We start from the raw sequence: 940,019 nt of genomic DNA on the forward strand, positions 1-940,019 counted from the left end.
CTCCATAGGGTTTTCAATAGCTGTGACCTGCTGGAAGTAGACTGCCAGGCCTCTCTTCCGAGGCAGCTCTGGATGGGTTCAAACTGCCAACCTTTCAGTTAGTAGTGGAATATCTAACTGTTTGTGCCACCCTGGGACTCATAGGTGCTGCTATTATTTACTGAGACAACAAGCAATGAGAAGTAGGGAGAGGGTGAGTAGGTAAAGATGACCAGTTCAGTTTTAGATATATCAATATTGAGTTTCCAAATGCGATTCCAAGTAGGCAATAGAATATGTTGGTCTAGAACTCAAAGGAGAGGTCAAGGTAGAGGATATAATTTGGGATTCTCTGATGTAAATATAGTAAATGAAGCTGTGGACAAAAAGAGAAGAGGACTTACGACGCAGCTCTAAAGAATTTCTCCATCTAATGGTCTGGAAAAAGAGGGTGAGCCAATAAGAGAAACTAAAAAATAGTGGCTAAAACAGTGGGAAAAAGAGGAATGTGTGGTGGTCTCAGAGTGAAAGAGAAAAGGTGGTTTCAAAAAATATTGCGATGGGCAGCTATGGTACATGCTGCTGAGATGCCAAGTAAGTTGAGAATGGAAAATTGCTTATTAAATTAATTCATAAGAAGGTCATTTGTGATTTCAGTCTATTTGATTTTATTCAACATTATTCATTAGGTTGACTGCAAGCCCAGGGAAGGTTGGTAATTGGGTTCATTCAGGACTGGAACTTGTGCCAGAGTTGTGGCAAAAGTTCGGAAGGGAAAAGGAGTTTAATTTAATATTTAATATTATATATTGCTTGTGATGATTTCTTTTAATAGATGGGAGGGAAGGAAGAGCATAGAATCTGTGAGTTAGGGTGGAGTTGGGAGGCAAAGGGTAGAGAGTGGTGGCTGGAGGAATTTAGTGAAAATACCCACTTTCCAATTTTGTCTTAGCCTTTCCTAGAGGGAGCTCTTAATAACAAAGAAAAAGAGCAGACCGTCAAAGTTAGATCCACTACAATGTGAGCTCCCTGGAGGCAGAAAACATAGCTCTGGTGCTCACTGCTAATATACAGTATCTGGAATGGATGGCAAATATTCAATACATGTTTGTGGAATAAATCATTGAAGGTGGGATGAACATCATATGTAACTTTTTAGGAACTTACTAAGTGAAGGCACGTATCTCTCCTCAAAATGTTTCAAAATTTAAAAATTATTAATGCTCTCGTGGACCTCTGAAGCCTTATTTTGTCTTATTTGGAGGTGAATTGAATGTAACAAATAAACCATACACTTTATTTTTGTGAAGGACTCTGATACTGTGCATTCAACACACTGGTAAACCTAGAAAAAATTGAGAAGGCAATATTCTAAGATAAACTGGAACACATTTATAAAACCAAAAACCCAAACCCATTGCTGTCAAGTCAATTTCAACTCATAGTGACCCTATAGGACAGAGTAGAACTGTCCCCTAGGGTTTCCAAGAAGTGGCTTGTGGATTTGAACTGCCGACATTTTGGTTAGCAGCCGAACGCTTAACCACTGCACCACCAGGGCTCCCATTTATAAAAGCCTTCTAAAATTGGTATAAGGTTAAGATTTACAACATGCGTTGTTGGGGGACACAATTCAATCCATAACAAATGGAGTATCATTTATGTTTAAAAACGACATGTTAGTATGAATCATATGACTATCCAATCACAGCCAATAATACCAGAAAAAAAAAAATCTATCCCACTCAGTCATAATACAATGAATATGTACTACTTTGCAGAGCACTCTTCCAGGTGTTAGTTCAAAGACCAGTAAAAACTCAGTATGGCCCTTGAATTGGACATGTTATGTGCAGGTGGGATGACTGAAAATTAAAGTAACTTTAAATCTCATCTCAAATGAAGAAATCAATGCCCACAGAACTTAAGTGACTTGCCCAAGACAGATTCAGCTCTTTAACAGGTGCAAACATTAACTGGGGACATTAAGAATAAAAACTTTCCAGGTGATTTCAAATAACTTGTCCTCACCCGCTGAACCTCCACTTGGAGATCATAGGGTTTTAACTTTCTAATTTCTTTTTCCCAGTTTCACAGTTAAAATGAAGAAAGTAAAATGGCTAGGTGAGACTTCAGAAGGGTCAACAAAGACAGAAAACCAACAAATCATCAGAATTTAAAGAACCTGGATTCTGTAAGGTAGAAGTACTTCCTCCACTCTTAAATTTCTCTTCTGTTGCCATTGGCATAAAGGGTATATCAGCCACTTTTTATGCCTCTGGACTGCAGAGGTAAGGCGTTATTCCGGTTCTAATGCATTTAGCGTCAGTGTCAACTAGGGTCCGTTTTGAAATGTGTGAAGCTCAGTAGACTGGAGTTGAATCCTCATTGTTGTATAGGTTGAGCATTCTATTAGGTGATGCTTCCTGGATGTGTTAGTTTTGTAAACTTTTGTTCTTTTTTTCCTTTATTTCTGTGAGATAAGGCTTGCGATCATGATTATGGCTTTCTTGTGTGATAGTTATGGAGCATTGATGGGTTTGTTTTGATTTTTCTGTGTCATATTTGGAAAATAAGAGGTTCCCCCATGTAACCTAACAAAAAGGTGCCTGCAGTAAATTACTTTAGCTCTCATTGGTATATTGTCATATCACAGATAGGTGGTGCCAGGGTGCCACTTGCCTCATTGGTGGCTTGTACTACCAAATTATATTTCTCAAAATCCATATTACCAGCCAAAAAATTTAAGCACACTAAAATAGTAAGTATTCGTTCCAATACTGAAAACACATGCCATTGTTAGAGGGCTCTGGAGGCTGAAGACACTGAAGACATCTAATTAATTAGTACTCCACCAGGTATCAGGCCACTCCTGGTCACCTCCCCACCACTTCACTCACTTCCTCTAAATTGTTTTTCAGAGAGTCTTAGAAGAGTCCAGATTTAACCGGCTCAGAGTAGCCTGACATGCGCAGAGCAGACCATGATGACCGACAAAGCACCCCGGGCTGCCAAGCATGTTCAATAAAGCAAGACAACTCACGTCAAGGAACCAAACTCGCTGGAAATGCATCATCGACAATAGTCCAGCCCATTTTGAAAGTGTTTGCTTCCTCGGCCACTTCCATGCCGAGTTTTAGCCTCGCCTTGTAATAAATCAGTAGGAACTGTGTAGGTAAAACCTTTGATCCTGCCTACCGCTTCCCTCCACCCCTAAATGAATATATGTAAGTATAAATTGTACATTGCTTGCTCAGATCAGGGAACTTAATCTGAGGCCCATACCCCGGAGTTTCTGCTTGCTAGCCTGTGAAATAAACTCTTTCTCTCAAAACCAGCATCTGAGAGTTTGGCTTCTTGCATGCTGGGCACAGACCTATTGGTCCGGTTTCACCATCCAAAAAACAAACAAAAAAATATAGTAACAAAATAATGGTTCAGAACTTGGAGGCTAGCAGGTTGGCAGTTGGAATCCACTCCTTGGAAATCCTATGGGGCAGTTCTACTTTGTCCTACAGGGTCACTATGAGTCCGAATCGGCTAGACGGCAACAGAGTATTTTGTTTTTTGCTTTTCGGAGGCTCCAGGAAGAAGACTTAGGAGAAGGAAATAACCCATTGCTGAGTCAACTCTGACAGAGTAGAAACTGCCCACAGGGTTTCCAAGGAAGCAGACTGCCACATCGTTCAGTTAGCAACTGAGTGCTTAACCACTGCACCACCAGAGCTTATAAGAGGACAAAATAATGGGTGCAAGTATTACAACACAGCAAATAAAGAGCAAGACTCATATCCAGTAACTTCTAGCAAAGGTGGAAGTACAGGAAAATCTGTGAATTTTCCTGATTTCTTGTCAAAGAACAAAAAAAAAGCAGGAAATATATATCTTTGCAAGCTTTATGTTATCTTTTTAATGTTTTTCTTCAGGGTTTGCTGCTCTATATAGATTGATTAGTCAATGAAAAAGGGCCTTTATAAACACTTGAAAGTTTTCTCATTGCATAAATGTGTCTTTAAATATCACCTCACTCTTTGCAGTTTCAGCATTCTTCCCTTACCTAATCAGTATCAAAGTTCTGACAATTTTGCACAGTTTCCCACACAAGAACCTGTTTCCCTTATCAGTAAGTGAATCAACCCCTGCTCCATTATTCAACCTTTATCTCTAGGGCTGAACTTCTCAGATAAGTCAGGTGGGTGTGATCAGGTCCCTTCCCTCTAGATCCTACACACACACCTAGCATTCATTTCCTTGCCCATGTCAGTTTCTTCAGCTTGCCTCTTCTGGAACTCTGTACCTGCTGCCTAGCCAGATAGGGCTTATCCTTCGAAGTAAACACCAAGCTTCCTAGTTATATCTGCCTTATGCTCCCTAACCAAAAAAATCAAACTTGTTGCCATCAAGTTGATTCCAACTCATAGTGACCTTGTAGGACAGTGTAGAACTGCCCATAGAGTTTCCAAGGAGCAGCTAGTGGATTTGAACTGCTGACCTTTTGGTTAGCAGCTGAATTCTTAACCACTGTGCCACCGGGGTCCCTTATGTTCCCTAAGTACACACTATTCTGTATTTTAATATAATGATTTTGCACAACTAGATGGTGCCTGGCTACCACGACCAACTGGTCTAACAGGGATCACGATAGAGGGCCCTGGACAGAGCTGGAGAAAAATTCAGAACAAAATTCTGACTCACAAAAAAAGACCAGTCTTACTGGTCTGACAAAGACTGGAGAAACCCTAAGAGTATGGCTCCTAGACACCCTTCGAGCTCAGTACTGAAGTCACTCCTGAGGTTCACCCTTGAGCCAAAGATTAGACAGGCCCATAAAACATCTAGTGCTGCTATAACAGAAATACCACAAGTGGATGTCTTTAACAAAGAGAAGTTTATCCTCTCACAGTCCAGTAGGCTAGAATCTGAATTTGGGGTGCCAACTGCAAAGGAAGGCTTTCTGTCTCTGTCTGCTCTGGGGAAAGGTCCTTGTCATCAATCTTCCCTTGGTCTGGGAGCATCTCAGCACAGGAACCTCAGGTCCAAAGGATGTGCTCTGCTCCCGGTGCTGCTTTCTGGGCGGTATGAGGTTCCCCCATCTCTCTGCTCACTTCTCTCTTTTATATCTCAAAGAGATTGGCTTAAGACACTATCTAATCTTGTATATATCATCAATATAACTGCCACTAATCCATCTCATTTCATCTTAGTGATAGGATTTACAACACACAGGGAAATCACATAGAATGGTGGACAATCACACAATACTGGGACTCGTCGCGCAGGTAAGTCGACAGATATTTTGGGGAGACAAATCAATCCATGACACAGCCATTTTGTTTCCTACATGCGTTTCCAGGAAAATGATGATCTTATTTTATTAAACATGGAGAATCCATTTATGTCCTTCTTCCTTATAGATAAATATAAGTTTTAAATATTTGTCTAACATGGTATTAAATTAAGAAATTGTCATTCTACTTTTCAGAACTATTTGAAATCCTCCTCCTATTTTTATTCCCAGAAAGGGGAAGTCTGACAAAAGTCTTACTTTTCCTCCCTTCATTTCTCTACTATTATTACTCCATTTTCCCTTTACATATATGTGTGTGCTAGTTGGCAAGACAGATCAAGTGTGTGTGTGTGTGTTGATAAAATCATTTTTATTTTCCTGGAATCCAGATTTCTGGGTTCATGGAATTGGGGTGACCCACCCGGGCCATCATCCTCCCTTAGGTGTCCTTTTGAACCTTGCAGGAACTGGTTCCCTGAGTCACCTTCAGGTCAAACAATAACTTAACAAGCAGCTTAGTGGAGACTGTTTGGCCTTAGGCATTGTGCAGCCAGCTTGGAGAAGCCAGAACTCCACGGTCTAACTATTGTTGTTAGGTGCCTTCAAGCTGGTTCCAACTCATAGTGATGCTATGTACAAGAGAATGAAACACCGCCTTGTCCTGTACCATCCTCACAATCATTGCTATGTTTGAGCCCATTGTCGCAGCCACTGCGTCAATCCATCTCATTGAGGGTCTTCCGGTTTTTCACTAACACTCTGCTTTACCAGTAGGAAACCCTGGTGGCCTAGTGGTTAAGTGCTACAGCTGCCAACCAAGAAGTTGGAAGTTCGAATCCACCGGGCACTCTTTGAAAACTGTGGAGCAGTTTTACTCTGTCTTGATAGGGTCGCCATGAGTCGAAATCAACTCAATGGCAACAGGTTCAGTTTTTGGGGTTTTCTACTTTACCAAGCATTATGTCCTTCTCCAGGGATTGGTCTCTCCTGATAACACACCCAAAGTTCATGGGATGAGGTCTCCACATCCTTGCTTCCAAGGAGCATTCCAACTGTACTTCTTCCAAAACAGATTTGTTCATTCTTCTGGCAGTCCATGGTATATTCAATATTCTTCGCTAACACCATAATTCAAAGGCATCAATTCTTCAGTCTTCCTTATTCGCTGTCTAGCTTTCACATGCATATGAGGCGATTGACAACACCATGGCTTGAATCAGGCACACCTTAGTCCTCAAAGTGGCATCTTTGCTTTTTAACATTTTGAAGGGATCTTTTGCAGCAGATTTGCCCAATGTAATATGTCATTTGATTTCTTGACTGCTGCTTCTATGAGCATTGATTGTAGATCCAAGTAAAACGAAGTCCTTGACAACATCAATATTTTCTATATTAGAGTCAGTGTTTTAGAATGTATGACACATCCTTGGTAGCTCTGTTTTGGTAACCAATAGACCCTGAAACCCTGATAGTGCTTTGATGATATCATCTGAGAAATTAACATAACAACGATCTATATAACCTGCTTTCTCTGTCCCCTCTTTGGAGCACCTTCCCAATAATAGGGTTGGTGCTGCCTGATTCGAATCATATCTATGCACAATAAATATATTCTGCTTCATTAATTTTGGGGGTTTCTGTGCATTTAGGTTTTTGACAGTGTGTGTGAGGGCATAAGTAAAATATAATTCTTTGTTGTTGTTGTTAGGTGCCATCGAGTCGATTTCAACTCATAGCGGCCCTATGTACAATAGAACGAAACACTGCCTGGTTCTGCGCCATCCTTACGATTGTTTGTTAGCCTTAAATAATTCTTTTGAGTAAATTTCACATAGATGCAAAATAACCTAAAAAAACAAATATTTAGAGTATAGATGCTGAATGGTTAACTTTGAACTGCTTTTCTCTGAAGGGAAAAAACTTTCATAGGCCTACATCTGAATATATATTTTATTATGTTATTTGTTTCTCAATTATCCATGAAGAATTTGCAAATTTTGGGGGGATAGTCATGGGCATGTCTTTGGATACTGTCTCTAATACTGTCTCTAATAATTTCAATAACTGGAAATAAAAGAAGCGTATTAGAAATAGAAAATCGCAACTTTTAACATGAGAATAAACTACACTCATCTCAATTAATATCGTTATGGGCAATTGAGCAAAGCAAAATTAGAAGCTTCACAATACTTTTGCCCACGTTTGACAAAAAAAAAAAGACACATGGCTTATTATTGAGAAGGATACTGAAGCTTGAAGCACATGTATTAAATTTGGGCAGTCTTGGTGAAAATGAGAACAGGTTTCCTCATTATACGATCTGACATCCTTCATCTAAAACCAAATGAGATAATAAAGTAAGAGAAAGGAGATATATTTTCTGCATAAAGGACCATATAATCCTTTACCGTATTTACATAGTAGATTAATAATTTTACTCCAGCTAAAGTTTTCTGTAAAACATGAACGTGCTTGATAATGCCGCATGCTCAAAAATACATGATATTTCTGTGTAAATATTATGTGCACAAGCACTCATTTGTTGAGAGCTTTGTCTAGTCATTTTTATAGAGTTTTTCATGTGCCTTTTACAATAAATCATAAGAATGTAAGATAATTTTTCAAAAATAAGATGAATATTGCTTATACTACTGTCAATGAGACTGAACTAACAATATTTAATGTACCTATAAAAATGTTCAAAGAAATAAAGTACACTACTCCTAGAATATCTCATTTAGAAATGGGGTTTTTAGTTCCTGGAGATAGAGTTAACCCTAAAGAATAAACTCAAATTTGTGAAGATTTCACAAATATATGTAATGTATTTGTACACTAAAATATTGCTTGTTTTGCTTTATTCTTAGCTTTAAAATATTTTCCAAATTCTGAAGCAAGTTGTGGCAAGTACATGGATGCTTATTATGTTATTATTACATAAATATATTATTACTATAATATGTTTATATTATATTTTTATACTTTTCTATATCTTTGAGATATTCTATTATATAAAAATTATTTTTAGATGTTTCTTAATTCCAGAAGTACCAAAAAAATCATTGAAATTTAGAATTTTATATATGATTATACCTCAATATTCAAACATTTAATACAAAGAGTAAAGATAAATTCCACGTAAAATAGTATGTAAGGCCTGTGGTTATTGTTGTTAGGTGCCATGAAGCCGATATTCAATTCATAGCGACCCCATGTGACAGAGTAGAACTACCCCATAGGCTTTTCTTGGCTCTAACCTTTACTGGAACAGATCTCCAGGTCTTTCTCCCAGGCAGGTGCTGCGTGAGTTTGAACCGCCAACTCTTTGGTTAACAGCTGAGCATTTAACTGTTGCATCGCCGTGGCTCCTTATGTCATACCTACCCCATTATCATAATTTTCAATATGGACTAGCATACACATCTCAACCCCATCAACGCTACCGATTCCTCCCTAAATATCTTAAAAACAGATAAGAACTACAGAAATCAATCAGTTTTCTAAGATTATTGTCTTAGCTACGTGCTGTAACAGGAATACCACAAGTGGGTGGTTTTAATAAACATACATTTATCACAGTTTAGGAGGCCAGAAGTCTGAATTCAGGGTGCTGGCTCTAGGGGAAGGCTCCCTCTCTGTTTACTCTGGGGGAAGGTCCTTGTCTCCTTTCAGTTTCTATTCCTAGGTTTCTTGGTGATCATGTGATGTGCATCTTCCCTCCCATTTATTTGTACTTGCTTAACCTGCTCCTTTATATCTCAAAAGAGATTGACTTAAAATACACCCTACACTAATACTGCCTCATGAACATAACAAAGAAAACCCACTCCCAAATGGGATTATAGCCACAGATACAGAGTTTAGGATATACAACACATATTTTGGGGGGACACAATTCAGTTCGTAACACTAAGTGGGAAGGCTCTTCAAATTTTAGTTACCTAGTTTTTCCTTCTCTTTCTGAAGTGCTGCACCCTATAGTTTCAAACCCGTACACTCTCCTAACCTCCCTATCTCCAGACTATGCCTGGTGTCCTATCCTAGACCTAAAGGAGGCCTTCTTCTGCATTCTTTTAGTCCCCGAAGCTCAGGAAATATCTGCCTTTGAATGAACCATATTCAAGGGAAAAACAATATTGCTGGACTGTTCTCCCTCAGAGGTTCAAAAATAGCCCTACTCTGTTTGGAACAGCCCTGGCAAAAGATCTCTGAGGTCTACAGATGGCTCAGGGTTTCCTTTAATAAGTAGATGACTTCCTTGTCCCTAGTCCTACCAAAAAGGACTCAGATAAAAACACAATTTTAACTTTGAACTTTCTAGCCCAGGCCTATTATCAAGTATCCACTGCCAAGGCTCAGATCTCACAACAAAGGGTAACTGACCTAGGTTTCTAGATTTCTCAAGGTCAGCAGGCCCTGTTGCCAGAACACAAACAAGCAATCTTCCAGATCTCCACCTCGACCACCAGGAGGCAACTTCAAGGCTTTTTAGGTCTGGATGATTTTGGCAAGATTTGGATCCTGAACTTTGGGTTAATAAAGTCTCTCTACAAAGTCACCCGAGGAAAGGACTCTGATCCTTTCGAATGTACAGACAAAGGTCAATAAGCCTTGAAAATCAAGGGAAGTTAGCCTCTGCCCTGGCACTCAGACTTCTGGGCCTCAGAAAGCCCTTCAAACTGTGCTTACATGGAATGGGGGTGGGGGAGTCCCAGCAAAGGTCTTAATAACTGGTTCCTTGGAAAAGAGCAGTTGCATATTTTTCTATACTTCTAGATCCCGTCCCTCAGGGATACCCAGCCTGTCTTAGCATGGTAGCAGCGACTTGCTTCCTTTTAGCTGAAGCTGAAAAGTTTACCTTAGGTCAGCCTGTGACTATGTTTTTGCCTCATGCAGTTCTCACCATACTGGATCAGAAAAGCGGGCTCTGGCTCACAGCAGGCCCAATGGCCCACTAACAAGCCCAGCTCCTTGACAGTGCAGAGGTCACGCTCAAGCCAGCTTGCTACCAACAAACCCTGCAGGTGAACGGGTCCACGACTGCTCCAAACTACTGAATAAGTCTTTTCCAGTTGGCCGGACTTGTCCAACCAGGCCATTTCAAATCCAGAGGTAACACTCTACAATTTCCAAAAACTTCCCCCAAATTACACTATTAGAGATTGTAAACAAACAGCTGAATGGAGAGCAACAATAGATTTTTGTAAATGGCCCTTGTTCAACAGAGAAAACATCAGAAGCTACAAAATGGCTTCTTAATAAAATCCTTCCTGGGTTCAGCCTGCCTACAATAATTGGAAATGACAACTGATCTCAATTCACCTCACAAATTATACAAGAAGTCTCCAGACTTTCAGAAATCAACTGGAACTTGAACCCAGTGTGGAGATAACAGTCAAGCTGAAAAGGTGAAAAGATGAATCACATGCTAAAAAAACAAATTGCCAAAATCTGTCAAGAAACAAAGATAACCTGGCCCCAAGCCTTGCTGTTAGCCCTTATTGCAGGTATTGGTTGCCCCCAGACGTAGGCTGAAATGGAGTCCTTTCAAAATTATGTATGGAAAATCATTAAGAATAACTTACCTTTCACCAGTATTCAGGGTTCTGTCACTGAGGAGCTTGCTCTCGGAAAATACATGCTGTCTTTGTCTGGTGTCCTGTCTTATTCACAGGTATACTCTCAGCTGTCTGAAAAATCCTGTTGATGCCCCCGCTTCACCCGTTCCAGCGTGGTAACCAAGTTCTGCTAAAAACCTGGGAAGTGGAGCCGCTTGAGCCCTGGTGGACTGGACCATACACTGTTCTTTTAACCACTCACTCTTCAACTAAACTCAGAAACATCAAAGCTCGGCTGTATCACACTCCATCAAACCTGAGCCCTCCCTGGAAGATCCCCTGCAAAGAGAGAAGCCTCAACAAAACAACTGGACCTGTGAGCCTGCGAGCCTGCACAGGACTGAAGACATCTGTTTCTTTAAAAAACAAACAAACAAAGCTAATGCCTAGCCTGTGACCCTCCAACCCCGAGACCTTCCATCATGATTGTGCTCTTAAAGTTTACATTGCCTTTACTGTCTTGATAATCATTGTGTTCTTCCTTCTTTTACAGCAGCAAAAATTCCGTCTGATTGGTGGTCATAGATAGCTTCCCTGATTTCCAGTTTTCGCTTGCTCTGGCTCCTTGTTACTCTGCTAATAATTCTTTTACTAATCTGTCTGTTTTTGCCCTGCCTCTTAAACTATCTTACCAGGTTCATTCAAAATCGCCTAACAGCTGTGAACATCTCGATGCTGCAGCTGTCCGAGCGCATTCCCCTTAACTCAGTAAACCTCAGGTCCTACAATGCACATGCTTAGGCCAGTCAGCAAGCTCAAAAGTTCCCGAGGTTCAAGGCCTTCAAGACTGAACCCATCGCCATCAAGTGGATTTCAACTCATAGCGACCCTATAGGACAGAATAGAACTACCCCACAGGGTAAACTGCCGACCTTTTGGTTAGCAATTGTAGCTCTTAACCACTATGCTACGAGGGTTTCCTGATTGAAGACCCTGAAAACAGAGGAGGGAATGTAACTGAGAGGGCTAAACTGTTCCCCCTTCTCCCATCACCGCACCCCCACCTGTGGGTTCCTAATAAGACACTTTTTTTTTTTTAATTAACTTTTATTAAGCTTCAAGTGAACGTTTACAAATCCAATCAGTCTGTCACATATAAGTTTACATACATCTCACTCCCTACTCCCACTTGCTCTCCCCCTCTTGAGTCAGCCCTTTCAGTCTCTCCTTTCGTGACAATTTTGCTGGCTTCCCTCTCTCTCTATCCTCCCATCCCCCCTCCAGACAAGAGTTGCCAACACAATCTCAAGTATCCACCTGATATAATTAGCTCATTCTTCATCAGCGTCTCTCTCCCAACCACTGACCAGTCCCTTTCATGTCTGATGAGTTATCTTCAGGGATGGTTCCTGTCCTGTGCCATCAGAAGGTATGGGGACCATGGCCGCTGGGATTCCTCTAGTCTCAGTCAGACCATTAAGTTTGGTCTTTTTATGAGAATTTGGGGTCTGTGTCCCACTGATCTCCTGCTCCCTCAGGAGTTCTCTGTTGCGGTCCCTGTCAGGGCAGTCATCGATTGTGGCCGGGCACCAACTAGTTCTTCTGGTCTTAGGATGATGTAGGTCTCTGGTTCATGTGGCCCTTTCTGTCTCTTGGGCTCTTAGTTGTCATGTGGCCTTGGTGTTCTTCATTCTCCTTTGCTCCAGGTGGGTTGAGACCAATTGATGCATCTTAGATGGCCGCTTGTTAGCATTTAAGACCCCAGATGCCACATTTCAAAGTGGGATGCAGAATGATTTCATAATAGAATTATTTTGCCAATTGACTTAGAAGTCCCCGCAAACCGTGTTCCCCAGACCCCCGCCCTTGCTCTGCTGACCTTTGAAGCATTCATTTTATCACGGAAACTTCTTTGCTTTTGGTCCACTCCAATTGAGCTGACCTTCCATGTGTTGGGTGTTGTCTTTCCCTTCACCTAAAGCAGTTCTTATCTACTGATTAATCAATAAAAAACCCTCTCCCACCCTCCCTCCCCCCCTCGTAACCACAAAAGTATGTGTTCTTCTCAGGTTTATTATTTCTCAAGATCTTATAATAGTGGTCTTATACAATATTTGTCCTTTTGCCTCTGACTCATTTCACTCAGCATAATGCCTTCCAGGTTTCTCCATGTTATGAAATGTTTCACAGATTCGCCACTGTTCTTTATCGATGCGTAGTATTCCATTGTGTAAATATACCACAATTTATTTACCCATTCATCCGTTGATGGACACCTTGGTTGCTTCCAAATTTTTGCTATTGTAAACAGAGCTGCAATAAACATGGGTGTGCATATATCTGTTTGTGTGAAGGCTCTTGTATCTCTAGGGTATATTCCGAGGAGTGGGATTTCTGGGTTGTATGGTAGTTCTATTCCTAACTGTTTAAGATAACGCCAGATAGATTTCCAAAGTGGTTGTACCATTTGACATTCCCACCAGCAGTGTATAAGAGTTCCAATCTCTCCGCAGCCTCTCCAACATTTATTATTTTCTGTTTTTTGGATTAATGCCAGCCTTGCTGGTGTGAGATGGAATCTCATCGTAGTTTTAATTTGCATTTCTCTAATGGCTAATGATCGAGAGCATTTTCTCATGTATCTGTTGGCTGCCTGAATATCTTCTTTAGTGAAATGTGTGTTCATATCCTTTGCCCACTTCTTGATTGGGTTGTTTGTCTTTTTGTGGTTGAGTTTTGACAGAATCATGTAGATTTTAGAGATCAGGCGCTGGTCGGAGATGTCATAGCTGAAAATTCTTTCCCAGTCTGTAGGTGGTCTTTTTACTCTTTTAGTGAAGTCTTTAGATGAGCATAGGTGTTTGATTTTTAGGAGCTCCCAGTTATCGGGTTTCTCTTCATCATTTTTGGTAATGTTTTTGTATTCTGTTTATGCCTTGTATTAGGGCTCCTAGGGTTGTCCCAATTTTTTCTTCCATGATCTTTATCGTTTTAGTCTTTATGTTTAGGTCTTTGATCCACTTGGAGTTAGTTTTTGTGCATGGTATAAGGTATGGGTCCTGTTTCATTTTTTTGCAAATGGATATCCAGTTATGCCAGCACCATTTGTTTAAAAGGCTATCTTTTCCCCAATTAATTGACAATGGTCGTTTGTCAAATATCAGCTGCTCTTTTTTTTTCTTACGTGGATGGATCTATGTCTGGGTTCTCAATTCTGTTCCACTGGTCCGTGTGCCTGTTGTTGTACCAGTACCGGGCTGTTTTGACTACTGTGGCTGTATAATAGGTTCTGAAATCAGGTAGAGTGAGGCCTCCCATTTTCTTCTTCTTTTTCAGTAGTGCTTTGCTTATCCGGGGCTTCTTTCCCTTCCATATGAAATTGGTGATTTGTTTCTCTATCCCCTTAAAATATGACATTGGAATGTGGATCGGAAGTGCGTTAAATGTATAGATGGCTTTTAGTAGAATAGACATTTTTACTATGTTAAGTCTTCCTATCCATGAGCAGGGTATGTTTTTCCACTTAAGTATGTCCTTTTGAATTTCTTGTAGTAGAGCTTTGTAGTTTTCTTTGTATAGGTCTTTTACATCCTTGGTAAGATTTATTCCTAAGTATCTTATCTTCTTGGGAGCTACTGTGAATGGTATTGATTTGGTTATTTCCTCTTCGGTGTTCTTTTTGTTGATGTAGAGGAATCCAAGTGATTTTTGTATGTTTATTTTATAACCTGAGACTCTGCCAAACTCTTCTATTAGTTTCAGTAGTTTTCTGGAGGATTCCTTAGGGTTTTCTGTGTATATAATCATGTCATCTACAAATAGTGATAACTTTACTTCCTCCTTGCCAATCCGGATACCTTTTATTTCTTTGTCTAGCCTAATTGCCCTGGCTAGGACTTCCAACACGATGTTGAATAAGAGTGGTGATAAAGGGCATCCTTGTCTGGTTCCGGTTCTCAAGGGAAATGCTTTCAGGTTCTCTCCATTTAGAGTGATATTGGCTGTTGGCTTTGCATAGATGCCCTTTATTATGTTGAGGAATTTTCCTTCAATTCCTATTTTGGTAAGAGTTTTTATCATGAATGGGTGTTGGACTTTGTCAAATGCCTTTTCTGCATCAATTGATAAGATCATGTGGTTTTTATCTTTTGTTTTATTTATGTGATGGATTACATTAATGGTTTTTCTGATATTAAACCAGCCTTGCATACCTGGTGTAAATCCTACTTGATCATGGTGAATTATTTTTTTGATGTGTTGTTGGATTCTATTGGCTAGAATTTTGTTGAGAATTTTTGCATCTATGTTCATGAGGGATATAGGTCTATAATTTTCTTTTTTTGTAATGTCTTTACCTGGTTTTGGTATCAGGGAGATGGTGGCTTCATAGAATGAGTTGGGTAGTATTCCGTCATTTTCTATGCTTTGGAATACCTTCAGAAGTAGTGGTGTTAACTCTTCTCTGAAAGTTTGGTAGAACTCTGCTGTGAAGCCGTCCGGGCCAGGGCTTTTTTTTGTTGGGAGTTTTTTGATTACCGCTTCAATCTCTTTTTTTGTTATGGGTCTATTTAGTTGTTCTACTTCTGAATGTGTTAGTTTAGGTAGGTAGTGTTTTTCCAGGAATTCATCCATTTCTTCTAGGTTTGCAAATTTGTTAGAGTACAATTTTTCATAATAATCTGAAATGATTCTTTTAATTTCATTTGGTTCTGTTGTGATGTGGTCCTTCTCGTTTCTTATTCGGGTTATTTGTTTCCTTTCCTGTATTTCTTTAGTCAGTCTAGCCAATGGTTTATCAATTTTGTTAATTTTTTCAAAGAACCAGCTTTTGGCTTTGTTAATTCTTTCAATTGTTTTTCTGTTCTCTAATTCATTTAGTTCAGCTCTAATTTTTATTATTTGTTTTCTTCTGGTGCCTGATGGATTCTTTTGTTGCTCACTTTCTATTTGTTCAAGTTGTAGGGACAGTTCTCTGATTTTGGCTCTTTCTTCTTTTTGTATGTGTGCATTTATCGATATAAATTGGCCTCTGAGCACTGCTTTTGCTGTGTCCCATAGGTTTTGATAGGAAGTATTTTCATTCTTGTTGCTTTCTATGAATTTCCTTATTCCCTCCTTGATGTCTTCTATAACCCAGTCTTTTTTCAGGAGGGTATTGTTCATTTTCCATGTATTTGATTTCTTTTCCCTAGTTTTTCTGTTATTGATCTCTAGTTTTATTGCCTTGTGGTCTGAGAAGGTGCTTTGTAATATTTCGATGTTTTGGACTCTGCAAAGGTTTGTTTTATGACCTAATATGTGGTCTATTCTAGAGAATGTTCCATGTGTGCTAGAAAAGAAAGTATATTTTTCAGCAGTTGGGTGGAGAGTTCTGTATAAGTCAATGAGGTCAAGTTGGTTGATGGTTGTAATTAGGTCTTCCGTGTCTCTATTGAGCTTCTTACTGGATGTCCTGTCCTTCTCCGAAAGTGGTGTGTGGAAGTCCCCTACTATAATTGTGGAGGTGTCTATCTCACTTTTCAGTTCTGTTAAAATTTGATTTATGTATCTTGCAGCCCTGTCATTGGGTGCATAAATATTTAATATGGTTATATCTTCCTGATCAATTGTCCCTTTTATCATTATATAGTGTCCTTCTTTATCCTTTGTGGTGGATTTAAGTCTAAAGTCTATTTTGTCAGAAATTAATATTGCTACTCCTCTTCTTTTTTGCTTATTGTTTGCTTGATATATTTTTTTTCCATCCTTTGAGTTTTAGTTTGTTTGTGTCTCTAAGTCTAAGGTGTGTCTCTTGTAGGCAGCATATAGATGGATCGTGTTTCTTTATCCAGTCCGTGACTCTCTTTCTCTTTATTGGTGCATTTAGTCCATTTACATTCAGCATAATTATAGATAAATAAGTTTTTAGTGCTGTCATTTTGATGCCTTTTATGTGTGTTGTTGACAATTTCATTTTTCCACATACTTTTTTGTGCTGAGGCGTTTTTCTTAGGAAATTGTGACATCCTCATTTTCATAGTGTTTTACTTTATGTTAGTTGAGTCGTTACATTTTTCTTGGCTTTTATCTTGAGTTATAGAGTTCTTATACCTTTTTGTGGTTACCTTATTATTTACCCCTATTTTTCTAAGTAAAAACCTAACTTGTATTGTTCTATATCGCCTTGTATCACTCTCCATATGGCAGTTCAATGCCTCCTGTATTTAGTCCCTCTTTTTGATTATTGTGATCTTTTACCTATTGACTTCCATGATTCCCTGTTATGTGTATTTTTTTTTTTAATTAATCTTAATTTGTTTGTTTTTGTGATTTCCCTATTTGAGTTGATATCAGGACGTTCTGTTTTGTGACCTTGTGTTGTGCTGATATCTGATATTATTGGTTCTCTGACCAAACAATATCCTTTAGTATTTCTTGTAGCTTTGGTTTGGTTTTTGCAAATTCTCTAAACTTGTGTTTATCTGAAAATATCTTAATTTCACCTTCATATTTCAGAGAGCGTTTTGCTGGATATATGATCCTTGGCTGGCAGTTTTTCTCCTTCAGTGTTCTGTATATGTCGTCCCATTCCCTTCTTGCCTGCATGGTTTCTGCTGAGTAGTCTGAACTTATTCTTATTGATTCTCCCTTGAAGGAAACCTTTCTTTTCTCCCTGGCTGCTTTTAAAATTTTCTCTTTATCTTTGGTTTTGGTGAGTTTGATGATAATATGTCTTGGAGTTTTTCTTTTTGGATCAATCTTAATGGGGTTCGATGAGCATCTTGGATAGATATCCTTTCGTCTTTCATGATTGTCAGGGAAGTTTTGTGTCAGGAGTTCTTCAACTATTTTCTCTGTGTTTTCTGTCCCCTCTCCCTGTTCTGGGACTCCAATCACATGCAGGTTATCCTTCTTGATAGAGTCCCACATGATTCTTAGGGTTTCTTCATTTTTTTTAATTCTTTTATCTGATTTTTTTTCAGCTATGTTGGTGTTGATTCCCTGGTCCTCCAGATGTCCCAGTCTGCATTCTAATTGCTCGAGTCTGCTCCTCTTACTTCCTATTGCGTTGTCTAATTCTGTAATTTTATTGTTATTCTTTTGGATTTCTACATGCTGTCTCTCTATGGATTCTTGCAACTTATTAAATTTTCCACTATGTTCTTGAATAATCTTTTTGAGTTCTTCAACAGTTTTATCAGTGTGTTCCTTGGCTTTTTCTGTAGTTTGCCTTATTTCATTTGTGATGTCTTGAAGTATTCTGTAAATTAGTTTTTTATATTCTGTATCTGATAATTCCAGGATTGTATCTTCATTTGGGAAAGATTTTGATTCTTTTGTTTGGGGGTTTGGAGAAGCTGTCATGGTCTGCTTCTTTAAGTGGTTTGATATGGATTGTTGTCTCCGAGCCATCACTGGGAAACTAGTTTTTCCAGAAAATCCGCTAAAAAAAAATGCAGTCAGATCCCTATCAGAGTTCTCCCTCTGGCTCAGGTTATTCGGATGTTAATGAAGCCGCCTGGGGAGGGTGGAGGAGGAAACAGAGAGATAGGAGAGTAGCACCTCAGAATATAGCCAGAGTTGCTTGTCTTGCTTGGAATGACTATTATATCTGAGATTCCCACGGGGCACGTCGCCTATGTGTGCTGGCTGTGTGGAGATTGCCCCCGGGGGGTCTGGCCCACTGGAGTCATGGTCAGATCCTCCGCTTCCAGCCCCACGCCCAGCGTCAAGGCTCCCCTACTGGGACGGCGCACTCTCGACTCCAAAATCAGTCGCTGCCTCCCAGGGACTTCTCGTCCCTCCAGCCGCGTTGCCGTGCCGCCCCTGAGAATCAGTTGGGCCACCTCCCAGGGTTAGTTCAGGTGGGTGGAGCAGCTCCCCGTGCTTGTGCCGTGACCGAGTGTCCCGGCTGGGACGCTGTTCTCCCTCCTCCAATACCAGTTGCTGCCTCCCAGGGACTTCTCCTACCGGCTGCGTCCCACGCCTCCCGCCCGAACCAGCTGGACCCCCTCCCAGTGTTAGTTCAGGGGGGTGGAGCAGCTCTCCGTGTTTATGCCGTACCTGCGTCCAGTCCAAATCCCGGCAGGACGGTTCCCCGGCTGGGATGCTGCTCTCCCCGTTCCAAGACCAGTCACTGCCTCCCGGGGACTTCTCCTACCGGCTGCGTCCCATGCTGCCTGCGGAACCGGCTGGTCCCCCTCCCGGGATTAGTTCAGGGGGGTGGAGCAGCTCTCTGTGCTTGTGCCGTACCTGACTGGTACGCTGGCTTCAGGCTCTGAAAACAATCGTTGCTTCCCCGTATTAGTTCGTTCTCCATCTCTAAATCTGTGTTTGCTGTTCAGGGTTCATAGATTGTTATGTATGTGATCGATTCACTTGTTTTTCCGTGTCTTTGTTGTAAGAGGGATCTGAGGTAGCGTCTGCCTAGTCTGCCATCTTGGCTCCACCCCAATAAGACACTTTTGAGTAACAACACAAGGTGATCTTACTGCTTCTCTGCTCACGGCTGCTTCACTACTCATCATCCTCCGCCGCTCCCTCCAATTTGGACGTGAGCAATAAGCTATAAAGCTGTCCTCAGATAAACTTCACGTGTCATACCCCCAGCTGTCATATTGCACCCCTACTGCACCCCCATACATGCTCATTAGTTTCTGAAATTGCCCGCCTGTTCCCAGAAACCTCATGAATTATACATAAGTTCCCTATTCCTAAACCCTATAACTGCCCTCGAATTCCCAAGCTCAGGAAGCTCGATTTGAGATTTAGTCTCCAGGGCTCCTTGCTTGACCGGCTTGCAATACAGCCCACTTTCTCAGAGGCCTGGTGTCTCTCAATTGGTCCAAGGGGTTGCACCGGGCAGGACCCATTCCCATTAGGTTACTAATGCAAGGTCAGGAAAAAAATAAAACCTGAGGGGAAAAAAAGGCAATTGCACAGAATGTTATATTCTGAACAATTTATCTTCATATTCATAAGCAAGAGTCCCAGCAGCTATTTAAAAAAAAAAAAATTGCCATGGAGTCAATTCCAACCCCTAGTGACCCTGTAGGACAGAGTAACTGCCCCATAGGGTTTCCAAGGAGCAGCTGGTGGGTTTGAACTGCTGATCTTTTGGTTAGCAGCGGTAGCTCTAACCACTGTACCACCAAGGCTCCCAGCAGCTATTAGGAGAAGGTAATTCAATGAGCATTGGGAACAAACTGCTCTGCTAAAGTGAGTCTTGGGTGGGTGACTACTCACTGATGAGCAGCCCTTCAGACAAAATCCTTGTCACTTAGAATAATTGCAAAATGCTCAGCTCCTCAAAACACTGCTGACAAAACAGCACATCTAAACATGTTAACACATGTGTAATAAAATTCCATGATTAAAATAGGAAGAAAAAAAGATCTACCAATGCTTTTAAGTAGATCACTGAAAGTTAACACTATATTTGAAAACTGCTTTGGAGTGTGCAAACAAATGCTGAATGGGTGGCTATTATTCTATGAACATATCTGATTGACAGTTTATTAACTAAGAAATACTAGAAGCACACTTATTATTTTAATAATATATATTTGATAACCTAGCATTCACTCTTCAATGATTTAAGTCAGCATTTATTGACTTTCTACTAAAACAACAACAACTTTCTGCTACGTGCTAGGAATTCTAAATAGAAAGACAACCAAAACAGTACATCCATCTTTTAAGAATCTCATGATCTAATCATTTCTTCCCTTACACAGTGGTCTCCTATGTTTTAATTTAAGATATGGAAAAAAATGATACCCATTTCTGAAGCTTTTACATGAAGAATAGAGTTTTACTTATCTAAGAAATTATTATAACATAAAACAGAGAGAATTTATCAAACATTTAAGTATTAGTGTTAAAACTATATAGCATCAAAATAATGTGTAAGTAGATAGCAATAAGAAAATTCAGTAATCAAAATTATTCTTTGTTGCAAAAATATACTTGTAGTAAAAAAAAGATTTATTCAGAAAAGTAGTATTTCCACTAAAGTGGAAAGAAAAATGATCCAGCTCTATCCCCAAGGTACTATTTGCTACATGTAAACTAGTCACTGTAAGGTACCCCAGAAAGACTAAGGCAATATTTTTATTAAAAATGACGATGATTGAGTATTATCATTTCAGAGCAAATCCATTATGAGAGATGTCTAAAACAGTGGCAAGTGCTATTCTTGCTTCTTTTCAACATCATACAAATCTTATTTTCAGTTTAAGAAAAAAGTGTTTAATGGCTCTTTACTCTCACCCCGTCTACTTTTTAAGCACAGATACATATTAGAGAGCTTGTTTCAGAAAATTGCAACTCTTTTTTGAAAAAAAGGCAAAGAAGAAAATGTGATTTTAAAGAGAACAAGATACCACCACATACCAATTTTGGCCCTCCATTGTTGCCAAAATTGAGTTGGCTTCAGTGGCATAAGAAAAGTAATACCTAGTTATTTTAAACAAGTATTTCGAATCCCTTCTACCCACACTAATTGTCAGATTTCATATAAAAAAATCGTTTCAAAGAACAAAATAAAACACCTATCCACACATACCTACCCATGAGTCTTTACAGTCTATGTTGCCCTTGGCATTCCTTTTTTGCATGCTTTTATTTTAGATGAACTTTCAAGTTTATGTGTAAACTTAGCTGCTAATAAATTGAGTACTAACTACAAGGGTGGTTACCCAGCTTTACTGTGAATCAGTTGATCAGCCTTTGTGAGCAACTACTATGTGTTCAAAACAAATTTCATTAGGAAATAAACTAGATATCTGAAATTGATTTATTTCACACCATGAACTGGGTAGGATACAAACAACACGTTTTGTTTGTGTGATTGTTCATGTTTTAAATATTTGCCTTCAAAAATTATTTTTCACTTTTCATTCTCAAGATAGATACCTTAATGATATCTTGGGCAGATTCCATATTTATGGTTTCTTTAGCTTATTAAAAGTCCATACAGATTCCTTTTTGAGTAATGGCAGAAGAGCTGACTCTCATAAATAACAATTATTAACTATAGACAAAAAAGAAAAAAGTTAACTATTTGAAGGCACTGAAGAGTGAGCAAAGCAGAGAGAAACTTAAGGGGAAAACACTGGGTGAAATTTGTATTTATGCAGCTTCCTGTCTGAAAGCGTTCCCTAGTTCAAACAGCTGTGGAAGGGCATTAAGAACTCAGATAATGGAGTCCATAACTACCAGGGAGGCTTAAGAGTGAGGAGAAAATCCCCAATTAAGGAATATCTTAAAGAGGAAGACTCAATCCGTTTATACACTCCGCCCAAATCCTCGGCTATTCTCTGAAATATACATACATAGAGAAGACGCCGGTGGTCCAGGCGAAAATAAAACAACTGGAACGTAAAACGCTGAGGGGAAACTTCAGCTGCTATTCTCCAGAGGGGAGACAGAGTTTTAAGTTTGAATTCGGCTAAGTTAACTGCGTGTTAAAAGAAAAATCCAGGTCCTTCAGTAAACAACAACAAAATCCAGAGTCCTACCCACAGTGTCCGGTACACTGTAAAAACAACTTGACATGGAAAAAAAAAGTGTTCTATAGTCAAGACGAAGAGCAGTCAATAGAAATCAATGCCAAGATTACCCAGATGTTAGAATTAGCACAGACTTCAGGAAAGCTATTATTAAAATGCTCAAGATATAAATGAAAATATTGTAAAATGAATGAACAGATGGAAAATGTTAGCAGAGTTATGGAAACTATAATAGAGAACGAAGTGGAAATTGTAGAACTGAAAATTACAATGCCTTACCTTAAAATTTTGCTGGATTAATTTAACAGCAAATTTGAAATGTCAAAGGAAAGGCTTAACAAAATTGAAGAGCAATAAATAGAAATTTTCCAATCTAGAGAACAGGGAGAAAAAGAAGATAGAAAAACTTATTGCAACACAGCCTGAATGATCAATCTGTGGAACATTATTAAGCCATCTAACACTCTTGCAATGGGAACCTTAAGAGGAAAGGAGAGAAAAAGGGGGGAAAAAAAGTATTTTTGAAGAAAAAATGACTGAAATTTTCCTTAATTTGGTGAAAGTTACATCAATGTAGAGACTAAAAAAAAACCCTCAACAAATACCAAGCATGATAAATGAAAAAACAAAAACCACACCTAAGCACATCATAGTCAAATGGTTAAAAATCAAGAGTAAAGAGGGGATCTTTAAAGCAACCAGAAAAAAATGACATGTTACATACAAGGAAACAACAGTGCAGAAGATGGTTAAGTTCTCATCAGAAATATTGAAGGTGAGAAAACAGTGTAACAATATATTAAAAGTTCTAAAAGAAAAACCTGTCCACTCAGAATTCTACATCCACTGAAAATATTCTTTAAAAAATCCAACAAAATAAAGTCATTTGCAGATATATGAAAATTGAGAGAACTTGTCAGAAATAGACGTGCATTTTAAGAAATGCTAAAGAATGCTCCTGAAGCTGAAGCAAAACCAGATGAAAAGTTGGATATATGGGAATACATGATACCAAATAATATCTCAGTATTAGCAATAGTGATGCAAAATTGTTATTTTATTTTTACTGGAATTAAGTCAGTATTAACTTGAAGTATATGAAATATATAATACACATTATCTTCAAGTGCGCAAGGAATATTCTGCAGGATAGATCACATTCTAGGCCATAGTACAAGTCTCAATAATTTTTGAAGTATTCAAAAAACACAAAGTATGTTATCTGACCACAATATAATTAAATTATAAATCAACAACAAAAGAAATATGAGAAAGCCCTAAATATTTGGGAATTAAAGAAAATATCTTTAAATAACACAGGAGTCAAAGAAATCACAGTGGAAACCAAAAAATTTCTTGAAGCAAGCAGAAAAAAAAAAAGAACAAAACCACACAGCATATCAATACGCGTGGAACGCCGCTAAAGCTGTGTAACCTGGCCTGTGGCAACTGGGACTCAAGGACAGGTGCGATGGTTAAGATTACGTGTCAACTTGGCTGGGCCATGATCTTCAGTGTTTATATGTGATCGACCCCATGATGGCATCTGCTGTGAGTAGCCAATCAGTTGAACGGGAGTTTCCTTGGGCGTGAGGCCTGCATCTGAATGTAAGTGGACTTTCTGGCTTTTGCCTGCTCTGGATCCTGCAGCTGCCTCTTGTCACCTGACCTCCAATTCTTGGGACTTGAGCTAGTGGCTTACCTGCCGATCTTGGGATTCATCAATCTTCACAGCCTGTGAGCAAGATTCCTATTCTCCAACCTGCCGATCTTGGGTTCGCCAGCCCCTGCAGCTACAGGAATAAGGAGAAGCCTCTATTCTGCTCCACGGACTTGGGACATTCAAGCCTCTACAATCTTGTGAGCTGTTTTCCTTGATATGAATCTCTCTCTCTCTCTATATATATATATATTTATATGCTTTCCTGGTTTTGCTTCTCTAGAGAACCCAGCCTAATACAACAGGTGTCAGACAATTATGAAACTACAGCTACTGCTGTTCCTGTGAATGATAAACTGTCCTTTATGTCTGATCCAGGAGTCTTGCATCTTCTTCCTGAATCCATAAAACTATGGCAGGTTAACTCATTAGTTTGGAGGTAGGATAAGATCTCAGACCATTCACTGTTCTTGATGTTGTTGTGTTGTTAGGTGCCATTGGGTCCGTTCCAACTCATAGCGACCCTATGTACAATAGAATAAAACACTGCCTGGTCCTGCTCCATCTTCATAATCCTTGTTATGCTTAAGCCCATTGTTGCAGCCACTGTGTCAATCCATCTCATTGAGGGTCTTCCACTTTTTCTATGACTCTCTACTTTACCAAGCATGGTGTCCTTCTCCAGGGACTGATCCCTCCTGACAACATGTCCAAAGTATGAGACGCAGTCTAAGGAATGTTCTGGTTGTACTTCTTTCAAGACAGATTTGTTCCTTCTTTTGGCAGTCCATGGTATATTCAATATTCTTCTCCAACACAACAATCCAAAGGCATCAGTTCTTCTTTGGTCTTCCTTATTCATCATCTGACTTTCACATGCATAGGAAACTGTAAACACCATGACCTGGGTCAGGTGCACCTTAGTCTTCAAGGCCACATCTTTGCTTTTCAACACTTTAAAGAGGTCTTTTGCGGCAGATTTGCCCAATGCAATGCGTCTTTTGATCCCTTGATTGCTGCTTCCATGGTTGCTGATTGTGGACCCAAGTAAAATGAAATCCTTTCCAATGTCAATCTTTTCTCCTTTTATCACGATGTAGCTTATTGGTCCAGTTGTGAGGATTTTTGTTTTTTTATGTTGAAGTGTAACCCATACTGAAGGCTGCAGTCTTTGATCATCATCAGTAAGTGTTTCAAGTCCTCTTCACTTTCAGCAGGCAACGTTGTGTCATCTGCAAAACGTGGGTTGTTACTGAATCTTCCTCCAATCCTGATGCCCCATTCTTCTTCATATAGTCCAGTTTCTCGGATTATTTGCTCAGCATACAGATCAAATAAGTATGGTGAAAGCATACGAGCCTCACGCACAGGTTTCCTGACTTTAAAACACACAGTATCCCCTTCTTCTGTTCGAATAAATGCCTCTTGGTCTATAAACAGATTCCTCATGAGCACAATTAGGTGTTCTGGAATTCCCGTTCTTCACAATGTTATCCATAATTTGTTATGATCCACACAGTCGAACACCTTTTCATAGTCAATAAAACACAGGTAAACATCCTTCTGGTATTCTCTGCTTTCAGTCATGACCCATCTGACATCAGCAATGATTCTCCTGGTCCCATGTCTTCTGAATCTGGTTTGAATTTCTGGCAGTTGCCTGATGATATAATGCTGCAGCCACTTTTGAATGATCTTCAGCAAAATTTTGCTTGCAAGTGATATTAATGATATTGTTCGATGATTTCCCCATTCTGTGGGATCACCTTTCTTGGCAATATGTATAATTGTGGATCTCTTCCAGTCATTTGGCCAGGTAGCTGTCTTCCAAATCTCTCAGCATAAACAAGTGAGTACTTCCAGCACTGCATCCATTTGTTGAAACATCTCAATTGGTATTCCGTCAACTCCGGGAGCCTTGTTTTTCAGCAATGCCTTCAGTGCAGATGGTATTCCTTCAATACCATTGGTTCGTGATCATATGCTTCCTCCTGAAATGGTTGAACATCGACCAATTCTTTTCAGTATAGTGACTTTACTTTGTCTTCTCCAACTGCCCTTTGAAACCTTCTGTTCAGCTTTTTTACTGCATTATTTCTTCCTTTTGCTTTAGCTACTCAAGGTTCAAGAGCAAGTTTCAGAGTCTCCTCTGACATCAATTTTGGTCTTTTCTTTCATGTCTTTTTAATGACCTCTTGCTTTCTTCATGTATGATGTCCTTGACGTCATTCCACAACTTGTCTGGTCTTTAGTCATTAGTATTCAATGCATCAAATCTATTTTTGAGATGGTCTCTAAATTCAGGTGAGTTATACTCAAAATGGTACTTTGGCTCTCGTGGGTTTGTTTTAATTTTCTTCAACTTCAACTTGAAGTTGCATATGAGCAACTGATCTGTTCCACAGTCAGCCCTTGGCCCTGTTCTGATGTATAATATTGAGCTTTTCCATTGTCTCTTTCCACAGATGTAGTAGATTTGATTCCTGTGTACTCTGTCTGGAGAGGTCCATGTGTACAATCGTTGTTTATGTTATTGACTGAAAGTATTTGCAATGAAGAAATCATTGGTCTTGCAAAATTCTATCTTGCAATCTCCATGTCATTTCTATCTCCAAGGCCATATTTTTCAGCTACCAGTCCTTCTTGTTTCCAACTTTTGCATTCCAGTCAGCGGTAATTATCAATGTATCTTGATGGCATATTTGATCAATTTCAGACTGAAGAAGTTGGTAAAAATCTCCAATTTCTTCATCTTTGGCTTTAGTGGTTAGTGCATAAATTCGAATAATAGTTGTATCAATTAGTCTTCCATGTAGATGTATGGATATTACCCTGTAACTGACAGCATTGTACTTCAGGATAGACCTTGAAATGTTCTTTTCGATACTGAATGTGATGCCATTCATCTTCAATTTGTCATTCCCAGCATAATAGACCATATGACTGTCCCATGCAAAATGACCAATATTAGTCCATTTTAGCTCACTAATGCCTGGGATATCTATCTTTAAGCATTCCATTTCATTTTTCACGATTTCCAGTTTTCCTGGATTCATACTTCATACATACCACGTTCTGATTATTAGTGCATGTTTGCAGCTGTTTCTTCTCATTTTGAGTCTGGCCACATCAGCAAGTGGTCCAGAAAGCCTGACTCCATCCACACCATTAAGGTCAACTACACTTTGAGGAAGCAGCTCTTCCCCAGTAGTCTTTTGAATGCCTTCCAACCTGAGGGGCTCATTTTCTAGCACTTTATCAGACAACATTCTGCTGCTATTTATAAGGTTTTCACTAGCCAATTTTTTCAGAAGTAGACTGCTAATTCCTTCTTCCTAGTTTGTCAGTCTGGAAGCTCCGCTAAAACCTGTCCACCAAGGGTGACCTTGCTGGTATTTGAAATACCGGTAGCAAAGTTTCCAGCATCACAACAACACACAAGCCCCTACAGTATGACAAACTGACAGACACATGGTGGGTGGAGGGTATAGTTGGGGAAAGACAGTGTAAAAAGCGCATAGGCAGGATAGCTTAGGATCTGCTTTCTATAACCTGCCTAGCCCTACAGAATTATTCTGAGCACTAGGGAAAGGGATTTCAAGACAAAGCTGAAGATATATTCCTGGGGAAGCCTAGGAGATTCCACCTCACAAGTAGTGCTGTTTTGGTGCCAGATGGCACAATATGATTGCATGGGGAAAGAGACTCAGTCTTCACACTTTAGTATAGAACACAGAATGTGATGCTGATACAACAAAACTTTGCTTTGGCATCTTGAGTAATCACACACCTCAGCACAGGTTCTCCAATGGCCACTGGCACTAGTGGCTGCACTGAAGTATCTGAGCATCTTCACAGGCAGCCAGCATTAGTGAGGTTGGGCTGGGGTGGTAAAGAAGAGTATAATAGGTGCCCTGTATTGTTGTTGTCTTTTTTTTTTTTTTTTTGTTGCTCTGAGCTGCCTTCAGTTGGCCCTGAACTTATAGGCCCTGACTCATGATAATTGCCAAGCCTTTCTTCCAAGTCTGTCTTAATCATAGTCTGGAAGCTCCACTGAAACCTTGTTCAGCATCATAGCAACACACAAGCCTCCACTGACTGATAGGTGGTGGCTGCTCTTGAAGTGCATTGGCTGGGAATTGCACCCAAGTCTCCTGCATAGACCCATTGCTGTTGAGTCAATTCTGAGTCATAACAACCCTAAAGGACAGAGTAGAACTGCCCCATGGGGTTTCCAAGGAGCAGTTGGTGGGTTGGAACTGTAGGCCTTTTGATTAACAGCCATAGCTCTTAACCACTACATCACCAGGGTTTCCAAGTCTCCTGCATGGAAGGAAAGAATTCTATCACTAAACCACTACCACCCTGTAGTGGGAAACCCTTACTTTTGATTGAGTATATCTGGGTGGAAATGCAAATTCTCCCCAGAGGTTTGAAATGGAATGAACCAGTTTGAAGCCCAGTCCTTGAGACAGTCTGGGATCTTGCCAGTGTAATGGGGCAGGGATCCCAAGGCTCTGAATGAGCAGGTGGTACTAAGAGCCAGCAAATAAAGGATGATTATTTTTGAAGTGATCCCGTTTGTGCTCTCAAGCTGGTGTGATATCAAGAAATACAAATTACATTATGTAATATTTCTATGTTTTCTAAAACAGAATATAAATTTGGATAAGCAATCATTACTTAGAAATTTCTAAATGTCTGGAATAAAATAATTTCTAAGTATTCAATATATTTGTCCACTTCGATGCACACATTTAGCGGACTGATTTATATACTGATAGTTGTAACATTCACAGTTAATGAAAGAATCTGCTTTTATGTTTTAAAACTACTTTCCAGGATGGCAAAAGTGATAGCTAATATGTTATCTTGCTTTAGACCACATTAATTTCTTGTCAGTGACAAAGAAAGTTTGCTATTTTTTATATGGAGCAGGTTTTAAAATATGTTTTCCATACTCTTAATTGAATCTGGTGATTATGTAATCATCTCTCCTCTAAGGATGGCCAAAGGCACTGGATTTTTTTTTCCACTCTCTGAACTAAACTCTTTCAATCAAACAGAGATGAGGCAGGGCATTAAGGGTATATTCATTTATAGGTAAAATAAATTGAGCCTTGACTAATTAGAAAATGCAATTTGAGAATAGAAAAATTCCTTTCTTCATATAATGGTTAACATTTCTCATCCTTGCATAAATCTCTTCCTTTTAAACTCTTAGCTTTTAGGCCTCGGCCACTCTCATTATATTTAGGAAAATTGACTTCAAATACATGACCCCAAACAAGGCCCTGGGCTCTTTATGAATCCGTTCCTAATGTGTCTATCTTTATGCTGCACCTTAAGGACTCTTATAGCTAAGTCTGAATGAAACTGCATAATGGTGGAGAATTATTATTACCAGCATCTTTGACACAGAATGAATAGTGCGGCAAAACAGAATTCTGAGCCTATGTAAAACTGTCCCCGAGAAGCTGAAAACACAAATTTCCTAGATCTCAAATATCAGCCCAGTGTCTCCTATCAAATACTCTCCATTACAGAGGACTTGTAGTCTGGGTTGCAAACAAATTTTTGACATTTATTTATTTATTCAGCACAATTTTATTAAATGCCCACTGCATGCTAAAAAAAAAAAAAAAGGCACTGACAAATCCATGTATTAGGCTTAGAGCATGAACAGGATATGAAATTAATGATTGTATCTGTGTCAGGGTTGGGTATGCTTGATCCCATTCCAGTTGATAGCCCCCAGGAGGTAATGGCCACATATACAAATATTTTTAAGCCATAAGACAACGGTTGATATGATGTTAGTGACATCTTAAACAGAAAGGACAAAAAAGACAAAAAGTACAGTATTCACCTGACATTAAGTGCTGTTTAGTTACTTCTCCTTACAAAATCCACTTTAAACCACTGAGAGGGACAAAAGAGGATGGAATTAAGCATGCACTTGGCTCTTTATGATTCAAGAGCAAGTCAAATTCTCAAGGTTCAGACACAAAATGTTGTTTCCTCAGATAAAAGACCGTGAATTTAAGCAAACAACTTTCTCCTATAATTTAAGTACGAAAACCTATGATTAGTACACACACTTCTTCTTTTCGATGAAAAAATTCTAGATTTTCTAGGAATATATTCCTATTAAAAAATTGAATATGGGCATAAATATATGTGTAAAAGGATGGTCCTTGCAGCTAAGTTTGTAATAGTCAAAGCGAGAGAAACTCTCATTGTTTCCTCAGTTGGGGGAAGGGTTAATAAATGTTTTTACCTCTATCTTGAAAAACACTGTGCAGATTTAAAATCATGCTGTATTGTATTGTGGTGGATTATATTAATGACACCAATTTTTCATATCTCACTATATCATTGCCTTTATTAGTTAGTACATTCCCACACTGATTCTAAACTAGGCCTTCAGTCAGTGGGACTGTAGAAAATTCAGAGCCTTTGTGTGCTTCTGCATGAAATCTTGGGACTCTGCCTCCACCATTATAGCATGCTGAGCTAGCCTGATCAAGAGATGTTAGAGATACATGGAGGAAAGCCAAGTCTGTCAGCTGAGGTCCTTGTAGACCAGCCAGTACCCAGGCTACTTGAGAGCAGGCGCATGACAAAAACAAGCAAAGACCATCCTAGAATAAAAAAACCACCCAGCCAACCTATAGAATCATGAGAAAGAATAAGTGGCTGTTGTTATAAGTCACTAAGGTTTGGGGATAGTTTGTTACACAGTTGTCATGGATCGAATTGTGTCCTCCCAAGCTATGTGTATTAATTTGGTTAGGCCATGATTCCCAGTATTGTGTAGTTGTCCACCATTTTGTCATCAGATGTAATTTTTCTATGTGTTGTAAATTCTGCCTCTATAATGTTAATGAGGTAGGTGGCAGTTATGTTAATGAGGTAGGACTCAATCTATAAGGCTGGATTGTGTCTTGAGCCAATTGCTTTTGGAATATAAAAGAGAGGAACAAGCAGAGAGAAAAAGGGGCCTCATACCACGGAGAAAGCAGCACCAGGAGCAGAGTTTCTCTTCTGGACCCCAGGACTGTGCAGAGAAGCTACTAATCTGGGGGAAGATTGATGAGAAAGACCTTTCTCCAGAGCCAACAGAGACAGAAAGCCTTTCCCTGGAGTTGATACCCTGAATTTAGACTTCTAGCCTGCTAGGCTGTGAGAAAATAAATTTCTGTTTGTAATAGCCATCCACTCATGGGATTTCTGTTATAGCAGCACAAGATAACTAAGACAACAGCATTATTGTGGTAATAGAGAATTGAGACATGTACTAACTAACACGTAACACTCTCAAAGCTATCGTTAAATATAAAGGCAGTAACAGAAAATTATTATAGAACAATTGAATTATGTAAAAAATAAACACACTCATATATATATATATATATATATATATATGTAAAACCGAACCAAACCTGTTGCCACTGAGTTGATTCTAACTCATGGTGACCCTATAGGACAGAGTAGAATTGTCCCATAGGGTTTCCAAGGAGCACCTGGTGGATTCAAACTGCTGACCTTTTGGTTAGCAGCCATAGTTCTTAACCACTACACCACCAGGGATTCCATATATATATAATATATATATGTATATATATACGTATATATGTATAAAAGATCTAGTCTAGAAGGATATACATTAATGTTTACATTTTTTAGAGTAAATTCACTGTGGAGGGGAAGGTAGAGTCTTACTTTCAGATCTATATAATCTTTACTGGTTTTGTAAAATTTCTCTCAGTGACCATATTTTTACGTATTACTTATGCAAAATTAACATTTTCTAGATAGAACATAGCTATAAAAAACTGCAAAGTCCCTGAGCGATGTAAATGGTTAATGTGCCCAGCTGCTAACCAAAAGGTTGGAGGTTCAAGTCCACCCTGAGGCACCTTGGAAGAAAGGCCTGGTGATCCACATCTGAAAAACCAGCCATTGAAAACCCTATGGAGCACAGTTCTACTCTGACACACATGGGTAACTATGAGTCAGAATCCATTTGACAGCAACTGGTTTATAGAAAACTACCACAAAAAAATATATTTTCTCTCTCCTTTGCTCATTTGTTAAAGAATAATTTGCTCTGGACATTTCCCCTGACTTACACAACATCTTGAAAAGCTAGGAACTTGAGTCTCTTCAAGGCAAACACAAGATAAAGAGGTACACAACAGAAGTAAGAGTAGCTCCCTGGTCCACTGAGTTGTTGATGTGATTAAATGGTGGCCTTAATTATGGTACATAGGCAACAACAGACAGAGCAATATCTAGCGTCTTCTTGAACAACCTGAGAGGCTCGCCAATGTCATTACATTGGTTCTAAATGCTATTTTCTTCAGTGTAGAATTGTCCCAAGTACTTTAGTGGGGGAGATGTATCATTTTGGGTATAATTCTAAAACGTCTTTATTTTGGAAGTTTCCATTAAGAACATCATGACCTTCTTTCAATATCTATCTAAATGCAATCAAATTAACAACAGCAACTCAAAAGATTAGATAGGAAACTTAGGGGGAAGTGAGTTTATGTTAATGCAGAGAAAGAACTCAGATAAGGAAGGTGCGAATGGTTGCATAATTCCAAGAATGTAATTAATGTCACTGAATTGTACACGTAGAAACTGTTAAATTGGGGTATGTTTTGTCATGTATATTCCCAACAATAACAAAAAATAAATAGATTTTTTAAAAAGAAAAGAAAGGGCTTTTGAGGTATGAATTCCTTATTTGTATCCCAGTTTGGTCACTTCTTTCAATCTAAGTCTCAAAATCTTATCTATGAAAAGGGTGTAACTCTACCCTCTCACAAGACAGTTGTAAATTAAATAAGATACCCTCCACAACCATATAAATAAATGAAATCACACCATTTAAACACTTTCAGAGTCTACCAATAAAGCACACAAGCATGGGGTAAGATTTCAACAAAACCAGAAATTATTTTCCTGCCCCATAATATCACTCTTTCTCATTTATTCTGGATCAATGAAATTTTTCATTAGAGAATCATTTAATTGGTTTAGAAAATGTTTCTTTCAAAAATCTAAATCCCCAAGAGTTAATACAAGAATAGTGAATTGCCCTTTTTTGGTTATGCAACGATGACTACGATAAATAACTTACTTTGCAGATTTGCGAGAATCAGATAAGTGCCTGTGGTCTTAAAAGCTTGCAAATAGCCATCCAAACTGCAATAATTGGTCTCTATTCACCTGAAGCAACAGAGGAAGGAGAGCCATGGAAGGAGGAGGAAATGGAATGTGTGACAAATTGCCTCCATGAATAACTGCCTCCTTTGCCATGAAACCAGAAAAACTGGAAGGTTTGTGGCTACCACTACCGAACATTTTGATCAAAGATTCTATAGAAGAATCTTGATCAAAGGTGAAAAATTCAGAACAAAACTTTAAATTCTCATGGACTCCAGACTTTCTGGAGCCATAGAGGCTGGATGAACCCCTGAAACCATCTCCCTGAGATAATCTTTAAACTTTAAACCAAAAATATCCCCTGAAGTCTTGCTAATGCAAACATTAGCTTAGCTCTAACTAGTAAAGAATGACTGCCTTGAGCATTGTGCTATTTTTAGATCTATCTATATGGGATCTAATTGACAATAACAATTCAAAAGATTAGGAAAATCAGGAGGCAGTGAGTTTATATTAATGGAGGAGGGACAACTCATAAAAAAGGGTGAGGATGGTTGCACAACTTGAATATAACCAGCAGCACTAAATTGTATATGTGGGCATTATTGGATTTCTGTATGTTCTGCTGTATATAGTCTCAACAACAACAAAAATAAAATAAATTATATTTAAAAAATGATAAGATACTGAATATGATAATGTCTACCACAAAGCCTGGCTCACAGTAAGATAGTAATAAACATTCTGTTGGTCATGCCGATATGTCCAGTTATGTTATAGTAGATTCCTAAAGCCTTTATCATCTTCTGAAACAAACAATTTAGTAGGGCTGTATATATCTAAAACATTGCTACCTGATGGACCTATTGTAGTTGCCGTTAGGTGCCTGTGCAGGCAGTTCCAAATCATAGTGACCTTATGTGCAACAAAATGAAAACTGCCTGGTCCTGCACCATCCTCACAATCATTGTTATGAATGAGCTCATTGTAGCTGCCACTGTGTCAATTCATCTTGTTGAGGATCTCTTTTTTGCTGATCCTCTACTTTACCAAGCATGATGCTCTTCTCCAGGGACTGCTCCCTCCTGATAACACATCCAAAGTACATAAGAAGATGTTGCACCATTCTCCATTCTAAGGAGCATTCTGGCTGTACTTTTTCCAAGACAGATTTGTTCGTTGTTTTGGCAGTCTAGGGTGTATTCAATATTCCTTGCTAACACCATAATTCAAAGGTATCAATTCTTCTTCAATCTACCTTATTTATTGTCCAGCTTCCACATGTATATGAGGCGACTGAAAATACCATGGCTTGGGTCAGGCATACCTTTGTCCTCAAGGTGACATCTTTGCTTTTTAACATTTTAAAGAGGTCTTTTGCAGCAGATTTGCCCAATGCAATTTGTTGTTTGATTTTTTGACTGCTTCTTCCATGGGCACTGATTGTGGATCCAAGTAAAACGAAATCCTTGGAAACTTCAATCTCTTTTCCATTTATCAGGATGTTGCTTATTGGTCCAATTGTGAGGATTTTTGTTTTGTTTATGTTGAGATGTAACCCATATTGAAGGCTGTAGTCTTTGATCTTCATCAGTAAATACTTCAAGTCCTCTTCATTTTCAACAAGCATTGTTGTGTCATCCACATACCGCAGGTTGCTAATGAGTCTTCCTCCAATCCTGATGCCGTGTTCTTCTTCATATAATCCAACTTCTGGGATTGTTTGCTAGACGGATTGATTAGAAAAACATTTATTGAGGTTCTGCCATCTACCAGGTACTATAATAGACCTTAACAATCCAAAATCAAATAAAATAAAAATAGTTGTCTCCAAAATGAGCTTTCTAGGTCAGGAAAAAATAAAAAAATCTAAGAAGTCATTAAACAATCTATTAAATGCAATACCATAGTTATATTCAGGAGTGGATTACCCAATATGCAAGGCAAGAACTTGCTTAAGACATCAACAAGACAGGGGCACCAGTTGTCCAAAGCAAAGACCCATAGATGTCAAGAAAACAGGATACAAGGAAAAGTGAGCACTGCAGTGCAAGGGAACTGGCAGGGCACTAAATGAAATTGATACCAGCTCCAGTGCATGAGAATGTGCTAGTGAGAAAAAAAAAGTACATGCAGGATCATGCTGGTGCCCATGTGAAAGGTTATTTAAGCTATGAGGCCCCTACCACTTCAATGCCTTCATTGACATCTGTCTCCTATGGTCCCTTTCCATTTAATTGAAACTCCTTATCCTGGAGGGCCTCTTGAGAGCATACTGTTTCTCTCTAATAAACAAGAAGCAAAGGTGGGCTATTGAGTCTAACTCTTACTACATTCATCCAATATAGTGGATCCAACATCAGCAGTTACTGGGCATGGATGGATTATATTAATAGATAACAGGTGTCTGGTCCATTGTGAGAGAACCATCTTGTACATCCACGTCTGCTGATCCAGCAACTCCAGCCAGGGAGGCCAGTAATGCTCTTTTTCATGATACAAACACAAGGGTAACACAAGGGTATGCTCTGGTAAACAGCCAATGGGATCTCCAGTCCCAGCTGACACGCAAAAATGAAGGAACTCGAATAAGTCAACTGTTGCAATGATTTCAGTCAAGTTACTATTTAACTGTATAGCATTTACATACAGAGTTATGACCTAAGTTTTGTACACAATAGTATTTATAACTTTAACTTTAAAATATGTTTGGCATACATGTGGGTGCAATCTAGCATATTTAATATGATATGAACGTGGATAATAATATACTGGAAATATTACTATTTATCTAACATGAAAAGTTTGAATTTATGTATCAAATGAGTTTTGTTTTTTATTGTCTGTTGCTTGGGACACAGTCCTTGATACCACTCTACATATGATAATAAATGAGGTATTAGGCACATGAAGAGGATGCAAAGTTCAATATTTATTTATTGTGCAAAATGTGTTTCTGTTTTGCAACAGTGACTGTGTTTCTAAACTCATCTTCCAAGAAAGCAACAAAGGGTGTTTATCAAAACATTACATTTAAATTTTATCAGAATTTTTATGTATCTCCATGTAAGGAAATTAAACAATTCCTTAAGGAAACAAATTCAGTGAATATTTAGATAATAAAAATTATACAAATATACTTTATATTCTATTTCTCCTCAGACAGACTTTCTTTTAAGAAATTGATTGATACTGTTATGACTCACAGAACAGACTTGGTCCTTGAGAAATGGTGCTATTATTACATTGATTATGTACATATCTTCAAATATTGGAGTTGAACAATTCTACAATAAAATAAAATGTACATTTTGTGTCCACACTAATAGTTATTTTCCTTTTCACTTTGGACTGATCAGATATAGCCTCACATTCAGTTCTACCTCATCCACAATGTGAGACTGCACCAGCGGCACTATAATCACGTGACTGTGGCACATCTGATCCTGTCCCGTGCAAAGTGAACCAAAACATGTCTTCAGATGGAGCATACACTTGTATTTGAATCATGCCATTTTTTATTGCTCTCGCCCCCGTCGGTTATCAGCAGCAATCCAATGACCTGGAAGATGAACCCTCAAAGAACGGAAAGTGAGTGTTCAAGTTTTTAAGTATTATTTCAAGACAAAAAGTACTCATGGAGATCTGTGAAGGGACCACCAACATCTTACAACAAATGAATGAAATTATTTCCGACTGTCTTGTGAATGCTATTTCTTTTGATGATCTCAGACCCGAAGAACAAAATTACATGTTTCAAATCAATTTTTTTACTTGCTAATTTTTAAATATAAATTTTGTGTTAATGTCCAAATTCAAACGTGAATTTTATTTTATAAATTTTACTTGTTTTATGAATTTTATTTGTTTACAATTATTCAGTTTTATTTACTACATTAGAACCAAATTTAAAAAGTGACATAATTTTATATCCAGGTAAAATGAAATGGCAATAACTAGCTGGAGCACAAAAGTGAAGTGAAAGCCTGAAGAAGCTAAAAAGAATAGGATTTATGAATCCCTGAAGACAATTCTAAAATTAACTTCCTTTTTAAAATGTAATGAATCAGAAGAGACTTCTTCCATTGAACACTCGAGTTTATTGTGTGCACATCATTGTGCTAGTACTGCTATTGCTGAAATTACTAATAGCAATATTAACATAACAGAATTTTTGTTTCAAATTCTGCATCCATTCCCTGCTGTAGTATAAAAAAATTAATAATGGTGTAGAAAGTGAAACTATTTTATAATCTGAAATTGTCACATCTGCAGACCCAATAAATAACAGAAATACAGATCCTGCATTGTGGAATATTTTTTCTTCCAATGATGTAAATTACTGGATCGAAAGAGAGCCAAAAGATTGTCAAAATCACAGTGGAGCCTTTGAAAATTCGTGTCAAAAATTTCTGGATGGTAAACAATCAAGGTTCTGTAGTGAGAATATATTTCTAGGGTGCAAAGCTAATGGTGGAAGTTATAAGAGGAAGTAGCTACTACTATATTCTCCATCAGCTGGCTGTGTATATTTTGTTTGCAAACTATTTAGTCCTAAATCATTTAATTATTGATTTGCTACAGATGGATTTAGCAATTGGTATAACCTGAATATGATTGACAAACACGAAAACAGTTCAATTCACAAAGATTGGATGTTATCATATTTAAATTGAAGACATGGTTTTGGCTTAGCTCATGAGCCTGAAACACAAATTAGTGAAGAACGTCAGTATTGGAAAGCTTTTTTGCAACTCGTTTTTGCTGTCATTATAACAGTCACTGAATGTGGACTATCTTTTCAAAGAAGAAATAAAATGTTTGGGTCCCCACGAAATGGAAATTTGGGAGGGTTCCTTGAACTTGTTGCTCAGTTTGCTCCATTTTTAGCAGGTCACATCTCAAAATATGGTAACACAGGAAACGGCAACCCATCACAGATGTCTAAAACAATGTGTGAAAAATTAATAAACTTAATAAATGATAAAGGTCAATCAACTATTTTCAGTGAAATAAGCACAGCTCAATATTTCACTTTGTAGATTCTATTCTTGATCTTTCTCATACAGATCATACAGAGTATTGTTTTAAGATATATAACTCCAGCAGATGGAAAACCTGTCAAATGATTTTTCACATTTACTAGCTTAAAAAGTCTTACCAATGAAGAAATCACAAATCAAGTACTTCACTATTTATGTGAAGTTTGCAAAATTGATTTTTCTAAGTGCAGAGGCCAGCCCTATGACAATACTGCCAATATGTCAAGGCATTATAGAGGCATACCACAGAAATTTTTAGAATGTAATGAATATGTCATTTTCATATCATGTGCTGTGCATTCACTTAATTTTGTAGGATGTAGCAGCACAGTAGATTGTTGTCCGGAAGGTGTAGATTTTTTTTCCTACTGCTCAGCTATTATACACATTTTGCCACCTCTACTTAAAATGCGAAGTTCTTAACACATATATAGGCAATGATTGAGTATGAAAATGTCTTTCTAATACGCACTGGGTAGTGCATGCCATAGCAACAAGTGCAGTCCTGGAATTGTACACTCAGCTTCTAGATGCCTTTAGAAAATATTACTGAAGACGAGACACAAAACGGAGATACCAAAAGAGAAGCTGACAACATTACCAACAAAACACAAACAATAAAGTATGTATTCATGCTGGTTATGTGGAATAATATATGCATGATTTTCATTAGACTAGTCAAGCTCTCCAAAATTCAGAAGTAAATTTAAAGACACACACAAATCTCTAGCAATCATTAACAGGGCATTTAAGGGAAGATGTTGAAATTTTTGAAAACACAACAAAACGAATACTGCCGAATACTGATTATCAAACACTTTACTGTCACGGAAGCATTAGAAAGAAACAAGTAAATAACAGAAGTGCTCCAGAAGTATTAGAGATCAATTTCGCATAACTACATACCACACCATCATTGACACACTTGAATCTTCCATAAAAAGAAGGGTGAAAGTGTATGACATTCTTTCAAATAGATTTTCTTTCTTTAACAATGTGGATATACCCGATGAAGATTGCATGAAGGCATCCAAGAAATTAGTGCAGGCTTTTCCCAATGACTTAAATACAAACCTTTACGGAGAAGTGCGACAACTTCATTCTCATATGAGAACTAAGTTTACAAATACAGGAAAGACAAATTTTACTTAGGTTGGCATGTATGATTCCATAACAGAAGATAAAATGCAATGCATATTTCCCAATGTTGAAATTGCTTTACACATATTTCTAAATTTAATAATCACAAACTGCACAACAGAACCCTTATTTTCATTCCTAAAGAGACTCAAAAACACTCAGAATATAACAACGATTCAAGACAGATTCCATTCATTATTTTTATTAAGTATGGAAGGAAGTAGATATTGTTCAGCAGCTTAATTGTGACAAAATAACCGAAAAATTTGTAAGAACAAAGAATAGAAAGAAATGTAAATTATAACATGTTAGAGATGAAAGATCTATCTAAAAACAAAATGCACTAATTTGTTGTAATATTTTTTCTGAACATTAGATTTTTTTTAATAATTTTTATTATGCTTTAAGTGAAAGTTTACAAATCAAGTCAGTCTGTCACATATAAGCTTATGTACATCTTACTCTATACTCCCATTTACTCTCCCCCTAATGAATCAGCCTGCTCCCTCCTTCCAGTCTCTCCTTCCTGACAATTTTGCCAGTTTCTAAACCTCCTATCTCCCCTCCAGACAGGAGATGCCAACACAGTCTCAAGTGTCCACCCGATACAAGTAGCTCACTCTTCATCAGCAACTCTCTCCAACCCATTGTCTAATCTCTTCCATGTCTATGAGTTGTCTTTGGGAATGGTTCCTGTCCTGGGCCAACAGAAGGTTTGGGGACCATGACCGCCGGAATTCTTCTAGTCTCAGTCAGAACATTAAGCCTGGTCTTTTTATGAGAATTTGGGGTCTGCGTCCCACTGTTCTCCTGCTCCCTCAGGGATTCCGTTGTGCTCCCTGTCAGGGCAGTCATCGGTTGTGGCAGGGCACCATCTAGTTCTTCTGGTCTCAGGATGATGTAAGTCTCTAGTTCATGTGGTCCTTTCTGTCTCTTGGGTTCATAGTTATTGTGTGACCTTGGTGTTCTTCACTCTCCTTTGATCCAGGTGGATTGAGACCAATTGGGGCATCTTAGACGGGTGCTTGTTAGCATTTAAGACCCCAGATGCCACACTTCAAAGTGGGATGCGGGATGTTTTCATACTAGAATTTATTTTGCCAATTGACTTAGAAGTCCCCTTAAGCCATAGACCCAAACCCCCACCCTTGCTCCACTGACCTTCAAAGCATTCAGTTTATCCAAGAAACGTCCTTGCCTTTGGTCCAGGTCAGTTGAGCTGACCTTCCCTTGTTGAGTATTGTCCTTTCCTTCACTTAAAGAAGTTCTTATCTGCTAACTAATCAGTAAATAATCCTCTCCCACTCTCCCTCCCTCCCCCCTCTCGTAACCACAAAAGAATGTGTTCTTCTCAGTTTATACTATTTCTCAAGATCTTATAATAGTGGTCTTATACAATATTTGTCCTTTTGCCTCTGACTAATTTCGCTCAGCATAATGCCTTCCAGGTTCCTCCATGTTAGGAAACGTTTCACAGATTTGTCACTGTTCTTTATTGATGCATAGTATTCCATTGTGTGAATATACCATAATTTATTTAACCATTCATCCGTTGCTGGACACCTTGGTTGCTTCCAGCTTTTTGCTAATGCAAACAGTGCTGCAATAAACATGGGTGTGCATATACCTGTTTGTGTAAAGGCTCTTATTTCTCTAGGATATATTCCGAGGAGTGGGATTTCTGGGTTGTATGGTAGTTCTATTTCTAACTTTTTAAGATAACTCCAGATAGATTTCCAAAGTGGTTGTACCATTCTACATTCCCACCAGCAGTATATAAGAGTTCCAATTTCTCCGCAGCCTCTCCAACATTTATTATTTTGTGTTTTTTGGATTAATGCCAGCCTTGTTGGAGTGAGATGGAATCTCATGGTAGTTTTAATTTGCATTTCTCTAATGGCTAATGATCGAGAGCATTTTCTCAGGTATCTGTTAGCTGCCTGAATATCTTCTTTAGTGAAGTGTGTGTTCATATCCTTTGCCCACTTCTTGATTGGGTTATTTGTCTTTTTGTGGTTGAGTTTTAACAGAATCATATAGATTTTAGAGATCAGGCGCTGGTCGGAGATGTCATAGCTGAAAATTTTTTCCCACTCTGTAGGTGGTCTTTTTACTCTTTTGGTGAAGTCTTTGGATGAGCATAGGTGTTTGATTTTGATTTTTTCCCAGTTATCTGGTTTCTGTTCGTCATTTTTGGTAATGTTTTGTATTCTGTTTATGCCGTGTATTAGGGCTCCTAAGGTTGCCCCTATTTTTTCTTCCATGATCTTTATCATTTTAGTCTTTATGTTTAGGTCTTTGATCCACTTGGAGTTAGTTTTTGTGCTTGGTGTGAGGTATGGGTCCTGTTTTATTTTTTTGCAAATGGAAATCAAGTTATGCCAACACCATTTGTTAAAAAGACTATCTTTTCCCCAATTAACTGACACTGGGCCTTTGTCAAATATCAGCTGCTCATATGTGGATGGATTTATATCTGGGTTCTCAATTCTGTTCCATTGGTCTATGTGCCTGTTGTTGTACCAGTACCAGGCTGTTTTGACTACTGTGCCTGTAAAATAGGTTCTAAAATCAGGTAGAGTGAGGCCTCCCACTTTCTTCTTCTTTTTCAGTAATGCTTTACTTATCCGGGGCTTCTTTCCCTTCCATATGAAGTTGGTGATTTGTTTCTCCATCACATTAAAAAATGGTATTGGAATTTGGATCGGAAGTGCATTGTATGTATAGACGGCTTTTGGTAGAATAGACATTTTTACTATGTTAAGTCTTCCTATCCATGAGCAAGGTATGTTTTTCCACTTATGTAGGTCCCTTTTAATTTCTTGCACTAGTACTTTGTAGTTTTCTTTGTATAGGTCTTTTACATCTTTGGTAAGAGGTATTCCTAAGTATTTTATCTTCTTGGGGGCTACTGTGAATGGTATTGATTTGGTGATTTCCTCTTCAATGTTCTTTTTGTTGATGTAGAGGAATCCAAGTGATTTTTGTATGTTTATCTTATAACCTGAGACTCTGCCAAACTCTTCTATTAGTTTCAGTAGTTTTCTGAAGGTGTCCTTAGGGTTTTCTGTGTATAAGATCATGTCATCTGCAAATAGAGATAATTTTATTTCCTTCTTGCCAATCCGAATGCCTTTTATTTCTTTGTCTAGCCTAATTGCTCTGGCTGGGCCTTCTAGCACAATGTTGAATAAGAGTGGTGATAAAGGGCATCCTTGTCTGGTTCCCATTCTCAAGGGAAATGCTTTCAGGCTCTCTGCATTTAGAGTGATGTTGACTGTTGGCTTTGTATAGATGCCCTTTATTATGTTGAGGAATTTTCCTTCAATACCTATTTTGGTGAGAGTTTTTATCATAAATGGGTGTTGGACTTTTTCAAATGCCTTTTCTGCATCTATTGATAAGATTATGTGGTTTTTGTCTTTTGTTTTATTTATATGGTGGATTACATTAATTGTTTTTCTAGTATTAAACCAACCTTGCATACCTGGTATAAATCCCACTTGGTTGTGGTGGATTATTTTTTTGATATGTTGTTGAATTCTATTGGCTAGAATTTTGTTGAGGATTTTTGCATCTATGTTCATGAGGGATATAGGTCTGTAATTTTCTTTTTTTGTGATGTCCTTACCTTTTTTTTTTTTTTTTTTTTTACCTGGTTTTGGTATCAGGGATATGCTGGCTTCATAGAAAGAGTTTGGTAGTATTCCATCATTTTCTATGCTTTGAAATACCTTTAGTAGTAGTGGTGTTAACTCTTCTCTCAAAGTTTGGTAGAACTCTGCAGTGAAGCCATCCGGGCCTGGGCCTTTTTTTGTTGGGAGTTTTTCGATTAATTTTTCAATCTCTTTTTTTGTTATGGGTCTATTTAGTTGTTCTACTCTGATTGTGTAAGTTTAGGTAGGTAGTGTTTTTCTAGGAATTCATTCATTTCTTCTAGGTTTGCAAATTTGTTAGAGTACAGTTTTTCGTGATAATCTGATAGGATTCTTTTAATTTCAGTTGGGTCTGTTGTGATGTGGCCCATCTCGTCTCTTATTCGGGTTATTTGTTTCCTTTCCTGTATTTCTTTAGTCAGTCTGGCCAATGGTTTATCAATTTTGTTAATTTTTTCAAAGAACCAGCTTTTGGCTTTGTTAATTCTTTCAATTGTTTTTCTGTTCTCTAATTCATTTAGTTCAGCTCTAATTTTTATTATTTGTTTTCTTCTGGTGCCTGATGGATTCTTTTGTTGCTCGCTTTCTATTTCTTCACGTTGTAAGGACAGTTCTCTGATGTTGGCTCTTTCTTCTTTATGTATGTGTGCATTTATTGATATAAATTGACCTCTGAGCACTGCTTTTGCTGTGTCCCAGAGGCTTTGAAAAGAAGTGTTTTCATTCTCATTGCATTCTATGAATTTCTTTATTCCCTCCTTAATGTCTTCTATAACCCAGTCTTTTTTGTTCAGTTTCCAAGTATTTGGTTTCTTTTCCCTAATTTTTCTGTTATTGATTTCCACTTTTATGGCCTTGTGGTCTAAGAAAATGCTTTGTAATATTTCGATGTTTTGGATTCTGCAAAGGTTTGTTTTATGACCTAATATGTGATCTATTCTAGAGAATGTTCCAAGTGCACTAGAAAGAAAAGTATACTTTAAAGAGATTGAAACAGTAATCAAAAAAATCCCAACCAAAAAAAGCCCTGGCCCAGACGGCTTCACTGCAGAGTTCTACCAAACATTCAGAGGAGAGTTAACACCACTACTACTAAAGGTATTTCAAAGCATAGAAAATGACAGAATACTACCCAACTCATTCTATGAAGCCACCATCTCCCTGATACCAAATCCAGGTAAAGACATTACAAAAAAAGAAAATTATAGACCTATATCCCTCATGAACATAGATGCAAAAATCCTCAACAAAATTCTAGCCAATAGAATTCAGCAACATATCAAAAAAATAGTTGACCACGATCAAGTGGGATTTATACCAGGTATGCAAGGCTGGTTTAATATCAGAAAAACCATTAACGTAATCCACCACATAAATAAAACAAAAGACAAAAACCACATGATCTTATCAATTGATGCAGAAAAGGCATTGGAAAAAGTCCAACACCCATTTATGATAAAAACTCTCACCAAAATAGGAATTGAAGGAAAATTCCTCAACATAATAAAGGGCATCTATGCAAAGCCAACAGCCAACATCACTCTAAATGGAGAGAACCTGAAAGCATTTCCCTTGAGAACGGGAACCAGACAAGGATGCCCTTTATCACTGCTCTTATTCAACATTGTGCTAGAAGTCCTAGCCAGGGTAATTAGGCTAGACAAAGATACAAAGGGCATCCAGATTTGCAAGGAGGAAGTAAAATTGTCTCTATTTGCAGATGACATGATCTTATACACAGAAAACCCTAAGGACACCTCCAGAAAACTACTGAAACTAATAGAAGAGTTTGGCAGAGTCTCAGGTTATAAGATAAACATACAAAAATCACTTGGATTCCTCTACACAACAAAAAGAACATCGTAGAGGAAATCACCAAATCAATACCATTCACAGTAGCCCCCAATAAGATAAAATACTTAGGAATAAATCTTACCAAGGATGTAAAAGACCTATACAAAGAAAACTACAAAGCTCTGCTACAAGAAATTCAAAAGGACATACTTAAGTGGAAAAACATACCTTGCTCATGGATAGGAAGACTTAACATAGTAAAAATGTCTATTCTACCAAAAGCCATCTATACATACAATGCACTTCCGATCCAAATTCCAATGTCATTTTTTAAGGTGATGGAGAAACAAATCACCAACTTCATATGGAAAGGAAAGAAGCCTGGGATAAGCAAAGCATTACTGAAAAAGAAGAAGAAAGTGGGAAGCCTCACTCTACCTGATTTCAGAAGCTATTATGCAGCCACAGTAGTCAAAACAGCCTGGTATTGGTACAACAACAGGCACATAGACCAGTGGAACAGAATTGAGAACCCAGTATAAATCCATCCACATATGAGCAGCTGATATTTGACAAAGGCCCAGTGTCAGTTAATTGGGGAAAAGATAGTCTTTTTAACAAATGGTGCTGGCATAACTGGATATCCATTTGCAAAAAAATGAAACAGGACCCATACCTCACACCAAGCACAAAAACTAACTCCAAGTGGATCAAAGACCTAAACATAAAGACTAAAATGATAAAGATCATGGAAGAAAAAATAGGGGCAACCTTAGGAGCCCTAATACACGGCATAAACAGAATACAAAACATTACCAAAAATGACGAACAGAAACCAGATAACCGGGAGCTCCTAAAAATCAAACACCTATGCTCATCTAAAGACTTCACCAAAAGAGTAAAAAGACCACCTACAGACTGGGAAAGGATTTTCAGCTATGACATCTCCGACCAGCGCCTGATCTCTAAAATCTATATGATTCTGTCAAAACTCAACCACAAAAAGACAAACAATCCAATCAAGAAGTGGGCAAAGGATATGAACACACACTTCACTAAAGAAGATATTCAGGCAGCTAACAGATACATGAGAAAATGCTCTCGATCATTAGCCATTAGAGAAATGCAAATTAAAACTACGATGAGATTCCATCTCACTCCAACAAGGCTGGCATTAATCCAAAAAACACAAAATAATAAATGTTGGAGAGGCTGCGGAGAAATTGGAACTCTCATACACTGCTGGTGGGAATGTAGAATGGTACAACCACTTTGGAAATCGATCTGGCGTTATCTTAAAAAGTTAGAAATAGAACTACCATACAACCCAGAAATCCCACTCCTCGAAATATACCCTAGAGAAACAAGAGTCTTCACACAAACAGATATATACACACCCATGTTTATTGCAGCTCTGTTTACAATAGCAAAAAGCTGGAAGCAACCAAGGTGTCCATCAACAGATGAATGGGTAAATAAATTGTGGTATATTCACACAATGGAATACTACGCATTGATAAAGAACAGTGACGAATCTGTGAAACATTTCATAACATGGAGGAACCTGGAAGGCATTATGCTGAGCGAAATTAGTCAGAGGCAAAAGGACAAATATTGTATAAGACCACTATTATAAGATCTTGAGAAATAGTATAAACTGAGAAGACCACATACTTTTGTGGTTACGAGCGGGGGAGGGAGGGATGGTGGGAGAGGGTTTTTTACTGATTAATTAGTAGATAAGAACTGCTTTAGGTGAAGGGAAGGACAACACTCAATACATGGAAGGTCAGCTCAATTGGACTGGATCAAAAGCAAAGAAGTTTCAGGGATAAACTGAATGCTTCAAAGGTCAGTGGAGCAAGGGCGGGGGTTTGGGAACCAGGATTTAAGGAGACTTCTAATTTAATTGGCAAAATAATTCTATTATGAAAATATTCTGCATCCCACTTTGAAATGTGGCTTTTGGGGTCTTAAATGCTAACAAGCGGCCAACTAAGATGCATCAATTGGTCTCAACCCACCTGGAGCAAAGGAGAATGAAGAACACCAAGGTCACACGACAACTAAGAGCCCAAGAGACAGAAAGGGCCACATGAACCAGAGACCTACATCATCCTGAGACCAGAAGAACTAGTTGGTGCCTGGCCACAATCGATGACTGCCCTGACAGGGAGCACAGTAGAGAACCCCTGAGGGAGCAGGAGATCAGTGGGATGCAGACCCCAAATTCTCATAAAAAGACCATACTTAATGGTCTGACTGAGACTAGAGGAATCCCGGCGGTCATGGTCCCCAAACCTTCTGTTGGCACAGGACAGGAACCATTCCCAAAGACAACTCATCAGACATGAAAGGAACTAGGCAGTGGGTAGGAGAGAGATGCTGATGAAGAGTGAGCTAATTATATCAGGTGGACACTTGAGATTGTGTTGGCATCTCCTGTCTGGAGGGGGGATGGGCGGATAGAGAGAGTTGGAAGCTGGCAAAATTGTCACTACAGGAGAGACTGGAAGGGCTGACTCATTAGGGGGAGAGCAAGTGGGAGTACGGAGTAAGATGTATATAAACTTAAATGTGACAGACTGACTTGATTTGTAAACGTTCACTTGAAGCTCAATAAAAGTTAATAAAAAAAAAGTATACTTTGCAGCTGTTGGGTGGCATGTTCTGTATAAGTCTATGAGGTCAAGTTGGTTGATTGTAGCAATTAGGTCTTCCATCTCTCTATTGTGCTTCTTACTGGAAGTCCTATCCTTCTCCTAAAGTGGTGTGTTGAAGTCTCCTACTATAATTGTGGAGGTGTCGCTCTCACTTTTCAGTTCTGTTAAAGTTTGTTTTATGTATCTTGCAGCCCTGTCATTGGGTGCATAAATATTTAATATGGTTATGTCTTCCTGGTCAATTGTCCCTTTAATCATTATGTAGTGTCCTTCTTTATCCTTTGTGGTGGATTTAACTTTAAAGTCTATTTTGTCGGAAATTAATATTGCTACTCCTGCTCTGTTTTGATTGTTGTTTGCTTCATATATTTTTTCCATCCTTTGAGTTTTAGTTTGTTTGTGTCTCTAAGTCTAAGGTGTGTCTCTTGTAGGCAGCATATAGATGGATCGTGTTTCTTTATCCAGTCTGAGACTCTCTGTCTCTTTATTGGTACATTTAGTCCATTTACATTCAGCGTAATTATATATAAGTATGTGTTTAGTGCTGCCATTTTGATGCCTTTTTGTGTGTGTTGTTGACAATTTCATTTTTCCACTTACTTTTTTGTGCTGAGATGTTTTTCTTTGTAAATTGTGTGTTCCTCACTTTCATAGTAGTCGAATTTATGTTTGCTGAGTTCTTATGTTTTTCTTGGTTTTTATTTTGAGTTATGGAATTGTTAGACCTCTTTGTGGTTACCTTAATATTTGCCCCTATTTTTCTAAGTAAAAACCTAACTTGTATTGTCCTATATCGCCTTGTTTTCCTCTGCATATGGCAGTTCTAGGTCTCCTGTATTTAGTCCCTCTTTTTGATTATTGTGATCTTTTACATAATGACTTCAATGATTCCCTGTTTTGAGCATTTTTTTCTTTTTTAAACTAATCTTAATTGGTTTTTGTGATTTCCCTATTTGAGTTGATATCAGGATGTTCTGTTCTGTGATCTTGTGTTGTGTTGGTATCTGATATTATTGAACAATTTTCTTTAGTATTTCTTGTAGCTTTGGTTTGGTTTTTGCAAATTCTCTAAGCTTGTGTTTCTCTGTAAATGTTTTAATTTCACCTTCATATTTGAGAGAGAGTTTTGCTGGATATATGATTCTTGGCTGGCAGTTTTTCTCCTTCAGTGCTCTATATGTGTCATCCCATTGCCTTCTTGACTGCATGGTTTCTACTGAGTAGTCTGAACTTATTCTTATTGATTCTCCTTTGGAGGAGACCTTTCTTTTATCCCTGGCTGCTTTTAAAATTTTCTCTTTATCTTTGGTTTTGGCAAGTTTGATGATAATATGTCTTGGTGATTTTCTTTTTGGATCAATCTTATATGGGGTTCGATGAGCATCTTGGATAGATATCCCTTCATCTTTCATGATGTCAGGGAAGTTTTCTACCAACAGATCTTCAACTATTCTCTCTGTATTTTCTGTTATCCCTCCCTGTTCTGGGACTCCAATCACATGCAAGTTATTCTTCTTGATAGAGTCCAACATGATGCTTAGGGTTTCTTCATTTTTTTTTTTTTAATTCTTTTATCTGATTTTTCTTCAACTATATTGTTGTAGATTGCCTTATCCTCCTACTCCCCCACTCTGCATTCCAATTGCTCGATTCTGCTCCTCTGACTTCCTATTGCCTTGTCTAATTCTGTAATTTTACTGTTAATTTTTTGGATTTCTGAATGCTGCCTCTCTATGGATTCTTGCAGCTTATTAATTTTTCCACTATGTTCTTGAATAATCTTTTTTATTTCTTCAACTGCTTTATCAGTGTGTTCCTTGGCTTTTTCTGTAGATTGCCTTATTTCATTTCTGAGGTCATCCCTGATGTCTTGAAGCATTCTGTAAATTAGTTTTTTATATTCTGCATCTGGCAATTCCAGGATTGTATCTTCATTTGGGAAAGATTTTGATTCTTTAATTTGGGGAGTTGTAGAAGCAATCATGGTCTGCTTCTTTATGTGCTTTGATATCGACTGCTGTCTCCGACCCATCTCTAAGATATTGTAGTGATTTATTTTATATTTGCTCACTGAGTCTTATCTTGTTTTGTTTTCCTTCAATATACGTAGATGGGCTACTAGATTGTGCTTTCTTGATTGTTGTAGCCTTTGAATCACTTATGTCCTCTTATCAGCTGGTTTGGGCCATTACCAGATACATAAGCCTAAGAGTCCATTCACTATTCTTGAGTAGAATCTGATTTTGGGTCACCAAGTGTGTGGTGTAGACTGTCACCTATGCACTTAGAGGAGTAGTGGTGATATTTGTGTGCACCAGATTCTAGTAGCAGCAGGGGGTCACACTCCAGGGGAGGCAGGATGCTGACAGGCTTCCCTCAAGTGCCAGTGAGGTAGGTGTGTCTCTATTCCTAAAGCACTTTTGTGGGTGGGCTCTGCAGCAGTACCTTAGGCACCCAATGCATGTACCTCTACAGATTGGTAGTTGTCACTATCCTCAGACCCCTATGGCAGGAGGCTAGATGGTTTGGGCGGAGCTTCTGCCCTCAATTCCCCATTGTGGGTCAGTGAGGGCTCTGTTTAATAGGTAGAGATATCAGACCTAGGAAACTTGTCTTTACAGTAATCCGCTAAAACAATTATAGTCAGATCACTATCAGAATTGCCTTTGCATTATAATAGCCACCTTGTTCCCTGTAGGGATGAAAGCCCAAGACTGTGGATCACATATTCTTGGCTGGAGCTGGTTCTGTATTTTTAGTCCAATTTCGGGAAGTCAGGGAAGGACAAAATACCTGGGTTTTTTGTAGCTGCTTCTCTCAGGCCGGGAGAATGGGTTAGGAAAAGACAGAAACAAAGAAAAAAAACCCGTAGAGCACTTGTCTCTCTGGCCCAGGAAATTCCAATGTTAATGAAGCTGCCTGGGAAGGGGAGGGGAGGGATCAGATAGATAGGAGAGAGTAGCACCCCAGAATATAGACAAATTTACTTTTCTTGCTTAGTGATGACTGTTTTATCTGAGATTCCCAAGGGGTGTGTAGCCTGTGTGCGTTGGCTGGGTCAAGATTGCCCCAAGGGTCAGGCCCACATCCTGTGCTTGTGCTGTCTCAGAAGCCGTGGTCAATTCCTCCGCTCCTAGCCCATAGCCCAGCACCGAGGTTCTCGGCTGGGATACCACACTCCAGGCTCCAAAAGCAGTCACTGCCTCCCGGTGATTTCTCCTCCTGTCAGCCGTGTTGCTGTGCCACCTGCGTTCACTGGCTGGGCCTCCCCCAAGGTCACTTCTGGGGGCTAGGGCTGTGTTCCAAGTTTGCGCCATCTCAGGATGCCATGCACAGCTCCCCTGCGCCCAGTCCAAAGCCTGGTGCCAGGGTTTTCTGACTGGGACGCTGGTTCCAGGCTCCGAAAACAGTCGCTGCTTCCCCGTGGTTGCTTGTTCTCTCATTAGCCGTGTCAGTGTGCAGCCTGCTTGCGCTGGCTGAGTCTCTGTCACTCAGGTCAACTGTTTAGATCTGTGTTTGGTGGTCAGGGTTCATAGATTGGCATGTATGTGATTGGTTCCAATGTTTTTCCGAGTCTTTGTTGCAAGCGGGATTCGAGGCAGCTTCTACCTAGTCAGCCATCTCGGCCCCGCCTCCTCCGACCATTAGATTTTTTATGATACCTTTTCATTTGGTCATTTAGAATTATAGCATTTATTACAAAACAAGCATCAAAATTTAAGTATAAGCCATTTAAAGCAAAATTGGTAAAGTCAGTTTTTCATTGTGGGAGTCAACAGAATTTTACATTGATTGTTGAACAACTAAGTTCACCGACTCATTTTCTTTGTTATAGAATATAAGGAATTTTTTTTTTGTAGAAAATGTGTTGTATAGTAAAAATCTTAGTACTTTACGTTCACTAAAATCTTATAATCCAGTTCATCTCATTCCACTAAAATGACATACGCCACTTTTTCATTTAATCAATAATATTATAGTTGCATTTAAAAAGAAGTTACATCAGGGATAGCTAAGACACACACACATATAAACATACATGTGTATATAGAACTCACATGTCTCATCTGAATGTGTGAGTAAGCAGAGGAGGGGGCACCACTAATTATTAGTGTTTAGGACCCTCACATGCCTTAATTCAACCCTGGTTATATTCAGGGTGCTACGGAAATAATAAACAAAATGAAGCCAGATTTTTAGAACAACTCTGTCCAATATGCTAGCCAGCAGGCAAAAGTGACTAGTGTGACTATATGACTGAAATTTTAATTTTATTTAATTTTAATTACTTTAAATTTAATTTTAATAGTGACATGCAGTTAGTGGCTACTATATAGAAAAGTACAAGTTTAAACATTTCCATTATTACAGAAATATTTATTAGACAATACTGCTTAAACAATGGTTTGGCATACTTTCTCTGCAGAAGGCCAGAGAGTAAATAAGTAAATGTTTCAGGCTTTATTAGCCATATAATCTGTTGCAGTTATTCAGTTCTGCCACTACAGTTGAAAGCAGCCATGGACAATGCATAAAGAAATTATTGTGGCTGTGTTTCAATAAAACTTTATTTGTGGACACTGAAATCTTATTTTCATATGTCACAAATCTGCCACATTTCTGACAGTTTGTCATACTATGGCTATGGTTTCAGAAAAGGATGTGGAACCAGGGATATCATTGCTGATGTCAGATGGATCCCAGCTGAAAGCAGAGAATACCAGAAGAATGTTTACCTGTGTTTTATTGACTATGCAAAGGCATTCGACTGTGTGGATCATAACAAATTATGGAAAACATTGAGAAGAATGGGAATTCCAGAACACTAAATTATGCTCATGAGGAAGCTTTACATAGATCAAAAGGCAGTTGTTCAGACAGAACAAGGGCATACTGATTGGTTTAAAGTCAGGAAAGATGTGCATCAGTGTTGTATCCTTTCGCCATATCCGTTCGATCTCTATGCTGAGCAGATAATCCGAGAGGCTGGACTGTATAAAGAAGAACGGGGCATCAGGATTGGAGGAAGACTCATTAACAACCTGTGTTATGCAGATGACACAACCTTGCTTGCTGAAAGTGAAGAGGACTTGAAGCACTTACTAATGAAGATCAAAGACCACGGCCTTCAGTATGGATTACACCTCAACATAAAGAAAACAAAAATCCTCACAACTGGACCAATGAGCAACATCATGATAAACAGAGAAAAGATTGAAGTTTCAAGGATTTCATTTTACTTGGATCCACAATCAACAGCCATAGAAGCAGCAGTCAAGAAATCAAAAGACACATTGCATTGGGCAAATCTGCTGCAAAGGACCTCTTTAAAGTGTTGAAGAGCGAAGATGTCACCTTGAAGACTGAGGTGCGCCTGACCCAAGACATGGCATTTTCAATCGCATCATATGCATGTGAAACCTGGACAATGAATAAGGAAGACCAAAGAAGAATTGAGGTCTTTGAATTGTGATATTGGTGAAGAATATTGAATACACCATGGACTGCCAAAAGAATGAACAAATCTGTCTTAGAAGTACAACCAGAACGCTCCTTAGAAGCAAGGATGGTGAAACTGCGTCTTACATACTTTGGGCAGGTTGTCAGGAGGGATCAGTCCCTGGAGAAGGACATCATGCTTGGCAGAGTACAGGGTCAGTGGAAAAGAGGAAGATCCTCAACAAGGTGGATTGACACAGTGGCTGCAACAATGAACTCAAGCATAACAACGATTGTATGGATGGCTCAGGACCGGGCGATGTTTCATTCTGTTGTGCATAGGGTCACTATGAGTCGGAGCTGACTCAACGGCACCTAACAACAACAACAACGACAACATTCCACAAATATTATTCTTCTTTTGATTTTTTTCTGCTCTTTAAAAATGTAAAAATTACTCTTAGCTACCCCCTCCCCCAGAAAAAAAAACTGCCTTTGAGTTGATTCCAACTCATAAAAAAAACCAATGGGTTTAATTTGGCCCATAGACCTTCCAATTCCTGGTCCTGACTGATAATCAAGAAACACATCTCAGAGGGGGTTATATTTAGTTGAAACCTGAAGTTCTAGAACTTATCAGGCTAGTAACCTCCTGGAAAAAAAGTGAAGAATGAGGAAGGAGAGGACAAGAAGGACATGATGGTAAGGAGACGAAAGAGAAAGAAGAGAGGAAGAAAGGAACATATATGGAGACATAAAGACTTGAGGGATGATAACATATTCATGGAATTACAAATAAAACTGAATATAACAAGATATGAGGTTGAGAGAGGCTGGAGATCAAAGTGTGAAAGCAGGGAATAGGTGGTTTTTGCAACATCCTAAAGAAGGCAATGAATGAGGGCAAAAGAGATGGAGGGAAGAATGGACCAATTCATCGAGAAAGACTAGTTTGAAAATATAATAACATTAAATTTTTTTTAAATCTGGGATAGGATGGGATCAAGACAAAATTCTACTTTGGAGTTCCGGGCACGTATAATTCCTCTGGAGGTGCAGATTGGTGCAATCACAGCCCCTTCTTAGAAGTTGTTTTTAACTTTTGCATTCCAATATCAATGCATCTTGATGGTGTGTTTGATCAATTTCAGATTGCAGAAGTTGGTAAAAATCTTCAGTATCTTCATCTTTGGTATTAGTGGTTGGTGCATAAATTTGAATAATAGTTGTATTAACTGGTCTTCCTTGTAGGCAGAATGGGTATTACCCTATCACTGACAGTGTTGTACTTCAGGATAGATCTTGAAATTTTCTTTTTGACGATGAAGGTAACACTATTCCTCTTCAATTTGTAGTTCCTGGCAGCGTAGACCATGAAATTGTCTGATTCAAAATGGCCAATATCAGTCCATTTCAGCTCGCTAATGCCTAGGATATCAATCTTCCAGTGTTCCATTTCATTTTGGATGACTTCCAATTTCCCTTGATTCTTACTTCCTATGTTCCACATTCCAATTACTAATAGATGTTTGCAGCTGTTTATTCTCATTTTGAATCATGCCAATTGGCTAAAGAAGGTCCCAAAAGCTTTATTCCTTCCACATCACTAAGGTGGACTCTACTTCGAGGACTTCATTCCCTAATAACTGTCATTCAGCAGGGAGTCAATTGTCTCCCAAGTGGCCCTACGCTGCCATTCAACATCACATCCTTCAGAAAGACAGAGTAATGTTCCAAAAGTCAAACAATTCAAGTCATGCAAACCCTGACTGGCTCCATTTCTTCCCTAACTTATCTAGTTAGCAGTCTCCTTAACTGTAAAACATGAAAAAAAATAATGGTTCCAAACTCATGGTGTGTACAAAATTAAAGAAGTAACTTCTGTGAAATGCCTGTTACAATGCTTAGCACCCAGTAAGTACTCAATAAATGGCAAATATTATTACTGGTATTATTGATATCACTATAGTTATTAAATTTTTACTTAAATTCTCGCTGCTGAAATGGGAGTTAAGGTTCAACCAGGCTCCAAATTTCTGAATTATTTCAAAAAAGTAATTAAAAAAACAAATGTTTCCTTCATCAAAAAAAAAAAGATAAAATTTGTCACTTCATCACTCACAAATATTCTGATTTGTTTTCCAGATAACCTCCCAGCTTGTCATGCTATAGCCAGCATAACTTGCAAATTAGTCATTTTGAAAGGAAGACAAATGGAAGTGTTTGTGCCAAGGTAAGAAAATATCAAGCATTCAGTAATAAAAAGGCATGAATATGCTATGAGGTCTTCCAATAAAACATTTAAACATCAATAAATCTCAATAAAAAAAATTATAGGATGCAGAATCTAGGTGTGCATACTGTTAGTGTGACATGTGTTGGTTTCCATTCCCAAAAGCATGAAATAATAACAAGAGGAAATAATTACAGAGTTTTACTGTGTGCCAGGCACTGTTCTAAGCCCTTCACAAGCATTTCCCAATTCCTCACAAGCAACACCATAAGGCAGGTATTTTTAATATTTACAGTAGAGAAAAGAGGGGCATACAGAAGTTGACTGACTTGTACCATTTTATAAAACCAAGATTTAAATCTATTCACTGTGACTCCAGAATCCATGCTTCTAACCATGAAGGTGCCCTGCATTTTGTGTTGGAAAGACAGGATATATGCGGCGAAGCTGGATCATAGTTGGGAACCCAGTTCTGCGGTGGACATCTCTGCGTGACCTCATTACCATATTCTCATCTTTAAAAAAAGTTTCTTCTTAGGAATTTTGGAAGAAGTAAATATTTAATTTATATATGTAAAATACCTATGATGTTTTCCTAACACAAGGCTGACATTCAATGATTGTTGCTTCCTTTCTCCCACCATGAGTAAAATCTTCTTGATTCTGTTTTCTTAAACAGGGACTGTATTAATCTACAGGTGTTTCTTCTCACCAGAAAGTGATACACTGCTATGTTTTCTAATCCTGTGCTTTTTTGATGATTTATCTCTCATGTACTTTCAAAATTAGCAATAAGCATAGAAGTGACTCAATTTTAATACCCACATTTCTGTCAACTTACACCATGTTTGCCTGGGTGGTAAAACAAATTTTCATAATTTCATTATCGTGATAAACTGAAAAAGAACTTGCATTCTGGCATTAAAATAATATACCTTCTCTAGAAAGGCTCTAACTCTAGCTTCATGAATATGACAGATGATTTTCTTATTCTAGTCACGCTTTATGTGGGAAATGAACTTGCTGTTTGAACTATATACAAATTATATTGTTCTTCATTATTTCTTAGGAGAGAGAAACTACAAAAGCTCATAAGTTTTTGTAACATTCAAATTGGTGGCAGTAGCATTAATGTTTTGTATACCTTGCATTTCTTTTCGGAAAACAACATGAGCATGCTTTGTCATCTAGAGAGTAGTCAAGAACCTACCATGGGCTTACTATCCATGCCTGAGGAAATGTCAATGTTTTTCTTCACCTTTTTAACCTGACTTGACTTCAATTTGAACTGGATATAAGCAAATGCAATTCTTTCTTTTTTAACAGGTGTATTGAGGTATAACTGACATAAAATAGACTGCACATTTTAAACTATACAATTGGATAAGTTTAGGTATATGTATATAAACAGGTTTTTTTTCTCTTTATATGCCCATGAAACAGTTACCATAATCACAATTACCACATTCTAGTTAATGAACATATCCATCATTCCCAAAAGTTTCTTTGTGCCCTTTTGTAAATCTATCCCTCCCTGCTACTCTCCTTGGCCCCCTCCCATCCCCAAGAGTGGCAGACACACTCAAAATTGTCTCCAATGCTGCCTGCTTCCCGTTGTTCATGCCCTTGTTTAATTCTCTGCCCTTGAGGGTGGGCAGGATCTGTGGCTTGCTTCTAACCAATAGAATATGGCAAAAGTGAAGGGATGTAAGTGAGTGTATATATACATCATTATGCTACATAGATTATAATAAAGGAGACCGTTCCCCTTCCTGCCTTTGAGGAAGCAAGCTGCCAATTTGTGAGTTGCCATATGGAGAGGGTCATGAGACAAGGAACTGAGGGTGGCCTTTGGCTGAAAACCAGAAAGAAACCAAGGTTCTCAGTCTGGCAGCCTGAAAGAAAGTGATTTCTACTAAAAGCTACATGAACTTGGAAGCTGATCCTTCCCCAGTTGAGCCTCAGATGAGAACCAGCCCTGCCTGAGACCTAGATTGCAGCCTTACAGAGAACGCTGCTAAACTGTGCCAGATGCTCGACCCACGTAAAGTGTGAGGTAATAAATGTGTTTTGTTATAAGATGCTAAGTTTGTAGTAATATTGTTATACAGCAATAGATAATTATTATACCACACAATCATTGATCCACTTTCTGTCCACCTAGACTAGTTTGCACTTTCCAGAATTTTATATAAAAGAAAATAAACAGTATATACTCTTTTTTATCTGGCTTCGTTCACTCAGCGTAATTACTTGAGGTTCATCTATGTTGTTGGCTGTACCATAGTTCATTCCTTTTTCTACTGAGTGTTATGCTATTGTAAGAAAACACCATAATTTGTTTATCCACTCACCTAATGATGGGTATTTTTGTTGTTTCCACTCTTGGGCTACTACAAGTAAAACATTAGCTCTTTCTATTGACATACACTTTAATTTATCGTGGGTAAATACGTAGAAGTGCAATGGCTGGATCATATGGTAGCTTGTACTCCCACCCAGCAGTGCATGAGGATTCCAGTTTTTCCACATTCTCATCAGAACTTGATACGCTCAATCTTTTTAAAGGTATGTAGTGGTAGTTAAATAGTGGTAGTTCAGGGTTGTATTCTTTCACCATACCTATTTAATCTGTATGCTGAACAAATAATCAGAGAAGCTGGACTATATGAAGAAGAACAGGGCATCAGGATTGGAGGAAGACTCATTAACAACCTGCATTATGCAGATGACACAACCTTGCTTGCTGAAAGTGAAGAGGACTTGAAGCACTTACTAATGAAGATCAAAGACCACAGCCTTCAGTATGGATTACACCTTAACATAAAGAAAACGAAAATCCTCACAACTGGACCAATGAACAACATCATGATAAACAGAGAAAAGATTGAAGTTGTCAAGGATTTCATTTTACTTGGGTCCACAATCAACAGCCATGGAAGCAGCAGTCAAGAAATCAAAAGACGCATTGCACTGGGCAAATCTGCTGCAAAGGACCTCTTCAAAGTGTTGAAGAGCAAAGATGTCACCTTGAAGACTAAGGTGCGCCTGACCCAAGCCAGGGCATTTTCAATCACATCATATGCATGTGAAAGCTGGGCAATGAATAAGGAAGACTGAAGAAGAGTTGACGCCTTTGAATTATGGTGTTGGCAAAGAATGTTGAATATACCATGGGCTGCCAAAAGAACAAACAAATCTGTCTTAGAAGAAATACAACCAGAATGCTCCTTAGAAGCAAGGATGGTGAGACTACGTCTTACATACTTTGGACATGGACTTTTGTCTTACATGTTTCCAGGAGGGATCAGTCCCTAGAGAAGGACATCGTGCTTGGCAGAGTACAGGGTCAACGGAAAAGAGGAAGACCCTCAAAGAGGTGGATTGACACAGTGGCTGCAACAGTGAGCTCAAGTATAACAATGATTGTAAGGACGGTGCAGTACCGGGCAGCGTTTCATTCCGTTGTGCATAGGGTCACTATGAGTCGGAACCGACTCGATGGTAACTAACAACAACAACAACAGTGGTAGTTATTGTATTTTAATTTGCATTTCCCTAATGACAAATGATGGTGAATATCTTTTCAAGTCCTTATTCACTATCTGTATATTTTCTTTGGTGAAGTGTCTGTTCAAATCTTTGCCTGATTTTCTTAATTGTTCTTATTATTTAATTTTGAGAGTTCTTTACATATTATAGATACAAGTCCTTTATCATAGATTTCATTTGCAAATATTTTCTCCCAGTATGTCTTTTCATTCTGTTAACAGTGTCTTTCCAAAAGCGAAGTTTTTATTTTGATGAAGTTCAAATTATCTGTTATTTTATGGAACATGCATTTCTCATTTTATCTAAGAAATCTTTGCCTAATCCAAGATCACAAAGATATTCTTTTTATGCATTTTCCTGAGAGCTTTGTAGTTTGGAGGCTTACATTTACTTCAGTGATCCATTTTCAGTTAATTTTTTATATAGCATCAGGTATTAATTATTCATGAATATCCAATTGTTCAGCACCATTTGTTAAAAAGACTGTTCCCTTTCCACTGAGCTGCCTTCGCATCTTTCCAGAAAAATCAATTGTCCATGTATGTGTGGTTCTATTGCTGAACTCTCTGTTCTGTGACATTCATTTCTTTTTCTATCTTGGCCAAATTCGTTTTGCTACAAACAGATGCTTATTCTTAACAGTCTAACCTCCACCTACCTCTTCAAACCTAATTCCCATTACAGACATGTTAAACTGTTTGCTCCCATCAAAATATACTATTCATCTACAAGCTAGGATACTTTTCTGCTTATATAAACAATGTCATTATTTAAATTCTGTGTCTACCTAATGGCAGCAGACTTTCTAATGGCAATAGTCTTCAGCAATGATGAGTTACTCTGAACCTATAAAGGACATTGGCTGTTTTACATTTGTACTTCACATATACAGTTGAGTACAGTGATTACCTTAGAAATTCCATGAAAGTAGTGGCCATGTCTGCTTTTGACCACTATTGTGTCATAAGAACTTAAGGTATGTTAGGCAAGTAATAACTGATCAATAAATATTGTTTTCCCAAGTATACTATTTTTTGTATTTGTAACACTTTATCGTAGAAGGAGGTACTTAATGGTAGAAGGAGCTCAGGCATTGTCAACTGTATATGATAATGATTACTAAAAAAAGAAAAGAAAATGTAGGAGAGAGGGTGATATAAAGGAAAAGAAGAGAGTGGGCCTGATGGGATAATCCAGTGACTTTTTTTTTCTGACAATGTACATTTTCTTTTTCCTTTACTTAATGACCACTATTATCATTTGCTATTGGATTAAACCTTGTTTCATACCTGATAGTGCTAGATAATCTGTACTTGTAGTTGAACAAGATATTTCAACTCTTTTCGGTTTACATTTGACTTTTCATACCTAAACTGTTAAACTGCTTAGAAAGCTTACTGATCTCAGAACTACAGCTTGTGCTTCCCATAGGACAGATCAATAAACATCTAACGAGTAGTGAACTGTATAACAATCATGTTTAGGTGCAGGAGATAGAAACAGAAGATGAATAGTGTTATAGATTATGTTCCCCCAAAATATTTGTTGTAAATCCTAACCTCTATGCCTGTGGTTATAATCCCATTTGGGAATGGGTTGTCTTTCTTATGTTGAGGCAGGATTAGTGTAGGGTGTATTTTGAATCAATCTTTTTTGAGATATAAAAGAGATTAAACAAGCAAGCAAAAGACAGATGAGATAAGATAGATGCCAAGACACATGAAGATCTCCAAGAAACCAGGAAGCAGAAGCTGAAGAGACAAGGACCTTCCCCCAGAGCCAAAAAAGAGAGAAAGCCTTCTCCTAGAGTTGGCACCCTGAATTAAGACTTCTAGCCTCCTGAACTGTGAGCAAATAAATACTAGTTTGTTAAAACCATCACCCACTTGGTATCTTTGTTATAGAGCACTAGATAACTAAGAATTTGGTACCAGAAGAGTGAGGTGCTACTCTAACATATACCTACAATATAGAAGTGATTTTGGAATTGGGTAATGGGTGGAGGCTGGAAGAGTTTCCAGGTGCCTTTTTTTAATAGTAAAAGCCTAGACTGCCTTGAAGAAAGTTGGTAGAATTATGAACATCAAAGGCAATTCTGGTGAGGATTTAAAAGGAAGTAAGGAGACCTACAGAGAAAGTCTTTCTTGTCTTAGAGAATACGTATGGCACCAGCAACAGAATGTTGCTAGAAATGTGGAAGTTAAATGTGCTACTGGTGAAGCTTTAAAAGAAAATGATGACCATGTGATTGGACAATGGAGAAAAGGCAATGCGTTTATGCATTGGCAAGGAAGTTGCCTGAATTATGTTTAAATGTTTGGTGGAAGTTAGAGTTTGTAAGTGATGAGCTTGGATATCTGGCTGATGAAATTTCTAAGCAAGATTTTAAAGAGGCCTCATGGTTTCTCCTTGCTGCTTATAGTAAAATGTGAGAGGAAAGAGATGACCTTAAAAATGAACTGCACAAAATGAAAACAGAACTTTAAGATTTTGAAAATTCTGTTGTACAAATTAAGAACACAAGTCCTAAAATGTTCACCAAGGACGTGGCTACAGAATCTTTTGTTAAAGAGATTAAGCCTGTGGCTGATGGATCTAGCCAACTACCACAGCAGAAAACCCATCAGTTTAGACTGAAGGGGACAGAGAGAATCAAAGGAAGGAGCATTGTCTGCCTCTTGGCGTTTCATAGGAGGGAGGCAGGCCAAAGGAGCTACACATCTCTTGTCCTTCATAAAGAGAGGAGGACCATCCTTAGAGCAGCTCAGAGATTAGTGGAACTATTGGAAGGAGCACAGGAAGCAGGGCCTTCTTGGTTTCAAGGAGTGGGGCCACTTCCTAGATTGCAAAGAGTCGTATCTTTGTAGATAGCTTCCTAGTTTGCAAAGAGTCGTATCTTTGCCAAACCAGTTTCAGAGTGTGGGGCTGCTGTTAAAGTGTACCAGGAGGATTGAGCTGCTGTCCAAAGTTCTTCCATGCCCAAGGGTCACAAGAACTGGGCCTGCAGGTGCTGAGGGGGTGGAGTTGCCACTCTGACGGTCTGGGAGAATGGGGCCGCCTACAGCTGAGGGAGCAGAGTTGCCATCCCAGAGGACCTGGAAAACAGAGCTGAAGCCCAGGGCTGAGGGGCCTCCACCCAGAATCCAGACGGTGTGACCAACACCCAGAGTCTGGAGAGTGAGGCAATTGCACAGTTGGTCTCAGAGAACAGAGGATTATTTTCAAGACTTGAGAGCTAATGTAAATTGCTCTCCTGGGTTTTGGACTTCCTTGATGCCTGTTATCTCTTCGTTCCCTCCAGTTTCTCCCATTTGTGATGGAAATGTCTACCTTGTGCCTGTTCCACTGCTGTACTTTTGTAGTCTAGATTTCACAGGTACACAGAGGAAGAATTTTACCCCAGGATAGAATGTGCCTAAAATCTCACCCATATTTGATTTAGATGATTCAGAAGATGAGATTTTGGACTTGGAGTTGATGTAAGACTTTTGGGATGATGTGATGGAGTGGATGTGTTTTGCATGTGGCAAGGACATTAACTGGGGGGAGCAAAGGGTAGAATGTTATAGATTGAATTATGTCCCCCAAAAATATGTGTTGTAAATTCTAACCTCTATGCCTGTGGTTATAATCCCATTTGGGAATGTATCGTCTTTGTTGTGTTAATAAGGCAGGATTAGTGTAGGGTGTATCTTGAGTCAATCTCTTTTGAGGTATAAAAGAGATTAAACAAGCGAGCAAAAGAGAGATGGGGTACGATAAGTGCCAAGGCGCATGGAAATTTCCAAGGAAGCAGGAAGCAGAACCTAAAGAGACAAGGACCTTCCTCCAGAGCCTGCAGAGAGAGAAAGCCTTCCCCTTGAGCTGGCACTCTGAATTCAAATTTTTAGCCTCCTAAACTGTGAGAAATAAATTTCTGTTTGTTAGAGTCATCCACTTGTGATATTTCAGTTATAGCAGCACTAGATAATGAAGACAAATAGGAATGGTCATTGTCCTTGAGGAAAATTTTTTTTTTCCACTGTGGAGTGAGAGACATAAGTAGATGATTATAATACAATGTATTAAAAGTGCAATTAGATAGAAGGCACAGCTTCAAGGGTTTAGCGTCTACATAGCAGGCAAGTAGCTGTGCAAATTGATCTGTTTTCCAGGTTTTATTGAAATATTTTTGCATGATTTCAGTAGTAAAAATCTTCCACCCCTACCAGCAACAAGCTCAAAATCAAAACATGTAAACTAAAATGTAAAGGAATTTTAAAACAAACTTAGAGGGAAGAATCAGCACAATTCTTTTATTACCACCTCATAGATCGCTATCTCTACATCATGTAAAAGGTCCATATATTCTGTTAAATAGTTGATAATATTAAAATGTGGCAGAGGACACGCCCTCAGATTTCTATAACGAGATTTATTAAAGGCTTAATACTGTTTTTAATACTGTAAGTAAAAAAAATTACATGTGGAAATTTCATTCCCTGTAATGACAGGCCAAGCCCCCCCCCCACCACCACCACATAGGAAAAGCTATAAAACTGAGTTCTTTAAAGCTTTTTAAAGGTCTATATTGGCCACAAACAGCTAATGGACCAGTGAAAAATTGCATGGCAAAGGCCACAGTAAAGAAAAAAATCCAGAGATGTGAACCTAGCATGTGAGGCTGCTTTCCCCTTAGGGATAGTTTCTTATTCCAGAAGAGGCAGCTAAAAGGTGGGGAAGCTGATAAGAGTTGTCACATATTCTTGGGCTAAGACAAACCCAAACCCGTTGCCATCGAGTTGATCCTAACTCATAGTGACCCTAAAGGACATAATAGAACTGCCCTAAAGGGTTTCCAAGGAGCAGCTGGTGGATTCAAACTACTGACCTTTTGGTTAGCAGCCAAGCTCTTAACCACTGCCTCACCAGGGCTCCATTCATGGGATAGGGAACCAAAAATTGGAGTTTGACACCAATGACAAGGCATTGTCAACCTGAGTCCTTTTCCATGGCCTTACCACCTGCTTGCACCTCTTACAGTATGATACCTGGATTCCAAGAGAGAGTATCTCAAGTATAAACATACCAAGAGACCCAGAAGGAAGCTGCAAGACTTCTTGTGACCTACCCTCAGAAGTGAGACAGCATTATTTTTGCCATATTCTACTGTAAAAAATGAGCTATGGGGCCAGCACAGATTCAATGGGATGGAAATCCATAGTGCTGTGAACACTGGAGGACGTGATTAATTGGGAGGGCATCTTTGGAGACTATTTACTATCCTGAACCCCTAGGTCTTGGAAAAACACTCAGGTGGTCAGTCCCAGCCTAGCTCACAGCTAAAAACCAGCACCAGCTGCCAACCATGAGTGAGTTATCACCTGACTATCATGTGGCTCTTGCCACAGCAACCATCTGACTACCAACCACATGACAGAAGCCAAGTGAGAACCTCCCAGCTGAGCCCAGCCAACCACAGAACTATGACAGATAGTAATAAATTGCTGTTTTACAGCATTCAGTTATGCAGTAGTTTGTGAGGCACAAATAGATTTCAGAAAAACTTTGCAATATCCAGGCAATAGAATAATATAATAATGTATGCTGTAATCACTAGAGAAACAATAAAAATAACAAAGAAAAGAATGTAAAACTACAAGGTCAATAAAGGGAGGGAAAAACAAAAATGAAACCTGTTGCCATCGAGTAGATTCCCACTCATAGCAACCCTAAAGGAGAGGGTAGAACTGTCCCTTAGGATTTCCAAGGAGCACCTGATGGATTCAAACTGCCAGCCTTTCAGTTGGCAGCCTTAGCTCTTAAGCCTATACCACCAGGGTTTCCCAAGGGAGGGAAAGAGGGAATAATAAAGACCAACTTTAGTTCCTATACATAATGTACTAGATCAAAGAAGGCCAATGCTCCTGTAGCAACAACAAGAAAAAGATAAATTATTTAAATCAGAACTAAAAGGTACTAAAAAGTTGTGGAAGCAAAAAGGATTAGATGAATTAAAATTCTAAAGAGAGGAGAAACTTTCTGAGGGGAGATGATAATATCCAATTATTTTTTTCCCAGTGGAACACGAGCTAATTTCAGATGTAAAATAGAGATCTAGTTTGTCCAAGCTTCCAGCTTCCCTAATAGAGAGCCTGTTCTGGGAGAAAGATAAACGAAAAAAGCTTTTAATAATTACAGAAGAAGTAATGTGGCAAACTGAAAACCTGAAGGAACTGAAGCTACGGCTGATATTCTCACAGCACATTTGCTTCACTCTGATGTTATGTAGGAGTAAAGGGATATAGATCAAATGCTTCTAGAGGAGATTGACATTTTCTGTCTCAGTGCTTGGGGAACGAAAACTTGTATCAAACACACTGTCAAGATTCCCTTCAAAACATTTGTCAAATTTTGAAGATACGTGAAGTGTGAACATGGAGATTTGGGTTCTGATGCACAGAACTGGAACTTCATATCTGAAAGAAAAAAAAAAAAAAAAATACCCCCAAGGCTGTCAATAAGAGGTCTAGGAAAATCACATCCTCAGAACAAATACGAACCAGAGGTTGACTATATATTACTAAAGCTCAAACTAAGCTCCAACAAGTTCAATTTTGAGTTGGATTGAGTTGATAAGACTCTCGCCCTGTCTGCTTAACAGAGGAAATAGGGACTCTTCTGATGGTAGTTTACAACATCAGGAAACTTTAATTCTTTATATGTCCAACATATGCACAGATAGTCAACATATAACAAAATATTACTAGAATTGAAAAGAGGTAAGAAAATGTTATCAATTAAAGAAATGACAGACAAAAGAAACAGGCATAGAGTTATCAGAAAAGACTTAAAAATAATTGTAATAGGCTCAAAAATAGAAAAAATATGTATCAAATTTATGAAAGAATGGAGAAATTTGATGAAAAATTAAATATATTAAAAAGAATCAAATGGACATTCTAGAACTGAAAATAGAAAAATATATAAAATAAAGAACTCAACTCCTAGATTTTAATAACAGATTGGGCACTGCAGAACATAGGATAGTAAATTGGAAAGCACATCAATAAAAATAGTCAAGTGAAGCACAGCATGAGAAACTAATGCAGAAAAGAAAGAGTAGGAGAGGCAAGTGGGAAATGCTCAAAAGATCTAACACATGCATATTTGGTGCCCCAAAATGGGGAGGAGAGAAAGAATGAAGCAGAAACATATTTTGAACAGATAATGACTGAGCTAGTTCCAAAGCTGATGTGAAACATCAACACACAAAATCAAGAACCTCTGTGAACCAAAACAGGATAAATCAAAGACAAAAAACAAGGCTTAAAAGTAAACAAAGGAGAAAAGCATTGTCTTCAAATGAACAATAAAAATTACATCAGACTTCTCAACAGGATTAATGAAAATGAGAAGGAAAGGGAAAGACATTTCTAAAGAGCTCAAGGAAAATAACTGCCACCCCAGAATTCTATACCCAGGGAAATACTTTTCAAAACTGAAGGTTAACCATAACAATTATTTGGACAATGACTCAGCTGATTTATTACCAGCAGTTGTGAACAACAACAATAACAAAAGTAACAACAACAAATTAATAAGAGTTCTTCAGGCAGAAGAAAAATTATTCCAGAAAAAAAAACATGTAAATACAGAAGGGAATGAAGATTACCGGAAAGAGAAAATATAAACAAATACTGGGCATATATGAATAAGTAAATATAGATAAGTAGATGTGAATAATATATAAACAATATATTTGAAAAATGAATTTGGATGAGCATAACTAATATTGACTATAGAAGACAATGATTTTAATTTTTTTTTAGTTTGAATTATATGTAGAACAAAAATGAAAGCAATAATTATATAAATAGTGAGATGTAAGTAAAGAGATTTTAAATATTTTAAGGTTCTATCAGTATTTGGTTGGTTTATCAGTATTAGGGAAACCGTGGTGGTGTAGTGGTTAAGAGCTATGCTGCTAACCAAAAGGTTGACAGTTCAAATCCACTAGGTGCTCCCTGGCAACTCTATGGGGCGGTTCTACTCTGTCTTATAGAGTTGCCATGAGTTGGAAGTGACTTGGTGGCATTTTTTTTTTTTCTATCAGTATTATGGAAATAGAAAAATTAGTACTTTCTATTAGACTGTTATAAGAAACGAGCCCTGGTGGCACAATGGTTAAGCATTCAGCAGTTAACCAAAAGGTCAGCAGTTCAAATCCACCAGCTGCTCCTTGGAAACCCCATGGGGAGCTCTATCTACCCTGTCTTACAGGCTTGCGGTAAGTCAGAATTAACTCAATGGCAGTGGGCTTTTTGGTTTGGTTATAAAAAAAAAGGGTACATGTTTTAATTTCTAGGAAAACCAGTAAAATGATATTAAAAGAATATATTAAGGGAAAATCTGATTAAAATATTTTATGATTACTAAAGAAGGAACACAAGGAAGAAAAAAAACATTAAAAAAAAGTTTTTTTTTTTTCATAAGGATGGGTTAAATAGAAAATAACACTATAGCTCTAAATCAAGCTGTATCAGTAATTACTTTAAATGTAAGTGGACTAAAGGTTGTTGTTAGGCGCTGTCGGGTCGGTTTCGACTCATAGCTACCCTATGCACAACAGAACAAAACACTGCCCAGTCCTGCTCCATCTTCACAATTCTTGTTAAGCTTGAGCCCGTTGTTGCAGCCACTCTGTCAGTCCATCTCATTAATGGCCCTCTTTCTCGATGACCCTCTACTTTACCAAGCATGATGTCCTTCTCCAGGGACTGATCCCTCCTGATAACAGGTCCAAAGTAGGTAAGACGCAGTCTCTCCATCCTCACTTCTAAGGAGCATTCTGGTTGTACTTCTTCTAAGCAAACTTGTTCTTTCTTTTGGCAGTCCATGGTATATTTAATATTCTTCGCCAATACCACAACTCGAAGGCGTCAATTCTTCTTCAGTCTTCCTTATTCACTGTCCAGTTTTCATGTGCATAAGATGCGATTGAGAATACCATGGCTTGGGTCAGAAGCACCTTAGTCTTCAAGGTGACAGCTTTGCTCTTCAACACTTTAAAGAGGTCCTTTGCAGCAGACTTGCCCAATGCAATGTGTCTCTTGGTTTCTTGACTGCTGCTTCCATGGGTGTTAATTGTGGATTCAAGTAAAATGAAATCCTTGAAACTTCAATCTTTTCTCCATTTGTCGTGATGTTGCTTATTGGTCCAGTTGTGAGGATTTTTGTTTTCTTTATATTGATGTGTAATCCACACTGAAGGCTGTGGTCTTTGATCTTCATTAGTAAGTGCTTCAAGTCCTCTTCACTTTCAGCAAGCAAGGTTGTGTCATCTGCAGAACACAGGTTATTAATCAGTGTTCTTCCAATCCTCATGCCCTGTTCTTCTTTATACAGTCCAGCCTCTCAGATTATCTGCTTAGCATAGAGATTGAACAGATATGGTGAAAGGATACAACACTGATGCACGTCTTTCCTGACTTTAAACCATGCAGTATCCCCTTCTGTCCGAACAACTGTCTGAACAACTGTCTGAACAACTGAATCTTGATCTATGTACAGATGCCTCGTGAGAATTAAGTGTTCTGGAATTCCCAATGTTCACAATGTTATTCATAATTTGTTATGATCCACACAGTCGAATGCCTTTGCGTAGTCAATAAAACACAGGTAAACATCTTTCTGATATTCTCTGCTTTCAGCCAGGATCCATCTGATATCAGCAATGATATCCCTGGTTCCATGTCCTCTTCTGAATCTGGCTTGAATTTCTGGCAGTTTCCTGTCAATATACTGCTGCAGTCCATTTTGAATAATCTTCAGCAAAATTTTACTTGCGTGTGATGTTAATGATATTCTATAGTTTCTGCATTCGGTTGGATCACCTTTCTTGGGAATAAGCATAAATATAGATCTCTTCCAGTCAGTTGGCCAGGCAGCTGTCTTCTAAATCTCCTGGCATAGATGAGTGAGGGCTTCCAGTGCTGCATTCATTTGTTGAGACATCTCAATCAGTATTCTGTCAATTCCTGGAACCTTGTTTTTTGCCAATGCTTTCAGTGCAGCTTGGACTTCTTCCTTCAGCACCATTGGTTTCTGATCATATGCTACCTCTTGAAATGATTGAAAGTTGACAAATTCTTTTTGGTATAATGACTGTGTATTCTTTCCATCTCCTTTTGATGCTTCCTGCATTGTTTAATATTTTCCCTGTAGAATCCTTCAGTATTCCAACTAGAGGATTAAATTTTTTCTTCAGTTCTTTCAGCTTGAGAAACACCGAGCATGTTCTTCCCTTTTGGTTTTCTATCTCCAGCTCTTTGCATGTGTCGTTATAATACTTTACTTTGTCTTTCTCAAGTGGCCCTTTGAAACCTTCTGTTCAGTTCTCTTACTTTATCGTTTCTTCCTTTTGCTTTAGCTATTCAACGTTCAAGTGCAAGTTTCAGAGTCTCTTCTGACATCCATTTTGGTCTTTTCCTTCTGTCTTTCTTGTCCTTTTAATGACCTTTGCTTTCTTCGGGGGTGATGTCCTTGATGTCATTCCACAATTCGTCTGGTCTTTGATCATCAGTTTCAAGATGTCAAATCTATTCTTGAGATGGTCTCTAAATTCAGGTGGGATATACTTAAGGCTGTACTTTGGCTCACGTCGACTTGTTTTAATTTTCTTCAGTTTCAACTTGAACTTGCATATGAACAGTTGATGGTCCCTCCTGAAGACAGCCCCTGGCTTTGTTCTGACTGATGATATTGAGCTTTTCCATTGTCTCCTTCCACAGACGCAGTCGATTTGATTTCTGCGTATTCCATCTGGCGAGGTAGATGTGTATAGTTGCCATTTATGTTGGTGATAAAAGGTATTTGTAATGAAGAAGTCGTTAGTCTTGCAAAATTCTATCATGCAATCTCTGGCATCATTTCTATCACCAAGACCATATTTTCCAACTACCAATCCTACTTTGTTTCCAACTTTTGCATTCCAATCTCTAGTAATTATCAATGCATCCTGATTGCATGTTCAATGCAGAAGCTAGTAAAAATCTTCAATTTCTTCATCTGTGGCCTTAGTGCTTAGTGTGTGAATTTGAATAATAGTCATATTACCTGGTCTTCCTTGTAGACACATGGATATTATCCTATCACTGACAGCATTGTACTTCAGGATAGATCTTAAATTGTTCTTTTTGACAATGACTGCAACACCAATCCTCTTCAGGTTGTCATTCCCACCATAGTAGACCATATGATTATCAGATTTGAAATGATCAATACCAGTCCATTTCAGCTCACTAATGCCTAGGATATCGATGTTTATGTGTTCCATTTCATTTTTGATGATTTCTGATTTTCCTAGATTCATCCTTGAACATTCCAGGTTCCGATTATTAATGGATGTTTGCAGCTGTTTCTTCTCATTTTGAGTCGTGCCACATCAGCAAATGAAGGTCCCGAAAGCTTGACTCCATCCACATCATTAAGGTCGACACTACTTTGAGGAAGCAGCTCTTCCCCAGTCATATTTTGAGTGCCTTCCAACCTGGGAGGCTCATCTTCTAGCACTATATCAGACAATGTTTCTCTGCTATTTGTAAGGTTTTTATTGGCTAATTCTTTTCAGAATTAGACTGCCAGGTCCTTCTTTCAAGCCTATCTTAGTCTGGAAGCTCATCTGAAACCTATTTGCCATGGGTGACCCTGGTGGTGTTTGAATACTGGTGGCATAGTTTCCAGCATCATAGCAACATGGAAACCCCCACAGAAAAACTGACAGACATGTGGGGTACACAAAATATAAGGACCCAGAAATGTTGAAAAAAATAAAAGATGGAAAAAAGGCATAACATGTAAATACCAACCAAATGAAACCTTACATATATAAATAAATGTAGACTTTAGGGCAATAAGTAGTACTAAAAAGAAAGTAATTTTATGAAGTTTTCAATGCAAAAGATAACATAAATGTAAATCTGTATGCACCCAATAAAATAACTTTAAGGTATATGAATCAAAAAGGAGAGGCAAAAAAATTTACAATCACAGTGGAAAATTTTATATATTTTTCTTAACGGCTATTGAAACAAGCAACAAACAACCAGCAAGTATACAGAAAATTTGAACTGCATGACTAATAAATTAGATTGTATGGCTATATAAAAAATAATGGACCCAAAAGTGCTTTTTTCAAGCTCATGTGAGACATTTGCAAAGATTGGCTATAGTTTAGACCACAAAATGAATCCCAACATATTACAAACAATTGAAATCATACTGTGTATATTCTCTGACCACAGTAAAATTAATATAGAAACCAATAACAAAACGGATTACTAAAAAATCTTCCAAAATTGTGGAAGTTAAGTAATACACTCATAAATAACAGGGCTCCATGGGTCACAGAAGAAATCAAATAGTGTTTTAAAAGTACTGTGACCTGAATGATAAAAGAAATATAAAATGTCAATTTTTGTGCACTGTTGTAAAGCCTTTCTTAGAAACAATATACACACTTACAATCATACTTTAGAAATGAAGAAAGTTTGAAAATTAAGTAAACATCCTTTTCATGAAGTTATAAAAATAGTAGCAAATTAAATTAAAAAAAAAAAGAAAAGGATAAGGTAGGAAAATTTTAAAAGAATAGAAATTAAGGAAACAGAAAACAAACATACATTAAAGATCATCAACAGGTCCCCAGATCAATTCTATTAAAAGACAAATAGCAAAGACACATAGCTGGTGAGACTAACTAAGAAAAAGAGAAGAATCAAACATTTGAAAAGGAAGCATTGCTACAGATTTAACCAATATTTAAAGAATCACAAGAGGATTTTATGAACAAGATTATTCCAATAAATTTCAATTTTAAATGAAGTATACAAAATCCTTGCAAAATTCAACCAAAAAATAATTTTATCAAGTTTGCTAGATATGTACCTAACATAGAAAAGCTTCCCTTTGTGTCAGAATCAAATATAAGAAAATAAAAGTTTTTAAAAGTCTTTTACAAAGACAGCAAAATATATCAGAAATCCACAAAAACACCTAACAAAATATGTGCAAGACAGCTACACAATTATAAAACATCAGTGAGAGAAAATTTAAAGACCTAAATAAACAAAAAGATGTGTTGTGTTCAGAGATTAAAACCAAAAACCCAGTGCCATCGAGTTCATTCTGACTCAGAGCGACCCTATAGGACAGAGTAGAACTGCCCCGTAGAGTTTCCAAGGAGCGCCTCGTGGATTGGAACTGCTGACCTTTCTGTTAGCAGCCATAGCACTTACCCACTATCCCACCAGGGTTTCCGTTCAGAGATTGGAAGACTCAATATTAAAAGACATCAATTTTCTCTAAATAAATCTATATATTAAATGTAATCACTCAAAAAATCTTTTTTTTTTTTTTTTTTTTTTGGTAATTAATGAGTAGTTTCTAAAAAAGCAAAGGGCCAAGAATACTGAAGATGCTTTTAAAGAAAAAGACAAGAAGATTTCCAACGCCAGTATTAAAATTTATTATAAAGTTAAAGCAATTATAATATTGTGGTATTGGCACAAGGATGCACAAATAACTAATGGAACAGAAAAAACAGTCCAAAACAGGTTCATTCAGTTATATAGACGTTTTGTATGACAAAGGCGGCACTGAAAATTAGTGAGGAAGACTGGTCTTTTCAAAAACTAGTGCAGAGTCATTTGGATATTCATCTGGGAAAAAAAAACCCACAAGATATGAAAAAAATTCCAAATGGATTATATATCTAAATGTAAAATATAAATACTAAGGCTTCTAGAGGAGAATATTTTCATGACCTTCAGATATGGAAATATTTCTTAAATGGGACCAAAAAAGCACTAACCGTACATAATGGAAAAGGTTGATAAGTTGAACTACATTACAGTTAAGAGCATCTTTATATCAAAAGGCAGCATTAAGAAAATGAGAAAGCCAAATCGCAAAGTTGGAGATAATCTTTGCAAAACACATAGAGACAAACGGCTCAAATCCAGAATATATAAAGTAATTCTACCAATTTAAAACATGTGCAAAAACGTGAACAGGTACTTCATAGAAGAGAATATTAAAATAAACAATGAAGATAAGAAATGTGGTTAATGTCATTCTTATCGATGTTAGTCATTGGAGCATGAAAATTAAAACCACGATAAAATACAACTCACTCACCAGAATGGAGGAATTATAAAACACTATCAGCATCAAATTTTGATAATGATGTGTAGGAATGGGAACTCATACGGTGCTTGGAAGAGTATAAATTGGCACAGCCGCTATAGAAAACTGTTTGGTATTATCCACTGTTATGAACTGAATTGTGTTCCTCAAAAATGTATGTCAGCTTGGCTAGGCCATGATTTCCAGTATTGTGATTGTCCACCATTTTGTGATCTAATGTGATTTTTCTGTGTTGTAAATCCTACGTCTATGATGTTAATGAGGTGGGATTAGGGCAGTTATGTTAATGCGGCAGGACTCTGTAAGAACACACTGTTTTAAGTCACTCTCTTTTGAGATATAAAAGAGAGAAGGGAGCAGAGGGACAAAGGGACCTCATACCACCAAGAAACAAGAACCAAAAGAACAGCATTTCCTTTAGACTCAGGGTCCCTGTGCTGAGAAGCCCCTGGACCAGGGAAGATCAATGACGAGGACCTTCCCACAGAGCCAACAGAGATGGAAAGCTTTCCCCCGAAGCTGGCACCCTGAATTCTGACTTCTAGCCTCCTAGACTGTGAGAGAATAAATTTGTTTGTTAAAGCCATCCACTGTGGTATTTCTCTTATAGCAGCACTAGTTAACTAAACATCCACTAAAGTTGAACATATGCTTACTTTATGATCCAGAAATTCTACTCCAAGGTATATATCCCAGAGAGCTGCACATGTATGTACAGCAAGAAACACATAGAGGAATCAGCATTACTCATGATTGCAAAAATCTGGAAACAATCCAAATATTCAGAAACGGTAGATGAGATACGTCGTGGCATATTTACATAACAATGTATGAAAAGGAATTAACCTTATCGACTCACAAAAATTTGGATGATCTCATGAGCATAATGTTGATCAAACAGAAAAAAAAAACAAACCCAAAATAATCCATGATGTATTATTTCATTTATATTAATATATAAAAGCTAACATAGGTGAAACTAGACTATATTGTTAGACGTCAAGATTGTACTTATTGTTAGGGAGGAAGTAGGGAGATTGGATGGGGATATAAAATAGTCTTCTGTGATGCTGGTTGTCTTAGTCATCTAGTGCTGCCGTAACAGAAATACCACAAGTGGATAGCTTCAACAAAGAGAATTTATTGTCTCACAGTCTAGTAGGTTAAAGTCCAAATTCAGGGTGTCAGCTCCAGGGGACAGCCTTCTCTCTGTCGGCTCTGAAGAAGATTCCCCATCGTCAATCTTCCCCTGGTCGAGGAGCTTCTCAGGCTCAGGGATCCCAGGTCCAAAGGACACATTCTGCTCCCAGTGCTGCTTTCTTGGTGGTGTGAGGTCCCCAACTGTCTGCTTGCTTCTGTTCCCTTTTATCTCTTGAGAGATAAAAGGTGGTGCAGGCCACAACCCAGGGAAGCTCCCTTTACATTGGATCAGGGAGGTGACCCGAGTGAGGGTGGTGTTACAATCCCACCCTAATCCTCTTAACATAAATTACCATCATGAAATTGAGGGCAGCCACACAATACTGGGGATCATGGCCTAACCAAGTTGACACATATTTTGTGGGGGGACACAATTCAATCTATGACACTGGTAATGTTCAATTTTTTTTTTTTTTTAACCTGGATGATGTTATGCACTTTGTGATAATTCACTGAGCTGAGAACTTGTAATTTTTCTTTTTCGAACGGGTGTAATATGTAATAAGTTTCACAAGTCATATAGATGAATTTGTTTTTCAGGGATAACATTTATTGGATTAACAGATGAGCTGAAATATTAAGCAATGATGTATCAAATAATTTTTCTAGTGGACAGCTTTCTAGCAGACAAATATGAGGGCAACAAGACAATAAAAAAAAAAGGGGGGATAAGAAAGGCATAGTTCCAAGGGAAAAACATCCAGTAGTGGAAGACACGGGTTAAAAAAAGAAAGAAAAGAAGCAAATCCATGAAATTTTCCCCATATCAATACACAATGTAACAACCTGAAAATAAATTAAAATTTTAAAATAATTACTTATTACTTAAGAAAATGTGTTTTACTAAGTTGTTTTTCTCATCTAAAGAAATTCATTTGACTAACCCTGGTGCCATACATACGCAGTTACTAAGCAAAAACAATATATATGGTTAGAAAGGAATGTTATTTTGATAATACCAGTAATTTCTAAGTAGTGATTTGAACAATTTTGTAGGAATTTGGCTTGATGAATGCTTAAGAGAGAGAAGCTTCATAGTTATTCAGTTGGAACTTTGTATAATTCCATGAAAAAGTCCTGATTACACAAATTAGGACTCCAGGACTCGAGGTCTCCAAGTCACCAACTCAGATATGTCAAACTTCTTTCATTTGCCAAAATAAGAAGAAGGAGAAGGAAGAAGTGGATAAGGATAAAAAGAAGAAGGGAAAGAAGAGGGAGACATTTACCGTGCCTAGAGCCCTGGTTTTTTAGAGCCCTGGTGGTACAGTGGTTAAGAGCTTGCTGCGAACCAAAAGGCTGGCAGCTTGAATCCATCAGCTGCTTCTTGGAAACCCTACAGGCAGCTCTACTCTGTCCTGTAGGGTTGCTGTGAGTCAGAATCAACTCTACAGCAATGGATTTGGAATTTTTGGGTTTGGCACTCTGTTGTAGTCTGAATAGAAAAATGAAATACATTGCAACATAACATTATAACATGTACTATTTATTCACAGAAAAAATAAATCTGTAATATTCATGGAACTATATGCAAAAGCAATGACTACACTTAAAATTTTAGTTAATTTAAAACAGATGATATTTTTTAATCTCAATTAAGAAAGTTCCTTTTCTCCTCATCACTCTCTTCCATGCACTAAGTAATAAATTACTTGCATTTCTAATACATCATAATTTCTAAATTATAGGCTCTGTCAAGTTCACTGTCATTTACCACTTTCTATTTTTTATTTGTATCTAGTTTTTTTTTTGTTAACTTTGACAAGGGAAACTTATGTTCACCTGCATTTTTTAAATTAACTTTTATTAAGCTTCAAGTGAACGTTTACAAATCCAATCAGTCTGTCACATATAAGTTTACATACATCTTACTCCGTACTCCCACTTGCTCTCCCCCTATTGAGTCAGCCCTTTCAGTCTCTCCTTTCATGACAATTTTGCCACCTTCCCTCTCTCTCTATCCTCCCATCCCCCCTCCAGAGAAGAGTTGCCAACACAATCTCAAGTGTCCACCTGATATAATTAGCTCACTCTTCATCAGCATCTCTCTCCCACCCGCTGACCAGTCCGTTTCATGTCTGATGAGTTGTCTTTGGGGATGTTTCCTGTCCTGTGCCAACAGAAGGTCTGGGGACCATGGCCGCCGGGATTCCTCTAGTCTCAGTCAGACCATTAAGTATGGTCTTTTTATGAGAATTTGGGGTCTGCATCCCACTGATCTCCTGTTCCCTCAGGAGTTCTCTGTTGTGCTCCCTGTCAGGGCAGTCATCGATTGTGGCCGGGCACCAACTAGTTCTTCTGGTCTCAGGATGATGTAGGTCTCTGGTTCATGTGGCCCTTTCTGTCTCTTGGGCTCTTAGTTGTCGTGTGACCTTAGTGTTCTTCATTTTCCTTTGCTCCAGGTGAGTTGAGACCAATTGATGCATCTTAGATGGCCGCTTGTTAGCATTTAAGACCCCAGACGCCACATTTCAAAGTGGGATGCAGAATGATTTCATAATAGAATTATTTTGCCTATTGACTTAGAAGTCCCCTCCAACCATGTTCCCCAGACCCCCGCCCTTGCTCCGCTGACCTTTGAAGCATTCATTTTATCCCGGAAACTTCTTTGCTTTTGATCCAGTCCAATTGAGCTGACCTTCCATGTATTGAGTATTGTCTTTCCCTTCACCTAAAGCAGTTCTTATCTACTGATTAAAAAATAAAAAACCCTCTCCCTGCTTCCCTCCCTCCCCCCTTCGTAACCACAAAAGTATGTGTTCTTCTCCGTTTTTACTATTTCTCAAGATCTTATAATAGTGGTCTTATACAATATTTGTCCTTTTGCCTCTGACTGATTTCGCTCAGCATAATGCCTTCCAGGTTCCTTCATGTTATGAAATGTTTCAGAGATTCGTCACTGTTCTTTATCAATGCGTAGTATTCCATTGTGTGAATATACCACAATTTATTTACCCATTCATCCGTTGATGGACACCTTGGTTGCTTCCAACTTTTTGCTATTGTAAACAGAGCTGCAATAAACATGGGTGTGCATATATCTGTTTGTGTGAAGGCTCTTGTATCTCTAGGGTATATTCCGAGGAGTGGGATTTCTGGGTTGTATGGTAGTTCTATTTCTAACTGTTTAAGATAATGCCAGATAGATTTCCAAAGTGGTTGTACCATTTGACATTCCCACCAGCAGTGTATAAGAGTTCCAATCTCTCCACAGCCTCTCCAACATTTATTATTTTGTGTTTTTTGGATTAATGCCAGCCTTGTTGGAGTGAGATGGAATCTCATCGTACTTTCAATTTGCATTTCTCTGATGGCTAATGATCGAGAGCATTTTCTCATGTACCTGTTAGCTGCCTGAATATCTTCTTTAGTGAAATCTGTGTTCATATCCTTTGCCCACTTCTTCATTGGGTTGTTTGTCTTCTTGTGGTTCAGTTTTGACAGAATCATGTAGAGTTTAGAGATCAGGCACTGGTCGGAGATGTCATAGCTGAAAATTCTTTCCCAGTCTGTAGGTGGTCTTTTTACTCTTTTGGTGAAGTCTTTAGATGAGCATAGGTGTTTGATTTTTAGGAGCTCCCAGTTATCGGGTTTCTCTTCATCATTTTTGGTAATGTTTTGTATTCTGTTTATGCCTTGTATTAGGGCTCCTAGAGTTGTTCCTATTTTTTCTTCCATGATCTTTATCGTTTTAGTCTTTATGTTTAGGTCTTTGATCCATTTGGAGTTAGTTTTTGTGCATGGTGTGAGGTATGGGTCCTGTTTCATTTTTTTGCAAATGGATATCCAGTTATGCCAGCACCATTTGTTAAAAAGACTATCTTTTCCCCAATTAACTGACACTGGGCCTTTGTCAAATATCAGCTGCTCATACATGGATGGATTTATATCTGGGTTCTCAATTCTGTTCCATTGGTCTATGTGCCTGTTGTTGTACCAGTACCAGGCTGTTTTGACTACTGTGGCTGTATAATAGGTTCTGAAATCAGGTAGAGTGAGGCCTCCCACTTTCTTCTTCTTTTTCAGTAATGCTTTGCTTATCCGGGGCTTCTTTCCCTTCCATATGAAATTGGTGATTTGTTTCTCTATCCCCTTAAAATATGACATTGGAATTTGGATCGGAAGTGCTTTATATGTATAGATGGCTTTTGGTAGAATAGACATTTTTACTATGTTAAGTCTTCCTATCCATGAGCAAGGTTTGTTTTTCCACTTAAGTATGTCCTTTTGAATTTCTTGTAGTAGAGCTTTGTAGTTTTCTTTGTATAGGTCTTTTACATCCTTGGCAAGATTTATTCCTAAGTATTTTATCTTCTTGGGGGCTACTGTGAATGGTGTTGATTTGGTTATTTCCTCTTCGATGTTCTTTTTGTTGATGTAGAGGAATCCAAATGATTTTTGTATGTTTATCTTATAACCTGAGACTCTGCCAAAGTCTTCTATTAGTTTCAGTAGTTTTCTGGTGGATTCGTTAGGGTTTTCTGTATATAAGATCATGTCATCTGCAAATAGAGATAATTTTACTTCCTCTTTGCCAATCCGGATGCCCTTTATTTCTTTGTCTAGCCTAATTGCTCTGGCTAGGACTTCTAGCACAATGTTGAATAAGAGCGGCGATAAAGGGCATCCTTGTCTGGTTCCCGTTCTCAAGGGAAATGCTTTCAGGTTCTCTCCATTTAGAGTGATGCTGGCTGTTGGCTTTGCATAGATGCCCTTTATTATGTTGAGGAATTTTCCTTCAATTCCTATTTTGGTAAGAGTTTTTATCATAAAGGGGTGTTGGACTTTGTCAAATGCCTTTTCTGCATCAATGGATAAGATCATGTGGTTTTTGTCTTTTGTTTTATTTATGTGATGGATTACATTAATGGTTTTTCTGATACTAAACCAGCCTTGCCTTGCATACCTGGTATAAATCCCACTTGATCGTGGTGAATTATTTTTTTGATGTGTTGTTGGATTCTATTGGCTAGAATTTTGTTGAGAATTTTTGCATCTATGTTCATGAGGGATATAGGTCTATAATTTTCATTTTTTGTAATGTCTTTACCTGGTTTTGGTATCAGGGAGATGGTGGCTTCATAGAATGAGTTGGGTAGTATTCTGTCATTTTCTATGCTTTGAAATACCTTCAGTAGTACTGGTGTTAACTCTTCTCTAAAAGTTTGGTAGAACTCTGCAGTGAAGCCGTCCGGGCCAGGGCTTTTTTTGTTGGAAGTTTTTTGATTACCGTTTCAATGTCTTTTTTTGTTATAGGTCTATTTAGTTGTTCTACTTCTGAATGTGTTAGTTTAGGTAGGTAGTGTTTTTCCAGGAATTCATCCATTTCTTCTAGGTTTGCAAATTTGTTAGAGTACAATTTTTCGTAGTAACCTGAAATGATTCTTTTAATTTCATTTGGTTCTGTTGTGATGTGGTCCTTCTCGTTTCTTATTCGGGTTATTTGTTTCCTTTCCTGTATTTCTTTAGTCAGTCTAGCCAATGGATTATCAATTTTGTTAATTTTTTCAAAGAACCAGCTTTTGGCTTTGTTAATTCTTTCAATTGTTTTTCTGTTCTCTAATTCATTTAGTTCAGCTCTAATTTTTATGATTTGTTTTCTTCTGGTGCCTGATGGGTTCTTTTGCTGCTCACTTTCTATTTGTTCAAGTTGTAGGGACAGTTCTCTGCTTTTGGCTCTTTCTTCTTTTGTATGTGTGCATTTATCGATATAAATTGGCCTCTGAGCACTGCTTTTGCTGTGTCCCAGAGGTTTTGATAGGAAGTATTTTCATTCTCGTTGCATTCTATGAATTTCCTTATTCCCTCCTTAATGTCTTCTATAACCCAGTCTTTTTTCAGGAGGGTATTGTTCAGTTTCCAAGTATTTGATTTCTTTTCCCTAGTTCTTCTGTTACTGATTTCTAGTTTTATTGCCTTGTGGTCTGAGAAGATGCTTTGTAATATTTCAATGTTTTGGACTCTGCAAAGGTTTGTTTTATGACCTAATATATGGTCTATTCTAGAGAATGTTCCATGTGCGCTAGAAAAAAAAGTATACTTTGCAGCAGTTGGGTGGAGAGTTCTGTATAAGTCAATGAGGTCAAGTTGGTTGATTGTTGTAAGTAGGTCTTCTGTGTCTCTATTGAGCTTCTTACTGGATGTCCTGTCCTCCGAAAGTGGTGTGTTGAAGTCTCCTACTATAATTGTGGAGGGGTCTATCTCACTTTTCAATTCTGTTAAAATTTGATTTATTTATCTTGCAGCCCTGTCATTGGGTGCATAAATATTTAATATGGTTATGTCTTCCTGATCAATTGTCCCTTTTATCATTATATAGTGTCCTTCTTTATCCTTTGTGGTGGATTTAAGTCTAAAGTCTATTTTGTCAGAAATTAATATTGCTACCCCTTTTTTGCTTATTGTTTGCTTGATATATTTTTTCCATCCTTTGAGTTTTTGTTTGTTTGTGTCTCTAAGTCTAAGGTGTGTCTCTTGTAGGCAGCATATAGATGGATCGTGTTTCTTTATCCAGTCTGTGACTCTCTGTCTCTTTATTGGTGCATTTAGCTCATTTACATTCAGCGTAATTATAGATAAATAAGTTTTTAGTGCTGTCATTTTGATGCCTTTTCATGTGTGTTGTTGGCAATTTCATTTTTCCACATACTTTCTTTTGTGCTGAGACGTTTTTCTTAGTAAATTGTGAGATCCTCATTTTCATAGTGTTTGACTTTATGTTAGTTGAGTCGTTACGTTTTTCTTGGCATTTATCTTGAGTTATGGAGTTGTTATACCTTTTTGTGGTTACCTTATTATTTACCCCTATTTTTCTAAGTAAAAAAGTAACTTGTATCGTTCTGTATCGCCTTGTATCACTCTCCATATGGCAGTTCAATGCCTCCTGTATTAGGTCCTCTTTTTGATTATTGTGATCTTTTACCTATTGACTTCCATGATTCCATGTTATGTGTATTATTATTTTTTTTAATTAATCTTAATTTGTTTGTTTTTGTGATTTCCCTATTTGAGTTGATATCAGGACGTTCTGTTTTGTGACCTTGTGTTGTGCTGGTATCTGATATTATTGGTTTTCTGACCAAACAATATCCTTTAGTATTTCTTGTAGCTTTGGTTTGGTTTTTGCAAATTCTCTAAACTTGTGTTTGTCTGTAGATATCTTAATTTCACCTTCATATTTCAGAGAGAGTTTTGCTGGATATATGATCCTTGGCTGGCAGTTTTTCTCCTTCAGTGTTCTGTATATGTCGTCCCATTCCCTTCTTGCCTGCATGGTTTCTGCTGAGTAGTCTGAACTTATTCTTATTGATTCTCCCTTGAAGGAAACCTTTCTTTTCTCCCTGGCTGCTTTTAAAATTTTCTGTTTATCTTTGGTTTTGGCGAGTTTGACGACAATATGTCTTGGTGTTTTTCTTTTTGGATCAATCTTAAATGGGGTTCGATGAGCCTCTTGGATAGATATCCTTTCGTCTTTCATGATGTCAGGGAAGCTTTCTGTCAGGAGTTCTTCAACTATTTTCTGTGTGTTTTCTGTCCCCCCCACCCCCGTTCTGGGACTCCAATCACCCGCAAGTTATCCTTCTTGATAGAGTCCCACATGATTCTTAGGGTTTCTTCATTTTTTAAAATTCTTTTATCTGATTTTTTTTCAGCTATGTTGGTGTTGATTCCCTGGTCCTCCAAATGTTCCAGTCTGCATTCTAATTACTCGAGTCTGCTCCTCTGACTTCCTATTGCGTTGTCTAATTCTGTAATTTTATTGTTAATTTTTTGGATTTCTACATGCTGTCTCTCTATGGATTCTTGCAACTTATTAAATTTTCCACTATGTTCTTGAATAATCTTTTTGAGTTATTCAACAGTTTTATCAGTGTGTTCCTTGGCTTTTTCTGCAGTTTGCCTTATTTCGTTTGTGATGTCTTGAAGCATTCTGTAAATTAGTTTTTTATATTCTGTATGATTGTATCTTCATTTGGGAAAGATTTTGATTCTTTTGTTTGGGGGTTTGGAGAAGCTGTCATGGTCTGCTTCTTTATGTGGTTTGATATGGACTGCTGTCTCCAAGCCATCACTGGGAAACTAGTTTTTCCAGAAAATCTGCTAAAAAAAATGCAGTCAGATCCCTATCAGAGTTCTCCCTCTGGCTCAGGCTATTCGGATGTTAATGAAGCCACCTGGGGAGGGTGGGAGAGGGATCAGAGAGATAGGAGAGTAGCACCTCAGAATATAGCCAGAGTTGCTTGTCTTGCTTGGAATGACTATTCTATCTGAGATTCCCGTGGGGCGCGTCGCCTATGTGTGCTGGCTGCGTGGAGATTGCCCCCGGGGGGTCTGGCCCCCTGGAGTCACGGTCAGATCCTCCGCTGCCAGCCCCACGCCCAACGTTAAGGTTCCCCTGCTGGGACGGTGCACTCTCGACTCCAAAATCAGTCCCTGCCTCCCGGGGACTTCCCGCCAGCCGCGTCGCTGTGCCGCCTCCGTGAACCGGCTGGGCCCCCTCCCGGGGTTAGTTCAGGTGGGTGGAGCAGCTCCCCGTGCTTGTGCCGTGACCGTGTGTCCTGGCTGGGACGCTGCTCTCCCCGCTCCAAGACCAGTCGCTGCCTCCCGGGGACTTCTCCCACCGGCTGTGTCGCCACGCCTCCCACGTGAACCTACTGGGCCCCCTCCCGGGGTGAGTTCAGGGGGGTGGAGCAGCTCTCCGTGCTTATGCCATGCCTGCGCCCAGCCAAAATCCCGGCAGGACGATAACCTGGCTGGGACGCTGCTCTCCCAGGTCCAAGATCAGTCACTGCTTCCCGGGGACTTCTCCCACTGGCTGCGTCGCCATGCCACCTGCGCGAACCGGCTGGGCCCCCTCCCGGAACTCATTCCGGGGCTAGGGCTGGGCCCCTTGTTTGTGCCGTCTGCTTCCCTGGGCTCTGCCCCAAATCAGGTGCCGAACGTTACCTGACTGTTACGCTGGCTCCAGGCTCTGAAAACAATTGCTGCTTCCCCGTATTTGTTTGTTCTCCATCTCTAAATCTGTGTTTGTTGTTCAGGGTTCGTAGATTGTTATGTATGTGATTGATTCACTTGTTTTTCTGAGTCTTTGTTGCAAGAGGGATCCGAGGTAGCGTCTACCTAGTCCGCCATCTTGGCCCCCCTTGTATCTAGTTTTTAAATAATTTTAATTGTTATAATTAGAAGTTAGCTTGTTATTGGCAAACAAAATATTTTTAACATTCCACTTATTCTGGCCACAAAAATATAAGATTCCTGGGCACTAAGTTCAACAAAAAATGTGTTGACTTGACTTATAGATTTTTAAACCTTACTAAAACTCATTAAAAATCACCTACATAAGGTGTATACTATGTATTTATGTATGTCTCTGGGTGACACAAACAGTTTGTGCTTGATTACTAGCCTAAAGGTCAGTGGTTTGAACCCCCAGGGGTACCAAGAAAGAAAGACCTGGCAATCTTACTGATGAAACCCTTACTGATGACGATTAAAGACTATGGCCTTCAATATAGATTATATCTCAACACAAAGAAAACAAAAATCCTTACAACTGGACCAATAAACCACATCACAATAAATGGAGAAAATATTGAAATTGTCAAGATGTTCACTGTACTTGGATCAACATCAATGCCCATGGAAGCAGTGGTCAAGAAATTGCATTGGGCAAATCTGCTATAAAAGACCTCTTTAAAATTTTAAAAAACCAAAGTTGTCTCTTTGAGGACTAAGGTGCACCTGACCCAAGCCATGATATTTTCAATCACCTCATATGCAAGTGAAAGCTAGACAATGAAAAAGGAAGACTGGAGAATTGATGCATTTCAATTATGATGTTGGCAAAGAATATTAAGTATACCATGCACTGCCAGAAGAATGAAAACAATCTGCCTTGAAGAAAATACAACCAGAATGTTCCTTAGAAGTAAGAATGGCAAAACTTTGTCTCACTTACTTTGACTATGTTATCAGGAGGGACCGATCTCTGGAGGACATCTTGCATAGTGAAGCAGAGGGTCATCAAAAAAGGAGACCTTCAATGAGATGGATTGACACATCGAATCGGTTCCAACTTATAGTGACCCTATGTACAGTAGAACAAAATGCTGCCTGGTCCTGTACCATTCTCACAATCGTTTTATGCTTGATCCTATTGTTGCAGCCACTGTATCAATCCATCTCATTAAGGGTCTTCCTCTTTTCTGCTGACCCTGTACTTTACCAAGCATTATGTCCTTCTCCAGGGACTGATCCTTCCTGATAACATGTCTAAAGTATGTGAGATGTAGCCTCCCCATCCTTGCTTCTAAGGAGCATTCTGGGTGTACTCCTTCCAAGACAGATTTGGTCATTTGTCTGGCAGTTCCCGGTATATTCAATATTCTTCACCAACACCGTAATTCAAAGGCATCAGTTCTTCTTCAGTCTTCCATATTCATTGTCCAAATTTCACATGCATGTGAGGTGATTGAAAATTCTTTTAATCAATAAAGAATTAATATCCAGAATATATAAAGGATGCCTGCAAATTAATAAGTAAAAACAAGTGAGTCAAAAGAAATAAAAGCCAAAACAAACACAGGTATTTCACAGAAAAGCAAATAAGAGACTAGTAAAGTATATGAAAGGTTCTTGAATTAATATCATGAAAATACAAATTAAGACCAAATAAAGATTTCGTTTTATACTCACTACATGGGCAAAAAAAAAAAAAAGTCTACCAATATCAAATTTCAGCAAGGATGTATAATCATGGAGATTCTTATATACCGCTGGTGGGATATAAATTGGTGCAACCATGTAGAAAACAATTCAGTAATTTCTTATGTACTTGATGGTGGATGTAGCCTATCATCAAACATTTCTTCACTTAGGTATATGACCCACAGAAATTTTTCCACGTGTGCACCTGGTTATGAAGATTATGAATAAAACAACATGGTAAGTAATAGCAAAAATTCACCACAGTGTAAGTACCACATGCTAACCAATTGTGCCACTAGAACAATGGAATCAAAGTGACAACAGCAATTTGAAAGATTAGATAGAAACCTTAGGGGGCAGTGAGTTTATGTTAATGGGGGAGAAGCAACTCAGAAAAGGAGGGTGAGAATGGTTGCACAACTTAAAGAATGTAATCAATGTCACTGAATTGTACATTTAGAAACTATTGAATTGATGTATATTTTGCTGTGTATATTCTCAACAACAGCAACAAAATTAAAAAAATTTTTTGAACCAACACTTAAAAAAAGAAAGTTACAGCAGACAATTCAAACGTTCAACCACAGAAAAGTGGAAAATTATAGAAAATTCATATGAAAAATAATTTATAGCAGTGAAAATGATCTACTCAATACCATGAATGAATCTCACAAATATAATTTGAGTTTTTTTAAAGGCACTTTAATGAAGCTTACAAACAAACAAAATGAAAAATATTAAATTTTAGGAAAATGGCAAACATCAAAATCAGACTAATAGTTACTGCTCTAGCCAAGGATGCAGGCGAAGCCTATTAAGGAACTCTACAGGCAATTTTCTAGCTCAGAGGTCAACACACTATGGCTATGGGCCTAATTTGGCCCACTGACTATTTTATAAATGTTATTGGCACACATTCATTTGTGTGTTGCACCTGGTTGCTTTTGCACTACAAAGGTCGAGTTGAGTAGTTCCAAAGTCTTTGCCTGCAAAGCTTAAAATTTTCCTTTCTGGACCCATTGAACTCGCTCTCCTTGAGTTAATTTTATAAATTTAGATGTTTCCTGTATAGCTGAAACCTTGTACTTTATTGACTGACTTCTGAAATTAGTTTATATTTTCTGAAAAAGAGTAAAGCATTCTCAGTCATTAGATATGAGTTGTTACTCCATTCTTCTAGACGGCAATGATATTTTCAAATTCACCTTTAATGAGAAATTGGAAGCTGATGTTATTATGTGATAGGTCTCAAAATTGGCTCTAGATTTTCATATTTTTCATTATCCTCACATTTTGCCATGAAACACTTTATGGATCTCCCACTTTGATTTTTGAGCTTGACCACCTAACTTGTTTTAGCTAAAGAGATGTTAGCGAAGTAATGCAAGTTTAAGTTTGAAAAGCACTTGTGCAATTAGATTTGTCCTTGCTGCTCTTGCCCCCATCATTGCCAAAGAAAGGCATGTCCAAGCTAGCACACTTATCCCAAGGAAAGGATGAGAGAAATTAGTTGTTGTAATGAATCCAGCTGGGTCCATCTAGGACCAGACAATCAGAAGTCCACTTTCAGATTTGTGAGAAAGCTTAGTAAAGACCAGAAGCACCACCAACTCAGCCCCATCCTAAATTGCCTGCTTGCAAACTTTTGAGCTAAATAAATATTTATTATTTGAAAAAAAAATTCCTATCTAGCCTTCTACAGAAAAAGTTTGTCAACTACTGTTCTATTTCATAAGTTCGGTGATAAGTCCTTGGCTTATTACACTTCATAATTTATAGATATGCTACATAGATTTTTTGTACATATTTTTTAAAAACACAATGTTCTTATAGTGTTCTAGTCATCTAGTGCTGCCATAACAAAAATACCACAAGTGGGTGGCTTTAACAAAGAGAAATTTATTTTCTCATAGTAAAGTAGGCTAAACCTCCAAATTCAAGGTGTCAGCTCCAGGGGAAGGCTTTCTCTTTCTGTCCACTCTGGAGGAAGGTCCTGGTCCTCAATCTTCCCCTGGTCAAGGAGCTTTTCAAGCACAGGGACCCCGGGTCCAAAGGATAAGCTCTGCTCCCGGTGCTGCTTTCTTGGTGGTGTGCAGTCCCCAAATCTCTGCTTGCCTCCTTTCCTTTTAGCTCTTGAGAGACAAAAGGTGGCACAGGCCACACCCCAGGGAAACTCCCTTTACTTTGGACAAAGGATGTGACCTGGGTAAAGGTGGTGTTACAATCCCACCCTCATCCTCTCTAACATAAAATTATAATCACAAAATGGAAGACAACCACAGAATACTGGGAATCATGGCATAACCAAGTTAATACACACATTTTGGGGGGACATAATTCAGTCCATGACATATGAATATTTTGTATTAGATTACGTGGATTGACGTGTCTGTGTATTAATGTGGGTAAGAAGGCACTTCATTATGCCAGCACTCCTCTTTAAGGTCATTGCTTACTTTTCATTAAATTGACTGTGCAGTAACCTGGAACCAATTCTAGAGAAAATCAGCAGACTTGGTCTAACATAAATTAGGAAGAACGTAAGTAAGAATTATAATAATACTAATGCTAAAAAGTAGTTGGTATGCCCCAAAAGTAAGGATTATATTTCCATACTGAAAAAACAAAAAAGCCATTGCCAGAGGCAGTCTGACTCATAGTGACCCTGGAGGACAGAATAGAACTGCCCCATAGGAGCAGCTGGTGGATTCAAACTGCTGACCTTTTGGTTAGCAGCCAAGCTCTTAACCACTGCACCACCAGGGCTCCATTTCTATACTAGGACATAGAAAAATTTTTAATCATCATAAAAGAAATCATTAAATGTCTAAAGGCTGTAGACACCTAATTAATTAGTACTCTGCCAGTTATCAGGCCACTCCCAGTCATCTCCCCACCACGTCACTCACTTCCTTTAAGTTATTTTGCAGACCTCTGGAAAGCCCTGACAGGTCCAAGTCTAACCTGCTTGGAGTGGTCAGACATGTGCGGAACAGGCAAAGATGACCAACAGACAACCCCGGGCTGTCAGGCATACTCACTAACACAAGAGAACTCATGTCAAGGAACAAAGGCTCATGTCAAGGAACAAAGGCTCATGTCAAGGAACAAAGGCTCATGTCAAGGAACCAAAACCACTGGACATATGTCATCCACAGTAGCCAAGCCCATTTCAAAAACAAAGAGTCTGTTGGCCATTTCCATACCAAGTCTTAGCCCCACCTTGTAATGCATAATCAATAGAAACTATGAATAATTAAAACTCCCTGATCCTGTCCATTGCCTTCCTCCACCCCTACATGAATATGTATAATTATAAAATGTGAATGCTTCCTCAAAACAGGGAACTAAATCTGAGGTCGATACCTCTGAGTTCCCACTTGCTAGCCTATGAAATAAACTCTTACTCTCAAAATCAGCATCTAAGAGTTTGGCTTCTTACACGCTGGGCATGGACCATTGTACAGTTTCAATTACAGCATTGACAAGTATATCATACAGGGTCCATCCTGAAAGACAGAAACCACTCCAAATATTTAAAATAGAAGTAATTAGGTACAGAGGTATTTCAAAGAACAAAGAAGTCAAGCAGAAAATGAAGAGGTAACCCAAACTTTAACACAGAAGGAAGCCACTACCACTTTTAGACTGGAGAGATAAGGGCAGTGATGTTGTCGAAGTCTGGGGTTCATTATCATCCAGTAGATGCTAGAATGATTAAGTGTGTCAGTCAGAAACTAAAGCCAATGAGGAGATACAGGAGCTGCTAGACATAGGAGGGGGGACAGGAATGGAGGCGGTAATGCTTCGGCTTTTTCTTCACAAAACCTGTTGCCATAGAGTTGATTCTGACTCATAGTGACCCTATAGGACAGAGTTGAACTGCCCCATAGGGTTTCCAAGGACCTGCTGGTGGATTCGAACTGCCGGCCTTTTGGTTATCAGCCAAGCTCTTAACCACTGTGCCACCAGGGTTCGTTTCCTTCCCAAGGACCTCTAATTTCCTACCCATTCCTCCTGGCTGAATGCCAAAGTCTTCTGGAAAAAGCAACCTGCAAGTATTGATGCCTCCTGGGTTCAAGCAAGAACCCAGCAATGGAAAGGCCTAAGAATGGATTGGAGAACCAAGAGGCCCATGACCAGACCAGCAAATATGGAGAAATATGAAAAATGCCCCCAGATGGTAGGAATCTGGATGAAAATTAGAATCAAAAGTTTTTAGAAAGTGTGCATAGCCTCAAACATTTCCACTCTGTTCAATTTTCTCATTGACATAAAAAGTAGTTTTATTATTAATTATTGGAAAACTGACAGTTTAATAAAATTTATTTAATGGGCTTAGGAAAATCTTTAGAATAGCTGAGTGCATTTTTTTTATATGTTGACTACTGTGCACAGTTAATATGATAAATATGCTATTGGCCTGAGATTCCAAATAACTGTTTTATATGTTTATGACCTTTTTCTCAGGTTTAATTTGAGCTTACATAAGAGTGTACTCTGTATGAGCTGCCACATTAATAAAGTAAGCATAATAAAAAAAAAAAAGCATAATACATGTCTTTTTTTCTTCCTTCCTCCCCATTAGAATTAAGAAAAATAAGGAGCATTAAAGTATACCGTTCCTTGGCAAAAATCACGTTAATGCTTCCAAAGAACTGCAGAAAAATGTTTTCCCCATACATGGATTTGACAAAGCATACGGAAATGTTATCGATATCTATATCTTGTGAATTACCTATAACCTGAGTAAAATACAGTATATTCATTAAGTAAAAGCTAAAAACAGCTTTGAAGAAATGGATTCATGCCAAAGCTATTAGAACTCCACATTCTGGGTAGAAGCCACCCCTTTGCTCCTTGCTGGTTTAAAATACTGACTGATAATAGCTTTGATGCAAACCCATCCCTGGAATGATTTCATAGCAAAATATTACGATTGTGGCACTTTTGCTGGACTTCAGTGATGGCAATGTCACATGCAGAAAAATTGAACAATGACTTTGTTCAGGGATTTGCAAGCTAAAGCATAATTAAGAATGTCCGGCAGATGGCAGGTCTTTGCGTGGCACAAACTGGTGGTGCAATGGTTAAGCACTCACTTCTAACGGAAGGGTCAGTGGTTCAAATCCACCAGCCGCACTGTGGGAGAAAAGACATGGTGAGCTGCTTCTGTAAAGATTACAGCTTAGGAAACCCTATGGGGTAATTATACTCTCTCATACAGGATCACTATGAGTCAGAATTGACTTGATGGCACACAACAACATCTAACCAAAAGGTTGGAGTCTCAAACCTACCCAGTTGCACCACTGAAGAAAGGTCTGATGACCTGCTTCCATAAGGATTACAGCCAAGAAAGCCCTATGGAGTAGTTCTACTCTGTAACACATAGGTCAACATAGGTCAGAATTGGCTTGATGGCAATGGTTTTTGTTTTTTGGCAGATGGCAAAGAGTTCTCCAATCATCTTTGGAAAATAGCAAGGGATTTATTTAAAGCTGCCCCTCAGATCCTAAAGAATCAATAGCCATCAGGAACTCAGAGGTGTAGGGTCCTTGCTAGCTAAGCTTTTGCTGATCATTCACCTCAATCTCAGAGAAAATGGTAGAATATATGTACAGATAAATGGCTAACAAATTGTTTAATGATGACACTTATAAAAAGTATCAATGAAATGATTTTCAACCTAAATAAAAATTATCCAGAAAAAAAAGTCATTTACACAAATTCACTGTCAAGCCATCTTCAAGATTTTCCTACAATTTAAATAAATAATATAATTTCATGCTTTCAAACTATAAAAGAACAGTTTGATCATTGCTATATGCTCTCCAAAGATATAATTGAAGCATGAACTAATGGACTTTTAAACTCAATAAATTGCTTTCTTTCCATTTTTATTTGTAAAAAGATGTTGTATTCACATTTGCTTTTAAAAAAGAAAAGTATTCTGAGAGTAAGGAGAGCCAATGAAAGCCCAATTTGAAATATAATTTGTTGATCAAAGAGAAAATTTTGCTAGGCATTTAAGCACCTGGTTATATATAGCAAATAGCTAAGCATAATTTAATTATGCATTTGAGCTGACACTTTGAATTTGTAGTTGTTTTAAAGGTGGCATGCCAAGCCAGGAATAGGCTCTACAGAGGTTAGGAATACAGGCTTTGGAGTCAAGTAGATCTGGATTAGAAACTGAGCTTTGTCATCTAGTATCTGAGTGACCTCAGGAAGTTATTTACACTAAGCCTCAGTTTCATTGTCTTTAAAATTAGATAATAATTGTCCCTCATATGGTTGTTCTAAGAAGTAAACGTCATAGAGTATGTAAAGTGCTTAGAACATGGTACTAAGTAATTCCTCAATCAATGATTTTACTGTTGTTTTATATTGTTATTGAGGCATGTGCTTGTAAAATCACTAGTTACCCTGTTTTCTCAAACTGTGGTCAAAACTAGTGACTTCAAATGCCAGTAGGGTCAACTCAAAACAAGACTACGACCTTAAAATATCTGGGGGGGAAAAAAAACTTTTGTGAAAGGAGAAAACCAACTAATTCTATTCCAGGAATTGTTTACTGTTCAAATTCTGGAAAGATACAGGGAAGCTTAAGTTGTATTCATCACAGGACAAGACAAGGCATCAAAACTCAGGTGGTATTTCAGCAGCTGTTGATTGGACAATTCAGGTTGAGCAAAGTGGTGGAGACAATGGGTCCGTCATCCATCACTGGTGGGAATACTGATGGAGGCCAAGGCCTTGCAAAGTCGTCAAAAAACATTTAGTCCTCCAGAGTCTTCTAGGCTTATAAATTTATGATGACAACAAGACGACTAATTCATAGCTCTGATATTTACCCTAGAAAATAACGTATAACCCAAGTTACCATATTCTTAAATATACTGCAGTCAGGTCTATCTACACTATGGCTGTAGTTAGTGAGGTAACTCCTGCCATTCCTTCATGGTGAAGCCTTTGACGAGAAGTGATTAGGGTGAACCTATTCAGATTATTGTCCACTTAGTTTTGGGTGTTTCTTGTCAGTTTAAGAACATGGGCTCTGGAGGAAAGCACAGGAGTTTGAAGCCCTTGGACTAACCCTCTTAGCCTCAGTCTCCTCACTTGCAAACAGGAAATAATAATACCTGTTTTTCATAGGATAGTTTCGAGGGTTGAAGTGAAGCCTCTGCCAAGACTTTCTTCCCCTCTGCCGCTGTTCCCCCCCGCCTCCCCGCCCCACCATCTCGCCAAGCCACGGCTTCTAACTGCGGTTTGGCCCTACCACACCATGGCCCTAACCGCGGTTTGAATTTGGTGCCAGAATCCCACGCATGCATGAACCAGAATTTTGAAGCATGCGCAGGACCCAAAGAGCTGTGCCCTCAATCTGTCCTTGGACCTGAACATCGCCAACAAGTTTCAACATCCAGACCTCCAAAAGAGGACATGGGAGGGCTAAGGGCAGAGAGTTCCGGGCACCAAACCCAAACCCCAGATGCCATTGGAAATAAAAAGCTCCCCAAACCCCTCAGACAGGGAGAACATGGCCTTTCAGCTGCTAAGCTGCATGTTGCTCCTTGCTTGCACAAACAATAAATTGCCACTTTCTGTTTCTCTTGCAACCGGTGGTGTGGCGTCCATCTTATTTCGATTTTTTAATAAGACAGGTTAAATGCTAGGGCTGCTAACCAAAGGGATGGCAGTTCGAATCCGCCAGGCGCTCCTTGGAAACTCTGTGGGGGCAGTTCTACTCTGTCCTATAGGGTCGCTATGAGTCGGAATCGCCTAGACGGCATTGGGTTTTTTTTTTTTTTAATAAGACAGGACAAGAACCATCATTTGGTTACAAAAGGATTATGAAAACCCTCACACAATTCAGTAGTCACTGAAGTGATAACTATTATTTCACTCTGTGTCAGCCATTGATGTGCTTCTGTGATTCATATTGACCCTCTAACAGTTGCATTCGAAATGAATAATAAAAGACTGTCCACCTTTTGAATTCCCTACATTCTTCAGGATAATGCAAGAGCTATTAGGAGCAAAAGTAGCTAGAAATAGCCCGTTCATTTCTGTTCTAGTAATATTTCATAAGGGAACAACCTAAAATATTAGCCAAGGTTTATGTACAAGGACACGAATAATTACTTAAAAACTATGCTTACCAGGATTTTTTATGCCACAGGAAAATTCTAATAGTGCCTGAGAATATAAGACTCAAAATTTTATCTGCAATCTGAACTCAGCTATTTTAAAACGCACAGAGGAAAAGAATGGATGGAAACAAAAGTGTCTTTTAAATTGGCCTCTGCCTTCTGTACAAAGCCTCCTACCACAGACTTTTTTCTGCAGGAGGTGAAAAGTTTTCCAGACTTCCTAGCTGTAGAGAGAGACATAGTGTCTTCTGGGCCAAACGTTGCTTGGAAGACTCTCCTGCATTATTCAGAATCTCCTGGCTTCACGATTGTTTCCTGTCATATGCAATTACACACAGCCCCCCACTAATGGCTGGTATTAAAAGCGATCTGCTGCTGTAATGGTGCATTGTAACATATGAGGTTGTTTTTATCCCCTGCAGTAGAATTAGTTCATCATTGTTTGGAATTCTTGAAACAACAACAAAAACCATTGCTTTCTCCCATTCCTTCTGTTTGCATCCTATTTCAGGAAAGTCTCATACAACAAAATAGGTTCAGTGCTAGTGTTCCTGCTCACAAACTTCATCTCTCTCATCTGTTGTGCAGCTACAAAGAAATAAACCATCCTAAACCAAGGTTTCTATGCTGTTATTTTCACAATAGATTCCAATTTCCTGATTACCTTCTACTTCTTGCAATTTTTTAATCAATTTTTCAGCTACCTCTTCCCTGGCACACAAAACTTCCAGTCAATCTGAATTCCTCTCCATTTCCCTGTCATAACTATATACTTTCTGACTCCAAACGTTGCTCACATTATTTCCTAACCTTAAAACACCCCTGCGATCTGCCCTCTAAGTCTTTAACATTCTGCTGGACCTCTTTCCCTCACAATTAACTTCCTAACTGTTGTCCCACCTCTGCCTCCCACCCTCCCCCTCCCCGTGCTCCCCCCTAACGTTCGACTGCCTACCTATGATTTCTCCATTTGGTGGCGTAATTCATCTTTAAAAATTAACTCCTCTTACTACCAATGGAAACCCTACAGGCGTAGTGGCTAAGAGATATATCTGCTAACCAAAAGGTTGGCAGTTCAAATTCAACAGATGCTCCTTGGAAACCATATGGGGCAGTTCTACTCTGTCCTATGGGGTCGCTATAAGTCAGAATTGACTCGACGGCAATGGGTTTGGTTTTGGTTTATTGCCAATGACTTGCATCCACCCAGAATAAAATCCAGAGGATTTCTGAAGCATCATCAACCCAGCCCCAGCCTACATCTCTCTCATCTTACTCTTCTCAGCACTCTCTCCCTGCCCACCCTTCCGTGGTGGTCTTTCTGCTGTACCTCAAGCACTTCAAGCTCATTCCCACCTCTTTACATTTAACTTTTTCCTCCACCAGAAACACTCTTCTCCTCCCCATCCACCTCCCAGATTGATCATGGCTTTCCACTTCACAGAATTCAAGTTTCTGCTCAAATGTTACCTCTTCAGAGAAGCTTTCTCTAACTACCCTGTTTAAAGTAAGATCCTGCCCACCTCTTGATCACACTTTATTCCTTTCTCCTACCTTTTTTTTTTTTTTTCCTTAGTGGCACTTATTTATATTATTTATAAGACTTGTTTTCTTGTTAACAATCTATCTCAACCAAGATATAAATTCCACAAGGGCAGAGCATGTCTACCTTGTTTATCACTGATACTCCAGCATGTAGAATAACAGTGCCTGGAATCTATGCTGGATAAAAATGTGTCAAATGAATTAACGAAATAAACAGATGAGCATCTTTCCTGAATACAACAGCCAGAATACACCCTCGTTCCTCTGCAATTCCATATAATCCAGCCTGTATTGCCTCTGTGGATGCTATCAGACAACTTTGCCCCTGTATTGCCCTCTGCTGACTGTAAATTAAGGAGCCCTGGTGGCACAACTCTGGTTGGTTGGTGGCACAACAGTTAGGCACTTGGCTGCTAACTAAAAGTTGAAGCTCCAAGCCCTCCCAGCTGCTCCACGGAAATAAGACCTGGCAATCTGCTTCATTAAAGATTACAGCCAAGAAAAACCTATGGGACAGTTCTACTCTGTCAGATGGTGTTGCTATGAGTTTGAATTGACTCGACAGCACCCAATAATGACTGTAAACTAATTGAATACAGAGAATAGTTTATACAACTTTCTTTTCATGATACCTTATGTTACCCTCTAATCACGTCTCTGATTATTTCTTATGTGTCAGTCTCATCTCTGAACAGGACTACTCTAGTTCCTGCTCTCCCTTAATTTGTGATGTGGCCTTGAGTAAGTCAGAGATTCTCTGAACTGTAGCTTCCTTATCTGTAAAATGAGACCGTTGGACCACATGATCACTAAAGCCCCTTTTAACTTCAACAAGGCGTAATTATTTTAAGACCTGAAGGTAAAGGACCAAGAGGGCAAAAGGGGGGAAAAAAAAAAAATTCCAGGTTTCTAAATCCCTCATCATTTAGTGCTTTCATTAACATGCAAGTTATAAAGTAGTTGTTATGCGTTGCAGGTAAAGCTCATTTATATTCAGAGCATTGCGGAAGATTCCATGTAAAACATAAGAAATGTGTAGCATGCCAATGAAGTTTCTGTCCTTTGAGCACGATCCTACTTGAAAAACAGGACCACAAAACCAAAGAATTACTAGAGGTAAAACATGTCAATCTTTCATGTCTTAGGGCCAAGACATTAAGGGGCTTCCTATTAGATGTATAGAAGGTCCTTTAATGCAGAAACAATTTTACAATCTCAACAAATGATACAGCTGAAGAACCAAAAGAAAATGCATTAATATTAGATGCAGGATTTCCAAGACTTTTATGTTTAAATTTTTCTTTAAAAAGCCATCTAATATTTATTATGTCTTCAATATATATTTACTAAGTACCTACTGTACCCCAGTTCTGGGCTCTGCATTATTAGCTATGTTAATTTTGGCACGTTATTTAACTTCTTTGTGCCTCAGTCTCTGCATCACCTGCATAAGGATACTACCAAAAAAAAAAAAAACCCATTGCCATTGAGTCTATTCCAGCTCATAGCGATCCTCTATGACAGAGTAGAACTGCCCCATAGGGTTTCCAAGGAACGCCTGGTGGATTTGAACTGCCGATCTTTTGGTTAGCAGCCGTAGCTTTTAACCACTATGCCACCAAGGTTTCCAGTGAGGGTTATAATAATACCAATTCGCAGGATTGTTGTAAGGATTAAATGAGTTAATACATTTTAAGCCTTTAGAACAGGGCCTAGCGCATAGGTAACAACATTTAAGTGATTTATATTATCGTTGGTATTGTTGCGATTATTTTCTTGTTATTTTTCATGCTACACACCCAGCTAGATGTGTGGAGAATTAAAAAAGACACATCCATACCTTGCCTCTAAAAAACTTTGAAGTCATAGTGTTACTAGAACAAGGTTCTTGCCTCTCACTGGTCAAGAATGAGCAGATAAGGCACGTTGTCTTCCACACAACCAAAACTTTACTGAAGAGACTTGCAAGTGGAGACAAGGAGGGCCTAGAGCAACGCATACCCCTGTCTCACTGAACAAAAGATGGCCAGGTTTTTAAAAGTTGTTCAGAGGGAAAAGATTCATGTTTATTCATAGGCACAGGTGGGGATATGTTAACTACGGTGCGCACACAGCAGCTTTCCAAGGTGGCTCCTGTCCCAGAGGTCTCTGGGATTCATAGCAGGACTTATTATGGGGTGTTGCGCCTGTGCAGCCTCTTGCTCCCTGGGTTCGATTCCCCAGCTGGGGCTGTCGCCCCTCACAGCCCCTGGAGGAAGATCACACAGCGGTCACAGGTGGATGTTCTGTGTGTGTCCCTGGGCCTGGTTTTCTCCAGCTGCTTCTGAAAGGCAACTTTAAAGAAGTTTGCAGGCTATTTTTAAATACCCTGCCCCATTGTTCTGGGAAATGGCTTTGTTTCTGCACCCTGGCCCATTTCTTGTTACTTTGTTTGCAGGGCTGGGAGCCCCTCTGTTCCTTGTCTTAATAAATCCCTAGGTTCTACACCCAACCCCCTATTACCTCCCTGATAGTATAGCCTATTTCTCTTTTACTTGCTTCTCCTCTAACCACATCAGTCTCTTCGCTGTTTCTCAAACAGGCACCCTCTGATCTCAGGGACTTTGCTCCCTGTCTTAATAAAAAAAGGTAAATGACTGTATTAGAAGGTGAAAGTCATAATACCACCTGAGAGATAAAGAATCCTATTCAAATACTAAAGTTAAGAAAAAGAATGTATTATTTCTTGAACTTCCATTATAACCCTATTATGGGTTGAGTTGCGTCCCCCAAAAGTGTGTGTCAACTTGGCTAGGCCATGATTCCCAGTATTGTGTGATTATTCACCATTTTGTGATTGAGAAGCAGCAGCAGAAAAATGGCAGTAGCAGAACCAGGAGACCAGCATGAGATAGCACTGGACCTGGCCCATGGAGCAAGAGAGCTGAATGCCCTTGTGCAAGAGTTTTCCTGGTGGAGTGGGTGCCTCTGAGCACTTATTGGTGGAGCTAGGCTTGTCCACCCACAGAGCAAGAGAGCTGAATGCCTTCCAGCCAAAGTTTACTGGCAGAGTGGGATGCCTCCAGGCACTTATCAGGAGAACTAAAGAAGCTTTGGAACACTTGCCTCAGCAGAACAGGTGTGGGAGGTGAGGCCCAAGGGACTGAGAGGCTAAGAAGCCAGGAAGCAAAAACTGAAGAGACAGGGAACACAGGAAACAGAGCTGCCTCAAGTCTCCAAGGTAGAGCCATAATCTCTGGGTTCTCAAAGTGTGGAGTTGCCACTCAGATGGACTAGGAGAATGGGGCCACCCAAATCTGAGGGAGCAGAGTTGCCGTTTGAGTGGGCATAGAAGGCAGAGCTGAAGCCCAGGGCCAACGAGCCTCCACGTCAAATTAGGAGAGTATGGCCAATACCTAAAACCTGGAGGTCAGAGCCATTGTCTAAATGATCTCAGAGAACAGAAGATTAGTTTCAAGCCTTGAGGGCTAATGTAATGTGTTTGCTGACTTGCTTGGTGCCTTTTATTCCTTCTTTCCCTCCAATTTCTCCCATTTGTAATGGAAATGTGTAGCTAGTGCCTTTTCCACCATTGTGCTTTGGAAGCAGGTAACCTGTATTCTGTATTTCACAAATGAAGAGGAATTTTTGGATTTTGAACTTGGAGTTGATTTAAGACTTTTGCTAGGATAAGATGGGATGAATGTGTTTTACATGCAGCAAGGACATGAATTTTGGGGGAGGAAAGGGTGGAATGTTACAGATTGAATTGTATCCCCCAAAATATGTGTCAACTTGGGTAGGCCATGATTCCCAGTATTGTGTGATGGTCCACCATTTTGTCATCTGATGCGATTTTCCTATGTGTTGTAAATCCTACCTCTATGATGTTCATGAGGCAGGATTAGAGGCAGTTATGTTAACAAGGCAGGACTCAATCTACAAGATTAGGTTGTATCTTGAGGTAATCTCTTTTGAGATATAAAAGAGAAAAGCAAGAGAGAGACGAGTATCTCCTACTACCAAGAATGAAGAACAAGAGCAAAGCATGACCTTTGGACCCAGGGGTCCCTGCACTGAGAAGCTCAAGACTAGGGCAAGATCGATGACAAAGACCTTCCTCCAAAACTGACATAGAAAGAAAGCCTTCCCCTGGGGTTGGCACTCTGAATTCAGACTTCTAGCCTACTAGACTGTCAGAGAATAAGTTTCTGTTTGTTAAAGCCATCCACTTGTGGTGTTTCTGTTACAGCAGCACTAGATAACTAAGACAAACCCTTACAGCATCAGGTAATACTTTTTACATGTTTTTTCCCCTCATTGGACTGAGTATCAGGAGTCCCTGGGTGCCACAAACAGTTAAATGATCGACTACTAATCCAAAGGGAGCTACCCAGAGGACCTCAAAAGAAAGGCCTGGTGATCTGCTTCTGAAAAGTCACAACCTTAAAAGTCCTATGGAGCACAGTTTTACTCTGACACACATGGGTCACCATGAGTGGAAACTGACTTAACAGCAACTAATTTTTTTTGACGGGAATGCCACCTGGAAGGTAAGTAACATGGCTAATTCATCTTTGACTTGCCTTGCCTTGTGCAGAACATGATATAAAAGAAGACTTCAAAAAATCTTGGCTTAATGAGAATAAAAGTGGATGAGCTCAGTTTCAGATAGATAGTGTTTGACTAGAAACTGGGCATCCAGATAGAGCTGTCTAACAAAGAGTTTGAAATAGCACTTAATGAGGTTTCTTGAGTGGAAGAAGGGCCACATAATAAGATTTTGCTTTAAGAAAGTATTTTGATCGTTGTCTGTAAGATGAATTGGGAAAAGAAAATAAGTTGAGAGAGCATATAAATTTTCCAGTGTTACTAGGAAATTTAACTCAAAATCTTTTCAATTTTCCCTAGTTTTACATCTTTAATAAGATTTAGGGAAAACACTTCAGTTCCATTACTGTAGGGTAATACTTGGTTCATTATTAAAATAAAATCAGAGCATTCTAGATGTGTGCCATTCAGCAAATGCTGAAGTTACATCCATTCAAAGATAAAACTGATGTAGATGCTGTCAGAAAGAAAGATCTTGGAACAGAAACTAGCTAAGGAAAATTTATTAGGAATTCTATGCTTAAGACTTTCTGTACATCTTTTCCTCTCTATGAAGACTTTACTATAATCTATAGCCTTTAAGAAGTAATTTAGGGCAATTTGGAGAATAAACCAAACCAAACCCATTTCTGTCGGGTGGATTCTGACACCAAATCAGAGTAGAACTGCCCTGTAGGGTTTCCATGGCTATAAATCTTTATAGAAGCAGACTGCCACATCTTTCTCCCATGGAGGGGCTGGTGTGTTTAGACTGCTGACCTTTCACTTACCAGCCAAGTACTTTTAACCACAACACCACCAGGGCTCCTACATAGAGAATAGAATTAATAAATCAATGTTCTTATCTCTGCTACAGGTATTGCGCAAGCCGTGGTTAAAGTAAAATTTCATTTGTTAGTGACACCTAGCCAGTGAAACACCCCCTTCAAATTTTAAGAGATATTTGCGACGTACCTTCCCACATTGCAAGAAAATTATCTTCCTTCCCTGGGAGCTCAAATTGAATAGAAATGTTGGTTTCTTGCGTTTCTAAAAAGATGATGATTTTTTTTATCTGGCAGTTTGAGGTTTTATGTTCTGAACCCCCACCCACGGTATTAAAAAAAAATATATATGTAAAGTATATAAATTACAAGACCCATATTTCTAAATGTGTTGCTTATCTAAAGAGAAAGTCTGGAAAAATTATGATGATCATAATAAAAATGATAAAAAGCTAAAATTAGTGTGGTAAAGAGACCATAAAACTGGATATGCCCTGGGGGCAAATGCCAATAATAGGAGCCCTGGTAGCACAGTGGTTAAGAGCTATGGTTGCTAACCAAAAGGTCGGCAGTTTGAATCCACCAGCCACTCCTTGGAAACCCTATGGGGTAGTTAGTTCTACTCTATCCCACAGAGTCGATGTGAGTAACAGTCGACCTGACAGCAACAGGTTAGAGCTTTGGGGACTGAAGTCTCAGTATGCTAGTACAAGGATTAAGTTCTGGGCCCTCACTAGAAAGTAGACTGCTGAATGTAAGACCCCCACGTAAAGAAAGAGTTCTAACAGAGTGAAAGAATGAGCTAGGCAACTCAGGCTTGCAGCAAAGAGAGCTAATAAGAAAACTTGTCTGTCCCAGCCTTGGTTTCAGGGATGAATAAATAAGAAGAAACTGTCTGTCATGCAAAAATTTAACCAGAGACTTTCCACATGTGTGTCTGGGGCTTAAATTCATATTATGTGTATGATTTGTGAAAGTATAAACCAAGATATTAAATTAAAGTGGACCCAGGTAACATAAATCCTTCCTGAAGAAAAACATCCTCCATTTAATCCCCTCAGGATTTTCTCACAGTCAGATATTAGTTTGAAATAATTTTCAAATACATAAGAAACCAAGTCATCTTGAGTGAGTGTCAGTAGAAACAATAAACAACAGTTAGATCCACAAGGAAACAAAAAATTTAGATTCTCAGGGTCCTAATCTTAGAATACACAGACTGTAAAATAATCAAGGATAAATGTTTAAAGAATAAAAAAACAAATCATGGTCAAGGATTAAGAAAATATTGAAAAGGGTCAACACAATAAAAATTAAATTAAAGTAAAAATTCAAAACCTATTTTTTTAAAAAAATGACCAGCAGATATAAGAAAGAATCAATTAAAACTTGTAAAAAAAAAAAAATAGTACTCACTGAAATTTATAACTCAGGGGATAGGATGAACAGCATATGAAACAAACTGAAGAGACAACTGGTGAACTGGAAACTAGATCCGAAAAAATAATCTAAATGCAAAATAAAGAAAGAAGAGACATTAAGGAGTGTGCAGAATAGAATGAGAAGTTTTAACATACATCTGATCACCGTTCCAGATAGAAAGAACAAAGAGATTGAGGTTTCGGCAATATCTTACCTGCTGATCTTGAGATTCATCGGCCTCCATAGCCTGTGACTCAGAGGCCTGCCATCTGACCTGCCAATCCTGTGTTCATCAGCCCTGCAGCTGTGTGAGTCAGGAGAAGCCTCCAGCCTGACCCACAATTTGTGGCTTTCCGGCCTCTACAACCACGTGAGCCATTTCCTTGATATAAATCTCTCTCTGTCTATGTGCACATATATATATATACACACATATATGTTTCACTGGTTTTTCTTCTTTGGAGAATCCGGCCTAAGACAATATGTTAAGCAACATCATGATAAATAGAGAACATATTGAAGTTGTCAAGGATTTCATCTTACTTGGATCCAAAATCAATGTCCATGGAAGCAGCAGTCAAGAAATCAACACCCATGGAAACATTAGTGAAGAAATCAACCAATGTATTGCATTGGGCAAATCTGCTGCAAAAGACCTCTTTAAAGTGTTAAATAAAAACAAAGATGTCACTTTGAGGACTAAGGTGAGCCTGACCCAATCCATGGTATTTTCTATTGCCTCATATGCATGCAAAAGCTGGACAATTAATAAGGAAGACCAAAGAAGAATTGATACCTTTGCATTACAGTGTTGGCGAAGAATATTGAATATACCACGGACTGCCAAAAGAATGAACAAATCTGTCTTAGGAGAAGTTCAACCAGAATGCTCTTTAGAAGCAAGGATGATGAGACTTCATCTCACATACTTTGGACATGTTATCAGGAGGGACTAGTCCCTAGACAAGGACATCATGCTTGGTAAGGCAGAGGGTCAGTGAAAAAGAGGAAGATGCTCAACAAGATGAATTGACACAGTGGCTGCAACAATGGGCTCAAAGATAACAACGACTGTGAGGATGGCACAGGACTGGGCAGTGTTTCTGTTGTATATAGCGTCACTATGAGCTGGAATGAACTCAATGACACCTGACAACAACAACAACAAATACATGTTTAAAAAAAAGTCTACCAAAAACAAGGAAATTATCCAAAAATCAAAACAGAATTATTGGGAAGTGGAGGGAGGAGGCTGGAATGAAGAAAAGGCATACAGGGAGATTCAAAGTTATTGGTTATATTCTCCTTCTTAATCTGGGTGGTGAGTACATTGGTATTCATTTTAATATTCTTTGTACCTTTTATATACATTTGTTTGGGGTTCAGTTTATGCAACACTCCACATCCACACACCTGCCTTGCTGTCTAGCCAGAAGAACACCCTGAGATGGTGACTCCTAATCCCTCTTTTCACCAAAATGCACGACTCATCCCTGCCACACCTCATCCCTTCACCATGTGCCTCAGCCAGCACACTCTTGACCTTCCCTGGTGCTGCTGAGGCACGAGATGATGTAGGACACAAAATGCATGTGAGTTGGCACTCTGTCAGGATAAACTTTGACCAATGGGAAAAAGAACCCAGTATATAAATTCCTCTCCTTTTACGCCCCTAGATACATGATTCATTGAGCAGTACCTTCATACAGCCTCTTTGAAGACATCAGGACACGAATGAGCAATTTGCTGCTCGTGAAAGCTGGGAGCAGCTCAGTAACATGGTACTTTATATTTGTTCTCCCTAATTCCCTGTTCACACACCTTTGTTTTTCCATTTTTTGCCAGTAAAGCATTAGTACATAAACTTTTGCCTCAGATTCTGTATTTCCAGGAAGCTCAGGCTCAAAAAAAATTTATACACAAGTACACATATAGTTTCATGAAATGCTAACAAAATTATTATAAAAAACAAATAACACACCTATGCTTATCCAAAGACTTCACCAAAAGAGTAAAAAGATTACCTAAAGACTGGGAAAAAGTTTTTAGCTATGACATTTCCAATCAGCACCTGGTCTCTAAAATCTAAATCTAAAATCTACGTCAAAAGTTCAACTATGAAAACACAAATAACCCAATTAAAAAATGGGCAAAAGATAAGAACAGACACTTCACTAAAGAAGACATTCAGGTAGCTAACAGATACATGAGGAAATGCTCACAATCATTTGCCATTAGAGAAATGGAAATCAAAACTACAATGAGATTCCATTTCACTCAAACAAGGCTGGCATTAATCCAAAAAACACAAAATAATAAATGTTGGAGACGTTGTGGAGAGACTGGAACACTTATACACTGCTGGTAGGAATGTCAAATAGTACAACCACTTTGGAAATCAATTTGGCACTTCCTTAAAAAGCTAGAAATAGAACTACCATACGATCCAGCAATCTCACTCCTTGAAATATATCCTAGAGAAATAGGATCCTTTACATGAACAGATATATGCACACCCATGTTCACTGCAGCACCGTTTACAATAGCAAAAAGATGGAAGCAACCAAGGTGCCCATCAACAGATGAATGGATAAATAAATTATGGTATATTCACACAATGGAATACTATGCATGGATAAAGAACAGTGATGAATCTGTGAAACATTTCATAATATAGAGGAATCTGGAAGGCATTATGCTGAGTGAAATTAGTCAGTTGCAAAAAGACAGATATTGTATAAGACTGCTATTATAAGAACTTGAGAAATAGTTTAAACAGAGAAGAAAATATTCTTTGCTGGTTATGAGAGGGGGAAGGGGGGAAAAGAGGGAGAGAGGTATTCACTAATTAGATAGTAGATAAGAACTACTTTAGGTGATGGGAAAGACAACACACAATACAGGCGAGGTCACCCCAATTGGACTAAACCAAAAGCAAAAAAGTTTCCTGAATAAGATGAATGCTTCGAAGGCCAGGATAGCAGGGGCGGGAGTTTGGGGACCATGGTTTCAGGGCACATCTCAGTCGATAGACATAATAAAATCTATTAAGAAAACATTCTGCATCCCACTTTGGAGAGTGGGTATCTGGGGTCTTAAAAGCTACCAAGCAACCATCTAAGATGCATCGATTGGTCTCAACCCACCTGGACCAAAGGAGAATGAAGAACATCAAGGACACAGGGTAATTATGAGCCCAAGAGACAGAAAGGGCCACATAAACCAGAGACTACATCAGCCTGAGACCAGAAGAACTAGATGGTACCTGGCTACAACCGATGACTCCCCTGACAGGGAACACAACAGAGAACCACTGAGGGAGCAGGAGACCAGTGGGATGCAGACCCCAAATTCTTGTAAAAAGACCAGACTTAATGGTCTGACGGAGACTAGAAGGACCGCGGTGGTCATGGCCCCCAGACCTTCTGTTAGCCCAGGACAGGAACCATTCCCAAAGACAACTCTTCAGACAGGGATTGGACTGGACAATGGGTTGGAGAGGGATGCTGGTGAGGAGTGAGCTTCTTGGATTAGGTAGACCCTTGAGACTATGCTGGTATCTCCTTCCTGGAGGGGAGATGAGAGGGTAGAGGGGTTTAGAAGCTGGCAAAATGGACATGAAAAGAGAGAGTGGAGGGAGGAAACGGGCTGTCTCATTAGGGGGAAAGCAATTGGGAGTATGTAGCAAGGTGTTTAAGTTTTTGTGTGAGAGGCTGTCTTGATTTGTAAACTTTCACTTTAAGCACAATAAAAACTAAAAAAACAAAATACAAATAAAAATAAACAAAAGCAAACAGAAATAATGCTAGCAATATAAAAGACTAATGTAGAAAAAATATCCCAGGGATCTGGAGAACAACAGGATGCAGGGATAATTTTTGGAACAGCTACTTCAGTTTTTAGAAATGGATAGCTTGAATAAGTAAAGTGAAGAATACAACCCTGGTACCTACCCTTTCCAATTTTAAACCACACAGTATCCCCTTGATACATGAGCACAATAAAGCGTTCTAGAATTCCCATTCTTCTCAATGTCATCCATAACTTGTTATGATCCATACAGTCAAATGCCTTCACATAGTAGATAAAACAAGGGTAAATTTCTTTCTGATATTCTCTACTTTCCGCCAAAATTCATCTGACGTTAGCAATGATAGCCCTCTTTCTATATACTCTTCTTAATCCAGCTTGAATTTAAGACAGGTCCTTGTCAATGTACAGCTGCAGCCATTTTTTAGTTATCTTCAACAATATTTTGCTAGCATGAAGGTAACAGACTACAGTCTTCAATATGGATTACACCTCAACTTAAAGAAAATGAAATCCTTACAACTGGACCAATAAACAACATCATGATAAATGGCAAAGAAATAGAAGTTGTCAAGGATTTCATTTTACTTGAATCAACGATCAATGCCCATGGAAGCAGTAGTCAAGAAATCAAATGATATATTTCATTGGGCAAATCTGCTGTGAAAGACCTCTTTAAAGTGTTAAAAAGCAAAGGTGTCACTCTGAGGACCAAGATGCACCTGACCCCAGCCATCATCTTTTCCATCTCCTTTTTTTTTCTATGCATGTAGTGTAAAAGCTGGACAATGAAAAAGGAAGGCTGAAGAAAAATTGATGTATTTGAATTGTGGCGCTGGTGAAGAATATTGAATATACTGTGGACTGCTAGAAGATTGAAGAAACCTGTCTTGGAGAAAGTACAGCTAGAATGCTCCTTGGAAGCAGGGATGGCAAGACCTTATCACACTTGCTTTAGACATGTCATCAGGAGGGACTAGTTGCTGCAGAAAGACAGCATGCTTCATAAAGTAGTGGGTCAGCAAAAAAGAGAGAGACCCTTGTTGAGATGGATTGACAGACACAGTGGCTGCACAGTGGGCTGAAACACAGCAATAATTTTGAGAATGTCACAGGATCAGGCAGCGTTTTGTTCTGTTATGCCTAAGGTGGCTATGAGTCAGAGCCAACTCAACAACACCTAACAACAACAAAGTGGCAATAATTGCTACTTTGGCCCCTGACAATATTCCATTTTGCTTATCGAACCTTTTTATTGGTTCAGTGGTACTTTCATCTTTAGGTTCCAGAAGTTACTTTCACATCTGTGATGGTTAATGTTATATGTCAACTTGGCTAGGCCATGATTTCCGTTATTATATAATTATCCTCCATTTTGTAATCTGATATAACTATCTTCCATTTTTTGTGGTCAGATGTAATTATCCTCCATTTGTAATCTGACATAAGGGAGCTTCCTTGGGAATGTGTCCTGCATCCAATATATATGGATGCCCTGGCAAAGCTGTTCCTTGATTTGCATCTGGCTCATCATTACCTGATCTCTGGTTCTTGGGACTTGAGCCAGTAGCCTTCCATCTGACCTGCCATTTTCAAATTCACCAGCTTCCAGAGCCCTGTGGGCCAACAGCGTGTCGTCTGACCTGCCAATTTGGGTTCGTCAGCCCCTGTTCACTCAATTTCTCCATTCTTCCTCACTATTCTGGAGCTGCTTAAAAACTCTGCCATTCACCCAGAGCTGATGTTCACAAAGCCTGCTCTACCCCATTGCATGGGTTGTTTTCTGGGCCTGGATTGTCACTACTACCCTTTCCTGTTGAGGGTGCTTATCAACAACACTGATAAGAGTTGTGAGAAGGTGTTCATACATGGTATATTTATGTTACAGATGGTCAAAGACTGGCCACTAGCCCTGCTCTCTACTTTCCTTTTGATAATACATTGATGTCACTTTGGAAATTGCTCAGTTCCATGTTTTATTTCTCTTAATTCAAGTTGTATGTATTTTTGCGAGTGTTTTAAATACTTTTGGAAGGAGGTGACAGCAAGTAAATGGCATTTTGCTTCTGCTTTCTAGTTCTTTGTCCATTTGCTTCATTAAAACTCTTATATAAATACATGCAATAAAGAATGACGATAGATAAGGAAAAATGTAGAACTTGAAGGGAAATTCACATTTTTAAAGGGACGAAATATAGTTAATCAAAGCTTGGGCGCATTATTTACAATGATGCACAATACACATTGTCAGAAGTTCAGGAACCACCTATAGGGTACCAAGAGGAGAAGTTACACACACCTGATGAAGCTAATCCCACAAAGGAGAATAAGTAAACAGACCATTAATCCTGCTTGTATACTCAACCACACTACGTGGAGCCCTACTCAGGACTCCCTTCTACACCAAGCCAATTGAACAGGAAACTTTCTGCTCTTATGACAAGCAAAATAAAATAATTTCCTTCCAAAATTGTTAACACTCTTTTCATTGACAGAGTCCCTGAGTGTTGCAAAGGGTTAATGTGATTGGAAGTTCCAGTCCACCCAGAGGTCACTAGGAAGAAAGGCCTAAAGGCCTAATTTCCAAAAAGAAATCAGCCACTGAAAACCCTATGGAGCACAGATCTACTCTGACACACATGGAGCTGCCATATGTCAGAGTCAACTCGATGGCAACTGGTTTTCCCATTGAGAGGTAGTATCTATGTGCCCTTCCCTTGAGTCAGGGATCTGTGAAAGCTTGAAAAATAGAATATAGTAAAAATAACTTTGTGCCTGTTTCTGACCCAGGCCTTAAGTAACCTGCAGCTTCTACTTCCTATGTTCTAGGATACCTGCTTCTAGAATGAAGCCACCATGCTGTGAGGAAGTGCAAATACCCCATGGAAAAATCTAGATGGAGAAAAACAAGACTCCAGGACCCAGGACTGATTGAGCTCCCAGCCAATGGCCAGCACCAACTTGCTAGCCATGTAAGTGTGCCATTTTGAAAATGGATCCACTGCCTTAAGTCAAGCTGCCCTAGCTGATCCCCAGGAGAGATAAGCTGACCTCTGTCAAGCTCCTTCCAAACTGCAGGTTCGTGAGAAAAAGAAAATGATTGCTGTTATTGCAAGCCACTATGTTTTGGAGTGGTTTGTTATACAGCAATAGAGACTGGAACAAAGGATTTTGTAAAATACCTCAATAAACAAAAGTTAAATAAGGTTAACAAGTAAAAATAGAAGTTACATGCATATACCAGTCGTAGAGGTGTTCATGTACTCTCATTATAAATAAAAGGATGGTCATCACAAGGTTAAGGGGCTTACCCCAAATTAAGTATTTAAAGAGGAGAGTAATAGGGATTAAAATGCAAGCCTCCAGCCTCCTACTCTGATGTTTTGCCAATGGCCTGTGCCCCTTTGCACACAGCCTGTGTTTGAAAGACGTTGGTTTTCTATTGCAGGTTTGCACTTAATTGGCATTCTTCAAAAGATAACTCCAGTGCTAATCAGGACAAAAATTAAAAAAAAAAAAAAAAGACCTCACGTTGCATTGGAAGCCAAATGCTCGTTCCAGCCTTAAACACTTAATTTTGAGATCAAAGTTCCTTCCCTAAGCCTTAAGCAATAAGTAATATCTATTAATTATTGGTAACAAGACTCTATCCAAACATCTAGGCAGTACAATCAACTACAGCATTAAATGAGGAAAACAGAGTAGCATAAACTCCAGGAGTAACAAAAACAATAGCTGACTGAGTTAAAATGTTAAAGGTTAGTAAGATACATATGCCATGTCATAGCCTCGGATTGCGTCCAGGTTGAGAAGCTACAGAAAATAAATTTAAAATAGAAATACCACCTGCCATCCAAGAAAATATCACTTGATGTTTCCACTTTGATCATAAATTTACCGAGAGGGACCCTATGAAACTGATATTTCATATAGCGCTCACATCTCTTTAACACCTAGTAAATGTAAAATTACAAAAACAAAGAATAAAATTTGAGGTGGAAGAGGTTAAACGAACCTGATAAAGCTAAGCTCACAAAGGAGAAAAAGCTCAGGACTCCCTTCCACATCAAGCCAATGAAACAGGAAGCTTTCTGCTCTTATGACAAGCAAAATAAAATATTTTCCTCTTCTATCCCAGTGTTTTGGCAGATGTGAATCAAATGAATATATAAATCTAAATGATAGTTCAAGCTACGGGCTGTTCTGGACAAGTTATCTCAGGAGCCAATAGACAATATCCAGGACTGGATGGATGACAACTCCTTTTTCATATCAGATTTCTCCCCGAAAACAACTTCTATAAGAGCAAGGGCAGATGTCTCTTTCCTGAGGGTATTGTCTGGTTTGATTTCTCCGACCCTAACAGAACTTGGTCCTTGACTTATCCAAGTAATAGTTCAGAATACAGTTTAGGCATCTGTTGGAACAAATTTTCCCACAAATTCTGACCTTTGTTGTTGTTAGTTGCCATCAAGTCGATTCCAACTCATGGCAACACCAGGTGTGCAGAGCAGAACTGCTCTACAGGGTTTCCAAGGCTATGACCTTTCAGAAGCAGATCTCCAGGCCTGTCTTTCAAGGTGCCTCTGGGTGGGTTCAAACCACCAACCTTTCATCTAGTAGTCAAATGTTTAACCATTTGCACCACCCATGGACTGCTAAATTCTGACTACTAGATGTAAAACACCAGTTATGATCATTCACATATTCATAGTAATATAAAAAAAAAAATTTTTTTTTTTTTTTAGTGGTTAAGAATTCCGGTTTGGGGTCAAGTGGACCTGGATTAGAATCCTGGCTCTGTTGTCTATTAGCACTTTGACACTGGACAAGTTACTAAACCCCTCTGGTCTGTTTTGATCTGGTTTTGTGAGTATTAAATTGAATTAAATAAGATAGCGTTTTTGAAGCTGTTCTATTTATTTGCTCATAAGAGAAGAAACAGCCCAAGTGGCAATAAATCTCAACTTTGTCTCTAAAGCTGCTACTTTGCCTACCACACAATACAGTTTCTAAAGTCATATGACATGCACACCAAAGAGCATGGTACAAAGTCGTTACTCTTCTCAGGGATCTTTTCATCAGCATTTAAATATATCATCATTGTAAAACTTTATGAGAATTATCGCATATTCTGGGGAATATAAGTGCTTATGATGAGAAAATATCTCCTGATAACAATGACTAGAAGACAATTTTACTTGTGTCTGTCGCTCTTCTGAGTACCTTGCAAGCAAAGCACTGATTACCCTTTGTTCTGGAATACCTCTTCAAGGATGTTTGTGCTAAAAAAAAAAAAAAAAAAATAGCCTTAGAAGATAGATAATTTCTATGTCTGGAGCACAGGCAGGTTTGTTCCCATGGAAGAGAGAGCTAGTGTTTTCCCCCAGACCAAGGGCAGACCTGCTTCCTGTGCAGTATAATAAGACAACGTTTTCTCCGGAACGAAGGGCAGGCATGCTTACAGCCCATTATAAAAGGCTCAGGTTCTCTAAGCTCAGAGTTCCTCTCCCATACTGCTTGTGCAGGTACCATCTGGCTCTGTTCAGATCATCCTGCGAGAATTGTGGCTCGGGGAACTGCTATAAAAAGGCTGGTTTTCTTGCTACTATTCGTGCTGTGAATAACAAACGGTCTCTACCAGTATCCATGAACTAATTTGCAATGTGTAAGCTAACTTGTGTGAAAGTAGGGTAAAATCTCAGATCCTTCACAGTTCTTGACAGCTATACACAATACGTGTTTTTTAATATTACGCTTAAATTTTTGAAATTGAACTTCCAGGTAACACTAGCTAAGTTGGACTATTATAGATTTCCTCCTCATATAACTAACTGATGAAACTAATTTAAAAAAGTAGTTAGCTATCCAAAAAAAAAAAAATCAACAACAACAATTTTCCAAATTAGGGTATTCCAAGTAGGCATACCCTAAGCCCTTAAGATTTCAAAAAGTCAGAGGGTTGTGGGGGAGAGAGGCAGAAGATTCTGATGCTACGTGACCACTAATTTAACTTCCAGCCCTCAGAAAGCGTAAAAAAAGGAGAATACTAAAAATTCTTATTAATAGTCTCAATCTGAAAAGAACCAAAAAAGAAAGAAAGAAATATAATTCCCAAAGAGAGATGAGAAAAGAGAGAGGGAATTTTATTTTTAAGTCAAATTATTGCTTAATAAGTTTTTTTTTAAGTACTTGTTCAATTAGCTTTATTTTATGAATTTCACTTATTTTGCTCTTTCAATATATCAGTAGTCAGACCATGGTAGCAATGTCTATTTTTCCCTTACTATAGTCTAGAATGTAAGTTTTTTCTCCCTCAGAAAACAGTATTTATAATAATTCTCCTGGTCAAAATCCTAGTCAATGTCCAAAATGGAAAAAAAAAAAATTAATTCTCTACAAAAACTGATTCTATAGAACAACCTCACAAAAACATCTCTTATATGAAAAACTCATATTAGGTGATATCCAAGATTTCTAAAACTAATGCAGGTTCAACAAGTAACTCTCTTTCAAATTTGATATTTAACCCAAATATAAAATGTATACTTTTGTGGTATTATTAAAATGTCTATAAATGTTAATTAACTCTTACCAATATTATAATAATTTTCATTCTCAAAGTCAAAATTACCTTTCTTAACTTTGATGCTCTTTAGTAACTATGCATATGGTAAAACAAACGTTAATGTTTTACTATGCTTTCTTCTCATTTATGTTAACCACATAAGGATGCATGATACTCACCCTTCAAAAATAATTTTAACAGGCATGCAAGGCAAAGAGTAGACTTTGCAATTATATTCTTCAAAATAAATCCTCATTGTATCTTCAAAATAAATCCTCATTTTTTTTTTTTAAGAGTAAAGCATTCTTCAAAGCAATGGTGTCAAACCTTGAAACTATGCAAAAAAAGATATAATACAAATGTTTGGCTATACAATACACGGCCAGGGGGTCTGTTTTCTGTTGGGTGAAATTCCTATTGCCCAAAGTTAATGTATAAACTTGTCAAATATAGTAATGAGCTTGACACAACCGTGTACATCCCAAGCCTAGAAAGGCATTTTCGAGTGTATAAACTGTTGGGATAAATTATTTCCTTGACTTCTTGGATTACAATGTTATTGGAACTTGGCATTTGGGGGAATTGGAACTTAATGAACTTTAGATGAACTGGGATATGGGTGGTTGCCTCTAATGAATCATTGTGACAGGGGCTGCTTTCCTTTCTTCTTCTTCTTTTTTTTTAATCAGAAGGTGAGCCTGGTGAGAGTTAGTCTATTTCCGTCAAATGCTTGATGAGAATTTGCAAGATGAGTGGGATTGTGAGACTTGTGTTGATGAATAACTACGTGGGCTCACTTGCCGAGCACTAGGTATCCAGCAGTTTGCCAAGCATCTAGAAAATACAACCTTCCAGAGAGTTTTACAAATAAAGTTGGAAGCAATTTAGAGTACAATATTTCTCCAAAACAGTCCATCAGTCAAAAGCAGCTTGATATCCCACTGGCACGCTCTGAACATCAACCGAGGGAACCACCTTTCAGTTCCCAGGCTTGGATGGAAGACTTTCTTGGATTTCTAAAAAACGAGTATCAAGGCAGAAGGGAAAAAAAAGAGCAACCACACAATTCTACACCCCAAACTGGGAGATATAAATGCTGACATCAACTGACCCTGCTAAAGAACTTCATTTATAAGAGAAAATTTCTATATACCCTATGTCTGGCTCTTACTGTCGTGATTCTTAACGTGCTGGGTGAAGCAAAGGAGAAACGTTTTAAGCTCCACCTATTCACTTAATTTCCCTTCTTCTCCATACCAGCATTGTGACTACAAGTACGAATCCCTATCCATTTGCCTTTGAATCGTCAGGTAACAAATCTGCTGTTTTAGTCCTTAGAGCAGGAAGGAAAATCACTGCTAATCACATAAGCAATTAATTTGAGGGTACATAATATGATATCTGAATATCCATGGGGAACAAGAAAACAAATCAAGAGGAAAGTGTTCTTCCTGGATGCAATTTTTTCTACTTTTCTCTACAGCAGATAAAAGGACAATGCTTATTAATAACTGAGATATTTAATATAGCATGATGATACACTGAATATCATCTAGATAAAGCCTGGCTCATTTGAATTCAGAGAAGCTGAAACAATGTCTACCTGGCACTTTAAAAACCTCTGGCTTTATTCCCCAGAAGCCTTTTCAGAGGCTGATCCTGCCAACTCACACTAGCATGTTCAATCATACACATCATTGGTTAGCAACCTCTTATAGACAAGCAGCTAAAGACAGTCATTAACTTCAGATTCTTCTCTTTCTTTTTGGCCTGGCTGTACAAACTACTGGAGTTCCCGGGTGATACAAACGGTTAACATGCTTAGCTCCTAACTGAAAGGCTAGAGGCTCAAGTCCCCCCAGAGGTGCCTCGGAAGAAAGGCCTGGCGATCTACTTCAGAAAAATTGGCCTTTGAAAACCCTACGGAGGACAGTTGTACTCTGACGTAAATGGGGTCACCATGAATCAGAATCTACTCAAAATCAACTGTTTGGGTTTGGTTTTGGCACAGGCTACCAGAGAGAGAGACAGGCCATGGCGGTAATGATGACGTTGGTGTTGCCACACAAATGGTTGCTCTCCTTATCGGATGCTGTATGTGGAACTAGATATTAAACAGACAGGAGAGAGGGATGCTGACTGACTGTCGAAACCAGCCTCACAGGTTGTACCTACTGTATCCTACTAATCATTCTACATTGTTTACAGGTTGCTCTCCCTACCAGACTGTGCCAGGTCTGGAGCCAGACCACCTGGGTTAGAATTCCAGCTGCACCATTCTTAGGCAAGTCGCTTATCCTCTTTGTGACTTAGTTTCCACATCTGTCAAATGGGTATAATAGTTACCAACCTCATAGGATTGTTGCAGCTATTGTTGTTAGGTGCCACTGAGTCAGTTCCATCTCATAACGACCCCGCGTGACAGAGTAGAACTGCCCCATAGGATTTTCTCGGCTGTAATCTTTATGGGAGATAGCCCTGGTGGAGCAGTGGTTAAGAGCTTGGCTGCTAACTGAAAGGTCAACTGTTTGAATCCACCAGGTGGTCCGTGGGAGAAAGAGGTGGCAGTCTGCTTCTGTAAAGATTACAGCCTTGAAAACCCTGTAGGACAGTTCTCTCCTGTTCTATAGGGTCTCTATGAGCCAGAATTGGAATGTAGACAGCAGTGAGTTTGGTTTTTTCATTTTTAATCTTTATGGGATCAAATGACCAGGTCCTTTCTCTCACAGAGCTGCTAGTGCCTTCAAACCTTTAGCAGAAGAGTTCTCAACTACCGCACCACCAGGGCCCTTTGTTGTAGTTATTTAAAAAAATAGCTGACTTAATTCTTAAAGGACAATGCCTAGCAAACACTTCCTGTTTTTGTTATTGTCGCTGCCGCTGCTGTTGCTGCTATTGAAAGGGAGCAGATCTTCTTTCTGTCTGCACCCCTATGACTCAGTGTTTAAACCAAAGGAGAGATTTGATAAGCCTGCCAGCTGTGTGGCCTCTGAACCTATGTGCAAGAAATGTGTATGTTTGGGGTGGAGGGAAAACATCGATGAAACAAGAATGGTGAATATCAGTAATCCTTGGTGATAGATACATGGGGTTTCCTTATACTATTATCTATACTCTTATATATGTTTTATAATAAAATTTAAAACAAAGACAACCTGGGCCTCAGTTCTTTTTCCTATAGATTAATGATAGTAATAGCTTTCTTGGAAAGTTGTGAAAAGGATTAGAAATATATGAAGCACAATGTACAGAACATGATGGGTGGACAAATGGTAATGATTATTTTTATCCTTATTAACAGGTAAGCTAAAGAAACTGGCTTACCAGTTTGAACCGGTAATACCTAAATGCAGGCACCTCACTCCACAGTCTGTAGCTAAGTTTTGGGGAAGTCTAGAAACCAAGAGCTGAGGCTGCTAACCAAAAGGTCAGCAGTTCGAATACACCAGGCAGTCCTTGGAAACCCTATGGGGCAGTTGTACTCTGTGCTACAGAGTCACTATGAGTTAGAATTGTCTCGATGGAAACCGGCTTGGTGTTTTTGATTTTAGGAACTCCATTATGTTAATTCACTCAAAAGAGCTTCTGAAAACCTGATGAAAGCTAACTGAACGTGTAAAAGATTAATAAACCAAACTCTGCATCAATTTACTAACTTACACTGGAGGTGCTGGGGAGGCTCAATTAGTAGTTAGAGAAGCCAGAACTAAGGAGCAATATGATCTCAATAGTTGGTTCTTTCATCCAGGAGAAGCACGAAAAACTGGCGTTCTCCCTAACTTCAATTTCTCTCTCTCTCTCTGGGATAGGTGCTGGATAAAAGCTACCAGGTTCTTAGCTTTAAATTCCCTTTTCGCCATGCTACAGATCACCTCTCTTTCTGCAGACGAGTTAATGCCAGCAATGAAGCAATGCGGTTATATTTCATTGCTCTGTCTATCCTAGAGTGGAAATAGGAAACAAATGGAAATCTTACCTCAATCTCCTTCCCTTTCCAAGTATTACCCTTCACCCTCATGTCATCACTTCTTGAGAAAATTTGCTGCATGTGTCTCCATTCCCTTATCTCCAAATCATCCAATCATTTTAATCTGGCTTCCATAACTCATGAAAACAACTCTCTACCTAAGGTCACCAATGACCTCACTGCCTATTTAAATGTCAATAATGCAATATTTAAGGAACACAGGTGGAGCAAATGGTTAAGTACTCAGCTGCTAACTGAAAGTTTGAAGGTTCAAACCCACCCAGTGGCTCCACAGGAGAAAGGCTTAGCAATCTGCTCCCATAAAGTTTACAGCCAAGAAAACCCTTATAGGGCAGTTCTACTTTGTAACATGGGGTTGCTATGAATCAAAAATGACTTGACAATGCACAACAACAACAGTACAATGTCCCAGTCTTAGAATTTTATAATATTTTTAATCTCTACAGCATTCTACGCTGATGACCCCTTGTTCCTTTCTAAAGCCATATTTCCCTTGGGTTCCTTAACACCACACTACTCTGGTTACTTCTTTACTTTCCTGGTCTCTTTCTCTCATTGCCTTTAAATGTTGTAGTTTGCCTAGACTCGGTTCTAACCCAATCTTTCGGTATTACATACTCAGTTCTTAGATTTACCAGTATTTCCCAAATTGATATTTTTCGCCCAGACCTCTCCACTGAATTTTGGATCCATATCAAGTGCTTGGAGCCCTGGTGGCCAAGTGGTTAAGAGCTCGGAGGCTAACCAAAAGGTTGGCAGTTCAAATCCACCAGCTGTTTCTTGGAAACCCTCTGGGGCAATTCTACTCTGCCCTAGGAATTGAGTCGGAATTGACTTGATGGCAACAGGTTTGGTTTTTGTTATCAAATGCTTAATTCACATCTCCTTGTCTTAGTTGTCTAGTACTGCTGTAACAGAAATACCACAGGCGGATGGCTTTAACAAAGAAATTTATTCACAGTCTAATAGGGTACAAGTCCAAATTCAGGGCATCAGCTCCAGAGGAAGGCTTGCTCTTTCTGTCAGCTCTGGAGGAAGTTCTTTGTCATCAATCTTCCCCTGGTCAAGGAGCTTCTCAGCACAGGGACCCCAGGTCCAAAGGACTAACTATGCCCCAGTACTTCTTTCTTGGTGGCATGAGGTTCCCATGTGTCTCTGCTCGCTTCTCTCTTTTATATCTCAAAAGAGATTAGCTTAAGACAAAATCTAATCTTATAGATTGATTCTTGCCTCATTAACATAACTGTCGCTAATCCCATCTCATTAACATCATAGAGATAGGATTAACAACACGTAGGAAAATCACATCAAATGACAAAATGGGGGACTCTCACACGATACTAGGAATTATGGCCTAGCCAAATTGACACACATTTTGTGGGGACACAGTTCAATCCGTGACATTCCTCTAAGATGTTAAAAAGTTAATTCAAGTGCAGTATGAACAAAACTGAATTCATCATCTAGTCTTAGCCAAACTTACCCTGCTGGTCTGCTTCCCATTTCCCCCATCAGACACCCAGTTGTACACCCCAGAGATGTGAATATTTTCCCTGACACCTCTTCTACATTCATTTATCTCTTTATTTCATAGATACAGATATAAATCTAATTCATAAATATTTTTATATATATATGCATTAGTTGTGTGTGTGTGTGTGTCTGTCTGTTGGGAGGAATGCTGGGTAGTTTTGAGTGCCTATTTGAGACTTATTACCATTAATTTAAAGTCAAATCAATCAACAGAGTTGCACAATTTACTCTAGAAATATTTAGCTGCTTTGGAAAGATCAGAGGCAGGACAGTTGAATTTATTTAGGGTTGGCTTTTGCCAGGTCATTATATGGAAGAAGAGAAAGCCAAAGGATTTGGGGATATTATAAAAGAGAGTGATTATAAGGATGTATCATGAAATCTACTGAGTTAGGCAAGAAGTTAGTGTAAACCGAAGTACAGTAACAATTGAGAAAAATAATGGTGAAGTCAAAGGAAAAGAATGGAATTGATGGGAGGAGATTGAGAAGGAGATACTTAAAATCAAGGAACTGAGAGGCCAACTTTTGAGAGAGGATGAGAAATATGTCAAAGTAATTCATAATACTGATGGAGGAGAAAGGCATCACAAATCCTGCCAATTTTACTTTCTAAATATCTCTCAAATCCATCCACTTGTTTCTGTAGTTTTATTACTACATATCGAAATGTCCAATAATATTCACACCAGTTAAACGCAAAGTTGATAAGAATCTTTACACTTATTTCTAAAGGCAGAAGCAGAGTCACTTCTAAATTACCTATAACTAAGAGCATTTTTCTAGAAAAAAAAAGATATCTACCCAGAATGAAATCAATGTTTCCTGGAGCCTTAGATAAAAATAGATGAATAAATATGCACATTTGAGAGAAAACATCAGCTATAATAGCACATCAATAAAATGCAAAAAGTCTGCGAGAAATAACTAAAAATTTAAATTTGGAAGTTATGTTTCTGTAGTAATAACTTAAAAAGTAAATAGGAATAAGCAGCATAATATTCAATATAGTTCCTTCTGCAGAACTGGCCTAAACAGCACTGCATTGTAAAAGCATGAGCCTCTTCTAAGGCAGAAAATGCAGACACTTGCATTCCATATAAATAGTCCACTGTGGCACGGGAGGATCTAGCTTAGTGCCCCGCACAAGGCAATGGAAATAATTATGACCACAATTTTTTTTTTTTAACTAAAAATATCTGAGTTGGACAAATGAATGAGTCATTTGCAGCGACTAGAAACTCTACCACAAAATGAGCCAACACATTCTGGCACGTTGTGAAGATATCCCAAGTGCTCGTGATTATATTATTCATGGTAAAGTGCTACAATCATACTTTTTAAGAAAAATATTTCAGAAACATGTTTTGTTTTGTGTGATGAACACCAACATTCAAAAAAAAAAAATTTTTTTTTTAAACCGCAATGCTTTCTCATCATTTCTAAAGTTCACTTAGCTCTCATACAAATATATTTGTACCGTTCAGTTATGGTAGTGTATTCCATATCTTTTTCAAAATTCTGCAAATTAGTGTTACTGTCTGAGTGTCAATACTATTCAAAATTGCCCAGCATAGCACCTAGCAAAATTGGCAGGATAGATATAAATAAAAATAAATTTAAAAAATACTATTTTTTATTAATGGCGGTATAATAGTATAAGCGTGTGACTTGCAGACAGAATTATTGGTTTTAAACATTTGCAAAAACAGTTCCAAAGAAGGGGAATTGTTCAGCCATCCTACAAACATGATCCTTTTATGTGGAATCGTCCTTTCAAATTGCCGACCTAGGCAATAATATATGCCATGCCAAGTCCCCCGTATAGATTAACTCTTCAAATATAGTTTGCACACTCTTTAAGAAAGTTTTATTTTAATATAACTGTGACAGACCAGGGGTAGGTGTGAATTCCCAAGATGTGAGCACATGTATTATCACTGCCTCCCCTGAAGTTTAATCACAGAAATGGCAGTGAGAGGACACAGGTTGATCTTTCCTGTTTTGGAGACTACATGAGAAAAAGGCATTTTTCTAAGGTAAATAAAGTCCAATCATAACATTTTTCATATAAATTCAACATCTTGAGTTGAAACCTGGAGGTGAATCACAAAACTGCTCTTATGCATATAAGCTTTATGTTTCTCAAGGAGAGAGAGCAAAATGGCCATTTGAAAAGTAGGATTTCACAGGATTCCTAAGCCGTGGTGGTGCAGTGGTTAAGAGATAGGGCTGCTAACCAAAAGGCTGGCAGTTTGAATCCACCAGCCACTCCTTGGAAACCCTAACGGACAGTTTTATTCTGTCCTATATGTTGCTATGAGTCAAAATTGACTCAATGCAAAGGGTTTTTTGTTTTTTGCGTAATCAGAAAGGAAAGCCTTATAAATACAATTACTTTGTGAAGTTTGTTTCCCCCCCCCCTTTTTTTTAAGTGCTAAAAATGGGGTTTGGGAGGAAATTACACAGATTTTAGAAATGGGAAAATAATTAAGAAACTAATATTACTAGGGTATTTTATAGTTTCTATCTTATCTTCAGATGTCAGATGCAACTAGTGCTACAAAATATAAGTACTGATTATTCAAGAATTATTTTTTTAAAACATACTTTTAATTTTTAAACAGAAAAACAGCACTTCAAAAGTATGTATCACTTTTCCCCTCGTTTTGGTTATTTCAATACTCCTTATCAAATAATGGAGAGAGAAAAAGCTAAATTCCCAAATCGAATCATTTTTGCTACTTATTCCTAGTTCCCAAGGAGGTTTTGGTGGCTAGGGACAGGTGGGTTGTCAGGGGGAGTGGGGCTTATGACTGGGAATTGACTTAATGAAAATGGAGGGTTACTTATGATTCTGGCCTACACCTTGCTATCCAAGAGCCATAGAAGTATTGTTTAAAATTCTCCTCATCTGATATTTAAGGAATTAAAAAAGTAAAATGTCCTAATTAGCACACATGTACTATAGAGTTATTGTTAGTTGCTCTGGAATCAATTCCAACTCATAGCAACTCCCTGTGACACAGTAGAATTACCCCCCAGGGTTTTCTAGGCTATAAGCTTTTTTTTTTTTTTTTTTAATTTTTATTGTGCTTTAAGTGAAAGTTTACAAATCAAGTCAGTCTTTCATACAAAAATTTATATACACCTTGCTATCCTATATATATATGGAAACCCTGGTGGCGTAGTGGTAAAGTGCTACTGCTGCTAAACCAAAGGGTCGGCAGTTCGAGTCTGCCAGGTGCTCCTTGGAAACTCTATGGGGCAGTTCTACTCTGTCCTGTAGGGTCGCTGTGAGTCGGAATCGACTCAATGGCACTGGGTTTTTATATACTCCTAATTGCTCTCCACATAACAAGACAGCCCGCTCCTTCCCTCCACTCTCTTTTTGTGTCCATTCCACCAGCTTCTGATCCCCTCTGTTCTCTCATCTCCCCTCCAGATAGGAGATGCCAACATAGTCTCAAGTGTCTACTTGATCCAAGAAGCTCATTCTTCACCAGCATCTTTTTCTATCCCACTGTCCAGTCCAATCCCTGTCTGAAGAGTTGGCTTTGGTAATGGTTCCTGTCTTGGGCTAATGGAAGGTCTGGGGGCCATGACCACTGGGGTCTTTCTAGTCTCAGTCAGACCATTAAGTCTGGTCTTTTTATGAGAATTTGGGGTCTGCATCCCACTGCTCTCCTGCTCCCTCAGCGGTTCTCTGTTGTGTTCCCTGTCAGGGCAGTCATTGTTTGTAGCCGGGCACCATCTAGTTCTTCTGGTCTCAGGATGATGTATTCTCTGGTTTATGTGTCCTTTTCTGTCTCTTGGGCTCGTAATTACCTTGTGTCCTTTGTGTTCTTCATTCTCCTTTGATCCAGGTGGGTTAAGAACAGTTAATGCATCTTAGATGGCAGCTTGCTAGCATTTGAGACCCCAGACGCCGCTCTTCAAAGTGGTATGCAGAATGTTTTCTTAATAGATTTTATTATGCCAATTGACTTAGATGTGAAACCATGGTCCCCAAACCCCCGCCTCTTCTACTCTGGCCTTTGAAGCATTCAGCTTATTCAGGAAACTTCTTTGCTTTTGGTTTAGTCCAATTGTGGTGACCTCACCTGTATTGTGTGTTGTCTTTCCCGTCACCTAAAGTAGTTCTTATCTACTATCTAATTAGTGAATACCTCTCTCCCTCTTGGAAAACCTGGTGGCGTAGTGGTTAAGTACCACAGCTGCTGACCAAAGGGTCAGCAGGTTGAATCTGCCAGGCGCTCCTTGGAAACTCTATGGGGCAGCTCTACTCTGTCCTATAGAGTCACTATGAGTCGGAATCGACTCGACGGCACTGGGTTTGGTTTTGGTTTTGGTTCTCTCCCTCTTTTCCTCCCTTCTCCCTCTTGTAACCAGCAAAGAATATTTTCTTCTCTGTTTAAACTATTTCTCAAGTCCTTATAATAGCGGTCTTATACAATATCTGTCTTTTTCCAGCTGACTAATTTCACTCAGCATAATGCCTTCCAGATTCCTCTATATTATGAAATGTTTCACAGATTCATCACTGTTCTTTATCAATGCATAGTATTCTTTTGTGTAAATATACCATAATTTATTTATCCATTCATCTGTTGATGGGCACCTTGGTTGCTTCCATCTTTTTGCTATTGTAAACGGTGCTGCAGTGAACATGAGTGTGCATATATCTGTTCATGTAAAGGCTCCTATTTCTCTAGGGTATATTCCAAGGAGTGGGATTGCTGGGTCATATGGTAGTTCTATTTCTAGCTTTTTAAGGATGTGCCAAATCGATTTCCAAAGTGGTTGTACCATTTTACATTCCCACCAGCAGTGTATAAGTGTTCCAGTCTCTCCAAAATGTCTCCAACATTTATTATTTTCTGTGTTTTGGATTAATGCCAGCCTTGTTTGAGTGAAATGGAATCTCATTGTAGTTTTGAATTCCATTTCTCTAATGGCTAATGATTGTGAGCATTTCCTCATGTATCTGTTAGCTACCTGGATGTCTTCTTTAGTGAAGTGTCTGTTCATACCTTTTGCGCATTTTTTAACTGACTTATTTGCCTTTTTGTAGTTGAGTTTTTGTAGTATCATATACATTTTAGGGATCAGGTGCTGATTGGAAATGTCATAGCTAAAAACTTTCTCCCAGTCTGTAGGTAATCTTTTTGGTGAAGTCTTCAGATGAGCATAGGCGTTTGATTTTTAGGAGTTCCCAGATATCTAGTTTTTCTTCTGCATTGTTAGCAATATTTGTATACAGTTTATGCCATGTATTAGGGCTCCTAACATTGTCCCTATTTTTTTCTTCCATATTCTTTATCATTTTAGATTAGGCTGTAATCTTTACTGAAGCAGATCACCAGGTCTTTCTCCTGTGGGGCCACTGGGTGGGTTCAAGCTACCAAACTTTCAGTTAGCAGCTGAGCACTTAACCATTGTGCCACCATGGCTCCTTACTATGGAGCCAGTAAATCCTAACTACATGGTATTGCCGTTATATAGCTATCACCAAGTATTGCAAAAAAAGGCTTTGATGAATTAATAATTTTAAAGTCAAATGTCTTTAACTTTGTTATTTTGAGATGTTCTAGCTTACCAAAATCAAAAAACCCATTGCTGTTGAGTCAGTTCTGACTCATAGCAACCCTAGAGGACAGAGTAGAATGGCCTTGTAGGGCTTCCAAAACTGTAATCTTTATGGAAGCAGATTGCCACATCTTTCTCCCTCAGAGCTTCTGGTGGATTTAAACCTCTGACCTTTTGGTTAGCAGCCAAGTACTTAACTACTGTGCGACCAGGAGTCCTTTGTTCAAGCTTAATTCTTCCAAAATAATATATGCAACTAAGGAAAGGATTAATATATGAATAAAGCATCCAAACACATTTGATTCACATTCAACACCAATTCACAGAATAGGCTCCCTTTACTCACTGTCTTTTCTTTTTAAAGGGTATGCTCTGCAAAGCCACCATATCCCTGATACCAAAACGAGGTAAAGACACCACAAGAAAATAAAATTATAGACCTATATCCCTCATGAATGTAGATACAAAAATCCTCAACAAAATTCTAGCAAATAGAATTCAACAACATATAAAGAAAATAATTCACCATGAACAAGTGGGATTCATACCAGGTATGCAGGGATGGTTCGACATTAGAAAAACAATTAATGTAATCTACCACATAAATAAAACAAAAGACAAGAATCACATGATTTTATCAATTGATGCAGGAAAGGCATTTGACAAAGTTCAACACTCATTCATGATAAAAACTCTCAGCAAAATAGGAATAGAAGGAAAATTCCTCAACATATCAAAGGGCATTTATACAAAGCCAACAGCCAACATCACCCTAAATGGAGACAGCTTGAAAACATTCTCACTGAGATCGGGAACCAGACAAGGATGCCCTTTATCACCACTCTTATTCAACATTGTGCTGGAAGTCCTAGCCAGATCAATTAGGCTAGATAAAGAAATAAAGGGCATCCAGATTGGCAAGGAAGAGGTAAAAGTATCTCTATTTGCAGATGACATGATCTTACACACAGAAAACCCTAAGGAATCCTCAAGAAAACTACTGAAACTAATAGAAGAGTTCAGCAGAGTATCGGGATACACGATAAACATACAAAAATCACTTGGATCCCTCTACACCAACAAAAAGAACATCAAAGAGGAAATCACCAATCAATGTCATTTACAGTAGCCCTCAAGAAGATAAAATACTTAGGAATAAATCTTACCAGAGATGTAAAAGACTTATACAAAGAAAACTATAGTACACTTCTGCAAGAAACCAAAAGAGACTTACATAAGTGGAAGAACATACCTTGCTAGTGGATAGGAAGACTTAATGTTATAAAAATGTCTATTCTACCAAAAGTGATCTATACATTTAATTCAATTCCGATCCAAATCCCAACGACATTCTTTAATAAGATGGAGAAACAAATCACCAACTTCATATGGAAGGGAAAGAGGCCCCAGATAAATAAGGCATTACTGAAAAAGAAGAACAAAGTGGGAGGCCTTACTTTACCTGATTTTAGAAGCTATTATACCTCCACAGTAGTCAAAACAGCTTGGTACTGGTACAACAAGAGATACATGGACCAATGGCACAGAATATAGAGAATCCAGACATAAACCCAACCACATATGAGCAGCTGATATTTGACAAAGGCCCCAAAGCAGTTAAATTGGGAAAAGACAGTCTTTTTAACAAATGGTGCTGGCATAACTGGATATCCATCTGCAAAAATGTGAAACAAGACCCATACCCAACTCCACGACAAAAACTAACTCAAAATGGATCAAAGACCTAAAAGAAGAAAAATTAGACAACTGGGAGCTCCTAAAAATCAAACACCTATGCTCATCCAAAGACTTCACCAAAAGAGTAAAAAGACTACCTACAGACTGGGAAAAAGTTTTTAGCTATGACATTTCCGATCAGTGCCTGATCTCTAAAATCTACATAATACTGCAAAAACTCAACTGCAAAAAGGCAACCCAGTTAAAAAATGGGCAAAAGATATGAATAGACACTTCACTAAAGAAGACATTCAGGTAGCTAACAGATATATGAGGAAATGTTCACAATCATTAGCCATTAGAGAAATGCAGATAAAAACTACAATGAGATTTCATCTCACTCCAACAAGGCTGGCATTAATACAAAAAACACAAAATAATAAATGTTGGAGAGGCTGTGGAGCAACTGGAACACTTACACGCTGCTAGTGGGCATGTCAAATGGTACAACCACTTTGGAAATCGATTTGGCGCTTCCTTAAAAAGCTATAAATAGAACTACCATACGATCCAGCAATCCCACTCCTTGCAATATATCCCAGAGAAGTAAGAGCCTTTACACAAACAGATACATGCACACCCATGTTTATTGTAGCACTGTTTACAATAACAAAAAGATGGAAGCAACCAAGGTGCCCATCAATGGATGAATGGATAAATAAATTATGGTATATTCACACAATGGAATACTACACATCGATAAAGAACAGTGATGAATCTGTGAAACATTTCATAACATGGAGGAACCTGGAAGGCATTATGCTGAGTGAAATTAGTCAGTTCCAAAATGACAAATATTGTATAAGACCACTATTATAAGACTTTCAGAAATAGTTTAAGCTGAGAAGAAAACATTCTTTTGTGATTACGGGAGAGGGGAGGGAGTAAGTGTGGGAGAGGGGCATTTACTAATTAGATAGTAGATAAGAACTACTTTAGATGAAGGGAAAGACAGCACACAATACAGGAGAGGTCAGCACAATTGGACTAAACCAAAAGCAAAGAAGTTTCCTGAATAAAATGAATGCTTCAAAGGCCAGAGTAGCAAGGGCAGGGGTCTGGGGAACATGGTTTCAGAGGACATCAAAGTCAATTGGCATAATAAAATCTATTAAGAAAACATTCTGCATACCACTTTGAAGAGTGGCATCTGGGGTCTTAAATGCTAGCAAGCAGCCATCTAAGATGCATCTGTTGGTATCAACCTACCTGGATTAAAGGAGAATGAAGAACACAAAGGATACAAGACGATTATGAGCCCAAGAGACAGAAAGGGCCACATGAACCAGAGACTACATCATCCTGAGGCCAGAAGAACTAGATGGTGCCCGGCTACAGCCGATGACTGCCCTGACAGGGAACACAACAGAGAACCGCTGAGGGAGCAGGAGAGCAGTGGGATGCAGTCCCCAAATTCTCATAAGACCAGACTTAATGGTCTGACTGAGACTAGAAGGACCCTGGTGGTCATGGCTCCCAGACCTTCTGTTGCCCCAGGAAAGGAACCATTCCCGAAGCCAACTCTTCAGACATGGATTGGACTGGACAATGGGTTGGAGAGGGATGCTGGTGAGGAGCGAGCTTCTTGGATCAGGTGAACACTTGAGACTATGTTGGCATTTCCTGCCTGGAGGGGAGATGAGAGAGTGGAGGGGATAAAAGCTGGCGAAAGGGACACGAAAAGAGAGAGTGGAGGCAGAGAGTAATTGGGAGTGTGTAGCAAGGTACATATGGGTTTTTGTGTGAGTGACTGACTTGATTTGTAAACTTTCACTTAAAGCACAATAAAAATTATTAAAAAAAAGAATATGCTCTGCATTTATTTCTAATTCTATAGATGACTGCAATGTAACATTAAAATTAATACTTTGACTGAAAATCTAAAGCAGTGTTTCTCAGTGGGGATACTATTGGTATTTGAGAAGGAACAATTCTTCATTATACAGGACTATTTAGCATGCCTCGCTCCTCCCTATTAATTGAAGAGTACCACCATAAGTCATTACATTGGCTGAAACACCTTCATACATTACAAATGCCTTGGGCAGAGGCATCACCCACAATCAAGAACTGCCATAAAGTGACAAATATCAAATACCAAACTAAGTTTTCAGAGTGACTACCCAATAGAACTTGCAAAACAATAAGTGCCTAATATCAGACTGGACAACCCTTAAGTGCCTCCACACCCATATCTAACGTATAAAATGTTGGGGGAGAGTAAAGACTTGGAAGGAGGTTTTCCTATTTCATTAATACTGTAGGGAGGCATATAGAGGCAACTCATCTCAATTCAGGATAGGTGGCTTTCAACTTAACTACTCAGAGACCTTGATATGTATCCCCTGAAGTTAGGGGTACAAAGTGGACAGGTGTTTAACTCATACCTGAGAATAGAGTGCTCACTGCAAATAACCAGTTGCTGTGGGTTGATTCCAACTCATGGCAACTTCATGTGTGTCCGAGTAGAACTGTGCTCCATAAGGTTTTTAAAGGCTGATGTTTTGGAAGTAGATTGTCAGGAGTTTCTTCCAAGGTGACTCTGGGTGGACTCAAACCTCCAACCTTTCGGTTAGCAGCCAAGTGCATTAACCATTTATACCACCCAGGGACTCTTGCTGCACAAAGATAAACCAAAAAAGACACAAATGCCTTGGGTGGCGTGCACTCTCAGAGTTTCCCAAGGGAAAAAGATAGTCTTTTTATAGAAATGGGCCATGTCTGTGAGGAGACCTGTAGGAGGCCAACCTGATCTAACCGAAGAGAGCCAATTTGAGGATGCGAGGAAGCACACAGACAGGAGTTAGAGGTAGACACCCAGATTCCTGATGATGTGTCAAAGGAGTAAGCTACCAGTCAAAATGGAGATGGAATCCCCCAAGTCAAGAAGCCTGTAGACGAGAAGGCCTCGGAAAGAGGAGGGGTGAACGAATGTCAGCTTTAAACATTAACCAGATCCAGAGAATGTGAAGTGATCTTACAAGATTGCAACTAAAGCATTTCCTGACCTGCTTTTCCTCCTTCCACCAGCTCACTTTCCTTTCTCAGCTTCAGTTATGGAGGCATCAAAAATGATGGTTATCAACGCTCTTATTCAACGTTGTGCTAGAGGTCCTAGCCAGAGCAATTAGGCTAGATGAAGAAATAAAGGGCATCCGGATTGGCAAGGAGGAAGTAAAATTATCTCTATTTGCAGATGAAATGATCTTATACACAGAAAACCCTAAGGAATCCTCCAGAAAACTACTGAGACTAAATGAAGAGTTTGGCAGAGTCTCAGGTCATAAGATAAACATACAAAAATCACTTGGATTCCTCTACATCAACAAAAAGAACATCGAAGAGGAAATAACCAAATCAATACCATTCACAGTAGCCCCCAAGAAGATAAAACACTTAGGAATAAATCTTACCAAGGATGTAAAAGACCTATACAATGAAAACTACAAAGTACTACTACAAGAAATTAAAAAGGACATACGTAAGTGGAAAAACATACCTTGCTCATGGATAGGAAGATTTAACATAGTAAAAATGTCTATTCTACCAGAAGCCATCTATACGTACAATGCACTTCCGATCCAAATTCCAATGTCATTTTTTAATGTGATAGAGAAACAAATCACCAACTTCATATGGAAGGGAAAGAAGCCTCGGATAAGTAAAGCATTACTGAAAAAGAAGAAGAAAGTGGGAGGTCTCACTCCACCTGATCTCAGAACCTATTATACAGCCACAGTAGTCAAAACAGCCTGGTACTGGTACAACAACAGACACATAGACCAGTGGAACAGAACTGAGAACCCAGACATAAATCCATCCACATATGAGCAGCTGATATTTGACAAAGGCCCAGTGTCAGTTGACTGGGGAAAAGATAGTCTTTTTAACAAATGGTGCTGGCATAACTGGATATCCATTTGCAAAAAAAATGAAACAGGACCCATACCTCACACCAAGCACAAAAACTAACTCCAAGTGGATCAAAGACCTAAACATAAAGACTAAAATGATAAAGATCATGGAAGAAAAAATAGGGACAATCTTAGGAGCCCTAATACAAGGCATAAACAGAATACAAAACATTACCAAAAATGACGAAGAGAAACCAGGTAACTGGGAGCTCCTAAAAATCAAACACCTATGCTCATCTAAAGACTTCACTAGAAGAGTAAAAAGACCACCTACAGACTGGGAAAGGATTTTCAGCTATGACATCTCTGACCAGCGCCTGATCTCTAAAATCTATATGATTCTGTCAAAACTTAACCACAAAAAGACAAACAACCCAATCAAGAAGTGGGCAAAGGATATGAACACACACTTCACTAAAGAAGATATTCAGGCAGCTAACAGATACATGAGAAAATGCTCTCCATCATTAGCCATTAGAGAAATGCAAATTAAAACTACCATGAGATTCCATCTCACTCCAACAAGGCTGGCATTAATCCAAAAAACACAAAATAATAAATGTTGGAGAGGCTGCGGAGAGATTGGAACACTGCTGGTGGAATGTAAAATGGTACAACCACTTTGGAAATCTATCTGGCGTTATCTTAAACAGTTAGAAATAGAACTACCATACAACCCAGAAATCCCACTCCTCGGAATATACCCTAGAGAAATAAGAGCCTTCACACAAACAGATATATGCACACCCATGTTTATTGCAGCTCTGTTTACAATAGCAAAAAGCAGGAAGCAACCAAGGTGTCCATCAACGGATGAATGGATAAATAAACTGTGGTATATTCACACAATGGAATACTACGCATTGATAAAGAACAGTGACAAATCTGTGAAACATTTCATAACATGGAGGAACCTGGGAGGCATTATTTTGAGCGAAATTAGTCAGAGGCAAAAGGACAAATATTGTATAAGACCACTATTATAAGATCTTGAGAAATAGTATAAACTGAGAAGAACACATACTTTTGTGGTTACGAGGAGGGGAGGGAGGGAGGGTGGGAGAGGGTTTTTTACTGATTAGGTAGTAGATAAGAACTGCTTTAGGTGAAGGGAAGGACAATACTCAATACATGGAAGGTCAGCTCAACTGGACTGGACCAAAAGCAAAGAAGTTTCCGGGATAAACTGAATGCTTCAAAGGTCAGCGGAGCAGGGGCGGGGGTCTGGGGACCATGGTTTAAGGGGACTTCTAAGTCAATTGGCAAAATAATTCTATTATGAAAACATTCTGCATCCCACTTTGAAATGTGGCGTCTGGGGTCTTAAATGCTAACAAGCGGCCATCTAAGATGCGTCAATTGGTCTCAACCCACCTGGATCAAAGGAGAATGAAGAACACCAAGGTCACACGATAACTAAGAGCCCAAGAGACAGAAAGGGCCACATGAACCAGAGACCTACATCATCCTGAGACCAGAAGAACTAGTTGGTGCCTGGCCACAACCGATGACTGACCTGACAGGGAGCACAACAGAGAACCCATGAGGGAGCAGGAGATCAGTGGGATGCAGACCCCAAATTCTCATAAAAAGACCATACTTAATGGTCTGACTGAGACTAGAGGAATCCCGGTGGTCATGGTCCCCAAACCTTCTGTTGGCCCAGGACAGGAACCATTCCCGAAGACAACTCGTCAGACTTGAAAGGGACTGGACGGTGGGTAGGAGAGAGATGCTGATGAAGAGTGAGCTATTTATATCAGGTGGACACTTGAGACTGTGTTGGCATCTCCTGTCTGGAGGGGGGATGGAAGGATATAGAGAGTTGGAAGCTGGCAAAATTGTCACGAAAGGAGAGACTGGAAGGGCTGACTCATTAGGGGGAGAGCAAGTGGGAGTACGGAGTAAGGGATATATAAACTTATATGTGACAGTTTGACTTGATTTGTAAACGTTGACTTGAAGCTCAATAAAAGTTAATTAAATAAATAAATAAATAAACAATAAAAAAAATGATGGTTATCAAGATACAAGTGAACAGTAAAAACATACAATAGGAAGAAAATAGAATAGGTATCATGCATGCATCGGCCACTTCTTGTTGACGTCCTGCATTCAGGCACCTGGAGGAGATGTTTGCTTATTTTCACATTCTTAGTGCACAGTACAGCCCTGGTGGCACAGAGGTTAAAGTGCTCATCTGCTAACTGACGGATTAGCAGTTCAAACCCACCAGCCACTTCATGGGAGAAAGACGTAGCAGACTGCTTCCATAAAGCTGTGGAAACTCTGTGGGGAAGTTCTGACCTGTCCTATAGGGTCACTAGGAGTCAAAATTGACTCAACATCAACAGATTTTAGAGCACAGTATAGCGCTTCTCACTATTTTAATTGAAGCATCAAGTGTTTAAACATTTCTAGACTGCTTTCTGTGCAGCACAAATTCCAAAAATTCCAGAAACAAGGAAAGCACTTAGGAGTCCCTTTTTATCCAATGATGAGTCTACCAATAAATCTTTTTCTTCCCTTTGGGAACATTTTATTGCCGCAAGATAAAAAATGTTTTGACCAAAAAGGGTTCAAAGACACAGATCGGATAGGCTCAGGTCAGAGGAATATCAAATACAGTGCCTGTCTGGAGAGCTAAACTCCAGTTTGGCAGTATAGTAAAGGTTCCCCTATCTGTGATCCTGCAGAAACAACTTGCAGGGAAGAAGCCTGGTTGCATTATCCAGTCATTCTGTGAGAGCAGTAGATATGAGCAGGGTAGAGCAGGTTTCCTTTGAGTTCCAAAGAAGGCTGATGGGCAGAAAAAGTTGAGTGGAAAACCTACAAAAGAGGAAAAAATAAAATTAAAAAATGCCTCATTCTGTGAGAATGTTTTACAATTAGAGTTGAATTAAAGCAGGTTACAGTTATTAATTAACACTAGTAGCAGTAAAGAATGGCATGAATGACTGAATCTCATAGTGAGGGCCATTGAAGTTTTTTCCAGTAGTTGATAACTTGTATAATGAGCAAGAACAACTTGTGCAATGAAAAGTAGTTTTATTTTTTTCTCTAGTAGTTCTTCTACATTTACTTGGTGGGACTGGTTTTTCCTCTGCCCTTGACTGAAACCTCTGGGAACCCCTATTCTATTACTTTTAGGAAATAGAAGGTCCTACCGTCACTTGGGAAGTGGGGTAGTGGCTAAGACCTATGACTGTTTGAATGCACCAGATGTTCCTTGGAAACCCTGTGGGCAGTTCTACTCTGTCCTGTAGGGTCACTATGAGTTGGAATCCACTCGACGGTAGTGGGTTTGGTTTTTGGTTTTTTCCCATCACTTTGGAGCCCTGGTAGTGCACTGGTTAAGAGCTACAGCTGCTAACCAAAAGGTTGGCAGTTCTAATCCACCAACTGCCCCTTGGAAATCCTGTAGGGCAGTTTTACTCAGTCACTATAAGTCGAAATCTACTCAACAGCAATAGGTTTGGTTTTTTTCTATTGTTTATAAACACTTCTTTGTGACATATCTCACAATTTAACCATGACTTTAACAGATTTCTGAATGTTACTGAATTTGCAATTCCTTTCACAAGGTAGATACGCATTTAAAACTATATATCAATTACACCCAAAAAGATTATTAGGCAGCTGGACAAGTTATAACTTAAAATGTCAAGAAATAGAAAATAAGTTTAAAAGAAAATTTTTAGTTTGGAACTGTAAATAAACTTCCTTAAAAATAATAAGTACCTGGTGCCAGCATATATGTCTATTATAAAACTGTTTTCTAACTGTTTCTGTTTGGGTAGATTAAAATTGGTAGCAATGAACTGCTAGGATGAAAATACTTTTAGATAGGAAATGCTCATCTCTATAAACCCCATATATACGTGAGCTTTATTTCTACTTGGAATAACCTACTTCCTCCCCATCACTTATAAAGTCTCAAAGCCCATTTTTAAAAAATGAGATTGCCTAAAGCATCCTCAGCTGAATTAACTAGCTAGGAAGAGTCGAGATTTGGGTGAGTCACTGAGTAAGCTGGCAAGCTCGGTGGCTTATTTCCCAGACCTAGCCACTGTATTCTTTAAACATAATTACCTGTTGCCGTGGCGTCAACTCCAACTCGTAGTGACCCTATAGAACAGAGTAGAACTGCTCTTTTTGGTTTCCAAAGAGCGCCTGGTGGATTTGAACTGCCGAGCTTTCAACCACTATGCCACCAGTACTTCCTAAACATAATTAGAGACATTAAACATCTTTGTGAGATTTGAGGGGGTTTTATGCAGTTGCTCTTACAATATCGTACTTTGAACACTTTAAATCAATGCTACACTCTGGGCATTGAATTTTCATGTTACTCCTTAGAAAAGTCAAAGATACATTCTGAAATTTCCAGAATAAAAAGACAGAGCAAGGTTTCTGGTTTTGTGTTATTTCTTTATTTCAAGACCATGTAAGAGGATGCAGCCCAATTAGATTATTTGATCACAGCTTTATATATTTACACAACAACATTTACACTCATAGGGAAATAATAAAATGAATGTCATTACTCCAACTGCCATTCGGATTAAAAAAAAATTTAATTCCTCCATGGTTTTACCCATAAAATACATTTTGTTTATTTGGCTATTAGTTTACTTCCATTGCTATTTCTCTCTGGAACTCTCATTTTAAAGTAAATATTTAACTTTTATCAGTTTTAGTACCACCAGAGCTATCTATAAAAACTCATCGCTGTCTAATAATTCTAGATTTGAGATATTAAAAATCACTGGGTAAAGATCATTGGGTTTCTTTTTACAGTGTTTTTTTAATTTCCCTAACGTGGTCTTCTGATGAGAACTCTTTAGAATAATAAAAAAAAGAGAGTATTAAATAATAAGAAGAAGCATCATGAGCTATTTTCTCTTTAACAATTTTATAAGTGAGGACATGGCACCTATGTCGAAGAAAGCACCACAGAGCACAGGTCTAGACTGACAAACACGGGGCAGCCATGAGTCGGTATCAACTCAATGGTAACTGGTACTCTTTCTGAGATATCTATTGCCCCTTGCTATTTGCATAGTAATCTTTACAGAGGAGGTTTGGTGGCACAGTGGTTAAGTGCTCAGCTGCTAACCAAAAGTTGGCATTTCAAATCCACCAGCCACTCCTTGGAAAACCTATGGGACAGTTCTACTGTGTCCTACAGGATCTCTGTTAGTTGGAATAGACTCAATGGCAACAGGTTTGGTTTTGGCTTGTTTTTCTTAGTTTCGCTCCCACTCCTCTGTAAAGGTATCTTCTAGATCAGTTCTATTGCATTCTACAATGTAGCATGATAATAAGAAGCCTGTAGATCCGCATAGCACTAAGCATGGAATGTAGGTGGAATAAATCATGTGTTTCATAAATGCATTTGTAACTTTCTTTCAAATATATGTAGAATTTAGTGATTAATAAAATATTGATATTAAATGTTTTAAATGTTATTAAATTCTAGCATTTTGACATGCCACTCACTTATAAAATTTACAACTAATGTGAAGATTTCTATTAATTTCTTTCTTACTTTAAGAAGAACTCCTCATACTTGGACAAAGCTGGAAACCACTGTGCTAGTCCTTGAACAAAGGAGACTTGGTAGTGCAAAGGTTAAACACACTGCTTCTATTGGAAAGGTTGGGGGTTCAAACCCACCCAGTGACTCCACAGGAGAAAGACCTGGTAATCCGCTTCTGTAAAGATGACAGCCGAGAAAACCCTATAAGACAGCTCTACTTTGTCACATGGGGTCATTATGAGTCTAAAATCAACTCAACAGCATCTAAGAACAATCACGGTCCTTGAACAATAAAACCTCCATTTTACTAGCCCTATTTTTTTTTTTTATGATGATTGGAGGAGCTCTGGTGGTGCAGTGTTTGAGAGCTCTGCTGTTAACCAAAAATCGGTGGTTCGAACCCACCAGCCACCCTGTGGGAGAAAGATGTGGCAGACTGCTTTAAAGATTTATAGCCATGGAAACCCTATGGATCCTTTATACTCTGTCCTGTAGGGTCACAATGAGTTGAAATCAATCCAATGATGACTCTGGTTTGGTTTTTATCATGATTTGACTGGGCAAAGTATCTAGTTTAATAAAAACCAAAACTAGTTGCTGTTGAGTCAATTCCGAACAGAACTTATAGGACAGAACAGAACTTCCCCATAGGGTTTCCAAGGAGTGACAGGTGGATTCGAATTGCCAACCTTTTTGTTATCAGTCAAGCTCTTAACCACTGTGCCACCAATACTTTCCCCATAATTGTGCAAGCGTACAGCCTTAGACAAAAGAAACAGCCCACAAGCAAAAATGAAAAGCCCACAAAATATAATACCTCACTCTGCTGCACCCAAGAAATTAATGCAGGGGCTTAAAAGAACAAAAACCTCTAATACCCCTCCCTCTTCTCTCTCAGCATAAATAATATCCATTGTTGCAGCCCTTTCACGTGAAGAATGGAGATGAAGGGTCTAAAAAGAAATGTCGCCTGCTTCCTCCCAATTATTAGCATGTGTTTTTGAAAGGCCTTAGCAGTGTAAAAGTGAAGGACAGATGTTTTAAGCAAAGTATGCAAGAACACCTCCTTAATTAACTTCACCAAAGATACTCAAACACTATACACCAGTAATTAGAGTGTGGAGCTGTTTGCTCTGTGGTATTAAAGGATGTCAAGATTTCCATTATTTATAAAGCTGTATTTTTTCAGCCTTTCATTTCACTTGCTCAAACAGGTTCTGAAAAGACATGTAGCAGTATCTTGCTCCATCATAAAACAAAATCATTTCAAGACCCCAGTATGTTTTCATTGCTAGAAATCACCGAAATAAATAATTCCTTCATGGTCAGAAGTGATTAACCTTGATGAAAGCGGAAGTAGTGACCCAAAGGTTATTTGCGAAACAAAATGCAGCCTGCTTGACAGACCTCTAACCTACATAGTTTCCCTTTGTCTTTTATGCTACACCACTAGAAAGAAGTTGCCTTTGATACCAGATGTGTTTGTTGATCCTGGTTCAATTACCTGCCATTGTGTTTTCTAAGGTGAGTTGTTCAACTTCTTTAAATGCCCCCACCACCACAAGATTTACGTCACTGTCTCATGAGAACTACATGAAATAATGTTTATTTAGACGTGACTGCCATAAGAAGGGAAACCCCGGGGGCATAGTGGTTAAAGTGCTATGGCTGCTAACCAAAATGTCGGCCATAAGAAGGATTTCAAAAAAGATTACATCCCTCCCTCAAGGAGCCCACACTCACTTTCTTGGAGGACTTTCTATTCATCATTCCCTCCTTAGTTCTGAGCACTTCATTTAGTGTATATTCTCAGTGGCTTTGACTCACTCATGAAATCTGAGGATTGGCTAGTATCAGCTAGAAGGAGTAAGAGACAGTGAAATCCTTATCATGCATCTTGCTGGTCCCGTTTGCACAAGTTTCTCTTTGTTTTTTTAATTCCTCCTCAATAAACCCAAATCAGTTGATTTTGACCCCTGGCGACCCAACGTATGTCAGAGTAGAACTATGTTTCATAGAGTTTTCAATGGTGGATTTTTCAGAAGTAGATTGCCATGACTTTCTTTCTAGGCACCTTTGGGAGAACACAAGTCTCCAGCTTTTTGGTTAGCAGGTGAGCCATGTTAACCATTTGTACCATCCAGGGACTCCTCATCCTCAACAGAGTGTGTTTACTTAAAAAATATATATATTTAAATAGGTGTTAGACTCACAGGACTGTGAAAATGGCACGATGGTGTCTCACCTCCTCTAACTTCACGAGAGGGAGGAGAGAGAATCAAGAACAACATCAGCTCAAGGCTGACTCCTATGAGGTGGTGGTCAGACATATCTCCTTTCGCAGACCTTTTTACCAGTTCTGACACTAGCTGTCCTTCCCATGGTGCTCTCTACTTCTTTGCTGGCTTCAATAATTCATTCCAACAGCCACACAGAACCCACAGGCCTTACTCAGAGTTATGAGGTTTATTAGGGCAGTGATACGTTACAATTCAGGATCAGGAACTACTGAGGATATAGTTCTTCCAACAGAACAGCTTCTTCTCCATCGTGTCCACAGGCAGCTATGTCCATGGCCCTTGGCCTCTCGGCCTCTCAGTCCTCATCCTCTCAGCCCTTGACCTGGCCTTTACCCTGATCAGACAAGTGTTACAAAACTCTTTAGCTCCACCAATAAGTGCCTGGAGGGGCCCCATTCTGCCAGGAAGCCTTGTGCCCAAAGGCACTCAGCTTTCTTGCTCCATGGGTCAGCACACCCACTGTTGCTGCCTTGCTCCATGGGCTGGGAAGCCCACTGTGCCATCTCACACTGATTTCCTGGTTCTACTGCTGCCGTTCTCCTGCCATCACTTCTTGCCATGCCATCTCGCTCTTGCCATCTCACACCAACTGCAGTGGTACAGCTTTCTCTCTGTCACCTGGGTCTAGGAGGTTCTCAGTTCCAGGACCCCAGGTCCAAAGGATGTTCTTTGCTTCTGGCTCTTCTGATGGTGATGAAGTCCCACCTCCACTTCTAGGATCGGCTCCCTTTTAAGCCTAGTTGAATGGTAAAACTGACTAATCCCCTTGGTAGGGCTCCGTACACCTTATTTGCATGGTCCCACCTCCCAAGGGCTCCATGTACCTTATTTACATTGTTAACAACCTGTCCAACCCCATTGGTGGGCCACCTTATTTGAATAGCCCCACCAAATCATTGTGTCAGAGTCATAAAGACTATGAGTCCTAGAAGGGTCATATAAACTGATTCACAAACGCAAGGACAAAATGAAATTCACAGTTGCTTCAAATCTGGTCAAAGGGTTAAAATATGCATACATATATATATGAAACCCTTGTGGCCCAGTGGTTAAGTGCTATGGCTGCTAGCCAAAAAATCAGCAGTTCAAATCCACCAGGCACTCCTTGGAAACTCTATGGGGCAGTTCTACTCCATCCTATAGGGTCGCTATTTGGACCCGACTCGAAAGCAACAGGTTTGGTTTGGTTTAGTTTTATATATGTGTGTATATATGTATATATATTTAATCCATAATAACATAGGTTAAATTACAAATAAAAATGTTACCAAAAATAAATGTTTCTGGAGTTCTGAGGAAAGCTAAACATTCAGTGCGCGGATGCTTTTATAGGCTGCGCAAAAAAATCATTCACAATCTTATTTTCCCTTAACTCCTTGTGTGACAGAATTGGAAAAGCTGAGATACTTTCTCATACTCTCTTCTGGATTTTAGGTTTTATTTAAGAAGGCCTATTCTCCTAATACATGCTAAAAACATGGATGGAGCTTGAACACATCATACTGAGTAAAATAAATCACAATGGCCAATCACAAAAGGACAAATATTGTATGACCTCACTTATATAAAAAGACAAGAACAGGCAAATGTATAGACACCGAAGTTTGTTATTGGTTACCAGGAATGAGAGGGGAGAAGAGAGCAGGTGTTATTACTTATGGGGCCCTGAGTTTTTGTTTTTGGTGATGGAGAATTCACATCGATTAAGGGTAAAAGTTGCACATTGATTAATGTAATCATGTCAATAAGTTGCACACCTATAAAAAGTTAAACTGGTAAATGTGAGATATATATATATATTTTACAACAAAAAAATAGCAGCTATTGAGGCTGCTTATATACAACCAAACATCTCATGGGATTTGGTTTCTTCACCTGACCTATGGGTTTTGAGACACAAGACTGCAGGAGTCTCCAGCCTGTACGTGACCTACAGATTTTGAACTTCTCAGTCCCCCACAATCACATGAGCCAATTCCTTAAAATAAAAAAATAAGAAATAAAAATACATGCACACATATACACCTACATACATGTGGGTGTGGGTGTGGGTGTGGGTGTGGGTGTGGGTGTACTGTACTGGTTCTGTTTCTCTACTCTAAGAAAGTATGAATGACCTTTAATCCAACAAAGCTGCTTCTGGGAGTCCATTCTAGAGAAATGTTAGCAATGAACACCAAGAAAAACAAAAGTATTTATTGAACTCTTGCTTGTCATAGGGGAAAAAATGGAACATTTAAAATGTCCATCGGGAAAGTAATATTTAAATAAATTAAACAATACATGTAATAGACAACCATGAAGTCATTAAAGGGATGAGGATAACCATACTAAAATACAGAGCACTCAGAAATATACATATTTAGTTAAAAAAAGCAAGTTGCCTAAGAGTTTATACTTTTATTTGAAATATATACATATGTGTGAGTGTGTGTGTGTGTGTATACATGCACATGTGTGTGTTTATAAATGCTTACGAAAGATCTAGAAGGACACTCATCAAACTGAACAATGATTACTTCTGAGGGGGAAAATCAGAGTGCAAAGGGGAGCAAGCGAAGAGAAGCATTACTTGTTTTCATTTCTAGTGCAATATTGTCTGAATTTTTATAAGTGTGCATCAATTGCAAACATTAATATGTTTACAACAACAAAATTGGAAAATGAATCTGGGAACAAGAGAACAAAGTGTCTTAATTTGATCATTTTAGTTAAAAAGGAATCAATAGATTATCATTCATTCTTGATACAGAAATACAGATTTATGTTTATTCTTATTTTATTAAATATAACCACTAGTATAACTATAAATAGGATGATTTTTTCAAAATGTTCTATAAAATACATCAAAGAAAACTTAATCCATACAGCAAAAATAAAACAGGATCAAAAAACGATAAAAAGAAAGAATGTATTAATGTGAATAAAGATGCAATACCAATTGTGGCAATAAATTTCAGTAGATTAAACTGCTCTTTAAAAGCAGAGTCAGATTATATCTAAAAATCCCTGTAAATGACCCACATAAAATAAAGCTAAACAAAATTACTAAGAAAAAAGTCTTAAATCATGACAAAACAAACAAAAATACTCAGAAATGCAAAGGTAAAAAACTCTGGGGCTGCAATATTAATGGCCCATAAAGAATCAAGGAGGATTAAACGGGGTGGGGGGAAAGCAATGTAAGTGTTCAAAAATGTCATTTTCTTTTGAAAGAGGATATTGTTCACTCTGAAGATATGTTATTTGCCATACAAAATTAATATGTAAATAACATGAAAGCTGTCAGAAAACAGAGAAGTTAATAAAATATAGGAACTAGTGATACTTCCACATACTGATTTCAAATTTTTATCAAGTATATGAAAAATATACAAGCATATATAAGATTTTCAAGGTATTTTTAATTGAATTGCTTCAACAGATCTGTAATGTGTTTCATCCACCCACATTTCTGCTTGTGATTGCAAGACCCTGGCCTCTGGCAAATTTTCATCCAGGCATCTCTGGCAATTGTCAGGGGAATTGTTCATATGAATAAGTGCACATATTCAATCACACAGGACAACTACATTTTATTCTCCCCTTCTTGAGCTGCCCCTTTCTTGCAAAGTTCTTCCTCAACTATGAATTTTACAATCATATGGAAACTAGCTTTTACTTCCCCAGTTTACACATGAAGAAGCAGGCGGCTGCTGGTGGTGACCATCCTTCAACCATGGAGAAGCCAGGTGGAGCATAGAACTGATACACACAAGGGGGTACAACAGAAAATAAAATGTGGAAGGATATTGCTAAAGTTTTATTCAAATTATTCCTAAAGCAATCGATTTCTGCACTTGTCTGGTGCATCAGCCAACCAATCATTTTTATTGTCTAAGCGACTTTGATTAGCTCATCTATTACTAGAATTTTTCAGGCATCTTAACCAAAACAGACCTCAAGGTCCTAAAAATCACAATGTTTTATTTGGAAGTATGGAAGAATATTTTTATTCCCTTTTGTGTACTGGACTTTATCCAAGGGATTCCGAATTACTGAGGCTTATGTCTCAAAATATTGCTGAATTTTATAAAACCACTTTTTGATTTATTTATATCCTCTTCCCCCATCTCTAATCAGTAAAAAAAAGGACCCTAATATATCTGGGTAATATATGGTTGGAAGATTCGTTTGAAGCATGAGACAATTCTAAAGATAAACACAATGATGTATGCCAAATTCTAAGCAACAAGCTCATGACATATTTAAAATAACTCCTCCCTTTCATATTTCTTCATACTTTAAAATAATTTCTCTTCAGAGAGGTTCCTTACCAACTCATAAAATTCCCCATATGCCCATCCCTTCACCATGTCCTAGGAAAACATAAATATAAAGTATGAATTCCTATGATGAATACAATGCAAACCCAAAGCAAAATTGCTAAAATATATATATAACAAAGTTAGGTGGAAACTTATGTTAATTAAATATTCCTCACGAGAATAGGTAAGTAGACCCTAGTCCATGGTATCCTATCTGATAAAAAAAAAATACAGCATGATAAATAATATCTTCATCAAGTCAACATTGCACTTAACACTACAGCCATCCTTTTTAAATTTCAGTACAAGGTAACGATGTTCACAAATGAATGTTCACTACTGTTATTTATTATTTTCTTGGAAGTCCCAACCAATGAAATAAGGAACAAAAAAAATTGAATGTGCAATAAAATTATCTTTATTGGAGACATTATTGCTATCTCTCTAGAAAAGACAGAAAATACAAGAAAATCAATGAAAAGCCTATTGTAACTAATAAGAAATCCATTAATGCAGTTCAGTTATATAGTGTTTTAAATACAGTAGTTTAAAAATCAATAGCCTTCAGACCTAAATAAATAGAAGTACATTCTGTGTTCATGGATTAGAAGACTTAATATTGTTAAGACGCCAATACTATACAGAGCTGTATATGAATTCAATGCAATCAGCCTTTTTGCAGAAATGGAAAAGGTAATCCTCTAATTTCTATGTAACAGCAAGGGGCCCCAATAACTAGAAAAATCTTGAAAAAGAATAACGAAGTAGGATGACTCACACTTCCTGACTTCAAAACATACTTTAAATCTACAGTAATCAACCATTGAATTGGTGTATGTTTTGCTGTGTATATTCTCAACAACAAAAACAAAATAGGTTTTTTAAAAAAAAAAAACTATAGCAATCAAACCAGCCTAGTAATGACAGACATATTGACCAATGGAGTAGAATCAAGAGTTCAGAAATAAACCCATACATCTATGGTCAATTGATTTTAGGGAAGGATGCTAAGTCCATTCAATGGAGAAAGAACAGTCTCTAACAAATGGTGCAGGAACAACTGGATTGATTGCCACAAGCAAAAGAAAGAAGCTGGACACATACTTCACACCATACATAAATATCACTTCAAAATGATCAAGGACCTACATGTGAGACTTAAAACCATAAAAGTCTTAGAAGAAAACATAGGGCTAATGACTCAGGAACCAGTTTTTAACAATGGATTTTTAAATATAACACCAAAAGCACAAGCAGCAAAAGACAATATAGACAATTTGGATTTCATCAGAATTAAAAACTTCTGTGCATCAAAGTATTTTATCAACAACGTGAAGAGAAAACCTACAAATTGGGAGAAAATTTAGGAGAACCATGTATCAATTAATATTCAGAATGTATTAAGAACTCCTACAACTTAACGACAAAAAGAAAAACAACCCAATCAAGAAATGGGCAAAGGAATTGAATAGACATTTCATCGAGGAGGATATGCAAATGGCCAAAAAGCACGTAAAATGATTCTCCATATCATTAGTCATTGTTGTTGTCGTTAGGTGCAGTCAAGTCGATTCTGACTCACAGCAACTCTATCACAACAGAACAAAACACCACCTGGTCCTGCGCCATCCTCACAATCATTGCCGTGCTTGAGCCCATTGCTGTGGTCACTGTGTGAATCAGTCTCATTGAGGGTTTTCCCCTTTTTTGCTGACCCTCTACATTACCCAGCATGATATCCTTCTCCAGAGACGGATCCCTCCTGACAACATGTCCAAGTATGTGAGACATAGTCTCACCATCCTTTCTTCTAAGGAGCATTCTGGCTGTGTATTTCTTCCAAGACAGATTTGTTCATTCTTTTGGCAGTCCATGGTATAATATTCTTCACCAACACCATAACTCTTCCTCCGTCTTTCTTATTTATTGTCCAGCTTTCTCATGTATATGAGGTGATTGACAACAATAGGACTTGGGTCAGGCACACCTTTAGTCTTCAGAGTGACATCTTTGCTTTTTAACACTTTAAACAGTTCTTTTGCAGCAGATATGCCCAATGCAATGAGTCTTTTGATTTCTTGACTGCTGCTTCCATGGGTATTGATTGTGGATCCAAGTAAAATGAAATCCTCGGCAAATTCAATCTTTTCTCCATTTCTCATGATGTTGCTTATTGATCCCGTTGTGAGGATTGTTGTTTTCTTTATACGGAGGTGTAATCCATACTGAAGGCTGTGGTCTTTGATCATCATCAGTAAGTACTTCAAGTCCTCTTCACTTTCAGCAAGCAAGGTTGTGTCATCTGCATAACACAGGTTGTTAGTGAGTCTTCTTCCAATCCTGATGCCCCATTCTTCATCATATAGTCCAGCTTCTCATATTATTTGCTCAGCATACAGATTGAATAAGTATGGTGAAAGAATACAACTCTGACACACACCTTTCCTGACTTTAAACCATACAACATCCTCCTGTTCTGTTAGAACAACTGTCTCTTGATCTGTGTACAGGCTCCTCATGAGTGTAATAAAGCGCTCTGGAATTTTCATTCTTTGCAATGTTATCCATAATTTGTTATGATCTACACAGTCAAATGCCTTTGCATCAGTCATTAAAAAAGGGAGGTACAAATAAAAACCACAACGAGATACCACTTTACCCCCACTGGAATGACTATGATTAAAAAAAAAAAAATAGGGGAAATAACAAGTGTTGGTGAGGATATGAAGAAACTGGGAACTCATCCATTGCTTTTGGTGTCCCTGGTAAACACTAATGAACTTTGAAGTCTGCATTTGCCTATTCTGGATATTTCATATAAGCGGATTCATACAATATTTGTCATTTTGTGTTTGACTTATTTCACTCAGCGTAATGTTTTTAAGATTCATCCATGTAGCACATATCTGAACTTCATTTCTCTTTATGACAGTAATATTCCATTGTATATATATATATATATATATATATATATATAGCACATTTTGTTATCAATTCAATGGATGGTATCAATACAATTATCCAATACAATGGAATGTACTACATTTTGTTTATCTCTTCATCTGTATGGACATTTAGGTTGTTTCCAATCTACAATGGAATATTACTCAGTCATAAAGAGAAACGAAGTTCTAATACATGCTACAGCATGAATGAACTGTGAAAGCATTATACTGAGTGAAATAAGCCAGTCATAAAAGGACAAATATTGTATGATCCTGCTTATATAAAATAGGCAAATGTATAGAGACTGAAGTTTATTAGTGGTTACCAAGGGGAGAAGAGTCTTTGCTTAGGGGGCACTGAATTTCTGTCAATGACGGTGGAATTATTTGGAAAGGGATAGTGCTGACAGTTGCACAACATGATGAATATGACCACAAATGTCACTGAATGGTACATGTAAAGAATGTTGAATTGGCAAGTGTTTTGCTATGTATATGTGTGTGTACGTATTGTATTATATATGCGTGTATGTATTGTATTGCATACGTATACGCATATATGTACCCATTGCCGTCAAGTTGATTCTGACTCATAGCGGCCCTATAGGACACAGTAGAACTGTCCCATAGGGTTTCCAAGGAGCAGCTTGTGGCTTCAAACTGCTGACCTTTTGGTTAGCAGCCTGAGCCGGTAGCCACTGTGCTACCAGAGCTCCATGTATATGTATATGTATATGTATATGTATATGTATGTGTATGTGTATGTGTATGTGTATGTGCATGTGCATGTGCATATGTGTGTGTATATGTGTATGTATATGTGTATATTTTTACCACAATAAAACAATTTTTTAAAAAACCAATAGCTTTCTTAGTGGCAATAGCCATTTGAAAAATATAATAAAAATCACAATTGTGGAAACAAATATAAAGTACATGCATTTAATCTTTAAAACTCTGCAATGCATGTATAAAGGAAAACCGCAAAACTTTGTTGAAAAATACTAAAAATTTTTTGAGTAAGTGCAGTCATTCCACATATCTAGACAACTCATACTGAGACAACTGTCAATTGTCAGTTGGCAATTAAATTTATAAAAGTGATTGATTTCTATCAAAATTCCCAAGATTTTTTCATTATAGGAAAGCAATAGAGGTGTATATTTACTAAAATATACCTGAGGTAATGGACAACTCTATGAAATAACTTTTAATGAATAATATATTTTGAATTAGCTCCAGATATATAGTAACTGGAAACCTTGGTGGCGTAGTGGTTAACTGCTACAGCTGCTAACCAAGAGGTTGGCAGTTCGAATCTGCCAGGCGCTCTTTGGAAACTCTATGGCGCAGTTCTACTCTGTCCTATAGGGTCTCTGTGAGTCAGAATCGACTCAACAGCAGTGGGTTTGGTTTTTTTCTTTAATATATAGTAACTGTTATAGGCAATATTTATGGGAACTCTTACTTTACAAAGTGTGCCTGCTTTGCATGTAATTTATGTGCTACAAAAAATTTATGCATGAGTAAAATGTGTGTGAATTAAATCACAGCAAATATACGATGTGGTTTGTGTCATTAGACATTAAAAACTTTGGAGCTGAAAGTGAATAGTGTAGATCTAGTCTACCACATATTACTCTTCATAAAGATCACAAATTGCCCTATAAAATTTCATGGTAACATGTAAAACAAAGACATCAAAAGCCAGTTTCCAAGTCTTTGAATTATCTTGACAACGTCTACATATGCCTTGTTAGATTAAGTACTCTGCATCAATTTCCCATCATTAATGTTTAAAGAAGCTTCACAAATGTACCAGTGTTCACACCTTCATTATGTTTCCAAGTATGCCTTTAACTGGCCTTTGATGTTCTTCAGCTTTATGAATTGTGTAAAAAAAATGTTTATACAATGGCATATTAGCATCAATGAGAACAGGAGAGCTATTTCTTAGAGGTTTAATCAAAGTAATTGGTGCATTTTTAAAATACACTACTTTTTAATTTTCTTATTGCTGTGAAGCTAACTGGGGGAGTGGAGTAGATAGGAAATGACTCCTAATGCAGAGACAGAAAATTCATTACAGTGTTGGATTTTCAGATACGAAGAACGATGTGAACATTTAACATTCTTTTCTTGATTACAGAAATAATAAAGACCAATGTGAACTTCACTAAGCTGCCTTCAATGAGGTTGAACTCCTGAATTTTTTGACATATTAACATTTCTAATAAAGAAAGCACTTAGTTCTGAATACACCTTTTCCTGAGAAACTCTAACCACACTGTCTTCGTTTGAGTTCCTTCCTCCTGGAAGCAGAGCCTGGGACAAGAACTTGGGTGCAGGTGGTTTATGTGAGAGATGATTCCAGGAAGCAGAACTGAGGGAGTAAAGAAAGTAAACCTTTAAAGGGCTTGCTAAAGCCCTAGTCAAGGCTGTTGGCTATGCAACTCAGTCCTGCTGGCAACCCTCTGAGGAATCCTCAAGGAGCCCCAGAATTGTTCCACCAGAGGACTGAGATCTTGAGCATTTATTCATCAGCTTCCATCCTCCACTGATTGGGTTGTCCCAGTGGTGTTAACCTGTCTTTGAACTTCAGAGTTGCACCTATCCGGAGCTGAATGGTCTTATTAGTTTCAAGAAAGCAGAGCAGAGAAATGCCTGAACCTCACTTATGCATGAGGCTGACGAGAGAAGGGAACTGTCCACCACAACTGTGCTGAAAAGCCATGACAATTGATGCTGCAAGTTTCCGCCATATGAGAAAAGTAAAATCAAAGCACTTAATAACTAAATTTATCCAGCTGAATTACTCAGGGTAACCAGGGTACAAGCAAAAAATGATACATAACAATTCACTTCACTCCACCAAACCAAGCTGCCCGTCAGGTATGGTTGAAGGTGAACTATCATTTCTTCAAAACAGTCCCCTCTGGTATCCTCATGGCAGAATTCCCAGCAGCTACAAGTTGTTATATCTATATTGCCTATTCCAAACACCACTACTGCAGGAAAAATGTAAAACTGCAAATCACCTTAAGGATTGCTGAACATACGTTGAATTGCTTTCTGGGGCAATCAAATTAAGGCATTTTTCACAGTCTAGTTAGAAAGGAATGAGGATCTGAGTTTCGAAAAAGTGAGAGGTTGTTACCAGTTATTTTGCGAAGACAACTGAATATGCAGCTAAGCCCCTTAAATTACTCTCCCTGAGTTTATTTTCTTGTCTGTAAAATGATATCAAAGATTATTCCAGCTGTAATATTCAATGAGCTAATGGCCTATTACTATAAGCTTAAGAGCAACAGAGAAATTTTAAAAGCACCAGAGAAAGAGCATTCCTAAGAAAAATGAAAGTAAAACAGGGTGGGAGTGGTGAGAATGTATCTGTTAGTTTTTGCTGCAAAACAAACCACCCCAAAACTTAGCAGCTTAGAATAACAAACATTTATTATTTCTCATGAGTTTCTGGGTTGGCTAGGTGGTTCTTCTGGTCTGAGTCAGCTTCCCTGAGGCTGAATGGACTAGAGCAGGGGTCAACAAACTTCTGTAAAACACTTTCTGGACCAACAGTCTCTGTCACAACTAGTCTGTTGCTGTATCTCAAAAGCAATCACAGACAATACGTAAATGATACGCTTGGGTGTGTTCCAATAAAACGTTATTTACAAAACAAGCTGTAGGCTGGATTTGGTCCACAGACCATAGTTTGCCATTCCCTGATATAGAGGATCTTCACACTTATGTCTGGCCCTTGGCTTAGTATCAGCCAGTGTGCTTCAGTTCTCATCTTCATAGCCCATCATCATCCATCAGGCTCTATTGTTCTAATTCACATGGTTACTTTAGACTTCCAGATGTGGCAAGACAGCAAACCCCACTGCACATCATTTTTCATGCTTCTGCTTGCGATACATTTGCCCCATTGGCCAAAGCAAGTCACATGGCTAAATTCAGAGTCAAGGATGAAGAAACAAACTCCACACCTGGACAGGAAGAATGGGAAAGTCACAATATAAAGTGTACATTCAGGGAAGGAAGAAATCTGTAGCCATTTTTATGATATACCACAGAGAATTCTTAAAAATATGTCTACCATCAATTCAAACTTCTAATCATTTAGATTTTACCTCACCTTGAGCCTATTTGAGTGATAACATTCTGAGATGGCATGAAATATACTTCATTCCTCCTTAAAAAATGATTTTAATGTTGAGATCATTTCAAGCTACTCCACATGGGAAGAAATACTATCACCTAAGGAATTCCAGAGTTCCTCTTACAATATAAACTGCAATTTATAAGGTTTGTAGCGATTAGGCCATTAAAGAGTGGATTAATAAAATCTTTCTGAGTTGGATTTTTGTTGTTGTTGCTGTTGTTTTGGCCACCTGTATATGAAAGAGATGTCTGTAGCCTCCAGCAGTAAGTAAAATAAAGAGGACATCTATCACTTGAGACGAAATATACACAATTCACTCCATCATTTTCACTACAGTTTGATATCAGTCCTCTAGGGAACAGAAGTCTGCAACGATAGAGGCATCAGCCACTACAGAAATTGACTGAAGTGTTACTTTGCAGGAGAAAAGCATCTGCGACAGTGCTCTGAGAAAACCGAGAAGCACCCTCAGAAAGCCAAAGGTGAAATTCCTCCTGAATATTTTGTCAGAAAGAAAGAAATAAAAGTTGCAGTGTTTAGTCATCTGATTTGGTTTTAAAATAACAGATGAAATATTACAGCATCTGTGGTTGAATCTGGTACTCAAACCCATTTATTTTTTTAAATACTTTTATTTGTATTAAAGTAGATTATTAATTTGCCAGCAATTGAGAAGCATAAAGACATAAGGGGTGGCATTCTGAACAAAATTACAAGATTCCTATACATGACAGAGATGATTTCTGTGTTTGGCATGCTTTTATTTGTTGTTCTCAAGACTAGCTTCTATGCAACAAACCTGGCCCCAGATGGGACAAATAAAGCTTTAAGATAATCCTTTCAGATAAGAAGCAATCAACATTCCTAAACATGAAACCAAATCCATTGCCGTGGAGTGTATTCCAACTCATAGAGATCCTAAAGGACAGAATAGAACAGCCCCATAGGGTTTCCAAGGAGTGGCTGGTGGATTCAAACTGCCGACCTTTTGGTTAGCACTCAAGCTCTTAACCGCTGTGCCACCAGAGCACCTAAACATGAAAATAACTGTAAATTCTCTTACTGATGAACCTCTGGGAGGAGGGAAACCCTGGTGGTGTAGTGATTAAGTGCTATGACTGCTAACCAAAGGGTTGGCAGTTTGAATCCACCAGGCTCTCCTTGGAAACTCTATGGGGCAGTTCTACTCTGTCCCATAGGGTCGCTATAAGTCAGAATGGACTCAACAGCAATGGGTTTTTTGGTTTATTGGAAGGAGGTCAGAGAAAGGAATAAGCTCACTGCTTAGATCCCACCCAACCCGCTGCCATAGAGTCGATTTCAACCCTGTAAGAGTAGAACTGTCCCATAGGGTTTCCAAGACTGTAATCTTCTACAGAAGCAGACTGTCACATCTTTCTCCTGTGGAGCCGTTAGTCGGTTCAAATCGCTAACCTTTTGGTTAGCAGCTGAGCACTTAACCACTGCACCACCTGGTTTTTCTGCTTGGGACCCTAACCCGTTGCAGTCCAGTGGATTCTGACGCCCCATAGGGTTTCCAAGGAGTGGCCGTTGGATTCCAACTGCCAACCTTTTTGTTAGCAGCCGAGCTTTTAACCACTGCGCTGCAGCACCAGGCCTCCCTGCTTAGAACCAAGACCAAGCCAAACCTGTTGCTGTCCAGCCGATTCTGACTCATAGTGACCCAAAAGGGCAGAGTAGAACTATCCCATATGGTTTCCAAGGAGCGCCTGGTGGATTCAAACTGCCGACCTTTTGGTTAGCAGCCATAGCTCTTAACCACTATACCACCAGGGTTTCCCTGCTTAGAACAGTGGTTCTTAAAGTATGGTTTCTCACAAGCATGGTTGGCATCACCTGGGAATTGTTAGAAATGCAAATTATCTGGCCCTCACCCCTTACTTAGACCCCTGGTGGCACAGTAGTTAAGAGCTAGGCTGATAACCAAAAGGTTGGCGGTTCAAATTCACCAGTGGTTCCTTGAAAACCTCATGGGGCAGTTCTACTCTGTCCTATAGGCAAAGGGGTTTGGTGTTGGTTTTACCCCTTATTTACTGAACGGGAAACTCTGTGATTGAGGCCCAGCAATCTGTGTTTTAACAAGCCATCCAATTAAATCTGATGCATGCTAATGTTTGGAAACCGCTGTATTAGAAGATAACAGAATGTGATTATTACATAAGAGGGGCCACCAGAAGTCGATTATGTCTGATGATTTTAAACTACTTATTTTCCACTAATTTCAAGTGATAGAAAGCAGTAAACTGCACACGGTCCAGGGCAGAAAACTTGTGAGACCCAGAAAACCAAGGCAGTCCCGTCGAGTTCCGGCTTTCACAGGTTTCACTGTATCTGCTTTCAGCAATTGTCACAGCCCATTCATTAAAAAAAAAAAAAAAAGAGGTGTTTAATCAGGATTTTCTAGTTATAGGAACGGAAGTTGACTACTAACAATAATAAGCTTGACTGGTCAGTCACTGTGCGTTGAATGCCTACTCTTCTTTCTTATTCAAGTTTGATGGGATTGGTGTAGCTACTGAGGCATTAGCTAAATGAACAAAGGTAGGATATGTGAGTGAGATAAAATTTCATCTTGCTTTTTACGATAGTTTTCAAAAGGTATGTACTGTGACTCCCTGGGATCAATTTGCATGGTAAGAAGATGAACAAAGAGGCTATCATTCTGCCTTTAGAGAATAGAAATTAAACATGAGTCCAGACCAAAAAGCCATTGCTGTCCAGTCGATTCCAGCTCAAACATGAGTCTAGCATAAACAAAAGAGATTTTACCCAAAGAAGCGTAAGTGGTATTTTTCTTCTCTCAAAGAAAAAGTTAAAAGTAAACTAACACTTGAAAATGTTTGTGAAAAAGACATGGCAAAGATGATAAACTAGATGAAAAAGTAACTTAGCAGATTTGACACCAAATGATGGAGGGGGGGCAAAACAAGAGTACTATAGAGAATGAGAGTGCTCAGGAAGTTCAGATATTTTTTACTTATGTGGTGGACTCCCATGAGTTTACAGTTGTATTTAGTTTTGCTATTTTTCAACTTCTTGGAAGAGGTTCCAAATAGTCAGGATATTAAAGGTGTAGATTCTATGCCCTTTTCCAACCACCAATCTATCTCCATCCACTTTCTACGTACTGGCGTTTTGGTAGAAAAACATATTTAACAGCACTTTCCAACCAAGAATTAGTTCATTGTGTTGAATAGAAAAATTAATAGCAGACATCTTACTTTGATTTTAAGGTTTTTCTTATCAAAATCAAATATTAACCACAAAAATTACCCAAACTCCAAAAGCCTCTGCCAGAAAGCAATCTCAAACCAAAAACCAAACCCATTGCCTTCCAGTTGATTTCAACTCTAGCAATATAAACTGGTTTTTATCCTGCTAGAAAAGAATAGTCAACAAACCAGTATCTCAAAAAGTCTCTTTGCTGGTGGGGTGGAGGGCCAAATTATTAGCAGACAGGCCAGAAGTAAACTGACACCAGCTGATCCTGCAAAGGGAGGGAGAAGGCAGAGTTCAATCAGTCCTGTTAAGATTAACCAAGGGTTGATCTTTTGTATTTCTCCCTCCTCTTCTCTTTATGGAGCCCCGGAGGCGGAGGCATGGTGGCTAAGAGCTCGGTTCAGCATCGACCAAAAGGTCAGCAGTTCAAAACCACCAGCCAATCCTTGGAAACCCTATGGGGCAGTTCTACTCTGTTGTATAGGGTCAGTATGAATTGGAATTGACTGTAAGGCCATGGTTCTTCTCTCTATAAACCCCATTGTACCTAGCTTCTCTGAGCCATTTGCTTTTTCTGGAATCAAACTGGCCTCTCTATATGCGTATACAGTAACTGCTCAGAATAAAAATTCTGTTCAAATTTCAGGAAGTTTTGGTTTTCCACAATTGTAATCACTTTCCAAACACTACCTAATGAAGCATGTGGGTGACATTACTGGTGCACTAATAAGATTCGTTCCTGATATATCCTCTAATCCCAAATGTTTGACTTCAGAGATTTCCAAGTGCATTTGCCAGCCTTTGAAAAATTAGAAACTCATGAAGGAAAAGATCGCCTTAAGAGCAGATAACCAGTCTTTTCCGTATGTACATTTTACACATGTGATTGTCTACAGCCACAGCTAATAAAGGCAGTCTCATAGATGGCTGTTCATGGAAGCATGGTTTTCTGAAACAGAGGTAGAAATGAGGGACTTTTGCTTAGTATTTAGATTCCTACAAACCTAAAGAGAAGCACTGCCAATGAGTGTTAATCTTAGCTCTTCAGATCTGAAATTTCCCTTTCCAAAGTAAACTTCTAACTTGGAAGTATTTTATGTAGAATTATTAAAGGAAGTGATCCAATCATATATGTTCCTATTATATTGCATGAAAAAGCCATATAACTTAATGCATTATGCATCCTGCATAATGGCTTGTTTTATACCTTTAAAGAACCTGTAAAACATTTACACTGAAGAGAAAGTTAGAATATTTCCTGATGCGTTATACTGTATGACTAGTTTATTATAAAAGTTTGAAAAAAAATTGCTATTTTTTTAAAGCTTTGTGCATGGGTTACAATCACCCATCCACTGTGTAGACATTAAAAGTATGATTTCCACAAAACCAATCTGAGTTTAAGAGTCAAAACCAATTGAGAGTTCATACTTAGTCTAGTAATACCTGCTTAAAATTAAAAAGCATGGGCTTCATTTTTAACTCAAACTATGGGCATGATTGGCCACTTACATGTCTATTAACAGCAATTTATTGAAAAAACATTTTATAATTGATCAGTCTTGTCTTTTGACAAATGATATCCCTGACTTAATAAATCAAAATTACATGTGCTTTCTGAGGGGGGCTTGGGAGAGAATGTTGGAAAAAAATTCAGAAAAAAAACTTTGACATTTTATTTTTTTGAAAATTTTAAGCAATGCTTTTCTTTTTTATTAATTAAATAAACCAAACCAAAACCCCTTGCCATTGAGTCAATTCCGATTCATAGCAACCTCATAGGACAGAGCAGAGCTGCCCATAAGGTTTCCAAGGAGCGCCTGGTGGATTTGAACTGCCAACCTTTTGGTTACCAGCCCAGCTCCTAACCACTATGCCACCAGAGTTTCCATTAATTAAAAAAAAAAAATTTTTTTTCCATTAATTAAGTAGATGGGAATACAATTGTTGATAACCTGAATTAACCACTGTGAATTTTAGCATATTTGTTGTCAGTCTTTTTATACTTATGTTCTTAGAATGGTGCAGGACCGGGCAGTGTTGGTTCTATTGTATGCAGGGTCACTATGAGTCCGAATTGACTTGATGTCACTAACAACAACAACATGGTTATATTGTTTTTAAAAACAACATAAATATTGTTTTAAAAAATATTTTAAAATAATACGAAATCCCCTGGACATCAAAGCCAATTCCAACCCCATCTATCTTCTTTTTGAGTGAATCAATATGATGAGATCAATGTTTATTCTGTTAGTACTTTTATTATCATTTCCTAGGTACATTTTTTAGGTACATATACACATATATCATGAATCTATAAAAAAAAAATTTTTTATGTAGTGCTATTTACATAAAGCGTACAATGTAGTATTAGCATCCTCCAATCTGCTTTTTCTGCTCAGTAATGTTGAAGAGATCTGTCTCATAGGTATGCAATCCAATGCTTCTGATTGACTCTCAGATATGGCATTTTGGTAGAAAAACATATTTAATAGTAGGCTCACTATGAGTCAGAACTGTCTTGATGGCAGTCAGTTTTCCAACAGAGAGTTACTTCATTGTAATCACTTTCCAAACACTTATCTACCTGACTTAGAGATGTTGATATTCGTATTTTTCCATGTAATCTTGTCTTCTGTGCCACCAAGAGGGTTGATAAGACAAGATTTATTAGAGTTCCAATCCTGTCTCCAGATTTCCTTCCAAGATACTGACGCTTATTCTGCAAGGCTTGATGCTGGTGCTTTCTTGACCTTTCCTGAAGATGTCAACAGAAAGTTTTCAGACAATAGCTAAGACATAGATTTCTTTTAAATGGTCCTAATGATTTGTTGGAAACCCTGATGGCGTAGTGGTTAAGTGCTACAGCTGCTAACCAAAGGGTTGGCAGTTCGAATCCACCAGGCGCCCCTTGGAAACCGTCTGGGGCAGTTCTACTCTGTCCTATAGGGTCGCTATGAATCGGAATCCACTCGACGGCACTGAGTTTGGTTTTTTTTTTGAATGATTCGTTGATCGAAATATCAAGGGGTTGCCGCTGTCCAATCATGGCACCCTGGATACTAAGCAAGTTGCATATGTGCAAATAATGGCAACTATACCACAATTGTTGCTAGCTGACACCCTCAGGTTATATGTTGCAATTTCAGAGTTGTTAAAATGTGATTAGAATGCATCTTAGAATCAATGAAATGTGGTAGTTGGCCTTGTTTTCTTCAGTGAATCTAAGATGCTCTTCAAATTGGTTTAAACTCATTTCTAATTACTGCTGATATATGTCCACACATTTTTGCCTGCTTATTTTATGTGTGTTTAGAATGGTAGCAGGAAGTTTCAGCCTCTATGCTTTCCAACATCTTCAACAGGAATTTTCTAATATCCATTCCTTTTTTTTTTTTTTTAAACAACTAATGCATTCTAGGAAAAAAATTCTCAGAATACCATTTAATAAAAAAAAAAACTTGTATTGTAATAGCTCACTTCCTAATGAAATTCAAATATTTTCTTCAATTAGTGATGGAACTCAAAATAACCAAATACTTATTGCTGATAACACGGATGTAAAATATGCAGATGTGGGGGGACCACATCAGTCCTGCTTTCAAATGTAGATCACGCACCTTCTAAAACTAATAGATAAACCTCTCTGAATTGTGAAGTGTCTATATTAAGGTTACTTCTAACAATGAGAATGTACTCCCTGAGAAATAAAATGGATCGTATTGAGTCTTTATGAGTCAGTTTAATTCAAATAAAATCCCTTCTGAGTAAAATGCTGAATATTTCGCCTCAAAATGGATTTAATTACCTGTGTTACCATTTTTACTTTCTGGGTCATGCCCGTGCAAAGATCAGAATTTTAAAACATTGTAAAATTATAAGCCCTAAAAGGAAACTTTACTTAGGTTCAGCTTGGAGAGTAAATGCCACCTACCCACAAAAGTTATTATTATAACTATCATCTAGTGCCAGTATAGTTACTATTTAAACTATGACTGCTTTTTAGGCAACTTTAGGGCAGGAAGCATTAAGTCATTTTTTTTTTTTCCAAGAAAAGATGCAGCTTTGCTCTGATGGTTTTGAAACCTACTCTTTCTTCAAAAAAGACTGTTTAGGAGCACTCTGCTTTTTAAATGTAGTTCATGATTGGTTCCCAAAAGAATTCAAAGAATAGATGAAACAGGAAAGGATTTTTATTTATACTTTTATAATTGTTCCCTCTACTTATACCATTGAATGTGTGAGAAATGCAAGAACGTAAGGAGCAGTTATTAGGCAAACACAGAGAGTGAACAAACCATACTGAAAAAAAAATTCTTAGGGCAATTTTTTTCTCAGAATCAGGGTTCCATTGAAATGCTATCTACCTTTCAGACGTTTAGCAAGTTGAAAAGCATCTTTTTCATTATCTCATTATGTCTGAATGCCAAAAAGCTCAGGATCTCCTAGCATAGACAAAATCTTAGAGATCTACCATGTTTTTTTCTTCTCTACAACTATCTCAAGCAAAGGAAATGAAAAAAAAAAAGTATTAGACCAGCTTTTCTTCAAATTTTTGGCTACATTATTTGTAGAAAATAAATGGACTGCCTCTTCTAGCCTTCCGTAGAATTACTGAAATTACCTTTTCAAGCTTGGAGGCTGAGAGAGGGAAATAAGGACAAACAGCTTAACCTCACATACAACCCAGATACTAAAAAAAAAAAAAAAAAAAAATTTTTTTTTTTGTCTCAAGTAACCCAAATGAGATAAAACTTCTTCACTTTTGATTCATTTTTCAAAGTCCAGATTAGTCTTGATGTGAGTTCATAAATTATATAGTGACCTCTCATTAAACACAAGGGAGAGAGTTCACCAAGAACAAAACAAATAAAAGATTGCACAGCTAGCTCCTTCAAAACAAGGCTTTGTCTTGTTCTTCAGTGTATCCATATTGCCTTGCACAGAGTCAAGTTGTATCATTAGTAAATATTTGATGTCTGTTGTTTGCTGAAAGAATTTTTCAACTGAGTTGACCCAATTACATAGGAAAATGGGGGCTTCCCTTCTCTCCTCAATTTCTACCTCTCTTACACATACACACACACATACAAGCACACACACTTGCACCACTCCAAGGAAGACACGTTAGTGATAATTATTTTATTTTGTCAATTCTCTCTTCTTTTAATATACTTTTCCATTCTCCCTAACATGCAGGTTTCTACAGTTCTCTAATTAACGTCAAGAGACACCATGGGAAAGAGATTTTGATTGAGGACTACATCTGCTTCAACTATGCTGAAAATTCTCTCTGCCAATGACATCTGTACTCGCCAGGACTTCAGTTGGGCAATATGATTGCTGTGACAGCGTAAATTTATGCAAGCCTATATAACTACTGATGATGGAGGAAAGATAATTGAGCTTAATACTTGATGAGAAAGGGAGAACAGTTTATGATCCTCTCTATTCTCCAATATCCCAATTACCAAGATTTGATGCTGAGTGTCACAATAAAATGAAAGAAAATAAACAACAGTGGAGGGTCTCATCAAGAATTATAACCTAGCCTGTGGGACAGATTAAGACCAGCTTAAGATAGGTAAAGAATTGGCCCAGGTATCTCAGCCTGTTTTAAAACCAAAATACACAGAATGTTCTTAAGTCACAGTCTAAACATAAGACTGAGTCTCCAGGACAGGAGGATAAGGGAACGGGGTAGTAACAGGAGCAGCCGACATGCCAAAGAGACACTGAATGGTAGTTTTGAGCCAACAGTTCACAGGTTTTCATTTCTGTTTAAACGGATCACTGGCCAGTGATCCCAGTTCTCTCTGAGCAAAAGAACCCAGGACGGACACCAGGCTACTGGACTTCAAATGTGACACAATCAGCTTCCAGGCCCATAAGGGTCTGTTCTGGGCATGAGGAGACCAGGCCATCCTTGGCGTCAATGCACTTGGGCTGATTCCTCCTTGTTGCCAGTTCATTCAAGGGACAGTTTTTGTATTAGTGAAGTCTCACCTCCCAAAATAAATACCATTTTATGCACTTGCATATGAATACATATGAAGCATGCATATGCATATGAAGCAATTGAAAATACTACATTTTTTTTCACCTTAGTCCTCAAAGAGACATCTTTGCATTTTAACACTTTAAAGAGGTCTTTTGCAGCAGATTTGCTCAGTGCTATGCGTCCTTTGATTTTTTGACTACTGCATCCATGGGCATCAATTGTGGATGGGAGTAAAATGAAATCCTTTACAAGAAGAAGACTGAAGAATAATTGATGCCTTTGAATTATGGTGTGGTGAAGAATATTGAATATACCATGAACTACCAGAAGAACAAACAAAACTGTTTTAGAAGAAGTACAGCCAAAATGCTCCTTAGAAGCAAAGATGGTGAGACTTGTCTCACATACTTTGGACATGTTATCAGGAGGGACCAGTCCCTGGAGAAGAGTATCATGCTTGGTAAAATAGAGGGTCAACAAAAAAGAAGAAGACCCTCAACGAGATGGATTGACAGTGGCTGCAACAATGGGCTCAAGCATAACAACGACTGTGAGGATGGCACAGAACCAGGCAGTGTTTCCTTCTGTTGTACATAGGGTCACTATGAGTCAGAACTGGCTTGACCTCACCTAACAACAACAATATGAACTTGTTCATTTGGTTGAGCCTCACTAGACCTTTCCAGTTCTAAAATGAAGGTTTTGCTCTTACTAGATGGTGTACCAACAAAGGTAAGACTCTTGTGGCATGAAACGTAAGTTTAGAAAGAAATAAAATTTAAATATCATTATATGGTTTTGACTATAGAGACTTTTTGTTCTGAGCAAAATTATATCCCAACATACTTTTATCTAAGGACCACAAATCTGAATATGTACATATTTAGTTCTGTATCTTATAAAACCGCCTGTTTTGGTAATAGAGGGTCTGTCCATACTGAGGGCATATGGACTGATGACACAGTTGCTGTTCCATTGACTCCAACTCATGGCAACCCCAAGTGTGTCAGAACAGAACTGTGCTCATAGGGTTTTCAGCGGCTGATTTTTCAGAAGTGGATTGCCGGACCTTTCTTCAAGGGCACCTCTGGGTGGACTCGAAACTCCAACCTTTCAGCTAGCAGCTAAACATGTTAACTGCACCACTCAGGACTATGGACTGACTAGATGATGACAAATGAAAGTCTGACTAAGTCAATGAAAAAGGCTAATCTGACACAGAAAAGTTCACCTTTCCATATTTTACCCTGCTTCGCTGAGCCGTCAAAAAAAAAAAAAAAAAATTTAACCAAACCTGCAATGAAAGTGAGACTTTCTGGAAAGAGCTTGGGTTTGTTTTTGTTTTTTTTTTTTAAATTGGTGATGCATTTAATTAATAGCTTCGCTGTTCCTGGATAACTATACCACTTTTTAGAAAGTAAGTCTATTCTTTGTACCTTTTTTTATCTCTTACTTACACATTTATTTTTTTCATTCACTATAGTGCCAAGGAGAGCCACAAATTCTAGTCAGTTTGTCACTGTATTTAATTCTCCCACTAGCTGAAAGTTAACTATTAAAAAAAAAAAAAGATGTAGTACAATTATAGTGTATGTGATATGATGATGGACTCAGAACATTTTTGCCTGGCTATGTTGTGTATCTTCTCGGATATCTAACATAATATTTATATAGTGCTGATTTTTTGTATCTGCTTGATAAAAATTCGCAATACAGGGATTAAGGCCCATAAATTTCACAAAGAAGGCAGTTAGCAACTTTCTAAAATGCAACTTTCTTTGGCAAACTCAGAGACTCTAGAACACATTAGATAAATCACCAAAAAGATTAAATCCCCAAAGCTAGGAGAAACTGTTAGATAGTAACAAAGGGCTGCTAACGAGAACAGCAAAGCTGTATTATAACTTCCTGCAGTGCTTTCAAAATTATCAAATGATTTATAATGGTCTGACAAGGGAATAATAGAGCATCAAATGCAGTATTATTAACTGCAAAGCATCTAATTCTTGAACAGATGCAGTTTTCTTATTCAGCTACCTCTAGTGGCTAATTCAGACCATGGGGTTTAATATGAGGGAAAAAGAGAGAGTGCATTTTTTCCTTTTCATAGTATCACAGTTTTGACCAGCTTTGCTGCAGTTTTAAGAACACAGAAAAATAGGGCTATTTGAGTCCCAAGCAATGAAAACACCTAAGGGGATGAATCTTTCTCATCACTTTTGTCTATTATTATTTTCAACTCAACTCTAGAGATCTGAAAATATCACTATAGAGTCTAAAGTGGATAAAAGCATGGTGAGACTGAGTTTCCAATGGGGGTGGACATTCAGCAAGAGACAGGATTCAAAACCTTTGCAGAGCTAGCTGCTAACATGGGATTCCTGGAAAGAAAAATAAGAACTTATTGGAATGAGCTCCTCAGAGCAGGGTTAAGTTGGTCCCTTTTCAGTTCACATAGAACAAACAGGAGAAATAAAATTGTCAACTTTTATTTCGTGAAATTAGCACACCTACAAGGACAAAGAAAAATGAACTTCGTTCTGATACGTGCCACAACATAGATGAACCATGAAAACATTATACCGAGTAAAATAACACAAACCAACAAAGACATTGTTTGATCCCACTTATATGAAATATGGGAGTCCTAGGTAGTGCAGTAGTTAAGCATTCAGCTGCAAACCAAAAAGGTCAGCAGTTCAAATCCACCAGCAGCTCCTTGGAAACCGTATGGCACAGTTCTACTCTGTCCTAGAGGGTTGCTCTGAGTCGGAATCAACTCAACGGCAACAAGTTTTTTTTTTTTTTGGTTTATACGAAATATGTAGGATAGGTAAATACCTAGAGACAGGAATTAGATTAGTGGTTACCAGGGACTGCAGGAGAGACGAACGGGAAAGTATCGTTCAATGGGTACAGAGTTGCTGTTTGAGGTGATGAAAAATTTGGGAAATAAGTAGTGGGATGGTTGCAAATGCTAGGAATGTAACTAATGCCACTGAATTGTACACTTAAAAATGGTTAAAATGGTAATTTTTGTGTTATACATATTTTGCCATATTAAAATTAAAAAAAAGGATGAACGGGGAGGGGGGGCATGGGCCCCACCGTTTCAATAGATGTTTTTCAGAGAAAAAGATACGTTTATTGAACAGTCATGTCTCCTTAAACATCATTAAAGGAAATATTAGGTAACAATGATTACAAGCCACAACTCTAAAAACTAATCTTTCTTGCAGGGTTTTACACTCCCAACTGTGACACAGAGCCATTTATTCTCTGCTCTTTATCCTACGGAACATATTATTATATTGACTGTAGGAATGCTATAAAAAAGGAAACAAACCTGCTGCTGTCGAGTCAGTTCCCATTCATGGCCATCCCATGTGTTACAGAACAGAACTACCTCATAGGGTTTTCTTGGCTGTAATCTTTATGGAGGGGCCCTGGTGGTGCAGCAGTTAAGCTCTCAGCAGCTAACCAAAAGGTCAGCGGATGGAACTCACCAGCTGCTCCACGGGAAAAAGGTGTGGCAGTCTGCTTTCATAAGAATTACACCCTTAGAAACCCTGTGGGACAGTTCTACTCTGTCAGAATTGGCTTGACAGCAATGGGTTATTCTTCATGGAAGTAGATTGCCAAGCCTTTCTTCCATGGAGCCAGTGAGTGGGTTCAAGCTGCTAAACCTTTCGGTTAGTAGCCAAGTGCAAACTGCACCACTCAGGGACCAGAAATGTTGTAAAAACCCATAAAACCCATTGCCTTCAAGTTGATTCTGACTCATAGCGACCTTGTAGGACAGAGTGGAACTGCCCCACAGGGTTTCCAAGGAGGGCCTGGTGGATTTGAACTGCTGACCTTTTTGTAAGCAGCCATAGTTCTTAACCATTATGCTACCAGGTTTTCCAGAAATGTCACAGAAAAGGTTATTCCCTATATTATATAGGGTTCTCTTTATGAAGACCCATAAGATAAAGTTCTTTAGGTCCATGTGCATAGCAGAAATAGCTGCTAAATGTCTTAGCCCCATAGTGCTTAGTGACCTAGTGCTTCTTTACCAAAAAAAAAATGTCACAAGTAGATGGCTTTAAAGCATAGAAAATTGTTTTCTTACAGTTCAGGAGGTTAGAGGTCTGAATGCAGGTATAGATATAGAAGGTCCTTCTTTGTCTATTTCAACTTCTAGTAGCCAGCTGAATTCAGTTCCTGGATTTGTAGACATGTTGGCTACGTGTGTCTGTCATCATATAGCATCTTCCCCCGTGTGTGCCCCTGTGACTATTCTGCTTTTTTTTATAACTCAGAAGTGATTAGGTTTAGGACCCACCCTACTCTGGGATGGCCTCATTAACATAACAAACTAAAGCTTCTATTTCCAATCAGGGTCATATTTACAAGTCCCAGTACCAAATCAGATCCATTGCTGTCAAGTCTATTCTAACTCACAGCTACCCTAGAGGACAGAGTAAAAGTGCCCCATAGAGTTTCCAAGGAGCAACTAGTGGATCCAAACTGCCTACCTTTGATTAGCAGCCAAGCTCTTAACCACAGAGGTTAGGATTTCAACACATATTTGGGGGAAAAACAATTCAATCTGTAACACTAAGTAAATTATTTCTTTTTATCCTACAAGCATTAGAAAGCATGCATGTCATTTTATTTCCTACTGCTAAGTGGAGCCCTGGTGGTGAAGCAGTTAAGAGCTCAGTCTTGGCAGGTTAAGAGGAATGAGTACACCCTGCAGTAAAATCAGCTTGCTTTTGTTATAAATAAATTTTTTTTGTGTAAAATTAACCCTAACCTTCAAGTAGACCTATAGTATATAAAACCTAAAAGGCAGACAGAGTGATTTATAATTTAGCTTCTTTTAGAAAAATAAAAACTGCACAAAAATAATATTATGTCAAAAATGTGAACATCTGCACCTCAGTTCTTGTAAACCAGACATCCTTAGTTTCATCTGAGCAGAAAGCAAGAAAGTTATGAACTTCACAACGGCAGACATGAATGAAATAATATTTAATACCACTTTTTCTTCACTTTTCCAATTTCAGCCTCATGCCTAATTTCATAAAAGGGCAATGCAGAGATTCTCCTGAAAGAATGTGATTAATCCTAGGTGCCAAGGTAGATGGCACCCTTTTATAATTTTGATTTTTCAGCCTATTATAATAAACCTTTTTACATTACTTGGTCACTGGTGTGAGAAATGTTAAAGCTATTGAAAACCCGGTTAACATACTCCCTCTGCTGGTTAATAGTTTTCTTCCTCAAGCTTAAAAACATCCAAGTAAGTGTATTGTCTCCTCCTCATCTGTGTTGTTCTTTCACATGTCAGATTTTCTTTACACATTCAGATTCCATACCAGATTTGCTTCCTTATAAAGACCTAAGGGAACTACATGAGCTTTGCAAGAACAAGTAAATGAAGACTTCTTAAAAACATGGGTTTTGATATATCATTGAACCCTTATTACACGCAAAACATTCCATCTTGACAATCCGACCATTTTTTAAGAATTAGAAAACTGTATCACATTTTTACCCTATTCTCTTTCATCTCCTAGAAACTAACCTTCCGACAAACACTAACTTTTTTCTTCTTTGGTAATGTGCGCTTCTGAAAATGCTGAACTCTCCCCTGCTTCTAAGATAACTACATAATCTCAGATATCATAGAATATTTCCTGAAATATCTGGAACAGCAAATATAAAAATTAAATGAGCACAGAAATGAATTCATTGCATTTTGCCAATTAAAAAACTCATCTTCAGGTAATTAATGAGCCACATCTTTCTTTTACGGCTTTAATCTCCACTCCTATGTCTTCGTTTCATATTTACTTTCCTCTATTTCCAGTTCTTTCCTGGCTCCAATCATTCTAATTCTACTTCTACCAAGAAAATGTCTCCAAGCCCTAATGTAATAATTCCGCATACCTGCTCAAAAATTTATAGTCATTTTGAAACAACCTACTTATCCTTTTTTTCCCTCCACTAGCTTTAAGGAAGTTGCAAATCCCTAAAATTAAATGCAAAAGCTTGCATTTGTGCACACAGGCTCTGTTTTGGAGAAAGGATTACATAGATTTCATTAGATTCTTGATTTCCTCACCCAAAATATAAGAACTCATTACTTCTATGTGTGTGTATACTATGCCCCTCTGCACTACATAAAGCGTATACATGTCGTTAGCACCTTTGCTCTGCTGGGCCTCACGCCTAGGATAGCTTCATTTTTCACATCCATAAATCTAAGCTTTGTCCTTTCTTCAGGGCACAGTAAAGTACCACCTCCTCCATGAAGCTCATTCCAACCACTTCAGTCCACAATTGACCCTCTGCTGTCTGAATTCCTATTACCCTTTTAAACAGCAGCACACTATTTAGCATTTAATTGTTCCTTAATAATTTTCCAATTATACTCTAATAACCTTGTTCCAATATTTACATCATGCACATTGGTTTTATTTTCTCAACTAAACTGTGTGTATCTGTATCTTATAGCTTAGCATCTTTTTTATCCACTCGGTTGTAAACTCACTAATGGCAGAAAGCATATATTCACACATTCATTCTCAGTCTCAGCATTGCACCTAGCATACAGATTCCCTAAATGTGTGATCAACAATGAACTATAAAGTTTTCTGAAAACATCATAAAGTCTCCTTATGATATGAACAGACACTTCACTAAAGAAGACATTCAGGTAGCTAACAGATAAATGAGGAAATGCTCACGATCATTAGCCATTAGAGAAATGCAAATCAAAACGACAATGAGATTCCATCTCACTCCAACAAGGCTGGCATTAATCCAAAAAACACAAAATAATAAATGTTGGCGAGGCTGTGGAGAGATTGGAACACTTATACACTGCTGGTGGGAATGTAAAATGGTACAACCACTTTGGAAATCAATTTGGTGCTTCCTTAAAAAACTAGAAATAGAACTAGCATACGATCCTGCAGTCCCACTCCTTGGAATATATCCTAGAGAAATAAGCTCCTTTACACGAACACCCATGTTCATTGAAGCACTGCTTACAATAGCAAAAAGGTGGAAGCAACCAAGGTGCCCATCAATGGATGAATGGATAAATAAATTATGGTATATTCACACAATGGAATATTAAGCATGGATAAAGAACAATGATGAATCTATGAAACATTTCATAACGTGGAGGGATCTGATAGGCATTATGCTGAGTGAAATTAGTCAGCTTCAAAAGGACGAATATTGTATAAGACCACTATTATAAGAACTCGAGAAATAGTTTAAACAGAAAAGAAAATATTCTTTGATGGTTACGAGAGGAGGGAGGGAGGGAGGGAGGGAGGGAGGGAGGGAGGGGGAGGGGTTTTCACTAATTAGATAGTAGATAAGAACTATTTTAGGTGAAGGGAAAGACAACACACAATACGGAGAGGGCAGCATAACTGGACTAAACCAAAAGCAAAGAAGTTTCCTGAATAAACTGAATGCTTCAAAGGCCAGCGTAGCAGGGGCAGGGGTCTGGGGACCATGGTTTCAGAGGACATCTAAATCAATTGGCATAATAAAATCTATTAAGTAAACATTTTGCATCCCACTTTGGAGAGTGGCGTCGGGGTCTTAAACGCTAGCAAGTGGCCATCTAAGATGCATCAATTGGTCTCAACCCACCTGGAGCAAAGGAGAATGAAGAACACCAAAGACACAAGGTAATTATGAGCCCAAGACGCAGGAAGGACCACATAAAGCAGAACTACATTATCCTGAGACCAGAAGAACTAGATGGTGCTTGGCTACAACTGATTACTGCCCTAACAGGGAAGACAAGAGAAAACTCCTGAGGCAGCAGGGGGGCAGTGGGATGCAGACCCCAAATTCTCGTAAAAAGACCAGACTTTATGGTCTGACTGAGACTAGAAGCACCCCGGAGGTCATGGTTCCCAGACCTTCTGTTAGCCCAAGACAGGAGCCATTCCCAAAGCCAACTCTTCAGAGAGGGATTGGACTGGACAATGGGATAGACAATGATACTGGAGAAGAATGAGCTTCTTGAGTCAGTAGACACATGAGACTATGTTGGCATCTGCTGTCTGAAGGGGATATGAGAAGGTAGAGGGGTTCAGAACCTGGCCAAATGGACACAAAAAGAGAGAGTGGAAGGAAGGAATGTGCTGTCTCACTAGGGGGAAAGCAATTATGAGCATATAGCAAGGTGTTTATAAGTTTTTGCATGAGAGTCCAACTTGATTTGTAGACTTTCACTTAAAGCACAATAAAAATTATTTTTTAAAAAGTCTCCTTATTTTGCTTCATCCCATTATATTAAAAAAAAAGACCATTGCTGTCAAACTGATTCCAATTCATAGACCATTGCTGTCAAACTGATTCCAATTCATAACGACCCTGTAGGAGAGAGTAGAGCTGCTGGTGAATTTCCAAAGAGCAACTGGTGGATTCAAACTACCAACCTTTTCATTAGAAGCCATAGCTTTTAAACATTGTGCCAGCAGGGCTCCCATTATACAGGTATCCAAAAAATATTATATTTATGAATTTAAAAAGTTTTTGTAAAAATATTCACACAGCTTTTCCTTACTTGAGAAATAAATAATAAAAGGTTTTCACTTTAGATATGCTGTAGCATGTCTTGGGAGCTATAAGGTATAAATACTCCAGACTTTAAGGAAATCCATAGTTTGCTACAAAACATCTGGAATTAAACAAAGTAAAACAAACAGCAAATGACAACCTAAAATTCTGGATTTGTGGGGACAATATGCATATTTCCCATGCATAATATCAGAATGGTGGTAAGCACTTCGGTTACATATATATACAAATGTCTTTATATATTGGAGTCCCCGAGTAGTGCAAATGATTAATGTACTTGACTGTTAACCAAAAAGCTGGAGGTTTGAGTGTCTCCAGAGGAACCTCAGAAGAAAGGCCTGGTAATCTATGCTGAGAAATCAGCCATTGAAAACCCCACGGAGGAGGCGGGGCCAATGTGTCAGAGTAGTCAGATGCTTCTGGTGATCCCTCTTAACACAAAGACCTGAAAAAAACAAGTCAAATGATTATATATATGAAAAGTTAGGAGCCCTGAACATCAAAGACAAAGGCAGGAAATTGGGCTGAGCAGCAGGGGTTGGGAGAAATGGTTCAGAAGCAGTGAGGAGTTGAGGGACCTGACTCAGCTGGAATCCAGCGCCCCTCAAGCATGATCTTCTGGAGCAACTAGGGTGGGGCTGGTGGTAGCGTTTGAGACGCAGTTTCCTCAGGGAGAAACAGCAAGCCACACAGTCTACTCACACCTCTGGAACCAGAGAAGAATGGTGCTATCGGCAAAAGCTTAGTACTTATGTTTATTTTACCAGACACCCAGTGGCTTCAGTGGCTGTCAATTTTCCTGGGTCTGAGATAGGTTCTGCTGCATGCTCTGAGCCATTCTCCTGGCCTGGGAGAAGGAATAAATTCACAATCAAGGGAATACAATCTGCTAGCACCACTAAGCTGAGGAGTTCAGGACAGAAGCGACTCCTGTCCAGGCACAAATGGTCCACTGATTTTGAATATATTTCACCCCTACATGGACCTGTGTGGGCCCATTTCAGGAGATTAGGCCCTTGTTGGCAGACTGCAATAGTGCGTGTGCTTGAGATCAGACTTCAACTATTTCAGCTGTGCGGTGGAGAGGTGGGGTTTTGATGTTTGACACTGCTTTGCCTATTAAACAGGGTCCTCACTTACCCACATCAGGGGCCTGAGGACTCGGGGCTCCACCTACATCACCTAGCCATCCATGACAGGGGTCCAAGGATAAGTGGTACCTCCCAGTCCTAACAACCAAAAGCATTGGGTGCTCATGGTCTGGCTGCAGAACCCACGCACCTGAATGCACTACAGAATAGGGGTGCTAGCAGACACTTGGAGGAAGGTTGTCAGCCCCTTGCCTTGTTCAAAGCATGATGCCCTGCTTCAACCAGATACCTACACCAATCACCCCTGCCTCCTAAGACTGTAGGACAGAGCCTGTACCAAACACTTGAGGATCAGCTACCTGGACACATGAGCTGAATTCCTACAAGAAAAGTGAATGGACTCCCAGACTGATAAACCTGATAACAGCTCTAGCCAACTGGGACAGGATGTCAGAGCTCAAAAGACAAAAATAATCAAGCTAGTTCACTCAAGCAACCCATATGGGCATAACAAAACAAAGCAAGAAACTATGACACAGTAAGGAAACATAAAATAAACTAACACAATAACTTATAGCTGGCTCGGAGAAAATAGTCAATATCAAGTCACATAAAGAAACAGACAATGATCACCTCAACAAGCCCTCAAAACAAAGAATCAAGGGATCTTCTAGATGAAAATGCATTCCTGAAATTACCAGAGGCAGAATACAAAAGATTAATATACAGAACCCTTTAAGACATCAGGAAGGAAATGAGGCAATATGGAGCACAAGCCAAGGAACACACAGACAAAGCAGTCGAAGAAATTAAAAAGATTATTCAGGAATATAGTGAAAAATTTAATAAGCTGGAAAAATCCATAGACAGACAGCAATCAGAAATTCAGAAGATTAACAATAAAATTACAGGATTAGACAACTTAATAAAAAGTCAGAGGAGCAGAATTGAGGAACCAGAAGGGAGAATTAGTGAGAATGAAGATAAAACACTTGGCACCAGTATATTTGAAGAAAAAATCAGATAAAAGGAGTTTTAAAAAATGAAGAAACTCTAAGAATCATGTGGGACTGTATCAAGAGAAATAACCTACGAGTGATTGGAGTACCAGAACAGGGAGAGATAAGAGAAAATACAGAGAGAATTGTTGAAGATTTGTTGGCAGAAAACTTCTCTGATATCGTGAAAGATGAGAAGATATCTATCCAAGATGCTCATTAAGCCCCATATAAGGTAGGTCTCAAAAGGAAGTCACCAAGACATATTATAATCAAACTTGCCAAAATCAAAGATAAGGAGAGAATTTTAAGAGTGGCTAGGGATAAACAATATGAGTCGGAATCGACTCGATGGCACTGGGTTTAGGGATAAACAAAAAGTCAACTACAAAGGGGAGTCAGTAAGAATAAGCTCGGACTACTTGGCAGAAACCATGCAGGCAAGAAGGCAATGGGATAACTTATATAAAGCATTGAAGGAAAAAAATTGCCAGCCTAGAATCATATATCCAGCAAAACAGTATCTCAAATAAGACAGCAAAATTAGGATATTTCCAGATAAACAGAAGTTCAGAGAATTTGTAAAAATCAAACCAAAACTCCAAGAACTGCTAAAGGGAGTTCTCTGATTAGAAAATCAATGATATCAGATATCAACCCAAGACTAGAGCACAGGACAGAGCACCCAGATATCAACCCAGATAGGGTTATCACAAAAATGAATCAAGATAAAAAAGAAAAAGCTCAAAACAGGGAATCAGCAATGTCATTATGTAAAAGATGGCAACATTAAATCAATAAAACCCAGTGCCATCAAGTCGATTCCGACTCAAAAATCAATAAAGAGGGACTAAATAAAATTTTTTTTTTAAATTAGTCATAGATTTTTGATTTGGAGAGGAATTCAAAAAGATATAGGGAGATAAAAATCAGGTTTAAACTTAGAAAAATAGGGGTAAATAATAAGGTAACCACAAAGGAGACTAACAATCCTACACATTAAAATAAAATACAAGAAAAACATAAAGACTTAGTGAAAAGAAAATCAGAAGTGAAAAAGAGGAACACACAATTTACAAAGAAAAACTAAGCACAAAAACTTAAAGGGAAAAAGAAACTTTCAACAACACACAAAAAAAGACATCAAAATGACAGCACTAAACTCATACCTATCCATAATCATGCTGAATGTAAATGGAATAAATGCACCAATAAAGAGACAGAGAGTGGCAGAATGGATTTTAAAAAAATGATCCATCTATATGCTATCTACAAGACACTTACCTTAGACTTAAAGACACAAATCAACTAAAACTCAAAGGATGGGAAAAAATATATCAAGTAAACAACAATCAAAAAAGAGCAGGAGTGACAATACTAATTTCCAAAAAAACAGACTTCAAATTTAGATCTGCCACAAAGGATAAGCAAGGACACTACATAATGATTAAAGGGACAATGCATTAGGAGGATATTACCATATTAAATATTTATGCATCCAATGACAGGGCTTCAAGATACACAAAACAAACTCTAACAGTATTGAAAAGCGAGATAGACAGCCCCACAATAATGGTAGGAGACTTCAAACAACCACATTCAGTGAAGGACAGCACATCCGGAAAGATGCTCAATAAAGACACAGAAGATCTAAATGCCATAGTCAAACAACTTGACCTCATAAACATATATAGAACACTCCACCCAACAGCAGACAAGCACACTTTTTTTCCAATCCATGTGGAACATTCTCTAGAATAGACCACATATTAGGCCACAGAGCAAGCCTTAACAGAATCCAAGACATCAAAATATTACAAAGCATCTTCTCTGACCAAAAAGCCGTAAAAGTAGAAATCAATAAAAGGAAAAACAGGGAAAAGAAATCAAACACTTGGAAACTGAACAACACCCTGCTCAAAAATGACTGGGTTATAGAAAAAATTCAGGGTGGAATAAAGAAATTCACAGAATCCAATGTGAATGAAAACACTTCCTATCAGAACCTTTGGGATACAGTGAAAGCAGTGCTCAGAGGTCAATTTATATCGATAAATGCACACATCCAAAAAGAAGAAAGGGCCAAAATCAAAGAATTATCCCTACAACTTGAACAAATGGAAAGAGAGCATCAAAAGAAACCTTCAGGCACCAGAAGAAAGCAAATAATAAAAATTAGAGCAGAATTAAATGAAATAGAGAAAAGAAAAACAATTGAAAGAGTTAACGAGACCAAAAGCTGATTCTCTGAAAAAAATAACAAAATTGATAAACCATTGGCCAAACTGACAAAAGAAAAACAGGAGAGGAAGCAAATAACTCAAATAAGAAATGAGATGGGCGATATTACAACAGACCCAACTGAAATTAAAAGAATCGTATAGTATTACTATGAAAAATTATACTCTAACAAATTTGAATACCTAGAAGAAATGGATGAATTCCTAGAAACACACTACCTACCTAAACTAACACAAACAGAGGTAAAACAACTACATAAACCCATAACAAAAGAAGAGATTGAAAAGGTAATTTAAAAACTCCCCCCAAAAAAAGCCCTGGCCCCAGATGGCTTTGCTGGAGAGTTCGACCAAACTTTCAGAGAACAGTTAACACCGCTACTACTAAAGGTATTTCAGAGCATAGAAAAGGATGGAATACTCCCAAACTCATTCTGTGAAGACAGCATACCCCTGATACCACAAAAAAAGAAAATTACAGACCTATATCCCTCGTGAACTTAGATGCAAAAATCCTCAAAAAATGCTAACCAATAGAAGTCAACAATATATCAAAAGAATAATTCACCATGACCAAGTGGGATTCATACCAGGTATGCAGGGATGGTTCAACATTAGAAAAACAATCAATGTAATCCATCACATAAATAAAACAAAAGACAAGAATCACATGATCTTACGAATTGATGCTGAAAAGGCATTTGACAAAGTCCAACACCCATTCATGATAAATGCTCTTAGCAAAACAGGAATAGAAGGAAAATTCCTCAACATATCAAAGGGCATTTACACAAAGCCAACAGCCAACATCATCCTAAATGGAGAGAGTCTGACAGCATTCCCCTTGAGATCAGGAACCAGACAAGGATGCCATTTATCACCACTCTGGAGGTCCCAGCCAGAGAAATTAGGCTAGATAAAGAAATGAAGGGCATCCAGATTGGCAAGGAAGAAGTGAAAGTATCTCTATTTGCAGATGACATGATCTTACACATAGAAAAACCTAAAGAATCCTCAGGAAAACTATGAAACTAATAGATGAGTTCAGCAGAGTATCAGGATACAATATAAACATATAAAAATCAGTTGGATTCCTCTACACCAACAAAGAACATTGAAGAGAAAATCATCAAATTAATACCATTTACACTAGCCCCCAAGAAGATAAAATACTTACGAATAAATCTAACCAGAGATGTAAAAAACCTGTACAAACAAAACTATAAGCCACTGCTGCAAGAAAACAAAACAGGACTATGTGAGTGGAAAAACATACCTTGCTCATGGATAGGAAAACTCAACATTGTAAAAATGTCTATTCTACCGAAAGCGATCTATAGACACAATGCAATTCCCACCCAAATTTCAATGACATTTTTTAATGAGAAGGAGAAACAAATCACCAACTTCATATGGAAGGGAAAGAACCCCCAGATAAGTAAAGCATGACTGAAAAAGAAGAACAAAGTGGGAGGCCTCAAACTACGTGATTTTAGAATGTATTATACCATCACAGTAGTCACAACAGCCTGGTAGTGGTACAACAACAGACACATAGACCAATGGAACAGAATTGAGAATCCAGACATAAATCCATCCACATATGAGCAGCTGATATGTGACAAAGGCCCAAAGTCAGTTAAAGGGGGAAAAGACAGTCTCTTTAACAAATGGTGCTGGTATAACTGGATATCCACCTGCAAAAAAAAAATGAAACTAGACCCATATCTCACACCATGCACAAAAATGAACTCAATACGGATCAAAGACCTAAATATAAAATCTAAAACGATAAAGATCATGGAAGAAAAAATAAGGACAATGCTAGGAGACCTAATACATGGCATAAACAGCATACAAAACATTACTAACAATGCACAAGCACCAGAAGAGAAACCAGATAACTGGGAGCTCCTAAAAATCAAACACCTATGCTTGTCCAAAGACTTCACCAAGAGTAAAAAGATTACCTACAGACTGGGAAAATGTTTTTAGCTATGACAATTCCAATCAGCATCTGATCTCTAAAATCTACGTGATACTGCAAAAACTTAACAACAAAAAGACAAATAGCCCAGTTAAAAAAAATGGGCAAAGGGTACAAACAGGCACTTCACCAAAGAAGACATTCAGGCAGCTAACAGATACACGAGGAAATGCTCAAAATCATTCGCCATTAGAGAAATGCAAATCAAAACTGCAATTAGATACCATCTCACTCCAAAAAGACTGGCATTAATCAAAAAAACAGAAAATAATAAATGTTGGAGAGGTTGTGGAGTGACTGGAACACTTATACATTGCTGGTGGGAATGTAAAACGGTACAACCATTTTGGAAATCAATTTGGCACTTCCTTAAATAGCTAGAAATAGAAGTATCATACCATATGATCCAGCAATCCCACTCTTTGCAATATATCCTAGAGAAATAAGAGCCTTTACATGAACAGATATATGCACACCCATGTTCATTGCAGCACTGTTTACAATAGCAAAAAGATGGAACCAACCAAGGTGTCCATCAACAGATGCATGGATAAATAAATTATGGTGTATCCATCCACACATCAATAAAGAAAAATGATGAATCCGTGAAACATTTCCTAACCTGGAGGAATCTGGAAGGCATTATGCTGAATGAAATTAGTCACTTACAAAAGGACAAATATTGTATAAGAACTCAAGAAATAGTTGAAACACAGAAGAAAATATTCTTTGATGCTTAGGAGGGTGGGGAGGGAGGCAGGGAGGGAGAAGGGTGTTCACTAATTAGATAGTAGACAATAACTATTTTGGGTGAAAGGAAAGACAACACACAATACAGGAGAGGTCAGCACAACTGGACTAAACCAAAAGCAAAGAAGTTTCCTGGATACAATCAAACACTTCAAAGCCCAGAGTAGCAGGGGCGGGGGTCTGGGGACCATGGTTTCAGGGGACATCTAGATGAGTTGGCATAATAAAATCTGTTAAGAAAACATTCTGCATCCCACTTTCATAAGTGCCATCTGGGCTCTTAAATGCTAACAATCAGCCATCTAAGATGCATCAATTGGTCCCAACCCACTTGGAGCAAAGGCCAATGAAGAACTCCAAAGACACAATTACAAGCCGAAAAGATAGAAAGGGCCACATATATCAGAGACTACATCGGCCTGAGGCTAGAAGAACTAGATGATGTCTGGCTACAACCAATGACTGTCCTGACAGGGAACACAACAAAGAATCCCTGATGGAGCAGGAGAGCAGTGGGATACAGTACTCAATTTCCCTTAAAAAGACCATACTTAATGGTCTGATTGAGACTAGAAGGACCCCAGGGGTCATGGTCCCCAGGCCTTCTGTTAGCCCAAGAAAGGAACCATTCCCAAAGTCAACTCTCCAGACAGGGATTGGACTGGGCTATAAGATAGAAAATGATAACTGGTGAGGAGTGAGCTCCTTGGCTCAAGTAGACACAAGAGACTATGTGGGCAGCTCCTGTCTGGAGGAGTGATGAGAAGGCAGCGGGGGACAGAAGCTAGCTAAATGGACACCTGGAATACAAGGTAGAGAGAAGGAGTGTGCTGTCTCATTACGGGGAGAGCAACTAGGAGTACAAAACTAAAAACCAAACAAAACCCAGTGCCATCGAGTCGATTCCGGCTCATAGTGACCTTATAGGACGGAGTAGAACTGCCCCATGGAGTTTCCAAGAACCACCTGGCAGATTCAAACTGCCGATCCTTTGGTTAGCAGCCATAGCACTTAACCACTACGCCACCAGGGTTTCCAGGAGTACATAGCAAGGTATATATAAATTTTTCTATGAGAGACTGACTTGATTTGTCAACTTTCACTTAAAGCACAATAAAAAGAAAAAAAAGAAAAAAAAAAGATGGATAATGCTGGAGGATTATCTTGAAGTACGCATCCCAAACTGAGCGTTGTTGTTGTTATTGTTTGCCATCGAGTCGATTCTGACCCATAGAATTTTCTTAACTGTAATCTTTATGGAAGCAGATTGCCAGGTTGTTCTCCCTTCTAGTACCTGGCAGATTCAAATTGCCGACCTTTTGGTTGGTGGCTGAGCACTTTAACCATTGCACCACTATCCAAAAAAATCCATTGCTGTCGACTCGATTCCTTAAGTTGAAGGTGGGGAGTGTTCAAAGCTTGTGCAAACTAGAAGATGAGAGCTTAAAACCATTTTGTGCATTACACAGAGAGCATACACAGCATTGCAGGTGACGGGAGGTTCATCCTTACAAAGGCCAACTGCATGAAATCTGGAGTTAAGTGACTTGAGTACTCCCATCTCTGTCTATTTAGCTCACTTCACCCTCTGTCTTACTCTCCTAATGCCCTTATAACAGAAATACCACAAGTAAGTGACTTTAAATAGTAGAAATGTGTTGTCTCACAATTCCAGAAGCTAGAGGTCCAAATTCAGGACACCAGCTCTAGGGAAAGGCTGTCTCTCTGTCAGCTCTAGGGGAAGATTCTCATCTCTTTCAGCATCTTGTAGCCCAGCGTTCCTCAATTATTTGGCAATTCTCATGTGGCATCTCTCTTCCCCCTGTTTATGCTCACTTGTCTCTACGTCTATGCTGCTCCTTATAACTTGGAATTAATTAGGTTTAGGACACACCCTACACTGATATGACTGCATTAACATAACAAATAAAACCCTATTCCCAAATGGGATTACATCCATAGGAATAGGGGTTAGGATCCCGACACATATTTTGGGGGCATGGTTTAATCCATGAAACTTTCCTTTGCATTTGGCACCATCGGTAACCATGGAGGTGACCTGTTCCGGCAGGTCCCGAACGGTGTAATGGAACTCAAATGTTGACATTCTTCCGCTGGAATCTATAGCCTGTATTCCTGGAGACAGGTCACCAAGGCAGGCAGCGAATTTAACACTGCTGCTGACCATGGTGGTGTAGTGGGTAGGAGCAAGGCTGCTGCCCGGGGCGGGGCGGGGGGGATGGCGGTTCACATCCAGGAGGCAAACCTTGGAAACTCAATGGGGCAGCTCTGCTCTGTCCTTTGAGGTCGCTATGAGTCGGAATCAATTCGACAGCAACGGGTCTGTTTTTTATTTGTTTTTGCCAGCCATGTAGATCTGCTCACGCTTTTGCAAAACCATGTTGGAAATCCTCACCAGCAACAGAAAACTCAACATAAAAAGAAGGAAAATATACAGTTACCAGAAAGCGCCGTGTTAGAGTTCTTGGCATGTAGAGACTGCTCTTTCTGGCTCTCTGAGCCTCACAGTTTTCCTCTTGCCTCTCTTAATTCGAAATCAGAGGAGGAAGTTCTGTAAATATAGAGTCCTCAAGACGGCCGCGGCATCTCCAATAAATTTCCGGGGCCATTTTTCATACCATAAAGGTGGTGTCATGATCACTGCCTGGCCTGATTGCCAACTTGGGCGTTCGCAGGGTAAGAAAGGAAAAGATAAATCAACAAAGATGCAGCCTTATTGTCATGTGACATTTAAGGTAATGTATATCTAACATCATAGGCTTCTTGTTATGGAACTAGCACTGTCGCTGTCTCCTTCTTAGCCACTACCACGATGGTGTCAAGAGAATGGAAATAAATTGATCCGGTTGAAAAAAAAGAAAAGAAAATCCCATGGAGCACAATTCTACTCTGACACACATGGGGTCACCACCAGCCAGAATGGACTCCATGGCAACTGGTTGATCTTGTCACATTATTTTCCTTTTTGCCTCCATTGGGCAGGTGACCACCTCATTAGAGGCTGTCCAAATGTAAGAGAAATTTTCTTTTCACATCTGTAAATGTTTGCATTAAAAAGACATGAGAAGCAATAACAAAAAAGGCAAAATGCAAAAAATCTCAGTTCTAATTTAAAAATCTGAATGCATCAATGACAAACACAGAATAAACTAGTTATTCTCAACTCTGAAAGCCATTAGAATCAACTGGTAAATTTTGAGATTACAAATGCCAGGTTAATTAGCCTGAGGTGGGGTCTGGATATGCTTTTAAGCTTCCCAGGTAATTCTAACATGAGGTTAACTTTGAGAACCTTTGCCCTAAACCTAATCAAAGTTTTATCTAGAACAACGTTTTCTGGTTGAAATTATACAACTTAATAAACTCTCTAAATTCTGTAATAAAAAAAAAAAATTGACATTGAGTCGATTCCGACTCATAGTGACCCTATAGGACAGAGTAGAACTGCCCCATAGGGTTTCCAAGGAGCACTTGTTCGATTCAAACTGCCAACATTTCAGTTAGCAGCTATAGCATTAACTGCTGCACCACCAGAGTTTCCTGTAATATAGATAAGGCATGAATAAGAAAAGGAGAGAGAGGCAGGGAGATAGGGAGGAAAACAGGAAAAGGGGAGCTTGGAAGTATCAAGAAGGAAAAGGAAGGTAATGGAACAAATGTGATATAGTAAAACTTTACGTCAATCATCCTCGGACCAACAAAGAAGAAAAAAAGAATTGGTCTAGAATTAATTCCATGGCTTCCCAGGAATTAGCATGAGGTCTACTGGCCCTTCAAAAACTCTTTTTATTAAATTGTTTTATAAATAAATTCTGTCTTCCAGATAATCCAAAGTCCTTTGTAATTTAGATCAGTGGTTCCCAAACCTAGATTTGATTCAGATTTATTTAAAAATACAGATTTCTTACCCTATTTCCAAAAGATTCTGATTCAGTAAACCTGCAATGAGTCTCTAGAGTCATGGCCAGGATTGAGAACTACTCATCTTGATTTCAAACCAAAAAACCAAACCCATTGCTGTTGATTCTGACTCCTAACAACCCAATAGGATGGAGTAGAACTGCCTCATAGTTTACAAGGAGCAGCTTGTAGATTCGAATTGCTGACCTTTTGGTTAGCAAACACACTCTTAACTACTGTGCCACTGATCTAGATTACTAGATAATAAACACCTTGAGGGAAAGCCAGGGCTTTTTCAAAATACATACACTGAGGCCCAGCCCAGGAAATACACCTTCGGCAGTCAAAGATTTAGGGCTGAGACATTTGTATGTTTTTAAGTATCACAGATAATTCTGAAGCATGTAAAGTTGACAGTCTCGAGCACATTGCATTATAAAACTTCAGTGGATATTCACAGTAAATACAATGATTGAGTGCGAATCTCTGAAGTTTTTACCCCCTTCCAATCTTACATCTCGCCTTACTTTTGATTTGTAATAATATTTATGCATCTATCTCCTGTTACAGGCTCTTGCTACACCTTCACAAGTATTGGTCTCTTATTTGCTAGGAAGACTTGATGAAACAAAGACCAATCTGATGTGCACAGGTTCTTCATGAAGCTAAGATTCAAAATGGCAGTGGACAATGTCATGCCCCAAGCCTGGCTGAAATGTGTACTTTAAAAAAAAGAAAAAAAAATCAAGGATATAGGGGACACCAAAAAAAAAAAAAAAAAAAAACCTTTCCCCAATGCAATATTTTATAATCTCTCTCTAATATGTTAACATTTCACATCACAAGTGGAAGACGAAGACATTATTGTGAGAGAGAGGAAGAATCCATGAACTTCAACCCTAATTTGGAGATGTTTAACAAATATCACCTTTTATCATCACTTATTCTCTCACAGTTCTTGATGCCAGAAGTCTGAAATCAAGCTGTCCGCAGAGCCACACTTCTCCTAAGGCTCTACAGGAGAATCCTTCCCTGCCTATTCCAGCTTCTGGTGGCTCCTGGCATTCCTTGGCTTGTGCCAGTGTAACTCCATTTTCTGCCTCCATCTTCACATGGCCTTCTTCTCTAAGTCTCTGTGTCTCTGTGTGTTCTCTCCTCTTAAAAGACATAAGTCACTGAATTTAGTGCCCACCCTACTCCAGTAAGACTTCATCTTAACTTGATCATAGCTGCAAACATCCTATTTCCAAATAAACTTAAAGTCACATTCTCAGGTGCTGTGTGGACATGAATTTTGGTGGGGGAGGGGGCAGATAAGGATACTATTCAATTCACTACACTAGGTAAAGGGAAAATTTTGATATGTTACGTAATCTCATTGTCAAGGAGAAGAAAGCACATCAGTTCACCAGGAGAAACAAACTACTTAAATTTGAGTGTTAAGAAAAATTTGTCTCAAGGATCTTTACACAAGGAGAACTGAGAATGTAATGGGCCACGAACTCTAAAGCAATTTTATGAAGTATGCTGTTCAATATATGGTTATTTTTAATATCAAAGCTTCAGTGAAAGCAAAGGGCACATTGTTAAATGATGACTTTGTAAATGAATGAGGCTTTCTGGTAACTTCTGCCAAGAGAAGAAGGATTCGCAGCAGGTTACAGCTCAGAAAATCTTGAAGAATCAAGCAATCTATTAAATGTGTGGCTTCTTAATTGAATCACATATAAGAATCACACAGAAGCTGTTAAAAAAAATATAAAGTCCTGTGTTGCTCTCTAGAAACACCGAATTAGGACCAGGAATCTACACACAGAACAAGTACTTAGGTAATTGTAGAGTCAGTGTTGGACAATGACTACCTAAAATGTCACTTTCAAAAATCAGTTGTCTCTGCTGCAATTGCTGTAAATGAAGATAGAAGAAGCTGGTAAGGGAATGGCAGGTACACTGGTTTTAAAGGTAAGAGTAGCCACAGGCTGTAGAATCACTGTGTCCAAATATGGTCCATTCCCCTTGGACACTTGCTAAGAATACATATTCCTAGGACCCACCCCAGCATTGAGGGATCCCTATCTTAGGGGTGAAATGCAGAGATCTGAATTTTGACTAGCACCCAGGGTGATTTGTCACACAATAAAGCTTGAGAAAATTTGTTATGGCTACCAGGCATATAAATGGGAAGAAAAGTGAAGTTATTGATTTGAAATATGACCAAAAGGGAGGCCTGCTGGAAGAGTTCTCACAAAGGGCCAAGGCTCCTTAGAGAGCAATTCCAGACTCATTCTAGATCAACTGAATGTTGCACTACCTGTGATGAGTAATTAATCTCAAGTTTCTAGCAACTTTCAGCTCTAGGAAATTTCCTAATACAGGACCAGTTGGCATCCCAGATATACACTTCCAAATATAATCATACTTCCTGCAAAATTCTTCTTAAACAACAACAGAACCAGAGGACATCCCCCAGTTCATCTAATTAAATTTTCTTAGTTTGCAGATGGGATAAACTGAAGGCAAGAGCTCGTACTCAAGATGGCATGGCTAACTTTGTCACATACATCTCAGAACACTGGTCCCCTGATACAATAGTAACCCAGGTCCTTCTACTACAGATTCACTAACGCAAACCAAGGTTGTTGTTTTTAAATGAAATGCTCAATTTGGGGTTTATGAAAGCAAGAAGCTCATTCCTTTAATATATCAGTAATCATATATTAAGAAGATATTGGTCTATCCTCAACAAATGTGGTTTTTGGTTTTTTTTTTTTTTTTAGGGAGTAGGGGTGTTTGCTTTGGTTTTGTTTTTTATTTGTTGTTTGTTATGATGCATTTTGGTTTGAGAGAGAATGCATTTGCTGATGTCTACTTTCTTTAGCCCAGACTCCACACTTACAAATTTACTGCTTTGAAACTTTATGGTCTTAAAGCAGACTGACACTAATGGTCTGCTTGTTGATCCTATGTATTTCTTTGACCTTTTTGGTGTGGTGTTTCAAAGTCACAGTCGCTATTTGTTGATCAGGAACCTACCGCTTAGTAAAACCAGTTCCTTCTTGACATTTTCTAATCGTGCCCAACTTTCCTGATGTGAATCAATCCTTGTTGTAAATAGTTCTAGCACAAATAACCTAAAGATAGATCTAAACCCCGCATTACACTTTCTGACTTTATATTCAAGAAGTTCTCAGAAAAATAGTGCCTTTTCTCTAGACTTTTTAATCTGAAACTGTGTTATCTGAAAGTCTTCCTAGTGACCTATAGATCTTATTTTTTTAAATGCCCTCAAAGTCAAAAATTCAAAGTAAATACTATTTTCCTCAGACATAATAGTTTGTGTGTATCTTTATACATTTTGTTTAAAGGTTTTATTACCTTCATCTGAGCAACAGCCTTGTTAGTGTTTGACTCGAAGGACTCTAAAAGCCTGCTAATGGCAGCTCTGGGGGAAGAAAAGTAGAAGAAGACAGAACATACCCTGCAGGAAAACAGGTCTTAGCAAATAAATTACTGCACTTACTAACGACTGAGAAGCTCTTACGGGAAGTGCTATTTTACCTGAGACTCTAGTCAAGGAAAGGACAGTTTTTACTAAAACTTAAAGTAAATAATGTTGTGAACAGGCATCTTTTGTTTAGATTTATGTAATTTAAGAAAAGTTATCAAATGAGACAATCGTAATTTAAAAATTCCTCCAAAAAACGTTGAAATTTGGTGTGATATCCACAGCATTGGTGTAAAATTTGTCAAGTCAAATACGTAGAATTTATTTTTAGGAATTTTGGTTTATTATGATTAGATTTTTAAAAGATCATTTACATTTCAGGAGACAGACCCAAAACAGACACTTTTCATTCATTCATAACTATTAATTGGTTATTTACTCCTTGTCATGCATCGTTTATCATACTACCAATTAGAAAAAAATTCTACATATTCATTCAACAAACCTTTCCTACAAGTCTTCTCTGCTTCTAGGACCGGTAATACAAGGAAAAATAAGATCTGGGCTCTTCTTGTCAATAGCCTGTCGTTCTGTAAGAAAGTAATTGCCATTCTCTGTGGTGATGCTGGAAGATGTTTAGATGCTCAGTGTGCCCTTGAAACAATCAACTCCTTTCCTGGGATGTGTGTTTTCCTGGCGTGTATAAAATTTTTTTTTTTTTTTTTATATGTGGGGTTGGGGGTAAGGAAGGTGATTAGGGCAGAAAAGTAGGTAGATACCAGATTATAAAGTATTTTATGATCTGTATTTTATACAATAAGTTTTTAAGCTTCATTCATTAAGTGTTGAGGGTGTCTTAGTCATCTAGTGCTGTTATAACAGAAATACCACAAGTGGATGGCTTTAACAAAAAGAAGTTTATTTTCTCACAGTAAGGTAGGCTCAAAGTCCAAATTCAGGGTGTCAGTTCCAGGGGAAAGCTTTCTTTTTCTGTAGGCTATGGAGGAAGGTCCTTGTCCTCAAACTTCCCCTGGCTGAGGAGTTTCTCAGGAGCAGGGACCCCATGTCCAAATGACACACTGGCTCCTGGTGCTAACTTCTTGGTGTTATGAGGTCCCCAACTCTCTGCTTGCTTCCCTTTCCTTTTATCTCTTGAGAGATAAAGGGTGGTGCAGGCCACACCACAGGGAAGCTCCCTTTACCTTGGACCAGGGAGGTGACCTGAGTAAGGGCAGTGCTACAATCCCACCTAATCCTTTCTACATAAAATTACAATCACAAAATGGAGGACAACCACACAATACCGGGAATCATGGCCAAACCAAGTTGACACATTTTGGGGGGAAGCAATTCAATCCATGAGAGAGGGCTAGAGAGAACCTAAACTAATAAAGGAGTGACTATGGAGATAAAGAGGATGAAAAAATAGGTACAAAAAATATTTATATATGTGATTGTGATATATGATAAATAAGGAGCCCTGGTGGCGTGATACTTAAGTGGTCAGCTGCTAACTGAAATGTTGGCAGTTCAAACCCACCCAGCAACTCCACGGAAGAAGGGCCTGGCAATCTGCTCCCATAAAGATTACAGCCTAGGAAACCCTGTGGGGTAGTTCTACTCTGTCACATGGGGTCACTGTGCATTGAAATTGACTTGATGACACACAACGACAACAACAATATATGATAAAGTCTTAGTTTAACAACAAATACAACCAGGTCTCTGGAGTTAACACATTCATAAACAAAGGTAAGTTCGAGGCAACCTTTAGTGAATTTATTATAAAACTAAACTTTAGGATGTTTTAGGGGAGAATAAACAACAACTGTACTGTCTGGAAGCTAATATTTATGCATTCACTGAAATTAGGTGTTTCTATCCTTTCCTGCCTTGTAGTCTCTGTTCCATGTTTTTGTCATTTTACACTTCGACTTCCACCAGCATTCTACCACAGGCTTGAATAGGTCCTGCATCATCTTTCTTCTTTAGCATCACCTAGAGACTTCTCCTGTAAGGCAGTTCAGGTGAATGTCAACTGAACACCCATCTACAAATACATAAATATCTATTGAGAGCTTTAAAAAATGAACTGTAAACACCCAGTGCTAAAACAGAGGAGAAATATCAAAATACAATTTTGGAAGGGCTTTTCAAGGCCTAAGAGGGCTAGTTCCAATAGAATACAGATTGGTAAAAATACTGACCTCCAATCAGTCTCTTCCAGGGCTATTTCAAGTTTCATTCTATCTCACCACTCATTATACACATACACACACAATCACACACACACACACAATCACACACACACACACACACCACATGCATACTGTTAAAAGGAAGTTAACAGGGCCTTTAGTCAAAATTGTAATGTGAGTTGTTTATTTTCCTCCTTTATTTCATTAGTTTTTCAACATTTCCCTCTTTCACTAGTGTCTTCTCAGTAAAGAACCACCAAGTCACCTCTTTCTCTCATGCCCCAAATTATATTTGTTAGCATATTCTATTGCTCTTCCTTCCGAAGGAGTCTCTGGGCAGCGAAAATAATTAGCCACCAGCTTACTAACCAAAAGGTTGGCAGTTCTAACCCATTCAGAATCACCTTGGAAGAAAGCCCTGGTGATCTGCTCCCAAAAGGTCATAGCCTTGAAAATCCTATAGCACACATTTCCGCTTTGTAAACGTGGGGTCACCCTAAGTCTGAGTTGTCTCGACAGCAACTGGTTTGGGTTTTTTTGTGTGTGTGCTCATTTGTGGTTTTGGGGTTGGTAACCAAAAAAAAAAACCAAACCCACTGCTGTTGAGTTGATTCTGACTCATAGCGCCCTTATAGCACAGAGTAGAACCACCCCCATGGAGTTTCCAAGGCTGTAAATCTTTACCGAGGCAGACTGCGACATCTCTCTCCCATAGAGCCACTGATGGGTCCAATCACCTACCTAACAGCCAAACCTTAACCATTGCGCCATTTAGAACATATCCAAAATCTGACCTCTTCCTACCACTTCCATTTGTACTTCCTTTTTCAGAATTTTCTGATAAAGAATCAGAAGAATGGCAAAATAGAGTGATGGCAAGAAAGGAAGGTTTATGGAGTGCGGAGTTTGTGGAAGAAAGGTATCACAAGGGGGTGGAGAATTGTTGTAAGTAGGGAAGTGGGAGATGAAAAAAAGATTTAAAGAAGTTTGCTGTGTAGGAGTATATAGCAAGGTGTATATAAGTTTTTGTATGAGAGGCTGACTTGATTTGTAAACTTTCACTTAGAACACAATAAAAATTAAAAGAAAGTTTGCTGTGTGCTTTGTATCTCTTTCGTAGTATTTGATGACTTTCATTTAACGTTGGTGAACAATATGTCTCTGGGTGAGGATACTGCTTCATGCCTGGACTAGGTGAGTTCTCGCTTAGCAGAGTTATTGTGGAGTCTCCCTCGGTTATGTTCAGTCATTCCTCTGGATTCTAAAACTCCTCTTATGTGGATGTTTGTATTTATACCTGTAGTTCTACTTTCTGTCCTGAGCGTGAATTCTGGATTTCACTGCTTGCGCCTCAACACAATATCCTTAATGTCATATTCACCAGTGTTCCTTCTAAATCTTCTGCTGATCTTCTGTTCTCAATCTCTGTGAAGAGTGTGAATAGCCTGCATTCACCTAGCTATACACCATCAACTTTGCCTCCTTCCTCTCCTCCACCCCTGACCTTCAGTCAGTTGCCAAGGTCCATCATTTCCGCCTTTGCAATAGTGTATTAGTTGGGTCTTGGCAGGAACATATGGTCTTGCTTAGCAATTGGAAACAAAAAAAAAAATGTGGTGTCTGGGTTCTTACAAGCTTGCGAGCAGCCATCTAAGATGCATCAATTGGCCCAACCCACCTGGAGCAAAGGAGAATGAAGAACACCAAAGACACAAGGAAAATATCAGCCCAAGAGACAAAACAGCCACATAAACCAGAGGCTACATCAGCCTGAGACCAGAAAAACTAGATGGTGCCTGCCTACCACCAATGACCACCCTGACAGGGAACACAACAGAGAGTCCCTGACAGAGCAGGAGAAAAGCGGGGTGCAGAACTCAAGTTCACATAAAAAGATGAGATTAATGGTCTCACTGAGACTAGAGAAACCCCAGAAGACATGGCCTCTGGACTCTCTGTTAACCCAGAACTAAGACCATTCCTGAAACCAACTGTTCAGACAAAGATTAGACTGAACTATAAGACATAAAATAATACTTGTGAAGAGTATGCTTATTAGTTCAAGTAGACACACAAGACTAAATGGGCAGCTCCTGTCCGGAGGCAGGATGAGAAAGCTGAAAGGGATAGGAGCTGGTTGAATGGACACGGGAAACCTGGGGTGGAAAGGGGGAGTATGCTGTCACATTATAGGGATAGCAACTAGGGTTACATAACAATAGGTGTATAAATTTTTGTATGAGAAACTACCTTGAGCTGTAAACTTTCACTTAAAGCACAATTAAAAAAAAAAGGTAATGTGATGGGAAGTTAATAAAGATACTGATTACAATAACGTGAGAAGGGGGAGGGAAGAGCCTGTTACCACTCCTAAGTCTGAAGGGTCAGCAAAGTTAATGGAGACAGAAAGGTTAGTGGTTAGTGGAGACAGAAAGCTACTAGGAGAAGGCACCTGATAGGAGCTATTGCATTGAGTCACCTCAAAACCATGACAATACTTTAGAAAAGGAGTTGGGTGGGTACAGTAACAAATATCCTCTTTCAGCCCTCTGATATCCAACCAGTGAGCCTCATACCCTGAATTTAACTGAAAGTAAGAGAGTAAGATGTACTCCAAACTGTTAAAAGCCTCTGGACAATGACGCTCTGGAGAATAGAAGATTATGGAAGAAAAAATGAACAACCTTTTTCATTCCTCTTGTTGCTCTAGTAATTCAAGACCCTACTGCCTTCTACCTGGTCTCCTGTCCTCTAAGGATCTGCATCCACTCTCCTGGTACGGCAAACAATTCTCCTTCTAGCCCAGGAGAAGACAATATCCTTATCCTTCAAGGCTGTTCACTTTACAAACGGCCTTGAAAAGAGTCCAGAACAAAAATTGTCAGTGCGTCTTCTCATAAGAAAAGCACAAATGTGAGAGACCCATGGAGAATTAACTCCCATTAATTGCCAACCAGGCCATTTTCAAGCTCTTTCAGAGTGTAGGTCCTCTCAGCAACAATCCATCAGAGGTCTAGTCCCTAGTCTATTATGGTACACAAAAAGCCAAATTCATCTCCTTTCTGAATTTCCAACTTGAGTTGGTTATGTACACAGAATTCATTGATGTAAATATGTTTTATGTTGGTTACAGAAGTGGGACTGGGTGGACTTCAGCCTTAGAAGCACGATGATTGGAGTGAGTCTATTGTCTATAATAGACTAGGGACTAGACCTCTGATGGATTGCTTATAAGAATAGGGTCTCTTTTTTTAATAAACTTAATGGAAAAGTTGGTTGTTCTATAGTCATCAAAAAAAAAAAAAAACCAAATCTAGTGCCTCTGAGTCGATTCCAACTTACAGGGTTGCCATGAGTCAGAATCGACTCAACGGCACTAGGCTTGTTTTTGTTTGTTTGTTTGTTTGTTTTATGACTGTAGAACAACCAGCTTTTTCATTAAGTTTATTAAAAGAAGAAACCCTATTCTTATAAGAAGACTTTGGCTCCATGACTTTCCAAGCTATACCGTCATTGGTTGAGGGCCCATAATTTTATCCCGCATCTGAGGTGCACTTTTTCAAGCCCCAGGTATGATTGTACTTCTTCTCTGTCATATAAATGACGACATGGAATGAGTTAACTTCGAAAAAGAAATAGCTCTAATTTAACACCAAACCAGTGAAAAGACAATTGAGCCATCTACTTGCCCCTGGTACAAATCAGAATATAGCCTAGCACCCCTGGTACCCGACCCTAGTATATCATGCTATGATCCTGTACCCTACAGCCACTGCCGAATCTTTAGATAGCTAAGTCTTGTAAAGATAAATGGATTGTACTTCAGCACATGTAGAAGAGACTCAGTACCACAACTGATATGCCTCCCAGAAAAAAAGGAGGCCATAAATCAGAGCGCAATTTTGGAGTAGGGTTCATCTTAGCACATCTGTTCATTACGGCCCTAATAGAAGAGAACCCATGGCATTCTGCCACAAGTTCCCTTATTGCCCCCTGCCACCTCCTTGTATAGCTACCCTGTATTCCTCCAGACCCTCTAAGTTTGGACCTATCAGAAGTCTCCTTTACAGATGCAAATTATTCATAAAAATTCCATTATAAAATACTAGGAATCTAAGTAAGATTGGAAGTTGTAAAATCGGTTTTAGAGAATTTTAAGATTTTGGATCCTACCCCTCTATCACATTCTTGCCATTCTTACTAGTAAAAACAAATTCAGTTCTGTAAATCTTCATAAACTGTTATAATTTTTTCTTGCCAATTAAAAACTGCTGAGAGCTCTTGTATACTTAACACAGGAGGCCCTACAGTTATTGGACATAACGCATCATTTACCATCTAAGTGCACGGCACATCAGTCGATTGAATTCTTCACTGCAGATTGGAGTCCAAACCCGTTGGCATTACACTGCTCAGAACAGCTTTGTGCAAGTGATACAGGGACCTCACCTAAATCCCAGAGGTCAGTGATGTGAAAGCGGCATTGTAAAACAATTATAGAATTTAACCCTAAGTGAAATTACTCTTAAACCTACTATGTCCCATTAAGCTGTTTATAAAATACTGAACATAACTCTGAAAAGAGTTTAAAATATGCTCTGGGGAGTCAGTCAAGTGAAATAGAAAGCACTGTTTCTGGCCTAAAGCAGTATATAAATAATGATGAAAACTGAAAGAACAAATAAAAAAACTAAATAATGTATAAAAAGGAAACCAGTTAAACTGATAAGGTCGTCTGTCCTACAGCTCTCATCTTTAACGCCACAGGTTTCCTTGACCCTAATCAATTTGATTTTGCTCTCAGAACAGTGTTATAATTCCCTTCTTTGGACACATCCAGTTGTTAACTTTTACATATGTGTGTGATTATTTTATTAATGCCTACCTCCATGGAATTCCATGAAGATGAAACCCACGCCTGCTTTTTACTCTCCATAGACACCCCGATGCCTCGCCTCGTGCCTTGGAACCTAGTAGTACTACTCAATAAATAATTTTGAATAAATGGTTGAGTATAAATGTCTTGCATTCCATTATTTTTTTATTATTAATTATAATTTCGAAATAGTATAAAATGATGGAAAGAAAGCTATAACAACAACAACAAATCAGACCTACCTTTGCATATTCAACTGACACTGACTTATCAGGGGAACCTGGGTGGGGTAGTAGTTATGAGCTTGGCTACTAACCAAAGGTTCGGCAGTTTGAATACACTAGCTGCTCCTCGGATACCCTATGGGGCAGTCACTGTGTCTCTTTACCTGTATTTCCTCAGCATTAAATGGAAACTGGAGTCCCTGGGTGGTACAAACAGTTAAACACACTTGGCTGCTAACCAAAATGTTGGAGGTTCAAGTCTACCCAGAAGAAATGCCTGTGAACTACTTCCAAAAAATCAGCCATTGGAAAGCCTATGGAACTCTGTTCTACTCTATTCTACATACACGGGGTCACTATGAGATGAAATTGACTTGATGGCATCTGGTAAAGTGGATATTAAAAATATCTGACGAAGCTACCTTTCTTTACATGGTTGCTGTTCCAGTTACTATTGCCGCATAACAAGCAACCCAAAACGTAAGAGGCATAAAACAACAATTTTGCTATGTTCTAAAAAAAAAAGGATCCTATAAATCAGGAATTCAAACAGGACACAGTGGCTTGGCTTGGTTGTTTCTACTCCAAGATGTTTGTAGCCTCTGTTGAGAAGACTCAAAGGCTGAAGGTGATTCAAAGACTGGGAGCTGGAATCGCCTGCAGGCATCTTCACTCATATATTTGGCCACTGATGCTTGCTGTTGACTAGGACCTCAGCTGAGCTTCTGGCTGGAAAACCTACCAGTGATCTCTCAAAGTAGTCTCTCAAGGTAGACTGGTTTAGACTTCCTCGTAGCAGATTAACTGAGTTCCAAGAGTGAGCAAACCAAGAGAACCAGGCAGAAGCTATAGCACCTTTTATGACTTCAAAAGTCACGTAGTGTCACTTCCACCATAGTCACAGCCCACCCAGGTTCAAGGAGATGGAGAGTTAGACCTTACCGCTCAATGGGAGGAGTGCCAAAGTCATATTGCATGAACAGCACAAAGGATGGGAAGTACTGTGGCATGTTTGGACAATACAGTTTGCGCTATTACTCTGATGATGGATGTACTTATTTATGTCCAGATCTCAACCCCTCGTTAACCTAACAAAACCCATGAATCATCATGCGTTTCTGAAGTTTCTTCATGGTCCCATTGGCATCCTTATGCTATCGTATATATGGTTCTTAACCAAATTCCAATCATAAAAAGAAACCCTGAAACTCTGATAGAAAAATGGATGGGCATAAATCACCACAGGAAGAAGAAAAACAAAATGAATGCCTAATAAACAGGAACACGTTATCAACTAAAATGTGCAAACTAAAAAAATAAGATGATGAATTTTAGCTACCAAAAAAGCAGCTTAAAAATGATAATGTTAGCGAGGACACTCTCACACCTGCTGGTACCAAAATCCATTGCCATTAAGTTGATTCCGACGCACAGCGACCCTGTAGGAAAGAGTAGAGCTGCCCCACAGGGTTTCCAAGGCTTTAATCTTTACAGATGCAGACTGCCACATCTTTCTCCTGTGGAGCGGCTGGTGGATTCGAACCACTGACCTTTATGTTAGTAGTCAAGTGCTTAACCACCCTGCCACCATGGCTACTTACCTGCTTGTAGGAGTAGGTGTTATTCATCTATTGATTGCAAATTAACCCCAAATGTAACAACAAATATTTAACAACAATTTGTTGTAAAAACAACAAATATTTATTACCTTACACAATTTCTGAGGGTCAGGAATTCAGGAGTAACTTAGCTGGTGGTCTGGCTCAGGAGCTGTCATGAGATTGCAGTCAAGATATTAGGCAGGGCTGCAGGCATCTAAAGGCTGGACTAGGGCTAGAGGTTAAGCACGATGGCTCACTCACATGGCTGTTGACTGGAGGACTCCAGTCCTTGCTGGCTTTTGCCAAGAGGCCTCAGTTCTTCACCACATGGACCTCTCTTCAGAGCCTACTTAAGTGCCCTCATGAAGGGCAGCGGGCTTCCTGAGGGCAGGGAATCCAAGAGGGAGCAAGGCAAATGCTGCAATGTCTTTTATGACCCATCCTTTGTTTTCATGTCATATTGGTTTACACAGGCTGACCTTATTCATTGTAGAAGGGACTACAAAAGGGCATAAATAGCATGAAAAAAAAAAAAAAGCATGAGGTAGGTATAATTGGCATTGTTCATCAATAAATTGCCAAATACAAACTTGGCAACAAGATCATAGCTAAACCTTTGTACCTTTCTATTTAATGTTAATATTTAAATTTTAGGCACATGGAGAAACTATTTCTTAAGATCTGTAGTCACTAGAGAGCTAGCAATATATGCTGATACCTTTAATTTTATTTTAATTTTAAAAATTTATCAGCATATATTTTTCCTATCATAAACCTGGGCTGATTTTTGTTCACGTGTCACAAAAACATTGATGGCATAGTAGTTAAGAACTATGGCTGCGAACCAAAAAGTCTGCAGTTTGAATCCACCAGCTGCTCCTTGAAAACCTTATGGGACAGTTCTTCTCTGTCCTATAGGTTCACTATGAGTCAGAATTGACTCAATGGCAACGGGTTTTTTTTTTTTTTTTTAATTCAGGAATATCTTGCAATGTAAATCATAAAAATCACTACTTGATTGCAAACAGTTAGTGCTCCGCTACTAACAAAAAGGTTGATGGTTCGAATCCACAGAGGCACCTCAGAAGAAAGGCCTGACAATCTACTTTCAAAAGATCACAGCCATTGCAAACCCTAAGGAGTACAGTTCTACTCTGACACATAGGAATCAACTCCATGGCAACTGGTTTTGGTTTTAATACAGTGAATACCATTTAGGGACAAAGAGATCTTATATTTGTTTGTTTTTGTTGTTTTGCTTTGTTTTTTTCTTTTTCTTCCTCTATATAACTCCAGTGCTTTAAGACTCTATGAATAATCAGTCTGACATTTTATCTCCCAGCAATTCTGAAGTTTGCTTCTTTGCCGGTTATGTCTACATAAAAAAAAAAAAAAAAAAATTAAGTCTTTCCCACAGAAACTCTAAATCTTTTTACAAATGGCTCATTAAGCCACATATCCCCTCATGGAAAGGAAATAACTTGTTTGCATAAGCAAGGTGAAACACAAACAAGGGTTAAATGACAACAGAACGTCCAAAGCAAATTATGAAAATCACTGGGCAGAGGCTTTTTCCTGAAATATAGGCCTCTTTCACAGAGTCTTTAATATGTTTGTCCTTCTTGGCAAATAGCCACAAATGTAAGCAAGAACTTGAACCCTTGTTCTACAATATTCAACATGTCCAAAATTTCTCAGAGCAAGAAATGAAAAAAATGCAATGTTTCTTTTAAAAGATATCACATTCTACTTGACATTAACAAATCCATTTTCCCTTCTTTAAAAGGAATTAAGGACAAGTCAACCCACATGTATCTTACTTATTTGAAATAAAATATGCTTTAAACTGAGAAAAAAGTTAAATCACAATTGGAAAAAGACCAATAAAATATTTTCATGCATTCATTATTAGGGCTTTAATTTTTTTTTCTCTCCCATAATTGAGCTCAGAACCATGTCGTTGTTGTTGTTAGGTGCTGTTGAGTCAGTTTTGACTCACAGCGATCCCTTGTGACAGGGTAGAACTGCCCCATAGGGTTCTCTAGGCTATAATCTTTGTGGGAGCAGGCTGCCATATCTTTCTCTCACAAAGCTGCTGGGTGAGTTCAAACCACTAACCTTTCTGTTAGCAGCCGAACACTTAACCATTGCGCCGTTAGGGCTCCTTGCTCAGAATCATAAGCCCAGTCAAATATGACATTAATTAAAATACTTGATACTTCTATCAGCGTTGATTAGTCATTGGTATAAAACCATTAGTATTTTTATAAAACAATTTATAAGTTTTCTCAACAAAAGATGGAAACCACATATTTAATAACAAATGCCTAATGGAAGATTGTACGTATAATTCACGTCTTAAATATAGAGTAAAAACTAGAGTTGTGACAAATACTTTTCTCTGTAGGTCTTTTTCTGCCTGAAACATAAGGACTGAGCACTCTTACTACAGTGAAGTGGAAAACAGACTATTTATTGGCACATCATTAAATCACCCAAAGCTTCCTGGCAAAAGTGTGGGTTTTGCTATAAAACCTACAATCCACTCCTCTGATACGCACAGAAATCCTCCTTTGAGTTCTCTGCATTATATGAATCGATCATTTACATTTACAATTGCAATTTGCATTTGTGACAAACCAGCACCTCAAAATGTAAACTTTATTGCTGAAAAATATAAATGCCTATCATTTTAAAGACATTTGATTAAATAGAGCTAAGTTCATCTGTACTTTTTAAAAAAAGTAAGTCAAAGGAAGACATTTTAAATTTATCTCCCATCATTCTGTTTTTAAAATACATTACCTCTCCCTCTCCTTAACTCAAACTATACATTGTGGTGAATGAACAGTTAAAAGGATAGTGTGGTGTTTCCTCTCTTTACCTACAATGCACAGTTGGCAAATACTATTTATCTTCCAGAGCCCTGGTGGTGCGGCAGTTAAAATTTGGCTGCTAACTGAAAGCTAGGCAGTTTGAATCCACCAGCCACTCCTTGGAAACCCTACGGGGCAGTTCTACTCTGCCCTGTAGGGTCACTATGAGTCAGAATCGATTTGATGGCAACTTTTTTTTTTTTTTAATGTGATCTTCTACATAAACACCTGCTTCACCCACCTCAGATACAATGTGGCTCGGTGGCTAAGACACAGGCTCTAGAGGCAGGATGTCTGGTTTAAATCCAGGCTCTGCCACTTAATAGCTATGTGCCATGAAGAAGTAATTCAATCTCTCTTTGCCTCAGTTTCCTCATCTGTAAAATGGGAATGATTAAAATAGTAATATCTCACAGAGAGTTGTTGCAAGGAGTAAATGAGTAGTATGAGTAAAAGGCTTAGGAAAGTGTCTGCCACATCATAAGTGCTATGTGTTAGCTATTATTATCTTTTCCCTGATCATTTCTGTCCTCAATGCCACAACTTTAATCCAAGAATACTGCTGCTCCAGCCTCCAAGTGGTCTCCCTGCCTTCTCTCTTCCCTACACCTAAAGCACTCTTTATTTCCAAGAAATTAGTAAGTAAATTTACCCATTCACAATTTTCCTGTTCAAAGAACTTCAACAACTTTGATAAGTTCCAATTTTCTCTAAAGAGCAATTGTCTCATATCTAAGGCCTTTCAAAATCTCACCATAAGATGGCATTCCAACATCATCTTTCCTCTTTCGCCATACATGTTATTTCAACCAGGCTGCCTCCCTATCTTCTACAGGATTATACTCACTTGAGCCTCCCAAGTCTGTGCTGTGCTGTTTCTTCCTTTGGAATGTCCTCCCATTTCTACCCTGTCTGTTGCTGTTATTGTTAATTGTGGTCAGGTCAATTTCAACTCATGGTACCACCCTATCTACATGACTCCTATTCATTCTTCAAAGACCAACTGAAGTTCCAATCCATTCACAAGAACATCTTGTATTACCACAAACCCACAATGATCTAAACTGCCACACAGTCATATATATTCACATTCACACACATATACACACACACTCCACAGGGTTTTCAACACTGTGACCATTCAGAAGCAGATAGCCAGCCCTTTCTTCAGAGGTTCCCCTGGGTGCCTTTCAGGTAGTAGTTGAGTGCTTAACCAATTGTCCCACGTGGTATGGGGACTCCACATACACACTCAAATTCCTTGACTGGGATGTTCATTTGTGTCTTTTGTCATATATTGTCCTGAATTTCAGTGTTCCCAAGTATAAGTCCCATGTAAACCTAAGACTACATTTTTATGCTTTTTATAATTATTAGCATTTTGCCCAAACAATTATCCTGCCTCTCTGAGGGTCAGGACCATGCTTTACTCACCTTTTAGTAGTGCTACAGTGCAGCACATAACAAGCACTACATGGAATTGGTTTGAATATTCATGACTCCTGTCTCGGCAGACATTATCATGTTAGCATCATTACAAACAAAGCAATGTCTTGTAGCTGAAAAAAAAGGGGAGGAAATCTCTGCTGAGAGAGCTCATGAAAAAGTGTACAAAATTAGCTAGTTGATTATCCAAGGTTTGTATTTGGGGCAAGAGAAACATATTAGAGTCAACACAGGACCCCAGAGTACTAGCAGCTGTCTTGGTCCCCTGTAGGGAATTCCAAATGGAATCAATTTCACTGAGTCATGATACTACAGTTTCTGTCAAATCTGGAGGCTATATATAACTCCAGCAGCACTACTGTGACTATTTTAACTTATTCATGTCAAATGACTAGAATGGCTGATTTTTTTTTTTTTCTTTCCATTAATCGGCTAGTGTTTGACTGGCTGAATTTGTTGTTTTGTTACCCTGAAGGCAGCGTCAAACCATGGGTCTCAAGTATTCAGCCTTAATCACCCCCTCCCTTTGTCCCAAAGGATGACAGGTGTTCTTTTTAATCTGCATCCTCAGGGATGACGATACAACACTTCAGTCCTCTCAGCAGGCCCCTTCCAGTTGTCTTCCCACATCAGTACCCTCAACAGCTAGTTACCAGAAAAGCTCTAATTTGCTAGAGTGGGAGGAGTCCCAGTATTCAAATTACTCCAAAAAGGCAAATGGCAGGTATGGCCAATATTAATTTTATAATTGAAAGATCTTATGGTAGAGGGTTTTGTGTAAAGGATTAATAGACATGGAATTTTAAAAATTAATTATTGTAAAATAAAAACTGTCAAGCCATAGTTGTTTTGTATCTGTCCAGACAGTCAATGTCTCTGCATCCCTTTCTATAAGGCCTTGGAGTTACCATTTCAATTACTTAATATAGATCAAGATGGTATCACTTTACTCCTTGTAGCGTTGGTGCTCTCTTTTCATTACTGTTTTATTTTCCTTCTGGCCGTCTATCTACGCTTTATATTCTTGATTGTCTTTCAAGTCTTGAACTGTGACTTATTTCTAAAAGTCTTTTTCTGTCCAGGTGAGGACCCAGAGGTAAGTTGAGGGATGGGACTGTGTCCACCAGGTGAACAGTATATGGGAATAAGGGAGAGACTCACCCTAACAGGAGGCAGAAGGAGACCTGCAGGGAATAACAGCAGAGTGTTTTCAGTGCTGTGGTTCCAGGGGGAAGGGAAAAGAAATCAAAACTCAGTCCACACCAGATATGAAAATTCATCTAGGGGTGATGTTGAAAGCCTAAAAGGAATACAGAACTATCAAGTAACGCAGAGGCCAAGACAGGAGTAATAATAACTGTGATCATTCCAGCAGATGCCTCCAAATGAAATGACAGACTAGGACAAGAGCCCAACTTTCTAGAAGTGGAGCTAGACAGGGACCACATAAGCTCATCCACCCTCCCAAGACATCAGGCTCAATTCCCAGCTGGGTGCTAGTGCCCTGGAGTGAGGAAGAGAAAGTACCTGCTCTTGCATAGAACAGTAGAAAGCAGCAGCCTGGCCACCCACAGTGGGGATTCAGGGTAAACTGCTTGAGTAATGTTCACACTCAGGTAACACCACCAAATTATCTTGGGCCTTTACCCCTATGCTTTTGCTTAAGTTGTCCCGTAGACCTGGGATTTCCAACTCTACTTCTTAAATTGAAAAAAAAAAAAAAAAAACTGTGTTTATGTTTTAATCTCAAGCATAACCACCTGCTATATCTCATGGAAAAGGTCCTTCTGTGCTCCAGTAATAACCATATCGTGGTTGGTGGTGGTGCCGTCAAGTTGATTCTGGCTCATAGCGACCCCATGGGACATTAGAACTTCCTCTGTAGAGTTTTCTTGGCTGTAGTCTTTACAGAAGCAGATTGCCAGTTCTTTCTCCCACAAACCCACTGGGTGGGTTCAAGCCACCCCAACCTTCTTGGTTAGCAGTCAAGTGTTTAACCATTGCACCACCAGGGCTCATATTGTAGTAGGGCTATGTATTTACTCGTCATCATTCTATAGACTAGGAGTTCCTTGAGGTCAGGGATTATATCTTTTTCATCTCTGCATCCCCACCAATGCCTCACACACTGTGTTCAACCCATAAATGCTGACGAACAAATGAGTAAATCAATGAAAAAAAGAATGAAATCATGGATGCATTCTTTGGCCTTTGTGGCCTTAAACGGATAACCATTTCTGAGTCCTGCTGGGACTGCAGGCTTTGGTGAATGGGATGAACTGATGGTGCTGAATGTTGCCCTCTGGTTGACTGGGAGCAAAGGGCAGAGTTGCCTGATGACACGAGAGTGAGTGTTCAGAAAACCAGTGATGGCACTGTTACCACAAAGCATGGATTCAAGCCGCCTGCCGCAGAAGCCAGTACTGAGACAGGAGTTATGTGAGCAGCAAGAGGGTCTTTATTGTATACCAGTACACAAGAGACAGAGGGGAATGGGCTCCTCTGAAATCTGTCTCCTGGAGGCTGACTGGAGCATTTTAGAGGGACAGCTTTTGGGTCTGAAGAGCTCAAGAAATTTGTTCGTTCCCCCCTGAGGTGAACATGATGACCAAGTTCTGGATGTGTTGACCTTCTGCAAGTATCCTCAAAGATGCTCTGATGCCACCCTAGTTCCAGTCACCAGATTGGCCCTTTGTTTAGTCTCTTTCTCTTTCAGATTTATCGCTTGTTATTCTACTTCCCACAGAGGAACATAGGTTAATTTCAAACTTTATGGGATCATGGAAAAGACAAGGGGAGTGAGTACGAAGGAAATTGCAAAATCACAAAATCCCTGGGGTATGCGAAAGTTAACTATGCAAGCTAGGTAAAAACAATACCATAATGCGCAGAATGTTAGGCCTACACACCATATACACCCTCTTTCCCACGCTGCCCCTTTCAGCACTAGCTAGTGCTGACAACTTCTCTAATACCAACACAGCTTCTCAGAGAATAAAAGTCTATTTCCATTTCTTCCAGCCCCCAGTCAGAGTTAGGGAATAAGTAACCATATACCACTGATATTTCTCATTGAGGGTATGTTATACTGGAATTAGGTAGTAAGCCTTCTGGGAAATGACGGCAACTCTACTCTGTACAGCAGTAAGCACGCTATCACCACAGAGATAATAGCAATGCCACCTCTAAGGCTACTGATAAGAAGTTAGTTTAAACTTCTCTCAAAGAACCAAGGTTAAAGACAAGAATAATTACAATCTTCAGAGGAAATCTGTTCCACAACCTCAAACGATGAAAAAAAGAAAATATCTCAAGCCATCTCTCTAAGGTTTACAAGCCTCCACAGTCAATGATTTAAAGTAGGACAATGGTGTTTTATCCTTATCAATGAAGTAATTCTTGCACAATACACAGGGCTAAATACAAATGGCTGTGTTTGTTTTATAATGAGGAAAAAAGATGACTATCTCAAACTAAGTTCCTGAATCTTGCTTGCTAACTTTGCACAATGTTTCTTAGAAATCACTTTTAGAATCTTCTCATCTATGTTACTCCCCCACCTCCGAAAGTGCTATTTACTTTTTGGCTTTCAAGCCTCAATTATCAGACAGTAGCAGAAAAATCACGAAGTCTGTCAATGCTTTCAATCTTAATAATAGAACTTAACTAATGGAATTTTCACACCTTACTATCTCCATGTATTCCTTTGTTTTTCCATGAAAGAAATTGTTTTTAAAAGTTTAATGTCTTAACTTAGAACGTAAAAAAAACAAGAGCAAAGCCCAAAATACAATCCACATTCTTCATCCCCAGTCTAAAATACTCCCGAAAATGTAATAAATGTATATATCTCACTTCATTCTGGTCGATCCTGACTCATAGTGACCTTATAGGACATAGCAGAACTGCCCCATAGGGTTTTCAAGGAGTGGCTGGTGGATTTGAACTGCTGACCTTTTGGTTAGCAGCCGAACTCTTAACCATTGCATTACAAGAGCTCCTCATTTGGTTATAGCAATAGTAAATTGAGCATTTTTACCCCATTTTACAGATTAGAAAGCTGAGAATCACTAAGCAGGATGTCCAAAGTCATATCATTCACAGCTGGCAGAGCTTAAATTTAACTTTGTCCCCTGGAATTGGTGAAGTGCCGGTAAATAGGGAATTCTAGTAGGTGGATAAACCAACTTGTATTTGATTATAGACATTATTCTAATTATCTGGGTTGCTTTTTTTTTTTCCCTCAAAATGAATAAGGACATAATTTACCACAAATGTTAAGAATAGCATAATCAGGTATCTTGAAATCACTCAAAAAAGCAAGTAAGTTCAAAGAAAATCTAGGCAACAATTTAAAAAAAAGAAAGAAGGTAAAACAAATAGTAAATTCTTTTGGTCAGTACGTTCCAAACTGTGCTCCTTGGAACACCAGTTTTATAGAATGTTAACAGATATTATATGAGAAAAAAATAGGGATTCAGTGATCAAGTATGCTTAGGAAATTACAAAATTAAACAAAGAAAAGCTATTTACTATAGGGCTTCTTGGAGCTTTAACTTGCTAATATGATTTGTGACAAGACAGAGGTATTATATACCATGTTTTTCAAGCTTTCTTTGGCCACGGAACCCTTTCTCGGGAGAGCTTTCATCTGTACTATTGTTCCATGAAACACTTTGGGAAACATTGCCTTGGGGGCTGTTGAGGGAATAGCATATAGTCAGAAAGAGAATTTTAATCCCTAAAAATGAATGTATCTCATTCCTGGCAGAATTAGGAAGATACGGACATGTCAAGATGGTCATAAAAATGATGAATGATAGGGCTGCACATTTTATTAAAGCATCCCTGAAATACTGAAGAAGAGGAAGCAGAGTCAGACTAATTCAAGAGGCTTTGGAGGACAAGATCATGAGTATGATCCCTGTATAATCCAATTAACATTGCATCATTCCGAGTGACGATTTTTATAACCGTTTCCATCTACGATTTTCTATGTGCCTTCCATCTATAACCACAGTACTAGGCACATCGTACGTAAAACCCAGTTTAATTCAGTCCTCTCAAAATCCCATGACAACGGTTCTATGATTAACGTCTTCTGGATGAGGAACTGATGCTGAGAGATTTTTAGGTACCAAGTCACTCAGTTAATAAGTAGAGCGATGAACCAGCTCCATTTGTCTGACCCCAGGAGCCAGTTTTTTCATTCACCACCTCCTTGCACCTGCAGCTATAGTTAGTAGTAACATTAGCAGTCATGCATGAACAGATGTCTATACACAATGCATAACGAGGACATCCCAATATTTTATATTAATTTTTCTTAGATGTTATTGTTGTTACTGGGTGCTGTTGAGTCAGTTTCAACTCATAGAGTAGAACCACCCCATAGGGTTTTCTAGGCTATAATCTTTACCAGAACAAATTGCCAGGTCTTTCCCCTGCAGAGCCACTGGGTGGTTCAAACTGTCAACCTTTCTATTAGCAGTCAAGCGCTTAACCATTGTACCACCAGGGTTCCTGCTTAGACAGCTAGAATGAACATTGTAAAGAGGTATATATTTCTATTTTAACTACCCAACATTAGTTTTATATTGCCTGTTATGGATTGAATTGCTTCCCCAAAAAATATGTGTCAGCTTGGCTAGGCCATGATTCCCAGTATTGTGTGATTGTCTACCATTTTTGTCATCTGATGTGATTTTCCTGTGTGTTGTAAATCCTACCTCTAGGATGTTAATGAGTCAGGACTAGAGGCAATTATGTTAATGAGGCAGGACTCAGTCTACAAGATTATATTGTGTCTTGAGTCAATCTCTTTTGAGATATAAAAGAGGGAAGCAAGCAGAGAGACGGGGGGGGGGAGGGAGGGGCGTCATTACTACCAGGAAAGAAGCGCCAGGAGCAGTGCGTCCTTTGGACCTGGGGTGCTCCTAGACCAGGGGAAGATTGGTGACAAGGTCCTTTCCCTGGAGCCAACAGAGATGGAAAGTCTTCCCCTGGAGCTGGCACCCCGAATTTGGACTTTTAGTCTCCTAAACTGTGAGAGAATACATTTCTCTTTTTTAAAGCCATCCACTTGCGGTATTTCTGTTATAGCTGCACTAGATAACTACGACACTGCCATAAATGACAGGCAAGTGAGAAATTTTTCTTTGTAATGCTTCAAAGCTGAAAAACTCATCTTTGCCCTTTCCCTCAATGAAGAGATTCACCATAAAACCTAACTCAGGGATTTTGAAAGGTTGAAAATGAATATTAAGGGAGTCATTTTCCAGGTTAACTCAGCATTTGGAGAGCATAGCCAGATGAATAACAGATTCAGAAAGCCTTCAGGCCTACAAATATACGTCTTGCCTCTCAAATGTCTACTAATTCTTCTGACACTTACTAATAATTGTAGCTGCAGGATGTCTTCCTGGTGAAGGTCTTGCACAGATCTCTATTGTTTACAAGAAAGAAAGAAGAGATGGGTCTGATGCAGGACGATCAAGCAGCCTCCCCTCTCCCCAACACTTTCCTGGGCCTGAAACTGGCCTGCAACATACTGAAGGGGTGAGAATGAGATGGCTTGCTTCCAGCGTTATCCTAGTGAATGATGAAAGCAGCCACACTGTGTGCCAGCACTGAGAACCTCATGATCCAAAGGACTAGAAGGACAACAACCTGCAAGACTTGTTGGAAGTGAAGCCGAAACAGGTTAACTACAGACAAGCGCTGCTCCCCCTAGCACTAAAAAGAAAGCTGAGGCTGCCCCAGGTCACAAAAGAAATATAGGCTAGAGATGGGGTTAGTCTAGGACATGTTCAGTCACCTCAGGAAAGCTATCTATACGGAACTGTTTGATATAGAATAAAACTTTGGGGGAAGTAAAAACTCGTATGTCACCTTCTTAATGAGGCCATTTCCTATTTAAAATTACAAGTTCAATCTTATTCTCTTGATTTATTTTTTCTGCACAGCACTTATCACCATCTTATTTATATTTGTATTGCCTATTGTTCCCCTGTGGAAACCCTGGTGGCGTAGTGGTTAAGTAGTACAGCTGCCAACCAAAAGGTCAGCAGTTCTAATCTACCAGGGGCTCCTTGGAAACTCTATGGGGCAGCTCTACTCTGTCCTATAGGGCCGCTATGAGTTGAAATAAAATCGACAGCAATGGGCTTGGGTTTTTTTTATTGCTCCCCTGTAGAATGTAAGCTCCACGAGGGTAGGGATTTTTGTCTGTTCAGTTTACTGCAGTGTCTCCAGAACAGAGAACAAAAGCACACATAGTAAGCACTACATAAATACTTGACCATCGATACCACAAATAACGTTTTGTCCAAACTGAGGAACATGTTGCATTTAACCCATGGTTAAATCAATTTACATCAATTCAGCACAACTTATTGAGCTTTGTTGTGTGCCAGGCTGGAAAGGTAATCTTATTATTCCCTGCTTATCGCCTCCTAAAGAAGATTAGATAAATAAACAAATAATTATAATATAAAACAAAAGGTGCAATAAGTCACAGGGGAATAAGAAACATACCCACACAGATTGGGTCAGTGTGCCTAAGGGAATGTTTTTTTGTACTCTCCTCGATCTTCATCTGAGGTTCCCCTCCTAGCTGTACCCTGCTGTCTGCACTGGAATGCTCATTTCTTCTTCCAGAGTCCTGATTACTCAGGCTGTCTTTGCTTACAGTCTTGCTCTAAGAACAGATTTGAAATATTTATATCTCTAGAACGAACATTTAAGCTTTGGGTGCATATATGAAACTATCTATGCAACATCTCTGTTTTGGATATTAATAGGCTCTTGAATGCAGGTATCCAAAACCAAGCTCTTTGTCCCAGCCACAACCATACCTATGCTCCCACCTGAAGACCTTGGCACTTGGCTATTCTTTCATCTGGAAGTTCCCACTCCCACAAACCTGCAGGTTTGTTCCCTTTCCCCCTTCAGGTCTTGATTCAAATAGCTCTGACTTAGAAAGTCCTTCTATGACCACCCTATATAAAACAGGTCCACTTAAAGTGCTTTTACTTTTACTTTATGTTATTATTGAACATACCAAAACCTTAAATATGTATTTGTTTACTTGTATAGTATCTATCTCTCTCCACTAGAACGTAAGATCCATGAGGATCTTACTCTGTATCCCTTAGAACAGTGCCTGACACAAAGAGCTCAAATATATTGTTACATTAATTAATGAATACACATAAGTACTGCCATACGTATGCACATAATTTACAATTCATGTCTTTTACAATTTACTTCATTGCTCCAATTAATTCCTTAAAATTTAATATTGCCATTTTGGTCATAAATGGCCATAACTCTACTTACCAAACCAAAAAAACCAAACCTGTTGCCATCGAGTCAATTCTGACTCATAGCGAGAGAAGAGAACTGCCCCATAGAGTTTCGAAGGAGAGCCTTGTGGATTTGAACTGCTGACCTTATGGTTAGAAGCCGTAGCTCTTAACCACTATGTTACCAGGGTTTCCATAACTACTTTGTGAACAAATTTAGCTTTTAAATTACAATTCAGCCCACTAATGGAAAAAGAGATAATTTAACTGTTCTGTGTGTAGTAGTGCCTTACGATTTAGATGAACCTTTGCTCCAATGATGCCTTGGTCATTTGGATGGTGAAAGAGTCAAAAAAAAAAAAAAAAAAGATGAGTTTTCCAAATCTTTCTAGGCATTGATATTTTCTTCATGATTTAATGATAAACAGTAGAATTGACAAATGCAGCAGCTCAGATATTACCGTTTCGGAACCATTGTTAGTTACCACAGTCATGCTCAAGAGTTTGGTTACACTTCTGGCCAAGTAAATTTATTATTTTTCTACCCAAACTTGACGTGCACTGTGAATCAATAACATCTCTTCAAACTTCCTTCTGCCCAAGGACATTAAAAACAAAAACCAAAAAAAAACCTAGTAGTTGTTTTATATTTATAGGTTCTTTCTACTTCTACACAGAACCAAATTTTATATGAATAATATATTTTTATGCCTCGGTAAAATAATAGGTTTTATACTGCAGACTACAGGTCTCTCTGACTTTTTGGAGTATCCGTTCCCACCCAAGTCTTGACTTCAGTTTCAACCCACCAGGTCTGGCCCCCTAGGTTAAGCCTAGGTTCCAGCACTTTCCTCATATCTCCTTTATTCAAAACTTTCTAATTTTTTGTCTAGAACTAATATACTAACTCATTCAGCCTAAGGTATAACGATAAATAATAATTTTACATGAAGATTTTGAAATGGGAAATAATTTCCAATACCACTCCAGTCATACTACCTAGGAAGTTATTTAAAGCTAAACATAAGCACCTTCTCAGGAAGCAAACAGAATGTGACTAAGTTTAGGAACAGAAAAGTAGTTAAGTAAATTACAGAAGTCCAAGAATATTAGGTGATCATTAAAAATAATATTCATAAAAATTATGTAGCAAGATAGGAAAATATGTATGATTTTAGGTGAAAATAATAGGTAGACATTTTTAAGTACCTAATCATTATATCTGTTAAAAATATGTATGGATTTCGAGAAGAACTGGGAAAAATATGTATGGAAAATAAACACAATTAATGTCTCAGAACTTTCAGATTTCTTTATTTTAAATTTTAAAATTAATTTCATAATTCATTATAAATTAAAAATAGTATAATTTTGTGCAATATCTGTAACAGTGTTATAGTAGTATGCTCTGTCTTCTAGGCTTTCATTTGTAATTGTATTCTTCAAAGTTAAAAGTCTTATATGATCACATTTTATCTATTCTAGCATGAGATATCCCTAATATTTTATGATATGACACAAGAAGTCTAACAGATACCTTGCCTACTAAACATGGAATACTTTGTTAATTTTTGAAAATATTTTGAAAGGATAAAATAACAAATAACATTAATTTTTACATTAATTTTATGATTTATGAAGCTCATTTGGGGAATTTAGTCTTCTTCCTGTTGTAGTATTTGTTCCATTTTGACTTTACTATCGTTGGGTTTAACCATATCTCTGTGACTGAAAGCACTTCTTATCTCAAATAATCTTTTACGATTATTTGATATTTACTTTGTAGCACTGACTGCTAGAGAAGGACATATCTTTATCAAAAATTCAACATTATCTATAATTCCTCCAATCTGAGGAGTCATTTGAAATGGCAGATTTAATTTAATTTCTGTCATACTGTATCTTGAAGAGATGTATATCACAAAAATCCTAAAACATCATGAATTTCTAGCAGTATGCCTCTGATTGACATTTTATTTTAGCTGTGAGCTATTTTGATAAGCACAGACTATCCAATAAAATTACTGACTCTTAAGTCAAATTTGGACAATTTCTCCACAGAAGAAATACAACATATCCTTGTTTTAGAGCAATTTAAAGCACCATTCCCCCAGAATCCCACCATAAAATAACAAAATAATTATAGTACAAAATTAGGACCCAGAAAATAATTAGATAGAGTTGAAAATAAACCCTGCTGTTTTGATGAAGTGACCAAAGCTCTTGTACAACCCCTGGCCCGTTATTGCTGGAGTGTGTCAGATCTTCGTTGGTGCTGCAGAAGTTTACACCAACCATGTTTCTCAGCAGTAATGGGTCCATTTTCAGGTAGAACTGTAAGTAGGAAGAGACTCTTCTAGTAAAAAGCATTTAGGAGACACTCCCATTACCCCTGTAGGCAGTATGCTGATTCTGCAGCTAGACCAGCTCAGCAGAGGAACACAGAATGATCAGAGTGAAGAGTTTTAAAATTGATTCATCTTATAGCCACAACTAGCATTTTATGGATTAAACATAAGAAAAGCAAACACTTCAATACCAAAACACTAAAAACCATTCAGTATTTCTTCCATTCCTTCATTTGACAAAACATTTATTGAACACCTGATTAGGTCAGGCACTCCTCCAACACTGAGGATATAACTGCAAACACAAAGGCAAAATCCCTGCTGTTAGGGAGCTTATATTCTACTGGAGAAAGACATCAATCAATAGGTATTTAATATTGATAAATGCTATAGAAGAAATAAAGGTAAGAGGAGAATAGCTAAATGTTGTCAGGGCCCCTATTTTTTTTTTCCAAAATTTTATTTTGTTGTTGTTGAGAATACACACAGAAAAACACATAACAATTCAACAGTTTCTACATGCACAATTTAGTGACATTGGTGACATTCTGTGAGTTGTGTGACCATTCTCACCCTCTTTTTCTGACTTTTTCCTCCCCATTAACATAAACTCATTGCCTCCTAAAGTTCCTATCTAATCTTTGGAGCTGTTGTTGTCACTTTGATCCCATACAGATAGTTTTTAAAAGCACATAATGCTCAAGGTAGACCTTTTTCACTAGTTAAGCTAAACTATTATTTGGTTTTAAGAAGAGTTCGGGGGTATTTTTTGGTTTAAGTTTTAAAGATTATCCAAGGGAAATAGTTTCAGAGGCTCAGCTACCCTCCATGGCTTCAGAAAATCTGGGGTCCATGAGAATTTGAAATTCTGTTCTACATTTTCCCCTTTTGATCAGAATTCTTCTATGGAATCTTTGATTGAAACATTCAGTAATGGTAACTGGGCACTATCAGTTCTTCTGGTCTCATAATAAAGGAGGCAGTTGTTCACGGGGGCACTTAGCCACACTTTCAATATCCTCCTCCTATTTCTGATTCTCCTTCTTCCTCTGTTGCCCCAGGTGAATAGAGACCAATTGTTGTGCCTTGGATGGCCACTTGCAAGCTTTTAAGACCCCAGGCACTATACAATGAACTAGAAGGTAGAACAGGCCAATTATTATTATTAGGCCAATTAATTGGGATGTCCCATGAAACCATGACCCTAAACCTCTAAACTAAGGAACCAAATCCCATGGGGTTTTTGGGTGTACATAAGCAACTTCAGCAGCTACCCTTTTTCTTGTTGTTGTTGGAAGTACATCTATCACACAACTTTTGCCAGCTCAACTTTTTACAGGTGTATGATTTATTGACAGGAATTACAATAATCAGCTGTGCAACCCTATCTTTAATCAATGCTATTTTTCCATCACCATTAATCCCCCTTTTTCCCCTCCCTTACACCCCGTAACCACTAATAAACCTTGATCTCTGTACCTTAGCCTTTTCTTGTCTTTCTATATAAATGAGGTCATACAATATTTGTCCTTTTGTGATTGGCTTATTTTACTCAGCATAATGTCTTCCAGCTCCATCCATATTGTAGCACGTATCACGACTTTATTTCTCCTACTGGCTAAGTAGTATTCCATTGTATGAAATGATAATGTGAGCCATGGGGCTATCTGAGGAAAATGCTTCAGGCAGAAGAAGCACCACGTGCCAAGGCCCACATGGACTTACCATGACTAAGGATGCCACAGGAGGCAAGTGTGACTAAAATAGGGAATGTAAGATGAAGATTGATAAGAAATAAGAAGAAAGAACCTGACAGAGGCCAGATCATAGAAGACATTATTTGCCATGGTAAGTGTTATGGATTAAATTGTATCCTCCAAAAATACTCATTGAAGTCTAACCCCTGTATCTGTTCGGAAGTAAGGTCTTTCTTTGTTATGTTAATGAGATCATACCAAGAGTAGGATGGGTCCTAAATCTAATCCCTTCTGAGTGGTGTCTTATAAATGGGGTACAAAGAAAGAAACACACACAAGGGGAGTCACCATGTGACATCAGAGGCAGATGCATCTACAAGTGGCAAGGGAATGCCATGCATTGCCAGCCATCACCAGAAACTAGGAGAGAACCACAGAGGGAATTGACATGGCTGAGACCCTGATTTGGGCTTTCAGCCTCCAGAACTGTGGGAAAACAAATTTCTGTTCTTTAAAACCGCCCGCTTTGTAGTACTTTGTTCCAGCAGCGCCAGGAAACCAAGACAATGAGCATTTGGAACTTCATTCTGAATGAAATTATAAACCATTGTTGGGGCAGAGGGCAAATGGGGAAGCTGGGAGATACTCTAGAAACTGCTGCAATAGACCAAGTGAGAGATGATAGTGGCTTGGATTAAAAATGATATTTAATTGGTAGCCCAAAATCAGGATGTATTTTGAAGGTAGAGATGACTGGATTTGCTGATACTTTGAGGCACGGGGTTTGAGAGAAAAGTAGATAACATTTGAGAGTCCAAGCCCTTAGTCAAAACGAGACAACCAAGTAAGTGAATACTGACAGAGAAGAGAAAGTATCCAAAGACTAGCTCTGAGACATGCCAATATTTGAGATCAGAAAGCAGAATAGGATCCGGGGGTGCAGGGGCGGGGGGAACAGAGAAGCAGCAGTCCAATAAGGTAGATAAAAAGCAAAATAATAGTAATAATATTCTGGAGACCAAGCAAAGAAAGTGTTTCAAAGAGGAAGGAGCGACCAACAATATCAAACACTGCTGTTCAGTCAAGAAGATAGGGCTGAGAACTGACCACAGGATTTAAAGACATGAAATACATGGATAAGAACCAGTTGTGGAACAATGGGTAGGAAAGCCCTGTTGGAATGGATTCTGTAGAGAACGAGAAGACAAGTATGTGAAAAACAAGAGCGTAAGAGTGTTAAAAACGATTTCAAAGACACATGCTATAAAGGGGGTAGAAAAACCAGACTAGAGCTGGTTGGATATGAAAGGTCAAGGGGAGATTATGGGAGTAGAAAATATTTCAAGCTGCTTTTGTATTTTCAAAAAGGTTAAAAAAAAAAAAAATTCACCTCATCCTATCCCTTGGCATATATCAGAGCTGCATGGTAGGGTCGCTATGAGTCGGAATCGACTCGACAACACTGGGTTTGGTTTGGTTTTCTGGTGGCTTCATTATAAAGTCATATAAAGTCAGCATGTAGCTTCACTATAAAGTCATCATAAAGTCAAAGCAAGAAAAAAACAAGCCTAATATGCATTTTCTCAAACCATACAAATTCCGTGGCAATCTTTAAGGCATACTTTGAAAAGAATTGTTAAGGTATACTTCCTTTATAAAAATGCCACATCTTTCAAAGAAAATATCTTAATAAGTTATTTTTTTGTAATAAGTCCTTGATAAAAGATCAGCAAACATAATTCAACATTTGGCTTCCCACAAGCATAATAAAATCCATTAAACGGGAACTAAAGAAAGAAAATGAGGGTTTCTGTACTTTTAACATAAACATTTTGTTTCTCAGAAGAGAAATTGTGCTCTCTCCCACATGAACAATTTTAAACACACAAAATAAAGCAGAAGTGACACAAAAACATTAATAATTTGAAGATGATAATAGGCCTAGAACAGCCCTGGTGGTACAGTGGTTAAACACTCACCTGCTAATTGAAAGACTGGCAGTTTGAACCCACCAGCCGCTCTGCAGGAGAAAGATGTGGCAGCCTATTTCCATAAAGATTTGCCACCTTGGAAATTCTATGGGGCAGTTCTACTCGTCCTACAGGGTCGCTATGAGTGGGAATTCACTCAAGGCATTGGGTTTAATAGGCCTAGAGAATCAGTTTTTCATTCTTTCAAGTCTTGGGATATTGCTGCCTTGAAATTTTAAAATAATAATTCAAATGACTAATAGTGAGTAGAAAGCATTCTCCACTGTCTTTGCCATCATTCTCTCTCACCTGACTTTTGCTACAGCCTTCTAACTGGTCTCCCTTCCTTTAGTCTTGCCCTTCCCTATCCATTTCTACCTGCCTAAATTTTTTTTTTTAAAGGAGCCTGGAAACCCTGGTGGCGTAGTGGTTAAGTGCTACGGCTGCTAACCAAAGGGTCAGCAGTACGAATCTGCCAGGCGCTCCTTGGAAACTTCATGGGGGCAGTTCTACTCTGTCCTATAGGGTCGTTATGAGTCGGAATTGACTTGATGGCCCTGGGTTTGTTTTTGTTTTTTTTTTTTTGGTTAAAGGAGCCTTGGTGGTGCAAATGGTTAAACGTTCAAACTGCTAACCAGAAGGTTAAAGATTCAAACCCACCCAGTGGCTCCATGGGAGAAAGAGCTGATAATCTGCTCCTGTAAAGATTACAAGGCAAGAAAACCCTATGGGGCAGTCCTACTCTGTCACATGGGGTCACTATGGGCTGAAATCGACTTCATAGCACCTAAAAACAGCCAAAGTGACTCATCTAAAAGACAAACCAAATCCTGCTGAAAACTTTTTAATGAACTGCTATCAACTGTATGGTGCTGTCCAAACTCTTTAGAATGATTTGACCTCTCTTTTATTTATTCACAGGGAGTCCCTGGGTGGTACAAACAGTTAAGCACTCAAATGCTAACCTAAAGGTTGGCTGTTCAAGTCCACCTAGAGGCACTTCAGGAAGATGTTCTGGTAATCTATTTCAGAAAGATTACAGCTTTTGAAAACCCCATGGAGCAAAGTTCTACTTTGACACACATGGGGTCTCCACAACTAAACTGACCAAACAGAAATTGGTTTTAGTTATTTGTACATACTTATCTCTCATAAATGCCTTACATTTATGCTCTAACAATTTATAACTACATATTGATCCCCAAACACACTAACCCATTACCGTCTAATCGATCCTGACTCATAGCAACCCTATACAACAGAGTAGAACTGCCCCATAGGGTTTCCAAGGAGCAACTGGTGGATTCAAACCACCGATCTTTGGGTTAGCAACCAAACACTTAACCACTGTGCCACCAGCGCCCACCCAAACACTCTAGACATACCATATTTTCTTACTTCAAACAAGCTTCTTCTGCCCCAAAGGAGAAACCACACCAGGGATAGAATCATGGAAGCAGTCCAATTCTGGAACACTGAAATTCTGGAAGATAGCAGGCCCAGGACAATCAGAAAACATCCTGGAGAGAAAATGTAAAGGCAGTGACTGGTTCATATTTTCAGTAAAAATAGGCAAAGAACTGGTGAGCTGACCAAGAAATAGGAGATCTGAGTGAAGTTCAAAGCCCAGAATTCTCAAGAGGGAATGACAGCATAGTGATACACATATATATCAAAAGTAAATGTTTGTCACAAGTAAAATGGATAGCTCAAAATCAGCTTTATCTTAGACCCCTATAATTTGCCTACTCCATACTTCTTAACCTTAGTTTTTAAAAGGAGTAAGACAGTATTAATCTACAGGTTATGACATTCTGTCAATTTAATAGGAAGAAAAAGGATTTGTTCTCAGTGATAACTGGAAATTAAACATAAAGACTATTTGTTATACCAGATCTATGTCTGAAATGGATTTGCAATATCCCACAATAAAAGATACCAATAAGGATATAAAATATGGATAAATAATCAAAAGCTAAGAGGAAGAATAAAAAAGTAAAAAGGTAAGAGGAAGAAAGTAAAGATAACATGGTTGTTGTTAGTTGCCGTGGTATCGATTCCAACTCCTGGCAACTCCATGTGTGCAGAGAATAGCTCCAATGGGTTTTCTAGGCTATGACCTTTCGGAACTGGATTGCCAGGTCTGTCTTCTGAGGCACCTCTGGATGGGTTTGAAATGCCAACCTTCCAGGGCTTCTGGCCAACATGGCATCATAGACAGAAGCACCATGCTGTCCCTCAACAGCAAAGATCCGAAAAACTAGGTAAAACAGACAAACGTCATTCCTGGAACCTGAAGTGTCAAATAAAGAGATAAAACTCAGCCAAGCACCGGATGGAATAAGAAACTGACAGAGGACAGAGAACGAGGAGAGGTAAGAGTCCATCTTGGACTCCTGTTGGAGATCGGCTGACAGGAAACCCAGGAAAGCAGCTTCGTGGAACTCCCAGCAGGAGACAGAGCACCCGGTAACCAGTGATACACGCTTTCCCATGCGCCCCACCCCCCCACCCCCCCCACCCCCCCCACCCCCCCCACCCCGTCTCTCCCTGCTGCTCTACTACCTCGGAGTTTCCCGGCTGGCTGCAGTGGCTCGGCCAGCGGGGAAGTACAGGGTCCATGATGCTTGGATTTGCCCCACCCATGTCAGAGATCGGGGAACAGGGAGTAAGAGAAAGCAGCTTGATGAAGTTCCCAGCAGGAGACAGCACCTGGTAAGGAGCCATATGCTTTCTTAACACCCCCTTCTTCCCTCCACCGCCCCCACTGCCCCCCACCTCTCCCTGGCCTCCTCTGCTTCCCCCCAGCCACAGTTTCTTGGCTGGGAGGCAACTGCTTTGGCCTCAGGCTGCTGGCCCACACTGGCTGGGCCCTTGAGCTGGTGTTGGTTCTTTCCATCTCTGTTGATTTCTTCTGTGCCTCCAACCACCTCCTCCTCCTTTCTCTAGAATACCTGGCTCCATAATTTTTATATATATATATATATATAAGCCATGTTTTCTTCTTCTCAAAAGACTGTGAACCCACGCTCAACTGGGGAACCACTCCCCCGGCCCACGACACCACGCTGGTGGGATCCCTGGGGCTTTTATTCCCTTGTTTTGCTTTGCTTTGTTTGTTTTCTATTTCTTCTCATAGCTTGGGAACCCATTCTAGCCAGGCTCCACTGCACGGCTTAGGAACCACTCCCCCAATCTGTGCAGCCGAGTACGTGGGATTCCTGGGGGCATTTCTTTCTTTTTTTTTTTTTTCTTTTCTCTCTTTTTCCCTTTCTGTCTTTCTCCATTTCTCAGTTCACATCTCTCTACACTTATCTTTTTTTCCTGTCTCCTGAATACCTGATGCTGTGTGACATCTATACCCCCTCTAGCCAGGCTATACCAAGCAGCCTGGGAGCCACTTTCCCAGTCTTAGCAGCCCCAGCCATGGGACTCTGGGACTCCTGAGGGATTTTTTTTTTCTTTTCCAAATTTTTATCTAGTTATTTTTTCTTTATTTTCCCTTTTCTCTCTTTCTTTCTTCTTCTTCCCCCTGCCCCTTTTGCTTTTCTCCATTTCTCAGTTTCTCATCTATCCACTCCAAAGGCAAGCTCCCTTAGCACTTTTTTTTTTTCTTTATTTGTTTGCTTGTTTGTTTTTGGCTCCTCTTTCCCATACCCTTATTAGCAACACACACCACAACCTCCCTCCTCTTTCCTGCCTACCTGCACCATGCACTGGGCATCATACCCCTGAACAGCAAAGGCACAGCCTACTAGAACCTGCCCAGCACTGATTCCTGGCCAGTCCTGTTGGTCCTAGTACATGCTACAAACAACCTGTCCTAGCCCCTCCCTTTCAGCTGAATCTGCCCTGCTGCACCATAGTTGAATGACTGGCCCTGCCCATTGGACAAGGAGGTGGGAAGTACCCTGACTACAGATGAGCAAACAATGAAGAACGCATAGCCTGCCCACTCAGACATAACCAAATAAAGCAAAAAATCTGGACAAAACAAACAAATTTACAATCAAGAAACTAAGAAAATAACTACTGAATGTCCTGAAGACAGCAGACAATATCAAAACATATTAAAAAAAAAAAAAAAAACAGGACAGAATGGTTCCAGTAGCCGTCCCAAATAAAACACCAGATGACTTTCCAGTAGAAGAAAAGGCACTAGACCTACCTGATAGGGAATTCAAATCTCTAATATTCAGAGGAATCCAAGAGTTGAAGAAATGCCAACCTTCCAGCTTGTACCACTCAGCAACTCCTGAAGGTAAGATAGAGGTAATTATACTAGAAACTAACCAGTTTTTGTATCCGTTGAGAATTAAATATACATCTCTGAGCTTCCTGCAACCAAGATCAAATTTGAGGCTCAATGGTTCTCATTTTCAGGGGACAGAAAGTTTCCTTTACAGTGACTTCATTGAGAACATTTAACAACATAATAAACAATGTATCTTTGATAACAATTTTATTTTATGTGACTTTTTTATAATAATCCCCTAAAAACAAAAAGCTTCAGTCATATGTTGTAAGTTTTCTAGTTAATTTCTATAGCTAATTAATGTTATCTGAACTATCAGTCTTACTTTCTAGTGATCAGACAGGGTAATGGTTTAGGTTTTAGAAAATCCAGAAAGTGAATGGCTGACTTACCTCATGGACCAGTGCTTCTCAGACTTCTTCAGACCCCGATCCACTCATGCCTCAGTCCCTCCAAGGGGCCCTGAACAAGCCTACTTGCAACCAGAGGATGCTGTGCAGGGGTGTGGTGTTTCTGCGTACTGGCAACGCACATGTGCCAACGTCAGTCAGGAAGCTCTGCCTTAGACCAACATTCTCATACAGGAATTTTCTCAATCATCTTTTAACATAAAAGGACAGTAAAATCCAGACTGAACTCTCAGACAAATACCTGAGATATAGAGTGAAGAGATTCCATTTGCCTTAAGTACTAGATATACAGGGGACAAAGTTGGAATGTTGCTGTAAAATACTAGGAACCTGCCTGAAGGTGAGCTCCAAAAGCACTTGTAGCCAAGAATAAAACTGTCCTCACATGGCAAATTGGATGGACATACATCCTGAGATTTAGTGGGCATGTTATCAGAAGGGATGAGTCCCTGGAGAAGGACATCATGCTTGGTAAAGTAGAGGGTCAGCAAAAAAGAGGAAGACCCTCAACGAGATGAACTGACACAGTGGCTGTAACAATGGGCTCAAGCATAACAACGATTGTGAGGATGGTGTGGTACCGGGCCATGTTTCATCACCATGAGTGGAAACCAACTCGACGGCACCTAACAGCAGCAACAGGGAAGCAGCGAGATGATCTATCAGTACTACAGAAAAAAAAAAATTAGACCTTCTATTCACATTTATTGTTATGTTGCCATTATTAAAATTTCTGCTTTGTGTATGTGTGTTGTACGTACAATAATCGTAATATTTAGTAGAGCCATGCATTTATATAATTTATAAATAAATGCGTATATTATAAAGGAGGTGCTCAAAACATGTCATGACATGGTGTTCAACGAAAACATACTGCAGTGACTGCATAGTAGTTTTCAAACCACTTTGGCTTGGAAGTATGTTAAGGTAAATGTGATCAGTCTACACCTTGGCTGTAAAGTAACCTCTGTGTGAGCACTCTAAAATGGCACATTTTTAAGGAACGTCAGATCCTAACATATCCACCTTAGAAGAGTGCCTGTGATTTTATGGCTTTTAAATCCCAATGGGAACAGGTACAAGGATGCCCATTGTATTTCAACAGTTTCTATTCATATACTACTATATTCTACTGTATTTTCTAGTGTTTAGAACAGTGTCTGGCTCATACTAAGTGCTCGATAAATAATCACCTCCAAAATATATCTGAAATTATTCATTCAATGAACATTTTATTGAGGACTTACTACGTGCCATGTGCTATCTAAGTATTGGGAATAAAACATTAATGAATAAAACAGTTGGAATGGGTTATATAGCTTGGGATTCTGAACACTGATAGGTTTCTAGGAAAAGAAAACTTTTTTTTTTTTTTTTGCCATAATTAGATATAGAAATATCATCTGGGAACATTTTGTCTACAGGATCATTTTCTTTTTTAAAAAAGGTCTTTTAGATTTATTTGTTCTAAACCTCAGTTCCTTGGGGATTTAACAACTGCACAGACAGAGGCACCTCCTTAGTGATCATCTGCTGACCCTTCTAACAAAGTGATTGATGCTTATGATGCTACCTCTTTTGTTGGGCATATCAAAAGTCTTTTCAAAACAAAAATATAAAACCGTAGTGCTTTCTCTGGAATGAACAACTATTAAGCAATCTTCTTAGGGAGAGTATTTTCATTTGTTTCAAGTTTACTCTAAAATGATGCAAGTATGCCTCCTTCAGTATTTCTTCAGAAGGCATATAACAATGGGAAATGTTTTGCTTAATTTTTTGAAGTCATATCATTATTTGCAGATAGGTTTGAAGCAACAAGAGTTATCTTTATTGTATTCTATAGTGATAAAACCAAAGGTGGGCATCCAATAGAAAATAAAACCCGTTGTCATCAAGTCAATTCTGACTCATGATGACCCCTGTGTGTCAGAGTAGAACTGTGCTCCATACGGTTTTCAATCACTGATTTTTTGGAAGCAGATCACCAGGCCTTTGTTCTGAGGAGCCTCTGGATGGACTTGAACCTCTACCCTTTCAGACAGTAGCTAAGTGAGTTAACTGTTAATACCACCCCGGGACTTCAATATGAAGCAAAGCCTTTTCAATTTAATAATTATACAAAAATGAATCTAAAGAAAACCTGTTGTAACCATCTATGGTGTGGCGATGAAGCCTGTTAAGATCAGGATTCCAAAAGAAGTATCTCACTTCAGAGAACCCAGCTAATGCTGAGAAGACAAGAGAAAAAAATGAAAACTTGTCACAGAACTAAAAGCTGGTAGCACAGCCAAGAAAAGACTCTGCTGCTGAAATATAAGGCATGAGAAGGATAGAAGAAGACTATTATTTGCACTCCTAACACAAGACTGCTGCAGCTGTTTCTAAGTCCAGTTCAGCTTAGAACACCCACAAAAATGAAATACCACCAATGCCCAGAATCTAGTCAGTGTATTTTTATCGAGTTCTACCACTCAGTGTAAAATGAACTCAGAGAGATTGCAACCCAGGCTTACATGCTTTAGATCACCAATTTTCCCAGTGCTAGGAAAGAACACATTATTCATAATGTTTTAAGTTAGAAAATTTTTATCATGTGCAGTATCTTACTAAAACCTGAGCTTTTCAATTCCTTCATTATTATTATGCGTATGTGCTGAATAGAGAAAATTACTAATAAAACAGTGTCTATCATTAAAAAATAAAAAAGATACGGAGCCCCAGTGGCTGCTAGCCCAAAAGTCAGCAGTTCAAATCTACCAGCCACTCCTTGGAAACCCTATGGGGCAGTTCTACCCTGTCCTATAGGTCACTATGAGTCAGAATCAACTTGACAGCAATGGAGAATGAGTAAAGGAATAAACATGTAAGTAAGAAGTTGATGGATAGTTTTGGTTCCTTTGTACTCACTTGGTCCCAGCCAAGTTACTCATCAGCCTTGACCCTTAGTCAGGACATAAACACAAACCAGACACACAACTTAGTATATCCAACATCACATAACTACTAAACATAAAAATCCAAAGCATTCAGGGACAACAAAAACAAAAAGATCATCTTTGGGAAATGACTCAATTCGGCTTTAGAAGTTTAATAATATGAATGGAAATGGTTTACTGCCAGAGAAGCCATTCTATTACCAGTACTATTTGCAAGGCCCACAAGTTTTTATTATCACTATTATTACGGGGATGCCTATAATAGGCCAACGCAGTGGTTGATAGGCACTGTGACTCCAATGTTTGTCTGTTTTAGTCATATTTGTACATCTTGTAGTATCTTGCAAAGTGGATATTCAACAAATACTTTTGAAATTGCATGGACTAAAGTCATAAACAGTTTCAAGGATCAAATTCAAAACCAAACATTTTGCCCACATTTAGTAATGTAAACACCCATGTCCTCTCCTGCCTACACAAAAATACCTTTGCAAGAAGATGCTTGAGATATGGACTTAGAACTTAGCTGTAATGGCCATGAAAAGCATAAAAGGACAGAGATGTAGAGTGGTTAGCTTAAGCCAAGACCTATGATCCCAATAATCTCTGTGTTCCAAAAGTTTATCCACATTTGGGCAGAGTTCACTCCCCACTTAAAGACAAGCAAATAATTTAAATGATATCTTTGCGGCTGATTAAGTTTATCCATATGAGCCTGTTGTGGATTGAATAGTGTCCCCCAAAAAAGATGTGTTGAGGTTCTAACCCCTGTACCTGTGATCTTGTTTGGAAATAGAGTTTGTTTTTGTTATCAGTTAACAGGCCATGCAGTAGTAGGGTGGGTCCTAATTTTAATTCTTTCTGAGGGGAGAAGAAGCACACAAAAAGAGTCACACACACTGAGGAAGACAGGCACCACCTCATGGCACAGGCAGATACATCTATAAGCAGCAAAGGAATGTCAAAGATTGCAGGCAGAAACTAGGAGAGAGGCATGGAATCGTTCCTCCCTCAAAGCCCTCAGAAGGAATTGACATAGCCGATACCCTGATTTGAATGTCTAGCCTCCAGAACTTTAAGAAAATAAATTTCTATTCTTTAAAAGCCATCCATTTTGTCGTATTTCATTACAGTAGTCCTAGTAATCTTAGACAGAGTTTTTGTCTTAGGTCAAGTATTCATCTTTTCTGTCCTAGCATAATAGAATAGCCTTTCAACTAAGTTTCTTGCCATCTGCCCTTCAGTCATTCTACATACTTCATCAAGTTTGTCTTTTATACATACACAGCTGGATTCACCGTACTCTGCTTAATGGCTCCAGAGTTTCTCCACTGCCAACACAGCTCATTTCTTAAAATGCTATACACTTATCTTAGGTGAAGGGAAAGACAACACACAATACAGGGGAAGTCAGTACAACTGGACCAAACTGAAAGCTAAGAGGTTTCCTGAATACAACCAAACGGAATACAAACCAAGGGACTGAGTAGCAGGGGCGGGGTTCTGGGAACCATGGTTTCAAGGGACATCTAGGTCAATTGGCATAACAAAATTTATTAAGAAAACGTTCTACATCCCACTTTGGTGAGTGGCATCTGGGGTCTTAAGAGCTAGCAAGTGGCCACCTAAGATACATCAATTGGTCCCAACCCACCTGGAGCAAAGGAGAATGAAGAACACCAAAGACACAAGGAAAATATTTTCCCAAGAGACAGAAAGGGCCACATAAACCGGAGACTCCCATCAGCCTGAGATCAGAAGAATTAGATAGTACCTGGTTACCACCAATAACCGCCCTGAGAGAGAAAAACAGAGTCCCTGATGGAGCAGAAGAAAAGTGGGGTACAGAACTCAAATTCTAGCAAAAAGACCAGACTTAATGGTCTGACTGAGACTAAAGGGACTCCAGAAGACATGGCGCCCAGACACTCTGTTAGCCTAGAACTGAAACCATTCCCAAAGCCAACTCTTCAGACAAAGATTAGACTGGACTATAAGACACAAAATGATACTCGTGAAGAGAGTGTTCCTTAGCTCAAGTAGATACATGTGACTAAATGGGCAGCTCCTGTCTGAAGGCGAGATGAGAAGGCAGAAAGGGACAGGAGCTTGTTGAATGGACACAGGAAATTCAGAGTGGAAAGGAGAAGTGTGCTGTCACATTATAGGGAGAGCAACCAGGGTCACATAACAATGTGTGTATAAATTTTTGTATGAGAAACTAACTTGAACTGTAAACTTTCACTTAAAGCACAAATTTTTTAAAAAATGCTATACACTTCTGGACTAACCTAACTTTTTAGCGTAATCTCCCCATTCTAACATACACACCCTTACCCATCTTCCCCCCAAAAAACAGTTGCCATCAAGTTGACTCTGATTCATGGCAACCCAGTGTATCGGAGTAGAACTGTGCTGTATGGGGTTTTCAGTGGCTGATTTCTCAGAAATAGATCTCCAGGCCTTTCTTCTTAGGTGCATCTTGGTGGACCCAACCCTCCAAACTTTCAGTTAGCAACCAAGCTTATTAACCATTTGTACTACCCAAGGACTCCATACCTCTCTCCAGACCCCGTAAACTCTTCATTTGTTTCCCAAATACCACAGATATTTGTGTATCCAAGTCTTTGTGCTATGCTGTTCTTCCTAGAATGCCTTTCCCCTCAAGACCTGGAAAATACGTAGTCATCCTTCAATAACCAGGGCAAGCATTGTTCTCATTGACTCCAGGTCTGCATCCACCAGATAGAACTAATCACTCTTTTCTTTGTTCCCATAACTCTTGGTATGCATCTCTGTCATCTTTCTGGCTTGATTTTAAAGCCCTTAGGAATAGAGAATTCATTCATCCATTCAACAAATATTTATTCAGTACCTATTAGCTGCCCGGTAATATGCCTGGTGCTGAGAATACAGATATGAACACAAAGAACAGAACCCCTACTATTTAGGAGCTTACATCCAAAGGGGAAAGAAATAATAAATAAATAAATAACATGATAGAAGGTTATAAGGACTACGGAAAAAATTTAATTAGGGAAGCAGCATAAGGCATACTGAGATTAATTTTAATCTGGATGACCAAGAAAGGACTCGCTTGAGAAAGTGATGTTTGAGACAAGATATGAAGAACAGGAAAAAGTAAATCATCCAGATATTTAGGGAAATTTTACCGCAGACAGAAGAAACAACAAGTGCAAAGGCTTTGAGTTGGGAGAATGGCTGACACCTTCAAGGAACATGAAGGAAGCCAGTATGACTGATGAGGAGTGAACAAGGCAAAAAGTTGTAGGAAATAAAGTCGAAGAGGCAATGGCAGCCAGATCACATAGGACCCCATAACACTTTGTACAGATTGGCCTTTTTTCTGGATGAGAGCAGCAAAGAAATTTGATGATTACATTTTAACGGCTTCACCATGCTGCTATGTATTCATTGAATAATTTTATTTCTCCCTAAATATACAGCTTCTCTTGCAGTTAAGTAGGACCATGTAACTAACTTCTGACTAATAGGAAGTTTTCAGAAGTGATGCACACTACTGCCAGTCCCGGCTCGTAAGAAAACTCATACATAGTCCACACTGTACTGGAGGTAAACCAGGAGAGAATTCCAAGCTATAGAGAAAGGTGGGTCCACCATATGGGAGAATCCTGGGTCCCTGGATGACCATGTAGACCGTAGCCCCTCCACCCACTCACACGGTCTGTGATGTGAACAAATAATAAACATTTATTATACTAAACCACTGAGATTTTGGAATTGTTTTTTATAGCAGCACAGCAGTTAAAAACTTTGCTGCTAACTGAAAGGTCAACAGTTTGAATGACCAGCCACTCCTTGGAAACCCTATGGGGCACTAATCTGTCCTATAGGGTCGCTATGAGTTGGAATCGACTCAACAGCAATAGGTTTGGTTTTGGTTTGGTTAGTGTCATGACTAACATAGGAGGCTATTGCAATGACCTATGTATAGTATGGAAGCCCTGGTGGTGTACTGCTTAAGAGCTACGGCTGCTAACCAGAAGTTCAGCAGTTTGAATCCACTGGGCTCTGCTTGGAAACCCTACGGGGCAATTCTACTCTGTCATAAAAAAAAAAAAAAAAAAATTTTTTTTTTTTTTTTTTTTTTGCTAATTGACTTGACAGGCAACTATACATATAATATTAAACTATATGTATAGTATAATATTAGGATGGCTTGGATCAGAATGGTAACAATCATAGGAGCAGTCAGAAGCTGGATATAGCTTGAAAATGAATCAATATGATTTGCTAATAGATTGTATATGGAATGTGAGATTAAAGGTGTCGAAGACGACTCCAAGACTTTTGGCCTGATCAACTGGAAGGATGGAGTTGCATTTAACTGAGATGTAGAAGACCCTGAGAGCAGCAGCCGTCAGGGGAAATCAGCTCAATTTTACAAATGTAAAGTTTTATATGACTATTAGAGACTCAAGTGCAAATGTCATTTAGGCAGTTAAATATACAAGACTATAATTTAGGAAAGAGGTCTGGGCTGGAGGTACAAATCTTGGAATTGCCAACATATTATTTAAACCATAAGACTGTAAGAGCTGTCCAAGGGAGCTTGTGTAGAGGGAGAAAAAGGCCAAGGACTAAGCTCTGGACATTCTATTTTCAAAGTTCAGGGAGATAAGAACGAACTAGGTAGGTAAATTGGAAAGGAAAGCCAGTGAGGTAGGAAAGAAATCAAAATAGAATAGAAACCAAGTGAAAAAACTGCTTCAAAAATGATGGAGTAATTAAGTCCATGAAATGCCAATGATAGATCACGTAAGAATATTATCCTATTTTTTACTCTTTAGCATAGCATCTGATACACAATAAAATGAATAAATACTAATGGCTTTGGTTGAATTAAATAATAACTATAAATTTGCTTCAACCAGTGAGATAGTAGAAAGAGTGGCAGAAGGGACACAATAGTCAAGAATAAAGCTTAAGTGAGATGATCAAATGAAATTTACTTAAAAAGCTATTCTTTAAATAGTTGTCAGCAATCACCAGCAGCAAGACATATTTTGATTATCTAAATGGTAGGAGGGATTGCTGATTTGTGGAAAGGAAAGTTGGGGGATTCACTCAATTTTTAGAATTGTGATTTATAACCTCAGGAATTTTCTTTTTGTTATGTTATTTTTATTTTAAAAAAAAGCATGTTATTTTTATTTAAAAAAAAAAAAGCATGGCTATTGTTTCTTAAAGGGAGGGCTATTTTGAAATTATAAGGAACAGTGTGAATTATTTGTAAGTGAGTAATTTTTCTACTCATACCCATTTCTTCCCTGATGGGGAAATTAAGCTTCCCAGTCTTTATATACTTTCAATTTCCATTACTTTGTAATTCTCTTTAGTATGTAGAAAATAAGGAAACCCTGGTGGCATAGTATTTAAGCACTACAGCTGCTAACCACAAGGTTGGCAGTTTGAATCCACCAGGCAGTCTTTGAAAACTCTATGGGGCTGTTCTACTGTGTCCTACAGGGTCGCTATGAGTCGGAATCGATTCAGTGGCAAAGGGTGTGTAGAAAATATGATGAATTTTAAACTTAAAAATTAATACAATCCTCCATAGAAATCTTTTGATTCAATGGGGCTTAGAAAAATTACTAAAAATATTAAATTCTTGAGAACTCATTGTTTGTGTGCTGCCTTCAGTCTAACATCTCTCCTAACTTGCTGTCTATGATTGCAAATTCCTTGCAAATGGGAACTCCGCCATTTAATATTATTATGCATAGCATGGCATCTTGCAGAGACAGTGGTTTTCAAAATACAAAAATCAGATGCTAAAACTTTCTCTGACAAAAGAGTGATAGAGTGCCTTCTTTCAGCTTGTTGCTGTTAGCTGCCATCAAGCCAGCCCCAACTCATGACAATGCCAGGCACAAATGAAGGAAATGCTGCCAGGTCCTGTGCCATCCCCAAGACTGAGAAACCTGTTGTGATTCATAGAGTTTTCATTGACTGATTTTTGGAAGTAGGTCACCAGACATTTCTTCCTAGTCTATCTTAGTCTAGAAGCTCCACTGCATCATAGCAACGAACGAGTCTCCACTGATAGATGGGTGGTAGCTGCACTTGAGGTGCACTGGCTGAGAATTTGGCCTGGGTCTCCCACATAGAAGGTGAGAAATCTACCACTGAACCACCAATGCCCTCTCCTCTCAGCTAGGTGGTTGCTTTCCTTATTGTTCACAGCTGCCTCGATCTCGTGAAGCTCTTCCACAACAATGGGAGTAGGTGCAAGAGAGAAAGATATCCTGAAATTAGCATTCCTCCTTGTGGTCCTTTAGAAAACTGCCACTAAAAGTCGCCATAATGTCTTTTTTATAGTTTTAAGGGCAAGTTGTTGACTCCTTTAGTCCTTGCCCCACAAATTTACTAATTTGAGCTGATGTGCAAAGCTGACCCCAAAATAGAAAAGCTGACTTTTTAAACTGTGTATATGAAAGTCATCACCCATCCTGTTTGACAGGTAATATTCAACTCATTTGAGAGTTGAGCTATTTAAACTTTGTAAATATAAAGTACTTTTGTTAATGCTATGTATCTAGTGAAAAGTAGAGCCAGACTAACACCTCAAAACCTATGCTTATTCCATGATATCCAATATTGCTCTCAATTTTCCAGGTTATTTTCTGTTCAGTAATTTAAAGAACTGTTTATTAAAGCAATGAATATTTTGCCAAAACTAAAGCCTGATATGAATTAATAGTCCTTCCACAATTCAATATTGCTGTCAATTCTCCAGTTTATTTTCCATCCAGAAACTTAAAGTAATGCTTATTAAAACCTGTATTTTGTCAGAACTATAGCTTGATATAAAATCACCATGCCTGTAAAATGAACGCAGAAGTAACAAACTTTAAAGTGCATTGAAAATTGATGCAAGGGGTAATTTAATTCAAAAAAATATGAATCCTTCCAGAATGATACATAATGAGATATAAATTCAAAATATCCATCCTTATGAATACTGAACAACAATTATAAATAGGACATTAATAACTTAGTAACAGAAATAATAGACATATAATTTAATTCATTACAAATAATTATATAAATTAAATGGATTAAAAATAAGAAATGCCTACTTCACTGATACATGTATTTTTGTGATCACTTTATAAGCTAGTAGTTTTGACCTTAAAGATTTGAGGAAGAGTCAAAACTAGCATTTATTGGCCAATGAAAATAGGGAAATCTGTTGCTCATCTTTAGTTAACAACAGCACAATATTTGAAATCCAAAAATGTTATAAAATAAAGTTAAATGATTATGAAGTCAAACTAGGCAACAAATTCCAAATATTGACAATAACTTACCTATTGAGTACACGTTTAAAATTGGAATGAGTTCAATAATAATAATAATAAAGTTAAAACCTTCTATCTGCAGGATTGGTCATTTTTGAAATATTGTTTTTCACCAACCAGAGAAAAGAAATAAATTGTTCCTTTTTCTTCAGATATCACAGTTACCTCAAAAGATTTTCTTCACAGCTAATAAATTTTGCTTCGTAATTTTGGGATCATTTTGAAATGGAGATACAATTTGTAATGTGAAATATTAATAAATAGTGTACTCCTCACAATGTAACCTCCTGTTCAATTTAAAAGGTTTTCACTTTCATTGCAATCTCATTGATCTTCAGACTGCAAGCGGACCTTAGATCATGATTCAGTAATCACCAAAACAAATGCTCCTTGGGATTTTTTGGTGTGTTTTATGGTTATAGAGTGTTTTTCAGCTTTCACAGTCTAAAACAGCTTTAGACCCTGAGCTATGTAATGATTAACGGGTAATTGTTAAAAAGAAGAATTTGAACAGTAATGGATATAGCACTGTGCAGCTTTTAAATGTAGCCATCTGTACCATGCAGTTCATTTTCTGACAGTACAGCAGACTAGGTTCCATAATTGGTCTTCTCTTTAAAAACAAATTAATTCATTAAGTATTTTTTTTTTAATTTTCAAATACCTTTCCTAGTAAGAAATATTCAGGTGTCAAAAATTAAGTGAAAGCAGGAGCCCGGCAAGGAAAGCAGAGCGCTTATGACAGATTTTGCCTCAAATGAAGGCAATTTCCAGTATTAGGATTTTTATTTTGCTTTCATGGCCTTACAAGGTGCAGAAAACAGAAAACAATGCCCAAGGCACACCTAAGTTAAACAGTGTAAGAGAAAAAGAGGAGGAGAAAAAACACTGCATAGGCAATATTTGAAGAAATGATGTCTGAAAAGTTCTAAAACTTACAGAAGACAAATCTTTACAGATTCAGAAACTCTACAAATCCAAAGCAAGATAAACAAAGGAAAATCCACATCACAGTGAAACTGCCAAAAAAAACCCTAAAGATACAGTCCAAAATACAGCCAGCAAATATATATATATGTATATATATATATAAATATATAAATAAATATATATATATAAACTTGCTGCCATAGAGTCAATTCCAACTCACAGATATCTTCAAGGGAATGATAACATTGACAGTTGACTTATCATTAGCAACAATGGAAACAAGAAGCAATGGAATAATATAAATGCTTAAAGAAATTAGCTGTCAGAATTGTGAACCCAATGAAAAAAATTTTATCAGCTTTATTGACGTGTGATAGATTTAAAATAAACTGCATCCATTTAATGTGTACAATTAAATGAGTTTTAATAGATGATTATTACACCTGTGAAAACACTGCCACAATCAAAATACTTTTCTGTTACTTCAAAATTTTCAAGTCCTTTTGAAGCACATGAGACAAACACTGATATATTTATACTAGTATATATTAGTTTGAATTTTCTATATTTCTATATGAATAGAATCATATGATATATACTTTATTATGTCTAGATTCTTTCACTCAGTATAATGATTTTCAGGTTTGTCAATGTATCATGTCTAGTATGTATAGTATTTCATTCTTTTCTTTTTTTCTGAGTAGTACTACATTGTATATATGCCACATGTTGTTTATTCATTGACAGATATTAAGTTGTTTCAGTTTTTTGACTACTGTTAATAAAACTGCTATAAACATTCACCTTTGTGTATGTTTTCCTTTCAATATGTACAGTGAAATGTGTGGATCATATGGTAGATGAATGTTTACTTATTAAACAATGCAATATTTCCCCAACGTGTTTGCATAATTTTGTACTCTCAACATAAGTGTATGAGAACTCCCGTTGCTTTCCATCCTCACCAGTACTCGTATTCTCAATAATGTTATTATAAGCATTCAAATGACGATGATGTGTAGTGGCATCTCATTGTGATTTTAATTTGCTTTTTATTCTAAGTAATGATGTTGAGCATCTTTTCATGTCTTTATAGACCATTCTTTGGTAAAGTTTCTGTTTAAACTATTTCCCTGTTTTTAAGTTTGGTAATTTGTCTTATTATTTCTGAATTAGAATAGTCTTTATGCGTATTTTGGATACAAGTCCTTTGTCAGATATATGTGTTACAAATATTTTCTTCCATTTTATGGCTTGTCTTTTCATTTTCTTAATGGTGTCTTTGACTAGAAAAAAACTTTTTACTTTTTATAAGGTCCAACTTATCAACTTTTTCTTTTTGATTAATGTTCTTTGGTAAAAACCCAGTGCTTTGGTAAATATCTAAGGAAAATTTCCCATCCAAAGGTGCAAAAAGATTTTGTCTTATGTTTTCTTCTGTAAGTTTAATATTTTTCATTTTTACACTTTATATTCTATTTCAAGTTAATTTTTGTGTGTAGGGTGAGGTAAGGGTTGATGTTCATTTTTTCCATATGGATAGTTATTTATTCCAGTGCCATTTTTTAAAAGACCTTTATTCACCATTAAATTGCCTTAGCATCTTTGTTGAAAATAAATTTACCATATAGATATGAGTCAATTTCTGGACTCCCCATTCTGTTTCATTGATTTCTATGTCAATCCCTTCACCAAAACCATTTTGTTATGGACTGAATTGTGTCCTCCCAAAATGTGTGTTGTAAATCCTAGCCTCTGCCTGTGGTTATAATCCCATTTAATGGATGTATCACCATTCAGTGCTTAAATGTAGTCATCTGTACCATGCAGTTCCATCTGTGAAGAGTTGTTTTTATGTTAATGAGGTAGAGGTAGGATTAGGTTATGTTTATTATGTTAATGAGGAAGATTAGGGTGTATCTGGACTCAATCTCTTTTGAAATATAAAAGAGATTGAACAAGCCAGTGAGAGAAGCAGAGACGGAGGAAGAGAGATGCCAAGCCAAATAAAGGTTGCCTAGGAGCAGAAGCTCAGAAGAGACAAAAACCTTTCTCCAGAGCCGACTGACCAAAAGAGAAAGCCTTCCCCAAGAGCTGGCACCCTGAATTTGGACTTCCACCCTCCTAAACTGAGATGGTCTCTAAATTCAGGGGGATATACTCAGGTGGCACTTTGGCTGTCGTGGTCTTGTTCTAATTATTTTCAACTTCAACTTCAGCTTGTATATGAGCAATTGATAGTCTGTTCCACAGTCAGCTGCTGGCCTTATTCTGACTAATGATAATGAACTTCTCCACCTTCTCTGTCCACAGATGTCGTTGAGTTGATTCCTGTGTATTCTGTCTAGTGAGGACCATGTGTGTAGTCACCATTTTTGTTGTTGATATTAGGTATTTGCAATGAAGAGGTCGTTGGTCTTGCAAAATTCTATCAAAATTCAATCTCCAGCATCATTTCTAACACCAAGGCTCTATTTTCCAAATACCAATCCTTCTTGTTAATTTCCAACTTTGGCATTCTAATCAACAGTAATTATCAATGCATCTTGATTGCATGTTTGATCAATTTCAAACTGCACAAGTTGGCAACAATCTTCAATTTCCTAATCTGTGACATTAGTGGTTGGTGCATAAATTTGAATAATAGTCATATTAACAGATTTTCCTTGTAGGCATATGGATATTATTCTGTCACTGACAATGTTGTACTTTAGGTTTGTTCTTTTTGATGATGAATGTGATACCATTCCTCTTCAATTTGTCATTCCTGGCATAGTAGGCTATATGATTTTCCAATTCAAAATGGCCAATAGCAGTCCATTTTAGCTCACTAATGCCTGGGATATTGATCTTTATGCATTCCATTTCATTTTTGATGACTTCCAATTTTCCTAGATTCATACTTCGTACCTTCCATGTTCTGATTACTAATGGATGTTTGCAGCTGTTTCTTCTCATTTTGAGTCATGCCACATCAGCAAATGAAGGTCTTGAAGGCTCTACTCCATCCATGTCATTAAGGTCAACTCTACGTTGAGGAGGCAGCTCTTCCTCAGTCTTATTTTGAGTGCCTTCCAACCTGAGAGACTCATCTTCTAGCACTGTATCAGGCAAATGTTCTGCTGCTATTCATAAGGTCTTCACTGGTCAATTTTTTTAGAAGTGGCTTGCCAGATCCTTCTTCCTAGCCTGTCTTAGCCTGAAAGGTGTACTGAAACCTGTCAGCCATAGTGACCCTGCTAGCATGTGAAATGCCAGTGGTATAGCTTCCAGTATCACACAACATGCAACCACCACAGTACAACAAACTGACAGATGAGTGGTGGAATTACTAAAGTTAGATGGACTAAATATTCTGATTTTAAAAATAAGAAAATTATAACCTGTGTATTTCTACAATCCATCTATGTCTTGTTTATAGGTTTATAGGTAGTTTATATTTAAAACATAAAGATATAGGAAGTGTGAAAGCAGAAGATATAAATTTATATGCTAAACAAATACCAATCAAAGGAAAGTTTGTGTAATTCCATTAAAACCAAACAATTTTTTTTATAAACTAAAAGGATTAATAGAAATAGGTCAATTTATAAAGATAAAAGATTCAACACACAGGGAAGAAGTAACAATTCCAAGATTATATGCAATTAATAGCATAAAATTCCATGATTATAAAGCAAAAAAATATGGAAACATAAGGAGAAATTAAAAAATCTACCATCATGGTAGAAAGTTTTTAATACAACTCTCTCAATAATCAATAGATAAATCAGACACCTTGTAACAATCTAGCCCAAATGACAGTGCAAAAAGTGTTTCTGAAAACCATAGATAAAAAGACACTTTCATCTGTGCATAAAAAGTTCCAACCCAACAATGCCATGTTGAAAAATATCTGAAGCTCTCCACCCTGATGGACTTATCATCTCATTATTTTTCTTATGAAAAATTCCAACTTTTAATACACCAGGATAGGCAAGGAAATAGGACTGCTCCTGTTTGAGTTAGGATAAATAACACAAAGCACTACAACAAATAAACTCTCATAAATCTCATGTGGCTTGACTAAATAGAAGTGAATTTTTTACTCATGTTACAATCCAACTGAAGAGTCCCTTCCAGGTAGTTGTTCAGGGACCCTGGCTTCTTCTACCAGTTGCCCCACTATCTTCCAGGGCCTTGAAATCTTCTGAAGGATCTTCTGCATCTACCCAGGATTTGGGGGAAGAGACAAAGTGAAGGGTCACAGGAGGTTTTTATGTGTCAGGCTTCAAAGTGGCATACGTAACTTCCACAGGATTTAGTCTGATGGCCAGAGCAAACTGCAAGGGAGCCTGGAAATTATCCTCTGATAGTATACCCAGGAGATAAGAAAATGTTTTTAGGAAACGCATAGCAATGTCTGCCACGATGCCTTATCATTCCACTTCACCATTGAGTATACAATTCTACTCTGGGCTCTAAAACATGTTTCCTAACTGCATTTGTATAATATGAATGTATGATTCCTTTTGTAACTTCCTAGCCTATTTTCTACTCTATATCCTTGATGCTCTTCAGAACTCCTCCCTGAAGAAACTGAGAAGCAGTACAAGGTCAACCAAGAAAAAGCTATTGCTTTAAAAAAAAAAAAAAATTAAAGCATGATCTACATACGGTAAAATTCATTCTTTTTAGTGGACGGTGCTGTGAGTTTTGATGAGCACACTTAGTTGCCTAATCAGCACCACAATTAAGATGTAGAACAATTGCATTGCCCTTCCCACAAATTCCCTCTTCCTCCTCTATAATCAACTTTTTTCTCCAGCTCCAGGCAACTCCTGTTCTATTTTTTGTCCCTTTAGTTTTGCCTTTTCCAGAAGGGTATATAAATGGAAACATAGTATGTAAACATCTTTGTCTGGCTTCTTCCATTTAGTGCATTTGAGATTCATCCACTTGTCGTGTCTCTCAGTGGATTGTTCTGATGTTTATGGCTGGTTATACTCTATTATATGCGATACCAACAGTTCAGTCCCTAAAACAAAATATCAATAAATTGGACTTCAAAATTAAGAACTTTTGCTTTTTGAAAGACTCTGTTAAGGGATTAAAAAGACAAGTCACAGACTAGAAGAAAATATTTGCAAAAAAAAAAATCTGATAAAGAATTCGTATCTAACCTGTTGCCATCAAGTCAATTCCAACTTATAGTGACCCTACAGGACAGAGTAGAACTAGAGTTTCCAGGGAGCAGCTGGTGGATTCAAACTGCTGACCTTTTGGTTAGCAGCTGAGCTCTTAACCACTGTGCCACCAGGGCTCCAGAATATATAAAGAGCTCTTAAAACAGAACAATATTTTTAATTGTTTTAATTGGCCAAAGATTTGAAGTGCCTCAAAAAAAAGTATGAGTGGAAATAAGTACATAAAAAGATTCTCAGCGTTGTTAGTCGTCAGGGAAATGCCAATTAAAACCACAATGAGATTCTACTACATATTTATTAGATTGGCTAAAAAAATTTTAAATGACAATACTCAAAAATATGTAGAGCACCTGGGACTCTCATCCACTGCTAGGAGGACTACAAAATAGGAAGCCACTTTGGAAATTGTTTGGCAGTTTCTTCAATGTTTAACCTATACTTACTATGTAATTGGAGTCACTAGTGGCACAAACAGTTAAGCACTTGACTACTAACTGAAAGATTGGCAGTTCCAACCCACCCAGAGGCACCTGGAAGACAGGCTTGGGAATCTGTTTCTGAAAGGTCACAGTCTTGATAACCTTATGAAGCAGTTCTACTCAGCACGCATTGGGGCACCATGAGTCGGGATCAACTCGATGGCAACTAACAACAACCACCACCATATAACCCAACAATTCTCCTAGGTGTTTACTTAAGTGAAATGAAAACTTATGTTTATATAAAAACCTATATATGGATGTTTCATAGCAGTTTTATTCGTAATCACCCAAATGTCCCTCTATTGGGGAATGCACAAATGAAAACTATTGCTATTTCAATGCTAAATTAGGCAATTTATAGACATATACCAATAATCCCAAAACTTGGTATATGGACAAGCCTATTTCATCATATATTAAACTGTAATCTTGATTCTACACTATTGTTTTACAAAGTTTGTTGTTTTGTTTTCATTTTCTCATTTCAATGAACTATCAGTTCTCTAAGTAAACAGTGGAAATAGAAGAGAGCTGATGTGTGTTTGGTGAATGTGTGAGACTGAAATATCTATTACGCTAAAAAAGATTGTGCGAAAGATTATTGCAAATGAGACAGTCAGTCATTGGTGCTAAACAATTTCAGCTGTGTCCTAGATTCTACAAGCAAAGTCGATACAGTGCTTCTTCAGAAGGTCTTATTGACTATTGAGTTCACACACGGCTCTCCAAGTACATATCCATTTCCCAAATATTGGGCAAAAGTTGTATCCAGTGTGTTCTTAGTAAAATAGGCCAGTGATAATTTAAAAAACAAAATTGTATATAAACAGTTAAGACTTTCAACATGCCTAGGCATAAACTTAAAACTATTCTTGGTTCTACAGAACTGCTTGTAAAATATTATTTTTGTTACACTAAAGTTTTCATGTTATATTTTTGGTTTACTTCCCCATTTTTCTAGTTATTTTAGAACATTCCCAATTTCCTTTGCCATATTATGCTTGAAAAAGTTGGAATCAACACGCCAGCACTGGGTTTGGGTTTTTGTTTTATATATGAATAAGTAAAAAGTTTGTCATTTATGATTTTAATCAGATATGTAGTAGAAGCTTTGACAAAGCCTAAGTCTAAACTAAGGAGCTCTGGTGGTGTAATGGTTAAATGCTACGCTCCTAACTTAGAAAGGTAGGTGGTTCTAACCCACCAGTTGCTCCTGTAAAGAACTGGCACCTGTTCCTGTAAAGACTCCAAACCCAAATCCATTGCCTTCGATTCCGACTCATAGTGACCCTATAGAACAGAGTAGAACTGCCCCATAGGGTTTCCAAGGCTGTAATCATTATGGAAGCAGACTGCCACATTTTTCTCCTGCCCAACAGCGGGTGGGTTCAAACCTCTGACATTGGGTTAGCAGCCAAGTACTTAACCCACTGCACCATCAGGGCTATGGGGCAGTTCTGTGCTATCATATAGGGTCATTATGAGTTGGAATCCATTCCACAGTATACAACAATAACAAGTCTAATTTGTTGACAGAATTTTAGGAAGGTAGTGGACAAAAAAAAAAAAAAAAATTTTTTTTTTTTTAGTGGACCAGAAATATGAACAAAAGGACCAAGTTTCACAGAAGTAGGGCTGATGAAAGATGTAAATTTCTCGACCCTATTTGAGAACCATCAAAAGGGTTCAAGGACACCAGATGGTGCTGGGTGATCAATTTTACAGCCTAGAAGGAGTTTCCACAGCAGGATAAGAAAGTGAAAAGAAAGATAAAGGCCATCACCCTGCTCCAGGTGACTGAAGCCGAGGCATCTCTGTAGCTGGTCTCAGGTAACCACATGGAGGCATCTTGTCCAAGTAACATCAGCAATTGGGCTGTAGAGAAATGGCTGAGAGTATCCATAAGATTATGTGGGGCATTAGTGAAGCACTGGCATTATTTCAAGCCTTCAGATTCTTAAGGGGACTCCATTGGTGAGCACTTCAGAAGTCTGACAGGCCCAGAATGAATTGGAGCAAAGATAAATGGCAGTGTATTATTCTGTTGTACGTGTGGTCACTATGAGTTGGAACCAACTCAATGGCATCTAACAACAACAAAACCTCAAAGGCCACCAATCCCACACACCCACCCCCACACACCCACCCCCACACACCCACCCCTACCCCATCTCCTGATAGAGAAAAAGACTTGCTTAGAGGCTGGATGACAGAGACCTCTTGCGGAAGGGAGTGACTGGGCTGCAGAGTGACAGCTTTATCCATACCTGATGTTTACAGCCTCAAAATGTTATGGCCAGGAGAAATAGCTGTTAGAATCATAATGCTTTATTGCTATTTAGTATTCTGCAAAAAGCAGAGAGTTCAAGTTACTTCAATTATATTCATGGTAAATAGCTCTCAAAAACATCTTGCAAAGCAAACGTGGGCTTTTTCTCATAACTGAAACTCCAGATTTAAAGAGAGCATCTAGTGTTCATTTTCCTGTCATTTTCTGTAATCTTGTATTTTAAGGTTAAGGTGCACCTGACCCAAGTCATGGTGTTTTCAACTGCATGATATGCATGCAAAAGCTGGACAATGAATAAGGAAGACTGAAAAAGAATTGACACCTTTGAATTATGGTGTTGGAGAAGAATATTGAATATATCATGGACTGCCAGAAGAATAAACAAATTTGTCTTGGAAGAAGTTCAGCCAGAATGCTCTTTAAAACAAAGATGATGAGATTTCATGTCACGTACTTTGGACACATTATCAGGAGGGACTAGTCTCTGGAGAAGGACGTTATGCTTGGTAAAGTGGAAGATCAGTGAAAAAGAGGAAGACCTCAATGAGATGGACTGACACAGTGGCTGCAACAATGGCCTGAAGCATAACAACAATTGTGGAGATAGCACAGAACTAGGCAGTGTATCATTCTGTGGTACGTATGGTCACTATGGGTTGGAAACGACTCAATGGCATCTAACAACAACAATGTAATTGAAAAACAATTGCATTTTTAATAGTAAAAATCTTGGGTTACAGGCAATCAATTCCAGTTTGTCAGATTAAAATCATATTTGTTGAGGGTGCAAGATGAACAGAAAAGGTTAACATCTATTTTTATCTTTTTTAAAGATCTACCACACAGACTTAGGTTTTCCCCACAGCTAATATGACAGATGTTTTTCTATCACGGTCAATTTTCTCTTAGAACTTATTGGGTAACACACTGTAAGTAAACATAAGCAAGATTCCCTCAATGGACCAATACTTTAGTTAGAAATAAAAATGGATTGTCTCGCTGGAGAAACCCCAAGAGTAGGCCCCCAGACACCCTTATAGCTCATTAAAGAAGTCACTGCTGAAGTTTACTCTTTAACCAAAGTTTGGACAGGCCCACAAAACAAAACAAGACTAAAGGGGCAGAACAGCCTGAAGACAAGGACTGGAAGGCAGGAGGGGACAGGAAAGCTGATAATAGGGAACCCAAGTTTGAGGTGGGAGAGTGTTGACATGTCGTGGGGTTGTTAACCAATGTCATAAAACAACATCTGTACTGTTTAATGAGAAACTAGTTTGTTCTGTAAATTCTTCTTCTAAAGTACAGTTTAAAAAGGTGAAAAAAAATGGATTGTCTCAGATTGTAAGAAGAATTTGAAATTAATTCTAATTTTCATCTCCGTTGTAAAAAATAGTATTTGGAAATATGAATCAACTGAGTGAATATTTTATTTTATTGGATTAAGTCATCAGAAAAGCTACTCTATTGCATTTTGGGGAGTGTATGTATTAGTCTGCTGGTATCAAAATTTGTATTAATTTCCTACGACTGCTGTAACAAATTACCAGAAACATGGTTACTTCAAACAACAGAAATTCATTCTCTCATAGTTGTAGAATCTAGAATTCTAAAATCAAGGCTCTGGCAAGGTCTCGATCACTTTAAAGTCCCCTTCCTCACTTCTGGTAGCTCCCAGCAATCCTTGGTGTAATCCTTGTAGCTGCATCACTCCAACATAGGCCTTCATCATCACATAGCCTTCCTCTCTACATGTCTCTCTGTGTCTTCACATGGCCTTCTTACAAGGACACCAGTCATAGTATTTAGGAACGATAGCTCAGTAACACCTCATCTTAACTAATTACATCTGCAAAAACCCTATTTCCAAATAACATCACATTCCAAGGTTCCAGGTGGTCTTGAACTTTTGAAGGATACTACTCAATTCAGTACAGGGAGATAATATAACAGTTAACAGTAAAGTCTTTGAGGTCAATAAATTTAAGCCGAAATCCCCCCACCTATTAATGCCTCAAACTAGGTATTTATTCTTCAGTAATTTACTTCTCTCCAAGTTACACTTTCCCTCCAACAAGATGGCAATAGTAATACCTACTTCACAGGTAAGCATACCAACGAAGCTCTGTGAAATGCAGTTCCTCCAACTGCAAAAATGGGGCCATTAGTACTGATCTCAGAGAGTTAGTCTAAGAAATAAATGAAGCTTGCCAAAGCACATCAAATGTAAAGAACTATCTAAATATCATAATTAGGTTGCTTCATAGCCTTCTGAAATATGTGATGTAAAAATTAGTAAGTAATTAAATATATACACTTATTAATATAATTAATAAGTAGAATTATCTAGTCATACCAGACAGGGTCTCAGCCTCTACCCAAATTGGAAACCACATTTGAAATTGAGTGGGTTTGCTGTGGAGATAAATGTCCACTAGGCACGAACAAATAAAGTCATTTTACCTTATAACCTGGTCAGATCTAAATGTAGGTAGACGCATAAGGTTATAATTCGCCTGAGCCCCTGGCATTTCCCTTGCTTCATCTGTTTTCAGCTCAGGATTCTTCAGAAAGAAAACTTATTTTTTTACTGCTTCATCTCAGTCTCTAAAACCCCAGTGTACAACATTTCTAAAGATTTCCGATCAAAAAAGAGGATTTTTTTTTTCCACAAAGCAATGTCTCAGACCTTTGTTGTTGCTGTTCTGACATATTCATTATATATTTTTCTCTATTTCAGACCACCAGTACTGAACTCTAGGGTGGCTACTTAAACATGGTTTTACTCCCCGTATTAACATTGAGTCTAAATTATCCACTGCTGTTTTTTCACACAGTTCTGTTTATGTCAGCCAGCAATATACTTTCTAGCATAAATGCTACTTTAAAGCATTTAGGACTAAGGCTTAATTGATCACAAAATTATCATTTAAAAGCTATGCCAACATGATGTAGTTGAAAGAGTAGAAGCAGAAGATATAAGTTTTAGAGCTCATGATCATTTAAAGTCTACAAGCTTCAGCTTCCTCATCTATAATGGTTTTTTTTCCTAAGATCTTTTATATATATATATATATAACCAGAAACAAACCCATTGCCATCGAGTCGATTCCAACTCATAGCAACCCTATAGGACAGAGTAGAACTGCCCCATAGAGTTTCCAAGGAGCTCCTGGTGGGTTAGAATTGCCGACCTTTTGGTTGGCAGCATTTAGCCACTATACCACCAGGGTTTCCATTATAGATATTAGATATAAATATAAAAAACATAAATGTGCTTTTACATACAAAGGTAAGGTTAAAAGGAGGTTGTTTATCTTTAAAATTTCCAAATTGCTCTTAAAATGTTGTGAATTATTCCCAAGTAGGCATTAATGTCATACATGCCAAAAAAAAAAAAAAAAAAAGCCACTTGCAGCCATCAGAATTCTTTTTTTTCCCAGCACCTATAGGATAGGCTTTGTCCCAGCCTCAGGAAATGCAAAGATGAATCAGACATCCTTCTACCTCCAAGAAGCTCACAGCACCTCAGAAATCTTCCTTTATTATTGCTGTCAATACCACAAATGTTTCCAAGTATTGAAAACAAACCACTTATTTTTTAGAGAAGCAAGATAAGCCATTACAAAGGATTTTAACAATGTCTAGAAATTTAAGGAGTCCCTTGGTGGTGCAAACAGTCAAGCGTTTGGCTGCTTACCAAAAAGTAGGTGGTTTGAGTCCACCCAAAGGCACTGCAGAAGAAAGCCCTGGTTGTCTGCTTCTGAAAAATCAGCCATTGAAAACCCTACGGAGAAAAATTCTACCCTGTCACACGTGGAGTCTCCGTAAGTTGGAGTCGACTCAGTGGCAACTGGTTAACCAGCTAGGAACTTCAAAATATTTTTTCTTGACCTCTCAATTGCTGATCAATATGCACTGACTCAGAGGATTTTCCCCATGTATTGTTTGGCACATACTTTTTCCCACTCCCAGGACTGATAAAAGGCATCTTACAGATCTTTCATAGTAGATGCCAGAGAAGAAGGCACTAACCTGCCTGTTGGCATAAGCCTGGTAGCTAACATGGTGAGGCCAGGAGTAGAGAAGTGGCCTGGGATCCTCACCATTCAGTATGCTGATTGTCAATTTATCAGTTTTTTTTTTTTTTTTTTGTATTCCTAATACCTACTTCTACTCTCTGCTTCTACTCTCTGCAGCTATCACTTGTGGAAGGAGCCCTGGTGGTACAGTGGTTAAGCACTCAGCTGCAAATAAAACGGTCAGTGGTTCAAACCCACCAGCTGCCCTGTGCGAGAAAGATGTGGCAGTCTGCTTCCATAAAGACTAAAGCCTTGGAAGCCCTATGGGGCAGTTATATTCTGTCCTATGGGATCGCTATGAGTCAGAATCAACTCAATGGCAATGGTTATCACTTGTGGAGTGGGGAAAGTATTTCACCAGGCTTTGAGATAAAAGTGCTCTTTAAACAGACACAAACAGTCCCCTAGTTTCAGCATCAGGCCTCATCCCACCATCCGTGGTACCTAGTGCCTTCAGTTCCTCTGGGATTACACAAGGAAAGTAGGCGAGCTTCTCATCATTGTCCCCTTTTTGCAGGCAACTAAGTTTACTCTCTGCTAAGTCAGTTTCATTTTCATTTCTTGTGATTTGGAATTAAGGATACCGTTACTGTCATCAAAGATGAAATTCCAGTTTCTTATTCTTCTTTGGAGGTGACTTCCTAGAAAAGGGGAAACCCTGGTGGTGCAGTGGTTAAGAGCTACAGCTGCTAACCAAAAAAGTCAGCAGTTTGAATCCACCAGGTGCTCCTTGGAAACCCTATGGTGCTGTTCTGCTCCGCCCTGTAGGGTCGCTATGAGTCGGAATTGACTCAACGGCAGTGGGTTTTAACAGACCTAGAAAAGAAGGGGGAAGCTTTCCTCAGGCCCTTTCTCACAGACTCTTTTAACTTGAATTTATTTGATTATTTGTTAGGTTGAAATTTCAAATTTGTGTAGTTATTTGGTTTTCATTCTTTTTTTTTTTTTTTGCTCTCTTTTATTTATTGGAATTTTAGTGTTTTCTTATTAATTTGCAAGAGGTCCGATTTCCTTTACCCATCTACTGTACTCTGGGCCATCAATGCATTGGAATCATTGATTTTTTTAAGCATGCAGAACTAAACTAGCAGCTTATTAACTCTAAACTGGCACATGAAGTCTTAACATTCAAGTTAGAGTGGATCACACCAATTCACTGATCCGGTGCCTTCCAATAACAGATGAGGGCAATGAGGTCACAAGGCTAGGCCAAAGGAAAAAACTAATATTCAATGGATACTGTAAGAGATACAAATGTAATTTACTTATTTGACAAATATTTACTGAGTGCCTACTATGTGCCAGGCACTGTTAGATGCCAGAGCTTCAGACAGCCTTCCTAGAGCTTACATTCATGTGGAGAAGGTGCGCAATAAGCAAGTACAGAGGTAATAATATAATGTATAATATATAATACAATATAATTATTTTAGTTTGCAATATGTGCTATGAAGAAAATTCAAGCAGACTAAAGGGAAGGAAAAAAGAGCCCTAGGGTTGCTATGAGTCGGAATCGACTTGACGGCAGTGGGTTAGTGGGTAAGTGGCACAGTGATAAAGTGCTTGGCTGCTAACCGAAACGTTGGTGGTTCAAACCCAGCAGTTACTCTAAGGGAGAAAGACGTGGCACTCTGCTTCTGTAAAAATTACACCCTTGGAAACCCTATGGGGCAGTTTTACTCTGTCCCATGGGGTCTCCTTGCAAATCCTATGGGGTAGTTCTACTCTATCCTATAGTGTCACTGTGAGTTGGAATCGACTCGACGGCAATGTGTTTGTTTTGTTTTGTTTTTTTTAATGGGATCGCTATGAGTAGGAATTGACTCGAAGGCAAGAGTATTTTTTGTTTGTTTTTAAGAGAAAGAAAGACATTGGGGAAGGAAAATGGTATTTTAGATAAGGTTGTTTGATGACATAAGCTGATGACATTTAAGCAGAAAATTATATGATGTGACCGTCACCCATCTGTCAATTTGTGTACTGTGGTGACTTATGTGTTGCTATGACTCTGGAAGCTATACCACTGGTATTTCAAATATCAGCAGGTCAGCCATGGTGGAGAGGTTTCAGCAGAGCTTCCAGACCTAAGATATACCAGGAAGAAAGACTCGAGAATCTACTTCTGAAAATTACCCAATGAAAATCTTATGAATCATGACAGAACATTGTCCAACTCTCTTGGTTTGCACACGTCATCAGGAGGGACCAATTGTTGAAGAAGGACATCATGTTTGGAGAAGTCGAGGGCCAGCAAGGGCTAGAGCCACCCTTGGTGAGATGGATTTGCACAACAGCCACAATGATGGACTCAAACATGCCAGTGATCTTGAGGATGATGCAGGACCAGGTAACATTTTGCTCTGTTGTACGTAAGGTCACCATGAGACAAAGCTGACTCAATGGCAGCTCTCTATCGCTACATGAAGTGACCAAATAAGTCATCTCACTTCTTCTTAGAAGAAATACCAAGGGAAAAAACAAAAGCACTGACTCAGGAATGAGCACAGGGAGTTTGGGGACAGCTAGAAGGCCGTGGAGGCTAGAGCGAAATTAAGAAGAGTGGTAGAAGAAGAGAATAAAAGGAGACAGTATATAATTCACTATGTTGTTGTTGCTGTTAGCTGCCATTGAGTAAGCCCATGACTCATGGCAGCCCCTATAGAACACAACAAAATGCTACCTGGTCTTGCATCATCCCCATAATAAAGAGTTTGGGTTTTACTCAGGGGGTTGGGGACAAGCAGAGAAGTACCGTTGTTTAATTTTACTCTTTAAGTAGATAACGGGCTGCTGTGGGGAAGCAGAGGGGCAAGAATGGAAGCAGGCCAAGCACCTAGCAAGAGTTAGCAACAGTTCACGTGAAAGATTTTGGTGACCTGGACTAGGGTGGAAGTAGAAGAGATGGTGAAGCTGCCTGATTCAGTACACATTTTAAAGGTAGGGCCTAATTTGACAAAGTCCAACACCCATTCATGATAAAAACTCTCAGCAAAATAGGATTTGAAGGAAAATTCCTCAACATAATAAAGGGCATCTATACAAAACCAACAGCCAGCATCACCCTAAATGGAGAGAGCCTGAAAGCATTTCCCTTGAGAACGGGAACCAGACGAGGATGCCCTTTATCACCGCTCTTATTCAACATCGTACTTGAAGTCCTAGCCAGGGCAATTAGGCTAGACAAAGAAATAAAGGGCAACCGGATTGGAAAGGAGGAAGTAAAATTATCTCTATTTGCAGATGACATGATCTTATACACAGAAAACCCTAACGAATCCTCCAGAAAACTACTGAAACTAATAGAAGAGTTTGGCAGAGTCTCAGGTTATAAGATAAACATACAAAAATCACTTGGATTCTTCTACATCAACAAAAAGAACATCGAAGAGGAAATCACCAAATCAATACCATTCACAGAAGCCCCCAAGAAGATAAAATACTTAGGAATAAATCTTACCAAAGATGTAAAAGACCTATACAAAGAAAACTACAAAGTACTAGTGCAAGAAACTAAAAAGGACCTACATAAGTGGAAAAACATACCTTGCTCATGAATAGGAAGACTTAACATAGTAAAAATGTCTATTCTACCAGAAGCCATCTATACATACAATGCACTTCCGATCCAAATTCCAATGTCATTTTTTAAGGTGATAGAGAAACAAATCACCAACTTCATATGGAAGGGAAAGAAGCCTCGGATAAGCAAAGCATTACTGAAAAAGAAGAAGAAAGTGGGAGGCCTCACTCTACCTGATTTCAGAACCTATTATACAGCCACAGTAGTCAACACAGCCTGGTATTGGTACAACAACAGGCACACAGACCAGTGGAACAGAATTGAGAACCCAGATATAAATCCATCCACATATGAGCAGCTGGTATTTGACAAAGGCTCAGAGTCAGTTTAATTGGGGAAAAGATAGTCTTTTTAACAAATGGTGCTGGCATAACTGGATATCCATTTGCAAAAAAATGAAACAGGACCCATACCTCACACCAAGCACAAAAACTAACTCCAAGTGGATCAAAGACCTAAACATAAAGACTAAAACGATAAAGATCATGGAAGAAAAAATAGGGACAACCTTAGGAGCCCTAATACAAGGCATAAACAGAATACAAAACATTACCAAAAATGATGACGAGAAACCAGATAACTGGGTGCTCCTAAAAATCAAACACCTATGCTCATCTAAAGACTTCACCAAAAGAGTAAAAAGACCACCTACAGACTGGGAAAGAATTTTCAGCTATGACATCTCCGACCAGCGCCTGATCTCTAAAATCTATATGATTCTGTCAAAACTCAACCACAAAAAGACAAACAACCCAATCAAGAAGTGGGCAAAGGATATGGACACACTTCACTAAAGAAGATATTCAGGCAGCTAACAGATACATGAGAAGATGCTCTCGATCATTAGCCATTAGAGAAATGCAAATTAAAACTACGATGAGATTCCATCTCACTCCAACAAGGCTGGCATTAATCCAAAAAACACAAAATAATAAATGTTGGAGAGGCTGTGGAGAGATTGGAACTCTTATACACTGCTGGTGGGAATGTCAAATGGTACAACCACTTTGGAAATCTATCTGGCGTTATCTTAAACAGTTAGAAATAGAACTACCATACAACCCAGAAATCCCACTCCTCGGAATATACCCTAGAGAAATAAGAGCCTTCACACAAACAGATATATGCACACCCATGTTTATTGCAGCTCTGTTTACAATAGCAAAAAGCTGGAAGCAAACAAGGTGTCCATCAACGGATGAATGGGTAAATAAATTGTGGTATATTCACACAAGGGAATACTACGCATCGATAAAGAACAGTGATGAATCTGTGAAACATTTCATAACATGGAGGAACCTGGAAGGCATTATGCTGAGCGAAATTATTCAGAGGCAAAAGGACAAATATTGTATAAGACCACTATTATAAGATCTTGAGAAATAGTATAAACTGAGAAGAACACATACTTTTGTGGTTACGAGGGGAGGAGGGAGGGAGGGTGGGAGAGGGTTTTTTACTGATTAATTAGTAGATAAGAACTGCTTTAGGTGAAGGGAAGGACAATACTCAATACATGGAAGGTCAGCTCAACTGGACTGGACCAAAAGCAAAGAAGTTTCCGGGATAAAATGAATGCTTCAAAGGTCAGCAGAGCAAGGGCGGGGGTTTGGGGACCATGGTTTAAGGGGACTTCTAAGTCAATTGGCAAAATAATTCTATTATGAAAACATTCTGCATCCCACTTTGAAATGTGGCGTCTGGGGTCTTAAATGCTAACAAGCGGCCATCTAAGATGCATCAATTGGTCTCAACCCACCTGGAGCAAAGGAGAATGAAGAACACCAAGGTCACACGGCAACTAAGAGCCCAAGAGACAGAAAGGGCCACATGAACCAGAGACCTACATCATCCTGAGACCAGAAGAACTAGTTGGTGCCCGGCCACAATCGATGACTGCCCTGACAGGGAGCACAACAGAGAACCCCTGTGGGAGCAGGAGATCAGTGGGATGCAGACCCCAAATTCTCATAAAAAGGCCAGACTTAATGGTCTGACTGAGACTAGAGGAATCCCAGTGGTCATGGTCCCCAAACCTTCTGTTGGCCCAGGACAGGAACCATTCCGGAAGACAAATCATCAGACATGGAAGGGACTGGTCAATGGGGAAGAGAGAGATGCTGATGAAGAGTGAGCTACTTGTGTCAGTTGGACACTCGAGACTGTGTTGGCATCTCCTGTCTGGAGGGGAGATAGGAGGGTAGCGAGGGTTAGAAACTGGCAAAATTGTCACGAAAGGAGAGACTGGAAGGACTGACTCATTAAGGGGAGAGTAAGTGTTTTTTTTTTTTTTAAGTGGGAGTATGGAGTAAGGTGTATAGAAGCTTATATGTGACAGACTGACTTGATTTGTAAACTTTCACTTAAAGCACAATAAAAATTATTTTAAAAAAAGGTAGGGCCTATAAGACCTGCTGATAGATTGTATCTGGAAATTAAAGAAAATTATATGGACGAGTCCTCTTGCTCATCACCATCATCCTCATCTATTATGTGTCAGGCAGTATGCTAAGTCCAGTCCTTTACATACATTTTTTTCTTCCTGCTTTTCACAACACCACTTCAAATTAGGTATTATTATGATATCTATTTTATGGATGAAGAAGCAGAGTCTCAGAGAGGCTAAGTAATTTGTCCAGCTAATTAGAAGACTCAAAGTTCAAATCCAGTCCTGCCATCAAAACCCAAGTTCCTTCTGCTATACCCGCAATTGCCATCCCATTACTATGTATCACGTGCTTTTCCTTCATTCAAGCAGTACATTTGAGTAATCATGAGCAATCATGTTGTCTCTTATTTAATAGAATTTTCAATGACTCAACTTAGGCAAGAGTCTTGTGATACAGTTTAGCATGTGGTTTTCATTTCAATTTCTTATTTATCCATTTATCTTGTTTCAGAAGTAAGGTTTTCCTCAACACTTAGTAGGTGGCAGGAGTCCCTGTGTAATACAATTGGTTAATACTTAAGTCTCCCAGCTGCTAACTGGAAACTTTGGAAGTCCACCCAGAGATACCTCAGAAGAATGGCCAAGTGATATAAAAAAAAAAAAAAATTTTTTTTTTTTTTACTTCTGAAAAAATGAGCCATCGAAAACCCTATGGAGAGCAGTTCTTCTCTGACACACATGGGTTTTCATGAGTCAGAATCGACTCCATGGCAACTGTTGTTTTTATTTTTATATTTTAATTAGTGGGCAGCTTATTTGGAAAAGTTTTCTATGTTCTACTGGCCAAAAATACATAGTTTTAAGTTGGTAAGGACAGCAATATGAACCCATGTTATATTGTTGCTGGGTGGAAAACCCAGGTTCTGCTCAGCGTGACTTGTCACAGCCAATAAACAAAAGGCTGAGGTGGGAGATCAGAAAGATGCTTTTATTTCCTTGGTCAAGGAAAGGAGACAGCTGGGGCTGTTGCCTCCAAGACTGCTCACATGCAGCTGGAGGAGTTGGGCTTTTACAGACAGCAGACAAGGAAATGCAAATTCATCATAAATATTCAGGATTGACCTTCAGGCAGTAACTCAGCTTAGGGATGTGACTATGCATTCTAAACAAGGGTCCAATCTCCCCCAGGATGAAGAAAGAGGTAAATTTTCTTTCATTAGCATGTTAAATCTCCACCCAGAGGCTGGTCCTTACATGTATTTTGCACTTAATGAGCTAATGGGTCACTTGAAGTGCTAAAATGGCATCAAAAACCTGCTAAAACTGGTTGAGGCCAGCTTTGCTATGGCCCATTCTGTGGTTATCTTGTCAAGGACAATTTCAGAAGAATGTGCAGCCTCTTCTGTTAGGTGTAGGAGGATAAACCAGAGCAGGTGTCTCTTAGAAGAGTTGGGCTCTGAGGCTGTCTGCCTCAATATTTCCTTTTGCCGTCTTCTTTGCTTAATGATGCTGAGAAAGAGAAACCAAAAAAAAAAAAAAGTTGTCATTGAGTGGCCTAGAGTAGAACTGCCCCACAGGGTTTCCAAGGAGCAGCTGGTAGATTTCAACTGCCAACCTTGGTTAGCAGCCAAATACTTAACCACTGGGCCACCAGCATCCCTGAAATCTAGAGCTGGCCTGGTGCTCACAGCCGGGTCTTAGTGTTCTCCTATTGAACATCAACATTTCACAGGACACAACCTCAGACGAGGCCATTCTGGGACCACAATGAATCCAGACAAAAACAAAATCCCTGTGTCTGTCTAAACACAGGCAAAACATGAACAGCGGCAAAGCTGTAGGCGTGTCTAAACATCCCCTATCCTGGCTGATACAAGCGAATGCCTTGCTCTGGTCTGATCCCCTTCTATACGAGACGTATTAAGATATTTTACCCACCCTGCCTCTCCACTTCCTGACAGCTAATCCAGAGCAAAGCCCCACTTTCTTTTTTTTTTTTATATCTGAAACAGCTTAATTTTACCTTCATTTATAATAGAATTTTTATTGTGTATAGAATTTTATGTTGGCACTTATTTTCTTTTAGCAGTTAGAAATGCTATTCTATTGTTTCTGACTTTCATCAACTCTGTTGAGGATTCATCTGCCAATGTTATAGTCAGTACTTTAAAGGTAATGTTTCCTTTTGCTCTGTCACTCTTCAGGATTTCTTTTTTTTTTTTTTTTTGTCCTTGATTTTAAGCAATGTTACTATGATATGCCTAGGTGTAGTTTTCATTGTATTTTTCCTCCTCGAGGTTAAGGTTTTCCTCATTAGAGTTCTTTGGATAGCCCTGCTTTCTTCAACCCTCCCCCAAATCACCTGACACAGGCCCAAATGCTGTAAATCCTTTCTAACACCCTCTTCCTGAAACATCCCACCTTTCTCCAAAGTGTATGCCCCTGCCTGCAATTATAGATGTTTGGCTGAAGGGCATTGAGAACGTTTCCTTTGTTAAATACTCTCAGATCCTTGTATTCATCAGTTTTACTGATTTACAAGATATTTTATGACCTCAGTAACTACAATGCAAGTCTAGGGGACTCACAGGTTAAGAACCACATCCACCATCCTACACTCCCACAAGAGAAAGCCGCAGCAGGGTTGCCTCACGAAAATGCCCTGGATGCTCTTTGACAGGCCCCTCTTGCTCACGTATTATGTCAGGTGCTTCATCTAACTTATCTCATTTAATAAATTTTTTTTTTTTAATAAAAGCATTTAATAAATGCTTGCCACAATCCTGTAAACCATACATTAAACAAAAAAAACCTCATTGCCATCAAGTCTATTCTAACTCAGAGCAACCCTACAGGACAGAGTAGAACTGCCCCATAAGGTTTCCAAGGAACAGCTGGTGGATTTGAACTGCTAACCTTTTGGTTAGCAGCCTGAGCTCTTCATCAGTGCACCAGCAGGGCTCCAGCCAGACATTAGCTCTCTTAATTTTAAGTGAAGCCTACCCAGAAAATAAACGCTGAGACAGAAGTATGGCTCAGTTTTGTCTAACTCCAAAGTCTATTGGAGACTTCCTTAAGACTTTGTTAACATAAAAAAGAATGTTCCAAGGGAAGCTCCTAAATTTATGGAGATTAGCCACTTGCTGTTTAGAGGTAATTTGTATCCTCAAGTAGTTCTAGACTGTATTGAGGAAGGAGAAAATGGAATGCAGAACATATTAAGGTCACAGTTAACAAACAAAAAGATAAGCAGTGATCCTTTGGGCTTCTTTTTTTTTAATTTCTACGGTTGTATGTACTATTTAAAAAGGCACCATGTTTTGTGGAAGAAAGTTTTCAAAATATATTAATTGTAAAGTGCTTTTACAGATTAGATATTTAATAGATCTCAGGAAGTTTGCATACAATGGGTATTCAGTAGAATTTTTTCAAACAATGAATGAGTAAAACTGTTTCACATTTCCACACTTGATCCTCACAAAATCCGTGACATAAGGAAGGGAGAAGTGGCCCCCAGAAGTGATTCTTTCTGATGAAGAGCTGTTTTCTTTCAAAAACAGCTGCCCGTTAAGTCTGCGTACTCTTGGCGACGCCACATACAACTGGATCAGACTGTTTTGATCCATAGGGTTTTCACTGACTGATTTTCAGAAGTAGACTGCCAGGCCTTTCTGAGTCTGGAAGCATCACAGCAACATGCAAGCCTCCATTGACGAATGAGTTGTGGCTGCTCATGAGGTGCACTGGCTGGAAATTGAACCCAGGCCTCCCGCATGGAAGGCGAGAATTTACCACTGAATCACCACACACTGACCCCTTCAATTTTCTATGGGTAAGGGAATCAATCCTGAAATTTTTAGTTTTAGGGCAAAGGCATTCACTGTTTTCTGCTGTTTACAGCATAGTTTTATATCAAACAGGCATAAAATTTATCATTTTATAATGCAGCGCTCTTTTCTTTGGTCGGCTTTCTTCTGGGTATCTTGAAAGGAATAGAATGACACTTGGGGCATAATGAGCTACTTTGACATCAACTTCCTAATTAAAAAGAATTTCAATATCCTGTTTATATGCTTACAAAGTACACAATTATAGTGGTTTCATGACAAATTTTTTGAAAGATTAATGAGTTTTTCATTTAAAAACCTTCAAAATGAAATAACAATTGATAAGTACTAAAAAACACAAAAAAAGCCAAACCCGTTGCCATTGAGTCGATTCTAATCCGTAGCGACCTTAGAGGACAGAGCAGCACTGCCGCATAGTATTTCCAAGGAGTGGCTGGTGGATTTGAACTGCCAACCTTTTGGTTAGCAACCATACCACTTAACCACTGCAAGGAGCCCTGGTGGCACAGTGGTTAAGGGCTTGGCTGCTAACTGAAATGTTGGTGATTTGAACCCATTAGCCACTATGTGGGAGAAAGATTACAGTTTTGGAAACTTTATGGAGCAGTTCTATTCTATCCTGTAGGGTTGCTATGAGACAGAATCAACTGGCCAGCAATGAGTTTGTTTCTTTGTTTATTTGTTTTTCAAGTCTTATTACTCCTTTCTGGTCCCACAGGGTACATTGTATCCTGAAAATGCTTACTGAGAGGTAAGCACTCCAACTAGCCCACTCTCCTGTGTGGTTAATCCAGGCTCCAGGGCAACAGCCTCAAGACAGAAAAGAGTCCACTTATTTTTGAGAATACCTGAGCATTTCTCTGTCTGATTCCAAATATCTTCAATAAAATTTCATGGTTGAGGGGGAACAATCAGAGAATAAATCCATGAAATTTATTCAGATATTTTTCAGGCACAATTTAAGCAATCACATGGTTCCCTCACAGATTAAGCAAACCTTGACACACACCAAAACTCTAGTTTATTAAAAGATCACATTGTAGTGGCCTGAAAGAATCACTTCAGTTTCTAAGTATGGCTAAATTATTCCCAGTCTTGACACTGAGAAGATTATAATTAATAGGATTTCATGTCTTGAGGCAGCTTAAGTATAGTTTTTATATTTATGTAGAACTTTAATATTCTTGAAAGAATTCTAAATTACCCTTAATATTCCTTTCCTTGAATTTAGTCAGGTTATAAAGGAGGGAGACATAAGTCATTAGATAGGAGGCTTCCATCTCACCCTGTCCCATCTGCTACTAGAGGTAAGCAGTTTCCACATAAAACTGTATATAAATCTAATCACATTGAGAAAGGTATTAGAAAAAGCATGAACTCTTTTTTGATGAAAGGGCTCCTAAATCCATCTAGTACCACAACTGAATATGATTTTGTTGGATGATAATTTTTATAATGAGTAAATAGATTTGCATAGGTTTTCTAAAAGTAAAAATGTTCTGAGAAGCTAAGATTGTGACTAACCCATTGCCATAGACTCAATTCTGACTCATAGTGACACTACAGGATGGAGTAGAACTGCCCATTGGGTTTCTAAGGCTATAAATCTTTTTTTTTTTAATTGTGCTTTAGATGAAGTTTTATAGAGCAAATTGTTTCTTATTAAATAATTAATACACATTTTGTTTTGTGACATTGGCTGCCAACCCCGTGATGTGTCAACACTCTCCTCTTCTTGACCTGGGGTCCCCATTTCCATTCATCCAGGTTTCCTCTCCCCTCCTGCCTTCTTATCCTTGTCCCTGAGCTGATGTGCCCATTTAGTCTTGTACACATGGTTCAGCTACATGTTTTATTGTTTGTTTTATGGACCCGTCTAATTTTTGGCTGAAGGGTGAACCTCAGGAGTGACTTCAGTACTGAGTTAAAAGGGTGTCTGGTGGCCATACCAAGGCTATAAATCTTTAAAGAAGCGGACTGCCACATCTTTTTCCCCTGGAGTGGCTGATGGGTTCGAAATGTGGAGCTTTTAGTTAGCTACACCACCAGGGCTCCTTTTAAGATTATGACTAAAACCAAGGGTACCATATTTTAAACTGACATTTTCATTTTAAAATACATAAAGTAACTGGAGCTTTCTGATACAATAACTATATGGCATAAGCAAAATGGGTCTTTAAAATCTAGAATTCTAGATACAAATTTCTCATAAGTGGCACACACATGCACATGCACACACACAGAAATTAATCAATAGCTCTCACTCTCACCCTGTGTGTGTGTATCTGTCTCTCTCCCAGAGAAAAAACCAGAGTTAATAAGCAATAGGTTTGATATCTGCTCAGATTTATGATTTATAAGAAAGCAAATAATGGATTCTTTTAAGCCATACATGATCCAGGAAAGAACACTGACAAGAGTGAAATTTCTCCGAGAAATTAATATAGGAAAGTTTAAGTCCTTGGAAGCCAAATTATTCAGATTTTGAAAACATTCCTCAATTTTTGACATCCTGGAATTCTCTGTGGGTTTGGTGAGGAATAAGGAATGAAAACAAAGCAGAGAACAGCATGGTGATGTGGACACTTGAGACTATGAAAGTGAAAAAATCTTGCTGCCTGAAGATCAGCCAAAGCCAACTGGCCATAGAGCTGCAAAACAGTAAAGCCTTGTCGTGGATCCATTTACCCAGGGAGCAGCAGCAGTGCTATTTTAGGACATGCCACAAGGCAGCAGGGACAAATTTGCCCTGCTAGAACATCCTCAAGGCTGGCTGGAAAGGAGAGCATTTGAGTGACAGTTGGCTTCTAGATGGCCGTCCTTTCTGATCAGATAATCAGTTGGAGTGAACAGCCCTAGAGATCTCCACTGAAAGAATCTGTGGTGTACATTTGAAGGCGCCTTCAGGTTGGTACGTTTTCTCCCCACTGAGTAGTGTCACCTGAGAACCTGGGCAGAGGTAATTAAAAGCAGGGAGGCCCCGATGTGAGACAGTTGGTAGAAAAAAGAAACAAAGGATTTTCAGTTTCTGCTGGCTCAGATTAATGGAATTGGTTCTCTCTCTCTCTAGGTCATGTCATTTGATACAAACTCATTGCTTTATATATATCTTTAAAATTCTCACAAAGTACAAAAAGAAAAATTCTCTAAGCATCCAAACTGACTCTAAGGTTACATAACTCTCAGAAAAGAAAAAGTGTGCTTTTCTTATCTGTTATTGAATTAGGTGTGCTGTTTTCTCACCTTATCTTTTCAGGGTAGGTAAATGATAACATCAAGTTATATTTATGGAATCTGATTCTCCAATTGTTGGGCAATTCCCTGGGAGAAGAGACATGGACTCATTCAGGCTCACAGAGCAAGACTGCTTTAAAAGACATCCTAATGATTTTAAAAGTTGACTTAGAGCCTGAAAACACCAAAACACTCACCTAATTTAAGATGCCGCAAAGGTATCTTGGTACTTTCAATTGTGAACAAGAACAAATCATTCTACTCAATACATTAAAAAAAAAAAAAAAGGAGGCAGAGCCAACATGACCCTACAGACAGAAGGTCCACACCGTCCCTCCCCAGCAAAGACCAAAAAAACTAAATAAAACAGAGACAAACATCAATCCTGGAACCCTAAGCATCAAATGAAGAGATAAAGAACTCAGCCAAGCACTGAATGAAATAAACTGACAGAGAACAGAGTGAGCAGAGATACGTGTGGAGGTCCTCTATCAGCTAATGCAGCATGGATTCCCTATCTTGGAAGCCTGTCAGAGATCGGCTGACAGGGAGTATGGGAAAGCAGCTTCATTGAGCTCCCAGCAGGAGACAGAGCACCTGGTAACCAGCGATATATGTTTTCCCACCCACCACCATCTTTCTCCCCCCTACTGCTTGGCCTCTACCACTTCCTAACTGGCTGTAGTCATTCAGCCAGCCAGGAAGAATAGGGTCTATGCTGCTTGGGTTCGCCCCACCCACAGTGGCTGGCTCTATCGATTGTTGATGTTGCTTCTTTCTGATTCTTTTGGTTTCCTCCGTGCCTTTACCTGTCATCATCTCCCCCTCCTTTCTCTTGAACACCTGGCTCCCTTTGCCAGCTTTGCATCTTATTTAAAGGCTGTGAAGCACCGCTCAGCTGAGGAACTGCTTCCCCAGACCGCACTGCCACTCTGGTAGAAACCCAAGGGTCATTGTTTGCTTGTTTGTTTTGCTTTGCTTTGCTTTGTTTTCCTTTTCTTTTTGAGGCTTGGGAGCCCCTTCTAGCCAGGCTGTACTGCACAGCTTGGGAGCCATTTTCCCAGTATTTAGAGCCACTTTCTCATTCTTTGCATCCACACCAGTGGGATGCCCGGGGGCTTTTCTTTCCTAATTTTTATTTCTTTTCTATTTTTCTCTGTCTCTCTCTTTTTTTTTTCTTTTTGCTTTTCTCCATTTCTCAGTTCTCTTCTCTCCACTCCAATGGCAAGCTCCCTTAGCACTCTTTTCATTCTATTTTATTGTTTCTTTTGTTTGTTTCTCCTCTCTCTCCTTCTGCCCATACCCATCTGAGCTCCACACATTGCAACCTCTCCCCTCCTTCCTGCCTAACTGCATCTTGTGATGAACATCACAGCCCCAAGCAGCACAGGCATGGCCTACAAGAAATTGCCCAGCACTGATTCCTGGCCTGCCCTGGCAGCCCTACTACATGCCACAAACAACCCATCCCAGCCCCTCCCATTCAGCTGGACCTGCCCTGATGCACTGTAGTTGAAGGACTGGCCCTGCCCATTGGACAAAGAGATGAAAAGTGTCATGAGCACAGATGAGTAAACAACAAAGAATGCACAGTCCACCTCCTCAGACATAACCAATAAAACAAAAAAGCAGGATGAAACAAACAAATCTATAATCAATAAACAAAGACAATAACTATTGAATGTACCAAAGACAGCAGACAATATCAAAACACATAAAAAACAGGTCAGAATGGTTCCAGCAGGCATTCAAAATAAAACTCCAGATGACATTCCAGTAGAAGAAAAGGCACTAGAACTACATGATAGGGAATTCAAATCTCTAATAGTCAGGGCTATCTGAGAGCTGAAGAAAAAGCAGACAAAAATGAGCAAAAAGTAGACACATTCTTGGAAAATGCAGACAAGTTCATGGACGATACAGACAAAAAATGGAAGAATTCAGGAAAACAATACAGGAAAAAATGCCAAAATAAATTCACAACTAGAAATCATGCAAAAACAACAATTAGAGATCCAAAAGACAAACAACAAGATTTCAGAAATGAACAGTGTCATAGAAGGGCTGAGGAGCATATTTGAAACAATGGAATACAGAGTCAGAGAAATTGAAGACAAACACTTGGATACAATTTTGTTTGAGGAAAAATCAGAAAAAAAGAACAAAGAAAAATGAAGAAACCCTGAGAATTATGTGGGATACAATCAAAAGCAACAATTCACAAGTGATCAGAGTTCCAGAACATGGGGAGAAAAGAGAAAACACAGAAAGGATCATTGAAGAACTGCTGACAGAAAACTTCCCCAATATCATGAAAGATGAAAAGCTGACCATTCAAGAAGCTCAATGAACTCCATATAGTATAGACCGCAAAAGAAAATCACCAAGACATATCATAATCACACTTGCTAAAACCAAAGACAAAGAAAGAATACTGACAGCAGCTCAAGAAAAACGAAAATCACATATACAGGGGAAACAATAAGACTAAGCGCTGATTATTCGGCAGGAACCATGCAGGCAAGAAGGCAATGGAATGACACATAAAAGCCTTGAAAGAAAAAAATTTCCAACCAAGAATAATATATCCTGCAAAATTCTCATTCAAATATGATGGTGAAATTAGGACATTTCCAGATAAACAGAAATTAAAGGAATATGTAAAAACCAAACCAACTTTACAAGAATTATTAAACGGAGTCCTTCAGTTTGAGAACAAACAACATCAGACCACAGCTTGAATCTAGGATGAAAGACCATACCAGCCAGATAGCAACCTAGGAAATGAACTCTCAAAGGCTATCCAAAACCAAAAGAATTACAATAGGGAACCAGAGAGGTTAATCAGTAAATGACAACAATGTCAGAACAATAAAAGAGGAATAAACTGTGTAAGTATACAACATCCTAATGGAGAGGAAAGCAAGGCATTGCCAAGTAGTAATCGACTAGTTCAAACCTACGAAAATAAGGGTAAATTTCAAGGTAAACACAAAGAAAGTTAACAAACCTATTCATCAAAATAATGAAGAAAAACATAAAGTCTCAGTAAAAACAAAAGAAATGAAAAAACCCACAAACAAAAGGAATTCAGGACAGGAGAGTAAGAGGAACAAAGAAAGTGTCAGCACCACAAAAAAAAAGGACTACAAAATGACAGCAAAAACTCACACCTATCAATAATTACACTGAATGTAAATGGCCTAAATGTACCCATAAAGAGACAGAGAGTGACAGAATGGATTAAAAAAACAGGATCCATCAATGTCTACAAGAGACACCTTAGAAACAAAGACATAAATTTATTAAAATTCAAAGGATGGAAAAAATATAACAGGCAAACAAAAAAAAGCAAGAGTGGCAATACTAATCTCACATAAAATAGACTTTAAAATCCACCATAAAAGATAAAGAAGGGCACTATATAATGATTGAAAGGATGATCCATCATGAAGGCATAACCGTAATAAACATCTATGCACCCAATGACAGGGTTCAAAAATACATAAAACAAACTCTAACAGCATTGAAAAGAGAAATTGACAGTTCCACAATAATAGTAGGAGACTTAAACACACCACTCTCAGTAAAGGACAGAACATCTAGAAAGAAACTCAACAAAGATACAGGAGAGCTAAAGGGCACAATCAGCCAACTTGACCTCATAGACATATATAGAACGCTCCACCCAACAGCTGCAAAGTACATCTTTTCCAATGCACATGGAACGTTTTCCAGAATAGACCATATCTTAGGCCACAGAGCAAACCTCAACAAAATCCAAAACATTGAGATAATACAAAGTATCTTCTCTAACCTCAACGCCATTAAGGTAGAAATTAACAGCAGGAAGAGCAAAGGGAAAAAAAAATCAATTACATGGAAACTGAATAACACCCTGCTTAAAAACCACTGGGTAATAGAAGAAATCAGAGATGGAATTAAAAAATTCCTAGAATCAAAAGGGAATGAAAATACATCATTCCAAAACCTTTGGGACACAGCAAAGGCAGTGTTCAGAGGTCAACTTATAGCAATAGACGCACACATCAATAAAGAAGAAAGGGACAAAATCAAAACATTAGCTACACATTCAAACAAATAGAAAGAGAACAGCAACAGAGGCCCACAGCCACCAGAAGAAAGAAAATAATAAAGATCAGAGCAGAAATAAATGAAGTAGGGGACAGAAAAACATTTGAAAGAATCAACAAAACCAAAAGTTGGTTCTTTGAAATGATCAACAAAATTGACAAAGCACTGACCAAACTGACAAAAGAAAAACATGAAAGGATCCAAATAACCCAAATTAGAAATGAAATGGGGACATTATAGAAGACCCAACTGAAATAAAAAGGATCATAACAGAGTATAATGAAAAACTATACTCCAACAAAATTAAAAACCAAGAAGAAATGGATAAATGTCTAGAAACACACTACCTACCCAAATTAACAGAAAATGATGTTGAAAATCTGAACAGACCCATAACAAGAGAAGAGATTGAAAAGGCAATTAACAAAAAAAAACTCCTAACCAGAAAAAGCCTTGGCCCAGATGGCTTTACTAGAAAATTCTACCAAATATTCAGAGAAGAACTTACACCAATACTACCCAACCTATTTCGGAACATAGAAAAGGAAGCGATACTCCCAAATTCATTCCAGGAAGCCAGCATAACCCTGATACCAAAACAAGGCAAAGACACCACAAAAAAAGAAAATTACAGACTGGTATCATGAATATAGATGCAAAAATTGTCAACAAAATTCTAGCCAATAGGATCCAGTATCATATCAAAAAAAAAAAAAAAATACACCATGACCAAGTAGGATTCATACCAGGTATGCAAGGATGGCCGAATATTAGAAAATCAATCAATGTAATCTACCACATAAATAAAAGGAAAGAATCACATGATCATCTCGATTGACAAAGAAAAGGCATTCAACAACATCCAACATCCATTCCTGATAAAAACTCTCAATAAAATAGGTATAGAAGGGAAATTTCTCAACATAATAAAGGGCAACTATACAAAACCAACAGCCAGCATCAGTCTTAATGGAGAGAGGCTGAAAACATTCCCCTTGAAAACAGGAACAAGACAAGGATGCGCTTTATCACCACTCCTATTTAACACTGTGCTGGAAGTTCTAGCTAGAGCAATAAGGCAACAAAAAGAAATAAAGGGCATCCAAGTTGGTAATGAAGAAGTTAAACTGTCCCTATTTGCCAATGCTATGATACTATACATAGAAAACCCAAAAGACTCCATGAGAAAACTACTAGAACTAATAGAAAGATTCAGCAGTGAAGCAGGATACAAGATAAACATACAAAAAATCAGCTGGATTCCTATACACCAATAAAGAGAACACTGAAAAGGAAATCATGAAAAACAATACCATGTATAAAAGCCCCTTAAAAAAAAAAATACAGTACTTAGGAATAAATCTAACCAGGGAGATAAAAAACCTAATCAAATAAAACTACAGAACACTACTGCAAGAAACCAAAAGAAATCTACATAAATGAAAAAACATACCATGCTCATGGATAGGTAGACTCAACATTGTGAAAACGACAATTCCACCCAAAGTGACTTATAAATATTATGCGATACCAATCCAAATACCAACAACATTCTTTAAAGAGATAGAAAAACTTATCATTAACTTTATATGGAAAGGGAAGAAGCCCCAGATAAGTAAAACACTATTGAAGAAGAAGAATAAAGTAGGAGGACTCACACTACCTAACCTCAGAACCTACTATACAACTACAGTAGTCAAAACAGCCTGGTACTGGTACAATGAGAGATACATTGACCAATGAAACAGAATTGAGAACCCAGATATAAATCCATCCACCTATTATCACCTGATCTTCCACAAGGTCCCCGAATCCATCGAATAGAGAAAAGACAGTCGTTTTAACAAATGGTGCTGGAAAAACTGGACATCCATTTGCAAAAAAATGAAACTGGACCCATACCTCACACCATACACAAAAAACTAGTTCAAAATGGATCAAAGACATAAATATAAAGCCAAAAACTATAGAATTAACATTAAGGGCCCTAATAAAAAAAATAGGGCATTAATAGGATACAAACCATAACCAACAACACACAAACTCCAGAAGATAACCTAGATAACTGAGATTTTCTAAAAGTAAAACACTTATGCTCATCAAAAGAATTCACCAAAAGATTAAAAAGAGAACCTACAGACTGGGACAAAATTTTAGCTATTACAAATCAGACAAAGGCCTAATCTCTAAAATCTACAGAAAAATCCAATACTTCTACAACAAAAAGACAAATAATTCATTTAAAAAATGGGCAAAGGAAATGAACAAACACTTCACCAAAAAAGACATTAAAGCAGCCAACAGATCCATGAGAAAATGCTCGTGATCACTAGCCATTAAAAAAAAAAAAGAAATGCAAATCAAAACCACAATGAGATACCATCTCACCCCAGCAGTATTGGCACGAATCAACAAAACAGGAAATAACTGATGTTGAAGAGGCTGGGGGGAGATCGGAACTCTTACGCACTGCTGGTAGGATGCAAAATGATACAACCATTTTGGAAAATCATATGGCACTTCCTTAGAAAGCTAGAAATAGAAATACCATATGATCCAGCAATCCCACTCCTAGGAATATATCCTAGAGAAATAGGAGTTGTCACACGAATAGGCATATGCACACCCACGTTCACAGCAGCATTGTTCACAATAGCAAAAAGACAGAAACAACCTACATGCCCATTAACAGATGAATGGATAAGCGAACTATGGTACAAACACACAATGGAGTATTAACGCAACAATAAAGAACAATGATGAATCTGTGAAGTATCTCGTAACATGGATAAATCTGGAGGGCATTATGCTGAGTGAAATAAGTCAGTCACAAAAGGACAAATATTGCATGAGACCACTACTGTAAAAACTCATGAGAAGGTTTACACACACACACACACAAAAACGATCTTTGATGGTTACAAGGTAGGGGAGGAGTGGGGATGGAAGAACACTAAATAGACAATAGATAATTGGTAACTTTGGTGAAGGGTAAGGCAATACAAAATACTAGGAAAGCCAGCACAACTTGTACAAGGTAAGGTCATGGAAGCTCCATAGACACATCCAAACTCCCTAAGGGACCGAATTGCTGGGCTGAGGGCTGTGGGGACCATGGTCTCAGGGAACATCGAGCTCAACTGGCATAACATAGTTTATAAAGAAAATGTTCTACTTTCTACTCTGGTGAGTAGTGTCTGGGGTCTCAAAAGCCTGTGAGTGGCCATCTAAGATGCTCCACTGGTCTCACCCCTTTGGGAGCAAGGAATAATGAAGAAAACTAAAGATACAAGGGAAAGATTAGTCCAAAGGACTAATGGACGACATCTACCACAGCCTCCACCAGAATGAGTCCAGTACAGCTAGATGGTGCCCGGCTACCACCACTGACTGCTCTGACAGGAATCACAATAGAAGGGCCCAGACAGAGCTGGATAAAAATGTAGAACAAAATTTTAACTCACTGGAAAAAAAAAAAAAAAGCCAGACTTACTGGCCTGACAGAGGCTGAAGAAACCCTGAGAAAATGACCCCTGGACACCCTTTTAGCTCAGTAACGAAGTCACACCCGAGGTTCACCCTTCAGCCAAAGATTAGACAGGCACATAAAACAAAACGAGACTAAAGGGACACACCAGCCCAGGGGCAAGGACTAGAAGGCAGGAAGGGACAGGAAAGCTGGTAATAGGGAACCCAAGTTCAAGAAGAGAGAGTGTTGACATGTCGTGGCGTTGTTAATATCATAAAACAATATGTGTTTAATGAGAAACTAGTTTGTTCTGTAAACATTCATCTAAAGTACAATTAAAAAATAAAAAAGTTCAGTGCAAGGCTCTAGAACAATAAGCACCTGATGTTTTTCTAAAGAAATTCCAGTAAGTACTTGTGAGTTTTACTTAAGCCCTCTCTTAAGCAAAAATAATTGTTACATCATTCTAAATAGCAACAATAATAAAAGTTGCAGAACCCTCTGGAACTATTTTGTTATCAAGCCACTGCACGCCTGCCATGAAATGCAGTTTCCTAATCCTTTTGTGCCTACAGAGAATGTTGAGACCAGTGACTTTTTTTTAAGTAAGAGTGAGAACAAAAATATTTTTCCTGTGCTTAGAGTGGCATTAAAGAACGTGGAGAAATACCACATTTTCAAAAGTGCTTTCATCACACTTTCAGCTTCTAATAGTATCATCTGCCCACAAAGATCACAAAGATGACATGTTTTATTTGTCCCTCTGGTACAAGTTGTTTGCCATCATGATGTCAATCAAAAGCAAATTTACGCCACTGTCAAACACAAAGCATATCCTTTTCCACAGTATTCTTGAGGATAGCATGTCATTTGTCTATCAGCCAAAGTCTAAGCAGTCTTCTTCACACTCCAAAAGTAAGTCTCCTTTCAGAGTTCCTGATAGGCGGAGTTACTTTCAGCATAACAATATCATCACTTCCACCTACGCTGCCATTCACAAATTTACCAAGCTGCAGAAAGGCTATTAGTACCAATTTTGTCCCCTTGTTAGATCTAGGATTCCTCTTGATTGTTACTGCCTAAGAGGAAAAAGTGGGAGATTATTCTTAGAAATACTGTATTATTAGGCACAGCCATTGAGCAGAGTCTCTTAACCCGTTGGAGAATCTGAGAAAAGTTATGAACAGTTTCCTCAGACATAAATTCACAGGAGGGACAATCACAAACATCTGTGCATAGTTTCAGGCATTCACATATTCCTGAAGTTCAGGGATCCCAGGTAAAACTCCTGCCTTTGGCTTATTGAAAAAGACTCAGTTGCCCAAGGTAGCTATTGTTTGTCAATTTCGTGTTGCCTTATCTGCACAAAGGCTCAAGAAGGTGACCAGCGGACAGAAAACATTTGGTTGTATTAGCTCCTGCTTAAAATGGCTGGCATTTCATTCCCCTAAAATCTGTCCCAACACCATACTCCATTTCTCCCCTTAATTATTATTAAGGGCAAAGCTTGAGATAGCCCCTTCCTCCTTCCACACACAACTCTCAATTTCCTTTTTAGAAACGTATTGCCCCTTACCAGGAGGACCCTTACTATCTATTTTGGTCATGTTTTACTTCCTAGGCTACACACACACACACACACACACACACACACACACACACACACACTAACACTCTGTGGATTGCATCCCGAACTTTTTCTTTTGTGAAAAGTTTTCCCTTATTCAGTGTTTGTGTTGTTGTTGTTGTTACCTGCCATCAAGTCAACAGCAACTCATTGAACCCTATGCACAACAGGATTGGACTGTTGTGATCCACAGGGTTGTCATTGAATGATTTTAGGAAGTGGATCATCAGGCCTTTCTTCCTAGTCTGTCCTTAGCCTGGAAGCTCCACTGAACCCTGTTCAGCATCATGGCAACATGCAAGCCTCCACTGGCAGATGAGTTGTGGCTGTGCTTGAGGTCAATTGACCAGGAATTGAAGCCAGGTCTCCTGAACGGAAGGCAAGAATTCTACCCGTGCACACCACTGCCTTCTCACTCAGTAGTTACTGCTCGTTAAGTACCCATATTGGCTCTCTCATCGCATGCGTCACTTCACTCAGCTCTCCTGGCACAACAAGGAGGCATCAAAGTCACTGCCAGGCCCTCTGTCAATGCCCCCTTCAGGCCAAAGACACATCTCTAGGCTTTGACAATGAGAAATAGAATTCTCATGGCTAATCTCTCACTTCTACCCTCCCACCCCAGTCAAACTCCCTCCTTAGCCCCCTTTCAAAATTTGTATTGATTGATTGACTGATGTGAAAAAATCATATTCTTAATAAACCAGTACCTTTTTTCCCCTCCTAAACACAAAGATCTACTCTTACTAGGTCAAAGCCAGGTGAACATGATCTCCTAGGAGCCTATGATGGTAATTGCCAAACTCTCTGTGTGCATGAAGCAGTTAAAACACCTTTAGTTTATTACTGTACAGTATTGGTGGGCTGTCAATTACCCAACCAAGAAAAGAAGAAAGAATTCATTCATTTATTCACTCAAAAATATTTATTCACTCAAAAATATTTATTCAAAACCCATTGTAGTTAAGTTGATTCCGACTCATAGCAACCCTATAAGACAGAGTAGAACTGCCCCATAGGGTTTCCAAGGCTGAAAATCTTTACAGAAGTAGATTGCCACAACTCTCTCCCATGGAACAGATGGTGGGATTGAACGACCCACATTCTGGGTAGCAGCTGAATGCTTAACCACTGCGCCAGCACTATATTTCACACGCTGTTATCAGTCTGGAAATTCAGGGGGAGTAAAAAGACAGATAGTGCCCCTGCTCCCTGGAGATTACATTCTAGTGGAGGGATGACAAATAAATAAATGAATAAACAGAGGCTTTAACAAGATAATTTCAGATAATTTAAAATGGCATTTTGAAGCCAGGTAACAACTTGACAATGACCAGAGACTACGGAACCCTTAGGTTTGGAGATTAAGGAAGGCCTCCCTGGGGGAGACATTTGAGTGGCACTTGGCTGACAGTAAGCAATAACTATGCAAAAATTAGGGAGCAGAGCTTTTCAGACAGAAGGAACGGCAAGGTCAAAGCCCTAGCATAAGAATGAGCAGGAAATTCTAGGAACAGAAAGATGGGCTATTTTACTGGAGCAGAATGAGCATATGAGAAAGTACCATGAAATGAGGCCAAGAGAGAAGGGGCTTGTTATGGAATGAATTGTGTCCCCCCAGAATGTACTGAAATCCTAACCCCTGTACCTGTAAATATAACCCTGTTTGGAAATTGAGTTTTTCTTATGTTAGTGAATTCACACCAGTGTTGGGTGGGCACTAAACATAATCACTACTGAGTTTTAAAAAAGACCAGAATAGACAGGCATACACAGGAGGAAGAGAAAGATAGTCAAGGAAGATAGATGCACCCGAAAGCCCAGGAACGCCAAGGATTGCTGGCAGCTACTAGAAGCTGAAATAGACAAGGAAAGACCTTCCCCTAGATCCACGCCCTGAGCTTGGACTTCTAGTCTCAGCAAAGATGTCACTTTGAGGACTAAGGTGTGCCCTACCCAAGCCATGGTACTTTCAGTCACCTCATACGTATGTGAAAGCCGGACAATGAATAAGGAAGACTGAAGAAGAATTGATGCCTTTGAATTATGGCAAAGAATATGGAATATACCTTGGGCTGCCAGAAGAACAAACAAATCTGTCTTGGAAGAAGTACAGCCAGAATGGCTCTTGGAAGCAAGGATGGCAAGACTTTGTCTCACATACTTAGGACACGTTATCAGGCGTGACTAGCCCCTGAAAGGGCTTCATGCTTAGTAAAATAGAGAGTCTGTGAAAGAGAGGAAGATCCTCAACGAGAAGAATTGACACAGTGGCTACAACAATGGACTCAAGCATAGCAATGATTGTGAAGATGGTACAGAATTGGGCAGTATTTCATTCTATTGTACACAGGGTTGCTATGAGTGGGAACCAACTCAACAGCATCTAACAAGTCTCCTGAACTGTGGGAAAATTAATTTCTATTCTTTAAAGACACTTCGTGGTATTTCTGTTACAGCAGCACTAGGTAACTAACCAAAAAAATAAGTGAAACTCTACTATCAAGTTGATTCCAACTCATAGAGACCCTGTAGGCCAGAGTAGAACTGCACCATAGGGTTTCCAAGGAGCCGCTGGTAGATTTGAACTGCCAACCTTTGTTAGTAGCCATAGCTCTTAACCACTGTACCACCAGAGCTGCACAGGGTTTATTCTTTCAGGTTTATAAGAGGAGTTTGGATTTTAAGTAAAAGGAGAGCCGTTGGAGAGTTTGAAGCAGAAGGTGACATAATCTGATTTACAGTATAGGAAGATTACTCTAGTATTTTGGAAACCCTGTTGGCGTAGTGGATTAGAGCTACGGCTGCTAACCAAAAGGTTAACTCTGTGGGACTGTTTCCCATCTTTAGCTATTATACACATGCTGAAATTAATAAGCTTCTATGTGCATCGTGCTTTGTATGTACAAGTGTATCTATAGAATAAATTCCTAGAAGTAAAATCCTGGAGTCAAATGCTGTCTTTCATGGTTTATTATTATTAGTCCATAATTTCTTGTTAAATCATTAATAAGGAAAAGCATATATATACACACACACACACATATGCACACACACACACACACACACACACACACTTCCATGCCAATCTATATTGAGCAGTATTGGAATAATATATATATATCACTCAATATTGATTGGTTCTAATGATTGATTGAATGAGTGGGAGAATCGATTTCAACCATAAGTAGTGTGATAAGAGGAAGGAATAGAAACATTTGTAATCTTAATGATTTCTCAAATAACCCATGATCCCATTACCAGGCAACTCAGAAGTGGGGAAATAAATGAAAATACATAGAAAACCCTTCAGGGAAAAGGTAGAACAACGTTGATCTCTACAACAGCCCACGAGCCCCCCTGGGCTTACGGGGCTCTATGGGAGAAAGGTCCCTAGATATTTCTTTGCATAGAAGCAGTCTTGGGACAGGATGATTCAGTGTACAAATAATCTCCATCTCATTTTATGACCAGATATAGAAACCTCTTTTAGCATTTTCACTGAAAAGAAAATTGATATTTTTAAGCTGATGTCATTGTATGACTTCTCAATCATTACCTATTCAGATAGGAAAGCTGAGGGAAAAAGTAATTAGAAACTTGATGAGTTAAGTGTTCATTTGTTTTCATGTGCCTGGTACTCACCAGGATACAGCCAAATCCAATACTATGTTTAAAAAATTCTGTAACAGTAGTGATTCAGAAGTGCAAGAAATACTGGTGTTAGGGCGCTTGATTCTATTTCTGCCCATAAGATGTTTTCCTCGTGATATATTTTATTCTTTCACTGTTAGAGCCCACTGCTTTGGATTAAAATACCAGCAGCCAACTAAATCTGACAGGAAAGTTCAAGAGCAATGTTGTTCATTTCATTCACCCTTACAAATTAACACAATCTACTCCTTGCGAAGTACTGTAGGGAACACGAAGTGATATAGACCCTGGCCCCTGTCTCTGGGGTGTTTATATTCTAACAGAATAAATAAGATGTGCTGAATAACTCATGTATATCATTAGTGTCATTACAAACAAAGTGCTTCAAGGGTACGAAGGAGGAAAAGAACATTGCTAATAATAAAGCCATTGAGAAAGGCTCTGAAGGAAAAGAGAAAGAAGTGCATGTGTTTAGTTCTGACTCCATTAAACTTTAATTGAGGTACCTTCTTAAAAGGTCTAGGAAAATGAGGCTCATAAAATCCCTGAGCATAAGAAGCCAAGTCAAAATGAGCAATACCTGTAGGCCATTTGCTTCTGCCTTATGTGCAAAGCCAACTGTGTGAAATGTTCTTAGGAGGTAAAGTTCAGAGAAATGAATAAATTATTGTTAAGGTTTTATTAAGCAACTCATTAATCTGAGGCTTAAGGTTTCTAGATTTAAATAGAAATTTGGAAATTTTAGGACTGTACACTTTACCTAGTCCAATAATCTTATTTACAAGTGTAGAAACTGAGGCCATGACAACCAGTTATCAGGTTACTTGCTCTAGGTCAGGCAGTGAATGGCGAAACCTATTCTGGACCACAAGTTGCATCACATTTCTGTTTCCCTTGTATTAACCTCTGTTTCACAGATGTAAAATTACATCTTGAAAAGACTTTCGGCTGTTGAATGAGAAAGACTGTGCACGTATACATATATATACAGATATGTATGTAGTATCATAGTATAACATACAAATATATAATTCATTTATTTCATAAGGTTGTAACATACTACACTTAATAAGTTCCCTCTGATTTGGGTTGAATGGTTATAACCGATTTAATTTTACTTCATATTAAAAGAATAACATTTTCCTGAGAGTTTTCAAATTGATCTATAATAAAAAGATGTTTGTAATGCGGCACTTATTTTTAAAATAAATGAACGAAATACTCAGAAAGTAAATGAGAAAAATGTCTATAAATCTGATCTCTGTGGGGGAAAAAAAAATCAGTCACTTATTGTGATTATTTCATCAGACCTGAACACAGTCCTTTGTAAAGTAGGTGAAGTTTACAAAACAGGCATTTATGTAACCCATAAATCTTGGTCATTTTTAAATTTTGCTTCTTATGCTCAGAGCTTTTCTCAGCCTTTTGTAATTATAAATGAAGATTTCAAGGCAGTGGGGCCTTGTGCTGGAGCCTTCAAATTCTAGTGGTGAAGTACTTGTTTTGCTGGCCCTGTTGCAGCACCAATGCAAGGGTCAGAAATCCATTCTTCTCACCTCCGTCTTCAAGTATCAACCCCATGCCAAGTTCTATGGACTGTGGTAGCTGTTATTATTGGCTGTCCAGCCTGCTTCTCCCTTAACCAGCTTTTTTCTGATAACAGACTGCGCAATATAACCCTCCTCCACCCACTCAAATACACAGAGATAGGTATTGATCCAGGCCTACCCAAAAATAAGACTTACCCCACTGGACCCAGAAATTAGTTCAGGAGCAGACCTGTTAGCTAAGCTGTGTTAACTAGAGCTCCTCTCTGGGATTAATAAGTGGACTTTAAGTGAGAGAGGCTTTCTTTCTCTTGGGGTTGCTAAGCTGGGACTGGATCTGCTGGTGACCACCATCCTTGGCCATGAGAGAAAAATTCTTTCTGCAGTGGGACAAAGTAAGACCAAACATACAAGAAAGTATCATCCAGCGATGGCAAGACAGAGCCCTGACTGTGATGTTTGAGTGCTGCAATCCACAGGAGCCTGAAACCCTTTGCTTTCTGTGTAGGTATTACAGGAGTCCAGCATGTTATTGCCCTTGTTAGGTGCCATTGAGGCAGTTCTGACTCATAACGACCCTATGCACAAAAGAACAAAACACTGCCCAGTCCTGTGCCATCCTCACAATCCTTGCTATGCTTGAGCCCATTGTTGCAGCCACTGTGTCAGTCCATTTCGTTGAGGGTCTTCCTCTATTTCACTGACCCTCTACTTTATCAAGCATAATGGCCTTCTCCAGGGACTGGTCCCTCCAGATAACAAGTCCTTTAAACAAATGGACCCTGACGCCCATGTACCGCCATATAATCATTTTTTTCTTTTTCTTACAAAAATACACACACACCAAAAAAAGAAAAAAACTTGTTGCTGTCAAGTCCATTTCGATTCATAATAACCCTATAGGACAGAATAGAACTGCCCCATAGGTTTCCAAAGCTGTAATCTTTATGGAAGCAGAATGCCACATCTTTCTCCCACTGAATGGCCAGTGGGTTCAAACTGCCAACCTTCCAGCTAGCAGATGGGTACTTAACCATTGTAGCACCAGGGCTCCTTCTTAAGCAAGGAATGCCAAGATCACTGTGTCCCTTCCAGAAAACAAGCTACCTATCTACACAGAGGGAGGAGAACCCGTAATATCTGCTTAACACCTCTTCGATCAGAAATACAACTTGCTTGTTCTTCTAATATATATCTCCACTGATTAGAAATTAGTGCCTTCGTGTCTCAAATAAATAGAAAAAAATATGTCAAGGTTAGATGTTTTTTGAGCCACCCATCTCAAACTTATAGAGCAGAATAAAAGAAGTTAGAATAGTCTCTTTCCTTTTCTGGAATGGTGGCCCTATTGACCCTACTGGGGCTCTGCTCAAGAAGCAGGCAAATCCCCTCTTCTTTCTATCCCACCAACCTCCGATCCCTGAGAGTACAAAGCCAGAGCTTGAGCTCAGGGTTATGGGAAAGACTGAAGGTTTGGACATCAGGCAGAAGTCTGAAAGAGTTCAAGTAATACATGGATTTTATTTTATTATTTTAGTCTATTTGACTGGGGCCTATAGGAATAAAAGAACTGTGAAAACTTTTGTTTGGTCTTTGTCTCTTAATATCCTACAATTCCTTCTATTGCAATCACAGGAATCAAAGAACTTTCTGGTCCAGATAGAGAAATCATCACTAATTTTGGCAAGTTCTAGAAAATTAACCAAAAAATTTTCTTTTCGGCTTGACCAGATTTGAGTTGGGTTTCCATTATTTGAAAGTAAGTGAACCCTAAATAGGTTTGGGTTCACTAGATTTAGACACAACATCTCTCCCATAAAGATGCCTTCTTCCCTAGGAGTGGAACCCTTGAGAGAGGGGGAGAATTTAAAAGGTGATCCCTATTTCCCAATGCACACAGGATTCTGAGCCAGTGCTGCCAACCACTGCACTCAAACCAGTTGCTGTGGAATTAACCCTGATTCATGGTAACCCTATGTATGTCAGAGCAGAGCTGTGCTCCACAGGGTTTTCAATGGCTGGTTTTTTGAAAGTAGATTGCCAGGAACTTCTTCTGAAATGCCTCTGGGTGAACAGCTGAGCTTGTTAACTATTTGCACCACTCAGGGACTCCACTGCACTCAAGGGGTCTGTCATTTTTCCTTCCCATTAAACTATTGCATTCCTTGGTCAGGTTGACCCTGGAGGTCCCCTCAGCACACCTGAATCCCCAAATCTTCAAGATCCACAGCTTGAGCTCTTACTCTAAAAGCTAAGTATATTTTTGCCCTTCCCTTTTGCTTTTAGCAGATCTTTCTCCACATTTTTTGATTAGTAATGTTAATAATGCCTTTTTTAATTTTTATTGTGCTTTAAGTGAAAGTTTACAAATCAAGTCAGTCTCTCACACAAAAACTTATATACAACTTGCTACATACTCACAATTGCTCTCCCCCTGGTGAGACAGCCCGCTCCCTCCCTTCACTCTTTTTTTCTTTTTATGTCCATTTCACCAGCTTCTAACCCCCTCTACCCTCTCATCTCCCCTCCAGGGAGGAGGATGCCAACATAGTCTCAAGCGACCACCTGATCCAAGAAGCTCAGTCCTCACCAGCATCCCTCTCCAACCCATTGTCCAGTCCAATCCTTGTCTGAAGAGTTGGCTTTGGGAATGGTTCCTGCCCTGGGCCAACAGAAGGTCTGGGGGCAATGACCCCCGGGGTCCTTCTAGTCTCAGTCAGACTGTTAAGTCTGGTCTTTTTGTGAGAATTTGGGGTCTGCATCCCACTGCTCTCCTGCTCCCTCAGGGGTTACCTGTTGTGTTCCCTGTCAGGACAGTCATCGGTTGTAGCCGGGCACCATCTAGCTCTTCTGGTCTCAGGCTGATGTAGTCTCTGGTTTATGTGGCCCTTTCTGTTTCTCCACATTTTTAAGAATTGCCTGCTGTCCAGAGCATCGCCATCCTATTTTAGTGGGTTGTTCTCACTGCTGGGAGGAAAGTAGTTACTCTAGAATTCCAGTATTTAATACTGTTTATGATATTTTTCTGTCCTGTTAACAGGGACACTTAGAAACCCAAATGATGATGCAAAGATGTTATTCTAATGGGAGAGATTGTGGGCACCACTGAACACCCTGGAAGCACTGTGATTCAGGCCCCATACAGATCCTACCCCTCTGGTCCTCTCATCTTCCACATTTCCATCACTATCATTCCCATGCATGGAAGATGCTCAATATTAGAACATAGACTGGCTAGAGGAGAGTCAGCCAGGTGACAAACACCTCCTCGTACCTTCAAAAGATGCTACCACTGTAACTTTAAGGGCCTCTTCCTCTTAGCCAGTCTTCCCACGGATTCCCTTTTTAAAATCTCAATTCTCACTATGCCAAACACCAAAAAGCATAAATTCGCCCCTGTAAATTACTAAGCTAATTTGCTAGCTATTTTCATTATTCAGATGTGACAGGCCCAAATGAAAAAATATAATTTCTGTCTCTGATGATATATAAGAAAAGCCAAAATACAGGGGAACTGTCCATGCAATGGCTTTGTAAATGTTTAATGGATACCTCATAAAAGGAATGTCCTGATTTATTACATTTTTTCTCAGTAATCAATTGCATGCCCTCTTTTTTTTGTATTGATCTACTCTGTATTAAGACATGGAAGCACACATGAAGCCTTTCAAGTATCCATACTCATTTCCCAGTGTGCTCCAGGTGGCGATGTGCTTTTTGTTGACATTGAGCAACTGTCAGTCATCCCTGCATTTCATCAGCTCCCTGCAAAGAAGTTGTTCGCTGATGTGCTGGTCTATTAAGTAATGTATGAAGACAGCCACAGACTTGTATTTCAATGAGTCATAAAAAGCTTGAGAAAATGCAATAGACGGTGGTGAGCAAAGGAAAAATTAATTAGTTCAGGCAAAACTGACTCAGGCAAACCTGATAACTTGCTGACTCCACCAGAATCAGACTACAGTGGCTGGTTCTACTATGCTCACCTTTGACTTTTAAGTCACCTTGGTAACTATAGACTGTCAAGGCCCAGTCCTTTGGTGCCAGTGTTGGAGTGGATTTGGTAGCAGAGAGAAGTCAGGCAGGAAAGCTAGGCCTGGCTCAATAGGGGCTGTTCTCAGGAAAGGATCCCGCCATCAAGCTAAACAAGTCTCCTACTAGGAGGGGGAGTCTGTCACCTACTACCCAAGAAGTAGTGGAGAAACCACAACAAGCATGTGGCAGAACTGGTCCTAATCAGGATGCCAAATTGTCTGTCTGGGATAGTCAGTCAAACAAAAAGAGGGTCACTGTGGAGTGGGTTGTGTCCATTTTAGTCCTTGCTTGGGATGAAAGGATTTGTTCTGCCCACATTGAAGTGATTTTAGGAAGCATTGATCAAGTGGGAACTATATTTTTGGTTTGAAGGAAAGCCTTCCTGGTACCTCTGAAACAGCACATACCTTGATAGATCCAACAGTGTCCTGGAGGCAAGCTAACAGCAGAAAACCTGAGACTCTAGGTATAAAATATAACCAACATTTGCCTAAGGTGGTTTTAAGTCTCCAAGACCAAACCCTAGGATGTCTTTATGGCCTTGTTTTCATTCCCACCTGCTGAAACATGGTTCTTAAAAACAATAGGTTACTCTTCCCCTCCTTTCCCTTCTTATGGGGAGGCGGCAGCACTGAGTCAATGGAATAAAATTGCAGACTTCGTGAGCTGAGGTGACAGCAGTGTGGTCAGGAGCTTGACATCATATTGGGGGTTTGAGCAAAAAAAGTCAATATATTGGAGTTAATGGGAGCCAGGTTTCTCACTGTCAGACCAGGAATTCACAAATATGGAAAAAGAGAAGGCCATAAAAACGCAGGTGTTGAATTGGAATGGGGGCTAACTACGTGAACTTATGACTTTTAAATGCTGCATTTGTGTGTATATGTGTGCGTATGTGTGTACATGGATAGTACTTATTTTAGATGCACGGTGGCTGCAACAATGGACTCAAACATAGCAACGATTGTGAGGATAGTGCAGGACCGGGCAGTGTTTCCTTCTGTCATGCATAGGGTCTCTAAGAGTTGAAACTGACTTGATGGCAGCTAAGCTGCTTTATAGATGAGGAGACAGGATCAGTGAGGTTAAGTAACTTGCTGAGAAGACAGAAAAATGTAGGGACAGGTAAGAGCTGGTTTTCACTTCCTGGGGAAATAAAAAATGAAACTCTCCTTAAAAATTAACTTATTTATTACTAATAGCTGTATTGGGGGATATTAAATAGAGTACTACCCATAATAAATGCCTTGAAATTTTATGTTTCTTATTTGTCGTTGTTGTTGTTAGGTGCCATCGAGTTGTGCTTATTATAGATTTGTAATGTAAGTACTCAAAAAGAAAATATTATTTTCATAGAATGCCTATTTTATGCTAATAAGCAAATACCCACTAATTAGTTTATATTATCATCATTTGCCCAAAGACAAATTTGATCGACAGTGTTTTTACTCAAAGCTAATTAGTGAAAAAACTCGTCATAAGAATATATGTTACAAAGAATGTTCTATTTGCATCCGTCACTTAGAATATGTAAATATAAGTTAAAATCACTGCTAACAGTCATCTTAACAGAGGACACTCAGTCAACCCTCCCTCCCCAGAGAGAGTTACGCAACTCTAGTGCAAGGCTGGGTTGTCAAACTGCTTTTAATGAATTAAAAAAAAAGATTGCCATTGAGTTAATTCCAACTCATAGTGACCCTATAGGGCGGAGAAGAACTAGAACTACCCCACAGGGTTTCCAAGGAGCAGTTGGTGGATTTGAACTGCCGGGGTTTTGGCTAGCAGCCAAACACCTAACTTACTATACCACTAGGGCCCTTTAATGAATAAGCAACACTTTAATCAGTTGTAAAGATGAAGAAGGAACAGAAATGGAACAAAACGGAAAGGAAGAAGATATCACCAATTTTACCTGTCATTGTTCTTAATTTTGATGGCTTCTCATTACAGATAAAATAAATTTCTACTTATTCTCTCACTGATACTGAGCCTGCATTTCCAGGTATGATTCCCTACGTTCCAGCTACATAGAACTACTCAAATTCTCTAGACTCGTTCTTTGCTTTCTGGCTTCATGTATTACCTCACCTTAAAATATCCTCATTCAAGAGCTAACACAAAGGCACTCTTGTTGAAAAGCTTTCCCAGATCATATTTCATCCTCTAGTTGAAATTTATCTCTCCTCCTTCGACCTGTATTACCAATGCATTTTATACAAATATAAGAGCACTTATCACCTTCTGCCTAATGGGCCAATTAGTAGAGGTTGTCCTATCTCCTTGGTAGGGCTGTAATCTCTTTGATGGAGCCTGGTGGCGCAGTGGTTAAGCATTTGGCTGGTAACCAAGGGGTCTGCAGTTTGAATCCACCAGCCATTCCTTGGACTGGGGCAGTTCTACTCTGTCCTATAGGGTCGCTATGAATCGGAACTGACTCGACAGCAATGAGTTTGGTGTATTTTTTGAATCTCTTTGAGAGCAGAGACCACATCTTATTCATCTTGCATCCTCCTGCACACCTATTGCAATGCCTGGCACGTAAAAGAATCCTAGACTTGTCAGCTCAGGATCGGAAGAAAATTTAGAGATACTAATAAATGCCATAAGGTGCTCAAGAAATGTTTGATGCAAGAAAGATAGAAGAAAGATTTAGGGGAAAGGTTGGGAAAAGAAAACCAGAAGGGGAAATAATGGTAATCAATATTTATTAAGAACTTACTATGTGCCACATAATTCAGAACTTTTTACATAAATTATTGAATGTTCACAACAATCCAACAAGTTAGGTACTGTTGTTATTCTCATTCTAACAGATAAGCAAACCCAGAAACAGAGAGGTTAAATTATTTGCCCAAGATCAAGCAACTAAGAAATGGTGGAGTCAGAATTCAAACAGAGCCAGTTTGACTCTTGAGGCTATAAACCCGCTGCCATCGAGTGGACTCCAGCTCATGGCAACCCGTGTGCTTCAGAGTAGAACTACCCTTCATAAGGTTTTCACGGCTGTGACTTTTTAGAAGCAGATCACCCGGCCTTTCTTTACAGGCACCTCTGGGTGGGTTTGAACTGCCAACCATTCATTTAATAGCCTGGCACTTAACCATTTTGACCACCCAGGAACTCGTCTATATTCATCAATAAATAGGGTTCAGTGAAGGGGTATTTCACTCATTATCACAAGGACAAGAAACCTCCAGGAAACACGGACAAAGGAAATGTCCTTTCCATCCTCTAATCTTTAGATTCCCACACTGAGTACCCTGGATGCAATTATCTTGAAGCTAAAATACCCAAAACGATCAACATAATAATGTTACAAAACATTCATATAATATGACATTTTCAGAAAGCTCCTTTCTGTGATTTTCGGTGCACAGATCTCCATGAAAGCAGCATATTTGGTAACTAAGCCAAACATTTTAGCCACAATAGATGGAACTCAGCGAATTTAATCAAAAATATGTACTCAGCCATCAGGGCCCCTTCAGTTTATACTTGGTAGAAAAGACACATGTACGTAGTTTTCATTTTCTATCACCTGGCCTGAAAGTGGTCTTTTTTTTTTTTTTTTTTGCTTTCAAAGTTGCTTGCCGGAAGGAACAATTTTAAAAGACTAATTTTTTATAACTTAAATCTGGTGGACAAATTTTTAAAAATTTCCCATTCCGATCAAAGCTCAATATGATATTTACAAACCACTGAGGCTTGTAGTTCATTATTTTTCATTTTTTAACGAGAACAGAATAACACTGAGTAATAGTGTCATGTACATTCTCTGTGGTCACAACATGGGCAGGTTGTTAAGCCTGTTTGACCTTAGGGAATGTGTGAGTCAGCTCAGGTTTCAGAAACATCTTTAAACTCAGCCCAGTGTAATAGTAGAGCAAACTCAGTGTCGAGCACGAAAATGCCTTGGAGGCTGGTATAACGAGTATTTGACAAAGAAGCAAAGTTTGTCTTCGGTTCCTTTTCTTCAATTAATATACAGACATTCTTCATCCCCCCGCCCTTTCCTCCCAACCAGCGCCACCATTCACACTGTAGCCTAAGTAAATGCCCCCACTCTGCTCTCCTTTTCTTTCTGGCTATAGCCTCTTCAGTCAAGTGGCCCCACATTGCCCCCATTTGCTAGGAAAACCTAATCTCTTGCCTTTCATTCGTATTACAAATGCCATGACAGATAGAAGGCTTAAAGATTTACCCTTCCTACATTTTAACGAGAAAAACACACACACACACTTTGAGAGGATTAGAGCTTAAAGCTTAAGGCTCTGGAATTTCAGACATAAGTTAGCAGATAGAAAAAAAGACCTGGGGATAATCAAAGCATTCCTAATAACACATCATATTTTTGGGCTGCTAGGCCTCTCATATTAACCCGGCAAGGCTCTCTATTTTTCATGAAACTTCAGGGTGGTTAGTCCGCTGAGTTTCTGTTGGTGAACTGGAAATGTAGTTCTAGACAGGCCAGTGGAAAATCAGAAGGCCTGCTGCTAAAGTCCAGCTCCACTGCGTATTAGTAGTTCCAGCCTCGGTTTACCCATCCTTGGACACTGAATTAGTGGTTTTATTCATTCATTCAGCCAATATTTATAAAGCTGTGACTGTAAAACATGAATAATAATAATACTATCTTATAGGGCTACGGTCAGTTTTCAGTAAATTAACACATGCTCGATCACACCCAGAAGCACCTGGGAAGAAAGGCCTGGCAACCTACTTCCAAAAGCCTTGAAAACCCTATGGAGCAGTTTTACTCTTGACACATGGTGTCCCCATCAGAATCAACTTGACGGCAACTAACAACAACAACGAAAACAACACCACCACATGTAAACACTTGGCGCAATACCTGTGGCACTCAACAAATGTTAACTAAAGTATTACTAAATATCTATAAAGGTATATAGAATTGGATTTCTAGAGAAATTGCCCAACAGCTTTTTGCTTACAAAAGCCCACATTTACTCCTTCTTGGGTTTTCATTACTCTAACCCACCAACATGACAGGACTCCAGATGTTGTTTCTCCTTTCTCAAATTACATAACACCTTTGATGCCTCACTTTCAATCAGGTCTAATAGGCTGTAATTGCAAGCATTATCAATGCAAATGGTGCTGCTTCCTCATAAATGAGCTGCAGCCACAGGGTGTCCTGACACAACATGTAGATGAGCCTAGGGAAAGTAATGTCATCCCACAAATCACTCCTGGCACCTAGGGCTCCCTCAGTGGCACCTGGCAGCCTCCTCTTTCAGGGCACATTGCTTTGCCAGCCACTGACTGTCATTCAACAAAACACTCTAAAATTATCCTATGGTTTGATTTTGCAAAGAAATCATTTCCAAAACGGTCAAATTGATCCACTTCCAAACCACTGGCAAACACAGGCACATAGCGCAGACAGAATAATACAACAGTTTGGTAGCTATCACATTTTCTGGAGACTGCAATTTGACTGAAGTTTGAAAATGAGAGTTTCTAGGGTCAGAGAGCAAACACAAATGACTTCAGAATGATATTATTTGAGTTTTGAGGGAATCCTTTGATTAACATTCACACTAGAAATTTAAACATCATCTTTACCACAGAATTTATTCAAAAACTGTCTGAAGCTCGAGCACTTAACCTCTCAATTTCCCTAACACATTAATATGTTACAGATGATTGTAAACAAACAGAATGGCTAGGAATAGAGAATTTGAGCCAAATACAACAAGCTTAACCATAAGTGAAACTTGAAAAAAAAAAAAAAGGAAGAAGAAAACAATGTGTTTAATCAAATTCATTATTTTACAGAAAAGGGACAAAATTGAAGACAGCAACTCAAATCCAGAAAGGTAAAAAATGTCTTATTTTCCCTGTTGAACCTGGACATCTCTAGTCAGGGAATGTGCCCTGTTATGGAGTGAATTGTGTCCCCCCCAAAATATGTGCTGGAGTCCTAACGCCTACACCTGTGGATGTGATTCTACTGGGCAGTACAGTTTTCTTTGTTACATTAATGAGGCCATATCAGTACAGGGTGTGTCCTAAACCTAATCACTTCTGAGTTATAAAAAGAGAAGACTAGACACAGAGGCATCCACATACTGGGGAAGACAGATGCCATGCAAGAATTGTCTACAAGCCAAGGAACCAAGGAACACCCAGGACTACCAATAAGGAACCAATTGACACAGTCAAGAACCTGATTTGGACTTTTAGCCTCCAAAACTGTGAAAAAATAGAGTTCTGTTCTTGAAAGCTACCCTCTTGTGGTATTTGTATTTTAGCAGCACTAGGAAATTAAGACGTCTTTTCTCTCTACAAATCTCCTCTGACCAAGATAAGATACTATTGTCAAAGTTAGGCCTCAAAAGATCTACTTCCCTCCAGTCATACTGGTCTAATTTCAGTTGCTCCAACTCATTCAGCCTTTATATTCATTCTTCCCTCAGACTAGAACATTTTCCATGCCCTCTCCCAGCCCTGGATAACTCCTGCTCATTCTTCAGTTCCAAGGTAAGCGTCACTCTCTCAGAGTTATCTCAAACACAGTCCTCCCATTCCACCTGAAGGTCTCCCTCCCTCACACCCTTAAATTGTCACTATTATTTCCATACTTCTTTTGTAACTCTCTTCACCCTTGTAAGGACTTGTTCAGTATTAGTCTTCCACGTGGCCTATCTAGTTCAACATGCCTGAGCCCAGGTCTTCTTTATCTATGTGTCCCTAATATTGAACTAGGCCTGCCATATTTTAGGTACTCATTAACATTTTGTTGAATTAAGAAATTAATATAGGGATGAATGAATTCAGGCATTTTGATACACTTCTACAGAGTGAGAAATGGAAAAATGTATAGAGGCCAAAGCTTATTAGTGGTTACCCAGGATGGGAAGGAAGGGAAAAGCAGGATTCATTGCTTAGGGGGCACTAAGATTCTGTTAATGGTGGTGGAATGATTGGGAAAAGAATAGTGGTAATGTTGCACAACATGATGAATGTAATCAACGTAACTGAATTATACGTGTAAAAATTGTTGAATTGGCAAATGTTTTGCTATGTATATATTTTTACCACAATGGAACAACAACCAAAAAAAAAAAAAAGTGAATCATTAAGTCTGGTCCACATTCAAGAGAAAGGTATTATACAAGAACTTGAATATGAGGAGGTACGGGCCATTAGGGGCCATCTTAGATGCTGCCTACTGCAGATGTTCTTCCAGCCCACCTTGTTTTGGGGTATCCTATTTCAACACATTAATTTTGTTCCTTACCTTCTTTTCAAGTTCAGGCAATAAGGATCACTTTAGTGAGAATCAGGATATGTTTCAGAACCTTGGGGTTGGCATTCTTCTCATCCCATGATATTTAACATGGCCCATATGATGGAAATAGTGAAGAATCTATATATGATTCTTTACCTACTACCTAGTAGGTACAAGTTGTACAGTTATCTAAAGAGTAAGAAGTGCAAGCTTTCTTCAGATATTCAGTTGTGCATTATGTATAGGGCCATGTTTTCCTACTCAATTATGCTGAACAAATAATCTGAGAAGCCGGACTATATGAAGAAGAACACCTCATCAGGATTGGAGGAACACTCATCAACAATCTACATTATGCAGATGACACAACCTTGCTTGCTAAAAGTGAAGAGGACTTGAAGCACTTACTGATGAAAATCAAAGACCATAGCCTTCAGTATGGATTACAACTCAACATAAAGAAAACAAAAATTCTCACAAGTGGACCAATAAGAAACATCACGATAAACAGAGAAAAACTCTCTTCTAGGACTTCTTGGCTTTTTAATTCCATTCGATACTGTTCAATTAAAATATTTTGAACAAGTGAAATGGCCTATTAGCAAAACTGAGTGAGAACATGACCTTTTTTAGCAATGACAGGAAAATGATACTTTCACTCACAGTGGAACTTTGTTACCTGTGTCAGGGACTAGGCGAGGTAATGAACAACCTCAAAATTTAAATGGTATGAAGGCACCAAGGTTGATTTTCTGCTCCTGCTGCATGTCCTTCACAGCCTGGATGAGGAGGAAGAGGGGAACATTTGCTTATTGTTGTCACTCAGACACTCAGGCTGATTGAGAAACATGGTCCCAAATTTTGGTCACCATGCCAGAGAAAACAGAAAGGTTTGGAAAGTCTTGTACCAGCAGTTAAAGTCTTGGTCCAGAATTGATAGGCATAGTTTCCACTCTGAACTCATTGGTGAAGACTACTTGCCTGCCTCCTCCTCCCTGGCTACATGGGGGCAGAAAGTTCAATTTTCCCATATGTTCACAATGGGGGAAAATCAGAAACGTTTGCAACCATCACTAATGATGGCCTGCCCCTGCTTGCCAAATATCAGTATAGGAAATATTTTATCTTTATTTCCAAATTGAAGGTAAAGTAATCCTATTCATAGCTTCAAATTGGGTTTTACAATAATGATATTCTTTCTTCAATACCCCATGAATTTCTGGAACTACCATCCAAACCGCTTGGACTTTCAAGTCTCCAGATGTAGGTTTCGTTGAGGGATAGGCATATTTGTTTTTGTCACCAGTAATCTCAAACCAATTGTGTAGAGTCTCGTATATGAGGTTTGGTACCTTAACATATAAATTTTAAAAAAGTGGTTGTTATACACTCTCCGAGTCCTAAGATGCTGTATGATATATAAATATTTGAACTATATCAAACAACACAAGTAAAAGGGCTAACTAGCTTGACATTTCTTAAAAAGTACAAAAAGTTCCAATCTCTGAGAATTTTTATAATGGGGGATTTTTACAATAAGTTTTATTTCCTGATCTCCTTGCTTCCTCTGTTTTTCTCCCTGGCTTACACTGTATCAGAGTGAATATTTTAAAATAAATTCAGATCACAACATTCCTCGTTTTAAAGCCCTCCAATATCTCCCCAACACACATTGAATAAAACCCAAAGTCCTTACCGTGGTCTAGTATGTGGCTTCATCTCCAGCTTTTTATTCTACCACTCCCAATTTGCTCACTGGACTTGAAACATATTGCCTTGTGTAGTCAAGAATTTAACCTTGCCCAAAAAGACACCTGGCCTTTGCCGTTGGCTTTTGGGAGGTAATCTCTAGGCCCTTGGAATGTCTTGCCTGGAAAAGTGTCCTTATTTACGTGGGAGTCTTTGGACCAAGCCAGATAGTAACAATGTGATTTATGGTGAGGGTTTTGACTCATTCCATATCAGCTCCACCTCCTGAGGGGCTGGATACAGACATCAGCCACGTTGCGTATGTGATGGAGCCCTAGTAAAGACTTTGGACACCAAAGATCCAATGAGCTTCCCTGCTTAGCAACACTCATTATGTAATAGTCACACATCTATTCCAGAGGGGTGAACGCAGTAAACTCCACCAGGAAAGGATATCTGGAAGTTCCACGTTTGGCACCCTCCTGGACTCTGCCCTATGTGCTTCTTCCCTTGGCTGATTTCAATCTGTCTTCTTTAGCTGTAATAAATTGTAACCCTGTGTATAATAGCTTTCACTGAATTCTGTGAGTCCTTCTAGCAAATTATTGAACCCAAGGTTTTAATTTTAGGACTCTCCAAATTTGCAATTGGGTCAGATGTAAGGGCAGTCTTGTGAGGACTGTTACCTCACTTCGCCATTGGCTGACTTTCACAGGCCTCCTCTGCGTTCTGTGCACTCACCACGCATAAGCCTCATGAGCTTTGTGCTTGGTTGTCCCTCAGCCTGGAGCCTTCTTCCCATGAGTCTTCCCATCGTTCTTTCCTTTGCTTCATTCAAACCTCTGCTCAAAATTCACATCTACAGAGGGGCGTTTCTGACCAGTCTTTCACTTTCTATTACCTTCTCCTGCTCTATTTTTTTTTAATAGTGCTTACTGCTAACATTATACATTTATTTGTTTATTATTTGTCTTCTCCTAAAATGAAAGCTTCATGAAGGCAGGGACTTTGCCTATTTTATCCACTGCCATAATCCCAGCATCTAGAATAACAGCTGGCACACAGTAAAGTGGGGCTTAGAAGATCTATCCAACAAACTAATTTTAAAGGAACTCAAATCTAAAAGGAAATTCCAGAAGGGCAAGAATATTTTTTCCCCATCACTGTAAACACAGAACCTAACAATGTATCATGATGCATAATAGCTATTAAATATCTGTTGATTTAATTAATGCCTAAATTGAAAAGAATCAGTTTTGCCTTAGACCACTTCAAATGTATAATAAAATATTTTTCTGGCTAATACCTTCTAACTGCATGTGTTACCAAAAACAAACAAACAAAAAAAACGAACAAAAATCCATACAGCCACTACATACCTATTCAACCAAAAACCAAACTCACTGCTGTTGAGTCGATTTCGACTCATAGCGACCCTATAAGAAAGGCTAAAATTTAAGAGACTGGCCACACCAAATGCTAGTGAGAATGTGGAGGAACTGGGACTTTCATATACCTTTGGTGGATGTTGGGTAAAGAAGCTAGTTTTACCCTAAGTAAGGTGGCCTTATTTTAAAAAAAAAAAAAAAAAATCCATGCAATTCTAGAGAAGCCTAGCAAAGCCTTTTGAAAGGAATAAAGAAATCAGCAACTTGAAATTGATCATCTCTGACCTAACCTATAAGCACAGGGGACCTGCAAAGATCTCTTAGTGGAATTAGTGGAGTTAGTATGTATAGTCCACATTGCTGAGAATGCCTTTGAGGAAATGAGTTTGAAATCCTTCTGGGAATACAGCTGGAAGCTAAGGGACAAGGCCAATGCCTGGTGTACCTGCTCCTCATCCCTACTCCTCCCCCATGATAGAAAGTGCTTATCAATCACAGTGTCCTTTTCCTCTGAACCCAGACCTGGCCCCAGAATCCTCAGCATAGCACTCTTAGAAGCCTTAACAGTCAGTAGTCTAACAGTTGCCATTGAGTAGACCTCAATTCATGGCAACCTCATGTGTGTCAGAGTAGAACTGTGCTCCATACGGTTTTCAATGGCTGAATTTTCAGAAGTATATCTCCAGGCCTTTCTTTGGAGGCACTTCTGAGTAGGCTCAAACCTCTAACCTTTCAGTTAGCAGCCAAGCCCATTATCCATTTGCACTACCCAGGGACTCTATCGGTACTCTAGATGACATTTCTCATCATTACTTATGATAGTCAGGCAAAATTATCAGAGACTGAAATAAATGCAAATTGCTGCATTTCTGTTACCTAGCTGACGTGGATTGAATTATGTCCCCCCAAAAATGTGTGCATCATTTTGGCTGGGCCATGCATGATTCCCAGCAATGTTGCCCTCCGTTTTGTGATTGTAATTTTATGTTGAGAGGATTACAGTGGGATTGTAACACCACCCTTACTCAGGTCACCTCCCTGACCCAAGGTAAAGGGAGTTTCCCTGGGGTGTGGCCTGTACAACCTTTTATCTCTCAAGAGATAAAAGGAAAGGGAACCAAGCAGAGAGTTGGGGACCTCATACCACCAAGAAAGCAGCACCAGGTGCAGAGCACATCCTTTGGACATGGGGTCCCTGTGCCTGAGAAGCTCCTCAACCAGGAGAAGATTGAGGTCAAGGACCTTCCTCCAGAGCTGACAGAGACAGAAAGCCTTCCCCTGGAGCCAACGCCCTGAATTTGGATTTGTAACCTACTAAACTGTGAGAAAATAAATTTCTCTCTGTTAAAACCATCCACTTGTAGTATTTCTGTTGTGGCAGCACTAGATGACTAAGATACTATCTAACGTGCTCCTATAGGGAAATTAAAAAAAGACCTCAGATCTCAATATGGCTGAGTAAAAATCCAGAAATTAGTCATTAGTTGCTGTTGTTAGGTGCCATCGAGTTGGTTCTGACTCACAGAGTACCTATGCACAACAGAAAGAAACACTGCCCGGTCCTGAGCCATCCTTACAATCATTGTTTCCTTGAGCTCATTGTTGCAGCCACTGTGTCAATACACCTCACTGAGGGTCTTCCTCTTTTCTGCTGACCCTGTACTCTGCCAAGCATGATGTCCTTCTCCAGGGACTGATCCTTCCTGACAACATGTCCAAAGTACTTAAGATGCAGTCTCGCCATCCTTGCTTCTAAGGAGCATTCTGGTTGTGCTTCTTCTAAGACAGATTTGTTTGTTCTTTTGGCAGTCCATGGTACATTCAATATTCTTTGCCAACACCACAAGTCAAAGGCATCAATTCTTCTTTGGCCTTCCTTATTCATTGTCCAGCTTTCACATGCACATGATGCCATTGAAGATACCATGGCTTGGGTCAGGCACACCTTTGTCTTCAAGGTGACATCTATGCTGTCAACACTTTAAAGAGATCCTTTGCAGCAGATTTACCCAATGCAATGCATCTTTTGATTTCTTGACTGCTGCTTCCATGGCTGTTGATTGTGGATCCAAGTAAAATGAAATCCCTGACAACTTCGATCTTTTCTCTGTTTATCACGATGTTGCTCACTGGTCCACCTGTGAGGATTTTTGTTTTCTTTATGTTGAGGTGTAATCCATACTGAAGACTGTGGTTTTGATCTCCATTAGTAAGTGCTTTGTCCTATTCACTTTCAGCAAGCAAGGTTGTGTCATCTGCATAACACAGGTTGTTAGTGAGTCTTCCTCAAATCCTGATGCCCCGTTCTTCTTCATATAGTCCACCTTCTCATATTATTTGCTCAGCATACAGATTAAATAGTTATGGTGAAAGAACACAACCCTGACGCACATCTTTCCTGAATTTAAACCAATCAGTATCCCCTTGTTCTGTCTGAACAACTGCCTCTTGATCTATGTAAAGGTTCCTCATGGGCACAATTAAATGTTCTGGAATTCCCATTCTTCACAATGTTATCCATAATTTGTTATGATCCACACAGTCGAATGCCTTTGCATGGTCAATAAAACACAGGTAAATATTCTTCTGGTATTCTCTGCCTTCAGCCAGGATCCATCTGACATCAGCAGTGATATCCCTGGTTCCAGGTCCCCTTCTGAAACCGGCCTGAATTTCTGGCAGCTCCTTTTCAATATACTGCTGCAGCCGTTTTTGAATAATCTTCAGCAAAATTTTGCTTGCATGTGATATTAATGATATTGTTCTATAATTTCCATATTCAGTTGGATCACCTTTCTTGGGAATAGGCATAAATATGGATCCCTTCCAGTCCATTGACCAGGAAGCTGTCTTCCATATTTCTTGGCATAGACAAGTGAGCACCTCCAGCGGTGCATCTGTTTGTTGAAACATCTCAACTGATATTCCATCAGTTCCTGGAGCCTTGTTTTTTGCCAATGTCTTCAGAGCAGCTTAGACTTCTTCCTTCAGTACCATCGGTTCCTGATCATATGCCACCTCTTGAAATAATTGAACATCGACTAATTCTTTTTGGTATAATGGCTCTGTGTATTCCTTCCATCTTCTTCTTTTTTTTTTTTTTTTCAGAGTAATACAGAGAGCTTTATTAAGGGTTTAAAATCAGTTCAAACCAGGAACTATATGGCCCATGAAAGTAAAATCACAGAGCCCAAGGCACAATAATCACCCAAACAATTTTTAGGGTTTAGACAAAGAACAAGGCTACAATTTTCTGGTTGGTTTTCAGGAAATTAGGGAATTTAGAGTCGAGCTTTCTTAAAGTGGAGGCTTGTCAGTGATTGGGGGGTAACATGTAGGTGAACTTCAGTGACTGGTGACTTATCTTAAATTGCAGCAGTAGATACAGGTCGGGGGTATATGGGGGATCATAAGACAATGGCAGGTCATGCTTTCCTGGGATCATGCTATAAAACTGCTTTCTCAAGCATGTCTTTTCTGGGGTTCATTGTAAAGGAGAGTTTTTGATAACGCTGTATGTCAAGACCCTCTGAGAAGAGGCTGTGACAACCCGTTTCTGCTTGGCCAGGGAGAAAAATTTCCATTTCTTTTGATACTTCCTGCGTCGTTTAATATTTTCCCCATAGAATCCTTCACTATTGCAACTCAAGGCTTGAATTTTTTCTTCAGTTCTTTCAGCTTGAGAAACGCTGCGCGTGTTCTTCCCTTTTGGTTTTCCATCTCCAGTTCTTTGAACATGTCATTATACTTTACTTTGTCTTCTTGAGAGGCCCTTTGAAATCTTCTGTTCAGTTCTTTTACTTCATCAATTCTTCCTTTTGCTTTAGCTGCTCGACGCTCAAGAGCAAGTTTCACAGTCTCCACTGACATCATCTTGGTCTTTTCTTTCTTTCCTGTCTTTTCAATGACCTCTTGCTTTCTTCATGTACAATGTTCTTGATGTCATTCCACAACTCGTCTGGTCTTCGGTCACTAGTGTTCAATGCGTCAAATCTGTTCTTCAGATGGTCTCTAAATTCAGGTGGGATATACCCAAGTTCATATTTTGGCTCTCAGGGACTTGCTCTGATTTTCTTCAGTTTCAGCTTGAACTTGCATATGAGCAATTGATGGTCTGTTCCACAGTTGGCCCCTGGCCTTGTCCTGACTGATGATATTGAGGTTTTCCACTGCCTCTTTTTACAGATGTAGTCAATTTGATTTCTGTGTATTCCATCTGGTGAGGTCCATGTGTGTAGTTGCCGTTTATGTTGGTGAAAGAAGGTATTTGCAATGAAGAAGTCATTGGTCTTACAAAACTCTATCATTCGCTCTCCAGCATAGTTTCTATGACCAAGGCCATATTTCCAACTACTGATCCTTCTTCTTTGTTTCCAACTTTAGCATTCCAATCGCTAGTAATTATCAATGCATCTTGATTGCATATTCAATCAATTTCAGACTACAGCAGCTGATAAAAATCTTCTATGTCTGTCAGTTTGTCATACTGTGGGGCTTGCGTGTTGCTGTGATGCTGGAAGCTATGCCACTGGTGTTTGGATACCAGTAGGGTCTCCTATGGTGGACAGGTTTCAACCGAGCTTCCAGACTAAGACAGGCTAGGAAGAAGGACCCGGCAGTCTACTTCTGAAAAGCATTAGCCAGTGAAAACCTTATGAATAGCAGCAGAACGTTGTCTGATAATAGTGCTGGCAGATGAGCCCCCCAGGTTGGAAGGCACTCAAAAGATGAATGGGGAAGAGCTGCCTCCTCAAAGTAGAGTCGACCTTAATGATGCAGATGGAGTAAAGGTTTTGGGACCTTCATTCGCTGATGTGGGATGACTCAAAATGAGAAGAAACAGCTGCAAACATCCATTAATAATCGGAACCTGGAATGTATGAAGTATGAATCTAGGAAAATTGGAAGTCATCAAAAATGAAATGGAACACATAACCATCAATATCCTAGGCATTAGTGAGCTGAAATGGATTGGTACTGGCCATTTTGAATTGGACAATCATATAGTCTACTATACTGGGAATGACAACTTGAAGAGGAATGGTGTTGCATTCATTGTCAAAAAGAACATTTCAAGATCTATCCTGAAGTACAATGCTGTCAGTGATAGGATAATATCCATACGCCTTCAGGGAAGACCAGTTAATACGACTATTATTCAAGTTTACGCACCAACCACTAGAGCCAAAGATGAAGAAATAGTTTTTTGTCAACTGCTGCAGTCTTCATTAGTTTTCCCCATTATTAGTAGATAACAAGTGATCTTCATTTTTGTGAAACATAAGATCCAAGTCTTTAGTGGGTGAAAGATGATCACTCTTAAAAAGAAAGATGAAATGTCAACTCTCAAGTACATCTCCTTAGATGTTTCAGATCAAAGCCATGACTTTAATCTGTATTCAAGTCAATTCAAATTCATAAGCATTTGTCGAGTGACTGCTATATGGAAAATTACTCCTGGTAAAGACAGGTTATTAAGACATGGAAGAAGGCTATCTAGATCCCCAAATGGCAGCTATAGTTAGAGATAATACTTTATAATATCATATCATAATTCTTAGAAATAAAGATTTGTTTAAATGGTCTGATATAAACCCCATCTTTCAAATGTCACTACTTCAAAATTCCTAAAAACCAAGCCAGGTCTATTCTAAAGTTTATTTTTGAAATTTCAATTAAAAAAAGAAGTGTTAGTAGGCAAGTATAAGAACACACCTAGTCTACATCAGAGAATCCTTTTTAAGGGCCCTACCAACATTCACTGAATAGATAGAGATAGATAGCTGCTGTGGGATCTGCTCTAACTCATGACAACTTTACATACAATAGAACAAAATGTTGCCACATCCTACATCATCCTCACATTTGCAAGAATGTTCCAGTACATTGTTGCAGCTATTGTCCCAATCCATCTCAGAGACGGCCTCTCTCACCCTCCTGGCTCTCTACTTGACCAAACTTGATGTCCTTCTTTAGCAATTGATCCTTTCTGATGATGTATCCAAAGCAAGTGAGTTGGACAATGTTCCGTTGTGATCTAGAAGATTTTCCTTGGCTAATTTTTGGAAACAGATTACCAGACTTTTCTTCCTAATTTGTCTTAGTCTAGAAATGCCACTAAAACCTGTCCACCACAGGTAACCCTGCTGGTATTTGAAATACTGGTGGCATAGCTTCCAGCATCACAGCAACACACAAGCCACCACAGTATGACAAATTGACAGACAGGTGGTTTATTCATTAAGTAGCAACAGTAAATGTCAATTATTAATGAGTTTTATCTGTCACTTAAAACCGATCTAGCAGGACCTACACTTTGGCAAGACAATTAGCAATTTATTCAAGATAATATAGCAACTTGAGACTATCAAATGTTTGGAATTTAAAAAAAAAAAATTCATTATTGGGATTTTTTAACTAATGTATCTTGGCTTCTCTTTCCACTGACTTTGGCCTTGGACTGCTGTACAAGAAAAAACTTTAATAAACATGTATGGAGTCTTTCTTTCAATTACCAAAGAACTAAGAACCTTTTGCAGCAGGAAAACTTCAATTAAATAGCCAGGAGTTTTCAACAGGGCAAAATGAAATCCCAGCCTGCCATCTAGAGGACACACACTAACTGGCTAGAAAATAATTTACCTCTAGATGGCTCCTGAAGCTCAAAACAAGGAAATATCTTGTAATTAAAAAAAGGAAATTATGAGAGGTTGTATATTTTTTTCTATGAGACTATATAAGATATCCTTATGGAGAAAAAAATAACAAGAAATACTTATTTTAAAAAGCAACTTTTAAAATACAGTAGATTAGACTGTACCAAGTTGAATTTTTGCCCTCCCCTCCAAATTAGCTTGGCCCCTCCAGGCCACTTGCTCAGTGAAGAACCCCAGCCACTACTACTTCCAACACTCTCTCGGCCATCTTAAGGCATCAGCATGGCGGCCTTATTGTATCTGCCACAGTGTACTCACAGTTATTTTTGGTATCCAGGTATGGCTTGAGCAGACCCAATCTGCTAGTCCTTCAGAATTTCAGATGATGTTCTAACTTGTCTCTCCCCACCAAATGACTCATCCCAGGCTCCTTCACAGATTCCTCATATTTTGAGATTCAATTCCCCTCAGCCTTCATCTGTGTTCTTCTTCCAGTGTTACACCCACATTTAAACTCCTTGGGAGTTCTTTGTTAAATGGTAAATAGCAAAAAAGAAAAAAGAAGGAAGAAATCTCTCAGCTGTATTCTGCACCAGGGATTTACTGATCCCCCTGCCTTCCCCAGTAAGGAGCAAGAAGGAGGAGGGGTCAGGAGGGAGGAAGAATGAACGCAGAAAGAAGAGGAGAAGGAAGAAGGGAAAGAAGAGAAAGGAGAAAGGGGAGGAAGAAAGAGGATGAGGGGGGAACGGAGAATGAAAAAACCAAAACTAAAAAAACACCTAAAGCCTCTCTTTTGATTCAGCTTAAAGTGTCTCTTATCTTTACGTTATTAATTTTCAGTCCCACCTTTTAGGATTCTCTCTTTTCTTTTTTTAATGGATGCCCAGTGTTAAACAGGAATAAGAATGGCAATGCACATTTTAAAATTTTACATTTATAAAGTACTTGATTTTCAGAGTGCACCACAACATATACATTAAAAAAATCAGGAGACAAATAGCCATCTCATATAATCAAAGAACTACATAACTGAAAGAGACATTAAAGACAATCTAATTAAAACTCCTTATCTTTCAGTAAAAGAAACCAAAATCAAGAGAGATTATATATGTACTCTGTTAAAGATTACACAAGAGTTATTGGTAGAGTTTTCACTATAAGCCACATTGCCTCATGCTTTAGTTTTCTAGCTTGTACAACTAAATAGGACATCCACTAAGATGAAAAACATTTTTGGACTCCACATTCAGAGATTCACTGAGACTGGGAAGGTGCTCAGCAATCTACATTTTGCCAAATACCCAGGTTGTTCTGATGCAGGTAGTCCATATTAAGAAGATACCGTGAAGATGGACACAACCTAACTGCCCATTAACAGATGAATGGATACACAAACTATGGTACTTACACGCAATGTAATACTATGCAATGATAAAAAAAACAATGGTGAATTTGTGAGACATCTCACAACATGGATGAATCTGGAGAGCTTTACGCTGACTGAAATAAGTCAACCACAAAAGGACAAATACTATATAAGATCACTATTGCAACAATGCATGAAAAGGTTTACACACAGAAAGAAACAATCTTTGATGGTTATGAGAGAATGAAAGAGTAGGGAGGGAAAAACACTAACCAGACAATAAATAAGTGGTAACTTTAGTGAAGGGTAAGACAGTACACAAAACTGGGGAAGCCAGCACAACTTGACCAAGGCAAAATCACATACCCAAACTCCCATAGGGATGGAGTTACTGGGCTAAGGGCTGTGGGGACCATGGTCTTGGGGGACATCTAGCTCAATTTGCATAACACAATTTATAAGGGAAATGTTTTACATCCTACTTTGATAAGTAGTATCTGAGGTCTTAAAAGTTGCAAGCAGCCATCTAAGATACTCCACTGGTGTCACCCTGTCTGGATCAAGGAAGAATGAGGAAAACCAAACGCACGAGAGAAAGATTAGTCCAAAGGACTAATGGAACAGACTGAATCCAGCACAACTAGATGGTGCCCAGCTACCACCACCGACTGCTCTGGCAGGGATCACAATACTGGGTCCCAGACAGAGCTGGAGAAAAATGTAGAACAAAATTCAAACTCACAGAAAAAGACCAGACTTACTGGTTTGACAGACTGAAGAAACTCTGAGAGTATGGCCCTCAGACACCGTTTTAACTCAGCACTGAAGTCACCCCTGAGGTTCACCCTTCAGCCAAAGATTAGACGGGCCCATAAAACAAACAATAATACACGTGGCTGAACCATGTATATGAGACTAAATGGACACCCCAGCCCAGGGGCAAGAACAAGAAGGCAGGCGGGAACAAGAAAGCTGGACAAATGGAAATGGTGAACCCAAGGTCAAGAGGGGAGAGTGTTGACACATCATGGGGTTGGCAGCCTATGTTGCAAAACAATATGTGTATTAATTGTTTAATGAAAAACTAATTTTCTGTAAACCTTCACCTAAAGTACAATTAAAAAAAAAAAAAAAGGACATATGAAGAAATCGGTGGATTTGCTATCAGGACACCAGAATTAGAGTTCTAATTATAGTGTAAAGATGATAACAATATCTGTCCTAATTATGGTAAGAGTTAACATTTATTGAGCAGTTACTATGTTCTAGGCACCATGCTAAGTGCTCGGCTTAGCAGTTATGCATTGAATTGTGCCCCTTTCCCCCATCAAGAAAAAAAAAAAAAAAAATGAAATGTCGAGTCCTAACCCCTGTACCTGTAAATACGACCCTATTTGGAAAGAGGGGTTTCTCTTATTATGTTAATGAGGTCATATCAGAGGAGAGTGGGTCCTAAACCTAATCACTTCTGACTTGGTGTCTTATGAAAAGAGCTGAATAGATACAGCCACTCACACAGAGGGAAGGCAGACACCAAGGAACTCGAAGGACTATCAACAAGGAAGGCTCCTCCCCTGGAGCTGATGCCTTGATTTGGACTTCCAGCCTCCCAAACTCTGAGACAATAAATTCCTGTTTTTTAAAGCCACTCGCTTGTGGTATTTTTGTTATGGCAGCACTAGATTACTAAGACAATGGTTTACCTCATGAACCTTTTCAACAACCCAGATGAAGATTTTGAGGAAACCAAGGCACAAAGAATTTAAATAACTTGCCCACAGGTACAGCCTAGTAAGTGGTAGAGGCAGAATTGAGATGCAGGTAGCTTGTCCTCTTAACCACTATAGTCCACCATACTCAGAACTGTCCTGAAGATCAGGTGAGATAATTTATTCAACAGCTCTTCATAAACTTCGTACCATTATTGGGTCTCCACAACATGCTAAGAATTTTTCAATTCACAAATTCAATTTATTATTTTTCAACTTTTACTGTAATAGGAAAGATGTTTATTTTTAGTTTAGAACTGGCTGGTACAAAAAGCATTATGAATTATGAACATGTCTGTGTCAGTTACACTCTTCCAAATTGTTCTTGAATCTAGACTTAATATCCTTGAGAATTTTTTGGTGTATACAGAAGTTGCTGAAGCTGCATTCCCAACATCATACGGCATTTGCTTTCTGTCACAGTAAGCAGGAAGCATGTAGTAACAGCAGAATTTAGGGTGGTATCTGGATTACAACAGTGACTATATTTATGCAACCGCTTACTCCTGTCTCTACTCTCTTTCGGCTTCCCCCAAACCACTGCACACACCCACTACACATAAACATGCACACTCATGATCACACTCATCATACGCTTCTGGTCAAAGAAAAAAACAATAGTTGCTGACTCACAAAAACCCCATGTGTGTCCGAGAAGAACTGTGCTCCACAGGGTTTTCAATGGCTGATTTTTCGGAAGTAGATTGCCAGGTTTTTCTTCTGAGTGTCTCTGGGTAAACTCAAACCTCCAACCTTTCAGTTAACAGATGGAGAACATTAGCTGTTTGCACCACCCAGGGACTCCTACATTTCTGGTACCACGCCTTGATTCCTTGGCCATGGGCTGGCCATATGACCCATACTGGGCCAAACAGAACACTTCTCCAACATTCTCCAAGAAGTTGCTGACGGGACGAGCCTCCTTTCCTCTCTGGTCATGAAGCTGTTCAGTGTGAATCTGGAGTTGCTAGCAGTCGGGTCTCTGCTTGCAAAGAAACAAAGCCTGCCACTGGTAGGAAAGAATGAAGCAGACATGGCCAGACAGGCAGAGATAAGAAGTGAAGGAAGTCCTCCTGGTGTTTGCAACCCTGGACCTATTGTCCCTAAGGCTAGCCATACCCCTGACTTTCTGAGATTTGGTTATGAGAGCCAAAAAATGTCCCCTTGCTTTTCTTGTGCAATTTCAAATTGGGTTTCTGTCATCTTTAACCACAGATACTGACAAATGGCAAGGAAAGAGATTTCTTTAAAGACTAGCTTGTGAAAGCTAAGACTGACCAGGAAAAGTAATTACTTTAGAATATCCCGTAGCATTTGGGGAAATTTGTTTGAACAGATCACTTTGATCAGAGACTTACAAAGATAAGCACCTGAAGAAAAGTGACCTGAAATCTGTAAAATAAAAATAATGCCAGAAAGTCCTATGGTGGCTATAGACCCAGTTCTTCTGATCCTGTAGCAGAACGTCACAGCACAACTCCACTAGCTGGCTCTAAGATGACTCTTCTTTTTAAGTGGACACGTTAAATTATGGCCACATGGAGTCCCTGGGTGGCACAAATAGTTAAGTGCTCATTTACTAGCTGAAAGCTTGGCAGTTCAAACCCACCCAAAGGCACCTTAGAAGACAGGTCTGGCAATCTGCTTCTGAAAAGTCATAGGCTTGAAACCCTATGGAGCAGCTCTACTCTGCATACATGGGGTCACCATGAGTCAGAATTGGCTTGAAAGCAATTAATGTCAACGATAATTATGACCACCAAAGTGAGGGCAACTCTTTTCAGATAGTTCTATCATTACCTCTCCTGTTGCTTCCTTCTAAAACCTTAGGTCTATTTAGGAACATGGCTTGATATGTCTTCTACTTAAAAACCATGTGTATTGCAAACAACTCTGGGGATACAAACCTACTTCCAGCAAACTCAGGTCTTTGGCTCACATCATACTTGTAAGTTTATGTTTGTGTGTTCATTTGACTAGTTTATATCTCCAACTAGATGGTAAGTTCCATGAGAGCATGGTGTACATTGACCATTTCTTATATGGTATTCTCAGAGCCTTGAACAAAAATGGAGCTCAATTAACACTGACAAGTACATTTTCTTTTAATTTTACTCTGAATGATGGCATATTAGATCTGATTTTGTAGATGAAGAACCTGAGGTGTGGACATTTACACAAAGCTAGGACTTGATTCGTGGACTTTGCAAGCTAAGTCTTGTGTTCTTTGCCCCGCACTCAATGGACTTCAAAAAGGAAAGGGTATGATATTCTGGGAAAGGCAAACTATAGAGACAATAAAAAGATCAGGGGTAGCGAGAGATTAAGGGAGATGGGGGAGGGATGAGTAGATGGGTCACAGGACATTTTTAGGGCAGTGAAAATATCTTGTAAGATACTGTAACGGTGGACACACAACATTATGCATTTGTCAAAACCCATAAGGCTGCACAACACAGAGTGGGTAAACGATGGATTTTAGTTAATAATAATGTATCATTATTGGTTCATCAATTGTAACAAATATACCACATGAATATAACTATACCATACATAACATGAGAAACAGCATGCAGGCTCCAGGAACTAAAGATGAATGGGAGATCAAAGCCTCGTCCTTTTCTGTCAGATTTCTCCTTATCATATAAATGCACCCATCACTGGGGAATTCCGTAGATCTTTAGGGGGAGGATCAGTCACAGTCCTAATCCCTAGGTGCTGTCTTAGTCATCTAGTGCTGCTGTAACAAAAATACCACAAGTAGATGGCTTTAACAAACAAATTTATTCTCTCACAATGTGTGAGGCTAGATGTCTGAATTCAGGATGCCAGTTCCAGCGGAAGGTTTTCTTTCTCTTTTGGCTCTGGGGGAATGCTCTCGTCTCTTGTTATCAATCTTCCCGTAGTCTAAGAGCTTCTTAGCACCAGGATCCCGGGTCAAAAGGACATGCTCCTCTCCTGGCTCTTCATTCTTGACGGTAGGAGGTCCCTGTCTCTCTGCTCGCTTCTCTCTCCTTTTATCTCCTGTCAGATAAAAGGTGATGCAGGCCATAACCCAGGGAAACTCTCCTTACATCCTATCAGGGCTGTGACCTGAATAAGGGTGTTGCATCCTACCCTAATCCTCTTTAACATAACCTAATCTTGCCTGTTAACCACAGACAGAGATTAGGATTTACACCACATAGGAAAATTACATCAAATCGCAAAATGGTGGTCAACCACAAAATACTGGCAATCACAACCTAACCAAGTTGACACACATTTTGGGGGGACACAATTCAATCCATGGCAGGTACCTTCAAGCCAATTTTTGGCTCATCGCGACCCCATGTGACAGGGTACAACTTGTCCCATAGGGTGTCCTTGGCTGTAATCTTTAAGGGAACAGATCACCAGGTCTTTATCCCACAAAGAAACTGGGTGGGTTCAAACCACCAACCTTTTCATTAGCGGTCAAATGCTTAATGGTTGTGCCACCAGGGCTCACAGTCCCCACCTTGGGAAGCTTTAAAGGGGAAACATGGTCTTAAGTATTCTTGAATGAGGTTGGTAACCACACAAGATGAAACTGACCATTTCCTGAGAGGAATACTTAGTAAACTAAGAGAAAGAGGATGTTAACAAGTAGTGGTACACATGTTCACCTTATTATGCATTAAATTGTATATGCATGTTTCATGAACTTTTCTATATGTAAGTTATAACTACATAGAATAGGAAATTGTTAACTCTGCTGGGAAAGTAAACAAAATGGGTTTTACAAAGCCACTGTTTTTGCCTTTAATGTTTGTTTCGTTTTTAAGTAGAGGAATTTAGACAGTCCATATTTGCTGAGTCAGGTGTATCACTAAGAATTCCACTGGAATGCGAATCCTTCTCCAAACCCTCTCTACCTCTTCTGAGCCACAGGGTCTCTTGTTCTGAATCCAAACTGTCTTTGCTAGCCAAGGAACTTCCACCATGTTTATGCATCTGCTGAGCCTTCTTTTTTGGGAAAGAGTATCTGGAGGAAATTCTTTCATTTTCCTTTCACTCTGGTAAAACCAAAAATCAAACTCAGTACCATCGAGTCAATTCTGACTCATAGCAACTCTACAGGACAGAGTAGAACTGCCCCATAGAGTTTCCAAGGAGTGCCTGGTGGATTCAAACTGCTGACCCTTTGGTTAGCAGCCGTAGCACTTAACCACTACGCCACCAGGGTTTCCTTCACTCTGGTAGTAACAGAAAATGAAGCCAGAGCTAAAGTTCCTAGAACCATTTCCATTGTAGTTAACAGCTTTAGGATCAAATATATCTGCTTTGAATCCTGGCTCTGCCACTTAAGAGCCTTACTTAACCTTGTGACTTTGGGCAGGTCATTCAGCTCTCCGAGTCTGCTTCCTCACTATAAAATAGGAATAAATACATTTACCCTCATAGGGTTGAGTTAGTATAATAGCATGGGACCTGGCATATGACGAATGCTCAAAACAGCAGATGTTATTATCTAATGATAATTCGTTATCTGATCCTTCAAACATTCTTAAAGGATATGGCTTGCATCTCGTTTATCCACTAGTCCCAAAGTAACTTGCTTTATTTAGTTCCTATCTCCAGTTGGTTAAACAAATGGATCCAAAGCCAGAAATATTCTACCTTTCACATAGGTAGAATTCAATCAGTTGTGAATAAACAGAATATGAAAATAATTCAGAATAGGATAATCAATAGATTAGTTGAATCCTACCAAGTATGAAGCATCCTGATTGAGAGTTATATTAACCTCATTTACAAAAATGAAGTGATTAAGTTGAAAGAACTTATAAAATGATGAGCCCCATTTGGAGGGCATGGACTCTCTCTCATTACAAAACTTACTTTGTGTTTGTCTCTGTTGCAGAAGACTCCTCCTGGATGACTACAGTGCCCTGTCTCTGAATCCCCACAAAAATCTCAGCCTGCTGAGATGGGAATGCAAACTTGCTTAGAATTACACCATTGTTTTCTTAGTAAGAATTTTTTTTAACCAATAATTAATATAGAAATGATGAAGTAAATCAAACCCACAGTTAATACTTTTCTGTTAGGTTTAAGAATACCAAACCAAAAACCCGTTGCTGTGGAGTCAATTCTGACTCATAGTGACCCTACAGGACAGAGAAGAACTGCCCTGTAGTTTACAAGGAGTGTCTGGCAGATTCGAACTGCCGATCTTTTGGTTAGCAGCCGTAGCACTTAACCACTATGCCACCAGGGTTCCTGTTTAAGAACAACGTATGCCTATTTGAGGGCAGTGGTGGTTCGGCTGTAGAATTCTCACCCCCCATGTGGAAAACCTGAGGCCAAACCAAACCAAACCAAACCCAGTGCCGTCAAGTCGACTCCGACTCATAGCTACCGTATAGGACAGAGTAGAACTGCCCCATAGAGTTTCCAAGGACCGCCTGGTGGATTCGAACTGCCGACCCTTTGGTTAGCAGCTGCAGCACTTAACCACAACGCCACCAGGGTTTCCAACCTGAGGCCAATGCACCTCAAATGCAGCCATCACTTGTCTGCCAATTGTTGTTGTTAGGTGCCATTGAGTCGGTTCCGACCCACAGCGACCCTATGCACAACAGAACGAAACACTGCCCGGTCCTGTGCCATCCTTACAATCGTTGTTAGGCTTGAGCTCATTGTTGCAGCCACTGTGTCAATCCATGTCTGCCAATAGATGCTTGCATGTTGCTGTGATGCCGAACAGGTTTCAGTGGAGCTTCCGGACTAAGACAGACTAAAAAGAAAGGCCTGTGATCTACTTCTAAATATCAGCAGTTGAAAACCCTGTGGATCACAACAATCCCATCCCATTGTGCATGAGGTCACCATGAGTTGGGGCCGACTCAACAGCAGCTAACAACAACAACATATTAGAATGCAGCAATATTTAAGATGGAAACCCTGGAGGCGTAGTGGTTAAGTGCTGCGGCTACTAACCAAAAAGCCGGCAGTTGGAATCCACCAGGCGCTCCTTGGAAACTATGGGGCAGTTCTACTCTGTCCTATAGGGTTGCTATGAGTCAGAATCCACTCAGCGGCAACAGGGTTTTTTTTTAATATTTAATATTGGTCATATTAAGAAATCTAAAAGACTAGTTTATGACTCCAATTCAAAATGCATACATGATAATTGATTTTAGGTTTGTTGGTTTTAAGTTAAATGTTATAAGAAAATTTGCTGTGAATACTTAAGAAAACAAAGATCTATCACATTAATTAGGCTTACAAAAATTGTCTAAATACGTGGGAAGGTTTAGTCATAAATTTGAAGTGTTTAAAACTTTCAAATATACGCTTTAAAATTAAAACAATTTAATTAACTATGTTTATTTAATAGTGGACTAAATACTAAATGTCTCTTTGAAAATAACTTAAAATGGACTAGATTTATTAACAGGATATGATTTATAAGTTGAACTTAAAAACTTAAGGAAAAATGGGGTTTTAACATTTATAAAATCCAATTTAATATTGTAAATAGTCTTTGTCTTAGTTATCTACTGCTGCTATAACGGAAATACCACAAGCGAACGGCTTTTACAAACAGATGTTTATTCTCTCACAGTCCACTAAGCTAGAAGTCTCAATTCAGGGTGCCAGCTCTAGGGGAAGGCTTTCTCTCTCTGTTGGCTCTGGAAAGAAGTCCTTGTCATCAATCTTCCCTTGCCCTAGTAGCTTTTCAGTGCAGGGACCCCACGTCCAAAGGACGCCCTCTGCTCCTGGCACTACTTTCTTGGTGGCATGAGGTCCCTCACCTCTCTGCTCACTTCTGTCTTTTACATCTCAAAAGAGATGGACTCAAGATGCGATTTAATCTTGTAGATTGAATTCTGCCTCATGAACATAACTGCCTCTAATCCTACCTCATTAACACCATAGAGGTAGGATTTACAACACACAGGAAAATCACATCAGATGACAAAATGGTGGACAATCACATTATACTGGAAATTATGGCCTAGCCAAGTAGACACACATTTTCGGGGGACACAATTTAATCCATAACAGTCTTTTCTATGTGTAAGAGTCAGGAAAACCAAAATTGATTTCTCCTCCTCTAGTAAAATCTCTGCTAGATTATCTCTAATCCACTGGTCTTCATTAGTTTGGGGGGGAAAAAATTGGTCCCTATATTTCCTGTTGCCTGCTGTAACAAATTACTACAAACTTAATGGCTTAAAACAACCAAAATTTATTGTTAATTTTGGAGGTCAGAAGTCTAAAATCAAGATAAAGCAGGGCTGCATTTCTCCTGGAGGCTTCAAGGGAGAATCTCTTCGCCCTTCTCAGCTTCTAGAGGCCACCTGCATTCCTTGGCTTGTGGCTCCTTCCTTGCATTGTTCCCAATATTATGATTCTCTCCTCTGCACTGACTCTGATCCTCTTGCCTCTGTTATAAGGACCCTTGTGATTACACTGGGCCTGCCCGGACAACCCAGGGTAATCTCCCCATCTCAAGAAACTTAATTACCCTTGCAGAGTCCCTTTACCATGTCAAAAAAACCCCAAACCTGTTCCTGTCAAATTGATTCCAACTCATAGTGACCCTATAGGACACAGCAGAACTGCCCTGTAGTGCTTCCAAGGAGCAGCTGGTGAATATGAACTGCCAACCTTTTGGTTAACAGCTGAGCTCTTAGCCACTGTGCCATCAGGGTAAGGTAGCATATTCACAAGTTCTGGGGAATAAATTAGTGCTTCATGAGAGCTAAATGTGGATCCTGAACCCAAACCATTTCTCATGCTGGCATATGGCCAATTTCTCAGTAGACTAATTTTAGGCACGTGTACAGTAGCAATTTTACAGTAGCAAAGGAGCCCTGGTAGCGCTTGGCTCTTTGCCAGAGGGTTGGTGGTTCAAACCCACTAGTGGTTCTGCTGGAGAAAGCTGTGTCAATCTCCCTCTGTAATGATTTACAGCCTTGGAAATTCAGTTCTACTGTCCTATAGGGTTGCTATGAGTCAGAATCAACTCAACAGCAATGGGTTTGGTTTGGTTTTGGTTTGGTGGAGTACCAACCTTCTAGTTTGGCTTCCTAGTAGCTACTGGTTGCAGCCTAGTCTCAACCATCTGCATTTTAAAATGGCAAGTTACCAGAGTTTGTTCAACACTAGTTGGCATTTATATTGGATTTCATTGGCAACAAAAAGGGTCCGTCATTTGGCTGACTCCCTTCCCTAAATCCAGTTGATATTCCAAATTTTGATAGGGCAGGGTTTTAATCAACATGACAGGAAACTTTACTGTTCAAAAAAATTCAACCAAAACTTGGATATGAGGCAAAAAGATTATTGCATGCCCTTTCAAAGTCATACTAAGGCATTGTCTACCAAGCCTGTTTAAAGGTCATCTGACTTTCTAGGAGAAAACGTAACTTTGTTTGACTTACTACTTACTATTTATTACAGCTCAGACTTTATAAGATGTAACATGTAGAAAACTGGTAAGGTTTCAAGTTTTCACATGTATCCATCCTTTGGATCAGCTTTGTAAACCTGTTGTTAGTTGCCATTAACTCACAGTGACCCCATGCACAACGGAATGAAACATGGCCTGGTTCTGCTCCAGCCCTATGTTCATTTGTAGATCGGATCACTGTGGTCCATAGAGCTTCCACTGTCTAATTTTTGGAAACAGATCACCAGGCCTTTCTTTCTAGTCCACCTTAGATTGAAAGCTTAGCTGAAATCTGCTTAGCATCATGGCAACACCCAAGGGTTCACTGACAAATGAGTGGTGACTGTGCATGAGGTGCACTGGCCAGGAATCGAACCTGGATCTCCTACATGGAAGGAAAGAATTCTACCACTGAACTGGGCATTTGTAATTTGCAAGCTTACTTGTTCATTAATTTGTGCATTAAATAAATCTTTGACAAGTGCTCACCATATGATTTGTTTTTAACTTTATATGTTGACATCAGGCTTCTCTGTTAAGGGAAGAAAAAATCTCTTATGAAGCATGTTCCAAGAAAGCTTATGTTAGTGATCAGAAAACTACATGGAGAAAAAGGGAACAAAACATTGTATGTAGAGCCTGTACAGAAAACTGCTAGGTAAATCCCTAGGTTGTGCAAACAGTTAATACAGTCAGCTGCTAACTGAAAGCTTGCAGATTTGAATCCACCCAGAGGTGCCTCAGAAAATAGCCCTGGCCATCTACTTCGGAGCAGTCATTGAAAATCGTATGGAGCCCAGTTCTACTCTGACACACATGGGGTCACCATGAGTTGGAAATGACTCAACAACTGGTTTTCTGAGTTTAGGTAAATTTAACCATGTTATTAGCTAAAACTCATTTAATGATGCCCCTGTATTTGGCCATCTATAAATTAAAAAGGAGCCCTGGTGGTACAGTGGTCAGAGAGCTTGGCTGCTAACCAAAAGGTCAGTCAGTGGTTCTAACCCACCAACTGCTCAATGGGAGAAAGATGTGGCAGTCTGCTTCTGTAAAGATTTATAGCCTTGGAAACCCTACTGGGCAATTCTATGTCCTATAGGGTCACTATGAGTCAGAATTGACTCAACAACAGGGGGTTTTGGTTATAAATCAGAAAGCAGCATGAAACACAGCAGGATATTTTTAAAAAGCCACTGCTAAAAAAATGAAAAGGGAAGTCAGAGTGGGAGAAGAATTCAAATCAGATATTTAATATATGACTTATAACCAGACTGTATAAAGAGCTCTCAAAACTCAATCATAAGAAAATAAACAATCCAATTTTAAAAAATTAGAAGATTTGAACATTTCACAAAAGAAGATACAAGGATGGCAAATAAACATGTGAAAAGATACTCAACATCATTAGTTATTAGGGAAATGCAAATTAAACACACAACAAGAGATCTATTAAACAAATAAAGAAAAAACAAGGCCCACTGTCATCGGGTGAATTTTGACTCATGGTAACTGCATGGGTTACAGAGTAAAACTGCTCTATCGGATTTTCTTGTTTGTAATCATTACAGAAGCAGATTGCCAGGACTCGTGGCATCACTAGGTGGATTAGAACTGCCAACCTTTAGGTTAGTAGTTGAGTGCAAAACCGTTTCCACCACCCAAGGACCTAGGAAGACCTATTAGTGTCTAAAAGCAAAGACAGACTATACCACTTGTTGGCAAGAATATGCAGCAGCTGGAGCCCTCAAGCACTGTTTGGGAATGGAAAATAGCACAACCACTTTGGGAAGTTTGGCAGTTCCCTAAAAAGTTAAATGTATACCTAACCATATTCTTAAGTATTTGGCCAAGAGAAATGAAAGCATACGTTCATACAAAGACTTATATATGAATGTTCATAGTAGCTTCATGTGGAATAGGTAAAAACCCAGGCATCCACCCTTAGGTGAGTGGATAAACAAACTGTGATACATCTATACAATGGAATACTACTCAGGAATAAAAAGGAACAAACTATTAATACACACAACAAAGTGAATAAATCTCAAAGTAATTGTGCTGAGTGGAAGCAGAGAGAAAAACACAAAAAACAAAACCAAGAAAAAAAAAACGCAAATGATTTCATTTGTATAAAATCCTGTGAAATGAAAAGTAATTTATAGTGACGGAGAGCAAGTCAAGGGTTACCTGAGGATACGGGAGTGTGACAGAAGAGAGTACAAAGGGACTTCAGGAAGCTGTTAGGGGTGATGGTTAAGTTCATTATCCTAACTGTGGTCAAGCTTTCACAGATGTACACGCGTCAAAGCTGATTAAGTTAGCACGCTAAATATGCACCTTACTCTGTATTAATTGTACCTCAATAAAGCTGTTAAAGTGGGCAGGATAAAATCTTACTGGATTTAAGTGTTTCTTAGAGGAAATCTGAATGTTCAGCTGTTGAAGTCCTATCAGGCAGCCTAACTCTTAGCTTGAGGTCCCTGAAATTCCTAACATTTATCTGTAACTTTGTAGGTGTGCGATTTTTCTATGGAGGTATCGTTAATCACATTCTCAAAGACATATTAAAAAAAAAAAAAAAGGAGTTAAAAACCACTATTTTGGAAGAATCTAAATAATGAAAATTTGTTATCCTCCACAATAGTTCACTTTTTTTTTTTTAAATAGAAAAACAAGTGGACACAAGGTCCAGATGATCTCTCATAATGGCGTGCACACCCACTTGGACTGTCCTCCTGGTCCACAGGAATTCCTCTTCTCTGGTAAATGTCCTCTCCCCTTGGTCAGAGTTGTTTGGACCGGGAGAATAACTGACCTGACATAGGCTAATGAACTCTTTCTCTGGGAAATATGGAATTGTAACTAAGAAGCTATAATAGTCTAAATTCTTCCTCATACAAGGATAAAAATATAGTAGCGATAGGGTCGCTGTGAGTCGGAATCGACTCAACGGCAACGGGTGTGGTTTTGTTTTTTGGTTAGACTTGGTCATTATATGTCACGTGGACTGGCAAACAGAGAAAGCCAGTCTCACGAAAGATTGAGAAAGATAACTTCCTGGTTTCTTCTCAGTGCCCCCGCCTCTGGCCCCAACCTGTCCCTGCGATCCAGTTGTATCCCTGACCTTGGGTTCTATAGTCCGACCACCTTACACCTCACCCTTAAAATAAACTCCCCCTCCTTGTTAGCTTAGGAGGGTTTCTATCACTTTGCAACAAAAAGCCTGTCAAAATGAGTTTTTATCTTTGAAAGCAAACACTGGGATTCACTTCATATTGGAAAAGTAATTATTTATTATGACAAAAATAAAACTGTTGACCAAAAACAAATGAATGTTACACTATATTGCACCATGATTGTAAAGGAGCCAAAACCTGTGTAAAAGATGAACATTTCCGAGCAAATAGCATCCTTTTACTTGGGTAAGCAGACATGCAACCAACCCATTATAACATATTTGCAGAAACAAAAAACCATGAATCCCAGTAACTTAAACCTAACATATAAAATAGGCATTTTATGAAAGCAATGAGCTATTAAAATTTTAAAACATCTTTTAAACAATCCCACCATTAGAACATGCTTTGAACCATTTTCAAGTAGTGATATGTATGCATTAAGTAATTTTTTTGTTCTTTTATTAATGCTTTAAAAATATTGGACAAATAGCACACATTTCAAGGCGTTAGTTGGGGTTAGAAGCAGTTTGTGGAATGAAAGGTATTTTTTTTTTCCCTCTCTGTACTACACTAGAGGGCGGACACAGAGGTCCAATCCATAACTTTGGGCTTATTAGCACCATCTTCTATTCAACCCAGCTGATTAGCTAACACATTGTTAGAGCTTTTGCAGAAAGCCTGAAGCTTGATGAATAACATTTTGTATTTAAATATTAAGATATGAACATCAAAACGAATATAGACACTTTAGTTTACATTCCACGGCAAGAAGTCTATAGAGTACAGGGCCTACTGCTTCCTCTTTAATGATCTAAAGCACCATTTTATATTCAGATGGCAATATGTGATTGTAACCATTATATCCCAATTAGAATAAATGCCAGAGCAAGGCTTGTAACTGCTTTTAGTTTTTGTTTCTTTAAACTGCTCTGTGGAACAGATGAACAGGGTAAAAATACAGCTCTTCCAAAACTGAAAAAAATGATAACCATCATTATATTTCACACTTTTAAGGAAATAATAGGAAAGCTCAACTTTTATTTTTAAAATAGTAATTAAAAGTTTCCACAACTACATTGAACAGTTTACTCCAAGAGAACAAGACAGGGGCTGCTGAGTCACTGAATTTCCTGAGGGAAAATATAAGATTAAAATGATTATAGTCTTTCTTCAGAATAGGGCTAAACCATGCAAATAAACTAGATGAAATCAAGACCAACTGATAGTCATCTGATAGCTCACCAACACTGATGGAAACACAGTCACAGTATAACATAATCAAGTTTTAGAATTTTTCCATTCCTTTACTTGATTTAATTAAACTGAGCACTTGTCCGTGAGCTTTAGTGCAGACTATGTGTGACTCTGATCCACCATGTGAGCCCTGCTGGTGGTAAAGAATTAAAAACAAAACATCATTCCCAAGGAAAGCTATCTTAGTGGCAAATTTTGCATATTTCAAATACAGTTTGGGTGAAGGGGGTATTTATGGGATGGTACAATCTCCCACAAACTGAACAAAGCACCTTATGGACTGAAAAATGAGGTAATTTTTCAATAAAATCTTTGTGCAAAAGAACATTTTCACTCTTTTAGAACTTTGTTTTCTATTCCAAATGTATGCAAAAAAAAATAGTTATTTCCTCATCTCCAGGGGAAACTGTTACTTTCCGAAAAAAAACCAAAAATACAAAGCTCCATCTACCTAACTACACTTCATATTCTAACAACGTTATCAGTCCTCATGTCCTGTGGCCAAATGAAAAATAGAGGCCATCCATCTGTACAGCAAAAGACTGTACTTGCTAGTAATTTTAAATGCCTTAAATGGGGAAACTCATAGTTTTCATTCAGATTTTCTATTATCTAATAACCTTCTGAAGATCATTCTATCCCATTTTTGTCTTTTGTTTCTGGGTGTGCCTCTAAACCTCCCAGTTAACATCTCCCAAACACATCACCACATCACCAAACCATATACATTTAAAGCTGTTTGTATATCTTCTGAACAAAATATTTTTGGACTTTAAGATTAAAACAGAGTAGTAGAAATATTTTTCATATTGGCCTTTCTATTTAGCTTTGGTCACCTGGAACACTTAAGAAAACACTTTTTGGAACCTAGCTTTTGGATTTTAGACTCCATATTAATACTAAATGGATAAGGATTAGACATTACTGAAAAAATTAATATTGACTATAAACCACTTTCAGATATATACAGACACTTGTAACACATACTGACATCATGACTACACTATACTTTCAATACTAGAAAGTCAAACAAAATTATAGGTTGAGGTGGTACTTAAAGCGAATAAATTGAACAAACTAACCACTTCCATCCAAGTAGTAAATGCCAGAAAAATGAGCAAGGTAAAACCCCTAGAACAGAGTATTTCCACCAACACACACTGGTATATAGTAAGAAGCTTAACATAATTTTCTTAGCATATGTATGGCTTGTTTTTTTGCATTGTCACTAGCTTTTTTTTTTATCAGTTCAAGTCATACCACTTACTTATACTGTAATTGATTGTATTCACATATGAAATGAAGGGATAAATGGGTGTTGTTGTTGTTAGGTGCTGTGCAGTCAGTTCCAACTCACAGCAACCTATGTACAACAGAATGAAACACTGCCTGGTCCTGTGCCATCCTCACAATTTTTGCTGTGTTTGAAACCTCTGTAGCAATCAAATAATACAAATGAATTTAATTTCATATTACATGTCTTTTCCTACTATATTCTGGGTTTTCCAATTTTAGTAATAGTATACAAGGATTCAGGATTTTAAGACCAAAAAATATTAGAGCTCTAGTTTGCTTAGGTTCCTCAGCAGAGAGAGAGAAAAAAGGAAATACATGGACAGTAAATAAATGACCTAAAGTCAGTAAGACAATTAATGGCCAAATTAAGATTTAAATCTACTTCTTTCAAAAGCATGACATTCTTTTTAATATACCATGCTATCTTGAAATAAATTACTCGTAAAAAACATAAAATATCCTTTAAAACTGAACTATATGTGAAGTTTTCTGAATCCAAATAGATAAAATGCGATTTATCTATTTAGGCATAATACCAGCACAGTTTTCTACTGATATGGTTTCACATAGTTAAGGATTAAATGAGAATACTAGTCAGAAACAAGTCTGTATATAACTTTCCCTAAAATATACCAAAAAAGCCAAAAACAACAACAAAAAAGCTTTTACTGTTTTCTTTCTTCTTTTTGCTTTAGGATGTCCCATAATTCTTGGTAGCATACTATTTACAACACTGTCTATATCATTCACTATTTCCATAGAAAAATAATTATTTTCACTCTATAATATAGATACAGAAGGTTAAATTATGCTTAATCAAAATGACTATAGCTACAGAGGTGGTATGCATTTAAAAATTATTTGTAGCAATGGAATTTGAATTTATTGTCTTTCCTTTAATGAATACAGAATATAGGTGATTATATATACCTTTAAGATACTAACACAAGAGCCTAAAAGTAAAAATTGTATATTTCATCTTTAGTTTTTTAATAGATTATGTACACTTCAGATTTCAAGGAATTATATCAACAATTCAAAATATGCAATATATTCCCACGTAAAAGGGCCTGTTAATCACTAAAAGAGTTTTCGAAAGGCTTCAGTAAGAATGATTGGTTTAAAAATGAAGAAAGTAACAGGTTCAAAATTAAGATAAATGCCATATTTGAATTTACAAAGGTAGTAGTTTTATATTTAGTTATAATAATATATTGAAAAGACATCAATTAAAGTTCAATTTCCTCATCCTCAAATTAAAAGCAGAATGTAGGATAATCTCCCAAGGGTAATGTGCTTACTTGCTTTCTACTACTTATTAGAAATTTTTCTAGAAAATACCTGGAGTTGAAGGGGAGGGTGAAATGCAAATGAATATTTCATTATTAAATAAATCTGCTTGCTAATCTGACCTCCAAAGAACAGGTATAGTACACAATTGGGAATTTATCTGAAAATAGGAATAAAGGCACTAATCAATTACAAATGTACATTTTTATCAGACAGTATCTTATATTTAATTGAGTTAAAGTGAATGACAATTAATGCTTCATAAAGTATTAGATACTTGATTGGGCTAAAACATTCTCTTGGAGTAAAGGATGATGGCTTTCATATTACTATAACAAAAATATCTAATGAGAACTTATAAAATATTTTTGAAAAGTCTTAAAGTTCTTAATTGAACTTTTCCCAACTGTCAGTACAAAATCTCGTTGGATGCCAAGTTCATCTTCAACACACAGCTAGCATAAGTCATTTCTAATTCAAAATAAACATGTTTTAAAAAAGCTTTAGAAAATAAATTGTATTTTAAAAATTAAATAGCAAATTTGAGTCTATACTAGTAGTTGTTTGACAAAATACAATCAACTATTAAAAACACTTTCAATATAATGCTGATGTGGTAATATAAAAAATAAGCAGATATTCTGATAGAAGAAAACTGAGCCAGCCAATCATATCTAGATACAAAAGGGCAGATAATCATTTCATAAGAATGCATACAGGAGTACTGAATATGCTTTTTTCAAAACAGACTTTGAGAATTATCCTTAGTACTTCTGGCTAACCTACATATATCCAAGACAGAAATGCAGGCAAAGTGTGCTTTAGGTAAATGGTATTTTCATAATTTTCCTTCCCTGCCTCCCCCACAAACCACAAAGTAGCCATATTGATTTAAGTCTGCTTTTTTCTTGTCTTGTTGATTAAGAAAACAAAAAAACCCTTATGTTCTATCTGCTATAGGATCACTAAGAAAAAGGTTCAAAACAAAGTCAACAACTAGTTCCCAAAACCCAGGAAACTTTACTCTGACTCTTCAGTTTTGAGATGTGCTACCACTGAAGGGAAATCAGAAAAATGTTACCACATTAATTTTAACTAAATATAATAAACCCAATACACCTGAAAACAAGATAAAATTTAAGCCAATTTACAAATAAAAAAAATTAAAATACAGCTTTTGAATAGGTATTCTGATATTCTTATGAACACTGAATCTTATATTTGACCCAAATTAAAAAAAAAAAAAAACCCGCAAAAATGTATTGTTCTTTAAGTATGCATTTTATCCCTTTCATTATAACAAAATCACATACTTGAAATAAACAGAATCAAAATTAGAATACTTGTCCTCCCTCTTCATTTAAGGTATGCAATGTTTAGGTTCCGTTCATATTAGACAACTGCCTCAAAAACTTTTTGATGCTATCCAATACACTTTTTATAGATTATGGCCTTTTCTTTTTAAATTTAATTTATAAGCTGTTAGTGTGCTAAGTTTGATTCTCATAGTAATATTCTAAAAACCTGGATTAAATCTGGCAGTTGTCTACAATCCAGTGAAAAGATTTTAAACACGAAATGTAACTACAAACATGGCAACTGCTTCAAGCCTATTATACTAAAACTTCAAATGGACTTAAGGAAAGCCACACGACGCTTTAAGAAATGTACTGCTGGTGGGAGAAATGCTATTACGGACACACACAATTTTTGAATTTCAAGAAACAATATGAACTACTTACACTTCTGATTTAGCTATCAGCCAAATCAGTACCTACAGTAGATGTGATAACCCTTGCAAACGGAACAACTGAACCTTTCCTGATAATAAAATTGTCTGTAATTGATAATAAAATACATCTCCCGTGTCTTGCTTTACTTTCAGTGCTGGTGTGCGGTCGTGACTTCCTGCGGTTATGTGAGCCTTCAATAACGTGACGTTCCAAAAATATACGATTGAACCAACAGAACCTACCACCAAAGCTGGGCTGTCAAATAAACCTTTTACCTTGATGAATTTTTGATCAAATGTGAATAAGAAGGCCTATTTTCCCATTCCCCAATTCACAGGCAGAAGAGCGACCTTAATTCTTTTAGGTTATAACCATTTAATTTCCAAGCTAATAGTGACTTAAAATTATTCAATGACTTGCAGTGATGTGGGGAAAGTTACTCATTTAAAGGTAAAGTCTCATGATTTTTAATCTTCCTTGTGTATATTCTCTAAGCAGATTTTTTTTCCTCTGTAAATTCTGTCCAAAAGGTAAGTGGTTTATAGAGGGGGCAAATATTAAGAATAGAGAAGTCTGCAAGCAATATCTGATGGTTTTCACTACTGCTTTGTTAAAACGGTAATTATCTGGGGGCGGGAAGGTCAATAAATGAATGGAATTGGTCATCAGGGTCATTACAATATTTCAGAAAACATTAAACATATGACAAACATTTCTCATAAGGTAGTCACTGAATAATTAGAATAAGGAATCAGAAGAATTTCGTTGCTGAAAACATAGTTATACATTATGTTCATCCAACTGAAGATTAGTGCATTAAAAAAAAGGTAAGAAAAAATCTTTTACGTTCCAGTTCAGCTGCACTTGATTCAAGTGTTGCTCATAGAGGTTTGTGTTGTTATAAATTAAACATGCTGCTGCCTTAGCAGCCAACGGTACCAGAAAAAAATGTTCATGTTCACAGAATAAATAGAACAGTCTCTTTTGAGGAAAAAAGTTATCTCACACCAATCCGGGAGGTCATCCACTCTAGACCTTGACACAACCTGAAACAAAAGATAGATGTATTTTCTAAATCAGAAGCTTTGTACTTAAAAACGGACAGCATACTTATTATTTTTCAATCTTATCCAAAAGTTGATACTAAAATAATTACTTACATATTTCAGTGACAATGTTAAATGCGAGGTTTACTTAAAATTATCATAATTAGTTGGATAATGTGTGAATTGCTTCAATTTCACCTTGAAGATACAGATTTAGGAGTTTTGCCATTAAGGTTGCAAAGAGCCACCCTCTCTCCTTTTTTCTGTACATAACTAAAACTGAAATAACTATAGAAAGATAGTAGGCACTTTACCCTCCCCTCCTAAATTCTAAAGACTGGAATGTTTATGGCCCAATCTTAAAAGCAGAGGCCAAAAAGTCTATACACAGACATGATATTGCAAGCCATTTCTAGTCTAAAAAAAAACTAGGAAGGTCAGTTGGATTTGAGGATAAATAAATTCCTAGAAATAAACTGGGTAATCCATATATAACACACTGGGCTCTACTTGGTGTACTATATCCACACTCAAACTCTTAGGAAAGGAAAAAGACACAATGATAGCATTTGTTTCAAATGTTTATTGCCTAGAATTGTGTCCAGAAGGACCCCTAATAATAAAGAAGATGAACTCTTGAAGAAAGCTAGGATGCTTAGGCTTAAGCTTTTGTAGGAGTGAAATTTCTTTAAAGCCCCTTTTTAATTCAGGTAGCAGTCCAGTTTCCTTCTAGTTAGTAAATGAAAAAAGCAAGAAAGGAACAGCAATAAAATCTGGATTGTGAAAACTTAAATCAAAAGTTTGTTATGCCCAAAGTTTATTAAGAAAATGTTCTGCATCCCACTTTGGTGAGTGGTGTCTGGAGTCTTAAAAGCTAGCGAGTGGCCATCTAAGATACATCAATTGGTCCCAACCCACCTGCAGCAAAGGGGAATGAAGAACACTAAAGACATAAGGAAAATATTAGCCCAAGAGACAGAAAGGCCACATAAACCAGAGACTCCATCAGCCTGCCCCCCATGTGTCTGTCAGTTTGTCGTACTGTGGGGGCTTGTGTGTTGCTGGAAGTTATGCCACTGGTATAATACCAGCACAGTCACTCAAGGGGGACAGGTTTCAGCTGAGCTTCGAGACTAAGGCAGACTAGGAAGAAGGACCCGGCAGTCTACTTCTGAAAAGCATTAGCCAGTGAAAACCTTATGAATAGCAGTGGAACATTGTCTGATATAGTGCTGGCAGATGAGCCCCCCAGGTTGGAAGGCACTCAAAAGATGACTGGGGAAGAGCTGCCTCCTCAAAGTAGAGTCAACCTTAATGATGTGGATGGAGTAAAGCTTTCGGGACCTTCATTTGCTGATGCGGCACGACTCAAAATGAGAAGAAACAGCTGCAAACATCCATTAATAATTGGAACCTGGAATGTACGAAGCATGGATCTAGGAAAATTGGAAATCGTCAAAAATGAAATGGAACGCATAAACATTGACATCCTAGGCATTAGTGATCCGAAATGGACTGGTATTGGCCATTCTGAATCGGACGATCATATAGTCTACTATGCTGGGAATGACAACTCGAAGAGGAATGGTGTTGCATTCATCCTCAAAAAGAACGTTTCAAGATCTATCCTGAAGTACAACACTGTCAGTGATAGGATAATATCCATATGCCTACAAGGAAGACCAGTTAATACGAATATTATTCAAATTTATGCACCAACCACTAGGGCCAAAGATGAAGAAATAGAAGATTTTTATCAGCTGCTGCAGTCTGAAATTGATCAAACATGCAATCGAGATGCATTGATAATTACTGGTGATTGGAAAGCCAAAGTTGGAAACAAAGAAGAAGGATCAGTAGTTGGAAAATATGGCCTTGGTGACAGAAACAATGCCAGAGATCAAATGATAGAATTTTGCAAGACCAATGACTTCTTCATTGCAAATACCTTCTTTCACCAACATAAACGGCGACTACACACACGGATCTCGCCAGACGGAACACACAGAAATCAAATTGACTACATCTGTGGAAAGAGACGATGGAAAAGCTTAATATCATCAGTCAGGACAAGGCCAGGGGCCAACTGTGGAACAGACCATCAATTGCTCATATGCAAGTTCAAGCTGAAACTGAACAAAATCAGAGCAAGTCCACGAGGGCCAAAATATGACCTTGAGTATATCCCACCTGAATTTAGAGACCATCTCAAGAATAGATTTGACACATTGAACACTAGTGACCGAAGACCACACGAGTTGTGGAATGACATCAAGAACATCGCACATGAAGAAAGTAAGAGGTCACTGAAAAGACAGGAAAGAAAGAAAAGACCAAGATGGATGTCAGTGGAGACTCTGAAACTTGCTCTTCAGCGTCGAGCAGCTAATGCAAAAGGAAGAATTGATGAAGTAAAAGAACTGAACAGAAGATTTCAAAGGGCCTCTCAAGAAGAAAAAGTAAAGTATTATAATGACCTGTACAAAGAGCTGGAGATGGAAGACCAAAAGGGAAGAACACACTTGGCATTTCTCAAGCTGAAAGAACTGAAAAAAAATTCAAGCCTTGAGTTGCAATAGTGAAGGATTCCGTGGGGAAAATATTAAACGAAGCAGGAAGCCATCAAAAGAAGATGGAAGGAATACAGAGTCATTATACCAAAAAGAATTAGTCGATATTCAACAATTTCAAGAGGTGGCATATGATCAGGAACCTATGGTACTGAAGGAAGAAGTCCAAGCTGCTCTAAAGGCATTGACGAAAAACAAGACTCCAGGAATTGATGGAATATCAATGGAGATGTTTCAACAAACAGATGCAGTGCTGGAGGTGCTCACTCTATGCCAAGAAATATGGAAGACAGCTTCCTGGCCAACGGACTGGAAGAGATCCATATTTATGCCTACTCCCAACCGAATGTAGAAATTATAGAACAATATCATTAATATCACACACAAGCAAAATTTTGCTGAAGATCATTCAAAAATATCACACACAAGCAAAATTTTGCTGAAGATCATTCAAAAACGGCTGCAGCAGTATATCGACAGGGAACTGCCAGAAATTCAGGCTGGTTTCAGGAGAGGACGTGGAACCAGGGATATCACTGCTGAGGTCAGGTGGATCCTGGCTGAAAGCAGAGAATACCAGAAGGATGTTTACCTGTCTTTTATTGACTATGCAAAGGCATTCGCCTCTGTGGATCATAACAAATTATGGATAACATTGCGAAGAATGGGAATTCCAGAACACTTAATTGTGCTCCTGAGGAACCTTTACATAGATCAAGAGGCAGTTGTTTGGACAGAACAAGGGGATACTGATTGGTTTAAAGTCAGGAAAGGTGTGCGTCAGGGTTGTATTCTTTCACCATACCTATTCAATCAGTATGCTGAACAAATAATCAGAGAAGCTGGACTATATGAAGAAGAATGGGGCATCAGGATTGGAGGAAGACTCATTAACAACCTGCATTATGCAGATGACACAACCTTGCTTGCTGAAAGTGAAGAGGACTTGAAGCACTTACTAATGAAGATCAAAGACCATAGCCTTCAGTATGGATTACCCCTCAACATAAAGAAAACAAAAATCCTCACAACTGGACCAATGAGCAACATCATGATAAACAGAGAAAAGATTGAAGTTGTCAAGGATTTCGTTTTACTTGGATCCACAATCAACACCCATGGAAGCAGCAGTCAAGAAATCAAAAGACGGGTTGCACTGGGCAAATCTGCTGCAAAGGACCTCTTCAAAGCGTTGAAGAGCAAAGATGTCGCCCTGAAGACTAAGGTGCGCCTGACCCAAGCCATGGTATTTTCAATCACATCGTATGCATGTGAAAGCTGGACAATGAATACGGAAGACCGAAGAAGAGTTGACGCCTTTGAATTGTGGTGTTGGCGAAGAATATTGAATATACCATGGACTCCCAAAAGAACAAACAAATCTGTCTTGGAAGAAGTGTGGCCAGAATGCTCCTTAGAGGCAAAGATGGCAAGACTGTGTCTTACATACTTTGGACATGTCGTCAGGAGGGATCGGTCTGTGGAGAAGGGCATCATGCTTGGCAGAGTACAGGGTCAGCAGAAAAGAGGAAGACCCTCAACAAGGTGGACTGACACAGTGGCTGCAACAATGAGCTCAAGCATAACAACGATTGTAAGGATGGCGCAGGACCGGGCAGTGTTTCGTTCTGTTGTGCATAGGGTCGCTATGAGTCAGAACCGATTCGAGGGCACCTAACAACAACAACAACAACAACAACCATCAGCCTGAGACCAGAAGGACTAGATGGTGCCCGGCTACCACCAACGACTGCCCTGACAGGCAACACAACAGAGAGTCCCTGACGGAGAAAAGCGGGGTGCAGAACTCAAATTCTAGTTAGTAGACCAGACTTAATGATCTGACTGAGTGAAAGAGCCCTGGAAGTCATGGCCCTGGACTCTCTGCTAACCCAGAACTAAAACCATTCCTGACACCAACTCTTCAGACAAAGATTAGACTGGACTGTAAGATATATACAATGATACTCATGAAGAGCATGCTTCTTAGTTCAAGTAGATATACGAGACTAAACAGGCAACTCCTGTCCAGATGAGAAGGCAGAAAGGGACTGGAGCTGGTTGCATGGACACAGGAAATCTGGGGTGGAAATGAGGAGTGTACTGTCATATTATAGAGAGAGCAACCAGGGTCACATAACAATGTGTATATAAATTTTTGTATGAGAAACTAACTTGTGTTGTAAACTTTCACTTAAAGCACAGTGAAAAAAACAGTTTGGTAAAACATTTGTATTAAAAGTTAGTTAGAAAAAATGTCAGTAATTTTGTCTACTAAAATTATTGTAAGCCTGAGGCACAAAATAAAAACCATCTTTGATATAAAGACCAAAGAAAAGAAAAGAAATCAGATAAAAGAGGAAGACAATTTGATCTAAAAATGTTGACAGAGAAATTTGGAAGAAGTCATCTCTCCCCACAGTTGATTAGCACTTACCCTTCTCCTGTTAAAGCACAGCAGGACTGAATGTGCCATGGATGATCCTTAATAGAACTAAGGGTGAGGTATTTAGAGATTTCAGCTGCCGTCATGCACCCTTTCATATCCTGTTTATTTGCAAAGATAAGGACTGCAGCCTTCCGTAAATCCTGCAATCAATATGAACGTCACAACTCATATAAAACCACTGGAGCAGGGTAAAATATACACTCCTGGACAGTTCTAATAAAACCCTTCTGGTTTGAAATGATTAGGTACTACCAATTATTTCAAACGCTTATTGAAAAAAAATTCTAATAACCATGACTTAATGATTCAGTCTAATAAAGACAGATAAGTCAGATAATTAGGATTAATTTTTCTATTGTTGGGTCAAAGGAATCAACTAAAAAAAATAAACTTGAATCTTAAATACTGACTTTAAACTATGTGAGCAATATTCTAATTGTAAATTTCTCCAAAATTTAAAGTATAGTAAGGGAGTGTAGGGGGGCTGGGCAATACTTAGTACTTATTCCCCTTTATATAACCTAAACTCATTGATCAATGTTCACTGCAGTATTGTTTATATTATAAAAATACTAGCAGTAACCTAAATGTTCATTAACAGAAGAACAGATCAATTGTAGTATATTTACACAGTGGAATACTATATAATTCTTAAAAGGAATGAACCAAAGGTGTATGTACTAACAAGGATAAATCTCAATGTTGTGCCAAAAAAAAAAGGTGAGTTACAGAAAGGTATGTATATAATAATACCGTTACATAAAGTTTCAAGAGCATGGAACACAATATTCTCTACAATTTAGGGATAATTAAAAATGTGGTAAAAGTATAAAAATGCACATATATGACAAAGACTACTTTTAGCATAGTGAATACCTCAGAGAACGAAGGGAAAGAAATCAGACTGCAAAGGTCTCATGTCTGATAGAGTGAATGACAAGTTCATAAGTATTTTTTATTCCCTAAGTTTTTTATATACCTAAAATATTTCAGAATTAAGAGATCTTAAACTATTCATTAAAGAATTTTCAGTTATACAACTCTTGAGGGGAAAACATTTAAGGTTTCCCCTTTCTTGACTCAATTTAATCTATCAGACTTCCTTAAAAAAGGCATTTATAAGTAGTTTTAACTTTTAAACATTTTTTCCATAACAGTAGTCTATAAATTAACTTGTTAGTTTCTTTAAGTTTGAAAAAGTAGTGAAAATTCTGACTTCAAGACTCTAATCAATTCAACATATAAAATTTTGTTAATGATGAAAAAACATCCTACCACATTAATCTCTGTAAAAGAACAAAATCAGTGCACACTTTACTCCATTTTTTAAAAGATTGCTTTCAGAATTTACCTCATGAGCCAACATTCTGTATAATTCTTCTTTCGTAATAGCTAGTCGTTCCCTGTCAATGCTATCAACAACGAGAATGATGAACTAGAAGACAAGTAAAAAGAAAAAAAAAATTGAACGGAACGTTGACAAAGTCTCAGCGAAACTATGCTCAAATAATACGACACTTTTTAAACGTGGCATAATCATTATAGGAGACATCTGTCGTCCCTTCACCGTCACCAGACACCCAACCAGCTGTCTCGGCGCTGATCCTGACTCCAGGCAACCCCATGTGCGAGCAGAACTGGGGTCTACAGGGTTGTCAGTGGCTGTGATCCTTCAGAAGCAGATCAGCAGAGCTTTCTCTGAGGCACCTGAGTGGGTTTAACCTGACAACCTTTTGATTAGCAGCCTAGTGCTTAACTGTCTACACTACCCAACGACCCCTCTCGACTCGACGGCAACTGGTTCTCTAATCGTTAGGCATTTATATAATACTGAAACACAACTTGCAAGCAAAATCCAAATGTTAATAATAAGAAAACGACAACTCATAATGTCAACAAATAAAAACAATGCCCAAGTTTATTTAAGACAAAAACAAATGTCTGAATAAATAATGCTAAGATTTGTTTGCAAATATAGGCAATAAAAAGTGATTTCAAATAACACTCTTTTACTTAAGACTTAAAAGTACTCTATAACATTCATTTAAATCAGTAATTGTCTACTTGTCTATGTATAAAACAGTCTCCTGCCTATCAGAGGCACATAAACTAGTTTGAGAAAAAAGATAAATATATTTAAAAAACCCCAAAAGCTAAAAGAAAATTTTATGTATCAATATAAACAATAAAGCTGAAGCAGAAACGTGCTGTTGTTGTTAGGTGCTATCGAGGTGGTTCTGACTCACAACCCTACGTTCAACAGAACGAAACACTGCCCAGTCCTGCGCCATCCTCACAACACTGTTATGCTTGAGCCCATTTCTGCAGTCACTGTGTCAGTCCATCTCATTGAGGATCTTCCTCTTCTTCTCTGACCCTCTATTTTACCAACCATGATGTCCTTCTCCAGGGACTGACCTTCCTGATAACATGTCCAAAGAATGTGAGACATAGTTACGCCATCTTTGCTTCTAAGGAGCATTCTGGCTATACTTCTGCCGAGACAGATTTGTTTGTTCTTTGCCAGTCCATCGTATATTCAATATTCTTCGCCAACACAATTCAAAGGCATCAATTCTTCTTCGCTCTTCCTTATTCATCGTCTAGCTTTCGCATGCACATGAGGCGACTGAAAACACCATGGCTTGGGTCACATGTTAAACTGTGTTAAACAGAATCGTGTATACTTGAATTGTGCTAAACAGAATCATATAAGGTGTTAAAAAATATGCTAAAGAAGCAGTAGGTGACATTAAAGAAAGGCGAGCACAATGAGGAATGGAGCAATCTGTTGGTGAAGGTATATATGAAAAAGTAAAATAAAAATATTTTATTAAAAATAAAAACTTATGTAAGTAAAAAGAAGAAAATATAGTTAGAAACTGTCTCCAAATTGAACAGCTTATGCAGAAGAAACAGTCAAGAAATGAGATTAAGTATTAATGCAAAAGGAAACTGAGACAGGCAGGGTGGAATCAGAGTATATAGATGACCTCAAAATTAAGGAGAGTAATCAGACTATAAACTGAGAAAGGGGATAAAGGGAAAGTGAAAGGAAAGGATGAATATAAGACACATGGCAAAGGAAGCATGGACAGAATATGGGGAAGTGACTACGAGCTAATGAGAGGAAGGTGTCAGGAATTAGTCACCAGTGGTCACTACTAGTACCCTAGCAGAGGCATGTTGCTTTTGGATGACTCCTCGATGTAAAGTATTTCCGAAAAGCAAGATGACAAAAGTGAGCACAGTGATTAGTGAAGCACAACATGGATAAAATCCCTACTTGGATTCAAAAAGCGCAGTGCTATGCGCTATGCTGGTGTGCTGCAATGAAGGCCAAATGTTCTTTGTAATAATCTTGGTACTCTTATAGAAATCATTTATTAAAAGAATTGTTTCATGCAAATGGCATCAGTAATAAAGTATCTCTCTCTGGACTCATGCTAATAAGTTTTCCAGAGTTTCAGTAATTTTATAAACTGTCCTTTTGTAATGCTTTAAGTATACATGAACCAGCTAGAATCAACTCTGAACTATTCAAAGATAATGACAAATAGTTCTTTTTATAGCTGGAATTACTTCTGAAATTTTTCAAAAAAACGGCCGCCAACAGCTATGCTATTTAAATAGCCATATGTCTAAATGTACTCTTCCCTTACTATCTAACATAATCTTGTTTTGAAATGTTATTTTACTGTAGAAATACATATTGTTAGCCTATAACCATAACCATGCCGGTGATAATGAGGATGATGCACAGCCAGGTAGCATTTCATTCTGTTGTTATGTGGGGTTGCCATGAGTCGCAGCCAACTCGACAGTAGCTAACAACATAACCCTAACATTTGCCTGTCCCTCATTTTCCCCTTCAAATAACAGTGCTATCACAACTGCTTAACATCTACGACGTGACATTCTAGTTTGACTACTCACATATTGCATCAGAGTATACAGACACATATGCATAAACTATCACAAAACATCTTAAAAGGCACATGGTTTTTATTTTAAAGAGGACTTTAGCCACCAAAAATTCCTTCCATCACACCCCTTCTATTCCCCTTGGCCAAAAAACAAACCGTCAAGTTTCAACAGGCTTTGTTTTAGGAAAAATAATTGGTTTTATAAATAATAATACCCCTTTGCAAAGAAAAATTACTTGTATGCAATTGTGCATTAGCATTCTCAAAGATAAATCCCTCTCAAGAGCAATGCGTGGTCTTAAAAATAAATTTTGCTTCTAAGAAATTAAAAACAGAAATAGGAGAGTCCAGATTTGTTCCCCAACTCTGCCCCGACTACTAAAATAATGAAATGTGACAGAGAATTCTAGGAGGTGGCCTGCAAACTCAATTATTTTTCAATTAAAATACAACCTCACCAAAGTTCTGAACGTTCAATTCATGTTAGTTTTGCATCTTTTATTAAAATTATACTTAAAATATTTTGTCTTCCCGTAACCGTAAGCTCTAAGATCTAGGTTACGGTTATAGTTTCTGTTACTGTCAGGGTTCTCATACAGCACAGATACTTTCGTATTAATATGAGGATGAACTTGAGAAAGCCTATCCAACAGTAAGCACTCAACAAATATTAGTATCCGTTACTCTTTCTACTCACCTTTTCTCTTTTATTTGAAAACCTCAAATTCCTTAACAAGCATCTTATTAAAAGGCAGCTGTCAATATGCCTTATGTACAGCCTACCTATTTTCTAGGTTTGCTCTCTGGCTCTTTTCATTAATATCCAGAAGTAATCGAAGTATACCTCTGTGTTTGAGTAGTACGTGTTCCATGATGACCGCAGTGACTCTTGACCACCAATGTCCCACATGAGAAAATGAGTGTTCTTCACAACTATTTCTTCAACATTGCTTCCTATAGTTGGAGATGTATGAACCACTTCATTCATTAAGCTGTTGAAAGATGGACACCATAAAAAAGATTTGGTAAATCTTGAAAACCCGATGCATATTTTCTCTATATATTTTTAAGATGAATCAATCTTTCCTTTTATTTGTGCCAATGATGGTAATCATAAGCATCAAAAATAATCTTGGAGACAATTTGTGCAAATAAATGTCTACACAAAAAACTTTTAAATGAGTTTTTCTTGTTGTTTTTAATGAAATAATCTGCAAACTTAAATGATCTGGATAGAAGGAACACTTGTATGGTTATGAGTTTCCATTTCTGTGGCCAAATATTCCAATACCAACAAGCCTGGGTATCGGTTAGAGCTGAAAAAATGCTCCATCCTGAGAGAACAAGTTTTTAGGTGACTGAAACACCAATACTTGCGAAGTAGCAACCAAAGCATACTGGCTATCCATAATTTCGAAGACTCTTTATGTGCAGAAAACTGAGAGCTCAGCTGTGAAAATTAGTTCAGGCCCATCAACCTACACTAGCCTTTAAAAAAGGAGCCCTGGAGGTACAATGGTTAAGTGCTCAGCTACCAACCAAAAGGTTGGTGGTTTGAACCCTCAGAGCGGGTTTTCTCTCTGGGAGAGAAAAGGCCTGGTGATCTGTTCCTGTGAAGAGTATAGCCTAGGAAACCTTATGGGGCACTTCTACTCTGCTCAGTCAGAATCACTTGATGGCACACAATAGCAACAGTCTTAAAAACATAAGGCCATGGGCAAAAATAAACTTTAATTAAAATTAATTCTAAATATATACATATATTTAAAATACTGATGCATACAGATGTGTTATCGTAATCATTGGTGAAGCTACATGACTTCATTCAACAAATATTTGCCTGTAACACGCCAGAACTATACTGTTTACGCAAATAACGTATGTATAGTTTTTTTTTTGCCAACTGTGCAACCTCCCCATCCCGTGCTATTTTTGTAAGTGTGCTATGCTGTGTATTATATATATGGGCATGTTATTTGTGAAAAACATGGTATGCTGGAAGAAGCTTGCAAATCTCTCTTGGGTTTTAGATATATTTTTAAATGCTATGTGCAAAATCACTTCAACAACAATGACATGATTCTTAAATGTTTATATTTGATGTTTAAAGCTGAGTCTTATTAAAATTTATAATGCCCAATGAATTAAAATGTTTTAAAGAAAAATAAGCATGTATTCAATTCTGAAATGACAAAACTTTAAGTTTGTAGCTTTTTAGTGAAGTAGCTGAAAAACGTGTTAAGCATTGCACAAGCTAAATATTTGTGGAGAGCTGTTTTTTTTGTAAGGCTGATGAACTTCTAATGAAAGATAAGGTTGGAAGACAGAAAAGTCATACAATTGTGTGCAGTATTTTGTAACCATTTATTAAAACGCTTGGGACATAAGATCCATTCCCACTGCTTAACAAGGATCACTTCATTGGCTCTGAAAGGATAATGGGAGGTACTTTGGCAAGTGAATCACTGAGCAGTAAAAAAAAATCCTTAAAATATTAATGTGTTTCTCTGAAAGTCTCAAGTCTCTTCTAGTTGTATGCTACTGAAGCAACATTTTAAGAGACGACTTTCATTTCTTTTGATTTGACAAGTCTGGCTATGTTAAACAATTCTCAAGTTATTAGAAGACTAGTAATAGCTTCCTAGAGATACCAGTCTATTTACATAGGAAGAACTAAGTGAAATCTATTTTATTACCTCACTCAGCATTATAATGCAAGCTTTATTTGAGTTTAATGTTAATTCTTTCTGTCCAGACTGAAAAAAAGATGAGTGTTTGTGAAGGCTTTAGTAAACACTGCAGTTTATTTACTTTTTAATAAATTTTGTATTTGGTAAAATACAAAATTTATTAAAAAACATTTTTTAAAATTATACTTAATGGTATATCTCATTACTTATAGTTTCAATAATTAAAATAATGAAAACTGTTAAACACCCATACTTACAACTGATAAAGAATGGTGGTTTTCCCTGCATTATCCAGTCCCACTATAATTACTTTGTGTTCTACAAAAAGAAAGCAAATCATAAACATTTAACACTGTGGCATACTATAATTACATGCTTTCAACAATGATTATTAGTTAGCGCTCTAATGAGAATCATTCACTGAATATTTATTATTGGACTGTTAAATACAGAAAGAATACCTTATTTATGATGTTAAGACTATTTCCTTCAGCGAGACTATCTGATATGATGTTCTCTAGCTAGCTACCTTGTAAAAGAATGTAGGAGATGGTTAAGAGGGGAACACAAGAGAACTTGGTCACATATTTAATGAGGGGGGAGGGGAGATACAAATATCAAACTTAACAAGATGACATGATTTAAAACATAAGTTTAAACAAGTCTATCTTACACACCTGCTTGCCTTCTCTACTAATGAAGTAACTTATCAAATTGTTTTTACAATTCTTAAACGTTTTCCCACCTACATGTACCAAGATACTTTTCTTCCTTTCACTGAAATCTAAGATAAGATCTGCATCTGAAATTCTTCCCTGTGTAAAAGAAGCACATACTCTCAACCAGGTTTTCTTTCCTTATGTTAATGTACAGATACATAAACACTACTTAGTTGTCAGTGCTTTTTCAATCTCGATTATATAATTCTTTTCAGCAGATACTGTTTCTGCTCTTGGTATAACAAAAACCCCTTCACTCCACTCCTCCTCCTGGTGCCATGTGCTTAAACAGTCACTTCTTCCACAGGTGTTTTTTAAAGACCTTCTAACTATTCTGTTGAATGCGAGACATCCTGAAACCTCCTTTGAATGTAGTAAACACTCCCGATACCTCTTTTTCTAAGATGCTTAACTTACACAGACTTCTGCCTTCTCTGGGGCAGACTCCTTAAAAAGCTACTGACGAACCACAACAGGGCATGTAAGGAATTTGCCACAAGAACAACATTATCGACTGATTTGTAGCCAATAATTTGACACATTTCATATTGGAACCCTGTCCCTCTGGATAACCTGTGATGAATGCCAAAATTCTGCTAATCAAAATCAGGATATATTCCTACCCTAAAGTCTTATTACATCAGCTAAAAAAGAAGGGCCATAACTAATCAAGTTCACTTTTTACCAAGTTGTTTTTACACCTGTAAGTTTTCCCACCTACATTTACCAACAGTTTTTGAGATGACAAACCATCTTTAAATCTTCTAATGACCTGCATGCTGTTGCCACTGCCTATAATACTGCAGGACAAATAGACCTGGTCCTCTGAGAGGGTCACTCTTACTACAGAAAAGAGCTGCTTTGTAAAAAACAAAACTTGTTTGCTTATTAATTTTATAATTCTCCTTCTTTGGCTATTTTGGCTCATATTCCCTGATTTCTAATGGAACCAATCTTGAAGTGTTTCCGTTTATTCTCCCTTATTACACTACAAGGAAAGTGCTCCTACCAGTGGAGGAATAAAGACACTGTTTGACTTTAGGCATCCTGAATTTTAGGTTAATAACTCTTCACAACTGAAAACTCCAACCGCCCAGCATCTAGAGACCATGGGTTCCCTGCTTGAGAAGGAACTCCTCGGGAGTCTAAAGATAAGCTATACTTGGACACAGCTCCTCATGCTGGGAGAAGGGAAAAGGACAATACCAGATGGCTCACTGCTCATGCAACTCAAACTGAGCACCCAAAGCCATTTTGAGGCAATCCTGCTCCTTGCTTCATATTTTGTATTATTATTATGATCACAGTATTGTAGGCTTGTGACAGTAAAATTAATAAATAACTTATAATTTTGAGAAGTTGATCGCCAATTTGACCTAAGTAGGGGTTACAAATCCTGAAGTTGAACAGGGTATGAATTTCACTAAAATTGCATAAGGTTTCAATGTTTGATTAACTTTAGATCATTTTCAGATTCCCTTCCCAACTTCCCTCATTGATGTGGAATTTCAGCAATTAAGACAAAACATAACTATGTCTTATGATGGAGGTATGTACATACACTCTTCAGGTAAGCTGAGGAATATATTGATAGTAAAATTACCATCAACCTGATTCTGTATAACAAAAACATCATCAATAAAAAAGGAAAAGCTAAATGCTTTTAAGAAGCATGAAAAAACTCTAAGTTTATTATTTTTTTCCAGCATATTTTTTTTATTTTTTAGGTGAAAGCTTACAGAGCAAATTAGTTTCTCATTCATAAGTTTGTACATGAAGTGTTCCATGATACTGGTTTCACTCCTCACAATGTGTCAGCACTCTCCCCATTTCTGTCCTGAGTTCCCTTTCTTTCTGAGTTTATACCCATTCCTGCCTTCTCATTTTTGCTTTTGGGCAAATGTTGCTCTTTTGATCTCGTATAATTGGTTGTTCTAAGGAGCATGTTCCCCTCAGGTGTTATTGTTTATTTTATGGGCCTGTCAACGGTTTGGCTGAAAGGTGGTCACTGGGAATGGCTTCAGTTCCAGTCCAGAAGGGTGTCTTAGGGCCACAGTTTCAGGGGTTCCTCCGGTCTCTGTCAGACCTGTAAGTCTGGCCTTTTTTGTGAAGTTGATTTTTTGTTCTACAATTTTTTCTCCTGCTCTGTCTGTGATCTGGGTCTATTTTTAATCTTTTCTTTGAAATATCTCTTTAACATCATCTATACAGTAAGACTGAAAATGATTTCAAAGGTCATCTACTAAAACATCAAATACTAAAAAAAGCTGTTTGTACTGTCCCATGCTGTAATTCTTCCTTCAACTGCCTTCACTGTAGTTAGCTGCTACATGAATGAAATGAATGCCCAGAGAGAGCATCTTCAGAGTTTGGGGATGGAATGCATTTCACTCATCTTTATTAGTAAGTGGTTCATCACTCCTTTATCCTTCAAATTTTATGTGTAACTACTATATTATAATCTAATATAAAAATCGATGTCTAAGGAAGAAACCGAATTCAGTTTGTATGTCAATACCAAGAACTTTAGTTCACAAATGTTAGTAAAGTTTTTACCCATTCAAGGAACAATGAAAAACAGAAAAAATGACAAACACACACGCTTCTTATTGAAAGCAGAAAACTGAATTAACATGTTGTTTTAATGCCCACAGATGGTGTCCAAATTAATAAACAACAAAGCTACTCAAAGGTATTATGGAATTCACAGTGATTTATCAAATTTTCCCATCAATAGATACCAAAAGCACAACTTACTATCATGTAATATTGCTCGATGTTAAAAGAAGCCCTCATGCTTGAGAAGCATGACTTAGGGTACTTGTTCTATGCTGCTGTCTTTTTAGTTGGCATAATCAACAGGTCATACAAAGCTCTTATTTTTTGTAATGAAACACCACAAACACACACACAACTAAACAATGTAGTAACTGTAGAAGGGATTTTCTTTGACAGCATCGCCTTGATATAATTTCCTTCATGTACCACGGCTAACTAAAGTAGATGTAGAATGATGCTTATAATTTGTACTATTTGTATTATACAGCAATAACTTTTATTATTTGCTTACCTAATAGGTTAAAAAGAAAATTTCAAAATATATCATTTGTAGTTTAAGTCTGTCTCACTTAAAAGTGATGAGATCTGTTCCAAAGATCAAATTTTGAATTGCTGCCAATCAGACTACATTAGACATTTAATATCCTTTTTACTTACCGAGTAGGGAGTATATGTTTCTATTCCACTGAAATGTCTAAAGTTATAAAGAAAAATGGAAACCCTAGTGGCATAGTGGTTAAGAGCTACGGCTGCTAACCAAAAGGTCAGCAGTTCGAATCCACCAGGCGCTCCTTGGAAACCCTATGGGACAATTCTACTGTGTCCTATAGGGTCACTATGAGTTGGAATCGACTTGATGGCAACAGGTTTTTTGGTTTGGTAAGGAAAAAAGTATACAATTGCGTATCTTCAACTGATTTTCAATGTATATAGGTAAGTATACCTTCTTTACTTCTAACTCCTCAAACCATCTTACATAAAAACTATATGTTTAGTTGATGGACTGAAACACGGTCAGTTCTCAATTAGGCTGACTTAAGCAGGGAAAATTATGCATAATACTAAATACTTTATTTAGAATAAATTCTGAAAATATAATCATAGCAAATTTACTTTCTTGTTTTTCGGAGACATTATTTATATCAGCTTGCTGTCACAGAGTATAAGCTACCCGTGCTTTAGGGTAGAAAAGTTTTTGTGGATAGCCAAATAATTTTGTGTTAAGACATTACCATAAGTATTAGAGTTAAAGTCAATCAGTATGTTTTAAAAATGTTTGTGCATACCAGGAGACAGTCATCTTGGGCATTATATTACACTAGAAATCTCTTTTATGAGACCAAGCTGCTTCTGTTTCCTCAACAAAAGGCTCAGAAAGATAAGGGTTTCCTGTATAACTTATCTATATCTCTCCGAGCCCATACAATACGTTTATTTATACTAAATGAGGTAATGGCAGACAAGGTAGCAAGGCAGTGTTTGCTGTTGTTAGGTGCAATGATGAGTCAATTTCTGACTCATAGTAGCCCCATGTGACTTAGCAGAACTGCCCCACAGAGTTTCCTTGGCAGTTCGATGGTAAAGCGCTCAGCTGCTAAAGGAAAGGTTGGTGGTTTGAACCTACCAGTGGCTCCACGGGAGGCAAGGCCTGGTGATCTATTCCCATAAAGATTACAGCCCAGTAAACTCTATGGGGTGGCTCTTCTGTGTTCTATAGGGTTACTATACATTTTGTTACATTATATTTCTCTGAAAATTGATAACTGTACTATGTGATTAACCAAACTGCCCCAGGGGGCACTTCTATTCTGTTCTATAGGGTCATTAAGGGCACACAACAACAAATCTTTATGAGCCAGGTAGCCAGGGAATTTTTCCCATGGAGCAGCTGGGTGGGTTGGAACAGCCAAATTTTTGGTTAGCAGGCAAGCACTTAACCTGTTGTACCACAAGGGGTCCCCTTTAGAAAGACCGTATTTTTTAATTTCTCAACTATGTTATTTTAAATTTTTAAAAATGCTTGAGGGTATAACATCATTATAAATACTCAAAATATGTAGTTTGTCTTCAAAAAGCTTAGAAAAAAATGTGTTCTATATCCTAGCTTCTCTTCAGTTTAGTAGTAAATATAAAAAATATATACTTTCATTATTATTATTATTGTTTTTTTAAGTTTGGCTAATGAGCCTCCCAGTGTGATGTCTTTTCCAACATTTGGGGCAAAACTGAGTCATAATCTTATAACGATAAGAAAGAACAGTTTATCACATAAAGGAAAACCAACCTTATAATAAACAAGATGACTAAATACATAGAGAACAAGATGATCCAAGAGCATAAGCAGGTAGAACATTCTGAAGTCACAGGCCAGGATGAGGTTAAGTGCCTAAGGAGAGACCAAAGAGCCTTACTGTTCCCCAACTGACTAAACAGAAGCAATAAGAAAGGCTTCAAAAAAAAAAAAAAAATACTGAATTTGAGCTAACATATTTAGCTCGCTAGGGAATTAAAAGGAGCCCTGGTGGTGCAGTGGTTAAGCCCTCTGCTGCTAACCAATATGTCGGCATTTTGTACCCACCAGCTGCTCCAAGGAAGAAGACCTGTCAATCTGCTCCCATAAAGGTTACAGCCTAGGAAACCCTTTAGGGTAGCTAGCTCTACTCTGTCCTATAGGGCTACTATGAGTTGGAATTGGGTTTGGTTTATCAGGGTTTAGGGAATTAAAATGCTGTCCAAGAGAAGGTTACAATCTGGAAGGCAAAGGTTAAGGTGCACAAACACCTAATCCATGGTTTTCAAATTTGACTATGACCACAGTAAGAAATACATTTTATTTCATGACTCAGGACATACATAACCGAAACAAAAGTTTCACAAAACAATACTTACCTTTACTAAGATACATTCTGATACTACTATTTTAGAATGCTCATTCCTTTTTAAGTGCTGGTCCTCATTCAATAAATTGGCTACCTAACTTACTAATGGGTTATACTTGGGAATTTGGAAAAAAAAAAACTGATCTGAGAAACTCAAGCTAAAAAAATGGCCTTAGTGAAATGGGGTAAGTAGAAAAATGTGACAAATTTACAAATTCAAGAAGGTCAGAAAAACTTCAAACAGGATAAATACAACGAAAAGCAAAAGCTAGGTGCATCATGATCAAATGGCTGAAGACCAAAGACAAAGGGAACATCTTGATGGCTAGGCAGAGGAAAATGACATACTACATAAAGGCAGATATAGGTAGACCAATATGTTTTTGGGCACTTGGAATCTCAAGTTTAAGATTCACCACTTATGAACTCCTTCTTAAGAAATTTCTGAAGGATGTGCCTCATCAAAATAAAAGTAAAGCAAGGATAAGATATATATTTTAATAGAACAGAAAAGCAAAGGAAATTCCTGGAATGATAGCAAGAGAAGTCCCGGAACAGCTATGCATCAGGTATCAAGGGAATTAAGTCCAATTTGGAGCAAGATGGAGGGCTGAAGGGGTAGGAAGGAATAAGAGATCATCTGACAGGTGTGATGTGTGAAAAATTGTACTGAGGGGATTTTGGATAGCGTGAAAAGATGTAACCAAATGTGTATACGCACACACACACACACAGAAACTAAAGCAATGTGAAGATCTTGTAATTATTTACTCTAAAGAAAAAAAGTCATAGAAAAACAGGAAATGTAATCATAGCAGCTTATGGCTCTGCAGTAACAAAATCTCATAGTTACAATAATGAAAATAAAGAACGTAGTGGTTTTGGAAACCGTGGCGGCATAGTGGTTGAGAGCTACAGCTGCTAACCAAAAGGTCAGCAGTTCAAATACAGCATGTGCTCCTTGGAAACCCCATGAGGCATTTCTACTCTGTCCTTTAGGGTCACTACAAGTCAGAATCGACTCGACGGCAATGGGTTTGGGTTTTTTTTTTTTTTTTTTGGTAGTGGTGATGAGGGACGAAAAACTGGCGTACAAGCACTAATTTCTCTTCTCCCACAAGACAAACAGTGTTTAAAATTTCCATGTATGCACACTATTTAGACATACAGAAGTATACACTGGGAAAAAACATTAAGCAAAAAATAGTGAAGTATACACTAAAAAAATCATTAAGGAAATCTTTAAAAGAGATTTGATTGCTACACATCATTTTAAGGCTTTAACACTATTTGACTTTTTAAAAATATTATGTATATGTTACCTTAACATAAAACTTTATCTGGAAAAAAAGAGCATCTACGATGTGCCAAGCATTGGGAAAACCAATAAACAAGATCCACTGCTATCGAGTTGACTCCGACTCATGGTGACTCCATGATTTACAGAGCAGAGCTGATACACTGTGTGTTATCTTACAGAAGTAGACTGCCAGTCCTTTTTTCTGTGGTGCTGCTGGGTGAGTTGGGACCACCAACCTTCAGGTTAGTTAGTAGGCCCGAGGAAACCTTTCAGACCACCCAGGGGCCTAAGCGTTGGGAATACCATAGTAAATAAGACCAAGTCCATCCTTTCCCAAGTTTACTTCCATTGAAAGTAACAGACAACAAACAAGTAAACAGGTAAATTTACATGATTACAGGTAATGATAAAACTGAGAAAAACAGAGCATGACAACTTGGAGCATGAAGGCTGGGGTGGTGTTATGAACTCTATCCCTGAAAATGTGTTGGAATCTTAACCCCTAGACCTGTTGATGCATTCCCATTTGAGAACAGGGTTTTCTTTGCTATGTTTTGTATCTCAAAAGTTATATAAAGGAGCAGATTAGGTAGAGAGCACAAACTGGGGAAGACAGAAGCACTTGTGAGAATCACCAAGGAACCTAAGAATGCTGGGGTTACAGAAGCTAAGACAAGGATCTCAGAGAAGGACAGAGACACAGAAGGAGCTTCCCCCTAGTGCCCCTGCCTTGAATTTGGACTCCTAGCCTCCTAAACTGTGCGAAAATAAACTTATTTAAAGCCACCCACTTGTGTTATTTCTGTTACAGCAGCACTAGGAAACTAAGACAGGTGGGAAGAGGGCTGTTTTAGATAGAGTAATAAGGGGAAGGCCTCTCTGAAGAGTGACACTTGAGCAGAAATCTGAATTAAGGGACTTAACCACGTGAACAATGTTCAGATAATAGGGAGCAGATATAAAGACACTAAGATAATAAGCTTTAATTTGGTGTGTTCAAAAATCAGCAAAAAGGCCAGAATAAGAGCAGATAAGCTAAAGGCAGAAAAGTGAGATACAAAGTCTGAGCAGTCATAAGTGAATAATAACAACAAACCCATTTAAAAAAAAAAAAAAGAGACCAGTGCTCAACTGATGACATGAAATCGTCATGAGACAAAAATGACTAGATAATTAAAAAGTCATGTTAGTTTTGAAAGTGAACCACAATTAAAACGATTTCTTTCGTCAGTCGTTAATTTTTGTAACACAAGAAATAACTGATAATCACAACAGAGAAAAGACCAACGTACATAAAGTTAAAAAAAGAAATTTAACAAAGGAAAAGAAATGCTCAACTTTTAAGGTCAGTTTAAAGATACTGATCACACACACACACACACTCCATTCCTGTTATTCAAAGTAGTTATGTTCCCTAAAGTAGCCTGCACACCGAATTAGTGAATACTAAGCCATCATTCATTGCTTCTCAGGGAAATGCAAGGTTAGGTTTCAGTTAGCTAATCAATACATAACCTTGTTTTGCGTGTGCTTCTTTTTAAAGACAACATACTTAATACATACTTTTACAAATAATTATACACAGTATAGTCATGCATCAGGTTTCATTTGCTACATTTGGTTACATCTACTACGTCCCATTCTCTGATGGGGATTTCTGAGCTCTGTTACAACCTTAGAGGTACATGCAGTTAGATGTTGCCTGAAAGGACGTTATACAGCACATGACTGTATCTCTTCATAACAAAACACCAGCTGAGAAGGGTTTAACATTTTCCTGACTCTGGGTAATGTGACCATAAATTTCTTTGGCTTTCAGTCTTAAAACAATGCGGTCTACTATATTTATTTTCCCATCGGCTGTCATTTCACGAATCAACAAATTTAGCAGCTTCTCCCTCTTTTCCACAGCTTCATCATGCAGTATAGATGCTACTTCAGCAGCTTCCCGAGCGGCTTCATGTAAAGATAAGTGAAATTCTTCTTCTTTTTCTGGATGTACCATATTGTGGATTAACATTAAACTCAGGGCCAAGAGTCTTGTAACTCATGCCTGAATGACCCTTATTTAACATGTGTTTTCTCAGTAAGGCACATTACAGGCTTATTGCCCTGAGCAACACTAGATGCCACTTCAGCACCATGAAACGGGGGCCGCTTTCAACAGCAAAATCACTAACAAAAAGCAAAAAAAATCACAAACGTGGCATTAAATAGAAAGTGAAAAGAACACTGGTTTACAGTATGAGAGCTGAAATAAAAAGGCAGAGTTCTTCACCCTGTTCCACCTCAGCTGGAACCACGAGCTGTTGAGCGACTCAAATTTTTCGTCCCTCTGTGCGTGTCTGCCAACTAAGAAACCTTCCTGAATGCTGATTTTGGGGTTACAAATAAATTTTACTGAGAGGTGAATTTGCAAATACGGAATTCATGAATAATGAGGATCAACTGTGTGTGTACATACACACACAAACACAGTGATGTCTGTAAAAGGAATCAGATTTTGAAATTATTTCCTTCAAAAGTTAAGTGTGTCAATGTAATCAGTCTCCTATCTTAAACAATAAAAACTCGAAGGGATTGATTATATATTTTTAAATTGCTTTATTTGGACAATACATCCTTTAGCATACTTATTCCCCAAAAGGTATCTAACTTTATGAGAAGATGCTTGAGGCCCTAAAATGCTGCAGGAAAAAAGATGAGAGTGGGGCAAATACTGGAATAAAGATTAGAGAAAGGAGTACATTAGTCAATTAGTGGCTCTCACCCTGGTGGCACAGTGGTTAAGAGCTATAGCTGCTAACCAAAAGGTCAGCAGTTCGAATCCAGCAGGTGCTCCTTGGAAACCCTATGGCTTGGTTCTACCCTGTCCTATAGGGCTGGAATCGACTCGACGACAATGGGTTATTTGTTGTGTTGGTACTAATGCTGGCTGCACATTCGAATCACCTTGGCCCTAACACCCAGGCCACGTCGGCACATTCTGATTTAACTGATCTGAGGTGGGGCCTTGGTCATTTTATTCTTATACAACCAGTATTTAGTGATTGCGTGTCTCTGGACTAGATGTGTATTTGTTGTTAGGTGCTGTTGAGTTGATTCTGACTCATGGTGACCCTATAGAACAGAACTGCCCCATAGGGTTTTTAAGGCTGGAATCTTTATGGAAGCAGACTGCCATATCTTTCCCCCTTTGGAGTGGCTGGTGGGTTAGAACTACTGACCTTTCACTTAGCAGCAGAGTGCTTAACCGCTGCACCACCAGGGTTCCTTAGATGTATACAGCGGGGGAAAAAAAGGAAGAGACTGGCTGTCTTAGTTATCTAGTGCTGCTGTAACAGAAATACCACAAATGGATGGCTTTACCAAACAGAAATTTATATTCTCACAGTTTAGGAGGCTAGAAGTCCGAATTCAGGGTGCCAGCTCTAGGGGAAGGCTCTCTCTCTCTGTCTACCCTGGGGAAGATCCTTGTCTCAGCTTCTGTACCCCAGCATTCTCAGGTTCCTTGATGATTCTCACATGTGCTTCCATCTCCCCCAGTTTGTGCTCTATTGCCTCTCTGCCTAATCTGCTCTTTTATATCTCAAAATTCAGGCTCTAGGAGAAGGCTTTCCCTGTGTTGGCTCTCGGGGAAGATTCTTGTCTCTTGGAGCTTCTGCTCCTACCTAGGTGATCTTCATGTGGCTTGCGATCTCTTTTCCCCATCTTTGCTTCTACCTTGTGTTTAATCTCTTTTACATCTCAAAAGAGATTGACTTAAGATACATTATACATTAATCCTGCCTCATTAATATAATAGACTGCCCATTCAAAAATGGGATTATAACCACAAGCATTAAAAAAAAAAAGAACCCAAAAAACCCCTGTTGCTTTTGAGTCATTCCAACTCATAAGGACCCTAGAGGACAGAGCAGAACTGCTCCACAGGGTTTTCAAGGAGTGGCTGGAGGAACTGAACTGCCAACCTTTTGGTCAGCAGCAGAGCTCTCAATCACTGTGCTGATTTAAAACACGTATTTTTGAGGGACACAATCCAAATTAACACTGGCAGTTAATTTTGTAGATATAGGAATAAGACAGGGATCTGATCACATTATTCCGCTGCTTAAAAAAAAAAAAAAAAAAACCCACAAACATACACACAGTAACAAAATTCTTCAATGATTCTCACAACTTGCTCCACATGGTTTAAACGTCTTATGGGACATATAAGAACCTCTGTGATCTGGCTTCCCTGGCCCTCTCTCTAACCCCTTCTTCCCTAACTCCTCTACAAGTGAACTAAGATACAGCCAAACTAAACTCCTTTCAGCTTTCTAAAATGTACTGAGCAATTTCATTACTCTCCTCTTTGGACATTATTGTTCTTTTTGTTTAGGATAACAGGCCCCTTCTACTTACTCTGCCTAGCAAATTCATAGTCATCATTAAAGTCCAAGAACACCTTTTTCTGCACAGTCTTCTTGGAACCACCTGAGAAAAATTCATCATTCTTTCTTGATGCCATGACTACATTTTTTATAGATACATGCTAAATAATTCACTACACTGCACTGCATTTTTTTTTCCCCCCGTATCTGTCTTATTTACTAACCTTTGAGAGAGCAAGTAAGGCATATATCATTTTTCTTTTAAATCTCTGTATCTCTTATGCTTAACTCTGAAGACTGGCTTATGGCCTGTGAGTAAATGTTACTTACATAAATGAGAATAAAATGACAAAATAACCCCTAGTTCTACATTTTCAACCATAAAGCTAAAGGAAAAAAAAAAAAAAAAAAACTCTAAGTAGAAATTGTCATTTAGGAGACCTGAACAATTACGTGAGTATTAAAAGTGGGCCACGAATGCCTTTCATCATCTCCTAAATTTTCCCTTTTCACCTTTCATTCCCTTCTAGTCAGATTAAAGAAGCCTCAAAAGGATGATAAACAGCAGGGATAAACAGGGAGCTGAGAAAAGGGAACAGGACAGGGTACACAGGGAGATTCCACTACTCTGGTAATATTTTAGGCTAGGGAAAGATAAACAGGTGACCTTTGAATTATCTTTATACCTTTTAGCATGTCTTAAAATACTGATTTATGTAGCAATTTACGTAACACGGATTAAAAAAGTATAAACTGCTGAAAAATAATGTGTTAAATTTGGGAATAACATCCATAAAGGGGGTAAACTGTGCCCATGCCCACTCTTCAAAATCACTTGAAAAACTGGCATCTATCCATGGTAACTGCATATATACACACATACATTAATGTCTGTGCATGTATAAATGTACATGTGTGCACTTACTTATTTATAACTTCGAAAAAGACTACTGTTCTTACAGTAATCAACAGAACAAATACACTAAAGCCATGTTATCCTCTTCGAGATTTTTTAAGTCTAACAAAATGGTACCCACAACAGTAGTAACAAATTGACATTATCATAAACATGTATTTATAAATTAAGTCCGGGTCTTAAATGCAAAATGTAGCTAGTTGAATTAAAAAAAAAAAAAAAAAAGATTTCAACTACCAAAAAAACATTCTGTCAAAATAGTGCCTAAAACTTTACCTACTATCAGTCGTTTTTTTTTTTTTTTTCCAGTCTAGTTTTTTGTCTCTTCAAAAGATACCACATCTTCTCCCTGACTCGGAACAGGTTTTGCAACTTCTTGTCCCTTTGGACTTGCTACTTGTAGGTGTCTCAGTAATCTGCTGTAGCCTAATTACGGACACGTAATATCCCACACAGAGCCGAAACCATTTAGTTTTCTAACATCCAAGAAGGCAATGAAGGATTTAGAAGGAAGATTTCTGGATACCTGTGTATCTGAACAAAACAACGCATTCCCAAGTACTAGAGAACGTGCGAAAACAAGAGAACACGAAATCAAAGAGATCGTGAAGGCGCAAAGGCTTAGAAGGCAGAGCGGAAAACGAAGCAACACTAGTTAAGAAAGTTGATAGGTTCCTGGGCCGACACTTATCCCAGGGCAAGACACGGACAAAAGATGCTTAATTAAAGACGCAAAAGGCCCTCGAAAATGCCTCTAAGAGCTTTTCCGCTTGGCTTCGCCAAAATCCAAAATTTCCTAGTCCGGGCGCCTCACTTTCCCCACACATCACGTCTCTCCTGCCTATTCTCGAACTCTAAGACAGTTTCTACCGACCCCTTTGACTAGGTCACTTCTCTGCGTCTCAGAATGCTTCTGTCCACCGACAGCCCTGCCTCCGGCTGTTCCCCTTCGTGGCCAGACCCGCTTGCTCGGGTTCCAGCCGCTGCGCAGCTCCATTCTTCTCACCTTGGTTACAGAAGAGGCTCCACAGTTTAGCGAAGATCAGCCCCATCATGAGCACCTGGGCGGGCCGCGGGGTCCCTCAGCAGCAGGTGCCGCTGGGCCGCGCGGCCCCCACCGCGGCGCTAGCTGTGAGGAACCGAGGGAGAGCCGACTGAGAATCCCGATACGCGAGGCACTGGCCGGTCCAGACGCCTCAACGAACCACTTTACTACCCGTCGGAAGGCGCCGCGCCGAGTCCCTACCGGATAGCCCTTTGTTCTGAAACCGCTGAACCTAACGCCGACCCGTAGTCCCGTCGGTCTGAACCCACCTACCCACCAGAGCAGCAACCAGGCCCAAGCCACGCCCCCGCTCCGCCTCCCGCTCAGATCCCAGGACCACCCATCGCCGGAAGAACGGCTCATTACGTCGACGCGCTTACGTCCGCCCACGCTTTCGACGTGGCGCTTGCTTTGGTCTCACTTCCGGCGGGCGGGCTCCACGTTGGCTGGAGTCTGGACGGTTGGTGTGCGGGTGGAGTGGGGGAGTTGAGCCTTAGTAAGTCGTTCTGGTTATGTTATCGTTCAGACGACTTTGCAGGTGCCACTTTTTTGAGTTCGGTGTCTGGCAAGTGCCTTCCTGGCATCTAAGGGCGGGGAAAGACCGTAGTTTAACTTAGCAATCACTGCACCTTTTTGCTGCAGAGAAGCGAGTAGTGTTTCACAATTTACCTGTTACCTCGTATAGGCAGGCAGCCTTGGGGTTCTGCCGTCATTTTTCATTCTGAATATAATTGGTTGGGAGACGAGCCATGGTATGTCTACAGCCACAAAGTTCAGTTATGAGATTAACTTAAAAAAAAAAAAAAAGCCCCAAACCGTTGCCATTAAGTCGATTCCGACTCATAGCGACCCTGTAGATCAAGGCGCCAAGATCTTTGCCAAGCATTGCGTTTGTCCTTGGATCCCAAATACGCGTATATTTAAGCCAGTTTTCCACATCATTGTTTCAATTTCATTTTCGTTTCCATGGTTATGTTCTAACAAAATGAAAAGCTTCAAAGCCTGGGATGAAAGGAAACAGAGTGCCCTTGAAGCCAGTTTAATTGAAGAAGCCAGCTTAACTAAAAAGACTAAAGACTATAGTCAGGCGGTAGGATTTTACCCTGGCAGCGTGGCCTTTTAACTTTCCCAAATGTCTATTTCACTAACTGTACGAAGAGTTGTGTATGACTTATGATGTCCTACCAATGTTGTGGTTCGAAGACCCTTCAAGACTTAGATGTGAGATAATTTGCTGCAATTTTCTGATATTAAAGGCAAGTTTTAACCTCCGATATAAAGGAAAAGGAGCCCTGGTGGCGTAGCGGTAATACAAAAGTAATTTAATATCCTTGTCTGAAGGGAGAGTATGTTGGTAACTCTGATGAAGTTATTTATATTCATAAAGAAAAGCCATATTCTGTGTTTCAAAACATCTACCCGTTTAAAATACCCTTAATTCTGTGACTTAGGTCATAATTCTGTACTTAGCCCTCAAAATGACCAGCTTTCTCACATGTGATACATGCTTTTTCCTGATAGATGGCTCAAACCATTCATGAACACATGTAATCCTCAGGGGCTCGGCTGATTCTGTCCTTCCTCAGTGAATGGTAAATTGTCCAATCACAGGTGAAATTTGAAGCTGATCCACTTTTCTGAATTTGCAGGTCCTCTCCCTGGACAAGTCCTCTAAAAAAGTAGTTTAGAAACGACTGTATCCTCCTTTGCTACAGTTCGAGTCCTTAGGGTGGTGGTACCTCTTACACAAATTTCCATGACACTTCATTTACACATCTGAAATCTTGATTCCTCTAGATAAAAACAAACAGAAGAGTTAAAAGACCAAACCCACTGCCATCCAGTCGATTCTGATTCCTATCCTAGTGGTCCCACAGGGTTTCCAAGGCCATAAATCTCTAAGGAAGCAGAATGCCACATCTATAGGTAAATTAACCCTTGACATATCAGAATTTGGGTCACTTTATTTTTTCCTACCTGAATGACTTTCCACTCTCCTATAGCCAGCCATTCATCCTACACATGGATAAAAACTACTAAATAACTTATTTTAGTTCTTGGTAAAACTATGAAAAAAAATTTTTTTAGTAAGACTAATCAAATTCCAGTTCTTGTACCTCAAGCAAATTACTTAAATTTTTTGGTACAGTTAGTTAACGGATAAGGGAATTGCTTAAGAAATTTGCTTGAGAAAACTGTACCAAAAAACTTAATTTGCTTGAGGTGCAATAACTGGAATTTGAAAGGTCATATTCTTAACCATTACAAAGATCTGGATCTCTGCTAAACTTCATACTCATAAATCATAACCATTTTCCTTTCCAGAACCTATGTAGTTTGTTCTTTACTAATCTCAGTCCAAGGAGCCCTGGTGGTGCAATGGTTAAAATGCTCAACTGCTTACTGAAAGGTGCACAGTTGGAACCCACCAGCTGCTCTGTGGGACAAAGATGTGGCAATCTGCTTATGTAAAAATTACAGCCCTGGGAACCCTATGGGGCAGTTTTACTCTGTCCTATAAGGTCACTAGAAACCCTGGAGGCATAGTGGTTAAGTGCTACGGCTCTTAACCAAAAGGTCAGCAGGTTAAATCCACCAGGAGCTCTTTGGAAACTCTATGGGGCAGTTCTACTGACCTACAGGGTCGCTATGAGTTGGAATCTATGCAATGGGTTTGGTTGATTTTTTAACCTTAGTCCTTAGATTCTTCATGTTTCAGATCTAATCGTGAGTTTCTTTAGGCAGTTTTGCCATTTGTAAGCAGGCTGAACAACGTAACTCGTATTTTTGAAAGCTGGGTTAATGGTGTTAATATCCATTAATACTCAGGTAAAACCGAAAACCAACAGATACATTCAGAGTTATAAGCCTGACGACCTCGGGCTTGGGAGGCTCTTAGCACAATCTTTCTGAGTTACAGGTGAGAAAATATATTCAGAGTGAGAGATGGGGTTTCACCTTAATTTTCCAAAACAAATCCTGAAAATTCTACTTTTTTATCAGTGTTTGGACAAGCTGGAGGTGTGAAAGTTCGATTTTCTAAATAAGGCAGGCAAGGATTTAAGCCTATTCACAACGTAAGTCAGATTTGTATGTATCATGAAATCACAGGGTGGCTGATAAGGTCTTTGGCCTCACAGTCCACTTACAAGTCACCAAGCATGACAGTAATTGGGTGACTCACCTTATTCAGGCCAGTAGTGTCTTCGACTCAACCCACACCATATCCCCATTTCCTTTTCAAATCCTTCCCCCCCCCCCCCCCCCCCCCCCCCCCCCGCAAACTGCCTCTCTCTCCTGAAGGTCTCACTCATCTTCCGCCCTATGCTAGGAGCTTCCGCAGGTTTCGGAACCTCGGGAGACATGACGTCGTGGCGATTTCCGGCTACGGATTGGAGGGCCGGGACGGGGCGGGGATTTCCCGGGTACAGGCAGTGACGCGTACCGGAAGCAGCTTTCTGCCGAGAAGTTGGGGGCGCCGCTTTGGAAATTAGAACGGAAGGTTGAGTTCCTGAGAGAGCTAGTGCTGCCTTGGCTTTCAGTATACGCTCAGTTCTTTACGAATTCGCTGATAAAGCGTTTTCATTTGGTTCTTCCTTGCAACGTGAGTGGCGTTGCCTCACAGTGATTTCCGTGAGCGACGATAAAAGAGGAAGAAGGACGGGTGCGGTGCAGGCGAGGAAGCAGCTTGTAAACTGGTTAAGGTCTAGAAAGCATGGATGTGCCCTCGCATTTCCAAATTTAACTCCGCAGGATCGGCACATTTTACTGGGCCTCTCTGGTCGTTCTGGCACTTTGTGGTTGGCCATTCGTTTGTCAAGACTCTGCTCGCTGTCGTTTGGAAAGAAAAAAACGCACCACTTTCCAGCATTTGTCTCGAAGGAAACTTAAACAATAGGAAAAATGCCTGTTTTCCCTAAAATATCTTTGAGACCTGAGGTTGAAAACTACCTCAAAGAGGGCTTTATGAATAAGGAGGTAGGTAGGTCATATAGTAAAGATGTTAGATGATTTGCAAAAATTCGAATAAACTCTCGAAAAGTAGAAAACAATCTAAAAGTAAATCTAATCTTTACAGCCGTTATTTCTTATCCTTTGTCTTTTGGAATGTAAAAAATACCATTATCTTTATTGTAGTCATGGAGCCAATTTCGGGGTACGTCTGGGTGGGTTTGAACCACCAGCCTTTCGGTTAATACTCCAGCGCTTAACCGTTTGCACCATCTAGGGACTATTATCTATATACAGGTGTTACATTAATGCTTGCTGAGATAAAACGTGAATGGGGTATAACTTTTAACGCTCAGGAACGAGAAAGAAGGGAAAAAACTGGTTACGTGTTGGCAATAGATATGGCACCAAACGGGTGCAAAGATAAACCAGAAAAGGTTCCAGTCTTCAAGAACTCAAGTTCAATAAAGAAGATACACAGGCTTCTTAGATCTCTTGCCCTGGCACTCAGGTGGATTGGATACTACATTTGTTGAGTGCCTCTTAAATGCTGTCAGTTTTGCTAAGTGATTTGCAGACCTTTACATTTTACAGTTCTTTGATAGAGGTTTTGTCCCCATCACTAACCCTTGTTTCCTATTCTTTGAAATTGGGAGTGGTTAACCATACAAGGTTGTTTTAGGGTGTTAAACATGTGAAAGCACTGGCATGGTTCCTAGCTCATAGTAAATCTTTAACGGTGTTGATTCTGTTTGCAACCGGCCCAAGCCCGTTGCCGTTGAGTCGATTCCGGCTCAGGGTGACCCTAAAGGACAGAGTAGTACTAACCCCATAGGGTTTCCAAGGAACGCCTGGTGGATTAAAACTGCCCACCTTTTTTTGGTTAGTAGCCATAGCTCTTGATCACTACTCCACGAGGGTTTCCTTGCTACTGGCAGTGCCCAGTGTGTATTGAAGTCTTCAGTGAACTTTGATTCTTTTCCATTGCAAAGCCTGTGTTCTTTCAGTTTTACCACGCTGCCTCTAGGCAACTTTATCCAAATTTTTGGTTTTCTATTACTCAAAATTGCTTAAACATTATTTTTGAAGATGTTACTGAAGCCATGACCTTTAGATTTGATTTTTTCATTTTATTTCCAAAGATTATGTTAAGGATCTAAATATATCTGAGGAAAGAAACTGGAAGAAAGAAAGTATCTCTTGGTTTCAAGAGACTTAAAGTATTAAGAGCATATTAAGAGCAATAGGACATTCAGCAATTTTTAAAATGATGAGCATGATTTTATAAAAGAAAATTCAAATACCTTTTTCTGACATTACCTCTGCCAACTATACGATTTGCGAAAAGAAAAGCCATCCCTTTGTAAAAGTTATCAAAGGGGAAGGAATATTTGGTTTTAATAAAATCAAACTGACTCTTGAGAAAGTACTAGTATTTGTAGGCAGGTGGATTAGTAGTATGGTGAGTGGTTCATGAAGATTCTGCCGGACAGGGTATTGTGAAAGATGAGAAAAATGGGGCACATATGTGTCTCTTGAAAAGCTTCAGTTAATTATAAGGGAACCATGGTTGCATGAGTCTTTATATCTTCATTTCTGGCAGGTATCTTTGTTGTCATCTTTTTGGACTGTATCTATTTGGTTACATTTAATAATACCATATTAAAAAGCTGATGCCCTGGGGGATCTTTGGATGAAAGTATCAGCGTTACTTGTTCTTCAAACATTGGTGTTTAAAAGGCTATTAACCAATTCACTCCAGGATATGAGGTTAGCAAATAAATAGTTATACAGACATGATTTAACAGGTTATATGCATTGCAAGTTAAGTAGAATAAAATCCTGGATTTACATTAATAAGTGTAGGAGATATTAATATACTCAATGTTAATAATGTTTTGAAGTTTAGGCATTGTTTTTCTAAGCCCCTTACATCAGGTATTTTGTTGGAGCAATTTTACCCAAGAATTACCATTCCCTTAGTTTTAATAACACAAAGACAATACAAGAAAATGAAATGAAACTGAAAAATGCTAAAGGATATCTCATTAGGTAGAACAAATGTGTAAGAAACATGTTCCGCTTAATACGTTTAACTCATAGAGTGAAGTTGAAACATTTACTTGTTCTTTTCAGGTTATAACTTCTTTAGGTAAACAAGAAGCTGAAAGAAAGTTCCAAACTCTGCTACATCACCTGTCACACCCTCCATCCTTCACAACTGTCAGAGTGAATACACGTTTAGCCTCAGTAGAACATGTGAAAAGTCTGTTACTTGATGAACTTCAGAAGGTTTGTGCAAATTTTTGTCATGTACATAATTACGTTTATGTGATGCTTGTCTTTTTTTTTTTGTCGTAGTTTCTTAGTGCTGCTGTATCAGAAATACCACAAATGCATGGCTTTAGTGAACAGAGATTTATTTTCTTGCAGTTTGTTGTTGTTAGGTGCGATTAAGTCGATTCCGACTCATAGTGCCCGTACGTACGACAGAAGGAAACACCGCCCCATCTTGCGCCATCCTCAGAATCATCACTGCGCTTAGGCCCATTGTTGCAGCCACTGTGTTAATCCATCTCGCTGGCGGTCTTCCTCTCTTTTGCTGACCCTTTACTTTGCCAAGCATGATGTCCTTCTCCAGGGACTGATCCATCCTGACAACACAGTTTAGGAGACTAGAAATCCAAATTCAATGGCTCTAGGAAAAGGCTCTCTCAGTCTGCTCTGTGGGAAAATCCTTGTCCCTTTTAGTTTCCATTCCTAGGTTCCTTTGTGATCGCCACGTGGCATCAGTCTTTCCCCATTTGTGCTTCTTTCCTTCTGCACCTAATATGCTCTTTTATATCTAAAAAGTGATTCGCTTAAGACACAGGCTACTCTGATATGGCCTCATTAACATAACAAAGAAAACCTATTCCCAAATGGGATTCCATCCACCAGGTATGATGTTGTTGTTAGTTGCCATCAAGTAGATTCCAACTCATGTAGCTCCATGTGTTAAACAAAGTAGAACTGCTCCATAGGGTTTTCAAGGCTGTGACCTTTTGGAAGCAGATTCGTGTCTTCCAAGGCATCTCTGGGTGGGTTCCAGTTGCCATCCTTTAGGCTGGTAGTCAAGCATTTAACAGTTTGCACCACCCAGGGACTCCTTCCACAGGTAGAGGAGTTAGGATTTACAATACCTATTGTTGGGGGCAGAAACCCTGGTGGCATAGTGGTTAAGTGCTATGGCTGCTAACCAAAGGACCGGCAGTTCGAATCCGCCAGGTACTCTTTGGAAACTCCATGGGGCAGTTCTACTCTTTCCTACAAGGTCACTATGAATCAGAATTGACTCGATGGCACTGGGTTTGGGTTTTTTTGGGTTATTGTTGGGGGCCCTGGTGGCGCAGTGGGAAAAGTGCTTGGCTGTTAACCAAAAGGTAGGCAGTTCAAAGCCACCCCACTCCATGGAAGAAAGATGTGTTACTCTGCTTCCATAAAGATTTATAGCCTTGGAAATCCTCTGGGGCAGTTCTACTCTGTCCTATAAGGTCCCTATGTGTCGAAGTCAACTTGACGCCATGGGTTTGGTTTTTGGTATGGTTGGGGGACACAATTCAGTCCATAACAGTGCTCTGTAATTTATGGCATGTTACTTCCATTAAAACCTTATAACTAATGTACAGTGGAATGTGAGAGCCAGAACTTGATGGGACTGCCTTGTTTTTCCGGGTGTTAAAGTTTTTCAACTTTGACAGGTTGCAACCTTACCGCTTTTCTGTTGCTTGTTTTAGTGGAAAGTGTTTTGAGTTTTCCTTCTCTGACAGGTTTCCACTTACACAGGTTCTGGCATTCACAGGTTTTACTGTAATACTGTTCCAACTTTACAAATAGGGAGATTGAGGATTATGAATATTAAATTGTTCAAGATTACATAGTAAGAGGTAATGCTAGAACTTGAACCTGGCACTTCTGATTCTGAATTCACTAAGTTTTAATGAATGGGAAAACCACAAAACCTCTCTGGGCCTTAGTTGCTTTATCATTAAAATGAATGAGAAGAGGTCCTTTGTAACCCTAAAAGTCTGATTTTGTGATAAATATCATATCAAGATTGCAGAATGCAGAGCTAAGATGAATACAAGGGTAGAGAGGTACCCACTGAAAACCTGTAGGATCATATTTTTAATTGACATAGAAAAATAGATGCGGATATCCCTTATTATCTTTAATAAAATTAGGAAATTAGAAAAATTAGAATATATTCTTTTTGTTTTTATATTAATTTTACCCAATTTTGTTATTCTATAGAGTATCTTACAGTATTCCAGGGTCATCATTATAAATATCCATTTAAAAATTTTATTGTAGTAAAATACATGTAACATAAAATTTGCCATTTTAACTACTTTTGTGTGTATAATTCAGTGGTATTAATTATACTCACAATGTTGTACAACCATCACCACTATTTTTTCCCAAAATTTTTTCATCTCCCCAGACAGAAACTCTGTACCCATTAAGCACAAACTCCCCATCCCTCCTACCCCCAGCTCCTGGTAACCACTAATCTACTTTCTGTTTCTATGCATTTGCCTGTTCTAGATAAAAGTGTAATCATAAAATATTTGTTCTTTTATCTGACATATTTCACTTAGTATAATGTTTTCAGGGTTCATCCACATCATAGCATATATTAGAACTTCGTTCCTTTTTATGACAGAATATTCCATTGTAGCATACACCACATTTTTATTCGTTCATCTTTTGATGGATACTTAGTCATTTCCGTCTTTTGGTTACTGTCAATAACGCTGCATTAAATGTTGGTGCACAAATACCTGTTTGAGTCCCTACTCTCAATTCTTTCAATTCTTTTGGGTATATGCCCAAGGGTGGAATATACTCAAGTAGGGCTATATAATAATTCTATATTTAACTTTTTGGAGAAGTGCCGAACTATTTTCCACAATGGCTGCAACATTGTACATTCCCACCAGCAATGATAAGTGTTCCAATTTCTCCACATCCTTGCCAACACTTCTGTTTTCTTTTTTTTTTTAAACGGCCACCCTAACGGGTATGAAGTGGTGTGGTATCTTATTGTGTTTTTAATTTGTACTTTCCGAATGACTAATGATGTTGGACATCTTTTTATGTACTTTTTGATCATTTGTATATCTTCTTGAAGAAATGTCTATTCAAGTCCTTTGCTCATTTTTTGATTTTTTTTTTGTCTTTTTGTTGAATTGAAGGAGTTCTTTATATTCTGGATATTAAACCCTTTTCAGATATATGATTTCCAAATATTTTCTTCCATTCTTTTTTTTTAGTTTTGAACATTTTTTAAAATTTATTTTATTGCTGAGAATACACACAGGAAAACATGCACCAATTCAACTGTTTCTACATGTACGGTTCAGTAACATCAGTTACAATCTTTGCATTGTGAAACCATTCTCACCCTCCTTTTCTGAGTTGTTCCTCCCTTATTAACATAAGCTCACTGCCCTCTAAGGGTCCTATGTAATCTTTCAAATCGCTGTTATCTCTTTGATCCCATATAGATAGCTCTTAAAATAATGCTCAATGCAGACCTTTTTTACTAGTTAAGCTAAACGATTATTTGGTTTTAAGAAGACTTCAGGGAATATTTTTGGTTTAAGTTTTAAAGATTATCTCAGGACAGTAGTTTCAGGGGTTCATCCATCCTCCATGGCTCCAGAAAGTCTAGGGTACATGAAAATTTGAAATTCTGTTCTGCATTTTTTCCCCTTTTGATCAGAATTCTTATTTAGAATCTTCGATCTAAGTGTTCAGTAAGGGTCACCAGGCATCATCCAGTTCTTCTGGTTTCATGGCAAAGGAGGAAGTTGTTCATGGAGGCAATTAGCCGGACATTGCATATCCTCCTCCTATTCTGACTCTTATTTTTCCTTTGTTACTCCAGGCAGATAGAGACTAATTGCCATGCCTTGGGTGGCTTGGAAGCTTTTAAGACCCCAGACACTACCGAACGAACTAGGATGTAGAACAGAAGCACTAAACATGTTATGAGGCCAATTAATTGGGATGTCCCATGAAACCATGACTTTCAACCTCGAAACCAAGGGACCAAATCCCATGAGGCTCTGGTTGCACATAAGCAGCCTTGGCAGCTACTTTTCTGCTTTTTTTTTTTAATTTGTCGCTTGTTGTGAATATATTTATCACACAACTTTTGGCAATTCACCTTTTTACAGGTATACAACTTATTCACAGCAATTACATAACTGGCTGTGCAGCCCTACCCTTAATCAGTGCAATTTTTCTGTCACCGTTAACCTAGCTCTTTCCCCCTCCCTCACACCCCTGGTAACCAACCACTGATAAACTCTGGTCTTTATACATTTGCCTTTTCTTGTCTTTTTATGTAAATGAGGTCATACAGTATTTGTCCTTTTGTGATTGACTCATTTCATTCAGCATGTCTTCAAGCTCCATGCATATTGTAGCGTGTATGAAGACTTCATTTCTTCTACTGGCTGAGCAGTACTCCATTGTATGTATGTACCACATTTTATTCATCCATTCATTCGTTGATGGGCATTTAGGTTGTTTCCACCTTTTTGTTATTGTGAATAGTGCTGCAAGGAACATTGGTGTATGTCTCTGAGTCTCTGCTTTCAAGTCTTTTGGGTGTATACCTAGTAGTAGAACTTCTAGGTCGTATGTTAGTTTTATTTTTAGTTTTTTGAGGAACCGCCACACTATTTTCCACAATGGCTGTACCATTTGGATTTCCACCAGCAATGCAAAAGGGTTCCAATTTCCTCACATCCTTGCCAAAATTTTTATTTTCCTTAGCCATCCTAGTGGGAGTGAAATTGTTTCTCACTGTGTTCTCCCATTCTTTAGATTGTATTTTAGCATTCTCAATAACGTCCTTTGGTACACAAAAGTCTTCCGTTCTTTTTTATTTTGATGAAGCCCAGTTTTATCTAGTTTTTCTTTTGTTGCTCGTGTTTTTGGTGTCATATCTAAGAATCCATTGCCAAATACAAGCTCCAAAACAGAGAAGCTTAACCCCTATGTTTTTTTCTAGGAGCCTTATGTTTTAGTTCTTAGGTTGTTGATATATTTTGAGTTAATTTTTGTGTGTGACGTGAGTTATGGGTTCAACTTCATTCTTTTGCATGTGGATATCCAGTTGTCCCTGCACCATTTATTGGGAAGATGAGAATATGTTTTTAAAATAAAACAATACAAAGCATTTTTTGTTCAGCGAATAAAATAGCTTTGGTGTATTACTCTATTCTACAAGTGAAATAGCATTATGAAATGGCATGTTATGAGTTCAAACAGATTTGATTTATCTTGTTTAAGTTGTCTTATTTTTTTGTTTTCAGTAGCTTTTCATTTTGTGTTTCACGAACTTTACACTGAAATTTGCCTCCAAAGAAAGGAAAGATGGAGGAAAACTGATAACCTGAGGGGGTACTTCATAATTGTACATTATAGTTGTTAAATCCCTTACAATAAGTAACTGGTTGGTATAGCATACCTATTTCTACTCAATTTGTATTTAAATTAAGAGGCAGAGGCAAACATTGTGATTTAAGGGCTATCATTTGTATATTGGAGCCCTGGTGCCACAGTGGTTAAGAGCGCGGCTGCTGACCAATAGGTTGGCAGTTTGAATCCACCAGCTGCTCCTTGGAAACCCTGTAGGGTAGTTTCTGCTCTGTCCTATAGGGCCACTATGAGTTGGAATCAGCAACAGGGTTGTTTTTTTTTTAAATTTGTATGTCACAGCCTGTGCTAGTTTATTCTATGTATGGCGTTCAGAAATTTTCAGAAAATTGTCATTGGTATTGATTCATTTATTTTTATTTAATCTAAATACCTCTATGGAGTATTTGTCATACTGTCCTTAGGAACAATGCTATAAATTTCAAGTTTTTTATAGGAGACCACATTATGAGAAGAGCCACATTATCAGAAGAGCATGTAATAATATGAAAATTAATAAGTTGATCATCCCTGGCATACATAGCAGAGACTTGTTCTCAGATAATTCCATGTATTTTTTTTTTTTTCTCTGACAGGTTTACGCAGTGCCTGCCATCCAGTCCTCTGTGCGTACATACATATATACGTGTTGCTGTCAAGTTGACTCTAACTCATGACAACCCTACGTTTTATAAAGTAGAACTGCACCATAGGGTTTTCTTGGCTACAGTCTTTATAAAAGTAGCTCACTAGGCCTTTTTTCTGTGGCACCACGGGGTGGGTTTGAATCACCAACCTTTAGGTTAGTAGTCAAGCAAAAACTGTTGGCTACACCTAGTGACTCTTATTCTGCTACGTGGAGTTCCCAGTTATCTCCTGCCTGCATTGTTGATACGCTGGTACATGTTTAACAGCTCATTTGTGGGAGAAAAATAGTCCTGATTGGTAGTGATTGCCAATTGCTAAGGTGTAAATACTCCCACTATGGCTGATTTCAGGCAGCCACCACGACCATGGATTTGGGAAAAGGTTCACACAGTTGGCTGTCATGAGCCTGTGTGAGCTGGCTCTAGCATACCACTGGCTCTGCACCTGTTTCCAGCCTGACAGTTGAGCAAACTGAAAATCCAAAATCTGAAAACAGAACCTCTGTTTCTCTCACCAAAACCGATAGGGCATGTAGTGTTGATAACCCATCCACCAAACCCACTGCCGTCAAGTCCATCCAACTCATAGCGACCCTATTGGACAGAGTAGATAGAGTTTCCAAGGAGCACCTGGTGGATTTGAACTGTCCACCTTTTGGTTAGCAGCCGTAGCACTTGACCACTACGCCACCAGGGATTCCAAATAGTATTTAGTCATGTGTAAAATAACTTTCATGTTTACTGTTCTATTCAGAAGCTTTTCTTAAATGATGACTACGTGTGATTCTAATTCAGATATAGGCTTTCAAAGTTATGTCACTTAAGGTAAACATTGTGTTTACAAATCCAGGCAGTAAGCAAGACTGAGCTATGTAAAGAAGTCAGGATACTTCACAATCAAGTTATAGAGAAATCTTGTTGTGTTGAGATCTTTTTTTATTCTTACAGTATCCTATGGGATAAAGTGCAAGTGCCCCAAACCAAACTTGGTGCTCTGGTAGAGAATGATAGTGAAATCTCCATAAATTGAACTTTATCAGATATATTGATTGTTTTGTCTGTATGTTTACACAGCAGTCTAATGGATTAAGTGTGCCTGTTCTTCAGCATCCAGACCTTCAGGATGTCTTACTCATTCCTGTTATTGGACCTAGGTTTGTAACTATTTCATTTTCAAATTATGTCTAAAATTAGAAAAAAAAATTGTCACAAGAGTCTTTTTTACCACTTGGTGATAATTCTAAGTTTCTGCAATGTTAGCACCTTATAGATAAACAGGTGTTCACAGGTTCGTAAATGTTGATTTTTTTACTGTATCGTGGAAAATATTACCAAAAAAGAAAAAAGACTAGACATGGGTCTAAATACCTTGAGAATAGTACATCTGGGGTCCATTTAGTTCAGTGGTTGAATTTTTTTTTACTTTCTGAGAAGCTTCATTTTTTAAATTTTTTACTTGTATTTGTTATAAGGTTTCAATGCCAAATTAAAACTTTTTTTTTTTTAGCTACAACAAAGATGCAGACTAATAAACCTTACTTCCATTGTTGATGCTTCTAGAATTTTTTTCTTTAATTCAACAACCGTGTTAACTTACTACATGCCAGGCACTGTCCTACTCGTTTACGTATTAGAAAGACATATGTCTGAAAATTGAAAAAAAAAAAAAAAGGCTTTTATATTATTATGGGAGTTCTATTTCTAAGGAACATTTTAAAATCTTTAATTATGGTACAGAGTCCCTGAGTGGTACAAACGGTTAATGCGCTTGGCTATTAATTGAAAGGTTGGTGGTTTGAGTCTACCCGAAGTTACCTTAGAAGAAAGACCTGGTGATTTATCAAAATATCCATATGTATTTAAGACCCCATGGAGCATCGTTCTACTCTGATGCACGTGGAGTCACTGCAAGTCAGAATTGACTCACCTGTAACTTTCTTTTTTAATTATGGTATAATTTTTTTAACTCCTAAAATTTATAATAAGTATAAAGATACCTTTTTTATTAAAACTTTAAAGTAATTTAAAGGTTCAACAGTATAGCACTGGTTCAGTAAATTATGGCTTATTCTTTAATGTAGAAGAGCTATATGCACTGATAAGATGTTCGTGATCAATTGTTAAGTGTAAAAGCAAATTGCTGAGCAATATGGGTAAGATAATTACTTTTTGCAATTAAAAAATATATGCAACTGTATGTGTATGGATGGGGCAGTAGAGGTTCAGTGGTAGAATTATCACCTTCCGTGGGAGAGACCCAGAGTCCATTCCTGGCCAGTACACTTCATGCATAGCCACCACCCATCTCTCAGTGGAGGCTTGTGATTGACCAGGTGGAAAGGCCTGGTGACCTATTTCCAAAACTCAGCCAGTTTAAACTCTGTGGCTCACAGCAGTCCAGTCCGCAACCAATCATGGGGATGGTGCAAGACTGGGCAGCATTTTGTTCCATTATGCAGAGGTCCCCCTGAGGTGGGGGCTAACTCAATGGCAGGTAACAACGACATAGGTATGTACATTTATTTATTTTTCTTTTAGAAAAAAGTCTGAAAGATATACTTTACAGTTAACAGTGGTTCATTCATTAGAGGTTGGCTTGGGAGAAAAGGGATGAGGAAGAAGAGGTTTTTACTTACAACAACTCTGTTTTATTTATTATTTACTATAAACATTTATTATGTATGCAATTAAAAAATTGATTTTATAAGCTCCTTACTCTGTTCAGTTTTTTAGGTGAAGTTTGTGCACAATGAAACGGACAGATCTTGAGTATACAGTTTGCTGAGTTTTGCCTAATGTGTACAACCATGTAGACAAGATATAGAACATTTCCATCACTTCCGAAAATTCTCTCATACTCCCTGCTCACCCATCCCCTCACCCTAACCAGGAAATCACTGTTCTTCTAATTTCTAATATTTATTTAGTTTTCACTCAACCAGTTATTATAGTATATCACACTCTTTAGTCTTTTAAGGTCATGTTTCTTATGAGGATACAAAATTGCATTAGTTTAGGTACAGAATTTCAATTGTCTAGGTCCAAGATTTGTTCATTTCTCATTCTGTTAAATATCCTTTCCTTATTCTTTAGTTTTATTTAATATTTTTAAAAGATAGCATTTAGTTAGGATTTTCTTTCCTTTATAGAGACAAGACAAGTTTGTTATAAAAAATTAGAATTGTATATAAACATGAACGTAATCTTCCATTACATCTCCCATCCCACTTACCAATGCTGTTTCTCTGAGGAATGGATTTGAATTTTTCTGGGTAGTCCCAGTGTGTATACCTGCATACCTGAATGCATTTTTGGAAAACAGATTATACTATATGTATAATGTTCTGCAACTTTGCTCTTCTTTTAATTAAGGGTATATTGTTTTACCTCTTTCCATGATTTTCAATGATTATATTTAGTGCTATTTCATTCTTTTTAATACCTGCGTAGTCATATATTGTGTCCTTTATCTCAATTTTAATTTTTAGTCCTGTGTTAAGAAGCATTTAGTATTTTTTTTTTCTTTTTCAGTTTTTTATTATTAACCGGCAGTGTTGCAGTCACTAGTCTTAAGATATTTCTTTGTGTACTTGTGCAGTCATGTCTGCAGGGTAAATTGCTAAGTCATGGAATTGCTGGTTCAAAGATCTATTCTTTTTTTTTTTTTTTTAGTTTGAGGTATATTACTAGATTGTTATCTTAAAAAATTTTATTAGTTAATGTTCCCAACAATGTATGGGAGATTCTTATTCTTCATTCTTGCCGATACTGGCCATTTTGGTTCTTTAAAAGTATCTAAATGATTTAACTTTAATGGTTTACTATACCTCTTAACTTTTACCTGATTGTAATAATCCTTTTATCCTATGTTGTGTTCTAGACTACTCATTAAAACATTGCTGCTAAGTACCTTTGAGTCAATTTTGACTCATAGTGACCCCATGTGACAGAGTAGAATGGCCCTACAGGGTTTTCTAGGCTATAATCTTAATGGGAACAGATTGCCAGGTCTTTCCCCCATGGAGCCACTGGGTGAGTTTGAACTACCAATTTTTTGGTTAGCAGCCAACTGCTTAACTGTTACAGCACCTGGACTCCTTGTTAGTGAACTATAAATACAAACGATGAGTTCCTGCAAGAAAGTATTCAAAAATCATTTAGAATTATTGATCCACATACCTGTCATTAGTTCGTAAAAGGAGCACATCATTAATTTCTAAGACATTCCCGGGTTATAAAATTGACAAGAGGCTTACTTTGCTTTTTAAACTCATCATGACTGTTAGTATCTATTGACTTTCCACTATACAAAATGAGGATATTCGCACACTTAAATTTCCTCCGTGGTCCTCACCAGCCAATTTTTATTTACTGTGTTAGTTATTTAACACTGTAAAGATTTAATAAAACATTAATATTCTGAGCATAATTCAGATGGAGTTAGTGCTTACTTTTAATCCTTCATGGTACAGTTTATTTCTGAGTTCTTTATCTTGATTAATCTCTTCGTTGATGACTATAGTCATTTAGCAGGTCCACAGCACTCCTTGTCCTACCCCAAAGTTCATCCCATACGTGCTGTATTCACTTTCTTTCATGCATAGCTCGTCCTAAATTGACCTGGTAATTGGGATAGCCACCATTGCTAATTGCCTTTATCCAAAGGAAAGAAATGAATCACTCTTGTCTTTATGACTGAAGGTAGTTCTGCAACTTGGAATCAAGTGCCAGCTGAAGTTAGGCTTCTGCCATTCTAGGAAACTGGGAGGTAAGGGTGCTGTCTTCTTTGATTGATTACATTTCAAAGAGATGGCTCCCAGGTCTTATTTAGCCTTTAAAATTATCCACATACATGTCATAGATGTGGAGAAAGAACTTAGAAGTTTTCTGAAGTAGATGCTCTAAGAAAAGGGAGGAAGAAAGTCTCCCCACCCACCTCACCCCCCCTTTTTTTTTTCCAACAGGGAGACTTAAACTTCTGGGTGGCACAATTTGTGCTTGACTATTAACCTAAAGGTTGGTGGTTCAAATACCCAGTGATGCTGCAGAAGAAAGACCTGGCAATCTGTTTCTGTAAAGATTACAGCCAAGAAAACCCTATGGAGTAGTGCTACTGTGTAACATATAGGGCTGTCGTGAGTTGGAATCAACTCAGTGGCAAAAGGTTTGACTTGTTATTTTTTCCTTTCTTCTAATTTGTTTTAACCCTTTTAGTATGTCCACACATGACTTTGAAAGCTTACCCTCTTTCTACATGTACCAAAATTCCGGATTCCCAGAAGGAAAGTAGGCATTCAGCATAAACCATATTGTTTGTGTTACCAAAATTTAAGTCCCACCCAGTGCGGCTTTGAGTCAATGGAAGTGAGGAGAGGCTAGGAAATAGGGCGTTTATTCCAAGTGCGCAGGCAAGGAGCAAGGAGGTGTATTCCTCAAATCAAGTTCTCCAAAGAAAGGGAGGCAGAACCTTTTATACCATCCTTCACAAGGCAGTACATGCAAACATCGTGGACTACATAGGTTATCATGCTGCGCAGGTGCAATAAGAAAAATTGGATTTTTTTTCTTTTAGTATGTATAGAAAATGGCAGATAAGCTCCACCTGGGGTGGGATCTTAATATTCAAGTTAGGTCTTAATGAGGCTTAGGTTACTTTAGAACGCTTTTGAAGCTAACCCAACCCAGCTAGTAAACTGATTTTGACTGGATCTTGTTTTTCTCTAGCTTCTTATTCCCCCTGTTGTCTATTGGGAAGTGTTGGAAGGGGTTTTAGCTGAGAAGCTGACTCAGATCTTCTATATCATTTATACAAACACTGTAGGCACCATGAGTCACTCCTGTTATTTAGAGAAAGTTCTATATCAGTGTTCGGAACTGTTAATCGGGCAAGTTTCCAGACAACTACTGAGGGCCAACCTTGCAGGCAGGCCTTTCTAAGAATCATAGTCTCAGGTCTGATATGTTAACTCTTCTGCATACTAGTATCCTTTTTTTAATAATTTTTTTTGTGTGTGTTTTTGTTCTGCATTCTGTGTTTTGTTCTTAAGCCTCTCTTAGTCGTAAACACCGTTTCAGAAGTGCCAGGTTTAAGTATAAATGAAGTGCCTTTGGAGCATAGAAGAGCGAGGACTGAGTGCAAGGAAACTGATAAGAGGTTTTCTCCAAGCAGATGTTTCAGTTTAGCCAATTTGAGTAGGAATTGGGCTAATGAGGAGGTACGGTGGGCATGGGTGCACTAGGGGGTTATGTTTGGCTGTTGAACAGACTTTCAGAGAGTTGGTGAAAGATGAGGCAGAAGAAGTTGGGCGAGGCAAGCTATGAAGTGTAAGGGATATTTTATTAAGGATTGTTTCCTTTTTTGCACAGAATGTAGGAGCTAAATATTTTTTTATTAGAGTCATGATCAGATTTGTCTTTTAGAAATGTAATACTGGTAGTAGCATAAAGCCATGTTTTCCGAAATGCAGGCAGATAGTGATCCATTAGTGGATTGTGAAATCAATTTAATGGGTTTTTATGAGCATTTCTTAAAAGAAAGACATATTTTATTATAGATCATTTTGCATTACACGTAATAAAGGTATTGCCTCATGAAATATTACAAGTATAAGTGTATAATATATACACACATGCACACACCCACACACGTACATATACCTATATGTGTATAGAATTGTGATATTAAGTGTATTTCTAACATTGAGGTTACAGTAAAAAAGAAAAATTTGAAAAAAAATTTTCAAAAGAAGAATTGCAAAGTTGGAGACATTTAGAGTCTTTCATTTCTAAGAATATGGTGAGCTGGTCAACCTAAAAGTATTTCTGCTACATACACCTGTGAATGCTAAGTAAAAAATAACAATATAGGCCATAAAATGCATAGTTGAGTGATTAAGAATATAAGTGAAGTATTCAGGGGTTAGGAATGAAAAGTAAGTGAAAACAGAAGTGAGCCTGGGAGCTTATATTGGGGAAATGGGGGTGGAAGTGGTTGGTCTCCTAATAGAGGCTTTGCTTTTAACCACGGGGTGTTAATGTGAGGGCCAAGGGGCAAGAAACACCCAGCAGTCAGTGCAAGGCATTAATTAGAAAATGAATCTCTCTTGCCTTAAGGTTTGCGTGGGGCGGGGGGTGGAATATATTTCTTTTGAAAATGTAGAACTATGGGTCCTTGCCTTAAAGGTGTAGAATTTAAATTCATACTACCCAAGTGATCTTGGAACCTGCAAACTGGGAAAGTAACGTAAAAATTAGGTTCCAAATCAGTTCCTGAGGTGCTTGGCAGAAGGCAAGCAAAACTACTGTGGAGTGGCACAGTTCAATCCAAGCCACACACTCTCCCCGTAGGTAAAAGCTACACAAGCAATCGAACCATCATGAGTGTGAATCATCAGTATATACAACAAACTGCAGGATTAGATTTCCCCCAAAACTTCAGCAAATAGAGCTATCTGATAAAAAAAATAAAAAATAAAATTTTTTTTTTTGATAGAGACTATAAAAATCAATTCACTTAAAAAAAAAAAAAAAAAGGCGCCCCGGGTGGTTTTAACCTGCACCTGGGTTTGGAAACCATGCCTTAGGGAATTCCTTCCTTCACAGGAGCAGTTGCAGCCCAGGTGCAAGGAGCAGCTTGCTGACCCAGCACCTAACAATCTCTGTGTTCTTGTAACTTAACTACCCTCCCCTAGTACCGTTACAAGTGGTTTACAATGACACTGGCAAAACTCCGTCCCAATAAACAAAAACAAAATTATATAATTACAGTCTGTGGTGGTAATTACTTTTGTGTGTGCCTTTTTAGCTGTGGTCTTATAACTCTCACCCTGGTGATTGTGTGATAGGGTAATTGTGCCTGCCAGGGGAATTGGTCAGTTTTGCCTTAAAAGAGCCAATTACAGAGCAGAGAGGAGGAGCCCACCACCACAAAGGAAGGAGAGACACGGGAGCAGGAGGAGGCTTGGTTGTCTTCCTTGCCCACGGGGAGAGAAAGCTGAGTGCTTTGGGCAGAGACTTGAGAGCCAGGGAGAGGCGTGCCTGCCAGCACAGCTGGAGAGAGGCTGCCCTGAAGGAAGAACTGTATCCTGAGTGTTCTTGAGCTGAATTGTAACCGGCACTTCCCTAATAAACCCCATAATTGTTAGTATGGTCTGTGAGTTCTTTGTGGCCGTTGCAATGAGTTATCGAACCCAGCAGAGAATTAGAGAGTGCTGTGTGTAGAATGGTTGGTGTCAGAATTAGTAAAGTTGGTGGAGAGAGGAGGCTTGTCTGGCTTCCATCTCATGGAAGTCAGCCTTGCGCTGTTGATCTTGGTTCTCTTTCCCCCTTATGGGGTCGGAGGAGGTCAGACAGTGTTCCCAAGATGTTTTTACACAGTTTTTAGCATCTTTCAGTAAATTCCATTGCAGTTTGGGTGCAATTGTTCAGATTTTTTGTATGGACTAAACCATGTCTGCACCTCCAATTTAAGACTGGACATGCATATTCAATACAAAACATGAAATAAAATACGTTGGGGGACAGCCCCAGCAAGGAAAGACGCTCACTGTGCGTCCTGGCAGATAATTCGAAGAACTGACACGTAGCCACTTCCAGATTCATGAGTTTATTCAAGGAAAGTTACTGACACGGGCAAGCAGCTGCTCTCCAGTGGCGGCCAGCTAGAGTATTTTCGATAACCACCTAGCAAGGGACCCAGGCTTATATACCATTCTAGCTGGGACCAAGGCTCACTGTTTTCTGCAACGTCCTTGGGCAGTCAGTGTTCCCAGGGACTTCATGTCCAGGCCCAGATGTTTTCCTTCTTGTTGCTAAGGTATTCCTCGGCCTTGGCCGCTGGCCCAGTCATGCCACTCCCGGCCTTGTACCTTAACCTGAGGCCGTCCCGAATTCATCCCCAGCATGCTTCAGGGAAGAGCAAAGCTGACTCCATCAGCGAGGGGATGCGTATAGCTGAATAGCATTACCCTATTTTTTTTATACCCTATAGTAATCATTATGTTCTAAAATGCATACAATTACATATTAAAAAAAAAAACAAAAAAACTTCATAGTCAACTTTAAATCAACAATAAAATCTATTGCACTAAAAAAATTAATTTGCTTAAAATGATTAAAAACAAAAGAGGGAAACTAAATCTTAAAAGGCAGGAATGCTAAGAGGAAATAAAAGAATTAAAAAAAGAACCAAATAAAACTTCTAGAAATGAAAATATCTTTGAAACTAAAAACTCATTCCATGAGTTAAATTGCAGATTAGACCTAACTAAAGAGAGAACATTTGAACTAGCAGATGGCTCATAAGAGATTATCTAGAATGCAGCAGAGCTAGATAAAGAATTGAAAAGATGGAAGTGAAATTGAGTCATGGAAAACAGAATGAAAAGGCACCTGGTGTTTCTGTTGAGTCTCAGAAGTAAAGAATAGAAATGATGGGGAAAAGACAATATTAAAAAATGTAGTGATGGAAATTTTACAGAATTGATGAATGATTTAAGAGGCACAATGAAACCTGAAGCCAAAAGTAAAAAATCCATGTCTAGGTACTTCCCAGTGAAAGTGCAGAGCACCAGTGACATAAAGAAGATCTAAAAGCAACCAAAGGTAAAAGACAGGAAGTTATTTCAGCAGTCAAGAGATGATGTGGATCTGATGTGTGTGGGTGCGGTGGGGAACAGGTCTAGAAGACCTAGCAGAGAACGAGAGGTGGCATGTTTTTATGATTCAGTGAACGTGAAGGCCCAGGAAGAAGGGGTTCAAGATAATGCTGAGGTTTCTAGTCTGGTTATCCAGGCAGATGATGATACCATTGCTCAAGATTGGAAACAGGAGGATGAAAAGATTTGGGGTGGTGCCAAGGATTTAAGGAGCAGTTGAGAGGAAAATAAAGGACTTGCCGAGTTTGCAGTAACTGTGGGACATCTCTGGATAGCTACCTGGCAGGCAATTTCAGAGTCTAGAAGGCTAAATGTTACAATTTTGTAATTGATGATTGAAGTCATGAGATTGCTAAGGGACAGAATGCAAGGTGTAAAGAAACAGCCTGTTTTGGAACCTGGGGGAAGTGAGCCTCTTTAAGTTATGGAGTTGTTGTTAGCTGCTAGTGGTGGCTGCGTATGAGGTACATTGGCCAGGAATCAACCAGGGTTTCCCACATGGAAGGGGGGAGTTCTACCAGTGAACCACCAGTGACCCTTCTTTAAGAAGTAATCGAAGAAAATGAGCAATGAGAATGTATGGGACTAGGGAGGAGTAGTATAAAGCTGAGAAGTTAAGTGATTTTTGTTGTTGTTGTTGAATATACACAACAAAACATTTACCAATCCAGCAGTTTCTACAAGAAGTATAATTCAGTGACATTGATTATATTCCTCAAGTTGTGTGACCATTCTCACTCTTCTTTTTCAAATTATTCCCCCCATTAACATAAACTTACTGCCCCCTAAGCTTCTTATCTATTTTTTTGAGTTGTCAATTTGATCCCATATAGATGGTTCTTTAATAGAGCACAATGCTCAAGGAAGAGAGTCTTTATTAAGCTAAACTATTGTTTGGTTTAAAGAAGACTTCAGGCGGTATTTTTGACTTAAAGTTTAAAGATTATCTCAAGGCAATAATTTTCTGGATTCATCCAGCCTCAGTGGCTCCAGAAAGTCAGGATTCCATGAGAATTTGAAACTCTGTTCTGCATTTTTCCCCTTTTGTTCAGAATTTTTCTATACAATCTTTGATCAAAACTTTCAGTAATGATAGCCAGGCACCATCCAGTTCTTCTGGTCTCATGGCAGAATAGGCAGTTGTTCATGGAAGCAGTTAGCCACAGTTTCCATTTTCTCCTCCTTTTCCCGACTCTGCTTCTTCCTCTGTTGCTCCAGGTGAACAGAGACCAATTGAACCTTAGATGGCTGCTTGTAAGCTTTTAAGACCCGAGGCACTACACCATGAACTAGGAGGTAGAACCCCGAAACCTGTTCCTGTTGAGTCAATTCTGATTCATAACCACCCTAAAAATGATATTAGGCCAATTAACTGGGATGTCCCGTGAAACTATGACCTTAAATTTCCAAACCAAGAAACCATATCCTGTGAGGTATTTGGTTGCACATAAGCAGCCTCAGCAGCTCTTCTTTGTTGTTATTGTAAAAATATATATTGCACATCATTTACCAATTCGGCGTTTTACAGGTATACAACAGTAACATCAATTACGATTGGCTGTACAACCATTGCCTGTAATTAATATGACTTTTCCATCACCATAAACAAAAACTCAGTGCTCCATAGGCAATAAGTCTTTCTTTGTCCCTTCCTCCTGCCCGTGATAGCCACTAATAAACTTTGGTCCTTATACATTTGCCTGTTCTTGTCTTTTTATAGAAATGAGGTCATATAAAATTTGCCCTTTTTTGATGGACTTCTTTCATTCAGCATAATGTCTTCAAGCTCCATCCATGTTGTAGCATATATCAGGACTTCATTTCTCTTTCTGGCAGAGTAGTGTTCCATTGTATGTATGTACCACATTTCTGTTTATCCATTCATCCTTTCATGGGCATTTAGGGTGTTTATACCTTTCGTTAAGTGTTATTTGATAACTTGGGCCAGATTTTAATTGAGGAATGAAAGGGAGGTGAGAAATTGAAGGAAGCAAGACACTCAAAAAAGTTGGACAGCAAAGAAAAAAATTTATCTTCATTGTTGATGTAGTTTAAAATAGTCATAATTTACCATGCAATAATCTATCACTTTAGACATTTCTTGTATGTTTAGAAATTTCTTGTTCTTAAATGTGCACCTGTTTTAGTCTTTGGAAATAGGAACTTTCTCTGTTCCTCTTCTCTCCTAATGCTGTTATGAACACAATAATGCTTGTTAAATGATGTATTAAGTAAGCGATTTTTGGTGCCACTTTATTGCCTTCCACTAGATGGACCTCTTTCTATTTTTTTCTTTTTTCTTGTGCCCATCTCCCTCCCCCCCAAACTAATTCTCTATTTTTATCCCTCTTTATTAGCTTTCTTTTTCTAACTTATTCCTTAGTGGTTTATCTCAGGACAGTTAAGATTAAAGTGTTATTTCTTTAGGGTTTAGATTAAAACGTTGAGAAGAAGGTTACTAAGCTTTGGAGATATATTACTCTGTTAAATTTCTCTTATCTTACCTCTCTAGGAAGAATATAAAAAAACAACAGTGTGAGGCTATTGTTGGAGCCCAGTGTGGCAACGCAGTGTTAAGAGGAGCCCATGTCTACGTTCCAGGAATTGTTTCAGCTTCAAAATGTAAGTATAGTGTTTTGATTTCTCTGAAAAAAAAAAAAGGGGGCTCTAAAATTTATTTTCTTTATCCAGTGGAATTATCATTCAGGATGTTTCAGATTTACTTTTCTCAGGTATTGTCAAGTTTTACCTTTAGTGTAGGCAGGCAGGGTTTTGTCTAATATGGACTAAAATATTCAGCATTATGTAAGGTTTTCTGGCAGTTTTTTACTGTCCATATAAGAGTGTGTTGGTGTTTATTTAGGGGATCTTTACTGATAAATTTTTTTTTTTTTTTTTACTGATAAATAGAGAGGGTGGAGTCCTGGTGGCACAGTGCTTAAGAGCTTGACTGCTAGCCAAAAGGTCGGTGGTTGAAACCACCAGCCTCAGGAGAAAGATAGCGCAGTCTACTTCCATAAAGATTACAGCCTTAGTAAACCCTATGGGGCAGTTCTGCTCTGACCTATAGAGTTGCTATGCATTGGAATTGACTTGATGGTAATGGGTTTGGTTTTTGGTTTTAAAATATCAAAGAGATTTCATTTTGTACTCTTGACTCCATTATTCTAAAACCTCAGAACTACTGTTAATCATTTGTGAGGGTAACACTCAAAACCTGGAATCTTAACATTGGGATGAAACCTAGTATTCTTAATTTATTTACCCAGTTGATAGCATATTACATAAGCTTAATAAGTTAGGTACTGTTGGTTCAGTGGTACCTTATTGTACTTAAAATCAAGAAATGTAAGTGTAGACCTATTAGTAAATTATTTAATCTCTGGGCCTTAATTACCTTGTCTGTGAAATAAATAATTTGGTCAATGTCAGGATTTGGCAAACTACTGCCTGCTAGTAGTCTGGCCCATGGTCTATTTTTGTATGACATGCAAGTCAAGTTTTTTTTTTTTTTAAGAACCTGTAAAACAAATACAAAGAAGAATATGCAATAGAGACATTAACATGGCCCACAAAGTCTAAAATATTTACTGGCCCTTTATAAAACAAATTTTATTGACCCTTCATCAGCATATTTTAACAGTCCTTCTAACTCTAGCTAATAGGCTGCTTACTTCTATTTGTTAGGTTAATGGGCTCAACACATTCATAATAGGTTAGATTTTAAAATGTTTGTTGGAAGAGAATACAGTTTCCCATTTATTAATGTCACTGGAATTTGTTACTGAAAACAGTTTATAGAGATGATAAAAACTAGATTTAATCAGTCATAAATCAACTGTATGTTATATAATTTCAAGATATTCTAAGTTTACACACAAAAAATATGTTCTAAGTTTATACACATAAAAAATAATGTATGTGTGTGTACCTACATGTATATGAACAATGAATGTGTTCATTATTAAAATTTCTGCCTTAATAGTAATATAACTACAAAACTACAAAGAAATACCAATAGGGTTTTGGAATTTAAGAATATTTATTAGAGAGATTTTAATGGACATTTTTGAGGACTCTTTGAAGGAAATGTAGAACTTTGAGGATTGAGTCAAAATATCAAGATTTGTATGGAATCTTTTAGGGAATGTTAGATTTGGGAAAGATAAGTAGAAGATATTTATTTTCTGCTCAGCTGAAGACTTTTGTTTGAGGTAGTATGGTTTGAAGTCTATTCTATTTGATTTCTCTAAAAAAAATTCCTCAATTAGATTTATTTTTAGGGAAAATTTAAAGGTAAAAGATCAGATTTTCTGTTAAGAATTATTTAGAATAGTGAACTACTTCATACCTTCTATTGCTACCGCTACAGGTTCCTAGTCTAGCTTAGAGAATTTTCACTGTCAAATTCTTTCACAAAGTATAGATTCTCATCAAATTCACACCAAAATGTAGTCCAGTGTAATCTAATTTTGTTCTTTCTCTAGTTATGAAAGCTGGAGATGTTATTTCTGTATACTCTGATATTAAAGGAAAATGTAAGAAAGGAGCCAAAGAATTTGATGGAACAAAAGTGTTTCTTGGAAATGGAATTTCTGAATTAAGCCGCAAAGAACTCTTCAGTGGGCTACCTGAACTAAAGTATGTCATCAGGTGTTGTATGAGGGAAAACAAGCATCCTTTTTGTGGTTCAAAGAAAATTGAAAACAATTTTAAGAATGTACCTAGTTGCATTATACAAATAACATTTTTTGGTATAAATTCAACTGGTAAGAAATTATTTAGCTTGTGTTTCCATGATTTTTGGAAAAAAATGTTTTTAGGTGAAAGAGAGAAAGTGGTCAGATTGAAGAGCTCAAGTAAGCAAACAGTCATACTGTAATTGTTAAATAATTTGACTTGGCCTTTTGAATTGTGTTGAATATTTTTACATCTTTGAATAATACTATTTATAGAATATCTTCATAGAGAGTGAATTCGATGACCTCTCCAGATCTTTCCTAACGTTCTGATAATGTGAAAGGAAAACCTTGTGATAGTAATATAAATTAACAATAAAAATTTTAAAAAATGAAAAACATATTTTACCAGAACAACAAACTCCCTGAATATTTATAGTTAAAAATGTGCATTTGCATTTGTTCAAACTGAATTAAATAATCTCTGATCGTTAGTGCATCTAAATAAACTGAACCCATGGGCCATCCATGCTTTTATTTACTTAGATCTTCCATCCTGTTTTAGGAGTTCTTTTGGACAGCTCCATTACTCCAGAGCTGGCTGCTAACGTAGACCTGCTGAAAGCTGTGAGTTTATCCTTCTAGGACTGGACCACATCCTTGATTCCTAGAACAGTGTTTCATGTTGCAGCAATTTGGATTTACAGTTAAAATTAATTATTTTTGAAGAAACAGACTATTGGATTCCCCAGATCTAGCAGTACTTTCCAAATAGCCGAAACAAGGAGCCCTGGTGGTGCAATGGCTAAGCACTCAGCTACTAACCAAAAGGTTGGCAGTTCGAACCCATCCTGTGGCTCCGTGAGAAAAATACCTGGAGGTCTGCACCCATAAAGATCACAGCCTAGAATACCCTATGGGGCAGTTCTGCTCTGTTGCAGGAGGTCATTCTGAGTCGAAATTGACAACACCTCCTAACAATAGGCTTTATGAATGCAAAGATCATATATATGCGTATGTTGTGTTTATCTTTTATTTGTGCATCTGCAACAGAAAATTGCTATTTTGACTGCCTTCTCTAGTTCATTGTTAGTGGGTCACTCTTTATCCTGTTGTCTTACTTAATATGGTAGTGCCATTTACTGTGCCATGGCAGACTTTTCTAAATAATGCCTTCTTTGTTGATGGGAGTAGGAGGCAACCTTCTTTAAAAAAAAAAAAATACTGGTTTTAACTCATTTTATTCAGTTGTTCTGCTGTGATTGCAGTCTCTTTCTATGTTAGAAAAAGCATGTGTCCGTAACAAAGAAATAATATTGTATACATGCTGATGCTTACTTATATTCTTTTCAAAATTTAAAACCAGCTCTATTAATGGTTTATTTAATTAGGGAACTTGCGCCTTTTGGTTTTTTGAATTCCAGGTGGATTGAATCATTCAAAGACTCATAGAGGTAAATTAATTTACTAACAATCTGTTATATAAGATCTTATACAGTATTACATAGAGATATCACATCACTACAAAAAAGCACATATGATCCCATACCTGAACAATAATTGGCTTAAATTATCTTTCTTATGTTAAGTTAAATACTGTATAGATGGACTCACTGGTGCCAGTAGACATGGTCAGAAGAGAATAGTCAAAGGGAGACCAGAACTTAGAGCGCTAGGTCGAACCTGTTGCTGTCGAGTCGATTCTGACTCATAGTGACCCTATAGGACAGGGTAGAACTGACTGACCCATAGGGTTTCCAAGGAGCGCCTGGTGGATTCGAACTGCCGACCTTTTGGTTAGCAGCCATAGCTCTTAACCACTACGCCACTAGGTAGGACAAATTAAATGTTAAAGTTTCAGTCTTTTTCAAAGGACTGCGAACCTGCAAGTCAGAAAACCATTTAAATTATGAGGGAATGGTCAGGTCTTGGAATTCAGGGCATTCGGTAATGGGTCTAGACTCTGAGAGGTGAAATATCGATCAATGTAAAAGCACCAGGTGTCTCAACAAAGGACTGACTTTTGAATATGAGGCTGTGACATTTCAGAAGTCTCCTTTTTGGGTGGGGGGCAGAGCAGGAATTATTTGGGAAGTGAATACAGTGGCTTGACTTGATCCTGCCTGGAGTAGAGAGAGAGAGGCTTAACTTTGATTAAAAGTAGGAAGCACATTCAGAGATCTCAAGAGGTAAACAAATGTGTGAAGAGGTAAAGAGGATGGGAGAGGAAGAAAAGAAGTTAATATTTACTGTGTGCTGAAGATGAGTTGTTCATAGTTCAGCTGAGGGGAGTTCATAGTCATACTCCCTGCAGTCACAGTCTACAAACATCTACAGAAATTATTTCACTCTAATGAGCAGCATCAAGTAGGGTACAAACCATCCGTGTAGATGCTTCTCTGCCAAGATCAGTTCATAAGCTAGTTGTGTTGTCTATGAACTTGTCTTCCGTACTATATCTGAGGACTCTATCCTTGTTCGCCTTACTTGAACTCTCTTCTTGGCTTGCACCCTTATACCTGGCCTTGTACCCTTATACCTGGCCTTGTACCTGGTCTAAATTCTGATTCTTATCCTTGCCTCTATAATTAGATTGTACTTTTTTCCACCCTTCTAAACCTGGAAACACTGCTTTGATTCCCCTTTTTCTTGCTTTCTCTGGTTTGGCTTCATACACCAGGCCGTACTTGGCTTTCTCTAACAGTACTTGTGTGCTTTCTCTCCCTTTGGCAGTCTCTGATAACCTCTCTCAGATTCTGTTGTCCGTCTTCACAAGTCACTGTCTACCCTGCCATCCTGAGTCTGGATCCTCCTGTGGAAAAGATCATCTGAGGGTTGTGTCAGTACCTAGCTGTTACTCTATATGAGATCAGAGGGAGAGCAGTACAGCATGTTTGTCATTGCTTAGCATCAGCGTGGTTTGAAGAGTTTTTTCATTTTTCATATGATTGCCTAGCACAGTGCCTTGAAGACTGAAGCATTTACAGAATGTTTATTGAATTAAAAGGCTAATAATGATCACAAATGTTACCAGAAAGAGTAGAATGAATAAAAAAATGAAGACTCGGGTGTTCTTTGCTTTTCGATCTATTCAAATCTCTAAAGAAACTTATTTGTGCCTAAAAGAAACATTTATGTAACTTTGTCCTTTTTTAGTTATCCTGACGGTCTCCTACACTGCTGCATATAAAAATTCAAAACAATTCACAGGAATATTTTAAGTATTTTGGTGTTGGATAAAAGAGGTTCTAAAAAGGCAGAAGACCTTATATTTGACATGCTACTTGGCTATGCTTTTAGAAACATAGCTTCATATTTCTAACTCTGTAATTTATACAGACTAATGTTAGATTTTCTACTTTTCAGAGGAATAGGCATAAGAATGACAGAACCTGTATATCTCAGCCCTTCATTTGACAATGTACTACCCAGTTACTTATTTTTACAGGTAAGTATTTATAAAAATATATTTAATGACATTAAAACATCCTTCAGTTAGTTTTTTGAAATCTGAGTTTGTTTTTAATTTATTTTAATGTATTTTTTGGTTTATTTTTTTATTTTCTGATCTGCCTTTGATTTAGCAGTATGAAACAAAACCTATTACTCTTCCTTTTCTCTTAACTGATTTTTAACTACTTTTTCTACCCTCTTTTGTCCAAGAGTGATTAAATAGTACCTTCTTATAACTACTGCTCTTTTCAGGTCTCAGAATATTAATCTTTAAATAGTGCATACACTTGATATTTGGCATACATGTAAGTGCTAATTTGTAACTTTGCATAAGACCCAAATGGTTTATTACTGTCAGTCTTTTGTCGGGTGGTTATCAATTGTGATATAATGTGTTTTACCTTGTCCAGTTTACTAAGTACTTCTGTACATTAACTCATTTGATTCATTCCATGCCGCTGTCTAGATAGTGTTGTTTTTGCTGTTGTTATGACACTCAATATAAGGTGAAAATATTGAAGATTAAACCCCTTAAGCTTCTTGATCAAGTTCACACAATATGTGATAATGTCGGAACTCAGACCTAAGTCCAAATGTCATTTTCTACTTGGTCCAGTATTTAACCGAAAGGCATTTTTATAAATTCAGAGATTACATCTGGTGTCAACAAACAGAAAAACATATTTATGTTTATTATCTAATTCTACATTAGCGATAATATAACAAACAAACAAAAAAAAAACCAGGTGCCATCGAGTTGATGCCTACTTATAGCGACCCTATAGAACAGAGTAGAACTGCCCCATTGGGTTTCTAAGGAGTGGCTGATGGAATCTAACTGCTGACCTTTTGGTTAACAGCCATAGCTCTTAACCACTTTGCCACTAAGGCTCCAATAATATAATACCTAAGGATATAAAAAAAAAAAAAGGATATAAAGCCTGAAAATTGCTTGTAAATTATTTGGATTTTTTTGTCTAGTTTTAGTATTTTTGCTTGCTAGTTTATTTTTCTGTTTAATCCTCTTTCAAACACTTGTGAACATTTGACAGTCCAGTCCTGAGTCTTGCTACTGGTGTCTGTGCCTTCTTCACATGACTACCAGTTAGGGCAGTATTATTTTCCCTTTGGTCTGACGGTAAAGGGCCAGATGACTGCTCATCCCATGATTTAGTTTTGGCTTTGGAAAAAAAAAAAAAAAAGCAAAATCTAGTACAGTGCAAATATTTTCTTAATTTTCTTGCTACCTATAGCTGTCTTCCTAGCCCCCAAATCAGCTTGATGCTGATTCCTTTATGAACTATAAAAGCAAGTCATTTTGTAATTCTTAGTGTCCAGACAGCACCATGGAGCGTTGTCTGCTTCCTAAGAGCAAGGGACATGAGATTCTACTGCTGGAATAAAGCTTTTATATCTGAGGGTGGAGCTTAACCTTTTGTCATTTCCCTTGTGGAAGCTGTTTCATTTTATGTGATTTATTCTGACGGCCATTGATTGGCCACTGAAACTTACTAAAGTGCTAAGTGTTTGTACATACGTTGTTTCATTTAATCCTTAAACCGTGTTGCCATGGAGTCAGTAGAGCTGCCCCATAGGGTTTCCAAGGAACAGCTGGTAGATTCCAACTACCAACCTTTTGGTTAGCAGCCGAGCTCTTAACCACTGCGTCACCAGGGCTCCAGTCCTTAAAAGCCTCCAATTTTATAGATAAGGAAATACAGACGAGAGAAGTAAAGTGCATAGGACATAGTGGGCACTTAGTAATTATTCACTGACTGAGTGGTCAGGAGCCCTGCTCCACAGTGGTTAAGAGCTCAGCTGCAAGTGGGAAGGTCTGAAGTTCGAACTCACCAGCTGCTCTGCAGGAGAAAGATGTGGCAGCCTGCTCCTGTGAAGATTACAGCCTTGGAAACCCTATGTGGGAGTTCTGCTCTGTCCTGTAGGGTCACTATTAGCTGTAATCAACTGGACTGCAACGGGTTTAGTTTTGGTTTTAAATGAGTATTTTGCTCAGTGTCACATTGATAGACATCAGCAAAACCAGTTTTGTACCTAGGTTTTTCTGACTTCAAAAGACTGTGCTCGACTTTATGCCAGGGCTCAGAATATGATCCTTAAATGACCTGCATCTGAATCACCTGCAGGGACTACTTAAAATGTGCTTCCTGGGCCCCAGTCATAAACTGAATCTGGGGGAGGGGTAGCGGGCAGTTCCAAGAAATTTGTATATACAACATGCTTCCCAAATGCTCTTTTTGCTGCTTCCCAGAACTCTGTGTCAATGTTTAGTTGGTATAAGAAATTAGTTGATCTTTTTATATTAAATCTCCCTTTTCAAACTAGTTCAGTACCACCAGACTGACTCTTCATATATCTGACCTAGTAAAATCTAAATAGCCTAAATTCAACCCAGACCAGAACTAGGTGATCCAGAGCCAGGTGATATTAGTTTCCCTAAGGTAAGTTACCAAAAAAAAAATGCTCAGAGTAAGTTAACTTTTAAAAAAGAATATGGAATTTTTATATTCATTATTGTTCTTAAACTCTTGGATATATGATTTTCGAAAATAATATACATTTCGCATTTACACGTATTGGAACATCTAGATTAAACAATTAAGCTGCCTTTCTTTGCAAACATACTTGAGCACTCAAATGACTACAAGGCCTGGCTGTTGATTTAAAAAGTCGCTGAAAGTACGTCAGCATGAGCGGCATCCTCCAAATCGAGCGCTTTTCCAAGGCTTTCAATCACTGAGATAGATGCTGACACTTCAGTAACACACTGAAAGTGAATTTTTCTCTTGGAAACCAGTATCCATGCTTCACTTCTCTAAAAGCTAAGGAGCTGACGGTGGCCTTAATTTATAATTTTCATTGTGGTGTAGGGATTAATTTATGTCTAAATATGAAAGATACTTAAGGCCTTTCATAGGTCTTGGCTTACTAGGGAGCCTTGCTGTTCATTATACCAGTCATGCAGACTCTGTGAAGTAAATTAAAATCCCAAAAAACCAAACACATTGCCATTGAGTCGATTCCAACTCAAACGACCCTATGTAAAAAAAAAAATGTAGTAGGCTTCAAATCACTTGTGGAACTTAAAAAATTGTGAATACCTACATCCTGCTTCTGGAGATATTTTTTAAAATAAGCTTTTTATTTTAGAATTATTTTAGAATTACAGACCAAAAGTTTAGAACTATTCAATTGCAAAGCTAGTGTAAGAATTCCGGTCTACCCCTCACCCAGTTTCCCTAATGCTAATATGTTACTAAGGTACATTTGCCAAAACTTAGAAATCAGCATTGGTAAGTTACTGTTAAGGAAATTCCAATAAAGTTGGGATTTCCTGCATAGTAACTTACCAAATTTTATTTGGATTTTTATCATTTTTTTTTTACCCCGAGTGTCCTTTTTCCAGAATCACGTCCAGGATTCCACGCTGCATTTAGTCTTCATGTTTTCTTAGTATCCTCTGCCCTGTGATAGTTTCTCAGCCATTCCTTTTTTTTTTTCCCCTCAGGGCATGACAGTTTTGAGACTAAGATGTTTTGTAGAATGTCCCTCACTTTGGGTTTGTCTGATGTTTTTCTTATGGTTATACTAGGGTTACTAGGCATTGGGAAGAATACAACAGAGGTGAAGTGCCCTTATCATATTATCAGGGCTTTTATATGGTATCTCCTTAGAGATTGATTCAGCAAGTCTGGAGTGGATCCTCGGAATTTTATTTGTTTTTGTTTTCTTTGTATATTTTAATCTTCACAGAATATTTCCATAACATAACCAGCTGCCACAAACAAAGGAATGCCAACCTTTAAAGTTCTTTTTCCAAAGATAACAACCAATATCTTTCGAATGTTACTGTGTCAGGCACTGTGCTAAACACTTGTCAGGCATTTTGTAATTTAATCCTATGTGTTTCCTTCTTTCTGGTGGATTCTCAGTTATTGTCTGTAGTCAACTTTTATTTCTTCTCATCTTGCCCCTATCTACGCTTTCCATTTTGTTTAAGTTGTGCAATAGAAATGTTCCATTTTGATAAATAGTACTTCCTGTGATGTGCTTCCACTTTTCCTTCCTTTGGAGCTGTAGGCTGAATATACTCTTTTACTGAATCCCTGTTATGTAAGAAAACCTGCTAGACAGACTCCTTAAGATAGTATCGTATCTCTTACTGCTTCGCCTACTTGTCATTACTTATTGATGCTGTGGGTTGTTTTCCAGGTGTGGAACAACACAAAAGCTCATACACTTGTAAGCCTGAGAGTATTGCATGTGGAGTCACACAGTGCCCATCTGTCCTTCCTTGGTGATGTTCATTTTGATCACCCTATTAAGACTTCTGATATCTACACTAATTATGTTTTTCCCCCCTCAAAACTAATAATCAGTCTGTGGGGAGACACTTTAAAAATCATCCAAATGTCCTGCTTCTCATTAGAATTTCCTCCTAGATTTAGCACCCATTGATAATTCTTGCCTGAGCCAGGTTTTCTAATGTCAGCACTCCCTCCACGTTTGCCGTTTTAACATAAGCAAGGGGCCTCCCCTGTTTAACAGGATGCCCTGCTAAATTCCTATTTATAATGGCTTAAAATTCATTATTGCATTTCGTTATTTTAGTGCTCCAATCCTCCCAGATTTGGCATAGTATAGACCACTACTCATGAACTTTAATGTACAAATATAATAAAAACCTTGGAAATTTTGTTAAAATGCAGATTCTCATTCTGTAGATCTGGGGTAGGTTCTGAGATTATGTATTTCTGACAGGCTCTCAGGGAATTTGGATGCTCGTAGTTTGAGGACTACACTTTGAGTAACAAAGCAGTGGGACTTCTGAAAAGTAAGACTTCGAAAAAGTAAAGCTCGTTATTTAATATTTCTTATCTTCTTATTATGCTACTGGAATTTTTGCATGAGAGAGCTGCTTACGCATAAATGTACATTATATGAATTTATTTAGACCCTACAAATATTAAAAATGTAGGTAAGATAGCTTTACGGTGATGAGATTTTTTCTGCTTCAATATCACACGCTATTTATCACTTGGTAAGTGTCCAGCAAGTTTAAGTTGAGTGTAATTAGTGCTCTGCTGCTTCTTTTGGCAGTAACTAACCTGCAGCTACAGTTGCTGTGTATTAAATATTACTCTTACTGCTGTTATAGTAAAATAACGTGTGCAGGTCAGGAGTGCTTGGACACCCTGCTGCTTGGGAATGTTTAAAATTGGAATTTCTACCTCTTGTTTATGGTCTCTTTTATCTCTATCAGAATGTAAGTTCTAGGGCAAGAAAGATCTTATTCTTATTTATACTCTTAACTCCATTGCATACAGTATTATCTGGTATGTGGTAGGTACTCATTAAGTATTTGTGGAGTAAATGAATGAAACCATGGGCTTACTATTTTGAATAAAAATAGCATCAATAGGCTAGGATTTACATGGAGGTGCATTCTGTCCAATGGCTGCTTCTCAGAGGCTGAGAAGAGCTGGATGATGAACCCTGCAAGTAGCTTTGACCTACCACTTTTAGCTACTTCGTTGCTGAAATGGAATAATATATAACACTAGTTAGTGGGTTTTTTTTAATGCTTGAATCATGAGCCAAATCTTGATGCAATATAACAGTTTTTATTTATCTTCATTAATGTATGCTAATTTTCTGTTTTTAAGTTTGACATTTTGCTAGGTGCTTTGAATATATTATCTAAAGCCTGCACTAGCTTCTAACTTAAGAAAACTGATACGGTTTCTTGAATTATATTCAGTAACCAATTAATTTTGTAGTTCACAGGGCCGAGGAAGTTATACCATGAGGAAATCATATGTAGTTGTCAAATGGGTTTGAGAACTAGTAGTCTTTTTCCATTCTACGGTATTACTCAAGTTATTATACCGCATAAGTGAAATTACCTACTTTCTATTGGGAAAATCCCTGGGAAAATCTGTGCTTTTTTTTTTTTTAAATGCCTCTTGCCTTGGCTTTTCTTAAACATTATCCCTAAACCTATACTCTTTGTTGCTTCCAATACCTAATGCAAAAGCTTCCCATTGTGTTTTTTACAGGAAGTGGTTAGGGGAGTTAGTAAAACTATTTTTTTGCTGAAGGTCATTCAAAATCGGCTGCAGTAGTGTATCGACAGGGAACTGCCAGAAATTCAGGTGGGTTTCAGAAGAGGACATGGAACCAGGGATATCATTGCTGATGTCAGATGGATCCTGGCTGAAAGCAGTATCTGGATGTTTACCTGTGTTTTATTGACTATGCAAAGGCATTTAATGTGTGGCTCATAACAAGTTATAGATAATATTGCAAAGAATGGGAATTCCAGAACACTTAATTGTGCTGCTGAGGAACCTTTATGTAGATCAAGAGGCAGTTGTTCAGACAGAACAAGGGGATACTGATTGGTTTAAAATCAGGAAAGGTGTGTGTCAGGGTTGTATCCTTTGACCATACCTATTCAATCTGTATGCTGAACAAACAATCCGAGAAGCTGGACTATATGAAGAAGAACGGGGCATCAGGATTGGAGGAAGACTCATTAACAACTTGCATTATGTAGATGATACAACTTTGCTTGCTGAAAGTGAAAAGGACTTGAAGTACTTACTCATGAAGATCACAGACCACAGCCTTCAGTATGGATTGCAACATAAAGAGAACAGAAATCCTCACAACTGGGCCAATGAGCAACATCATGATAAACGGAGAAAAGATTGAAGTTGTCAAGGATTTCATTTTACTTGGATCCACAATCAACAGCCACGGAAGCAGCAGTCAAGAACTCAATGCATCGCATTGGGTAAATCTGCTGCAAAGGACTTCTTTAAAGTCTTGAAAAGCAAAGATGTCACCTTGAAGGCTAAGGTGCGCCTGACCCAAGCCATGGTATTTTCAGTCACATCATATGCATGTGAAAGCTGGACAGTGAGTAAGGAAGACCAAAGAAGAATTGGCACCTTTAAATTGTGGTGTTGGCAAAGAATATTGAATATACCATGGACTGCCAAAAGAATGAACAAATCTGTCTTGAAAGAAGGACAACCAGAATGCCCCTCGGAAGCAAAGATGACGAGACTGCATCTTACATACTGTGGACATGTTGTTAGGAGGAGAAGGACGTCATGCTCGGCAAAGTACAGGGTCAGTGGAAAAGAGGAAGACGCTCAACTAGGTGGATTGACACAGTGGCTGCAACAGTGAGCTCAAGCATAACAGCAATTGTAAGGGTGGCGCAGGACTGGGCAGTCTGTTGTGCATAGAGTCGCTAAGAGTCGGAACCAACTTGACGGCACCTAACAACAGCAAAGACAATTATTTTTAATTCTAATAACTAAAGTTACCCAAGGATATTTTGTAAACTTAATGGAAATATTGTACCCAATCAATAAAATTATAACTGCAATATTATTTGGTTTTTCAAAATCAGAAAGGCAACTTTTGAATTGCTTAAACATAATTCACAGAATTGGAAAAAAAAACTTAGATGCCATTCACAATTAATTAACATAATGGCCAATTAAAGGTTTAACAGCTTAATATAGCTGCTTTCAAAGTTATATTCCTTGTTGGCTGGGAGAAAAAATGGTGCCTGAAACTTAATTTTCTAGTTTTAAAAACACAGATGCCTGAAATTCTGATTTAAATGTTCTAGGTGAAGACCAGGCAATTTTTTAAAGCTCACCAGATTATCCTGTAGTATAGCCAAGATTGAAAAATAGTAGTAGAGAATGTAGTAAAATAAATTGTTTTAAGAAAACTCTACCATCCCTTGAATATTTAATAAAGTTTCTTTACTTGGACTGTTTCACATTTCCAACTTATGCGTGATGAAAATGTTCTTAATGGCCTTCCTTGCCTTGTAGATGGGTCCACATGTGGCACCTTGTCTTCCCCTGTCTCTGTCTATTCTGCTGTTTTTATAAGACAACTCTTAGAAATTATTAGGTTTAGGACCTACCCTACTCATTTAGGACCCATCCTAATGAACTCATTAACATAAAAAAAAACCTATCTCCAAACAGGACCCTATGTACGGTTACTGAGGTTAGAACTTCACATATTTTTGGAGGTTACAATTCATAATATGCTAGTACCCTGAAAACACTGTTACTGGGGAAGAAATCTCGGATTGATTGGAGAAATACATTGTATGTGTATGTGTAAGTCCTGTGAGTTACTCTAGGAGACTGTGAATTTCCTGACACTGTTATATTTATAGAAACTGTATTGGCAGGCTTAAAGTGCTGTACTAGATTAGCTCCAAAGGTTTCTGTATGTTTTTTGACTCTGAAATTATGAAGATGATTTAGAATAATTGGCAATTGGTTGCTTTTTTTTTTTAATATATAGAATTTGCCATCTGCTGTAGTAGCCCATGTTCTGAATCCTCAACCTGGAGAGAAGATTCTGGACTTGTGTGCAGCACCAGGAGGCAAAACAACACACATTGCAGCATTAATGCATGATCAGGTGAGACTCTCTTCACAGGAAAACTACTTAATGTATTACATATTTTAGTGGAGAAGGTGGGACTTCGTGTAACTTGTGCAGACATTTATGATCTGAACATTTACAGATTCATGTAAAGTAGAGACTATTCAGAGATGTCACTCATATATTAAATTCAGTAGACAGTTATTTGCAAAGACTGTGACTCAAGACCCTCTATTTGTTAATACAATTATAGAATACAGTTACTCCCTCATAAAATTAAGTGTTCTGAAACATTTAAGAGATCCTTTCATGTTCTTACTTATAAGACTTAGTACTTTTCTAAGCTGTTAAATTCTGCCACTGAAATCAATTTTACCGTACATCATCTAAGTGTTGAAATATATATAACATATATATAAAACACATAAATATGCACACACATAAATTTCTGTGTGTGTGTGTTCTTATCCTGGAGTTCATAAAAACTTCATGATTGGGCTTGATTATTAATGTTTTCTTCATTGCCACAAAATATGAGTTAAGTCTTTCTTGGATAACTTTAGCTCAGATGTTTACTGCTTCTTCCTATGTATATAGAGTCTCTGGGTGGAGCAGATGGCTAAGTGCTCTACTATTAGCTGAAAGATTGGCTGTTCAAACCCACCCAGAGACACCTTGGAAGGCAGATCTGGCAATCTGCTTCTGAAAGATCACAGCCTGGAAAACGCTATGGAGCAGCTCCACTCTGCACATATGGGTTTCTATGAATCGGAATTAACTTGATGGCAACTAACACCACCACAAACCTATGTATATATATTCCCAAAGGTGTTTTCTTATCGGCCAGTTTTATCTGTGTTGAAAACTCACTGTAGCCTTGTAACCATTCTGTTCTTGAACTGAGATTCCTCAACTCAAAAAGAATATGGTCAATTGATGCTATCTTTCCAGTTTGTTTCAAATTATGTAAAACTAAAAAGGTTCTAAAATCCTTACACATGCCAGTATCTTCACCCACAGTAGCTTTCTTTATATGGAACCAGATTTTGATCACTTACTTAATTGATTAAACAGATATTTATTCAGTACCTGTTTTGTGCCAAGGACTGGGGATACAGCAATGAACCACACTGACCAAAATTCCCACCTTCATGGAGCTTATAGTCTAGTGACAGGTGACAGATAATAAATAAGTGAATGAAATATATGGCATATCAGACTATGAATAAAGGAGAGTTTGGGAAATAGAGTGTGGGGGGGGACTGAGAATTTGCATTTGTGAATAGGGTGGTCATGGAGGTCCACACTATGAAGATAATATTTGAAGAAAGACTTAAAGGAGATGAGCAATATGGAGATCTATGGAAAGAATGTTCCAGCTAGAAAAAGTAATAAGTGTAAATGCCCTGAGGTGGAGGAGTTGCTGACTTGGTTGAGGAACCACAGTAGTTTTACTGAAGTACACTAAATGAGAAGGAGGAGGGTAGATGGAAAAGAGATCAGAGATGTAGGCTAGAGAGGGGGCGTCTGGACAGAGCAGTTTTGTAAAATCTTGTAGGTCTTTGGTTTTACTCAAGAGTGATAGAAAGTCATTGGGAGATGTTTGAGCAGAAGAGTGACATAAGCCTAATTCCTTTTTAAACTATTACCCTGGCTCTTGTGTTGAGAACAAGCTATATGAGGGTAAGGGAAGAAGTTACAGAGACCAGCTAGGAAACTAGTTCAGGGAGAAAGAGTGGAAGTGGTAAGAATTGGTCCGATTCTGGATATACTCTGAAGGTAGAGCTAATAGGAGTTGCTGTTAGATTGGATATTAGTTGTAAAAATGAGAGGGTAATCAAGAATGACTCCTTGAAGAAAGGGAAGGATGGAGTAATTGTTGGATAGGGACAAGTATGGGAGGAGCAAATTTTGCAAAGAGAAATCAGAAATTCAGTTTTGAACATATTAAAGTGAGATGTCAATTACATATCCAAGAGTTTTGAGATGTTGTGAAAGCAATTGGATATATATGAGTCTAGAATCCAGGAGATGGGTCTAAGTTTGAGATATAAATTTGGAAATCATCACCATATTGATAATATGTAAAGCCATAAAACTGGATGAGTAGGAATAGAAAATAGAAGAGGTCTGGGGACTGAATCTCATGGATATAGTATGCCAACATCCAGAGGTTGGAAAATTAGAAGGAATGGACACTGTTATAGGAAGACGACCAGGGGAGTGTGATACCCTGGAAGACATGTGAAGAAAGGAGTTAAAGGAGGATGGAGAGATAAACTATGTCAAATATTGTTGATAGGCCAAGTAAGATGAGGACTGAACTCACCACTGGGTTTAGCATCATGTAAGTCATTGGTGACCTTGACCTGAGTCGTTTTGGTAAATGTAAATGTTTGCTCGGTTTTAAGAAAGAATGAGAAGAAAGGAAACAAAGTGAGTGGAGACAACTCCTTTGAGGAGGGAGTGTTGTACATATGAGAGACATGGGGTAGTAGTTGGAGGGGAATGTGCGGCTAAGATTTTTTTTCTTTTTTTAAGATGGCAGAAGTAACAGTGTTTCTGTGCCAGTGAGAAAGACATTAGAAAGAGAAAATTGGTAGCACCTGGGAGAGAAGAAAAGAAATTGCTGGAATGATATCCTTGAGTAGATGAGATGTGATGGGGTTTGGTGCACAAGTAGCAGAAATGGCTTTAGATAGTAGCATGGGATAGTTTATCCAGGGAAATAGTAGGGAAAGCAGAGTACATGGGTGCAAATGTTGGTAGGTTGGTAGATGTGGTAGGAGACTGGAAGTTCTCTTCTTCTTGTTTCAGTTTTCTCAGTGAAATAGGAGGCAAGGTCAGTCATCACATGAGAATGGAGGTGGAGGAGGAAGAGGTGTTAATAATTTTGAGAAGGTGTGAAATATTGGGAAAATAGAAGAGAAAATGGGCTATGGACACATCATAAAACTGGTTTTGTACAGAGTCCCATGAGGATAGCGATTGTGAAGTTAAAGTGAGGTTGGTGTGGTTATGTACTTCTCAGCTGCATTAGAGTTGGCAAAGAATTAGGTTTACACATGGTTGCGTTTTTGTCATGTGTGTATCTGCATGGGAGTTGAGTGTGTATGCAAGAGAATGGTTATCATGACGTGCTGTGGAATCTAAGGTGGGTGAAGCGCAGGGACATTAAAAGGGTGAGGACAGTGGACCGTTGTTACTTTTCTAAATTGGTTCAGATTTATACAGCAGTAGACAATCTTACGAACCTAGGAAACTCAGCCATTATCTTTGTGGCACTAATTTATAAGTAAGAAATAATTAACCGGGGACAAGATTTTCTGGCGTAAAAATATACCTCTATAAGGCTTTTAGTAAAGCCCTTCTGCTCTAGTGAATTTACTGGGTAGAAGATAAGTATCTGTGTTCCCAATCCAAAGGTGCCAGATTATTATGGACTTAACAGTTGGTCCGTTTATCAGCTATATTTGATGATTCTTAAGACCGTCAGAGGATTTATGGGAATCTTTTTCAGAAAAAAATAATAACATTTACTGTGTCAAGATGAAATTGTAACTTTTTTTCATTTCATTAGTACAAATCTTAGTTATTCAAAGACTTCTGATGAAAATTCACATTCCCCATTGGTATTTAGCTTTAATGCTATTAAAATTTCTGAAACATTCACAGTGTCAAGCAGGGTGTAGGAAAAATATAAATAAAAATAAGTGAGCGTGGGTGTTGCATGTATGTGTACACACATGTAACACACACACTCTAGAACATTTTGCCGTGATGTACAGATGTTTTGGCTTATATTTTTGGCTTTAATTGCCTCAATTCATATGAATTTTGTTATGTGTATAGCTCAGAAAATATTGAGATGAAGATTTGGTTAATGAATTCAGCTTGAAAACTAGGGATGAGGGTGGGAATGGGGAAGACTGATTTTTCATATTAATAATTTTCATGACTGCTTTGAAGTAACACCTGATTTTTATGTAATTTTTTTTTTTTTTAGGGAGAAGTAATAGCACTGGATAAAATATCCAGCAAAGTAGAAAAAATAAAGCAGAATGCTTTGTTGTTGGGCTTGAATTCCATCAGGGCTTTTTGCTTTGATGGAACAAAAGCGCTTCAAATTGAGATGTTTGAGGACACAGAAGGTGAGTTAAATTTTATTTTAAAGACTTCTTTAATTGGCTTTCACAGACAAATTACAGTGAGATTTTTGCTATTATTGTTCTTGCCCCAAAATATCCTTAGGGTCTTGAAACTTTGGCCTGGTTCCAAGGTATTTTGCCATATGAGTTATCTTTTTCTTTTCATTTAATCTGTGGTTATCAGGTTTTTAGTAATGCACAGGCAAACAGATCCCCAAGACTTGATCAAACCTTTGTTCTTGGTTTTTCTGTGTTCATTTCAGAGTATGTATCAGAAGGTTTCTGAGATACAACATGAGCCTTTCAGTCTTATGATTACTGAGCTATTTTGTTTTCATATTTTTTTCTTGAGGAAGGGGAGGGAAAACTGCCACGTACCTTGCTTTGGAATTAGATGTTTATGATACCACTACTGCATTTATTAAATCACTATATTTCATTGTGTGTTTTTGTTTGGATTTAATTCTCCAGAAAGTTGCATATTTTAATGTACTAAGTGCCATTAATTTTCCAAGAATGTTTATTGGTTAAAGATGCTACTTTGGTTGAAGAGAAGTTATGAAAACCTGAGGGACATGGATATGACCCGCCCCCCCCTTACAGATCATCTAGTTTGCCCTAAATAAAAATATTCTTTCTCACCATCTAGTTTGTCTAGATTTAAGTTATTCATAAGAATAACTAGAGGATTAGAGGTAGCTCAATATAATCTGTGATTATCACACTACTAAAATTGTTATGTCACCAATTTTTATTTCTCTTTGAAGTGAAGTGACCATCGTTCATAATAACAATAGGTTGGGATTAGGATTAGAACAGTGATGACATAGGGCTAGCCATCTTGGAGGTCAGTCTTCAGTGCTATAATGAGATGATCTATTAACTAACTTGGGATATTTGATCACTAATTTTTTTTACTCATCCGTATCACTTTATTTCCTAATAGTTTGGTTTTGGGTGTTAAACTTAGAACATCAGATGGTAGAGCCAATCTGGTAGGAGATAACATTAGTAGTAATGTGAAAGTCAACATACCATTGAGACTCTGGAAAGTATATTCATTTTCTACGGCTGCCAAGACAAAGTACCACAGCTGGGTGGCTTCAGGCAACAAAAATTTATTCTCTCACTGTTCTGGAGGCTAGAAATCTGAAATTAAAATGTTAGCAGGGCCACGCTATCTTTGAAGGCTCTAGGGAAGGAATCCTTCCTTGTTGCTTCCAGCCTCTGGTGGCCCCCAGTGTTCCTTGGTTCCTGGCGGCATAGCTCTTATCTCTGTGTCTTCACATGATCATCTCCCATCTGTACCTGTGTCTGTGTCTTTATGTGGCAGTTCCCTCTCAGTCTGTCTCTTCTCTTTTTATAAGTACACCTGTTCGTAGTGGATTATGTTAACCTTATGTTACCTAATTACATCTGTAAAGACACTACTTCCAAGTGAGGTCGCATTTATATGTACAGGGTGTTAGGAGTTGAGCTTATCTTTTTGGGGGGATACAGTTCAACCTGTAACAGAAAGTGAGGAATTATTTTGTAGCATCTGCCTCATACCTAGTAAGCCACGTAGGATTAAAATATATACAAACAAATGAAACACTTGGAGTGTTTCCTAGAAAAGCAGGGATTGTTCTGAGTGCCTGAACTGTATTTGTCTTCTTACAGAGCTTGGAATAGATCAGACTGAATTGCCTAATTACATGAGAGCAGCCTTTTATGGTCAGTTATGATTGTGAACCCTAAGGGCTAGCAAAGGTTTTCCAGGGGATTTGTATTAGTTGGTGTATAGGCTAAGGAGCTATACCAGAGAAACCCAAAATACAGTGGCTTGGGCAAGATAGAAGTGTTGTGTTTTTGTTTTTCGTTTGTTTGTTTTATATGACCTAACAGTTACAAGTGAGCACCCAGTGCTGGAGCTTCATCTCTGTGTCCAGGTTCCAGTTCTTTTCAGAGGGAAGAGAAAGGGACCAGGAGACTACACTGCCACTCCTTTTAAGGGCAAGACCAAGAAGTAGGATGAGCACCCTACTGGTGAAAATTTGGCCATTTACCTGCAAGGGGGGCTAGAAAATATAGTCTTTAGCTGTGTGGCATGTGCTCAGTTCAAACCATTCCTATAGAAAAAGGGGAGAATGGATATTGAAGAGCAACTAACAGCCTGACAAAGGTTTGTACATAAAATTGGTGATTGTGACCATTTAAATTTATTTATTCTAATCAATAAAAGTATTCTCTTCCCTTTAAAATGAAAGATTGAAAGTCTGTGAGTATTAAGTGAGGTGTAGTATGAGGTGGCAAGCAAAAGAACATACACTTACTTCAATGAATCAAAAACTCCACTGAGAGCAAGAAGCATGGTCGTTTTGACTCCTATACAGTTGGTCCTGCTTATCTAGTGCTGTTGTTAGAAATCATCGGAACGCTTAGTGTGGCTTAAACCAACAACAATCGTTTTAGTATCATTTCTCACAGTTGTGGGGGTTGATGGGCACTCAGCTAGGTGGTTGTGGTGTGAAAGATCACTTTTGGGTGGCCTTTTCTTGCCATGGTCTTGTAACTCCCACCCAAAGGATTGGGTGGGACTGTACAAATAGGGTAATTGTGGCCCGCCATTGGCCAGTTTTGCTTGAAATGAGCCATCCCAGAGGCAGGAAGGAGAGGATCTCACCACCACCAAGGAGGAAGGGCCAAGAATGGAACATTCTTTTGGCCCAGGATTCCTGCACTGAGAAGCTCCTGGAACCAGGAGAGAGAGAGTGAGAGACCCAGCCCAGGGAGTGAGAAAGCTGAATGCCTTCGAGCAGGAGGCTTGCTGGCATAGTAGGTTGCCTCCGAGCACTTGGTGGAGCTGGAGCTGAGTGTCTTTGGGCTGAGGCTTACTGGCGGAGTGGGAGTGGGGTACCTTGTGGCACTTATCTGCAAAACTAAAAGAGCTTTGTAAGACTTGCCCGAGCAGGGTAGAGGCTGAGGGGCCAGAGAGAGGCCTGTGTGTGAGCATGGCTGAGAAGAGGCTGTCCTGATGAAAGAACTATCCTGAGTGTTCCTGAATTGTAACCTGTTACTTCCCTAATAAACCCCGTAATCGTGAGTTCTAGGTGGCCATTGCAGTGAATTATCGAACCCAGCAGAGAAGTAGAGTGCTATGAGAGGGGTGGTTGGTGTTAGAACTGGTAAAGATAATGGAGAGAGGAGGCATGTCTGACCTCTGCCTCACAGGAATCAGCCTTGAGCTGTTACCTTGATTCTCCTTCCCCTTCATGAAGTTAGAGGAGGTCAGACCCCACCACCTCCATGCAGTTTTTACAGTCGTTCTCACTTTTGATATCTTATCCAGTTGTAGGCTCATGGTGGTGGAGGTAGGTGTCATTCTGAAGGCTTTCTTTTTCACAGGCATGGAGGTTAATGATAGCTTTTGGCTGGGAACTAAACATGGTCTTTCCACATGGCCTGAGCCTTCACAGAACACATTGGTTGGGTTCTTAGCGACTTGAGAGCCCCAGGCAGAAGCTATATTGCTTAACTTTATATCACCTTTTTATGACCTAGTCCAGAAGTCATGGTGCATTACCATTGCTCAGAATAAAGGAGAAGGAATGTAAACAATGCCACTTGATGGGAGAAATGTCAGTGTCGGACTATAAGAAGAGCATTTGGGGTGGAAGATATTGTGGCAGTCATCTTTGGCACAATAGATTATTAGCTGAAGGCAGGAAGAATAAGGAATACTGACTCAGAAATTCTGGAAATAAAGAAAAATTCTGCAAATTTACTAGAAGGTGGTTTTCACCTGTTTTATAAATTGCATTAATGTGGTTAAATTTCCTAGATGGCATTGCAAAAAAAAAAAAAAAAAATCCTCACATCTGGACCAATAAGCAACATCATGACAAATGCAGAAAATATTGAAGTTATCAAGGATTTCATGAAGGATTGTGGATCCACAATCAATGCCCATGGAAGCAGCAGTCAAGAAATCAAACGTTTTGCTTCGGGCGTATCTGCTGCAAAAAACCCTCTTTAAAATGTTGAAAAGCTAAGATGTCACTTTGAGGACTAAGCTGTGTCTGACCCAAGCCATAGTTTTTCCAGTCACCTCATATGCATGTGAAAGCTGAACAATGAATAAGGAAGACCAAAGAAAGTTGATGCCTTTGAATTACGGTGTTGGTGAAGAATATTGAATATACCATGAACCACCAGAAGAACAAACAAATCTGTCTTGGAAGAAGTACAGCCAGAATGCTCCTTAGAAGTGAGACTTCATGTCAAGTACTGTGGATGTGTTACCAGGAAGGACCGGTCCCTGGAGGACATCATGCTTGGTAGAGTGTTAGTAAAAAAGAGGAAGAGACCCTCAGTGAGATGGATTGACACAGTTGCTACAACAATGGGCTCAAGCCTAGCAACAATTGTGAGGATGGCACAGGCCCAGGCAGTGTTTCATTCTCTTTAACATAGGGGTCACTATGAATCAGAACCGACTTGACTGCACTTAATAACAACAACATAACAAGATAATTTCAATACTCTTTTTAACAAAGAAAATAGAATGAGTTATATTCAGTTAACTTCTTATTTATTAGGAATAAAAATTATCCACACCGTAATGTTTTATTTACAGAGAACTTTCATAAGCAGCAGACTGAATTCTGTCTTGTCCTTCAGAAATAAAATTTATAGAAAGAGCAAGTTGTTTTCTGTTACGTAATGTAAAAACTCTGAACATCAGTTCTTGAAAGCAGTTTTTCGTACTTTTTGATGCCAGTGTGATCATCATTTGAATCATTTGTCACATTTGAATTTTTTTGGCAAATTATTCTTTTCTTGCCTAATTTTAGCCTACATCAAACTGTTATCATTTGTTAAATTTGGGGAAAAGTAATTTATCTTCCTATGTAACGAATATAGAGTTTTTTAATGAACATTACAGTACAATCTTTAATAATATCCTGATCTCATTTATTTTTTAGATTTCTTGATATATACTCCATATACCATACAGTTCACACTTTCAAAGTATACAGTTTAATGGTTGTTAGTACTCACAGACTTGTGCAGTCATTACTATAATTTTAGAACATTTCGTCATTCTGAAAAGAAGCCCCACCCATACCCACTGGCAGTCAACTCCTCATTCTCCCTACCTGCCAGTCCTAGCCAAAACCCAAAACAACCAGACTTGTTGTCATCGAGTCGATTCTGACTCATAGCGACCCTATAGGACAAAGTAGAACTGCCCCATAGAGTTTCCAAGGAGTGTCTGGTGAATTCGAACTGCCGACTTTTTGGTTAGCAGACGTAGCTGTTAACCACTACACCACCAGGGTTTCCACCTGCCAGACCTAGGCAACCATTAATTTACCTTTTGCCCTCTATAAATTTATATGTGAGCTTTTTTGATCAGCTTCTTTCACTCAGTATAATGTTTTCAAGGTACATCCATATTGTAGCATGCATCAGTACTTCATTACTTTTTATGGCTAAATAATATTCTAGTGTATGAATAGACCACATTTGGTTTATTCATTCATCAGCTGATGGACATTTGAATTCTTTCAACTTTTTGGCAATTATGACTAGTGCTGCTATGGAACATCTGTGTATAAGCTTCTGTGTGGGAATGTTTTTATTTCTCTTGGGTACCTAAGAGTAAAATTGCTGAGTCATATGGTAACTATGTTTGACCTTTTGAAGAACTGCCAGACTGTTATATAAAGCAGCTGCACCATTTTACATTCTCACCAGCAGTGTGTATGAGGGCTTCAATTTCTCCACATTGTCATCACTTGTTGTCTTTTTGATTATAACCATCTTGTTGGATGTGAAGTGGTATCTTGCTGATTTTTATTTCTGTTTCCCTCATGACTAATGATATCGAGCATCTTTTAATGTGCTTGTTGTCATGTTATATCTACCTGTCTACTCAAATCCTCTGCCCACTTTTTGTTTTTTCGGAATGACAACCAATAATTTTTTTTTTTAATTTTTATTGTGTTTGAAGTGAAAGTTTACAAATCAAGTCAGTCTCTCATACAAAAATTTATGTACAACTTGCTTTATATGGCTAGTTGTTCTCCCCCTAATGAGACAGGACACTCCTTCTCTCCACCCTCTATTTTCATATCCATTCGGACAGCTCCTGACACCCTCTACCCTCTCATCTTCCCTCCAGACAGGAGCTGCCCACATAGTCTCATCTGTCTACTTGGTCCAAGAAGCTCACTCTTCACCAGTGTCATTTTCTGTCCCATAGTCCAGTCCAATCCCTGTCTGGAGAGTTCACTTTGGGAATGGTTCCTGTCTTGGGCTAAAATAAGGTCTGGGGACCATGACCTCCAGGGTCCTTCTAGTCTCAGTCAGACCCTAAAGTCTGGTCTTTTTACGAGAATTTGAGGCCTGCATCTCACTGCTCTCCTGCTCCCTCGGGTTCTCTGCTGTGTTCTCTGTCAGGCAGTCATTGGTTGTAGCTGGGCACCATCTAGTTCTTCTGGTCTCAGGCTGATGTAGTCTCTGGTTTATGTGGCCCTTTCTGTCTCTTGAGCTCATTACCTTGTGTCTTTGGTGTTTTTCATTCTCCTTTGCCCCAGGTGGGTTGAGACCAATTGACGCATCTTAGATTGCCGCTTGCTAGCTTTTAAGACCCCAGATGCCACCCTCCAAGGTGGGATGCAGAATGTTTTCTTAATAGATTTTATTATGCCAGTTGACTTAGATGTCCCCTGAAACCATGGTCCCCAAACCCCCACCCCTGCTACGCTGGCCTTCGAAGCGTTCAGTTTATTCAGGAAACTTCTTTGCTTTTGGTTTAGTCCAGTTGTGCTGACCTCTCCTGTATTGTGTGTTGCCTTTCCCTTCACCTAAAATAGTTCTTATTTACTATCTAATTAGTAAAAACCCCTCTTTCCCCCTCCCTTTCCACTGTCGTAACCATCAAAGAATATTTTCTTCTCTGTTTAAACTGTTTCTCGAGTTCTTATCCTAGTGGTCTCATACAATATTTGTCCTTTTGCAGCTGACTAATTTCACTCAGAATAATGCCTTCCAGATTCCTCCATGTTATGAAATGTTTCACGGATTCATCATTGTGCCTTATCGATGCATAGTATTCCATTGTGTGAATATAGCATAATTTATTTATCTATTTACCTGTTGATGGGCACCTTGGTTGCTTCCATCTTTTTTGTTATTGTAGACATTGCTGCAGTGAACATGGGTGTGCGTGTGTCTGTTCGTGTAAAGGCTCTTATTTCTCTAGGATATATTCCAAGGAGTGGGATTGCTGGATCGTATGGTAGTTCTAGTTTTTTAAGGAAGCACCAAATTGATTTCCAAAGTGGTTGTACCATTTTTACATTCCCACCAGCAGTGTATAAGTGTTCCAATCTCTCCAACATTTATTATTTTGTATTTTTTGGATGAATGCCAGCCTTGCTAGAGTGAGATGGAATCTCACTTTAGTTTTGATTTGCATTTCTCTAATGGCTAATGATGGTGAGCATTTCTTCATGTATCTGTTAGCTACCTGAATGTCTTCTTTAGTGAAGTGTCTGTTCATATCGTTTGCCCATTTTTTACTTGGGTTATTTGTCTTTTCGCAGTTGAATTTTTGCAGCATCATGTAGATTTTAGAGATCAGAAGTTGATCGGAAATGTCATAGCTAAAAACTTTATCCCAGTCTGCGGGTAATCTTTTTGCTCTTTTGGTGACGTCTTTGGATGAGCATAGGTGTTTGATTTTTAGGAGCTCCCCGTCATCTAGTTTGTCTTCTGGTGTTTGTGCATTGTTAGTGATGTTTTGTATACTGTTTATTCCATGTATTAGGACTCCTAGCGTTGTCCCTTTTTTTTCTTCATGAACCTTATGGTTTTAAATTTTATATTTAGGTCTTTGATCCATTTTGTGTTAGTTTTTGTTCATGGTGTGAGGTATGGGTCTTGTTTCATTTTTTTACAGGTGGATATCCAGTTATGCCAGCACCATTTGTTAAAGAGACTGTCTTTTCCCCATGTAACTGACTTTGGGCCTTTGTCAAATATCAGCTGCTCATATATGGATGGATTTATGTCTGGATTCTCAATTCTGTTCCATTGGTCTATGTATCTGTTGTTATACCAGTACCAGGCTGTTTTGACAACTGTGATGGTATGATAGGCTCTAAAATCAGGTAGAGTGAGGCCTCCCACTTTGTTGTTCTTTTTCAGTAATGCTTTACTTATCTGGGGGCTCTTTCCCTTCCATATGAAGTTGGTGATTTGTTTCTCCGTCTCATTAAAAATGTCATTGCAATTTGGATCAGAATTGCATTGTATCTATAGATGGCTCTTGGTAGAATAGACATTTTTACAATGTTGAGTCTTCCTATCCATGAGCAAGGTTTGTTTTTCCACTTACATAGGTCTCTTGGTTTCCTGCAGTACTGTCTTGTAGTTTTCTTTGTATAGGTTGTTTACGTCTCTGGTAAGATTTATTCGTAAGTATTTTATCTTCTTGGGGGCGACTGTAAATGCTATTAATTTGGTGATTTCCTCTTCAATGTTCTTTTTGTTGGTGTAGGGGAATCCAACTGATTTTTGTATGTTTATCTTGTATGCTGATACTCTGCTGAGCTCTTCTATTAGTTTCAGTAGTTTTCTTGAGGATTCTTTAGGGTTTTCTGTGTATAAGATCATGTCATCTGCAAACAGAGATACTTTTACTTCTTCCTTACCAGTCTGGATGCCCTGTATTTCTTTATCTAGCCTAATTGCCCTGGATAGGATCTCCAGCACAATGTTGAATAAGAGTGGTGATAAAGGACATCCTTGTCTGGTTCCGGATCTCAAGGAGAATGCTTTCAGAGTCTCTCCATTTAGGATGATGTTGGCTGTTGGCTTTGTTATAAATGCCCTTTATTATGTTAAGGAATTTTGCTTCTATTCCTATTTTGCTGAGAGTTTTTACCATGAATGGCTGCTGAACTTGGTCAAATGCCTTTTCTGCATCAATTGATAAAATCATATGGTTCTTTTGTTTTATTTATACGATCAACCCAAACCCAGCCCAGTGAATGTGATAGATTATATTAATTGTTTTTCTAATGTTGAACCATTCCTGCATACCTGGTGTGAATCCCACTTGGTCATGGTGAATTATTATTTTGATATGTTGTTGAATTCTATTGGCTAGAATTTTGTTGCGAATTTTTCATCTAAGTTCATGAGGGATATAGGTCTGTAATTTTCTTTTTTTTTTGGAGTCTTTACCTATTTTTGATATCAGGGATATGCTGGCGTCATAGAATGAGTTTGGGAGTATTCCGTCCTTTGCTCTGCTCTGAAATACCTTTAGTAGTAGTGGTGTTAACTCTTTGAAAGGTTGGTAGTACTCTGCAGTGAAGCCGTCTGGGCCAGGGATTTTTTTTTTGGGGGGGGGGTGAGTTTTTTTATTACCTTTTCAATCTCTTCTTTTGTTATGGGTTTATGTAGTCATTCTACCTCTGTTTGTGTTAGTTTAGGTAGGTAGTGTGTTTCTAGAAATTCATCCATTTCCTCTAGGTGTTCAAACTTGTTAGAGTACAGTTTTTCATAGTAATCTGATATGATTCTTTTAATTTCAGTTGGGTCTGTTGGAATATCACCCATCTCATTTCTTATTTGCTTCCTCTCCTCTTTTTCTTTTGTAAAAGTTTGGCCAGTGGTTTATCAATTTTGTTGATTTTTTTCAAAGAACCAGCTTTTGGTCTTGTTAACTCTTTCAATTGTTTTTCTGCTTTCTATTTCATTTAGTTCTGCTCTAATTTTTATTATTTGCTTTCTTCTGGTGCCTGGAGGTTTCTTTTGTTGCTCTCTTTCTATTTGTTCTAGTTATAGGGATACTTCTTTGATTTTGGCCCTTTCTTCTTTTTGGATGTGTGGATTTATTGATATAAATTGACCTCTAAACACTGCTTTATTTGTGTCCCAAAGGTTCTCATAGGAGGTGTTTTCATTCTCATTGGATTCTATGAATTTCTTTTTTCCATCCTTAATGTCTTCTATAATCCAGTTGTTTTTGAGCAGGGTATTTTTCAGTTTTTAAGCGTTTGATTTCTTTTCCTTGCTTTTTCTTTTATTGTTTTCTACTTTTGTAGGCTTATGGTCAGAGAAGATAATTTAGCATTTCGATGTTTTGGATTCTGCTAAGGCTTGCTGGGGTTTTTTGTTTGTTTTTTTAAGGCTTGCTTTATGACCTATTGTGTGGCCTATTCTAGAGAATGTTCCATGTGCGTTGGAAAAGAAAGTATACTTGGCTGTCTTGGGTGGAGTGTTCTGTATATGTGTATGTGGTCAAGTTGGTTGATTGTGGCGTTTAGAGCTTCTGTGTCTTTACTGAGCTTCTTGCTGTAAGTTCTGTCCTCCACCGAAAGTGGTGTGTTGAAGTCTCCTACTGTAATCGTAGAACTGGCTGTCTAACTTTTCAGTGCTGCTAGAGTTTGTTTTATATGTCTTGCAGCCCTGTCATTGTGTGCATAAATATTTAATATGGTTATATCCTACTGGTATATTGTCACTTTAATCATTATATAGTGTCCTTCCTTATCCTTTTTGGTGGATTTAACTTTAAAGTCTATTTTGTCAGAAATTAATATTGCCACTCTTGCTCTTTTTTGATTGTTGTTAATGTATTTTTTTCCATCCTTTGAGTTTTAGTTTGTGTCTCTAAGGTGTGTCTTCTGCGGGCAGCATAAAGACGGATTGTATTTTTTTTTACCCATTCTGCTACTCCTTGTCTCTTTATTGGTGCATTTAGTCTATTTACATTCAGCATAATTATGGATAGGTGTGAATTTAGTGCTGTCATTTTTTGTGTGTTGTTCACAGTTTCTTTTTCCCACTTTATTTTTTGTTATGAGTAGTTTATATATTGTCTTTTCCTCTTTTTTGTTGTTGTTGATTTTGTTTCTGCCGAGTCTCTTTTTTTTTCTTGTATTTTATTTTGATGAGTAGGATTGTTAGTGTCCTTTGTGGTTACCTTAATATTTACCCCTATTTTTCTAAGTTTAAACCTAACTTTTTATTTCTTTATATCACCTTGTCTTCTCCGTATGGAAGATCCATGATTACATTTCTTAGTCCCTCTTTATTGTTTTAATGTTGTCTTCTTTTATATAATGACATCTCTGTTTCCCTGTTATGAGCATTTTTTTATCTTGATTTAGTTTTGTGATTTCCCTATCTGAGTTGACATCTCATTGCTCTGCCCAGTGTTCTAGTCTTGGGCTGATATTATTGGTTTTCTAACCAGATTACTCCCTTTAGTATTTCTTGTAGTTTTGGTTTGGTTTTTATGAATTCCCTAAACTTCTGTTTATCTGGAAATATCCTAGTTTTGCCTTCATATTTGAGAGACAGTTTTGCTGGATATATGATTCTTTGCTGGCAATTTTTTTCCTCCAGTGCTTTATATAAGTCATCACATTGCCTACTTGCCTGCATGGTTTCTGCTGAGTAGTCTGAGCTTATTCTTATTGAGTCTCCTTTTAAGGTGACTTTTCGTTTATCCCTAGCTGCTCTTAAAATTCTCTCTTTATCTTTCTTTTTGGCAAGTTTGATTAGGTTTTGGTGACTTTCTTTTAAGATCTACCTTATGTGGAGTTCTATGAGCATCTTGGATAGGTATCTTCTCATCTTTCACGATATCAGGGAAGTTTTCTGCCAACAAATCTTCAACAATTCTCTCTGTATTTTGTTATCCCTCCCTGTTCTGGTACTCCAGTCACTCATAGGTTATTTCTTTTGAAATTGATTCTTTGGGTTTCTTCAGTTTTTTTTTTTTTAATTCTTTTGTTTGATTTTTCTTCAAGTATATTGGTACCAAGTGCTTTACCTTCAATTTCACCAATCCTGCCTTCCACTTGCTCAACTCTGCCCCTCTTTCTATTGAGTTGTCTATTTGCGTAATTTTATTGTCAATCTTCTGAATTTCTGATTGCTGTCTCTCTGTGGATTCTTGCAGCTTATTAACTTTTTCATCATGTTCTTGAGTACCCTTTTTAATTTCTTGGACAGTTTCATCTATGTTTCCTTGGCTTGTTCTGCATATTGCCTAATCTCCTTCCTGAACTCGTTCCTGATGTCTTTAAGCCTTCTGTATATTAATCTTTTGTATTCAGCATTCGGTAATTCCAGGACAGCACCTTCAACCAGAAGATCCCTTGATTCTTTGTTTTGAGAGCTTGTTGAAGCGATTATGGTCTGCTTCTTTATGTTTTGATATTTACTGTTGTCTTCCAGCCATCTATAAGTTATTGTATTAGTTTATATGTTTGCTTATTATATCCTAGCTTCTTTCTTTGTTTTGTTTTGATATGCCCAAATAGGTTGCTTGAGTGAGTGAGCTAGCTTGATTATTTTTCCCTTTGAAGCTCTAATGTCCTGTCACTAGGTGGCTAGAGCTGTTACCAGGTATATCGCCCTAGGGGTCCATTCACTTTTCTTGTATGGATTTAGCTCAGGTGTACAGGTAGTTGGTCATGAAGGGTGTGGTACAGGCTCTGTTCTGCAGTCTTAAAGAGGCAGGGGTGATTGGTGTAGGCACAGGTATCTGGTTGTAGCAGGGGGTCATGCTCTGAACAAGGCAGGGGGGTGGCAACCATCCCCTGAGTGTCTGTGAGGAAAGCACGTCCCTGTTCCCTAGAGCGCACAGGTGGGTGGGTTCTGCAGTTGGACCATGGGCACCCAGTGCTTTTGGTTGTAAGGACTGGGTGGCATCAGTTATTCTTGGACCCCTGTCGCAGGTGGCTGGGTGACCTGAGTGGAATCACCAATCCTCAGGCCCTTGATGTGGGTAGGCGAGGACCCTGTTTAATAGGCAAAGCAGTGTCAAACACCAAACACCCACCTCTCCAGTGCACAGTTGAAATAGTTGCGGTCTTTGAACGAGGGCCTAGTCTCCTGAAATAGGCCCACACAGGTCCATGCAGAGGGGAAAGATATTCAAAGTCCACGGACCCTTTATGCCTGGACAGGAGCCGCTTCTGTCTTCAGCTTCCCAGGTTAGTGGAGCTGGCAGATTGTTTTCCCCAGTTGTGAATTTATTCTTTCTCCCAGGCTGGGAGAATGGCTCAGAGCACTCAGCAGAGCCTATCTCAGGCCCAGGGAAATCAACAACCACTGAAGCCAGCCTGGGGGCTGGGGGCATGCTAAAATATACGCAAGTACTTAGGTTTTGCCGAGAGCACCGTTCTTCTCTGGTTCTGGAGGTGTGAGTAGGCTGTGCCGCTGGCTGGTTCCCCCTGAGGAAATTGTGGCCAAAAGCTACCACCAGCCTGCCATAGTTGCTCCTGTGAGTGGTGCCTGAGGGCTACCTACGATTCAGATCTGGCAACTCCTTTTCGCTTCTGAACCGTCTCTCCCTTCCACTGCTGCTCAGTCCGTTTTCTAACTTTGCCTTTGATGTTCAGGGCTCCTAGCTTGTCATAAATACATTTTTTTTACTTGTTTCTTCGGGCCTTTGTTGAAAGAGAGTTCACTGGAAGCATCTGTCTACTCCGACATCTTGCCCCCGTCCCTCTGCCTACTTTTTAAATGGATTATTTGTCTTTTCTTTATTGAGTTGTAAGAGTTCTTTATATGTTCTAGATACAAGGCCTTTATCAGGTATATGATTTGCGAATATTATCTCCCATTCTATGGGTTGTCCACTCACTTTCTTGATGGTATCCTTTGAAGCACAAAAGTTTTTAATTTTGATGTAGTCCAATTTACGAGTGTTCTTTTTTATAATTTGTGCTTTTGGTGCCATGTCTATAAACCTGTTGCCTAACCCAAGGTACTGAAGATATCCTATATTTTCTTCTAGCAGTTTTATAGTTTTAGTTCTTACATTTAGGTTTATGATCCCCTTGGCCTTCTTCTCTGTGTGTCTCTCTGTTTGTCCTTTTCTGTTCTTACAAAGACGCTCGCACTGGTTTTAAGGCCCACCCTAATCCAGCATGATCCCATCTCAACCCTTACCTTAATCACATTTGCAAAGACCCTATTTCTAAATAAAGTTACATTCTGAGTGAAGAGCCATTTTTCAGCCCACTAGACAGACACTCTTTCTCTGCGGCTTTCTGTAACAGGAGTTACCAAGAGAAGTGCCAGCTTCCAGATTGACTTGAATTAATTCTAGATAATAGCTCTGATGACTCATGGCTTCTGAAGTTGGGGATACAGGGTCTCATTTGATTAGGCCTTGATTTGCACTAAATCAACTGAAATATCCCAAATTATCATAACCACGTTTTTTAACCTTTCTACAAAGTCAGACCTGTGTTCAATATTAAGTCAGAACTAGCTTAACCAGACACTGATTGAAGGGGAAAATTGTTTTTCTTTGTATTCTTTTCCAAATTGTGACTTTAAATTTCCTGTAATTTCCTCTATCTCAAGAGTTTTCTGTTCTTGATCAATAACCAATATGTTTACAATTCTCCTTATAGGGAATCCTCCCTTCTTACCAGAATCTTTTGACCGAATTCTTCTTGATGCACCCTGTAGTGGAATGGGACAGAGACCAAATATGGCTTGTACTTGGACTTTGAAGGAAGTGACATCATATCAACCATTACAGCGAAAACTCTTTTCTGTGGTATGTAATGATCCTTTGCTGCTAAAGAAAGTTGACCTTCACAAGTTTGATGTAAAAAAACAGAGGAACTAACTTTAAATACAGGGGGCTTTCCTTTAATATTGACTGACCCTTTAAAATATACAACCAGTAGGAGAATTTCTTCACTGTTGACATGTAATGAATTTTAAGGACTCTGCTCTATCTTAAAAAACAAAAAAACTCTCTAATTGCCAATAATTAATTAGTAATTGATATAAAGAATTGGGTATAAAGCAAAATTACTGTTTTTTACAGGACTAATTATATTTCTTCCTGGGTCATCTCAGGTAGCAAATTAGAAAGGAAAAGGCCAAAAGAGGCAAATGAATACATGGTAAAAATGGAAAGTTAGAGTGGCCAGTTTAGGATATCAAAAACCATAAAAACTTCACAAATTTAACTGCTCTGCAGTGTATTTTAGAAGAAGCCCAGATAGAACATTTGAGGGTTTCTCCTAGTCTTGCAAAAATGATTCTGTAGATTTCACACAGTGTGGACAGCATTTGATAGAAGATAAATTCATTATTTCCTCTCAGTTCTTTAATTATAAATACATGCACTATAGCAGTATTGGATATATTGATGGCACAGTGGTTAAGATCTCAGCTGCTAACTAAAAGGCCGATAGTTCGAATCCATCAGCTGCTCTTTGAAAACCTTGTGGGGCAGTTCTGCTCTATCCTGGAGGGTTGCCATGAGTCAGAATTGACTCCACGGCAGTAGGTTTGGGGTTTTTTTTTTTTTTTTGGTTCATAACTGTTCAGTCTCTAAAGTTGTCTTTGAGTACATCTCTAGTCACCACTCCTGGTTTCTCCTTAGCATATAAAGGTAGCACTAGTAGTGGATTAGTAGTGGATTCCTTTTTTTCTTCTTCTGCACAGCCTTCAAAGAATACCTTTTGGACGTTAAAACAGCGACCAGCAAAAAAGAAGCTTTAATTATAGCGGAAGCCCACTTTGACTTGTGGGTAAAATTAGGGTAGTGTTTTAAGAGACCTGGGTTTTTTTGTTCCTTTTAGGTCATAGCAAAAAGAAAATTCAAAAAGGCCGGTAGGGGTAGGTGCATTGATTTCAGTGAAAAGGACTAGCTGACAGTATGTGAGAGAGAACTTAGAGCATAGATAGGAAGTGATTGAGAACATGGCCCTCAGAATCAGACCTGTCTTGATCTGGGTTATGGCTTCTCCACATAGTGACTGCAGTGAACTGAAAAGAAAAATGAGCTTATGCAGGGCTGTGGGTTCTCAGCAAATAATTGACATTACCTGTGGCGCGGTCACAGCTTTTATTACTGTCCCAGGGTAAGATGAGAGACCCCCTTTATGCATGCATCGCTCCTTGATATGTTGTAGGTGAAAGACAAAGCGACAAAGGACTTACATACCTTAGACCAGAGCGGTTTACGTGCTGGGGTATGTAGGAAAGCCGGAAGGGGAAGTGGAGGGAGTCACCCTTTGACACAGTCTGGGCTCAGGATACGTGATGGCCTGGTGGTCATTATCCCCAGTCTTGATGGCATCAAAGGAAGAACATACCCTCCCCCTCAGGAGTCTAAGATTAGATCTTGTAGCATGCAATTATCCCACCACTCCGCATGCAATTATATAGTTAATCATATACCTTACTACTAAGGCGAGGGACTGGGGAGGGGAGGTCTACTTCCTGTAGAGTACATTCTTCAGTATACTTTCAGGGTAAAGGCCATGTATGTGATGAGAGAGAAACTCTGTCTACTGCCTCTGCAGTGACTTTAAGGGTATAAGTTTCCATATCTAAGAAATTGGGATAATAACTCTACCTAATAGAGATACTCAATTGGGGATAATAGCCTTACTTCATGGTTGTTACAAGGATTTATTGAGAAAATCCATGTGCAATGTTTAACACAGTAGCTGGCACATAGTAACAAAGTATAAATGTCGATCAGCATACTCTGGTTAAGAAAGCAGATGTATATTTTTTAAAAAGATTCTCATTAAAAATTCCTAAAAAATAAAATTTAGGAATTTGAAAAAAACTTTAGCAATTGAGGACAGACTCATTTAGCATAACACCTTCCTGACTCATTTGTTTATTTGACAAATATTCATTGAACACACCTACTACATTTAAGGCATATTCTACGGGCTGACCATACAGTAGTGAAGAAAATACACAATCCCTGCCCTTTACTGGTGGAGGTTCTATTCTAATTGGGGAGGAAAATAAACAAGTTATTTAGTGTGTTAAAAGGCGATAATATATGGACCTAGGCAGTAAACTAAAGAAAGGAATAGGGATAGGAGTGTGAGATTGAATAGTTGCAGTTTTACATAGGGTGGTCAGGGAGGGCATTGCTGAAGGGGACACGTAAATAAAGATGATGAGGGAGCAGGCAGTGCAGAGAATAGAAGGGCTTTCCAAGCTAGTGCTACAGTCCTGAGGTAGAAGTGTGCCTTGCATTTCCAGGAATAGCATGTAGGCTGTTGCTAAAACAGTGATAAAGGGTAAGAGGTGTGCAAGATGAGGTCAGACAGGAGCACAGGCCTGGTTGACGTAGGGCCTTGAAGCCACTCCAAGGACGTTAGCTTTGACCCTAAGTGATAACGGAGGGTATTTGGAGGGTTGTGGGCTGAGAAGTAACAAGTTTTAAGAGGACTGTTCTGACTGCTGTACTGGGAATAAATTGTAGGAGGGCAGGGAAGGAAGTGGGTGGAGTAAGTATGAGACTATTGTAGCAGTCCAAGCAAAAAATAATTTAAGTTTGGACCAGGACGGTACCAGTGCAAGTGGTGAGAAGTGACCAAATTTGGGGTATATTCTGAAGGTAGAGCTAATAGCATTTGCTGTTGGATGGGGAATATGAGAGAAGGAGAGGCATCAAGAATAATTAAAGTTTGGGCCCTGAGCAACTCTGAGGGTGGGAAGACTTCTGGTGCAGTAGTAGGTTTGGGAGGGAAGACAGGAGCTCAGTATAGGACATGTCACATTTGAAATGCCTTTTTAATAGTAAGTAGAAATGTTGAAAAGGCAAGTTGCACATGTGAATCTCGAGTTCAGAAAAACGTAAATTTGTGAGTGTTCAACATAAAAATGGTTTTTAAAGCCATGAAACTGTTTGATTGTATTTAGGAAAGTCTTGGTCTTCATGGACTATAACAGCCCCAAGATAATGAAGTGCATCTAATCTGGAAGATTATATACTCTAATTAGAGAAAGAATCCTTGTCATACAGAATATTTTATTTATCCTAAACACGTAAACTGTATCATATATTATGCTATAAACAAAACCAAACCCATTGCCATCAAGTCGATTGCGACTCCTGGGGACCCTTTAGGACAGAGTAGAACTGCCGCATGGGGTTTCCAAGGCTGTAAATCCTTAAGGAAGCAGACTGCCACATGTTTTTCCCATGGAGTGGCTGATGGGTTTGAACCACCTGCCTTTTGATGAGCAGCCAAGCACTTGAGCGCTGAACCACCAGGACTCTTTATTATCCTATAAAGTCCCTTCAGCTGTTTGTTTGCTCTTGTAGAATGCATAGTCTCATCATACTTCTCTCTAGGCAGTTCAGCTCCTGAAGCCAGGGGGTGTGCTGGTTTATAGCACATGCACTATCACACTGGCAGAAAATGAGGAGCAAGTTGCCTGGGCCCTCAGAACATTTCCTTGCCTTCAGCTTCAGCCCCAGGTAAGAGTAGTTAGTTTTCTCTGTGTAATCTGATAAATCACAGCAACTAAGCATGATGATAAACAGTGTCACGTGAAGAAATATGTCAAGCAAAATTTCTGAAACAAATACTGCTGCAAGAGTCTGTTTTTCTAATTATAACCATTTAGACTTCCCATGTAGTCTACCTTAAATATGTAATTATATACAAGCTGTACTGTATGAAGAAGAACACATCAGGATTGGAGGAAGACTCATTAACAACCTGCGACAGGCAGATGACACAGCCTTGCTTGCTGAAAGCAAAAAGGACTTGAAGCACTTACACCTCGACATAAAGAAAAAATCCTCATAACTGGACCAATAAACATCATGATAAATGGAGAAAAGATTGAAGTTGTCAAGAATTTCATTTTATTTGGATCCACAATCAATTCCCATGGCAGTTGCAGTCAAGAAATCAAAGGACACGTTGCATTGGGCAAGTCTGCTGCAAAAGACCTCTTTAAAGTGCCGAAAAGCAAAGGTGTCACTTTGAGGATTAAGGTGTGCCTGACCTAAGCCATGGTATTTTCAGTCACTGCACGTGCATGCGAAAGCTGGACAGTGAATAAGGAACTCCAAAGAAGAATTGATACCTATGAGTTACAGTGTTGGCAAAGAATATTGAATATACCATGGGCTGCCAGAAGGATGAACAAATCTGTCTTGGAAGAAGTACAGCCAGGATGCTCCTTAGAAGCGAGGGTGGCGAGACTTTGTCTCACGTACTTTGGACATGTTATCAGGAGGGACCAATCCCTGGAGACGGACATCATGCTTGGTAAAGTAGGGGGTCAGCTAAAAAGAGGAAGACTCTCAAAAAGATGGATTGACACAGCAGCTGCAACCGTGGGCTCAAATATAGCAATGATTGTGTGAGGATGCCATTTAAGTCTGGGCAGTGGTGCGTTGTACATGGGGTCGCTGTGAGTTGGAACCTACTTGACGGTGCTTAAACAATAACAAGACTGCCCATAGAGGATTTGCACTTCCTGACAAAGTTTTTTCCTGTGCTCATTCTGTAGGATTGTGTTAAAATGCCACAGAATTAAGGTATACGTTTGTCACATGTTTATTCCATTTGTCGCTATTTATGTTACTCAGAACATTGTTTCTAAAAGTTTTCTTTTTTCCCCCCTCCTAGTCCTTATTTTTCTGATACGGAAAATGTTGACCATTTTTTCTCATGTCACATCAAAGCCTAAACAGGCTTTAATAACTCTGTTGGATATAAAAAGACCAGCCAGAGGGGAAAAAGTGGTTCACATGATTGCTTTTTTATGGTTTCTTTACAAAATGTGTAACATTTAAAAAGGTTTATTTTACTTAGAGCACTGTCTAACTTTCCATTATGGTTTTTATTAAAACTACATTTAAGATTAGATTTTTAGCCTGTGACGTTTGAGATGAAGTCTGTAATAATGTTTGTATTCACTCAGATGCATTGACATCTAATTTTAGTACCTCCCTGTACAGAATTTCTTGTATAGAACTAGAATACAAAAATAAAAAGCAATCTGGAATTGGTTTTAGACCCAGAATTTTAAGATATTTGTAGATGAAGGAAAGACTTCAAAATTCACTTGGAATTTTACGTGTGTGTGTGTATACATACATGCGTACGTGTGTGTGTATATATGTATATATTCTTAGTGTATACCTAGAAGAGATTGTCTTTTTTTTTTCCTCATGGAGTAATAAAAAATATGTTTTCTTAGATATATGTCTGAAAAAATACCTTCATTAACACATATACATTGTCTGTGAAATGGTGATTTAAGTTACAATTATGGATCTTTTGCAGGTCACTGTGAAAAGGTGACTTAAGTTAGGGTTATGGGTCTTTTGCAGTAGGGGTTTGCAAGCATCACTCAATTCTTAAGATTCTGTATTCCACTAAACTGGTTGATGTACCCTTAATTTGTGTATTCCTTTCTAATATTCATTGTCCTGATACATTTCCAAAAAAGAAAAATACATTTATCATTCAGTTGGTATGGGTCAGAGACAGGCATTTAGGTGAAAAAGATGCCTAAGGAATTTCTGCCAGAGTTTTGGGGGAGTCTGGTAGATAAAGCTAAAGTTTCCCCATTGCTGTGGAGATGATAATGTGCCATTTACTGAGCGCCCCCCAATACCAGACCTAACACTGCATTCTTAAGTCCCAGGACTGAGTAAAGTATTTTATAGATGAGGAAACAGGGTTAGGTAAAGTTCCTTAAGGGCACGTAGCTAAAATGTGGCAGAGCTGCAGTTTGAATCCATGCATTCCTGACTATGAAGCTCAGGCCTTTTGCAGTGTCACAGTACTTGATGAGCATATGTGACATAATGGGTACTCATTCATGAGGTGGTCATACCTGGAAAAATTACTACCTGGAAAAACGGCATGTACATCCCACAGAAATAAAAGGTACTTGTTTTTGTTTTTGGAAGATGTGTTAGACACAACCCAATTTCTCTTTTAAATTAAATTGTACACAGACGCACTCACTAACTACAGGGACGTTCACCCATACTTAATCATTTTCTCTAAACAGGAACCCCAGATTGGAGGAGAAGGAATGATGGGAGCAGGCCTATCATTTGAACAATTGAAACAGCTGCAGCGATTTGATCCATCTGTTGTGCCATTACCGGACACTGACATTAATTCTCTTGGAGATACCAGAACAGAAGATATGATTTGGCTGGCAAATAAGGACTGTATAGGGTTTTTTATTGCAAAATTTGTAAAATGCAAAAGCACATAGGAGAAGGAGCCTCAGAAATTAAAATTCCAAACACTTGCTGTGTTGGGTATTTTTTTTTTTTAAACCTATGTTGTCAGGCCAACTGACTGATGGCACGGTTGCTAAGGAGACAGAAAAGACCGCCAGCTGTTTCACCAGGGATCGACAGACACAGAGGAAGTACTCAAGAGGGTGATATAAGATTATATTTTGTTTTTAAAATAATTTTTTCTTTATGAATTTAGTTAGAGTATAAAGAAAGAGATGCCTGTAGATGTCTAGAACACATTTTCATTTGGGGTCTTGTATTTTAATTTGTAAAGAACGCAAGTCATTGTTGCTGTTAAAAGTTAGTGAATCGAACAAAAGGAAGAAAATTGGCAATATTTAACTCTATTATAAAAAAATTCTGTTCCTGAGTTCCTAAGTAGTAGTTCCTTAAGATTTCAGAGCATGGAAAATGTTTCCCATGTGTCAATAACTAAGCAAAGCATTTTATCTGAATTTTTTTCTGCTTGTTATTTGGTAACAATTTGGTTATTTGGTAAATCAGTCCTCTTTCAGACCAAGTCTTTTAAATGATAGTCCACCTTCACTGTGTTTTTTTTTTTTTTTCATAATTTTAAACTAAAAAAGTGAGGATTTTCTTCATTTCCTAGACTGAAAAAGTAAGGAAATGCTACATTTGGGTACCTTTTAACATCTATTAGAACACATATTATAGAAGTTACTAGAAATGTGATGGTGAGAAAGAGAAAACCAGCTCCTGATGGCCAGGGGCTGGCCTGGAACTCACAGCCGGACCTTGCTGTTCTCCTGTCGAACATACAGTTTCACAGAACACCCGCATCAAAGAAGGCCACTGTGACCATGATGGGTCAAGACAAAAAAGATCACTTCATAATTAAATCAGAACTCAAACAAAAACATCATCCAAACCATAGAAATGACCTGTAGGACGTGACTGCTACATTTCATTGATTATAGACTTAGCCTTGCTTCATTCTACCTATGTTTTAGATACGATCTATTAAAATACCAAACCATGGGATTACCTCCACTGTGACAGCATCTCATCTAAAGCAGAGTCCCAAGTTCCTGAACCTGCCCCAAAGTCACCTCATGTAAGCTCCGCCCCAGAAGTTCTTTCTTTTGCTGCGATACCTTCACAGCTCCCTTGCTTTAATAAATCATTAAACCCAACTTTGTTCAACTGTAGGTGGAACAAATGCTTATGGAAGTTATGAAAGTAAATATTTTATTCTTAACCAGACAGGAATTATTAGAATATTTTTAAAAGAAAATGTTTTGAGAGTAATAACTGCATATAGTTTTTCTGTTGTTACAACTGCTACCCACTTAAGTTTCACCCCACTGCAACCGGCTTCTGGGTTTGGGTCTCTGCAGTGTCAGAATCTGTAACATGCCCATATGATCTTCCTTGAATCACACGGTTCGGGGCAGCAATTGACTCCTTATTCCTTTAAATTTCTTGAGTGGGATGTTGCAGTTAAGTTTCCCAAACCATACTTTAAAGGCTGTCTCATGAGTTGTTGAATACCTCAAACTGTTTTGCTTAGCTTTTACTGAAATCACTCAAGTGTTCCTGGGTCTTGGACATATGACAGGGAAACAATTGCTTAACAGTTTCTTTCCTACATAGTTTTTCCTTTAGGAGTTTCTCATAACTCTTGAATCCATAAAGATCACAAGATCTCTTGAATCAGGTAAGATCTTTAGATGACCTTTTCTTTGAAGAAGCCTTTCTTGAACACTCTTCCCTGCATTTGGCTTAGGTACCTCTTTGCGTTACTCTTGATGCCCATATCTACTGCTCTCCTGGCACTTATCCTGTCATTGTAGTTTACTAGCCATGTCCCTGGCCCCCACTCCCAGACTTGGGAGACATCCTGAAGACAAGAACGCTGTCTTTTCTTTCTGTCACTGCTTCGTAGTTGATAGTCACTAAATGTTTATTGAATGAGTGAAAAAATATTTCAAGCACTATAAGATTCAAATGTGACTGACTTCTTTACATCTCTCACTCTCGTAGTACATGTTGTTTGACTAAAGAGAAACACTCTTCACCTGTGCCATTTGTTTTTAGGGCTCAGCATTTTCTCAAACTTTAAATGTATTTTAAGGAAAATGCCAGAAAATTTAGTTCCTCTCACACTCTGCAAAGCCTTAAGTGCAAAGCTGAGATGAAAATGGTAGAGAACCACCCTCACAGCTGACTTGTATTGGTGTAAATTTTCTATTAATACTGTCAAGTATCAAAATAGAAGTAATACCAGCAAAAGAGAAGTATTTAAAAAAAAAAAAAAATTTTTTTTTTAAATTTTCTATTAATACTGTCAAGTATCAAAATAGAAGTAATACCAGCAAAAGAGAAGTATTTACATACTGAAAAAGGACTAATAAAGAATATTGTTAAAAATTTTTCCTTTAACATAGACAATTTTCAGTGGGTTTCTTTCAAAAAATAAAGCAAATTGGAAAATAAAGCATACTTTTGGGACACAAGAAATTTGAGGAAAAATACAAGAAAAAGGGAAATGTTGAGGGGGGTTATTTTAACATATTTAGTGTCAACATAGATATGTCTGTGAAACAGGAAAAGGCATTTAAATTCAACAGTGAATGCATTTTACTGCAAAACCCTGTATCACATTTTACATAGCAAAAGGGAAGTGCAAATTGCTATAAAATTTAGCAGAAATTAAACAGCTGACCAATCACCATCTAGTTACCTGTTTAATAATGTGACTTGAAGTTTTATTAAAATGAGAGTATCCAAGACTAGCAGCATTCTGTCATTGAGCAAAGGGACAAGGAGTTCAATATGTCATCAAGCTGGCTCTTCATTTTAAGGACTGAAATTCAAAATCTGAATCAGGAATTGCTGCACATGTAGAATTAAGGTAGGAGGAAGACTATGTAGCTGACATCTTAAAAAACACTTGACCTACCTTGAGCTATCACACCTCTCCTCTTTTTATCTTTTGTTTTGTTTTGAAATCAGACATAAAAGATTATGAAGCAATTAGCATTGCCCCTAAGGAAAATGCTACAGAAGTGGGAAGTGTTGGATATTTAACATATTCTCAACTAAAAGAATCATTCCTAAGATGGCAATCAATACTACTACTAACAAACAGTGCAGAAGCCAGCTCTTTGTTTGATCTGAGTAAACTTTAAACCAGATTTATTGAACAGTTCAGTGTAGCTGATAGTGCAATGCATACCTGTTAACATGTGGCATTATCCCAAAGTACAATATGACTAAGATGTCCTACATTTAGCAGCACCCTTTTTGTAACAGTAGCTTAAGTGAGCAGTTAGAGAAGAAGCGTAGGAAAAACTGGAATGGGTTGACCAAAAAAAAAAAAAAAGGTGCATTTCCAGCATTTTCTAGGTTGACTACAAAAATGATTCTACAAAAGATTAAACCTTTGCTGTGTGAAAAGACTATAATTTTACATCCCGTAAGTCAGTAAATACCCCATTGTTCTTGGAATTTCATTTGCTACTACACTAGTCATATAGCCACAATACAGTTTTTACGTATAGTTGCTTTTATGTCAAATCCTGCAATGTAGTTTTTTGAGGAATACTCTGAATGGGACTAACATGCTCCATAGTGAAGTGAACCCCCCCAAAAAAACCCAGTGCCCTCGAGTCGATTCCGAAACTATTAATTCAGGCACAAAAAAAGGATGGAATCAGCACTGCCCTTTAATGATAGCAGCAAGATAAATACCAGTTACACTTCACAAATTCAAATATTCAAAAGTCACTAATTCGGAGTAAAATATGAATGAAATCATAGGGCTGGTGACCAACATCTTACTGCACTGGAAAGTATCAGTAATATAAAAGCAATTTTAATGGGGATATGGTTTCCCAATGATGTGAAAGTTAGTGTCAAAAATGAACATACTATGACTTTTTTTATATTCAATAAAAATTTATATAAATGATACAGAGCTAATTAATAGATGACGAGGGGGAAATGTTCATATTAGCTGTGAAAACACCACTCAAATCATTTTAAAAAAAAGTGTGAGTTTTCTTGGGGGTTGAGGAAATAAAGAGTTAAAATGTAAAACACTTAAAAAGGTCCAAGAATGTTTGGCAAAAATCTGGAATAATCAAGGAAACAAAACCAAAAAATAGATGATTATTTTGTTAAGTAAGTTAATGTACAAATCTGAAGTTAGGCAATTATAGATAGGCATTTTCCCAGGACAAGCTTCAAGTGCTAGGTGCTCGCCCACCTAATACTGTTTTCCCTATCCAGTGATTGCTGGACAAAGTGTACACTGAACGACATGGAGCGTTTTTAGCCTTAACACGGTTGACAACATTGTGAGCGTCGTTACAGCAGTGTAATTGAGGCAAGGAGACAGTACCTTCTGAGTTCCCCTTCAGAGCAGATGTCTGATACAGGGAAATACTCTTGACATTTTATTCACTTTGTCACCTCATTTTGCCCTGATTACCTCTGAAGAACAGAAACTTTGGTTATAAGAAGCACTTCTGGGTTGTGACGGACAATGAGATTGTTGGAGTTGGCGGGGTTGTGGGGGGAGGGGGGTGGGGTGATCAGTAACTGGGAGGTAAACAACAGGAACGATAGGCAAGGTTAGAAAATAAAGTGGGAGAAGTTATAAAAATTTATTTTCCCACGAAATAATTCCACAAGCTATGTAAACGTTTCTTACTAAAACAAATACTGTAACACACAGATTGTACATTTCCAGTGAAACACAGTAAAAGCCGCCTGTATCTTTCCTCTCTAGGAGCAAAGACAAGGAGCCAGCAGATGGGCTTTCCTAGTTACCTTTGGCAGCAAACTTCCTCACATTCCCTGACTGCTCAATGGATCATTAAAGCAACATATAGCACAATTAAATAACAAGCCGGCTAGGCAGAGTTTAGGTGTCAGTCTCTTTTCTTCATTAGTCTTCAGCAGTCAGATTTGCCTCAACCAGTCATCTGTGCACACTCGTACATACAGACACACACACGTGCATACAAAGAGTTCCGGCTCGTAAACTCCAGTGCTGTGACTATACAGACACTCGCTACTAAGAATGTGTTTGTCACAATCAGTGTCAACTGTATGGATTAGAACAATTTCTGGAGTTTGGTTATATTTACCATAATTTATGGTCAAAATTATGAACTTACAAGGATGATATAACATTCGGAAATCAAACCTTTTCAAGTCAAACAATCACACGTATTTACAGTATGTACACACTTGCTACTACAATGAGGAACGGTGTCTAGACAATGTTATTACAAATTTCCTGAATGTGGGCATTTCTAGTCCCTGTAATTCATAAAGCAAATCTGCTGACTTGGCATTAAGACTCTAAAATAGTGTGATCAAACTGATATATATATATATATATTATATATATAATTATAATAAGAAGGTGTTTGCAGAAATAACATTTACAAACTATACAGTACACAGTACTAGTACATAAAAAATAGATTCTAACTTTATGATCCCCTTTGTGTAAGGCAAGACTGAATCTGTCCCCAAATTTAGTCAGCCAGAGGTACAAGCAAGAGACAGTGGTCCATGAATGAATGGATATGCAAATCAGGTTCCTACATATTAAAAATCTGGAGAAGCAAATTCCACTTTTTATCTGTGCTGATTCTGGCTTGCTGGATATGTCAACTACATTTCTGAAAACATCAACTATGCTTTTGAAAACACCAATACCACCTGGATGACAACAGATTTTGTTCAAGTGGCAGCTACCCAAAACAGTTTTTTAAAAGTCCAATATACAACTGGAGGACTGCAGCTGTACCAGGCTAATTCATAGAGCACTTACAAAAGAAAAAGTATATTAATACTCTATTTCATGCTATTGCTATTCAAGCAACAGCAATACAAAATATACAAGACAGATCACGTATGATTGTAATGCAGCCCCCAAAGATTTTGTCTGGGGGTGCTGTTATACAAGACTTCAAAAAAAACACAAAAGGGCAAAAGTCACTGGCGGATGTAAACATCCCTGTTCCACTCCCCAGCCTCGTTCCGTTTTTTGGATATTACTTCTCCATCCTTGTCACAATAACGATCCTTTGATTTATGACGGCTTCTTTGTTTGTTGCACTCGTTGTGGTCCTGCTCTCGATCTATGTCCCTGGGGCGGTGCCGAGATTCCCTGTGTCTGTGATCACTGCTCGCGTGAGGCTCATCTCTGTGGTTATGGTCGCGGTGTGGGGCATAGTGGTCCGAGTGTTCGTGCGAATAATCTTCCTTGGGCTCTATATAGGCAGAGTCTCGACTCTCCTGAGTTTCCGAGTCAAAAGTCTCTTGCCTGGAGAGGCCTCGACTTGTACCACTGCGATGGCTGTGGTGTTGGGCTGAGGAGGAAGAACGATGCTGGGATTTCTTGACTGGTTCCAGGCAGGGCTCTTCTTCAGCTTGGGAAGTAGAACGGGCAAGAGCAGACCGCTCAGTCCTATGGTCACCTTGAGAACCCTAGCAGGGAAGGGAGAAGACACAGGCGTTAACCAAGCCCATAGTATAGGGGATTAACTTACCACAAACAAATCCATTCAAGTTTAGTCCTTTCAAGTATCTAAAATGCTGAAATGAAATCTAACCTAGTTCAGTTACTTAATTCCTTTGCTACTGCCCAGGGGCATTTATAAAGTTTATACTACATTAAATTGGATTTTATGTTAATTTTAAGTACCTAGAACAGTACACATAGTAATGATTTTGTTGTCGTTGTTAAATAAACGAAGGAAGGAGGACATTCTTTTATATGTTCTCCGTGGTTCAGATACAGATGCCAGTCTCTGAGGTTTTTCTACACACTGGTGACCACTTAAGTACCTCTGCCTGAATACACATGGGGCGATTTAGAATCATTAGGAGGTTGACTTTGGCTTAAGATAAGGATTCAGGAAAAATAAATAAATAATTATGATAAAAATATCCAATGCTTCAGTGACACTTAGTATGGGACACGCACTGTCATGGAAACCCTGGTGGCGTAGTGGTTAAGTGCTACAGCTGCTAACCAAAGGGTCAGCAGTTCAAATCTGCCAGGTGCTCCTTGGAAACTCTATGGGGCAGTTCTACTCTGTCCTATAGAGTTGCTTATGAGTCGGAGTTGACGGGACAGCACTGGGTTTCGGTTTGGTTTAGGCACTGTCCTAAGACTTCTACATGTATTAACTCAGTTAATATAACAGCCCCATGAGGTCGATTGCCATTACTATTCCTGAGGCAGCTGAGTAGTAAAGGAACTTGCTCAGGGTGATGCACCGGTAAGAGGTGGAACCTGGTTTTGAACCTGGGCATTCTGATTCTAGAGTCTGTGCCGCTGTCTATAAGAAGCTTCCTCTCCCTGTCTTAAAGAACATGTATTCAGTGAGTTTTAGTCTGTATATGTTCATAGCTTCTTACAGGAACACAGCTCAGACTTAAGTTGGTTGAATGGCTCTTAATGTTCTAACGTGGACAGAGCTAGTAGACTGGAACAAGCACTGAGAGGATATATGGCATGGCTATGAAGCCCCGCCTCGGGGCCTAGATTCCAGTGGCGTGACTTCAAGCAGCCTAACATCTCTATGGAAATGGTGAAAAAAGAACTTGCCCTTACCTGTGAATTAGAGGCTCGGGTGGGGCTAATAGGCAGAGTTGAAGTGGCTAAAGTACGGCTAAGGAGAGGATTGGGGAGATTGCTGCTGGGAGGATGGGTGGCCTTCCAGTAGGCCTCCAGATAGTCGGCAAGGTGCTCACAGGCATCCTCGAGCTGGTTCTCATCCAAGATAACATCAAACAATTCCTGTAGAGGTAAGCATTTCATTACAATAGCTCAGGACTGACTTTCTCTCTTACCTCTAATATCAGGAAAAGGAGGGAGGGAAGAAGAGATGGAGGTACTCATGAGCTATATGTTTGCTCTTACGTATATGCTCCTACTTCCTCCTTTTTTGCTGGCTTACTATCTGTCCTATTTAATCAGATTATAAGTGTCCATCTCAAATCATTGTTTAGAACACTCAGTACTTAACTGATCAAAGTAACTATAAAGTGAACAGGTATAATAATAGTTGTTATGTACATGATATTACAGAAAAGTTATCTGTCAACAATGAAGAAAAGAAATGATACTATGGTAGAAAAGAGATGTAAAAAAGAAAGTAAGAATCTAAAGTTTAGAAAGAAGCCTATTCTGGACATAACCAACCAGTTGCCATTAATTTGATTTCAGCTCATGGCGACCTTGTTTGTGTCAGAGTATAACTGTGCTCCATAGGGTTTTCAGTGGCTTATTTTTTGGAAGTAGATCACCAGGCCTTTCTTATGAGAAGCCTCTGGGTGGACTAGAACTGCCAACCTTTTGGTTAGAAGCCAAGTGTGTTAACCATTTGCACCACACAGGGACTCTGTTCTGGATATGGAGACGGTGAAAAGCTTTATCTTGCAAATTAATGAAGCAAGATTAGGACATAAAATTTGGAGGAAGGAACTGAAACCACTGATGGTTTTACATGGTCCAAATTCCACAATACACCTACTCCTCACTTACTATCTCATCTGACATTTCACATTTATAACAATAGTAAAAAAATCTACTATCCAACTATTTTATGCAATAATGACATACGTCTGTCAGTAATGAATATTGAGGTGGGAGGTGAGAGTAACCCTGGCTGTGATGGCTAACGTTACGTGACCATTTGGCTGGGCCATGATTCTCAGTGGTTTGGCAGTTATATAATGATGCAGTCATCTTCCATTTTGTGAACTGATGTGGTCATTCTCCATTTTCGCATAACACCAATTTTCTCATAACACCAATTTTCTCATAATACCAATTTTCACATAATGGCCTGGTGTTTGAAACCTAACCATGTTGATAAGTTAGAAGTGGGTGTAGTTCATTAGAAAAGAAAAAAAGTCAGTCCCTTTGACAGATTTTTTAAAAATTGTTTATCATAAATATTAACATGCACCAAGCAATCAAAAAATGAATATCTAACTCATATCTTCTGAAACATCTTCACTTAAAAAAAAAAAAAAGCACTTACAAGAGATATGAAGTTCAAACGCAAGGTATGCAAAGGCACGGTATATAAAGCATGGATTAGAAGAATGTGTACAGAATTCAGAATCTGGGTATCTTATTGTTTAGACATTTGTTTTTACACATTCTCAAAATCAATTTCTCAAGTTTTGAGCGTAGGTTAACTTGCTTCCAATGATTAGACATGAATAATTAATTATCCAACCTCAGATAGATCCAGCTTACAAACCAAATTTTGAAGCCACAATTTCATTTCATATATGATTCTAACTAAAAAAAAACAAAAACCCAAACAAGTTGCCGTTGAGTTAATGCCAATTCATGTCAACCCCATGTGTTGTAGAGTAGAACTGCACTCCATAGGGTTTTCAAGGCTGTGACCTTTCAGAAGCGAGCTGCCAGGCCTTTCTTCTGAGGCATCTCTGGGGGCGTTTGAACCCTCGATCTTTAAGTACTTGAGCACTTAACTGTTTTTATCATCCAGGGACCCAAGATATTAACTAGGTGTTAGATATTAACAAAGTGGTGTCACCATAAAATGCCCTGGAGCTTTTTGTAAGCCATGATCATTATCTGGACTGCTCATGTACTGGAAACCTATGTGATGGTTGTGGGAAGTAAGACAGTTCACTTCTTTGAAATTAATAATATCACTGTTAAGTGGCCAAGATTCTTTTCCAAGACAGCCATTTAACCTGTTGGGTTTTTTTTGTTTGTTTGTTTTATTTTTAATATAATGCTAGGTCTGATCTCTTCCAACTGGATTATATCATACTTAGTGATAACTTACTGGAGGACACTGAGCCAGTTTATCAGCTGCTACCATCTGGACATTGAGGTGTTTAGCTTGAGATTTCCCTCGAGATTTTATTAACCTTTGTAACACCTGTAAAAGATACAAGTTTTTAACAGAGGAAGATCTGCGCTCAGGAAACTACAAGGTACATTATTCACTCCTTTCTCTGGGGACTTTTTATACACAGCACACATGGCTTATAATAGACTGAGTTATAAATATAATGTATGAGATTATCTGAAAAATTAACATGCTAACATAAACCTCAGTTGCAAGTTTTAAAAAAAGATAACCAACATGGAACTTTTTCTGAGTTTTTTCTCTTTGCTAAGCTAGCAGTTCTCAAACTTTTTGTCTCAGGGCCCATTTACACTTAAAAAAAATTAATTTATGTGAATTATATTTAATATTTACATTAGAAATTAATTTTTTATTAGAAATTAAAACAGACTTAAAATATTTAATTCATTTAAAAAAGCAATATACCTTTTACATGTTAACATAAGTTACTTATTTTTATAAAAATAGGCAAATTTTTGCAAATATCTCTACTGTCTGGCTGTAGAAGACAACTGGATTCTCCTGTTTCTGCATTCAATCCGCTTTATTGTTTTGGTTGAAATATGTTAAGAAAATCCAGCCTCCTATAGATAAGTAACTGAGAAAAGGAGGATTATTTTAATAGCCTTTTCAGATAATTGTGAATATTCTTCTTTGATACTACAGCAAAACTCAACAAGTGCTAATTGCTTAAAGGCTAGCTGCCATGCAGAATCTGAAACCATTTATCAATGAACTTTTTTTTTTTTTTTTACTGTTACATTAAATTCTACCAGTCTATCTTGAACTTTGAATGGACTTTTTTTTATCATGCTTGATTTGTAATATCATTCATTGATAATTTGGAAAATAATGGTTCACTAAGTTTTTCATATTTCTGAATCTTCACACATTATACAATATTAAAACATCACATTCATTGACATCATCAGCCCATCAGTATTTAACTACTGGGAAGCTGCCAAGCTCATAGAGGCAGATTCAAGTTTTCTAAAATTATAATTTTTGCCTGAAAGCTTGAATTTTATCATTGGCAACAAAAGCTGTTAGTTGTTTTCCTTGAAGTGATAGCCTCACTTTGTTCACAAAAATATCTGCCAAATACGCAAGTCTAAATAACCATGGCCTGTCAGTTGTTCATTCAAATAAAAATAGTATTCCACAAGACAAGGTGGCTAGTTCAGTTCACAACTCGAATAATCACACAAGTGCTTGTCTTTGAGACAACTACCTTACTTTGATATGCAACAGAAACACTTCAATGTGCATTTCCTGTTTTGTTACTCAGAATATTAAAAAGACCTGTACTTAAGAATCAAAGTGTAATAAAATGAATAATTTTTACTACTTCATCAGCATATTCTCCAGTAAAATTGGCTCTTTTTTTTTTTTGAGTGCATGGTAGTGAAGAATATAATAACTGCTAGTTCTATTTGGTACCATTGTCTTGATTCATGCTTAGACGACAACAGGTTTACCCACCATGGCTTTTGCACCATCAATAAAGTGTCAAAACGGTGAAATAGGTGAATAGTGTCTTCGTAGCATTATGTTAATAATTTTGGTGTCATGACTCTCTGAAAATGTCTCAGGGAACCCCCAGGGATCTGTGGCTTACACTTTGAGAATCACTCTTCCAAGCCACGAAACTAATAATCATGCTTTGAGTATATTAACCTCAAAAATTCTTGACTAACGTGTGTCTCCTTAAACTCTTTACATCCACCATAAGGATGTGGCCTACTATAATTGGAAAGCAGAACATAAAACACATGTTAGTAAAGTTTGATTACAGAGCAAACAGTAGCAAGGCTACTTACCTTAGGAGAAGAAATCTTCACATATACTATAATAGGGGCCAAAGAGGTTTTACTGAGTTGAGCTGGGTGATTAATAGTGTCTGCATCAAGGACTACCAGTTGTAATGTTCTTGCAAGCTCAAAAATCCTTTCGATTTCACTCTGCACTTCCGCTGTAAAGGGTTAAACAGAGTTCAATTACTTAAAGTACAATATTTTTAGACCAAATTAAGATGAAGTAAAATAGTGCACTCTTTCCACAACAAGAAGGTAGGCAGCTCAACCATTATGTTAATGTTTACAGGCAATAGAGTTGATAAAAGGTATCCATTGGAAAGATTCCTCGTGGTGCAGTGGTTAAGAGCTTGGCTGCTAACCAAAAGATCGGCAGTTTGAATCTACCAGCCATTCCTTGGAAACCCTATAGGGTCACTACAGTTGGAATTGAACTGACTCGATGACAATGGGCTTTGGTATCCTTTGGAAAGGGTTATTTCTTTACAACACCTTCAGGATTTGGGCAATTGCTCTTTCAACCAGCTATAAAATTTATTTCCAGTAGAACACTCTGTGTCCACGACAGTCAAATTTCTTGGCTTTCTCTGCTGACTTATGTTTTGTGCTATAAAACCTTATGAAATCATTTCATAGAAACATTATAAAATAAGAAATACAGGAGATAGCCTTCATGTGTTTGTTTCTGACCATTCACCCTAGCAACTGTTCCCAGCTTTCCTGTGTTTATGTGTCACCTACTAGTCTGCTGTCTCAACATGATAGAATCTAGATCTGTTTATTAGCAAGCTGAAATATAAAAAAGGAGGGACATTATGGGTGCCTGTAACAAACTTGTCCCAAGACACACTTCTCATAGTTTCTACCAACAAAGGAGTAGTCCTGCAACATTCGTTTTGAAAGGGCAGATGTCTACCAGAGGCAGCACTACAGAAATCCAAACTATAACATTTACAGAAAACTTGTCAACAAACATCTGAAAATATACTTAGACTACATGAAAATTATGTCTAGTTCAGCTACTTCTCTTTGATCTTTTTTTAAAGGTTTGAAAACAATACTGGTGGAGCCCTGGTGGCACAGTGGTTAAGAGCTCCACTGCTAACAAAAAGGTCTGCAGCTCAAATCCATCAGGTGCTCCTTGGAAACCCTAACAGGCAGTTCTACTCTGTCCTACAGGGTCACTAGGAGCCAGAATCGACTCAATGGCAACGGGTTTGGTGTTTTTTTTTTTTTTTAATTGTGGTTTAGGTGAAAGTTTACGGCTCAAGTTAATTGCTCACTCAAAAATTTATACACATATTGTTTTGTTCCATTGGCTGCAATACCTACAATGTGACAGCACACTCCCCCTTTCCACCCCAGGTTCCCTGTGTCCATTTGTCCAATTCCTGTCCCTTCCTGCCTTCTTGTCTTTTGGGCAGGAGTTGCCCATTTGATCTCGTATATTTGATTGAACTAAGAAGCATGTTCCTCAAGTGTTATTGTTTGTTTTACAGGCCTGTCTAATCATTGTCACCTTGAGGACTAAGATGCGCCTGACCGAGGCCATGGTGCTTTCAATCCCTCATATGCATGCGAAAGCTGCACAATGAATAAGAAGACGAGGAAGAATTGACACCTTTGAGTTACAGTGTTGGCGAAGAATACTGAATATAACGTGGACTGCCAAAAGAAGGAACAAATCTATCTTGGAAGAAGTACAGCCAGAATGCTTCTTAGAAGCACAGATGGCAAGACTGCGTCTCACATACTTTGGACATGTTATCAGGAGGCATCAGTCCCTGGAGAAGGACAACGTGCTTGGTAAAGTAGAGGGTCAGTGAAAAAGAGGAAGACCCTCAATGAGATAGACTGACACAGGGGCTGCAACAATGGGCTCAAGTATAATAATGACTGTGAGGACGTTGCAGGACTGGGCAGTGTTTCGTTATGTTGTACACAGGGTTGCTAAGAATTAGAACCGGGAACTGACTCAAGGGCACCTAACAAGAATAATCTTTGTCTGAAGAGTGGGCTTTGGGAGTGGTTTCAATTCTGGGTTAGCAGAGTGTCCAGGGGCTTGTTTTTTTTTTAAACAGTACTGACAAGTAAAACTTTCTGTGATGACAGAACATTCTATATCTATGCTGCTAGCAGCCTCCAAGCACATGTGACTTGAGTACTTGAAATGTCTGTTGTTGTTGTGAGGTGCCATTGAGTCGGTTCCAACTCATTGCGACCCTTTGTACACAGAACAAAACACTGCCTTGTCTTGTGCCATCCTCACAGTCGTTATTATGCTTGAGTCTATTGTTGCAGCCACTGTGTCAATCCATCTCATCGAAGGTCTTCCTCTTTTTCGTTGACCCTCTACCATGCATGATGTCCTTCTCCAGGGACTGATCCCTCCTGATAACATGTCCAATGTACGTGAGATGTAGTATTGCCATCCTTGCTTCTGGGAGGATTCTGGTTGTAATGTAGCTTGAAATGTAGCTAGTGTGAATGAGCAATTAAATTTCAATTTAATTGTAATAATTTAAATTTAAATAGGCATATGTGCTAAGGCTACTGTACTAGGTGGCACAAGTGTATAAAGCATATTGTACAGCTTAAAGTTGTCACCGCAATCATGGAGGGCCAATTCTATGAGGCTCCCTTAGGCCAGCAAACTTGGACTTGTTGTTGCTTTTAACTGCCATGGAGGCATTTTCAACTCATAGCAACCCCATGTGATAGAACAGAACTCTGCATTGAGTTATCTAGGCTGTAATCATTATGGAAGCAGACCACCAGGTCTCTTTCCCACAGAGTTGATCGGTGGGTTCTAACTGCCAACTTTTCGGTTAGCAGCCAAGCGCTTAACCGTTGTGCTACTAGCACTCCTTTAGACCTGCAGAATACCTTTTAGTTCCTCTTAGGCATTTGGATCCATGCCAGAAGATTCCTGGAGATAATTTTAACTAGTATGTTAGTTGAGAAAATTTTAACTAGTGTATTATTTGAGAAAAGATTCCTGGAGATAATTTTAACCAGTATATCATTAATCATCTACCTCACAATATAAGTTACCACTAGAGTTCTTTTCTCTAGCTGGATACCTTTAAAAAAATGAGAGCCCAAACTACCATATTTTTTATGCAAATAACATATCCCTTCTACATTTGCTGGCCAACCAGGCCCTTGTGCCTTGAGGTATTTTCATGAGTGTGCTATGCTAATTTTTTTATAGCAGCATATAAAGAAAATTGGCATAGCAGCACTTATGAAAATACCTCATGGGGCGGAAGGCACAATTGACAAACATGGGAGGCACACATTATTTGCATAAAAATACAGTACTTGAGATACTGGCTTTAAAATAACAATTGGTCGCATACCACCCCTGATATAGTCTTGTCAAAAAAAAGGAAAATCAAATTTAAATCTGATCAAGCTTCTGGATCTACTAGTTTATAAGAAACACAAGGAACGGAGTGGTGTAAACTATACCACTGTAATGCAGTTAGCAAAGTTCAGACTGGGGACCGTACAGAATAAGTGATCCAGTTGCTTCAAGCAAAACGTTACAAGGAAAAAACAATACATATAGAAAATCTATAGATTAAGAGGAACTTAAGGGACATGTGAACCAATCACAATGTATGGACATTATTTAGGTCTTGATTAAGCAAGTGGTAAAATATGTATTTATTTATGTATAATACATAAATAAACATTTTATAAACAGGCAATGAGGAAATTATACATTGCTGAATGGGAATTTAATAATATTAAGTATAGTTAATTTTTTGTTTTATAGTTAGTATCACTAAGGAATGATAATGTTATGGTTATGGTTTAAAAAGAAAGAGTATCTACTGTTTAGAAATCCAGACTTAAATATTTACACATGAAATAATATGATGTCTGGGATTTCAAAATAATCCAGGAATGTTTGGGTAAAGAAAGGGAGGGCTCTATATGAAACAAGATTGGCCACGAGTTCAATATTGTTTATAAACTTCGAGTTCCTTGAAATACTCTTTGCTTTCATATATATTTGAATTTTTTAAAAGTTTATAAAAAATGATATTGTGATAATCCCTTCCATAAAAATGCTCTGAAGTATTGCTAATTATTATCCACTCTAATTCTTCTCTATGTTGACCTTTAAATTTTTATTCCAATTATTACTTCTTCTTTGTGCCCTGTAAATGTTTTAATGGCCACTGGCCACCACCAATAAAGTTCTAACCTATATTATCAGTATTAAGAAATGTGATGAAAAAACTTCTCATCTACCTACTCTGTTAGTAACAACTACTCACACAGTCACAGAATCCCAAACTTTAACTCCTTGGTTTTTAAAGGTTTGAACACTGTAATTTTTTTTACTGATTATAAATTTAATACGTGTTCATTGTTTAAAATCTAGAAAACAGATAAACATGAAAAAGTCCATTCATTACTTATCCAAAAATTATTTCTATTAATATATATATTAATATATGTGTGTGTACACTTATCTATTTATATCCTAGTTTGTTCTCACATATACAAATATTTTACACTTCTTAAGTTATGAGGAAAAATATAAGATATTTTTAAAGGTGGTAAAGTAGCCTCCAAGAATCCTAATGCAACAGACTAGTAAATACAGCCTTAAGGAGAGATAACCAATACCTTCTCAAGACATACAGCTACCCTGGGTAATGGATAGATCAAAAGGAGGGAAGAAGTAAGATTAAAAAGATCAGCTAGTTCATAAATGCCACATTTATTCACAAGACTATTCCCCTGAGAATACAAAGCATTGCTGGAAGTAGAGGCTGTCTTCACTGGACAGGATCAGTCTTTCTGTGTTGTGTTCTACCATGTACAAATTCCTATAGAAGATATGATAGCCTTCTTTCATCAGTCCTTCCCTTTTCATAAATTACTTGCTTTCCCACTTCCCAAGAGAAGGCAGATGATAAACTAAATGCAATCAATATCACTGTGAGGTACACTGTTCAATAGAAAAATCCTGGACAGCAAACTAACTGTTTGCTAGTACTGGCTTTATACCTTACCAGGTGCCTCACCTACTACACAGGTCATTTCGCTTCCTGTGCTTCTCAGATTCCTTCCTGTACAAAGATGGGCTTGAACTACATCAGCAGTTCTTCAAACTTTGGCATGCAGTAGAATTACCTGGTGGGGCTGTTAAAACACAGACTGTAGGGCCCCACCTCCAGAGCTTCTAATTTGATAGGTGAAGGGGCTGAGAATTTTTATTCCTGATGAATGCCCCCCTGATATTGATGCTGTTAACCTGGGGGCCACATTTTGAGAACCACTGAACTAGATGATCTCTCAGGTTCACCATTCAGTTCTAAAGTCCCTGGTGCTATTATCCTAAGTGGTTACTTTTTTAATTTATAGCGACCCCATATGACAGAGTACAACTGTCAAATAGGGTTTTCTAGGCTGTCATCTTGTGTGTGTGTGTGCACGTGTGCTCTTCAGGTGAAAGTTTACTGAGCAAATTAGTGTCTCATTGAAAAATACACAAATTGTTTTGTGACACTGGTTGCCAACCCCACAATGTGTCAACACTCTCCCCTTCTCCACCTTGCTTTCATTTCCATTTGTCCAACTTTCCTGTCCCCTCCTGCCTTCTCATCCTTGCCCCTGGGCTGCTGTGCCCATTTAGTAATAACTACGTGTGTTATTGTTTGTTTTATAAGCCTGACTAATCTTTGGCTGAACCTCAGCAGTGACTTCGGTACTGAGTTAAAAAGATGTCTGGGGGCCATGGCTCTCGGGTTTTCTCCAGTCTCTCTCAGACCTGTAAGTCTGGTCTTGTTTTTGTGAGTTTGAATTTTGCTCTACATTTTTCTCCAGCTCTGACCAGGACCCTCTATTGTGATCCCTGTCAGAGCAGTCAGTGGTTGTAGCCGGGCACCATCTAGTTGTGCCGGACTCAGTCTGGTGGAGGCTACGGTAGTTGTGGTCCATCAGTTTTTTGGATTTATCTTTCCCTTGTGTCTATGGTTTTCTTTATTCTCCCTTGCTGCAGACAGGGTGGGACCAGTAGATGTATCACAAACTTTTAACACTCCAGATGCTACTAACCAAAGTAGGATGTAGAACATTTTCTTTATAAACTATGCTATGCCAATTGAGCTAGATATCCCCTGAAACCATGGTCCCCAGCCCTCAGCCCAGTAACTCAGTCCCTCAGGGCTAAGTGGTTAACTTTTTGTTTTATAATGGTCAAATTTTTTTTTTTAATTGAAATTTTTACTGGGATAATTGTAGATTCACCTACAGTTGTAAGAAATAATACAGAGAGATCCCGTGTATCCTTCACCCAGTTTCCCCCAATGGTAACATTTTACAAAATTATAGTACAGTATCACAAGCAGGATATTAACATTGATGCAGTCTACCAATCTTACTCAGGTTTCTCCAGTTTTACATGTACTCATCTGTGTGTGTGTGTGTGGACGTGCACACATACATTTAGTGCTACACAATTTTATCACATGCATAGGTTTGTGTATCCACCACTACAGTCAAGATACAGAACAGTTCCATTATCACAAAGAATAAATGACTAACCTTTAATAAATTACATTAAGTTGGCTCTTCAATTGAGTTCAAAGTATTTACCAAGTCGTGCATGTTTTTATCTGATTGCCTATGTTGCTAATATGGAAAGTAAATGCCATTTTTTCCTCCTGGCATCCTATCAATTGCAACTGCTGCCATGTGCACAGGTAATATCTAGCTTCACTTCTTTGTTTTATTCCCTCCATGTTTTCCCACTTTTGGTAAAGTTTTTGTTATTGTGTGGTAACATGTTTTTTGACAGTATAAGACATAGATGTAACATATTTCTCTAAATTGGTCCCTGGAAAGTTGCTTGTGGTAAAACCAAACCATAATTTGAAGGCAGTATACAATTGAGCAGTTTAAAGAATGTACAAGGTGAATTCTTTCATAAAGCAGTGATGTAAATCTCTAAATTTATTATTTATAAAAGTTTGGATTTGGAACCGGCAAATTTCTGTACCACCATATTCCTTTCTACTATTTAAATTCAAGCAATCTATTTATAAGACTATGATATTCTTGATTTTCACTCTCCAGGTTTTAAAGTAGACATAATAATCATGTAAACATTTTAAATTACGATTCTTGATCAACATTACCACTGAGAAAAAAAGGTTAGGACTCTGATGAGCCTATAAAGTCATTCATACATGCACTGAAGTTCGGCATCATTCCAAACATCTGAGGATACGTTTAAGGCTTAAAAAATTTCAAACTTCTTTTCCTCCTCATACAATGATACATCAGCAAGATGAACTCTAGATATAACATGCTATCCTTTTATTTACGCAACAACCATTTTCTAAAAACTTACACGTAAAGCAAATTCCTATCTATCGAATTATATATTCAATGTACTTTCTATACCTGGACTTTGGGAGGTATACAGTTATATGAATTTAACAAAAGTACGAAAATTGTGTAATGGCACCACAATCTGGATATAGAACAGTTCTGTCACCCCCAAAACCCTCTCATGTTATCCCTTTGTACTCATACCCTCCCGTTCTTCACTATAGCTTTGGCTTTTCTCAAGAAAGTCATGTAAATGGAATCATATAATATGAAACCTTTTGAGACTTTCACAGAATAATACCTTTTAGATCCATCCAAGTTACTGCTTGTATCCACAGTTTGTTCTTTATTTCTGAATAGTACTATTGCATTGTATGGATGTACGACGGTTTATATATTCACCTACTGAATATATAATTTATTTCCAGTTTTTGCGATTATGAATACAGCGGCTGTAAGCATTTATTTACAGGTATTTCTGTGAACATAAATCTTTATTTCTAGGTAAATACCTAGGAGGTGGATTTCTGGGCCACATGGAAGGTGTTGTTTTTTAAAACACCTTTATTAAGGTATTATGGATAAACATTAAACTGCATATATTTAAGACTTACAATTTTATAAGTTTTTGTACACCCACAAATCCATCACCACCATTAAGAGAGTGAAATATCTTTCACATTCAAAAGTCTCCTGGCGCCCTTTTGTAATCCTTCCCTCCTACCCTTTTCCGCTTCCCCGCCCCTCACCTAGGCAACCACAGATTTGCCTTCTGTGACTCTTAATTAGTTTGCATTTTCTAGAGTTTTAATAAATGGACACATATAGTATGTACTCTTTAGTTTGCTTTCTTTCACTCAACATAATTTTTATGAGATTCATCCATGTGAAGAACAATAATGCATTCCTTTTTAGTGTTGAGTGATATCCCATCATGGATATACCAAAATTTGTTTACCCATTCACCTACTGATGGACATTTGGGTAGTTCCTAGTTTGGAGCTTCTGCCAGCAAAGCTGCTATGAGCATTAATGTTCAAGTCTTTATACGGATATGCGCTTTATGTGCTTTCTTTTGTCCTGGGCAAAGACCTAGGAATGGAACGGTTGGATCATATGGTAGTTTATGTCTAACTTTTAAAGGAACTGACAAACTGTTTTCCAGAGTGGCTGTACCATTCTGCATATCCAACAGCCATGTATGAGAGTTCCAGTTGCTCTGCATTCTCATTTGCACTTAGTATTGTCAGTATTATTTAAAAATTTATTTTAGCTATGTAATAAGTATATAGTGGTATTTCATCATGGTTTTAACTGAACTAGCCTTACATTCTAGGGATAAACAACACTTGGTCATCACATAGTATTCTTTTTCTATTTGGTCTGTTGTTATCTTTTTTTGTACTGTCTTTGTCAGATTTTGGTCTTAGGATAATACTGGCCTCATAAAAGGGCCTGGGAAGTGTTCTATTTTCTAAAAGAGGTTGTATAGAAATGGCGTTACTTCTGTAAATATTTGATGGATTTGTCAGTATAAACAGCTGGGCTTGGGGATTTCTTTTTTAGAAAGTTTTAAACTATGAATTCAATTTCTAAAAATAGTTATAGGACTATTCCTGATATCTGTTTCATCTTGGATGAGTTTTAATAGGTTTTAGTTTCCAAGAAATTGTCCTTTTCATCAAAATTGTTAATTTTATGTGTGTAGATTTGTATATTTTCAAGGTCTGTGGGATCTGTTATTTTACTCTTTTACTCATGGCACTGGTAATTTGTATCTTCTTTCTTTTTCCTGTTAAGTCTAGTAGAGGTTTATCATTTTATGAATCTCTTTGGAGAACCGGCTTTTAGTTTCATTGATTTTTCTTGACTAATTTTTTTTTTCAATTTCACTGGTTTCTCTTATTTCTTTTTTCTTTTCTTTTTTTGCTGTTTTCAGTTTATTTTACTCTTCTAGTTTCTTAAGATTTGATTACTGACATAAGGCATTTCTTCTTTTCATTTGAATAATTTTTCTGTAGGTTATATGTCTTTTTCTCTGGTTGCTTTTAAGGTTTTTTTTTTTTTAATTTCTTTTCTTTGTTTAGTTTTCAGTAGGACCTCCTGGGTGGCACAGTTAAGCGTTCAACCACTAGCTAGAGGTACCTCAGAAGGCAGGCCTGGTGATCTGCTTCTGAAAGGTCACAGACTTGAAAACCCTATGGGGCAGTTCTATTGTGCACACAAGGGGATGCCATGAGTTGGAATCAACTTGACAGCAACTAACAACAGCAACAAGTTTTCAGTAGTTTGATTATGATGTGGTTGGGCAAGAATTTCTTTGGGTTTATCCTGTTTGAGGATCACACAGCTTTATAGCTTGACTCATAGTTTTTCAGTCCTGCACTCATTCTCTAGTCCTCTGATACTTTAGTGACATGACTGTTAGACCTTTTGGTATTGTCCCACAGGTCCCTGAGGCTCTCTTTATATTATTCTAGTCTTTTTCTGTCTGCTGTTCAGATTGAAAAATTTCAATTGATCTATCTTCAAAGTTCACTGACTCTTTCTTCTGTGTCTCTGTTCTGTTACTGAGTCCATCCAATGAGGCCTGTTTTACCAGTTATTAAAATTTTCAGTTCTAAGATGTTTGTTTCTTTTTTGTATCTTCTCTTTTTTTGCTAACAATTTCTATCTTTCTGTTAATTACCAGTTGCCATCAAGTTGATTCCAAGGCATGGTAACCCCATGTGTGTCAGAGTAGAACTGTGCTCCATAGAGTTTTCAAAGGCTGATTTTTCAGAAGTAGATCACCAAGCCTTTTTTTCAAAGCATCTCTAGATGGACTTAAACAACCAACCTTTCAGTTAGCAGCTGAGTGTTAACTATTTGCACCACACAAGGACTCCTCTTTATGACTCGAGTCATATGGTTGCTTGTTAATGCATTTTTATAATAGCTGCCTTAAGGTCATTATCAGGTAACTCCAACATCTGTGTCATCTTAGTACTGACATTTGATAATTATCTTTTCATGCATGAGTTGAGATTTTTCTGTTACTTCATTTGACTCCTAATTTTGAATTAAATTCTAAATATTTTGAATATTATGAGATTCTGGACCTTGCTTAAAATCCAACAGTGAATGTTTGTTCCCTGTGAAGTAAAAACTCTGAGATAGCGAGGACTCTGTGGCCTTCATTTCTGTGTCCTCAGCTCTCAGAATGCCTGGCACATGGGTGGTACGCAAATGTTGTTGAATGAATTAATAAATGCCTAAAATCTGGACATGGGTCCCAAATGCCTTAAGGATAAAGCTCTAAACTCCTTAACAGCTTACCCCTGCCTGTCTCTATGGTGTCAACTTCTACCTCCCTTTCTTCTAAGTCATGCACTTCAGCCAAAGGGAAACACATATATTTTCCGAAAGCTACTTGTTGCTCCCGCTGTCCGATATCTCTATCACTCTCTCTACCCCTTTCTTTTTTCTTGGCTAAACCCCATCATGGAGGTCTGGTAGCGCAGTGGTTAAGAGCTACCATGAGCTATGCCTGCTAACTATAAAGGTGGGCAGTTTGAATCCACCAGCCACTCCTTGGAAACCCTGTGGGGCAGTTCTACTCTGTCCTATAAGGTCGCTATGAGTTGGAATCGAGTTGACAGCAATGAGTTTTTTAAACCCTATCATGCTTCAAGTCTCAGACCAGTTGCTTAGAAAAGTCTTTCATGATGGCCTACACCCTCCTACGGCATTAGCTGCCTAGCCAGTTATGATCTCTTTAGTAACCAGTTCAAAGCACAACCACATTGCCGGTCACCCTCTACTTTAATGGGCTGTTAACATATTAGTTTATGGTTTTACCAAGCTCCTTTAGAGCAGGGACTTGATCTAATTCATGTTTTTATTCCCAGACTTTAACATGATACTTGGTGTCTACTAAATGCTCAATAATATATATGGAGTAGGAGAGTCATTTAAAAATAATATGTGTAATCAGCAGTTAAAAGGAGTCTTAACAACCTAAACAGATCTGTTATGTGATTGAGTCAACTGATGTCTAAACAAATCACTTGGCTTTGTTAATCAGTTTAATCTATGTAATGAGCATTTGATAATAATTCCTATAAGCATCAAATACAGTATGGAAAGAGATGATAAGGCGATGAAAAGAACTTACTGCAAGATAAACGTAGAATCACATTTTTTTTCCCAAATACATTTCTAAACCTATGTTACTGAAGTCAATTAGAGGTTGTTAGATGAGACACAGGACTGAGTTCTATGAAGTATCATACTCATTACAAGCTTTATTATTTTTAATATTTTTTCTATCATTGTCAGAGTAAACTACAAACTTCTATGTTAAAAAACAGCCTCCCCAAAATTTATATATTTAAGATATAAACCGAATTAACTAAGATTAAAGATCTCAAACGATCCTCAGAAAAGTCACTTTATGAAAACAGAAAACTACTGATCTAATAAGTTACATGTGTTAACAGTGACTAACCTAAACTTGAAAAGTTGTTCCCAAACACATGACAAAGAAATGAAATTATTGCTGAAGGGTCTCATTTGATCAAATTAGTACATTAATAAGCAATATCGAAAAAAACCACCCTTTACACAGATGAACTGAAATCCCTGCAATGTTTATACAAATAAAACAAAAATACTGATCTCAGTAAATGGAAAAATGACCAGAAATTGACTTCATTCTTTATCACTCTTAACACACTACACTCATCTGAACATGATTTAACTATCTATATAATTCAAGTATTAAGGGACTTAGGATAACAATAGCCATCATTTATAGAGTGCCTATTATGTTTCAATAATTCTACAGGGTAGTTACTGTGGTCTATTTTTTTAAGATGAGGATGCTGGGTCTTAAAGAGGTTACTTGCTCATAGGAACACTAATACAAAACTGGGACTCTTTAGACACCAAAGCTCACACCAGTGAAAACAAACCACAACCAAAACATTAATGCTGACAGTATGTGGAATTTTTAACTTTAAACTATCATAACAAATCCATCCATACCATGAAATCACTCAGACCGTAGCACTAGCTACTGGCAACATGTGTCCGTTTTTTCTATATTCTATGACATATGTTTTGTTTATGGAATTATTATCTAATTAGATCTCATAATCATCCTCAGGAGAGGAGTCTTTAAAATAACTTATCAGTATTGCACAGACTTACCTAAGCTTGACCTTGTGTTGGATCTTTCCATTATTGCGTGCTTACTTGGATTGTTTAATACTGAGCGTTTGGCAAGCGAGATGTCAGCAGTGACCCTTGTGATGGATATCCTGTTGGGATAAAACGTAACAGAAAACCCTGAGGTTATTAATTTAATAGAAATAAGTGGGAAATAGATGGATAAAATTTATCTAAGTATGAAATATACATATATAGTGGCCATATTTTCCAAACCAAAAAATGTTAGGACATTTACCTATCCATTTTCGTTTATCATGCACTTCCTTTACTTACTGGTTGCTTAACGAGTACCAGGCATGTACTAAGTATTTTACCTGGATTATCTCATTAAATCATCCCAAAAACTCTTGAGAGGGATATTATTATTATTATTCCATGTCTGCTGATGAAGAAAATGAGTCACAAGTAGATTCGTCAAGGCTATACATTTACTAAGAAGCCCTGATGGCGCAGTGGTTAAATGCTCAGCTGCTAACCAAAAGGTTGACAGTTTGAACCCACCAACCGCTCCACAGTAGAAAAATGTGGCAGTCTGGTTCCATAAAGATTACAGTCTTGGAAACACTATTGGGCAGCTTTACTCTGTCTTAGAGAATCACTATGAGTGAGAACCGACTCGATGGCAAGTCTTTTTTTTTTTTTTTTTTTAGTTTGTTAATAAAGGGAAATTCATAGGGGTCACTGACATGTGTGGAATGAACCCCAAAAACAGATAAAAAGGAATAACGTGGAGATGCAGTGACCATGAATTTGCACGGAATCCCCTTTGTGACAAAGACATCTGTTAACCATTAAATTAGCTCAGAGTTTAGTTTATACGAAGAATTTAACTTCACTCAAAGTAGTCTGGTTTTCACTCTTGTTTCCTGAGAAAAAAAAACCTTTGGAGTTTTCTAAGTAATTGAGATATCTTTATTGTGCAAATGAATGAGGGGTTGGCCAGGCCACAGAGATCACCTAGTAACTAATGTCAGCTAATCTTAGAAAGGGCAGCTTGATTCAATTAATCATGTTAAGACTAACCAATGGTTATGGTTAATTTTCTACTCTATCTTCTCCTATCCTCCTTAAAGCCTTGTTGTAACAGGACAAAACGGGCCCCTCCTGTATTTTCAGAACAGAGAAATCTCCCTGTGTGTGAACAAATCAATTCCTCGAATAAACCCTATGTACTTTAATTTTTTATATTAATTTTTTTGTGCGTCAATTATTTTTTGACATCTTCCATATACTCTTTCTAAGAAAGCTATTGGAGAATGTGGGAAGGAGTAAACCAGGAATAAGAAAGTCTTGGCATCCAGGAAAGAGGGGCTCCAACGCAAAAGACAGATGAAAGGAATCTCAAGAACAATGGCATGGATGTCCCAGAATGACAAATGTGTACCCAGCACAGAGGGAAATGGTCCCAACTACAGCAGGTTAGAAAGCTCCCAGAGACAGCTTGTTCAAAGCAAAGCTGAGAGATTACCTGATGGATCTCAACACATTGCTAGAAGATTTAGATAACTAGAGGAGAATTTGGCACTGAATTTGTGACAGATATATAGAAAAGGAAACAAATTTAGCAAGTAAAATTATTTACCTCACGAAAACCACAAAGAAAACACACCACACACACAAAAGTAATCACACTATATGACATGGTTCATTTGAATATTACTTACATGATTATAGTAAATACTGAACACAGAGTCAGCCAAAATTATGATTTAACTACTGGGATACTGCAGGATGAGATATACACAGGTTTGTGTATAGGGGAGAGAGGGGAAATTATGACTGGAAGAGCTAAATATTCTTCATGGTAGTTAGTCAGTCCCTATTGCCATCAAGTTGATTCCAACTCATAACTACCCTGAAGGACAGAGGAGAACTGACCCATAGGGCTTCCAAGAAGCAGCTGATGGATTCAAACTGCTGACCCTTTGGTTATGAGCCCTAGCTTTTAATGACTGTGCCACCAGAATAAAAAAAAAAAAAAAAAAAAATAGATAGTGCTTAACACTGAAAACTCAAGTAGCAAATTAAGCACATTATTTAGAGACAAAGTAAATACCACAAGATACAGCTGGAATGGTTAAAAGTCTTTACCATCTAGAGAGCAGGACATTAGGTAGTATGGAAAGTTGCTATTGGCTTTTTCATAAAAAAAAATTATATCTCATATTTGCATACATAAAATTCATTCTTTTTAGTACACAGTTCCATGAGTTTTGACCAATTCATAGAGTTCTATATCCATCATCACGTTTATGATACAGAACAGTTCCATCACCCCACAAAATTCCCTTGTGATTGTTCTTTGCAGTCAATCCTTCCCCCACTCTTACCCATGGAAACCATTGATTGGTTTTCTGTCCCTAGAGGTTTGCCTTTTCCAGAAGGTCAGAGACGTGGAATCATACCGTGTGTAGCCTTTTGAGTATTGTTTCTTTCACTTTGCATTCATCTACTTTGTTGTGTGTACCAAAAGTTCATTCATTTTTATTGCTTAGTAAGTCAAATAAGTCTATTTGACTTTTGAACATTTAGTACTTTGATGAAAATCTTATTTAACGTTTAAAAACCAATGACCAAAAAACAAACAATGGGCCCATGAATTTAAAAAATATTTAGCATCATTATTTCACAATGCATTTACAAATGAAATTAGGGTGCAAGTAGGAACATGTAATTGCTTAGTAATTATTTGAAAACACTTTTTTTTGTTTGTGTGTTTGTTTTTATGTGTTTTTTTTTTGTGGGGTATAGTAATAGGATAATGCAATCTGGGAAGCTTCAGTTGTAATGAATATAATAGTATTTCCTTTATGCTGAGCACCAGCATGGCAAGGAGTCATTTATTCAACACATATTTATTGAGTGCCTACTATATGTCAATCACTGTTCTGGGTACTATTATGGGGCTTATATTCTTGCCGGATTGGGGGAGAATGGAAGGAAGCAGACAAGTATATCTGATGTCAGGTCATGGTGAGTGCCACTAAACAATAATGCAGGATCATGAGATCAGAAGAACTGGATGGTGTCCAGCTACCATTGCTAAACATTTTGATCAATGATTCTATAGAAGAATCGTAATCAAAAGGGGGGATATGCAGAACAGAATTTCAAATTCTCAAGGATTTCAGACTTTCTGGAGCCTTGTATGCTAGAAGAACCTATCGCCCCGAGATAATCTTTAAACCTTAAACCAAAAATATCTCCTGAAGTCTTCTTAAAACCAAACAATAGCTTAGCTTAACTAGTAAAAACTGTCTGCCCTGAGCATTATGCTCTTTTAAGAACCATCTATATGGGATCAATTTGACAACAGCAACTCAAGAGATTAGATAGGAAGCTTAGGGTACAGTGAGTTTATATAATGGAGGAAAAACAACTCAGAAAAGGAGGGTGAGAATGGCTGTACAACTCTAAGAATGTAATTGGTGTGAATGAACTGTACATGTAGAAACTGTTGAACTGGTGTATGCTTTGTAGTGTATATTCTCAACAACAATAACAACAAAATGAATAAAATTTTTTTTTTTTTTAATGCAGGATAATGAGGATGGATTTGGAGTGGTGCGGTGGGCATATTTTAGGGTGTTTAGGGATGATATCTCAGATAAAGTGGCATTTGGCCAGAGATCTGAAGGAAGTGAGGGAATGAGCCATATATATATTGTGGGAAAGGTGTTCCAGGCACAAGAACCAGCAAGTACAGTAAGTACTGGGCATTATATTATTATAGCTGATTGGGATCTGAGCACTGGTAATGATCAGAGATCTGAGTCTGTGGCTCCCAAGAGCCCTGGACACTGACTGGGAGACAACGTACCCAGTGATGAGCACTGTCGTGATCATACAATGGTGACAAGATGGAACAACCCTGCTCACAAGCATCTTACAGTCTAGCCTGTGGGGAACTGGTTCCACAGAAGGGCAGTATTTTCTATAACCATCCATGTCCCTCCTTGTCTCACAATGCTTGGTCATTTCTTTCTGCACATACTATTGTGCAGCCAGGCTTCCACCCATCTGCTTACTCGGTTAGCTTTGCATGTTGTATGAAGATGGGCCACTATCCTATTTCAACTCTTAAAGCTATACTCGAGGAATTGTCAGTTCTTGGGGTTCCTTTAAAAAGCAGACCTTGAAAATCCTAAAAGCATAATTCTTGGACATAATTCAGTTTACAGTAGTGGTTTAAAAAAAAAACGTGGTTTACCTCATGGTAAATCAGAATCATTGATAAGATTTTAATGTTCCAGACCCCTAGGCCCCACCCTAGAGATTTGGTTTTATTTAGTTAAGGGTGAGATACAAAACCAGGGATTTGATTTCACAGTATCACAGGTGATTCTAATAATGCAAATAGGGCTAAAAATCACCATTTTAAAAGTTGTCTCATATCTAAGTAAGTTTCCCACACCAGAAATAAAAGTGGTATGTTTCCCAGGATTACTGACTTGCAATACAATACCCTCACAGAAGATTAAGGCAGAAATCTGGCAACACTGTACATACCCCTACAATTCAGTATGCCTTCCAAACACTTAGCTGCTGATAGCTGACATTTTCGAAGTCACTGGAATGGAAAACTGAATTCATCACACATGGTAGCTTTCTCTCCTGTCCCTGGATTCCTTGTTAATTTACCTGTCATTGTCCTACAAGGTGGATTTGAAGATTGCTTTGTTTACATGGGGTGGATCCGATTTTAAATAGGCTACTCTATTTCACACAACAGAAAAAGGATAATGGTTTATCATTTCTTCCTTGACCTGACACACTTAGCTATTTAACAACCTGCAACGTGATTCTGACAACTCTCAAGGGCATTAGTAAGAAAATTTAACTAGGCTTGAGGAATGGAAGGAATTCCTGAATGCTTTAGGCTGACTACCTAGAACGTTTTCATCACCAACATCTCCTTTCATATTTTCTCCATCTTGGACTTAAAAAAAAAAAAAAAAGGTTTATTTACTAGATAACTAAGAAGTAGTTTATTTTTCCCTTTTTAAAATTATAGATATATGCACATATACCCGATGCTTTTGATGAGTTTCCACCCTCTACTGCTGTCTTGGTAGTGCAAGCAATTAACATGCTTGACTGCTAACTGAAAGGTTCAAGGTTCAAGTCTACCCAGAGGTACCCTGGAAGAAAGTCCTGGCAATCTAATTCTGAAAAACCAGCCATTGAAAACTCTATGGAGCACAGTTTTACTCTGACACACATGGTGTTTCCATGAATCGGAATCTAACTGATGGCAACTGGTTTGGCCTTTTTTGGTATTGCTCTCTTGGCTTGCCCAAAACAAAGCAATTAAATGAGATTCAGTTTCTCTGGATAGTCTCGTCATGGGTTAAAAAATTAAATTTTTACACGGCGTTTTGAAAGTCAATCTTATGAACCCTTATTACTTCCTCTGAGGATCTTTAACTGGCGATCACAGGCCTAGAATGTTGAATTCCAGCTCTATGACTGAAGATGAGCCAAGGCAGGTCCATTAATAAAACCATATGAAAATCACTCCTGGCCAGAAGCAATAGGTTGATACAACACTCACATACTTTATTTGTTTCTTAAATGTAATCAATCTGGATGGCTGATAATTTACAATATGGGTCCAAGATACACCCTCTGGCTGGAATCTAGCTTCCAAATTTAAAACGTACTCAGGTTTAAATAGAAGTGGTAAGTCAGGAAATTCCATTCCATTTCCCCATGTTTGGCATTAGGAAAGGGTAGTGGGTTCACTCAGTCATGGAAAGCACAGTGCTTGTCTAGCAGAATTTTTTTGGGTGTGTGTGCTCCAAACCATAATCAATGACAGAGCCAAGAATAAAGGAAAGCTAAACAGGGCAGTTTGGAGGTATGCCTTTCATATGTAGCCAGTGTCTGATAGCCTTAGACCAAGCCAAAGGCTGTGTTTCCCGGCACAAGCTAAAAACCTAATCAGGAGTACTTAGTGAGGCAGACCTTGATTATGAAGCCTTTACATACCTTGAAAAATAGTTTCTGGTTTCTTTGTTCTGTCCTTTTCAACCTTTTGCTTGATCGTTTACTAAATATTTGTCCTGCTATGAAAGTTTCCTTCCCCGCCCTTGCCTCCCCTGCCAAAAGTCAGTATAAATTAGACATGGTTGTAGGTGTAGGCATGGTCAGGAAGAAAGTACTGTATTAAGAAAGCTAAAAGAACACTGAAACCTACAGATACAATTTGTTGTACTTGTTTTGTTGGGATGAAAGCAGGAAAGAAATGTGGAGAAGAGAGACACCAAATGTACTTAAAAATACAGAAATATACATTAGCCCTATATGTTCCCTGGTTCCCTATAATCTATTCTTAGTTTAAATCTTGAGGTTTCCATTATAGCCTCTTATTGTGTCTAAAGGATGCAAGGAGACAGCTTCAATGCTCCAGGAGTTGGCTTAACCATTACTGTTGTCGTTCCTGGTTGTTGTCAAGCCGATTCCAACTCATGGCGATCCTATGCGTGCAGAGCAGAACTGCTCCATAGGGTTTTCAAGGCTGTGACTTTTCAGAAGCAGATTGTCAGGCCTGTCTTCTGAGGGGCCTTTGGGTGGGTCTGAACCACCAACCTTTCAACTAGTAGTTGAACACTTAACTGTTTACGCTACCCAGTGACTAACCATTGCTATCCTTGATTATTTAATTCAAGGCTGCCTCTAGTAAGAATATGCTCAACAAACAGTTGTTGAAGCAGGCAGGGGGTGAGGGGGGAGGCAGGTTGGAGATGGAAAGGATTAAGTTCAAGCTCATTAACATGACATGTTAGTTATGGTCCCAGCTTTTTTACCAGCAACTCCCTGCCCAAAACCTTGCCTTACATTTAATGCAGTGTCACACCTTGATGACATCACACACTGTACACCCTCTGCTGGACACATCCTTCTTCTCCTCCTAACTCACTTGGCAAAATCTTACAAATCATTTAAAAACTCTTTGCCAACACTGACATTCCTAAGTCAGTGTTAATTACTCCTCCGTTTATGCTACCTGTTCCTTGTAGATATGCCTGTCGACTTGACTTTTCATTTATTTGTTTATATTTTACTGCTAGAAGTTTCAATTTGTGGTTTACATATGAGCTCCTCATAGACAAAGGCAATGTCTTCAACATCTCTGCATTTCTCTAGGAGAGAGTTCCACAGCAAACCTTCACTCAACAATCATCGTTTCCATACTTAGTTCTGTTCTAGGCACTGAGAACACAGCAGTTAACAAAACAAAGACTCCTACGCTCATGGGGTTTATACTGTAGTTGTGGGAGACTTAAACAAAACTAATAAGCAGAATACATCAAAGTGCTACTGAAAAAAATTCATCAAAATCACAGAGAGAGAATGTGTGTGTGCGTGCATGTGTGCTTGCACGTGTTTGTATATATGCCAAGGAGAATATCTGAAGGAAGAGTGTTCCCTAGCAGAGAGAAATGCAAGTGCAAAGGCCCTGAGGTGGGCATGTGTCTGACTCATGGGACAAGGAAGGAAGTATGGCAGAAGCAGAATGAGCAAAAGGGAGAGTTGTTGTTGCTAGCTGCCATCAAGTCAATTTTGACTCATAGCAACCGCATGTGATGGAGTAGAACTGCCTCATAGGGTTTTCTAGGCTGTAGTCTTTACAGGGGCAGGTGGCTAGGTCTTTTTTCCTACAGAGCCTTTGGTTGGGTTTGAATTGCTGATCTTTAGGTTAGTAGTTGAGTGTTTAACTATTTTGCCACCAGGACTCCTTAAGAGGGAGGAGAGTAGTAGGAGATAAAGTCAAATGTAAGGAGTGTGGGACATGTAGAAGTGCAAACCATGGAAGGTTTTGTAGGCCACCATAAGGACTTTCGTTTTCACTCTGAGTGAAACAAGAAGTCATTGGATGATTCTTAGCAAAGGAGTGATAAGATGCAGCTCACAGTGCAATAGGATCATCCAAGGCTGCTGAATTGAGAAGGGACTTTAAGGAAGAAATAACAGAAGCAAGAAGACCAATTAAGAGGCTACTGAAATAATCCAAGGAAAAGATGATAGTGTCTTAGACCAAAAAGATAGCAGAGGATGTATGAGAAGTGATTGGATTCTGGACAGATTTTGAAAATAGAGATAAAAACATCTGGATGTGGGAAGTAAAAGAAAGAGTCAAGGATGGTTCAATGAACTGGAATTGAAGGATGTCTAGGGAAAGAGAAAGAAAGCATCCATTGAGATAGGGAAGACTATGGGAGGAGCAGGCTTTGGGAGAAGTTTAAAGATTATGTTAAGTTTGAGAAGTCTGTTAGATGTTTTAGTGGTCATATTGAGCTGGCAGTTGGATATATGGGTCGGGAATTTAGGAGAGACCAGCATATGAAAATATTTAGAAGTCTGATACCAAATGAAATCACCAAAGGAGTGAGCACAGATAGGAGAAAGAGAAGACCAAAGGACTTAGCCCCCGGCTCTTAAAGATGTCTAAGTGATGAGGAAGAACCAGCAACGGAGACAAAGGAGTAGTTAGTGAGATATAAAGAAAACCAAGAAAGTGTGGTTTCCAGGAAGCCAGCAAATAAGGCATTTCAAAGAAGATGTAGTTGTCTATCATGTCAGTTATTGCTGATGGTCAAGTAAGGTGAGGACTGAGAATTCACTGCTGGATTCGGCAATATGATCTTGCCATGATTAGTTCTGGTGTGTGATAGGGGTGAAAACATAAATGGAGTTAAGTTCAAGAGAGCGAAAGGAGAGAAAGTATACATGACCCTCTGAAGTAGTCTTGCTGTAAAGAAAAGGAGAAAAATGGGACAATAACTAGAGGGAAATGTGGAATCTGGTAGCTTTTTTTTTTTTTTTTTAAGGGAGAAAGAACTGCTTTTTATATGCTGATGAAATTTCCAATGGAGTAGGAAAAAATGATAGGGAGAGAGGCAAGGATTGTTACAGGGATGTCCGGGTAGGGCGAGTAGGAATCTAGTGCCCAAATGGGTGGGTTGGTTATTTCTAGGGACACAGCAATAGAAGAAGGTGTGGTGGTGGGAACTCTTGGAAGTTCTCCTCCTTTTGCTTCTATTATTTCAATGATACAAGAAGCAAATTTTTTAGGAGACAGCGAGATGAGGAGGGGGGTGTTAGAGGTTTGAGGAGAGAGGAGCTGGTATGAAAGCCTTTAAAAAGGGTTGAAAAATGAATGAAAAAGGTATATTTAGCATGGTTTCTGGGTAGCATTAAGAATCCAGTTGGTCATAAATATAGGGTGAGACTAGTCAGCACAGCATGGCCAAGTTAGTTTATGGATACAGGTGCAGGAAGAGAGCGAGCTGGGTTATCCAGAGCTCAGGATGTCCCCAGCAAATATGGCAAATATTCAACCAAACAGGTTGAACTGAATGGAATTTATTTCTGGCCACCATATTGACTTCAGAGGGTAGTTTTCCCTGGGGATCACATGCCTGTCCCATCAGGACTTTGTCATCTTCAAGATGGAATCCACAAAACCCAGGGTTCTGAAATACTCACCGCCCTTCAAATCTGTGTTTTAAAAAATCAAACAATGCTTTTTGCATCATATCCGTGACCTGAAATTGAATAAACAATAAATTAAAATATGACAAAAATATTAATAATTATAATCAAAATAATTCCACTCCTATGAGGAATGTCTGAAAACTTGGAATTCACGTTTTGAAAAAGTTTAGCATGGGAAGGAAGTCACCACATTTTTCTGTTTCTGAGTTCCAATATAATGAAAATTTTTTTTACAAAGTTCTCTGAACTTAGGATACTGTTTATTGACAATAAATTACGTCGCAAGTGGTTTCCGTGACTCTCTATTTGGTGCTATTTCCCTGACTGAATAAGTTGTAGCTAGCAGAAATCCCCAAAGCAACCGTCTGGAAAATTAAACACTAAGTAATATACACCACAGCTTGAAAACAACATGCTTTCTGCTACAAGCTCTGTAAGTTCTAAACTCAAGAGTTGGGAGAGGGACATGGAGTTACCAGTTCAGCATGGGAAGGTGAAGTGTGCTCAGAGGGCAGCCACTCACCTCATACCCCTTCAGGGAAGGGCCCACTAGAACCACCGGTCGCATAGAAGGCACCACGTCATAAGGAGGAGTGTGCTCTGTCTGCAGGAAGAGGAGAGGCGATCAGACGTTCAACACGCAGAAGGAATTGAACTATCCTATGTATTCGGCTCTAATTCTGAACTCTGTGATACAAGGCATTGGCTTCCCAGACTTATTTATTATTATTTTTTTACTTGCCTCTTTTCTAAATAAACCCAAAGATCGATGGGTTTATTTTCCTAACATTTTCAAGTTACTCAGTTGTCTACAGTTTGCTTGCCCTCCTCAAGAAATGCTATTGACGTATTAGTTCCAAAAGCGGGCGGTGCTGCTTTTGAACAAAAACTAGTTGGTAGAACAGACAGAAAGATGTCTTATGCAGAAAAGGTGCTTAGGCTTGATGGCAAGTGAATATTGCTTTTCAGATTCATTTTCTGAAGAGTCAAAATGATCAGACCTAAGGCTTAATTAAAAAGGAAAGAAAGGTTTTATCACCTTTGCCTCTTAAGTATTTGTCTTACCTGGATGAAACCTAATTTCAAAACACTGTAACTCTCACTATCAAATACTTGACAAATTTAATTTTACTGTGAGAGTCTAAATTAATATATAATTAAAAAAAAAAAAAGCCAGCTGCCATCGAGTCGATTCCGACTCATGGCAACCCTATAGGATAGAGTAGAACTGCCCCATAGAGCTTCCAAGGAGTGCCTGGTGGATTTAAACTGCCAACCCTTGGGTTAGCAGCCGTAGCACTTAACCACTACGCCACCAGGGTTTCCCTATATATAATAGATGGATTTCAATCAACATGCACACTTGTTCTAGTAAACATTAATCATAATCACTGTTCATATTTTAGTGATTAATGCTTTTGGATTTTTGGTTTCTGTATCTTGATAGGAGCCTGGTGGATAAAAAAAAGCAAACCCATTGCCATCGAGTCGATTCCTACTCATGGCGACCTTTTACAGGCACAGCAGAACTGCCCCATAGGATTTCCTAGGAGCAGCTGGTAGATTCCAGCTGCTGACCTTTTGGTTTGCAGCCGAGCTCTTAACCACTGCTCCACCAGCACTCCATCTTGGTATTAAACACATAAAATTTAACATTTATGTGTCTTAGGGGGAACGTGGTTAATGTCTGATAATATATTCAATCATGCCCTGGTGGCCTCAAAATGTTCATGCCCAACTTCCATATCTAATATGCTTCCCGAGAGAGATTCAGGTAGTGTTTCTGTTACATAAAGAATTTATGTCTTTCTGCAATAATTTCTTCCTTTTTCAGATGAGCAGAGGGAGGAGCTAAATTTTGTAGTGACTTCCAAAAGTTATTTTAAAACTTTTCAGCTTAACTGCTTTAATTTATTAAAATAAAACATTTCAAAAGCAATTTCGATAATAGCTAATTTTTTTTTTATATATTATAATCAGCTATTTCAGTAGCAGAGAAGGTTAAACTGACCCCAAAAAGGGTCTTTTTTCTTTTTTTTAACATGCAAAAGAGAGAGGTAGATATGGTCTTAGATACTGAGACAAATTTAGATCATTGTTATATGAATATTTATGCATCAAAGAGTATCCAAAAAAAAGGTTTAAAAAATCACTCACATAAAAAAAAAATGTTCTTTAAACTACTATAAAAATATGATAAGCTGATGTGCAAATGGGAGTGTAATTTTTGCATCTGCCTCTTGCTCAAGAGCTTAAAATTGCTCATTACAAACTTTCTGGCTTTGTTTGATTTTAAGTTGCTTCAGGGGGGAATTGAAAAGCATTTCAAATTCAAAAGCTTCCATCTGAGATTGTGTCAATAGCTGTAGACAATATAATCTGAGGGTAGAAACTACTACTGTGACTGTGCTGTCAAATTTTACCGCATAAAGCTTTACCTCGTGTTCAAAATTAATTGTAATATACACAATACAGGTAGAATACATTTTTTTTGCAACAGAAAATAAAAAAACAAGACAGACATAATACAGTGACAGCACAAACGCCACACAAGCACCACTCTAAAGCAATCTAAAACATGGAGAACGATCTCATCACTGAATCTCAGGCTTTTTTCGTTTGTTTGCGTGTGACCTCTACATTGAAGTTTACCACATCATCGATAACATAAGAAGAATGAATACCAGTGCCGGAGGCATCATAAGCATATTTATGAAAATATTATATTCATACCACCTGGGATCATTCCGAAAATGATTAGAAACCAAGTCCTTATAACAATGTAGCTTTAAGAATACCTTTTCCACCATTATAATTAGGAATGGAAATAGTTTGATGCATGTGTTTTAGTAAGTACGAAAACTTTAGCTACTAAGAAATTGTATTTTAGGCCTTTAAACATTAAGTGGCTCAGTACTGGATAAGCCTTTCGTTCCTTCAATCTGTGAATGTTACCCATGCTAGTAATCAACCATCTTTTTAATCAACAGGGTAGCTACAGAAATTACCTTATTTGATGGAATATTGGTACTTCGTGCCCTATCTGACAATGATACATTCATTTTTATCTACCCTTTCCTATTAAACCTCTTTTGTTCCAGCTCTTTAGGAAAAAAGTTGTGATAAAATACACATTTATGAAAGTTTTAGAAGAATAAACAAATGTCAAAAAACTATTCTGAATATACACTGTGGTTTTAGTTCATGTTACTGCTTGGTAAAGTCCAGAAAGGCTGAGAGATGCTTATTTTCGAAGCTTCTGAACTCTGAATACTGTTAGTAACTTGGCTGAAAGTTTCAGCTGTGACAAGATGGCGTCAGAGAGACTGGTTCACTGTTATGGATGAACGTCAAGTGGGACTTTCTGTACTATCACAAAAATCCAGGTTAGTTTTTGCCTGGAATATGGAAGTCTTCCGTTTAAAGTAACCATATGTATTTCAAAAACAAAACTTCACAGTTCAGTATGTGACACTTCATTAATGACTTCAGAGTTCTCAAACAGAGCAAAATATTTATTTGCAGAGGAAAAGAGTTCAGTATGTTGAGAGTTTAGGGAAGAGCCTACACTTTACAAATGTGTGTCAGAATACACCCATGATTGTGCCAGATTTATACCATTAGAAAGTGTAACTATAAAAGACCATCTACTAGCTATGGAAGGTGGTGTGTACAAGAAAGGAAAAAAAAATGGAAACTGGGAGGTTCCTTAAAAATAATGTCCTGAATCTACAGAACATGCTGAGAGGAAAAAGACTTTAGTCTGGAGGAAAGACAGCTCACGAATATCCTACATTTTCCAGTCAGGGGACAAGTAGTAGCATCCCTATGTTGCACCTTGGTTGGCCAGTGGCAAAGGCTCTACGCATGCCCACCAGTCCCAGGGTCCACGAGGTGAGATGCTGAAATCTGACTGATGGAGAAGGCAAGAACATCGGGAGAGTATTTATATATGACAATAGGAAAAACTCACAGTAAACCGCCAAAACAAGCCTGCAGTTTTCCACTGGTCTTGTTCATCTGCAGATTTTGCACCTAGTGGATTAGAAGTTTAAATACTGACTAAATTAAAAATTGAATTTTTTTTTTTTAGTACAAGCTATGTATCTGGATATCATAAATCAGCATCTAATAATTGTTCTAGTATGCTTGATTATAAGTTAAAATTGGGAAAAAAGAAAAAGACACAGACAGACAGAATAAGCATGCACAATAGAGGTGCATTACATGGCGTTGTCAGTGTTCGACAGGCTTGAACATTTTAACAAATTCCCTTGGTGGTATATATTATTCCATCAAAAAGGATAAGTACTGTAATGGTGCTTTAACAGGTCACTCGCTGTATTTAGTTGGTTTGAAATGCATGGACTCAATCAGCTGTTTGGTAGGTTCTTTTCTTAGGGCAGAAATGATTGTATTTAATAAAACTGTGGCAATTAATGCTAATGATGCCAGTGGCAGGATAGACACAGCTTATGTCACTGTAAAACTTACCGATTTCTGCTTCTGCTTAGCTACAGCGGCATGGAAAAGAAACAAAGAATAACAGAGCATGCACGTTATTGGCTTGTCAAAGGACGCAGACAGTCAACAGGACTAGAAATGTGACGCAGTGCAGTTGAGCAGGTGGACAGATGGGAGCTTGGAAGCTAATGTTACCTTCTTAAAGAAGGGCATTCTTTTCTCTTTGGAGTGGGGTGACGTTACACTGTTTGCACTGGGTTTAGGGGAGCGGTGGTTTGCTGGAATATCATTTTCTTCTGCATCTAAGCCAGTAGCATCTATGTCTATAGCTATATACAGACAAACAATTCAAAAATCATCAGGGGGACAGGAGAGGAGAAATAGGTTATCAAGAAAATAAAATGAAATCAAACAAAACTAACCATCACAAAAGATCTACCATGAGTGTTCAACACGGTACATCAATAAAGTAAAATTTAAAGGCAAAGCACATTAAGAATGCAATGTAGTCAAATTTAACAAAACAAAAAGATACCTCATGATATCTGTTTGCTTGGACAAACCAGTTGTATGCTGTATCTTTTCAACAATAATATTTTGAGAAACATGTTTTTAATTAGTTGTTTCAAATATAATGTTATTTTCCGTGCCAACTGTATAAGAGTCCAGTGCAGGATATTTCACTTGACTTCTTACAATATCTGAAAACCAACTTTTAGATAATAAGCAACTCCATTGGAAACTTTTGTCACAATGGGCCTCAGATTTCTCATCCTGCCTGGTTTTGCATGAAAATAAGGGCAATGCGAAAAGGTTTGCTAAAAATGCAACAGGCATTTGAGGGAAACAGAGTATAGAAAAATCTAGATCCAGTCAACACAAGGAATCCTACAGAAGGCAAATGATTCAGGGAAGTTCCAGAATAGACAGGATTAAAATGATTTCAAGATGGTGTATGTACCCTTAGACAGAACAGACTGAAAACTAATTGTAGAATATTGTATCCAATGATACCCAAATAATATTAGTCTAATAAAATGACATAACAAGACACATGCTGACTCATATACAGACACTGGGTTTCACATGAGAGGCAGAGTGGATGGGTGGCAACGTCCCAAGTGGATATTCCGCTAGTGTTCTTATCTGTAAAATCAGGGCTTTAAGCTTGTGGCTCAATGTGCTTTCACTTGTAAAATCTTCCCAGCACTTGAAAGTTATGTTTTAAACGAAAAAAAAAAAAAAAGAGAGAGAGAGATTCATAATCTTATTTCACAGTTTATAAAATGCATCCACATGCATTTTTTTATAGAATTTCATCTCCTGTGAAATCAAAGCTGGAAAGTATTTTAAAGATCAGCTTCAACTCTCTTGTTTTAAGATGTAAAAGATGAATTCTGAGAGGTTAAGGGACTTGTTCTTGGTAAACAATCGGCAGAGTCAGGATTCAGAAAGCCAGGTCTCCTGCCTCTGTGTCTCCTTATCCCTTCCCCGTTCCATGCTGCCTCTCCAGCTGGGGTCCCTTCTCAGTCCCTGGGCACCCTTTCAGTCCCCTTTGCTTCCTGAATGGGGTCGCGTCCTCAGAGTCAAGAGATCACAGAGCTGAGCTCACCAGAAAATTATTCTACAGTTTAGATGGGGTAGAGTAGAAGAAAAGAAGAAAAGTTACTCACCACAGGAAAGCATCATATTATACATGTTAGCTCTCTAACAAAAACCACAGTACATTCAGATTTAAGGAAGAAATGACCATTTTGAAATTACAGACAGCTAGGTATTGAAATACGGCCACGATTCCCTGTGATGTACAAGCTGAACTGGCGCTCTTAGCAGCTACTTCTAACCTTTTCAAATGACTAGAGATCATCTGACAGGCATCACATGATTTTTCAGTTTTGAAATGATTATGGCTCAGCCTTTTGAAAACTAGGGTCTCTTATTTAATTGTTCCTTTCATTTGATTAGGTAGAAAACCTGGCACTGTTTGCATAATATTGCAAATATCAGCTATTGCTTGCATAATAGATGAGGTATGATTTTCCCTCAAGTGAAGGTACTAATGGATTGAATTAATTCCAGGTATTTAGTTAGACTTACCTAGTAAATACGTCTTCCCCCTTGCTCCGTTTCTATGCATACTAATGAGCTCAAAGTTTCAGCACATGTAGCGTGGCTGAATCGCTAAAAGATGTGCCCAGGGGTTTGGCACGATGCTGAATTTTTATACTTTCCTATCACTAACTCTTTGCTCATTTAGCACAGTTTCTTATGGGAGTTTTAATATAAGCTTGGGAAGAGTCTGAAGAAACTCTTGAGGGATGCTTTCCTTGAATCCCAACTTAGGAGGCGTATATTAGTGCCTTCCTGGATATGAAGGAGAGGCTCCGGGTCAGTATTTCATGATCCCTGTGAATATGACTTAATCAGCATCAAATGAGTTTCTCTTTGGGTGGTAAATTCCTAGATACTTTTATCTTTCTCATCTTTTATTGGGCTCCTAAAGGCCATATTCAGGGAACAGTAGCCCTGAGGCATTCGGAAATTGAGGATAACTACCTAGATGTCGGGGTCCCTGGATAGTGGAAATGGTTAACAAGCTCAGCTGCTAACGGGAAGGTTTGAGCTTCGAGTCCACCCAGAGGTGCCTCAGAAGAAAGCCTAGTAATCTACATCTGAAAAAATCAGCCATCGACAACCCTATGGCGCACAGTTCTAGTCTGCACTCCTGTGGTCACCATGAGTCGAAGCTGACTCCACGGCGACTGGCGTTTTAGTTGGATGTCAGAGTCAACAGAACCCTGAGGTGGCAAAGTTAATGAACTGCACTTTTATGATTTGTCCATTGAATCATGTCTGCTGTCATCACTGAATGGATTTTTTTGTTTTTGTTTTTAAGGGTGGAAACAAATAAAAAGTTCAGCTCTGACACTGCCCAGATGTTTGGCTACTTACATACACACAACCTGAGTCAGGTTTGAAATTCACCTGGACTGGGACATGCAGGCTCTAAATCCCAAATCAGGAATTTCCTCATTTATTCAGTTTTGACTTCAATACAATGAATATTTTGGTTAACTTAAGTCTAAAGCATCTGAATTTATTCTGAAACACAGAGAATTCTAAAACATTTGGACACTTTCAGAATACACTAAAGGAACCTACTAACACAGCTGAGAAGCACTTCAACTCTTCTCAAAGTTCCGCACACTTAATTCGACTCAGACGGTTCTCTTATACTGAGAGGTGGTACTCCTTTTTTGCTTTTTATTTCATACTTGTATTTGGATACCTTGGTAAACATTAGTATTCACCTGGGAAAAACTGCTTCCACATAGCTGAAAATAGATTTTTCTTTTTTTTTTCCATTCTTCATCACGAGCATGCATGCCTCCCCCTTTTGTAGAGTTTGGAAACATTTTCTGAAATTTTAATCTCAGTTTAATTTTAGACAACTGAGTCAAGCTGAATGGTGGAGTTAAGAGGCGACACATGTGTGCACATGTGGAGGGGTCGGGTGTACTTGTGCAGCTACCGCCTCAGGACACAGATGTGAATTGCAGCTCTTCCTTTCACAAATCCTTGAAAACACCCAAGTACATCTGTTTTAGGCAGATGCTTTTTTTCTTTAATCTACTAACAGGTGAGGGGTGGGGATTGTAGACAGGGCCTCTGGGCAATGCTAAGATGAAAATCATCATTGCAGACCAATCCCAATTTGATCGATTAGGCAGTTTTCCTATAGAGGTGGGTGGGAAACCTTTCTAGAATTTTCTCAACTTTTCCTTTAGATCAGTTGAGCTATGGATATGAAAACTACATAGCAGGGTCCTGATATGCCTATTATACATTTTGTAGCTGGTTTATGTCTCCAAATTCCCTTGATCACAGATTTTTCTAAATTTATTTTGCAAATCTTTGTATTCAGAAAAGCTATTTCAAAACCCTGTATCTGTATACAACTTTAGTGATCCATAGTACATTCTGTTTTAAATAATCTTATTACATTAAACTCTTAATTGAGCTTTTAGTATGACAAACATCCGGCTACAAAAAATGAAATGTTATAATAAAAATACGCTAGCTTGTTTTTCAAAATGTACGAGTCTTCTTTCATTACTGCCAAATGACTGGGAGGCTGGCTACAGCGTGGCTAGAGGAAAAAAAAAAAAAAAACTAGTGCCATTGTAGTTTTGTCCCGGTCTACAGAGCTGGGGCTGGTAGCAGTCGGTCTGCGACTCTTAGCACAAAGTGATAGAGCATTTTTCCTTTTCAAGAGCCTGGGAAGTGTCCTCAGTAGTCTCTGGGACGGTCTTTAAGATACATGGAAAAAGTATAAGGTTTATTTAGTAATTCTTACAACTTAAAAAATTTGAGATGGAGCAGGAATAAGGCTCCTTTCCCTACACCTTCAGGGAATATCTACCTCCCAGTGATGAAGGGAAAAAACAAGCTTCATAAAAGAGTCAAAAGACTTCAGTTTTCAATTCATTACATACTATTGTATTTAACTTTGAGCAGCTTAGGATTACTGCAAGTTTTAAATACACAATTTTTGTAATCAATACGCACTCTAAAACAATTTACAGGCAGTCCCCGGTTACGAATGGACAACTCATACTTGCCCTTTAATGTTATGAAATTTGTCCTCACTTTGAAAGGACTGAAACAACTCAAGCTGGCAACAAATTCTTCTTCACAGTCACCTTCAGGTGCTGCAGCTTTTAAATCAATGAAAAAGCTTCGAACCTTTTTTTTGCACTAAAATAAGGCTAAATAAGAACAGTAAGCACCTTACTAAGTTACTGACTGAAAATTTGACTTAAAGGCACAGTCAGGAAAGGATCTCATTAGTATCTCAAGGACTGCCTGTGTTTCTTAGGTGCTTATATTTTGCTCACTTAAAAATTGCTCTAGTTTTTGTTAAGAAGCCCTTGATTTGGTCTCTAAAAGCTGCCAATGCTCAGGAATGAGATGGGATCTCTAGTAACTGGGAAATCATGTTCTTAATACACACTAATCACAGTGCAACTGGTTTCTGAATTTCTCCACAGATACATAATTCTTTATGTTTTGACCTCTTCCCACTTCCAAATTCTTATAAATCACACACAGAATCATTTTGCCCAGAAGCTCCACTGATAAATCCCCTATAATCTCACTCTGACTCCCAGCTACATGTCTTAGCCCACTAAGATACTGATCACTGGCTTTCATGCAATCCAACCAACTGGTCTCATTCTACTGATGTAGAGGTACAGGTTCTACACACAATGAAAGGGTTGCCAGACTTAACAAATAAAACTTCAGTTAAATTTGAATTTCAGATAAACAAAAAATAATTTTTTTGGTATGTCTCATAATTTTTTTTTTTTTTTTTTTAGTGCAAGTATATCCCATGCAATATTTACTTAGACTAAAAATTTTTTCATGGTTTATCAGGAATTAAAATTTAACTGGGTATCCTTTATTTTTTTTATTTACCCACCCTGAGAATGAGCCTACTACTTTGAAAAGAGAACAGTAGTTACTGTTCTCTTTTTATTTAATATTTGAAAGCTATATCTCACATTGCACTGTAGTTGTGAGTGGACATTCATCCATTTACTGCCCGTAAGAATGTGCTGGGCATCAGGGTGGGCAGAGGGATAAAAAGTTAAATATGTTCATCACGTTGGTCATCTATCTACAGCAACTTAAAGCAAACACATCAATAGACTTCCCTTTTGACAAGGCCAGAGAAAAATTTCCCCATATTATTCCTAACTCCATATGGGTACTCTTATTTCTGATCCCTTTTAACATTTATAGGGTACCATCCCAATATCATGATTCAGTGTATGTCAATTCACAAAACTAGTGAAGGCCAAAGAAAGCGTGAAAGGCAGTATGTACTGTTCAGCACTTATCACCTACTTACCAGATGATGGAGGTGTAGATTTTCTGGAACTAGGTACTATGTCACCCAAACTGGATAATGAATTTCCTCCTGATTTACTAGAGTAAAGCAAAAATTTACATTAAATCTGACACTTATTTTAGATCTTAAAATATATCTCTTGCTCAATAAACCTGACTATTCAGTTTGTCTTTATTGAACTAAAAAAACTGTCTTTCCTAAAACCAAAAACCAAACCCATTACATCAAGTTGATTCTGACTTACAGCAACCCTACAGTACAGAGTAGAACTGCCCCATAGGGTTTCCAAGGAGTGGCAGGTGGATTCCAACTGCTGACCTTTGGTTAGCAGCAGACCTCTTCACCACTGCGCCACCAGGGCTCCGCTCTGTCTTTCCTACAAAAGGGCAAACAGTAATTTTCCAATGGCGATTTCTGGAGTACTTTAAACAGCCATGTGATGGTCTTAGTTTTCAAATTCAAGGTTTAATTTTAAAAGGCCTAGGGAAAATGGAAGGGATCTAGGGTAATCTCTGCAGCCTTCAAATTCTCTGCCAGGGTCACAGATAGCTAAAGAGCAGTGATCTTCTTTGCTTTTTATTTTAGAGGCCCTCAGAGGCAATGTATACAACTTAAAGGCTAACACCAAAACTGAACGTTTCCTTCTTATTTGGTTACTGCACCTCTGCATTAGCTTTTTTTTTTTTTTAAAGTGTGCTAGGATTAGGATTGAAAGCAGGAGCCCTGGTGGCACACTTCGCTGCTAAACAAAAGGTTGGTGGTTTGAACCCATGCAGCAGCTCCACAGAAAAAAGACCTGGAGATTTGCTATCATAAAGATTACATTCAAAATATTTATGAATTGTGACAATTATTGCAAATAGTCCAAATGTTCAGGGTACAAATTTGTCCTTAACTTTTAATTCTATAAAAATGCCAAGTTACTGAACAGTGCCCCACTTCTATCGCCTTTGATTTCTGTAAATTTTTATAATGTATGTATCAGAGTTTTTAAAAAACCATAAGACTGCCAAGTTCTGGTTATGTCCTCAACATAAACCTACATTTAAAACGCTAAGAGACAAACAAAAACATCTGCAAGCAAGTAAAAACATTTTCACATACTAAAGCAAAAAGCTTGGGTAAAGAGATAGAACAAAAGAAAATCAAAGGAAAAAAGGATATGTTATAGGAAAAGGTAACTCAGTTCCCTAGAGTAACTTACAAAATGTCACACTGCACAATATGAATAATTTGTAGCCCTTTAAGAAAGAAATGCAATACCAAAATGAATATATGTAACATAATACATATATTCATTTTGGTATTGCATTTCTTATTTTAATACATAATAGCAAAGGACAATACTAATACCAATCAGTTCTGTGCTTACTCTGTGGGGGCCCTGTGCTCCATGATTTGCAGACTAGCATGGTAGCCCATCTGAGGTCAGTCTACCATTAGACTGATCAGGTTTTAATCCTGGTTCTACCATTTACAAGCTGTGTGACCTGGATCAATTTCCTTAACTTCTCCTAGCCCATTTCCTCTGTGAAGAGGAATCAAATCAACTACATCTGTGAAAAGAGACAATGGAAAACCTCAATATTATCAGTCAGAAAAAGGCCAGGGGCCGACTGTGGAACAGACCCTCGATTGCTCATATACAAGTTCAAGTTGAAAATGAAGAAAATTAGAACAAGTCCAAAAGAGCCAAAGTACAACCATGAGCATATCCCACCTGAATTTAGAGATCATCTCAAGAATAGATTTGATGAGGTGAACACTAATGATTGAAGACCAGATGAATTGTGCAGTGACATCAAGGACATCACACATGAAGAAAGCAAGAGGTCATTAAACAGACAGCAAAGAAAGAAAAGACCAAAATGGATATCAGAAGAGACTCTGAAACTTGCTCTTGAACATCGAGCAGCTAAAGCAAAAGGAAGAAATGATGAAGTAAAAGAGCTGAGCACAAGATTTCAAAGGGCGGCTCGAGAAGACAAAGTATTACAATGACATGTGCAAAGGCCTGAAGATAGAAAACCAAAAGGGAAGAAGACACTTGGCATTTCTCAAACTGAAAGAACTGAAGAAAAAATTCAAGCCTCTAGTTGCAATACTGAAGGATTCTATGGGGAAAATATTAAATGACCCGAGAAGCATCAAAAGAAGATGGAAGGAATACATAGAGTCATTACACCAAAAAGAACAGGTTGACATTCAGCCATTTCAAGAGGTAGTATATGATCAGGAACTGATGGTACTAAAGGAAGAAGTCCAAGCTGCACTGAAGACACTGGTGAAAAACAAGGCTCCAGGAATTAACAGAATATTAATTGAAATGTTTCAATAAATGGATGCAGCTCTGGAGATGCTCGCTCGTCTATGCTAAGAAATTTGGAAGACAGCTACCCGGCCAACCAACTGGAAGAGATCCATATTTGCACCTATTCCCAAGAAAGGCGATCCAGCCAAATACGGAAATTATCGAACAATATCATTAATATCACATGCAAGCAAAATTTTGCTGAAGATCATTCAAAAAGGCTGCAGCAGTATATCGACAGGGAACTGCCAAAAATTTAGGCCAGGTTCAGAAGAGGACGTGGAAGCAGGGATATCATTGCTGATGTCAGATGGATCCTGGCTGAAAGCAGAGAATACCAGAAGGATGTTTACCTGTGTTTTATTGACTATGCAAAGGCATTCGACTGCGTGAATCATAACAAATTATGGACAACATTATGAAGAATGGGAATTCCAGAACACTTAATTGTGCTCATGAGAAAACTGTACATAGATCAAGAGGCAGTTGTTCAGACAGAACAAGGGGATACTGCATGGTTTAAAGTCGGGAAAGGTGTGCATCAGGGTTGTATCCTTTCACCATACCTATTCAGTCTGTATGCTGAGCAAATAATCAGAGAAGCTGGACTATATGAAGAAGAATTGGGGATCAGGATTGGAGGAAGACTCATTAACAACCTGCATTATGCAGATGACACAACCTTGCTTGCTGAAAGGGAAGAGGATTTGAAACATTTACTGATGAAGATCAAAGACCACAGCCTTCACTATGGATTACACCTTGATATAAAGAAAACAAAAATCCTCATAACTGGACCAATAAGCAATATCATGATAAATGGAAAAAAGACTGAAGTTGTCAAGGATTTCATTTTACTTGGATCCACAATCAACACCCACAGAAGCAGCAGTTAAGATATCAGAAGACACATTGCACTGGGCAAATCTGCTGCAAAGGATCTCTTTAAAGGGTTGAAAAGCAAAGATGTCACCTTGAAGACTAAGGTGCGCCTGACCCAAGCCATGGTATTTTCAATTGCCTCATACGCATGCGAAAGCTGGACAACAAATAAGGAAGACCAAAGAAGAATTGAAGCCTTTGAATTGTGATGCTGGCAAAGAATATTGAATATACCATGGACTGCCAAAAGAACAGATAAATCTGTCTTGGAAGAACTATAGCCAGAATGCTCCTTAGAAGCAAGGATGGTGAGACTGCGTCTTACATACTTTGTACATGTTATCAGGAGGGATCAGTTCCTGGAGAAGGACATCATGCTTGGCGGAGTACAGGGTCCACGGAAAAGAGGAAGACCCTCAATGAGATGTACTGACACAGTGGCTGCAACAACGGGCTCAAGCATAACAACTACTGTGAACGTGGTGTAGGACCAGGCAGTGTTTCATTCTGTGGCACACAGGTTCGCTATGAGTTGGAAACGACTTGACAGCACCAAACAACAACAACCGTTTCCCTAGAGTTATTATAAAGCTGAGGTGGGCACTAATGCTGGACCAGCGATAGGAGGAAGAAGAGAACCTGTCTCCCTAAGAGTTCTGGCAAAGACTTCTGCCCCGTTCCTACTCTTTATGGAGTAGTTTTCATTTCTCAGTTTGTAGATGAAGCAGCAGACAAAGGTAAACAACTCTATCTGCAAAAATCTATCACAAATTTTCCAAAATGCATTCTACAGAATGCCATTCCTAAGACATAAAACAATAAAAGTTTTTATGACAAAATTATTTTAGTAAATGGATGAAAAGCAGCCCCATCCCTCCACCCAGATTCACAGTGCATGTTAACATATTAAAGGCTCTGAAAAACCCTAAAATAACTTTCTATTACCTACTACGGTCCTGAACTTCACTGACCATGGGACCCTTTTCTCAAATGGATCAACTGGAAAACCCCAAAAAATGTGGAATTATCTTTAACAAACTAAAAACAAAATGCTTCCCATCTCAACAAACTGTATCCTACCTCATGGACGCACCACATCTATAATCCTTGAAAATGAAATTTTCTACAACAAAGCTAAGTAGCACACTAGGGATTGAAAGAATATTATCAGGTCTTCAACATTTTGCAGGTAAAATGCTCATGTTGTTTTTACCTACATACCTCTACTTTTACATGACTAAAAGCACCCCACAATCTGATAACCCTGAATAACCCAAGGATTAATAAATTCAAATAGGGGGTAGAAGTCTCAAAACATGGAGGAATCCATGTGAAGTAAAAGATCTTGATGGTTGTAGAATGCTAGTTAACAGAGATAGATATTCCAAACCAAAAAGCATATTCTATTTCACTCATTTGCTGACACCTGAAAAACATGCTTGCTAACAATATATTATGACTGACAAAGGAATTTACATCATTATATAAATGGATACAATAGAAAAGAGAACCCTAGATACATTAAAGACTTGCCCATAGCACATCCTTTCACATAGGGAGAGGTATACCATGTCCATGAACTTGTCGGCACAGGTTCAATTTAAAATTCACTACATGTATGAGTGGGAGTCCCTGGATGGTGCAAATGGTTAAGAAGCTCATCTGATAACCGAAAGCCTGGTGGTTCCACCCAAAGGAGCCTCGGAAGGCAGGCTTGGCAATCTATTTCTGAAAGATCAGTCACTGAAAACCCTATGGAGCAAAGTTCTACTCTGACACACATGGGGTTGCCATGAGTTGGAATTGACTCTACAGCAACTGGCCTATGTATGAGTAGTCCTTCTCCTGATTCTTTTAGTGTAGAGCAAACAACCTCAAGAATCCTAACCCAGTGCCATTGCCGTTGAGTTGATTCCGACTCATAATCCTAGGAAGGGTCATTCAGCCCCAGGCTATTACATAACTCATCCAACTGCTATCTGCAAGGGCAATTTTAATCGTTTCATATTTGTTTCCCTTTTAATGTTCGACAGTAGGTAGAACAAAAATTTGAGTTTCTCAGGTGAAAATGAAACTAACTGACAAGAGCTGCTATTTGCCAATGATATTTTTGGTTGTCATCTCAAAAATTCTTCCACGCCTTGCCAGGCAGCTCGGACACCAGGATTCAATTCCATGGCTGCTCAGGGCCAGAGTATTTTCAGTAAGAAATAAGGACCTCGGGATCTCTTCTGCACTGAGTTCTGAATTTAATACTCCATGACCTTGTCATTAGGTGCTGTCAAGCTGATTTTTGACTCACAGTAACCCTGTGTGTTACAGAGTAGAACCCTCCTTAGTGATTTCTAGGCTGTAATCTCTACAGAAGCAGATTGCTAGGCTTCTCTCATGGAGCTGACAGGAGGGTTCGAACTGCCAACTGTGGCTTAGCTGCTGAGCACTTAACTGCTGCACCACCAGCACTCCTTCTATGACCTTATCTGTTTTTACTGATGATAATTAACTTGATTGTCTCTAAAACAGGATGAAAATCAGACTCTGAGATGATGTTTTTAAAAGGCAGGGCATGTGATGCTATCAATAAACTGTATCACTAGTCTACTTTTAAACGCATGATGAAGATTGGAGAATACAACCAACCACAGTACGTGAACAAATGGCATAATCTGAATTTTTACGCAAACACTTGATATTTTTCTCATACCTGGAGTAAAATTTCCCTTGCTTGGCTCTCTGTTCATGCTGAAGCCTCATGTTTTCTAGTTTGACTGGGCTTGGAATGAATCCGATTTCACAACCTTCTTTAACCAATCGTCCTATCCACCAGTCATTGTTAAATTTCTGGACACAAAACAACATTATTAAAATCTGCATACAGAACTTCAATTCTTCAAAATAATCCTTTCTTAAATTTTCTTCTATATAACCTATTTTCAGTGGAGGGAAGTATTATGACAATCACAATTAACTCTGTCTGAAATATCACAACTCAAGAAACCATGAGGTTCATGGGTTTAGCATTCAAGAGAGAAGTATTTTTAGTGTGCTCAGCAATCCACTGGAGGCTTTACTCTTCCCTTTCCTTCATCATGCTGCCTTACTTAGTACCAGCCTGAGTCCCACTTCAGCTGCTGCTGTCACCACGAGTAGGGTAAGCTCTCCTAGTTCAAAGATTAATAACCTTTCCTAGCTTGAGATAATTAAGAACCGGGAAGCATTACAGAGCTCTTCCTCTTATACAGTCAGATTAATTAGAAGTAGTAAAAGTCAGAGGTATATATTGAAATCTAAGAGAAATATTTTGTGTCAGAACAAAATTGACCTCTGTGCAGTTTTATAATTATCACAATACAGTCTTCACAGTTTACTTCCGTACTTATGTTGATTTTCACAGTGTATGTCTTGTGGAGGGAATATTTATCCTCAATCTATATAATCTGATTTTCTGCAACCAAACAGTGTTTTTCAAGTCTGCTCTCAAATACTTCAAAACAGAGTCTCCATTCTGTTTTTCTGTTCTTTCCATGGTAGAAAGAGATCCTTCTCCAAGCACCAGCCATTGGAGGAAAGAGGCCCTATGATTCATCTAACTCCCCAGTATAAACTGAGATTCTGGGCAGGCCATCACTTCTGAAACCTTTTTCTATCTTTCCTTTCCAAGAAATGTTTTGCACCTCTTTCTAAAAGTTAACGAAATGGCAGGCTCTAAAATTCTCTAGGCTCTTCTATTTGGCAGTCACCACAGACTGCGCTCACAGTCTTTGGTGCAGTGAGCGGTTACATTTACACATGCTCCCCAGAGATATCACCCCCTAGATGGAAGTGCTCCAACTGGAAATTCCTCCAGATCCAAGGAAGCCTCGTACTCACCCACGGAGAACACTATGGGGCGGAGGGGTGAGTTTCTGGTCATTTAGTACGGCGTTCTGCACAACAGGCCTTTGATAAATGTTGACTCAAAACAAACCTTAATGAAGGGTGAGTTTTTCCAATTTACAGACTAAGTCATTGTTAACAGAAAGGTGGAGACTTTTGGCAAGGAGGAGAAGGAATTTTCCTGATTATCTGTTTCTGGCCTTGTTGGCTCCAACTCCTAGCAGTCCCTTTTCCTATGCAGAAATCTCTCATCTAAGAAGGAGAAAGGGCACGGTGGTCTGAGGTTATAAGTTGTCAGCAAAAAAGAGAGGTCATGAATTCTAAAAACAAACTAGATATTATTATTAAACCTATCCCACATGGTTACACTTCAGACGTGAGAAAAAACTATAAATAATCAAGGTCAAACAGTAACAGAAAAAGCACAGGTTAGGCATAAAAAAGGATCACCTGGTCTAGTCGTTCCCAATTTCTGGGCCAGAGAGCCCAGGGGAGCCCTGAAGTTATTGCAGGAGGCGTGTAGCTCCTTTTGACTTTAAGGAGGTATATTTATATTTGAAAAGGTTGAGAGCCATCGGTTTAGACTGTATGTTGTATAACTTACAGCTATACACAAGGCTATTTCACAGCAATGAGAAATACAAAATGATGTGTCAAGGTGAAAAGTCAGGCAGGCAGAAACTGAAACTATCTTCCTTACTTCCTTAACATGCAGAAAATCTTTTGCTTCGAATGAGATGGCCATGCCTGGCACTGGAACGTCATCTTCGTGGGCTGCACTGTAGCTGACATTTGTTCGAACTGCAAATGCAACGGGCTTTGTCTACAGAGGGAAAAAGAAGGGAGACAAAAATAAGGGGAGAAATAACAGTGTTCCCTCCTTTTCCCCCCAGAATAAAAAGATACACTGCATGAGTGTCGTCATGGTTGCTTTTTCCACATTGGTTCTTTATCATGAATCAGCTTATTAGTATTCAGAACACACAAAATCTTCCTGCTCAATCTTCCCGCTCTCAGTTACAGACCACCCATTTCCTTCCTAGAAAAAGGCCATTGTTCTCTTTGAAAGCACTACAAGCAATTTAGGTGTGTTTACAGCACAACACACCCTGTAGCCACTGGAAATCAGAAAACTCAAACCTGAATAAAATGCCTAGCTCTTTTGTTTCGGTGGCAAAGGCTTAGTCCGCACCACCTGCCCCCAAACATCTACTTTAATTAACAATTAGTGACAAAATTTCAAAAGGTACAACTTTTTTGGAGGAAAAAGAACCGGGGATATAGCTTACAATACTAGCAACTATTATTCACAGCTGCAGTGACATATGAAAGCAATGACCTTTCATTCTGTTATTTCTCCTTCTTGAGCTCACTCAGCCTCCAAACATGATAACGCTAATTAAGCTATCCATGATCTGGTGCTTTGCAAAACTTCAGATAAGCATTTTTGTCTTCTATTCAGGCAATCGGAAACCCTGGTGGTGCAGTGGTTAAGTGCTACGGCTGCTAACCAAGGCGCTCCTTGGAAACTGTGTGGGGCAATTCTACCCTATCCTATAGGGTCCCTGTGAGTTGGAATCGAGTCAATGGCAACGGGTTTGGTTTTGGGTTGATCTAGGCAATACCTGTTTATCCACGAGGTGAAAAAAAAAAGGCACACTTAGAAACAGTGAAAAAGAGGTATTATTCTAACTGGCTTTGTATTTCTTACACATTACAGGCAACAGATTCCTTCTGAGCAGTTTCTCCTCACTCAGCGAGCTCTTCACCTGGCCTTGTCAGGGAGGACAAGGGAATTGGAATAGAAAGATCCAGTCTTCATTTCCCAAGCTCTGTACAGTTGACCCTTACTACCTGACTGCTCTCTAACAGCCTCAAGGTTACTCAGATCCATCCACAATTTGCAGATGGGGAGAGGTGGACAAAAATTTGGGTACAGACACAGTATATGTTAAGCTGGAATTACCTATCTGAAACTATTTCTTGGTATCCACTATAATGTTTGATCATACAAGGGCCATTGGAAACAGGGAAAATTTAAAAAAAAAAAAAAAAAGTAGAGATGAAATTTGGAAATGAAGAGTGGTGAGGTTTGCACAACATGATGAACATGATGTCACAAAACGAGGAAACAGCAAATATTTATTTAACACAATTAAGAAAAAGGTATAGAGAAAAGCTGTCCAGAGCTTGGTTCCTGAAACACAATCTTTGACAGCATGATGGTGTTCCCATTTTTTAATTGGATTTTTTCAACGTGTGATTTTAATTCCCACAGCTAACATCATAATATATGTGATTTTATTCCGTTTTCTTAGTAATATAGTATCTTTCTGTGATAATATGATTTTTATCCACAATTTATCTTAAGTTAAAAAGTTATTTCAACCAGTAATCACTGTTTGACATGCATATTTACAGTTTATTCACTATGATATTCTGCTTTCAAAGTCTTCATGCAAAAGTCTGTTTCTATTTAGAATTCTTTCCTTAGGACAACATGAGCAAGCCAGGATTTACCAGGACCTTTTTTTTTTTTTTAAATTGTACTTTTGATGAAGGTTTACAGAGCAAACAAGTTTCTCATTAAACAATTAATACACATATTGTTTTGTGATGTTGGCTGTCAACCCCATGACATGTCAGCACTTTCCCCTTCCCAACCTTGGGTTCCCCATTACTAGCTTCCCTGTCCCCTCCTGCCTTCTCTATCGAGATCTTTTAAATTTTATTCTACACTACTGCCCAAATGAAATATACTATTTACAATTACTAGCACTGTATGGGAAACCCTGGTGGCATAGTGGTTAAGGGCTACGGCTGCTAACCAAGAGGTTGGCAGTCCAAATCCACCAGGCGCTCCTTGGAAACTCTATGGGGCAGTTCTACTCTGTCCTATAGCGTCACTATGAGTCGGAATCGACTCGACAGGACTGGGTGGTGGTAGCACTGTATGATGATATCCTTTCAGTTAGATGTAGTCTTAAACAGACTTGATTTTACTGCTAGAAATAACATTTCCCTGAGTAGAGCCATCCATTTTCAGGAGAGTTTCTGATCACTAAAATACAGGTCCAAGAATTTTTCTTTTTTTTTCCTCTGTTAAAAAAAAATGTTTAATTTCCTTCAGGGTCTTTCCTTTATTCCTTGGAGGATACAGAAAATTTAAGCACGGCATATATATTTTCTTCAGTGGATGGTATTAGCTTCAAATGTGCAACTCTACAGAGGACCCCACAGAAAATCTCATGTCTTTTACATACTAATCACTTTTTCAAATATTTGAATATCTTTCTAGAGGAGGCACTGAATAAAAGAAAAAGAAATCAAAGGGGTGATATGATTCTAGGGGCCACAGATAATAACTGTATGTTCTTAGATTAAGATGCCAAGTACAGAATGTGCCTACTTTCTTGGCTTACCTATAACCAAAAATCTCTCCTTAGATGCAGAGGTTTCTGTGGGAATTGCCTTTACAGCATATACAGGTGGGAAAGAAGCACAGCAGAGTCCTCTGCATCAATATCTTTATTTCAGAGACACTATTTCTACAATTAGAATGGAAAGTAGTTAAAGTGGGGCAAGGAGGGGGTGGCAGAGATACAGTCAGGAGAAGAGAGCTTATCAGTTTGAAAGATGCCAGGATGCTAACCAAAGGGGCCAAATGACAATCTCACTTTCGATTCCCTAAACTCATTTCAGCTCTACCTAGCTCAAGCAGTGGGTCTAGAATGAGGAATGCCAGTCAGGCTGGGTCCAGGGGAGTGTTTGAGGCCGGCTCTGTGGCCACAGGACTTAAGCTGTATTAGCTCCATAGAGGCCAGCCTGTAGAAACCCACAGACTACAGTCAGAGATGCATTTTAGGATTATAAACCCATTGCCATTGAGTCGATTTCGACTCACAGCGACCCTATAGGACAGAGTAGAACTGCCCCATAGGGTTTCCAAGGAGCGGCTGGTGGATTTGAACTGCTGACCTTTTGGTTAGCAGCCGTAGCTTGCTGTAGCTCTTAACCACTGTGCCACCAGGACGCCTCCAAAGGATTATAAAAGGAGTGATTTTTACTTTCTCACAACCTTTCAGGAATTACCAGGTCTAAGTGTGAGCCTGTCCTATAGGGTCGCTAAGAGTTGGAATCGACGATAGCAACAGTTTTTTTTTGCTTTTTTTAATGTGTTACAAAACAGTTATTATCAAGTAAGGGATAAATAACTTTAAAAAATCTCTTTGTTCATAAAGTAGAATAAAGAGATTATCGTTAATTTGGTGATACTATTGCTGGCTTTTTTCCGTACTGACTTAATGAAGTAATAGTGAAACTAATAATTTTCATGCATACAACAAAATATACAGTTAAGTTTACTAAAAATATGCCAGCGACAGAATAAGTACTATCAAAAATAAAAATAAAATTCACTCAATAAGAATAAAATTAAATTTCTGATTACGATTAACAGTTACATACATTTTTATGCATCAATTTTTTAATTTCTTAACACAAAAGATGCATTTTAAGTAACAAAGTTATGTTTTTTCCATCTTCATGATGGAAAACCATCAATAGCTGATCATTTAATAGAAAAACGTATAGTTTATGTTTCAATGTCTCCGATAAATTTGTCTTCAGCATTAACTACTCCCAACTTTCAATAGTTTTCAAGGAAATTGAAAAAAAAAAGTATAACCCACATTCCTAATATAAGAGACTATGGAAAAGAGATTAAAAGTCTAATCAGCTTTTGATCTACTTTCTTGTAATATACACTAATTTCCTACAAAACTATACTCTTCCATAATTTTAAATACCTTAATAGGACTATATCATCGAGTCTAATACAGGAAACACTCAGGAAGCAGAGATGGCCATTGACTTTTGAGAATAAGATCAGGATCCCCTGGTTTCATTACCACATGGTAATACTTTAGTTCCCGGCTATCCATCTCTGGTTACAACTTCTCAGTATCATTTTTCTACTTTCAGTGATAATCAAGAATCTTTCCAGATCAAATAAAGTTTTTTAACTTTATTTTAATCCTCATATATAGACAAAAATTCTGTAACATATTCTGGAAAATCCTGCCATGAGTCTTGCCAATCTTTGAACTTTAAAAAAAAATCTTTGGTTAATTGATTACAAGCCATCAAGGGTAGTCTGAGAATTCTTTTAGTAGCAAAACATATCAAACCATGGTGATAAAAAGAAAGTAACAACTGATTATATACTCTGCTGACTGAACACTGAATCAGGCTGAGTAAGCAAACAATCACAATTTGTCATCAGATTAAATTTAAATATGCAATTTAACTGATTCCAGAAATGTAAATTTCCTCTCCAGAGCTGATTCATTTAATATTTATTAAGTAATGTAAAAGTAACTAACATGCCTACTATCTTAGGCCCCTGACCTCACAGAGATTATATTCTAGTGGAGGAGTTGCTATCAGTAAGATCATTTCAAATAATGAATAAAATAAAGAGATTAATGAGAGTAGAGAGTAACTGTGGGGCAGGAGGGTGGGCGGGGAGGGGGAGCAGGGTGGGTGGGGAGGGGGAGGAGGGTGGGCGGGGAGGGGGAGGAGGGTGGGCAGGCAACAGGAAATGGGGTGGTCCAGGAAAGCCTCCTTGGCATTCTCAGTGAACCACCCATCCGTTCACTCATTAATCGTGTGTCAGGTACTGTTATAGACGAAATATACCAGTGAACAATAGAAACTAAGATTCCTGCCCTCTAGGAGCTTACATTCTAGAAGGGAGTAAGATAATAAAAAATAGATAAACAGAGCCCTGGTAGAGTAATGGTTAAGAGCTCAGCTGTGAACCTAGAAGTTGGCAGTTTGGATCCACCAGCCGCTCCTTGGAAACCCTATGGGGCAGTTCTACACTGTGCTAAAGGGTCGCTATGACCCTGTATAAATAAAATACCTTATATGTTCCTGTTACTAGCTGTTGGCCAGTCAGCCCCTGGCCCCATGTCCAACAGAATGAAATGCTGCCCAGTCCCTAACCATTCCCAGGATTGGTTATGAATCAGACCATTTTAATCCACACAGTTTTCATTGGCTGGCTTTGTCCCACTTAGTACAAAGCTCAGGTGAACCTGTTCAGCATCACAGCAACACACAAGCCTTCACTGACAGACAGGTGGTGGTGGCTGTGTTAGGGTACACTCGCTGGGACTTGAACCTATGTCTTCTGCATGGAAGGTGAAAATTCTACCACTAAACCACCAAGGTGACAAATACTATGGAAAAGGAAAAATCAATACAAGGTAAGGAGAACCAGGGTGCAAGATCACAGGGCAGGTACAATTTTAAATGGGGAGTACAGGTAGTCTACATAGAGAAGGTAAAGTCTGAACAGAAATGTGAAGGGGGTCAGGGAATTTTGATATCCAAACTCCACACAAACGGAATAGCCACTGCAGAGGCCCAAAAGTGGGAGTGAGCCAGGTGTGTCTGGGGAAGAAAAGGAAGTCAAAATGGCTGGAGTGAACAAAGGGAAAGTAATAAATGATAAGATCAGAACGGTCAAGTCACCTGTGGCTTGCAGGTCACAGTTAAGACTTCTGGCTTTTATTCTAAGTGAGATGAGAAGTGATTGGAGGGTTTTCAGCAGAAAAGTGATGTGCTCTGAAATATTGAAAGAACTATAGTGGCTTCCATATTGAAAAGCCTTTGGGGACCAGGTTGGGGAAACCAGGACACCAGTTGTAGACTAACACAATAATCCAGGTAGAGAGAGGGTGGTGGTTAAACCAGGATGGCAGCAATGGAGGTAGTACAAAATGGTCCAATTCCCACACATTTTTCAAAGTAGAACCAACAGGACTTGTTGACAGATTTGATGCAGGTGGGAAAGAAAGAGAGCCAAGGAGGATGCCAAATGTTTTGGGCCTAAGCAATTAGCCACTGAGTGATATGAAAAGGCTACAGGTAGGTAGGAGGCAACAGAGTAAATGAACTAGAGAAGTAATGTACAACAGTCAGAGTTCAGTTTTGAAGATGAAAAAATTTGAGATATGCATAAAACATCCAAGTAGAGTTCGGAAAAGTGCCCACATTCTGGGAGTCTGAGGGAGAGATCTGGGCTCAGGAAAATAAGTTTGTAAGTCTCAGGAATGTAGATGACATTTAGGGCCAAGAGTCTGGATGAGATGGCTGAGGAAATACATGTACATGGGGGCACTGTCACCGGCAAAAGGGACTCAGAAGGATGATCAACAGAAAAGAAGGCAGACTGCTGAGACTGCACTTTTCAGGAAGTCAGGTAAAGAGGATGCTCCAAAGAGAAGGAAGCGATCAGCTGTGTCAAACACTGCTGATTGGCCAAGTAAGACAAGGGCCGAGCACTGACGTGGATTTTGCAACCTAGAGGTCACTGTTGACTTCTATAAAAGCCAATTCAATGGCTTACTGGAGTGATAGCCAGATTGGAGCTGTTTAAGAGAAAATAAAAGGAGAGGAATTAGACACAGTGGATATAGGCAATTCTTCCAGGAAATTTTGCTGCAAAGGAAAGAAAGAAACAGGGCAATGGGTGGCAGGGGAAGTGGGTCAAGATCCTTTTTTTTTTTTTTAAGATAGCAGAAAAAAATTGCTTGTTTCTGTGTTGATGTGAATGAACCAGTGGAGACCAAAAAGGTGATTGATCACGTATGAAAAAGTACAAAACGAAGAAGAGCCATGTCCCTGCTGAGGCAGGGGAGGGACGAGGATCCAGTGTAAAGTAGAGGATTTGGCCTCCTACAGAAACAAGGAGTTCAACTTTGGTGCCAAGCAAGAGGAATTCCTGGGTGGTACAAACGGTTCATGTGCTCAGTTGCTAACTGAAAGTTTGGAGGCCCAAGTCCACCCACAGGGACCCTGGAAGAAAGGCTGGGTGATCTACTTCCAAAAAATCAGCCATTGAAAACCTTAGGGAGCACAACTCTGCTCTGACACACATGGGGTCGCTGTGAGTCAGAGTCGACTGCATGGCAACTAGTAACAAGCAGGAAGGCAGACTGTCTGAGTGTAGATGCTTTTGGCCAGTGGCTGCGGTAGTAGGCAATCACCTTCCAACTGCTGCGGTTTCTCAGTGGAATAGGAATGTGGGAGTAAAGATGGGGAAGAAGGTATTAGAGACTTGAGGAGAGAGGATGTGTGTGCGATACGGTCATCCAAGAGAGAGGAAGACAAATGAACTAGGGAAGTAATGTAGGATTGCCTGGCAGTGTTAAAGGTCCACTTGAGGGTCAAGGTCCTCAATTTCTAGTGAGCTAGCAATGTCACACTAGAGCATAACGGGCATCATTACACTGCAATAAAGTTAAAAACAAAATTCCTCACCAAAGTATCGTGGCTTTAAAATGACCTTTCTCATCTTTTGAATTTCTACAGCAATTTTATAGAAGCGTATATTAGAGTATACATACAAATATATTCTGTATACGTTTGGAGCATTCTTATTGACTTCCAGACTGAGCTCTCCATTAAGTTCCAGCCCTTTTCAGCCCTATTTATTTTTTATTCCAGCCTCCAAGCAGTTACCACAGTACTAAAAAAAAAAGATACCATCGCGTCAAATCTAACTCATGGTGACCTGAAGTGCATCAGGAGCAGAACGATGCTCCACAGGGTTTTCAGTGGTTATGGTCTTTTGGAAGCAGATCACCAGGCTTTCTTCTGAGGCACCTCTGGGTGGATTTGAACCACCCACCTTCCAGTTAGTAGTCAAATGCTTAGCCGTTTGTGGCACCCAGGGACTCCTTAAAACCAGCTGCAGTTGAGCTGATTCTTACTCATGGTGGCCTCATATGTGTCAGAATAGAACTGGGCTCCACAAGGTTTTCAGTGGCTGATTTTTTGAGAAGTTACGTGGCCAAGCCTTTCTTCCAAGGTGCCTCTGGGTGGACTCAAGCTTTTAACTTTTCGGTTGGTTGCCAAGCAAGTGAACCATTTCCATTACCCATCGGCTCCAACATAGTACAAAAAAAAAAATTAATAACTGTCAAAAGAATTAATTCAGGATTTGATTCTGCTAGAATCATCGGTAACAGGTGTTTACTCAGCATCTAGTCTATGGAAGGCTGTTATCACAGCTCCAGGGCCTGCAAAGATTGAATTTTTAAATTAAGGTTGGTCTCATCAGGACTTTGTTTTATATAATTAATATGCATATATTAAGTGTAAGTGTGTTTGTGTGTATATGTAATTTAAAATAACTATACTAATCAAAATTAAGCAAAAGGGTAAATGTTTTAAAACAGAATTTGAAGTCTTACCATGCTAAAATCTTTTGAAACTGCTAACAATCCCAATATAATTTAAAATTGCATATGAAGCAAAAATACACGGAATATTCCCTTTTTCTTTTTAAATAGATTAAAAAGTAGATCAGCTCTCATGAAGATGTTTTTGGAAGTAAATAATAATAACCCTTACAATCACCCTAAAGAGGTTATTTAAAAGCAAAATTAAATAAAGGCAACATTTATGAATACAGAAAACAAGAGAGCGTAGAAAGTTGTAGAATCAATATGCTAGGTGACATAAGACTGGTATAATAAGACAGTTATATGGGGAAACATATTGCAACCCTCTGCTTTTGCTCATCTGAAGAATTGGTCACTTTGGATCTGAGATCTTCAACTAAGATGTGCAAAGGATTAATTACCAGTCATCAGGGACAGCAAACATCCATAGAGGAATTTACCCAGTGAGAAACCTCATATGTAAAAGAAAAATTCAATCTGTGATTTCAGTGACATACATTGTCACTTAGTATTAATAAAGCATGGTAGATCCAAACTGCTGACCTTTTGGTTAGCAGCTGAGTGCTTTAACCACAGCTCCACCAGGGCTCCTCTCCTTTAAGAAGACTGTTGTTGTTGTTAGGTGCCATCGAGTCAGTTCCAACTCACAGTAGCCCTATCCGCAATGGAATGAAATGTTGCCTGGTCCTGTGCCATCCTCACAGTCATGACTGTGCTTGAGCCTGTCATTGCAGCCACTGTGTCAGTTTATCTCATTGAGGGTCTTCCTCTTTTTCCCTGATCCTCTACTTTACCAAGCATGATGTCCTTCTCCAGGGACTGATCCCTCCTGACAACATGTACTGGTTTCTATTTTCCTCCGTGGCAGTGTCTCTTCCTAAAGTATCTTCAGGAGGTATAGCAACTCCTCCAGGCCACTGGGAAAGGAACCAATACTTGAAAAAAGTGATTGATTTTATTTATCCTGGGATGTGAAATGTCTCTTGGCCTTAGGAAAAATGAGATGTCATCTTCAGCAAAGCCAAAAACTTAAGAAGAAAATAACTTTATATTTTAGTATTGATTAGTCTTACCGAAAACAATAACAGTATCTCTCAAGTTATTTGGAAGCTAGTGATATAATTTAGGAGCAATTAATTTCTACTTTGAGATTGTCCTGAAAAAAAGAAGAAAAAAACAACTTGCTTTTTCTTCAGTTATCTTAATTAGACCAACATGATGCTTTGTATTTCTGCTGAGAAACGCAACTTAAATCTATGTTATTTTGATATCGAAGTCACTAGTAACCAAAGATTATTTTTTCATCCAAAACTTCAGTATACTTTTTAGAGAAAAATTAAGAAAATGTCAAGCCAATAAAAAATCACTTGTTTCTGTCAAGACACATTCACTTAGCACCTATTTTTTTTAAATTCAGCATTGCACAGGTCAAAGGATATGATGGTGAAAGACACATAGTTTTATTCCTCAAGCTCATTCGGATCCTATTAGGGGAGCTTGTGCTTATGCGAGACAAAAAACTTTAGCTTAGGCAGATGGCAAGTTTGGGTTCCTGTGTGGCTGGGTCACAAATTGTTCACCCTCTGCTTCTACTGGTTGGCTGCCTTTTTTGTGTAGTTACAACTCCTAGGTGATGACTTTACATTCGTGTCTCTTTCTCCTTGCTTATCTGTTATATTTCACCCACTCAGCTGTGCGGTTTGTAGCTGGTTTCCTCAAAATTACACTGAGTGTTTCTGTTCTTCTTAAGACACAAAAATTAAAAATCAAAATAAAAAGCATGGTGATGAAGTGCTACCTTGAAGAGGACTAAACCAAAAAAACCCAACCTGTTGCCACTGAGTCGATTCTGGCTCATGACAGCCCTACGAGTTACATAGTGGAACAAAGTGCTCCATAGGGTTTTCTTGGCTGTGATCCTTATGGAACCGTATCAGCAGGTCTTTCTTCCACAACGCCACTGAGTGGGTTTGAACTAGCAACCTTTAGGTTAGTTATTGTTGCTGTGTGCTGTCAAGTTGATTCCAACTCACTGTAGTCCCGTAGGTCAGAGGAGAACTGCCCAAAGGGTTTCTTAGGCTATAATCTTTACAGAAGCAGATTGCCAGGTCTTTTTTCCTGTGGAGCCATTGGTGGGGTCGAACTGAGACCTTTTGGTTAGCAGCTGAGCACTTCACCACTGCGCCACCAGAGCTCCTTTTAGCTAGTTGTTGAGTGCAAACTTTTGCACCATGATAGGGACCAGGGGCACCTTTCTTTGAAGAGTCTCAGTCCATGGAGTGTGTGGCCCAGCAAACATCCAGAACCTTAAACTCTGAGCATTTGACATTGGCCTTCATGGTTCCACTCAACCCTTATATTCCATGGCAAAGATAGGAATGAAAGAATTAAGAGGAACCCCCAGTGGTGTCGCTTTTAAACTACTGATTTACTTTTAAACTGCTATAAAAATGTCTATTCTGTCCTTATTTAGAAAATTATACACTACAAAGAATTTCCAAAGAAGCACTCTAAACAAATGCAAGGAAAGCCTTTACAAAGTATATGCTGACAAACATGTGGAGACACATTATATTTTGTTTTTATTCAGTAATCTTCACTTCCTTACCAACTCCAACAGCTGCAGTTTCAGCTAAATCCACACAGTGTTAGCAATCAAAAGCTAGGCAAGTTTTTGTGTGTTTATTGTCTTATTGTTTGTCTCATAGTGAGTGTTTTGTTTTTCTTATATCGAGAAAACTGAGCAGAGTATTTCCATGACCAAAACAAATATTTTGGCAGGGAATAATTAAATGTAGGAGTTGTGGGTCACAAGTTCTGAACACGAGAGCTTGTCTGAGCACTCGTTCTCCATAAACTTTGAAAATCTTTCTTGCTACTTTTACTTCAGTGTTGTGAGCCTTTCCAAAGTAAAGCTTTGCAGCTGATTGACACTCAGTCCAGAGGACCAAACAAGGCCCAATAGAGTAGACACTGGAGGAAGGCAGATATCAGCTTAATATATGAATAAAGAGTGTTCTAATTACAAGTGCCAAACAATGACTGGGTTGTATTTTTAGATGCAAAGTTATCATTTGAACATCTTCAAATAAACTGTAATAAGCTGAAATTAAATGTCCTTACTAAATGCATTGAAAATATTTGCTCAAGGTATCTTCAGTCAGTCAAGTCGGGGGGTATTTCTACCTTCCTCACGTCCTCCAGTGAGTCAAGATTTCAGAGAGAGCTGGTGGCTACTGGGTGCAAACCTAATAAGTGTCACCTTCATCTTATTTGGGGCATATCTGTGGTGGTATAAAGATATGACTTAGCTTGGTAAACAGAATTATTTTTCAATTTTTATTGTTTGTGTTAGTTGCCATTGAGTTGATTCCAACTCATGGTGACCCCATGTGTGCAGAGTAGAATTGCTCCATAGGGTTTTCAAGGCTGTGACCTTTCAGAAGCAGTTCACCAGGCCTGTCTTCCAAGGCTCTTCTGGTTGGGTTTGAAACCACCAACCTTTCGTAGTTGAGTGCCTACCTGTTTGTGCCACCCAGGGGCTCCTTCAAATAGACTAAATAATTAATTGCCTTCATTTATTAAGTACTTACTATGTAGAAACTGCTGCTTTTAAACATATCTCATAAAAACGTCTGTGAGATATGCTATTACTTCCCTATTACTGAAAAGAAAAGTTGTGGCATAGTGGTTAAGAGCTCGGCTGCCAAACAAAAGGTTGACAGTTCAAAACCACCAGCTGCTCCTTGGAAATCCTATGAGGCAGTTCTACTCTGTTCTATAGGGTCACTATGAGTTGGAACTGACTTGACAGCACCTAACAACAACAGCAATTAAGTTGCCATGGTCATGTGTCAAGTAAGTGGGAATCCAGGATTCAAATCTAGGTCTTTTTTGACTACAAAAGGACATGCTTTTTTATAGCTGCTGCTGTTGTTGTATGACAAGTCCGTTTTGACTCACAGCAACCCTATAAGATAGGGTAGAACTGCCCCATAGGGTTTCCTAGGCTGTAATCTTTACAGGAGCAGATCGCCAGGTCTTTTCTCCTACAGAGCCGCTGGTGGGTTTGAACTGCCAACCTTCTACTTAGCAGTTGAGCACTTAACCATTGCGCCACCAGGGCTCCTCCTTCTACTGTACTATAAGAGAGACTGCATTTATTTCTACTCATTCTCTAACTTTTCCAAAATTTCTATTTTATTTCATAATACCTCATGGAAATACTGTAAAGTTTACATACTTCATAACTTCTCATAAAGTTTAAGTAGTTCATATTTGTAACTTTCAAATAATTTAAATTCACTTTTCTATGATACAGCTTTTACGTATGTTCTTTGTATATTTCCAAGTTGAAATTCTCATAGAAAATATAAACTGAATTTTCTCTTGAAAAAAATTTACAAAAGTAGGAAATTTAGAAATTGTAGGAAACCAAAGAAAATAAGTCATCCACAACTCCGCCTCTAGCTAATATTTTAGAAGTTATACTGTGCTTTTTTAATATATAAAAGTCATATTAGATATAATTTTTTTGGCATACAATTTTTTTAACCAGCTTATTTCATTTAAAGAGCTATTGTCTTACTGGTTTCAACCCACCTGGAGCAAAGAAGAACGAAGAACACCAAAGACACAAGGTAAATACGAGCCCAAGAGACAGAAAGGCCACATAAATCACAGACTACATCAGCCTGAAACCAGAAGAACTAGATGGTGCCTGGCTATAACCTATGGCTGCCCTGACAGGGAACACAACAGAGATCCCCTGATGAACAGGAGAGTAGTGGTATGCAGACCTCATATTCTCGTGAAAAGACCAGACTTAGTGGTATGACTAAGACTAGAAGGATGCTGGAGGTCATGGTCCCCAGACCTTCTGTTAGCCCAAAACTGGAACCATACCTAAAGCCAACTCTTCAGACAGGGATTGGATTGGACTATAAGATAGAAAATGATACTGGTGAGGAGTGAGCTTTTTGGTTCAAGGAGACACATGAGACTATGTGGAAAGCTCCTGTCTGGAGGGGAGATGAGAAGGCCAAGGGGAACAGAAGCTAGCTGAATACAAGGTGGAGAGAAGGAGTGTGCTGTCTCATTGGGGGAGAGCAGCTAGGAGTATATACATTTTTGTATGAGAGATTGACTTGATTTGTAAACTTTTACTTAAAACACAATAAAGAAAAAACTGTTGTCCTTCCACGTCATTTTTAATGGCTGTACATATTTATATTCACTGAATAGATAACATAGCCCGTTCAGCCAATGAGATAACTTGTCAGTTCACCAGAAAGCAGAGGCTAAGATATCAGTTTATGAGGGAGTCCAATCCCAAGGAATAAAGGAATGAAGGAAGGAGGAAGAGAGAGAGGCAATATGAGGACAAGTTATTGACTTGGCTGACATAAATATAACTGATCGCTTAAACCTCAAACAGGGTATCTTCTGAGAAGTTCTATAAACCCCTAAGAAGTCAAACTAATCACGTCTCAGAAAGCCAGTTAGGGGGAAGGTGTCATTTAGCAGCTTCCATCATCCACTAGCCAAATGTGTGCCCCATTGGTTGTTATTTCCCTGATCTTCCTTGTTACCCAAGGACGATGAGCAGGGTCCTGAACCACAACACCTCAAAAGGTAGCAGGGAAGACCTGGAGTGGAGAGTGAAGTGAATGTGAGGAGAGATGTTAGGGTCCATGCAGATTGCCACACAGATGTGTGGAATGAGCCAGGTGAGGCTGAAAATATCTCAAGAGGGCACAGAAGATATCTGATACATCTATTGCCTTAGTTTCCTAGTGCTGATATAACAGAAATACTGCAAATGGTGGCTTTAAAGAACAGAGTTTTTTTTCCTCACAGTTCTGGAGGCTAATAGTCCAAATCAGAGTCTTGGCCATGTTGATTTCCTCCTTGCAGGCAGCCTTGATTTTTAACCTGACTCTAATCCATATGGTAAGATATTCTATAAAATAAACATGTCTGTATCACAAAAGACCAAAAAAGGGCAAGAGCATTGTTCTAGATTAAAAGAGAATAAAAGGACATGGCAACTTAATACAACGTATAATCTTTGCTTAAGTTTAAATTTTGGGGTTTATTTTGCTTTTTTTTTTTTGGTATTAAGAAAAAACACGTATCTAAAACATCTTATCCATAATTATTTCCTTAGAAAAATTATTAGGTCAAAGGTACATCCCAAAGGATTTGATACATATTGCCAAATTTTACTTCAGAAAGATGTGCTAATTCACATACCCACCAGCAGAGGAAGAAATGACCTATTTTCTCTTAGCCCTGACCATTAGTTCTACTAAGCCCTAGGAGTCAAGATGAGAGGCTGGAAATATGTAAGTTCTGGATATTGTTTTCTGCAACTGAACCAGTTAAACTTGGTAGAATTAGCTCAGTGATCAAATCATTTTCTCTTTCAGTCATCAAGTATTTATTGAGTGCTTTCTTTGTGCAGGGCACTTTCTTGGCAATGGAAACACAAAGCTCAGCAAGGGAGTTATGGTTCTTGCTCTGTGAGGTTTATATTCCAGTAGGAGAGAAACATATTGAACTAATAACAATAGTACTCATTGCACTTGTGCTAAGTCTTACAGAGAAGATACACAGAGTCTATGGTAGTTACCATAGTTAAACAGAGGGACTTATTCTCAAAGGCTGGAGCCTTGGTGGCACAGTAGTTAAGAGTTCGGCTGCTACTCAAAAGGCTGGCAGTTCAAATCTACCAGATGCTCCTTGGAAGCCCCAGAGGGCAGTTCTACTCTGTACCATGGAGTTGCTAGGAGTTGGAATCGACTCGACGGCAACTGGTTATTCTGAAGGGTCAAGAAGAATCAGCCTTTCAGTAGCCAGGTTGGCAACCAAAAGAGAAAAAAAAAATCCCACACCTCTATATTAAAAAAAAAAAAGGTAAATTACAATCCTCAAATAATTTGAGTAAGTTTTCAAAAACGAGCATATACAAGCCTCTCCAAGTAAGTGTTAATGCCTTCAAAAAAGTATACTTGGGGAAAAAAATGTCCATTTATTCCAGAGTCGCCTCTACTGTTTGAAAATTAATTAAAATTAATGTGTCAACAGAACCAAAAGTCTACTATTTTGTATGCCTTTAATATTGGTAGCTCATTTTCCTTTGGAGACAAGTTAGCTTTTTTGACCAGCCCAGAGTCATTCAAAGTCCAGTTTAATGGATAAAGTATATGATCAACCTGAGAGATAAAGCTTTTAAATGAAAAACATCACTGGACTCTAAAAGTAATGGCCTGTCTTCTTTGTGGACTTCATATTCTGTCTTGAAAGACAGCCCTATCAATTTGTCAACGCCTTCTGAAAGAACGTCAGTCCTACTAGTGGTCCCAGAAGTTTTCTTAACTTTTCATTGTTCCCCGAAGTTGTCTTCCTAGATTTTTTATTAAGGACTCCAGTATGACTGACTGCAGTAAGTTCTAGCATAGATCTGTCAAGAGATGGGATCATACATTCTGTGGCAGGAAAAAAATCAAGGAAAGGGCTTTAGAATACATCTTTCTCTCTTCACACACATATACACACAAATACACACACACATACAAACATATCTTACACAAAAACAAATCTTTCTACTTTTAAAAACTAAAAGCAAACCTGCTGTCATTGAGTTGATTCCGACTTATTGTGACCCTATAGGACAGAGGAGAACTGCCCCATAGGATTTCTAAGGCTGTAATCTTTACAGAAGCAGACTGCCACATTTTTCTCCCTCGGAGCAGCTGGTGGGTTCGAACTGCCGACCTTTCGGTTAGCAGTTGAGCACTTACCCACATAATAAACACAATTTTAAAGACTCAAGCAGTCATGGATTTATAAGATTTTTTTTTTTCCTCCACTGTGTAAGACAAGAATTTGGGGGAAGTAGTGACAAAGGCTGCCAACCAAAAGATGGGCAGTTTGAATCCACCAGGCATTCCCTGGAAACTTTATGGGGCAGTTCTACTCTGTCGTATAGGGCCGTTTGGAGTGAGAATCTACTCAATGGCAAAGGGTTTGGGTTTTGTTTTTTTTTTTTTGGTTTAGCAACAAAGGAATGATCTACAAATTACTTCTCTCATTCTGTCTATCTTGTTCCTTTTATTTAAATTCAGCTATCATGCTAGGTTTCCCATCACTGTTGAGGCTGATAAGCATAGTAATTTGTAGTGCATCCAGGCAGGAAGAAGCCTTGAAGAGAGGTTTTCTCTAAACAGCTCTGCTTACTGGGTAGGGCCCACTATGAGCACCAGAATAAAAAAAAAAAAGAATAGCTGTTGATAAAAGAGAATAAAAGGACTTGACAACTAAATATAATGTATAATCTTGGTTAAATTTAAATTGGGGGGTTTTAAACCATGGGAACGTTTAATCTAGACCTTACTGAAGACAACAGAAGGATTAAGAAAAATGAAATCCCCATTATAGAATGAAAAATATGTACAACATATCTTGCTGCAGTGTAAGCATAACTGTATGTAAGTAAATTATAAATGCTATATAAAAAACCCACTACCGTCAAGCTGATTCCAACTCACAGTGACACTATAGGTCAGAGTAGAGCTGCCCTATAGGGTTTCCAAGGCTGTAAATCTTTATGGAAGCAGACTGCACATCTTTCTCCTGAGGAATGGCTGTTGGGTTTGAACTGCTGACCTTTTGGTTGGCAGCCAAGTGCTTTAACCACTGTGCCACTAGGGCTCCTCTCCAGGTTTTATATTAATTGTCGCTTATTCCTTCCCATAGCTGGCTGGCTCACAAACCCTCTGTCCTGACCCAATATACTGCTTCCTTTTCTCACATGTCTTAGCTCAGCTGATACATTTCTCCCCGAGAATGGCAGCTCTTATCTGTCTGTCAGGGCCTTATTATTAATGGCAACCTGTCTGAATGCTTGAAGGTCATTATAAATACACACTTTATCAAACTTATTCAAAGGAGGGTACTTTTCTCTAGTGTTCTCTACAAAAAAACTGATGCCAACTACTTAGGAACCTGAGAACATCCTGCCTTTCTAACTGTGCCTCTTTGCCCTCTGTCTGCTGCTTTATTCCGTATTCCACAGTCTGTTTCAAACTTAAAAATGGCTCGGTTTGTATCTGTACTCTGCTTCCCTCGGTGGAAAGAGGAACTTTCCAACTGGATCACAGATGAGTAAAAACACGTTGGTCTCCCTGCCAAAATCCTCTCCCCCTGGTGACAGCAGCTTAAGGAAGTTACCACTTAATTTCCATATGTAATATCAAGTGGCTACGCCCAATACACCACATATTTTTCTCTGTACGCATTTTAAATATCTTAACAAGTTCTGAAGAATGTCATAGTAGAAACTGTTTCTACAAGAAAATTAGAATCACAAAATGGATAAGAATTCTGAGCTATGGCCAAACAGAAGTGAAGGCTCTGCCCAGTGGTTCTATGGGAAAGCAGAACAGGATGCCATCACTGTATTACTGAGAAGGCCTGGGTGAGTTCAGCATTAGTCATGAACTGGCTGTGTGACCCGGCATGCTTATACCTTTCTAAACCCAGTTTGCACATCGTAAAGCAAGTTTTATGAATCTCAAGTGAGCTGGAACAAAGCTGTGAGCACAGTGCCTGGCACAGGGGATGCACTCAAAAACTGGTAGCCATCAAATCATTAAGTGTCAACAAATCCTTCCTAGCCAATCTTGAGTTCTGCTAGTCTGGTACTTTTTTTTTTTTTTTTGTACTAGTGGATACACAGTAAGGTTTGCTTTTTTTGGGGCGGGGGGGGCGTGGTGCAAGGCTGTGTATGAGCCAATTCGGCATCTCTTGACCCAAAGACTGGAGTCTCTGGGTGGCACAAAGAGTTAAGCATTCATCTACTAACTGCAAGTTTGGTGGCTTGTATCCACCTAGAAGCTCTGGTGGCACAATGGTTAAGAGCTCAGCTGCTAACCAAAAGGTCGGCAGTTTGAATCTACCAGCCGCTCCTTGGAAACCCTATGGGGCAGTTCTACACTGTCCTATAGGGTCTCTATGAGTCAGAATGAACTCGACAGCAACAGGTTTTGTTTTTAGAGGCTCCCCGGAAGAAATGCCTAATGATCTACTTCCGAAAGGTTATAACAAATGAAAACCCTATGAAGTACAGTTTTACTCTGAAACATATGAGGTCGCCATGAATCAAAATTGACTTGATGGCAAGTGGGTTGGTTTTGCTTTGACTCAAAGATCGATAGTTATAGCCACACTCTCAAAGTGTGGTCCACAGCTGAGCACACACTCAGAAGGCAGTGTGGTTAACAAAGCCAATGCTGAGTTTGCTCTTTCAAAAGGCAAGTTAGCCCCTTCACTCTACTTCCCAGCTACAAGCTTATCTACCAGGCCTTCTGTCCCAGAATGCGCACCATTAACTGGGTGAGGAGGAGTGCTTGAATGAGGAGGCCATAACTCCTAGGGAAACACTTCATGAGCTGGCACCCTCAGCCCTGCACAGCCTAATAATCCACACTGACTCATGGCATCATAGTTTATGAGCCTGATCAAGCACCTGTCAGGAAGTGATGAGGGAACCAGAGTTCATGGTCCTGGGAACTCTTTTTCTAGCCTTTAGCTTCCTCGTATATTAGGTAATAGAACCAGATCTTAAGGTCTGCAGGGTTCCTTTCAATTCTACCATGTTATAATCCCATGATCTGTGTTCATGTTCAGCTTTGCAGTGGTCCCCTACTCAGCCATGAGAGAGCTCCTTCCTACCAAAATGTGTAATTATGTATTTTTAAAAGTCCCTTTTTCTCTATATTTCAGTAAAGTATCTTGAAACAACTTTTCATCATCTTGAACCAACTATTAGAGGTAAAAGATCCCTCAGTGAAAAGATCCAACCTTCTCATTTTAAAAATGAACACTGAAGCCCAACAAGTTTGTGTCCCACTCAAGGTCATGGATTGCAGTGTGGCAGGGAATTGAACCTGGGCCTTCTAGCTCCTTGCTCAGTATTTTCTCCCATTACACCCTGGCCTTGGTTTTCATACATGAAAATCACTAGTGAAACCTCAGAAATTATTTCTAACTTTAAATGGTATTTTCAACTGTCATTTTACAGCCAGAAAAAAAAAAAAAAAAAGGTAAGTATTTTTAAGACGCAAGAACAACTGTGAAGTCAATCTCTTCCCTACTTTGGCTATTTAAAGCGGGTTACGTTAATTCTCTGTGTGACTGATAGGAGAAGGCACACATTTCTGGCATCACTTACTAACACACCAGTGCACTAGATGAGTATTGACTGATGGCTTCAGACACTAATAAAGTCCAGAGTCTGTTCCTAGGAAAATGCTTTGTATGCGTCATTACGGCTATTTTAGGGCTTGCTGTCTTGAAGTGAATGTAAACTAGCACTGGTGATTCTGAATTTAAATGTGATTTTATTGAGGGAAAGAGAGAGAATAACATATTATTTTCAAGGATTGGCTATTAGTGGTATTTAAAAAAAAAAAAAAAAACCTGGAGGTAGATCTATAAATCTATTGGCTTTTATAAGATAATACTTGTTTATATACATTATTTGAATAACAGCTCAAATATCGCCTTTATATTTATTAATGTATATTAACTAAAACCAAATTGAAAGACTGCTCTCCAAAACATGTATTTATCTTCATTGCAGATGCATTATACTACCAAAACCAAAAAAAAAAAAACCAAACCCACTGCCATGGAGTCAATTCTGACTCATACTATACTACAGAAAATAGAATCACCTGTGATACTTTTAAGACAATATAGGTATTGGCCCCTTTCTAAAAGTATTTGTACTGATTCACCAGTGAGTGGACCCAAGGCATGAATATTTTTTATTGACCTTTCAAATCACCACCACTGATGTGCATCCATGTCTTCCATTAAAAACAACTGACACCACAGAATAGCCATGCAAATTTTTCTGTACCACTTTAACATCTCCCCCTGGTTAGGAATCGGAATCTCCATTTAAAGAAAGAGAGAACATATTCTTTAGCATTGATGCTCCAATTTTGTTTTGCATCAGACTCAGCTGCCGGAGTTGGCAAAACACAGATGGAAAGTCTCACCCCAAATCTAATAAAGTGAAATTACTATATTAAAGTGGGCTCAGGTAACTGCATTTTTAACAAAGCTAGACAGAATATTCAGAAGCAAAGTTTGAGGACAAGAATTTTCTGGAAGGTTTCCTAAAACACTACTTCTTTCCTAAAAATTGAACTTAAAATAATAAACCAGAACCATTATTAGAAAGATGCAGTTATATTAAACCAGACCTAAATTTAAACTAATTATCCCTAAAGATTTTGTATCAACTCCCCAAACTCCCACTCTTTATGTTAACATTAGGCTAAGATGGTGGCTTATATCATGGAACCAAGATGGTAGTAAGCAAGTAGGGTAAAAAAGTGCACTGGATGGCAAGGGAATTGAGACTCCTTATGAAAAAATGGTTCAGATGCTCAACCACGGGATACAAGAAAGATAGAAAAGGAAGTGAAGCCAGGAAGGGGTGATCAACCAAAACAGAATGCAGGAACCTAAACCTCTAAAGTGCTCATAAGATCCAAGAGCAAATGGAATAGGAATGAGAATTGTGAAGGAGCTCTACAGAGAGAAGATGGCAGTGAAAAAGGAGGATACTGGAGGTCAACGTTTCTGAGTTGGGACATATTCATTACTTTATGTGAAGGTACTCTGAAAACAATTAAGCAGAAAACAAACGTATCAATGTGTGTGTGATGTTGGATGGCTAATGTATAATATTTGTATAGTGATTTATAATTTACAAAACACCTTCACAGACATTTTGTCATTTATTATATGCATCTCTCTATTTCTTTACCTCAATTGTAAAATGAAATGCTAAGGTCCCTTCTGAATCAGAACATCAAATAATCTAAGTAGGTAAATTAAGGATTATTACTCCCATTTTCCATAAGAAAAAAATTAGATGGTTGGTCCCAAACCACATGGTTCTATGTGGTAAAGGCTGGACTCTAACCCATGATTTCAATTCCATTACACCATAATCTTGCTCCAATTTTAGGCTTTTGCTAACGAGTACTCCAGAGGAAGTGGAAAATCTGAAGGCTTAAACCAAGGGCAGTTTAACAAAGACCAGTGGCAGCAGGATAATGGCTTCCTATCTTAGAGAAAATAACACTCACTAAAACCCCCAAAACCAAACCCACTGCTGTCGAGTTGATTCCAACTCACAGCGACCCTGTAGGACAGAGAACTGCTCCATAGGGTTTCCAAGGCAGTAAATCTTTATGGAAGCAGACTGCCACATCTTTTTCCCATGAAGAGGCTGGTGGGTTCAAGCCACTGGCCTTCCAGTTAGCAGCCGAGCGCTTAACCACTGTGCCACCAGGGCACCTAGAACACTTACTAATAACAGCAAATTTTTTAAGGTCTTAAAATTACTATTTTAATAAAATTCTGTTAGGAAAAGTTAATTATATTTATTATATGCAAATAATTTCTTAATTTAAAAATCTCCCATAAACTCTCATTTGACACTCTTGCCATGCCTGAGTTTATAACTTACATTTGACCACTCAAAGGGTTCATGGTTTAAGAGGCACCCACCACCGCATTAATGATTCTCTTTGGAACCAGAAGGTTGGAAACACACATTTGGCTCACACGCCCTTCTCGCTTTACATGTCTGTCTTCTCCACCAGACTGAGCTCCTTTAAGGGCAAGATGATGTTTCTTTATCTTTTTATTCTGCCACCACCACCCTTCTCTGCACCCGGCATTCAGCAAAGATTTCAACAAACATTTGAGAACCTACCACTTCCCAGACATTGAAGATACCGAAGCTAAGTGGTTCTGAAAAATCAATTTAAGAAGTAAACAGACTGAGTGTAATAGAATTTGGTGAACTGTATAATTCAGATGTGAACTGAAGCAGATTCACAGAATATAAAAATTATTAATTATATTATTGGTAAGGAGCTCTACCGGAGCAATGGTTAAGTGCTCAGCTGCTAACCTAAAGGTCACTGGTTCAAACCCACCAAAGGCTCTGTGGAAGAAAAGACCTGGTAATCTGCTTCCGTAAAGATTACAGCCTAGGACAAACCCTATGGGGCAGTTCTACTCTGTCCCATAGTGTCATGATGAGTTGGAATCAACTCGACGGCACACAACAACATTATTGGTATCGATACAGCCTTTGCCACACTTGAGAAATTTACATTTAATGAATATACATACATATATATCATTATATATTACACGTACACGTAATATACATACATATGCAGAAATAGAGATATTTTTAAACACATGAAACAAAAATAATGAATATTTATTAAGAAAAAACAACTCATCAGAAGTACATTCATATCATATTTAATTTCCTAGGTATACTACTGGCATTTTCCCCAAAAGGATGCTATTTTTCACTAAAAGCCTTAAGCTATTTTTTTTTGTATTTATAATAAACCCATTCATATAATTCTGAAGTTATTCTCCCACATACATTATTTTTAACTTGGAATCTTTTGGCTAGTACAGCATCTGGCTTTCTTACAAAAAGTTGAAAATGTATTCCATAAATATATTTCCAGGTAGCAATTCCTAAGTTGAATACTTCATTTAGAATGTTTGTTTATTAATTTGGATATACTTTCTTGATTGCAAAATGGATTTGTAGCATGACAAGACAATAAATATTGAGCACATTCTATGTTTGTTGAGTTAGCATCCAAAGGTGAATAGAATCAGGTCCTAAACCTTAGGAGACCTGTGATTTGTCAGGATGGAAAAAACTACACAAACAGCCATAAATGTTAAAACACAGGGAGATTTCAGAGAAATTGTACCAACAGTTAAGTTTATTCTGATTAATTACCAGATGTGGTTAAGAGTTCAGGCTGCTAACCAAAGGGTCAGCAATTCGAATCCACCAGCTGCTCCTTCTCGCTATGAGTCAGAATTGACTTGACAGCAATGGGTTTGGTTTTTTTGGTTTTACCCCTGGTAATTACTATTCCATAGATGTAGTTACTATTCTAGATGTAGTGACTGTTGGTTCAAACCGTGCCAACTCTGTTGAACTTATTAACAGTAACTTTCCATGTTAGGAAGTCATTAAATCACTTTGAGCCTCAGTTTGCTCAAATGCAAAATGAGGGCACTAGAACCAAACTGTTTGTGTTCTCTTCTAAATAAGTTCTTCTATGAATTCCTTTCTTAGACGGAAGATGTCTAGGTTTGGATGTGTTTTAGAAATTTTGCCAGAAGAAAGCAGAAGAGCCTTGAAGCCCCTAAGAAAGCTTTTTACAAAGTTCCTCAAGTCCAGGAGGTTGATTTTCATTCAAAATACATTTGCTGACAAGTTAGGATATCTGCTGTGCTAGCCAAAAAGCATCTCAGAAGCATTAAGTAGAATGACGTGAAAGAGGCTAGAATATCTGTAATAGAACAGAGATGTCAGAAGATGAGCTAACCGATAGACTGCCATAAAGGAAGGAATGAGAAAAACTAGACAGTCACAATCTGTGTAACCACACAGTCCAACGACGGATGTCAGTGTGAACCTGAACCACAAAGGTCAACACCAAACCATGCTCAGGGATTTTTGTTTAAGAAGGAAGGAGAGCATTTTACATACACTTCTATCAAAACGGTTAAAAGACTTTTAAAAAATTTGCTTGTTCACAGCAGTCAGGGCAAGTTATCTATAAAACAGTGTGGAGTGCCTTGTCCCCACAGATACCAAGGTAAAGGAAACATTCTCATCTGTTAGTGGTTCTCAACCTTGGATGCACCTCACTATGGAGGTTTTAAAAAATTCAGATGTCCAGGCCTCAGGCCTAGAGATTCAGATTTACTAAGCTTGGGGTGGGCTCCATATTCTCTGTATATTTAAAAGTTTTCAAGTGACTCTAAGACACACTGAGGTTTGAGAACCCCTGTTCTATGAGCTTCTTAATTTTCTTTATTTCTAATTATCACCTGTCTAGTGAAGGTTTTTTGTTTTATTGATTTAACAACGCAGGGTTGACTACAAAAAAAAAAAAAAAAAAATACAGACAGGAAAAGGACCAGTGGTTAACAGGGGTTAAAGGGTGGAATGGAGGGATGAACAGGTGGAGCACAGGGGATTTTTAGGCCAGTGAAACTATTCTTCACGATACTGCTGTGGAAGATACATGACATTATGGATTTCTCAAAACCCACAAAACTGTACAACTCAAAGGGTAAACCTTAAAGTAAGCTATGAATTTTAATTGATAATGATATATCAATATTGGCTCATCAATTCTAACAAATGTGCCACACTAATATAAAGAGTTAATATAGTGGATACTGTGTGTGCTTTCTGATCAATTTTTCTGTAAAACTGAAACTGCTCTAAAATAGTAGTCTGTTAATTAAAAAGCAAAAAGGGTTGCAACTCACCTTCGGGGCCCAACTCATACTTACAAGTGTATTCATTTCTTTATGCAATCATGCAATAAATGCCTTTTGGGCACTAAGAATGTTCTAGGTACCATATTAAACAAAATTCATTGCTGTTGAGTTGATTTCAACTCTTAGTAACCCTATATTAGGTAATAGGAATTCAAAGACGAACACTCTCACAAAAATGAGAATCATGTACTGGAGACAGACATACAAACAATTGCGATGTATTGCATAGCTGCATCAATATAGTTACTTAAGAACAAAGAATGGGCATGTCACAAAGAATGGACATGTCACAAAGAACGGGCCTGGGGAAGGGTTTAGAAGCAGGCAAGTGAACAGAAAAGCTCCACTGGGAGAAGACATTTGAGTTAGGTTGGGAAGACAAATAAATACGGCGCAGATTCTGACTGCTCCTGTTGAATGAGTAGCAATAAAGTATTCTCCACTCCCCATTATTACAGCCCACCAGATTCTCCCTCCCCTGAAATCCTGCAGCATTTAATGTATATGCTACTCAATCGGCATCTGACGTCTACCATTTGTATTGCTCTGTATCTTTTATTTTGGTTTTATCTTACTGGATTGTAAATTCACCAAACTGTAAGTTTATCGAGGGAGGGACCACCTCTTCTTCATCGTTTTCCCAGTGCCTGACATGTACTAGTTGTTGTTGCCACCAAGTTGGCTCAACGCATGGAGACCTTTGTGTATAACAGAATAGGATGCTGACCTGTCTTGTGCCATCTTCATGATCTTCGATATGTTTGAGTCTACTGTTGTGGCTTATTGTGTCAATACACCTCATTGAGAGTCCCCTCATTTTCCCTGACCTTCTACTTTACCAAACATGACGTCCTTTTCTAGCAATTGGTCTTTCCTCACGACATGTCGAAAGTAAGCAAGATGAAGTCTCGTCATCCTAGCTTCTAAGGAACATACTGGCTGTATTTCTTCTAAGATAGATTTGTTTGTTCTTTTGGTAGTCCATTGTTGCTGTTGTTAGGTGCCGTTGAGTCAGTTTTGACTCATAGAAACCCTATGCACAACAGAATGAAACACTGCCCGGTCCTGCGCCATCCTTACAATCATTCTTATGCTTGAGCCCGTTGTTGCAACCACTGTGTCAATCTACCTCATTGAGGGTCTTCCTCTTTTCCACTGACCTTATACTGTACCAAGCATGATGTTCTTCTCCAGGGACTGATGCCTCCTGAGAACATGCCCAAAGTACGGAAGACACAGTCTCGCCATCCTTGCTTCTAAGGAGCACTCTGGTTGTACTTCTTCTAAGACAGATTTCTTTGTTCTTTTGACAGTCCATGGTATATTCAATATTCTTCACCAACCCCACAATTCAAAGGTGTCAATTCTTCTTTGGTCTTCCTTATTCATTGTCCAGCTTTCATGTGCATATGATGTGATTGAAAATACCATGGCTTGGGTTAGGTGCACCTTAGTCTTCAAAGTGACATCTTTGCTCTTCAACACTTTAAAGAGGTCTTTTGCAGCAGATTTGCCCAATGCAATGTGTCTTTTGATCTCCTGACTGCTGCTTCCATGGGTGTTGACTGTGGATTCAAGTAAAATGAAATCCTTGACAACTTCAAACTTTTCTCCGTTTATCGTAATGTTACTTATTGGTCCAGTTGTGAGGATTTTTGTTTTCTTTATGTTGAGGTGTAATCCATACTGAACGCTGTGGTCTTTGATCTTCCTCAGTAAGTGCTTCAAGTCCTCTTCACTTTCAGCAAGCAAGGTTGTGTCATCTGCATAATGCAGGTTGTTAATAAGTCTTCCTCCAATCCTGATGCCCCGTTCTTCTTCATATAGTCTAGCGTCTCGGATTATTTGCTCAGCATGCAGATTGAATAGATATGATTAAAGGATATAACCCTGATGCACACCTTTCCTGACTTTAAGCCACTCAGTATCCCCTTGTTCTGTCTGAACAACTGTTTCTTCTTGATCTATGTACAGGTTCCTCATGAGCACAATTAAGTGTTCTGGAATTCCCATTCTTCATAATGTTGTCCATAATTTGTTATGATTCACATAGTTGAATGCCTTTGCACAGTCAATAAAACACAAGTAAACATCCTTCTGGTATTCTCTGCTTTCAGCCAGGATCCATCTGACATCCCTGGTTCCACGTCCTCTTCCGAATCCCGCCTGAATTTCTGGCAGTTCCCTGTCGATACACTGCCGCAGCCGCTTTTGAATGATCTTCAGCAAAATTTGGTTGCGTGTGATATTAATGATATTGTTCGATAATTTTCGCATTCCTTTGGACCACTTTTGTTGAGAATAGGCAAAAATAATGGATCTCTTCCAGTTAGTTGGCCAGGAAGCTGTCTTCCATATTTCTTGGCATAGATGAGTGAGCACCTCCAGTGCTGCATCTGTTTGTTGAAACATCTCAACTGATATTCCGTCAATTCCCAGAACCTTGCTCTTAGCAATCCAGAGTATATTCAATACTCTTCACCAATTCCACAGTTCAAATGCATCAAGTCTTTTCGGTCTTCTTTTTCAACAGCCCAGCTTTCATATGCATATGAGGAGACTGAAAAAACAGGGTTTGGGTCAGGCACACCTTAGTTATCTAAGTGTCATCTTTACTTTTTAGAAATTTAAAGAGTACTTTTGCAGCAGATTTTCCCAATGTACTGTGTTGTTTTATTTCTTGAAAGCTGCTTCACTGGCGTTGATTACTGATCCAAGTAGAATGAAATCCTTGACAACTTCATTTTCTCCATTGATCAAAATGTTGTTTATTAGTCCAGTTGTGAGGGTTTTCATTTTCATTATGTTCAGATGTAATCCATACTGAAGGCTGTATTTTTCACCCTCATCAGTAAGTGCTTCAAGTTGTCTTCATTCAGCAAGCAAGGTTGTGACCTCATAGTTAAGCTCAATGCTCTCTGAGAACAGAGGTGGTCTTGAAGTGGGAAGCACCTAACACTGTAGTTGGAACACTAGTGCTGACCACAAGTAGTAAACATTTGATGTGTGTGACAAAATGAGACTGCAAAGTGAATTTATCATTTTGATTTTAGAATTGATTCAGACTTTTTCAAAAACTAAGAATGCCTTTGTATTTCATACTACTCTGTCTTAAACATTATTTCACCACTGTCAAGACATTACTTAAATTTCATATTTTGTTTAGATTTGCTTCAATATGGGGCACAGTTTATGCATTTCTAAAATATGTTGTGTGTTCTAATATATTTCTAATGGTTACTGGTGTAGAATCTGTCCCACCATCACTGAACCAGAATTTTTAGATGAAGGACCACAAAGCTCCACAAAAGTAAAAGTCTATTAATTCTTCAGAAATTGCTAATATCCAGAACGAATTATCAAATTAAATGGCTACAAAGGAATCTGATTTTCTTCTTTCCACCAAAACAACAGGACACAACCCTCTATGTAGAACTTTAATACAATTTAACTATTAATAGGCAGTTAGAAAACCAAGCTCATTAGAAGAACACAGAGGGAAATTAGACTCCAGTTTTTGTGCCTAGATGCTACAAGTCTGCTTTGATGGCTGAAGGGCCTTGTTTGCTGCTTTGGGGTTTTTGGCTTCGTGTACCATAACTGGAATGGCAGATAAGTAATCTGGCTGGAGAGGTGTGACTGTATTTGTTGTCAAGTGTTGTCACTTTCTTGCTAGGTCTAGATAGTTGAAGATTATCAAGTGCCAAAATGTTTGGTGACAAAACCTTTATAAAGAAAGTGGACGTGTACATGCTTATCTTTGTAAACAGCAAGACTGAAAAAGGAACATGGTACTCTGTGCTTCATTTCGCATGCATTTTGGGGAGGTAATACCTAGGGTTAAACGTGAGAAGAGGAGGAGGGTAGGCTTGGGTATGGGAGAAGAGTTGAAAAGGAGCAAGAGTAGATACAGAGTTCAAATGAGAGATGATGGTGGCTTAGACTAGTGTTATAGTGATGAAGGTAGATAAATTCTGGAGCTAGAAACAATAAGATGTATTGATGGCTAGGGCCATTATTGACATGGAAAAGCCTGACAGAACAACATGTTGTGGGGTAGAAGTGAGCAATCAAGTGCTCTGATTTGGACAAGTTTGAATATCTAAGTAGAGATGTTATAGATATACAAAACAGTTACAATAGAGTTGACTCATGGTGACCCCATGTGTGTCAGAGTAGAACTATGCCCCATAGGGTTTTTATTTAAAAAAAAAAAATATTTTTGTTGTTGTTGTTGAGAATATACACAGCAGAACATACACCAATTCAACAATTTCTACACATACAATTCTTCGAGTTGTGCAACCATCCTCTTCCTCCTTTGCTCCATAGGGTTTTCTATGGCTGATTTTTCACAAGTAGATCACCAGTTTCTTCTGAGGCATTTTCATCACCCAGGCACTCCACAGATGCTATATACCCATTGCCATTAGGTCAATTCCGACTCTTAGTGACCTTTAAGACTAAGTAGAACTACCCCATAGGGTTTTGAAGGCTGTAATCTTTATAGAAGTAGACTGCACCATCTTTCTCCCACGGTTGGTTCCCACTGCTGATCTTTCAGTTACCAGCCGTGCACTTTGAACACTGTGCTACCAGGGCCTCTTAGATGCTATATCGCTAGTTGGAAATATAAATTGGAATCCAGAGGCGGAATGGGTAGAAAGAATAAAAAGTAGAGAATAGCGAAGAATCCTTTTGAGAGGTTGAGTAGAGAAGGAGGAGCCTACCCCATTCCAAAAAAAAAAAAAAAAAAATGGCAAGGGATGACCAGAGAACATGGCCACAGAAGCCAAAAACAGAGAAAGTCTTACATTGGAGGGAGTGAGCAATGATTCTGAATGCTGCTGACAGCTTGAGTAAGATTAGACAAAGCTTACAACTTACTTGACAGCACAGAGGTTGTTGGTGACCTCAGAGCAATTTTGATGGCTCTGTGGAGGTGGAGTCTGGATTGGAGAAAGCTGAGGTGAGGAGGGGAGAGGTCAAGGGCAGACCACACACTTAAGAAAGGCTGGCTGGGAAGGGGAGTGGTTATCTGGGGCTGTAGCTAGAGAATCTGGGATATAGGGATTTTAGGATTTTAGGATGGACAATCCCAGAGTATGTCTTGCTAATGGAATGATACAGTAGAAAGGAAGAGACTAGATGCCAAAGTAAACAGAAGGTGACTAAAGGCAGGGAGCCCTTGGAAAGGTGAGAAACAGAGGAAGGAGGGACTGGATTCTCACAAGAGAAGACAGGTCTCTTTTGTTGTAACATGAAAGAAGGAGGAAAATATGGGACAGGGATGAAGACAGCTTTACAAATTGGTGGTGGCAAGATGAGAATATTACTGTCTATGAACTTTTGTTTTCTCAGTGAAGTATTAGGTAGGACCAAATAAGCTAAACAAGTGAAAGATATAATAAGTTAAAAGTGAAAGAAAGAGAACAAGAGGTTTAAGGAAGGAAGGCAAGGCATGAAAAATATCTCAGATTAGATGAAAGTGAACACTCTTCTATGTTTGCTTAATAAATACCTCCTTTTTTTTTTTATTTGCTATATCTTGGGCAGTGTGAGATTCTGTTCATTATGACACTTCTGTCCCAGGATACTCAGACATTTTGAAGGGCTCTGGTGAAAGGATGCAAAATCAAGGCTCCTCCAAACGTCGTGCAACTAGTTTCTGTATGGGAAAAATGACAAAGATGGAGTATCACTCCCCCGGAACTGGATGAGTTCTTGACTTGGAGAGTAGAGAAGTATCTCCTTTTGGAACAAGTGAAAATCCAAGATGGATAAAACGGAACCTTGGATATCTCTCCAGAGCTCCAGAAAGATTTTAGTACACTGAGGCAGCTATGTCTTACCAGATGCTGGATGAACTCCCTCCTGGGGAACAAAGGCCAGATCAGGAGCCATTGGCATTTTCCAACCATGCTCACGACTTGGGTAGAGATGCAATGGCCAAAAAAATAGAAAGTTTATCAAAATATTTAAGGCAAAGAATATGTAGTCTGAAAACAGAAATTTATCTAGGTAGAATCAAGGGAAAAATTGTAGATGCTGGATTTGAAGGGATATGGTGAGGAAGAGTGCTATCAAATCTGAAAGTTAAAGCTAAGAAAATGGCCAATCCAGAGGGTTGGCCTCTATACCAACAGAATCATTCTGGACAAAGGTAAAAATATTTAGGTGGACGATCCTCCAGCATGAGGATAGTGGTCTGTAGAATTGAGTGTAATTAAAGAAGGGACACTGATGTAGAGAAGGAGAGCAACAAGGGGAATCCCTTTTCTATGAGAGCACTTCAATAACATTTAATTAGCCAAAAAGAAAAATTTCCTTGGAGCAATCACTGAACTCAACCTCCACACCTGTACACATCAGAACTCCTACAGAAAAAAAAAATAATAATTTTGAAATATTTCTGCATATATAAAAACAAATCAGTCCTTCTACAGAAGAATCTGATCAAAAAGGGAAAAAAGTGTAACATATTTTAAAATTTTCATAGAATCCAGACTTCCTGGAGCAACTGAGGCTGGAAGAACCCCTGAAACTATAGCTCTGAGTTAACCTTTAAACCTTAAACCAAAAATATCCCCTGAAGTCTTTAAACCAAACAATACCCAAAAAACCAAACCCACTGCTGTCAAGTTGATTTCAACTCATAGTGATCCCACAGGGTTTACAAGGCTGTAAATCTTTACGGAAGCAGACTGCCACATCTTTCTTCCATGGAGCTGCTGGTGGGTTTGAACCACTGACCTTTTGGTTAGCAGCCGAGTGCTTTAATCACTGTGCCACCAGGGCTCCTTGAGCCAAGCAACAGTTTAGCTTAATTAGTAACAAACATTTACCTTAAGCACTATGCTCTTTTCAAGGACTATCTACATGGGATGAAATTGACAACAGGTTAGATAGGAAGCTTAGGGGGCAGTGAGTTTATGTTAATGGTGGAGAAACAATTTGGAAAAGGAGAGTGAGAATGTAACTTGAAGAATGTAACTAATGTCACTGAATTATACATGTAGAAACTGTTGAATTGGTATATGTTTTGCTGTGTATGTTTTCAACAACAACAATAAATAAAAAAGCAGTCCTACTTAAACATTAGACCTGTGACATAAATCCTATAAAGTGATGAATCTGGGAAAACCTTCCTTCAGATCTTATCCCTACCCAACCTCTGGGAGGTCATCACTGAGATAAAGACTATAAATTTGTAAGCAAAAGTCTAATATGTTGGGCTAGAAGACCACCCTTAGTTCTTTATATTTATTGAAAGCCACATAAGGTGCCCTGGTGGTGCAATGACTAAAGGCTTGGCTGCTAACTGAAGCGTTGACAGGTCAAACCCACCCAGTTTCCTTCCTGGGGGAAAGACTTGTCTATCTGTTCCTGTAAAGATTACAGTCTACAAAACCGTATGAGGCAGTTCTACTCTGTCACATAGGATTGTTATGAGTTAAATCAACTTGATGGTACATAACGAGGGCTTTGAACTGATTCTTCCCAGTTTAGTCATGACTGAGGAAGTAAAACCGGAAGAGACCTGAAATTTTTTAAATTTGGGTGAGTCGGAATGAAAAAAAATTATAGGTCGAAGCGCTGCCAGAAACCTAATCTCCCTCTTAGAAAACAAGGGCAGAGTACATGTTGCATAGCAACCAAATCTCTTGCCCATCAGATTTTGAGCAGTTAGCAACAGTGGTGCCCCACTCAAAGATGGCAGCCAACCACGCCAATTTGAATGTGTGTCTCTCTCCACAGTCCTGCCAATAATCCAATCTCACACATCAGGCTCCTGAAAGGACTCAATATGCCTTTTCTGAGTCTCCCATTCTAGGGGTTCAACTTGTAATTTTTCCCATTCAGGTTACCATGCAGGAGCACCCAAAATGTAAAAATTCAGTTCTCTTTCGGTTTCCCTTCATCTGCCATAACTGAACCAGCTCAAAGCCCTGCTAACAACAACTGAAAGCCACAAATAGGGAGGTAAAACATGAATTAAAACAACACTGCTAATTTCTCCCATGCCCTCCTTTTATTGTTAGATTACCATTATTTTGTCATTTGAGAATATATATACTGTTTGATTTTCTTAAAAGAAACCCAAAATATTTTACTACTTTACTTTTTAAAACTGCTAGAGAATAAGCGCTGCACCATATATTGCATATAGCACCTAGAACACTATGGACATTTTAAATAAACAATAACAACATAAAATAGATAACAATATAAAAAAGATATAAGATGATTTGCTATGTTTTGTCACACTGTGAATCTCATTCTAGCATGGGTCATGCCATGAAATGCCACCTAAATGAAGAATTTTTAGTTCCTGACTAGAAGTGCCATTCTATGACTTCCTGACATCTGAAGTATGTGATACGGCCACAGCACTGTGGTGGTCTGAGGGTTGGTGGTCATTTCCATGGGTCTTTAATAGAATCGCCATACCATGTCAGATTGAATTATCTGTCACCTCATTCCTCCAGAACTATTCCAGAGGACAGTGACATTTCTGCAGAAGAAATACAGCAATGAGAGGGGCAAAAGCCAACTGGCCCAATGTTTCCAGTGCCACCAGTACATGGTATCTGAGTGTTCACAGTTATCTGTGTGAATTTGAGGCAGCAATAAGAGCTCTTTTTTACAGAAGACAAAATTATGTAAAAATTCATAAAGAGAATTATCTTTAATATTGAGTTAAGTTCACCTTTATTTCTTTCATAGTAGCACATGTAAGCAAAAGGAGAGTGGAAGCAGGTCTTTGAATTACCAGGTCATTAAAGCTAGAATGATATAAAAAGTGATCTCAATCTCATTGGTATTATTATTTATGCCCTTTGGGATTTTGTTTTGGGGCTTATATGAGACAATTCTTAAAATTCTGTTTGTTAGTTTCATTTTAAGGGATGAAGGAAGTGTGTGGAAAAGTTTCCAAAGGATTCTTTCATGATTATTCATTTATTAATTGATTCAGTGTATTCATTCAAGATCTACTGAGTAACTACTGTGTGCAGGAAACACAAGAGACAAAACTCCCATCCTCATGCAACTTAGGCCGCCTCTGAGAATCAACATCAGTAGAAATTCTTTACATGCAAATCAACAACGAAGCATGGAAGTAAATCAGAATAAAATTTTCACACGTTTTCTAGACTTACACAATATTAGATTTGGCCAATTTGTTTCCCAACTGGGAGCTCAATATTTTTCTCTTGAATCGCTACTGCTTGGGAGGATGTGAATTCATCCACAACTGAACACCTTCGTCGATTTTCACGATTTCTTTTCAGACAGAGAGGTCTGCCTAACTTAAAAAACTCAAATGTAATTAAAGGGGATGTATCATGAAAGCTAATAAGGTAACAGAATTGGTTAAATTCTGTATCATCAAAATATTAAAAAAGAAATTGCAGGCTTAAGGAAATTGTATGTGTAGCCCCAGGTTGACAAGTACCTAAAATAATTAGCCATGTTGAGAATGAAGATATTCTACTAAAAATAAACTGATTTTTGGTTCTCAAAACATCTTCTTTTACTTAAAAAAAAAGTTGTCATAAAAGATCGCTTTTCTGCCAAGGAGGCTTTGTACATATTTAAACTGATGAAGTCCTATCACTCAACAGCATTTTTAAATGAAACATTACACAGTGTAGGAGGAACTCGATTTATGTCATATAATCTAAGGCAATCATATAAGTTTTCTGAATATAACTAAGAAAGTTTCTTTTAAAATTGGAGGTAGATCACTGTGGTAATAATCTACGAACTTGTAAGCATGGGGAAATTTTTCCTAAGGGACAAATTCTGTGTCTGTACGCTCATTCAAACAATAGACATCCAATATCCTTTCTCAATTGTTGGTTAAGTGCTCAAATAACAAGTGAAATCCATGCATCATCCATTTATTTAGTACAGCAATCGTTACACATATCTAGTGTGTCAAAATATGCAGCAGGAAGTCATCTTCAAAGAGAAAAAGCTTTAGTGAGATTTGAACCCTGGTTGGGTAAAAAGTCTTACTAAGTCCTAAAGGAACTCACAAGATTAATTTACAGCAGTATCGAAGGAAGAGTGAAATAGGGTGACAATTGTATATCCCAACATTGATAAAACTTAGAGAAGGGAATGTTCACTACGTTATACAGTTAGTATGGAAAGGGTTCAATTATGTATTTAAGTCACGGGTTTTTTTTTACATATAATATGTTTAATAAGTCAAAGGCAGAGAAGTAGAAATAGAAAAACATACAACAGGAGAGAGGGAGAACTGTACCGGAAGGCTCGGAAGCAGTTGTAAGCATGAGACGGGGAGAATTTGAGAGGCAGATGAAGGCAACAGGCATTAAAGAGAACAAACAGACTAAAGTTTGGGGTTGGTGTTTGGAAAGAATGAGGACGAAGGTTGGAGAGTAAGGTGGGTTAGCCAGTTAATAAAGGAGCTTCGGCAATCTGGAGGCAACAGAGTGGTAGGAAGTTTCTTAAGAGAGAGTTATCATAAAAGTGAGGATTTACACTAATCTGACAAGAAAGTGAAGATTACAGGAAGAACAATTGACAACAAGGAGGCTTGTTAAGTGGGAAATGGGATGAAAGTAAAGCCTGTACATGTCCGTAAAACCAGGAAATAAATCTTGTCTCTTGTGTAACCGCAAAAACTATCATTGGTATAAATAGCAACATCAGCTTCAAAGGAACTAAATGTCACCCTCGCTGAGCATCCTTCATGGACCATCAAGCTAAGTCAAGCCTCATTTCACCGCACATCAGTAAAGCTCAATTTTACTTGGCTAATGAAAACAAATTCTGCTAAAAGTATAGAATTAGAAGCGTACCGCTTTTGGGGCTTATGCCCTTCTTATTGTAACACCGTAGCAGAATCAATCTGCAGCTGCAATATAACAGCCAAAATACAAATGGGGTCTATGGGGTTAAACAATCTAACAAACCCTAGGGCTTTAACCTTCTTAAAATTCCTGACAGATAAGCAAGTGGGAAGTGTTGAGTGATATACAATTTGCCCTTGGGCTAGCTTCCACTACAAAAAACTCCTTCACCAGCATTCCCCACACCCATGCTGCTTACTCCTTAACTCCCAAGGGACAGACATTTGGAATTTACCTGTGTTAATGCACATGTTCCAAAGAGAACATCGAGAAAGGTTGTTAGCTGCTGTCCAGTCAGCCCCTGATTCATGGAGACCCCCTGGACAACCGGATAGGACTCTTGCGACCCGTAGGGCTTTCACTGGCAGATTTTTTGGAAGTAAATCACGTCTGCTGAAACCTGCGCAGCATCATAGCAACACCCAAGCCGCCACTGACAGATGGGTGGTGGCTGCAAGTGAGGTACACTGGCTGAGAGTCGAACCCAGGTCTCATGCATGGAAGGCGAGAATTCTACCACTATGTGCCAGGAGTTGATTCCAGCTCACAGCACGTGACAGAGCAGAACTGCCCCATAGGGTTTTCTAGGCTGTAATCTTTATGGGAGCAGAGCAGCAGGTCTTTTCTCCTGGAGTGGCTGGGTGGATTTAAACTACCAATCTTTCAGTTAGCAGCTGAGCACTTAACAACTGTGCCACCAGGGCTTCTTTCAACAAGGGTTGTTCTTGTATGCTGTCAAGTTGTTTCTGATTCATAGTGACCGTATATGACAGAGTAGAACTGCCCCGTAAGGTTTCCTAACCTGTAATCTTTACAGAAGCAGATAGCCAAGTCTTTTCACCCAGGGAGCCTTTGATGGATTCGAACTGCCTGACCTTTTGGTTAGCAGCCATGTGCTTAACCTTTGTGCCACCAGGGCTCCTAGCAACAAAGGTTGTAGGATGAAAACCAGAGTTACTATTCCTGAAAATGTTTTCTTATGTCAATCAATCTTTCAGCATAGCTCTCCTACCCCTAATTTGTCCAGGCAACTTTATCAATATTCATTTACCTAATCATTTAATTGCCATTTCTAAATTGCCTCCCAGGCAACACCTTCTACTAAGTCACCTTCCCAATATATCACCAAGTACTCACAGAGTCACCCAGCCTCCATATGTCCCTTTCTAAATTGTGCCATGATTACTGTGCCCTTGTCTGTCACACTTTTTCCTAAAAATACGAGCTCCTCTAATGCATCTGGTAAAGCTCTTTTTGCTATACGTGCAACATCACGTATTGGTGGATATAATTATGTGAATTATTATCATGATTTTGATGATGACCTTTCAATTCAAAGAGCACATATATCCCATTTTTAAAAAGCAATTATCATCTTTTTCTCCCCAGTGGAGGAAAAATCACTTTTCTTTTTTTTTTTTTTTTTTAACAGTTCACAGTCCATTGGCACTTAAAGAACAAGTACTATGAAGGTGTGTCAAGGGCATTTTCTTCAAAACTTGCCCTTATGATTGATATTAAATGTTTCATGCACGCATCCCCAATAGGATTAATTCTTATGGGGTGAAAAAATTTTAACTCTAATTATGGAGCCTTGGTGGTGCAGTGGTTAAGTGCTACCGGCTGCTAACCAAAAGTTCAGCAGTTCAAATCCACCAGCTTCTACTCTGTCCTATAGGGTCGTTATGGGTTGGAATCAACTCGACGGCAACGGGTTTGCTTGGTTTGTTTGTTTGTTTTTCTTTTTCTCTTTTTGGTTTTCTCTAAGTACACAGATATACATACAGTCCATAAAAAGATATACAGTACATTGTTGTTGCTGTTGTCTTGTGCCACTGAGTCAATTCTGACTCATGATGACCCCATGTGTTACACAGTTCAATCAGGTTTTCCTGGCTATAATCTTTATGGAAGCAGATCACTAGGCCTTTTCTTCTGCAGTGCCACTGGGTGGGTTTGAACTGCCAACCTTTTGGTTACCAGCCGAGCACAAACCATTTGCACCATCCCAGGAACCTATATAGTGTATTAGCAGTACTAAAATTTCCTTGCAGGGGTGATTAGGGAAAAAAGTCTAGAAAATGCTCCTTAAGGGCATGATGACAATTTTAAAAAAAGGTTGTAAAACCCTGTTTTAATGTACAACTTATCAGAAATTAAATGCTAATGCTATAATATAAAAAAAAATGCAACACAATTATTTATTAGGAATCTTTGAAATCTCTGTATATCATTCCCAGAGTATCTGGGGAATACTTCTCCTGGATGCTCCTAAGGGGCTGAGTCCGCCTCCCATCATATCATGTACACCATACAGTAAAACCTGAGATAGCCAGAAACCTGTATAAGGTGGAAACCTGTCAGAGAAAAAGAACTCAAATATATCCCACTAACAGAGAATGATAGAAAAGACCAAAATGGATGTCAGAAGAGACTCGGAAACTTGCTCTTGAATGTCGAGTAGCTAAAGCAAAAGGAAGAAATGATGAAGTAAAGGAACTGAACAGAAGATTTCAAAGGGTGGCTCGAGAATACAAAGTATTATAATGACATGTGTAAAGACCTGGAGATAGAAAACCAAAAGGGAAGAACACGCTCGGCATTTCTCAAGCTGAAAGAACCAAAGAAAAAATTCAAGCCTTAAGTAGCAAGAGTGAACTATGGGGAAAATATTAAATGATGCAGGAAGCTTCAAAAAAAAAAAAAAAGATGGAAGGAATTCACAGAGTCATTACACCAAAAAAAACTGGTCGATGTTCAACCATTTCAAGAGGTGGCATATGATCAGGAACTGATGGTATTGAAGGGAGAAGTCCAAGCTGCTCTGAAGGCATTGGCAAAAATGCTCCAGGAATATCAGTTGAGATGTTTGAACAAACAGATGCAGCACTGAAAGTGCTCATTTGTCTATGCCAAGAAATTTGGAAGATGGCTACCTGGCCAATCGACTGGAAGAGATCTATATTTATGCCTATTCCCAAAAAAGGTGATCCTGCCAAATATGGAAATTATTGAACAATATCATTAATATCACATACAAGGAAAATTTTGCTGGAGATCATTCAAAAGTGGCTGCAGCAGTATATCGACAGGGAACTGCCAGAAATTCAGGCTGAATTCAGAACAGGATGTGGAACCAGGGAAATCATTGCTGATGTCAGATGGATCCTGGCTGAAAACAAAGAATACAAGAAAGATGTTTACCTGTGTTTTATAGACTATGCAAAGGCATTCAACTGCGTGGATCATAACAAATTATGGGCAATGTTGCAAAGAATGGGAATTCCAGAACACTTAACTGTGCTCATGAGGAACCTGTACATGTATCAACAGGCAGTTGTTTAGACTGAACAAGGGGATACTGTGTGGCTTAAAGTGAGGAAAGGTGTGCGTCAGGGTTGTATCCTTTCACCAGATCTATTCAATCTGTATGCAGAGCAAATAATCTGAGAAGCTGGACTATATGAAGAAGAACAGGGCATTAGGATTGGAGGAAGACTTATTAACAACCTGCGTTATGCAGATGACACAACCTTGCTTGCTGAAAGTGAAGAGGACTTGAAACACTTACTGATGAAGAAGATCAAAGACTACAGCCTTCAGTACGGATTGTACCACAACATAAAGAAAACAAAAATCCTCACAAGTGGATCAATAAGCAACATGATAAATGCACAGAAGACTGAAGTTGTCAAGGATTTCATTTCACTTGGATCTATAATCAACGCCCATGGAATCAGCAGTCAAGAAATCAAAAGATGCATTGCACTGGGCAAATCTGCTGCAAAGGACCTCTTTAAAATGTTGAAAAGCAAAGATGTCACTTTGGGCCTGATCCAAGCCATGGACTTTTCAATAGTGTCATATGCATGCGAAAGCTGGACAATGAATAAGGAAAACAGAAAAACTGATGCCTTTGAATTGTGGTATTGATGAAGAATGTTGAATACACCATGGATTGCCAAAAGAACAAACAAATCTGTCTTGGAGGAAGTACAACCAGAATGCTCCTTAGAAGCAAGGACGGCAAGACTACATCTTATATACTTGGGACACGTTGTCAGGAGAGATCAGTCCCTGGAGAAGGACATCATTCTTGGTAAATACAGAAAGACCCTCAACAAGATGGACTGACACAGTGGCTGCAACAACGGGCTCAAGCATTACAAGGATTGTGAGGATGGCGCAGGACCAGACAGTGTTTCATTCTGCTGTATGCAGGGTCGCTAATGAGTCGGAACTAACTCGATGGCACCTGACAACAACAACGGAGAATGACTGAAAAGTGGTTTAAGCCTGCACCCTGTGAAAGGCAAACAATTTCAAGTCCTGGAAAAACAAGACAATCTCATCAAGTTCTGGCTCTCACAGGTTTCACTGTATAAAAAAGGCTCTCACAGGTTTCACTGTATGGTAACTGCCTATTGGACTTTATCCTATTAATTCCAGGAGAATAGGGACTGTCTTCATTCATTCAACATTTATCGAATACCTGTTGTAAGAAAGGCACTGTGCTCAGCCCAGGTAGTATAGGGAGAAACATATCCACTGAGAATGCTGACCCCCGGCACTTACATTGTACTTGTGACAAAGATAGACAAGAAATAGGTAAACAAAAACATGAAACAATCTATAACTATTTGTTATAGTTCTGTGGAGGAAATAAACAGGGTGATCTGAAAGACAGCATCAAGGTGATCACTCTGAGGAAGTGACAACTAGCTGGGCCGTGGAGGATGAAAACAAGTCAGCCAAGCAACAGCCAGGAGGAGGGTATTCCACAAACACAATGGACAAACAGAAAGGCCTCGAGGGAGCAGGCCTGGGGAGGCAGCGAAGAGGGCCAAGAGGGGGCACTAGGTAATGAGTTGAGGAGGAGGGTTTGAAGGATTGGCAGAAGATGACACCAGAAAGCAGGCAGATGGGAGTCAGTTCATGTGCTGCTTTTTTAAACCATGGTAAGGAATTTTGATTTCTAAGAGCAGTGGGAAGCCACAGGAGGGTTTTAGACAGAACAGAGACAGGATCTAATTTAAGTGTTAAGAAAATAACTCTGCTGTTATGTGTAGAGAAGATGGGGAAGCAAAAGTGGAAGAAGGGAGACAGGTCAGAGGCTATTTTAGTATTACTGGTAATACTCTGGGTGAGGTAGAGGTGGGGCTTGAACTCGTGTGGCAGCAGCAAAGGTGGAGAAAAATAGATTGGTACAAACAACCTGACCTGCTGAGGGATGAGTATAGAAGAGATGGACAGACAGAAACCGAAGATGCTTTTGGTTTTAGCAACTGGGTGGGTGCTGGTGACATTTACCAAGATAAGATTTTATCTTGATTTTATCCCCAGCACATTGCCTGGCACATGCAGCTAGTATTCAATACAAATTTATTGAATAAATGAAGCATTATGTCATGTGATCTTTGCAATACCCCTAGAGATAGGTATTATTTGTCATGCTTTAAAAATGAGGAAACCGAGGATCTAAAAATAAGTAACACCTCTAAAATCATGCTGACTTTCTTCCAAAAAAAATCAGTCATTGAAAACCGCCTGAGTACAGTCTGACACACATGGGGTCGCCATGAATCAGAATCAACTAAACAATTCTGGTTGTAGATTGTGTAAAATCATACTAGTTAGTTAGTGCCAGAGCCAGAGTTACACCCAGGACTGTATATCCCCATGCTGGGCTCCTAACAATGGCCAATCTCTCTTCCCCAAAGAGCCAACCAATGCACTGAGGTATTTATGGCAGAGTTGAGTCTCTGACAAAGGCTCTTGACTGGGTAGAGTTGGGCATATTTTGTAAATTCTGGGCTTTGCTACCAGGCTTTGAGTTCCTCTAAGGCAGGCACTTATTTATCTTTGTACCATCAATAAAAGTTGACTGAATGAATGTGACAAAACTCTCTTCAATCATAAGAGAGTTTATCAGATAAATTCTAAATTTCTCACTGGGTCTTAGGTTATATTTTCTACTCATTATGCCCATTCTTGGGGCCATGGTGGTGCAACGGTTAAGAGTTCAGCTGTTAACCAAAAGGTTGGCAGTTTGAATCGACCAGCTGCTCCTTGGAATCCCTAAGGGGTAGTTTTATTCTGTCCTATAGGGTTGCCATGCGTCGGAATCGACTCGATGGCAATGGGTTTTATGCTCATTCTTAATTTTAAAAGAGAAGAGCTAAAGGCTTGAGTAGAATCTGATTTTTCAATTAATTGAAAGGGGATTCCAAATGTAAATTTTAACTTCCCTGATTACATGCTTTGGTTCATCCAGGAATTATTCTCATAATAATTCTTACTTTGGGAAACTTCTCTTGTCTTTAACCTAGGCACTTTCTGACAAGAAAATCCTCTTTAATTTGGCATTTTAAAATAGGATCAGCAGAAATGTGTGTGCTAAGTGACTGGGATTATTTGAAACGCCATAATTTAGTATTTGGCAGAAAAATCTCATCTTTCTCCCCCCTCTTCCAACTATTAATGTAAATTCCTTACCAATTCATTAGGGAAATAAACCACTGACAAAACTTGTAGGAATTGATCTCCAAGGCAAGAAGTGAGAAAGATACCTTTAAGTTTGAAAATTTGATTGTTTGAGGTGGTGAAGCAAAGGTTAAATTTTAGAAAGTGATGAAGGCCACACTTATTAAAGATGATGAGGAATAGAAGAGACACAGGGCAGATGTTTCACTGGAGAAGTGGTTCTCAAACTGGAGTGGGGATTAGAAACACCAGTTGCCACAGAGTTGATTCTGAGTCATGGGGACCCTCATGTGTGCCCACAGAGCTGTGCTCATAGGGTTTTCAATGGCTGGTGCTTTCTGGAAATAAATTGCCAGGCCTTTCTTCTGAGGAAACTTTGGATGCAGTCAAACTCCAACCTTTCAGTTAGCTGCTGAGCTAGTTAACTGTTTGTACCACCCGGGGACTGCGGGACCACCTGGAGGGCATGTTCAAACACAAGCTGTGGGGCCCCACTCCAAGTTTCAGACTCAGCAGATCTGGGTGGGTTCTAAGAATCTTCATTTCTAACAAGTTCCCAGGTGATGCTGATGCTGTTGGTCTGGGGGCCATGCAATGAGGATCACAGTAGTGGAGAAAATATTAATTTGGAGAAAAACATCAATTGAACTAACTGTTTTGATTTGATCAAAAAAGGAAAACTGCCCAGAAAACTAAAATTCAGTATTACAGAGTTGTTTGAGCAGAAAGTCCATGTATAAATGAAAAATCCACACAATTTCTAATTTTCTAAATATTATTTTTTGAAAGTATGGTCTACAATAAAGGAAGGGAGATAAAAAGGGCAATTTCTTATTTTTCTTGAGATTACCTATGGTTCACAGCATAGAGTTTGACAGCCTTTTTCCCAGAGTATAAATTTCTGTGACATCCAGACCTGATTTTAACCTAAGTTGTGGAGAAACAAATTTTTCTGGCAGTCTTGGGCTCTGCTTTTTCTCGGCCCCTAGCCCAAGCTCTGACTCAGGGACAGATAGTACAACCCTCATCTGCACTAAGATATAAATCAGTAAGGCTCTCCCAGGTATATGCATCCAAGAATGACTAAATAAAAAAATATTTTTTTCTTTATTTTATCCAAGAATGACTAGATTCAGCAAAAAGCAGCCAGGGTGTCCTGGTGGGGCGGGGACCCTTTTGGTGAACAGAAATACAGAAATCACACTAGGTAGCGAGTACCTCTATTTATAAGGCCAACCTTGTTAACCTCCATTGCTGCAAAGAACAATGGAAGGTACAACATGACCATCTTAACTACACACTCTCTCTTTTTTTAAGAAAAAAAACTGCTCCTTTCTATTTTGCTTATTTTTATTTACCAGTACCTTGATCTGTTCCAAAAAGGACTTAATTTACTGAGATAGAAACGATTCAGTAAGATGAAAATTTTATAGGGGATGGCATTGGGGAAAAGGGAAAGGAAAGGTGTCTATGTGTGTGGAGGAGACGGAACAGAGCCAAAGTGAGGTTGGGCTGCCTCTTTCACCTTTGCCAGAGGTGACCTGAATTCATACAGCTGTTAAAAAGCTGAGCTGAAAACCACAATAGATGATAAATAGGTAATAGCTAATAAGTTAAGCCCTTAACATTATGATCTAGCATTTGCTTCACTCTATACATGCCTTCCAAGTTAAATGCAATGAAAATGCAAGTTTAACTAGTAATTTTGTCTATATTTGTTGTGCTGATATTGAACTGTGTGACTATTGGTGATTGTGAGAAGCAAAAAGTATCGCTAACAGACAGAGCTATGCTAGAGAACAGGTGGGGTAGGGAACTATGGGAGTAAAAAAAAAAAAATCCATTGCCACTGAGTCGATTCCGACTCGTATTTCTGAAAAGCCTCTCTCTTTTGTGTAGTATTAATGAAGAAAATGGCCAAATAGAGGAAAAGTATATTTCAGTGTAAGAATACAGCTCTAAAGCCATTTGGTTTCTTATTAAATACATAATCAAGAAAATGTCACACTGAGCCAATTCCACCATAATCGGGCTCAGAACAGTGCTAAATCAACGTAATATAGACTCAATGTATCTTGATGACAAAACAAACAACAACAACAACAACAAAACAGTTGCTAATGAGTCTATTCCCACTTATGGTGACCCCATGCGTGTCTGAGTAAAACTACTTTCCACAAGGTTTTCAATGGCTGCCTTTCTTCTGAAGTGCCTCTGAGTGGACTAGAATCACCAACCTTTCAGTTAGCAGCCAAGAGTGTTAACCATTGACACCATCCAGGGACTCCATCCTGATGATAGAAACATTCTATTCATGATTGCAATGTATATGAACAAAATCTAAAGCAAAACAGGAGTTGGTGGGAACTTCTGAATCTATTTGGTCCAGTAATACCAGACTTGCTACAATGATTCTAAACTCTTTTTTACAATTGCAACTGGAAACTTACAAAGTCATACTACCCCTTGGATGCCTCTTTATTTCTGTGCCTTTCATTAAGTTGGTTCTTTTCTCACACCCGGCAGGCTGAGAAGCAAGAAGAAATGCAGGAGCCACAGGGAAATGCTCAAATGTTTCCAAGTCCTACCCATCCTTCAAATGTCAGCCCTATATTAACCACCACCGCCCCCCATTTAATCCAAGATGTAAGCGATCTACTTGTCTTGAACAAATTTTATCACGCTTACGGTTAAGATTAAGGAGGCCTGGTGGCGCAGTGGTTAAACTGCTAGGCTGTTAATGAAAAGGTCGGAGGTTTGAACCTACCAGCTCCTCCACAGGAGAAGGATGTGGCAGTCTGCTTCTACAAAGATTTACAGCCTTAGAAAGCCTATGGGGCAGTTCTACTCTGTCCTATAAAGTTGCTGTGACTCAGAATTGACTTGACAGCAAGGGTTTTTTTTTTTGTTTTTGTTTTTGTTTTTTTGGTTTATGGTTAAGATTACAAAATTTACCATTTATTCCCTAATTATGTATTGTAATAGCTAAAGTATGTTCCAAATAATATGTTAAAAGATCAATGGTGATCTTTTTCTCTTTATTAAAAAAGCAAATTAGAGCAAGGGAGGACTATTCTTAAACCATTTAGCTTGACAGTACAGCTGTTGGCTCTACAGACTTCATAACTTGAGAATTATATAGATCCAAGGAATATATGGAAACCCTGGTTGCATAGTGGTTAAGTGCTACAGCTGCTAACCAAGACGTCAGCAGTTCAAATCTACCAGGAGCTCCTTGGAAACTCTATGGTACAGTTCTACTTTGTCCTACAGGGTCACTATGAGTTGGAATCAACTCGACGGCAACGGGTTCTTTTTGGTTTTAAGGAATACAGAGACAAAACAACAAAACCTTTATAAGAAAATCTCGCTGTCATAGTGTCCAGCATCACAGCAACATGCAAGCCACCATAGTATGACAAACTGACAGACTCTCTACAGCAGAGGTTCTCAGATTGTGGTACCCAGATCAACAGAGTCAGCATCACCTGAGAATTTGTTAGAAATGTCCATTCTTGGCCTCTACCTCCCCATGCCCCACCCCCTCCAAAAAAAAAAAAAAACCTTGCCGTCAAGTCAGTTCTGACTTTTGGCAACCCCGTGTGTTTAAGGAGTGGAGCTGCTCCATAAGGTTTTCTTCATGGGAGGAGCCCTGGTGGTGCAATGGGTAAGTGTTTGACTGCTAACTGAAAGGTCGGTGATTCAAACCCACCCAGAAGCTCCTCAAGAGAAAAAACCCATGACTACAGCCTAGGAAACTCTATGGGAAAGTTCTACTCTGTCCTACAGGGTCGCTATGAGTGACAAATGGCTCAACAGCACCCAATAACAACAATCCTTATAGAAGCAGACTGCCAGGCCTTTCTTATGCAGTGCTACCAGATAGGTTCAAAACAGCATGTTCAGGTTAGTAGTTGATCACTCAGGGACCTACTGAATCAGAAGCTCTGGGCGTGAGGCCCAGCAATCTGTGTTTTAACGTACCCTCCACATTATTCTAACCTGCACTAACATTTATAGCTGCTCTGGGTTTCTTCGATTCCAAAAATCCTTAAGTATGTTTGTCTCTAATTCCTTCATAAAATTTAACAGTCAAGCAAGTATCCCTCCTGTCTCTCTGTGTCTTATCACCCTCCTCCTGCTTCTTCTAATTAAATATGTTCAGGTCTCCCATGCCCTTTAAAAGGAAAAAATTCTCAATCTTATCCTCCTATAAACTTCTATTAAATATTTATTTTCCCTCTTTGGCAACATTCCCTAAACAAGGGCTATGCCATACTTTCTGCTCACACTTTCTCTGAAAGTCACTCTAAGACTCCTTGTATCAGGCTTCCAACCTATCATATTCTATTAAAGGTATTCTTTTTTTTTTTCCCAAGGCCGGTGATAACCTCTTATTTTCTAAACTTTAAAGCTCTACTCCTCCTTGATCTTTACGCAGCATCTGACACTGCTGAACATCCCATATTCTCAGTTTCCTAAAAAGAGCAAGATCCCAGTTCTCCTCCTTTGTGATCACCCTTTCTCAGACCCAGGGACAGATTACCCAATAAGCAAGGTATGCATGGGCGTAATCGTGTGTCCTTACAAATCTGTAGTGCACAAGTTCACTTGGTTTTCACCACGTCAAAGTATGCTTGTGCGTGCCTTGCTTCTTGTAAGCCAGTACATACCGTGTTTAATCCGCCCCTGCTCAGACTCACTTGCCAGTTCCTCTTTCTTCCTCTACCTCACCCAAATATCTCCCAATGTTCTCTCATTAGCTCCATTCACACTTTCTCTTCCCCACTGATCTCACCTTTATGGATTCAATTATCACTTCCAAGCAATAATTCAAAATTCATCTTTCTATCCAAACTTCTCATCTTCACTGTAGATTAGTAAAAGATGTTGTTAGGTGCCGTCGAGTCAATTCCAACTCATACTGACCCTATGTACAACAGAATGAAACACTGCCCCATCCTGCACCATCCTCACAATCGTTGCTATGTTTGTGCCCACTGTTGCAGCCACCGTGTCAGCAAATGAAGGTCCTGAAAGCTTGACTCCATTTACGTCATTAAGGTTGACTCATAGTGCAACCTGAGGGGCTCATCTTCCGGCACTATATCAGACAATGTTCCACTGCTATGCATAAGGTTTTCACTGGCTAATTCTTTTCAGAAGTAGGCCACTGGGTCCTTCTTCCTAGTCTGTCTTAGTCTGGAAGCTCAGCTGAAACCTGTCTGCCACGGGTGACCCTGCTGGTATTTGAATACTGGTGGCATACCTTCCAGCATCACAGCAACACACAAGCCCCCACAGCAAAAGATACAGCCTTGAAAATTGTCCAACTACATGGTCCATGGTACCTCAAGTTCAACACATCCCAAACTCAACTTATCATCTTTGATCCAAACCAAGTTCTAATTTTAATTTCCCAGGATTTAAAAAAATTAACTACACTATCATTTCCCATAGTGCAACATGTCCCAATCTAGTATTCCCCCAAATTCTTGATTGTTTGGAAATACTTGTTTCTTTTTTTTTTTTGAAAGACGTTTCTGTGGACAAATTAAGTTTGGGAAAAGATGCAGCAATATCTTCTTGGAGATTCACAGTCCATGTGCGCATATTAGAGGCTCTGAGAAACGCTGCCCAGAAAAAAAAAAAAAAAGGCATGAAACTCCAAATTAATTCGAGCAAGGTCTCAATCTCTTCTGTAAAACTAAGTAATGTCACTCAGAACATCTACCAAGTCACCTTAGGGAGTGTTGCCTTCATCATTCATTTCCCCTTTTGCCTCATATTGGATTGTTTCCCCAGGCTGGCTGGTCATTCCCTGCAGGCATCCTTTCCTCCCGCCCTCTTGTTTCCTCCCTACTGAAGGCCCTACTACTTCTTGCCTGCATGTTCCAATCAATCATCTCCCTTTCATTCTCTTGTCCCTTCAATCAAGCCTATTAGTCTGAGGCCCAATTAATTTGCCTAAAGTACAGCTCAGATAATTTCATTCCCTGCTTCAAAACTGTAACTAAAGGGTAAATGTCACCATTCAGAAAGTAGCATTCAAGGTCCTTTCTAACCCAGCTTAACCTCTGCTTAACATCCCTTTCTCTCCCTCCATCCTTCTGCACCCTATGTTTCATCCAAAATGGACTCCTTGCCCTCAACGTTCCTCGTATCCCTGCTCATGCTATGCTGTTCCCTTGCTTCATCATGGAAAGCCCTCCTCCGGCATCGCAACATCTCTAAATCTTACCTATCCTCCACAGCTCAGTTACACCACCACCACCGCTATACAGCTTCCTGACGGCCCAGGCAGCAATCCTATCTGCCTCTTGGAATGTCATAGCACTCTGTTCATGGCGCTTGCTACATCTGGCCTTCTGTCTTCAGAATGAGGCATGGTGAGGGTACGAATCATCTCTCCTGCCTCTTTATCTCTCCAGCTGCACCTAATGTAGACCCTTGCTCAAAGAGCTCTAGAAATAACCTGGATAATGAATAAGGGTCAAATTATATCAACCTGTACAAGAAAAGGAAACTAATGCTTTTAAATTCAGAACCAATGACACTGGAAACTCCTTTTACCAAAATGTGGCCAATCCATGTGTGACAGGAAGAAAATCCTCCGTATTCTTCCTGAAAGTGCAAGCCTCTTAAATACTAAGTGCTGTGATTTTGTTAAATTGATGCTCTATTGGTGGTTATAAACACCCAGTTCAAGATATACTATGAGACACAGTAATTCGCGCCAGTTTCCAGAGCCCCAGCTGCCAGACAGTCTCCTCTCTTGTTCCTGAGAGGAACCAGATGTGCCCAATTTGCTAATAAAACCTTAATACTAAACTGAAAAATAACAGAGTGATATTAACATATTCGTTATTACCAAAAATGCAACCAGGAGTGGCAAAATACGCAATATTCCTTCCTCTGTCCTCACTACAAACACTTCTGATCAGGAAAAACTGGCGCAAATTCAATTTGTTATGTAACAAACAAGCCACATATACTTGGGTCAAAACAAAAACTTGGAACAAAACAAAAACTTTGTTTAACAACAGTTTTTAATCTTTTTAAAAAGAGAGGGTAAACCCTTGAAAATTAGTAAAACTCCTAGATGAAGTTCAAAAACATCTACCTTTTTCATTTTCTTGCTTTTCTTCATTATATCACTGTTTATTCTTTGCTCCCTCAATTTACAACTTCAATTGCCATGATCTGTCACTAACACTTCAGCCAGTATATTTACCACTTTATCCTCTAAACGTTGCTTACCTACAAGTCTTAACTCTCCAAAACAGATTAAAGAGTTGAGTGCAGGATTATATAAATATAATTAAATATATAACACAATTCTATGCATATTAGGTGTATAATACATATATTTTAGTTTAACTGTTTTGAATAGCTAATACAGTCAGTGGGGTTGTCATAAGCTGGAATCAATTCGACGGCAACCACCAAACCCAAACCAAAAACCCACTGCCGTCGAGTGGATTCCCACTTACAGCAACCACCACCACCGACAATAATACACTGACGTGGCCCCAACTAAAAATAACTATAAAAGGCATACATTGAGAGATCTCACTCCCACCTCCACCTACCTTCTTTCTTCTGCACGTAACCACTCTCATTAGTTTCTATGTATCCTTCTAGTGTCTCTTCAAAAACAGAATCAAATACAAAACCATATTCTTACTTTCTCCCATTTCTTACACAAAAGGCAGCATGATTTATCCTTTGTTCTGAACCATGCCTCTTCGTTCCATAAATCCACGTAAATCAGTATGTAAAGCATGACCTCACTCTTTTTTAGAGCTGCCTAATATTCCACTGTTCTGAGGAGCGCCTGGTGGACTTGAACTGCCGACCATTTGGTTAGCAGCCATAGCACTTAGCCGCTACGCCACCAGGGTTTCCTTTTAATATTCCACTGTGTAGGTAAAGCACAGCTTACTCAATCGCTCCCCTATAGATGAACACTGGTTATTTCCTGACATTTGCTTTACCAAGAAATTCTGAAATAAACAAGCATGTGCAAAGTTTATTTTACATTTGTGCAGGCATAACCGCAGGTTAAATAAAGATGCACGGATATGACCAAATCACCCTCTCTATCGGGGTTCGACCATGTTATACTCCTACGAGCAATGCATAAAAGTGCCTGTCTCCTCATGGCAGAGCTAACAGAGGGAACTGTTATCCTCCTGGATATCTGCCAGTCGGCTTAGGAAAGAGATGGCATCTCTGTTTTTGTTCGTTTGTAAGTACTCAAAAGTGCTCAGAAGAAAAAAACGATCACTAGGAGTCCAGCAAATGTTGACAAAAAACAAACGTCATCAAGCAAGCCTTCTTCCCTTTTGGATGACTATTAAATGGACGGATCAAAGTACGAGGTAAATATAACATGTCTGTACTACTGGTTGCCTAACTCATCTTCCTGCTTTCACGCTTCCACCCCACAGCCACTTCACCACGAAACAGCCAGTGCTTTTTCTTTATTGCGAAGGCTCTTATAATTAAAGGTTAAATCACAAACAATGGTAACTAGTAAAAAATGTGTCTTGAGCATTATGCTCTTTTAAAAACTATCTATAAGGGATCAAATTGACAACGGCAACTGGAAAGATTAGATAGGAACCTTAGGGGGTACTGAATTACGTTAATGGGGGAGGAACAACTCAGAAATGGAAGGTGAAAATGGTTTCACAACTTGAAGAATGTAATCAATGTCACTAAATGGTACCTGTAGAAACTGCTGAATTGGTGTATGCTTTACTGTGTATATTCTCAACAACATAATAAATAAAATTATACATGTACATGTATATAACGAAAATCTTATGGAACACAGTTCTTCTCTGACATATATGGAGTCACCACCACCATGAGTCAGAATCAACTCGACAGCAACTGGTTGGTTTATTAAGATGTTAACATTAGAGAAAGCTGATTGAAGGGTATTTGGGAATTCTCTTTATAACTCCTCTGTAAATCTGATTGTATTTTATTTCAAAATAAAAAGTTTTAAAAAATTAAGGTTAAATCAAATCACTCATGTCATTCTCCTGCTCAGAAACCTTCCATTGGCTTCCCCAACACACCCTTTATGGTATGTCTTCCCCATGGCACACAAGTCCTCATGCAACCTGTGTCTGCCTCCCTCTCCTCCTAGCCATCACCTCACTGCCTGGGCTCAGACACACTGGTCCCCCGGCTGCTCCTAGATGGTGCCTCCAAGCCTTTGTATGTATCGTTGCCACTACCTGGAATACTCTGTCCTCCACATAGCCACATGTGCACACTCTCACTGCATTCAGGTTTCTGCTCAAATGTCAACACCTCTCCAGAGAAACCATTTCTGATCACTCCATACCCGCCACCCCCTTGCCCTTAATTTGTTTTTTAGTACTTACCACTACATCACATTATATATGTACATATTTGAGTCTGGCCTGCTTTCTCCACCCAAAAACCCACTTCCTCCAACTAGATCATAATTCACCTGAAGGCAGGGCCTTTGTTTTGTTCATTACTATTCCCAGTGGCTGGGATAGCGACTGGCAGACAGTAGTCTGAACAAATTAAGGAATAAATGCAGATTTCAGCAGAGTATCAGATTAGGTTTTTTATTCTTGTGGAGAAGCTGATAGGAGCTGAATGACTGAAAAATTAAGCCAATTTATAATTTCATAAACAACCAGACCTCAAAGATCCTGATTCATGATGTGATAATGTAAAGAAATATTTAGAGCATGGTCTTCAAGACGGTGGAGCTCTAGTGGCATAGTGGTTAAGTGTTTGGCTGCGAGCAAAAGGTTGGCAGTTCAAATCCACCAGCCGCTCCTTGGAAACCCTATGGGGGAGTTCTACTCTGTCCTATAGGGTCCCTATGAGTCGGAATCAACTTGATGGCAATGGGTTTCAAAACGGTGGTGGGAGGTAGGGTACTTACACCCTTGGAAGAAAGTAAGTCAAAATAACTGGAGTAGGGGGGCAAGTATCAAATTACACCTCCACCTCACTGCCAAGCCACATGTTTTCTCTTCCATCTTATTCAGTGCTTAACCAAGATAACAGCTAAAGTATGTAATTCGATGTGTGTTCTTTTTTGTAAGAGCTATATTTACAGCACATTTAGACAGAAGGAGTCAGGTAAGGGGACATAAAAACGTGTCCTATGAGAACTTGGAGATTTTTAGCCTGGAAAAGAAAGCTCTAAAGAAAGAAGAGATGCTCATATACTCTATAACCCAGAAGGGACAGAACTGGGATCAAAGAGTCGAGGCTAAAGCAAGGCAGACTTTGTTCTATATAAATCAGAATGCTCTCACTGAGCTGTTGGCAGAGGGCACAGGCTGCCAGCCAAGAAATGAGACAGCCTTTTTGGAGGGATGCTGTGCAGGAGAGCAGATGGATAGCGGGCCTGGATCACGAGTGGTGATGCGATGTAAACACAGCCATGCACAGGTGGTCTGGGACCACGGGTTCTCACCCACCACCCACAGCTGTGGGGCCTTGACTGCCAACTGGCAATTCCGAGCATCAGGTCACTCATCATTAAAGTAGGGTGGATTAAATCAGTGACTGGCAAGCCCAGTTCCCCTGAGCTCAGAGTTGAGAGGAAATGCTTTAGTGGTGGTTGGGGAGGCAGAGCCAACTGGGCCAGGCTCTGGGACACCTTCTCTTGAGTCTACCAATACAGCTGTGTTATCTGTTTCACGAATGTTTCATTTCATTTGGGGGAAAAGTGCTCTACTAATAAGAAGAGTTTAAAAACCACTAGAGGAGGGATGAGTAGGTGGAGGGCAGGGCATTTTTATGACAGTGAAACTATTTTGTGTGATACGGTAATGGTGGGCACATGGTATCACATATTTGTCAAAACCCATAGGACTGTACAACACAAAGACCAAACCCTCATGTGAACTATGGACTTTAGTTAATAATAACATATTAATATTGGTTCATCAATGGTAACAAATGTACCACAGGAATGCAAGATGTTACCAAGAGGAGAAACTGTGTGCAGAGAATAAAGGGAGAGGGGTATATGGAAAATCTCTACTTTCTGCACATTTTTTTGTTGTTGTTAACCTAAAAGTTCTCCAACAACAACAACAAAGCACTAAAGTAGATACATGTTCCTTGCAGTTCTAAAATTCCATACTTGCATGTTATTAGCTATATTTATTAAAAAAAAAAAAACACCACTATGGAGTTGATTCTAACTCATAGTGGCCCTATAGGACAGAGCAGAACTGCCCCATAGGGTTTCCAAAGAGCGGGTGGTGGATTTGAACTGCTGATCTTTTGGTCAACAGCCGAACTCTTAACCACTGCGCCATCAGGGCTCCTACACAGAACTTAAATAATTAAATTTTGAAAATTGAACTTAAAATAATTAAATAGGCATCCACTCTTTATAGAAATAGATTTAATCCAACTCTATTGGTGGGAAAGTCAGTTGCCATTGACTCTACTCCAACTCATAGACATTCCATGTGTGTCAGAATAGAACTGTGCTCTGTAGGGTTTTCAGTGGCTGATTTCTCGGAATTAGACTGCCAGGCCTTTTTTCTGAGGTACCTCCGGATGGATCCAACTTTTCAGTTAGCAGCCAAGCGTGTTAACCGTTTGCACCACCCAGGAACTCCCGGGTAACACATAAACAGTCCAAACTAAGATTGACTGAGATCACTCAGGCTAATGCAGCTTCAGCAAACAATGCATTGTTGTTCAAGATAAAGTAATTAAAAGTGTGCTCTCTACACTATGAGAGATTCTGTGCACATTCAAATATAAGGTGGCTCTTTTCTGAAGAATTTGGGGGGGGCAGAAAAGAACTCATTGTATATTCATACGTGGTAATCCTTGGGAAATGTATACTTCTGGACATTTATTTTTGCATATTTTCTTTCTAAGTACATATGGAAAAAATAAACATGCTTTATTTTTGTTCAGTTGTATCAGCTTTTGGCTTTGGCATCCACACGGAATGGGAACCCAGTAACATTTTGTGTGTTTAAGTTTCCTTGATTATTTTTTCAGGTGCTTTTGGGTTTAAAAAATACCAAATATGCTGTGCAAGCAACAGCACTTCTGATTATAAAGCCATATTTAAGTCAAAGAAAATTTAAGCCACACATACATATAATCCAAGCAGATCTTTTCAAAGGCCAGTTTTCACCCCAAAATCCTTTTCTTATTTTTATTTACTGGCAGTGAAGGAGAAGGAGGAATGTGGCAATCATTAATAGAAAGGAAACAGCATTTGTTTGGATTGGTTGACTGATTTGTTGTTCTCCATTTTGTTCCATATGAATAAATCAATCCAGAAAGTTCAAGTTTATACTTGACTGCCAAAATGGCTCCTTAAGCAAAGTATATTTGAAATGGCTTCTAAGGTGTTGTTAAAACTTGAAATTAAGTCACAGTTTCTAAGCTTCTCTGAGGAAAAACTTTTATTAGTAGACTAACCACTCATGAACATACACTTTAAATTAATTAATTCTTGTGTTTCATTCTTTTTTATTGTACCTAGCTTAAAAATTCTGAAGGTAATATCTGCCTGAAATAGCTTTTATCTTCTAAAATATTTTTTATAGAAGGTAGGATATTAATTTTTGTTTTAGAGTTTTCTTTTATTAACCATATTATATCTCTAAAAATTACCTAAAAACACTCTATAGATTTTTATAAACCAGTTGCCATCGAGTCAATTCTGACTCACGGCAACCCCAACGGACAAAGTAGAACTGCCCCATGGGGTTTCCAAGGACCAGCTGGTAGATTCAGACCACCATCTTTTTGATTAGCCATTGAATGCTTAACCACTGTGCCCTGAGGGCTTCCTAGATTTTTTTTTTTTTTTAAAGTTGTACTACTATCAAGGCCTGGTCTCCATGACAAATATTAACATTCTGGGCTCACTGATACTATGTTGTTGTTAGGTGCCCTCATGTCGGTTTCAACTCATAGCAATCCTGTAGGACAGCGTAGAACTGCCCCATAGATTTCCAAAGAGTGGCTGGAGGATTTTAACTGCCAACTTTTTGGTTAGCAGCCAAGCTTAACCACCAGGGTTCCACTGATACTATGGTCTCCCTAAACAGGACCAGAATTTGTCAGGTTCTGAGATCTCAGCAGAGTTTCAGGATAGATAACTCTATTGAAATTTCTGGGGGAAAGCAGTCATAGATTTATTTGGTAGTTATTTCATAGTGTTTTTACTGTCAAAGGCTGAGGCAAAGAGGTGGTAAGTGGGAAGGGTAGGGGGAAGTTTACGGAGCCCTGGTAGTGCAGTGGTTAAGAGCTGGGCTGTTACCTGAAAGCTCAGCTACCCGCCAGCAGCTCCTCCAGAGAAAGACGTGGTGATCTGCTCCCATAAAGATTAAAACCAGAAAACCAAATCCATTGATGTTGAGTCAATTTTGACTCACAGCAACACTATAGGACAGAGTGGAACTAACTGCCCTCATAGGGTTTCCAAAGCTATAAATCTTCACAGAAGCAAGCTGTCAACATCTTTCTCCTGCAAAGCAGCTGGTGGGTTTGAACTGCTCACCTTCTGGTTAGCAGCTGACTGTTTACCCACTGGACGACCCAGGAAACCCTATAAGGCAGTTCCATTTCATCATCTAGGGTTGCTATGAGTCAGAATCAACTCAACGGCATAAGCAACTGGGAAATTTAAGGAATAGCAAGGACCCTACCCTCTAAGAAATTTCACTCTTCACATATTTTTTGTTTTTAACAGTTTTACTGAGGCACAAGTGGCACGTGGTTTTATTTATAGATGTGTATGTGCACATATATGTATATATATATTTATGTATATATACACATATACATATGTATATATATACATATATATACACACACATATATATACATATAGAGAGAGAGAGAGCCCTGGTGGCTCAGTGATAAAAAGCTACTACAGCTGCTAATCAAAAGGCTGGCAGTTCAAATCCACCAGCTGATCCTTGGAAACCCTATGGGGCAGTTCTACCCTGTCCTATAGGGTTGCTATGACTTGGAATTCACTTGATGGCAACAGATTCAGTTTTTTATGGAAAATGGAGAGAAAAAGAGAGAGAATGATAAGTTTTGATATGCACCTACCTAAGAAACCATCCCCACAATCAAGGTAACAAACATATCAGGAGAGGTGAGAGGAAAGGATTACAAAGTAGCACAGGGAAAATTTTGGGAGTGTGGAGATGTTCATTAGGAGCCCTGGGAGTGCTGTGGTTAAGTGCACAGCTGCTACCTGAAAAGCTGGCAGTTCAAATCCACCAGCCACTCTGCAGAAGAAAGATGTGGCAGTCTGCTTCTATAAAGATTACAGCCTTGGAAACCCTATGGGACAGTTCTATTATGTCCTGTAGGGTCGCTATGAGTTGGAATCGACTCAGTGGCAACGAGTTGGTTGGACATGTTCATTATCATACTTAAAATTTTAAAATCTTGCTTCAAATAGAATATGATAGGTAGTGTTTTCAAGCTTCTGCTAGTTTCAAATCAAGAGAAAATCTTAGCAAGTAACATGACATTTTGTATTATTAAAAAGTTTTCATTTTTTTCCCACAAAGCCTGGAACCAGAACTGTTTCTAAAATTAACCCATTCTTCCTAAAAATATAAATAATAGTCTGTGACAGATGCCTATCTTTATGATGAAAATACAATGTAATCAACAAAAATATCATTGGAATTTATTCATTTTCATGTTTTAATTTATTTTATTAGATGAGAGGGCAGTAATTTTTTCTCTCAATTTCCTTGCTTTTTTTTTTTTTTGCTTTTCAAGGAGCAAAATGTTGCTAGTTACATTTAAAGCTTTTAAACAAGGGGAAAAAACTGGTAAGCTCTTCAGCTGTTCATATCACGGATCGTCAGAGGTAAATCCTATGTTTAAACTGACATTTTCACTAACTCTGCTGGAGACCATTCTTAATTTAAATAGGACATATTTGCTTTTATCAGCAATAACCACAGGAGAAGTCAAGACAGGTTTTTGGTTTTTTAGATAATTTTTATTGTGCTTTAAGTGAAAGTTTACAAATCAAGTCAGTCTGTCACATATAAGCTTATATACACCTTACTCCATACTCCCACTTAAAAAAAAAAAAATTTTTTTTTTTTTTTTCCCACTTACTCTCCCCCTAATCAGTCAACCCGCTCCCTCCTTCCAGTCTCTTCTTTCAGGATGGTTTTGCCAGTTTCTAACCCTCTCTACCCTCCCATCTCCCCTCCTAAAACAGGTTTTTTAGGCAGTCCTGAGAAATGTTTAAGAACTTAAGGCCCACTTTCGGCATCAGAAGAAGAGTGGATTCATTCTATTCCCATCTCCGAATGTGAATGGAAAATAGAGAAGGTAAACAAGCCAGTATTGATGGTGTGGTTGCTTGAAGAATTATCAAAGTATTGTAAAATCTCTATATCCTTTATAGAGGAGATACCACTTATAAACACAAAACCATCTAATCAAACCCGAATATAAATAACTAAGAAATTATGTAAATTATCCAATCAGTTGACACATTGAGTGCAAATACATAAATGCTTTGAGTGTGGAGAAACAGGACAGGAGCCCATATGTACTTATTAGCCTTCGCCCAGCTCATTTTTATACCAGAATCACATCCACTGCTCCTGTAATCTCTTTTTTGGAATCTACTTCAACAACACAAATCACAAGTCAGAGCACTTCATACTACGTAGTTGTGCACTGAAAGGCTGAACTGTAATGAGCCACTACTTTTAGATGTTAACCTGCAACCCCTAAAAAAAAAAAAAGAATGAAAAGAAAAAAAATCCTTATATTTAACTTTAGCTAAAGAGTGTAAAACTAAATGCCTTCTCTCTCTTCCCCTCCCTCTCTCTATGCACCATGAAGATATAGAACGTAAACATTCTGTGTGACTATGAAGTTATAACACAATTTGTATACTTAGGCTCAGTCTCATTACTCTGGAGTAGGCATGTTTTCTGTTGACACTAGAGCCGTCCCACTTAAAAATACAGTTTCTTCTCTTCTATTACTTTGGTCTATATGACCCTTTAAAACATATCCTTGATTTTCTGTTCAATTGAGTAGTCAAATAATTATAAAGCAAATAGAGGGTCTATCAAAATTCAGATGAAATAGTGCAGTATAAACTTCATTAATGTATCCCCCAATTCTGGCAATGTGGTAGACTTGGTATAGTGGACAACCAGTCCAATGAAGACTAGTTAACAATGCTGGATTAATTTAATTTTTTAAAACTTCTAAGAGATAATGGTTGAGAATTTTCTAGCATTGATGAACTACTCAAATCCTCAGACTGAGGAGGCACAATGGATCCCAAGCAGGATAAATAAAAAGAAATACGTGTCCTGACAAATGGAAGTGAAACTGTAGAACACCAAAGATGGAGAGAGGATCTTAAGAGCAGAGAGGAAGAAAAGAGAGATTATATATACAAAGAATTGATCCTCAACAGTCAGAAGCCAAAAGACAATAAAATATCATCTTCTCAGTGCTAGAAAAAATAACTAGCAACCTAAAATTTATTTCAGTGAAACTACCATTCATAAATATTTTTTCAGACAAATAGACTTTACCATAAAAAATATTCTCACAAAAGAAATGGGATATTCCTATAAACTAATAAGAAATAGACAATTTAATGGAAAATTAGTCCAAAAGCATGCACAACAATATGAAAAATCTACAAAATCATAAGGAATCACAGAAAGGCAAATGCAAACTTGATGAGATTCTATATTTTACACCTGCTGGATTGGGAAAAGAAATTAAATCTGACAATATTGTTATAGAGAATGTGGAACAAAATGATCTCCAGACCATGAAGGTATGAATATAAATAAAGACAACTACTTTAAAAATGAATTGCCATTATCTAGCAGAGGTAAAGATACACATATATTAAACCAAACCAAACTCATTGCCATTGAGTCGATTCCTACTCATAGGGACACTATAAGACAGAGTAGAACTGCCCCATATGGTTTCCAAGGAGAGCCTGGTAGATTCGAACTTCTGACCTTTTTGGTTAGCAGCCATAGCACTTAACCACTATGCCACCAGGTTTCCACACACATATTGTTGTTGTTAGGTGCCACTGAGTCAGTTCCAACTCATAGCGACGCTATGTACAACAGAACGAAACATTGCCCCGTCCTGAGCCACCCTTACAATTGTTGTTATGCTTGAGCTCACTGTTGCAGCCACTGTGTCAATCCACCTCGTTGAGAGTCTTCTACTTTTTCGCTGACCCTGTACTCTGCCAAGCATGATGTCCTTCTCCAGGGACTGATCCCTCCTGATAACATGTCCAAAGTATGTAAGACACAGTCTCGCCATCCTTGCTTCTCAGGAGCATCCTGGCTGTACTTCTTCTAAGACAGATTTGTTTTCATTTTTTTGGCAGTCCATGGTATATTCAATATTCTTCACCAACACCACAATTCAAAGGTGTCAATTCTTCTTTGGTCTTCCTTATTCATTGTCCAGCTTTCACATGCATATGATGCCATTGAAGATACCATGGCTTGGGTCAGGCGCACCTTAGTCTTCAGGGTGACATCTTTGCTCTTCAACACTTTAAAGAGGTCTTTTGCAGCAGGTTTACCCAATGCAATGCGTCTTTTGATTTCTTGACTGCTGCTTCCATGGATGTTGATTGTGGATCCAAGTAAAATGAAATCCTTTCAACTTCGATCTTTTCTCTGTTTATCTTGACGTTGCTTATTGGTCCAGTTGTGAGGATTTTTGTTTTCTTTACGTTGAAGTGCAATCCAGACTGAAGGCTGTGGTCTTTGATCTTCATTAGTAAGTGCTTCAAGTCCTCTTCACTTTCAGCAAGGAAGGTTGTGTCAACTGCATAACGCAGGTTGTTAATGAATCTTCCTCCAATCCTGACGCCCCGTTCTTCTTCATATAGTCCAGCTTCTCATATTATTTGCTCAGCATACAGATTGAATAGGTATGGTGAAAGAATACAACCCTGACGCACACCTTTCCTGACTTTAAACCAATCAGTATCCCCTTGTTCTGTCCAAACAACTGTTTCTTGATCTATGTAAAGGTTCCTCATGAGCACAATTAAGTGTTCTGGAATTCTCATTCTTCCCAATGTTATCCAAACTGTGTCTGTCAGCTTGTCGGACTATGGGGGCCTGCGCGTTGCTGTGATGCTGGAAGCTATGCCAATGGTATTCAGATACCAGCAGGGTCACCCATGGAGGACAGGCTTCAGCTGAGCTTCCAGGCTAAGACAGACTAGGAAGACGGACCCAGCAGTCTACCTTAGAAGAGCATTAGCCAGTGAAAACCTTATGAATAGCAGTGGAACAGTGCCTGATATAGTGCTGGAAGATGAGCCCCCCAGGTTGGAAGGCACTCAAAAGATGACTGGGGAAGAGCTGCCTCCTCAAAGTAGAGTTGACCTTAATGACGTGGATGGAGTAAAGCTTTCGGGACCTTCATTCACTGATGTGGCACGACTCAAAATGAGAAGAAACAGCTGTGAACATCCATTAATAATCAGAACCTGGAATGTATGAAGTATGAATCTAGGAAAATTGGAAATCATCAAAAATGAAATGGAATGCATAAACATCGATACCCTAGGCATTAGTGAACTGAAATGGACTGGTATTGGCCATTTTGAATCGGACAATCATACAGTCTACTATGCCAGGAATGACAACTTGAAGAGGAATGGTGTTGCATTCATCATCAAAAAGATCATTTCAAGATCTATTCTGAAGTACAACACTGTCACTGATAGGATAATATCCATATGCCTACAAGGAAGACCAGTTAATATGACTATTATTCAAATTTATGCACCAACCACTAGGGCCAAAGATGAAGAAATAGAAGATTTTTTATCAGTTGCTGTAGTCTGAAATTGATTGAACACGCAATCAAGATGCACTGATAATTACTGGTGATTGGAATGTGAAAGTTGGAAACAAAGAAGAAGGATCAGTAGCTGGAATATACGGCCTCATGATAGAAACAATGCCGGTGACCGAAGGATAGAATTTTGCAAGACTAATGACTTCTTCATTGCAAATACCTTCCTTCACCAACATAAACGGAAACTATACACATGGACCTCGCCAGGTGGAACACACAGAAATCAAATTGACTACATCTGTGGAAAGAGACGATGGAAAAGCTCAATATCATCAGTCAGAATAAGGCCAGGGGCCGACTGTGGAACAGACCATCAATTGCTCATATGCAAGTTCAAGCTGAAACTGAAGAAAATCAGAGCAAGTCCACAAGAGCCAAAATATGACCTTGAGTATACCCTACCTGAATTTAGAGACCATCTGAAGAAAAGATTTGACGCACTGAACACTAGTGACCGAAGACCAGACAAACTGTGGAATGACATCATATATAAAGTAAGAGGTCATTGAAAAGACGGGAAAGATAGAAAAGACCAAGATGGATCTCAGAGGAGACCCTGAAACTTGCTCTCGAACATCGAGCAGCTAAAGCAAAAGGAAGAATTGATGAAGTAAAAGAACTGAACAGAAGATTTCAAAGGGGGTCTTGAGAAGACAAAGTAAAGTATTATAATGACGTGTGCAAAGAGCTGAAGATAGAAAATTAAAAGGGAAGAAAGGCTCGGTGTTTCTCAAGCTGAAAGAACTGAAGAAAAAATTCAAGCCTCAAGTTGCAATAGTGAAGGATTCTATGGGGAAAATGTTGAACGATGCAGGAAGCATCAAAAGAAGATGGAAGGAATACACAGAGTCATTATACCAAGAAGAATTAGTCGATGTTCAACCATTTCAAGAGGTGGCATATGATCAGGAACCGATGGTACTGAAGGAAGAAGTCCAAGCTGCTCTGAAGGTACTGGCGAAAAACAAGGCTCCAGGAATTGACGGAATATCAATTGAAATGTTTCAACGAATGGATGCAGGGCTGGAGGTGCTCACTCGTGTATGCCAGGAAATATGGAAGACAGCTTCCTGGCCAACTGACTGGAGGAGATCCATAATTATGCCTATTCTCAAGAGAGGTGATCCAACCGAATGTGGAAATTATAGAACAATATCATTAATATCACACACAACCAAAATTTTGCTGAAGATCATTCAAAAATGGCTGCAGCAGTATATGGACAGGGAACTGCCAGAAATTCAGGCCGGTTTCAGAAGAGGATGTGGAACCAGGGATATCATTGCTGATGTCTGATGGATCCTGGCTGAAAGCAGAGAATACCAGAAGGATGTTTACCTGTGTTGTATTGACTATCCAAAGGCATTCAACTGTGTGGGTCATAACAAAGTATGGATAACACATATATTATGCACCATCAATGCCACTGCTAGTTATTATATATACCCTAGGTGAAATCCTTGTACATGCAGGCCAGCAGACATGCACAAAAACTTCTATAGCAGAAACAGCTGTTCACAATCTAGCAGGATTTTTTTGCAATAGTTCAAATGTCCACTGGCAGGAGAGATGAATTGTGGCAAGTCCTAAAGTGGAGTATTTTTGTTGCTACTTTGTTAGGTTCTGTTGAGTTGATTTTGACTCCTACTGATTCTATGTGAAAGAGCAGAACTGCCCCATATGGTTTTCTATGCTGTAATCCTCATGAGAACAGATTACCAGGCTTTTCTCCCACATAGCCTCTGGGTGGGTTCAAACCACCAACCTTCCAGTTATCAGCCGAACACTTAACCATTGCATCACCAGAACTCCTCCTAGGCTATTGCACATCAGTAAGGTGTTATTCGTGACTAACTTTTTTTTGCTCAACACTATGTTTGTAAGATTCACCCATGTGGATTTCTGTCACAGTAATACTAGGCATTAGTAAAAGTGAATACATTATTGTGACAAAAATCAACATGGGCGAATCTTGAAACATAGTGTTGAGCAAAAAAGCTAGTCACAATAGAACACCTTAGTATGATTCTATTTAAATAATAGCTCTGGTACACAAAAACTAAGCAATATAATGTTTGGAATATAAATCTACACCATGAAACAGACGATAGTGAAAAGGCAGGGAATGAGGAGCACCAACTTCAGCTTACCAGTAATCTTGGATAGAGAGGGATGGGAATGGAGAGGGCTTGGGGGCCTTCAAAGCTGTGGATAATGCTAAACATCTTTAACCAAGGTATGGGTACATGGCTTTTCGTGTTACTGTTAGACTCTTTTAAAATGTGTTATTGCTGAGAAATGTAATTAAGAAGGCAAGCTGACATCTTATTTTCAATAAACTTTTATTATATTATAATATATTTTAGCCAACACCTACAGAAAAATGTTATTATTACACATCAATGTTCATTTATAGCATATTTATACTCAATTATAGCATATATACATCAGAGAAAAACTGTTTGTAATGATCATAATTATACAATTTTTTTTTCCTTCAGCTCTACTGCCATGTTACAAAAGCAAACTGAATGATCTGAAAGTCTACATAGGGTCATATGCTAGGCATTGTTATATCTTATGCTTGAGTCCTTTGTGTTACTATCTCTCCTATTCCCTGCTTTTTTTCCCCAAAATGACAACAATAAAACCTTACAGGGACCAAGAATTCCAGACATCTGTTTATGAAATCCTGGTGGCATAGTTGTTAAGAACTATGGTTCCTAACCAAAAGGTCGGCAGTTCAAATCCACCAGGTTCTCCTTGGAAACCCTATGGGGCAGCTCTACTCTGTCCTATAGGGTCGCTATGAGTGGCAATCAACTTGATGGCAACGGGTTTGGTTTGGTTTATGAAATACACACAGTGTAAATTACATATAGACCTCAATTTACCTGAAAGATATCCCAATTTATTTATAATCTCCAATTTATATCACAGAACAGATACAGAAACTGCTGGAAGGGAACCCGCCCACAGCAGGGAACAGGAAGCCTTGGCAGCTGCTAATCAGGAATCTGGCCACTCAAGGGGCACCCCTTTCTCACAGCAGAGACATCTCTGCTCAGATGTGGTTCCCTACTACGTCTTCCCCCAGCCCATGCCTCAGGTAGCTAAGCAGCATGAAGGACAGGAAGCCCTACTCTGCCAGAGAGTGTTTTGAAAAGACCTCTTCATGTTATCTTAACCAAAAACTACTCAGTAATTATTTTTTGCTAAAAAATAACTGAAGTAGCCAAAAACCATTCGACATATCACTCACTGCACTGGGCATGGGGGGAAATACACATGAATCCTGATCCCTCTGTCTGAGGTTACGTATGGCTATGGAAGCGAGGCAAAAGCTTTCAAAAAAAGTTAAGTTAAAGACAAAGATGGCAAAATGGGACCAAATCCAATGGTTCAGGATTCCATTTGCACATTCCCTATCACTCAGCAGATCACATGACTCATTCAGTCCACAAATATGAAGGATTTAAATTTTAAGTGTTGAGAGAACAAGTCTCAGTCCAAGTTGCTCCCAGTTTACATATCTGGGGAGAGAAATAATCCAAAGTGGTATGAGGAGGGCTGTAAGAGATCACAAACAAGCTGTTGGGTGGTAGGAGGTGACCAATGAGGAGAAAGGGAGGGCTAGTAGAGGACAATGGTGCACGCCAACCCAGGCACATGGATGCTGAATGATAGGGATATTGAATGAGTGGAGCCCTAAGCTTTGGGCAGAAAAAAATCCTGCTGCTGGAAATAGTTAATGTTTCACTTATTTTATGAAGCAGCCAGAAAGACAGCAGGTGGTCTCTGACTGGGAAAAAGGACAATTAGACATTAGGAATCCCTGGGTGGTGCAAACCGTTAACATACTCTGCTGCTAACTGAAAGGCTGGAGGTTTGAGTCTACCCTGAGGCACCTTGGAAGAAAAGTCTGGCAGTGTTATCTCTGAGAAAATCAGCCACTGAAAACTATGGAGCATAGTCCTACTATGACACGGGGTCTCCATGAGTCGGAATCAACACGATGGCAACTGGTTAGCCTTACAGTTCTGTAATCTACAGTCAAGACCCCCTCGTAACAGCCTGTCAGAGTCCTGGTTACCTATACTGAGCAGATAATCTAGGCAACAACAAATACATAGATCACATTTTATGGGAGTTAACACAAGATAACTCAGAAGCTCACAGACAAGTGAGCCCACCTAAGGCACACATCCACACACATCAAGCACTGAAAAGGTTAGCTTCTACTATCAATTAAACTTGAAAGGGTCTTTCAGTTTTGTTCAGTTTCATACAGGCCACTGAAAAATCTAAACAGAACAAAACATCGAAATCACTAATCATTGACATCTGTTTAAACTAGAACCCCCTTAACACCCATAGCTCATGAAAGTATTTAGAGTATTGTACATTGGCCCACTCTTCCCTTCCACACTAGACTAAACATTATAGCTAAAACCAGAACTCTAAGAATTTATGTGTAATCCCCTCAAGTATCTGAGAGCAAAGGAAAATACTCCCCATACTCAGGGCAATGTTCTATAGTTCCTCAGTCATCAATCATTCTAACTGGAGGAAGGTTAATAAGAGGTTCTTATACTTTGCATACCCTTAGGTATATGGACTTGTTCCAGGGGTCTGCGAAGGCCCTGGAAATACAAGCCAAGCTGCGTGGATGTACATCTGAACATTTCACTGGGGAAAGCCCACAGATTTCATCATATATTGAAAGGCATTGTATGACTCAGAAGAGATAAAGAACCACTGTTTAAAAAAAACAAATCCTTAAGTAAAGGGGTGGGGCGCCACGTGGGTGATGTTCCAAAGAACATTTTTCAGCCAAACAAATAGCACATGTAATTTCAGGGAAATAAAACAGGATTAGTTCATTGGAAAATTATTAGGTACCCTGTTTTTCTAACTGAAATTAATAGTTTTTCTTGAGTCAGAGTTAACAATGGCTAACTGACTTACACTAATATAAAAATATTTTCCACACATATGAATCTTTAAGGGAAAAAAAATTATTCAAGCTCTTCTCTTATAAAGATACTACATCTTACCAAAGGCCTGATTTTTTTTTTTAAATCATATCAAGATATTTATCTAAAGTATAAGAAATAAATGGGCCATGCTTTGAAAAATTCCCAGAAAATCTAGGAGAAATTTCAAGTATCATGCTGAGGTATAAACATGATATGTTTTAAAATAATGATAACAATAAATCTTTCAGTTCTCGTATTTTCTGGAACCCAAATCTCTTTGGATAGGGTCAAATTCAAATGGATGTCAAATTAAATTCTAGATTGCAGATGGCTATATCAGCATCGTGAAACTTGAATTAACAGATCCATGCTCAAAGAATATGCATGGCTTTATATCAAAAGATTAGTGCCAAAACACACATTTATTAAGGGGCTGAGGTTAAATAAAACATTTAAGATTTGAATAATATTTGAATCCCTTTATCTGACTTTGGCCAGATAATCCATCAACCTGATCACTTCAGTAAGAGGGTGCTAGGTCCCTGGGTGCACAAATGGTTAACCACTTGACTACTAGCCAAAAGGCTGGCAGTTCAAATCCACCCAGAGATGCCTCAGAAGACAGGCCTAGTGATCTGCTTCCAAAAGGTCACAGCCTTGAAAACCCTACGGAGCAATTCTACTCTGTGCACATGGAGCGCAATCAATCAGAATCAACTCTACGGCAACTGAGAGCAAAAACTCAGAGGTAGACCATGTAGTAAAAAGGGCACTGTTATGGATTGAATTTGAATTATGTTCCCCAAAAATGCATGTCAACTTGGCTAGGCCGTGACTTCCAGTATTGTGTGATTGTTCACCATTTTGTCACCTGATGTGATTTTCCTCCATGTTGTAAATCCTAACTCTATGAAGCTAATGAGGCAGGATTAGAGACAGTTATATTAATGAGGCAGGACTCAAACTATAAGATGAGGTTGTATCTTGAGTCAATCGCTTTTGAGATATAAAAGAGAGAAGTGAGCAGAGAGATATAAAAGAGAGAAGTGAGCAGAGAGACATGGGGACCTCATACCACTAAGAAAGTACTGCCAGGAGCAGAGCGTGTCCTTTGGACCTGGGGTCCCTGAATTGAGAAGCTCCTAGACCAGGGGAAGATTGATAACAAGGACCTTCCTCCAGAGCCGACAGAAGCAGAAAGCCTTCCTCTGGAGCTGGCGCCCTGAATTCAGACTTCTAACCTCCTAAACTGTGAGAGAATAAACTTCTGTTTGTTAAAGCCATCGGCTTGTGATATTTCTGTTATAGCAGCACTAGGTGACTAAGACAGGCACTAAACATAGAGTAGTGCACAGACCTTAGCTCCCTCTCTGAAACACAGATGTGTGACCTGGAACCACATCCCCTGTGCCTCAGTGCTACTGACTTTTCTTTCTCTAATTTTTAAGCGAGGAGTTGAATAAGACGGTATTGTACACGTGGGTGTTACAAATGGTTAACACGCTCAGCTGCTAACCAAAAGGCTGGCAGTCTGAGTCCTCCCAGAGGCACCTCAGAAGAAAGATCTGGCACTCTACTTCTGAAAAATCAGCCACTGAAAACCCTACGGAGCACAGCTCTTCTCTGACACACATGGGGTTCCCATGAGTCAGAACTGACTCACAGGCAATTGATACATTACCACACAGTTACTTTTAAGATGTCCTCTTAGACTGAGCTCCTTGAGAGCAGGAACCAAAGCTTCACAATTTTTCATCCCCTAGTATAACACACACCACAAGGCAGGTGACCAATGTAAGTGTGGTTAATGACTAAGGCATTAATATAGTATGTGGAGATTTTTATCTTTCAAGAATTTCCATTTTGTATATCCATGATATGACCAATCTGCTTCATCCTACTTAAACTCACAGTATAAGCAAATAGTGGAACATGTAGAGGAAAAGCAAGTAATATTGTGCCTAATCTGGCTACAGTCATTTTCCTGGTTCTGTCAGTGGCAGCCAAAGCTCTGCTTTAATTCCTTGTGAATGTGTAATGTTGGTTTGCCTTGTAAACAAACTTGTAACTTGAATCCTATCTGTAAGGAATGTAGGGTAACCCAAATGTAAGGTTACAATTGGTCCAAGAAGTATTTCATTCAAGGATGACTGTACTTCCCCTAAGATGACGAAAGAAATAGTTGTTTCAAATCCAGGGAATTGTAACTGGGAAACCATGGAATCCAAAGCAGGGAAAACTAAAACTACATTTTTACTTATCTCCTGCCAGGAGAAAGACAATTTCTAGGACATCACTGGAATATCAATAACGTTGACAGCTAATTTCACAATGCATCTTTTTCCCTAAGAGCAGGGTTTAGTTAAAAAAAAAAAAAAAAAGCTACCTAATTTCTTCAAAACTACCACTAAAGCTATTTCTAAACCTTCCTTTACAATGCGTTCCCATCTCTCTCCAGTCAGTCGTAACATCTCACTTCACATTTTGGCTGCTATAATTTTAAGACCGTTCTTTTCATTCAGTCTCTTAGAAGCAGACAACACTTAACGAAATCCCTTTTCAAATAGCTGCATTGTAACTAACTGGGTCCCCTTCTAATCTTCTCTCCCTTGCCCTAGTTAAACTTTGTTTCTTCAGCATTCCTCCTACAACCTATTTCCTGGATATTTTATTCTTTTTCCCTTTCTGTACAGAAGGGTCTATTCAAATATTTCCAGGCACACTCCATTTATATATTCTTTTAACTAAGAATACAACACACATGCACTTCCTGGGAGAGCTTAATTTAACCAAAAGCTTATTCCATTTAATGAATTTTGGCTCAAGATTTTCAACGAGTGTTAAAGTTTTAAAGTTCAAAAACACAATAAAATCAGCAGTGTAAGGGGGAAAAAGTAACTTATTTTGCTTTTGAGTTCTAGCTGTGTTCTGTATACTCAACATAAAAAAAAAAGCAGAGGTAGTATTTTTACTTTTAACATCATTTTAATAGTTGCCCTGTTTTGTTTTTGCTCGTACAGTTAAAGAAAAAAAATTCCTTATTCGTTTAATCCTCCAAAAGCATGGAGCATGTCATACAGCAAGAGGATAATAAAGAGGTGGCATCAGTGCCTTTTTGGTTTACATCTTTCCAAGAGGGGCTCATTGAACACAGAGCTGAATAGATCCTTTGAGACAGAAGCCTGGACTCTTGTCCTAATTCTGCCACTTATGAGCTAAGTGACCCTCCCTGGGCAAGACATTTCAGTACCTACCTTCAATTTTCTCATTCATAAAATGAGGGTAAGTGTTTGTGCTCCCTTCCTCACTGAGTGGAAACCCTGGTGGCGTAGTGATTAAGAGTATGGCAGTTAACCAAAAGGCTGGCAGTTCAAATCTACCAAGTGCGCCTTGGAAACTCTATGGGGCAGTTCTACCTGTCCTATAGGGTTGCTATGAGTCTACATCCACTCAGCGCCAATGGGTTTGGTTTCCTCACTGAGTAATTGTAAGGACCAAGCAAAATAACACAATGGGAAGGCAAACAATAAGATACCACACAAACATACACTATAATTATTACTTGCTGATGGTGCATCTTAACAGGATCATTGAGGGAAAAAAAAATACTTCAGTGAGGTTATTATAAGGTAAGTTGAGAATTAACTGAAGTGTAAAACAAAATTAAACCAAGATAACAGCTTTTGTTGGACCCTTCAGTTGACAATCCATCTTGCTAACCTTAAGAGAAGCACATGGTTAGTTAGTAAAGACTCTGCTCCCAAAGAGACAGTCTCATAACAACAAGGGCATCTATAATCAGAAGTGCCCTCCTTCCCTTTCTTTCAGCCCTCCCCTCTCCTAGCAGCATCAAGGTCCCCATCTGACAGCATCTGGCTCACACTGCTGTTGGTCTAGCACCACATCGCTCTCTGTGAGTGTCACACATTTCTGGACTCTCCATTAGACTGTGAGCTTCCTGAGGGCATACACCACACCTAATTCATCTTTAATTTCCCTTCTCCTATCCTTTAGCTCACAGGTGGCATACTGATTAAGAGCTTGGCTACTAACCAGAAGGTTAGCAGTTTGAATCCACCAGTTGCTCCTTGGAAATCCTATGAGGCAGTTCTACTCTTTCCTACAGGGTCACTCTGAGTTGCAATCAACTTGGTGTTAATGAGTTTTTTTTTTTTTAATTCTCCATCTCAAGACCTGGTGGTGCAATGGTTAAATGCTCAGCTGCTAACCAAAAGGTTGGCAGTTTGAACCCACCCCGCTGTCCCTAGAAGAAAGACCTGGCAATCTGCTTCTGTAAAGATTACAGCCAAGAAAACCCTACGGGACAGTTCTACTCTGTCACACCTGGGGTCACTATGAGTCCAAATCGACTCGATGGCATCCAACTAACTGCAACAACATCCTCTAGCTCAAGAGCACAACACTACTCATCAAATGTTTGTTAATTAAATAAATTCTACTCTCTCACAATTTTCGACATCTTTTTTTTTTTTTTTTCTATTCAGCCATTGGTGGACAAAACTCAGAAGTAAAGAAAGAGGATGACTATTTTAACTGCTGTATAAAAGTCTTTGTGAGGTTCCCATTCATGTCTGGTAGAGAAAAAAGAGGGGAAGAATTGTGTGTTTATAGCTGTGTTTATAATGATACAACAAAGATTTTCAGTTAACAGCTGTCTAAGAAAAAAAAAGGTGGGGCTTGAGCTGCAAGGTTTATAATAATTCCTTCCCCAATCCATTTATGGTTTTAAAATAGCCAGATCTGTATTATGTTAGCAGTCCTTTTAAGGGTTCTTACCCAAGAATGCAATTTTAAATGTGGGCCAAACTCAGCCATCTAGAATGTTCATTAATAAAAACCATAAATCTACTGTCGAAGAGTGTTGAGTTAGAGTATCAGGTTCTCTTTAAAATACAGGAGTCTTACCCAAAAGAAACTTAAAACTTACTCATCGGTGGACTGCCAAAGTAAACATAATCATAAAGAAATAAATAACAATCTCTAATTTTCCCCCCAAATATTCAGGTGTTACTCAGACAAAAATGCATATGAAAAGAGCAAGAGAAAGTGTTAAACCACTCTTGATAACCGGGGCAGGGAAATGTACCAGCAGGACTAACAAGTATAGAGCACGCCTTTAATCTCCAGAGGCTCAAAATCTACTTCAGGATCCAGGACGTGTGCCTGGGTAACGCGGATGGGGATGCAGCCTGACCAGACAGTGAGCTGCCGAGATCAGGTAACAGTGTAAATGCCAGCCACATCCCACTCAGGTCTACAGCCACTGGGTATTACAGATTTGCCTTACAGCACTTAACCACTGAGCTAGAAATGAATAACTTTTAACATAGTAATGACTATACAGAGTAGTTTACGGTCACTGTGTATAACTAAAGAGGTAACAAGAACAGTTGTTTATACCTTCTAATATGAACCCCCCATTAGACACTGGGCTCCTTGACAGCAGGATCTGTATGGTCCAGTTGCCTGTGCCTATCATGAGGGTCCTAGGCAGGGGGAGAGGAGACCATGAACCCCACCAAACCTGATACATACCAGTTCATTCAGTCATCACTAGAACTCTGTGAGGCAGGTGTTATTTTCATTTTGCAAATGGCAAGCCTGAACTTCACACAGAACTTACCGAAAGGCCCAGCAGCCAGTACACAGCAGAGATGGAATCTGAATTCAGGTTTCCCAGACTTGAATAATTGCAACAGAAACCACATGACTGACAAAGCCTAAAATATCTACTATCTGACTCTTAGTAGAAAAAAAATTGCCAACCCTAAACTGAGGCCTCAAACTTGGGAGGATGGATGAAGGTAATGGTGATAGAAATAGGAAACTGCAGAGAAGAAAGGTTTTGAGGGAAAAGATGAGGAGCTTAATTTTAAGTGGGTGGCAGAACTGACAGAGATGGAGGAAGAGGAAGGCATGACGTATCAACACTGGAGAAAGGTCAAGACCAGGGTGCAGGCTTAAAGTGATGGCTAAGGCCATGAGAGGATGAGAGAGTAAAGGGAAAGATGGCAGTGGTTTAAAACTTGTTATGGAGGTGACACCCAAAACTCAAAGGCAAACTTACAAGGAAGTCCCAATACATACAATGAACGGAGAGAGAGCTGTGTTGGCTGAATCCCAGGTGGACCATACAGAGCTGCGATGTGATTACTTACTTTTGTCTGTGGCCTTTTTAGCCATGGTCTTCTGACTCCCACCCAGGTGACTGGGTGGAGCTGTGCAAATAAGATTATAGTGGCCCACAAAGGGGACTGGCCAGTTTTGCCTTAAAAGAGAGCCAATTCCCAGGATAGGAACCATTCCCAAAGCCAACTCTTCAGACAGGGATTGGATTGGACAATGGGTTGGAGAGGGATGCTGGTGAGGAGTGAGGTTCTTGGATCAGGTGGACACTCGAGACTATGTTGGTATCTCCTGCCTGGAGGGGAGATGAGAGGGTAAGAGAGGGTTAGAAGCTGGTGAAATGGATATGAAAAGAGAGAGTGGAGGGAGGCAGTGGACTGTATCATTAAAAAGTATCATTAGGGGGAGAGTAATTGGGAGTTTTTTTAGCAAGGTGAATATAAGTTTTTATGTGAGAGGCTGACTTAATTTGTAAACTTTCACTTAGAGCACAATAAAAATTACATATTAAAAAAAAAAAAAAAAAAACAGAGCCAATTCCAGAGCAGAGAGGAGGATCCTACCTCAACTAAGGAAGAAAAGCCAGGTGCAGACAGTGCATTCTTTGGACCTGAGATTTCTGTGTGTTGAGAAGCTCCTGGAAGCAGGGAACCAGGGAAGAGCTGTAACCTTGAAGACGGTGAGAAGCAGTGGCAGAAGAGACGCAACAGCAGAGACCCAGCAGCAGGAGATGGCATGGTGGGCTTACTGAGAAAGCTGAGTGCCTTTGGGCAGAGGCTGAGGGCCAGGAAGAGGCATCCCTTCGAGCACAGCTGGGGCGAGGCTGTCCTGATGAAAGAACTGTATCCTGAGTGTTCCTGAGCTTGAATTGTAACTATTAATTCCCTTATAATAAACCCCATATTCGTGAGTATAGTTCTGTGTGGTCACTGCAATGAATTATCAAACTCGGTAGACAGTGCTGTGGGAGGGACGGTTGGTGTCAGAATTAGTAAAGATGGCTGAGGGAGGAAGCTTATCTGACCTCTGTCTCATAGGCATCAACAGCCTTGGGCTGTTGATCTTGGTTCTCCTTCTCCTTTGTGGGATTGGAGGAGGTCAGACGCTGCCCCCAAGCCATTTTTTACAAGAGCGCAACCTGCTGGGCACCCCTCTGCCATCTGCAGCAGGTCCTGAAGAGCCCATGGATTCCCTTGGATTCTACAGAGCTCAATGTGAAAACCAATGGTGTGTCTAAAGCAGTAAAGTCAATAGGTCCAGATCTGAGAACGTGGTTGACTGTACATCCACATGTCCATTGAGGGACTGAAAAAATAGCAGAAGAAATTGAAAAGGAACAACCAAAGAGGTAGGAGGAGGAGGCTCGTGTTGTAGTTGTGTTACCGGAATAAGGTTCTTGCCTCTCACTGGTCAAGAATGAGCAGGTCAGGCGCATAGTTTTCCGCACAAGCAAAGCTTTATTGAAGAGGCTTGCAAGCAGAGATGAGGAGGGCCTAGAGCAACGCTTAACCTCATCTCACAGAACAAAAGACAGGCCTGAGTTTTTAAAAGTTCATGGGTGGGAAAAGATTCATGTTTATTCATAGACACAGGTGGGGATATGTTAACTAAGGTGCACGCAGCAGCTTTCCAAGATGGTTCCTGCCCTGGAGGCCTCTGGGATTCGTAGCAGGATTTACTATGGGGAGTCGCACCTGCGCAGTCTCCCACTCCCTAGGTTTGATTCCCCGGCTGGGGCCGTAGCCCCTCACTGCCCCTGGTGGAAGGTCACATAGCGGTCACAAGTTGATGTTCTGCGCATGTCCCTAAAGCTGGTCTTCTCCAACTGCTTTTGAAAAGGCAACTTTAAAGAAGTTTGCTGGCTATTTTTAGATACCCTGCCCCATTGTTCTGGGGAATGGCTTTGTTTCTGCACCCTGGCCCATTTCTTGTTATTTTGTTTGCATATTTGGGGGCCCCTCTGTTCCTTGTCTTACTAAGTCTCTAGGTTCCACACTCAACCCCTTATTACCTCCCTGATAGTATAGTTTATTTCTCTTTTACGTATTTCTCCTCTAACCACAGCAGTTTCTTCACTATTTCTCAAATAGGCACCCTCCCATCTCAGGGCCTTTGCTCCATGTCTTAGTTGCTGTAGCCAGCACCTGCAAGACAAAACTGAGTTACGAGAGGAGAGAAACAAGGTTCAGGTTTGCAGAGAAGTGAAGGGAAAGCCTGATAAACAGTCAATAAACATGATTATTAGAAAGTCACTAGAGATCATCAGTAAAGAAGTAGAGACAAATTAGGTTCAAGATGCTAAAGTCTAAGTGGGAAGAAATGAGAGAAATGGAAGCAGGGGAGAAAAACTTGGTGTAAGAAGGTTGGCAGTAGAAGGAATGGAAAAGATAGGATGGAACAGTTGACAGAGTTGTTTGCTTTAAAAGGCAAAGGGGTAAGGAGGAAAGATCAGTATGGCAGATTGTTTGCGAAAATAGCTGCAACAATTCCCCTGCCTGAATCCAGGTACTAGGTAGTTCTCTCCTACAATGACTGGGGCTTAGCCGTGTGACTTGCTTTGGCCAATGGGACATTAACAAACATGACACAAGACACTTTGACATTGTTTGTTGAAGGCTGTTCTCCCTTGATGTGTTTGAAACTCTGCAACCAGCATGTGAACGAGCCCTAACCAACCTGCTGGAGGATGCAAGAGCACATGGAGAAGAATGAAATGTCAAGCTGACAAACGCCAAATTCTAGACACAGGCACAGAGCCATCCCAGATCATCTAGTTACCAGCTAATCTGCCAGCGTCACTGATGAATGGGAGGGAATCATGACCTACATGAGACAGTGACTGTTTTAGCCACAAGTTGAGAGTGATTTGGTCTGTAGCAAAAGCTACATCAGTAAAAAGAAATACAGAAATCAATGCCATATGTATTGTTACGATCGATCATAAATTTTCACAAATATTTCAAAAGGCTATAAATTTTTTTTTTTTTTTATATAAAGACATAAAACTTTTATTTTTCCTCTTATAGCTTCCAAATTTTCTATGAATAGTAACCAGGTAGTGATTTTTTTTAACTATTATTTTTATTACTATTATTGATAACTAACATTTGAGTGCTTAATTCTGACTCAGAGTCCCTGGGTGGTGAAAAGGGTTAATGTGCTCAGCTGCTAACTGAAAGGTTGGAGGTTTGAGTCCACACAGAGCCTCCTCAGAAGAAAGGCCTGGCAATCTACTTTCAAAAAATCAGCCCATGAGAAATCCTGGAGAGGCTTTACTCTGACACACATGGAGTCTCCATGAGTCAGAATTAACTCAATAGCAACTGGTTTTACAGTAGGAAAGGAAATAGGTGAGCAGAAAATCACCATTCAAGCTCTCAAGTTTGTTTGTAATTGCTGCAGTTGATTTGCTTAGCTTCACACTTCTGCTTAGTACTACAAGATACACCGAAGGGAGCAGGCCCAGTGTTTCAGATGGTCAGGTAAGTGGGCAAATTACAGTATAAAAGTGTGTGTCTGTACCTACTCAGTCACACCTATGAGCTGGCATAGATGTCTATCCCAGGTGAAGGGACCTTCACAGACTTTTTATTCCTTAGAGGTAGAACAATACAATTTAAACTAATGTGATCTGGGCAACAAACTGACCTACACTGCTAAAAATTAAGATGTATTTAGCCACTTTACTAACTCTAAATATTTGGAAGGTAATGTTTTGAGTAAAACAGAGTGGACAATTTTTCACTGCAAGAATTGAGAGACAGCATTGAAACCAACATTGGGAAAATAATTTTAGCCTAAAATACTTTCATAAGAATGCCTGTCATATGTTGTGGTTGTCACGATGAGACACCTCTGTTGGATTTTTTTCTCTTACCATTTAAATGAAGTTGTTTTTCTATGAGTTCCTCTCTAGTTTCGTACCTGCCACATGTTCTTTGTACTCTAATAGTCTGTTCTGTGGATTTCAGAATGTGTACAATATAGGCATAAACATGTACTCGTCCCTTACCACCCATGTATTGGTGGTGAAATAATTTGGAAAAGGATAGTGATGATGGCTCTACAACACGATAAATGTAATTAATGCACTGAATTATAAATGTAAAACTTGCTGAGTTGGCAAAAGTTTCATGTATATACATATCTGTGTGGAAACCCTGGTGGCGTAGTGGTTAGGTGCTACAGCTGCTAACCAAAGAGTCGGCAGTTCGAATCCGCCAGGTGCTCCTTAGAAACTCCACGGGGTAGTTCTCCTCTGTCCTATAGGGTTGCTATGAGTCAGAATCAACTCGATGGCACTGGTTTTTGGTTTTTGGTGTGTGTGTGTGTATCCACAATTTTAAAAAAAAAAACATTTAATTAGAGAATAAATCCAGGTTCTCAAATGTCTAATAAACTGGAGAACCTAAAAAAGAGCAAAATACAGGAGGAAGAAATTATCAAAGAAAAAAAAAATTTAAATCATAGTAAAAAAAGAAATAATAATAGAACTTGCCCTTCTGAAGTGATGGCCGTTCAAAATGAAAGCATGAGAAGCCAAGTGAAATAAATACCTAGGCACATTGTGGTAAAATTTCAAAATGCCAAAGAAAAAACAGTTCCCAAAATATTAGAATTAAAAAAAATAAAACCAGACTCAAAGACAGAATGACACTCGCAATCACAACAGCAATGTTGGAAGCTAGAAGACAACAAAATATAAAAGATGACAACTTGAAGGAAAATATTTTCCATCCTTGAATACTATACCCAGCCAAACTATTAATTAAAGGTGAAGGTAGAATAAAGACACTTTCAGTCTGTTAAGACATCAAAAAATTAAGTTTTCTCTGGAGGGTTCCATGCATTCTTGCTGCCAAGGCTTTACTTACATTGCAACCCCAGGTCTAGGGGGCACTTCCCTCTTCTCCACTCCCCACTTTCTACTTCATAAGCTAAACTCCATCTGCCTATCCTATAAAGTCCAGTTTGAAGCCACCACCTCCTGCAAGAAGGTTTTTCTGTCCCTGACAGCAGGGTGTAATCTTTCCCCTTGCATGGCCACAGCCATCTCTACTCAATCCCAAGTACTTTTATTAAAATGATTTAAAGTCAAGAACTTTCTCCTCCAACCAAGCAATGAACATTTTCTGCAGGCAAAATACCTGCCTGTTTATCTTTGTGGATCTGGCTTTGCAGTCAGGCCTACCTTCCAACTGTGCCTAATACAGTTTCGTTAATATAGTACACATTCAATGACAAGGGAACAATAGGCTTAATATGTAATGTTACCTATTCTACTGAGAATACACACTAAATCTATTTTTTATCTCTGCTCCAATCCCTACCACATCCAGGTCTCCCAACTCAAAGTCTTGGCCTATAGGAGAGAAGGAATCTGTTTTGAAGAATGAGTGGAGAGGTAGAGAGATATTCTTTCAATCAAAAGAAGATGATCATATGATCCAGCAATTCCACTCCTAGGTATACACTTAAGAGAAATGAAAATATACATCCCCCCCCCCCAAAAAACTTGTACACGAATGTTCATAGCAGCATTATTTACAACATGCAAAAAGTGGAAACAACCCAAATGTCCATTAAGTGATGAACGAGTAAATAAAATGTGGTATGCCCATGCAATGGAAGGATATTTGGCAATAAAAAAGGAATGAAGTACTGATACATGCTGCCATAAGGATGAACCTTGAAAAGATGATGTAAGTGAAAGTAGCCAGTTCTAAAAGTCCACCTACTGTATGAGTCTACTTATATGAAATATCCAGAAGTGTCAAATCTACAGGGACAGAAAGCTAATTAGCAGTTGGCTAGGGATGAAGAGGTTGGGGAGAAATGGGGAGTGACTGATAATGGGGACAGGGCTTCTTTTGCACAGGGTAATGAAAATGTTTTAAAATTGCTTGTAGTTGATGGTTGCACAACTCTGAATATACTCAAATCTACTGAATTACACATTTTAAATGGGTAAATAGTATAGTATGTGAATTATATCTGAATAAAACTTTTTTTTTAACTTTTAATGTGAGAATAAATTAAATTCACCTATTACTTTCTTTAAGGCAATATCAAAAAGCATTAACTTAAACTAGGCAGGATCTGCAAGGTACGCCAAAACTGAACAGGGCTGAAACACTCATCTGGAATCAGAAAGCACGAGTTAGAAAACAAGGTCACGTCAATGGATATTTATTTTCTTCAAAATTAAGATTTAATTCTGGTCACTGTACAGGTCACTAGTTTAAGAGACACCACAACAAAGTGGTGGAGAACGTTGGATTTTATTCTTGGAAGCAAAGAGTGCCTCATTATGTAACCCTCTGCAGGCCACACTTTTTAAAGGCAATTTCTCTAGTTTCACTACTTGCCAATCTATTTCACATATTGTAAAGACAATTAACGGATAATGTAGTTCATATTTATATAGTACCAGGATCTCGAAGCACTGCTGAAGTTTAACCCAGTTTTACTACAACAGATCTGCAGGGGCACTGAGTAAAAGCACTCACTTTTTGTATGAAGAGTGCTATGATGGTAACAAAACAAATGGAGAAAATTTTGGATTCTTCCACAATGCATGTGCAAAGTGGTTTACTGCCTAAAATAAAAGATGAATTCATGTATTTTTAAACTTTAAGGCTTCATTTTGAAACAGGTCCCAAAAGAGCATGATGATATACTGACAGATGGGGATAAATAAAATAAACCCTGGTAGAGTAGTTAAGAGGTACAGCTGCCAGCCAAAAGGTCGGCAGTTCGAATCCACCAGGTGCTCCTTGGAAACTCTATGGGGCAGTTCTACTCTGCCTGATAGCATCACTATAAGTCGGAATCAACTCAATGTCAACGGGTTTGGGTTTTTTTTGTTTTGTTTTAATGAAGAACTAGCCATCTATAATCCCTCTCTTGTATTTCTTCCTCAAGAATATCAGAATTAATAACCCAAATCTACCACACCATGATTTAAATATAAACTTAAATCTTAGTCCTTTTCTATCTCCTTTCAGAACATATTCAAATTCTAATTTGCCCAAATGTGACTTATCTGAACACATCAAAGGTTTAAGATCTTGACCCAACTGTAAAGAAGGAAGATGGATGTCATTAAACTATTTTCATTAGATGTAAAAAAATAGCCCTTCAATTGTCTTGCATTTGTTTTAAATTCACATTTCCTTTCATCTCCTACACCGTTTATAACTATAAACTTTTTAGGCTGTATGACAAGTGATATGAACATGGTTTGATCTAGGATCAACATTCTGAGCCACACTAGGTTGAAAAGACATTTAAAAGAACCCTGGTGGCACAGTGGGTAAGTGCTATGGTTGCTAACCAAAAGGTCAGCAGTTTGAATCTGCCAGGCACTCCTTGGAAGCTCTATGGGGCAGTTCTACTCTGTCCTATAGGGTCTCTATGAGTCAGAATTGACTCGACAGCAGTGGGTTTTTGGTTTATGTAGCTGTGTCCCTTACCCATGAGCGGTAACAGGCAGAGTCACAGATAAAAATGTTCTAATTGGGTAACTGAAGGCTTTGAAAAACAAACCTACGGTGCATTGGGTTATGATATGAATCCAAGAATCTGTTCAATTTTTATATGTAAAAATTACATGAATAAATTTGCTACAAATAGAAAAATCTTATTTCTGTACTACAAACTGTTTTATTTTCCTTAACTCTTCTTTGCGCCCTGAGCAAAATACACAAAGTAGAATTCAGATTCTAAATTGCAACACATATTAACTACACTGCTAATCTGTGGCAACTAATTCTACGGGGCATATGTTCATTATTTATTTTTTTCATTATTTAATTTCATCCATCATCTAATTTTGACTTAGTAATGAGATCCTGTGTGGTACAAATGGCTAAGCGCTCAACTGCAAACCTAAATGTTGATGGTTTGAACCCACCCAGAGGTGTCTTGGAGGAAAGGCCTGGCAATCTGCCTCTGAAAGGTCACAGTCTCGAAAACCCTATGGAGCAGTTCTACTCTGCACACATGGGGTTGCCATGAGTAGGAATCAACTTGATGGCAACGGGTTTGGCTTAATGTTTTAAAAATGCACTGGGTTACTGGGTTGGGTAACTTCCATAGAGCAGATCGGCTTATGGCAAAGGGGCCACACTTTGCTTTATCAGCTTCCACTGTCACAAAACCCTCCCTGTGGCTGCTGTTTATGAGTTGTCTCACAGTTAAGACAGTGTCAGACCTGGAGACGATTTCTCTGCCAACTAAGGTGAGAACATTGTTTTGATGTACAGAAATACTGCTTTTTAAAAGTCAAGGTCTCCTGGCAGCTCCTTTGTGAAGTACTATGGCAGCTGTGCTAGAGGTCATGAATATTACATAAGAACCGTCCTTGCATTCAAACCAGCATCTCCAAGCCACATTCCCATAGCAACACACATAGATTTCACTCCTCTCAGACATGGAGCAGCCAGCAGAAATGTTCTAATGCTACCTTTATTTTGTAGCAGGCGAATGCAGTACCTACTCTTTTCAAAGCAGTAATTTCTTTCCAATGCAAACCAACAACCTTGTTAAAATATGTTCTCTCAGAAGTTACCGCATATCACACAAATCAAGGGACCTTAAACTTGAACATTAGATGCTTTAGAAATAGCTGCTATTCGGAATGACTGCATAGAAAAAAGTATTCAAATCATGACAATTAGGTAAACAAAACACACCCTGAACTAAATTTTCTAGCTATATATTTCACAGCTGATTTTCTGAATCGACTCGACAGCACTGGGTTTTCCATATATATATAAGGAGCTCCAGTGGCATAACGGTTAAGCACTCAGTTATTACGCAAAAGGTCAGTGGTTTGAACCCACCCAGCAGCTCTGAGGAGGAAAGACCTGGATTTCTGCTTCTGTAAAGATCACAGTCCAGGAAACCCTATGGGGCAGCTCTACTCTGTCATGTAGGGTCATAACGAGTCGGAATCGATTCAATGACCCACAACAACATCCAAATATACACACTTCATTATGATGGGATGGAAGAGTTCCAAGGGAAGGAATTGTTTTTTGATTAATAAAATCCTTCATTGCTTTATTTTTTAAAAGCATAATGCAATCCATTTTTTTTTTAATGCAAGAAAATACTATTAAAAAACACCTATGGAATAAAATTTGGGGGATAAATTGTTCAAGTGTCAGAAAATACACAGTAGCTTGAAAAAAGTTTTTGCTTTTTCTAAAATGGAGATATGGTTTACTGGAAAAATGAAACAAAATCATTTTATTATAAGATAGAGTTTTTCCTCTTCATATATTCAGGTATCCTTTGTAAATTCAGGATTTATTTGTGTGTGCAAATAAATCACCCATTCATGGAAACAGGTTGCTTGGATAAAACATAAAATTGAAGACGACTCATATATCTCACTTCCTTTTTCTTGCAAGGAGAAAAAAGTCCCATTTCTTATACCTCTTTTAAACCTGACCATGGAATCCTCTCGTAGACCCAACACAAGCTTGAGGACAAACTTCCACAGGTGGCCCATCGTGGGCAGGGCACAGCACAGTTTGCAAAGAAAGATCATGGCAGGAAGAGATGCTTTTAATTTTACCTTTGCTTTTTCCAACTGTGCCTGGGCCTGTCGCTCTGCTTCTCTCCGCACTGCCTCCCGGTCTTCCTCCAAAGATACATCGGAATCGGATGGACGGCTGGTGTAGGAGTCTGCCGAACCCTGGAGAGGACAATTTATATTTTAGAATAGATTCAATTTATGGTGTTTTCATTGGAAACGTCTCCTTGACACGGCAGTTAGCTTCCTAGCTTGTGCTATGAATTCCTGAAAGGACAAAATAATCCATTTTGTAGCAAACCATCTACAAAATCACACCCTAGTCTGCAGTTCATTCAATAATAGGGCAATTCTAGCTACCAAGTTACCATTCCCTTCCAAGCTTCAGATTCCAATTACTATCCTTTCTGGAAGCCAGACAAGTTATTTTTACATTAAACCAACTCCATGGTGCAGTGCAGGGCTGAAGGGCACAGATGGGTTTCAAGGATAGCTTCCGGAAAAACAATCTACACACTAACGCAGGTATTCAGAGCTGGAAAGAAGATAAGTCTAACAATAATAATTAAAAAAAAAAAGTCTAATGAGTTATAAATTGAAGCTCTCCAAACTGCCACTACCATGATATGACTCCCACTTTCATCTTAAATACCACTTGGTACCTTTCTATTCTCCGGGTACCTTCTAAGACAAAACTGTAAGGTACTAGCAGCTAGCTTCACTCAGTCTTTAAGCAAGACATTTTGAAATACTTTAAATAGATACTGAATAAGAGATGTTATAGAAAACGCCCGCCTGGGATATTTCATATGGCAATCCATCATAACGCAGGAAAAGGAGCCCAAAACATTATAGAATCTCCCGGGCTCCCTCCCTCTCTCTCAACCACAATCATATTAACTAAATCGAACCAGCCTCTGCCTTCTTCACTCACTGCAACAACAGCAGAAGCAATGGCAAAATCACAACTCCCTCACATGAAAACCCTGGAGCTTACACAGATGTCAGAATTCTTCAGCCTTCCTCCCTTGGCTCTTTTCAGAAGCCTGATCCAGGTGGCCTTCATTAGCCAGACAGCGCCTTTATCGTCCGCAGCTGCAGCCCCGGGCACAGATCCTCAGAAGGCATGTGCACGCCGCCGAGCCCTGGAGAACCCCGGCTCCTTTCCTAGCCATGCTCTGTGCAAGTCCTTCTCCCCTGTCCCTTTCTGCCCCCCGGGCTTTCACTCCCTGCCCGGAGGACCCTAATTCAAGTGGACTCTTATTTTCCCATGGGGGGGGGTAAAAAAAAAAAAAACTCAAATGCTTTCTATTGCTTTAAAAATAAAGAACACTTCAAGTGCATGCAAAGAAAGGCAGCAACTCATTCTAAACTTCATGCATTTTACTGCCCTAAATGTTACCTTCCCTGCTCTTGCATTGTCAAAGGAAATTAGTTGTAAAAGAACCTTTAAAAAAAACCCAGTGCAAAACGTATGCAGTGACATTTGCAAGTGCAAAGTTCAAGCCTTATCTTCAGAGATCTGGAGGGGGAGGAGGAGGACGCACTCATTGCACTGGGCATGCTCAATGTGTAGCCTTTTTACGCAGATGCTCACATCACACTGTTAGTCTATGTCAAATTGCCATTTTACATCTGAAGTGTAAACAGCTGGAAAGGTCTTTCGATTCTATAGTAACGGACACAAATGGTATATGTTTATCATGGTTTTGTTTTAGATGAAATGTTCTCTCAAAGAAAAAGCACGTAATCTTTTCACTGAATGATCACTTTCCAATACCCTGCTACAGAAAGTATATTTTAGTCAAGAGACAATTCACAGATAATGGATATTCTATACAACGCTGGACGGCAAAAATCAAATCATATTCATCAACCATCACATAACACCTCTCTTCATTGTCTGTGACTTCTCAAACAAGATGCAAAAGATAGATGTGTCCAGTTAGTAATTGGGACATACCAAGTAATCACAGCTCTCTAAAGCAGTGATTTTAACCGAGCTCAAAATTACTTTGAACTGCTCCTCCAACTGAGAAACTACCATCTGAAACAACCCATTGCCGTCCAGTTGATTCTGAAAGTCACTGGAATAAGTAAGTGTGGGCTGTTATAGCACAATATAACATTGTGCTATAATATAACTTTTGTGCTATGAGATGATATAACAATAAAACCGCGAAGACATTTCAAATCTTGGCTGATTTATTAGCTTGAGTTAAGATTTATAGAATAATTTCAACCTCTTCTTTCATATAAGGTAACTGAGGCTTGAAAGGGAAAGATACTAAAGTTACTAATTTCCCGTACTAATGAAAATATTTTTTAAAGTACACACCTCCAGATTTCTTGAAGTAAACATAAACTTCCAACTATCACTGTGCTCCAAACCACATTTATTTGAACGTGGTGAGGATTATTTTGTAAATAATCTTACGCAAATGAAAGAAAGGTCTTCTTAAGAAAATCTCCCTCTCTTTCCTTCCTCCATTTCTTTTCTCCCTCCCTCCTTCCTTCTTTTTTTGTCCTCCCTTCCTCTGGGCTAAGACCAATCTTCATGACATAAGCCCTAGACAATACCACGGAATGTTGTTGTTAGGTGCTGTCGAGTTGGTTCCGATTCATAGCGACCCTATACACAACAGAACAAACACTGTCTGGTCCTGAGCCAACCTTACAATCATTGTTAGGCTTGAGCTCATTGTTGCAGCCACTGTGTCAAATCACCTCGTTGAGGGTCTTCCTCTTTTCTGCTGACCCTGTACTCTGCCAAGCATGATGTCCTTCTCTAGAGACTGAATACGGGCTTCAAAATGAAAGCTATAGATCGAATGCACCTTAATTGTGGTATCATAACATAAATTGATTTGACACATTGAACACTAATGACCAAAGACCAGATTAGTGCTGGCAAAGAATACCGAATATACCACGGACTGCCAAAAGAACGAACAAATTCGTCTTGGAAGAAGTACAGCCAGGATGCTCATTAGAAGCAATGATGGCAAGACTTCGTCTCACACAATTTGGACATGTTATCAGGAGGGACCAGTCCATGGAGTAGGACATCACGCTGGGTAAAGTAGATGTTCACCAAAAAAGAGGAAGATTCTTAATGAGATGGATTGACACGGTGGCTGCAACAATGGGTTTAAGCAAAATAACGACTATGAGGATGGCGCAGGACTGGACAGTGTTTCGTTCTGTTGTACACAGGGTCGTTTTGAGTCAGAATCAACTCAACACGCCCAACAACAACGATATAAATTAATAAAAAAAAAAAACCATTGCTGTCAAGTCAATTCCGACTCATAGCAACTCTATAGAACAGAGCAGAACTGCCCCACATAGAGTCAAAGGTTCAAGTCACACCTTAATACAAAATTTCTGTCATTAAGAATCTCATAATGACAGGAAGAATATAGCACACACCTAATTTTGTGTGACTGCATTCCCTTTTAAACAAAAGGACATTTTAAAAAAATCTATGCTAATAATCTATGCACTGGGTTTTTCTGGGTATGCTAATAATCAAATATATCTTTTACCTTGGATAGTCATTTTAAGACCCATTTCTAGGTTTAAATAATTAAATAGTTAAAAAAAAAACTCCACATTGACTATTGGCAATGATGTTTCTAATTATTTGCAACAACTTATTAACTTTTGACTATTTTACAATATGAAATATGACTATGAGTTGATTTTCAGTGTGGTTTATAGAAGGAGCCAAATTACTTTCATTCCTTATATCTATACTAGTGTATACTTTCCAAGTAGTTTTTATAGAAGTTATATGCACCTGTTATAGAATCGACTCGATGGCAATGGGTTTATTATAAAAAAAATAAAACCCACTGCCATCGAGTCGATTCTGACTCATAGCAACCCTATAGGACAGAGTAGAGTTGCCCCACAGGGTTTCCAAGGAGCAGCTGATGGATTTGAACAGCCATAGCTCTTAACCTCTATACCACCAAGGTTCCTATAAAAAGACAAAGACACATAACTATCACTTTAAATTCTCACAACCAAAGATAAACCCAAAACCATTACCCTCAAGTCGATTCCAACTCATAGCGACCCTAGAATAAAAAAATAATAAAAAAAAAAAAAAATTTAGAATAAAAAAATAATAGCCACTGCTAAATAAAAAGCATCATGCTTCAGCCTCCAGAGCTCCAGCGTTTTTGAAAGTCACCCTCCCAACACGAGCATTACAATTAATCTCCTTCCTTCTGGGAATGTGGATGTATGCAGCTGGAAGTGATATATCTAATTAAGCTGTTGCCTTTGGTGCCATATGGACTTTCTGGGTCATCTTGCCTCAAGTAGTCTTCAGTCAGGAACAGCTGGCAGTCATCTCCATAACTCCAGAATAGGTTCATTACAAGATGTACCCTGGATCTCTCTGGTTCCTGTAATGCGATCAGTTGGTCTTTTGTAGTGTTTGTCCTCGCAGGTACATCCCATTTTCAGCTAACCGTATTTCCCTTTCTACATCTTAATATTGTCATTCCTGACTGTACAGTTGTGAAATGCAACTCGCAACTAATGCCTACCACTAGTTCATCTCAGGATCTTCTAATTTTATCCTCAGATCTCTCACTCTGAATTTGTGATCTCCACTTATTTTAAAAAAAAAAAAAAAAAAAAAACCTAAAAGCAACCCACTACCGTTGAGTCCATTCCAACTCATAGCAACCCTATAGGAAGGTTAATTTTAACAAGATTTACTTTTACTTGCTCTTTAATTTGTCTTTCCCACTTTTGTGTTGAATATTTGTATAATAAAGCATCACCCTTTTCTTCTAACAAATGTTTTTATCTGCCTAATATATTTATAAAGTTTGTTTTTCTGATGTTGTACTCTATTGCTGCCAGAGTCATATATATATTTCCAGGATCAGTTTTTTTTTTTTTTTCTTTAAGTATTATTATATTTTTCTCCTTTAAAGCAAAAAGGATAAGAGTTGTAAGCCTACTCAAGAATAGCATCTTGGATTGCAAATTGTGTCATCCACTTCTGAAGGAAATCTTCATTTGAAGTCTAAATCAATACTTTTGGGCAAAATCAATTTCTCACAGTGTCCCAAGAATACCCTGATTATAGACAAAGCTATGACCTGTCCAACATTCTCAAGACTTCAAACCACTTCCTCACAGACAGGACTATGCCAACCTAAAGGCAAATTTGACTTCAACTGTTTCCCCTGACTTACCATGGGACAAACGTCCCATTGCCATGCTTATCAGGCCCAAACTCCTGGAGTAAAGCAAAATGGGACAGACTTCTGAGGCTAAGAACCAAGGGGAAAGTGTTTTGTCTTTCATGGTCTGCTGGCCAGGGAAATGTGGAGGAGATAATTCTTTCACTTCTCATATTGTGGTCTCTTTTTTCACAGATTAGAAGAATAACTTTTGTTCTGAGAAGAGATCTGGATCTCTGAATTGCTACCTCACTGCTTTATTGGTTAAAAGTCCTGGTGGCACAGTGGTTAAAGCACACGGCTGCTAACTGAAAGGCCGGCGGTTCAAACTCACCAGCCGCTCTTTGAGAGAAAGATGTGGCAGTCTATTTCCACAAAGATTACAGTCTTAGAAGCCCTGTGGGGCAGTCCTACTCTTTGCTTACAGGGTGGACAAGTTGGAATCAACTTGATGGCAATGGGTTTTGGCTTTATTAGTTTAATTATAATTTAACTACTGTTCATTGATAATGAGAGTTATTGACTCTAAACATTAAAAAATGACATAGGTTGGTGAGATAAAACACATTTTCATTAATATTGTATACTTCAGTTTGCAAATGTCATGTCATTACTATTCAAATTCATATAATAATGGAAATATCAAATGCAATTGGCCTACCGTTGAGTTTAATGTCAAAATATTAACAAAGGTGATGGTAACGAATATGTGCAGTAAATAGTGATACTTTTATGTGTGAGACTTTTATGACTACATCAAAGTTAAAATGTTAGCTTCAATTTTATCAATAGCATAAGAAAATTTATAAATGTTTGTAGCAATTGTGGGTACTATAAAAACTAATGAGATTAAATTAAAAATTATTTATTGCATACTTATGATTTGGGAACTGTACTAAAGGCTGGGAACACAAGTGTGAAGACTAGATATTCCTTGCATCACAGAGCTTGATATTCTAGTGGAAGAGACTGATTTAAAAAATATTATCAGAAAAATTATTGCTATTAAATAAGTAAAACAGGCTGAGATAAGAGACTAATGGTGAGGAGCAATGCGGCTCTATTTAGGGTGATGAGATGACACTGAGGTAATAATTAAGCTGAAATACAAAGAATTAAAAAAAAAAAAAGTTTGCCCTGGGATGTGTTGGGAAAAGAGAAATATAGGCAGAGGGAATAGCATATGCTAAAGGCCCTGAGGGCAAGAAATGCTTAGCATGTTTGAGGAATTAGAATGGGGTCAGTGACATACAGAAAACAAGCTAGAATTTGGTGGAAAGGGAACTTGGAGAGAATGGCAGTGGTGAGGTAACACTGAGGTGTTACAGGCTATTACAGAGGCTCCTACTTTAAATTTTATTCTAAGTGTGAGGGGCAGTTACTTAAGTATCTAAGCAGAGAAGCGTTGTAATCTAACTTAGATTTCAAGAAGATCACGTTGCTGCTTTGCGGAGAATGGATTAGAAGTACACAAGAGTACACACAGGGGCACCAATTAGGAAGTTGTTTCAGCTTCTAGGCGAGGGATGATGGTGGCAAGGATCAAGGTATTAATGGTCCAGATGAACAGAATTGCCAGGACTAGAGATGGGACAACAGAACCAATTCTTCCTTATAAGTTATTAAAAATTAAATCTAATATAGAAGAAAAACCAAGTTAATTCATCAATAGTGAAAAAGGAAAACACTGCCCTTTTGCTACCATAGAGGAAGATTTATTTAAGGTCTCTCTCTCTCTTTCTTTTTTCCCACACAGAAACATATTTCAAGCACACTTGGAGCCTGGGACTCCTTCATTTATATGGCGTGACCTCTCAGAAAATCTTCTTACACGCGTTCAATTATCTTAGTTAGGAGTGGCATTCAAGTTGTTGTCAGGAAACTCCGTGTTATTGGAAACATCATGTCTTGGATTTAAAGAGTTCTCTGATTTCCTTCCTTCTATATCCAGCACTTTTAAAGTCTAAAGACAGTCTATTTTTTAGATTGTTCTATATTATGTTAATAAAGCAATTAACTTGTTATTAAGATTAGACTAATTAATTAATTTTTAATGAATGCTTACACTGTGCCAGGCACTGTGCTACTAACTGATTCACAAGCATTACCTAATTTAACTCTCAAAACAACCGAAGGAGGTAAATACTCTTATTATCTCTATTTTTATTGATGAGAAAACTGAGGTATAGAAAAGTTACTTGGCCAAGGTTACAAAGCTAATCATCAATGGAGTTAGGAGTCAACTTTTGGCAATCTGAATTCAAGTCCCATGCATGCATCAGTTCATAAAAGTAAAGAATAAATCTTCGCATGGAACAGACATTGCTATTAATTGAAAATGTAACTTTTCCTGTCCACCAGCCACAGGTACAGCCATTTCTATTGGTCATGAAATGTCATCATGGTAAGTTCTAAGTTCTCAGCTCTATCTTTGCTAAACTTGGCTTTTTAGACCCATAAAGAAACAGTCTCTCTCTCTTTCTTGCTCACACATCACATACCTACCTTCACAGATTTTCCGATTTTACCTTTCTAAAAGGCACAATGAAAGTACAATGGGGGTACAATGAAACAGATAATTTCCACTCATCAATGTAATGCTGTTTTGTGGAAAGAAAGGTTCTAAGAGTTGGCTGCTACCCTGAAATTTTCGTCACTTCAGAGTATCTCAAAATTATAAAGCATTCTCTTTCATTACTTATCTACAATGGAAAGTAGATAAGTAGAATAGGAAAACAAAGGAAGTCAGGAAGCCAGCTATTTAAATTTTTCTCTCTTCTCTAAAAATGAATATAACATTGGCAAGCTGGCCTTCAGTAGCCTCCTTGGCAGCTAGTTAATCCTGCCTGAAGCTGGCTAGAATCCAAGTGTCTTCTAGATAACCTTACATTTCAACAGGAACAGTTGCTAGTTTTCAGCACTGAAGCTGAAATTATGAAAAAGTACAACAGTAGGTCTAAAGCTCAAAGAAGTGGCAGCTAACTTATTTTTAAGAGTAATATTAAAACACTGTTATCACCAAATTATTCCTTAAAGTGAGGGTAGGACGGCTGTTTATATCTTGTAGAAGAGCCTCTGTCCAATATTTGCGAACTCTGACATTGTCAAAAAGAACCATTTGGAATAAGTTAAAATTAGATGGCAAATTTTAATATTATTGTGAGTTCTGGATTTCAGGCACGGACTAAATACTTCCTTTCGTAATTATAAAACCATTGTGTGTGTGTGTGCGCACATGTGTGTGGAGAGGTGTTTCTCAGCTTTTAATATACAGTTACTGATGGTAATGGGTGGTAACAATTTTTCATGCAAATATAATTCCTAATGAAAAACTTTAACTTTTTAACCATAAGAATGAAAATGGGTAGGACAAGAAGCAGAAAAAACAGATTAGTGGTCTGGGGGAGCTGTATTTTTTCAAAATATTGCTGAAAAAAAGTGAATTAAATGCGGAAAGGAGTGAATAAATCCTAAATTAGGAAACTCCCAGTAAGGCGATTCATTGTGCGTATAGGTACTACCAGAAATTCTATGTGAACAGCACTACCTTTTCTTTCGCTACTGAATCATGCCTATCAGCATACATGCATGTTATTGTTTTTCTCTAAGAAAACCTTTCATTGATTTCATTTTCTCTGCCAGCTCCCTCCCCCTGTCTTTGCTCTCCTGTGCAGAAAAATTGCCTAGAAAAACTTGCCTATACTCACTATTATACCTCCCCTCTAATTCTCTCTTAAACCCACTCATCCCGCACCACTCTACCGAAACTGATCATCAAGTTCACCAATGATCTCTGTGTGGCTAAACCCCATGACCAATTCTCAACTTACTTAACCTTTCAGAAGCATTTAGCGCAGCTGACCACTCCCCATCCTTTATGCACATTCTCAACTTAGCTTCTAGGTCACCTTTCTTGGCCTTTATCTTATCTCTCTGACTGTTCCTTCTAAGTCTCCTTTGCTAGCATATCCTCTTCCACACAAGTTCTGTACCATCCCCTTAACAGCTACTCCCCACCACCAACACACACAACCTCATTCTCTCTGCTCCAACCTCATTCTCTCTGCTCCAACCTCACTGGCCTCCTGGCTGCTCCTCAAAGGAACCAGGACCACTCCTCACTTAGGGTCTTTGCAGTGGCTCTGCCTGGAATGTTTTTTTCCTAGATTTCCATACAACTAACTCTATCATCTCCTCCAACTCTTTGCTCATATGTAACCTTCTCAATGAGGCCTTCCCTGGCCACACTGTTTAAAACTGTAATCCCAGTGTTCTGTAGAATTTCTAATTTTGCTTCTCCTTTTCTGTGTTTTCAAAAATAGTGTTTTTACCTTCTAACATACAATATAATTTACTTACTATGTTTATTGTTTAGTGTCTGTCTCCCTCATAACATTCATGAGGGCATAGACTTTTCTCTGTTTCATTCACTCACATATCCCAAGTGTCTAGAACAGTGCTTGGCACAGAACACATGCTCAATGAACATCTGATGAATGAACAGAGCTGACAGACAGCCTGTTCTCCCCCACATCCTGCATCTTAAAGCTGTCCTACTCTATGGAGTCCTCTTTAGTATATAAATATTCTCATGTCTCTTCCATATTAAAAGTATCAGTAGAAATGTGACCTACCCAAAGTGGTCAATAAACATTTGCCATAATGAGTATAAGAATAAAACAAAGATTTCAGCCTGAAAATGTACCTGGTATTTTATCACAAACCTCAATAAATACAAGTTCACTGTTGTTGTTATTGTTGGGGGCCACGGAGTTGATTCCAACTCATAGCAACCCCAGGTGACAGAGTAGAACTGCCCCATAGGGTCTTCTAGGCTGTAATCTTTACGGGGAGGGAGCCCTGGTGGCAGAGTCATTAAGAGCTCGGCTGTTAACCGAAAGGTCCACAGTTTGAATCTAGCAGTCAGTCCTTGGAAACAGACTATGAGTTGGAATTGACTCAATGGCAATATATTTTTTCTTTTTTTGGGTAGGGGGGGATTTAATCTTTATGGAAGCAGATCGTCAGGTCTTTCTCTGGAGGAGCTGCCGAGTGAGTTCAAACTGCCAACCTTTCACTTAACAGTTGAGCACTTAACTGTTGTTCCAACAGGGCTCCTCCCAAGTTCACCACCTTGGTATAAAATGTCAACTATAGGTCAGCTGGTTAAGTAAACATGTTCCATGACAACCAAGGTACTTTTTAAAAAGCGACTATACTTGAAATTTATATGGCATCCCTCTTCCAAGGAATTTAAGGAAAATTTATATTTGTAATCTATGATTAAAACTTATTTTCTGTGATGCCTCTGTTTTCATTAAATCCCACGATTTGTACCCACCAGCCACTCAATGGAAGAAAAGACCTGGCGATCTGCTCGCATAAAGATTTCAGCCTAGAAAACCCTATGGGGTAGTTCTACTTTGTCCTATAGGGTCACTATAAGTCAGAATTGATTGGATGGATCCTAAACAATCCTAAAATTTCAAGTGATTCATTGTGTCCCAACCAAGCCAAATAAAACCTGTTGCCATTGAGTCAATTCCAACTCATGGCAACCCTGTAAGACAGAGTAGAACTGCCCCACAGGGTTTCCAAGGAGCAGCTGGTGGATTCAAACTGTGGACCTTTTGGTTAGCAGCTGAGCTCTTAACCACTGCTCCACCAGGGCTCTACTCATTACACAGCCATGGGCAAATCATGTAAATACCCCCCAGACTAATTTCCCCTTTTGTAAAAAGAATATACTAAATGGAACCTACTAGAAAACATGTTTTTGATAATTTTCTTACAAATACACTGTGAACATGACATATTATGAGTGTTTGATGACTGGTACTTCTCCTGCACTACCCCTGCCATTCCCTTGGGGATAGAATTTAAACTCACACCAGAAAACATAACTATACATATAACTTATAAGCAAGACAGACTGTTAAACACATACACACACACACACACGCCAATGAAGGAAAGATATTTTCTTTAAGCAATTATGAGTAATACATTTAAAAGGAATGCAACCGATAACTGGACAAATATAAAATTCTGGGACATAATACTGGGGCTCCTTAATACTAAATAAAGATCACATCAACAGAGGACAGGCCCAAGCATACCTTTGCTCGAGTGTTAGAGCAAGCAAACAAATTAATTTGGCTTTTGCCTTCCAGGGAGTTTTCACCCGGGTGGCAATGAACAATCGATCCACAGACATTACTGGATAGCCACTGTCTTAGCTATCTAGTGGTGCTATATCAGTAAGTGGTTTTAAGGGAGGGAAATTTATTTTCTCACAGTTTAGGAGTCTAGAAGTCAGTATTCAGGGTGCTGGCTCTAGGGGGAGGCTCTCTCTGTCTGCTTTGAAGGAAAATCCTAGTCTCAGCTTCTCTAGCATTCCTCTCTGAGTTCCTTGAAGATCTCCATACGACATCTCTTCCCGCCCCCACCCTTGTGCTTGCTTCTGTGTCTAATCTGCTCTCTTTATATCTCAAAACTGCTTAGGTTTCAGACACATCCTACACTGATATCCCTCATTAACACAACAAAGAAAACCTATTCCCAAATGGGATTATACCCACAGGTATAGGGTTAGGATTTACAACACATATTTTTGGGGGGGCACCATTCAATCCATAAAAGTCACCGCATGTTTCTTTCAGGAAACTACCCAGCTGTGAAAATGGATATGTCTGTAGTCCTTAAAGCTTTACCATCTAAAATTTTCTTTGCAAATACTGAAGTCATACTAATTGATCAGAAAAACAGAGATCAACAGATATAGACAAAAGTTATGAATAAAAAATTCACAAACAAAAAAATCAGTCATAAGCATCTGGCAAGTGTTCAATCCCACTAAATTAAACAGAATGCCATTTTCAACATTAACTTAGTACTCTTTACAAAGTGCCCATTTATAATGTTGTAAGGCTACATTAAAACTGATGTTTTCCCACCTTGTTGATAGTTTTTGACATTAATACAATTCTCGAGTAAACAATTTGCTGTATCTATCTAGAGTAATAATTTCACATCTGGCATCTATTTTAAGAAAAATTAACACAAGAAAAAAACTATACACACAGAAGTGTTTATATCAATATTATAGAGTGGTGATGACAGTAATAATAACCATCCAAACATCCAATAATGTGGCGTTCTTAAATAAATTATGATCCATACAATTAGTAGACTATTGTTGTTAGTTGGTGTTGAGTCGATTACTACTCATGGTAACCCATGTGTGCAGAGTAGAAATGCTCTATAGAGTTTTTAAGGCTACGACCTTTTGGAAGCAAATTGCCAGGCCTCTGGGTGGGTTCGAACTGCCAACCTTTCAGCTAGTAGTCTAGCACTTAACCGTTTGTACCACCCAGTTTACCATATTAGCAGTAGTAGACTATCATATAACCTTAAAAACAGTTACAAAGACTAAGTAGCATTATAGGCAAATGTTTATGATGACTGCATTCGGTAAGGAAAATATTATTTCTACACATGCCTGTATTCATGTATGCACAAATACTGGAAGCACACAAAGTAACTGGGGAGGCAGCGTTTGCAAACACGTATTTGCTCTCATTGGTTGATTTAACCTTAATACCTTTCTTGCATGTGGGGAATGGGGGCAAGCTCTAGGTTTCCTGAAAGACTTTTTCTGCACATTAAAATAAAATGAAATAAAATAAAAGGTAGGTAGATGCAGAAACTAAGTCACATAAGCAACTAGACAAAAGGTACTTAGACAAAAAATACTAACCAAATCTTTCAAAGTATTCAATTTCTCTGTCAAAAATGTATAAAAATTATTATTATTTCAAGTTTCCCACTAAAACATAAGATTTTTCTCATATGAGGGCTCCACTAATTTGTTGCTACTAGGTTAGGTATTTAAGCAGGCCAAATGACTCAGTAATTTGGTAGTAAATTATTTCTATACTGCTCTAAAAGTCTAACCTTCCAGAAAGATACGATTGTGGTTCAGAGAGATTTAATATTAAAAATAGGCTACGCGATCAGGGATTTGGCTGGAAAGGCGCCAGTGGTATGGAGCATTTAGTAATAAAGCACTGCAAAGTACCCTACTGACCTAAAATAGTTAATGCATCCCTTAAGCAACTAACCTACCTTCAGAGGGCGATTTAAGAACTGGAGACTATCTGGTTCATACGAATCTATGTTTGGAAATAGGCTGCAGATTTTAGATTTATATAGCAGGAAATGTGCCATTTGCATATAATATGAACCTTAGAAAACGCAGGCTATATTAGGAATGTTTAATAAAACACTGGACATATACAAGTTGGTAAAAAGCAATTAATATAAATATTTCCCATCACACAAGTGAGAAAGCATTTTTTATTGCAAATATTCAATACATAGAAACATACCCTTTGTTTTACATTTAAAAGTATAATGAATTTTAATGTTAATAAAACTTCCATCAAGCTGAGTAAAAAAGGCTTGACAGTTTGGTAAGAAGACTGCAGAATTAGAAATGGCCTGGCAACTCCAGCTGGCCACTTCTTGGTGACTACTGCTCTATGGCCTGGTGACTGCTGGTTAGGGCAGATACCAAATACTTCTACTATTAAAACACACACCACAATCAGGAACTCCAAAGCAAAGATACACCTACCAGGTCTTCCACTTCATTTAATATTATGCACAGCTAAATGTTATTTTTCTCACCCCCCTCCCCAACACACATATACTTTAGACTGTAATACCCATGATGAGGGCAAGGGAGTTTGTCTTTTTTGTTCAGTCCTGTATTCTCAGTCCCAGTGCATATCTGGAAAGAAGACATATAGTCTAATGAGGTGAGGCAGATATTACCAAGGGAATAACACAAAAGATTACTTTATGACAGTTTTGTTAAGTACTATAAAGGCATTCCTGGTGGCATTAGTGGTTAAGTGCTACGGCTGCTAACCAAAAGATCGGCAGTTTGAATCTACCAGGCACTCTCTGGAAACTCCATAGGGCAGTTGTACTCTGTCCTATACCTTGCTATGAGTTGGAATTGACTTGGCAGCAACCGGTTTGGTTTGGTATTGGGGTTTATAAAGGAAAAGCATAAGGTGCTTTGAAGGAAGATGGCAGGGGGGATTAAGCTAGAACTCAGACGAGACTTCCAAAAAGAAAAAGGGGTAAAGGGACACCATGCCAAGGTTGAAGAGCCAACTTGGAGAGGAATCTTTTTATGTTTCAAGACAAAAATTTGGTGGCTAGAACTTTGTGAGCAAGGCGAAGGCCTTTGAGATAGCTCAGTTGGATATACCCTTTGGTTCTTAATATAAGGAGCCCTGGTGGTACAACGGTTAAGTGGTTGGCTGCTAACCAAAAGGTCAGCAGTTCGAACCCACAAGCCACTTCACAGGAGAAAACACCTGGCAATTTGCCCCATAAAGATTACAGCCTAGGAAACTCTATGGGGCAGTTCTACTTTGTCACATGGGGTTGCTGTAAGTTGAAAATGGACTCAATGCCACCTAACAACTTCAGGTATAAATTGATGTATTTAATTACATAGGAAATTAAATTAAGGTCATACTATTAATTCCTTGATTCCTCTGGACTAACACACGGAATCACCTTTACTGTCTTCATCCTCATCACTTTACTTCTAACGATTCTTCCAACAAGTAACTACCATGTGCTGGGTCCTGAGCACATACGACTAGATAACAAATAATCTCTGTCTTCAAGGAGCTTACAGAACCTACATCTACTAGCAATCAATATTTTCAAACTTCAAAACATAAAAGCCATAAATTTTACTACATAAAATTAAAAATCATAAGGAAAACAAAAGACCAAAAACAGAATTAGAAAAAAATATTCATCAGTGTTGAAAGATGCATTTCCGTAATATATTAATAAACCACAAAAACCAAACCTGCTGCCAGTAGAGTCGATTCTGACCCATAGTGACTGTACGACAGGATAGTGCTGCCCCATAGGATTTCCAAGGAGTGGCTGTTGGATTCGAATTGTTGACCTTTTGCTTAGCAGCGAAGCTCTTAACCACTGCATCACCAGGGCTCCAATATATTAATGTTGTTGTTGTTAGGTGCCGTCGGAGTCGGCTCTGACTCATAGCAACTCTATGCACAATAGAACAAAACACTGCCTGTCCTAGGCCATCCTTACAATCATTGTTATGCTTGAGCCTATTGCTGCAGCCACTGTGTCAATCTACCTTGTTGAGGGGTCTTCCTCTTTTCTGCTGACCCTGTACTTTACCAAGCATGATGTATTTGATCTTTTAAATCAATAAGAAAAAGTTCAACAACCCAGTGGAAAAAACAGGCAAAAATATATTAAGAGATATTTTATAGAACAAGAAATCATTTTAAGCATACAGAAAGTGATGTTACAAAGGGAAAAAATCAAAGGAAACACAGGTTTATCTTGGCAAAGATTAAAAGCAAAGATAACGGACTGTGTTAGTGAGGTGCTCTCACGCCCTCTGGGATTAAACGAATGATTTCTTTAGTAAGAATCAGCCAAGCTGGTTCCTATGAGGCAGAGGTTAAGATGTCCCAAACGTCCAACTTCTCCAAGCTACTGTACCACTCCATCATCTCTAACACCTCAGTACTCTAACACCTCTCTTCAGTACCGTTCCCTCCATTTTGGGTTCGGTAATTCGATGCAACATCATATAGAGTTCATAAACTAATATTTACAGTTAAATGGTTTATTGGGGGAAGTAACATGTTACAACTCAGGATCAGGATTAACTTGGAAGTAACAGGAACAGCTCGTGAGACAGGATACAGTTGTCATTCAGAACAGCTGCCAACCCGGACAGCTTTCAGCTCTTTTCCTGCCGTGCCTGCAGGCACGCCCTTCACTCTGGCTTACTGCTGGTTAAGCCTCACACTTGGGCTCTGCCCTCTTTTGGCTGCTTCTTGCCATCTTGTGCCATTTCTTGCCGTCTTCAGTGTTACAGCTCTTTTTCCTCTCTCTCTCTCTGTCTCTCTCTAAAAACCTCTGTTGGGTAAGCTACCTGTAGAGCAAGTTCCTTATCAATTTCAAGGCCTGGCTCCCTCCAGCAAGACCATGAACTAAACAATCCCCTCAGTAGATCAAAGGCCACCCACTTTGCATAGTAATCAACAAACCCCTACAAGAGTCTTAAGCACCTTATTTGCACCATAACCTAACCAATTCCTTGCAAGACTGTGGCCCAGACAATTACTTTGGTGGAATTATAAACCCAAGGCCAGAAAGGCCATATATAAAGAGAAACGTATATAAATATAAATATATATAAAGAGAAACAAATTGCACCACACAGATAAAATTTGGTCATGTTCATCACAATTGCAAATTCACTTACCCTTTGACCAACAATTCTAGTCCTGATTCTAGGACTTTTATCTCAGACCCAGAACCCAGTGCCATCAGAGATGCATACAAATGTTCACGTAAGAATGTATATGTATGCAAGGACGTTCGTTATGGCACTGTGTTAATGTATGACTATAAATAATACATATGGTCATCAGTAGGAGACAGGTTAAATAAATTATAATGCATCCATATGATGGTATATTATTCACAAATTAAAAATAACAACGTATATCTAGCTGTATGTGCTAACATGGAACAATCTCCAAGATGTATTTTACAGGTAAAGGAAAAGAAAAAGCAGGAGGTCAAACAGTGGACACTGTTCGGTCATTTGTGTAAATACATTTTAAAGAATACAAACCAAAAACCAAACCAAACCAAACCCAGTGCCATTGAGTCGATTCCGACTGATAGCAACCCTATAGGACAGAGTAGAACTGCTCCAAAGAGTTTCCAAGGAGCGCCTGGCAAATTTGAACTGCTGACCCTTTGGTTAGCAGCCATAGCACTTAACCACTACGCAACCAGGGTTTCCTTAAAGAATACGTATATATATATTAGTATTTGGGCTATTTCTATAACATTTTGGAGCCCTGGTGGCACAGCGGTTAAGAGCTACAGCTGCTAGCCAAAAGGTCAGCGGTTTGAATCCATCAGTCACTCCTTGGAAACCCTATGGGGCAGTCCTACTCTGTCCTATAGGGTCGCTATGAGTCAAAATCAATTCGATGGAAACAGGTTTGGGTTCTATAACATTTCAGTGGCTGCATCATAAAATAAACTGGGGAAGGGTATTAAAAATTCCTACATCTGGACTATACCCAGACCAATTATATCAGAATCTCTGGGAATGGAACCAGGCATCAGTACTTTTTAAAGCTCCCAGTGGGATTCTACTGTTCAGCCAAGGTGAGGAGAATCACTACACCACACACAGGAAGTGGTTACAGTGGTGGCCTGTGGGGACAAACTGAGGACTCGAGGGCCAGAGGTAGGAGGAACATACTTTTCACTGTGTAACTTTTGTCATGCTTAAATACATATGTTTTTTAAACTATGTTCTTTTTACTTAAAAAAAGAGATATTTAAAAACAAAATTCCTAACTCATTTTCTATAAGAAAATTACAATATTTTTCCCTACTGTCAATTTTTGTGGGACACTTTATATATAGAGCCATTACTTTGGCTTTTTTAATTTGAGAAGAAGTGCACTTTGTTTTTATGATGAAAAATATTCAAGTTCCTTTCAATACTTGACTATTAATATTGGCAATACTTTCCACAGGCGGGAAGCTGATCCTATTGACTTTGCGTGTCTTAGTGCTCACTCTGTATATGGCCACAGGACTTCTGGGAAACACGGTGCCTCTCTGGCCCTGTCAACTCTGCTTCTGGACACACGTTTTTCTTTTCCTTCAAAATGTCTTTGTAAACCTTCAGTGTCAAAACCTACTGCCATCAAGTAAATTCCAACACAGAGACTTTTAATGTCAAAGGTCATATACTTGAAATAAATATCTGTAGCATTTAAAATTGTAATCCGTCAGCTACTCACTGTTCCCCTTCCTTGCTTTATGTTTCTCCATCATCTTACCTTCTGACATATCATTTACGTATTTAATTACGGTCTATCTAGTCCCACTGATGTGTCGGCTCCAAGAAGGCAGGGATTTGTGTCACATTTGTTCCCTGCTGAATCCCCGGTACCTAAAGCACAGGGCCTGCTGGCACTCAAAGTTTCTTGGGTGAAAATGAAGCTGCTTTGTTATTCATCTCTATGAAAATATCATTGTCTTTAACAACTAAAATGATTAAAGGAAATTAGAATTTTCTCTTAGAAGACATAATGATGCTGTATCATAATGCAAGTGGATGGAGAATCCTACAGAAGAACAGGTTTGTGGGAATGTAGTCTATCACCAAACTGAGATAGGAGATGTCTGTACAAATCTCTCCATTTCACTACCACAACCGTAGCCAAATCACTAATCCATTAAGTATAGAGCAGAGCAATAGCTTTTAATTTGTCTTTCTGCTTCTACCTTTATCTCCAATCCTTCCACATCCAATGGCCAGATTAACCCTCTTAAAATCTACCTCAGATCACATCGCTCCTGTGTTTTAAAGACTTCAATTTCTTCCCATTCCTCTTAAAATAAAATCCAATCTCCTTACCTATAAAATGTGGCCTCTGCCTACGGCTTCAAACTCATTTTGGACCACTCTTGTCTACACACACGACCCTCCAGACATAACGGAGACCTGATTTAGTTCCTTGCGCACACCATGCTCTTTTTGCTTTAGAACTTTTGCTTTTCTCACTGCTTGCAACTCTTCTTCTATCTCTGGCCACAGTTCTATGTCACATCACCTAGTTCATTTTCTTTGTATATTCCTTCAGAGTATGAAAACTTTTGCTTAATGATTGTTTACTTTTTAATTGTCGGTCTCCCCACCCTTGTCCTCCCTTCCATATAACCCAAGCTTGGTAAAATAGTACTGCCCCTAGATCTAAAGAGGAACCTCTGCACAAAGCTCCAAGCTTTAGAAGGTCCTGCTCTGGCTCTTTTCCAGCTATATCCCTCCTGATGGGGTAAAGAGTCTGTGTGTGCAACACGACGGTACCACTAGAGCACATGTATCTCCTTCTAAACCAATGCTATTCAACAAAATTTTTTGCAATTAGAGAAATGCTCTATATCTGAGCTCTCCAACAGGATAGCCTCTAGCCAATACCCGGCTAGAAACATTAAAAAAAAAATTGCCATCAGATTGATTCTAACTGATGGCGACACCATGAGTGTCCGAGTAGAACTGTGCCCCACAGAGTTTTCAGTGGCTGTGACCCTCAATGAAATGGATTCACACAGTGGCTGCAAGAACGGGCTCAAGCATGACAATGATTGTGAGGATGGCTCAGGACTGGGCAGCGTTTCATTCTGTTGTACATGGGGTTGCTGTGAGTCAGAACTGACTCCATGGCAGCCTTCAGAACTGTAGCCAATAAATTTCTGTTCTTATAAACCACCCAATTTGTGGTATTTTGTTACAGTAGTCTAAGTAAACTAACACACACATAAGAATTTTTATCTTTCATCAGTGAATGGAAAAATGGAAATTAATACCAGAGCCTCACTGTATTATCATTTTTAATAGATAATTTACATAACTTATATAACATATAGAGTCCTCGTGGTGCAGAGGTTAAGCTTTTGACTGCTAACTAAAAGGTTGGCAGTTCGAATCCACCAGCCACTCCTTGGAAACCCTGTGAGGTAGTTCTACTTTGTCCTATAGGGTCTCTATGAACCGGAATTGACTCGATGGCAATGGGTATATAACATTTAATTTTAAGATGATGTGGTTAAGATACATGAAAATCTTACTTTATAATGGAAGTTCAACCCTTCTCAAATTATCCTTTTGTTACTTTCATGACAAATTAAGTAAAAGAATGTTTCCACATAAAGTTCAGAGAGATTCCTAGAATGGGTAGACCCTAGCTGCCTATAATCGCAGGATTTTGGAACCCTAGGTAAGCCGTATCACATATGCAGCACCTTCTTACTGAACAATATTTTTCAGGACCTATTTCTGTCTGTGTGTACTACATATTTCATGAACACGCCACTCACTAATACAACACGATTCCTCTACATTTCAATGTCTGTAGCCAATTAAATCATATGAAAGCAAACCTTTTATTAGGTAGGAGAGGTGGAAATTTCTACCTGTTATTATTGACAACAGAACCAAGGGATAGCAGCCAGGAGTATAATTTGCCCACCTGGCACTGCATCTGAAGACTTGGCCTCAGCAGTTAGTGTTAACAACTCTGACGTTCTCTCTTCCTTCTACTTTCAGGAAACCCGCTGCTTCCATTCTTCTGAGGACCTCGTATGGATACTTACAGGCAAAGCAGCCTGCCCTGGGTGTGTGTGTGGGGACGGGGGGAACCATGAATAGTTTTCCTAAAAAGCCCTAAGGGGGAAATGTGCTAATAAACACAAAATTGGGATTGCATGGGGATTGAATGAATAAAAGTCTATATATTTTTTGAAAAGCAGGATCCTCCAGCTGTGATATTTATTTTGATTCCCTATTCTTACTTTTTTTAGTTGTCTGAAAAAATTAAGAATATTAGAATGCAGCTTTCTCTAAATATAACCTTCAAAAATTAATTTTTCCTAACTAACAATTTCCTAAGTTACTTTAGGAAGTCATTTAAAGCAAGACCTTCCTCAAAACAGTTCCTTACCCCATCACACAATGCACTTCACTTCTCACAGTTCGACTGTAATACTCAGGGCTTTTCTACCAATCAAACCTTTTTTTTTTTTTTTGCTAAGGCCAAAACAAAACTAAAAGGTTCATTGGTGACTCCGTCAGGGTTTTAAAATAATTTGTTTAAAGGAGTTAGGAGCATTGTTGATTCTTGAGATATAAGCTTTCATCTCAATGAATTAAAACAATTAATTTCAATTTTTTGTAATATAACCCTCTAAAAAAGCATTGTTTCTGGTAGAGAAATTAGAGTAAGCCTCCAAAGTTAAAAAAAAAAAAGTGACAGAGAGAAGGAGAGAAAGAAATACTCTCTATTAAGGTAACAAATGAATTATATATAACCGACAAATGCATTATAATAAAAGGAAGGTTGTCACTGCATCGTTCTCTACTGCCTCCCCAGCACCTGGACTGAGCAGTCGCTCAACAAATATTTGTTCTAGAAAGTAGGGAGCGAAGACTGGAGGGTTTTTTGTTTGTGAAATTGAAGCTCACAATTCCAAATTGTTAGCCGTTGTCAAGTCACCCGGATTCATGGTGGCACCATGCGTAAAGGAATGAAACACCGCCTGGTCCTGCACCTCCACCCTGATGGATGTGGCTTGGACCCTTGTGATCCATAGAGTTTTCACTGGCTTATTTCCAGAAGTAGGTCGCCAAGCCTTTCTTCCTAGTCTGCCTTAGCCTGGAAGCTCTGCTGAAACCTGTTCAGCGTCATAGCAACTCAAAAGCCTCCACTTTCATACAAGTGGTAGCTGTGTCTGAGGTGCATTAGCTGAGAATGGAACCCGTATCTCCCACATGGAAGGCGAGAACTCTACCACTGGCCCACCACTGCCTCATCACAATTCCAACTACACCGCTTTAATGTCCTGAACTGTGAACAGGCTGATTCAGGAAGACTTCTATATCAAGTCACTATGGAGTCTAATAATTACAGTTCTGAATTATTAATTCACCTAAACTGTGTGCCTCAAATACGATTTGTAAAAGCAATCAAGTCTAGAGAAAGAAATTCTGTATGTGCTATATAATTATAAAAATCAGAGAATTTCAGGTCATGTCAGTGTTTTAGGTAACAAATAATTTCAGCACTAAAATACCCAATTAGGATTCATTCAAAATTAAAATGCTGACTTATCACCAAGTATACTTTTTTAGTGGAATATAATTCAAATGTAAAACCCAATGCAGCTCAGAATTTGTATTCAGGCCTAGTGAGAAGTTTACTGTAATTATAGGATGGGTTTTCTTTGTTGTTGGTCCCTGTAATTTCACCATCACAAGTTTCGTAGTCCTCCAGGCCCTGTATACCGCTCCCTGAACTCCAGGTACAAACTCTTGATTAGACCATTTCTCTAATGATAACACCTTCCACCAGCAGCTGAAGCATAATTCTCCCATCTCTTAATTAACATAAAGACAATGATCTTCCAAAACATACAAAAGAAAGAGTTCAAGGTCCTTACGATTTCATGGTAATCATTTTTAGCCAATTCCCTGGTCTGGACAGAAATACCTTAATTTGGGAGAGAATGTTAATGTTTGTGTCAGCAAGTATAATTTTTAGAAACTTTAATAAAACAGCTTTTGACAAAGGGACATCCATAGTGCACCCCCAAATGTTATAGCAAGTACATTGTTGTATGCTGTCAAGTCAATTCCAGCTCATAGCAACCCTATATACAGAGTAGAACTATCCCATAGAGTTTTCCAGGCTGTAATCTTTAAGGGCCCCCATGTGTCTGTCAGATTGTCGTACTGTAGGGGCTTGTGTGTTGCTGTGATGCTGGAAACTATGCCATCGGTATTCAAATACCAGCAGGGTCACCCATGGTGGATAGGTTTCAGCTAAGCTTCCAGACTAAGAAAGACTAGGAAGAAGGACCCAGCAGTCTACTTCTGAAAAGATTTAGCCAGTGAAAACCTTGTAAACAGCAGCAGAACATCATTTGATATAGTGCCGGAAGATGAGTCCCTCAGGTTGGAAGGCACTCAAAATACAACTGAAGAAGAGCTGCCTCCTCAAAGTAGACTCGTCCTTAATGATGTGGATGGAGTCAAGCTTTCAGGACCTTCATTTGGTGATGTGGCATGACTCAAAATGAGAAGAAACAGCTGCAAACATCCATTAATAATTGGAACATGGAATGTATAAAGTATGAACCTAGGAAAATAGGAAATTGTCAAAAATTAAATGGAATGCATAAACATTCAACATCCTAGGCATTAGTGAGCTGAAATGGACTGGTCTTGGCCATTTTGAATCAGACAAGCATATGGTCTACTACGCCAGGAACAACAACTTGAAGAGGAATGGCACCAAATTCATCATCAAAAAAGAAAATTTCAAGATCTATCCTGCAGTACAACACTGTCAGTGATAGGATAATATCCATAAACCTACAAGGAAGAACAGTTAATATGACTGTTAATCAAATTTTTGCACCAACTACTAAGGCCAAAGATGAAGAAATTGAAGATTTTTACCAACTTCTGCATTGATAATTACTGGGGATTGAAAGCAATAGTTGGAAACAAAGAAGAAGGATCAGTAGTTGGAAACTACGGCCTTGGTGATAGAAACAATGCTGGAGATCGCAGGATAGAATTTTGCAAGACTAATGACTTCTTCATTGCAAATACCTTTTTTCACCAACATAAACGGTGGCTATATTTTTTTTTTTTATACATGTGGACCTCACCAGATGGAATACGCAGAAATCAAATCGACTATATCTGTGGGAAGAGACAATGGAACAAGGCCAGGGGCCAACTGCAGGAAAGACCATCAACTGCTTATATGTAAGTTCAAGTTGAAACTGAAGAAAATTAGAACAAGTGAATGGCAGCCAAAATATGACCTTGAGTATATCCCACCTGAATATAAAGACCTTCTCAAGAATAGATTTGACACGTTGAGCACTAAATACCCAAGATCAGGCAAGCTGTGGAATGACACCAAGGACATCATGCATAAAGAAAGCAAGAGGTCATTAAAAAGACAGGAAGGAAAGAAAAGACCAAAATGAATGTCAGAAGAGACTCAAACTTGCTCTTGAACATTGAGTAGCTAAAGCAAAAGGAAGAAATGATGAGGTAAGAGTTGAACAGATTTCAAAGGGTGGCTTGAGAAGACAAAGTGAAACATTATAATGACATGTGCAAAGACTTGGAGATGGAAAATCCAAAGGGAAAAACATGCTCTGCATTTCTCAAGCTGAAAGTCCTTCAATATCGAAGGACTCTATGGGGAAAATATTAAATGACACAGGAAGCATCAAAAGAAGATGGAAGGAATATACAGAGTCATTATACCACAAAGAATTGGTCGATGTTCAGCCATTTCAGGAGGTACCATATAAGCAGGAACCAGCAGCACCGAAGGAAGAAGTCCAGGCTGCACTGAAGGCATTGGTGAAAAACAAGGCTTCAGGAACTGACAGAATACCAACTGAGATATTTCAACAAATGGATAAGGTGCTGAAGTACTCACTCGTCTATGCCATGAAATTTGGAAGACAGCTACCTGCTCAACTGGCTGGAAGAGATCTACTATTTATGCCTATTCCCAAGAAAGGTGATACCACCGAATGTGAAAATTATATAAAAATCTCACACAAAAGTAAAATTTTGCTGAAGATCATTAAAAGCGGCTCACAGCAATATATCGACAGGGAACTGCCGGAAATTCAAGCGGGATTCCGAAGAGGACATGGAATCAGGGATCATTGCTGATGTCAGATGCATCCGGGCTGAAAGCAGAGAATACCAGAAAGATGTTTATCTGTGTTTTACTGACCATGCAAAGGCATTCAACTGTGTGAATCATAACGAATTATAGATAACAGTATGAAGAATGTGAATTCCAGAACACTTAATTGTGCTCATGAGGAACCTGTACATAGACCAAGAGGCAGTTGTTCAAAGAGAACAACGGGCTACCGCATGGTTTAAAGTCAGGAAAGGTGTGCTTCAGGGTTGTGCCATTTCAGCATACTTATTCAATCTGTATGCTGAGCAAATAATCTGAGAAGCTGGGCTATATGAAGAAGAATGGGGCATCAGGATTGGAGGAAGGCTCATTAACAACCTATGTTAAGCAGATGACACAGCCTTGCTTGCTGAAAGTGAAGAGGACTTGAAGCACTTACTAATGAAGATCACAGACCACAGCCTTCAGTATGGATTACACCTCAACATAAAGAAAACAAAAATCTTCACAACTGGCCCAATAAGCAACATCATTATAAACAGGGAAAAGACTGAAGTTGTCAAGGATTTCATTTTACTTGGATCCACAATCAACACCCACGGAAGCAGCAGTCAAGAAATTAAAAGACACATTGCATTGGGCAAATCAGCTGCAAAAGACCTCTTTAAAGTTGAAAAGCAAAGATGTTGCCTGAAGACTAGGTGTGCCTGACTCAAGTCTTGGTATTTTCAATTGCTTCGTATGCATGTGAAAGCTGGACAATGAATAAAGAAGACCAAAGAAGAAATGACGCCTTCGAATTGTGGGGTTGGCAAAGGATACTGAATATACCATGGACTGCCAAAAGAATGAACAAATCTATCTTGAAAGAAGTACAACCAGAAAGCTCCTTAGAAGCAAGGATGGCAAGACTATGCCTCACATACTTTGGATATGTTGTCAGGAGGGATCAGTCCCTGGAGAAGCACATCATGCTTGGTAAAGTAGATGGTTAGCGAAAAAGAGGAAGACCCTCAATGGGATGGACTGACACAGTGGCTGCAACAATGGGCTTAACCCACAATGACTGTGAGGATGGTGTAGGACTGGGCAGCATTTTGTTCTGTTGCACATAGGGTTGCCATGAGTTGGAGCCAACTCAGTGGCACCTAAAACAAACCCGAGGACACATAACAAGTAAGGAAGAAAGAAATTTGGCTAAAAAACTATAAGAAGTATTTAACCTCAATAATAGTTAGCATAGAAATTTGCAGATTTAAAACAATATGGTACCATTTTTATCTATGAAAATAACCATTTAAAAAATGATACCAAATATTGCAGTGAAATGAGCTCAAACACCACTGGTGGATGTCTAAATTAGTACAACCTTTCTGAAAACTAATTTGGGGATACAAGTCATTCGTTTAAAAGTATACATTCGATAATGTTTATTTTTGAATCTATATGAACGCAATAATCAAAGATGCAGAAAAATATTTATTTACCAGGTTGTTCACCATGGCGTGATTTCATATATGTGTGTATACGTGTATATATATATATATATATATATCCACACACACACACACCAAAACCAAACCAAATCCACTGCTGTCACCTCCAACTCACAGCAACCCCACAGGACAGAGGAGAACTGCCCCACAGGGTTTCCAAGGCTGTAAATCTTTAAGGAAGCAGACTGCCACATCCTTCTCCTGCAGGGAGGCTGGTGAGTTCGAACTGCTGACCTTTTAGCAGCCGAGCACTTAACCACTGTGCTACCAGGGCTCATATACAGATATGAATATACATACATATGAAACGAATGCCCAACAGCAGGAAAATGTTTAAATTATAAAAAATACTTTAAAATTATATAATTAATCCATAAAATTATGGATTATTTTTTAGTGCAAAAAGAATGACAGATTTAAAATAAGCATAACTACAATTTTTTTTTAACTAGGACGCTGCTCTCCACCGCCACTGGGATTAGCTCCCTGATAAAGTCTTGTTAAGAAAATGAACTTGTGACTTGAGCTTGCCCGGGTTCATCCTTTTTAAAAGAGAATTTACTGAAAAGGGACATCTGGCTGCCTTCGAAAGGTGAACTGCCACACATACTCATTTGCATCTTGTAACCAGAACAGCCAAATTTCACTTTTCTATGCCCCTAACTATGAGTTACAGAGAGAGGCAAAATTTGAAAGACATCTGCAGCTGACTAGGGGACTCCATAAACTTTAGTGCAGTAAAAGCAAAGGGGAATTTAAATGCAAAGAAGTTTCTGTACGCGTTTAGATCTCCAATTATGAGATTTTTCACGGTTCAACGGAGCCAAGTCATTATTTCTCACTTAAATCATGCAACTAAATTCAAACCACAGGACTCCACATTCTGTTTTAAGACAGGCAACCATTATTTCAGACTTTACAAAGCCAATTTCAATTTATAAGGAAAAAAACCCCAACCATCCAACCCTGCCAAGTTATTGAGGGTTTACTATGTGTGTCTTTCAGAAGAATGAATAGATCAGTCTTCACAGAAATACAACCACAATGCCCCTCAGAAGCGAGGGTGATAAGTGGCTTACTTACTTTGGACATGTCATCAAGAAAGGCCAACTACTAGAAAAGGACATCATGTTTGATAAATCAGAGGGTCAGTGAAAACAAGGGAAATCCTCTATAAGATGGAAACAAAATGGCATGGCCACAACAATAGACTCAATCATACCAACACTCATGAAGATGGCACAGGATATCTCGCTTCGGTTATATGCACAAGGTTGCCACGAGTGGGAGCTGAATAGATGCCACCTAACAACAACTGTGTGTGTAAACACTTTACCTACATTATTTCAGTTAATCAGTGAGGTACATACTATTTCATTAGCATCCCCATTTTACTGAAGGAGGAGTGAGCATCAGATTGATTCGTCCAAGTCATGCAAAGCTAGTAAATGGCAAAGCTGGGTTTAATCTCCAAGTTTATGTCCTTAACCAATCTGAAAAGCTCAAAATTCTCTGAAATGAATAAAGTACAGAAAACTCATCTCAGCTAACCATCTATTCTGTGTAAGAATCCCTTTTAGACCAGGATTTTTCAACCTACAATGAGCAAATGAATCACCTGGGAATCTTGTTACAATCAAGATTCTAATTCAGTAGACCTGGGGTTGGATCTGACAGTCTGCATTTCTAACAAGCTACCAGGTGAAGCTGATACTACTGGTTCATGAAGCAAACTCTGATTACTAAGGAGTCTAGCAGGTCATACGTGTGGACATTTAAGTTAATTAAAAATCCAATTCTTCAGTTGCCACATTTAAGGTGCTCAATACCCATATGGGCTTGTGGCTGCCATACTGGACAGCATATATAATTGTTCCACTATCATGGAAAGTTCTCAGTTCGACTGTACAGTACTGGCTAGAGTATGTGAAAATCAGGATAGAATACTTCTAAGGAATGGGAAGTTGGCGGCCCATTTTAGGGGCTCAGTTATTATTTCCTAAACTGAAAAGAGACATACCTTCTCCCTTCTTATAACTTCCATTACTGGCTCCAGTTCCAAGGAAGCATATACCTTCTTAAATAAGACAGTTCTTTTAAATGTAGCACATTTTTATATATTTCTTTGTCATATATTTCTTATTAAAATCATATCAGTGATCTTAGGTTGAAAAATTGTGATTATCTTCCCACAAAAGTAAAAACTCTGATCTAGATGGATCGAAAAGAGCCAAGTGTAGGCTACTGCTACCTATGCTACAGAAAACCACGTGATATTTCAGATATTCAATAATAAATGACAAATCAAAAACAAAAAATTAGTGGCACAGGCAGAATATTTGAGTCAGCAGGGAGTAAAGCAGAAAAGGGATTTTTGGAAATAAATGAAAAAAAAAAACTTTTTAAATCAGTGTCTACAGCTGTTCTTTATGAGGAGTAAAAGTAAGAGTTCTGGCAAATTACACGAAACAATCTAAGAGAATTCTGCATTTCTATTAGGGTCCCAGAAATACAATGCAACTCGTTTTAAATTTAAACTAGTTATACAGACCTCATCCTACAGAACAAACTCAGGTGTAAGCACTCAGTAAATATCCTGATCTGGTTTTCAGGTTTTAATTTAATTTTAATACCTACCCAAGAAACTTTCCAAATTTGGGCTCAAACACTGGAATGACCTAAATTAACAGTCATCTGAATTCATCACACACTTTGGATGAGCATCACATCCTCTAAGTTTCTGTTGTCACACACGGGGCAGCACATTTTTTTTAGTGCAGTGACTCACGCTGTAACTGTTTAACACGAGTGCATACTTTAAATATTTTTCTTCATTACAGTGCATATGGTTTCTCAAATTATGTAAAAATATGATACAAATTATTCATTAAAAAAACGGGCTCCTGTGCATAATCATATAGATCAGGTGTGTATTTTACACACATGGGGGCTCATTAATGACAGTGTCCTCCTAAAATACTCTTTGGGGTGTATTTTAGGAAATAGTTTCTGCACTTGCTCATCCAATCATAGTCTTCATTAAAAAGATAGGGAAAACCTGGATCTCATTTTCAGGACTGCTTTCTTTAAAATGTTCACACTCTTCCTCAAAAGCCCTTCTCCTGTTTGACAAGATATGCCTGAATGTAACTCTTACATAGTTTGAAAATTCTGCATGAGCCACACACAATGCCGACAGTAACAACAAAGAGCAAGGCCTAAATATCAGAAGCATTTCTGTGTATTTACTGAGTATTAGTTTCACCTGTGTTATTCTGAAAACTTATAATTTTGCAAACCTTTTAATTCCTGGGAACATTCAGAGTCCTATCCTAGTCTTTTAAAAATTTTTATTCATCTTGACAATGACTTGAGGCCAAAGGACAGGGCAAAAAAAGCACAGCTTAAAAAAAAAAAAAAAAGCCATATTAGCAGACTAAGGCCAGTTTGAAATTTATAACAAAAACTTTCATCTCTCCTGCTGGAATTATATCTATCTTCCATAATCTTATTCCAATGGTAGAAATAAAATCAAAGAGGAAGCTTAACTTAGTGAGCTCAGTTGCTTTGGGTGAAATTTCTCTTCTGGTGGCCACATAAGTGAAATGTTGCCGCCTTCTATTATGCCCCTACGCACACCTAAAAAAATGGAATTTGGTTTTTAGCGGAATATGTCCAGAAAGCCAAAATTCATTCTTTAATACAGACTCATTTCTTAATAATTAAACTGTGATATCATTTACCTAATTCAGAGGTTAAAAATCTTTCCAAAATCAGAACAAATTATCATCTAAATTCATCAAGACATTAAGGAATCAGAAATGGAATTACTACTGAATTTGAATTGAATGAAACATTATTTCAAAGGAATACAGTGGTTTAAAATACCTTCTTAGAATTAAAAAATGTATTAGTTTTTCATCATTTGCATATAAAAAGATGGCTATATCATTCACTTTGTAATACCCAGTGCAATATGTATGGATTAATATGAATTTTTATATAATTTTATGAATTGGGAACAATTTGATATCCTAATTTATTACATATTCTTAATTTAAATACTCTTTTTTAATGTTTAAGAAAAGCATCCCTTAGATGCTTTTCTTAAACATTAGAACATGTGTAATAATTTACACATGTTCTAAAGAAGTTTTAAAACGTATAAAAAAGTCTCAATTACTTTCAATTATATTTGATAGATATAATTTCACCAAGGAATCAAGATTACTTTTTAAGAAATTCAAATTGTCATAGTTACATCTACAAGGATTTTCTAAAATGCCTTTTCAAAAGATGTTGAAAGATACTGAAAACTATTTCAAATCCCAGTTCAAGCACAAAAATAATATCCAATACAACAATAATAAAATTACCAAATGTGTTTGCTAATTTCACACTCTGTTTCCAAGCATTTCAACATCTGTGCTGGCCCCTCAGAAACATGCTACTTGCATTGTATCACTGCAAGTGACAGCAAGCACTAGATAGGAAACTTTAAAAAGAACTTTGAAATGATTTAAAACACTGATGAATAATGTTAGACTAAGTCAGTGAGCTTTAAAAGAGTTTCTTACCACTTCAGAGTGCTTCCTGCCATCCTGGTACATGTTTCCCACACACCTTAATCTTGTTTTTCAGCACATCCATAAAGAAGTCCAAGCACCCGACAGCTGACCGAGAGGTCAGCCGTTGGAACCCACAAGTGGCTCTAAGGGAGGAAGATGTGGCAGTCTGCTTCTGTAAAGATTTACAGCTTTGAAAACCCTACGGGGCAGTTCTACTCTGTCCTATAGCGTCGTGGCTGTGAGTCAGAATTGACTTGAGGGCAGTGGGTTTTGGTTTGGGAAAGTGCATTATCATAGTGATACTGTTTCCACAGCTGGAATACAGTGCTATGAGTTTCCCACGCTTGGCAATGCTCTTAAAATATGCTCTCAGACACTGAAAGACAAAGAAACGATTATTTGCAAGCATTTCAGGAAATGATGGTCCGGCAAACTGAGTGAAAATTCCACAACAATAGCAATTTTTGATGTAATGTATTAATTGATTATAAAAAGCAAAGCTGACCAATGAAGAGGTTGGGGCAGGAACACACACTCAAATCCCAATAAGTGCTTTAATTACATGACCCAGACCTAGACATTGAGCAGCTCCTAGAATTCAGTGGAGAACCAGCAGTAACCCACCGAGAGGCGTTCCTGGGTGGTACAAACTGTTAAAGTGCTTGGCTGCTAATGGAAAGGCTGGTGGTCCTAACCCACCCAGAAGTGCCTTGGAAGAAAGGCCTAGTGATCTCCTTCCAAACCTAACACAGGTGGGGTCACCATGAGTCAACTTGACAGCAACCGGTTTAACCCTGGTAGATGTGAAAAAACCTTACTGAGCAAGATTAACTTCCTCTTTATTTAAATGAGAGGAGCTCTGGTGGCACAATGGTTAACCGCTTGGTTGCTACCCGGAAGGTTGGCAGTTCAAATCCACCGACTGCTCCACAGAAGAAAGATGTGGCAGTCTGCTTCCGTAAAGTTTACAGCCTTGGAAACCCTGTGGGGGAGTTCTGCTTTATCCTATAGGGTTGCTATGAGTTGGAAATGACTCCACAGCAATGGGTTTTTATTTTATTTAAATGGGTAGAAAGATTTTCTAAGAATTTTAAGGGAATTTGAATTAGAATATGAAAAGTTAAAGGACATAGTAACTTGCTAGATTTTGTATTCTCACAAGTGAATTTTACACATTTCTTTCTTCTGCGTTTGCTTCAAATTGTGAATAATTTGTGTAGGAAGGTATACAAAGAAATCTGTGAATGGTTAATACCGCATCAGTCCCCAAATGAAGAATGATGTGGCTCTTTTGTCAACTTTCAGGTAGGGTATAATAAAAATGTCACACTGTTCTGTCTCACAATTATGATTCAGAGAAAATATTACAACAACATATTTCATTTTTCGGCAGCCTTTTTAAAAATGATAACAAAAACCTTGCCAAACATCCTTGTACTACACAGACAGGATTTCCGCCAAGGAAGCTGTCATGTTTTAATCGGGAATAATTTAACCAAATACTGGACAAGCTTAAGAGGTAGTATAAATTAGAATACATTCATGTGGCAAAAGAGCCCTGGAGGCACAGAGGTTAAGTTATGGCTGCTAACTAAACGGTCAGCAGTTTGAATCCAACAGCCACTCCCTGGAAATTCTACGTGGCAGTTCTACACCGTACTATCGGGTCGCTATGAGTCGGAGTTGACTCAACGGCAACAGGTTTTAATATGGCAAAGAAGGTTAACCTTGGGTAGCATTTGGAATGAAAGCAAACCGAACGCCAAGAGTCTAATGCACCTCATAGGAGCCCTGGTGGCGCTGGTTAAGCACTCAGCTGCTAACCCAAAGGCTAGTGGTTCAAACTCACCCAGTATTCTGTGGGAGAAAGACTTGACGATCGGCTTCCGGAAAGGTTACAGCCTAGAAAACGCTATGAGGCGGTTCTACTCTGTTACATGGGTTACTATGAGTTGAAACGGACTCAACGTCACCTAATAAGCTAAATTCACCTTGTAAATAATAGGCCATTAAATAGTTGTTAAATATGGATGAAGAAAGGTTGAGAATTATAAAGATGCCTTAAAGAGTATCTGGTCCTCTCATTTTCTGATGTGAATCTCAAGGCCGAAGAGGTTAAATAACTTACCCAAAGCCAATCAGCTAGACTGCATGCTGGGAAACAAACTTCCAGAGAGTGTCCTTAACCAAACTCTGTGCTGAGAAACACAATATCATGGATACCAAAAGTGAAAACAGCAGTGGGCTGAGCCCTGGAAACAGTCTTAAATATCAACTCAATCAGTCATTAACTTTGAGATCCAGGGCAGTCCTTTTACTCCTCGTGATCTTTGCTTTGAACCTTAAACCAAGTGAATTGGATTACAATTTCTACAACTTTTTCTGCCTCTAATGATCAAAAATTCTGTGCATATATATAAAACAGCACTTCCTGAAAATTTACCATGAAAAAAATTTAAATTGTATAGGCTTCTGAATTCTATGAGGATTCTTTCTCTTCCATCATTTTAAAATCCTATAGTACATAATGGAAACCCTGGCGGCGTAGTGGTTAAGAGCTACGGCTGCTAACCAAAAGGTCGGTAGTTTGAATCCACCAGGTGCTCCTTGGAAACCCTGTGGTGCAGTTCTACTTTGTCCTATAGGTTCACTATGAGTCAGAATCGACTCAACAGCAACGGTTTTTTTTTTTTTTTTTTTTTTGCATAGTACATAATACCACAAAGTAACTAGAAGGAAAGCTAAGTAACAGTGAAGAAGAAATACTGCATTGGAAGGGGGATTTTGACAGAAAGAGGGAAACTGGGAAAGAACAAAGAGATATAAAGCACGGAGAAGAAAGTAGGTAGGTGCACGTGAGAGAAATGGTGGGAAGAGACACAGGTCAGGGCAATGGCATGTACAACAGGCAGAAGAAAAAGCAGAGGGAGGGGTGGGGAAAGAAAGAGGAGAAGAAAAGACTGGAAGGATAATTACATTACACCGAAGCCTCCATTAATATCAGCATTAGTAAAAATGCGACTAGTAGTAACATTCTTATAGCAGTTTATGATTTAAAATGTACTTCCCCAAATAATTCATTTGTTCCCAAACCAAGGCCATTTGACTGGTATTATTATCATTACTATTTTATAAAATAAAAAAAAAAAAAAAGGAACTGGTATCCAGAGATGTTAGATGTCACACCAGTACTATGAGTACATAAGGCAAGGCTGTGAATTCAAACCCTGTAATCAAATACTTGCTTTTCTCAACCACAACATACTGCTTGTCTACTTGTATCTCAAAACAACAGCAACAACAAAAGATGCTACTAAATACTAGCTTTGCACTTACTAGGAGACTACAGGGAGTAAAAAACTGGCAGGCTCATGCCCAACCTGTGCAGTGTACGCGCTCTTGGAAAAAGTAAGATAGAGACATGTCAGTAAATAACCAGCAAGACAGACACTAAACAGTACAGGGCATCAGTGAAAGAACTTTCCATGGGGAACAAGGAAGGTCCCATGGAGAATGGGATTTGAACCAGGCCTAGAAAGAAAGCTGAGGTGGTTAGGCACAAGGCATTCTCAAGTGGGTAGACCTGCCTGGCAGTGGCAAACAAAACAAAAGTGTGTCTATGAAAGACAGATGCTACATCTGAACAGGGAAGGCTGAACCATCCTGAGGAGAGGGCATGGAAAGTCAGGCTTATAAGTCTGAAATGTATCCTATAAATAGTAAGGAATCATCCAAGATTTTAAAACATGGGGCTGAGACATTGAAATCTTGATTTAGAAAATTTATTCTGCTGTTCATATGATGGTCTATGAAGAAGACCAATTAGGAGACTTTGAGATGTTTGAGAATGTAGGGGAGGAGAGGTAATATGTGAATGTGAAGGACAGAGGGCACAGAGCAAAGGTCTTCAACACAGAGGAATGGGCCTTTCATTCAAAGGCAAAACCAATTAACACAAAAGTTACCAACTCCCTTAACAATGAGTCCACCTGACAGTCTATTCTCAATGTCTACATCATCTTTTTCAGGGCAAGGGGGAGGATTAGTTTTACTTTTTGTGGACTTTAAAGTCTATTACTTCACGGGTTATGATTTTTTCTATCTTTTTTATATTTAAAGAGTTTTATAATTAATAAACTTGGAGTACTTATGAGTTCATTCTCTAAAATGACTAAAATGAAGACTCCTTATATGATCACTCAGGGTAAAAATAATAATCACACAATGTACATGAAGTCAAATTTATAGGAAATTCACAAGTATTTACTGTTACTAACAAAACATTTTGAAGAAAGGATCTTTAGATAAACATTCTTCAAGTAGTTAAAACTAAAACAAAAATGTTTACAGTTCTTTGAAACAAATTTGATCATTACTTTTTAGAAATACAAATTAAGTTCAAAGTGTTGACAAGTATGTCTAAGAAATCCTCAAAAAGTAAAAAACAGGGCTAAAAATAACCAGACATCTGGATGGAATAAAAATACTCAAAAGAGGCTTAAATCATTAGGTGAACCACCTCTAGATAAACCGATCATTAGACAATTTGTTGTTAAACAAACTGACCTAGAGCTGGGTAAATATGTAGCAGTAATAACAATAATAAAAAGCAGTCGCCATAGAGTCAATTCCAACTCATGACAATCCCATGTATGTCAGAGTAGAACTGCGCTCCATAGGATTTTCAATGGCTAATTTTTCAGAAGTAGATAGCCAGACCTTTCTTCCAAGGAGATTCTGGGTAGACTGGAACCACCAAGCTTTCAGTTAACAGCTAAGCGCATTCATCATTTGTACCACCCAGGGAGTCCAGCAGTAAAAAAAGGAAGTTAGGAACAGTAGTTGGTTTTTGGAAAGAGCAATTAAGAATTTTACCTTAGACATAATAATGGTGGTAGAGCAACCATGCAGAAATATACAAGTAAGCTGATTTACGCAAGTGAAATTTCTTTTTATGGTAGCGTAGTGGTTAAGTGCTATGGCTGCGAACCAAAGGGTTGGCAGTTCAAATCCACCAGGCGCTCCTTGGAAACTCTGTGGGGCAGTTCTACTCTGTCCTATAGTGTCGCTATGAGTCAGAATCGACGGCACTGGGTTTGGTTTTTTTTGGTTTTGTCTATTTAAGGATGACTACATAAAGGTGAAGGAACCCTGGTGGCTCAGTGGTTAAGTGGCTGCAAAACATCAGCAGTTTGAACCCACCAGTGGCACCATGGGAGAAAAGACCTGGTGATCTGCTTTGGTAAAGATTAAAAAAAAAGGAAATCCTACGGAGCACTTGTACTCTGTTCCATAGGGTAGCTATAAGGCCGAATCGACTAAGAGGTACAAAACAACAACACAAAAGGTGATGGTTGAATCCAGGAGGTAGATAAGAACTCCGAGAGAGGGTTCCCTCAGTAGATACAATAATAGAGAGAATTTAAGATAAGCAATCACATTTAGTAGATGGGGGAGGTGGGGTGGAGATGGTCAGCCAAGAATGTAAGGTCATGTTCAGAGAAGTAGGAGGCAATAAAAAAACGGAATTTGATGATGAAGAAATGAGCAATGAATTTAAAGAAAGGTCAAAAGGAATTAGGACTGTGGACAACGATCCTGTGGCTTTGTTAATTAGGAAGGTGTTAATGTTTCTTTCTTCCTACTACTAGTCCAGCATTGCTGGTGCAATGGTTAAGTGCTTGACAGCTAACACAAAGGTGGGTGATTTGAATCCTCCTAGCAGCTCTGAGGGAGAAAGACCTGGTGATCTGCTTCTGTAAGGATTACAGATGTAAACCCTCTGAGGGCAGTTCTGTTCTGTCACATGGGGTCTCTATGAGTTGGAAATCTACTCAATGGTACCTAACGACAAAACTAGTAGGGAATACCACTGGGTTTGCAGCAAAGGGTGGGGCAATGGCATGGATTTTTGAGATTAGACAAGTATGCGTTCAGCAGATCCCCTCACCAGACATTCAAGAGGCAGAGCAGATCAGAGGAAAAGCCCTGGAGCCTGCTCCCTGGTTCATTTCCTATCACACTAGTGTCTTAGCTCTCTGACCCAAGCTATCACTTAAAAGTTCTATGCCTCAGGGTCCTAATCTATAAAATGGAAACGATATTCACACAGTTCACATAACTCCCGTGAGGAATAAATGAGTTATTTTAAGCACATATTAGTTAAAAAAAAAAAAAAAAAAAGACCTTTTTGAGAGTCTATTTCCTCCAAAATATCACCTATTTCTGAGGCTGTTTGAATAGCTGATGCTAAAAAAATTTCAATTTTTCATTCCTCTATTCTTACAAATTGATTCATCATCAATTTGTTAATTCAGTAAATCCTTCCTAAAGCCTACTCTGTTAGGCCACTCCATGCTCCAGCATTTTTATTACCCCCAGTATAAGAACATCTTCCTATATTATGGCTTAGTTTAAACAAAGAACAGTTTTCTTTTTGTGCTGGAGACTCAAATTTACAACCCAGGGCTGTAAAAAGTGTAAACGTCACTCTTAACATTAGAAAAAGTCAGAGAATAACAATTAAAATTCAAGAGTTGCGGCCAATAAACATGCCAGTTTAAGAAGAACTTTACTTGTAAACTCCAAACACCATCTGAAACCACATCCATTCTGGGGGTGGATGAGGGAACAGGCTTCTCAGAACTGCACTTATGGTTTTAGTTCAGGGTTGCGCTTGCAAAACATGCCTCTACGTAACTTAGAAGTGAAAACAAGGAACTGGCAGTAAGTGTTTCAGTGATTATTAAGGGCCTTTCAAGACCCATGGGACGTAACCCACCCACTTTTTATGCCTCAAAGTGGGGGCCTTTTGAAATGCTTGAAACTCAAGAATCCTGATTTGGAGCCTCTTTTTTTAGGTGATGCCTCCCAGATGGGTGAATTTTCTAAACTTTTGACAGGTTTGCCTTTATTTCTGTGAGGTAAGCCTCCTTACTATGTTTCCCAGTTACCATGTACTTACTGTAGAATAAGCTATTGCCACTCTTCATTTAGTCACAGTGGCCATTTTCTTCTTTACATCATTCATTGTTTCCAGGTGTTACTGGCTGCCTTCTCTTTCAGCTTCTGAACAGTAAATAATGACTTTTCAATAAGGAATAATGCATTGCAGTGGTACTTTCAAAGAGATTGGAACTCCTCTAAGTTATTCTTACTCTGCATTCAATCGTAGGGCTCAAACATTGCCTCCATGTACAGCAAGTGGCATGACCACTGTGAGCAGTTCCGCAGTATTTCAGGGCAGCTGTTTCTGCTTCTTAGCTGTTAGCATTGCTTTTGTTATGATGAGGAATACATAGTAGTGGTTATTTTCCTGAGACTCAAATTCCTTTACTTTTATTTACTTTGCCTGTAAGTACTGCTTTTGCAGTAATGAAGAATGTACTGCAGTGGCAATTTTCCTGAGATAAAAAAAAATCCCTTAGGTTTATTTTTTGGGGCTGTCAGTACTGCTTTTCTCAGTAAGGAAGAATGCATTGTACCAGGTTTTAAAAGGTTTCACAAAATATAATAAAAGGCTAAGGAGACTAGAATAAATGTATATGCAGTTATTGCCAGGTGCCTTCATGTTTCACCTCGTTTTGCAAACTTTCAAGAAATAAACAAACACACAAAATTTTATCATTGACTGATATCAGCAGGATTTACATTGTTTTTTTTTTTTTTAGGGTCAGCTGGGACACGTGATCCCAGGTAATGGATATCAAAATCCATAACTCATAACAAAAATTCTGAATTGGTCCTTTAATCAGCATGCCTTCATTAGTGAAAACACATAACCCATTGCCATAAAGTCAATTCCAACTCATATCAAAAAATTCGAAGGAGAAAATAACTGGGTCTCGAAAAGGTTAAGACCGCTAAAATGTTCCATTTCAGTCATGACCGTTTGCCTTGCAGTTTTTCAGTTTCATTAAGCATATATTGACGCTGCCATATCTCCCACTGCAGCTTCCAGGATTACAAGCAAGAACATTCAACTTCTAACACCCACTTTTAGCTATCACCAACTTCCTTTAGCCCCTTTTGGCAACTAGATCAATAGATTGACCCCAGATTTGGCTGATCGCTTAAACTGAGGATGGGGTGATTCCAAAATCAATGCCATTGAGATGTGAAGACATTTATACTAATTGCAAAATGCTTGAATGGGTGGCTTGAACAGTGTTACAATCTAACCTGATTTCAAGAGGGTAAATCCATTGCACTCAACACGTTTACTACGTAAAAGGGATTGCAACGGGGGGAAAAGCCACTTACAGCATTTCCATTGTTGCTGTGTATATGAGAACAACAACAACAACAAAAACAAACATGATTTGGATTTAAATGTTTTGGCTCGTGATACTGTATAGACAGACATAAGGAATCTACAAATAACTAAGTTATTTTCAGTCTCATTTTAATATTGTTTCTTAAGTGCAGTTCACACCTCTTAGTCACCAAATCAACTTCCACTGCTTTTTATTCCCTATACAGCTTTCTCTATCATAATCAATTGATTTAACTATATATGGTGAGTATTATGAATTAAAGAAAACTTGACAGTATAAAATTACAGTTGCCTTATATGTGAAATCTCCACTGCCTGTCTGTCAGTTTATTGTTCTGTGGTGGCTTGTGTGTTACTGTAATGCTGGAAGCTATCCCACTGGTATTTCAAATACCATCAGGGTCACCCATAGTGGACAGGTTTCAGTAGAACTTCCAAACTAAGACCAGGAAGAAAAGCCTGATGATCTACTTCTAAAAACTAGCCGGTGACAACCCTATTGATCACAACAGAACATTGTCTGACTTGCTTGCTTTGGACACGTCATCAGGAAGGGTCAACTGCTGGAGGAGGGCATCATGTTTGGTGAAGCAGAGGGCAGTGAGGGCAAGACGGATTGGCAAAACAGCTACAACGATGGACTCAAACATGCCAGAAATCGGGAGAATTTCACAGGACCGGGCAGCATTTTGTTCTGTTGTATATAAGATTGCCACAAGTCAGAGTTGAGTAGATGGCAGCTATCTATCTCTATAAACCAAAAAAACCAAACCCGTTGCTGTCGAGTCAATATCTAGGAAATCTAGGTGTAGGAAAACTAGGTGTCACTGCGGTCACAAAGAATTCAAATATGTGGAGAGAAAGCACACTCTTCAGAGCAGGGAATTTGTCTCATTGATTCCTTGGACCTATAACAGCACCTGGTACATAGTAAAAAAAAAAAATTTTTTTTTTTTTTGTAGGTGCTCAAAAAACATTTATTCATTAAATGGATGCATGTGTTTCCCTGTTTCCATGTATTCCCTTTCATTAATTCCACGAGTATTTGCCAGGCACTGAAATGATCCAGGCAATGCTCTGACTGTCGGGCTGCTATGGTGGGCAAGGCACACGCAGTCCCCATTCTTAATGGTCCTTATAGTCTAGATCGGTGGCTCCCAAAAAAGGTATATCAGAAATTAATTGCAGCATTTCTGGTTGTCTCAATGGTTGAGGGACATTACATGCTGTTAGTGGGCAGTGGCCAAGGATAGAAATGTCCTACATTGTCAAAATCCCATATAATAAAAAAATAGGTGCGTATCCCTCATGACCTTTGAATGTCCTGCCAGAACTCATGTAGATGAAACATCTGTTTACAAAAATCTATTTTGCATACAGACACAAAGTATTTTTTCTGTTTTAAAACATACTGGATTTTCTAGAAATGAACCAAAAACCCAAACCCACTGCCATCAAGTTGATTCCGACTCACAGAAATGAAGGCACTGTGTAAACTGATCGGAGATTGTACTCTGTTTCCCCAGAGTTTTAACTATTTTAGAAAATTAAGTCCCCAATGGCCATGACACTGGTTGTATTTGAGTTGCCAATCTCACCCACCACTGTTAATCTGCATTTATAGCTGTCCCGTCCCTGGTGATTCCCTATGGGTAGGGGCAGTTGACTACTTCCTCATTAGGCACAAGGTTATTTGACTTCACGTTGACAAACTGAAATATAAACAACTCAACAGTAAATTAATTTAAACTTTTCATTAGTTTAGAACAGTATATTGAGTTTTTTAAAATATAATTTATTTTATTTTTGTTCTTGTAATTGAGAAAATACACAGCAGTACACCAACTTGATAATTTCTACATGTACAACGCAGTGACACTGATTACACTCTTCCAGTTGTGCAACCATTCTCACTCCTCTTTTCCGAGTTGTTCTTCCCGCATCGTCATGGATTGAATTACACCCCCCCAAAAACCGTCTGTATCAATTTGATTAGGCCATGATTCCCAGTATTATGTAGTTGCCCTCCATTTTGTGATTGTAATTTTATGTTGAGAGGATTAGGGTGGGATTGTAACACCACCCTTACTCAGGTCACCTCCCCGAGCCAAGGTAAAGGGAGTTTCCCTGGGGTGTGGCCTGCACCACCTTTTATCTCTCAAAAGATGAAAGGAAAGGGAAGCAAGCAGAGAGTTGGGGACCTCATACCACCAAGAAAGCAGCACCAGGAGCAGAGCATGTCCTTTAGACACAAGGTCCCAGCACCTGAGAAGCTCCTCGACCAGGGGAAGATTGAGGACAAGGACTTTCCTCCAGAGCCAACAGAGAGTGAAAGCCTTCCCCTGGAGCTGACACCCTGAATCTAGACTGTAAGAAAATAAATTTCTCTTTGTTAAAGCCATCCACTTGTGGTATTTCTGTTACAGCAGCACTAGATGACTAAGACACCCATTAACATAAATTCACTGTCCCCTAAGTTTCCAATCTAATCTTTCAAGTTGCTATTGTCAATTTGATCCCACATAGATAGTTCTTAAATTTGTGTGCTGGTTGTTTACATTAACTATGAATTTCATTTCAGAATCATAAATGGGACATACTGAATCACTTGTAAAAGATAAGTCTGATAGAAATATGAATTGTTGGTCTAGACAATAAATAAGCAAAATAATTATACTGCTATGAAGCACATAAACTAGGTGCTGGAACCAAGAATAATGGGAGGAGCCCCTCTATACAGGGTTGTTGTTGTTAGGTGCTATGGAGTTGATTTTGGACTCATAGCAACTTCATGTGATAGAGCAGAACTTCCCCACAGGGTTTCCTGGGTTGTCATCTTTACAGAAGCAGATTGACAGGTATAATGGATTGAATTCTGTCCCCCCAAAATATGTGTCAGCTTGGTTAGGCTGTGTGTGGTTGTCCTCCATTTTGTGATTTTCCTATGTGTTATAAATCATAATCTCTGTCTGTGGTTAAAAAAGATTAGGATGGGATGTAACACCCTTACCAGGTCACATCCCTGATCCAATGTAAAGGCAGCTTTCCTGGGATGTGGCCTGCACCACCTTTTAAAAGGAAAGGGAAGCAAGCAGAGAGCTGGGAACCTCCTAACACTGAGAAAGCAGTGCCAGGAGCAGAGCGCGTCCTTTGGAACTGAGGTTCCTGCCCTGAGATGCTCCCAGACTGATGCATCACAAGGACCTTCCTCCAAGCTGCGAGGGAGAAAGCCTTTCCCTGGAGCTGGTGCCCTGAATTCAGACTTCTAGATTGCTGGACTGTGGGAAAATAAATTTCAATTTGTTAAAGCCATTCACTTGTGGTATTTCTGTTATAGCAGCACTAGATGTCTAAGAGAAGAGGTCTTTTTCCTGCGGAGCCACTGGGTGGGTTTGAACCACCAACCTCTTGGTTAGCAGCCCAGTGCTTAACTGTTGCACCATGAAAAGGATAAAAAGAGGGGCCAGCCAGAGAATATTCCAGGAAAAAGAACAGTAGTGCAAAGGCCTTAAAGCTAGAAAGATCTTGGCTTATTGGAGGAACTGAAAAAAAAAAAAAATCAGTGAGTTTGAGCTGCAGTGAGTCAGAGGGAACCTGGCACCCCAGGTGATTAACTTCCTGGTGATGCCCAGTGTCAGTGTGGCATGAAGTGGGTGTTAGACTGGCCTGGGATATTTGGATGAATCAGGTATGAGTGCAGTAGGCAAAAAGTGGGGCAGAGGCCCAGACCATGGTGGTCCCCATGGTGTTCCAGGAGCTCCAGCCTACCAAGGAAGAAAATGCACAAGCAACCCCACAGGTATGGGTGGTTCACAACCCCAGGTCTCCTGGTCTCCTAGGATCCAGAGGCATCACTGTGACCTTGGTGTGCTGGAGTCTTAGTGAAGTGACCCTTCTACAAACCTTCCAGAGAGGTTTTTGGCATACTTAGCTGTGAGTTAGCTGACTGAGACAGCACAGATGAGAAAGGAAAACACATCCGACTTGGGGAGTCTAATAAGCTGGACTTATGCCAGATGCTTCTTTAACTAGGGCTCTTGGCTTTTGCAGAGGCTCTGCCACAGCATTAAAAAAAAAAAAAAAAAGGCTACATTTATTCCACGTTATAAACATTCATGTGATATCACTTATCATCCTGAGGGCAAATTGTATATAAAATTAACAACAAATGGTTGGTCACATGTGGAAAGCTTTTAAAAAGAAATCTAGACTTTTTTTTTCAAACATGATGATTTTTTTTTCTAACTAGGTTCATACCAGGAAAATAACAACTGCAAGAAAGGTTTACAAAAGATAAGCTCTTTATCCAGAATTCCAAATCTAGAAAGCTCGAACAACAAGCAGTGTTACAAGTACTATGTTAAGCAGCCTGAAACGCTGTAAAATGTTCGCATCACAAATGACTTCTGATGAAAGGCACCACATGTAGTTCTACGGTTGCATTATATTTTAATTCTTGGAACTCTGGCAATCCATGGTAGAATATTATATAAGGAACATATTTTCAGGATCAAAAAAGCTACCTCCTACTGTTCGCTCTGCCTTACTTCTCATAAGTGTCCCATTCCTCTGCTATTGGGCCTTTGGTCCAGCCGTGTCCCGGAACTGTTCTAAAAAGGGCCCTTCCCTCCACTCACTAACTCACTGAAAAAACAAGCAAAGAAACAAAAATAAGAACAAAATGCAAACAAAAAGATCTTAGCTTTCTTTTCAGCCTTCACCCTCTGTGACCTCCTAGCATCCGACATAATTGACCACTCTGTTCCACCACTGAGTTCAATGACGTCCTCCTTTTAATACCCCACTTCAAATGCCCTAGACAGGTCACCATCATCCTCTCCCCAGGACTCTCCGGGCAGCCTTCTGGGCATTTTCAAGGCTAGAACAAGATGGCAGAGAGGGCAGAGGATGTGGAAAGGTGGGTTGGAGGTTGGAACCAACCACAATGGGAAGCCCTGATGGCACAACCAGTTAAGCACTTAGCTGCTAACCAAAAGGTTAGCAGTTCAAACCCACCCAGTGATCTGTGGGAGAAAAGACCTGGCAATCTGTTCCAGTAAAAATTATAGCCTTGAAAACCTTATGGGGCAGTTCTATTCTATGACATGTGGTCACTATGAGTTGAAATCAACTGGATATCACCTAACAACAACAATAGGATCTTGCCCAAGGAGACTATTCTCAAGAATATTGCTAGGTAAGCAGTTTAAGGGCCCAAAGTCAGAAGGAGAAAGATATGCTAGCGCTAAACAAATGCTTCTTAATGAGTAATGCCTTATTATCATACAGTGCTTTACTATTTTCAGATTTTCGTATATACTATATTTGATCCTGGAGGTCTGTAGGGCTCATATCATTATTACTTCAATTGCAAAGACAAGGAAATTGACTCTCAGAGATGATGAGTGATTTGTCCAACATTACTTGGCTAATTAAGACCTACTCAGTTTTATTGAGGCACACAAGTTCCATTTCAATACTCATCAAGGACTCAATAAGCTACCAGCTACTTGCTGGTATTGACAGGTATCAAGAGTTTTCAAAATATTCACCAGAATACTTAGATTTTGACCAATGCCTAGAAAGATTTATTGCTTATACTGGGTAATGTTTCATTCTGTTGTAGGGCCTCTATGAGTTGGAGCTGACTCAAGGCACCTAACAATAACTAACAACAATAACTAGAAATAAAATATTGCTCACAATATATCATTATAATGCCTTTGGAGAAAGAAATAGACAATGGGCATTGTCAGAGTTAGTAGACTAAACAGATATTCTAGGATAAATATGATAAACATAAAGGTCTCAACTGCCATAGAACAGTTTAAGGAAATTTTTGAAGAGCTAAGGTGGAAATCTTAACTCATACTCTCAAACCAGATTGTAATGAATAAGAAATGTCAACAGCTCATAATCCACAGAGCATGACATTTTCTCTTACCAAGTATTTTCTTTCTTTTTCCATCAATTCGTTTTTGTAGTTTTGGTTAAACACTCAACTACTAGCTGAAAAGTTGGCAGTTTGAAACTACCCAGAGGTGCCTCAAAAGACAGGCCTGGCAATCTGCTTCCAAAAGGTCACAGCCTTGAAAACCCTAGGGAGCAGGTCTACTCTTCACGCCTGAGGTTGCCATGAGTCAGAACTGGCTCCACGGCAACTAACAACCATAACGTACTCACACTAAATCAACACAAAGAAGTCAACTGTAAAGGAAGGAAAGCTTATACGCTCAGTTCATATCACAAAGTTACTGAGCTAGAAATGGTTAAAAAGACTCATGTCCTCAACCAAGATTTTTCCAAGTATATAAAAATATAGAGTTTATAAAGAATCATAAATTTTTTAAGTGAAATTCTAATTTAAAACAGGATTATCTAGAATTAAAATTCAGGCCATACCATTATTCTTTAGGAATCAAATTTCTCTTAAAGACTATAAGAAGATTTTCAGTTTCATTACCTTTTCATTGAACAGATTACATTTTCCTGCTACCACACATTTTATAGCATTTCATGAATAAGAAAAACAACTTTATTAAAATATTAATGTAATTTACAGCTTGACTAGGGATGATACAGTCTCTTCAGTAGATTTTAAATATGCCCTCACATTCTGTTCTTAGCTTTTATTGACACAAATACATATATTCCTTCATTTGCTCAGAAGATGAGAAAATCCAGTATACTAGCTAATGATTTCAAACGGTGGTAAATATTACATGGAAAACATTCCCCCTTAAAAACTTCATACATAATGAAATGCTATAAAGAAATGTTTCCTTTCAGTATTTCTTGAAAAACAGTTCTGCAACTAAACCTATGTATTCCCTTGTTAGAAATTCAAGTCAGATTCAGAAGAAGATGTGGCACCAGGGATATGATTGCTGATGTCAGATGGATCCTGGCTGAAAACAGAGAATACCAGAAAGATGTTAACCTGTGTTTTACTGACTATGCTAAGGCATTCGACTTCATGGATGATAACAAGTTATGGATAACATCGCGAAGAATGGGAATCCCAGAATACTTAATTGTGCTCATGAGGAACCTATACATAGATCAAGAGGCAGTCAGTCATTCAAACAGAACGAGGGGATACTGCATGGTTTAAAGTCAGGAAAGGTGTGCATAAGGGTTGTATCCTTTCACCATACCTATTCAACCTGTACGCTAAGCAAATAATCCAAGAAGCTGGACTATATGAAGAACAGAGAATCAGGGTTGGAGGATGGCTCATCAACAACCTTTGTTGTGCAGATGACAAACCTTCCTTGCTGAAAGTGAAGAGTACTTGAAGCATTTGCTGATGAAGATCAAAGACCACAGCCTTCAGTATGGATCACACCTCAACATAAAGAAAACAAAAATCCTCACAACTGGACCAATAAATAACATCATGATAAAAGGAGAAAAGATTGAAGCTGTCAAGGATTTCATTTTACTCAAATCCACAATCAACAGCCATGGAAGCAGCAGTCAAGAAATCAAACAATGCATTGCATTGGGTAAATCTGCTCCAAAAGACCTCTTGAAAGTGTTGAAAAGCAAAGATGCCACCTTGAAGACTAAGGTGTGCCTGACCCAAACCACGGTGTTTTCAATCGCCTCCTACGCATGTGAAAGCTGGACGATGAATAAAGAAGGTCGAAGAAGAATTGACACCTTTGAATCGTGGTGTTGGAGAATACTGAATATACCATGGACTGCCAAAGAATGAACAAATCTGTCTTGGAAGAAGTACAGCCAGAATGCTCCCTAGAAGCAAGGATGGCAAGACTATGTCTCACATATTTTGGATATGTTGTCAGGAGAGATCAGTCTCTGGACAAGGACATCTTGCTTGGTAAAGTAGAGGCTCAGCAGAAAAGAGGGAGACCCTCAATGAGATGGACTGACACAGTGGCTGCAACAATGGACTTCAGCATAACAACGATTGTGAGGACGGCACGAGACTGGACAGTGTTTTGTTCTGTTGTACATAGGGTCACTATGAGTCTGAACCAACTCCACGGCACCTAACAACAACAACAACATTCCCTTGTTAAAGAGGCAGTGGTAGTTCAGTGGTGGAAGTCTCACCTTCCACGAGGGAGACCAGGGTTTGATTCCTGGCCAATACGCCTCATGTGCAGCCACCACCTGTCTATCAGCAGAGGCTGGCATGTTGCTGTGATGCCGACATGGTTTCAGAGGAGCTTACAGACTAAGGTGAACTAGGAAGAAAGACCTGGTGATTTACCCAAAAATCCGCCAGTGGAAAACCTATGGATCACGTTGGTCTGATCCACAACCGATCATAGGGATGGCGGGCAGTGTTTCATTTCATTGTGCGCGGTGAGCCCACTCTAAGGCAGCTAAAAACAACATTCTATTTTACTAATATAACATATTAAGGATATACAAAATGATACGTCTATTAAGAGAATCTCTTCCAAAGCAACAGAAAGGTGGCAAAACAAAGTAAATAAAATCTCTTGTAAATGGAACTCCTAGAATGCTTTTAAGCCATGTACTTGCTTATCATTTACTGATTATTCCTGGTTACTCTTCTCTTTCACAATTTATCAGCCCTACTGTTCTCTATTTTAGTACGCTTCCATGATAACGTTGGTCACTAACCAAATTCCACAACCTAAGAGCATTCGTACAGAGGTGACATGTTCTATCTACAGGGCCCCAGATGATAAAGCAATTATGTTCTCCCAGCACTGTAAGAATTAACAGGACCAGATGCCATGTTTTTTCTGCTCTCCAGAGGAGCCCTGTAATGGGACATGATGTGTAAAAGTCACCTCAATTCATGCAATCTGAAGATAACATGCATATCAAATAGAGAGGCACCACCTTTTATAAGAGTAAACACAAAGTATAACGAGGACAAGGTGGGTGTTAAAATGTACTTTCAGGCTGAATACTCCTTCAGTGACTAAGGACGATCTCGCCTGTTCAAGCAGACCTGTGAAAATATCACCCATCAGGCCTTGCAAGCAGGTCAAACCCTGCCCTTTTTAGGAGGAACTGAACTGGCCTAGGAAAAGCAACAGGGAGGTAGAGAATTTGAAATTCTGTATGTCTGTATTCATATTTTAAATGTCATAGCCATCTATTTCCCCCAGTTTATAAAAACCAGTAGCCATTTTGACTTGTTGAATTTGATGAATTAATCAAGAAAAAGTATCAAATAAAAGCCACATTTTAAAAGGGCCATTAAACCTTGAAAGAAATATCACATGGAATCGTAAATTATGTTAAAAATTTTTCCTAATTCTGTAATTAAGAGCTTCATTTAGTTCATTATTGTGGTGTATTATTATTTTTCTTTGTTCTAGATTAAGGGCAGAGAAAAAACCATGCAAATATACTGGGCTGGAAATTATTTCTCTCAGCCTGTACATGGTTTTCCATGGTAGAATGAAAAAGGTAGAAAATGGTAACAGTGGAATAGCCTGTGTTTCCCCCCAAAATTTTGCAAGAACACTTTGACATTTCTGGATGTACCAAACAGCCTTCAAGTTCATCATTTCACCCAGCTAAAAAATAAAGGGAGAGAAATACAAAGAAATATACTGCACAATCAGTGTGCAGTATAGTCAGCAGAGGTCTCTGACCCAGTTCGATTCTCCCAAACACCTTCTTGTTGTATGACACTTGTTTTTCCACAGAATGAACTGTGTTCTAATCGATAAACCAACAGGATGAGATGCAGCATAAACTTGGTCCAAAGCCTATAACTGCAAAACAAATATACAAACACAAAAACCTGGTGATAAACACAGATTTTAATAATAAAAAGGGAGTGGGGTGGAAATGGCATACACCCAGCCTTTACCAAAAACATTTTTACTTTGTTTTTACATACACTCCCTTGTGGGAATGATTCCCTGTTCCGGTTTTTTCTGAAAAGTAGCTGGGACATAAATGAGAAGAAAAAGACGCTCATTTTTTGTTTCTAACTGATCATTCTAGAAGACAAAAAAAATTTTTTTAACAAAAATGGCTCATTTAGAGGAGATTAAAAATTATTTTTAAAAACTTGAGTTACTTTTGAGATGATTACGGAATCAGGTCTGTTGGGTGATTTTCATGAACTCTCCCTATAAAGCAAGTAGGCAGTGACCTTCAGATTGGCTTGAGTCCATTGTTGTGGCCACTGTGTACTTTGGGTACCTTCCAACCTAGAGGCTCATCTTCCAGTACTATATTGGACAATATTCAATCACTGGGTTTTCATTGGCTGATTTTTGGGAGAAGGTTGCCAGGCCTTTCTTCCTAGTCTGTCTTAGTCTGGAAGCCCTGCTGAAATCTGTCCACTGTGGGCAACCTTGCTGGTATTTGAAATATCAATGGCATAGCTTCCAGCATCATCATAACACATAAGCCACCACAGTAAGACAAAAGGACAGATTAGTGGTGGCTCATTAGCTTTTTTTTTTTTCATTAGCTTAGGTAGCATTATTAAACTGGAGCTCAGTGATACCTGTTCTTTTTGGGTCTCTTGGAACAAGCAACTTTCAACTTTCCCACCAATGAGCTGTTTCAGATACACCTTCACATCCCTCAAAGTTATACAGAAGCAGTCAAATGACAGATCGCATGGAAACACTGAACCCTCTCATACCTCTTACAGTGTCCTTTGTATTTCTAGCTTACATATGAAATACAAAGAAGAGAGGACAGGTTTGAAATCTGTTTAAAATACAAACTTTTTACTGAGCTCAAATTTAGCCATGTAATCATCTTGGGTCTCCATACTCCAGCCACAGTCAAAACATACATAATTTAACTAAGTCATATTAAAGAGACGTTTGACACATCTATCCTTTAACATGGAGCCCTAATGGAGAAGTGGTTGAGGCTCCGGCTGCTAACCAAAATGCTGGCAGTTGGAATCCACCAGCTACTCCTTGGAAATGTTATGGGCCAGTTCTACTCTGTCCTATAGGGTCAGTATGAGTCAGAATTGACTCAACAACACACAACAACGACATCCTTTAACTGTTGACACTCAGTAAATATATGTTCAGTGGAACTGAATTCTAAAACTTCCAAATTTTTAACCAATTTTTTGCTCCGGGAATTCTCTAAATATTTATTATTGTTGTTGTTGTTAGTTACTGTTGAGTCAATTTCAACTCTTGGTGCCCCCATGTGTGCAGAGTAGAACTGTTCCACAGGGTTTTCAAGGCTATGACCTTTAGGAAGCAGATCACCAGACTTGTCTTCCAAGGTTCCTCTAACCCACGGCTGTCAAGTCGATTCCAACTCATAGAGACTCTATAGGACAGGGTAGAACTGCCTCATAGGGTTTCCAAGGTTGTAATCTTGATGGAAGTAGACTACCACATCTTTCTTCCCAGGAGCAGCTGGTGGGTTCGAACTGCTGACTTCTGGTTAGAAGCTGGGTACTTTAACCACTGCACAACTAGGGCTCAAGGGGCCTTTAAACCAAACCCACTGCTGTTGAGTCTATTCCAACTCATAGCAACCCTATAGGACAGAGCAGAACTGAGCCATAGGGTTTCCAAGGAGCGGCTGATGGATTCAAACTGCCGACCTTTTCGTTAGCAGCCTGAGCTCTTAACCACTTCGCCACCAGGGCTCCAAGGTGCCTCTGGGTAGGTTCAAATCACCAATCCTTCAGACAGCAGTCAAGCTTTTAACCTAAATACTTATACTGCCTACAATATTTATGATTCTTCATCCTTTTATTCATGACTATTCTTTATACTTGCACAGTTGAGTTCATATTTTTTTATCTTGTTGTTTTATCTGAATAAATGGTAATTTCCTCCACAATAGAGAACACATTTTAACTTTACCTGGGTCGTATTCAACACATATCATGTGTGGGCGATTAACAGTGTTGACAATAGTAGGAGGTCACCTCTTTTCACACTATTATATTTGGGCACATACGAAGCTTTTTTTAAAAATACCCAAACATCAAATTAGCACTAATTGTTCACAGCCCACTGTAAAATCCTTGGCCGCTGCGCTGTGAATGATGCTTGAAACCCCCTGATGTGGAGCTCAGCCTTGAAAGATTCTAAGCGTGTTTTCACCTAAGTCATAAAAATGGCCATAAACCACGCTTACTAGGTTTCATGATGTAGAAATATCTGCGTTGGTGCCAAGACAGGAGAGGCCCAGAAGAAAAAAACAAAATACCTGATGTTAAAAAACATGATTTAATAGATATTGACATCGAAGGTGCTTTCTTCAAGCAATTTAAGGCTTTGAAAGGAAAACAAAACTACAGATAGCTATTGAAATAGGCTTAAAGTATATTGCATCTATCACCCTATAAGCCTTTAAAACCTCCCATATAGAGAAACAGGGAGTTAAGAATTATTACCTTCATTGAACAGAAGATAAAACAAGACTAGAGATGTTAATCAACTTTCTGCCCAAACCAAGAAACCAGCACTAGAATCAAGAATAAAACCCTGTTGTTCTCATCTCAGTGTTGTGCTGTGAGATATGACCATCCTATTATGGAAACCCTGGTGGCGTAGTGGTTAAGTGCTACAGCTGCTAACCAAAGGGTCGGCAGTTCAAATCAACCAGGCGCTCCTTGGAAACTCCATGGGGCAGTTCTACTCTGTCCTATAGGGTTGTTATGAGTTGGAATCGACTCGATGGCACTGGGTTTGATTTGGGTTATTATGCTCTCGAATCAAAGCCATTGTTCATCTGCAAACAACTATGAAGAAGAAGGACTAGATGGTACAAAACAGACTTTGTAAAGAGGGCATTTGTATCAGAGGCTGCAGAACCTTCTGCACAGTGGTAGATCTATTTTATATGTTGGTAGCATTGATAACAATCTTAGATATGATTTCAGGGGTCAGATTTTTCTCTTCTTTGATGCCTAAAATGCTCCTAACAGGGAACAAAGCTATATAAAGCTATATAACAAAGTTACATCTACAAAGATATATAATTAGAGCAAGGCTGAAGGATGGCACAAAGAGTCAGCACACTCAGTTGCTAACTGAAAGGTTGGAGGTTTGTGTCTACCCAGTGGCACCTGGGAAGAAAGGCCTGGCAATCCACTTCACAAAAATCAGCCATGGAAAACTTTAGAGAGCTCAGTTAGCACAGTTCTACTCTGAAACACAAGGGGTCCACAAGTCAGAATTAACTCGACAGCAATTGGTACAGCAATAAGTACCATTTATAGAGTTAAACAAGTGGCATAATATTACATTACAGTCAAAATGACAGACAGCAGGTCCCTTACCAAGAGAGAAAAGGTATATACAAAATTTCAGTTTTCCACCCTAAGGTTAACTGCTATGGCTGCTAACCAAAGGATCAGCAGTTCAAATCCACCAGGTGGTCCTTGGAAACTCTATGGGGTAGTTCTACTCTGTCCTACAGGGTCGCTATGAGTCAGAATTGACTCGATGGCAATGGGTTTGGTTTTTTTTTTTTTTTTAAAGGCAAGAATGGAGAAGACTTGAATAGTCACTGGAGGGGGAAATCCACAGGAGACAACTACTCAGGTCCCTGTGGGCACCAACTGCCCTGAATCAAAAACTCAAAGAGCTACTGGCTCATGTTGCCCTTGACAAAATGTAATTTATGAACCTAATGGGAGAGAAAATAAACTTTTCATATTAACTACAGCTTGAGTCAGATGTGCTTATTTTGCATAATAGGCCATTAGCTTTCTGCTGAAAATAAGTTAGATATCTGAATAAAGCAAAAAGCTTCTTGTTCCACTTTCCAAAACTAAGGCTTAATCTTTTGACTGGTCTAGTGTCTATTTCTACTTAAACTAACATTCCTTTTTCCTCAAAGTACCCTTAAGTGATGTCAGCAGCACAATGTAATGTAAATTTAAAGGAAATTTATATTAATGGAAATATTTTGATAGCTGGGACTAGACAGGGGAAAAACTTGTTTCAGTTTATTCTGTAAAGAGCTATCCTTAATATATAACAAATAAAAGTAACACTTGAATCTAAATATGTGAAAACTAATGATTTATACAGAAATACAAAGAACAAAAAAATTCAGATATCCATCTGTGCTAGTAATTCAATATACAGAAATTAAAGCAATATTGTGTAATTACTTATATTTAAAGCAATTCTTAATATTTAATATTGGATATATTGTGATGAAAGAAGTATATTCCTAAATTTATGTTGGTATTGTGACTTGCCGCTATGCGTCTGTCAGTTTGTTGTACTTTGGGGGCTTGTGTGTTGCTGCGATACTAGAAGCTACGCCACCGGTATTCAAATTCCAGCAGGGTCACCCATGGTAGACAGGTTTCAGCTGAGTATCCAGACAAAAACAGACTAGAATGAAAGACCCGGCAGTCTACTTCTAAAAAGAATTGGCCAGTAAAAACCTTATGAATAGCAGCGGAACACTGTCGGATATACTGCCAGAAGATGAGCCCCTCAGGTTGGAAGGCACTCAAAATACGACTGGGGAAGAGCTGCCTTCTCAAAGTAGAGTCAAACGTAACGATGCCGGTAAGAGTCAAGCTTTCAGGACTTTCATTTGCTGATGTGGCATGACCATCAATTGCTCATATGCAAGTTCAAGACGAAACTGAAGAAAATTAGAACAAGTCCATGAGAGCCAAAGTATGACCTTGAGTATATACCACCTGAATTTAGAGACCATATCAAGAATAGATTTGAAGTGTTGAACACTAATGACCGAAGACCAGACAAGTTGTGGAATGACATCGAGGGCATCATACATGAAGAAAGCAAGAGGTCATTAAAAAGACAGGAAAGAAAGACAAGACCTAAATGGATGTCAGGAGAGACTCTGAAACTTGCTCTTGAATGTTGAGTAGCTACAGCAAAAGGAAAAAATGAAGTAAAGGAGCTGAAAAGAAGATTTCAAAGGGTGACTCTAGAAGACAAAATATTATGATGACATGTGCAAAGACCTGGAGATAGAAAACCAAAAGGGAAGAACACGCTCAGCATTTCTCAAGCTGAAAGAACTGAAAAAAAAAAAAAAAAATTCAAGCCTCGAGTTGCAATATTGAAGGATTCTACGGGGAAAATATTAGACGACACAGGAAGCTTCAAATGAAAATGGAAGGAATACACAGAGTCACTACATCAAAAAGAACTGGTTGACATTCAACCATTTCAGGAGGTAACATATGATCAGGAACTGATGGTACTGAAGGAAGAGGTCCAAGCTTCATTGAAGGCATTGGTGAAAGACAAGGCACCAGGAATTAATGGAATACCAACTGAGATGTTTCAACAAAGAGATGCAGCGCTGGAAATACTCACCTGTCTATGCCAAGAAATTTGGAAGACGGCTACCTGGCCAACCGACTAGAAGAGATCCATATTTATGCCTATTCCCAAGAAAGGTGATCTGACCAAATGTGGAAATTATCAAACAATATTAATATCACATGCAAGCAAAATTTTCCAGAAGATCATTCAAAAGCAGCTGCAGCAGTATATTGACAGGTAACTGCTAGACATTCAAGCCAGATTTAGAAGACAACATGGAATCAGGGACATCACTGCTGATGTCAGGTGGATCCTGTCTGAAAGCAGAGAATACCAGAAAGATATTCACCTGAGTTTTATTGACTATGCTAAGGCATTTGACTGTATGGATCATAACGAATTACAGATAACAATGTGGAGAATGAGAATTCCAGTACACTTAATTGTGCTCAAGAGGAATCTGTACATGGATGAAGAGGCAGTTGTTCAAAGAGAACAAGGGGATACTGCATGGTTTAAAGTCAGGAAAGTGAGCATCAGGGTTGTATCCGTTCACAACACCTGTTCAACCTATATGCTGAGCAAATAATACAAGAAGCTGGACTACATGAAGAACAAGGCATCAGAACTGGAGGAAGACTCATTAACAACCTGCGTTATGCAGATGACACAATCCTGCTTCCTGAAAGTGAAGAGGACTTGAAGCACTTGCTGATGAAGATCAAAGACCACAACCTTCAGTATGGGTTACACCTCAACATAAAAAAAAACAAAAATCCTCACAACTGGATCAATAAGCAACATCATGATAAACGGAGAAAACACTGAGGTTGTCAAAGATTTCATTTTACTCGGATCACAATCAACAACCATGGAAGCAGCAGTCAAGAAATCAAAAGACTCATTGCATTGGGAAAATTTGCTGAAAGAGATCTCTTTAAAGTGTTAAAGAGCAATGATGTTATCTTGAGGACTAAGGTGTGCCTGACCCAAGCCATGGTGTTTTCAATGGCCTCTATGCATGCAAAAGCTAGACAACGAATAAGGAAGACCAAAGAAGAATCGATGGCTTTGAGTCGTGGTGTCAACGAAGAGTATTAAATATACCATGGACTTTCAAAGAATGAACAAATCTGTCTTGGAAGAAGTACAACCAGAATGCTCCTTAGAAGCAAGGATGGTGAGACTATGTCTCATATATTTAGGACATGTTATCAGGAGGCATCAGTCCCTGGAGAAGGACATCATGCCTGGTAAAATAGAGGGTCAGCGAAAAAGAGGAAGACCCTCAATGAGATGGACTGACACAGTGGCTGCAACAACAGGCTGAAGCATAGCAACAATTCTGAGGATGGTGCAGGACCAGGCAATGTTTCATTCTCTTGTGCATGCAGTTGCTATGAACTGGAACCGACTCAATGGCACCTAACAACAACAACAACCACATTGTCCACTCGTACAATCATTTTGGAAAGAGATATGGAAAGGTATACCTACATACATGAGAACATTCAAGTCCACTCACTATCCAAAAAATTCTACATAGGAGAACTTATCCCAAAGAAATTATTTTACAGAGTCAAAAACTATTGCTCAAAATTGTTATTACAGATGTATTTATCTATACAAATTTCTAGAATCAACCTAAAAATCCAACAATTAATGACGATTTTGTTTAGATGAACTATGGTAGAGCATACAATATATTGTTGTTGTTAGGTGCCCTCAAGTTGATTTCAACTCATTGCGACCCCATGCGACTGAGCAGAACTGCCCCACAGGGCTTTCTAGGCTGTAATCTTTAAGGGAGCAGATTGCCAGGTCTGTCTCCTGCAGAGCTTCTTGGTGGGTTTGAACCACCAACCTTTAGGTTAGCAGCCTAAGGCTTAACTATTGAGCCACCAGGCATGTCACCTCAAAATAAGGCTGTAGGAAAACAGGAGAACCCAGAATAGTCTATATACTATAGTTACAATTACAGAAATATGTATGCCTGTAGAAAAGGACTGGGATGAAACTTGCTAGAAGAAAAGTATTTGACCAAGAGTGGGGAAATTATGAGGCACTGTCACATTCACACCATTTCCTTTAAGATTTTTTCTATTTCAGGTAGTCATCAACTATTCTGACATGCCAAGCTCTTTTTCACAGTTTGTCAATTTTAGTAATGAAGATGACTTTGTGATTCCTATGTCAGGATTGCAGAAAATCATTGTTTCCACAAACTGTCTGTTTTATGGGACAAGGTGAAATCAAAAGTGCTGGCGTCTCCAGGAGATAAAGCCAGCACCCCCATGTTCCCTCCTCATAAACATGTTCCCTCCTTATAAACAAGCTTTATTAACCTTGTGCTCCCCAAAACCAAAAAACCAAACCCGCTGCCATCAAGTCGATTCCGCCTCATAGCAACCCTACAGGACAGAGTAGAACTGCCCCACAGAGTTTCCAAGGAGCACCTGGTGGATTCGAACTGCTGACCTCCTGATTAGCAGCCGTAGCACTTAACCAGTACACCACCAGATGAAAATCACAAATAAAGATGAAGCAGAAATCTGTAACCTTAGTCCATTATTTCTTTTGTGATTTTGTAATTCACATTATTTCTTGTGAATTCACTGGCACATGTTAACCTCCTCTACTTTTGTTCAACTGCTGTGGCAATATAAATGTAAGGAGAAAGACTAATAATCCAAAAACTACTAGACTAGGAGTATTTAACTTCCATTGCCTTTTTTAGTTCTCTCTGGCTTATTCCCTCTCAGGAGCTCTGGTTCTTTGCCATTTGAGAATTGAGGACCACCTTGAGAATACACTAAAGCTAGATAATCTCATATTACACAGACTCAAAGATTTGCATTTAATTTCAAAGGGCTCACAATCATCTCTCCCTCCCAGCCCTCTCCCAGAGGATTCACAGACACCCAATCAGGGGTCTTGCTTCACAGAGTTATTTACTTTAATCCCTGCTCTCCCTCCTCCAATATGCAAATAATAAGCAATTTACAACTCTACCCTGCTGCCTCTCATAGGTATCATAGCTTGGGACTCCAGAGCTAAGTTCTTTCATAGTATTAACCATTTGCAGAAAATGGAAGCTCAGCTGCTAACCAAAAGGTCGGCAGTTCAAACCTACCAGCCGCTCTTGGAAACTCTATGGGGCAGTTCTACTCAGTCCTACAGGGTTGCTGAGTTGGAATCGACTGGACGGCAACAGGTTTGGTTTTATTTGTGTGTGTGTATGATACAAGGTAAAAAATTATGTACAACAATTCTGAGAATGTTAGAATTTCAAATGACTGTGCTGCATTTAAGAAGACCTGGTGGCACTGTGGCTAAGCACTCCACTGCTAACCAAGAGGCTGGCGGTTCCAACCCACCAGCTGCAACCTCAGGAGAAAGATGTAGCAGTCTGTTCCTCTAAATATTTACAGCCTTGGAAACCCTATGGGTCAGTTCTACTCTGTCCTATTGAGTGGCAATGAGTTGGAATTGACTTGAGAGCAACAACTTTGTTTTTTCAGGTCTTACTGCATTTATGAATATTTATTACATTCACAGGGTACTGTGATTTTTAAAAAAATTGTCATAACTATCCTGAAAGATGTCACTGTTCCCAGTTTTACAGATGATGAAGTCAGGGTTCAAGAAGTCACTTGCCAAAATCACACAGTTTTTCAGGGTACGCTCTGGTACTCAAATTCAAGTCTGACTGGATCCAAATACTTGCTCTTAACCACAGTCAGGAAAAAAAAAAAACTACAATCATGGGTAACATCCTAAGCAAATAGGGTAAATTTTTATTTGAAGGAAGGAAGAAAAGGAGGCAGAGGGAGTGAGCATCTTGGCCTAAGAACAATGGCACACAATTGCAGCCATACAGGAAGCAACAATACCAGAATTCATAAAAAGACAACAAGGGTACTGCATACTCTTCAGACTCTTTTTTTTTTTTTTTTTGCCCTTGGCAGTGAAAAAGTAATTATCTATACCAAATTCCATTTGCTTATTAATTTTATTTTAAAACAAGATGAGAATTAAGTGATTAATTTCCAAATGTACTTTCCTGCAATTTGCAGTTTGGAGTGACTTAGAAAGTAGAACTGAAATAACAACCGAAATCATACCTGATTTGAACACGAATAAAGACCACATAGTTTATTCAGTATCCTAAAAAGCTATTGAATAATACATACACATGCACACACATAAATATACATATATATATATGTATGTATTAAAAAAAAATTCTTTCCATGTGTATTGGAAACCCGTTGCCATCGAGTCAATTCTGACTCATGCTGACCCTATATATCGACTCGATGGCAATGGGTTTGGTTTGGTTTTATTTATATTAGTGTCCAAACTTGAAAGAAAAAAAAAGTCATTATTGGAGAAATCGGAGAATGACCAGATGAAAGTGTTAAACGGGTAGAGAATAACGTCTTTATAAAAATCTATTTTAAACCTTAACTGTTGATAAGTCTTATTCAAACACATGTGTAAGCTAAAATGAGACGAAGCCAGGCCATAATAAACAAAAAGTCTAAGTTGGGGAAGGGGAAGTAGTTTAAGGTGATATGTGTCCACATACGCATGCAGATTTCCCAGAATACTTCAAGACAAAACTGAAATTAACCATAGGATAAATTATTCAAGTGCCTATTTTGGAAACATACAGATTGACATTCTAATTAAATAGCTGTGACATTTTTTGTACCCAATTTCACTGCTGGAAATATTCAAAATGGCCAATGGAAAGTGTCTGGCAATTTGGTTATCTGGCAACTTGTGTTTTGGATCATACATTTTCCTTATTCACAGTAAAATTTCTCTCTAGCAAAAAATATAGAGGCTACTCTGTGTCTAATAATATTCTTAGACAGTAGGCAATTTTATGGGAGATGGTGATTCTATGGTGTCTCTCGACACAAACAGGTATTGGACAATTTCTGGGTTCAATGTGAGAAGCATTTCAAAGTTGAGAAACCTGTGTGATAAGCACAAATTCTTTAAATTAGCATACACCTTGCTAGCATGTCAGAGTCTGAAGAATATAACTGCAGTATACAAAATTCAACAGAAGCCAACACGAGCAAGGAACTCTCCGTTAACTTTTAAAAATGCAAAATGAAATCTAATAAAAGATCATTGAAATCACACAGATTGAGCAGAATATCTCACTGAATGCCGCTTGTGATAATACTTTCAGATGATACAACACAGAAAAATGGTTACAACACACAGATATTTCTAAGCAAGTATAAGGTCACTATGCGTTGGAATCGACTCGATGGCAACGGATTTGGATTTTTTTCGGATTTTTTTTTCTCTGCAAGACTAAGTTCAGTGTAGGTGGGAATAACTGGAAACAAAAGAGGTAACTTAGACAACCTACATTTTATTGGTTTTAAAATAATACTAATATATTCGCGTTCTATTAATACAGATCTTTGAAATCTTAAAATTTTTATTTTTACAGACTATGTTTGATTTTAGGTCCTGGGATTATTTTATTTATTTATTTTTCTCCTAAAGCTTTCCCTAGAACGGGCACCAACAATGATATGACCTTTTCTTTAAAAGCTCTAAACCAAATCCAAAGACCCAAACAGCATCTTTGTGTGGTAAAAGCTCTGTGCTTAAATATTTTAAACACCAGACTCTCATTTCTGTACTTCATTAAATTCACAATTTAAAGAGTGACAAACAATCTTAATTTGCAGTAACACAGGAAGTCAAATCATTCTGATTACATAAAGGCTTCAGATACAAAAAAGTTCAGCAGATCGCCTGTCAGCAGGATCCGCAACGCAACAAGTGCTCGTCTGCGGTTGGAAAAAACATTTTCATTTTCCGCTAGATTTCTCTGCCGCTCCTCTCCCTCTCCCCACTACTAAGTTGATGTCAGTAAGATACAGACAGTTTCACTTCCTTAAGCCACCTCAGCATTTATAGGTAATAACCTTGCAGATGACAACAATTCTAGCCAGATGAGAAAAACCTTATAAAAAGTAAAACAACTAAGTGTTTTTAGTTTGCGTTCATTAACAGTGGAGTACATTCCTTTGTTTTCTTTAAAACCACACCGTGCATCTGGTCGGCCTCCCTCACCGTAGGCTTACCCCGAGAGTCAACCATTTAGTTTGAGGAGACATCAGGCGTCTGTCAAGCATGCTAGAGCAATTCCAAATGGGCCCAGCACTCCAGCACGAATAATCCTCACTGGGGCAAGAAGTCAGCAAAAGCTACAAGCAGCCAAGTCTTGCTTTTCTGAGCAGCATAGCAACTGTTTTCCTTTTTCTTACTGGCTTAGGGTGTGTAGTTTTAGCCAGGTTGACTTTCTAAAGTCCTTCAGAGTGCAACAGTTCTCTCTGTTCCAGAACCACTTAGCGCTGCCGGGGAGCCCATCAAAGTCAATTAACAGACACAAATGGGAGGGTCTTTTCCTACTTTGAATTACGTCAGCTGGCTTGGAAGAGCAAAGCCTACAAACTTGTCAAAGCAGAGTAACATTTCATTAACGTCAGATGCATGGCTTCCAGCAGCACCAGCCCCAACACTGCTTAAACAGACTTTCTTCAGTATAAAACAATGGGCTGCACAACTGGACATCCAAGGAAGCTAGTGTCCTGAAAAACAGTCTAGAATAAAAGTGAAAATATTCTTCTCCTCCCACCCTGTGAAGAAGTATTTTCCTTTTACAGACACAAAAATGATGCCTTTACCTTTTTGTCACCTTTCAGGTTCTCAATGTGTATGGAAAAATCTAAAAATTTTTTCCATAGTCAAATAAGTATCACCTGGATATTTAATTTAAATTAAAAACTTGTTTTCATTAAAAAAAAAAGTCCTTTAAAAAGTGAAATGATAACCACAATACTCTTAAGGCCATGTCTGCATATAACAAAGGATTGTTGTGATTGGGTACCATCCAGTTAGCTCCAACTCTGAGTGACCCTATGTAAAACAGAACGAAATGCTGCCCAATCCTAGGCCATCCTCCCAGTCGTTGCTATGTTAGAGCCCATTGTTGTAGCCACTGTGTTAATCCATCTCATTGAGGGTTCCCCTCTTTTTCGATAACCCTCTACATTTTCACAAGCAACAAAGGATTACTATTCAGAGAATATAAAGCGTTCTTATACACCAATAAGTAAAAGAGCCACAATCTAAAAGAATAAGAAAAAAAAAAAGACATGGATAGATAAAATCTTTCTGGCCAACAAACCTAAGATAAAATGGCTGACTTCACCACTAATTGGGATGGCTGACTTCACCACTAATTGGGATGGCTGACTTCACCACTAATTGGGAAACACAGATTAAAATTACAATTTACCATTTCAGGCCTTTCAGAGTAAAGCATTTAAGAAATATAAGAATGCCAGTGTCTTAGTCACCTAGTGCTGCTGTAAAAGAAATACCACAAGTGGATGGCTTTAACAAAGAAAAATCTATTTCCTCATAGTAAAGTAGGCTAAAAGTCCAAATTCAGGGCTTCAGCCCCAGGGGAGGACTTCCTCTCTCAGTTGGCTCTGGAGGAAGGTCCTTGTACTCAATCTTTCCCTGGTCAAGGAGCTTCTCAGGAGCAGAGACCCCAGGTCCAAAGGATACGCTCTGCCCCCGGTGCTGCTTTCTTGGTGGTATAAGGTCCCCCACTCTCTGCTTGCTTCCCTTTCTTTTTCTCTCTTGTAAGATAAAAGGTGGTGCAGGCCACACCCCAGGGAAACTCCCTTTACATTGGATGAGGGCTGTGACCTTAGTAAGGGTGTTCCAATCCCACCCTAATCCTTTTTAATATAAAATTATAATTACAAAATGGAGGACGGCCACACAATACTGGGAATCATGGACCAGACAAATTGATACACATATTTTTGGGGAGACACGAGGCAATCCATGCCAGCCAGATCTTGGTGAGGATGTGGGTCTACTATGGCCCGCCAGCCAAATCAAGCTGGTTGCCTCTTTTTGTATAACCTGCAAGCTAAGAATGTATTTTGCATTTTTAAATGGTTAAAAAAAAAAAATCAAAAGAATGATATTTTGTGATGCATGGAAATTATATAAAATTTAAATTTCAGTTTTATGAAATAAAACTGTGTTAGAACACAGTCAAGCTCATTCATGTATGTATTGTCTATGGACATCTCAGCACTACAATTGCGCAGTCGAGTAGTGGTGACAGAGACCATATAGCATTCAAAGCCTGAAGTATTTACTACCTGGCTCTTTAAATAAAAGGTTTGCCAGTGTCTGATGTAGAATAATCAGACTTTCATACAATGTTGGTGACAGTCCAAACTGGTATAACCACTTTAGAGATTTAGCAGGATATAGTGAAGATTGTAAATGCACACGTTCTTTGTCTTGGCTGTCTCACTCCTGAATACATACCCAGAGAAAGTCTCACACAAGTACACAGGGAGATATTTGTACAAAATGCTCCTTGCAACACTGTGGGTCATAATAAACAATTGGAAACAAGCTAAATGTACATCAACAAGAAAGCAGACAAACGAAGTCTGGAATTGTATTCAGCACTGACAGTGAATCATCTAGAGGTAATGCAGCTACACAGATAAATCACCACAAACAAAACGCTGGTAGAGAAAAGCGAGAACCTTGAGGTACCTTAAGAACCTGTGACACAATCTGTATAAAGTTGGAAAATATGCAAAAGTACTATATGGGTATGTATGTAGCAAAAGTATAAAGGTAAATATGAAACAATCAATACCAAATCCAGGATAGTTGTTACCTATCTGGAGTACAGTACGTTTGGGAGAGTTATGGGGGTAGAACCCAAACCAAACCCACTGCCATCGAGTCGATTCCAACTCATAGCAACCCTACAGGACAGAGTAGAACTGCCCCATGGGGTTCCCAAGGGGTGCCTGGTGGATTCGAACCGCTGACCTTGTAGTTAGCAGCCCTAGCTCTTAACTACTACGCCACCAGGGTTTCCCTCATGGAGTAGGGGGGAGCAACCTTATTAGTGATATCTTATTTCTTAAACTAGCTACATCATTGGTCATTATTTTATTCTCTGTGCTTTTTCATATATCTGAAATAATTCATAATACATAAATGTCTAAAATTAGTAAACCAGTTAAATGAATCAAGATATGACAAAGGCCAGATCGTTATGATGTTATTGATATGTTTAAGGGGCCCTTTCACAATATAACAAAGTAGATATGATATATAGAATTGAAAAAAAAAGAATGGCAATTTTTTTTTTTTCACAGTAAGAATCTCCACTGTTTAAAATACTTAGAAAAAAAAATCTGGAAGGAGATATATAAATTATATTTACAGTGGCTGTGTTTGGGTAGTGGCTTGAGGCTTTCGGGTTTTTTTCCCTCCTTTCAAAAAACTTAGCCCTTTTCAAATTTTCTACAGTAGGTTTGCATTAATTTTTCAACCTCAAAAGTTTGTTGAATAGCTAAAAGACAACTAAGGATGATCAATTTTCTAGGGACATTTGCCTTTGTTTGACTCACTGTTTACTATGGATTATGATACTGACCTTAACATGTGGAAAACTGATAGCAATGCAAATGAATTTTGTCTAGTAGAAATGCAAATGATCTGTCTTGTGGAAAAGAAAACCCACAAAATTAGTTTTATTGCCCTGTAGAACATTAACTCATTCTACACCTAATTTTTGGAAACCCTGGTGGTGTAGTGGTTAAGAGCTACAGCTGCTAACCAAAAGGTCAGCAGTTCGAATCCACCAGGCACTCCTTGGAAACTGTACAGGGCAGTTCTACTCTGTCCTATAGGGTTGTTATGAGTCAGAATCGACTTGATGGCAACGGGCTTTTTGGTTTTATATCTAATTTAGCAATCTTCGCTTAGCATTCTTTCTTTCATTAACTACAGATAATCACATTTCAGCTATAATCCTTTGAATTGGCTTTACCACCCTCCCAGTTCCCTTATTCATGGATTCGATATTTTGGGGGGGCACAGTTCTATATTTATTTGAGAGATACGTTCTCAATTTTTTGAAAAATCATCATTTTAAAATATAGTTTCTTTCTCTTCAGACTATGGCATATATGATTGCTAACTTTCCGAGCCCAGCCCACATTAATTTATAATACTACTAAAGTATATTTCAATGGAAAAGTGTCAATAAACCACAGAAACAACCAACCAACCAAGCCAGTTGCTGTAGGGTCAATTCTGACTCAGAGCAACCCTATAGGACAGAGTAGAACTGCGGCTGGTGGATTTGAACTGCTGACCTTTTGTTTAGGTAGCTAATATTAATTTCAGGTAAACAATAAGCAATTGGTGTTTGAAGAAGAAATGGATGAGGACAGAAATTCTGAATAGAACATATGGGAAGTGTAATACTTTCCATAAACTCTCTAACTCCATCACTAAAAAAAAAAAAAGCCAGTTGTCGTGGAGTTGATTCCGACTGATAGCTACCCTATAGGACAGAGTAGAACCTCTCCATATGGTTTCCAAGTTGCAGCTGGTGGATTTAAATTGCCAACCTTTTGGTAAGCAGCTGAGCTCTAACCACTGTACCACAAACAACATTATTTTCTTGTTACAGTTGCACCATTCTTTTCACACATTAATTAGGGTTTTTTCTTTGCTCTCAGATAAGCTGAGGAACGCTTTCTCCAGGTGCCTGAGAAACCGCATGAAGAGAAATTGAAGAAGAGAGATTAAAGAAGTGTATGCACGAATAAGACAATAGAGAGTGAAAAACAGGAAAGGGATAAAACCAAGGTATATGCAAGACAGGAAGGGATGGATTTTAGGTGAGAAATGACAAGCTCAAGACAATGTGGCCACTTTCCATTGTTAGGAGACCAGAAAGGGAGGACACCCTAATTTAGGTGGTAAGTCAATATCCAATAACAATTTTTGGTTTTTCATACTTTTGACCTATTTTCAAGGTAAGTGTTTGTAATTTAGGCATGTCTAAAACACACGTCAAGCATCACAACGACTGTATGGATGGTGCAGGACTGGGCAGAGTCTCATTCCGTTGTGCATAGGGTCGCTATGAGTTGGAACCGACCCCATGGCACCTACAACAAGAAAAACACGTGTCCATGTAATATGAATAAATATATTAAAAATAATGTATTTTTCTTTTTTCCCCCCAGGTACATAATAAGTTTTCTGTTTATAATGCATATTCATTGTTAAGCATTGGAAGATATTCAAAGAAACAAAAACACTGCCCTTGTCATTTCTCAGGAGCCTAATCTGTATAAAGGGGGTAAGGCTTCACAGGATCATTGTCAAGATTACGTAAAACATCTAGTACACATCTGGCACCTCAGAGATGCTCAATAAATGTTGGTTTCTCTTGCTGCAACTCAGAGAGTGGTTCTTAACTGGTGGTGATTTTGCCTTCCGTTCTGCAGGGATCATACGGCAATGTCTAGAGACATTTTTAGTTATCACAGGCGGTAGGGATAGGGTTTACTGGCATCTTCTGGGTAGAGGCCAGGAATGTTGCTCAACTTTCTGCCATGCACAGGGCAGGCCCACAACAGATTTATCCATTTCAATATGTCAATGTGTTCAGATTGAGAAACCCTGACACAACTAACCAAAACCAAAAAACCAAACCCGATGCCCTTATATCAACACTGTCGATGTGACGTACTTTTATAACCCAAGATGACATGATGTGAAATTCGAATCCTTTCTAGTCCTCTTTTTGGTTGCTGGAACGTCGACGAGGGAATTGGAGAGGCAAAGGGGAGGAAGAGTAACACTAGACCACAGTTCCTTTCAAACATCCTAGAAACAGCCTAGCGAAGTGCTTGGTTATTCCTATGGGCCACTGTGGTAGACTCGGTATCCAATGTGAGGTAGAAAGACCTGAGGTTTCTGCAGTACCAATGGGCATTCACACCAATAACAGTTTGCCTTTGCTTCCCATCCTCTCCCACCCCACCCCTACTCCACTCCCAAGCTGTCTTGCTAAACTGTGAAAAGGGCTTCATGAAAATAACATTATAACTACAGAACCCCTGGAGAGCTAGGGTTTTCTTTTGTCTGTTTTGTTTTTTTAAACTGCAGATCTATGCAGCTCACTAATTGGGGGTGGGGAGTGGAGAAGGGTTGTTTTTACTATTATATCTGCATTCAGAATTGTTGTTATCTGTCTACATAAACAGAAGGCAGGAAGGAGGGCTCCAGTAATACTGAATCCTCCATCTGAGGCGACTTTCCCATTTGTTGTTTTAAACTTTAAAACAGCAGCAGACCTTCTGGATGGGGAGGCGGTGGCCAAAGTATAAATATGTTATGTTGCCAGGAGACAACAACAACAAAAAAAGGCAGAATTTTGGAGGTCACATACTTTAAGTGGCCACTCCAGACATCAAAGTCCAGACTGTTGATCTCACCAGCAAGGACTGTGAAAAAATTTCCTTGATCACACCCCAGTTCAGGGCTTATGCCATCAATAGTGTCATCTTTGATTCCAAAAGACCATGACATGTATACGAATATGAATAATTACCATATGCATTAGCCAGACAGTGAATCATAACAGCAGAGCAAAACTCTAGCGTGTGTGTACTCATTAAGCCTCACAAGTGTTTTTGGTAAATAACAGCCAAACACATCATTTGTCAAGAGAAATAAAAATAGGAAACAATTTCAAATGACCTCGTAAAAAATAAATAAAACAGAAATAGTCACACCCACAGGAGCCCATCTACAGAAAATAGCGCCTACAGCAATTAGTTTTACATTACTGAATGATATCTCACAGCTGGCAATGGAAATGACCATGGCCAAGAGAAACTGCTCATTAGTGTCACTCTTCAAGCAGCACCCAGGGCACGCCCTACTTGCCATACCTTGTTACGCCTCTGCATACACAATGGAGTTTTCTTTCACATAACAATCTATGTTATTGATTATAACAAATTTAATTTTTTTTACTTCATCTAAAAGGAATTCCAACAGAGTTATTGGTTACCAACTAAGAAGGATATGGGAAAGAGTGAAGCAATTTTATCCCAAAGCTGTATACACTGTCTAATCCAAATCGCTGTACTACTGAACTTTCTTCCAAACATCTTATTCCTCTAAGCAGCCTGTTATCACCGCCCTCTCCCCCAATTCATATTCAGCTATAGATGAGGCCAGAATCTTCATTTAAATTAAACCCACCCTTTTTATTTCATAAAAATTTGTCATTGTTGTTGTCAGGTGCCTTTGAGTTGGTTCTGACTCATAGCAATCCTATGTACTACAGAATGCAACATTGCCCAGTCCTGTGCCATCCTCAAAATCATTGTTATGCTTGAGCCCATTGTTGCAGCCACTGTGCCGATCCATCTCATTGAGGGTCTTCTTCTTTTTTGCTGACCCTCTACTTTACCAAGCACAATGTCCTGCTCCAGGCACTGATCCCCCCCTGATAGCATGTCCAAAATATGTGAGACATAGTCTCACCATCCTTGCTCCTAAGGATCATTCTGGCTGGGCTGTACTTCTTTCAGGACAGATTTGTTTGTTCTTTCACGGGTCCATGGTATGTATACTCAATATCCTTCACCAACACCGCAATTCAAAGGCATCAATTCTTCTTCGGTCTTCCTTATTCATTGTCCAGCTTTCACGTGCATATGAGGCAACTGAAAACACCATGGCTTGGGTCAAGCACGCCTTAGTCTTCAAGGTAACATATTTGCTTTTTAACACTTTAAAAAGGTCTTTTGCAGCAAATTTACCCAATGCAATGTATCTTTTGATTTCTTGACTGCTGTTTCCGTGGGTGTTGATTGTAATCCAAGTAAAATGAAATCCTTGACAACTTCAATCTTTTCCCCGTTTATCATGATGTTGCTTACCGGTCCAGTTGTGAGGATTTTTTTTTTTTTTTCTTTTTGTTGAGGTGTAATCCATACTGAAGACTGTGGTCTGTGATAAGTTAAGTGCTCAAAGTCCTCTTCACTTTTAGCAAGCAAGGTTGTGTTCTCTGCATAGCACAGGTTGTGAATGAGTCTTCCTCCAATCCTGACGCCCTGTTCTTCTTCGTATAGTCCAGCTTCTCGGATTATTTGCTCAGCATACAGGTTTAATAAATATGGTGAAAGCTTACAACCCTGCTGCAAACCTTGCCTGACTTAAGCCATGCACTACTCCTTTGTTCTAACGACTATCTCTTGATCTATGTACAGGTTCCTCATGAGCACAGTTTTCTGGAATTCCCATTCTTCACAATGTTATCTGTAATTTGTTATCATCCACACAGTCGACACCTTCACACAGTCGATAAAACACAGGTGAACATCTTTCTGGTATTCTCTGTTTTCAGCCAGGATCCATCTGACATCAGCAATGATATCCCTAGTTCCACGTCCCCTTCTGAATCTAGCTTGAATTCCTGGCAGCTCCCTGTCCATGTACTGGTGCAACAGTTTTTGAATTATCTTCAGCAACTTTTGCTTGCATGTGATATTAACAATATTGTTTGATAATTTCTGCTTCAGCAGGATCACTTTCCTTGGGAATAGGCATAAATATAGATCTCTTCCAGTCAGTTGGCCAGGTAGCTGTCTTCCAAATTTCTTGGCATAGACGAGTGAGTACTTCCAGCGCTGCATCCATTTGTTGAAACATTTCAGTTGGTATTCTGTCAGTTCCTGGAGCCCTGTTTTTCACCAATGCCTTCAGTGCGGCTTGGACCTCTTCCTTAGTACCATCAGTTCCTGGTCATATGCTACCTCCTGAAATGGTTGAATGTCGACCAATTCTTTTCAGTACAATGACTCTGTGTAGGCTTTCCATCTTCTTTTGATGCTTCCTGTGTTGTTTATTATTTTCCCCGTAGAATCCTTCAGTATTGTTACTTGAGGCTTGAATTTTTTCTTTGGTTCTTTCAGCTTGAGAAATGCCAAGTGTGTTCTTCCCTTTTGGTTTCTTATCTCCAGGTCTTTGCACGTCTCATTGTAATACTTAACTTTGTCTTCTCAAATCAACCTTTGAAATCTTCCGTTCAGTTGTTTTACTTCATCATTTCTTCCTTTCATTTTAGCTACTCTACGTTCCACCGCCAAGTTTCAGAGTCTCTTCTAACATCCATTTTGTTTTTTTCTTTCTTTCCTGTCTTTTCAATGACCTCTTGCTTTCTTCATGTATGATGTCATTCCACAACTTATCTGGTCTTCAGTCATTAGAAAAATTCAGTGGTGAGGAAAACTAAGGTGGCTTATTTGTCTCTCTTCTCTCCTTGACAAAAGAGCTGCTTTTTTTTTTTTTTAACTCCTTCCATGTGGGAGACCTGGGTTTGATTCCTGGCCAATGTACCTCATAGGCAGCCACCACCCATCCATCAGTGGAGGCTTTTGTGTTGCTATGGTGCTAAATAAGTTTCAGTGAGCTTCAAGACTAAGATGGACTGGGAAGAAAGGCCTGGTTCTCTACCTCCAAAAATCAGCCAGTGAAAACCGTATGGATCACAAAAGTCCAATCCACAAATGATCATGGGATGGCGCAGGGCCAGGCAGCATTTCATTCCATTTTGCATGGGTCGCCATGAGTTGGGGAGGCCAACTAAAACAACACCATTAGTGAAGAGCTCACATTGGATAAACAACTTCCTTTTTGATAAACCAGACCAACCAACTATAAGAACTGGTAAAGACTCCTCTCACTCCCCCATTGTTGGATGAGAAATACTTGAAAAAGAGTATTGTTACTAACTACATAAACCCACTGCCATTGAGTCAGTTCTGACTCATAGTTATGCTATAGGACAGAGTAGTGATGGAGGCAGAGTAATTTCATCTAGTCAAGGCTGCCATGTCAAACAATTCTAGGAAAAATAGAAGGAGAAGAGGGCATGAGGGGAATCCTATGACCCTATAATCCGCCCCACCTCCACGGATCTGTTCCATTGGAAATTTTACCCTGAAAGACATAGCTTCTAATTTTTCGGTACTTGTAACCTGTATTTAAAATGGTCATACATCTTTTCCATACCACCAAAACTAGCAAAACATCTTTCCAGCATTAACTATAAAAGAAAAATACTGATTACTTTCTATAGTAGTTGAATGAGTCTATAAAATTAATATATTTTCTTTAAGTTTCAATATCTCTCATTAATACAACTGCCACTGAATTATTCAATATGAGGTATGTGTTAGAGATTACCCACAAAAAACCCAGTGCCATCTAGTCGATTCCGACTCAAGGGAGGTTAAATAAAATGCTGAGTTTTTTCCACTGTGTTTTTGAGATACTCCCTCTCCTCCCATTTTCTACTTCTCGCAGCCCATCTCTATCCTGCTGTCTGAAGGATTTTCCTCCTGAAATCTTCACTTCTCGCCTGTGTTGGGTTCTTCCCTAGTCCTGAATTCCCTACACGCTCCCGAAGTCTCAATACTCAGTTTCCGTCATGGGACTGTTCTAAATTTTCTAGGCCTCTGAGTTCCAGACTCATGCATTTAATACCAACTAGCCACCTCCCCATGGAGCCCTGGTGGTGTAGTGGTTAAACAGCTCATATGCCAACCAAAAGGTCGGCAGTTCGAATCCATCAGTTGCTCCCTGGAAACCCTCTGGGGCAGTTCTGCTCTATCCTGTAGGGTCACTATGAGTCAGAACTGACTCGTCAGCAACAGGTAGCCACCTCCCCATGGATTTCCAATAGGCTTCTCACACCTTACACGCCCCCAAAGTACTACAGATTCTCTCACTTACACTCCAGTCTTCTACACTACTGCCACCCCCGTTTTCTAGACCAAAAACTTATCAACAAGATCCTGTTCACTATAGTTCCAAAATATTTCCCAAATCTAACCCTTACCACCTCTCTCATAGCTACCCTCCTCCTTAACAATAACCCCGAATTTGTTTCGTTGTTTTTCAATCTCTAGAGAGCAGCCAAAGTGATCTTTTTGAAAGCATGAATTAGCTGCTACCATTCTATCGCTCTGCTATTTAAAATTCTCTGAGAGCTTCTCACCACAACCGGAATATCTGTGGCCTGCAGGGCCTGCTGAGATTTGGCTCCTGCCCACATGTCTGACCTCATCTCCCCTCACACTGCCCCGTCATCTCCACGCTGCAGCCACACTGGCCTTCCTTCTGTCCCTGGACTGTGCCAAGAGCACTCCCGTGTCAGGGCCTCTGCACTTGCTGTTCCATCTCCTTGGAATGCTTTCTCCACAGACACTCAAATGGCTGCCTCCTTTTTACATCATTCGAATCCCATCTCTTCTAATGGGCCCCCCAGACCAAAGTGGACTTATTCTCCATCAAACTTCCTCATTGTACTTCCTTTACATCATGTAGCAATAGTAGCTGTTGCTGTTAGTTGCCATCGAGTTGATTCCGACTCATGGGGACCCCACGTGTGCAGAGTAGAACTGCTCCATAGGGTTTTCAAGGCTGTGACCTTTTGGAAGTGGATCACCAGGCCTGTCCTGTGAGGTGCCTCTGCGTGAGTTCAGGCTGCCAACCTCTCAACGAGTAGTTGAGTACTTGCTTAACCGCTGGCACTACCCAGGGATTCCAGCAATACTTGAAAGTATTTTATTTATTTTCATTTCATCTTGCCTTCCCCACTGAGTATGAACCTGCACCTTGTTCGCCATGCTTGTTTCAGCTTTACTGGTACCACCATTAACACACTCTTATTGCTTTTACAGCAATACAATGTGCACACAATCCAGCAAAACCGCCAAGTATATTCAGTAAAGTGAAGAGTAAAGTAGACTTGGAGTGAGGAGATCCGAGTTAGTCCAGGATCTGTCGCCATTAACTAACTGGTTAAGCTAATTTAATGTGCTTGAGCCTCAACGTCTTTCAATATAAAAAGAGGATTTTTTCCCCTGTTGCTTGTCTCTAAAGCCCCCTTACTTCTAAATCTACTATTCCATTAAACACGTTGAAGCAAAGAGGCTTTTTGCAAAAACCTCAATCAGAGCTACCAATCATAATCTCTAGGACATTCACAATTAATATAGGTAAATTTAAAAAATCAACTAGAATAACTGACACTTGCTTGGTTAACTGAATTTTTCATGTAATTTTTGGTTAAAACTAAAGCTTGTTGACATGTTGAGTCCTGGAAGTATACCTGATACCTTTCTGCATTTGTGCTTGGTTACTTAAGTACGTAGATTTTATACTCCTGGTGGTACAGTGGTTAAGTGCTCAGCTGCTAACCAAAAGGTTGGCAGTTCTAACCCACCAGCCACTCCCACAGAAGAAAGATGTGGCAGTCTACTTCTGTAAAGATTACAGCCTCGGAAACCCTATGGGGTGCAATTTACTCTGTCGTATAGGGTCACCGAATCAGAATCGACTCAATGGCAACGGGTTTGGTTTTTGTTTTTTTTTTAACAGATTTTATATGACTAATACACAATTGCTTAAATGAAATCTGTAATCCCTTTAAGTATTAAATAATGAATGTGATTTTATGATTACTTGTGTTATCTTTAAAAAGAACATCTAAGTTTTAAAAGCATGAATTTATAAATCTAATGAAACAGACAGATAAATATGTCTAGGGAAGCAATGGGTTTGGGATAAAGGTACTATAAAAATGGCATAAGATTAATGGCATGTGCTAAAACATAACGGTTGTCATATGATTTTCTTTTGCTAATTTCTACACCAAAGTATTAAACCTAATCCTACTTTCTGGATTTAAATTTACTGTAAATCACAAAAATATAACTGTCTACTCCCTGACACATGGACATTTTTTAAAATTTAAATATTTTTTTCCCCCACACTTGGATGGCACCTAACAACATTTTTATTATAAGATGATACAGGAGTTCCAATTCTGGAAAAAAGGACTATTTACAACCACACTTTAGAAACACTATAGGTATGATACACAATTTGGTTTTTTTAAGAATAAAAACTTGTGACTAGTTTTTTTTTAATGTTTGTGGAACTTTTAAATACATTATAAGCAAAAGACTCTTGTTCCTGCTTATGTATGCTATTCATAAATCCTTGATACTTTATTGGAGCCCTGATGGTGCAGTAGTTAAGAGCTCGGCTGCTAACCAAAAGGTTGGCAGTTCAAATCTACCAACCGCTCCTTGGAAATCCTATGTAGCAGTTCTACTCTGTCCTACAGGGTCGCTATGAGTCGGAATCGACTCGATGGCAAGGGGTTTTGAAACTTTATCGGGAAAATATTTTTCCAGAGCATTTGTCATTCTTTTTGTAAGACAACTGAGCATCCAAACCAATAGTATTTATTCATACATGGCCATATGACACACATTTAATCTGAATGGATCATTTACCACAGCTGAGTGAAGAAACGATTAAGGAGGCAATTAAGAGAACATAACTAAAAAATGAAATCATCGAAAGCAGATGACAGAGAGCATAGCTCTACCACAAGAGAAAACTGAAAAATCAGGAAAATATATACATCTGTGGATTTGGGGTTCTAACTTCTTTGCACATTCTCCAGGTCAGCAGTTAGAATTTGATCCGAGGACCCTTGAGATCCTTGAGTCCGTTTCAGGGGACCTGTAAGATTAAAACTATTCTGAGTATCAAATGAAAAATATTTAGGAGATGTGAAGGGTTTTTGTCTCTAAATGAAATCATTAATACAAATGAAATCATTAATACAAATCTCTAACCTAGGGTTTGGTCCATAGAAATGGGTCAGGAGCCCCGAAGTTGGCTTAACCCTTGATAATACAGTAAAACTTGTAAGAGCCAGAACTCGATGGGATTGCCTTGTTTTTCCAAGTCTCACAAATTTTGACAGGGTGCAGCTTTATCACTTTCCTCTCCATCTCTATTAGTGGAAAATATTCGAGTTTTCTTTCTCTGACAGGTTTCTGCCTTACACAGGTTCCAGCTTTCACAGGTTTTACTGCAGGGTGTTTATTTAATGGAGTTCCAAATTTTTGTCTGTTTAAACGGACAATCTCTTAAGAAGCCATGGTGGCACAGTGGTTAAAGTGCTTGACTACTAACTGAAAGGTCAGCAGTTCAAACCCACCAGGTGCTCCATGAAAGAAAGCAAGATTTAAAGCCTTGGAAACCCAATGGGGAAATCCTACTCTGTCCATAGGGTCACTATAAATTGGAATCAACTCGATGGCAACAGGTTTGTTTTTTTGGTGGCACAATGGTTGGGGGTTCCAATCTACCAGTGGCTCCATGGAAGAAAAGACCTGGTGATCTGCTCTCGTAAAGGTAATGGCCTAGAAAATCCTAAGGGACAGTTCTGTTCTGCCATATAGGCTTGCTGAGTTGAAATCAACTTGATGGCACACAACAACAACCTTAAGTTAGGGCAACTGAGTGAGCTGTTTGCTATGGAGGTTCCAGTGTGTATCTGATGATGTGTATTGAGTCCTGGAAAACAGGACCCCTCAATTTTCTGTGTAGGCTATATAACTGTGGTTAATCTGTGAATTTTCTTTTTTTTTTTAATTGAACTTTAGATGAAGGTTTACAGAACAAACTAGTTTCTCATCAAACAGTACACACATTGTTGTATGACACTGGTTAACAACCCCACAACATGTCAACACTCTCCCTTCCCAACCCTGGGTTCCCTTAATCTGTGAATTTTCTACTTAGGAATATGAGGTATACTATACACAAGTGGTTACCCCAGGCGAAAAGTGCTCAGATAAACATTTCCACTTGCTTTATACCCTTGGTTTTCAGCCTTGCTGCACACGGGACTCACTGGGGAGCTTTAAATTACACTGCTGCCTGAATTCTACCCCTGAGATTCTGATTTAATTGGTCTGGGATGCAACTTGGGCATGTGGAGTTTTAAAAGCTCCCCACGTGATTCTAAAGTGCAGCCAAGGTAGAAAACTATTGCTTTACCCAAAACCCAAATCCACTACTGTCGAGTCAATTTTGACTCATAGCAATCCTACAGGACAGAGTACAACTGTCTCACAGGGTTTCCAAGGAGCAGTTGGTGGATTCAAACTGCTGACCTTTTGGTTAGCAGCCAAGCTCTTAACTACTGTATCACCAGGACTCATAAATTCTCCCCTTTTCTCTGCAGGTTTCCTCACTGTTTAGTCTCTGAACTATGAATTCTTGTGGTCTCAGATGTATGCTATGTAACCTAGCATTTGAGGCTTGTTCTAATATTCTTATTTTGTTTCATGGAAGTTGCCATGATACAGCCCCTCTCCAGTGGCCTTGGATCTTTTCATATTCTCCTTCCAGAGCTGGCTGCACAGACTTACCAGTTCCACCGAAGGCAGCTCTTCTTTTCATATCCAGTCCTAACTCTCTGCTTTCAGATGTGTCCTCTCTTCCCATTCTACTTGCACTCAGCCCTGTGACACAAGGTCCTCTTTCCACAAAGTCTTAAACCAGTTCTGCTGGCCCCTCACTCAGTCCTGGCTCGGAAGTCCTAGCCTGGCTTGCATGCTGAGCCCTGCCCATTCACAACCAGTTAGTCAGAGTTATGTCTTAGACTTCTGCCCCCAGCAGCGTACAGGGCATATGTTTGGTCATTAAAAACCCTACTGACGCAATTTACTACATCCAAACCAAAACCAAACCCACTGCCTTCGAGTCGATTCCGACTCATAGCGACCCTGTAGGACAGAGTAGAACTGCCCGATAGAGTTTCCAAGGAGTGCCTGGCAGATTCGGACTGCCAGCCTCTTGGTTAGCAGCCGTAGCACTTAACCACTACACCACCAGGGTTTCTAGATGTGCATATTTCACAAGATAGAATTTCAGTAGATCTGGAATTTTTAGAGGCTGAAGAAATGAATCAAGAGAGACTTATGTTGCTTTTACCATGAAATTGTAATGGATATACTTATGAAAAACACAGTCTTTATAGGATAGATATGTCTTTTGTGGTCGCCTGACTTGGACCCTGAAATCCACAGGTGCTTTGGAATAACATAAAGAACATTTTTCAAGACATTATCTTAAACAGAATGAACAAATCGGGAATATGCTGGAATGCCATTCTTTAATACCATGGAAGTTTGACTTATTCGTCTTCAAGGAGGGTGGTTTATTTAAGTGCTTTTTAAAATCATGACTTTCTACTAATTGAATTAACACGAAGAAACATCAATAAAAACATTAAGAGGTTCCCATGGCCAGAGTAGAAAACTGCCACATTTGAAAGAAAAATGAGAATATCTTAAAATAAAACTTGCTCCAAGTGAGCTGTGCTTATTAAGCATCAAATGGGATCTGATTTATTCACAGTATTTAATTGAATGCAGTCATAGTAGCACCAACGTCTGGTGAAGGAGCTGTTGCGTGTCTACCTCCAACTGCTCCTTCCCCCTGGATTAAAGCGCCATGACTTTTCTGCTCTTGACTTTTCTGCATAAACTGTCAAGAAAGAGCAAAGCTGGGCAAACACCAAATTGCACTTTAGATAACCGAGATTGAGCAAATTTACCTCGGAACATGCCCTTGAATTTGAACCTTGCTTACTCCAGAGAAAGGTACTTTATTTACATTTCCTACATTATTTATTTTGGACTTCCACATTTAACACAAGGTTGCATTCAGAGAACCATGTTTCATTTACTCCTAAACTAATCGATTTTTTCCTCTCCTCTACAGCTCTTTTTTTTTCTTTCTTTGTGATTCAGTACACTAACTCTGATTAACTGTAGTTGCTTCTATCAACTGTTAATTCATTTATCATGAAAACTGAGGACAAAGGAGTCAGGCTAGCAAAAGAGTTAAGATAGAAGGATTCAGCACCAAGAAGAACCAGGCTCGAGTTTTCACTCTTCTACTTAATAACTGTGCAACCTAGGGCAAATTACTTTATCTTGATTGGTCCTGCTTTGTGCAGCAAAAAAATGGGGATACCCAGGATTGGCCATATAATTTGAGGGGCCCATTGCAAGAAGAAAATGTGTGGCCTCTTGTTAAAAAATGATTAATATTTTGAAGACAGCAATGTTGTTATGTTGTTAGGTGCCATCAAGTCAATTCTGACTCATAAGTGACCCTTTGTACAACAGAATGAAACACTGCCAGGTCCTGCACCATCCTCACAGTCATTGCTATGTTTAAGCCCATTGTAGCAGCCACGGTGCCAATCCATCTCACTGAGGGGCTTCCTCTTTTTTACTGGTCTTCTACGTTACCAAGCATGATGTCCCCCTCCAGAGGCTGGTCCCTTCTGATAACATGTCCAAAGTATGTGAGGTGAGGTCTCACCATTCTCGCTTCTAAGGAGCACTCTGGCTGTACTTCTTCCAAGACAGACCTGTTCATTCTTCTAACAGTCCATGGTATATTCAGTGTTCTTTGCCAACACCATAACTCAAAGGCATCAATTCTTCTTCAGTCTTCCTTATTCATCACCCACCTTTTGTATGCATATGAGGCAACTGAAAATATCACGGCTTGCGTCAGGTGCACCTTAGTCCTCAAAGTGACACCTTTGCTTTTTAACACTTTAAAGAGGTCTTTTGCAGCATATTTGCCCAGTGCAATACAGTGATAGCAGATCATTAAACCAAGTGCAGCAGGGCCCTTCTAAGCACAGGACCCTTGTGACTACGCTGGTCACATGCCTATAAAGCTGGATTTGGAGACATGAGCGATACATCTTTTATGAGCCTAACATGAGGAATAAATGAGGTACATATGCAAAGTGCTAAGCACAGTCTGCCATAGACAAGTTCCCAACAAATACTGTTTTAAAAATATTATTTGTCGTTCTGTGTTCTACATTACTGGCTTTCTACTTGGCTTACTTACTTACTGAATATTCCTTTACCACTACCATTTATTCATTCAATAAGTTATGTACACCTGGCAATGCTAGAAACATTTCTGCATTCTAGGATGGTCCACCCTCTCTGTCTCCCTAGCAAACTCCAATTTGAAGACCAACTCCAGCTTCCCTGCCTTTCAGAAGCCTTCCCTGGCCTTCTCCTTCCCTTCATTGTCCACTGCATATTCCTCTGTCATAGCACCAATCCCTCCACATCTGCAAATACTTGTCTAATACGCCTCTTTCCTGTGTAAGTGTGTAAGTTCCTCATGAACAGGCACTGTGTCATTTCATCTCTGCATTCCTAGGGTCTGACACATAGATAGCACCTAACAAACATTTGGTGGATGGATGCATGAATGACCAGCCTGTCAATTTTTATGTGGGTTTTGACAATTTAACATGTACTTTAGGTTCACAAATGTAGTCATTATTCCTTTTACTTTCATTCACTTCGAAATCATAGATTAATATGATGTTGTTAGGTGCCACCTAGTTGATTCCAACTCATAGCAATACCATGTGATAGAGCAGAACTGCCCCATAGGGTTTTCTTGGCTGTAACCTTTACTGAAGCAGATCACCAGATCTTCCTCCTGTGGAGCTGTTGAGTGGGCTCAAATTGCTAACCTTTAAGTTAGCAATGAACTTCGAATGCCACTGTACTTTCTTTGGCAGAAACAATATTATATAGTTAGAGATACTTCATAGCCCTTAGATCATTGTTTCTGTTTATTTTATCCCATCTAAGGTAACTCTGTAAAATTAAGGATATATACAATGTTTTTTGTAGGACAAAAAAATGTTACATATATTGACAAAAAAGAAAAAAAAAAACACTGAGTTGGCAAACAGTTAAGAATCTTAAAAATCAACAAATACTAACCACAAAATACCAGCCCACTGCCTGCTCATTATAGGTTAAGAGTTTTTGTCCATGAAAATTGATCCACATTTTTCTAGATGTTACTCAGCTTATTCCAAGTATTCTTTCCATTAGCTATGCTCTCTTGTAAATCACAGCTTATTAGTCTCAAGAGGCTCTAGCATCCTAGAAAGGTTCCTTACTGTTGACAAACCTACCAAGCCAAGAAGAAATCCAAAACAACTGCCATCAAGTCAATTCTGACTCCTGGCAACCCCATGTGTCTCCCAGAAATTCAAAGAGAGGACAGAGAATAAATGGTGTTCCATTTTTTTTATGAGTGTAGAACCTGATGTGAGGCCATGGTTCCTGTGACTGTCACTCACCTGAACTGCTGAGGTGACAAAAACACCAAAAAATAACTGCCTTCTGAATCATTAATTATCGTATGTGGAGCCCTGGTGGCGCACTGGTTAAGAGCTTGGCTGCTAAACCAAAAGGTCAGCAGTTCAAATCCACAAGCTGCTCCTTGGAAGCCCTCTGAGGCAGTTCTACTCTGTCCTATAGAGTCATATAGACACACTCCTGGTAGCTAGCGGAAAAAATTAAGGAAGTCCTCAAGGTACTGTACCATTCTTGAATGCATGCAAAGAGCAGAAACATATGTTGATAAAATAATTTCCCAAAGTCTTATTACACCAACCTTACTTATAATCCAAGTTGATTTACTCAACGAGTACCACAGGTGAGGGGAGGGGAAAGAGGATATGAAGGGTATGTAGAAGCTCAATACCAACTTCTCACATGTCTGAGAAAATGACTCTGCCCACAGAGATGAACCAAAGTCCTTGCTTTACCTACGAAGAACTATTCTTACTTTCCCAATTTCCTCTGTTCCTAAGAGACAATTTCCTCCTGGCTTGCTCTTTAGGAATACTTCAGTTTGTGGTGTGTGGAGTGAAGAGTTTACTATTGATCTTCTTATCAGGAAAAAACTGAGCTTTCTGCTTCCCTTCAGCATTGTCAACAGGAGCTCTAACCACAATATCAAGTAAATTAAGAAAGACAGTGTGATTTTTTGTTGTTACTGTTGTTGGTTTTTTTTTTTTTTTTTCTTCAAACGTTTAGTTTCTTGGCTGTGATTTTTCTACTTTAACTAAATGACTTTTGAGGTTATTCCAAAATTGGCCAAAAATCAAAGAAGGGCTGCTTGACACCTGAAAATCAAGTACACTCGGTTTATAAATAATTACAGAATAAATTAAGAAGAGCCAATAGTTGGAGTTCTCACTATGATCTTTTTAAGTACTTTACATGCATTAATTTATTTAACCTAATAATAACTATCCCCATTTTACAGATGAGAAAACCAATGCAAGAGAGGTTCTATAACTTGCCCAAGGTCACAGTTAGTAAGCGAGGAGGGCTCGGAACCTTTTCCAGGCCTGGTGCTCTCAAACATTATATTCTACTGCCTCTTATGATAATGTCCTTTTTGTATTCTAAATAATATGTTCTAAACACTAGTTCTTTTATATTTTACTAGGACATTCATTAACTATATGTTCACTTATTCAATTAAACAACAAAAACATTTATTTTGTATTTACTGTGCCAAAGAACCAAAAACCAAACCAAACAACAACAAAGTTTTTGCCCTCGCTGATAGACAGGACAAGCTCTCCATGCTCAAGAAGCTTCCAGGCTGGTAGAAAAATTGAAGAGTACATAAGGACTGGGTACAAAAGGGCCAACAGTGTGTTATATGAGAATCAAATGGGAAGAAATGAATTCTGATGCATGAGTAATTAATTTACTGAGGACGTGATGGTTTGTTGGGGACCGAGCATAAAGAATAGGACCAGGGGCCAACTGTGGTGAATGACACTTGGTGGGAAGGTACCTTTGGAGAAGACTGAGGAGCAGAGTTGTGGGCGAACACAGTACCTGGCCCTGCCTACCTGTCTGACCTCATGTGCTGCCACTCCCTACCACTAGCTGTTTACTCAGCTACACTAACCTTCTATCTGTTCCTGAAACAAACCAGACTCACTTCTTTCTAGAGCCTTTGTAATTGCCTCTGCGTGGAACACTCTACATTTTACATCATTGTGTGTGTTCCTCCTTGTCATTCAGGTCTCAAGTCAAAGAGGCCTTTCCTCCATTACAAAAATGCCTGTCCTTTTCCTTAATTTGTTGGTTTGTTTTACCTACTTTCTATCTCTCTCCATTAAAAAAAAAAAAAGATTCTTTAAGAGAGCCAAGACCCTGTCTGTCTTATCCATGACTGATTTCCCAATGCCCAGAAAGATGCCTGGCCCAGAGGAGAACTCAATAAATGTTGAATAAATAAGTGAATGAAAAAAACGCATAATTAAAAGTGAGAAATTTTCAAGGAAGGATGGATGGTCATTATGGTAATTACAAGCTATGAAAAGTTTGGCAGCATGAAGAAGATTAAGCAAGAAGAAGGTTCTTGGAGAGCTTTGAGAGGACAGTTTTAGTAAAGCATGTCACGAGTGGGGTAGGAAACAAAAAGCAAATTGCTGTGGATTTAAGAGTGTTTGGGAGGTGAGGATGTGCTTTGTTCCATGCTCAAGAGATTGAGGAGGTGGCAGAAGTAAACACCAGCATTTATTCCTGTAAAAGGAGCTCACCTTTCCTCTTCTCCACTATGTTAAGCAAGGTTGGCTTTCCTTGGTGGACCAACCAAACCCATTGCCGTCGAGTCAGTTCTGACTCATAGTGACCCTATAGGACAGAGCAGAACTGCCTCATAGAGTTTCCAAGGAGCATCTGGTGGATTTGAACTGTTGATCTTTTGGTTAGCAGCTGTAGTTCTTAACCACCATGCCACCAGGGTTTCCTCCTTGAGGAAAACACAGCTAAGGATGAAACAAGTTCAGAGGGCCTTCTAGGAACAAGAGTATCCTTAGACTCTGTGTGATCCTAGTCAGGAAAAGGACGAGTGAGGTGGTGGTCATGATAGGGCTCTTACTTATTCTCACAGGATTCTTATGCAAACTTAGGTATTTTCTATTCATCAATATGGGTTTTTAACTCTCCGAATTTGAGATAACACAAACAGGGGCTAACTGAACTTTACTTTGGTTTACCCACTGCCGTCAAGTCGATTTTGTTTACCAGGCCTGTTTTACATTATTGAGCTTAGCTATTCAGTTACCCGATACTTACTAAGAACGTAGCAAGTTCCAGCTCCTGTTTTAGGCACTAAAACTACAGAAGTGAATAAATATATACTAACAGTGCAAAGAAATTACTTTAAAATATTTGGGAAATACATGTTTCAAGTACCTATTAACCTTTTAGGAAATTTACATGTAAGTGAAAAAAAAAATCAGTGGTGTGCTGGTGCTGATTTGGCTGACTGTTAAAGTTTCAGGGAACTTTTAAGAGCCAGTTGTCAAATACAGCCATTAGTAAAAGTTAAATTAGAAACACAATTAAACAAATTATAGCAAAAACAAAGATGATAAATACAAAAAAATAATAATTTCCTAATTATTTTACTACACTTTGCTATTATCTGTACTCTGGAGACTATTTATGTCGATTGTAACGACATGGTGGAAAGGCTATCTAACGGTATGGTAGTGAGCATCTCTTCCCAGCTCTGCATTCTGTGAAGTCAGACTGTAGGCTGAAATTGGCCACAGGTGGGTGCATTTATAGCATGTAAACTGGCAGATGCTACAAATCAGAATTTTTTTTTGACAGCTGAATGTTAAACATCAGCACAATATTGTTTGTATCTATGAATTAGAAACTACTAGATGCATGTCTTTAGCTAGCTTGTTAGGTTAGAGTTAGTATATGAATTTCCATGGTCATGGTTTCTTAAAAAACAAGACAAATAAATTAAAAAAAAAAAACACTAGAATTTCAAATGGCTTTCCCATGAGTTGTGAATTAGTAATGTTTTAATGCGTGGGAGTTTTAATCTCTTGGTACAAATTTTAAGAGGTTTCTGGGATGAAGTCGAATTCTCCTGTTTTATTGGAATTGTTATTATATTAAATAAATATATCTTACATTGGAGCTAGAAAAGTTTTTTATTATATAATAATTTTTGCTGTATTTGGTTGGTCCACCAAGGAAAGCTGCACAGGGTTTATGTTTATAGAGAAATGTTTTACAGTATGGTAGAAAGTACTTGACAGGTAACTGAGAATGATTGTAATAGATAGGTTTGGTTATTTTGGATGAATGTTTAGAGTGGTTCACATTTTTCTTCATGAACCTGGGAAGATGAACTGTGGAACTTCAATTGCCTAAGTATGTTTGTTTCCCCAACGGCACCTAACAACAAGAAGTATGTTCCCACCCCGTGCAAGTAATTTTTTAGATTTGAACAAAGTGGAGTTAACAGAAAAAAATAAATAACAATGTTTACTGAAATAACAAAGAGTATGTCCTTGGTTTTGGAGGCTTAGGGTCATGGTTTCACGGGACATCCCAATTAATTGGCCTAATAACGTGTTTAATGCTTCTGTTCTACCTTCTAGCTTGTTGTGCAGTGCCAGGGTTCTTAAAAGTTTGCGAGCGCCATTCAAGACGTAACAGGTGGTTTCTATTCACCTTGAGCAACAGAAGAAGAAGGAGAGTCAGGAATAGGAGGAGGATATGGAATGTGTGGCTAAGTGCCTCCATGAACAACTGCCTCCTTTGCTATGGAGACCAGAACAGGATGGTGCCTGGCCACCATTACTGAATATTTTGATCAAAGATTCAGAGAGGAATCCTGATGAAAAGGGGGAAAATACGGAACAGATTTTCAAATTCTCATGGTCTCCGGACTTTCTGGAGCTATGGGGGTAGATGAATCCCTGAAGCTACCGCCCTGTGATAAACTTTAAACTTTAAACCAAAAATATCTCCTAAAGTCTTCTTAAAACCAAATAATAGTTTAGCTTAACTAGTAAAGAATGTCTGCCTTGAGCATCATGCTCTTTCAAGATCTAGTTATATGGGATCACACTGACAACAGCAACTAGGAAGATTAAATAGGAAGCTTAGGGGACAGTGAGTTTATGTTAATGGGGGAGGAGGAAGAACTCAGAAAAGGAGGGTAAGAATGGTTGCACAACTCAAAAGAAGATAATCAATGTCACTGAACTGTACATGTAGAAACCACTGAATTGGTGTATGCTTTGCTGTGTGTATTGTCAACAACAGCAAGATAAATAAAACTACAAAAAAAGAAAAAAAGACTCAAGACACAAATAGTCCAGTCTTGTTGAGCATATCTGTAGTCTCCTTATCCAAAATGAAGATTTTAACTAGAATTCAAATTTATTAACAACAGAAATAATTCCTTAGGGTTATTTTTTGATAGGTTGACCAATTAAATGGTTCTTTCTTTCCCCAAATCCCATGTTTTAACAATGATACTTCATGGTTTTATAACAACTCTGTTCTGTGAAGTTGATCATCTCTATTAGCTACAATACTGGGATATACAGAATTTTCATGCAACAAAATTCAACTTACACTTATACTCAATCATTCACTCACTTGGAAAATATTCATTGATCTTAAGAAGCTATTAGCACTCTGTGGTTACTGTATAATTGCTTAGTGTTTCACACTTCAAGTCAAAATGTTTATTGATTGTCCAGAAGCCACTAAAAGATTGATTCATTTAATCAAAAGCCTACAATATTCCAATGGAGAGGAATTAATTTTATCATAAATGGATGACCTACAAGCCAATGCATTCATTATTTTTGTAGTAACCACAAATGGAAACAGCTCTTTGAAAATGATTAAATAGAAGAATACAATGTTTTGCATTAGTGTGGGAACATACCACATTCCTCAATGGGATACATCTGCAATTCTCTTAATCAACAACAAAAACCTAAGAAGCAAACATCAGGCTCATAAGAAGGAGCTATATTTGATGAGTCATATGAAACATTTTTTCCTTAATAGGTTGATTATTAATTTAAATAGAGCTTAGAATTTAAATTCGATTACATTCTTATCTTTAGACCCTGAGCTTGGGAGAAAAGGGATGTGATGACATATTCAATGTGCTTTTAGGACAAAAGATAGAAACCTCCAAAGATAAGAACTTAGTTCAGATACGTAAAGAGAAAAATAATTTCTTTCTCTTTTATTTTTTTTTTAAAGTACAAATTATTATAAAGCAACAGTTTCCAAAAAGGAGTGATTCTGCCCTTCCTAGGAACATTTGGCAATGTCTGGGGACAGTCACAACTGGGGAGGGGTGCTACTGGCATCTAGTGGGTGGGGACACTGCTCAATGCCCTAAAATGCATAGGACAGCCTTCCACAATGCAGAATTAAGTAGCCCCAAATGTCATTAGTGCTAAAGTTGAGAAACCCTGCTATCAAGCTAACCTATTATTAATACTAGATTGCGGTGCGATTAATTACTTTTTTGTGTGGCCTTTCTAGCCACATTCTTGTGACTCCCACCCAGGTGATTGGGTGGGGCTGAGCTAATAATTGTGGCCCACCGAAGGGACTGGTCAGTTTTGCCTTAAAAGAGCCAATTCCAGAACAGAGACAAGAGCATGCCACCACCAAAGGAGAGACCCTCAGCAGAGACCCACAGGAGACTCGCAGAAGAGGGCACAGTGGGCTTTCCCGGCCCACATAATAAGAAACCTGAGTGCCTTTGGGCAGAGACTGAGGCCAGGGAGAAGTCTACGCCTAACCGAGGAATTTGGGACTTGCCAGCCTCCACAACCATGTGAGCCATTTCCTTTATAAGGTTCGTGAGTTCTGTGAGATGTTGCAGTGAATTAGGGAACCCAAAGACAGGAGGCAGAGTACTGAGGGGAGAGGGAGTAGCTGATGTTAGAGATGACAGCATGGGACAGCAGCTTGGAAAAGTTAGACATTTGGGACATCTTTAACCTCCACCTTATAGGAACCAGCTTTGTGCTGATCCTTATAAAAGAAACTGTTTGTTTATAGATTATAAAATATAGCTCAAAACAAAGGAAAAGATACCAGAGATCTAAAAGAAAAGAAAATACCTATCATCAAAGCAAATGCTTATGATTTCTCCTTCATTTAAATATGAATAATTTTTTATTGACAGTTCTTTATCGACCTAGTGCAGTCAACATAAATGACCATAGTCACTGAGTCTTTACTACGTGCTAGGCACTGGGCTATGCTCTTTACTTGTATTATCCCAATTCAATTTCATTACAACCATATGATCTCAGTGCTATTATTGGTACAGAGATGTGATCAGTTATTACATCAAGTAACCTCTAGAGGTCGGCAGTCACTTACTTGCTCTGTCTCTTGGTCTGTCATTGTCAGTAGCATGACCTTGAATGCTGTGACAAAGAAGTCAAAGTTGTGAAAGCTATGGGAACTCAATTAGATACCATTTTAATGCCCCTCAAGAGTTGTGTAGCCCTAAGCTTTTGGAAATACATAAAAAGGAGGAAGGACTTTAAAAAAGTATTTAGAATTAGATGAAAAAGGCATATATAAAGCTTAAAGTTAAGGAAAGTTAAAATCCAGTGCAGTGCACACAGGAGGTAGGCCCAGGAGCAGATCAGGGACTTGGACAAACTGGAATCTCAGGTCTCTCCCTCCATCCACACACAGACATCTGAAGCATATCGATAAAGGAACCTTAAGAGAGCTCAGCATGTGTCACAAGGATTCATTCAGCGTCCAAGTCAATGTTCCTGGTCATTAGGCAACCTTAGCTGGCTGAGAGGGGGTGATATAAATTATGCCGTTAGTGTATAAGCCCAGAAAAATTTGTACTAAAAAGCAGAAATGTTTCAATGACTAAACAAATATCTCATGTAAATGAGCCTGTACATATTTCATATTTTATGTATTTTTATTATTTAAGAGAATTTGGCCCAGAAGAAACAGATCAGCCTTTTAAATCCAACTTAAAATATGCTATTTTAAGCTGAAATTTTATTTAGCTTAAATACTACACTGAATATAGGAGACCTTATCCTTCATCATATTTTATAATTATTTCATAAATTTTACTTACCTGGGAAGTTTTGCTGGTTGGGCAATTTACATGATTAAAAAGGACAAGAAATGCATTAAATGTATAAATGCATTTTTAAAGGTATTAGGACCAAAAGACAAACAAAACAGTGTAAGGTAAATACTAATATCCTCAAAAACACTAAAGGTAGATAATGTGAGAGAAGAAAAGGAAGAACTAACCAAGAGTGAAGAAACTGAAGTGTTCCATCCCCAAGAATCACAGCTCTCCTCACAGATGATTGTGGGATTCCTGCCTGGCTGCTCTCCAACTACACACCCTACGGGGAAGTCTGACTGCCATTTAGTCCCATCCATCTACACAGAATTACAGCTGGTCCTCCCATTCGGATATGAGGGACCTACCGGAGCCCTGGTGGCACAATGGTTAAGAGTTATGGCTGCTAACCAAAAGGTCAGCAGTTCAAATCCACCAGGCGTTCCTTGGAAACCCTATGGGGCGGTTCTACTCTGTCCTATAGGGTCACTATGAGTCGCAACCGACTCACAGCAACAGGTTTGGCTTTTTGGTTATTGGAGAAAAAGAACTAGAAAATTACACAGAAATCCATGCTAGCTACTATATAAACCAGTACAGTCAATTATTCACAGATATGAATAGACAAGAAGGAAAATCAGACATTTAAAAATAAAAAGAACAGCATGAAATGCCCCAGTAAACCCAGTGCCGTCAAGTCGATTCTGACTCATAGCGACCCTGTAAGACAGAGTAGAACTGCCCCATAGAGTTTCCAAGGAGCACCTGGCAGATCGTCAGGCAAACTAACCCTTGTGGAAACAGAATTAAGAAAACTTAAATAAAAACAAATCAAAATCACTATCTTCAGAGAGTCAAGAAATTATTACATTTATAAAACAAGAACAGAAGGCTATGAAAACATACTAATAAGGCAATAAGAATGTCCTTGGAAAGGAAAATGTATTTACCAACGAAAAAAATTCAATGGCTGTGAAATTTAATAAAAGAATGTATTTGAAGACCAAAGTGGAGATACATAAAACAAAATTTAAAAAATGATGGAAAATATGAAAGGGGTTAATAAATATGGATAGCACCAGATGTTTTAACATTTATAAGAGAACCAAGAAAATATAAGAAAAGAAGGTGTACTTTGGTCGAGAGTTTACTCAATGCTAACCAGCATGATCAAGAAATAAAATCACACTTAGACTTGTCCTGGTGAAAATTTGGAATTCAAGGATAAGGGAAATATGACAAACTGTCAGAGTGGACATATGCATACCTATGTTCACTGCAGCAATATTCACAATGGCAGAAAGATGGAAACAACCTAAGTGTCCATTGATGGATGAATGGATACACAAAATGTGGTATATTCGTTCACACAATAGAATAATACTCAGCCATAAAGAATACTGATGAGTTCTCAAAACATATCATAACATGGGTGAATCTGGAGAACACTGTGCTGAGTGAAATAAGTCATCACTCAGTTTTATAAGAAGACAGGAATAGGTATAAAAAAGACCAATCAATGTTCATTAGCAGTTACGAGGAATGTGTGGTGGGAGAAAGGGACTCTAGATAGGAGACACCTGCTATTTCTTCTTTCTGCTTTGTTTTTGTGGTTTCTGGAGGGAGGATGGGAAAGGCAGCACCGAATGCGAGTGAAGAGCGCATAGCTTGACCAAGGCAAATAATGTCACTAAGAAGTAATAAGGAAAATGAGTGTTTTTGATAAAGGCTATGACACAATTTTGCAACAATACCAACAACCAAAAAAAGTGTACATATACATATATGAGTATGGGTACGCACATGTGTGCACATACAGATGTAGCTATATGTATGTGTGGCACAGTGGTTAAGAGCACGGCTGCTAACCAGAAGGCTGGCAGTTCGAATCCACCAGCCACTCCTTAGAAACCCTATAGAGCAGTTCCACTCTGTCCTATAGGATCACTATGAGTCAGAATCGACTCAACGGCAATGGATAAGGTTAAGGTATATGTATGTGTATATACATGTATGTGTGTGTGTGTGTGCATGCATACTCATATATATAATATACCGCATAGGGGGCACAGTCACAGACACTTCTTAGACTTAACTAAACACCTCGTAGGATTGGTTTTCTTGGTTTAAAGGATCAGGACCATAGTCTCATGGGACAACTGTGTCAATTGACATAATGTAGTTCATAAAATCTGTTCTACATCCCATTTTGGTGAGTAGTATCTGGGGCTTAAAAGCTTATGAGTAGCCATCTAGGATATAACTACAAGTCTCTTCTTGCCCAGAGAAAACAAGAAAGAAGAAAACCAAAAACTCAGAGAAGAAACTTGTCTACAGGACTAACAGCCTACGTGAACTATGGCCTCATCTACCCTGAGACCAGAAAACTAGACGGTGCCCAGCTACCACTAACGACTGTTGTGATCAGGGCCACAAGAGATGGATCCTGACAGGATGGGAGAAAAATGTAGAACAGAACTCAAATACTTAAAAAGTGAGTCACACTGGACCAGTTGAGACTAGAGAGCTCCCCGAGCCTATTGCCCTGAGATACTCTGTAAACCTTGAACCAAAACTACCTCCTGAGCCACCTTTTATTTAAATAACAGATTGGCTCACAGAATAAAGAACAGTATCCATAAGTACGTCGCATCTTTAAAAAACCATCTATGTAAAACCAAATGGTCAATAATTACTCTAAAGCAAATGTGAAAGGGTAAAGGGACAAGGAAACCAGATTACTGGAAACAAAACATCCAGAACAGAATGAATGAAAATGTTGACACATTGTGAACAATATAACGAATGCCACTGAATAATTTGTGTAGTAATTGTCAAGTGGAAAGCTAATTTGATGTGTAAACTTTTACCGAAAACACAATAAACATTATTTAAAAAACTATCAGAGTGGGAAAAAAAACAAAGAAACAAGTCATACACAAAAGAATAGCACCAAACTATACATTTTTTTTTTTACATTAGGTTTCTTGTCAGCAGCCCTGCATGCATGCTTGAAGAAAGACAATGAAGAAACATTTTCAAAGTTTTAAGGGAAAAACGTATTTTGAAACTAGAATTCTGCTCCAAGATAAATTAAGTGTTAGATCAAAAAGAAAAAAAAAAAAATTGGATGTACAAGAATGCAGGAAATTTACTAACCACACATCCTACATATTTTATTTTTTAAATTACTGAAGGCTTTCCAGCAAAACAAAAAAGAACCCAAGAATAAAGAATTCATGGAATATCAACCACAGTATCAGGTGAATATGACTGAGAAGAAATAGAAAAAACTAGAAAGAAAATTAAATAAGTTCCATTGGATGGAAGTTTTGGAAGAGTCAATATTGAGTGGTAACTCATTTAATCATTTGGCAACTTGTTTTAATCACATATAACTACATTGTGACAAATTTATGTTAGTACATGTGAACTTGCATAAATTTTTACTTTTAAAATTACTGAAATATATGCAAGTTTCAGCTCATGTGATTTAAAAAAAAGCAACGCTTTTTTATTATGGTAAGTATATCTGTAACAAAACATTTGTTATTTCAGTATTTTTAAAATTTACAATTCAGTGACACTAATTTTGTTCATCATGGTGTCTAACTATCATGAGTGGCAAGTTTTAATGATATCAGAATATGTTTCCTTCTCCATGGAAATGATATTTTCATAATCATGATGTTGTGAACACTGTTTATTAGTTTTCAATTAAAAAAACTGTACTATAAAACAAAGCTAAGGGCTTAATTCCAATTTCATAATAGAATATAACTGATAAAAATAAAATAACAAAAATTGGAGGTTATGAGAGGTGAGAGATAGTGTATTTCAAATTCCTCATCTTTCAAAGTATCTAAAGTTAGTCAATTATTAAATGGGGATGAAGTAAGACATAAAAATTTATACTTGTAATGACCATATGAATCAAAGCTTATCAACTCTTTTTAACAGTGGTTTCCCTCAGGAGTAAAGTTGGAGAAGGTGCTGGAGAGTGCAGGAAGATATTTACTTTTCATTTTACACATTTTTCTTTTTGAACAATGTTTTTGCCACATGCCCACATTATGGCCATTTTAAAAAATAAATAAGGAAAAAAATGCAGTGAAGAAAAAAAAAGTTGAAGGACAAATAAAAATGCCCGGAAAAAGACTATCAGGTAAGTAACCTACATATTTTATATATCAAACTTAAAAAAATTAAATACTCTTTCTTGTATGCCTTCACTGGCTTACCAACATAGTAAATGTAAATATCAAAGCAGGCCTAATTTTAGAGGGGCTGAAATGTTGTTTAAGAACTACAAAACCCAATCTTAATTCTAGAATTTCAAAGACTGAGTTTTAAAACACATTTCTGAAACTATAAGAGAAAAACAAAAAAGCTGTATTCAAAGTTGGAAATAAACTACTTGAAAATAAAACAAATATTAGAAACTGTACAACTAAGTGTCTAGAAACTGGCTTGGAATCAACAGCACTTATCAGAACGTACACACAAAGTCTAGCTTCCTGGAACATGCATTCATGTCCCCGATCAAATGTTACCTTAGCAGAGAGGTCTTCTCTGACTACCCTTTAGAAAAACGCATCCCAGTGCTCAACCTGTCATTGTTCTTTACCTCCTTAACCTGCTTATTCTTTCTTTATGGTCCTGATCATCCAACACCTGACATATATTTATTTGTTTATTTTGTACCTTCCTCTACCGTCAGTAAGATGTAAGCTTTTTGAGAACACAGACTTTGTCATTGATTCCCCAGTACCCATAACAGATACTCAATACTCAGTAGTTGAATGTTCAGTTAAGTCTTCTTGTGATTTTTCTTCACATAACAACTGGTCTCAGAAACATCTTTGTGCTTCATTTGTTTCAAATTGGCAAAATCTAATGTTCTTTTTTATTATTTTGCTGTTTTCCATTCTAATTTTCTAATCAATAATCCATTCATTATATGCATGTTTAAAAATACATGCCTTCCTAATTCTCAGTGCACTGTTTTTCAGGATATTCATTCTAAAAGACATAGAAAGTTGCTGAATCAAAAAAAAATCAACATCTTTTTTGGGGTTTACAGTCTTAGAAGAAACAGCGAGAAAGCTCCTTACAAGTAAGGATGGTGAGACTTCAGCTTGCTTGTTTTGGACATGTCATCTGGAAAGCCCCATTTCTAGAAAAGGACGTCATGAATGGTGAAGTAGAGGGTCAGTCAGTGGAAACGAAGGAAAGCATCAGTGAAATGGACTGGCACAACAGCCACACCAGTGAACTCACACATACCAAGAATCACGAAGGTGGCGCGGGACCGAGCGATGTTTCGTCTTGTTACACATAAGGTTGCTGTGAGTTAGAGCCAACACAATGGCAACTAATAACCACAAACAACTATGTGCAAGGTCCTGGGATGGGCAGAACGGATGGTTATGGCTCTGACCCAAGTGCTCGTCTTCTGATTCCAGGGAACGCCTTTCCTCTGGTGAAGTTCTACCATCGATATCAAAATTCTTGACAGCCTGGTACTTAAGAAACCGCTAGAGAGGTTTTGACTCTGTCTTCCTTTCTGTTTCTGAATTGTCCTCTATTCTCCCCCTTGTTACAGATCCAGGAGCTACTCCTACTACTCCGTTTTACACATACGGAGTATAACAGGTTTATTCCAAAATATTACAATCCTCTATTTTAAACTTATAGCAGTTTGTCAGCTTTACTCTTAATGCCGAAAATAGTAGCTTTAGTGAAAAAAGTGGTCACAATGAGAAAAATTGCAATTATAACACAGGGCAAAAACTAAAAAAAAAAACCAGAAAACAAAGGGGGGGAATTCTAGAATACAACCAAACCAAAATGAGAATTGGAGTAAGTTTATATTCCAATATTACTGTTTTAAAATGACATTTTTGAAAGTGCTTCATTTCTGGCTGACATCAGCAAATGAGTTGATGATATTTTATACAAAAGGGACAACTTGTTCACCAAAAAAAGTTGTCAAGTCATACCCTTGACTCATTTTGCCAAGACCAAAGGTGTTATGCCTTCAAAATTCTGCTGGCTCCTGTACTTGGCACATTTAGGGTTGTTTTTGGCAAGCAGGTGTGCATCCAACTTATTATTCCTTATGACCCCAACACCAAGATTTCATGAACTATTGAAAGTGACCTTGTGGGGAAACTAAATAATAACCCAAGAAATCACTGTGATTACTTTTAGGGAGTCGCAATTTGAAAATATACTTGCCATTTCACAATGATCTTTCAGACACTTGAGAAATATTCAATTTAGGTGTACAGGATTTGGAATTAAACCAATCACATTTTCGGTTTGTACAACTGAAGCAGTGTGATACACTCATGCTTCTAGAAGAAAAATTAAGCCAATTTCTCCTTTGTCTCCTGAAAAGTAGCAAAGGTTTGAATTATTTATATTCTTCTTGGTATAATTGTTTTGAAAATTTTAATCGTTTATCAAGAGACAAGCTCCTTATTGCTTCTTCCAGAACATTTTTCCGCTCATTTCATTCAGTGATTTTACATTTTTTTAAGCTCTTGAAATCAAATTACATGACCCCCTCCCTATCCCTCCTGCTGTCATTCAATTCACACAACAAATATTTACTGGACATGCCTACCATGTGTGCTGAGGACTAGGTATTCAATGCGGAAGAAAATAGATAAAATGTGGTCTTTGTTTCCATAGACTTTACAAGTTAGCAGAGGAAGAGGGACACCAGAAAGGAATAATGGGTACACAATTGTAAATTTAAGTGCCAGGAAGTAAAAGTGCAGAGTCATTTAGTAATTTTCGAGGTATTTATCCAGATTTTTCAAACACAATTTCACCTGGCTGCATTTTCCTCTCTTTTATGTTCTCTGCCATCATTCAGGATAAACCAAATCAAACCAAACCTGTTGCCGTCGAGTCGACTCTGACTCATACCATTCAGGACGGCACATAAAAATCCTGTCCTTGCGCTTAGGCCCCTGGCTCTTCTAGAGATGTTTTTACTTCCTCACCAGGAACTCATGTGCATAACTACTTCTTGCCTTTACCCCAAATTGGAAACTCTAAAACTTTTCTCTGGTCACAATTTCTTCTATTTTTAACTTATCTGTTCTTTCTCTTACAATAAGCCTATGCTTAGCCTTTACCATGACTTCCAGTCCTCTAACACCTCTGCAATATCTTCTACCTCATAACCTCCTGGAATCACTTTGTTTTCTCCCTGGCTCACTCCTCAGATCCAACATTTCAGCAGTGCGTCCTTTAGCAACCCAGAAGCCCTCACTCCTTAATCATCATCTTAAAAAAAAATCATCTTTAGCTCCTACCATATTAACTGTAAAGAAAATTTCAGCCATTTTCTCCAAGGTTACTTGAGAATTGCTGGAAATTTTCAATACATGTCACTCTAGGCAATTTCACCATGGCTCTCAATAATGCTTGCAGTTATTTTATAATAGATCTTAAAAAGCATTTCCCATTTTCTCTCGCACCCTCCGCCTTCCTCATTTTCCAAGGATCTCACCTTCTACTCCAAACAATACTGATGTCAAGCAAAATGGAATTTACTCAAAATTCATGTCGTTAACCAAAAAAAAACTTCATATATTCATCTATGTGTTCTACTTTCCTTTAAATTCTTACTTCTCTCAAAGGCTAACCCTAGACCTCTGTATTTGGTCTCACCTTCTCCCACTTCCTCCAGAATTTGTTCTTCAGCTATCTCTGCCGGCACCTTCTTGGTCTACAAAGAGGATACAATTATCTTCCCTCAACTTAATTCCCCTCAGGTGATTGTGGTCCTACTTCCCCCTTCAGGAAAGTGTAATCTGCATTGTGCATGTTTCCACTTTCAGCACCTACTCCTCCCAACGCATTGCATCTGTGCCTGACTTCCACCAATCCCTTGAAATTCCTCTTATGAGATCACCAATTAAATGGCAGTTTTGACCCAATGGATACCCTTTTTATCTTCCTGCAATCTCCTCCCTTAGTTACCATGGTGTCAAGCATGACCCTGTTCCTCCTCCTAATCTCCCGATAGCTCCTCACCTTCATTTTAGGCTTGTACCATGTGAGACTTCCTCAGGATTTCTCCATCAACCCTCTTCTCTTCTCCCCCTACACCAGGGGTCACAAATGGCAACAAGCATATTCTGCTTTTGAGGCATGTTTTGTTTGACCCACAGAGCAATGTGGTTGTTACTTTTTATTTAAGCCAACACTTAGAAATTAAGAGATTTTACATAAAATCTGGACATCCAATTTGTCTCGAAAAAACTGCAACTCATACCAAAAATGGAATAAGGATAACAGGAAGTAGAATGTCAAATATATATAAATGGCTATTTGACAGCAAAGTAATAATGAAAGAGTGGCTTCATCCATCACGTAGGAACCAAAGATACGTTCACTACAGATTTTGAGGATTCATGCTGGTCGTCATCACAGATATCACTGAGTTAATTTCATCAGCGTTCTCTTCTCATCCTTGGCAGATGTATCTACTTCTTTACTTCTATCATCCCAGTTATTTATCTTATCTTATATCCCAATCCTACTTCAAAAGAGATTTGATTCAGAGCCCTTTATTTTACTTTTCCTCTGAATATTGGGCTTACCTAAGAAAATCTGAACTATGAAACAAGTGAGATAATAAAATGTGAGCTTTAAATCCAAATTGTGTTCCGGCCCTTGAAATTCCTCTTACAAGATCACCAATTAAATGGCAGTTTTGACCCAATGGATACTCCTTTTTCTCTTCATATTATCCATGCCGTTATTTTTGTTGTTAGGTGCTGTCGAGTCGATTTCTGACTCACAGCGATCCCATGTGACAGAGTAGAACTGCCTCATAGGGTTTTCTAGGCTGTAATCTTTACGGGAGCAGATTGCCAGGTCTTTCTTCCAAGGATGGGCTGGGTGGGTCTGAACCACCAACCTTTCAGTTAGCTGCCGAGCACTTGACCATTGTACCACCCAGGCTCCGTGAAGTAGATTATAATTATTTTCTTTCATCTAGAGGCTTCTTTTATTCTTAATTTTGAGGTGATAAAGTTTCCATGGGAGAGAATATAAGAAAAGAAATTACATAAGGATGGGAAGGTAGAGAAATCTGCCCAAGAAAAGCCATTTTAATGCATTTCTCTTTTTCCCTCCCTTATATAAGACACAAAAAATATATGCTTGTCATTAATTAACCCCAAACTTCTATTTCTCACTGTTGACATTTCAATTTCCATTACATTTTATTCCAAGAATAATACATAAATCTCTCTGCACAGGAAATAAAAAGTGAGCCTGAAAAGTACAACATGACCTACAAGGAACTGCCCCCGTTTTAATTAAGGAGGAGCAGAGAAAGGTTTTCCTTCATATTATTCAACTATGCCTACATGTTACCTAACATACCATAATTTTAAACTCCTAAGAGCAATGAGCTAACATTTTGAAGGATTTACTTGTGTTCTGAAAATAAAAAATAAAAAATCCATCCACAATACAGGAGAATGAATTTCTGTCCCATGGCAGCATAAATCAAGGTTTTGTTAGCAGCATTTGATTTCTTGCCTTGGTGCCTTCCAAACCCACTAAGACTGGTTGCCAGGCAACCATGGCAGCTTTGCTGAATATAGATATTAGCAGGTTTAGGTTACACTAAAAAAAAAAAAAAATGCAATGAAAACGAGCAGAGGCTTATCCTTCACCTGAAAATTTGGGGAAACCGACAAGCTTTTTAACTCAATATTTTAAAACCGTTGTACTTAATACCTTTTACTAAGCTCCACAACTCTTAGGTGGTAAGGGTAGTCATTTCCACAGTTGTATTTTTTTTATTGATACGCTTGCCCACTGCCACCATGACTTGCAATTCTGTGTTTAAAACCACTGGTAGTTTTTCTAGGAACTGAATGAATTTCAATCTCATTTTGATGAAACAAGAAAAATATAAAACTACAATGTTTCATATCCCTAAAAAAAATTCCTCAGTGGTACAAACGGTTTAACGTGCTTGGCTGCTAACCAAAAGGTTGGTGGTTCAAGTCTACCCAGAAGCGTCTTGAAAGAAAGGCCTGAAAATGTACTTCCAAAAAATCAGCCAATGAAAACCCTAAGGAGCACCGTTTACTTTGATGCTTGTAGGGTCGCCATTAGTAGGTGTCAGCTCAACAACGACTGGTTATAGTTCCAAAACCCTCTCACTGAGGCCATTTTGTTTTCTCTTCACTCTACGGGGTGAATAGGACAGGTATAACTTTCTCCACTGAACAGATCAGAAAACTACTTCACGAAGGTGTGGGCAGAGATGGCCAACACTTACATTACAGTATTTTTATATTACTTGACAGTATTTTTACAATACTACTGAGAAAGTGACAGAAAATGAAAATTCTCATGGGCGCTCCCAAGACTTCAGGACTGACTCTTATGAAGAGAAGCAATTGTGACATCTGTGATATGTGGCATTGAAATGTGTTTTTTCTTTATTTTTTTCTCTCTCTCAGAAATCTTTCACACCCCAGCCTTTCTCTCTTTATTCCCACAGAGCCTTCAGGGACAAAACAACAACAACAAAACAAACTCTCTCTATTCCTTTATCTCTGAAGGTTACACCTGTAGCAAACCAGGCCCTCTCTTGACCTTTTTCACTGTGAGTTACACCCAGAAGACTAATGACCCCAGAAAGGCTACCATGAAGTTCTGGGGTTTAAAGGACACCTGTGTACAGGTATGAACCTAAAAGTGCATGCTGTCTCTGTTCAGCCCAGATTGCCTGAAACTGCAATCTTCCCCTATGTCTAGAAACATCTACCCTACACCTGACTGTCAATTCCCATTTAAAGATATCTGCTATTTCTACTCCTGCTGCTGTTCACATCTGTAAGCAGCTGAGAAGATTGCTGTAGCAACAAGGGACCTCGGAAAAGTACTCAGACTGCTGCTATTCAGGTTCTGGGGATCATTGTGACAATATCACAGTGTCTGTTCAACAAGAGTCTATTCGCAAATGGTTGACTCTATTTCTGATTTCTCTGTGTCAAGCTGGGATGCCTGATACTGATAATTTTGAGAAATCTATTACAATGCTATTTCTCCCTTCTGCAATGACAGGTCATTAAAATTTTTACTTCTGGCCTTTCCTAATTCCTAAGGCTATGCTAATTTCAATAGCCTGCATAACTTGTGCTATTTTCTTGAGTCCCAGAAAATGTTAGATATTCATTTGTTTCCTATGCACGAGCAGGATGCTTGGTGAACTTGCCTTGTGGAACCTGCTTAACAGGCAGAATGGACTGAAGTACCACCTCTTGGTGCTTTCTCTCATGCCACCAAAGAGAGCTAAGTCAGCTCATTTCACCCTCCTGAATTGACTTGGGAAGTTAATAATGATCAGAAATTTAAGAGCTGAAAACTAGCAAATCATGCCCTCCTCCCCCAAAATATCAAACTTAGCAGTGAAAGGAACACAGATACCTTTGCATTCCTGAGCAAATTCCCTTTTTTGAAGAAGTAGGGGCTTGCTCTGCAACTTGGTATTTTCCATCTCTCTTTGATCCGTGGGTAGAACTCAAGTTAAAATAGAGCTCTTTCCTCACTAATTGTCTTATTTTCTTGGGAATTAGCACCAGTCCTTCAGAGATCCCATCTTTCTTTCTTCCCTAGAGTATTTTGAATATTCTGTTAGTTTTTTTCCCCCAGAAGTCATCTTTGTTGATTATAAAAACTAACAGATCTAGATGGCATTTTAAAGGTGCTAATTATCAATGACATAATAAACACCTTGAATTTTAAAATGTATTGTGATATGTTCCGTTAGGTTTAATAATATAAATGCAAATTTACTTCACACAAGGGCTAGACCTATATGCATGGTAAGGATAATCCAGTGATTTCTTTTATTTCACATGACCTTTCCTGTATGACTTACTTTCCACCTTGGCTTAGAAGGAGGAGTAGCAATTAAATTTCAAGGGTGTTTGAATCAACTCGTTAGCCAAGCAGTGGGAGTGGAGCCACAGAGTTGAGGATCACAGCATTTGTTCAATAAGGCAGAGATTCTATCTGTGGAATGGTGGGGGACTGGGCTGGAAACACAGATTGAGGCTGGTCTGTAGACACTCTGGAAAGCCAGGATTGGCACAAGAGGTGACCTGAAGTAGCACAGCCAGGAAAATCCTTGCCTAAATGTACTTTCTTATGACATCACTTGTCCCCAGTGCATATACTCTTTGCATCCTTCTGATTAATCTTCACAACTACCATGTGACCTGAGTACATAATGACCTTCATTTTGCAGGTGAAGAAAGTGATCCTTAAAGCGATTAATTAATTTGCCCAAAGTCACAAGGCTCATGCTTCCCTGCCTAATGCCAGATTTGTCCACGTGTATATCCAAACCCTCTCTGGGGAAAGGTCACACCTTCCCCACCCTTCCCTCTCCCCACTCCTCTCCATTGTAATCATCCATTTATTCTCTGTTAGAGCAATTAAAGCGACTATGTAATTTATTGTCCAAACCAGGACACTTTTGAGGGTGAAAGGAGACACTACTAATAGTTATGGTGGGGAAACTGGCATAATATGGGACTTATGGTTCTCGATTCCCACTCATAGTGACTCTATAGGACAGAGCAGAACTGCCCCACAGGGTTTCCAAAGAGCAGCTGGTGAATTCCAACTGCCTCCTTCTTGATTAGCAGGCAAACACTTAAGCACTGTGCCACCAGGGCCCCATGGTCACTTCAGTTTTAATGAATTCCTATAAAGAAGCTAACTTTTATTTGGTAACTTTATTTGAAATATCTCACAGGGAAATTCCACCAAACCTTTATCCAAAGGTAGTATCCCTGAACTCATCTTCCTCCAAGAGCTCAACAAGTTCCCGCCATACAGCCTCCACAGCAGTCTTCTCAATATGGAAGGAAACACCCTAGCTCTGCTTCACGTTCTGCTTAGAACGGAGGACCACCACACCTGCCTCTGCCCTTCTCCAAGGCACTGGAACCACAGGGGTGTGGCATGTTTTCCCGGAAAAGTTTGCTGACCCTGCTGACCAAGGAAGTTAAGTGCCCACAGGGCTGTTGCTCACAGTCCGCCTACACTAAGCCTGGAGTCGTTTGAATTTAATTTCCACGCTGGGCACCGACCCAGTTCCCTCTGAGCAGATTGTGATTTGATAACTCATCACAAACTGAACCACCTCTTAATTTTAGCAACGATTCACAACTGGTCCTCCCTGGACCATTCCTGGAACATCTCAGAGGGGACATCTAACATAAACTATAGCATAGATCAACTCCCTCTCCCAGAAATGTCACAGTGTACCATTTCCTTCATTGTTTCATCTGGATACAGTGATTTCAAGTTTAAATTTTAAATGCTATCTTTCCTGCACCAGCTTGAGCTCCCTCTGTTCACCTTCACCCAGGTAGAAAATGGGAAAGAGCTCAGCAGAGCACTTATGGTAGGGATATTCAGTGACTTGAAGAGAACTATTTGACTTTCCTCACCCTTCCTTATTCACATTCCCTCAGCCTTCAGTGCATCATGCTCAGTCCCAGGAACATCCAGGCGGAGATGCTAGTCCCAAGGGGAAACATGTTTGCATCCCGGTGTAAAACCCCTTCATGAAACAATGGAGAAGTATCTGCCATTGAGTCTGCCCTGGCTCATGGCAGGTGAGCTTATGCACAAAAGAACAAAACGTTGCCCAGTTCTACACCATCCTCACAATCACCATCATGTTCAAGTCCATCCTTGTGGCTACTGTGCAAATCCACCCCACCAAGGGTTTCCCTTGCCCTTGCTGGCCCTCTCCTTCACCAAACATGATGTCCTCCTCTAACAATTGATCTCCCCTGATGATGTGTTTAAAGCAAGCAAGTTGGAAAATGTTCTGTTGTGATCCCTAGGGTTTTCACTGGCTAAGGCACTGAGTTTTTTTTAATTTACAAAGGTAGACCACCAGACCTTTCTTCCTAGCCTGCCTTAGTCTGGGAGAGCCACTAAAACCTGTCCACCATGGGTGACTCTGCTAGTATTTGAAATACCAGTGGCACAGCTTCCAGCATCATACCACCACAGTATGACAAACTGACAGACAGGTGGTGGTCACAGAACAACTGAAAAAAAAACATTGCCATCAAGTCCACTCTGACTCCTAGCGACCCTACAGGACAGAGTAGAACTGTCCCATAGGATTTCCAAGGCTACAATCTTTACAGAAGCAGACTGCCACATTTTTCTTCTGCAGAGTGGCTGCTGGGCTAGAACCACCAACCTTTCAGCTTGCAGCCGAGTGCTTAACCACTATGCCACTATAGGTAGTACAGAGACTACAGGTAGTCTCCGACTTATGACGTATTCGAGTTACGACGAACCACGCTTACAACCATCAGTGTATCTGGAACATTGTACCTTCCTGGGAGGAAGTTATGGGAAAATGCATGCAGGAGACATGGAAAAAATTGCTGAGTTATGTGAACAGACTCCAACCATTTGATCAGGATAATATGATGGAAGAGATCAGTGGAAAAATTCTCCATATGTCAAGAATGCTGAATTTAGAACTTGATATCGCTGATATCGAACGGCTCAGAGGTCACAAAAAAGGGGAATTGACAGATCAGGACTTAATGGATTTTGAAGAAGAAACAAATAATGAGGGAGAGGAAAGAAAGAAATTGGCAAAAAATTTTACTGTGAAAAGATTAGCTGGAGTTTTTTCTAAACTAAATCGGGGGCTTCAGTTGCTTGAAGCATGGATCCAAATGCTGATCACTTTGCTAAATTCAATAGGCAGATTTGGGAAGCAGTGAGATGTTACTGAGAAAAACATGAAGAAAAAAAGAAAAGAACCATACAGACGACTCTCACTAACTCTGTGTCTAGAAACCCCATCCCCATTCCCAGGGATGATTCAGAACCTTCCACATGTGGAGTTAATACCGACACTGACAGAACGCCAACACTGTCCAACTCTTCTTCACTATTAAGGTAAATTTTTATGATTTGTGCATTTTCTTTATATATGTATGCATTTATGTATTAAAATACATTTGTAAGTTTATATGTAATATTTCCAACCCCAAAAGACAAAGATCAGATTTATAAAGATACTGATAGTAAAAGGCAATAATAATGGAAGCTAAAAAATACAAAAAAAGAGTATTTGACTTACGTCAGAACCAACTTATGACGGAGTCCTCAGAACGGAACCCCATTGTAAGTTGGGACTACCTGTATTTTTGTTTCCATGTTAGTCAGTTTTTTAACCAATCCGTAGCAACGTTTACTTTATAATATAACAACACACATACTTAATGTATTTGCCAGCCTCTCTATCAACAAATAGAAAGCAAGCCCCAAAGTTCTGAGTTCTTATTCAACCTCTACCACCTTTTATTATGTGACTGTAACTCATTTATGTTCTCCATAGCTTCATTTTCTTAAATTTTATTAGTCCCTTATGAGGCATAACAAAAAATGAAAAACCAGCTATGGAAACATTCTACACACAAATAATAATTATTATATATCATATATGCAAGGAGCCCTGGTGCTGCAAACTGTTAAGTGCTCAGCTGCTGCAGGAGAAAGACTTAGCAATCTGCTCTCATAAAGATTACAGCCTAGGAAGCCCTATGGGGCAGTTCTACTCTGTCACATGGGGTTGATATGAGTTGGAATCGACTCGACAGCACCCAACAACATACACATATGTGTATGATTATATATATATGTGTGTGTGTGCATATGACTATAAGCCAAAAACTAGTTGTTGTGGAATAAAACCATGCCCCACAGGGTTTTCGATGGCTGATTTTTTTGGAGGAGATGCCAGGCATTTCTTCTGAGGTGCCTCTGGGTGGACTAAAGCCTTCAACCTTCCAGTCAGCAGCCAAGCACTTAGGCCAAGCAGCCAAGCATTTGTATCACCCAGAGACTCCATATACAACTATGGTTTTGAAATACCAGAGAGTCTGACTAATTTTACTTCTTGAGAATTGAAAGAACAGCAAGGGAGTTTCCACAGCAACAGGATTTAAAGTAAGGGCCTTTACTTACGTATTTTCAGAGTAAATTGACTTTTCAACAAAGTAGGTCAGTTTGGCATAAAATCAGATCTGCAGCCTTAGTGGTTTTATACAGCTTGCACAGACAGTGTCCGCAGAATCGTGTCTCAAAAAAAGACTTTTGGAAGAGTGTTTATCGTTCAAGAATATGTGGAGATTCTATAATAAAGTTTTGTATTGTGTACTTAACTATATCCTAACAAAAATTATGAATTTTTTGAAAGAACTGAGTTCCATAAATACAGATCCTTACCCCAAATTCATCTTTTTCAATACTATATTTAATATTAGTTAAAAACTTCATCTAATTTCTGTTACTCCAAAAATATCATCATAATCCTTTAGAAAAGTGTCCCAATAACATTAAATAAAAAAAATCTGGACTTCTCAACTCTTAAGGCCCACAACCATCGTAAAGCCTGAACATGTCGTGATCCTCAGCCTGTAGAAGGGGCACTTCCTCTGCTCTCTCCTCTGCTTCCTGCTCTCTGTCACCTTACTTGGCAAGAGGTGGGTGTGTGCTGTCCTACGGTGCCTCTGACAACCAATAATCTCTAGAGATTTGACTAGAGGGATGTAGGTCTGTCTTGAAGTCCTCAAGGGAACAACTACCAAAGATAGATAAGTACATATAAGACATGTAAGAAAATCTAAAGATTTTCCGAAGTGTAACTACAGTCTAGCTACACTGGCCTTCTTGCCATTCCTCAACACTTCAGGTGCACTCCTGCCTCAGGGCCTATGCACTGAACATTTCCTTTGCTGGGAAAGCTGGATTCTGACATTTCTTCAGGCTGACTCAGTTACCTTCTTCAAGTCTTTGTTCATGTAGGTTTGATCAACCTATTTGCAACACCTCCTCTCAATTCCTGGCACTTGCTAATCCCTTCTCTTGCTTTATTTTGCTCACCCTCTTACATAGCACTTAACCAGCTGCTGTTGAGTTGATTCTGCCTCATGGTGACCCTATGTGTGTCAGAGTAAAACTGTGTCCCATAAGGTTTTCAATGGCTGATTATCTGGAAGTAGTTTGCCAAGCCTTTCTTCAGAGGTGCCTCTGGGTAGACTCAAACTGTCAACTTCCCTATTAGCAGCCAAGCATATTAACAATGTGCACCACCCAGGGACTCCCACTACCTTACATACCAGTTATGTATTTGTGTTTTGTCTGTCTCTCTTCACCAAAGTGCAAACTACTTGAAAAGAGGGATTTTTAAGTGTCTTCTCCACTACTGTATTCCCTGTGCCTAGAATATCACAGAGGAGGCACTCAATAAACATTTATTGAACCCATATACCAAGATGACCTGACAATCCTCAACACATCTCAGACAGATGGGTAGTTACTACTTTCTTTTTCATTTTACAGACAGGGAATCTGTCAGGTCTGTTTTAACAAGCTGCCCACATCCCACACCTATATAGGGATGCCCCAGGAAGAGAAACGTGGTGTTTTGAGGCTTGTGATGTTCAGCAATATGTGTTTGCGTATCGTGAATGTCTAGGGAATGTGCCAGAGGAACCAGGGATGGAGAGATACAAGATCCACTCTCCGCACTGTGAGGGTTACTATATGGTTAAAGAGCCAATATGAATCATTTCATTCTCTTCATGAACTTAAGTCTAAATGGATGTCCAGATGGAACCTGGCCAACGGCAGAAGCAGGCATACCAGATACAGTTCACTCTACATAGCCAAAGAACTCAGAGAAATGCCTTTTAATCCCCAAAAGAACCATGACTGACTACGACTGAAACAATGGTCAATGTTTACACATGGCTCTCTATGTCCTATATTCAAGAAAAGCAATTTTACGATATTAATATGACTTACTGGTTAATTGCACAATTAGCACACAACCAACCAAATTACTGTATTTCCCATAATGCAACAGTAATTAGTACCTAAACTGTGTTTACTTCTGACAGACTCTGGTACAGAGATATTTGTAATAAAATGGAATATACTGTGAAATTTTAACCTAAGAAAATACAACTACCCTTGCTCTGTTAAAATAAGTCCTTCCAAATTTTTAGGCAACAACTTGAACTTTTCCAAAAAATTAGCATAATTGAGTCTGAAGTAAACCAAACCCATGGGTATTCTCAGCTTATGAAATGTTTCAAGTTTTGTCCTTAAGGCAAAAACACTCCATCAGCCAGGCACTGCCTTGGGAGAACTAAACTTTTAGGAGGGTTAATCAGATGAATGAGGGGATATACTTTTGAAACTCCTCCTTTCTTCAGTGTTTATGTGCTGGGAGAAAGTGATGGACGCTCATTTGGACAATGGAATTAGCCACTGGAGCCATATGTACAGAAAGGGAAACAAACTGTCCCTGAATCATAGTCCTCAGTTATAGTAGGAGGTGTGAAAAATCAATGACAACAATTGTATCAAGACAAAAAATATCCATTATTAACAATGATAATTTCAAAAGATATTTGTCAATTTTTCTTAAATAATTTTGAGTATTTTAAATTCAGATGCATTTCTTTCATTAAACACTATCAAGAATAACTGTCCATAACAGGAAAAAAAAATTACAATCACTATTTTCATATAAATATTGTGCCATTTCATATAAAGAATAACCTACTTAGTGAATTTTTCAATTAAAGTAGCAAAACTGATATCTAGATAGAAAATATGGAAAGATTTTTCTAGCATTATCTTAAGAAAACCCTATCATAATCTAATAATAAACACTGTAACAAGTATGATTGGGTTGCACGTGCTGGTGCTGGCTAAGAAACCTGGTGTTAGAGACATACTTTATGTGGCCGGTAGAAGGGAGTTCATTTGCCTATTAATTTTTATGTATGAAGCTTACTAAACATGATAGCAAAAAACTAAAGCCACTTTTTTTTTTTTATGAGTTCACAGATGGATCTCATCATTATGAGCTCAATCTGATAAATTTCCTATTTTTGTTACAAAACTGCTTTCAAATAATATTAAAGAGTCAGATTTGATTAGGATTAACATGTCATTGCTACTCCTGGAACGTCAGGCTTTCATTATACATGTCTATTATTGATTGCAGGAAGTTACTTAAACGCATAAAATCAAGAAATATCTATTGCTATACTGTATTTAAGAAGAAAAAAAAAGGATTAAATAAACAATATCCCCATATAACAAAAGCTTTGCACATCCTATTCTTAAAACTTGACTTAATACTCCAAAAAGAAATCCCCACTACCTTTATGCAACACAAACAATTCAGAACTAAAGACATCTGAAATCATAACCCTGACTTTGTATTAATGCATTTTAAATTCTGCACATATATGCAAATATGAAGCAACTTAAAAACTGCAGAACAAACCTAGAGTCTGCATATCTTATAGCTCATAGTTTAGCAGGCACAACATCACAATTTTGCCAAAGGTCTGGAACACTTAAAAAAGATATTTATATGTTTTTCTAAGGCCAATAGAAGGTGTTTGAAGGTTTTCCAAACACTTTCACTAACATGAAACCACTAGATGTCCTTAAATTTTCAATTATGCCATTTTACTCAAAATACGTTTTTAGGAGCTACAAAAAAAAAACATTGTCTACTTACCCAGGAGACATTTTTACCCTTAGGTGTTTTTAGCATGGCAACATGCAGTGCTGAGATTACCAACAACAGTTTCACCAACATGGAAAATCCAACGGAGAATATTCCAAATGCCTTTGTTACCCAAACGCATAAAGTTCCCTGCTTTGCCAGACACAGATATCATAAGTAATGACGAAGATGACTCTCAGATAACCCATTTTTCTTCTTGGCATTAAGCATACGAGTCCAGTCAGTGGTATAATCACACAGTATATGGCGGCAGAAGTTGCAACATGTGTATCTTCTATGTATCCACAAAATCCAAAGCGGATTATTTCCTTAAAAAATAAGACTTGAATCTGTGTGTAAATATCCAAAATCACAGAGGTATTCCTCCTTCGGCTGTTAAACTGCAATTGCCATTACTCGCCAAGCTTTACTACAAAGCGTGGTAGCTACAGCTTACAATTACTATCAAGAAAAATAATGAAAGTCAAATAGCATTTAGAAGACCTTGTAGGTTAGCTGCTGGTGGCATCCATTTTAGGAGGTAGCAGACTCCAGGTCTGCCCGGAAGGATAAAGAGAATGCAGAGCTCAGTTTCAATAAATAATACATAGTCTCAGGTACAATGTGTACCTGTAAGTACCTTCCGTGCAGCCTCACAACGTAGGTATTGCTCTAACTGCAGTCCCAGAGACTCACAGTGCACCTGTTGTTGATGAAACTGCTCCGTGAAAGGCTGGTATCCTAACAACCAATAACATTGGTTTATAAGGCAAGAAAACTAGAAGTCCCAAAGAGGAGCAAATTAGAAACCCCAGATGGAAGAGCAAGGCTGGGAATCAGTGGTGGCTCCCTTTGTTTCTGTGCTCTTGCGTCCCTTTACTTTTACCTCCTGTCACTCTAGATTAACTAAGAAGATCCAGGCTAAATTTTGCAACTATCAGTAGTGATTAGCGTGAGTTGATGAAATCGGATTATACAGGCGGACTCTGCCTGCTCCCTCAGCAAGCAACACTGTGCTAGTGGAAAACTGGTTGTTCTTCTCTTCACTGTATGAAGCTTTCTGAAAGGTCTGCTGGATAGAATACCTGAACAAGAGAAAACCTGGCCCCCTGAAGCTGGTCAGACACGAACAGAGGTGGAAGGAACCTTCTTTCTATACTTCACTTTTTACTGTTTTTCTTCCAAATTCTAATACTCTCTCAGGCTCAAAGTCAAATTACTATAGGAGAAACGCAAAACATTTTTCCATTTCATTGAAAATTCTTCTTCCTCTTAGGGTGACCACTTTGGCCAAGAAAATGAGATAGTGGATGTTATAGAGGGCTCAGTGCTGAAATCACTTTTCTTAAGCATTATGTATTATAATACAGAGTCTCACGTACTATATATATATACATATATATAACTACATACTATGTGCTATATGTTATTGTTGTTAGTTGCTGTCGAGTTGATTCCGACTCATGGAGACTCCATTTGGGCAGAGTAGAACTGCTCCATAGGGTTTTCAAAGCAGAAGCAAATTGTCAGGCCTGTTTTCTGAGGCACCACTGGTGGACTCAAACCACCAACCTTTTGGCTACTAGTTGAACGCTTAACCATTTGCCCCACTCAGGCTGCCATATACTATACACTACATACAATATTGTATATTATATGCCAGGCACTGCTCAAGGGACTTCACAGCCCCTCAAGCAACTCTGAAGTAGGGATTGATGACAACAATTTAAAAACGAGCAAATTAAGATTTATAGATATTAAATACCTCCCAGCCAATACTGGGCCAGAGCAATGCTTTTTAGACTTCTCTCTTACTGAAATCAAATCGCCTCTGGAGTTTTTCTTTGGGTCTTTTCCAAACTACTCTAAATAAAAGAATTACTCATATTTTTTCAAAAGGATCACATATTGCCCGCAGGTATCTAAGAATTCTCTGGAATTACAGTTCCAGCTTAATTTTAAAATAATAACATTCCAGAGCTCCTCATAAAGAAATATTTTGAACTAAAATTTTGTAAAATAGAGAATCGCTGAAGTGAGGCTACACAGCTAACAGTATGAAAATCGGTGCTGTTGGCAAAGGGCCCGAAACACTCACAATTCTGTGCTATACATTCAGCACCTATATTCAGTAATTATAGATAACATATCGAAAATTTTCTATGTAGTATTTTATCTTTTTTATCTTACTTCAAACAACCCCATGAAGTTGATTTGAATAATTCTGGTTGTAGCTGTCATGTGCCATGGATTCAATTTTGATGGATAGCGACCCTGTCCGACAGAGTAGAACTGCCCAATAGGGTTTCCTAGGCTGTAATCTTTATGGGAGCAGATTGCCAAGTCTTTTCTCCCGAGGAACCACTGATGGGTTCAAACTGACAACCTTTCGGTTAGCAGCTTAGAGCTTAACCATTGTGCTACCAGGGCTTCTTCTGATTTTGGTAGAGGCAGTGTTAGTATTAATTAAAAAAAGAGAGAGAGAGAGAGAAAAAAAAGCCTATATGACAATTAAAATGAGAGATATGAACTGAATTTTTAACCACTCGAAAATCTGAAGGGTTTTATTAAGCACAAAAGTGGGAATTTTTTTTAAAAAAAGGACTTTTTAAAAAAATCACTCTTTTACTTTATTGAGTTTATTGTGAATATCCTGAGTGTATGTATTGTCTTAGTCATCTAGTGTTGCTATAACAGAAATACCACAAGTAGATGGCTTCAACAAAGGGAAATTCATTTTCTTACAGTCTAGTAGGCTGGAAGTCTAAATTCAGGGCGTCAGCTCTAGAGGAAGGCTTTCTCTCACTGTCGGCTCTGGATCAAGGTCCTTGTTCTCAGTCTTCCCATGGTCGAGGAGCTTCTCAGGTGCAAGGACCCCATGTCCAAAGGACGCGCTCCGCTCACGGTGCTCCTTTCTTGGTGGTGTGAGGTCCTCAACTCTCTGCTTGCTTCCCTTTCATTTCTTGAGAGATAAAAGGTGGTACAGGCCACACCCCAGGGAAACTCCCTTTACGCTGGATCAGGGAGGTGACCTGAGTAAGGGTGGTATTACAATCCCACCCTAATCCTCTTAACATAAAATTACACAATCACGAAATGGATGACAGCCACACAGTACTGGAAATCATGGCCTAATCAAGTTAATACGCACATTTTTGGGGGAATATAATCCAATCCATGACGTATTTATATGTGTGTGTCTGTGTGTGTTTAAGTCTCATCTGCCTCATTACGCTATAAGCTCCTTAAGGACATGGCTCACGTTTGTTACTCTTTTTCTCTTCAGGGAATGTAATACTCACGGTTGCTTAATAACTGTTGTTGCCTAATTGGTGACATTTCCATTATAAATTATATGTTCTTTGAATGTAATTTTCAGTTAAAGATTTCTGCAATACAATACTACTGAAAAACTAATAAAGCATTTTGGAGGATGATGTTTTGACTAAAATGTAAACACCAGGGATTACTTACTTAGATTTATATTTTTGTATTTCAAGTTTCCCTGAAATCATGAAGGAATATCCAGGGCAAGGTTAGTGTTCTAGAGAAGAGTTAGTATGAAAGTGAAAACTAGATCATATAATATTTATGGAATATATTACATTCAACAGACACATATTAAATTTAAGATCCTTTAGAAATATTTAGTTTCACACTACAACTAAATTTTTGTTCCTTTGAAGCATAGTGGTCTGATGTCAAAGAAATAATTCTTCGTTTTTCTTTCCAATGACTTTTTAGAGCACACCAAGCTAATTTCATTAATTTGGCTATAAAATCCTAAGATAAAAGTGCCAGAATTTATTTCACCTGTATTACTTATGTTAAAAAAACAACCAAACTCGTTGCGTCGAGTTGATTCCGACTCATAGCGACCCTATAGGACAGAGTAGAACTGCCCCATAGAGTTTCCAAGGAGCACCTGGTGGATGTGAACTGCTGACCCTTTGGTTAGCAGTGGTAGCACTTAACCACTATGCCATGATTTAAATTGTAACTTAATTCATGGACTTTCTACACATTTCACATGTTGGGTCTCCTTAACCTGGACTTCCTGGACCCCAGGTGTCTACAGACAGAATTCAATGGGTCAATGAACTCGGATGAGAAAAAATTACATCGTTACTTTCAGTAATGTCTGACTAAAAGTTAGCTTTTTTTCCCCAATTATTAATGCTAGCAACAAATCATACTAGTATTGTCAGTACCTGTGACATCAGCAACAGAAATCACAGATATTTTCATACCAAGTTATAATTGTTTCTAAGATCTTGAAATATTATGTTCACCCTCTAGTTAATGACATACATGCTGAATTATTTACGGGAAATCTGCCGTTTACTTTGAAATGCATACAAACAATTTTATATTCCCACTTTTGTGTCTGTTTTAAAGTTTTCCTTCTGATTTTCAAGTGGTTAAAATAAGATGGTTTGATGATGGCTAGATGGAGGGAGGGAGACAGGAAGACAGGGAGGGATAGACGGACAGATAATGATAAAGCAAGGATGGTAAATGTCAACAGAAGAACCCAGGGAGTAGGTATACGGGTGTTCTCTGTAACATTCTTCGAAATCTGCAGCATGTTTGAAAACTTTCATAATAAAATACTGTAAAAATATGTTCATGGATACTTACAAAATTACGGTAATTTTATCCATCATTAATCTTATTATTTAATGCGTTAATAAGAAGCACATATATTACTATATCACAGATTTGGTTTTATCATTTTGGAAACTATTCTTCAGTATGATAGTTTCCTTTGTAACTATATATTTCATATTATGCACTTAAAAATATTACTCAGAGAAAGGGTCCCCTAAGCTTTACCAAACTGCAAAAAGGCTCATGGCACAATAAATTTAATAATCTCATCTATAAGATTATTATGAAAATGTCTTTAAAATGTCATGTAATAACAATGTACAATTTCAAAACTTTGTTGATATTTAAGAAATGATTGATGTATACCCTGTGCCAGTTATCTATTGCTGTGTTACAAACTATCCTAAAACTTAACATCTTAAAACAACAATGTATTCTCTCCTGGAGTTGTGTTGTCTAACTGGGCTAGCTGGTCAGTTTTCATTTGGTGACTCTAATGTGGTTTCAGTGCCCTGGTGACTCAGTGGTTAAGAGCTCAGGCTGTCAGCCAAAAAGGTCGGCAGTTCAAATCTACCAGCTGTTCCTTGGAAGCCCTATGGGGCAGTTCTACTCTGTCCAGCAGGGACAATATGAGTCAAAACTGGCTTGACAGCAATGGTTTTTTAAATGTGGTTACCGTCAGATAGTTGCTGGGGCTGGAGTCATCTTAAGGCTTGACTGTGTTGGACATCCTGGATGGCAACCTTTCAAGGTCAGCAGTTGATGCTGGCTGTCAGCTGGGGGCTCAGCTGAGGTTGTGACTAGAGCACTACATGTGACCGCTCCATGGGTCTTAAGCTTCTTACAACATGCCATCTGGGTTGCAAGGAGTATCCCAAGAGCAAACATTCGAAGAAACCTTGGTGAAAGCTGCAAAGCTTCTTACCTAATCTTGGAAATCAGACAACATTACTCCTGCTATATTCTACTGGTCGAAAGCAAGTCCAGAGCCAGCCCAGATTCAGAGAGGAAACGCTATACAAGGGCATGAACACTACAACGTATGAGTCATTGTGCATGGGGGTGGGGGAACATCTGTGGGCACCAGATACACACATCCATTATACCACCATGCACATCTAGGTAAAGAACTGAGTGTCACACTGTATTTGAATAGCATGGCACTTCTGATTGCTAATCACGTTCATATATGTTTGCAATATACTTGGCTAGTTATTATTTTTCAAAGAGCCCCATGTGAATTCTGTTCTCTTTGAATTTCTATTTTGGCCTTGGATAAGTAAAATGGGGCCAAAGATGTGATTCAGTACTCCCTAGTTCCCTGTTCTCTCTAAAAGTTCAACTGCTCTCATTCAATCCCTTCAATTAGAACTGGTCTTCTTGAAGACAAGAAATGTATTATGTTTTTCATCTTTATACCCCTCCTAGCTCAAGGACCAAGTATAATACCTAGTTCTTAATAGTTTCCCAAAATAATCAAACACTTTTCATCATCATGAAAATAAGATGTGTAAAGCTGCCTTTGGAAGTGGGTTGGAGGAATAAAGCAGAAGTTGTCATCACTGTGAATTCACAACATAGAACATAGGAACCCTCCTGTGTTTAGTTTTTGGGCAAAGAATGGAAGTCAGTTTTACACGGCTCAGTGTGATTCTGCATTTTCCTCTCAGTGCACATGTTTGCAACAAAGGAATTGATTTTTGTGATAATTTTATCATGTCCAACTAGATATGCCCTATTGATCTAGGATATTTCAGCATCTCTCTTAATTGACTTTTCGGTGGAATTTTAAAAACTGGAAACGCATAAGCTAATTGGATTAACAACAAGTCAGGCTATAAAGAAAAAAAAGCACTTAAAAGAATAAGTCCTTGTCTGGTCAATATAAGCCTTTCGGGGTCTCTGTTTCCTAACAGATGGACTGCCAGGCACAGTGCTAAGTAACTATAAAATATTACGTCAGTGAGTCATCCTAACAATGTGTAAGGCAGGTACTATTGCTCTTTCCATTTGACAGGAAATGGAGACCAAGAGAGTTTTAGTGACCACTGGCAAGACTCAGATTTGACCCCCTGCAGTCTGATGTCAGATCTGTACGCTTGCTTGATCTCACTTTCAGGTATAACAAGAACAGCTGTCCAGTCAGATGCTTTCTTGCTACCACCCATTGGGGCGCCTGAAACTGCTTTGTAGCAGACACCTCGGTTGTTCTGTGGCCCATCTTTCACACCACCTCTGATTTCTGCCACAGCTGCAGTGTCCTCTGTGTCTCACCTCAAGCCCAAGCCATGCAACTGTCCACTCTGCCCCAGGGTCTTATGACACTGCAAAACTCACGCAGCTCGCCAGCCAGCACAACTCAAAAGTGTCAGGGAGTTACTGCCCCTTGAGACAAATCTCAGTAAATGGAGTTGAGGGGGAGGGCAGGGAGCAAGAGCTAGTGAACAAATGTCCCAGCCTTCCATCCTTAAAACACAGGACTCTGAGAAGCTTCTGCATACTTCTCAGGAGGGCCTGGTAGAATTTAGCTCCGTCTGCCCACAGAGGCTACCTTGAGACTGCTACTTCATATTTTTTTCCTTTCCTATCTCTCTTGAAATCATCACCCCAATAAACTGACCCCACTGAGTCTCAGGCTTTGGTTTTGGGCAAGAAGGTCTTCTATTACTAGACCCAACCCAGACATACCCAACAATATGCAGCAGCCCACTGTTCAGTGGAGAGCATACAGTAGGCTTTTGCCCGAATAACCAGATGCCATCGAGTTGATTCCAGCTCATAGCAACCCTACACGACAGAGTACAAGTACTAAACAGGGTTTCCAGTGAGCGGCTGGGGGATTTGAACTGCCAACCTTTTTGGTTAGCAGTCGAGCTCTTAACCACTGCAGCACCAGGGCTCCTTTGTATGAATAAGACATTCCAAATCTGTGAGCGCTTCTTCTCTGAACTCACTAAATGAGCCCCTATTCAAAGAGCTCCCTAAAGATTTCTGGGTAGCTGTAGTTCTCACATTCAGGACCTTTAGTTACCTCACTAATTAGACTGTGATTCCCTTGAGAATAAGAGCTTTGGCTTCAGTGTTGTTTCTCACATGGTACCTAAATGGCTGCCTGGCATTTAATAGACGCTCAATAAATACACATCGATTAAGTAAATGGTTCTTGCTCTTACATTAAAAAGATAAGAGGTACCTTTCCTAGTGTACCCTCCACAGGCAATTTTCTCAGATGAACCAGTGCTTTATCTCAAACTCCAACTATTTAACACTATGGGCATGTCTTAGAAACCCTGGTGGTGTAGTGGTTAAGTGCTACAGCTGCTAACCAAAGGGTCAGCAGTTCAAATCTGCCAGGAGCTACTTGGAAACTCTATGGGGCAGTTCTACTCTGTCCTGTAGGGTCACTATGAGTCAGAATTGACTTGACGGCACTGGGTTTGGTTTTTTTGGTATATGGACATGTCTGAAGGGGTCCTGCTGGCACAGCGGATAAGCACTTGACAGCTAACCAAAAGGCTGACAGTTTGAACTTCCCAGCCCCTCCATGGGAGAAAGATGTGGCCATCTGCTTCCGTAAAGATTTACAGCATTGGAAACCCTATGGGACAGCTCTCCTCTGTCTTATCAGGTTGCTATGAGTACAAACTGACCTGATAGTAATGGTTTTAGTTTTTTTTTTAGCTCTGTGGACATGTCTACTCCTAACAATTAGATCTATGCAAACTGAGATAGAGCAAGTAAAGCAGGAAGAGCATAGATTGGGACGCAGACAGACCTAGGTTGAATGCTGACTCCTCCCTTTATAAAGTATGGAAATGCAAGGACAGGAACAACACACAGATTTATTGAGCCTGATAAAACAGTAGACTTTAGGGACAGATTCAAATCCTGGCTCTGACACTTACTATCTGTACAACCCTGGGCAAGTTATTCAATCCATCTGTGCCTTAATTTCCTTATCTATAAAATAAAAGGTATTTACAGCACTCACAGGTTATGAGGATGAAGTGAGTAAAGCACTGAGGATAGCACCCGGCATATACTAAGTGCTGAATAAATAATTATAAAAAAGAACCAAACTCGTTGCTGTCGAGTCAATTCTGACTCATAATGTCCCTACAGGGCAGGCTCATAGGGTTTCCAAGGAGAGGCTGGTGGATTCTACCTGCCAACCTTTTGGTTAGCAGCCTGAGCTCTTAATCACTGTGCCACCAAGGCTCCACTCATGGGTAATTATTAATAATTATTCTATCCTGGTGGCGCAGTGGTCAAGAGGTCAGGCTGCTAACCAAAATGTTGGCAGTTCAAATCCACCAGCCGCTCCTTGAAAACCCTATGGGGCAGTTTTATTTTGTGCTGTAGGGTTACTATGAGTCGGAATCGACTCGAGGGCAAGTTTGTTTGTTTGTTTGTTTGTTTTAATAAGTCATTGTAATCCAAATGAAGGCTTGTGGCAAAACAAAAGACAGTATTAATAACTCAAAACATAACTTAGGTCTATCTAGGTATACTCATGTTTTTGAATGAGGCCAATTAACAATGCATAAATTTGTTTTTCTTAACGTTTGATGAATATAATACACAAACTGAGGAACGCCACTGAAAGAACTTCTACAACATACAGTTTATAAAAACAGCTTGAAATCAGCTGTCTGAATTTTTGTTTTGTTTTCCTGGAGAGGAAATTGTTTTGTTTAGCTCAAGCCAGGGCTGTTAGTACCAATGACTTTGACCAATTGAGTTTAGACTCATCTGAACATGGCTGACAAAAAAAAAAAAAAAAAACCCATTGCCGTCGAGTCGATTCCAACTCATAGGACCGAGCACAACTGTCCCATAAGGTTTCCAAGGAGCACCTGGTAGATCTGAATTGTCAACCTTTTGGCTAGCATCCGTAGCTCTTAACTACCATGCCACATACGTCACCTAAAATTCAGTCTATAGGTCATGATACTTCTTGTCTGTCTTTTGTTTCTTATGATGATTTATCATCTTTGATGATTTATCAACAAATGCTGACCCTTGTTGGAATAGAAACTCTTCAAGGGCAAGGACCATAATTATCATAAAATATACTACTATGACATATTAGGTACAAAAAAATGTTGGCTGAAATGGTACTATAACTGTCTGCCAAGTAAGCTTCAAAAGACACATCCCAGTAGAACATGCTGCAGTAATATAACCCGAAATGACAAGGACATGGATAATGTTATTAAACAATAATGGCTTCTTAAGCAAGGGTCTAACCACAGCATCCTGTCCCCTTGGACAGAGTCATCAACAATGACTCCTCACTATTTATAATAGTCACAAAGCCACTTCCTGGTTTTTTCTGACAGTGAACACTGGGGAGGTGGGGGGAAAGGGAAATGGGGGAGGCCAGTGAAGGAAGGTGAAGCTCTGTCATTGGCCTGTCTGAACTTCTTCCAGGAAGAACAGAGCTATTTGCTTTACCAGTTCTGGGACAGCTTTCAAAAAGACAGCAAAACTCAGTTAGATTTGATTAATTTGGCCAACCAAGTAAATTAAAATGTCCTTGACTAAAGAAAAGGGTGAAGGAACATATTTAAAGTGAGGAACATGAAATTTCCGGTGTTTTCAATTTCAACCAAAAGTTCCTAGAGATTTAAAAAAAAAAAAAGTGAAAATCAGAATGACTATCTTTGGCTATTTTAGCTATTTTCCATTTCCATTTCTTTTACTACAAGTAAAATTTTGGTCAAGATAAGTCAAGCTTTATGAGTAAAAATAGGAAATTAGAATTACCATCATATTGATTTTCTTTTCCTGCTCTCAACAGCCCCTGTTCTGCATTGAATTGTGTCCCCCCAAAACACGTGTTATAAAATCCTAACCTCTATGCTTGTGGATGTAATCCCATTTGGGAATAGGGTTCCCTTTGTTATGTTAATGAAGCCATGTGAGTATAGAGTGTGTCATAAGCCAATCACACCACAGATATAAAAGGAGCAAATTAGGCACAGAAGCAAGGGAAAAGACAGATGCCAGGCCATGTGAAGATCGCCAAGGAACACAGGAATAGAAACTGAAAAGGGACAAAGATCTTCCCCCAAGGCCAACAGGGTTAGAAAGCCTTCTGCTAGAGCAGATGCCCTAAATTCGGACTTCTAGCCTCCTGTGAGGGGAAAAAAAAAAATTCTATTAAATTCATTACAGCCACCCACTTGTGATACTTCTATTACAACAGCACTAGATAACTAAGACAGCCCCTATCACTGAGACTTCTCTTAAGGTTTCATCACCTCAGGGCAGGACAAAAGGGTGGTTTCCCTAACTCTCTCCATTCTAACCCAACTGCCTAAACTGTCAGGAGAGTCTTCTGTAAGTGCTACTCTATTTGCATCAATGCTTTGTTTACCGAACAGCAGATTTATGATCACGACTGGGGCACCTATTTAATCAAGTGTTGATCCAAATCCTGCATCTCTTTGGCCATGAGGTATGCATAACAGTTCTATGATTAGGCTGAAAAGTAATCTCTATAGTAATAGCAGTATTAATAAAAATCTGGTCCTTCTTTTTAGATATATTAGTATATAGGTAAACGTTTAAATATGAGCCAGAAAATATCGATTTCTGGATAACATCAAGCTACCCACTTAAATCCGAGATTTGACCCAAAACTTATGTGTAAATAAACACATTTTGTAGCACCTAGGAAGAACGTGGCTCCAAGACAAATTCCCATAAATGATCTGTCCAAGTGAAGGGAACAGTTGGAGTCAGGATTCAAAAGCAACAAATTTAATAAAAGAAGAAAAAAAAATGGAAGAGATGTCATTTTATCTATCTACTAAACTGTGAGTCCCTGAAGCAATGGACTATCTTATTTTAACTTTGTACCCCCCAAGAATAACTGGGTGCCTGGCATATGCTAGGAAGTATTGAATAAATGAATAAATCTAAACATTGTTAAGTTAAAGACTGAATGTTTAATTCATGATATATCCTCTTTTCATTATCTTTGTTACTTTAGGAACCTCTGCATATATATTTCATCTCTCCATTGATACGTCATGTTATATCATTTAAATTCATTTCAACACTCGGCATTCATTCCTGACTCATCAGTTGATCATGCTTCTGTCCTTGTGTTATTAGAGTTCAGATCATTTGGCTAACACGAACAGAGATCACTGAAGTCTCCATAACTGTCAGGGCCTTATTTAAAAGCTATACATTTGTGGGGACTCAAAAAAGTTGAACAATCAGACTGCAGAAAGGCCAGGAACCACATTAGGTATTCACGCTCATGGTGTGCCATTAACAGAACCCTAAACAGTGAACGTGCTCTGTTGCCAACTGAAAGGCTGGAAATTCAAGTCCACTCAGAGGTGCCTTGGAAGCAGGACCTGGTGATCTACTTCTGAAAAATCAGCCACTGAAAACTCTGCAGAGGACAGTTCTACGCTGACACACACGGGGCTGCCATGAGCTGGAGTCGACCAGTTGGTTTGCTGGCTATTCCCTGAGCGCTGGCCTTCCACACACACTTCCTGTGAGCTATACTTTTGGACCTTGTGCTGTTACTGATGACTCTCTCCCTTTCCTCTGTATATTCTTTATCTCATGGCTTTTTTTTTTTTATTTTAAATCTCATAGCTCTTGTTTCTTCATACTATTTTTACTAAAACTTGAGTTTGCCATGATTCTTGATGATTCCAACTCTCATAAGGCCACCCTGCAGCTCCTGCTTCTTTCTGTGAATTTCCCCTTTAAATTCCTGAGCCAAAGTACTTACCTAACCAAATAAATCTTGGCTGCTTGGTTTGGGGGTGCAGAGGTGTGGATCATGTAGTTCACACAGGGCTGCCTTTTGGCAGTGACTATAGGTTGGACAGTTTCACACAGTCAAAGGCATGGGCTGGCAAGTGTATAGCTGACATTTCTAGTAAGGTTGTTGAAATAATTATTTACTTCTTTATATTGTTTATATTGGTTTCAGTCTTTGCTTCAAAGAATTATTATGAAATTGTCTGAGGTCACTGTTTTTATGGCAAGTTTGCAATAGTTGCAATCTTTTATATTGTGAAAATGAAAACAATACATAGTATATAAAAAAATGCTCTGTATTTGCTCATTTGTTATTTATTTGATATTACTATAAAATATGTTTTAATACTTTAATCTATTGAAATTTATGGAAGATTGGCAAGGAATGAAGAAAAGTTGACTCATAAATTCCTTATTTAATATGTATAAAGTTTCACTATTCTGGTTGCAATTAAGTCAGATATTTTGAAACCAGTAGGTTCATATTACTAATAAAAACTGACGGTAAAGCTTTAATTTGGAATGTAAATTTTTTTGTCTCCTTGGGTTGCATGGTAATCTAGAAACTGTTAAACAATTTGTTAGTCTATGCTTTACAAAAAGCAGAGGTATTGATAAGCAAACACCATTATTTAAAATAAATATTTTAAAACCATGATGAGTTTTATTGGAGAATATGAATAGGCCTTATTCTCTTCATGTACCAATTTATTTAATACGAGAATAATTCTCTGTGCACTCCCTTCCATCAGCTCCTGGAAGTTGATATTCAAGAAAATATGTGTATGCTGTCTCTTGTATCTATTCCCTTATTATGAAGCCAAACCTTTCCCCTTCAGACAGAAGTACTGGCATTCACAGGGTATTATTGAAAAATGAGTTCTGAAAGCTAGAATTTAGATGGCACATCAGTACCTCTATCTGACCCACCAGAGGTCTGGCAGTTAACTGAAGCCTCTAGCATGAAATTTAATCATAGATTAAACCATAACGACTCCAAGTTACTGCCATTTTCTCCAGATATAATGGAGCAGAGCTGTCAGAGTGAAATCCTGACTGACTCAATGATTGTATAAAATGCCATGGAGAAGTGCCTGTCTCTTCGATGGCTTAAGAAGGCAGAGTAAACACGGAGCGTTAAATCAACTCAGAAAAAAAGTCAGATTGCCATCACATTTTTCATGCAGCAAGAAGGTGAAGAGAACTGAAATCAGTGTCTTTTAGCAGGGTATTCTTTAATCTAATTGTACTGTCAATCATGGCTCAAGAGTTAAGTGCTATGGGAAAACAATACCATGAGAAATCATACAGGAAAAAGATGAAAAATCAGGAGTACCCTCCAGCAGTCATGGATTTGTCCTGTGACATGGAGGCTCATTTCAAACTTTTAAGTGCTTTTTGGTCTGAAGAAATAAGAACTCTATTATTTTTAAAATGGTAATGAGCGCATTATAATTATAGTTCAGAAATGAACATTTTATGAAATTCTTTGCTTTTGGGGGGTACTGACCAAGAGTTCTTTAAAAAAAAAAAAAAAGTAAGCTTTTTAAACCCTAAAAATTAAAATAAAGGGAAGTCTGCACAACTACTATGACCAGATGCTGTCATGTTGATTTCGACTCATAGTGACCCTATAGGACAGAGTAGAACTGCCCCATAGGGTTTCAAAAGCTGTAAATCTTTTCGGGAGCAGACTGCCACATCTTTCTCTCAAAGGGAGTCTGCACTAAATAAAATGACACACAGATTTCTCTTTTTAAATGTTTGTGAAACTGAAGGACAAGAGGTTGCAACATGGGGAAACTCTGACCTTCTCGGCGCCCACCTTTGATCAGGTAAAAATTCACAGGTAAATCTTGCTTAGAACCCTTATGATATGAAATTACGAGCTCTAGAGTCTGCCTATATTGCTAACATCTCGGGACTTATTCTGATGTGAAGGATCAGCAACAGGTAGACGTTGGGAGCTGCTTGGGGAATCTTCTCGCGCTTTATTGCATCACTTTTCAAGGTTATTTCCAGTGCTTACTCAGAAAAAAAGAGCAAGGAGTGCTGAGGTGCTAATAGGCATACAGACTTTGAAACAATTCGTAAAACATCTTTCTCAACCCTTTCCACTTCAGCAGCCTTCTCTCTCCCGTCTCTATATTTCTGGCACTTAAACTTATTTTCATCAAAAAAGTGGGTATGTTGATTTATTTCAGCCAAATTAACCTTGCTGTAAGGAAAGCTGCTAATAGACTTTACCAAAGTAGCCCATCACACACAAGATTCCCTACATCTTCTGTGGCAGCTACAGTGATTTCAGTTAAGGGTCAGCAAGACCCTTAAGGAGCAGGAATTTCTGGAAATACAAAACCTGCTTCTATCTTTCATGTTGTTCTCTTTGGCATTCACCAGAACTGTGTCTTCTCAGACTCAGAGTTCCAGCCAGGCAAATTGACAGGGATGTACCAGGAGAGATAAACAGCATCAACTAGATCTAGCAGTAAGAGTTGCAACTTGAAAATATTTAAGGAGTGCATGATATTTTATTTTAGTTCTTCTATGCACAGTGATTAAGAGCACAGGCTGCTAACCAAAAGGTCAGCAGTTTGAATCCATCAGCTGCTCCTTGGAAACCCTATGGGGTATGCTATAGGGTCGCTATGAGTTGGAATCAACTCAACGACAACAGGTTTGGTTTGTTTTTTGTTATCAACAGGCTATTCAAATTGTTGTTTAGCTGATCACGTAACCTTCTATGCCACGTAATTCAATAAGTTGCCAATGATTACAGAATCACTGAAAAACATTTTAACTCAAATATTTATTGAGTCTTTCTACAAGTTTTTGCCAGGCATTAATTCTACTGGAAAGGCAATTTTTGGATTTTTCCTTAAAGTGTCATTGCTATTAGCTACCTCCTCCATAATCCCCACTTACGTAACTTAGGAACATCAGCACTGCTAAGCTAAAATATGTTAATACTTAAACACAGGAGAGCATGGTTCATTTAAAAAGCTATGTCACCCTGTTCTACACATGTGCAGAAACACCTGTGGGTTTTGCCTCACCAGGATTCATTTCCCTCTTTCTTTTGAAATAACATTTGGATTTTCCTTAGGGGAATTCTCCTATTCCATCGTATGCAGTCTAGACGAGAGGGTTAGTTAAGTAGCCCGACCCTCTCCTGACCTGGGAGATCCAGCTGGGCACTCTGATCCTCCCTCCCAGGAATCTGAACCTTGAGTAACTTGTCACAAGTTGACTTGGGGTGAGCTGACTCACCTCAGAGGAAGGACTCAAAGGAGTCTAGCCACAATTCCTGACACTCATATCCCCAGAGCAGCCCTGACCCTGACTTTCAAATTTCCTTTGATTCTCTGAACTCATCTATAGGCCAGTAGGCCTCAAGCAATGATGTGCATAAAATTGACATTGAGAGCTCATTAAAAACTAAATTATCAGGACCCACCCTGAGATTCAGATTCCCCAGGTCTGGGATAGTTTCCTAGGAATGAATCAATCAATCAATCTATGTATCATCTATCTATCTATCTCTATGTATCTATCTATCTCTACCTATCTATTTATCCATCTAATCTACCTACCTACCTATCTAATCTATTTTTATTTTTTGACAAACACCTCTCATTATTATCATGCTAATGACCCAAAGAACACACTTTAAGAAACACTGCTATAGACCTCTAATGAATTCCATTTTTTAAACCAGAAAGAGTTGATTTCTGTTGTGCAACACCAAATAACCTTATTTTATCCACCCTCTATAAAACTTTTTTTTTTTTTTATAAAACTTAGGAGAGTTATTAGTAACAAAGAGGCATATACCCTTGATGCAGAGGTCCCTGGGTAGCGTAAGCAGTTTGCTCTTGGCTACTAACCTAAAGGTTGGTGGTTCAAAGCCACCCACTGGTGCTGTGGAAGAAAGGCCTGGAGATCTTCTTCCATAAAGATCACAGTCAAGAAAACCCTATAGAACAGTTCTACTCTGTCATACATGGGGTCACCATGAGCCAGAATTGACTTAATGGCAATGGGTTTGGTTGTTTTGTTTTTGTTTTTGTTTTTAACCTGGGTGAGGAGGGAGGAGGAGAGAGATTACAGATCTTCCAAGTTAATTCTTTTTTTTTTTAACTACTCTTTACCTCCTTTAGCCAGGGCTCTTGGAGATCATTACAGAAGCCTCAATTACTGATGAGAGTATATCCCACTCATCTTTGTTGAAAAAAATTAGAGACGGACCCCTTTGAATTAGTGTCACTTTTTTTCCTATCTGCCCCAAAATAAACCTGATTCTCCTAATAATGCAACTGCCAAAGGGGAGGCACTGAGGCATTTGGGGATGTTTCAGGGACTCACAGAGACCATCCCATCTCACCCCCCACAAAAAAAAGAAAGAAAGAAAGGTAAGAAAATGGAGCCAGAACAAGCCTGATCCCTTAGTCACAGCATGGGAGAAGCTGCCTTGCCCCTCATTCCCTTTATTTGGGTTTGTTGTTTGGAAATCAGTATGGATTACATAAATTCTTTATTTCTTTGGTCGAGAAATGGGGCTATGCTCATCACAAAAGTGCAAGAAATAAGAAATCCCACTAAACAAAAAATGAAACTTCTTCTGATGATTCAAACAGAAGAGAATTGGCTGTTATTTCAATGTAATAGCAAGAAAGAAAGGAACGGAGGAGTCCTGCTCAATGGGAAGCAGATCTATTCAGCAGAAAGGTCACCTGGCAGCTGAGGCCTCCACACCTACAATACAAAAGGCTGCAGCAGAAACCGGACACCTCATGTGCTTCAAGGAGGAGGCAGGGAGGGACAGCACATCTCCTAAAATAGGACCCCCTACTTTCGTATCTGGGAAAGATGTTAGGGCAGCTTTAGCTATAGCTGCTAAAGCCTTTAATTCAAAGTTTTAACAAAATAATCTGGTGGCGTTATTATTTTTAAATGATTGAGCTTAAAAATACTTCTATATATACATATATTTAACTAAAATTATATTTGCCTACTTTGTAACCACTGCTTTTAAATGAAGTTAATTTGTGGTTTTTGGTTAACTTCATTTAAATTAGGACGAAAATCTCTTCTACACTTGAGCAGGTACTACTCGCTAGGGGTAAATAAGCTCATTCTGGCCTTAGAGCCTCAAAAGAAATACACACGAAACATAATCTAAACAGAGAAAAGAGGGCTAAAGAGCAGTTCTAAACTCTAGCAACAAAATTCACCTTCTTCTTTATAAAACTGATGAGACCATGGAACCAAACTTTATATCATCATAAAACTCTGTGTGCATGTGTTCATATACACACCCCCCAACACACACACAGAAGAATATAATGAACTATACAGAAATATATGTACAGAGTCCTGGTGGCACAGTGGCTAAAAGCTCAGCTGCTAACCAAGAGGCAGGCAATTCAAATCCACCATCTGCTCCTTGGAAGCCCTATGGGGCATTTCTACTCTGTCCTACAGGGTTGCTATGAGTCAGAATTGATGGCAATTATTTTTTATACATAAAAAAAATACACACACATGTAATAGAAATTGCATATCATAATGACAAGTGAAAACAGAAGGGGGTAGTAGAAAAGTAAGAATTTGATATTATTTCTTCAGCACTATTTATTTATTCAGGAGCTCTGGTGGCACAGTAGTTAAGTGCTCAGTTGCTAACCAAAAGGTCGGCAGTTCAAATCCACCAGCTGCTCTATGGAAATCCTATGGGGCTGTTCTGTTCTATCTATAGTGTCACTATGAGTCAGAATCAACTCGACAGCAATGGGTTATTTATCCATTCAACAAATACGTCTGGAGCATCTGCCATGGACCAGGCATTCTTGCTAGACAATAGGGATTCAAAATCCAAAAACCAAACCTATTGCTGTCGAGTTGATTCTGACTCATAGGGATCCAATATGACAGAGCCGAACTGCCCCACTGGCTTTCCAAGGAGGGCCTGGTGGATTCAAACTGATGACCTTTTGGTTAGCAGCCTGAGCTCTGAACCATTTCACCACCAAGGCTCCAGACAATAGGGATACAACAAGGAAAAAGGGGTTCAGGGAACCCAGAATTCAATGGGAAATTAAAAGGCATAATTATGACAAAGTAAACTAAGTGTTAATGTAGGAAAAGTTTAAGACACCTAATCCAGTCTTGGGAACAGCCCCATCTGAGGCACAGAGGCAAACAAGAGCACTGGAGGTTTGGTGGACTGAATGACATTCAATGCCATTAGGAGTTCAGAATGTGAAGGTGCTGAGTTAAGGCTGAGAAAGCAATCAGGAGCTTGATCAAGAATGGTCAAGTACCATGTTGATCAGTTTGTTCTTTGTCGTCAGAAAATGGAAAGCAACTGAGGGTTTTAAGCAGGGAAATTACATGATTACGTTTGAAAAAAAATCTCAGCGGCAGCTATACTAAACCCAAAAACCCAGGGAGAGTGAAATGTTGGAAGAATTGAGACTAAGGCAGGGAGACCAGTCAGGAGTTTAATACAGTAATCTGGAAGGGAAATAATAGGAGCCTGCATTAGGGTTAAGGAGCCTTGGTGGCATAGTCGTTAAGAAGTTTGGATCCACTATCGGCTCTTCAGAAGCCCTATGGAGCAGTTCTACTCTGTCCTATACAGTGGCTATGAGTTGGAATTGACTCGACGGTAATGGGTTTGGTTTGGGGCATTAGGGTTAAGGAGCCCTGGTAGCATGGTGGCTAAGTAAATTTGGTTTCCTGGTTTGCATTAGGGGTGAGATAGGTGGAATATGGAGAAGAGAACAGACTCTAGAGCTACTGGGGAGGTAGAAGTGACTGAACTGATGAAGTGATGACTGATTGGATTCAGAGTAAAGGGGAGGAATAGTGATTCTGTTTCTGGCTTGAACAATTGGGACTATAATGATGACATTTACTGTGACCAGTAAGGTGGGAATAGGTACAGGCTTTGGTGGGAGAGTGGACAAGAAGGGTGTAGGTGCCATAGGAAAAGGACCAAGACAACTAAATTCAGTTTTGCATAAACCCTGTTTGAGGTGGCTATGGAGTTCCCAAATAGAGATGGAAGCTTTTGGATGGTTATACGTATCTAAAACTTGGAAGAAAGAGCTGAGCTGGGCATATAGATATTGTAGCCATCAGCATATACACAGAATAATTTCCCTTCAGTTTTTCTGAACATTCCTTCTAAGTCTACTTTCTAGGTTTTCCTTCTCCTAAGCATTCCTCAAATGTACGTTGGGTGTTCATCAGCTTCTCAAGAGCTGAAGACAGGCTTATGACCACCTGAAGGAACAACAATATAGACAGAAAAAAAAAAATTTTCAATGTAGACGAGAAGGGATGGTAAGAGAAATATGAAAACAGGAGAATGTAGTATCACAGCATTGAAAGGAAAGGTGTCTCAAGACAGTGGAATGGGGCCAGGGCCAACGGATATGAATATTTGATCATCTTTGCTGGTGTGCACCTTTAATGGAGGAGAATGACTCACTAGGCCAGGATAAATTAATGAAAATATCCCTCACGATGATTTACCTTCCTCTGCTTAGATCCTGTACATTCCTTCTGATCTTCAGTTACTTAGGAAATGTGCTAAAAGCAAAGACATTTCAGAGTATAAAATAATTCAGTAGGATTTGATTGCCCTTTGGGAAACAGGTTCTTAGCATGCAAAGCCAAGGACTCAACCCTGACCAATATAGTATAGCCCATCTACAGACAACACCCAATGAAGCTCAGACCTGAAGAGCAAATCAGAGCTTGCCTTTCTTTATTTCAAAACACTTTAAGTACAAGTTCTACATTAACAAATTCCACAATTTACAGATTATTTTCACTGACTGTATTTTAAGTTCAGTGATTTCTAATGAGATCAGGTACCCTGGTGGCACAGTGGTTAAGAGCTCAGCTGCCAACCAGATCAGCAGTTCAAATTCACCAGGTCCTCCTCAGAAACCCTATGGAGCAGTTCTACTCTGTCCTATAATTCTACTCTGTCTTACTCTGCCGCTATGAGTCGGACTTGGCTTGATGGCAATGGGAGGGTACATATATATAAATTTATAAGCCTTTCTGGAAGAAGGTGAGGGATAAATTAAGGCATCACATTAAATATTTATTACAAAAATAAAAATGTTCTTATTATAAAAAAAGTCTAACTATATAAAGTAAAAAGTAAAATCCCACCTGTCCCCCTATAACCCCTCTTCCTTGAGCTATCACACACTGGTATAGCCTTCTGGGCATCTTCTTATGCAAATACCAACAAAGACATAAACATATATAGAGTAAATGCAATCGTACTCTATTCATTGCTCTGCAACTTATTTTTTCTATAACTTATTATCAGAATATAAACCTCTGTCTATGTTAGTCTATACACATCTAGCTCATTTCCTTTAATGCCTGCATGGTATTCCCTACTACAGGTATACCATTAGTTTCTCCTATTGTCAAATATTCCAGTTATGTCAAATATATTTTAATGTTCCATAAAATGGTATATCTCTCCCACTAGGCTAAGTCTTCCTGAGGGCAGGGCTTAGGGGTCCAATTCCTCTCTCTATTCCTAGATTTTGCAATCAAAAAAAACTAGATGTTCTTGAGTCAGTTCCAGCCCTGGGCAAAGAACAGGTGCTGAATAATTGCTTCTTGAATGAATGGATGGATAATGACTTCTGCAAAAAACAAAAAAACAAAACCAGTTGCCGCCACGTAGATTCTGACTCATAAAGACCCTACAGGACAGAGCAGAACTGCCCCATAAGGTTTTCAAGGAGTCGCTGGTAGATTTTGAACTGCCAACTATTTGGATGGCAGCCATATCTCTTAACCACTGCACCACCAGGGCTCCCCATAATTAGACTACACAAAAACTTTCTTTAAAACAATCAGTTCACCTTTCCAGAAGTGATCGCACCTTTCTTGCCACAGAAGAAGTGATACTCAGATGCAGATGAAGGTAGGAATAACAATCCTTTAAAGGGTTAAAAGAGTTAACACTTTATTGAGTACTTACTATGTGCGGAGTGTTTTCATAGTATAACACATGTAATATTCCCAGGAAACCTACGAGTATGATTTTATTATGCCCACTTAACAGAAAGAGAACTTGAGGCCCAGAACGATGAAGTTACTTGCCCACAACATGCAAACTCTAGGACCCTTCTGCAGAGTTTGTTGTCATTCACATATTAAACTGCCTCTTCAATGGAAAGGGAAAAAAAAGAAGTGATCACAAGAATATGCGGAGGCGGTGTTAAGGCAACTAGTGGACCCCTGTTGCATGCTGTCAAGTCAATTTCAACTTATGGAAACCCTACAAGACAGAGTAGAGCTGCCCCATTAGGGTCTCCTAGGCTATAATCTTTAGACCATATGGCCAGGTCTTTTCTCATGTGGAGTCGCTAGTGGGTTCAAACCACCGACCCTTTAGTTAGCAGCCTACGGCTTAACCATTGTACCACCAGGGCTCCTTAGAAGACTAATACATTCCCCAAAATGGAACAGAGTAGCTTTTCTGATGGAAGACCCTATGCCCCTGAAAAATCAGCAACACGTTCATCCTCTATACGTGCCCAGCGGTTGCCTCCCCTAACTGAATTCTGTATTTCCTCTCTGTGCTCTTACTTAACATTTATAGGCATCTTCATCTATCTCATTTTCTATTAATAAAATGTCATTATGTAATGAAGCTTATAATTAAAGCAAAATGTAAAACTCTGAAAAATTTAATTAAACCATTAAGTGGCCTTTTTCTCATAGAATACTTTAAATAGTAGTGTTTGTTATTTCCAAAGCTGAGGTGTTTTGCTCTAATGTAGGCATATATCTTTTGAAGAACATTTTCACATCCTAGAGAGATGAACACGAGTTAGAAGAAACATTTAGGACTTTATGGGCACCTTAAAAATTTGAAGGACTTTAACAGCCAAAGTTAAAGCTATTAAAAACACACGCAGTCCCAAATCTGCCAAGTCAGTAATCTCTCGCTCAAGCAGAGACCCCCTGCCAAAAGGACACAGAAATTTGACTTAAAGAAAAAAATACAGGTTTTAAAACCCAAATATCATTCTCAAAGGACATCTCAAGACACATCCGGAAAGCTCCAAATTATAACCACCATGGGTATGAATTTTATTTATTTGTGGAGAAATAGAATTATGCCACCAAAAACTAAAAAAAAAAAAAAAATCATTTCAATGAAAAGATATTTTTCAAGACAGAGGAAACAAATCTATAGCTTAAACTTATTCTATGTAATAGAATAATTCTGATAATTTGGAAAAAGTATGAATTTTGAGAAAAAAAAATCCATAACTTAAAAAAAAAAAAAACCTACCATTCTACTAGCCAGAAATCTCTATTAACTGGCACTTGGGCATATCTCAAGTTCAACGATGACTATTTTTTTCTTTTACTCAGAAACATTATAAAATTTTAGCATTAATTAAATTTAATTGCAATCCAAATATTTAAACTTATAAATACATTCCAAACAAGATGAACAAAACACTGAACTTGGACTAAGAATAAATTTCAGTTTGAATCTCAGCTTGGCCACTATCCAGCTTTGGGGCCTTTGGAAATACAGTTAATTTCTCTAATTCGAAGTTTTCTCATTTATAAAATGGCAATATATGTCATCGTACTACATACAATGTTGCAGTACTTAATTTGCTGATGTTATTTATTATTCTCATGCCAAACCCAAAAGACAAAGATTGGATTTATAAAGACACAGATAACAAAAGGCAATAATAATGAAAACTAACCAAAAAAACCGAGGTATTCAACTTATATCACAACTGGTTTACAATGGAGTCATTGGAACAAGACGCCATTGTCAGTCAGTCAGAGACTACCTGTACCTGCACCAGGTCATTCTCCAACATTTAGCTCATTTACCAAAGCTTGCCATGATTACTGGCATGAAGCAACTAACACAGCGAGAGCACTGGTAGTTCCTTGATAGAATTCTTGTTTTTATATGGGAGACCAGAAACCCTGGTGGCGTACTGGTTAAGTGCTATGGCTGCTAACCAAAGGGTCGGCACTTCGAATCTGCCAGGTGCTCCTTGGAAACTCTATGGGGCAGTCCTACTCTGTCCTACAGGGTCGCTATGAGTTGGAATCAACTCGAAGGCACAGGGTTTGGTTTGGTTTGGTTTTTATATGGGAAACCTGGGTTCAATTCCTGTCCAATGCACCTCATACGCAGCCACCACTCGTCTGTCAGTGGAGGCTTGTGTATTTCTATGACGTTGAACAGGTTTTAGCACAATTTCCAGAGTAAGATGGACTAGGAAGAAAGGTCTGGCAACCTATTTCTGAAAATCCACCATTGAAACCCTATGGATCACAACGCTCTGATCCTCAACCGGTCATGGGGATGGTGCAGGACCAGACAGAGTTTCGCTCTGTTGGACAGTTAATAACAAGAATCAAGACAATACGGAGAGCGACTGTCGAGAGCCAGCATCTACCACTTCCCTCTCTACCATTCTCCTTACTGTGGTTTCTCTGTCTTTCGACCTCATTTCATACTGGCTACCAGTTTTTGAAAAATAACTATGTGTCAGGAAATACGCTAAATGCTTGACAAACATTATTTCATTTTGACTCTCAAAATAAACCTTTAAGGTTTTACTATTATCCTAATTACACAGAAAAGTATGGCTCGAAATGAGAAAAGAGCTTCCCACTACCACACTATAAATAAATGATAACATCAAGATTCAAACCCAGGTCAGTCTGATCTCATTTTCTAACTATGTCCACATATACTACTTGATCTTCATTCATTTTATTATTCTAATTACCAGTTGGAAACCCTGGTGGTGTAGTGGTTAAGTGCTACAGCTGCTAACCAAAAGGTTGGCAGTTCAAATCCACCAGGCGCTCCTTGGAAACTCTATGGGGCAGTTCTACTCTGTCCTATAGGGTCACTATGAGTCGGAATCGACTCGACAGCAATGGGTTTAATTATCAGTTGCTTTTGTCCTTGTTAGCTCTTTTTTGAACAAAAAAGCCCTCAAAAGACAAGATACCCTAAGAGAAAAAGAGGCAAGAGACTTGAACACTTCACAATAGAGGATTCCCGAATGGCCAATAAATATATGAAAAAGTGCTTGACTTCATTAGTTATCAGGGAAATGCAAATTAAAGCCATAATACGGTACTTCTACACACTCTCCAGACTAGCTAAAATTTAAAAGATAATACCAAGTCTTGGTGAGGCACTACTAATGGTACTAATGGGAATATAAACTGATCGAACCACTCTGGAAACTGTTTAGCAGTATCTACTTACACTGAATATATGCATACCCCATAACTTGGCAATGTCTTTCTTAGATTTATATCCCACAGAAATACATACATATACATTCACAAAACGACACATCACAAATGTTTATAAGAGCACTATATGTAATAATCCCAAACCAGTAACTATTCAAGTGCCCATCAACAGTAGGATGGGATGATTAGATCAGCCACACAATGGAATACTATACAGGGATGAGCATGAGCAAGCTACAGCTACTTGCAACCACATGGCTCAATCTCATAAATATAATGAACAGCTACATAAGCTGGACCAAATACAGTATATGCTGTATGAGTCCATTCATATGAAACTCAGAAAAGGAGAAAAACGAATACATGATATTAGAAGTCAGTAGAGTGGGTACTGGGGGGGCGGGGGTGGGCAGGCAACTGGCAACTGGAAGGGGATATAAGGGTGCTGACAATGCTTGGTTTCTTGATTGGGTGTTAGACACTTGTGTTCACTTGTGAGCATACATCAAGCCCAACACTTAGGATTTCTGAACTTTAATGCATGTAGACTGTATTTCAATAAAAAGTTTACCAAAAAGAGTTAGTATCGATCTCCACTCCTCCAAGCATGGAAATGACAATATTTTAGGTGTTTTACAGAAATGTACACATTGTATGCCATAGTTACGTATTCTTTAAACATAAGAGTATTTATTCAGCTGACGGATTTTCATGTCATTTAATAAAATAAAATGGCAAAAAAAGTTCAGGTAAAAACAGGAATTACTTCTGAGATATAAAACTGGGCTCTAAAATAATGATGATTGAGTATAAGCAAAATAATGAAGACTAGATCTAGAAAATATGAATAATAATGTCAAAAAGAGAGGGTTATGCATTGCAGTCTTATAGAGAAAGAGTGGGACCACTTTCTACAGAGAGGGCCCATTGCTCACAGAACAACTTTAATAAGCTTAAATAAGAAAGCAATAAGAGCAACATTCAACAACTAGGGGAGGAAATCTAAGTGAGGTGACAGCTATGGAAGGTGAAAAGCTAGAAATGAAGAACTATGACATATACATATAACTTAATTTGATGCCCACATCACTTTTATTGCTGAGAGACAATGTTAGAGTAGGAGGAATCCTTAACAAAGCTGTCATACTTTCTTTAAAAAAAGGTATGAGAACTAGTGGAGGATTATATATATATATATAAAATCAGCCTCTAACTCCTAAGCTTTAGTTGGAATTTAATACTGGTCTGACCTGAGTCTCTCTCCCCTAACACAGGCAATAGACTGGAGAAAAGCCACCAAGACAGCCCATTTGATTTGACTGCCCTGCCCCCACCACTAGCACCACTTAGGGTTTGGGCTGCCCTTTGCCTTGTTGTCCACCTGAGTTTTCAGTGAGCAGCCTCCAAACTCCACTCCTCATCTGCTTCGCAGTCAAGTTAGGGAGCTTGGTGACAGATAAGTAGATAGTGCACTCTTCTTCTCCAAGGAAATGAAGTAGGTTCCAGATTTAACATATCTATAGCTTTTTTTTTTTTTTATAGCTTTGAGTTGGCCACCTATAAACAAAACTGCAACCCATATATTCATGTGTCAAAGAAAAGAGGCTAAAACAGCAGCAGGTGGGTGACAGGTTAGAGTCCCCAAGAGACAAATGTTCTAAAAGAAAAGAAAATTTATTTCTAGTGACCAAGGTGTAGAAATTTCTTATTGTCTTCAAAATGTATTTTCCCTGGCTCCTTAACAAAAATACAGGGTAAAAAAGTTTGAAAATTAGCATACGAATCAAACCTCCATTCCTTTCAGTGAAGATTCCAAAAAAATGCAGATTACATTGTATCCTCTTCCTATTTATTTACATGTTCAATGTCACGAAAAGGACAAAAGTAAGTAGGGTAAAAATTACTGCTTTGTTTGATGCCTTATTGATAAATTCCTCTATCTAATTGGCTACATAACTACAGACTTCTAATTCATTACAAAAGAACCAACAGGAATGCATAAAGCTCTCGAGTTATCAGCCTCCACTATTCTATAAAAACATAGATTTTAAATTTCAAATTATTTTTATTTTGAATTTAAGATTTCTTTATGTGGATAATTACACTCTCTAAAAACTTTGTAACTCTTATTCTCACATCTTATTAAACAGCAATTAATTTCTGTGTTGGAAAAAAAAATCTATCCCTGCAGATGTCATCTTTAAAAAATTTGTGCTTGCTACCTCACTGCTACATTTATTCCTTAGATATCAACTGTTGCATTCAGGAAACAAGCAGCACTGAATGTTTAACAATTACAAAAACCAGTAAGCCAAATACACTTTTTAGGCTTTTAATTATTTAACAAAATTGAATATTTTCTTTAAAATTTAATAGGAATGTAGTTGTCCTTTCCCCACCTTCTCACCCTCAGTCTTCAACTTTATTATTTAGATCAGATCAGATCAGATTTTGACCTTGTTGGTCTTGCAACTGTCACATATATCTCTCCTAGTGGCCAATTTTCCAAGGTCACAGATTTCTTCACGTTATACCCTTACAGATTGATTAGCTTTCTTCATAGATTTTCTATTTATTTTGAAGCCATGGACCTCAAACCAATGTTAAGCAGTTCAGCACTGCAGTTTGGCCAGCCTGCATAAACCTCCTGCTAGCTCTCACAGCGCTCCCTGAAAATAAAGTGGCTGCATGGAAAAGGAGTATGAAAATAAAGCAAGCACTTGCTCGGAGCTTGTCGGCTAGCATACTGCACACCATATTTCAATTAGCATCCAATCATTTTAAGTAGTGATACTTCAGTGTTTCTATAAGCTATCGTTATAGAATTTAATACTCAGACAGCCATTTTGCAAAACACAGCAGGTCCATGAAATAAGGGGCTATTTCAGTCTTCAGTGAAATAGTCACAGGATGATAAAGCTGTTGTAAATGCTGGCGTTACTGCAACAGCTGTGTCATCCATCAAACGATTATCAGCTACTATTTTACTGAAACTCTCCAAAATAGGATTCACTGTTAGCTTCTGTGGCTATGTGTAATCTGACAACCTCTCCAGAAAAGATTTTTTTTTTCATGCCATAATTCCAAAATGAAGACAGAAGTACTCTAGGGAAAAAGAGAATATCAACTGGTTTGCACAGATACAGATCTCTGAGACAATGGACTTCCCAAACAGCCCCAGTGCAAGTTATCTGCAACCTTATCAAAGTAACAAGGCACTAAAGAGAAATAAAACAATGTCTGGAAAATCTCAGAAGCTCATATACCTCAGGTGCCTGGAAATCTCCTTGTGCAAATGATTGATTCTCTGGCTGGTCCTCAGCACAGGGATTAAAAACATCTGAAAGAGGCAAAACGCACCATACAGACACGAATGGTATTTTCAGCTCCTAGCCACAATTCAACAGCCATAGAAACTTACATAGGACACCCGGACTCGCCTCCGATGCACCAGCCCACAGCACTGCATGAAGAGGAGTGCAGAACGCAGTCAGCGTCTGGCTTCACCAGGCTGCGCTGTGCCTTGTCTTCTCATCAGAGCCACTGTCCATTTCTTCCCACCTTCTACTCCCAGGTAAGAGGCATGGGCAAATCAACCCTTTGCTTCTGCCTCCTAGGTAGTTTCTTTTTTTGTGTGAAAAACAACAACAGTTCCTGCAGGCATGCCAAAACTTCGTTTTCCCTTTTTCTTTTTCAGGTAATTTGATCTCTTCTTCTTCAAGGTGTTGTCTATTTACAACATCTACGAAGAATATCACTTATTTCCCTGACAGAACTATTCCTAACACAGAGTTCTGGCTGTCCAAATAATCAGAGTTTTGCGGCAACATTTTTACAGTAGCCATTCTCAACTCGGGAGATATTCAAACATCAGAGACCCTTGCATTTCACAACACTGCAGTCTCTTGCTTTTTTACAAAGAGGAGGCCTACTCTGGATGCTGTTTATGTTACTGCATCTGAGAGTGATGCTGCTCCCGCGGCGGCTCTGCTATTATTGCCGTCCTCACAATGCACAGCCTGGCAGCCGGCATCCCGGATTCAGTGCTATCTCTGCCCCAGAGTGGGCATCTCGGATTTGCTGTTTCCCCCTCCCCCCTTTACCCTAAAAAATTACAAGAGTCGAGTCTTTAATTCACTCTGGGTTTCTAGGACTACAAAACCCCCTTCAAATTGTCAGACGCTTTGTCTTGCAGTACGTGTCTCACATGAACTGGAGAAGGATCGCCGGAGTGGCCTTGGTACCTGACTCACTCAGCCACTGGAGCTGCACTGCTTTTTTTGCTCACTGCCAAATATTCATTTTCTACATTAAAGCACATTAAATAAACATAACTCTGGCAAGCCAATTTAATCAGCACAGACCTGATTAATCAGATAACATATCACCTATGATTTAGATTCGATATACTAAATACGGCTACCTAGAACCATGAAATCTTACAAGCGCATACTCCTTAGAAGCTATTATTTGCATCCTTCTCTAAAGACCCAGTATTCAGAGCCGAGCTTATCATAATATTCTTCCTCAAAGGCCTTGCATATGTCACACCTAAAAAGATGAATTGTTAAGGCACTTGGGGATGCAACGATTAATTTGTATGCTATGAGCCATTCTAATAAGCAATGATTCATATAACCTTTTAGCGTGCCACAGCTATCGATCCAAATGTGCCCCCTCTGTCCAAGTTGCTAAGCAGCCCTGGTGGTGCAGTGGTTAAAGTGATCGACTGTTAACTGAAAGGCTAGCAGTTCGAAACTATGAGCAGCTCCTTGGAGAAGGATGGCGTGGTCTGTTCCATAGAGATTTACTGCCCTGAAAACCCTATGGGGTCGCTGTGAGTCAGAACCAACTCGATGGCAGTGAGTTTGGTTTTGGTTTTGGTCGAAGTCACTCCATATACTGTTATGACTAAAGAATATATGTTAACTATTTCATGACAAGACAATAACCTAAGTGAGCATCACAGATTATGATCACCCACCAACGTGTTATTTTGGCCCATGGAAAATGAAAACCTATTAATCCTCAACACTTCATCAATATTTTCTTAAAACTTGAGATTTAAAGTACTAACTCTGTATTATCCTGAATTAACTGGGAGGCTATTAAAGCTGAATCCCTCCCCACCACTTTTTCAGATAAGTATCTGAGGCCCGAAATGGTTGAAGTGCTTTGTCTATCAGCAATGCAAGCAAGAGTATTATTAATACACAGTCATTTTTATAATTTAAATAAATAGTCTGTGAAAACTCTATAGCTTTATTATATACTAATCAAACTTGTAATCAATAAACCACAGGTAAACATCTTTCTGGTATTCTCTGCTTTCAGCCAAGATCCATCTGACATCAGCAATGATATCCCTCGTTCCACGTCCTCTTCTGAATCTGGCTTGAATTTCTGGCAGTTCCCTGTTGATGTACTGCTACAACTGTTTTTTAATTATCTTCAGCGTAATTTTACTTGCATGTGATATTAATGATAGTTTGATAATTTCTGCATTCTGTTGAATCACCTCTCTTTGGAATGGGCACGAATATGGATCCTTTCCAGTCAGCTGGCCACGTAGTAGCTGTCTTACAAATTTATGACATAGACAAGTGAGCACTTCCAACTTCGCATCCATTTGTTGAAACATCTCAATTGGTATTCCATCAATTCCTGGATCCTTGTTCTTCTCCAACGTCTTCAGTGCAGCTTGGACTTCAGATCTTGATCATATGCTACCTCCTGCAATGGCTGAATGTTGACCAATTCTTTTTGGTACAGTGACTTTGTGAATTTCTTCCACCTTCTCTTATAGATATTACCTTCTTATGCATATTATCTGAATTGTATAGTATGATCTTTTATCTAGTAGGAAATGTCTTTTATTCTTATTCTTCTTTTTTTCAAAATGAAATGTCTGCCCTCAATAAGTTAATTTTCCAGATGTGCTCTAGAATTATTTTGCCAGGGTCCAAATAATCTCTACTAGTGTTTTGCTTGAAACTATATTCAATATACCTAATTTTGAAGTTGCCAAGGATTTCATTTTACTTGGGTCCACAATCAATGTCCATGGAAGCAACAGTCAAGAAATCAAGCAATGTATTGCAGTGGGCGAATTTGCTGCAAAACGCCTCTTTAAAGTGTTAAAAAGCAAAGATGTCACTTTGAGGACTAAGGTGCGCCTGACCCAAGCCACGGTCTTTTCAATCACCTCATACACATGTGAAAGCTGGACAATGAATAAGGTAGATCGAAGAAGAACTGATGCATTTGAGTTATGATGTTGGCAAAGAATACTGACTATATCATCGACTGCCAGAAAAATGAACAAATCTGTCTTGGAGTAAGTACAGCCAGAATGCTCCTTAGAAGCGAGAACGGTGAGACTTTGTCTCATGTACTCTGGGCATGTTATCGGGGAAGAGGGGGGGACCTATCTCTGGAGAAGCACATCATACTTGGTAAAGTAGAGGGTCAGTGAGAAGACCCTCAATGAGATGGTTTGGCACAGTGGCTGCAACAATGGGCTCAAGCATAACAACAATTGTGAAGATGGTGCAGGACCGGGCAGTGTTTCATTCTCTTGTACACAGGGTCGCCATGTGTAGGAACCGACTCGACAGCACCTAACAAAGGTGATACTAATGCCATTACCTCTTTGGAAATAGCACCACCACCCCTCTCATGGCCATGCCCAATCAATGACATCTACAGAGCTCCCTACACAGTTTAATAGTTTGAGAAATATGTTGCCTATAGCAATTGAAATCTGTCTTGGAAGAAGTACAGCCAGAATGCTCCTTAAAAGCAAGGATGGTAAGACTACGTCTCACATACTTTGGACATATTATCAGAAGGGATCGGTTCCTGGTGACGGATATCATGTTGGTAAATAGAGGGTCAGCAAAAAGAGGGAGACCCTCAAAAAAATGGATTGACATAATGGCTGCAACAATGGGCTCAAACATAGCGACAACTGTGGGGATGATGCAATAGCGGGCAGTGTTTCATTCTGCTATACACAGGGTCACTATGAGACCGAACCCACTGGATGGCACCTAATAACAACAACAATAATTCAACTTCCATGTATTTGAAGGTCCAAAAGGGAAATGATAGATAGATGATAGGTTGACAGTCTAGAATATGATTTTATGATTAAATCAGAAACTTAAGAGTTAAGAAAAGAAATTCTTCATTATACTGCAAGTTAGCTTTTGAAATAAGTCCTGGAAAAAACTCAACACATTCTGGACCATACAATATATATTTCTAGTAGGTAGGATTTAAATTTGATTTTTTTTAAGATACTTAAGTGGGAAATAGAGCAAGTAATACAAGAGAACATGTACTTCCAATTCAAGCTTTTTCTTAAGGACTCTTCACTGCTTCTACCTCCACATGCTTATTAGAATAACCAAATAGAAATAAAGAATAAGAATTAATTTAAAGTCGGCATAAGATGAAAACACTAGGGAAATGATCTCTTTTACGGTTCTGAACTGGATTTCGAATTCACTTAAGTTTCTATCAACTATGATTTTATAATACACAATACATAAAAATATCTAGTTCATTAGAAATCCTACCTACCTTGGCATTCAGGAGCCCATGAAAGGATGCCAAGCACCAACTGATTTGATTCAGCAAACATTTACTGAGCACCATCTATTTTCTTGGCACTGTGATAGGTGTTGGAAATACGACATGAATACAACACAGTCCACGCATGCTTCCAGTCCCTTATAATACAGCAGAGGAAAGACAGCATAGTGTTTAAGTGCTATGGAAACACAGAGGAAGTAACTTATAACTATCCCTGGAAAGAACATAAAAGATTCACAGGAGGGGAAACACTTTTGCTAGACTTGAAGGACAGGTAGAATTGCACCAATTGGAAAATGGCAGAAGAATCCCAGGCAATAGGGCAGCAAAAGCAAAAGCACGGAAGAATAGATACAGAAAGTATTCTGTTTATCTAGAATGTATACAGAATAAATATTCACATTCAGACAAGAGGGCTAGATCCCAGACCCCTCAAACTAAACCAACTACTCTCACCAATTCAGTCCTTATTCACCTCTATATTCACAACACTTAGCAGAGGAATCTTTGTCACATAGTAAGTGTGACAAAGGTTCCTACGTCCTCTCATTAGCCATTCTTTACTTTTTCTAAGATGACAGAAATGGGCACTTGGCTGTTTGGCTAAGATAAATTTCCCAGCCTCCATTGCAACTAGTTATGTCCATATAACTAGATTCTGAATAATGGGATATGACTGGAAAGGATGTCTACCAACATCCTAGCCGTGTTCTCAGAGGGAATGGAGTATGCTTTCCCCTTCTTCTTTTTACCTTTCTTGCTGGCCAGAATGTAAACATACTGTTAGGACCTGGAGCAGCCATTTATATGAAAAGGATGCTTCATGTCAACGAGAACAGAGCAACAAGATAGGAAGAGCCTGAGTCCCTAGGACCGAGGAGCTACCATATCAGCCCTATATCACTTATATTTGCGTGTCACCAACATGCAAGAGAAGCCCTGGTGCAACCAAAAGGTCGGTAGTTTGAATCCACCAGCCACTCACTCCTTGGAAACCCTATGGGGCAGTTCTACTCTGTCCTTTAAGACGGCTATTAGTTGGAATCGACACAACGGCAATGGTTTGGTTTTGGATTTTTAACATGCAAGAGAAGTAAACTCCTATGGTATGTCCTTTTTCCTTTGACCTCAGAAGCTGTATTTAAATGAATACAGTAAACCCGCTGCCACTAAGTCTATTCCAACTCATAGCGACCCTATAGGACAGAGTACAACTGCCCCATAGGGTTTCCAAGGAGCGCCTGGTGGATTCGAACTGCCCACCTTTTGGTTAGCAGCCGTAGCTCTTAACCACTAAGCCACCAGGGTTTAGGCACCTAAAAATGTTTCTGGAATGAGTGATTAATTAACAGAATCCAAGACTGTGAAAAAGGTGGTGGAATGGGAGGGAGAACAGGTGACAAGAGGGCAGAAGGTGAGAAGACCAGAGTGGGTCTGGACTGTGAAGTATCTTGACTATCACAGCAGAGTTTACACTTTATCTTGCAGGACATTAAAAATTATGAAGACGTGAATGTTTTATTAAGAGATATGAAAAAAACTTCAGATTATTTGGTTCTAAAAGCTGGTCAGTAGTCCATTATCAGTGAGAAATTTGAATCTTTGAGTTTCTGCAGTTGTCTGCAATAAATGTATACTTACTAAAAAATAAAATTTAAAAAAATCACTAAAACTAGATGTTTGGTTCATGAAGCTAAATCACTAACCTAATGAATTGTTAAATTCACCATTTTGTTATAATACCAGATACATAACAATACTAAAAAGGAACAATGAGAGGTAGATTGATAACAGCAGCAAATTAAAACTAGTTTTAGATGAATGTATACAATGTCAGTGCCAGTACCTTTGTCATCTAGTGTTGCTGTAACAGAAATACCATGAGTGTACCAATTTAACCAACAGAAGTTTATTCTCTCACTGTCTAGTAGGCTAGAAGTCCAAATTCAGGGCATCAGCTCCAGGCGGTGACTTTCTCTCTCTGTTGGCTCTGGAGGAAGGTCCTTGTCATCAATCTTGTCTTGGTCTGGGTGCATCTCAGCACTGGAACCTCAGGTCCAAAGGGCACACTCTGCTCCTAACACCGCTCTCTTGGTGGTATGAGGTGCCCATGTCTCTCTGCTCCCTTCTCTCTTTTATATCTCAGAAAAATTGGCTTAAGACACTAGCTAATCTTGTAGTTCTCATTAATATAACTGCCACTAATCTATCTCATTAACGTCATAGTGATTGATTTACAACACATAGGAAAGTCTCATCAAACGACAAAATGGTGGAAAATCACACAATACTGGGAATCATGGCCTAAACAGAGTTGACACGTATTCTGGGGGGGCACAATTCAATCCATGACAGCTAAATATTTTTAAAAGTCCAGGACAGTTACTTCTGGGCAATGCTTGTAATTCCGAGAATTAATGTTGGTTTACTATTCCCTTTCTGTGTTGTTACTAGTTAGGAATTATACAGAGTGGATGTTGAACATTGGATGAAGTACCTGTTTTGAGAAGAAAATTCTTTGATAACAAAGAATAAAACCAGAAATAGAGAAGCCTTTCGTGGTAGAACTGAAGGTTCCTTGTCAGGGCTGACTGGGCTTGAGTGCTTATGGCTCCTTTTGTGGCTGTGGTTTCAGGAAAGAAGTGTTGCTCCTCAACAGACTCTCCAGTCATACATTCATTGTGCTCTTCCTTCATAGTATGTTGTTATAACTGCAACCACTCAGAGCCTGGCATTCTTAAGTTCACCAAAAACTTCTTCACTAATTCAGTGAAAACAAAAAAGGACCAACTCTCTATTATTCTTATATTCAGTCAACAGTATCAGCTGAGTGCTACTTACCATGTGCATGCAATCTGCTAGGTCCTAGTAATAAAAACAAGTAAAACAGCCATGGTTCGTGACTGACTACCATACCATACCAGTTGCCATCGTGCTGATTCTGACTCATGGGGTTTTTAATGGCTGATTTTTTGGAAGTAGATTGCCAGGCCTTTCTTCTAAAATGCCTCTGGGTAGACTCAAACCTCCAACTTTTCAGTTGGCAGCCAAGTGCTTTAACTGTTTGCACCACTCAGGGACTCCTCCTTGACTACAGGGAGCTTAAAGTCTGGGAGTCAAGACCATTTGAATCAAATAATTACACAAACATATAATGAAGAACTTATTCACACAAACATATAATGAAGAACTAGTAAGTTCTTTGAAAAAAAGCATAGATTACTATAGCAATGTATACAGGTAGACATGTTCTAGAATTATGGGAGTTAGAAAAGGCTTCCCTGATGAAGTGAGATTTGAGCTGAAGGCTGAAGGGTGGAGAGGAGTTAAACAAATGAAGGTGAGATGAGGCAGAGAGATGGAAAACAGTAGCCCTTGCAGGCAGATGAAACACTAATTACAGGAAGGAGAATGCTGCATTTAAGCATCTGGAAGACAAAGTAAGGGAGAAAGAGAGTAGGGCAAGATGAGGTTAGAGAGGCTAGTGATTGCCAGATCATAAGTACCATGCCGAAAATATTTACCTTTATAGAAAGAGCAGTGAAATTCAATTACAAGAGTCAAGGTCAGATTTTTATTATTTAAAATTCACTTTGGCAGTGGAGTTGGAGCTAGTTTGCAAGTTGCATAGACAAGAAGCAGGGAGACCAGGTAGGAAGCTGCTGTATTTATGCAGGTGAAAGATGATGGTAATCTGTATTAAGGTGGTGAAGGTGGAACATAAAAGAAGTGAATTCATCCATGACATACTTAAACCAAAACCAAACCAAACGTAGTGCTGTCGAGTCGATTCCGACTTATGGCGACCCTATAGGACAGAGTAGAACTGTCCCATAGAGTTTCCAAGGAGCACCTGGCGGATTCAAACTGCCGACCCTTTGGTTGGCAGCGATAGCACTTAAATACTATGCCACCAGGGTTTCCATGACATACTCAGGAACTAGAAATATATAATTACAGGTATAGAAAACAGAAAAAGAAACCAATGTACGAGCTATGTTTTCCCCAATTTTCTCATTTCTGGATATTTCCATCCATTAGTGAAGTTTAGTTTCCTGTAGCACAATTCATGACAAATCTCTATTTTCACATCAGTTCCAATTTGCTACTATTCTTTACCCAATTCTCATCTCTCTCCTCTAGCATCCTGAACAGAATCCTCACCTGGTCCTTTGCATCTTCCATGGAACTACACTTCTGGCCATCAAAAAATATCACTTTATTTTATTCTAGCTTCAATAGAACTCACAACCTCCCTTTTTCTCTACTTGTCTTTTATTTCTTACCAGGATGTGTGGGCTCCCTTTCGATTTACTGGTTTTACTTCAGACCAACAACCAAGCATGTCTTTTCAGGAGTGAGAGTGGCATCACCTGTTTATTCACCACCTATACACACAGCCCTGGTGGCACAGTGGTTAAGAGCTAACCAAAAGGTCAGCAGTTTGAATCCACCAACTGCTCTTTGGAAAACCCCATGGGGCAGTCCTATGCAGTCCTAAGGGTCGCTATGACTGAGAATCGACTTGATGGCAACAGTTTTGGTTTTATATACAGATAGCAGCAGAAGTAAATAAAATAACCACATGAAATAGAGCACATACAACTGGTAGGCAAGAAGTCACACTTCCAAAAATTACAATGATCATGAAATGTGTACCAGAGATCAGTGATAAGTTTAAAACATATTTTATTTTATTGAGTTAGAATATATATACTCCACCACTTGTCTATCAGTTTGTTGTACTATTGTAGCTTGCATGTTGCTGTGATGCAGGAAGCTATGCCATTGATATTTAAAATAACAGCAGGGTCACCCATGGTGGACAGGTTTCAGCGGAGCTTCCATACTAACACTGACTAGGAAGGACTTGGCCATCTAGTTCTAAAAAAACTGGCCAATGAAAATCTTAAGAATAGCAGAGGAATATTGTCTGATATAGTGCCAAAAGATGAGCCTCTCAGACTGGAAGGCACTCAAAATACAACTGGGGAAGAACTGCCTTCTCAAAGTAGAGTGACCTTAATGACCTCAGGACCTTCATTTGCTAATGTGGCACGACTCAAAATAAGAAGAAACAGCTGCAAATGCCCATTAATAGTTGAAACATGGAATGTACAAAGTATGAATCTAGGAAAATTGGAAGTCATTAAAAATGAAATAGAGTGTATAAAGATCAATATCTTAGGCCTTCGTGAGCTGAAATGGACTGGTATTGGCCATTTTGAATCAGACAATCATGATATGGTCTATTATGCCCAGAATGACAAATCGAAGAGGCATGGTATCACATTCATCATCAAAAAGAACATTTCTAGATCTCTACTGAAATATAAAAAATAAAAAATCTTTTTTTTTTTTTTTTTTACTGAAATATAATTCTGTCAGTGATAGGATAATATCCACATACTTACAAGAAAGATCAGTTAATAACACTGTCTTTTAATAAAAAATACCTTTTTTCAAAAATGTAAACGGTGACTATACACATGGACCTCACCAGATGGGATACACAGCAATCAAATTGGCTACATCTATGGAAAGAGATGATAGAGAAGCTCAATATCATCAGTCAGAACATCAATAGGCTAGGGGCCTACTGCAGAACAGACCATCAATTGCTCAGATGCAAGTTCAAGTTGAAGCTAAAGAAAATTCAAACAAGGCCACAAGAGCCAAAATACAACCTTGAGTACACCTCATCTGAATTTAGAGACCATCTGTAGAAGAGATTTGACACATTGAACACTAATAACCTGAGACCAGATGACTTGTGGGATGACATCAAGGTTATTACATGAAGAAAGAAAAGGTCATTAAAAAGACAAAGAAGAAAGAAAAGACCAAAATGGATGTCAAAAGAGACTATGAAACTTTCTCTGGAACATAGAGTAGCTAAAGCTAACAGAAGCAATGATGAAGTAAAAGAGCTGAACAGAAGATTTTAAAGGGGGGCTTGAAAAGACAAAGTATTATAGTGAAATGTGCAAAGACCTAGAGTTAGAAAACTAAAAGGAAAGAAAACACTCAGCATTTCTCAAGCTGACAGAACTGAAGAAAAAACTCATGCCTTGAGTTGCAGTATTGAAGAATTCTCTGGGCAAAATATTGAACGATGCAGGGAACATCAAAAGAAGATGGAAGAAATACACAGTCACTGCACCAAAAAGAATTGGTCAACATTCAACCGTTTCAGGAGGCAGCATTCAGGAATTGACAGAATACCAACTGAGATTGCAATACTGGAAGCACTCACTCATCTATGCTGACAAATGTGGAAGACAGCTACCTGGCCAACTGACTGGAAGAGATCCATATTTGTGCTCATTACAAAAAAATGTGATTCAACAGCATGTGGAAATTATCAAACAATATTGTCTTAGGTTGGGTTCTACAGAGAAACAAAACCAGTAAAGAATACAAATATATATACATAGAGAGAGGTTTATGTCAAGGAAATGGCTCACACAGTTGTAGAGGCTGGAACATCCCAAGTCCATGGATCAGGCTTCTTCTGATGCATGCAGCCATTTGGGGCTGTCGAACCCAAGATCAGCAGGTCGGTGAGCAGGGCTCTTGTTCACAGGCTGTGAAGATCGATGAATCCCAAAAATTGGGAGCCAGGGCTGCAGGTTAACTGCTAGCTCAAATCCCAAGAACCAGAAATCAGATGCACAGGAGCCAGCTGCAGGATCCAGAACCAGCAAAAGCCCACAAACCTTGCCAGAATATCTACTTATATTCAATGCAGGCCACACACCCAAGGAAACACCCTTTCAACTGATTGGCTACTCACAGCAGATCCCATCGTGGAGATGATCACGTAATATCAACTCTCATCATGGAAGTAAGTGATCATGTCATTATATGACTATCAAATCACTGAGGATCATGGCCCGGCCAAGTTGACACACAATCTTAACCATTACGAATATCATTAACATCACATGCAAATAATATTTTGCTGAAGATAATTCAAAAACTGTTGCAGCAGAACATCGCCAGGGAACTGCTAGAAATTTAAGCCAGATTCAGAAGAGGATGTAGTATGACAGAAATCATTGCTAAAGTCAGATGTATTTTGGCTGAAAACAAAAAATACCAGAAAGATGTTTATCTGCGTTTTATGGACTATGCAAAGGAATTGACTGTGACTCATAACAAATTACAGATAACATTGTGGGGACTGAGAATTTCAAACACTTAATTGTGTTCATGCGGAACCTGTACATAGACAAGAGGCAGCTGTTCGAACAGAAAAGGGGATACTGTATGGCTTAAAATCAGGAAAGGTGTGCATCAGGGTTGCATCCTTTCACCATACTTACTCAATTTGTATGCTGAGCAAACAATCCAAGAATCTAGGCTATATGACGAAGAATGTAGCATCAGGATTGGAGGAAGACTGCAATATGCAGATGACACAACCTTGCTTGCTAGAATTGAAGAGGACTTGAAGCTCTTACTGATGAAGAACAAAGACCACAGCCTTCAATATGGATTACACCACAACATAAAAAAAAAATAAAATAAAAATAAGGAAAGCAAAAATCCTCCCAACTGGACCAATAAGCAACATCATGATAAATGGAGTAAGTACTGAAGTTGCCAAGGATTTCACTTTACTTGGATTCACAATCTACACCCATCGAAGTAGCAGTCAAGAAATCAAATGACATATTACATTGGGCAGATCTGCTGCAAAAGACCTCTGCAAAGGGGTAAAAAGCCAGGATGCCACTTTGAAGCCTGAGATGGGTCTGACCCAAGCCATGGTCTTTTCAATCACCTCCTATGCATGTAAAAGCTGGACATTGAATAAGGAAGACAAAAGAAGAATTGATGCATTTGAGTTATGGTGTTGGGGAAGAATATTGAATATATCATGGACTGCCAGAAGAATGAACAAATCTGTCTTGGAATAAGTACAGCCAGAACATTCCTTAGAACCGAGAATGGTGAGACTTCGTCTCCAGTATTTTGGACAGATTATCAGGAAGGACCAGTCCCTGGAGAAGGACATCGTGCTTGGTAAAGTAGAGAGCGTCAGTAAAAAAGAGGAAGACCCTCAACAAGACGGTTTGACACAGCGGCTGCAATGATGGGCTCAAGCATGGCAATGATTGTGAGGGTGGTGCAGGACAGGGCAGTGTTTCTTTCTGTTGTACACAGGGTCAGTATGAGTCAGAACTGATTTGAAGCTACCTAACAACAACATATGCTACATTCATGTGCGTAGAAAGCTATGTAACCTTAATAAATCACTCACAGCCTCACAGCCCAGTCATATTCAAAGAACAACAATCCAGCAATGAAAAGCAGTTTAAAACTGAATGCCAGTCTTTAACGGTGCACCTCAAAAGGACATAACAAAGAATTCTATAACCAGAGCAATATTTCTCAAATACCACTTTTTCTCCCCTTCTGGTTCTCTTATACACCAAACCTGCTTTAGAGCCTGGCCGTACTTTCCCACACAAACAAAAACATTAGAGAACAATTCTCCCAGGCACCCAGCTCCCTGGCTTTCTCTCCCTCAACCCGTCCCCCAGCTTTGTACTGGATAGATTTGCTTCATTTCTGTACCATTTTATTTTCTTTCAATTTTCTCCCTTTCACCCATTACTGAGACTCTAAACAAGGGCAGCCAGCAAACCTGTTTCTCTTTTATTCTACATCTCCAGGTCTCTCTCTCTAGACAAAGTTTAGGTTTTACATTGCAGAGTGGCTGGCAATGACAGACCATTGTGAGCTGCTGATGGAAGAAAGAACTCTGAATAGACAAAGACAAATTTTTCCTTATTATGGGGGGAGCAGTAAATAAGGTGGGAAGAATGCCCAAGAATATCCACCAGTTAAAGTTCTTCATGCCACAATATTTTTTTTTCCAGAAAATCCATTTGATCAGTTCATTACATTTAGGAAATGCAACATGTATATACAAAGAAAAAAAGGCAAAAGATACTTTTCATAGTGTAATATTTCATGAACAAGTATATAACAATAACAGGATAAAATGTTTTGTGGCAGCTATTTTGATTTCCTTTTTGTTTAGAAAGATCAAGAAACAGAAACAGACATTTTCTCTAAAGTTGCTATGAAACACTGCTGACAGATTTCAGAATTCTGTTACATTCCTATGACCCATATGTATTTTTATTAAAATCCTTAGTGTCATAAAGATCACCATCAGCATCACCCTCTATGACAATCTGATTAACTCTGTCACACAATTCATTTTCAAAATTGACACTGCAACTTCTCTTAAAATCCATGGGCTCAAGTAGAAAGGGTAAATATGAATAACAGCTAACATGTATTCAAGTCCCAGGCACTATTCTAAGCACTTCACATCCTTTGATACCCATGAGAACTATATGAGGTAATAAGTACCATTATTATTCTCATTTTACAAAGGAGGAAACTGAGGCAGAGTGAAGTTAAGAAAATTGTCCAAGGAAATGGGACAGCCAGGATTTCTATTCAGAATTTTGGCTCTTGAGCCTGTAGTCTTGAAAACCTTGCTATCAGCAGTTCAAATCCACGAGCTGCTCCTTAGAAACCCTATGGGGCAGTTCTACTCTGTCCTATAGCGTCGCTATGAGTCAGAATCAACTTGATCAACCGCAGTGGGTTTGCATTTTGGTTATGCTCTCTGCGAAAGGCAAAAAAATTAATTTTTTGTCACCTGACCATGGAAGAGTGCTCAATCATTATTAATGAACAAATTCAATCATTCAACAGACACTTTTTCTTCTCTGAGCCTTAGTCAGCCTGTCTTTCACTGATTTCCTTTCTTCTCACTTCCCAAATCACCCTTAACTATCTATAAGCCATTCTCACCCCTGAAAAGTTTGGAATATTAGCAATCGGAAAATTAATGTTATTTAATAAGTATATTCTTATAAGAATTCAAATATCTCTTAGATATGGAAGCTATAAGTCACTGAAACATAAATTAAACTAGTAAGAGCTTATTTTATCTATCTCTATTTATGTATCTTCCCACCTTGTTTCCGAAATACTTTAAGTTGATTTATAAGAATTAAAAAATAATTTGTGGAATAGCATAAAATAAACAATAATTAAAAGAAAATACAATAACAAAGATCAGAACATAAAGCCTGAAATGAGACTTAAAATGTATCCCATAATAATCAATACGCTTCCTACAGATGAGCCATATATTTGCCTCTGAGCTTTCTAGCAGCCAACTCAAAAAGGGAAACTCAGTCAGTTATATAATTTACTATCTATACGCTTAAAATACACCAAATGCTCAGAAGAACAACTCAGCTTGGCACAAACAACAGCCACTGAATTCTCCTGGAGGGCCTCACAAAAAGCAACATTGTGTAAAGTAATAAACACCATTCCTGACAGTATCTTTTCAGGAATTGCCACACTGGGTTTTAAAAAGCTGTTTCTTAGACGTTCACTGTCAGATAAAAATGTCACACCATAGCAACATTCAATAAAATAATCTGGAGGGTATGAAAGGGGTGGGATAGACAAGGTAACTCTTTACAGATTTAGCTAGATCCAAGAGCAAAAACAACAACAACACACTAATATTTACTGATTGATGCAGGCACTGAGTAAAAATGCTTTACATGGCTTTTCATATAATCATCATAAAACCCCACTGTCGTCCAGTGGATTCTGACTTATAGCAACTGTATAGGACAGAGTAGAACTATTCCATAGAGTTTCCAAAGCTGTAAATCTTTGCAGAAGCAACCTGCCACATCTTTCTCCCACAGAGTAGGTTGGTGGGTTCTAATTGCTGACCTTTTGGTCAGTGGCTGAGCGCTTAACCACTGAGCCACCAGGGCTCCTTGTAATCCTCATAAAATCCTCGTAACAGCTATGAGAAAGGTACTGTCATTATTCCTCCAAATAGACTAAGTACCCAGGTTACAAAGGAGTAAGCAGACTTAAAGAGTTTAGCTACTTGTTTAAGGCCACACAGTAGTAAGGAGCAGAAATAGGATCTGAATTCAGGTATGTTAGACTCCAAAGCAGTTGTTCCAAAGCAACACACCTCAAGAATTTTAGACAATGAATGGCACTCAAACATCCCCCCTAATACTGACTCTCATCAATGAATATCTGTTAAATATTGGATAGCAATGACCTCATGATTGATTTTATATGGATAGTTCAACACACAGCCATGTATTTTACCAATAATTAAGCTGGAAATACAATGAAACACAAAAGGTCTTAAGAGAAGGTCATCCCACATTATTGGCTAAAGCACACTGCTTTTCCTCCAAATACCTAAGTACCAGAAGGAGTTCAGAGAATGGAAGATATCGTTGGGAAGAAGAGGAGATAGGTAGCTTCAGTGCATGGATGCTTTGGGAGTAGGAACAGACATGTGAGGTACTGAATCTCCGGAAAGGAACTTACGATAGTCGAGATGGGGAAATGGAAGTGGAGGAAGCCAAAGTCAATGTTTAGTTCAAAACCAATTTGCCCTGGGCTTGGCTTTGCACTGGGCTCCTATATGGTCATAAGTATCTGGATAGCTTAGATCTTGAGTTTGAACGAAGGCTAAAGACTTTCTTCCATAGTCACTGCTTGTTGAAGTGCTCCCCACATTTAAAGTAGATAACCTCAAAAGAGGTGAGATAAACTGAGGGTAGATAGACTAGTAGAAGAACTGCTGACCTGCGAGGCTCGTTAAATTAGGAAGATGTGTTACAATGGTCAAACACAAACTTGTCTTTGGTGCCATGTCACCAAATTAGTCAATTTTTAAACACCTTTAAAACTGCTTTTAGAATATTAGACATGAGTAGGAGCTGAAAAAGAGTCAGCAAAGTATATGTATGTGTGTAATGTTATATATATGCATGCATATATATATATATTATATATATGTGTGTATATTCATATATAGAGAGTAGAGGAACTGAAATTACATTAAAAATTACTAAACCTCTATATTAGGATAGATGCTCAAAGTCACTTAGCAAATTATTTAAGAGAAAATAGGTTACTATAGTTGGTATTAATGTCCCCTTGTGATTATTTTATATTTTAAATTTTTAACGGGTTTTTTATTCATCTTATTGTCAAACAAAAGCACGTATATTGTTTTCAATCCTAATATAAAATTAACTGTTATCAGATTAATCACTTTAGAAGCTGAAAGGATTTCTCTGGTAGACCCCATTCAATTCACCAAGATCACTGAGTATCTCCTGTGTACTGAGCACACTAGTGGGTGTTATTCAAAGAGAGTTGAGAATTAGCCAAAAGGACAGCAAAGATCTTTTATACATTATTCACTTCGCTATGAGTGGGAATTGGCTCGACGGCAATGGCTTTGGCTTGGCTTTTTTGACTGTGACTTTAGATACTTTAATAGAATCTAAAAATTTCTGCCTAGGAATAAAGCAAGAAAATGTCCTTCAGAGGTAAATTTGGTAGAGATTCTATTAAGAATCTGTTGAGACTTTCATTTAAATCTTCTCCCAGATTACTGTACTTCATAATGCATCCTGCTTTTTATAAGATCAAGTCTGAAAACAAACTGATATTTTTATTACTGTTGTGTTCTTTTCAAATTATCCTTTATACATAATAGCATTTCAACACTGGTTGTTTGATTAAATAAATTTAATAAATATTCTTACATAATTTCTTGAAACTGGAAATATATACCTGGTCAAAGTCTAGACATTAAAAATAATAAAACAGATTTTGTGGAGATAACCATCTCTTTACAGAAAATAAATGCAAAAGAAAAAGAAGACGGAAGAGGAGGGGGAAGTGGAAAGAAGAAGAGAAAGAGGAAGAAAAGATAAAGAATAAATGTTTACACAAAAATAATGGAGAATGAGCAGAAGAGGAATTAGCAATAATAGAAAATTTGACATGTAGTCTATAAAAAATACAGGCAAAATATATCCATTAAGACAATTGGTTAGACATTCTTCTAATGCTGAGTTTTCTAACTGAAGGAAAAAAAGAAAAGAACCTGGAGAGAGATACAGAGGCAATGCAAAGTTGATTAAAATGTTAAAGAATAAGGCCTTGGGGAAGGACAAAATAAGTTGGGGTTACTAGAGTAAGCTAAGACTTAATTGCTGTCTTCAATTATTTGCTAAAGAAATAACAAGAATTGGTTAAATTTTCCATTTATTCAACAAATTTCTTTTAAGTACCTTCTATGTAGTGGGCCATGTGACACTTCAGAAATTTCAGGGACCAATTCAATATCTCTGCTCTCACAGAACTTTCTTTGCTACTAGGGTAGGCAGGCAATAGAAACACAAGCAAATACAAAAATCTGTCAAATTGCAATGAAGAAAATCAAACAGGGAAAGGGGGTAAAGAGTGATGGGGCAGTGAGGGGTAAGTTTCTATTTTACATATGTGGAGTTGGAAAGAAAGGTGTCAAGGATAAGCCCCATTTGGGGTGGCAGGGAAGCTGAGCTATAATGTAAATTATAGTTCCATTTATTGAGAAGAACAACCCTTAGAGAGGAGTAGGCGTGGAGGAGACCAAAAACGCTTTGAGGGAGATAGCAATTTTGAGAGGCCTATAGGACATCATGGAAATCCTGGTGGCACAGTGGTTAAGCGCTATGGCTGCTAACCAAAAGGCTGGCAGTTCAAATCTGCCAGGTGCTCCCTGGAAACTCTATGGAGCAGTTCTACTCTGTCCTATAGGGTGGCTAAGAGTGGGAATCGACTCAACTGCAGTGGGTTTGGTTTTTGGTTTATAGGACATCACTGTGGAGATGTCAATAACAGTTTAGATTATGAGTTCAGAAAAGAGGTTTGGGTTGAGATGGTTGAGATGACTAGGCAGTCTGCATACAGCTGATCTTTAAAGTCATAAGCATTAATGAGATTCCTTAGAGATGTATAGATAGAGAAGAGGTCTGCAGACTGAATCTGGAGCAGTTCCCCACTCAGAGGTCAGAAGAGGAAAAGGATCCAGTAACACAGCAACCTGCAAAGTAGAAAGGCAACTAGGAGAATATGGTGTTCTTCAAGACAAAGGGAGTGATTCACTGGTCCAGTGCCAACAAGAGGTCAAGTAAGGTGAAGAATGAGAATTAACCATCAGATCTGGTAAGGTGGAGGCCACTCATAATCATGACTAGAGTAGATGTAATGCAGGAATTGGGCCGAAAGTCTGATTGAAATGAATTCAATAAAGAGTGGGAGGCAATCAATTTGATATTGTGAGTAGAGACAACTTTTCAAGGAGATATTCTCAGAAAAGGACAGAAAAATGGAGACATAGCTGTAGAAGATGTGGGAATAAGGTAATGTTTTCTTTCAATGGCAAGTGTTAACAAGTAAGGGGGGAAAAAAGATGCATCAAGAGAAAGAAAAAGAGAGAGAGCATGGATAATTGTAGCAGCAAAATCCGCTGGATGGGAATGGAACCTAGTGCACAAGCAGAATGGCTGGCTGAGACGGATTCTTAGTTGGTTCCCCCTCCATAATAGGAAGAAAGGCAGAGGATTAGGGTATTAATGGTAGGAAGAAGAGGCAGGTCTTTCTGGGTGGTTGCTATTTTGTAAGGAGAAAGTGTTGGTGATTTGGGAACAAAGAAGCAGCAGTCAAGTGGACTGACCAGGAAAATGCAGTAGAAATAATAGGTAGTATTGAGTGTGACTTGTCATTTTGTGGTCATAAACTTAAAGCAAAGTAGTCTTTATAATTTTGGGGTTTTCGTCACCAGCTTATTCAGATGCTCAAGTTTAAGGGCAAAGTGAATAAGAATCAGATTTAGCCTGGTTTAGAATTTTCCAAGAGTACTGGACAGACGAAGAGAGGAGCAGAGTTGAGAATATATGCATGAATGATGGAACCTAAATAGAGTAAAGAGGAAGGTGAGGATATGGGTATGGGGCAGTGGGAATGGACTATGAAATGATGTTGATCACAAAAATATGTAATTACAGAATAGAATGACAGGCAGAATTTTCAGAAAGTGGTATCAGATATAATAAAAGAGACCACAGGCATTCTTTTCTAAGATGTCTTCAAAAGAAATTCATCTTGTAACATTGCACTAGCTATGGAGCAACAAGGAAGCAAAAGAATGGATGAGATACTAATCTCAATTTTCCGTTTCCCATCTGATTTAATTAGTTGAGAACACCACAAAGATGACAGCTCACACACCTAGGGAAAGTGGAACAGCACTTCAATCCTAGCGAGTCTGAATGGGAAGTTGTGTGTTCAACCACTAGAACATAAAGCCTTTCTTCTTTTGTTGCTCAGGGACCCAGTGGGTCATTGCAGGTTGTGACCTAGAGCTGCTTTCTAGATTCCAGGTTTGGGAGCAGCCAACAGAGAACCCTTTCTGATCATCCGCCCCCAGTGCCATAGTTAGTGTTCTTATTTCACGTCTTCTCCCCCAGGATCTACCCAATGATGTCTATGGATTGCTCCCCCACTCCTGATTCAAGCGAAAACTATGCATACTTAAAAGCAAGATCAGAAAAAAAAGAAATGAATGGTCTCTTTCTATAAAGGAAAGTAGGAACACTTTGAACCTCATACCTTCACCTCCCAGGATTCTGAATCTCTCTTATATTAGAATTCTGTGGTCTGACCTAGAATACATCTTGCTACAGAATACCTGGTAAGAGTTTGTTTTCTCTGTGTGCTGGGTAAGAAGCCATTCCTTTTATAAAGATGCTTTGCTATCAAACTCTAACATGATCTTTCCTACATAAGGATGACAAGGAATCAGGAAGGCTGTTCGGAAATTTGAAAATAGCAAATGAAATAAAAACTCCCAGACAAAATTGCTGAGGGGCACTTGTCAGGCGTCTGTGCTAGAGGCAAGAACAGGATTACATCCCACCTGAATATATCATTTTTTTATGAGATTATGCAGCACCTTAGTTAGAGTCGCATCCTTCGGGGACCCCCAGAGTCACTGGCAGGTGGGATTTGGAAAATGATACTCATTTTTAAGTGGTTTTTGTTCAAAGTTCAAATTTTGATGTTTGAAATTCGCTGCTGAATCCAGTGACCCTATCATATCTAAATCATGGCAAAGAAACCAGACCTCTGTGATTCCAAAACTGACTCTTTTTGATGGGATTTTTTAAAGTCTTGAAATCCAGTTGGACTGAAGGTCAAGGTTATTATGGCAGATAGCAAGGACACTGTCCTATGGAGAAGTCATTCTGTGCTCTATCTGACCGAGCGCTTTTAAATAGTCAATAGTAAAAGCTGGCAACTACAGCCTGACCAAGCCAGGGTATTTTCAGCCGTCTCATATGCATGCAAAAGCTGGACAATGAATAAGGAAGACCGAAGAAGAACTGACACACTTGAATTATGATGTTAGCAACGAATATTGAATATACCAAGGACTGCCAGAAGAATGAACAAATATGTCTTGGTAGAAGTACAGCCAGAATGCTCTGTAGAAGTGAGGATGACGAGACTTTGTCTCGCTTACTTTGGACATGTCATCAGGAGGCACCAATAAGAAGGACATCATGCTTGGTAAAGTAAACAATCAGCAGTAAAGATGAAGACCCTCAATGAGATGGATTAACACAGTAGCTGCAAAAATGGGCTCAAGCATATCAACGATTGTGAGGATGGAGCAGGACCAGGCAACGTTTCGTTCTGTTATGTGCCTAAAGTCCCTATGACTTGGAATCGCCTCGACAACACCTAATAACAACTGTATAGCGTGCATTATGTCATTTAGTTCTCCCCAGCAATTCAGCACTACAGTTAGTTAGTAGTAGCTCAGTTTCACAAATGAGGGGTTTTGAGAGTTGAAGTGAATGTTCAAGGACACACTGCTGGTGAATGTCAGAGCTAGGGTTCCAGCTCAAAGCCATCTACATCCAAGTCCTTGCTCTTTAAACTTTGGCAGGCTTTCTTGAAGAAAAAAAAAAAAATTTTTTTTTTTTTTTTTGCTGTCTTGAGTTGTGGTTTTATTCACCATTCTTCCTACTTCAATATTCCGGAATGATCTCATCAAGCAGTCCTATCCTTAAACACAAAATTTTCGACCCCACTACATCCTATCTATCTAGGAGTCCTTTGAATATGAATATTATATACTTCATGCTTGTTCTTTAACATATTTAATACAGTGAGTCTAGACTGCTGTTGAAATCTAGAAATTTTGTGTCATCTTTGCAGCACTGCAGGTTCTACAATAGTTTCTTTTTAAGTCTACCAGGATGTTTGATAAATATTTTAATTTTATTAAAAATATAATAATGGTGAAACAGACAAGTATTAGTCTCTATGTAATATATTAATTCAAGGATTTTTTGCAAATTTGCTTTCAAAGTTTAGTTGTTCTTACTTAATTGCAATTATATACGCTTTTGAATTCAATTTCTTCATTGCTTTTGTCTTAACCAATTAGTAGACACACTGTAGGCCATATTTTGACTTTTCATTTATACATTCAATTCAAATATTTTCCAGGCTTATTATTCATTTTAGTTGTTATCTTGTTTTGTAATTTAATATTTTTAAATAATCAGATGTGTTTTTCTTTGTGAATTTGTTTCTACCACATCAAAACTCAGAAGTCTTTTGTACCTTTCTACTGTCCTGATAAATCAATACTCTTTTATTCTAATCTTGATTTGTTTTATATACAACTCTTTAATCACTTATATACTAGCTGCAAGGTTCGTGTTTTGAACACACACAGTGACACCTCAAAAGAAACGCCTGGTGATTTGCTTCGAAAAGGTTACAGAAGCAGGTCTACTCTAACACACGGGGTTGCCATGAGTCGGAACTGACTGGACAGCAACGAGTTTGCTTTTTTGTTTCGGAGTCAGGGACATGTATTATTTAAGTAACTGGTTTTAAGACAATTTATGGATCTATTTTTTTTTAAGTAGCTAAATAGTTACCAAATTTTAATATTATTTCTTAAATAATTCTTATTCTATTACTGTTTTATTGTGTTCTTTCTTTATATATTACATAAATCGGAGGCCAGTTTGGGAGTTTTCCTGAACGTTTTAACGCATTCCTCTTTTTTTTTATTGTTACTAGAAAGTAGTGTAATAACCAAAAAGATTAGTCTGCTTCCTCACCACTCTTTTTCAAAATACGACATGACATGGAAGTTCATTTTAGCTATTACTACATGTATAAACAGTTCAAAAATCATTTTTCTGGCTTTTCAGTAAAATAAGCACACAAAGGTTAAAAATTCAGTGAAAGCAGATAAAAATAAGGATAATTCAAGCATCCTCTAAACTGCCCAAGTTGATGACCAAATCTAGTTAGCTAACCACAGAACTCTACCAAGAAGTACGTTGGACGACCACCACCTGTCTGCCAGTTTGTCATACTGTGTTGTTGCTATTATGCTGGAAGCTATGCTACCAGTCTTTCAAATACCAATAGGGCCACACATGGTAGACAGGTTTCAGCAGAGCTTCTAAACTAAGGCAGACAAGGAAGAAAGGCCTGGCAATCTACTTCAGAAAATTAAACCCCAAAAACCCAAACCCATTGCCTTCTTGGATTCCGACTCCCAGCAACATACAGCCAATGGAAACAGAACATTATTTCACATAGCACTGGAAGAGAAACCCCTAGGTTGGAAGGCACTCAAAATATACAGTGGCTGCAACAATGGACTCCAGTATTGTCACCGCAATTTCGTGAGTTAGAGCCGCCTGTTGCAAACAGTCAATTCTTGAGACGGGGTGAGGTGGGCAGCAAGAGCTTTATTAGATATACCAGTATATGGAGACTGAGGGGAATGATCTCCTCCTAAACTCGTCTGTCTCACCAGACTACCAATCAGCTCAGGTTTTTAAGGGAAAAAGGGGCCGTAAGTTTTTGGGACTTGTGGAATGTGCACTCTCTTTCTTCTGTTTGGTTTCGGTGGTTGTATCTCGAACATGTTAATATTTTCCTGCCATTATCCCATCAGCTCAGGGGGTAGCTGGCGCCATCCTTTGTCTTATTTGACAGGCTTAGATCAATATCACTTGTTTTCCACAGTCCTAGAGGAAACATTGGTTAACACTTAACCATTGGGGAGCTAACATTAGGATCTTCTGGAGGCAGGGATGGGCTAGGGGAGGGAAAGGAGAGAAAGAAGAAAGAAGAGAAAAAAAAATGGCTCAGGTACTGTTCAAGATATGGCTGAGTAGCCTGTTTCAGTATGACGAAAATCATGAAGATGGCACAGGACCTGGCAAAATTTCGTTCTGTTGTACATGGGGTCACTGTGAGTCACAGCAAACTCCAAGGCAGCTAACAACAAGCTGGACAAGCTTCTTTTTGTATTTTGGCTAGATATAAACCTACTGCCATCAACTCGATTCCAACTCATAGCGACCCTATAGGACAGGGTAGAATTGCCCCCACAGAGTTTCCAAGGAGCACCTGGTGGATTCAAACTGCTGACCTTTTGGTTAGCAGCTGTAGCACTTAACCACTATGCCACCAGGGTTTCCACTGGTTACTGTATGTGATATGTTACGTTGTAAAGCCTGCAGTGCCTGTCTGACTGTAGGAAATTGCACTGCAAAATCAGAGAGGCCTGCACACGTCAAGTACACAGCAATAAACACTGCTAACCAAAAGGTCAGCAGTTCGAATCCACCAGTCACTCCTTGGAAACCCTATGGGACAGTTCTATTCTGTCCTATTGGGTCGCTATGCGTCAGAAACAACTCGATGGCAACATGCACTAATGAAACAAATTAGCAGCATGAGCTTGTCATTTCCTATTCCATTACCTTAATATTTTCATATATCTAAACATTTTAATTTTTCAAAGATCATTTTGTTTGGCTCTATGAAAAATCTCACTGCAGTTTTTATTGAGATGTAGCTAAATCTATGAATCCACTTGTATGAAATACAACACTTCTATATTTAGTATAGAGTTTCTGGGTTAACACACTTGGCTACTAATTGAAAGGTTGGAGGTTCTAGTCCACCCAGAGGCACCTCAGAAGAAAGGCCTAGTGATCTACTAAAAAAAACCACCATTGAAAACCCTATGGAGCACAGCTGTACCCTGATATGAACAGGATCACCATGAACTGGAATCGACTTGACGGCATTTCGTATCCTTACCTAGGTTCTTGTGAATACTTCTCAATTTATCCAAGTCTACATATAAATATTTGAACATTTTTATTTCTGTGATTAAAAAAGAATAAAATAACAACTATCCATGTTTTGATCACCCAGTTAACCTTGGCATATTTACTTCCAGTCTCCTTTATTTATTTACTTGGATAAAATTTCCTCCATTTTCCTCCACTGTTTTTGTAAAAATCATATAGACTCATTGAAAAACAATTTAATAATGCAAAGTATAATGATGACAGTTTTTTAAAAAAATTCCTCTAAATACTGCTGTTAACGTTGTTATATGTTGTCGATTTGATTCCAACTCATAGTGAGCAGCCCTATAGGACAGAACTGTTCCACAGAGTTTCCCAGGCTGTAATCTTTACAGGAGCAGATCACCAGATCACCAGGTCTTTTCTCCCTCCAAGGGGCTGGTGGGTTTCAACCACTGATCTCTCAGTTAGCAGCTGAGTGCTTAGATCAATAGGAAGAAATGGATTTATAAAAATGGGATCAAACGATCGAAGCTATTTTTAGTAGAGTTTTAAATCGTACTTGCTTTAGTAAATTAAGAAACAAATAAAAATAAATTAACCATTGAACTTCAAATAATGATTGCTTCACACGCTGGATAAGAAAACCCCTGCCGACGAGTCGATTCCGCCTCGTAGCAACCCTCTAGGATAGAAGAGAACCGCCCCATAGGGTTTCCAAGGCTGTAAATCTCTACAGAAGCACACTGCCACATGTGGGGTCAAATCGGCACCCTTTTGGTTAGCAGCCAAGTACTTCACTTCCTAAATGACCCCTTTAAAATTAAGAAAGGAATAGGAGAAAGATAATGCATTAGAATCATTATTATTGTTTTTTGTTTTTCTTTTTCAATTCTGGAAAGCAGAGATTATCTCCCAGCCATATGTTATGAGGCCATTAGTACTTTCGTACTTCCTATTTTTCCTTCCTTCTCTTCACTTTTTTTTTTTAATATTATTCTACCATTTGAAAAATACTTCCCATTATATAACATAATTCTGTTTGGTATCAGTTCTACATTTAAATGGATTCAATGTTTACTATAGCCTTTTTCTCATAATGTCTTTTTTCTTGCATTCTTTCTTTTGATTCAAGCATTAAATGGTTGGATTTCGCTGATGATACGTTTTCCAAAAAAAGGATCATGGAAGGCAGAGCCAACACGGCACCGAGACAGATGCACCATGCCGTCCGTCTGCAGCAAAGACCCAGAAAACTAAGTAAAACAGAGACAAATATCAATCCTGGAACCCTAAGCATCCAATGAAGGGATAAAGAACCAGATTAAACACCGAATGGAAGAACAAACTGACGGAAAACAGAGAATGGGGGGGGAGATACAGAGTGGAGTTCCCCGCCAACTAACGTGGCTCAGCATCGCCATCTTGGAACACAGCCAGCAACAACCCCAGCCAGGATGCTCATCAGAAGCAAGATGGTGAGAGAGATTCTCACATACTTTGGGCATGTTATCAGGAGGGATCAGTAGTCCCTAGACAAGGAAATCATGCTTGGTAAAATACAGGGTCAGTGAAAAAAAAGGAAGGCCCTCAACAAGATGGATTGACGCAGTGGGTGCAACAATGGGCTCAAGCGTAACTACCATCTTGAGGATGGTACAGGACCAGGCAGTGTTTTGTTCCCTTGTACATAGAGTTGCTATATGAGTCAGAACCAACTTGACGGCACCTGACAACAACAACTATCGCCTCCAGAGCTGTGACAGAATAAACTTCTGTTGTTTTAAGCCACCCAGTTTGTGGTACTTCGTTATTGCTGACTGACGAAACTAATATAGACCCCTTTCCCATTTTTTGGAGAATTTCTTCAATTCATTATGTAGGTTGAAGCTTTCATTTCTGCAGAAAATGTTGGTTCCACTATTTACTTTCTGTTTCACCTGTTTCTCAGTAGTTTCCACTACTTCTTATTTTCAGAAGGAAAAAATAAGGGTATCTGTGGGAATTCTCAAGGTTGCTGAGTTGTTAGAATTGAGCTGCGCACCCTTCTCTGACCTACTGCAGGATCTTCTCTCCTTCGATGCCAGTTTTTGATGATTATTGCCTTAGATCACATTGCCCCTTTCCTTATCTGGTTGACGTTGATAAAAACTTTTTGCCAGTTTTTTTCTTTTTTTTAAATGTACTTTTTGCTTATTTCTCTAGGCATTAGGAAAAGTGGATATTCTGTGATGGGGTTTCAAGACATCATCATAACACCTAATAGAGTCTGTTCACTTTCTACACACATAATAGCTGAAAATGAAGCTCTGAGTACTCTGGAGCAAGTCACCTGTGACAGCTGACACCACCATGTCTGATGAAGTTGATTCAATCCATCTGGCCTGGAATCCAGAGGTCCCATCCTCCCTCAATGCCTTATGTCCATCCGTCCTGGAGAGAAGCCTTGATGGAAAACGATTATCTTCCTGGGTACCTGAGGTCACCTCTCTTTAAGTTTATCCTTGGGAATTTCAAATACATCTTAGATTTTACATTTATCTTCCTTAGCCTCATTTTGTGCCTACCGTTAATTATTATTTTTTGTATGCCTGCTTTCCACATGCCTTTCTTTTTAGGTCACCTGTACAAAAAAAAAAAAAATTTTTTTTTTTTTTTTTTGTACCTTTAATGGAACAGGGTAAGAAACACATTAGAAAAAAAAGTAAGCATTTTTTATTGTTATTCTGGATGTAGTCTCCTCAATGTACTTTTAAACTCTTTAGAGGTTTATCCTGTGTGTTTTTCTTATATCTGCCTCTGTTGAAATATTTCTTATTCTAAGTGTCTTTTACTTGACAGGTCTGATTTTTTTTTACTTTTACATTTGATAGGATCATCCATTTCTTATCAATATTCATTTTTATTTATATTCCATGTCTTGTTGCACTGTCCTGGATTTTGAAAAACAATAGGAAAAAATAATGATGATTATGGGTGGTTTTAATTTTGTCTTGCACACAACAGTACGGGTCCAAACCCAAGCTACCTGGGTTCACATCCCAGCTCGAACCCTTACAAGTGCTGTGGCCTTGCATAAGTTACTTTTATCTGTAGCTCAATATTATTCTTATCTCTTAAATGGGTACTAAAATAGCACCTACCATACATGCTTGTTATGACTGGTTCATTTTATTTTCTCTTCTTCCATTTTGATAGCAAACTCATAAAGTTATTTCAAGAGCATTGGGTTTGTTGTCAGGTGTGGGTTTTAATCCAGGCCCAGGATAAATGTAGAAAAATCATGAGTTAACTCACGAGACTGTCTTATGAATGAAACAGCATGACCAACACCCATAGTAACGACAAACTGGCACATTTGCTAAACAGTGTAATACTCAGTATTCATTTCAATCCCCAGAAACCGCTGACTTCTGCTTTCTTTGGGCTCCACAAGTTCTGATATATAATAGTTTTATTTGAAGTGTTTTCTAAATCAGAATATTCCAGCTGTGGAATTCTGCAATGAATCTTTGAGAGAAAACAGGTAGAGGTGTAGCTGGCAGGGGAACTGCCCAAACCTTTTATACAAACAACCTCCACCGTGGTTACCGCTGTTGATTAGAGTGTGCTCAGTGTACCTGCTCTCCTGGCGTCTGTCACAGGAAAAATGCAGACACTGTTGAGAAAAGTAGTCTGATACTGTAATGTTGGCTTCCTCCTCAATCAGATTTGCATTTATTAGAGAGTGCTACAGATTTCTATTTGATTTGGGTCATCTGCTCTACACACATCATTTGTTTTAAGTTTGAGTGTGCTGTGGTAGGAGAATGTCTCCTATACATACATCTGAATTATGAGTATCTTCGGCACTCAGTATAAACCAGGCACACCTAGAGACTCACTGGGGAGTAAATACAGAGTCCATCCTCATGAACAGTACAGTGAAATCACAACTGTGACAAGGGACTCAAAGAAGAAATTTAGGTGCAGTAAGAGCTTATGAGGGTGTACTGGGAAGAGCTTATGAGGGTGTACTGGGAAGAGCTTATGATATAGACTTCCTATTTCACGTGGTCAAGGAATTGAAAGAAGACTTCCCTGAGGAAATGAGACAAAATGTGAGTTCTGAAAGATGATAATGTTAACTACATGAATGAAAGGGAGAAGGGAACAGCATCCCAGGGAGGGAGACCACCATGCGGCATGTGTGGAGACTCCGTGGGAGGAAGCATGAGGCTATCAAGCCAGAGGAGAGAAAGCAAAGGAGTGCGGTTCTATGGAGACTAGAGAGGAAAGTCAGCACCAGACCCTGCAAGGTTTTCAGGCTGTAGTAGTCGTTGTTGCTAGCTTTAGTAGTCATTGTTGACTCATGGCAACCCCATGCACAACAGAACAAAACACTGCCTGGTCCTGCACCATTCCCATGATCAGCTGCACATCGAACCTTTATGATACATAGGGTTTTCCTTGGCTGATTCTGTAAAGTAGGTTGCCAGGCCATTCTTGCTAGTCCATCTTAGTCTAGAAGCTCTGCTGAAACCTGTTCAGCATCATAGCAACATGCAAGCCTCTGCTGACAGATGGTGGGTGGTTACACACGAAGTGCACTGGCCAGGAAGAGAGCGCTTCCATTGAATCGCATGGAAGGGGAGAATTATACCACTGAACCACCACTGACCCGTCCACACAGTATGGAAGGGTTTTGTATTTCTCACAATGCTGGCAAGTGAATGAGGGATTTTAGTAAGAGAGAAATAAGACTAAACTTTCATTCTGAAAAACTCACTCTGGTAACAGCATGAAGAACGAACTGGAAGGAAGGCAGAGTGGAGGTCAGTTGACCACACAAAGGTCCAGACAGGGCCATGGTAGTTTAGGTTGGCAGAGGAGGGCAAGATTATGAGACTTATTCAGGAGACTTGTATGATAAAACCGAAGGAATGGATGCTAGGCTGGCTACTGGGTCCGTGGGAAAGGAAGGTTATCAAGGATGACTCTTAGGTTTCTGGTCTGTGTAATCAGTTAGAGAGAAATGTCATTTGCTAAGGGGTGGGGAAGAATGCAAAAGAACCATGTTTGGGGGAGAGAGGATCACAAGATCAGTTTGGGACATGTTGAGTCTGAGGTGTCTTTGAGAAAATCAAGAGAAGATGTCAAGAAAGCATTTGGGTTTGTATCCCAGATAAAAGATGGATAATGAGTTATCTAAATAGCCCCTCCATTTTCTCATTATCTCACGGCAGACAAACTGCCAAGATGCAGTGCAGCGTAGTACTCATTTCTGAGTCCACCATCACATGCCACACTGCTGCGAAACCTCATCAACTGTCTCTAGAAGACTTTCATCAAATTTTTGGTTAGGGTTTATGAACACAAGAAAAGATGTTTAGCTATCTGAGTCCCTGCAAATCTTTTGCAACATGCTCTTTGGACTGCAGACTAATATTATCCAAGACAGAGTCCAAGTGGAACCGAACAAAATGTCAAGTAGAATATGTTTCTAGGCACTTGTCTAACATCAACAGAATATCCATATTTTTTGTTAGGCTAGTTTCAGAGCGTGACCTATTCCTATCACTCCAGTCATTTAAGATTTTTATGAAAATAATATTTAAACTCTTATCTCAAGATTTTCAGTATTTAAAAAAAATTAGGCTACTCAAAAGCCACGTGAGGCTGTTGCAACAGATAAGGCAGAGGGACAGCTACCTATGTAAGACTCAAAAAGAATCAGAAAAGCTCAGGTAATACGCACACGGCCTGGCATATGACTCCAGGTCTCAGATCCCACAAGAAGGTCATGAATTCCTTCTCTGAGACAAATAAATCTCTTACTGCTTTATCAGGCTTTTTTGGGGGGAAGGGCACCTAGAAAATTAAAATTAATAATAACCCACTGCCATCGAGTCAATTCTGACTCACAGACATCCCATAGGACAGAGTAGAACTGCCCCATAGGGTTTCCAAGGAGCAGCTGGTGGATCTGAACTGCAGACCTTTTGGCTAGCAGCTGAGCGCTTAACCACTGCGCCACCATAGGAACTGGAAAAGTTAAGGTCCAAGATTAACTGGTAATTAGAACAGTTCCCTTCTTTCAAAGTAGAATTTTTTAAAATCTGATTAATATAATAATTATATTTAATGATCAATTAAACATAGTTAACCAACCAGTTGCCCTCGAGTCAATTTCAACTCATGGTGATCCCATGTCGGTCAGAGTAGAACTGTGCTCCATAGGGCTTTCAATGGCTGATTTTCCAGAAGGAGATTGGCAGGCCTTTCTTCAGAGGCACCTCTAGGTGGAAATGAACCTCCAACTTTTGGGTCAGCAGTCAAACAGGTTAACCATTTGCACCACCCAGGGACTCCAAACTTGTTCAGCTGTTTAAAGCAAAGCCATGTTATAGTCCTTGTGGCCACTAGGTGGCAAACTTTACTCACGAATACTGCCACCATTGAGAAGAGTTTTGTAAGATGCAAATCTTAGTAAAAGCCTTTGGGTTAGCTGCCATCAGATGTTGAAATACTTCTTCAGAGTGCACATTGCCTTTGTAATTAAAAAATAAATACACTATTGCACAACTGTAGACTTCAGAAGTAATCTAACCTGACCCTCTTCTGTTTTCTGGAAAACTGAGGCCGAAAATAAATGAATGGTTTGCTGCCCTCGTACTTAATGGCAGAGATGGGATTCAAACTCTGGTATCTCCACTTAGTATTTTTCCACACTGTGTTAAAAAAAAAAAAAAACTGTAGCACTGTCACAGTTCCTATTATCTGAATGAAGCCATTCTGGCAAATATTAAGTCATTCTTAAAGAGTAGATCACAAATACATTTTGAATCACTACGACCCCATTCTATTTGGCAGTCAACTAACCCATGTTACACTATTTAAAGCAACCTAGAAGCTCAAAAGATTTAAAATGATCCTTTAAGAAAGTGTAGCAAGTAGCTTCTTATGTTGGCTTAAAGATATATTTTAGGTTCATATTCAGTAGAAAACATATTAGTCCAGAAAAGATTTGGAACTACCATTAATCAAATAATGAGAAAAATGAAAAGACTGAAGCAGGTTTGTGATAAGAAAATACGAACTGAAAAGCTGAACAAAGGTAGACCTCAAAACTCTGGGTTTTTACCAATGCAGACTAAGTACGTATGTATGAAGGCAGTCTGAATACTAGCTATCAAAAGTTTTGGTTTTGCTAAGTGAGGATCAGACTATAATTGGACGAGTTTCATGAAATGGAGCCAAGAATCTGAAAAACAAAACCAGCTTTAATCATGTTTTGGATCCAAGCACACTATATGCCAATCAAAAGTTTATGTTTGGGGTGGAGATGGGAAGCTATATAAAACCAAATGCCAAGTGCAACGAGGGGAGATGTTTGAGAAAATAGTCTCCATAGTTCCCATCCTAAAGCCAGCCCGCATCTGGCCAAACCTTCTGTCTGGAAGAACTCCAGAGGGCAAGACAACATCAGGCCCTTACTAGGATGTGCTCGAAGCCACAGAGAGAGAGCTTAGAGCTGAGTATGTGAGACTGAGTTCCTTCACAGTTCTTCAACCCTGAAATCCTCAAGTGAATGAAGTCGTGACTTCTTAGCAGAGCATAACCATCATTTCCAGCCACAACTCTGTCCTCCGTGTACTGGGATACACCACACTGGGTCCAAGCTCCTTTCTTAACAGCTTGGTTTCTTCCATGTGATACCACCCCAGCCTCACCTCTTTCTGTCTCTGCTTACCTACCTGAAGAACCACCCTAACATCAAGACTGGGCTCAAACAATGATGCCTTTCTCTAGTGTCCCTCCCCAATCCTCCTCCGGAGAGTTAGCAGTTACTGCTTTGCACGTAGCCTTTATTCATACCTCTCCAGTGCGCTAACCGCATCGGAGGCCCGTGTTACCACGCCTGGCTCATCCTTCGGAGGTCCTGGGTAGTACAGTGAATGCGCTCTGCTGCCAACTAAAAGGTTGGAGGTTCGAGTCCACTCAGATTTGCCTCAGAAGCAAGATCTGGTGACCTAAAAATAACCTTATGGAGTACAATTCCACTCTGATACACACGGGGTCGCCACGAGTTGGAGCTGACTTGATAGCACTGGTGGTTGTTTCATCCTTCAGCCTGCCTGACCCTGGGGTAAGCAGGCCCTCTTTCTTTTCCATATTCTATTCCTGTGTCTGCCTTGCTTGGCCCTTTGCCTGGCACGTGGTATTTTGGACCCACGGATGAACACAATTCTCTGCAGTTTAAGTCTGGAATACGTCCAGCTTGTTGGCATTTTCCTAACAGTGGATAGCCTGTAGATAAGCTGGACCATCAGATGAAGCAATCCCCTAAAGGAGAGCCTCACCTCAAAGGAGGCTTCAGCTTTAAAGTTTTGGATGAAAAAGGGTAGGGTAGGGAGATAATGTTTGGGTCAGCAGAAGCAAACATTTCCAAAGGTGTCAATGGCTGCTGAGAGTGGGGGGTGGGGGTAGAGAGTGGGTGGGCTCTTTTCTTTTGCAACATAAGACATCTAGGAGGATATGTCTTTTCCGAAGTAGCTTAATGCAAAACCAGTACATTTTATTCTCTCCATTCTATGAGCTGGCAGCAACTCAATGGCAGCAGGTTTGGTTTTTGTTTGTTTTTTCTCTCTAAAGGCTTTTACTAATTCTGACATCTGACCTTTAAGCCTCTGTAGAAAGTAGTCCCTTACCTCCTGGGCAGAACTGTTAGATGGCTCTAAACACAAAGATACGATAAAGGAGGTTCAATTGTCCAGGGAGTGAAATGGGAAGCTATAATGTACCTGCGGTAGCCTCTTCTTTTTCTCGGTCTCTCACCTGTCCCTCCTGTTTCACCTGTGTTGGTTGGTTCCTCATCTCATACTCATGCTCGTATTCCACCCCCCACCCCCATTTCAGGGATGTAGGTGGTAACATAGCAACTGGTCTTACCTCTGTCCCTTGTGTGTGTCAATGGTGAGCGCCCCTGCTTGTAATTAGACTGGGTGATGTAATGCTGCAGGCCCAGGCTGGAGTCCAGGTGAGGCCGCAATCAAACTGGAGCTGTCCTATCAGAAGTTCCCACTGGTGCAATATCTGACCAATGAAAATCTCATCATCCTCTGTGCTGAATGAGTCATTTTTTCAGCAAGGCAAGCAGAGGTCTGGGGACAGGACCAAGCTGGCCCAGCCACTGGCTTGCCCCAGCAGATGACTTGCCTCTTTGGCTGTGAGGCTGGCAGAGAACCGTGCAACCCCCAGCCTAAATGGGCACCCAATCTTCGCCATTTTGTTTTAGGTTCTTTTAATTTAATCAAATAGACCCCTCCTTCCTTCTGGAAAAGAAGCTGCATTCTTTATTCTCATTTTAAGATATATTGAAGAGAAAAAGTGACCCAGACATGTCCTTTCAGTGCAAAGCACATCAGAGAACAGGACTGCCACCGTGTCCCCTGTTGACCTTGGGCCAAGGTGGAAAAGCGTGCGCTTCTCCTAGATAATGTGTCTCGGTCATGAACCCACCTCCGAGGCAAGAATTGGACTTTGCAGCCTGCCAACCGCTGCCTGCCTCACACCCTTGATGTGTCTTAGTACCGGGAAACAGGAATCACTGTTCTCCCCTTTTGGATTGCAGCCTTATACTTATAACAACATCCTAAACTCTGAGCAGGAACATACTGGCGATTTGTGGGATTTCAGCTGGTCTGCACCTGATCAGTACCTGTACTTGCAGCAGCCGTCCCCACGTGGCCCAGACACAGGCGGGTCCTCCTAAGCCCAGCCGCCTACAGGGCATCAGCTGGCCACGTTTAATACAGTGGAAGAGGCAGAAGGAGGGGGGTATATTTTTTTCTAAAATCAAAGTTACTACTGTAATGAATTTTCAAATAAGACTTATTGTAATACAGGTGGCCCACGTATAGGTGAATAAGCTCTCAGGAGCAAAGACCTTATTTTATACTCTTTTGTGCCCCACAAAGCCTAAGGCAGTACTTCTTTCACACATGGTGGAAGCTCCAAATATACCTGCTGATAATGCACTTAGCACAGCAACTACCAGCTAAAACCAGGTGCCATCAAGGTGACTCCAACCCACGATGACCCACGTGTGTCAAAGTAGAATTGTGCTCCGTAGGGTTTTCAATGGCTGATTTGTTGGAAGTAGGTTTGCCAGGCCCTTCTTCTGAGGTGCCTCTGGGTGGACTCAAACTTCCAACCTCTCACTTAGCACCACCCAGGGACTCTGACTACCAGTTTGTGCTCAATAATTGGTTGGCTACTATATGGGGTCGCCATGAGTTGGAATCAACTCAAAAGCAAGGGGCTGGGGCATTTTAACAAGGAGGCTCAAAGAGCTAGCATGACCTGCTGAAAGTCAGTTTTGGCAAAGCCTGGGTGTAAACCCCAATCTTTGGCTTTCGGTGCAGTACCCCTTCTTCTTCTTCGTCTTTTTTTTTTAGGTCACTACGGTGATTTTCCTTTTTTTTTTTTAAAAAAAAAAGAAACCTCGCTAGTCATTTTTTTTTTTTTTTTAAGGAATAAAACAGATGTTCCCACTAGCGAGTAGATTCCAAATCTCAAGTGCTTACCAGTTTTAAATGCGATACAGACACCCAAAAAAAATGACAGACAAGGTCACCAAACACATAAAAGTGGCCACATTGCTAATGAATGAGAGAGCGACTCCAGTGCTCCACCCTCAGGTGTAAGCCCCAGGGCTGGAAGCTGCCGCCTGCGACTTCACGTTGTCTGGAATGCGGCAGTCCTCAGAACCTGAGAGCCAAGGTTAATGCAATGCCTAGACTCAGCTGCTGGCCCAGACTCTCCACAATTCCATGTCAAAAGCATGCGTGATGCTGATTTGGCAAATATTGTGTTATACATATTTTTTACAATTAAAAAAAAAAAAGCATGTGAAGAACATACCTACATGCTTTCCCAAGCTCTCTAACCCATTTAAAAGATACTGGGAAACCCAGGCTTATTGCTTTTAATAAATACATACACACACACAAATACTTTAAAATATAAAATGCTTTTTCTAAAAATTGCAATAACTTTACATACAGAAGTTCAATTTTTGATGATAGCAAATTCTAGGCAAAGCTGACACAACTGCTCTGGTATACCATCTAATGACTCAAATTCACTCTGGGACCAGCAATTAAAGGAAGATTAAAATAAGTCTGATCCAAGAAAAGCATATTCTTAAAGATTCACGTATGATTCAATACACTTTTTCCCCACTAAAACCATCATTGTAAACCATGGATTTGAGATTTAAATGATTCTTTTCCTAGACCTTTCCTAAGGAGCTCTGGTAGCGGAAGAGTTAAGTGCTAGGTCACTGGCTGAAAGGTTGGCGGTTCAAACCTACCCAGCAGCTCTGAGGGAGAAAGACCTGGCAATCTGCTCACGTAAAGGTTACAGGCTAGAAAGCCCTTTGGGACAGTTCTACTCTGTCACATGGGGTCGCTATGAGTCAGAATCAACACGACGGCACCTAACAAAAACGATAATACCTTTTGTAAATATCAAAAGGCTGCACAATGCAGTGGTTGATCACACACCCTCCATTCTTGGCTGAGTAACCTTGGACAAGTTCCTTGACCTCTTCCTTTTCCTAAATTCTCTCTTCTGTAAAATGAGACCAATAATAATGATAATCTTTATTATTATTTTTGTACATATAAAGTGCCATGGGCAGTGTTAGTGGTATCATTACTTCTTCCCAGAAGGCAAATTTTTCTTATTATGCCTTTAAACTTTCCTTAAATTATCAACCCTAAAAGAAACAAAAAATCACAAAGTATGTATCATTGTTATCTTCAAAAGAAAGTTCAAAATGTCTTATATAAATACTTTTGTGGTCATTTTTATGTGCTTGGGCAAGAGAAGTGAAATAAAACCACTTGAGGACAACTTCCAAAATAAGACATTAGTATATTTTAGCTGGGGGTTTTGGTCCATTCCAAATATGTACTTATGCAGATATTATCAGTATTACTTTGAAGAGTTTTACAAAAGAAAAGCAGTATTTCTTGTTGCTTACAAAGAGGTTTAGGCTAGGGAAGTAACTCCTACTTTGAAACCTATTCCCAATGTGAACCCTGTATCCTGGATAAGAGAAAGAGAAAGCAATCAGGACTTTCATTCAGGGAGAGTCCGTGAGGAAAGCAGGAAATAATCTGATTTCGAATTATCTGTCTTTATCAGCCTTTCCCTCTGAATCACATAAAGAAGCTCAAGAGTTTCTATTTTACAGGTGTAGGTAACAACCAGTCACTAACTGTACCACCAAGTTTTTATGAAGTACCACTCAATGTGCCAGTTCCAGGGCAATGGATAAGAAACTGACTATGGTATACGATATGTGCCCTAAAAGAGACCACGCTCCAGCTGGACAGAGGATTCAAAGACATAAAAGGTATATACAAAACATACATAGTTAAATGTAACACCACAAGCCATGCATTTTTAAGCAACCAAATACCTAGGATTTTGGACAAGATTTTTTAATTTGCATTTAGATAATTCCTAGCAAGAGCTATTTCCATACACGTGGTTAAAATACACAAAAACTGGATTCTGTGGGGTCTTCTTCCACTTCAGCCTACTACCCTTCCTTCTGCTCCTTTCCCAACTAACTCAGGATGCATACTGCCATCGAGCAACTTCTTGTTCTTGGTCTTGAAAGAACTTATGGTTCACTTTAATCCCCTTCAAGTACATTACTGTTGATGAAAAGACAAGAAAGGGTAACGTGACTTACTCCAACCCTGGACCTCCTTCTGTTGCTGGTTCAGTTGCAAGTCACATGGGACTTGAAATGATAATTCTTAAAAAAATTTAATGAAGGAAATAAAAAATATTTCCCCACTTATGAAGATGAGAAAGCTGGACTAAATGACCTTTAAGATTCCTTCTAGATCTAAAGATCTATGTGATTCTTTAAAAATGGCATATTTGCTTCAGTCATCATTTTATAGATTTTTCAGAAGAAAACTAGTTTTATTTTGTGCTTTCAATCTCCGTTTCTTACTGCTAAGTGCCATATGTCTTGGTAATGGAGTCCCTGGGTGGCGTGGACAGTTAATACACTTGCTAACTGAAAGGACGGAGGTTAGAGTCTACCAACAGGTGTCTCAGAAAAAAGCCCTGGTCATCTACTTCCACAAGAATCAGCTGTTAAAAACCCTGTCAGGCACAGTTCTTCTCTGACACACAGGAAGTGGCCATGAATTAGAGATGACTTACCAGCAACTGGTTATTGTGATAATGTTTAAGTTACTGGTTGTCTTGACAATGTTTTTAAATCTTGAAAGGCTACCACATGAAGCCACCTACCTCACACTAGTGCCATCAGATGCCTTCATTGTCTGGGAACAGTTCCCCATCATTGTCCCTGCCTCCAGTCATACCATAGCCTAAACTTCTTCTCATATTAATTTAAGTTCATTTGTTTGTTTAACAACAGCATGAAAAAAAATGATTGAAGGTAACTGACAGGTTGACCCTGACAGAGGAAGGATGGTCTCTCCACAAGGTGAAATTCATCCTTCATGCTTTCGTTTTCTAGCTTCAAGGAAAACTTACACTATTTTAGCAATATATGTTCTTGATTTGAGCTGTTTTGAAAGTTCTATCACTTTTTTTCCCCTAATAATTCCATTTGGAAGGCTGGGGAAAGGGGGAATGGGACTGCTGTGTCCATCTCTTATCTTCTCCTTAATGATGAGTTAACCCTTTTGAACCTACCACACTAAATATTATGGCAATAATTTTCTCTGTTAGGTATTATAATTTTTTTTATTCTTGGAGCAAGATCCATGAACTAAGAATCAGTCATCGAATGATTCAGGTTAAAATAATTACAGTCACCTAAATTCCATGTACTCCAGGAAGGTTTAAAGCTGACTTACAGAGGTATAGATCACAAGGTTTTTCTCTGATTCTGCTTTGCCAATGGGGGTTTACTTTCAATTCTAAGAGTTACATGCCATAATCCAGTTTCTACAAATGGTAGGAATAACACTATATCTAATTTTATCAATTTTTTTTTTATTGTGCTTTAGATGAAGGTTTACAGAGCAAATTAGTTTCTCATTAAACAATTAATACACATATTGCTTTGTGGTATTGGTTGCCAAAGCTGCAATCTGTTAATACTCTTCCCTTCTCAACCTTGGGTTCCCCATTTCCATTTGGTCAGCTTTCCTGTCCCCTTCCTGCCTTCTTGTCCTTGCCCCTGGGCTGGTGTGCCCATTTAGTCTTGCATACATGGCTGAGGTACGTATATTACTGTTTGTTTTATGGGCCTGTCTAATCTTTGGCTGAAGGGTGAACCACAGGAGTGACTTCAGTACTGATTTAAAAGGGTGTCCGGGGGCCATACTCTCGGGTTTCTCCAGCCTTCGTCAGACCAGTAAATCTGGTGTTTTTTGTGAGTTAGAATTTTGTTTGACATTTTTCTCCAGCTCTGTCTGGGACCCTCTATTGTGATAGCTGTCAGAGCAGTCAATGGTGGTAGCCAGGCACCATCTAGTTATGCTGGACTCAGTCTGGTGGAGCCTGTGGTAGTCGTGGTCCATTAGTCCTCTGGACTAATCTTTCCCTTGTATCTTTGGTTTTCTTCATTCTCCCTTGCTCAAGATGGGATGGGACCAGAGGAGTATCTTAGATGGCTACTCACAAGCTTTCAAGATCTCAGATACTACTAACCAAAGTAGGATATAGGACATTTTCTTTATAAACTATGTTATGGCAATTGAGCTGGATGTTCCCAAAGACCATGGTCCCCAACCCTCAGCCCAGAAATTCAGTCCCTCAGAGAGTCTGGATGTCTACGAAGCTTCTATGATTTTACCTTGATCAAGCTGTGCTGACTTCCCCAGTATTGTGTACTGTCTTACCCTTCTATTTGATTAAATTTTAATTGAAATTTACTCAGCTGCATAAAAAGAATAACCCAACCATAAGTATCCTTTTAAAAAGTAATCTAATAACTCAGCTTTAGTACTAGTTATTGGCACACAGGAGTTCTTAGGTTGTACAAACGGTTAACACACTTGGTGTTAACTGAAAGGTTGAAGTCTACCCAGCAGTGCCTCAGAAGAAAGACCTGGCAATCTGCTTCCAAACAATCAGCCATGGAAAACTCTATGGAGCACAGTTATACTCTGACACACATGGGGTCTCCATGAGTCAGGACTGCTTCGATGGCAACTGTTTGTTTGTTTTATTAGCACACATAACTACAAAATAATCTATAATAGATTAAATGTGTAGCTAAGAGTTAAGAAATTTTACCACAAAAAGAAATGTGTTCCTTTGATGTAACAAATACAATATTCACTAAAAAACTCCTTTCAAAACCTCATTTTATTAATATTTGATACATTTTTATGATGCCAAATATTTTAATTTATTATAAAAATGTAAATGCATTCCTTAAATAATTTGACATCTTACCAAGCAAAACCAAAAAATGTTTAAAAGCACATTTTCTATTTGCTTTGTACAGTGCTGCTTTGAACTATTTAACTTCACGAACTTTAAAATCCCACATTACATTTGGCTGGGTGCATCTCTGGCCTTCTAAGACTAATTTTAGATCTCTGCTATTTTCCCAAGCAGAAATACAACAACTCAAGTTTGGAACTTCTGCCTCAATCCCTGAATATGGGAATAATGATTCTTGTTTGCCAAGAATAAATAAATAAAATCATGTAACTGAAATTATTAATTGAGTCTTTGAACTGACAAATTCTGCTTGTCTTTTCTTCATTAACCTATCAATATTGCCCATAGTAATGAATAATACTAATTTCTCACATTAGCATGACTGACATGACTATATTGAGATATTTTATCTTACTAATATACATGGTCACTGTAAAAATCGTTTTTTTTTTTTTAATTTATCAAAACAGAAAACGAGAAAAGGATAAAAATTAACCACTCCATTTAAAGCAAAACTAGCACCGCATTTACTGCAAGCAAAGACTGATTGTGCTGTGCACCATTCCAAGTGTTTTACCCATAGTATGTAACCTGTCCAAGGCCCCATGTCCTAGGACATGACAGAGCTGGGATCCAAATACTTAAGGGGTCATATCCTTTACCCCTGCTCTATGCTGCCTTGTAGAACAATGCAATGTTTCCCATCTTTACCTAAAAAGAGTATAGTATTTTTAAATGAGTTGTGACATAATCAATCCTTTTGATTTTGAGGTTTTTCATTTGTATACACAAATTCTACACTCTGTTGAAAAGGTATTCTTCTCACTTGAAAGAGTGTAAAAGTGTCAACTGTTAATTTTTTCTCCTTTCAAAAGATAGATTAAAGATCCCACTTGCTGCCTCTCACTGTGTTGATAAGCAAGTTTATTATAAGCACTAACTTAAAAGAATATCAGTAGCCCTTTCTCTGAGCTCTCCTGGCCTGTCTTAGTTGCTGCTATAACAAGAAAACCAAAAGTGGACAGCTTTAACAGAGAAATGTATTCTCTCACACCCAGGAGGTCAGAAGTTTGAATCAGGGTGCCAGCTCCAGGTGAAGTCTTTCTCTCTCTGTTGGCTCTGGGGGAAAGTTCTTGTCATCAATCTTCCCCTGGTCTAGGAGCTTCTCAGCTCAGCATACTCTTGGCTCTTCTTGCTTGGTGGTAATGAGGTCCTCATTCTCTCTGCTCAATTCTCTCTTTATATCTCAAAAGACATTGACTCAAGATACAACCTAATCCTGTAGATTGAGTCCTGCTTTATTAGCATAACTGCCTCTAATCCTGCCTCACTAAAATTATAGAGGTTAGGATTTACAACGCACATCAGACCACAAAATGGTGGACAACCACACAATACTGGGAATCATGGCCTAGCCAGGTTATACACATTTTGGGGGAACACAATTCAATCTATAACTCTTCCCAAGGCAGTCCGTCCTCCACACCGGGTTACCAATCTCATACAGGTCTTTGACTGTATCACCTCGCTTCCAGTGGTCCAACCATTCTCCTTGTGTCTCCCGCCCTGCTCAGCACTCACAGTCCCTGAAGTGCCATTGTCTGTCATATCTCTGGGTTTGTGCTCTTAGGACCCCTTTTACACTGGACAAATTCTTACTCACTTACCAAGACCCAGTTCCCATGGCATCATCTCTATGGAGTCTTACTGACCCTATGATATAATTTGATGTAAAATTCTTACTATAATTTCAGGAAATATATCACTGTTTTATCAATGTATTTTATCACTACTGACTTTTCAGAAGTAAGGCTTCTTTTTCTGCCTCTAACAAGGCTGCTAACAGCATCCTTAGAGCTATGAATGAAGAAACAGTTTCATTTAAGTGGACATCCTCCTTGTTTTGAAACTTCAGGTACTAAATGGCTCTCTTTCCCACTTCATTTCTTATTCCCAGGCTGGACAGCAGCATCACCTGAAAGAAACCGCAATAACACAGGAGCTGTGTAGTATCATAAAACTTGAAGTTAAAAGACAGGTGTGTCTTGATCCCACTAGAGGCTCTGTTCTTGCATCTGTACCTGGATTGTCTATGATATTCCCTGGCCTACCTATTTTGCACTGGGCAAATCTGCTGCAGAAGACCTCTTTAAAGTGTTAAAAACCAAAGACATCACTTTGAGGACTAAAATGTGCCTGACTCGAGCCATGATATTTTCAATCACCTCATATGCATGCGAAAGCTGGACAATGAATAAAGAAGGTCAAAGAAGAATTGACACATTTGAATCATGGTCTTGGCAAAGAATAGTGAATATACCATGTACTGCCTAAAGAACGAACAAATCTGTCTTGCAAGAAATATAGCCAGAATGAGCCTTAGAAGCAAGGATGGTGAGACTTTGTCTCACATACTTTGGAGATGTCCTTTTCTGGAGAAAGATATCATGCTTGGTAAAGTAGAGGGTCAGCAAAAAAGAGGAAGACCCTCAATGAGATAGACTGTCACAGTGGCTGCAACAATGGGCTCAAACATAGCAACAATTGTGAGGATGGCACAGGACCAGGCATCATTTAGTTCTGTTGTGTATGGGGTGGCAATGAGTTGGAACTGACTGGATGGCACCTAACAACACAAACAACAACAACAACCTCTTTCACATGTTCCTTGGATGAGATTTAAATGCGATTATAGTTGTAAAAACTTTTATATCACCCCTATTAGAATGACAGTGATAAAAAAACACACAACTGAAAACAACAGGTGCTGGCGAGGCTGTGTAGAAACTGGAATTCTCATCTATTGTTAGTGGGGATGTAAAATGGCACAGCCACTGCAGAAACAGTTTGGTAGTTTCTCAAAGAGTTGAACATAGAACTACCATACAGCCCAGCAGTCCCAATCCTAGGTATAAAACTGAACGCAGGAGCACAAACAGAAACCTATACGCCAATGTTCATTGCAGCACTTTTCACAAAAGCCAAAAGTGGAAACAACCAAAATGTCCATCAATAGACGAATTAATCAACAAAATGTGGTATATATACACAATGGAGTACTATTCAGCCATAAAGAGAAATGAAGTCTAGATGCATGCCACAACATGGATGAACCTTGAAAACATCATGCTGAGTTAAATAAGTCAGTTGCAAAAGGACAAATACTGTATGATTTCACTTATAAGAAATAAGCAAATATCTAGAAACCAAAGGTTATTTTTTGTTACCAGGAGCAAAAGGAAGAAAGGAAGGGGGAGACTTTGCTTACTGGAACTGAGTTTATGTTAATGGTGGAATGACTTGGAAAAGGATAGCGAGAATGGTTGCACAACTTGAAGAATGTAATCAATGTCACTGAATTGTACATGTAAAAACTGTTGAGTTGACACATGTTTTGTTATGGATATTTTCACCACAATTAAAAAAAAAAACACAGCTGTATGACATTCAATAAATGTTTGAGTTAGTTTATCAATGATCATTTGACCACATACTCATCAATCTCCAGAAATACTGGCAGATGGTAGAAGCAAAGTACACAGAAAGATTGGGTTTTAAACCTCACTTCTGCCACTTACTAGCTGCGTGGCCTACAGTCAGAGCAAATTAAGGAGCAGAAAGCAGCATACTAGTCTATAAAAAAAAAAAAAAAAGAGGCATTAAAACATCACTAGAATAATTTGGGAAAAGGCACAGTTGACTCAGGTTTCTTTGCAACTTACAAAGCTGACAAAATGTATACTGGGTCAAACTCCTGATGAGACAGCCAACGGCAGTGATGGAAATTTAAAAAGCATTCCTCATCATTGCCAGCCTGATCCCTACTAAAAAAAACTTTTAAATATTTGAATGAAGACCAAAGCATAGTCTATCTGTTGCGTCCACAAATCCCGGTTCAGTCCTGACTCAGACCATATTAATCAGAGCCCCAGTTTCCTGTTCTGTAAAGTAGAGAATATAGAATTTATCATGAAAGACTATTGTGATACTTTGAGATGATACACCTAAAATGTTTGCAAAGAGTTAAGGACTTAATAAAACGGAAACTAATAGAGTGGTTTTCAAGCTGTATAGCCCTTTCACTATCGTCTTGACTCTCCCACACTTATCTGCCAGGGATTTTGTAATTTCCAATATTAAGAAGGTCTCATTGAGGGAGAGGAGGGTGAGAAGGGCTGTACAACTCGAAGAATGCAATAAATGTCACTTAATTGTGCATGTAGACATTGTTGAATTGGTGTATGTTCTGCTGTGTATATTCTCAACAACAACAACGAGAAATAAAACAAAGGTCCCACTGACTCCTCAACCCCATAGAACATAGGAAAATACAAGGAATCACTGGATAAAAATTATTACACAGAGTCAGAGGCCTGAGAAATAGCAGTTCATGTGCAGGAAGTGGATGAAATGTCTGCGCTAAGTAATCCCGTACCCTTGGCCTTGAACCAAGGAGGGTCAGCTGATGTCGGAAGGAAGACCTCGGAGAGCATGATAACAACATGCAGACATTTTTGGTGCCCAAACTAAGCTAATCTGGAGAAAGGTAGTGAGAGGTGATGTGACAGGGGGTGCAGACGAATGTTTGCAACAGGATGCAAGTAGGACAAGGTAGGGTGGGAGGGTTGAGGCCATTTAATCTACTTCTGCTTCTACAACCAGGGGACACAGCTTGACTTGAATTGGGCTCTGCAGACCATGGAAGCCTACAATAAAGTAATTAATCTGAAAGACTGATCCAACAACATCAGACTGAAGGCCAAGAATCACTGGGCTGGTCAGGGTTTGTGGGCATACACCCCACTCCCAAGCATAACCTCCTAATCTCTGCTGCAGGAGACTTTGGGCAAAGGGGCCCAGTCCTAGGTGAGGCTCTGTCAAGGGCTAGCTTTTAAGTCTGATCCCAGTTGCTCAGACTAAGTCTCACCAAATGAGAATATTACCACCTGCTCCATCCCTCACGGTTAGAGCAAGAAATTCTTTGGGAAGAATAAAGCAATTACCAGATAAGGGACTGTAAGGAGTCATGGAATTTTATCAAATACACTGTGATACAAAATTATTTAATTTACATTATTTAATTTTGTATATAAAACTCAGTTCTCAAAATTGATTTCATGTCAATTTGGGTAAATTTCTTTACTCTTAGCATGTTGAGCTTTATACCTAAAAAGCAGCTGGACATTTCTTTTGAGAGAAAAGTTGGGAGAGGGAGGAAGAGGGACTTAAACTGTATTGAAGCCCAGTAGGACTGACTTTAAAAATTTCACTGTGTTTAACGTAAAAGGAGTATGACTGCTTGATCCAGGTTCTAGTGGACATTCTTCTACGCAAAGATGGCAAAATACAAATTTATATTAATTAAGAGAGGTTTAGGGAACGGAAACACTGCAAAGCAGTAATGCTTTATCTCATGAGTTGGAATCCACTCAATGGTAACGGGTTTGTTTTGTTTTATTTGTTCTTAATGCTATCCCTAAGTCTATCTAAAAGTAGTACTGAGCAAATTAAACCTCACTATTTCCAGAAATTAAAACAGCCCCATTGTTCTTGGGAGGCAAAAAAAAGGCCCTTTCTTTTAAGATGCAGCGATATGTTACCGGGAGGTGTAGGCTGTACCTATTGTCTACCTTTTGTATACACTTCACTGGACCAAAGAGTTCATATTTTCTAAAAAGCCTAGAAGTCCCTGTTTTATTAGAGAATAACATCACCATTAGAAACAAACAAAATCTTTGCAATGTGTGGGATTCTCTCTAAACTTAAAGACAATAATGTTTCTTAATATGATTATAGCTTTATTAAACAAAAAACTAAAAAAGAAAAAATGTAAATAGTGGTTGCATCTGGGTGATGGAATACAGGTTTTTTGATACTTCCCAATTTTTCTTTAGTGACCATATAATAATTTATAAAGGTAATAAAAACTGGCTGCAAACTTACTACTGACTATAAAAAAAAACCAGTGCTGTCGAGTCGATTCCGACTCATAGCAACCCTACAGGACAGAGTAGAACTGCTGCATATATACACTAGTCTCTATAAAAAAAAATAGTGCCATAGAATTCTGATTATTTGAATCAAGTATCAATATTCAGCATTAAGTTGAAGGCGTTAGATATATGATTTAAACTAATCTGAAGGTCAGATATGTACAGATTAAGCTACAAGCACCAAAGCCAAAGACTACTTGCAAAATCAGTAATTCTAAGCCTCTTAGTGGCCTAGTGGTTAAGAGCTACAGCCGCTAACCAAAAGGTTGGCAGTTCGAATCCACCAGGCGCTCCTTGGAAACTCTATGGGGCAGTTCTACTCTGTCCTATACAGTCACTATGAGTCAGAATTGACTCGACGGCAATGGGTTTAAGGCTCTTATTTAAATGGTTTATGTATGTCATATGTCATGTCTATAACACATACATATGACTGACAGTAAAACACCAGGCATTCTCAAGTTACATCAGATTTATGAATCATTTAGGTGACACAGAACGCACAAAGAAAATAACAGTGGTGATGAAAGCGTAATTTTGAAACAAGTTTCATGTTAGTTATATCCAATGTATTTTTAAACTTCAATACTACTTTTTCCATTTCATCCATAAACACTTCAGTATGTACTTCTAAAAGATTTGTACTACTTAAAATAACCTAATAACAAGAACTATTATCATTACCTAAAAAACTAACAGTAATTCTTCCTTTCTTCTTTTTTAAAAATTTTATTTTGTTGTTGTTGAGACGATAGACAGCAAAACCTACACCAATTCAACAGTTTCTATACATACAATTCAGTGACACTGATTATATTCTTTAAGTTGTACAACCATTGTCACCCTCCTTTTCTGAGCTGTTTCTCTGCCATTAACATAAATGCACGGCCCCCTAATCTTCTGAGTTGTTGTTGTCAATTTGATCCCATACAGACAGATCTTAAAAGAGCGTAATACTCATGGCAGACGTTCTTTACTAGTTAAGCTAAACTGGTTTTAAGAAGACATCGGGGGATATTTTTAGTTTAAGGTTTAAAGATTGTCTCAGGGCAACAGTTTCAGGAGTTCATCCAACTATAATTCTTTGATATCAGGAACTATTCAGTCTGTGTTCATATAGTTCCCCTCTTGTCTCATTAAGTTTTTTTTTTGTTTGTTTTTGTTTTTTTGCTTTTTTATCACCGGTTGTTTAAATCAGGATCCAGATAAGATCGATACATTGCAACTGAGGGGTAGAGCTCAAGTTTCTTTAAATCTGCAGGTTCCTCTCCATCTCTTCCCACCATCTCCCTTAAAATTTGGTCAGGGAAGAAAACCAGTCATTTGTCCTATAGAGTTTCACACAATCTGAATTTTACAACCATGTACACCCACTCCTCATTTATCAACATTGGTTAGGTTCCAGAGACCAGGTCGTTATGCAAAAATCAGCACTATGTAAAAATGGAGGATGACCGCATCAGATCACAAAACGGAAGATGACTAGCTCATTACATAATTACCAAATTCCATCACTACGTAACTGCCAAATTAGATCACTACATAACTGCCAAACCACTGAGAATCATGGTCCAGCCAAGATGATACATAATCTAACCATCACAGCCCGCGTTACTCTTGCCTCATACCTCAGCACTTGTTACTCCCAGATATATGCATTAATGCACAAAACAGTCGAACAGTAGATTTTTTACTCTTGTCATAAATGTGAAATGTTGGACAATGAGATAGTTGATTTTTTTTTTTTTTAAGTGCATTGTCGTTTAGGATGCTCCACTGTAGACTGCTGTTTAGATTCAGAGCAAGGACACTTCGTAAATGTGGGTGTACTTCCATAGGAGGTACATAACGTCAGGTTCCTTCTTTCTTTTGAAGTCAGCATCTACTAGTATCCCTGCCTAGAGCCAATAAATCATTAGAAGGGCAGAATGACAAAATCCTAATTCTCTGATCCCTTTTTCATTTATTATTTGAAGTATTTCTACATAGAGAAACTCTACCTCAACAACAATTCAGTCAATGCTGCTTTTAAAAAGTAAACATTGCAAGCTTTAGATCAAGATATAACACAAAATGCAGTCCAAGATTCTGGACTGGCTTCAAGAGGCAAACAGAAAACTGTATTAGGGGAGAAAGACATACCATTTTCAAACGTCTTACTTCCTTTTTAATGGATTTATAAAGGTCTTTTACAATGCTTTTAAGTACTCATAAGCCAAGTTTCTCTAATTGAACTTTGTGAAATATGTAATGAATTCTGAAACAAAAAGCAATAGTTCCAGGAATTAGCTGATTTGGGTGCGGTACTCACCAAAAACAAAAAAACCCAGTGCCGTCGAGTCAATTCCGACTCATAGTGACCCTATAGGACAGAGTAGAACTGCCCCATAGAGTTTCCAAGGAGCACCTGGTGGCTTCAAACTGCTGACCCTTTGGTTAGCAGCTGCAGCACTTAACCACTATGCCACACCCTGGTGGTGACGCACTAGTAACAGTAAATTCTTACCCTTTGTATTACTTCATGGAGCAATAGATATTACTGTTACTTAGCCTTGGAATGAATTTATATACTTGTGATAGACTATAAGCAGAATTGCATTCTGAAAATTCCTAAGACTTAAGGAAAAAGATGAAGACCTTTGTGAAGAGCCTCTTACAAGGGTCGTAAAGTTGCCTGGCTCGCTTCGCCCTCCTTCCTCTCCCCTCTCTCTACTCTAGAGACCCTCCATCTAAAGCCAAACAGTCACCCAAGCAGATCTTAGCTGAGGAACCTCAGACAAGTTACTTGACCTCTTTCTTTTCCTAAATTTCCTCTTCTGTAAAGTGATTCTGACTCATGGTGATCCTATAGAACAGAGCAGAACTGCCCCATAGGATTTCCAAGGTTGAAATTTTTATGGAAGCAGATTGTCACATCTTTCTCCCATGGAGTGGCTGGTGGTTTGAACCACTGATCTTTCGGTTAGCAGCCAAGTACTTAACCACTGTGCCACCAGGGCTCCTTTATTTTCCTATACAAGTGGGAAATTCAAACCTCTTCCCATTAAGAGCCTCTAGACTACGGAAATAAAGATATAATGATATCCACTTAGTTACTTAAGAAGAGAAGCTAAGATGGAAAGTAAAATTTACCACAAGGTGAGAAGCCACAAGGTGAATAAGAGTCAGAAGTGAATTGTACTTTAGAGAATGTAAGCAAACGTAGAGAATGATTAGAATATAATATCTGAATTTCCCCCACATTTTTATATTTCAAATGATGCCTCAACTGGCTATTTAATCTATAGGTCATATATAAAAACCAAACCAAACCAGTTGGTTCCAACTCATAGCGATCCCACATGTTTCAGAGTAGAATTGTGCCCCAAAGGGTGATCTAGTGCTATAACTAGACAGAATTTCTCATATGTCTTCTGTGCTAGTCCATTTCTGCCCTAGACAACTTGACCCAGGGCTGCGGACATTAACATGGACTTGGCAAAATAATTAGGAAAAGCATTCTCTAATACTATATTAAAAAGTTAAGAATATCTAGTCTTTAGAGACGTATTTTCTGAGAAGGTCAAATGTTTGCCAACAGCACCTGGCAACTGAATTGCTATCAGGTCATCTCATTCTCTCCCTTGTTTTTCATCACCAGCTCAAATCATTTCTTTCCTCCCCCTCAGAGAACAATGACTGCTGAGTCATTTTGTATTTCAGGAGGAAAAAAGCAACATGTTATACCAGCAAATCTCTGAAATTTACTTGTCTTCTTGTAAGGACAAGGATGGAAAAAGACCATTCTGAATTTTCAACAGGGCACAAACATAGCTGACAGAATGGTCATACTACACATCAGATATTAAAAAAAAAAAACCCTGGGCCTCCATTTTCTCATCTCCAAAATCAAAAAGTTACAACAGAGAATATGTAATGTCCCCTTGAGATCTAAAATTTGAAGAATCTACATTTTTATCATTTAAAATTAATTGAACTGAATTAGATTTAATGGAGATCAATATCGTGGGAAAACAAGTTAGTTCTTCTGACTTCTTCACTAGGTTGTTTAATTGAACTGATTTGTCAAAATGGTATAGCATCACATCGTCTAATGGTTGAAAGAGCTTCAGAGTTCAGTAAGACAAACCAATAACAAAGCTACATTTGCTACAGATTAGGCAAAGAAGAAATACTTCTGTTGAATTGGTAATACCCTCTTAAACAAAAAGTGGTCAGCATCCAGCCTCACCCATCAAAGCCCCAGTGTGTATGGCCCATTAGCATTCAATTTATCTCTAAAGCCTTCTGAATGTCCTGCAAAATGCAATGTGTGGAATAAAAGGTGCATCAATCATGACACAATATGATACCAAAGCTACAGGGGGCTCTGTATAATAGTGTGAGCTTGCTACTGAGGAACTAAAATATGTGCAAACATCTCAAGCACGGAAAGATCATTGCACGTAAATCAGAGACAGGCATTTCCTGGGGAGGAGACAGAGTAACAAGAAATGATTTCGCATCTGTGCTGAGCTGGTCGCATCTCTCACCTCATCTCTTACACTCTGTATCCCTCACTCTCTCCACTTCAGCCACACCAGCCTCCTTGCAATTTTTGTAACACACTAGGCAGTCCCCTCTTTATACCTCTGCAATGGCCATTCTCTCCACGTCAAATGTTCTTCTCCTAGATGTCTGTGTGGCTTATTTCTCACAAGTTCCTCTCTGTTAGGACCACCGTGACCTTCCTATTTAAAATTGAAATTCACGCTCCCAATGTCCCTAACCTTGCTCTACGCTTTCTTTATTTACATCACAGTTATAAACTTCTGCCATATGAAATAACTGACATATTTTTATGTTTATTGTTTATAGCTGTTCCACCCCAACTAAAACATAAGCCTGATGTGGGCAGGGGAGAAGACAGGATAACAACAAACATTTGTTCACCCATATCTCCCAAGCACCTGGTTCACACAGCACGTGCTAAGAAAATATCTGTTGAATAAATGTACGGATGCACGTATGAAGGGACAAACACAAAGGTTCTATATACAACCCAGAGGGGATACTTGGGTTATCTCTAGGAAGTTGGTCAAGCTGGCCCAAATACATGGACTGGTTAAGGAAAGGTTTATAGTTTCCCCATCTTGAGTTGGGTCTACCAGTTCTACATCGACGCTGTCATTGATCCCACCACCTTTATTTGGCAGAAGGCTATCGTCAAATATATTTATTTATGCTTGCTTTTAAGAAACCTTTCTTGATGCCTCTGTTTTGGAATTTGGAGAGGTTAAGGAATGGCTGAATTTCATATAATGGGTTTTTTTTTTTTTAACCACCTGAAGAGTTATAGGGAGAAGAGAAGGGACCAACAGATGGCGTTCCATCCTCTGTTCCCCTAACCTCAACAAACAGAATTAAACAAACAGGATTAGGTACCTTTATTATTCTGCACAAGCATGAATTTAGAAAAAAATGTTCCATAACAAATGTTTTTAAACTACAGATAAGGAAGCATTCTAGCATCGCAATAAGAGTATCAAGAACCAATGGAAATAAACAATAAAAGCACCTACTGGCCATCAACATTAAACTAAAAACAGAAACAAAAAACGTAAGCTGCTCTTAAACACTAACATGGCCTCTGGGATGGCCAATGGAGGGTTATGAGTGAGGGGTGGGAAGGATTTTCAGCCACCTAACAGAATCTATCTCCTTTCTCAAACCCATTCAGTTCTTTAGTGCTGCTCACCAAAATGTATTCATGAAACAATTCATGAAACCTATGCATAAAAATTATCTGATAAAGAGCAGCAAAATGAGAGCAATACTGAAAAAATTTTGGTGAGTTCTCATTTTTATTTCTTAATAGCTTTCCAATCACATCTAATTGACAATGATCTTTTTGTCAAAATGTGCTAGGAGGAAAGGCTAGGCTTGTGCTCCCTTTTCATTAAACGTAGTTCTGTGCTTACTTCAAATTCTCTGCAAATCCTCAGATCGGTCCCAGAAATGTCTTATTCCCAAGGGGCCTCTGAGCTGAGTACTACCTGGAGTTGGGCCAGAATACAAGCAAGATGTCTGGCCTCCCAGTGCAGACATGCCTGAGTGGTTATGAAAATCTGGGACACACCAGGCCCCTAGACTTAGATTAATGTGATGTGCTTCAAAATGGTAAAAGTCAGACCCTGGATGAAGTAATCAAGTTTGTAGGCTGCTCCTGGAATAAACATTTACTTAGCTGAGTAACTAACTGCTGTCTTGGGAATGAACACTAGGTGTCCCTGGTCCAGTGAAATGCCATATGGGAAATCTGAAAGAAATGTGAGGGAACACTAAGTTTACCTTTTACTCTAATTGTCGTATTTTGGCGTCGTAGGGTTAGCATTTCATAAACAATAAAGCCCAAGGATTTTTTCCAATTTTTTTCTTAAAAAAATTGAAACTACTTGAGTAATCAGTATTACTTTCATTGTAATCATCAATAATAAATACCACCTTCACAATCTGGAAAAGTAATCCATGAAGTAGATGGGACAGGGCTGACATTCAGCCAGTACACATAGGTACAGCCATGTCAGTCGTTACAATACTGAAACACTTCCTTACTGGCTCATAAACAGCCACTGCTCCAAGCCCTCAGATGTCTCCCACCACATCATATATCCTGATTCTCCCCAAGCCAAACCAAGCCATGTGCTCTTCTATCAATTCCAACTCATGGCGACCCCATGCGTGTTACAGTAGAACTGTGCTCCATTGGGTTTTCAGTGACTGATTTTTCAGAAGTAAACAGCCAGAGCTTTCTTTCTAAGCAGCTCTGGGTAGACTTGAACCTCCAACCTTTCAGTCAGCAGTTGAATACTTAACTGTTAGAACTATCTAAGAAATGCCAAACTCTCCAAGACCCAAGAATAAACCCACCCAAAAAACCAAGCCCACTGCCATCAAGTCAATTCTGACTCATAACGAACCTATAGGACAGAGCAGAACTGCCCCATAGAGTTTCCAAGGAGCGCCTGGCAGATTCAAACTACTGACCTCTTGGTTAGCAGCCATAGCACTTAATCACTACACCACCAGGGTTTCCCCAACAACTAAATGCACTGTTATTACAACTTGTTCCAGCAAGGTTATGGTGGGCAACCTTCCTGAATGGTTGTTGCCTGCACTACAAAACTGTTAAATATTTTTAATATTCCTGTGTAAGGTCAACATGGATGCAGAAGTAGATAGAGGTCCTCTGTTTTTAATCCAATCCAGGCAGAAACACTTGTCAGCTCCAGGATTCTCTGCAACTTTTTAAATATTAATTTGAAATAAAGTCACAGAAACTGAATATTGCCACATCTTTATCCCATGGTACCTTTAAGGAGGTTGAATACTGCCACAGAAATACTCAATTAAAAAGTTATGAGTGTGAAATCAAAGCTCAGTTATATAACTCATTGCTGTAGAGTCAATGCAACTCCCTGTGTTACAGAGTAGAACTGCTCCATGGGGTTTTCACGGCTGTAATCTTACCAGACCCCCAACTGTCAGTTCGTCATACTCTGGGGGCTTGCATGTTGCTATGATGCTGGAATCTATGCCACTGGTATTCAAATACCAGCAGGGTCACCCATGGTGGACAGGTTTCAGCTGAGCTTTCAGACTAACACAGACTAGGAAGAAGGACCCGGCAGTCTACTTTTGAAAAGAATTAGCCACTGAAAACCTTATGAATAGCAGCAGAACATTTTCTGATATAGCGCCAGAAGATGAGCCCCTCAGGTTGGGAGGCACTCAAAAGACAACTGGGGAAGAGCTGCCTCCTCAATGTAGAGTCTACCTAAAAGATGAGGATGGAGTCAAGCTTTTGGAACCTTCATTTGCTGATATGGCATGACTCAAAATGAGAAGAAACAGCTGCACATATCCATTAATAATTGGAACCTAGAATGTACAAAGTATGAATCTGGGAAAATTGGAAATCATCAAAAATGAAATGGAAGACATAAAGATTGATCTCCTAGGCATTAGTGAGCTGAAATGGACTGGTCATTCTGAATCGGACAATCATATGGTCTACTATGCCAGGAACCACAACTTGAAGAAGAATGGCATTGCATTCATTGTCAAAAAGAACATTTCAAGATCTATCCTGAACTACAATGCTGTCAGTGATAGGATAATATCCATACGCCTACAAGGGAGACAATACAACTATTATTCAAGTTTATGCATCAATCACAAAGGGCAAAGATGAACAAATTGAAGATTTTTACCAACTTCTGCAGTCTGAAATTGGCTGAATATTCAATTAGGATGCACTGATAATTACTCATGATTAGAATGAGAAATATGGAAACAAATGAGGATCGGTAGTTGGAAAATATGGTTTTGGTGATAGAAATGATGCTGGAAATCGCATGACTGAGTTTTGTAAGACCAACGACTTCTTCACTGCAAATACCTTTTTTCACCAACATAAACGGCAACTATACATGTGGACCTCACTAGATGGAATCAAATCGACTACAACTGTGCAAAGAAACGATGGAAAAGCTCAATATCATCAGTCAGAACAAGGCCAGGGGCCCACTGTGAATCAGACCATTAATTACTAAATGAAAGTTCAAGTTGAAACTGAATAAAATTAGAACAAGTCCACGAGAGCCAAAGTACGACCTTGAGTATATCCCACCTGAATTTAGAGACTATCTCAAGAATAGATTTGACACATTGAACACTAATGACTGAAGACCAGACGAGTTGTGGAATGACATCAAGGACATCACACATGAAGAAAGCAAGAGGGCATTAAAAAGACAGGAGAGAAAGAAAAGACCAAAATGGATGTCAGAAGAGACTCTGACACTTCATCTTGAACACTGAGTAGCTAAAGCAAAAGGAAAAAATGATGACATAAAAGAGCTGAACAGAAGATTTCAACAGGTGGCTCGAGAAGACAAAGTATTATGATGACATGTGCAAAGACCTGGAGATAGAAAACCAAAATGTAAGTACGCACTCAGCATTTCTCAAGCTGAAGAAAACATTCGAATCTCAAATTGCAATATTGAAGGATTCTATAGGGAAAATATTTAATGAGGCAGGAAGCATCAAAAGAAGATGGAAGGAATACAGAGTCACTATACCAAAAAGAATTGGTCAATGTTGAACCATTTCAGGAGGTACCATATGAGCAGGAACCAATGGTATTGAAGGAAGACGTCCAAACTGCACCAAAGGCTCTGGTGAAAAACAAGGCTTCAGAAATTGATGGAATACCAATTAAGAAGTTTTCAAAAACAGATGCAGCACTGGAAGTGCTCACTCGTCTATGCCAAGAAATTTGAAAGACAGCTACCTGGTCAACCAACTGGAAGAGATCCATATTTACGCCTATTCCCCAAAAAACTGATCCAATCAAAAGTGGAAATTATTGAACAATATCATTAATATCACATGTAAGCAAAATTTTGCTGAAGATCATTCAAAAGCAGCTGCAGCAGTACATCGACAGGGAACTGTCAGAAATTCGAGGATTTAGAAGAGGACGTGGAACCAGGATACCATTGCCGATGTCAGAAGAATCCTGGCTGATAGCTGAGAATATCAGAAAGATGTTTACCTGTGTTTTATTGACTATACTAAGGCATTCGACTGTGTGGATCATAACAAATTATGGGTAACATTGCAAAGAATGGGAATTCTGGAACACTTAATAGTGCTCATGAGGAATGTGTATATGGATCAAGAGGCAGTCGTTTGAACAGAACAAGGGAATACTGCATGGTTTAAAGTCAGGAAAGGTGTGCGTCAGAGTTGTATCCTTTCACCATACTTATTCAGCCTGTATGCCGAGCAACTAATCGGAGAAGCTGAACCATAAGAAAAAGAATGGGGCATCAGAATTGAAGGAAGACTCATTAACAACCTGTGTTATGCAGATGACACAACCTTGCTTGCCGAAAGTAAGGAGGACTTGAAGTACCTACTGATGAAGATCAAAGACCATAGCCTTCAGTATGGATTATAACTCAACAAAAGGAAAACAAAAATCCTCACAACTGGACCAATAAGCAACATCGTGATAAATGGAGAAAAGACTGAGGTCGTCAAGGATTTCATTTTACTTGGATCCACAATCAACACCCATGGGAGCAGCAGTCAAGAAATGAAAAGATGCACTGAATTGGGAAAATATGCTGCAAAAGATCTCTTTAAAGTGTTAAAAGCAAAGATGTCACCTTGAGGACTAAGGTGCACTTGACCCAAGCCATGGTGTTTTCAATGGCCTCATATGTACGTGAAAGCTGGACAATGAATAGGGAAGACCAAAGAAGAATTGACGCCTTTGAATTGTTGTGGTAACGAACAATATTGAATATACATACCATGGACTGCCAAAAGAACAAACAAATCTATCTTGGAAGAAGTACAACCAGAATGCTCCTTAGAAGTAAGGATGGCGAGACTATGTCTCACACATACTTTGGACACGTTATCAGGAGAGAGCAGTCTCTGCAGAAGGTCATCACACTTGGTAAAGTAGAGAGTCAGTGAAAAACAGGACAGCCCTCAAAGAGATGGATTGACACAGTGGCTGCAACAATGGGCTCAAGCATAGCAACGACTGTGAAGATTGCACAGGACCAGGCAGTGTTTCATTCTGTTGTGCACAGGGTCGCGATGAGTCAGGGCCAACTTGGTGGCACCTAACAAGAACAACAACAATCTTACTGGAATGAGATTACCATACTGAAACACTTCCTTACTGGTTCTTTCTTCCATGGTGCCACTGCATGGGTTTGAACTGCCAACCTTTAGGTTAGTAACTGACCACAAACCACCAAGGAACAGTGCCAGTACCAAGTGTACGTGCAACAGAAGTTGAACATTTGGAAATCCATTTGTCTGATTTCCTGTGTATTTGTGTGTATTAAAAAGAGTGGTAGAGAGAAAATAAACTCTCAATCTTGGTTCCAATCCTATAAGGAATTTTTTTGGCTTGCTCATTTTAAAGTTTTTGAAATTAAAAGGCCTAGCCAGCCAGATATTTAAAAGACGTCTATATGTACACCTACAATTTTATCTGAAAAAAAAAAATGAACAATTTCCTATTTCAATTTACCCCTACACACTTGAACAACAGAGGGTGAATTTTCATACATGTATAAATATATAACAGGAAAAAATAAAAAGTACTAGGGATATTTAATGAAAGAAGTATTTTAGAGTTAGATGCTGAGTCTGGAATAATGCACCTCTATCATTAATTAATTCTTATATGTGTTCATATATTCCAAACATACGATATTCTACAACTTACATAAAGCTAAAAACATGTAGACATGCCTTATATGAAAACACGTAACAATATTCAATACTATATATACTGCTTAGAGACACATACATATGTAATAAAACATGTACAGTGCATGAGCATAGGTTATTACTGCCTTTGTAGGTATTATATTCTTATTAATAGAAATTAAAAGAATACTTCTTGTTCAGGATAAAAAACACTTATAGATAATCTGAGGAAATAATAAGGAACTAATCCTCTATTTAAAAATATTCAATATGCAGTCTTTTATGTATTTTAGTAAACACAATAGGAAAAACGCCTCATAAAAATGTGGTATTGAAAAAAAGAGCTTAGAATAGCATGGCTGGACAGAAAATATGCAAATTTCATGGCAAAGACTGTTCACTTGCTAGATAAATCCAGTACATAATTTACTGTGCTTCAGAATGTGTAATTATTAACAACCACAATTGTTTGCACATGCAAATGAGTTAGAGTGGACCTGTTATCAGAGTAATTCCATTAATGTGGGCTGAAAATCGTGAAAAATTCATGTAACAAAATTTTTTATCTTCAGTGTTGGAACTCTTGGCTTTTTGTTCTGTTTTGATTTGGGGCTGCATGATGTGAATAACAACTACTTCCTTTTCCTGTATAGTCAAGGGGCATGCCTGCCCAGCCCATCAGACTTCTACCAGACACCCGTGAGATTCTTACCTGTCTACTCTGTTGCCTGGGCCGGAAGAAGACAGGGTTGTGAGAACCAGGATGAAGTCTTTTTTATAACATTTTTTTTCTTTAAGATATAGAATCTCCTTTATAACTCATAAGTTAAAACATGTCTTCTGGAAATTCAACTTCCTAAATAGTTTCTTGTATGATATTATGAATAAAAGTAGATGAGTATTACAAAAGGATATTTAGAAGCGCCTCTATTTTTACAGTCAGCATTTCACCACATGTAAATGGCAAAGAGAATAGATTTTTTAAAGTAAAATCTGATCCAGATCAAATAAGCGCTTAACTGCCAAAGGGTGGCAGCTCGAGCCCACCAATGGCTCCAAAGAAGACCTGGTGATCTTCTCCCATAAAGATTACAGCCTAGGAAACCCTATGGGGCAGTTGTACTGTCATACAGGGTCTCTACTAGTTGGAATCGACTCACAGCAAATACTACTAAGTCTACAAACAAAAATTTAGCATATTGGGAAATAAATTAGGGAAACTTTGTAGCCAGTGAGTTTGGAATGAGTTGGATATATAAGATAATTCTTAAGAAAGATAAATTCAGAATTAGAGTACATCAGTAAGACCGATAGCCAGCATGTATTGACTAGTTACTATGTGCCACAACTTGGCATTTTATGTGCGTTATCTCATTAAGAATTCACAAGCACGTGGAAGAATTATTCTTATTATTTCCATTTCCTAGGGGGAAGAAACGACCCAAGCCAAGGTGTTTTCAATTGCCTCATATGTATATGAAAGCGGGATGATGAATAAGGAAGACCAAAGAAGAACTGACGTCTCTGAATTGTGTTGGTGAAGAATATTGAATACACCATGGACTGCCAAAAGAACTAACAAATCTATCTTGGAAGAAGTTCAACCAGAATGCTCCTCAGAAGCAAGTATGGCAAGACTACGTTTCACATATTTTGGACATGTTACCAGGAGGGATCGGTCCTTGGAGAAGGACATCATGCTTGGTAAAACAAAGGGTCAATGAAAAAGAGGAAGACTCTTAATGAGATGGACTGATACGGTGGCTGCAACAATGGCCTCAAGCATAGCAACGACTGTGAGGATGGCGCAGGACCCGGCAGTGTTTGGTTCTGTTTCACACAGGGTTGCTATCAGTCGGAACCAACTTGATGGCACCTAACAACAACAACAAGAGGGGAAAAACTGATAACTAATGTTTAGAGAAGTTAACTTCCACATTCTCCTGGATAAACTTCTGCACATTTGCATCAGAATTCACGCACTTGAATATTCACAGCATCGTTGTTGATAAAACCAAAAAAAAAAAAAAAAAACCTACCTAAATGTTTATCAACAGAAGAAGCAATAAGTAAATTGTGCTACATTCACACAACAGAATACTGCATGAAAATTAGTGAACCACATTATGGATGAATTAAAACCATAGTGTTTAGCAAAAAAAAACGTTGTTAAAGCATACATATAGCATACTACCACTTATGTAAAGCTGAAAACACGTAAACATGCCTTACATGAAAACATGTAACAATATTCAATACTATATACATTGCTTAGAGATAAATACACATGTAATAAAATATAAATGGAATCTCTGGGTGGTACAAATGGTTAAAAGCTCTACTACTAGCCGAAAGGTGACAGTTAGAACCTACCCAGTGAATCCTTGGAAGACAGGCCTCGTGACCTGCTTCCGAAAGGTCACAACCTTAAAAAAACCTTATGGAGCAGTTCTACTTTGCACACATGGGGATGCCATGAGTCAGAATCAACTCGATGGCAACTAACAACAGCAACAATAAAATATAAAAATTGATGTAAATGATTTACAAAATCAAGGGTTGTACATACTGCCAATGATGAGCCTTGGTGACCCAATGGTTAAGAGCTTGATTGCTAACTGAAAGGTTGGCAGTTTGAACTCACCAGTGGAAGAAATGACCTGGTGATTTGTTCCCATAAAGATTAAAACCAAAGAATAAAGAAACCAAACTCATTGCCACCGAGTCAATTCAACTTATATGGTAGAGCAGAACTGCCCCATAGGGTTTACAAGGCTGAAATCCTTATTGAAACAGACTGCCACATCTTTCTCCCGTGGAGCAGCTGGTGGGTTCAAACCACTGACCTTTTCGGTTAGCAGCCAAGCACTTAACCACCATGCTATCTGCCTAGAAAATACGTGGAGCAGCTCTACTCTGTCCTATAGGATCTCTATGAGTTGTAATTGACTTGACAGCACACAACAATACAAATTAAGAGTGGGAGAATGAGAGTGCACTATACAAGTGGAATCAAAGTGCTGACAATGTATTGTTTATGAGGCTGGGTGATGGTACACAATATTTTATTTCATTATTCTTTATAACTTTCTGTATGTCTTAAACATTTGCATGATAAACTTTTAAAAATAGAATCAGACAAGCTCTTTACTAATAAATGTATACATAAAGCATAGGAAATTACACATTTCAAACACTAATAGTCCACAGATTATACCAATGTCTAAGTAGAGTGCCACATGTACAGCAACTCCTTTACCTTAAAACCCAGTGAGTTCCATCACTTTCTCTTTTATATTTTTTCTACAGTCTTCTTTTCCATCTTCCTCTTTCCTCCACTCTTGTTTCTCACTTCCTCTACCGCTCACCTTCAAACCAATGTACTGTGCATTTCTCTGAACCTGTTTATGAAATCAGCAATAATAGTAGCTAGTATTTATGGAGGTCTTATCATGATCTAGGTTCCATTCTAAGTGCTTCTGATGCTATCTCATTTAATTTTCACAACAATTCCATGAAGTAGTTAACCATAATGATGTCCATTTACAGATGAGGAAGCAGATCTAAGAAAGGTTGAAAAACTAGTCACTAGTCCAAAGGTACACAATTAGGAAATGGTAGAGATGTGATCCAAACCCAGACACTGAGTCCAAAAGCCATATTCTCACCAATTCTACTATTTCACTTTCCAAAACATGAACCAAAAGCATGGCATCCCCAACTTATGATGGGGCTACATTTCAATGACTCCATCATCAATCTGTTCTGACACAAATCAAGTAATCTGATTTCTTTTTTAGTTTTCTTTATTATTGCCTTTTATTATCAGCATTTTTATAAATCCTATCTTTATTTGTCTTTGGCGTTTGGGAACATTACACAGAAACTTACAGATATGTTTTAACACATATACACATACATAAAAAATACACAAATCATAAAAATTTACTTCAACAATGAGGAAGAGTTGGGTGATACTAGCATTTTATCAGTTGGGTAATAACTCCACTTGTGGAAGGTTTTGGATCACCTGGATTATCCCTGGGGATGGGGAAGGCTTTTGTTTTTTGTTCGTTTTAACAAAGCTTTTAAGTTCCTTGATCTCAATTACAGATCGAAAGGAAAATTAATTAAGTCACTTTTAAATTTTGGGTCCCTAGAGATAATATCCGACTCGACAGCACTGGGTTAGAGATAACATCAAGGAGCCCTGGTGGCATAATGGTTAAGCATTTGGCTCCTAACTGAAAGGTCAGTGGTTCAAATCCACCAACAGCTCCATCGGAGAAAGGACCTGGTGATCTGCTCCCGTACAGGAAACCCTGCGGGGGCATTCTACTCTGTCATATAGGGTTGCTATGAGTCGAAATCGACTTGACGGCACCCAACAACAAGAAGTGATAATATCAGAAGCCCTGGTGGCACATCTGCTAAGCAAAAGGCCCGTGGTTCGAACCCACCAGCTGCTTTGCAGGAGAAAGATGTGACAATTTGTTTCCATAAGATTATAGCAGTTCCACTTTGTCCTGCAGGGTTGCTATGAGTTGGAATCGACTCTACCGTGATGGTTTTAGTGATAATACACTAATGTTACTTCATATAATGCTAATAACAAATCTAGGAAGTAGACTCCTTTATTACAACCAATTTCAGACAAGGAAACTGAGGAAAGATAAGTAAGATACTCAAGATTTTATAGTTGCAAAGTGACAGAGCCAACGCTCAAACCGAGGTCTTCTGTACAAATCTAAAGCCGATCTTTGATCAAGGAGGATTATATAGAAAGCAGTGTATAGTTTCCAATCTTAATCAACTAGCATGCTACTGCAACTATTATAAAATTGTTATATATGTATACATACACATACACTTACACGTATGTGTGCACATGTGTGTCTGTGTGTGTGTGCACGTACTTCTCTGTATTCTGGAGCTGCATTATCCCTTGGACATAGACAGGCTTAAAATTGACCTTAGTCACCAACCTGGGTACATTTTAATAAAATCTAAAAACATAATTTGTCACCTGGTAGATCCCAGCACCACCCTACCATGCTCCCAAATGGAGTTACCAGAAACGTGGCCTTGACGGGAATAACAGTCCACTTATGGATGTCGCAATAGGCCGTTCTCTCCTCTTATGTAAATCTATAGGGGGCTTTTCGTTTGTTTGTTTTCCATCAAATTAAGCAAAGCTTCCCCGAGAAATTAGCTTTAAATGCCTGATGGCATTGAGAAAGACATTTTTTTTTTTTTTTTTTCCTATCTACAAGCAGTCCCCAGATTACCAACAAGTTCTGTTCTTAAATCTGTCTTTAGGTCGAATTTGTACGTAAGTTGAAACAGTTAAGCACGGTTCGTATCCACCGTCACTCAGTCAAACGTTTGTCTTACTATATAGTATACAGTGTACCTTTCTATGCATAAAAACGTTAAAGAAACACTTCCAGGTAGAGTAAAACATCTTTAACATAATAATACAGTAATAATAATGTTTTGATGCCTGTTGAAAAGTTGCACCCACTTGTTATTAGAAACTATTGTAGGTACCTCAGATTTCTGATATAATAGGATTTACAGAAGTTGGTTCCTAATTACGGGTTGTACATAAGCCAGATATTTGTAACTCTGGGTACAGTCTGTATTTTAAAAGCTAGACGTTGACCAAAGAGTTTTTTACTTTTGTCAACGCCAAAATACTGTCTTCTCATTTGTGTATCCAAACTAACCTCATATTTTTATCTTCAGAAAAAAGATAGGTCTCGAAAAGTTTTTTTCAGCTTATGTTTCATCTCCCTTGTTCATCTGTCTGGAGTAATATTCAGCACATAAATTCCTCAAGGAAACTAATAACTTTGGAAATAGGTGGTGTAGTGGTTAAGAGCTATGGCTGCTAAACAAAAGGTCGGCAGTTTGAATTCACCAGGCGCTCCTTGGAAACCCTATAGGGCAGTTCTACTCTGTCTTGTAGGGTCGCTATGAGTCAGAATCTACTCGACAGCAACAGGTTAATGTCAAAAAGACTGTATTGTGTTGTCCTTAAAACAAATACGTTAGCATTAATAAAACAATATAATGCTCAAAACCAAGTATGAATATGGTATACATAGCAATGCATATCAATATCCAACATCTCTATCGATTTTCTCCAACCCAATAAAGCATATACAGTGAAACCTGTGAGAGCCGGGACTCAAAAAGGCTGCCTTGCTTTTCCGGGTCTCAAAAGTTTTCTGCCTTTGACAGGGTACAGTCTACCAGTTTTCTATAGCTCTCTATTAGTGTGAAATATTTGTGTTTTCCTTCTCTGACAAGTTTTTGCCTTACACAGGTTCCAGCCTTCATAGGCTTACTGTATAATTTTAAGTGAAAAGATGGAAACGTGTTTACAAATTTTCAGATAGACCCCCTCATTGTCAGTATACTACAGCTTAGAATTATTTCAAACTTAGTTATCAACTTATAAAACACTCATTGATGAAAAGCAAGCTGGAACCATCTGGAAAAGCACATTCTTATTTCAGTTTCCTGCAGTAAAAGTCTGAAAGCATGTACACTTTAAGACTTAAGAGCTTCCTTGAAATTTTAATCACCATTTGTAAGTTAAAGCAAAAATTCCCTGGAGAAAGACATCCATCTATCAAAGAAAATTTTTAGTGCTCCATGAAGTTAATCTTATCATTAACCTGTTTCTTGCCTAAGGCATGTAATTTTTTTTTTTAATTAATCCACATTTTTGTGCATGTGATGAAAAGTTTTTTAAGGCAGATCTTCCAGGTAGCAACAATAAATCGTAACATTTACATTGTTTTTTCACGTATTTTCTCAAAAAAGGGGAAGGAAGGTTGCTGTAGATAATCGAGAAGGTGGCTAATCTGGAAAATACTGTATTAGTTTTGCACTGAATATTCTATTCATTTTCCATCTGAGATGCAGTGATTGCACAGTCATTAATGTAAACAATAGTGCACACCACAGAATCCTATAGAGGAGAAGCTTGCCGTCACCCTGGGTTAGTATGCAGACGTTCATTTACCAATTCTTTAAAATTTTTTAGGACTAGCCTGTCCTCATTACTCACTTAGACCTTCTGTAAAATATCTAGTTTAGAAGTTGCCTCTCCTGGTAGCTGAAGTAACTGTGGGAAAGGACTTCAGACCCTCCTACTTCAGGACGGGCTCCAGGGTATCTGCTGATGAAAATTTAACAAATGAGGTGATCAAGCAATAAGGAACAAGGAATAGCAACAGATCCATTCAAGAGAACTGTCATTAAAACCACTCTGTAGAGTCAGGCATCAAATGGCTAAGAAAAGGGCTTGTCAGCCCATGGACATGTTGACATGTCTAGGCCTTAGCACTTATGTTGAACTGTTATTTTACAATCCCTCTGATTAGAAAGAGGCACCTAATATTTGCATCTTTTTAAAATTCAGTATTTTAAAAAGAGCAGATGATTATATATATATATATATATGATATATATATAAAGAGACACACACACACACATAAACTTATATTATTTAGTTTTCTATATCAAAGCCCTATTAACTTGCCTTTTTTTTTTTTGCTCTGCTGGTACAACGATAAATATTTTTCATAATAATAATTCTTAAGGAACAAAGGAAGCTAAAGTTCCTTCTAAATAATACAGAACATAATAAGTTATGTTCATTAAAAAAACTTTTTTTTTTATCATTAGAAGGCACATATTAAATATGTGTAGATAGAACACTGAATGAAGGGTCAAAAAATAAATGAATGTGTGCAAATGATTTTCTAGTCTTTGTGGTACTGCAGGTGCTCAATATAAATTATAGATTTAAGTACCATATGACTTCTGTATATGTTTCACATTTTAATTTTTGGAAAATGATAACAGTATGTGTTGTAACTCTCTAACCAAAACAAACCAAACCCACTGCTGTTGAGTCGATTCCGACTCATAGCGACCCTACAGGACAGAGTAGAAGTCAGAGTAGAACTGCCCTGTAGAGTTTCCAAGGAGTACCTGGCAGGTTCAAACTGCCGACCTCTTGGTTAACAGCCGTAGCACTGAACCACTACGCCACAAGGGTTTCCTGTAACTCTCTAGGACATGTTTATTAACTGACATACGCCAAGCCCTGCCCCATACTGAATTTAAAAATTTTCTTAAATATACCCTGGTGGTGCAACGTTTACGTGCTCAGCTACTTATCGAAAGGTTAACGGTTCAAATCCACCCAGCTGCTCCATGGGAGAAAGATCTAGTGATCTACTCTTATAAGGATTACAGTCAAGAAAACCCTATGGGGCAGTTCTACTCTGTCACATGAGGTCGCTGTGAGTTGAAATCAATGCAACAGCACCTAACAACAACATACAGGTGAACATTTCCTATTTTACCTGCCTGGAAGGAATGGCAACTGGCCTCTCCCTCCTCAGCCTTTGCTTGCTGAGTGTCAGCACCAGCAGGTACCACCCCCACCCCACCTGATGCTACCTTTGGAGAGGACCAGAGCATGTTAGGGAGTTCGTGGAGAGCCTGGATGTGCCCCCTTGAGTTTGGGGGAAGTGTGTGGACACAGCCTGTGTCTGGCTTCCTGCTTGGAAATGTCTGAAAGCAGGAGGAAGGCTTGTTGGAGCAGATGGTGTCAACAGGGAAAGGAGGGATCACAGCATAGTGTTGGGGGGAAGAAGAGAGGAAGAATGGGGCTGCAGGACTTAGGCATTTTCCAAGGCTCCATGTGACCTAGTACACAGCGGGGGAAATGGGGCAGGAGCCATGTGAAGCCTAGGCAGCAGCCCAAGTAAGCAGTAAGCAGATGTCCAGGGCACTAGGAGGGTAAGCTGGGTGAGACAACTGCCTGTAGGAGTCACAGGCAAAGCTGTACTTCCCTGAGAGTCCTTCCTTGTGGATGGAGGGAACCGGGGAACCATGCATACCCTTTCCCTGGAACCCTCCCACAGAGGTCAGCAGCAACCAATGGGACCAGACCAAACCAGAGCAAGCACAAAATGTCTTCCCACCACTGAGAGGTGATAAAATCTTTGAATTCTTGATTTCTCATCTAAATCACAGCACCAGAGGATTCAGGCTTTGATAACTTCCCTGTAACTCCAAGGAGCTGTAGTGGGAGAAAGAATCCATGAGCAGTCCAAGCCTCCATCCAATTCCAAGACCCAGGAATCTGGTCTAGAGGTGGTGGGGATCAGATTTTAAGCATATTTGCAATTGCAGTTTTAAGGTGAATAAGATTTTTTTTAATAACCCAAAATGACTGGTAAGTTGCAGAATATACTGAGTGTTATTAAGAGATCCTCACCCATCGGGAAACTAAGAATGGCACAACACAGAGGCGCTGGATAGAAACATAAGATCCACAGATTTTAGACTATTCAACAAACTCGAGAGAAGCACATTATTTGAGCATACATAGACAACAATAGGAGTCCCTGGGTGGTGCAAACAGTTGACGAACTTGGGCGCTAACCAAAAGGCTGGAGTTTCGAGTCTACCCAGGGGCACCTGGGAAGAAAGGTCTAGATACCTACTGGGAAAGATCAGCCATTGAAAACTCCCTGGAGCACAGTTCTACTCTGACACCCATGTGGTTGCCAGGAGTTAAAACTGAATGAACAACTGGATGGATAACAACAACAGCTACCATCTGTGGAGCTTTCATTCTGTGCTAATTGCTGTGCCTAGACTTTATAAATTCCACTTAATTCTTACAATAGCTATATGAATGCTGTCGAGTCAATTCCAACTCATAGCAACCCTATAAGACAGAAGAGAACTGGCCCATAGAGTTTCCAAGGAGTGCCTGGTGGATTTGAACTACCAACCTTTTGGTTAGCGGCCACAGCAAGTAACAGCTACACCACTAGGGTTTCCAAGAAAGAGACAGGTACTATTATCTCTATCATATAGATGAGGAAACTGAGGTTAGAAAGAGGAAGTAACCTTTCCAATGCTGCAAAACTAGTAAATTTACAGTCGAGTTTGTCTGATTCAAAGGCTCACACTTTTCACCACTGGATAGCACACTCTCTTGTTAATAATGTACCTTGAGTGGATAGATCAGGTAATTTATATTCAAGGATGCATACTTTAAGATGTGAGAGAGAAAAACTGAGATCTGCCAATAAGTAATGATCAGAGAGTTTGGAATGCAGAGTCTCAAGAACATAAACCCAATCGTTTTTGGTTTTATTTTGTAAAATGTAAGAAATCCAGCAAGAAGTTCAGTATTTTATAACTATGAGCCAGAAGCAACACAATGGCAACTGGCAGTCGCTCAATAAATATTCGCTGAATTAAGACGAAATGAATCCTACTCTTGAAATTGATTTAACATGGAGACTAGAATATGCGATCCCTGTGTAATTGAAGCAACAATGTCTATGTTCATTCACTCCACAAGTATTTTTACTATTTTCTGGGATCTTTATCTAGACACTGTGCCAGGTTCTGAATGTATCAACCAGTTGCTGCCGAATCGATTCCAACTCATAGTGACCCTATAGGACAGAGCAGAACTGCCTCATAGGGTTTCCGAGGAGTGGCTAGTGGATTCGAGGTGCTGACCTTTCGGTTAGTAGCCATAACTCTTAACCACCGCACCACCAGGGCTCCAGAACTGTGCACAGGGACGAACAAAACAGGCAGTGTACTTGCCGTTATGGGGCTTACCATATATAGATCTATCATCCTTAACTTCAGTATCTCATTAGAACCCAAGGTTAAATGATTTGCTTAAATCCATGCAGCAAACATCAGAAGAAAAATTACAATGGAGAAATTCTGGACCTTATTACATACCTAACTTTCAGGAGATCCTAAATCCTTTCAAGAAAAACCAACCACAACCAAAACAATATACCTAAAAAAAAAAAAAATCCTACTTTGATCAATTAGAACATGAGTTCTTTATCATATTTATTATGATTCCAAATATGCTGGTTAACAAATGTCCAGTACCTGCCTACAAATATAGGTTCACCTATCCTATTTAACAACTGACGCTTAGCAGTAATGCATAATTTTATGCTACGCTTTGTTGGTTAATGCATAATCGATATGCTTCATCAAAATGTCAGTCCTGAAAAACATAAATGACACTTTATACAAAAATTTACATGCAGGAACCTCAAACACACCATAGCAACAGAGAAAGATTGATGAAAAAGGTTTCGTTTCTATAGAAACTATCACATGGACCATCTGTAAGCAGAACCACAGTGATGGAAGCAAAAGGCGCATTTTCAAAACTTGCAGTAGGTCCCTTTGTCTATTAAACAAGTTAGTCAAATTTAATATTTTTTTCCTTCTCTAAGGATAAGCTTCTCCCTTTATTTGCCATTGCAGAACCTAATTGCTTTTTTGTTTCAATGAGCCTTGTCTTACTGAAGTTTATAAATCTACCCTTTACAAAAATGACTGTTTTCCTCCTGAAACTTCCACACTCATAAACTCAGTGGATAATCAGTATAAGCAGAGAAACTTAGATCATGAATATTTTTATTATATTTTAAGAGACAGATACTATAAAAGGCAATTATAAAACTACAGTTCTTTGTTTATTTAGTGTTTTTCCTCCAACAACTTGCTTTTCATAACAGCTGTCACAGGAAAAAAATGAGTAGGGAAATTACGACACAATTATTTTCTTCCTTCTTCATTACCATAATACACAATCGAGTTGCTCACATTACAGGCTTTTCTAAAATAATCAACTATCATTTACATCTAACTAGTCAGCTTCTCTCTCTCTCTAAGTGTGTCCGTATTTGTTTATATTTGTCCTCTCAAGTTATCTTTTTTTTAAAGGTACTGGTTGACATAACGTAGGACAATAAAAAAACATTTTCATCTTGAACAAAATTACTACCTTTATAAGAAAAGTTTGTCTTTTTTTTTTTTTTTTGGCAGTCATTCATGGTGTGTTACTCTAAATATACACACAGGAAATGAGAAAGCCATAAACATCAAAGGAAGAAAAATGGCTAACGACCAAGCAAGGTGCAAAACCCTTTTTCAGTCAGGGGTTTACACTTCACACTGTCTGTGCCAGACTGGCTTGTAAAGATGATGTGCCTCTAGCCATGGTCTGGCTGCTGCTCAATGGCCCCTTGATATCATTCTGTGACAATTTATACTCCCCTTTTTTAGTGTGGCGTTTTTTTTGTAGTGTGGCGTAGTGGTTAAGAGCTTGGCTGCTAACCAAAAGGTCAGTAGTTCAAAGCCACCAGCCGCTCCTTGGAAACCCTATGGGGCAGTTCTACTCTGTTGTATAGGGTCACTATGAGTTGGAATCAACTCGACCGCAATGGTTTTGGTTTGGTTTGATTTTTAGTGCCTGTCTAAGGAGCTCTGGTGGCACAATGGTTAAGCTCTCAGCTGCTAATCTAAAGATTGATGGTCTGAAAACACTTAGCAGCTCTGCAGGAGAAAGACCTGGCAATCGGCTCCCATAAAGGTTACCACCTAGGAAACCCTAGGGGGCAGTTCTATTCTGTCACATAGGGTCTCTATGAGTCGAAATTTGAATCAACAGCACCTAACAACAGTGCCTGTCTATTTCCAGTTGGTTGAGTGGAATGCAAAAGAAGAAGGAACCAAGTTTCCACTGAGAATGGGACATAGATGTTATGGCAATAGAAAATCTACCCATTTCCTTGTGTCCCCTTCGTACCCAACCCATAAGGTACTGAAGAATATTGCAAAGCCTGCTCCAGAGCTATAAACTCTGATATTTCCACAAGGTGAGTGACAGAAGCTCAAAGCATTAATCAGAGAAAGGTTCAGTGAAGCTCAGTTAAGTACCTGTTAACAGAGCTTTCTAAACAATGAAAATGTGGTCATGCGTAATAATGGAGATAATATGAAACTGACTAACTTATACAATGCCAGTATACATGTCACAAAAGTGAGTTTCAGTGTAAATATCACAGATTACAAAGTACACGCCTCCTGAAACAAAGATGGCAAGGGCAAAGAACTTTCTGCTCCTGTAGTCTACGGCATTACAGACGAAGGTTACCGTGAAGGCACAACACAGAATGAATCAACATCCCAAAGGGAATCTGAGATTGATTTGAAAACTGTAGATTCTAGTACAGTCTTCTAAATTCTCTCAATTTATTTAGGATTTACTAAGTAACTACTCTGTCCCAGGCACTATGCTAAGTCCTTAATCCATATTATCTTTCATTTTCTTAAACTGGTACAGAGTGTATTATTACCCCCACTTTACAGATGAAGAAATGAAGGTTTCAAAGAAGTGAAGAAGTGACTTCTGAAGTAAGTGGTAGAGCTGATATTTGGATTTGGATCTTTCTGACTCCAAAGCCCCGTGTTTGCACCACTCAAACATTTGGTCTCTCATTTAAGACATAGAGAAAGTGAGGTCCCAAAGAGCCAGAGAAGGAACTAGAAATGGGATCTGTTTACCCCAGAGAACATCTGTCTTCCAAATCAATGCATGGTGACCTTCTTCACAGGTTCTGTTTGTCCCCACCCAAAGAAAGATCAACAGAGGTATTCAAGGCAATATTGAGGCACCTTCCAAGCTCACCTTTTGTGTTGTCAGCCAATTTTTTCACTGGTTTCCTTCATCCAGCAAAGATGAACCTAGCTTTTATTTCATGGGTTCAAAGCCAGTCCTCTTCTCTTTCTAGCCAAATTATTATCAAAATAGGGAAACATCTATTTATACTGAACTGGTAAAATTTTGGTCAGAGTCTTCAACCGACACTTAAAAAAAGAAAAAAACTGTCGCCATTAAGTCAATTCCAACTCATGATGACTCCACAGAGTAGAACTGCTCCACAGGGTCTTCTTGGCTGTAATCGTACAGAAACAGATCGCCAGGACTTTCTTTCACAGTGCTGCTGGGTGGGTTCGTACCACCAACCCTCTTAGTTAGTAGTCAGACACAAACTGTGTGCCACCTAGGGACCTAACCAACATCAGTATATTAATCATTTTCTCTTGAGCTAAGTCATGAAAGATTCTGTCTCTTGTTTAAAAAATGCTGAGAATCAAAGCAGATGAGAAAATACAGAGCAAGAAGGCTTGAATGTCCTCCCGTTGTTTTTGGTCCTCAAAGTTGTACAAGATGTTTAACACGAATACTGGTATTCTGTTATGAGGAAAATGGGTGAGACATCTAACAGGACTACCGCTTTGACAGTTCTACTGAACAATCATCCACAGTGTTAGAAAAGAAGTAGTGTCTGATACAGTTCTACTGAGCAAAGAAATGAATAAAATTTTAATATACAGGTAAATCGTTCTAAGCAGTGAAGTTAGTAAGTTATTAAGTAATAAACAAATAAATAACAACTCTCCTAAAAGGACATCGGTGGTTTAGTGGTAGAATTCTCAACTTCCATGCAAGAAACCCAGGTTCAATTTTCAGGCAATGCACCTCATACACAGCTCCACCTCAGTGGAGGCTTGCATGTTGCTATGACGATGGACAGGTTTCAGCAGAGCTCCCAGAATAAAACAGTCTAGGAAGAAAGGTCTGGCAATCTACTTCCAAAAATCAGTCAATTAAAGTCCTATGGATCTCAATGGTCCAATCTGCAACCCATCTTGGGGATGACATAGGAACAGGCAGCATTTTGTTCTGTTGTGCATGAGGTTGCCGTGTGTAAAAATGGAGTGGAGTTGGCGTATAACCTCCTCTCACTTCACAACGGGGAAGAAGAATCAAGATCAACAGCTCAAGGCTGATTCCTATGAAGCAGAAATCAAACACGCCTCCTCTCTCCACCATCTTTACCAATTCTGACACCAACTATCCCTCCCATGGCACTCTCTACTTCTCTGCTGGGTTCGATAATTCATTGCAATGGTCACACAGAACTCATAGGCGATACTCACAATTACGGAGTTTATTAGGGAAGTAACAGGTTACAACTCAGGTTCAGGAATGCCCAGGATGCAGTTCTTCCATCAGGACAGTCTCTTCCCAGCTGTGCTTGCTGGCATGACTCTCTCTGGCCCTCAGCTTCTGCCCTGCTCGGGCAAGTGTTACAAAGGTCTTTTAGCTCTGCCGGTAAGTGCATGGAGGTACCCCACTCCACCAGGAAGCCTCTGCCCAAAAGGCACTCAGCTTTCTCGCTCAGTAGAACAGGAAGCCCACTGTGCCATCTCTTGTCGGTCCCTCCTGCCGCCATTTCTCTGCCACCACTTCTCATTATCTTCAGTGTTAAAACAGCTCTCTCTCTCAGTCTCTTAGCTCCAGGAGCTTTTTAGAGCAGGGATCCCAGGCCTAAGGATATGCTCCACTCTTGGCCCTTTTTCCTTGGTGGTGATGGGATCCTCTCTTGCCCTGAAAGTGGCTCTCTTTTAAGCTTTGCAAGATGGCAAAACTGACCAATCCCCTTAGTGGGCCACAATTACCTTATCTGAACAGTCCCACCCAATCACTTATGTGGGACTTACAAGACCATGGCAAGAAAGGCCACACAAAAGTGATCCACTGCATTGCACTGCACCACGAGTTGTGGGCCGACTCGATGGCAACTAACAACAACAATGATTTAAAAAAAATTATCATCCAGCAGATTGAGTTGGGCCATAAAACTGAAGCCAAGTATCATCAGCCCTACTATAGTACTAAAACCAAATTTTTACTCCTTCATGTAGAGTCAGTATAAATGTCACAGTGGTAAATTTCAATCCAAAAAAAAAAAAAAAGTACACAATGCAAAACCCTGCTGTTCCCAGAAGCTGAGGCGTTCCAGATGGAGGTTACCTCCGGCTTGGAGGCATTAGAAAACAACTTTTCAGTAGCAATTACTCCCTATCTTTTAAATTTTCTCCACTTAATGAATAAGGACAACAAATAACTGCCACTTGATAATTATAAAACTATTGTAAAAAATGAATGAATTTTGTAAAGTTCTGAATTTCTCTTAAAAATCTAGTATAAGAACACTAAATACCTCAATTTTGTAAGAAGCACTTTATCAAAGAAAAAAAAAAGTGGAGCAATTCATTTAAATAGATGAAACAATGAACAATTAAATAGTACAGAAACCATGCCTAACAGTCATAGAAGCGAAGGGTCGTTTTTACCAGGAGTTGTTACTTTTATTATTTTAAAGTACCTGTGCTCACTCTTATGCACTAATTGAAGCAAACTTCCCCTTCATTTTATCGTTGGGAAGGAGACATATTCAAATTCCAGGCAAGTCATATGATACAGCAAAAATGATAAGAAACAAAATAAGTTTTTTAAGTCAGTACAATATATGGATTACATAAATCAAAATATTCCCAACTTATTCATGACTCCCACTCTGAAGGTTTGAACACAACAAAATAAGTAGTATAATTAATGCAATATCTACAAAACAATGGCTAAATTACTGTGAGTTCAAAATGGCAAACTTAATTCCACAAATTGAAATGATATCTCTAAGTGTCCTCTGATTTTATTATTTTGTCATTCATGTAGTATTTTTAAATGATCTTGGGGCTTTTTAATAATAATGTTTTTAAATTTCCAGTGTTAAAAGATGTTTATTTTTTAAAAAAAACAAAAACTAAGTAATCTATTTGAAAAGACACTATTCTCTCACTTCATTCTCTTTTATTCATCTTCGTTTACAATGGCACACACACACATACACACACACACGCCGTACATTCAATACATCAGCAAATCCTATTGACTCTACCTTCAAATATGTACAGCAACCAACCCTTCTCCCAGTTCCACCTCCACCATTCTAGACCAAGCTACCATCATACTTCACCTCTGTCACTACAATAGCCTCTTATCTAGTCTTCCTCCTTCCAGTTTTGCTCCTCAAAAGACTCTTCTCTGCACATAAGACAATGTAATTCTGTTAAAATGTGAACCAGGTCAGATCACTCTCCTGCTCAAAATCCTTCAAAGGCTTTCTACCTCAGAATAAAGCTGAAATTCTTCACATTGTCAACAAGATTCTACCTGATCCAACCCATCTAAGTCAACAATCTATCTCCTATCACTCTTTCTCCATCTGCACACTCCAACCATGTTAGCCTTCTTGCTGTCTCTCAAGCACACCAAACAAGCTTTCTCCTCAGAACTTCTACCCCAGGGATCCCCTCTGCCCTGTATGGTTTCATGGCCCTCTGTCGGTCAGGTCTCCTCTCACAAGCATTGCCCGATCACTCCACCTTTCGATTAAGCCCACAGTCTTCCTATCTTCGTTTTTCTTTCTAGCAGCTGTCATCTGATATTTTATTTTGTTCTTTTTTTACTGTGTGTCTCTTCACTACAAATGTAAACTCTTTGAGATAAGGGACTTTGTTCATTCGCAGTTGTATTTCCACAATCTTGAATAAGTACCTCAATGCATAATAGTTTCCCATTAAATATTTGTACTACTAATTTTCAAAGACCTGAATAGAACCTTGACATTTTCAATGCTACCTAACATGTTCTTTTGCTACCGTTTTTCTTGGCTGGCACATAAAAACATATTTATTGAGTACCTACCTAGCAGTTGGAAACCCTGGTGGTGTAGCAGTTAAGAGTTCAGCTGCTAACCAAAAGGTCGCAGTTTGAATCTACCAGGCACTCCTTGGAAACCCTATGGGCCAGCTCTACTCTGTCCTATAGGGTTATTATGAGTCAGAATCAACTTGAGGCAACGGGTTATCTACCAGTTGCAAGGCAGTAACTTAGACATTATGAAGATCAAGAATGCACATAAATCTTTAACTTTACCATTAGGGAAATTAGAAAAAGGTGAATTAAAGTGAAAAAAACTAACCAACATTAAAAAAGGGCAGCAAATGGTGCTAAAGTAGTTAGCGTACAGTCAGATTGGTTCAAAGTAGAATGGTCATGACGTGCTTCAGAGAGAAGAATTTAAGCTAAATCTTGAAAGTTAGCTTAAGACTTTGATATGCACAGACAAGGAAGACAGTCCATTCTGGGTGGAGGTGCAGAAGACAAGGTATTACTGCCATTATCTGGAATGAATACTAAACTGGTTTGGTCAAAACCCAGCTTTAGTATGCAAAAGATTGCAATTTGGAGCTACAAGATTAAAATGGGATTGTTTCCAACAAGGGCTCAAATATCAGAATATTTCCCAGTAGGCAATGGAAAGTCAGAGCTGCATCATAGAAGTATGTTTCAGAAAGATTAATTTATTGGTGCTCTACAAAAAGGACTAGGCGGGGAAGTGTCCACATGCAAGAATCCAACTGCAAGCAATTGTTGTTAAGTGCCATCAAGTCTGTTCCAATTCCCAGCAACCCTATGTATGACAGAACGAAAATCTGCCCAGTCCTGCACCATCCTAACAATTGTTGCTATGTTTGAGGCCATTGTTGTAGCCACTGTGTCAATCCATCTCATTGAGGGATTTCCTCTTTTTTCCCCTGACCCCTCTACTTTACCAAGCATGATGTGCTTCTCCAGGAAATGGTCCTTCCTGATAACATGTCCAAAGTATGTGAGATGAACTCTCACCATCCTCACTTCTAAGAAGCATTCTGGCAGTACTTCTTTCCAAGACAGATGTGTTCATTTTTCTGGTAGTCCATGGTATATTCAATACTCCTTGCCAGCACCATAATTCAAAGACATCAATTCTTCTTAGGTCTTCCTTATTCATTGTCCAGCTTTCGCGTGCATATAAGGCAATTGAAAATAAATACTGCAGCTTGGGTTAGGCACACCTTAGTCCTTGAAGTGACATCTTTGCTCTTTAACACTGCAAAACAAATCTTTTGCAGCAGATGTGCCCAACGCAATGCATCATTTCATTTCTTGACTGCTGCTTCCATGGGCACTGATTGTGGATCCAAGTAAAATGAAATTCTTGACAGCTTCTAAATTTTCTCCATTTATCATGATGTTGCTTATTGGTCTAGTCGTGAGGATTTTTGTTTTCTTTATGTTGAGGTATAATCCATACTGAAGGCTGTGGCCTTTGATCTTCATCAGTAAGTGCTTCAAGTCCTCTTCATTTTCTGCAAGCAAAGTTGTGCATCTGCATATTGCATGTTGTTAATGAGTCTTCCTCCAATCCCGATACCTCGTTCTTCACATAGACCAGCTTCTTGGATTATTTACCCAACATACAGATTGAATAAGTATAGTGAAAGGATACAACCCTGATAGATATTTTTCCTGATTTTAAACCACACAGTATTCCCTTGTTCTGTTCGAACAACTGCTTCTTGGTCTATGTATGTTTCTCGTGAACACCGTTAAGTGTTCTGGAATTCCCATTCCTCAAAATATCATCCATAACTTGTTATGATCCACAGAGTTGAATGCCTTCGCATAGTAAATAAAACACAGGTAAACATCTTTCTGGTTTTTTCTGCTTTCAGCCAAGATCCATCTGACATCAGCAATGATATCCCTCATCCAAGTCTTCTGTATTGCTACAACAATTTTTGAGTTACCTTCAGCAATATTTTACTTGCATGTGATATTCATGATATTGTTTAATAATTTCTGCATTCTGTTGGATTACCTTTTTTGGAATGGGCATAAATATGGGTCTCTTCCAGTCAGTTGGCCAGGTAGCTGTCTTCCAAATATTTTGGCATAGATGAGTAAGTGCTTCCAGTGTTGTATCCCTTTCTTGAAACATCTCAACTGGTATTCCATCAATTCCTGGAGAGTTGTTTTTCATCAATGCCTTCAGTGCAGCTTGGATTTCTTCCTTCGGTGTCATCAGTTCTTGATCATACACTACCTTCTGAAATGACTGAATGTCAACCAATTCTTTTTGGTACAGTGACTCTGTGTATTCCTTCCATCTTCTTTTGATGCTTCCTGCATTGTTCAATATTTGCCCGTAGAATCCTTCAATACTGCAATTTGAGGCTTGAATTTTTTCTTAGTTCTTTCAGCTTGAGAAATGCTGAGCTTTTTCTTCCCTTTTGGTTTTCTAACTCCAAGTCTTTGCAGGTTTCATTAAAATACTTTACTTTGTCTTCCTGAGCTGCTCTTTGAAATCTTCTGTTCATCTCTTTTATGTGATCATTTATTCCATTTGTTTTAGCTATTGTACATTGAAAAGCAAGTTTCAGAGTCTCTTATGACATCCATTTTAGTCTATTCTTTCTTTCTTGTCTTTTTAATGACCTTTGCTTTCTTTATGTATGATGTCCTTTATGTCATTCCATAGCTGGTCTGATCTTTGGTCATTAATGTTCAATGTGTCAGATCTATTCTTGAGATGATTTCTAAATTCAGCTGGGATATACTCAATGTTGTGGACCTGTTTTAATTTTATTCAACTTCAACTTGAGCTTGCATATGAGCAATCTATGATCTGTTCTGCAGTCGGCACCTGGCCTTGTTCTGAGTGATGATATTGAGCTTCTCCATCATCTCTTTCCACAAATATAGTCAATTTGATTTCTGTGTATTTCATCTGACAAGGTGAACATGTATAGTCCCCGTTTACGTTGCTGAAAAAAGGTATTTGCAATGAGTAAGTCCTTGGTCTTTTGATTATTAGGCAATTTTATCATGCCATCTCCAGTGTCATTTCTATCACCAAGCCCATATTTTCCAACTACAATCCTTCTTTGTTTCCAACTTTTGAATTCTAATCACCAGTAATTATCAAGCAGTTAGCACATGGCAATTCTTGGCCCCAGGAATTTGTTCAGGAACAGGCATGTGACCCAATTCAAACCAATGAAATACAAAGAGATGTTTCCTACAACCTGTGAGGAAAAGTGCTTCTTAAGATGCATCTTGGATGTCACTGTGGCCAAATGTAAGGGTCAGAAAGCCTGTAACCATCTCATTGTTGGCCAAATGAAAACAGAAACAAGAAAATCACAAGGAAGCACAATGGAGTGCTTGGATTAAGTCCATCTGGAGGTCTGCTTTATCTTTAGACTTCCAGTCCTGTCAGCCAATAAAACTCCTTACTGCTTAAGCCAGGCTGAGTAATCTGTTCTGTGACTTGCATGCAAACACATCCTAACTGATATACCTTAAGTATGAAATAATAATGAGTTTCTGGAGTAGGTTATTGGCTGTGAAAAAGAGGGAATGGAAAGGAAGGGATCTGTTCATTCAGTAAATATTTACTGAGCATTTTGCTATGTGCCAAGCCCAAGGCTAGGTGCTAGAGGAACAAGAAAATGAATAAGACATGGTCCCTGTCATCAAAGAAATCTTTATCTGACCATTACTGACCAATGGTATGATCATTATGATAAAGAAATGTCACAGATATTCTGAGGTAAAATGGAATGTCCTGTAGAAAGTGAAGGGGAGGAAGGGGCCTCAAGAAAGGGAGAGAGAAAGAGACCGATGTAACAGAGCGTTCTAAGTTTAGGAATAGCAAGAAAAATTCAGAACGTGATAGAATTAAAAGACATTATACTGGGAACAACAGGAGTATAGGGAAAGCGACTACCATTTTAGCTTAGTTGCACGGTAGACAGTTGTTCTAAATTATTTTTAGGACAAAGCAAGACATGCAGAAAATGCATTTTATTCATAGTGACGGCATTAAAAGAAAAGATGAGGAGCCGTTTCGGAAAGATGATGAGTTTGATTTATATACCAATGAGACCAAAGGACATAATAAAAGTGATTGTGACATAGGGCGCACTCAATACATATTTCGTTGTTGTTGCTATGTTGTTAAACAGCTTAGTAGAGCAGGTTAAAGTCAACCCTGGAGCCACATACTGGGTACAAATCCCATGACTTAGTATGTGATCCTAAGCAGTGTACTTAATCTCTCTGTATCATCCTTATAAAATATGGATGCCAATAATAATAATTCCCTTCTCATAGCATTATTTTGAGGATGAATTAATGGAGTACCTGGGTGGTGCAAATGGTTAGTCCACTCAGCTGCAAGCCAAAGGTTGACAACTTGAGTCCACCCAGAGGCACTTAGAAAGAAAGGCCTAGAGATCTACTTCCCCAAAAAAATCCGCTATTGAAAATCCTGTATAGTTCTACTCTGACATACATGGGGCTGACATAAATAGGAATTCACTCCAGGACAACTGGTTAACAAGTTAGTATATGTAACCCAGTGCCATCGAGTCGATTCCAAGTCATAGTGACCCTATAGGACAGAGTAGAACTGGCCCATGGAGTTTCCAAGGAGCGTCTGGCAGATTCGAACTGCCAACCCTTTGGTTAGCAGCTGTAGCACTTAACCACTATGCCACCAGGGTTTCCAGTATATGTAAAGTACGTGCAAAACAAACCCTGGCACACAGTAAACAGCAAGGTTAGCTATTACTAGTGTTGCTATTGCCACTGCTATCCACATGATGAATGAGAGGAGCTAGAAATAAGGAATTCCGAAAAGATGTTGCAAAGGTCTAGATCAAAGCTTGTCTTTAAGAATAGAGATATATTTAGTTCATGCAACAAAGAACAGAATGCACAGTCCCAAAGGGTTGACTCTCATGACCAAGTCAAGTTCCTGGATGTTAACACAGAAAGCAACGCCAGCCTTTTACCCGTTTTCTTCCTTCTTCAACAGGCACTGAGGGGGAAAGCTGACAAGGATCAGGGCCACTCACCATATTTAGGGATAAGCGCACCATCTTACCACCACAAGCAAGTGCTTCACCTGTCACGTTGAGGAAGAGCTGCGCTGACAGTCGGCGCAGAGTACATTCTTGGCACGTGTGCCCCAGACTCGCTGCGCATCCCTGTGGCGGGCAGCCAGCAGCTCATACTCCACACGTTCTTGATGAATGGAATGCATTTATGAGACATTTACCAGGGTCTGGGATGCAATCCGTATCCCCAGAACAGAGGGAATCTAGCTGATCCACACAGAACTGGAACCAGGACCTGGCCTCTTGGGCCCCACTCACTGCTGACAAGTAGAGATTAATAAACCCCGAGGCTCTTTAACTGCTGGGCTGAGACGACTTGTGTTTGTGTGCTTGTATTTGTAAGCATTTCATCCACTGGAATGAGGTAAAGTGCTGGGTACAGTGCTGGGCGCTTCCGTTTGAAGCACTGATTCTGGCCTCTTCTGTTTACACTGGAACTTCTCTTGTGGCATTTAAAACCTCAAAATATGCAGTTTTATATAAACTTACTAAACTGGCTAACAACTGTTTAATGACTGCCTAAAATAACTCAAGTGAAAAAGAGCAAACCCCATTACATTTCGGAAAAGTATTCCCGAGAAGTCTTCCTTGAAATAGCTGGATATGTAAAGAAATGTCTTGGCTTAATTATACTTAATCATGTACTTTAAAATTCCAAGAAAAAACATGTAGAGACCATAAACAGATACGAATAATCCGTATAAGTGCAGCTCTCCAAGTGCTGTATATTAAAAAAAAAAAAAAAAGCCACTGCATCGATTCTGACTCATAGCAACCCTATAGGATAGAGTAGAACTGCCTCATAGGGTTTCCAAGCAGTGCCTGGTAGATTTGAACTGCCGACCTTTTGGTTAGCAGCTGCAGCTCTTAACCACTATGCCACCAGGGTTTCCAGTGCTGTATATAGAGCTAAAAATTTTAAATCAGAAGCAAGTTTTCTTCCCAACAAGAGTCATAATCAGACCAAGTCAAAATCATCATTGTAAAGTGAAAGGCTATATGATGTCTGAATTATGTTCCGGTGGTGTAGTGGTTAAGAGCTACAGCTGCTAACCAAAAGGCTGGCAGTTCAAATCCACCAGGCGCTCCTTGGAAACTCCATGGGGGCAGTTCCACTCTGTCCTATAGGGTCGCTATGAGTCGAAATCGACTCGATGGCAATGGGTTTTGGTATTTTACACGACTGGGGCTGCTAACAGCATAATTACAGGTCTGTTCATTTTATAAAACGTAAGCTTTAACACCAAATAGCAAAAGGCCTGCAAAGATAAGATCAAATCTACCTGGGGTCTCAGTGTCAAAATGATTCTGGTTCTCCTCTTTTAAGTGGACGTCTCCTAACTGGAGACACTAAGCAAATCTATCTCCCCTATACCTGCCCACGCTTCAGCTGAGGTGTCTGTTCCGAAATGAACAGCTCTGTATAAGAGAAGATTACAAAGAGGAACCTGGCCAATTAAAGGCCTCTGCTGGGTGCTCTCAGGACACAACACCAGAGGTACAGGGATTACCTCAGAATTATAAAAACTGGTAGAATTGTTGCCTTCCATGTGGGAGATCCGGGTTCAACTCCTGGCCAATGCACCTCATGCATAGCCACCACCTGTCTGCACTGGAGGCTTAGGTATGGCTATGATGCTAAATAGGTTTGAGCAGAGCTTCCAGACTAAGACAAACTAGGAAGAAAGGCCTGGAGATCTATTTCTGAAAATCAGACAATGGAAGTTCTATGAATCACAATGGTCTGATCTACAATCAATCTTAGGGATGGTGTAGGACCAGGCAGTAGGACCAGGTGTATTTTGTTCCACGGTGCATGGGATCACCTGAGTCAGGATGGACTCGGCAGTAGCTAACAACAACAACGAAAACTGTAAAGATGTTCAAAATCCTCTAAGGGCCTCTTTTAAAGGCGAGGGTAAGGAAAAATTCCTCACAAACTGAGCTGTGACCTACAGGTCTTTACAATTTGAATTTCAACCTCAGTCAAACTGGAAGATTTTGTTCACTCACAGCTAGTTTCCTTGACTACAGGAGCCCTGGGTTGCATAAGACCCTCAAGTGTCTAATTTTCACCATTCCTAATCAGGCAGTCACAATTCAAAAGACCTCTTTGTATAGTAAGCAAAAGCAAAGCCGACAAAAGAGCATCAGAAGATGACATGGAAAATTAAAACCTAAAAACGTAGGTAATAAAATGAAACTTACTAAGGAACCACTTCCAAACTAAGACAGACTAGGAGGACAGGCCTGGTGATCTACTTCTGAAAATGGGCCAATGAAAATCCTGTGGATCACAACAGGATATTGTCTAATATAGGGGCTGCAAGTTGAGTCCCTAGGTTGGAAGGCACTCAGTTACACAGCGGCTGCAACGTCGGACTTCAGCATCCCAACGATGATGAAGATGGCGCAAGATGAGGCAACGTTTTGTTCTGTTGTACACAGGCAACTAATAACAAAGGAACCACAGGAGGGACCTTCGAGTTGCACTGGAATCTCTGACTGTTTGAAGAAGCTTTTTGAAACGGAGACTCCCTTTATGTCGAACTCTCAACTCTGTGCTCAGATCTTATCTTCTCCAAAAGGCCTACCCCCTGCTTTATTTAATACTACAAACTGCTCCATCCAAGAACTACGGACCCCTCTTACACTGCTCTACTTTTTCTTTCTTCCATAGCACATAACCTTCTAACATACTATATAGTTTATCTATTACGGAAACCCTGGTGGCATAGTAGTTAAGTGCTATGGCTGCTAACCAAAGGGTTGGCAGTTCAAATCCGCCAGGCCCTCTTCGGAAACTCTATGGGGCAGCTCTACTCTGTCCTATAGGGTCGCTATGTGTCAGAATCGACTCAACGGCACTGAGTTTTTTTTTTTTTTTTGGCATTATGTTTACTGGTCAATGCCAGAATAAAACCTCATGAAAGCAAGGAAATTTATCTATTTTGGTCACTAAAGTATCAAAAGCACCTAGAAGAATGTCTGGCATGTAATAGATTGCTGTCAAGTTGGCTCCAACCCATGGTGACCCCATGTATAACAGATCAAAACATTGTACAGTCCTGCACCATCTTCACGATCATTGGTGTATTTGAGTCCATTGTTGCAGCTATTATGTTAATCCATCTCATTGCCTTCACAGGCCCTCTGTTTCACCAAACATGATGTCATTTCCCAGCGAAAGGTCTCTCCTGATAAAGTGTCCAAATTAAGTGGTCAAATTCTCAGATGATATTCTGTGATCTATAGGGTTTTCATTGGCTAAATTTTGGAAGTAGATCACCAGGCCTTTCTTCCTCAGCTGTTTTAGTCTGGAAGCTCCACTGAAACCTGTCTATCATGGGTGGTCCTGCTGGTATTTGAAATACCAGAGGCATGGCTTACAGCATCATAGCAACACAGAAGCCACCACAGTATGAAAAACTGATAGACAAGCGGTAGACGTAATAAAAAAACTTCATAAATATTTATCAAATAAATGAGTGAATCTATGACCTTAACTGTCTGCCGAGGAAGCTTAGGCTTCCTCTCTACAAACCCTCCTCCATAACCTGCTAGCTCATCGCACCTTCAAGGCAAGGGGATTGGGGTGAGTCATCAAAGGTAAGGAAGTCAGTAAGCCACCATGCTGGAGTGGGGAGACCATGAGGCTAGGTCAAGAGATTAAAGCCTTGAGTTCCAGAAGGAAGCTCTCTCTTTGGAGCTTCTTCTGGAATCTACCTCTTTGGAGATTTCTTTTTTTTGTCTTCTTACTACTTGAAAGGAACTCCTTTCTCAAGGAGAAATGAGGAATGGCTCAATAAAAAGAAGCCACTTAGCCCCTCCTGGTCTAGGCCAAGAATTCTTTAGGGTCCTGATGGTCAAATCCACAGGGGTTTTGATGCAAAACCCAACTAAGTAATGCATATAACAGTAGCACCCAACCTACTCCAGTATGACCTCATGTTAACCTGACTGGTAACATCTTCAAAGACTCTATTTCCAAGTAGGGTCAAATTCACAGGTATGGGGGTTAGGACTTCAACATACCTTTGTGGTGGACACAATTCAATCCATAACACCATCCAATGACTTATCTATGAGAAAATGGCAATAAGACCCAGCCATTTCAGCCCAACCTGAGACAACTCTGACAGGACATTTTAGCATCACAGCTCCCTATGGGATCATGGAGCCTGTTGTCGGTCCTGCATTGCATCTCAACTCTCCCTTCCAGTCCTGCTTCCTTTCCCACCCGTCCCCCTTTTCAACAGTGTCGATGCCAAAGACACTTCTTAATAAAAATGCTGCCTGCTAACCTCTGTCTCAGAGTTTGCCTCCAGAGAACACAACCTGCAACACTGACAACAGCCCCATTTCCTCAACTCATGAGCTTGTTTGGGAAGAGTACAGTACCCAGCAGTATAGGTTCAAAGCCCAAGCAAACAGTTAATTTCACATAAAGAAAAATCTTATTCAAGCAGCACAGGTTGAAACCTCAATCATAGAACAATTATTCTTCTCAAACTATCTCATTCTCATGAACACACATACCTCTTAACAGCAGTGAGTCAGGACCATCAACAAATACCATCCTCATGTTCAGACAGCAGTACAGTGTCAGGGAGGAACACATTAAATGTAGGGAAATAGAAGGAAAAAATAAATGTAATCTCTGACTTCAAAAAAACTTACAGAATTTTCAAAATTTTTCAAAAATGTAATTCTTAGCTAAGTGCAGGGAGGGGGGAACTCAGGAAAAGGAAAATATTTTAAATATGGTGGTATATAAAAAAAATATTTCCACATGGGTCTTCTTCATGCTCCACTCCCCAGCTCCAGAACCACCTCCACTTACAAGGACTTTTTAAGCTTTTTCAATCGTTCTGGTCTAAAGACTGTTTCCACCTTGGGCATATTTGTATTGTAGTAAAGGAGGAACAAACATCTCCCCCTTGCAGGTGTCCATGTTCAGCTACAAGAAGTAAGGAGAAGGCACTAGACCAACAAACACGTTCTTCCAGAAGCTCTGTGATTACGTCTGTCTTTGGGCGTGCCGGTTTACCCTTTTATGTCTTGGATTTCAAACAAGTGAAATACTGGACAAAATGTCCTAAAATTCCCCTGTTAGAGGAGTCTATGTTCCTTGAAAATTAGCAAAAAGTTCATTTTGGAAATTGAAAAATTTTACATAATATTTAACTTAAAATCTTTTTTTTGCAAGTCACAGAATCTTCCAAAACTCAAATAATTGGTACTAAATTTATATGGAAATATTAATTGTTTTTTGTGTATGATGGAGATACACCCTCATGACAAACAAATTTTTGTTTTGTACATGAGTGGCATGTACAGCTACCATGAAGGGAATATAAGTTCTGAATTCCCAAAGCTCCCTTACCCATTGGGTAAAGTCTAAATGTTACTGAAAGATCAAAATCTGAAGTCACTGCCATCTTTTTGGTTACACGTTCTTGGGATCAACATTTCTGTGCTGATATTTAACAGAAAATGCTTACAATTTTTCCATGAATACTTGTGAATTAAATTGTCTACAAATATGGTATCCTAAAGGTGGCCACGGTATAAGGGAACAAAGCAAACAGACACATCTCTTTGCCTAGTAGATCGACGAGGATTTGAAAGAACGACAACCTCCTGGGGGAAAGGTGGTGGGAGGGTAAACCTGTTTCAGGAGGGCAAGCTTCAAAAATAGTCATACTATTATGCTGAACAGCTCAACTTCTAGAAATGTGTCTTCAGACAATAATCAGACAAGGATGTTCACCACTGTGCTGTTTTTAATAGTGAAAAAAAATGAAAGCACCAGATTTTTACATAAAAATTCATTTAAATAAACTAATAAAATAAATTTTTTTTATGGTGCTATCATAAAATCGAACACTACACCAGTGGAAATAGTAATATAGAATTATGTTGGCCAAAATGGAAAAGAAAAAAACTGTTCACAATATTCAAGAGGAAAATAAGCTACAGAACTGTGCAAATAATATGAACTCATTTTCCATTAAACACACACACACTTACATGTGCATTCAAAATGCCTGAAAGGATATAAAAGTACCATATCTGGAAGGTTGTTTAATACACATTTACCTCCTTTTCATTATATTTATTTTCTGATTTCTCTTCAATATGAATCATTGGTTAAATAAATTAGTAACTCCTTTTTAAATGGCATGTTCCTTAGCATTAATTTCTCATTTGAAATAAGGTCCTCAAAGCCACAACTGAAAACTATGAAATAAGCCAGTTTGTAGGTATCACAACACTAATTATTTTAGGTGCTAAACAAATAATATTTTCCCTAGAACGAGGCATTTCAAAATGTGAAAGCCCAAGATTTTTAAGAAGTAGCTACTTTAAAAAGTTTTTTTTTTTTTGCAGACATTCCTTTAAAGGGTATTCCTTATCTTTTCCTAGAGTCTATCCTGATACTGCTCTGCTTTGCAGTTTTATAATATGAAACACACACACACAGCAGATACAGCCCAAAATCTTGAACAGTGGTTATCCCATTGGATATTGTTTCTTTTTCCTATGTTGTTATTGTTAGGTGCCATCGAGTCGGTTGCCACTCATAGCAACCCTATGTACAACAGAACAAGACACTACCCAGACCTGAGCCACCCTCACAATCGTTGTCACACTTTAGCCTACTGTGTCAGTCCATCTCATTGGGGTTCTTCCTCTCTTTCACTGACCCTCTACTTTACTAAGCATGAAGTCTTTCTCCAGGGACTGGGAACCTCCTGGTAACATGTCCAAAGTACATGAGATGAAGTCTCGCCATCCTTGCTTCTAAGGAGCATGCTGGTTGTATTTCTTCTACAACAGATGTGTTTGTTCTTCTGGTAGTGCATGGTATATTCAACATTCTTTGCCAATACCACAATTCAAAGGCAGTCAATTCTTTCGTCTTACTTATTCATTGTCCAGCTTTCGCATGCATATGAGGTGACTGAAAATACCACGGCTTGGGTCAGGTACATTTTAGTCCTCACAGTGACATCTTTGCCTTTTAACACTGCAAAAGAGGTCTTTTGCAGCAGATTTGCCCAATGCAATATGTCATCTGATTTCTTGATGGCTGCTTCCATGGGTGTTGACTGTGGATCCAAATAAAATGAAAGCTTTGACAACTTCAATACTTTCTCTGCTTATCACGATGTTGCTTACTGGTCCAGTTGTGAGGATTTTTGTTTCATGTTGAGGTATAATCCTTCATCAGTAAGCAAGGTTGTGTCATCTTCGTATCACAGGTTGTTAATGAGTCTTCCTCCAATCCTGATGCCCCATTCTTCTTCATATAGTTCAGCTTCTTGGATATTTGCTCAGCATACAGATTGAATAAATATGATGAAAGGATACAACCCTGACTCATATCTTTCCTGATTTTAAACCACGCAGTACCCCCTTGTTCTGTTTGAATAACTGCCTCTTCATCTATGTACAGGTTCCTCATGAGCACAATTAAGTGTTTTGGAATTCCCATCTTTCATAATATTATCCATAATTTGTTATGCTCCACACAACTGAATGCCTTTGCACAGTCAATAAAACACAGGTAAACATCTTTTTGGTATTCTCTGTTTTCAGCCAAGATCCATTTGACATCAGCAATGATATCCCTCGTTACATGTCCTTTTCTGAATACAGCTTGAACTTCTGGCAGTTCCCTGTCAATGCACTGCCGCAACCATTGTTTAATTATCTTCAGCAAAATTTTACTTGAGTGTGATATTAATGATACTGTTCAATAATTTTCACATTCTGTTGGGTCACCTTTCTTTGGAATGGGCAGAAATATGAATCTCTTCCATTCAGTTGGCCAGGTAGTTGTCTTCCAAATTTCTTGGCATAGATGAGTGAGCGCTTCCAGCATTGCATTTGTTTGTTGAAACATCTCATTTGGTATTCCATCAATTCCTGGAGCCTCGTTTTTTGCAATGTTTTCAGTGCAGCTTGGACTTCATCCTCCAATACCATCATTTCTTGAGCATATGCTACCTCCTGAAATAACCTAACCAAACCCATTGCTATCAAGTTGATTTCGACTCACTGTAACCCTATAGGACAGAGCAGAACTTAATGGTGTCATTAGGAGTGGTTTTACCCAGTGAGGTAACCCAGGGTGAGTGGGGCCACACAGGGCCAAGAGCTGTGCCACGCAGTCCAGCCCCTCCCAGTCCCTCTCCTCGAAGCTCCCTAAAGCTCCCCTCCTCTCCCATTGGCCAAGGCAGAGACCCTCCTCTTTGACTGGTGGGCAGGGGTGTGGTGGTGGTAATAAGTCACCGCACTGCAAAACACCAACCCTAATGACTGCTGGGTGATAGGGAGAGGGTGGTAACAAGTTACTAAATTGGGTGACAACAATGCTTGTGACTGGCAGGTGATGGGTAGGCTGTGAGGAGTTATTCCACTGGGTGACACCAACCCTATTGACTGGCGGAAGATTGGAGGGTGACGAGTTACTACACTGGGGGATGGATACTACCAACTGTAGTGATGCCACTATCTTGGGACCCCCCTCCTTCAGCAGTGCTGGCCTGTCTGTTGCCACAAACCCTGGGGTCATTTTGGTGTCACCTTCCTGACATACTTCCTAATGACACCACTGACAGAACTGCCACATAGTGTTTTCAAGATTAATTTTTATGGCAGCAGATTGCCACATCTTTTTCCCACAGAGTGGCTGGTGGATTTGAACCACTGACCTTTTGGTTAGCAGCCAAGTGTTTAACCACTATGTCACCAGGGCTCCTTTCTTTTTCCTATACTAAGTATATATTATTTGTATAATCAGAGAAAATAATAAAGCTACTTTCTTTTTAAATATCCGTTTCATATGCTCTAGGGAGATGATTTAGGCAGGTGGTAAGATTAGACATTTGTCTCCAAGTTCCTGTATTTCCCAATTTTTCTAAAATAAGCATATATGGCTCTCATAATAAAAAAAATTATTAGAAAGGCAAGAGCAAAATCTTCTTAAGTTTTCAAAATTTTATAAGGATTTCAAAGCTCTGGAAAGAAGAATTTAGATAATACGTGGGATTTTTGTTATTGTCGTTGCTGTTAATTAACAGAAATACGAAACTCAATATGCAGATGTCACCAAATGGAGCCTGCTATCTACCTCTACTCCACTCAACAGTCCAAGCAACCTGCACCACCACCATCACCCCGGCATTCTCTACCACCACTGCAGTCAGTCCTGCATTTGAGTCTACTCCACAATTGCATCTTGTATTTTCCTAAAAAGGCAGAAACATTTTAAAAGCCAGAGATTAGGCATTTCTGCATCATTAGAAGAAGTGTTCAGCCTGTAAAAAGTCATATAACTCCGAGCATATCCTATGAAAACACTCTTAAAAGATGATGCACAGCATTAAGTAACTGAATGTACTAGAGGAAAAGCTTTACACAAAGATAATTAATTTTATTAGATTCAGAAACATTCCCTGAAGGACGTTTTGCCTCTCAGAACCATACTGTATAATACAATTAAATGGCTCTCCTAAAACCTCACTTTATCACATCTGAAAAATAAAACATGAAAAATATAAGGACACCCATGCTTTGAGTTAAAAATCATCTCGCTAAAAAGAACTCGTATTTTTTTTCTTATTAACACGATCATTTTGAAAACACTCCATGCTGTTTCTTCTAGTTTTTGGCTATCTGAACAAAGTATCAGAAACGTATTTTATACATAATAGTACATTCTATCTTTCTTTCCCCACCCGTCTGTCAGTTTGTTCTACTATGGTAGATTGTGTGTTGTTATGATGCTGGGAGCTATGCTACTGGCATTTCAAGTACCAGCAGAAGTCACCCATGGTGAACAGGTTTCAGGTGATCTTCCAGACTCAAACAGACTAGGAAGAAAGGTCTGGCAAACTACTTCTAAAAATTACCCAATGAAAATCTATGCATCATAACAGAATACTGTCCAATATAGTGTTGAAAGATGAGCTCCCTATGTTGGAAGGCACTCAAAATACACAATGGCTGCAATAATGGACTGCAGCATTCCAACAACTATGGTGAAGATAGGGCAGGACTGGACAATGCTTTGTTCGGTTGTACATGGGGTCACCAAGAATTGAAGATGACTCAACAGCAACCAATAACAGCTTATCTTAGCAAAATCTAACATACACTCTACACCAAAAAACCAAACCCGTTACCGTCGAGTCAATTCTGACTCATAGCGACCCTACAGAACAAAGCAGAACTGCCCCACAGGGTTTCCAAGGACAGCCAGGTGGATTCAAACTGCCGACCTTTTGGTTAGCAGCCATAACTCTTAACGACTACACCACCAGGGTTTCCAATATACACTCTAAATTCCAAAAATGGCAAAGCAAGTTAATTGAATGACCTTTTGTAGATTAAGTTATTCTCGTTCACTACCATTTCCTGAGCATTTATAAGGATAATAAGTATATCCATTTCCAAGAAAAGGCAGGCGCCAAATGATTAGAAGTTCCGCTCACCATAACTGACATTCTGTTAGCTACCACCGTCACTGTAGGCTCTTCTCACAGTTCTCCCTCTCACTCTGGGTGCCCCAGGCCCCTGGCCTTCCATCTGACCCCTCTTCACCTGTAATAACTCCAACTCCTCTGTGGGTTCTCAACTGAAATGTCTCTTCCTCCAGGAAGCCTTCCCAGACCACCAGGTGAGACTGACTCCCTTCTAACATCTCTCATGACTCAGGTCTCCCTGTGCTCTCCCTTCATTGCACATTTAAACTGATTAACACCCAGGGACCACGTGCCTTGCTGACAATTAAACTTCCAGAGCACTGCACCATCATAATTGTATAAAAGTTCCTGAATAGTTTTTATTGGTTTTGAATGAATGAATAATACTAAAATTATAGTATTATTCCAAAAGAGAGTATAATTATACTATAAAAAATAGTATAATTCCAAAGAGACCATCCATGTCCTAGGTATGTTTTTATTCAAATATTTATCTACATCTCTGCTCAAATGTCAACTCAAAGAGGCCTTTGCAGAGCCCCTCTCACCACGGTTCTGTGTCTTCTTACCTCCATTTATGCTTCCCCAAGCCACTTATCACCATGACCGCACACTTATCTACTTACTCTCTGTTTCTACCACGTGAACTTAAGTGCCATGACAGCAGGGTTTTGACTGCTTCTTTCCTTGCTGTGTTTCAAGCATTTTCTGGCACATGGTAGGCACTGAACAAACATTTGTTGAATGAATGAACATGCCGGCTATCCAGCCGCACAGATGGGGAACCCACTCACACACCCTGACTTCTGCTCTCTGGTCATCTCTGCCCATCCAGCTGTACCAACCAGCCTTTCCTTGAGAGAAAAGATGTATTTCCATTTTCCTTTCTGTTTTCCAAATGCAAGCAACTCTGACATCAGTACTATTTCAGTTAGTATATAAAAACAAGTACCCTGCTAGAAACTGTGTCCAAAACAGTCCAAGATGCCAGAACAAATTCATTCCTTTCAACATTTCCAGAGCAACAGCAAACCCAAGACGACCTTCAGGTTCCCTTTTTGCCAAAATGCATTGTAACCCTGTTCAAAGAAATGCTCACCAGAAGCAGCTCAGCTCACCACATAAATGGAATTTAAATAACACATTTCCCATCTGGAAGTAGTCTGCATATAATTTAAGTAATCAGGTTGTGTCAATAAATTTTAGATTTCACAAAATCAAGCTACCAAACAAGCATTTTAAATTTAGTTTGCTATATACTTTAAAAGCTTGACTTTTATGGCAGGTGAATTATACTTCAATTAAAATAAAATCCCAACTGAGGGGCACTCTACAAAATACCTGTCTGACTGGTTGTTGTTAGGTGCCGTCAAGTCGGTTTCAACTCATAGCGACCCTATGCACAACAGAACAAAATACCGCCAGTCCTGCGCCATCCTTACAATCATTGTTATGCTTGAGCTCACTGTTGCAGCCACTGGGTCAATCCACCTCGTTGAGAGTCTTCTTCTTTTCTGCTGACCCTGTACTTTGCCAAGCATGATACCCTTCTCCAGGGACTCATCCCTCCTGACAACATGTCCAAAGTATGTAAGATGCAGTCTCGCCATCCTTGCCTCTAAGGAGCATTCTGGTTGTACTTCTAAGACAGATTTGTTCGTTCTTTTGGCAGTCCATGGTATAGTCAATATTCTTCGCCAACACCACAATTCAAAGGCGTCAACTCTTCTTCGGTCTTCCTTGTTCATTTTCCAGCTTTCACATACATATGATGCCATTGAAAATACCATGGCTTGGGTCAGGCGCACCTTAGTCTTCAGGGTGACATCTTTGCTCTTCAACACTTTGAAGACATTCTTTGCAGCAGATTTGCCCAATGCAATGCATCTTTTGATTTCTTGACTGCTGCTTCCATGGATGTTGATTGTGGATCCAAGTAAAATGAAATGCTTGACAACTTCAATCTTTTCTCCGTTTATCATGATGTTGTTCATTGGTCCAGTTGTGAGGATTTTTGTTTTCTTTATGTTGAGGTGTAATACATACTGAAGGCTGTGGTCTTTGATCTTCATTAGTAAGTGCTTCAAGTCCTCTTCACTTTCAGCAAGCAAGGTTGTGTCATCTGCATAACGCAGGTTGTTAATGAGTCTTCCTCCAGTCCTGATGCCCCGTTCTTCTTCATATAGTCCAACTTCTCGGATTATTTGTTCAGCATACAGACTAAATGGGTATGGTGAAAGAACACAACACTGACATACACCTTTCCTGACTTTAAACCAATCAGTACCCCCTTGTTCTGTCTGAACAACTGCCTCTTGATCTATGTAAAGGTTCCTCATGAGCACAATTAAGTGTTCTGGAATTCCCATTCTTCGCAGTGTTATCCATAGTTTGTTATGATCCACACAGTCGAAGGCCTTTGCATAATCAATAAAACACAGGTAAACATCCTTCTGGTATTCTCTGCTTTCAGCCAGGATCCATCTGACATCAGCGATGATACCCCTAGTTCCACGTCCTCTTCTGAAACCGGCCTCAATTTCTAGCAGTTCCCTGTCAATATACTGCTGCAGCCATTTTTGAACGATCTTCAGCAGAATTTTGCTTGCGTGTAATATTAATGATATTCTTCTATAATTTCCACATTCGGTTGGATCACCTTTCTTGGGAATAGGCATAAATATGGATCTCTTCCAATCAGTTGGCCAGGAAGCTGTCTTCCGTATTTCTTGGCATAGACGAGTGAGCACCTCCAGTAAAGCAACTGTTTGTTGAAACATCTCAACTGAAATTCCAACCACTCCTGGAGCCTTGTTTTTCACCAATGCCTTCAGAGCAGCATGGAATTCTTCCTTCAGTACCATCGGTTCCTGATCATATGCCACCTCTTAAAATGGTTGAATATCGACTAATTCTTTTTAGTATAATGACTCTGTATATTCCTTCCATCTTCTTTTGATACTTCCTGCATCATTTAATATTTTCCCCATGGAATCCTTCACTATTGCAACTCGAGACTCGAATTTTTTTTTTCAGTTCTTTCAGCTTGAGAAACATGGAGCATGTTCTTCCCTTTTGGTTTCCCACCTCCAGCTCTTTGCACATGTCATTATAATACTTTACTTTGTCTTCTCGAGACACCCTTTAAAATCTTCTGTTGAGTTCTTCTACTTCATGAATTCTTCCTTTTGCTTTAGCTGCTCCATGCTCAAGAGCAAGTTTCAGAGTCTCCTCTGACATCCATCTTGGTGTTTTCTTTCTTTCCTGTCTTTTCAGTGACCTCCTGCTTTCTTCATGGATGATGTCCTTGATGGCATTCCACAACTCGTCTGGTCTTCGGTCAGCAGTGTTCAATACGTCAAATCTGTTCTTGAGATGGTCTCTAAATTCAGGTGGGATATACTCAAGGTCATATTTTGGCTCTCGTGGGCTTGCTCTGATTTTCTTCAGTTTCAGCTTGAACATACATATGAGCAATTGATGGTCTGTTCCACAGTCGGCCCCTGGCCTTGTTCTGACTGATGATATTGAGCTTTTCCATCGTCTCTTTCCACAGATGTAGTCAATTTGATTTCTGTGTGTTCCATCTGACGACGTCCATGTGTATAGTAGCTGTTTATGTTGGTGAAAGAAGGTATTTCCAATGCAGAAGTCGCTGGTCTTGCAAAATTCTATCATTCAATCTCCAGCATTGTTTCTATCACCAAGGCCATATTCTCCAACTACTGATCCTTCTTCTTGTTTCCAACTTTCACATTCCAATCACCAGTAATTATCAATGCATCTTGATTGCATGTTTGATCAATTTCAGACTGCAGCAGCTGATAACAATCTTCTATTTCTTGGGCGGGGCCAAGATGGCGGACTAGGTGGACGCTACCGCGGATCCCTCTTGCAACAAAGACTCGGAAGAACAAGTGAATCAATCACATACATAACAATCTACGAACTCTGAACAACAAGCACAGACTTAGAGATGGAAAACGAACAAATACAGGCAGACAGCAACCATTTTCAGAACTAGGAGCCAGCCTACCAGGCAGGTGACCTTTGGAGCCTGATCTGGGGCAGAGCCCAGGGGGGCAGACGGCACAGACAAGGGGCCCAGCCCTACCCCGCCGAACCCATCCCGGGAGAGAGTCAAGCTGGTTGGCGCGGGCGGCGTAGCGGTGCAGCCGGAGGGAGAAGCACCCGGGAGGCAGTGACAGATCTTGGAGCGGGGAGAGCAGCGTCCCAGCCGCGGAGCCATCCCGCCGGGAGTTTGACGGGAAGTGGGCGGGGCGCGAGCGGAGGGGGGCAGCTATATTTCCCTAAAGCAACCCCGGGGCTGGGCCCACACGTTCGTGCGGGGGGACGCCAACACAGTTTGCACGTGTGGAGTGGCGCACCAGAGGGAGAAGTCCCCGGGAGGAAGTGACTGGTCTCGGAGCGGGGAAAGCAGCGTCCCAGCCGGGGAGCCGTCCCGCTGGGATTTTGGCGAAAGCGCGCGGGGCGAGCGCGGGGTCCAATTATATTCTCCTGAATAGACCCTGGGGGCGGGCCCACCCGTTCGTGCAGGAGACGCCCACCCAGTTCGCGCGAGCGGTGCCGCGCACCGGAGGGAGAAGTCCCCGGGAGGAAGTGACGGGTCTCGGAGTGGGGAGAGTAGCATCCCAACCGGGGAGCCGTCCCGCCTGGATTTTGGCGGACGGGGGCGGAGCATGAACGCGGTGATCAGCTCTATATTCTCTGGTGCTACACTCCTAGCTCTCTGATACCTCCCCCACCCTCCCCAGGCGGCTCCATTAACATCCGAATACCTGGAGCCAGAGGGAGAATTCAGATAGGAATTTGACTGCATTTCTTTTAGCTGATTACCTGGAAAATCTAGTTTCCCAGTGATGGCTCGGAGACAGCAGTCCATATCAACCACATAAAGAAACAGACCATGACAGCTTCTCCAACCCCCCAAACAAAAGAATCAAAATCTTTCCCAAATGAAGATACAATCCTGGAATTATCAGATACAGAATATAAAAAACTAATTTACAGAATGCTTAAAGATATCACAAATGAAATTAGGATAAATGCAGAAAAAGCCAAGGAACACACTGATAAAACTGTTGAAGAACTCAAAAAGATTATTCAAGAACATAGTGGAAAAATTAATAAGTTGCAAGAATCCATAGAGAGACAGCATGTAGAAATCCAAAAGATTAACAATAAAATTACAGAATTTGACAACGCAATAGAAAGTCAGAGGAGCAGACTCGAGCAATTAGAATGCAGACTGGGACTTCTGGAGGACCAGGGAATCAACACCAACATAGCTGAAAAAAAATCAGATAAAAGAATTAAAAAAAATGAAGAAACCCTAAGAATCATGTGGGACTCTATCAAGAAGGATAACTTGCGAGTGATTGGGGTCCCAGAACAGGGAGGGGGGACAGAAAACACAGAGAGAATAGTTGAAGAACTCCTGACACAAAACTTCCCTGACATCATGAAAGATGAAAGGATATCTATCCAAGATGCTCATCGAACCCCACTTAGGATTGATCCAAAAAGAAAAACACCAAGACATATTATCATCAAACTTGCCAAAACCAAAGACAAGCAGAAAATTTTAAAAGCAGCCAGGAGAAAAGAAAGGTTTCCTTCAAGGGAGAATCAATAAGAATAAGTTCAGACTACTCAGCAGAAACCATGCAGGCAAGAAGGGAATGGGACGACGTATACAGAGCACTGAAGGAGAAAAACTGCCAACCAAGGATCATATATCCAGCAAAACTCTCTCTGAAATATGATGGAGAAAGTAAGATATTTACAGATAAACACAAGTTTAGAGAATTTGCAAAAACTAAACCAAGACTGCAAGAAATGCTAAAGGAGATTGTTTGCCCTGATGACCAATAATATCAGGTACCAGCACAAAACAAGGTCACAAAACAGAACGCCCTGATATCAACGCAACTCAAATAGGGAAAGCACAAAAACAAACAAATTAAGACTAATTCTAAAAAATAAATAAATAAACAAAATAATACACATAACAGGAAATCATGGAAATCAATAGATAAACGATCACAATAATCAAAAAGAGGGACTAAATATAGGAGGCATTGGACAGCCAGATGGAGAGTGATACAAGGCAATATAGAAGGATACAAGTTAGGTTTTTACTTAGAAAAATAGGGGTAAATAATAAGGTAACCACAAAAAGGAATATCAATTCCATAACTCAAGAAAAAAGCCAAGAAAAACGTAATGACTCAACAAACACAAAGTTAAACATTATGAAAATGAGGATCTCACAAGCTACTAAGAAAAACATCTCAGCACAAAAAAGCATGTGGAAAAATGAAATGGCCAACAACACACATGAAAAGGCATCAAAATGACAGCACTAAAAACTTATTTGTCTATAATTATGCTGAATGTAAATGGACTAAATGCACCAATAAAGAGACAGAGAGTCACGGACTGGATAAAGAAACACGATCCATCTATATGCTGCCTACAAGAGACACATCTTAGACTTAGAGACACAAACAAACTAAAACTCAAAAGCTGGAAAAAAATATATCAAGCAAACAATAAGCAAAAAAGAAGAGGAGTAGCAATATTAATTTCTGACAAAATAGACTTCAGACTTAAATCCACCACAAAGGATAAAGAAGGACACTACATAATGATAAAAGGGACAATTGGTCAGGAAGACATAACCATATTAAATATTTACGCACCCAATGACAGGGCCGCAAGATACATAAATCAAATTTTAACAGAATTGAAAAGTGAGATAGACCCCTCCACAATTATAGTAGGAGACTTCAACACACCACTTTCGGAGAAGGACAGGACATCCAGTAAGAAGCTCAATAGAGACACGGAAGACCTACGTACAACAATCAACCAACCTGACCTCATTGACTTATACAGAACTCTCCACCCAACTGCTGCAAAATATACTTTTTTTTCCAGTGCACATGGAACATTCTCTAGAATAGATCACATATTAGGTCATAAAACAAATCTTTGCAGAATCCAAAACATCGAAATATTACAAAGCATCTTCTCAGACCACTAGGCAATGAACCTAGAAATCAATAACAGAAAAACTAGGGAAAAGAAATCAAATACTTGGAAAATAAACAATACCCTCCTGAAAAAAGACTGGGTTATAGAAGACATCAAGGAGGGAATAAGGAAATTCATAGAATGCAACGAGAATGAAAATACTTCCTATCAAAACCTCTGGGACACAGCAAAAGCAGTGCTCAGAGGCCAATTTATATCGATAAATGCACACATACAAAAAGAAGAAAGAGCCAAAATCAGAGAACTGTCTCGACAACTTGAACAAATAGAAAGTGAGCAACAAAAGAAACCATCAGGCACCAGAAGAAAACAAATAATAAAAATTAGAGCTGAACTAAATGAATTAGAGAACAGAAAAACAATTGAAAGAATTAACAAAGCCAAAAGCTGGTTCTTTGAAAAAATTAACAAAATTGATAAACCATTGGCTAGACTGACTAAAGAAATACAGGAAAGGAAACAAATAACCCGAATAAGAAACGAGAAGGACCACATCACAACAGAGCCAAATGAAATTAAAAGAATCATTTCAGATTACTACGTAAAATTGTACTCTAACAAATTTGAAAACCTAGAAGAAATGGATAAATTCTTGAAACAATACTACCTACCTAAACTAACACATTCAGAAGTAGAACAACTAAATAGACCCATAACAAAAAAAGAGATTGAAACGGTAATCAAAAAACTTCCAACAAAAAAAGTCCTGGCCCAGACGGCTTCACTGCAGAGTTCTACCAAACCTTCAGAGAAGACTTAACACCATTACTATTGAAGGTATTTCAAAGCATAGAAAAAGACGAAATACTACCCAACGCATTCTATGAAGCTACCATCTCCCTGATACCAAAACCAGGTAAAGACATTACAAAAAAAGAAAATTTTAGACCAATATCCCTCATGAACATAGATGCAAAAATCCTCAACAAAATTCTAGCCAATAGAATCCAACAACACTTCAAAAAAATAATTCATCCTGATCAAGTGGGATTTATACCAGGTATGCAAGGCTGGTTTAATATCAGAAAAACCATTAATGTAATCCATCACATAAATAAAACAAAAGATAAAAACCACACGATCTTATCAATAGATGCAGAAAAGGCATTTGACAAAGTTCAACACCCATTTATGATAAAAACTCTTACCAAAATAGGAATTGAAGGAAAATTCCTCAACATAATAAAGGGCATCTATGCAAAGCCAACAGCCAATATCACTCTAAATGGAGAGAACCTGAAAGCATTTCCCTTGAGAACAGGAACCAGACAAGGATGCCCTTTATCACCGCTCTTATTCAACATCGTACTTGAAGTCCTAGCCAGGGCAATTAGGCTAGACAAAGAAATAAAGCATATCCAGATTGGTAAGGAGGAAGTAAAGCTATCACTATTTGCAGATGACATGATCATATACATGGAAAACCCTAAGGAATCCTCCAGAAAACTACTGAAACTAATAGAAGAGTTTGGCAGAGTCTCAGGTTATAAAATAAACATACAAAAATCACTTGGATTCCTCTACATCAACAAAAAGAACATCGAAGAGGAAATAACCAAATCAATACCATTCACAGTAGCCCCCAAGAAGATAAAATACTTAGGAATAAATCTTACCAAGGATGTAAAAGACCTATACAAAGAAAACTATAAAACTCTGCTACATGAAATTAAAAAGGACATACTTAAGTGTAAAAACATACCCTGCTCATGGATAGGAAGACTTAACATAGTAAAAATGTCTATTCTACCAAAAGCCATCTATACATATAATGCACTTCCAATCCAAATACCAATGTCATATTTTAAGGGGATAGAGAAACAAATCACTAATTTCATATGGAAGGGAAAGAACCCCCAGATAAGCAAAGCATTACTGAAAAAGAAGAAGAAAGTGGGAGGCCTCACTCTACCTGATTTCAGAACCTATTATACAGCTACAGTAGTCAAAACAGCCTGGTACTGGTACAACAACAGGCACATAGACCAATGGAACAGAATTGAGAACCCAGATATAAATCCATCCACGTATGAGCAGCTGATATTTGACAAAGGACCAGTGTCAGTCAGTTGCGGAAATGATAGTCTTTTTAACAAATGGTGCTGGCATAACTGGATATCCATTTGCAAAAGAATGAAACAGGACCCATACCTCACACCATGCACAAAAATTAACTCCAAGTGGATCAAAGACCTAAACATAAAGACTAAAACGATGAAGATCATGGAAGAAAAAATAGGATCAACCCTAGGAGCCCTAATACAGGGCATAAACAGAATACAAAACATTACCAAAAATGATGAAGAGAAACCAGATAACTGGGAGCTCCTAAAAATCAAACACCTATGCTCATCTAAAGACTTCACCAAAAGAGTAAAAAGACCACCTACAGACTGGGAAAGAATTTTCAGCTATGACATCTCAGACCAGCGCCTCATCTCTAAAATCTACACGATTCTGTCAAAACTCAACCACAAAAAGACAAACAACCCAATCAAGAAGTGGGCAAAGGATATGAACACACATTTCACTAAAGAAGATATTCAGGCAGCCAACAGATACATGAGAAAATGCTCCCGATCATTAGCCATTAAGAAATGCAAATTAAAACTACGATGAGATTCCATCTCACACCAACTAGACTGGCATTAATCCAAAAAACACAAAATAATAAATGTTGGAGAGGCTGCGGAGAGATTGAAACTCTCATACACTGCTGATGGGATTGTAAAATGGTACAACCACTTTGGAAATCCATCTGGCGTTATCTTAAACAGTTAGAACTACCATACAACCCAGAAATCCCACTCCTGGGAATATACCCTAGAGATACAAGAGCCTTCACACAAACAGATATATGCACACCCATGTTTATTGCAGCTCTGTTTACAATAGCAAAAAGCTGGAAGCAACCAAGGTGTCCATCAATGGATGAATGGGTAAATAAATTGTGGTATATTCACACAATGGAATACTACGCATCGATAAAGAACAGTGACGAATCTCTGAAACATTTCATAACATGGAGGAATCTGGAAGGCATTTTGATGAGCGAAATGAGTCAGTTGCAAAAGGACAAATATTGTATAAGACCACTATTATAAGATCTTGAGAAATAGAAAAAACGGAGAAGAACACATACTTTTGTGGTTACAAAGGGGGGAGGGAGGGAGGGAGGGAGAGGGCTTTTTATTGATCAATCTGTAGATAAGAACTGCTTTGGGTGAAGGGAAAGACAACACTCAATACAAGGAAGGTCAGCCTAATTGGACTGGACTAAAAGCAAAGAGGTTTCCGGGATAAAATGAAAGCTTCAAAGGTCAGTGGAGCAGGGGCTGAGGTCTGGGGAACTTGGTTTGAGGGGACTTCTAAGTCAATGGGCAAAATAATTTCATTATGAAAACATTCTGCATCCCACTTTGAATTGTGGCACCTGGGGTCCTAAATCCCAACAAGCGGCCATCTAAGATACATCAATTGGTCTCAACCCACCTGGAGCAAAGGCAAAGGAAGAACACCAAGGTCACACGACAACTAAGAACCCAAGAGACAGAAAGGGCCACATGAACCAGAGACCTACATCATCCTGAGACCAGAAGAACTAGTTGGTGCCCGGCCACAATCGATGTCTGCCCTGTCAGGGAGCACAACAGACAACTGCTGAGGGAGCAGGAGACCAATGGGATACAGACCCCAAATTCTCATGAAAAGACCATACCTAATGGTATGACTGCGACTAGAGGAATCCCAGAGACAATGCTCCCCAGAACTTCTGATGGCACAGGACAGGAACCATCCCCGAAGACAAATCATCAGGCATGAAAAGGACTGGTCAGTGGGGGGGAGAGAGATGCTGATGAAGAGTGAGCTAATTAAATCAGGTGGACACTGGAGAGTGTGTTGGCAACTCTTGACTGGAGGGGGGATGGGAAGATAGAGAGAGAGGGAAGATGGCAAAATTGGCACGAAACGAGAGACTGAAAGGGCTGACTCAATAGGGGGAGAGCAAGTGGGAGAAGGGAGTAAGATGTATGTAAACCTACATGTGACAGACTTATTAGAATGGTAAATGTTCACTTGAAGCTTAATAAAAATTAATTAAAAAAAAAATCTTCTATTTCTTCACCTTTGGCTCTAGTGGTTGGTGCATAAATTTTAATAATAGTCATATTAACTGGTCTTCCTTATAGGTGTATGGATATTATCCTATCACTGACAGCGTTGTATTTCAGTATAGATCTTGAAACGTTCTTTTTGACGATGAATGCCTGACTGGTACTCCTCAAAATTGTCAAGGTCATCAAAAACAAGGAAAGTCAGAGAAACTGTTACAGCCGAGAGCAGCCTAAGGAGACATGACAAATAGATGTAATGCAGTGTCTTGGAAATGAGCCTGGGTGACACAAGTGGTTTGTGATCAACTGTGAGTCTAAGGGTTGGTGTTTTGAACCCACTCAGTGGCTCTGTGGAAGAAAGGCCTGGCAAACTGCCTCTATAACGATTACAGCTGAGAAAATCCTATGGAGCTCAGTTCTTCTCCGTAATACATAGGGTCACCTTGAGTCCAAACTGACTCAACAGCAATGAGTTATCCTGGATAGAATTCCAGAACAGAAAAAGGACAATAGGAAAAACCTGAAGATATGTGAATGAAGCATGGACTTTAGTTAATAACAATGTATCAGTAATGGTTTAGTCCACAGGAGAAAGATGTGGCACTCTGCTTCCATAAAGATTTACAACTTTGGAAATCCTATGGGGCAGTTCTACTCTGGCCTATAGGGTTGTTATGTGTCAGAATCGACTCGATGGCAGTGGATTTTTTTTTTTTTTTTTTTTTTTTGGCATTTCATTGGTGCATTAATTGTGATAAACGTACCATGCTGATGTAAGATATGAGTATTAGGGAGAACTGGGTGTATATTATACGGGAATGCTCTGTAATGTTCTCACAATAATTCTGTCTCTATAACTGTTCTATAATAAAAAGTTAATTAAGAAAAAAAATAATAAATTAGCTTACTCTTTTAAATCCAGGTGCATAATACTTCTAATATCCCTAAGTCTTTAGCAATAAAATCTTAGGTTTGCCATCACCTCGAAAAGCCCTGCCTTTCTCTTACAGTTTTCAGTACAATGAAATTAAGTTTCCCAAATGAAGACTGACATGCACCACAGGCCTGAAACTCTGTTAGGCTTACAGTGGGTACAAATAAAATGTGGATACAGTGGATACAGATAAAATCCATGCCCTCCTAAAAGATGAATGCAACACCCAAATCGAGAAGCTCTGTGTAATAAAAGCTATGTTCTGTGTAACGACAGCTATGATTCACTGGGCACCGTCTTAAGCATTTTTCATGGGTTACCTCTGGAATCCTCTCAACAACCCCATGAGGTACTATAATCATGGCATCTCACAGGAATAAACTGAACCTCAAAGTGATCAGTAATTCTCCCAAGGTCACACAATGTTATGGATTGAATTGTGTCCCCCAAAAATGTGTGTCAACTAGGCTAGGCTATGATTCCCAGTATTGTGCGATTGTCCACCATTTTGTCATTTGATGTGATTACCCTAAGTGTTGCAAATCCTACCTCTATGAAGTTAATGAGGCAGGATTAGAGGCAGTTATGTTAAGGAGGCAGGACTTAATCTACAAGATCAGGTTGTGTCTTAAGCCAATCTCTTTTGAAATATAAAAGAGAGAAGCGAGCAGAGAGACATGGGGACCTCATACCACCAAAAAATAAGAACCAGGAGAACAGCGCGTTCTTTGGACCTGGGGTCCCTGTGCTGAGAAGATTCTTGGCCAGGGGAAGATTGATGACAAGGACCTTCCCTCAGAGCCAACAGAGAGAGAGCTTTCCCCAGGAGCTGACACCCTGAATTTGGACTCCTAGCCTCCTAGGCTGTGAGAGAATAAATTTCTCTTTGTTAAAGCCATCCACTTGCAGTATTTCTGTTATTGCAGCACTAGATTAACTAAGATACACAGCTTTCAATGCAGGGCATTTAGCAAAGCTTCTGTTCTCCTGACCACTTTGCCACAAAACCTCTTGCTTATGTAAATAAGGGTATAGCCCTCTAAGGGCACCTTGAGGCTCACATCTAGGAGAATCCACCATGTTTAGAAAGTTATCAGAAACATGACAAAATCTGAGTTGACCTTAAATGATCAGTAGGATTTTTAAAAAAAGGACGGACAGGCAGAGAGAGGGGACAGAATAAGCAATGTGACAGAGGCAGGAAAGCCTGGTGATGTTTGTTGCTTGGGTTACTGCCTAGAGAACCTGGGCTATATGCCAGGCAATACCCGAAGCACTTTACATATAACCTCTCACATAATTCTCAGAATTCCACAATGTGTGGGTATCAAAATTTAGAGATGAGGAAATGGAGGCTTGAAAAGTATTTGAACTGTCAAGTAATACTTTCTGGAGCAAGAATTTAAACACAGGTCTGTCTGACTCAAACAGACAGTGCTCCTAACCACATTGTTGCTTTGCCTCTCATTAATGCAAAAAAAAAAAAAGGTGCTACAATTCTATTTGTATACTGTTTTCTCAACTACTAAATATGTGTGTAATGATTACATATATGTGAGTGTATGCACGTTAAAGAGAAAGAAAAAAAAAAAGGTTTGGGAATAAAGGCACCAAGATATTAACAATGGTTAAAACTTTAGAGGGAGGGAATTAGGAATGATTTTATCTTGTCTTTGTCTTGGTCATCTAGTGCTCTTATAACAGAAATACCACAAGTGAATGGCTTTAACAAAGAGAAATTTATTCTCTCACAGTCTAGTAGGTTAGAAGTCTGAATCCAGGGTGTCAGCTCTAGGGAAAGGTTTTCTCTCTGTAGGCTCTGGAGGAAGGTCCTTGTCATCAGTCTTCCCCGGCTGAGTTGCTTCTCAGTGCAGGGACCGAGGGTCCAAAGGATGTGCCCTGTTCCCTGCACTGCTTTCTTGGGGGTATGAGGTTCCCATGTCTCTTGCTCACTTCTCTTTTTTACATCTCAAAAGAGACTGGCATAAGACACAATCTAACCTTGTAGATTTCATCAACATAACTGCCACTGATCCCTCTCATTAACATCATAGTGACAGAATTTACAACCCTCATCACCTCAGATGACAAAACGGTGAACAATCATACAATACTGGGAATCACGGCATAGCCAAACTGATAGACATATTTTTGGGGGACACAATTCAATCCATGACAGTCTTTAAGCTTTTCAACATTTTCAAGTTTTCTATTATGAGTACATGTTACCTCTGTACACAGAAAAAAGGTATATATAAAAAAAAAATAGATATTATTAATTGCTCTTAAAATTTTAAATTATGAATTGCTATAAAATGTTAACTGATTACTGGCTTATTATTTTTACCTCTTATACTTATTTTCAAAATGGTAATACGGCACCCAATACACAAGTGGGTAAAAGGGAAGGCAGCCCCCAGCCTGCTCAAGAGAGGCAGCTTCCCCAGCTCCCTAGTCAAGCCCCCACCAACTTCCTACAGCCTTCCATTCCACCACAGACCTACTCTTTGACATGAAAGTCAACCTACACAAAAAGGTTACAAAAGAGGAACACAGAAATTGTTATAAAAATGCCTACTGGTGTCATTAATTATCCTTTGGATTCGTTTGGCTGCTGTTTAAAGTCAACCTCGAATTTCAAACCTCTTTTACTCTAGTAAAAGATGACTGTGAATAGGTTATTCTCTCTAAAGGCTAAACCTTAGCAGAGCTCTCTAACAAAGGACACCAAATTCCTAGAGGGTCTATCCACTTATCCCATTGCTGTCAAGTCAATCCGACTCATAACAACACTATAGGACAAAGTAAAAGTGCCCCACAGGGTTTTCGAGTCTGTGAATCTTTACAGAAGCAGACTGCCACATCTTTCTGTCTCAGAGCTGCTGGTTCTAACCGCCCGTCTTTCAATTAGCAGCTGGAGCACTTAACCACTGTGCCACCACGGCTCTTTCCAAGAGGGTAAAACCAGAACCAAACCAGTTGCCATCCAGTCAACTCCGACTCATAGCAGCCCTATGGGACAGAGTATAACTGCCCCCACAGGGTTTCCAAAGCCGTAAATCTTTAAGGAAGAGTGGCTGGTTTGTTCAAACAGTCGACCTTCTGGTTAGCAGCCAAACGCTTAACCACTGCACCTCCGGGGCTCCTTCCAAGAGGGTAAGGAGGTCTAATCAGGGCTTTGGACTTACATCTACTCACTGTTAAAATTACCTTACTGATTTGTGAGAATTAAATTCTCAGCTTTGCTTTTACCAGGAGGGAAGGTTTATGGGAGACAGGAAGAGATGTTAGGCGAGGTCATTTAGGTCCATGCGTTTATTCAGATGGAGAGTCTTAGAGGGCAAGACAACCCCAGTCAACGGATGTCAAGGGTGGAGACAGAGGAAAAGGGAAATGGATATCAAAGATATACTTAACCTCTTTTCTTTTCTTTTGGCTTCAGCCTTAATGCAACTCTTTGAGGAAAAGACTGCCTGTGTTCTATTTCCTTTTATTACTTTTTTGAGCTTTCAGGAATTGATCACCACCTGCTCTGTGCCAGACATTTTTTTGTGTGTGATTTACATTATCCCTAATCCTCATAACTGCCCTGTGGCGGGGAGGGGGCATAATTTTCCCACTTTGCAGATGAGGGTAATGAAGGTCAGAGAAGTTGACCATCGCCTGATCACTCAACTGGTGACTGAAAGACCCAAGATTAAAAACCAGACTTATTTGACCCATGTTCTTTCCATCACATCACCCTGACTCCCTTGACATCATAATGGGAAATCACTGGTCTCAAGGAAAATATCAATGCCTCTGGTAATCAAAGAAAAAGACAAGGACATTGAGGTATTGCCTACCTACAAAAGAAAGATTTTATCTAGTGCAACTAAGAGCAGCTTCAATATCTGAGAAGTTCCTTGTGACAATTCTTCTAACTGTGTGGACTCTGCCTCCCCCCCAGCTGTGTCACCTTACAGAGCAGTGGTTCAGAGAGGCCAGAGTGATACATCTTGTCACCCCACTCCATCCTATTGCATGTTTATGTTGGCCGAATATAATATCATTCTTCTCCCTCCACAGAGCAAAAGGCAAATGAGGCTACTAGGTTTCTAAACTACAGTCTTATATGGCCTCAGAGTTCTTCCTTGCATAAATACACACTGATATGCTAACTAGGAAGCCAAGAAAACACACTATAAATAGCCCCAGTTTCAACCAGCAGAGGAAGCGGACCTCGTAGTCATGCCAACTTGTACATATAAGCATAAGGATGGAATCTTTAGCGCATATCTTTAAAGCCTCATCTACACACAAGGGGAATACTGTGAAGAACAACACCTTTGTCCAAGATGAGCTAAAGTGTTTCTATTAAATTTCACAAGTAAGAGAAAGGTAAAATCCACAAGTTGGACTGCTGGAGGAGAAATTTAGTTTTGGTGGCATATCTGAACTAAAATAATTTTAATATCATTCTTTTATTGCAAAATATATTTAAACATTTATTTATTTAAAAATGTATTTATAATAATACATTTTATTATACAACAAATTTACTAAGGAGCAAAAGGAAATAACCAGCATGTAATAGGACATCATAACAATTTTTAACACAAACTGTTAAACAAAACACTTTGAAGATATCCTTGAATTATATCTTCAAAATCTACCGATTTGAGCTTACCTCAAATCTTAAAAATTTTAATGAAGAGAGACAAACATGGCAGGACTTATTACGGTACATTCAGAATTACCAGATTCCAAGACACATGAATCTGAACACAAAAATCAGAGTTATGTTCAACAACAATGATCAGGTCTCTTATATAATAAATGGAAAGAAGGTGGTGTCGGGGGTGGGGTGCAGGGAGAAAGGGCAACACCAGCCCACTGTAGATAAGCTTAGGTGATCACCCTCCCTCCTACTCAGGGGTAGGAAATACCCTTATTAATGACTGTTGGATAGATATCAACTCTCTACAATAATTAACCAAAAAGTATGGGATACTAAGGGGGCAGTGGTGGTTCAGTGGCAGAATTCTTGCCTTCCATGCCAGAGACCTAGATACGATTCCCAAAAAGGCACCACATGGACAGCCACCACACAAATGTCAGTGGGGACTTGTGTATCGCTATGATGCTTAACAGGCTCCTGTGGAGTTTCCAGAATAAGAGGAACTAGGAAGAAAGGCTTGGCGATCTACTTCCAACAGTCTGATCCACAATGGACCATCGGGATGACACAGGACCAGGCAGCATTTGGTTCTGCTATGCATGGGGTGACCATGAGTGGGGGGCCAACTCGAAGGCACCTAACAATAACAATGGGATATGATCCCCACTATTTCTCTCTCCAGACCTCACAGTATGATTACCGTGTTTTCTGATATTCTGCTAAAAAATGGTGGAAAAAAGTTAAAGTTACTGACATCTATTGCACTGCATTCAGCTCACACTTCGAGGTCTAGAAAATTAACATTTGTCCATGTGAATGTATCAATTGGAACATATACCTGCTGGGAGGACCCTGTCTCTCTCTCTTTCTTTAAAAAGAGACATTCAAGTGCTCTAGGTAGGCTCAGTGGCTACTCTAAATTTTGGTCATTTTCTGCCCTTTCCCTGCAGGGTGGCAGCTGAAATATCCAAGGATCCTCCAGGTGTCCATTACCAGGTCTACCTAGCATCATCTCTCTGCAGCTCTAAGGTTCTCAGAGTTTCAAACAGATTTGCTAATAGTAGTAGCTCCTTCTAACAGTCCCTATCGCCATGGAAATACCATGGTGAGTTCCTACACACTCTTACTGAATTGAATACACTAAGAGCAGAAACACTGATGCAGATTTCCCTAAATTTCTGCTAGACTTTACATCTAAAGGATATACGCACATAAACTGTCCCATTCCCACCTCTAATATTCTTATTTTCAGTCAAAGATGTTTCTATCATCTAAACTAGATGAAACAAGAGAGAAATACCCTGCCCATACGGGTTGAACAGGATCCCCAAAAACATGTGCTGGAATTCTAACCCCTATACCTGTGGATACAATCCCATTTGGGAATAGGATTTCCCTTGCTATGTTAATGAAGTCAAATTAGTGTAGAGTGTGTCCTAAAGCTAATCACTTCTGACTGATATAAGCAGCAGCATAGACACACAGACAAGCAAGCACAAATGGAGGAAAGAAAGATGCCACATGGAGATGGTGAAGGAACCGAGGAACACAGGGGCTAGAGAAGCTGAGACAAGGATTTTCCCCCAGAGCAGACAGAGAGAGCTTTCCCTTAGAAACGGTACCCTGAATTCGACCTTCTATCCTCCTGAACTGTGAGAAAATAAACTTTTGTTTGCTAAAGCCACCCATTTGTGGCATTTCTGTTACAGTAGCACTAAGAAACTAAGACACCCCAGCCCAAATCACTCTCTTTCGGTGCCCTTATCTTACTCTAAAGAAATAAAACTCATTTATCAATCAAAAAAGAAGAGATTCTGCTGATGAATCAGATCCTTAAGGACAGGGCCAATGTCTGATTAATCTCTGTATGCTTTGCACTGTATTCAAATCATGATCCGCATGCACAACTCAAGCATTTGACAAATATTTCCTGAGTGGCAGAATGAATCTGAGAAAGTCCATTACTATTTAAGCTGTAACAAAGCCTCATAAGTTATCATTTTTATAGCTAATGCTTAAAGTATCATTTTAAATCATTTTAACATATTAGTCTGAAAATTACTAACAGCAAACATGACCCCCTAAAAAGGGTGCGTGCACTGGCATTACAAAAATAAAGTCCCAGACCCTACTGACTTGCTACTTAAAAAGATACCAATACAGTAAAGTCACGTCATACTGCTCTCTATATTACCAAGTTCGACTCTACTTCCTCAGCAACAATCACCAAGGAGCAGAAGAACTGTGCCCCAGTGTAAATATCTGAGAGGGGAGACGAGCCACTGCCACCCTATAGACAGTCTCATTCCTGTGTCCTTCTCAGGGTGATCATCTTGCCACTGGATGGGAGTCTAGCTTCAAAATACATGCAATATGGCTCCTAAATAATAATTTAAAAAAGAAAAAAAAAATTGCCATCAAGGTCAATTCTGACTTATACCAACCCTCTAGGACAGAGAGAACTGCCCCATAGGATTTCCAGGGCTGTATATCTTTAGGGAAGCAGACTGCCACATTTTTCTCCCAAAAACACAGCCGGTGGATTCCAACTGCCAACCTTTGGGTTAGCAGCCAAGCCCTTAACCACTGTGCCGCCAGAGCTCCTTGAGTGTCTTGTATAGGTGGTCATAGCCCCCCAAATTAATTGGTGCTTATTCTGTCCTTACCCTGTTTATCAAAGCCAAATACACATATACGTCATGTGCCTGCTTAGTAAACACCGTGTGTCCTGGTGGTACAGTGTTTAAGACCTATGCCTGCTAACCAAAAGGTCAGCAGTTTGAATCCACCAGCTGCTCCTTGGAAACCCTATGGGGCAGTTCTACTCTGGGTCGCTAGGAGTCGGAATCAATTCAGCGGCAACAGGCTTGGTTTTGGGGGGTTTGGTGTGATCATGAGTTGAAGTGCAGAATTTTCCTTCACATACTAGAAACGACTCTGATAAAGAAATAAAAGGTCATCTCGTGTACAATATGCTGAATTCAGAATTCAATCAAGTCTTAACATTCTGAAAGTGTCTGCTGTGAAGAAAAGGGCAAGAGCTCACTTCACCCCAAGTTTCTACTGTAAAAGCACAAAACGTGCTTTGTTTCTACTGTAACACTGAAGTAATTCTAGGGGAACAATGTCTTGAATCTAAAGTGCCAAAAGACTGGAGGCTCCTGCCCCCTGGCAGTGAGTGTGTGTTTGTTTGTGTACAGATTTCTGAGACCTGATGAACAGAAGGCTGTGAACTTTAACAAACATTCCACATAAAGCATTTTGTTCCTAAGGCTGATTTACCAGTTTAATAATTCTCACCTGTTTTTCATATAAAATTGCTTTATTCTGACCCAACAGGCATATCGATTTTGCTTCCTTAGTATGCAGCAAAGTAAATCAGTAGAGAAAAGGTGGCCACGAATGTGTTCGAGGGCGCAGACCTATCTTTTTTATTTTCTGCTGTTTCTCTGTGGCCTTTAATTAAAGGAAATGCCTCAGTACCAAACTAACACTAATATGGAAAATGACGGCAACAGTGACCAGCTGATTCTTTAGACAGGTAATTCAAACAACAGGAGTCCCCGTGTGGTGCAGACAGTTAACACGCCTGGATGCTAACTGAAAGGTTGGAGGTTCCTCGGAAGAAAGTCCGGGGGATCTACTTCTGAAAAATAGACTTGGAATTGACTCAACAACAACTAGTTATTGGTAATTCGAACAACACTGTGCAAATTTTGACTCTGACCAATATAACTGCATTGTGTTAAGAAACATGAAAAACCTTAATATTTATTCAAAAGCACTACTCAGGTAAATTCTCCTCAGCCACCGTAACGGCTTCATCAATCTTTAAATGAAAGTGGTTAATGGAACAGTTGTAAAGGTTATTTTATTTACATATATTGATATTTTATTTATAATTGGTCTGTCACTGAAGCTGCAACACTTCAATTTTGTTTCTAAATTTATATCTTATTTCTATTTTTAAAGGCTTAGAACTAAAGAGAAAAATAAGTCTCAAAAATACTGAATACTAAATGGATTGTTTAATACTTTTTTACTAAAAGTTTAAAGGCCATACTTAATAAATCTAAATTGCATTTAAATTTGAATTGATGTTGGGAAAAAACATACCTAATACGGTACACAGACTCCTCTGTAGTGCCTGAATCAAGCAAATAAATAAAGCCATTTGGATTCAGAGATTTAAGTGTCTCATCTTCAAAAGTGTTGGGTATTTAACATCTCTAACAATGCCAAGGAGTCTTGATGGAGCAGTGGTTAAGAGCTCAGCTGCTAACCAAAAGGTCAGCAGTTCAATTCTACCAGTTGTTCCTTGGAAACCTTATGGGGCAGTTCTGCTCCACTCTGTAGGGTCACTATGAGTCGAAATTGACTCCAGAGCATATAAAAATGGGGACTTTTAAGGAATTGCAAGGACCTACCCTCTTCACACATTTTTGTATTTTTGTTTTTAACAGTTTTACTGAGGCACAAGTGGCATATGGTTTTATATAAATAGACAGACGTGTCTGGAAACCCTGGTGACCTAGTGGTTAAGAGCTACGGCCTGCTAACCAAGAGGTGGGCAGTTCGATTCCACCAGGCAATCCTTGGAAACCTTATGGGGCAGTTCTACTCTGTCCTTTAAGGTTGCTATGAGTGGGAATAGACTCGATGGCAGTGGGTTTAGTTTTTTTTTTTTAGTATATATGTGTCCCGCGGCTTGAACCCTCCAGCCACTCCGCGGGAGAAGAACGTGGCAGTCTGCTTCCATAAAGATTTACAGCCTTGGAAACCCAATAGGACAGTTCTACTCTATCATATAGGGTCACTATGAGTTGGAATCCACTCAGTGGCAAGGGGTTTATATCCCAGTGACCCAGTGCCGTCGAGTATATATATGTACATATATACATGCATACATATAGATATATATGGAACCCTGGTGGCACAGTGCTTAAGAGCTACAGCTGCTAACCAAAAGGACTGCAGTTCAAGTTCGCCAGTCACTCCTTGGAAACCCTATGGGGCAGTTCTACTCTGTCTATAGGGTCGCTATGAGTCAGAATCAACTCAATGGCAATGGGTTTTGGTTAACAATGGCAAGATTAAGCAAAGACAAAGAAAAATCTTTATTTATAAGGTAACTACTATAGAACAGCCTCTTTTTGATTCTCCAGAGTTTCCTACTAGATTTTTACTTTAAAAAGTACTCCTTTAATAAAAGCCATTCAAGACTCACCACCTCAGCTTTCTGCTGGCACACTACCCCTGCAACCACCAGAACCCCCTGAACTCGTTAGCTTGCAAGGCTACTTACGGTACTTTTATAGAAATGCAAAATCTAAAATCTAAACAGTTAAGTCTCAGTGAATTGGGAAGCATTTTACAGCCCTTCCAAAATAGAACAAGACCTTACACAGCCCCATCGCCTGATACAAACTTCTTAATACCAACGAAACATATAGCATCTTTGCTTCTCATGGTAGGGAAACATGTTACATTAAACAGTGGAAAGGCATGTCTCTTTAAATGTAATTCATTATATAATGTCAATTCTAAGTGCAGAAAATAGTCATAATCTTAATATTCTAAGGAAACTTAAATCCACCCCAAAAAAAGTGAAAACAGTGCACAAAGTTTCCAAGACCTATGGTTCTTTAATATGTTCCAGAATCTCTCAACTATGAATACATCTCTCACCCACGGGAACCCTGTAATAGACACTGTCCTAAAATAAGCCATTGGCCTGAATGTTCTATTAGCACCACTCAAGTAAAGATAGCCAATAATTATTATGACTTTATCACGTGCCCAGCAGGGTGCTAATGTAGACCATAGTACTTGGCGCATTATCTTTACTCCATCCACATCATCTCATTTCTCACAATAGCTTTATAAGATAGGCCTTACTATTTGCCCCATTTTTAGACAAAAAAGCTGAAACTCACAAGCATTAAGTAGCCTTACCCCAAGTCTGACAACTAGAAAGTCGAGGAATATGGATTTGAATTCAGACGTCTGCACTGAGAACAGCTAGGCAACTCTGCCTCTAAACGTCATGCTAGCCTTATACATGTCAAGGAACTAAGACATACATTGGAGGTAAAGTAAAAACACTGCAGGCTTTTAGCACTGAATACTGATTTACCAATATTAAAATAAAACCCCCTCCAAACAACGACAGCCTGATGGGCACAGGACACCAGGTGTAAATCTGGCTTTTGTCTTTTCCTAGCCTGAGACCTTGAACCTAATTTCTCTGAACTTCAATTTCCACATTCTCACCGATGTTGTATAGTTTAAAATATATCTGAGAATTGTATGGAAAACTCAAAAACCCAATGCAAATGCATTCTAAAGAAATGTGAAGATTCATTTGGTGAAGGGTAAGACAGTACACAATACTGGGGAAGGCAGCACAACTTGTCCCAGGCAAGATCATGGAAGCTCCATCAACACGTCCAAACTCCCAGAGGGGCTGAATTACTGGGCTCAGGGCTGTGGGGACCATGGTGTTGGGGAACAACTAGCTCAATTGGCATAATAGGGTTTATAAAGAAAATGTTCTACATTCTACTTTGGTGAGTAGCCTGTGAGGTCTTAAAAGCTTGAGAGTGGCCATCTAAGATACTCCACTGGTCTCACCCTGTCAGGAGCAAGGGAGAATGAAGAAAGCCAAAGGCACAAGGGAAAGATTAGTCCAAAAGACTAACGGACCACAACTACCACAGCCTCCACCAGACTGAGTCCAGCACAACCAGATGGTGCCCGGATACCACCAGTGACTGCTCTGACAGGGATCACAATAGAGGGTCCCAAGCACAGCTGGAGATAAATGTACAACAAAATTTTAACTCACAAAAACAAAACAGACTTACCGGTGTGACAGAGACTGAAGAAACCTCAAGAGTATGGCCCCCGGACACCCTTTTAACTCAGTAATGAAGTCACTCCTGAGGTTCACCCTTCAGCCAAAGATTAGACAGGCCCATAAAATGAAATGAGACTGAAGGGGCACATCAACCCAGGAGAAATGACCAGAAGGCAGGAGGGGAGAGGAAAGCTGGCAATCGGGAACCTAAGGTCGAGAAGGGAGAGAGGTGACATGTTGTGGACTTGGCAAACAATGTCACAAAACAATATGTGTACTAATTATTTAATGAGAAGCCAGTTTGTTCTGTAAGCCTCCATCTAAAGTATAATAAAAAATAAATAAATAAAAGAATTTTAAAAAAAGAATAGAATTTTCAATTCATTGTTCAGATGGAAATGCTAGCTTTTCATACCTTGGAAGATGTTGGTCTTATACCGTACTGGAGACCTTTCACCCTCCCACCTTCCACTATCCTTTATCTAGATGTATGCATAAATGATGATCAGTTACTTCATGGGGAAGACACAGGAGGTTATAAAGGACCCACAGGATCTATGAAACGTCTGCCTTCCCTCTGTCCATTGTATACGGGGCAAAGTGGCAAATAAGTGAAAGTCAGTTATTTCCACCAATAATGTGTTTGCCCAGCACCCCTTGTTGACTTCTTACAATGCCCTTCACCCTCCTTTCTTGTCCCCTACTGTAACTACGCTATCTCCACACACACACACAGAGGGGTTAGCATTTGATCCAGGCTGGGCCTTCACCGTGCTTCATCCTTGTCCACAGAGATTGGTCTGAGAGGGGGCACATGAACTACAAAAGCAAAATAAGAGTCCTCTGGAGTTTTTTTGAACTGAAATTAGGAAGGCTGAAGAGAAAAAAAAAAGGCTTTCCACCCCCTCCCCTCCTGCTATCAAAACTGGGAAAAAGGGACCCTGGAGCTTCTGGTTGCCATGTCCCTGTATGCTTGGAGAAACCTTGTCTGTGATAGGCTACTGTCAGCCATCTCCAGTAACATCCCTTCCATGCCTTTTACAGCTATGGGTGACAATAAATCCCCTTTTGCTGATATGAGTTTGAGATAAGATTCTGGCAATTACAGACAAAAAGTCCTATTATGTCATAATCCCCTTTTTGAAGAACAAAAGAAACAAAAGTTTTTCCTTCCTGGAAAAACTGAGGGAAACATATGCCAGAAGGACCCCTAGTGCCTGGCAGAAGACAGGACAGGATTGGGTGTCCTCAACAGGTCTGGCCAATTCTGCTTGCAAAAACTCTTGAGCTATCAAACATAATGGATGATTCTCTACAAAGGTCTGAAAACAGCAAGAATAACAATTGTCTCTAGATGTGTGCCAAGTGTGCTTTTAATGAGGAAGCCAGTACTACCAAACATAACACACACAGTGCTGAACTCCTCACAAACTGCCAAATAGTTCTTTTCATGGAACGAAGAGTCCAAGCAAAAGTTATCATTATCACTGAAAAAAAGGAAATACAATCTAAATCTTACTAAGCTCATCTTTCCCATTAGTAAAATTCTCAAATATTGTATTAAATTTCCCTAAGATATCTAGTATTGCGATAAAACCTGACAACACGATATTTAAGCTAAAATAAATCATTAAGTCAGGAACACTACTCAATTTCTAAAAACAACCTAACACTGTGTTCTGTCTCCAGTGCGTTGGTGCTACTCAAATATTATTAATGCCATAATTATTAGATTTAGCTCACCTTCTTGTGCCCACAAGGGCTTCTGCGAAACACATATATAAAAGATACATCCAACATTGAAACATTCTAATTTTATACTGGCAATCTGAGGTGGTTTTACCACAAAGACAAAGTCTTGATGATTTAAAAAATACAGAGGAAGCACATATGACTGTGGATATATATCCACAGATATTCATATTTACACAGAGATTACCAGGAAGATATATTTTCACGAACAGGCAAACTCACCTCCACCATGAATCCATTTACTACTAGACAGAAAAAGGCACAGTGCAGTCTGAAGAAGGCTTGCAGGATTCCAGGGATTTAATAGTCCACCTGCGCCCTGGGTATGGTATTGCCTGAAGCCATCCCTAGGAATCGGCGAACTCATAGGTCAACAGGCTTTATTTACTCTCTGAGGAAGACATCAGTTCTTTTTGTCAGCATCTTGTATTCATTCACCCCTCCTCTGATAACGGCCTTCTAATAATATTTCCCCTGGGGAGTAACCATCTTCCTCACTCTTAGCCCATGTGCCTTGAACTAAGACCCTTAGAGCTGGCTTTACTCCCATCTCCGGAGTGAGCACACAGCACAGGCTTCGCCAGTCGGTGGGTCACAGACCCCAAGCTTGAGTGATTAATTCATGGATGTGCAATCAACAATCAGAGTCAATGAGATACTACAGGACATGAACTCAGAAGGATGTAGGTCTAATTAGTTGGAAACCATCTTGCCACCACCAGAGTCAAGAACACAACAAACACAGAAGAGACCAGGAGCCAACATCACAGGAGCCATGCCAGCATCCCAGGCTGACTCCTAGGCTTTGTAGTTAAGTGAGTCTATAGATTTCCTTTGTGCTTAAGCCAGCGTGAGTCATGTATGCTTTCTCTTGGAACAGGGAATTTTACTTGATGTTTTCCCTTTTTTAGAATATCAGCATAGGAAATCACTGGAGGGAGGATGTGAACAAGTGTGAAGAATGGCTCCATAAATATAAGTGATAGGCATGGAGACAAAACTGTGGCCCAGGAAGTAAGACTGCCCAATAAAAAAGTGAATCTACATTACCTAGTCTGAAATACTCAGCTCATGAAAAATACAGTGAAACCTGTGAGAGTCAGAACTTGACAGGCCTGCCTCCTTTTTCTGGGTCCGGCAAGTTTTATACCTTTGACAGGGTACAGTCTTACCACTTTTCTATCACTCTTTTTAGTGGATAATATTTTGAGTTTTCTTTCTCTGGTAGGTTTCCACCTTACACATGTTCCAGCTTTTGCAGGTTTTACTGTACAAGCATTTGTCCAAAGGCCCAAAAATTGGCTGAGCAAAGTACTCAAAGTGAAGTTGGGCCCTATTAGAGAACTTTATTCACTGTTTTTTTACCACAGAATTATACCTTTTGTCACTAATTTTCTACATTTTAAAATGTAAATACATCTGGGTAGTATGATCATGTGCAGTATTTATTTTCTGAATTATTCTTAAATGAGCATATAATGCTTTAATGTCCAGAAAAATTATTTTTAAATGTAAAACAAGAAAGATATTTTAAGTTGAATCTCCTAGTAAACTTCTACAGATGTCCCCCTGTACAGCAGAACTGCTCATTGCAAACAGATTTTTCTAGCCCTACAAACCCATGGCCACACCACTTATTCCTGAGCACCTTCAAATCAAACTTATTTTTTCTAATACATACCAGACATATAATCAAGCAGAAGAACCAGTTTCTCTCTCTTTTTTTTTTAATCACCACCAATGCAACAGTGCTATCATTCCTGCTTTTCTTTGAAATGCTATGCGATTTCAGCTGTTGTTGGTATAAAAAGGTTATTTAGGCTAGTTTGGGTACCCAGTCACCATTTATTAGCTATACATAAAAAGATGAGGATTATGATTAAACTAAGCACAAGAACAGAGTTGTTTTTAAAATATTGTAGCTGTTAATAGACTGTATAAGAAAAGAGGGTCTCTAGATTCTGCACATTTTATAAGGTCTTGGCAGGAAAATGCAAGCCCTGGCCAAATTAACATCATGGGCTTATGGAAAGGTGCCACAGGTAAAAGCATTCACAGGGGGCTTATATTCTGGTGGGTAATAATACTCTTTCTTTTCAAAATGGATTGTTCCATTAATTTTCCACTAAATCACCCAGGCCAATCTTCCATGCCTCCACAGCTCCAGAACAGAAAAGAATATTGATAAAAAGAACCTGAGGCCTGGTTTTCAAACATCTGTGTAAAGTGTTTCACTGAAAGAAGAAAACGGATCTTCTAGCTTCTGTTAGAGAATGAAAAAAAAAAATGGCACTGTCCAGTGATTAATGTATTTCATATTTAGCTCCTCCTTACTCCAGAAAACAAAACAACTAAAGAATGGGGGCTGGATGGGAAGGAATGATTTATAGCTAGACTAAGATATTATCAAGAAATCATATTTGTTTGCTGAATAAAAGCCATTTGATGTAAAATACTTTGTTCCAAATCAATGTCTAGGTGCAAAAAGTCACTAATTCTCTGGATTAAAGAGTCTCCTAGTGGCTGGTCTTTTCAGCAGCGGGGCCTTTCAACTCGATCAGCAAGGGACTTCCAAGGGTTCTTTTGCAAGGGAGGTGAAAAAACACTAAAAAAAAGAAAAAGAAAAATCAGCTATATGGAATAGGGCATGTCTACAACATTACTTCTTAGGACATGGAGGTATCGAAAGTGGCTCCTCCGGAATTTTGACAGCTGAAGGATTTAGAGGCACCAAACTGCCTGGAGTGGGGTTGAGGGGGAGAGTCTAGGGTTACTTGCCTAGAATCTTCACTGGCTTGGTAAAGCTGTGGTTTTCACTCAGACTATAGATTTGTTTGATGTGGCATCTATCTTGAAGCTGCTTTCACCTAGAGAAAGTGCTGTTTCCCTTTAGATTAAAGACTTGTTTGTGGGGGCTTTGGGGAAGATCTCATGGAGGTTATGAGCAAGGCAAGCTACTTCTGCACCCACCAGCCTTCCCCTGTGTCATTTTGTCTTATTAGCCTTACTTTGCAGAGTCACTGAGAATATGCATGACTTTCCTCAGATCGCAGAAGTCCTGAGTAGCAGAGTCCCAAATACAATAAATATTATTTTTCTGTAGTCAGTTGAAGCATTTCTGAGATGAGTTACAAGGCTGAATAATCCAAACAAGACAGAAAATTGTGAATGTGCCCCCCATAAATTGTATTATTGTACTTTCACCATAAAAGGCTGGGAACTACTCTAGGCTTCCCCTTCTCGTCACTTCACCTGAGGAACAGGGTGGGCGTGGAAGGTGGCAGGAGAGGCCCAGGGCTGACCTCCAGGCTCTAGAGACATCCCAACTTTATTCTCAAAAATTGAGTTGGAAGGTGGAAAGGCTTTGTGAATCCACTCCAAAGCACTTTCTTGCTTTTCTCTTCCACTCTGGAGAGATCTGGTGACCTCAACACATTTTTCTCCCCATGCCACTCTGGGAAACCCTGGTGGTGTAGTGGTTAAGTGCTATGGCTACCAATCAAAGGGTCGGCAGTTCAAATCCACCAGATGCTCCTTGGAAACGCTACGGGGCAGTTCTACTCTGTCCTACAGGGTCACTATGAGTCGGAATCGACTCGATGGCACTGGGTTTGGTTTTTGTGGGTATGCCACTCTGGACTATGCCTCACAAACAAAAAGAACTGGTGTACAACTAACTATTTTCAAAATAATGAAGTGTGTTTAATCTCTCAAGCATATACCTAGAAGACTTATGAGTTCAGAGGTTAAAACAAAGAAACTCATATATTTATTTACTTATAGTATTTATAATAGTAATACTTGCAACCTTCATAACGTCAAATTGCATATATTCTCTCTGAAATTATCTATATACATACATAGCTATGCATCTATCTATATACAGATACTTATATCTATATACACAAAGCTATCTATCTGCATATATACATACACACAGCTATCTATATTTTTTTATGTATATATACATAGCTATCTTTCTACATCCATATACATAACTATCTACCTACATCCACATACATAGCTATCTATCTATATATATACATAGCTACCTATGTATATATACATATATTCACATAGCTATCTATCTATATATACACATAGCTATCTAACTATATACATACATAGTGATCTATCTATACATGTATATACATAGCTACCTATCTATATATAAATACATAGCTACCTATATATACATACACATAGATATACAAACACACATATACACATGTGTTGTTGTTGTATGCTGTCGAGTCGATTCCAACTCACAGCGACCCTATAGGACACAGAAAAACTGCCCCACAAGGTTTCCAAGATGCAGGTGGTGGATTCATGCTGATGACCTTTTGGTTAGCAGCCATAGCTCTTAACCACTGTGCCACCAGGGCACCTATACACACATGTATAATATTAATTAATTCAGCTATCTGCCTTGATTTCTAAGTTTTCCCACTGTTAATTTATAATAGTAATACCTGCAACCTTAATAACGTCAGATTGCATGTATTCTCTCTGAAATCATCTATCCAAATGAAACATGTATTTCTTTGTACACATATGTGCATGTATAGTCATATGTATTATCAGTGTAAGATCGATTTATATTTTAGAGCCTGTTTTTTAACATACAGAACTTTCTCAATAGGCCAGTTTGGACTTTAACCTAACATAAAAACATAAGAGGGGTCGAGGAAGCTGTGAGGCTGGAGCTTAAGTCAGGGAGGGATGGAACACTGAGCCATTAACATCTGCCAGGCTGTCTGCCTCAGTACCTGTTACTGCTGCCACCTCCTCGTTTGACACCTCCCTGGTCTCTCGATTTTAGAAGAAATACCTGTAACAAACATGACTGAGTTCTGGCTTATGTTGGCTCCTGGGGTGAAAACATGTCAGCAAACTTGAGAGAAACTACAAAGAATAACCTTTCTATTACTTCAAAATTCAACATTCCTGATTTAAAGGTTGGCACACTATATGTCTTGGTTGGTTTGTCAGATGAACTAGCTAAACTGGATGCCTTTGTAGAAGGGGTGGTTACGAAAGTGGCTCGATACATTGCTGATGTGTTAGAAGACAGTAAAGATAAAGTTGAAGAGAATCTGTTGGCCAATGAAGTTGACTTGGTTACATACTTAACAAGATTCCAGTGGGACTTGGCCAAATACCCAATCAAGCAGTCCTTGAAAAATACATCTGAAGTAACTGCCAAGGGAATGACTCAGATTGACGATGATCCAAAATCTCGAGCATCTGCACACGATAACCTGAAAGGGAACCTTCAGACTCTGGAGCAAACGAATGCAGGAAGTTGGCTAACTCTAAGTCTAGCAGAAATTGTGAAGAAGGATGACTTAGTTCTTGATGCAGAGTATCTCATCACATTATTGGTGGTAGTTCCAAAGTTAAACCACAGTGATTGATTACGCATTCTGAAACACTAGCTGAAATGGTAGTTCCAAGGTCTAGCAATGTTCTCGCAGAGGACCAAGACAGCTACCTTTGGAATGTCACCTTGTTTAGGAATACAGTTGATGACTTCAGACACAAAGCCAGGGAAAACAAATTCATTGTTTGTGACTTCCAGTATAATGAAGAGGAAATGAAAGCAGATAAAGAAGAAAAAGCAATTTGCACCACTTGTACGGTGGCTGAAAGTGAGTTTCAGTGAGGCATTTATTGTTTGGATTCATGTGAAGGCGTTAAGGGTTTTTGTAGAGTCTGTTTTAAGATAGGGCTTGCCAGTGAACTTTCAGGCAATGCTACTTCAACCCAATAAGAAAACAATCAAGAAACTGAGAGAAGTATTATATGAATTGTATAAACATCGAGACAGCAGTGCAGCAGCTATTATTGATGTTTCTATGGATATTCCAGGCTTCAACCTCAGTGGACAGAATACTACCCCTATGTATACTACAAGACTGATTACAACTTGCTGGAATTCAAGTATAAATGAGCTCCTCACCAGACAAGCTTGTCCTTATGTTGGTATATGGTAACAGATACACATTGCCACACAACGGTACTTTAATTCTATTACCCTTGGCTTGTTTCTGGCCCCCTTCCTGGGTGACTTCTACCATAGTGGTCCATTTTTCAACATTTTCTTCTTAAAGGAAAATAAATGTATTGTTTCTTTTTATCGATCAGGTCTGTAGATGTGTACTAAAAAAAAAAATCTGAGTGTATTTATAAACAGAATAGTTTATTTAAAGAGAAGGTCTTTCCTCATTGATATTGTGGTATCATCAATCCCATTTGTTACTACTGTGCACAAAGACTGTGTTTACAAGGGCATGGTGTAAACACACCATTTTATTCACTGTATTTAGTAGACAACTGATTAATATTTATTGAATCGTGATGTAAAGAAATGTGACAATATTCATGTATGTGCTTTCTGAATGTTTCAAATTACAATGTACAAGCACTGTCAACACCCACAGGTGAGAATAAAATGACTTGGACAAAGGTGTACCGTGGCATGAGTAACTTCGGAAGATTCCAGTTCAGTTCAAGTGTAATAAATGATGTCATGGCTAAAAATAAAACAAAACATATTTTTGACCCAGAAACCCACAGCTCTTTGAACCACAGAAATATAAACATCTATTTTCAATCTAATGTTAGTTGGAAGGAGAATAAAAAGGCATGCGGCATTTGGCCATAAACATAACACCCTTAAAAACGCTCCACACTAATGGAGAGAGCTACGAAAATAAATCCTTACTTGATTTTTTGCTAAGAGAGAGTAACTTCTCAACAGCTTATTCAGAACTGATGTCCTAGACTAAAGTGTTTTGAAGGATGTGTGAACATTCCCAGATATAGAAGTAGTCCTGACAAGAAGAGTGAGACCACATCACAGGCATATACTTGGGGGGCACAGGTGCAGCGATGTAGTTTCTCTTTTACAATTTCACACACCTTCAGGACTTGGCCACACTGCACTTGTCTGGCTCATCTTCCAGCCACCCAGCCATTAAAAAAAAAAAAATTAGCCACACCAAATTGGAAGATGCCACATTCTATCCCTCCTGCCTCCCTGCTCACAGGATGATCTCTCTCACCTTGGCACATCCCTTCTCATTTTCTTCTCCTGGGACACTTCTCCTCATCCCTGTACATCCAGCTAAAATATTACTTCCGCTGTGACACTCTCTCCATTTCCCCATGATAGAGTTAATCAATCCCTTCCCTGTATACCCACCACATCCTGCACTCTATTACAGACTCGTAACAACGGATTTTTAAAGTATTAACATACTTAATAGAAGCCCTGGTGGCACACTGGTTAAGAACTACAGCTGCTAACCAAAACGTCTGCAGTTTGGATCCACCAGCTGCTCCTTGGAAACCCTATGGAGCAGTTCTACCCTGTCCCGTAGGGTCCCTATGAGTGGGAATCAACTCAACAGCAATGAGACTGGGATTAGAATACATTTAATACTTTCATATTTTATCTAGGAACTCTGTTATTTTATTCTATATCTGGCTCAGTGCCTGGCAAAGGCACTTGGCATGTTGGTGAATAGATGAATGAATGAATAAATAATTTTTTTTTAGTAAAGATAACTTAGTCCAAATAAAGTCTCGCAAAATCACAAAGTACACGCCCACTTGGTCTGTTTCCAATGAAGTCTCATACTCAAAAAAAATAAAAAAATGTGTCAGAGAAATTGTTTCACAATAAAATATGTGACACCTTCAAATCCTGAATCCAGAGTTACTCTTCTGCTTTGAATAGGAAAGGCTAAACACAGATGTGTGGTACTGAAATGACAGTATTTGAAAAGCCGGCTACATTCAATCATTTTGTCAATCATTAAAATGCAGTTTATTACATCTGTATTGTATATCACATCTTCAGGAGGCTGATGGTTCCTACATTAAATATGATAGAAAGAAACCATGGAAAACGCTTGTAAAACAGCTTGAGCTCTTCAACAGAAATACTGTTAACATCTCCCAGAAGACTATTAGCATGCAGAGTTGCCTAACAAATACTAAGCTATATTATTCAAAGCCAAGAATCTTCCAAAAGAGGTGATTAGATAGAATAAAGGACAGTGTCTCTTGGTAACCAAATAACCTAATTTTCTCAAACAACTGCTCTGCCACCAACGAATGGCCTGAGGCAGAGAGAGGATGGCTGATTTTCAACTTATATGACCACTAATGACTACTATGCAGGGGAAAATGTCTGTTAGTCAGTGGCAGTAGTTCAAAAGAGGTTTACTTTTTCACTGAAAAAGCCACAAAACGTTATTAAGATAAGCAGCTGTTTGGGGCTATAAATGCCTTAACCTTCTCCAACTTGACATCTGTGTAGAAAAATCTGTGGAAATTTGTGCATTTACAGTCTATTATCTGTTGAAAAAGTTTTAAAAGATAAAAAAAAAATGCAAGACCCTGTAACAGGGTTGCTCATAGAAAATGTCATCCTCCACCCTCCAGCTCTACCAGTCAAATCATAGAGGCTCTTCAGCCCCTGGAATGTCTCTAATGAGAAAGGCAGACAGACAGGGCATTGCCTAAAGAATTTTTCACACAATCCCCTCTCCCACCCAACTATTGCACTCCACAGTAAAAACTAAACACACTGCTGGGTGGGTTCGAACCACCAACCTTTAGATTAATAGTAGAGTATAAACCTTTGCACTACTGATAACCTCCACCTCAAGAGCAGGAAATTACTCCTCCTCTGTGTGCCTAGGTGGGGTCAGATGCTCACAGATGTGCTTGCACAGCCCTCCTAAACCTGCTCTGTGGTCCTGTCCCTCAGACATAACTGCCAAAAAGTAGAAAAAAAAAAACAACTTTTTTTTTCCACTTTTTTTACCTAGCACCCTGTCCACTCCCCTGCAACCTACCACTTCCTCCTGTTCCAAATTACTTCTTTTGAAAATTTTGAAACCTGTATAAAAATTCAAAGACTGATACAATTAATAGCTGTGTAGGGTCTCTATGAGTTGGAATCAACTTGAAGGCAATGGATTTGGTTTTTTGGGGTTTAACCTTCACTAAAATTCACGAACTGTGAACATCTCTCTTTCTTATATATAATCAATAGTAAAAGGTTCTTTGATTGTGTTGGAGCACTGCCTGTGGCTAACTCAGCTCTTGGCGACCCAACACTTCGCTTAGCTCTTGTCAGAGCCCTGGCTTCAGGTGGCTGGACCCTGTGCCTTATACCTGCTATCACAGTCTGTCTTTGGCCTAATGACCCAGAACCACCACACCACTGTCTACTACCAGATTCTGAGCATCACTGGTGTCTAAAATCTCTCACTGCCCAACAAACACCTAAACATTTCCAAGAGTACAGCAATTTGATATAATAAATACCACGTACTTTTAAGTGTGTGAACTTAGGGACATTAATTAGCCTATCTTGGCCTCAACTCATCATCTGCTCAACGGGGATACTAATAGCACCCACTTCGCTGACTTACACTAATGATTAAATCAAGAGTTTCTGGGACATTGTCAGCACTCAATAAATGTTAGCTATTATTGTCATCTTTATTCAAATATTTTCTTTGACAATAATTGATATTCCAATTAGCTGACCCATCTTTCCTTATCCCTGATGCTTCATCCTGACCCATCACGGCACGGAGGCCCTCTGTGATCTGGTGCTCTCCTTCATTTCAAACCTCACCTCCCATCCATCTCTCCACGAACCTGATTCCAAACACGCAGAAGACTTACCATCCCAGAAATGCATCGACTTTCACATTAAAATATATATACATTCTTGGGATAAATGCTCAACTGCTTTCTATCCTCACTATTCAGAACAAAACACTACTTCCTCACGGTTCATACAGGACTTTCTTCTCCTCCTCTACTAAAACACATACTTCATTCAAGCTCACAAATGGTTGTTTATATGTTAGTATGCTACGCCTGGAGCCTTGGTGGCACAGCAGTTAAGAGCTTAGCTGCTAACCAAAAGGTAGGCAGTTCGAGTCCACCAGCCACTCATTGGAAACCCTATCGGGTTTCTGTCCTACAGAGTCACTGTGAGCTGGAATTGACTCGAAGGCAACAAGTCTGGTTTGATCTGGAAGCTGCACTTTGGTGTCCTACTTCTCTGGTAGCTAGTTTCCACCTTATTGTTTTCTTTATGACCCAGACTGACCCCTCAATCCCTTCCAGGCTGTAGTGCTTAATCATCGGTGAGCATCAAAATTCTTTGGGGAACTGTTTCCAAAATCCACATATCTCTCCTTCTGATACAAATCATACACTTGACTGTGAAATATTTAATATAGATTTCTAGACTTCAGTCCTTAAACGCATTCTGCTTAGTAATGTGACTTGCAATCAGACCTTAAAAAGAAAAAGTAAGATCCTTCAGTATATTCCTCATCTTGGTGAACCATTTCACATCATCAAATACATAAGCAAGGGAAGAGGGAGGTGACACATAAGCTTTTATTTTTTATTTTTTTGCACAAGTAATTAAAACATAGTTGTGACTCACCATGTGGTTTTTCTCCTTGCTACAGTTCTCCTTGTAATTGTCAGAGAGAAGGATTAAGTGAGGGCCTTCATTCTTCATTCTTTTGGTATTAAAATTCGGTAAGCTTGAAGCAATAATGGGAAGAACTTAACAGACCTAATAAGGTACTGTGAAAAGTGGAAGTATACAAATTATTTTTTAATCGAAACTCAAACGTTGGCACACTACAAAGGATGTGGACTTAAGTTTATAAGCACATTTTAAAATACAGCCCTGTTTTTAAATGAGAGGGAAAAAGACAAAAGGGAAACATAAGAGTCATAGAATACATGTAAACATACACCTATACATATATGTATACGCATATACCTATACATACATTTACACACATACACCTATACATACATGTACACGCATATACCTATACATACATGTACACACATATGTGTATTCATAACTGTCATGAAGCTAAGTGCAAAGGGCAACAGTTCATACATATTTGACCCATCGGATAGATTATAATAGACAGTAAGCCAGATTCTGGGTTATAATGATGAATTTAATATTTAAAAAACCCAAGCCTTTTAAACATTTTATAAATCCCTGACATGTCATTAGTTACAAGTTATCAAGGCTTTAGGAAGAGATTTTATACTCTGAAGCAACTGAATAGTCTAAAGAAAAATTCATATGAGAAAATTAAAGTAGGTTCATAATTATGGTATTAGTTAACTTTATTAGATTGAGTATAAAAAGAAATTAAGTTATTGCATTTCTCTATGAATCATACTGACACATATGGTGAAAATATACCTTTTATTCCTTCATTATATTAGCAAAAGATGTTTTTCTTTCTGATATATACTGAGTTTTTGGTTCAACGCTTTTTAGTGTAAGTCTATCTTCATGTTAAATGCTTACGTTATAAAGAAACTATATATATACATATATATACAAAGCTCACTGTAACAGTCACCACATTTACATAATTATTTATTTTTTTAATGAAAGATCTGTTAATTGGTTGCTTTTTTTTTTTTTGGTTGCAGGAATGCTAAAGAAAAAAAAGGAGTTGATTATTTTTACAATAAAAAAGAAGGCCCTTAGTGCAGAAAAGATACTGCTTTCCAAGAAAGAAAAACCGGCAAAGTCACGGCACTAACTCCAAGCCAGGGTTGAGAGAGGAGAGCAGGAGTCCAAACAATCAGGCTGACCCCTATGCTCTCCTGTCACCAGGTACAAAGTAGAAGAAGGAATGGAACTCTTCTACATACCCTAAGGAAATATGAAGGGAAATGAAAAGCCCTAAGCCGAGATAAGCCTCTAATCTTGATGAAAGTTTTGAAGGGCTGTCACAGATGGTGAGGTGGCGGCGGGGGACACGGATTTGTTGAAGAACTTTAACTACATTTTTCCGGTTATGATTAATGAAAGACTCTGCATAAGGTTCTTCCCTCTTCCTGGGCTCCCTGTCTTCTTCCCTCCTTTACCCTTAAGCTCAAAAACAAGCAGATGGTGGAAAGAAGCACGACAAAATCTGAAGAGGGGGCTCAGTTCCATTTTCCCCACCTCAGGTCCTTGAACTAAACACACACACACACCCCTGGTCATGAATGTGGAATAATGATGAGACAAAACTAGAATACTTGTTGAGCTAAACTGCAGTTTGAAACATAAGCCAAAATCTCAAAAATTACTTCTTTAGCAGCTGATAATCATCACACATGAAGATTTCCAGAAACAAATCAATAGGGAGAGGAACTGACGATATTTACATCTGTAAAAGACAGAATAGGGAAGAGGAAACTGTTCCTTGGTCCTACCAGACTACTATCTTGGGTACTATGCCTGTGAAGACCTGTGACATATGAATAATTAACCCGAACAACCTAAGTAACTGATCACCACTGTCCTCCTAAAAGTTTACGGTTTAACTGAAACACATGCTTTTTGTAAAGTCAGTGTTCAATGAAATTCTACTTTGTTAGTCATACTAATTTCTCCACATTAAATTACCTATGAATTTTCAATTTATCTAGTGGAACTCATTCAGTCTGTGACTTCTAAGACTTTGCATGTCTTGGCTGAGCAAATGAACAAAAATGGAATAAAATGGGGCATAGGTGGAAAACATATAATTCAAAACATACCTGGTAGTCTAAGAAACTAAAAACACCTGCCCACATAATTCCGGGTTTTACAGTGATATATTTATCTCAGTAGGAAAATGAGAAGCAAAAATGAAAGTGTCTCAATCCAAAAAATTATTTTAATAATTAGAGAACTTAACAGAGCCTGCTTTATAGGGAGGAGCCCTGGTGGCACAGTTAAGCACTCAGCTCTTAACCGAAAGGTTGATGGCTCAAACCCACTCAGCAACTCCTTGAGAGAAAGATCTGGAGATCTGCTTCCACCAACATTGCAGTCTAGAACCCTATGGGGCAGCTCTATCCTGTCATATGAAGTCATTATGAGTTGGGATCGACTTTATAGCACCCAACAGTTTACAGGGTAAAAAACCCAGTAACCCAGCACCGTCGAGTCGATTGGTTTACAGGGTAGGCACACCAAATACATGAAGTCTGAGAATAAGGACAATTTCTCACATAATCATGCCCTCGTTCCCCCTCAAAAATTATGTTCAGATAGACACAATAAAACAATGACAAGATGAAGAACAAAATCCAAATTTTGTTCTAATACTTTCTGAAGTCCCTAAGTCTCCAAAGAAAAAAGAAGTAAAAGTTCTTCGTAGTACATACGTTTATACCAGAGAAAGAACAACGGGCCTTCTTTATTGAAAAGCTCAGTATCTTTATACTGATATATTTCAGAGGGGTTCTTAAAAGGACAATAAACAGATTATGCCATTCACAAAATCTAAGTGAATGCCTAATAAGATAGAACGACATTTACAGGAAATAACAGTGGCAATAAATCTATGGCATTATTATTTATAGTTATGTTTGTGATGAATACAGCATAACAAGGCAACAAGCCAGTATTTAAGGGCCAAGAGATTTATCAAACCTTAAACATATCAGTCTACACAGGCCTGGAGTCTGTAATCATTATCGCAGTTTAATCTGTCTTTGCAAAACAAAATTAAAAAATAGACTGTGTGTCTCTGTGATTAATCATTAGTATTTAAAGCCAATCTGAACTAAAAAAAGGTCCAAAAAAGCAGCACCAAGAACATGGCACTAGGAGACAATGGAATTTGTTTAGAATACCACGTTCTGAAAGTGTCATGCAACCTTCTGTTAAATATTTAGTTCATTCCATCTTGTCATTCTGATTTGTACTCTGGAAGCCCTTAGAAGCTACAGGATTATTTCGTTACAACCACAGCCTATGTTGTTGAGCAGAATCTCAGATCAGTTGGAGAGTTCTTTCCTGTTAACCCCGAAGAATAATGGCATCTGAAAATTCCAGTAAGAGTTACTGATTCTTAAGCCTCAACTTTCTGCACAAAGAACACTATCCGGTACAACACGTTGACTTATAAAAGGGATCCGTGCACAATTTGTGCGTTGTGGCCATACATGGAAGGCACATATACTAGAGCTCAGATTACACTGTACTCTGAATGAAAGCTGCCATGCTGTGGAATTGTCAAAATAGAGCAAAAACTGGCAGAAATCCCCTTAGCATTTGGTGTTCATCTTAGGAATACTGCTAGGTACATAAAAGTAGCCAGGAAGAACACATGTCTTTAAGAAAATGAAAGAAAAAGCGAGGGCAAGAAAGAGAGAGAACAAGAACTAACTTGCCTAAATAAGCAAGCCTGCCTCTGCCCCCCACAAGTTGCTTTAACTCTGATGACCAGGACTTACTTGCAAATGCACATAGTTTTCTCTGACCTTGGCAGTATCAGAGAATTTATACAGCTAGCCATTCTTGCACAATCTCTCAAAACGAACTGCACAAATATTCTATCCTTCAATGCCAGGCAGGCCAAGTTACTCCTGTCCACCTATTTTCCGTCTCGTAAATTAATTTACCCTCTTAGGTTCTGGCATGAAAGTAAACTTCTTTTTCTTTCTTTCTTTTTGACTTTAGGATTTTTCTTTCTTCTATTTTTTTAATGAAGTTGAAGAAGAGCTGAATTATGTGAAAACTCATTTTCTTAATATACTATAAATATATACAAAGCACTAAATGTGAAGGATTTCAAGAAACAGCTTTACCAGATTTATTATCATGATAAGTTAAGTTCTCCATATATCTGGAATCCCTGGTGGTGTAGTGGTTAAGTGCTGTGGCTGCTAACCAAAAGATCAGCAGTTTGAATCCACCAGGTGCTCCTTAGAAACTCTGTAGGGCAGTTCTACTCTGTCCTATAGGGTCGCTGTGAGTTGGAATCGACTCAACAGCAGTGGGTTTTTACTCATGTTATCTATTGACAACCCACAACCAAAGAATTATACCAAAATGAAAGGATCAAAATCAACAATTAGCTTAAAGATAAGTTCAAGATAACCACAGTTTTATCTATTAAATACAGTGAAACCTGTGAGAGCCAGAACTCGATGGGACTGCCTTGTTTTTATGGGTCTTGAAAGTTTTCTGCCTTTGACAGGGTTCAGTCTTACTACTTTTCTATCACTCCCTATTAGTGGAAAATATTTGAGTTTTCCTTCTCTGACAGGATTTCACCTCATACAGGTTCTGACTTTTGCAGATTTTACCGTACTCTTCAGTACATAAACAATTTAAACAATATTCCTCATTAATTCTAATTAGAATGCCCAGAAGTCATATTTAACACTTTCTGCCTGTTAATAAATTAAAATTAAAATGTCTATTTCCTAAGCAAAAGCCTCAAGGAACTGAAAAACAGTTCCTAAGGGGGTCTAATATAAAACCAGGGACTGAATGTATACCTAACTTTACCCAGGCTCCACAATATGGATGATTCAAGGGCCCACATCAGCCTCAGCCAAACCTCAACATGCTGCAGCTGATTCAGACTGGAGTATACTTTCAAGTTTTTGTTTTTTTTTAAAAAGACTTTTCAGACTCAAAAAGTTTGTGTTCCTCTGCCTTTTGTGAGAGGAAGAAAAAGATAAAACATTCTTCCAATTCTACTTCTCTATTTCTCATTACCAAAAACAGTCATGGAGTATGCTGAAATGGTAACACACACGGGAAATCTAAGCAACTTTTGATGAAAGACATAGGAGAATGATGCTGGTATTTTGTAAAACCATGATGCCGGGGGAAAACTTACAGAGCTTAAATAGCCTCACTTTCCTATAAGGAAGGAAGTTAAAAGAAGAAGACTAACTTTGTATGCATCATCCTAAAAACACTGGTAGAAATCCTTCTACATGTCTTCCTTAGCCCAAAGAGTTAAACACTTACTGATTTTCTTTTTTCCATTGCCTGTTGTTACAAGGGGGTGTAGTATAATAAATAAAAGCAAGAATTAGCTACCTGAATTCAAATTCCGACTCCAATTGTAAAGTGACTATGTAATGTACATCTCGAGATGCCTTGATTTTCTCATTTGTAAAATGGAGATGATACAGATGGAACATATAGTAAACACTCAATAAATGTTAACTATTATTACGTGGTCTGTCACTGTCTATTTCTGACTCAGGTTTTAAATAAGGTTCCAAACAGGCAGTAATACTTATACATAATAATGGTACTCTTAAAGAGTACTGGGTCCACCACACCTCTGTCAGTTTGTCATACTATAGTGGCTTGCACATTGCTATGATCCTGGCAATTATGCAACTGGTATTTCAAACATTAGCACAGTCACCAATGGTCGACGGTTTTCAGCAGAGCTTCCAGACTAAGATAGTCTAAGAAGAAAGGCCTGGAGATTTTTCTCTGAAAATTAGCGAATGAAAACCCTATGGATCACAACGGATCACAACAGGATCTTGTCCAATACAGTGCTGAAAGGTGAGCCCCCCAGGATGGAAGGGACTCAAAATACATAGTGGCCACAACAATGGACTCGGGCATACTGATGAGCATGAAGATGGCACAGAGCTGAACAATGTTTCATATTGCTGTACATGGGGTGGCCATGAGTTGGAGCTGACCGGACAGCAACTGACACCAACAGCATGTACCACGTACTCTCCTAAGTAATTTATAAACTGTAACTCATATAATTCTTACCACTAACGTTTGAGGCTGGCATTATTTTCTAGCTGAAAATGCCGAGGTACAGAGAGATTAAGTTACTTCCCGAAGGTCACAACTAAAAAGTGGTGGAGCCAGGATTCAGACTCGGGTAGCCTGGCTTCACATTCCATGCCCTTAACCACCATCCTTGTGCTTTTTGAAGAAAGCAATTTTAAATAAATCTCATAATATCATAGTTTACATAAAAGAGAACTTTCTACATAAGTTCAGTATATCGTGAACATGTATATAGGTTACATTTTATCTGCAACCTAAAAGAATGAGACAAAAAAAAAAGATTAAACCACAATTAACTTTTCCTGGAACTAATATTTTAGGAAATTGCAGAAAGAAACAAGTTCTGTCTTTGAAATTTTCCATGTATAAGGTGACCTAGGCCATCACTTCACAATAACCGTATATCAAGTAGAACCAAAAGCAGCCTCATTTCCACAGCCCATGAGAAATCTCACTCATATCTGCCACACAGGTAACAACCCCTGTGGACAGTGGCCACAATACGGCACTGATCAGTTTTCAGGCCCTATCGCAAAACTCTAATATGGAACCAGATGTCCTGGTTGGGGGGGATGGGAGACTGTAACTCCATGAGGGAAGTCATCTTCCAAGCCCCATCTTTGGAAATATCACTGACTTCAATTAGGCTGGTGATGCTAAGGGCTAGAAGACCTGTTAACTGGTGGATAGTAAACCGGTTAATGAAATAAAACTTTTGTCTATCACTATAAAACTTTTTTCATGACTAGTGTTATCATGCTTCAGGGCCTAAAAGCAGAAACATAGATTTAAGAAGTTTTTCCTTAAGATTAATGTTTGTTCTTTAAGAATAACTTTAGTTAGAGCACCACATACAAATGATGGTTGAAAATATTCAACTAAAAGTTTGGAAAAAATAAAACCACAGGTAAATAAATGCCTTTTACCCTTTTCGTTTATAGCCTTTTCTCATGCTCATGTTCCAAAATATTGCAATATGTTTCAACATATTATATTCAAGAAAATGTAATAAATAGTTAGGATATAATTTTCATCAAATGGCCATGGACCTAATTATTATGACAAATGGGATATTTACCACAGAGAGTGATAGAATACTCCCATAAGATCTTTCAGATTCTAAATTGTGCTAAAACCAAAAAAAACTCATTGCCGTTGAGTTGATTCTGATTCACATCAACCCTATGGAACAGAACAGAACTGCCCTAAAGGGCTTCCAAGGAGTGGTTGGTGGATTCGAACTGTGGACCTTTTGGTTAGCAGCCGAGCTCTTAACCTCTACGCCACCAGGGCTCCCTTGTTACAACCCCATAAACTTGCTGATTTTTCATTTATACACATGTAGCAAACAAAAACCAAAAACCAAACCCATCGCCGTCAAGTCAATTCCAACTCAGGGCAACCCGACAAGACAGAGTAGTACTGCCCAAAGAGTTTCCAAGGCTGTAAATCTTTACAGAAGCAAACTGCGACATCTTTCTCCTGTGAAGTGGCTGGTGGGTTCAAACCCATGAACTTTTGGTTAGCAGTCAAGCACTTTAACCACTGTGCCACCAGGGATCATTGTGGCAAACAATATTCCTTAAATCCAGCCTCAGAAAACTGTAGCTTAGTTATCAGGGAAATGGAAATTTGTACCACAATGAGGTACCACTAACACTCGCATCAGAAGAACTGAAATGAAAAAGATTGACAACATCAAGTGTTAGAAGAATGTGAAGCAACTGAAACTATCATATACTGCCTGTGGGAGCACAAACTGGAACAATCACTTTAGAAGACTATTTGGCAGTATTACTTAAGTTGAACATATACTTACCATATGATCCAACATTCCTCTTCATGCATTCAACAGAAATGCATATATATGTGTATGAAAGATACATGCAAGAATGTGTATAGTAGCATTGGTCTCAATAACCCAAACTGGAAACCACCCAAAGTCTATCAACAATAGAGAGGATAAATCAACCGTGCAAATTCATACAAGAGAATGCTATACAGCAAAGGAAACGAACCAACTACTGAAACATACAAGATGAATATAACGAACATAAGGTTGAGTAGAAGATTCCAGACACGAAATGACTCCACTTGTATAAATCTTCAAAAACAGGCGAAAGTAATCTAGGGTATCGGAATAAAGGATAATGGTTACCTTTAGTGAGAAAGGACGGGACAGTGATTGAAGAAGGTCAAAATGGGGGTCTTTGGGGTACCCCATTACCTATTTCTTGACCTAGAGTGTGTGGCAACACAGGTACATTTACTTTGTGAAAACTCATCAGACTGAACACTTAAAATTTGTACAATTTTTGGCACACACGTTGCATATCAACAAGAAAGTTTATTTTCAAAGTTAAAAAACAATTATGCCTACTTTAAAGCCTAATTGTATATGACTCTGACAGACTCCCATTTGTTAAAACAATAAACATTCTTAATTCCTTTCATGTACATTTTCACATTTTAAAACTTTTAAATCTCAACATTATGAAAGCTACCTAAAAGTACCCAGTGTTTTTCAGTTTTCTGTTGTTGTTGTTGTTGAGAATATGCACAGCAAACCATACACAAATTTCAACAGTTTCTACGTGTACAATTTAGTGACACTGATTGCATTTCTAGTTGTGCAACCATTCTCACCCTCCTTTTCTGAGCTGTTCTCTCCATTAACATGAACTCACTGCCCCCTAAGGTTTCTATCGAATCTTTCCAGTTGCTGTTGTCAATCTGATCTCATATCACATAGTTCTTAAAAGAGCATAATGCTCAAGGCTGACCGTTTTTACTAGTTAAGCTAAACTATTCAGTTTTAAGATGACTTCAGGAGGACATTTTTGGTTTAAAGTTTAAAGATCATCTTAGGCAATAGTTTCAGGGGTTCATCCACCCTCCGTGGCTCCAGAAAGTCTAGAGTCAATAAGAATATGAAATTCTGTTCTGTATTTCCCCCTTTTGATCAGAATCCCTCTATAAAATCTTCGATCAAAATGTTCATCTAATTCTTCTGGTCTCATGGCAAAGGAGGCAGCTGTTCAGGGAGGCAATCAGCTGCACATTCCATACCCTCCTCCTATTCCTGACTCTCTTTCTTCCTCTGTTGCTCCAGATGAATAGAGACCAACTGCTGTGCCTTGGATGGTCTCTTGCAAGCTTCTAAGACCCCAGACACTACGATACAAACTAGGAGGTAGAACAGAAGCACTGAACACATTATCAGACCATTTAATTGGGATGTCCTATGAAACCATGACCCTAAACCTCCAAACCAATGAATCAAATTCCATGAAGTGTTTGGTTGTACATACGCAGTCTCAGTAGCTACTCTTTTTTTTTTTTTTTATTGTTGTAAATATATCTATCACACGACTTTTGCCAATTTAACTTTTTACTGCTGTACAACTTATTGACATCAACTATTATACAATAATCAGCTGTGCAACCTTACCCTTAATCAATGTGATTTGTCCATCACTGTTAACCTCCTTTTTCCCCCTCCCATTCACCCCTGGTAGCCACTAATAAGCTCTGGTCTCTGTACATTTGCCTTTTCTTGTCTTTTTATATAAGTGAGGTCATAGAATATTTGTCCTTTTGTGATTGGCTTCTTTTGCTCAGCATAATGTCTTCAAGCTCCATCCATACTGTAGCATGTACCCAAACAGTTCTTAAAGTTCTTATAGAAACATACTGTTCATAAGAATATAATCTTAAGGTTTTCAAAGTTATATGTCATCTTGTGTTGTTTTATGGCACCTACTATGCATACCAAGAGCTTGTATTTTTTTTTTTTCCTGTATCATGTCCCACAATGTTCAGCCCTGATATGATGACTCAGAGTTGTGGATTCTAGTTCCCCAGGTTCGATCTTGTCTCAAAGGCAGGATAAGCATGGATGCTTAAAATGGAAAACGCCTTGGGTAACTTTCCTTTAACTGACTCAGCTAAGCTAAGTAACTATTTCTCAAGGCCCTTCATCCATACTGAGGCCCATGACGCCTGCATTTTGCCCATGGTAACATCAGGCCAGCGCACACATCTTCAGTTCCTCAAACAACCTTCCGCACTCCTTCTGACGTTAGAACATGGCTCTAAGGCTGGGTGTCACTTGGCTTTATCTTCTTTTTTTCCTCTCTAGATGTTTCTTGGCCAAAAAGCTGCACTCTTTCTTAACTAGTGTTCTTTTTTCTAACTTCCCATCACGAAAACAATTCTCAATTGGCATATGACCAGAACTAAAATTTTTACTAGTCACCTCAGAGGGACACCATTTGTGGACTCAAATGTTGCATACGGGGAACTGAGGGTGGAGAGGGATCATCGTTTGTCTGTGTAAGGAAAGACTAAACAAGCGGCAACCAGCTAATAACAAAATCTCAGTGATGCAACAGGGGAACGAACAAGTTTAAGCCCAAATGCTGCTACTGTGGGGGAGAAAGAGGGAAGGGAGGCTCTGAGAGAGTGCCACAAAGAGCAAACAGAGCTAAGGAGAGCCAACAGAAAGCAAGGCATACTGTCCCTGACAAAAATAAAGCCCAAAATGTTATAAAGGATTTATAGAAGACCCTCCTTCCACAGAAACAGGGGCAAAGTGGGACCTGAGGCCATGGTGAAATGCACAGGAAGCAACAGGGAAAAATGGCATCCGAAAGACATGCAGCAGCTTTTCCAGTTGACAACCAGCATTTTGGGGAGCGAGCTGTCACTGAGAAGAGATTATGATAACGTTGGCCAGATACTGGTCGTAGTTCATTCAGCTAAGAACAGGTTCTGCCCTGTACTCTCCTCCCAATTTTGCCTCTCCACTGAGAGGTGTTCGATGAAGATACATGTTCACCTGAACCTGGGAAGACTTTAGTGCTGACATAGAACCCTCAGCAGTCTGGTTGCCTGTGTTCTTCCTCTGTTAATTTGAGTCCTTTCTGTTACATATAGAAGAATGTTTATATGTTAGGGAGCAAGACACTGACTGTTTAGTCTAGGAGATAGTTCCAGACTGCAGGGCAGGAGTATGTCACACATTACTGAAATGAGGCTACATCTCCAAAGGCGGCAATAGTTTAAATCTTGTCTCAGAGACATCGCATGTTCTCGTCCACCTTAGCAGCCTCGACCATTTCAAAACCAAGAACAATTTTTTTTTCTTTTTCCATCCAAGCCCAAAGTGGGAAACAGAAGAAAACTCAAGCTAGAGGAAACCTAGAGAAACACTATTATCTGAACTTCATAGTTGGCAATATAGACACTTCCCCGCCCCCTCATCCAAATAAAAGCCTGTGAACATTTCTTCAGGAGTTCACTTATTCTATTATAAAGAAATCTTTGTAATGGACTTCACACTTGCCTTTCCCCAAACTGCCAAGAGTGTCATTATTCAGAGTCTCACTTCGTTAAAATATCTTAGTTATGGCATTGAATGGCACAATTTTCACCTGAACAAAAAGTAAATATAATAATAATAATATGTAAAACTAAAGCTTGAGGGTGAAAAATCAACTTAACAACAACAACAAAAAAAACTAAATTGATTTTAATACGCATCTCAAAGCCGTCAACTTAAGAGCCACTTTACCTGCCGAACGAAGCTATTTGAGGTAGTGTCAGATGAAGTGCTGCCATCAGAGCCTTTAAATCTGTTTTTCCTTCTAGCTCCTTTTCCATACGACTACAAAAAAGACAAAAACAAAGACAAATGAGATTACTATTAGATTCTTTCACAGGCTCTAGGCTTAGTTTGATAACATGCCAAAAACCAAAATAAGGACCAAACTGCCATCATAAGGGCATCCTTAAAAAAAAACAAAGTTATTATTGGGATCACAAAATTTTATCTCAAACCAGAGAGTATATAGAGAGAAGAAGTTTCCAGACAAAGAACTGATGAATTAAAACAACTTATGGTATTCGTAAATATGTTAGCAGTCACAAGGCAAAAGCAACTAAAGATCAAGCATTTCAAAATACGCATTTAAGAACAGAAAGTTAAAGGCAAGGTGAGTTGTTTTACTAATAAGAGTAGGGTAAACACAAGCATCGACAAATGAACTTGTTTTTTCTATTATATGCACAGTTTACAAAAAAAGCACTGAGAATAAACTACGCATCAATCTGTGTTTAAGTCCAGGCACAAATAAAGTTACTGCAAATATTAAACATTAAAATAAAGCTGAGCTTTAGAGATAAATATGCCTAGGTTTGAATCCTGCCTATAGCAAGCCATAAGCAAATTTCTTAACCTCTCCAAGCAGCAGCCTTCTTATCTTTAAAGTTGGGAAATTAGCACCTGACAGGGTTGTTGGAAGTATTATATGAAATATATAACAGGAACAAGGTTGGACAGGAGGGGATAAATTGGTCTAAAGTGTACAATATGCTTAGAATTATTAGAGTCACAGAGATTTCCTTACATTATCAGAATTTATAGAATTTATTTTTTTTAAACAAGCACATTCGGGTTTTGAAAATGCTACTTTGTTATGTTTTACATATTCACATGGTTTTCATTAAAATGGAAATATCTTATAAACCATAATATACATAGCATTTGGACAAGTTAAAATCTATTACAAACATTTGTGTCATGAGTAATTTAGAGGAATTTGCAATCAGTGAGAGAATGATACAATCTTAAAGCAAAAAAAAAAAAAAATTCTTAAATAAGTTTGTTCTTTTCCAAGGATCTAGGGGATTTATACAATGCAAATGTGTTTCCATGGTATTTAATTAACTCTCAACTTCATAAAAGGAAAGACCATCTAGGCTTGGCTTTCATAATGTACAAGGTTCTCCTCACTTAGCAGCTTATTCTTCTTACTTATGTAAACATTACTCAGTAAACTGTTGAAAAATAACATTCTTTCAACATCTTTCTTTCTTGTCCAATTATGTAAAGGTTTGGACAGAAGTGTCTTCCAAGGCTTAAGAAATTGAAAATAAAGTATGAAAATTTTCTTCAGGTATAAAAAGTTTACATTGTTCCATATGAAAAAATATCATTACCTTGAAAGCAGCTTTGAGACCTATCGTGTTCCTTGCTGGGGTGGGGGGTGGGGGGAACAAACCTATGTTAAATGCTTTATTTATCTTCATGAGAAAAATATATTATCTCTGAGAACAAAGACAAGACACCTCATTACTGGATGACCCGTTAATGGGTCATTCCAGTACCATTTTGAAATGAGTGAAGAAGAGTGTCTTTGAAACTCTATTACTGTAATTGGTTTCAGCTTTTTTAAAAGTGTATTTTACCATTCAGCTGCTTTGGTGTGTAAGCTTTTTCATGGCTGCTCACCACTGCACACATGGGCACTGTGAGAGCCACACAACGTTTAAAACGTTCATTCCCAGGTGAAGCCATAGTCCTCGGCAGGAAGTTAAAACCCACTGGAGTAGAGTGGATTCTGACTTAAAGCAAACCTATGTATGGTATAGTAGAACTGCGCTCCCTCCATTGGATTTTCAATGCCAGCTAAAAGGCTGGCAGTTCTAACCTACCTAGCAAGGCCATGGAAGAAAGGTCTGGCAATCTGCTTCCATAAAAAAAAAATAAAAACCAAAAAACTAAACCCACTGTCATCGAGTCAATTCAATTCCAACTCACAGAGACTCTAAAGGACAGAGCAGAACTGCCCCATTTGGTTTCCAAGGCTGAAATCTTTAGGGAAGCAGACTGCCATATCTTTCTCCTGATTGAATCATCGCCAACCTTTCGGTTATCAGCCTAGCGCTTTAACCACTGTGCCACCAGGGCTCCTCCATAAAGGTCATAGCCAAGAAAAGCCTATGCAACACGAGAAAACACATGGAGTCGCCACAGTTGGAGTTCACTCAACAGCAACGGATTTGTTTTTTTTGGGGGGGGGAGGGGAGGTTGTTTAATCTTACGAAAGTAGATTGTCTTTCTTTCACAGCTTCATGGGATGGATTCAAACAGCCAATTTTTGGGTTAGTGCAAAACATTTGGACCACCCAAGGACCTAGTTAGAGACATTTAAAAGGTCTCATCAACACTTTCAAGTCCTTGGGGACACTGTACATAAACATTTTATTGCAGGTGTACTTAGCAATATCCTATGCAATGATTAGATGATAGAACTATTACAGTTTTCAACTGTACTAGGACATAGTTTGCACACTAAAAATCTATAGCACACTGAATGGCACACAAAGTGGTGGTCGTTTTGAGGAAAATAACTCAAGAAAAACATATTATCCTTCAATCACTTAAATTTGTGAGGGATAGCACACTCATACCCATTGCTGTCTGTTACTTTCGACTCACAGCGACCCTATGCGGGGTGTTTTTTTGAAACTTTAACTTGTTCGTGCTTTAACTGTGTCCTAGCAAATCCCTATTCGTCATGTATCAGATATATTAAAAACCAAACTAAATAGATAGACTTATGTATGCCTCAGAAACCCTGGTGGCATAGTGGTTAAGTGCTACAGCTGCTAACCAAAGGGTCAGCAGTTCAAAACTGCCAGGCGCTCCTTGGAAACTCTATAGGGCAGTTCTACTCTGTCCTATAGGGTCGCTATGAGTCAGAATCAACTCAATGGCACTGGGTTTGGTTTTTTTTTTTTTTTTTTTTTGGTTTATATATGCCTCTATTCTGCTACTTTACTAATTTCAACAATAATTTATCTTCCATAGTCTTCTTTTTTTTTAGGTATAGACAATGACTAGTCATTTCTTATAATGATATCCTGGACCAAAATAAAAAAAATTAAGCATCTTTTGGAACGCTAACAGCTCATTTTTATGTACTTCAAAAAATGGCAGCGAAAAGTTATACTGTCATTACAAAATTAAGTTTCCTTAAACTAAATGCATATTTAAAATTAAATCCATTTTATGGTACTGATTTGTTATTTTAGTTACTTTATATCTTGGAAAATAAAGACTAGAGTGTTTCATCTGAATGAAAGAAAAACAATGTGAAGCCAAACATCCTCTAAATGAAAAAAGATGGGTAAGATAAAGTATTCAAATGGTAAGGTGACTAAATTTGGAAAAGAAGTATTTGTTACTTCGAAGCAGCTCCTTTAACGATCAATGGTTTTTCTGAGTATTTCTCAACAACACTACCCCTTTTTTCCCAATATACAAAACAGATAACAATCAGAGCTGCCCAGGAAAAGGGAGAGGAGGAAGGGGCTTTGGCTTGGCCCCAGTGCAAAGCTTTACTGTAAGAGTCCCCCTGACACATGCAGAACCCTGGTCTTCCTCAGAACCCAGTCCAAAAAGTCATTAATTCCCATTTATCGCCTATTAGCTATATGAAATAAGGAGCCCTGGCAGCATAATGGTTAAGCACTCAGCTGCTAACCAACAATTGGCTGTTCAAATCCACCCAACTGCAGAGAAAGGTCTAGAGATCTGCTCCTGTAAAGGTTACAGTCAAGAAAACCCTAGGGGGCAGTTCTATTCTGTCACATGGGGTCGCTATAGGTCACTGTCACACAGTGCTCAGGAAAAGGCTAAGGACAAACCTTGCCTTCTGCACAATTTACCTCCTGCCAGACATGGAAAGATCTCTAAGCCAGGCCCAGTTACTTTAAGTGTTGTAATAATTAATTTTATCTCCCCACAATTGTGAAAGTTAAATGCGTGCCATATACCATTTGTAGGGTGTAGAAGCATCCCACAATAACAAAATTGAACATGCCAACACCTCCCTTCAGGGTTAACATACTTTGTTCATCTTTTCTTGAAAAGGCCAAGGCTACACACAATATACAACTCAAAGGAATTGAATAAGACTGTAGGCAAAGAAGTCTTCACATAAAAATCAAAAGTATGAAAAGGTACATAAAACTACAAGACCAGCTAAACCTCAAATCACCTATCAAGTCAGATACCACATTACCAATTTTAAAACACACCCAGAAATTGATTGGCATATTTTTAAAATTCTCCCACACCCAATCAAGGAAAAGAAATGAAAATAGTAAAAATACCATTTAAGAGGAAAGAGATGGTGGTTAGGTTTTAGCAAAAGAATCAAGTACAGGACCCCGTGACAACTGTTTGGAGACCACAAAAGCCTAACTTGAAATACAGACATAAGAACATTTCTGGAAACCAGTGTTGATTTGGTCAAGAGCCACGGGAAAACGGCTGCTGCTCTTTTTAGATAAAGCTCCTTGCTACGGCAATTCAGGATGTTGCCATTACCAGGCTGTATTACTACAACATGCTTAAATAGCATCTGGCAAACTCAGCTGGGGTGGAACCAGCTGGGATCTGTTGCTAGGAGCAAAACAAACAGGCCCTCTGGTTGCTGTCTGTTCATTTTCAGGTATGACTGGAGGGGCCAGTTACAATCTCTTTGAGGCCTAAATTGCTGAGATACTGCCCTTGTTCCTCATGCATTTCCTCTTCTGTCCTCATCCTATTCTCAATCCCTTGCACCTGCTTCCCATCTACCCAGCCTTCATACGCCATCCATTCAACGCCTCCCCGTGAACTGCTAGTGCTGTAAATTCACAGCATTGCTGCCCAACAGCGAGAAGACGCAAGCCACACACAGGGAATCTTCATTTTCTATAGCCATATTATAAAGGTAAAAAGCAATGGATGAAACTAATTGTAACTACATATTTTATTGAACTATACATGTTACACTTAAACATGTAATAATATAAAAATTATTAATGAGATGTTCTATATTCTTTCTTTCATACTCAATTTCTATGAATATTTTATATTCATAGTCCGTCTCGATTCGGACTAGCCACATTTCAAGTATTCAACAGCCACGTGTGGCCAGTGCTACTGTATTGGACAGTGATGATTTAGAGTTTTAGGTAGAGACTCCTACTTTTGTGTCTTTTCTTTGGAGGTAGACTGAGTCCGAGGTTGCACCGAAACTGTTCAATAAAACCAAAAAACCAAACCCACTGCCGTCGAGTCGATTCTGACTCATAGTGACCCTGTTCAATAACCAAAAAAAACAAACCCTCTGCCATCAAGTCGATTCCAACTCATAGCGACCCTGTAGGACAGAGTAGAACCGCCCCATAAAGTTTCCAAGGAGCACCTGGCGGATTTGAACTGCCGACCTCTTGGGTAGCAGCTGTAGCACTTAACCACCACACCACCTGTTCAATAGGTTACCTAAAAAAGCAATGCAATTTGCTCAAATCAGAAGTTTCCTGAATTTGCAGTTAGATTGCTCTGTACTTCTCACATAAGAATTGTATTTCATGCCCTTTTTGACAGAGTGCTGGGGGGCTAGGCGGGAATGTATAGGGTGCCCCATCCCTAGGCGGGAGTATCCATGCAAAAAAGGAAAATGGGTAGAGTATGTGACTCTACATGTTTTGCTTTAATCATACAAAACTTGCAACATAATCCGGAGATGAAAGAGAAAAGATTCTTAAAATCCATGATTGCTTAGAAGTTCCATTTGTAAATGAAAATTTCATTTCCCAGTGGAATTACTATCACTTAGGGCCACAAAAAAGGTGGCTGCTCCTGAGGCAGCCTCCTTTTTTTCAAGCGGTTTCACTGCTGGTCTGTCTTGACCAAACAGAGATGAATTAGATGGCTTTGCCAAGTTTCACACAGCCCCATGATGCTCTGATTTATTAGCTATAAAATAAACAAGGCAATGTTTCCCTCAAATAACGAATGTGATATAAACACAATTCAAGTAAAATTGCTTTCATTTTTGGAAGGTAGAGAAAGCAAAGAAATGGATGCTGATACGGCTGAATACTTACACTTATCTCTTTATAAAATCCAGCCTTACTTTTCTCCTCCTCCCTTACCTATGCAATTCCTTTCCAGTCCCTGTGAATTGAGTCTCTGCAATGTCGCATGCATACAGCCCTCTTACCTATTATTAGTTTAGGCCTTATTATCTCTCTTGCCTACCCAAACTGTTATAGTGATCTTCCCTCTGGCAGCTCCAGCGCTAGATTCCAAAGGCTCTGAGCCACCTTACAGGGCATCACCAGGCAAATCCTCTGAATTAGCCGTTATGTGGTTCCAATGTGGAACACCTTCCATGGTTCTCTTTTGTCAAGAACACTGCTGTTGTCAGTCGCTTTGAGTCTATTCCAACTCATAGCTACCCCATGTGCACAGTGTAGAACCGCTCCGTAGGGTTTTCAAGGCTGTGCCCTTTCAGAAGCAGATCGCCAGACCTGTTTTCCGAGGTACCTAGGCTGAGTTCTGAACCACCAACCTTTTGGCTAGTAGTCTACAGCTTAACCATCTAAGCCACCCAGTGACTCCTACTAAGAATACCAGAGGCTCTAAAGCCTCCAAGATGTGGCCTCAAATTATCTTGTCAGCCTAAGTGTGCCCAATCTGTATCTTTCTCTTTGTGTGCTACAAAACTTCCAACTGCTGTGACACTGCTTCATGTATGGCCCCTCAGTACCTCTAAGAATCTCTCCAGAAATCTGAACCTTTCTCTAAATCTCTTCTCAAATGTCACCTCTTCCATGAAGTCCTAACAAACTACTCCAAATAGAATATGCATGATCCCTGGAAACCATGTAACGTTCTGCACTTCTCTTATAACCTCATGTCATACAAGCATTCCATATTTTTCATATTTGCAGCTACTGGAGCATAAGTTCTTTGAAGGCAGGAATTACGTCTTCTCACGTCTGAATCCATTCACATTGCCGCTGTACAATTCATATGTGCTGACTTACATTTAATTATATAAATCACTAGGTATCTCCTATCTGAACACAGTCATACCTATTATATCTTCCCTAACTTTGACCGCCATGAATTCAGAAACTCTACTTTTACATCAAGAATAAAAACTTTACAAATCTCTTAAGGAAGATTTAAAAAAAAAAAAAAAAAAAGGTCGGGGAGAGAGTCTAAAAGACCTTTCCCCCTGTCGTCAACATTCAAGACCTTCATCTCGGAATAACCAAGGTTTCCAAGCACATGTTCCATTCTCATTTAACCTGGCAAGCATCTAGATAAAATCAGAGGTCTAGAACAAATGTGAAATATTTTGGTAAGAATTCAGATCCTCTGGCAGAGCTAGATATGGAAATGGAGGTGGTTAGTTAAATGTCCCCACTCTGATGGTGACGCTAAACAGCCCAAGGCAAACTAAAATCTAGCTGTTTTACCTCTATGAAAGAAATAGATTTCTGAGTATACAAGCCTTGGTTTCTACATTCTTTCTCCATCCCAAATCAAGGTGGATTATATGTTTTAAGTTCGCATGTTGATTTTCCAGTGGTAAAAGGATTTTTGACAAAGCTTGGCTATTATGCCACCGAAACTACCACAATTACAGTATCAAAATATTTAGAGAAGTTAATTTCCATCACCTATCAAAAACAAACAAAACAAACACATGTAATTTTATTTCATTTTCTCACCCCTGTGCCAATTACTACAGTAAGTGATATTCTAACATGCTCACTCTCTGGCCGTCTTAACACAGGTTTTACAATCCGGCACATGTAGGTTTGAAATCAACAAACCAATAACGTTGAGAAGGGACATTTCTCCAAAAAGATGATTGTAATGTAACCCTAACTTGTTCACATCACTGGCCATTCAGCCCACAGCTTGGAGTCCTTAGTCATTTCCCTGCTAGGATAAAAGTTGAGGAGTTGATTACGCTGAGACCTTAAGGTGTCTGTAATCCAAACTGTACCTGCCAAAGCCTTACGTAAAAGCCACCTTATCATTGCCCAACGCCTACAACTGACATCTCGTTTCACAAAGAGCAGCAAGCCTGAATTTCTTCCAGAAACCGTGAATTCTCACCAGAAAGGAAGGCGCCCTGGACCCTGAAATGGCTAACATTTCAGGAATAAATACAAATCAAAAAACTTTCCCCTCCCCAACTTGCACTTGTTTTAAGGAAAAAGAACGAGGGGTCCAGGCAAACCCTGGCAAGTGCCCTGAGGGTCCAGGAGCGCTGAGGAGAGCTGTCACAGCGGCGTATCTATAGCCCCAGGTGCGGGGGAGGCTGTTCCAGACAGAGGGGCAGAGCGTCCCCACCCACCTACCCCCACCCACTTCTACCCCTTCATCCCCCTTACACACACACCAAAAAAAAAAAAAAAAAAAAAACGGAACCCCCACCCCAAGCCCCAGAGCCCCAGAGCCTATCCAAAAAGGTCCGCGTTGGAGAAAGAGATGCAGGAAGCGGACCCCCTCACGCCCATCCCGGACTCACGATCTTGAGCAGGTCCAGTCCACTCGCCTGGTTCATGTCTCTCCATGTGCCTCTCCCGCGAAGGGGCGAGGAGAGCTGCCGAGGAGCAGCCCCGTAGAAGCCTCTGAAGACCGGGAGGTCTTCCCCGCCCCTTCCCACTTGCTTCGCAGAAGCAGCGAAAAATGGAAGCCAGAGAAGAGCCAAGGAAAAACGAAAAAGGGCAGGGTCACCGGCGCCAGGAGAGAAGGTGGCAAATGGTGAGGAAAGAAGGTGGCGGCGGAGGAGACCCAGGCAGGAGAGAGCTGCAAGACTAGAGATCTTAGAAGAGCAGGCGCTGGGAGAGATGGAGGTCAGCACCCGCGCGTCTCACAAAGAAAGGAGAAAGCGCCGCGCTCTCGCTACCTGTGCCGCGGCTCCGAGCGCCCCCGCGGGAGCTGCGTTATCCAGCAGTTCCATCTGTATCTCCTGCGCCACCGCCGCCGCCGCTGTGGGAGGCGACTTGGACATGTCGCTTTGGACCATTGGCGAAAAGTCGGATCGAAGAAAGCTGCCAGCCCCTCTCCGAGGCTCTCCTCCTCCTTCTCTCTCCCCAGCCCCCCCTTCCCCCCGCTCGGGGTGCAGCCTCAGGCTCGGCCCAGCCGCGCAGCGCAGCGCTGCGCAGCGCCCCGCAGCGCCGCGGTGCTCCGCTCTGCGCTCCCTCGCTCTCAGAGCGCGGGACAGGGCTGTGCCATTTTGAAAAGCGAGAGCCTGGGGACCCGAGAGGCGGTGACTCGAGGACGCGGTTTAGTGGCTAGTCAGGGGGGTCTCCGTCCGCTTGGCAGCGGTGGCCGGGAGCCTGGCTAGCTCCGTAGCGGGCAGAGTGAGCGCGGAGCGGCGGCGGCAGACCCGGCAGCAGAAACGGGAGCTGCCGGCGCCGGGGAGGTCCTCGCCAAGAGGGGAGGGAGCAGGGGGAGCGTGAGCCCAGGGGGAGGCGCGTCGGAAAACCAGAGTGACAAGGCAACCGAAACGCCGCGGAAAAGTTCGTCTCAAGAGGCGCGGGCTGCATGGGCTCCTACCCAGCCGCTGCGCGTCGCCGTGGCACACGCGTTGGAAAGTTGTTCAAAGCCACGAAAGCGCAGCCTTGCGCCGGGGAGGTTCTTTCTCAGGCTGCACTGCTGAACTCCCGTTTCTCCAACATCACCTCTACCAAACTCTCTGAGCTTCCGGGCGAGAACTAGCCGCTAACTTCCGAAGGGGGCCAGGGTAGAGTGATTGGAGAAGCTCCGCTCGTGAATTGAATGTTTTAAATCTATGAAGGCCTACCATAGCACCGGAAAGCAAGTGCCGACAAAGAATGTCCCAGCAGCAGTCGTAGGCACTTGATTATGTTAATAACGAGGAGCCAGAAAAGGAATGGGAAAGATGAACTAAAGATTGGGATCCTGCTGGAATCTGGAGCCGACCTCTTGAACTCGGTCCAAACTGAACATTTCCAAATCCGACCTCGCATTTTTCCTTTAAGACTGCTGTTTATCTCATCTTTGCCCTGGTGCCAAACAGCACTATATTGCTCGCAGAGCTGGACTTTTCTATAGGGTTGAGAAGTCTGAATATCACATTTTGGACAAAATAAGCATTCCCTTAAGGGAACATTAAAATTAGGACCAGGAGCTTTTGATGAGGGGTAGTGGCTATAAAGAATGTCTCATTTAGAACATTCCACTCAGATACTCTTAAGAAACATATTTTTATATTACAGAGTGCATCTCAATTCAAAAAGTTCTACTAGTGGAAATCTCTGTACAAGTTTCCCAGGTTTTAGGTTTGTTTTATAAAAACACACACAAAAAAATTTTTTATACATGTATACTGACATACACATGCAGAAATTTAATACAGTAGGCTTCAACTGCCTTTCATACTTTACCGTGATATATTAAATTATTAGAGGATACAACATGTGATCTCAAAGATAATTACAGATATTTTAAATGTATGGTCACCATACACTGATTTGACCAGGCTTTAAGGAATAGTCTTGGTACGGTTAAAGATTTAGGCACATCTAAAGTACCATTGATTTTCCTAAGTTTAATTGAAATTGCCATTTTTATTTAAATCTTACTGAATGTTAAACAGAAGCATTGAAGTCTTTGTAATAAAAACAAAGTGCCATTTTGAAAAGTCACAGACTGCAGAACTGGGAGACCTTGGCTTGGGTTGCGGGTGGGTGGTAGACCAGCAAATAGGAGGGGTGGGCTCCCTCGTTTAGCAGTCATGGCTGAGTGCCTCCCCAGCACCCTGGCAATGATTTATTTTTTAAAAAATTCATTTCTAATAATAATAAGCATGTGTGTATGTATGAAAATGGAAAAGAAATTATATTTGAAGGTTTAGAATTACAGTCTATTTTAGCTCCATGATCTGTTCACAGAATACGATTTTGGGCGTATTCTTTTAATTAAATTGTTGAGGTTTCACTATAGTGTGTTTACATCTGAGAGATAGCATTAAATCTAGTTCTAGACTAGACTGTAAACTCTGTATGGGTAAGAATCACATTTATTCACCTGGGCACACTCAGGAGTTCTTTCAATATCCATTCAATAAAGTGTGAAGCCAGCTTCTATTTGTGTGCCACTGGACTAGCACAGACAACCAAAACCAGGTCAAGGCCCTCTTGGAGCCTACAGTCTAGTTAGTAAACACTTACAAGCCAATCAACACACAATTGTGGAATGAAGGAATTAATTAATGAATGACGAATTCTAACACAGTTAAAAAACACCAGTCCTTGCTCTGACAGGGACCACAGTAGAGGGTCCCAGACAGAGCTGGAGAAAGTGTAGAACAAAATTCTAACTCACAAAAAAAAGACCAGACTTACTGGCCTGACAGAGACTGGAGCAACCCTGAGAGTTTTGGTCCCTGACACCCTTTTAGCACAGTAATGAAGTCACTCTGGAGGTTCACCTTTTAGCCAAAGATTAGACAGGCCCACAGGGCAAAAGGAGACTGGAGGGGCACACCAACCTAGGGGCAAGGACTAGAAGGTAGGAAGGGATAGGAAAGCTGGTAATAGGGAACCCAAGGTCAAGAAGGGAGAGTACTGACATGTCATGGGGTTGTTAACCAATGTCATAAAACAATGTATGTACTAACCGTTTAATGAGAAGTTAGTTTGTTCTGTAAACCTTCGTCTAAAGTACAGTAAAAAAAAAAAAAGTCTTAATGAAACAGTGTTTTCTTATGACATCTGTCTGATTTCTTAAAAAAAAATTTTTTTTTTTTTTTTAGAGCATACTTAATTATTTGTTGTAAAAATGGCATGACAGGGGCATCTCACCTCTTCTAACTTCACATGAAAAAAAAAAAACATGAGGGAAGGAGAATCAAGGTCAACAGACCAAAACTGATTCTTATGAGGCAGAGGTCAGATATGCCTCCTTGCTCTGCCATCTTTACCAGTTCTGACACCAACTGTCCCTCCCATGACGCTCTCTACTCTGCTGGGCTCAACAATTCACTGCAATGGGCCACACAGAACTCTCAGGCAATACTCACGATTATGGGATTTATTAGGGAAGTAATAGGTTACAACTCAGGTTCACGAATGCTCAGGATACAGTACTTACTTCCATCAGGACAGGTTCTTCTCAGCTGTGCCGGAGGCAGGCTGTCTGGCCTCTGCCCTGCTCGGGCAAGTGTTTCGAAGCTCTTTTAGCTCTGCCAATAAGTGCAGCAGCTCCCCACTCCACCACTAAGCCTGAGCCTGAAAAGCGCTCAGCTCTAGCTCCACGGGTTGGCAAACCTAGCTCCGCCAAGTGCCCAGAGGCACTCTACACTCCCAGCAAGCCTCCTGCCAGAAGGTTCTCAGCCGCCAGTCTCCTGCCTCTGCTGCTGCTCTCTGCCACCACTCTCAACAGCTTCAGTTTTACATCTCTCTCTTGGTCTTCTGGTTCCAAGAGCTTCTCAGCCCAGGGATCTTGGGCCCAAAGGATGTGTTCCCCTCCTGGGTCTTCTTTCTTGGTGGTGAGACCCTCTCCTCCCACCTCTGGGATGGCTCCTTTTAAGCCTAGTGGGATGGCAAAACTGACCAATCCCCTCGTTAGGGCTCTGTATACCTTATTTGCATAGTTCCACTCAGTCACTGTGTGTGAGTCACAAAGACAATGGCTAGAAGGACCATATAAACTAATTCATTATACCGTGTTTGTACATTCACTTTCAATTATGACCATTTGGGAAGTGGTGGACCAGCAAAAGGGGGGCGGGGGGGCTCTGTCTGCTTTGCAGTCATGGCAATTTTATCTTTAATCAGATTTTTTAAGAGACTATAAAATATCAAAACAACTTTGAAAATCATTTGTATTTGTATTGTAGGCAAAGGGCAAGTAAGGTTTGAATTATATGTTATATGAATTATATGCTCCACAGGGTTTTCAAGTATATCATATTCACTTCATACAATTTATGACACTGAACTCTTTGTTTTTATGTTTCTCTGTGCCACTGGGAAAGCGCTCTGGTGGCGCAGTCCTTAACTGCTTGTCTGCTAACCCAAAGGTCTGCTGTCTGAACCTACCAACCACTCCGTGGGAGAAAGGTGTGGCAGTCTGCTTCCATAAAGATTACATCCTTGGAATCGCTATGGGGCAGTTCTACTCTGTCCTACACTGTCACTGTGAGTCAGAATCAAATCAACAGCAACAGGGTGTTTTGTTTTTTGTTTTTTTTGGTATGCCACTAGAGAGAGTTCCTTATTCATCTTAGTATCCCCAGCACCAAGAATGGTGTCTGGACCTAGTTGTAGCTTGAAAATGTTTGCTGAATAAATGAATGAATGATTGTGTGTCTTCATGTTTCTTAATATATAGCATATAGCTTTATTAGTTTTAACATACAATGGTATTTATCTAGTTATGACTCCCATGAAAGTGTTACATGAATTCTTTCTTTATACCCATGCTAATTTAATTAGCATGTACGGAACATTAACACCGTACAGTACAGTATACCCATTCAGACTGCGGTCTGTCTTCCAAACAGTTTCAAATAAAAAGTAACAAAATATTACCTGTAAAAAGGGGAGCAATGTCATTATAAATATAGACGTAGAAGGCCTGAAAAACATATCATTGATGCAGTCTATCATGGTCAGCTTTCTTGTTTTTAACATACCTTGATTTGTGCAGTATTTAAAATCCACAGTTGAAAGTAAAAAATTGATAAGTAAAGCCTAATTCTTTAAATGTTAAAAGTTACACAGATGCAAGACACCCCAGCAATAATGGACGTACAGTCATCAGTGGAGGCATTCAAATGCAGATGACTAATTTGTTCAAGCTGTAAGTATGCTAGCTTCAGCATGCTCATTAGTTGTAACAGACATGCAAATTCTGAGCATTGCTAATGCTCTGAAATGAGAACAGGGCCTGGTAAGAGACCTTGGCCAAAGAAGCCAGACATTTTAAAGAGGTTTTTGTTTTTGTTTGTTTTGTTGTTTTGTTTTTCCTGTAAGTGGAAGAAACATTGACTACAATTACTTTATTCTTCTTCTCCCTCTTGCAGGAGCAAACCAGTTGCCTCTGAGTCGATTCGAGCTCAGGGCAACGCCATGTGTGCAGAGTAGAACTGCTCCACAGGGTTTTCAAGGCTGTGACCTTTCAGAAACAGATTGCCAGGCCTTTCTTCTGAGGTGTCTCTGGGTGGGTTCAAACCACTAATTTCTGGATAGTTATCAAGTGCTTAACAGTTTGCACTACCCAGGACTACTGCATATTTGCGACTATGTTCAAACCCTCGGTGTAAGAGCACTTTAGGACAGATATGCACCATGGGTGACTTCATTTTACTTAGTAAGTCATTTTTTAACCTCACCTATGGTTCTGGATCTCTGTCATTATTAATAGTATTTTCATAAGAATATAATATCTATATTGGCCACTGGCTTGACTTGGTATGATGTACTCCACTAAATTACACATTTACTTTTTATAAACTCGCACTATGAAATGAAGGCCGTAAGTTACAGATTGTTGTTTAAACACATATAAAAAGTCAAGCAGCAGTAACAATACCTGGAATATTTTATCGAGTTTAACAGGGCTGTGTGTGTGTGTGTGTGTAGTGAAAGGTTAAAACCAAAACGTGCAAGTGTTTAGGGAAAGATTAATTTCACTTCCGGAGGAATGACTTTATAGAAGTAAGATTTCATGAATTTTTAGAACTACGCAAGAGAGAGACGGCTCTAGAATACTCAATATTTTATAGCACTTTTAGATGACAAAGCACATTCATTTATCTGAATTATTTCTTATCCAAGTCCAGTAGTAACTTTTGTTTACTAGGTGCCAGGCTTTGTGCTAAGGATTTACATATGTGACTTCTCATCTGTAAGGTAGATATGATTATCCACTATGTTCAGTAGTAGGGAGCATTGGTGGTGCAGTGGTTAAAATACTCGGCTACTAACCTAAAAGATATGTGGTTTGAACCTACCAGCTGCTCTGAGGGAGAAAGATGTGGCAGTGTGGTTCCATAAAGATTACAGCCTTGGAAACCCTATGGGCAGTTCTGTTCTGTTTTACGGGGTCCTGTGAGTCAGAATTGACTCAACTGCTGGGCTTGGTTTTTTTTATGTTAGGTAAACCGAAAACCAAACCCATTGCTGTCGAGTCAATTCTGACTCATAGCAACCCTACAGGACAGAGTAGAACTGCCCCATAGGGTTTCCAAGGAGAAACTGGTGGATTCGAACTGCTCACCTTTTGGTTAGCAGCTAAGCTCTTAGCCACTGTGCCACCAGGGCTCCTTTATGTTAGGTAAGTCAAATGGCTGTAACAAATAAACCTTGGATATTTAGTGGGTTAGAGAACAGGAAGTGTATTCCTTTGATACTGGAATATTGGATTTGATGTTGGCATAATGTCTTAGTTATCTAGTGCTGCTATACCAGAAATACCACAAGTGGATGGCTTTAACAAAGAGAAATTTATTCTCTCACAGTTCAGGAGGCTAGAATCTGAATTCAGGGCACCACCTCCAGGTGAAGGCTTTCTCACTCTGTCGGCTCTGGGGGATTCAAACTGCTGATCTTTTGGTTAGCAGACAAGCTCTTAACCATTGAGCCATCAGAGCTCCCATTAACATCATAGAAGTTAGGATTTATAATACACAGGATAATCACATTAGATCACAAAATGGTGGACAACAACGCAATACAGGGAATCACAGCCTAGCCAAGTTGACACACATTCTTGGGGGACACAATTCAATCCATAACAGGTGGGTCATGGTGATATTTAGGAATCCAGGCTTGAGTGACTATCCTGCATGTTCAAAATGTTGGTTCCAATGTCACCATGTTTATTTCCAGCTGGGTCAGTCAGAGGAGGAAAAAGGGCGATATAGCCTGTGTGGTGGTGGATAGTGGAGCACATGAGTTATTATTGTTCAAGCTTGGAAGTGGTATACATCCCTTCCACTTGTATTTTATTGACTAGAACTATGTCACATGGCTAAACCTTCAACATAGGCTGCAAAACATAGTCTAGTGTGCCTTAGAAAGAAGAAGAGAGTGGATTTTCATGAACAGCTAGCAAAAACTAACTTGACCGAGCCTAAATAGCTGACAGGTGGCAGAGGCAGGATTTAACTATGTCTTTTAAACCCCAAACCCAAGACTCATTTCCAGTGAACCGCAGTACCTCTCTGGTATAGTTCCAAGTGTTCTATCACACAGGTTAAGTCTAGGTTTTATGGATGGAGAAACATATTTACATATTTCTCTTGTTTGCATATTGTGATGACTACAGCAATATATTTACTACGAGTACAGCTGATTTTACAAATAGCTATCAAAAGCAGAAATGTCATTAACTGACACCATTGTGCTATAATCCAGTAATCCAGAACAATAGAGATAATAGTATTGAATAAGATAGTACTCCTATACTCACAGAACATAGAGTAAAGCAGGCAAAACACAGATAAAATATGAATGGGAGTGTAAAATACTATGGGAGAAAATAAAAAAGATCAGGAAAAAATGTTTCAAGCAAAAGGAACAGAATGTAGAAAGATGGAAGGCAAAGAAATTTAGTACAGCTTGAAAGTAAAGCTGGAAGTTGAAGGGGCAGGCAGACAATTGACAAAGAAAAATATCTAACTTACTCTACCTCTTGCTCTCCTAGGGCCCCAGTCTATCATCTGATGTGAATGTCATATTTATAAGCAAGGCCTTTGGCCTCCCATGCTTTCCCTTTCCAAACCATCTTAATTTTTTTTTTAATGGGAGATACATACACACACACCATAAGACTATAGACTAATGAGACCTCCTTTATCAAGAAACACATCTGAATTTACATATTGACACCTTCGTGTTTCCCAGCCTCCCTTGCAGCTATGTGACTACATAGCGTAGAGTGTAAGCAAAAGTGTGAAGAAGAACTTCTGGGAAGTGTCTGTAAAAAGGAGAGGTCGTGGTTTTATTGCTCCTCTTCTTCCTTCATACCGACCAGACTGTGAGTGTATAGATTAATCCACATGTGGACATTTTAGAAATAAAGCCCCGTAGAAGTCACAAGCTGAAGTTGAAAGAGGGTAAAGAAGAAAACCTGGGTCATGGATGGTACCGTGAAACCACCATACCGGTTTGGGATCACCAACTTCCAGACAACTTTTAAGTGAGGCAGAAATAAGCAACACGTGGCTTAAGGTTTTGATCTTTTAGGTTTCTTGTTTTTGACAAACCTGACCACACTTAACCATTCCTAAGGATCATTTCACTACTCAAAACATTGGCTTTTTCTTTTAAAGGAAGCTTCCTCAAGGAGTCTCTGGGTGGCACAAATGGTTATGCACTGAACTACTAAATGAAATGTTGGCAGTTCGAACCCACCAGAGGTGCCTGGGGAGAAAGACCTGCTATCTGCTTCTAAAATGACAGCAACTGGTAAGGTATAATTTACCTTACCTTGAAAAAAAAAAAAAAATTTGGTTTTTTTTTTTTTGGCCTATACATCAGGAAGAACGCTGGCCTCATAAAACTGAATAGGAATTTCTCTTCTTCTAGCCTCTGGAGGGATTTGAATAGAATTGATAAAATTCATCAGTGGATCTGGAGTTCTCTTTTGGGAGACTTTTTAATTATTAATTCAGTTTTTTTAATAGATACAGTGATATTCAGCTTATCTGTTTGTTCTTCAGCCTTGATATTTTGGGTTTTTCAAACAAGAGTTTAGGGAGACTATATTGCACCTTTCTTGCCTTTCAACTATAGAGTTGCCATCAGTTGGAATGGACTTGATGGCAATGGGTTATGGTTACGGTTATAATATTGCAAAAATAGGATTTCTTGTCATATTCAGGAACAGCCTAATACACACTGTAGGGATCAACAAGCAGGTGGAGTTATGGAACAAAAAATGGTCCCTCCTGAACTTAAGCACCACAGAATTCTCTTTGTGTTATGATTTTTCAGTGCAATTTTCAAGAAGTTTTGTATAGTGTATCTAGCCAGCTGGGCTGAGTAATAGCACTTCGTTTCCTGTTTAGTTAACTACTCTCAGAAAATATATTCTATTTTTGAAATCTTACATTAACGGTGACAGCATTGGATTATTTATATCGATATGCGGAATATATATATCCAAGTATTCTAGTAGTAGTAGGCACCTTTTATCAGAAGCTTAATCTATACCAAACACTATACTAAACATTTTATATAGATTATTTCAATTAATCAACATAACTGAAATGTAAGTATTCTGTAATTCTGAGATGTAACTATTATTGTTCCCATTTGATGGAAAAGGAAGCTTAGGATCAGAGAAGTTAACTAACCTCATAAGGTCACACAGGTGGTAACTGGCTAAATCTTCTGGATTACACAGTTGCATCTTCGAAGTTCTTGCTTATGACTGGCAGTTACTCGCATCTTATTGTTTCACGCTTGGTCAGTCTGCCCTCTATTTGAAATGACATACCAATATCTTCCGTTGGCTGTTGCTATTGTTGTTGGCCTTGACTCATGGTGAACCCATGCGCAATGGGATTGGACTGTTGTGATGCATAGAGTTTTCATTGGCTGATTTTCAGAAGTAGATTGCCAGGCCTTTCTTCCTAGTCCATCTTAATCTGGAATCTCTACTGAAACCTGGTCAGTATCATAGCAACACACAAACCTCCAGTGACACACAGGTAGTGGCTGTGAATGAGGCACACTGGCCCAGAATCAGTCTCAGGTCTACTTCATGGAAGCTGATGATGCTACCACTGAGCCATTTAACTCTGTCCCAGGAAGCTTACCCTAACCACCCACTTATTCTATTGCGCTTACCAGACTTTATGGCAGCCACAACTTGTCTGTCTTCTGCACTAGACTGGCAGGACAGGGAACCTCTTTTATTAATCTTCGTATTCCTGGCTACCTCCTGCAGCACTCATTAAATATTCATTAAATTAATGTAAACTTATGTAAACATAGCTCTTTAGATGCAATTAAAAGAGAACATTTCACATTGATCAACCACTCTCAATAACCTGTTACCATACTATAAATGAAGTCAATATTTGATTTTAATCCTTTGCCTGCTTTTTTGCATAAAATATATGGTTTAATCTTTAGGGCATTGTGCTATAAACAGGGGTGTGAAAAGGATTACTTGGTAAATATGATGTTCAAAATCTGATATTCCCCAAAAACGGGGGAAAAAATTTTGTTTCGCCTTAGGATATGGTGATATAAAGATTCAAAAGCACCAAGATAAACTCATATTTTTATCCCAAACACAGATGCCTGTTTGTTAACTTCTCTTTCACCACCCCTGCAAAAAAAAAAAACATTGCCGTCGAGTCCATTCTGACTCCTAGCGACCCTGTAGGATGGAATAGAACTGCCCCATAGATTTTCCAAGGATTGCAGGTGTAATCGACCTGCTGGCCTTTCAGTTAGCAACCAGTTTTTAACTGCTTCGCCACCAGGGTTCCCTGCTCCCTCCCCTCACTCCTTGATTACTTCGCCTCCCCACCTAGACATAAACAAAACATCTCAGAAGACAAACCAATCTTTGTTTTCTCTTTTAGGTCCAGAAACAGGTATTCTCTGGGTCTCTGGATTTCGTAAACCGTTTTTTCATTGCTAGTTAGTCACATTACCAAATTGAGGAAAATCTTCTAAGTAAGTTCCCTCAGCAGTGGTTGACCAGAAGAGTTTCAGTTGTGCCTACCTTGTGTGGGGAGTTATTTCTCAGCTCAGCAGGTCCATTGCTCTGGGGCAAAAGGAAGCATCCTAGAACTGTGCTGTATGATTGAGGAGCCACTAGCTGCATATGGGAAACCTTGGTGGTGTCGTTGAGAGCTACAGCTGCGAACCAAAATGTCAGCAGTTCGAATCTACCAGGCACTCTTTGACTCTACAGCAATGGGTTTTAATGGCCTTCTTCTTTTTTTTTTTTTTCAGTTGCATACGCCTATGGGACACCTGAAATGTGGCCAGTGCCACCTTTAAAATTTTTTAAACCAAAGCAACATACGGGAAAAAAGACTGTCGAATAAATCATTAATAATTTTTAAAATTATGTATTTGGAATGTATTGTGCTAAATAAATTTTATATTATTCAAGCTAATTAAAATTATTTCATCATTAAAATTAATTTCACCTGCTTTCTTTTACCTTTTTAGTGTGGCTACTAAAAAATTTAAAATTGCTTATGTAATTACATGTGTGGCTTGCATCATGCTTTGGGCATTGCTGCTCTAAAGGTTTGCAGATTGTGTGCTTCGAGTCCTTAAGAAGGGCTGACATTCTTGAACTAAAAATTATAGTTTTTTGTGACTTTTCACTACTTTTTTATTGTGATGAACCAGTTAGTGTGCACATCCAGTGTCTTAAGTATGAAGTAAGTACTGCAAAAACTCTAAGGGTGGTGACCATGTAATTTTTGTGGGTGAGAAGAGATCATATTTATTATCTGAGAAAAAGATATATAGTTATTATTGGACCAAAATTCAATACCTAGGAAATTACCTAAAGTCTTTGTTTCTCTCACCATTCTCTAGTTTTAAGCAATTTGAGCTACTGACAAATTAATAATGTAAAACTTGAAGAAGCACAACTCATCAAAACTAAATTGTATTAGTTCAAGGAATCCACAAATATGGGTATTAAAAATAAATATCTTTACATTTCTATGGAATTCATGATCTGAATTTTAATAATGCCTCAATTGTTGATTATTCACCCATCTGATTTTATAAAAATTTGGATTCTAAATTGACTGGATTTTCCCTTAATGACATCTTCCACAAATAAAACAATTTCAGAATGATAAAACTTCATGATATGTTTTCAATCCCTTTATAAACCTCCGTTTCAAACTATTGAAAAAATACCAGTTCTCACATTGCTCCCAGGAGGTAATTGAGTCTTTCCTTCATTATACAAACAAAAGGAGTCCACTGAGGCACCAAGACCTCAAATGAGTTGTGCACAGGGAAAGTACAGAACTTTGTATTCTCAATCTTATAGTACTGCAATCTCCTTAGATGATGAAATAATTAGAAAATTATATCCATGAGAAACAGTGATAGGCATGTGGCTATTCGGAAATGACCCGTGAGGGTGATCTTTAACTATCCAAAGGATCTTATGTGGAGTGCATGGCAGTCATTCTCTCTTAAAACATAGAGAAAGGTTCATCTTTAGCCTCAAAGCTCTATGGTATCCTTTCATAGAAGAATTGCATTTTTTAAATTTAGTATTAGAAAGAAAAACTAAAACATGGAACAAATATTAAACAAAAACGTTATCTGAATGACTTCAGGGTACACAGGGTTTTCTTTTAACAGGCAAACTAATGTTTAATAACTGCTTACTCTGTGCCTGGTAGTTTGTTTTACAAACATCATCTCATGCCATTCTTCCCACACACTGGAGGAGGGTGCTGTTATCTCCATCTCAGAGTCGAGGACACTGAGCCTCAGAAGCTTAAATCACACAGGATCAGAGCTAGATATGAGCTTTCAATTCCATGCTTAGCCAATACACATTATCTCCAAATATTTAGTTAATAACAGATAAAACTCATACATTTAAGCAAAATATTAATTTTGACTTCATTGGACCGGAATAAATAGGAGTGCAAATGATGAAAAGAACTTACCTTTCTAACTCAGCCTCAATCTTATTACAGATGTGTCCCTAGCTTTTGTTATGATTCTTTCATTGTGTCTATTTTTAACTGTTCCCAGCATTTCAGGGGCAGGCAGATACACAGTGAAACGCCACTCAAGCTGCCAGAGTAACTAACAGTCTTAGTTCTTCTGTTAAGTTTCTACTTTTAGGTCTTGTACTTTTAGTGCCTTTAGCTGATAAGTCCTCACTTAGTTAGCCTCGGGCTTTTGTCTTTGTGAAAGAACATGGGAGCAAATACTTACGTTTTCTAAATTTCTAAGTCGTATTTAGAACAAAAATTTTCCAGTCCTTCCTACAGTATTTAGTAACATATTTCTGAATCTCCCTTTTTTTATTCTAGGTTACCAAATAATCTGGTATTTTAATTATTCTCAAAGTTATAGCTGTTTCAAGGTCAACCTGTAATAATATTGCTCTACTCATCCACATCCTGAAGTCCTTTCTAAGCCACTGTCTTTATCATTTAAATCTCAGTTTATAATCTGGGTATCCTACTAGGGGTATGGAACTCATAGGATTGAGCTGTATAACAAGGTGGAAAAAAGTTTAAAAACTGCTTTTCTAGCAAATACCTCACATAATCTTAATATTTGAAGACAACTTCCTTTATATAGCTTGAATATTCTGAACAATTCTTTTTCTTCTTCAATATCGCCTATGTTGTAGCATAATGCTTATATTATCATACTGGTATCGTTTTCTGTTAAAAGTACCTAAAATAATCAACATAAATAAACGCATATAATTAATAAATGAGCATTCATTAAGAATTTTGATGTTACTATGGAGGGGCAAATTATGCTAACCATTTAAAACCAAGACACATGATTTTAGAACTGGGAATTGCTAAATTATTAGCTAAGTTTGTGGTGTTTTGCTTTCATTCATCTTGCCAAATAAGACCATATTTCAGCTAAATCTAGTCATTGTCTTTTTTCTTGGTCACAGAGAAATTTTATACAAATGAAATTTCTAAGATTCAAGTTTCCCAAATAGCTGAGGTGTAGAATATTCCTATTAAGTCAGGAAAGAGTACTTGGCTATTATAGAAGCTTTGGCTTACTGAATATAACATTCGATGCATCATTCTTACAACTATCACGGATTTAAAATAGATGCAAAGTTAACATTTCAAAGGATACTTTGGAGGAAAAAGGAATTTGGGTTTATTGGCACCGCCGTCAACTGGAGCACTGGTCTGATTTTCCTCTCAGCCCTGACGCTAACCAGCTGTGATGCCATAGTAAGGCTCTTACCTTCTCATACAATAGGGGTGTGGTTAAGATGATTTAAGACCTACTTCAGATTCCAGGTTAAAAATTAAATTAAGAACATAACCTAACCTGTTGCTGTAGAACTGATACCTACTCATGGCAATCCTATAGGCCAGAGTAGAACTGCCCCACAGGGTTTCCAAGGAGTAAATGGTGGATTCCAGCTGCTGACATTTTGGCTAGCAGCCATAGGTCTTAATCACTGTACCACAAGGGCTCCAATTTAATATAAAGAAATTATTTACGATCAATTAAACCAAAAAACAAACAAACCCATTGCTGTCTAGTCGATTCCAACTCATAGCAACCCTATAAGACAGAGTAGAACTGCCCCACAGAGTTTTCAAGGAGTGGCTGGTGGATTCGAACTGCCAGCCTTTTGCTTATCAGCTGTAGCACTTAACCACTATGCCACCAGGTTTCCTGTGATCGATCAGCAAAAGTAAAAAAAAAAGTTAAGGTTCAATTATCCGTTAGACCAGTGGGTAACAATGGCAAGATAATTTTTCATGCATTTCTTTAATATATATTAAAATAAAGGATGAAATTTTGAAAATAAAAAAGCCATTGTCAAAACCCTCTATTAACCAGAATTCTCGGGGAATCTGATATTTTTGTTCATTGAATTTAGAGGAAAATGGAGGAGACTTATTGAAAAAAATTTCAAAACATTTTAGTTCAGCCAAATATTTAGTGACTTTTAAGCCCCAGGAACTATAGGTAATTTGATGTATTTTTGTAATTTTAAATAAATGCCCTGAATTGATTCTTCCACATCCCCACAGTTTTCTTCCTTTTCCTAAAAAACTTTGGAAAATGTATCCAGTTAGTTGAGGATTCTAGATACTAGGGGTTTAAAAGGAGTAAGTCCAAGTCACAAAACATGACGGGCAGTTTCCCATGAGAGCCTAAATAGTGTCCCTAAAAGAATAGTGCCAAAAGAGTTCAGAAGATTTACAAACCAGTTCTAGATATAAACACTAATGATCTATGCTACTCAGCCTCCATTTGCATCATTTTCAAAGAAGGGAGTTACAATACACTTTTATTGCTTTTCAGTGTTAAACTCAGCTCCACAATTCTATGATTTTACAAAGAGAAGCTGAAAGCAAGTGAAGTACTCTTTCACAGTTACTAAATGTTCCCTTCTTATTCTTGTTTGGAGATGTCCTCTTCAAAGGAAACACGGAGTCCCTGAAAAAGGATTACAGATCATCCAATATCTTTATGCTGTTTTCCAGGTAAAGTAGCAGAAGGACTCTAAAGCTTGCTATGTGATGTTCAATGAGATTCACATGCTGATATGTTTGGGAATATGAGAGAAAGTTTTCTTTGGCCTAGTCTTCTTTTACTGCAGATTGTAATGAAAAAACTCTTCAGCACATTTAGAAATATTTTATGCTCTTCTAATAAGAAATCCAGATGTCAGAATTACTAGCTCTCTGCTTTGCAGGCTTAAAGGAAGTGTCTTAACCATACTTAAAGAGGCAGCTAAAAAGGCTTAATAATTTGGTTCCTAAAATAGTACTTTCTACCAATATGGTACATTAAATCCAAGTGTTTCAAAGAACTTTCCAAATTAATGAAGCCTTAACAGTATTCTGGCAAATAGGTTTCAGACTGCATACTGAGAACTTTGGAGGAGGGATATACTGTCGTCACATAAGCCATAGACATAAACCAGGCACAAAATACCATATGGCAATAATAACATAGAAAATGCCTTTCTTCCATACTGAAAGATCTCAAAGGATTTCATAAATGTAAAAGAATAAGCTTAAGCACAGGCCTCTCTAGAGAGAACAGAAGTGTGTCTTTAATCACATGCGTTAACACCAGATAACGGTTTAGGGACAGGATATGTTCACTACTGCAAACTGCAGTAATGGAATCCTTAACAACAGTGAGGTAAGGACAGGCTCGGGTTGTTAAAAGATAATAGCTTAAGAGATAGTAACTATTATAATAATAACTACTATAATTAAGAGATAATAGCTTTTAAAAAGAAAACAGGTAGGCAGATCAAACCCTAAGCAACAGAAATATATTTCTATGAAATGTGTGCATAATTCCAATTTTTTAAATCATGTCTTAGATCTTTAGTAGATACCAGGAACTGTGTATTTCACAGATTAATTAATCAATCTTCTCAATATTTCTGTGAAGTGGGTCCCATTATTATCCCCACTTTATAAAAAATGAAATGGATGCTTAGCAAGGTGAAAAACTTGACCAAGCCTAAACAGCTAATTAGTGACAAACGTTGATAAGATATATGGGTCAAGATATATACACACACACATATGCATACATATTGATTGGAATATAATCATTTATGCTGTTGGTATGAGAGATCTTAGAATCATCTAATTATAAAATGGATAAACAAACAGTAATTCAAAATTGTGAAATTATGCCACTATCTAGAAGTGTGATTGGATTTTAATTTACAAAGCAAAGGTAATATTTTAAGAAAGAAATAAAGGATGAGGAAAAGGAGGGATCAAGTCAACTATATAGCTTCGTTATGAAATAACCCTGGCTCTAAACAGCCCAAGTAGTACAAGACCTTACATCTGAATGAAACTGTACAATTTCCAAAATGCTTTAATGCTTATGAGTACTGGCTATATAGTATCACAGTGGCCTGGATTTGAGTACCCATTACTACCATCCTGTTCTGTGTGGCCTTGAAAAAGTCCTTGAGCCTTTCTGAAGATCACGTTTCTTGTTTGTAAATTAGAAAACATAATCTCTACTTCTTAGAATTGTGAAGATTAAATGTAATGATGAGTGTAAAGAGTTTAATGAATGGCAACTTGTTGCCAATTGAGTCCGTTATGACTCATTATGACCCCATGTGTGTCAGAGTAGAAGTGCTCTACAGGTTTCAATGGCTGGTTTCTGAGAAGTAGATCACCAGGTCTTTCTTCCAAAATGCCTCTGGTTGGACATTTCAGTTAGCAGCCAAGCATGTTAATCATTTGCACCACTCAAGGACTCTTAACCGATGGTAAACTGTCCATAAATATTGACCATTCTCCTCTCTCATGTTCCCATTGGCAGAGGGAGAAAGAGCAATATTCTCCAAAGTTTCTTTAACTCACACTCATACGTGGCAGCAGTAAAGAGATCACAACAGTAAGTGTGAAAGAAATTCAGTCTAAGAGTTTATATTAATAGTAATTCTAAACTTACTTGTTTGAAGCTCTTTTCTGGAAGTATAACTATAGCTATGAATTCTTCAAATACTGGGTCCTTTATCTAGTGACTCTGATGCCTATTTGCTGGTCACTTACAGAGTAAGGGCTCTGCTTCTTCCTTCATGCCAAGTCTTGAGTTGTGGTTATCCAAATGAGACACAAACACACACACATATATCATCATCATCATCATCATCCTGGAGGATGAGAGAAGGAAAAAAGACATTCACATAAAATAGAGGACTGGTAATCTAACATTTTTTCCTCCACACAGCAATAGCACAAAGGCAGCCATCAAGTAGTTCCTAATCGATAACATTCATTTTAATTAAAATATTATCACAGGAGCTCTAGATTCAGATCATAAAATATCACATTTATGTCTTCTTGCTGATAAGCTGTCTAGGCATGGACTAAACCAAAATCATTGCAGTCAAGTTGATTCCAACTCTCAGCGACCCTACAGGAGGGAGTAGAAGTGCCCCATAGAGATTCCAAGGAGTGGCTGGTGGATTTGAACTGCCAACCTTTTGGTTAGCAGCTGTAGCATATACGCCACTGGGGTTTCCAGGCACAGACTAGTAATGTAAATTTACCTACAAAAATGGAGAACGCCAAGAGACCAAAGAAAGAGATGGGCAACTCCAGAGTGGCAGCAAAAGAATTTATTAGGGAGACTTACAGATGAGGCAAGTCCTGGGCAACCACAGAACGAAAGCAGATCTCTGTACTCTGCAGTGGGAGGGCAAGGGTTTTATAGTGATGGTAGACAATAGTGGCTATAAGCCAGGGGCTTACATAAGAATGCCTCAGCAAAAATTTCCCTTTCTTGAACAAATTTAACACTGATAAAAAAAGAAAAAAAATTTATCAGTGCAATCAAGACAAAATAATACAAAAAACCTAAATATAACTAAAACAAAATCTTGTCCTTTCTCCACAATAGAAATACTATTCTCTTAATTGCCTCAGCTTGAACCCTCACTGTTATCTTTCTTCTCCTTTGTCTCTCCAGCCAATCAAGTAGGAAATTATATTAATTCTTTCTTTGCAAATATCTTTCAGAGAAATTCTATTTTTCCCTTCTCACTATAACCATCCTAGTCAACAACATCAAATCTGGTTTTCTTGCTGTCTGGAAACCTCTGCAGGCTGGTAGTCTGGAGGTTTCTGTCTCTCCATCCACATCTAAACACTGCCAACAGGTTCATTTAAAAAATAAAATGAAACACTGCTTGTGCCCTGTCTCTCTGGTTTTTAGAAAACTCTTAAGTCCTCCCTTGGAGAACCTGGGTGGTGCAAATGGTTAAAACATTCAGCTGCTAATCAAAAGGCTGGAGGTTTGAGTCCATTCAGAGGCAGCTTGGGAGACAGTTCTGGTTATCTACTGCCAAAAAATCAGCCATTGAAAACTCTATTGATCAAAGTTCTAATCTGACACACATGGGGTAGCCATGAGTAGGAATGGACTCCACAGGCAGCTACTTTGGCTCAATAGGACCTTATGCTGCCCTGAGTGTCTGCTGCTGCTTCAAGGGGAGCGAGGCCCTTTGCTGCTGACGTTGGTATTTTTCCCCAAATTCTCTTGTGCTCCCTAACCTTGGAACCTTTACTCCCCCACTTCCCTGCCTCTCTGCTTATTAGTTTTTGGCCTCATGTCTGCTACGTAGTAGTCCCACAGTATATATTGGTTTATGAATGAATAATTAATCCATCAAGTCCTCTGAATAGAAAGAACAAAAGTCTTTGAAGTTTTCCTCAACTTACAACAGCAAACTTCTCACATAGTCACCACATGTTCATATGTCCATACTTTAACTTAACAAGTGTGCAATTTTTTGGCAATGATATGATGACTGAAAAACGTTTGGGTGTTAATTTTTTTTTTTTTTTTGCCTTGATAAATCATGTTCTATTTCTTCGGGATTTTTTTAAGTGGATAGCTTGTAAAAGTAGATGCATAGAGTTTAAACATGTGTTATTAATGAAGTACTTTAGAAGTGTCTATCATTATTAATTAATCTCTGTTCTAGTAAAAACGAAACAAACAAATGAACCAAAACTCTGGCAAAAAAGAACAGATACATCCTTATAAAAGACAATCAAATGGGTTTCAAAGAGTTAAGAAATGTGTCTGTTACCACCATGGCATGTTTGATTCATGATTCAAAGTTCATAAAACAGATGGTTTCCACTTGTACAGCACATAAAACTTTGGGTTTGCAAGGGAAATTTTTAAAGATTACTTAATCCTGGATGGGCCTATTTTGGATGTCTTCCATTAATTTCAAAACAAACCTGTTTTGAAATTTGTTTTATTACTTCAGGTAAATTATCCATCTCTTGACTTATGCCTTGCTGTGTAATTTAGTAAAAATTATCTCAAGACTACTTTTTTTTTACATGATAATTTTCATACTTAGTCTCAAATTATTTCATTTTTTATTTTTAAAATCTCAGAAAAAATTAAAACTAAGAATTAAAAATGTATATGAAGAATTTTCCCTACTCTGTCCCCACCAAAGGCAAAAAGGATAGTTTTCAAGCAGCACATCGGAATATATCAGTGTTATAAAAGGCGTGGTCACTGTTGTTTCTTTGTTATTAATTAATGTCATAATAAATTTTAATCTCAAAAAAGGCTGTTTAAAGTGAGTCCATTAATCTGAGTTTTTGAAAAGCCTTTTACAGGTAATTCTGTACTACACACTTTGACAAACTTATGTTAACTTTTTGTGCTATTAGCATAATTTAACACAAACAATTATTATGAGTAACCAATCTTTTTTTTCTTTCTTTTCAGTTTTGCAAATTTTTTTTTCCTTCAAGGCTTTATATTTGTCATTCTGTTGCCTTCTTGCCTGCATGGGTTCTGCTGAGTAATCCGAGCTTAGTCTTACTTGTTCTCCTTCATAGATGACTTTTTGTTTATCCCTAGCCACTCTTAACATTCTCCTTTATCTTTGGTTTTATCAAGTTTGATTATATGTCTTGGTGACTTTCTTTTAATCTACCTTGTGCGGGGTTTGATGAGCTTCTTGGGTAGATATCTTCTCATCTTTCACAATATCTGGGAAGTTTTCTGCCAACAAATCTTCAACAGTTCTCTCTGTATTTTCTATTATAACCCTGTTTTGGTACTTAAGTCAGTCATAAGTTATTCTTCTTGATAAAGTCCCATATAATTCTTAGGGCTTCTTCATTTTTTTAAAAATTCTTTTATCTGATTTTTCCTCAAATAAATTGGTGTCAAGTGCTTTATCTTCAGTCTCACTAATTCTGACTTCCATTGCCGCAATTCTGCTACTATGACTTTCTACTGAGTTGTCTAATTCTAAAATTTTATTGTTAATCTTCTGTATTTCTGTTGGCTGTCTCTCTATGGATTCTTGCAGCCTGTTAAATTTGTTATTATGCTCTTATATAACCTTCTTAAGTTCCTCTGTTGCTTTGTGTGTTCCTTGACTTGGTCTGCATTTTTTTCTGATCTCCTTCCCGATTTCATGAAGAACTCTGTATATTAATCTTTTGAATTCTACCTCCAGTAATTCCAAGATGTTCTCTTCCTCTGGAAAGTTTGTCAGTTCTTTGTTTTTGTCTCTTGCTGAAGCCATCATTGTCTGCCTTTTTATGTGATTTGATATTGACCGTTGTCTCTGAACCATCAATAAGTTATTATATTTATTTATTTTATGTTTGCTTACTGTGTCTTAGCTTCTTCTTTTGTTTTGATATGCCCAAATAGGCTGATCACATGAGCTAGCTTGGTTATTGGTGTCTTTGAAGCCCTAACTTCCTGTCACCAAGTGGTTAGAGCTGTTACTAGGTATATGAGCCCAGGAGTTCACTTACTTTTTTTGTGTGGATTCAGCTCAGGTGTCCAGCTCACCAGTCACTGAGTGCATGCTGTAGCCTCTCACCTACAGTCCTAGATGGGCAGAGCCACGTAGGGGTGATTGGAGTAGGCCCAGTATCTGGCTGTAGTAGGGGGTTATGTGCTGAGCAAGGTATGGGGCTGACAGCTGTCCCTGAGTGCCTGGGTAGAAGGCATGTCCCTGTTCCCTAGAGCACGTAGGTAGGTAGGTTTTGCAGCTGGATTTGGGCACCCGGTGCTGTTGGCTATAAGGACTGAGAGATACCACTTAGTCTTGGAGCCCTGTCATGGGTGGCTAAGTGGAGTGGGTGGAGCCATCAGTCCTCAGGTCCCTGATGTGGGTAGGTGAGGACCACGCTTAATGGGCAGGGCAGTGTCAAATGTCTCAAACCTACCACTCCCTGTTAGCTGTTGTAGTTGAAAATAACCTTCAGGTATATATCCTGTTGTACTGTGCTAATGAGGGGTTACGATGTTGAAATAGGCTTACAATGGTCTAGGCTGGGGTGAAGGCATTCAAAATCCAGAGACCCCTTATGCCTATGCCTAGGTGAAGGGGCTGTGCCTGCCCTGAGTTCCCAGTTTAGAGAAGCTGGCAGATTATTTTTTCCTTTTTGTTAATTTGTACCCTCTCCAAAGCCAGGAGAATGGCTCGGGGTGTGCAATGGGTCCCACTTCTGACTCAGGGGGCACAGCAATCACTGAAGCCAGACTGGGACCAGAGCAGAGTGGGGAGGGTGCAGGTAAATGGGAGAGAGGTACTCCCCAGAGCAGGGAAGGTTTTTTTTGATCCTGTAAGGTAGGTTAGATGTTTGCACTTACCTTGTGCAGACTCAGCACTGCTTCTCCCTGATTTTGGAGGCTTGAGCAGACTCTTTGCTGCTCAGTTTCTCCTGGTGTGGAAAACGGATCCCAAGTCCTACTGCTTGCCTCAGCCTGCATGTGCCAGCCAATTCAGCCTTCAGGGTGACGGCCAGGTCAGGCTTGGCAAATCTTCACTGCTTCTGAACAGTCTCTCCCTCCCCTGCTGCTCAGTCCAACTCCTCAACTTTGTCTTTGATATTCAGGGCTCCTAGATTGCCATATATAACCGATTCACTTGGTTTTTTTGGGTCTTTGTTGTTAGACCACAAAAAGCATCTGACTACTCCGCCATCTTGGCCCTACCCAGCTAACATGTATTGGCTGGTCATGTTCCAACCACCCAAACAAAATAGAGCTCAGGTATGGGACTCGTCATTTGAATTTGGATTGGTAACAGTTGGGTATCTTGATTCACCAAATAAAGTACATATTTATATGGGGCACATATTATACAGGTTTTACTATGTTTACTTGGGAAAAGGATGGTTTGATTTATTTGTTCAAGCCAATTTTCAGTTAAGGAATTGTTACAAATAGGCAACTATTGTAATCTTAGTCAATTCCACATTTGAATACAAAAAGGGCTTCTGTCCTTGGAGGCATGCTGTTAAATTTCCTGTAAAAGCTGCTTTCCAAAATCTGGGAGGAGCATTATGTGAAATTGAATACTCATTTTTACAGTCTGAAGGGTTCCAGACCACTTTAGAAAAATTCTTAATTCTAATCTGGGTTAGATTGAAACACAGAATCTGAGGTTGAGCTAATAACTAGGTGGCGGGGAGGGAATGTCACAGTCTTACACATATGGCATGCCTAAAGATGATATTAAAGTTGATGATAGCAGGCAGTTGGGGGAGGGGAAGCAGGGGACGGGGGAGGTACAAAACTGTAATTTCATATGGGAGGGACTAATGGATTTGAATTCATAAGGCCAGATTTCAGAATCTGATGACAGATTCAACAGTCAGACAAGTTACTAGCACTAGCAACTGAATGGGCTATCCTAACAAAGGCAATTTCCAAGCCATGTACTAATGGTGGTTATGGGGAAGAGCCCTGGTGGTGCAGTGATTAAGAACTACAGCTGCTAACCAAGAAGTCGGTAGTTTGAATCCACCAGCTGCTCCTTAGAAACACTATGGGGCAGTTCTACTCTGTCCTATAGGGTTGCTATGAGTCGGAATCGACTTGATGGCAATGGGTTTTTTGGGTTTTGTTGTTGTTGTTGTTTTTACGGGGAAGAGTAAGAAAATACTTAAGAAAACCTCTTTAATATACTAAAGCAACGGTCGTAAGAATTATGATTCCAAAATAAATTCCTCCCTCAAAGGCATATATACTGTTTCTATATACTACAGTTGCTATTATGATTATTCAAATAACAATGATTAACTTAATGTTATCTAATAATTCTAGCATAAAAACAATCAGCTAAAATTACCAATCTATGAATCCTAATTTATAGAATAAGGCAACTTTAAATGCTATCAATATTAGGCAGGGGCAACTAAGAAAAATTTCCTGATAAGGCAACCTAAATGCAATCCCATAAGGATCACCCATGCCAGTAGGAATAGAAACCCAAGGACTTCAACAACTTGCATATGAGTGGAAAAAAGGAGTGGATGTAAATCAGAAAGTAACAGGTGGAAAATCACAAATCTATAAATCTCAGCTGATAAAACATGCCATTTCTAAAACTGTACATATCAAACAAAGAGCAACTACTTCAAAGGTTCCCTTATAAAATATTCTACCATAGGAGTAGACCTATTTGGTGAAGAGCAAATAAGATAAACAGAAAAGCAAAGATTATACAGTCCAAAAATCTCAGCTGCCAGCATGCAGTCTTGTGTGATCTTGGGCAGACCTGTCTGCTTCTGTTGCAGTCATTTGCTTCTGGCCACCAAGGCAGGTGAATTGAAGTTTGGATATCTTAGTTGGCTGGTTAGTCTAAACAGGAGCCATAGTCTTCTTTAATTGAGAGAGGCATATCCAGGTCTTAACTCCCTGTAATTTAGTGGCACAAGGACTAGTAAGGAGAACTTCATGTGGTCCTTTTTAATGAGGCTCCAGGGAATCTTTTGGCTGATGCCTTTTCTAATATAGATGGTCCCCTGGAATAATATCAGGCAGATTTTGGGATTTTGATTTTCAGTCATCAAGGGTTTCTTTAACCTGTGAAAACATTCTTTAGAGTATTGAATTAAATACTGACAATATTTAACAATATTAGGGTTGGTATAAGCAAAATAACGGAGTGCCATTGGGTTTTGAAGAACAACTTTCCTTATCATAATCATTTCAGCCTTCATTTTATTGGAGTCTGTAGGTGGAATCATTTAAAATATTCTAAATATACTTAGAACTTTAACATGTGTCACAATATCTTTTAATCTACAGAATATTCTGTAACTACTGATTCTTATATCAAAAGAGGGAAAGGAAAATAAATATGGTTTCCTATAACTAGAAATTTGAACATTGAATATCAGCAATATTTTCATAAAAACCTCCAGTAATTCTTCCAGTTTACTCAGTCTTATGTAGTTAATTTTGGTTTCATACTACAGTAGTACCCCCTTATCCACAGGGAATATGTTTCTAGACCCCCGTGGATGCCTCAAACAGCAAATAGTACCAAACCCTATTTATACCATGTTTTGACCCATACATACATACCTATGATAAAGTTTAATTTACATATTACGCATAGTAAGAGATTAACAAGAATAGTAATAAAATAGAGCAATTATAGCAATAGACTGTAATAAAAGTTATGTAAGTGTGGTCCCCACGCAGGATAGAGCAGAAAGGTGTGAGATTTCATCACGCTACTCATTTAATGTTTTTGGACCACAGTTGACCATGGGTAACCAAAACCTCAGAAAGCAGGGAAGGTGGGGGCTACTGTATTCTAGATCAGCAGTAACTTGAAAAACCCTGCCAGTTTTTAAATAACAGTTCTGAAAATCTTTATTTAGTCCAATTGTATCCATATTTAAAATATTATAGTCCTATATAGTCCATTCTTGTTGTATTTTCAGTGAATCTGCCAGGTGAAATTTATCTGTGAATGACAGACTTAAAATGGGTATGGTTAACTTATAATAATAATTCTTAAAAGTTAAAAGACCTGATGGGAATTAACAAAAAGGTAATGCAAAATTAAATAAAGTCAAATAAAAACTTTAGACAAAAATATTTCCAATCATAGTGATTAACCTTATTTACAAAGGGCTTTTTATATAACACATAGTAATTGTCGTGGATTGAATTGTGTCCCCCAAAAAAGCATCAATTTGATTAGGCCATGATTGCCAGTATTGTGTGGTTGTCCGCGATTTTATGATTTTCCTATGTGTTATAAATCATAATCTCTGTCTGTGGTTAAAGAGGATTAGGGTGAGATGTAACACTCCTGCTACGGTCACATCCCTGATCCAGTGTAAAGGGAGTTTCCCTGGGATGTGGCCTGTGCCAACCTTTTATCTTACAAGAGATAAAAGGAAAGGAAGCAAGCAGAGAGTGGGGACCTCATACCACCAAGAAAGCAGCGCTGAGAGCAGAGTGTGTCCTTTGGACCTGGGGTCTCTACGTAGAGAAGCGCCTAGTCCAGGGGAAGACTGATGAGAAGGCTGACAGAGAGAAAAAGCCTTCTCCCAGAGCTGATGCCCTGTATTTGGACTTCTAGCTTACTAGACTGTGAGAAAATAACTTTTCCTTGGTTAAAGCCATCCATTTGTATTTCTGTTACAGCAACAGTAGATAACCAATAGTCTTGAGACAGAGTACCATATAGTTAGGATATATCAAGAACATATTGAAGTTAAACATTTGAATGGTAATAAAAACTTTATGGGTGATATGAATTTCCTAGTTAAAACCATTGGCTTTGATGATGCTAGATTTAAAGGAAACAAAGTTGCAGCCAAGTTAGCCATTGAAATAATAAATTATGACACAATATCATGTGCTTGTTAAGTATCAAGAATATAAATTTTTAACTTAAAGAAAATTTGGCATTTCTCTTGATTTGACAACACATTTCATATAATTCAAATCATATTAATAAATTCTTTTTGCTTTTTTATAAAACAGAAACAATTGCTTTGCAGCTTTCCATGAAGCCTCAAAGTTGTCAGGAGTTTGTTACACATTACCGAGAAACAATATGTTAAATTATTTAAGGCAAAATTTGTAAAGGTAAACACCTTAGTTTTTTCCAAAAATATGCAGCTTTGTTTTGACTTAGGAATTTTATTCTAATGAGAAGCCAAACCCTTGTTGTTAAGACAGATTACACAAGAAATAGATTAACTCTTTAACCCAGTAATCAAAGAAAATTTTGTTATTTTAACAGCAAGGATTTCAATTCTTTTATATGTTTTTGATATTAAAAGTTCTAAAAATTCTTATGAATTAACCCATCAACTTTTACTTACAATAAATAAGAACTTTGATTATATCAAACAAAAGTCTTTAATAAGCTTTTCAAATTTCTTTGTTACATATTTTGTTAGGACAAAATTACTAATTTTTGTCTTTAACAAAATATATTTGATACAGTCAATTCAGCATAAGTTACTTAGAAAGATTTTTGAAACTGTTTTAGGTTGATTAAAAAATAAAAAAACTCTACCAGAGTGAATCCACTTTTATTAATTCTTGGGAATATTAAGACTATTTAATTTATATAAGCACTTATCATTAAGATAATTACAGTAAATTATTTGAAGAAATGTTATAATCTAATATAATAATACCATCCAGAGGTAGGCTATTATCATATTTTCATACCTTTATCTTCTGCATGTTTTATAGGACCCTTTAGAGAAACAATTTATCCTTTTTTAGCACTTTTTAAAAATATATCGATTTATGTTAAAGTTTTTCAAAGTAGCTATTAGAAGCCTATGCACCCTAAGAAATTTCTCTAAGACATAAAAGTCTGCCTCATGAGGGGGAAGAAAAAAAGACACACAAAAACTTAAACATAAAATGAGAAAAAAATTACATAAATTTACTGTCCTGAGGGGCTAGCTCAGAAACCAGGCTTATATAATACCATACAAGACAAACATATGGGGCATTCTTTTTGAACCTGATTTGTTTTGCCAGCTAGAGAGCTATTCCCTTTAAAAATATTAGTCTTTCTAATTGGAAAGCACGTAAAAGTGACTACTAATTTTAACAATTGAGTATATACATAGAGAAGGAATTTACTAAGTCATAGTAAATGCTCAGCTTTAGTAGACACTGTCAAAAAGTTTTATAATGTTGTACCTCTTTGATTCTCAACAACAGTGAGAGTTCTATTTCACATCCTTTCTAACATTTGGTATGGTTAGCCTTTTTAATTTTTGTCATTCTAAACAGTGTGCCATCAAGAACTGTAAAGAGCCTGAGATTTTACCCTAATCTTAAACTAACAAGTTAGCTTGCCCCAATTTCAGGGATCCTGATAGAAGACTCAAGACTCCTGGATCAGAGATGAAGGATAGTTTATTACTTCACAGCAATAGCATAATCAGCCATAGCATCACAGTAACTTTGTGATGTCTCTCCAAGCCTTAATTTCAACAGAAGAACATAATGAAGACCATGACACTTGTACACATATGGGTTGTATTACAGGAGCAGAATCTTGAGTTTAGGGAACCCAAATCTTTTACAGTGTGCAGTAAGCATGCCAGCCCTTTGTTTCAGAGGGAGACAATATCCTATCTTCTGAGACAATTTACGGTACAAATATCTTTCAAAGAATAATTCAGAACAAAAGGCAGCCTAGCAGAACAGGCAGAGCTTCTGCTTGCAAGACACAAAAGCACAAGAGACCTGTGGAGAATTATCTTTCAATGGTAATGGTAGTGTATTACAATTTCAATTTGTATTTTACTGATAACTATTTAAGATAAGCACTTTTTCATATTTATTGATCATTTGTATATTCTTTTTTTTAAAGTACATGTTTGAGTCATTTGCCAAAAGTTTGATTTTTTTCTCATTTATTTCTAGAAATTCTTTATATATTCTAGATATTAGTGCTTTGTTTGACCTAAATTTTGCAAATATTGTCTCTCACTCTGTGGCTTGCCTTTTCTTTCCCTTAACGTGTCATTTGATAAATGACAATAATATAGAAGTTTATAATTTCAGCACTGGTCCCAGAACATACAAATAAAACAATGAAAACAAGTAGCCCAGAACAGACTATATTTATATGATCATCTGATTTTTTGATAAAGTACAGTGGGGGAAAATATGGTCTTTTAAATAACTGGTTTCAGTCAATTGGATATGCATGAAAAAATAAATGTAGGAAAAAAATAGCCTTGATCCCTACCTCATATCACATACATAAATCAATTCCAGAAAAACTATAGATATAAATATGAAAGGTAAAACAAAACATTTTTAGAAGAAAAATAGGAGAATATCTTCACCATCTGGGGATAGGCAAAGATTTATTTAAAAGGACCCAATACAACTACATTAAAGTTAAAATCGAGTCTCATATAATCATAGAGTTTAAAGAAAATGCATTCCTACTGATACATTTTTTCTATATCTTTCCCTCTAGGCCCCTTTCTAACACCACACCAAACATAAGTTCTGAAAGAATAAAGAATGTGTAAGAAGCAATTTGTAGCCTCATAATGTAATCCTAATAGTCTAGAACTAGGGCATTATAATGGTGGAGATGTTATCAATATACCTTGCTAATGGGAGAGAAAACCTAGATAGTTTTTATTATGGATTGAATTGTGTCTCCCAAAAATATGGTTGTAAATCCTAACCCCTATATCTGTGGAAGTAATCCCACTTGGGAACAGGGTTTTCGTTGTTATGTTAATACATAATGACATCAGCGCAGAGTGTGTTTTAAAGGAATCACTGTTGAGGTATAAAAGAGCAGATTAGGTAGAGAAGAAAGCACACACAGGGGAAAGACCAACAGTATCTGAGGACAATGGAGGCAGACCAGTCCACAAGCCCAGAAACTTCAAGGGTGGCCAGCAGCAGAAGCTGAGATACAGAGTTTTCCCCAGAGCTGCTGCCCTGAATTTGGACTTGTAGCCTCCTGAACTGTGGAAAAAAAAAAAAAAAATTTTTTTTTAAACACACCCACTTGTGGTATTTCTGTTATAGCAGCACAAAGAAACTAAGACAGGTTTTCATTAGTGAATTCAATATTTTTTTCTGTTGCCACGTGATCAGACAAATAAATATACTAATGTGCCTACCTCTTGTTAATTTAGTTGATATGCACATCACATGTTTTAATCTGGCTTTTTGTTGTTTAAAAAAAAAGACTCACATGAGTTAAACGGTGTTTATTTTAAGGATATTAACCACTATGAGAAATTAAGCCCATTTAGTGATTAGCAGGCTTGGGTTTTCTGAGAACCTAATAAAGCTTAAGCTTCAGGGCCCATGGCTGGCTTGGATCTTAACCAAGAATCTAGAGATTCTCTAGAGATTTTATATTTGTAATTGTGTGTCTTTTTTCTCATAAGATCCTTAGAATTATGTAAATTTCAGGCCCTATATACCTTAATCTGGTGCTGGTGGGCAGTTGATCTTTTCATGTCTAGTCAGCAAGGTGTCTTCTTTGTATGTTCATAGTCCTCTCTCTATCAGTTGGTTTCCTATGATTACCCATAATTTCTGCTTCCTCATGAACTCAGTGCCCACGACCCATGATGGTTTCTCTGGCTCCTTTTGTTTTCATAACTTCTTCAAATTCTACTTGTTAGTAACCATCTACTATGCTCAATAGTTTCCAGTTCAAATACCAGAGTGGGACAGGGATTGGTCCAGCCTATCCTTTTGTACCAGCCCATATAATAAATCACTGATCACCCTGTGGAAGAATTGCCATTGTAAGGTGTCCAGTCCTGAACAGCTATCAGGACTATCCCGTGGGATGCAACACCACACCCTATACTTACTCCTTCAACAGGGGCTCTAATTGCCGTCTCTAATACCCACATAGGGTGTCAACAGTTAAGTCAATAGAGAGCATCAGTTTTTGGATGAAAGTTCAGAGGCTGAAATATGGAACATGAAAGCCTCATTGCATGAATTTAGATAACTTTTAAGTGTGTAAGATAAAGTTCCAGATCCATAGAAGTTAGGCATCGGTTACCCAAAACAGGTCCTGCTTGGTGCAGCTTCTTATCAGGGAAAACACACCTAGGTGAGGAGGGAAGAAGAGCGTTTATTGCAAGCGTGCAGGCAAGGAGCAAGCAGGTATATACCTCAAATAAAGTTCCCCGAACAAAGGGAGGCAGGACCTTTTATACAGTCTTCCACAAAGAAGTACATACAAACATTATGGACTACATAGGTTACCATCGCGGGCACAGTAAAACAAACTGCATTTTTTTTCCCTCAGCATGTAGGCTAGTAAACTGGGTTTGACTGGCTCTAGCTTTTTTTTAGCCATACGCAGGGTGCTTTGAGGACAATGGAGAGGAAGGGGCAGCTTCTGCTTGGTTTGAGCAGCTGCTAATTGAGCCACACCCAGCGCTATCACTTAAGGTTTTGTTTGATAATGGCTAAGCAGCTCCTGGCTGCATTGTCTGGCATCAGCTTGTGTTCTCTGAGCTGATTGTTGCTCTCAGAGGCCCTGGCTTAGGGACGCCTTAAAATAGTCCCAAAGCAGCTCTACTGAAGAATTCATTGCTAACCATGTACTCTTGACATGGAAGGCCCAGGGGAATCATGACTGTCAGGGAGCAGCCAGGTTTACAATGTGAGTCATTCATTACTGAGCCCAGACTCATCAAAAATCAAGCATATTTATAGCAAGTAAGACATACCCAATTATTAATAGTTTTAAGGTAGTTCAGCTATTGTCTGATTTGATTCATTGATATAGAGTCTTAGAAAAAAATGATAATAAGGATACATAGTATAAAATGTTAGGAAGGGAAATTCAGAGTGCCTTTCTGTACTGAGTCAGTTCTCACCAATGTTTAGAACAGACTATCTAGACATGGAGAGGAAAGAGAACCAATTTAGCAACACAGAGTACATTGAAGTTTTATAAGGAAAATAGAGTTTGTCCCACAGAGGAAATCAGTCCCTGTGTGTGTGGGTGGAGAGACAGTTGGGAACATAGGAAACGAGCCAAAGACAGGAAAGCACTGCAGCATCAGAGAAGGGGGGAGGAAAAGTGGGGAGGAAGATAGTTCCTCTCCATTAGCAATGAAGCTGCAGGAGACTGAGGACTTGAGGTTGATTCATGACTAGGTTGTCCTGAAAACTGTCTATCTACATGTCAGGCAGGGACAGGTTACACAGGATTTCTCTCATTGTTTGTGGCTTTCATTTGTCAGATAATTGAATAATAAAATTCCATGAAGTTTCATGGGTAACTTTCTCTCTTTCTGCCTCCTGTCCTCCATCTCTCTCTCCTTTCTACCCTCTCTCCCCTTCCACTGTCTCTTTGCCTATCCTTATGAAATGCTGGATGAACCAATGATGTAGTATATTATACAACAGAGAATATAATGAAACCTATTGCCGTTGAGTCAATTCCAACTCATAGCGACCCTACAGAACAGAGTAGAACTGCCCCATATGGTTTCCAAGGAGCAGCTGTTGTATCTGAACTGCCGACCTTTTGGTTAGTGGTCGTTGCTCTTAACCACTGTGCCACCAGGGCTCCATAGACAGTATACCAAAAACCAAACCCTTTGCCATGGAGTTGATTCCAATTCATATCGACCCTATAAGACAGAGTAGTATTGCCCCATGAGGTTTCCACGGAGAGGCTGGTGGATTCAAACTGCGGACCTGTCGGTTAGCAACCATAGCTCTGAACCACTGCACCAACAGGGTACCAAAAAAAAAAAAAAAAAAACCGTTATGGTCGAGCCCATTCTGACTCATAGCAACCCTAAAGGACAGAGTAGAACTGCCCCATAGAGTTTCCAAGGAGCACCTGGTGGATTCGAACTGCCGACCTCTTGGTTAGCAGCCGTAGTTCTTAACCACTACACCACCAGGGTTTCCCATCAGGGTACAGTATAGTATAAATAGATTAAAATGGGGGGGGGATGTAAGAGAATGTGCATTCTTTTCTTCTATTCATTAATGAAACAATAAATACACATTTATTGAACACTGATCATGCAGAAGGCATTGTATTAGTTCAGGAAAACAAAGAAAAACGATTCTGTTAATATAGGTGAACTAATAAAGCCACTGCCTCTGCTTATGCATTAGATCCTATATCCTCTCACCTTCTCAAAGTCATTGGTTCAGGAATTTTTTCATTTCTCTCTTACTTTTATTATTCTTCCCCCAGCTGTTTTTGGATCATTCCCATCAGCACACAAGGAAACAAACCAACCAGCAAAAGTCTCTCAACCCACTTTCGTCCAACTCCAGTTTCCAACTGATTTCTCTGATCCACTTAGCAAAATTCCTCAAAGGGTTGTTTACACTCATAGCCTCCAATTCCTCTATTCCCGTACTCTCTTAAGGCCACTTCAATCAGGTTTTTACTCCTACCACTCTACAGAAATTGTGTCTCATCTTCATCTTTCTTGATGGATGATCAGCTTTTGATACAGTTAAATCACTTCACTTGGCCCCCAGGACACTGCACTCTTCAGTTTCCTCACATCTTACTGATCGCTTCTCAGTCTCCTCTGCTGATTCCTTCTTGTGTCCTGACCAGTTAATGGGGGAGGATGTCAGGGCAAAGTCCTTGGTCCTCTTCTCTTCTCCATTTGCTCTCAGTCTCATGGTGATCTCCTCTAGTTCACATGGTTTTAAATATCATCTACATCTGATAATCCTCATATTTTCATCTCTAGTTCAGTTCAGCCTTCTTTCCCATACCCCAGTTTAAATACTCAACTGCCTAGTTGATACATCTGCTTGGATGTTGAAGAAACATCCCTAACTCACAATGTCCAAAACTGAACTACTGGTAGTCCGTTCAAATTTGCTTCATCCAAATCCTTCCCTATATCAGCTGATAAAAAGTCTATCCTTTTAGTTACTCAGGTCGAAACCCTAAGATTTTGTCTCCTTCTCAATTTCCTGCTGAGTGAACCCTCAACATACATCCAGAATCTTATCATTTTTTACCATTTGAAATTCTAGTAGGTGATCCTGACAATGGCTGTTTCTTACCTGGATTTCTATAATAACCCCCTACTAGATTTCCCTGTTTCTTATCCTAGGATCCCTAATGTCAATTTTCAACACAGGAGCCTGATGGGTCCTTTTGAAATTTAAGTCATATCTGGGTTTTCTGGGTTTTTCATGTCAATACTATGCTTAATACTCTGCAATGACTTCTCCTGTCACATTGGTAACCTCTCCAACATCCTCTCCTGCAAATCCCCACCCCCGCCCACTCACCCTGCTCCCTCCACACCAAACTCCTTGCCATTCTTCCAAAATGCCAGGTGAGCTCCCACCTTGGGGCTTTACACTGACTGTTTCATCTTCCAGGAATGATCTTCCCCTAGGTATCTCCAAGAGTAACTCTTCCACCTCTTTCAATTTTTTGCTCAACTTTCACCTTCTCAATGAGCCTACCTTAGCCACCAATCTAAAATTGCCACCTTCACTTCCAGCACTCTAGATCTCCCTACACGCTTCCATTTTTTGACTTACGAGCTTCTTATGTTAAGGGATCCGAGAGGCTGAATCACCTACTTAATCAGTTCTCTGTCAAACTATCAGGCCACGATCCAGTCACCTACCTCCCTTGCTAAGTCACTCACTTACTAAAAGTTGTTTTTCGTTTTTTCTGGAAAACCCCGGCCAAAACCAGCTCAAACCAGCCCAAAGCTGTTAAGCATGGGCAGAACTGATGGAAGTAACCGACAAAGTGATCCAGGGGAAGCCCCAGCTGCTGCGCATGCCCAGTGAGGGAAATCCAGCGGAACTGTCAAACCACGCCCCCAAGCAGATGCTCTGGGTTTCACCGAACTCTAGTTCTCAATCACTTCTGTTGCGCTTGCGTAGTAAAATAAAATTGCCAGTACCTTTAATTCGAGGGGAGTGAAGCATTTCCAATCAGCAACAACACACCCCTTAGCCACCCTTATATGAATATGTATAACTCCCCCAAATCAAGAAACCTATAAAATGTAAATGTTTTTTTCAAATCGAGGAACTCAATCTGAGGTCCATACCTCTGATTTCCCGCTTGCTAGCCTGCAAGATACTCTTTCTCTCAAAAACTGCGTCTGAGAGTTTGGCTTTTTTCACGCTGGGCACAGGCCCATTGGTCCGGTTTCACTTACATATGCTTGCATAGAATGCTTATTTACTGCCCGTGTTCCGTGACCGGAGTCTAAGTTTCTTGAAGGGCAGGGATTTTCATCTTTTTTACTCGCTGATGATTTCCAAGCATTTGAACACAGCCTGGCACATAGTAGAAGCCCAATAATCATTTAGTGAAGTTATGGATTCCTATCCTTGAGGAACTTACATTTTAGTGGGAGTGGCAAGCATAATAGGGTGCTTGAAGCACTTTGAGAATAAAGGGAGCCTTTAACTGTTGGGAGTAAAGGATTGGTGAGAGCTTCAGGGAAAAACCAAAAATGACTTTGAACTAAACCCTAAGGAATGAATAAAAAGGTAAGGCAAAAAACCTGGAGTGGAAGCCTATGGAAGGCGTAGGGTGTTCAAAAAAGCACAAAGGTATGAAGTTATAAAGTATATCGTGTTAGCGGGGCCAAAAAATTAAACATAAAAATTTATAGCCTATGTCATCTTTATTTACTATCCTCATCTCCAGCAACTCTGCCTTCTATCTTCTTTTTCATTTGTTTTTCTGCTTAGATACTAGCTTCTTTTGTGTTGACTGGTTATAACTGTAATTCCTGAATTGAAGAAGTGCTGAAAGGCCAAAATTCACTGCATGAGATAAGACGAGGAAAGCACTCAGAAGGAGAGATCCAGAAGGGTGAATGAGGCTGAGGGTGATGATAGAGAGAGAGAGCCCAAAAGAGGAAAATGGAGACTCTGGGAGATTTCTAGCAGCTGTCATAAAGCTGGAAGTTTTAGAGACGAACTATTTTTCTGAGTGATGCAAAGTGACTTCTTTCTCCTCCAGAAAACTTCAGTAAATAATAACATTGATGTCAATGTTTCTTAGAATCAATTTGTTTACTTTCAATGAAACACTGATCTGAGACTGACCTCAAGGTAACTCAATATACTTGTGTTGCATTGGGGTTCAACAAAGGGTGGTTGTAGGTAAAGTACAGATTACATGGGAAGGACAGAGAGTTGGGAAGAGACTAGAAAGATAGCCAGGAGTAAAGAGCTTTGTATGCTATGCTAATAGTTGTGAATTATATGTTACAGACAATGGGGAGTCATTTCCATTTTAAAGAAAGGGAGTTAATGAGCAGATGCTGGGTAAATCTGGTGAGAAGTACAAGATTAATTGGTTAGAGATAGGCTGGTAGAGAGAATTAGGAGATTCTCCAACAGGAAAGGAGAAAGATGGTGAAGATTCTAAACTAGGGAAGGAGAGATGGATAAGAGAAGCTATGCAAATGTTTCTTCAAAAAGAGTCCATCTCGTCAGTACCAAATTACTACCGCTAAGAACTTCTACAATGAGATGAGAAATTAATTTAGAAGTGGAGTTGGTAGGTAAACTGACTTAGGAAATCAGATTCAGAATGAGGTTATTAAGATGGAGATTTTGCGTAGGTAACCATGCTGCTAACCAAGAAGAGGAGCTCAAGAGGAGCAAGTTCGCAGCTGAGAGAGGGGTTAAAATTATGTATTCAAAACATGATGAACATAATCAATGTCACTGAATTGTTGTTAGGTGCAGTCAGTTCCGACTCATAGCGACCCTATGTACAACAGAATGAAACACTGCCCGGTTCTGCACCATCCCCACAATCACTGTTATGCTTGAGCCTATTCTTGAAGCCACTGTGTCAATCCATCTTACTGAGGGTCTTCCTCTTTTTCCCTGACTCTCTACTTTACTAAGGATAATGTCCTTCTCCAGGGACTGGTCCTTCCTGATAACATATCCAAAGTATGTAAGATAAAGTCTCACCATCCTTGCTTCTTAAGGAGCATTCTGGCTGTACTTCTTCCAACACAAATTTATTCATTCTTTTGGCAGTCTGTGGTATATTCAACATCCTTCACCAACACCATAACTCAAAGGTGTTAATTCTTCTTCAGTCTTTCTTATTCATTGCCCAGCTTTCACATGCATATAAGGCGATTGAAAACACCATGGCTTGGGTCAGGCGCACCTCAGTCCTCAAAGTGACATCTTTGCTTTTCAACACTTTAAAGAAGTTTCTGGCAGCAGATTTGCTCAGTGCAACGCGTCTTTTGATTTCTTGACTGTTGCTTCCATGCGTCTTGATTAGAGATCCAAGTAAAATGAAATCCTTAAAAACTTCAATCTTTTCTCCATTTATCGTGATGTTGCTTATTGGACCAGTTGTGAGGATTTTTGTTTTCTGTATGTTGAGGTGTAATCCATACTGAAGAATTTGATCATCAGTTAAGTGCTTCAAGTCCTCTTCACTTGTAGCAAGCAAGGTTCTGTCATCTACATAACACAGATTGTTAATGAGTGTTCCTCCAAACCTGATGCCACATTCTTTGTATAGTCCAGCTTCTCGGATTATTTGCTCAGCATCCAGATTAAGCATGGTGAAAGGATACAACCGTGACACACACCTTTTCTGACTTTAAACCACGCAGTATTACCTCATTCTGTTCGAATGACTGCCTGTTGGTCTATGTGCAGGTTCTGCTTGAGAACAATTAAGTGTTTTGGAATTCCCATTCTTTGTAATGTTATTCATAATTTGATATGAACCACAGAGTCAAATTCTTTTGCATAGTCAATAAAACACTGGCATTCTCTGCTTTCAGCCAGGGTCCATCTGACATCAGCAATGATATCTCTTGTTCCATGTCCTCTTCTGAATCCGGCTTGAATTTCTAGCAATTCCCTGTCGATGTACTGCTGCAGCCACTTTTGAATGACCTTCTGCAAAATTTTACTTTCGTGTGATTTTAACGATATTGTTCGATAGTTTCCACATTCTGTTGGATCACCTTCCTTTGGTCTAGGCATAAATATGAATCTTTCCAGGCGGTTGGCCAGGTAGCTGTCTTCCAAATTTCCTGGCATAGACAAGTGAGCATTTCAGTGTTGCATCCATTTATTGAAACATCTCAATTGGTATTTTGTCACTTCCTGGGACCTTGGTTTTCACTGATGTCTTTGGTGCAGCTTGCACTTCTTTCTTTAATACAATCGGTTCTAGATCATACACTAACTACTGAAATGATTGAACATCGACCAATTCTTTTTGGTACAGTAACTCTGTGTATTCCTTCCATCTTCTTTTGATACTTCCTGTGTTGTTTGGTATTTTGCCCATAGAATCTTTCACTATTGTAACTTGAGGCTTGAATTTTTTCTTCAGTTCTTTCAGCTCGAGAAATGCCGAGCATGTTCTTCCCTTTTGGTTTTCTAATTCCAAGTCTTTGCCCATGTCATTATAATACTTTATTCTGCTCAAGTTACCCTTTGAAATCTTTTCAGTTCTTTTACTTCATCATTGCTTCTGTTCCCTTTAGCTATTCTACGTTCAAAAGCCAGTTTCAAAGTCTCTTCTGACATTCATTTTGGTCTTTTCTTTCTTTCCTGTCTTTTTAATGACCTCTTCCTTTCTTCATGTATGATGTCCTTGATGTCATTTCACAATCCATCTGATCTTCGGTCATCAGTGTTCAATAAGTCAAATCTGTTCTTGTAAATCTTTTGAATTAGAATTTTTTAAAACAAATATGTTGTTGTGTGCTGTTGAGTTGATTCCAACTCATAGCGCCTCATTATGACACAGTAAAACTGCCCCATAGGATTTCCTATCCCATAATCTTTACAGGAGCAGTTTGAGAAGTCTTTCTCCCATGGAGCTGCTGGTGGGTTTGAACCCTGACCTTTTGATTAGTAGCCAAATGCTTAACCATTTCACCACCAGGGTGCATGCGCCTGCACACACACACACACACACACACACATGCTCTCTCTCACTCTCTCCCACTGTTTTTCTCCCTCTCTCCCTCTGTCCCTCCCTCTCACTCCCTTCTCTCTGTATATATATATTTACCACAATAAAAAAAAAAAAAAAATGTGTTCTGATTTAGAAATACTGAATTTGAGAAACCTTGTTGTTGGTACTGTCAAGTTGATTTTTGCCTCACAGAGATTCCATGTGATAGAGCGGAACTGCTGTAGTTTTTACAGGAGTAGATTGCCAGGTCCTTCACTTGTGAAGCTGCTGGTTGGGTTTGAACCACCAACCTTTTGGTTAGCACTAAGGTACCTCTAATGGGTACGTCTAAGAGAAAGATGCCTGATGAGCCATTGGGATACAACCTAAATAAAGCTCAGGAGAGCTGGAAATAGAGATTTTGGTGCCATCACCAGACGTGTGAAAGATGAAACCACGGGCGTGGATGTGATCATCTAGGGGGAATGTGGAAGAGGAAAAAGAGATCTAAGGACAAACCAAAGAGACATGGGCAGAGAAAGCGAAGCCCGTGAGAACAATGGAAAGAGCAGCATAAAAACTAAAAGGATACCCAGAAGTAGTTGTGTCACAGAAGTTAAAGAGAAGTTTCAAGATTGTTTCTCTCCCTCTCTCTCTCTTTCACACACACACACACACACACACTCTCTCTCTCTCTCAGACATACACACACACATACACACTCCCCTCCTTTTATGGTGAAATGAGATCCAGAGTCCAAGGACTAGAAGTGCAAAACAGAAAACTCCCTGTTTTTGCCTACTCACCTTATACCTTCTTAATGTTTTAACCTATCGCACAGTGCCAGGAAATAATAGTAGCAACAAAAATTAACCTTTGTTGAGGGTCAGGTACTGCACTAAGGTTTCACATAAATTTTCTCATCCAAAACTTATAACAACCCTACGTTGTTGTTGTTAGTTGCCATTGAGTCATTTCCCACTCAGAGCGACCATGTGTGTGCAGAGTAGAACTGCTCCACAGGGTTTTTAAGGCTGTGACCTTTCAGAAGTAGATTGCCAGGCCTGTCTTCCATAGTGCCTCTGGGTGGGTTTGAACCTCCAACCTTTTGATTGGCAGTTGAGAACTTAACCTTTGCACCACCCAGGGACCTAACAACCCTGTATGGGTTTTCATTTCCTATTTAAATATGTAAAAACTGAGGCTGAAAAACTTAATGTCTGTCTTAGTTATCTAGTGCTGCTATAACAGAAATACCACAAGTGGATGGCTTTAACAAACAGAAGTTTATTCTCTCACAGTCTAGTAGGCTAGAAGTCCAAATTCAGGATGCCAGCTCCAGGGGAAGTCTTTTTCTCTCTGTCGGCTCTGGAGGAAGGTTGTGATCATCAATCTTCCCCAGGTCTAAAAGCTTCTCAGCGCAGGAATCCAGGCTCCAAAAGTCCCATTCTGCTCCTGGCACTACTTTCTTGGTAGTATGAGCTCCCCCGTCTCTCTGCTAGCTTCTTTCTTTTATATCTCAAAAGAGATTGGCTCAAGATACAACCTAATCTTGTAGATTGAGTCCTGCCTCATTAACACAACTGCCTGTAACCCTGCCTCATGAATATCACAGAGGCATGATTTACAGCACATAGCAAAATCACATCTGATGATAAAATGGTGGACAATCATGCAATACTGGGAATTATGGCTTAGCCAAGTTGACACACATTTTTAGGGGGCACAATTCAATCCATAACAATGCCCCAAGGTCAAAGACCTAGCAAATGGCAAAACTGGTTTTTACATCTAAACAGTCCATCTGCCTTTGTCCCTGCTGTACATTCAGCCTCCATCGGCTACTACATTTCATTTTGAGTATTCACTTGGATGGGAAAGATTAAAAATCTCACTTAATATATTTTTTGTAAGAAAGGTAGATCTAAAAGAAAAATTTGCAATCCACAGCGATAGAAGAAGGCAATGTTGATGATTGAGAATGAACCCGACACTAATAAAAGAGATTAAAAAGCATGAGAGGAATACCAAAGGGTTCATAGGAATATAAATAATCTCAAGTGTTGGAGAAGGTTTATTTATTTTATTAGAGAAATAGAGATGAAAAGTTTTGCAAAACACTAAAAAAAAAAAAAAGTTGGGCTTCATTCCTATCCTGTAGATAATTTCTGCCACACTGCTTCCTCTCTTTCGCTTGTCGAACTCTTAGGTCAGATAAATGTTTAGTCATTTTGGCTTTATCAGAGGCTGGCAAAGTACCTGCACTTAGGCCTTCACTGCATGTCCAAAAAAGGCTGTCATTTCCCGTCTTATGCAGCCTATTTCTGATAGCAGAATCTTCAGATACATTCTTTACGGTCCCTGTGCTCCAAGTCTGTTTCTGGAAGGACATTTTTCAGTTTAAATAAAGTAAGAGCAATTTAACTTCATCTGTTTTAAAAGATTCTCAGGTTATTTTTTTCAGCATCAAAACAACACCTTGTTTATAAATATTTTACCTTTCAAGGCTAAATTGAGTTGTGAAGTTATGAGTGTCCTTAAATACACTAACTGTATTCCTGAAAATCATATCTTAATGGGGTAAAATTAACAGAGGGAAGGGCAGTACAGTGGCATCACTAAGGTTGGTGTCTCCCAGTGAGGTAACTCATAGGATCATCCCCATGGACCTCCTCCCATACCAGACCATACAGAATTCTTAGTAATGTTTTTTGTACTCATGTTACTTGTAAATCATAATTCTTATATCACTGGATGTAATGGCAAGAGCAATGACATAAACAACTGGCAAAATTAAAATTACACCTTTAAATTACAATATCATATGCATGGCCTAAATGTATTTACATTCACATAGTTTCATGTGGTTAAGGAGAAAATTTGGTAAGAAAATAATAGAATTAGAAGTAAAAACATCTAAGAACTAAATCAAAATTATGTTCACTGTAATGTTAAAATTTACCATTACATGAGACACATTAATGGATTAGGTTTACATAATCAATAACAACCCAAATAATGTAGACATAGTAGACAAATGCATAAGGAAATATATCCATAAATGAAATAATACCATAAAAATAAAGAGGAACAAGGACACAAGCATTTCAGCACTTAGTGAACATCTTGAATAAATCAGAACTTTCCTTTCCTGGACTTCAAAGCTTTGAACTTGTGAGTGGCTTCATTAAAATCAATGCCTTTCACCAGCTCACTTTTTAATGTGTCACTATTTTTTATACCATAATTCAAACTTAAACCCTGAAAATTTCATTAAAGTCAGGTGTGTATATATATATATAATATGAATACTAACAACAAAATCATTTTGTAAAATCCACAATGAAGTACAACATTATTAGTAATTGAGTGGAAGCCTTTTTTGATTTTTTTCCTCTAATCACTACTTCCTTCTCAAAAATGTTATTGATATAGATTCACAAATACTAATTAGCACAATACCAAAACCAAAAACCAAACCCAGTGCCGTTGAGTCGATTCCGACTCATAGCGACCCTATAGGACAGAGTAGAACTGCCCCGTAGAGTTTCCAAGGAGCACCTCGCGGATTTGAACTGCTGACCCTTTGGTTAGCAGCTGTAGCACTTAACCACTGCGCCACCAGGGTTTCCAATTACCACAATACTATAGCTAAAACACCAGAAAATTTGACAGAATCAGCAACTATAAGAACACTGGCACAACGAAAATAACAGCTTGTTCTTGTAGTGCATGCAAATGAAACCACTGATTCGAAGTGTCATTGTAATTGGGTAATAATGACAGCTTTGACTGGAACACATTATACCTGTTGCCATCAAGTTGATTTCCACTCAGAAGGTTCAAAAAGTAAATTAGCATAGTTTTAACCCTGTAGGTATATTGATACCAGGTTTTCAAAATGGTTCAAACCAGTTCAGTCCCGGCCAATGAAGCGAAACAGGGATAGACCTGACATTTCACAATTTGGCAGATTCGACAGGGTACCCGGAATAGAAAAAATTATGAGTTGAAGCCCTGGAATGGGAGACTCAGAAGAGGCATGGTGAGATCTTTCAGGAGCCTGATGCATGAAACTGGATTATTGGCAGGACTGTAAGAGAGTGATACACGTTCAAAGTGTCGAGGTCAGTGATCATCTTTGAGCGGGATACCGCCATCTTTGAGCTGGGTGCCACCATGTTTGAGCAGGGCAGTGCTGCTTCAGGCTGTGCCCAAGATCCGAGGGCAAGTGATTTGGTCGCTATGCATTGCGTATGATGCCCTTGTTCTCTAAGAGGGAGATTAAGTTTCTAGAAGGCTTTGACCCGTAATTTTTCCCCTTCCGGCTACCTTTCTGGTTCACCATAACTTTGAAAATTTGGGTCTGTAAGGGCTGAGGACCATGGCCTCGGGGGACATCTGGGTCATTTGGCATAATATAGTCCATAAAGAAAATGTTCTATATCCTACTTTGATGAGTAGGCATCTGGGGTCTTAAAAGCTTGCCAGTGGCCATCTAAAATACACCTGTTGGTCCCATCACATTTGGAGCAAAGGAGAATGAAGAAAATCAAAGATACAAGGAAAATATTAGTCCAAAGAACTAATGGACTATATGAACAACAGCTTCCACCAGCATGCCCAGAACTAGATGGTGCCCACCTACCAACACTGACTGCTCTGACAGGGATCACAGTAGAGTGTTCTGGACAGAGTGGGAGAAAAATGTAGAACAAAATTCAAATTCACAAAAAAGATCAGGCTTATCGGTCTAACAGACTGGAGGAACCGCAGAGATTATGGCCCTCAGACACCCTGCTAACTCAGAACTGAAGCCATTCCCGAAGTCCACTTTTCAGCCAAAGATTAGACAGGCCTATAAAATAAACAATAACACATGTGAGGCATCAAATACAGGAGACCAAATAGGCAACACCTGCCCGGTAGCAAGGACAAAAAGGCAGGAAGGGACAGAAAACCTGGAGGAATGGACACAGGGAACCCAGGGTATAAAGGGAAAGGGGGAGTGCTGACACATTGTGGGACTTGCGACCAATGTCGCAAAACAATTTGTGTACACATTTTTTAATGAGAAAATAATTCGTGGTGTAAACTTTCACCTAAAACACAATTAAAAAAAAAAAAAGATTGGGTCTGTTCCAGTGATGCTTCCTTGAACAAGACTGAATTGGGCAGAATCAGCTTGAAGCCCTGATTGATACATGTGAGCTGGGCTTACAGAAAATTTTTTTTGTTCTTATAACTAACTATAAAGATATTTCTTATAAAAAAATAACATATTTCTGCTGAAACATTGCACAAAATTTTGTAGACAGTCATTTCGGTGTCACCCCTTCTGACAGTGTTCCTGGTGCAGCTTACACCTCCTCCCCGCCCACAGCACCACCTTAATGATGCCACTGGGTCGTAGTTACAAAATCTTCTCATTTCCGTATTTCAAGATGTCTAAAATAGCTCTACGTTTTATGGTATAGAAAATATGGTAAAATTTCAAATTCCTCTTAAATACAAGCCCATATAAGGAATACATTTATGTAGTTTCACTGGTTTTTAAATCCCTGGCTCTCTTAATGTCTACCCTTTTCACTGTTTGCTTTCTTATTAAATCACAATAGGTTTTAAAAAAACACAAAATGAAGATGCCAGTCATATACCAATGTACTCTATTACTCTAATATGACTGTAAAAGCAGACAAAAAAGGGGCTGAGTGACATTCTGTCCTAAGCATTGTAGGTGGGCCATAGAGTGGGGACACATTTGCTGGAAGTCAGGATACAGGACTTCAGCTCTGGGTTTGTTCAATAACTGGTTGCGACATGTCGGGTAAGTGACAGCTCTTGGTTACAGAGTACAGTAATATATTTACTCATTTTTTCATTCAACTATCAACAAACAGTTTATCACCTAAATTTTTTTTTATGTGCTAATTATAGGGGCAGTGGTGGTTCAGTGGTAGAATTCTTGCCTTCCATGAGGGAGACCTGAGTTTGATTCCCAGCCAAGCACCTCAGGTGCAGCCACCACCCATTATTCAGTGGAGACCTATATGTTCCTACAATGCTGAACAGGTTTCAGCAGAGCTTCCAGAGTAAGACAGACTAGGAAGAAAGGGCTGGTGATCAACTTCTGGAAACCTGCCAATGAAAACCTTATGAATCACAGCAGTTGGATCCACAGCTGATCACGGGGATGGCACAGGACCAGGCAGAGTTTGTTCTGTGGTACATGGAGTTGCCATCATCAGGCAGCTAAGAACAACATGTGCTAATCACTTTACTAGAAGTCAGCAGTAAGTTTTGGTAAGTTGTTGATGCATCTATCTATTCTCAAGCCTGACATTTCCTTCACAGGACAAGTCTTGTTTCTCAGTCTCAGCCTGTCCTAATACCCAAGCTTTATTTCTGAGAAATAGTGAAAGTAATCTTAATATTTCTGCATATGTATATTTCTCTAGTGGTATAAATAAATGATAAAAATGAATAGTAATAACTAAATTGTCATAAGGATATTTTTCCAAAGTTCTCTCTTACCTCCAACTAAAAAAAAAATTATTTGGTATAGGAAGTGAAACAATAAACAGGCATCAAAAGGAACACAACAGAAAATTCCAGAACTCAGAACTATTTAAGAGTTTTGAGAAAGCAAATTAATATCTTCTCTTTCTCATTAATTTGGAAGTTACTGAGTTCTTTGCTTAAGAAAAATCCAGAACCAGACAAAAAGTTGCAATGTGATATTTTTATGAAAAGATATCTTGCCAAGTATGTGCTAAAACAAACAGAAACCAAACAAACCCCCCAAAATCAGAGTAAGTTAGGTAGGTGTGTTTTACCCAAATATAAGAGAAAAATAGGTTAGACTAAGCAATGATTAATGCAAGTTAATGACTATTGAGAAAAGATTCCTAAGTACTCTTATTCCTCTAATCTTGCTTTAAATTGTCATTTGGGATACTGTAAGAGATTTGAAGAATTGCTTATAGTTTTTTTTTTTAATTATTGTACTTTAGATGAAGATTTACAGAACAAACTAGCTTCTCATTAAACATGTAGTGCGCATATTGTTTTGTGATGTTGGTTACCAATCGCACGGCATGTCACCACTCTCCCATCTCGACCTTGGGTTCCCTTTTACCAGCTTTCCTTTTCCCTTCTGCCCTTCTAATCCTTGCCCCTGGGCTGGTGTGCCCCTTTAGTCTCATTTGTTTTATGGGCCTGCCTAATCTTTGGCTGAAGGGTGAACCTCAGGATTGTCTTCATTACTGAACTAAAAGGGTGTCCAGGGGGCTATACTCTCAGAGCTTCTCCAGTCTCTGTCAGGTCAGTAAGTCTGGTCTTTTTTTGTGAGTTAGAATTTTGTTCTACAGAGCAGTCAGTGATGGTAGCCGGCCCCATCTAATTGTGCTGGACTCAGTCTGGTGGAGGCTGAGGTACTTGTGGTCCATTAGTCCATTGGACTAATCTTTCCTTGTGTTTTTGGTTTTTTTCTTTCTCCCTTGCTCCCCAACAGTCACATATCTTAGATGGCCGATCACAAGCTTTCAAGGCTCCAGGTGCTACTGACCAAAGTAGAATGTAAAAAATTTTCTTTATAAACTATGTTTTGCCAATTGAGCTAGATATTCCCCAAGACCATGGTCCCCGTAGCCCTCGGCCCAGTAATTTGGTCTCTCAGGGAGTTTGGATGTGTCTATGGAGCTTCCATGACCTTGTGCTTATAGTCTCTTAATTGAAGTTTTTTTTTAATTGAGTTCTATTATCATAGAACAAGCCCAGTTGAGTGGAAAACTATGGAAGTTCTTTGTCTCAATTAACCAATGTCTTTGGACCATGATTCCATTGAATAGCAATTACCCTAACTTGAGAAAAGTAAAATAATCAGGAGAGAACATTAATCTAGGTTTCTGATCTTGCAGTCCAACAAACCAGCAAAATATGGTTAAAGATGAAGACTTCTCTCAGTCATAGTCTCACATCTTTGCTTACTTACTTTCTCAGTCTCAACCTTCACTCTAACTTTATACCACCTGAATTCCTAGATTTACCTCTATGATTTTTAGATTAAGTTATGGGTACTTCAGATGTAATAAAAAAACAGACCAAACCCAGTGCCGTCGGGTCGATTCTGACTCATAGTGACCCTATAGGACAGAGTAGAACAGCCCCACAGAGTTTCCAAGGAGCGCCTGGATTATTTTCCTTACTTTTTTAAGCTTTAGCCAGCCAAATTATATTGTTTAAATGGCTTGTGTAAGCAAGTAATATTGATCAGAAGATGGAAAATACCAAACCAAATATATTAGAACTTTGAATTGCTCTTCCAGACACATCTTAATAGTTTAGATTGTATCTATAACTGTGAAGGAGCCCTGGTGGTTCGAACAGTTAAGCGCTTGGCTGCTAACTAAAAGGTTGGCAGTTCGAGCCCATCCAGCTCCTCCACAGGAGAAACACCTGGTGATTCGCTTCCATAAAGATTACAGTCAAGAAAACCCCATGGGGACAGTTCTGCTCTGTCACATGGGGTCACTATGAGTAGAAATGGACTCGATGGCACCCAACAACAACTATAACTGTGGACTGAAAAATTTGGTCTAAACAGCCACCACATTTTATCTGCATGTTCTAATTGCTGGGGGCAGGCGTCCTTAAGCGTTGATCTCCCAGACAAACAGTAGAACTGGTCTATGCCTAAAGGAAATCCCAAATCTATGAAAAAAAATATTTATGGCAAGTGCATTGAGACGAAGATATGGTGTTTATCTTATACCCACAAAGTACGTAGGATCTACAGTCACAATTAGGAAGACCACTAGCTGTGTCCTTACCCAAATGTGGGCATTTTCACCCCATAACGTTTTTTTTAACTGTTTACCTAACCAAGTCTTCTGCTGGACTGGAAATGTCTTCAGAGCAGGGAGTAAAGTTCGTTGCTGTATCCTCAGTGTCTCTACTGCCTGGCAAAAAGTAAGTGCTCCATAAATGTTTAATAGATGACATTTTTCTGAAAGACTTGTGGATTATACTGGAAGAGCTGTAATCGATGGTCAAATCCACAGAATTTTGAGGTTTCCCTTCCTAACATCTCCATCTAAGTTTTTCATTTTCTGTATTAGCAAGCACAGGCCAGGCCAGCAGAGGGCAGTACAACAGATTATGGAAGGCGCTTGTGGAGGCCTTGCACATAAAATACACCGGTATAGCAGAGTTTTGGGGGTGAGACTTTAGGTTGCTATCATTTCCTTGGTACTGAATATATAGTATTCATTCATTTTTCTAAAGTTTTGACACATTGCACCAGTGTGTGTTCACATGTCCAGTAGGATGTTCAGAAAAGAAATAGTCCCCAGTTTCTGGCTGAGTGCCAATTCAAGGGGAGGAAGTCACTTTTCCAAAGTGATTTGGGTCCTACAAGGCCGTGGAAAGCACATACAAATGGCCATCACAAATTAACATATTGTGAGTGTAGCTTTTACGCAGAAGATATTAGTGTGGTTTTTTTAAAATTCATTTCCCAGGTTCAAAGGAGAGATTCCATGCTCATGAAAACAGGTCCCAAAATAGATGAAGTTACTTCAAACAATCCTGAAAGATTTAGTGTGTTTTCAGTGAGGGAAACAACAAAGGACATTTCTTTTCCCCTGCCACGAATACCAGAAAGCTTTAACATTATTTTTGGGAACAGGGAAGAAAATGCAAATCATGGCTATAGTTCATCCTCAGAACACTACATGGGATTTTGTTTTCTAGAACATGTGGAAGTATTTTGATTGTCCTTGTTGGAACAAAGTACCAAAGGTCATTCTGTAAGTAACTTTGTGCCTGAGAGTATTATTAATTTATAATAACTTCTAATGATAATTTTTTTCTTTTTTACCACCTTATTTTAATAATTACGGATTTTTATTTTTTAATAATCTGTTGTGTTAGAGACAATGTCCCTTTTTGTGCATTCCTTAGCATCCTCAACTGAATAAATATTTATTTATTATCTACGTTGTGCTATGCAGTCAGCTGGCCTTGTTTGTCTCTCCCCTCAAGGAGCTCTGTCTAGTTTCTGAACATCTACAATGAATGTACAGAAAATAAAAATATAGCTGATAAAGTCCATTGTCATATTCCTCCTCCCTCAATGTTTACTGTCCCTTGTACTTTTTTTAAAGATTAATTTTAACAACACTTATTAATTCCTTGTTAAGGGACCAGCACTGAGAAGTACACAGAAGGAACTTATGACTTGTCAGCCTTGGGGAAACTATACAAACTTGGGGGCTAAGAATTAGGAGATTTGGAGTCTAAAGCTGCATCAGTCCAATACTGAGAGTATATCTAGGCCAAGACTGAAGGGATTAGGCCACCTGATCAGGAAGAACTCAGCATCTAGTTTCAGATTGAAATTGAGAAGGGTAATGACTTGGGAAAAGAGGATAAAGTAATCTACCTCCCATAACCACTGTAATGAACTTACTTTAAAGGTTGAGAATGCCATGTACCAAAAATTCAATCAGATTTCCAGGGCTCATCAATAAAACAAAGGAGATTTTGGTCTATTAAAAACTAAATAGAGTAGAAATGAAGGTAATCCGGCTTTAGAGTTTTGTTTTTTAAACCAACACAGATTTTAAGAGGTTGATATTCTACCTTTTTGCTAAATGTAGAGAATTTGATAGCCTGAGTTCAAGCTAGTGAAATAGAAAAGTTGGCGAAGTGAATGCATTTTACAGAACAGCTGATGTCCCCCAAACCAACTACGCTCTCAAAGCCACTCATGTCCCCAAATCAGTTATGCCACCGAAATCAGTTTGCCTAAAACAAAACTTGGGCTTGACACCTAAGAAAGAGACTGCGTGTGTGTGTGTGTGTGTGTACAAATACATGTGTGTAGTATGTGTGCATGTGGGAACGAATGTGTGTATGTTGGAGCAAAGAAGGTATAGGAAGATTTTTCTTTGTTCAATCAGCAGTTCTCTCAAGAATGATGAAGACACAAAGAATTATTAATATTTACACATTCTTTGCTTGTTACTGAAATGGTCACAGTTTTGTCCCAGTTCTCAGTGCTCTCTTTATGGTCTTCTAAAGTGTAAGAAACATAAATTATCCATGTTTTGAGAAGTTCTAGCTTTCTAAACTCTTATTAAATGTCAAAGTACTTGAGCAGACATCATGTATCTGCCAACAATTTTGAACCTTGAGAAATTTCCTTAACTGAAGGAAGGAAGTCTAGGCAGTGAGAAGATGAGTTTGGGAATTATACAGACCTGGATCTTAATCCCGGCTCTATTGTTTACTGACTGTGTATGCTTCAAGCCTACTAGACTATGAGAGAATGAACTGTTTGTTGAAGCCATCCACTTGTTATACTTCTGTTATAGCAGCACTAGATAACTAAGGCAGAAAGTTTCTTAACCTCTCTGAGCCTCAGTTCCTCTCCTGTAAAATGAGTTTATAATAGTACCTACCTCACAGCATTTGTTACAAGAAAGAATTGAGATATTGTATGCTACATATTTAGTATAGGAACAGACAGTAATCTGTAATGATGACAATGGTCTTGTTTGCAAAATAAAATGTACACAAAATAACAATTAGACAACATAACAATATGCCACAGTATATGGTTTTCCTCAGTATTTCCCTAACTTCAGAAGTCACCGACCATATTCTCAACTTTATTGTCATTTATTTAATATTTTCAATTGATAAATAAATTTAGCTTTGTCATAAACAATAAGATTTGTGAAATCACAGATTTAATGTGCTAATTATGTTTTTCTAATAAATATCTACATAAAACTAAAGCTTTTAAAAATGTTTGTATGTCACTTAAAACTATCTCATGTATTCCCGGGAGTATACACATCACATTTTGGGAATAACTTGCTGCCACTGAGTCAGTTCTGACTCATAGCGACCCTGTAGGACAGAGTAGAACTGCCCTGTAGAGTTTCCAAGGATCCCCTGGTGGATTCGAACTGCTGACCTTTTGGTTAGCAGCTAGGCTCTTAAGCACAACGCTACCAGGGTTTCCATTTGGGAATGAAGGAATGACAAATAAGTGAGCATACATAAAAAACAAAAAACAAACAAACAAAAAAAGATAAACATAAACTGAGGAAGGCTTTAAGTGTGAGGTAGATTTGAGCAGGGGCTTGACAGGGGAATAAAATTGGAAGACTCACATAAGAAACAATTTTTACATGAATGAATTAATCAATATCTCACCAGGTCAATTATACCTTTTTGCGTCAGTGGGGCGGGATAATAGAGCGCCAATTCTTGCTGACATTCTTGCCTTGATCTGTGGTCCCATAACTGATCCAAAGGGGACTAACATGTAAAGAAAGTGGACAAACATTTTACTCTGTCCTTTTATGTCAAATCATTGAAAAAACAAAACCCACTAATTATTGGTATAAATACCACTTTCTGATTGTGTGTACTGTGTAAGTTACTTTCCCTCTCTAATTCATTATATCCTCATCTGTAAGATGGGAATAACACTTGCTTCACCATCATTGTGAGGATTAAATGAGATAATGTTTGTAAAGTGTTCTTCAATGTGCTGTCACATTCTCAATAAATAGTTATCATAACTCATTACATTAGTACTTGTAAGGTTTAACAAATAAGTACTAAGAAAAATACAACAGGACCTCCAGATATGACAAAAGAAATACTCCTGTTGATCATATATAGGTCCTCAGGGATGAAAGTATGAAAGCTCAGTCATCCCTGAAAGAAGAACAGAGGGTTAATCTTCCCGATTCTGATGCATCAATGAAATGAGACCCCTATTTCTACTCTCTTCTCTAAAGGACGCTGGGCCCTTTCAAATGGAAATCTTGCTTAGAGAATAATTGGGTATGCGATTAAATATATTTATATTTGCTTTGCATCTACTTCCTATAGCAGAAAACCCATTCATCAATTCATTCATGGGTAGAGCAAGATGTAGTTGGCTCCCCACAACTTCTAAGAAGTTGATAAACCTGTAAGAAACTTGAGTTACTCACATGAGCTCAGGTGACAGTTTCTACTGTGCATAATTTCCAGCTCTATGTCCATTTGTTAGATGTAGTAAAACAGCAGACGTATTTGGAATTCACTTGGGTGTTCTGGATTTTCACAAAATACCATAAACATGAAAATTTACTTAAGGAGAACTAAGAGAGTAAGATCTTAAAATCTGAGAAAATCTACATGTGCATATTGAGTTTACTGGAAAAAGAGTATTTACCAACATGTTTCTTAAAAGAAACAAAAAAATTTCTTAGTATTTCCAGAGCTTATCTCACTGGAACTCAAAATATTTTATGGAAAACAAAACAAAACAAAAACTTCTCAATATTCCTGCCAAACAGGTATGAACACAATACTTCTACTTCCATTTTGCAGAGAAGACAAGGTTCAGATTAGTTATGTGATTTTCTGCAATGTTCACCTCCCTCCACAGTTTAATAGTTTGAGAAATATGTTGCCTATAGCAATTGAAATCTGTGTTGGAAGATGTACAGCCAGAACGCTCCTTAACAAGGATGGCGAGATTACGTCTCACATACTTTGGACATATTATCAGGAGGAATCAGTCCCTGGAGAAGGACATCATGCTTGCTAAAGTAGAGGGTCAGTGAAAACGAGGAAGACCCTCAACGAGATGGATTGACACATTGACTGCAACAATGGGCTCAAGCATAACAATGATTGTGAGGATGGCACAGGACTGGGCAGGGTTTCATTCTGTTGTACATAGAGTCGCTGTGAGTCAGTCTGACTTGACGGCACCTAACAACAGCAACAACAAATAGCAACTGTTTGGAGGCCTGGTGGTGCAGTGGTTAAGAACTCAGCTGCTAACCAAAAGGTTGGCAGATAGAATCTACCAGCCACTCCTTGGAAACCCTATGGAGCAGTTCAACTCTGTCCTATAGGGTCGCTATGAGTCCGAATCGACTTGATGGCAACAGTCTTATAGCAACTGTTCAAATCTCAGTGATTTAAAATATTCACCAGCAGAGACTGAACAGAGAGCTATCGCCTCTTAATATAAAATCAGAGCAACTTTTGTGGTCCTTCCTATAATACACAACAGCAGCCAATCTCTTCTCAGTCTCCTGCACTCACTGTGTTTGTGAAAGACCTATTCTCAGGGAAACCTTACTTAGCCCTCCTTTTTAGTTTTTCTTCTTTTACAAGCAATCGCATTCAATATACCCTGTGACCACAAATCACGTACTTTTTTAACAGATGAATGACTAGTGTGTAAAATCAAATAATATTAATATATCACAGTGTTTAAAATATTGCATTAAAATTTACACCTTCCATATCGGGGTATTTCATGTTTTTAGGAAGCATGATACATATTCTGCAAGGTGGAAAGTGCTTGCTGCTTGGTGCAAAGTCCATCCCATGGAGTCCAGTCACTGGTGTCTGGTACAGAACACTTCCCGGAGAACAGGCTGGAGCAGTGTTAGTACTGGTCTGTCAGCAATCCATGTCGGATGCTTTCTTAACCGCCACGGGTAGATCCTACACCCGTTATCTATGTGTACCCTGGAATGTGTGACTTGGCTTGTGTTTGTGGACATAGAAGGCTATTGATCCAGAACCCCTAGGTAGAAATGGTACCTCAGTCATACCTTGCTTGGCTTCTGTCTCTAGCATTTAACATGTAATCGAACACAGAACAGTTCCTGTCCCGTGAAACAAGCCACAATTTAATCTAATCGGTTCATTTAGGTCATGTAAGTATAATCAAAACAAGGTATAGAAATAATATTCCATTCTTAATTCAGGCTAATAGATAGTATATGCCTTCTATAAATTGCATTATCCTTTTGAGTGACTCACTTTATTCCTGCTCAAGAGTCTGATAAAGGAAATTGTTCGTATCATTTTGTGGAGTTCAGGATTTTTTAGTAAAGTGAACCATCCTCCTTGGTGATAGACTCAGAGTGATGTTACTAAGAATGTGGAAGTGAGGAAGGTCACCCTCCAAGTGTTTACCTGTGAGATTAACTAAGAGCAGAGATATGCAAACCCCCTTTAAGAATCTGATTAATTCTCTAGCATGGCAACCACACTGAATATAATAATGTACCTAAAGAAAAGAAAATCTCTCATTTTGAAGCGTTGGGGAAGAGAAGTTAGCTAGCTATTGTTATTGTTGTTAAGCACTGCCGAGTCAGTTTTTGACTCATAGGGAACCCATGTGACAGAGTAGAACTGCCCCATTGGGTTTTCTAGGAAAGCAGATCACCAGGTCTTTCTCCGTGGAGCCGCTGGGTGGGTTTGAACAGCCAACCTTTTGATTAGCAATCAAGTGCTTAACCTTTGCACTCCTGTAGCTAGCTGTAGGGACACAGGAAATGGATGGTCAAGGCTGGCAGCGCTTATACAAACGACCTGGTCATAGAATCCACCAGAGCATGAGGCATTGAATCTGTAAACCCAACACCCAACTGTGCCTGCTCAGACTTACGCTCACCAGTGATCTTCAGAGAATTTTTACAGGGACTGAAACATTGGCTGAGCCGATGTGACTATTGAATCTTTTTGGCAGTTATTTTTCTCTTGTTGTAAATCAATAATTGTCTTCTAATTTTATACATCGATCACTTACGAATTTTTTTTTTATTGTGCCTTGGATGAAGGTTTACAGAGCAAATTAATTTTACACTAAACAATTAAAATACATATTGTTTTGTGACATTGGTTGCCAACCCCATGACATGTCAACACTCCCCCTGTCTCCACCGTGGGTTCCCCCGTTACCAATTTTCCTGTCCCGTCGTGCCTTCTCATCCTTGACGCTGAGCTGGTGTGCCCATTTAGGGCCTGCCTAATCTTTGGCTGAAGGGTGAACCTCAGGAGTAGCTTTGTTACTGAGCTAAAAGTGTGTTGGGGGGCCATACTCTCGGGGATTCTCCAGTTTCTGTCAGACCAGTAACTCTGGTCGATTTTTGTGAGTTAGAATTTTGTTCTACATTTATCCCCAGCTCTGTCCAGGACCTTCTCTTGTAATCCCTGTCAGAGCAGTCGATGGTAGTAGCCGGGCACCATCTAGTTGTGCTGGACTCAGTTTGGTGGAGGCTGTGGTAGTTGTGGTCCCTTAGTCCTTTGGGTTAACCTTTCCCTTGTGTCTTTGGTTTTCTTCATTCTCTCTTGCTCCATACTGGGTGAGATAAGTGGAGTATCTTAAATGGCTGCTTGCAAGCTTTTAAGACCCCAGATGCAGCTTACCAAAGCAGGATGTAGAACATTTTGTTTACAAACTATGTGATGCCAATTAAGCTAGATGTTCCCCAAGACCATGGTCCCCACAGCCCTTAGCCCAGTAATTCCCTCCCTCAGGGAGTTTGGATGTGTCTATGAAGCTTTCATGACCTTGACTTGGTCAAGTTGTGTTGGCTTCTCCAGTGTTGTGTACTTCACCAAAGTTACCACTTATCTATTGTCCATTTAGTATTTTTCTTCCCCAGCCCTCCCTTCCCTTGTATCCATCAAAGTTTCTTTTTGTGTGTAAACCTTTTCATGAGTTTTTATAGTAGTGGTCTCATACAATATTTGTCCTTTTGTGATTGACTTATTTCACTCAGCATAGTGCCCTCCTGATTCACCCGTGTTGTGAGATGTTTTACAGGCTCATCACTGCTCTTTATCATTGCATAGTATTCCATTGAGTGTATGTATTGTTTATCTATTCATTTGTTGATGTGCTTCTAGGTTGTTTCCATCTTTTTGCTATTGTGAACAATGCTGCAATGAACATGGGTGTGCATATGTCTATTCGTGTGACAGCTATTTCTCTAGGGTATATTCCTAGGAGTGGGATTGCTGGATCCTACGGTATTTCTATTTCTAGCATTTTGAGGAAGCACCATATCATTTTCCAAAATGGTTGTACCATTTTGCATTCCCACCAGCAGTGCATAAGGGTTCTATTTCCCTGCAGCCTCTCCAACATTTGTTATTTTCTGGTTTGTTTTTTTTTTTGATTCATGCCAGTAAGGTCGGGGTGAGATGGTATCTCATTGTAGTCCTGATCTGTGTTTCTGTTATGGCTAGTGATTGTGAGCATTTCCTCATGTATTTGTTAGCCATCTGAATGTCTTCTTTGGTGAAGTGCTTGTTCATGTCTTTTGCCCATTTTTTAATTGAATTATTTGTTTTTGTTGTAGAGATGTTAGATTTTCCTGTAGATTTTAGAGGCTAGACCTTCATCAGGTTTGTCATAGCTGAATATTTTTTCCCAGTCTATATGTTCTCTTTTTACTCTTTTGGTGAAGTCTTTTTTTTTTTTTTAATTTTTATTGAGCTTTAAGTGAAAGTTTACAAATCAAGTCAGCCTCTCATACAAAAACTTATACACACATTGTTATATACTCCTAATTGCTCTCCCCCTAATGAGACAGCGCACTCTTTCCCTCAACTCTCTGTTTTCGTGTCCATTCGGCCAGCTTCTGACCCCCTCTGCCCTCTCATCTCTTCTCCAGACAGAAGAGGCCAAAATAGTCTCATGTGTCTACTTGATCCAAGGAGCTCATTCTTCACCAGTATCATTTTCTATCCTGTTGTCCAGTCCAATCCCTGTCTGAAGAGTTGGCTTTGGGAATGGTTCCTGTCTTGGGCTAACAGAAGGTCTGGGGATCATAACCTCTGGGGTCTTTCTAGTCTCAGTCAGACCATTAAGTCTGGTCTCTTAATGAAAATTTGAGGTCTGCATCCCACTGCTCTTCTGCTCTCTCAGGGGTTTTCTGTTGTGTTCGTCATGTATTTGTTAGCCATCTGAATGTCTTCTTTGGTGAAGTGCTTGTTCATATCTTCTGCTCATTTTTTAGTTGAATTATTTGTCTTTTTGTTGTAGAGGTGTTGGATTTCCTGTAGATTTTAGAGACTAGACTTCTGTCAGGTTTGTCATAGCTGAATATTTTTTCCCAGTCTGTAGGTTCTCTTCTGGTCCCGGGCTGATACAATCTCTGGTTTATGTGGTCCTTTCTGTCTCTTGGGCTCATAATTACCTTGTGTCTTTGGTGTTCTTCATTTTCCTTTGCTTCTTTTTTTTCCAGGTGGGTTAAGACTCATTGATGCGTCTTAGATGGCTGCTTGCTGGAGTTTAAGACCCCAAAAGCCACTCTCCAAAGTGGGATGCAGAATGTTTTCCTAATAGATTTTATTCTACCAATTGACGTAGATGTCCCCTGTAACCATGGTCCCCAGACCCCATCCCCTGGTATGCTGGCCTTCGAAGTGTTTAGTTTATTCAGGAAACTCCTTTGCTTTTAGTTTAGTCCAGTTATGCTGACCTCGCCTGTATCGTGTCGTCCTTCCCTTCACACAAAATAATTCCTATCCACAATCTAATCAGTGAAAACCCCTCTCTGTCCCTCCCCCCTTTTGTAACCATCAAAGAATACTTTCTTCTCCGTTTACCCTATTTCTCCAGTTATTATAATAGTGGTCTTATACAATATTTGTCCTTTTGCAACTAATTTCTCTCAGCATAATGCCTTCCAGATCCCTCCATGTTATGAAGTATTTCACAGATTCATCGTTGTTCTTTATTGATGCATAGCATTCCATTCTGTGCATATACCATAATTTATTTATCCATTCATCCATTGATGGGCACCTTGGATGCTTCCATCTTTTTGCTACTGTAAACAGTGCTGCAAAGAACATGAGTGTGCATATATCTGTTCATGTAAAGGCTCTTATTCTCTAGAATATATTCCAAGGAGTGGGATTGCTGGATTGTATGGTAATTCTATTTCTAGTTTTTTAAGGATATGCCAAATCAATGTTCAAAGTGGTTGTACCATTTTACATTCCCACCAGCAGTGTAAAAGTGTTCCAGTCTCTCCACAACCTCTCCAAAATTTATTATTTTGTGTTTTTTGGATTAATGCCAGCCTTGCTGGAGTGAGATGGAATCTCATTGTAGTTTTGATTTGCAGCTCTCTAATGGCTAATGATCACGAGCATTTCTTCATGTATCTGTTAGCTACCTGAATGTCTTGTTTAGTGAAGTGCCTGCTCTTATCCTTTGCCCCCTTTTTAATTGGGTTATTTGTCCTTTTGCAGTTGAGTTTCCAGTATCATGTAGATTTTATAGATCAGATGTTGGTCGGAAATGTCATAGCTATAAACTTTTTCCCTGTCTGTAGGTAATCTTTTTACTCTTTTGATGAAGTTTTTGGATAAGCATAGATATTTGATTTTTAGGACCTCCCAGTTATCTAGTTTCTCTTTAGCATTGTTAACAATGTTTTGTACACTGTTTATGTCATGTATTGGGGCTCCTAGCATTGTCCCTATTTTTGCTTCCATGGTCTTTATCGTTTTAGATTTTATATTTAGGTCTTTGATCCATTTTGAGTTCGTTTTTGTGCATGGTGTGAGGTATGGGTCCTGTTTCATTTTTTTGCACATGGATATCCAGTTATGTCAGCGCCATTTGTTAAAAAGACTGTCTTTTCCCCATTTAACTGACTTTGGGCCTTTGTCAAATATCAGCTGCTCATATGTGATGGATTTATGCGTGGCTTCTCAATTCTGTCCCACCAGTCTATGTATGTGTTGTTGTACCAGTACCAGGCTGTTTTGACTACTGTGGCTGTATAATAGGTTCTAAAATCAGGTAGAGTGAGGCCTACTGCTTTGTTTTTCTTTTTCAGTAATGCTTTACTTACCCGGGGTCTCTTGCCCTTCCATATGAAGTTGGTGATTTGTTTCTCCATCTCATTAAAAAATGTCTTTGGAATTTGGATTGGAATTGCATTGTATCTATAGATGGCTTTTGGTAGAATAGACATTTTTACAATGTTAAGGCTTCCTATCCATGAGCAAGGTATGTTTTTCCACTTATGTAGGTCTCTTTTGGTTTCTTGCACTACTGTCTTGTAGTTTTCTTTATATAAGTCTTTTACATCTTTGGTAAAATTTATTCCTAAGTATTTTAGCTTCTTCGGGGCTACTGTAAATGGTATTGATTTGGTGATTTCCTTCTCGATGTTCTTTTTGTCAGTATAGAGGAATCCAACTGATTTTTGTATGTTTATCTTCTATCCCGATACTCTGCTAAGCTCTTCCATTAGTTTCAGTAGTTTTTTGAGGATTCTTTAGGGTTTTCTGTGTATAAGATCATGTCATCTGCAAATAGAGATACTTTTACTTCTTCCTTACCAATCTGGACGCCCTTTATTTCTTTATCTAGCCTAATTGCTCTGGGTCGGACCTCCAGCACAATGCTGAATAAGAGTGGTGATAAAGGGCATCCTTGTTTGGTTCCTGATCTCAAGGGGAATGCTTTCAGGCTCTCTGCATTTAGGATGATGTTGGCTGTTGGATTTGTATAAATGCCCTTTATTATGTTGAGGAATTTTCCTTCTATTCCTAGTTTGCTGAGAGTTTTTATCATGAATGGGTGTTGAACTTTGTCAAGTGCCTTTTCTGCATCAGTTGATAAAATCATGTGATTCTCGTCTTTTGTTTTATTTATGTGATGGATTACATAAACTGTTTTTCTAATGTTGAACCATCCCTGCATCCCTGGTATGAATCCCACTTGGTCATGGTGAATTGGTTTTTTTTGATATGTTGTTGAATTCTATTGGCTAACATTTAGTTGAGAATTTTTGCATCTAAGTTCATGAGGGATATAGGTCTGTAATTTTCTTTTTTTGTGGTGTCTTTACCTGGTTTTGGTATCAGAGATATGCTGGCTTCTTAGAATGAGTATGGGAGTATTTCTTCCTTTTCTATGCTCAAAATACCTTTAGTAGTAGTGATGTTAACTCTTCTCTGAATGTTTCGTAGAACTCTGCAGTGAAGCCATCCAAGCCAAGGCTTCTTTTAGTTGGGAGTTTTTTGATTACCTTTTTAATCTCTTCTTTTGTTATCAGTCTACTTAGTGGTTCTACCTCTGTTTGTGTTAGTTTAGGTAGGTACTGTTTCTAGGAATTCATCCATTTCTTCTGGGTTTTCAAATTTGTTAGAGTACAATTTTTCATAATAATCTGATATGACTCTTTTAATTTCGGTTGGGTCTGTTGTAATATTGCCCATCTCATTTCTTATTCAGGTTATTTGCTTCCTCTCCTCTTTTTCTTTTGCAGTTTGGCCAATGGTTTCTCAATTTTGTCAATTTTTTCAAAGAACCAGCTTTTCGTCTTGTTAGCCCTTTCAACTGTTTTTCTTTATTTTTTAATTTTTTATTTCATTTAATTCTGTTCTAATTTTTATTATTTGCTTTCTTCTGGTGCCTGAGGGTTTCTTTTGTTACTCTCTATTTGTTCAAGTTGTAGGGATAATTCTTTGATTTTGGCCCTTTCTTCTTTTTGTATGTGTGCATTTATTGATATAAATTGACCTCTCCGCACTGCTTCTGCTGTGCCTCAAAGGTTTTGATAGGAGTGTTTTCATTCTCATTGAATTCTTTGAATTTCTTTATTTCACCCTTAACGTCTTCTACAATCCAGTCTTTTTTGAGCAGGGCACTGTTCAGTTTCCAAGTGTTTGATTTCTTTTCCCTGCTTATTCTGTTGTTGATTTCTACTTTTATGACCTTATGGTCAGAGAAGATGCTTTGTAATATTTCAATGTTTTGGATTCTGCTAAGGCTTGCTTTATGACCTAATATGTGGTCTATTCTAGAGAATGTTCCATGTGTGTTAGAAAAAAAAGTATACTTGGCTGCTGTTGGGTGGAGTGTTCTGTATATGTCTATGACATCAAGTTCGTTGATTGTGGCATTTAGATCTTCCGCATCTTTATTGAGCTTCTTTCTGGATGTCCTGTCTTTCCCCTGGTGTGTTGAAGTCTCCTACTATAATTGTGGAGCTGTCTATCTCACTTTTCAATGGTATTAGTTTGTTTTATGTACCTTGAAGCCCTGTCACTGGGTGCATGAATATTTAATATGGTTATATCCTCCTGGTATATTATCCCTTTAATCATTATATAGTGTCCTTCTTGTCCTTTGTGGTGGATATAACTTTAAAATCTATTTTGTTAGAAATTAATACTGCCAGTCCTGCTCTTTTTTGATTGTAGTTTGCTTTATATATTTTTTTCTGTCCTTTGAGTTTTAGTTTGTTTGTTCTCTAAGTCTAAGGTGTGTCTTTCATAGGCAGCATATAGAAGGATCATGTTTTTTTAATCCATTCTGCCACTCTCTGTCTCTTTATTTGTGCATTTAGTCCATTTACATTCAGTGTAACTATAGATAGGTAAGGGTTTAGTACTGTCATTTTGATGTCTTTTTGTGTGTTCTTGACAGTTTTTTTTTCCCTGCTTAATTTTTTGTGCTGAGTGGTTTATCTTTACATATTGCCTTTTCCTCTAATTCATTGTTGATTTTGTATCTGCTGAGTCTCTATTTTTTTCTTGTATCTTATTTTGATGAATGGGGTAGTTAGTCTCCTTTGTGGTTATTTTAATATTTACCCCTATTTTTCTAAGTTTAAACCTAACTTTCATTTCTTTATATTGCCTTGCCTTTCTCTCCATATGAAAAATCTGACTACATTTTTTAGTCCCTCTTTATTGTTTTAATGTTGTCTTACATAATAACATCAGCATTTCCCTGTTGTGAGCATTTTTTTTTATCTTGATTTATTTTTGTGATTTCCCTGTTTGGGTTGACATCTGATTGCTCTGTCCAGTGTTCAAGTCTTGGGTTGATACCTGATATTATTGATCTTCTAACCAAAGAACTCCCTTTAGTATTTCTGATAGTTTTGGTTTGGTTTTTACAAATTCCCTCAACTTGTGTTTATCTGGAAATGTCCTAATTTCACCTTCATATTTGAGGGACAGTTTTTTTTTTTTTTTTTTTTTTTGGTGGCTATATGATTCTTCGCTAGCAATTTTTTTCCTTCAATTTTTATATAAGTCATCCCATGGCCTTCTTGACTGCATGGTTTCTGCCGAGCAGTCGGAGCTTATTCTTATTCGCTCTCCTCTGTAGGTGACTTTTATTTATCCCTAAAAAAATTTATCCCTAGGTGCTCTAAAATTCTCTCTTTATCTTTGGTTTTGGCAAGTTTGACTATAATATGTCTTGGTGGCTTTCTCTTAGAATCTACCTTATGTGAAGTTGGATGAGCATCTTGGATAGATATCTACTCATCTTTCACGATATCAGGGAAGTTTTCTGCCAACAAATCTTCAGCAATTCTCTCTGTATTTTCTGTTGTCCTTCCCTGTTCTGGTACTCCAATCACTTGTAGGTTATTTCTCTTGATGGAGTCCCACATGGTTCTTAAGTTTTCTTCATTTTTTAAAATTCTTTAACTGATTTTTCTTCGAATATATTGGTGCCAAGTCCTTTATCTTCAAGCTCACCAATTCTGCCTTCTACTTGCTCAATTCTACTCCTCTAACTTTCTATTGAGTTGTCTAATTCTGTAATTTTATTGTTAATCTTATGAATTTCTGATTGCTGTCTATGGATTTTTCCTGCTTATTAAATTTTTCATTATGTTCTTGAATAGCCTTTCTAATTTCTTCAACTACTTTATCTGTGTGTTCATTGGCTTGTTCTGTGTATTGCTTGATCTCCTTCCTAATTTCTTTCCATATGTCTTAAACAGTTCTGTATATTAATCTTTTGAATTCTGTATCCAGTAATTCCAGGAAGGCACCTTCATCCAGAAGATCCATTGATTCTTTGTTTTGAGAGCTTGTTGAGGTGATCACGGTCTGTTTCTTTATGTGACTTGATATTGACTGTTGTCTCTGAGCCATCTATAAGTTATTGTATTAGTTTATTTTATGCTTGCTTACTGTATCCTAGCTTATTGCTTTGTTTTGTTTTGATATGCCTAAATGGGTTGCTTGAGCTAGCTAGCTTGATTATTTTCACCTTTGAAGCTCTGATGTCCTGTCACCAGATGGCTAGAGCTGTTATCAGGCATGCTAGTCTAGGAGTCCATTCACTTTTCTTGTATGAATTCAGCTCAGGTGTCCAGGTAGTTGATCATTAAGTGAGTGGTACAGGCACTGTCCTACAATCTTAGAGGGCCAGGGGTGATTGGTGTAGGTACCGGTATCTGGTTGCAGCAGGGGGTCACACTCTGAACAAGGCAGAGGGCTGAGAACCATTCCTCGAGTGTCTTTAAGGAAAGCGTGTCCATGTTTTCTAGAGCATACAAGTGGGTGGGTTTTGCACACTGACCATGGGCACCCAGTGCTTTTGGTTGTAAGGACTGGGAGGTACCAGTTATCCTTGGACCTCTGTCGCAGGTGGCTGGGTGGCCTGAGTGGAGCCACCAGTCCTTAGGCCCCTGATGTGAGTAGGTGAGAATCGTGTTTAATAGGCAAAGTGGTGTCAAATTTCAAACACCCACCTCTTCACCACACATGTGAAACAGCTGTAGTCTGCCAACAAGGGTGTATTCTCCTGAAATAGGCCCACACAGGTCCATGCAGCAGAGAAAGGTATTAAAAGTCCACGGACCTTTTATGCCTGGACAGAAGCCATTTCTCCCTGAGCTCCCCCGGTTAGTGGAGCTGGCAAATTATCTTTTCCCCCAACTGTGAATTTATTCCTGCTCCAAGGCCGGGAGGATGGCTCTGGGCGCCCAACAGTGCCTATCTCAGGCCCAGGGAAATCAACAGCCTCTGAAGCCGACTTGGGGGTAGGGAGGTGCAGTAAAATATATGCAAGTACTTAGCTTTTGCAGAGAGAGCCGTTCTTCTCTCGTTCTGGAGGTGTAAGTAGGCTGTCTGGCTGGCTGCTTCTCCATGAGGAAACAGAGGCCGAATGCTACTACCAGCCTGCCAAAGCCGGTCTTGGGAGTGGTGCCTGGGGGATCCTGGCAATTCAGTTCCAGTAACTTCTCTCTCCTTCTGAACCATCTCTCCCTCCCCCGCCACTCAGCCTGTTTTCTAACTTTGCCTTTGATGTTCAGGGCTCCTAGCTTGTCATAAATATAGTTGTTTCACTTGTTTTTTTGGATCTTTGTTGTAAGAGGGGTTGCAGGAAGCATCTGGCTGTTCTGCCATCTTGGCCTCACCTCTGGTGAAGTCTTTTGATGAGCATAAGTGTTTAATTATTAGAAGATCCAAGTTATCTAGCTTATCTTCTGGTGTTTGTGTATCGTTAGTCATGGTTTGTATCCATTTTGTTTATGCAGTGTATTAGGGCCTCTAGCATTGACCCTATTTTTTCTTCTATGATCATTATAGTTTTTGGTTTTATATTTAGGTCTCCAATCCATTTTGAATTAGTTTTTATGTATGGCCCTTATGAATTTTTTAAGTGCAAGTCAGCATTGGCATCTGATCAACTTTGAGTCACTGATGAGAATTGACCTGTGACTAAAAGGCCAAGTCAGAGCCAGACCCAAGTTAGTTGGTGAATTTACCAAGAAGAATGTCCCTCAAGGGACACTGCCTGGGCCACCTCCCAAGTGACACTCACTTCACGTCTTCTAAATTCACTTTTTTTCTTGCATAGTGGATTCTTATGATGAATCATCTCCTTCCAAGCTTTTAATTTGTTTATTTTTCAATCTAACATATTATTTTTTTTAGTTATTTAGGAGAAAACAGGAATAAAATACCAATTAAAAAAAAAATCTTTTACTTAATAAAATAGAATTAAGGAAGTAACATGGTGGATGTTTCTTTATCATGTTTTGATCCTTATAAGTTTAAATGAAATAAATTAAAAGCAGTTCTGACATGCTTAGGAGCCAGGCTACTTCCAACACTTATTAGCTGTGTGACCTTGGGCAACTCAATTAACTTTTCTGAGTTTCAGTTTCCTGTCTGCAAAATGCAAATGATATTTCACACTCAGGTTGCTATAGAGATTAAGTTATCAAAGGCCTGTATATGCTTAACCTAGCCTCTTGTATATTCTAGTAAAATCTCACCACATGGTAGATAATGCCAGTTTTAAAAGTTGGTGTTGTTCCTGCTGAGGCTTTGTTCTGGTGATGAAGCAGCAACATACCCTATGCCTGGCAAAAGAGAGCTTGAGGCCATGAACAGGTTTTTATCAGCTCAGTAACCCCAGGTGTCTTTCCTCATCTGACCCTGCTGCTACTGGCCATTGGCATGTTCTTCACCACCTTGTTCTTCATTTACAAGGTAACCTCCACCAAGTACACTTGGGATTTATAAAGTGCTCCTCATGTCCTAGGTGGCCTTGCTCTTTATGGGCTTTGGGGTCCTTTTCCTGCTGCCCTGTGACAGCATCTATGTATTAGCCCCCGAGAGTAACAACCAGGCCACTCCACTGAATCCCTGCTTTTGTAAATTGTTTCTTTACAATAGCTGGAAGTGTCTCACTTGCTGTTCACAATAAAAGTGGATGTGTGACTCTTCTTCCCCTAAAAAATGTTGGTGCTGAAATAGTTTTGTAAAAATTATGTGCATAAACATAGTGCTGTGGGAATAGTCTGAGAAACAACCTCTCTGTTCAACAAACAGGGTTTGTCACAACTCCAGTCTGCTTGGTCTCTTCTTATCCTTCCACAGAAGACAGGCAGAACGTTCTAGCAAGGAGTGTTGACATGAAGGATGAATGGAATTGAAACACGGAGTGCTCCTGACCATGCCTTAAGACCCTTTTAAAGTGCAACCTTCTCACTGGCATTCTGGAAACTCTTTTCCTAGCCTTGGCTTTGAGATGCCACTCTCTGAAATAACAATCCATTTGCAGCTGGTACTATGATGAGAAAAAGAATGTTACCAAAGCCGTGGCAGTACGCTATGTTAGTCAAAACTACAGGAAAATAATCAGGGACAAAAAACTCTGAGCTGAGTCATCGTTGCCAGTTAGGAGGAGCCATTATTTCTAGCTAAAGGCAATTTTGTGGGTAGGAGTCAATCTGATGACTAGTTGAGGGGGTGACAGTGTCTTGAGGCTGAGTCTGCCTGCCATGAACATTTAGAATGTACTGATAATGAACAGTGAGTGCGAAAGTCAGCACTTGCCTCCCTCATTGTTTGAGATTCTCTCACATAGATGCTCAAAGGTTAGAATTAAGTCATCCTAGAACCCTTGCCAAGGAGTCAATCAATCTTAGGAGTTGAATTGTTTCCCAAAAATAATATGTTGAAGTCCTAACCCCCGTACCTGTTAATATGACCTTATTTGGAAATAGGGCCATTGCAGATATAGTTAGCTAAGAAGAGGTCATCAGGTTGGGCCCTGATTTCTTTTATGACTGGTGTTCTAACAGGAAGAGAAGAGACAGACATAGGTGGAAGATGGCCATACAGAGACAGAGGCAGAGATTGCAGTTATGTTGCCACAAGCCAAGGAACGCCAAGGACTGCCCTTATCTCCAGAAGCTAGGAGAGAGACATGGAACATATTCTCCCTCAGAGCCCTCAGAAGGAATCAACATGGCTGACTCCCTGATTTCAGACTTCGAGCTTCCAAAAGTGAGAGAATAGATTTCTGTGACTTTAAGTTACTCAGTTGTGGCATTTTGCATACCAGTCCTAGGAAACAAACACAGTCAGTAACCAATGGTGAGCAGACTATTGATTAATCAGGATGCTTTGTTGCTGCAATAGGGCCAAAGGTTAGAAAAGAGGTAACCAAGTCCATTGTCACTGAGAACTACATATCTATTCCTGGATAGATGTAAGTCTAATTACAGAAAGACAGGAAACCCAAGCTCCAAATCTTTTCTCTTTTTTAGGTCCCTAAAAATATATTGTTTGAAATCACCAACTTCATACGGAAGGGAAAGAAGCCCCAGATAAGCAAAGCATTACTGAAAAAGAAGAAGAAAGTGGGAGGCCTCGCTCTACCAGATTTCAGAACCTATTATACAGCTACAGTAGTCAAAACAGCCTGGTATTGGTACAACAACAGGCACATAGACCAGTGGAACAGAATTGAGAACCCAGATATAAACCCATCCACATATGAGCAGCTGATATTTGACAAAGGCCCAGTGTCAGTTACTTGGGGAAAAGATAGTCTTTTTAACAAATGGTGCTGGCATAACTGGATATCCATTTGCAAAAAAATGAAACAGGACCCGTACCTCACACCATGCACAAAAACTAACTCCAAGTGGATCAAAGACCTAAACATAAAGACTAAAACAATAAAGATCATGGAAGAAAAAATATGGACAATGTTAGGAGCCCTAATACAAGGTATAAACAGAATACAAAACATTACTAAAAATGACGAAGAGAAGCCAGATAACTGGGAGCTCCTAAAAACCAAACACCTATGCTCATCTAAAGACTTCACCAAAAGAGTAAAAGACCACCTACAGATTGGGACAAAATTTTCAGCTGTGACATCTCCGACCAGTGCCTGATCTCTAAAATCTATATGATTCTGTTAAAACTCAACCACAAAAAGACAAACAACCTGATTAAAAATTGGGCAAAGGATATGAACACGCACTCCTCTAAAAAGGATATTCAGGCAGCTAACAGATACATGAGAAAATGCTCTCAATCATTAGCCATTAGAGAAATGGAAATTAAAACTACGATGAGATTCCATCTCACTCCAACAAAAAAAACAAGGCTGGCGTTAGTCCAAAAAACACAAAATAATAAATGTTGGAGAGGCTGCAGAGAGATTGGAACTTTTATACACTGCTGGTGGGAATGTAAAACGGTACAACCACTTTGGAAATCTATCCGGCATTTCCTTAAAAAGTTAGAAATAGAACCACCATACAACCCAGAAATTCCACTCCTTGGAATATATCCTAGAGAAATAAGAGCCTTTACACGAACAGATATATGCACACCCATGTTTATTGCAGCTCTGTTTACAATAGCAAAAAGCTGGAAGCAACCAAGGTGTCCATCGACCGATGAATGGATAAATAAATTATGGTATATTCACACAATGGAATACTATTCATCGGTAAAGAACAGTGATGAATCTGTGAAACATTTCATAACATGGAGAAACCTGGAAGGCATTATGCTGAGTGAAATTAGTCAGTTGCATAAGGACAAATATTGTATAAGACCACTATTATAAGATCTTGAGAAATAGTTTAAACTGAGAAGAACACATGTTTTTGTGGTTATGGGAGGGGGGAGGGAGGGTGGGAGAGGGTTATTTATTGATTAGATAGTAGATAAGAACTACTTTAGGTGAAGGGAAGGACAATACTTAATACAGGGAAGGTCAGCTCAACTGGACTGGACCAAAAGCAAAGAAGTTTCCTGCATAAACTGAATGCTTCGAAGGTCAGCGGAGCAAGGGCGGGAGTTTGGGGACTATGGCTTCAGGGGACATCTAAGTCAATTGGCAAAATAAAATCAAAACTGCATCCGACTTTGAAGTGTGGCTTCTGGGGTCTTAAATGCTAACAAGCGGCCATCTAAGATGCATCAATTGGTCTCAACCCACCCGGATCAAAGGAGAATGAAGAACACCAAGGTCACAAGATAATTATGAGCCCAAGAGACAGAAAGGGTCACATGAACTGAGACCAGAAGAACTAGATGGTGCCCCGCCACAACCAATGACCGCCCTGACAGGGAGCTCAACAGAGAACCGCTGAGGGAGCAGGAGAACAGTGGGATGCAGACCCCAAATTCTTATAAAAATACCAGACTTAATGATCTGACTGAGACTAGAGGAATCCCGGCGGTCATGGTCCCCAAACCTTGTGTTGGCCCAGGACAGGAACCATTCCCGAAGACAACTCATCAGACATGGAATGGACTGGACAATGGGTTGGAGAGAGATGCTGATGAAGAGTGAGCTACTTGTATCAGGTGGACACTTGAGACTGTGTTGGCAACTTCTGTCTGGAGGGGAGATGGGAGGGTAGAGAGGGTTAGAAAATGGCAAAATGGTCACGAAAGGAGAGACTGGAAGGAGGAAGCAGGCTGACTCATTAGGGGGAGAGTAAATGTGAGTATGTAGTAAGGTGTATATAAGTTTATACATGAGAGACTGACTTGATTTGTAAACTTTCACTTAAAGCACAATAAAAATCATTTAAAAAATATTGTTTGAAGATCTCATCTCTCCTTTTTCTAAAATTCATTTGTGGAATCTCAGATCTAGTTTGTTTTCTTGAGCTGGATAGATAGGACAACAGAACTAACAGTTACTGAACATGTACAATATGTCAAGTTCTGTGTATTATCTTATTTCTCAATAAACCTTCAAGGTTAGCATAATCTTCTCAGCATTTTACATATGAGAAATCTCTAGCGAAGTTAAGAAATTTACTACAGTTTCAACAGCCAGTAAGTTGTTCATGGTGCTAGGTGAACAGGCAGGTCTGTTTTACTTCACACTTCCTATTACTTTTACTTTGTCACATGCACACCTCTGATTTTGGTATTTGTGGCTGAGATCCTTCTAGTAAGGGCTCCATAAAGTTGGCCCTCTGGTAAAGTCAATTTGAACTGGTAATTTCAGTGAAGACTAAGTGTGACAGAAAGGGTTGCAGGAACAAAAGGAGATAATACTGCAGACTCCGATCAAGAACTAAGGTTTTCATCTGCAAAGCAATGAATACATTAACCCCCACTTCTCTAGTACAGACTCACTGGAGGGATTCAGGATCCTTGGATAACAGAGAGACCTTCTTCCTCCTTTCCACAGTTGTTACTTCAATCCACACATTGTTTTATTTGTGGGAAGAGGCATCTTTTCCCCTTTTGACATAGGACAGATATTGCTATTCTATTCCAAAAAGATCCTCATCACACTGGGCAAGGAAAGGATTCTCAGTTAATCTGACATTGTTGGACTATGTCTGAGAGCAGTTAGTAGTCCTTCCATCAATCTATGGAGGGAGTTATTCTGAGAAGAAAATTCCCTTAAAAATATCTGTGTTATTGATGTCATTAAGTTGTATACCTGCAAAAAATTGAACTGACAAATGTGTGATATACATTTTTACAAAAAAAAAAAAAAAGAGAGAGAGAGAAGCTGCTGAGGCTGCTTATGTATAACCAAATACCTCATGGGATTTGGTTTCTTGGTTTGGAGGTTTAGGGTCATTGTTTCAAAGGACATCCCAGTTAATTGGCTTAATATTGTGTTTAGCGCTTCTGTTCTGTGTCCTAGCTCCTTGTGCAGTGCCTGCGGTCTTAAAAGCTAGCAAGCGGCCGTCCAAGGTACAACAATTGGTCTCAATTTGCCTGGAGCAACAGAGGAAGAAGGAGAGTCAGGAATAAGAGGAAGAAATGGAATGTGTGATTGTCTCCATGAACAATTGCTTCCTTTGCCATGAGACCAGAAGAAGAAGATGGTATCCGGCTACCATTACTAAATATTTTGATCAAAGATCCTAAACGTGAATCTTGGTCAAAGGGGTAAAAATATGGAACACAATTTCAAATTCTTATGGAATCCAGACTTTCTAGAGCCATTGGGGATGGATGAATCCCCAAAACTATTGTCCTGAGATAATCTTTAAATCTTAAACCAAAAATATCCCTTGAAGTCTTCTTTAAACCAAAAAATAGTTTAGCTTAATTAGTAAAGAATATCTGCCTTGAACATTGTGCTCTTTTAAGAACTAACTATACAGAATCAAACTGACAACAGCAACTCAAAAGCTTAAACAGGAAACCTAGGGGGCAGTGAGTTTATATTAACAGGGGCAGAACAATTTGGAAAAAGAAGATGAGAATGGTTGTACAATTTAAAGAACATAATCAATGTCACCAAATTGTACACGTAGAAATGGTTGAATTGGTGTATGTACTGCCATGTATATTTTCAATGACAAAATAAAATTATTAAAAATATATGTGTATGCCTAGAGACAGAGAGAGAGAGAAAGAGAGACAGAGAAAGGGAGATATTCATGGTTTTACTTCTAAAAACTTAATTTAATTTTCAAATTCTAGTGGAAATTAAAACGTAAAGACTGAGTGATACAATCAGATTTAGGTGTCCTTGCCTATGATTTCGTGAAACTTGTAAATGTCGTCAATCTGACAATTATCAAACTGTTTTAATTATATACCTTTGTTACTTGTTAGTATCCAGATATTCCACCTTTCTGGGATTGCACTTTCTCCAAATATTAAAAAAAAATGCCTTAAGACACCCCTCCCCCTGTGAAAACTCTAACACGTTCTTCAGGATTTCTGTGGAACCTCTGGATGGAGAAAGATTATTTTCCTGGTCCTCTCTTCCTTTGAATTCTAACTCCTGGTATACTTTCAGTCCCTGCTTATTTTCCTTTCTCTGTTCACAGTCTGTAAAGCTTGTCTCAAAGCATAGCTCCCATATTTCCTCATATGTTCTTCCTCCTCTGCCGTCTCCTTCATTAAAGGAAAAAAAAAATTTTTAAAGATTAAATGATGATGCTGTACAAATATAAAATGAACACATGACAAATATTTTATTTATTAATTAATAAAGGAGCCATTAAGATGTTACCACTGATTCAAAGAAGAAATTTTAAAACTAATACATGTAGAGGCAAATAGGGATGCTGAAAAAAATTTATAGATAGATACATAACAGACAGACACGTGGGGGTCCAGCATCACAGCAACACACAAGCACCCACACAGTACGACAAACTGACAGACACGTGGGGACATGTGCTGAAGATCATTCAAAAATGGCTGCAGCAGTATATTGACAGGGAACTGCCAGAAATTCAGGCTGGTTTCAGAAGAGGACGTGGAACTAGGGATATCATTGCTGATGTCAGATGGATCCTAGTTGAAAGCAGAGAATACCAGAAGGATGTTTACCTCTGTTTTATTGACTATGCGAAGGCGTTCGACTGTGTGGATCATAACAAACTATGGATAACACTGCAAAGAATGGGAATTCTAGAACACTTCATTGTGCTCATGAGGAACCTTTACATGGATCAAGAGGCAGTTGTTCGGACAGAACAAGGGGATACTCATTGGTTTAAAGTCAGGAAAGGTGTGAGTCAGGGTTGTATTCTTTCACCATACCTATTTAGTCTGTATGCTGAACAAATAATCAGAGAAACTGGACTATACGAAGAAGAACAGGGCATCAGGATTGGAGGAAGACTCGTTAACAACCTGCGTTATGCAGATGACACAACCTTGCTTGCTGAAAGTGAAGAGGACTTGAAGTGCTTATTAGTGAAGATCAAAGACCACAGCCTTCAGTATGGATTACACCTCAACATCAAGAAAACAAAAATCCTCACAACTGGACCAATGAGCAACATCATGATAAACGGAGAAAAGATTGAAGTTGTCAAGGATTTCATTTTACTTGCATGCACAATTAACAGCCATGGAAGCAGCAGTCAAGAAATCAAAAGACGCATTGCATTGGGCAAATCTGCTGCAAAGGATGTCTTCAAAGTGTTGAAGAGCAAAGATGTCACCCTGAAGACTAAGGTGCGCCTGACCCAAGCCGTGGTATTTTCAATGGCATCCTATGCATGTGAAAGCTGGACAATGAATAAGGAAGACCGAAGAAGAGTTGACACCTTTGAATTGTAGTGTTGGCAAAGAATATTGAATATACCACAGACTGCCAAAAGAACAAACAAATCTGTCTTAGAAGAAGTGCAGCCAGAATGCTCCTTAGAGGCAAGGATGGCGAGACTGTGTCTTACATACTTTGGACATGTCAGGAGGGTTGAGTCTCTGGAGAAGGACATCATGCTTGGCAGAGTACAGGGTCAGTGGAAAAGAGGAAGACCCTCAACAAGGTGGATTGACACAGTGGCTGCAATAATGAGCTCAGGCATGGCAACGATTGTAAGGATGGCGCAGGACCAGGCAGTGTTTCGCTCTGTTGTGCATAGGGTCGCTATGAGTCCAAACCGACTCGATGGCACCTAGCAACACCAAATCAACAGACACAAAACTAGTCAATAATCCACACGGCAGTAAATTACTGCATTTCCACACAGTTTGCATTTTTATGAGCAAGCTGCCAACATTCTACATTATGCAATTGTAAAATTGCTCAATGGGTGTGGAGTGAAATTACCTTACAGAAAGGCAAATTGGCATTTTCGCCCTGGTTTCTGAGCACCACTCAGTCTGACCTTTACCAGGATTGGCTGGGGGCCCTGCCGAAATCTTACCTTTACCCAGATTGGCTCTGGGACCTCATCCAGTAGTTGACCTTTACCCGGATTGGCGGGCCGCCCAGTGACTGATAAAAACCCTAGAACACAGAGGCTCAGACACAGCCTCTTGAGCCTTGGGAGCCATGACGGAGTGTGAAAGTGTCCCTGCATTGAGAATCTTCCAGACTGGGTAAACCTGCAATGGCAATGGCGACTGAGGCAGTGGCTGCAAAGGTATCAGAAGAGGCGGAGACAAGGAGTGGACCCAGACGGTGGCAGCAGAGTGTAAAATCCAAACCTCAGCCGAGAGCTTAGACGAGCGACCAACAGCTGAGACTGTCAAGTGATGTCATTGAGTTTTCTGTTTGATAGTTTCCTAATGGGCACAAATAAACATTGGTTTTTGGCAAGGATAAGCAGGTCCCCTTTGAGATGTCAGTGGGTCTCCTTGAGATGCTGAGGTCCCTGCTAGGACCCCTACAGAACCTTTCCCTGTGTATATCTTTATTTCTATTTATACCTTTGTTTATATGCTTATCTGTCATTACAGCTGATTTCACAGATACGGTGTTTCTGTGAGTTTTCTGTGACTATTGCAATGAATTATCAAACCCAATAAAGAAAGAGTGATGTGCGGGGAATGGCTAGTGTTAGAAGTGGTGGAGAAGTTGGAGAATGGGGGTATTCTGCCTCAGAGGAACCAGCTTTGTGCTGATTCTTGTAGACAAGCCAGGTTATTTCACTTGGTGTCCAAGAAAGTCCACATATTTCACACAAAGGCCACGAAAGATAGAGAACGCTGAGAAGAGTGCACTGGACAGGACACCCAGTAATCTTTTTTGACCATAAAGTCTTTCATAATTTTTCTTGATACCTTTTCCTCCTTCATTCTCCAAAAACAATAGCAACATGGAAAAGGAGATAACTTGAAATTGAATTTTGGACATCATCTTATGTCCCGCCGCTCAGTCATCAATAACGAAGAGACTTTTTCATTGGCCATCTTTCTCCTCAGAGAACCTGTGCTGTTTTGTGAGGTCCTCACGAGCCTGTGCATTTCACTCTATTCAGACATTTCCCCACTTTTTTTTGCCAGGAGGTCAAGCTCCCTTTCTTATCCAGGCTAGCTCTGAAATTTATTCATTGAAGCTAAAAGTCCTGTAGGTGTTTTTCCACACAAAGAGCATATTTCTACCGAAGTAGTATTCTGCTATCACTCTAGGGCAGTCTGTTCCAAACTATGGCAGCATCTAGAATAAGAGCATATTTCCTCTGCTTACACAAACATTTAAGCTTTTTGAGAATATTCTTGGAATTCACAACACTTAGCACACAGTGATACTTCAATAAAATTCTTTTTACAGCTTTGATAAACAAGTTCGTAAGCATGCACATTGAATCAGAAGCCTCCTTTCCTAATACTCTACCCCTTAGCATTCAACACCAAGATCTGTCTCATAACTCCCTTTCTGAAGTGTGTGCAGGGTGCGTTCTCTTTATGGAGGGAAATTTAACGTGGAAAAAGACACCTTCTACTCCCATCCCAAGTACTCTTTCAACAGACCATCTTCTTCACTTAGCCTGGTGAGAATTAGATATGAAATCTGGAAGATTTGAAATAATGACAGTTGGAAAGCTAGAAAAAAATTGAAACATAACGTTTCTTGTACTTTAAATCAGAGCTATTTGATGCCTTTCCAGAACATAATAAACACTCAACCTTCTTACTGAGGAAGTTAAGCTTTCTATTTTTGTAAAGAAAAATAAAACTCACTAATGAAAAGATTAATTTATTTACAAGATAATTTACAGTGATTATAGAGCCATGCTTGATAAAAAAAAAAAAAAAAAAGGAGGGCCAAATCAAGGTACGGTAAAAAGAAGGTCCACTGGGAAGCGGGGAGTGTATTTGCTCCTATGTTATGTAAGTGTGCTCTGCCTTTTTTTCTTTTTTTAATGTTGGAAACTCAAATATCTACAGAGAGTAGGCAGAAAAAGTGAAGTAAGGCTGCTGGAAATGTATTTGTATAGATCGTGTAAGTAGTGAAGATGATGGCATTGCCTCCTGAAAAGTCTGTGGCTATTTGGCAATCTATGGTCTATGACCTTTTTTTTAAATTTCTAAAAGCAAGTATGTCACTTAATGACTAAGATTTGCTGGACTCAGGCAATGATCTTTTCAATCACCTCATACGCATGTCAAGGATGGACAATGAAAAAGGAAGACAGAAGAAGAACTGATGCATTTGAATTGTGGTGTTGGTGAAGAATATTGAATATGCCATGGATTTCCAGAAGGATGAACAAACAGACTTAAAAGAAACACAACTGGAATGTAGGCCTGTATGGCTAAACCATATATATTCTTTATATTTTCTGGTATATCATGCTGTTGCTAGTAGATCGGTCAAAATAGATATAATCTTAAAAGTGCTCAAGAATTCAGAAAACATCATGCAACAAGATATTTGTTGTTGTTAGGTGCCGTTGAGTGAGTTCTGACTCATAGCAACCTTATGTACAACGGAACGAAACAGTGCCCGGTCCCGTACCATCTTCACAATCATTGCTATGTTTGAACCCATTGTTGCAGCCACTGTGTTAAGCCATCTTATTGAGGGTCTTGCTCTTTTTTGCTGACCCTCTACCTTACGAAGCGTGATGTCTTTCTCCAGGGACTGGATCATTAAAGCATAAAATTTTAGGAAGAAGAGAAAACAAGAATAACAATTGATAAAAATAATTTCCAATTTATTTTCTTTTCACATGTTTCAATTACCTGACCTCATTCTCCATTCCCATTGTCATCACCCTAGTCCAAGCTCTAATCACTATATAAAAGTTGCTATAGCAACTTTTCCCTGGGCTCCATGACTCAACTCAGGTCAACCCTTCATGCCACCCAACCCACAAATGACACACATTACCCACCTCAGATTGCTAGTTGATGCACCATAAAGCATCATTTAAATTCTCAGTTGTTTTCTTGTCTTCTTGTTTGACTCCTCATCTTACAATATTCAAGTTTTACCTGCCCCAGATAAGCCTATTCCTCCTGAAGACCTCTCTTCTTTGAATTCCTGCAGTACTTAGATCTTCCCTATATTAGTTCAGTTTCCCTAGTTAGATAATAATATCTTTGAAGGGACTGAATCTCAAGATATAGCATATAGTGTGGTCTCTACAGTATCCAGCAGAGTGCTAAGTTCACTACATGATGATGGACTCATTGATTGGAGTAAAAATATTAACAGAGGCTTAAAGTTTTTGAAAGAAGCTCTGGTGCAGCAAAGGTCAAGAGCTCAGCTGTTAACCAAAACGTTGGAAATTCAGACTCACCCAGTGGACCTGGTGATCTGCTCCCATGAAGATTTGTTGTTGTTAGGTGCCATCGAATCAGTTTCAACTCACAGCGGCCCTGTGTACAAGAGAATGAAACACTGCCCTGTCCTGTGCCATCCTCACAATTGTTGCTATGCTTGAGCCCATTATTGCAGCTGCTGTGTTAAGCCGTCTCTTTGAGGGTCTTCTCTTTTTCACTGACCCGCTACCAAGCATGATGTCCTTCTTCAGGGACTGATTCCTCCCAATAACATGTCCAAAGTATGTGAGGTGAAGCCTCTCCATCCTCGCTTCTAAACAGCATTCTGGCTGTCCTTCTTCCAAGACAGATTTGTTCGTTCTTTTGGCAGTCCCTGGTATATTCAATATTCTTCACCAACACCATAATTCAAAGGCATCAACTCTTCTATTGTCTTCCTTATTCATTTTCCAGCTTTCACATGCATATGAGGCAATTGAAAATACCATGGCTTGGATCAGGCACACCTTAGTCCTCCAAGTGACATCTTTGCTTTTTAACACGTTGAAGAGGTCGTTTGCAGCAGATTTGCCCAATGCAATGCATCTTTTGATTTCTTGAGTGCTACTTCCATGGGTGTTAATTGTGAATCCAAGTAAAATGAAATCTTTGACAACTTCAATCTTTTCTCCACTTATCATGATGTTGCTTATTAGTCGAGTTGTGAAGATTTTTGTTTTCTTCATGTTGAGGTATAATCCAAACTGAAGGCTTTGCTCTTAATCAGTTAAGTGCTTCAAGTCCTCTTCACTTTCAGCAAGCAAGGTTGTGTCATCTACATAACACAGGTTGTTAATGAGTCTTCCTCCAATCCTGATACCACATTCTTTTTTATATAGTCCAGCTTCTTGGATTATTTGCTCAGCATACAAATTGAATAAGTATGGCTATGGTGAAAGGATGCAACCCTGATGCAAACCTTTCCTGATTTTAAACCATGGAGTATTCCCTTGTTCTGTTTGAATGACTATCTCATGGTCTATGTACAGGTTCTTCATGAGCACTATTAAGTGCTCTGGAATTCCAATTCTTTGCACTGTTATCCATAATTTGTTATGATTCACACAGTTGAATGCCATTACATAATTAGTAAATCACAGGGAAACATCTTTCTTTTATTCTCTGCTTTTAGTCAAGATCCATCTGACATCAGCAATGATATCCTTCATTTCACGTCCTCTTCTGAATCTGGCTTAAATTTCTGGCAGTTCCCTGTTGGTGTACGGCTGCAACCACTTTTGAATGATCTTCAGCAAAATTTTACTGTTGTGTGATATTAACGATATTGTTCAATAATTTCCGCATTCTGTTGGATCACTTTTCTTTGGAATGGACACAAATAATTGATTTCTTCCAGTCGGTTGGCCAGGTAGCTGTCTTCCAAATTTCTTGTCATAGATGAGTGAGTGCTTCCAAAGTTGAATGAGTTTATAGAAATATCTCAAATTATATTCTGTCACGTCCTGGAGCCTTGTTTTTCACCAATGCCTTCAGTGCAGCTTGGATTTCTTGATCTTCTTCAATAAAGGTTACAGCCTAGAAAACCCTATGGTGCAGTGATACTCTGTCACATGGGGTCGCTATTAGTCGAAAGTTTACTTGACGGCACCTAACAACAACAACGCTTTTGAAAAGTGAAGAAATGCCTTATATGTGACATAAATGGGAAGAATCAGAAATAGAAATGGAGAGACCAATATTGGTTAAATTGTACAACATATGAAAATGATTTTTTAATCACTGTTCCAACTCTCAAGTTTGTTAGTATAAAACATTTCAGTAAATTCCCCTTTAGAATATTGTTTTTCCAAATACTTAGTTGAAGGCTCCTTAGACGTCATACTCTACCAGCCCCACTGTCCTCCTCACAGTTCCCTCCACCAAGACACGAGCAGGCCCCACAGTGTAACTGTGGCAGATCCGCATCCTCCATGCATGTACAGACATCAGGTCTAAAACTTACAAGGTGCGCTCCAGGTTGTACCAATTCATGAAGCCTTAGTAATGCCATCTTTCTTGGATGATCATGGACCCAAGTGGGTCACAATACAGTAAATAATGGGTGATAAGTGAAGTGGCCAGACTCGACCTTGCTGTTGCTGTCTCCACAAGGAGACTCATTCACACTGGCAGGTGGGACATTAAGCAGGACTCAGGCACCTGCTGGATGGAGGTCCACACCAGGTTGCCTGGGCTGTAGTCCGTTTGCAGGCACTCAAACAATTGATGCTGCCGGTTCAAACAGGCATGGTAATAAAATAGCAGATGAGAATGCAAGGCACAAACCTGCCCAGGCTCAGGAAACTGGTAAAGGTAAGTTCACTTTCTGGGGATTATGGGGGAGCCTTATCTAGGGCCTTGAAACTTAAAGATATATTGGACTAGCCCCTAATGTGTATTTCCGTCTATATTTGACAGGGGCAGTCTATGAAATTATACTCGCCTTATCCCAATTTTATTTATTTAGGAACTCTCAAAAATTTCCTGTCATAAAATACCGTGTAGTTGCTCACAACCCATCCAGTTTCCTGTTTCTTGTGTGACTTAAATGGACTTTGACTCAAACTATGTCGTGTTCCGCATTCTTTTTCTCCTCGAGCCATAACCAGTTTTCCTACTGGCCCACAGAGTTATTGGATAGTTTCTCCAAAAGTAATTTCAGTTATCTAAACTTTCCAAACACATAGCTTTTCCAACGTTGTTTTAAATAACCTTAAGAATTTCCTGTCATGGACCCGAAAAGATTGAACAGATTCAATTCTAAAAAAATCAAATCCTTAACATTTATTGATTAATTCACTCAACAAACATTTACTGAGCACTTACAATGTGCCAGGAACTGTGATAGGTTCTGGAAAAACCACAAGACATAGTAATTTCCCTCAAGGAGATTACACAATACCTATTGGAGGACAAAGTTTTCAGATGTCTCATGTTCTTTCATCTTTATTGATACACAAAGACTCACTCTTATTCTCTCTCATGTAACCTCGATGCTGCTCATAGATTTAAAACCAAATACTGAATGATAATAGATTATTACTGTATAATGTTCATCTTTAAAGGAAGGTTGCAAGTTAGGAGGATCTCGTAAGATATCAAGTTAAGTTTGATTGAAGACATTTTAGTTTGTCCCCACACAACTGGATGCATTTTAAAACCAGTAATACAGTCTGAAATCTGCATATGCCCCAAGTCAGAATCCTATCATTTGGGGTAACTTACATTCTGGGAGTTTATATACAACTGCTTCTTTCTACATAAAACCTTCTAACTACTCTGTAATTTCTAAAGTTATTATATTTCATCAAGCCCATCCCCAAAATACAGTCTGGGAAAAGCTGATGATTAAAGGCAATAGATATGGATAATAGGTACAGGGAGACCAGCACATCCTGAAATATTTCAGGATCAGGCCACTTGGTAAAAGCACCCCTAGTCTTTTCTAAAATGACTATGGCCTTTTATCCACCGGTATTCGGAATCTGTTCAAAAAGGGAGCTTTGAACTTTTGTGTTGGGCATACTTCCCAGTTGTTCCACATATCATCCTCTGGCCATTGACCAACAAATGACAGCTCAAGGATGAGATGGGGCTTTTGTTTGTTTGAAGTACTCTCTGTATTCTGGCTTCATGTGCTGGGATTTCCGCCATGCTTCAAGTCAAGTCCTTTTTTCAGCCAATCTGAGATCTTTCTTCTGAAACACTTTTGGCCCATGAGCCAGAGTTCAGGTTCCAATTCTGCCACTTTACCTTCCTTAAGAGTTACCGAAAGTTCCAGAGAAAGTAACAGCTGGGTTTCCACATTAAATTAAGTGCCTGTGATAAGTTGTCCTGCCTTGTGGTTAAGCATTTCCTTTAGGAACAGAACATATCCTTAAGGCCATGATAATCAAACTTTACACTTCAAAACTAATGAGCAGTCTCAGTCAGAAAAAATGCAGGACTGGGGCCCCACTCAAACACTACAGTATTGACTTTACGAAACTTATTACACTTGAAAGAATATACATGTGAAATGTGAAACAGAATAACAGTATTTGGGGCATGTTTCTGTTAAAATTTAAGTATAGCAACACCTTACATTTTACGGCACTTTTCAAAGCAACTCCTCACACATCACGGTTTGTTCAAATCTCGAAAGTAAGGCATTCACTTGCTGTGATATTTTGTGATGTCATCAGACTGTATCCCAGAGGAAGCCCCAGGTCCCAGCAAGATTCTTCCAAGTCGAAAACAGCTTTCCTATACAATCGACCAGTTAAGTATTTGTTTGGATTAATAAGCTCACCTTTTAAGCAGCAAACAGCCTGTGAGAGGAGTAAACATAACATAAACATAACTTTTTACCTTATGTGTCCAGAGATTTAATACATTCAGCAAATTCAGTTGTTCTGAGGAAAAGGAGGCTGTGATGGGAGGGTGGGGACACAGCACGTTCTGATCATGAGGGCCCGGGAGGGGGCAGACCCAGTGAGCTTTGACTGCTCAGAGGGAAGCATCAGCAGACCGCATGGGTTGCCTCACAAGTGGCTTCCTAAGAGTGGGGGAAAGGAAGGCCTGACTGCCTTGAAATTTCTCTAGGTCCCTGGTGGCTGCCATCTCCTGCCTTAACACTACAGGGTATCCTCTCTGATTTTTATCTATAACTAGAGAAGTTATTCTTTTAAGTTTTGGGACTGACATAGAGCTTCTTAAAGTTTACTGAGAAAGTAACAAAGCTGGAGTGAAGGAGGGTGAGGAAGTGAGCTACGTGGCTCTCTGGGGGAAGAACTTTTCAGGCAAAGGGAACAAGGGCAGAGGCCCTGGAGGGAGAAAGTCTGGCATGTTCTGGAGAATAGGAAGAATAGAGATATTGGGTTAGAGAAGGAAGGTGGGGTCTTATAGGGCCCTGAAGGCAATTGTCAGGGTTGGGTTTCTATTCTGCTTGAGATGAGAAGCATTGGAGGGTTTTGAGGAGAGGAGAGCCATGATCCAAGGTAGATTTTAAAAGGTCCTGGCTGCTGTGTTGGCAATAGTCCTAGTTTAAGAGCTGCTATTTGTGAGGAATTATTTTTGTCTATAAAATCCAAAATCATCTTACTGTACCTGTGGAAGATTTATTCTTTAGCCACTCCAAAAATATATTTTTTGAAAGCTCTCAAAATTAAGTACAAATCATGTTATATGTTTTATTTGTATATATTTATACTTATAGCAGTTGTCTAAATAGAGCTGGGAAAATTAAACACCTATCACTCATAAATAAAACCTGGTTTTTTTTTCACTGCACAAACATGGAAAATAAACTTGCCTCAGTTTCCTCATCTATCCAATGAAGCATTTGAACCAGTGCATTCATTCATTGATTTCTATTAACTGTTTATTAATAAATACTTCTATTAAGAGCCAGGAATTACGCTGGGGAAACAACAGATATGTTTATCTTCAAGGAGTTCGTATTTTACCAATGAGAGACTGTGAAGAGTCTAAAGCAGAGGATGGGGTTTTTGTTTAGCTTGTGTGAGTGGAACTGAATATTTTTCAATTATGACGGAAAGGAGCTATCTGAGAGGAAGAAAATCCATAGACTGAGCTCTCTGTGAAAGAGGGAAGATGGTACCCAGATCACAAGGAGAAAGGACCAGGTCTTCTTTTGATAAAAGGTTTAATGAAGACACGTGACGATCATAGGTTTTGGGGTTGGAAAGTGAGAGAATGTCATTGAAAGGCTTTGATGATTTTCCTTCTCAAGTAGAAGGTGAAGTCATCTGCTGAGAGTGAGGAGGACACTGTGGAGTGGAAGGATTGAGAAAAGCAGTGAAGTTTTGAAATAGCCACTGCGGAACCCAACCATAAAACCCACTGCTGTAGAATCAGTTCCGACTCATAGTGACCCTATAGCTGCTGAGGAGAACTGGAGAATGAGATCATGGGTATTACCTTCTTACTAATCTGTGCTTTTTGTGATTTTTTTCCCCAGAGGGTAGAAGGAGTGGAAAATACAAATACTTCAGTTGTTTCACAGTTGGGGAATAGCTGCAAAAGTATGATGCAGAGACAATGGAAGACAAGGATGGAGGAAATTGGTAAAGAGTAGTTGGAGTAAAGAAGCATTTGCTTTTGGCTGAATGAGTGGTAAGAGATGACATGAGGAGTCCTCATGAGTATTAAGTCAGGAGTAGAAGTGGCGGGGTTAATGGTAATGACAGGTGTGGTTAAATGAGTTACTTTATGCAGCCTTTTGCCTTGGTTTTTTTGAAAAACAGCTTGAGAGATTTTTCTCCTAGTCTTGAGGAGTTACCTTTGCCCTAGTTTTGTACCCCAGAGGGTTTGTTACCTTTGTCTAGATTGACTGGCATTTCCCGGGTAAGCTGTAAACAACCCATGGTTTGGTACTTTTTGTCTGGCCCTGGGCTGCAGCCCTCCCTGTGATTAGTCTATTTTATGAACTTTGCATGGATTGGTCATATACTTATGCAAATGAAGTGACAATAGCCTACTATGCAAATGAATTTTCTTTGGCTTACTGAGAAGGGATTGGTCAGTTCACAGCCCTGGTGGGAGGGCCATGCCTTGAGATTTACGAGGAGTTTGCCGTCAACCCCACAGAGGTTGACATATAGAAAGAGAAGGCAGACAGAAAAAGAAGTAAGCAGCAGAAAGGAGAGAGGCAAGAAAAGAGAAGAAGAAGAGCAGGCAAAGAACCTCCTCCATGGGCTGTAACATTGAAAACAGTGAGAGGTCTGGAAGAGGCCTTGTGGCAAAATTGGTGGTGACGGCAGAAACCCGCTGCTAGGAATGCAGCTAAGGGAGCTGAACAAAACTGCTACACTGGCTATGAGCTGGATCAGTTAGCAGTGGGGAAGCTGAACCCAGAGAGGCATGTCCTGAGGGGGCTGAGAGGAGGACTGTACTGAAGCAGCTAAGAGAAACCTGTCCTGAGGGCCTAGAATGAGGTCTGTCCTAAGGGGGCTGAGAAGACTGTCCTCAAGTGACTGAGAAGATACCTGTCCTCAGGCAGCTGAAAAAAGGCCTGTTCTGAGGGGGCCAAGAGGATGCTTGTTTTGAGATGGTTGAGGGGAAGCCTGTCCTGAGGGGGCTGAAAGGAATCTGTCCTCTTGGGGCTGAGAGAAGCCTGTCTTCAGGAGGTTGAGAAGTGGCTAAGAGCGAGCAAGCATGGCAGAGAGAAGGGCCTACTTGCTTGCATGGCGCAGAGGAGCTGAGAGAGCTGTCCTGCACTGAAGAAGGGAAGGATTTGCTCTCTACTTCAGGGTAGCCAACTAGACTTTACCTATATGCTTCCTTATCCTGATCCTGATTCTGAGTTGTAGCCTGTTGATCCTGATCCCAAGTTGTACCCCGTTACTTCCTTAATACACCACTTAACTGTAAGTATGGTCTGTGGGTTCTGTGTGGCCATCGCAATGAATTATCCAACCTAGCAGGGAAGTAGGGACTGTCATTGGGAGGAGAGCTGGTACCAGAACTGGTAAAAAGTTTGGAGAATGGAGGTATGGCTGACCTCCACCTCATAGGGATCAGTCTTGGGCTGATGTTGATTCACCTTATCCCCCCTGAAGTTAGACAGCTTCTGATGCTACTACTACTTGCATTTTGCAACAGATGTAGCAGAAATAACTGAGTGAGAGATTTGGTCAGAGACCACAATCTTTGGATTTATGATTATTAAAAAGGAGCCAGCTTGGGTAATATATTATCTAAGATACAGTGATGAGAGTGGAAAGTGAGAGAATTAGGAGTTTATTGGTATTCAAGTGATCCCAGAGTTGAGAGGTTTGGGTGTAGGCCCAGTTGCTTACATCGTTATTAAAGACAGTTGGGGTTCTGGTAGAGTGTAGGGTGACAGGATCATGTCTCAAGGTTCCTTAAAGGTCTAACATCAATCATATTGTTGGATTTTAAAGGTAACAATTAGGCAAATAATGACTTTTAGTGAATTCAGTGTGTAATAACTATATAACAATGGATTAAGAGATCCTTTAATTTACTAAAGCAACTCAATGTTCATGTCTATCCAAACTTTGTTGTGTCATAGTGAAAAAGGGATGTATTTTGATTCAGAAGTTGACCTGACTTGTCATTTACCTTCTGTGCGGTTTAACTTCTCCAAGACTCTTTTCTTATTTCTAAAGTATTCATAGTAATATTGAGCTCATATGATTGTTGAGATTGTTGAATACTATGACATATGTGAAATATATACCTAAATGACCTGCCCAATACCACTTTTCTGGGGCCTGTCCTTCCCTGGATCCATATGGGAGCTAAAAACATTAATAAAACAAGCCCCTGCCCCTGGTCACAACTGATAAGTTCCAGTGTGGGCACCTGGCCCTGGTGAAGCCAACATTCCATCCCCCAGCATCTTGTACTTGAACCAGAATGATTTGGGTCAGTCTCTCTCCCATGACTGAAATACTGGGGTATAAAGTACAAAAGGTGTTAGCTTTTTTAGAGAAATAAAGCTGATCTGCAGATATGAGCCAGTAATTTCCCTCTTTTTCTGAATGGCAGGGTTGGATTTCTAAAAGGTTCTTATCAAAAACAATATGTGATTGTTAATAACAGAGTCCCTGAAACGTTTCATAGGCTTCGTAACTGCTCATATTTTTTTAAGGTGTCATTACATAGGATAGGAATTGGGTGTCAAAAGTAATCTACATGCCTTAGATATTTTGGACTGTGTGTGTGTGTGTGTGTGTGTGTGTGTGTGTGTGTAATAGGGGAGGACGATTAGAAAGGCAGGCAGAACAGAGAGGGATGAATACGAGAAATAACAAATGATAATAGTCCAGCTATACAAGTCTATCAAATCATCAAAAGAACCAGAAAATACTTCCTGTCTTCATCTTCTACTTCAAGCCAAAATTTGAAGTGCTCCTGGGAAGAAGGAAGCAAAACATGAAATATCTTAAAACCAGAAGGAAGTGAGAGAAGAATCATGGTGATCTGGAGCTGAAACATAGCTACAAGGAGCCGGAAAACGGAGGAGGGTGACTATTCTGCTGGAGAGTGTACCTTACAATGCAAAATACTTAGTCACCAGACTCTGAGAACAGCTAATGAGAGTGGGAGGAAGTGCTGAAGAACAGCAGTGGGGAAATATTTAATAAAGCTCTGCAGTCCCAAAGCATTAGTTGCAATGCTCTTGACAAACTCCCGGCCTTATGGAAACTTTAGAAACTAAAGAACCAATGAAGGGGAGAAAGCAAATAGATGCATGCTGTATTTTGAGGTGCAAATCCAACTAACACCCACCTGACTGAGGTTGCTAATGTTGGAGACTACTCAAAAGGAATCACCTACCATGTGGCATGATTATATTCAATCCTTATTAAAATCTGTAATGGGTTGCCCAGTTTCAAAAGTGATCATTTCATGTCTAAATGCCCTTTTTCAAAAAACTTGCTCCAGTATTTCATTCTGTAACCACAAATTTAAGAAAACTGCACTTTTTTTTTTTTTTTAACTAACTCTATAGGGTGCTGTCCCTGGGTAGTGCGAATGGTTAAGGAGTTGGGTTGTTAACTGAAAGGTTGGAGGTTTGAGTCCACCCAGAAGTACCTCAAAAGAAAGGCCTGGGGATTTATTTCTGAAAAATCTGCAGCCGTCGAAAACCCTATGGAACACAGTTCTACTCTGACACACATGGGTTGCCATGAGTTGGAATGGGCTAGATGGCACCTGGTTTTTTTTTTTTCTAGGGGAACTAGCAAACACAAAAAGAAATGTGGGTGCTGAAATTGCCCATCAACATTAGGCTATAAGCACCTAGATTATTCAACCCTTATATTAGTTTCGGAAACCCTGGTGGCGTGGTGGTTAAGAACTACGGCTGCTAACCAAAAGGTTTGGCAGTTCAAATCCACCAGGCGCTCCTTGGAAACTCTATGGGGCAGTTCTACTCTGTACTATAGGGCCACTATGAATTGGAAACAACTCGATGGCAATGGGTTTCATTTTTTTTTTTAATGTTAATTTCACACCTTATCATCAAAATGCAAGATTTAAAAAATGCTCATACAGAAATTCACAGATCCCTGAGAAGATGTCTCAAAATCCCTCAGGGCCTGTGAACCCCAGTTTATGGGGAGGTCATTTGTCATTTTTGAGCCAGAGAGTCCTCATGGTCCGATTATTTCCTGTTGTCACTAACCAAAATATTGTCGGTTTGAGTCCACTCAGAGATGCCTCAGAAGAAAGGCCTGGCACTCTACCTCTGAAAAATTAGCTACTGAAAACATTGTAGAGCACAGCTCTACTGTGCCACATACAGGGTCGCCATGAGTCGGAATCAACTTGACGGAAACTGGACTGGAATCAGAACTAAGTCATACGACCATAAGTTACTTTGTACAACCAATTAAACAAAAGTCTGTAAAAGAGATATTTAGTCCCATTTTAAGTGGCACTTGTAATTAGAAGACTTGGGTCCTCTTCTGAACTCTGCTAGCCATAGGACCTTGAGCCAGTCATTCTCTGTGTCTCCATCTCCTTGTCCATAAAATAGTGGTGGAAAGTCTAGAGCGGGTAGACTAGATGCTCACAGAGAATCACAGACAAAAGACTCAGGAAAAAAAAAAGGTAAAGGATAAAAATTAATCCTGGAAATCCTTTCGTAGATTGTACAAGCTAAAATGAATGGGGCCTTTAAAAGAAAAAACAATGAAGTCAGGGATGAGATTTTGAAAAGTAATTTCAAATAATTGCTACATTCTCTGCCAACAGGAGTGAGCAGCTTGGCTTTCAAAATAAATGGCCATTTATAGCTGTCATCACCTGACAGATCCACCTGCACAACCACCCCAATTGTATTAGGGTTGTTGCCATTTTGCCCACACAGTGCAGTCTGCACAAAGACACAGAAAAAAGGGGTGGGGGGGGAGGGGAACACAGAAAGAATTTTCATACAAAAGAACCTTTCTTCTGGCATTAGCAGAAGTTGAGTCACACAGATCGTGATTAAAGATCAACAAATTTATATTATGGTCACCCTGAGGTTTGATTTTTCTACTGGCACGAAGTATTCTAAAAAAGAATGGAAAATTACTCCTGTTTGCTTCAAACAGCCGTGCTGATTGCCTCGAAATGTGTGGCATTTTGGTGTTGCTCAGGGCAACTGATTTAATGCACACAGATCCTGCCTGTGATGGATATCTTAAGAAAAGTAAAGTTTATTTATAAGAGGGTTGGGCTTGGAATATAATAGGTATGCAGAAAGATATCAAGCAGTTAGGAAAATAACACTAGATTTTAGGTATGTTCAGCTCGTAAAGAAAGGGCTGTTACGTAAGTCTGAGTTCTTGTGAGAGTTTGCAAGCAAGTTAGTGGATAACTTCTAAGAAAAAGATTGAGCGGAGGCATAGAAATAATCAAAGAAATCCAACTGAGGCATTTTCACACAGAGAACACATGTCACTACATAAAATTCAAACTGAAACACTTTATCAAAGGGCTCCCAGACTGAAGTACACCAGACACACGTATCTGGGATACATTAGTTGCAATAGAGGAGCCCTGGTGGGGCAGTGGGTAAGAGCTCGGCTGCTAACCAAAAAGACTGGCAATTCGAATCCCCTAGCAGCTCCTTGGAACCCTTTGGGGCAGTTCTACTCTGTCCTATATGGTCGCCATTCAGAGTCGACTGGACAGCAATGGGTTTGGTTATTTATTTATTTATTTATTGAGTCTAATAGACAGTCTGAAGTAGACTTTGGAAGACTTCACTGAGTCCCCCAAAACCTCAAATTTTATATTTTTTTTACAGTGATCTATTACTAGATATGGGTATAATTACTAGCATTTTGTTGGTTTACTTTCCTTTTGAAGAAAATAAGCAACTGCTACAACTTTCAAAGATATACATGTTCCACCAAAGTAATGTCTCAAATTGAATTGTTTATTGAGCACACCACTGCTTCCGGCAAATACTAATTTACCAGCTAAGTCTGCTGTTTGACAGTACTTATTACTGAGTCTGAGACTGGCTCCGATTTCAAATTGCAGTCAGAGCTTGTCAGAAGCCATGGAAAATAACTGCAACATTCATAATTTCAGGGTTGTATTATATATCTTCTCAGACAGAATAGACAATTCACCCAGTTGTGTTCTTTTTGTATCATGTGCATGCTTATATTGCCGAATCTATGACTGCCCTCCACTTCCTTGGCTTCCCGTACCTGTCTACCACTAGCTTGAAAGACTCCGATGGCAGAGAATGTGCTTCATCCCTTTCTGGATAGTTTAGCTCCTGGCCAGATGCCTATCACAAAGGAAGCACTCAATAAATGTGCAGTGAATAAGTGCTTTCTTTGATTTTTGTTAATCTTTACACTTCAAGACCTAATAAAGTTTTGGAGCGTCCATCACATTTATTGTTATGTCTTTCTATACCTATCAAAGAAATCTTTGTCTCACCTGCATTCATGTTATTTCTTGTCCCTTCTTTCCTCTCTTAACATGTGAAAGTATGGCATAAAAGGAACAAACTTCTACATTGACTACATCGGACTCTTTAAAAAAAAATTCCTGCTTGTTAATATGTTAACTCAGGAAAGAAACTCAAAGGGTTTCCACTTCTTTGTTGTTGTTGTTAGTCGCCGTGGAGTCAGCCCAGTCCTACATCATCTTCATGAATGTTGTTTGGTATGTTTGAGTCCATTATTGATGCAATTGTGTCAATCTATCTCATTGAGCATTTCCTCATTTTTGCTGACTCTCTACTTTACCGAACATGATATCCTTTTCTAGCAATTGGTCTTTCTTGATGATGTGCCCAAAGTAAGCAAGCTGAAGTCTCACTTCTGGTTGAATTTCTTCTAAGATTGACTTCTTAGCCCCACACACAAACCGAATCTGAACCTGTTGCCATCGAGTTGATTGCAACTCACAGTTACCCTATAGGACAGAGTAGAAATGTCCTACAGGGTTTCCAAGGAGCAGCTGGTGGGTTTGAACTGCAGGCCTTTTGGTTAGCAGCTGAGCTATTAACCACTGCACCACCAGGGCTCCAGCCTTTATTATTTCCTCCATTTTCCACAGTCAAGAACTGCAAAGCACGTTTTCACTCATATATTACCTTTGTCTGAGTCTGTCAATTTTTACTAACTTGAAGACTATTTGGTTATATATTTGGTAAAGCAATTTTCTTCTTTCCAAAGCCTACCCCAAACTCTCATTTTTGTTTAGGTGTAGAGGGGATCGGTATATCAAAAATCCCCTCTCACTTTGCCCTGCTAAAATATAATTTTGCAAAAAGTTGAAAACATGACTCCTCTTCTTCATCATCCACCTGACAAGGATCACCAAATCGATGGTAAAACTAAATCTCTAACTGTTACAGCAACCAGTGGGGAATAAGCACTATAACATGCTTTATGAACTCAGAGGTGAAACTATGTCTAGGTGGGGTGATCTGTAAAGGCTACAGACAACGTTGGATAAGACTTCGAACTTGCCAAGGTGTCAGAGAAAGGTATTCTAGGAGGAGGGAGCAGCATGGCAAAAGTGAGGAGGTAGGTAGGTGCAAAGTGCAGGACTTAAGGAGTTGTCCTGATAGACCAGAGCACACAGTTCAAATAGGCTATATAGGAAATCTCAAACTAGAAAGGAAAGGGCTTGGAAAGAGACTGTAACATCATTTGAAAATCACAAGAATTTGGAACTTCCTCCTATAAGTTACAGGAAATTATTGAAGACTTTACCCTGCGGGTGACATGATCAGATTTTTATTTTAAAAAGTCATCCTGAAGACAGTGTGGAAAATGTGTTGGAAGGCAGTGGGACTTACATTCAGGATATTGGTTGGAAATCTGTTCAGATCATCAATGTTAGAGGTAGTAAGAGTCCGTGTTAGAACCATGGTAGCCAATAAGATGGGGTTACATGCACTTGGAATTGCTCTTGCAGGTGCGTGTAACCCCATCTTATTGGCTACCATGGTTCTAAGGCAGACTCTTATAGGCTCAATTTTTTATAAATATAGATGGTAACGTGTGTGTGTATATGTGTGTCTGTATATGTGTATATACGATAACACACATTTTTCAAATGCTTTTTAGGCAGAATGGTAATTAAGGGGCAAATTTAGACATGGCAACTCTGGCTCTGACCATAAAGAAGTAAAAGGAAGAATTACTTTAGGTTCTAAATCTAGCTCTGTGAGTCTCACTATGATTTTACGAGCAGGTCTTTGATGGTTTTACAGGGTCAACCCTGGCAAAATTGTGAAATAATCGTTTTTTTTTTTAAAGTATTCAGTATTTCTTTTCTCTATTTACCTTGCAAAACTAAGACCTTTATTTGTTGATAACTTATTATATATTTGGCACTTCACTAGGATCTTTAAATATTGTGTTAGTTTTCCATTACTGCTGTGACAAATTACCGCCAATACAGTGACTCAAGACAACATGAATTTATTATCTTACAGTTCTACAGGTTAGAAGTTCGACATGGGCCTTAAAAGGCTAAAAACAAGGTGTCAACAGGGCTTCATTCCCTTCTGGAGGATCTAGGGGAGAATATGTTTCCTTGCCTTTTCCAGCTTCTAGAAGCTATCTACTCATTGCCTCGTGGCCCACTTCCTCCATCTTCAAAGCCAACCATGGAGGTAGAGTTCCTCTCACATCACATCGAATCACTCTGACCTTTTCTTCTGCCTCCTTCTTCCATTTTAAAAGGCCCTTCTGATTACATTGGGCCCACCCAGGTAGATCAGTATAATGTCCTTATTTTAAGGTCAGTTCATTAGCAAACTTAATTCCTTTTTTCCATTTCCCCACCTCCTTAATCTTAATCACATATACAAAGTCCCTTTCAACATGTCATTGTTGGGTGCTGTGCAGTCAATTTCTACTCACATGACCCCCATGTTACAGAGAGGAACTGCCCCATAGGGTTTTCTAGGCTGTATTCTTTACTAGAGCAGATCACTGGATCTTTCTCCTGCAGGGCCACTGGGTGGGTTTGTATTACCAACCTTTTTGTTAGCCCTGAGTGCTTAACCACTGCACTACCAGAGCTCCTTTTTAACGAGCAAGGTAACATATTCACAGGTTCCTGGGATTAGGACGTGAACATCATTCAGGGTCATTATTCTGCCTGCCATAAATACCTCATTTAATCCTTATCACGTTATTACTATTATTTCCATTTTACAGAGCCGCACAACACTATTATTATTCTAGTTTAGAGATATTGAACCTGATACTCAGGGAAGTTTAATGCAATCACCCATAGCTCACACAGGTAGCCCAGTGGCAAAGCGTGGATTTGAACTTTTGTCTATCCAGTGCTTAATCTCTTAGCTACTGAACTGTGCTAATTCTTAAAAGATGTCACTTTCCTCTGCCTACCCCTTTCATCCCTCAGAGTATTATTCTTTCTGTCTTTCGCCAAACAAACATTATACCAGAAAAAGACAGGAAACGTTAAAATTTTAAAGTCTTGTGGCTTAACCGGTGCCCTTCCAACAGGTATTTGCCTTTGCCAAGTGTAATAACATTGAAGGAAAGGAATAAAACTCAAGCTGGAGAACTTGAAGGATAAACCAGCAAATACAGGAGGAGGATTTTGAACTTAAAGAGCCCTGGCAGTATAGTCGTGAAGCACGGCGGGGCTGTTAGCTGAAAAGGTTGGCAGTTCGAACCCACGAGCCGCTCTGTGGGAAAAAGATGAGGCAGTCTGCTTCTGTAAAGATTACAGTCTTGGGAACCCTATGGGACAGTTCTACTCTGTCCTACAGGGTTGCTATGAGTGGTAATAGATTAGATGGCCAAGGGCTTGGGTTTTTTTGGTTTGTTTGCTTTGCTTTGAGCCTGAGGAGCTCTCAGCACTTCCTGTCTACTTTGCTTGCTTTAGGGGGTAGACTGGAACCCAGGCAAACGCTTTTGAGAACAGGGTGTGACAAGATTTTGAGACTGTTGTTATCTCAGAACAAGGTCAGCTGACACTTAGCTGCACTTCTTGTCCTGAAGCCATCCATTTACAATATCAAAAGACAAACTGGCCACAGATATTTAAAATTAGCTTCAATTTAATAAACCGTTAAGCCTATTTTTTAAGAAAGAAAGAAAAGCTAAAGGGCTGCTATAGGGGTGTCAGGCTTCTTTCAGTGGAAGCCCATTTTTTATAAGATACAATCTTGCCTTAAGCTAAAAATGAATTATTCTAGTACCTACTTACTCATTTCCTTGCCTTGGCTTTCCTCATCAGATGAAAGTGCATTAGAAACTCGCTGGAGTCTTCAGGGCAGAGTTCAGTTTCCTGATTCCAAAACTGGCTATGCAGGTGTGTTTACGTTGTAAAAGTTTATTGATCTATACACTTAAGTTCTCTGTGCTTTTCTGCTGTGTGTTATATAAATAAAATGAAAAAACAAGAGTGACTCAAAACAAACCTTATTGCAGAGAGTGGGCACAAGTAAGCCATTCTGATAAAGGCATTAGGACTGCTGGGTGTGAGAGGACATTTTATCCTGAAGTTAATGAAGCTTATTAAGCTCCTGTGAGTGCTGGGAGCTACTGAGTACTCTGGGTGGGGAAGAGAAGGCAGATTGTGCTCAGAAATTGCCTAAAGAGATCTCGGAAGAAAGAGAACTGAATCTCTAAGAATCCAATCATTTGCTGTGATTTCTTAATCTAAAGAAAGATTCATTTTTCTATTTTAAAAAGTAAACAAAAACAAATGAACCAACCACCTGCCCTGGTGGCCTTTGCTGTGTTATGCCCAGAAGAAACCCTGCACAGACAATGAGAGGCCATTACTTAATCCATGCAAGGCAAGAAAAAAGAGTCCTTTGGTGAATTGTTGCTGTATCAATTGCCAATCAGTGGAGTTTCAAAAGGTCCTGGGTTCTTTGTGAATTTTCAGGTCCTTTGGACATTCATTCAACAAATCATTATCCAATACCTACTCTGGGCTGGCAGTTCTGGATTCTAGTCACTAGGAACTAAGGCAAAATAAATAGACAAAACCCCTACCCTCATGGGACTTCCTTTCTAGAATGTGGGTGGAAGGGACAGACAAAAAAGAAGTATGATATACAATATATATATAGAAGGATAGAGTCCTATGGAGAAACATAAACCAAGGAAAGAGGAAAAGAAAGGCCACGGTGGAGGTAGCAGAGACAAGGTGTGAATTTTCAGTAAGGTAAACAGAAAAAGCTGCAATGAGAAGATGACGTAGAAAATGTAGAACCCTGTGGTTGTCTGATTCAAGGTGATACAATAGCAGTTGCAAAGGCCCAGAGGTGAGAGCCTTGAGGCGCCAGTGCGGCTAGAGCAGATTGATTGGAGGTGAATGGTGGGAAAAGAGTTTAGAGAGTGGGGCAGTCTTGGTAGGTGGCCTAAGCCACAGTGAGGAGCTTGCTTGTACTCTAAGTAAGATGAGGAGGACTTGATCAGAGGAGTGGTATAATCTGAGCTAGACTCTAGCAGGATCACTCTGGTGCTGTGTTGAGGAGAGACAATTGAAGGGTAGGTGTGATGATAAGGAGAAGAATTAGGAAGCTGTACAACATCCAGATAAAAGATGATAGCATGGTTGGAGGCAACAGTGGATGAAAGGAAGAAAACGTCAGATTCTGTTTATATTTTGAAGGTGGAGCCAATAGAACTTACTGCCAGTTTGGAGGTAAGGTAAGAGAAAGAGGAGTCAAGGATGACTCCAAATCTCTTGAACTGAGCTATGGTAAAATAGTTGCCATTAACTGACATGTGAAAGACTTCAAAAGGATCAGATTATGGTGGCCTTATCACAATTTGTTTTTGGATATGGTAAATTTGAGGTTTCTATAGGAAACCCTGGTGGCATAGTGGTTAAGTGCTACAGCTGCTAACCAAAAGGTCAGCAGTTTGAATCCACCAGGAGCTCCTTGAAAACTCTATGGGGCAGTTCTGCTCTGTCCTATAGGGTCGCTATGAGTTGGAATCGACTTGGCGGCAGTGGGTTTGGTTTGGTTTATAGACTATCAAAGAGGAGATGTTGAACAGACAGTTGAAAATGAAAGGCTGAACTTTGAGGGAGAGGGCCACACCAGAGGTACATATAAAGGAGCTGTCAGGTTTTTAAAACTGAGGTCCATGTTCTTGGATATTAACATTACAAAAAAAATTATCTCCCGATCGATCTTTAAAAATTAAATGCAATTGCATTTGAAATTTTTGAGAAGCTCATCAAAATTATTCCAAAGTTTACAAGAAAGAATGAAGTAAACAAAATAATCTTGAAAAGAAAAAAGTTGGAGGACTCACACATTACAATTTAGAACATATTACAAAACTATAGTAATCAAGACTGTAAGGCACTGGAATAGGGATAACAACAACAACAACAAAAAACCCATTGCCGTTAAGTCAATTCTGACTCATAGGGACCCTACAGGACAGAGTAGGGTTTCCAAGGCTGTAAATCTTTACAGGAGCAGACTGCCACATCTTCCTCTTGCAGGGCCGCTCATGGGTTTGAACCAGCAATGTTTCAGCCAGCAGCCAAGGGCTTTAACCACTTGCCCCCAGAGCTCCTTGGTATAGGGGTAGACATACAGATAATGGAATAAAATTAAGTGTCCAGAAATAAATCCGTACATTTCTGATCAGTTGATTTTTGACAAGGATGCCAAGACAATTCAATAGAGATACAGAAGTCTTTTCAACAAATAGTACTGGGACAATTTGATAGCTACATACAAAAGAATGAAATTGGACACATACCTCACATATACCAAAATGGTATATACACTAAAGAATAGAAAACACATGTTCACACAAAAACTTGTACACAAATTTCATAGCAGCACTATTTATGATAGCAGAAAAGAGGGCACAAACCAAATGCCCATCAACAGATAAATAGATGAACAAAATGTGCTATGTCCATACAACACAATACTATTCCTAAAAAGGAATAAAGTACAGATATCTGCTACAACACGGATAAACCTTGAAAACATGCTAACTGAAAGAAACCAGAAACCAAAACCAGACCCATTGCCATCGAGTTGATTCTGACTCATGAAAGACCACATATTGTATGATTCCATATAAGCGAAATGTTCAGAATAGGCAAATCCACAGAGACAGAAAGTAGATTAGTAGTTGGCAGGATCTGAGGGAAGGGAGAAGTCAGAGGGTGACTGCTAACGGGTACCACGTGCTTTTTGTGGTGATAACAAGGTTCTGATTAGATAGCAGTGATGGTTGCTAATATACTAAAAACCACTGCATAGTACACTGAATTTTATGGTATGTGAACTATAGCTGCATTTTTTAAAGAGAGTGAAGATTTTGAGAAAAGGATAAGTAATTCTTAACAGATTACTTCTCATGGAAACATGTCCTGTCAATTCTTGCTGTTGTTGTTAGGTGTCCATTGAGTTGGCTGTGACTCAGCCAGAGTCAACAGAACAAAGCACTGCGCTGTCCTGTTTCATCCTCAAAATCATTGCTGTCTTTGAGCCCATTGCTGCAGCCATTGTGTCAATCCATCTCTTTGAGGGTCTTCCTGTATTTGACTGACCCTCTCCTTTACCAAGCATGATGTCTTTCTCCAGGGACTGGTCTCTCCTGATAACATGTCCAAAGTATGTGAGACGAAGTGTCTCCATTCTCACTTCCAAAGAGCACTCTGGCTGTACTTCCAAGACAGATTTGTAAGTTCTCCTGGCAGTCCATAGTGTGTTCAATATTCTTCACCAACAACATAATTCAAAGGCAGCTCTTCTCCAGTCATATTTTGAGTGCCTTCCAACTTCTGGCACTATTATCAGACAATGTTCCGCTGCTATTCATGAGGTTTTTACTGGCCAGTTTTTTCAGAAGCAGATCGCCAGGCCCTCCTTCCTAGTCTGTCTTAGCCTGGAAGCCCCACTGAAACATGTCCATCATGGGTGACCATGCTGTATTTGAAATACCGGTGGCATAACCTTTAGCATCACAGCAACATGCAAGCCACCACAGTACCACAAACTGAAAGATGCATGGTGGGCCTTAAGAATAGCTAACTATTTCTGCAAATATGATTTGCCTGAGCCTATTTCTCATTATAACCACAGAGAATATAATTTTTTTCTTGAGTCAGAGCTCACCTACCCTACACGTGCCTTACCTTGCCAGTAAGTTATCTAAAACCTATTCTCTCCTGAGACTCTTAGGTCATAAAAACTATGCCTTTGCATTGCCAATAGTCTAAATTCCTAGTTCAGAATCAAGCCATTTCCTCTAGTTGTCCTGTGAGTCCTGAATCCACACTTGGCTCTTCTCTGTGTTCCTTCCTAGAGACTAGAACCTCCCTCTAAATCAGTTTGAGCAAGATGTCTGGTCCTGTCGATAGGTTCCCCATGGTGGTTGCCCACTGGGCCTTCAGAACATCAGCCATCTGGATCCCTACCTTCTTTTCTTCCGACCTTGAGACCCTTGTAATTTTAGCTGGGATCCCTTGCCACCTCTTGACTTAGATCATGGTGGGAGTCTGCTGAGTTCTGATATACCCCGAATTTTGCTGGTGAAATGAAGTCTATCTGGCACCTGAGAGCATTCTCCAGGACCCTAACCTAGGTGGTCCACCTATTTTTTTTCAGGTCCTGGCCACCCCTATCTGCCTTTCCTCCTCATTTGAAGAGTAAATCACAATACCCAATACGGTAGGCTGAAAAATTGCCTCCCAAGTATGTCTACTTCCTAACCCCGAACATGTGAATGGCACCCTGTTTAGCAAAAGGAACTTTGCAGATGCAATTTATTTAAGGATATTTAGATGGGGAGATTATCCTGAATTATCCAATAGGCTCAACATGATCACAATGGTCCTGATAAGAGGGACAAAGGAAGAATCAGAGGGAGAAGAGAGGGCAACGTGATGATGGAAGTAGAGACTGGAGTGATGCGTTTTGAAGATGGAGGAAAGGGTCACAAGCCAAGGAATACAGGTGGCCACTAGAAGATGAAAAGAAAAAGGAAATGAAGTCTCCCCTCAGAGACTCCTAATGTTAAAGTGACACCTTAACTTTAGCCCTGTGAAACAGATTTTGGACTTCTGACCTCCAGAACAATAAGAGAATAAATTTGCATTGTTTTAAGCCACTAACTCTGATAATTTGTTACAGCAGCAACAGGAAACTAACACACCCAATAATCACTCTTACAATATTTTACCAACACCTAGTCATAAAACCCAATGGTCTTTTTCTTCTCCCCTTCCTTCTTCTCCTCTTGGGAGGCTGACAGATATGGTAGTGAAAAGAACACGGATTTTTAGGGGAAAACACCCAGACCTGGTTCTAATTAGTGTTTCCATGCGAGAATTCCTTCCTGGCATTCCTCAGAAAATTTATGTTTTTCCAAATCCTGACAAAAATAAGTCCATAAACTGGGAAAACAGAAAAAGTATTATGATTCTCTAGCAAGAATTAAAGCTTAACAATAAACATAGGAGAGAAATAGATATGATCTAATCAGTCAGTCTTGCTGTTGTCTGGTTATAAGTGTATTTGTGGCCCTGTCTACTGTGAACAGTGAGTCATTCTTGCAAATAAAATAAATATTAATAAGTTTATACACATGGTATGCTTTATTTAAATCCTATGAGTGGCCTTCCAAGAAATAATAAGTTTTGGAAGCAAATAAGTCCTTAAATTGGCAATTTCTACACAGGATTCTGAATGTAAACCTTTCTAGGAGATCTGAATGTTACATTATTCCAACTTTTTTTTATCCAATAAGGCTCGCTGGCATTTTCCAGTGTTTGAATATTTACTGCACTTCTTAAATACTACTAAACTTCATATCTCTTATTTATTAAGCAAAAATTTTTAGATACCCATAATGATGAGTAAAGTGTATGGAAATTGTTGAAAATATTTTAAGAATACTTACGAGTTTCTGAGAAATCTTGTGAATGCTATATCTTGTTCCCGAATGCCGAAAATTACTGTCTATAAGGAATTTGGAAACACTAGTTCAAATCCCTGTCCTATCATTTTGCTAGTTGTATGATCTTGGGAAAAAATGACTATTTTCAAGCTTAAATGCCCTCATCAATCAAAAGGGGACAAAAAACCCACATAGGTTTTTTGCAACAACTAAAAAAGTTTATATATAAGAAGTGGCTGTGAGAGAATACGTATTTAAAACCACAATTCAATAGCCTCATCAATTCCAAAATGCAACTTGGAACCTGTTTATCATTCTCGCTGTAGGACAGAGTCATAAGTCCCACGGGTCTTAGCCTGGTTTTCAGAGGGAAAGCAGACCCTGAGACAAGGGTTTGCTCAAAGATATTTATTTTGGGAAGTGATCCCAGGGAACAGGAGGAGAACATTGTGGAAAGTGAAACAGAGAATGAAGTTCAGCCAATTCCAAAGTACATCCTGGGCTCAATCCTGCTGGAACACTCCTAGGAGCTGTGTAGAATGCTCCTGAAAGTTGTCTCCCCGAGAGACAGGTAGGCTTTATCACCTGGTCTCCTCCGCAGTTCAGGCAGGGTTGCCCTATGGGGACGTGTCCGGCTGTGCAAGAGTGAGGGTCAGCTACGATGGGTCTGCCTCAACCCAGGCTGCAGCATCAGAGAAGTACCAGGCCAGAAAGTGAAAAAGACACCAACACAACTGGAGCAAATGCAATCGGGTGACATCTGGAGTAAAAGTGACCCAAGAGGACTCAGAGAGGGGTGCAAGAGATGCCCGGCGCCTGAAGAACCGTAATCTCGCCTACACAGCAAAGCTCTTGTCAGGGAAGTCTGATCATATTTCACTCAGAAATCTCTGGTAACTTTACACTATCTATTGAATGAAGTTTAAAATTATTGTCTTAGTTTCCTAGGACTGCCTCAACCAAATATCATAAAGTGGGTGCCTTACAAAAATAGAAATACACTGTGTCACAGTTGTGGAGTGTGAAAGTCAAAATCAGGGCATCAGCCATGCTGATTCTTTTGAGGGCTCTGAGGGAGAAACTGTTCCATGCTTGTTTCCTAGCTTCTGGTGACGCCAGCAATCTTTGTTGTCCTTGGCCTGTAGATACATCTTTACCTGGCATCTTCCTCCTGTGTTTACCTGTGTCTGTTTTTCTCTTTTATGAAATGCCACTCAGGTGGGTTAGAACACCCCCCACTTATGTATTACTTCATGTGAACTTAACTGATAACATCTTCAAAGATCGTATTTCCAAACAAGGTCACACTCACAGGTACAGGGGTTAGGTCTTCAACATATCTTTTTTGGAGAGCACAGTTCAATCCGTGACATTATTTTTTTTTTTCTGTTTATTTTATTATTTTTTTATTGTGGTTTAGGTGAAGGCTTACAGAGCAAATTAGTTTCTAATTAAACAATTAATACACACGTTGTTTTGTAACATTGTTTGCCAATCACACAACATGTCAACACTCTTCCCTTCTCCACCTTAGGTTCCACGTTTCCATTCATCCAACTCTCCTGTCCCCTCCTGCCTTCTTGTCCTTGCTCCTGGGCTGCTGTGCCTATTCAGTCTCATATACATGGTTGAACTACATGTGTTACCGTTTGTTTCACAGGCCTGTCTAATCTTGGGCTGAAGGGTAAACCTCAGGAGTGACTTCATTACTGAGTTAAAAGAGTGTCTGAGGGCCATACTCTCAGAGTTTTCCAGTCTCTGTCAGACCAGCAAGTCTGGTCTTTTTTTGTGAGTTTGAATTTTGTTCTACATTTTTCTCCAGCTCTGTCCAGGACCCTATATTTGTGATCCCTGTCAGAGCAGTCAGTGGTGGTAGCTGGGCATCATCTGTAATTTGCTGGACTCATCTGGTGGAGGTTGTGGTACTTGTGGTCTATTAGTCCTTTGGACTAATCCTTCCCTTGTGTCTTTGGTTTTCATCCTTCTTCCTTGTTCCAGATGGGGTGGGACCAGGAGAATATTTTAGATGGCCACTCACAAACTTTTAAGACCCCAGATGCTACTCACCAAAGTAGGATATAGAACATTTTCTTCATAAACTATGTTACGCCAATTGAACTAGATGTCCCCCAAGACCATGGTCCCCAGCCCTCAGCCCAGTAATTCAGTCCCTCAGGGAGTTTGGATGTGTCTATGAAGTTTCTGGAAACCATGGTGACTTAAGATCTATGGCTGCTAACCAAAAGGTTGGCAGTTTGAATACACCAGGCACTCCTTGGTAATCGTATGCGGCAATTCTATTCTGTCCTAAAGGGTCACCACTAGTCGGAATTGACTAGAGGGCAATGGGTTTGTTTGTTTTTTTTTTTTTTTTGAAGCTTCTATGACTTTGCCTTGGTCAAGTTGTGCTGACTTCCTCAGTGTTGTGTACTGTCTTACCCCTCTCCAGAGTTACCACTCATCTATTATCTAGTTAGTGCTCTTCCCTTCCCACCCCTCCCCTTAGTCATAACCGTCAAAGATTTTTTTCTGTGTGTAAACCTTTTCATGAGTATTTATAATAGTGGTCTCATACAGTATTCATCCTTTTACGACTGACTTATTTCACTCAGGACAATGCCCTTTGGATTCATCCATGTTATAAGATATTTCATAGATTCATCATTGTTCTTTATTGTTTCGTAGTATTCCATTGTATATATGTACCATAATTTGCTTATCCATTCATCTGTTGATAGGCACTTAGGTTGTTTCCATCTTTTTGCTATTGTGAATAATACTGGGATGACCATGGATGGGTGTGCATATGTCTATTCGTGTGACAGCTCTTATTTCTCTAGGATATATTCCTAGGAGTGGGATTGCTGAATCATGTGGCGTTTCTATTTCTAGCTTTGTAAGGAAGCGCCATATTGTTTTCCAAAATAGTTGTACCCTTTTGCATCCCCACCATCAGTGCATAAGAGTTTTACTCTCCCTGCAGCCTATCCAACATTTATTATTTTCTGTTTTTTTGATTAGTGCCAATAACGTCAGGGTGAGATGGTATCTCAATACAGTTTTGATTTATTTTTCTCTAATGCCTCGATTTTTTTTAATGCCTAGTAATTGTGCGCATTTCCTCATTTGTCAGTTAGCCACTTGAATGTCTTCTTTGGTGAAGTGTCTGTTCATACACCTTGCCTAGTTTTTAATTGGATTATTTGTCTATAGATTTTAGAGATCAGACCTTTGTCAGATTTGTCATAGCCAATTTTTTTCCCCCAGTCTGTAGGTTCTTACTCTTTTGATATAGTTGCTTGATGAGCTTAAGTGTTTATTTTTTAGAAGATACTAGTTATCTAGCTTATCTTCTGGTTTTCGTGTATTGTTAGTTATGGTTTGTATCCTATTTATGCTAGGTATTAGAGTCTCTAGAATTGACTGTAATTTTTCTTCTATGATGTTTATGGTTCTGGGTTTTATATTTAGGTCTTTGGTTCATTTTGAATTAATTTTTGTGTCTGTTGTGAGGTATGGGTCCTATTTCATTTTTTTGCAGGTGGACATCCAGTTTTGCCAGCACCATTTGTTAAAAAGACTGTCTTCCCCATTTAATAGACTTTGGGCTGTTGGCAAAGATCAGATGACTGTAGGTGGATGGATTTTCATCTGGGTTCTTGATTCTGTTCCATCGGTCAATTTGTACCAATACCAGGCTGCTTTGACTACTGTAGCTGTATAGTACCTTCTGAGGTCTGGTAGTGTGAGGCCTCCTACTTTTTCTTCTTCAATAGTGCTTTACTTATCTAGGGCCTCTTTCCTTTCCATATAAAGTTAATGATTAGTTTTTCCATCTCCTTAAAGAATGCCCTTGGTGTTTGGATCAGGATTCCATTCTATTTGTAGATTGCTTTGGTAGAATTGACATTTTCACAACATTGAGTCTACCTATCCATGAGCATGGTATATTTTTCCATTTTTGTAGGTGTTGTTTGGTTTCTTGCAGTAGTGTTTTGTAGTTTTCTTTGTATAAGTCTTTCACATCCCTGGTTAGATTTATTTTAAGTATTTTATCTTTTTAGGGGCTATTATAAATTGTATTGCTTTCCTGGTATCTTTTTTGTAATTCTCTTTATTGGTGTATAGGCAGCCAACTGATATTTCTAGGTTTATCTTGTATCCTGCCACTCTGCTGAATAGTTCTATTAATTCCAGTAGTTTTCTCATGCAGTCTTTTGGGATTTGTATGTATAGTGTCACATTATCCACAAATAGGGACAGTTTTACTTCTTCATTATCAATTTGGATGTCTTTTATTCTTTTTCTTGCTTTCTTGCTCTATTGCTGCAGACTTCCAGGATGATGTTAAATAGGAGTGGTGGTAAAGGGCATCCTTGTCTTGTTCCTGTTCTCAAGGGGAATGTTTCCAGCCGTTTTCCATTAAGAATGATGTGGGCTGTTGGTTTTGTTTAGATACCCTTTATTATATTGAGGAATTTCCTTTCTGTACCTATTTTATTGAGAGTTTTTTTTTTTTTTTTTTTTTAATCAGGAATGGGTGTTGGACTTTGTTGAATGCCTTTTCCATGTCTATTGAGATGATCATGTGATGCTTTTCTTTTATTTATGTGGTGGATTATGTTGACTGATTTTCTAATGTTGAACCATCCTTGCGTACCTGGTATGAATTTCACTTGGTCATGGTGTATTATTTTTTAGATATGTTGCTGAATTCTAGTGGTTGGAATTTTTTTTTTTTTGAGAATTTTTGCATCTATATTCACGAGAGATATTGGTCTGTCTGCAATATTCTTTTTTTGTGGTGTCTTTGCCTGGTTATGAAGGTTATGCTGGCTTCATAGAATGAATTTGAAAGTATTCCTTACTTGTGTATGTTCTGAAATAGTTTGGGTAGTACTGGTGTAAACTCTTCTCTGAATGTTTGATAGAATTCTCTAGTGAAGCCATCTGGGCCAAGGCTTTTATTTATAGGGAGTTTTTTTTTTTTTTTTTTTAATCTCTTCTCTTGTTACGGGTCTGTTCAGATTTTCAGCTTCAGTATGTGTTAGTTTGGGTGTTATTGTTGTTATTATCAGGTGCCGTCCAGTTGGTTTTGACTCATAGTGACCCTATGTGCCACAGAACAAAACACTGCCTGGTCCTGCACCATCCTTACAATTGTTATTATGCTTGAGCCCATTGTTGCAGTCTCTGTGTCAATCCATCTCATTGAGGATCTTCCTCTTTTCCACTGATGCTGTACTTTATCAAGCGTGATGTCCTTCTCCAGGGACTGATCCCTCCTGACAACATGTCCAAAGTATGTTAGACACAGTCTTGCCATCCTTGCTTCTAAGGAACATTCCTGTTGTATTTCTTCCAAGACCGATTTGTTCATTCTTTTGGCAGCCCATGGTGTATTCAATATTCTTTGCCAACACCACAATTCAAAGGCGTCAGTTTTTCTTTGGTCTTCCTTATTCATTGTCCAGCTTTCACATACATATGATGTGATTGAAAACACCATGGCTTGGTTGAAGCGCACCTTAGTCTTCAAGGTGACATCTTTGCCTTTTAACACTTTAAAGAGGTGCTTTGCTGCAAATTTGCCCAATGCAATACATCTTTTGATTTCTTGACTGCTGCTTCCATGGGCATTGATTGTGAATCCAAGAAAAATGAAATCCTTGACAACTTCAATCTTTTCTCCATTTATCATGATGTGGTGTATTGGTCCAGTTGTGAGGATTTTTGTTTTCTTTATGTTGAGATGTAATCCATACTGAAGGCTGCGGTCTTTGATCTTCATCGATAAGTGCTTCAAGTCCTCTTCACTTTCAGCAAGGAAGGTTATGTTATCTGCATAATGCAGGTTGTTAATGAGTCTTCCTCCTGTTGCCCCATTCTTCTTCATATAGTCCAGCTTCTTTGATTATTTGCTCAGCATACAGGTTGAATAGGTATGGTGAAAGGATACAACCCTGACACATAACTTTCCTGAATTTAAACCACTCAGTATCCCCTTGTTCCATCTGAACAACTGCCTCTTGGTCTATGTACAGGTTCCTCACGAGCACAAGTGTTCTGGAATTCCCATTCTTCACAATGTTAGCCATAATTTGTTATGATCCACATAGTAGAATGCCTTTGCATAGTCAATAAAACACAGGTAAACATCCTTCTGGTATTCTCTGCTTTCAGCCAGGATCCATCTGACATCAGCAATGATGTCCCTGGTTCCACATCCTCTTCTGAAACCAGCCTGAATTTCTGGCAGTTCCCGGTCAATATACTGCCGCAGTCACTTTTGAATGATCTTCAGCAAAATTTTACTTGTGTGTGATATTAATGATATTGTTCAATAATTTCCACATTCGGTTGGATCACTTTTCTTGGGAATAAGCATAAATATGGATCTCTTCCAGTCAGTTGGCCAGGTAGCTGTCTTCCAGATTTCTTGGCATAGGTGAGTGAGCACTTCCAGTACTGTATCTGTTTGTTGAAACATCTCAATTGACATTCTGTCAATTCCTGGAATCTTGTTTTTTGCCAATGTCTTCAGTGCAGCTTGGACTTCTTCCTTCAGTACCATCGGTTCCTTATCATATGCTACCTCTTGAAATGGTTAGTGTTGACTAATTCTTTTTGGTATAATGACTCGATGTATTCCTTCCATTTTCTTTTGATGCCTCCTGTGTCATTTAATATTTTCCCCATAGAATTCTTCACTATTTCAACTCGAGCCTTGCATTTTCTCTTCAGTTCTTTCAGCTTGAAAAACGCTTTGCATATTCTTCCCTTTTGGTTTTCTATCTCCAGCTCTTTGTACACATCATTATAATACTTTACTTTGTCTTCTCGAGCCACCCTTTGAAATATTCTGTTCAGTTTTTTTACTTCATCATTTCTTCCTTTTGTTTTAGCTGCTTGAAGTTCGAGAGCAAGCTTCAGGATCTCCTCTGACATCCATCTTGGGCTTTTATTGCAGTTTGTTTTACCATGGGGGTTTGCATGTTGCTGTGATGCTGGAAGCTATGCCACCAGTATTCAGATACCAGCAGAGTCACCCATGGAGGACAGGTAAGTTTGGGTAGGTAGTGTGTTTCCAGAAATTTGTACATTTCCTCTAGGTTTTCAAGTTTGTTGGAGTATAGTTTTTCCTAGTACACCATTATGATTCTTTTGTATTTCAGTTGAGTTTGTTGTAATGCCCCCCGCCCCATTTCATTTCTTATTTGGATTATTTGTGTCCTCTCCTGTTTTTCTTTTGTCAGTTTGGCAAATGGTTTGTTGATTTTGTTGATCCTTTCAAAACACCAACTTTTCATTTTGTTGTTTCTTTCTATTGTTTTTCTATTCTCTATTTCATTTATTTCTGCTCTGATCTTTATTATTTTCTTTCTTCCGGTGGGTGTGGGCTTCTTTTGCTGTTCTCTTCCTATTTGTTTGAGTTGTGTAGCTAATGTTTTGATTTTGTCCCTTTCTCCTTTTTTTGATGTGTGCATCTATTACTACAAATTGACCTCTGAGTACTGCATTTTCTCTGTCCCGAAGGTTTTGGTACGATGTGTTTTCATTCTCATTTGATTCTGGGATTTTTTTAATTTCATCTTTCATTTCTTCTGTTACCCAGTGGTTTTTAAGCAAGGTGTTATTCAGTTTCCATGTATTTGATGTTTTTTCTTGCTCTTCCTATTATTAATTTCTACTTTTATGGCTTTGTGATCAGAGAAAACACTGTAATATCGCAACGTTTTGGATTTTGTTGAGGGTTGCTTTGTACCTTAGATGTAGGCTATTCTGGAAAACATTCCATGTGCGTTGGAAAAGAATGTGTACTTTGCTGCTATTAGGTGGAGTGTTATGTATATGTTTATGAAGTCGTGTTGGTTGATTGTGGCCTTTAGATCTTCTGTATCTTTGTTGACTTTCTTTCTAGGTGTTCTGTCCTTACCAAAACTGGTGTGGTAAAGTCTCCTACTGTTATTGTGGAACTGTCCATTTCTCTTTTCAGTGATGTTAGAGTTTGTTTTATGTAGTTTGGAACTCTGTCATTGGGTGTGTAGATGTTTATTATGGTTATGTCTTCATGGTGGATTGTCCCTTTAATCATTATGTAATACCCTTATTTGTCTTTTATGGTGAATTTTCTTTTAAAATTTATTTTACCAAAGATTAGCATTGCCACTCCTGCTCTTTTTTTGTTTCTGTTTGCTTGATATATTTTTTCCATCCTTTGATTTTTAATATATGTATGTATTTTTTTTCTAAATTGTGTCTCTTGTAGACTGTATATTGATGGGTCCTTTTTTTTCCCCGTTGTTTCTCTGTATGCATGCATTTAAGCCATTTATGTTCAGCGTGATTATTGGTAGGTGTGAATTTATTGCTTTCATTTTGTAGTACTTTTTTTTTTGTGGTGCTGACATTTTCTTTGTTCCTCTTACTCTCTTTTGCTGAATTCCTTTTCTTTGTGGATTTTTTTTTTCAATTCTTTTGTATTAGATTTTGTGTTTACTGAGATGTCATGTTTTTCTTCTTTATTCAGATGAGTAAATTTTTAAACTTTCTTTGTTGTTATCTTGAAATTTACCCCTAAAAAAAAAAAAAAAACCCTACCTTCCTAAATTTGAACCTGTCATTTATTGCTTGGTATTGCCTTGACACCCCCCATTTGAAAGTTCTATACTTCACTGTTTATTCCCTCTTTTATTGTTGCGACATTGTTGTCATTTACAGATTGACCTGTTGTAAGTTTTTTTAGTTTTTTTTTATTCATAAGAGTTCAATAACTAGCTTAGTATCTGGCTGATGTTGTCTTGCATCCTAGATTCAGGCTGTTACCTGATATTATTGGCTCTCTGAGGGACTACCTTTAATAATTCTTGTAAGTTTGGTTGGTTTTTACATTTTCTTTAATTTCTATTTATCTGGAAGTGTCTTAATTTGGCCATCATATTTGAGCCAGAGTTTTGCAGGGTATATTATTCTTGGTGGGCAGTTTTTTTTCTTTCAAGGTTTTATATATGTCATCCCACTGCTCTCTTGTCTGCATGGTTTCTGTTGTGTAATCAGAGCTTAGTCTTACGGTTTCCCTCTGTATGTAACTTTTTGTTTTTCTCGAGCTGCTCTCAGCACTTTTTCTTTGTCTTTAGTTTTAGCAACATGATTATATGTCTTGGTGATTTCCTTTTGGGGTCTATCCTATATGAAGTTCATTAAGCTTCTTGGATTGTCCACTTTTCCTCTTTCATGATATTAGGGAAGTTTTCTGTCAACAATTCTTCAATGATCCTCTCTGTGTTTTCCATTTTCTCCCCGTATTCTGGAACTCCGATCACACGCAAATTTTTGCTTTTGATTATATCCCACATCATTCTCAGGGTTTCTTCATTTTCTTTATTCTTTTCTCTGATTTTTCCTCAAAGTGTTATGCAAGGATTTGTCTTTGATTTCACTGATCCTGTCTTCCATTGCTTCAAATTTGCTCCTAAATCCTTCTATGTCACTGTTTCTGAAATCTTATTATCTTTTGGATTTCTAATTGCTGTTATTTTATGATTTCCAGTTGCTTGTTTATTTTCACATTTTGTTCCAGTATTTTTTAAAATTCTTTTATTGTTTTGTTTGTGTTTTCCCTGATTTTGTCTGTATTTTCCCTGATTTTGTCTATTTCTTCCTTATTTTTGTCTCCATTTTCCTTCATCTCTTGGAGAGTCTCTAATATTATAATTTTTAATTCCCTGTCAGGAATTCCAGAGCCTTTTTTTCTCCTGGATGGTCACCTGGTGTTTTATTTTGGATGTTATCTGGAGCCATTCTTTGTTTTTTAAATATATTTTGATATTTTATGCTGTCTTCAGGACATTCAGGAATTATTTTCTTCATTTATCGATTGTAGATTTGTTTGTTTTGTCCTGCTTTTTAATTTTATTTGGTTATGTCTGGGCATGTCCGCTGAGCCTTCTTTGTTGTTTGCTCTTCTGTGGGCATGATATGTCTCACCACCTTTTCTAGGTGGGAAGAGCTGGTCACTCAGCTGTGGTGCAGCAAGGCAGGTCCAGCAGGCGGAAGGGCAGAGATGGGTTGTTTATGGCACATACTGGAGCCAACAGGGCAGGGCTTGGGGTGGTATAAGGGAGGTCTAGTCGTCTGCACCTGTGCTGCTTGGTGGTGTGGTGCTCAGCACGCAGCACAGTTAGCCAGGAGGGAAGCGAGGTTGTGTATGTGTGGAGCTAAGTGGGTGTAGACAAGAAGAGAGAAAAACAGGAGGCAAAAAAACAAACAAAAATGATGCTGAGGGAGCCTACCACTGCAATGGTGCAGAGTTAGGGAAGCCATGTTTCAGTGGCTTTCTAGCTGGGTGGTGTGGCACAGCCCACCAAAAAGGGGCAGAGATGTCACACACGGCTATGTGAGCAGGAGAAAGGAAAGGAAGGAACGGAGAGGTAGATAAGAAACTGAAAGAAAGAAAGAAAGAAAAAAGAAAAAAAAAATAAAGGCATACATGGCCAGGTTATCAGGAGAAAGGAAAGTATAGCTAGACAAGAAACTGAGAAAAAAAAAAAAGGCCCCAATGGAGCCCACTGGCATGGCAGCAGAGACCGTGGAAGCCATGTGCTGGCAGTTCCCCAGCTGAGCAGTGTGGCACATCCTGTCAAAAAGTGGTTGAGATGGCACATGCAGCCAGGTGGTCAGCAGAAAGGAAAGGAAGGAAGGTAGAGAGAGACAAGAAACCAAGATCAAAATAATAATAATGATGATGATGATGCCCCAAGGGAGCTTACCAGCATGGTGGTGCAGACCTGGGAAGCCATGTGCTGTTGCTTCCCAGTGGAGTGGTGTGGCACAGCCTGTCAAAAATTGATGGAGATGGCACACATGGTCGGGTGGTTGGGAGTAAGGAAAGGAAGGATAGTAAAGAAAGACAAACCATGAAAAAAAAAAGAAAAAGAAAAAAAAATGCCCCAAGAGAGTCCACCAGCTTGGCAATGCAGACCGGGAAACAGTGTGCCGGTGGCTCCCCAGCCAAGTGATGTGTCACACCCTGTCAAAAAGTGGCAAGGATGGCACACACAGCCAGGTGGTCAGAGAAAGAAAAGGAAGGAACATAGACAAGAAACTGAGAATGAAAAAGAGAAGTCCCAAGGGAGCCCACCGGCATGGTGGCACAGGCGGGTGAAGCCGTGTCTATGGTTCCCCAGGCTAGCAGTGTGGCACAGTCCATCAAAAAGCTGTGGAGATGGCATGAGAGAGACAAGAAATTGAGAAAAAAAAAAAAAAAGCCCCGAGGATACCCACTGGCATGGTGTTTTGGACTGAGGTAGCCATGTGGCAGAGGTTTCCTAGGTAAGCAGTGTGGCACAGCAACAGAGATGGCATCTGGAGAAAGGAAAGGAAGTTAGAGGGGCCAAGAAACCAAAAAAAGAAAAATGTCTTGAGGGGGCCCACCAGTGTGGTGGTATGGACTGGGGAAGTGTCTCCTCAGCAGAGCTGCGTGGCTTGCCATCAAGGAGGAGTGGAGATGGCACACAGCACCAAATAGGTGGGAAAATGGAAAGGAAGGTGAGAGAGAGAAGAAACAAAAATAAGCCAAAAAAGAACAGTAAAAAAAAATGGCATTGAAGGAACCAGCTGGTGGGGGTGGAGCAAATCCAAGCAGTTGGCGTCTCTCTGGCCAAGCAAGTACAGCCTGCCAGAAAGTGAAAGAGGAGGAGGCTGTGCAGAAGGAAGGATGGGGGGTGGGAAGGTGTGTTTCCCTGGTTACTGGGTGCTCTGTCTCATGCTGGGAGCTCTGTGACGTTGCCTTTCCTTACTCTCTGCCCACCGTTCATTGTGGCTGAGGGGTCCAAGGTAGCATATCTGTGCCATGTTAGCTGCTAGGGAACCTCCACTCCATAGCTCTCCTCTTTCTCTGTTCTCTGTCAGTTTCTTTTTCCATTTGGTGCTTGGTTAAGTTCTCTATCCCTTCATTTGGTGCTTAGAGTTCAAGATTGATGATTTATCTGTTTTACTTAGTTTTTTCGGTCTTTGCTGTAGAGGGACGGCGTGGTGCTTCTTTCTATAGCATCATGTTGCTATTCCCTTAGTTTGTTTATCTGCAAATGTCCTGATTTCACCGCCATATTTGAGTGAGAACTATGAAGGATATATTATTCTTGGTTGGCAATTTTTTTTTTTTTTCTTTAAAGGTTTTATATACCCATACGTCATCCCATTTCCTTCTTGCCTGCATGGTTTCTGCTGAGTAATCAGAGCTTAGTATTATTGTTTCCCCTTTGTATGTGACTTTTTGCTTTTCTGGAGCTGCTGTCAGAAGTCTTTCTTTGTTTTTGGCTTGTGTCATTATGATATGTCTTGGTAACTTTTTTTTAGGGGGGTCTATCCCATACGGGGTTTGCTGAGATCCTTGGATGGTCAGGTTTTCATCTTTCATGATATTATGGAAGTTTTCTGTCAGCAAATCTTCAATGACCCTCTGTGTTTTCCATTTTCTTCTCCTATTCTGGAACTCTAATCACTTGCAAATTTTGGCTCTTGATTGTATCCCATGTAGCTCTTAGGTTTTCTTGCATACTTTTCTCTGATTTTTCCTCAAAGTGGTATTCAAGGATTTGTCTTCAAATTCACTGATCCCATTTTCCATTGTTTCAAATTTGCTTCTAAATCCTTCTGTTGCATTGTCCATTTCTGAAATCCTGTTATTTATATTTTGGATTTCTAACTGCTGTTTTTGTATGATTTCTAATTGTTTATGTACTTTGACATTTTTCTGGTATTATTTTCCTGAGTTCTTCCATTTCTTTGTGTTTTCCCTGATTTTGTCTGTATTTTCCATGATTTTGTCTATTTTTTTCTTTAGTTTTATCAGTCTTTTCCTTCATATATTTCCTAAAACCTTGGTAAGCCCAGAATGTCAGACTGTTGAATTTCCAATGAGGTAGATCCAATGCCTTTCCTTCTACTGAAAGGTCATCTGATGTTTTATTTTGGTTGCTTACTGGAGCCATCCTGCCCTTTCTTAAAAAAAATATGTTTTGCTATTTTCTGTTGTCTGTAAGATATTCAGGAATTATTTTCTTTGTTTATTGATTTTAGGTTTGTTTGTTTCATTGTGCTTTTTTATTTTATTTGGTTATGTCTGAACAGGCGGGCTGTGCATGTTTTGTTGCTTTCTCATCTGTGAGCACAATAGTTCTCACCACCTTGTGCGGGGGTACATGGCTGGTCACTCAGCTATGGTGCTGCAGGGCAGATTCTGCAGCAGGGGAGGGATGGGGATGGATCATTTGTGGCATGAACTGGGGCCAGCAGGGTGGGGCTGGGGGGGCAGTGCTGGGCAGAGCTTGGGGGTCTGGAGGTCCTTGCAAATGCCGCTTGGGGAGTGGCACTCAGCATGTGATGCAGAGAGTCAGGAGGGAAGGGAGAGTATGTGATGTGCGGAGTGGGTGCTCTGTCTTCCGTTGGAAGTACCGTGAAGTTGTCTTCCCATACTCCCTGTCTGGGGCTGCTGGTGGCTGCATTCCAAGATAGCAAATTCATGCCATGTTTGCTAGCAGGGGACCTCCACTCTTCATTCTCTGTTCTCTGTCAGTTTCTTCTTCCATTCAGTGCTCTATCTAGTTCTTTACACCTTCATTTGATGCTTGGGGTCCCAGGATTGACACTTGCATCTGTTTTACTTAGTTTTTCAGTCTTTGCTGCAGAGGGACAGCTTGGTGCTTCTGTCTATTTAGTGCCATGTTAGCTTCCCTATGACATTATGAACTGAGATCTCCGAAGCCTCCATAGTTTTACCTCAACTTATCTTTTCAGCATTATCTTCAATGTATATCTCTTATATGTTCCAGCCCCACTACTCAGCATTTCCCAAACATGTTACAATAACCTGCCTTCATACCTTTGCGTAGACCATTTTAACCATTTAGAAGTCACCTCTATCTTTTGAAATTCTATTCACTCTTAAAAAAACAGGTCAAATCCCTTCTCTACCAAAAAACCTTTCCTGAATACTCTCTGTCAGGGATGAATCAGGGTATAGTCAGCCAGGCAGGTGTTCTGGAGCTGGGACAGAGAATAAGAGAGAACTTCGTGTCCATTTCCACACACTGTGTAAAGTCAGGGAGCTGAGATGCCATGTTCTGAAGAAGAACAAGGGCAGACATGGGAAAATGGCTTAAAACTGGATTTGGAATCCAAGAGGGTGAGTGGAGAGCAGGAATGAAAGCACAACATTAAACAAACTGGAAAAACCAGAAGATATAATAAGTAAGGAATAACAGGCCAAAGAATAGGGCTCATACTGGGTGGGCCAGTGCATTTAAAGGACTTGACCCAGAGCTGAGTCTTCCACCTGGAAGTTGCTTCTCCCTCCTCTGGATCCCCAATGCAATCCCTACTTCTCATACGTCTTTCAGCAAACCTTACATCATGACATAGCTATTGGCATACTTGCTTTATGTCCCCTGACCAATGGTAAATTCCTTGAAAACTAGGATCATGCTTTTTTGACACTCTTTGCAGTAAAAGGAGCCCTGGTGGCACAGTGGTTAAGAGCTTGGTTGCTAACCAAAAGGTCAGCAGTTTGAATCTACCAGCCACTTCTTGGAAACCCTATGGGGCAGTTTTACTCTATCTCATAGGATCACTATGTGTTGGAATTGACTCAGTGGCAAGAGATATACAGTAAAAGGCACAAGTGCCTTTACAAAATGGAAGTTCAATACAGATTTGTTGAATTGGTCTAACATTACAAAGTGACATAATTTTGGCAAAACAAAACATAGAGTTATATTCATAATCTCTGCACAAGTTTCAATTAGTCATACAGAAAACATCATAAATCGTATTTGCCTGGGATATTTAGGAGATGACAAGGAAAGAAACTAATAATTTAAGTACCACCTATATGTCAAACTCTGTGCCCTGTGTGTTCACATATATCATTTCATTTAATCCTTGTGATTATTCTGTTTTGCAGCTGAGGAAACTATGCCTTAGGCAGATTGTCCAAAGTTACAGTGTTAGACAGTGGCTATCTGTCCCCAGAGCCTCTGATCTTATTATACTCCAAAGTGACCTGAAATATATACACTGGGGATTATTTGTCAGCCTGGCCGAGTGTACTCAACAAAAATCCGTAGTACTTAGGGAGTTAGGAATTTCAAAGGACAGATCTATTTGTATGAAGATGTTCGTTGTAGCACTATTTATGTCAGCAAAAACTGGGAGGAAATCTAATACTCTAATACTGATGGGCTATTTTACAAATATTAAAATGATGATTATAGAGTAAAATTTTTTTTTTAATTTCATGATCAAATGTCAATTAAAACAGGCATGGAACTAAATGTCTTCCAACTTTGTAAAAATCATGTAACTGAACTATCTCTGAAACAGAAAAAACAAAATATTAATGTTTATAATATTAGGATAATGTGATTATAAAAAACCAAAAACACCCGATGCTATTGAGTCAATACTGACTCATAGTGACCCTGTGGAACAGAGCAGGCCTGCCCCATAAGGTTTCCAAGGAGTGACAGGTGGATCTGAAATGCCGATCTTTTGGTTAGCAGCTGAGCTCTTAATCACTGTGCCACCAGGGTGAATAAAAAAGTATAGGTGAATAAAAAAGACATTGAATAAGTGTCTTCAAAGTTTGTAAAAATCATGTAGCTGAGCTAACTCTGAAACAGAAAAAAAAAAGATTAACGTTTGTAATATTAGTTCAATGTGATTATAGGTGATTTTGTGAAATACATTTTCCAAACATTCTGCAATTTTGTTGTTTTTCTGGTGCAATGGGATGTAAAAAAGAGGTCAAAGGCAATCGTCTTCATCAATAGTAAAATGTCTTGTGTGGTTTTGTTTTATTTATGAGCCAAGCAGCAACAAGAACATCCAATGCAAGGCCTTTGAGCTTCATTTTTCAAAGCTCTGCTTCCTTTGCTTTGAGGACCTATTGCTGATGCTGCAGCTCACTCCAGCCTAACACCATTTTAACAGGCATAAGAAGCAGAATCATAAAAGGGGTTTAATATTATACAGCCACAGTAGTCAAAACAGCCTGGTACTGGTACAACAACAGGCACATAGACCAATGGAACAGAATTGAGAACCCAGATATAAACCCATCCACATATGAGCAGCTGATATTTGACAAAGGCCCAGTGTCAGTTAACTGGGGGAAAGATAGTCTTTTTAACAAATGGTGTTGGCATAACTGGATATCCATTTGCCAAAAAATGAAACAGGACCCATACCTCACACCATGCACAAAAACTAACTCCAAATGGATCAAAGGCCTAAAAATAAAGACTAAAACGATAAAGATCATGGAAGAAAAAATAGGGACAACGTTAGGAGCCCTAATACAAGGCATAAACAGAACACAAAACATTACTAAAAATGATGAAGAGAAACCAAATAACTGGGAGCTCCTAAAAATCAAACACCTATGCTCATCTAAAGACTTCACCAAAAGAATAAAAGGACCACCTACAGACTGGGAAAAAATTTTCAGCTATGACATCTCTGACCAGCACCTAATCTCTAAAATCTATATGATTCTGTTAAAGCTCAACCACAAAAAGACAAACAACCCAATTAAAAATTGGGCAAAGGATATGAACACGCACTTCACTAAAGAAGACATTCAGGTGGCTGACAGATACATGAGGAAATGCTCTCGATCATTAGCCATTAAAAAAAACCAGTGCTGTCCATTAGAGAAATGCAAATTAAAACTACGATGAGGTTCCATCTCACTCCAACAAGGCTGGCATTAATCCAAAAAACACAAAATAATAAATGTTGGAGAGGCTGTGGAGAGATTGGAACTCTTATACACTGCTGGTGGGAATGTCAAATGGTACAACCACTTTGGAAATTGATCTGGTGTTTCCTTAAAAAGCTAGAAATAGAACTACCATATGATCCAGCAATCCCACTTCTTGGAATATATCCTAGAGAAATAAGAGCCTTTACACGAACAGATAAATGCATAAAAGGGGTTTAAAGTTAAAAGGCATCTTGGTGAGTAGCAAGCTCAACCCCCTTATTTTACAGATGAGGACCCTGAGGTCCAGAGACCCCCCAAGGGAAACAGGAGCCTGGAGTTAATGACAGCTGAGGCCACAGATAATTGCTTCTGATGTTGGTAAAACATCTAAGCCCTCCCAGGCTTGTGCAAAGGTGCTGTGAGGCTCTCCGACCTTATCTACTTCCACTGCTTTAGACTCAAGCTACCTCTCCCAGCTCTAGCAAATCGTGGTTACATCACTATCTCTAGTACAGTCCTTGCTTTTTTTTTTTTTTTAATGAAAAGATAAAAGAGAAAATGAAGGCAGAACAGAGAAAAATAAGCTACAGAACCTTACATGTGAAAGGTTCTATAGAGACCCCAACCAAAATATAAAAAAACCCAGCCTGTAGCCGTTGGGTTGATTCCGACTCATAGCAACCCTGTAGAACAGAGTAGAACTGCCCCTTAGGGTTCCCAAGGAGAGCTGGTGGATTCAAACTGCCGACATTATGGTTAGCAGCTGAGCTCTTAATCACTGCACCACCAGGGCTTCATAGACCCTGGAGGGGGAAAAAGACAGGAAATGTCTTAGTTTGACTGACCTGTAACATAGGGTATGGCTGGGAATGTGGTGAGACTCCAGCTAGAGTCTCTTCAACTTCAGCTGGAGTCTCTTTGACTCCGGCTGGAATCTCTTCTCTTGCTGATCCAAAATGAGGTGGGAAATGGAGAGGAGAGGAAGGGAAATAACAAACAGAATTTTCTACTGTGGCTTCTCTGTACTTCTTCCAATTACTACTAGTTGCCAACCAGCCGACTCCAAGTCATGGTAACCCCATGTGTGTCAGAGTAGAACTGCGCTCCATGGGGTTTTCAATGACTGATTTTTCAGAAGCAGAACTCCAAGTTTTTCTTCTGAGTCACCTCTGGGTGGATTAGAATCTCCAGCTTTTCGTTAAGCAGCAAGCACTTTAACTATTTGCACCACCCAGGGACTGTACCACTCCTGATATCCTCTTTGCATACCTAATCAACCAGTAGGCTCTCTGATTACCAGATTGATCCCTGCACACTATTCTCACTATAGCACCCACCTACAGAGAGAAAGCCGGCCTAGAAGAATGAAAGGACTTGCTCAATACCATTCTAAGAGATTATAAATGACTCGGAGCCAGAACCCTGGGCTGTATGTTCCTCTTGCTTCCAGGTGGTTTGCCAGCTCTGTTCCCCAAAGTCTCAGGTGTTTCCTAGGGGTGCCGTTCACAGGTGCTCCAAGCCTCCGGACACCCTCCCTTAACCGGAAAAGTCTCTTGAGTTGGGGCTTCCTTGTCAGTTTTTGTGTGAGGCAAGGGATCCATGGCTGGAAGACTTGGAAGCCATGTTCTCATACTATGCTCCCCCAGGAGTCCTAAGTATTCCCTGTCTTAACCAAGGTGTAGTTTTGCTTCATCAAATGAAGCTTCTTTTTGCTTTTGTTTTTCTCATAAGGAGACATGCCAAAAGAACATATAGGAAACCTCACCCACTCATACCTATAAGCATCCTTATCTAACATTCCACCCACAGAATGGACTCAGAGAACCCCCTCCCCTGCTCTCAGTCCTACATTATGAGGCAGAAGGAAGGGGCACACCAGACTTCTGAAAGCTGAGAAGCATGAGGCAAGATAGTATCCTCAGTCATACTTGAAGTGCAGTAGTTAAGCTTGTAGAAGAAGAAGGATGCCTGAAGGAAGCACGTTACCTCTTTCTTGGCTTTCCCTTCACATTCAGAATTCTTTGGAAGGCCCCGGTTAGGGGTGGGGTAGAAAGGAGTGTGTGCGTGTGTGTGTGTGTGTGTGAGTGTGTGGGGGGGTGGGGGGTGTTGGTTGATGTTAAGAAAGCAAAGGAGCCAAGGCCCCAGGTCAGCACCTTTGAGGTAAGGGTGCCCCCCGTGAGGTGAGGGTGCCCCCTTGGCTGGTTGACTTTCCTGTCAGCTTTTCTTCACAACAGACTCATTGCAGCAGAAGACTCCCAGCCAGCATATCTGTCACCATAAAACACTAACACGAGGCAGAGCCTACTGCAGCGTTGAACTTATCTGAAAGGCATTATGTGATCAAGGGAGACTTGGCAACCTTCGTTTGCTCTGCTCGGCAGAAAAAGCTGAAGTGCTGATTTTCACTTCTCTAGCTCGTTTCAACTCAGCTAAACGAAGGAATAGCAAACACAGTGTCAGTGTGATGACTGAAAGGACACAAACCAGAGCCAGGCTTGCTAAGTTAAGTACATTCAAAGGGGAAATATTTATATTTTACATTTTAAATAGTCCCTGAGGGATGTGCAATATGTTTTTCATCTCACTTGTGTTTAAGAACTTATCATACTTGAAAAGCAAAGCAGGCCCCTCATGTTGTTGTATATTCAAATGATAGTGATTTTCTTATTGTACAGATCAAAATAACAGACTTGGAATACAGATGAGGCTTTCTGTGCAAAAACACGAAATATAGAAGAAAATGTAAACAACTGTATGAAGCACAAACATGCATTTCGTCACACCTCCTGGCTCGTGGAAGGCAGGGAGCTAAAAGGTTACGTCCCTGCACTTCTCCTGAACAATTACGTAACTCGAATGCACATTTTCAGAAATGGGTTTCGTAGGACACTGGGGAAATGATATACAGATTTGTGCAAAAGGGGAATTAGGACCATGCTGGGAACCACACAGAAGGGGGAAGAAGCAGGAATATTTCTGATTTGGGCTAACCTGTAGCATACAGTGTGGGGGTTATTGTAAAATGTAAATCTCTGGAGAGAGAATAGAGGGTTTTAAAAGCCATATGTGGTCTTAAAGAAGAAAGAGACCTGTCGTGGTTGAGTTGGTCTCTGTGGAAAGAGAAGACCACCCAAGCAGGTGAAGAAAGAAAACTGGGTATTAGGTGACTGGAAGACATAATTCTTTAAGGAAATAAGGGAAAGAGATAACTTACAGGACAACTGAGCAGGTGAGTCACGCTCCTCATTTCCTTCACGGGGCACAACCTTCTATTCTGTAGGAAATATCAGGACAGCTTGATGGGGCATTTAAGTGTGAGGGACGCAGGAGTCAGCCTACCAGGTGAGTCCTGCCCTCACCTCTTTCTAGCCACATGACTAGCCATGTGACTTTGGCCACAAGTGACTCCGTTTTTCCATCTGATAGGTGGAGGAAATAATAGTATTTATCTTTTTTTATCTTAATAAACACTATACAGCATTTACTATGTGCCAGAAAATAGTCTAAGTCTTTACAAATATTTACTCATTTATCCTCATAATGACACTATGAAGTATGTAGTGATGGTTGTTGTGAAGATTAAATGAGATAGTACAAATACTACTTATAAGATGGTACCTAAAATATAGACAGTACTTGACAAATGTTACTATTGCTTTTGAATGAACTCAATTTAGACTTTACGCTCTGTCACATGGGCTTGCTATGAGTCAGAATCAACTCAATGGCACCTAATCAAACATTTTCTGGTAACCAGGCTGATAAAAATATATTAGCAGAAGCAACAATACAATGAGAGCTATCATATACTGACTTTATTATAAGTCAACCTTTCCTACAAAACTAGGCTAATAGTATTTAACCAACTTGTGACACTGTTGGGATAATAACAAAAAGTTTTTTTTTTTAAATGATCTACCCCCCCCAAAAAAAATTAATTAATGTTTATATAATTTTGAGTAAATACTTTAAATATCTTATTTTGATCCCATCCAAAAGATTAGGCTGACATTTCATTAGATCAGTCTCTTCTTTTAACTCAACAGGTTTCAAATATATCAAAAAAAGGCCCAAACCCAGTGCTGTTGAGTCGATTCTGACTCATGGCAACCCTATAGAGGAAGATATATTTATACACACATATATGTGTGTGTGTGTATACCAAAAACCAAACCAAACCCATTGCCGTCAAGTCATTCCAACTCATAGCAACCCTATAGGTATGTGTGTATGTATATGTAGTCCCTGACTTTTGATGTACTCACGTTACGACAAGCTGCACTTACCACTGTCATTTCCCCCATCTCAGCCTGAGTAACATGTACTATTACAATGTTGCAGCACATAATTTGCTGATGTTATCATTCTCATGTCAACCCCCAAAGATAAATAAAGATCAGATTTATAAAGACACTGATAATAAAAGGCGATAATGAAAACAAACAAACAAAAGTGAGGTATTTAACTTACCTTAGAACTGACTTATGATGGACTTGTAGGATTGGAACCCTGTCTTAAGTTGGGGACTACCTATAAATTGTAGGCCAGGAAAAGAACTTGAAGGATAATCTTAATCTTCTGTTCCCTAAAAGGCCTGCATTAAAACAATCCTAAAAAGACAATTATATATCCTTTCTTTAAAAACATCTAGGAAGTAGTTCTTTGTAATTTAAGGATTTACAGAACTCTACCAGAGATCAACCCCCACATCTGTCAGTTTGTTGTACTGTGGGGGCTTGTGTGTTGCTGTGACGCTGGAAGCTATGCCACCGGTATTCAAATGCCAGCAGGGTCACCCATGGGGGACAAGTTTCAGCTGAGCTTCCAGACTAAGACAGGCTAGGAATAAGGACCCGGCAGTCTAATTCTGAAAAGATTTAGCCACTGAAAACCTTATGAATAGCAGCAGAACGTTGTTTGATTTAGTGCCGGAAAATGAGCCCCTCAGGTTGGAAGACACTCAAAAGGCAACTGAAGAAAAGCTGCCTCCTCAAAGTAGAGGTGACTTTAATGATGTGGATGGAGTAAAGCTTTCAGGACCTTCATTTGCTGATGTGGCACAACTCAAAATGAGAAGAAACAGCTGCGAGCATCCACTAATAATTGGAATATGGAATGTACGAAGTAGTAAAAAATAAGAATCTAGGGAAATTGAAAGTCATCAAAAATGAAATGGAATCCATAAACATTGATATCCTAGGCATTAGTGAGCTGAAATGGACTGGTACTGGCCATTTTAAATTGGACAATCATATGGTCTACTATCCCAGGGACGACAACTTCAAGAGGAATGGTATTGCTTTCATTGTCAAAAAGAACATTTCGAGATCTATCTTGAAGTACAACACTGTCAGTGACAGGACAATATCCAATTGCCTACAAAGAAGACAAGTTAATATGACTATTATTCAAATCTACACACCAACCACTAAGGCCAAAGACAAAGAAATTGAACATATTGATCAACTTCTGCAGTCTGAAATTGGTCAAACATGTGATTAGGATGCACTGATAATTACTGGAGATTAGAATGCAAAAGTTGGAAACAAGGAGAAAGGATAGTAGTTGGAAAATATGGCCTTGGTGATAGAAACAATGCTGGAGATTGCATGATTGAATTTTGCAAGACTGGTGACTTCTTCATTGCAAATACCTTTTTTCGCCAACATAAAAGGTGACTATACACATGGACCTCACCAGATGGAATACACAGGAACCAAATCGATTACATCTGTGGGAAGAGATGGTGGAAAAGCTCAATATCATCAATCATAACAAGGCCAACTGCAGAACAGAGCATCAATTGCTCATATACAAGTTCAAGTTGAAACTGAAGAAAATTAGAACAAGTAGATGACAGCCAAAGTTTGACCTTGAGTATATTCCACCTGAATTTAAAGGCCATCTCAAGAACAGAGTTGATATGCTGAACACTAACGACTGAAGACCAGACGCGTTGTGGAATGACATCAAGGACATCATACATGAAGAGAGCAAGAGGTCATTAAAAAGACAGGAAAGAAAGAAAAGACAAAAATGGATGTCAGAAGAGACTCTGAAACTTGCTCTTGAAAGTCGAGTAGCTAAAGCGAAAGGAAGAAATGATGAAGTAGAAGAACTGGACAAAAGATCTCAAATGGCAGCTCGAGAAGACAAAGAAAAGTTTTATAATGACATGTGTAAAGACCTGGAGATGGAAAACCAAAAAGGAAGAACATGCTCAGAATTTCTCAAAGCTGAAAGAACTGAAGAAAAAATTCAAGGCCCGAGTTGCAATATTGAAAGGTTCCACAGGGAAAATATTAAACTTGTCAGGAAGCATCAAAAGAAGATGGAAGGAATACAGAGTCACTCTGCCAAAAAGAACTGGTCAATATTCAACCATTTCAGGTGGTACCATATGAGCAGGAACCAATGTTACTGAAGGAAGAAGTCCAAGCTGCACAGAAGGCATTGGTGAAAAACAAGGCTCCAGGAATTGACGGAATACCAATTGAGATGTTTCAACAAATTGATGCAGTACTGGAAGTACTCACTTGTCTATGCCAAGAAATATGGAAGACAGTCACCTGGCCAACTGACTGGAAGATCCATATTTGTGCCTATTCTCAAGAAAGGTGATCCCACCGAATGCGGAAATTATCAGACAATATCATTAATATCACACGCAAGTAAAATTTTGCTGAAGATCATTCAAAAACAGCTGCAGTAGTATATTGACAGGAAATTGCCAGAAATTCAGGCCAAATTCAGAAGAGGATGTGGAACCTGGGATATCATTGCTGATGGCAGGTGGATCCTGGCTGAAAGCAGAGAATACCAGAAAGATGTTTACCTGTGTTTTACTGACTATGCGAAGGCATCCCACTGTGTGATCATAAAAAATTATGGCTAACATTGTGAAGAATGGGAATTCCAGAACACTTAAACGTGCTCGTGAGGAACCTGTACATAGATCAAGAGGCAGTCATTTGAACAGAACAAGGGGATACTGCGTGGTTAAAGTCAGGGAAGGTGTGTGTCAGGTTGTATTCTTTCACCATACCTATTCAATCTGTATGCTGAGCAAATAATCTGAGAAGCCGGACTATATGAGGAAGACCGGGCAACAGGATTGGAGGAAGACTCAATACCAACCTTGGATGCAGGATGACACAACCTTGCTTGTTGAAAGTGAAGAGGACCTGAAGCACTTACTGATGAAGATCAAAGACCTCAGCCTTCAGTATGCATTACAACTCAACATAAAGGAAACAAAATCCTCACAGCTGGACCGATAAGCAACACCCTGATAAATGGGGAAAAAATTGAAGTTGTCAAGGATTTCATTTTGCTTGGATCCACAATGAACATTCATGGAAGCAACAATCAAGAAATCAAAAGACGCATTGCATTGGGCAAGTCTGCTGCAAAAGACCTCTTTAAAATGTTGAGAACCAAAGATGCCACCTTGAAGACTAAAGTGCGCCTGACCCAAGCCGTGGGGTTTTCAATCACCTCCTATGCATGTGAAAGCTGGATGATGAATAAGGAAGACCAAAGAGGAATTGACACCTTTGAATTCTGGTGTTAAAGAAGAATATCTAATATACCATGGACTGCCTAAAGAACGAACAAATCTGTCTTGGAAGAAGCACAACCAGAATGCTCCTTAGAAGCAAAGATGGTGAGACTGGGTCTTACATACTTTGGACATGTTGTCAGGAAGGATCAGTTCCTGGAGAAGGACATTATGCTTGGTAAAGTAGGGGGTCAGCGAAAAAGAGGAAGATCCTCAATGAAATGGCTTGGCACAGTGGCTGCAACAATGGGCTTAAGTGTAACAATGATTGTAAAGATGGAGCAGAACCAGGCAAGGTTTTGTTCTCTTGTACATAGTATTGCTGTGAGTCAGAACCAATTCAATGACACCTAACAACGACAACAACGACCAGAGATCATATTAGCATTTGTCACTTTGATTAAAACAGAAATAGCTTTTTAAAACAATACCATACTTCTAGGCACATCTCAGCTATTCAGATACGATCTATGAATCTATAAAATAACCTGATAATTAGTTTGAAGCAAATAATGACAGTTTCTACCATCTCCTTCATTTATTCCTTTCATTGTCATTTAGGCGAATTAGATCTGCTTCATATTTGCAAAGACAAAGCAATTCAGAGCATCTTGGAAATCTTTATTTTCAGATAGATTTGAAAGTAATATAAATTCTTGCTGAAATAACTCATATTGATTGAATAGCTTTAATAATAATTGTCAAAGCATTTTGACTGATTTATTCAGTCATTCATCAAATATTTATTGACCGCCTTCTATGGGCCAAGTAAAGATGATGATTCTGGAAATACTGAGATGAAAATAATTTACTATCTGTCCTCAAGAAGATTGCAGTCTGGTGGGAAAGAGGGCCACCTAACCAATGATATAATACAGAGCAATAAGTGCCCTGATATAGGTTCTATAGGGGCATAGAAGATGGTGATGTTGTTTTTCGGGGTTTGGTGATTCCTGTGAGAGTTAAGGAAGAATTTCCAGAGGAAGTCAGACCTGAGGCAGCCCAGAGGGGATCACTACAGCAAATACACAGAGGTGAGAAACAGCAAGTGTGCAAGGAAAATAAACAAGCCATCTGATTTGATTAGATTATAAAATACAAGAAAGAATGGGATAGAAATGAGACAGAAAAAGTAGAAAAGGAACAAATTATGGAGAGTCTCACATTCCATGTTAAGTAACTTGGACTTTTTTTTTTTTTTTTTAAGGCAATAGGATATAACAAATATTCTGAATAGGCGAGTTGTGATGGTTAATTTTATGTGTCAACTTGGCTCAGCTACAGTTCCCAGTTGTATGATTAATATTTACAATGAGTTGACTGACTTTAAAGACGATTACCCGTGATAGCATGGGGTGGAGGGGGGGCACTTGTTACATCAACTGAAGGTCTTAAGAACAGAAACTGAGGTTTCTTAAGGGAGAATTCTGCCTCAAGGCTGTAACAAAGATATTCTGCTGGAGTTTACAGCCTCCTGGCCTATGGATTTAGGACTCCAGGCTGCCGGAGTTCTCAGTCTGCTGCCTGACCTACAGATTTTGGACTTGGCAGTCGCCAAAATCACACAGACCAATTCCTTAAAATAAATTTCTCTCTCTCCCTATCCTATTGGTTCCATTTCTCTAGAAAGTCCTAATATTCGAGTGATATTATCCGATTTGTTTTTTAGGTAGTTCATTTCAATAAATTTTTTCTTAGCATCTTTTGGGCAATACTGTAGATACTAAGATTATAAAAATGAGTAAGAGAATTTTACTGTGAAAGAGCTAAAAGTCTAGTGGAAAAGATAGCCAAAAAAAGAGTTAACTTCAAAACTTTTATTAAGTGCTATGATAGTGACCTGGATGTTTGGGCAAAGAGCAGCCAGATATAGTTGGCAAACCCAAATCAGCTCCAAAAATAGATGGGAATGTGCCTCCCTTCCTGAATTGTATGTAGTGCAAAGTTTGAGTCTTTGCAACATAAATATATTGCCATCCTCTACTCCTTCCAGCAAAATGCCTTTACAAAGGCATCAGCTCCCCTGATTTGGTGGGTGCCTTGGAAGTCATCTAGTTCAACCTCTCTTTAACAACAGCCCTTCCCATCTGGGGTTCCATCTCAATCTAGGCAGTTTGTCCCACGGTTTGGAAGCAGATTTGTTAAAAGGTCATTCTTGCATAGTGTTTCAGAGTCTCTTCTTTTGGATATACTTTTCAGCTCCCTCAAACATTGTCTCGGCAATGTGGTATAATGGAAAAGATCTGGAGCCAAGAAATCAGTGTCTCTGCCATTTACTAGCTGTGTGATCCTGGGTAAGTTAATTAAACATTCTGACTCAAGTCCCTGATCTGTCAAATAGGTTGATCCAAACCAGTTGCCATCGAGTCAACTCCAACTCATGGAAACTCATATGTGTCAAAGTAAAACTGTTCTACATAGAGTTTTCAATGGCTTATTTTCAAAAGCAGATCATGAGACCTTCCTGAAGCACCACTGAGTGGACTTGAACATCCAACCTTTCAGTTAGCAGCCAAGCACATTAACTCAGAGACTTTTATGGCTTAAATAACAGGAGAAATAATATATGTAGTGTACTTACCAAGTGCCTTGTGTATTGAAGTTCAATAAATGATAGCTATTATGATAACTGAACTGACTTGATGGCAATGGGTTTAATATTGTTATTAAGGCATATCCTCTAGAAATGCCCCTGCTTCTTTAAAAATATATATGTATATATCACTTCTATAAACTGTCTCTAAATGTTTCTCCCAGTATTGAACTCAGAACCCAGGATATGGTCTAGCCAACAGAGAATGCTTTAGAATTATTATCTCTATTGATCAGAACGATACTTAGGCAATTCCTAACATCCGCTCTGTCCTGTGGGCTCACTATGAGTTGGAACTGACTCAACAGCAATGAGTTTTTACTCCATTTTAGCATGTCTCTTTTTTGTGACAGCTGATCTGGGTGAGTTAGTAGCCACAAAAGCCTCCCTCTCCTCCAAGCTGGCCTGACAACCACGTATTTCCCCGGCATTTTTTTTAGGGTGATTCATTTAAAACTCCAAATGACTGATACGCAGGTGAGTTTCTAAACTATAGCCCATTCTGAGGTTAAGAACATTCCTACTATTAATTCAGCCCGAGTTTGTGTAAAGTTTTCAATAGATGCAACACATTGTTTAATCATCTTGAGCTTGTGACCAATACAATAAACAAACTGCAAAATGTTACACGTGGAAGAAATCTTAAGTGATCACTCAAGTCTCCATTACGGGTAAAGAAACTGAGTCTCAGAATTGTTGTCAGCTCAGCCATGTCTCTCCATCCGTATATTCACGTAACAGACTTTTAAGTTCAAATGTAATAATGCACTCCTATCATTTTAAAATTTCAGGTTGCTGATATTGCCCCAATGTTCCAGTTTTCTTACGTAATTAAAAAAAAAAAAACTTCTATTCATTTCTTATTTCCAAAGTTATATATAATGTAGCTATGGCAGAAAAATTAGTAAATATAGGCTTTTTTAAAGAACAACAACAAAAACAAATGTAATTTTTAATGCCCTAACACTCTCCTTTAGAAAAGAACCATGATCTACACCTCAGTGTAGAGTCTTCCAGAGATTATTCTATATGTATACATGTGTAAGATATAAAATATGTACTGTATAGTCACAAAACCAGAATTATAAGCTCATTGGTAAATTGCTATTTTTACTCAATGAGTCATGAACATCTTTTCTTATTAATAAATATTTGAAATATTTATTTATAGCACTACCCTTTATCCTTCCAAGAAGCCCTTGTAAGGATCCCTCAGAGACTTCTGTAGGCAGGGAAGGGGGAGGCCGAGACAGCAGGGCTCTGTTCCCTTTCCTTGGTTTCCACCAGGGCAGTTCCGGTGATATATGCTGAGTTTCCACATAAGTGTTCCTTTAATAAAAAAGTTCAATTGCTTAAAAAATAAAAACAACTACTGAACTAGAGCATCGTTCTTATTTTAAAATTAAAAAAAAAAAAACTTTTTAGCAACCAAAAAAGAAACAGGTATGATTCTAACAAAATATATGCAAGTCATTATGCAGCACCATTCTTACTGGCTGCTTCCAGGCTTGCCTAACCTTCCCATCCAACATCTAAGTTGTTTCCAGCTTATTGTCATATTTTGGAGCCCTTCACTGGGTTTTTTATTCTATTAGACAGACATAGTTGTATGTCTTCCTGCTTTGCGTCACCCACAAATTTCCTAATCATGTTTTCTTTGTCTTCATCCAGTTTGTGGATGAGAATGCTGCGCTAATCAAACCCAAAGAGGGAAACAAAACAGCTATTGCTGTCAAGTTGATTCTGACTTATGGCGATCTGTAGGGTTTTCAAGGAGCAGCTGTGGATTTGAACTGCTGACCTTTTTGCTTAGCAGGCAAATGCTTAACCACTGTACCACCAGGGATCCCCAAAGAGGGAAGGATCATTAATAACTCTTCTGGTTTGAAGTCAGTCCTTAACCTGGGCTTTTTGAATACAATTCTTCAAACATTTGTGCTGAGTGCTGATGAAGGCCACAGGGGCTTTAATGCTTGGGAATTTTCTTCCATGGTGTCTATATTAGTTTCCTTGGGCTACTGTAACAAATAACCACAACCTGGGTGACTTAATACAACAGAAATTTGTTCTCTCACAGTTCTGGAAGCCAGAAGTCTGAAATCAAGGTGTCAACAGGGCCATGTTCCCTCTGAAGGCTCTGGGGAAGAACGCTTCCTTGCTTCTTCCAGCTTCTACTGGTTGCCAGCAACCCTTGGCATTCCGTGGTTTGTGGATGCATCACTCCAATCTCTGCCTCCATTTTTACATGGACCCTCTGTGTGTGTCTCTGAGTCCAAATTTTCCTCTTCTTACGTGGACACTAGTCCTATTGGATTTAGAGCCCACCTTATTCCAATTTGACCTTAAGAACCCTGTTTCCAAATAAGGTTACATTCTCAATTTCCAGAGGGACATGAATTTTTGGGAGGACACTATTCAACTGAGTACAGCGACTTCTACAAGAATAGCAGACACCTACCCTAAGCTGTGTGCTGTTTGATATGCTGTGGTGATCACAAACATCACTTCCATCAGGGAGAGAGTCCTTAAACAGAATAACAGTGTTATTGCTCAGGAGATCTAAAGAGATCTTGTCATCTGATCTCCTCATTTCTCAGACTAGGAAATTGAGGCCTGAAGACTCACACACAGTGATGGATCGGGGCCTAGATCCTCTGAGCGCTTTCTTTACCCTTCCACACATTCAACAATTAGAAAACCAAGGAGGCAGGGCCAACACTTGCTGCATAGACAGTTGATCCTCACAGGGAGAAATGAATATGAACTAGAATAGCAAAAGCAGCCTCAGAGAGATTGAAACTTGATTGAGACCTTCTAAATGAGAAGGTTGGATTGGGAAAGACGAGGAAAGATTGTAAAGATGGTAAAGATTGCTGGACTAGAAGTTGGAGATCTGGTGTACAGTCCTAGGTCAACACCTTTTCAGAGATGTGAGCATAGGTCATCACCAAACCTTGGTTCCTTTCTGTAGAGCTAGTGTGCGGTAGGGATTAAGATTGCAGACTGTGGATTCAGCCTGTTTTACCTCTGTAATCTTGGGCAAGTTAGCTGACCCCTCTGAGCCTCAAATTCTTTGTCTATAAAATGGGAATGAAAACAGTATTACACTTGCCTTCTCGGTATCTAAGAGATTAAATGGCTTAATATATATAAAGCACTTTGTACAATACCTGGCATATAGTAAGTGCTATAAAGTGTTTGCTATTACATCATTATTAGAAAATTTAGGAGTTGAATTAAATCTCTGAAATTAGTTCCAGCTCCAGTGCTATGTGATGTTGTGCGCTGAGTCATGGGTACTCAGTACAGCCTGATATTTAAGGGGAAAACACAGAGACCATGAGACACACCTAATTCACAAACCAGGGGTCCCAGATAGTTTCCAAGGCTTTGAGTCAAGCCAAGGATGTGGATAGGAATCAGAAGGAGGCCACCATGGGTGACCTGCTGGTATTTAAAATACTGGTGCCGTAGCCTCAAGCATCAGCAACATACAAGCCACCGTACAAGTTAGTCACATATATAAGTATGACAAAAAGACAGATGAATGGTGGATTGGCTTCTTAGACTCCCTAAATTTTCACTGGGGTCTTAAGAGGTATGGATGAAGCTTGGCAACTTGGGTTTTATCCCCCCACATTGAGGGGTGCTAGACAGGGCATGTCCAATCCCCACTAAGACAGAGCATCATTTGTCCACAGTGCCCTCCCTCACTGGGAGGAAAGGCTGTGTGTGCTGCCTGCTGGGACATCCTCAAAGGGGCATTGCCTTGTTTAAATAGGCCAGGCCTCCAGCGAGCAAACTCTTTTTCTACCTTGACAGCACTGCATTCTTCACAGGGCTGGTTTTGTTCCCTCATCAGGTGCACTGGTGACGGGGGGAATAAGTTTTGACTTTTCCTGAGTTGAAATCAAGTTGTGACAATAACCATGGCCTCAGACAGGTTCTCTGACATGTTGCATTATTCATATGAACATCCCTGGAAGCAGGACTGGAGTGGAAAATAAGTTTGCACTTTTTATGGGAGATAAAGAATAAGAAACTAACTGGTCTGACAGAGAATGGAGAAACCCTGAGAGTATGACCCCCAGACACCCTTTAACTCAGTATTGAAGTCACTCCTGAGGTTCACCCTTCAGCCAAAGATTAGACAGGCCTATAAAACAAACAATAACATGCGTAGTTCAACCATGTATATGAGACTAAATGGGCACATTAGCCCAGGGGCAAGGATGAGAAGGCAGGAGGGGACAGGAAAGCTGGACGAATGGAAATGGGAACTCAAGGTCAAGAAAGGGAGAGTGTTGATGCTTACCAGGGTTGGCAACCAATGTCACAAAACAATATGCGTATTAATTATTTAATGAGAAATTAATTTGTTCTGTAAATCTTCACCTAAAGCACAACAGCAAAAAAAAAAAAAAGAAAGAATAGGAGACTGTGGTGCACACTGAGTGTGGGCATCGTTACCTGTGGATAAAGCCTTCCTAGGGAGGATGGGTAGAGTGGGGCAAACCAGAAGGGCCCTGTCTTTTGGTTCTGGAGATGAGTCAAGGTGAAAAGAACATTAAAAACAATTTGAAAGACTGGTGGGAACTGGTTTGGAAGCTTCTATAAAGGATCACAGATATATATAGACTTACGTCCGTTGGTACACCCTGAGAGATAACCTGTCAAATTATGATGAAAGAAGGGCATACTAGTGATGATGATGATGGTTTGGTATTTATTGAATCATTAGTATGTTCCAGGAACCATGCTAAGTATTGCATGAGCATTATCCCATTTTGACCTCAACACAACTCTGTGAGGTGGGTTCTATTTTTAGCCCCATTTTACAGAGGAGGAAATAGATGTTCAAAGAAGTTACAAGGCTTTTCAGTGGCATACCTGGAATTTGAACCAGATTTCAATTTAGAGCCTGAATTCCTAATCACTACTCTGGAATCTCAACCTGATTAGCCCGGTCTGTTCTAATAGCAACCTCATGACTGAGGTCTCCCCTTTCAACTTTGAAGAGGACAAACCAGTTGCCTTCGAGTCGATTCTGAATCACGGTGACCCCAAGTGTGTCAGAATAGAACTGTGCTCCACAGGGTTTTCAATGGCTGATTGTTTGGAACACCAAGCCTTTCTTCCCGGGAGCCTCTGGATAGACTCAAACCTCCAACCTTTCCATTAGCAGAGCACGTTAACCATTTGCACCACCCAGGGACTCCTTGAAGAGGAAGTTGCAAATACACAGCACACAGAGAGGTGTGTCTCATAGGGAGAGGCACAGTCTCAACTCTGAAGTCTAGGTTCTGGGAGGAGTGATAGGGAGTAGCAGTCATAACTTATGGGTACCTTCATATAAAGCTGATCCTGTGGAACCATCTTCCCAGGCCCTGTACTCAGCATCACAGAAAGATGGTGCCAATTCCCTTTTCCCTAAAGATAGCTCTGTCAGTGGATGATGGATGTTTCAAATGTTTCAAATCAGATTCCTGTACAATTTGCTCTTTGATTTTTCCCCAGGAGTATTTCTAGTTCAGTGACTCAAAGAAAAATCCATCACCAAGTAGAAATACAGTAGAATCCTAAATTTAGGCCTAGTAAACAGACATACTGTAACATTATTGAGAAATCTGGTTTCAAGGAAAACACCATTTACCAGAAGGTTCAGTGAGTAACACATAACTTAAACAACTTAGAAGGGACAATGATGTTGAGCCATCCCATATTTACGGTCTGTCCATATTTAGAATGAAAATAGTTGTCATAATATTTTTATAATTACTACTCGATTTTGAAGTAAAGAAAAATTCCAATCATTCTAAGATTGCTTGTGGCTGGAGGTCCATCTCAGGCTATAGGTGTGCTGCCTAGAAACTGATGTGGGTTAGAAAAGAGCCAATGTTAATCGTAGACCAGGGGAGGAATGATGGGCCTAGAAAAGTGCCCTCTAAAGCCACTCCACCTCACTAGCCTTGGGATGACTCCTGCAGATGACTCCTGGATGACCAGGTCTCTGCTTACAGGCAGGGAACACTGGACAAAGACTTGGAAAATACTCACTGAGGATGTTGCTCTAAGTCTTCCAACCTTAGGCTGGCTCCCCTCAAGCCCTTCTGCAGCCTACTCCCAAAAACAAACAAACAAAAAAACCCAAACCAGTTGTCATCAAGTCAATTCTGACTTACGCGATCCCATGTGTGTCAGGGTATAACTGTGCTCCATACAGTTTTCAATGGCTGGTCTTTTGGAACTGGGTCACCAGGCCTTTCTTCCAAGGCACCTCTGGGTGGACTAGAACCTCCAACCTTTTGTTTAGCAGCCAAGCACTTAATGTTTTGCACCACCCAGGGACACCCAACCTCACCATAGGGCCAAATTAAATTCACTCTAACTTGAAGGTTATGGTACAGCTCACACCAAAAAAATTGATTTAGTCAGCCCCAAAATTCTCCAAACTTGAACTTGGAACAAAGTCATCCATCAGAGCTTTTCTAATTAAATTGGTTTAAATTAAGGCTTAATGTCAAAATCAGAACCTGGACATAGAAACCCAAACACAGATGGTGCCA

General features: G+C 38.9%; 3 protein-coding genes and 1 pseudogene across 13 annotated transcripts; 2 read left to right on the plus strand and 2 right to left on the minus strand.

Moving 5' to 3' along the window:
* Positions 1 to 298,681: 298,681 nt before the first annotated feature.
* On the minus strand, positions 298,682 to 331,993 carry ARL5B (ADP ribosylation factor like GTPase 5B). 3 transcript variants are annotated; one of them, XM_049881896.1, is made up of 7 exons: positions 331,305 to 331,993; positions 330,597 to 331,219; positions 317,099 to 317,159; positions 314,996 to 315,143; positions 311,577 to 311,660; positions 310,214 to 310,365; positions 298,682 to 305,206 (listed from the first exon to the last, which is right to left on the minus strand). In XM_049881896.1, exons 2-7 carry the CDS (start codon positions 330,643 to 330,645, stop codon positions 305,158 to 305,160), a joined length of 543 nt encoding a protein of 180 aa, XP_049737853.1. In that variant the 5' UTR covers positions 330,646 to 331,219; positions 331,305 to 331,993; the 3' UTR covers positions 298,682 to 305,157. The 3 variants fall into 3 exon arrangements, with proteins under 3 accessions (XP_049737853.1, XP_049737855.1, XP_049737854.1); XM_049881898.1 differs by having other exon boundaries at positions 322,404 to 331,219; positions 331,305 to 331,989; XM_049881897.1 differs by lacking the exon at positions 331,305 to 331,993 and having other exon boundaries at positions 330,597 to 331,265.
* A 2,053-nt stretch (positions 331,994 to 334,046) lies between these two features.
* On the plus strand, positions 334,047 to 409,525 carry NSUN6 (NOP2/Sun RNA methyltransferase 6). Of its 3 annotated transcripts, none has more exons than XM_049881894.1 (11): positions 334,047 to 334,613; positions 336,723 to 336,878; positions 343,781 to 343,860; positions 354,875 to 354,984; positions 356,850 to 357,003; positions 360,408 to 360,489; positions 368,862 to 368,981; positions 372,952 to 373,096; positions 387,535 to 387,683; positions 391,251 to 391,376; positions 407,382 to 409,525. In XM_049881894.1, exons 1-11 carry the CDS (start codon positions 334,539 to 334,541, stop codon positions 407,475 to 407,477), a joined length of 1,293 nt encoding a protein of 430 aa, XP_049737851.1. In that variant the 5' UTR covers positions 334,047 to 334,538; the 3' UTR covers positions 407,478 to 409,525. The 3 variants fall into 3 exon arrangements, with proteins under 3 accessions (XP_049737851.1, XP_049737850.1, XP_049737852.1); XM_049881893.1 differs by lacking the exon at positions 407,382 to 409,525 and adding an exon at positions 393,938 to 394,505; XM_049881895.1 differs by lacking the exons at positions 334,047 to 334,613; positions 336,723 to 336,878; positions 407,382 to 409,525 and adding exons at positions 347,671 to 347,870; positions 393,938 to 394,505 and having other exon boundaries at positions 343,777 to 343,860.
* On the minus strand, positions 398,204 to 809,918 carry CACNB2 (calcium voltage-gated channel auxiliary subunit beta 2). Of its 7 annotated transcripts, none has more exons than XM_049881886.1 (14): positions 809,262 to 809,918; positions 800,279 to 800,371; positions 528,106 to 528,225; positions 446,107 to 446,229; positions 444,235 to 444,371; positions 438,338 to 438,414; positions 431,930 to 431,991; positions 428,480 to 428,560; positions 427,948 to 428,006; positions 418,435 to 418,544; positions 405,889 to 406,040; positions 404,003 to 404,098; positions 401,782 to 401,967; positions 398,207 to 400,649 (listed from the first exon to the last, which is right to left on the minus strand). In XM_049881886.1, exons 1-14 carry the CDS (start codon positions 809,379 to 809,381, stop codon positions 400,155 to 400,157), a joined length of 1,911 nt encoding a protein of 636 aa, XP_049737843.1. In that variant the 5' UTR covers positions 809,382 to 809,918; the 3' UTR covers positions 398,207 to 400,154. The 7 variants fall into 7 exon arrangements, with proteins under 7 accessions (XP_049737848.1, XP_049737846.1, XP_049737847.1 ...); XM_049881885.1 differs by lacking the exon at positions 431,930 to 431,991 and adding an exon at positions 432,616 to 432,749; XM_049881887.1 differs by lacking the exon at positions 431,930 to 431,991 and adding an exon at positions 432,451 to 432,470 and having other exon boundaries at positions 809,262 to 809,917.
* On the plus strand, positions 782,910 to 784,020 carry LOC126074790 (V-type proton ATPase subunit C 1-like; annotated as a pseudogene).
* Positions 809,919 to 940,019: the final 130,101 nt, after the last annotated feature.

This window comes from Elephas maximus, chromosome 4 (genome assembly GCF_024166365.1).
Source record: "Elephas maximus indicus isolate mEleMax1 chromosome 4, mEleMax1 primary haplotype, whole genome shotgun sequence".
NCBI classification, from domain to species: Eukaryota; Metazoa; Chordata; class Mammalia; order Proboscidea; family Elephantidae; genus Elephas; species Elephas maximus.

Bases quoted from the DNA above. Each gene is read 5' to 3' on its own strand.
- ARL5B (XM_049881896.1), bottom strand. From the start codon at position 330,645: ATGATGGGGCTGATCTTCGCTAAACTGTGGAGCCTCTTCTGTAACCAA. The intron at 310,366-311,576 runs GTAAATTCTGAA...TATTGATTGCAG, and splicing joins ACAGAATGTTGGCTCATGAG to GATTTACGGAAGGCTGCAGT. The intron at 305,207-310,213 runs GTAAGTGCTAAT...CTTTTGTTTCAG, and splicing joins TGTGCTTTAACAGGAGAAGG to GTTGTGTCAAGGTCTAGAGT.
- NSUN6 (XM_049881893.1), top strand. From the start codon at position 334,539: ATGCCTGTTTTCCCTAAAATATCTTTGAGACCTGAGGTTGAAAACTAC. The intron at 334,614-336,722 runs GTAGGTAGGTCA...TGTTCTTTTCAG, and splicing joins AGGGCTTTATGAATAAGGAG to GTTATAACTTCTTTAGGTAA. The intron at 336,879-343,780 runs GTTTGTGCAAAT...ATGTTTACACAG, and splicing joins TACTTGATGAACTTCAGAAG to CAGTCTAATGGATTAAGTGT.
- CACNB2 (XM_049881885.1), bottom strand. From the start codon at position 809,381: ATGGTCCAAAGCGACATGTCCAAGTCGCCTCCCACAGCGGCGGCGGCG. The intron at 444,372-446,106 runs GTAAGGAAGATA...TTTTGTGTCCAG, and splicing joins ATTTTCTGCATGTTAAGGAA to AAATTTAACAATGACTGGTG. The intron at 428,561-432,615 runs GTAACATTAGCT...CTCTTCCTGCAG, and splicing joins GAATGCCCTTCTTTAAGAAG to ACAGAGCACACTCCTCCTTA.